This window comes from Drosophila virilis, chromosome 5, assembly GCF_030788295.1.
Source record: "Drosophila virilis strain 15010-1051.87 chromosome 5, Dvir_AGI_RSII-ME, whole genome shotgun sequence".
NCBI lineage: Eukaryota > Metazoa > Arthropoda > Insecta > Diptera > Drosophilidae > Drosophila > Drosophila virilis.
This window is the reverse complement of record NC_091547.1, coordinates 5,728,111-6,849,725: the sequence shown is the minus strand read 5'-3', so window position 1 is coordinate 6,849,725 and position 1,121,615 is coordinate 5,728,111. Positions and strand designations below refer to the sequence as shown.

At 42.0% G+C, this 1,121,615-nt stretch overlaps 126 protein-coding genes, 9 long non-coding RNA genes and 1 other non-coding gene across 221 annotated transcripts; 66 read left to right on the top strand and 70 right to left on the bottom strand.

The window, feature by feature from the left end:
• Positions 1-3,080: 3,080 nt before the first annotated feature.
• LOC6626147 (uncharacterized) lies at positions 3,081-11,806 on the bottom strand. Its single transcript, XM_002050866.3, has 8 exons — positions 11,579-11,806; positions 6,282-6,642; positions 6,025-6,185; positions 5,741-5,942; positions 5,350-5,601; positions 4,346-5,277; positions 4,082-4,279; positions 3,081-3,807 (listed from the first exon to the last, which is right to left on the bottom strand). Exons 2-8 carry the CDS (start codon positions 6,632-6,634, stop codon positions 3,695-3,697), a joined length of 2,211 nt encoding a protein of 736 aa, XP_002050902.1. The 5' UTR covers positions 6,635-6,642; positions 11,579-11,806; the 3' UTR covers positions 3,081-3,694.
• A 1,221-nt stretch (positions 11,807-13,027) lies between these two features.
• Rtf1 (RNA polymerase-associated protein Rtf1) lies at positions 13,028-16,682 on the top strand. 2 transcript variants are annotated; one of them, XR_001450316.3, is made up of 6 exons: positions 13,028-13,046; positions 13,311-13,430; positions 13,540-14,509; positions 14,565-15,743; positions 15,805-16,063; positions 16,124-16,682. XR_001450316.3 is itself a non-coding variant. In XM_032435855.2 (5 exons), exons 2-5 carry the CDS (start codon positions 13,350-13,352, stop codon positions 15,909-15,911), a joined length of 2,337 nt encoding a protein of 778 aa, XP_032291746.1. In that variant the 5' UTR covers positions 13,028-13,046; positions 13,311-13,349; the 3' UTR covers positions 15,912-16,102. The 2 variants fall into 2 exon arrangements, 1 of the variants encoding a protein (XP_032291746.1); XM_032435855.2 differs by lacking the exon at positions 16,124-16,682 and having other exon boundaries at positions 15,805-16,102.
• A 1,702-nt stretch (positions 16,683-18,384) lies between these two features.
• wrapper lies at positions 18,385-21,402 on the top strand. The gene is made up of 6 exons (XM_002050868.4): positions 18,385-18,725; positions 19,349-19,828; positions 19,893-20,336; positions 20,398-20,463; positions 20,945-21,079; positions 21,140-21,402. The coding sequence occupies exons 1-6, from the start codon at positions 18,557-18,559 to the stop codon at positions 21,334-21,336; spliced, it is 1,491 nt and encodes a 496-aa protein (XP_002050904.1). The 5' UTR covers positions 18,385-18,556; the 3' UTR covers positions 21,337-21,402.
• Positions 20,280-22,926, bottom strand: LOC6626263 (uncharacterized). 3 transcript variants are annotated; one of them, XM_070209990.1, is made up of 5 exons: positions 22,468-22,926; positions 22,296-22,409; positions 22,178-22,240; positions 21,452-22,112; positions 20,280-20,365 (listed from the first exon to the last, which is right to left on the bottom strand). In XM_070209990.1, the coding sequence occupies exons 1-4, from the start codon at positions 22,873-22,875 to the stop codon at positions 21,489-21,491; spliced, it is 1,209 nt and encodes a 402-aa protein (XP_070066091.1). In that variant the 5' UTR covers positions 22,876-22,926; the 3' UTR covers positions 20,280-20,365; positions 21,452-21,488. The 3 variants fall into 3 exon arrangements, with proteins under 3 accessions (XP_070066091.1, XP_070066092.1, XP_032291747.1); XM_070209991.1 differs by lacking the exon at positions 20,280-20,365 and adding an exon at positions 21,338-21,397; XM_032435856.2 differs by lacking the exon at positions 20,280-20,365 and having other exon boundaries at positions 21,338-22,112.
• Positions 22,927-23,865: 939 nt separating this feature from the next.
• Positions 23,866-37,160, top strand: LOC6626264 (basigin). Of its 2 annotated transcripts, XM_002050870.4 has the most exons (7): positions 23,866-23,901; positions 27,084-27,256; positions 34,762-34,980; positions 35,042-35,364; positions 35,472-36,029; positions 36,317-36,503; positions 36,563-37,160. In XM_002050870.4, the coding sequence occupies exons 2-7, from the start codon at positions 27,199-27,201 to the stop codon at positions 36,712-36,714; spliced, it is 1,497 nt and encodes a 498-aa protein (XP_002050906.1). In that variant the 5' UTR covers positions 23,866-23,901; positions 27,084-27,198; the 3' UTR covers positions 36,715-37,160. The 2 variants fall into 2 exon arrangements, with proteins under 2 accessions (XP_002050906.1, XP_070065742.1); XM_070209641.1 differs by lacking the exon at positions 23,866-23,901 and having other exon boundaries at positions 27,020-27,256.
• Positions 37,161-38,798: 1,638 nt separating this feature from the next.
• On the bottom strand, positions 38,799-48,225 carry babos. Its single transcript, XM_002050871.4, has 3 exons — positions 47,555-48,225; positions 39,349-39,570; positions 38,799-39,291 (listed from the first exon to the last, which is right to left on the bottom strand). Exons 1-3 carry the CDS (start codon positions 47,622-47,624, stop codon positions 38,975-38,977), a joined length of 609 nt encoding a protein of 202 aa, XP_002050907.1. The 5' UTR covers positions 47,625-48,225; the 3' UTR covers positions 38,799-38,974.
• A 3,940-nt stretch (positions 48,226-52,165) lies between these two features.
• LOC6626266 (uncharacterized) lies at positions 52,166-56,958 on the top strand. Its single transcript, XM_002050872.4, has 3 exons — positions 52,166-52,478; positions 55,680-55,874; positions 55,948-56,958. The coding sequence occupies exons 1-3, from the start codon at positions 52,418-52,420 to the stop codon at positions 56,256-56,258; spliced, it is 567 nt and encodes a 188-aa protein (XP_002050908.2). The 5' UTR covers positions 52,166-52,417; the 3' UTR covers positions 56,259-56,958.
• qkr58E-3 (quaking related 58E-3) lies at positions 56,673-61,532 on the bottom strand. 4 transcript variants are annotated; one of them, XR_011417040.1, is made up of 7 exons: positions 61,312-61,532; positions 61,128-61,249; positions 60,709-61,073; positions 60,555-60,641; positions 60,313-60,398; positions 57,850-59,128; positions 56,673-57,771 (listed from the first exon to the last, which is right to left on the bottom strand). XR_011417040.1 is itself a non-coding variant. In XM_070210489.1 (6 exons), the coding sequence occupies exons 1-6, from the start codon at positions 61,466-61,468 to the stop codon at positions 59,121-59,123; spliced, it is 825 nt and encodes a 274-aa protein (XP_070066590.1). In that variant the 5' UTR covers positions 61,469-61,532; the 3' UTR covers positions 56,673-59,120. The 4 variants fall into 4 exon arrangements, 2 of the variants coding, with proteins under 2 accessions (XP_070066590.1, XP_032292624.1); XR_011417041.1 differs by having other exon boundaries at positions 56,673-58,557; positions 59,004-59,128; XM_070210489.1 differs by having other exon boundaries at positions 56,673-59,128.
• An 89-nt stretch (positions 61,533-61,621) lies between these two features.
• PolE4 (DNA polymerase epsilon subunit 4) lies at positions 61,622-62,347 on the top strand. The gene is made up of 2 exons (XM_002050875.4): positions 61,622-61,900; positions 61,976-62,347. The coding sequence occupies exons 1-2, from the start codon at positions 61,699-61,701 to the stop codon at positions 62,260-62,262; spliced, it is 489 nt and encodes a 162-aa protein (XP_002050911.3). The 5' UTR covers positions 61,622-61,698; the 3' UTR covers positions 62,263-62,347.
• Positions 62,348-63,210: 863 nt separating this feature from the next.
• On the bottom strand, positions 63,211-66,052 carry qkr58E-1 (quaking related 58E-1). 2 transcript variants are annotated; one of them, XM_002050876.4, is made up of 5 exons: positions 65,380-66,051; positions 64,813-65,317; positions 64,384-64,485; positions 64,143-64,327; positions 63,211-63,435 (listed from the first exon to the last, which is right to left on the bottom strand). In XM_002050876.4, exons 1-5 carry the CDS (start codon positions 65,642-65,644, stop codon positions 63,290-63,292), a joined length of 1,203 nt encoding a protein of 400 aa, XP_002050912.1. In that variant the 5' UTR covers positions 65,645-66,051; the 3' UTR covers positions 63,211-63,289. The 2 variants fall into 2 exon arrangements, with proteins under 2 accessions (XP_002050912.1, XP_015029041.1); XM_015173555.3 differs by lacking the exon at positions 64,384-64,485 and having other exon boundaries at positions 65,380-66,052.
• Positions 66,053-66,214: 162 nt separating this feature from the next.
• Positions 66,215-69,067, top strand: qkr58E-2 (quaking related 58E-2). Its single transcript, XM_002050877.4, has 4 exons — positions 66,215-66,662; positions 66,796-67,375; positions 67,443-67,543; positions 67,604-69,067. The coding sequence occupies exons 1-4, from the start codon at positions 66,434-66,436 to the stop codon at positions 67,840-67,842; spliced, it is 1,149 nt and encodes a 382-aa protein (XP_002050913.1). The 5' UTR covers positions 66,215-66,433; the 3' UTR covers positions 67,843-69,067.
• A 665-nt stretch (positions 69,068-69,732) lies between these two features.
• On the bottom strand, positions 69,733-71,093 carry mRpS29 (mitochondrial ribosomal protein S29). The gene has a single exon (XM_002050878.4). The coding sequence runs from the start codon at positions 71,018-71,020 to the stop codon at positions 69,806-69,808; it is 1,215 nt and encodes a 404-aa protein (XP_002050914.2). The 5' UTR covers positions 71,021-71,093; the 3' UTR covers positions 69,733-69,805.
• Positions 71,094-71,611: 518 nt separating this feature from the next.
• On the top strand, positions 71,612-72,116 carry LOC26530413 (uncharacterized). Its single transcript, XM_032436278.2, has 2 exons — positions 71,612-71,845; positions 71,904-72,116. Exons 1-2 carry the CDS (start codon positions 71,663-71,665, stop codon positions 72,102-72,104), a joined length of 384 nt encoding a protein of 127 aa, XP_032292169.1. The 5' UTR covers positions 71,612-71,662; the 3' UTR covers positions 72,105-72,116.
• A 43-nt stretch (positions 72,117-72,159) lies between these two features.
• LOC6626417 (probable palmitoyltransferase ZDHHC24) lies at positions 72,160-73,222 on the bottom strand. 2 transcript variants are annotated; one of them, XM_015173553.3, is made up of 3 exons: positions 73,148-73,211; positions 72,898-73,026; positions 72,160-72,844 (listed from the first exon to the last, which is right to left on the bottom strand). In XM_015173553.3, the coding sequence occupies exons 2-3, from the start codon at positions 72,968-72,970 to the stop codon at positions 72,234-72,236; spliced, it is 684 nt and encodes a 227-aa protein (XP_015029039.1). In that variant the 5' UTR covers positions 72,971-73,026; positions 73,148-73,211; the 3' UTR covers positions 72,160-72,233. The 2 variants fall into 2 exon arrangements, with proteins under 2 accessions (XP_015029039.1, XP_015029038.1); XM_015173552.3 differs by having other exon boundaries at positions 72,898-73,222.
• Positions 73,223-74,015: 793 nt separating this feature from the next.
• LOC6626763 (probable palmitoyltransferase ZDHHC24) lies at positions 74,016-76,096 on the bottom strand. Its single transcript, XM_002050881.4, has 3 exons — positions 75,838-76,096; positions 74,220-75,770; positions 74,016-74,158 (listed from the first exon to the last, which is right to left on the bottom strand). The coding sequence occupies exons 1-2, from the start codon at positions 76,067-76,069 to the stop codon at positions 75,139-75,141; spliced, it is 864 nt and encodes a 287-aa protein (XP_002050917.1). The 5' UTR covers positions 76,070-76,096; the 3' UTR covers positions 74,016-74,158; positions 74,220-75,138.
• Positions 76,097-77,187: 1,091 nt separating this feature from the next.
• On the top strand, positions 77,188-79,840 carry ppk12 (pickpocket 12). Its single transcript, XM_002050882.3, has 7 exons — positions 77,188-77,327; positions 77,384-77,584; positions 77,644-77,934; positions 77,985-78,100; positions 78,161-78,249; positions 78,501-79,086; positions 79,145-79,840. Exons 1-7 carry the CDS (start codon positions 77,188-77,190, stop codon positions 79,435-79,437), a joined length of 1,716 nt encoding a protein of 571 aa, XP_002050918.1. The 3' UTR covers positions 79,438-79,840.
• Positions 79,841-103,698: 23,858 nt separating this feature from the next.
• EndoG (Endonuclease G) lies at positions 103,699-104,829 on the bottom strand. Of its 2 annotated transcripts, XM_070209932.1 has the most exons (2): positions 104,543-104,685; positions 103,699-104,478 (listed from the first exon to the last, which is right to left on the bottom strand). In XM_070209932.1, the coding sequence occupies exon 2, from the start codon at positions 104,264-104,266 to the stop codon at positions 103,799-103,801; it is 468 nt and encodes a 155-aa protein (XP_070066033.1). In that variant the 5' UTR covers positions 104,267-104,478; positions 104,543-104,685; the 3' UTR covers positions 103,699-103,798. The 2 variants fall into 2 exon arrangements, with proteins under 2 accessions (XP_070066033.1, XP_002050919.1); XM_002050883.4 differs by having other exon boundaries at positions 103,699-104,829.
• A 125-nt stretch (positions 104,830-104,954) lies between these two features.
• Positions 104,955-116,736, bottom strand: LOC6626766 (uncharacterized). Of its 2 annotated transcripts, XM_032436198.2 has the most exons (12): positions 116,610-116,736; positions 115,109-115,771; positions 113,767-113,902; positions 112,646-113,649; positions 112,498-112,572; positions 107,518-108,816; positions 107,111-107,452; positions 106,734-107,051; positions 106,523-106,670; positions 106,262-106,467; positions 105,781-105,964; positions 104,955-105,722 (listed from the first exon to the last, which is right to left on the bottom strand). In XM_032436198.2, the coding sequence occupies exons 2-12, from the start codon at positions 115,245-115,247 to the stop codon at positions 105,407-105,409; spliced, it is 4,167 nt and encodes a 1,388-aa protein (XP_032292089.1). In that variant the 5' UTR covers positions 115,248-115,771; positions 116,610-116,736; the 3' UTR covers positions 104,955-105,406. The 2 variants fall into 2 exon arrangements, with proteins under 2 accessions (XP_032292089.1, XP_032292090.1); XM_032436199.2 differs by lacking the exons at positions 112,498-112,572; positions 112,646-113,649; positions 113,767-113,902; positions 115,109-115,771; positions 116,610-116,736 and adding an exon at positions 109,304-109,809 and having other exon boundaries at positions 104,960-105,722.
• Positions 116,737-122,140: 5,404 nt separating this feature from the next.
• LOC6626768 (uncharacterized) lies at positions 122,141-124,533 on the top strand. The gene is made up of 3 exons (XM_002050886.4): positions 122,141-122,292; positions 123,350-123,411; positions 124,154-124,533. The coding sequence occupies exons 1-3, from the start codon at positions 122,272-122,274 to the stop codon at positions 124,398-124,400; spliced, it is 330 nt and encodes a 109-aa protein (XP_002050922.1). The 5' UTR covers positions 122,141-122,271; the 3' UTR covers positions 124,401-124,533.
• Positions 124,294-125,675, bottom strand: LOC138911400 (uncharacterized). Its single transcript, XR_011416994.1, has 2 exons — positions 125,255-125,675; positions 124,294-124,853 (listed from the first exon to the last, which is right to left on the bottom strand). It is a non-coding gene; the product is annotated as an uncharacterized lncRNA (long non-coding RNA).
• Positions 125,676-126,182: 507 nt separating this feature from the next.
• Positions 126,183-127,065, bottom strand: LOC6626806 (cuticle protein 1). Its single transcript, XM_002050887.4, has 2 exons — positions 126,916-127,065; positions 126,183-126,856 (listed from the first exon to the last, which is right to left on the bottom strand). Exons 1-2 carry the CDS (start codon positions 126,928-126,930, stop codon positions 126,380-126,382), a joined length of 492 nt encoding a protein of 163 aa, XP_002050923.1. The 5' UTR covers positions 126,931-127,065; the 3' UTR covers positions 126,183-126,379.
• Positions 127,066-129,180: 2,115 nt separating this feature from the next.
• Positions 129,181-131,603, bottom strand: Lnpk (zinc-ribbon metal-binding protein lunapark). Its single transcript, XM_002050888.4, has 6 exons — positions 131,447-131,603; positions 131,077-131,306; positions 130,845-130,977; positions 130,033-130,480; positions 129,781-129,978; positions 129,181-129,710 (listed from the first exon to the last, which is right to left on the bottom strand). Exons 1-6 carry the CDS (start codon positions 131,471-131,473, stop codon positions 129,502-129,504), a joined length of 1,245 nt encoding a protein of 414 aa, XP_002050924.1. The 5' UTR covers positions 131,474-131,603; the 3' UTR covers positions 129,181-129,501.
• A 142-nt stretch (positions 131,604-131,745) lies between these two features.
• Positions 131,746-133,726, top strand: LOC6626808 (armadillo repeat-containing protein 6 homolog). The gene is made up of 2 exons (XM_002050889.4): positions 131,746-132,214; positions 132,278-133,726. The coding sequence occupies exons 1-2, from the start codon at positions 132,098-132,100 to the stop codon at positions 133,550-133,552; spliced, it is 1,392 nt and encodes a 463-aa protein (XP_002050925.1). The 5' UTR covers positions 131,746-132,097; the 3' UTR covers positions 133,553-133,726.
• Positions 133,671-135,563, bottom strand: nopo (no poles). Its single transcript, XM_002050890.4, has 7 exons — positions 135,346-135,563; positions 135,074-135,289; positions 134,664-135,017; positions 134,532-134,589; positions 134,346-134,465; positions 134,094-134,285; positions 133,671-134,024 (listed from the first exon to the last, which is right to left on the bottom strand). The coding sequence occupies exons 1-7, from the start codon at positions 135,459-135,461 to the stop codon at positions 133,776-133,778; spliced, it is 1,305 nt and encodes a 434-aa protein (XP_002050926.1). The 5' UTR covers positions 135,462-135,563; the 3' UTR covers positions 133,671-133,775.
• A 1,089-nt stretch (positions 135,564-136,652) lies between these two features.
• On the bottom strand, positions 136,653-208,745 carry 5-HT1A (5-hydroxytryptamine (serotonin) receptor 1A). The gene is made up of 11 exons (XM_002050891.4): positions 208,438-208,745; positions 176,174-176,903; positions 175,109-175,783; positions 171,202-171,335; positions 170,292-170,401; positions 154,734-154,923; positions 154,544-154,681; positions 147,088-147,297; positions 140,543-141,463; positions 138,982-139,103; positions 136,653-137,441 (listed from the first exon to the last, which is right to left on the bottom strand). The coding sequence occupies exons 2-10, from the start codon at positions 176,196-176,198 to the stop codon at positions 139,005-139,007; spliced, it is 2,502 nt and encodes an 833-aa protein (XP_002050927.1). The 5' UTR covers positions 176,199-176,903; positions 208,438-208,745; the 3' UTR covers positions 136,653-137,441; positions 138,982-139,004.
• On the top strand, positions 139,965-140,541 carry LOC6626811 (RING-box protein 1). The gene is made up of 2 exons (XM_002050892.4): positions 139,965-140,061; positions 140,126-140,541. The coding sequence occupies exon 2, from the start codon at positions 140,130-140,132 to the stop codon at positions 140,481-140,483; it is 354 nt and encodes a 117-aa protein (XP_002050928.1). The 5' UTR covers positions 139,965-140,061; positions 140,126-140,129; the 3' UTR covers positions 140,484-140,541.
• Positions 201,093-206,487, top strand: LOC138911377 (uncharacterized). Of its 3 annotated transcripts, XM_070210072.1 has the most exons (3): positions 201,093-202,006; positions 202,073-202,626; positions 202,704-206,487. In XM_070210072.1, exons 1-3 carry the CDS (start codon positions 201,374-201,376, stop codon positions 202,807-202,809), a joined length of 1,293 nt encoding a protein of 430 aa, XP_070066173.1. In that variant the 5' UTR covers positions 201,093-201,373; the 3' UTR covers positions 202,810-206,487. The 3 variants fall into 3 exon arrangements, with proteins under 3 accessions (XP_070066173.1, XP_070066171.1, XP_070066174.1); XM_070210070.1 differs by having other exon boundaries at positions 201,093-202,626; XM_070210073.1 differs by having other exon boundaries at positions 201,093-202,648.
• Positions 208,746-217,471: 8,726 nt separating the features above from the next.
• On the bottom strand, positions 217,472-219,375 carry LOC6626670 (uncharacterized). Of its 2 annotated transcripts, none has more exons than XM_015173551.3 (3): positions 219,258-219,375; positions 218,960-219,067; positions 217,472-218,898 (listed from the first exon to the last, which is right to left on the bottom strand). In XM_015173551.3, exons 2-3 carry the CDS (start codon positions 218,997-218,999, stop codon positions 217,754-217,756), a joined length of 1,185 nt encoding a protein of 394 aa, XP_015029037.1. In that variant the 5' UTR covers positions 219,000-219,067; positions 219,258-219,375; the 3' UTR covers positions 217,472-217,753. The 2 variants fall into 2 exon arrangements, with proteins under 2 accessions (XP_015029037.1, XP_002050929.1); XM_002050893.4 differs by lacking the exon at positions 219,258-219,375 and adding an exon at positions 219,135-219,247.
• Positions 219,376-234,339: 14,964 nt separating this feature from the next.
• On the bottom strand, positions 234,340-235,904 carry LOC6626671 (uncharacterized). 2 transcript variants are annotated; one of them, XR_011417002.1, is made up of 5 exons: positions 235,780-235,904; positions 235,471-235,725; positions 234,864-235,377; positions 234,581-234,799; positions 234,340-234,510 (listed from the first exon to the last, which is right to left on the bottom strand). XR_011417002.1 is itself a non-coding variant. In XM_002050894.4 (3 exons), exons 1-3 carry the CDS (start codon positions 234,949-234,951, stop codon positions 234,368-234,370), a joined length of 450 nt encoding a protein of 149 aa, XP_002050930.2. In that variant the 5' UTR covers positions 234,952-235,020; the 3' UTR covers positions 234,340-234,367. The 2 variants fall into 2 exon arrangements, 1 of the variants encoding a protein (XP_002050930.2); XM_002050894.4 differs by lacking the exons at positions 235,471-235,725; positions 235,780-235,904 and having other exon boundaries at positions 234,864-235,020.
• Positions 235,905-245,227: 9,323 nt separating this feature from the next.
• On the top strand, positions 245,228-245,887 carry LOC26531266 (uncharacterized). The gene is made up of 3 exons (XM_015174818.3): positions 245,228-245,333; positions 245,393-245,629; positions 245,693-245,887. The coding sequence occupies exons 1-3, from the start codon at positions 245,246-245,248 to the stop codon at positions 245,842-245,844; spliced, it is 477 nt and encodes a 158-aa protein (XP_015030304.2). The 5' UTR covers positions 245,228-245,245; the 3' UTR covers positions 245,845-245,887.
• A 5,286-nt stretch (positions 245,888-251,173) lies between these two features.
• LOC138911422 (uncharacterized) lies at positions 251,174-291,396 on the bottom strand. The gene is made up of 5 exons (XR_011417052.1): positions 288,471-291,396; positions 287,889-288,264; positions 287,768-287,832; positions 254,877-255,180; positions 251,174-251,354 (listed from the first exon to the last, which is right to left on the bottom strand). It is a non-coding gene; the product is annotated as an uncharacterized lncRNA (long non-coding RNA).
• LOC6626673 (uncharacterized) lies at positions 258,274-259,598 on the top strand. Its single transcript, XM_002050896.4, has 3 exons — positions 258,274-258,505; positions 258,598-258,780; positions 258,842-259,598. The coding sequence occupies exons 1-3, from the start codon at positions 258,418-258,420 to the stop codon at positions 259,372-259,374; spliced, it is 804 nt and encodes a 267-aa protein (XP_002050932.3). The 5' UTR covers positions 258,274-258,417; the 3' UTR covers positions 259,375-259,598.
• On the top strand, positions 259,825-263,292 carry LOC6626674 (uncharacterized). 6 transcript variants are annotated; one of them, XR_011417050.1, is made up of 6 exons: positions 259,825-260,000; positions 260,099-260,290; positions 260,351-261,470; positions 261,856-262,142; positions 262,230-262,433; positions 262,506-263,292. XR_011417050.1 is itself a non-coding variant. In XM_002050898.4 (5 exons), exons 3-5 carry the CDS (start codon positions 262,037-262,039, stop codon positions 262,937-262,939), a joined length of 744 nt encoding a protein of 247 aa, XP_002050934.1. In that variant the 5' UTR covers positions 259,831-260,000; positions 260,099-260,290; positions 260,351-262,036; the 3' UTR covers positions 262,940-263,292. The 6 variants fall into 6 exon arrangements, 2 of the variants coding, with proteins under 2 accessions (XP_002050934.1, XP_032291917.1); XR_011417048.1 differs by having other exon boundaries at positions 260,351-262,142; XR_011417051.1 differs by having other exon boundaries at positions 260,351-262,142; positions 262,487-263,292.
• Positions 263,541-264,713, top strand: LOC6626676 (uncharacterized). Its single transcript, XM_002050899.4, has 3 exons — positions 263,541-263,793; positions 263,872-264,087; positions 264,156-264,713. The coding sequence occupies exons 1-3, from the start codon at positions 263,685-263,687 to the stop codon at positions 264,413-264,415; spliced, it is 585 nt and encodes a 194-aa protein (XP_002050935.2). The 5' UTR covers positions 263,541-263,684; the 3' UTR covers positions 264,416-264,713.
• On the top strand, positions 270,102-283,959 carry 5-HT1B (5-hydroxytryptamine (serotonin) receptor 1B). 3 transcript variants are annotated; one of them, XM_032436025.2, is made up of 9 exons: positions 270,102-270,634; positions 276,151-276,906; positions 278,423-278,556; positions 278,964-279,073; positions 279,419-279,608; positions 279,669-279,806; positions 280,320-280,655; positions 280,866-281,273; positions 281,897-283,959. In XM_032436025.2, the coding sequence occupies exons 2-9, from the start codon at positions 276,471-276,473 to the stop codon at positions 281,993-281,995; spliced, it is 1,851 nt and encodes a 616-aa protein (XP_032291916.1). In that variant the 5' UTR covers positions 270,102-270,634; positions 276,151-276,470; the 3' UTR covers positions 281,996-283,959. The 3 variants fall into 3 exon arrangements, with proteins under 3 accessions (XP_032291916.1, XP_032291915.1, XP_032291914.1); XM_032436024.2 differs by having other exon boundaries at positions 280,863-281,273; XM_032436023.2 differs by having other exon boundaries at positions 280,821-281,273; positions 281,897-283,958.
• Positions 291,397-302,163: 10,767 nt separating the features above from the next.
• Positions 302,164-328,870, bottom strand: tn (tripartite motif containing protein thin). 10 transcript variants are annotated; one of them, XM_015173548.3, is made up of 14 exons: positions 328,495-328,870; positions 325,928-326,033; positions 320,130-320,270; positions 318,971-319,106; positions 315,796-315,938; positions 314,017-315,735; positions 313,849-313,908; positions 311,099-311,766; positions 307,078-307,356; positions 305,319-306,059; positions 303,676-303,835; positions 302,986-303,126; positions 302,814-302,890; positions 302,164-302,738 (listed from the first exon to the last, which is right to left on the bottom strand). In XM_015173548.3, exons 3-14 carry the CDS (start codon positions 320,262-320,264, stop codon positions 302,525-302,527), a joined length of 4,473 nt encoding a protein of 1,490 aa, XP_015029034.1. In that variant the 5' UTR covers positions 320,265-320,270; positions 325,928-326,033; positions 328,495-328,870; the 3' UTR covers positions 302,164-302,524. The 10 variants fall into 10 exon arrangements, with proteins under 10 accessions (XP_015029034.1, XP_032291740.1, XP_015029036.1 ...); XM_032435849.2 differs by lacking the exon at positions 313,849-313,908 and adding an exon at positions 323,820-323,947 and having other exon boundaries at positions 311,099-311,814; positions 314,389-315,735; positions 328,495-328,868; XM_015173550.3 differs by lacking the exon at positions 313,849-313,908 and adding an exon at positions 312,996-313,010 and having other exon boundaries at positions 314,389-315,735; positions 328,495-328,868.
• Positions 328,871-334,345: 5,475 nt separating this feature from the next.
• Positions 334,346-335,213, top strand: LOC116650889 (uncharacterized). 2 transcript variants are annotated; one of them, XR_004303887.2, is made up of 3 exons: positions 334,346-334,686; positions 334,743-334,936; positions 334,985-335,213. It is a non-coding gene; the product is annotated as an uncharacterized lncRNA (long non-coding RNA). The 2 variants fall into 2 exon arrangements; XR_004303886.2 differs by having other exon boundaries at positions 334,760-334,936; positions 334,985-335,205.
• A 4,067-nt stretch (positions 335,214-339,280) lies between these two features.
• LOC6626948 (uncharacterized) lies at positions 339,281-341,146 on the bottom strand. The gene is made up of 3 exons (XM_070210102.1): positions 340,970-341,146; positions 340,543-340,697; positions 339,281-340,470 (listed from the first exon to the last, which is right to left on the bottom strand). The coding sequence occupies exons 2-3, from the start codon at positions 340,653-340,655 to the stop codon at positions 339,465-339,467; spliced, it is 1,119 nt and encodes a 372-aa protein (XP_070066203.1). The 5' UTR covers positions 340,656-340,697; positions 340,970-341,146; the 3' UTR covers positions 339,281-339,464.
• A 1,379-nt stretch (positions 341,147-342,525) lies between these two features.
• Positions 342,526-346,481, bottom strand: Topors (Topoisomerase I-interacting protein). 2 transcript variants are annotated; one of them, XM_002050903.4, is made up of 4 exons: positions 345,703-346,481; positions 345,199-345,638; positions 343,695-345,130; positions 342,526-343,632 (listed from the first exon to the last, which is right to left on the bottom strand). In XM_002050903.4, exons 1-4 carry the CDS (start codon positions 346,075-346,077, stop codon positions 342,740-342,742), a joined length of 3,144 nt encoding a protein of 1,047 aa, XP_002050939.1. In that variant the 5' UTR covers positions 346,078-346,481; the 3' UTR covers positions 342,526-342,739. The 2 variants fall into 2 exon arrangements, with proteins under 2 accessions (XP_002050939.1, XP_015029030.1); XM_015173544.3 differs by having other exon boundaries at positions 342,526-343,635; positions 345,703-346,480.
• A 344-nt stretch (positions 346,482-346,825) lies between these two features.
• On the top strand, positions 346,826-348,778 carry LOC6626950 (uncharacterized). Of its 2 annotated transcripts, XR_011416945.1 has the most exons (4): positions 346,826-347,160; positions 347,284-347,866; positions 347,934-348,476; positions 348,544-348,778. XR_011416945.1 is itself a non-coding variant. In XM_002050904.4 (3 exons), exons 1-3 carry the CDS (start codon positions 346,960-346,962, stop codon positions 348,179-348,181), a joined length of 1,032 nt encoding a protein of 343 aa, XP_002050940.1. In that variant the 5' UTR covers positions 346,826-346,959; the 3' UTR covers positions 348,182-348,778. The 2 variants fall into 2 exon arrangements, 1 of the variants encoding a protein (XP_002050940.1); XM_002050904.4 differs by having other exon boundaries at positions 347,934-348,778.
• On the bottom strand, positions 346,919-374,504 carry LOC6626951 (uncharacterized). Of its 2 annotated transcripts, none has more exons than XM_032436598.2 (3): positions 373,888-374,504; positions 372,354-373,691; positions 346,919-349,844 (listed from the first exon to the last, which is right to left on the bottom strand). In XM_032436598.2, the coding sequence occupies exons 1-3, from the start codon at positions 374,502-374,504 to the stop codon at positions 349,454-349,456; spliced, it is 2,346 nt and encodes a 781-aa protein (XP_032292489.1). In that variant the 3' UTR covers positions 346,919-349,453. The 2 variants fall into 2 exon arrangements, with proteins under 2 accessions (XP_032292489.1, XP_070066200.1); XM_070210099.1 differs by lacking the exon at positions 346,919-349,844 and adding an exon at positions 364,876-366,341.
• Positions 350,760-364,565, top strand: LOC26531066 (uncharacterized). 3 transcript variants are annotated; one of them, XR_004304054.2, is made up of 4 exons: positions 350,761-350,868; positions 360,966-361,063; positions 361,192-361,379; positions 361,439-364,565. It is a non-coding gene; the product is annotated as an uncharacterized lncRNA (long non-coding RNA). The 3 variants fall into 3 exon arrangements; XR_001450319.3 differs by having other exon boundaries at positions 350,760-350,868; positions 360,966-361,349; XR_001450320.3 differs by having other exon boundaries at positions 360,966-361,379.
• LOC138911383 (uncharacterized) lies at positions 366,631-372,003 on the top strand. 2 transcript variants are annotated; one of them, XM_070210100.1, is made up of 2 exons: positions 366,631-368,155; positions 368,233-372,003. In XM_070210100.1, exons 1-2 carry the CDS (start codon positions 366,903-366,905, stop codon positions 368,336-368,338), a joined length of 1,359 nt encoding a protein of 452 aa, XP_070066201.1. In that variant the 5' UTR covers positions 366,631-366,902; the 3' UTR covers positions 368,339-372,003. The 2 variants fall into 2 exon arrangements, with proteins under 2 accessions (XP_070066201.1, XP_070066202.1); XM_070210101.1 differs by having other exon boundaries at positions 366,631-368,177.
• A 63-nt stretch (positions 374,505-374,567) lies between the features above and the next one.
• On the bottom strand, positions 374,568-469,777 carry LOC6627027 (uncharacterized). 2 transcript variants are annotated; one of them, XM_015173543.3, is made up of 5 exons: positions 469,534-469,773; positions 467,812-467,985; positions 435,016-435,062; positions 422,636-422,683; positions 374,568-375,120 (listed from the first exon to the last, which is right to left on the bottom strand). In XM_015173543.3, the coding sequence occupies exon 5, from the start codon at positions 375,000-375,002 to the stop codon at positions 374,568-374,570; it is 435 nt and encodes a 144-aa protein (XP_015029029.1). In that variant the 5' UTR covers positions 375,003-375,120; positions 422,636-422,683; positions 435,016-435,062; positions 467,812-467,985; positions 469,534-469,773. The 2 variants fall into 2 exon arrangements, 1 of the variants encoding a protein (XP_015029029.1); XR_011416946.1 differs by lacking the exon at positions 374,568-375,120 and adding an exon at positions 392,233-393,087 and having other exon boundaries at positions 469,534-469,777.
• Positions 424,789-427,663, top strand: Vha100-3 (Vacuolar H[+] ATPase 100kD subunit 3). The gene has a single exon (XM_002050908.4). It carries the CDS (start codon positions 424,902-424,904, stop codon positions 427,512-427,514), a length of 2,613 nt encoding a protein of 870 aa, XP_002050944.1. The 5' UTR covers positions 424,789-424,901; the 3' UTR covers positions 427,515-427,663.
• Positions 455,448-457,206, top strand: LOC116651027 (uncharacterized). The gene is made up of 2 exons (XR_004304055.2): positions 455,448-455,836; positions 455,901-457,206. It is a non-coding gene; the product is annotated as an uncharacterized lncRNA (long non-coding RNA).
• Positions 469,778-484,088: 14,311 nt separating the features above from the next.
• LOC138911404 (uncharacterized) lies at positions 484,089-484,883 on the top strand. Its single transcript, XR_011417006.1, has 2 exons — positions 484,089-484,602; positions 484,677-484,883. It is a non-coding gene; the product is annotated as an uncharacterized lncRNA (long non-coding RNA).
• LOC6627031 (diptericin-B) lies at positions 484,852-485,408 on the bottom strand. The gene is made up of 2 exons (XM_002050910.4): positions 485,244-485,408; positions 484,852-485,180 (listed from the first exon to the last, which is right to left on the bottom strand). Exons 1-2 carry the CDS (start codon positions 485,349-485,351, stop codon positions 484,923-484,925), a joined length of 366 nt encoding a protein of 121 aa, XP_002050946.2. The 5' UTR covers positions 485,352-485,408; the 3' UTR covers positions 484,852-484,922.
• A 1,623-nt stretch (positions 485,409-487,031) lies between these two features.
• LOC138911435 (diptericin A-like) lies at positions 487,032-487,367 on the bottom strand. Its single transcript, XM_070210592.1, has one exon. The coding sequence runs from the start codon at positions 487,365-487,367 to the stop codon at positions 487,032-487,034; it is 336 nt and encodes a 111-aa protein (XP_070066693.1).
• Positions 487,368-488,628: 1,261 nt separating this feature from the next.
• Positions 488,629-489,097, bottom strand: LOC6627033 (diptericin-A). The gene has a single exon (XM_002050912.4). It carries the CDS (start codon positions 489,093-489,095, stop codon positions 488,721-488,723), a length of 375 nt encoding a protein of 124 aa, XP_002050948.2. The 5' UTR covers positions 489,096-489,097; the 3' UTR covers positions 488,629-488,720.
• A 492-nt stretch (positions 489,098-489,589) lies between these two features.
• LOC138911396 (uncharacterized) lies at positions 489,590-490,071 on the top strand. Its single transcript, XR_011416984.1, has 2 exons — positions 489,590-489,809; positions 489,870-490,071. It is a non-coding gene; the product is annotated as an uncharacterized lncRNA (long non-coding RNA).
• A 1,961-nt stretch (positions 490,072-492,032) lies between these two features.
• LOC6627034 (small ubiquitin-related modifier 3) lies at positions 492,033-492,521 on the bottom strand. Its single transcript, XM_002050913.4, has one exon. It carries the CDS (start codon positions 492,414-492,416, stop codon positions 492,108-492,110), a length of 309 nt encoding a protein of 102 aa, XP_002050949.1. The 5' UTR covers positions 492,417-492,521; the 3' UTR covers positions 492,033-492,107.
• A 1,093-nt stretch (positions 492,522-493,614) lies between these two features.
• Positions 493,615-495,341, top strand: Jheh3 (Juvenile hormone epoxide hydrolase 3). The gene is made up of 3 exons (XM_002050914.4): positions 493,615-494,143; positions 494,216-494,420; positions 494,484-495,341. The coding sequence occupies exons 1-3, from the start codon at positions 493,743-493,745 to the stop codon at positions 495,276-495,278; spliced, it is 1,401 nt and encodes a 466-aa protein (XP_002050950.1). The 5' UTR covers positions 493,615-493,742; the 3' UTR covers positions 495,279-495,341.
• A 1,170-nt stretch (positions 495,342-496,511) lies between these two features.
• On the top strand, positions 496,512-498,426 carry Jheh2 (Juvenile hormone epoxide hydrolase 2). The gene is made up of 4 exons (XM_002050915.4): positions 496,512-496,833; positions 496,973-497,172; positions 497,273-497,471; positions 497,536-498,426. Exons 1-4 carry the CDS (start codon positions 496,627-496,629, stop codon positions 498,316-498,318), a joined length of 1,389 nt encoding a protein of 462 aa, XP_002050951.1. The 5' UTR covers positions 496,512-496,626; the 3' UTR covers positions 498,319-498,426.
• Positions 498,427-499,115: 689 nt separating this feature from the next.
• On the top strand, positions 499,116-500,844 carry Jheh1 (Juvenile hormone epoxide hydrolase 1). Its single transcript, XM_002050916.4, has 4 exons — positions 499,116-499,378; positions 499,482-499,681; positions 499,742-499,952; positions 500,015-500,844. The coding sequence occupies exons 1-4, from the start codon at positions 499,169-499,171 to the stop codon at positions 500,816-500,818; spliced, it is 1,425 nt and encodes a 474-aa protein (XP_002050952.1). The 5' UTR covers positions 499,116-499,168; the 3' UTR covers positions 500,819-500,844.
• A 129-nt stretch (positions 500,845-500,973) lies between these two features.
• Positions 500,974-502,172, top strand: LOC6627168 (microtubule-associated protein RP/EB family member 1). 3 transcript variants are annotated; one of them, XM_015174687.3, is made up of 3 exons: positions 500,974-501,247; positions 501,303-501,449; positions 501,518-502,172. In XM_015174687.3, the coding sequence occupies exons 2-3, from the start codon at positions 501,320-501,322 to the stop codon at positions 502,096-502,098; spliced, it is 711 nt and encodes a 236-aa protein (XP_015030173.1). In that variant the 5' UTR covers positions 500,974-501,247; positions 501,303-501,319; the 3' UTR covers positions 502,099-502,172. The 3 variants fall into 3 exon arrangements, with proteins under 3 accessions (XP_015030173.1, XP_015030174.1, XP_002050953.1); XM_015174688.3 differs by having other exon boundaries at positions 500,975-501,240; positions 501,295-501,449; XM_002050917.4 differs by having other exon boundaries at positions 500,977-501,240.
• LOC6627169 (coiled-coil domain-containing protein 130 homolog) lies at positions 502,161-503,386 on the bottom strand. Its single transcript, XM_032436468.2, has one exon. The coding sequence runs from the start codon at positions 503,280-503,282 to the stop codon at positions 502,182-502,184; it is 1,101 nt and encodes a 366-aa protein (XP_032292359.1). The 5' UTR covers positions 503,283-503,386; the 3' UTR covers positions 502,161-502,181.
• Positions 503,387-503,454: 68 nt separating this feature from the next.
• On the top strand, positions 503,455-507,165 carry MetRS (methionyl-tRNA synthetase 1). The gene is made up of 6 exons (XM_002050919.4): positions 503,455-503,672; positions 503,758-503,879; positions 503,937-504,772; positions 504,838-504,942; positions 505,003-506,154; positions 506,215-507,165. Exons 1-6 carry the CDS (start codon positions 503,570-503,572, stop codon positions 506,945-506,947), a joined length of 3,051 nt encoding a protein of 1,016 aa, XP_002050955.1. The 5' UTR covers positions 503,455-503,569; the 3' UTR covers positions 506,948-507,165.
• Positions 507,166-507,364: 199 nt separating this feature from the next.
• On the top strand, positions 507,365-509,277 carry cpa (F-actin-capping protein subunit alpha). Its single transcript, XM_002050920.4, has 3 exons — positions 507,365-507,860; positions 508,327-508,496; positions 508,561-509,277. The coding sequence occupies exons 1-3, from the start codon at positions 507,620-507,622 to the stop codon at positions 509,008-509,010; spliced, it is 861 nt and encodes a 286-aa protein (XP_002050956.1). The 5' UTR covers positions 507,365-507,619; the 3' UTR covers positions 509,011-509,277.
• A 394-nt stretch (positions 509,278-509,671) lies between these two features.
• LOC6625963 (uncharacterized) lies at positions 509,672-510,563 on the bottom strand. The gene is made up of 2 exons (XM_002050921.4): positions 510,392-510,563; positions 509,672-510,320 (listed from the first exon to the last, which is right to left on the bottom strand). Exons 1-2 carry the CDS (start codon positions 510,561-510,563, stop codon positions 509,899-509,901), a joined length of 594 nt encoding a protein of 197 aa, XP_002050957.1. The 3' UTR covers positions 509,672-509,898.
• A 181-nt stretch (positions 510,564-510,744) lies between these two features.
• On the top strand, positions 510,745-548,623 carry mRpL54 (mitochondrial ribosomal protein L54). 2 transcript variants are annotated; one of them, XR_001450322.3, is made up of 7 exons: positions 510,745-510,887; positions 510,948-511,081; positions 511,137-511,303; positions 521,770-521,841; positions 524,072-524,130; positions 534,529-534,799; positions 546,611-548,623. XR_001450322.3 is itself a non-coding variant. In XM_002050922.4 (3 exons), exons 1-3 carry the CDS (start codon positions 510,785-510,787, stop codon positions 511,296-511,298), a joined length of 399 nt encoding a protein of 132 aa, XP_002050958.1. In that variant the 5' UTR covers positions 510,745-510,784; the 3' UTR covers positions 511,299-511,497. The 2 variants fall into 2 exon arrangements, 1 of the variants encoding a protein (XP_002050958.1); XM_002050922.4 differs by lacking the exons at positions 521,770-521,841; positions 524,072-524,130; positions 534,529-534,799; positions 546,611-548,623 and having other exon boundaries at positions 511,137-511,497.
• On the top strand, positions 511,531-513,116 carry Cht8 (Chitinase 8). The gene is made up of 2 exons (XM_002050923.4): positions 511,531-511,705; positions 511,761-513,116. The coding sequence occupies exons 1-2, from the start codon at positions 511,639-511,641 to the stop codon at positions 513,095-513,097; spliced, it is 1,404 nt and encodes a 467-aa protein (XP_002050959.2). The 5' UTR covers positions 511,531-511,638; the 3' UTR covers positions 513,098-513,116.
• Positions 513,103-514,816, bottom strand: LOC6625966 (chitinase-3-like protein 1). Its single transcript, XM_002050924.3, has 4 exons — positions 514,650-514,816; positions 514,414-514,593; positions 514,117-514,357; positions 513,103-514,064 (listed from the first exon to the last, which is right to left on the bottom strand). The coding sequence occupies exons 1-4, from the start codon at positions 514,717-514,719 to the stop codon at positions 513,167-513,169; spliced, it is 1,389 nt and encodes a 462-aa protein (XP_002050960.2). The 5' UTR covers positions 514,720-514,816; the 3' UTR covers positions 513,103-513,166.
• Positions 514,895-516,709, top strand: LOC6625967 (chitinase-like protein 4). Its single transcript, XM_002050925.4, has 4 exons — positions 514,895-515,143; positions 515,202-515,381; positions 515,440-515,689; positions 515,742-516,709. The coding sequence occupies exons 1-4, from the start codon at positions 515,074-515,076 to the stop codon at positions 516,646-516,648; spliced, it is 1,407 nt and encodes a 468-aa protein (XP_002050961.2). The 5' UTR covers positions 514,895-515,073; the 3' UTR covers positions 516,649-516,709.
• Positions 517,192-520,958, top strand: LOC6625968 (sodium/potassium-transporting ATPase subunit alpha). The gene is made up of 7 exons (XM_002050926.4): positions 517,192-517,459; positions 517,517-518,206; positions 518,395-519,993; positions 520,050-520,141; positions 520,202-520,376; positions 520,440-520,669; positions 520,728-520,958. The coding sequence occupies exons 1-7, from the start codon at positions 517,379-517,381 to the stop codon at positions 520,858-520,860; spliced, it is 3,000 nt and encodes a 999-aa protein (XP_002050962.2). The 5' UTR covers positions 517,192-517,378; the 3' UTR covers positions 520,861-520,958.
• LOC6626901 (uncharacterized) lies at positions 522,690-541,551 on the bottom strand. Of its 2 annotated transcripts, XM_015173540.3 has the most exons (8): positions 540,661-541,551; positions 534,694-534,769; positions 527,177-527,262; positions 526,854-527,117; positions 524,420-524,849; positions 523,425-523,673; positions 523,216-523,372; positions 522,690-523,127 (listed from the first exon to the last, which is right to left on the bottom strand). In XM_015173540.3, exons 2-8 carry the CDS (start codon positions 534,746-534,748, stop codon positions 523,028-523,030), a joined length of 1,341 nt encoding a protein of 446 aa, XP_015029026.1. In that variant the 5' UTR covers positions 534,749-534,769; positions 540,661-541,551; the 3' UTR covers positions 522,690-523,027. The 2 variants fall into 2 exon arrangements, with proteins under 2 accessions (XP_015029026.1, XP_002050963.1); XM_002050927.4 differs by lacking the exons at positions 534,694-534,769; positions 540,661-541,551 and adding an exon at positions 527,344-527,448.
• On the bottom strand, positions 548,403-550,783 carry CCT5 (chaperonin containing TCP1 subunit 5). The gene is made up of 3 exons (XM_002050928.4): positions 550,564-550,783; positions 549,144-550,125; positions 548,403-549,085 (listed from the first exon to the last, which is right to left on the bottom strand). Exons 1-3 carry the CDS (start codon positions 550,669-550,671, stop codon positions 548,550-548,552), a joined length of 1,626 nt encoding a protein of 541 aa, XP_002050964.1. The 5' UTR covers positions 550,672-550,783; the 3' UTR covers positions 548,403-548,549.
• Positions 550,784-551,745: 962 nt separating this feature from the next.
• On the bottom strand, positions 551,746-553,110 carry LOC26530533 (uncharacterized). Of its 2 annotated transcripts, XR_011417000.1 has the most exons (3): positions 552,599-553,110; positions 552,161-552,435; positions 551,746-551,857 (listed from the first exon to the last, which is right to left on the bottom strand). It is a non-coding gene; the product is annotated as an uncharacterized lncRNA (long non-coding RNA). The 2 variants fall into 2 exon arrangements; XR_001450323.3 differs by lacking the exon at positions 552,599-553,110 and having other exon boundaries at positions 552,161-552,524.
• A 1,364-nt stretch (positions 553,111-554,474) lies between these two features.
• Oda (Ornithine decarboxylase antizyme) lies at positions 554,475-558,299 on the top strand. Its single transcript, XM_015174689.3, is given in 4 exon segments — positions 554,475-554,843; positions 557,114-557,279; positions 557,281-557,332; positions 557,402-558,299. Coding segments are annotated over 4 exon segments (822 nt in total). The 5' UTR covers positions 554,475-554,769; the 3' UTR covers positions 557,932-558,299.
• On the bottom strand, positions 555,857-556,664 carry SmD3 (small ribonucleoprotein particle protein SmD3). Its single transcript, XM_002050930.4, has 2 exons — positions 556,218-556,664; positions 555,857-556,141 (listed from the first exon to the last, which is right to left on the bottom strand). The coding sequence occupies exons 1-2, from the start codon at positions 556,534-556,536 to the stop codon at positions 556,005-556,007; spliced, it is 456 nt and encodes a 151-aa protein (XP_002050966.1). The 5' UTR covers positions 556,537-556,664; the 3' UTR covers positions 555,857-556,004.
• A 456-nt stretch (positions 558,300-558,755) lies between the features above and the next one.
• On the top strand, positions 558,756-560,100 carry LOC6626907 (uncharacterized). Its single transcript, XM_002050931.4, has 2 exons — positions 558,756-559,525; positions 559,674-560,100. The coding sequence occupies exons 1-2, from the start codon at positions 559,514-559,516 to the stop codon at positions 560,010-560,012; spliced, it is 351 nt and encodes a 116-aa protein (XP_002050967.1). The 5' UTR covers positions 558,756-559,513; the 3' UTR covers positions 560,013-560,100.
• Positions 560,101-560,612: 512 nt separating this feature from the next.
• LOC6626914 (uncharacterized) lies at positions 560,613-561,242 on the bottom strand. Its single transcript, XM_002050932.4, has 3 exons — positions 561,104-561,242; positions 560,970-561,041; positions 560,613-560,908 (listed from the first exon to the last, which is right to left on the bottom strand). Exons 1-3 carry the CDS (start codon positions 561,110-561,112, stop codon positions 560,726-560,728), a joined length of 264 nt encoding a protein of 87 aa, XP_002050968.2. The 5' UTR covers positions 561,113-561,242; the 3' UTR covers positions 560,613-560,725.
• Positions 561,243-561,736: 494 nt separating this feature from the next.
• Positions 561,737-570,614, top strand: Prp8 (pre-mRNA processing factor 8). Its single transcript, XM_002050933.4, has 14 exons — positions 561,737-561,865; positions 562,110-562,745; positions 562,805-563,020; positions 563,076-563,288; positions 563,352-563,477; positions 563,786-564,205; positions 564,286-564,503; positions 564,564-565,615; positions 565,679-565,871; positions 566,101-566,674; positions 566,741-566,891; positions 566,960-567,136; positions 567,200-567,491; positions 567,546-570,614. Exons 2-14 carry the CDS (start codon positions 562,129-562,131, stop codon positions 570,488-570,490), a joined length of 7,194 nt encoding a protein of 2,397 aa, XP_002050969.1. The 5' UTR covers positions 561,737-561,865; positions 562,110-562,128; the 3' UTR covers positions 570,491-570,614.
• Positions 563,521-563,700, top strand: LOC116651069 (small Cajal body-specific RNA PsiU2-55). The gene has a single exon (XR_004304107.1). It is a non-coding gene; the product is annotated as a small Cajal body-specific RNA PsiU2-55 (non-coding RNA).
• A 94-nt stretch (positions 570,615-570,708) lies between the features above and the next one.
• On the bottom strand, positions 570,709-571,823 carry LOC6626916 (dynein axonemal light chain 4). Its single transcript, XM_002050934.4, has 3 exons — positions 571,491-571,823; positions 571,338-571,421; positions 570,709-571,058 (listed from the first exon to the last, which is right to left on the bottom strand). The coding sequence occupies exons 1-3, from the start codon at positions 571,554-571,556 to the stop codon at positions 570,894-570,896; spliced, it is 315 nt and encodes a 104-aa protein (XP_002050970.1). The 5' UTR covers positions 571,557-571,823; the 3' UTR covers positions 570,709-570,893.
• A 580-nt stretch (positions 571,824-572,403) lies between these two features.
• On the bottom strand, positions 572,404-579,816 carry Hen1 (Hen1 methyltransferase). Its single transcript, XM_002050935.4, has 4 exons — positions 579,480-579,816; positions 579,341-579,404; positions 573,258-573,427; positions 572,404-573,191 (listed from the first exon to the last, which is right to left on the bottom strand). The coding sequence occupies exons 1-4, from the start codon at positions 579,644-579,646 to the stop codon at positions 572,450-572,452; spliced, it is 1,143 nt and encodes a 380-aa protein (XP_002050971.1). The 5' UTR covers positions 579,647-579,816; the 3' UTR covers positions 572,404-572,449.
• bsd (back seat driver) lies at positions 573,595-579,230 on the top strand. The gene is made up of 5 exons (XM_032436466.2): positions 573,595-573,753; positions 574,668-575,351; positions 575,428-575,583; positions 575,648-577,785; positions 577,859-579,230. The coding sequence occupies exons 2-5, from the start codon at positions 574,910-574,912 to the stop codon at positions 578,492-578,494; spliced, it is 3,372 nt and encodes a 1,123-aa protein (XP_032292357.1). The 5' UTR covers positions 573,595-573,753; positions 574,668-574,909; the 3' UTR covers positions 578,495-579,230.
• Positions 579,648-653,218, top strand: LOC6624884 (protein qui-1). Of its 10 annotated transcripts, none has more exons than XR_004303922.2 (20): positions 602,536-602,690; positions 603,925-604,120; positions 620,247-620,923; positions 620,987-621,282; positions 622,795-622,955; positions 623,014-623,158; positions 623,271-623,436; positions 627,122-628,031; positions 628,126-628,589; positions 630,815-631,262; positions 631,342-631,468; positions 631,580-631,691; positions 633,636-633,818; positions 642,321-642,416; positions 642,500-643,583; positions 643,659-643,901; positions 643,974-644,290; positions 644,517-644,595; positions 650,709-651,482; positions 651,875-653,218. XR_004303922.2 is itself a non-coding variant. In XM_032436057.2 (19 exons), the coding sequence occupies exons 3-19, from the start codon at positions 620,729-620,731 to the stop codon at positions 651,913-651,915; spliced, it is 5,067 nt and encodes a 1,688-aa protein (XP_032291948.1). In that variant the 5' UTR covers positions 602,536-602,690; positions 603,925-604,120; positions 620,247-620,728; the 3' UTR covers positions 651,916-653,217. The 10 variants fall into 10 exon arrangements, 8 of the variants coding, with proteins under 8 accessions (XP_070066346.1, XP_070066347.1, XP_070066345.1 ...); XR_004303923.2 differs by having other exon boundaries at positions 651,161-651,482; positions 651,875-653,217; XM_032436057.2 differs by lacking the exon at positions 650,709-651,482 and having other exon boundaries at positions 651,875-653,217.
• LOC116650880 (putative uncharacterized protein DDB_G0294196) lies at positions 582,667-585,361 on the top strand. Its single transcript, XM_070210591.1, has 2 exons — positions 582,667-582,680; positions 585,016-585,361. Exons 1-2 carry the CDS (start codon positions 582,667-582,669, stop codon positions 585,359-585,361), a joined length of 360 nt encoding a protein of 119 aa, XP_070066692.1.
• On the bottom strand, positions 591,949-593,445 carry GstE11 (Glutathione S transferase E11). Its single transcript, XM_002050937.4, has 3 exons — positions 593,343-593,445; positions 593,132-593,230; positions 591,949-592,582 (listed from the first exon to the last, which is right to left on the bottom strand). Exons 1-3 carry the CDS (start codon positions 593,354-593,356, stop codon positions 592,009-592,011), a joined length of 687 nt encoding a protein of 228 aa, XP_002050973.1. The 5' UTR covers positions 593,357-593,445; the 3' UTR covers positions 591,949-592,008.
• LOC138911402 (uncharacterized) lies at positions 636,197-641,601 on the bottom strand. Of its 2 annotated transcripts, none has more exons than XM_070210252.1 (2): positions 640,053-641,601; positions 636,197-639,997 (listed from the first exon to the last, which is right to left on the bottom strand). In XM_070210252.1, the coding sequence occupies exons 1-2, from the start codon at positions 641,325-641,327 to the stop codon at positions 639,986-639,988; spliced, it is 1,287 nt and encodes a 428-aa protein (XP_070066353.1). In that variant the 5' UTR covers positions 641,328-641,601; the 3' UTR covers positions 636,197-639,985. The 2 variants fall into 2 exon arrangements, with proteins under 2 accessions (XP_070066353.1, XP_070066352.1); XM_070210251.1 differs by having other exon boundaries at positions 640,075-641,601.
• Positions 649,906-660,415, bottom strand: rswl (tRNA methyltransferase roswell). Its single transcript, XM_002050940.4, has 2 exons — positions 658,977-660,415; positions 649,906-650,242 (listed from the first exon to the last, which is right to left on the bottom strand). The coding sequence occupies exons 1-2, from the start codon at positions 660,323-660,325 to the stop codon at positions 650,224-650,226; spliced, it is 1,368 nt and encodes a 455-aa protein (XP_002050976.2). The 5' UTR covers positions 660,326-660,415; the 3' UTR covers positions 649,906-650,223.
• Positions 657,006-658,975, top strand: Dnaaf3 (Dynein axonemal assembly factor 3). Its single transcript, XM_002050939.4, has one exon. The coding sequence runs from the start codon at positions 657,095-657,097 to the stop codon at positions 658,892-658,894; it is 1,800 nt and encodes a 599-aa protein (XP_002050975.1). The 5' UTR covers positions 657,006-657,094; the 3' UTR covers positions 658,895-658,975.
• A 74-nt stretch (positions 660,416-660,489) lies between the features above and the next one.
• On the top strand, positions 660,490-664,289 carry Prp19 (pre-mRNA processing factor 19). Its single transcript, XM_002050941.4, has 3 exons — positions 660,490-660,647; positions 660,709-662,062; positions 663,993-664,289. The coding sequence occupies exons 1-3, from the start codon at positions 660,629-660,631 to the stop codon at positions 664,135-664,137; spliced, it is 1,518 nt and encodes a 505-aa protein (XP_002050977.1). The 5' UTR covers positions 660,490-660,628; the 3' UTR covers positions 664,138-664,289.
• On the bottom strand, positions 660,532-663,994 carry LOC6624888 (interaptin). The gene is made up of 7 exons (XM_002050942.4): positions 663,850-663,994; positions 663,712-663,788; positions 663,543-663,652; positions 662,857-663,484; positions 662,668-662,801; positions 662,363-662,603; positions 660,532-662,299 (listed from the first exon to the last, which is right to left on the bottom strand). Exons 1-7 carry the CDS (start codon positions 663,887-663,889, stop codon positions 662,102-662,104), a joined length of 1,428 nt encoding a protein of 475 aa, XP_002050978.1. The 5' UTR covers positions 663,890-663,994; the 3' UTR covers positions 660,532-662,101.
• Lamtor2 (Late endosomal/lysosomal adaptor, MAPK and MTOR activator 2) lies at positions 664,251-665,688 on the bottom strand. The gene is made up of 3 exons (XM_002050943.4): positions 665,531-665,688; positions 665,289-665,475; positions 664,251-664,502 (listed from the first exon to the last, which is right to left on the bottom strand). The coding sequence occupies exons 1-3, from the start codon at positions 665,596-665,598 to the stop codon at positions 664,380-664,382; spliced, it is 378 nt and encodes a 125-aa protein (XP_002050979.1). The 5' UTR covers positions 665,599-665,688; the 3' UTR covers positions 664,251-664,379.
• A 1,396-nt stretch (positions 665,689-667,084) lies between these two features.
• slim (scruin like at the midline) lies at positions 667,085-671,110 on the bottom strand. Its single transcript, XM_002050944.4, has 3 exons — positions 669,804-671,110; positions 667,650-668,201; positions 667,085-667,579 (listed from the first exon to the last, which is right to left on the bottom strand). The coding sequence occupies exons 1-3, from the start codon at positions 670,608-670,610 to the stop codon at positions 667,148-667,150; spliced, it is 1,791 nt and encodes a 596-aa protein (XP_002050980.1). The 5' UTR covers positions 670,611-671,110; the 3' UTR covers positions 667,085-667,147.
• A 602-nt stretch (positions 671,111-671,712) lies between these two features.
• Ttd14 (TRPL translocation defect 14) lies at positions 671,713-682,098 on the top strand. Of its 8 annotated transcripts, none has more exons than XM_015174695.3 (12): positions 671,713-672,049; positions 672,153-672,615; positions 673,617-673,684; positions 674,110-674,147; positions 674,732-674,769; positions 675,835-675,966; positions 679,665-679,793; positions 679,857-679,993; positions 680,087-680,107; positions 680,521-680,734; positions 680,790-681,120; positions 681,186-682,098. In XM_015174695.3, the coding sequence occupies exons 2-12, from the start codon at positions 672,312-672,314 to the stop codon at positions 681,451-681,453; spliced, it is 1,680 nt and encodes a 559-aa protein (XP_015030181.1). In that variant the 5' UTR covers positions 671,713-672,049; positions 672,153-672,311; the 3' UTR covers positions 681,454-682,098. The 8 variants fall into 8 exon arrangements, with proteins under 8 accessions (XP_015030181.1, XP_015030182.1, XP_070066350.1 ...); XM_015174696.3 differs by having other exon boundaries at positions 671,713-672,615; positions 681,186-681,370; positions 681,696-682,098; XM_070210249.1 differs by having other exon boundaries at positions 671,713-672,615.
• A 68-nt stretch (positions 682,099-682,166) lies between these two features.
• PIG-O (phosphatidylinositol glycan anchor biosynthesis class O) lies at positions 682,167-686,056 on the bottom strand. Its single transcript, XM_002050946.4, has 6 exons — positions 685,910-686,056; positions 685,194-685,843; positions 684,948-685,134; positions 683,260-684,871; positions 682,726-683,192; positions 682,167-682,658 (listed from the first exon to the last, which is right to left on the bottom strand). Exons 1-6 carry the CDS (start codon positions 686,054-686,056, stop codon positions 682,464-682,466), a joined length of 3,258 nt encoding a protein of 1,085 aa, XP_002050982.1. The 3' UTR covers positions 682,167-682,463.
• Positions 686,057-686,356: 300 nt separating this feature from the next.
• On the bottom strand, positions 686,357-691,132 carry LOC6625078 (tumor protein D52). Of its 9 annotated transcripts, none has more exons than XM_032436061.2 (6): positions 689,326-690,053; positions 688,590-688,714; positions 688,361-688,521; positions 688,160-688,219; positions 687,755-687,959; positions 686,357-686,630 (listed from the first exon to the last, which is right to left on the bottom strand). In XM_032436061.2, exons 1-6 carry the CDS (start codon positions 689,759-689,761, stop codon positions 686,598-686,600), a joined length of 1,020 nt encoding a protein of 339 aa, XP_032291952.1. In that variant the 5' UTR covers positions 689,762-690,053; the 3' UTR covers positions 686,357-686,597. The 9 variants fall into 9 exon arrangements, with proteins under 9 accessions (XP_032291952.1, XP_032291954.1, XP_015029018.1 ...); XM_032436063.2 differs by having other exon boundaries at positions 687,797-687,959; positions 689,326-690,050; XM_015173532.3 differs by lacking the exons at positions 686,357-686,630; positions 689,326-690,053 and adding exons at positions 686,654-687,423; positions 690,973-691,132.
• A 511-nt stretch (positions 691,133-691,643) lies between these two features.
• Positions 691,644-701,446, bottom strand: Dp1 (satellite-binding protein 1 Dp1). Its single transcript, XM_002050948.4, has 7 exons — positions 701,348-701,446; positions 699,910-699,988; positions 697,265-697,346; positions 696,950-697,194; positions 695,029-696,882; positions 693,605-694,966; positions 691,644-693,542 (listed from the first exon to the last, which is right to left on the bottom strand). Exons 3-7 carry the CDS (start codon positions 697,293-697,295, stop codon positions 693,138-693,140), a joined length of 3,897 nt encoding a protein of 1,298 aa, XP_002050984.1. The 5' UTR covers positions 697,296-697,346; positions 699,910-699,988; positions 701,348-701,446; the 3' UTR covers positions 691,644-693,137.
• Positions 701,447-701,568: 122 nt separating this feature from the next.
• Positions 701,569-703,085, top strand: imd (immune deficiency). Its single transcript, XM_002050949.4, has 2 exons — positions 701,569-702,413; positions 702,488-703,085. The coding sequence occupies exons 1-2, from the start codon at positions 701,724-701,726 to the stop codon at positions 702,647-702,649; spliced, it is 852 nt and encodes a 283-aa protein (XP_002050985.1). The 5' UTR covers positions 701,569-701,723; the 3' UTR covers positions 702,650-703,085.
• On the bottom strand, positions 703,059-703,894 carry LOC6625450 (glutathione S-transferase 1). The gene has a single exon (XM_002050950.4). The coding sequence runs from the start codon at positions 703,820-703,822 to the stop codon at positions 703,157-703,159; it is 666 nt and encodes a 221-aa protein (XP_002050986.3). The 5' UTR covers positions 703,823-703,894; the 3' UTR covers positions 703,059-703,156.
• Positions 703,895-705,717: 1,823 nt separating this feature from the next.
• Positions 705,718-706,492, bottom strand: LOC116651030 (glutathione S-transferase 1). Its single transcript, XM_032436613.2, has one exon. It carries the CDS (start codon positions 706,451-706,453, stop codon positions 705,788-705,790), a length of 666 nt encoding a protein of 221 aa, XP_032292504.1. The 5' UTR covers positions 706,454-706,492; the 3' UTR covers positions 705,718-705,787.
• A 265-nt stretch (positions 706,493-706,757) lies between these two features.
• On the bottom strand, positions 706,758-707,582 carry LOC6625452 (glutathione S-transferase 1). The gene has a single exon (XM_002050952.4). It carries the CDS (start codon positions 707,553-707,555, stop codon positions 706,896-706,898), a length of 660 nt encoding a protein of 219 aa, XP_002050988.1. The 5' UTR covers positions 707,556-707,582; the 3' UTR covers positions 706,758-706,895.
• Positions 707,583-707,707: 125 nt separating this feature from the next.
• LOC6625453 (glutathione S-transferase 1) lies at positions 707,708-708,879 on the bottom strand. The gene has a single exon (XM_002050953.4). The coding sequence runs from the start codon at positions 708,837-708,839 to the stop codon at positions 708,171-708,173; it is 669 nt and encodes a 222-aa protein (XP_002050989.1). The 5' UTR covers positions 708,840-708,879; the 3' UTR covers positions 707,708-708,170.
• A 950-nt stretch (positions 708,880-709,829) lies between these two features.
• Positions 709,830-710,721, top strand: LOC6625454 (glutathione S-transferase 1). The gene has a single exon (XM_002050954.4). The coding sequence runs from the start codon at positions 709,913-709,915 to the stop codon at positions 710,627-710,629; it is 717 nt and encodes a 238-aa protein (XP_002050990.1). The 5' UTR covers positions 709,830-709,912; the 3' UTR covers positions 710,630-710,721.
• Positions 710,722-712,705: 1,984 nt separating this feature from the next.
• Positions 712,706-714,468, bottom strand: LOC6625455 (chitinase-like protein Idgf5). Its single transcript, XM_002050955.4, has 3 exons — positions 714,300-714,468; positions 713,603-714,163; positions 712,706-713,544 (listed from the first exon to the last, which is right to left on the bottom strand). Exons 1-3 carry the CDS (start codon positions 714,418-714,420, stop codon positions 712,898-712,900), a joined length of 1,329 nt encoding a protein of 442 aa, XP_002050991.1. The 5' UTR covers positions 714,421-714,468; the 3' UTR covers positions 712,706-712,897.
• A 5,504-nt stretch (positions 714,469-719,972) lies between these two features.
• LOC6625442 (bomanin Short 6) lies at positions 719,973-720,367 on the top strand. Its single transcript, XM_002050956.4, has 2 exons — positions 719,973-720,127; positions 720,201-720,367. Exons 1-2 carry the CDS (start codon positions 720,076-720,078, stop codon positions 720,269-720,271), a joined length of 123 nt encoding a protein of 40 aa, XP_002050992.1. The 5' UTR covers positions 719,973-720,075; the 3' UTR covers positions 720,272-720,367.
• LOC26530498 (bomanin Short 3-like) lies at positions 720,356-720,751 on the bottom strand. The gene is made up of 2 exons (XM_032436154.2): positions 720,610-720,751; positions 720,356-720,548 (listed from the first exon to the last, which is right to left on the bottom strand). Exons 1-2 carry the CDS (start codon positions 720,659-720,661, stop codon positions 720,478-720,480), a joined length of 123 nt encoding a protein of 40 aa, XP_032292045.1. The 5' UTR covers positions 720,662-720,751; the 3' UTR covers positions 720,356-720,477.
• Positions 720,752-721,959: 1,208 nt separating this feature from the next.
• Positions 721,960-722,299, top strand: LOC26531116 (bomanin Short 5-like). Its single transcript, XM_032436155.2, has 2 exons — positions 721,960-722,110; positions 722,178-722,299. Exons 1-2 carry the CDS (start codon positions 722,059-722,061, stop codon positions 722,243-722,245), a joined length of 120 nt encoding a protein of 39 aa, XP_032292046.1. The 5' UTR covers positions 721,960-722,058; the 3' UTR covers positions 722,246-722,299.
• Positions 722,300-722,351: 52 nt separating this feature from the next.
• Positions 722,352-722,779, bottom strand: LOC6625443 (Bomanin Tailed 2). Its single transcript, XM_002050957.4, has 2 exons — positions 722,629-722,779; positions 722,352-722,568 (listed from the first exon to the last, which is right to left on the bottom strand). Exons 1-2 carry the CDS (start codon positions 722,684-722,686, stop codon positions 722,378-722,380), a joined length of 249 nt encoding a protein of 82 aa, XP_002050993.1. The 5' UTR covers positions 722,687-722,779; the 3' UTR covers positions 722,352-722,377.
• Positions 722,780-726,779: 4,000 nt separating this feature from the next.
• Positions 726,780-727,315, bottom strand: LOC138911336 (uncharacterized). The gene is made up of 2 exons (XM_070209778.1): positions 727,139-727,315; positions 726,780-727,078 (listed from the first exon to the last, which is right to left on the bottom strand). The coding sequence occupies exons 1-2, from the start codon at positions 727,188-727,190 to the stop codon at positions 726,780-726,782; spliced, it is 351 nt and encodes a 116-aa protein (XP_070065879.1). The 5' UTR covers positions 727,191-727,315.
• Positions 727,316-729,076: 1,761 nt separating this feature from the next.
• LOC6625444 (bomanin Short 2) lies at positions 729,077-729,547 on the bottom strand. Its single transcript, XM_002050958.4, has 2 exons — positions 729,388-729,547; positions 729,077-729,299 (listed from the first exon to the last, which is right to left on the bottom strand). Exons 1-2 carry the CDS (start codon positions 729,443-729,445, stop codon positions 729,220-729,222), a joined length of 138 nt encoding a protein of 45 aa, XP_002050994.1. The 5' UTR covers positions 729,446-729,547; the 3' UTR covers positions 729,077-729,219.
• Positions 729,548-730,273: 726 nt separating this feature from the next.
• On the top strand, positions 730,274-731,170 carry LOC6625446 (uncharacterized). Its single transcript, XM_015174701.2, has 3 exons — positions 730,274-730,358; positions 730,480-730,643; positions 730,700-731,170. The coding sequence occupies exons 1-3, from the start codon at positions 730,276-730,278 to the stop codon at positions 731,080-731,082; spliced, it is 630 nt and encodes a 209-aa protein (XP_015030187.2). The 5' UTR covers positions 730,274-730,275; the 3' UTR covers positions 731,083-731,170.
• A 104-nt stretch (positions 731,171-731,274) lies between these two features.
• LOC138910858 (bomanin Bicipital 1-like) lies at positions 731,275-731,841 on the top strand. The gene is made up of 2 exons (XM_070209975.1): positions 731,275-731,406; positions 731,503-731,841. Exons 1-2 carry the CDS (start codon positions 731,331-731,333, stop codon positions 731,766-731,768), a joined length of 342 nt encoding a protein of 113 aa, XP_070066076.1. The 5' UTR covers positions 731,275-731,330; the 3' UTR covers positions 731,769-731,841.
• Positions 731,842-732,636: 795 nt separating this feature from the next.
• BomT1 (Bomanin Tailed 1) lies at positions 732,637-733,053 on the top strand. Its single transcript, XM_002050961.4, has 2 exons — positions 732,637-732,743; positions 732,823-733,053. Exons 1-2 carry the CDS (start codon positions 732,677-732,679, stop codon positions 732,978-732,980), a joined length of 225 nt encoding a protein of 74 aa, XP_002050997.1. The 5' UTR covers positions 732,637-732,676; the 3' UTR covers positions 732,981-733,053.
• Positions 733,054-745,557: 12,504 nt separating this feature from the next.
• Positions 745,558-844,490, top strand: sbb (scribbler). Of its 4 annotated transcripts, XM_032436645.2 has the most exons (12): positions 745,558-745,720; positions 746,954-747,641; positions 832,896-833,187; positions 834,250-834,505; positions 835,054-837,745; positions 838,135-838,252; positions 838,324-839,473; positions 839,544-840,579; positions 840,645-840,906; positions 840,965-841,239; positions 841,310-842,604; positions 842,675-844,490. In XM_032436645.2, exons 3-12 carry the CDS (start codon positions 833,137-833,139, stop codon positions 842,746-842,748), a joined length of 7,209 nt encoding a protein of 2,402 aa, XP_032292536.1. In that variant the 5' UTR covers positions 745,558-745,720; positions 746,954-747,641; positions 832,896-833,136; the 3' UTR covers positions 842,749-844,490. The 4 variants fall into 4 exon arrangements, with proteins under 4 accessions (XP_032292536.1, XP_070066342.1, XP_032292537.1 ...); XM_070210241.1 differs by lacking the exon at positions 832,896-833,187; XM_032436646.2 differs by lacking the exons at positions 745,558-745,720; positions 746,954-747,641; positions 832,896-833,187 and adding an exon at positions 833,856-834,050.
• On the bottom strand, positions 820,996-821,923 carry LOC6625448 (uncharacterized). The gene is made up of 2 exons (XM_002050962.4): positions 821,673-821,923; positions 820,996-821,618 (listed from the first exon to the last, which is right to left on the bottom strand). Exons 1-2 carry the CDS (start codon positions 821,739-821,741, stop codon positions 821,082-821,084), a joined length of 606 nt encoding a protein of 201 aa, XP_002050998.1. The 5' UTR covers positions 821,742-821,923; the 3' UTR covers positions 820,996-821,081.
• LOC6625346 (uncharacterized) lies at positions 822,352-822,926 on the bottom strand. Its single transcript, XM_002050963.4, has 2 exons — positions 822,857-822,926; positions 822,352-822,795 (listed from the first exon to the last, which is right to left on the bottom strand). The coding sequence occupies exons 1-2, from the start codon at positions 822,914-822,916 to the stop codon at positions 822,418-822,420; spliced, it is 438 nt and encodes a 145-aa protein (XP_002050999.3). The 5' UTR covers positions 822,917-822,926; the 3' UTR covers positions 822,352-822,417.
• LOC6625347 (uncharacterized) lies at positions 823,444-824,192 on the bottom strand. Its single transcript, XM_002050964.4, has 3 exons — positions 824,116-824,192; positions 823,911-824,060; positions 823,444-823,845 (listed from the first exon to the last, which is right to left on the bottom strand). Exons 1-3 carry the CDS (start codon positions 824,182-824,184, stop codon positions 823,501-823,503), a joined length of 564 nt encoding a protein of 187 aa, XP_002051000.3. The 5' UTR covers positions 824,185-824,192; the 3' UTR covers positions 823,444-823,500.
• LOC6625348 (uncharacterized) lies at positions 826,035-826,922 on the bottom strand. The gene is made up of 3 exons (XM_002050965.4): positions 826,823-826,922; positions 826,604-826,756; positions 826,035-826,532 (listed from the first exon to the last, which is right to left on the bottom strand). The coding sequence occupies exons 1-3, from the start codon at positions 826,898-826,900 to the stop codon at positions 826,191-826,193; spliced, it is 573 nt and encodes a 190-aa protein (XP_002051001.1). The 5' UTR covers positions 826,901-826,922; the 3' UTR covers positions 826,035-826,190.
• LOC6625349 (uncharacterized) lies at positions 827,378-828,312 on the bottom strand. The gene is made up of 3 exons (XM_002050966.4): positions 828,182-828,312; positions 827,962-828,114; positions 827,378-827,878 (listed from the first exon to the last, which is right to left on the bottom strand). Exons 1-3 carry the CDS (start codon positions 828,257-828,259, stop codon positions 827,537-827,539), a joined length of 573 nt encoding a protein of 190 aa, XP_002051002.1. The 5' UTR covers positions 828,260-828,312; the 3' UTR covers positions 827,378-827,536.
• Positions 844,491-845,117: 627 nt separating the features above from the next.
• Positions 845,118-845,783, bottom strand: pen-2 (presenilin enhancer). Its single transcript, XM_002050968.4, has 3 exons — positions 845,587-845,783; positions 845,427-845,531; positions 845,118-845,368 (listed from the first exon to the last, which is right to left on the bottom strand). Exons 1-3 carry the CDS (start codon positions 845,645-845,647, stop codon positions 845,229-845,231), a joined length of 306 nt encoding a protein of 101 aa, XP_002051004.1. The 5' UTR covers positions 845,648-845,783; the 3' UTR covers positions 845,118-845,228.
• A 238-nt stretch (positions 845,784-846,021) lies between these two features.
• On the top strand, positions 846,022-847,277 carry LOC26531344 (uncharacterized). Of its 4 annotated transcripts, none has more exons than XM_015174829.3 (5): positions 846,022-846,225; positions 846,284-846,384; positions 846,438-846,539; positions 846,597-846,941; positions 847,028-847,277. In XM_015174829.3, the coding sequence occupies exons 1-4, from the start codon at positions 846,181-846,183 to the stop codon at positions 846,649-846,651; spliced, it is 303 nt and encodes a 100-aa protein (XP_015030315.1). In that variant the 5' UTR covers positions 846,022-846,180; the 3' UTR covers positions 846,652-846,941; positions 847,028-847,277. The 4 variants fall into 4 exon arrangements, with proteins under 4 accessions (XP_015030315.1, XP_070066355.1, XP_015030316.1 ...); XM_070210254.1 differs by having other exon boundaries at positions 846,025-846,225; positions 846,303-846,384; positions 846,438-846,544; XM_015174830.3 differs by having other exon boundaries at positions 846,026-846,225; positions 846,303-846,384.
• A 2,183-nt stretch (positions 847,278-849,460) lies between these two features.
• On the bottom strand, positions 849,461-850,476 carry LOC26531277 (uncharacterized). 5 transcript variants are annotated; one of them, XR_001450328.3, is made up of 4 exons: positions 850,264-850,476; positions 850,129-850,211; positions 849,777-850,053; positions 849,461-849,713 (listed from the first exon to the last, which is right to left on the bottom strand). It is a non-coding gene; the product is annotated as an uncharacterized lncRNA (long non-coding RNA). The 5 variants fall into 5 exon arrangements; XR_004303948.2 differs by having other exon boundaries at positions 849,777-850,037; XR_001450329.3 differs by having other exon boundaries at positions 850,111-850,211; positions 850,264-850,475.
• Positions 850,477-850,679: 203 nt separating this feature from the next.
• Ote (Otefin) lies at positions 850,680-852,372 on the top strand. The gene has a single exon (XM_002050969.4). It carries the CDS (start codon positions 850,786-850,788, stop codon positions 852,067-852,069), a length of 1,284 nt encoding a protein of 427 aa, XP_002051005.1. The 5' UTR covers positions 850,680-850,785; the 3' UTR covers positions 852,070-852,372.
• A 47,557-nt stretch (positions 852,373-899,929) lies between these two features.
• fj (four-jointed box kinase) lies at positions 899,930-904,610 on the bottom strand. Its single transcript, XM_002050971.4, has one exon. The coding sequence runs from the start codon at positions 902,901-902,903 to the stop codon at positions 900,933-900,935; it is 1,971 nt and encodes a 656-aa protein (XP_002051007.1). The 5' UTR covers positions 902,904-904,610; the 3' UTR covers positions 899,930-900,932.
• Positions 904,611-904,811: 201 nt separating this feature from the next.
• Positions 904,812-905,547, bottom strand: LOC116650986 (uncharacterized). Of its 2 annotated transcripts, none has more exons than XM_032436406.1 (3): positions 905,468-905,547; positions 905,110-905,415; positions 904,812-905,047 (listed from the first exon to the last, which is right to left on the bottom strand). In XM_032436406.1, the coding sequence occupies exons 1-3, from the start codon at positions 905,534-905,536 to the stop codon at positions 904,853-904,855; spliced, it is 570 nt and encodes a 189-aa protein (XP_032292297.1). In that variant the 5' UTR covers positions 905,537-905,547; the 3' UTR covers positions 904,812-904,852. The 2 variants fall into 2 exon arrangements, with proteins under 2 accessions (XP_032292297.1, XP_032292298.1); XM_032436407.1 differs by having other exon boundaries at positions 905,110-905,398.
• A 1,061-nt stretch (positions 905,548-906,608) lies between these two features.
• LOC116651032 (uncharacterized) lies at positions 906,609-907,267 on the bottom strand. The gene is made up of 2 exons (XM_032436621.2): positions 906,947-907,267; positions 906,609-906,868 (listed from the first exon to the last, which is right to left on the bottom strand). The coding sequence occupies exons 1-2, from the start codon at positions 907,208-907,210 to the stop codon at positions 906,668-906,670; spliced, it is 465 nt and encodes a 154-aa protein (XP_032292512.1). The 5' UTR covers positions 907,211-907,267; the 3' UTR covers positions 906,609-906,667.
• Positions 907,268-907,608: 341 nt separating this feature from the next.
• LOC116651015 (uncharacterized) lies at positions 907,609-908,401 on the bottom strand. The gene is made up of 3 exons (XM_070210393.1): positions 908,278-908,401; positions 907,922-908,218; positions 907,609-907,845 (listed from the first exon to the last, which is right to left on the bottom strand). Exons 1-3 carry the CDS (start codon positions 908,344-908,346, stop codon positions 907,657-907,659), a joined length of 555 nt encoding a protein of 184 aa, XP_070066494.1. The 5' UTR covers positions 908,347-908,401; the 3' UTR covers positions 907,609-907,656.
• A 46,620-nt stretch (positions 908,402-955,021) lies between these two features.
• Positions 955,022-960,484, top strand: LOC6625505 (atrial natriuretic peptide receptor 1). 3 transcript variants are annotated; one of them, XM_032436375.2, is made up of 12 exons: positions 955,022-955,251; positions 955,424-955,531; positions 957,140-957,237; positions 957,348-957,638; positions 957,709-957,945; positions 957,998-958,126; positions 958,680-958,809; positions 958,879-959,001; positions 959,069-959,158; positions 959,234-959,357; positions 959,611-959,921; positions 959,981-960,484. In XM_032436375.2, exons 2-12 carry the CDS (start codon positions 955,424-955,426, stop codon positions 960,134-960,136), a joined length of 1,797 nt encoding a protein of 598 aa, XP_032292266.1. In that variant the 5' UTR covers positions 955,022-955,251; the 3' UTR covers positions 960,137-960,484. The 3 variants fall into 3 exon arrangements, with proteins under 3 accessions (XP_032292266.1, XP_070066181.1, XP_032292267.1); XM_070210080.1 differs by lacking the exons at positions 955,022-955,251; positions 955,424-955,531 and adding an exon at positions 956,844-956,943 and having other exon boundaries at positions 957,018-957,237; XM_032436376.2 differs by lacking the exons at positions 955,022-955,251; positions 955,424-955,531; positions 957,140-957,237; ... (1 more) ...; positions 957,709-957,945; positions 957,998-958,126 and adding an exon at positions 958,395-958,511.
• A 132-nt stretch (positions 960,485-960,616) lies between these two features.
• Positions 960,617-961,860, top strand: LOC6625506 (serine protease SP24D). The gene is made up of 3 exons (XM_002050976.4): positions 960,617-960,946; positions 961,025-961,301; positions 961,355-961,860. The coding sequence occupies exons 1-3, from the start codon at positions 960,642-960,644 to the stop codon at positions 961,697-961,699; spliced, it is 927 nt and encodes a 308-aa protein (XP_002051012.2). The 5' UTR covers positions 960,617-960,641; the 3' UTR covers positions 961,700-961,860.
• Positions 961,861-961,920: 60 nt separating this feature from the next.
• On the top strand, positions 961,921-964,319 carry LOC6625531 (mitochondrial intermediate peptidase). The gene is made up of 3 exons (XM_002050977.4): positions 961,921-962,159; positions 962,219-962,748; positions 962,806-964,319. Exons 1-3 carry the CDS (start codon positions 962,019-962,021, stop codon positions 964,238-964,240), a joined length of 2,106 nt encoding a protein of 701 aa, XP_002051013.1. The 5' UTR covers positions 961,921-962,018; the 3' UTR covers positions 964,241-964,319.
• Positions 964,259-964,691, bottom strand: LOC6625532 (uncharacterized). Its single transcript, XM_002050978.4, has 2 exons — positions 964,531-964,691; positions 964,259-964,440 (listed from the first exon to the last, which is right to left on the bottom strand). Exons 1-2 carry the CDS (start codon positions 964,590-964,592, stop codon positions 964,344-964,346), a joined length of 159 nt encoding a protein of 52 aa, XP_002051014.1. The 5' UTR covers positions 964,593-964,691; the 3' UTR covers positions 964,259-964,343.
• A 138-nt stretch (positions 964,692-964,829) lies between these two features.
• Positions 964,830-966,414, top strand: l(2)09851 (WD repeat-containing protein 1 l(2)09851). Its single transcript, XM_002050979.4, has one exon. It carries the CDS (start codon positions 964,944-964,946, stop codon positions 966,336-966,338), a length of 1,395 nt encoding a protein of 464 aa, XP_002051015.3. The 5' UTR covers positions 964,830-964,943; the 3' UTR covers positions 966,339-966,414.
• Pms2 (mismatch repair endonuclease PMS2) lies at positions 966,403-975,179 on the bottom strand. 3 transcript variants are annotated; one of them, XM_002050980.4, is made up of 8 exons: positions 974,992-975,179; positions 974,770-974,929; positions 974,560-974,703; positions 973,933-974,501; positions 973,253-973,871; positions 972,500-973,198; positions 972,191-972,444; positions 966,403-966,553 (listed from the first exon to the last, which is right to left on the bottom strand). In XM_002050980.4, the coding sequence occupies exons 1-8, from the start codon at positions 975,097-975,099 to the stop codon at positions 966,446-966,448; spliced, it is 2,661 nt and encodes an 886-aa protein (XP_002051016.1). In that variant the 5' UTR covers positions 975,100-975,179; the 3' UTR covers positions 966,403-966,445. The 3 variants fall into 3 exon arrangements, with proteins under 3 accessions (XP_002051016.1, XP_032292263.1, XP_032292264.1); XM_032436372.2 differs by lacking the exon at positions 966,403-966,553 and adding an exon at positions 971,971-972,141; XM_032436373.2 differs by lacking the exon at positions 966,403-966,553 and adding an exon at positions 971,971-972,129.
• LOC6625535 (solute carrier family 2, facilitated glucose transporter member 1) lies at positions 966,674-969,336 on the top strand. 2 transcript variants are annotated; one of them, XM_002050981.4, is made up of 6 exons: positions 966,674-966,829; positions 966,887-966,997; positions 967,709-968,467; positions 968,521-968,733; positions 968,796-968,898; positions 968,952-969,336. In XM_002050981.4, the coding sequence occupies exons 1-6, from the start codon at positions 966,713-966,715 to the stop codon at positions 969,209-969,211; spliced, it is 1,563 nt and encodes a 520-aa protein (XP_002051017.2). In that variant the 5' UTR covers positions 966,674-966,712; the 3' UTR covers positions 969,212-969,336. The 2 variants fall into 2 exon arrangements, with proteins under 2 accessions (XP_002051017.2, XP_070066182.1); XM_070210081.1 differs by having other exon boundaries at positions 966,695-966,997.
• LOC6625536 (solute carrier family 2, facilitated glucose transporter member 1) lies at positions 969,853-971,977 on the top strand. Its single transcript, XM_002050982.4, has 5 exons — positions 969,853-970,361; positions 970,417-971,166; positions 971,225-971,437; positions 971,496-971,598; positions 971,655-971,977. Exons 1-5 carry the CDS (start codon positions 970,206-970,208, stop codon positions 971,906-971,908), a joined length of 1,476 nt encoding a protein of 491 aa, XP_002051018.1. The 5' UTR covers positions 969,853-970,205; the 3' UTR covers positions 971,909-971,977.
• A 274-nt stretch (positions 975,180-975,453) lies between the features above and the next one.
• Positions 975,454-979,412, bottom strand: dup (double parked). The gene is made up of 3 exons (XM_002050983.4): positions 978,841-979,412; positions 977,986-978,635; positions 975,454-977,075 (listed from the first exon to the last, which is right to left on the bottom strand). Exons 1-3 carry the CDS (start codon positions 978,919-978,921, stop codon positions 975,641-975,643), a joined length of 2,166 nt encoding a protein of 721 aa, XP_002051019.1. The 5' UTR covers positions 978,922-979,412; the 3' UTR covers positions 975,454-975,640.
• A 720-nt stretch (positions 979,413-980,132) lies between these two features.
• Positions 980,133-985,530, top strand: LOC116650978 (SRSF protein kinase 3-like). Its single transcript, XM_032436377.2, is given in 4 exon segments — positions 980,133-980,392; positions 980,562-981,222; positions 982,652-983,593; positions 983,667-985,530. Coding segments are annotated over 3 exon segments (3,102 nt in total). The 5' UTR covers positions 980,133-980,392; positions 980,562-980,672; the 3' UTR covers positions 985,277-985,530.
• Positions 985,531-1,002,499: 16,969 nt separating this feature from the next.
• Positions 1,002,500-1,005,277, top strand: LOC6625528 (uncharacterized). Its single transcript, XM_002050986.4, has 4 exons — positions 1,002,500-1,002,685; positions 1,002,744-1,003,285; positions 1,003,339-1,003,933; positions 1,003,992-1,005,277. The coding sequence occupies exons 1-4, from the start codon at positions 1,002,529-1,002,531 to the stop codon at positions 1,004,972-1,004,974; spliced, it is 2,277 nt and encodes a 758-aa protein (XP_002051022.2). The 5' UTR covers positions 1,002,500-1,002,528; the 3' UTR covers positions 1,004,975-1,005,277.
• Positions 1,005,278-1,014,611: 9,334 nt separating this feature from the next.
• Positions 1,014,612-1,015,543, top strand: LOC6625529 (uncharacterized). The gene is made up of 3 exons (XM_002050987.4): positions 1,014,612-1,014,752; positions 1,014,807-1,014,959; positions 1,015,013-1,015,543. The coding sequence occupies exons 1-3, from the start codon at positions 1,014,675-1,014,677 to the stop codon at positions 1,015,352-1,015,354; spliced, it is 573 nt and encodes a 190-aa protein (XP_002051023.1). The 5' UTR covers positions 1,014,612-1,014,674; the 3' UTR covers positions 1,015,355-1,015,543.
• A 5,865-nt stretch (positions 1,015,544-1,021,408) lies between these two features.
• Positions 1,021,409-1,021,713, top strand: Mtk (Metchnikowin). The gene has a single exon (XM_032435654.2). It carries the CDS (start codon positions 1,021,441-1,021,443, stop codon positions 1,021,606-1,021,608), a length of 168 nt encoding a protein of 55 aa, XP_032291545.1. The 5' UTR covers positions 1,021,409-1,021,440; the 3' UTR covers positions 1,021,609-1,021,713.
• An 8,956-nt stretch (positions 1,021,714-1,030,669) lies between these two features.
• Stacl (SH3 and cysteine-rich domain-containing protein) lies at positions 1,030,670-1,098,346 on the top strand. Its single transcript, XM_032435651.2, is given in 19 exon segments — positions 1,030,670-1,032,318; positions 1,035,026-1,035,217; positions 1,038,361-1,038,469; positions 1,038,552-1,038,657; positions 1,039,682-1,039,798; positions 1,040,109-1,040,354; positions 1,040,690-1,040,881; positions 1,040,951-1,041,076; positions 1,041,158-1,041,304; positions 1,073,766-1,073,917; positions 1,074,811-1,074,867; positions 1,078,978-1,079,102; positions 1,079,180-1,079,335; positions 1,082,185-1,082,628; positions 1,089,524-1,089,733; positions 1,090,670-1,090,803; positions 1,090,982-1,091,077; positions 1,091,929-1,092,123; positions 1,092,229-1,098,346. Coding segments are annotated over 19 exon segments (6,738 nt in total). The 5' UTR covers positions 1,030,670-1,030,949; the 3' UTR covers positions 1,094,794-1,098,346.
• Positions 1,044,369-1,045,541, bottom strand: LOC26531333 (uncharacterized). The gene is made up of 3 exons (XM_015174825.3): positions 1,045,125-1,045,541; positions 1,044,940-1,045,063; positions 1,044,369-1,044,558 (listed from the first exon to the last, which is right to left on the bottom strand). Exons 1-3 carry the CDS (start codon positions 1,045,461-1,045,463, stop codon positions 1,044,449-1,044,451), a joined length of 573 nt encoding a protein of 190 aa, XP_015030311.1. The 5' UTR covers positions 1,045,464-1,045,541; the 3' UTR covers positions 1,044,369-1,044,448.
• Positions 1,098,347-1,121,615: the final 23,269 nt, after the last annotated feature.

Sequence of the window (1,121,615 nt, the reverse complement as noted above, 5' to 3'; positions counted from 1 at the left end):
AGTAAAGTAATTTTTTAATAGCACGAATGCTTTTCGTGTGGATAATGAGGTGCAGAAATCTAATTGCTCTGCAGGTACAGTCCACAGTCACTCGACAGGGACACATTCGTGCAGCCCTTTTATTGAAAAATGTATTCACTTTGGCACGACAGTTGCCACAGTTGCGATGTCCAATCTCATGAGATCGTTTACCAGCAGGGCCCACCATGCATGTGTATATGGAATTTGGAGAACACATCAATGCCATCTTTGCCTACACTGAGAAAATAGAAGGGCAGGCATTGCCCTTTTCGCAGTGTAATTATGGTGACCCAGGCTGTGAACCGGGTGAAGAGCGAAACGGTTTGAAACGGGAATCCAAGATTTTTATTCAAAATCTACCGAAATTTAAACAGCCAAACCTGAAGCTGAACCGAAAATGTGGTTTGGTTCAATACGAAAACTAAACTAATTTCGAATTAAACAAATGCTTATGTCTGTACAATAAATCAAATTTATAGTAAATAGTTCAATTAAAACCAAGTCTCGAACCAAAAACTGATATTCATACAATCGGTTCACGAAGCGAACCTTTGGTTCGAGCCATTAGTGTGAAGCGTGAACCGACGAGAGTTGTTGTTGGAGATTTTGAAAACTCTGAAATTGGTATTTATATAAGTTTCTTTGCGTCCGATCAAGTGCGCGCACAATTGCAATTAAGAACTATTTACTTTTCTAAAATAACGAAGCACGCAGCAGCAGCAAACTGTAAATGAAAATTGAAGAGGTTCCTGGAACGCGAACGCGAGCCGCAAGCCGCGAATGCAAACGCCCACTTGAAGCTACCCGAAAATAATATGTGCACAGTCTCTCCGGCAGCATTATTATTGGCGACACCATGATGCAGGCAACGAACGATTCACTTTAAGATGTGGGTTGGACGTTCCACTCATTGCGACGCTTCTTGCCATTATCATCCAGCGGCCGGCCAGCTGCGCACCTGCTTCAAGCACCAACAGAAATTTATATATATATACATATATATATCTGTGTGTACATATATAAATAAGTGGAGTTGGCTGGAGCCGATGGTGTGCATCATGCAAATTAATGCACCCTCAGTGCAACAGGAAACAGGCTTCGTGCAGATTTGTATCTTTATCTGCTGGAAGACCAAACACACATACAAGAAGGTAACTGCTGTCTGGTCGGATCGGATCGGGCCTGGTTTGGACTGGGCTGGCCTCGGCTGGGCTGGCCTTTACCTCGCGCCACACGCCCGCTCCCTCGCACAGTTAGGTGCATTCATCTCAATTAATTCACTTACAAAGCAAAAACAACAACAACATCAACAACAACGAAAACAACGTTAGGAACAGCAATAAATACGCCTATGTACACATTGCGGAGGAGCCGCTCATGAATTCCGCACCGACTCTAAGCACTTTGCTGCAATTAATGACAAAAGGTCGTCGTCGTCGTTGTCAGTGCGCGTTAGGAAAGCTTTTTTAATTAGCAGCAACATGCAAGCGTTGAGATGACAATGTGCCTCAGATTTGTACTTCAGTTTTATGCCTTATATCTCTCACATTAGCACGCATCGTTACAAACCTATCGATGTTAACCCGCTGAGATAAAATGCCAAAAACCAGGGAGAGCATGCAGCAGTGTTGCAGCCGGGTGTCAACAACTGCCCAATCCTTGGAGCAGCTCGTCAGTAGTCTTCATTCCCACTCTAGCTCTAAAACTGTGAAAGTTATAGGTTTATAAAGAGCTGTCGATCTTACCAATTCTACATACCTCTAGTGCAACATACATGTTGTTAGATCATTCATTCATTCCCAGATACAGTTTTATAAAGAGTTATCGATGTAACCGATCTCCCATGCCCATGATCTTTGGAGCAGCTCATCAGTAGTCTTCACTCCCAATTTGGTCACTTGCTCTAAAACTGTGGAAGATATACATTCATGACGATCATATTTTAAAAAGATCTTTTAAGCAGCTCCTCAGTAGTCCGTATTCTCAATTCGAAGACAAGAGCAGAAGCTTTAAAACTGCGGAAGGCATAGATTTGTGAAGAGTTATCGATCTAAGCGATCTTCAAAGACTCCAGTGTGGAGTGATCTCTGGAACAGCTCAATTCAAATACTCTACGCCCAAATATGTGCTAGATATAAATTTCTGTTATTTCTATTGTAATACATCACATTATCCGTAAACAAGAGCATAAATTACAAGCCTTAAGTCTGTGCATGAAACCTATATACTCCTTTTAGTTTCTGTAAGCGAGTATATTAATTAACTACTGTGCTGCGGCAATAATCTGTTGCACATTCTAAGAACGTCTGTAAACAGACGGGTTAGCGCCTTCTGGCTGATGGGCTTAGTGACTGTCAAACTGTGACTTTAAGCTTGTGAGCTTAAAACTGTAAAAGATTTTTGGCCTAGGCTTGAGTTCTATTTTTGGCCTGATCTCAGAAGAAGATCATCATTCTTCCTGTCGAGAAAATACTTGGCGAATTACGCGAGAAAACTAAAAATAGCTTTTCTTATTTTTTATAGGGCTCGTAATGGAATCCTCCTGCGCGCCAACCTCTGTAAGCGTCTTTCTGGTATTCCGGCTTAAAGTTGATCTGAGTTGGCCAATTCAAGCCGAGTCCAGATGTGAGCTATGAATACCTCAAGGTCGGTTGAGGTCTCTTTCGCAATCCTTGAGCTTTGCAGCTTCTTTTTTTTGCTCTCCTTGTCGCCTGCTTGCCTGAGATGGCCTAAGCTGATTCGCCTTTGTTAATGGCCACATTCCACCTCGCAGACCGTTTTGCTTGCGAGGCAGTCTACGGAATTGTGAGCCGTGCCAAAATTGCGCGGTCATCGGAGTAGGTCAAGATTTGGACAGCTACTAATCGGATGTTGATTCTAATCGTGTATGCACATAAGCACATTTTATGCTTTTTACTATAATTATACTTACTTAAATTCAGACAAACATTACATTAGTTAGATCTTGACTATTTTGAGCTGATGGCAAAATATTTTGGTATTAGCTTTGACCTTTTGACTGTCTGCCAAGGAAATTAATTAACATGTACGTCAAGACATATGGCAAATTTATAATATGATATGTTCAGCTGACAGCCACATACTATCTGCCAGTTAAACATATTGTTTTTAAGGCAATTTTTATTTAAATTAAATCAAGTACACATATCGGCAATATATTTTATGTATTGTGTATAAAATAAACATATTATATATATATATATATATGAAAATATAAATAAATAAATGTAAATAAATAATATGATGTCTGGTTGAAAATTCTTCATTGATCTAAGCTAAGCGATAAATTAAAGAGAGTTGATCAAAAACTGTTTTACTTCGATTTCAAATGCCAGCAACTAAAAAAGCCCATTTCCGAAGTCACAAAGGGAGTTCAATACGAAGCTCGAACTACCTTTATAAGTGTGGAAATCAATGTTAATATTACAATTACAAAAAATTAATTCATATATGTTAATTATTTTTGACATAAAAGTATCCATTAACCAACAAACAATCCGCGACATTTCTATTTATTATCTTACACCCAAATCGAGCACTGACTAGACAAGACAAATTTCCAAGGCAGCCCAAGTAGATATATGTATCCCGTTATCTGCGGTTCGCACCTCCCGAAATTAACTTGTTCGATTTGAGGGCGAAACTGAAAGAACTAATACGAGTGCTGGTACGACTGGAGTTTCTGCCGGCGCTGATAGCAAAAGGTCCAAATGCCAATGATAGCCAGTTGAGTAAGTAGGAAAAATGTGGCGGCCGTGATGAGTCCTAGAAGCAGAAGATGGAATATTTATAAGGATTAGATATTTCTCTGCTATTAAAAATATTATAACTAGAAGTATGGCTAGTAGTTCCAGCGTAAAGCGCAAAAAACGCCTCTTGCATTGCTTTTTTCGTTGCTTGACGCTTGTAATTCTCAACAAGTTAAAGCTGCGAAAGCGGCCAGATAACCTGCTTATGATTTGGTTTCTAGACTAAATCATGGATAAATATTAATAATTTCCTCTATAGATATTGCACTCTTGTAGCGAGTAATACCTACCGAATGCATTCACACAGAAGCCGCGGCCCGGATTGGCAGTTGTAAATTCCGTTTCATTGTTTTCCGAGTAACCACCGATATTGGATTTACGACTCTGCTGCTCCTCAAAGCCGAATTTGTCAGTTATTTGTATGGACTGCACGAGCAGCATGTCTGTGTGCGCATTAAGCTCACGTTTCCGGCGCATATCGAAGGTAGCTAAAAGAGATATTAGACCTGTTTAAAAGCAATCCAAGCACATGGCACTTGTAATTCCAATCTCACCTGTTGTATTCAATGATCGTCGTTTGCGTCCGTAGGAGAGCAGGGATCGATACTCGCCGCTGGTGTCCTCCTGATCGCATTGCACGGGCTCACAACTGGGCATGCAGGGCGTGACCAGGGCACGGAATTGGACAACTTCGCTGGAGGGGAACTTGAAGGCGTCGAAGTTGGAGAGCAGCACCTTGCCGGAGCCATCGCTCTTGTAGATGGGGCCCATTATGAAGTGATCTGTGGGGCAGCCATTTGAGTCGATCAGCGTGATCTCCGAATTGTCCACACCATCGAGAGCGACTAGTTCGCGTACGAAAATCTCATATGGACTCTGCTCATCCATAATTTGGAATTTCAGGGCCAACGGATCGCCCACCTCGGCAGAGCGCATCATGTCGGAACCGTCGCGTGAGGTGATGCGCATGATTACATTCGGCGAGTCCACAATCACCTCCTCCGAGAGCGCGGGCGTTAGATCGCCACGCACATCCAAGTTGACCCCGTTGCTCACAGACTTGTTGCTCAGATCGTATTGGCAGGCCAGCGCCAGGCCCAGATCGGAGGAGGTGACAATCATGTCATGATGCTGTATTATAATATCATTCACGTAGCGTCCACTCTGGCTCTGGCGCACATTGCACTCCAGGTCATGGTAATTCATGCGCAGCTCAAAGTCCAAGGCGCTGCGCACATCGACCGCGCACGACCTGGGCGAACCCTTGGCATAGACCTTGCCGCTGAACAGCTTGGAGGTGCGTATGCGGGCCAACATGTCGCCGCCGCCACACTCGATGGTCACATTATAGCAGGAGGCGAGCTCATAGGTGGATGCCTCCGGCACCTCCAGGTAGGGATCCTGCACATCTGTCAGTGTTGCCCGGCTGTGATGCGACAGACGGCAGACCATGTCGCCCGTATCGTTGTAGTCATACGAGTGGCATCTATGGACACGGCATTGGCAAAAGCGAAAAATGAGAATTGTTTTTATTTATATGTATATCGGTTGCGCTCACCTGTATGGCGAATTGAGACACAGTTCGCGGCACTCATCCACACTGCTCACCTCCTGATAGACGGAGTCAACCGTCTTTAGGATGCGTCCGGGCAATCGCTTGAATTCGCACAGCTTGTTTGGCTCCTCGATGCAATGGTTTTCCAGATAGTCCGTGCCCTCCGTGACCTGGAAGGCATTCGTGCCAGCCAATGTGGAACGATCCATTTCACTCAGCTCGCAGGCGCCTGATGATTTCTTAAAGTTCGCAGATCTGTAAAGTATCATAATCACGAATTTATCAGTCGGAACTGTTGTACTTGAAAAATTAAGGTGAAATTAAGGCGAGACACCGCTTCAAGCCGTGAATCCTTTGCTTAATGAGTAAGTATATTAATGACAGCACATATTACCTGCAGGTAAATTCCGTTTCGCTCAGGCAGAGCTCGAAGCACTCGCGTCGGGAACCGACTGGGACGCTGCGTTTTACTTCCGACTTCAACCTATAATTTTGTACACGGTCGACGAACCAGGCCCGTGAGCAGGGCTTCGCAGAAAGGCAAGACTTCTGCGCATAGATGGTGAAAACAGGAAATTGCGATTTGGTCAAGGCGCCTGAAATCCACACGAATATATGTATCAAGATTTGCCTTTGAAACTGTTTAAAATATGCAAATATCTGTTATTTATGATTTACCTGGCAGCTGATCGGCATGCGCTGAAAATAGCACGCAGAGCCCGGTCTCATAGTTGACAGACTGACAGGTTTTGTTCTTCAGGCAAGTTGCGAGACAATCTGTTAGCATCAAAGTGCCTGGCAGGGAATCCAAAAGCCTGCCAGGAGCGGAAAATACGTAGCTAAAAATAAGAAGGAAATGAAGACATTTGTCAGATTTTTAATTAAAATTGAAATTGAATATCTTTTGTTAATTAACTTGATGTCTTATGCCTTACCCAGTCACAATTTCGAAACCGACTTTATCCGTTTCACAGAGCGCATTGTTCAGGTAGAGCTCCTGCTCGCTAAGATGCACTGCATCCTTGGACTCCGCATCTATATCAGCTGACAGATCAAAGCCCGCGTTTCGATTCTCAGTCTCGGTGGCTGGCACTATGTCAACTGTCACGCCCACCTCTGTCGTTGTCTCTGGCAGGGCAGTTATTGTGCTCTGCTCGGCAAGTTCAGCCAGTTCATCGGGGCTGGTGGTGGCCACAGTCGCCGACTCTTGAGCCCGAGTCAGGCACAGCAGCAGCACTCCAAACGCAAGAGGTTGCAAAAAGGTTTTGCTAAACAGTCCATTGGCCATTCTGATGGCTAAAAGCACACATAAATATCAGGCAACAACTATATTGTGAACTATATTTGTGTGTATATATTGTATAGATATATAAAATTAATGTTTATAGCATATACGAAGAACCTTACATCTGCTCGAAAGCTATAAACTGTAAATAGAAAAAGTTTTGAATAAATTCTATGGCCACGCCCACTGAGAGACTAGCTGAAACGCGCAAATTGTTTTCTCTATTTGGCAGTCGGATTACGAATGACCTCTTTCAAAGAGCCAACCTCTCATATATCGGCCACATTCACCCAAAAGGGGCGTGGAAGACAGCATTAACGAACGAGCCAGATATGAAGACCAAACTTCCGGAACAAAAGCTCACAGTTCCTCGGTCACAGTTTGAATGCGATTTCTGTTGATTGTCTATCGAAGGATTGATTGTATAGAAAGCATCAGAGAAGATGATCTTAAATGTAAGTTAAACGAATAACAGCAAGTTCTTGCACTCCGTCTGAAATTAGATTGAATTTCTGTTGGGCAAACGTTTTCGATACACATCAATTTATTTGCGAATGGCCGAGAGCCATATAATTAATATGATATGCACTCAAGAGTCGCAATTCTGGGCGGGTTCGTTGTGCCCCAAGAAGTCTGTAGCATATATACCATATTTCATAACAGGCGGGCACGTAAGTGACCTCATGGACTATTGAGTACGAGGAAAGTCAATTACCTCTTTGGGGAGTGAGTGACCTGGGCTTTTGTTCTGGTTCGCTGGCTGAAACTGTGGCTGCACAGTTGCCAAGTTAATGGCCAGCATTTATGCCAGATAGTTGCCAGCTCCAAACATAATAAAAAGGTTGTGAACTTTCGTAGATTTCGTAGATTTTCTCAACAGTTTCCATCGACACAAAGCTAAGTCAAACAACGGAGCGAAGGGCTCGGCCAGCTCCACGCGCAGATACTCTCCAACCTTCATAAATACGCGACTGACATATTTGACTCTATAGATAAATAAATATTTACATAAAAGCTGTGGGCTCTTCAAAGCGCACGATGCCAAATCTAACCTGTGTGCGTTCGGTGGACAATCGATATTTATCGGTTCTGTGTCGGAATTGTCGTTTTGTTCCACACAAATTAAAGACCGAAAGGCCGAAACGTGTTTTGCTCTGAATTTAATTTATATATACTTATTTAGAAAACAAGCGTGCACAAGTCTTTCGAATTTCACTTTCCCCAAAAAGTCGCCCCAAAGCGTAAAGTTTAAAGACGATTTTTGATTTTCGTTAGACCAAAAGCATGCCCCGACTCAAATTAGATCTCGAGAAACTCGTGCGGCTGACAAGCTTAAGTAATAAATGCCTCGCTACCTATAAAAATAAGCTACTATCCACACACACACACACACACACGCACATGCATATATATGCATTGGGTGAGTTTTCTTTTGGCTGCTTTTAACCGTCTCATTTCCAATTAGCAGAGTTTTCCAAGCGCAACGGCTGGCCAGCGACTACTACTAGCAACAGTTCTTAAAAAACCAACCCATCTCGCATAGTATTCACTAAAAAATTGAACTCACAGGTCGAAAAACTTGTTATTCTAACAGTGAATTTTACTGCGTACGCACACACCTGTGTGTGTGTTTGTGTGTGTGTTTTTACAGTGGCGTGCATAGCGCAAGCCAAACATGAAAATTGCATGCTGCAAATGCCGCTGCGGCTAACAAAAGCTCTCCCAGCAGCCTCTTGGCCAGAAAGCCATGCACCCTAATCTTCATTGGCAACAATGTCGACGCAACGGTATTTGATACACACCGACACCGACACTCACCTGCCCCACACACACACACACACACACACACACACACACACCTACCCAGCTACACAGCTAGACAAAACAATTTCACCAAAATAAAAAAACTAAGTAAGAAAAGAAGAACCGGCTCTTTGCCCAAAAGCCCAGCGCGCGGCTTCGGTTATATTTAATTCATAGATAGTTGCAGCTGTCGTAAGCTCCATTTAATAACCATATCATTATTCTATTTACAAACTGTGCTATCGTATTATCCATCACAGAGTCGATCCATATGCAAATAACCTTTTATGGCGCACATAAAACCCAACTGGAGAGCACACGAATTGGTATGCTGAGATTCACTTGTTCAATTTCACCAACACTTCAACCGACGTGGTCATCTGTTTGGCCTTTTTTTTATTTATTTTTTATTTTTATTTGCTTCTTTTCTTTCAAATGCTCAGAAAACCCACACGATAATGAGGTCAATTTGTATACCCTGCGCCTATTGAAAAGGGCATAGTCAAGTTGTCTGCAGGCATGTTACATGCAGGCAGCTCTGCTCTTATTATTATTGATAGTTATTATTTTTGTTATATTTGTAATTATTATTTATTGTCTTATTATTGTTATATTATTATTTATGATGCTTTCAATATATATGAACCGTTTCGTTTTTCCATATTATGAAATTCGTATCCAGATCCTATTAACTTCTGTGTATATATATGAAGAGGCTCTGAGAGATCCTCAGCTCAGTTGACGAAGAAGTTATTCTAAGCTAAGCCGAGTGCCAACACAGATCTATTATGGTATCTCTTAATATCTTCTGCTACTCCTGATTTATCTAATTTCTCTAATTAACAAATCAGATCTATATGCATCTATAAGCCCGCAGTTATATTTTGAAGAGCTGCAGGGTATTGTCAGTTGAAGTGACCCATTGACAGTCGAGTGACTATGAGATACCCTGCACCCCGCTTCGTATTGTCATAACATACATTCATAGTTTCTCACATACACACACACATACACACCCGCACATGCACAAACACATTAACAAAATTCGCATGCTGCAAGTTCCGCACTTTGGGCAGAGGCTGTTGCTCCGCTTTCGCACAGCTCTAAAATGGGTTGTTTAATTAAGGTGTGAGCGGGAATAGGTGCGAAAAATGAAATAAACTTAATGTGTATTCTTATAATTTCCAAGATATGCTCCAAATCGGGGCGTGTATATGGATCCTGACTATGCTGGCCGAGAACAGGAGGGGAGAGGGCCGCAAACTCGACTCTAGAATTTAAGGAACTACATTTTGATGGGCTCTATTTACCCTATACAAATAGACTTTGAATAGTTGTCTATGCGTGATGTCATTTTAAAGTCCACACTCGGGCCAAAATCAATACAGCCGAAAGAAGAAAAAAAAACCCGTTAAAAGAACTTTCTCTCTATTCTGCATGCTGCGAGTTCGGGCCAATTTGATTCATTCATTTGAGCGGCTCGATTATTTGTGTCATGCAGTAGTCGGAATTTTCAATAGGCGTTTATCACTGGCAAATCTTGGATGCTTAACGGTGCTGGCCATACCTGCCCATAGTATGTATCTCCATCTACGAGTCGGTGGTCTTAACACCCAAGCTCAGCTCAAGTAGATTTCTATGCATGTGTGCGTAGTATGCCTGTTGACACACTTATTAGTTTTTCTGTGTTTCTCTAGGTGTTAGCGGCCAATTATACAGCTAATTTATGATCAAAATTGAGGAAAGAAATTGGCCAGCCCAACACGCAGTTACCAAAACAAAAACCCGTTAAGTTTACCGAGCTCTGTTTATCTTTCGAATTTCCGCTTTTTTACGTATGCAGAAATAGTCGAGAATATTTGGTCAAGGGAAACATGAATAAAACCAAAAGTAATTGTAAACAAATTCGAATTTGAATATATCCCTAAGGGAGTTACATTTAGTATCTGAATACTTAATCTTGTAACATAAATAAGGAGCTGAGCTAGAATGGAAATAAAGTAAACCTTTTAATATTGAAGATATTCCTTCCAGCAATATTGGAATGAACGCAAAATGAATTTGTTTATATTAAAAGTCCATTGGAATTATAATAAACTAATCTTCTGCCTAACTACTTGCAAGTAGTAAATATATAGAACTTATCCCTCCAAGTTTGTTTCACTTCAAAAGGAGGCTAAGTTGGAGTGAAAATAAAAGAAACCCTTTAAAATTGCAGATATTCCATCCGAAACTACTGGAATTACGAGAAATAACTTAAGAATTAAGCTTTTTGTTTAAAGGATTGGAAGGTCTCTTTCCAAGAAATTGATTTCACTTTAAAACGAGGCTAATCTGGAATGGAATGGACCTTTTGGTCATTCCATATTCCTTCCAATATTGGAATAATGATAAATAACTCACTCTTTAACATGAGAACGTTAATTAACAATAATATAATTAATTTAAATTTACCGTTATATCTATAAAGAGCTGAATTCGTGGTCATCCAACCGAATAGCTGTGTTTTAATCAAGACAAACCCACGATTGGAAACCTACTGTTATCCCATTGTGGAATATAACTGTAAAATGCAACCGTTCATTAAAGCTTTGGACGGAAGTTGTTGATTTTTATTTAAAAATCGTATGCTGCTGCCTTGAATGTGTTTTATGTTATGTTATTTCTTTCTCAGCTCTTAGCTCTTAACTGCCGCACTTTTTCCCACTGCAGTCTTACAGTTTAGTTTAGTGTCTTACAGAATCTTTCTTTGCCACATTTATGCACTGCCTCCTATCCATCCTCCCATACCCAGAGATGTCCGACGCCGTTGTCGCTGCGGTTCGAACAAACCGGTTAACATCTTTTTTGTGATTTTTCTTAGTCATTCCTCCAGTAAGTGTAATGGTTTTTTTTTTTATTCTTAAGGTATGGGTAATGGTTTTTTGTTATTTTTTTTTTTGTTGCCAAAGCTGTTAATTTACATATGAAATATGAATATATATACACACATGTAAGAATTGTGCATAGCACGAAAATGTTGGATGACAACAATAGAAAAGAGGCTTAACACTTGGCCAGCTGGATTAACTTGTTAAACAATAATCCTAATTATCGTTTCCTTTGTAAACATGCCTTAACTATTTGGTTAGTTGCGTCACTTACCTTACGTATTGCACTTGGTTTCTCTTTTGGTACTTTTTTACTTTATAACGTCATAAATCTCATAATCTGCTTAATGGACTGTGTGTAATGTGTCCCAACCTTGCTAGCACTTGCAACAAGACAAGATCACAAATATTGATTTTATTTTATATTTCACTTCAACTCAGACGAGAAACAGAAGGCCGAACTCATCCAAACGATGGCTAACGCAGAACTAAAGTTTTTCCTGCAGTTGCTTGTTATAAAAGTTAGAAAAAAGAAGTTCTGCAGACGCAGCTTACTTTGGTGCTCTTGGGGAACGGACCACTCCAGTCATATGGGCAGCAATAGAAGAGCAACGCAATATAAGAGAACGCCGAAGAGCACTTCTTTGGGGCAGAAAGTGTATGATCTGCAGCTAAAAGAAATTTAACATATGTTTACCAACATCTTGTTCGAACCGAATCTCTCCACCATCCAACTCAAACTTGTTTGCGTTCTTACTATCCAGCAAGTGACTCTTAAGAGCGGACTTGTCGGAAGCGGTCAATGTACGATGTTGAATGTACACCTGTTTAATTTGAGTTCTCTCTCTTAATTTGACGTCGCCAGTAATTTATATCACCACCTTCCCCTCGAACTAACACATATTGTTAGGTGTCTCTTTACAGTCAGCGGTAATGTGTAACAATGTGCGCTCGGAGGCTGCGTACTTGGCTCATTTACTAGGGACCTGCCACAAATGGCCACTAATGTAACTCAATTATCGTTGTATAATTTATAACAATAATGTTAACAGTTATTTTGCGTAAGCTGCTTGCAATATAAACACCTGTATACCCTGCACCAAGTGTGTTTACATAGGCAAGATAGCTTAGGTTACATGGTAAGTAGTTAGTCGAACTGTACTCCTTATAATAAGTATAAGCTATTGTCAAGGAGATTTAAGGCTCCAGGAAGTTGTCTCTTTTAGTCGCCTTTTACGACAAGCAGTGACATACTGTGGTGGTTATTCTCGTGCCCGCCAACCACGAGGGAAACGCCTTAGCTGATCTTTTACCAAGCCTTAAACTGCAGATGTACAACGGATACAATAAGATACAGATGCATTTGAATTTCCTTGTGAAATAATTAGATATACACATTTGAAAATGCGCCAATGTTTCATAGCTACCAACTTGCCACAGCCAAACATATCGATTAACGATACTAAAAATCAAACAATGTGATTATCGGGCGGCAAGTGTTGTAAAACGATGTCGTATCGGTGGTTTTACATGGGATGTTTCTTTAATATTTCCATAAACATACATTTTTCACTTCTCAGAATTTCAATTTACCCAATAATTTTTAAACTATCAACTATAAATCAAATTCGCTGCATATATTTTTGGAAACATATTATTGCAATTAATAATCGATAGGCACCCGCGCAATGTTGGGGCTCTGTTAAGGCATTTCTATCTAATGTTAGAGACAACGATTCGGAGTAAGTTGCCAGCTGTTAAATTTAGATTAAACGTTTTTTATGTTTTTGCATTAAACAAAACGCAAATTATATTATATAATTACTATAAATCTATTTAGAACAATATTTTATACGAAAATGCGTATTTATATTTAACTTTACATTATCAACCGCAGTTTATATGCGACGAAATGAATGCTTGCTGTTAATAACAGTTGAGCAAAATGTTAAGGCCTTGTCGCTGTATATATGTATGTTAGTTATTTATTTTCACACTGTTTGCAGGTTAACTCGTTGTTTGGCACAAATTTTACTTAAATTACAATGGGAAAACGTCGTACGCAGTCTCTAATCGACTCAAATTCGAGCGATAGTGATAGCGACGCGGACACCAACTTGGAATCGGTGAGTTATGCATAAGAAATGTGGAAGGACGCCTTTGTGAAATTTCCGCGATGTAACAAATCAATGCGCAGCATTTTATTGTAAAAATCTATATTTATTTGGCACGCAGGATTTGTTGTCGCTGGCCAGAAAGAGAAAGAAGCCAAGCAATGCCACCAAAGCCCCGAACTCAAAGTCCGATTCAGATTCGGACTGGGCAAACAATAAATCAAGTGCGCCAGCCTCAAAAAAGAAGCGTCCAAAGAAGACAAACAGAGATTCGAGCTCTTCCGAGGAGAATTGGGATGACGACAGTCAGGATGAGGTCGCAGCGCCCGTGGAGAAGCGCGCTGAGCCCGAACACAAGAAGCCAGACATTCAAAGTGAACAGGAGGAGGGCGAGGTGTCCGACAGCGATTCAGACAATGAGAAATCCAAGTCTAAATCATCATCGACGTCTGGCTCTCCCTCTGGATCGGATTCATCTAGCTCGTCATCGTCTAGTTCCGATTCAGAGTTTGATGATGGCTACGATGACGATTTGATGGGCGACGAAGAGGACCGCAAACGGTTGAATGGACTGTCCGAAAAGGAGCGCGAAACAGAGATCTTCAAGCGGATTGAACAGCGCGACATTATGCGCACCCGATGGGAGATTGAGCGGAAGCTCAAACTCGCCCGTCGTGGCGAAAAGAACGAGAAGTCAAAGACAAAGGGAGAGCGTGCCAAAAAGAAGTCCAAAAAGGACAAACGCAGCAAAAAATCAAAGGACTTGGCACCACCCGTGCCGGCAGCAACCACAGCTGACATAGATACCAGCAAGAGCGGTGCGCCAGAGGCGCGCGCTTCGGCCAAGAGCCCCTCGCCCATACCATCGATACGCGAGGGTCCATCGACGTCTGGCACTGGCTCCAGTACAACCAGCAGCAGCGCCGAGAAAAACGCTGAAGAGCAGAGTTCGGGCAACGTGGCCGATTACTTTGATCACAAGGAGCGCTCCAAGGAGCGAAAGAAGAACGTCGAGGCAAATAAAACCGATGACAAGCGCAGTAACGCCATGGCCATGCTCAAAGCCAAGCGTGAAGGCAAAGCCAAGCGAGGTAAGTACAAAATCATCCACAAAATCCATATATAATACAACTATTTTCATTGCAGAGGAGGAGGAAGCCAAGCGACAAGCAGAACGCGACAGAGATGATGACAAAGAGGAACTGGAGAGCGTCTCTGGCTGTAAATCGGCGGTAAAGCTGAAAGCCTCGGAGATCTACTCAGACGATTCGGGCAGCAGCGATTGGGATGACGAAGAGAAGCCGGCAGGCAAACGTTCACGTTCGAACAGCAGCAAGGCGTCTAGCGAATCCGAGGACGACGAGAAGGCCACAAAGAGCCCCGTGTTTATAACCACCCGCGAGGATCTAAACAAGCTGCGGCTATCCCGCTTCAAAATGGAGCGCTTCGTCAATCTGCCCATATTTGAGAGCACCGTAGTCAACTGCTTTGTGCGCATCAGCATTGGCAACAATGGCCAGAAGCCCGTGTATCGGGTGGCCGAGATCGTGGGCGTTGTGGAGACCGGCAAAATATACACACTTGGCACGACACGCACCAATCGGGGATTGCGTCTCAAGCACGGCACACAGGAGCGCGTTTTTCGGCTGGAGTTTATATCTAATCAGGAGTTCACTGAAACCGAGTTTAACAAATGGGTTGAGATCTGTCAGCAGCAGCACGTGCCCATGCCAACAATTGATTTGATTGAGATCAAGGCGAACGATATTAAGAAGGCCCTGAATTACGAGTTTAAGGACGAGGACGTAGACAAGATTGTTGAGGAGAAGAATCGCTTCCGCAATCGCCCCACCAACTATGCCATGAAAAAGACCTGCCTCATGAAGGAGCGTGATGCGGCTATGCTTCGTGGCGACTACGATATTGCCAACGATCTGGGCCAGCAAATCGATCAGCTAGAGAGTCGTGCCTCCGAGCTAGACAAGCGACGTTCCCACAGTCTCAATTTGATTTCCTACATAAATGACCGCAATCGTAAGCGCAACGTGCAGGACGCTGAGAAGGCCATCATGGAGGAGGCGCGAGCCAACAAAGGCATGAAGATATCAGATCCATTTACGCGCCGCATTACACAGCCTCGCATGGGCTTCAAGGGCACCAAAAAGGATGAGGATGAGTCGCTGGCAGTCCCGTTGCCACCGCCACCGCCAGGCAAAAAGAAGCCCAATGAAACAAGCACTTCCAACGCGAAGCCAGCCGATGGCAAGGACTACAGCTTGTACTCACTGCACGACTTTGACATAGACCTAGACGTACCGCTGCCAGGTAAGAGTCCAACAGATACCTTTGTTCCAATAGTTTGATATTAACACGCCTCCAATTGCAGTGAACAGCGCCAATGCGCTGCCAAAGCCAGCGAATAAACCAACCGAGACGGTGTCCAAGCGTTCACTGAACCTGGAAGATTACAAAAAGAAGCGCGGCCTCATCTAGCTGCAGCGTTCAATTAACAATGTTCTTTACTTAGGTTAGTGTGGTGTTACGAGTAATTAAACGTAATCGATTATTATGACGACAAAGGAGGAAAGTTTGTAAACGCTCCAACCTGGCTCCATCACCTATAGGCATAGTTTACAAATTGTATTGTATGTTTACGAATATATCGCTATGTACTGATATAGAGACCATATTTATTTTTCATTCAGGGGTGTCATAAGAAATCCCCATTCGGACGAAATAACCAAGACTTTCGCACAGAAGACAAATGCGTTTGCATTCCAATGTCCCGTCCCAAGGGAGTTTTCTCTGATACTTCTGTCTCTGTTCCTCGGATCTATGTTAATTTATAATAATTGCCACTGGTTTATATATATATATATATATATACATATAATTGATGAACAACAATTAGCAAAAATTATACAAACTAAACTCATTTACCAGCTATTTTATATTATTATAATTACGTATAGTCATAGGATCGCGTGTCCTTTGTATTTTTTATAAGCGATAAGTTTTTAACTGTATTAGTTGCTATATAATCCAATAGTCAATGTTTTTATAAATTTACAATTGTATTTGTTATTTCCCACAATATACATACATATAAGTGTACCTACAACCAAGCATGCACACGTTCATCAACAACTAATATTAAATACATCGGTTGTAAGCATTCAGCGCTGTATTAACTTTAAATGAAATCAGTTATTGTAGTCAGGTTTACAAATAAATACGTACCATACTCAATGATCGCCAACAACACACGATGTGTCCAAAAATGTATTTGTAATTGCCCAACTGTACCCCGATGATGAGTGCATTACCGACTCCAAGTGGGACCTCCATATGGTTATACATATATATATATATATGTGTGCTGTTCGCCTCGAAGCGGGCTTAGTCTTTCGGGCGTCTCTTTAATTGGTTTGCAGTTTGTTTGCGCAGCTGTTGGAGCCCCCTTCGTGTCCACATTTAATTTAATTAATTCGATGAAATTGTCTTTTAATTGAAAGCGATCGCCTTTCACATGTTTTGCGGGAGTTCGAATTGAGCTACGTCAAGTTGTCAAAGGTCACCATCGAATCGAGTGGAGAATAATACATATACTCTATATATATTACATCAACGGATTTAACAGACTTTACAAATTTGAATATCGATAATAGATGGAAATTATATAAGCGATTCTTTAATTTTAAAAGTCGAGAAATATCTACTATTCGACTCGAACCATTATATAAAATTCAAAATTCGTATCTATGGATACATAGTTATATCGACCCAACATGTCGAACTAAACATCTCCGCAGTATATAACATAAGCTTTTCTGGGAAGTCTTGAAAAGCTGTAAACTTTCTGCGTGGGCATAAAATAATAATTATGATCAGTTTAAATTAAGTTTGTACTAAAAGTGTATAAGTAATACTTTGAGATTTATAATTATTTCTAAATGAAAATAATAAAAATATACAAAATAACAAACTGTTCAAGTTTTATTTCTGGAGTCGTTTGCAAAGGAATTCCTTAGGAGAATGAATTATCTCAAGCTAAATTCTCTAAATTTCTTTATTACAATCGAAAATAAATAATTATCTTAAAATTTCAATATATTTTGGATGTGTTAGATAGTAATTCATAATTAAGCCTTTCCTTTTTTGGGGAATGTATGGCATCAAAGAAAGAGTACGAGAAATAATTCCCAACATAAGGAAAGCTGTTTGTATCAGGCAAAGTAGATTATGCAACATTTATATAGATATGATACGTATTTGAATACATGTTTTTAAATGCACTTCCGGTAATAGTTTTTTTTTTTTTCTCCTATTAAAATCTTTGCATTCGATTCATAATGATATATAGGGGAGGGTCCAGTCCCAGGGTTTTAACTGTGACAGTCGGCAACCAGCTCGCTCGCTTTTGGGGCCATTCTGCGAGACAAAAAATATGAATGTGTGAATGTGTAAATGTGTCTGATCCGATCACAATGATGTGGCGGACACATATATAGTGTGTGGCACAATGACATTTTATCTCAAAGTATGCAACAGCAGCACGTTCTCTCAAGCGGAGAATGTAATAGATCAGAGGCAGCATCAGAATGGGATTCAGAATTCAGAACTACCGATGCATGGCCCATGCAAATGGACATGCTTGGAGTGGGTGTATGGAACGCTCCGCTGCATCTATAGATACATCAAATAACTATATGTTTATATATATATATATGCTGCCACTTAAAATGTATCTCAAACTGGCACATATGTACTCGAGCACAATACGCGCCTCCGTTGCCGAACATTAAAGGCAGCTAATCAACCGGCATCCCAGCAAGAAAGAGCAAGTGACTTTTTGAGCTGTCTTCGGCGTCGCCTCTGTCACTGTCACTGGCTCTGCTGCTGCTGTTGCTGTTGCTGCTGCTGCCGTCGCCGCCCTCTGGGGCGACTCTGAAGCCGCCGCATCGAACAGATTCACATCGGCCGCTCAAGCGTTCAGTTGAGCTCGGGATTGCAAACGCGCCGGAACATAGTTTAAGTAGCGACACGCGACCAAGGGGAAGAGCTACGCATAGATTCGATTATCCGTCGCGAATTTAAATCACAGCCACTTGTTAAATTTAAGTCCAAGTGCCTGCACTATGTGCCCAATGAATTTGTGCCTAATATCGCTGTTGCTCATATTGCCCCTCATGAGAGGCGAGCTCAATTTCAACAATGATCTTGAGAATCATCAAAAGTTTAAAAGCGTTCCAACTACCATAAAAACCTACGAAAATGACACCGTGCTATTGCCCTGCCAATTGGATAGTAAGCGCCACTAAATAAACAAATCAATCAATTATACAGTTTATAAATTAATGTTTTAATTGAATTTAAAGAAACGCAATAAAATTGTTTGAATCAAGAGAAAATAGTATGCAGCTTAGGCTACCAATTTAATGGGCCTTGAAAGTGCGCTCCTTTGTTCGGCCCGTTCTATGCGCAATTGGACACAACAATAACATTTAATTTGGACTCTAAATTGAGTTTCTTTGGCGTTTTGAATGAATGCACAAAAGACAGCTAAGGAAATTTGTTCATCACAATGGATTTTCATCTTATTTTTTTTTATTATTATTATTTTCTTTAATAGATACGAAAACGGATTTGATTAATTAAATGTCGACTAGTTGGTCTTGAGGCAGCTGCGCCTTAAGACTTGCCTCTTACTAGCGTTATAGAAGGGTGCATAAATAATTTAAATAATGGGAATTGCCTCAGTTAAGGAAAAGATAGAAAATATCTGTATATATAGACCTATTTCGATAACAAAAGCATTCTTCCCATCCTTAACTTTATATGGAAAATTATATATAATCGAGAAAAATGAAGAATGTGCTTACCAACCGTTGAGCATGCTGAATAGGATTTAATGTTATGTTTGTTCGCAGCTCCGTTTCACTATGTGCGCTGGCACAGGGATGATGTGCCTTTGGTGGACTCGCGTCATCCGGAGATTCCGCCACCGGAACGTGTGGTTTTGTGGGCCAACGGCAGCCTGCAGGTGTCAAATTTAAAATCGGAAGACACCGGCGACTATTACTGTGAGATTATGTCAAACAGCAATCACGCCGTCCAGGTGCATGCAATTGAGGTGCAATACGAGCCCAGCGTTGTCACGGAGCCAAGCGGAGTCCTGGAGCTGCCCATTGGCGCCACCTTTGAGGTGGTCTGCATGGCCATGGGCGTGCCCCAGCCGGCGATCAGCTGGCGTCTGAACGGCAACACGCTGGACCAATACAGCAATGCGGGCAATCGACAGAGCCACATCTTTGAGATTAAGTCGCGTAGCATGGCGGGCCTGATCGAGTGCCTGGCCGCTAACGGGGTTGGTCAGCCGGCGGTGGCGGGAGTTCAACTGCGTGTGCTCTGTAGGTTTGCGGGTGCAACCAATTTGTGACTCCGACAGTAATTGCAATCGATATATACTTTCAGTTGCTCCGGAGCCAACGCTGCCGCATCCTGTGGTGTACACCAAAGTCGGAGATCGGGCACAACTGGAGTGCATTGTGGAGGCGGCGCCAGCTGCGACGCTACAATGGTTCCATTACGGTGTGCCCGTTCAAATGGGCGCACACATCAACAGCCAGGAGACGGAATTGGCCGGCAGCCATGCCCTGGATAGCTATGTCAGCCTGGTCAAGCATGTGCTGACCATCAAGAAGGTGCGCGACGCCGACATGGGACAGTACGAGTGTCGGGCGAGCAACTCGATTGGCTTTAGGAGCGCCACCGTTGAGCTGACTGGACGTCCAATGCCCTGCGTGTTCAAGATCAATCCCGGCACCCAGAGCTCCACGTCGCATGTGCTGGTCTGGCAGACGGAGAGCATGCTGCCCATAATGGAGTTTAAGCTGAGATTCCGACAGATTCCGTCAGGTAGTCGAATGCCCTAATATTTGTTAAGCCTATTGAAAAACGTATTCTTTTATTTCTAAAGCAAATATCACAAGGCCAGTGAAAACCAACTGGACAGAACTGACAATTCCAGCACAAGTGACCATTGGTAAGTTAAACATTAGACAAGTAAAGTCGGGAGTGACCGACTAGAGCATACCCTGAACACAACATCAAACGAACATTTTTCCTTAATCCCATGCTTTGTATTGTAAATGCATTTTTGATCAAACTCGGTGTGTAAGGTCCGATTCTTATCAAATATTCAGGTTTTAAATATGGCATACAAAAGTGTTTCCAAATTTTGGGAGGAAAAAGAAGGCTTTCAGAAAGAGGAATCCATTTGTTATACGAGAACCTACATACCAAGCTTCGTTTGAGTTTTGATTATAAAAACAGCCAAATAAATAATAAATATTCGCATATTTATGATTCTGTAACATTATCTTTAAATAGACTCCGCTTATTTGCAAGGCTTGCAACTCTTACCCTCAGGCTTTTAATAAACAAAACAATTGGACTAGTTAATGATTCAGTCATTCACACCTCGATTGCACAATCGTTATTCCTTTATGCTACCCCAAACGCAGGTCCTATTTACATAACATCATACACACTGCATGGCCTGCAGCCTGCCAGTCTCTTTGAGGTCTCGGTTCTGGCAAGGAACAGCTTTGGCTGGAGCGATAACAGTAAGACCGTGCGATTCGCAACTGGCGGCGAGGGTAAGTCCATGAGAGTCTTCCTAATCTGGATTTTAAAAAGTTTGCAATTGTCATTTTTAGTTGAGCTGCCCAACTATTCAACGGAATCGGAGCTGCAATATGATGCCACGGAAGAGATCTTTGAGAATGAGATTACGCAGAGATCACATATTTTCACCGCCAGCATGACACATAACCGCGCAACAAACTGTGTTTATAATACCCTGGTATATCTAACGATATTTATGCAAATTTGCCTCGCTATGCGATATACATAACTAAAGTTAATATAAATATATTTGTACTGAATGCAAGGTTCCAATAAAATAAAGAAATTTCCTAAATTAATTTTCTATTTTCATATCGGCAAAAAATTAATCACAATATACTCACAGCATTTATCCTATCCCATATTTATTGTAAGTACTTTTCACTCCTGCCTGACCGTTTGATAAAGCAAGGGTTGTAGATTGATCTCTTCTGGTTCACGCTCCGGGGTAATGCACCACAAGGCATCAAAGACGATCAATTGCAAAAGGCCTGACCCAGCCGCACAGTCCTCGAACGTAATTGGCGGCAGCTCTCTTTTAACGTGCGAGCCATATATTTTTAGCATTTTGTTGTTCAGCCCAATCAAGGAGATGGGCTTGTCTCGGTGCTCCTCGAACTGCCACATAGCGTGCAAGATCTGCGGCAGTCGGTTTGCATAGTCCGTTAGCAGCACAACTGCATTCATGTTCCTTGTACTGTTGCCATTGCAGATCCTGCTCAGCTGCTCTGCGCAGGTATTCTCAATATATAGCTCGTTTTCCACACGCATTGAGCAGCGTACACAGGCCAAACAAAACATGTTCTGCAATGTTTTTTGCAGATCGGAAATATCATAAACACAGGGGAGCATCACATGGCCACTGGCCTCCACCAGCATTGTTACAGCTGGCAAGTCGAGCCTGTGCGGGTCACAGGCAATGGCAACATAGTTCTCCAGTCCCTTATCCTTTATTGCCGTCAATATGTAGCTCAAGGCTTTGGCTATATTTTCAGTCGACATAAGCTAAAAGAGAATATTTTTAACATTGGATTATGCTGACAGGTATCATAAAGCCTGTCCTAACTTACGGTTGTCTGGAGCACCCCATTGTCCTCCAAATGCACGCTGGCAATATTTTCAGTTGTGATAAGCTGTTTTATGTATGAGTTAGATGCAGTTGTTTGGTTAGTACAATAGCCAACTTACTGGCCATTCGAATTCCTCCGTGTTTTCATCCCAGCTGCGTAGTTTTGCCAAACTTCTGGCATAGCAAAGACCTTGTCCCTGGCCATTGGTGCGCGATGCGAAAATGACAAAGATCTGCGATGGAAACGTAAAGTCTTTGAAGCCAAATCTATGTAAATTGTATATGATTTACCTTATGTATGTACGGCTCTTGTCGCACCAGGAATTCATCCATATTAAGCATGTATGTGTGGGTGCGCTCAATACGGCTAAGCACATCCGGATGAAAGTACTCCAATCCCTCGCCATCCTCTGTCCGGCGAACACGCTCTAGTCTCCAGCGCACTTTGCCAGATAACAAATCAAACTCGGCCTGATTGTACATTTGAATTTCAGCAAAGTCGTCCAGTTGTACGCGGGCGCCAAACTTTGAGATGGAAGCCCTTCTTGGTGGGCGTGGATTGGGCGCCTGTGCCTCTGCCTGCCGCGCTGCCAGCAGGCGCCCGAAGCGCTCCTGTTTCGAGCCATCGGTACTCAGAACCCGGGCATACAGTTCTCGCTCCAAGTCTAGGGAGTTGAACTCCGATAAGGGCACGTCCATTATTCGAGTTGTAAACAAAGATTCGCGCAGTATGTTCAGTATTAAAAATTGCCAGTGTTGCAAATTTATGCCAAATGCGAAATCTTATATCGATATATCGATAATTCGAAGTTTCTGATAAACGTGTTTAAAATTTAAAACGTATTTACCAGTCCGCTTCAAAAAACACCAGTTTAACGGTTTTTAAATTAGGTAAATTTTGGACTGGATTCTTATATACATTTTACAACGATTTCAAAATTGAAAATACTGCATATATTTATTTGCAGTCAAAATATTGCTGATAAATAGTTCTTATTATCAATGTTATTGTCATTATCTTAAGCTGAAGCTAAATTTAAAGTGATTTGATCATCATCACAGGGCATATTTACAATGCATCACATCAGATGACAAATAAATCAAGATATAAGATTTCCGTTATGACTAACAAAATTTGATAAGACAAAATACAAATTCTGAAAAGTTGATAAAGTAATCTAACCTATTAGTAATGCCGACTATCATTTCTTATAGCATAACATATTTTTATAAATAGTTGTATTTTGCAATTGTTCCAAATTGCTCAAAATCGTGCAGAAATAAGCTCAGAACCTTTACACTTTGAACGTGTATTTTACTTCGCATAACTTCCCTGCTGCATTAGTAGAGGGTATTTATTCGGTATAGGGCTTCAATCAGAGCAAAACCACCAACAATTGACAATGACATTGTGAGCATCTGCTGGACCCACACACCGTCTGATTATCTCTCTTTTTCTGTCTCTCTCTCTCTCTCTCGCGGTCAGATATATTTGGCGCCATAAGAGGAACGCGGAAAAGATACAAATTTGTTTACCTGCGGCAGCAGCAAGCAGCCCCAAGCAGCCGCAGCCGCAGCCGCTGCAGCAGCAACAACAACTGTTACGCGTTGTGAGAGCGTTGGCTCTGTTCCATTCCATCGTTGCAGCTTGCTTTTGGCTCCCAACTGGCATCCAAGCACGCGCTACACTTACTTTCAGTTCTCGCTTGAAAAGCATCGCGACGGGTACGAAAAAGCGCGTAGCGCACCAAAAAAAACAAAAAAAAAAAAAAAATAATACAAATATACTCCTATCAATACTAGCATTAAGTACTTGAAAACTTCAATTTGTTTTGTGCGCGCAGACACACACACACACACACACACACACACACGCATGCACACAGTTGTATCTATTGCGGAGCGAGCCAAAGCTTTTCCACGGCAGTATCTGAAGCAAATGAATTTATTAAGGGGCATAAGTTCCTCACGAAGTTAAGCGAAAGCGTTGCAAGTGCAAGTGTTACAACTTCGAAGAGCATCTGCGGACGGTAACCTGCTCGCTCGTAAATCAAAATTGCTCGTACAATATGTCGTCGCTGCCAGTTGGTTTGCCTTTTGTAACGCTTCAGCCGAATATTTGTTGTTGTTTGTATCGCCGTCCATCTCTTTAGCCGTCCCGTCCGTCGCACAACGTTGTTCGCATCTCGCGACCAGTCGCAGGCGAACGCAAAACCAGTTTCTCTTCCTCTAGATGCTGCTGGCCCGTGTAAATGGCACAGGCACAGGCACTTCACTTTATCCATTCTTTACCTGGCCCTGGCCACGGCTGCAGCTGCCCCAGCCCCAGAGCCAGCCTCTGGTACACGCACACCTATGACTCCCGTGATTCATAATAACAAATATCTTGCCACAAGGCTCAAGCAGCAAATGTGGCATTGCCACAGCGAATTCAATTTTTGGCGGCCCCCAATGCATTTTGGCACTCGCCGCACTCGCAATTAGAAACAGAAATACAAATAAGAAAAAAAAAAAAAAAACAGCAGCTCGTACTTGTGCAATATGCAAATGCAAATGCATTGGCCGCGCATTCTATAAATATGTGCAAAATGTATGCAAAATACTCGCTGCAGTTGTCGTCTGTCTCCGCTGCCGGCCATCCCAGCAGAATGTGCTGCAAACGAAAGCGAAATGAATGCACAGAAAGTTGGCCGACAAAAGGAAATGGAAGTAGAAGGGGGCCAAGGGGGGCGGCGGCTGCTGCTGGTGTGTAGGGCAGCAGGAGCAGCAGCCACAGATGAATGTGGCTGCTAGAGCGAGAGAGGGTGTGTGTCAGAGAGCTGAAAACAAACGTACGAAAAACAAAAAAAAACATCGATTGTTGTTATTTACAGTAAAAAGTTTTCGATTCCATTTTCAGGCGGGCACTTTAGTTTTTGTTTCTCATTCCAAAAATCGCTGTAATAGCAAACTGAGCGCAGCTGCAGCTGCCTCAAACACACACACACACACACGTACGCACGCATACAAGTGCAGCCCTTGGCTGCATCTGCGCGCTTGTGTGTTTGTGAGTGTGTGTGTGTGTAAACTTGGAGCGCAATGTAAATAAACAAACGGCAACAAGACCAAAAACAAGACAAGAAAAAGCCAAGACAAGCGCACAGATTGTTAAAGCCCCAAGACGAAGCAGTAAGAGAAGTGCAACGAGAGCCGTTCGGAAATTAATTGTTGAGAATTGCAACAATTTGGCTAATACCAAAATATTTCTAAGAGCTGTAATTTAGCCAAATGATCCTTGAACAGTTTATCATTAAGTTGTATTAGAAAATTTCCTGCGAATTAAGTTATAAAAACTTTGATTGTAATATTCCCAAGCTGAAGTTCATAAAACAGTTAAAACTAAAGAAAAGTTAAGAGAAATACTTTAAGTGACACCTTGAGCAGCCCTCGTCAGAATCGAAGTCCAATGGACTTAACAACACTCAACATTGATAAATATATTCGAAATAGTCATTTCTGATAACCGAGAGGTGTTTTTTTTTACGTCAAAGCTGTCACATGAGGTTTTATAACTGCAATAGGCCCTAAAATATAGCTAGGGGAGTTTGGACCAAAAACTCTCGCCTCCATTTGTGAAGGGTGTTAGGTGATTATATATTCAAACTCATCCATCATTTAAAAAAGCTTTTGCGAAAAACAAATATGTGAATAGATGAATAGGCATGGGTTAGTATTCGTTGTGCTGCTTTTAGCGCATTGCGAAGCATTGCAAATTTATTTTGTGAGTAGCTCGCATGTTACATATATATACATATCCATGTATGCATGTATGTGCATGTATGTGCATAGTATATGCCAAATGTAAACATGCTGCTGCATACATATGTTCCTACATGTGTTTAGATGTTTGCATTTCGATACTCTGCCTCAAAGTATGCAGGCATTCGCAAGTAGATAGGCTTAGCCCAAATTGTTGTTTATTTAGGCCTTGTTTCAATTGACACAGATATATCTAGAGCGTGGAGAACTTTACATATTTCATGTACGCCCATTAATTTTGAAGATATATATTTTTTGCACAAATCTATGGCTAGAATGTCGATGGAAAGGGTGTCGAGGCTTCGCTATGTTCACAATTATTTTTGTTTTGTTTTTTTTTTTTTTTGGTATTTTTCGTTTTTGAGTTTTCGCATTTGCACATTAATTTATTTATATGCATACATATTTGCATGCTTGCCGACTTGGCACACCCTGGCCACCCCCCTAACCGCCACGCGCCTGTAGCCTTCCCCCAGCCTCAACGACCCGACACGACCCACTTTTGCAGCCGGCCAAGCGCTCTGGCATTGAGCGAGCCCAGAGATAAATGGAGAGTGAGAAACGAAGCGAGAGAGAGAGAGAGATATAGAGGGTAAGGGGGCGAGCGGTCAACGGGGCGTATTAGTGACCAGAGCGGAGCAACAACAAATTCCATTTTTCGCACTGGGCTCAAAACATCATCCGAGAGGCAGCTTGCATAACCCAGGCGAATACTTAGAGCCATGTTTATCATTTAGCTGCCAATCAGCGAAAATTTGTCCACTTTTTTTCAGTGGAAGCTGCGATTTCTAGCGCACAGCTGCGAATAACAACACGAGTTTCGGTTTTGGGGTCGCTTAGTTCGCAGCTTGATTTTGAATTCAATCAATCAAATAATGCGCGCGCTTTTCTTTGATATTTAATTTTATTTTATTTTTTGGTCTTGGCCAATTTTTTGTTGAGCTTCCGGTGGACGCGACGCGATACGCATACAAAAGAAAAATTCGAACAATTTAAAAAAAGCAACAGAAATTTTGTGTCTTTGCGGCGCCCAATTGGGTCCGCAATTGGTTGTAGCAATTTGGAGGCAAATTAATTAAATCGAGTTCCAACAAACATATTAATTGCAGTTAACGATCTACCTCCGATAGAGCAGCAAATTCACAAAAAAAAAAAACAAACATAAATTTTAAGTGTGTGCGCTGCTGCCAAATACAAACAAATAAAACCAGCTGAGAGATAACAATGAGAGCTACGACGTGGATGTTACTCATTTGTCTGCTAATTGGACAATTTTATGGCGGTAAGTCCTCATCAGACCTGGCTGTTGCTCTTTAGAGCTATATGTAGATATGAATCGGACTTGTTTAATTGGCACTCAAGCTTATATTGAGCCCTAGAGAATTGAAATCTCGACAAAACCTATACTCATGGGACACGCCCCAAAAATTAGCAATTCAATGAAAATAAATCTATATAAATTTTGATTATTAAAAAATAGCAATAATGACTCATGTTAAACTTTTTGTCCTGGCTGAAATGAATAAATTAAGCAGGGTTTCTTGGTAATTCCACACGCCACAGTGGAAAATAGGTGGAAACGATTGCATGAAATCTGTTAGTAACGATCCGATTAGCCCCAAACTAACTTTCAAGGATCTCTATAAACTATATTGAAGTAAATTAGGAAAATTTAAAAATTTAAAGAAGAAATCTTGACCCGGGCTAAGCTGGGTAATAATCTCTAGACGCATTAGCTTAGAAGTAATTTTATAGTGTAGCTAATCCAATCACTTTTTATTGTTATTATTTATCACCGCTTGATAAGCAAATGATAAGCAAATTATTATAAAATATGCACTAAAAATACATTTACACTCAACCTTAGGAGAAATAGGGCTCTCTGAAGATTAGGTAAAGTCTGTTTAGCTCACTTAAACGCCTGTTATTAGTAGCTTATTAAATTAAAGGAATTTCAAATATTTCCTTCATACTACAGTTGCTGACAAAAGTATTTGTAACTTAATGGAGGGCGTTGTCAATGGGTTTGACGTATGTGTCAAAATTATGAATTACCAAAGTTGTGTGTGCCATATTAATAGGCATGAGCCATGCGCCAGCCCACATATCATACCGATATAGTATGATGATGTGCAGACATGCATGTGTATGTGTGTATGTATGTGTGTGTAGTTGTGTGAATACCCACGTGTGTTACGCTTACCTGCGCCATAGCTAAAGCTAAAGCCGACGCCGTAAAGCAGAATGTCAGTCGCGGAGCGCAGCATATCTTATCGTATGGTAGAATGCTTATCTATTGTTGAAAGTTGAATTTCATAAATGTTGATAACGGTAAACATTCCAGTGCTCATGGCTGGCCGCTGGCTCGAACTCAACTCTATATATGCCAACGATTCTGTGGGCCATGTGGCTTTGCCTACCCCTCCAGTCCCCAGTAGAATAGTCCAATGAGAAGAGCAAATATTTGTTGTGCAAAGAATGGCAGGTTGATGTTGGATATTTGCCCATGCCAGACACGCAGCCAGTGCCTGCCAACAAAATAGACGCCCCCAACTCTATGGATCTCTGTTTTCATCCAGTTCTGGTTTCCGCGGTTACACGCTGCGACTGGGACTGCGACCGCGACCGCGACTGGGCACAGGGGTCACAATGTGCAAGTGGGGTACACAATGCTGCCTGCCATCGTGGGCCACCATGAATACAAATTTTTAATTAAATGTGCGCTTTTCCAATTTTAGGCATGCGATAAGGCAGCATGGCGTATGTCGAAATCTGACAAACCCCTTCCCCGAGCACATACCATACAAACGCTCTCCTCTACATGGTTTTCAGCTAAAACTTTGCACACATATTTTGCTGGAAGTCCGCACAGAGAGCAGTACATAAAAACATACATCAAAATAGATTTTTAGCCAGAGCAACAAGTTCAAAGCATATTTATGGCTTCTATGTAAATATTTTGAAATTTTGGCTGTTGCATCAAAATTTACTTAAAAGAATTTGACGGATGTTGATATAGTAAGCAGCTGTACGAATTATGTTTGTTAATTCATGATTACAAAATTTATCAGATAAACGAACGGAGACTAATGACTACTGTGGAAAGGGAATTGTTTCTTGAGGTTTAAGCGTGACACGGGCAAGGCAAGGCCTGGCAACATTATTTTTGATCAAGATTCATGTGAAAATACATCATTCACACACATACATTCATACATACATACATACACACACACATACACACACACACACATACACACACACACACATACACACACACACACATACACACACACACACACATACACACACACACACACACACACACACACATACATACATACATACATACATACATACATACATACATGCATACATACATACATACATACAAACATACATACATACATACATACATACATACATACACACACACGCATACATACATACATACATACATACATACATACATACATACATACATACATACATACATACATACATACATACATACATACATACATATATACATATATACATACATACATACATACATACATACATACATACATACATACATACATACATACATACATACATACATACATACATACATACATATCTACATACATGCATATCTACATACATGCATATCTACATATCTAAATAACTACATATCTACATACATACATATCTACATACATACATAACTACATACCTACATACCTACAAGTATACGCCTCCTGCTCCGCCCCCTTGGTGCTCCTCCGGTTCCTCAGCTTCCAGTGTTGAAGCAGCCTGCGCCTAATTCATAGGTGAAGCCTGCAAGCCTTACTTACATTTTTGAGAATCGAGGAGGAGGGCATCTTTAATAATTTGTGTTATCTTATTTAAATTTGCCGCTCAAGAAGACAACTTAGTCTGCATTTGGTATTTTTCAACACAATTGACAATCTTATACGCACATACATATATACACACACGCACACACATTCAAACACACATACATACATACATAAACACATACACACATTAATACATTGCATTATTACATGGGCATTAAGAAACCCAATGATTTCTTAAAAAAACAGCTGCCAAAATATATTTTGATGCAATACCCGATTCTCTTCATACTTAAAATCTACCCTTAAATAATTTAGCTTTGGAAATTAGCGTTATAAAGCTTCCAATTTAGTGAAAATTCGGGTTAGCTTGATAATTCCTAGTTTGATATCAATGAAGGTTCTATGGAACTGAATGCCATTATGTACCAGGCGGGTCACAAAATCCGTAGCATAGGTTGATATTAATGGTGGTTCATGGAATACAATACAATTTAAAATTATAATTAGCCGATCGATTATGCTGGACCTACATATGTACGCAGATATTTTGCATGGCCAAGAATTTCCGCATTTAAATTTCTTTTGAAATTTAAAACTTCTCAAATTACGCATTCACTTGCCGATCGCCAAGCATTCGATCAATCGAATTGGGCGATTCGTCAGATCCGCGGCACGCCCTTTGTGATCCGTGTGCAAATCACATTTGACTGTCTGCCACGAGTCCATATGCTCAATCATATATGTACATATATATGTACATACCTATAGGTATTTGTACATAATGTGTATGTATGTTTAGAAAAGACCAATCGATGCCGAACCAATTGATTTCAATTTAATTTCCCTTTTCGTATGTACATTTTTATTTTTGGTTTAATTTGGGAGACGTTATGCAAATTCGTGGAATCGCATTATGTACTTGGACACAGGCATGGAAAGAAATTTATGCCGTCAGGCTGACCATTTGGCCAGCCATTAACATTGCTGGATACCCTTCCCCCGCGATTAGAGTAGAGCGCGTGTCGTGACACGAAAATGCGTGTCCATTTTGAGCTCTACATAAGTGAAGCAAAAAATTGAAATCTTTTAAATAAAAACTTAGCTTATAAATTAATGTATATAAGTGTTTTGGGAAAATATAAGTAAAGAATATCGAGGTTCCCGATCCATGGATGTTGTATTATCCTAACTGAAGGACTGGCAGGAAAGTTGGGTTAAAAGTTTGATATATGTTATAGAAAATTCAATCAAACGATAAGAAATTCTGGTTTTGACAACTTATGAAGTGTAAAATTATAATGATAAATATATGTAAAATATATTTTTGACTGCGGTTCCGTAACCCGACACGCGGCCATCTGTAAAACCGCCTGTGGCCATTTTTATGACCCCACCAAAGCTACTTGTTCAATATTCATTCCCTGGAAATAGAATGTACAATTTTGGCATTGCGGATTTGACAGTCGCACTAAAACCAAAATCGTACATGGATTTGGCGAACTGCGATCAGTTCATATTTATTTATAAGCATATTTCATTGAGACAGACATGGCATTTTATTTGTTTACGATCTGACCCCATAACTCGACAGTATCTGTATATACGTCTGTATACATGTATATATACATGTTTATATGCGTATGATCAGCAGATGTAGGACACCACACAACATATCGACTGCAATGTGTGGTGCAGCGGTACAGAGGTGGGCACAACATCCATGATGATAATGAAATAAATACAAAAACACGATCGCACATATTATACGTGCTCATAGCAATCATCTTGAACTAAATCTTGAATTGAATGGAACAATCAATGGCCGGGCTGGTTATCTGTCTGACGCGACTCGATTCCATACTGACCTTACTGATATGTCACTTCCCAACAGTCACTATTTATATAACTACAAGGTGTACAGTGGGAAAACGATCTAAAACATTCAACTAAGTTAGATAGATTTAATACTTTTAAATAAGGCTGCAAACTGGCTTTGAGGCGAGACCAGAATTCCTTCTTCTTTTTTGTTACCATGAACCAAACCCCAAACCGAACCGAACCGACACATTTGAGGAACTTTAGTTGTCAAGTATAAAAAAAAGTGATATCCCAATAACTGGATTTATATAACTATATCAGTTAGCTGCCAATTTTGGGTTCAGTTTAAATTTTGCCCGCAGCTTCTATATGAAAATATTTAGGACTTGCAATATTTTCAGTAGAACGGGCAATTAATCAAACGAAATCAAATGTTTTATTGCAACTTTAAAAATATATGACCGAACTTCGAACCAGGCAGCTGGTTCAAGCCAGCGACAAAAGCCCTGACCTTAAATTGATGACGAATATGTTGCGAACCATTAATTTCTCTGGCTTATCATATGTTATTCTCAAATGTCCCACGTTGTCAATTTAATACAATCTACTTTGTAAGTGGATTTTTAAAAGACACAAACAGGTTGTTCCTCAGATGAAATCTTAAGCAAAACATGTTATTCTGAGATGGAATCAGCACAGCATCGAAATGACAGCGTGTTCTGGGCCCAACAAATTAAGCAAATGTGGATCAAATAAGCGCCAAGCTGCCAAATGTGCATTATAACTAAAGCATACATCGTTTTAATCAACTGAGAAGAGAGTATGGAAACGTATTACTCAAGAGGAAAAATAAGCTTGCACGCAACAGAGAAGACAATTATATTTACAAGGTCATAAAAGTAGCTTAGGGATGAGATAAGATAAAAAACTACTTACCATATAAGTTTTGAGACAAATATGTTGCTTAGAAATGAGTCCGGTTGTCATCTGATAAATGTGCTTGCTTGAGGGCATAACAAATTGCAGCGCATCCCTTGGCACAGTTACGCTGGCCGCAAGTTCAGTCGAGGAATTCAGAATTCAAGAGCAATTGAGACCCAAATGCCAATTGCTGACGCCAGTTCCAAGCTCAAAATGTTGCCGGTCTAGTCCCAATGCGTGCGCTGGCAAACAACATCAAAGGCCACAGCCATTACGACATTAAGCTCATCGAGCAAGGAGCGGTAGGCGGAAGGGAGAGCGGATGGGGGGAAGGGTGCTGTCGTTGGCGCCGCGACGTCCTGACGCCATTGTCCTACTTTGAGAATTGCAGCAGGAGCTGGAGCTGAGGGGTTGCTGGAGCATCCATATGGCAGACTGTTGAGTGCCTGGCGTTCTATTGTGTTGTGTTTACTGGCTCCCAGACATCGATCCAAGGACAATGCGGGCCAATGGAGTGAGAGCCCTGAAACTGAAAGAGAGCAGCAGCATCAGCAGCAGCAGCAGCTGACGCATGTGAAAAGCCTTGCCCCGCCCCACTGTGGCCGGAACGCCTCTCGAGCTGACCCACTTGCGCGAATGCCAATAGTCGGCTACTGGGATTGGAGTGGCAGCAACTGGGCTGGAACCCACTTGGCCTTGACTGAGGCAAATGTAATTTTACCAAACAACACAACTGCGTCTGCCCAAGATTCCAATATTTGGTATTTAATTCTGGCGGTGAAGGTCTCGGTCGGTCTCAATCTCAATCTCTGCATGGCCTTTGGCAAATGTTGTTTTCGGCTCCACAAGCTGATTGCCATAAAAGGGGTTGACTGCGTGTGAGTTTATCTGCGCTGCTATGCGGGGGATTGGATAAGATAACTGGCTCTAGCTCCGTGCAAGACTCTGCTCGATTGCCAACTCTTTAAAGCAATCGCTTTTATCGAGCCATGATAACGAGTGGCAGCCAATTGAAGTGGCTTGCGTAATGCCTCACCTTGCAGCGCATCGTTCCACGACCAAATCCAGCATAAGACTGTTGATTTTGATGACGCGATGGCTTTCGCAAATGAGTCATTCGCGTGGGCATCGACTCGTGAGATTGGAATTGCCGTTAGATGTCACTGATGAAATTAGAAAAAGAAAAAAAAAACGCTCGTTTAGTCCCCATACAAGGCATGCAAATGGCATACATGTATCTATAGGCCATTGGTAATGGCGATTTGTGAATCGCGGCCATAAATTCGTCATTCGATTAACATATTATGACTTCTTTGATTACGTGCATGTAATTCAAAGACACCAATTTCATTGGTCAAGTCTGGGCCAGCACCTTTATCGCTCACAATTAAAATTCCAGCGGCCTAATCTGAAAAAATTTCGTTACTTTTTAGTGGCAATTTGTCTGCGTATAATTAAAAATAATAGAAATTTTGCCGCTTTTTATGTATATAGGATTTTTAATTTATTTACTTAATTGATTTACACTCAGCCCTGCAAACCGGTTTTACCCGAACCTTTTGGGCTTCAATTTCAATATTCAATTTAATTTGAACCAAACCTCACAACGGATTGAATAAAAACGGTTTGATTGCAGCCCTGCGAAAAAGGTTTTAAATCCGAGTAACGAAATTGAAAAACTAGGTTTAGAAAATGTTTGTTGGAGCTTAAAAGAAATTTAAAGGAGTGTATGGCACATAGACAATTCATTACTAAAACCACAAGACTTGCAGAGAAAAGAGTGTAAATAGTAATATTAAATAGTCCAAAAATAGTTAACTTACGATCTGGAATCCATTCGGACATGGGTGAAGTTCCCTTAGAGCCTTGTTTCTGGCATAGCATATGCTTCTGGTAGCTGAAAGTTTTTTGGAATGCAGACAAATGAGTTCACCCTTTCGCATCCGGTGTAAAAACTCAATTTCCTAAAAAGTGTAGATCAGATGACGAACTCGTTGCGAGCACTCCCTATTGAATGCGTTGCTGGGGTGTGTGATTTTTATCAATTCCAATTAAGAGTTCCGTCAGCCATGTAAACAAGTACTGCAAACATGCTGTACACTCGACAGTTGACTTGAACGGACTATAGATACATGGAGTATGACTCACGTCCGTAGATGAGTTGCCTTTCACTGACTCTATCACAATGCCTTTCCTCTTATAGAGCGGGCGTCACCAATTGGCGAGGAGAATGGTGAGGACTACCAGGACGATGATTACGATTACGGTGGAGAGGATGACTCTGGGAATTCGGACGGGCCACTAGCGCCCATTTTGGAAGATGTGCAGAGCTCGCCACCCTACTTCGAGCAGTCGGATGTTGTTATAGATGCCAAGCCAGGTGACGATGTGATCATCAACTGTGATGCCCGCAACTTTGAGAGTATGTACTTCAATATACCCTATATTTGCTTATTAACTTGACGAAAACAACCCGTTGACAGTTAAAAATGTGGCCATGTGGTACAAGAACCGCACCGTGCTGGCAACTGGCCAGAATGCGATCAACAACCGTGTGGAAGTCATGAGGAACAACTCGCTACGCATTAGCAACGTCACAGCGGAGGATGCGGATGACTATTACTGTGTGGTGTTGCCGCAGGACGTGAGGCAGCATACAAAACTGAGCGTGGGCGCCCGGCTGTCGATCCTCTGCGACGATCGCGATGTAACGGATCGCTCGCAGACGTTCAAGCAGGGCGACCGTCACAAGCTCGTGTGCCGCACGTACCTGCCCACCAAGACAGATATTAAATGGTCCCTGAATGTATGTGTTCCTGGTTGCCCATTGACCCAAAGCCCACTTGGATTTACCTAAATGTGCCCAATGCTAATGTTTTGCCTCTCTCCCACTTCATCTCTCCATTCGCTCAGGGTCAGCGACTGCAGCCAGCGCCCAGCGATGCAGCCAATGGAGTCATAGTTCTGGATAATGTGGATGAGGAGAACGCTGGCGTCTATCAGTGTCTTGGCGACGACGGCAGCGCTGATCCGCCTCATGGCATGGTCACCGTCGATGTTCAGTACAGCCCCAAGGTCTCCACCCATCGACACCATGTGAACACACAGGAAGGAGGCTCGGCGGAGCTCTACTGCGATTATCGCGCTAATCCCATTGCCATCAGCTTCTTCATAAAGGACGGCAAGACACTGTCGTTGTCCGACAAGTATTCGATTAGGAACACACTGCACAAGGAGCACAATCGCACCACGCTCGTCATCAAACATGTGGAGGCCAGCGATCTGGGCGAGTATCTGTGCCACGTCGAAAACGCCATTGGCTCCAATGAGGTGCGTATCCAGCTGAGCTATCGTCCCGAGACGCCACAGTACGAGGACAGCTCCATCGACGGCAAACAGGTGACCATGCACTGGCTGGTCCGCAGTCTGCAGCCCCTCTCCGAGGCCATGCTAGACTACAGGTTGACGGGGGTAAGTTTCATAATTCCAAGATAAACAAAATTTGTTTTAAGATTAACATAGTACGTACCTTAAGAAACTTGTTCTGTATTTCCTTTTCGCTTCAATTCCGCAAAGTTTCATCAGGCATGCTTCTCGACTTGTATGATACTATGTGGAATTGATTTCATATGCCAATTAACAATTTATATATAATTCCCCCTCAACCGCTGCACTTCGACAATGGAACCTTTTCTCTAAGAGCTCTCTTATTCCAACTAAACATTGATTTCACGCTTACTAATTCCACAAATTTGCAGTCGTACACGTGGAGCACCGTGTCGGTGATACAGACACAACGGCATGACAAGGACAGCGGCATCTGGAAGATCACACATCAGATGGAGCTGTCGCCTGGTCTGTGGCATGCGCGTGTCAAGACGAAGAATACCCAGGGCTGGTCCAACTTCTCTCCAGATCATGACTTCCACATTAAGGACGTAGAGGGTAACTAAATTGAATATAAATATACACTTGGACTGTTGAACAATCCAATTCGGTTTCAGACTCCGATGAAATTGACGATGGGGCTGTGCCACCGGGTGACTTGGTGCGTGCCGGCTTTGGAGTTGGCTCAGGCAACAATTCGGCGTGTACCATGGGCATGCTGCCAGGCCTGATGATAGCCGCCTTCAGCATAGCCATGCTGCGACTCTAAGGATGATGATTGTGGGATTCAGAGGAGCAGTAACAGGGCCGTGGGAACTGTACATACGTATTTCGAGTTACATGTTTTTTGCTTGTGCTGTGCCTTGAACCCGGCAACTGGGCAGTAGCAGCCCATTTAAAAGAATGCCATTTCAAGAAAAACAAAACCTTACCCAAGTATTCTAATTATACATGCAAATGCTAATGCGCCTGAAAGTTCCCCGATTGATCGCGGGCTCAATGTTAATGTTAATGTATAATCAATCACGCATAGGCGAATTTCACTAAAAAACGACAAAATCATTTGTGCCAAGAAACAGCATACGGAACGGAGAATATGTACGAATTATGTGTAGCTTAGTTTAGTTAAAGATAAACTTAAAAAAAAAAAAAATGAGTTAACTGCGACGATCGGTTGAAAACCGCCCAAAACCTAGCATATAATATTTATTTGTTTGTATTTACGGATAGTTAACATTGACGATTTCTAGAATCCGAATGGAGCACATCCTAATTACCTGAACAGAAACAGAAACAGAAACAGAATCATATATATACACATACCGGATGCAGATACCGAATCTAAGAATGTAAATAAGAAAGAAAAAAATGGGTAAATAAGGATCTAGTGACATGTAGGCGGGGGGTGTATGAATGTTTTTCATGTTTTGTTTAACCAAGCATTAAGATATACAAGATTTAACAAATATATATTCGAATTATGCAAACATTTGAAATATTATGATAACTAGACCAAAGCTTAAATATACATGTGTACCTACCCACACACACACACACCCGCACGCACATACGCGCGCACATGTACTATTTTATACGAAATGAAAATAAACGTGGGTAACTATGAACGATAAGGAATCCGGAAGATACTTACTTAAAATTAAGAGATTGAACAAACGACGTGTTATTAAGTACTTATGTAATAATATCGTATATATACACATATACTATAATCAGGTGAGGAGAGAATAGTCGCTTATTTGTTTGGCTTCGATTGAAATTTGTTAGCTACAATACCTGAAATTGCCATTGGCCATATACATAGATATATATATATATGCGTATATACTATATGTGCAACCGCTGACCATACAGATCAATGATATATGTACTTATGCATGATCGCATGCTTCAAATCAAAACTCACACACATACACACACACACACACAAATATGAGAATATATTTTGTATACTTATATTTTATTTAAGAATCATAATATTAGTATTGAAACATTGAAAATAAACGTGCCAATTGCAAGCAATCAATGCAAAGATTGTTTCAACTTTCAAATAAAATAAAGTTCCATATGAATTTTGCAAATGCAAAACTTAATTTCGTGAGCCGACCTGTTAACAAACATACATATTTAAAAGCCAGTGTCTTAAACAAATATTGTAACTTTTTTCTCTTTTACTTTAGTTAATGCGACATTAAGAATATATATATACATACCGATATAAATAAAGCGAAATTTCATCATTGTATTCATTGCGATCAGTCGGGTGAAAGACAAACCAAGGGTCAAGTTAAAGGTCTGCAACAGAATCCAAAGTTAACTGAAGTAACTGAAACCCAAGCCAAACTGTTTTTTAAAAAAATGGTTTTGATGAATACTCAGCTTCAAAACATAAATATCTTGGATTTATCTGGCCATATTTCGTAGATGCCAATTTTGGGCTCAGATCAAATTTAGCCCGCAATTTCTTTATGAAAATATTTGGGGATTTCAACATTTTCAGTAGAAGGGGCAGTTAAGAATTTAAAATGTTATGTCTTATAAGCAAAGGCCTAAGCCAAATCCTGAAGTCAGCTGGACTTGTTAAGGCTATGAATTGGTAAGAACCCTTAGCCGACCCTCTCGCAATTTGAAGCTAAGGTTTGTATTGTATTTGATATTGTTTTAAGGTAATATTTTTAAATTTCCAATTTCAGTTAAGGATACCTGAATTAGCCAACGATTTAACAATTGTCTAACATAGACTATGAATTAAAAATTACACTAAATTAAATGTATCATTTATTAGTTTGTCAAAACAACAAGTTAATCAATTAAATTAATAGAAATTAAATGTACTTCTGTATACTTTGGTTTTTAATAAATAAAATCGTTTGTCTTTACAAAATAGAAAATTTCACGATTAACAAGACTTAATATTCTTATTTAGCGTTTGGAGACAGAAGGGAGACAGAGATGCAATTTCAGTGTATCCAGGCTACGTTTTATAAATCGCTGCTTAATATTAAACTTAACTAATGCTTGTGCTGATGCAGAACCAGCAGAACCAGCGTCAGTAGCCACATCAACGATGCAAATCGATGCAAACTATCCTGAGCAGACTTGGAGCTCTCCGGCGTGATGACGTCAAGCGAATGATCTCCCAAAATGACTTTTGTGTGCACGAACACACTCTGGGGCAGAATTTGGCAGTAGTAGTCACCGGCACTCTGGGCACTCGCCTTCAGTATTGTCAGATCATAACTCTTCGGATCTAGACTGAAGTTTGGAAGTAATAAACTTTGTCCGTTCGCGATAAGCTTGGAGTTCTGGTACCAGAGTATTACATCATCTGAAACGAACATCAGAGTTAGGTCAGTTCTAAATCAATTTTGTTTTCTGTACACACCTTTTGTTATCTTTTCATCGCACTTTAGTAAAACATCTTCGCCCAGAATTCCTGTCTTGGTCACAGTTCTGTTGGCTTTCGGCACGGCAAACTTTGCAATATTTGTCGGCTTTGGCTGGCTGGCTGGCTGACTGGCAACGCTCTGATCATCGGGACCGTAGTCGTACTCATCAGCCATCATTCCATCATCATCATCTTCCGTGATTGACGGATAAGAGTGAACTGCAAAGAGCATTATTGTATTATATTAAATAAAAGCACCAAAGAAAGAAACAAATGCAATTGTTTTCATATCCAATTTGATATTATTATAAAGAAAATTAAATATTTTCTTGAAATATCTTACTGCAATAAAAAGTTTTTGTCAAATTTTATGAATATGATCACGCTGCAATCAATAAAGAATTTATGGCATTTGTTTAATAATTTCAGTTAATGGATTGCCAGTTGATTACGTTGTCGTGAAAAATCTTTACAAAAAGATCTGTTTTTATAGGCTCCTGATAATCGGGAGACTGAAACCACAAAGCAAAATTAAACAAAATAGGTGGGTGGATCTCAACCTTGAATTTCAAATCATTTTACGATCTGATCATCTTAAGTTTTACGAGAGCATTCAAACTGCAGGGTATTTTCATAAAAAAAAATGTGATCATTGGTAAAAACAATAGGGTAATAAAAACAGCTATGAAAATACCGACACGTAGTGTGGTGGCAGCAATAGCAGGCGTTGGGGCATTATGACCCACATTTCCTGCTGGCTAATCACTTGTACGTTTGAATTAAATTGAAATTCAAACCGGCGTATTTTGTTTTGGCAATGCATTAGGGCTGCTCATCAAAGTGTTCTGTTGATGTTTATTTAAACAGTTCGCAGCTCATATCCATTTCCACCACTGCTACATCCGATACAGATAGATTTACAGATCCAGATACAGATTCAGATGCAGATACAGCTACAGATGCAAATGTAGATGCAGATACAAATACATATACCGACACAGCAAGCACAAATACATACACAGATATAGATACTTATACAGATACAGATACAGATACAGATACAGATACAGATACAGATACAGATACAGATACAGATACAGATACAGATACAGATACAGATACAGATACAGATACAGATACAGATACAGATACAGATACAGATACAGATACAGATACAGATACAGATACAGATACAGATACAGATACAGATACAGATACGGATACAGATACAGATACAGATACAGATACAGATACAGATACAGATACAGATACAGATACAGATACAGATTCAGATACAGATACAGATACAGATACAGATACAGATACAGATACAGATACATATACAGATACAGATACAGATACAGATACAGATACAGATACAGATACAGATACAGATACAGATACAGATACAGATACAGATACAGATACAGATACAGATACAGATACAGATACAGATACAGATACAGATACAGATACAGATACAGATACAGATACAGATACAGATACAGATACAGATACAGATACAGATACAGATACAGATACAGATACAGATACAGATACAGATACAGATACAGATACAGATACAGATACAGATACAGATACAGATACAGATACAGATACAGATACAGATACAGATACACATATACATAGATAGATAGATAGGAGCAGCAGCTGCAATTTCAGATTAAGACAATTCGCATTTTCCCCCGTTTCAAATATTCACCGTTTCCTTTTCATCGCTCGTACACACACACATCTAGAATTATATGAGTGTGTGTATATACGAATATTTTGTCAAAGCCGAATGGAAAAACATTTCACGGAAATGGGGTCACATGAAACTCGGGTGCACGGGGCATACGAAAAACAGAAATTAAAATAAGCGAATGGAAAGAGAAAACAGACCGCCAACCCCACCCCGTGTCGGTCGGCCGATCGCCGCACCCACATGTGCATGTGCGCTCGGGCCAGGGGTCGGGGAATGCGGCCAACATTGTTGGCATGGCTTATACGCGCAGTAGCTGCCACTACGACGCTGCTGGCGTCTGCGTCGCAGTCGGCGTCGCTGTCGCTGTTGGCGTCACTTTGTTTTAGTGGTGTCGACAGTGGACACAAAATCGAAAAACATTTCACAACAACGTCCATTTTTATTCTGGCAACTGCATTGCACGGGCTGACACACGCACACACGCACTCACACACACACACGCAAACACACACAGATATATCACACCCTCGCTACCAGGGGCAGACAAAGTGTCGGGAGTGATGAGGCGGGGGGCGATTGTAAAAAAAGTTTAAATTTACATTTGTATTTCGCTTCTGCCATTTCTGGCGTCTCGCTTAAGTGTGTGTGCGTGTGTGTGTGTGTTAGAGCTGTCGACTGTGTTATTGTTATTGTTGTTGTTGTTATTATTGTCTTTATTGTATTATTCTTTGCCACACACACACACACACACACGCACACACCCGCACCCGCACCCGCACACACTTTATTATAGCCACTTTTGTCGCTTTCCTTGTCGCCGCGGCTGCTCAGCGTTGCGTGTTGAAATTGTTACTTCGCATATAGATCGGACACTCGCACAATAACAAACAGCTAGGAACAGCTTTAAGCAGAAAGCGCGACTATAAGAATACCCTGTAAGATTTGCATAAGATTTTTGCGAATGCAGGACCACAATTGTTTTTGCAAGTTTAATAAGAGTTACGGGGTGAAGTATTTAATTCAAATGTTTATCTCATATACCCATTGAAAGTGGGAAAATTGGTATATTGGTTATTTTAAAGAAGTTTGTTCTGTTAGCAGCAGAGATCTTAAAATGAACATAAACGAAAATAAAGGTGGTTACTTTTAAATAACAGCCCCACTTTACCCGCATTACAGGGTATTTACATTCAGTGGGCTTAGATTTCAGCAGCTAATGCATTGCGGATACGGATACGCAGACATGTGCCAGAATGTGGGTGACTGAACTTGGATTGCTTTAGCGTAGACGGAACCACAGCAGCTCCCGCCCCTCTTACGATGAATTGAGTTTCTCGAGATGCATTCCTTTCGGACGTATTTTGTGCGGATACGTTTCCTCAACTAACAAATAAAAAAATGCACATACACTTACCCATTGACCCCGTCGACTTCTCTTTGTCGTAAACTTAAGCCATAAAATTAAACAAATAACAATAACAAGAAATGGTCGCTTCTGCTTCCCAGAAAGAAGCCAATGAACCGGGAACACAGAGCCAAAGGGACTTAAAATATTGCACAAAGCAGCGACGAAAAATGTTTGTTTACACTTTGTTCAAGTGATAAAAAGTGTGAATTAATTTCGTAAAATATTCGGGTTTCATTTCGAATTATAATATATTGTTTATACATTTTTAAAATAGTTCTTGAAATGGTTTTCGAGTAGATTCTGTCGAGTATTATTTGAACTCTTTGAAGTTCTACTTTTATTCAGCTGCCTTATATTTATTATTTTAATCTTTTATTTATTAATTTAACCAGATTCCTTCTACAACACCTTATCGCACGTACATATGCAGCAAAGTTTAAAATCAGAGTAGCATATTTTTTATCATTAGGCCAAAAAACTCTTGTAATGCTTCATATTTAGGCCTCGGCTCATGTATTCTCATGAGAATCAGCATCTTCTTATTTTTTTTGTCATGTTTTCAATGTTTAAGATAACAATTGTATCTGATTGTGTTTTTGTTGTTGTTTCCAGCTTGTTTTCCTGTTTTAATTGGTACTCAGAATTGGGCTAAAAACAATTTATCATAAGCACAATGATTCCGAAAATTTCGGCTAATAACCCCTAGAGCTGACCCGAATGCGCCTGAAGATGACGATGCGAATGACGCTGCCGCTGACCACTGGTTAGCCAGGGCTAAGGCTCAGTGCCCGTTTCTGGATTTGTGCCCAGTCACTGGAATCATCCAAGTGCAGCATTTTTACTACCTGATAAGCCCGCGAGTGCCTCATTTGTGGCAGCGGCCTAAAAGCGCATTTGCAGCTCTGATCTTTGATCTCCTGCCTGTCTGTCCGTCTGTCTGACTGACTGACTCTCGTGTCTGGCTGTTTGACTGACTGCCTGCCTGCCTGCCTGCCTGCCTGCCCCTACGTGACTGACCCTGACGGTCTCTTTGCCGGTCTCAGTCCAGGTTAGCCCGTCTGGCCAACTGACGAGTGCGTTATACGAGCCGAAAATTATGCTGTTTGTGTGGCGTGGTGGCAGATAGAGACATGAAGCGAAGCGGATAATGATAATGGCATTCTGGTTCTGTGAAAGAACGATCAGGTTACGGCCCGAGGGAGAGACCGACACAGCCATAAACCAGGTCTACCTACGCACTGCCCCAGGCAGATGTGCAACGAACGCAGACGCAGACTCCAGATACTGATGGACGGACGGGCGGACGGACGGACAGACATCCATTGACAAATAACCCACACAGATGCACACACTAAATATTCGCATACAATTGGAGTTGAAAGGCCGCGTGTCCTGCGCCTGGTTGAGGGGATTGCATTTAGCGAAATTAGAAAAATCGACAGATGTCGTACTAACGAATTTTCTGGCTATTATTGAAAGCTGTTCAAATTGAAAAAGTATTAAAAAGAATTTATTGAATTGGGCGTGTTGTCCCATAATCGATTATCAATTGAAGCGGGCTGCAAATGCGATCAAGTGCCCAAACCCCAAAGAAATGCAAATGAAAGTACGATTCGAAACACAAATTACTAATTTACGGCCCGGTACATGCATATGCACTTACACTTGTACAAAAGCGACAAGCCAAACATAGAGAGAGAGAGAGAGAGAGAGAGAGACAGAGTGAGAGAGGGGGAAAAGTGCCCAGAACATTGATTTCACTTATGAAGTTGGCCTCAACAGAGTTATGATCAGCGCCAGCCAGCGCCTTAAAATTTCTGGCACACACACGAAGACACCGACAAGGGGAGGCCCAACCGGAGGCAATGGCAGAGCCGAAGCCAAGGGGCATGGACAAAGTTTCCCGTTGCCCAAAGTGCACGTGTCGGCACTTATGAGTCGGGCAAGTGCTGGGATGCGGGCACATAGCCAAAAACCACAACAGCAGCAGCAGCAGCTACTCGTATCTATATATATATATTTATAGGTATATATATATATATATGCATGTATCCCCAACAAATCCAATAGGTCAACAATAGCATAGACATCGCAATGGTCGAAACATAGTCCAAGTCCAAGTGCTTCTACGTTTAGCGCATATTAAAATGCTCCTCATTTCCAAGCCGGGAACCAGCGACTGGCGTTTTGGGTACCCTTAGGTTTGGGTTGGGGTTGGGGGGGGCAGGGCTTGGCCCAGGGCTCGTGTTCCATTCAAGTGGCTGTGGCATGTAATTAATATGCGGCACTCCTTTTCCAGCACCGCCAACTATTTAGCGCAAAAGGCAACAGCTATTCTTTTACTTTGCTTTTTTTTTCAGTTCTATTCTCTCTGCTGTTATTTATGGCTAGGCCTCGGCCATTCCCTTTCATGTGCTGTCGTACATAATCGAAAGAACAACCAATAGAGCCCGATATCGTATTGCGACTCCGCTCAAAACTACAATTTTCAAAAGAAAAAAACAGTCGAAATCGCAAAACCTCTTTTCGAATCGGAGTACTTAATTGGCTTTTAAAATAAAAACTTCCAATTTCGTTATTTGTAAGTAAAATAAACAACAGCATGTTGAATCTATGAAATTTTCATAACTCAACAAAATATTCACAAATGTTTGTTGATTCAATTAATCGAAACATACGGCTAAATGAAATAGTTCGAAATTCTATTAGAATACAATAGAGCTTAACTCTTTATGAGGCCATATTCAGCATAAATTTGTCTTTCTGCGGCTTCTGCTGCAGCTGAATCATCATCATCATCGTCAACATGAAGAGCTCTTCATTATTATGCCGATCAAAACGATTAATTTTTATGTTTTAATGTGGCACAATTTATGTACATTCGAGTACATATGAGCACGTATGAGTATGTATGAGTATATACGAGTACTTTGTATATGCACTCGAGTACTCATTCATTGCCTGCACATGGGAGTCGCCATGCCAACACACATGCTCAAATAATAATACCCGCCTCTGACTGCTGTTGCCCCAGTTGAGTGCACACACACTCACACACACAGTCGAGCCAAACCCTGCCTGTATCTCAAGCCGGCACCCGCACCGCAGTAGCTGAAGCAGGAGCTGAGGAGGGGGCAGCGGCAGCCGCCAATTCGCCAGCTCTGTTAAGTAAATTGATTCTTTAATTGTCGAGAATTGGTTACGAGTTGGTTTAACTCGCTTTGCTGCTCTGCGGCATGCCCCTTACCCATACCATTGTGCCCCCATCTGATGCATGCACCCGCCGAACGAGTACGAAACCAAGACAGAGAGAGAAAGAGAGAGAGAGAGAACTGAACTGAGAATGAGAAAATGCGAATGAATCGGGCGGCTAAACATAAAGCGCAGCGCGACAGCAGCAAACTTGTCGTATCTGCATTTTGTATCTCCGGTTATATATACTCACGAATTCCAGCAACAGCAACAGCTACAGCCACATCTATGTTTCTGGCATGAGTCAGAGATTCCAAAATAAATATACATATGTATGCAAATACCAGAGAATTATGCAAAAGACACAGACCGAGCCCCTCCGCATCGTGACTGGAAGACAGCGCGAAGATGTTGTGCGCTCCGGTTTCTTAGATTCGCGCTCGTGAAATTTAATGCCCGCCCGAAAAGGAGGCTCCGAAGATGCACAAGAAAAGGTAGACAAACAAGCGCACAGATAAGGTCTGTGCTGTTGAGGATCCATTTAGCTTATTTACCCATGCAAGGCTAGATTTGAGTATTATATTGATGAAAAGAAATTGATGGCCATTTGGTAGTTTGGCTGCCTTGAGAAAGTAAAACACATTTTTTTAACAATCCAATCAAACCGATTGCAATCGCATTGTTTATGGCCAAAGGGTAACGCAAGCAGAGAGAGAGAGAGAAGAAGAATGCCTAAGGTTAGTAGGGGTTAAGGGAGGTTAGGGAGGTTACGAGCTGCAAAACACACATTCTCACGCTCCTTCGACACGCTTGCCTAACCGAAATCGAACCAAGGAGCTGCGGTGTGTCAAGATTCGCACTCGCTTCCTACCCTGCCAGTTACCTGGTGGTATACCTGGTTACTGTTGCACAGCGCCTTGTTGCCTACTTCCTGAGGCATTTTGTTGGTGTTGTTTTTGTTGTGTTGTCGCCTATTAGGCACCTATGGAATAATTAACAGCGTAACCGATACGCGAATGAATCGCACTCCCCGTCGAGCTGGCGGCATTCATACCGTACCATCCATTCAAAATTGGCATATTCACTTCCTATTGAATGAGTGCCTGCTTGAACGAGGGAGTGCTCGTTTTGTGCAAGCTGCACTCGGTCTATTGATCGTGATAAATAACTGCATTAATGTGACAGCTTTCGCCAATAAATTATGAGATTTAACTGTTTGAAAAGCGCGCTGCATTCACAACACATGCTTGGAAAATATTCACAAACAGGTAGCAATTACACTTATCTATTCGTTTAATGTTTGCGCTGATTGAGCAATAGCTGTACGATTGATTAGCCAACCTTTAAGTGCGGAACTTGTTTACTGATTTTCAAATGCCAACAGCTTCCACATTATTCCAATGAAATGTCATTCTAACACGCTTCAATATATATTATGAGTATTTTGGGTAACCCCGAATGTGAATCAGTTTGACTTCCAAGATATTCGGTGTTAAACGTATTCGCTTGAATTTTGTCACGTAGAAAAATTGTCACACCTCCAAAATAAATGCAGACATTCTTTATAAGATCTGTGACTATGAATCAGGATATACATGATACTATTTAATCCTCTGGAATGAGTGTGAGTCAGTTCGAGCTGTCTAAATATTTTGTATACTCAAACTCAACTTGTCCAACACATTCCAGAGACACACAATCATTTTTATTTAGATGCTCGAATACTTATTTCGATGCATGTGAATCTGATGCATGCGATTAAGTCAGTTCAAAGGGTCCCAATAAGCACACAGATTAGATTGTGCCGAAGTGCTCGACTTACATTAAACCGTACAATTGCAACAGATTTCCGTTGCACATAGATCATACGATCATACCGCCGGAATACAACTTACCCAGGCAACATCCCGTGATGAGCAGCACTCCTGATATAAGAACTTTTTTTAGGGCTGTGCTCGACACCATTTTTCGTTTGATTTCTGGAGCGCTCTTAACTGTTCGACACTCGAAAGTAATATGATAATGTATTTGGGAATAATATACTATTCCAAAGACGTCGTCCAAATGTTAAACTGTGTCACACGTCGTCTTCGTTAGCGTCTTTGGCTGCTTGTTCGATCGCGTGTTTATTATTCTTGTGATTTTCCAAAAAAATAAAATCAACCAAAATTATTGCCGAGTAATTAATTTGAAGTCGATTTCGAAGAGTTCAGCGTCCCAGTTTTCAGCCTACATATTCAGCACTTTTCTTTTGGTGGGCTTTGTAATTATTTTGTTTTGTATTTTGATTTCCAACTCTTGCACTCGGCACTCCGCACGCTCTACACTTTGTCACAGATAAACAATGTATAGGAAATCCAGGGAAAAGTTTCACTAATTACTGGACGATAACGTTTCCGAATCCAAGCACCGTGATCTCCGCATAAAGCTTGACTGTTGGACTATCTTCGTAGGCGCGAATTTATGAAATAACTTTTCCAAACACTCGGCTAATTTCGGTTTCGGGTTCGGGTATTCGTTTCGGCTTTAACGCACACTCGCACTCGAACTGGTCGGCACAAGAGTGCAGTAACAAATGACGTCGACCTCGGAGCTGGGCCGGCGGTGATTCGGTGGTGGCATGCGGACGTGCGGGCGAGCGGGCGAGCGGGCGAGAGCGCACAGTCTGTGGCATTGCCAAAGAGTTACCTAAAGAGAGCGACGCACCTATATCAAAGAGAAACATGCGTTGACTTGTATTTTGAGAGCAATTCAGGCGCTATTTGCCTAGAATTTGAGCAAGTTCTTTCAATTATTTAATAAATATGGAATGCACATATATGAATTATTAGAAATTTGGCTTTAGGCCAACCATAATCATGCGGATTTCGCTGAATAATAAGCTGCATATATAGGTATATAATAACTATGAGATCAAATCATTTTTAAGCAATAAAACGGCGTTGCTGAGTTCTTATTTGATATGGATACCTAAAATGAAATTTACTGAAGTAACTTATTTAACAAGTTGCTAAGCACAAGAAACATCCGCGTATTTCGAAGTTTCTAGAATATTTCTCAGCAGGGCGTATGATTAATATTTCATACAATCTATAAATTATTGATACGCGAACTGGGAGATAATTAATGTTTAAATTGCTATTAAATGTAATTAGCATTTGTTTATTTTCAAATGATTAATTTGCAACAACAAGCATAATTGTCATGTCTAAGCAGATTAGCATCTGGCTTGTGACGTGCGTAAATGCAATTCTCTACCGGGTTCAAACCACTTTAATTGCTCTCTTAATATGTCTTTAAAAAAGTCAAAGTTTTGAACAATTTCAGTGGTAACTGATAACCATCCGAATGGATTCAAGCTCACCTTCAAAGATCTCTCTGGAAATACATTTCAAAAGTGCGGAAATTATTGCTAACAACTTTTCATTCATTTGATGATATTCTATGCAGCAGAGTGATAATGGAAAGCTTTAGCTAGAAGGAAATTATTCGCATTTTGCACATGCCGCATATAAGTGAGAAACAAATTTTAAAAAATAACCTTTGTCCAGGCCAAGCTGGGTAATATATATGTGTCCAATTTTACATACGAACTGTATTTTGCGCAAAATGGCAATAAAAACATATGTGAAAGCGTCAGCATCCTGGCTTGCAGCAAATGTGGGTTAAATTAAAGGCAATCGGTTAGCAATTAATTTGGCATGCAACTCGCGAAAGCATAAAAAATGTAATTATATCATGTTTATCTTATTTAGGCATTCCTGTGCTGAATTCCATTAATTTATTTGGCACTGCACATTTCGTTGCGAACTGCCTTCTGCTGCTGCTCGCCGTTTTAATATGCTCTGACTGCTCTACATGCTCCTCTTACATGGAAGTTCCCAGAAGCGCTGCAGAGTCATCTGCAGAACCGGGAAACATCTCAAGTTGGCATTTTCCATTTTACAGTGTGCATTTGCTTAATGAAATCGCAACGTTCCCAGCGTTTTGTATGGGAAGCCCGTCGATTGCCCTGGCAGGCACTGTGATTTACTTGCTCTGGAGAGACCACAGCAGCGGTGGCTCTGTACGTTGGGGGATCGCATCCCACAGATGCAGTTTGCGGCAAGATATGACGACGACTGTCAGACAGTGTCATGTTTGTGCTCTGCTTGTGGACACATGTAATGTGCAATGCAACATTTGCTGATATGTTTCGAGTTGCAAGCGAGACAAACAAACAATTAAAATTAATCTACGACCATAAAACAAAGTGCGTATTGTGTGAGTGAGAGAGTATCTCGCGGATGCATTATGCATTATGAGCGCATGTATTTGTGTGTATTTCACATTCATCTTGTTGTTTGTGTTTTGTCTTCTGTTGGGGACTGGGCCTGGTTGCCCGACTGCCCGGCTGCCTGGTTGCTTGCTTGCCTGGGTGCCAAGTTTTTTGTAAACATCCGCAAATTCAGATTTGGGGCCAGTCAGCAGTCTGAGATTTTGTAGCTCCCCCAGCAACACCCCGAATGCTGCACATGTTCGCGCCTGCAGCTAAGCAATGCTCAGGATATTAATCAAATATTTATATTTACACGTAGACAACGCACACATTGTTGGGCGGCGGCATTCACCGAATTTCTGAGAATTTTCTTTACAACTTTGGAAACAAATTAATCAAATAAACAACCGCGACAATTCATATGCATATATCTATGTGACTGTTGTGTGTGTGTGTGTGTCGGTCGGTTAAAAGCTGCGCGCTGCCAGCATAAAGCATTCTAGAGATCTTAGTAGCTGTATCTCTCGCTCATCTCAGTCGCCGCGCAGACTCCATTAGTGAGCAGCAGCTAAGAGACCCCGTGCGCATTTAAGAGAGCATTAGAACCTAGAGCTAAGCATTGGTATGCCGGCTGTGCTCAACATAGTTGGCAACGCGGCGCATACGTGCATGTCAAACCAGACTAGTATCTCGTCAGTGTGTGTGTGTGTCTGTGGACGTGTGTGTGTGTGCGGACGTGGGTGTGTGCCGGGGGTTGTTTTGCTGGTGTTTGTGCAAAAGAGCAGCCCGTAATGGATGAAACAGGACCCACAGTCCCCAGCAAAGGAAACAGAAATAATTGTTTGGAATTGGAAGTGTCAGCAAATGTGCTAAAGAATTTCAATCTTCCACAAAGCAAAAAGAAGTAAACACTCATAATACATATGTAAACATACACTCAAAAAATGCTTTGCAATCTTTTTATGGTAGTTACAAGAAATGTAGACATGGATATGCATATCGTGTATTTTTATTATATCACTATATTTATCCAGCAATGCGTTTTAGTATTAAGAAAATCTTTGTATAGATCTCTTACTGACTGACTGATTAGTGATCAACGCACAGACCAAACCGTAAGAGCTAGGAAGCTGAAGTTTTCACTGTAGTTAGCTTATGTGAATAAGGTGGAAGTTAAGAGCGGGGTTTGGCTAAAATATGAAAACAATTTAGACGTGTTTCACACTAGAATTTAAGCTTCCTCGATAGAAACGCAATTCAAAGATTTTTTGGGTGAAGTCTTAAGTTTGCATATATGTTAAATGTGTGTATGCATGCTTGCATATATACAAAACAAACATGCATACATGCGCACATGTATGCATACATGTCCGGATACCTACATACATGCATACGAGTACTTAGAGCAGAGCCTACTTGAATTCTCGAATTCTTGAATTCGTTTTTATTTTAATTTGCAGCACATCGACAAATAATCTGCGTTTGGTATTAGAAGAGAAACATGCATGCATACATATGCACATAAATGCATACATGCATGCATGCATACACTAACACACACACGCCCACACACTGTCCTTAATTTCAAGAGACTTGCAACTTTAAATATATATACTCTTAAATGTTAAAATGATATAGCAATAATATGATAATTCGGAAAATCTATCACTTCCATTATTTTGGCGGTAGAGTGATAAAAATTGGTAATGAAAAATATTATTGATTCGATCATAATTAAAGATTACCTACTTCTTGGATGATTTGTTTGTATCCCTTTTCTGTACAGTGTAGAGCATAACATGTGTGTCGCACTGACCTAGGCAGTGTTTATGAGTGCATACATATATGCATTTATATATACACCCTCCATAAGTCAACAGTTTTACGACATTTAGGCCACGGACTGGTTGTTATTTTGTGAAGTTTGCTGGAGCCGTAACTTCATTTAGTGGTCGCTTTTGCGCATGGGCATGCGATGAATACCAAATGGGGAAATGGCAAATGGAAGTCGACGAAGCATTCAGTGTAGCTCCACAGAGAAAGAGAGAGAGAGAGAGAGGGGCGGAGAAATAGAGAGAAGAACATGTCCAATATCCTCGTTGTGAAGCTTGCGCCAATTCGCAATTGGGCCGCAAGTCTGGGAGCGCATTGTGAGTCATCGTCATCAGCGTTCGCATAGTTTTCGTTTATTTCCTTTTTTATATGTGTATATTTTTTATGCTGCATCGCGAGTTCTGCTGGCATTCGCCAGCAGTCGTCCTACACGGTTCGTGGTGTGCTCTCCGCGCGACGGCAAACCGACCAAACAACCAAAACAACCCACGCAAAGTTCTCAGTGTCTCAGTGTCGCTCCAAGTGAACGGGTTTCGCGCTTCTCGTTTTTGCACATAAATAAACATAAAAACAAAACCAAAAAAAAAAAATATAGAGTACATATCGCACAGAAAAGTGAAAAGGATTCCTAGTTAAAGCAGCTGCAATTATCTTAATTACAATCGAAATGTCCAGAATGACGCATCTTTTGCTGCTGGCAGCTATCATCGGATCTCTGCAAATGCCAGGTACAAATCCATTGCTCTGATTCATCTTGGTTGCATTTGCGAACGATTCAAGAAATTCAACTTGAATCTGTTTAATGTTTATGGATTCCTGGCCATCAGTTAGGCATTTATTTTTCGAATTATTCAAGCATATTGCAGTTCCATTTACTCACGCACAAACAATTATTTATAGCTGTGGCATTCATGTGAATATATTCATTTATTTACATATATTTGCAGCTTAAGTTAATCTCTGGCATCTGTTTTATGCACACATATTCCAAAACTATTCACATTGAAAACATCTTTTGAGCAAATCCCATTTATATTGCTTGGTCAATCGACTTGCCAAACAAATATTGGGCTGAAACATTTTAAGTTTATCAATCATACGTCATGTTGACAGATCTGCCAATTGGCACATGTGTTGTGCACAAATCTCGGCCATATTTTCCATTTATTTTTCATTTTTAAATAGCCTTAGCTCGTTTTATTTCCATGCGAAAACTATGGCACAAGTAGCTATACCCAACACATATTGCACACACACAAATATCTCAGAGTAGCTTTTGTGTTGCCCGCGGCAGCGATTCCATATGGCGCCTACTCTTGAGGAATATATAATATCTGGCTGTATACACAATCCTTCGGTTTGCATAATCCCAAGATTACAGCACAGCGATAAAAAGAGAGCCCTTCAACAAAGTGCCTGCGTTTTATGCCACAAGCCAACTGGATGCAAGGCACAAAATCGATGGATTAACCCAACCCCCTCTTCCACCAAGAACATTGCACTTTCCCAACGAACCGCTAACCATGCATCTGCATCAAAAACAAAAATATTCTCTGGCCACCAAAACAAAGCCATTAGCTGATTCGTTGCAACTTGGAAAATGCTGAAAATTCCTCAACTTCATATAACTGGAATTATTATATACACCCAAAAATATGCTAAGGAAAAAATTTAAACTTTACTGGATCAAAATTACTCATGAAAATCTTGAAGCTAGATATAACCGATAGAAATTAAGGCTTCAAAGTATTCTACATAGTTTTTGGTCATATTATTCAGATAAATGTTATAAATGATCCGTCCACAAATCTTCAATTTTTAATCAAATCAAGAACTTTGCTCGTCTAAAGATGGCAAAAATCAGAACCAAAACTTGATTCAAGTAAAAAATTCTTCTTTAAGGTCTAACTTTTTTGTTTGTTTGTAGGCCACATTAAGATAAATATTGAACAAATAAATATTAAAAGTTTAAATGAATCTTAAACTAACAACAAAATAACTTCAATTTAGGAACAACCATACTCAAATGAATCGTCTTTTTACTAGGATATTTAAACTAATAAGAAATTCCTCTTTAAGTTCATCAGAAATTAAGTAAGAATTAAACTTGATACGCGCTCAAAGCCTTAACCATTTTATTTATTAATGATGAATGAAATACGCAAATTGGCTCGCCGTTTTTCTCTCAGTGTAGCAGAGTGAAAATCTTTGAATGAGTCTCTCGGCTTGCAAATATCGAATTGTCACAATATTAATGAATAAACATAAACAAATGTTTTTGTATTCACAAATAGTTACATATTCGCAATTATTTATGGGAATAGAGACATACAAAGCTTATCTATCATCATGGTCACGTATATACGTAGACACGTACTTAGAAATAGAGAATTTCCTTACAGACCGAGACGAGCTCGTGCCCATCGTTGATGGGAAACGCGTCTTGGCAACCATAACAATGACAGTTGAATGAAATTCGGGAGCCACTTGTGGCTGACGGCGTTGAGCAGGGTATTTATGTGGTTGGGCACCAATGGACAAATTGGTGCCACCGCAGACTCAACCATGGAATGGGGCAATGAGCACATTGTTAAAAATATCAGCATGATTAAAGTGACTTTGAATAATTAAGCTACTGGGAGCCGGGGCTGTTGAATGAACACGACAAAATGACTGTACATCGTTCGAATGGCTCACCCCAGGGTTATCCAGCAAGAATGAATAGCTTTTCGTGTTTACGTTTATTAATATATTAAATGAGTATCTCGTAGAGTGGAAACAGTCGCCTTATGTTACCTTTGGCTATCTGTTCCGGATGCGCACATCTTGCTTCTACTATACTATTATTTAATCCCAGAGCCCAAATAGTTAAGGCCCGGAAACCCATTAATTACAACCACCAATCTTTAAGTCGGATTGTTTCTTATCTAGCTTAAGATAAGCCCGAGCCAAACAATATTTTAAAAAATCTGATAGACTAAAGAGATTTTGGTCTATGCGGGATAAATTCAATTCAATAAAATTACTTTTACTTAAAGCACATTTAATTGTTCTACCGAAAATGATAAGAAAACAATTGTTGAGCTTGTAGCCCTCTTGAATTCTTTATCATATTTGTATTTGATGTGGGCTAGTGTTCAATAAATATATCATATGAATGAATTTAGCCACAGACATGGTTAGCTGCTGTAACTGTGACCTATTTGAGTTTGACTAGCACAAGTCCTAGATACATAAACGCTCGATATTCGATGTGTGTTAATAAACAGGACAAATAACTTACCGCACGCTGAGTGTGTGTGTGTTGTTGTGTGTGTGTGTGTGGGTAGGTTGCCAATTTCAGGACCCTAAGCGTTGGACTAAGAGTGCAAATGACGCAAGCAATTCGAATACGTATCTCCACCATCATATTGTGAATACTTGTGTGGGAAGCCTTGACATAAATCAATATACAAGTATATGGTGTCCGTGTCCGTGTCCAAATCCCGAAAACGCTTCACTGACAATTCCCGTGTGCTGAAGCTGTTATGCCATAAACTTATAATGACCTCGAGGAGCTGACATGGCATGTGAAGACTCGTGGAATATGAGCATGTGCCGTGCTAGTCATCCAAATGGGCGTTGACACCCTGCCACCTGGGCTGCGCCCTTTTCCTAATGGTTTTATGCTGTCGTCGTCAGATGGGCGCGGGTGGGTCAGGGTTTCGGCTAGAGAATCTAAGCTTCGGCCCAGCCGATTTTCGGATAAGCTCGATTATCGCACGACACGAAAATCTGTAGAGTATGGTCAGTCAGCATAGAGTGGGTATTTAGTGCATAATTGGGCCTTAATTACGTTATCCAGGTGTGCTCGCTACTGTTGTTGACCTTGCCTCGCCCAGCTCAGTCATTCTCCATTCTATCCTATAATGTATGTGTGTACTCCACAGCACACGCCGCCGGCGAGACAAGCCCCGATTATGAGAATGTCTACGATGATGATGACGCCTCGCGTTCGCCCGGCAATTTGGCCAAATCCACAGCAGCTCCAATAGTGCCATACTTCGATCAGAAAACGGCAGTCGTCTATGTTCAGCCCAATGCGACTAGTGTGAAGCTCGATTGCCCGGTTAAGAACTATGATGGTAAATTGAAGACACTTGGGGTGTGTCCCAGCTGGGCATTAATTGCCATATATCGTGCTTCATATGCTTTCAGCCATACACCATGCGATACTCTGGTACCGGGACAAGCAGCTCGTCGTGAATGGCAACCAGTCGATCATCAATATCTACAGTCTGGACAACCAGTTCGTCCTGAATGTGCCGCTGGCCAACGCGACTGGCCACAACTTCGAATGTTACGTGATGCCGGCTAATGTGAGCCGCCAGATAACCATCAAACTTGGCCTGCCGCCAACCAGCCCGCCTCCGAGCTCAGCCCCTAATCTCAGCTGGCCAACAGCTGTGAACTGCATAATCCTGAGCGCTCTTTCGCTCGTCTATCGATCTGCAACAGCCCGTTTCTGAATATCCGTAATCTAAAACCACATTTAACCCATGCACCACCGGCACTTGAACATTTTATGGCAGAAGGACTTACAGAACTGCGCACACTCAAAGACGAGCTTGAATCCGAGTAGTTAAATGAGCTGATTTTCGAATTAAGGATTCCTTGGTTCCATTTCCATGCAATTGGAGCATTGCTTATACAATTATGTTAGGTGTTGCTTTATTATTATAGAATATAGATATAAGAAATAATATATTTAATTGCATTGCATGTATATACAGATACATACATACCTAAATGTTTAGTGGTAAAATGTTAAAGCTACTTTTCCGACTAGCTATTGAATGGACGAATCCATGTTTGTAAGGTACAAGCATCTCAGCGCTGGACCTGCTTAACTAATGTGTGTGAGAAGAAATGCTTATGAAATATTATGGGATGAATAACTCAAGCCGCGAGCACATAAAACAATATTAAAACTATATGCCCACGGAAATAATACAATTAAACATGTTGTTATTCCCTTGTACTTATTGCCGCTATATATTCTGAACCTAGCCAAAAAAGTTAGGTCGAGCAAGTTTCTAAATTCCAAAAATATTTAATGTGCACAACTTCTTAAATATGTTATGCCCACCAAACTCAAGATAAATAGCAAAAAAAAAATAAAAGGGGTAACATCTTGTTTTGCATGTATTCTTAAGTATCTAGATTAAATATACGATTCCAGCAGAAAAATATATATCAAAGCTAGTGTTCATATGGAAAATATAATTTTATATATGCAAATTATATTTCTTATATTTTGTTGAACAAAGTAATTAAACAAATACATGAAATGTACGAGAACAAGTGTCTTAAGTTAATACAAAATCGAAAATAAATATTTTGAAACTCTCAGAGAAAGTAAAATAAATTGAAGCTACCAAACACACACAAAGGCTAATTGTTTACTTTATTTTAATGATATAATCATTAAGACAATGGCTGTAAATGCAGCCTGCACAGAACTGAAGGAATTGTGCGGCGCAATCAATGCAGATATCGTTTAAAACTTCAATTTCAGCCTTTTATGCTGTAAAACTCACCCTTATGGAGACCTACCGAATGCCATAGTGAGCGCTTGCTTGGCTGCGCTCGACAGCTCGAACTGAATAGTGGAGCGGATAGGGGCGGCTGAAGAAGTAAACACCCGCCACGGCACAGCACGGCACGGCGTAGAGGGTCGCGCGATAGGGACAAACAATGCACGCGGACTCTGTCTCGCGCAGGCAGCTCGCCGGGCGTCAGCCGACCAGCTGCAGCTTGTGGGTAGGAATTCCGCAATGTGCGCAGGACATGCAGGCCATATGGCAGGGCAGGCTGAACAACACAATGGGCCACTCAGTGGCACACCAACGCCAGGGTGGTGGAACCGACATGCGACACAAGCCAAGCGCGGCTCAGAAACATGTTTAGCTTCCTGCGAGCGGCAGTCGACAACTGCAACGCGGCCAGGACACATCTAGTCATCGAATCAAATCTGTGCTGCTGCATACCAAAAAGTAAGTGAAAATCTATAATCTATAGCTAAAAATTAAGGATTACACTAATTTGAGCTGTACTCACTTCAGATGATTCCAAACACAGAAACCATTGCCACGGCGCAGGAGAGCTGTGCGACTGTCGCAAGCGAGCGAAACTTGTGCGAGGAAAGCCGCTGCAATCGGCTCCAGACAGCGGTAGATGTCTATCATCGAATATTGGAGCACATGCAGAGGCAATCAGCCTGCCAAGAAGCCTACAACTATGCACAAAATCCGTACGACGAGGTGTTGAAACAAATTTGGATTGCAGCCTTTACAGGAGGCAATTTATACTATCGCGCGTAGCCCCACACGTTAAGAATTAATTTCGAGTATGAAGAATATAAGTTTTTAAATTGTTAAATATGTATATAACTAATAATAATGAACATTAATCATTAAATATTTATAAATACTTGGTCAGTTAACTTCTGACAAAGCTATCAGCTTTGGGTGGGACACTTCGTATCAATCAAAAGAAGAATGAACGGATATGAACGATTATAAAATACCCTTGCAAATATGCGGAATATTGTGAAACATTAAGAAAAATATAAGTACCAAATCACATTTACGACCGGCATTTTCGTAGGACCTTCTATCGATGATATATCTGCACGATATTCATAAGATTTGGCGCCTATATAAGAAGCATGGCACAACCAGGCTCAGATCATTGATTTTCGAATGATTATTCCTATGTCCGTTACGACAGTCTCTTGAATGTTTATATGCTAGCCGATGTCTCCTCCTACAAGAATATAAAATATACACATTAAGTATATTAAATGAAGCTGACAATTTTTAGAGACCTAATTATATACATATTGGACTGATCAATTTTCTAAAACCTATAAAATGACATCATATACCGATATAAATAATTATTCATTCATTACGAATTCATAGAACGACTTGTTAGTCCGTGGCTTATCGTTTTGTTATCAAAAGCTGAGAATATTTAACAATTTGTATAGACTTTAATGCTTTTCTTGCCCTCAAAACAAAGAAGTTGATTATATTAAAAAAATTGCTACATTTATTACGTTAACCTGGAAACTTCAAGTTGATTAATATGTTAAGAAAAAAATATGCATAAATTAGTTTATTTTATTTTTTTCAATATTGAATTTATTAAAATCATTGTATTGTAATCAAAAATTATTCAAATATATATTTATATATTTGTGTACATACCTCAGACATGGAATTGTTGCTTGCAACATGACAATGATATTTATGTATAAAATAAAGGTATTAAAGGTATCTGAGGTCAGATCATCCATAGAGACTCGCTCGGCTCAAGAAATGATCTCAGCCAGCTGTAAAAGTAATTCGTTTGTTCAAATTTTACATTGAATATCGAATAATTGTTATTGTGCTGAGCATATTATTTATTTATTGTAATTTAAAAAATTGATAAATTTATTTGATAGTCTTTATTATTATCTTATTGAAATATGCGCATATTTTGTTATAAACTTGAACTTTTCATTGATATTTAAATATATGCATTGATCCAAATTTAATTGTTTATAAACAAAGTGGTACTGTACTTTTTGATGCCGATTTAATAAGCACTCTGGCTGTTATAAAAGTTTTATTTTATTTATAAATTCTATTGCTAGTGACAAACTCATTGGCAAGCCGTTGTTTATGTATCTATTATAATCAAATATTTATCAGCTGCTTTTAGTTTATTAAAATTGATTTCGTTTATTTCTTTCACTTCATACTTAGTTAAATAGTTTTCGAATGTAAGAATAATTTAATTGGCCTTCGGAATGCTCACATCCATCAACGTGCCGAATTATGTGAATACTTACAGGGAGTGTGATAGGGCGTGAACATTATAATAGAAATTAAAAACTTTTTATCTTTTGATATATATTCATTAATGTATTATATATTTCATATTTATTTAGCATTGGGAATTGGTAGCTTTCAAAAGTGTGTTTCCATCCAAGGCCAAAATAAATTGAAATGTTTTCTTGATTTTCAAATTAATATTATTCTTAGAGTTTTTGCTTTTTCGCATTATTTTTTTTGTAACTATTACATCGCTTTTTCGCTTGTCCTTTTATATGTGTATGTATTTTCAACTTATATTTTCTTAGAGAATTTGCGTATTATTTATACTTTTTCAGAATGGTGTACGTATTCGGTTTATAAGACTTGATGGGTGGTTCGCGCATACGTTTCATGTCAGTTTGGTATGGCTGAGGCCGTTTATATGCAGCTGCGTTTGTTGGTATTATTGATGGGCGTGCTATAAAATTATTCATTTTTAATATGTTATATGTACGTAAAAATTCAGTAGGTATATAAAGTTATAAATAGAAAATTTGTTATTTTAAAAATTAGTCATCGTTCAAATGCTTGTTTTTTTTTTTTTAATAGTTTATGCAATCGATATTATTTATTTGGTTGAATCCCAATACCCAATCCCCACCCTAAATAAGTTGTTTTAAGGGTTTTCTAGCTACAAATCGTTGGCTCAACTTACGTTTGGTGTATTCATAGCCCGATGGTGCGCTACGCTTGGGCATGCGATGATCATACTCGTAGGCCACCTCTTCAGCCTCCTCAGCTCTAAAAATGGATGGCATTATATTAAACGAAGTGAATATTTAAGCAACTAGTTTAAAGCTCAAATTTGTTATATGCTGCCTCGTTCGTTTCGTATCCGTTGCTTATTTGATGCGTACAGAAAATTTAATTTAAAATTATACTTTACAAGTAACTTACTCGGGCGGATTTTCCGCTGTTCTCTTGATAAGATTCAAGTATTTCGGTGCGCCGCTGCTGCCACCGAACTTCTTGTCAAAAACGGATCTGCAATTAAGAATTGATTGGATTTTCAAATGTGTACAAATAAGATTTGTGCGATTCCGGTGCGTACCTGTATGCCTCCAGATTGGGCCCGTGAATGTTTTTGGCAGACTCTGGATCCATTTCCATAAGCTCGCGCAACTGTTCATGTGAGACTTCGTCGTTTTTGTCTGGAATTAGATACTTACGGATCTCGGCCAGGGCGTAAGCGATGCGTGCATAGCACTCAGCTGGCGTGGCCACAGTGCTGACTTCTAGGAAGAGGTCCTTTTGTAGATGAGCATAGCGCGGATCTCCAGAATTTCGCAGCTGCTCCTCCTTGCTGCGGTCACGTATGGAGCTGCGCCCTTTAATGGCAATCTTGCATTGTGTTTCATCTTGCAGGCGACGCAGTGAATTGCCTTTGGGACCCAGAATCTTTCCAGTGAAATTGAACTGCAAGTACCAGCGATTTATGTAAGCCGCACTTTAATATTCTGTTGGTATTACCTTTGGGTATTGTTTGACTGGCACGAACACCTTTTGTGTTATTTTCATTGGCTTCTGTTTGTAAACGTCGGCGTAAAACTCGCGGCCAGGTATGCGACCTGTGCAGTACACACGGTCCACGGCTGCAATCAAAAACATATGTAGGCAATTTATGCAAGCTATATGTTGGTTTCTTTTTTTATACCTTCGTCAATTAGCAAGGCACATAATGGGAACTCGGCGGACAGGCGCTGGCGTTCCTCATCTAAATCGGCCAAGAATTTCTGTGCTACTTCATTTAAGCGCGGCTGATGCTCATGTGGGGCTGGTTTTTCACTAAATTCACTATTCGAATTATCCATATTAAGATTTTTCAATTAAATTCACGTGAAAATTGTGTATAATAGTTTGCAACGCTATTCTTCTTCTTCCTCGATTAAACTTGTCAAGTTGTCGGCGATTGCAAGTTGAAACGACTCTGTTATCGATGCTTGTGGCGGTAGGCCGATACTTTTTTTTGGCGGCGGCAGACTCTGTTGGGCAAAGCAAAACACATTATTTACCAGAAAGCAGCGGAAAATCAAACGTTGCCATGGCAAGTGAGGATTTGTTTCAAAATGATTACTCCGAGGAACCCGATCTGGGGCAGGACTTTGATAAAGGCGATGAAATGAATATAGACGCGGCTGAACATGGCGCTGAAGAGGTTGAGCAGGCGATTGAGCAAACTAACATACCGAGCTCCGCGAATGTTGATCCTCCGGCTTCCACGACCACTGAACAGGCAAAAACAAGTTAGAGGCTTACGCTTAAATTCAATTCACCGAATGATATTTGAAACTTGTTTGAAATTGTTAATATTATTCTAGGCAATGCCAACAAGACGTCAGAGCACGAACATGACGCAAAACTCACACAGCTGCCGATGGCTCGCATTCGAAATATAATGAAACTGGATCCAGATCTCCAAATCGCCTCAAATGAGGCTGTTTTTGCCGTAACAAAAGCCGTGGAATTGTTCATTGAATCGTTAGCGCGCGAGGCCTTCACCTATACGGCTCAGGCCAAGAAGAAGACCGTACAGAAGCGAGACGTGGATCTGGCCATATCCGCTGTGGACAGTCTTATGTTCTTGGATGGTGCATTGAATTTTTAACAACAGGAAATAATAAACTGCATCTATTGTGATATTACAATTATTTATGATTATGCTTTATTATATCTGTATATCTGCTGCTGTATGTCCTCTCGTTGTTATGCAGCTCCTCCAGAGTATGAAGAAAACGCTTATGATATGGTTCTATTATAATTTGTATTTATTTGGGATAGTGTTCGTCGAACAGAGAGAAGTTTTAAGAGATTTTAAGTATTATATTTGATTCATTCTGTTTTGAATGCGCACATGTTCGTTAATAATTATATAAATAATAATCAAGTATATTAGACAATTATGTTTCTCATTCACATATATATAACGTGGAAAGCTTTGAATGGTAACGAAGCCGGAAAATTAATTATGATGTGCTTTTTCTTTTAGGTTTGTTTTTTTTTTTTTTATTTATTGAAGCCGTTGCATACTTACTTTGTCGTTGGGCGTTTCTGTTTTATTTTATTTTTGCATTAACTTTTCTTTTTTTTTTTTTTTTTTTATTTGTATTGTTTATCTTCATAAACTTATTTGAAAAATAATTCCAAAACTTACGCTAACATTTTGTTAAGAATAATTAGGGATTGGTTTTTACGATTGCAAATAGGTGTGTGTATAATGTTTTTGTTTTTTGTTCTCTTTTCTTATATTATATCTGATTTTGTGAATTGTTTTCTTCTTTTTTTACGATTTTTACAAAATATTTTCAAGTTTGATGTAGCTGTTTTTTTTTTTTTTTTCTAGGTTTGTTGCATTATTATTAATATTTGTGGGTTTGTTTTTTTGTTTGGATTAACACAAATTAAATATTTTGAACAACAATTACTATAAAATAGGTTTTGCATTTAAATTTTGTTTGGTTTTCATTTATAAGTAAGTGTATGTATTATTGGTTGGATTATTGGACTTTAATATATTTTGATATTTTGTTGATGTTGTTGTTGGTTGTTGTTGTTGTTGTTTTTTTTTTTTTTTTTGCTTGTCGATGGATACAAACTACTTAACTTTGTTGATTGGGTTTGGATTTGGATATAAATTAGCGCATTTTTGGATATGGAGCCGAGCGATAACGCACGCTTTCACGAGACCGTGATCCAGTTTCATAGTGTGCCGATGAATGTGATCCCGAGCCCGATGTCGTTGGTCTATATGACGATGAAGAACGACCGTTGCTTGGTTTTGCTATTTTGGAAAGAATTTTATTTGTTGTTTAGATTTCAATTGTTTTTTTTGTCTCTGTTTCTTTGTTTTTTTTTCTTTTTCTGCATTATTTAATGTTTTTTTTTTTTTTTGTTTTGTTTTAATTGGCCTTAAGATACATAAAAAAAAGTAAAAAAATAATAAGAAATAGTTTAACCGTTTTTGAATGCACTAGCCCCAGTTTTTTTTTTTTTTTTTTGTTTATTAATATTTGATCACAGATTGTTTTGAAGTAGGTAAATATATATTGGCATTTATTTGATGTATGCGAATTGAATAGATAATATTTGCTTTAAATGTGTGTTTCGAATGCTTTTCAACGAATCTTGTTAGTAGTTTGTCTTGAGCTTGTGAGTTTCGGTCGTTTGATCGCCTGTCTGTCAGGCGTAGTGCATTTAAAATCTTGTTAAATTCATATATATATATATATATGGGTGAGACTTCCGTTTTATCATGATTTTGATTCGCGTTTTTATATTGATATATATATATTTTTTGTATTATTTTTTGTATTTTGTTGTTTCTCTTGTTCTCTTTTCTATGTTCGACTCTGGTGCTTTACAACGCAGTTGAATTGTTTCGATTTTTTTTTTTTTTAGTCAACAGTTGCGCGCGGTTTATTTATTATGCGTTTGCAAACAGTCCAGCTGCGGGAAAGACATTAATTATCTAGTTACGAATAGCCTTACCTGTGTAGGCCGCCGCATACGATGATGAAGACGAGTGCGGATGATATTCCCGACGATAGTCACGCTCATATGAGCTGCTGTCGTACTGGGCGTGATGACTTGAATGCTTCGACGTCTGCGGCGGGGGCGGGGTCGCATATCGATCGTATTCGCCATGATGATCGTATAGCTCGTGATCCCGGGACCTATGTGAAAAACCAATTAAGTCAATGTAATAATTGGTTGTTATCTTTAAACCTACCTATGAGCTTTAACAATCCCATAATTGGGATCGTCCATTACATAGCGCGCCTTTTCGAGAATGGAATACACCTTTGGCTTAGATGTGGCTGGCGGTGGTGTGCTTTAATAAAATACAATTATTTAGTGCACATTTCAAGAAAATAAGTATAGAAGACCAAAAACTAATATCTCTGGCGTGATCTAAAGAAGCGTAAGCTAAACTTTTCAGCTGACAAATGGAATATTTTCAAGTATCTTACTCGAATGCTTCATAAATAGAGAAATATGCAAACTAACGAATCGGATTTGTTTCAAACTAGTTTTCTATGCACGTATCAGACTTTAGCTAGATATGCTAAGCGCTTGCCTAACTATTTAATGCAACATCTTGAATTCAGCTAGAAGTGTATTTTTGCCACACTGTGCTGCGGCAGGTGTTTATATTTACCGAGTGCTATAGGCGCCATGTTCACCATACGACTTGGAGTAGTGATGAGATTTCTTATACATGCGCTCCTTGCCGTCCATTTCGCGTAATTGCTCTAGACGAATGTCATCGTTGGCGTCAGGTATCATGAATTTACGTATTTCACATAGGGCATATCCCAGTCGATGGTATGCCTCAGCTGGTGGCGCTACTGTTGATATCTCTACGTGCAGATCTCTGCTGAGGTGTGCATATTTTGGATTGCCAGAGCTGCGCAGCTCCTCCTCCTTGCCGTGATCCCGCATCGAATTGCGGCCCATAACGACCATTTTGCACATGGTCTCCTCCTGCAGCTGGCGCAGCGTGTTGCCCTTGGGCCCCAGTATTTTGCCAACGAAATTGAATTTCGGATACTCTTTGATTGGAAACAGCACCTTTTGGGCCACCCTAATTGGCTTCTCGCTGTAAACATTCGCGTATATCTCTGGCTTAGGAATGCGACCACTGACCAAGATTTTCTCCACTTCTGCAAGTAAGCAAATCCGGTTATGCATTGTGCCCAGAATGACTTACGTGTACTGTACGCACCATCGTCCAGCAGACGCTTTGTTATAACATTTTTCTTTTCGAGTGTTTTTTTCTCCATTAAGCACTCTTGCAGGTACGCGTTTGTCTTCTCGTTCAGCTGTGGCGTGTCATGCAATGGGGCGTGGCTAGTTGTGTGCCCATGGCTGCCATCTACTTCGGGAGCGTCTGCTGCGCCGCCGGCGCCGGCTGCCTCATCATCACGTCGCTTGCGCTTGTAGTCGGCCGCGGTGTCCTCATTGTAGTCTCTGTCGTAGTCGCGCGGCATTTTAATTGGTTTGAAGCACTTTAATTATCTATAACTTGGTCGCCAATTATCGCTTGGTAAAACTAATTAAGCCAAAGCGAAATTCAAAGTTCAATTGTAAAATTGATGTGCCTGAAAAAATTTTCTTTTATGTATGGGGTAATCAGTGTTGCCGTTTTGGTTGTTGTCCTACATTATTTGGTATTTTCTGTTTCTAATGCAAATTGAAAACAGTATTATTTTCTAGGCATTTGTTTCAGATTCACTACTTTAGTTTTTTAATTGTCTCGACAAAAGCTTAATTTTGTCTTATTTTGTAACGTGTTATTACTTTTGCAACTTTAAGCGTGTATTAAACACGTTTACATATTTTAACCTTTTTAACAGGAAGATATCGAAATTTTTTGCAAAAAAAGACCTTTTCGCTTTTTTGTTCACATGCGATGGTACTATTGAAAGTAAAAAGGGTCGTGAGCAGTCGATATTCGGCCATGGCTAATCGATACTATCGATCTGAAAAATTTAAGTCTAGTGGTGGTCAAAGTGGCACTTGGGCTTGGCAGGGCTGGACAGCTTACGATGGAAAGCGCGTTTTTTCTATATTCGCCAAATATGTACACACTTTGATGGAAAAAGAGAGAAAAAATTAGGGCCACAAAGAGGTTGCAAACATATTTGATAAATTCGAATTAAATCGACTGCTCGGCGACGGGGCCATTAAGATAAAACTCGCCACGCACTGTGCCGATTCCTTTTGGTAATATTCGCCACATCAATTGACTACGGGCGACGTTAGGGAAAGCAGGACAAATGGCGGAAAACGGAATGCGTGTCGGCCCAGGGTCATCGGCGGCGGCTGCCAATGCGAATGCTGGCGCCAGCAACGGGGAGCACGAGAATGAACACAATGCTGCGGACAACGAGAAGGTGCAGCCGGCGCGTCTAAACGAATCGGCCCAGAAATATATGCAGGAACTGATGAGCGAGCGATCGCGCATGGAGAGCCAATTTCCATTGGCATTAAAACTAATTGACGAAGGTATGAAATAACTTAAATCTGTTTACCCTATGTACACACTGACTGGTAAATACTGATGCATACATACATACCTTTGGCCTTGTGTGTGTGTGTTGTGTGTGTGTATATATATGTAATTGTTCCGATCTTACAGCTTTGGAGAGGGTGCAGCTAAACGGGCGCATCCCGACGAGAGACCAGTACGCCGATGTGTACCAGCAGCGGACGATTAAATTGTCGCAGAAGGTGCACGTGCCGATTAAGGATAAGAAGTTCAACTATGTTGGCAAGCTGCTTGGCCCCAAGGGCAACTCGCTGCGCCGGCTGCAGGAAGAGACGCAGTGTAAAATTGTTATTCTGGGGCGATTCTCAATGAAGGATCGCACACGCGAGGAGGAGCTACGCAATTCTGCGGACGCCAAATATGCCCACCTGAATCTGCCGCTCCACGTCGAAGTGTCCACCATAGCGCCACCAGCCGAGGCATACGCTCGTGTTGCCTATGCACTGGCCGAGATCAGGCGGTATCTTATACCCGATAAGCACGATGATATTCGTCAGGAGCAGTACCGGGAGCTCATGGAGGATCCGGAAGCTGCCAAAAAGTTGACCCTGCGCCAATTGCAACAGCAGCAGCAGCAACAACAGCAACAGCAGCAGCAACAACAACAACAACAATCAACTGCTGCCGGTGGCAGCGGCAACGGCAACAATCGCTCTGGTGGCAACTACAGGTGAATTGCAATTAAAACCTCATCCCATTTACGCCAAGCCACCAATCCACATGCTCGTCAATTGCAGACAAAAGTATCAGCAGCAATCGCACTATCATCACAACGACGAGACTGTCTACTACCGTTCACACAACAATGCCTATCACCAGCCAAAGCCCTATGTGCCAGGTGAGTGCCATCTAATTAGATGTGCAGCTCGTTGAGTGTCGTTTCCAAAATCTCTTTCAGCTGCCCAGCGGGGCAATACAATGCATACAACCTTGCCGCCGCAGGGAATTGTGCGTGACTCACCTTGCATGGTGGTCAGCTCGGCCAGTTTTAATGGGCGCAACGCTGGCCTGGGCAATGCTGGCGGCGGGATAATGGCAAATACCATTGTTGCTGCCGCTGGTGGTGGAATTGGTGGTGCTGTGCCGCCAATAAGGCATTACCGTCCCGCTGCCCCATATCAATTTGTCAAGAAATAATATAGAAGCAATGCGCCGCTGCCTGCCGCTCGCTGTTTGTTCACCATTTTGTCATCATCTCATCCAAATGCATGCCCCGCCTAGCAATGTGCATGTGCATGTGCATGCGCCGCCATTTGATTGGGCTCTGGTCGGCTGAGGCCTCAGCCGGATCACGCCACACACTGCTCCAAAGGTAGATGTAATAATTATAGAGACACACACAACACACATACATTAAATTTTCACACATTGACTCTAACAAGATTTTGAGAGTTGAAAACAAGAGGAAAACCTAACCAAAACGAAATGAAATGAGTAATGTACGTTTAAGAAATTAGCTTAAGTAGACGAATGCTCCAAATGAACACACACACACACACAACGACACCTACATATATATATATATACACACACACACACACACACACACACACACTGACGAACGTTGATTGGGCTTTCGATTGATGACGGGAAACTCGTTAGATGCCATTTTTTAAGCTTTCCGTATTTTCCTTTTTTCTTTTCTTTTTTTTAACTGTGTGTTCTGCTCTGCGAGCGTTTTGTGAAGAACTTTTCGTTGTGGATCGTAGCTGTTATCCAAACGGACCCCAAGATGTCTTGATTTTTATTTTTGTTTTGTTTCCTCTTTGTTTTTTTTTTTTTAATAATCCTTATTGACGCATTTGCTCGTTTATCATTTCATAATGCATACGTACAACTTATTTAATTATTTCTTCAATGCAAACATTTTTTAACAAGTTCGTTAACGACGAGGAGGCTTTTTATTTGTTACGTTGCGCAGACAAGTCAAACTTTAATTGGAACCCGCGTCGGACATAACAGAAACATATTTTACTTTGCGTGTAGCATAATATTATATGACTTATCGCGTACACACATACATTAATACATATACCAACTACATATAATCAAGCATACAATAAATATAAAAAAAAATATAAACCAAAAACACAAAAGCAAAAAAAAAAAAAAAAAAGAAAAATCAATAATTAATAACTGCAAACACGAATCTATATGACTACGATAATACGACAACATTAAAAAGCTTAGCATTATCACATCATACAAAGAATACAAGAAAACAACAAGAAAAAGTATAAAAATACATTTCATGAAAATGAAGAGAACGCAAACCCACACATAATTGTTATTGTTGTTAAACGCAACTAAAATTGTAATAGAATTATGCAAATATACATACAAATATGGTGACAATGTTAAATTGCAGCTTTAGTTATTATTTTTGAACGAGACGAAGACGTAGACCGAGACGTACTCTCGATTTTAGACCGCACGCCAAAAAATGTACACCTAAGATACGGCATCTACACACTTCAATATGTTAGTTATTGGAGTTTATGTTTTTGTTTAATGCATTTCTTATAAAACAAAAAACACACACACATACACACACATAATTGTACTGTTATGCATGTGTTGGTGTGTACGGGGAGCTTATGAAGCGACAAAACATTATTTCTTTTCATTTAAATTCACACACACACACACACACACACATTATACTTATTTTACAGTGCATTATTATATATTGCTGATTATCGTTAAATAAATTCACAATTTGAATTGAATATGTTGAATAAACTTGAATCCAAAACAATTCTTTTTTGGTTTGCTTATAAAACATTTTTTGTCAACAAAGGACGACATTTGATCTATGTATACATAATCTAACTGGGAACATGATTATATTTATATGAGCTGAACGATCTTAAATCTCTATCCAACCAAACTGCGCCAAACTTATATTATTTACTGGACTACTTTGGCAAATCAAAAACCAGAGTCATATTTTACAAGGACTTATCAAAACCCAGTTTAATTTTTTGATATTTAAAAATATTGCAATTAGTTTCATAGCAGAAATGGTTGTTCAGTTTGTAGGAAATCATGTATTTTATTTAATCAACTTTTACAAACTAACACCAAGTGCTGTTGAGCACTAGAGGCCTCTGACGAGCCGCATTAGGGTGTAGGGATTCATATTGCTCAAAAATTTGAGCTGCTCTTCGAAGCCCGGCTGCGTCTTTGAGATCCAGTGGCGATCCAAATAGTAATTGATATAGCTAATGAATTCCTTGTCCGTGTAGTTGCCAACATGGACAGGCACAAACGGATCCAGATGCTCGAAGCCCTCTTTGCCAAGCAGATAGCGTGGCATATAGGAAGACATGTAGCCCTCGGTCATGGCTATTTTGTCAACGGACAGAACACAAACGCCATTGGTCCAGTCGTAGCTGGTGATGTCTAGAAAAGGTTGCGTTAGAGTTATGCGATCCGGTGACACACGCTGCTTGTTGTCGGAAAAGATGCGCGTAATGGGATGAAAGAAGGCATTGTATCCATCAATGGCCACCATGATCTTACACTGTCCGGCAGTGGCAAGCTGTTTCAGTTCCGAGATCAGCGCAGCTGTCGTTTCCGAGGCATACTTGATTCGCGCAATGCCATGCTCCACAAGTTCTATCAGTGTAGCGCCAGCTGGCGTGCTCTCACGCTTGCTCCACACGTACTCCTTGCTGGTCTTTAGCTGTAAGCGTTGCAGCAGTTTGGAGTTTTGCGCTTTAAAGTGTATCAGCCAGGCGGCAGCATCGAATGGCAGATCTATGAAGCCCTCTTGGCTGGCTGAATTTGCTGCCTCCTTGGGACGTTTCATCCAGTTGGGTGCCCAAGGCACATGCACCAGCAGAAAGTCGTTGAGTGCGCCATAATGCAAAACATGTGCCATGGTCAGGGTCTTGCCCACGCCGTTGTCGCCATACAGCACATAGCGTACCGCCGGTTTCGTCAGATCCGCATTCTTGATATAATGCAACAGCTCCAGGGCAGGAGAACGCACCATTAGGCAGGCTTCTGTAAATGTTTTTATCTGTTTCTCGTACTGTTTCGGTAAACCGCCTCCGCTAAAGATTTGCTTCTTCTCTTCGATCGGTATGGTATAGAATTTAGCCACATGCAGCTCCGATTGCTCACCGGGATTGGTTACGCCAGTCCGAAACTCATTGATGACGGGGGGAGGTGCGGTCGCCGTTTCAGCCGGTGCCACATTTGTTGACATTTCTGCACCGCGGCTCGCCGCACGCGATGCTAACACATTACGCGGCAGGTGCGTTGAGACGCGCGACAAGTTAACAAATTGTTTACGAAGCATTTTCATTAACAATTCACCATGCAAATCGAATTTTAGCTCGCGAGCGTGTGTATTGAATAAGACCTGCAAATCAGCTGGCAATTATCGAAACCGATAACATCTGCGCGCGATAGTCGATAGCAATCGATTAGATATTCACGTATCGCTGTTAGCGTAACCGCCGATAAGCACATTTTGAATTTTATTCTTATTGAATGTTAATTGGGTTAATTTATCTTTAAGTATCTATTAGTTAACGTCTGAAATATGCAGGCATATTTTAATATTCAACTTTTAAATCATAAAATAAAATATATCGGTGCAATACATTCATATTTGATAAAGCTGTCATAAAATATATAAGTAAAGGTTTAAGATATTCTATACAAGCCGATTTTTGTATGATATATAAAATTTAAGAGGAGTCTTCTATCGTCAATAAAGCAAACGTGTACAACAATTTTTAAATAACAGTCTTTTCCTTTATTAATTTGAGTAAGTTACTATTTAGAATTAGTTTTTCTTATCAGCTATTATGCACCAGAAATATAAAATCAATTACATTAAAAGCACAGAAACTTAGATAATATTTAATTTGTTGATAAGATCTTTTCTAGAAGAGAGTGCTACCATTTGCAGGCATTCGGCAATGTTGTCTAGAATCAGATCATGTCTCCATTAGTACTGCTGTCAGTTTATGGCATCTACGTATTCGGCTTCATATCCAACATTTTCGGATACTCGTGCCAATTTGGATATATGCATCCAGCTGCAGTGCCCATTTATGAAGCCGAGATTAGTTGGGACTGTGCCGTCCGCTACATGAAGTATGCAGACAATGCGTTGAGCGGGGTAAATAGCTTAAAGTATTCTAGTTTCTAAATAAAGAGATGGACTGCTCATTTTAAAGGACAGTATCAAGTTTACAATAAATCTGATATTGGTTTTTGATGAAAGTCAACCGGAATCGACTATAAAAGCAGCGATAGTTCAAGGCGGTATTGGTTTCAATTACACAACATTGCGTTTGAGCTGCGCTCAGTTTGCGGATGCCGAATCCAGAAGTGCCAAAGTAACTGTCCTCATATATGGCCTTCCTATCGAACAATAGGACTCGCCACAGTTGAAGAACCACTAATTGGCCAAAGTACAATAAAGAGTGGATGGATTTCTTTTTTATTTTTTTATGTTCGTGTTCTTTGGAGTGTCTTAGAATATCAAGTAAACAGATGAGATCAAGTTATTTAATCTTCCCAGAGTCGTCATTTTTTAAAATGTAACTGTCATTAGGCAATTCGCTGCGCAGCAAAGGAGATATCCAGACGAAATACATCCGTTGGCCAAATACACTTTTCAGATTTTCATAGATACCACAATTGTAATTGTGCTGCTTTCCCCTGTTGGCCTTCACCTCGCCACGTAGCACGAGGGGCACAAAATAGCCCAATGCTATGCCAGCGCCAATAAACGATAGCATTTTGAGGAGAAACGTAATTTTGAGTGCAATTTCAAAATAATTGAAACACCATACAAATGGACCCCAAAGCTGTTTACGCAACGCACTTAAAATCTTCAATTCCTCGATATAACTCGCAAATACATAATACAATTCATAGGCCATCGCATAGACCGTTGCGATGAATAGGTAGAAAGTAAAGCACATAAAATGCCGCATATTCTGCTGCCCAATACAACAACCCATAAAAATACAGTGGTGATCGCGTCGTAGAATGCAAACACCACAGATCTTACAGTGCCACGATCTGGGAGGCGCTAAGCGATCGCAGGTGGTGCAATGTCGCCAGCCCAGACGCACTGCCTCGCTATCTGGCGGCGCCTTGACATGCTCATCTGAAAATGTACAGAGGTATTGCATGGACATTTCCGAATTTGGCTCTACTCACGGTCGACGCTGGTGTCGATCAACATGCAGGCTATCATATTGCCCTTGATGTTAAACAGGAGAAAGATGGCCATTATGAGTGTGAAAGTGTATAGATGACCGTCGGGTTCATGTATTTCCGGCAGCAAGACTAGGATATCAAATAGAAAGACAACCGGTATCAATACGCCGACAGTTAAGAAACATAAAATGTCGATTCGCCGACTGGGAAGTGGATTGCGTCGAAACTTCATTTGGAAAACTTAACTCACAGAATTAATTCTTTAGAACCAAAAATTTTTTCTCTATTTTTTTTATTTTTTTTTTGTTGACAAGTTTAACGTGTTGTTTATGAATTGAAACTGAATTTGTAGTTCACCTTAATTGTAGCTGTAGAGAAAAGTGTGCTTAGGAAAAGTACTCAAAGATTTTGTGTGGAAAGATATTATTTGATTAATCGAGGATGGTAAATGGAAGTCAAAGATTGTATTGTGAAGTATATGTGCTTCGACAAGCCAGTAAATGGTAAAAACGTAAAGATTCGAGAAAAACATGTAAATTTTTATTTTTGCACGGGCAAAGGTCGGGATTCGCCCGGGCAATGGCAGATAAAATTAGCTAGTATATACTTTTGTTTATATTAATGATATTTTTGGAGGGATAATTTCGTCCAGTCTTCTCCAGTTCGACTTAGTTCTTTGCGTTAAATTCATGATTGGTTGTGTAACCGTCATCAGGCAGTTGGCTTTCGATACATGGACATATCCAGGCGACATGCATCCGTTCGCCGAATACAGTTTTCAGATTATAGGAGACGCCGCAATTATATTTGGTTTGTTTCCCCTTCTCGGCACACGTCTCGCCGCGCAATAGCATGGGTATTTGGCACACCAATCCAAGGAATCCGCATATTAATGAGAAAGCGTTCAGCACAATTATGATGAATTGAACATGAATCCAAACACCGCAACCAGTTATTAAGATGATGGGTGTCAGCTCCATTGACGCCTTCCAGCAGTGCATAAAATCGTTGCTCGACCACATATAGCATGCTTTAAAGACCAGGCCGACTGCCGACAGAACGAAAAGATACCAGAGGAAGAAGATGAAATATCGATGATTCTGATGGCCAATGCAACAGCCCGTGAATCCACAGTGATGATCGCGTTTTCGTATGCAAACATCACAAAATTTACAGTGCCACGACCTGGGAGGTGTTGCACAATCGCACACTTGACAATATTTCCACTCGGCCGCCTCATCAAGCGGTACTTTAACTTCCCCTTAAAATGAAAGTATGTAGCTAAGGGTTCATAGTTAATCGCAGCTCGAACTGATACTCACGGTCAACGGCTGTGTCAACCACGGTGCATGCCATTAGATTTGCGATCATATTGACAAATGAGAATATAAATAAAACTACCGCAGATATGTGTAAAATGTTGTCCCGCTCAATTATTGCCGGCAGTACCACGATGAAATCATATATAAAGACTAGGGGCCAAAGTACGAGTATTATTAGGAGACACAGAAAGTCGCCAAACAGTCGTGGCATGGGATTTCGTTGAAACTTCATATGAACAATTTCTATTTTTTTTTTTTTTGGCGGAATTCTTACAGGTATACAAAAATGTTCACTAATAATTTATAAATTTATATATGTTTGTTTATGATGTAAATTACAGGCATACTACGATGTTTTCTGTATCTAAGAACATTTGTCGCGTCTTTCTAAGAATCGGCAAATGGCTCTTGAGTAGCCTTCAGTTAGTTGAGATTCCGTCCAGGGTAGTGAAAGGGTTTCCTTATGCTCTCTACTATTGTTTAAACAAACCTACTTACTTAAAAGCTATCAATGACAAAGTGCCTTTATTTTAAAATTTGATATGACAACTTATATTTTCAAATTTGTAAGATTCTTATCGTTTTTAATTATAGATAGATCATATAGGTCTACAAATAAGTCCTTTTACATTTTATATTGCTCCTATTATACTCTGTTCACAAGGCGAAATAGAAGTATATTAGTTTAGTCCGAGAGTCAGCTGAAGGGACTCATTATTTGGAATATACAAAGCTAGAGTCTGCAAATATTTAGGACTTCTGCTAAAGATGTGCATATTTGCTCACATCACAGTTTTAAAGTGACTGTGGTTGTGGTTACAGTCTTAGAATCAGCAGCAGAATCAGAAGAAAGAGTATTGCGCAGTCATTTGCAACGCTCTGACTCGTTTTCTATTCATTAATAAACTTTAAGTGGCATTTACTTCAACTTCTTGGTTTCCATTGACTTTTCAGCCGAGTTGATCGTCCAGGTGTAGCCATCATCGGGTAACTGGCTTTTTACCAAAGGTGATAGCCAGGCGACATGCATACGTTGGCCAAAAACACTTCTCAGATTACAATGGAGTCCATTGTTATATGTGTGCTGCTTGCCGCTCTCTGCACAGACCTCACCGCGCAGCACAATGGGCACATGATATGCCAATATCACACTTGCATACAAAAGCGCCAAGATGTTCAGGCTATAGAACAACAGCTGCATGTTCGTCCAGAAGCTGCCAATCACGAGCATGAACATGGGACACACTAGTTTCACGGCCGTCAGCCAGTTGCAGTAAATTGATCCATTGAGCAGCCACATATAGACCGAATTATAGGCCAGGGCGTAGATCGAGCCCACCAGCAGGTACATTGTGAAGCACATGAAATACCGGTGATTCTGATGGCCAATGCAACAGCCCGTAAAGAGACAGTGATGATCGCGTTTCAATATGCAAACACCACACACCTTACAGTGCCACGATCTGGGAGGTGCTAATCGATCGCAAGTGGTGCAATGTCGCCAGCCCAGACGTACTGCCTCGCTATCTGGCGGCGCCTTGACATGCTCATCTGAAAACGAAGGCAATTGCAAACGAGTAAGGTGGAAATCTCGGCATTTAGCTGAAGCTTCACTCACGGTCAACGCTGGTGTCAATCACCATGCAGGCTAACATGTTGCCCTTGATGTTGAACAACAGAAACATGGCCATTAGGAAAGTGAAGGTGTGCAAAAAGCCGCCAGGTTCGTGTATAGCGGGCAGCACAACGATTATTTCAAATATGAATACAATGGGCAGAAATACACCAATAACTAGATAGCACAGAACATCGACCAGCCGCCGAGGGAGCGGATTTCGTCGTACCCTCATTGCGATCAAACCGAAATCGAACTGATTAACTGGGCCAAACAACTTTCGGCCGGCCTCTCATAACCGGTTCGTGATCACGTGCGGAAGCTTTTAGTTGTGCAGCAAAGCTTTGTTATCAATGAATAAATATGCTTGCCATAGAGTAAAATATATATAATTAACCATAATTTTACATAGAGATATTTGTATAAATGATATGTATAAAGATGGAAATAGATTTGAGTTCACGCACATGAAACTAATTAGTTCAATTGATCGACTTTGATCTACCAATAATCAATCTGTGTCGTACAATGCCGGGTAAACTAAGCTTATATTTTGTGCTTTTTTGATATGCATAAGCTTTTATTTATATTGATAACATTTGCTTTATCTTATCAAGCTACATATGGATAAGGCATACGTTAGCCAAGCTTATCGTTTGATATGACTGTCAGAATCTCCATAGCTTTATATATTGAATTATTGAAAAAATTATAATTCTTAATTGTAAAATAAATTCTTTTTGGAAAACTATAAAACAAGTCTTTAACAATTTACAAATAATAGATATGTAGGTCTTCGGAATCTACTCTATTCTCTCCCCAATTGATAAGTAAGTCGGGGCGAACATTCTTTAAGCAATTGATAATGTATCTACTTATAATAAAATCTTGTTCTATATATGTATGACAGGTAGAGATAAAGCTTTGTCAAATAAAGTGAACAAAGCTCTCAGTAATTCATATATGCTTGAGTGTATGTCCTGCACATCTGATTTTGCCAACAATTGGCCAGACAATTTGGCTATATATATGACAGATAGAGTACATTTAAAGGTCAAATGTCAAATGGACAAAGTTTAAGTGAGCCAAGCTCTCAGTAATTAGCACACGCTTCATTCGAAGAGTGTATGTCCTGCATATCTGATTAGTGCCTTTAGAGAGCGCAGCGAAAACCACAAAACTAATTAGGTGAATTGCTTGCAATCAATAAGCTTTAATTATTATGCAACCAGCTCCATTTACTTGGAAGCAAGTAATTACCAAGCTTAATCGCCCTGTGGGATTTTCAATGTCTTTGAGCATACTTGAGTATAAGTAGCTCAGAATTGTGGCCAAACAGACGCAATAGACGCAATGGCGGCCAAACAGAAGAGTCAAAGGAGTTTGGCATTCTTCTTAAATAGTTTCAAGAAAAGCCTGAATGTGTTTCTAAGGGAAACTGGACTGCACGGACTCAAATTTGTAGGCGACTCAACGCTCAGCATTTGGGAAAGGTAAAAGTTGACACTAAACAATACTCCAGCTGAGATCTAGTCTAGGCGAGTTGCAGATCCTTCTTCTTGATTGCCTTCTTGGCCGCATTCGTGATGACCTGCCAGCTGATATCGAACATTTATGCCAAGTGGAATAGCACGCCAGTTATCATTGGCATCAGTCCGCATGCCACATCGATTCTGAAGGTGCCCTTCCCGGCCATAACTATATGCAACATGAATCAGGTTCAGCGCAGCAAAGTGCTGCAGTACAAGAAGTGAGCGCTTCCAGTATTTATATATGTGATAACCATCCGTTGATTTCTATCCAAACTAGGGGTTCGAGTGAGTTTGATGTACTGAAACTGCTCTGCAGTCCCGAATCGGCCGAAACTGAGGAATCTGTTGATGCTGACCCAATGATGTGGTCCACTACTTTTGCCAACAACAGCTTAAAAATATCCGACTTTGTCACCAATCATTCCCAGCCCTGCGGACAAATGCTGCGGTATTGCAGGTTCAGCGCCGTGGAGTATGATTGCGACCAATTATTTCGCCAAATTATCACTGATGAGGGCTTATGTTGTGTATTCAATTTTCTGCCTTCAGAGTTTTTATATAAGCCCTAGTAAGTGGCCTGACTAAATCAAGATGAATCAATATAATCATTTATCTCAGTTCGAACAGTGGCAGAAACTTAACATCAAGACTTGGACACGTGCCTGTCGCTTGGGACCCAGAAACCGGATATCCGGACGACTTGCCAAGATTATATTATCCAACAACGGCCGTTGGTAAATTCCATGTGTTCCAACACAATTAGGACTATATTATGACTGACAAATTGTATATAGGTACCGGCATAACAATGGGCTTTACGGCAGTTCTGGATGCACAACTGAGCGAATATTATTGCTCCTCTACGAACGGAATTGGTTTCAAGGTCTGTATATGATTTATATATAATAGATCAGGTAAGAAACAGGTTCAATAAGGGAAGGGAACTCATAATTTAGAATAGAATACATGAGTTAACGCATGCATATCGTACACAAATGAATAATATAATAATATGTTTATAATTCTCAAAGAGTTTTAGCAGTACGTTCGTCAAGTTTAACAAAAAAAGAAACCTAAATATACCTAGATTCGAGCAAACTATTATTAAGTTTACAGTTTAAATGTAATTTTCAGATCCTATTTCACAATCCCATAACAATGCCAAATGTTAAGGAGGAGGGCCTTGTTTTGGGCGTTGGCTACGAGACGAACTTTCGCCTTGAGGTTAGCAGCTCAGAAGCGATGCCGACCATTCGCTCCATATCACGCGACGATCGTCAGTGTGTTTTTAAGAACGAGAAGGAGCTGCTCTACCACAAGATCTACACACACAAATATTGTGAAAACGAATGCATTGCCAAGTTTCTGTACAAGTCCTGCGACTGCATACCCTACACCTATCCGCATATTTACAGAAATGCGAGCGTCTGCAGTGTGAGGGATGCGATCTGCATCCGTCGCGCCCAGCGTCCGGAGAATCGGGCGGAGTCGTCGAAATGCCGAAAGGAATGCCTGCCCAGCTGCTTTGATATATCGTATGCGGCCGATGCGCTATACTTTCCCCTGGCCAAACGCGACTTTCGGATTGCGAACAAACAGGTGGCCAATATGAACAAATCCTATGTGCTGGAGAATATTGCCGTCATGAATTTGTACTATCGCGAATCTGCCTATTACGGCAGTATGAAGAACGTCTATATCGGCTTTACGGAGTTCTTGTGTAAGCACTTGACTCGGCTACAATCGATGCACAATAACATTTCGCTTTTTCTATGCAGCTAATATTGGCGGTGTCATGGGATTGTTTATGGGTTTCAGCGTGATCTCGATTGCCGAAGTGCTCTATTTTTTAGTATTGAAACCAATTTCTGAGTTCATATCATGGAAGCGCAGTACAAAACTGGACGGCATTAAACATAATCCATTGGAGGTTACGGAACATAACAAAAATATATGGCATACCAAAGAACTGTATCCTAAGGGAATCGCAGCAAAGAGCAGTCACCTAAGCAGGAAAAATACAAAGAATCTTCGCATCAAGGACAGGCTAGATAAAAGGGCTTTTCTGTAAGATCATGTTCGCAGAATTAGTAAATGTTTCAAAATATTCACCGCCACCAGCGGAACATGCGTGAAAAACTTTAATATGGAAAAGTTCTGTTCATCAAACTAATTTCCCTTTTTAGACAAATGCTCGGACATATATTGATTTCGAGAGGTTGAGGGTGATTTAGGGAAGCCCACATGTTGGTCAGGAGTTGCTATGTCATCGACATATTTAATATTTAATAGCGACTATGATATTTTAATATTTATTTGGGTTACAACGAAGTAGGACGCTTAAATTGGAATATCATGCAAGGGGACGCAAAAAGCAAGTAAATATTAAATAAGACAATTACCTATAATAGCAGAGACTTAGTTAAGTATGCAAACTTTAATTACCTTAAGTGTGATGGAATAATTATACGTATAACTTAACTTAAGCTTTCACTGTATCTCTATCTTAAATGCGTATGTGAATATTTTGCGAGTGCTGCGTATATAAAGTCTTTCACATGCGAGTGCTCGTACTTTAGGCATGCACAATAATGTAGGCAATATTCGGACTTTGGCTTAATTTGTGCTTCATGTTATTGCCGAAAACTAAGCAAAACTAGTACAAATGAGGCGAGTGTGTGTGTGGTTGTTGTTAGCAGATGTTGACGAGAGTACTGATTGTAATTAAGAGTTCAGTTATTAAAAAGGGGCAACAAAAAGGCCAGAAGGCCTTGGTTACCGAGTGCCTGCACAGAACATAGCTGCTCGTATTATATTTTATGCCAATATAAGCGCATTTTGCGGAATTGCTTTTCTGTAACCAAGAATATTTTCGTTATACAGTGTCTACCAACTGTATGTAACTGCGCAGCTCTTTAAGTTATCCTTGGAGTTGTAAGGCAACTGTGGCTCACCATTGTGGCACCAGTTTTGGGGCTGTGTCGCAGCAGAGACACTTTTATATCTTTTGCAAAGGCTCTTGCTTCTCTTAGACATGGCAGACGTTCTTCAACGTTAATTGCTGACCTACACACAAAGTGACTAATTTAGTTCGTATATAATATACTTGATTTGAGGGCTGTTCTAACAGTACTGGGATTGGGAATGCGTGAAATAATATGACCAAGACTATGGTTGTTTTTGAATCTAACCAACTCGAACCCAATACTGCAATTCACATTTTACTTTCGATCTAAACAGTTGTCAAAAGCAAAACATGCACAAATTATTTGCACGTTTTTAAATAGAAATTGAAAAGCTTTTGAAACTAACCTCGTAGCAGCTTGATTTGTGTCTCTGTGAATTGTAGAAGCTGGGCAAGTGCTAAGCGTGGCCCAGCCCACTTTCATAATTCCGGCGAGCAGATGCCTGCGGTGCAGCTAGAGCAGTGCGTGCTGATAAGTGGGCGTGTAAGCGGATGGTAAGGTGCAGGGGGCGTGGTCGTTGGTTGGGCACAAAAAAAAAAAAAAAAAAAAGGAATGAAATGCATTCTTGCATTTCAAGACAATTTGCGAAATTGCAGCGCTTGATGCTTTCACGTGCATTGCATCTGCTTTCCTTTTTCTTTTTGCTGCTCGGTGTTTTTATGGCAAGTCAACAATGTGGCCAAGTTGGGCATGAGGACAAGACAAGACCAGCACACAAAAAAATAGACTAGATTTGAAACAGAAACTGATGTGCCATGACTGGCAAGGGGTTTGGGTTGTGTTATATATAGCTTAAGTAAAAGCAACCCAGCTTTCAGCGATAAGACAACTGGTGCAAATGATTACGACGTGTTCATGGAATTCTGTACATCTACAGCACAGCTCCATAAATGTCAGGAACAAAGCAAGATTCAATTCTTTACGGCGTTCTTACCAAGCCAATGACAGTAACTGCTGCTCGTCCCAGCAGTCCCAGCCGTGCTTTGGCTCTCAATGAAAAATGATACCATTACATTTGTAGAAAACTGAAACGAACTGCAGGCGATTTACAGCAGCATATTAGATGCAACACGAGTTGGTTAGCTAACGCGTGTATTTAATATGCCATTCTGTATGAATATAATTTACAAGTTTGATGGGGTGGAGCGGAGCAGGGGCGAATGCACGTGAGTTCGAGTAATTAACAACCAATTTTCCAAGTAAAGTTGTCAAGTTGGCAATGAAGTTTTGCCCCTGCAAGCACAGTTATCACAGCAGGAATAAGGACTGGGTCGGATTTGATTAAGATGTAAATAATTTATGCTGGTTTGTTATGCTGCACATCCTACGTCCTGCGGTATGTGTACCAAATGGGGGCATCTTGACAGCCCTTCGCATTGTCAACTTTATGACATTCCACCTGAACTAGGGCTCCTTTATGGCTTCGTTATGCACAAAAGCCCCAAAGTTGTGTGTTGTTGTGCAGCTGGGAGAATGTCTTACGTTAATGCACAACAACAGAATTTGGCACGTGTCTACCCAGAATGGTATAAGGCTGAATAATGACGGTTGAACTTGGGTTCGTGTGGAGGTTTGCTCAAATTCTACTTGGGTGCTGCTGCTGTTGCTGCTGCTGTTGCTGCTGCTGCTGCATATGCCCATAAGTTGCATACGGAAAAGCAATTAAAACTTCTAGTCAGCTTCGGAAATGTACGTTCATATTTTATGATGTGTTTTCCTCAATAATGATAGTGCGAACGACCAGAATGTGCACACACAGATACACACCCACACACACAAACAGAGACACATACAAAACATTGCGGCAGTCAACTCAATAATTTAAAATGCAGCAAAAATTGGGATAGGCCTACAAATACATGTACGTGGTTAAGAGCGAGTGCATAGTATTTTTATGGGCATGACTAAACAATGTTTAACATTTTGTTTTTGCGAAGAAATATTTGAAGTTTTAGTGCACTTAGTAAAACATTCGTATTAAAGAACAAGTATCTTATATTAAAGCTTGTGTGAAATTAAATTGAATTTAACAAACATAACTCATTGTTGCTTATTTTAATCATTGCAAAAGCATTTCATATGCAAAAGTTTTGAATAATTGTGTTGGAAGAACTTAGCAATAAGTATGAAGCACACACAGAATCTATATGCGAATTAATGAAAACAAGGAAATTATATCTTATGATATACTAGAACTACTATTTAAAATGGTAAGTCTTTAGCTCAAGGAGTCTTGAAGATGTACTTTTGATACAGACTAAAAATTTCTATGTCTGGCGTTCGTTCAAACTGAGATAGTTTCCAAGGCGCCATTACCAAAGAAACTTGAAGCTTCTTTCTCTATTCAGCTATTTTATGATTTTTAAGTGAATAAACTTGTTCTTTACAAAAGATGTTGATCACAGCATTGAATTTAATGGCAACCACTTAGGACGCAATATTCGCCTGCCAAATGCTCGTATCTAACATTTGGCTAATGGAACCTTCGAGCGAGCGTTTTGCTGTTTGCCCTCCATCACGCCCATAAAATGGCTGACAGTAATAACAGCCACCCTCCCCCGACACGAAAAGAAAACGTCATCCCACCTGTAATATTTGCCAGGTGAGCCAAAGCCAAAAAGGGTTCCAAGAATGCGTCGCACAGACGCCCCGTGGCAAATATGGAAATTTGTCGCCGCAACCGCACCGCTCGTCACGTTCGTCCCGTCCCGCCTAATGCAGCAAAATGCATTTGAAATTGGATAATTTTACATATGCGAACAGCGCCAGGGGCAACGCATCACATTTGGCCAGGTCTGAAAATGTATTTTGGTTACAACTGGACTGATAATATGCAGGGCAGCAATGTTTGCAGTTAGTTTCGCCGCTTGGCTGGGTTTTAGGGTGCGTCGGGATTGCGGAGAGTGTGCTGAACAACTGGTAAGCCTGTCAGGCTGAATAATCACGACCATCAATCAGACGGCCACTGGGTGGCCAGCACACCTCATTAGGCTAATCCCACAATTGCGCACGGACGCACCGCGCGAACACCCTGAAACGGGGCCAAAACAACAGCAGTCGGAATCAGGAATCAAGGAAAGGGCTAAAGCCCAAATGCAATATCCTATGCGCTTCATAATATTTCATTATTACGAGTTGACTCTTGGTTTGCACTCTTCTAGATTTAAATATTTCAAATCGGCTGCAGTGTGAAATGTTGGGACGGTGACTGTCTCTCGGACAAGATTGATCGCCATGTCTCTTAATTATCAAGCGAATTATCTCAATTGCATTGGTCGCATTTGCTCAAACAAAACAAATATTGGAAGGCACAACCAACTGTTCCCAGTGTTTTGTATTGCGCAGACTCGGCAAATGGTGCAGAAGAGAGCACAGCATCCACAAGCGTCGGCACTTCAGAACATAGGGGATGGTTATTGCGAGCTATACGAAACGACAGGAGCTCAGTGCTTTGATGCCATCGGAGCCGAGCACATGTTACTGCCGCTCGCCAACAGGTTGTAAATGAAAAATGCGAACTTTTTGGCAATTCCAGCAGTTAAGCAAAGCACTTAGCAAATTATTTAAAATTCCGCAGAACTAATTTAGTCCTGGGTCAATACCTAGACAATGTTTAAAATTCTCATTTAAATTAATTCTTATTCTCATTTAAATCATTGTTCAAAGAATCCTTGACAATTCTTAAGTTGCCTTCTCTCTCTAGATTGATGAATTGCATTTCAACAATATGTTCTCAACTTAAAGGCAACTTTACGTAAAAGACAGTCCTATAATACTTTATTATATTATGATTTTTAAACAAATAAACTAGCCGCGTAGCGGTAGGTCCAATGAACTGCCATCTCTCTTAAGCTAACATATATGATCTGCATCTAAAATATAATACAAGCACACACACATACATACATACCCTGCCTCTAATTCTTTCAAATTTATATGCTTGATCGGTCTTACAGATTTTTAAGTAAGCAGACATGCACACACACATACACATACACACGATCTGCAGCGGGCCACGTCGCAACATCAACTGAAATCCAGCTACAGTGGGCACCTCTGTTTATATGGCTGGCTCCTCTCTCAAGTTTATATGCATGATCGCATCTCATCACACACGCACACATATGCACACCATCTGCACCCGACCGCGTCGCAGCATCAACTAAGACTCTGCTCCAATATGCAGCCCCTTTTATACTGACGTCTCTTCTTCTTCCCATCTGACATGTATGATCTGCCTCACATATTTTTCTACTATAACACACACACACACACACACACACACGCACACACACGCACGCACACACACACACACACACACACACACACACACACACACACACACACACACACACACACACACACACACACACACACACACACACACACACACACACACACACACACACACACACACACACACACACACACACACACACACACACACACACACACACACACCCCACACACACACACACACACACACACACGCACGCACGCACGTACACACACACACACACACACTCATACACACACACACAACAACTGCACACGACCACGTCGCAGCTTCAACTAAGACTCTGCTCCAATAGGCAGCCCCTTTTATACTGCTGTCTCTTCTTCTTCCGAGATCAAATATTTGATCTGTTCTGCATGATTCTATGCAAGCCCGTACGCATAATTACGCTTGTACTAACTGCAATTGGCATCCTTATTTATACTTCTTGCTGTCGTTGTTTCAACTTTAAGTGCACGATCTGCATTTTATACTTTTATGCTAACACCCACGCATATACCCAATATCACATCGTCTTTTTGGGCTTGCAAATGCCGCCAAATTTAATGGCCAGCTCTATTTATACGACAGGCTCTTTGTTATTTAAGGCCAAATATCACTTGTCCATAGTTTAGTGGGCTATCAAATAAAAAAACATGTGATAAATCCAAAGCAAAAATAGCCAACTAAAAGCTTTGCAATTCTAGCTTAAAGTTGGCAATGTGAGAGTTAATTAAATGGAACGCAAAATTAACTGAAATTAAATCACTCGTATTTTCGGTTTTTGTAGCTCGATTTCTAAAAATGCCAAAAAACAAACATCTGTCTGCCATCTGACTATTCCATCGCAGTCACAATCACAGATTTGTGCTAATCTCTTTGCTTTATCCTGCGTAATAATAACTACTACTTTATCTTGGCTCTGTCTCAGTTGCTCCGGCTTCCTATTCCATTTTGTATACCCTTTAGGCAGATTGAGTAAGGGGTCATATAAGAGGCAAAGACTTGTATCTTTAATAATGCGGTTAGATCAGATAATGGTTAAGGCCTAAGAACAGCGTATCGTATAGCCTTTTTATTCCTATATACCCCATTAAGTCAAATTGTTTAAAATGAGTATGATAGAGCTTAACTCACGTGTGGATCAGGCAGTAGAGGTGTATATATATACCGAATGAATTTCCCAAAACAAGGTATCCGAATCGTGTTTGTATTTAAAACAGGATGTCTGCTAGTCGCGCATTCTCAGCTGAAGCAAAAGTACTTGATTTTTTTGTAGCTTTGTGTGACAGCTCATGTCTTGTTTATCTAAATCATCCGACTGTGTAAATGCCAGGCCTCGTTTCCTCTCCACTACTCCTTCATCATTCCTGTCCTGCTGCCAGTGCCGAGCCCCTCGAGTAGTGAGTGCTTGTCGGCACATGGCAATGAGTGAATGGGCTGCCTACCGAGCCTAAGCTGGAATCTAGGTGCCTGGTGACTGGTACTGGGTCTGGGCTCGGTATCAGAACGATGCCTGCCATGGCAGCCGTGAAACTATGCAAAAATCTGTCAAACGACAGTTTGGCAACAATGGCATGTTGAAGTGCTTCTCCTGGTTGGGTAATTACGAGCATAGCATCGCTGCACAATATCTGGCGGATGAGCATTGGCTTGTTTGTGCGACATTTGACCTATCTTTATATGCATGAGCATGTGCAATCGAAAATGGATCCAACAGTTGCAGCGCCTCGCTTGCCTTAATTTCACGCTAGAAATGATTCTGCAAAAACAAGTATGCATGGCTATATGGGAGCTGCCATAGATTAAATGTTGTGTCAGTTGTTTGGTAGCATCTAAGAAGTTCTTAAAGATTAATTGAACTATTGCTCATTTCTAAGACATTGACAATAAAAGGATTGATTGAAAGGAAATGGTTTTACCAGACAGGATATTAGTTTTCGTAAGACAAAACAGAATATTCCTATTTAGTTAAATGGAAAGGTTTTGTCGCTTTCGATATAGCGAGGGTCAACCTAAGTAGTAATGCATCAAGTCTAATCAGAACCCACAATTTTCTTATTGGCATCTTCAAGCCGCTTTAGAACTATAGCAAATTCTTTTTCAATTCAAAAGCTCTATTTGTTATAGAAATATATGTTTCATCCATTAGCTGCACAACTTTGTGCATTTTGCCCCTGGGCTGATCTACTTATGACTGTCGGATATTATTTCAACTTGAGACATTGCATACATATTGATGCCATTTTTTTTTTCAACTGCCTGCAGCTACTGATGGAAGAGATATAAAAATAAAAAAAAAAAAGTATATAAGAAACTTTCTAAGCGACGTCACGTGCTTCATGTTAAGGCAATAGGGAAACTTTTTCGCGCAATTTTCGTATATTCCGAGGAAGCAGCCCGCGGCCGTGTATCGACAGCTGGTCATGTAAACATGTGTAGTGAGCAGCTATGAATGCGATTATTATTATTGATGTGTTGGTATAGCTGTAAAATGACTTATGAACCCATAGAAACGAGCATTAAGTTTATACACTTAAAAGCGATTAGGGCTTTAATCTTGTGGAAGGCGAAACTTAAATGTGTTCAACAAAGTTTCAATCAGAAGACAAGCAGCATAATAATGTACCCATACTTTAAGACTTGAGAATTAAAGAGCATTTATAGTGAGTTTCCATTTACGTTGCGTTTGCCTCTTAATATTTCCCCGGTGTGTTTTTGTGCCGCACGAAAAAGCCAAATCAAATAATGGCCAAAAGTGCGTATTTTGTGCTGCAGCCTGATTTCTGCTACGGGCTTATAGAGCTCAGTTGGGGCTGCGGCTCTTATGGCTCGGTTCTGACTGAGTCTCATAAAATAGGGCTTTAGAGAACATATAAGTTTGATTTGTTAGACGATTATGCTTTGCTTTAACATATTTCTTAACACTTCCACCGAAAATTCATCTGAAAGTCGTTCTATTTTATGGTGCGCAAAGTCATTGCCGTGTTAAAACGATTGGCATTTTTTGGCACAGTGAGCTGTGTTTCTCTTGAATTCTTAAATTTTTCAATTAATCTTAAACTTTTTGTATAACAATAACAAATATCCCATGGCTCTTTGCCTGTTTAATAGACAGAATGAAAGAGAATTGGAATAAAAAGTATACAAACTTCAAATATTAATTGGACTATTAGAGAAACTGGACTATAACAGAAGCTGCATAATTGGGCTATATATAACAAGACAAGACAAAACTAGCTTCGGCTTTAAATATTTTACAATTCCTATAATGGACGGCATCCACTTACAGCAAGTCTTACTTAGGGGATTTCCTTTTGTTTACCTTCAATTTTTGGACTACTTTGCGCTACTGTGCCATGGGATCAATAAAAGGAGCACCCGTGTGAAATACTCTGGGCAATAAAGGCATCAAATTGTGTGGGCGTGTGTGTGCATATGAAAGAGAAGCCGGCAAGTGGAAAAAGGAACAAACATACAAATAATATATACAGAAAAATGAAAATATTTAGGTCTAACGTTAGTATGCAAATATGTGAAGGGCAACAAATGTGCGCTGCACGTCCAGTAGAAGAGCTGAGCAATTTGTGCAACTGCGACATTTCCATATAAATTCTCAATTATATTATTATGCATAATTGAAATTGATTTCGTTTCCAATTTTGGAGGGCAAATGCACTCTCTAGTATATCAAGCTGTCGGTCAATCTATTCGGTTAGCAGTTGGAAAATTCAACAAATCCACTAAATAAACATGATTTCAGCCTGAGCTGGGCAGAGAATATCTTCGCAAGGCTCGAATTGACACGAAGGGCAAGTGATAGATGACAGCTCCGTTGAGCTGTGGAACAGCTGGCAGCTGTGCATAGAACTTGTTAGCCTGATTGATATTTGGCCGCAACATATTTACCGTCTTTTATATACATATATGTATAATGAGAAAGCCGTGCCGAAGATTTCTTTACACTTCAAGAAAAAGCAGCCTTAAATCAGCACGAAATTTCTGCGAATTTCCATTTGTCAATTGCGGGCGGGTCAGTCGGGTCGACTGCTACGATTTCAACTTTTCAATATGGACTCGGGCCGGCCACTTTACGACCGCCGACAAATCCCCTGACTGTGCGCCATTGCCCTCATTCTGTCGGCAAATAATGGCAATCAAATGCCAGGGCTTCAGTATTTAAATGCTACTGCAAATTTAATAACAAATATAAATCATTTCCAGAGCTGACAGCGAAAGCACGCCCTCCCAAACACAGCCCAGCTTTCGGTCCGGGCTGCGACTACTGCGGCTCCTCCTACAGTTTTTTTTTTTTTTTTTCACCTCAAGTGTGCGGATCCGGATGCGGGACACTTGGCGTTGCGTCCAAAGCGGACGCACTAATGGCAGTCGCAGACACCAATAAGAGGCCATTTCTCATCGCAGAGCTTGGCGAATGTGTGTGTGTGTGTGTGTGTATTTTGGACACCCCTTGGGGCGGACCGAATTTCGCTCGCTGTCGTGTTAATTTTTTATCACTTTGAAATTAAAGAACAACACTTGGGAGTGAAGTGTCCTCCTCCTTGTTGTCCTTGTCCTCCTAGTGTTAGTCAGCTAGGCTCCTTTTGCCACTGTTTTGTTTTTTTTTTTTTTTGGTTACAAAGTACACAAGACGAGATGGACTAGCTGCAAGACATTTATTCTGGGAGCCGGTTCTGGATCCAATATAAATAATTAACTTAATGCCATGTTGCCCATAAATTAGGAATGCCCGTCTTTTTGCATTTGGCTAACGGCCTTTCATTGCTTCGGGTCCCTGTTTGTTAGGGCTACTCTTTGATTAACAGTCGACGGCAGGATACGGTTTCTGGCACGCTCCTCAATGGCTGCTTCTCAATGTTTCGGGGCCTGTTTGCCAATGCCAATGCAATGCCAAATGCAATTTCAAGCAAATCAATTGAAAACACAATTCGCAATTGGCTTTCACTCAACGGCGATTCACAACCTTCGCACGACCTCCTCATCCGTTCTTAGCGCCATGCTCCTGTTTATCCAGGCGTTCAATAGAGTTGGGATTTGTTTTGCATTGACCGCAAATTTCAATACACTTTTGCGGTCAGCGTCCAATTGACTGCCCTACTGTTACGGGCGCCCACTGCACCGTGGGGTGGGTTCGTCTCAAATAGCAAAGAATTATATGAACATTTCATAAAATGTAATATTTAAGAATTATTAAATATTCTATACAAGATATCAATCATTTATCATCAGTCTATATCTATCTGAAAGAAAAGCTTTAAAGCTTCTTTAAAATAAGCAAACAATTTTTTGTTAAAATCTACGTATACTTAATATATTGGAAAGCGTTTAAAGTACGCAAAAGGTTGTCGGCAACCCGCGCACAAATTTAAAAGAAAACAAAGTTTTCTTCCGTTTTGTTTTTCGCCAATAATCCGCTTACTTTTGCGTAGTTTGCCATTTTTCATGTACTTCAAATAACGAAAATTGAAAGTAAATAAAGCTGGGTCAAATATATAAGCTTTGCACAACTTTTGACGATTATTTTGCGCCCAAATTCTATGGAAATATGCCAGTTACAGTTAGCGAATATTTACTGTAGAACACATTTTCTATTACACTGCACTTATTGTTTTTTTTTTTTTCTTAATATTTTGCATGAATAATAATAACAAAAGTATTATTATAATCGCTCGATTTTAGGCCCAGATATTTTGACATTCTAGCAAATGTTTTAAGCACAACTTGTTTTTTTTTTTTTTCGAATCTTTTAGAAATATTTGAATTTTAATTTTAGTATCTTTTGTTGTGGCCCACTGTGCGACATGCACAATCGCATATGCGGTCGAGTCGCCATTAAAGATTTGTGTTGCGGTTTCGAGCGATGCCGCAGCGTTTCGTGTTCGAGTTGTTGGCGCTGCAAGTGCCGCAGGTGCTGCAGGTGGTTAAGGTGGTGCTGTCGGTGCATTGGTCGTGTTTGTTCAGCTGCATGTCAATTAACTGCAGGGCCGACCTAATTGTGTTGACGCCATTCGTTTAATCAAAATTTAACGCCTGCACTTTGCGGCCTAATTGAAATCAACAAATTTTAACAGATTGCATACACAATTTGTTAATCATCTGGGGCTCCGGAGGGTGGCTGCCACAGATTGCGGCACGTTGGTTCGCCAACTTAAAGGTGTCATATGACGGAGGGTTGGATTTTGCGGACGTTTAAGACAAAATTGCTGCTGATGTTGGCCCTGACCCACATTATCTAAAGTTGTTGAGTAACAAGTTGAGAAATTACATTTTAATGAGATGCGCTGTAAATTTCGGATGGGTGCGCAACCATTTTCGGTGAATTGCAAATGGAAGATTAAAGCATCGCAACTTGGCCCCGTTGAGCCATTCATTAGCCCAGAGCAACAGCGGCTGCTAAATATTAAAAAAGGAATTCGTTGTGCTTTTTGCACACATGTGCAGACAATCTACTTATCTACTATAAGTATTGCTTGAAACATAAAGGGACTCGGATGCAAATTAATGAATATTTATGTGGACACATAAGTTCATTATATTTGTCTGCACGCAGCACCGACCTCTTGACATCTTACTGACCTCGTGAACCTCTGACGGCACGAGCTGCCATCACCCAGTTGTCGAGTACATAAACTTTCGTTGTCGTTGACGATGCTCCGCCTCCGCCAGATCCTTCAGCGCCTCCTCCTTCTCCTTATCCTACTGCAAGCCCTGCTAGTTGAAGCGCACAGCCAACGCAGTGCGGCAGGCGACTTTGCATATGATTACACGAAATTTGCATCACATTATTTCGTGTCTGGTCCGACGGACCTGGACCAGGTGCTGGCCTGGTCCTGGTTCTGGTCCTGGTTATTATGCCGGCACCGCAGCTCTCAGCAAACACTAGCTGAAAGTCAAAAACACGTGGCTGTGCATACAAATGAAGAATGCAATATTTATTACGCGCGAGACCAACCGGCTTAAATAGTGCCAACTGCTTGGCATCCGGATGAATTGTTGATTTCAATGGACGTTTGCCTCAAAGCTGGGGCATCGATAGCGAAGCCAGCAAATCGCCACAAATTGTTGGACTTCGCGTGGCTTTTGGCAGCACTCTTAACTGTTTTATTACCCCGATTCCGATTCCATGGAAACGCATACATTCATGAGCTGGCGAAATGTCTTCGAAATGCCAACTTTAAATAACGAGCATGTACTCGCCACAGGAATGTACTTGCAATAGTTGATAGCTCAAGCTTTTGCACTTCTATCAACGTCCTAGGACGTCTTTTACTATGCCACAACTTCAAGTTTGATTAGCTCGAAAGAATGTAGCACAACACGAGATGACTTTGCATCATGATTGAACAAACATGCATGTTGCATATACATCTGTATATTTTGGGTGCATTTCGAAGACGTTTAATAGTTTATTGTTGTTCACTTATGAATGGCCTTTTTTTTTCAAGATAACTTGGCCAAACGGAGTTCCCCAAATATATGCAAAATCTTACCATATCATATAGCTACCTTAGGAAAGATTGGTCGAAATGTAGCTTCTTATATAGGAAAACATATTCTGTTTTCCATGACATTTGAACATATTTACAAAAGGGAAATGTCTATAAGAGTATCAGATATTCGACCCTCCGAAGATATCCTTACTTTCTCAGTTTTGCATATCAATTTAAAGTTTGCAATTTGGTTAATAAATTAGTGTTATTAATTTATATCGATGAACAATTTGTTGGAGCACACAAACCTGCTTCAGAATGCCGTTAAAGTTTAATGAATTGTTTTAAATATTGTACATACTGCAGCTGTGGCTCAAGTTGCCCAAAAACGAAGCGTATGCAGGTACTTGCAAGCAGCTGGGATCGATGGCACGGGAAACCCTGAGTTGGGGCCCATCCATCCATCTTGGGAGCAACAAAGTGGGCGTCAATGCCAGGTGGCACATTTTAATTTATGCAGCTCAATGGAGGGGGTCGAAGGGGGAACGGTTGATGGTGGGTTGTGTATGTAGCGCTCCTAGAGCACTTCAGCTGCACTTGCAGTTGACGCGCCAGTGAAGGATGCTAGTGGTACTTTGTGCGCCCACTTGGGACAGGATTTATTGCCGTTTTCGGCTTCAGACCGAAAATTGAAAAGCAAACAAGCCGCTAACAAGGTGAAGCTTAGCCAGCTTGCGTCATTTTTTCTGTTGTTGCCATTCGGCGCGAGGCACTTCAATCTAAATTTGAAGTTTTTCGACTCGACTCGACTCGACTCGACTCGATTCGGTGCGATGTGATTCGATTCGATTCGATTTTGTGTACGTGCTCGATAATCCTGCAGTGCTCTCGCACTCTCGAATGCCTGCCGAGCACTTGGCTTTCGATTCGCAGTCGCTGAGCTGAAGGCGAGCCAAAGGACATGGCTAGTCCTTGCGCTTATCGCAACATTTTTGATTTCTCACGTATACTTATGGCTTTGTATTTGCACTTGTGCGCATTTATATTTGTATTTGTGTTTGTACCAAACGCCATTAAATATCCAAGTGGCATGCAACATTTTTCTTACAGCTTCGTGTGTGGCATGGACAGCATGCTGTCCAGTTGACTCACGGCTTCTCCTCTGCACATCTCGCTCGCTCCTCTTCGCAGAGTCTTTATTTATTTTTCTCTGAGGACTTGAACTACAGACAGACAGACAGACGAAGATATATTTTGATTGAATTGCGCTTGCCGAGGCTCTTGGAATTTTCTTATTAATTTCTAGTTGATATTGACACCGAGCACATGACTTAATTACATTCAAACGTAAACAAGACTCTGAACTAAATATTATTTGTATGCTACGTAAGAGGAGACATACATAAGTCTAATATGCGATAGTTTTCTGTAATATATATAGGATAATAAATAAAAGAATTTGCTCACATGTAGCATAGTAAGTATGTTTGGGTTAAAGAAATTTAAACTACATTATGAAACAAATTTATCATTTATACCAATTCACTTACTTGGGGAACTTTGAAATTTATTTAATTAAGGCTTAATAGTAAAAGGATTTGGAAGATGAAAAGTGTTTTTTTAAGCAATTGCAAAGTAATCCTTAAGTCGACTGTCATATAACTGCTTGAGGCAGGCAGCTCCCAGCTCCCAGCTGCTGGCTACTCGCTTTGACCCCGTTCGAGGAAAACTGGAAAGTGAAGTGAAAAAGAGCAAAAGAAAGGCAAAAAATACCTCAGACGTAAGTAGAAAATCAGTTGCAGAGACAGCGAAAGGAAACAATTGTAGTATATAATCTTCAATAGAAAATTTTCAAGGCTCTGCGAAAGTTTTCATTCTATCAATACAAGTAGAGGAGCCTGACTTACTTGACTTGAACGCAAGTGCAGTAAAGTTTTTCTTATTTATGGCTGTGTTTTTTGAAAACGCGAAAAACAAGTTACGCAAATCGCAAAATCAGCACATTTAAGATTAAAGACCAAAACACTCGAACCGAAAATCGTTTTATTCAAGCGTAAAGCTCGTGAATGCATTAGCCAAATATAAAATACATGAATCAATGTGAGTCAACAATCAATGGACGAGCGTACCCTTTTGTTCTGCCCAAATTAGGCGCAATAAAACAATTTTAAAATTTATGGCACGGCCACGGATTATACAATATATGTAGCTATCAAAAACCCCGACAACAGCCTTGCCCACACATGAATGCATTTCAGCTTATCCCACAAAGGTGTTAGGGCCAAGGAATATATATACTCTATGTATATATACATATATTTATATAGATGTGGAGAAGCGAATACAGAGCAGCATTTGGCAAAACAAAGGAACAAATAAATTGGCAGAAACCAAGTTTGTTCCTATTAAAACACAACACAACGCAAAAGTTACACAAAAGCAAACTTTTCTTTTTAAGCAAGTTTTTTAAGTAATGCTCAAATTGGGTATACCAGATCTTTGAGTATATTCGTAACTTATTCGAAGTTGAACATTGAAAATAGAGTAAAAGAAGAGAACTCTTGAAATTGATTGTTAAATGGAATAATTAAGATTTCAGAATAAATCAAATAATTTTCGTTATTTAAAGGCTTATCATTAAAGGTTTTAAAATTGTAAATACAAAATATTAATTTTTTACAATTTTGTCAATTATTTTAGGCAATTCCTGAGCTTAAATTTGAGTAATAATCTAGCTACTACTTTTGACAAAATTGCGACGATCCAGGCTAACTCCAAGTCGAGCTTAGCCCGGACTGTTTATTAGTTTGGTGTTGGCGGTTCTATACCCTGTGGCTGTATCGAGTCTGTTATTTTAGAAAAACTTGCACCCAAATCTTGGCCGGCCCTGCTTCGATGCCAAACCAGAGCCAGCCCAGAGCCAGCGCTCATGTGTTTGTCCGGGCTGGTTAGCTATTGGGCTGGCTTTGTGGGCGGGCAGCCATGCGGAAATTCGTTTCAACATGCAATACATGAGCTTAAATTATTTGCGCATAAAAAGGTTCAAAGTCGAAGTCAGCGTCAAATTCATTATAATGGCATCAGCGTTTGGCCCTTTTTTAGTTAAAATAATTGAGATTTAATGGATAGCTGGACGAGTTATTTAAGTTTTTGTTTTTCGCTGCATTTCGGAGCTCGTGCGGGCTTATTGGGCATTTTGTGCGCAGTTTACGAGTGCGTTGAAAAAATGCAGAATAAATTTAACTAGTCGAACCAGATTATGCTGTACAAGTGCCCGCAGGCACACGCTCTAACTCGCTTTGTATCTCCGCAAAAGGCAGCCCAAGGAAATGGAAATGGCGAAAAGCGCTGGCGGAAAATTGAAATTGCACACGATGCGAAACAAAAGCGATGCGGCCAGCCAAAATTTAGGAATCATTTGCTGTCCTCTGGACAAAAGCGGGCAAATAAAAACGAACAACACGAAAACACGAACATGCAGGCGCACTGTCCAATAGCTGCCTGCCTTGGCCATTTTGTGGCGAAGATGCAATCTGGAAACTGGAGCTGGACAATAACCAGCAGCAGCTGCAAGCGCGACAAAGTCCAATAAAATGCCACTCGGTTAATTATCTTTGCTGGCCTTAAATGCATGCGAGATTCACATGTACAGCTCCTCGTACTATTCCACCTCTTAACTGGGGGAAACAAGACCAAGTCCCAAACACAGCAAAAGCAACGAATTTAAGTCTGGGTCTAAACGTAAATAAGTATTGCGCAATTTAGAATTTATTTCGCAAATGCTAACCAAAGCAGCTGCCCATATTTGCGCTCATATATTTTACAAGCTCGTGTTTTTGAGCTTTAGATTCAATTATGTTCTCAAAGTGCCAAGTTATAAATATTTGCATGCATGGTGAATAAATATTTCGCATGCATGTAATTACCGACAGAGCTCCAGCATAATCCTTAGCGTCGCGTTTTTTGCAAAACAGACGCGAATCTGCGACTGGCAAAAAAAAAAAAAAAAAAACAGACGGCAATAAAAGCGTTTAATTAAAATTTACCAACACAGACATGAATAATTAAAATTTAATTTTCGGCAATATACAACGCGCTCACACAGATAGGAAAGCCAACTTTTACGTGTTCCTCATCTTTTGTCTCACACCCACACACCCACAAGCACACACAGACACTCACAGCCACACACACACTCACACACACATGTGCACATAACAGGGCGGCGCCAAGTTGTCACCTAAAATTTTGGATGACAGCACGCCCACAAAAGGCCCTGGGCAAATGTTAAGGTAACAACAGCTCTCGGTGCCCATAAAAGAAATAAAGCATTCTGTTTTCATACAAACCCCCCCGCACTCACCCATCTGTTCTCACGCATATCCCATGTGAATTTGTTGTAATAATTGTTGTTTAGCTTCATTAAAAAAGTCACAAATTCGTTTACTGGAATTTCATATGAAATTCCTTTTGTAGAAGCCAAGGTTTTTTGCTTCTTTTTCCGCTTTTTTTACGGCATATCCCACACACAATACAAGCCAAATAACTCGCATGGTGCGAGTAAGAGTTAATGTTGTTTGGCTGAAGAAATGTACATGAATTTATGGACATAAAAAAAAAAATTAATTCCAAGGAAAATGTCACTTGCCGGACTTGAAAATAAATTGTATTTTCGCATGATACACAAGTATCTTTAAGAAATTATTCGATTTATTCGATATAAGCAAAAGTTATATTAACTTGGCTACAGAAATTAAGTTTGTATAAACATTTAAAATACTTTCGCTTTATACTTATGAAATTCGACCAGTCACATTAAAAGTTGTCAAAAGTTGACTCCAGGTTTCGCAAAAAAAGATTGCCACCCTTTTTCGCTATAACTCTACAAGAATTACAAGAGTTAAGCGTCGAAAATCATTTAATATTCAATAAATTGATTAGCTCATTAAAACATTATTCCAATTATACTGCGCTAGTCGAGAGTGCACGACTAACAGTTACCCTGTAGCCATTTGAAATAAAACAATTGGGGGTTTCTAGTCGGGCGTGCTCAGCTGGGTTTTATCCTGAACCTTTTGCTATCCACATCAAATGCTTACTATTCAAGAGGCTACTTGTCAATACTGGCAATAGGAGGACTACGTTCTAAAATTCAAGTCTCTAGCAAATGGCTTTACCTAGAGCAAACAATGTGTATTTGTCTTTGATGACATGCCAACAATCAAAGCAACAGTCAACAATGCCTTCGTATTCTATTGGTAAGTATCAATAAATCAGGCAATCTTTAATTCATCCAGCAAGAAAAGAATAAAAGGAATATATATATATATATGTATATAAATATCGAGTGTTGGGCCTTACTGAATTACTCATTAGGCCACAAACGGAATCGTGCCATGACTTTCAAGAAGCCTCACTTATGCGCATGCATGCATTCCATTCACATAATCTTGCGCTGACGAGCTACCAAAAATAGGCAAATAGGAAAAAATAATCGATAGCAATTATTTATAAAGGTCGGCATCAAGGTGCAGACCGATTTTTATAATCAAAACGTTTTGCACACGGAATAAGAGTTTCTTAAAAAACCATGAGCCGTACCTTGAAGCTCTTCATTTAGACAAACAACTGTCGAGCCTTAGGTTCAACTAAGCCACATTTCAGCAACTAATATTAAGAAATTTAAATAAATATTTAGAAAGAAAGGATATCGACAACGATTTTATACACTTGTAGATATTTGCCTTTGGCAGATATGTAAAAATAGTGAAGCTCGTTAATGCTGCGTTTGATAAAAATTTCTAAAGCACAGAATATTTTTCCACACAAGAACCTACTTTTCGTTCGATCATATGACAGTTACATAATATAATAATCTGATGATAAGATTATGTGGGGAGTTGGCTCAGAAACGAAGCTTACGGCGTGACATTGGTTGGCACCTTCGTATAAGTCTCAGCTATTTCGAATGCTATCGGCTTGGATATATTTAGTCCCAGGGTATTTAGTAATAAACTCAACTTAGTTATCAAATTGCTTAGAGCTGAATACCCTAGTTCACTAGTTAATGTACATTTACTTTAGAAAAGTAAGTCATTGTAGGGTAACTCCTTGTCAATCGCTTTGGCACTTGTTTCGAGTTAACATTTAGAGCTGCTGAAACCCATCAAAGTGACCCATCAGAGTTCCGGTCAAAATGCTGGCATTAAAGATTGCAATTTAGCACATCCATCTGGTAAATCCACATTGAAAAATTCGTGACCAGCAAAGTGCGCAAACATAAATTCACGCCACGTACCATTTACGTACCCATTCCCGGTGCACATAAATGTATCTGGGACATGGATGTCATTTGGCGGAGGTGACATAAAAAGTGCGAACAACATTTTTTTGTTGTTTGTAAATCAAACAATGGAAATGCTGGAAGGAGAAAAACAAAAAAAAAAAAAAAAAAACTGTTCAAATCAAACAATGAAATTTGCGATGCTCTTTGTCATTGAATCCACGGTTCTGCGCGGTGGAAGTCGTGTAACGAGGTCAAATGGAAATCGCCGCATTGGCATTAACTTTTGACCCCAGCTGGAATCCCCTGCCCGGCGGCTCCTGTTAGCTCGTCTGCTCGTCTGCTCGTCCTGGTGCCACCGCACGATTAAGCAGTCAGGCAGCATTGAAATATCACGCAACTAAGCGAACAAAGCAGCTTTCCCTTTCCGGGCGTATCGCTGGCTACCCAGTTGGCACCTCGCTTACCATTTGGCATCTGTGCTTGGGTGTGTGGGTGTGTCAGCTCGAAACGGCACGTCGTCTATGAAAAATCAACTTCTCTTTGCCGTGCTCTTTGCTGATTTTTCGTTAAATGCGCGACCAAGTATTGAATACTTGACGTTTGCCTTTGTATGCGTGTTTCCCTTCCATTCACAGTGAAATGTTCTTTTCTCCGCCCGGGAAACTGTTGTGGGGCGACTCACGTTTCCCTTCTTTTTTTGTTGTTGTTGTTGTTCATTCTTTAACAAAATGAGTTCAATTGCATTACAAAGTCACTTCAATGGAGCGATCAGCAGTAATACTTAACACTACGACCTGGACGCCCAGCACGAGTCCGAGTCTCCGTCCATTCAGCAATAATAGTTAAGTGAGTGTCAGGCACAGTTCGTTTGGAAAAGTAAAGTTCCCCATTGAAAAGTTTTCAATGTCAAGCGAGAGTCTCTTTGTGGTTAATTGTTGTTTGGAAATTGAACATTAGCTCGAATGAATGGCAATTCCCTAATGGAATTGCGGCAAGTGAAGGGCAAATATATATATATATATATATATATATATATTCAATAAATATAGAAGAGCTTGTTCTGATTGAGTGAACAACTGATTGGCTAATGGTGACCAATCCAAGAGCTAGGCAGATGAAATTTAACAGAAATGTCCTTTCGGCTTGAAAGTGGGCAAGAAATCGACCCGGACGATATTTGCAATTCTAGCTCGAATTGCCGCAAGTTATATAGGAGCACAAACAAGGCGTATTCATTTGACTCGACTGACACCGGCTACTAAGACTTCGACAATCAGTTAAATAATATCCCATCTATAATAATATATACGAGTATTTTCTTTTACTTTTATTTGTATGCGAACAAATGTAGAGCACAGCAAATTAGCATGCTACGAGTACGTTTGCTAACACATCTGCAGAATTATCGGAAAACAACATTGATTGAGGTGTGCAACAATTAGGATAGTTGCACACCTGCATTCATGGACATTTATACGTACGTATGTAAATATTTGTGAGTGCACTTCTTTTGATTACCCTGCAGGAATTTAAATAAACGCAAGCATGCATTGATTACGTTCAGCTCAGCTGTGGAGCAAATGCAAAATTTGCATATAACTGGCCACTCGAGGGACCACACCCATATTGGGGCGGGCCCGTCCCACTCAGGGAAATCATGTCCATGGGAATACCTGACCACAAGTGTGAAAACGCTTGAATTATTGAAGAGCTGTGCGCTCAGAAAAGCATCCCGTCATTATGGCACAACCAGCTCGCCTCCAAATCCTCCCCCCTCCCCCCCTCAGCCATACCTATCACATATCACAGCAATGATGCAGAATCGGGCTGTCTCTCTCTCTCTCAGTCAAATAACCGCAATTACATATGCACATTCATGCGAATGTGAATGCCACTTGGCTGCTGCATGTGAATGCTTTTCGCTTTCCTGGCTGCAGCTGTGGATGCGGCCTGTTTTTATATGTTCTTACCCTTTCCGAGGGCATTATATTCTTGAGATGAAACGTGTAACGCTGGGGGGCACAATTCCGATCTATAAACCTATTTTGATTGGTCATGCCCGTTTGGCAATTTTACGATATTCCCACTTCGGGAACTTTTGGTTTATCCGTCCATTTCGGCCGGGTCGGACCCCCACATTGGATAGAGATTTTGACAAAGACTACATCTACCACAAATGAGCAGCTTTTTTTAATTAATAACAAGCTTCTCTAGCTGCTCAAGCCATTTCAAATCCAACTTTGGCATTTATATAGGAGCACAAACCTTCCGTTTAAAAGCATTTGTAACCCGCCTGTCTAGAAGGGCATTTACGCTTCGGCTAGGCGTATTTGAACAACTTTTTTATATTTGTAACATAACTGATTCGCGTGTGTGAGTGGCACTTGAGTTTGCCACAATTTTAATTGACATCCCCATTTGGCTGCAATTGAAGGCAGACGCCCAACGTGCAGCAATTGCGGCCTGCGGCGACATCGGAGTTATTTGAATCTTGTACATGGACGGCACGGACAGCACAGTGCATCCAATGCAGATTTGATAAATGGCTCAGGGCTCAGTCAACCGACCGGCAGCAACAGCTTAATGAGACGTCGAATCGATTTCCATATATTGGCCATAGCTAAATGTATTCAAAGGCAATTGATGAGCTGGAAATACTGAGATTCCTTAGTCCATTCATTCTGCTGACTTAACATGTTTGCAAGCTAAAAACCAAGTCAAAATGTCAGCATAGATTATGGATTCTAAAAATTTAGAAATTCTAGATGTATGCCAGCATGGCGTATGCGCGATATTTAAGCATGAATTAAAGGAAATATTCACTTGACAAAAACAATAAATAATAAGGATACAAGGATACATTCAACATATGTGCGTTATTTACTTTAAAGCATTTTTTTTACGAGTTGTTCATGCTATTGAAACTCTTGAATATAAAGACAAAAGAATTTTAAAACCAGTTAAGGTCGAGTGCAACAGATTGTGAAATACTCTAACTATTTACGAATTAAACGAATTATATAGAGACTCTTCCTTTAAGTTTTGTGACTCTAGAACTGTAACAGCAAGTCTGTGACTCGTAAACCGGGCCTAGACTATCATCTAAAAGGACTAGAACTAATCATTAAAGTAAATTTCCAGTCCCAGACCTGATAGAGCACCCAGACTGCTGCAATTTGTGGATCAAGATTAGATATACTCGTATATATAGATTGGAGATATGCCTGATGCAGACTTTTGCGGCACTTCATTAAACTATTTCTACGCATTTTGATGGGCATAATCAGCTAAACTAAAACTAAGTATAAACTCTTTCGTTTATGTGTTCCCCGTGAATTTAAATGAATCTAAAATATCTCAATTCATTTCATTTAAGTTCGTTTAAAGTGATTTCTTGTTAACCAGTTTGAGCGAGGCTCTCAATTAAAAGGGCAATCGGCACAAATAGGCTCAGGTGGGACTTGCCGCAGATTTTTCGCCCTGTTTGTATTTATACATTGGTTTATTTTTCTTTCAATTCATGCTGAATGAAATGAAAAAAATATGAGTGTAAAGCCGAATGTTTTCTCTGCCAACCAAAAAGTGCATGTAAACGCCATCAAAGCAAATAAATACTGAAAAAACAAGGTCGAAATTCTTTCAACCAAACACCGAAGTGCATATGCCTTTCCATTGATTAAAGGTCGCCGAGGAACTGCTGGAGGGGTTCGCATTTTGATTGACGCCAGACTTGAGTTGCAGTTGGCCTAGTTGCGTTTTGCTATTGGCCAGTTTGCTGCAGTTGGCTGAAATCCGCAACCTCAGCTAGGGCAATGCACAACAACAAGCATAAGGCCAAATAATCACAATAAATGTTGAAAAGCCCCGCTGCAGCGACAGGAAAATTGAATGAAAATGCTTTGCAGTCGTCCAGAATCCTGTTCCTTGCTCTCAGGCTGGGGGTTTAAGTATTTAAAACAGCGTTTTGCATCAGCAAGAAGCAATTCCGGGCCATTAGCTAATGAGACTTTTGACGGCAGGTTGTCTTTTTGTGTGTGCACAATTGCTGAGAGCCTTTGATCTCAGGCACAAACAAAGGAAACCGCCTTTGCGGAATTTAATATAATTAACATATCTCCTATATATATAAAACTGTTTGTCCTGACTGAATGACTGATTGGCTTACAACAGCCCAAGCTCTTAGATCTAGAAAGCTAAAATGTTCCCTGATGTTACCTTGTGCACGTTAAGATGGGGTTTCGGGAAATACCACCCCAATGGAAAAGCTGCATCCGATCATTTTCAAACGTGCCACGGGCAAAGCCGGGCTATACAATGATATTATCCTATATGGACATAAGCCGAAATTTCACACCCTTCTAGCTCGGTCAAATCTCCCCCGATTTTCATGAGATTTTCCTTTTTTGCTCATGGGCCTCTAGATAAATTTGGCATCTAAATCTGGAAGCATTGTTCTAGGTCAAAATTCATGTGAAAATGATATCCTCAAATATCCTATATAATAATACGACAATAACAACATAATTGGCGGATCGCCAGAATGTGTTTCTGATTCGGTACCCATTTACCCGCCAAGGCGCTTAAGTGCAAGTGCAGCGATCCCTATAATCTCGACGACAACAGCACTAAACCAATCACTCGCTCTAGGCTGAGCCTACCCAGCGAGGGGCCGCCAAATGCCACCGAGTTTAGTAATTTCGTCGATTGCAACAAGGAGACGTGCTAGCAGCGGCAGCACGCGACAGTAGTTTCCCATTAATCAGATTTACCAATAGGTTCTAAGTCCCGCTCTTGCCCCCGCCCCTTCTTCCAACTTACTTCTAACAATGAAGAAAAAAAAGTGGCATTCTCACCGGTTTGTCTGCTGCACACGTTGCAAATGTGTCGCTGTGATTATCAATTTGGATGGGACACAATTTTCCATCGTCCATAATATTCCTATTCATTTTCTTTTAACACAAGCCGTAATCACATTTTTTTTTCACATAAGTTGAATTCAAACGTACATTACATTCGCGTTGGCGTATTTTTAAATAAAGCTCGTTAACTGCAGAGCAAATTAAATCCGATCTATATTCTAAACGAGTATCATTTTTATAATTCACTTTATAATTTTATTTTTTATGTTTACCAATTCTTCGTCTTCTGCCTCTTTTTCGCGGCTTAACTAATGATGGCGATAAGTTATCGATAGGTTATTCCAGCCACGCTTCGCTATCGAACTTGTCATTTTTCATATTTTTAGTATTTTATCTAAGTTCACAATAGCATCCAAGCAGCTGTTAATCAATTGTGTATTCGTCGCGCGGCATAATTCAATTTTTTTAAATATAAGAGCTGCCATACATCAGCATTTATATTTGTACTTTATTCTGTATTGTTTACTTTTATTAATGAACACAATCCAAAACAACTAAAATACAATTTACTTAACATTCAAGAAAACTAGGGATTTAAACCTTTTTTCCATTAATGCTCGCCAGCTGTTTCCGGTTGAGCTGATCGAAGAATAGCAAGCCTGCTGCTCGCTCCACTGTCTCGGGCGGCACTTGGAACACCTGCAGCGGGGTATCGTTGCTAATCACCTGGTTGGGCATCACATATGCCTCCATGTGCAGCCTCTGGTCCGCCGCCTCACCCACAATCACCTTGTAAAAGTGCGTGGGCACGGCGACCGTATTGGCACCGATCACCTCGTATTTGATATATGTCTTGCCGTCGTTCTCCTTGTGCGGCAGGTATAGCGGGCCCGTGCAAACGTAGACATTCCTGTAGATGTTGGTCAGTTTGCGCACATGAATCTCAAGATTGTTCCAGGCATCACGATTGAAGCCCTGGCCCACTTGTGGCGCCATGTTGGACAGCAGAAACGTGTCGTCGCAATGCTTCTGATGCAGTCGATGGTTGGCCGCTGCCGCCATGTGGCCACGATCGTAGCCGGAGCGCCGGTAGTCGGTGTTTTGCGCGCGAAAATATGGATGAATGCTCTCATCCGGCCTAAAGTCACATTTGGCGCGGTCCACTTGGTCGTTCTTGGCCACAGATTCCGCAGTCAGATGCTCGAACACCCAGTGGGGTACACGATTGCGTCTGTCATAGGAGAGCACATAGTCCGAGTGGGAGCGGACATTATCTAGGCCGGGAAAACCATACTTCATGATCTGTGCTATGCGTGAGGGCTGGGCGGTCAGGTTTACCTCGTTTGCGGGCATCAGCGTGGCGGCGGAAACAGTTCCAAACACTGGAAGTCCAGGTAGACGTGGTAGTTTTCGGTGTTCATATTCATTGTTGCCGCTCTGATGGCGTTCTGTATATGAACCCAGATAGAAGGCGCCAAGGGCTGTGGCGCCGATTGCAAGGATGCTTTTTACTTTTAAGCGGCTCATTTTTTTCACTAAATATTGTCTTATTTATAATATTTACAAAAGATAAGCATGCCGTGTGGCTATTGCACAATTTCCCATTGTCAGCTGTTTGAAAGCCAGTGTGAACGTAGATGACAGCTTAAATAATACCAAAAAAATAACATGTGAAAATACCAAGTTTCTGGTATATTTTTATGGTAATTTAGCGCCTTATTAGTTTAACCGCGAAAAAGCAGCTAAGCAAGTTTTACAGTAATTTAAAGTGAACAATAAGAAAAATTAAAGTAGTTTTAATAGAATATCGATCGAATTTCAACCGCTCCGCAGTTAACTAGTTTTATTTATTAATACACATATATTTCTACATACATGTACATAAAGTACGTTTAAATTCAACTTAAATACATAAGTACAAGATTTATCGCCAGCACGAAACTGTGATTAACGTTATATGTAAAAAGAAAAATTAATAAGTTAATTGGTTTTTTACGACGGAAAATTGTATCCAATCTCATTGAAAATCACAACGACACATTTGCAACGTGTGCAGCAGACAAACCGGTGAGAATGCTTCTTTTTTTCGTCATTGTTAGAACTAAGTTGGAAGCAGGGGCGGGGGCAAGAACGGGACTTAGAACCTATTGGAAAATCTGATTAATGGGAAACTACTTAATAAGCTGTCGCGTGCTGCCGCCGCTAGCACGTCTCCTTGTTGCAATCGACGAAATTACTAAACTCGGTGGCATTTGGCGGCCCCTCGCTATACAGATAGGTGACGGGCCAGAGCCGGGCGGCCGCAAAATCGCTGAGACTCTGCAGGCCGCCGGGCCGCGGCGGATGCTGTGTGTATTCACTGCTCGCCGCTGTCGCCTGCTGATGATGCTTCGGTTTTTGTTTGCCGCCGCTGGGCAGGCCTAGGTTCGAGTGGGTGCTTGGCTTGGTGCTGTTGCTGCCGGGATAGTAACGATCGCTGCACTTGCGCCACTGATCCGCCTCGTCGCCCACAAAGCACCTGGTCGGATTCAGAAATGTTAGTTTGGGCACTCGCTCAAAAATGCATGCACACTTACCAGGGATAGTCGAAGCCGCGACTGTAGCCACAGGGATGATCCGTTTTGCAGCAATAGTCCCAGGAGCCAATTTCGGAGCCATCCGTTTCGCAGGAATAGAAGCCAGTTATGAGATTCTTCTCGCAGGGACTACTGCGTCGACAGGGCTTGCCGGAGACCGTATAGTGGCGCCAGGCAACGTCGCCTTCCGAATAAAAAGTTAGTTAAGGATGGGAAACCCTTTCGTGCATGCGCAACACTTAGTTAGTATTAGGGTGGGGGAATACTTGGATTCGTCTTGGTTATGGGGGTACATGGGCACTACTGTACAGGTAGACGTTATTTGTATATACATTCTGCGCCGTATTACAAACTAATTCTATTATATATATATATATATATAACTAATGCTACTATTTGGGTTATACACATATTTGGATTGGTCAACCGCTGGTTATTTACACAATGATGGACGTGCAACAGGTTAAGATAGTCAGTTTACCCGGTTCCCGGAATATGTCCATGCGTCTATCGTTATTAACACGCGATCCGCCAATTGTGTTGACCTTGTCGCGGCATGTCCAATCGAATGGATTCCAGGCGAATAGCCAGTAATCGCGCTCCTTGGTGTGCGTATAGTGCACATCCAGTTTGAGCTCGGTCTGATCCAGATCGGACATTTCGCAATTGAAGGAACTAGCCTGGGCGCTGCAGTTTAAATGCTTAGTGGTTTGAGAGGTTGGTTCAAAAGCGACGAACTTACCCGTAGCTAAAGGCGTAGCATTTGAAGGGCGTCGTTTCCCGGAAGCGTATGCATTCCTTTTTGCAGGCCATTTCCGAGGGCACGGAGATGACCTTCTTGATAGCCGGGGGTAACAGGCGCGCCGGCGAGCCATAGCCCAGATAGCACACTGAAAAGAAAAAGAAAATCTTGTTAGATCTGATGGGAAAGCTTCTCGAGCTGGTCTACGCACGTTTCTTGTGCTTCTCATCCATAATGGGCTGTATTTCACAGCCATGACCATAGCTGGCGCGCTCGAAGATATCAAAGGCAGCATCCAGAATCAGATGCCGTTCCTTGTCCATATCCCGGACCGGCCAATCGCTCAGCTGACAGTTGTCAATGACGCCCGCATGCCTCTGCTGGCCATAGCGAAAGGCGAAGGCGCGACACGTGAACTTGGTCGAGCGGATGCACTCCATTTCGCACTCGCCAACAGAGCGCACAGTTAGCGAATCCCGCACAATGGATTTGAAAAAGCGCGTCGCATCGATGGCGCGGAAGAAGCATTCTGTAAACGACAACAAAGGGTTGGAGCAATAGTTTCAACAGCTGCCCGCCCATACTCACGTGCATTGCGCGGATCGGAGAGCGCAGTGCTGGGTCCATCGCTGCGCCGTGGCGGCGGCGACGGCGACCTGCACACGTCCATATCATCCGCCATGGAATAGATATCATAATCCCGATCCGGCTCTATGTCCACATAATAGTCCAGCATATTGACGGGCCTGTCGCAGAGCATGCAATTATCGCGGCCCGCCTGGTTGTACCTATAGCTGAACGTGTGGCATATGAAGCTCGGTCGCTGATCGGAGCACAAACGCTCGCATTCCGTCAGTGTGGGCACATTGAAGGCATGCTTCACGGCGGTCTTGTGCAGCCGAAAGCCTTCGCTGGTCTTAGCGGAACATTCTAAACGGAGGGACAGAAATTTAGTATTGTGCAACTGTAGCTTCTGCTCCGTCTCAATTACTTACCATCTGGTCCGGGTCGTCTGGTCCACTGTTGTCTGTAGTCGTTGCGCAAGCGTGGATAGTCCTGGTCATAGCTGGAGCCGGGATAACGCAGCACCGCATTCGACTCACGTGGTGGCTCTCGGTGGTGCGTTGAGCCCAGCTCAAAATAGTTAAAATCGTGCTGATCCTTGCGACGCTGCGATTCATAGAAGCTGTGCTTGCTATTTCCGCCGCCATAGTTGCCCAATTGCTCCTCCGCGCCAATCAAGTAGGGCACAAATTTGCTGGGTTTCTTATAGGACACACTAGCGGGTCCCGGGCCAGAGCCGGGACCATCGCGATCCAGGTAGTTGTGGGCAAGACCTGTGGCTGGTGGACCGGCGGGCGCCGGCCGACTAGGCTCATGTGGGCGATATGGCGAATAGTCGTGGCCAGGACGATACGAAGGCCTGTACTTGTCGATGCGATCCGTTTCAGGACGCGGCGGCCTGTACGCCGAGCTGTCATAGCCCGAGCTGCTGGGCAGCGTTTCCCAGCGATCGGGCCTATAACGCGACGGCGGCTCGGGACGCGCATAATCATGCCGATCAATGTAATCGGGTCGCGAATGATCGCCAAAGCTGCTCGGCGGCGTGTGGCCGAAGTAGCCGGAGCCGGTGCCGCTGCCATGCGAGGAGAACTCATATGAGGAAGACGCCGAGCTGGATGAATGCGAGCTGTGATAGTCCGTGGAGAAGGGTCGATGCTCGTAGGAACTGCTCGATGGTCCCGACGGACCGCGATAATGATCCACAGCCGTGCTGCTGTGTGGCGGCGGTGGACGATAATGATCACGATCACGATCACGATCCCGATCACGTTCACGATCCCGATCACGTTCCCGATCGCCGCCATAGCCGCCGCCGCCGCCGCTGCTGCTGGGTCCGGGTGGATAGCTGCCGCCGCCGCTGCTGCTGGGCTTGAAGTAAATAGGATTGCTGCTGATGGGCCCCTTGGAGCAGTCCTGGCAGGCGCTGCGTCGACAGCTGCTGGGCGCATTGCGATCCCGCTCATAATAATCATAGTCCGGATGCCGCAGCATGTTCGAATCGCGTCGATTGGCGCTAGAATACAGATCCATTTGGGACAGCGGCAACTCAATCAGCTCACAATCGCCCTGGCCATGTCCGGACGGATCCAGGCGATAGTTAAAGCCCTCGCACATGAAGCGCTTCTCGTGGCCGCATTCGCGCATACAATCCTCTACACGCTCGCAGGATATGGAGCGACGCACCCAATGCGGCGCTATACGCTTGCCGGCCAGCACACGCCGGAAGCAGGCTGCAACAAGGAGAAGATGTGAAGATGCAGCAAAACAAGTGAAGCAATCGACGCCGGCGTCGCCTCCGCCCAAAGCAAACAAAAAAAAAAAAAAAATACAAAAACGACCTGCTCATAAGCTGTAAAAGCTGAAGTCAGTGAAGCGCGGCGCCAGCAGAACCCCCAAGATCGGCTGCTTCATGTTGCTACATGTTTTTCTTATAGTTTTTCTTTTTCATTACTTGTTGTTTTTTTTTTTTGCTGCTGCTGCCATCACATCCGCTGCTGCTGCTAAATTATGTTCGAGTCATGTTTTTGCGACATGCCCCGCAACCCGCTTCCCCCCTGGCTGGCACAAGGCCTTTTGCTCAGATAATCTCTGGAAAATTGGGCTTGAGTGGCAGTTCTTTTGCTATGAAAAATTATGCAAATTACTTTAAATACGCACCAAACGCGTCTTCTGGGCCAGTGCATTGACCGAGTTGATGCCCGTTCACGCCACCCTTACCTTTGGCATCCTCCACAATGATAATTGTGCTGCTTATGTCGCTGCCGCCGCCACCGCTGCTGTGTCGCGTAGGACTCACAAATTTGGCGCTGCCGCCGCAGTTGCCCCAAAGCAGCAACAGCAGCCAAAGCAGCCACAGCAGCGGCTCGTCGACTGTTTGGAAACGCATTGGAACGCGCTCAGCGAAGCACTAAATACACAGATATCAAATTTTTATATAATCCAGCTGGGCTTTTAATTCTATTATTATTTTCATTTATTTGATGTGCTCACTGATTACGTAAGCGCGGGTTTTATTTTTATATTATTTAAATTCTTTTTATCGCATTTGAATGTCAATTGCGTGAAAACGCAGGCGCAGCAGCCATTTAATAGCCCGCACACACACACACACACACAGACGCGCAGTCACACACACAAGCACAAACACACCCAACAGGATATACGTAAACGCGTCTATTTCCGGCGGCGAGTTGCGACGCGCTGCGTTGGCGTTTCTAATGGCGACTGAGCGGCTGCTGTGGTCAAGCTTGCGGTTTTATACACGGTATTAGAAAAACGCCCGCGCGCGTTTTTCACAGCACACAAATTTTGAGCTTTTCTGTGCTGGGAGCTTTTTATTTGTCTTCTTTTTTTTTTTTTTTGGTCTGCGATTTGTTCTCTGCCTCTCGCTTGTGTTGCTGATTATTATGATGATGCCAACGGGGCGTCGTCGTCTTTGCGAGCCTTGAGACACGCTTTTAATGAGTACTTTTCGGGGCTGCAGATTGCTTATCTTTGATTCAGATGAAAATACGAGGGCAATTGGCTAGTACCTTCTGGCCAACAGCAGCGTGTGGAGCAGTCAAGCATTAACCGACGTCACTCAAGGATGCCGCATGTGAATGCTGCTTGGAAAATTCAACGAAAATTTCGCGGAAATTTCGCTTTGAAAATGTCATAAACTATTTGACTATATTCGATCAAAAAAGTTCTCTAGGAAATTTAATGCAAATTAGCATCAATATATATATTGTTTTTAGCTCTGTAAATTTGAGCTACATTTGTTAAGGGAGCAGTATTAAATGCGAAGCAATATATTATTTCTTCAGTACAGGTACCTTGCAGTAGGGCATATTAGCCAGGGCTATCTAAAAAAGTTAAGTTGATATCTTGTAACTATATATTTGTAATAACAATAATGAAGTATAGTTTCTTACTAGAGTTTGCTGTCCAAATCTCTTTCAGCTCTAAGTTAACTTTCGTGTTCATATTCAGCAATCTCTTATTTAATACATTATCATTTATCTATCGTATCATACCCATTAGCTAAAACAAAGCCAAACTGCAAATCAAGTTATAGAGATACTTTTAGATAATATCTAGTAATATATGTCAACGATTATACCAATGTTTTGAAATCTAACAAAATCGTAAGTCAAGTTCGTTGCCTAAGTCTTTTGTTTTCCTTGGCAGCGCCTGCTGCCTGCTGCGTTCGCAAATAACCAGCCTCCGAACTTGCTAAAACTAGTACTTATTGATAAAGCCTCTATTAAATACAGTTCTGTATCGCAGTCAATATTTTTCAATTTTTAAATACAGCCTGTCGCGTTCGTTGCCTAAGTCTTTTACAACGCTGCACCGACATAAGACTAAATAGCCCATAACGTACTTATAACATGCATAATTCATATATATTATCAAGTTCGTTGCCCAAGTCTCGGCAATTACATCGATCATAACAGCTGCAAGTGCCAGTGCCGCCCCTTACAGATGCTGGCCCGCACAAAAAGCCAAAGCAAGCTGAGCGCATTTCCGTTTCTTAATCAATGTCACTGCTGTCATTTCAATGGTTGGCTTTTTGTGCACGAGGCTTTCGGCTCGTCTAACTGATTTGCATACAATGCAGCCTTTCGGGGCGCTTGTTCAAGTGCAGTTGCTCTTGCACAATTGCAGCCTAGTACAAAACATAACCAAAAAGAAGCTAAAATTGGCGTGCTACACTTCCGCTTCTAAGGCCCCCACACCCAAAAAAAAAAAAAAAAACAATCTACTTAATCGTATTACTTGTTTGCTTATCTGCGGCTATTGCAAAGAGATCTGTCCCACGCCTAATAAATTCAACTAACAAACGCGCACGCAGAGCCCAGCGATTTAATTACGTTGTCGGATCGCAACTAGCATTTGAACTTGGCTTATGTCACCCTCTGGATATTTAGCTGAAAGTTCATGTACATGTGGTGTCCGTCACAGTCGAGAAAACCAAAAGGAAGTCGAGTCTAAAATCAAAATATAAATGACTCTTTGATGAGTCGCCAGCACAATTTTAGAATTGTCATAAATCTTGTGCACTTGACAACCCATTCAAAATAAATAAACGCGTCTGACATCATATGTGTACAAGAAGTTTGCGGGTACTCTATGCCCAAGCAGTAGCCATTTTCCGTCTAGCAACTGAGGGTGAACTCAAGTAAAGGTTTATTTGGTGGTTCGAACTGTTGCTGTTGCTTTCCGCTGGAAGCTTAACAGGGCGCTTTGCATATATTGGGAACTAAAGGAATAAATTGTGGTTTACGTTTTCTCAGGGTTTCAATATGGCATAAATAGAATCATAAACTGAGCTTAAATGTAGCTTTGTAGCTTATGTCAGCCGCTTAGGCATGCATCAAATATTGCATTGTGTTTTTATAATACCTTGTAACTTCTATATGTAGACCCAACCTCATCGATAACCCACTTTTTTTGACATTTGTTGCCATTTTTCAAAAACTCTGGCCGACATTTTCGCATACCACATGCGAGTTTTGGTCATTTGTTTTGTGAGCTTTTCGGATTATTTAGTATGGAAATGCTTTTTGGGCACACATGCAGCGTCTGTCCACAGTCCTCTGTCCACCCACTCGACGAGAGATTGCGCTTTATGCTAGTCTAATGGGTTTTTAGTTTTGTTACGCAAATAAAAGCCAGCCCGAAATGTGGGTCAACTGTCGCCGCCGCCTCCTCCTCCCTGCGCCCGTACGTAATGAGTTTTAATTGTGCGCAATGTTAATTCTAGGTAGTTTTTTTTTTTTTTAGTTTTTGTTACAATCGAAACCAAAAATAATAAAAGCAACCGCTTCCAAAACCTCCTCCTCCCACTGTCTGTTAGCTGGGCGCGAATCCAAATTAGTTGGGACCATGTTAAGATGTTTTATTGTACAGATTTATCCACTTACCATTCATTTCATCCATGGGATAACGATCCCGATCTCTGTCACCAGGCATGGGCATAGGCATGGGCATGGGTGGCTCTGGAAAGTAAAAACACGAGATTAAATTGAAACTTACATTTTTATAGTTAAGATATATTAGTTGGGCTCTTACTTTTGTTGCCGTGCACATAATCCTCGGGATTAAAGTAGGTGGCTATGGTCTTGTCATCATCATAGTAACCATCTGGTCGCATCGCGCTGCCGTTGCGACGCATATACTCATCCCTAGGCGGTAGAGGGGATGGTGGTCTGTCGTAGGGAGGCGGGCGCGCCGAAGAGCCCGGTCCAGGTCCATAGCCGCTATCGTGAGCTGTATGCGGCGGTGGATCGGGTCGATTGGTATAGTCTGGGCGTGGCTCACCAGGTCCATCATAAGTAGACGTGGGCCGTGGTCCGTAGCCAGGTGAGGTGGAGCTGTCAAAGGGGCGCGCCGGCGAAGGTTGTGGATAATCGGGTCGTTCGCTGCCGTAATCCGGCCTGGGCGCATAGCTGGGACGCTCGCCCGACGCGGGACGTAAAGTTGTGGGCGCATAGCGCTCCGGTGTGCCATAGCTATAGCCATTGCCATAGCCCAGTCCAAAGATGGGACGTGGCGGGCCATGCGGCGTGGGACGTATGCTCTCCTCATCCAGTGGGCCATAGGAGGGCCGGTAACGCTCGTCCACCTCAGGCACATTGGCCGCATAGCCGCCGGGTATATATACCTCCTCATTGGGCGCCGGATAGTTGTGCTCATAGAGCGTCGGATATTTGTACAGGGGATAAATCTCGTGGGAGAAGTACAAGCGATCCCCGACTCCGGGCGGCGTGGGCACCGGCTGTGGCGCCTCGGGTTGGTTGGTGTGCGGCGTGGGATTCACAACCAACACCGGAGTATTGCCCACATCCAGCGGTCGATTGGGCAGATTCACGGGCGTTACGCCCGTGCTGATGGGACTCGGTGCGCCAATTGAATTGTCGCTCAAATCAAAGCAATTTGTTTTGCGCGCATACAGATCAAAGTCGGGATCGAAGATGACGCCACCCGGGCGCCCGCTGCTGCCGCCACCGCCGCCTCCTCCTCCGCCATACTGCTCCGATGACAACTGACATGTGCCGTTTCCGCGTCGATGCACACTGCAACAGAAAAAGCAAAATAAGAAGTGGAAACGTTTTATTTTGCAACATTGAGTAATCGCAATTGCAAATGTCCAACGCCTCCTCCTCCTCCTTCGCCTGCTCGCCAGCACTCACCCGAACGAGATGGCCTGACACTTCTCGCCCGCCTGCAGGCACTTCTCCTTGCACATCTTCAGCGAGTTGGTGTCTTCGGTGCGGAAGGTCTTCTCAAATGGCAGCATTGCCTCCAAAGCGATCCGCTCGAAGCAGTCTGCGCGGTGAAAAAGAAAAAACAAGCAAATGCTTAAAAATACAATATCTTGGCAAATTGGCCAATTGCAATTGGCCAAAAGAAAAGTGCAAGAAAAAGTACAACGCTTGAGTAATGCAGCCGCTCTCCCCCCTCCCTGCGCACCCCTTGCAACTCCATCACTGGCAGCTTCCGACTCCGAATTCCATTTGCAATGATCTCATCGTGTGGTCAACACTTGCACTTTCAAGGCCATTCGCAGCATTTTTGCTCCACTGTACGGTAGGTTAGTTTTATGGCCCTCCCCCCACACACGCACACACACACACAATTGTGTCCACGTTTCAGCTTTGTTCTTTATTCAAATTTGTACATTTTATTGGGCTTGCGTGCCGTGCGGACGCAGTTGACTGCCATTAGCCCCATGTGTGGCCCATAGAACTCTCGACTCCAGCCCCAACACTTGCCACAAACCAGGCCCCATGAATAATTCAAAAAGGTCAAATGGGACAAGCACAAAATTAATCAGTTGCCCTCTGCAGGTTGTGTCTATGCTGCATGATGGACTTTATGATCTATTCTACGTAATATGCACTAAAATTATTTGGCGAAAAGTATTTGAGGGAATATCTTTACCTAGATTACGTAGGCAATTAGCCTAGAAATTCTGTTTATGAAGTAAAGTTAGGACATTTATTTTGGGTTTTGAGAGAACGGAAGATGGATCAGGATCCACAATCGAACAATTATGATACAAGTGAACCGTGGTCCCATTTATACATTTGACTGAAACTCTTGGAGTTCCTAGCATAGGTATCCTTCCATAAGCAGAAGAAGCTTGCAGAGAATCTTAATAATAGATATGGAAAGTAAAGAACATTGATAAATATAATTTCGTACTCTTAACTGGATTATTTCTTCAGTAGAACAATCACTTTTCAGCCATGTGTCTGCAAGGGTGTTCAATCTTCGGCTTGCCAAAGATCGAGCTGTTAATATTATTAATAAATTGCACTAGCAACAATAGATATTGCGGTTGTATCTCTATAATGTCCCACTTTTAAAAGCCCAAAATACGTCAAGCTTAATGCTAACTAGAATCTGGTGTTTGTGCTCTCCACATAACAGTTGATTATAATAAGATCATAAAACCCAATCAGAATCGCGCTTATGAGTTAATTGTTTTGCTTTGTGGTTTCTCTCATCATCTCGACATCGAACGCTTACCATTTCGCGCTGAGACCAGCTGATTATCCACAGTGAGCGCTGCTGCCAGATTCGCGAGCAGCAGCTGCAGCGGCAGCAGCAGCAGCAGGCAGAGCAGCGAGCAGCGCTGCCTGAGCGGGGCTTTGAGCAACTGCCGCATTTGCCCGGTTTCTTAGCTTAGCTTGGGCTCTCGTGTATTTTCACTTGTGAGTGGCAACAATAATTTCCCTTTTTTACACAACTTTTTCGCCTTATTTTATGTTATTATTTTTTTTTTTTGTCACTTGTTCACTTGTTCACTTCCTTTGGCATTATTGTGGGGAGTTCGAGTGGACTGTTTGGATCGACGGGAGCTTGGGAACTGAAAGACAGCGGCAAGCGCGAACGGCGTAGAAACCTTCTGTTTCTGCTTTGGCTTCTGTTTCTTTTTAAGCTCTTTCTTTCTTATCGTTTGTTGTTGTTGTTGTTGTTGTCTCCTTTCTTTCTGTTACGTTCGCGTGCCAGTGGGCATCATTTCTTTGAGCATAACTGCTTCAGTTTGTGGCTTTCGCGTTACGTTTCGCTACTTTTCACATTCTTTTCACCGTTAATTATATTGCCAAAATATGCAGATCGTTAAAGATGAGATGTGGGAGAGCGCATATTTATGGGTTCGAATCCAAAAGCGACGGCAGCAACGAAATTCTGAAATGTTTCAGTTCGGCAAAAATAAGTTCAACAATTCTCGGAGCAAGCGTGTCATTAACCTGGCCAAAAAAAAAATCACTCTGTTGGCTTCCTTGATGACGCCATAAGTTCTATTGCCTGTTCTGGAGCCTATGACCTTTTGGCCCAAGTTTTTGGCCACTTGGTAATTAACATTTTGTTTGTTTCTTGATTTTTTTTTTTTTTTTTGAATGACAAAGTGCTCAGCAATGCGTAAATACAATTGGCATCATTGCCGTCGCACTTGGCCAAATGTGAAGCCAAAAAAAAAAAAAAAAAAAAAAATATCAAAAATTATTAAACAAAACAAAAATTTAAAACAAAACAGCTTTAAGCCGCGCAAAACCTTTTAATTGTTGCCCAAAGCGAGCGATAGAGAGGAAACGAAGCAACAAAAATACCGGCAATTAATTTATTATGACAGCTTGAGAAAAATATATAAACCCAAATTATGAATGATTAATTGAAAAGCTGCTCAGAATATATTTAAAAAAATCAATGTGTATAATGTTTATAAAAAGAAATCTTTTTATTTTTTTTTTGCGCCAAATTTCACTCAGGTGTTAAGTATACGGCTTCTGGGCCAACATCTCAACGCCTTTCCGGCCGAATTATGCTGAGAATTGTAACGGTAAATTTGATTGTCAAGCTTCCGTTGCGCTTTGACATTTTGGCAAACGGTTAATGACAAGAAAGCTCGCACATCACACACACACACACGCACAACTGCAGCGCAATTTCAATTAACTTGATTTGATTTCAAGTATTTTTTTTTTTGTAATTCTTTTCTTTCTTTTTTTGCGTTTATTTTAATTACATTTTTTTTCAATTTGTTATTTGTTTTCTTCTATTTTTGTTTGCCGCTTTCGTTTCTCGTTTTATATTTGTTTTTTTTTTTTTTTTTGTTACGCTGCGACTCGAACTCAAACGCCGATCCGCACTCGCTAAACAATTGAAACTGAATAAAAATTCTGATTTAGTTGTATTCGAAACTCATCGGATGAGCAGAAAGCAGCGCTGCCCGCAGCGGCAGCAGCAGCGACAGCGACGCCGGCAGCAGCAACATCAAATAAAAGCATCGCACTCTTTTGTTGTTGTTGTTTTTGTTGTTGTTGTTGTTGTTGCTGGCTGGCATTTACGGCGTTTAGATTTGAACTCAGTTAGGCGCAGGCAGCTTAAGGCAACAGCAGCTGAAGTTTGGCTCTGGAGTTCATCATTATGATCATCATTAGCAATTGCTGGCAGCTGAGCTTGGAGGCAACGTCGTCGTCGTCTTCATCGTCGCCTTCTTTCGCCAGCCACCATTTCCTCTAATAGCTGCGCATGACTCACAGAAAATTGTTTCAATATGAAATTGTAGCAAGCAATTTGTGTGCTTGTGGCAAGCCGCATTTTGTATGCCCTATAAAATTGAGCTGAACTTTCAATTTAAATGAAGTGTGCCCTAAGTAAATGTTAGTTTGTCTAAATAGGACGAAGCTTTCTGTAAGTCTATAAAGTTAAACTGAGCTTTTCAATAAAGTATAGTTTGACTAAAATAAATGCTTCATAAACTGAGCTTTTGAATTAAGTTTTTGAATACGTAAATATAAACTTTTTACAAGCAATGCTTTCTAAGCTAACAAAAATCTAAAAACTTTAAAGCTTAAGGCTGTTTTTGATAAATCAAGGAATTTGCGTGTTGCAAGCTGGATTTTGTGTAAAGACTGAGCTTTAAAATGAAATATGGCATAATTTAAGTATAGGTTGTCTGAAACCATACCTTGGAGATTTTTAGAGCTAGACTCTTAAAATTTGGTATGTAGTTTTCTCATTTGTTATATGAGGATTACAAAAAATCCGAATGCTTATAACTGCATATTATTCTTGGGCTTAGGGTGTTTCCTAGTCAGAAAACGAAAACAAATTGTGATTAAGCTTAAATGCCTCAACTGGAAAGTGTATGCAGAGGCGTGTTTATTTGTGTGCGCGCAATTAGAGGCAAGTGCTAGACGTCTGTTGCTGTAGAATTAGAATTAGTAGAGCAGTTGAATTAGAACCAACTACAGAATTGGAAAGAGCCAGAACTTCAAAGCACCAAAGAATGGCATAATAATTTCCTTAAACTAAGTTTACGCTTTGTTAGAGCGCACAATTCAAATTGAGTGAGGGCTCTGCTCGCCGGCCAATGCACCTAAAAAAAATGTTTTTCTGTGAAAAAATTGAAGAGTTTTAGGTTTTTCTGTAAACAGCTGAAGCGTTAATCGGTGCAAGTTTTCACTGCAATAACCAAAAGTGTTGTGCGCGCTGTGTGTGTGTGTGTGTGCGTCGTTTTTGGGGGGGTCTTATAATTGGCGAAACCTTTAACTGCCGACCTTGTCATGCTCGCTGACGTCGTCTAATTCAGGCCGGGGCTGTTCTTCATCAGCGCCTCGGCAGCGACTTTTCAGTCGACTCAGCTGCGCTGCCGGCAACGTTAAACGAGCGTGTCCAGCGGCAGGAGCAGCTGCCCCAGCTGCTGCCAAGATTCGCCGAATCTCAACTGAGCTCATTCTTAACAGCAATTTGCCTGGCCAAATAGGAATTCCTTAGAATACGCCCAGCTAGGTGCAGCCGCAACTCAAGGTTGCAGTTCGTGCCTCGAATTGCTGTCAGATTAGGCAAATTTGGCAGCAGCAACAAATGAAATATATGTATCAAATTTGCCATGGGAAAGATTGCACAATACGCATTTGATTTTTGTATTTTAATCTATTTGATTTGTATTTTTTGGGGGGCGCACTGCTCCACATTTGGCTGCGATATTTGCGTGTCAGTGCGGCCAAACTGTCGCCGCCTATCAAAAATCGCCTCAAAAAATCGCCTGAAAAAATCGCCTCAAAAATTCAATAGGTGCTCGGCGAATGGCGCACGCGCCGCGACTGCCAATTGCGCCAAGGCAACAACAAATATATCGATTCCACTTGGCATCACGTTTTGCAGCGTGAACAATTTCCATATGCAGCGCGTGTCTAATACAGATATTGGACGGCAGATATCTTGCGCTTGCATCGGGCCCAAGGAGCATGTAACACCCGTCGCAGCTAAAAAAAAAATATATAATAATAAAAATTTAAAACGTATTTTGAAATGGAAAACGCAGCGCTCCCATGCGCATCATCGATTGGGTAAACGCATAAATTGATCAGAGGTGATTGACAGTTGTGGGCGAGCAGGAAACGCCGCCCGATGACAACTTGTTGTGTGTGTGGGGGGTGAAATGGTTAAATTACGCAAAGGTTTTTGCTTCTTCTTCAGCGGTCAGTTCAGCAGATTTATAATTCTTGGGAATCAAGGGTTTGTTGGGGATATATTAATATGTTGCTAGCTATCCCGATTTTGTCTGTGGATAACGTATGCAAAGCATGGCCTTCAATCATTTTTGCCGGAACCTTTTTATCAAGATCTTTGTCTGTTGCATTCCGCAGAGCACCCTTTAGAGCAGACAACAGGGCATATGAGTGCAGACATGAGAAAAGAATGCCATATGGTTAATTGGGACGGATTCTCTGTGTCATCAGGGCAAAAAATATGTCAAATCTTAACCTTAAGAAGGTAGAAGTTTTGTTTTTCCTTTTTTCTTGTTGGCTATGCTAACCTGACCCAACCTAACCTAACATTTTTCAACCTAACCTAACATTATCCGACCTAACCCAACTTTTCCTAAATTGTTAAATCGCTTAGACTCTATACTTACATATTCACACACTTATGTATGTAGAACAAGTATCATTATAGATTTAGCTGATAGAAAAATATGATTGAATTGATTGCTTTACAATTGTTACTTAATTACCGAAACGGATTCTTAATGCCCAAAGAATTGGTTACAGTTTATGGGCTATTTGTTGCTGTTTGGCAAATCGGCACAAACTGGTTATTCACGTAACTGGCATTAGCTCAGTCGGCTTTTTGCTTATCATAAACGATTTGTGTATCATATTCAATTTGTGTTCAATCATGTCAACTTTATGTATGGGCCAGTCATATCCATAATGTTATCTCTAAGCAGCACTTGATCAAGTTTTATTTTTTGTTAAGGGGGGTGTTGTCATTAAGCCGCTGCTATAGAAATCGAATGTTCATGTTAAATTGACAGTCGGTGTTGGCAAACAGCTGTTTGTTGCAATGCGGCGCGCACATGCCCCACATTTCACAGAAATGTTGAAAGAAAAATTTAAACTCACCTAACAGGAAGTATTTGCATTCGCAATTTGGGATTCGCGCACTGAAAATGAAAGTTATAATCCGCATAGCCGTAGCAGTGGCAGCCACAGCCCACGGGGCACACACATATTATTATTGTTTTATGTAGCCTGCAGCTCCCGGTGTGGTACGCATTGGCTTCACTGGAATATTTATCAACACACAAATAACCATTATGCAATTACCCAAGACAAACGGGGCAATTTGCGGCAGCCCGGCCTGGCAACCATCCACATGCAACAAGCTGATTGCTGCAATGCAGCTGGGCCCTGTTTGAGGGGGTCGCCCTGCAGTCTATGGCCAAAACACACTGGCCTACATATACATGGCCACACAGACAGCAGCCCAATCAACGTTTAACAGCGTTCGGTTTATAGCAGTCCAATCAAAGATTAACAGCATATTTAACAGGAAGTCGTAACAGCAGCAGTAACAGAATGCTTGAGGGGGCTGCTTTGTGGTCTAAGACAAAAACCAACTAACCTACATATACAGTAGTACAACCACACACGCAGATTGTGCATCTTAATAACAGCAGCCCAATCAATGCTTTACAGTTCAGTTAACAGCAGCCGTAACAGAATGCAACAGCTGCTGTTATGTCAATTTGCCAACCCATAAATTGATCATCAAATGCCCATTAAATCGACTGCGTGTGATGCATTTGATGATTAGTTTTAAAAGGGTTCGAAACTGGTTAAGTAATTGCCCAAAAATGGTAATAAAAAGAAAAATAAAAAAATGCGTTTTATTGCAAATTTTTGGTGTTGCTTATGTTAAGCACACGAGCCGTACGTGCTCGTGATGCCCCTCTCTGCTTGACAGCGACAATTGTGACCCATTTACAGCGTTTAATTGACACGGACAGCAACAGCAACAGTTGCTGCAGCAGCAACAACAACAGCAACAGCTGCTGTTATGACCACATAACAGTCAAGGTCGTCTGCAAAGATGTCTTGGGCTTGATATGCTAGGGATAAGCTTGACAATTTTTTTTGGCTGCTTTTGTTGTTGTTGTCGCTGCTGCTGCCCTGACGTTCACTTTTATGGCCAGCCGAAGAAGGCAGTTATGCGATACATTCAATCGCAATATGCTTTATGTGCCAGTTGATCATTCATATGGAATAATTTCAGAAGAGGTTGCAAACAATGCGATTATGACATTAATATAATGTCATTAATATAACAACAAGCAAAGAATGCTGCCATCGGGTACAACCGACTGCCGAATCCTCCTGCACGCTTAAATATCGTGACAATTTTGATGAAGATATATTCATTTAACTTAATATTTATTTATGGTTCGATTCGTTGAACTCTTTCGTAGTCCTTATTTCAAATGTGATCAGTCTAACTATTAGGCTGCGATAAATATATCCCTTTGTTAAGGATAAAGGAGTATATTGTTTTCAAAACTGCAAGTTATTCTTAATCAGGATGAAGATATGACTAGATCTATTCTACGTCTGTTAAATTTCCTGAACGATTTCGAAGGCAATAAAAATATACTCGTTCTCGTTATTTTTTTCGTATTTTCCCTATCTCCCTTTACCATCTCCATAAAATCGATATTTAGCCACTTATTCCAAACATGAGCATCTTTTAAACGGGCACGCCCCACTCGAGCATTCCAGATACTTTATGAACGAGCTTAATAATTTGTATTGTGTGACACAAAGTGAACAGAGACAGACAACAAATTTTGCATTAAAACTTGCCGAGTCAAAGTTCGATTGTCTATGTCAGGTGGAGACAGCAACAGCAACAACAACTTCCACTTTTTTAATGTGACTTCATTTTGCAGTAGCAACTGATGCGTGGTTTGCTGCAGACAACAGGCAGCTGCCCCAAGTGTTGTTGTTGTTGTTATTGTAACTACTATATACTGTCTTAGCAATGGGTTAAGCAACAACAACAACAACAACAGGCAGACCTCTTGGTTAACCAACTCGTCAAACACTTAACAGTGCGCTGTTGTTGTAGCTACTGTTATTGTTGCTGCTGTTATTGTTGCTGCTGCTGTTGTTGTTGCTGCTGCGCGCATGCGTCACGTATGCTTTGATCGTCGCTGCTGTCGCTGCTGCTGCTGCTGCTGCTGCTGCTGCGGTCTGCTGTTGGCGCCTGCAATTGGGTATAAAACGGATGCGCCATTGGCCATTGGTTATCAGTCATTGGCAGACATTGGCAGTGCAGCGGGCATTATCAGCAGCAAAAGTCGAGTTTAAACGCGTTCGCAAATTAAAGAAAACCAAAATATGACCGCTTTAAGAGTAATCGTAAGTGTGCCCAGCTAAATCAAATAATATCAACAAGGACTCACGTGCAGTGTGCAAAAATAAGAAAAAACATAATGTTACATAATCGTGAGAAACAACAAAAAAATGGTACACGCTTACCAAATCTTATATAACACGACTTACATAAACATAAACCAAAGCCTTGCCTGACAACTGTCGGCATTAAGTGCTCAGGCTTAACAGGCCAAATTGATCTTAACTTAAACAAATATCGCACTTTATACGATTTCTTCGTTCGACATCCAAGTTTAACAGGCGCCAACATTTTTGTATTCAAACACATTTTCCATAGTTAGTTTGTAATTTTCATATTAATAGAAAGTATTTTGGTTAAATTGATTTGAACGGCTGTAAAGTTGCTCAAATGTTTTGTAATTTGGGCCCGTCGCCGTTGCCCTTGGAGTTGGCCATTGAGCTATTTACTCTAGTTCAGTTATTGATTTGGCCTTAATTGCAATTGCCAAAATTGTTTGCCATTTCAAATAAAGGTTATATGCAATATAAAACAAACTTGGCCAACTTTGGCGTAGTTACGTTTTATGTTAATACACCTTTGAATGTTAGATACCCTGTTAATACCCTGTACTCCGGTTTGAGGCAGTCTCATACGTGCGCTTCTGCCACAAAGAATTCTTCAAAGAATTATACCCAACTATTTCTTAGCCTTTTCAGCTAATTTTCTTAGGCTATTCAAGCTAGATTTCTCTATCTATAAGAGTAATAAATATTACTTAGAGATATTTTAGATATTTAAAAGCGTTCTATAGATTAGGCTGTATTTTATTTAGATTGAATAACTAATCCATTTCGGAATATAAACAAATGCGATAAATCAAAACAATAGAACTAGATGAATATTGACTAGAATCTTGTAAGCTGTGCGAAAAGTTTTTATATTAAATCAAATTAAATCACATTAATTTAGATGCAAGTACAAATAGAAAAACTAGCAAATTGATTTCCTATTAAAAATCAGTTTCTAGGTGTTAAAAGATTGTTTGATTTTTTTTTTTTTGTTTTTCAATTCTTTTCACAGGTCTTTGTTGCACTTTTCGCTGTGGCTTACTGCGCGCCCAGTCCCGGCTTCTTTGGCAAACAGTAAGTGAACCATAAACCATATACCATAAACCGTAAATAGTATATTTAATCCGACATATAAAACGTTTCCCGTGTTGTGCAACTAACATTGATTTTTTATGATTGGTTTTTGTATGGCTTTTTAAACGCCGACATTTAAGCGTCATGAATTATGGATTCAATTACGCTCGAAATGAAGCAATCAATATATATAGAGCTAGTAAAAAACTTGGGGCCCTAGAGTGGCCGTTGAATGGGTTCAGCTTGTTCGTGAATGAGCTGAACTGTTGCTGTACATCGTGCGATGTACAGACTCGATTGGCAGCCAGTGAACCCCGGTGACAACGCTTAGGAATTTCACAGGCGACGCTTGGCATTTAATTCATTATAATGCACACATAATTGCGTCGCTTAATTAACAATTCCGAGCATTGGTCTTGTCCGGCTCTCGGCGCTGGGGGGATCTCCTGTGCCAAGTGGCAATGCGGCGGGGTTCAAGCAACTGCCAAGACGACTGTTAAACAAGTCGAGCTGACTGAGTGCCAGTTATTTAGCTGATTAGCTAATAACATTGAATGCCAATTATTGTGTGTGGCTACCCCTTACCATCCTCTTACCCCCCTTTCCAACTGGGTGCAGCCAATCTCCTCCAGCCATATCATTAGCCCAGACATATATCACTTTCATTTGCTTTCCAATTGTTGCCTGTGTCTTGAACTTCTTGTTAAACGCCGCCCTCACCCTCTTCCCCCCCTTTTCCCAGTGAACACCACACAATTCATGTGCCCTATAAGGTGCACACGGTGCATCATCATCATGTCCAGAAGATCGCCGTGCCGGTGGTAAAACATGTGCCCGTCTACAAGGAGGTGCATGTGCCCGTCTACAAGGAGGTGCCCGTCCATCATGTCCATCACGAGGAGATAGTGCCGGTGCATGTGCACGAGGATCATCACGATTATCATCATGACTTCCACAAGGGCTGGAACTCGCTCTCCCATGGCTGGTAAAGCATCCAACACACACACACGCACACACACACCCACCCAACACAACATGTTTGCTTTGTAAATATCTGTACAATGTCTTAAGTTTAAACAAATATAAATGTCTGTAAATAAAAGTGAGATTTTTTGAGATTTATTATAATTTTTGACTGGGCAGCGTTTATTTTTTTTTTTTATGATATAAGTGTACCTGGTTTTAATTTGCAGTTGCACTTGACCTTGGCCACCGCTGGCCGCTTGATGTGGCCGCCGTTTTGCAAGAACGACTTTCACAAAAGCGGCTCGGGGTCAACCAGCAACAGCAGCGGGCAGCGGGCAGCCAGCAGCAGCCAGTTGATCACCTGTGAGGTCCGCTCCTTGTCCAAAGCGCGGAACTGGAACTTGGCTGCGTTGTAAGCTGATAGCTTCACTCTGGGCGTGGCACATTCTCGACGCATGACAAGGTTTTGGGTCAACCTATAATTAAATAAAATTACTTTTTTATATATATACTTATATATATATATTTTTTTTGACAATCGGCCATAATATTCTTTCCAAAAATAAATACTTTTTAAATGCTAGCGGAATTCAAGATTTTCTCAGACTGTCCAAAGAATTTCGTTATATTTTTGTAAATGTAATTCGAATCGTAGATTTTTATGATTGGTTCGAGTTTCAGGTTAAATGTTAATCGAATAAGTAACACGATTCGTAAATTCTATCGGAATTTAGATGTATTTAAACAGCTTTCAAAATGTTGTTGCATTTTTGTAACTGATTTCAATTGAATCGGTTCGTTGTCTCGGGGTTCAGCTTGATTAAATATATATAAAGATACTTGAAAGTGTTCAAATATATATATTTATAATTTCTACCGGAATTCGGGATTATATAAACAGCCTCCAGTCTGTCTGCTTCGGAGTTTAATACTGGCTTATTGCATTAAAAGGTAACCCACTGGGCGTGCCACATGACAACTTTGGGTTCAACTTTTCAAACGAGTATTTACTTGATTTAATGATTCAAACTAGAAACTTAGACTCTTTGCCACACGTGTCAACTAAGCCATAAATCAAGTTCGAATTCAGCTTATTATCTACTGAATAGGCAAAGAATCGAAACCGGAGACAATAAACAAATGCAGCGAATTATAGAAAAACTCAAGGAGCTCTGCAGGAGTTCTTGCAGAAGTTGTTTTCAGAATAATATACAAAAATACTAAACTAAATAAATGTAAATTGTGATGGTAATTAGAACAAATGAAAATCTCTACTCAAAACTTTGAAGTTAAAATTGAATTTGTAACTTTACATAGAATTAACAAGCAAATCTTTCATCCAATCTTCCATGAAAAACATACATTATTAACAAAGATCTTTCACCAATTTAGTTTTTAGAATATTAACAAAAATTCCTTACTAAATACTTTTAATTATGATGAAATCTAAAACACATTCAAATGTTTTTAATAATATACTTACAAATTCTTTGAAGTATGATAGAAGTTAGAATCCAATTAAAGTATATATCTGCAAATCCAGCCAAACTTAATTTTAAGTAAAAAATTAAAAAATTGTCAAATGAAGTCTTCAAGAAGTGATGAAATTTGGCGCCTTTGTAATGTAATTCGTGTACATTATATTAACGAAATTCTTCCATCAAAATTTTGCTATGCTAATAAATGCTTTCAAGTATGACAGAAGTTAGAACCAAAAAGTTCAAATAAAAAACCAATTCAATTAAAAGTCCTACCAACTTCCTAAGAGTTAAAACCCTTTATATATATACAATACATATATGGCATTAAAAATCCAAGTTTGGTTTATATGACCAACATGCTTTTTTATTGACGCCAACAACAGAATTTCAATAGTCGAGAACTAGGTAGCGTTAGGAGGAAGCTAGAAAAAAGGAAAAATGCGTGTGATGAGCGTGTGGACAGATCGCGTAGAGTGTGGACAGTGTGGGCAGGCGCTGTGTGTGTGTGTGTGTGTGGCTGCTTAGTTGCAGAAGGGGAAGTTGGGGCACTGATGCGGCGAGACACCAGCGGGATATAGACGCTCCGTCCAGCCGGGCAATGGTGGTGCGGCGACGGGTGCAGCCGCATGTCCGGCATTCACATCGCAATAGGGATAGTTGGGGCAGGTCTGTGGATTGATGCCAGCTGGATATTTATCACCGCCGGCGGCGGGAGCTGGTGCCGCGTTCCAGCTGGGCTGTGGCTGCCACTGCGGCTGTGGTTGCTGCCACTGCGGCTGCGGCTGCTGCCAGTGCTGTTGCGGCTGTGGCTGCCATTGGGGCTGCGGTTGCTGCCACTGCGGCTGCGGCTGCTGCCACTGCGATTGTGGATTGTGCAGGCGCGCGTTATCACAGATGGGAAAACCGGGGCAGTCCTGTGGATTCACGCCGGCGGGATATTGGGCAGCTGGCGGATGCTGTGGCTTGGCCAGAGCCAGCGCCAGGCAGGAGGCGAGCAGCTGCAGGAGCACAAAGTTTCAGAAGCTTAGCCAAACTTGATGGCGCGGCAGCTACTCACCAGCTTGAAGAACATTATTGATTATTATAATCCTTGCGGGTGCGTGTGTGTGTGTGTGTGTGCCAATTGGACTATAAAGTCGTGTTTGAACTTAAACTTCCAATTGGGTTCCTGGTCAGCGCTGCACTGTGGGACAAACACGGCCGTCAGCTTGGCTTATATAGCCGAACAACAGTCTCTCTCGCATTGACCGGCTAGAACCGAGTCTCAGACTCCGACACCGTTTGGCTCGGTTTCACTTTCATTGGCTGGCTGGCAGATTTGGTGCGGCAATGGCAACTGCATTTGTTGCTGCTGTTGTTGTTGTTGTTGACTGATCTCGCGCATATTTTGCTTGATTGGCCCAACAGATTATTATTAGAGTCTTTGTTGTGCGCGCGAGCGAACAAATAAATCGAACGGCCACAACAGACACATACCCATACATACCCTACTTACATACCCACATATACGATATCTACATATATGTGTGTGTGTGTGTGTGTGTGTGTGTGTGTGTGTGCATTTATATCAAGTTACAGGCCGTCATTAGCAATAGCAATGAACTAAGCCCCGCTCGCATTCTAGCCAAAAATAAAGAGATATATATATATTTGTTTGTCTTTTGGCTTTCGGCCCACTTGGCGCGTTGGCGTTTTCCATTTTGGCCAAGTGCCTTTTTTTTATTTTTTTTTGTTATTTTTACAGCCTCTCAACCCTTGCCACATATTGGCGCTGTCATGGAATCTGTTCGTGAATCACTTTATTTGTGCCGCAGGTTTCCTTGTCGTGCCGCCAGCAACACCTTTGCCATCGACAGCGCCAACGCGCCTTGCTCTTGGCTCCACACACTCGCACACACACACACACTCGCCCGGAAGGGGCCAAGTCGCATGGAAACTGGTTTCGGTGCAGCGAACTTGCACTAGTTTCCAGGCACCGCATGGACCAGAGCCCGATCTAAGCTCTGATTCTGGGCGAGGGATGGGCGATAAGCAATTAAAATTTGGCTTTCCATTTTTCAAATAGTTTACTTAGCTTAAATACCATATGATAAGAACATTAAAAGGCTTTTAAACTTAAGTCCAAAATAAGATGATTCAGAAAGGTGAGGTTCCTAATTTAATTATATTATATACATATATATAAAGATATTGGACATAGTTAAGCACACTCTTCTCTAGTATCTAAATCCAAACTGGACTAGTTATGCTATATATGCCAAGTTAACTATTGCCAGCCCTAGTTCTAGCAGGTTTCTGTCCAGCTTATGCAAATGTTGTTGCATATTGTCGCCAGAAAAAAACACGCTGCCTGTCGAAGCTGTGCCGCACACGCATGCGCTTGACCAATGCCAGCGAGAACAAGGCGCACGCACCGACTTCCTGGCCAGAGGCCTACGTCACAGATCAGATTCGGGTAATTCAATTACTAGGCGCTGTCACACAAATTATAAGCTAATCAGGCGGCGGGGCAGCAAGCCAGGCCAGACACTCACACACACACACACACACACATTTGCAACATATTGTTGAACGTGGACGAGTGACGGTCAGTGTAGCCAATTCAGCTATTTTCCAGCTGAATTTCTGTATTTTATAGCCTGTTTATGGCTAATATGGGCTCAGCAAGCTAGTTCAGCTATTTTTAGCCTTTTTTTTTCAAATATTGATTTTAGCTAGATTTTTGAAACGGCAGTTGGCAACACTGGCAACGGCAGCCAATTGTTGGCAACGTTGTAACAGATTTAGTTTAATTCTTATAATTTGTGTTTGCAACTGCCGCCGCCGGCAGCCATTGGCCAGGAATGTGCGCGGGCGCGGCTGCTCCACTTGTAGGTGGCTGGCTGAAGCTGAGTGCGGTGTTGGTGGTGCCGCTGGAGCTGAAGCCGAAGCTGGCGGCTAATGCGAATGCGTTACGTGGCGCGGGCGCGCTGTAAGCCGATCTCGTTAGCCTTGATCAATGGCCCGGAAAAATAAAAGCCAGCGAAATTGAAATTGTTGACCGCTCGCATAATGCACGGAGTGTGTGTGTGTGTGTGTGTGTGTGTGTGTGTTGGTTCTCGCGCTTGTTGTTGTGCCTGATATCTCAACTGTCGTGTTTGCCTTTTTTGTCACATTGGCGCGCATTTGAAATTATTACGGCCATTAGCTGTCGCCTTCTTTTTTTTTTTTTCGTCTAGTTTTTAATTATCAATTTCCTTCTGCGCTGACGGATAGCACTTAACGGGGCGTACGCTTTAGGTGTGCCATGGAAAAGAAAGCATATTTGCATACAATTTGCATATTCAAGTTATTTTTTTGTTTTTGTATTCAGTTTACAATTTGTATTTCAAAACATACTCAACAATTATTCAGAAATTCTTGTTTTCTTGTTGTAGATTTAAGCTAGTGAGTTGGGTTTAGTGACTAAATTGAACAAAAATATTCAAGAGAAATAATTGCTTACCAACAAAGTGTTAATTAATATTAATTGTTAACTCTAAGCAAAATAATGTATATATATATATATGCATAAATATGTTGCTTTTATTTAATGCTAACACGCTTTGCGTTGCCTAAAAACCTGTTCATGGCGCACTCGGCGAACCGTTTTCATATTCAAAAACTATTCTTTTGCCTCAGTCTCGCTGGCATCAGCATCGGCAGCCGCTGTTGCAATTTCAGTCTCCAACACATTCGTTGCAGTCGTTGGGTTAACAGCATCAGTATCCATATCAACATCCATATCGGCTTCCACATCAGGTTCACCCTCCGCATCGGTATCAGTCGTTGGCAAGTCTTCGTGCAGCGCGCGGCGCACTAAATGCTGGTTATCTGCAAGTTAAATATTATATTCATTATTAGACAGGCGGTTAACAAGAGCATAAACTGTATGGTTAGTCACCAAATTCTTCATCCTCATCGTCGGATGAATCGCTTTCGGTGCTGTCATTGCCCTGCAATGCCGATTTCGGCGTCTGCGGATGCCCTGAGTTTAGGGATAGGCGTGGCGCCACGGGTCGCTCCTTGCGTGCCGGATTAAGTACACCACAGAAGGCGCAATGAAATGTTGTATACTCATATTCCTCCAGGGGTAGCATGCCTAAAATCAAACGTTATATTTAATTGCAATCAAGCGCAAAGAGCCGCATCTCACCATTATGCCGATGGCACTCCTTGCATATCATGCCAAAGCGATTCTGCGGACTGTCGCCCACAATAAAGTCCACAATGCGATCCAAAGCGCTGCGTGAGCTCTCATCGACCACGGGGAAGGGCGTGCGCCTGCGCAGCTCCTGCTCAGCACGCAACTGCGGCGTTGATAACAGTTGCATTTGCGACGACATGACGCTGCTATTTATATTGTTATTCAAATTACGATAGACGCTCGTATAGGGTGGCGCCAACATGCGCTGTTGCTGCTGCTGCTGCTGCTGATGATGTGCGACTGCAGCTACCGGCTGCGGCGTGCGCTGCAGCGAAGATGCGTTCGAGCGATTCAGATTGATGCTGCTCGGGTTGCTACGCGCTGTGGTGGACAACTGATTGCTGCTGATGCGATTATGTTGCTTATCGCCAAAGCGCTCAAGAAGATTCACTGCCACCTGCCAAAATGATAATGATTTTAATTAATGATTATCAGGGCTGTAAACATATTCTAATTTAAACCAGGTTTTGACTTAAATCTAGAACCAAGTCGTTTCTAAAAATGAATGGGTTTTCATCTTAAAACTAAACTTAGTCCCAATGCATAAATAACTTGGGTATAATTATTGGATTTATCTAATCATATGTGGCACATGTCCAATTTAAGCATAGATCAGATTAGGTTGACAAAATCTAGCTTCATTCAAGGATGTGTAAATCCGGATATACGAACCGAACCCGAAAACTAGCAGAAGGTTCGAACCTAAGTACAGCTCTTTTCTCGGGTTTGCAGCCCCATTAATTATTTCCTGGACAACGTACCTTATAGGTCTCTTTGTCCATGACCTGCTCCAATATCTTGTTTTTCTTCTGCTTCAGCTGGGCCAGCTTATCGCCATTTTTGTTGAGCTTGCGCTGAAAATACCACGTAAACATTTGACGCAAGACAACAATGCTGAAAAACAATAACAAAAATCAATTGTTAAACTAGCAGCTTTCGGTGTAATGAGATCATCGAACGACTGGCTGGCTTTGTTTTTGTTGGATTACTCACAGCACTGGGAACAAGAGCAGCGGCACCAAGTACATGATGCGCTCCTGCATTGTTGGCGGGAAATAGAAGAAATACCAAAGCGCAAAGCCAACGATATATGCGCCAATTGTGAAGCCAACAAAGTTGGTAACAAAGCGCCTTTTGCGCTCCTGCGTATTGATCACATATTTCTCTAGATCTTGTATCTGCACTTGCAGTCCCTCCAAAACAGCAGTTGTAGATTTTTCCTTCTATAATTAGAAATGCGTACGTATGTAAATGTTTTTTTTTTTATGCATATGTAGTGCATATATGTGCACATCGGCGCCCTCGGCGTCACTCGGTGGCTGGTTATTGGCAATTGCAATTGGAAACGTGATATTGCACTTACCCGAAATTTCGATAGAACAAAACCCATTTTATTTATTTTAAGTATATGTTGTACTAAATTAAATGACGCCTACTTAAATTTAAAAAATGTAAATATTAACTAATTTCGTGCCGTGACCCTGCTTCTTGTTGGGCTTGTTGATGCTGACTCGATATATCGATAGGGCTGAAAGGGTCATGCGATATTTTTGGCATTGCATATCGATAGTTGTGAAACTAAATATTTTATTTTAATTTTTAACTTTATTGTTTATTTTGAAGATATTTGATCGATTAGTAGGCAATTATGTACAATTTGAAACTATTTTGGAACACTATTTTGTAAATTTGTCGCCTAAAAACACTTGTCGATTATTTTTGCAGCCCTGCGGGCATCACAACAGCTGGGTTACAGTTGCGCATTTTACAAAAGTTAAACAGTTTATTGCACACAAAATAAGAGATTATTTTCTGTGATAACTACCCATTTGAATCTAAGACGCACATAGGCTGATTTTACCGTCTGCACTTAAGACTGAAAACAAAGAAAACTTGCATTTTTGTTGGCGTGCTCTTGTCTGTGTGGGAGTTGTGGCGGAACAAAGTAAAACACGAAAGACGCAGATTAAACCAGCAGCTGCAGCATTTGGAGTGGAAATATAATTATTTAATCATGGCTAAAATTATTTCTCAAGAGACTTTCGACGATGTTGTCCAGGAGAATGTGGTGGATTTCTCCATGAGCCCCTCAGAGGCCAAGGAGGAGACTATAAAACAATTTGAAGCACAGGTGCGTATTTGTATGCGTCATCCAATTAGATTGTCTGAGTCGAGTGTATCTTGTTAACCTCAGGGCATCAACCTTGCCAACATTATCAAAGATTTGGCCATCAATGCGGAAACGGGCAAGCCTGTTATTAACGAAACGGTTGACAAATTAACAACGCACATTAACCAAGGGGGCAAGGATGAACAGCAGCTTTTGGAACTGCTTGCCGTTCTGGATCTGGAGTGCCAAAAGTCGCTGGCACATCGTGTGCTCGCAGGCAAGAATGGTGCACACAATGTGCTTACAAAACTGCTCGACCAGGCGCTGTCCGCCGACACGCTGCCAACGACGTTGATGTGCAAATGCCTACAGGCTGTGAACAGTCTGACCCACAAGCAGCCCGATATATTCGATGGCGAGGCTTTGGCCGTTGTGCTCAAGCTACTGGCACTTAAGGAGCAACAGGATATCGTTTGTCTGACGCTACAGTGGCTACAGAAAACTTGCATTATGCACGAAATGAATCGTCAGAAAATTTTGAGCACCAACGCACTGAAGGTATTGAAGCCGCTGCTAACCAGGGACAATCCACGCGTGCTGCGTGAACTGACAGCAGTTCTGAGATTTCTAGTGTTGGACGATGACATACGCGTGGAGTTTGGCTGTGCGCATGAGCATGCGCGCCAGATAGCCAGCGAAATGCTGCTGGATCTCGTAGAGCTGTTGCCCGCCTACGAGGATGCCAATGTGCTGGCGGATTTGCTGCTCACCATCGGCACGCTGGCCGTGCGCCAGGAGCTGTGCCTGGTCATTGACGAAGCCGGCGGCCTAAAGCACATCTTCCATATTATGAGCGAGAATCTGAAAGCGGACCGCTTAAACTGTGAGGCCTTAAAACTTTTACGCGCACTCGCCGGCCATGATGCGGTCAAGGCGCACATAGTGCAGCAGGGCGTAGCACCCATTATTAAGGAGCTGCTGGATACGCATCAATCCAATGAGAACGTTGTGACTGCCGCGTTTGCCTGCATAACAACGCTCACGCTGCGCGTCAAGGAGAACAGCGCCGCCTTCTTTGACACGGGCATTGCCGAGGTGATGGTCGAGGCGCTGCGCATGCATCCCAAGCACAAAATACTTCAACGCAACGGCGCCTGGGCCATACGTAATATGGTTTCACGTTCGCGCAATCAATGCGAAACATGGCTATCCTATGGCGTTGAGGATTTGCTCAATGCGGCCATGGTGGAGCATCCGTCAGTGGCGCAGGACATTAAGGCGGCGCTGCGCGATCTTGGCTGCAATGTGCAGTTGCGTGAGGAGTGGACCGGCACGGCGGAAAAGAAAATTGCCGCATAGATAGCGACATGGACCACATATTTCTACTTTTATATTCACTGCTAACTTATTTCCATACACACACACACACAAACTCGAAACTAATGCAACAGCACAATATTCGGAAGCTCACACAAGGTTCTCATCTATAAATTCATCTATATATTATGCTAACAAACTATAATTCGAAACTGAGGCAGTCTTGGCTTATACACTTTTGGCTTATAACAACAATTCGCACTGGCTACTTGGTTAGCTTAATGTTGCGCAGCGTGCCCGCCTTGAGCCGCAAATTAACTGTCCTAGACATCGATGGCTGACTGTTCGTTGGTCTAGCTGCTGCTGCTGCCTGCTCCTCCTCCTCCACTGCACGCTGCGCAAATGGATCTATCTTCTCCGAACCGCCCATGCCATTGAATGCAAAATTGGCGCTCATTGGGGCAGCCGAATTGGAGCCGCCTAGCAGCAGACGTGGCTTCTTGAAAATTGAGTACTGCACAGAAATAGAAGATGCCAATCAGTGAGTAGAACACAACCATATATATATATACATTTGTATTACCTTTTCGCTAAGATCACTGTGGGTTTTGCGTATAACGCCAGTCGCCATGCTTATGCCAGCGCCGGTTTTGATGGGCGATATTTTGGTTATGCCCATCTCTGGCGGTTTCAGCAGATGTGCCAAGCCCACGCTGCTGGACTTGATGTTCAGGTAGGGTGATGTAGATTCCTCTATGCGCTTTATGTTCTGTTTCTGTAATATGCAAACGTAGTTGCAGTTGGCATATATTGTATTTTCTATGAATTTACATACGGTTGTCGGCGAGATGGTGCTGCGTCGCTCCTCGCGCTTCAGTGCCACAATGTTGGTGTTTAGGCCCAACGAATTGCTGGATGCATCCAAGTCAATTGGCTGACTTTGCAGGGATTTAAGCTGTGTGAAATGTTGTCGCAACATTTAGGTCGTTTCTTGTACATTTTTGCACGCTAGCTAACTTACCTTCTCTTGCGTGCGGTAGAGATCGCTCTCCAGATGTGATATTTTCTCCTCCAGGTTGCTGCAAGGGCAAAGATAAACAATTGTTGTTGCTTTTTACGATTCTACGTAGAGCTTTGAGTTTCTTTCTCTCACCGCTTCGAGTCCAGCTCTCTGCGCAAATCATTCTGCACCAGTTTAAGCACATTGCGCAGCTCTGTCTTTTTGACCTCGCACTGGCGTAGCTCACGCTTTAGCGTGGACACCCAATTGGCCAGCACTTGCGGATTGGCTTCGTTCTTCAGCAGACGATCAGCATCCGCGGCGCCGGCCGACATAATGGCTGAAACGCCTTCCATTGTGTGTATTTGTTGTTTCAGACTTTTGTTTTCCTTACGCAGCTCATCAACAACGCGTGCATCATTTTTCAGTATACTTATTTGCTCCACATAGCCGCAGATTACGAAATCTTTCTTTTGTAGCTTCTGCTCAAGGCCGGCAATTGTTTTGCTGCAATAGAGAAGTTCATAAGACATTTCATTGGGTAGGATGACATATGAACCTACAGGCACTTTTTCTGTGTGTCCTTTAGATCTTTCATTTGCTGTTCGATTTTGTTGTGTTCCTGTTCCTTCATTTTCATGGCTAGATTTGCATTGTCCAGCTGCTCCTGCAGCGAGCCCACGTCGATGCGACTCACGTCCAAATTGGCCAGATTGAAGTAGACACGCCATATGTTGCGTGTGGTGCACTTGTTGCGGCACTGTGGACACGTTTTGGAGCTGTAATTTGCCTTTAAAATATATATTTGTTGTTTTTAAAGACGACGCCAGCTTACCGCTCCAGCCATTGCATGAGGCAGTTGTGATGAAACATGTGTCCGCAGATTGTAACGTAAACATCATCGGAATGGCTAAACAGTTCGGCGCATATAACACAATTCAAATTCAACATGCTTAAGAAACAATATACTACATGGGGTTAAAAAAATATATTTTAATAACCAAAAACCTAATACACAGCTTGTTAAAGATTTTCGCGCGGCTTTATCAAAAATCAGCTGTTGCGTGCAGCCAACATCAAGTCAGCTCAAATTTGCGCATAGCCAACTTCAAGTGAGCTCATATTTGCGCGCAGCCAACTTTATGGGGGTCGAGCAAGCTCAAGACAATTCAATGTCTGCTTTTAGGCATAAGGCCACACTTTTGGTTTGTGTCTTGGCTGGCGTGTTCGTTACACAAATTCAAAAACAATTTAAAATTTGTTGCATGAAAGTTCAATTTTTATTTTAATTTGCAGCCAATGTAATTTACAGTAATTTTAGTATAGTATTTGTTGCTTATTTTTGTTGCAGTTTAATGTTAGACATATTTGTTATGTATACCAGGCAATAATTCCTACTAAATGCGCGCCAATTTGTTTATTAACCAAATTATATAAACAAAATAAGGAAAATAATAGATTTCACTCTATGCAATTCTGTAATAAGTGTAGGTGTTACGAATTATTGCTTGATATAGAACAATTATGGCCACCTTTATACTGCATAACTATTGATAGTTTTTCTTGGGTTTATTTTGTTTTTGATATCTAGTTTAGTTAGACATAGATCGGTAAATTCTTAAAATGCTATTTAAAGATTTCCTTTTGATTTTATTTATGTTTTTGTTTTTTAAATAGTTCGTTTATTAGTTAGGGTAATAAAACATTTGATTTCAATTGTGATATTGTTTTTTTTTGTTCACTTAACTCGAGCTTTTTAACTAGCATATGTTTTAAGTATTTTGAGTTGTTACTTGAAGTTTGTTATTTATTTTAATTTTCTTTCTTTTTCTAATTACGTTTTACCCATTTTTCCCGAAAGTAGTTTGCTTTTCAATAATACACGTGGCTTTTGTTGCTGACTTTTTACACACATTTACCACAATTTGTTGCACCCTTAAGCAATTAATTGTTAATTATTCATTTAATTTATTTAATATGTCATATTCAAAGAAATCCATGACATTTGCTACCAACTTGCTTGGCATTAAAAATACAACAGTTTTTCTCTTGTTTGTTTTCTGTTTTTTTTTTTTTTTTTACATATAATTTAACTAGAATTTGCTTTAACAATAGGTTTAAATTGCATTTAAACATTTACATTTACAATTAAATTATTTATATGCATTATACAATAGGCAATTATGCTAATAGCCATAAAATAGTTAACAAATGTTTTAGTTTTTACTTAAATTCTAATTGATTTTATACACACTTAACATAACTCTCTAGTGGGCTTTCCTATATCGTATATATATATGTAGATATATATATATATGTATAGAGATATAGATTCAGTATGCTCGGGTTCAGTTATAACGATTCCAAAATGCCCTATGCCAAGCTTTATTAACCATATTTTTAGCATATTTAAATTGTACACGAATCGTAAGTTATTTGCATAGTTTTTTTTTTTTGGAAGTTTTTTGCTTATTTGCTAAATAATTCTAGATAATCATAACTAATTAATAACAATATCGTATTTTGATTACACAGTTTGTTCAACTTTCCTTTTTTCTTGAACACAAGCCAAAAAAAAATCAGTTTCCAACAGTTTATTGGCCTAATTACAATCATAATTCTTTTGTTCCTTAAAGGTCTTAATTATTTGCATAATTTAACTATGAATTTTAAACACATTTAGCTCAACTTATTTACACTTCTATTGTATGTATATTTATTTATATATATTGTATTTATATTTATTTATTTAAAAATAATCTGGTTCGCTGGCTTTCAGCTACTATATCATTCTTGGTATACAATCTTCTTGTGAGTGCTGGTGTTCTACTTCTTCTTATTCGTTTCTTTTTTCATATGCTTCTGCTTGTATGCGCTTTCTTCTTTTGTTGAACGAAGAGGCAAATTTTCTCGCCTTCTTAGCAGAAACGCCTGAAAAATAGTTGTTGGTTGCACAAATCTCATTAGTTACAAATGAATACTCTTCTTTTTATAGGCTATTCAAATTTTGTGATGAATTATGTAATAAATATATTCGGTATATGTATTCTTTAGATAAGTTTTAAATATTCTCCATAAGAAGACAAGGCTAGGCTCTCAGTTGCTTCGCGTTTCTTTCCATTGCAGACAGTACAAAGTTTAGCATAGGCCATGATCGAACAACTATATCATATAGATGTTACAGGAAAAATACTTTACTTTGTATTTCAAATAATCTTAAACAAATTTGGCATATATACGAGTTCTATCGTGACCCTCGCCCATGACTAAAATCTTATTATGGGAAGAAAAATCGGTTGTATATATATATATATTGATATGGAAAGGTTTCTAAAATCTTTTGGGATTATCTGCAAAACCATAACCGAAATTTCTAAAAAGTGTATTCAATCTTCGGCATGCCCAAGCTTAATCGCTCTATCCTCTTATTGGGGCATTCAAAACTTCCGCAAATGTTAAACAGAAATTTCTGCAAATTAATGTTACTTAATTAAACTTTTTGGCAAACGCGCGAATGGAACAGCCTTAACTGCTGCTGCCACGGGCAGCTGGCTCGAAGCTGGGCAACTGCTGAGATGCAAATGGTTAACTCTAGCACAAGGTTCGCCCTGACCGGGCGGTTGGCTGAAACGCTTTGAAGATAAGCCTATGACGATGTGCGGCATAATTCGAATGGCCCTTTCGGCGGCCCCATTAGACGTTATCCGTTGGCCGCATTGCAATGGCCAACTGATTTTAAACGGTTTTCGCATGCAGATGACAGCACTGATAAAGGAGGGGGGGCGTGGGCTATGTGGGCTGATAAAACTTTCACATTGGCCCACAGAATTTTGAGCGGAATGCGACGAAACTTTGCCCGTGCTTCATGGCTAACAAATTGTTTCAAGCGTTGCAAGCCATAGAAAACTGGCAACAAAGCGTTGCCAATTCGAAGCTGCGTGTGTGTGTGTGTGTGTGTGCGAGTGTCTGTATGTGTAAGTGTGTGTGTCTGTGTGTGTGTGCCAGCGGCTGTTTCCCATGGCCAGCGTGTCGTGTGTTTTGTGAAATTGGGCGCCCAAAGCGAAGACGACGACGTTGACAACGAAATTCAAAACACTTTGAACACTGCAGCAGCAGCAGCAGCAGCAACAGCAACTACTGCAACCAGCAGCAGCAACAACAACAATAGCTGCAGCAGCAGCAGCTACTGCAGCAACTGCTCAAACAAATGCTAAGCAATATCAATTTCGGTATGGAGCATTGCAAATTGAAACTTGTGAGCGCGAAATTGAAAAAAATATATTAAAGAAAAATAACTGCAAGAGATAGAGAGAAATTGCAATTGCAATTGCAAATTGCATTTGCAATGGCCAAAGCGGCATCAATTTCTCTTAGCTTGTTCAATAATAATTTGCAGTTAAATACAAATGTTTTTTCCCCTTTACATAATACATTTTCACACACACACACACACGCACACGCACACACTTACCTTCGCCTCTTCGCATGCACTATCTAGAGTTTCCCGCTGCGATAATGCACCGGTCGGTGGCCGCCAAAGAGTATGCGCTTGAAGGCCTGTCGGAACTCGGGGCTGAATATCGTATAGATGACCTGTAATTAAAAAGAAGTTTATCGTAACTTTTCCATTCGAAACATAAGCATAGTCGAGAGCTTATTTAAAAATGAATAAATTGCTTTTGTATTTAGTTTATGACAAATGAATTCGAATGGAATTCATTTTTGCCAAAAACCATCAGATTTGATGCGAAAAAAGCTAGATTCGCAGCACTGCTATCGGGTACGATATTTCCATTTAAAATTTGTTTACAAATATTTGTAATTTAAATAGTTATTTTTAGAGATAAATTTAATAATTATATGCTTCGAATTAGCAAAGCAGGAGCTGGCATAAAAATAACTAGTTTTTCAAATTTTATGCTTCAAAATTGTCAGAACAAAATTCAAACTCCTTACATAATAAAGCTAAAAGGCTTATACTCTTTAAACTGTAAGTAAGGGCACTTTAGGAAAAGCTTAGAAGTTACCTGTATTTCTTAGCTAAATTGGCAGCACTGTTAAGCACGGTGGTCTGTTAAAAATAACAGACATTCTCTAACAGACTTTCTTACTTAAAAAAAGCCAAAACTGTACGAAAATGACCAAATGCTAATCTATTGAAAACTGTTAAGCCTTAAGGCCTGACAAAATATTAAATTGCCGATCTTTTTACTTTTAAAAAAGCCAGTATGGCTTGAAATGAGCTTGAAAAAGCTCCCATTAATAACATTGTTAAGTTTTGCGGCAGGCACCTGAAAAATGAAAATTGCACGAAGTTTGCGTATAAAAAATAAATTTGCTAAGTATTATCACTAACCAAACAACATGTTGTTTGGTTTGTGGTATTATTAGCAGGGCTATCGATATGCAAGCTGGCTTCGATAATGCCGATAAACGATACAAGTTTTACAACAATCTGGCAACTCTGTCACAGCTCGATAGCTTTCTTTCAAATAGACAAGCTCAAGGTAGGAGCTGACAACGCGCACAGAAAATAATACAGAAACTGCGAGTAAGTTGGAATAGATGAAATGAAAGTAAATTTAATAAATGAACACAAATAAATCATAATTTAGCACTATGAGCGCCGCAGATAACAATGAGAAGCCAACAACCAGCACGGCAGCCGCCGCCGCTTCAGCCACGGGCGGCGGCATGGATCGTAAGCGCTTTAATGTCAAGAAATGGAACGGGGTCGCACTCTGGTCCTGGGACATTGTCGTTGACAACTGCGCCATTTGTCGCAATCACATTATGGATCCGTGTATCCAGTGCCAGGCGAATCAGTCTAGCAACAGCGGCATCGAGTGCACCGTCGCCTGGGGCTCATGCAATCATGCCTTTCACTTCCACTGCATATCGCATTGGCTGAAGACACGTCCCGTCTGTCCGCTGGACAATCTCGAGTGGAACTTTGAGAAATATGGTCGCTAGTGTGCTTTGTAATGTTCCCCCAAATGAGTGAAATGATAATATAGGTGTATATATCTTACCGGATTTAGCGTGGAATTGAAGTAGCCCAGCCAGAGGAAGAGGGAGGCGACGCTGTCGCTGATCTGGCAGGCGGCGCAGAGCGGCATCGTCAGCGCCATCACAAAAAATGGCAGCCAGCAGACGACAAAGGCGCCGGTGATGATGGCCAATGTTTTGGCCGCTTTCCTTTCGCGTTTCGCCTCCAGCGTCTCCTTGCGCTTGTTCACCTTCTGCATGGGATTTGCTATGCTGGACAACTGCTGCGGCAGCGGCGCAGGGTGTGGCTGATGTCCCGCCTGATGCTGCTGCTGCTGCTGTTGTTGTTTGGTGCGCGGTTCGGGTGTTACCGCGCCGGAGGCATTCGCCGAATTGCTGCACAACGGATGCGCCTGGTTACAGCTAGTCAATGTGCTTGTCTTTGCTGTCATCGGTCCGGCGGCGGCGGCGGCGGCGACCCCTTGTGTTGCAATGGCTGGCGATGTTGGTGTTTGCGGCGATATTGCTGATATCGATGTAATTGTTGTGGCATTCGATGTGCTGGCGCCGCCGCCACCAATTTGAACAGTTTTTTGTAGCTGCTGCATTTGTTCCAACTGCTGTTGCAGCTGCGGATCCTCGAGCACTTCAACAGCGGCGCCACCATTCCCATTGGCCTTGCCCAGCGGCGTTGTTGCTGCTGCTGATGTTGCGGTTGCGGTTGCCACTGCCTCATTCCCATCCTCCTTTCGCGGATGCTCGTTTAGCTGCTGCTCGTTAGGCTCCTGCTCTGCCTCGCTGTCCGCTTCCGTTACATTTGCTGGCTGAGCTCCAGATGCTGCTGCTGCTGCTGCTGGTGCTTTTTGTTGCTTGGCGCTGTTGCTGCTGCTGCTGGCGTGCTGCTGATTGGCCAGCGCCACCAGGTGCGAGACGGTGGCTATTTGGTTGCCCGATGTGCTGGGCACCTGAAATTAAGAGCATGTCTCAGTCGGTTAGCATCTGCCAACTGATTTTGAACCAATTTGAGGTGGGAATTCCCATTTATTTGTTGACTACGAATCAAACAAATCAGCCTTAACAATGTGTAAAGCAGAGACATATTCTAGGGTATTATAAATGTGTAATGCATGGGAATCCTTTCTAACCACATATTGTATATATATATATATATATACTTATCGGCATAAACAGCCGAGTTGATATAATAATGTCCCTCCAACCGTGTGTCCCTCTCTCTGCGTCTTGCAATTTTGCATAGGTTTGTCATTCTGTTGCAAACTGTACTTATCAATATCGAACCTTATCAATATCATACTTCCATATTATAAAGCTCTAATCGATGAATCGTTAGTAAAATAAGTTTTCCTATGGAAAACTATTCTTTTTACCAGCTTCATTATTCTCGCATTATATTAAATCTTCTGGCTTTGTCAAATATTTCAATTAAAACCTGACTACAAGAATGCGCAAAAGGCATTAAATTGGTTCGCAGCATGAATCGAACCAGTTATTTCTTTTTTGTGGCTTGATGTCCTGGTGAGCAGTCAATTTCAATTGCCAAATTAGCATTTCAAATCTGTGCTCGGCACACACACACACACACACATAAATCACAAACTCCAATTGCATTCATAAATTTATTTAGTGCTATATACCCTTCCCCCTTCGCCTCCACCAGCTCACACAGCGTGCCCTCGCCACGCCCACTGGCTCGTCAATTTTCATGGGCTTTTTATGCCACACAGTTGTGTGGTTATAAATTCTCCAAATAAATAAAATCGCTGGGCAAATATTTATTTACGTTAAGCTCGTTGCGCCGCAACCTCCCGCCACGGCTCAGTTTTGGCCACGCCCATGCTATTAACCCACTATCCAGCAGGCGGCGAGGCAGTCAGTCGTCGGCTGGCGGCACTTGGTCAAAAAGGGCTACAACAATTTGTCGAGACTTGAGCAGAGGCTGCTAACGGCATGTCCTAGGCACTAAAATTCATATAATCACCTGTAATTTGAGCCAGCAGTGTCCATGTCCATGGCCACATTATGTGCAGAAGCGTAAAGTGCTAAAATCAACTTTTATGTGTTATAAATTTTGTCTACCCCGTCCCGCACTGTGCGCAGGACGTACGAGTAACTGCACAGGTGGCGCGCGCGTTTCTTTTGCTAGAGATGGGACAAGCAACGATGCGTGTTGCGTTATCGGTTGCGTGCCGATAACTGATCGATTATTATTGAAAGTCGAAAAATGTTAAATTATCTTGAAGAAGTGCTTATACTGTTAAATATTTGATCTCAAATTTAATTATGTCGAAGAAATGTACGCAGATCCTTGATAAACTAAGCTCATATAAGAAAGCTTAATGCAAAATTCACGAGCTCTCAATTATCAATTTCGCAAGTAGAAACCTTTCACAATTTTCATGTTATTTCTGTGTTATAGGTATGCTGGGCGAAGATGGGTAATAAATATTTGCAAGATAGCTTAATGGTGAATATCTTAAATATTCTTCAAAGCCAGAATCTGCTTAAAGATTCTTGAAGGTTCTCACTTCCGTCAATGTGCTTAACTAAATCCTTTCCTAGTCGTATTTCAATGTCCGACTAAACCAAACATGGATTTCGGCGAATTCACTGGCTTAAAAGGCTTAAAATATATGTGCCTCTTTTCTGTGTAATAAGAGGAAGTTTGTGAATCCCGGATACTCGCACAGATATCTGTCGTCTCTAATTTCGGCTTGGTGTCTTTTTGGGAGCCAGCAGACAATTAATGGGCCGCACGGAAACGGCGCCAAATGAATTTTATGACTTTGATTCCATAATATATTGGCTGGTTGTTATAAGCGTGTAATTGATGCGGTGCCTTTTCCAAGCACAAAGCAACAACAACAGCAGCAGCAGAAAAAAACATTCAAATTTGTGGCGCAACATGAAAAATGCATTTTCAATTTGCCAACAATGAAGACTGAGCAAAAGAGACAAAGAGAGAAAGAGAAGGAAACCACACTGGCCAAGTCAGTAAAGAGATATACGTATAAAATTCAATGGCCATTGGCCAAATTGTACATTTTCACACAAAGGAAGCGAGAAGCAGCATATGTAACCTAAGCTATGGCCATTGTCATTGCCAATTGTCCGTTGTGTGCGTTGTCGGAGCACAAACAAATGTTGCAGCAGGGCTCGATTTCGATTTGGTTTCATTTCGATTCGATTCGATACGATTTCTTCTTTGACTGCGAACAGAAGCATTTTTAATGTTGCCGCACGTAAAGCAAATCAAAGCAACTGCAAAACGGACGGCAAATCCAAATGCGAAACGTATTTTCACATTTACAGTCCGCAACAATGCGAATAATGAGGGCGCGTTCCATTGGCTTCAACCACGTTGCGGGGGCATGGGGCAAATATGACAACAGTTGGGGAACTTGAAGATTACGCATACGCCGCATGGTTCGGCTGCAAGTTTTTTGCCCGGCAACATTTAATTTGAAATGGTCTGCTACGTGAACGGGTGGGTGGGACTTTGCAAACACGCCAAAAACCAAAGACCAGAAACCAAAAGCCCTAAACCAAAAACAAACTCAACTACAAGTTGAAGAAGTGAGCCAAAGTGTAGCAAATACACCACACACACACACACACGCACACGCGCACACGCCCAGCTAATATTTTATTTATGTGCATTGACCACCCCTACTTCTCCACTTTGACTTATTTGCCGCAACCCCCCTCCTACTCGGCTTGCATTTAAGTGAAGTGTATATTTGTTTCAATTTATTTTGCAGGCACCACTTGCGCCTGCATTGACTTATTGTTTTTGTTTCCAATTTGTTTCAGTGAGTGTATTTTTAATAGCTGCGTGCAGCGCTCATTAGCTTTGTCAGGCGCTTTGCGGGCTTAAACAAGGGCTTAAGCCTTTGCTGCTGTTAAGAAGCTTAATGACAGAGATATATAAATAAATAGATATCTAAAACTAAAAGCAAAAATGATACATAAATATACATCATGTTTGAGCTCTAAAAGTATTTTACAATACAAAATTGCAAATAGATATTTACAATTTACAATTTTATAGTTAAATGACACTAGTTGAGAATTGAACAAGAGTAGAAGAACTAGAAGCCAGTGTTGTGTAAGCACAATGAGTTAGCAGCTTTTAAAACTTTATGAAAGCACAATGAGCTTCAGTGTTTGCACAATAAGCTTATAAAATACTTAAGAACAATTATTAGAAGCTTTCTGATGGACAAAGGAACTTTGATTAAGGTTAAAAGCTTAAGGCTTCTCATATTAATGAGTTTAACTAAATACTTAACACTTTTTTGAAATCTTTCAACACTCACATATATTGCCTTTTCAGCTGGTGTCATTTTGAAGAACTACGAATTGCAATTATTTCTTCAATTTTAAATGCAGTCTGGTTTTTGATTTGTGTTCAATTAAATGCATTCCCAGTTGCATTCAAATGCAATTTGTTTTTGTTAAATTGCCGTTTTATCGTCTAGGGCTTTTTGAGTATTCCTATATTTATATACATAATATATATATATATATATATATACATATAAGCTGCGGTGCAGCACAGTTTTGTGCTAACAAGCTCCTTTAGTTTTGATACTCTGTGCTTTAAAGGGTGTTATAAGGGTATATTGTTGCTGTATAGAATTGTATGCCTGTCAAGGCAGCATGAAGCATCTTACGTCCGCATAAAGCAGATATATTCATCGATAAATATCGATCATATAGGGTACTAGTAAAATTGGAATTGGACGTATATATGTCGTATACCATACGACAAATAAGTTTCTAAATTTATATCGATATCTTCTCTTTCTCTAGTATCGATTAATATCGATATTTTAAAATAGTTTGATGGACCAAAGCTGTTTCCTATAGACACTATCTTTCGTATCTCGCTTATCTATCGTATCTCTCGCAACGCGTATTTCTCGTACATCTTGGATCGTATCTTCCGTGTGTATCTTGTATCTTTTGTGTGGTATGGGCAATGTGAAAGAAGAAGGACAGCCTTGTTTGGATTTTGTGTGTGTGTGCGTGTGTATCTTTGTACAACAGAATGTAAGAATGTTTTTATAGCCAGCTTAAAATTTTTATAAGGGTATTTCCTTGTCGGGCATGCTCGACTAAAGCAGTGCTGCTTTTTCTATATATTTTTATATTTTTATTTTTGTTGTTGCTGTTTTGTTTGTTTGTTTGTTTTAGCTCATGCGTTTGGCTCTTGCCTATATATTAAGCAAAACTACTATGATAAATTTATATATTTGCTTGTGGCTAAGCTTGTGTGTGGTGTGTGTGTTTATTTATTTGGCTGTCCACTTATTTGGCGCACACACTGAGGAACCTGGCCCAAGTAAATATTTAATCTGCGTGCGTGTGTGTGTGCGTGTTTGCTGGCCAGCAAAGGCAAATACGAGACGCAGTTGGTTTCTCTCAGTTATTAGGGGCAAACGAATGGAAACGAAAGCTGTTAGCCATAAGCCATCAACATATTTTCTTCAATTACTCAAGCGTATTGAGTGCCTTGTTAGGCCACGTTTTCAGCTCCTGTTGCTGCTTGCTGTTGTTGTTGCTGTTGCTGCTGCAGAGCTTTGTTTTCATTTGACTGAAACTGAGATGCTTTGCATGGTGCTGGCTGGTGCTGGCAACTCGGACTCAGACTTCGTCGTATCCTTGTCACAGAGCTTACATTTGACTTAGCTATTACTTAACCTGCACAAATCGTTGCGACCTTTGGCCGCTCGACTTTTGGCCACCTTGTGGCGTTGCCAAACCAAACGTTCAAGCAATTTATTTTGGCCTGACTCTTTTATGGTTTCGTATTGCTTCGATTTTCGTGCCTTTTCCTTAATGCGTTATTATTGAATGTGTGTGTGTGCCTGCGCTGCTTATTTTTTAGCCATAAAAAAATAAGCTAAAATTGAAGTACATAAAAACTGCCTGCTAAATACAAATTTGGGCTGCCAATAAACAAACAACAAAAAAAAAAAAAAAAAAAATAACAAGCTTTTGCGCCCTGCATTTTATCGCCCACATTTGTGTCGTGTGTGGGTAATTTGCAGGCTTTGGACTTAGATGCCGGCTTATATATGCTTATGGTGTATTAATAAATACAATCTATATGCATTTTGGGCTGCAATAAAAACCCAAATGCGCTTGTCTCCCTTTCATTTTTCTGTTTTTTCCTTTTTTTTTTTTTTAATAATATTTGTGCTGTTGAAACACGCGACGTATACGTGATATCCTTTATGATATTAAAAGAAATCGATTTATGCGAGCATAAATCAAATGTCTGTCGTCGAACTTGATGTTTAGCTAACGACATGTGCAAGTTTCTATTTGGGATTTAACGGGGATTACGCGCACAGGACATGGACTGGACAAGGACTTTATTTCATTGGCTCGCTGCGTGCACTCAGGAAGCAAACTCAGATCGTTGGGCACATGTCAGGCGTTATGAAATTTGCTTTCAATGCGCACAGCGCCCCCAAATCCCAAACCCAAAAACCAATTCGAAAATCCAAATTCCCTGCTCCCGTTGTTGTTGTTGTTGTTGCTGCTGCTGCTGGGCACTTACCTCGATGCCGGCGCGACTCTTGCTGTCCACATTCGAGCTACTGAACTCGGTATCCTCCACCGTGTTCACCGTATTCGTGGAGTTGCCCTCAACCAGGCCCAGAGCTGTAGAGCTGGCCGCTGCACCGCTCTTATTCTTGGCCGTTGAGAATCTGCCAAGACGTTGCCGCAGACGATTAAGCTTAGTATCTGTTGTGGTGCTGGTCGCTGGCTGCAAAATGAAATGGAGAGCAGGATAAAGGGCTGCTTTTAGCTTGAGCTGCATCGATTTTGAGTAACGAAATTAAATTCATAGTTTCTTTTTTTTTTAACACAGCATTAAAATGTATAACAAGAGCTGCAAATTTGTGTTTTTGTTGTTGTTGCGCCTCACGCTTCAATAAACCGCAATTTGTACGCATTTCAGAGTCTGAGCTGAGCCCAAGCTGATCCCGTGCGTTGCCTTTACCATATGCATATGTAAGTAGATACGTTCGTAAATAAATTGTGTATATTTGTTACAGTCACGCCATACAGTTGCACGGCTCCACAGTGCCATAGTGCCGGAGTGGCACTTTCATATACCCAAAATATTCCGCCACCCAAAAGCAGCTACAGTGCCTGCTCAAAATAAATTTCACGCTTGACTGCTTCAAGCGCTTGACCTCTTTGATTTTTTTTTTTTTTTTTTAGTTATTTTCTTATGGCTGCATCCTTTTCTCTTTCTTTTCTGCCTCTTTGCCCATACCCGCAATATTGTGTTGTTGTAGTAGTTGTTGTCGTCGCCTTCAATCCCCACCAAATTAAAGTAATTGAGTAGTCAAACCTTTTGCCTCATCGTCAACGCTCTCGTCATTGCCATGTTGACCCTTTGGCAAGTCGATATTGCTTTAAATAAATAAAATTATGCTGATTTTGCGTTCGTGTGCGGAAATTTGTCCAGCAAAAGCAACAAAAAAAAAAAAAATGAAAGAAAGCCCCGCCAAGATGAAGCAACAGCAGATGAGAAAAAAAGGGCTTGAATTGTTTGTGTGCCTGGTCATGCCCTCTGCCTCATGCCCCATCAGTCCCACTTCAGCACTCCCAAATGGCGTGAATATTTGCGCAAATAGTATTAAATGGATTTGCAGCTACGCATGTGACCTTCATTTTGTGGGCAGGACAAGAAGTGTAATTGCTTCGTCGCATGCCAAGCCCAAAGTGCTACGTTTCAAGTGCCCACCTAAAAGGGACGGCATGCCGTGTAGAGGAAGAGCGACAAGGGTCAGCTTATTAAATATTTAAAGGCAGATGCTTAATTAGACAGCGTTTCAGGTGCAACCTAATCCGCCGGGAGCTGACGGCTCTTTATTGACGTTGGCTTTTGTTAGTTATTAGATAATCAACATTTTTAGTTACTTGTCAAAAATCTTTTTGTGCTCGCCGCTGGAACTGTGCGAGAGTCGTGTTCTTTTCGTGCTCGTGCTTAGAAATCAGACATCATAAGGCCTTGCGCGTGTTGGGATTGAAAATTACTCCACAAAAGTTTGATCTCACTATCTGATACGACCTGACACGACTGGACACGTCATGGCACAATTTGACACGACTAAAAACGCATGAACTCAAACCGATAACGACTTTAAAACGATTATGACACGACATACATGGATTTTATACTACTTTACACGATTCGACACGACTTGCCACTACTTAAAATAACGTTAAATGGGTTCGTATGATTTAGAGCAAGGACTAAGCCCGACATAAACCGATTCGAAATGAGTTAACACCAGTTTTAAACGAATTGGTACTACGACTTAACATAAAGGTAGACGACTTTAGACGATCGAAAACGAATCGCAGCGAAATGACACGATTTTCACACTATTTAGAATGACTTCCCATGATTTAATACGACGACTAATCCCGACCTTAACTGACGAGACATGACTTAACATCATTTTGAAAAGATTTGACACGTCTTGACACGAGGCTAGACGACTTAACACGAGTAGATACGACCGGACACGACTTAACACGACCAATAAAGAGCACAACAGAATTAACTACAGACCAAAGGTGAAAATGAAGATATTGCTATTAAATATGTTATGCATACATACGATAAGTTGGAAAAATTACAAGAATAACCATAATTTCCTGTTGCAAAAGTTTGATAGCCGTCAATCTCTAGTCGAATAGCTGCTATTTGGCACATAATAGTAAGCTCTTGATATTTTAGTTCTCAATCCATATTTGATTGTTGTTTCCCCAACATTGCCAAGGCAAACTTCATCAGTTTTGGCCCAGGGCTCAACGATTGGGGGGCCAACTTAAATGCGCAAATCCGTTAACTTTTCGCATTTTCACGTAACAATTTGCCGCAGCAAGTGGCAGCAGAAAAAAAATATATAACTGTAATAATCGCATTTGTACGCAATACGCTAATTGAATTTGCGTTCCGTTTCGCATGCTTGAGATTTCGTATACGCAGCGTTGGCGTTGGGCTTGATGCCATGCGGGCAATCAATGCGAAATTGAATCGCTGATAACTTCAAAAACACTTACGTATACACATACGCACACACACACACAAACACACGCATTGTTTGCCAGTTGGTGTGCCATGAAATTGCTGCGCTAAACAATTGGCGAAAAGTTGTTCGTGTTGCTCGCGCGCTTAGTCATAAATTCCATGGATTCCCCTTTGGCATTTGCTTGGATCGAAAACTAAACAACACGGCACATTAACGTTATTTAAATACTAAAGTAAACGCACACACACACAAGCGCACTGACATGCGTATAGATAAGCTGGTTTGTATTCCCTGAGTAGTAAAGTGTAGCATACTTTTCAGCAGGCTCGATGATAAGCAAAGCCCAGCTCAATGTGTATTTTATGTAGATGTGCCTGTCAGCTGTCGTTATGTATATACACACTCTTTAGTATGTGTGTGTGTGTGCGTGTGTGTGCACATTTATTTAAGCGTTTGCATAAACGATACTTGGCCGAAGCCATTTGGCCACTTTGGCTAATTTATGTAAATTGTTTTCTTATTTAATTGTTTTTCTTGCGAGACATGTGTTGAGTTTCATATCATATATGTGTGTGTGTGTGTGTGTCTTTGTCTTTGTCTATATGTGTGTACGTGTGTGTATCCAATAATTTCCTTACATGCGATTTATGCTGCCCTAAATGTCGCTCAAGAGCCTGACAAAAAATTGTTGGCTATGAACTACACTGTGCAACAAACTTTTGCTTTGCTCTTTTCACTTTTTTTTTTTTGATTGAAACAAGTTTGGAATTTTATCAGTAGAAATATTTTTTATATTTAAGAGCGCATATGCTTGTTATCCTTTTGATTTCAGTGCCTATGTAGCACAGTGTACATGTGGCAGCTTTCGATAGATATATAAAAAAAAGGAAGAGCAGGAGAGCGCTTCACCACTTGCAGACGTGTGTGGCATATGGACGACTTGGCCGAAAAATCTGCCCGGCCTCGCTGCGCAGCCTGCTAATGTTCGTCCTGCCTGTTTGTCATATGGTCCTGGTCATAATGTCAATATCTAGAGCAATCAATTTGAGCTGCTGTCGCTGCTGTCACTTGTTGTTCTTGTTGTTGTTTGCAAATGTAATTGTGATTATGTTCGAGTGGTCAAGGCGGGCACAAACAACACACATACACACACACACAATACACAAACAACGGTCGTCAGTGCTCTTGAGTGCAAAACATCTGGGCGTTGTTGTCAGCATCACTTGGTCAAGAGGACACTCCAAAGACCGATTGCTTTTTGTGTTTAATGTTACATTATTATTAATGTTTGCTGTTGTTGCTTTAGCAAGGCATGTGGCATTAGTCGCATAGCCAAATTACACATAATACCTGTGCGCTCAATTTGCTTAATTGCCTTTTACTATCATGTATTATGTTAATTACAAAATCAATGCGTACAAATTTACAGTGGGCAAGTATTGAACGTTTGCATATCAGAAATAAATTCATTTCAATGCGTGGTGTAAGGTTTTAGAAACATATAAGGAACTACTTTATCAAAAGTTTATTTTGCTACTTTTCCTTAGAAACAACATCTTGGCTCAATTTCTTTAACATACCCAAGAACGCTAATTAACAGCTGTTAGCTTAACAGCTTATGTTAAGTCAACAGCTGTTTGTATTTAATAATTTAAATATTTGTTTACATTTATTAAATAAAAAGTAGTTAAAAATACATTTATTTTGCCACAGAAAGTCTCTATTTAGCCCATGGTGCAAAGTGCCCGGAATTGTATCAGTTATGTGTGCATTTGACTACCTCTCTGATCTATGCCAGCTGCATTTCAATTAAAATTACGCACATTAATGTTAAGTTATGTGCTAAGCCTCGTGTCGATATGCCACATTTTTGGAATTTTATTAGTTTATGCAGTTTAAATCATTTGCAGGCTAACAAATTTGTTAGCCATCCGCCAGTTGTTGCCTGTTAGCACTTGGAGCTTAGAATTGGCCATAAACATGTTAAATGCAAATGCAATTAACTAAAATTTATGGGCTGCCAGCGAAACAAAAATAACAACATTTTTGTACACGTTCTTGTATCCAAATATCCAAAACTTTGCTACAACAAATCTTTATTAAATACAAGCAGAAAAAAAAAGAAACGAAATATTGGAACAAAGCGCGCAACGGGCGAGTTGCGGAATGCGCTGTTGTTGTTCCTGTTGTTGTCCGTTAGTATAAACCCTCGTCAAGTTGCAGGAAAGCAATTTTCAATTTGAAAGCATTTAGTTGAATAAAAAAGGAATAACAAGAGAATAACTTGATCGCAACAGCAAGCCGATGTATAAATGCTCTTTCTAAAAACAAAAACGTTCAGAAATATTCGAAAATGTTGAACGACAGTTTCATTTAGTCAGGCAAGCCTGGACTCACTTTCATCTTTAAAAGAGCATTTAAGCTTAGAATTTTGTAGAATATAGAATGTACATAACTGAAAGCTCACTAAGAGCTTAAACTGTTAAAATGTGGCAAAACACGCGCAAATGTAGTCTTAATCTCAAAACTAAGAGTTTAAGCTTACTCAAGACTTAAAGCTCGGCATTCTCTTTCTTTCTTTTATATTTTTTTATTAACCTTTGTGTATTGTAATTACAATTAGTTGCAGTTGGCAATTTAAAAGCTATAAGGCTTAGCTAAGTATAAGTTGATAAACACGATTTTAAAGTTCATGGAAGCATAGGGCACGTTTATTTGAATCTATAAAACAAAGCTCGATTTTAAAATGCTTATTGAAGCTTGGCTTGGGATAAATTGATTGGAATCTATAAAAATAAACCTCGATTTGAAAGCGCATTAGGCATAACACTAAACTTTTTATTCTCAGGCTTATATTGATTTATTGATTATGTTATCGTTGATTATTTACCCCATTTATTGTTAACAGAATGGTTCCATAATTCAGCAAACTCGAGGTTAGGGCATCAAAATGCCTGCGCTGAGTGGGGTAAATATATTTTAAAATCAACAAGCAGGCCAGGCCAGTGAGTGGCACTAAATGGATGCGTGTAGCTGGCTATGGATGTGTGTGTGTGTGTGTTTGCCTGCGTTGCTGTGCTGGCATTAGTATTGGCATGCGCCTGCTGACATGTAACTAACACACACACACACACATATATATACACAGGCACACAGAAGAAGCAACATGGGCCGGACATGGCTGGGACATGTGTACGCTGGCAAATAGTGGACAACTTGTCTTGTTTGCGCATTGAATTTGTGATTCCAATGACTTTTTGTCAGCTTCGCACTGGCCTGTGCGATTCCCCTGTTTGAGTATGTGTGTGTGTGTGTGTGTGCTGTGTGCAAAGGGTGTGGGTGTGTGTATGGGGGTAAGTGTAAGTGTATGTGTGTAGGTAAGTGGTTGCAAACATTTCCACGTCAAATGGTCATTTTCAATTTAGTCAAAGCATTAAGCTTAAGCTAAGTAGTTGGCTCTAAGTATGTATGTAAAAGCTATAGAAAAAAAAGGAGGAAAAACTAACCTAAAACAAAATAAAAACATGCTTTAAAGAAGCTAACGTAGTCAAGAAGAGGTTTAGTTGCTCTCCTTGTGCTCAGTTGAGGGCATACTAAATCATATATTCAAATAGCTTGCCTGATTTTTAGATCACTAAACTGTGCAGAAGAGAGCATAGCAGAGCTGTTCAATTAACATAAACAACTGCAAGTAATATAACAGAGCAAGAGTATGTGTAATTTAACAGAAATGGGCTTCCGCTAGCAGAGAAAACGAATTTCTATGTTAGAGCTAATATTAACACTTCATTAACAGAGCTTTCTTAACATAGTTAACGCTGTTAACTTGACTTGATTGATCATTAGCCCTGCTAATATCTTAACAGTACCCACAAACATTAATAACATGTATATGTCTATGTTAACTTGCATTCCTTTACACATGACTGTTAGTTATCCGTATGACTAATCCCATTTAATCCCCAGAAAGGGTATTTTTATAAAGGTCATATGCACGCAAAGAGCACAGAAAAACGAAATTGCAATTCAGCAAGACCCACAAAAATTTATCAGTCTAAATGCGTACACACCACATACACACACTTGTAAGGTGCCAGAAAAACTGCTTTGGGTTCTTGGTCTAATACTGTTCGTTAAACTTTCCACCTCAAAGCGAGCTGCCTTTTAAAGCCAGCGCAGGCGGCGAACAATATCTAAAATGCATTTTTAAACACACTTGAATGAAGTTCAAGCTGCCTAATTACATTTTAGCCCCAAGGGCTGAAGTGCGCTTGGTTTGCCAAGTCGTGAGCTTCATGCATATGTTAAGGGCATCTTCTGCACGTCTTGCGTCTTCGAGCGGCGCTTTTACAGCCCTGTCTCCTCGCCCCCGCACTCTCTTCGCTGTCAGCTAGCTGTGGCCGACCTTTGGGTTGGGCTCTAAGTTCGGGTCGATTTTGTGGCTGCCTTCGCGGTTAACTTCATTAGAGTGCATAATCGTAGGCTTTGGTTGCATGGCAAATTGTGCTGCGGCTTACTTTGTATCTGTGGCTGCACACAGGGTGACTCACTAAGTTTTTAGCACAGCATGAGCTGCATGCCTAGGCAGTGTACCGCCCAGTATGCACAAATATTAATATTTCTTATCCAAATTTAAAAGTCAAAGAGCTTTTATAAAAAAATTAGCCATTTCCACTTAGAGCACAGAAAAATGTTGACCAAAAAAAGGGCTTGCGAGCTTGAAGCGCTTTTTATTTTTTATGTCTATCACCAGTTGATGGCAACTATAATTTTAGGAATATCCATTAAAAAAGATAACTGAGGTTAAAATATAATATTTTGATGGCTTTGTGTTTATTATGAAAGAAATAAAAGTGTCAAATTGATTATGAAGCCAAATGCAGATCAAAAATCGTATACGGCTTCGAATCATTTCCAGTCTCAGCCAAGCTATGAAAGTGTAAAGGCTAGCATATTTACCTGATTATTGTTGGCAGTCACATCGACAGGTCGCGGTCGTCGACGATGTATGCGTTTCCGAGCGGTCTGATAGATTTTCCAGTAGAGCGCCAAGATGACCAGCAGTGGCACATAGAAAGTGCAACAGGTGGCAAATACCTAAAAAATTCTGTTTATAAAATAATCAAAGCAATAAAAGCTTAAAACGCACCTGGTAGGCCACATCCTGTGAGACCATGCACTTCTGTTGTTCGATACGCTGCAGATAGTCCGGATCCTTCCAGCCAAACTGTGGCGCCAATGAGACAATCACCGAGGCCGTCCACACGCAGAAGATCATCATGAAGACCCGATTGCTGGTGCGTGAATGGATGTAATCAATGTTGGTCACCGCCCAATAGCTATATAAATAGAGCAACAACAAAACACATATATATTTTTTTATTAACAATTGCGCAACACTTGAGACATGGCGGCGTGTTATTTTTTTCTATTCTTATTTACTTTATTTGAAACGCGCACAAAATGCAAATGAAATGCTGCATAAATCTAGGCAGGCGCACACACACACACACATACACTCAAAGACAGACTCACATATGGCACAGCGTGAAAGTAAAGAAACGTGTTCGATATTTGAATTCCGTTCAACAGTTTTTTACAGCATTTTGTTACCATTTTTTTTGTGTGTCGCTGTGTGTGTGTGTATTTGTTTTCTTTTTTTTTTTCGTTTTTGGGTTTTGTGTGCCAAAACATGTTTTATGTATGTATGCAAACCGGTGTGAGTGTGTGTGTGTGTGCGTGTGCGGCGGCCAAGCGAGGCATTTTTCAAATTTCCATTTCTAAAGACGAGCCTAAAAGCAACACAACTTTGCAATGTTGTTTGCCGGCGCATAGAAAAACAAAATGGAATTCCTTTGCCAGATTTGATTGCTTGAGTTAAGAGAAGAATTAATTTCATTTAAAATGGAGTGCAGCTCAGACGTAAAGTATTGCTAGACTAGATTTGAATTGGGCCTAATTGGTATTAAATCGAAAAGCTTTTCTTGAGACCTCAACTCTTATCTTTTGAAATAATAAGTGGGTGATAGGCAAAAATTTGATTATAATAGTCTTTGGGATATAGTTTAAGTAATATTTGCTGCGTAACCATCAATAATTCTTCTCCTTTCCAAGATCTAAATCATATCTTGAACAGTTTAAGAGCTGTATAAGTAATGTGTTTTACTCTTATTACACTTCAACCAAGAAAGTATAAATAACTATTAAAATTGTGGAATATTTGCATACAAGTAATATAAAGAGAGCTTCACAAATTAAAAAAAAAAAGGAGTTATTTAAAATATTTCTAATTTCTTAAAGCTAGAAATGTGTGTTTATATTCTAAACCATAGTTGAGTTTAAGCTCTGTTTCTTTTACTTTTAAATAGTTTATATTTTAAGCAAAGTTTTTACTGAGTTAGGGTATAAAATCGTTGCAATTGCCAGAGAAAAACTAACTGCCTTAGTTTGCCCACTTGCTGTGAGTAGAGCGACATGCCTAAACGAGTTTTTAAACGTTACGTGTATGGTAACTAGCACACACACACACACACAGACACATGCACACCAACACGTGCTAGTTTACATATACACGTAGATTGACATACAGTGTTGTGAAGCAGGCTTTGACTGTATTGGTACTTGCCGCTTGTTGCTGCTGGCAAAGCTTTAAGAATGCCAACTATTCAACTGTGTGGCATAGATAATCGCGCCCGGAGGCGGTAACTAGAACATGTAACTCTCATGTTGTTGTGCTGATGCTGCAGCAGCAGCCATTAAGCAGCTTTTAGCCAGTGCTGGGTAGTGTTTTTAGCCGACCCTGCTGTCAGTTCAAAGGTTGTTAACCACAACAACCTGCGGCTGTGCGTGTGTGCCGTGTGGCTGCCAAATTAATGCCGGCAAGCCACACATTTCAAAATTTGACGGCAAGCGGTACACAGTTTCTTCGACTACCAAAGCTGACCGCAGCGCTTTAAGTGGTAGCAGCAACAACAAGAGTCTGTTGTTGTTTATGTTTTAATTAAACACAATTTGCATATACAAATATTATGCCTTGCTGGGCCGCAGCGCAAACAAATGTGTTTGTAAGTTTAAATCAACAATTAATTGAGTTGACAAAGCACTCGAGACACTCGCGCTGCTGATAGCTGCTGTATCTATAGCTATATATTTATCTACGGCTGTGTAAATCAGCATTAACTGCTCTGCTCTGCCATGTGGAAACTTGGCTAATGGCCTCGGGTGCCATAGAACATAATTTAATTTGCATTCAATGGGGCACTTATACGCTAACGACAGCTGCACAAATATAAATATAATTATCGATATGTTGTGCATTTGTTTAAATGTGATTAAATGATACTCATTAAAAACCTATCCATAAGCCAGCCACTTCATCAGTTAACCAAATTCAAAATGTCAAGAGGTAAATAAATTGTGATGCTACAAAAAACCCAATTGTTGACCAGGAAAGTACATAAATGTTTTAAAGAGACTGAGGTCGGCATCATATACTTTTTACAGTTGGCTTATGGAATACCTCGAATTTTTTCGATTTTAAGAAGAAGCTGCGAATGCCTTTCTAGTTGCGTATTTGTGAAGCGAAAGACAGAGAGAAGGGGAAGAGTGAGAGAAGTATAAATTTCCTGCCAAAAACCTATTAAAATTTCGTACCTTAAGTTTTTATAGCCTCTTATTTTATTTATATGGGACGCCAGACAAGGTTTATATATTGTGAGGTCAAAGACAAGCTCTTCATTAATTTTGAACCAACTGGTACCAGATTTCCCAACTGGTTTGCCTTAGCGTCAAAGTGTTCCAAGCTACTACTACTATCAAATGACTAACACGTGTTCGCAGCTGCGGTCAGTTTGTCAGTTTGTTTATGAGAAATGATTGGGTAAATGGAAGGCAATGTTAAGCATACGCCATGCATGCCGCATCGATAATAAACAATAATGAATGATGTTGTTAGTTGATGACTTTTGTCATCTGGACAGCTGCCATCACCTGCTGTGTCTGGGTCAGCTTTGGAGTAGCTACGATAATGATGCGTTGAGCAGGGTGTGGGAAGAGGGAGGGGCGGGGCTTGGCAAAAGACAATCCACCCCGCATCCATATCCCGCTGTCTGCTCTGATTTTCATTAGCATAATATAATCGACTTCAAGTTGCCAATTTTTGATTGACTGCTTTAAATTAATGGAATTTTGTGATTTTCCTGTCAATTTTTTCCATTTTTGTGAGTTGCCAATGTTATTAGAATTTTCTTTTTTTGCCAAATTTCTTTTTATTTTCGGGTGTAGAGTTTAATGTGGCCCGCATTTGGAATGAGAAGAGGCATGCAAATTAATAGCGAAACCTAATAAAGTGCCTGTCATGCGATGTGCCTTTTCGCGATGTGATATCACTCATACGACGCGTCGTCGCATTTGAAAAAGTATCATAATTTGTTATGCCATGTTTTGCTATACACACACACACACATACACTTAGCGAGTATTTCGTTCATAGGCCAGCAATTCGATTCAATTCAATTGAAGTCAATCAATTTATCAAGTACGCACACTCAAACTGAAGTCGTGTGATGAATTATAACAATTTATTGTGCGTCAAACAATTTAAATGCGATTTTTCCATTATGCTTCCACTGTGTGCGTGCGTGTGTGATAAATGTGCGGCATTCGAGTGTAACACTTTTTAATGCATTTAAAAATTGCGCGCCTAGCACACAAAAAAGCCATTACTCTTGATCTCGCTTGATTACGAACGCATGTACCCCAATTCCCGCTAACACAAGCGCCACAATTTCGCCTAATTTACAGCAAAGCCAGGGGCTAAAGCTGCTTAGAGCTTGATATATGTATGTGTGTACAGATTTTATGTACATAAATCTAAAGTTCTTATATTTCTATCATGATTTGTCACTTGATGATATTTATTTTGTTTTGGCAACTGTGCTTCATAAATTTGAATGACTTGGCGAAATTGTGTTGAAATTGCATTGGCATTAAAATGGGGAAAAACATAAATCAAATTAATTTAGTTGAACTTTTAAGCTGTTCATAATTAATTGAAATTTTATATTGTCGAGTGACGGTCAATATTTGTACAATACATTTTTTTATTTTTAATCCCGCTGACAGCGGTTAACTGCATATTTGATGCCTGTCAACTGGTAAACATTTTTTTAACTCTTTTTTATGCGCTACAGAAGGCTACATCGATTTTGACATGTAATTTGTTATGCATTGAGTGCATGCAGAATTTAAAGGCATATTTTTGACTGAAAAAGGCAATTTTCTTGTAAAGTTCGCTCGATAAAAGTTTATCAAGCTGAAAGTGAGATGTATGCAAGTAAAGGGTATTTAATAGACAATGCTAGAGGCCTAACTTTTCTATATGGCTTATCTCTGGCTTTTTGTATTTCAAGCTAATCGATTGCATTACGCGCTTATTGAAAATCTCTCAGCCGGCTGGGCGTATTGTTTTAATTTTCAGTTTTGAGGTAGTATGAGAACAAATATGTTATGCTTGTTACCTGCAGCTATCGGCAGCCAGTTTTTAGTTAACAATAACATTTCGTTTCATAAAAAAAAAAGAAAATTTGTTAAAAAAAGCGCAGTTGAACAAAAGATTAAAATGGAAAACAAAACGTGGCATACAAAAATGCATGCCACACTAGTAAAATAACAATGAGCGGAGGCTGCAACAACAGCAACAACGACAACCACAACAACAACAACAACAACAACAACAACGGCAATGACAACAACAAGCAGCTAGTGCACATGTAACTGTCGGCACGGGGCGTGGCACGGCTGAGTCTGTTTGTGTTTTGCTTGTTTTTGTTGTTGCGCCCTGCGGCAGCTGTGGCATGATTAAATTTTTGCAAATTACAGGCACTCCTCTTCTCCCGCTCCCTCCCTGTCTCTTTCTCTCTCTCTCTCTCTCTCTGGAGACTCTCATCCCAACAATAACCACTAAATGTTGCATTGTAACAATAGAAATAGTTGGAGATGCTCTGAGCCACAAAAAAATTAGTAAAACAATTGGCCTCTGCCCAAATCGTCGCCAGGGTAAAGAAATAAAAATCCAAAAATTGACAAACTTTGTTTTGTAGCGTATTTTGTATTTGTGTACTGCAAAAGTTTTAACGTTTCGAGTGTATTTATAACCATAGGAAATTACCCGGCGCTGCCTTAATCAAATGAATTAAGCTCAACATGCAAGTTTTACAGAAATTTTTGCAGGGTTTGAACCAGTTAACTCAAACATTTCAATACGCTTTAAATATGAGCACAAGCATATTCTACCGCACTTTTGCTCAAGAGCCCATTAATAATTATTAAATTTATTTGCATTTAGCGTAGACAACTTGCATATTCCATGCACATATACATTTTAATTATAATAATGTCAAATGGTTCAACACGTCGTATGATTGATACTTAATTTCATTTTATGCGCGGCTCGTTTACCATTTATTGCCATTATGATTATTATTATTATGTTTATTACGTTTATTATGCCCGCATATTTATGCTCATTATAATTAATACAAACAGGCGTTGACTGAAATCAATTAGCATAATAAATGCATTTTTAAATATTATAGTCTTACACATAATTCTAGGCGAGAGTGTCGCCCCAGTGTCGCATCATCAGAGCGAACGATTAAAAACAGCCGGCCTATTAGTTGCCAACCACCAAGGGACAGCAACATTTTAATGTTGCCACATTTTATTTGTTATGTGCTTGTCCAGCTTGCAGCCAGCAGCCAGCAGGCAGCAGCAGCGCCAGAGCCAGAGGCAGTGCGTCAGTTATGCTGACATGCACGGCTCTGGCCTTACAGCGAAATTCAATTTAAAACGTGCTTACGTGGCTGTGCATCGCTTTTCTAGCTAGCTAACACGGTCTACCACAAGCTACGCTCTACCCCCCTCTCCCTCACTACCACCGTCGTGCGCCCTTTAGCTGTCCAATGGAATGGCCATTACGGCCTGCCAGGCTGCCTGCCTGCGGACCAGCATAGAGACAGCTCTTAGCACTCAGCTCTGCTGTCGGTGCCAGTGTTGGGCAACAATTTCATTTGCCATGCCTAGACTCGCGCATCTCTTTGTTTTCAATTGCTAATGCTACTTTTTTGTACTCTCTTGTTTCTTCAAAAATGATAAACTGGCCCACAGTTTTAATCAAGTTTTTTGGCCACTTTTACATGTTCTATATTTCAGTTTATGTATATACATGCAGCATCGACCTAAAAATTTATATGAGCAGAAATTGCGTACATGTTCTTTGTGTGCCTGAAATTTTATTTGCATGGGGTATATTAGCTAGAAAACTGTGTATGTCCCCGAGTTTCGCTGTGGTAAGGGTTTAACGCGAGTTAAATGTTTTCTATGAAAGAACATTTCTTCAAATGGACGATTTCTAGATTTCACTAAAAGGTTTCTCAGTAGTTAAATTAAACATATGCTGCTCCAAAATAATATTTAAGGGTACTTTCTTAAAATTGAAATCTTTTTTAATGGTTTATTTTTCAAGATTTTAAAAAAGGGTAACCCTTGGTTGATCAGTCGGCAGCTTTAGGGCTAATATTTGTTGTTTTGTCTCTCATCTGGCAAAGTTTTCTACTGGGCGCACAGCTGGCACAGGATGCGACTTCTGTTGATTACAGGCCCTTCGCATATGTGTCCTGTGCCGCTTGGTGCGTGCGGTTCTGTCTGCCGCGTTCTGTATGCCCTGTGCGTCCTGTGCGTGCCACTGGAAGGGGCAGCAATGGTAATTTATGGCACAAAAACAAGAAACTTATGTAAATTGCAAGGCGGAGTCGCAAAAGAATAAAGCAGCAAAAGCAGCAGCCGCAGGACAAGACAACAAAAGCCAACTAGTTGCAGGACCACGCCCAGTTACAGTTACACAATTCCAGCAGCAGGCTCAATCTCAAGCCCAGACACATTTGCCGTGGCAGCCTCATTGAATGCAGCCAAGTGCGTTGATTGCTGTCTGGCAGCCCTGCTGTTTTGAGTCCTGCGCCGCATATCCTGCGTCTTGTGGCCGCCGCCTTTTATAAGTCTTTCCTTGCATTTGCATTTAACTTAAAAAGCAAGTAGAATGGAGTTTTTTTGGGAACAACGAATATGAAATACCCTTGAAGAAAATTTTGGCTTGGAAATTCTTTTATGCAAAAATCTAATTTTGCGACTAAATAGTAATAAGTATACCGAATATATACCCATAAACCCGATGTTTTGTCAAGATATATTAAAAACCAAAAAGATTTTGTATAAAAGAATTTAATTATCGGCCGATCATTCCAATGCCCGCTCTATGATATAATGATCCGTCTCGGCAGATATATCAACCTCGGCTGTTGAATAATTTGATGTCGCCTTCTATGCGTTACACATTTCGTGAACTTTAAATAATACCCTCTACAAATACCCTGTAAAAGGAAGGGAATTTGCAACATTACGTCCAAGGCCCACTCAATTATAATTATTTAATAAGCTTAAATGGTATACGGGTCTTATCGTATTCCAGCTAATGGACGTGTCCTTGAGGGACAACTGTCCAGCTTTGCTTGACAATCGGTTAAATCTCAAATATTAAAAATGCAGTCAGCTAATTAACTGTCGCCACTTGGTGAAGCTCTTGCTGCAAGTGGCAAGTGGCTGCTTCATTAGCTCTTGTCCTGCCTTTAGAAAATCTTGTACGTTGTTTTCAGCGTGAAAATTGTGAAAATGCGCAAATGTGTTGCCCAACAATGAGCTTTTCTGGGGCAACACTTTGGCTTGTTGGCTTCAATTTGACTGCGTTCTGGTCGTTGCCTGTTTTGCTTATATTCTGTGTGTGTTTGTGTGTGTGTGTGTGTCTTGCCTTGGGCACATTCGCTCTAGCTATCCCTCTCGCTCGCTCTAGTTGCGGTTTGTGGCCAAGTTTCGTTTCCGGTCGCAAAAGTTTTTGGTCCAAACCGAAAACCGACCATTAATCACACGGCGTGGGCAAACTCTGCTAAACGCAAAACTAAATACAAATAAACCTCGAAATGCACATAGACTTAGCATATATATCCATATATATATATATTTTTGTATATTTGAATACATATGCATATGCATGCCAGCTCTTAGCTTAATATGACCGCAAACTTTTCAATTGCAAGTGGATAAATAATATTCATTTGTGCTTCTAGTTTTGTGGCCTTTCTTATATACTCAATATCCTGACTACCTAAAGGGTATATTGAGTTCAGCCAAGCCGCTCGCTTTAATGAGTATATATAATTAATTATTTGGAAGATATCTTTTGAGCTTGCAAAATCTTAAGAAAAGATTACAAATCAATAGAAATAAATCTTTCCCCCACTGAAAGTATTTGCCTTTTAAAGGCAGCTCTAAATATTAGCTCAAATATGTTTTCCTTTAAATCTCTACACCTTTCGCTGATTACAGGGCATCGGTCGGTCGCCCAGCTTTGACTTTGCACTTATTAATAATTTTTTCCTTTGCCTTTTTTAATGTAGTTTATGGCTAGCCTTTCAATTTGAGTTAAACATTTTTCATTTGGGTGCCATTTGTCTTTGGAGCACGTTCCCTTCCCCCTTAAAGCCTTCAACACCACCGCCCCCCTACAACAGGTTCATGTAACAAACTCCATTGCCATCTCCGACTGAGTCTGTCTCTTATTTGATTTATTTGAATTTCAATTTACTTTCTCGCACTGATTAATCATTTAGCAGGCAGCAGGCAGCCCGTGCGCCATTATTTTGATTTATGCGACTTTTACAAATACGAAATTTAAATTACGCACACACACACACACACATACACCCTGACAGGAACATAGATTTTTGGGTTAGCCGCCTGTGACAGTTATAGAATTGTAATTCATCTTAAATGTGGTTGGCAGTGCTTTTGCCATTTCGAAATGAAATGTTTGAAATTGCCGTTTGCCGCTGCGGTTAAAGAAATTTTGGTCTTATAATTGCTTTTTTATCCGCTGCTTGACATTTTAGTTAAAAAACAGTTCGGTTAACCCCAAAAATGTGGGCAACACTTTGCAAGTGTACTTTGTACTTAGTCGGGCTGCCCCTCTCTCTCTTTCACAACAGTCGCTGTCTCTTTCTCTCTCTGTGTGTGTGTGTTTTAGCCTGGCTTGCAGCTTAATTGAGTTGTGAATGCCAGAACACACAGCCACAGATACGCACACACGCACTAACACACTTTGGCCTGTCAATAAATCCAAGACTTGGCTCAGCCGGCACATAATTAAGTTTATATCTTAAATGGCACAACAAACACATTCGCTGTGTGTGTGTGTGTATGTGTGTGTTTGTGTGTGTTGTAGTGGCTTGCAAATATTGATTGAGGCATTTTGTAATGTTGTCTGGCAAATACATAAATCATTAGAATTATGTCAAGCCCTGCTAATCGAGATTGAATATGACTCCCAAGTAAGCGCACGCACACGCCAGCATAATCTCTCTCCCGCCCCACACACACACACACACGCACTGCACACAGACGCACACTTTTAAAGCGTTTATATACATTTTCAACATTTAACATTTGTTTTATGAACTTGACTCGAGTGTATTGAAGGCGGCTCTTAAATGTAACAAACACCTCATTGCAGATGTCGTAACAACTATAAAGCCAAATGTGTGCGTGTGCGTGGCCTTGTGTGTTCGTGTGTGTGTGTGTGTGTAAACAGGCATTATCAGATAGCATAAATGTCTTAGTAACATATCCGGTTTTATTGCCAGGCTTCACTGTGTTTGCTTTGGCAGGCGCCTGCTTTTGGGCCAGCTTTGTCTCATTAACCATCTAAAAGGCGCACTATATAGATGTTCGTATGTGTGTGTGGCTGTCGCACACACATGAATCTGGGCATTTCAGTTTGTGAAATCAAATGTGCAAAGCAAATGAAGCGGAATTCGAATACTGACTGCCTGCTTGCCACACAGCTCCCTCGCCCCTCAGGGCGACCTACCTTCCGCCCGCGCTCTGATTGTGGCTGGAAAACTAATTATACTGTTAAATGCGTTTGTTTAACTAGCAATTTAATTAAGGTTATGCTTTTGTTTAGACCAAAATATATATATATATAACATATATATACAAAATATATGGTTGCTCCACTGTGCCAGCTGTTTGTGTGCCCCGAAAACATGCGCAATTAAAAGTACTCCATGCACAAAACTTTGCAGCAAGCCATATGCAGTTAAATTGCACATGAACATTGTGGTAATGGGTTAGGGGAGGAGCGTGTTTATGTAGTCTAAGCGCCGTTCGCTAAAATGACCAGCGACAGCGTGAAAATTATGTAAAATACGAGTGCAATGTTCATTTGCACTGACAATGCCAAAAAATTACGCACAGTGCCTGACGGCAGTCGGTGCACCAGGCAGACCAAGCATATATAAATAATAAATTCTATTTTTGGCTTTGTCTGTGCTTATTTTTAGATTCTGCCTTGACAAGTTTCGCTTATATTTTCGACGCATAAATTATGGGAATATATATATAAAAAGAATACATAAATACATTTTAATGAAGTTTCTGTTAGAAATCTGCTTAGGAAACAAAAATTTAAGCGCTTTAACAGAATTATTTATTTACGCATGCGTGACTGTGGACTGAGGACTTATATAGCTATAAATATGTTTATATTTTAAAAAGGAAATGTATTCTTGAACTTATGAAATTACCTATAAAATATTGTGAATGTGGGGCAACTATTAAACTATTAAAAAATTCCAATTAATTAACTTATGTGTTTAGCTGCTTAGAAATAACAATATATATTTGTATGCAATGTACACAGACTTTTCGCACTGACTGTAGCTGCACTAAGTAGAAAAACTCTTGTGTGACAACAGCAATTACAATTGCACATGGTACAACAGGGCACATATGGGGACAGTTTGTGGTCGCAGTGGTTGTTACTCTTGTTGTTCCTGTGCTCGATAATGTTGTTGTTGTTGTGTTTGTAGTTGTTTTTGTTGTTGTTGTTGTTAAGCTAGCATTTACGCCAAACAACGCAAACGACAACGACATCGTCAACGGCGACGAATATTAACATGTAATTACATTTTAAGTGCTAAATGGTAAAATATTTATGGAAAAAAAATAAAATAAAACTATGTAAACTTAATTGAAATTTAATTGAATATGACAGCAAAAAACAACAACAGTAGCTACAACTGCGGCCAACTGTTGGCCCTTTCAGCTAACACTGTGCTACATGGCAAGGGCTTAAAGTCACGTGTTGTATGCAATCAAAAGTAATACAAAACAAAACTTTGCATTTAAATGATTGTTTGACCGGGCAGCAGTTTGCCCCATGTGGCATTTGTCATTTGCTTCCACTAATAATGACGTCAGCAACATGCTGCAGAGCATAAAATTTATGCACAACTCCAATGCCCACGAAGCGAACGCATTTGCGGACGCTCTCTATATAGTATATATATATATATATATATATATATGTATATAGCATTGTCTGTGCATATATTTTGGCATTGACAGCGCCATCGACAGCAGCGGCAACGGCAACTACAACAACAGCAGCCGCAATGGCAGCAGCCAGCGAAAGGCATAAAGATTAATGACCATGCGCCATTTTTATACCCTTGTAGTGGGTACTATAAGTTTATCACGAACTGTGGAACGCACTGAAGGCAACGTCGCTGAGGCCATAAGGTATATATAATCTTGAGCAGCATAAGCAGCCGATGTGATAGAATCAAGGCCTTCTGTCCGTTTGTTTAAGACTAAACTCTGTCCATCTGAAGGATGGCAGAGGATTCATATAGGTAAAAAATTAAATTCGTGCACGATATTTTGGGCAAACTTAGCATTTACGAGCCTTACCTCGCTTTTTGCATAGAAACAAAATCTTATCAGCATCATATTAATAATTCACAGACGTTTTTAAGGTAGAATCGCTTGAAAGCTGACTTTCGGTATGGAAAACCTCTTATGCTTTTCAAGATGTTCTATGCCAAAGTCAGCAATTACGAGCTCCGCTATTTGCGGGCACTATCAAAGTGAATTGTGTGTTTATTAAAGGGCATTTATTTATTTAATATTCGTTGTCAGGTTCTTCCTAGCTGCTGTCGTTGCTGTCCACCAGCCTGGTTGTGAACGGTATCGTGTCATAGGCCTTTATTGTGCACGGGGTATTTTTGGGGTTTTTACTTTGCTCTGGACACGGGTTTTTGTTGCTGCTGCTGCTGTTCGTTTTTGCTGTTGCCGCTTCTTGTCTCACAATTTCGTAAATATTGTTGGCACTTTGTCTTAATTGCTTAAAAATTACTGACATGGAAAATGAACTTGGCAACGTTGAGTGAGGCGGCTGTGGCAGGCAAGAGTAGGCGGGTGGCAGTCGGCAGTTTCTTGCAACATGGGCTGTCGTCGCCCGTTGGCTGCTTACTTGTCAACGAGTCGGCTGCTCGTAACGACAAATACTTGCAAATATTATTATTGTAGTCGAATTTCCAGCAACTATTTATCATGCGGGCGCAACAGCCAGCAAAGAGACTGGCTGTGAGAGGTGCCTCGGGGGCAAGAATCGTTTGACAAACTTAATTTATTAATGTACAGGCAGCAGGCAGAGTGGGCTTCCTCTCGCTGTGGATCTGGCAGCGACAATGACAACCAGCAAATGGGGCGGCCTCTTGCTTAAAAGCACATTAATTTTCATTCCGTTTGCTGATAAGTAAAAGCTGGCTTTGAATTCTATTTTAAATATCAAGTGACAACTAGCAAATACTCGTAAAGTGTATGCCTGCCCGACTGCGGATGAGCGACCTACCCAGTCCAGACTCGGGTACAGGAATTTCGCCGTAATTGTTTCATCATGGCGCAAGCTGCTCTTGAGAACTTGACTGCCTATCCCCCACAATGAGTTGCCATTCGGGCAGAAACGGAGCTGTCATGCAGCTCATTTGCATACTTTTGAGTGGCGGCCATCATAATATACGAAATAAGGCGCCATCTCCCTTTCTGGCGTCCAGCTGACAGCCCAAATACCCAAAATATTGAAGCGCCTGGGCCATTTCAACCGAATGCTATGCTGATTGATATGCATGCGAAATCTAAGCATCACTTGGCTTTATTTATTGACAGGCAATTTGGGCCAGCCAGCATTTCAATTTGCCCAATTGACAGCCAAATCAGCGAGCGAAATGATAAGAGCACACAGTAGGCAAATATACCTGTAAGAATTGGACAAGCCAGCAGGTAGTCCAAAGTTTAAACAGACCTATTGAATTCATATATAAACTAGCAATGACTGACTGAACATATATATATATTTGCTTTGAGGCTTGAAAAAATCTATAGACGTACATAGAATTCTCTGTGCTTCCCGAGTCGGGTTGAATAGGCAGCACTGGGCTCAGGAGCGTCTATTCAAAGTTGTTCGCCTCAATAATAATGCATTCATTTTAATTTAAATATTCCGCTTCATGAGCTATAAGTTGAACCCGAAATTGCACAACGTTTAAATTGAAGAGCTTCCCAAGCGACATACGCAAGCGCCCGCAGCTGAAGTACACAATTTCACAGGCAAATGCATCGATTAGTGTAAAACTAATAACATTTTCTAGGGCTTCGTTTTAATGGGCTGCAACTAAAGCATTGAAACGCGCAAATGCGTATACGCCGCGTGTCCCATAAACATAATTGAAATGTGCGCACGGGCTTGTGTGTGTGTGTGTGTGTGTGTGTGTGTACAACTAACTAAAAAATAAATAGAATTTTGTTGTGTGTATTTTACATAATTTATTGTTGGACTGTGCTGCGGCTGGGCTTTGTTTTTCTGGCCGGCTGCACTAATTGAAACCACCAAATAATTGGCACCGCATTGACCCGCAGCTTAGCCAATTAATGTGGGCGTTCAGTCTGCTATTGGCCATGCAAGCTGACCGAAAATGCCATTGTTCAATAAAATGAAATTAGCCAGTCAAGTGCAGAGCGCGACGCTTTGCCAATTCGAAATTACATTGCGCATACGATACGTTGTACGGGCCTGGGGACTCAGGCCTTGGCTGGCTTTGGTGTGGCCTTTACCATTGTGGCTGCCTCTGCTGCTTATTTGGGGTGCGCTAAGTGTTCATTAAATACACAAAATGCTGCTGCTGCTGCTGCTGGTGTTGCTTGGGCCCATTGCATTCATTTGTACATTTTGCACATTACGTATACGCGACGTGAAGCCATTGCAAATTGCGCCAATATAGCCGACAATATTGTGCCACTTGCAACGTGCAGCTAAGTGTGCAGCATCCAAGCTTTCCGATTTTTTTTATTCATTTTTTTTTTTTTTGTTGCTTGCTCTGGCATTGTCGTCAAGTGCAGCGGCTGGAATTAGCTGACATTGAGGCATCGCCTTGGGTACTTTTCCTAATGAATATGCGCAGCCCCCCAAACAAACCGAAAACACATTGCGAATGGTATTAGATTTGCTTTTCACGGAGGGCGGGGGTGGGCCTGCAAATGAAATTCATTTCATTTACCGTTTGTTTGGGCGCCGTACTCAATTCGATTGATTGATTGAAATGTTTGCTGCAAATTGATTGATGATATGCAGCCAGGCATGCTACATGCCCCATACGCTTCAATAAGTGAGAATTTATTTTAAATTGATATAGCCATAATGTGGCAGGAGACAAGCCGAGTAAACACAGCCCCCGGATTTGTCAACCCTAAATGGCTAAGCATATTAACGGCACACACAACACACAACATACACACCCGCACACGCACCCGTTATGAACTGAGCGACAGACAGCTGGTCGCGGCCGTGGCCGTTGGATGGGGTATGAGTTTCTTCTTTTATTGGGCATATCGATTGTTAGCAAATGCTGGCTAAGCATTGAGAATGTTTTTGCATTGAAATCACATTTTAAATTGTGTCAGAGCTTGCTTTATAAAATTGTGGAGCCATAGAGTTCTCAATAATACCTTCATTTATGTTTTAAATGTTTACAAATCTAAAAGGACTCATGAATCTGTTGTGTCATTTTAGCTGTTGTATATTTATTTGTGCATGGAAATGTACAGAAAGTTTATCCGAAGCATATCAGCTTAGTTTGAGAATGTAAAAAGTTTATGTCGCTTACTATTTAAATATTAATAATATGGATAGTTAATTTGTTTTTTTTTTTTTGATGTTTGAGGCAATTTATAAGTAAATCAGAAAAAAGTAAAACATTTTAGATGAGTCCGGATTATCATAAATTTAAGGATATTTCTTTCTTTACCCTTTTCTATACTCATAAATTCTAAAAATATTTATCTAGGGCATCTCAATGTCTCGTGCACATTGCTCAAGTGCTTTCACGTATTCTTTTTGCTATGTGTCTTAATGTGCGCTTCGTTTTGTTGCCAAGTGGATTTGTAAAGAGATTTGACATGCTAAAAACTTGATTGATTGATTCGCTTAGCTCACACTTACAAACACGAACACACACACACACACACACACACACATACACACACAGGCACATAATCGCCCTCATATTGACAGAAAACCGCCTTAATATCCACAATCCCGCTCAGAGGGTATGCCGGCTTGTTTTACACGTCGCTTACAAGTGGATTTTGGTGCTCATTTATCAAATGTGATGATTTCTTCAGCTATTTTTTTCTTTTACTTTATATTTAATTCCCCCTCCCACTCCCACTCGCGGTCGCAGCAAGAAATGTAATTACTTACCGATCGACAGCAATGGCAACCAGATGCAGAATGGATGCAGTGCAGCAGAGCACATCGCACGATGTCCAAATGTCGCATAGCTCCGGTCCAAGTATCCAGCCTTGGCTGATCTGTGTGTGCGTTGGCACAGATAAGATGAAAAGTACATAAAGTTACGGACAGGGTCTCAGAGTGCCAGTTAAATAGACAATAAAAGTTGATGGCTTATTAAAATTGATGTCACGCTGGGGAAGAGTTCACAAAGAGTCGAGGCCATAATGGCATCTAATAACTGGGCAAAAACAAGGATTGCACTGCCCTTAAATTGCTATGCCCCCGCTGGCCAGGACAACAGTTGACCAAATACAATCGTTTGTTAGGGCTCAAGCTTTGGCTATGCCTACGCCTAGTGCTGCTGAGTAGCAAGGCTTAAGTCTTTGTTCTGTTAAGGGACTGATTGCTGAATACCCAGTTTGTTGTGCTGCAAAATAATCCATGCTGAATACAGTCCATAATTTTCTTAGCCGATTGTTACATTGAAACAGTCAGTATATCGAATAGCCAATAAATTGCTACATATTTAAACATGGCAAAGGTTAAAATCGATTGTTGGCGGTTTCACAAAATTGTCTACTATTCACACTTTAAAATCTTATATCAATGCTGGCTTTTTAGCTGCTATCAATAGCATTCAAATTAATCGATAATTACTGTCATAAATATCCGGAGTTCTTTCGATAGCTTTTAATTTAATTTCTGTAAGTGTTACCGATAGTTCTGCATCACAATTAACTCAGTCAAGACACTGCAGTCATTAAATTCTACCCAACTAACTACAGCTAAATACTCTTGGCTAACTTAATTATCTATCAACATGAGAGACCAATTTGGGTCTCGGGTCGAGGTTCTTGCAACTTTAACCCGCACTTACCTCATAGACTGCGCCGAGTGGCATCACCAGGCAGGCCACAAACAGATCAGCAACGGCCAGGGAGGCCACCAGATAGTTGGCCACATTTTGTAGATTTCGCTCCAGTATAATGGCAGCTATCACAAAGACGTTGCCTGCAATTGTTCAAGAACTTGTACTAATTCTTTACAGAGGAAATGCGAAATGCCAATGACAGCTGCACGAACTGTTGCCACTGTTTCTGCTGCTGCTCAGCGGCCTAATTGCGAAAATTGACTTGAGCGCAAAGTTTTCAATTCAATTAAGTACGTTGGCAAGTCAAATTTAAGCGCAGCTGCAAAGCGAAACCAAAGTCGAAAGCGCAAACGAATGGGAAATACGAATACATAAACGTAAACGTAAACGTGAATGAAAATTCAAATAAAAACAAGAGGGAAGGATTGTCAATGCCAAACGGAAGTTTATATACCCTTCAATGCCTTGAATACGAAAGTTTTATTACCGACACTAAGGAGAAATAAAATATAGTTTACCGATTTTATACCGTTCAGCTCATAATTGCTGAGTTTGATCAAGGTATATGAGAGAAGAAAGATATATATTACAATTTATTCAATAGAGCCATATGTTATATATGAACTGTCTGCATAACAACATAAAGACGGAGCTTGATCAAAAATACTCTTTACTCTACGGGCTTAAAAACTATGCGTTACACATTTCGTGACAAAATCCAAATGCCCTCTGTTGAAATAAAAATCGAGACCCAAGCGAACGGATAAAGTTTACGAATTACGAAAGTTGTGTGCCGCAGAGCCGTGTGGCCAAATGAAATGGGAATCTTATTAAACTTGGCTGCTGCATTTGAACATTCAGAGCGTCCCAGTGGGCGCTGTAACCGAATATCACTGCAATTGCCTGGCGCAGGTTTTCGTCCTGCTCTAACACTTGCCACATTGTGTTGCACTTGAGCCGCCTCAGAGAAAGTTCACAAAAGCCAAAATAAACGACATGAGCTAATCGCGCTGTCGTAAACTTTTGCCAAAGCCATGCCGACGTCTCACACCCTGCCATGCCACGCCTCGCACTTGCTTAGTGAGTGGGCGGGAAATTGACAGCAGTCTGTGCAGCATTCGTTGGCGCCACCTTTGATGTCGGCTAGTGCCTTCTATATTATTTTTATATCCCTCGGCTGTAGCAACTACTTGTGGCACACTTGAAGGTGCACCAAAGAAATGTGGGAGGCTGCAAAAGTTGAGCTCAAGACATGTAATTTGTGGCACAGCATGGTGACGTATATGGCGCACACATACACACACACACACACAAATAAAGAGGCACCTGTCAGGGGCGGCAACAAAGGAATACACATGTAATTAGACACTTCAGTGTCAAAGTGAAGGCACAGTGACGGGTTGTCTGCGCTGTACCTCAGCTGTTTGCATTGCACCTCCGCTTAGCTGGGCTCAATCTCGTTGTTGTTGTTGTTGTTGCTGTACATCGCGACTGGTGCTAAAAGCTGAGCAAACCCCAAGCAATGCCATAAAAACAAAACTTCAAACTGAGCTTAACTAAGTATATATATATATATATACACACGTTTAATACTTGTCTGAAGAAAAGCGTTGCATCAGCATTAAAACTTTTACTTCAAATTTAAATTTGTGTTAAATGCCAGGAAATAGTTTCTCTGAAACGGCAGACAGTAAATGCCATAGAGACAATTAGTTATATCTATTTGTTTGGCCACTTAAACTCAATTAAAGAATTAAATCATTTAATGCTGAATAAACATAAATTAAACAAATATATTAACAGTATATGCCATAAATGAATCAATTGAAAAATTGCATATTTATTGAAAAATGCATAAATTGATAACAATATGTAAATATTTACATTTTAATTGCATATTGGACACAAGTTTAAATTGCTTTTAAGCAAGTCAATGAAAAGCATGTGTTTGCAAGTTTCGCAGTAAGCAAAAATATTAATTGTTTAAAATAAAGTAAATTTAGTTTTCTTAGTATAACATTAAGTTGAGTAAGAACTGATAACCTTTACTATAAGAAATCCTATTATAATTTAGTTTCAGGCACATCTTGGAAAATTTGAAGATAATATTCTTGATAAAGTTGATCACAATCAGTATCAGATGTCTTGTCACTTATGAAGCACAAAGTAAGTAGATTCTCTTATGTTGATCTATTCACATTTTCTTTATATATAGATAAGAAGCTTAACTCTTTGAGCTATTTTATGGGTCGAAGTAGCATTAAGTTGGGGTCTTGACCAATTCGACCATGTCGGATAAAACTTTTTATCTTTTTTTATCTGAAATATGTCTTTACAGAAGCAATTTCGTTATCATCCCACTTACAACAAATTAATTAAAATGTCATGAGGAATTAGGATAGTAACAGATCATCATTATCTGATGAAAGCTATATTCAAGTCCAACTTTGATTGCATTCAAATCTTGCTCTGATCATTTCTCTAACTGCCCTCTAAGCAAGCGCAGACGAGCCATGCTTTCAATTGGGTCGGTTATTGTTGTTATTGAAGCTGTTGCCCAAAATTGGGCACCCAATATTGCCTAGTTTCTTGTTTCATGCTGGGGTAGTAAGCATTAAAGCTCATTAGCATTTCCTTTTATATGCTAAATACTAAATGTTGGCACTCAAAACAGCATTCAAAGCAAATGCAACCAGTGCCAAGCTCAAAAGTGAAGAAAACTCAAATGAAAATGAAAACTGAAATGAAAATGGCAACGTTTAGCGTGAAAATCAGAGCGCAAAGCAAAACTACAAAAAATAAACACAAATTAGAAGCAAATCAAAATGAATACCAAATGAGCTCCAAAAAAAAAAAAAAAAAAAAACAGAGAAAAAGAAAACGAAAACAAACGCATGTGAATTCGCGCAGAGGAAATGTCCCTTTGTTCCATTCGAAAAAGTGAAGCATACTTTTTTGGGCGCCTGCTGTTTGGCGTGCTTCTTGGTTTTATGTTTTGGCTCTTAACTTTTGCGCCGTGTTTAAATTAAATGAAATGAAATCTACTTAAATTAATGAAATCAATTTCAGCTGTTTGCTGTTCTTGCTTTTTTTTTTGTTTTGTTTTTCTGTGTGCCACACACCTAAATGTTTTGCGTTTTACAATCGGACTGTTAAAGTATTCATGGTAATTTTGTTGAGAGCACAAAAAACGTGCTGCTGCTGTTGTTGTTGCTGTGGCTGTGGCTGTGACTGTGATTGATTGATTGATTGTCTGTCAGTTTTAATGCGGCGTGTCGCTTTGGCCTAGATGAGTGCTGCCGCTGCCGAGCGGATTTTGTCTTCTGTTTGCCTTTGGATTTATGGCTAAATGCGTGTAATGAATGTTGCCCAACAACAATGGCAACATCGACATTGAGCCGCCTTATTAAAAACGAGCAGTCGAAGTGCTGCTGCTGCTGCTGCTGATATAATAACAACAATAATAAATAATATAAAACGGCTCGGCAGCATCATAAATATCAGTTACGCGTATTTTATTATCTGCAACCGAACCGAAATGCTGAACGGACGCAAAAATCTTGAAGGCGAATGCGCAACCACTCGATGCCTGTTTTAAGGCAACAGCCCGCATCGCCACCCGCAGCAACTGGCTGCTGCTGTCATTTGGCTTTGCCTTATTGAATTGTTTGCCATATTCCCCAATGAAATGGCGCGTCGGATTTACTGGCACGCGCGTGCCTGAGACTGGCGTCCATGGAATTTATTGTCGGGCCAAAAGCAGCGCGCAAATAATTATGTCTATGTTTAGGCTTTGGCTTTGGCTTTGGCTTCAGCTTTGGCTTTGGATTTCGCTTACACTCAGAGCGGTCGTCGTTTGTACGGCCTCTAATGAGCTTTTCATGTTTTTCACATTCTGCTCCCGCTGACTTACCAATTATGGTGACGAGTATCATCAGGCCCAGTAGCACCGTGGTGACCGCCATGCGCAGCAGCTGTGTGAAGTCATCCTCGGCCACTTTGCTGGCGGTGACATTGATCGCTGCGCTGGCATTTAGCAGTTGCTGCCCGCTGCCATTCACTAGCTCACCGAAAATACTCAGACCCGTCTCGTTGCCCTCCAGCAGCAGTGACTCGTTCAGCAGCATGGCGCCCAGGCCCACAGCCACGTTTGTATAGTTATTGTCCGAAACGCCGCTGGCGCCGTTGGCACCATTGCTGCCATCCACATCGATCAGCTGGATGGCTTTGCTGCCCGCCGCTCCGGTGGCCAGTGCCCGATGCGCCGCCTTTGCGGTTATGCGCGCTGCTGCCGCGGCCACCGAGGCGCTCGCCGCAGCCGCTGCCAGCGCGGCTGTGGCCAGCGATGAGCTGGGCGTGCTGCTGCTCTCCAAGGATCCGGCGGCAGCGCCTGTGCCCATAAAGTCGCTATCGCCGCCATCGTTGTAGTAATGATTGTTGTTGTTATTGTCGCCGCCGCCGCCGCCGCCGCCGCCGCCAAAATCCTCGTCCTGCTCATCCGCGTCAGCGTCATCGTCGGGCCGCGGCTCGGCTATGAGAAAGGCTTTATCATTCATGCTATTCGCTATGTATATGTAGTCCAGCGCATCTGCCAAAAAAAAATTGTTGGAAAAACAACAATTAAATAGTCAGACTTCGAAAAGTTTACAATAGTCTAATATTCTCTGTCTAATTCGGAATCTATTTGAATTGAAATGTGCTTTTTCCCTATGTTTGGTGTAGAACGTCTGAATATAAATTTTGAACTTTGATGTAACGTTTTATTTCCAACAAATGCGTATCATAATTAACATTTTGAAAACTTGTGAAAAGTTGTAAATTAAAAGCCTTCGCTGAAAACTACAACATTTGAAAAATGTAATATAAATCCGAATAGAGTTTTTAATGAAGCGTAATTCGCTTTAAATAAAAACTTTGCATTCACTTTTGAGCAGTTTCTTGACTGATTAAATTTGGTTAAACTTTTTGTGATACCTACCATTAAAGTTGGTCGCGCGCGCCATTGTTGTTCTTGCTATTGCTGTTGTTGTTGTTGTTGTTGTTGTTGTAGAATTTTTATTTATTTTTGGCTTGGCAAGAGGTTAGGGTAGTTCGCTTAATTGCAGCCACAGCGGAAATGAGGCGAGTGAGCGTAGACGGAAACGGAAGCGCGACTATGCGACTATGCAATGGCAATGGCAATGGCCGGGCAGAGGCGAGAGTTGGAGCTACTCAGACGGCGTCGCTGGCGCTTGTACATGGTGACACATACACGCACACACACGCACTCACACATACGCTCTGGCCGGATGTATTCTCTTAACGAGCTTTTGAGTGTTTACACGGAGCGTCGTTTACAGTTTCGGCTTTCAGCTTTCACTTTCTTTTGCTAACTGGTGCTGGGCTTTGCTTGCTGATGCTGTTGTTGCTGTATTGTTTTTGGCTGGCAGTGCTGCTTTGTGTGTTGATTGCTGTTGCTGCCAACTTGCCAGCTGCCTGTTTCTGTGTTCTTTTTTGTACTCCTTTTAAGCTCTTCCGTTAGCTCTCGTGTGTTATGGCTCGTTTATGTGCTATTCTCATATCCTCAAAGTGAATTTCACATCCGCAAGCGACATAGCTTCTGTCCGTTTTATCTGTTATTGTTGCTTTTGTTTCTGCATATTGTTGTTCATTTTGTGGTGAGCGTCGGGGGCCAATTGCCCCGCATTAAACCACATTTATTTGCGCAGCTGCAATGAAAATTCAATTAGATTCATAAATTTGGTTAGCAACTGAAATTCAAATATTTTTCAATATTTGCAATTTTGATGTGCGAGCGAAATAATTTCCTGCCCGCCCGGCACAGTAGTCCTCAAATTTATTGCATATATCAATTTCCTGCACACGTTGTGCGTAAAGTGTAAATGAATTTGAATTTTTTGTGCTGCCGGACTGCCTTCCCTCCGCTCAGTCTCCCTTCGAGCATTCGCTTGTTAAATAATTTAACGCAATTTCTGCAATTACACACGAATCACTTTGCACGATAAATAAAAATGTAGACTGGCACGCAAGTTGTTTTCATTTCTTTGTTGAGGCAGCCAGCGTTCAGGCTCTCACATGTGTGCCACACATCTTCAGCGTGCGTGTGCTCGTGTGTGTGTGTGTGTGACCGGAAGTTTGCGTGCGTGCGACAGGCGCCATTGCCAGGGGCTGCTGTGCAGAAACGAAATAAATTTAAAACGCATAAAAAAAAAATAACGAAAAAAAAAACGAGGAAACATAAAATAGAAGCCAAAAGCTGTGCAGCGGCAAGCGTAGTAAAATGTCATCGCATGCCTTGCTGTAACTGTAACTATCGTATATAATACTTATATAGCAGATATATATATATGTATGTAAGTATATACATTGCGGCGCCATAAACGCGTTGCGAGAATGTTGCATGCGTAATGCGAGTGCCGTCTATCGCATGGTTTATAGTTCACATAAGCAGGCACAGGCTGTGACAAGAAAGGCGCTTTATTTGCACTCCCCCCCTCTCACTCTCTCTTCCTTGGTCTCTCTCTCTTTCTCGCTCTGATGAGCTTCATGCACAGCGTGCTGAGGTAAAAGTCTATAAAACGAGTAGTATGTATAGCCCATAAAGATTTATGTGATCCGCATTGATGCACGCTTAACTAAGGCAATTAGCACATATGATATGTTTTTGAATAGATTTAAAGTAACTTTTGTAATAGTTATATTAAAACGGATTTATGTACAGCTAAACTATAAGAAAAAAGCTTAGAGTGTGCTGAGAGGGAACAGAGAGATATTCTATTAACCACAAAGCTAATTTTTTAAAATAACTGCACGCATTACTTGACTTAATGAAAATCGCATAGCAAGGCAGCACATGCAAATGTGCATATATTGTGATATATGTGTGTTATATTGGGGAAAACTGATGGACGACTTAATATAGATAGAGTGACAAACATATGGACAGGCGGATAGACAAGCGAACAGACAAGCTGATAGACAGTTAGTCAGATGTCCTTTAATCTGTCCATTAATCTGCCCACCTGTCTAACCGCTTGTCTCTCCGTGTGTCTACATGTCTGCTCTCCAATTCTTCCTATCTCTATATATGCTTAGTACTTAATTGAATCGGAAATATCTACTGTCTGATTCATTTGCTCAATTTTAACGGGCTTTCACATACCTATGAATTGCAAAATTGAATTAAATACAAAATATTCATTTTAAAATAAAAAATTTGCTTTACACTGCAATTTAAAACAATTTCTAAGGCAAACACAAAAATTGTAATGTATTTCTTTGAAGAATATTTGCCTGTTTCGTATTGTGCGTCTTGCCGGGAAAGCATTTGCAACTGCTCTATGCTTTTCAATTGGATTTCAGTTGAACTCGTGCGTCGCCGAAATGTACGCAATGCTAATTAAACAGCTTAAAATGCAAAGTAGAGGAAAATAGCACAAAAACGAACAAACAACGACAGGAACAGAGAGCCAAAAACAGATGCAGATGCAATTGCGGAGACGCAGTTGCAGACTCAGTTTGCATGGAGCTCATTAAAAGTTGGCATTAGCTGTTGGCTGACATGCACAGAACACGTGAGCTTAGTAACCTTTGCCTTGCCCCTCCACCTGTTCACTTTCTCTATATGCTCATGTGCAAGCATGCCCGAGTTGATTGGCAGTCGTAATCGCTTTGAGTAGCTTGCATAATAGGGCAAGCGGTGTGTGAAAATGTAGCATACTTTTCAGGGCTTGCGATTTCGATACGTGCAAAGACTTTTCTGCGCACTGATTTCACACACATGCACACAAACATGTATATATATAGACTCACATTTTGACCAGCTGCACTTGCTGCAAATGTGTTGCAATAATTTTGCATGTTTAAATATTAATAGCAAATTGCAAGCTGAGCGCTTCAACCTTCAAATGACAGCGGCAACAGCAGCAACAACAACAACTGCAACTTTACACAAGCAACACTCTATATTGTTATGTGTGTGGGTGTGTGTTTGTGTGTGTGCACGCGGCCCTGTAACTAACATTTTCAAGTTCAAAGTCGATTTAATGCGGAAGTTTATGTCAGCCATGAGCTTTCAAGGCAACACAGTGGCTACGTGTGCTGCGGCTGCAAGGGGGCATGCAACTGTGTATGTGTCCTGTGGAGTGAGGCTGTGGCATTGGTTTGCTGTGGGTTGGCTTAAGGGCTGGCTGGGCAGTTGCTACGTGCGGCGCGCGCGTTTGAAGTGCATTTGAGTGTGAAGACGACACATGTCGTTTAAATGCACACCTGTCTACGTGTCAGTTCATGTGTGCTTGTATGTATTTGTATAACCATTTGTATGTATTTGCCTGTATGTGTGTGCGAGCATGTGGCTATGCAGCAGTTTGTCAGCAGCCGCTGCCAAGTGCACTTGTTGCGGTTGGCTAGTAAGTAGTTCAGCGGCGCGAGCCACAGCCGCAGGCACAGTTACTGCATATATTATGCATGCGCACAGCTCTGGTTGTGTGTGTGTGTGTGTGTCAGTGTGTTGTGTGTGTACACGCGTGTGTGTCACTGTGTGTGTATCACTGTGTGTGTTTCTTTTTATAGCTTATCGCATATTTATGCCGCTTGGCCTTTAAGCTACGCATGCATTAGCTTTGGCTACGTTCTGGCTGACACTACAAACATTGCCTAGCTCTCTGGTCTATGTGAACAATAATTAAAAAAAAAAAAATTATTTTCTTTATTCTATTATTATTGCATTGGGTAAATGTATAGACTTTGTCTGCATTTCTAATATGCAGCAAGAAGAGCCACGTTTTTCATACCTGATTTTCTTTTAATTTATTATAAAGCCTCCTAAAAATTGTATTCCAAATTGAATTTATATGTTGAATTCAAAACGAGCATGGGATTCGTCTTGAGTTGCTTGACATGCAATTTTTCCAACCTCTCAGTCGTCTGCTTTAAAGATAATGGCCTGGCTGAAAGCCTCTGGCTTATTGTTTGCCTAGGCAATAACATTTATGCCTATTCATTAATATTTCTGTGTAGTATTAGTATTTAGTATTTGCTGTGCCTACCTATAAGCAGAGGCACATAGAGTTCCTTAACGGCCGTCACCTTTTTGCCCCATTCAATTCGAATAGTTTTATATTTCTGCTTTAGCAGCCCTCGCATATGATATATATATTTATATATTTATATGCTATGTTCTGTTTGGCTCATAAAAGTGCATTTTCAAACGTTCGCAAAACGTTGCTTTTTGTTCGTAATTTCAATGCCATGCGATGCATTCAAACCTCGGACGGGGCCAAAGAGAAACCTCAAACCAGAGACCCCAAACCGAACCGAAACTAAACTAAACTGAAATAAAATAAAATAAATTGCATGCATTTTTCATTCGACGCTCGATTTCATTCACAGGCGCTTAGGCAGCCACAAATACACACAAAAGCACAGACACACACACACACGCACACGCATACGCAAAGGCAAACATGACCAGACATTTATCAGTTGTTCACATGCATTCAAAGATACTAATGTACATATTAGTTCAGCCCTGTAAGTGGCTGTGCAGCGATCGTCCCTAGCCTCTTCCCACCCGCTGCTCTTTTTACTCATTCAAACTGTGTGATGCGTGCGTTAGTGTGTGTGCGTTAGTGTGTGTGTGTGTGGGTGCTTGTGCGTGATGGCTGGGTTCCTTTTTGCGCCATTTCCGCTTCATTTCATGCGCCATTTTTCTCTATCTTGGCACTCGAGTGTTTGCGCCTTGTTGCCATGTCCTGGCAAAGGCCTTTCATTGGCCTGACTATTCCTAGTTCTTGTTGTACTTGTTTTAACTTGTTCTTGTTGCTGCTGTTGTTGGTTGCGGTTGCAGCTGTTATGTGTACAGCATCAGTTTGCCAGCAGGCCAGCCCTTCACACTCCTGCTGTAGTTGCTGTTGGCATTGTTTTTCCTTTTTTTGGCCCGCCTGCAATTGCTTTTGCCAATCAGTCTACTGCAAATAATTTATAACTTTTGCGCCTGTGCCGGCAACTAGCCAACTTTTATGCTATTGCCTCTGCACTTGGTTCAATAAATATAACGCATACGCAACGCAGCACAGGGCGACGGTGGAGTGTGGGGGGAGAAGGCAGGAAAAGTGCTTCGTATTGCATTTGTAATTAGTTAAGTTTAGTTTCGCCTTTTTCCCTACTATCATGTTGCCATTTATTTCAAGGGCGCGTTGTTTATATTCAATTGGCAGCTGTTCAATTATTCAATAATAATGCAATCGACAATTTTGACCACAACAACAAATTACACAGATTGTAAACAACTGTTCGGACATACACCCACACACATATAAACACTCAGAACTTGCAGCCAAGCGTGTGTGTGTTTGTCTATCTCTCGATGCGATTGTCGATATAAAACAATACAAACACATACCAAAATGTAAAAAAAAATATCTGTATTATTTTTATTTGCGCCATTTATAGTATATATATATTTTAAAATGCCAGCTTATTCTGCAATTTAAACGCAGCTCAGCAATAAATAAAAAATCAATGCAACAAAATATGCAAAAACATGCATGCGACATGTGCAAATATGAAATAGTCCAAATGCTATAAGTCGCAAATAAAATAACAACATTTAAGCCCCACTGAGAATTAGTTGTAATGGTAAATTTAAAAAAAAAAAAGAAAGATAACGAGTTTTCGTGGTTTATATAAATTGGAAAAAAAATTGTAAAAACGGCGAGGATAATAAATGTTCGTGGCATTTATAAATTGGGAATCGTAATATTTCCATGCTAATATATATATGTAAAGAAAAGTGGGAGCTTAAAAAAGACCGTTCAATATTTCAAAATTACACTCCATTTTAAGAGGTATTTAAATAAATGTTTCTGCTTAATAACTTTGTATCTGGTCGAGCTTAAGCTCTTTGATTTACCATCTATAGAACTGTTTTTTAAGCTTGTCGATAATAGCTTGTAAATATCGAAACTTTTTTGAGCGATTTTTTGTTTTAAGATATTTAAATACTTTGATAAGATAAAATATTTGTATTTTGTTGCATTGATAACAAACTCTTTAAACCGATTTTTCAATTTTGGAATTTTTGGAAAAAGTATAAGGTATAAAGCTTACAGCTGCGGACTGATAAAAAACTTGTCTAGCTAGATTATATTTCAAATAAATCAATAGGTTTTCTATTTAATATAGCTTGTTAGTAAAGCAAACAAAATCGAAAGATTATAAATTTAACAGCGCGTCCAAGCAAAACGAATCTCAATAAATAATAAAAATGTCCCCATGGAGATATTTGTCACGGAGAAATTCGACTGTATTATGCATCAAACAAGTGCGCATTAAATTTTAAAGCGACATGTTTGCAAATTTTTTAATGCGCTGCAAATTCAATTAAACTTTACAATTCTTTACAAAATACATGAGTGTGAGTAAAGAAAATTGTTGCCTTTTAATTACATTTCAGAAATTCGCATGCTTGCACAAACAGAGGCTGTTCATAAGGGTCTCTCTCGCTTTCTCTCTCTATCTTTCTTTATATATATATAAATATATATGCATGCTATATATATATATATATATATGTGCTTTCTTGAATGTCATGCCACATGATAATAAATTTCCGCATGCAATATCCTGCATTTAAATAACACTTCCTGTGTGCCGTCTAGGCCAAGGCATCCGTCGTCCATACGTCAGCGAGACACTGAAATGAATTTATTTTCCAGCAGCTAGCCTCTCACCGCCACCCCGCGCTTCCACACCCTCTCTCTGGCTGTCTATCTTGGCGCTGCAGTCTCACGCTCTGCTGCTGGACGTGGATCTGGGCTCTTTCCAACTCTATTGGGGTCAGTTCCTTTCGCGTCGAACGCACTCTGCTTCATTACTTTTGGCAGATCTCTCTCTCTCTCTCTTTCTCTCTGTCTCTGTCTCCCTCTCCTCGCCCCACTTCCAAAACGGCCCCCTTATCGCCTGCTCTGCAACCATTTGGCACTTCATCACAGAATGCGCCCAAAAGGCAGCTCGGTTTTCAGTATGTTTTGCTTTTACAGACCGCACGCATAAGCAAAGATGTTGTGGACAGAGAGGGGTTTGGTTTTACAGGGCAAGCGACGGGGAGGGCGGGGGTGCCGTTGTTGGTTTGTGTTTGGCCATCTTTACCACACAATAAAAATTTATGAGCCGTATGCGTGTGCGCAGCCCTTTTTGCCTCAAAGTCGCACAACACTTGCGAGGCGCGCATAAATTTTATATGCCACAACTTGACATGCTTTTCGCACAGTAACCACCCCACCCTCATATCTGCACCCCTCTCTCCAGGCATCTGCTTGTTGTCATTTGGTGACGTGTCTCAGTGTCTCCCTCCCTGCCATGCTGTGGATAGCTGCAGGTAATGCAGCCCCGTAAATTCTTAGTACTTGCTGTTGTTGCTTCTCTTATGCATTATGCATGAGCAGCGGCGTGTGGCGGGGCAGCGGCAAGATAAGGGGGATGGGTGGATGTGGGAAAGGGTGCTATGTGTAAAGCTGAGCTGGCAGCTGCTGGGCCACTTTTGCAGTGCTCAATCAATTAGTCACAGGCCAAATGCGAGTGCAATTAAAAGCGCTTTAAAAGCTCAAACTCCGACTAAATGCATAAACAGTGTCTGCTGTCGGAATGTGAATGCGGCCATCAAAAAAGATGATTTCATGCTCTTGCGCACAATTTGGTTACAATGCAAAGATGTCTTCAACGCCCGCCCGCCCGTCTGTCTGTCTGAGCCATCTGTGTGCGCTGTGATTTCTTTCTCATGCAAATAAACGTGAGCTACAAAACACGTGGAGTCTGACGGATGAAGGGTGAGTGGAGAGTAGGAGTGGACGGGGGCTTAGTCAAAAGCTGCCGCCAGGCAGTCGATCGATGTGAATGAATATGTGAGGTTGCCAGGCAACCTGCATTTGACGTTTAGCCTGCTAAATGCGACGAGACGAGAAAATTGTTGTTGCCCAAAATGTTGCGTAATGACGTGACTAAAATTAAATCTGCCAATTCCTTAGAATCCATTCCTTAAGTGGGTGTGAGTTGTATGGGCGTGTGTGTGTATGTTTTTTTTTATGTAATTCATGTTGTTAGGCACGAAATCGAAGCAAATGCGCGTCGGAATTCTTATTTGGAAACATTTAGAAGGATTCAGCGGCTTTCACACATTTCATTTTTGGAAATTTGTATACCCTGAACCCATTGAAAGCCCTTTGGGCAAATGTTTGTTACCGGCAGAAGTTAGCATACCCGACTTCATATATATACTTGATCAGCATCAATAGCCGAGTCGATCTACCCATATTCGTCAGACCCTGTCAGTCTGTGCTTCAATCATTGAATGGCTTATGAAGTGTGGCAAGCGAGGCTCACATATCATAAGTAGCTCAAGGCGGAAAGTCGGTTCGACGCGAACAGCTAATTAACGATCCTTTCCTTGTGGCTTGCACCCTTTTCCTTACCATAATAATTAGTTTAATTAAAATAATAAAGCTCTGCTAACTAGATTTTGGTTGCAGTATACGTAAAAAAAACATAAGGAAAAAAATTTTCTATAAAGTCTCTTGTGCTTATGTTATGCACGAGCATAATCTGTGTATAATATAATATTAATGAATATTCTCTCTGAGGGCTATTTAAAAATTCCGTTAGTTGCCTGAAATTCTTTCAATATGTATTCGGCAGCTCAAGTGATGGGTTATTCAGAACGAAAACAAGTTGTTCATGCAATCCGGTCTGACCGACTTGGCCGCAAACTTGAATGGACATTTTGTCAGTCAGCGTTTGGTATGGCTGTCGCTTTGATTAAAAATTTACAAATATTTAACTTTGTGCACGAATTGACAACGACAACAACAATAACAATGTTCATCTAGCAGCTACTTTGCATAATTGCAAAAATAATCGGGCCGAAAAGCGTCGCCGGGGCTTAAATGAAGTTGTTAATATTAATGAGGAAATTTTTCAGCATGGTCGAGGCAGCAACCGTCGCAATGTTTGGTTTTAATATTGTTATTAATCAGCTTTTAATGTATTTAATTAAGTTTTGCTCTGCGCCAAATATGTTGAAAATTTAATCAACAAGCGGTCCGACCCACCAACTCGCCCACCACTCGATTGGCCAACAAATAATCATTATGGCGCATAGCAAACCAACAGATTAAGAAGCAACATCCCAACACCCCAACCCCCCCACTATATCCCCCAAAGGGCTTGTTACTGGCACGCCGAGTGAATATTATTACCATGGCATCAAACTTTTATGAAGATTTAAAGCAAAAACAACAACAACAACAACACGCACAACAGCAGCAAAAAGTTTTCCATAAAGTTGTCCAAAGAAAAAAAGGAACTTGCTGCTATTTTTGTTTTTTTCTTTTTGAATTTCAATTTTCTATTGAAGACTGTTGAGCGGTTGTTGTGTGCCCGTGGTGAGGTGGGGCGGGGCTGGACGGGGTTCATGCTTGACACTAACATATTAGATTGCTGTACACAGCAGCTGCAGCCAGCCAGCTGTCCAGCTGTTCGATCATGTCCAGCGCTTGTCAACCCAAATGCTTCGCTCATTTGTCTGTGCCTCGGCAAATTTGCACTTTATTTAAGCAAACTGCCAAAGCGTCACAATGACCCCACACTCCATTCCGCTCTCTGTCTATCTCTCTTTCTCCTTGGCTGCCACGTCTTAAGCGACGCATTCAATTTTTCATCTTTATACGCGTTGTCTGACGCTTTGCAAAATGGCCGCCGGCCAGCAGCTTAAATGGCTGCCTGCACAGCCTCCACATCCGGTTGGCGTTTATCTTTTGATTTGTGTTTGGCTTCGCCGCCTGCTGTCGGCCTTTACTTTTTTTTTTTCAAGTGTTTACAAGTGATTTGCTGTGTTGCCTTGTTATGCTTTTGAGCAATAGACTTTTTTTTCATCAGCTTCTTTCTTTTTGGCAAAAAAAAAAAGCAACAAAAAAGTTTCAGCGACAGGAAAACCCAAATGACTCGAGTGAATTGCGCTTCCGGCTTCTACTTTTTCCAGCTTGTTAGCTTTGAACATACCAATTGATATCTGCAACGGTCCGAGGTGCCGAATTGCCTAACAGCTACGAATTTGGCTACTCATTTGCATACGCTGCCAATTGAAATTGGTAGCAAAAACGGAAACGCTTCAAATATTTGCAGCAGCTTCAATAATTCCAATTCAATCTGCTCTTAGCGCCAGTTACACCTAGTTTTATGTGTGTTTTCGGTCTGGGCAATGCGCCAAAGCTGCGCGGGCCAAATTTCGAGCAATTCTTGTCTGTAAATCGATCGATCGAGCAGACAACGCTGACGGGTGACAAAAATTAAAGTCAGCCCACAAGCACAGACCCGGTTGATTTTCAGCTAACTGGTCTGCAATCTGTGGCCCGTGTCGCCGTGTCTGCTTTTTCCAATTTTATTTTCGCTTTATTTACTTAATGTGGCGCACTCAAGTTGACGACAGCGGCTGCTAACGCTGGCGCCTGACTCGCTCGTAAAATCCACAAAACTTGCAGCCAGCGAAATTAGTTGCTGCAGTTTCGCCCCCGCCCCGTCACCACTCACCCGCTATGTCTCGCGCTTTTCAGCCAAATTTCTGGCCTGTCGCGCCAGTCAGCCATGTTGGCTGACAACTTTAGCCCAGGCTCGTTCTGCGGTCGCTTGCTATTAAATAAAATTGACTCGCGCCCTGGCCTGACAATTGTCACTGCTCTGCTGTTATTGGCCGTATGTCTGTGGGTATATTAAATTAAATTGCAGCAAGATGTTTATGAAATCAGATAGAAGTTGTATACAACCTATATTTTTTATGTGTAGTTTCTAGTTTAACTGCGTTTCTTTGTTTGGAGAGAGGTTCTAGTTTGAGAGTTCACTAACATGATTAGAACGTAACACTTTAAAACTATGTAACAATAACATACTGTTAGGCAGCTGCTCACCTAATTTACTGCTCACAGTTTTTCCCTAACAACATTCTGCTTATCAGCTGTTGACTTTTGTTAACAGTGTATTATGTTAATGTGGGTCATAAGAAACAAATAATGCAAATTTTAATATATCAAAAAGGTAAGTCAAACTGCTGTTAAACAGCCTGTTGAGCAGCAATTAACATTTGAAATACTGTTAGTTGGGTCAATGTAGACTTAGCAGAGATTGTGCTAGTTATAAGAAACACGAATGAATATATATTTGCCTTGGACTTAAGCTTCCCTACACTATGTAGCTTAATTCAAAGCCTTGTTTTATAAAGCTTACATAAAATTTGTAATTAATTATAAACATTTTAAATGCTTATGCTAATTTTAAATTGCGCTAGTCAATATTTGATGTCTCTAAGCTGAAGATGTTCTGCCTATCTTAACAGCATTTGTTCTCATTCTGTTGCTGGTAGAGCATTGTTTGGTCGTTGGTATTTAGTTTTGCACTTTAATTCATTGCCTTGTCGTGCTTTGGTTACTGTCAATTTTAGCTGTACTTAATGTTTACGAACAACTACACTACATTTGACGTTTTATGGCCATTGCCAGAGACTGAGACATATATAACCTTGAAATCTTAAGAGTGGCCATTTGTGGAGTGGAATGAAACTCTTTGGCATATAAAATGCAGTCAGCATATGCAAATCAATCGAGTGATGTGCGCCACACCTGCAGCCACTATCTGTGCCTGTGCCTGTGCTCGTGCTCAAGTTCAAGGAAATCCCATATACACACATGCTCGCACAGTCAGCTCAGAGAGCCTGTTTGCAATGCGATTGTGAATGGCAAAACATTCACTGACATACTAAGTGCCTGGCAGGCACGTGGGTTGCTCCATCAGCTCGGGCAACAGTATGCGATAAAATGTAATTTATTTTGTTATAAACAACCCTCGCCTAGATATAATATGCAACGCATACACAAACAGCCAGTGAAGCCATAACAAATGAAAAGCAAACTTGTGGCTTGACATTGATGAATGCACGATGAGATTTATGCTACGTTCCATGGTGTGATACACACACACATTTATATAAGTGTGTATAGTGTGTATTGGGTATAAAGCTCGACTGTGTCTATGAGCTGCCACTCATTTGCTCACAAACACACTTACGCGCGCGCCCACAGCACTCGCTGTCTGGCTGAAATAAATGTTAAGTATACGCATAATAGGCGCCGCACAACAATGTTGTGTCTGCCTCTTATGTGTCTATGTATGTGTATAGGTGTGTTTTGCTCATTTACGCACTTTAAGTCGCTGGCTTAGCACACGTCTATGCTACGCTGTCTTGTTTACCTGCCCGCCAGTGCCACAGGCGCAGGGGCAAAAGCGAAACAAAACAAAAGGAGAGCAGACACAACACTCATACGCCGCATTGGCCCCCAGCAGGGACATCATTTTTATACGCCGTTCACTCGATGCTTGACGCAATGGGCCAACATTGGCTAGTTAGCATGATTGCTGGCAATAACTGGCATTATTGAACACACAACGATGTGCTCTAATTAAATTTATCTGCCAGTTAGTGGATGAAAGTTAAGCTGCTGGCTAAGCGGGCAACAAATAGGTGTTAGATACCTTTGTTGAGTAACTCGCACTTAAAGTGAAGATGGATGAAGGCTAAATAAACTATCGGAAATTGAAGCTACTAATAAGTACAACTTATCTTGTACAAAACATTATACCTATATTTTAAAATCGATAAATCGATTGACAAGAAAAATAATAATATGATCTATTGAATTATTAATTTGATTCGTAACATGGCTAAAAAGTAATGAGAACTACTTTAAAGTATGGCACAGCTGCTCAAAACAGATTTTATCGATAAGAAACTTCGATTCTCTTGAGAGTTTTGCAACAGTGCTTCATACAAAAAAAATGTATACGACTCAGTGCTATATTTGAAACTTATTAAGCAGCTAATTCTGGCATTATTGCAGTTCGTCGACTTTGTAGCACAGTGTAAACTTCTGCCGCCGCGCGCACAGAAACACACACAAGCACGGAGGGGAGTCGCGCTCACTTTTTAATTGTTTGTTTATTTGCCACGACGGGCCAGTGGCGACAGTTGACGATTGTCTTCTTGGCTTATTGCGTGCTTCGCTTCTTCTTTTTTTTTTGCCATTTGGCCAACATTTGCATAGCTGGCAATTAGTGCGGCCAGTGGACAACGCTTGGCTGTGCATTGTTTATTGTTTTTGCTGTCCAACTGTTGCACTCGAGCACTTGACTCGACAGTTTTAATCATATTATTTTGTCTCCCCTCAGCACTTGCGCACAGAGTGCAAATTTACAGTGGAATGTCAAGTGTCGGCCCCTTGTCCTGACCCTGATCTTGGACACACACTCGCATTGCCACTGGCCAGGCGCCAGAAATTTTGGGGCGGCGTCAAGTAAGTCAGTCTGTTGTTTGTTGTGGAATTTCATTGTTGTTGCATCGAGCTATGTGGCATTCAACGAGCTGCTGCAATTAACGCCGCTGCCGTAATTATATGCATTACCTGTATGCCTGCGCAGGCAGCAGGAAGTGCAATGAAAAAATTAATTAAAATGCAATTAAAGGAACAGCGTGCCCCACACGCTGGCCAAACGAGCGCAAGCACTTGCAACTTGTTTCTTTTAATGGTTGATTTTATGAAATGGCGGCGCCTTAAGTGCTAGTCCGTATAAAAAACGAGCTAAATTACGCGCCAAGTGCTACTTGACGTTGCGTATACGCAGCGTGTGCATAAAGCCAGCACATGACCTGTACTTTGCTACTCCCTCCCTCACTGTGTGTGTGTGTGTGTGTGTGTGTGGGTGTGGACTTTTTAAAGTAAATTGCAACATTTTTTTGCATTAAGTACGCCCCTGCTTTCTCTCCCTCTCTCTCACACACAGTCGCTTGCTCCTGCTGGTCAGAGTGCACTATGTTTAATTGATTATGCTTGGCCAGAGCACACAGCAAATGATAAGTGCTGCGGGCTGGCGAGGGGCGCTGCTTTGCAGTTCTGTAATTGCAGCTGCTAAATCCTATTTGCGCATATGTTATAAGGCACAGTCCACAAATATGGCTTATGAGCTGCACACACACACACACACACACACACAGAGAGACGGGCCAAAAAGGGTTGATAAGTCATGACTTCTCTCTGACACACACAGATAAATATCCAGTTACATTTAGGCAAAAGGCTCTCGAATTTGTGACCATCAGCATGTGTGTGTATGTGTGTGTGTGTATGCTGCTGTTTGTATTATGCTTATTTGTGTGTGTGCGTGTGCTGCCTTTGGCATTGTGTGTTGCCTTTTGTGCTATTATTAAAATGCGTCTGCTTTATTTTCTTGTGTCTTCCTTTATTTTTATGCTTATGCAAACATGTCTTATGTCTTCATATGCTTATAAGTATGTTTATAAGTATGTATATATATACGTGTGTGTGTAGTCTTTTTTTTTAGCTCTCACTCTAGGGAAATTTTCGGCGTGCTGTGTTTGATTATGTGCTGCGTTTTTGCTGTTGTTGTTGTTCTTATGGATTATGCGACCATTGGGAGCGACTGCTTTTTTATGTTTTTCAAACATTTTTAACATTTTTGTGCTGTGCATTTCTTTCGGCTTATGCAACAAAGCCCCGTTAACTTTAAAGTGTAGCCTCAAGAAAAAAGAAATCCAAAAAGAAAGCACACAAGTAAAATATAATTAAAAACATTTTTGGCATTGTCGAAATGCTGCAAATATTTAAACACTTGGCAGCTCAACCAAAAGATGCGGGGCGACATTTTAGCATTTCGACAGTTTGGAATTTGTTTTGCGCCCCCTTAAAACATGCAGGTGTGCGGGTCGGTGTGTGTTTGTGTGTGCGAGAGTGTATGTATGTTTTTGATGTCTCAGTCCCCATGGGCCATAAAACGCAATAATAAGGCACATGAAGCATATTTTACACATGTCTTTGTCGCATTTATCACAATCAGCCAACGGGTCTGCCATCTGCTGCGGCATGCCACGCCCAACGCAACGCAACACACACAAACACATACACACACACACACACAAACCTTCTATGCCACACGCCCTCTTCTTTTTTGCCTACCTACGAAATACTTAAGCAAACACGTCGCATTCGGGCAACTTTTATTGCATTTTTTTTCGGTGCGTGAACATTTTTTGCCAATTGTTTGCAAAAGTGCTTGCCACGGCAGCCGTCGCCCCTTGTTCTGCTCATGTTGCCCTCCTAATGTGGCAAAGTTTTTAATAACTTGGCCTTTTTCATGCACAGCTGAATAATAAACATGTTGACAGTCATAATGTGCTTAGGGGCGTGGCTGTAGCGCCTCCTTCACTTGCGCCACAGAATAAGGCATGAGGCAACATATGTTAAACCGTGGGCGGCCTTAAGGCGTGTTGGTACAGGGGTGGCAGGTGTTACAGGTGGATTGGGTCATGTCAATAATCAAGCTGCCACCCGGTGCATAACTAAAGGTAATTATTGACATTATTGGCTTTATGCTCGAAGTGTTAAGTGGCATGTGCTGGGAATTGTAACTGTTAGCGATTATCGAAAGTTCATTCATAAGGCTTTGTGTATTGTTGGAAGAGCAACTGGTTTTATTTTTAGCAGGTCAATTAAGTTGTTAAGAGAATCGTTGTTGTGTGGATTTAATTCCTTTTTAAATTAACTGCGGCTCTTGCTGGGCATTTTTCATATTCAGTAGACTGAATACGAAACTCTCAATAGAACTGACTTTTTATACAGCTTTTCATGTTTTCAATTAGTTTAAAACATTTTCAAATATCTAAATATATTTCTTCTGTATTATCTAATGCAGACATCGTACTATTCAAAAGCGTGCTGTTAATTGTATAAATTAAGTTTTTTTTGGCTCAAACGAAATATATTTGTTTAATTACATTTGGGAAAAAACATTTTTTTTATTCCGCTATCAACCTTTGAAATTTGACTCTGAGTATTTTTATTTAGCTCTTTCGCTTGCATTGATTAGATTTCGCAAATTTTGTTTTATTTTATTAAAATGAATTAAGTCAAGAATATTTATTTTAAAACTAATTAGCTATTTAATTTGTGCCTTTAAAACATTATCAAATTATTTTATGCTAATAAAGAGAACTCAACTGCAAATTGTGTTAATTAATGCAAACCTAGTTATGCTAAACTCAAATGTTTTTAGTTGAAATACTACATTGTACTTTATTTGCTGCATTAAAATTAGACTAACTAATGTTTAGAGTAGCATTTGTTTAATTTGAATTTCAATTTATTAGAGCTCTGTTCGGCGGACTTTTGTTTTTTATCTTTATACCACATATTTTGGCTAAAAATAAACGTTGCCAGAGCGCGGTTATCATTAGAAGTTTAAACAATAAACCACAAACACAATTTACAATACAATTTACTGCCAGGCAGAGAGAGAGAGAGAGAGTGCCCCTGGTAGAAGGGTCAGCAGGAAGAGTGTGAGCGTGTGTGTATTGAATGGTCAGCGCAGCATTGCTCATACGCAACGTGTAACAACTTTGCAATTTCAAAGTGCCGGCAGGCCACTAAAACGAAATTGCAGCGCTCATTGCTAGACTGCAAATGGGAAATCTGTGCGCTCTGTGTGTGTGTGTGTGAGTGCGTGTGAATGAAATTGTATACGAATGTGAGCGTGTGTTTTTGTGTGCGTGCGGCTGTAGCCCCCTTTGTGCTCGTTGCCAGCTTCAATAGCGACCCTGGCCTCAGATTGATTAGTTGCGCTTCAGTTGAATGTGCCCTGTGTGCACCATGTCCAAGTGCGCGTATCTGTGCGAGTATCTGTGCGTGTGTCTGTGTGTGAGAGCGAAAAAAAAGTGAACGTATAAACGTATAGCGAAAAGCACTTTGAACGCGTAAAGCAATTAACACGCAATTACCATTTCCACTTTTGCCATGTCACTGTGTGTTGACATTTCACACGATTCATTCGCCAAGCTCAGTTGTATGTGTGTCTATGTCTGTGTCTGGGTGTGTGTGTGTGTGTGTGTAATTGCCAATGTGGCTGCGTGTGAACACGCTGCGGCTAAAAGAAACGCGTCCCGGCTGGACAGTGTGAATGTAACGATATATCAAACAGAACAGATAATAAATGACAGCACGACCAGAATAGTGAGACACGGAGAGAGAGATGGAGAGAGAGAAAGACAGATGGGAAGGAAGCGGAAGCATTTTCTATCTCTCTCTTTATCTCTCTCTTACTATAAAGCCAAACACTGTTGCTCAGTTTGGCGGACTGTGCCGTTCTTCGTGGGCTCGGGCGCGGGCGCGGGCGTGGGCTTTTTTTTTAGGGTGGGTCATCAAATGTCGCCTTGATTGTTTTTCTTGTCGCATGTTGTTTGTTGACATTAGATGAGCGTTTGGCGTGGCCCAAGTGAAATCACTCAAATTGTCACTTGCTTAATAATTAACATTAATGCGTGCCAGCAGCAACAACAACAACAGCAGCAGGAGCAGCAGCAGCAGCAACAACACAAATATAAAACAAAAGGCGAGTCGCCTTTTACACTTGGCAGCTGCTGTGCGTGTGTGTGTGTGTGTGTGTGTGCTACTGCTGTGTGTGTTTAGCATCATTATCAACATGTTTGCTCTTTAATTAATTTGTTTACTTGCCAGTACCAAATCGACGCATAATTAACTCAAATGTCTTACCCAGCGCAATTAAAACCAAACGAACTTTGCCAACTTTTGTCCCGCTGCCAGAGCTGTCAGCCCGACATTGAAATCAAAAGTTTACCTGGCCACACTGCCTCCCCCCCACTCACTTGTTTAGTGCAATAAATTCTGAATTTGTTTCGGCTTGGAGGGTTTTTTTTTTTGTGGTAGCTTCCGTTTGGGTGCGTTTATCAGCCGTTCTGCTGGCAGCGCACAAAAACCATAAACTTTCATCCATAAAATATGCGCAACTTGTGCGACAACTCGCACAAAATATAAAATTGTTGTAGAAGGTAAAAATTTTTTAGAGGATGCTGTTGCTATATAAATTACCGTTAGTTTATTTGTTCTAGCTCTCACGAGTTGTAATGGGAATCTCCATGTATTTGAATAATATACTTGTTCTGTGCAATACACATAATTTTGTAAAGTTTGGTATTGCACAAATATCAAATTTTACGATGATAACTTCAAGAATTCTTGAGTTCAATTGGTTTGCTAAGTCACTTATATGCATGATTTTTCTATGAATCATGGCCAAGTTTCTTCAGCTATATACAATGTGCTTTCAAATCAAATTTCATGCATAATGCATTAGGAATAACTGAGTTCAGATAGTTGTATAGAACATGCTGAATATTGCTCTGCTCCAAAATGGCATTAACTAGTTGTGTCGCTTTGTTAATTTCATTGCTCTTGAGAGTGTAAGTGCCTGTTGGGGCCCATTAAAATTTTACATACTTATGTCACACAAATGTATACATATATATATGTCATATAATGCCCGTACATGTGTCACCTGATGTCTGAGGGTAAACTGCAATTTACGAGCGCTGCTTTGGTAAAAGAAACACGTTTTCATTAAAAAGTCTGCGCTTGATGGCACATCAGCACACAGTTTTGTGGGCGTGGCACATGGCGGCCAGACTCAAGGTCATCAAGCGCGCTTGAGACTTTTGCCAAATTAACCAAAAGGAAGCAGCAAAAAAAATACGAACAAAAAAAGGCAGCAAAAAACACAAGAACTTAAACACTTTTTGCATTTTTGATATGCCGGCAACGTGTGCACTTTGCTTGTCATATTTTCTCCTGGTTGGAACTTGTGATATATCTGACAGTAAGGGTTAAGTCCGAGGTGTACTTTTAGATTTATTTATTTATGTGTCATGTGAAAGGTGCTGCAAAGTCTTGTGCTGGATTATTTGGATGCTTCCAAGAGATGCATATGATTTTTAATTTCAGCTGTTGAATGCTGAATACTTTATTGCTCAGCTTAAGATATTAAGTTTCAATCTAAAGTTGTTATGTTGCATGTCACTTCCCATAGTTTGTGCAGCATTTCCAGCTGTTGCTTAGTTTCCACTTAGTTTGGCCAAACTTAAAGTCTTAAATTTAAACTCTTGCGGCTTTGCCCTTAAAGAGTTGGGTATCAATTGCTTCTATTTTTTTTTTTTTTAGATATACGCCTACTTGATGTACACATCTCGTTAGGTTGGCAACTTTTGCAGCACGCTGCTTGGCTTTAACGCAAAAATTGATGATGAAAAATGCTGGGCACACAAGCACACGCCATGTGACCTGCATGTTGTGCAGCACACGGTGCGCTGTCAGTCCAAAGCCAATCTCCTACGCCCAACCCGCTGCCAAGCTTGCGCGTGCCATCATCAAACGCAAGCGACAAGCAACGACAAGTTGCGCTAGTTGATATTATTGCTATGCTCATGTACACATGTGGGTGTGCCCGTGTGTGTGTGTGTGTGTGTGTGAGAGTGTGTGAGAGTGTGTGACGCAATTGATACAAGTAATTACCCCCGGCTACAATTAGGGGATTTGTAATGCAGGTACAGCTTTTTGGCCATAGTAATTGTGCAATTAAGCAAATCAATTACATATAATTACATCTATATGCAGCACACACACCCAACCGCACATTCCGACACAAACACAAACACACACACACATACAGCTAAAAAGCCGCTCACGTGCGCCCGAAAGCAGGCAACAGATTTTTAAATTATGCATGAGACAAAACAAAATGCGAACAACGCAAGAAAAAAACATACGAAAATCGAAATGGAAATTGCGGCTACGTATTGCTGCCCAAGCTCTAAATCGCAGCAGATCCATTTTGTATACCCGTTAGCCGAGCTTCAATTGGCATGTTTTTACTTGGTTTTTTACGATGGATGGCGGTGGTGACGGTGGAGGGGGGTTGGGGAGGTAGAGAAGACATTCATACTTTGTGGGTATTTGCATTTAGTCAAGGATTTTGATGTTGATCGGTTATTATTATTATAGATTTTATATTAATATTGTTATCATTATCGTTATTCTTATTATTATTATTATTTTCATTATAATGATGATTATGATAATCATTGATTTAGATTGCTTTTATAATAAAAAGTATTTTTATTATTAAAACATATTTAACATATTTAAAAGTATTCCCCGAAAAAAAAAGGTATTACTACTTTAGAGGAATGTAATTTATTCATGTATGACAATTATCATAACAAATTGACATCTTTGCTAAGCAAATGTATTTTAGCTTATCAGATATGCTTAAGAAACATTTTTTTTTTTAATTGAATACTTTTTTTAATGCCACTTTTAGATCAACGCTAACTTAGCTAGCAAGTGAAATACCTATTTATATATTGTATTGGCAAGAGAGATTGTTTTTTAATACATTGAACTGCTGGAATATTTGTATTCCCCACTTTATAAATAGTTTAACCTGCTGTTTGAAATTTTTATAAATTGAACGCAAAACAAACGAATTTATTTCGCTATTTGCTGCTGCTCCTGTTGCTGTCACTGTAGTCCTGTGGCATTATAACTTTGCCACCAAGTTGGGCATAAATAACTAAAATAGTGTATTTAAGTTCTATGTGCCAGCAATATGGACATTCTGCAGCAAACTTTGACTTTTATCGCAACACAAATGCATAAATAATTGTGAAAACTGCAACTTTGCCGTGTTTGGGAAAACTTTTGGCTGAGAGGAAATTGATTTGTGAACAATATTTTAAATACCGAAAACTCAACTGTAAGGGAATGTGTAACTTCGGTCTAGACGAGACTTGACTTGTTTGCAAGTGTGTGTCTCTCTTCCCCTCGCTCTCTCCCCTTCCTATATCTCGCTGTCTCTCTGTTGAGTGTGCGGTTTTACTGTAATATTACACAAAATTAGAAAATTGAATATGTCAGCCGATGCGGTGGGTCTTATCCGTCGGTGACTTGAGGCAAGTCAAGGTAAAGCCGACTGCGACATTAAGAATGGGCGTTGCGAATTGGAAAATTTAATTTGCAATGGCCGAGGACTTTTCAAGCCAAAAAAAAACAGAGAAAAATGCGAGGAAAATCAACAGACAAATCTGCACAAAATAAGGCCACATTGTCGTCTCGGTTTGCGTACTGCTTGAGCAGCTTTTCCTTTTTTGTTTTCGATTTTATTTTTCATTTATTTTTCGTATTTTCTCGTTGTTTTTCATTTGCTTTCCCGACTTGGCTTAAATTCTCATCTCTTCTCTGTGTTGTCGCCAGCTGCTTTTGTTCTGGCGTTTGCTGGCATCATTCGCCTCAAATTTTCGTTCTCATTTGGCCAATTTTTTCATGGCTGTTACTGTTGCTAGTGTTCTTGTTGTTGTTGTTGTTGTTGTTGCTGTGCTAAACCAAATTTCAATTATTTTGTTTGTTGCCATTTTCATTACGTTTCGCTTTCATAGTCGCCTGTCAGCGTGTAACAAAGCGCAAAGCGAAAACTTGAAAAGCAAAAAAAAAAAAGGCAAAAAACGAAAAAAAATAATGTGGAAAATGGAAAATTGCTTATAATACACACACAAAACAGAAAAAGCCACACACAGTCACACAATGTGGCACGGCCATTGTCCGCAGCTGGAAGTGTAACATGGGAACCCTTACGCTGCAGCACCCCCACGGCCCCCCTTCTATTCTGTAACCTCCACGTCAGCTATTGCTGTCCACATTCTGTGGCTTTGTTTCGCGCTGCTTTGTGGCAGCGACTCTTTAAACGACATTAAACTGTTCTAGTGGCCATAATGAACTACCAGAAACAGGGGCAACAACGACAGCAGCAACGGCAACGGCAACGGCAGCGGCAGCTATGCCATCGATGCGTGTAGCCGGCGCTTTGATGTGTGCCTCCTGGCTGCCGCCGATCCTGCTGCCGCCTGCTGCTGTCAAATGCAGCGGCCTGGGCTGCCTTTTGTGTACATTTCACGAATGGTTTTTTTCTTCTTTTTCTGTTTCTTCAGTGTTGCCAGCTCGTTTTCGTTTTCATTTAATTTTTGCCCCTCGCCACGACTACGACTACAACTCGCATGACAACATTGACGACGTCGTCACATACGTGTAGGTCGTCACCCCTACCACCCCGTCCACCGTCCCTTTACCCACTTTGTTCTCCTATGCTTTAGATCTTGTCGCATAATGCTTAAAATTCCGAGCACTCTTTGTGCCACAGCAACTGGAAATGTTTTGCGCCGAATTGTTTTTGAAATTGAAACTTGATTATGTTCTAACTGCCAACACACACACACACACACACACAGAAGCACACACAGAAGCACACACAGACGCACAGTGTTGTGCTCTTAACTCAGGAGTGTGGCATGTTGTAGCTGTGTATATGCGCAGCCTCATCTCAAATGCCTCTATTGACAGTGTCCACTGGTCAGGGGCGTGTCCGTTTCATTTTATCGCTCGACTGCATTGTAAATATTTTTCTTAGCCGCGCTTTGCGGGCCAGCTGCCGGCACAAGCACCAGCCAAAAATATAAATAAGGCAAAAGCTTTGATAAACTAAGCTACAACCAACACACAGACGCAGGCTGCTGTATGTGTGTGTGTGTGTTTGTGTGTGTATGTGTGTGTGCACTGGTGATGAGATTATAGACAAAACGTGCTTATATCGAAATCCCTGTGTCATAGGTTAAAGGACATTTCAAACGACTCTTGTGAAAATTACGTAAACAAATAAATATAAGGCGCAAGCTTTAAAGTAACAGCTTTTATGAGCTCTGAGCTCATTTGATCAACTTGCATTTTAGATAAATTGAAGCGCATAGAAAATGATTTTGAATTAAAAGTAATCTTCAGGCCAAATTGAATTTTATTTTCTAATGCTTAGCAAGTTATTTCAACGAAATTTCTAGGGGTCTAAGCTTATTAATATAGGTCGCATGAAAACTTGTTTTTAAAATTATGTTTGTATTTTTAAAAATATATAAGAATTATGCTCAACAACTTTCTTAAGCTATATTAGAAGATTTTGCTGCAGCTCTGGAGCTTTGTTATGAGTATGATTTATCTAGCTTATTTAGCTAACTAGCCCTGGTTTACCAGTATTGTCATTTACATTTATATGTAACGATAACAGTATATAAACGACAAATAACATTTGTTAGCGACAGCTTGGGACACTAACAGCAAAGCAACAGAACCTTAACATTTTGCTGTAATATCCAACTAGAGCACACATATTTTGGATTTACAAATAAAAGAATAGTTTATATAAAAATTAAATAATTAAAATATAAAATTAAAAACGAAATGCGTGGAATAGGTAAAGATAAAAGCAGCACAAGTTTTACATTTTAATAATTTTTAATAGACTAAAAAAGGGCAATAAAAAGTATTTCTCTCATTCAAATTTTAGGCCAAATCCTGTTTGAAGCTATCGAATTCATTTGTTTTTTTTCTTGAGCTTAACCTGCGATTATTGTTTTAAACAATGTTGTTTTTACAAAATCGTGACTACCGTCTGCTGCTCACGCACTCATCGCAAGCATGGCCCAGTTCGTTGCCTGAAAAGAGATAGAGCCTAATATGCTATCCCGCTCGCACCGCTTAGCTATATCCTGCGCTGACAGGCGCTTTTCAAATGCAAATAATATCACAGTTGGTTTTTATTGCGCTGCTTGCTGCCTATTTTCCTGCTTGTTTCAGCTGCTTTTCTTTTTTCTTTTTTTTTTTGCTTTTTCTGTATGTTTTTTTTCTTTTTTTTTGCGTTCTCGCATTTTTTATATTTTGCTGCACTCGAATGAAGTCGACGGCGGCGTCAACGTTTATGCACGAAATGTGTTTTTAATGAAGCCTTTTAACCAGTCGGCTTGGCCTGCCTAATAAAGACTGCCACGCGGCGGCCATTCACAGTCCCTCGGCATGGGATGTGGGTGCAGAGGAGGCGCCATATCAGCTGCCCGTCACTCGTCGTCACCCGTCGCATTTATTTTATGGTTTTTTGCTGTTTGCCCTGCCTTCGGTTTTCATTTTAATTTTATTCTTAACATTTTTCCCTTTTTCAATAAATCGCAAATGGGCATTTGTCCTTGATACAGAGGTTGGACTGTTTGATGCGACTTGGACGGGGTGCGTGGGCCAAGTTTATGCAAAGTAGCTTTTAATATGTTTACGACTAAACATTTTCGGCTACTGGCTGTGCAGGTTAATGGTCTGCTCCCTCTTGCTTTTATTATATAATACAATATTTAATAATTTCTTTAAAAGGCAAATATACAAGTTAACTGCGGCGGCCGCCGAGTTTTCGTTTTCGTTTTCCTTTTCGGAAATTTCATTGTAATTTATTTGCTGGCTGCTGCCACATTAAAGTAGCTCGCATTTAAATGAAATGTTAATGGAGTCGAGTCGAGACTAGGCTTGGCAGCTAGTTGATATTATTTTTTTTTTGCGCAATATTTTTTGCGATAGCTTTAAATTTGGAATTCAAACTCGGCGGCTGTGAAACTTTTTGCTTCACACAAATTAATTAATATTTAAGCTGCTTAAAAGTTTGAGCCACGCGAATGCTTTAATTTGATATTACTCGCCATGCATTTTCAAAGACACAAATTTCACAGCGCGTCTCGGCAAAAAGCCCCAAATTTCACATAGCACATATTTGCCCAACAGACTGTGCCTCATCAGCGTCTCCACATTCATCAAGTTGATTAAAGCATAAAATAAGCGCGTAATTGAAATACACGGAGCACAATTTAATAACTTTTACTTAAGCAAAAAGAAATGTTCCTTAAAAATGCTACACAACTTAAATTCTTGCATTTTATACCCACGCTGCGTATGCGTGATATTGCGTATACGCTCTGTTGTCGGCGTGTGCGCGTTAATTGTGTGAATTTTAGAATAATGCCACAACACGTCGGTGAACTGCAATGGCTTAACGAGCGGCTGCACATAAAACGCAGCTGACATGGTGTAATAGGATAAGAGCATCATTGGTAACCCTAGCCAGGGTATTATAGTGTCACTATCTATGTTAATTATAACAGTACGATAAGTAAATATCGATAAAGAAAAGCGGCTGCAGAGAAGAAGTGGAAGGCAGTCTCTCTACAGTACTAGCAGTAAGAAGACGTGTTGTTAAAAATAAAAAGGCAACCCGAACATAAGTTAAATCAACGAAGAAAATCATACTATTACAATATCAGAAGTGGGATTGACTCAGAAAAAAAAAAAAAAAAAAACACAACAAAATGGAAAATATAAATATAAATGACGTGTCAATAGCGACATTGAAAAGTTGGTTGGCATTACTAAATTTGCCAACAGAGGGTACCAAAACTGAGCTGATGGCGAGATTAAATAAGGTACCAGTGGATATCCGAGACGATGCTGCAAAGGAACTTGAAGTTCAACGTAACAAGGAACAGACAATTGAGGCTCAAAATGAGTTGCAAAACATAATGCAACAACAGCGTGACGAAATAGCAAATGGCGCCGAGATGCTGAAATTGATGCGTCTCGAAATTGAAGCGTCTCGAAAATTCCTAGAAGAATTTCAAGTAACGGTGAACCGCAACTCGCACATCGGCGGGAGCGACGGGGGAGAGCAAGAAAGTGAAGTCGGCGATTTATTGCAGCTAGAGGATGGTCACACTGAAGAAAGACCACGGTCGACGGATGGCAACGCTGGTGCAGCTGATTACACTGGAACGGATGGCAACGCTGGTGCAGCTGATCACGCTGGTGCAGCGGGCAACGCTGGGGCAGCTGGAAGGATCGACGAAAGTGGCAACGCTGTCGGAGGCAACTTAAATAATTGCATCCAAACTGGAGCGATGATGTTAGCCAAGGAAATTTTATTAGAATTTACTGGAGAAAGTGAGGTGCGTAAATGGGTAATGCAATTCTTCAATGTGGCCAAGATCTACAGACTAAATGATATGCAACAGCACTTGCTTTGTATAAGCAAATTGAAAGGCGGTGCTTTGAAGTGGTTGCATGCAGACCCTATGCGCATCATTGCTCCGATTGACGAGATGCTAAATCAATTGGTTTTGGCCTTCGGGGGAGGATTTTCGAAGTCGGAACTACGACAGAAGTTCGAGGATCGGGTTTGGAAACCAGATGAGGTGTTCGCCACATATTTTAGCGAAAAAAGCATATTGGCACAGGACATCAACATTGATGTAGAGGAGTTAATGGAGGGTATTATTCGAGGCATACCTTGCGAAAACTTGCGCACTCAAGCTAGTATGCATTGCTTTACCAATCCGGCTCAAATTTTACGTGCGTTTGCAGCTATAAAGTTGCCAATTAAACGGGTACGAAACCATGTAGTGAAACAAACTGCACAGGAAGCACAGGCGGACAAACAACAACGTTGCTACAATTGCAATGTTAAGGGCCATTGGGCCAAAGATTGTTTAAAGCCCAAACGGGAGGCAGGATCTTGCTATGCGTGCGGCTCAAAGGATCATTTAATAGCAGGATGTCCAAATAAAAAGTATGATATGGAAAACAAATATGTAAGATACTTAAGAATTCATTTTAGTAACTCATTTAACAAATCAATAATTGCAGAATGCCTTATAGACTCTGGCAGCCCTATTTCATTTTTAAAGGAAAAGTTTGTGCCATTAAAAGTAAAGCGTATGCCAGATGCAAATTCGTATGTAGGTTTAAATGAAAGTAAATTGAAAAATTTTGGAAAAATTTTATGTTTTATGAAGAAAAAGTTAATAAATGTTTATTTTAATGTTATAATTGTGGCAAATGAGTCTATGAGGTATGACGCTGTGCTTGGTAGAGATTTTATGGATTCTTTTGGTTTAAATATTGATTTAAGAACATTAAAAATTGTGAACGGGCATAAAGTTGATCACCAGAATAATGGTAAAAATGATATCATAGCTACAAGCTACAAAGAAAAACAAAAAAAAGTGGACGATGAAGATATCAAACACGAGCAAAATGAAACTATATTGTTAAATGATAAAATCGTTAATAAGGAAATAGTCAGTAATGAAACTGGTAGTGATGAATTAGTTAGTGAGAAAATTGTTAGTCCGGAAACGCTTGGTGATAAAGTTGGTAGTGATGAGATAGTTAGAAATAAAATAATTAGTGGTGAAATAGTTAGAAATGAAGTGATTGGGATCGAAACTGTTAGTGATGAGATAGTTAGTTATGGAGAGCTTAAGCTCGAACCTGATAGTGAAGAAGTTGTTAGTGATGAAATTATCTATAATCAAACCGGGATTGAAAAAGTGATTATAGAAGATATAGGAAACAGTGCAGTTAAAATTAATAATCATGTTAATGAAGCGCCAGTGAATAGCGAAATCATGGGAGTGTTAGAAGAGAATTTTGAGAAGGATATCTTAACAATAAGTTGGGAAGATTCTAACAAAAGAGAAAATATATATATTTTAAGTGAAGATATTGATTACAGCACAAAGTGTGAATTTGAAAATTTATTTGAAAATACTTATGTAAAAGCGAAAAGGCCAAATCAGCCAAAATTAAGACATGAGTTAAGCATAAGATTAGAAAACGACAAAGTATTTAATTGTACACCTAGGCGGTTATCTTATATGGAAAAAGAAAAGTTGCAAGAATTATTAGACGACTATTTAAAAGATGGAATCATTAGGCCAAGTTGTTCAGAGTATGCATCACCTATAGTACTAGTGAAGAAAAAAACTGGAGACATGAGGTTATGTATTGATTTTAGAAGACTGAACAAAATTATATGTAGAGACAACTACCCGCTACCATTGATCGACGATTTATTAGACAGACTATGCGGAAAAACAGTATTTTCAAAGTTGGATCTAAAAAACGGGTATTTTCATGTTTTTGTTAATGAGCAATCTATTAAATACACTTCATTTGTTACCCCTTTAGGACAATATGAATTTCTTAGGATGCCCATGGGTTTAAAAACTGCGCCACATGTATTTCAAAGATTTGTTAATAACATATTTTGTGATATGATAAAAGATAATAAGGTAATTGTTTACATGGATGATATTATGATAGCAAGTACAAACATAAAGGAACACATGGAGACCTTAAAGGAAGTGTTTATAAGACTGGTGCAAAACAAATTAGAGTTGAAATTAGATAAGTGTGAATTTTTTAAAAGCAGCGTTAAATATTTAGGATTTGTGGTGGATAGTAAAGGCGTTAGGGCTGATGAAAAAGGGTTAGAAGCGGTTAAATCCTTTCCAATACCAAACAAAATTCAGGGAGTACAAAGTTTCCTAGGGTTATGCTCCTACTTCAGGAGGTTCATTTTAAACTTTTCTATATTAGCTAAACCCTTATATGATTTATTGAAAAAAGATAAGAAATTCAAGTTTGGAGAAGAGGAGTTTAAGTGTTTTAATATGTTAAAAGATAAATTGTTAGAGGCGCCAGTACTATCAATATATAATTACAAAGAAGAAATAGAACTACATTGTGATGCCAGCGCAGTGGGATTTGGGGCTGTTTTATTTCAAAAAAAAGAAGATAGGAAATTACACCCGATTTTTTATTTTTCTAAAAGAACAACCGAAGTAGAGTCTAAATATCATAGTTTTGAGTTAGAAACGCTAGCCATCATTTACGCATTACGCAGATTTCGTATATATCTGCAGGGAAAACGATTTAAAATAATGACAGATTGCAACTCTTTAACTTTAACGCTTAACAAAATAGATTTAAATCCGAGAATTGCTAGATGGGCGTTAGAACTACAAAATTACGATTTTGAGTTAGTGCATAGATCGGGCAAGCAAATGCAACATGTGGATGCGTTAAGCAGATGTTATGAGGACATTTTAGTTATTGAATCCAATAGTTTTGAGGACAATTTAGTTATTTGCCAAAGCAAAGATGACAAACTGGTAGATATTAGAAAGATGTTAGAAAAAGAAGAGCACAAGCTATTCGAAATGAGAAATGGGGTCATTTACAGAAAAACAAATGATGGCAGATTAGTTTTTTATGTACCAAAGGATATGGAAGAACATGTACTTTACAAATATCATGATGAGTTGGGACATGCTGGGAGAGATAAGATGATCGATGCCATTGGAAAGAGTTACTGGTTCCCATATATTAAGGAAAAAGCAATAAAGCATATAGGGAATTGTTTAAAATGCATTGCCTTCGCCCCCAAGACGGGTAAGAGTGAAGGACTATTACATAGCATACCGAAAGGAAACAAACCGTGGGAGATGATCCATATAGACCATTATGGACCAATTAATGCAGGAAGGGCTAATAAATATATATTGGCGGTGGTTGACGGATTTTCAAAATTTGTTAGACTATATACAGCAAAGACAACAAGTACGAAAGAAGCGATTAAGGCATTAAAAGATTATTTCAGAGCGTATAGTAGACCTAAGTTCATTGTATCGGACAGAGGGAGTTGTTTTACTGCAAAAGAGTTTGATGAATTTTTAAAAAATGAGGGAGTAACGCATATTAAAATAGCAACGGGTTGTCCGCAAGCAAATGGTCAGGTGGAAAGGTTGAATAGAGACTTGGGTCCGATGATGGCAAAAATGGCGGAGCCAGAAAATGGTTTACATTGGGATGTTATTATAGAAAATGTTGAATATGCAATAAACAACACACAACACAAAAGCATAAAGAAATTTCCAAGCGAAATGTTATTCGGATTACAACAGAAAGGAAAAGTTGTTGATGAATTAAAAGAAAAATTAGAAGAGTTTACACAGGTGAACACGTGTGATAAAAGAAATTTAGAAAATATAAGAAAGAGTGGAGAAATATATCAAAAAGAAGCTCAAATCAGAAATGAAGAGCGGATTAATAAAAAGAAGAAAGTATCAGTAGAATATAAAATAGGTGACTATGTCATGGTAAAAAATTTTGATAGCACACCAGGAGTTTCAAAAAAGTTAATACCAAGATATAAAGGGCCTTATAGTATAGAAAAGATTTTAAAAAATGATAGATACTTGTTAAAGGATGTAGAAGGCTTTCAATTATCTCGCAACCCGTACGTTGGTATCTGGAATAGCCAAAACTTTAAGCATTGGATGCGAAAATAGGCAATAAGCATTAGTTATAAAGATAGATACACATATAAAAGACAGAGATCGGGAGCTCTCTTTGTCAGGATGGCCGAGTTGTAATAGGATAAGAGCATCATTGGTAACCCTAGCCAGGGTATTATAGTGTCACTATCTATGTTAATTATAACAGTACGATAAGTAAATATCGATAAAGAAAAGCGGCTGCAGAGAAGAAGTGGAAGGCAGTCTCTCTACAGTACTAGCAGTAAGAAGACGTGTTGTTAAAAATAAAAAGGCAACCCGAACATAAGTTAAATCAACGAAGAAAATCATACTATTACAATGGGGGCCAGGGCTAGGTCATAAACCACAAGCCCTAGGCGTGCGCCCAAAGGTAGGCAATAAAAATGTTTAAACCCAAAATTATATTCAAGCAACATCCAGGGGCGAGAGCTGGAGAGTTAGGGCGAGCATGCATTATGCTCAGCTCGGGCAGATGACATGGCGTGGAAAGTTTTTTAGAACATTGTTTGCAGCAGCATAATATGCGAGAAAGTTGCACGTTTTGGGCGGGGGCACAACTCTTGACAGGAGACGCCACTTGATGATGAATGAGTAGCACCTCCGGCACCGCCGGCAGCACCGTAACTCCGTGCATCTATGTCTGACTTTGGGATACGCGTTTCTGAGTTTCGGTTCTGGCTTGTGCACGTGTGTGTGTGTGCGTGTGTGTCTCTGGTCGATCTGGGCTGCTGGCATAAGTTTTATGGCGCTCACTACTTTCAGCTCGAGCGGCAGCGTGCGTTAATCTTATTTGCTGCCAGCGTTTGCCCAGCGCAATTTCGTTGGCTTGTGCGTAAATAAAAGTAACAAATGTCGCCAGCTGCGAGCGATATATACATACGTATATATACATAGTGTATATATCGGACTTGGAGGGGCAGTTGGCGATTTAGCGCCGAGAAGGCGCATATTTTGTCTACTAAAAGCATGCCAGGGATTTTCGTATTACAATAAAAACGTGGCACTTTGTCTATGGATAAGTCAGCCTTCACATCATGTGTGTGTATGCCAAATGCCTGTGCTTGTGTGCGTGTGTGTGTGTGTCGCTCTGTCAAAGTTGTAGCCATGTAGACAAGAGGCCAAGTTTTGTGTGCGTGGATTGAATGCAAAACTCGAAAGTTAAATATTGCACGCTTGACTGCCAAATGGAAGGCAAGACAACGTATCTGAAAGGCTGTAGCATATTAAATTTAATTAAAGTGACAACCCAAGCAAATGCGATTACAGCACCAGCTCCAACTCTAGAGCTAACTCTGCCTCTGACTTTCACTGGCAATGGGACTGTAACTTTGACTTTTAGGCAAATGACAAAACTGATTTGCCAGCAGCCAGCAGCCAGCAGCTGGCAGTAGCTGACAGCGCGGCGCATAAATCTGAACAATCTCGCGTTGTACACGATTTCTGGCATGTCAGGTGTCTGACGGGCTGACTGACTGGAGCACGGTCTGCTGGCTCTGCCGGCTTTGCTGGGCCTGAGCAACATATCTTTGCATACTTGATGGCGCATAATGGCGCAAAAAATTGTTTACATGCATAAAAAATGTTTTGCATTTACATAATTTTCGACTTCTCAAGTCGCATTCGGCTCTTGTGCGCTTTTGTGCTACCTTTGCACTTTTCAGCGCCTCGCCAGCCGCTCCCCCATCCCGCCCTTTATATGCCCTAAATACGTTTTAGAGCTTGTTTTGTTTCAGCAAAAAAAAAAAAAAAGAATTTGTATGAAATACGTTTGCGTACTTTTATTTAGCTACATTTTCGCTATACATTTTACTTTGATAACTTTTTCTTGTAATTTTTTTTTCTGGCATTTTGGCAATTAGAAATTCATAGCTGCCAGTTCCATGAACTGTTTTTCAATTACCAATTTTCTGGGAAATCTTAACGAGCTGGCCGATTTTCGGATATTTCTCTGTGCAGCCAAATGCCATTTCAGTTAAGTGTGCATAAATTCTAAAAATTCTACTATTTGGACAATCCTCTTAATACTTTTTTTATTCAACTTTATTTTTAATTGTTTCTATTTCTCTAATTTTATTCGCCAATATAGATTTCCTGTACTATGCATTTAATTACATTTTATTTTTGTCATTATTTATTTTCGTCCGAATTTTTATTTATTTTCTGAACCAATGCTTTATGCTTCCAAATATTTCTTGTTCTTTAATTTGGAAAATATTTGTAAGGAATTTATTTCTTAATTTATATTTACTACTCACTTTTTGCCGACTGTTTTGCTGTCTCTTTATTAACTGCCGCGCTGTACATGCCACAAATATATAGAAGTATCTATACGATTTTTGATTTTTATGATTTGCATTAATAATTTGTAGCCGGGACAATTGACAATGCGACTCATTCAACACTTGCGGCACTGATAAAACCGTTTAAAGTTTGCCCCTAAAACACACACACACACACACGGTCTAACACGCACACACATGCAGAATATATGAAGTGAAATTCTTGTTTGGGGGCCACACGTAAAATGTCTCGGTGAAGGCGAAAGAACGTCCAGTTGCGCGCGTTGCCATCGACAAACTGATGATAAACGAAAACTGTTTATCAGCAGCAAGCGTCGCCAGCGCACCCAAAAACGCGCTGCCTCAGCAGGCGTCGCAGTCGCAGTAGCAGCTACAGCACTGACCACGCTACAGCAGCGCCGCCGACGTCCTCGTCGTTGGCTCGTGTTGCGCCCGAACACACATTTCGTTGGCCAAGTTAGCGCCTTGTGCGAATCAACGTTGCCTGCGCTGCCAGCGTCGCAGCTGCTATGCCTTCGCTTAATGCTCGACGCGCTCTCTCTCTCTCTCTCTCTCTATCTCGCTCATTTTGGAGAGTTGCGCTCTTAGTTCGAATACGAAGAGCGCGCCTCTCGTGAACGCTGTTATCAGTCGCTTATCAGTTGCTTGCCTTGTTGGGATAGGACCTGCACATGCCCAGCGGGTTAGCTTAAAAAAACGTTTGACAAATAGTTTAAACTTAATTGATTTACTTGGCCAAAGGACATCAGGAAAGCTATAAATATGGCAACGTTAATAGTTCTTGTTGGAAACCCGAAAAGTCCTCGTACTGCTTCCCGTTTATAAATTCATATAGGCATGAGTTTTCGAGTTCCTCCGGTTTAGTTTTGTTTACGTTTTGGGTACCAAAATAGTGTCCTTTTCCGAAAGCACGAGCATTGCAGACTCGCCCAATCGATTGACATTGAACTGGGATCATCTTAAAGCCCGAAATCCTTCTTATCTCGGCAACTATCTAGACGATTTGGCCATTTGGCCGTTTTTTTGCGCAGCTTTCGTCACTGGAAGCACCAGCAAAAACCAGTTGATTTTTCTGCTGGATTGGTGATGATAGCCAAATATTGTTGCAGCTTATGCAGAACAGCTGCAACTGCATCTGCTGTCCGCTTGCCACAAACGCTCAACAACTTTGGCGATAAGCTATCGCCAAAACTGCTGACAAGAAATGAAAGACAACATTTCAAATAGTTTTTGCCAGCAACGCGCCTGCGGCGGCAAATGCTAACAGAGAAGTCCTGACCAGACCAGTTGGGCAAACATAGCAACAAATCTGCCGGCTAGAATCTATTGGGCATCCACTGAAGGCAACAACAATCAAAGCTATGGAAATGCGGGTACTACAACAGTAAGCTTCAACAAATAAGAGGGCAAGAAACAGCTTGACTAAAAGGTACCCTGCGTAAAGATTTGTGGATTGACTCTTGCATAACTGTGTTAGAAATGTTGCCCCATACAATGCAGATTTATCATAAGTCGATATAGACAACAATTAATTAGGCCCAAGTTCTGAGGGTTGTTATGCGAATGTGTTACTTTATTATCTTTAAAAAGAAATAATGAAATACACATCAGAACTTCTCATAGGGTATACATAGTCACACTGGAATTCCAAGCGAACAGAAAGCACAACCGCAATATATGCAAATGTCCGTTTCCGGCTATGTATTCTTGGCATTTTTCAAACAAAATGGAACAATGGCAGCCAGGACAACATCAACAAAAAATAAAGAATAAAGAAAAAAAAAAGAAAACAATACGAAAGAGAAAATGGCAATGCCAACGCCAACTAAAGTCAAATGCGTTAACAATAAACTTAAGAAAAATGCATAATACAATAACATTTACCGACCACACCCACAAAAAAGGCAACAACAGACAACAAAACAAATAAGAAGCACATCATAAAATAGTTTAAATTTTGACAAATTTGTGGCTTTCTCTATTCGTTATGTTAGAAATTTACATACAAATATGTTTGCTTAGCCTGAAATAAATCAAATAATCTGAGAGTTTTAATCAGTACAAAAATGGGATTAGCATTTCATTTAATTTTTATAAATTAGAACTAAAATTTGTTTATTATAGATAATATATTTAAAAAACTAAATTTGGCAGCATCTTTTGTCCATGCGTATTCCACTGTACGTCTATTTTTGGTACTCACTGTCTAATTGAGAGCTGTCCTCTTGGCTGGCTTCCACTCTGGCCATTGAGCTAATGAGCAATAACGAATTCATAATTATGCACTTGTAATTCTCAACTATTTCGCTCCTCTTTCTCTCTCTCTCTGTTTTCTCTCCCAATCTTTCTCTGTTGGTCATTTTCTTTGAACAAGCTGCTCGTAATTGGCGCAATTACAAAATGCAATCGTCTTATGAGTTGCCAAAGTAAACAAAATTTACAAATTGAATTTCCAAGTCAAGAAATAATAATTATATTGCATTAAAACTGAGACAGCTGTCAATTAAGATCGATTAATTTGTGAATATGAACAGAGATGTGCAATCGCAAAGTGTCTTATATTAAATTATGCCGCCCCATAATGGACTTCAACATGATTGCATTTGGCCACAGAGTGAAGTGCAGCGCTCACTTGGTTTGCGGCTTTCCGGCAAGTACAGAATATAATCACCTGTTCCAGGCCCCTCAAATTTAATTTGCTGTAATTTGCCGCAGCGACAGTCAGGTCCGCGTCGAGTTGCAGCGCCCTTAAGTATGAAAGACAAATTAAAATGCACTTAGCTCTCGCTAAAAGTTAGAAGCCAAGTTCTGGCAAGCGCCAGCAGCTGGCCTCAAACTGATGTGCGGTTGGCTAAACGGCTGCCGGCTAGCAAAGGTTAAACTCTTTTTTTTTATATTTTCTCTATAGCATAAGGTCTGCCCAGTATATAGTACGTATACTATAACAGACCTCGTTAGTGCCTGGTTGAGTAGATGGAAGAACGAACATGTTGGCAAGTTTAAAATGCACTCAATTTTTGCAGCAATAGATAAGGGTTCACTTGAATAAACTCTCAATAGGTAAAGTTATTTAATGGTTGTATAAATAATGATAAAAGATAGATTTTTAGGTCGAATACATTTAAAATGTAGTGGAAACTTTAGAAAAACATTTGTATCTTTCTTGTAAATGTACTGCTTGTATCTTTTTATGATGTTATGCTAAGGTAGCAAGCAAGTTGTAGGAGCCGTAAATAGAATTTTGATATCTAGAGTAAAACATAAAAGTCTTATAGCTAAATAATCCACTAGACACCATCCTGGAACTGATGACATTGCTATCAGCAGCTTTATAGCTCCAGATACCCCGCCAGCTTAGTGTAGTGGAGATAGTCTCTGTCCTGTCTGTTTTAGATTTATACCTTGCTATGATGGTCACAGCTTGAGCGTCGAGCACTGCAGGCTTGCCTCGGTATAGATCCCAATCTCAAGTCCCCCTTGACGCAGAAAACTACACCCTTGTTTCTTGACATTTGTCTTTAATCAGAAACCAAACCAAACAAGATTCTCAACACTACAATGTAAACAATAAATCATAGTGTTGGGTAGCATTAAGAAAAATATTATAAATAAGTTAATTGCAACACTTTATTTAACACGTTTAGCACATTGCAACACTTTATAAAAAAGTACTTTCAAATCAGCTTTAATAGCATTTCATTCGCTATTCAACGCTATTTTAAAGTCATCCGTAAAAACAGCTTTAAAAGCACACGAATGTGCATATCAAAGCTCTTAAGTCTAAGAATTTACTTAAAGCTAAAGCTCGGCTAAGTCTGTGCTATTTAAGGATCTTAAGTCTAAGAGTTCATCCTCTGCAGCTAGCTCCAGCTTTAATAGCCCCCAACTATTACAACACCAAGTGTTGAATCGTCCTGTTTGCTTTAAAATTGCATGCGACTGTAAAATCATTTTTTACTGTGCAAATGCAAGCATGAAGCACAAGCCGGATATTTTGTTTCATTGCATAAGTTGTGGGTGCTCTGGCTGCTAATCGGGCTTATTGTCTCTGTGTCTTATCTGTTGCCTTGCCAACAAGTTACAAGTTGTAATGGAGCTGGCTAAGTAATAGACTGGTCAAGTGACAATCTGGTCACCTGGCATTTAATCGAGAGAAGGAGCATTAAGATGGAGACAGAGAAAGTGCTGCATAAAAGCTCATTAAATTTGATAATGCCAATGACTGACAAAAAAGTCAAAAGGGGTTGCACCCAAGTGCGAAACACTCATTGTTCAAATATTAACAATAATCAGATCTAATGAACAATACCCATAAACAAGCAGCCATCAGAGGGTCCAAGTGAATCTGTTTATCCCAACTACAAAAACAAGTTGGCTTTATGCGCATTTAAATGTGGGGCAAACGAAGATTGGCCCTGTTAAAGCGAGAAAGTAATAGTGGGGGAGAGAAAGAGAGAGTGCGGGAGCAATCAATGACTACCGTAAGCATTGAAAGTCTTAAGTTTCAAGCTGTTGATCCGGACATGCAAATTAGTAGCTGGCCATTCAGTAGCTCTGATAATCAAAAAAAAGCTCTAAGATGTTTGCACAGCAAAATATATACAAACGTTGCTATAGAATACAGTTAGAGAGGCCTATACAGAAAGATGAAGTGAAAGTTAATGGAGTAAGTTAGATGACATCTAAACTATTAGCTTCTCAAGTCTATATATAACATTTTTATGCCGTTTTTGGAAATGTGAAGTTCGCATAGAAAGGGTTGCTAACGCTGGTTAGGAAAGGGAATGAAAAAATGTCTTTAAATAAATAGACGTAGGCAAATAAAAATGATTACTTGAATGTGAAAATTGCATAGAAGCACGATTAATGAAGAACATTTAACTTACTGATCGTTCTTAAGGCACAAGATCTCATGTGATAAGCAGACACAGTTGTAATACTTAGCAGTGCAAAAGAGAGAGAAAGAGAGATAAAGAGAAAGATATATAGATAGATATATAGATAGATAGATAGATAGATAGATAGATAGATAGATAGATATATAGATAGATAGATAGATAGATAGATAGATAGATAGATAGATAGATAGAAAGATCGATAGATAGAGAGAGATTGATCTACATTGAATTGAGTTATTAAATTCTCAGATGCATAAAGTTTTCTACAACTGCTTCATTCCCAAAATCAGATTAACAACAATTAGTGTTCTCATGCAACGTATCTTGTGGATGCGCGTTTCTGTTAAATGCGCTGCCCTAAGCTGCTTAACTGTAATTTATATTGCTGAGCAGTGTCTAATATTTACTTGTCTGCGGAGTGCAAGGGTCAGCTTTAAAATGTGCCCTGAAATTTGTCAATGTAGCTTTCATGATAGTATTTGCCATTTGCATTGCTCGTGCGTATGTTAATTGCATTAGCTGCATCAGCCAGAGAATGAGCACTGGAATGGGTTGGGTATAGGGGTACGGATAGGGTGGAAAGGGGAAAGTTGACGGCAGTAGCCACAACAGCTTTCAATTTATCTTTTACAATGTGATTTATATGCTAACAGGCGGTCAAATTTGTTGTTGCAGTTGCTTTCAAGTTGCAAGCGAAGGCATTTTTGTAGTTCTCTCTTACACACACACTCTCTCTCTCTCTCTCTCTCTCTCTTTCTGACTTTCTTTGTTTTTTGGTTGTAGTTGCTTGTGTTGCATGGCCCGTTGGTATTTGTATTTGTGCTATGCGTGCATGCAAATGACTTGGCAACTGACAGCCGCAGCACCAGCAAACTGCTGACCAATTGTGTGCGTGTGTATGCGTGTGTGCTTGTTGCCATTGTGTATCTTGCCCAACCAAAAATTTGCACATAAAGTATCTCTGACAGCAAAGTTTTCACTTGTAAAAGTTGCACGCAACACGATGCATTCATATAGCTGAACCCTCCCCTGTTGCAACCACTCACCAACCTCTTTTTCTGTTGCATTCCACAGTCACAAGCGGACTTTGCAGCAACGCGTGGCAAATAAATTTGACTTGGACAACAAGAGGAACAATAGCAATCTCGAGCAACGGGCATGACTCAATTAACAGCTCCAGCACTCGAACGGGTGCAACATAAATTTGTAGCATGCCCCAACGCCTCTGTTGTTGACAATCGAAATGGATCTCTGCCGCATTTAAAGCCACTTTGATGTGCAACCAAATCGCTGCTGATGTTTGTTGCTGGTGCTGCTGCCGCAGCTGCTGGTGTTGATTTGCTATTGATTTCCGAGTGTCAGCGTTGCAATGCTTTTGATTTTTTGGCTGTCAGCTGCCAAGCAAAATAAACAATATTCGCTTTTTGTTGGTGTTGCTTATTTTTGCAGCTGTCATCTGAGTGTGTGCGTGTGTGCGTGGCCTGCTTTTGAATCTGATGCGCCAGAATTTGCATAATTCTGCTGTCAGATGACGCATACGCCGTGTATGACAGCCGCTAAAGCAATGAAAAAACAGCCAGTGTAAGCACTTTGCAGCGCACTGCCGATTTAACCTATGACAGTGTATATAGCTTCTCGTTGAACCGAGCGGGCTATGTAGGAGATTTATTGTGCTTTTTTTTCTCAGCAACTTCCTCTACTGCAGCTAGCACTTGTTATTGATTTAGTGTTATGTGTATATATACCATTTTTTTTTAAGACTAAGAAATATTTTCTTCAATTTTTGCAGGCTGGCGCCTTCTGTTGCAACTGCAACTTCAGAATCTGCAATTTCCGCTGCCAAAGCAGTGACTTTTTCATGTGACAGTAAGCAGCAGAACGGTAAGTTTTCTGAGCACATGTCTAGATTAAATCGTTATTTATGCTACACAACTATTTTGCAACAATTTTTATCTATATTATCAACATTTTCTCGGTTTAATTTGCTCTTGTTCTTAAAGCTTACAAATCTTTTGCTCTTTATTAAACCATTTTGTTGATGCTTGGCAGTTAAATTCGAAAACTTTCCTCTCGATGCTTTTGCAAATTAGCTTGAATGGACTTAGAGGACAAACGTGGCGCTGACTTTCTGAATGTTTTCAATAGTTTAGAGAGCTGGCGGGCTGGCGGGCTATGCTGACTCAACAGTTCAATTGAATTTGATGCTGTTGCCGCCGCCGTTGCCGCCGTCATGGCTTTTGACTATGAAATCTAGATAATAACTTTTTGGCAACAACTTGTGGCAAACATAATTACAAGCTGCCAAATGGCAACCATAACAGTAACAGGAACAGCAGCAACTTAAACAAATGTCAATAGAAGCCCTGGCAACGCTTTTCACTGATGGCCTGCTTATGGGGCCATTCACCCCTGCCATGGGGCAGACCCATCCCTACACTCGCCCGCTTCCTCATTATGAGCCATAAATTTGAAAGCAGCCAACAAAAAGATTAACAAAACAGCCAAAGTCGATTCGTTTGTCTGCGTTTCAGTTTATGGTTGTGTATCAAATTATTTTGTTGTCATCCCCACTCAAAAGCGAATTTAATCACATTATATAAAAATTGTTTGTGGTAATTTGAAGAGTTCGCATTTTCGAATTTCTTGAATGAACCAGCTCCCTATGCATTATCTCTGCTAATGCTTATGGCTGTCATTGAAATCATAATCCATGTATTTTCACTAGCTAATGCATTTGTTATATCCGCCAACCCGACCGACCCTTTCGCCTGCTGAAAAACCAGCTCTTTAAGCAGCGTTGAAAGTTGCCCCCGCGAGTGGCGAGCCCAGCGGGAACTTTGGTAGTTCCCGTTTGCTGCCAAAGCCAATGTGTCACGTTGGCTGTCAACTGCATTTAGTGTTTACAATTGTAAATAAATATACGAGCATATAGATATATAGTTTTATATGTATGTTATATATGCCTTGGCCAACACGCGTGTATGGCCAACTGTTGGTATAGGTTTTTAGATTAGAAGGCGGCTGCGGGGGCGTGTGTCATGACTCGAAATGGGTTGCCACGCAAACTTGCACATACATTCACATTTACACTCCAGTTAACACCCCAGGGACAATGCCAGAGCAGCTACGCAATTTACGAATGCTGCGTTGCACTTTTCTGCTCTTGCGGCACACACGCACACATTTCCCTATTATATAAGCTTATATATAATGGTATACCCTTGTGTATTTGTATGCACTTATGTACATTGAATGTACACTTAAGGCAACATTCAAACATCAACTCAAGCACACACTCACACACACTCGCTCACTCACTCACACAGGCACACACGTACACGCTTGCTGACGTGCATTTGTAAAGCAAATTTGTATTTATGCTGTAGCTAAAGCACCCATGACATTCGCTTGGCATTCGGTTTGGCTGGGGTTTGTCTTTCAATGCTCTTCTGACTTTCAGCACATTATGTGCTCCATTTAATGTCCATGTATTGTACACACACACACACACACAGCTAACAAATACAAATGCGTGCCGAATGGCAAGTGGCAATTTACATTAGTTTTATTGTATATGAAATTAGCAGCTTTTAGCATTTAGCAGCCAACACCAGGCAAAACTTTATCCTCAGGCACACACTACAGCCCATGAGCTCCTGTTTGTGTGTGCGTACCTAATTTATTTGCTTGTTTGACAGCATACCTTATTTGGCATACGCAGCATATTAGTTTTCGCCAAATCGACTTTTATTGGAAATTCTGAAGGTAATTCCGATTAAATGTCTTGAATTCCACAGAAACACTTTGAATTCAATATCGATTAAAACTCAAACGAACGCTTTGATTAGCAATATATTTTTCTAGGTAAGAATTTAATAGTTAATAATTCGTTTATAATTCATTTAATTTACCTCTGTTGCTGCTGGCATTATAAAGGGGCGAAGAGCGCCAATTACGAGTACGAATGACTCACGACCATATGCGAGTACCGATGGGCAAAACGAGAACAACTGAGCAACGGGAGCATAACGAGTAACGATTGCCACAGACAGTAACTAATATAGGCAATTAACGAATTAAATCCAGACTCGTTTTTACAGGAATTGATATTGTTTTTTATTTTGTACAATTTAAGCCTGCTTCACAACTTGGCAACAATTTTTTTTTATCATTCTGTGTAGAACTTCGAACCCAAAAACAAACTCTAAACAATTTGAGAAACACTGGTTAAGAAACTCTAAAAATGAAACTGAAATTAAGCCTACCTAAAAATTTTGTTGCGCCTTCGAACAAGCCAAAAATATAAAATTCGCAGCTAACTATTTTCAAGTGCCCTCAATCTCGAAATCCCTACTGTTGTGTGGTGGTTTTCCCTAAACGATATGACACTCATTGACCAGGACAACGTCGTCGTCAACCATTTCGCCATTATTGCTGGCATGGTGTTCATGGTGTATGGGGCAGCTAACGACTAGTTCATCTTCCTTGCGATTTGCTGCCAACTCAATAGCTTCCTTGGGCTTGTCCGATTTCAATTCAAGGTTGTCCCTGTCTTTATCCTTCTCTTTATTATTATCGCTCAGGTCGAGTTCATGATCGGAAACAAGATGCTCGAAGACCTCGTGATTGTTGCGCAACGCATTGTCCACGGCGCTATCGAGGAACTGATAAAGAGGCGCCTCCAAGCGATTGCGTTGCGTCTGTGGCATCGTCTCCAGATCGAGATTCATGTTCGGCTGCAACATCTGCTGCAGCAGGAACAGAAAGGGCGGCAATGCCAGGGATTTGTGCTTGTGATGATGCTTCGGCTTGGTCATGGTGCGAATACGCCCGTTCAAATTGTTCTCGGCATTCAAAAGCAACACCCCGCCGCCCATGTCGGCGGCAGGTCCATAGTTCATGTCATGCTGCACACTCTCAATGACCATATTGGGCGACATCAGCTGAAATTCCTTGAGCTCTTGTTTGCCATCCGGCGATACCATCTTGTTGTAGTATACAAAGGGTGGCGCTGCGGCTGTTGCTGCTGCTGCGGCGTTGGCGACGGCATTGGCACCACCAACGCCACCTGCTGTGGCATGGTGGCGACCATGATGCAACGTCTTGGGCAACAGCGATTCGTCTATGAGCGACATGCGACGCTTGCCGCGATGCATGCGGGCGGCCAACTCGTTGGACTGAGCTTCATCCAGCTGCCCCATGTTCTTAACAGGCTCAGTAGACCCTGCTGCAGCAGCAGTCGCTGCTGTGGCGACGTCAGCTGCTGCCGCTGCTTCTGCTACTGTGGTTCCGGTGGAATTTGTGGTTGCCACAACTGCAGCTTCGGCTGGGCCCGCAATCTTCACTTGTGGCTTATCGGCACCGGCAAGCTCTGCAGTGCCCAAAGCCTTGGTCAGAGTAGGCAACACCGAGTTCGCCTGGTTGGCTTTCAAGTTGTTGCTGTTTGTGGCATTGGCCAGGCTATCAGAGCGCTTGATGCGCAGAGTGTGCGTGGGTTGTGGCAGCAACAGGCAGCCATCTATGAGGCATGTTTACGCCCAATAGAGTTGGTATTTCAATTTTAAATTGAGCATACTTACAGCAGATCAAGATTAAAATGTGAGCCAATAGCTTCATCATAGTTGCAGCTTGTCGTGGGGTATTTTCGCAGTAGTCAAAGGCTTCGCATGAATTCAGGAAAAAAAGAGCTGAAAATATATGAGAGAAAACTTTTTATATTAGTAAATTTACAAAAATAACTCAGCCTGTGCTTACAATAGAACGAAATAACGAGCAGAAATTTCGATTATACGCAAAACTTTTCAACACATTTTTTCCATTCATCTCCCATTACAATTTTAATATAAAAATGTATTTTTTATAGTTTATGAAACTTACTTTTGTGATGTGCACGTTACGAGGCTTGAACGTAGATTGATTTGTTTTAGTTTTTGCTTATTCAGCTTCACTTTGACAGACAGCTTTAGTTACGTCAAAGCCTGCTCTGGCAACTATACGAATATGAATATATATGTATATATTCGTATATACATACAGAGTATATCAAATGATTTTTTTATGTAAATCCAGTTCAAGTTTTTTGGGGGCACGTTAAAGTTTCCACTTGTAATTCAGCATATGGCTGGACATAGAGAAAAGTCAATAGCCAAACACGCACACACACACACACACATGTGGTGACCTTTTCAAGTGCTGCGAATGGCAGCCAATACAAAAAAAAAATTGGCAGCAACAAAGCCAAAAAAAAAGTTTGTTATTTGATTTTATTTTTTGGTGTGCCCAAAAAATAAAACAAGAAAATGCTGTGAAAACTTTAGCTTATAAATTCCCAATCAATTTTTGTGCAAAAAATCAACAACAAAAAAAGACAAGTGCCGCACTCATATATTCATAAGAGCACTCTCACTCTCTGTCTATGTGTGCGTGTATGTGTGTGAGTGTGTGAGAATGTGTGTGTGTGTGCGTGTGTGTTGCTATTACTTGATTAATAAATATTAGCAGCAAAAATTGGAAAATTCTCAGCGATGCGAAAAAGTGCAAACATACAAAACGAAATGCGATACATTTGCCAAATGGCTGAAGCATTTACAACAAACACACACACACATACACACACACTCGCATACATAAACACTCACAGACACACACACTGACATGTGTGCATAACTTATATGGCTGCCACATCCGTTGGCAACTAATTTTTTTGTTTTTGCGCCACCTTTAGTGTCTGGCATTAATAATGTAAAGTGCGTGCCTCAAATGTAAATTTCAACGCTTGCGTTTTCATAAACTTGCGACATGCTCACATTTTTTGACGCTCTGGCGAGGCACAGCTGAATCGTCAGCCAGGTGAGCTGAGCGCAAGTGACAACTGGTTGGAGGCGGAAGCACTTTGCTTATCAGCTTAAATGTAAATGCCAAACGATTGGCAGGGGAACTCAAACTTTGCCACTGCCATTGGAATTGGAATTGAAGCCTCGCCTACCGCCACTTGCTTCTTCAGCTGTTTCTGCTGCTGCTGCTGCTGCTGCTGCTGCTGTTGCCGATGCACTGGATTTGCACATTATATGGCCGCTGGCTCTTTACCCTCTGTTCGCTCACTACACGCTGCTTATCTGCGATTGCCAGTTGTTGTTTGAGTGTATTTAATATAAGTCGATTCGGTTGCTGGATTTGTGTACGGCAAGCGGTTTAAATATTTAATATGCTGCCCTTCGCTTTGCATGTGTGTCGTCGCTGTGAAACGAGTCAAAAGGGATCTCCAAAGAAATAAAATTTAATGCGAGGGCTGTTTGGCACATTAAATAACGAAACCACACAAGGAAAATCTGAAAATTACTAGACAAAACGAAAGGCATATAGACCGACAGAAGAAGATACTAACCAGACAAGTAACAAACGAGCAACGAGTAGTTAGGAGTAACGAGTACAAGCGATACGACAAACCAACGACGAATCTAACAACAGTGAGTAACCATTAAATGGGTGGCTAATATTCAGGGATTTATAAGTGAATCATAGACACACAAATGAAAGTGTCTAGCGACAGGCGTATAGAACGATAGCGGCAGATGCTAACGAGACGAGTTTTAGACGAGGAACGAGAAGCTGAGAGTCTAGTACAAGTACGAGAACGAATTGCGGGTGAAAGATAAAATCAACCAACGATAACTGAGCTTAACTGAAACACGTAAACAATAAGTGTTGAGTGCAAACGATATGCTGAACTAATAAGTAACGAATGGACTAATCAATAAACGAATATCGAACAAAATTTAAATTTTATAAATTTAAACGAGAACCTAATGATGAGCGACTCCACGCACAACTATAAGCCTATAAACTAAGCAATATATTTCCCATTATAGTATAGTTTCTGGCCTATATATATTTTGTTTTGCACATCTATTGAAAAGTGCTTACAGAACAACGCAGGCAAGAGTAACTTATTGGCCTAATACACTTCAAAGGGCGTCAGCACCTAAGCTACTGGTTTGAACCCTGTTGTCGCTATTTATTAAAGCAACCTATGTTTCCGAGTGCTAAGTATGCTGGTCCAGAGTACCATACTGAGCGGATTTATTAGTAGACATGGCAAGTAGACAGAGTTGGGCAATAATTGGACGAGCTGTCTGTCAGAGAGCGCATGATTTGTGGCAGTCAGACAGGATTTGTGGGCGAATGCAGGGTTTCGAAGGGCCTTTGATCTTACAACCGACAGGTGGAGTCACCAACAGCAAACATTTAATAAGCCTTTTAGTTAGTTTCTGTTGTAGACACACACACACACACACACGCACAATCACAGAGATACATTCGCACACAAAGAGTACAGACAGCGATTGCTTCGCGCCTTTTGTGGAGTCTCATTAGTTGGTTCGTTAATATTCCAATTGTTGACACACAAACTTTTTGGCTTGGCGACTTAACTGTATAAAGCAATTTAATTAATAGCGTCCTTTCGCCCTTTGCAGCCTGCAGCCAGGCGTCTGGCTTGCTCCTTCGTGTCCTTTACGTGTGCAGCGTGCCGTAAACTTAATTAAATGTGCAAGTGACGCGCTGAGCACAAAATGAACCAGCAATAAGCACGGTTTGAAGTTCGAGTATTCTCCGACATGTGCCAAGAACAACAAAACAACTGACAAGAGATCGGACAGTGGCGGGAAACTGGAGGCAAGGGACAGCCCGGTTGAAATTTGATGAGACAACGTGGCGCATGTTTATACTGTTTTTAATAGTACAAAAAACAAAAACAAAAAAAAAACGAATGCTGTAAAAAGCCAATGGGATTGCAAGTGCTTAGACAAAAGCAGATGGCACTCTGACAGAACCTGCCATAAAACCCGCGATTTGCGGTTCAGCGATTGCTATGGCTGCCTTTTTTTTATGGATAGTTGTGAATTTTACAACCAGAACTGAAGGTTGCATATTTCAGCTTATGCAAATATTATGAACTCTGCTCCGGGTCGCTCATCAAAATGAAAGATGAGTAACAGACGGATAGCTAAGCATAACATTTCCTAATAGATGCCAAATGCAGTGAGTGAGTACAATGAGTATTTGGCTTGAGTACTATGAGTGCTTTAGTCGTGTCTTATGCGTATTGTGAGTATTGTATGTATATAAAATTTATAAATATGCCTGCTAGAGTCTTATGACTTTGCTCCTAGAGTACTAAGATTATTACACACTAATTTAATGAGTATTCGTTTCGGTTCATGAGCAGTAGCAGGTAGTTTTGGATTAATCGTTGAAGGAAGGCTTTTTATGATCATCGGACTTGGGTATTTAAGCATATCTTATGAATATAACGAGTATGTCATTGACCTTATGTTAAATACTTTATTCTCAATTAAGTCTTATGAGTGTTTCTCACGGGACTGATGACTCAAGTCAGTATTGGGTAAGCAAAACTCAAGTTGCCAAAGGGTAGTGTTTCTCGGGTGTCATTTCTTAACCACTTCACCAAACTTTACGCATTTAGTTTACGCCAAAGCCTGAGCGTATCTCTGAACTGATGCTGACCACATTATGTGTCAGTGTTTCATTTGATTGGAGACCACGCCCACAACACTTTCGGTGCTTAAATCAATTTCAGTTGTCCGCCTTTGTCTGCCATTGATTTATGGCCACGTACGGCAAAACTTTACCGAATTATATTTCAATTTCGGCGGAAACAGGCGACGGCAACGGCAATAGAAATGATGGGCGTGGCCATGCTGCTGCTGCCGAAAAGACGTTAAAAACTTTTTGACAATTGACTTAAAAAGTTTTTCAAGCCTGCCAGAAATTGAGTGCTTTTGTATACAAATAGGTCGAAATCAGAATGAAATTGGGGCACATATAGCGGGGAATAGGGGAACGGCGGAGGCAGAGAGTGTAAGTAGCTGTCCCTCATTTATGAGGCCCGTTGCCAAGGGCCGTCAAAATTGTGAAATGTTCAGCCTGTAGCACGCGGCGGAAGTAAACACATAAAACGGAAATGAAAATTCAATTATTTCGTCGCGATTTGTACAACGATTTTTTTCTTTCATTGTTGTGCTCCGTATTTGTTTTGTTTTACTTTTTTTCTGTCGGCATTTCACGAAAAAGTTAAGTAAATTAAGTTAACCAGCAACGTACTACGCTTTGGCAACACGTGCGAGCCACGAATTTTGGGCTAGTTGCCCCGTTTGGTGGCATTGAATATGCATGCAACATATCGTTGAAACCGAATTGCATTTCAACTGCCATTTTTTGTTTATTTTGATGTTGGTTTGCTTTTGGTTTTATTTATGTGTTTTTTTTTTTTTTTTTTGAAATTTGACATTTGGGGCAGTGGCAGTTGCAGTTTTAGCAACAGTTGCTGTAACAGTTGCCAAACGAATTTAAATGCCATTTTTCACAGTCGCTTCACGAACAATTACCTCGGCCTCGGCTGAGTGTGCATTTGGAAAACTTTTACGGCCCATTCGCAAACGCAATTCAGTTTGCAGCTCAGAAGTTTAAGCTGATTAGCTGCCTTAAAGGCAGCTGTTAAAGGCAGCTGTTTTCCGACTAGATTCTCACTAGCTCCTTGGCTAGTATAAATGCCCAGATCGTTGGCAACTGACGGATCAGCAGTGACAAGTCCAATCTGAGAGTCAGTTACTGGGCAAGCAGCTCAGCGCAAATTAGTGTAAATAAATCGATGGCTGCCAGAAAGTGGCGCTGAAATGTGGTAAACGCAATGGCAACTGACACAGCATCCAATGCACCACACATAGAGAAAAAAGGAGAGAGAGAGATAGAAAGTGTGAGAGAGGGAGAGACAAAAGGAGATAGTGAGATAGATCCATAGCAACAGAGCCACATCGTGACCCATTGCATCTTATCCATATCCACATGCCAGACGTTGTCTTTTGTGCCATTCTGACGTCTGTCATTTACAACTGCCAGACGCCGGTGAAAAGTAACAGAAAGCATTGCAACGTGCAAGCGTTTGGGTGAAGAGAGGGTCGTTGGGATTGGTACAATGGGTTACAAATGCCAAGGTGCATGCGATGACCTTTCGCTTTGCAGCGTTTGTCACATTGCTCTGACACGCACGTTGCGCATACGCCATGTGCCCCTCTTGTCAAACACAAGTTTCAGAATTTTCGCGCACTTGTGATAAATAAACGTCCAGTTAAATGTACTAAGAAGAATAAAAGAGCTGTCTTTTAGCTTTTAGCGTATCAACGTACAAATATTTTATAGACTTTTTAAAAGCTACACCTCAAAAACTTGAACATGAATTGATTACGTTTAATACATAATTCAATAATGACTATCAAAGCCTGCTCATTCTTAAAGTGCTTTGTTTGCTTTTGGCCAGTCAACACACTTAAGTAATATTCACTTATGGACAACATTTTAGTTAAATTTATTGGATTTTAATTTGATTTTATAAAGTGGTCAAATTGCTGGCTAACCAAACTGCAATCCGATGCATAACCGAGCTAGGGCATATAACTAAAATATGGCTCACTGTCGCCCGTTCAGTCTGGCAGACTGACTGACAGTCTGACAGCTAGACAACTGGCGGCGACGTGCAGGACAAGCCACAGCAAGGCCTCCAGCTTCGACTTTTGTGCAGCTGCTTGTGGCAAGTTTTGCTGCTGCCTTCTTGGCACGAGCGGCAAGCTATTGTTTGGCCATTTGTATGCCGCTGGACGAGTACAAGAATAAAGAAGAGTTATATGTCGCGCTGCGACAGCTTGAATACTCTTGCAAAAATAGAACTGATACGTAGTATCTTTATTATCTAAATTATTTGGACTGTTATTATACAATTTAATGTTGAGTGTTTGAAAATGTAACAAGTTTTTTAGATTTATCTGTATTAGAAAAAAGTTATTTAAAGATGGCTACATCTACTCTGTAGGTCATTTTGATCAGCATACAGTACATACATACTTGGAGATGTCTCCTTGAATGCACAAGGGCATAAAAACGTGCCACCATCTCGCTGGGGCATGTGTGCGTTGACAGCAACCGAAATTGCCACAATTTGCGGCTGTCTACAATTTGGCCACGCATCAATCTGTGCGCATGTTAACCAAAAAACCATTGCAAACAAGCCAGACAATGTCGTAGATGGCGTTAGTTACGAGGCAGATAGCGGGAGAGAGAAAGGGAGAGAGAGAGAGAGAGGGGGGGAGAGAGAGGTTGGCTCTACCAGGCGAACGTCACGTGCTGCAGGGCATTTCCGTTTCCGGTTACGCTTTTGTGTTACGCTTCGAGCCTAAGATGTTGTAAAGCAAGTGGCCAATTTTATTTAATGCGCATTTTACTTTTTGCATTTTGCCGTTACACGCGACGTATACGCAATAATTTTGTTCCAAACCTATGAGGGGGTAGGGCTCTGGGGGGAGGGGCCTAACAATTTAATATTTGATCAGACTGTGGGAATTGTAAGTTGGTTGGGCATTTGGCTGCCTTTGCCTGACTCGAAACTTAATTAACATTTGATTGATAAAGGTCATGCATACACAAATACATTCAGACACACACACGCACACACATACGTGACTGTCTAACTGTGTGTGTGTGAGTTGTAGTCAGCATGTAAATGAAAATTTTCAATGCCAGCGGCGTCTCTTCTACCCCTGGTTATTTAAGCGTGTGTGCGTGCTGCTGTCCATGTACGTGAGTGTGTGTGTGTGGGTGCGTGTTCCAAATTTTAATTAGCATTATAAATTATTGCCAACGGTGGTGTAATTAAATGTGTGTGCGACGGAGGGAGGTTAGTTGATTCGCACACACATGGGCAATTACATTTTTGGGCTGACAGACGGCTAAAGAGTGGGCGTGGCCACTACCTGTCTCTATGGCCCCTCTCGCACCGCCGCCAAAATGACTTGCTCTATGCAAATATTTCGTTTAAATTTGCATAAAAATCACAAATTTAGTGGAATTGCCATTGATTTGATTACGCCAATTGAATTGGGCACTGCTTGAAAGTCAGCAGCAGGCAGACTTTGCTCAGCTGTTGCTAAGCTGCTTAGTGGCAGCTACACACCCCACAGCCCGCTCTCCTCGCCCGCTTCCTTGACAACCTGCCCCTTTTCACATCACACACTTCAACTTTTGTCACATGTGCGCTGAAAATTGCATTTTTCTTATCACTTTAGCTGGCCATGCAAATGGCAAAGCAAAATGCACAAGGTATCAGCTAGATAGAAAGAGGGAGAGAGAGATAGACTTAAAGAAAGAGAAGGAGAGGCAAAGATAGAGCAGGCGCATAAAAGGCAAAATGTGATTCGAATTTAGTGCATTGAGCACTCGGCTTGGAACAACTTTTGCAAGTTGGCCAAATCAACTTGGCCAAGTTGCAACAACATTTACAAAAGATATCGCTGGGGAATACAGCATGGAAATTGAAGCCCAATTTCAATCATCATTTGACGCACTTTATCATATGTATTAAAAATTTATTGATATACGCCAAAAGAACCATAAAATGCTTCAACACGAGTGAAAAGCTAAACCCAGAAAAAAACACACACAAAAACAAAAAATAAATAAATAAAACCCGAAAAAAGCCAAACTGCAAAACCTAAAACCAAAATGAAATAGGGACACGATATAGGGGCAGACATGAGAGGCAGCCAGGGAGAAAATTCAATAAATTGCTTGGCTCGACATAAAATAATGCTGCATTATAGACTTGCCATGCCACAGGCTGGAAAAAACCGCCAAATGTTGCCCTGGGGAGCGCGTTACGATGCCGAGACAAGGACGGCTACAATCAACCAAAAACAAAAGCACCAACAAAATAACGGACAGACGACAGATACTACGTGCGACATACGCCAAGTGCCCCCCGCGCAGCGCTTACTCCGCGACCGCTCAACCTTTGCCGGCGATTTTCCTTCTGTTTTCCCTCAATTTTTTTTTTTTGTGTTTTTTTTTTTCGGTACTTCAAATTGTCGCTGGGCAGACGAAACAATGACAATCGAAATGGCAATGAAACTGCCAATGCCTGTGGTTGCGACTTGCGAGCCGCGGCAGGGGCTCCGGCTGGGGCTGGGGTTGGTCTGATAGGAGGCCCGCGCATCGATTTCTATTTATGTTTTATGGGACGTAAAATGATTGGGCCACAACGGAAGGCGACAATCGACACGAGCCAAAAGACAACGATGTTGCGCAGCGGCATCAAAATGAGTACCAAAGTGCTGAAAAAATGTCAATTGCTCATTGATCGACTAGAACATACCACGTGTGAGCAGGGTAGTCAATTTTGTGAGTCGCTGGGACTGTGTTTGCGTGCCATTTGAATCAGTTTATAAATGGGGTATAGCCAAAAGTTTGTAGTCAAATTCATTTAACTTAATGTCATCGGCTTGAACAAGTATAATATATATATGTATGCTCTATTAAATCATAAGTAAATAAAAGTTATATGCCCCATTTTGGCGCAGTTACAGCGTATTTGGCACGCATCTAAGGACGTCAGATAAAGGCGTGCAATGGGCGGAACCAACGCGGCCGATATCTGCGAAATGTTTGCGTCGTTCACGTTGAGGCACGCGAAGCGGCTGTGTAAATTACAGCTTCCGCCGGTTCCGTCTCCCTCTCTCCCTCGCACACTCTCTCTCTTTCTCTCTCTCTCTATCTTTTGGTATTTTTATTTATGCGCCTGTGTTTGTGCTGCCTTTTGTTACTGTTCGCATATCTTGAAAAGTTGGTGTGTGTTGTTGTCACGCCGGCTATCATCTTAAGTTGATGTGGTGTTAAGTATTGTTGTTGCTGTTGTTGTTGTTGTTGTTGCACTTGAAATGATGAACTGACAGCTGCTGTGAGTGAGTGTGTGCTTGTGTGTGTGTGTGTGTGTTTGCGAGTAATGGCCAGCTTCAAGTGCTAAACGAGCGCTTTAAGTTGTTCTTTGTTGTTGTTCGCCAGGGCAACAGCCGTAAAGCTTTAAGTTTTTTCCCATTTCTATTACAGAATTGAGACATAAATTTTAATGCGATTTGTGGTTCAGGCATATTTTTGCAAGATTTCTAAAGTTTTCTCTAGGTAAACGTAAATTAAATCTGCCCTGCCCCCACAAGGCTTTTGCAGTTATGTTTAATGGCCTTATCCAGCATATTTCGACAAAGATGCCGTACAATGGCTGTGCGCTGTCTGTCAAATGGCCGCGACCTGGCTGAGCTGAGTTTATTAAATTTGTTTGGACGACTTGCCCATTATTTAGATTCTACAAATTTTCTAGGGAATTTCACATTTTAATGGGCGGCACATTTATCGATCAAACTGCGACGCATTCTGAATGACATTAATGGCTAAATAATTGATCGAAAAGCAATCGGGAATAAAGAGGAATTAGCCGATTGTCAAAAATGTGTGTGCGAGTTCTTTCAATTTGCTTGGCCAAAATGACGACTAAGCGGCTTATGTCCCTGTGTGCAGACATGTGTGTGTGTGTGTGTGTGTTCTCTCCGCTGCCCTCTTTCTGTCTGTGTGTTTATCTGTATATGTGTATGTGTGTGCGTAGCTAAGTGAATAAAAATCTTTTTGCACAATTCATTAAACGCAAATTATGCCCCAGAGATGGACGCAGGGAAAGCGCGTTGAGCTTTGCCATTGCCATTGGCTTTGCCCTTTTGTGTGTTATTTGTTTGCCACGCACACGCGAGGCATACAAATTCAACACACACACACACACACACAAACATACACTCACACATACACGTGTGCCAGCGCGTAAAAGGATTCACGCACACAGACACACACGTGCGTCCGCCAGACGCTCGCTGGCACTTTGGTGTCTGGTCAAAAAGACAATGAACCCTGGAAAAAAAAGTGGCTTACAACAACAACAAAAACAACAGCAGCAAGAGAAAAATGTATTTGCAAAAGTGAAAAAAGGTAATAAAGCGCACTTGCCAAGCATCAGTTGGACCGCAGCTGCTGAGTATACGGTTGAAAATTGAAAAAGATGAAGTAGATGTACCCTAACCTAAGAAATTTCGCATAATGTATGTAAGAGGTAGACATAGTATAAATATGTATTACGGAACGCCCTGATACTACTCCGTATATACTCTATATACTACGTCTAATTTCGGGTAACTTCTTACGATATGCTCTCAGAGTCAGAAATTGCAACTAGAAATTATATAGCATACTTTTCAGAGCAACGTATAAAAAGTTGTGTTTCTTAAGTACTTTTGAATAGTTTGTAGATGGGGTTCGTACAGTAGTTGGAATATGAAATCTGTTCAATTAAATAATGATGCTTTGATTTTATATACAAGCATTTTACAACCTCTGCTACTTACTCTACTCTTAACTAAGTTTCAGAAGAAAATATGGTATACGGGAACAAAGATGTTCAAATATATATACACATACATCACAGAAATATTATGCAGTAAATATCAAAAGTAAATTTAAAAATATTTGTTATCTAAAGAACATTTGCCCGCATTTAAAAGTAGTTTTTGGCATAGATAGAGTACTTTTAAAGTAGGCTTAAGTCGTTTAGCCTGCATGGCCAAAGCTTGTTTTTGTTCATATTGCTATTACTGCTCTTGTTGTTGTTGTTTATGTAGTTGTTATTGATGTTGTTGTTTTTGTTGTTGTTGTTACTGTGCTTGGGTCTAACAAAGTTTCTGGACTTGAAACGCACACAGGAAATGGCCAGGCTATAGATAAATAAAAGTTGACAGCAATTTATTGTCACACTTAACGCAAGTTGGACTCTGTGCAGAGAGTCGAAGCGGGGCGAGGCGGGACGGGGCAAATGCCGGCTATTGTTATGTAAATGTGATGCGTAAGTTGCTAACGCGAGCCAAACAACTTTTTGGGCACAATGCGTATACGCAACGTTGCAATTGCCGCTCAATTTGCATTGACGTCACGTGGCAAGCGAAACGGCCGAATGCAAGCGTGTTGATTTGGTGACCAGGTGTAAAGTGGCAGGTGGCATGTAGCTGGTGGCATTGCTGTCATTGTTAGCCCGGCCGATAAAGAGTCCCGACAAGGACACGACGCGGCCTGCAGGAAGGGGCGTCATTTTCCATGCTTTGTTTCGCAGTGCATTGCGTTTGCATTATTGAACCACTTGGCGTCTCGCAGCGCATTGTTTTTCAATCGTTTTACTGTGGAGTCCATGCAATATTTATAAGCTGATTGCTACCAGCCATAATCAACAACAACAACAACAACGGCAACACGCACAATTACAATCTTGCAATGGCGTCAGCAATCAGAGCTGTAAGCGAGACAGCTATACAAATCATGCATAGAGAGAGAAAGAGAGCGAGAGAGCGTGACAGGGAGCAGGGAGAGAACAACGCGTTTCCCCTTGGCTCACAATGTGTGACAATCAATGACAGTTCTGTCGCTTGGCATCCTGTCACACTGCCCCGCCCCGACCCTCTGCTGCTGGATCTCCCATTTTCCCCTCAGGGCCATCGCTGCGCTGCGGCATCATTTGTTGCTTTTGACGGTTGCGTGCATTTAGAAAATTGGTATGGGAAAACTATTTTTCAACAGGTATATTCAAAAGAAGCCTCACTTTCCCTACAAACTCTCTTACTTACCCTCACCTACCGCTGACCACTCGCTTTTCAGCTGGACAAACTACTCGAAACTTTTTGCTTTTGTTTGCCAATTGTTGAGTATTTTGTGTATTTATTTTCATTTTTTAGGCAACAGCAGCAGCAATCAATGGAAGAGTTTTAAAGCTGGAATTGAAATTGAAATTCCAAGGCGCAAAAGGGCAAAGTTTTTTCTTTTTGTTCGGTCGCTTTATCGGTTTTGTATTGAAGTAAGCCAAATAGGGAGGTTGAACAATAAATTTTGCAGCGCATACTTCAAATGTCAAATGCGGCAGCGATAAAAATTTCCTTATTGTGCCAAAAACACACAAACACACACACACACACACACACACACGCACAATCACACTCAGCTTGTGGCAGAAGCAGCAGCAGCAGCAACAAATACAACTATTGCCTTTTGGACTCTCGACGCTTTTCATTGCATTCCCTTTTATTTTGTGCTGTTGGCTTTGACAGTTTTTGCAATTTATATTTATTTCGCCAGCTGCATACCCACACATACAAACACACATGCACACACACACACACACACTGACCACTGGTCTCGTGCATAAATTAAGATAATCGCGCGCGCCTGCTGCTTAGCATGTTCGCCCGTGTGGGCCAAGTTACTGGGTCTGTGGCATGTTGCCCTATTAACTGTCGGCTGCCAGGCGCATAATTTATGGCCGTATCAAGTCGTCTGACAGGCAACCAGAGTCAGCTCCATGTTGTTACTCCTTATGGCTTTAATTTGATGGCATTCAATTGTCGCGTTGTCGTTAATTGAAAACTTGCGCTTGTCAACAACAGCATGGATTGTGCCACGGAACGCCATCGTTAATGTTGTTGGCAATCAGCCCAAATAGCCAGCGAGATGGCCACAGCTCATCAGTGGCAGCCAGCTGGCCATATTTTGAGTGGCTTGTCAATGGGTTGAAGTTAACAGCTAATGAATTGCTTAAAACGTGGCCTCCGCCGCCGCCGCCGACTGAGCTAATCGCCAAGCCACAGTCAGAGTGTTCAAGTTTTAGCTGCCTGTTAAGTTTAAGCCCATTTAAGGCAGTCAGCAAAAAGCAGTATGCGGTTGACCAAAATCCTGATGGTTATTAAGCCAACTGCTGACCACTAAGACGGCTCACAAACCATGTAAATTATTTGCATAAGTACTCGAGGCTGACCGGGTCACGAATTGCTTTACGTTCAGTTCATTGTGGGTCTGCGGCACGTGCTGCTCATATTTAAGCGCGCACACACACACACACACACATACAAGCACATTGCGATCATTGCCTGGCCATTAGCTAGCTGTGTAGGGCAGTCTGTCGGCCATTGGGGTCTCCTTATTATTTTAATGGCCATTTTACTGTGTCGATTTCGAGTTGTGTCATCTCTTGCCCAACTGCTGCCTTGTCGCTGTCCATAGACAGGCCATGATTTTAATACCAGTTTAATACAATTTTTATGCCACGCTTTAGCCAAATAAATACGTGCCCAAATGCCGTCCAAATGTCGTTATTTCGTCTCAATGATTTGACATATTCCCGATGCAGCAGCTCCAAATGTCGCCGTCTCATTGCCAAATATTAACCCAAAAGAATCGATCAAATATGCTTTGTATTCGACAACGATAAGCTAAGTTCTAAGTAAGCAAACGGAGGAAAATACACTCAGGGCGAGTAAGAGAGGGAGAGCCATCGATATGAAATTAATATGTGATTACAAATACTGATAGTTAAGAAGGCAAAGAGAAAGATAACAGGAGTGAGAGAAATAAAGAGAGAGAGAGAGAGAATAAGAGGACGAGGAAGAGATATAGATATGGGGAGAGAGAGAAAGTGAGGGAGTAAGAGAGAAGGGAAATAACATATTAAGGTAGACTTTGAAATTGGTTTTTAGAACTTCTCCCTTGAATAATGCTCCCAATAAAGTAGAAAGATAAACGTATTATAACTATAATATAGAGTATATATAAAGCTTATTAATAGTATTCAACTAAATTTTGAAATGTTTTTTTTATGATAACTTTACGTTCCAACATGAAATTCTGTGTTTCTGAAATTGATTGCGAAAAGCTTTTATGATAACAAATGACGCAAAAAATTTCTCAGTATCTGGATTCGTAGGGAAAGAGATAAGATAACAACCTTATAGAAATGTTGATAATCCAGAATTTTGTTTATTGTCTCCAAAAATATTAACAACGCTTTAAAGTTTTAGACCTTCCTTAACCTTAAACATAGCCAAACAAGTTTTTGATTTAATTGAACAGAACTAATAATTTAATATGTTTCGGTAATTGACTTAAGGTTTAATAAAAAAAATTAAGACAATCAAATTTAAAAGGAAAGTATTAGCTTAAAGTATTGTAGTAAAAAGCTTTGGTGAGCCCAAGAACTTGGCATTGCCCGTCAATAGGTGGCGCCAGTAAACTTGCAGCTCTGCAGCTGGGGCTTCTGTTTTTATGCGCGCTCATTTCACAGGGGTCATTTTGATATTTTCAACTTTTTAGCACTTCCGGGAATAATTGTCTTGATTATTATATTTTTCTTTAGCTGTTTTTCTTACAACTTGTCGCCTTTTTTGTTGTGTATTAGAAAAGTTATTCAGTTGCCAAATGAGCGCATTTAAGAAAAGAAATGCTGCTGCGCACAAATTAAATTTGAACTCGAGTAATTTATGCAAGTGCGCTTGTCACATTTGTACGAAATTTAATTTAATAACATAAATTCAGCATTGGCTGCCGCTTGGTCTCTGGCATTGGCTTTGCCAAAAATGCAAATTGGAATAGCAGCAAATTGGGCAAACTTTGCGGCAACTTTTGAGCGCCAAGTGGCGGGCGGCACATGGAAACAGACAGTTTTTAATTAAAATTAACACATAAGCGAAATGCGTTACGTTGCGTTTCTGACGAAGCTGCCACCAGTGCGGCACAATTGTCGCCTGCCCCTGTCCCGCTGCCAGCGTTGGCCAAAAGTTGCCTAATTATTGTACATACATCTGTTTGGCCATGTATTGGTGCACTCCAATCAATTGCTTTGAATGTAGTTTGCAACTCTGCGTTCGAGCTTTCGACATTTTGTGGCAGTCGAGTTCATTTTGTGGAGTTTCCTGTTCCTTTGCCTAGCATTTGGCACTTATAAGGCACAAATTTCAAAATTAGTTTGCGCCGTCAAACTTTTGCGCTGCTTTTGTTTATTGCTGCACATGTGTGTGTGTGTGTGTGTGTGTGTGTGTGTGTGTGTGTGTGTGTGTGTGTGTGTGTGTGTGTGTGTGTGTGTGTGTGTGTGTGTGTGTTTTGTAACTTGGTTTCTTTGCCACGCTCTTTTAAGGCAGCTTTATTTTAATAACTAATGACAATTTGAATACATTCAATAATATACGTGAGCTAAATAAAAGCTGCTGCGTAGTTACCTAAACATTTATTTCTCAGACTTAAATAAAATTATTTGCCGTTTTTTTTGTCTCAAATACCGGCGTCTGAATGGTCTGAAGGATTTCCGTGTCCGTTTCTGCGGCTCCTATAGTCATTTCCACATAACGATTGTACATGATGTTCAGCAAAGCAGCTACAAAAACTGAAATAAAAGATGCAAACATAAGCCAAAAATCACGAAGAGCAGAGCACAGTCGCTGTTTAATGCTCACCTGCAAGGGACCAAGCTAATGCCGCCCCGAGAATAGAATTACGATCCGTGAGCTCCCTCAAGCCAGCATAGAGCGTAGCGACTAGGCTGACCGAGGTGACAACCAGCCAGCAGAGCAGAAACTTATTTTTATGCTGTTTATGTGCACGCAATACTCCAAAGATCTGCACCAAAGTCGCCGAGAACTGCAGTAGACGTATTTGTTCCAGTTTCAAATTCCCTAGCCAGTGAAAATAAAAATTCTGCATGAAAAGGTGTCGACTCACAGCCCATTTCGACCTTACAGCCATGGGGCAGAACATTTGTAGCCATTGTCAGTCCGAAAACCGAAAGCCCGATGGCTATTTCCAAGTATCGCTTGATATACAACATTTCGACGCATCGATTGAAAGCTAACTGAACTAAACGATGAGCGTTAACCAATGTATACAGCTGATTATGAATTGTATCAGTATATATTTATCTTTATTGAACTGTTCTATAAATGTCTCTCTCTTCCCCTTTCTCTGACTCCCTCTCTCTCCTTCTATATCTCTCTCTTTGAAACGATCTTTTCACAACATTTTATTGCAGTTTTTGATTAATATGAAATATTCCGTCTCAATTAATATTATAAGTGAATGCATTAATTCTGTATTGAGACAGTTAAATTTCCAGTACTTTCATATGTGGGTGGTGGCTCCTTGGTTTCTACGACTGCATTGCGCTCACTTGCCGCAACAGCTGTTGATTCTGAGTTGGCTGTCCGCAGCCTCGCATACTCTTCGTACACGTAGTAAATCAGGTAGCCCAGAAACGCTGGAATTAATGTACATTAGTCATTAAAGCGATAATTTTATACAAAAGACTTTGAACGTAACAGACTAGGATTGCTGCTGATTAATTTCTAACCTGTGGCGGCCAATAAAAGTAGCAAAACTAGTAACGCCAAAAGAAACTCCCCAAAGTCGTAAAATGAATAAAGGAAATCGTCAGTTATAAAATTCATACAGTAATAGCACATTACACCAAAGAAGATGGCTGTAATGATCAGCCAGAAGACCAGAAATTTGTCCTTATGCAGCGGTTCCTTTTTAAGAACTCCAAAGAGCAGCGAAATAGTTGCCAGTACCTGCAGCGCGCGAAAAATGGCCAGAAACTCTTGGCCTATACAAATCAAATATTAGCCAAATTCCAAATTGGAGTTACAAGTTCACTTACAATAATAATCCATGGCAAATGTGCCCAGGGACATTCCCATGACAATCGGGCCAATTGCAATTAGTATATGCTGCTTGCAAAACATCATTTCTTCTCAACAATTGAAGTCAAACTGAAAATCTGAACTGAAATTAGCACAACAGTTAATATAAAAAACAGGAAAATAGCGCTTATCTTGGGCACGCCGAAAATTAAATACACTAGCAGTCCGATTTGATATGTCTTTAAAGATCTGTTGGGGAAGTACAGAGGCTCGAACTTATTTTTCGATCGCGTGTTGATATAAAATCTCGACTTTGCCCAAGGACTTGAAAGCTGTACATATCTGGGTTTTCGTATCCTCTAGATAGAAGCATGAAAAACTAACCAATGACAAGTTGGGTTAAAATATCTCGGAAGAAAGAGTTTCTCATATAAGAAACCAATTTTCGAAAAATCTTTCCCATATCAGCTGTATGATATAGTGACCCGATCTAGCCAACACTTACATGCATATTGCCTACAACAGAAAGGCAAGCCTTAAAGCTATCAGAACATATACACCCTATGAGGTCGAAGATGCGTTGCATATCTCGCGACCGTTTTATAAAACCCTATGAAAGGGTATATTTTTATTATTATCAGCATGATTGTAAGAGTTGGCAGTATTTTTCTCTCCCAACATCGAATGCTCTCTTTTGCCCTCTTACTTTCAATTGCTTTTGCTATTTCGTGGCTTACAAAATTTATCAGCTGTATTTTATTTTCGATTAAGATATAGGGCACATTAAAGCTCTCGATTCTGCGATAAAAGCTAAAGGCGTCAAACACACTCTGCTGGGCTGTTGCAGAGCCGCTTTGTTTTAATTCCTCATACGCCATGTATACCCAATACATCAGATAGCCCACGAGAGCTGTAATAAATGAGGCCTTATCTTTATATTTTATATGCAGTATTAGTTATCTGTTAATTATCAGCTTCAACCGCTAACCAATTGATTATTTACCTGTTGCGGCGTGAAACAGCAACAAAACCAACAGCCAAACCAAAAACTCAATGGAAGATGCGTTGAGTGAGCTTCTCGTATCTCAAGCAAACGGATCTCAGCGAGTCAAATAATATCGATGTTGAGAACAGCCAATAGAGGAATATCTTATCCTTATACTGTGCGTCCTGCTTGAAGATGCCAAAGAGGAGCGCAACAGTTGCAATCGGCTGCAGCACCCACGAAATAGCCAAATTTATTGGCACTGTATTAATTGAAAGGCACAATTCGATTGATATCTATATACCATATCTCTATCAACTGGTAATCACCCAAATATATCAGCAATATGGGTAGCAGGTCAGCTAAAATTAGTCTTTCTCGCTTGGTCAACAACATTTTTACTCGTCGAATCGGGCCTAACTGAAAAAAGGACGATTTTTTTTATACGAATTTTATCTAGACTCATGTTTACGGTCTTTCGCTTTGTTTTGCAGTCACTCACACAGTTCGTGTATTCACAAATAAATTACTTCCAAGAATTTTTTTATGCTTCTTTGTTAGCAGAGAAAAATAAATTGATAAACAATTTTCTGATAATCAATAAACGGATCAATTCCATTATATATTACGTTGCAACGGCACGTTTAAGTTCTGGCTTTCAATATAAAATACAATATAAATTATAGAAAGAAATGAAGTGCAATTACTTTGCCATAGGTTTACTTTTATTAATTACTTTACTTCATTGCTTTATTATTTGTATGGAAAACTTGTTTGAATATTAACATATCTTAACCAAACGGCATTTATTAATCTTACTATGCTCCTCGTATATATGGAAAATTTGATCAAAATCCAACCACAATATCCCGTAGTTGCCATAGAAAAGATTGTTTGAAAATTGGTTTCTTATATGGCCAAGTATTTTGTTTTCAAATATATTTTCATCACATTACGAGCTTCACTATTCTCACATAAATGCAAAAATATAATGTCTACAAGGCTATTAAATTTTCAGCGTGCCGAGGATAAACTTAATTGCTCGTTAATAGTGCAAAATGGCTTTACGCAAGCAGTAGCAGACGCTTTTGAGTCGATGTCCGTTTGTCTGTCCATCGGTCTCTTTGTATATATTTAATTTATATTTTCTTTAGTTTTAGAAGCTTATTAAAAGCTACACACTGCAGCTGTCCATTGCCATGTTAAGTTTATTAATATTTTATCAAATAGTTTGTTGCTTCTCTTTGACTTTTGCAGGATAGACTTACTCTATGCTCATTTTGCCTGGGGTATATTAACTTTTTAGCAACCCATTTGACCGCAAAGTCAAAAGTTGCATTCATAAGAAATCCAATTGGTCACACTTTGGCTTTTTTGTGGGTGCCAAAGCTATGAAAAGTTCATAATGCAAAATGAATGCATAACTAAATCAGAGACACACATACATACATATATATACACACACGCACACACACAGTGGCAGAGAGGAGCACATTGTGCATTCATGTTCATTTGATAGCTAAACTTTTGCTATTTGTGCATAGAAAACTTTGGGCTTTTTTGGTTGTTTTTAGTGGCAATTATTTTTACATTTAGCGAGTTAAGTTCTTAAATTGGCTGCCAGCTAACATGCATAAACAGGTGCAGGATGGGGCAGGAGGCGCGTATCCTGCGTAGCGACAGTTCTCAAGTTCTCAAGCAGGCAAAAGGCGAAAGTTGTGCGCAACTTTTCAACGAATCGAGTTTTTAATTAAAATTTGTTTTGCCCTTACACACATACATACAAACACACACACACAGACAGACACAGCTGAGTGCACTGGTGTATGTGTGTGTGTGTGTGTGTGTGTGTGTGTGTCTAGCATAAGTCATGATACGCATTTTGGCAGCGGCTGTGACGTCACCGGCCTGTCCTAATTTATGAATATTTGTAATTAACATGCCTGCGAAAATCATAATAAATTTCATCTAATTGCATTTTTATGGTGCCAAAGTTTTTGTTTAGCGGATGTGCCTCCTCCTACTGAAGGGAAGGGAGACGCGCTGCCAGACTGTTTGTAGGGGGCGCAGCTCATTAAATCATTGCGGCGGGCGTGTCTAATGGTATGCATTACATACCAAGCCCGCAAATGTTCCGATACCCTAGAAAATATCAAAGGCAGCACACACAGAAGGCGGCACATTTATTTATGCATATTCTAAAGGGTATTACATAGTCAGTGATTATTTTGATTTATTATTATGCTGCTTGCCCTTCAGGTGTACCTCGATTGTATATTAATTTGCTAGTTTATTAGGCGTGAATGTTAAAAATGAAGCAAAAGTTTTGCCATTAGCGAAAATCTTTTCACAATTTCCGGTTGGTCATGAATCAAAAGTGCGCGAGAAACTTGGCCAAAAGGAAAGTGAAGCAAGTCGCGTAAGAGCTGCGGCACAGAGCCAGGGCTATCTGTCTGACAAATGAGCTGGTGCAGCAGAAACGGCAAAAAAGAAATGGAAAATTGTGAAAAGTGTGAAAGTTAAGCAAGTGTACGTATGTGTGTGGCAAAGAGTACTCGGCTAATATATATATATATATATATATATAATATATCAACTGCCATTCAAATATGTGAGCGAAAGGCCCATGAAAATGCTGTTCATTTATTTCATTTAAATGCGCATTTAAATCTATTTAAAAGTCCACATGAGCCGGGCACAAAGCCGTAGAGACAGCAAAAGTACGGGAACAGTCCTAGAAAATAAAGGGCAAATAAAAGGCAAGGCACAAGCTGAGTTTTGTTCAGTTTGCTTGGGTTCAGCGCAGTTCAGTTCAGTTTAGTTCGGTTCGGTTTGGTTCGGTTCAAAGGGTGGCAGGAGTTCAGCTCTCAGCATGATTTAACGATAATGAAGGTATTTACGAGTTTAGCCTTAGAGTCTGGCAAAAGCAAAACTCATCATAATGCCGGCAGCAGCAAAAGGTTACACATAGTACACCACACACCTATACAGACACACGAACGCACGCACACTCGCACACACGCACACACGCACTGCGCACCTGAAGCTGGCATAGAGTTGTTTTTTGTCCGTACGCATGTCCTGGCACTTGTAAGAAGATGTTTTGCAAAACTTTTTTGTTGTCGCCGTTGATAAGGACAATGACAATGACAACTACTCGAAACGACAGCACCCCAAACCCTTCCTCCCTCAAGCCACACCTTCCTCCTCCAAATCCCTTTAGGTAAAAGTTGTACACCTTTCCATAATCTACTTGGGCCGTAACACGTAATCCGGAAAAGAGAATGTCAACGCACACTGTGCGCTAATAAAATTTAATTTGCTATAAAATATCTCTACACACACACGCACACACACACATACACACATACACACACATACACTTGGATCTTCTGTATGCCATAAAGCGGCGTAAACATAATTACACCGACTGAAATGAAAATGGAAATTTTATTTTCCAATTTATGACGCCTGCGAAAAGTGAAACAATTTTCGTTGCGCCGCCATTTTTGTTTTTTTTTTTAGTGCCCTTTAATATTTAGCAGCCGCATTGAATTCAAATTAGCCAAAAGCCAAGAAAATATCAATAAATCTAAGCCATAAAAAGGAATTTATGCAAAATGCAAGCAAACAACTAGGGCAAAGACTACGAAATACCCTTTAATAATGTCTTTAAGCACTTTTTAGGAATCATTTCTAAACTTCTTAACTAATTTCGTTACTGATTGTAAGAAATATTGACTCGCAGTTATTTTGAAGTTTGACACAAAATTAAACTTCATGTTTAACATGAAGTTAAGGTTCATCTTGCCTGTTAAACATTAGCTTTAATATTAAATCTTGACTTGAAGTTAAAGTTTACTATAGCTCTTAGCCTTGAGATTTGACATGAAATTAAAGTTGACTTTAGTTAGGTCTTGAAGTGTGACATAAACTACAACTTCACTTAAACCTTTATTTGGACATGAGTTTAAAATGCACCTTAGCTCATTAAAATGAATCTTAAATTTTGGCTTGAAGAAGAGTTGCTTTTTACCTTATGTCTTTCAGCTCTACAGCTGAAACCTTGAATTTTAACATGAAGTTAAAGTTCTTTTCGGCTCTTTAGCGCTAATCTCAAATCTCAATCTAGAGTATAGCTGCGGTGGCTTCTGGTGGTTGCAGTGGTTGCCACTAGTTAACGAGAACAAAGGCGATTCGAACTTAACCTGCTTGTCAGCTTAACAAAATCGCATTACATGGCGGTCGAACGCTGGCTGCGCTCAGTGGGTTCGTGCACCGTGTTGCACGTGCCACACGCATTACAAGCGCTGACAATAGACGATGGCGAATTTGTCAACAATTTGCGTTGGCAAACTTCTCAAATTATGCTCGACCACCTCGCTGGCTGTGCGGCACTTGTGGGCGCAGTTAATTGCAAATGCGTCCCTCGCGCTTCCCCGTTTGAATTGTTCAACGATGTGCGGCTGCCGCAACGTGTCCTTGGTCAAGACAATAGCCTGGAATGGGTTGTTTGTCTTGCTTTTGTTGTTGTTGCTGTTGTTGTTGGGCTGTTGGCAGGCAGCCAAAACAGCTTTTGGTGCCACAAATACATTTTCAGCTGATTGCAGTTGCTTTGTGCGATGCATTAAACGTAATAATTGCTAAAGACAATGCTCTGCCGGCCATGCAACGATCTGTGGCAACGACACGCTGCACACTCGCATACGCGTCGTATACGCAATGTCTCCCCATGTGGCTGCGACTGCGGCTGCGTCTGTGGCTGCGGCTTTGGCTTTGGCTTTATAACGCTTGCCTTTGGCACATTTTCAATTATAATTATTAACAGCTTGCTTTTAGCATTTGCTATTGGAGTGAAGCTGTGCTTGAGCTGGGGGGTTATCTTTCGCTGGGCGTGGCTCTTGGCTCACCTGCGCAATTTCCTGGCTGTGCATTGTCCTTGCGCGTTTGCCTGTCGCTGCCTCGTCTTAGTTGTTGCTGTAGTTTTCAGTTGTAGTTGTTTTAAGTGGTTTTTTCTGCCCGAGTCCGGGCACTTGTAGTTTCTTTTCTCTATTTTTTTTTTTAGTTTTTTTTTTTTTTTTGTTTTAGTTTTAGTTGGTTTTTTTTTTGCCTGCTTTCCGCTCTGCCATTTTGCCCAAAGGCAACTTTTAACATTTAATGATGCTGCTTTGTATTTTAATACGCTTTGCTTGCTTGGCAGCTACCCTGCCCTGCCCTGTCAGCTCCCAATCCAGCACGTGCCATAAGCAGCGCTTTGTAAAAACTTTTAAGTAGACATGCAACGTGGCCAACATTGGCAGCAGCAGCAGGCAACAAATCCGCCCACCCACCCACATCCTCAACCATCCGACCAGCCAACCTCGGATTTTGTTGTTGCCTTTTGCGCTTTAAGTTGTCTACTCAGTTCCAATTTTTTGCGCTGCCTGCTCAGCCTGCCAAGGTGTTTGCAGCAATTTGTGTCACCCGGCTCGGATTCGGTTGCTCCTCGCCTCACCCGCTGCTTGTCCTGCCAGACGTGTCCTTGACAAAGCGGCCGCCGCCGCTATTGCTGCCACAGCGTGCGGTGCACAGATTGTGCCAATTTAACCTGTTGCTAGCGCCAGTTTTGGCCCGCTTGCGTTTATCTGACTTGGCTTCAGTTCAATTCAGTTTGCGCACTTTCAGCCGAGTCAAAAAGTTAAGTTTTTATGCATATCTAGAGGCTATCAAAACCTAAACGTCGCCGAGACCACAAAGTATAAGGTACATAGTTCTTCTGCTACGGCAACACTTCAATACAATTATCGCTCGAAGGTTTAATGTTGCATCAAAAAAAGATTTCAACTTTAAATGGTCGAAAGTAAAGAAAATTTATATATACTATACATATATATACAACCAAGTTAAATGCCTTGAAGAGCATTGAAACCTCTGCGCTCCGCAGTTAAGCCCACGCTCTTGTGTTTTTTTTTTTCGGCTTTGTTTTATTCATATTGCCCAGGGCTAAGTCGAAGTTTGAATCAAAGTCGAAAATGAATTGCATTCGCGTCATGTGCGCGGCACAGTTTTTAATGCAATTCCAATTTAAGTTCGTTACAGTTTCTATGCCACTCGCAACTGAAGCAAATCGCATTCGCAATGCCAAACTTTTCGCCACTTGCCAAAATCACAAAGTAATTGCAGTTCGTTGAATTTGTGAACAATTTACAAATAAAGTTGCCCAAAGTTGGATTGCAGCGAACGGCAGGCAGGTGAATTGCCGCCGGCTGGAAACACACCCACAGAATGGCAAACTTATCAGCGCCTTTTGCACATTGTTCACAATTTGAAGAGACACATGCCCCAAAACTGATTGGCACTTGGGTCAATCTGGGCGAGACAAGCGCTCTCTGTTAGTTCATCTTTTACTACTGCTTTTATGCTGCACAAGGCAAATGCAAATGACGCACATGCTTCCAGTCATTACAAATTAATTTCACACGTGACTAAGTCGACGTGGCAGCAGCACCAGAAGCAGCAGCAGCAGCAGCGGGTAGCTCTAGTGGAACTGACTGCCAGGACTGGCATCAGCATCACATCAGGCCGGGCACAAGGCAACGGGCAGCCGGCTGACATAATGTCACTCATATGACATTCAATTAGGAAAAGTTGTTGCATCTTGATGAGCAAATGTGCCATATAATGTGCAGCTGCAGTGCGACGACTTGGAGACTAGCCCGCCGACAACAGTCCCGTACCAATGCATGCTGATCCTGTGGAGAGCGTCATCAATGATGTCGATGCGGCAGCTCAAACTGGGCACAAGAGTGCAACAGCCTGAGTGTTTGTGTGTTGGTGTGTGTCTGTGTAAAAGGTCAGAGTTTAATATCAAATAATAATATTAAGCAAGCAAAAAGGTATGAGAGAGAGGAGGAGGAGAGAGACAAAGAGAGGGAGATAAATAGAGATGGAGATAGAAGAAGAAAAGAGGGCGATGAGGGAACCATCTCCCATTGCTCACTTTTAAAGCAAACAATTCCAATTAGGCAGAAATTAAATATAAATAAAAATACATCTGCTCGCTAACTTCGCACACTGATCTGTTGTATAAACAAGTGGCACACGTTGAAGACGGGTGCAATCGACTGCATAATACTCGTCTAGAGTGTAAAAGAATGTATTCTCTTATGTTTCCATGTGCTTGAATATTCATACATCAATGCACATTTGTTTGTGTTCTAACTGAAATTTGTATTCACGTATGCATGTATGTATAGTTTGAACTGAGGCTCGGTAGAAAAACAGGATTTTTTATGAGTATAACAACACATATAAGCATGAATACTTTGATGATAATTAACACATACGCACATAGGTGCTTACACGCCATTGGCTGAGACAAGAACTTTTCGCTAGCATACACTGTGCAAAAATAAAAGTCAAATCAATTTACATGGGCTACTTTATGAAACTAGTTCGTAAACTGTGTGAATTAATTATCTTGTTTCTACATTTGCCGAAAATCGATATCGAAATCATGTCTTTTTAACAAATATTTCAGGTTTTAGGAGGCAGTGTCATCAAGCTATATTATATACAGATAAATCATCTTCTATTTTATAGCTATTGCCATCCTTCGTTTTACCTAACTAAATTAATTTGAACAACTCACCAATTAAAGCCACAATTTTAGTGCTGTTGAGTTTTGCAGAATATATGAATATTCTTTGGCACACAAAATGCTACTGCGGAAAAGAATATCAAGATCCATTAGGAAACACAGAATTTACTTAAGAATACGTGTGTTTATATTAGCGCAAGAATTTCTGTATACATGTGCACTCATACACGAATTACAAATTGCGATTATATCGCATACCCTATTTTAGGTATGTGCTGCTATTTTAGTTTATTTTTAATGCAATGAGAACTAATTCTTGGTGTGGGTGTGAGCTATCAGGCGGTGGCCCATAGAACTGTGAGAGTTCGACTCACCGACACAGGGAACTAATATATATCTTTTCTTTAGGTTTTGCTGTTGGTTAAAGAATGTTCAGGGTATCCCATAGTCGGGTACTTCTGACTAGAGCACTTTTTATTGTTGAAGAGACTTGAAATTTGATTTAGAAATTCGGATTTTTTTCTTATCGATGCCAAATAGACTTTTAGACAAGCACAGGCGATTCTTATAACAGTTTTCCCTATTCATATATTGTTATATATATATATTGTTATATATACACAGTTAAGTGGTACGCTTATGAGCTGATGTGTGTGTGTTTTTATTTGTGTATGATTATACTCCTCTGACTTTTGACATTATTCGCGGCATGGCTTGTTTACTCTTCACTGATAATTTGTAGATCGTTCTATCTAGGTTAGTTACTCAAAACGAATATAGAATATGCTCTGAATGTACAGGGTATCTAAGTAGCGCTCACCTCTAAGCAAATAATCTTTAATTATGCCCTAGCGGTTGGCTTGTTTACGACAGCAACAGAATAATCAGAATTCAGTTGTGCCAAATTCGTTGAAGTGAAATGTGTTCCAACAGAAGAAATGCACAAATTGGCATTGGACTTTCAGTCATGGGCATGTCCCTGCTTTCGATTCCCTTTTTTATTTCCGGTAGGTGCTCTGAATTGTAGCTCGTAGATCCCTTTGGTAATATGCAGTGCATTTTATAGATCAAAGGGGTCTGCTGAAAATTGTGCTATCTGTTCAGCTGACTGCAACTGTGGCCCTGATCTATGGCGTACTGCGGGCACATGCGCAGCATAAGGCAAAGTTCTTGCTCTTCTGGCTGGGAATTTCGAGTGCATTTTTTACTGCATTGCTCTATGCGAACCTGTTTAAATTTTTGGATCATGGGTGGAACTATTTCTTCTATTACATTGACAACTATCTATGTCTGTTGCCTGCCGGTCAGTTACTACATTGTCACATTAATTAAAGCTTTTGCAAATTGAACTTTTTGTGAATTTCAGCTGGCGTTGCGTACATGATGCATATCATATATAAGGACTACGTAGAGCTGACATTGGGTGCGGTAACAGAGCTCAAACAGCCGCCGCCATATGATGGCAGCGCTGACAAAATTGACATCTCAGTAAAAACCGAATCAACAAGATGTTACTAGCTTCCAGCGTATCAACTCGAAATAAAGTGCGATTATGCGAGAATTCAGTTAATAACAGCGCCAAACATGGGCGTAGAGTATGGGTAATGATGCATAGTTGCAGCTGCCACAGATCGGACATTTTTGACTGATCCACTAATTAATGCAGCACTCTGCATAAATTGCAATGCGAGGCTCTCTGGAGAAGTCTAAGGCTGAAGAAGGCTCACAGGCTGTATTTGTGTGTGCGTGTGTATGTGTGTGTTGTATCCTTGTTGCAACTTAATTGTTGCATGCAGCTGGTGTCCAGCTACTTAGTCCACAGTCGGACACTGGCACTTGACAAATATCCTTGTGAGCTGCATTTCGGTTTTTTGCTTTTGGCTTTTGCCAATTTTTGTTGGGTTAGCTGCCTCTTGAATATGGCATATTCGTTGATTAAATCAGCAACAGTATTGTTTTTATTAAAAAAAAGTTTTCGTTCAATTTTCTGTTATGTCTTTTGCTTATTTTCATTTTCATTTGCCAAGCGAAAATGTGAAAATGGCAAAAATGTGCCAAACATGAAATATATGAGCAATAAATGACGCTCGGTGTGGGGCCACGCGTCCATCAAAGTCCTTGAGCTTTCAACCAGACCCCATCCATTGGACACCACTTGCAATAAAGCTGACCAGCATTACAGCAGCATCCCCCATCCCCCTATATCGACAGCCCCCTCAGACTCTAGACCACGCGTAGCTGAGCTGCCCGAGGCGTGGCGTTGACGTTGGAAAATTAAAATTACACAGCACAAGTTGCAGTGCGGAAAATATGCGAGCAGCAGCGGCGAGCATGGAAAAGGAAGCCGAAGGAAGTTCTAGGAAAAACAAACTTGAAAAACCGGAAACGGCGTCCATTGGCGCTGGCGGCCACAATTATTATTTTTATGCCCAACTTGAAGCCAATGCGAGGCATTGAGTCAACAAGTTCCAGCAAAACTTTCTGAGCACTGGACAAGAGAAACTCTATCTCTCTCTCTCTCTCTCTATCTGTCTCTTTCGCTATTTCTTCTAGAATGTTGATAATTTCAATTTGAAAATATTTTAGCGAATATTTCAAATTGCATTCGCTCAATTGTCAATATTGAATTTCGCAACATTATTTGCTGAAAAAGGTCATCGTGTTATCTAAATGTATGAAACACATTTCGAATGAAATCAAGCTGTTTCTCGCTAAACTTTGACGGTGATAATGATAAGAAAATATACATTTTAACAAAAACAAAATAGAATTTTGTGCTTGTCTGATAAACTATTGAGTCTGCATGGCATTCTTATTAGCGACATGTCGCCAGTTCGTCCGCCAGTCGCATATGCCCGCACAGTTACAGAGAGAGCTATACAGCTAGCAATAAAAATGAGCGCCCAGAGTGCTGAGCTATGAAATTAATATGCCAAAGAAATTTTGATTTATTTTTTTTTGCCCGCGGCCAAACGTTCCACAGTTCGGATCCCAGGCCAGTGTGCAGCATCAGAGGCATAGCCGGTCAAATATATATTTGATAGATTCTTTAACACGAACACAGGACACGCATGACTTAAAAAACAGCTGAAAGCACGACTATTTATTCAATTTTTTTTCATTTTTATTATTACATATATTGACAAATTTAAAAATATGGCAAATTTAACTAGAGATATTTGTCTAAAAATTAAAAATAAACCTTGAAAGGCAGCCAAGCACGCCTCGCCTTCAGGCACAAAAATGTTTATAAATGCGGAAGTGCATTATGCACACACTTTTGACTCATTTAAATGAGTGTACAGGGTATACAATTACCAGAAATGCCTGTCGAGTGAACTTGAAGCTGCAAAGTACCGCATACTGCGTCCAATTAGCCCACAATGGACGCCGCAGAGGCTGTGGCAGGCTTGCCATGCGTGGCGCTGAGTGAGTGCCAGCAGCAACGGCACCGTCATTGCCAACAGGTGCCACACACTCAGCAGTTGGCAGTCAACAGTCAACAGTCAGCCAGTCGGACAGTCGGACAGTTGGGCAGTCGGCAGTAACTCGTGCCCGCACTTAAAATTTAAAGCGTTTCGAGTGTAATTGCGCGGTTGCCGTTAACGAGCCGCTTGTTAAAGGCCGGCGCCAGCAACAGGCCAAGAATATAAAAAAAGCGCTGCTGCTCAAAACAGGTAAATGTGCTGCGGACCAACCAGCTGCACACCCTGTTAAAGGCGAGCAACAAACGGTGTTTAAGTCCTTTAGTTTAGCAGCTGCAGCAAGAGCTTTTTAAAGTCAGCCTAAGAGCTCACCATATTATCAGGCTTCAGTTGTGGCTTGCGGCACGTGCAGCTGCAGCTGTTGGCAGCCAGCAAAGGTAACTCGCGTCCATTAATTAACATTTCAACGGGCGAAGCATTGTGCAAAAATAATTAAAAACAAAAGCAACAAAATGGCGCTGACCAAAATGACCTTAAAGAGTGCCCGGAATGCGCCGGCCACCGCAGCCGCTGAGGCGCCTGCAGCTATGCAACACGAGTGCTGCGCGCCAGCGACTGTCAGACGGATGTGTGGCAGGCATAAAATTTGCTGCATGCAAACAAAAAATATGCCAATTCGATGAATAAAATTTAAGGCACTATTTTAAAGCATTTATGCGCAATGTGGGGCTGCTGTTTACTTGACAGCAAACAGCAACAACAGCTGCCGCTGAAGCCCATGCATGCCAAATTGGCCACACTAATTGACACCTGTGACGCCCACAAAATACGAACAGGGCGTGGCCAGGTGAGGCTGTGTAGGCTGTCCTCGCCTGGCCACATGGGTCAGCGACGCAACCCTAAACAAACAAGGCCAAAATAATGCAAATACTGCGGTTTATGCCGACTGGCTTTCGGGTTTGTCGGGTACCTCAATCAAACGGAAAGAAAAATATAAAAAAAGAAATAAACGCCTTCAAAGCGGTGTTAGAAATTAAAAATAAACAAATTTTTTATGCGCAGCAACAACAAAGAATTGGTCAAAAAGGACGAGCGGCAGCTGCTCCTTTTGCTAAAAAGGGTTTCCTTTGGCGAAGGCCTCAAGAATTTGGTTAGGTTTGATATGAAACTCTATCATATATGAAACAAAACTACTCTTTCTGTCTCTTTCTCATATTTTCTCTCGCTCTCTTTCTCTTCTGTTAGCTAACAATTGGTTTGTTTTCTATGTCATATGTGCATACAACGAGACTGTTCTCTCTGCATATCTTTCTCTGAACCTCTCTGTCGCTCTCTCTCGCTCTCTCTCGCTATCTTTCTCTCTCACGCTTCGTTGCTTTGAAACTTGCCATTTTCGTAATTAATATTTACCTCTCATTGTTTCATTTATGGTCTCTGCGAACTTTTGTGATTTCCATTTCCATTTCTATTTTTTGTTTTTCTTTTCTAATTTTTTTTTTTTTGTTATATTTTTGTTTTCCTTTTCGCAGACTTACAAATTACGCACTAATTAAGCGGCTTCTGCTGCGGCCTCGACCATTTTTCAATGTCGGTTCGTTCACTTGGCAGCGCAAGGACCTGAAGGACGCAGACACCGAGACCCGCTCAGACTGGGCATTTGGGTCAGCTCAGCCTTGGCTTATGCTGATCAGCGCAGAACTTGCAGCGCGGCACATTAGGCGACAAAAGTTAATGTGCATAATTAATTTGCTTTTGCACTTTGCCGAGGCTTCATTTTGTTTGTGGGGCGCCTTTTTTTCTTTGGGCTCGCTTTTGTTGCTGCTCGTTCGGTTCGAGCATAAATCAAGCCGAAGTGAGCTGTCAGCGGTATTCAAATAGGTACTCTGCCTCAAAATGATGATGCAGAGCAAGGGAGGGGCTGCTCTGGCAATTAAGCTACCAAAGTTGCCAAGTGGTGCACGTGAGTTACAAAAGCCGCAGCTGTTGGCAGCCAGCTTCAAATTCATCATACGCACCGTGCAACATTTTTAATTGGCTGTGAAATTAAATTTCAACCCACGCACACCTGCCAAACATCCAAGCGTGGAGTTAGACGCAGCAAGCGCTGGTAACGAGCAGGGGGCTTTGGCATTTTTAAGGCAGCAAATTCAATTGGCGGAGCATCGTGCACAATAAACAACTTCAAGTGCCAAATTTACTAACAGATAATTGAATAGCTTCTAGCAGCGACATAGACAAAAAACAAAACCCAGATAAAGACACCCCTCAAGCGGGCATAAAGAGGCTTTCGACTGGGTGGAGAAGCAAGAGCAGCTCTGCTCTGCTGGATGTCTGTGTTGTCTTCACATGCTCGGCGCTCGTATAACATGCAAATGCCAAATTCAATAAACTCAATGCCAGGCCAACAAATAGACCAAATTATTGCGAAACCTACAGACAAACAAACAAACGTGCAACATGCCCGTGCCACAACACAGCCAACTCGACTGAACCACTTAAGGCACAAAAATGCCAATGCCATTTCCATTGCCAATGCCATTTCCATTGCCAATGCCATTGCCATTGCCACTGGCTGCGGCAATACCAAGTAAATTGAACGACAAAAGTGCGTGCAATTGGCAGGCATATTGCGAGCCTAAGACTCATTTTGCCCGCCCTATGCCACTCGGCGATAGATTTTGCGGCCATCAGTTGAGCGTGCAGCGGGGACGGGTCGTATGCGTGATGTGAGCACATTCGCCCGCCAAACGGCCCAAATGGCACAGCCAGCCAAACACAACAATCCGACAGATACACACGTACATGTAACTGTATCTTTAAAAAAAGAAACGTTGCCCAACAACTTGTGGCATAAGCCGATGATGTCTTGCTTAGCCAAATGTGTTGAAATTTTGTTTCTCGACAACATTTAATGAAATTATAACATAAGCATATCATTCACAATTTCACGGTCATTTCTATTGCAGGTTCTGTTTTAGGATGTGCTGTAAGGAAACGCGATTAGCCCTGCGGGAAAACCGACTGACTTGTGATTGGAACTTAATTAACTGCCTTTAACAGCTACCAGGACTGGTTGCAGCTCTATATCAGTCCACTGGAAGAAACTGATCTTTATGTGGAGCAAAACGTAGCATCACACTGATTGGATATTACTTAAGCGCCAAGCCCAAAATTCGAAATTGGCATTCGCTTTAAGGACAAAAGTAAGCTATAAAACAGTTGATTATTTGCTTAACAGCTGAACAACAATTCCTTTATCCCAAATCCCTTCGCTTTTTGGCATGCCTCGCAGTAACAGGTGCTATCAACATGCCAACCGATATTATTGTTAGCTGCAAAATGCGAAATGCTTAAGGAATGAATACACCTTATTTGGTTATTTATAAAAGTTATATTTGATTAAATTAAAAATAGATTTCACTTTTGCATTTTCTTGCAGATTTTCTATGGTAACAACGACTTATCGATCTTGAAGCACAACATTTCTGGAAGATTGGCTTTTCTACCAAACCCAAACTGTCCGCCACATTCACAGTTTCACTAGCTGAACTCAGCCGTCAGCAACAGCTTGGCAGATGTTGACAACAAACCACAATAGCATACCTAAACGATACGGATGGGAACAGTTAAATTGATTGTAGAATATCTTAAGCAAAATGTTGGCAAATAAAGTAAGTAGTAAAGCTACAATAATATAAATTATAATAATATTACATCGGGTAGAAAAAGTACGATTTTAACAAATAGAAATATATTTAAATAAATAAATATGACTTTTTTCTGAGATCATAAAACATTGATGGCATTCTATTCTATGGACCACCGCGACTAAACCCTCCCAATATGACCTGAATCAGCTGTTCGCATAATAGCTATTCACAATAACCCAAAATAAGAATAAATGCAGGACGACATAATCTCGCCATGATCAACGGCGGAGCTATCGTGACATAGCCGCCGCTCTAAAAACGTCATACGTCCCCCGTTTGGGTATGCAATGAAATTTTTCATACCCAAAAATCCGCATTCTATGAGATGACCCAAAATGACCAAAAAATACAGTTTTCTGACGATATGACGATTCTAGTTAAAACTGGACTTCACCACGAGTCGAACGCGACCAATCTTTCCAAGATCCGACTTTATTTCGCCAAGATACGGTCATTTAAAAAAATCGAAAATAGGCCGCTATTATTTTAAAATGTTTCCTTTTTTTTGCCATAATTTGGCTAATAATTGTCCGGTTTTGGAAAGATAGGCCTTTTTGTACTCGTGCTGATCTCTGCTATCGACTGGCATATCTCGTTTATTTTTCGAAAAATGTCTTTTCCGAAATCGAAAACGTTGATGACATTCGATTCTATGGCCCTCCGCGAGTAGCCCTTCCCTTTTTGGCTGCAATCGGGCTTTATTTGGCCGAGAAATAGCCATTGAAAGTTTTCCAAAAAAAATCGTGAGGTTATGGAGTTATGTCGTTTTGAAGCGACATAGCTTCGCCGCTCTAAAAAAATCCTGGAGGTATGACGGTTCAAAGCGACATAACTTCGCCGTCGATCTTGGCGGATTCTACGGACCTCCCCGAGTAGCCCCTCCCTTTTTGGCCCCTATCGGGCTTTATTTGGCCGAGATATGACCATTTAAAGTTTTCCAAAAAAAATCGTGTGGTTATCGCCGTTGATCATGACGAGATTATGTCGTTTTGAAGCGACATAGCCTCGCCGCTCTAAAAAAATTCTGGAGATATGGCGTTTCAAAGCGACATAACTTCGCCGTTTATCATGGCGAGATTATGTCGTTTTGAAGCGACATAGCTCCGCCGCTCTAAAAAAAATCCTGGAGATATGACGTTTCAAAGCGACATAACTTCGCCGTCGATCTTGGCGGATTCTACGGACCTTCCGAGTAGCCCCTCCTTTTTTGGCCCCTATCGGGCTTTATTTGGCCGAGATATGACCATTTAAAGTTTTCCAAAAAAAATCGTGTGGTTATCGCTGTTGATCATGGCGAGATTATGTCGTTTTGAAGCGACATAGCTCCGCCGCTCTAAAAAAATCTTGGAGATATGACGTTTCAAAGCGACATAACTTCGCCGTTGATCATGGCGGATTCTACGGACCTCCCCGAGAGCCCCTCCCTTTTTGGCCCCTATCGGGCTTTATTTGGCCGAGATATGACCATTTAAAGTTTTCCAAAAAAAATCGTGTGGTTATGGAGTTATGTCGTTTTGAATCGACATAGCTCCGCTGCTCTAAAAAAATCCTGGAGATATGACGTTTCAAAGCGACATAACTTCGCCGTCGATCTTGGCGGATTCTACGGACCTCCCCGAGTAGCCCTCTCTTTTTGGCCCCTATCGGGCTTTATTTGGCCGAGATATGACCATTTAAAGTTTTCCAAAAAAAATCGTGTGGTTATCGCTGTTGATCATGGCGAGATTATGTCGTTTTGAAGCAACATAGCTCCGCCGCTCTAAAAAAATCTTGGAGATATGACGTTTCAAAGCGACATAACTTCGCCGTTGATCATGGCGGATTCTACGGACCTCCCCGAGAGCCCCTCCCTAGTTGGCCCCTATCGGGCTTTATTTGGCCGAGATATGACCATTTAAAGTTTTCCAAAAAAAATCGTGTGGTTATCGCCGTTGATCATGGCGAGATTATGTCGTTTTAAAACGACATAGCTCCGCCGCTCTAAAAAAATCTTGGAGATATGACGTTTCAAAGCGACATAACTTCGCCGTTGATCATGGCGGATTCTACGGACCTCCCCGAGAGCCCCTCCCTTTTTGGCCCCTATCGGGCTTAATTTGGCCGAGATATGACCATTTAAAGTTTTCCAAAAAAAATCGTGTGGTTATCGCCGTTGATCATGGCGAGATTATGTCGTTTTGAAGCGACATAGCTCCGCCGCTCTAAAAAAATCCTGGAGATATGACGTTTCAAAGCGACATAACTTCGCCGTTGATCTTGGCGAGATTATGTCGTTTTGAAGCGACATAGCTCCGCCGCTCTAAAAAAATCCTGGAGATATGACGTTTCAAAGCGACATAACTTCGCCGTTGATCTTGGCGAGATTATGTCGTTTTGAAGCGACATAGCTCCGCCGCTCTAAAAACTCTTGGAGATATGACGTTTCAAAGCGACATAACTTCGCCGTCGATCTTGGCGGATTCTACGGACCTTCCGAGTAGCCCCTCCCTCTTTGGCCGCTATCGGGCTTTATTTGGCCGAGAAATAGCCATTGAAAGTTTTCCAAAAAAATCGAGTGGTTGTGGACATATTAGTAAAAGAAAGCATTGCATACTTTCGAGCTGTCCGCATAATATGCTTGAGCCTATTAGAATAAGTTTTACTGCATACTCTTGGGGCGCGCATAAATTAGCCCTTTACAATAGGCACGTGGCAGCAACTTTGATGAAATATTAAAATGGAAATAACTCGGCTAAATTCAGTCCAATTGCGGAATGATATACCTCTTTGTACTCGTATGGATGTCGACCATCGATTACCATCCAAAAATTCCACGAGATGACCCAAAATCAGAAAAAATGCAGAGCGACATAATCTCGCCATGATTAACGGCGGCTATGTCATTTTGAAGCGACATAGCTCCGCCGATTTAAAAACGTCGTACGGATATGACGTTTCAAAACGACATAACTCCCCCGCCCAGAGGCTGCTAACAGTGGTATGTTAACTAACAGCTACATAACATTGAACTGTTAAATAACAGTTCTTTAACAGTAAACTGTTCAAAACTCTCAACTTTGATTTGAAAATGTGCCGTCTGTTGGCGCAGTTAAGTGGAATTTAATTGTCAACAAAGAGTATCAGAGAGCATTTTTGGAACGGATTTGGAACTTTAGGGTCATCAGGACTATATCTATGGTATATTAAAACCAGGGATATATATCGGTCATCTGAGAACCATAGTTGAAGGAGGGTATGGGGATGGATTCATACATTCATATTTCTGGAGCATTTCCGAGCGAATCTTGCACGGTTTTATGCTTATAGGTTTACTAGGACTATATCTGTGGTATGGGTATAACCAAGGATATTCAGGTCAACTAGGAACCATCTGTTATTTAGGTTAGCCAGGACTTTATCTACGGTATAATATTACCATGGATATTTAGGTCAACTAGCAACCATTGTGGCGGCGCGTGTCCACAGTTGAGAGCGGCTTCCAGAAAAGCGTGCGATGTAATGGCTATATCGCCCTTTTAGCTTCACCAGGAATATATATTTATGATATGGTACGATGAATGATATGTGGATTATCTAAGAACCCACGGCTCCAATTTTTTGTTTGCCCGTGGGTGAAGCAGCCGAAGGTTCGTTGTTTATTCCTTATTCATTTTTTTCTTTTTTAAATCCCGTCTGAGTTTTGCCATTTTGAATTCGTGTCCTCTTGAGAGTTCCTCAACCTGTAAACATAAAAATAATATATCACAATAAAACTTTAACAATACCAAAATTAAAAAAGGAAAATATATAATTAAACAAAGTTATATATTTAGATATGTATATATCTTGGGTAAATGACGCACGATCTTAATAAGATTTGAAGATGTATTGTTTTATTCCTGTAATCATGTTAAGCTTAAATATGTGAGGCAACATTTCCTCGAGTGTTGTGTTTACATTTCATTTGTTTTATTTAAGCCCGATTTTCTTTTACGTCAGTCATTCTTCTGGGGTTTGTTCGGCCTATTAATACATTAACCAGCTGGGAATTACCGCTTACGAGTCAGCTGACCAAAAACTTTTGGCCCTTCAGGCCTTCAGGCAGAATTGCGTCACATTTATCAGGCATCACATGAATAGCCGGGAAAATGGCCAAGCTAGGAGCAATTTAAGCACTGTCAAGGGATTGAAATGTTGTACGCTGCGACTGGACGACGCTGAAGCATGCCTCAAAATGTTGTGTTTGGTAAATGTGCAAGATTTTGATTTTGTCGCCTAAACGAGTTGACTTTAGCGGAGGTGGTGGTAATGAGGGAGTGCGAATGGTTCATTTAGTTGCACATGGCGAATGTGCAACCAGTTGGCTTTAAACTCTTTGCTTGTGTTGGCTGCGGTTGTTGTAGCTGTCATTCAACCAGTTGTTGTTGCTGTTGATGTTGTTGCTGCAGCTCATAAATAATTCAAATAATTTACACGCTTGCTTAAACGTTCGCTGTGTGTGTGTGTGTGTGTGTGTGTGTGTGTGTGCTTGCTCGTGTACGTTGGTTGGGCATACCGCATTATGTGGTTCATTGGTTTGTGCCACACGCCGCGTAGCATGCAACCAGCCAAAGCATAGCTACCAACTAGGTCCGTTGATGCTGCCGCTGCTTTTACAGTTAACTAAAGTGAACTCAGCTAAACTTTTACAACTCCCCCACACACACACACACACACACACACACACGCTTTTCCGACTGTTGTCGGTTGCTGTGGTTTTGCATTTTCATATCACGCTTAAATATTTTACAACGATTTTGAGCTGTCGCCTCGTTGTTGCTGTTTTTATGCATCAAACTGGCAAAGCTGCTACATTTTATAATATCATAACTCCATGGAGAGAACCCTTGTCCAGTTTTATGCCAAACTCTATACATATGTGAGCAGGCTGTAAACTATTCAACTCAGTAAGCTTGCCCTAGTACAATTTGAACACTCAGCTGTTAGGCAAACGCTTCAAATGGACTTTGTAAATTATTTAATAATAATCTGTTTAAATATAGTATTACTTAAGCTATAACTATAGATTGTTGAATGTCGTTGCTTAGCTTTAAAGTCCCACTAATGAGTCTTTAATTATTGCTTTACTTTTCGTGCAATCAGGTATAATGAATATATAAGCAACGTGGGGAAACCAGACGTCAGAATTACATATTTACAAATATTATTGGGATAGAATTTCAACGCATGAAACTCGTATTAGTAAATAAAATAAATAATTTGTCTAATAAAAGTGCGAACTAAGATAAAATACCACATTGTACAGAGAAATATTTTGAAATAATTAAATTATTGGCAGCTTAAAACCTTGCATGTTCCTTATCTAAATAATATTCCTTTGAGTAAAATTAATTAGCCATTTAAATTACCTTAGAGATAATATCCAAGTATGAAACTATGATACTTTATATGATAAAAGTTCGTGACAAGGCAAGATATCATTTATATTAATAATAAAATATAGAGAAATATTTTTGAATTATTAAATTAACAGCAGCTTAAGCCTCAACTTAAATAAACTATTGCCAATACAGAAAATAATATTAAAATAAAAATAATATTCTTGTATGTAAAATAAAATATCTTCGGTTTAAATATTAAAGATTATTTCTGTCATGTTGTATTCATGCTGACATTAAACATCATTTTATGAAATTATGCGGCATTCAATTGCCGAGTTTTAACAACTTTAAAGCTTTTACTGCAATCCCTGCAGTCTCACATCAATAGTTAACACTTTTTCGTATTGCATTTCAAGACAAGACAATCAAGACAAAGTCGTCTCGGAAAACTAGTTGCCTGATATCCTTGTGCATTCACATTTCCATTATCAGCATTGTATGCTCAACGGGTTTCTTGGCCTTCAGTTTAAGTTGAACTATTTCAAAAATAAGTGCAAATTTTATCATATATATTTTGTATGACAGCACAATTATTGATTTTTTTCTTCTGGCAACGTAGACCTGGCCTTCTTTTTCTGCATAGGCAGTTAATGTATATGGCAATAGTACGAGTGGTACACTTCAGCAAATACTCTAGCTGATTTAAATACTGACAGTCAAGTGTCTGAATGGAATACTTTTGTAAATCGGTTTTACAATTAAGAGCTCGATTTTTACTTTTAGAAATCGTTTCTGTGCCTCCGAGCAATACACAACTCCAAGTCAAATAAAATAAGCAATGACAATTTCTGCTGACACAAAACAAGTTGAAACAAACTAATTTCGCGACCACAAAATACCCTACGGCCAGTTCCGTAGAGAGAGAGCTTCAGATATAGAGCAGCTACAGGGTATACAAATACTCAATGGGTGAGCTCATTTTTCTCGCATGTTTCTTACGTCATGCCTCTCTGCAAGCGCAAACGCTCTAAATGTCTCTTGATTCTCATTATAAATTACGAGACATTCTTTTTTTTCACTTTTTTGCACATGTCAGACACGTTTTAATACCCTAGCATGGGGCATACAGCAAAGTACACGCATTTAGAATTTACATTTAATCTTAAACTTTTGCAAATATGATTTATTTCTTGATTCTTTCCATTCTGCGTAAAATGCAAGCAATACTCTTTATAAAGAAAAATATTGCAACAGCAAAGAACTACTCAAGTTGTTTGGCAAGTGCATTTGGACTTCGGCAGAAACCATATATCAAATTTTTTTGCTGACAAATTAATTATGTTCCACATTGCAAATCTGTCGCTCTAGATTATATAAAAAAAAAAAGAAGAAAAGGCAAATAAACTTAAGAATTTACGTTTTCGAAATATTTTAGATTTTTGTTTGCAATTTGAATGGGTTCCACAAAACTTTCCGCTCTCTTTGCTGGCGTTCTCTCTGGCATTCTTTCTATTTGGCCACCAGTTTCCTTTGAACTCTCGTTCTAGGCGAGTGGTCTCGGCTTTGCTCAGCAGCTGTCGAAACGGACACACCCATATGAAAAAGGTAATGGAATTGGGGCTTGGCATTGGCCTCATACATATAGTTTTAACACTTGTCGCTATGGGAAGTGCATGGAAAAACGGTAAGTTGTGTGCATTTGATTGTATTTCATTAAATCTATATGCATCTATAACGTACCTATGAGTGTATACTGAAAGTACTTTTCTATAACAGGCACGCTTTCGATTGTAGCGTATTCGCTCTATTTATTTCTCAATGTGTTTCTCTGTGCGCGCCTGACGAAGGGTGATCTTTATGTCATCTTATTGTGGTTCACTTTTACGAGTATTTTGTTGTTCTACAGGATATTTTGCATTGACAAATACCAATATTGGCCATTCTATATACTTACCAACTGTAAGTTAAGTGTACAATTGAACATTTCTCGAAATCTAAACCGCATTCTGACTGCTCGCAGATTTTATGGGCGCATCTCTCATTATGATGGCAGTAGTTTACTTTGTACTTGGAAGTAAGAAATTTAATGAAAACGCCAAGCCAGTTCTGCAAACGGTTATCTCCGACCCGACAACAAATCGAACAGAAACGAGCACCAAGCCGGCTACATCACTTACACCTACGGTCAGCAGACCACCTGGCTGGAGAGAAAATCTATACTATGCTGAACCGATGGAAAACCGAGCAAGGCACGAATACCCGCGCTTGGGTTGGCTACCTGATCTCTACCCAGACTCGAATGGGTCATTTGATAGGTTTATGCCCAGCGCACCTGAGCTAAGCACCGCTGATTCAGGTGATAATCAGTGCAATCCTTTCGATTTCAACTGTGGCGATAACAATGATACGGAAACCAGCTGCGATAAGCATAAATGCTGCGATAAGGATTATAGTTGCGATAATGCTGCCGATTTAGGTGGCGGCTGTGACGATGGCGGCGGCGCAGATTGTGGATGCGGGGACAACGATGGTGGAGGGGGCAACGATGATTAAAGTAAAATGTGGAACTCGACTTATACTCTAATGTTACCTCAAATTACGAAGTGTTGACTTAATATAAATAATCAAGCATTTCAATTTGTATTTTAAGTTTAGAACAATTAAGCACTGTGCCTTAAATAGTCACCGATAGACTATTTAATATCCTTCGAAATTAAAAAAACCAAAGAATATACCTCAAATTAAATTTTTAGTTTTATACTTATTGCATTATTGCTATAGCAATAAATAAACGATATCATTTTTGTTTGGTTATATATAAGAAATATATATATGATGTATTTTATATACCTTGCTTTATTGATTGGATGAGGGCATTAGCTAATCGGCGTGCTATTAATGGCATTCCTATGGTATTTGTTGCATGCAAAGGAAATAGGTTCCACAGCATTTGCCGCTCTCTTTGCCGGCTTGTTCTCTGGATTTCTTTCTATTTGACAGTCAGTCTACTGAAGCCTTCGCTCTGAGCGAGTGGTCTTGATTTCGGTCGGTAGTTGCCACAAACCCCCTTATGACAAGCGTTAAGGAATTGGGGCTTGGCTTTGCCCTCTTAAGTATATTTTTAATACTTGCCGCTTTGGGAAGTGCGTGCATGAGCCTGCATGCACATGAATCAGACGGTGAGTTGGGCGCATTTGATTGTATTTGATTGTAAACGTCAATGTATTTGCATAAATGACGTAGATAAGTGTGTGCTAATAATACTTTAATATAACAGACGTCACGCCTTGGATGTGGATTGGAACGTATTCGACGTATATATTTCTCAATGTGTTTCTCTTTGCGCGCCTGATAAAGAACGATCTTAATGTCATCATATTGTGGTTCCCTTTAACGATAGTTTTGTTTCTGTTCAGGCTATTTTGCATTGACAAATACCAATATGGGCCATTCTATATACTTACCAACTGTAAGTAAGTGTACAATTGAACATTTATCGAAATCTAAAATGTAATCTGACTGTTTGCAGCTTTTATGGGCGCTTCCCTTGTTATAATGCCAGTAGTTTACTTTATACTAAGAAGAAAGAAATCTAATGAAATGGCCAGGCCAGTTCCGCAAACGGTTAGCAGCAACTCGACAACAATTCGAACAGGAGCAAGGACCAAGCCGGCTAGATCATTTATACCTACGGTAAGCAGACCAAGCCGCTGGAGAGAAAATCAATATTACGCTGAACCGATGGAAAACCGAGCAAGGCACGAATACCCCCGCTTGGGTTGGCTACCTGATCTCTACCTAGACTCGAATGTGCCCTTTACGCTGGGCACAGCACCTGAACCAAACACTTCTGCTTCAGGTGATAATCAGTGCAATAGTTTCGATTTTAATTGCCGCGATGACAATGTTAAGGAAAACTGCTGCGATAAGGATAATTGCTGCGATAAGGATAATTGCTGCGATAACGGTGCCGATGGAGGTGGCGGCTGTGACGATGGCGGCGGCGCAGATTATAGTGGAGGCGGGGACTACGGAGGTGGTGGCGGAGATTATGATGGTGGTGGCGGGGACTGCGATTGCGGAGGCGGCAACGATGATTAGAGTAGAATGTGGAACTCGAATAACACTCGAATATTAACTAAATCTCGGAAGTGTTTACTTCAAACAAATAGTCAAGTATTTATATTTATATTTTTAGTTTTTAACAATGAAACATTGTGCCTTAAATAGTTACCGATAGACTGGTTAATATCCATGAATACTCAACAAGCCAAATAATATGCCTAAGATGCATTTTTGTAGCTTTATAATATTTACAATATTTTTGCTTTAGCAAACCACAAACGTCGTAATTTTTGTTAAGTTTGTTTAACAAATATATTCAATGTATTCGTTATAGATATTTTCATTGATTTAGCCGCATTGTGAGGGCATTTGCTTGTCGGCGCGCTGCCAATCGCATTCTTGCAGTATTTGTTGCCTTCAATGTGAATATGGGTTCCACAGCACGTGCTGGCCGCCCTCTCTCTCCCTCTCTCTCTCGCTCTTTCTCTGTGTTTTCTCTCAGGTGCTCTCTCGCACGGCTGACCAAGCAACACGGTCGCCAGTCTACGCTAAACGCTCGTTCTGGGCGAGCGGTCTTGAACTTGGTCGGTGGCGATTATTAGAGTACAAAGTGGAATATATAGCTCGTTAAATATTTAAGTGATTACTTTAAGACTACAAATGACAAACATCGCTAATTGCATTGTTCTTTAAGCAATCAGGGTTTGACTGTAGGCAAGAAACACAAGAGGCTGAGCGATACGCCTTAAAAGAATATTGCATATGCCATATCTTTAATTTTATCTTGAAATATAGTCACATATATTATGTTGTCATATAACTTAGTATAAACATATATGTGTTTGTTAAGTTAAGTCTTTAATGTGTCTAGTTTAATTTGTTTGTTTTGTAAACTTTTTGTTGTTTTATAAATATAAATAGCTGATAATTTAGAACGTTTAATTTGTGCAATTTAAATGGGTTCCACAGGCCCGATGCCGCTCTCTTCTCTGTCTCTGGCTCTGGCTCTGACGCGCTCTTCTCTCGCGCTCTCTCGCCTTAACCTATCTAACCTAACCATTTGATCGCCAGTCTACTTTGAACCCTCGTTACGGGCGAGTGATCTCGAGATTGATCTAGAATTGTTTATCGCCAAACTGGAAGCTCTCATATGGCAGCCACGAATTTGGGATTTGGCATCGTCTTGTTAAATGTCATATGGACACTTTACGATATTGGCAGTGCCAGCTTCAGTCTGTACACAGATGAATTAGACCGTGAGTTGTTTGTATTTAATTGTTAACTGGCATCAAAATGCATATATACGTATACACTCATATATTGAAAGTATCTTTTAATGCCAGACACGACGGCTTGGCTGTGGATTGGAGCGTATTCGCTCAATTTATTTCTCAATGTGTTTCTCTTTGTGCGGCTGCCAAAGAGCGACCTTTTGGCCATCCAATCGTGGTTCTCTTTTACGATTGTTTTGCTGCTGTTGAGGGTGCTTTGCATTGACTTTATGGAACTGTCTAACTACGAACTGTATCCCTATATAGTTATCAATGGTAAGTCACTGGTCACTGAGCAATTAGTTAACATTTATTGAAACTTAACAAAGAGTTATCCTTCCCCTGCAGTTTATATATTCGTATCACTTATTGTAATGGCAATAGTTTATGTCAAAGTAAGGGGTAACAAATCCTATAAGCCGCCCAAACAAGTCCTGCAAACCGTCAACTACATACTGACAACAAATCAAACAGTTAAGAGGACCAAGCCCGCCAGGATAAATGCACCGGTGATAAGCAGACCATTTGTCGGACGAGCCAATCGGAATAGCATTGCACGACTGGAAGGCGGAACGTGGCATGAAACTCCGCATCCTGATCATAGCCTCAACTCGAGTGCGTCATTTAACAATTTTATGCTCAGCGCACTTCAGACAAGCTCCTCTGCAGGTGATAGCAGCTGTTTTGAGAATGTCGTCGGTGGCGGCAACGGCGGAGGTGTGAACCGTAGTTCTGGGGAGGGAGATGAGGATAGTGGAGGCGGGCACTACGATTGTGATTAGATAATAATGTGGAATGGAATGTGAAAATCAACAAAAACAATACTCGAATAGTGCTTCAAACTCGGAAGTGTTTCGCTTCAAAAACAAACATGGAAGCAACTATGATTGCATTTATACACAAAAGTCACCGACAGACTATTCAATATTCTAAGAAACTCAACCAGCCTCGAAGAAATTTTATAAAATTTTATATTGATTGAAGTATTCAAAAAACAAAACAAACAAAAAGGACTTCCCTAAATTTTAATATTTATATTTTAAAAATATGACAATTTTATAATATTTATAAATACATTTTATTTAATTTACTTTAAGTATATTAAGTGACCAATAAATATACATTTTATACAGTATATTAATTTGTTTCACTGGCTTAGTTGCTTTGTGAGGGCATTAGCACGTCGGCTTGCTGGCAAAGGCAGTCTAACATTGTTTGTTGTTTGCATTGGGATTGGGTTCCACAGCACGTGCTCGCCGCATTCGGCGGCTCTCTTCGTTCGGCCGCTCACGCTCCCTCTCTCTCTCTCTCTCTCTGTCACACTCTCACGTGCGCTCTCTCTCACACGGCTGACCAAACAATACGGTCGCCAGTCTACGCTGAACCCTCGTTCTGGGCGAGCGGTCTCGGGTTCGGATTCGCGTTTGTTTATGTCGTAAGAGCGTTCCACTCACATTCACAATCACAATCACACCCGCATTCACAAATACATTCACAAAGAGACGCACTCATTTGCCGCCTGCCAAGATGAGCAAATTTTTGGACTTGGGCCTTGGCATTTCAATAATCAATTGGTACTACTCGCTATCATATTTTCTAATGTGGTGCGTGGCACTACGGCTTACAACAGACGATGGTAAGATATCGGGTATCGAATAATCCAAGTGAAATAATACTATAAATGACAGCTGTTTTGGGTTGCATGTTTTCATAGACAATGAGCCATTTGTTTGGCTAACCGTTTACATGGGCAACGTGTTTCTCAATGTGTTTCTCTTCGTTGGCCTGCGAAAGAGAGATCGCTTGGCGGTCAAAATATGGTTCTCTTTGACGCTGCTCTGGTTCCTGCCCAAACTGTATGACCACAAAAGGGGTTGTCGTCTGGACGCGCGCGGTTCAACGTACCGAATCGTCAACATAGTCATGGAAAGTACGTAGGCACGCAACAACTTTGAAATACTCTCCTTTTTCATATGCAAACCATATATTCTCACACAGGCTATGTAATCATATCTTTTGCCGTCATGATGCTGGTTTATGCCCATCTGCCCAAGAAACTGCCCAAAACTGAGCAGCGCTCAAGACATAAGACATATGCAGATACCCCCGATATACAAATGGTGGATATGAGCTCAAAGGTGGCAGCAATTGCGCCCCTGGCTACGGAGGAAGTGTTTACGGACGAGGAGGCAGAGTGCCTGCCTGGCAGCAGCAAGCAACAGGTGTTTGAGTTCCATCGAGCTGCCGGCGATGACTAGCATATTGTACAAATTACTTAGCTATATATATGTGTACATATATATTTTTGTTTATGTATATATCTATATATATTTCTTAACATTCCCGCACAATTTCATATGCAACTTTAATTGTTGTCACAAATTTCACACTCGTTCCAGAAATGCGTAGCCTTTTATACAACAGACTTAAAACTTTACACTAACATATTACTATTGTGTAGTTAAATTGTTAAGTTTCTTTTATTATATATTTTTAGAAAGAATGAGAGAGGGACAATAATAAAAACAACTGCGACTCGCAGTCGCAACTTATCATTGCAAATTTGGTTTGGTAAAATTAATGCGCTTATCCCACACACGCACACACACACACGCACATACACACTCAGGGGAAAGTTGGGCAAACACAAACAAACAGCTAAATGAAGAGGAACTTTACTAACTTTTGGTAACAGCTTTGCGAGGGAGGAGGGGGAAGCGCCGACTTTCCCCGTCTGCACTCTTGACGCATTGTTGTTGTTTATTGGCCGGTGACTGGGCGCAAGGCGAAGGGATTACGATCAAAGCGTTCGATTGAGTGTGTCAATAAATTCCTGCCAGTCGCCCGAGTGCAGCACATTTGTCCGGACATCAGCGATAAATAGTTGCCACCCGTTGCCACTTCCCCACCCCGCAAGCCCCGCATGCCGCACAGCATCTCTTGAGCTTTTGGCCAAAAAGTTTCGTGTGAATTTAGTGCGGCTCATTAAGCTGACCGGCCACGTTGCACGTCCTGTTTGGCCCGGACCAACCGTCAGTCATGTGTGTGCTCAGCGAGTGTGTGTGGGTGTATGTGGGTGTGTGTGGCAATGGCTTTTTGGCTTCAACTTCATTATGTGGCCATGATGAGCAGGAAATTGTTTGCGCCATTGTCATTCGCAATGTCATTGTCAATGAGAGCGCAAACATTTCGCCATTTGTCAATCTTTCTTCATTTTTTTTTTGCCGCGCTTTTTTGCTGCTCTTCTTATTTTTTTTGCTATTTATATTATTGTTAGGCTTTAAATGGGCGCGCTCATTAAGAAAATTAATGCTAGGGTTTCCATTAAAAGTGTCAAAGTGCGCACATTAAAATATCAGCTTAAGCTGGAAAGTGCTTCTTGGCCAACTTTTGTTGCGTTTGTTTGGGCCTTGTTCAGACGCTCAACTTTGTTGCCTGCCTCGATTTTTATGAACAAACAAACATTAAAGACGCATAAAATGTTGACGCAGCGCAGCGCAGCTTTGTTTGCCGCTGATCATAAAAGGACTGAGACACACACACACACACACACACACACACACACACGCGCGCGCACAACACACACACACACGCATTTATAGTGTATGTTGTCTTGTGGCAACTCATAAAACTAAACCGCAATTCATCAGTAAATTCCTTGTTTGGCCCCATCGACGACTGCTCGATAACAAATGTTGTTGTCGCTGTTGTTTTTGTTCTACATATGCGTTTGTCGTTCAATTGTTGTAGTTGTTGTTGTTGCTGCTGCTGGCCTTTTTTTTTTTTTAGATTCCTAATTTCCTTTATTTGGTTTATTTTGCGCTGGAATCGATCAGTGCCTTCTGATCTCTACCAAGCGGAGTTAAGGGTATAGTGTATAGTTATTATTTAATAACTTAAATGATAATTACAGACTTAAAAATATATAACAATAATGGGAAAGGGATGTTTAAGTGATGTGCCTCGTTGGTAGGTCGTCGGGGTGTAGCCTTCGGAGGCGCCTCTCACTGATGGGCTCAGCCAGGGCCCTTGCGGCCGCGTTCGGATGCTGCACCAATTTGTCGGAGTATCGGCTGCTGAAGAAGTTGAGCTGATCTCCGACCTTTGTTAGGCGGAGATCGCGTTCGATGGCGTCTGTTGTTACGTACCATGGCAGGCCAGCAACCTTGCGTGCTGCCTTGGCTTGGACCACTCTTATGCGACGGAGCTGGTGTGCTGATGCCGTGCCCCAAACTTGGATCGCATATGTCCAGATAGGCGTTACCATCGTTTTGATAAGCAGTGTCTTCGTGGATATGTGCAGCTTGCTTTGAGGCTTTAGTAGCCAATCGAGCTTTTGAAGTCTTCTCAGGCATTTTGCTCTCGTTGCTGCGATGTGAGGCCCCCATATGAGCCTTCGATCCAGGTGGACACCCAAGTAGCAGAAAGAGTTGGTCTGCTCAATGGTTCCTCCATCGAACCGTAGCCCCTGGCAGCTGTGTGGGCGCAGCGTAAAAGTGACGCAGGCGGACTTGGCACAGTTTATAGCGATGTTCCACATAGCTGTCCAGGTTTCGATCTGCAGCAGCCAGTCCTGCACTGCACTTGTAGCAGCTTGCAGATTTTTGTGGGAGGCTAGGAAGGCAGTGTCGTCCGCATATGTTGCCACCAGCAGTCTCGCAGGGCTGAGGTCTTCGTTGCTTTGTCCTTGTGTGGGCAGGTCCGCCGTATACAGCGTGTACAGCATCGGACCGAGGACGCTGCCTTGTGGGACACCTGCTCTGATGCCCTTAATTGCCGACCTTTGGTCTTTAACGGCCACATTAAAGGTGCGTCCTGCCAGAAAGGAGCTAAGGATGCTGAAGTATGGCGCTGGGAGTATCAGTTTGATCTTGAACAGAAGACCATCGTGCCAGACCTTGTCAAACGCTTGTTTGACATCGAGGAAAACGCCGACGCAGTATTGCTTCTGCTCAAAAGCTTCTAGTACGTGTTTTACTGCCCGGTGGACCTGCTCGGGGCAGCCGTGAGACTTTCTGAAGCCAAACTGATGATCCGGGACCAGGCGCGTGACCTCGTCGAGTTCTAAGAGACGGCTTAGCTGCTGGCCTGAAAATAATTTAGTGCGCTGCCTGAAAATATGCTACAGTTTTATGCGGCCATAAAATGCCAGAAATTGTTTTTATTATATGTAATTATTATGTTATGCATGTGTGTGTGCGTCTGTTTGTGTGTTTATTGCCATTGGCTTAAATAAAGTTGAAAATGAACTGCTGATGCGTCCGTCAAACTTCTTAACATGGATACATATAGTGTGCCCCACGCACACGTTTAAATTTGAACTGTCAGTTTTGCAGCTTATCTGTCGCACATTTCTAAGAGCCAAATTATGAAGCTTTCTGCTTAACTTTTAGCCATTCGAAACAATGGCACAAAGTCAACAAACTTTAGCAGCAATTGGCCTTGCAACAGCAGCAACACCAGCGTGCCACTAAAATGCAGCACGTTTGCTGCTGCTGCTGTGCGTGGGTTGGGGGGTTGACCAGGCAGGTTCCCAGAGTTCGACTTTATGTCACGCACTGCAATGGCAAAGCTTTCTTGTTCTTAATGCGCCCCAGCACGCACAACCACACACACACAACCACACACACACAACCACACACACACAACCACACACACACAACCACACACACACAAGCTGAGATACTTTTAAACTGCAGCGCATTACGTGCTGCGAGGGTTTTTGTCAGCTGCTGCAGCAATTGCAATTGTTGCTGCAAGTGCTGCTGCTGCTGCTGCTGCTGCGATTGCATTACAGCTTTAACTTTCTGGCTCATTAGGATGATGTGCAGTTAGTAGAGTTATTAAATGCGTAGTTAGAGGGAAAAATAACAGGGAACAGCCATTGGCAGCTCGCATTCATAATGACTCGTTGCGAACTGCAGTTGCCACACGCAAAGAAAGCGCAAAGAAATATTTAATTAAAAATGGTTTTTAATGCGCCACAATTGCTGCATCCTTCAAAAGTTTTGCATTAGTTTAGCTAATTTGGCTCATCATCAGTTAATAAGATTACGCATTGAAAAAAATATATATATATATATATCTTTATAACTAGTTTTATATTTCTGCCATCTGATGCTTACAAGCTTTCCCACATCTTGAAGAATGTACTTAAAGCGTGAAAAGTGAAAAGCGCACGAGGCAATTGCAATACTAGAGTCGAGTGAAACGTCTGCTGATAATAGAACTGGGAGATTCTTTGAGTAGATCAGTTATTGTCGACTGATAATTATATATAAAAAATAGCCAACAATATTGAAAATCGCGATTGATGCTTAAGTCGAGGGCAGCTTCTGCTGATAATAGAACTGGGAGATTCTTGGAGTAGATCAGTTATTGACGATTAATATTTGTGTGCAGTTGGTTAGCATGCCTCATAACGTTTAATTGCTAAGCCTGAAAAATAAGTTTAAAACAAAAGCACTTAAAATAAAACTTGATATATCAAACGCAACAGAATGTGCTTTTACAGCTTTAGACTCCGGCGACAAAGTAGCACTCGCCTAGCTAAATACTCTATCTGCTGTATTTACAGCGAATGAAGTTCATTTATTGCCCGAATTTTCATTAGCCATTCAAGGAAATAAACTTAAATCAGTGCCACGCGTCGTATGCGTAATGTGAGCAGTTGTTGAGGGACGGGAGTTTGGGAATTTGGTTGCTTAGTTTATAGTATAGCCGGAACAATCGGAACAATCAAAGTTTTATTGTTGTGCAAATATTGAATAAGGAAATGCTCAAGTGGCAGCGCCTCTCAAGAGGGGCGTGACCTCACATAAGCCACAAAGGCAAGTCCCGACTTAAAAGACAATCACAAAAGGCCGCACAAAGAATGAAAGCCAGGCAAATGGCGGGAGAGGGGTGAAGAGGATGGTGTGGAGTGGGTGAGGGGTCGGTCTGTCGACTGACCAGCAAATGAATGGACGGCGTAATAATTGCAGACGCCGGGACACATCCAAAATGTCACGTACTGGCTATAAACCGCTGCTAATTTACGATGCCCCTGGACGAGGCCAATAACAAAGCTCGCAGCTCGACGGAAATCAAATGGGGGCTAGCCCCGTCGTCTAAGCAGGCACTTGGCCACTTGGAAAGTTGATGCCCGATAATGTTGCATGAGCATTTGGAGTTCGAGCTGGTATTGAAGCTGAAGCTGGGTGCTTGGGCCTTGTGGCACGTTACGTCGGCTGCATAGAAATGGCCTTCAAAACGAAACGCAAATATCAAAAATGCCAATAACGCCGCATAGTAGACTTGGCTTAATGCGCATTAAATGAAGGCCGCACGGGAAATGGCCAAAAGAAAAAACAATGAAAGAATCCAAAGGCACGGCAACGGACACGCACCAAGCTGGCGTTGGGCGTGGCAGTCGTGTCCAGCCCTGGTCCAAGTCGCATTGCATTAGTCATATTAAAAACGGCTCTCATGCAAAGCTGCCTTTTAGCCCGAATAATGTGGCATTGTTGAAAGTTGCAACAAGCGCAGCTGCTGCTGAAAGGCGCGCCGGCAGCCTTAAAAGTGGTTTTGCTCTTGGCTTTGCAGCTTCATTGAGGCGGCAACTGTGCATAGTTGTTGTTGCCACAAGCCGCAAGTTTAGACGAATATGCAACTTGCGCTTTGCGACTTGAGTGATTTAATTGCCGCACGGCGCGTTCCCAATTTGAAAGCGCAACAAATTACGTGCAACAGTTCTCAGCAGCGTTCAAAGAGTATTCGAATTCGAAAAGCCAGATGCTCTTAAATTGTCGTGTAGACTTGTCCGCACACGCTGTATAAGAGTGCGGCATGTGGCATGTGGCAGGCGCAGGCGCTGCTGCAAGTCGACACAGGAAATCAGCTGCTGCCGCCGCTTTTGCCATTTGCCAAAAAACGGCCACATTGAGGCAGTTTGTCAATAGTTATGCTTGGGTATAGGTTAAAGACGCATGTGCCGCAATAGCAACAGGACACGTTTAAAGAGTCGCCCCACAAAAACAAAAAACACACAAGACTGATTTCTTATTTTAAAAACTACAATGCAAATGCAGCTAATCAAAAAAAGTGTTTAAACTAAATCAAAAAAAAATTAAAAAAAATAAATAAAATCAAAACAAATTCAATAATGAATGCTAAACAAAATAAAAATTAAACTCAAAGTTGGAAAATGTGAAAAGTGAAAAGCCCGCATAATTAGGACGAAAAATAGAAAATAAATATAAAAAAAAAAGACAAACACGCACACAGCTGCAGAGATTGTGGCTGAGTTTTGAGGTTGTTGTCGGGCATTGTTGTTGTCGTTGTTCTTGTTGTTGTAGTTGTTGTTGTCATTGTTGTCGTCGCTTCGTCGCCTGTGCCACACGGCATAAATATTTATGTTGACGTACTTACCTGCGGCGCTGCAACGTCGCTAATGAAGCGCACAAAATGAATGTGAAAGGACATAATTATGCTTATGTGTGAGTATAATAAATATAAATATATATAATATATATGCATGTTAACGTAACGCCAAGGTCAGCGACAAACAGCACTCCAGATCTCTCTGAAAGCCATAAATCCTTGGGGAGACAGCATTCAGTTAAGAATATTGAGAGCTGAACGCTGCACCTCCCAAATCGCGTGGAGACAAAAAGCAAATACTTGTATACCCTTCCAGAGGGAATGAATTATAATAAGATATAATATATAAGCTGTATCAACTGCCGAGTCAGCATAGCTACGTCTGTCTGTCCATCTGCTTTTCTCTATGCAAGCAGCCTTTTCCTAGAATAATCCTTCTGTTTCAGGTGGTACATATGTCGAAATTGCTTATAATGTTTTTTGTATCGTATGGCTGTTATAGGAATGCGTGTTCGCTAATTAAAACACTTTGTTTAATGTTAAGATATCTAAACCAGAGTTTGGTATGTTCTTTAACATCGAGCTACTATATCGTGTAGCTCCGTTTTGCAACATGTCTAGCCCAAGCAATTACGAGCTTCACTATTCACCCAATATAACTGCAACATCATATCAAATTGAACTAATATACTATTATATTATTATATAGCTCCTTTAGCAATATTTGGTCGGAAATAAAGCACTTGTATGAAAGCACTTCAATATAAATTTGATATTTATTTATTGATTTCTATTTATTTTTCGGCACACGACATTTCGATTTCTGTTCTTGCCAGCTAGGCAGTGCATTATTGTTTTGTCTATACAATTGCAGTTATTGCTGTTGTTGAGCTAATGGAAAATTGCCAGGCCTCAGGTCTTTGGCTGGTTACAAGTTTTATGGCTGCGTCCGCCTCAGTTGATTAGTTCAATTACCAACTATCGCTCTTTCTCGCTCTCGCTCTGCACCGGAATACTATAAAGTGGAGTTGCAGGCGTTGTCCAATTAGTTGACAGGCCTGGCAAACTTTATGGCCGTGTGGCAAAGTTGGAAATGCGCTTGAGTGCAGTTTGTTGTCAGACTTATGCCATTGTCAGCAGCAGCAAAGTTTTGCCACAATATCAGACGATTTCAATTTCAGATCAATTTGTGGGCTATGTCTGTCGCAGGAATGAGACAGACTGAGCGAAAGAGAGGGAGGGGAAAAGCAAGGAAATGACCATTCAGAAGCCATTTGCCCACATAAAAGATGCATTTAAACAATTTGCAACATATTTGCCATTTGTCCAGTGAATTTGTGCATTTGAGCGCTGAGTGGCCATTGTCGAGCATTTAACAACCTAAATATAATATACATATTTAATTAAAACATTTTGCTTAATAAAAAGCCACTTCTAATTGGCACATTGTCCAGGACAACATTCGCTCAGCGCTGAGAGCGCTGCAAGGATTCAAAGTTGGCTGGCGCAATGGACACTGCAAATAGAATTAAATTTGTGTGCAACGCACACACATACATATTTTCAAATTTCCACACAACTAACAGAACGATAGAGAAAACCGAGGGCAGGGCGAGGGTGGGAGGGTTGTAGAGTTGGACTGTGCACGGCACAAAGGCTAGCAAAAGATTATGCTGACACAACGACAACTAGGTGCGCGGGCGGGAAACAGGGGGACGGGGAAGAGCGAATGGGTGTGGCTGCTGCGGGTTCTGGCAGCATAAAAGGCGCTGCCAGTTTCAGGCATTCAACACAAAACTTTTTGTATATTTATTAGACTATGAATTAATTCAAGTGTGAGCGAGTGTGCGTGTGTGTCTGTCTGTCTGTCTGACTGTCTGTGTGTGTGTGTGTTGCCCGCGTGAAAGGATTCCGAATGCCTGACTGAGGCTGTTAAGCAAATGCGCGATTTTCGGACTATACCCCTCAGCGAGCTGACTGCAAACGTCAGCAAAAATATTTTCTATACATTGTATTTTTTATTTTTTTTTTACGTTTTTTAATATTTTTTGTCTATTTTTGTTGTTCGTTCTTTACATGATGCGGCTGTCAAGCGCCTCCGCACGCTGCGCCTGAGTCCTGCTCTTATATCTATGTACAAAAAAATGCTGTACACAGCGCAGCCTTGCCATAAAGCAACAACAACAACAACTACAACAACGACAACTAAGGCAAAAAACATTAGCAAACCACTCGCAGTTCATAATTAAAAGCGATTCGCACAAGGCAAAAGCAAAAGTAGCAGCCAAATAAGAGATGAGAATGGAAAACGGCTATAAAAAAATAATTTAGAATAAAATAAAAGTTAGCTCTGCGCATCTGACAAACATTTAGTTGTATTTATTAATAGCCAGACGGGGACGGGCATGCGGCCGGACCAAGGCGTTGCATATGTGAATTGAGGGCGTGGCTTTCGGTAGGTGGGGACCGGAGGCGATTACCTTGACTATGAAAATATTTCTCACACATGAGCTGCTTGGGCGCATCGCCCTGCTATTGCTGCTATTTCTACTGCTGCTGCTGCTGCTAGCTGGCCTCCATTTCCCTTGTCGTTTAGCGGCATTAACATTTTAGCCCGTCTATGCATGCCCAAAGGACACATACATATACATCACGCAAAGCTCCCAAACCATTTGATAGCCGGGACGAGAGCTGCCCCATAAATTGCAGCATTTTGTCTGGGTATTTTAGTAAAATTAAGGATTAAAAGCCTCAAGTGCACAAATTCTCAATTTCTAAAATCGCATCTTGGCTTCAATGCATGAGTAGACTTTGCTTAAAGCTATGATAACATGCTTTATTTACTTTTATAATAATTAGGCTAGGCTAAGATAAACAACATCCAAACTAGCCTGGAATTTCATCCAAACACTTTATTGTGGATCACTTCGACATTTGATCCTTCGAAAATTAAACTATTTTAAATTCAAAACAACTATTACGAAAATAATTTTTTGATTCAACATTTCATGAAATGATTGGCTTAATTGTTCTAGGCATTTATGAACAAAGATTGCATGACACACTACCATGTTTCCGTTGACGAATGGCGCGTTGTGCTCCGAACGACGTTTTGAAATAAAATAAAGCGCGGATAGTGCGAAATGGCTACTAAAAAATGAAGGCTGCGATAAGGTAGCTTAGTATCAGCTTGGGTCAGCCCTGAAGATAAGACAGATGGAAAGCAAAACAGTCTGTGGCGCAGATGAATATGTTGCTGGTACACTGAACTACAAACTCTGAGCTCACATTTACACTTTTATAGTCAGCCGATAAATAATTATTACGTTAGCTTCTATTATGTTCTTGAAAAATAAAATAAAATCTTTGAAACACATTTTTACCACAAAAGCTGGTATTCTGCGAAATGTGTGAAACACGTCTCAAATGATCTATCATATTTATCCTTGGAAATAAATTTGAGCACGAAATGTCCCCAACAAGTCTTCGACCGCCATTTCTAGCAAGGAAAGACGAGTTTCCCAAATTGTCTACACATGCGATTGGATTTTCGTGAAACGGCTTGGGCTTTGTGTTGATCCCCAATCAGTCAGTCAGGACAAACAGTTTTATGTATGGAGATTTTTAATAAATTGTTGCTCAGCACATTTTTTACAATAATTATGAGAATCTTCTTTTTAAAATTCGACATTAAATTAAAAGCAGCAGATTAATAAGCAGCCCTCGCAGTGAGCCAGCAGCAGTTTGCTTAGTCTGTGTGTATCTTTTGCTGCCTGCAACCGCACACATTTGTAAATGTGTGTGTTACACACACAAACACACAGGTGCACACAGACACTGATGAGAGCAGGTGTTTGTTTAGTGTTTGTTAGATTGCTGCTTGGGCGGCTGCTCGCAGTGCACCTTGACACAGACAAAGGTCACCTAATGTGTTGCATTCTCATGCACACAAAAGGGCAAGTGGTGCTGCCACACACACAGACACACACCAACACATACACACACAGAGAGAGAAGCACTCTGTGTTTATTAAATGATTATACTTATGCAAAGTTCTGTACACTTGGTTCATTGTTGTAGGCATACATAGACAACGGTTACATGGCGCTCCAAACGAGACGGGCATCTCTTCCCAGCCCTCTTGGGCGCAATTCTCATGCCAATGGCAGGCATCAGCAATTCCAGCAGGCAAAGCAGCAGCAGAAGCAGAACTTGAACTGCTCCGATAAACATTTGAAGTGAAGGGTATAAATAAAAAGAGGTTGCAATAAGGGAGCTATTAGCTGGGGTTAGTCCAGGAACTACTGTTGAAAATTACATCAAGATCGGTAAAGAAACACAAAAGTTAATTAAGAAAATGTGTTTTGGTTGCCCGTGGAGCGTTATGTGTTGAAAATTTCCACCAGTTCCCATCTTGACCTGCTCTTCTATTTAAAACTATGTTTTAACAGCATCAAGAACCAAGTATTGAAATCAACGTTTCCGCCCATATTACTCTTGCAGTGACAATCTTGACATTACTCTGTGTATATTAAATGATAACACTTATGCAAAGGTCTGCACACCTGGCTTTATTGTTCTGCTCATATATAGATAAAGATAACATGACACACTGCCATGTTTCAGCTGCGGAATAGTGGGGTTCTCAGCTCCGAGCGAGACTCCGGCTCATAGTACACACGACGTCCATTGCGATCCACCGACGGACGCAATCGACCGCCACTAGCAGGCATCAGCAATTGCAGCAGACAAAGCAGCAGCAGCAGCAGAGCTTGTTGTGTTCCGATCAACATTTTAAAATGAATTAAAGCACGGATTGTGCGAGGCTGCAATAAGGGAGCTATCAGCTGGGGTCAGTCCAGGAGATAGACAGATGGAAAGCGGCACAATCTGTGGCGCAGTTAAATATGTTGCTGATACACTGCCTTATAAACTCTGAGCTGCAATAGCTAATAATTTACACGTATATAGTCAGTAGAGAGAGAGAGAGAGAGAGCGAGAGCGGCAGCTTGGAAGTTATTGGCGAGTCTTATTAGCTGTCATTTTTCACATTAATTATTGTTCTGCTGTACTGCACTACAAACTTACAACTTATTACATTCGCTTTCAGAGAAATTGATTATGTATTAATAATTGCAACTTAACTGCTGCTTTGCTCAGACAATTTTGCTGTTGCACTTTGCTACAACCTTAGAATACAACCGATTTTCTTTGTTATATTCTATCTCAATCAATTAAAACAATTGCATTGAAGAGCGCTGCAGTTTGAGAGCTCAGCTGAAGTTTTCAAATTAGCTGCCTTTTCGCTTTGAACAAGTAGCTGGTACACTGCACTACAAACTTTTAGAACACTCGCTGTGATTCAATTAAAAAATCGTCTTTAAGCTATAGTGAGAGCGTAATTCTTCTTTATGGCTAAATCATATTAGGCGCACTTCAAATTAATTTAGCCATTTTATTTTTAGCTACTTTTGGCCACGTTATGCTGGTGACAGAGGCTGTTGGCCAAATCAAATAAATTTTTTATTTTCTATCTGTTGCCAGTTGTTGGTTGTTGTTTTTGATTTTCTTTCCCTCGTGGTTTTTGCTTTTGCAATTCAACTGACTGTCTGTCTCACTCCCGACATTTCAGTTTACGTGTTAAGTGCTTGGCAAGCACGATTAAGGCGCTTTATCACCCGCAACAACGGCAGCAACACGAACGACAGCAGCGGCCACTGAAACAAAATCAACAGCAACAGCTGCGACGCCAGCAACATCAGCAGCAGCAGCAACAAAGGCGCTTACGGCGAGCCTTGTCGCAGCAACAACAGAAGCAGCAGCAGCAGCAGAAGCAGCAACAGCAACTGTTTTAAGCACTCGCACATACATTGACACGCCCACCGGCAAAAGTGGGCGTTAAGTAACAAGCAGCAACAACAAAAATAACAACAACAGCAACCCGTGTACAATATGCTGAGCACAATGACAACGCCAGCCACAATGCTCGAGTTTGGGGCAATTGGTGATGTTCCAAGCATTTTGGAAATAGAACTGCCAGCAATATTGTTCAATGAGAGCCTCTTCATTGAACTGAATGGCAGCCTGACCCAGCTGGATGGCAGCAACATTAACCAAAACAACTGGAACATTATCAACAGCAGCAATATCAGCAGCACCAGCAGCAGCAACATCACCAGCAACAGCAGCAACATCAGCATCAGCAGTAGCAGCAGCAACAACAGCAGCAGCAGTGTCAGCAACAGCAGCAATGCTGGCGTTAACATAACCCAACTGGAGGAGGCGCAACGTGCCGCCAATGAGCGTGCCGCAGCCGAGTTCTGGCTGCTGGTCAAAATGATTGCTATGACCGTTGTGCTGGGCCTAATGATACTCGTCACCATTATAGGCAAGTAACTGAAAACTCTATCAAAATACCATTTAAGTCTTAAAGCAGCTGCTGCTGTCATTTGGGTGGGCGGGCATGCTGCCAGATTTTGCTGGCCGTTAAATTATTCTCGCAATTTATGCCGCCGGGGAATTTGGTGCAAAAGTTTCCATATCGCCTCCGATGTGAACTGTAAATGAAGTGAAATTTATGATGCAGAAGATTTTTATTGCGCTGCTTGAAAATTTTATTGATTTTCGGCTTACGAAGATGATTTGCTGCCTGCTGCCAGCTGCCAGCAGCTGAAGCTGAACCTGAAGTTGGGACTGGGGCTGGAGACCTGGTTTGGGGCAACTAGGCAGCGAGCGTGGCAACTTTTGTTTGGAGCGCGTTAAAAAGCTTTGCGTTAAACGTCGCACTTAGGCCAGGCCAGAGTTGCGCGTGAAGCGAAAGAACCGCCTGGGAGTCCTTGCCAGCAAGGACAAACAATGTTACAAAATGTTTGCCGTTCTTTATATACTGATATATATATATATATTTTATGTACACATTTGTTGTTTTTGTTTTTAAATTTTTTTTTTCTGTTGGCATTGACACGTGAAAAGCTATTAAAAGCGCGCCAAGGCGTCAAATGGAAACTGCGCAAACACACACAAGTGCAAAAGCCAACACATACGCACACGTGTGGCACACGCGGCGTATGCGCAACATCTTGACTGAGGCAAGGGTAACAGCATATGCAAATGCATTTCTGGCACGAGCCAAGCGACGACAAAACGTTTTGATAAACTGCCGACAAGCAGACAGCAGACAACTAGAAAGCCCAGACAGACAATCGGCTGGCAGCTGGGAGAGCTGGGGCAACACACTTTTAGACGCCGCCGTGGCAATTACAATTTGCCAAGCTGCATCATTTGCATCACACAGAGATTGACAGCACACTGCCAGCAGTTCTTCGCCCCCTTTCTACATCTGCACCAGGTTGGGGCATTCATGAGCTATCACATGCACGATTGCCTGCAATTAGAGGCGAGGCGACTCTGGACAGCTCTTTGGCAGCAGAGAGTCTTGAGTCTGATTGATTTCAGCATAGTCAAACAGTTCGTCCAATGCCAGTGACTACTTTAGATGACATTTTGAGAATGTTGTTCAAACAACTGCAGCTGCAATCAAAGTTACAAATTAATTGAAATTCTTAAGTCAATTATTTAATCCTTAGAGAAAGTCTCAACATTTGATTCATTTAAATGAATCTGATTCGATAGGAACTGCAACTGCATTTAGTTGAGCCCTGCACAAAATTAACTGCTTGGCAAATATAACAGGCAGGTTGTCTGGATTAAGAAGAAATTAATTAAATGAAACCTGAAACGAATAAATGTTCCCACATGATGAGCGATTTGTAGCTGATTTTCCCAGATGCAACCATATGAAAGTAATTTTATGATTATGTCATATTATATAATGCCATGCTATATATTTTTTCACATTAATATATGTTTGTTCCATATTTTTCTCTCACTTTCTTGGGTATCAGGCAATGTATTTGTGATTGCTGCCATTATACTGGAACGCAACTTGCAAAATGTAGCTAATTATTTGGTCGCATCTCTGGCAGTTGCTGATTTATTTGTTGCCTGTCTCGTCATGCCGCTTGGCGCCGTCTACGAGGTAAGTCGTTGTTGTTATTGTTATTGTTATTGTTGTTGTTATTGTAGATTGTAGTTGAAGTCGTTGTTGTTGCTCTTGTGCAACTGCTTTGTTGTCGCCAGCAGTTGTTGCAACTGCTACGGCACAAACTTCATTACCCTAATGGAAACTTCGGATGAAAAGCGTGCAAATGAAATTACGAGCAAAGAGTTGACTTTGCCCTGCAGAGAGTGTGTGAGTGGTAAAGACTCTGTCCGTGTATGTGTGTGTGTGCGTGCTTATGCGTAATGAGCCATTGCGCGTTGTTAATTGTCAAATTGCGTCATCTTGGCAAGCAGTGAGGCAATGACATAATTTAATTGCATTTACTCCCGCCGGCAAACACTGAAATTCTATGTCCTTGCACTCGTCTAACCCAAACAACACAGATAAGCAATGGCTGGATTTTGGGACCGGAACTCTGCGACATTTGGACATCGTGCGATGTGCTCTGCTGCACGGCATCCATACTGCACCTGGTGGCCATAGCAGCGGACAGGTGAGTTGTGTACCGAGCATGGTCAGCATTTCGTTACTCGCTATTTAATCAAGCGTTTGCTTGTTACACAAATTACTTTTTACTCATATATTGTTACTCGCTACATTATCACAATTGTTTACTCGTTACTCGCAACTTATTACTCGTTGCTCAATACTCGCTTCTCGATACTCTCGTCGCGTTATTCATTTCTGCTCGCTCGCTACATATTACTTTAGTTTATTAGACACTAGCAACTTTATCACACTCGCTACTCATCACCCGCTTAATCACAGTTTTTGCACGTTACTCGCTTTCGTTAACGGCTAATTTATGGTTCACCTTTCCCATCTTGCGGTTGCGCAGATACTGGACCGTTACGAACATTGATTACAACAATTTGCGTACGCCCCGGCGTGTCTTCATTATGATATTCTGCGTGTGGTTTGCCGCTTTGATAGTGTCGCTGGCACCGCAGTTTGGCTGGAAGGATCCGGATTACATGAAGCGCATCGAGGAGCAGAATTGCATGGTCTCGCAGGATGTGGCCTATCAGGTAGCAGTCCGCATTAGTCATGTCGCGATGTTTTCGCCATTTAATCCTTGTCTACTGCAGATATTTGCCACATGTTGTACGTTTTATGTGCCGCTGCTGGTCATTTTGTTTTTGTACTGGAAAATCTATTTGATTGCAAGGAAGCGCATTCAGCGTCGCACACAAAAGTCCTTCAATGTGACGCTAACTGAAACCGAGGTGAGCTATTCAAAAGGGGAAATGGGACAGGAAATGGGTTCTGGTCACAATTAATGTGATAAATTTCTGCTAGTTCCGGCTTGACAAATGTTTAATAATATTACGCATACGCAGCGAGCGCCGTCTAATGAAATTTGAGCTTGTCGGCTTGTAGCCATAATGAGCGTGTCATTAACTGAAATGATAATGGCGAATCCTTTGCTAGCCATTAGGGCAGGCCCAAGTGAGCACTTGAAGCAGCCAAAAAGTTCGCAGTCTAGGATTTATGCCATGTTCCGTTGGTCTGTGTGTGTGTGTGGGCGTGGCATTTCGCTGAAAGAACGCTAGTTGTATCGTGCAAATGTTGAGCTAAAAGCAAAATGTGCCCTGGGGGAGCAACTAGAAATGCTTAGACAGCTTCTAAATCAAACACGTAAATAGCTCAATGGGAAAATGGAATGGGCAAATGGTATAGAAGTGAGGGGTCGCATCAATTTTCGGCTGTTAACAGGAAAATATAATTAAATTTTCCAGTGCGATTCTACGGCTCGTGACGTGCACAAGGAGCGCGGCAAACGGCGCGTGGCAAAGCGTGAACAGGAACGCGCATTACAAGACACAGAAAATGGCATCGGGCAGCTGCAGCGACGCCCACGTAAACGCATGAAGATTTGCTTTGGACGCAACTCGAACACGGCCAACATTAGAGCTGGCTCTGAGGGCGCAGTGGCCCGCTCGATGGCCGCAATCGCCGTGGACTTTGCCAGTTTGGCGATAACGCGCGAGGAGACGGAGTTCAGCACCAGCAACTACGACAACAAGAGCCATGCGGGCACCGAGCTTACGACCATATCCAGCGATGCGGATGACGTAAGTAGCTGCAGTGCTGCAACTGGGCATCTGGGCGACTGGACGACTGGTCAGCAGCTCAACTATTCACAATATGACGCTAATTGTTTTTATTTGTTTTGTGTGCGCACCTTTTCTTTGCATCTCTTTGTCTTCCACTTCATTGCCCGCTCTCTTTCTTTCCAGTATCGCACGAGCAATGCTAACGAAATCATAACGCTCTCCCAGCAGGTGTCCAGCACCACACAGCAGCATCTAATAGCTTCCCATTTGAATGCCATTACACCGCTGGCGCAGTCCATCGCCATGGGTGGTATTGCAGCCAGCAAGCAGACGGCAGCAACAGCAGCAGCAGCAGGAGGCGGCAATAGTCCCATTGAAGCTGGTGTTGGCAAGGGTGTACTGGCCAGCATTGCCAATCCACACCAGAAGCTGGCCAAGCGACGCCAGCTGTTGGAGGCGAAACGGGAACGGAAGGCAGCGCAAACATTGGCCATCATCACCGGCGCCTTTGTCATCTGTTGGCTACCCTTCTTTGTTATGGCGCTCACAATGAGCCTGTGCAAGGACTGCGAAATTCATCCAGCAGTTGCATCCCTCATTCTCTGGCTGGGCTACTTCAACTCCACGCTCAATCCGGTACGTAAATGGGTTGCAATCGAAAAGACCAACAGATTTGTCCAACTGTCCATGGCAATACGTCATTGATAACGGGGAACACTTCTTTGTCTGAGTGTAACAAATGAGTCTAGTTTGAATAATTCTTATTGGATGATTGATCTGCTATGCATGCAAACGCAACCATGAAGCCAGCTAAAACTTTACATTATTTCTGGCAATTGTTCAGCTCTTTTAAATCACTAATCTAGACGAAACAAAAAAAGGGAGCTCATTTGACGAATTGCGTATTTTCTTTAAGCTAAACTAATTGAAAGATTGATTGGCTGCCTGTGTCAATCGAATATCGCGTAAAAACTATTTCATATTTGCGGCCATTATTCAGCTGCATAAGCTTTGAATTCAAGGGCTGTTAATGGTGCATTCAACATTAGATTTATCAGATGCAATGATTGATCACAGAAAACCTGCTATTTACATAGATCAAAAACTTAAAATATATATTGTAGTTAGACCTGATCGTAATCATACAGAAACTGCTTACTAATGAATTCCCATTAGATGATTGACTTTGCTTAGGCTCTGCACTAACTTTCTATTTACAATCTCTTCTCTTTCTGGAATCTTATCATTACCAACAATAGGTCATCTATACCATCTTCAATCCAGAGTTCCGACGCGCCTTTAAGCGCATTCTATTCGGCCGAAAGAATGCGGCACGGGCGCGCAGTGCGAAAATTTGATTTCAACTGAAAACCAACGAGGACCAGTATCTGTAAGCTCCTAACAAAAGGTGAAAGCGAAAGTTACTAAACTATGGCACATGCATTAAGGCCCCAAACAAATATAGACTCAACAGATTTCAACTCAGACACCAAACGATAAAGTGGTATGTAAATACAAACGATAAGATAAATGTATATGGAAATGGTAATATGGAATATGGAATTGACATTGGGATTGCATTAGATTATAGATTAGTTAGGCATATTTGTAGTTGTAGTTGTAGCGCGTTTAACGATGTTTTAGCAGCGACAATCCTAAGTACATGTACTCTATAAGTAATTCCTAACCTACCTTAACGAGTAACACACACGTGCCCCAAAATAGCAACCGCAAAACCAAGAAACCAACAAGCAAATAAATAAAATACAAACAATTTTTATATGTTATATAGAAGTGTTAGCCGTAAGAACTCTCACACACAAATACACACACAGAATTGATTGTATTCGTATACGTATTGTAGTTAATATATATAAGTATGTATGTGTATGTGTAATTTATAATGTTTTTAAAGTCTTCCCTGTGTCTTAAAGAATTGTGTAAAACTTAAAATATATAGATATATAAGCTTAGCAAGTTTGGAAGATTGGCAATATTTGTTTAGTATGCGTGTGTGTAGAGCAGAGTCTACAACAACCTGCCCATATCTTCCGTTAATGAAAAGGCTGGGTCCAAAACTTTGTACGCTTTCAACTTCTGTGTTAGTTCCATGTGTTGCGCGCCTATAGCATAAGCCCTGAATAACTTTTGTTCGCGCTCAATTAATAAGCTTACAAAATGAAAACAAAAAGAAAACCTATATAATCGGCTTGCCGTAGATTAAATACTTTTGCAGACAGGTTTCAAAAAACAAATCAACATTCCAATAATTTTTTCTGGAGCAGTTATACGACATAGTAATCCGCTGTTGCTCAAGTTTTTGGCGCATAATGAAAACTCATAATTGCATTGTTTGAGCTATTTTCTTATAGCAACTATATGTTATAGTGCTCTGATCCACTCAACTACAAAGGATCTAGGATGAGTTTGATGTGTACAATTGAAATCTAAATTTAGTACTTTCTTACTTCAATATGTTATGCAATGTCACAACTAAATATATGACCTTCTGCAAGGGTATAATCAAGGTAATATTTTAATTAGGCACGTCGCAACATAATTTGTAACGAATTTACACAAACATACACACACAATTTTAATATCTGAGTGTGCAAATACCTGAGCAAAAAAAATTAAAAAAACATAAAGACGCAAAATTCAAAATATATTGTCTGCTGTAATTGCATAATCAAACAATGTGAGAATCTTTGTTATACGACTAACTAGCAAATGCGTTCATGCACCCATTTATGCACATGATGATGATGCATGTGTGAGTAGCACTCACAGTTGGTGAATAACAAAAAGTCAAACTTTTGTTAAATATTCCCCGAACTACGTAAGCGAACTGGCAACTATAGTGGCATATAACCAAAAATACAAAAACCAAAAAAACCGCAAAGTGCTGAAACGGACAACATTTACACACAAGCACACACACACACACCTATCTATATATATGTGTATATATATATATATATATATATATACTATGTATTTGAATTTTTGTTCATATTGCAAATGAACTTGCAGCTTGGCAACTAACTGTGCAACAACAATTGATATTAGCAGTTGGCTGCAGCTGTGGCAGTTGCAGCAACTAATACGAATACGCTTCGATGTGCATATTAAATGATTGTATACTTTATAAATCATATGCTATATATATATACTCGTACTACTCATATGTTTAGCTAGTAAGTACTAGTTGGTAAGCCTTGCATATGTATGTGTTTATGTGTGTATATTTGTAATTGTCTGCGTGTCATTGCAATTTCTCGATGTGTACTTGATGTCAAAGTTATTAAAATTGTGTTTTATCAAGCTCGAGTGTGTTTTATTTAAATTTTGGACACACACATACACACACACACACATACGCGCACACACACCACAACAGCCGCCATGTTGTTTGGGCAGTTTGATTGTTTGCACTCAACACAAAATTGACAAACTTTTCATACCCCGTCAACCGCACGCACGTTAGCAAATGCCAGCGCATTCAAAGGCCAAAGTTCAAGTGCACATGTCAACTGTGTATGGTTCTCCGTTTCGGATTCGGAGTCCGATTCGTATACGCTGCAAAAGGGGCAACTGTGTGGCAACAGCGCTGCGTGTGTGTCATGGAGATGGATTACGCATTGGCATTATCAACACCGGAACAGGCAAAAGCCGACAAATGGCCCAGAAATTGCTGTTGCTTCCAATGACAAACAACCATCAGCAGGCGGCAGGCACCACGCGCCCTAAAACAACAACAGCTAAAAAAATCGATACATCATGCAATACTCGCATTACACAGGCTGCTCACACTCGTATTCATACTCTATTGAAGTTATTTTGTGATTGTTTTGCTATTCCTAACATTGTCAATGCTGCTGCTGGCAACATTGCTGCAAATGTCGCTACCAAAAGCTGAACTTATCAGGTGCCAGCAGTTGCCACCGACTAACAAAAAACCCACTATTCCTTTTGCAGTTAACAATTGCAGCGTACTCCTTTACAATCCAATAATCGTCTACAAAAGGCTGCCAGGCAAATTTTTAAATATTTTTCAAATTAATCTTTGAAAGTGCTCATCTCGTATTCATGCCCAACATCAGGCTTTCAAAGCGTAGAATATATAGATTTTTCACACTTTAAGCTGTCGAGCGGGAAAGTTTCAACAAGCTTTAGATTCTCGCATTGTACACGTGCCATGGTAAACATGGAACAAGTATTGAATAAAAAGAAAGAGTATTAAATAAAAAGAAACAGATAGAGCGCATTTAAGTGTCACAATCAAGCTAGCCGCTCGACAATCTTGCGTCATGCATAAATATTTGCCAACACTGTTAATTTCCTGCCATCTCAAGGATATGCTTATAATCAATAACTCTGTTCACTTACATACGAGAAACTAGTATATTATATAGCAGCAACATGAGCAGCATCTAAATACGCTATCGAAAGTAATTGTTGCCTCTGCCAAATTGAGTGAAGGTCAACATAAAATCCTTATAAATGGGATAATAATTAAAAAAATATATACCCTGAATACGTAAATAAATAAAACTAGTATCTTAATTAAACAAACATCTTTAGCTGAGCCCAGCAATATGTTCACATCAGGCCAAGCTTAATACCTTCAATCAGACAAATATTAAATTAAAAAAGTGGCCAATAAAATTTATGCATCATAAATTTATTAATTCTTCATAATATATGCTTGCATATATTTATTCTTTTCCTTTTCTTCAACCATATGGCCCCGTTTTGCCCTCAACTATAATAAAAACCATTAAATTCGCAACATTTTTAAATAACTCTCTCAGGCTTTTGGCATATGCATAATTCATATGGCTAACAAAAAAAAAAAAAGCTGTTTGAAAAATCAATCAATAACTGTGCGTAGCACCTGACAATAGTAACTCATGTAGATTTCGGTGAATCCAATAAGCCTCGTCAAAAGCCACAGCCGCAGGGCATAAAAGCCACAAAACCCAATGCTTCAAATATGCAACAGCATATGTGTGTGTAAATTTGTGTGTGTGTGTGTGTGTGTGTGCGTGTTTGTTGCATGTGTAAATATGCGTATGGATTTATTAGCCTACACATTATTAATAAACTTCGCTCTCTCTCTCTCTCTCCCTCTCTCCCCTCTCTTTCTCGGATAATGTCAACAGAATGCGTTTTATTAAAAAATATCTTAGCCTCCCCCGAAAAATAAGCCATAAATCGAATAAATATCGTTTGCGCTTCGAGTGGCCACTCACACAGGCCGCATGGGAAGTGGTTAATATGCCACATGAGTGGCGGCACGCTGTTTGCTTGGGCAACATTTTGAAGCCTGCTTGAATCGTCTAAAAAACTTTGCAAGCAATTCGAAGGGTATTAAAAGTAGTTAAATGGCTGATTATAAACGCTGTGAAGAGAACTGGCAAAAACTTGGCTGCCAAAAACTTGGATGGCTACGTATCTATAAGATACTTTCAGCAGGCATACTTAAAGCTACTTTACTGGCTTGGAACATGTGTGTGTGCAAATAACACTCACTGGCTGCCAGGACTGTAAGTACATAAGTACATAGTGGCATGCCGCTGTGTGAACGTGTGTAGGTGTGTGTGTGTGTGTGTGTGTGTGTGTGTGTGTGTGTGTGTGTGTGTTAAGCAAAGTTGTAATTGAATTGCAGCGAACGTGCGCAAATTGCTTGAAATGATTAAGAGCTTACGGCGCTGTATTAGTTCCAAGGACTAAAACGACTTAGAGCAGGCAATTAAAAGCAACGTTCCACGCGCCAATCGACCAGGCCAAAAGGCAGTTAGTTCTAGAGACACAAAGCCAAATCTTTGATTACATTGATAGCCGCAGCTAAGATAAAGAAAATGAGACAGCAGCTGCGGGCGCCGCACAAAAGTATGCTATAGTTTTCGAGTGGGTGTGGGTGTTTGGCTGTGTATGTATTTTTTTTTTTTTTTTTTTTGTGTGTTAACTGCAGTTGCAGCAGCGCTCGCTGAATGTGCCCCCAAGCAGTCATAATGGCAACACTAACAACAACAACAACAACAACGACAACCGCTGAAACGCGTTTATTAAAGCGCTGCAGGTAAAAAAAACAGCTCGTAAAACGCGCAAAACATAAAAGTAAATTTACGACCACACTGTGTGCTTGGGTGTGGGTGTGTGTGTATGTGTGTGTGTGTTTGAGTGTGGCAACAAACTCATTTTGAAGTTGTTGACACCGCATAGGTAGCCAAGCACTTGTCACTTTTGTACCCAGCACCACAGAAGCTGCACACAAAGCACCACCCGACAAGTTGGACCTGCCCGAAGTCTTTGCAAATTGCGGTCAAGTGCACTTTTCAATGCCTTTGAAACTTGCGCCACATTGCGCTGCTGTAGGGCAACGCTGAATGGCAACCAAATAGGCAGTTGTCTGGCAGCACGCAGGACTTCAGCCCGCCACTTAAGTGCAAGCAAAAGATAGCAATCAAACATAGCAGCCGCACTAATTGCAGCGACAAAATATGCGTTAATTAAGAAACATATTTATATAGTCAGGCTATTAAAATCAGAATACCCTGGAAAGTGTCAGATGCCAAGGTATGCGAATTGGCTGTTACTGAACCATGCTCAATTCTAGGTTTTGCAAATAAACTGGTACTGGGAAAGAGCCCAATCCCAAGGTATGCGAATGGACTGATAGTGAAAAGCGTGCAATTTCGGGGTATTCGAATATACTGGGCAAGCGCTCAATTCTAGGAAATTCTTGTAACCTGACCAACAGGCTTGCAACAAAATATTTAACAATTTATAGCTCGGGCATTTTTGGTAAAAGTTCTCAACAATTTTTGTGTAGTATTGTATGCTGCCCGAATGTGTAAGCTGTTAGTGTTGTTAAAGTAGAACTTATCAAATTCTATGCGATTTAAATAGTATCTTACATATACAACTCTTAATTTATAGCATTTTGAAATTTGTTTAAAGTACTAAAATAATGCTGTTATGTATTCATTTGCATAATTTGTGCCGCTCTTAACACCTAAAAGTCATTTGTCACAGTTTTAGTAAATGCAAATGAATATGACTCTGATATATGCAAGAAATTGCAATTGTTTTTACATAGTAGAGTAGATTGTACATGAACTTACCTGTTTTAGTTTTAATCAAGTAGCAAGCCCCATTAAATTATTCATTCAAGAGATTTTAGCTGTAGCTATAATAATAATAATATGAACTAAATAGAGAATGTCCCGTATAACATGTCGTTACCTGCTTAGAGTCTAATCAAATACCAGAATGCGTCAAATCTTATCATCCACCTTTCAGTTTGCACGTGCGTGTTTTTTAAGTTCGTGTGTCCATGTGCAGCGCTGCTTCTGCTTCTCGTGGCACGCTGACAACTTGAGTAAAATGGCAAAAAGGACACGTACGTAATGAACACCAACACGTACGCAGCAGCGACAACGTTTGGGGCTTAAAGTTTCAGCTGCCCAACTTGCACATGCTCCAATCCCTTCGGCTAAGCAGCACCAACAAAAGCACGGAGAAAAAACTAAAACTTGCTGCAAACTTTGCAGCATCAATTGTTTCTTCCTATCTTTTTTGTGTTGCTTGCTACAGTGGTCGCTCGGAAATAGTCCTTTTCCTGGAATTGAAATCCGTTAATAATTTTCTGTACACAATATTTAGTTTGGCCTGCTACTAACATAGATAAATTATAGCAATTTTCGTGCTGTGCTGTGCGTTTATCACAAATCCGTCAATCAGTCAGTCTGTACAGCTTTACAGCACGCAATCCTAAATGTTTACTTTAAAATAATGAATCTAATACAAACAGAACTTTTAACAAACCTCTTTGAAACGGGAATGTTGCATTTATCGAGCGACAACTGTAGCTGTTGCCAGTCAGGCAGCTCCTGCTGCTGCTCGAAGGGCGTTGGGGCACGTTGGTGTTGTCGAAGTGGGTTGTGCAGCCGGCGTGACGCACAGCGGAAGTTGCTGTCGACTGTTGCATTTTTGGATCTGGGCAGCAAGTTTTTGCGACTTGCTGTTGTTGTTGTTGCTGATGTTTTTGTTGCTGCTACAAGTGCAGTTTGCTTAATTTTTATGCAACATGCATATGTATGTGTGTGCGTGTGTGTGTGTGTGTGTGCGCTTGTTGGTTTTACATATTTACTTGGCAAACACTTGCGTAAACGCGGCATTTGCTATCGCTCGCTGGCAGCTAGGCAACTACCGTGCCTCCCGTCCGCCCCCCTTCCCCCCTCTCACCTTACGCACAAGTTTGGCGCACTTGGCCCAAAAGTTTTTCGCCTAGCTGCGGCCTTGGCTAAGTTCAGCTACTGACATTGTGACTTCCGTGCCCAGCACGAAACGCAGCAGCGGCCCCTCTAGCCACGCCTCTACCCCCGCCTCCCGCGAATTGTACCGTCGCACTCAGAGACCCTGGGCTCCTTCAAGTCGCGATAAATGAACATGAAATTGAAATTTAATGTAGCGCAGCCGCATTCTGCACTATGATTTGCACATGGAGTGCTGCAAGAAGGTGGCGGGGGTGCGGGCGCGGGCGGAATGGCTGCGGGCGGTGAGGCAAGCAATACAAATTGTGCCACAATGCACTTTGGTGCCGCGGGCTCGCGGCAACTTACAAAAGCCGCAGATTGCAAGGATCCAACGAGCAGCAATTTGCGCGTCCAACCTGGCCAGAGGCTTACACATTTTCCATTGGCCAACTCTCCTTGCATGGTTTCTGAATTCCCAATGTAATTGTTGCACAAATTAATTAAATTCAAGTTGCTATTAAATGTTTTCGTTGTTTTTTCACTCGCGTTTCGTTTTAATTCACCACTTGTATTATCACTAGTGTGACCAGTTAACGCGATCATTTAAATACCTCCATCAAATACTTAAAATACCAAAGAAGCTTCTGCTCGCTTTACAGAGCTGTTAACTTTAAAGAGCAAGTGCAGTCTAGCAAAATGCATTAGCTGTTAGTCAATTTTTTTACATCTGGCTGTTAACCACATTTAGCGTCTAGAGTTGATCTATTTGTACTGTTAACAGTAAAAGCTACCATTAGACGACTGCTTTAGCGCTGTAATCAGATTGTGCCCAGTTAGCAGCTGTTAAGTATGGAATTGATTAAATTAAAGCTCGCAAACCTAGCAAATTGACGTACATACTTAATTAAAATTATATATATTAATAAAATGTCACACAAAATATGAAATCGCAGCCAAGCTCCAAACAGTTGTTTACTTGACATTTTCGTCAAATGTTTGTCATCTTTTTTTTGATGTTTTCCTCTTCCTAATTGCGTTCAGTTTCATTTTTCGAGCGTGTTTTATCTGTCGCTGACTTTTCAGATTTGCAGATACCATGTTGCATGTTCTGGCAACATTTGCGGCAACTCCACGCCCTTTTCGCGCGCCATGCCCACCAAAAAGTGTTCTTTGCCTTTCACTTTGGCGTTCTGCTTCGTTTGCCTTCGCCCTGTGTTTGCGTGTTTGTTACACTTTCTTCTTTTGTACGCTTCGCCCTGAAAAATCTACACGCGCTGCCTATGCGTGTGTGTGTGTGTGTGCGTATGAGTGTGTGTGGTGTTTACCTTTGAAAGTGAAAACACAGCCTCCCTCTGCTCGCGCCTGGCTACGTCATGAAGCGCGCTCTTATACGCGCACGGCGCACTCTTATACGGCACATGACGTATACGCAACGTGTGTTGTAGAGTTGCCAATTACTATTGCATTCGCCGGCTCTCATACGCACACACATACTTATGCACGCACACGTATACACAAACATGCACGCGCCGTTTTTATTCATGAGACTTTACTTTTTTTTAATTCTTTTTAATTTTTTCGCTATTCTGTAACAAGTTGCCTTTATTAAAAACTCCTTTCCATTTGTCCTGGCCGCGTTCATTTATTCTTTTTCTGCCCGTTGCCCTCAGCTGTGCAGTGAAAGCAAATGAAATAAAATTTGAGTTAACCAACAAAAAAGACAATTTAGACTGCTCTGGGCGCTAATGCCCGACTCGGAGATACCCAGTAACGGAGCAAGCATCGTCCGCTGTGCTGCTTATGCTGTTATGTTGTTGACCCCTCACTCTGGGATTAATTTGCGTGTTCCTAGTCCAAACTTTCTGAATTCTTGAGGGCTTAAATATGCCAGACAAAAGTTTGTACATACCAAAGCTCAGGCTGGGAATACCACGAAGTGAAATATTCTTGATTTTTGATGTTTCAAAAGTGGAAACGTTCATGGGTCTCGACATACAGACAGATGGAGATGCCATCTTCCGACTGTTACATACATGTGCACAATGCAATTATACCCTTTGTTGACCAAATTCAAGCGGGTAAAAATGCGGCACAGCTCGCCTTAAAATGCGGCACACACAATCGTAGCCTTCCTAATGAACCACGAATGTCCTCCGCGCCCCCAACCTGAACACGCCCCCCTCTGTGCCCCAGTTCTGTGCTCGCTTCCGTTCCGCCTGCCACTAGTCGGGAGCGCGTTAATTAGCGGCTATCATATTTCTGGGCGACTGCAGCATGAACGAAAAAACCTGTTGAGGCCAGCGGCTGCCACCTAGTGTGGCAATGGGCGTTGGACTTGGGGCGTGGGGCGTAGGGTGTGGGGCGTGGCCAAGGCTGCACTCGTTTATTGGAATTTATTGCGCGTTGTATGCCGTTTTGGCCGCGGGCCGGGCTGCTGGCAACTGGCAACTGGCGGCGACATGCAATCGAAATGAGCGCACGCCAACTGCGCTGGCATTTCCGGACCCATTCCGGATCCATTCCGGACGTGGCAGGTCACTCGCTGGGCCCGTGGCCCGTTGCGTGCCATTTGGCCAAAAGCTGTCATTTTATTGTTAGCCAAATACAAATCAGAGTGTGCTAATTACAGTCAACAGCAGCTCATTTGTGGGCGTGCCGCGTGGCATGCAAAAGGCACAAAGTTGACACCACGATCTACCCCCCCCCCCCCCGCCCCTTCTCTCTCATCCACCAAACTTCAAATGGGGCGTGTCGCTTTGTTGACGCCTAATTCCTTTTGATTGCAGTGCAAAGTGTGAAATTAAAATTCAGCACATGCTAAATGCTTTGACACTTGTCCGGGTTAGTTAACATCCAGATAAACCGCCGACCCGACCCGTCCCGCGCCGCTCCTCTGCCTTTGACTCGAACTATGTATCTCTATCTTTGACGTCGCATCTGTGTGGCAGGCTGTTTGTCCGGCATTTTGGCCAGCGTTTTGTTAATTTTTGGCACGTTTCGAGTTGGCGTCGCTTTGTGCCTCCACATTGCATTTATCTCTTCATTTTTGGCAACACGTTTTAGCATGTGCCAAACGACAACCAGACAAACAGTGCGACAGACGTGAGATACGAACTGACTAACGGTCACATGGCTTGCCAAAGCAAAGGCTTTGGCTACACTCAAATAAATTAAATAAAACTACAAGAAGTTATAAGAAACAGCATAAGTGCCGCAGTTGGTACTTGTACTTGTGAGAATCGCAAAGAAAGGCGATTAACGTTTTAACGGAAAACGGGCGTCTTGAAAAGCATTTTTAAAGCTGTCCCCTGGACGAATAGCCAGGGAATGAGAAAAGGATAGAAGAAAACTAAGCAAGAGCCAAAGAACCAGACACTGAAAATCAAACAGAGTTTCGTATGCCTCTGGGAAATCAGTTTTTTAACTTAATATTAACATATACTCAAAACAAGAACCCATAAGCCCTACTAAACATCATGAAAATCACAAAGAGAGGCCTTAATTGCGCTTTAAAATTATAGAGAGAGACGGGGAGACTTCAAAACTTTTTAAATTCAACTTAAATACTCGCTCACCGCTGACAACATGAAAATCGCATAGAGAGGCATCAATTATATATGTAGTTCGTAGAAATTTATATTTATTTTACGTGCATGCCTTTCTGGGCGTAAAAAGACCATTAAGAGGCATTTGATATAATGAATCGCTAAAAATTTTCCATTAAATTAAATGCAAAGTGTTTGCTTTAATTTTAATGCGGGTTCAGTAAACCGCAATTGCTGCACACTGGCGAACGCTTGTCATCAATTAAACAGCAGCAGCAGGCAACACACAATTTTTACAAGCCCACTTACAATGCTCTCAGCACAGCAATTACACATGCACAGCAAGAGGGGGAGTGGGGTGGGACGAGAGACTCGCCTACAGGTACAAAACGTGTTCGCATGTTGCAAAGCTGTCGAAAAGGACCAAAATGTCAACTGAAACTGTGGCAAACTGTGGCACTGGGTGGAACTGCTTCCTATCCTGTATCCCGTCCTGGCCCAATATATCAAATGTCAGTTGAGCTTTGGCAGCATTTGAAATGTCCACGTGCCCCGTTTGTGTCCAGACGCTGCTCACGGATGCATGCGGCCCGCCAGGACACATAAATTTTATCTGCAAGCGGCCCGAGTCAGGGCCGTGTGATTGTGATGAATGCTAGCCGAGCAAAATGGACACAAACTGAATGTGAATGTGAAAGGGAAGGCGAGCGAGCAAGAGAGAGCAAGAGAGAGGTAGATAGACACGCATGAGTGTGTTAGGCAAACAAATAGACGCAAAATCCCAAATTAATTTGCAGCGTCTGACCAATCGGCCAGGTCAGTTGAAGAGAGTGCGCCCAGACTGTGGCCAAGCAGCGGTAAGCGCGAGTGTTGGTAAATGTGTTGTTGCCAAGTGTTGGATTTCTTGCACAATCAGCAGGCCCAACTAATGGCATGGCATATATCAGCAGCCGGCGTCTGGGTTCGGGCCAGGCCAAAATACCTTCATTATTAAAGAGAGCGTGTTGGGAGGAATAGAAGGCGGGGGCTGAAATTGTAACGAAATCATTTGATGTTTTTTATGCCAAAGCATTTAATATCAATTTTCAGCTTAAACATGCAACAGACGCCGCCGTAACATGAACCGGAAAGGCCTCTGCGCTTTGGACGTTGCCTGGTTGTGGCTTGCCACGCCGCTTGCCATGTTTCGTGCCACATGTTTGCATGGCATATTTATACCCTGTACTAACTAGAAATGTGTACAATTGGAGGGTGGGCTTATTTTATGCAACATGTATGTAACGTGGCAGTGGGCAGCAACTGCTTAACCTTACTTTATTTATTTGCCTGATCAAAGCGATTCGATAAGAACTAGAGAGAGTCATTTTTTCAATATATTAAATCATTTTCATCAATATCAATAAATATCTATTTTTAAACAAGGCTTTCTGTACTCGAGACTTATCTGAGCGAAAGACACCAAATTTTGTACGAAGATACCCGTATAGAATGCACGGATCGAATAGTTTGCTGTTTGGATAACTTTTCCGTTTACCATCAAAACCTTAAGATATATATCGCATTTGCAAACATTTGGATGAGATATTCTGGGTTGCAGATCAAACGAAAGGAAAAAAGTAAAAGCAGACATATTTTAGGGTATTTAATAGTCGTGCAATCCCGCCTGAAGCACTGCTACTTGTTAGAATTAGAGTCTTGCTTGCGGATTACATAAGCAGTCAGGGGGGGGAGGACGACGAAGTGCGGCAACTAAGCCTCAAGAGCTGGCGTGTCCGCGCTAATCGCTGGCTTTATGGTCGCACGTATACATATTTATATGTATATATACTTATATATATATATATATAGTTGCATTTAACAGTTACAGTTAATGTGGCCAACTGTGGTGGCGACTCCTGACGCGCTGTGCTAAATATTCGCATTTCGTGTGGCTAATCGTAGCTGTTGCTGCCGCTGGAAACAATGTCTGCTCCAATTGTTGCCGGCGCCGATTTGCATTTTTGGCTTTTTGTATAAATTTAAACATGCCGCCACGCCCCTGTATATTGGGGGCCATGCATGCATGCCGCACGCCGCATGCCGCATGCCGCATGCCACATGCACCGATAATAGCTCACTTTGCATACAAATTGCAGATGGCCAAAACTGAAATGCAAAAACTGTGCCACGCCCCCGTGTCAAAGTTGGCAATAAATTTGTTATAGACGCCAGCCTCGGCGACAACTATGAGCGTTCTTTCAATAAACTCGCACGTGTGCCTGGGCTCAGCCAGAGAAGTGCCTCCCTTTCCCTTCACTTTCAATGGGTAGCACCTTTACGTAAATTCATTTTACAAGGCAATAAATAACAGACTGGCCTGGCCCACGCCCAGACCATGATTAACATGCGGCCGTAGCTTGAAAGGATTGTCTACGGTTAAAGCGCTTTTAACTTAAGCAAGGGCCGTGTGGTAGGGGGCGAAGGCGGCTCCAGGGCGGTGTCTGCATATAAAGCCGCATTTATGCGAGCCTTCACATTGATTTTATTAAGCAGGGCGCCGCCGGCGTACTACGCACTCAAGAAGCGCGCGCTGCCACAAATGGGAATTTCAATTTAACGCCCCGCACCAGGTCCAGCCCCAAGGGGAGGCAGAGGATAGCCTATGATAAATTGTGTGCGAAAGAGCCAGAGCCGGGGCGTCGATACAAAGAGTTATGAACACGACTTGACCTCAATGGGCATTTAAATATAAATCAAATGCTCGAAATAAAGCACAGGACATTGTTGGCATGTTGTGTAAACGACGGCGACTCCTGGCCCAAGGTCAATGCGAGTTGAGATTTCTGAAGGGCCAATTTTGTTCCTGTTGCGCCACACACAACCGCCAGCCAACAGTTCATATCGAACTGTCTGTCTGATTTTATTAACATAAGCGCTTGGGTAAGAGAAAGCTGCTCGGATTTGATGAATTGATGGGAGCAGCGGCAGCAGCAGCAGCAGCAGCAGCAGCAGCAAGCAAAACAAATACGTATCCAAAATCTCCGCATACGAAACCAAATATTCGAATAAATAGCAAATGCGATTTCTTTGTTTTTGTGCAGGACGCAGGAGGCAGCCGTTCGCCTGATAAATGGGTTTCACGTGGCGCATGATAAATGTTAATTCGCCATCAAAGCCAACCGGCTGCCGACTCAGTTAAACATCTTCGACAGCCCTAACGCCGAATTCATGATATCAGCCGTACAGTAGCCATGCCCACATATGTTGCCGCCCTATCGATATATGTTAGCTTATCGCAGCCATTCCTTGCACAGCCGTCACAAGCAATCAATGAAGTTGCTTAATGCAGGCCCAGCGTAATTGCAACTCAGTCAACAATGCTGCAGCCAGCTGGCAATGAGCAATCGAAATTGCATGTAACGAGTAACAACAGCTGTAACTGCATTTAGCCTTTTACTATTGTAGAACAGCTCGTCATAAGAGAAGATTGATGTGCCAGCAGCAAGAAGACATAGTAACGAGTAGCCCACACACTATAAGGTGTTCAGTCATTTGTATAAAAAGACGAGTAACGTGTACAAGTACAACATGACATTTGCATGTGCATAAGTGAGAAGATGAAAGCAACGAGAACCGAGTAACACGTGCAAATCTAAATAAATATTTGCTATTTGTTGAAGAATTCCATTTATCGATTCTCGTTTACATAACAGGAAGGAAGCTATAAGACACAGCGAGAAGATACAAGTAACGAGAGACAACATCTAAACAAACATTCACTCGCTGTTTAAGAATTACATTTAGGTACAAGTAACGAGCTCCGAGTAATAAAACGTTACCAGCCGTCGCCGTCTTCAACAAAAAAGCAAGCGCTCGAGAGTCTGTAGTCTGTGGTCCTATAGCTCACATTTAAACTAAAAACAAGTAGCTACACTTAGCTGATAAATGAATTAAGCAGCGTGTGCGCAACAACTACAGCTGCAGCTAGAGAGAATAATGATTAGCAAAAAACAAACCGTTTTAATGAGCAGTAACTAAATTTCTGGTACCCTTAATAAGAACAACCCCACAGCTTTTTATGCTCATATCGCATTATGCATAAATCAGCAGACTTAATTGATTTCTCGATCACGTAGCGTGTGCATCGCTGGTTCGATAAGTGCACACTCGTACAAACAATATGTCAAAATCCATTTAATGCTCGCAACTGTAAGCAGCTTTTAGTTAGAAGTTTAATTTTCTCTTACTTTGATTTACGCAAACTAAAAGGCACTTCATATTGTGCCTGCCCTCCAACCACTCTCGAGAGGGACAGAATCTGCAGTAAGTTACATGGGCGGAATGCACGCTTATACAAACACACACACACACACACTTACACACATACAGACGTACAGAAGGCAACTGTTGGCTTCTTATCCATCGCACTCGTATTTACACAGGTTTCATTGAGTTACCGTTAAGTTAAGAGCTACTCGTTACTCGCTACTCGCTACTTTGTGCGTTGTTCGCAGGCGAGCTGAGAAAACATTTCGAGCACGAGCTGTGTGTGTATTGCCAGTTGTGTCAGCTGCTCGAGATTTGGTTTTCTTTTTTGGATGCAACTTTTGGGTGCTTGGCCCGAATGATAAAGCGTTGATTGTTAGCACAAGGACTGGCGCACCCTACACCAGCTCAGCCCGTCCTCGATCCCTCTCTTTCGAAGCAGCTTAAAATTCAATTGCAGCTAAACTCGATGCCGAAAATCAACTTGCATGTGTCTCACTGCCCCAAAGTGCTGGAGCGTGCACATAGCCCACTTGATGCCATTGAAAAGGTCACTCAGTCAGTCGGTCGACCAGTCAATCTGTCGGTCAGTCAGGCGAGCTGCTGCTACTAGTTGACAGCCCCCTGAAGGATGGCTGGCAAATTGCACAGCTGTGGCCACGACTTGAGCTGACCATTTTATTTATTAAAATATTTATTTAAATGCATGCAGATGCTGTCGCAAATGTTTTCATGACGCTGCCAGCAATGAAAACAAAAGCTGGCAAATGGAAATAATAAAAACTAAAAAGTTCTTTTTATTGTTGTTGTTGTTGTTGTTGTTGATGATGATGTTGTTGTTGCGCGGTCTGCATATAAAAATGTCAGACACGTTGCAGAAACTAAAACAAAACACAAACACAACAGCAGACAAATGGCCAGGCTAAGTCCAAATGAACACAAAAAACGGCAGCTGAAGTGACACTCCCACACACACACACAACAACACACAACCACACACACGCACACACTCACACACACACACACACACACACAGACACACCCACTCATACATGTACGACCATAAAAAGTCACTCAAGTGGTATTAAACGTACCGCCAAGTGCACCGGTCGAGCGCCCCAGCAAGACGCAACAGAACGGAAACGCACACCGAATGGCGCTCTAGAGATGGCCAACACACACACACTGCCACACACACCCACACACACCCACCTACACACACAGAAAAGGTTAAGACTGCCTACACTTGTGGCTGGCTGACCGGGCATTCATATGTGTATTGGGTCGCATTCCAACATTCTAACTTACTGACTCACTGGGCAGCGGCAACAATAATAGAAAATAACCCAAGAATCGAAAAGGAATAAGAAAATCAAAAGCAAGAGTTGTTCTAAAAATAAGCTCCAATCTAAATACCCTAACAGTCATATTGAAATAGCATAGCATTAGCTTATTCCGAATGAAAATGCGCCCAGTACGGAAAGAGCTTTTAAGTAAATTTAGTAAATTAAATTAAATTAAATAAAAGTTCAATTTCGAAATTTTTGAATAATTATATTACTATCTTGAACACAATTTAAGAGACTTTATAGAAGATTTCAAATATTCTTCCAATAGAAAAAAAAAACCAAAAAATTAAAAATAATTGTTAAGTGACAAAATGTTGCATGTTGCGCGACAAAAGTTGGCTAACCGTTTGGAATGACTACAAAAGTGGAAGAAAATCCTGGCCGTTTCGCACGGTTCGGAATTGACTTTTTCTTTTTGCGCTGGCGCGTAATTTTTGATTGAAACTGAGTGGCTTTACCTTTTCTTTTTGCTAGAATGTGTGTATGTGTGTGTGTGTGTGTGCGTGTGTGTGTGCGTGTGTGCGTGCTGCTGCTGACCCAAGCTTGTTTATTTGGAGTGTTCGTCTGTCAAAGGCATTAAGAATTTTTTACACTTAACTGCCAGAAAAAAAGAAAAAGAAAGCCCAAAAAGGTGCCCAGCTGTTGCTTCTGACCGTGCTCCACAATCGGACCAGGCGCGCGGTCGGACATAATTTTATTGTGCAGCAAATGGAAAATGCAAAAAATAAAGAAATATATATATATATATATGTATATATATATATATTAACTGGCCGCCAAAAGTAATAAGCGAAAAGGGTTTATATATATTATGGGGCAACGCAGCTGGGGCAAGGACAGCGCTTAAAGGAATTAAAACCGTAGCGAAAGCGAAACCAAAAGCTGTGCAACAGTTGAAGTCAACCAATTGGAAGGAGGGAGAAGCTGTGCGCGCTTAGACAAAAATGAATTTAACAGATTTTTTTAAGCCAGTTCTCCTTTAATTGTGGCACTCGCAGTGTGGCAAGCGGCACAAAGTTCAGCTTCTGTTGAACAACAAACTAATCAGAAATGACGGCGCGCACTTTAACAATTTCGCTTGGGGAAATTCAGTTTGTGGCAGCAGCAGCAGGGGGCATGCAGCATAAACTTTTACCAGCTCATAAAACGCTCAGAAACAAGCGCACAAAAATCGAACGCACATCAAAATTGCACTTGTGTGAGTGGGGTCAAGGGGTCTGGCCACTGCTTTGGGGCATGGACTGTGCATGGATTGATTTCGTGCGGTGTGTGTGTGTGTGTGTGTGTGTGAGTGAGTGAGTGTGCGTGTGTTTGTGACCTTTGCAAGTGCAAGGGCCAAGCGTTTTGTGCAAACAAATGAAAATCGAAACGCAAAAGCGATGAAAATCCAAAGTTACGGCACTTTGACGGCGGCTGTAAAAAGATTAAACTTGCCAGTGCTTAGAAGGCAGCCGACAACAGCCCGGAGGGGCAACGGGGACAGCCCCCCGCCCCCTATCAGGTTACATCCCGCCACGCACTGACAGTTTAAGTTTTTGTAGCATACATTTGAGCGCGCAATGTTTTATAATTTTTTATCACTTTACCAAATTGCGCGGCCATAAAACAGAAGCAACTGTAGCCGTGTTGCTGTTGTTGTTGTTGTTGCGGAACGTGTTCCAATTAAACGTAACGCACCACGCCCGCCACCCACTGTATACGCCCCTGTGACATGCAGTAGTTAATTTAAATGAAATTCGCAACATCGCACGTGATGCATGCAAATATGGCAAATAAAAATTACAAGTCATAAAAAAATCGAATCGTGTGGAGTTGGCGTTGACGTTTTTGCTGCCGGAGTCGCTGCTGGAGTTCAAGCCAGAAAAAAATGGCATATGGAAATGTTGCAGACGGACCTAAGCGACTACATAATACCCTTTCTAAGGAAAAGGAATTTGCCACGTTCCCAACGGGTTTAGGTAAAATATGAATTGAACTTAAGAGGAACCTAACATTTGCATTTGAGTGGGCGAGGACACAGGTGGATGTGGTTAGCATATATTCACAGGTAAAATATTTTTTGAGAACAGCTCATCATATGCATTTAAAGGGGCGCGGCAAGAGTTGGGTGTAGCCAGCATATATTTGAGTCGATCTTAAGATAAGGACTTTGATTAGATTTAGCCCTTAGCTCATCAAAACCAATATACTCCCTTCATTTTGAGGGCAAGTATTGAAAAAATCTGCTGTTATTTGGCAGCTGCCACGCCCATAGCACGCATGTGCAGCCAATAAAAAAAGAAAGGCAGCAAACGCAGCGGCACTTTGGCAAATTGTTCGCTTTAATTTTGCAACAACATTTTTGCACTTTATAGTTGACGTTATAATGTGCCAGCTTGAATTTAAGTGTTGCATTTTATGTGAACCGATGAACCATACCGCCAACTACCCTGCAGCCCACCCACATACCCAACCGCATCCTCAACCCCAACCTCAACCCCAGCTCAGCAGCCCTTGCTGTGCTAATTGAAAGGCGTCGCCGCTGCGTGACATGCAAAATGTTCGCATTTGATTCAATTAGCTAAGCAAATGCATACCGCCAGCCGCAATAAGGGGGAATATGGCGGGGGGAGACGCTGGGCGTGGCAGTAATTTGTCCTGTAATTTGTAGGCTTTCACTTTCACCAATCAAAGGTTAATTGCGACTGCTGCAAATCAACGAATTTTATTATGTAATCAGGCGTTGTGGGGATATACTCGTGAGAGCAAGTCATAAACTTCTACGGCAAACGCAACACTCAAGCAGCACACAGATACACAATCAAACAACACAAACTCACATTCACACACACACACACCACTTCACACTCACTCACATGCATTTTAATCACATAAAACTCACTTACAGTCGCAACATTTTGTGTTCATTGTACTCGCCAGTGTGTGTGTGAGAGTGTATGTGTGTCTTTGTGAGGGGGGCGGGGGAGCCTGTCGTTATGTCTACGATGAGAGAGAGTATTCTATCTGGGCACTAAAGGAGCTTAAAACTATTTAAAACTTCAACATTTTTGAATAATAATAGTTAGCTAATTGCTGAAAACGTAAGAGATTCAAATTGTAATATATCAATAATAATAGTAATAATAATAATAATGATAATAATAATAATAATAATAATAATAATAATAATAATTATAATAATAATAATTATTATTATAATAATAATAATAATAATAATAAAATGAATAAAAAATAAAACTTACTTACCGTGCAGTAGTTAACCTTTAAACCATTAAATATTGCCTGAAATATGAAGATTAGTAAGTGTTAAGCAATATAATATAATATTTTTGTCCGGAATTTTATAAATATATATATATATATATATATATATATATATATATATATATATATATATATATATATATATATATATACATATACTATCATAACGTCATAATATATATGCATACTATTTTATATATTTTATACAAAAAAAATATACATATATTTTTAAAATATTTTTTTGAAATTTCGTTCAATATTCTGTTTATCATTTTGTTTATCATAAGGCAACTTTTTTTTAAGTTTAATTATTTTCATTTCGTTAGTAAAATGAGGAAAAGCCCAAATTCATTTGGCTAAATTGACTGTAAAAAGGTTCTAGGATTGCATGAAAGTGTATACAGGCTTCGTTTTGCTTTATAAATTGGAACATTGAGTCGTTTTTGTTAGTTTTTCTAGTGCTGAGTGGTGCTACATGGCGTATGCGCAACATTTGCTGGCAAACAAATTTATGCGATTACACATAAATCTGCAGCTGCTTTCAGTGCTTGTTGCTTGTTGCCTGTTTGCTGTTGGCTCTTGTTGTGTGCACACACACACACACACACATACCCACGCACACACACACGCAGACACACTCGTGCTGTAAACCATATAGTTTATGTAGCTGGAACCAAAAAAAACTTTCATTTTGCAAACCGAAAACATCTTAATTTAATAAAGTGCCAACAGGCAGCCAAAATGTAGCTCAGTTCGCAAATTTGTTGGCCGGCAACGCAAATAAATCTCAATTAGGCCAGAAAACTGAGCAGTTGTGGAGAGTGTTGCATTCAGTTGTCTAAATGATTGGGCCAAGTGCTTTTTCACTCCAACTCTGACGAGTTTTCGCTTTCGTTTTTTTTTTTATTATTCAATATATATTACTTCTTTTTTGTTGTTTTTTTTTTTTTCCTTTTTTGCGTCAAGCTAATAAATTTTTCGATTTTTTTGCTTTCTTTCATATTTCTGTTTGAGTTGATTTCTTAAATGATTTGCAATTTCTAGGCCTAGAAATGTGGACATTCAAATATGGGCACTCAATTTTGTACAGCAAGTCTCAAGGCAAACAAAATTCAAAATATTCAAATAAAAAAGAACGCATTAATTAATAAATTGAATCATCATAAAAAGTAATGCACTGGTTTGCGCTTTGGCGGCCTGAGCGCGAGCTTGGGCGTGGCTTAGAATACCTGAACACGATGATTTTCGCGATCGCATACCAAAATATTGCCATTGGACATAATGGCCACGCCCTCGAGTCCTTTGAACTCCGAGTCACCGGAGCCCCAAGAGCCGAAGGTCTTTAGAAAACTGCCATCCGGATTAAAGATCTGTATGCGATTATTGCCCGAATCGGCAACAAATATATAGCCCTGATCATCCACTGCCACGCCCCTGTGAAATGAATGCAAACATTTTCGTGCTGTGAGTATATAAAGTCAATTACGTAGAGTCAATATAATTACTCACCGTGGAAACTTGAATTGACCATCATCGGAGCCCTCGCCGCCCACAGTGGACAGCACCTTGCCATTAACATCGAATATCTGACGGCGGTAAATGTAAAGGGTGTTGCATATTTTAATTAAAAAGGCTCAGCTGGCCAGACAGCCGTGAACCAGAAGCTGATGCTGATGCTTACCTGAATTCTGTGGTTATTCGAATCGGAAACAATAACACGATTCGTATTCGATACGGCTATATAATGCGGATGCTCAAGTTGGCCCTCGCCGCGGCCGCAGGAACCGAATTTACCAACGAAGGAACCATCGGATTGGAAAACCTGACCAGAGGCGAAAACCGAAAACGAAAAGAAAAAAAAAAACACAAAAAAAAACGAGAAACGACACCAAACGATTCGTAAGTTTTTTTGTGTTTTTTTTTTTTAATTGAAGGACATGAAAAAAAAAAACAAAAAAAAAATATTTGGAAATAAAATAAAAATAAAATCAAGGCAAAGGCAGAAGCTGACACAGACTGGCAGCTCAATCTGTCCAGGCCAGGCCAGGCCAGGCCGAGAGTCCCAGAGTCGTCGAGTCCATCAGTGTATACGAATATATTGCAGTTAAGCGCATGAAAATTGCTCTGCCTTGCAGTGGGCGTGGCTGCAGCTGCAGCTACAGCTGCCTTCTGCCTGCCGTAGCTCAAGTGTGACAAATTGGGCAAGACTCTGAGCTCTCGGCTCCGACTTTGGCTCTGGCACTGCGGATCTGGCTGGGGCTTGGCCATGTGACCCTGGCCGCTGCTTCCGCTTCTCTCTGGCAGCCGCCGCCTTTGCTCCTGCTGATGATTATAAATATTTGCATGCAAATGGCAGAAGCACAGACGTTACCTGCACTCTGTGGTTCTCCTTATCGCAAACGTAAATGAAGCCGAGTGCATCGGTTGTTACGCCCCAAGGATAATTGAATTTGCCATCTGCGATGCCCTGCGAGCCGAAGGCGCGCAGGAACCGTCCTTGTGGATCGAGCACTTGTATGCGATGATTGTATCTGCAACATAGTAGACAGTTGAAAGGCAGCTCGTGTTAAACCAAAATGACAACATGATGGCGACAAAAATGCTCCCCAAACTATATACATATACTTGTTTTAAACTTAAAGTTAGCTCTTAAATATTTATTTAAAAACTAATTTATTATCAACATTGAGCCATAAATGCAGCTGCTCTATTCGCATAGAACTAGTTTGCCTTTTATTCAAATGCAGAGCAAGAAGCTGAATACTTTAACATAATTAAAGTCGTATTTTTTTGCCCTCTCAATATAATTTCCATGGGGTATATAAAAATGATTTTTATAAATGCAAGCTGATTTAAATTGCTTAGTATTTGGATAAACTATTCTCACTATCTCTTCAGTCATTTATGGCAAACAAGACTTGAAACTTCAGAGACTCTAAGAGATAGCCACAGGAAATTAGATGTATTGTATCAAGTTTTTTCCAGATTGAAGATCAACTTACATAATTTTTATCTACAGTTGTCTCAATTTATTTATTGATTAGTAGAAAGATATAGCATAGTGCTCACCATCTATCCATTCATTTGTTGCAATTTACTCAAGGAACTCAGAGACTAGAAAAGCTGGCCACAAGAAATGAGGAATATGGATTCTTATGTCCATAAATCAAGTGACTGAATAGACATTGCATATAAATAAATGTATAAATTATATATCCCATACTAAAAAATAACTAAACGAAATGCTTCCAGCAGGATAACTGCTAGTCGTATACTTCCGCTAAGCATTAGACTATTTATTCAAAATAAAATTGGTTGCTTTAACTGAGTGCCTATGTTTGCTGTCCCGGGCCATCAAAATGTGAAGCGCTTCGCACTGTCATTAATTACAAAATGGGCGTAGAGAACTCATTACCGCGCCGGAACTTTAACAGTGTACGTAGAAGGGCGGAGACATGGAGGAGAACATGGTGTGGTTTGTGAGACGCGTTTGGCAACAGCTACTGGGCTGATGGGCCGCTGGGCGTTGGGCTTAGGCTAAGCTGCTTAACGTGCAAAATCAAAGTTGAGACACACAATGAGCCTGGCCGAGCACAACGATGCTGCTTAACGAGATTTCTCAGACAATGACAGCCCGGATGGCAGCACCAGGAACATTCGGCACATGCACATATGTACACCAACAAAAAGAAAAAGGTTAGTGTACATGCGGCTTAAACCGGGGACTGCCGTGGAGCAGAGGTGGCCGCAACGCACATGTTTCTCATTAACGCGACTATTATGCGCTTAGCCGTGCCAATTACCCGACTCCAGAGCAGCTACTGAAGCACCAGCAGCAGCAGCAGCAGAAGGAGCAGCAGCAGGCAGCCTAAAGCTAAGCCTGAGAATTAATCATGGACTTTTGTTTCGACTTAATTAAAATGCAGCTGCCGAGCTGAGCAGCTCAAGAGCTGGACAATAAGGTTAAAGGTAACAGCCAAAAAAATCAAAAGGAAATTAATATAAAGAACTCACCTATCGGCTATGATGTACTGGCCAATGCGATTGACTGCGACGCCCGCGAGACAATCGAATTCACCCTCGCCGTTGCCGTATTCGCCAAACTCCTTGACAAAGATGCCATTCGAGTCGAAGACCTGGACGCGATGATTGCTGGAATCGGCGACGACGATGCTATTGTCCGGGCCGACGGCTAGGCCGCGCGGCCATGTAAAGGATCCGGGCTCGCTCCCCCGGCCCCCCAACTGGAACAGCTGCTGGCGCTTGCGCAGGTACACCTGTTTAGGGATAGTACCTGCCACTCCGGTTATACCGGCTGCTGCTGCTGCTACCGTAGGGGACGTAGGGGAGCCTAGCCCGTTTTTTGACCCGTCATCGTCGGACGAGGCCAGCTCATTGGCCTGACGCAGTGGCAAGCCCAGGCTCAGTCGCCTGGACACATCGCTGGCGGTGCTTCGGCTGCCAGCAGTGCTGTGCGCATGCGACCCCGCCCCCGTTGAGCTGGAGGCGTGGTTGTCGCGTGCGCTGCCAACGCTGCTGCCACTAGGCGTATCCTTGGAGCTCTTATTGCCATATTTGTTCTTCAAATAGCGCGCCCACGAGCTGAGCGCCTCGCCATCCTTGTTATCCGCCGAGCTGGCCAACGCGCTGCGCGACGAGCCGGCGCTCCGATCCGTTATTGGCGAATTGTCGCGCGACTTTAGCGCATGCGAGGAGCGACTGCGCGCCAGATCACTGCTGCCATAGCCGCTATACCTGAAAGATTCGATCAAAGCATTAGACATAAGGCTGCCCCAAACGAGCGCTGAACTAGGCGCTTTCAGCGAAATGCACAGGGCCTGGCTAGTTGGCACAGTTGGAGCTCTCAAACTGTCAACTGACTGTCAAACTGTGAACGCAATAGCCAAACGCCTGCAGCATATATGCGCAACTCCTCGAACAGCCCTCGTTTTGGTAGTTGGAATGGTTTTTTCTCTTTGGAACTAGTTCGAATGAATGACTGCTGATTTGTGCTTGGTTTTTTTTTTATGTATGAGGCGCGCTACGGAACTGAAATGGAACACTGCATGATGAGTGTGCATGAGACTGCATGAGATTTGTACAGAGTGGGTAACTGCATTTGAGAAAGACAGTAAAAAAGAACTATACAAAATGGCTTAAATCCTGTTAATTTCGGTTAATTGAACGCGCAGAAAATATTGTGTGTGTATTTTTTGTGTGTTTTCGGTGTCACTCAAAAAGCGACAAAAATTTATAAAACAAAAGAAATAGTAAATAATAATTGTAAACGAACGAAATCAAAAAATATAATTTTAAATAACTTCAATTAGTGTGTGTGTGTGTCTGTGTGTGTGTGTGTGTGTGTGAGTGTAGAGTGCAACATAAACGAGAACGAAACGTGAAAAGAACGTGGGACCAGCACGCAGAGAAACTCATGTGAGAAAAACGAAATGAAAATAAAACTCATAAAAAGAAAAATTACACAAAAATCATTTTTGATCATAAAAATAAAATAAAACAGGGCGGACAGGGGCCACGGGGGGCATAGCACACGCACAATGAAAGCGCCCAAAAAAGTCTGTATATATAATTATCATAAATAGAAAATATATATATATAAAGTATATTAATGCCATATGTACACAACCGATAGCGTCCTATGTACAACTGAGTTTTATATAGGTGTCGGGACTGGTTCGTTCTTTTTTTTTTTTGAGGTATTTTCTTTTTTTGTTTTTTCTTTTTTTTTTTTGTGGTTGGTTAGACTGCGCACCTTGAGGCCAAGTAAGCGGATGGCGAAACTGTTGTCGGCGACACGGGCTCATCCAGATCGTCGTCCTCGTTGCCAAGCTGATGCGAGGAGCGGCTGCGCGCCAGTCGGGAGCGCCGCTCCTTCATGGCCAGATAGCGGGAACGGCCGGTGCCGTAGCGGCTGTCCGAATCGTCGCCGGTGCCGTTGGCGTCCTCATCGAAGGAGGCGGTGGGCGTGGATAGCGAGGGTTGCGTTACAATTGCGCTGCTCTTGCTCTTGTTTAGAAAGCGGCTTGTGTAGCTAGAAAAATGTTCAGTTTGGTTGCGATTTTTCTTTTCTTATGCTTATTTTTATTTCTATTTTTATTTGTATTTTTATTTGTATTTTATTTTTATATTTTTTGTGTTATGCGATTTGTTGTTGCTCTTGTTGTATTTGCATTTTGCTAGATGTTCTTGTTGTGCCTACACAGAGTGTTGTTCTGTGTGTGTATGTGTGTGCCTCGCACCTGGCTAAAAACTTTAAAAGCCCCTTCGCGACCGCCTAATGAACTAACTTTTAACTAGCTTAAATCTCTCTGTATGTGTGTGTGTAACGAGCTCCTGGCAGGAGTTGGAGTTCAGTTCGGTTCGTCAATGGGTATACCCAAGCCCGGGTTGCCTTGGCTTCATTTATTTGGCAATCAAATTCAATTAAATTACAAAAAACAAAAACAAAACTCGCAAAAGTTTCTAATTAAATTCACGCATTTCACATTATCGCAAAGTTCAACAAAAGTGCGAGCGAGTTAAGTACAAGAAATTATGGCGCCCATTTGCGCAGCTGCTTGGAGGGTATCAGGGTATCAGGATGCGGATAGGTTTAAGGCTGGGCAAAGCAACACAGATTCGAACACAGCAGCAACTACATAGAAAGCAACAACAAAGCGCACACTTGTCGGTATTTAAATAAGTAATATAAAAATACTGAAAGGAAACACACAAAAAACTGCAGTCTGCGGTCCTTTGCGCTATGCAACAGCAGCTGCGGCTCTCGCTGTCGCCCTCTCACTCACACAAACACAGCTCGCACAAAAGTAGGCAATGCTTTTTGTTATTCCTCTTTTAATACAGGCATCGATTACATTCAATATGCCATTGCGGTGCATGCAAACAATGTGGAGCGCGGGGGCATGAATGAAATGAATGCAACACAGCCGCTGCATGCGGCATGTTTGAGTACGTTAATTGCTTTGCACTTGTTTACAAGTTGAAAAAATATATAAAAAAAAATGTACTGCTGCAACAGCAATCAAAGGCATCAGAAAGCAGCCAACAAAAAAGCATGCTAGTTGCTCATAAATACATATTTTATTGTGCGTCAGCTGAATACATTTAAAAACAATGACTAAAAAAAAATTGCCTGTGCTATCAGTCTCTTTTTCAGCATTTGTACAATTTGCTGTGTCAATCAAAAAAAGTTGCAGTTGGGTGCACTTGCTGGCCTCAAGTTTTAATTACATTACGCAAGTTGTGTGTGCGTCCTCAAAGCTGACCAAAGGATTCGATATTCAATATTATTGTCAATAAAATAAATTAAAGAACGTTCGCACACACAATGACAACGAACCCTTTTTTGCGGGTGTGTGTGTGTGTGTGTTTGTGTGGCCCCGAAAGGTCATTGAAAATTGCTGTGAATTGAATTGAAGCTGCTTTTCAGCCACTGAGTGGCTCTTTCACAACCACCAACCACTAGCAGCAGCAGCCAAGCGGCATCTGCGTCAACTTATTTCAAGTTCTAGTTGGCTCTGTCCCTATTTAACCCCTTGACGTCAACTCCTGTCGGAGCGCGTGCACGTTTGACATTTGCAAAACATTTTCTGGCATGGAAATAGAAATCTGAGTGCTGTTCATTGAATGCTGACTAAGATTTATGGGACTGCACGTCTAGTTATGAATAGAGGTGACAAAAAGACGCTGGTTCGAATCTCGGAAGCTACTTGAAATTCGGAATGTTGTCATATATTAAGGGACTGAAAATAAGAAATGTTTCTCGGGTTTTAGCTTGAAAATGTGCCAGCCTTAAGAAAATTCAAAGCCAACTTGGGTTAAGCCCTTTAACCTCTGATGCTATTAGAGCTTGTCATTGTTTGACTTTTGATGGCAAGACAAAGGCAAGAAAAAACTTAGTAAGAAGCCAACTTGTGCAAATTTGTCTGAGGCGTGTTTTTTAGTTTGTTAACTGCAAAATGCTTTTAATGAATGGCCAACTGAGCAATGATTTAATGGCTGACTGTGTGCGTAGTGGAATAAACAGAAAACAAAACAGAAAAAGACAATTTATGATTGCGAATGCAGTTGCACATTTAATTCTCTTGTACAACAACATATTGAGGGGAGGGGCGGCGGAGTAGGTATTACAACTGCATCTAGGGTATTTATTTAATTTCACGCAAAACATCCGCAAGTCGCTTTCGGTAGCGCGCCCGGTAGGGTCTACTTATGTACGGTATGCTAAAGGGCAGTGCGCTGCAAAGACGAACACAGATACAGATACAAATACAGATACAGTGAGTGACATACATATACAGAGGGGATAGATGGGAGGAGGGCTAGTTTTTTATATTTTTAACTACGCGCATGTTTTACCTAGAGCTGGCTGTGGCTGAGGCTGTGGCAGTGGCTGCTGACGACATTTTATGTAAAGGTTATGAACTTGACTATTAAACGCCACACGAGGCGTATGAGCAACAAAATGGCCACTGCGATGCTAATGCCAATGTGACGCAGTTGTACAAAGCTGCAGCAGAGAGAAATCACATCTACAATATAGGCACGCACAATACACAAACAACAATAACAATAACAACAACAATTGCACTGCATTGGCATATTGAATATCTGCATGAATAGAAATCAATTAAATTTATGGTGCATATCAATTTAATGACAATTATTTTTGGCATTATACTATTGAATAGCGGTGTGCGAGTGTGTGCGTAGAGCTACTAATTAAAAATGTAAATTAATCGCACGCACTTTGTTATTATGTGTAAGCTGTAATTTGATTAATGCAATTGGATGAACAAAAATCCAAAAAAAAAATAAAAATTGTTGTATAAAGTGAAAAGAAAAGTGATATTCGGTTGGCCGAATATTAACTACCCTTGCAGACATGTGGAATATTTAAATAGAATATTTGTATTCGGCTGGCCGAATATTAAATGCATTGTTGCATTGTAAAACTAATCTTAAATTGATTGACTGAAAGAGTTTGAGTAGAAGAAGCAAACAGAAGAATGCAAATATAGTATATAGCATATCTAGCGAGTGTTACCCGGTTTTGTGTTCTTCCTAACTTCTTAATATTTTTCCATTTTACCTAAAACCCTCTAATCAACTCGGATGAGGATGAGGGTAATTTGCCGGAATATGTTTCTTACGAATTTAGAAGTCGAAGGGTTAACAAGAAATACAACTTAATTATATTTCCATGAATTTTTCACACTTTCAGTCGGGGTTTTCGGAATAACCGAGTCAGTCAATCAGACAGTCAGTCAGTCAATCAGTATTGCAGTTAATTAGTCAGTCCGTAACTAAGTCAATCTTTCAGTCAATCAGGCAATCATTAACAACTGACAGTTTCTGTTAATAGAAAATAATATAATATAATTGCCGGTTGTTATCTATAGTGCTGAGAGACCAACATAATATATATCTGATATATATCTGATCAAAAATATATATCTCTATATATGGTAAACTACGATAGCGCGAAATGCCTCACGAATTTTGCATTGCCTCTGCAAGGGCACATAAAAAGCAACTGACAGTTCATTTATTTTATCCAGCTCACATATATCATAATTAATTATTTGTTTTAGTGTGCGTGCGTGTGCGTGTGCATGTGTGTGTGTATACGTATGTGTTGTGCATGTTTTATAATTAAAACCCAAAATCAATAGGAAACGTTAATCGTTAACTGCATTCCATGACCCATGCAAAGATTAGTAGTAAGAAGCTTCTATTGAATAAGTTTAGCTTGGAAATACGAATGGAAATACCTGCTGCTACTGCCGCTGCCGCTGCCGTAGCGATCCTCGGTCTCGGCCAGGTGATGGGCCGCTGGCACAGGTCGTGTGCGCGGCGAGCTGCTGCTGCCGTAGCCGCTGCTGCTGGAGTTGGGCGTGGCATAGCTGCTGCGCGTCGTGGCGGCGGTGTCGTCGCGCGAGGCGCGTCTCGCCTCCAGGCGATCGCGATAGCTGCTGCCCGCCGATGGGGCCGCCGTTGTGGAGCTGGCCGCACTGCTGGGCGTCGATTTGGCAGCGCTGCTGCTGCTGGTCGCGGTGCTTGTCTTGGGCTTGCTCTCTGCCTCCGACTCGGATTCGGACTCGGAGCTGGTCTCCTCCTCGCTGCTTGACTCCGACTCGGCCTTCTTCTTGTCCGCGGAGCCATTAGCATTGCTCGGATTGCTGTGCTGCGGCAGAAAGCGGCTTACAAAGGGCTTCTTCTCCGGCGTGGCCGTTACCGTGCTCTCACGCGTGCTGGAGTACCGCGCTGTGCTGGCCGCCTTGGGTTGGGCATTGCTGCTGCTGCTGGGCGCTGCACTGGCTGCAGCTGCTGCGGCTGCCGCAGAGCTGGCGGAGCTTTCGGTGGAGGCGCTGCTGTCGCTGCTGCCGGAACGCTGCGTCTTCTTCACAGCGGCCACCTGGGCGGACACGGCTGGTTTGGACTGTTGGGTAGGAGTGGGAGTTGCATCAGAGTCTGTGGCGCTGTCAGCCTGTTAGTTGTAGTGGTTGTTGTTGTTGTTGTTTGGGTTGCAAGCGAGCAAACGAAACGAAACGAAATGCAAGTAGAAAGAAAGATATCGATATGCATATGGATGGATGGACATGTGCAAGTGACAACGATGCGTGGGCGGTAGCAGGAACTGGAGCAAAGAACTGGAGCCGGGGTTTGGGACTGGGACTGGCAGTGGGATTGGCACTGGGCTAGGCAAATGTCAAAATCAGGCACACAGCGAGTTTGACGCCCACCACAAGCGCTTGTCATAGTTAACTTTAGGTATCTTTTTTCGAGGGCAGCTCGAAATATTTGCGAAATATCAAAACAACTAACTAGCGGACACATTTGAAAATTTTCGAAAAAGTTTATGAACTAAGTGAGATTTTCGTCTAAAAAGATATATTGTCTTTTAAGATGTACGATTCTTCATTTTAATGAACAAGAAAATTCGATTAGGTAACCGTTACGAATATCCGAGCAATACCGGGTAATTTCTGTCCCCTTGAGCTTTGAATGGATGGCTTAGTTACTAATTGGAAACGGTAGATTGCGCTGCCTGAGTAAAAATGTTCTTTTATATTTTCTAAACTTTATTGCTTTTTGTGTTTATTGATATTTCCGCAATGTATCGAACGACCTTTTCAATTTCCATGTGCGCAAAAATGCCAAAAATACTTGTTAACAAAACAAGACAAATATGCAGCGAGTGGTGCGCATATGTCACATATACACACACACACACACAGATAGTCACACACACACGGAAAATGGAAAATGGAAAATGAATACGTTGTTAAACTGACGGAAGCAGCTACGTTGACAGTCATGATGAAATGCTCCCATTGAACTTGCCACGAGCTGTGCTTCGGTCGGGGCTAACAATGTAATGTGCAGGCTGTAGGCGAAAGAGTGGAATACACGCACACACGCACACGCACACTCACGCACACGCACAACAGCAAATATATACAACGGACATCAGAAATTTGTGACAATGAAAATTGAACAAAATAAAAAATGTATAAAAAATAAAAGAAAACTGATAGCAGGAGAAATGTCATTTGTTTGGGATTTTTTTTTTCTGCGGTTTTTGGCGGTTTTTTTTTAGCTGTTTTTGTTGCCGCCCAAAAACGTATAGAGATATTTAGTTAGGTTTAAGCAAATTAACATCACTACCACATCGTTTGTCCACTTGCAAAAAACAGAAAGATAGAGAGAGAGAGAGAGATGTAGAGAGAGAGAGAAACGTAAATGCAAAATAAACTTAACAGAAATTACTCGATAAATCGTTTGTACTTTTTTCTCGTTTCACATAAAAAACTGTGTTTTATTTGTAACTCTTTTTTTTGCAGTCTCTAACTAAGCATTAAACGACAAGGTAATAGATGTTAAATTACTATGAAATCAAAAGTTTTTTTTTTTTGTACAATTCATAATTTCTGATGTCCCTGCCTTGGGTCGAAACTTTCAGCCATGATTTGTGGCTTTTGCTTTAGGAGAAAATTCAAGAATTTTCGGCAAGCATTTTTATTAGTCGATTAGGTGCTGATTGTTGAAAAGGTTGGACCCAAAACAGCATTAAAATGAAAGGCGCTCCACAAGACAGAACCATGAATGAAGTAAACGTAAATAAATGAAACTTAGCTTAACACATAAAACAAAAACAATTCGTTTTGGCATTTTGTTAGCGTTCAAGACATAAAAAAAGGCCAAAGGTCAAAGGTAAACAGGTGAACAGGTAACAGGTAAATAGTTAACGGTTAACAGTAAGTAATTTTTGTTTTTGTTGTTGTTGTTTTTTTTTTTGTTCATATACAAAATGTAACAGACTTACGGAGCGGGGGAAGTGTGAACACTGAACACAAATAAAGAAGAATTTGGACAAACAAACACTTGACGAACATGGCGTATACATAATATTTAATACAGAATACTGTGCAGCAGCATAGTCTCCCCCCCCCCCCCTGCGGGAGATAGTGACAAAGTGGCAGCTAGCGGTGTGAGAGAGCGGCTGTATCTAGTTCTCTGCCTGATCCTCATCTGTTTCATACTCCTCCTCTTCCTCTTCCTCATCTTCCTCATCATTCTCCTCAGCTGGCTCAGTAGCTACTGCTGCTGCTGCCTCTGCCTCGGATTCGCTTTCCTCCTCGGTTAACTCTTCTTCAGTCACCTCCTCTTCGTCTGGTTCTGCCATCGCTGGCTCTGTCTCTTGCTCCAAATGCCTATCACTAATTAACTCAGCAATGCACTCATGCTCTGGCGCCTTGTCCGCCAGCTCAGTCTCTGGCGGTACCACATTTATCTCTGGCGCTGGCGCGCTTTCCCCCTCGCGCTCCCCCTCACTCTGCTCACTCTCACTGGCTGTCACCTCCTCGTATTCATACTCGGAGCTGGAATCGTTATCCACTTGATCCTCAGCGGGTGCCTGCGCCAACTGCGCCTGCTGCTGCTGCTGCTGCTGCTCTTCTTCCTCCGCCTCGCTCTCACTTCCCGTCTCACTCTCCGTCTCGCTGCTGCCACTGTTGTCACTGGCCACGCCTTCTTCTTCATTTGTTTCATTCACACTTACCTCGGCTCGCGCTGTCGACGCTGTCGTTGTACGCACTGGAGATGCCGCCGCTGTCGCCGACTGATTATTGCTGCTGCTGTCGCTCTCCTCGCTGGCGCCCTGGCCGCCACGCCTGAGTGCTGCCACACGCTCGGTATTGGGGCGCTGCTCGCTGCTCGAGTCACCGCTGGCTGCTGTGGAGGTGGCTGCACCTGTTGCACCTGCTGCTGTATTCTTGCGCTTCTGGCGTGCCAGCTCATCCTCGTCGGTGGCTGCGGCAGCTGTTGGCTGGTTCTTCTGCTGTTGGCGCTGCATGGCGGCCTTTTGCGCTTGGATGGCTGCCTGAACGGCCGCCTGTGCAGCGACCGCTGCATCCGATTTCTTCTCCTTCTTCTCCTTGCCTATGTCCGCCAAGCGCTGCACAACGCGCTGGCAGTCGCTGAGGCGTATGATGCCGCTCAGCTGGCCACGCGACACATCCTCGCTGTCCAGGACGCGATCCTTGCGCTTGTCGAGCTCCTGCTGGCGCTGTTGCTGCTGCTGCTCACTGTCCGAGTCCTCGTTCTGGTGGGAGCGCACGAAGCGCGAACGGAAGCGCGAGGATTTGGCGGCTCGACCCGCCGGCTCGTTCTCGTAATCGTTGTCGTAATCGTACTCGGAGCGTCCATAGCGATTGTCGCCGTACCTGTCGCTGTTGTTGCTGTTGTTGTTGGCGCTGCGCTGAGGCCGTTCGCCGAACTTGCGGCCGCCGAGCACGGGCTCATCGTTGTAGCCGCTGCGCTCCTCCTGCTGGCGGAACTGCGTGGCCAGACGATGATCGCTCTTGGAGCGCATCAGGCCGGGCTGCAGTGCGCTGGGCGGCGCCAGATGCGAGCTGCTCACCGAGCCGCTTGGCGTCGAGTGCGGCGCTATGTTCAAGTCTCCAAATGTGGCCAGATTCATGACCAGCTGATTGGGATCTATGGAGACGAGGAAGCGCACACGGCGACTGTAATCGTTGTTCTCGTACTCAAAGTGGCGCAGAAACTCGACGGTCTTCAGGAAGATTTCCTTGGTGTCCATCAGTTCGCAGTCGTCCCATTCGACGGTCTCGTTCATGTACTTGTCGACAATGTCGCAGTTGCTGCTAATGTTCGTGATCTCCAAGTCCAGATTCTCCTTAAGCGTTGTCAGGTTGCGCAGCTCCACGGCCAAATAGCGATCGATTTCGCCCTTCAAGCCATCCGATCTGTCCTTAATGGCCTTCGTTATGCGCCGATAGATCTCGTCAATCTCCTCCGTCACACTAATCGCGTTCGTCTGCAAGCTCGTCGTGTTCTTCTCGATGATGGCCAGCGAGTCCTGCAGTCTATGCAAGCTGCGACGAATCTGCGAAGGCGAATAATTAGCTCAAGAAAATTCTCAGATTGCCAACCCAATGTGGCTCACCTGTGAGTTGAAGCGGGTTATCTCGCGTCGCAGTATGTCCATGTGTGCGCTCTTGCAGTCCTCGCAGATCTTTTTCTCGCAGTGGGCACAGTGGGATAGATAGGCTTTCTCGGAGCAAACGCCGCAGCGCTCCATGATTTGACCTAAGTTAAATCGAACAATGGAAATAAGACATCAGCGAGGCGTTGCTTAAACGAACTATTTGAAATTTGCAGTACCAAAGCGTTTCATTTAGTTTCCAGTGTAATAGCAGAGGAACAGTCGGAATGGAACAATGGCAATATTTTACTCTAATCGAATTGCTTTCAAATTTTCACAACTGAAGCTGGTCGTAAGGTTTGCAGTGTGAAATTAACTAAATTGGCAACAAGGCTTTTCAGTAGGCAACAATGTTTCACTATTTTAAGTCAACTTAACTTAAGTCAACTTTAGCTGAAACAGTTGAGATGGGACAGTAGAGCGGCGTTACAGCATTTGAGATCCTACAAGAGCTCGCCACAAAAATGTTTCATTTCATTACAAGCATAACTTAAAAGTGCCCAATGATCGGAATGACACGAAGATGATCAAATTCCAATTCCAAAACGTTTCATGTGGGCTACAAAACTGTCAGCTGTGTCAAAGCAGTTGTTTAACAATTGAAATTCCACTTGTTTCCCAGCACGTTCAAACAAATTGCATTCCGTTTTCCAACTTGTTTAGCACTGTCGAATTTTCCAACCCCCGCCCCTTTTAAAATATATACAGAGTAATGTTATGCATGCAACGACTTGTCCCTATTCCAGTTGTAAAACTCGACAATCAAATGCCAAGTGGCAGTAGCAACAGCAGCAGCAGCAGTGGCAGCAGCAGTAGGAGCAGCGCCGTTGACAGGCCGCCAACCCATCAATTTGCACTGTTGGCTGGCAACTAGGCAGCGACTGCGTTTTGTATCAGAGACTGCGATTGCACTTAAAAGCGCATAACATGCCAACTACTTTGGGTTTGACTACTGTTGACGCTGCCGCTGCTACTGTTGCTGCCACTGCTGCAGCTGGTCGGGACTAATGCGATTTCAAGAGTGTCGCCAAATGCTGGAAATCAACTGCACCTAAACGATCTGCTCTATGTGCTCTAGATGTTTATGTGTTGTCGCTGCCAAGGCACATCCTGGCCGGAGCATGCCAATGTCTTGGCTATACAAAATGCAAATAACGAGCTGACGTCCCCCCACCACTTTCTTAAGTCTCCATACAACCAACTTCTGTAGTCAGTCGGCAAGCGAGCAACAATGCAAACATTTCACAGTGTCCCAGTCACAGTCACAAGTCGCAGTCGCAATCGGCAACGTAGTCACAGTGGCAGTGCGAGGAAAGTAAACTTTTCTGCATCAATTGCTGGCAGGATGCCCTCCACAACATTCAGCCCACCCACCGTCCCACGAGTCCCCCGATGTCAGTGTGAACCTAACTGTGCCGCAACCCTACCCGAATCACAGCCATAACCATTGGCGTTGCCATTGCCTGATGAACTCGCCTCGGCTACCAATCTCTGCGGCCTCGCTCACTCCGTTGGGCATGACAATAAACTTACCAAACTCACACACACACACACACACATACTCAAAGGTTGGTGGGGTGTCTCTCTGGGGTAAGAAGAAAGCATAAAAAAAAAGAGTATGCTGCTTGCTCTGCGCCAATAGTTGGCTGTATTTTCTTGTGTAATCATATGGAAAAGTGAATTTGCAAATACTACATGCGATTGCGAGTCCTTGTATCATCGCATCCAGTTATCCATAACAGCGCGGCTTGAAAGGGATTTCGCCCGAAAATGTTGCTGAAGCAACTTTTGCCCTTTGTCTTTGAGACAAGCACACATTTGCATAGCAATTGTCAAAAATGGTTGAAAATTGTCAAAAATACTCGATGCTTTGTCTGCTTATTAACTGCCTGATGCTGATTGCAGCTATATGAATACACTCAAAGCACTCAAAGCACTCAAAAGCACTCATAATAAACAGAACACTCATCGCACATTCCTTCGACACTTATTTGCATTTGCTGATGAGTGTCGGTTGTCGGTTGTCTCTTGTCTCTTGTCGGTTGTCGGTTGTCGGTTCTGTTTGTCCTTTGCAATTTGCTGCGACTATCAAGTTTCAAGTTATTTGCATAGTCATGGTTACAACCTGATACCGCAGTATGGTCCACAATGCAAATTATTTAAAAACAAGAAAGGAAGTCTATATACACGGCACGCCGACGATTTAATGTCCTTGTGAACATAAAGCTAACAGCCTACGATTCCGAGCTTAAAAAAGAGACAAGGAACTTTTCTCGTTTCTACATTTAGGACTTTATCATATCGAAGTTCGACTCTGATAAGATTTATTGCAAGTAAGCTTAGTAAAGGCCGACTACGACATATAAGAAGTAGATATAAACATATCGACTTGGCTGTCTATATGCATCAAGAATATATATAACGCGTGCGCAGACAGCTTCTTCTATGCAAATTTCATGAGCCAGTTATACTACCCCATACGAGGGTATTACGAGCAAAAATTCAACACACACAAAAAATGAACCGAAATCAATTTGCTTTTGCTTAGTTTTAATTGCGGGCGGTGGGCGGGGGGCTGCACGGATATCTGGAGTAGGTTGGGGCTGATTTGTAAAATACACAAAGCGCCTGATTTTTAATTGGAAACCAAATATTATGGCCATGGCATTTGCTTTTTATGCGCCATGTGTTTTAACACCCTTTTTGTATGATATACACAAGGAATTTAATTAAAGTTTAGACATAGCAAAAATTTATTAACAACATTTTTCGACAATTCGAGCAGCCGAATTATCAAAGCGCTTTTTGCACAAGATATTGCAAAAATATTTTTGCCATTTTTGTTGTAAATATTTTATATACTTTTTTTCGTTTTCTTTTTTTTTTTTTTTTGTTTTTGATGAAAATCAACGCAGCGTAAGCAATTTCGATGGCAAATTGCAAATTGCAATTTTCATTTGCGAATGCACAACAATTTTAATTTGTGATAGATGGACACACAGACACAAAGATGGGCCAGACGGACGTCCGAGATACGCTTTGCAGTCAAAAATGCGTATAACTAAATGCCAATGAAACGCTTTTCCGCTTTGTATTGATTTATTTGGAAGGGGGCGTGGCCAAGGGGCGGACTTACCTGAGGTGGGATCGGGCAGTTCGCCGGTAATTTCGATGTGCAGCTCCAGAAAACGCTGCAGCGTGACATTGGTGGGAAATGCCTGGACGCCATTGTAGGGTATACGATGTTCGGCACGACATTCGGGGCATTTGACCTGCAAGTGCAATCAGACGTAAATAAAGGCAATTACTTCCCCCCATCAAACGATGCAGCGAATGTGCGCTTTACACGGCACAACGCTGCAGTTCGGCAGTTAATATAGCAATATTGAGATATAGACACGGATTTATAGCGATATTTCAATGTGATATATCAATTTTGTAACACGCTTTAAAAACCCGCACACAGTCTATGTTACTTTGCAGTGTGGGCATCTTGAGCGTTTGCCAGCTTGATTTCTGTCTCACTTTCTCTTTGGCCCTGCCCCAAAGTGTTGGCAAATCTTTGGGGCCTGGCTGGTTAAAAGACAGTTATTGGTAAAGTTGTAGGTTTTTGCCTTTTGTCTATTTTTTTTTTTTTTTTGGCAATACGCCTATTTGGCCAGCCAGTTTATGGCATACAATGGACATGCTTACCAATTATTTGCGTGGCGCTGGCGCAAAGCCAAAATAAATTTTATAAATATACGCACACACACACACGCAAGACAGGCGTCTATAAGTAGCGCAGTAGACACATATTCATTATATACACAAACATATAGATAAGTATGCCTGCTTTATATGTAAATTTTATAATTTTTCAGCAGCAGCCAACGCAAAAAAAACACACACACACACACACACAACAAAAATCGACGCAAATGCGCCGCAAGCAAGCAAAGAAAATTTACTAAAGAAAAAAAAAGTAACAAGGAAAAATTACGTAGAAGAAAAACAAAAAGAAAACTCAACTCATTTCCACAATGTTGAGTTTGCCTTTTGGACACAGAAAATGTTGTTTTCATTTGCCGCGATGCGATTTTTGTGTTCGTCGGCGGCTTTCGCCGAGCGATTTATTAAGCAGCTTTTGGCATGTGACGTAGTCGCTGAATAAATACGCCGCATTTAACAAAATTGCCTTAGACACACACACACACACACACACACACACATTCACACACGCACACACTTGGCTTATGCATTCGACTGTGATTATGATTTATGGGCTTTTGTGTACATGTGACAAATAATCTTACCTGACGCCGCACATAGTCGACCAGGCCCTCCATGCAGGGCTCCATGCAGAAGGAGTGCTGGCATGGCAGCAGCTTCGGTATGCGATACCTGTCCAGGCACACGCAACACGTCAACAACTGTTCGAATTGCTCCATGGCTCACTGCAAGTAGACCAGAGAGAGAGAGAGAGAGAGAGAGGGAGAGAGGGGGTGGGTGATTAAACGCAATCAGACATTATTAGACTTGATTTGATTAGATGGCAACAGAGACAAAGTCCTGCCAATTTGATATTCATATCATTATAAATTCGCGTATACCTCCTGCCCGTTAAGCTCATCATAAGATGCCCCCAAATCGGATTGCTACATTACGAGTCCTCACATTTGAATAAGCAGCAGAGCAGCATACGCAAGCAAAAGCGAAATAAAATAAAAAAAAAAATAAATAAATAAAGAAGCAAAGTCTCAGGCATCAACGTAAATTGACCATTTCTGCGCCATTGTCGTAAATCGCGGGGCGTCCGTCGGGCAGCCAGCCGCGGCAGCCCTGGCTTCATTTGGCCTTGCCAAATATTCTAAGCCACAAATCTGCTTATGGCTGGCTTCATTAAAAGCGGTTTATTTCAAAGAACTCAATACGGCTCACACAAAACAACAACAGCCCACATGCCCAGCAGCAGCAGTCGCAGTTTCCAGGGTATGGGCACACTTGATACACATGCTGCAGCTTGATTGGCAATAACTCAGCTTAATTGTGAGCACACTTGAGTGCTAAGCACCCAAGTACACTCTCGACTTGCCACAAAAATTGCTTACCTGCCAGTCGAGGCCAATCGACACTGGCCACAAATATTGGCCAGCATATGTTTATTTTATTTAATAGCTCAAGTAACTGGCCCAAAGACATTTAATAGCTAATCGAAGGAGCTTTAGTCGCAAATAAATATGGATAAAATGCAAATATAAATAAATGAGATGTACATTATTTTAATTACAACTCTTAGTCTTCACTCACAAGCATCTGCTGTAGTTGATATTTACATTTATGAAATATCAGAGACATGGAAATTAAAGTCTCTGATTCAAATGCATCATACCCTACGCCCTGTTCGCTTATAGAGTATGCAACACAAGTAAGTGATATGTGATATTTACTTTCCTCATATCCTTTTCAATTTTTTCCCAAACACAATATTTTACTTCAACTTAAATGCAATGCCCAGTTGAGCTCTGCTTGAAATTGTGCAAGGATTTCGCATGGGTCTGAAGTAATTTCTGGCAACTGCTGCCGGCCCGTTGAAATTCTCATTTCAACCGAAAATAAGCTACAAAATGCGCAACTTTTAATAATAAAAATGACACAGATTTTCCCATGAAGCCCAAAAATATTTCGCTCTATGCCACATACACTATATAAATAAATGCAATTTCTCGTGCAGTCGCCTATATATTACGTATACGCCACGTCAGCGCACGCGGGCAACAGGCAAACGGGCAAATGGGCTGCTGCCACGCCCCGTGCAAACGCCTCTTCCTGTACACCAATAAATAAACATCGAGGTGCACCACAAATTGTCGTCGTGCGCCTGTTGGCAATTATTGTGTGGAAATAATTTAAAGCGTTGCTTAAATGCGGCCAAAAGTTCACATTGTATGCAATACGCCCCCGACACGCCCACACTTGCTCAATAACAAAAATAAAGAGAAAACTGATGCGAGTGGCGTGCAATTAAGTGGAAAATACGCTTAAAATCAAATTGAATAGAAATTTTGTCGCCCGCTCAAATTGTGCGTGCTATAAAGTGTGATAAGGGTGCGGGATGCGGCGTGCGGAATGCGGGGTGGTGGTCTACGGTTTGCATGTGGGCGTGGCTGCGACATATATGTCGACGAAACTAATTCTGCAATTGCATCGCTGAATTGGCGCCGAAAGGATTCAAATGAAAGGCATGCGCTCGCATAATAGAAACTGCCTTAAAAACCAACCCCCCCCCCCCCCCCTCCCACCCGTGTTAAAAGAACCACTCACAGCACACCCTACACCCCTGACCATGCCCATGTCGCTCAACGTGCTTAGTTAAATTTGGCTAAAGAGCCACGCATATGCCGGGCCAACACTTCAGAGCACATTCAATGCACAATTTGAATGGCCATTGAAAGCGCCAACTCTTTGTGGGCAGCACTCAACGGGGGCGTGGCATGGGAGAGTAATTTAAGCGTGTGTTTATGTCGCTGACTGCACTGGACAGTGCTTAAATTTTACAATTCCATAAATAAATACATTAAGAACATATATGCAGAAAACCCGACTCAATAAAAACTTGAATATTCGACGGGTTTTTAAGGCTGACTATAGAATCTGTGCGGAACATGAAGACAAAAATATAAATATATTCAAATTAAAAAGACACATAAAGTATTATAGCTGGAAAGACGGCAATACTGACGGGCACAATCGAAAATTCAGAGGAAGATAAAAATAATAGAAGATATATGCTGATATTGCAGAGTTTTCGATAGAAAAACTTTTTTATCGAACGCTTCTTCCTATGGAGCTTACGATAGAGTATTCCGATGTTGGCAAGACCTTGTCGTATAGATATAGAGCATGATAAAACTCGACAAGACATAATTCCGATATAATCCAGCCGACATTTACGTGGCAGAATTCAAAGCTTCATGACGAAATACGGACTGTGCCATATGGTGTCTAAAATTTTGGTTGTTGATCAAGAATATTTAAGCCCTTTTGTATCTAGAATCGGTTATTCACTAAGAATATATATGCTTTGTGGGATTGAAGTTGCCTTCTTCACTGCATTACACATTTCATATTTGACAAAATTATGATACCCCCTACAAAGGCATAGAAAGCGTAATGAAAACCGCCTGCATGCTCCTAGTCTACAGAAACTATAGAAATATACGCCAGATCAATTCAAATTTGTAGAGATAGAGAGATAAAAAGAATGATTGCCAACAGCTGTAAATATACCCTGTTTTATTACGAAAACTGCGCTTATTTTGATTCCATCATACATTTGTAAAGGTTTCGAGTAGTCTTGGAATATTAAACTAAAAAATACAAATTATTTGCGTGCTCTTCTTATCCAAGAGTAATATTTATTATTTATTTTGTCAGCGTTCTTGGCGTAATGTTATTTTTTGTATTTTTTTGTTTATTCGCACGCCAAGATTGATGAGAACAGTTGCTCAATGTTTTGTTTTTCTTTAACAACAGATACACATAGACTATATGCACAGATATAGAAAAGGCATTAGCCTTGGTGCATATAATTAGCCAATTATGTGACAAGCGGCTCGCTGACGGCTAGCATGGCTAGCGGAAACGGAAATGCGTACATTTTGAGTTCATTGCAAATGAGTTCAAAGACTTGCCACAGCCAGAGCTGTTGACCCTGGACGCTTGCCAGCTTCAGCTTCAGCTCTGGCTGCTTGAATGCGTTTCCAATTTGGCCATTCATCAATGCTTAAATGGGTCAAAAACTTTACGCCAGCTGTCCAAAGTGACAAAAATCGACGGCCAGTTGATAGATCGGCCGCGATTGCCTGTCAGAAAAGCAAAACGCAACAACAACATGGAACTGAATTGCAGCTCGAAATTTGGGTCACATAGTTGGCAGGGCCAGTGAAATGCAAAACCGCAGATAGAGAGAAAAAAAAAAAACAACAAATCAAAGAAAAACTCACCAATAGATAAAGTAAAATGTGGCTGCTGCTGCTGCTGTTGCTGCTGTGTGAAAGCGGCACTCAGAGGCAATCATAAAATGCAATTGGTTTGAAACTCGACTAGACAAAGAAACTTCGCACGCACTTTACTGTAAATATAAACGATTTTCCGCACGTTGATTAATTTAATTGAATTTTTCAATTTCCAATATCGAAATACTAAAGATATTTTGGAAATATCTTAAAGATATTCTGTGGTGCACATTAACTTGTTGAACATATGTTGCGTTTATATTTGTAAATTTATTGCAATTTAATTTCGATTATACTATAATTTATTTTTGATTTAATTTAAATTAAAGCGCTGCTAGTTTTTGCAACGCGTCTCGTAGAATTCGATTGGAAATGTAAGAACCGACTGAAGGCAAGTGAAAATTGCCAAGCACATGAAGCAACGGCATAAAAGCGAAAAACAAGAGCACTGTATAATATTTTAAATATATACAAACCAGCGCTGTATATGTGTGTGTGTGAGTGTGTGTCTGCGTTTCTGTATCTATATATATGCATATAGAGCGCAGCGATGTCGAGATACAAACAAACAAACGCGCGATCGAAATACGAACGCAAAAAGATATTCTTGGCAACGTCGCGCTATATGTGTACGTATGTGTGTGTGTGTGTGTGTGTGTGTGTGTGTTGGTTTTGTATCTATGCATTGTATCTATGGCTATGCGCAGCAGCTCATTAATGAGTTACATTTGTTGCACGTGTGTGAATTGAAATGAAGTTTTCACATTGTTTGTTTTGACTTCAGGCCACAAGAAAGCGCTGCTAATTGCAGCCCACAGCAAAGTAATTTGCCTAACACACACGCCGTGTGAGAGAGTGTGTGTTTGTGTGTGTCTCTCTCTCTCTCTCACTCGCTCGCTCTCAAAGCATCCGTTGACGTCACCAAATGACTGACTATTAATAAAGCTGCCGGCATTTTCCGTTCGCATCTAAAGTATCTAAATCTCTGTGCGCGTGTGTGTGTGTGTGTGTTTGTGTGTGTTTCTTTTTGGGACGCTGTAAAGCCTAAAAATAAACTCCATTGAAAACTGGAACGCACATTGGGCTATTTGAATTACGCCCTAGTTGTAACAACTTATAGATACTTTGGCTAAAATTTCACATGCATTACGGCCATGTCGGAAATGTCCCAATTGCATTGCCATGACGCTGCGAATTTTCAGCGAATTTCTCCCGAATTTTCCTTATTCACGCGGCTCGGGCAAACAAAGACGCATAGCACATGACACGCCATGGGGTCCATTAGCTGCTGCTTGCCATGTGGCGCTTGTCGAGCCCGAGGCGAACTAAGCCAAAAGACGGAGACAGCGGCAGCACAGCTCAAGGTCGTATCCATGTGTGTGAGTGGAGACCCTTGGAACGGGGCGACAGGCGCTAAAAATACGCATTGCGTTTGCCCAGAATTTAACATGCGACTGCAAAGTGCCTAAAGATAGAACTGCGAATACTCCGGCTATAAATGAAAGCCAGACACAAGTTGAAACTTCGCAGACTGCAGGCGCAATGCGACCGAACCTCAAGCAATGCCAAACTAAAGTGAAAGCAAAAACTTCACAGAAGTACAAAAATTCTAAAGCAAACCCAAGAAGTTGCTATTTAATGGCAACAAACTAATTGTTCAAGCCTGGCTTTCGTATATGCCAAAGGAAGCCTCAATGGGTTTTAGAAGGTCTTTATATATATTTTAACTTTTTAATGCTGAAGGCAAAGCTTGCAAGTTAAATGCATTGCTTACAATTTATTTAAATAGAAGAAGCAAAAATTGGCATTAAATGCAAATAAGCCAGATATGTATGATAGATATATTATCAATAGTATATATTAAATATTTTTTTAAATATTTGCTTTACCATCCCATAAATAAAATATTCCAAACTGTAAAAATGAATATATGGTTTCAGAAAGAAAGTAAGCCCCAAAGAAAGCGCCCGTCTAAGGGCTTATTTGTGATGTATATATATTCTCAATTAAATACGTGCCAAAACGCGACCGGAAATGTATTTTAAGAGACTTTTGCCCGAATTTGAAAGCTTTAAATGAAATACTTATGTACTTACAGCTTCTTTTTTGGGGTTACTTTCGCTCGGCTTTGACTTCCTGTTCCTGTTGTGTATCCGAGGCGCCCCTAAGAGGGCCCTGCTGCGCTGCTGTTAACTGTGATGGCTGCAAGAAAGAGACAGAGAGAGAGAGAGAGAGAGAGAGAGTGAGAGAGGAAGAGATGAGAGTTGAGCATTGAAAGCAATGTTGCATGCCAAATTGCATGATTAATCACTTGAGTTTTGGCCGCAAATCAACTAGTTACGTATGCTGGCAATCGGCAACAAGGCACCACCCCAGCCACCCAATTCCGCCCGCACTCTAGCCACAATCAAGGTGTGCGCGGTAAATGATAGCCGATGCCAAGCTGATCAATTTCTCAATTGCAATGAATATTACATTTCAGGCGCCGCATGGAATATGCCACACAATATGACATATGAGCCGAGGGCTATTGTTTACCTGCTCATTATCGTTATGGGCTGCGGCCACACGATGGCCTTTAATTGCATTTCCACAAAAGAACCGCAGCAAAACATTTCATTGCAGCATATTGACAATGCTTTAAGCAAGTTTGGTGGCATATGCTGCAAGCCTGGCGATAAACGATATGGGTATTTCTCCTATTTTGATTGCACAATGTCGAGCTTAATTAACGAGCTGCAATATGACTGTCGCAGTCGCAGTTGCAGCAGCAGCAACAACAGCGCAATTGCAACTGCGACATTTTAATATCCTTCAAGCATTGTTTTTTAATAATGCGCCGATGGGTTGCAGCCAGCTGGAAGCAGAACACATTCCATTTTAATGAAGTGCGTGAGTTTCGTGTACTTGTTCTCAAGATATTATTGAAAGAACAACAATAACTGGGGCTTAATTGTTGCCTCCTAAGAGATTACTCGGCAGGTCGATGGTATATAATGAATATGCATGCAGTCAGAGCTCAGTTGAACAGCTATCGATTAAAGTTTTACATTCTCCCTGCTGCTTCCAGTCCATATTTAAGTATTATTATTTTCTCAAGACGTTTCAAATAGCTTTATATATCTTATGCAACTTGAGCTGAATTTATGTTTATTATATTAGGATATAATTTGTTTTATTAAGCGCTGAAGTTCATCTTTACCTTTTGATCTCTGAGCTGAATTTAAGTTCCAACTTATTCAACGAAATATATCCCAAATTTATTACAATCTCTCAAAATTCTCAAGTCTTTTTGAAAACCTTTCTATGTCTAATGATACCTGAGCTGAAGTTAAGTTTCACATTTATATTTTATTCCAGGTTCCAAAGGCATTTCACTAATGTAAGCCCACAAATAAGTTCGTTCATATCTCACATCTAATCTCACCTCCAATTAATTTTAATCTTTTCTATCTCTAAATTCAACTCAATAAGGCAGCAGCTTGCCCTCTATTATAATTTCTACATTTTATTTAATTTTGCTCTCAATTAAATTTCTAATTATTTTGCATTTTAAATTGCAATGCACTTATTCAAGGAGGTAGCTCGCCAGCCCTCTCTCTCGCTCTCCCTCTTCTCTCTCTTTCTCTTTCGCTTTTATCTAATCAAACATCAAATTCATTTAGGTTTCCTATTTATCGTCTAATTCAATTCCTAATCATTTTGCAAATTCAGTTCGCTTTTGTTTTCCAATTACGCTGTGCGCGACCTTGAACTTCAAAACCCAATACGCATACGCCGCGTGGCACAACGGGCCATTGTGGGCTTATAGCAAATGTCGGTTCGTGGTATATGGAAATCTGTTGCATACTTTTGGGCGGGCGCGAGCCAAATGCAAAAAGTGCTTTTCCCAAAATTGTGTCTACGCGCAGCCCAAATGGCATTTAATCGCTTTAATTTATTTTACAGTTCGCGCAAACAGTGAAAATGAAATTGCAGATAAAAATCAATTGTGCTAAAGGCAAACAAAATACGCAATATAAACAATCAGGTGTGAATAAAAAAAACAAAAGGTACACAAAGATATTTATATAGAAAATAAAGTGCCATAAAAACTGGGCGCCAAAGTAAAACTAATAAACGAGCCCCAAAAAGCGCCGTCGAGCGAAAGGCAAACATAAAATAGAATTTTAAAAAAAAAGCTTCGAAAAAGCAAAGCAAAAAATGGAAGAAAAAAAACACACACACAAAAAAAAATTGAGTAAAAATGTCGCTGATTGAATAAAACTAAAAATAAAACGCGGCGTATGCGCAATCTAACTAAAGACCAACTCAAATTAGAAATAAAATGATAAAAATGCTACTTTTTGTATATACTTTAATGTGATTATGTTAAAATGTGTTAATAAAAGCAGCAGCAACAACAACAGCAACAACAACAAGAGCAGCAGCATTGAAAATGAAAATAATTTTGACAGCTCTTGACGATGTGGGCGCGCGAGCGGGCAGCTGCAGGGTGCGGGGTGCGGGGTGCGGCTGCTGTCAACGGCCAGGTGACATTTTCATTTTCAGCTTATTTGTCGGACTTATTTTCAATATATGCATATATATGTATATACATATATATATATTTATTCTTTACATAATCAGCGCAGCTTTGCAGCTTATTCAATAATGCACTCACTTGTGGGCCGCGGCTCTGCAATTCGATAATTTGAATTTTGATAGCTTTTGCACACTGATTCGCATGCCTCGGCGGCACGTTGTGTACGTCCAGTAATTGGCCGATCCAACTATCTTGCAAAACTAACTTTTAAACGTTTCAGCTCGAGGTTATAATTTAACACAAGAAATACGTGTTGCACACCGCACGTCCTGCCTTATGTTGCACGCACTACGCGCTGCGCGGGCAGGTGCAAGATCTACAGGCACTATATATACTATACTCTACTATGCTATACTAAATATATATATATATAGACTATATATATGTATATTTGTGCTATATATCGAGACTGGGCGAAACTGCGACACGTCCACTCGCGAGCGTGCTGCAAATGAAAATGAATGTTGGCTCTCACCGTTCGGCCAGCGGCAACATCTTTGATGATCAGCCGTTCTGAGGTGAATTTTATAAAAATAACGTGCAAAACAACAGCAACAACAACAACAGTAACAACAGCAACAACAACAACAACAACAACAGCAGCAGCAACAGCAACACCAAGCACAACAAATTTATAGAAAGAATTTCGCTGTCCACTTTCACACACACACACACACACACACACTTACACACAGCAGCTTTGCCTCGCCTGTTGCAGCTCTGTGTGGAAATCGCTTAAATCTTCTATATAATTATTTTACAATGGACATTCTTAAACAATTTTCATTGTCGTGAGTGCAACCAAGGCAAACATGGCTGATTTTAATTATTGCTATATACCAGCTATAATTATTATTATTTTATTTATTTTCCCCTCTTTGTATGCCCAAAATCCTTGAATATTGCTAAGAAAGGGTCGATTGGTTTCTTGCAAATTTATGCAAATGGCAACAGAATGCATTTTCCAACCCGTAAGGTATATAAGTTCTTGATCAGGACAATGTAAACTATGTAATCTGTAAACTCAGCATATCCCAAAAGAAGAAGCGGCTTATCATTTGTTTCAATATCTCCCTTCATTTTATGACATGGTGTCTGGAGCATCATATAAAAGGATAAATATATCTTTTTACTAGTATGAATCAGTAATCGGTATGTGGTAGTCGGGCACTCCCAACTCGAGCACTCCTACTTGATTCACATTATTTATTTCGCAGTTGCTTTTTGGCTGCCCACACTTATTCGCAGTGTCCAGCCACCCACGCATTTTGACCAAAATTGAATCATGAATCATTTTCCCTATTTTCTTGTGTATATTTATAAATGGGTAGCTCTTCCATATTTATTGATATAACAGCATCGACAAGTTTATAAATGTAGCTCGAATTTATATGCACAAATAAACGGAATTGTCTGCGCAAGGAATTCACATTTCCAGCAATCACAAATTCATTAAACATGAAAAAACCCTCCAGCAATTAGATGATGCAAAGAGAATTAAGCGGGTGAAGTAAGTATGTGATTGCAGCTAAAATACCCTATAAATTGTGTCAATTAATGCGGGGAAAATCACATAAGAAATTGTGTCCTGCAAATGGACATCAGTGTTAGCAACTGAGGAGAGTGCAGAGGTCAAGCAAAACGTATGACTGTAGTTCCTATACCCTGTAAATTATGGCAGAAAATGCCAACTTTGTATACGGTATATGAAATATATAATACTCTGCAAATTAGCTGAAAACTGCAGACATAAATAAAAAGCTGAATAAACAAAGATTAGAGAAAGTTGGTGTTTGCTGCTCTAATACCCTGTAATAGCAAAAATGGTAAATGCAAAGAATATGCAAAACAGCACCAATGAGGGGACGTAAAAAAAAATACAACATATAAGCTGAAAGAAAGTTTCTGATAGTTGCTGATATACCCTGTAAATTCGAAAAAAGTCATGGAAACTGGCTGAATCATACCAAAGACTGCTTCAGACCTAAACTTAACGACAACAAATAGCTAAGTTGTACTCATTTGTTGGCAGAACTTTACAAAACTGAAATTTCTAGTCACATTCTATTTACTAATTTTGGTGAAGTCTTATTCAAACCAACTATGCAGCTATCTCTTTTTGCCAAAAGTTTTTGTGCCAACAAGTTCTTTGGCTGCTTCCTTTAGCATAATTTAAGCACACATACAGACAGATTTAAGTACTGCTGGAGGCAACCTATGCTGCATAGAGTGGAAACTACTTGTGCCGTTGTCATGCTATATACTATACGGACACATCATAACGTATCCATAATCCCAGAGAAGACTTTAGACCCCCGAGCGTTATTCATTCAGCAATGCAAGTGTAAAACGGAACATGCAATGCCAATGCAAACAGCTGTGTGTGTGCGTGTGTGTGTGTGTGTGTGTGTGTGTTTGTGGATGAGTGTGTGTGAGTGTGCGTACTTGTGTGTGGCAATGGCCTCTGTGCGGTTGGACTTCATTTGCGTTGCTATTAGACTGCTTGTCTTTTGTTTAACGCTGCCAGCAACAGCTCCGCCTGCGTTTCCTGCCCCCTAGCAAACCCCTTTCCCGCTGCTACCCCTTTGCCAGTGTCTGACCAGCTGACAGGCTATTGTCAATCTGTGTTGATGAATTTATGTTGTGATTTTTCCGCAAATGCACTGCGCCTCCAAGTTGCTGCAATTGTTGTTGTAGATGTCCGTGATTGTGCTGTTGTTGTTGCTATTGCTTGTGATGTTGTTGTTGTTGCATGGTGTTGTTGTTGCTGTTGCTGCAGTTGTTGTTGCTGATGACGTTGCTGTTGATGCTGTTGTTGTTGCTGTTGCTGCTGTCTTCGCTGATGTTGCTGTTGTTGTTGGTGTTCCTGATGACGCTGCTTTTGCTATTGTTGCTGATGTTGTTGCTACTGCACTTGACATTGCTGCTGTTGTTGTTGTTGTTGCTGTTGTTGTTACTGCCCTTGTTGATGCTGCTCTTGCTGTTGCTGCACTCGTTCTTAGTGTTGCTGTTGTTGCTTCTGTATATGCTGTTGTTGTTGTTGCTTTTGTTGCTGTTTCTGATGCTCCTGCTGTCAATACTTTTGTTGTTGTCGCTGCTGTTGTTGTTTCTGCTACTTCGCTTGTAGCTGTCTTTGTTACTGTTTCAGTTTGTTGTTGCTGTTGCTGCTGATGTTGTTGTTGCTCCTGCTCTTGTTGCTGCTGTTGCTGCTGCAATTTATGACAGCATTGCCATATTATACTCATCAGCAAGATGTCAACGCGCCGCAAATGATGTCCGCCTTGCGCCAAGGCGCACTCGTCTCACATCATGGACTAGGTTATCTTTGTACAAATGCCACCCCCCCCCCCCCACCTCCTACCAGTCCTCCATTTACTACCCTCTTTCCACCTTTCATTTTTATATGCCATTTATTTGGCTGTCAAATGCGCATTTAAGAGCAATTCGCATTCGCATTGGCTGCTTTGTCTTTGGCCTCAAGTGTGACGCGTGCTGCATTGTCGCCACACACTCACACACACACATGAGTGCTTGCAACATGTGCGACTTTCTCACATTGTTAAGCTGGTATTTTATAGGCGTGGCTAATTGCGGCATCAATTTGGGCTGCATATTTGTAGTGGAATCGTTAGGCTGAAGCATGATTAATTACAACTGATGGATAGCCAATTGGCAGACGCGGATGGCATAACGAGCGCCACAAACAGGCATTATTAATGGACATCTATACACACACACACTCACACACACACACACAAATGCAAAGAGTTTAGCTAATTGCTGAAGAAGCTACAGCTACGGGTGATCCTTGCAGGGACAATAGCACAGTTAACTGTTAGACTCAAGTGCCAATAATAATGAATTAGCAAACAATTTCAAGCATTCGGCGCTTGGCAACAGCAATTAGCGAGGGCTGACACACAAATTTTATAATGAGAAATTCAAGAGAGAGTATTTTAACAGCTGTTGGCAATTATCTTTATCTATTTTAGAATTTATCTGCCGTAAAGATTCTATAGCTCTCCTGTGGAGAGACGCATAACATATCTGGCAAACGAAAAGTTAGCTATTTATTGGGCAACCCGCGCGCTTAGCTTGTGGCTAAGCCTCTGCCAAATACAAACTATTTCAGTCAGACAAATGGCGTTAGGCACATAATAACCAATTTCTCTAAATACGGCCATAATTATGAACGCCTAAACCCAAACACACGCCTGTTTGTGTGTGTGTGTGTGCGTGTGTGGGTGTGTATGTTGCTGCCTGCTTCATTTGCGCGTGCTTGTTCTCGCGCTGGCTGCTGGTCTCTGAGCTGTGTGTCGGGCTGGGGCAAGGATTTGTCGTAATTAGGCATGCATAAGCATATGCTGTCGTCTGCCGTCAAGGCAGCTGGCTGAACCGGAGCCGGAGCCACAGCCGGAGCCGTAGCTGAAGCCGTATCTTGTGCTGGCCTGGGCAAACACAGACGCAAACACAAACACAAATACACAAGCGCACAGCAGAGCGGCATGAAAGCCGCTACAAAGGACCCCGCCCTGTACATAATTAATTGTGCTTGTTGCTTAGACGCCTTGTTGTTATTGTTGTTGTTGCTGCTGCTCGATAGGCTCGCGTCAAGTAGACAACCAAAAACCGAACTCAACTCGAACTAAATGCTTTAGCTGGGGCGTCTGCTCCTTGACTGCCATAATTGATTGCTTTGCACGTCACAAGCCACATGAGGAGCAGCAGCAGCATCCTTCTGGTCAAGGACAGAGAGATTGGGAGAGCTCACAGGATATTTTTAAGCGCATATTTCTTTAATTAGTTGTACGCTGGCAGCGGCTCAGGCAATTAATTGGCTGCTGCCGCAAAACTAAAAGGAGCAGAGGACTCTCAAGCATATGGACCGCAAATAATATTGCACAAATGTTGCCAGCCACAACAAGCACACACACACACACACACACACACACACACACATATACATGCATTGGCATTTGGAAAATGTATTTTCTTAAATTAACATTAGCAGCCTTTGCAGTTGCCATTAAGACAAAAGCCCATTGGCTTGGCCGCAAGTGTGCGACTTGGCGACTGCCTTTTTTGTTTAATGGCCAACAACATGCGTAAATATGGCTCGCAGTTGTGTGTGCGTGCGCGTGTGTGTGTGTGTGCATGTGTGTTAGTGTGTTTGCTTTTGCGGCATTTCATTTGTGGCCACAGCTCGAGGCAAGGACATTTTCGACGGCTTCCTCTGTCAACAGTTGCTGCTGCAGCTTTGCCACTGCTGCTTCTTTAAATTATGAGCAACTTTTGTGGCCATTTTCTAGGCCTAAGCAAACTATAAAACATGACGGCCAGCCATTGGAGGGCAGCAAATTAGCCGAGGCCCGAAAATTGCGTATACGCACCATTAGACCCCGTCAGCGTCTGGCACCTGCTCATAACCCGTTCGCCCTGGCCGCAGCTCTTTGGTTATAAAACAAACGTCAAATGTGCTGTAATGGTGGACATTAACATTTAACCTTCAGGCACAAATTACCAACATTTTTGTCGCCCCCAAGTGACAAACACGCACACACACACACAGAGAGAGAGAGAGGGAGAGAGACACACGCATAGCCAGAAAACTTTGTTTGCCTCGCAGCGTAGAGTTCATCTTCGCATTGGGCTATAAAATGCCAGCGTGAAGCAGCAGCAGCAGCTGCTGCTGCTGCGTAACATGTACATATATGCGGCAAGATTTGGATGAGGTAGAAGTTATTGCCCCTGCTCCGGCTCCGGCTCCAGCTCCCGCTGCGCCGCATGCTCTCCAATGACGATGATGATGTTGATGACGCTGCCGTTAAGAGTTTGGCGGCAACTCATGACGTTTTCTTTTTTGCTGGCGGCTGACGACGCCTTCTGATAAATATGTAGCATGATTTTTAATAGCAATCGCCGAAAAAATGTTCATGTGTGTAGATTTATGACACACACATTTATAATGCCCCCGGAAAGTCGGCAGCTGAAAGCCAAAATCCGCACCAAATGAAAAGAAAGCAAGCGAACGACGCGGGAGGGTAGAAGCAGGCTTGGGCTGAGCCGCTCGAATGGAAATTGATTTTGAATATGGATGGCTTACACAGTTTATGATTGAATTTCAAAGATTTTAATGACAGTTCAATATAATGAATCAGTTTTCAATTTCATATCGGAATCCAATTTACTAAAATCATTTCTTTATTATTATTGTGGAAATTAAAGAATGTGTATATATTTTTCTTTAAGCTGCCGAATTGTTCTTGAATTGTAAGTATTTTCATATTTCAAAGCAATTTAAAACTTGTTTTGAATACTAGTTGCAGCCATTTCCCTTTTACAGATATGTGGGATTGCTGCTGGTCGAAATTGTTGAGTTTGTTGAAAATATCTTTGAAAACAGAATATTTTGCCATATGGTTAAAATTGAGAGTCTAGTTCGCATAGAAACAGACAGACGGACGGACGGACGGACAGGCGAATATATATACTTTTTTGGATCGGATGTGTCCCCTACTAAGTAGTATTAAATATTAAATCTATCTAATAATAATTTGTTTCTATACAGGGTCTCTGAAAACAGGTGTTCTAAATAGCTAAACAGGATAACTAGAAGGTTGCCATTTTTTCTGAAATATCCGCTGCTTCCTTCCGTCTTTCTGTCTTCTTCCTTCCTACCCACTTCTTAGGGAATATTTAATCTCTTTTAATTAATTAATTTCTTTAAACTGCAAACTTTAACTTCATTATTTTTATGTCTTTGAAAAGAGTTTATTGTAAATAAAAGAGGTAACTAATAGTTGAACTTTCTACTTATAGATCCTGCTACTTGTGCGTTTGTTATAGACTTCGTTATTGTTTATTTTTTTATTAATTTAATTTATTATTATATCCATTTTTTTTATATGATAATCGATTCCAAGTCTTAAGCCCATTTTGACATATTTTAGTTAAATAGGAATTTGAATTTAAAATTGAATATCGTCTTGATTTACACGTTTTAATTAAAAATTTAATAATTCATTCAAGAAGCAAATTAAATTCAGTTTAAGTGCCATTTTTATTGAAAATGCGCTTGTGTTTAATTTTATGGCCAAAATTGAATTGGAGATTCGTGCAATAAACATTTTTTCGCAATGCTTTTCACCTTTCACTTTTATAGTGCGTGGCGTTGCACTATAAATTTTCAGTGCTTAAGTTTTATTTATTTTCCTGCTTGTCGAATTCGATTTGCGATAACATTGAACACGAAGATTGACCGGCTTAGAAACGCCCCCCCGCCCTCCTCTATCTATCTTCCTCCCCCTTACAGTTTCCCAGCCCGGAACACAACATCATTTCACTTGGCACTTGTAAGGACCGCAACTTTTTAAGTGCTAGCTGCAACGCGCGCTGTCCTTGTTGTTGTTGTTGCAACTGCAACGCCCTGCTTTGCGGGGTAGGGGAAGGCGCTGAGTGGAGGGACTCACGCATTTTTATGGCGATGGCAAATACTTTTGCGAATTCAGCTGAATTTGCAGCAGTTCCGTTTCCCCTCGCCCGATATCTGAATGTTTTTTAGCATTTGGCATTTGAAAGTTTTCCTTCAGCTGACTTTGGATTGGGTCTCTGGTAATTCGGATTTGTATTTTGGCGCCGTTGTGTGCAGTGCGTAAATTGAGTCATTTCTGCTGCTCCAGTTAAGTTTTGATTGAGCATTTAAAGGCTGACGCGATTGGGTTTCGCACGCTGTGGCGCAATTGAGGACGTGGCTGCCACAATGCGTATCCATGGCAATTTCCTTGATGTTGCCAGGGCGTTGGCCAAACGTCTTCACTTGCCGCCAGTAAGCGGCTTATGCTTGTGACGATAAACTGAACGGGAGCGAGCGGGAGAGAGATGCGCTGAAGAAGCTCAACAATTTCAACATCCTGCTTCCGTTGCAATGTAATGGAAACCGCGCTGTGTGAGAACGTGCCACGCTGTGCGGCAGCATTACAGTTGGCAAATGGCAACACGACGCAATCGAACGACGAACTGCAGGCAAAAGTGTCGCAAACGGAAATCTAAGCAGAAATGAAAGTGACACACGGCCAGGGAGTGCTCGGAGTGGTAGGAGTTGCTTCGAATAGCAGCCAGCTAGCAGCTATCACAGCAGGATATCGACTGGTGCCTTGGCTGGCAACGCGCTCTTAGAATTCAGGTGGAAAAATGCCAGGGCATAAATCAAATCAGGCAACGACAGCGACAACGTTGCCATAGGCATCAGCCAGCATCAGCCTTCATTAGTGTTAAACGGCTAACAGAATGTGGTTACACATTCGGGCCAAAACAGGCAGCGGCTTCAACGATTCGCATGCTACATAATTGCAGAGCCGCGCGCCGTGCCGCATATCATTGTGGTGGCTTTTGATTAATTGCCCGCTGCGGCAAATGTGGCAATTATTTTAATTTTTATATATTTTTTCTCAGCCCGCTCGTGCACAATTTAAGATAAGCCAAAAATTGCGGCCGCATTTAACATTTATGCGCCATAATTCTGGCACGCCCCCCGCCTCCAGCGGCTGTCCAGTGCATATCGCGCGTGTCCCTCAGATATGGCTCCTGGCACGCATATATATCAACTTCCATATATTATGGAGTGCTTGGCATTTTCATAAAATCCTCATAAAAGGCGCTGATTATTGCATTAGTTTCGGCGCCGGCTGATTAATGCGAGCTGCCGTTAAGAGGCCGACAAGTGAAACGGTGCGTATGCTTAATATCTGGCTCGTTTAATTCTGCCGCCATCGTAATTCGCAACTCAAACTTAAATCACAAATCTCTGGCCAAGTTTTCAGAGTTGGCAATCAAATTGCCAAACCGACAAACACCCTGGCACCCGCGCAGCCACGCCCATGACTAACGCTCGCCTGCAGCTGTAGCTGCAAATGCAACGGAAAACTTCTTAAACAGTAAGAAAATATATTAATCTAGTGCCAGACTACAATATACCTCGTAAAGATTACAAGCTATATGGCAAACATTTTACGAATCACTTTTAGACCCGCAAAAAATTTGCATAAAATAAAGAAAACAATAGATTATAATATATCCCAAGAAAACTTAACGGATCCTTAAACAATTTGATCAATCATCAAATTAAAAATCTTCAGAGTTTTGAGCTTTAGTTGGAATTTTTCCAGTTCTGGTTTCTAAATATGATTTTATCAGCATTTTGTCTAGAATATGAATGGAAAAGTTAGATATATGAGATTTTAGACTTGAAAATGTGCGATTTTCATCGGGTTCAAGCATTTTCCGAATGTATCAAACTCTATATGGACAACATTTTCGTTGCTTATCGAGAATTTGCATGTTTTATAGAAACGGAAAGCTATCTCGCTGCCTTAACCACGCGCCGTCTTCTCACTTTTGCTTAACTTTGCTGAAAGCCCTCTATCTAGCAAGTTTTTTACCCTCTTTTTTCTTGTTGTTGTTGTTGTTGTTGCTAGTGGGGGGTACAGGGTATTGAAAAAGTTTGAAGCGTTTCGCTTTTATTTCTTGGCTAGCAAAGTTGTGCGCGGGCGTGTCTGTCAATTGGACAACTGGGCGAGTCGGCAAGTCAAATAGAAAGTTTCTCGTCAACATTACGCAAATTAGTTTGCCAGCCGAGCATCAAATGCAGGCGTAGACCTAATGACATTTATACCACAGCCAAGTTTTGGTTGGCCACCATGAGACGACTTTGGAGTTTGCGATAAGCTCAGCGATGAGTGAGCTCTTTGATAGCTACGTGGGAATCAGGACTGATCAAGGCAATGCAGCTGGAAAGCCGCATCACGCGTCTAAGTTGAATTTGAGCCGGCGACTTGCCGCTTGCTAGTACGACGCTTGATGCGACGTACTTGCAGAAACTTTTAACTTTGTTTCTCGACCATTTGTGGCCTTGATCTGCCAAGGAGCTCACTTACGAACCAAAATGAATCTTCAGAAGGAAGCAGCTCCGATCCCATACAGTATATGTATATATTCTGTCCGTCTGTCCGTCCGCCTGTCCGTACGCAAGGTTATCAGAAACAATAAGAGCTAGAGACTTGTAGCTTCCAGCTAGAACTTCTTACTTATTATGTATGTATAGATCACATATATAGATTTATGACAAGCCAAGGTTTGAAGCAACTCCTGGCTAAACCAGCTTCAAAGCCAAGCCCAAAGGCTGATAGACTTATTACTTAATCGAACCTAACTAGTTAAGAGTTGGGGTATTTTATATTTTTACTTACCCAGGTCCTGTTTGTGCTCGCATTTCCAGCTCCGTTTTAAGATTCTGTTCGAATTGATATGCATTAATGCCTGGGTACACCTGAAAAATCATGAAATCAAATATGCATTGAATTACATTGTGTACCCGGGGACAATTATATTATCCCTTTTTTTTTTTTTTTTGCTGTTGTAGAAACTTAACTCAATTTGCTGCCCATAAATTTGCTACCACAAGCTCCGAAGCCCCATCCGCTTCCCTCCTCCTTCGGCCCTTCACACTCTTAAAAACCAAAGCGGCCGCATTTTCCAGTCGACATTTTGTTGCTGTTTGTTGTGCAATTTTACTTGGGCTCTCGTTTATGCGCAAAAGTGCGTGTAATTCAATTTTTCATGCGCCAGGACTCAAGGGCTGCTTACACTTGTGTGTGGAAGAGAGAGAGAGGGGGGGTGGCATTGAAGACAAAGGACTCGCACAGAGCAAATATGCGTCAAAGGCATATTTTGGCCAGCAATTTCGATGGCATGTCCTTATTGATGAGCGATCCCTTTTTCAGTTATCCGTTAACCGTTAACGGTTATCAATATTTGATGGCGGGCCAAGCTTTTAAAACTTTTTCCACTTTTCGTTATTCAACATGAAATTCGTTAAGCGCCTTTTATTTATTATAGATGTGCACAATAATACACAAGAGACGCAGCCAAAAGTAACGCGCCACATGCTCAAATTGCATTTGCAGCTGTCTGTGTGCGTGTGTGTTTGTGTTTGTCTGTGTGTGCGAGTGTGTTCGAGAGAGAGAGTCGGGCAGTCCCATCTAATTTAGGGCTTAACGCTCGAGATCGCGATTGGTGGTACGTCGCCGTTTGGGCGCCACACTGCTGCTCCGCGGCCTTGGCGCCGACCTTAGGGCAGCTCGGAGACCCGGATTGACGCCCGTATTCTGTGCCACGCGCGTTGCATTGGCAACGGCAGCAGCTGCCGCAGCCGCCGCAGCAGCATTTCCGGCATCTGTGCTCCTGTTGCCGACTGTGGCCAAATTTCGCGCGTATCTGGCACTGGCACTGGACACCATCTGCTGGGAGCGCTGTGGCAAGAAGTAATCGGAGCCCAGACGGTCCAGCATGCTGCGCTCGATGGCCACCTCGAGACCAATGTCCTGGGCTAGCATGCCGTTGGACATCAGGTTGGATGTGGTGGCTGCTGCTGCTGCTGCTGCTGCCGTCGTCGACGACGACGAGGAGGAGGAGGCAGATGCCTGTACAGACAGTTCGCTCGAAGACTGGCTCTGTGCCTGACTTGTTGGACGCTGCGGCTGGGGTGCAAGTGTTGTGGCGGCGGACGAGCTGTTGCGCTCGGCAAGCAGGCGTCGCAGTTCGAGCAGCAAGGGTGCATTCAGATCGGTCAGATCCGCCAGCTCATCAACCTCATCGGGGTCCTCGTCCTCCACATCCAAATCTGCCGTGAAGCTCACGCACTCATCCTCGTCCACGTACATCGAGAAGTCCACAAAGTTCAGGATAATGGGCAGCATACCCAACCCCTCGCTACCGTCCAAGGGGCGTGCGCTATATTGGACATTGCACTCATAGCTGATCAAATCGTCGTAGGGCGAGCGGGCGAAGTTGATCAGCTCGTGCACAAAGTGATTCGTCTTGGGTCCCAGATAACCGGCCAGCGTGGCATTAAACTCCAAGCTCTTCATATTGATCTCCAAGATCAGCTCCAGCAGGACATCGAATACGGTCAGCAGCTCCGTCTGGGTGTTGCACAGCAGCACGGACAGCTCCCGATTGGCAAAGCTCAGCAGCCGATGCACCTCATCCGAATTGCGTCTGCGGAATTGTTAACAGATATATCTACCTAAATGGAGATATATATAAATATATGTATATGGCGGACTTCACCTGTACATCAGAGGCGTGCAGTCGCGAAAGCTGCGCGATTCGCGTTCCGGCAGCGAGTACAAGTTGTTGGAATAAACGTAGACGCGCCAATAGACCATATAGCGTGATCCCATTATGGAAATCGTCGGGAATTCTCACGGAAATTCGAAAGTCGCATGTGAAACAAATGAAAACAAGCAAAATATATCACAACAAATGACAACTAATGCATTCTCAAGATTCAATGCCAGTGTTTCATTCCGTTTCGTTCCAAGCGAACGCAACATAAACACTTGTCTCTTTGTATGTGTGTGGGGTGTGTGTGTGTGTGTGTAAAAAACGTAAAGTTCGCTCGGTTTTGCGAAAATTACAAATTTCTTTCACAGCATTGAATGCAACTGCAATGTCTTAATACTAGATTTTGTTTACCCGCTCACCAGAGACTCACCAAGTGTCAAACAGCTTTGTTTTTCTAGGCCGGCGCATCCAGGTTTACGCCTTTGGGAGACATGTCAATCGCTTTGTCGGGCCCCTTGGTACGTCACAATCAAAAGTGGAGGCGCTTGCACGACGTCAGTTCGATAACGATAACATTTGCATATATCGAAATATCGCAGCTTTTGTTACAATTTCAATTAGAATGGAACACTCAAATCAAATAATCTCTTACTGTACCTTAAACCGTTTTAAATAAGTAAATTAAATAGTTAGGGCCTATTTCATATTTTTATAGGAGCCGATCAGCTCGATCTTAACCTGATCGTTAGCATTCTTTCCCAAGAACTCTCATCTGATCTAGTTAGATGACATTTAGAACATTTAAATAAATAGTTTATAGTCGTAGAAATAATTGGCCTGACAAAGATTTTGATCAAGAACAGATTGCAGATATATATAGTACAGTTGTCAGCGCAGAAATTTAACAAGTACGTCTATAAAGGCAGCTCGATGATAACTGACAGAACTCGCGAGTTTTGGGCATTCAGATATTTGATTATATAGTAATACAATGCGTCGAGTTAAATGTTTACATGACAAAGGAAGTTTGTGTAAATGCCAAACGAATTTGCTGATATACTAAATAAATATCTTATATGCTTGCGTATCATGATTCTCATCAGATTCACATTAATATTATTTTTTATTAACTAAGTGCACATATTTTACACAAAATAAAATTCATGATATCCATTGGCAATAAATAGCTGAGAAATCGGTACAGAATAATGACATGCTTTATGCACATATATATGAATATATATATATATATATATATATATATATATATATATATATATATATATATATATATATATATATATATATATATATATATATATATATACACACATATATATATATATATATATATATATATATATATATATAAATATGTATATATATATAGACTGCTGGATCAAAAGAGCCTTTATCTCGCTTAATATTTATACATTTATTGCATTTAATTAACCAGCTACGTTTAGGCAAAAAAAATTAAATAAAACCTTTGGATATGCTTCAGCATTTAGCATATACACACATGAAGTTTGCTTTAACGTGGCTTTTTATGCAGTTATATAGTTTATAAACTAGGGCTTAAATCGAATACGATATACATATATATATACATATATATATGTATATAGTTATATACATGTATATATATATGTATATTTAAATGTATATGATTATCATATAATAACTTAACTAAGTACAAACATTTACAAATGAATTTCAATTTGGAGTTGATATTGCGCATGCGAGCAGATCAGCTTTTGTTATGGTTTCTACTTAGGGTGGGAAGAGAGGGGGGAGGTGGGGAGCCTAGCAGGAGGGGTTTAATTTGATAAATGAATTTATATTATACAATCAATGTGTATACTAGTTATTATAGACTTCTATTATATGTGTATATACAACTTAAGAGCTGAAGCTTAACCGCAGGTCCGAAAATACCATCCACATTGGACCTGACGGTTGCGCTTAGCATAGCAATTTGAGTGGTTAACATTAAAGACTAAATTTAATAATTTTTAGTTATAGTATAGTAGTCAACAAGTTTATGGGGGGCCACTCAATATGGAAGGGATGAGGTGAGCGTTTGGCCAATGGGGTTTAAAACGACGTGACACGAATAGTAAAAACAGCTAATAAAATACTATTAAAAAAAGAAAGAAAAAAAATAAACAGTTTGTGCTTAAGCAAGCGGCAAGGCGTCTTAGTAGGCATCCATTGCATCCTGATCCTGATCCGAGTCGCTGGCCTCAGTGTCAGGTGCTGGTGAGTCTTCGGCATCATCGGTCGCTTCATTGTCATCATTTTCCTCCTCCTCCTCATCCTCGTCTTCGTCTTCGATTTCGTTTTCGTTTTCGTCCTCCTCTTCCTCGTCGTCGCCGTGCTCGACTGCCTCATCTGGCTCTTCCTCCTCCTGCTCATGCTCATCATGCACATTGTCCTCATTGGCATCGACAGATTCGCCTTGGATGCTGCCACTTGCATCTCTGACCACATCAATTACATAGTCATCATTGCTGGCATCGGAGTAGATGCCCAGCTGTGCATCCTCATCATCATCGGCCTGGTGCGCGCTGCCGCTGGGCAACACATTGTGCAGGTGGTAGCTTATCGCATCCTCCACGTCCTGCGACTGCTCATTGAATAAACCGCTCCCAGCACCGCCCACACTCACGGTGGAAAGCTCAATCAGTGAGTTGGCTATATCATGCATGACGGACAGCGGCTGTGTCAGCGGCATATTGCCATCCGTATTGGTGAGCGTTAGGCTGAGGGCTGAGCAGCTGGACATGGTGTTGCCGTGGCTGGCCAAGGTGCTAGTCACGCTGTTGCTGTGGCTGCGACTGGACAGATTACTGTTGCTGTTGTGACTGTAGCTGTGACGGCGCTTTCTATCGCTGCTCTTCGGCGGCCCTGAAAGCTGTTGTGACTCGTCTGACTCCGCTTTCAGTTCACGCTTGGGCGGCTTTGTCTCCGCCTTGAGCGTGGCACGCAATTGGCTCAACAATAAGTTTTCCGTGCTGTCCTCGTCGCTGCTGTTGTTGTTGCTGCTGCTGCTCATCTTAATGTGGTTGCGTTTCTTTTTGATTTTATTGCCTGCTAAAGAAATAGTTTTGGTTTAGCTTTAAGCGTATGTACATATTTGATTGCTCACTCACCCGCAGGCGTCTCGCTGTTGTTCCCACTGCTCTCATCACAGCTGCTGCTGCTGCTCTTGCAGCTGCTCTCCAGGCGCAAATCCTGCGGCTCCACGACCACCTGCTTCTTGCGGCGTTTGCTCTTCAACCTGAGTGTCGGCTTGTTTTTGGCAGCACGCTTGCGAGCTTTGGTTTTGCGTACCGCGCGCCTTTTGCGTAGCGTTATCTTGACGTGGGAGTCATCACTGCTGCTGCTGCTGCTGCTACTGCTACTGCTGCTGCTATTGGTCCAGTTGGTGCCGCTACTGCTGCTGCTGCTGCTGCTTCTGACAGGCTGCGGTGGCAGGCTGCGATGTTGAGCGCGTGTCATGTGGCGTTTGGACAGACCGATGCGTGGATCCTGACGACGTGCCTCCTCCAGCACTGTCTTCCAGTGCTTGCCCGAGGTGGAGCATACCCCTGTGCTGGTGCTGGGGCCCATAAAGAGTTCACTGGATAAACCGCCAGCGGCAACAGCAGCAGCCACAGCGGCAGCATCAGCGGCAGCTTGCTCCCCGCTGTCGCCGGCTGTCGATTTGGGCGGCGTGCTGGGCTTCTGCTCGTCCACAAAGACCACATCAGAGTCACTATTCGAGTCCAGGCTGACCAGCTCCGGTGTACGCAAATGCGGCGGTTTGCGCTCCAGCACAAATACGCATTCGTCATCATCGCTGCTGTTGCTGCAGTCGCTGCTCTGGAGCTCAATGTGAGCGCTTATGGGCAGACTAGCGCCCGCTTGGCGGCGACCAGTCTGGCTGCTGCCATCATTGATGGCAGCCACTTCGGCATTGGCAGCAGCATCACCGTCATCAATTTCGATTACCTCGTTGGCGGGGCGACGCATGCTCAGGTTGATGGCAACCGTTTGGGAGCCCACATTTGAGGTGGTGGTGCGGCGTATAGAGATGCCCGGCAGTTCGCTCCCATCGGTGGCCATGGTGACGCTGAAGGAATGTGTTGCACTGGGATTGGTCACAATCACGCTAGTCGATGGCCGCGGCAAGCGGCTCCAATCACTGGACGATTCCGCAGCACTGCCATTTGGCTCGCTGCCATTGCCGCTGCCGCTGGCATCTGCCGGAACCGACACGCTACCCTCGTTGGTGGACACCAAGTCAAGCAGATCCACCTCGACTTCTTCGGCAACACGCGCCGAGTATTGCACGACACGATCATAGCCAATCATATCGTACGGCGAGCGGGCAAAGTTGAACAGCTCGTGTATGAAGTGATTGGTGCGCTCGCCCAGAAACGGGGAAAGGCGGCGCCGGAATGTGCGGGTCGGTATATTGATCATGGGCAGAATGTCATGCATCAGCTGCATCACCTCGCTCACATTCTGCGGCGAGTTCCGCAGCAGGCACACTATATCCCGATTGATCCATGGCATTAGGCGATGCATTTGTGCGGGATTATCTCTGCAAAAAAGATGGGTAAGTCATGGAGTAAAGTGGCATCTATGGCTGATAGACGGATTCGTACTCACCTGTAGAAGCGTGCGCTCCACTCGCGGAAATGTCCGGTGAGGCTATCGCTGACCGGCAACGCGTACAGCTTGCGGTCGTAGACATAGCGACGCCAGAGCTGGCTCAGAGAGCCGGAACCGCCGGCATCCTGATCGTGGCGATAGAAATTCAATAGCTCCATGCGATACGGCTCGAAGCGATTGAAGGGCGCATATATGCGCGAAGGCTGCGCCAAACCATCCTGCGACTCATCGGTGGCAGCTGCGTCGATGTCGTTGGTCATGACGCCCTGATGCTGGGGCAAGTAGCGTTGACGTCGTATGTTGACAATATGAAAGCTGAGCGCCGAATGCTCCGGCGTGCTGGACTGCACCGGATACCGATCGTAGTCGTCCAGGGTGCGCACATTGTGTATGATGGTTTTGAAGGGCTGCTTGCACAGCGGACACTCCGGCTTAATCTGCAGAACCAAGTATTGATTAACTATGCTAGATGTAGCAGAAACTTTCGGTATTGTTACGAACCTTGCTCCACTCGCACAAACACTTGAAGCAGAACTGATGCATGCACGAATCGGTGAAGCATTTACGCCTGCACCGGGACAGACAAATGGCACAGTTCGGTGGCGGCGAGGAGCGTGCAGCGGGCGTGTTGTGTCCGGTAACTGGGGAGCCATTATCCTGCTGTCGTTGCTGCAGCTGCTGCTGCTGCTGGTCGATGCTGACCTCGTCCTCGCCGCTCTCGCTGCCGCTCTCTGTGAGATCTGCAAACTGTATGGCAGCAGCTGGCAGTGTGCCGGCAGCAACGGCGCCGCCAGCTTCGACTGGTTCAACGATAACAGAGGCGGCGACATCCTCTATATAGGGATGCGCCTCCTCCATCAGCAGCGAATCGGCCATTCTTGCGTGTGACAATTTGGTGCTTGTTTATTAATTATATATGCGAGTTCTCCTGGAACTGGAAATGGACTGAGGCCTCAGATTCGCGACTCGCTTCGGGTTTTGGTGTCTCTACTCGCGTCGCCCCGTCTCACTCACACGCTCTCTCGTTCAGTTATCATCTGGTTTTGTTCGCAGTTGACTTACCAAAGACTGAACATGCATCTTTTTTTGCATGGTTTTTATTATATCAAATCGCGTATTGTCGATGTGCTGCACTAGCGTAGTTGATGGCCAGTTTTATGGGCTGCAAAATGCCGCTTGCAGTATGTTTATATTTTACAATTCTATTAATTTTTTTACAATTGAAGATGTCAGAAAATAATTTCCTGTATTCACTTAATAATGATTTCGTATGATTATGGGTAGCACTGGCAAGCGGCTGGGCAGCATTCTCGACTATCGATAATTGCCGTAGCTTCAGCGGACCAAAAAACCAGTAATATAACATTTGCATATATATTGCATAAGTGAACGAAATTATGATTCAGTTGTGAAAGAAAATACACATATTAATGTTATTCAATTGATTTTGCCCAACAAGCAACTAGCGCTGCAGGCATATACACATAAGCAGTATGTTTTTATTAATGGTGACCAGCGTATTGTGCTCAACGTAAGCGCACCGCAAGAGCAACATTGCGCGACTAATACAGCCAGGGTTATCGATAGTCTGCAAAAGGCAGACTGTCCACCGCTTGCGAAAATGTACTAAAAAATACATAGCGCGTTAAAATTGTTTGCATTTGGTGGCGTCGATTTTAATATTTCGTATTTGCAGTGCACTTTTCGGTGGATAAAACTATATTTATTGACAATTTGTGCAATCGCTAGTTGCCAAAAATGGACCGACGCAAAAAGCGCACATCTTCGGAGCAGTACCAAATGTACATCGAGCTCATGGAGAGCGACCCAATTTTTGCCAGTGGACGCGTGCCGCGCGATTATGATCTAAATTATTTGACCAGAAAATGGAAAGAGTTATCCGACAGGCTCAACAAATGCGGCTCCGGACCCACGCTAACAGCGGAGGAATGGCGCAAGGTGAGTTTTTCCAGCATTCACACGGCAGCCCTGTGGGTCTCTGTGTGTGCTCAATGAAGGGTATGTGGCGGGGAGGGAGGTTATGCGATTATTGGCGGCAAATGACGCGCACATTTGTTGCAGCGCCTAAACGACTGGAAGAACACGACGCGCTGCAAGTACAGACGTAGCCTGATGTCCAGCGAGAAGGACATATCCATGTCGTCACTGGAGACGCGAGCACTCAATTTGTTTGGCAAGGTGCCGGGCTCTGGGGAGACGCTAATGAACTTGAAATCGGAAAAGGATGATCAGGAGGACGACATGGAGGAATTGGGTCAACGCACGTCCGCATCGTTCCAAAAGGATCTGCAAGCGGCCGTCGAAGAGGCCATCAATGATGAGGACGAGGACGAAATGGTTGAGGAGCATGTGGATCAGGAGGATCTCACCGATGAGAACATGCACGAGGCAACCGGCGGCATCGATGGCCCCAATGTGGGTGGCACAACGGCCGTAAACACAAGTGGCGGCGGCTATCGCACCATTGTGGTGGACAACTCGACCTATGTAGAAGAGGAACAGGACCACCCCGAGCCGCCAGTAGAGCCCGTTAAGTTTGTATGCACGACCAATATACACTCGGCCGGCTCCAGCGGCGGCACCAAGCTGATCAACGGCGAGCTGCCAGTCAAGCGATTACGACGAGATCAGGTCATCTACGAAGGTGAGTGTACTTGAGTTCGCCAGAAGTTGTTGCTCTTGCTAATTTTTGCTTCAATCTGCATTTACAGTCAAGAATGCGCCGCGCTCCTATACGACCATACAGGCGGGCGGCTCACTGCCGACGCTGCACAACACAAAGATGCACCACGAACCACAAGGCACGACGCTAAGCGCCGCATTGAGCGGCCTGGATGCGCAGGAGATAGCGCATCAATTGAAGCGATTGGCGGACATTAACTACGAGACGCTGCAGTTCGAGATCGCGCGCTTTAAATTCAACAATCCTGGCTTCCACTACGAGCCGCCGCCATTATAGTCATCGCCCCAGGCAGAAACGCAAAGGAGCAGCCGCCCACAACAACAGCAACAACAACAGCAACGAGAGCGGGAGCGGGAGCAGCAGCAGCGGCAGCGGGAGCAACAGCTGCCGCAGGAGCGGGCAGTCGAGCCGAAGAAGAAGTAATAGTTATAGTTTTTATTGACACACAAACACACAGATGCTCTGCCAGTTCGAATTTGTACAATATTTACGTGAGCTGCAGACGTGAGACAGACGACAATTGAGCACTTCTGGATGGGGCATGATCGATGCCAGCCTATCATAACCTAAAGTAGCCAGTTTTTTAGTTTAAAATTTACGTAGTTCATATATTAATGCAAATCATTTTCTATATACAGTTTCAATTACGAGTACCATACACACATACACACACACACACACACACACGCATATATATTTGTATTGTAATGCTTAAAGGTACATACACATGTGAACATAGCCGAATCCTTGCTTGGCATTCGCTTTGTTCGCATTGCTACCTTTACTCTCAAGTGGAATCCATGTCAAATTGGACACATAATTTTAAACAAGTTGTATGTAAATGTAAAGAATAAAGTTTACCAATGATAAATACGCACCCACGTCTCGTCTCTGGCGCCAATTGTCTGTCCGACTTGGTCGTCGTCGCTTGCTCCACCTTTCGCTTGTTTTATTAGTTTTGTTTTCCATTTGCAGCGCGCATTCCTGTTTATTTATGAACGCCACGGATTTTTTCACTATGCCCAACACTGGCGAATCCATTAATCATCGACGGCGGCGACGTTGGCAAAGCATTTGGTGTTGGGTCACCTCGTCTGACCGCCAACTGGTGGGCGCACTTTATAACTGTTGAGCCCTTGGGGGGCGGGGGGGTGGGATGGGTCGACCAGCCCCACATGCGATGCGATGCGATGCGAAAATCATTTTAACTGTTATGCGGCCGGCCGATGCAACAAGTGCCGATGACGCGGCCGATAGCTGAGCACGGCGCGCGGCACAAAACGAGCCTGGCACGCCGCCGCTTAAGAAAATGACTTGGATGGCGACTGCGCCAATAGATCATTTGGACGCCGTGCGCTGCGAATCATAAATTACAATTGCCGCCAGTCGCAGTCGCAGTCCCAGTGCCAATGCCAGTCTCAGTCTCGGTCTAAGCCCGTCTCAGAGCCTTGCAGTCAACGTCAACGCATGCCAAACCGTTAGTTGACCATTTGGCTGCATGGGGCTTGGGCTTTGGACTGCAGTTCCGACTGCGGCAGTGCCTCGACGTTAACTGCTAACTGCACAACACGTCGTATGCTTAATCTGTTTTTGGTTTTGTGGCCCACTGCGCGTTGTGGGTGCCGCTTGCGCTTTGATGAAAGGCCTCCAAGCAAAGCTGATTAACGGGCGCACATACACACACACACACACACACACGCTGATAGATGATTGGAGATGGCATAGTCTGGTGCAGCCAGATGTCTTCTTTGCACATGGCCCCGGCTGGGGCATGGCAGGTCCATTAAATAGTTCGTGTTGCACTCGTTCCGCCGTTCCATCGACTGCGATTGGGTCTCTGGGACCGGCCTGTTGCACATGGATCAGGGCACACACATGACAGCGTGCAAAATCTGACCCTGAGGCGGGTGTTATAACAACCACAAGAACTTTAAGAACTCTGGCAAAAAATAACGAAGAATATTTTCTACAATATGTGAAGCACTCAAAATAAGCTATCGATGCGCTACTTGAAGTTGTTCAGGGCATATGGGTGCGAGTATTGTTGAGAAGCCGATTCAAGAAAAGTTAACAGCAAAAATTAAGTTCATTTAACTTTAATGCTTATCTACTACAAAGCAATTATTGTCTACTATGTGTGCAGAGGGTAGGGTAACCGACAGTCGATTAAAAAGCACTGCACATTAATTGAATTGCGACCAAACGAAACAGTGACAAAATGCAAGCAAAAGTAACTGTACTGTTAAGAAGCAACATCAAGACGGGGAAGAAGTCAAAACAAAACAAGCACAAAGTTAAAGATTCCGTTATCGGCACAGTGGGCGTAAATGCAATTGACTTTAATATGGCGTAATGGCTGTTTTAATTATACAATATAAAAGTAAAATTGTGTTTATATTAGAACTTAACTGCATAAAATTTATTCAAAAAACATTCGAATGTTATCTGGTCAAGAAAGTGTTTTTATTGTATGTGCATGTTGATTACGAGGTCTGCCAAAACGGCGGATTTCCTATTATTTAATCAATTCGATATTCCAGAAGGGTTTCAAAATATATATAAATGATACATGATGATGAGACACAAAATATATTTAAACCAAACATGGTTTGGTGGAATCCATAAATTTGGCTATTTGGATAACAACACTACAGTAGCCAATACTTTTGACCGTGACTGTAGATTTTTCAACCGAATATCTCTGTCTGCAGAATGTACACATGTATGTATATATGTAACTGTACTCTTTTCATTGAGCGACAAATATAACGCGAAGGAAGAACTCAAAACAAAAAGAAAACGCCAAAAGATGCCGTTGTTCTTATTGCGTCTTTACCTGCGTAACTGTTGCATTTAGTTGAATTGTGCGAACTGAACTGAACAGAACAGAACGTATTGTGCATGTCTATTAATATTGAACTTCGCTAATATTGGATTAATTACATTTGGAACCAGCACAAAAGGTTAGTTTTTTATTAATTTAGAAAAATGAATATAACTTGACCTTAGTAAAGGCATAAGAAGGCCAATGAAAGGCTCTGCGACAATTAGGGTGCTCAACTTAGGGACAGTGCGGTCTCGCACACAGTGTGTAGGGTATGCATGTGTATATGTGAATAGATATGTATGTATGTATCAATATCTCTGTGAGATGGCACTATACATACATACATACATACATATATTGTAGTTGTCAGCAAGAGGCATCGCTGGCGGCCCAATTGAAATCTCCACATGCAAGCATACATACACAAACATATTTATATACATGTGTGTGCATGTGTGCATGTATGTATATAAGATGTGCATATGCTTAAATGAATGTTTTATTAAACGCGTTGAGACTTTGGCGATTCATCTTCATTCGCTTCCATTGCCATTGGCTATTGGCTAGTCAGAGCCAGATCCAGAGACAGAGACAGAGACAGAAACAGGGCCACATATGCTGGGCAATACGTTGGCTCGAATCACAGCGCTTGGCTTTCAGTTACAGACCAAGTTAAGAGCATGTTTGGTTCCCTTGGCCTGGGCCAATGTTCTTTTCCGTTCTGGGCGCAAGAGTGCAAAGCGTTTTTATGCTAGCGATTATTACGCTTGATCCTAAAGCACCAAAGGGTCAATTGATGTTTGTGATGTTGCTGAATGTTGTTGCCGGCAACAACAACAACAACAACAACAAAAACAGCAACCACAAATAGGCAACAACATTTGCTGGCGTTGTTGCCCGCAATTTGCTTTGGAATTTTAAGCAGCGCGACGGTCGCATCGCCATTTACCATTTTACATTTTTACAATTTTACCAGCGTCGACGTCGACGTCGCAGTCGCAGTCGCAGTCGCTGCCGTCATCGTCATCATCATCCTCATAGACGAATATCATTTTGCAGATTTTGCTTTCGCCATGTATTCTACCTATTCGCAGTTGCCTTGTTTTTTGACCGAAAATTGCATTTCTTTTTGTCGCTTGCAGCGTTGAAGCGTCAGCAGCACTCAACGCTTCGCCTGATATTTTGTTTTGTTTTGTTTTCTGTTTTTCGTTTTCGTTTTTATATTTCTTTTACCCTTGCTGAAGATATTATAGGTTTTGTCACGCAGTTTGTAACGCTTTGGGAGTCCATGTAGTCGATGTGTTAAATCTAACTGTACAATAAGTTGTACTGTAAATTTCATATAGGCTTTATTAAAGCTGTTCCCACAATAATAGTAAAATTTAAAATAAAGCAAACGACCAGTAAAAATGAAATGTAGTAGATCATGATAACAGCTGTCGCATCGGCCCGATCAGACCGCTATATCATATAGACATGATGCGTCTATATACAATTTCATTGGTTTTGACAATATCTTGATCAATCTCTGTAATTATTATTTTTTTGTATGCATCTTGAATGTAAGCAAAATCTTTACCAAATCGGTTATCATCCATAATATGTGAATAATCGTCTATAAATGTTAATTCAATTCTATGAACAACTTTACATTAATAATACACACATGTGTGGAAAGTTTACTTCAAAGCTACTTCGCGTGAGGGTATTAAGTTGCCGGCGTGCCGGAAATAGAATTTCTTTCATACTATTTTTATGTCTAGTACTCAGACATTTGATATATCACTGCTGATATTCTTTCAACTACATTGCTTATCAACGATTTGGGCTCTTTAGTTTTTTTGTTGCTTTGGGGCGCTGTTGGACAGAAAATTGCTGTCAAAAATGTGCAAGTTGTTCTCATGCTCGTTTAATATAGAAATTATTTAAAGTTTTTTTTTTTTTTTTTTGGTTTTTTCGGGCCAATTGATGCTGGGAAAATGGCAAAGTCGTGAACGCTTTGTGCCCGGACTGCGTCAAGCATTTCATCTCGACGACTCTTACGACCATTTAATGACCTACATTCGGCGGAATGCAAATTAAAAAAAAAAAAAGAAAAAAGCTAAAGCTTACTTTCCTGTCCGCAAATATCATCTTTCAACTCGTAAACTGATGCCTCTCCCTCTCTCTGCTCGATTGCATAATTCTATAATTCTTTAATGCGGGTCTAGATTATTTGTTCTCTTTTATATTTGATGATATGATATGAGAGCAGCTTTTGTTGTCGACTACTATATAATTATATTAGCATGATCTATGTCATTAAGGTTCTATATAAATGTGTGTGTGTGTGTGTGTGTGTGTGTAGTACATGGATATCGCAATTAGTGCAACAGCAACAGGAACAGCAGCGTCTGCGGCAGCGGCAGTAAAAACAACTATCGACTGATGCGGCTAACAATATGGCCGGCGGGCGTTTATGGCCATGAGAGCGGAGGCAAACGACAGGCCATTATTGACGCCACTGGACATTGGACACGGTATGCTGGATGCGGGATGCTGGACATGGGACGCACGGAACACTAGCTGCCATCATCAGACCGGCCATTGTTGTTGTTGTTGTTGTTGTTGTTGTTGTTGACGTTGCATGCAGATTGTGCGGTACGCTAAACATGCAAAAATCGCCTAAGAGACAGCGAAAAGTACAAAATATTGAGCGCTGAAATGGTTCTAGCTATTTTGCCCATGACAGGGCGCCTGATGCAGCCCCTGCTTGGAGCTCTCCCTTGCCATCGACTGCAGGCCGCTGGCAGGCAGTCATAAACACGCACTAATTGCAGCCATGATTTGTTACACACTGCATTAATGGCGTTCGCAGGACCGCAGCAGCAGCGGCATCAGCAGCAGCAACCATTCAAACAGCAACTAAAATCAAAGCCTAATTGCCTATAAATGGCAGTTTTGCAGCAAAAACAACAACAACAACAACAATAACAGAGGCAAGGACAACAGCAACAACAAAGTGCACAAAATGTGGCGACATCAAACGTAAAGCTTTCAGCAAAGCGCCAACATCAAGCGCAGCAACAGCAACAGCAACAGCTAGCAACATGTTGGCGACACAGCAACAACAGCAACATTAACAGCAGCAGCAACAACAACAACATGTGCGTCTGCAACTTGCGACTTGCCAAGCGTTATGCCTTTTGATTTATAAACAAAACTTAGCAACAATGCTTTTGCTGCTGCTCCTGTTGCTGTTGCTGTTGCTGCTGCTGCTGCTGCTGGCTATGCAATTAGGCGCGAGATGAATGTCTGGCAGTTACAGGTGGGGTGGTCTTGTGTGTCGCCAGCATGTCCGACATATAATCGATCGATCGCCCGATATACAAATCATTTGCTTGATCTCTCACTTGCAGCAGCAGCAGCTCAGCAACAGCAGCAGCAACAGCAGCATAGATGTTGCTCGCGTGGTCAGCGCCAATTACTTAGAGCATATCAATTATTTTGACTGCAAAATAAAAACGCAGCAAATGAGCGAACTGGCCAAATGATACGCAGCAAGCTGATGCACAGCCCAAGGAGTTGCTGCTGCTGCTGTAATTGAACTGCGCGTATTGCAAATTATTATTTTGTGCATTTGCAATCGCATTGCAACTGCCTACTGGAAATGTGCAAGCCATGCCCCCTCGGTGCGTGCAGGGCCATACCGATCAACTTTAGACGCCCTCCGCTTCATCTGACCAGCTTGGGCTGCGTGTCTGTTCATATGTTTTCATTACTTTTGCCCATTATGCGTGTACGTGACGCACAATTTGAAATTGGCAGCTTATAAGCCGGATACCAGGCGACGACCAATGCGCACAATTGCAACATTGCCAGCACCGTGCGTCGTTCGTCGTCGTTGCAGTTGCAGTTGGTCCGCCCTTCCGCCCGCCCACTACCACTGCCACCGCCGCCTCCAACTGCAGCTCGTTCTTATGCTTTTGGGCCGTGTGGCTTGCGGCCATGTGCAGGCCAATCGAGCAGACCAGACCATACCAGACCAAGCCAGGCCGGGACGGGCCCGACCCGAACCCGACCGACCCGGCCGAGTGGCCCATCCAGGCGTCGCGTCCGACGTCTGTTTGTGGCTTTTGTTTGTTGTTCAAGTTTACAATTTTAATGCACTGCCACTTGACTGTTGACAGTGCAACACGCCGAGTCTCTCCCTCTCTCTCACTCTCTGCGTGTGTGTGTGTGTGTGTGTGTGTGTGTTTGCGCTGGGCTATTGATTTTATGCGCATTGCCCTGCAGTTGTCGTCGTCGCAGCTGCTTTTAACTCATTTCGCACATGCACTAAATGAATTTTCAACAGTTAAATCATTCGAAGAAACACTGTAAAATAAAACTGGTAGTAAAGAAACCGCTGAATCATGCAGCCTTTTAAGGTGAAGAATCCATTAAGGAACTGCATATCATATTTCATACAAGTATTTATATATTGAGAGCCAAGGTTTAATTATGAAATAACTGGAATTATTGTAATAAGCATGTCCTGCTTGGCAATGCAAACAGAATTGTTAATTAAGAATTAACAGCTCATTTGCACAGAATACTCGACTTAGAGATGCCCTGCATGACGATCTAAGTCGAAAAGAACTCTCCATATGAAAGCAAAGCAATCAAAATATGTAATTTAAAATATATTTGTTTGCACTCAACCTTAAATAACGTATAAGAGTGCTCTAGTTAAGCATGGTGGATTAAGATGCCATTTATCTTAGCGTATGTTTATGAAAATCGCATAGAAGGGCGACAATTCAAAAAGAGCTGTGAAGGAGCTAATGCGGGAAAAAGTGAGAGTGAATGAGGAAGAAAAAGAGAGAGACTGTTAGAGATCAGACAGAGGTAGGGAGAAATTAAGAGAGGGGAAAACTGGTAGAGAAATGAGAAAGGGAAGAATGAGACGGGGAGAAGGGGAGACGAGGTTAATAATCAAAACATATTAAGTTAAATAAAACGAAGATTTTCTTGGGCTTCTTACATATATAAGAAAACTATATGGTCTATCGACTGTTTTTGGGCTTGGGTTTTTATAGTTTGTACCTTGAACAATAACGTGAGAAGAAAAGAAGCAGAACTATCAACTATCAACTTAAGCAGAGCAAAGAAATGTGAGGAGCATCTGAAGAGTTTATGGACTCGCTGCGCCGCTGGGCCTCACAAAAATGCAGCTGCAACATAAATGTACAGTTAAATAAGGCTTAAGCGCACCGACTAACGGTTAATTTATGCCTCAAACGTAAAACTCATTACAGTTTGAAATGTAATCCTTAGTTGAAAAGCACATAGCCCCGCTCTCAAAACCGCCACGATACGTTTTAATGGGAGGAAAATGGCAATTGTCGGCGGCCCAAATCTCATTGTCAGGGCCTGGATTGTCGCTGCTGAATATGATTGAAGTACTCGTTGTTGGAGTCGTAACGAGCTGGCATCTATCATGGCCATATCAAACTGGCATCAAACAATTTCAAATGGATCGAATGAAAAATCAACTGGCGTTGAAAATGGCCAGGCCAATTGCGAAACAGGCAACAGCAGCAGCCGCCTCTCAGCCGCCTTGTTGACTGTTTTGTATGCATGCAGCGAACGTGATCGGTTGCCTAACAGCAATTTTAGCTGCTAGATATCGCTCCAGAACAAAGTGGCCAACGCGCAGCGACAATCTTGCTGCAGCGAGCAACGCACAGAAGCAGCAGCAGCGGCAGCAGCAGGGGCAGCAGCAACTGCTGCTTGCAACAGCAAACAAAACAGCAGCAACTGTTGCTGCTGTTGCTGCTGCTGCTGCTGCTGCTGCAGCTGGCTGGGGCGAATCATCGGCGCATTTCACTTTGGCCAAAGTCAATGATTGAAATTCTAAGTTGCAACTAGTTGTTGTTGTTGTCGTTGCATTTGCTGTTGACCTTTTCGCATGAGAATCGCATGCTGATGATGGATACACTGCCGCTGCGACTGTTGCTGCTGCTGCTGCTGTGGACTGAATCTGTATATAGACTTGGGCACACTGTCAGCTAGACAGTTGCTCAACTGCTGCCACAGCTGTCAGTGCGCACAGCTCGTCATGGGCAATTTAAGTGGAAGTGGAAGAAAGGTTTGGGCAGCAGCAACAACACATATACACACACACACACACACACACACACACATGCACATGCACATGCACATTCGACATGTACATCGATGGCAGAATGCCAAAGTCAAAGCCAAAGCAAATACGCGACGGATAATTGCGCATAGAACCCAAAAAAAAAAAAGAAAGAAGAAAAATTTGAAGTTAGAATGTTGTAAGCGACTGCGTAATACACGTTCACAGTCCAACAACAGCTGACAGCCAAAACTTCTTAAGCGAAATCGATTGTTCGACTTATTGACAGATTTTTTCTATCGATCTTTCGAAGTTCTCCTCAGTTCTCCTCTCCTCTTGCTCCAAAGCGGCCGCAGTTATAGGTTTGCCTGGCATATTTTCCAAGTTTTTAGACCATCATTTCAACAACTCCTCTTTCTTATCAAATCGAGAACATTTAATTTCAGGTTTAGAAAATTGATCAGTTGAGAAAAGTACAAAACATTTTAATTCTAACGAAATTTTCTGCTAAAAAATTGAGAAATTTTTGAGTTTTTGATTGTTGGAAAATCAATACACCCGTTTCAGCTTGTGAGCGGGCATCATAAAACAAGCATAGAACAAGCCTTGGCAACAAACAAGCAGCAGCAACAACAAACTGAAACTGAAACAACTTCGTTCGCGACGTCGTCTTCGCAGCGCGGAATTTCACAGCAGCATGGAAATTTGTTCGATGCCTTGTCGCCGCGTTGTTGTTGTTGCAGCTCTCCTGCTCCGCTGTGTCTCCTTTGCCAGCAGTTTGTTTTGTTTGATTTGGATTTGATTTGATTTCAGCAGCAGCAGCAACATTGGCATCAACTGCAGCTTCGGCTTATTCAAATGCCGCGCACAGTTTCTTGACCCCGCCGCGTGTGACGCAGTCGCAGTCGCAGTCGCCGTGGCAGTCGGAGTTGCAGTCGTAACTGCACATGCGCGCCGGAGCCGCCCCCGCTCGCCCCCTGCCCGCTCACGGTCCGCATGAGCCGCATCCTCCATGTTGCCAATTGCTGCTTGGCAAAAGGTTGGCTGAGCAAACGTCGCCGGCTCGACGTTTGCGGGAAATGCGATTGACGGTAATTGGTTGACGTTTGTCTTATTTAAATTTGTTTTTCTTTGCGATTTTCCTTGGCCTTCCGCTCGCCCGCCCTCCGCCTCACCCGCTGACTGCGCATGAGCTAACCTACAGCAGAATGCAGTTGAGGGACTTTTCTGTAAAGGTTTGGATGCCAGGCCAAAGAAATCAGTTGCTAATGACGATTTGGGCATGCGTGCCGTAAAGCTATGCCTGCATTGCCTTATAGAGTATACAAACTTCGTTGTGCATTGCGGCAGATCCTCCCAGCCGCAGTCGCAGTTGCCGTTGCAGTCGGCGTGCAACTTTAATTGAAATGAAATGAGTTTCGTCGATTTGTGTTCTAGGAATTTGTTTTTGATTGTTTTCTTGTAAATTTGAATGATTATCGAGGCAGTTGCAACTTGCAACAGTTGCGCAACAACAACAACAACTGGCAGCAAGAGTCGTCGACCCGCGCGTAATTGCAGAACTCTGACTGAGAACCTAGTCGAACCCTAGCCACTGCATCGACCAGTGTTCAATTGGGGGGAAGTCTCTACTTTGTCTGGGGCTCTGGGTAATTGAACTGTGTGCACTTTTAATTGTGTGTGCATGTGACGCGGAAGCGTCTAAGAACTGGGCCAGGATTTGCAGCCAGAGAACGAGAGAGAGAGAGAGAGAGGCGGAGACGGAGAGCAGGTAGGAAGCCACTGGCAGAGGGCAATTTGTTACCGCTACATCGCAAATATCGCGTATATATCGCAGATCAAGTTGCGAGCCACGCTAAGCGAAAAGCACTTCCTCAATGTTTAAATAAACATATTGAGCGACCGGTGAGGGGACGGGCGGCAGTCAAGCTCAAGATTGAAACCGAAACTGATGCGTAGTTTAGGGCGATTTACACAGTTTAAACAGACGGCGATACAAATCGCCGGCACATGAGCCGCGGCCAACTTGGAGGCTGTGTTTCAGCCATGGCAGGCAGCTGTTCCAACCGCCGCCGCCAGCTCCGCAGTTCTGGCTCTGTCTTCCTGTGTGCCATAACTGTAGCAAATGGCCAGGCAACATGCAGCCAGGCCGTTGGGCAGAATGAGAACGACAGCAACTGAGGCCTGAGATTTTTTTTGTCTTGTACCTTGAAAGCCCATTTTAAATGGGTAAGGGTATCAGGGTTGTGTGCAAGTGTATGTAACAGACCGAAGAAGGCATATCCGACTCGAGCAGTTCTATATTCTCGATCAGCATCAAAAGTCGAGTCGTTCTCGACATGACTGTCTATCGTCTCATGATAGCAGAGACTATAAGAGCTAGATATTTGAAATTTAGCTGCTTCGAGGAAATCGATAAAAATCGATTATTCAGATCAGTTTTTTGATCGTATCTTGGAGCTTGTAAGAGCTAGATACATAAAATGCAGTATCTAGCTTCTCGTATAACATACACAGATCCATTTCTGAACAACTCTTAATTAAATCGGATAATAAGCTCCGAAGTTATTATAGAATGATTTAATTAGAGTAACTGACCAAAGGAAGAAGAAATGTTTGTAACAGGGGTTCTCCTAGTCGGTCATTTTGCTGTAGATCACTTCCTTTTTGGCGTAGGCGTCTGCAGTTGGCTTTGGTACCGCGGCAGCCGGCTAGGAAAATGTTATAAATTGCATATTTGATGAACAGAGAAACGTTTATGGTTCTTGAGAGTAAAATGCGAGGCCAGCTGTGCGTCGCTTTGCCGCATGCCGCATGCCGCATGCCGCTTGTCGACTCCGTATCCGACTCAGAGTCAGAGTTGGAGTCTGCCTTTTAGCGCTTGCATGTCGGCTGATTAATTGCGCCAGCGTCATAAACGTGATGATATCGCAATGTAAGCGCATTTTTCATGTTATTCAATTCGTTGCCGCCAGCCTGAGCTTCAGCTCCAGCTACAGCTCCAGCTCCGGCTCCGGCTCCAACCGCAGCCAATCTATTTGCATAGCATTTTTGCCATACGCTCGCGCCGCAATACAAAAGACTTAGGCAACAAACTCGATCGGCTCGCACCGTTTTGGGGCCGGCGCGCAAATTAAATCTTTCGATATTGCCAACTAATTACCAACATTAACGCAATTGAGCCTCCTCTATCTATCGCTATATAGATATCTTTTTTCATTTTTTTTTTCTGTTCGCCAGTCTGTTCCGCATTCGCTCTATGTAAATGTAATGCAATCGGGATTTAATTCTTTGCCCAAATGGGCGCAATCAAATTCGTGTTTTGGCCAGGTGTCGATGCTTTGGCAGGTGTTTCGCCTCATTGTCTCGCCTCTAAGCTTAGCAGGAAGCATTTGGCATGTGTCCATAAATTATTAAGTGTTGCTCTATTGAAATTTTCGCTGCGTTATTCGAACTGGGAAACCAAAAACAACGTCAGCAATTGCGCAGTTTTCACCTGACCATGCTCCCCATTTGGTAATAGCCAGTTAACTATTGTGTGCTTGAAACGTTTAACTGAATAGTTTCTGTTGTTGTTGTTGTTGTTGATGTTAACCTCAGTGTAAGCCAATGTTTATTTATAAGGGGCAACAGGTCATAAAACTAACGCTGTCGTCTTTGAACTCAATAGAGAAGGCAAAGGGAATCGAAAGCAATTTCTTATATTTTATAATTGTTTATATTTAAAGCCTCTTGGAGAATGAGTTTCTTTAAATTCAACTAGGAACATATGTAAGAAGAAATAGAGGGAATAGCGGCTATCTTTGAGGTATTTAAATTTATTTTTCAATTAGTATAAGGACATTCTGATATTAAGTGAGAGAGTTTAGTTGGAAAATGTTCTATGAGAATGTTCTGTTCTCTTTTAGGCGATTGCCGTTTGTTAATATAGTTTTTGAATATCTCAACTGAAAAAGATTAGATTTTTTTTTAAATAAACGAAATCGAATCATAATTATCGTTTGCCGATAAAAAAAAATTGTTCCATGATCGATCGGTTCGAGTTGTAGCGATTTAAAATTTGGTTTAATTATGTCATATATAGTTTTATTTCTTGGCTGTATTGTAATATATTATTATCATTTCAGATAAAAGTCCTTACGGAACTGACATCTAATCTATAGCTTCACGGAGTTTCTTTGAAGCTTTTAGCACGCAACGAGCGCATACACGATCAATGCTGATGGTTCGTAGATGACCCACATATCTTCGATCATGCCATATCAGAGATATAGTCCTGGCGAACCTAAATACCCGAATTTTTGTAAAATAAGCAAAAATTTGGCCGAGAAATATGTATGATTTTACTTTCAGCCGGCCTTAACAGCCTTCACTGGTTCCTAGTTGGCGTAAATATCCTTGATTATACCATATCATAGATATTGTCCTGGTGAACCTAAATCAGTATATATTCGCCCAATATGCATGGAAATGGTCCAGAAATATACTGACGTGAAGTGACCACATCTCAGGTAATTTAATCCCGAATTGCAGGAGATCAGGTGCGTTGAACTCGTTGAAATCCATAGTAAAGAAATACATTAAAATTTTTTTATTTCAGGAAAAGGAACTTTTGACACAGGATTCACAGATTCACACAGGATTGTTTAGACCAAGACCAAAGAACATCATTATCGCCCTTGCAGTTTCTAAGATATGAAGAAGGATATGAAATGTGCAAGGATATGGCCGATTTATAGCCATTTTTATAAAAAGGACATTCGTTTTGCCATAACCATGCCAAGAATATCGGAAGGATACAACTTTTTGAGTGTGTGAAATGAATTGTATGGACCAGGTCTATCATCTGACAAAAGGGCATCGAATTCGTCCTTGTAGTTTCTAAGATATGGAGGATTTTGTGTATTTTGCCAGTTTTCCTTGCCCGAAAATTTTTACAAGTACAGGATTCTTAGATGACCCCATAATTTTTTGATGCAGATCGATGCAATTGGTCCTTACGATCATAAAGCACCATGTCCTGCAAAAATGTGCAAGGATATGGCCGAGTTATGGCCATTTTTCTAAAAAGGACATTCGTTTTTTGGCCATAGCCCTGCCAAATCCTGAAGGATATCGGAAGGATATACCTTTTTGAGCTCGTAGGAAGCAGGACTATCGATTCGCATTCAAGGATTTCCAGGATTCAATCAAAAATTTACCTAAAAAATTTTCCTAGGGGGTTGCTCACAAAATCGGCAAAAATCAATAAAATCAGGGCTAACTTGGCCATTTTAAGGACTATCATGATGTCCTTTGCACAGTAGATAGTCCTCGTCCCCCCAATTACGAATTAGCAATAAAAAGGACGAAAATCCTGCAAACGGCGGAGCAAAAATGCCAAATTTACAAACACAAAATAGCCTATAACTCAGCTATATCCTTGCGTATCCTGACGAGTCCTGTGTCAAATGAATTGTATGGACCGGGTTTATCATCTGGCCAAAGGGCATCGAAATCGTCCTAGTAGTTTCTAAGATATGAAGGATTTTGTGTATTTGGCCTGTTTTCCTTGCAAATTGAGGCCGAAAATTTTTACAAGTACAGGATTCTTAGATGACCCCATAATTTTTTGATGCAGATCGATGCAATTGGTCCTTACGATCATAAAGCACCATGTCCTGCAAAAATGTGCAAGGATATGGCCGAGTTATGGCCATTTTTCTAAAAAGGACATTCGTTTTTTGGCCATAGCCCTGCCAAATCCTGAAGGATATCGGAAGGATATACCTTTTTGAGCTCGTAGGAAGCAGGACTATCGATTCGCATTCAAGGATTTCCAGGATTCAATCAAAAATTTACCTAAAAAATTTTCCTAGGGGGTTGCTCACAAAATCGGCAAAAATCAATAAAATCAGGGCTAACTTGGCCATTTTAAGGACTATCATGATGTCCTTTGCACAGTAGATAGTCCTCGTCCCCCCAATTACGAATTAGCAATAAAAAGGACGAAAATCCTTCAAACGGCGGAGCAAAAATGCCAAATTTACAAACACAAAATAGCCTATAACTCAGCTATATCCTTGCGTATCCTGACGAGTCCTGTGTCAAATGAATTGTATGGACCAGGTCTATCATCTGGCAAAAGGGCATCGAAATCGTCCTTGTAGTTTCTAAGATATGAAGGATTTTGTGTATTTGGCCTGTTTTCCTTGCAAATTGAGGCCGAAAATTTTTACAAGTACAGGATTCTTAGATGACCCCATAATTTTTTGATGCAGATCGATGCAATTGGTCCTTACGATCATAAAGCACCATGTCCTGCAAAAATGTGCAAGGATATGGCCGAGTTATGGCCATTTTTCTAAAAAGGACATTTGTTTTTTGGCCATAGCCCTGCCAAATCCTGAAGGATATCGGAAGGATATACCTTTTTGAGCTCGTAGGAAGCAGGACTATCGATTCGCATTCAAGGATTTCCAGGATTCAATCAAAAATTTACCTAAAAAATTTTCCTAGGGGGTTGCTCACAAAATCGGCAAAAATCAATAAAATCAGGGCTAACTTGGCCATTTTAAGGACTATCATGATGTCCTTTGCACAGTAGATAGTCCTCGTCCCCCCAATTACGAATTAGCAATAAAAAGGACGAAAATCCTTCAAACGGCGGAGCAAAAATGCCAAATTTACAAACACAAAATAGCCTATAACTCAGCTATATCCTTGCGTATCCTGACGAGTCCTGTGTCAAATGAATTGTATGGACCAGGTCTATCATCTGGCCAAAGGGCATCGAAATCGTCCTTGTAGTTTCTAAGATATGAAGGATTTTTTGTATTTGGCCTGTTTTCCTTGCAAATTGAGGCCGAAAATTTTTACAAGTACAGGATTCTTAGATGACCCCATAATTTTTTGATGCAGATCGATGCAATTGGTCCTTACGATCATAAAGCACCATGTCCTGCCAAAATGTGCAAGGATATGGCCGAGTTTTGGTCATTTTTCTAAAAAGAATATTGGTTTTTTTGTCATAATTCTGCACTGGGGAGCAGGACTATCGATTAGCATTCAAGGATTCGACCGGAATGGGAAAACAGACCGAAAACACAAATATGTTAATTCTAATATAATGCCTTACCGTATTTTTAATGTTTCTATAAAGTATAATTATTTAATACCTGCGCAATTCCCACATTGTTGCTTCATTTATGGCTTGAGCAACTTTCAAGACGCAATTTGGTTAATTAGAATTAGTTATTACATTTTCTCATAGTTGTTGCAGCTGCAGTTGTTGACGTTAAACAAACGATAGAAATTATTCTCATTTCTATAGCTGTTCCAATTGTTTTCATTTAATATAACGCCCACAAGCGTTTGAAGGAATTACGGGTTATTTTGCATATACAATTTTAATATTTCTGAGACATTTATTAGACACAAATAGAATGTAGTTATAGTATAATATACTCTATATGCTCGTATGCTATATAAGCGATATAATTGTAATAACTAAAATGTACACGCTAAACGACTAAGACAATGCATTGCGAGAGCTTGAGCGAAAGTGAGAGGGAACTAGTTAGTTTATCTCGGTCTCCTGCTCTCTCTTTCGCTCCGCTTAGCTCTGTGCAACTAAAGACTAACGAGAGAATAGGTAATTGTAATTGTAATTAAATTGCATTAATTATAAACAATTACGAATACAGTTTCACGAAATACAATGCACAACATACGAAACAACATTTAAATTATGAGGAGAAATTAATAAATTCATTTCAACTATTTGAATATAACATTAAATATGCATAGTTTATGTTGTTGTTATTGTTGTTGTGGCTGTTGTAGGTGCAGCTGTTGCATAACTTCTTCTAGTTAAATAATGTACGAGATATATATATATATATATATGTAATATTGCTTATCTATATAATATACTTATATGCATATTGTATATGTATATGTATTTGTTCATATATGTGTGTATTTTGATATTGCTGCGGGCGTCTTCGTCTGCTCCCTTCGCCGCTGTCTTTGCTGCTGCTTCTTCTTCTGCCTCTCTTGTTGCAGCCTTTGCAAGACGAGCTTTAAGCTATATTTATGTTTTTTTTTTTTGTTTAAGCTTAGTTACAACATTCGTTAATTTTGTAAAATTTAAATGTGACTCAAACTGGAAGCGACAGCAAAATGATAAATGGCTTTTGTTTTAATTGTTTATGTTTTGTTTTTTCCTTCTTTGCCACATCGCATCGTTTAAAAATATTAACTAAAAGTGTCGCATAATATTAAATAAAACATAAAATTAAAATCACAATTTTATAGACTTGATGTGTGTAGGTGTGTGTTGTGTTGTGTGCGTGTGTGTATGTACGTGTGTGTGTGTGTGTGTGCTGTCAGCGCTTCATGTGATTGGTTTTGTTTGGTTCTTCCGTCATTTTTTCTTCACTGTATCTCCGTCTCTCTTATTATTCGTTCTCTTTCGTCCATCCAGGCAAAATATTCTTCAAAAATATTTCAGTGGAATTTTTGTATAAAGCATAGTTCTGGGCGCAGGGGAAGGCACAATTCAATTGTTAATTAAAATTGCTGCTGCAAGCTAAAATGGTGAAAGCTGCAAGAGAAACAGAGAAGAGAGAGAAACCGAGAGAAAGACTGCGAGTCAGTAAGTGCGAGAGACGGAGAGCGACTGAGATTGGAGACAGCTTGAGAGAGGAAATTAGTTTAGGTTAGCTGCACGAATTTAATAAGCAAAACAATCATAGGGCTGCACGATTTGCATTGCCACGCCCCCCGTTCGCCCAACCACCAACCCCTCGAAGCACAGCCTCTGCTCACCTGCAGGAACACACACAGCGCTAAATATTGCTGATGCTTGTTGTTGTTGTTGTTTTTGTTGTAGTTGTTGTTGTAGATGTTGTTGTTGTTGTTGTCTGTGGGTTTGTCGTTGATGGCAGCGAAACGATTTGGCAACGAATCTCCTCCACTTCATTCCAGTCCACTCTGGTCCACTCCACTCCACTCCACTCCACTACACTCCCCTCCATTCCAGCTCGACTCCGCATAGCTCGGCAACCCTTTTGACATCCTAGAGATAGAGCGTCGCCTGCTGACGCTGATCAAAATGATGCACATAGAGCTTCTTCTTGGACTTCTCCTTGGATGGCCGCAAATCCCACACCAGATTGGAGAGGCTGCGCGGCCGCGACAAGCGTCGCGTCTTCTTCTCCGGCAGCTTCTGTGAATCGCCCGATGTGCGTCCCCCGCTGCGCGACGAGTCCAGCGTTCCCTCGCGCGGATTATGGTTGTTGTGATTGTTGTTGTTGTTGCTGCTCGAGCTGCGGCTGTGCGCCAGATAGCCGTGCGAGTTGAGTATGCTGCCGCACTTGAGCACCACATCGGGCGGCGTCTGTGAGCCACCCCCGCCCCCGCCCCCACCGGCTGCTGCTGTCTTGGCTGAGATCGTCGGCGGCGTCATGGCCCCTGTATTGCTGTCCGGCGTCAGCTGCAGGCTGCTGAGGCTCTTGTATCTGTGGCGGCAATATTGTTCCAAGACAATTAAATGATTTCCCAATTAGACATTTGGCTTTACTCTAACTGGACAATTTCAGTACACTTAAAACCAAAACCAAACCAAAAAAAAACAAGACACAAAAACCAAGAAACCAAGAAACAAATAAAAACAAGTAAGAGGTTATAGCCGGGAGCTCCCGAGTAGGGGATACCCTACTAACCCGCCTCTTCCAACATCAAATGCATATATATATTCTATTTTAGAAGCAACATATCATGTTTCGTGAGTCTAGCTCTTATTATTGTAATAGGATAAGAGCATCATTGGTAACCCTAGCCAGGGTATTATAGTGTCACTATCTATGTTAATTATAACAGTACGATAAGTAAATATCGATAAAGAAAAGCGGCTGCAGAGAAGAAGTGGAAGGCAGTCTCTCTACAGTACTAGCAGTAAGAAGACGTGTTGTTAAAAATAAAAAGGCAACCCGAACATAAGTTAAATCAACGAAGAAAATCATACTATTACAATATCAGAAGTGGGATTGACTCAGAAAAAAAAAAAAAAACACAACAAAATGGAAAATATAAATATAAATGACGTGTCAATAGCGACATTGAAAAGTTGGTTGGCATTACTAAATTTGCCAACAGAGGGTACCAAAACTGAGCTGATGGCGAGATTAAATAAGGTACCAGTGGACATCCGAGACGATGCTGCAAAGGAACTTGAAGTTCAACGTAACAAGGAACAGACAATTGAGGCTCAAAATGAGTTGCAAAACATAATGCAACAACAGCATGACGAAATAGCAAATGGCGCCGAGATGCTGAAATTGATGCGTCTCGAAATTGAAGCGTCTCGAAAATTCCTAGAAGAATTTCAAGTAACGGTGAACCGCAACTCGCACATCGGCGGGAGCGACGGGGGAGAGCAAGAAAGTGAAGTCGGCGATTTATTGCAGCTAGAGGATGGTCACACTGAAGAAAGACCACGGTCGACGGATGGCAACGCTGGTGCAGCTGATTACACTGGAACGGATGGCAACGCTGGTGCAGCTGATCACGCTGGTGCAGCGGGCAACGCTGGGGCAGCTGGAAGGATCGACGAAAGTGGCAACGCTGTCGGAGGCAACTTAAATAATTGCATCCAAACTGGAGCGATGATGTTAGCCAAGGAAATTTTATTAGAATTTACTGGAGAAAGTGAGGGGCGTAAATGGGTAATGCAATTCTTCAATGTGGCCAAGATCTACAGACTAAATGATATGCAACAGCACTTGCTTTGTATAAGCAAATTGAAAGGCGGTGCTTTGAAGTGGTTGCATGCAGACCCTATGCGCATCATTGCTCCGATTGACGAGATGCTAAATCAATTGGTTTTGGCCTTCGGGGGAGGATTTTCGAAGTCGGAACTACGACAGAAGTTCGAGGATCGGGTTTGGAAACCAGATGAGGTGTTCGCCACATATTTTAGCGAAAAAAGCATATTGGCACAGGACATCAACATTGATGTAGAGGAGTTAATGGAGGGTATTATTCGAGGCATACCTTGCGAAAACTTGCGCACTCAAGCTAGTATGCATTGCTTTACCAATCCGGCTCAAATTTTACGTGCGTTTGCAGCTATAAAGTTGCCAATTAAACGGGTACGAAACCATGTAGTGAAACAAACTGCACAGGAAGCACAGGCGGACAAACAACAACGTTGCTACAATTGCAATGTTAAGGGCCATTGGGCCAAAGATTGTTTAAAGCCCAAACGGGAGGCAGGATCTTGCTATGCGTGCGGCTCAAAGGATCATTTAATAGCAGGATGTCCAAATAAAAAGTATGATATGGAAAACAAATATGTAAGATACTTAAGAATTCATTTTAGTAACTCATTTAACAAATCAATAATTGCAGAATGCCTTATAGACTCTGGCAGCCCTATTTCATTTTTAAAGGAAAAGTTTGTGCCATTAAAAGTAAAGCGTATGCCAGATGCAAATTCGTATGTAGGTTTAAATGAAAGTAAATTGAAAAATTTTGGAAAAATTTTATGTTTTATGAAGAAAAAGTTAATAAATGTTTATTTTAATGTTATAATTGTGGCAAATGAGTCTATGAGGTATGACGCTGTGCTTGGTAGAGATTTTATGGATTCTTTTGGTTTAAATATTGATTTAAGAACATTAAAAATTGTGAACGGGCATAAAGTTGATCACCAGAATAATGGTAAAAATGATATCATAGCTACAAGCTACAAAGAAAAACAAAAAAAAGTGGACGATGAAGATATCAAACACGAGCAAAATGAAACTATATTGTTAAATGATAAAATCGTTAATAAGGAAATAGTCAGTAATGAAACTGTTAGTGATGAATTAGTTAGTGAGAAAATTGTTAGTCCGGAAACGCTTGGTGATAAAGTTGGTAGTGATGAGATAGTTAGAAATAAAATAATTAGTGGTGAAATAGTTAGAAATGAAGTGATTGGGATCGAAACTGTTAGTGATGAGATAGTTAGTTATGGAGAGCTTAAGCTCGAACCTGATAGTGAAGAAGTTGTTAGTGATGAAATTATCTATAATCAAACCGGGATTGAAAAAGTGATTATAGAAGATATAGGAAACAGTGCAGTTAAAATTAATAATCATGTTAATGAAGCGCCAGTGAATAGCGAAATCATGGGAGTGTTAGAAGAGAATTTTGAGAAGGATATCTTAACAATAAGTTGGGAAGATTCTAACAAAAGAGAAAATATATATATTTTAAGTGAAGATATTGATTACAGCACAAAGTGTGAATTTGAAAATTTATTTGAAAATACTTATGTAAAAGCGAAAAGGCCAAATCAGCCAAAATTAAGACATGAGTTAAGCATAAGATTAGAAAACGACAAAGTATTTAATTGTACACCTAGGCGGTTATCTTATATGGAAAAAGAAAAGTTGCAAGAATTATTAGACGACTATTTAAAAGATGGAATCATTAGGCCAAGTTGTTCAGAGTATGCATCACCTATAGTACTAGTGAAGAAAAAAACTGGAGACATGAGGTTATGTATTGATTTTAGAAGACTGAACAAAATTATATGTAGAGACAACTACCCGCTACCATTGATCGACGATTTATTAGACAGACTATGCGGAAAAACAGTATTTTCAAAGTTGGATCTAAAAAACGGGTATTTTCATGTTTTTGTTAATGAGCAATCTATTAAATACACTTCATTTGTTACCCCTTTAGGACAATATGAATTTCTTAGGATGCCCATGGGTTTAAAAACTGCGCCACATGTATTTCAAAGATTTGTTAATAACATATTTTGTGATATGATAAAAGATAATAAGGTAATTGTTTACATGGATGATATTATGATAGCAAGTACAAACATAAAGGAACACATGGAGACCTTAAAGGAAGTGTTTATAAGACTGGTGCAAAACAAATTAGAGTTGAAATTAGATAAGTGTGAATTTTTTAAAAGCAGCGTTAAATATTTAGGATTTGTGGTGGATAGTAAAGGCGTTAGGGCTGATGAAAAAGGGTTAGAAGCGGTTAAATCCTTTCCAATACCAAACAAAATTCAGGGAGTACAAAGTTTCCTAGGGTTATGCTCCTACTTCAGGAGGTTCATTTTAAACTTTTCTATATTAGCTAAACCCTTATATGATTTATTGAAAAAAGATAAGAAATTCAAGTTTGGAGAAGAGGAGTTTAAGTGTTTTAATATGTTAAAAGATAAATTGTTAGAGGCGCCAGTACTATCAATATATAATTACAAAGAAGAAATAGAACTACATTGTGATGCCAGCGCAGTGGGATTTGGGGCTGTTTTATTTCAAAAAAAAGAAGATAGGAAATTACACCCGATTTTTTATTTTTCTAAAAGAACAACCGAAGTAGAGTCTAAATATCATAGTTTTGAGTTAGAAACGCTAGCCATCATTTACGCATTACGCAGATTTCGTATATATCTACAGGGAAAACGATTTAAAATAATGACGGATTGCAACTCTTTAACTTTAACGCTTAACAAAATAGATTTAAATCCGAGAATTGCTAGATGGGCGTTAGAACTACAAAATTACGATTTTGAGTTAGTGCATAGATCGGGCAAGCAAATGCAACATGTGGATGCGTTAAGCAGATGTTATGAGGACATTTTAGTTATTGAATCCAATAGTTTTGAGGACAATTTAGTTATTTGCCAAAGCAAAGATGACAAACTGGTAGATATTAGAAAGATGTTAGAAAAAGAAGAGCACAAGCTATTCGAAATGAGAAATGGGGTCATTTACAGAAAAACAAATGATGGCAGATTAGTTTTTTATGTACCAAAGGATATGGAAGAACATGTACTTTACAAATATCATGATGAGTTGGGACATGCTGGGAGAGATAAGATGATCGATGCCATTGGAAAGAGTTACTGGTTCCCATATATTAAGGAAAAAGCAATAAAGCATATAGGGAATTGTTTAAAATGCATTGCCTTCGCCCCCAAGACGGGTAAGAGTGAAGGACTATTACATAGCATACCGAAAGGAAACAAACCGTGGGAGATGATCCATATAGACCATTATGGACCAATTAATGCAGGAAGGGCTAATAAATATATATTGGCGGTGGTTGACGGATTTTCAAAATTTGTTAGACTATATACAGCAAAGACAACAAGTACGAAAGAAGCGATTAAGGCATTAAAAGATTATTTCAGAGCGTATAGTAGACCTAAGTTCATTGTATCGGACAGAGGGAGTTGTTTTACTGCAAAAGAGTTTGATGAATTTTTAAAAAATGAGGGAGTAACGCATATTAAAATAGCAACGGGTTGTCCGCAAGCAAATGGTCAGGTGGAAAGGTTGAATAGGGACTTGGGTCCGATGATGGCAAAAATGGCGGAGCCAGAAAATGGTTTACATTGGGATGTTATTATAGAAAATGTTGAATATGCAATAAACAACACACAACACAAAAGCATAAAGAAATTTCCAAGCGAAATGTTATTCGGATTACAACAGAAAGGAAAAGTTGTTGATGAATTAAAAGAAAAATTAGAAGAGTTTACACAGGTGAACACGTGTGATAAAAGAAATTTAGAAAATATAAGAAAGAGTGGAGAAATATATCAAAAAGAAGCTCAAATCAGAAATGAAGAGCGGATTAATAAAAAGAAGAAAGTATCAGTAGAATATAAAATAGGTGACTATGTCATGGTAAAAAATTTTGATAGCACACCAGGAGTTTCAAAAAAGTTAATACCAAGATATAAAGGGCCTTATAGTATAGAAAAGATTTTAAAAAATGATAGATACTTGTTAAAGGATGTAGAAGGCTTTCAATTATCTCGCAACCCGTACGTTGGTATCTGGAATAGCCAAAACTTTAAGCATTGGATGCGAAAATAGGCAATAAGCATTAGTTATAAAGATAGATACACATATAAAAGACAGAGATCGGGAGCTCTCTTTGTCAGGATGGCCGAGTTGTAATAGGATAAGAGCATCATTGGTAACCCTAGCCAGGGTATTATAGTGTCACTATCTATGTTAATTATAACAGTACGATAAGTAAATATCGATAAAGAAAAGCGGCTGCAGAGAAGAAGTGGAAGGCAGTCTCTCTACAGTACTAGCAGTAAGAAGACGTGTTGTTAAAAATAAAAAGGCAACCCGAACATAAGTTAAATCAACGAAGAAAATCATACTATTACATTATTTACCAAAATTGCCCAAAAAACGAGATATCGATATCGATTGCTTGGAAACGGAGTAAGTTATCGATTATCGGAAATAAACTCAATCTTTGCAGGCACTAGGAGCACCTACATCTAAAATTTCAAGTCTCTAGCTCTTATAGGTTCTGAGATCCTCGCGTTCATACATACGGAGAGACGGACAGACCCTTTATACCCATTTTTAATGGGTTCAGGGTATAATAAATAAAATGTGTTGAAGTTAAATTAAATTTCCTTTTACGAAGATTTTCTTAAATGTAGTAAAATTTGTTTGTAAGTGTAGCAATCGCTTGCCGCTTACCTGATATGAAACAGCGGCGACTGCGGCTCCAGCGTTTCTTTAACGGGCAAATGATTGTTGGGCGTCAGCACCTTGCCGTGGTGTGGGTGTGCGTGTGGGTGTGTGTGTGCGTGGTGTGCATGGGCATGCGAGTGGGCGTGGTGAGCGTTTACCGCTGCTGCAGCGGCGCTGGCCACAATGGCGGCCGTATTGTTGTTGTTGTTGCTGCTGCTACCCGGCGTTGGCGGCAGCTGCTGCTGCGAATGGCTCTGACTGTGACTGTGACTATGGCTGTGACTGTGACTGTGACTGTGACTGGTGCCGGTGCCGGTGGAGTTGCCATTGCTGCTGCTGCCGGCGCTGTGCGCATTCGCATTCTTGATATAAAGCTTTGGTAGTGTGGGACGCTGCCGCTTCTCGGCCGGCTTCTTGCCGGGTATCGTCTCAATGGGCGGCGGCACCGGCTTGATATCCTCCTGTATATGGCTGTGATGATAGTGATTGACCAGCAGCGCCGACGGATGATGGTGATGCTGATGCTGATGTAGCAGCAGCTGCTGCTGTTGCTGATGATGCGGGTACGGATGATGGTGTACTCCACCGCCGCCGCCGCCGCCGTTGCTGCTGCTATGCTTGTTCGACTCCAGGCTGCTGTAGTTGTTATTGTTGTTGTTGTTGTTGCTGCTGGGCTGCTGTGACTGTAGCTGGCCAGCGGCAGCAGGAGCTGCCGGCGCGCGTATCAGGCTGCAGTAGTTGCCATTGCCGCTGCTGTCCGTGTGATGCGACTTGAGTGTGGGCGACTCGCAGATGGGCTCGAAGCGCGACAGGCCCTTTGAGAGCGGCGTCAGGCCGCGCACATAGTCATAGATGTGATCGATCTCGTTGTACTCCTCGGCGATGTCGGCGCTGTTGAGCGCCTGCTGCTGCTGCTTGGACCAGGAGTCGCAGCTGGCGCTCTTGCGCAGCACATAGCCGCTCTCGACCCAACCGCTGGCCAGGCCCGCTGCGGAGGGCAGCATCACCACCGGCAGCCTGTTGCCGCTATTGCGGCTGCTGAACTTGGAGTCCTTCTTCTCCTTTTCGCTCAGCTTGAGATCGACAATCTGCAGGCGATCCCGTGCGTCCGCCAGCAGTCGCTGCGCCTTGTCCAGAAAGCGCGTATACTCTATGAAATGCTCCAGCTGCTCCATATTCTTGACGCGCTGCAGCTTAATCTTTGCATTCAACGGCACCGGCACCAGATCCGTGTCCTTCTGCAGCGGCAGCGCGAAAATCCGATCAATCTCCACGCAGCCCAGCAGCCGCAGCTCCGGCACAAAAGGCTGCTTCAGGCCCTTTGGCGCGCTGCCATGGACGAGTCTGCGCGCAGGTAAAAGGAAATAAAATATGTACATGTGATTAAGGTTTAAGGAATTGTTGCTGCTAGCAGAATAAGGGGAGCCTATCTTGCATAAGTGCACCATTAGGATGGATTCATGAAGAATTCCCTTACGGGATCGGACACCCTATAAAATTCTATAGGCCTAAGTTACGACTTGTCTGGTCTGGCACTCACCTCACAATGACGGGCATTCGCTTGAGCAGCAGATTCTTGACGGTGTGCACTCCGCTGATGCTGTCCTCGCGCGCAATCGGCGAGAACTTGGCTTTGGTATCGAGTGGCAGATTGATGATCTCGTCCTTGATATTCCGGCACTGCAGATATTTGCCGTTGTCGTTCATGGTGGTCAACAGCTCGCCGGCGTGTATGGTGCGATTCATCTGTTGGCAGCGAAACGTTTCGCGCACCAGGACGCGGGCATTGCGCCGCCTGGCCAGCTCCAGAACGGAATCGATGCAGCGCGTCGAGCGTCCATCCTCGCTGAGCAGCTCAAAATAGCCGCCGTATGTCTCCGGTATGAGCACCTTGGCGCCCACATTAGTGGGCTTGCGGCCCTCCTTGATCTTGATGGGCTGCGCCAGTATCTGATATTTTTTGCCAGCGCTCAAAAAGAGAGCCGTGCTCTGGAGCGAGGGCGCCGATAGGGTGGGCACGCCCAGCGCCTGATGCTGGCCCTTAAGTATTTTGGCCACCGCCGGCAGCGGCTGCTTGGAGAAATCGCGCAAATAAACGGGCGTCGCATCCCCAAAACGGGATGCGGCCAATATGATCTGGCCATCGGTGGCGGCCATGTCGCGGTTAAAGAACGAGAGCAGCTTGCTGCGCGCCAGTTGAACATTAAATGAGAGTAAATTTCATTGGACTGGCTGACACGACTCGTTGGAGTTCTCCTCCTCCTGATCCTGCTCCTGATCCTGTTCCTGTTTCTGCTGGCCACCGCCCACAGCGCCTTCCTCGGCCTCGCTGCTGCACGGATCGCTATCCCAGCTGGCGTCGTTGGCGTTCAGCTGATCCTCTAGCTCGAGGGCGCGTCGCTTGATCAGCTCCTGTTGGCGCAGTCGCAGCAATTGGGCACCGCGACTGCAGCAGGCGTGCGCTATTTGCTCCTCAATGGGCGTGCTTGCCGCCGCCGCTGCCTCGATGGCCGCTGTCTGACTGTGGCGCTGACGCTGACGCTGGCGCAGCTGCTGCTGATTGTGGCTCGTCTGGCTCTGGCTCTGACTCTGGCTGTGGCTCTGGCTGGTCAGCAGTCGCGTGGATGTCTGCAGTGCGTAGTTGAGATACTGCATTCGGTTTGTTGCTCGTCTCCCGCTGGCCACAGTGTGCGAAATCTTCTTATTGTTGTTGTGCTTGTTGTTGTTGTTGTTGCAGCTTAGTCAAGTCCTGTGTCCTTCTAAGCGGCAAATCCTGCAAGTTTGTTATGTTCAATTAGCGAAAAGGTTTTATGTTTACGATTTTTTTCTATACATTGCTCTAATCAAAGCGAGCTCTTGACTCGCTTGCGAAAACTTAAAAGTGCGAGGGTTACTCAAGGACTTAGTTGCAATAAAAAAAAAGTCTTTTGAGGTATCTGCCATCAAACATCGAACATAGTCATAAAAATGGGCTATGTGTCTCGCGAGAGGTTGCTGGTTCAACTCCGGCAAAAATTGAAAATGTCTAAAGTTTTCAAATCGCGAACGCCACAAACAATTTCTGTAGAACTTGCATTGGCAACATTGATTTCCCTCAGTGTATATACAAAAAAAAACACAGTCAAGTTCTCACACAACCTACGTCCAGGCAGGCACACACACACACACACACACACACACATACATACAGGTGTTATTTATGAGCTCATAAAGTTGAAAAGAAATTGCAATGCGAAAAAGGCAGCCACAAGATGCATGTAAATATCCAAGTTGACTGCGACAATGCCAAACATGCCATTAAGACCATTAGGCAGTGTAGGGAGCAGCGAGTAGGGAGTAGGAGGTAGGGAGTCGGAGTTTGCCATAAGCCGAGTCGGGCCAACAAATGGCCAGACATTAAAAGTACTTAAAGGATATTTGCATATTTATGAGCCCACATAAATGTGGCTGATTACCAAGGCGAGACATGCGCGCCTGCACTCCATTGAATTGGTCAACAATGTGGCGACTAGTCTGTTTGTCTGGCTGCAAACGCTGACTAAATTAGTTGGCAAATTAGATAGTAAAAAACAAAATAAAGAGTGAAAAAGGCTAAATGCTAAGTAAGCCCACAATTGAGGCGTGCCTGGGCAACAGAGCGTGGAATATGCATTGGCAAAGTAACTCAACTGCGCGAGGCTCATAAACAATTTACGGGCCATGGCTAAAAGGTATTTGCCTCAACAAGAGCAAGAACAAGAAATGTGTGGAAAAAGTGCAGTCACAAAATGTTATAAAACATTTTGTGCTGTACATTAAGCGGGCATTAATTGAAATTTTTATGTGCTGCCAGTGTTGGAAAAGCCATTGTGAGTGCTGGCAAAAAAAGAAAAAACAGCTCAATTTCAGCGTTTTTTTTCTGTGTTACTTTGAGTTTAGTTTTATTTTCTTGTTTTTTTTTTTTTTTTTTTTATATTTGCACTGCTTTCCAATTAATTTGGCCGACTGTGTGTCTTAGACGACGATAACACAGCCAGCAATTAATTTTCACCATGGAAAGTACCTTTTCCGCGGCGCGGCAGGAAAACTAACACAGCGATTCTCACGGTTTTTCGTAACTTATGTGGCGAAACGTGACATTTTCTCGGCTACTGGACAAAAATTGATGCCACAGTCTGGAGGATTGGCCAAGAGTGACTCCAATTGGCACTGGATGCGGCTTCCTGGCGCGTACGTGTCTGGAGTTTAAGTCGCCTGTTCGCTGATGCTATTATTTTTATTTTTTTTGCTTTACTCTCTTCTTTTTTGTTGGATTTTATAGCATGACACAGTTTCACAGTTGCGCCTCGCATTTTACTCGATTTCATTGAGAATGGCTTAATTAATTTAGTGGCGCCCCTGGACTGGATTGGCTGTGGCAAGTAAGTGGCACAGGCTTAGGCTCAGGGCACTCAGACAGCTGCTGCTGCTGCTGCCTCTGCTCCTGCTCCTGTTGCTGATGCCAGGGCAACACTTAACAACTTCCTGTGCAGCAACAATAATATGAGCAGAAGAAAAAAAAAGGAGAAACTCATTTAACTTGCGACTGACACGTTGCAACATCGAAGCAGAAGCCACACAAAAAGTTTTATTTTATTTAGTTTTTTTTTTTTTTTGCTGCTGTTGTTTTTAATAAGCAGGCATGCAAAAGGAAAATACACAACTTGCAATAAACATGAAATCCTTTTCAAGCTCCTGGCCACAGGTTTTCGTTGCTCAATGACGATGACGTTGAGCTCTGCTGAATTCAACCTCTTGAGCCTGTTGCTGCTCTTGCGGCTGTTTCCTGCCCAGAAGGGCGAAAACAAAAGCCGCAGGCAAAACACTTGAGCAAACGAAGCAGCCAGGTTCCAATGGGGTTGAGTTGAACCGGCTATAGGAAAAGTGACAACACATCGTCCTACTCTCCTTACCCCCGTCCTCCATCTGCATGCCGTTCTTCTTCTGGCTATGAAATATGAAATATGTAACCCAAGACGCAGACGGCAACAGCAAATAGTAGGGGAAGAAGCCGCACGCATAATGAGATACAAAGCAACAACAACAACAGTACACCAGGTACACACATAAAAAACGAAACGGAAAGCAATAAAAAACCAAAAAAAAAGCAAAGTTTCAAATGTTGCAACGACTCTTCAATACACTTACTGTTGCGTAGGTCGATGTTATAGAAAATTGTGATTGGTAGAAGTAGAAGTAGATGATACAATCTGTTTAATTAAGCTGAAGGACATAAGAGGACTTTAACCAAATGTTTATCGGTAATAGGTCGGTTGCATTTTGTAGATGACTTTATCGATAACTTTATCGATCACATAGTGAAGAGCAGCTGCGATGCTATCATATTATCGATGGTAGTTTTGAATAGTTGCTTGAAGGCATTTAAATTTGTAAAATGTTGTTTAAAAAGAACTCACATTTCAATATAGATATTTTGCAATTTTCTTTTTTCTAACCAAACAGTGCTTAAAATAAATTTAAGGCTTAATGACTATCGAAAGAAGTAGAAATAATCGATATTAACATTACTTGTACCCCTCTACAGCACTAAATTCAAGTCTTATCACTGCGTTAGCTATAGATTTACAACACTCAAATATGCTCTTTGGATGCCTTTGCAGCACTAAATTCAAGTGTTGGCAACTATAAAAACCCCAACCGTTCCTTTCTTATCAGCATAAAAGACAACATTAACTCACTTGCAGCATGTGTGAAGTTTTGTTATTAATGAACAAGTTATTACGACCTGGGAAAGTGTATATAAGTAGAAGTAAGCGCGATAAAAGCAGCGTTCAAAAGGATTAGGGCAGCACAAACGTGACAGTGTATACAAATGTGTGTGTGTGTGCATGAGTGTGTATCAGTGTGTGTGTGTGTGTGTGTGCATGTGTGTAAGCAAACAGAATCTGTGCATAGGTGTGCACCAGGGTGTGGATACATGTGGGTGGCTTTTGTTTTGCTAACAAAAGCAACAGACGCGCAAAGCCAGCCGAAATAAGAAAATAAAAAAAAATATGAAGAAGGAAAAAGGAAAAGTATAAGGAGCACGTCCCGGTCGCAGGTCAGGCAGCCGCAGCTCATAAAAGGAAGCAAACACATGTGAGCGTGTGTTTGCATAGTTGGAGCAATGCGTGTGTGTGCGTGGGTGTGTGTGTGTGTGTGTGTGTCTGGGCACATTAATCACACTAAAGAGTTTTACAAAATGCAACTCAACTCGACTGCTAGAGCCAGAACCACAGTCAAGTCAAGTAGTTGTTGTTGTTGCTTTAGTTGTTGTTGTTGTCACCACTTTAAGCTGCAGCTTAAAAATTGCGCGCCCCATCCTTGCGGCAAGCTGCTTACGCGGCTAAGCAGCTCGCGCTGTTGCCGCTTCAACGCCAACGCAGCACTTGACGCTCGCAACGCTGACGCTGACGTCGACGTCGATGTCGACTGCAACTGCAACTGCGACAGCGATGTCGAGGCTGATGCATATAATGGAATATAATGCGCGTATTCGCTGGAACTGAAACTGCTTTACGCTTTTCTCTATTTAATTTCATATTCGTTTTGTCAAGCAGCCGCGAAGAATATACCTTCGACTGCAGCTACATCTTGGCCAGCTTCAGGTTGAGCTTCTCGAGCTTCGGCTAGTCCTGGGCTCGGTTGCCTTATTATGTCGTTCTTAACGCTTTTGATTACTTTTTATCCGCTTTGCACGCGGATCTGCTCTTGCTCTTGCTCTTGTTCTTGCTCTTGTTCTTGTTGTTGTTGTTGTTGTTGTTGTCGTCTTTTATATCAATCCCTTGGTGTGACTAATGACACGCCGGCCAAACGGACAACTTTGCCCCGCCCGCTGCCCCACCTGCCGCTCTCGTTTGCTTAGTCGCCCTGATGTAAATAATGAAATAATATGGTTTTTCTCTTGTCTACCATGAAAAATTAACGCGCTGCCCATTCTTGACTTTTTTCCCCATTTATGTTTTTTTCTGCACGCTCTTGGTTTTCATATCGCTGGACAGTTGGTTTTTGCTTTCATTTGTCAAGTTGAGAGTTCTGAGTTTTTGCCCCCTTTCGGTGTGTGTGTGTGAAAGGCGTTGAGTCTGTTTGGGGTTTCATTCTGGGCTTTTGGAGAGGTGGGAGGCGTGCGACCAGAAGGTTGTTTATGGGCATTATGTGTACATAAGGTTATTGCACTGAAACCAAAAGTTGTGGTCAGCTTTGATAGGCTGAGTGGGTTAGAGAGTTCTTGGGTTTTGTTTTGAGTAATGAGTAGGTATAAAACTTGGCCAGGTTTTTAATACCCCAAACACAATGAGCATGGTATAAAGCGGATATATTGCTTGTGTGCAAATCTGCGTAGGCGGCCGAAGAGAGCAACTACAATTCCATAATGAATATAAATACATATATTTTTGAACAGCATGACAAGTAGACATGCTGCTAAAGTCATCCAGGATATAAAGCTAAAGATTATATTTAATTATTCTCCCAAGCCACACGCATGCGAGTTTATCTTCACTTTCTCCCTTCTCATAACACTACCATTTATCGAATGTGAGACAGTGTTATTCTATGCGAAACTCGAGAAATATGTGAGTTGTTTACACCAAACTAGGTATGCATCTTCTCGTAAGCTATACAAATCTTGGCAATATTTCACATTTTGGATGCCTGCCCGCGTTTCTAAGTTAAACTGTATGCCCGACTGCTGCACTCCCCACTCTTTAATTCCCCGTTCAAGGCATGAAAACTGTATTCACATTAAACTGTTAACCTATTGTTGCTCAACTGGAACCAGACACAATAATAAAAAAATCATATCAATACCGTAGCATCAATATAATCCAGCTGACAAATGTTGTTCAAGGGCCTTGGGCCTTGACGGTGGCCATCGTGCCATAAATATATACGAAATGAGTGTGTGTGTCTCTGTTTATACACATACATCTGGTTTGTAAATAGATGATGAGCCATATCATATATATATATAGGCTCAATCTAAATGCGCAGTCAGAATGTAACGTATTTTTTCAGTTTTATTCATATGCTAAATTTAACAGTCGGAACGCGCCCCATTCCAATTCCAATTCCAATTCCGATTCATAAATGGCGGGGGCAGAAAATCAAAAGCAATTAAAATGCAAAGCCGCAGAACGACAAAAAGGGTAAAATTGTTGTTGTTGTCGCTGTTGTTGCTGTTGTCGCTGATGTTGTTGCTGTGACGTTGATGAGGTTGCCCGCGCCAATGATTTGTGTTTTTTCCATAATATTCTTTTTTATTGAAATGTTGACGTGCTTACTAATCAACAAAGCGCGGCCCGGTCAGAGTGGGAAACACATTGCTGACTCTTTATTAATCATGCGTTGCATGCACAGAGGGAGACCCGGTTAAGTGCTCGGCTCTACCAAGAACCAGCAGAACCACAGGAAATCGAAACCGAAAAATGCAGCGACATTTGGTAACATTTGGAGTGAGGCGTCGCATATGTGGCATCTTCTGGCAGTGGCACATAGAAAGAACCGTTGACTGTGCCTTTTGAAGTCACTCAGCGAGGCGAGAGAGGGGGGTGGGCTATAGTTCATTGAGTAGGGCCAGGCCCAGGTTTAATTTATGCTCGACGACGAGTCGCTTATTGTTGCCGCAATGTGTGTTCTACCTTAGGCTGACACTTTGTAACCGTAAGAGTTCTGTTTACAGACGAAACGAAAGTTTTCACTTTGATTGAGCTGATGGTGTGTGTGTGTGTGTGTGTGTGTTATATGAAAAAGGGAAATCCCTTTTTGGGCAACCACGTTGCCATTTATAAACAAATGTTGCAGCTTAGAGACAAATAGACACAGGGGCTGGGCCCTGGCACTGGCACTGGCACAGGCTGGGGCTGGCCCTGGGCTTGGCACTCGCCGAGGATGGGCTTTGTGCTGCTTTGCTTTTGACCCAGAAAAAATGAAAATACAATAAGAAAATGTTGCGCCCGCCTTTTTGTAAGTGAAATTTTCAGCTATCGGCTGCATGGCTTTGTTGTCAAAAAACAAAACAAAAAAAAAAATGAGAAAAAAAAACACCCAATACAATACGAATGGCGAGTGTTGGAAAGCATCCGCAGATGAGAAGCCGGTGCGCGTTGGTGTCAACGCCGCGACAGTCCATTAACTTGTCAGCTAGGCGAGTGGGCATGGGCCATGGGCATATAATCATCGAGCTGATAATGAACCCGCCAAACAAATTTCGTAGTTGTAATTCCTTTTCTTATGGATGGCCGAGACAGTGAAAGGCGCATATTGAAAAATGTTTAGAACTCTCTTTTGGTCAAACAACTTTCGAGCTAACATTTTGTCTAGCTAGCTTAAATGTTTTATTGCCGTGCGTAAACAATTTAGATACCGCAGCAATTAGCTCTAATTTAAATAATTTCTATTAGTCAAGATAATTAAAATTAACATCAGATCAGACAGACAGATTATATTTAATAAAAACTTATCTGACAAAATCTAGAATATGGTAAAAATTACTTATTATTTATTATTTATTTATATAAGCGACATTTTTTTCTTTTATTACTTTTTAAAAAGTTTATATTTCATAACTATTTAGTAAGCTGCCTCGCGATTTGATGTTTGAATTATTAATAAAAAATTGAAAACTAATTTGTTGAAATATATTTTTGTTCATCGATTTATTTCGGTTGCACCTCGGTTTATATTATATATATATATATATATATATATATATATATATATATATATATATATATATATATTTCTAATATTTATGTAGCTTAATGAATTTATTTGCTTTCTGATTTAAGTTTTATTAATAATTTCCCATGAATTTATTTTCATTAAATACAAATTATTATTTGTTATTATTTAAATGTATTATTTTTTGAGAGAATTGAAGTGGCCTAAATTTATGAACCATTCCTGACACTTTATATGGCAATCGCTATTAGCTGCTGTCTGAAAATTTCACACAAGCTACACACACAGCAATAATAATAATTTTCACATTTAACCCAATTTCTAGAGCATGACGCTAATTACTTTTAAATTATATATAAATATATATATATATATATTTTTATATATATTTATTATGTCTTTTGGATATTTACATATTTATGGCTGAATTGCTCACCTCTAATGCAGACAATCACTTTGCTGGTTGCTCCAAAAAAGGAAAATGCCGTTAAATATGTACAATAAAGATTTACACCTTTTGCCAATCAATTAGCACACACAAACGCACATTAATGCACACACTGAGAGAAAGACAAAAGTAAACTCTCATTACTCATTTGGCGGCAATTGCTCGACTTGAATTTTGTTTTCTATTTGCCTTGTTTAACTGCTTGTCGTTTTTGTTGTTGTTGTTTTTGTTTGTTGGTTACGCGATTTTTATGAGCATTTCGTAATAGACGTAATGCTCTTGTATTCAGAGCTAAATTTCTTTTGTTCAACACAACTAACTGTTCATTTCACAATGCCAAATCAGGCACAAAGAATTTTTACTTTCACGCGTCGAACTGACAAAATGTGACTTAAGATTGTTGTTGGTTTTCTTGTTGTTTCTTTTTTCTTTTTAAAGTCAATCGATTTGCATAAAAAACGTAACGCGCAGAATTTGCGGCAGCATCAGCAAGTATCTCAATCTTTTAAACACTTCTTATGTATTCTCGAAGTCGAAGTTCGCTTTAAACTTGCGAGCGTCTCGCGTGGGTTGAAGCCGCGCACGCGCACAGATCTCGCTGGGAGCGACGTCGATAGTGGAATGAACCGGTCGCTGGCTGTGGAGCTAATGAAATGCGGCGAGCTACGGTTCTGAGAGCTGTCCGAGTTCCGAGTTGAGTGCCCAGAACAATGCAGTCGCAGTCGGCGTCGCAGTTGGCGTCGCAGCTGGCAGCTGACAGAGCTGGTTAACAGCGAGTTAACAGCGCACTGTTAAACCGGTCTGAAGATCTGCGGGTTCGGCCTTTTCTTTGCACACACACAACTTTCGGGGCATTTGTTTTGGGCTCTAATTTCTAAGCAAACGCTGTACGAGCGATTCTCTGAGATAAGCGTCGGACAGTTGTTTAATAGTTTTCTTTCGAATTTTGAGACTTTTTTTTATGTTTTCAGTTTTTTCCTTTTTTTTTTTTTTGTTTTTTTTTTTTGTATTTTTGTCAGATTTGTTTGCTGAGAAAAACGAGACTCCCAGATCCCAGAGTTCCCTGGTCTGGCTGTTGATTTGTTTTGTTAGCGTCTCTTTGGATTTCATTAGCATTTTCATTGGCACAGTAAGAGCCTCCTGTGTGTGCGTGTGTGTCAACCTTCTGGAAACGTAATATTTTGTTGCTGGCCCATCATCATCATTGTGCGTGTGAATTTTTATGGTTCATTAAAATTAAAAGCAAGCGCTGCTTTTGGCTCTTTATTTATAGCAACCGATTGGCATTTAGAATGTGAGTTTTTTTTTTTGGTTGGGTTGACTGAACCAAACGGCATCCAGACTGTGGGACTCTTTGGCTAAATAGCTGTGCCATTTGCTTGACAAAGAAGGCTGGAGTATTTAGAGCTGATGTAATATGTGGCGTCTCGCCATTGTCCGGCACATATGCATATCATCCATGCAGTGTTGCGGCTGGCCAAAAAATATATGTGTATAGATAAAAAAAAAGGGTTCAAGAGCAGCCCGAATAAGAACTGGCCAGCTGTCTGTGCCAATGATTTACGACAAGTTACTTTAGAATATTCAATCAGAAAACCTTTCAAAGTTGCCGCAAGGCCAAAGTTCTACTCGTAAAAGCTGGACCACAAAATAAAAAGAAGGCAAAGGCCGCATGCATAGCACATGAAATATGAGCGCAAATTATGAACAGACGTCACGTCAAAGGATTAACAAGCCCCAGCCCTGCTCTACCCACCCAGCCCTAGCCGCAGCCACAGCCTCAAGCTCAGCTCTGAGCCGCAGTCCGAAAAAAAAAACACAAACCAAATGAATCAAACGTTGAGCCGAGTCGACTTTGATTTCAAGGAAGTCGTCGTCAGCGTCGTCATCGTCCGATCTGCTGATTTGATTTTTATGGCTTTGCGCCAAGCGGCTAAACTGAACCTTTTTTTTTTTGTTTCGAGCGAAAACGCAGCAAAAAGCGATTAAAATCTAACAAATTCTTTCACAGGGCAAGGGCACGGCGTGTGCTCGGGGAGGGGGGGTGGGGAGGTAAGCGCGTTAAATGGTCAACACCCAACACGCCTGGAAGCCTCAACTTAACTCAACTCAGAGCTCAATTTTAAAATGCAGATTATGTGCGCTGATTAAATATTGTTTTTTAATTTCTATCTGCGTCGCAGTTCAAAATTAAAAATTCACAGCCAAATGCAGCCGAGGGAAATGCAACAAGTTTCTGTTTTATATGCCGTGCACGTAGCGCTTAATAATAATAATAAAAAAAAAAAAACATTTATTAAATTGAAAAAGAACAAACCAAAGCGCATGTTTGGGTCGGGCTGTTGCGGTCAAGGCGTAGCCAAAGCAGCGACGCCTATCGAAAGGTTTCTGACTGCGACGTTCGGCTTTTGACTTTGACCGGCACAAGACAGACAAGAGACAAGAGACAAGAACGCATCAGCAGAATGTCAAATGACTGGTCACGGGTTCGAAAAGGGTATACTGACATGGAGTATATGGCAATCAGAACCTAGCACCATATATGCTTCTTGTTGTAGTTACAATATTAATATACTGATTGTGAAAAGGATAGCATTTAAATATTTCATTTTCTATCTATAGCAATATTATATAATATATATAGAATATTCAGTTCCTGATTGTAACCACATTTATCCTATTTTGTATTTTATTTTCTCTCTTTTTTATTTTCTTTTTGTCTCTTCTCCTCTCCCCTAGCATCCCGTCCTCTAACTTATTTTATTTGCTTTTGTATTATTCTTGTGATATTTTCCACTTAGTTTTATTTCTTCGCTTTTAGTTAATCTGTTTCTTCGTATTAAGTTATTAACTTCTTTGATGTTTTATTTTTCTTTTCGATTTTTTCGTGATCAAAACTATATTTATTGTTAGTTTACTTTTGTCTTCTTTGTTCTATTTTTCTGGGAGTTATCTTTTGCTTAGTTTTAATACTTAGCCCAGGGTATTCCGTTAGTGCATCATGTTTATTTTGTTCGTCGCCTGCCTTATCACATGCAAGTTTGTTGCCTAAGTCTTTTGTTTCGGCGGCGTCGCTTTATCAAATTTGTGGAAATCGGTATTTTAACGGTGTGCCGCATGTGTGTGTGTGTGTGTGTGTGTGTGGGTGAGTGTGTGTGTGTGTGTATGAATGTGCATTTATCAGGAACTGTTTGTCGGCTCAAAGATTTGCATAAGACACACACACACACACACGCACACACACATATATATATATCAGCGTCTTTGTGCGTGTGCCAATTCTTGGCTGCAGCCCACACCAACATCTCATCCATAACTCAACGCTGTATGCAAATGAGCTGCAATTGGAGCTGAAGCTGGAGCTGGGCTGTAGCTGGAGCTGTTGCTGTTGCTCCAAAATTAGCTGCAACTTATGTTTGGGGCCTGCGTAAGCTTGCACTTTTTGACTGCCTTTCTTTGGAAAGCGCGCTTTGATTGATTGTCTTGGCCATGCTATGGAGGCAGCATGAAGTACAGCTATACGAGTGTGTGTGTGTGTGTGTGTGTGTGTGTGTGTGTGTGTACTATATGCGGGCTCTGCTTCCCTGGTGCGGGTCTAACCTTTTGCACTGCACTCGCTTATATATATGTGTGTTGTATGTGTGTATGTCGTGTTGTGCTTTGTGTTGTGTTTTGTCTTGACTTTGACGCTTCGTTTCCTGCACAGCATTTTACGCTTAATTTGGCTTTGATTGATGTTTTAGGCTGGTTCGCGTTGACTCATACTCTGACGAAAATTAGTTAATTTTACAGCCCGGTTTGGTTCACTGAACTCCGCACTGAAAGCAGCTGCAAACGTTCGCAGCGGGGGCTGGGAGGTGGAGGTTGCCAATGAAAATTGTTTGCGCAACTATTTGTGCAGCCCTCGTTTAACTAATAATTTTCATATCATTACACACAACCAGAGCCTGACAACTTTTTCTTGCAACTTGGCATTCTGATGGGTTTGTCTTAACAACTTTGACCCACTTTGTAGTGCGCGGGTTCTTGGGGCGTCGTCGCTGCTGCTGCTGCTGCTGCTTTTGCTGCTGCTGTTGCCTCATTGTGATTTGGACACTTTCCAGCATACACAGGTTGGAAAGCAATTAATTACATTGCCAACTTGTGTACGTGGCCACAATGAGATTGTTAACAGCTGAAAGCGCGCGTCAATCAATCAGTCACTCACTAAACTATTCAAACAGTCAATGGCCTCAGTCAGACTCTGGCTGGTTAGTTCACAGTTCTACGCTCTATGGGGGAAAAAAAAAAAAACGTTCAGTTCTCTGTGGCTCGTTCGGTCGAAATTCTAGCTGTCATGTTGGCGCTCCAAGTGCCATTATTTATTATTTGGCGCGACAAACGCGGGGCCCACCAATTAGGACACGAAACGCAAGCAAAAGCGAACATTTTTCATTCGCTCTCGCGGCAAACGGAAAGTTGCCAATTTGGCTTTCATTTTCATAGTGCGGCCCTTTGGTGGAAAGTTCTCATGTTAGATACCCTTAATAGGTGCCTCCGTCCGTCTGGTTGTCTATTGTCGACGTCGTCGTCGTTGGAGTTAACAATGCCAGCAAGCAGGCACCATAACAAGGACAGCTCCATGGTGAAGCAGCAAAGGCATTCAAATGCGAGCAAAGTCAGTGCCATTGGCAATGGCAATGGCAATGGGCTGAGGCACTGGCACTGGCACTGGCAGCATCCGCATCCTAAAACAATAAGCAAGGGCAGCGCCGAAATCGAGAGAATCCAAGCAAATAAACAACACCAAACACAACGAAACGAAAAAAAGCGAACGACTAGCAGCATCACGTTTCACGAATTCGCGGCAGAACACGTCCCTGTTCCTGGGCACATTAAATGCAAACAGCCAAACCGACGACGACGACAACAACAACAGCGGGCAGATCCTAACCCCAACCGAAAACCCAAAACCCAAAAGCAAAACCATTGCAAACCAAAATTGAAATAAACAACTGTGCGGACAATAAGTAAAAGTTGCTACAGTTGCAACGACTCCCAGTTGCAACACCCGCGACTCCGCACTAATCTTAGCAGCGTATGCGCAGAGATGCGGCATCATTCTCATTGTTTGCCTCCATCCCCATCCCTGTCCCTGTTATTGTCCCTGCTTCGATTCCTGTAACAACATCAACACCAACACCAACACCAACAGCAACAACGGCAGCATCTAGCTGCTTGCCTGCTGCACCACCCGCTGCACGCGGTTGCGACGCTTTGGCGCGCACGTTCGCAGCAGTCAGAGAAATATGGAGAGAAAATTGCCATGGACTCGACTCGCACATAGTACATCGATTTTTAGTGCTATCGGCTTGAGCTCTAAATGCAGGGTATCATAAGTTTAGCCAGCTGTTTGTCAATGCAAGGCAAAGGGCTTATCATGGAAGAGCAACTCGCGTAAGGCTACGGATAAGTTAAGTTCCAAGTGGATTTCAATTTTCTAGTAAATATTGTTGCTAAGTTAACTACTGCTGATATTTAGAATAATTTGAGTCTTAATTTTTGTGAGCTTAAAGCTTACACGAAACTAAATTTAAAATTTGGCTACTACAATAATTTATGCGGAGCTTTAACTATATAACTTCTCACGAGCTTTAAGCGTTGAGTGCACTTTATTCTAATAAAATCAAGCTTTCAAGGCAGTGAAATTGTGCGGCTCGTGTTGAAAAATGAAACAAACGAATAGGCAGTGTTGTTAAAAACTTTAAAGTGAAGACAAAGCGTATGGTTTGAAGCGTGAAACTTTAAATGAAATTAAAGCATTTTAATACTATCAATCGATAGTATGCTTTCATTTTCCTGGAATGGGATCTACCAAAAATAAAGCAAATTTAAAATCATTTAAAGCCACAGTTAAGCTGGTTATATAAGCTGCAAGTCGAATAACTCGGCTCACATTACGCTTTTTGTTTAATCAGCGATAAAAGTCTATTTTTAATAGGGTATGCCATAAGCCTTGACTCATCCTTTATCAGAGCTTTTTAATCTTGTTCCTTGTGTTGACTGCGCACATAAAGTGAAAATGTGCTCTGCTTTCCTTATACCGCAATTTACTTTTGGTTTTTTTTTTTTTGGCTGACATTTTGGCATTTTTGCAGTCATTCACTTCCTTTTGGCTTGCGCTAATTTATCACTTGCCTTGCCATGTTGGCCACGTGATGCATGTGGGTTGCGCTGGGTTTATTGCTACTGTTGCCGCTGCTGCTGCTGCTGCAGCTGTTGCAGTTGCATTGAACTTATCGAAACCGCACAATCAGCACACTGGCAAAGGCACAAAAGGCACAATATCTGTAAAAGCGACTGAAAGCAATGATGATTCTCAGGTTGCTGCTGCTGTCGCTGCTGCTGCTGCCGCTGCGGATGCGGCTGACTGCAGAGTTACAATTTCAAAACAAATAAATTCATGCTGCAGGCTAAAAAGGGCAGCCCAATGGATGAGCTGCAGACACTGAGAACGGCAAACTGAAACTGAGACTGAGCCGGAGCCGGAGCCAGAGCCAGAGCCGGAGCCCAAAGCAAACAAATCAAGGAGCAGCAGCCAAACGACGTTGAGGAAACATGAAGTTGCATTTGGGCTTGCAACAAAAAAATGCATTGGGGCTTGACTTCAATTGTTCTGCGCGCTGCTCCCAATGCTGCTGCTGCTCCTGTTGCCATTTAACACAACAACAACAAAAAATAAATAAAAAAAAAACAGCAGCAATTATAGCTAGCTAGCAACACACACACACACACACACACACACAGTCGTCGCTGCCTGCGGTGCTAGTTTTTGTGCTCATTTCAGCAACGGCGGCTACAATAATAATCCTCAAACGCCCACCGTTTTTTTTTTTTGTTGTTCTTGTTGCTGTTGGTTTTGTGTCCAGCCTAGAAGGAGGCTGGACCTCATTTGCATGCAACTTGCTGGCCGTGGCAATGTCGTGTCCCATGTGCGGCTTCATTTGCTGTTGCAGCTGCTGCTGCTGCTGTTGCTGTTGTTGCTGCTGCTGCTGCTGCTTCTCAGCACTCAGCTCTTGATTTCAGTTGGCCGTGTTCGATTCTGATTCGGACCAACCATATCCATATGCATGCCTTGATTTCGTTTTCGATTTCAATTTCGTCTCTAGGACTTTGTTGTTGTTGCAGCGGCTGTTGTTGTTAGTTGTTGCTGTTGCTGCTGTTGCATTGTCGCTGCTTTCATAAAAGTTGAGAGCAGCTTTTGCATGTTGCCCTTAAGCTTCTGCGTTTTGTTGCTATTGTTGCTGTTGTTGCTGCTGTTGTCATTGTTGTGTGTGTCTTTTGTTCTTGGCAGCGCCATTGTCAACAATTTTGGCGTTTTGTTTTCGTTCTATGTGTACGCGCCATGCCCACATTTTAGCTAACGCCCTGCCATTTTACCTGCTGTTGTTTAGCTAGCAAAACTTTTGTTCTTCGCATAAGTTTTGCCGACCCCACCCCCCCACCACGCCTTTACATACTGTTCGTTTGTTTATCTGCCTGTCAACTTGTTTAACTTGTCAGAATGTTTGTTGTTGCTGCTGTTGCTGTAACAGCTGTTGCTGCCGGAACAATTGCATTTAAAGTGCAAGTTAAATGCATACGAATCGAGCACAAATTTGCACAAATTTCTGGCTCATAAATTTCACCTTGAATGTGGTTCAGCGGCAACAACGGGGCAAGGTCATGGCTTATGGCAAAAAAAAAAAAAAAAAACAAAAAATACCTAAACCAAATAAGGCAACGGCCATTTGGGCCAACAATGATGCAACAAATTCGATTGGCCTGCCCGACTGCTTCGACTAACGTAATTTAATAAAACGTTTAAGCGATTAGATACGTTTGTATGCACTAAAATGTAACCATTAGATACGCTATCTACACACACACACACACACACACACACACTGGCATACACCACGTAGACACAAGAAAACAAGTGCAGCCAGCGCGACTGCAGCTCCCATTTGGCAGCAGCTGCTGCACTTGCTGGGCCAAAACGCTAACGAGCCTTTGGCCACGCTCGCCAGACCCTGCGCCCCTGCTCACTGCCCCTGGCCCTGGTCCACCCTCCTTTCTATGCCATGCTGCCTGCATGGAGCATGGCTGGCATCCGTGTCGAGACGACGACGACGACGCTCCCTTTTACTTGATGCTGGTTTTACTTTTGCTGTTGGCTGCTGGCTGATGTTGTGCCCGGTCCATGGATTCTCCTGCTTCGGCATGGTAAATCTGCGCTGCCAATCGCTAAAATTATTGCGCTCAATCTTTGTTATTAGATTAACTTCTATTTTGTTTTCCTATTTGACTTTGCCATAAAAACGAATCGCGCTGAACCTTTTCCATACACTTGCCACCAAATGGAGCAGCTCGATTAGCTCAAACGATATGTTGCTAGTTTGGTTGAAATGCACTTTGAATTCAGTTTGAAGCTAGTTTGAACCAGCAACATGTTGGCCTCCTAGTTGAGTTGAGAATTCAATTCTTGTCAATCAAAAAAGGAATTAAAAATGTAGCCAAATATTGTTATTTCAGCTAATTTTTCTATTTAACTGGAATCATTTAAACATTAAGCTGAGTTCACACCATCAAGCTGCATTCTGATTGCAATTAAACTTGTTATTGACAATCTACATAAATAAAATCAATTAGAGCACTGTTCAAGGCTTCGGCCAGGCGAAGAGCCTAAGCTTTTTTAAGGCAAGGGCATTTGCACTTCGGCTTGCTTAGCTGTTGCCAATTTACTTGTTATCTGTTGCTGCCGCTTCTGCTGTTATAGTTGCTGTTGTTGTTGTTGCTGTTGACTGGTGCCCATTTGAAAACTGAAAGTGCGCCTGGTCAACTTGGGCTTAGTCAATGGCATTAGGCAATGCTGCATTAGCTATGCTCGCCTGGCATTCGGTTTTGGCTTCATTTGTTTTTACGGCTTGCATTTTGTAGACGTTGCCATTTCTGCTGACTGCTGACTGCGGCTGCAACTACAGCTGCTGCTGCGGCTGCTGCTGCATCTTCTACAAAAGCGACTGACTGTGAGTTTTGCCTGTTTTTGGGGCTGCTAAATTGGTTTTGTGTTGCCTGCCATGTTACTGGCGCATCAATTGAACAGCCAAAAGCAATTGGCAACAAAAGGCAGCAGCAACCTGCAACCTGCAACATGGCATGCTGTAACTTGGCCATTGTCGGCGCAACGTGTCTATTCTACATAGCTAACTTTTAGAAAGGCAACAACTTTCCTTGGACCATGATGCGGTCATAGACCGACGGCCACATTCAACTTTCGCTCAGCCAAAAGTTGATAATAATGTTGTTGCTGCTGATGCCGCCGCTGTTGCTGCAGGTGTGTGTTATGCAATTAGAGAACAGTTTGCAAATGTGATTCTAATTAAGAAAAACGGCATCATCTCAATCGTTATGTATACAGATGTTTGATGATTGAAGCTTTTGAAAAATTCTAACAAGTGTTGAAAAATCACGGAAAGTTCTGGCATCCAATCGGATTTAAACTTAATTTCAAAATTCGGAATCCTGGGCGAGAGATAAGGTAGCTTCCGGAACTTTATGAAAATTGATTTAAGACGAGTTTCACTTTACGCATAAAATGGGGGCCAAATTGATTGGACGCCGTTTTAAATTATGTAAATGTGGAAAATCGACATTTTCGTTTAACATCTTCAAGTTAGTATGGAGTAGATATAAGTTTCCCACAGGCGAGAAATGAATAAAAAATAATACTGAAAAGAAGCACAAATACTGTGCACGAGCAAGGACGGGGAGTATCTGTTAGACAGTCTATATTCGTCATTAAAATCGTTTAATGAGTAGCTGGAAGCTGCCCACACATACACACACACACACGCACACACCCGGGTCTTAATGCTCATTAAAGCTGAAGCACTGTCTGACTGTATTTATGCATGCAATATTAATGAGGGAGTTTCACAGGCTAGCCCCTTGATGGCAACATCTACCGCCCGCCCAACCATGCCCATGTTATGGGCCCTGTGACAAGTGCGGCTTAATTGAAAGAAATTAAAAAGGAAAAACACAAAGCTGCAACAGTTGAACGACAGCAGCAGCAACAACTGCTACAGACATATATATAAGTATATACACATATAAAATGATGATGATAATGTGCCACGGAAATGGGTTAAGCTGCTTAAATGTTCTCCCGCCCCTACCAGCGTATAACCTACCTATGTCTGCAACGCTTCAAGTCAGCTCTCTGCACGGCTCTTTACAAAATCATTTTTGTACGTGAGTTGGGCCAAAGTTTTTGCCAAGCCAAACAGAAGTTGTCGTTGTTTCTGTTGTTGTTATGGTTGCTCTTTAAATGCATTAAAATGCGCACGCATCAAAATAAAGTTGGCCGCAATTAAAGCAGAGAAAGTGAATACTCTGGCCCCAAAGATGTCTCTTAGCATACGCCACACACACACTCACACACACACAAATTCAACAGATTAACTGCCACAGCTAGTGTCTTATAAGTGCCCGCCATTTGAAGCTTTTACTCACGTGCCGCAATCCTATTTTTTTTTTTTTAACTTCTGGGGCTTATGAGGTCGCTCTTACCTGCAAGAGATAAAAAAGCAGATGGAAAATTTGAGATAAGCATAGTCCACATTTATGCGCAATTTGCTTAAGCAATAAAAATACAAACAAAAAAAAAAGCATACGAAACAATTAAGTTAATAATAATTTTAATGTTTGTTTTTATATTTTTATTAAGTGACAATTGAATAACTTGTTTTGCCAACTTAAGAAAAAATAAAGAAAAGAAATCTTTTATCTATGCTAACTGGGCTATGGCATGTGCTTTGCTCGTTTGACAAGTGTTGTTACACTGTGCGACATGAATGAGGTTTTTAGTTTAGTAAATTAGGATGTCGCAAGGCAGTGCTAAGGCCAAGTCCAGATGGCGCTAGAACATGTAAATATTTCTAAAAGGGTATAATATTCAGTATACTTTTATAATGATTGATGCACTAATATATCCTGAGGCACGATCGATCTACGATTATATTTCTTAGGTCTTCCTCTAATATTAATATTTTTCACCCTGCATATCGATGTCACCGATATCGATATCTTAGCATCCTGATATATATATATAATATGGCTGTAATCGAAGTCTACAGCGAGAGTTTCAAAATTCTATACGCACGAACAATAGTTTTGATGGATCGATTATGATTTCATATAGAAATTTGTTGAAAAATTTAATTAACTATGCAAATGTTATCAAGTCAAGCGCTTTTCGCTGCAATATTTCTACCTGTCGTTCATTTAATTATTGATTTGATTGATGATTTTACGCAAATATTAAGAAAACTAAAGTGAATTATTTCACAAACTCAATCAAATCGCAGCATCTACTCCATTTAGTGTCAACAGTGGCCAACAGGTGGCGCATATCAATTATCAATTTGCAATTTCCATTCAACAGAGCAAGCGACAAAAATTAAAAAAAAAAAATACACACAAAAAGAACGACTGAAACAAGTTTTGTGGCATTTTTAATTTGTATGAAAATAGACTTGGCCTGCCGGCTGCTGTCCCAGGCATCTGCTAGGCCTAGACAGCAGGCCATGCTGCCTGCGGCTTAATGAAAACTTGGCGCCTGCGACAGCTCCCTCACCCCGCCCCACAACACACCGCACATTGCGCTGTCGTCAAGTGTTTTAAATTGAAAATTTAATTAAAGAACTTTGCGCCTGGGCTGTCTGTCCTCTTGGTACAGCTCAGCTATCTGCTGGCATAAATTAGCCAAACAACAAAAGCCTATTGAACTCAAGGCGGCAACATTTGCGCCCGCTTCATGGTCAAAATCAACGCAAAATAAACGCTGTCAATAATAGCCAGAGAGAAAAAAAAACCGGACTGTGGCAAAGGCAAAAGGCTTAATTTGTAGCCAAGTTTAGTTAGATTCACACGCTTTTTGATGCCAATTCCAAACAATTGCCCTACGTCAAACACGTCTGCCAGCCAGCTAGCCAAGTCACGCTTATGGCCAGCCCCCAAAAAGGCAGTTTGTCAAAAATGGCAAAAGGCGACAAAAGCGGCCAAGAAAACAACACACACACACGCACACACACAGACAGGGCTGTTAATGGGCTGCTAATAATGAAACTAACTTGGCAATAAAGTTGGCCTAAGCCAAGGAAGTTGGGTGTGAGATGTGGCCAGTGTTGGAGGTGTCTATCAAGGACTGATTGAATAAGAAGAAACGCCAATTTTCGACAAGACACAGTTTAAATACCCTAAAAGCAAAGAAAACTTTGTTTTCTGCTAACATGAAACACAAAATAGTTCTTCATCCGATGTTAATAAAAAAACATATTCTACAAGAACTTCATTTTCCAATGGTTATTCCTATGATAGCTATATAATATAGTTGTACGATTCCTTGCGTTACACTTTTCATGTTAAAATTATAAGACCCTGACTCAAAAGTACAAAAGTGCAGCTCTAAGCGCAGGTTCTTAAACATAATTAGAAGCATAGTTAAGGCCCGAAAAACACAGTTAAACTCTTTTTCAGCTTATTACCAACAGTTGGCTGGCCAAAATGTTCAATAAACTATCAACAGTTGTCGGCCGTTGTTGTTGTCGTTTGGGCCTTAAGTCTGCGGCCTGGCCTCAACTATTATGTCTTTGGGTAGCTTGGCCACGCCAGGGCAGGCCTGGCCTGGCCTGGGCAGAGCAGTGCAGAGCCAAGCCAGGCCGTTTATTTGTTGACTTGTTGCCATTAAGTTAAATGACATAAGCATAAAGATTTACGCCGCCGAAAAACGACCAGAAATCAAACGCTGTCAGCCAAAGTGTCAAATTTGTAATGAGCCACAAACACACAACACGAGACGTGGCACATGAAACCGAGACAGACACAGAACTTGGCCTGTTGCTGCTGGCACGCCCATTGCCTGAAATCGCTTTTGATTAAAGAAGTTGTCAACCGGCAACAAAAGCCGTTTGATAATTGCGCGTGGGCGCCCCCTCCGCAGTTTATTTATTTATTTTTCTTCTCTTTATTATTGTTATTATGTTTTGTATTATTAAATTCAGCTACATCTCGATCGCATTTATTGCTCGCCTCGGCGATTTGCATAGACGCAGAACTGAAGCCAGGCAGGGCCAGCCTTGAGCTGTGCTTCAGACTCGTGTATTATTGTAAACTCTTTAAAGTCTCTTATTAAAGCCAGACAACAAAGCCAACAACTGGCAACGACCTTGCCAACCCATAGAAAAGTCTCAGTTTTGATTGCTTGCACACACACACACACACACACACACACAGTCGAGCGGGAATTGCTTAAACAAATTGCAGCGCTATAATTAATAATTTCTCTTTGAATTCGGTGCTTCGGAGGTTGTGGGCGTGGCTTGAGCCCACGTGCACATGTGGCTGAATGCTTGTTATGAACCGGGAAACAATTATCTTGTTGTCGTCAAAAGCCATCGGCATCGCCATCAAGTTATCATCAGCATCATTCACATCATCATGAATGCACTTCCACTTAATGAGGCACAAGGCACACACACTCACACACACACTACACACACACACACACACACACACACACATCGAACTACAACAGCAAAAACTTTCATTTGTTTCGCTCACTCAACATAATGAAAAACTGCTACAAGCAAAAATAAAGAAAATAGCAGCAAGATCAAAAGTTGAAAAACATAACGAATATTTAATACCCTATAAAATTGCTGTTTCTGTAATGCTCCTCGTATCTCAGCACATCAATTTAATTTTTATGTGAGTAAAACATCTGCATGAACTAGGATGCTATCTATATAAGGAACCTAATCTTTTTTTAGGGAAATCAGATTTAATTTGTTTTTTTTTTTTCTGCAAGAGCATTCTATATAAGTTAGGCATTTGTTTCAGAGATATTATCCATCTAAGATCCTCTCTCTGCTTTAAAAATTGGATGTATTCCCTATATTATCCCTTTTTTGTTCTTTATGATTAACAAATATGTTATCTATCTGAGATCCTCTCTTAATCTGAGTCTACTTTAAATAAGCTACATTTTATTAGATTCTCTCTGAAAACGTTGATATATTTATATGTTACGTAACTTTCCCAATCTTATTGAATTACACAGACAACTAGGCTTCGTTCTTGTTGCGCCCCGTTAGGGTATTATAAATGCTTAATATGTATATAGGTTGCGCCTGATTTTGCGCTTTTTATACGCGCGTGGGCCAACGTGCGGCAACTTTTGATGCCTAGGCACCGCGCGCTATATCCCCCCCTCTGCTGCAATGGCCGCCCTTTGCGCCAGCAGCCCTGCGTAGGTGTCTGGCCTGAGTTGCATTTGTGATTAGCTCGCTTTGATAAGCAGCTAAGCTTGGCACGGAAACGGGCACGGCCCAGGCTCTAACTCTGGCTGCATCGCATAGATCGTCTATCATATGCAAGTGGGCTGGCTTTAATGCTCGGCTCAGATTTCCGCTTTGCGTTAGCCGATTGGCAGCTGCAACAGCAGCAAGAGCAGCAGCAGCTTTTGGGCCAATGATGAAGACAAATGTTAAGTGCGCGACATTTTCACTGTCAATTAGCGCCTAGGCTGAGGCTAAATTGCAGCTGTTGTTGTAGTTGTTGCTGCTGTTGTTGTTGCTGATGTTGCTGACAGTTAAATAACGCAAACGTGCCGAGTTGCAATTGCTTGTTGCTTCTGCCTCTGCTGTGGCTGTTGTTGTGCCGCCAAGCACGTAACTCAATAACGCGCACATTCTAACAGCAGCAGCAGCAGCAGCAACAACAAAACGGCAGCAGCAGCAGCAGCAGCAACAAGAACAACAACAATTAAGCTAACAATGTACCACACACAAGTAAAAGTTGTTGTTAGTGTCGACTCGACTCGACATAATGAAAATCTGCTCGCTTGCCCTGCATGCCACTGTCCCCTAGCCATCCCCTTCTGCCGTGCTGTTACAAAGTGGAAATGCCCTGAGCGCGTCCCGCACTCCCTTTTGGGAAATTGTCTAATGAAAAGCTGCTGTCGACACAAACGAAGCGTAGCCGGGGCCTGAAGTGTAAAAAACAGAAACAACAAAAAATACATTGCAGTTTAGACGGCATGCGGGAATTGTGCTCGACTGCTGAGGGCAGGCCTGGGACGAGGTGGTGCACAAAAAGCGCCATCGATTAAGCCTTAAATACTTTGATGCTGCTCGAGCTGCAGCTGCAGCTGCAGCAGCTGCTGCGGCGGCGCCAGCGATGTGTTGTGATGAAAGCCTTTCATCTTTGTAAATAAGACAACAAATTAAGTAGACACGCAGATATATACCCTAACAATGGCTGCAACTAAATTCAAATAAAATAAAAAGCTGGGGGCATAAAATAGGTACACCTTTTCAATTGTTTTGTTGCGCAACTTTTTGCAGGGGCTTAGCTTAGGCAAAATATATTTAAAGTGTGTAAATTATATAACTTTTTTTAGTCGTGGCAGGGTATTCAAGCTGCGCTGCATTGGAGAAAGCCTTTGACGCCTTACACAAAGCTGATGGCTTCATTATGACAGCTTAAATTATTGGTGTTGCTACCGTTGTTGTAGCTACCAATAATGATGATGATCGTAATGATGATGATGATGAGGCAACGTTTGGGTAACTGAAACCAGGCAGAAGGCCGCCACAAGTCCAAAAGCAAAAATATTAAACGAGAAAGAGCGGAAGAACGAAGCTGAGATGCCCTTATAGAAATGTGGCTTCAAAGTGCTTTTAAACGATAGTCTAATTTTCCCGAAATAGTGTATATAGGATTCATATGATAAAGGATTTACCCACAAATAGTGTATATAGGAGCCATATGATATAGAAGTTCGATTTAATGCGCTTTTGTAGATCTGTTATGAAATAAGTATAGACAATTTAAAACAGGAAAGATCTCGCATTTCGATTCATTCCTTTTTCTTACCCAAGTAAATTTTGTATGTGACTCGATTTGAAGACCTTGCCAATAGCTTGCTTAGACTCGTCAATTGGTATCAAGTATAGTGTATATAGTATACTATATGCCTACTTCTATGCGTTACACATTTCTTGATATAATTATAATATCCTCGCGCAAGCACATAAGAAAACAGTTGGCTTCAGACGCTTAATGGCTGTTCGGCTGGCAGCTGCCAAGTGTTAATTATATGGTCGGCAGTCCAATTGCGGCTGCGCCCAAAATGCAGCGCTCTTTATTTGCATGCCCTGCCCCAATAGCAGCCACTTCCCCTCCAGCCTCGTCTTGTCAATCGCATGCAAATTGCTTGGCTTGGCGCAATCACGACAAATTCTTGGCGTGAAATTATTTGGCAAACTGCAAATGAAATTATTTTCATATTTAAGCGAGCGCGACTAACTTATGGCCATGTCTTTTTTTTTTTTTTTTTGGCCTGGTCAGCAACAACACATGCTTAGCGTACTGCCAAATCATGCCCCGTTTGTCTATTGTGAATGAGTTATGGGGCATGTTTCAGCAAATTGCATTTCGAGCTGTGGTTGCAAATTCTAAAGAAGAAAAAAAAAAAAAGCTAACCGAGTCAGGTTTTAGATATATATGTATATATAGTATTTTCTATTTGGTGGGAGGAGTGCAGCGAGTCAGGAACTAAAACTGGCTGCGATTGCGAAGGTGAAGTTCGTTGCACCCGCTGGCAAGATTACAACTGCCATTTGCCATTTGCCAGTTGCTAGTTGCCAGTTGCCATTTGCCAGTCGTCGTAGACGTCCTCTTCTTCAGGTTGAGCCCTTACACAGCAGACGGGCAAATAAATTGATTGATTTATGCCATGAGCCCTGCAGACAGTCAGCGCGATCTTCAGCTGGTCATGGTTTATTTTTTGTTGTATTTTTTAAGGTTTTTTTTTTGTTGCTGCTTTTAATTATGGGCGTGCAGCTCTTAAAGCCAAAGACCCACTGCTCCGGCCATTAGCAATTTTAATTTATTTATGTATGCGCCGCAGTTCGACTTTTTGAGTTCTAGTCCAAAGCCAGCGCCTCATGTGTGTGTGTGTGTGTGTATCTCTAGTCTTGTCTTGACTTGTGTTCTGAGTGCTCTGACTTGAATGTTTGCATAAATTAATTTCAAATGCACAAACATGGAGCAGAGAGATAGAGAGAGAGAGAACAGACACCAGCACAGATTGCATGCATAGAACAAGAGGCCGTACACGCCAACAGACTTTGAGTTAACTTCGACTTAGTTTATTTTATTTGAATTTAATTTGTATTGCATTTTATGTGACATTTTGGCTAATTAAGTGAGCCAAATTGCAGTTAACATGCACTTGACCAACACATCAATTCCAACAATGCCATTTTGAGCAATTTGTAATCGCCCATAAGTCAAAGTCAAATGGCAAATTGCACATTTGCAAATTGCGCATACGACGCGTTGCCAAATTAAATTGCCAAAAGCATAAATGTGGCATGAATCACAATTCGCTTGCTGTGGGCATTCACATTTTGGCATTAAGTGTGTAACACAGTGAAGACAGAAAGTATCTATATAATATATATATATATATATTTCAAGTATGGCACACATTTTTGTTTCTGGAAGGTGTCCTTACTAGATTGACCAAGCATAAGTTATGCATTTTGATGAATATTCTCTGCATATCGGAAAATATTGTTGGAATCGAACTGCCGCAGGAGTGTGTGCTTTCTATTTAGTTATTTTCTAGCTTAAACCTGGCTTTATTCAGAGGTCTTCAGTCAGCTAAAACAAGTGCATGAAGTCCATTGACTTCCAATAAAGCCTAAGAATGGTAGTAACAGCTCATTTGGCTGTTTTTAATCCGTTTAGTTGGCAACACCAACATACGCATTATATCATTATTCCCAATCTTAAAGAACAGATAACAGTATTTAGAGTATTCACAAGACAACAACAGGAAGCTTTGCTTTCTGGCTTTGTGTGGCTTTTGTTGCGGCTTCTTCACTTTTTAACACCTTTTGTGTTAGTATTATTGTTCATGTTGTTTTTTATATTGATAATTAAAATATAAATTAAGCAAGACGTTTATGTAAACAACACAAAGCGAGGCCAACCAACAACAGCAACAACAAGAAATTTTTCGCCAACCTTGAGCTGAAGCTAAGTAGTTTTTATGCATCTACTAAATATGTGTGATGAGCGCTTCTAAGCGGAATTATGATGTGGCCGGGTTCTGGCCACAAGTTGAATGGGTTTCAGGAGGCACTTCATATGGCTTTATTGGTCAATTTGCATTTTGATTGCATTAAACAAAGCCATTTTTGTTATTTGTTTTTAATTGTTAACGGCGCTGCAGTCACGATTCAATTAAATTGTAATTTATGTTGCAGTTGGCCCAAAAGTGCAGCTCAGACAAACTACGCTCTATGTTATTCGTGAATGTAATTGTAGTATTCAATTAAAAACGCATTCATTACACACAACCACACACACACACACACACACAGGCAGACACACAAAACACTCAATTGCTCAATTTTTGTAGGAATTGAATGCGTGTCATTTGTATTGACTGAGTATTTCCTGTGGCCAAACAACTTTCCAATGGAGTTTTCTTTTGTTTTCGGATCGGGCCAATTGCGACACCTTGGCATAATCAATTATTATGCCATGCCCCAGTGGGCTACTCAAGTGCTCAATCTTTATTGCATTTGTTGTGACGCTGACACATACCAATGCCACGCCCCAAAATAGATGCAATCAAGAGCGGTCTACACCGACTTGGGTATACCCTGAACCGAACGCTTAGCTGTGCCTTCCTATGCCCAAGGCTTTCCCTTTAAGTCTTCAGCTCTTATATTTCTCCAGATCTACACGTTGATGAATTCGTTACGACTCAGCGTTACTTCCTTCTGCCCGTGACAGACATCTAGACAAAACCATGTTACCCTCTTCAACCATGTTGAATGGGCTTAGGGTATAAAGGCCCCAATCGCAATTGCCAGTTGCATTGACAATGCTTTTAACTGATTGCCATACGGCTGATTGTCCGAACTTGTCAGCTGTCTGCATAGAATGTGTTTCTGATTACGATCTCTTGACAGCGCATTTTGTGAATACATTATTATTAGCTAGAATTATGTAGTTAGACAAAGTCTTTAGCACCGATGAGTCTACGACTGATGATGACCTCACTGACCTTGCCTACCCTCACTTGCCTTGGCATTGGCCCAGCCATCCCCAGTTGCCTTCTTACAAAGTACTTACAGCATTATTTGTAAAACTAATATAAAAAAAGCCGACTCTTGTTTGGGAGTTTGTTTTAATGGCTATTTGAAAATTATATAGCGCCAGGTTTGTAATAGTTACAACAACAGCTGCAACAACAACTTCACTGAGTGTGTCTGGTAATTAAGTGCCAAGTACTCGATTAGATGATTGTCTGCTGTTTGCCTGGAAGTACTCAGCGATCTTGGCAATCTTCGCATTCTAGCTTCTATCTATGTTCAGCATTTGAAACCTCGCTTGTTGAGGCACTCTCAAACATGTTTTCCCTAAGCAAAGGTATTTTTTTATTTACCTTTTTTTTCGTAGGCGCACACATTAGACATTAATCTAAGCTTAGAATGAGCGCGTTTTATTTATAGCAATGCGCCAATCATCTGTGGAAGCCAGTCAGCAATTATAAACATATATATATATATTTATATATATATATAGGTTCAGCTGTCTGTATCTAAGCTTTGCCTGCATGATTAACTGTTGTACAAAAAGCAAATAACCAATATTTTAAATAATATTTATACCCTTGCAGCCTTGGCATTATAGCTCAATCATTAAGTTTGTTTTACTACATTAAATATATAATCGATTTTTATTTTCGATGATCAAGTATATTATTATCTTATAAAGCCTACATAAAGTTCGTTGTTTTATATGCCCTTTCTTTATGTGTAGTTTTAGACTTCAACATTACTGCGTGTCTTTTAAAAAGGTTATAAATATTTTTTTAAGGAATATATTTCCAATTTTTGTTTGCCTTTCATTCATTTATCAATTTGTTTCCATAGTTCTATTTATTTATTTGGTTTATTGTTTATAGAACGTTCAATACTTTTTATACTAATTTGTTCCTACAATTTATTTATGTATGTTATTTAGTATTCAGTTATTATATGTATTTACTTCTTTTGTTCTATTCTAAAGAGCATCTGATATTCGTGCAAGTCATATAATAAAAAACCTTAATCCAAACATAGTGTATTTGAAACTTCGTTATGTTTGTTTTTTTTTTCGCTTCTCGATTACGTCTTTCGCGTTTCAATTCTCAGCGTTTGACCGATTTGTGGCTGCTTAAAAGTCAATTAATATGACCGACTATGGGCTTTTCTTTCCGGCTCTCCGGGCAAGGTCATTGCGCAATTATTGAAAATTATTCATCTTGAGCAAAATACTCATTTGTGTGTGTTTGTGTCTGTGTGTGTTGGTGTGTATGTGTGTGCGCAATAGCAAATTGATTTTGACTTTGGCCAAAAATGAAATGCACGTGTCAATTGGTCTTAGCCTAATGCCTGCTGTTTAACTGGGTCAGCGCTAGTTGGCATTTGGGCACGCCCACAATTACCAAGCATCATCAATTTCATATTTACCATTGTCGCATATGGCGCAGCGTTAAGAAGACAGGGGAGAGGGGGGGTTGGTCGATTCGACGTGTCGTTGCCGTTAGCCATAATTGACCATAATAACAAAAGTTAAGCGCAATGGCATTCGCTGTTGTTGTTGCCCCCTATCTATGAGGTTGCACAGTTTTCTCAGCACTGAAGATTGTGAGCTGTTGCTGTTGTTGTTATTGTTATTGCTGCTGTTGTTGGTGTGACATTAACCCACAGCGGCCTCACATCGCATACCTCGCACGAAAAGTGCCGCAAATAAAACGTACGAAAAATTTAATTCAATTTAATAAGCGAATATGTTGCGTGCCATGGCTGCAGTTGGGATAAGAGTTGGGTGCTACACACGGACACACTCTTAAATACTATCTCTCCCTCTTTCTCTTTCACACTATATATATATATATATATATATATATATCTTTCTCTCTTGCTCTCAATGCTCTGTGTAATGTGGCGCACTCGTGCATGCTTCAGAGCTTGGGCTCCACAGATGCCTTGACGCTGAGGACGATGCCGCTCCGCTTGCTTCCTCTGTGTGTAGTCATGCGTGCGCGTAAGTGTGTGGCAGTACTTGGACCAGCAACAACAACAACAACAACAACAACACCACCAACAACAACACAAACTTCAGCTCCAAGACTGGCTCTGGGGGCTCGAACTGTCGTCGGGCGTCGCTCGTCGCCCGTCCAAATGTGAAAATAATCGTAAAAGGCAATTAGCGCAAAATAGCTTTGACACTCATTCAAGTTAGCTGGCCATGTAGGTTACACTCTACCCCCATTCAAAGGCCCGCTCCCGCTGCGCCTATGTCCCCACAGAGGGTTAGGCAATTTTGCGTACACATTTGGCTTTGGCGTGTTTTGTTTTTTGTATGTTTGTTATTTACATTAGCCAAATTAATAAGATGTAGGTCAGTGGGAACGCTTGTAATTGCAAGAATGCTTGGCTGACTGTTGTAATGGAACTGAAGGTATCTGGAACTTGTATCTACACAGAACAAACCTAGCATTACTTAATGTGACATGTTTTTACTGTAGATTTAATCTAAAGAAAATTCTATTTCAAATCATAATTTGGTTAACTTTCTTTAGGCATTTGTTAGGAGCTTAAGAGAGAGTTGTAGACCTCAGCTGATAATGCTCTAAATTATCTTTATATATTATACTCTGATTTATTATAAATAGATATTAACTCTCTCGTAATTCTAACTGTATTTCTATATGTTAACTTTTGAACCTTCTGTACAAAATTCAAAGTTTTAGCCCGTCCTGTGTACGACCTTTAAGCTATTGTTTAAGCGCGACCCTTTTGTCGTGCCTGAAATCAGGCAAATCTCTTGCGAGCTTCACCCATCTCCTCTCCCTCACCCACAGTGAACTTTACTGCGGCAGTATCTGTTGCATTTTTAATAAAACTGCCACAGAATCAGTCGCAGTCGAGGTTCTGCTCGTATTACTTGAATTTTAATAAACGCCTGCCATTTGATTTTATGTACGTGTGTGTGTATATATATATATACTATATACATACATCTTTTGTGTGTCAGCAGCAGCGGGCTGAAAGTCATGCGGCCAACTTGAACCTGAGTCATGCACGGCAGCCTGACTGCCGGCTGCCGTGAGCCCAGTTAGGGGCGCCACCAGCCAAGAGTTGGGGCCACCTTCAACGGTGTCATGCCGCAGAATGGGGTCTGTTCCGCCAGTGTCTGTGCCGTATATGACCAACATATTCTGTCGCAGTGGCTGCCGCTGCGTCAGCTCTGCACACCTGGGCACACTCGATGGCAATGGAGCTGTGCGATATGGCGCTGAATTGTTCGATAGCTGGCGTTGTCGATTACTCAACCCCCGTGGCTATAGAATATGTGTGGAGGTACTCAAAAATGTATTGCAGCCGTACGCTGCGCCAATTTGTAGGCTATTGACAATAGCCAACCTCCCCTTCCCCACCAACCCATATAAACCCCCCTGACAACCCCGTCAGCAGCCGCCCAGATACTCCCAACTGCAGCCCACTCAACCCCACTCTGCCGAAAAAAAAAACACATCATATACAGCGCAACGAAACAAAGGCGAATTAAAGTTGATAGCGTCCGGCCCGCGTTTTCTTTTTGTGTATTAACATATATACCCGCAGCTGGTGTGTGTGTGTGGCATAGGGTATATGCGACTATTGTGAATTTATGTAACCGGCAGCTTGCGAGGGCCATGAATAGACTTTATTGGGTTGCATAAGGTTGATTGGTAATTAAAGAAAATATTTCATAAAAAGTTTGAATGGGTTATAAAACAAGAATTCCATAATAAATATGGAAAATAGATAAGACATATTCCGGTCTTAAAATGTTATTGGGAGAGATGGGAATACTTGGGTCAAACAATTGGGTATTTTTTATTGTAACCACCAAGAGCAGAATTGGAAAGTAATGAAAATTGAGGGGGAAAAAAAAGAATATTTTATATAATTAAGATCCCTTTCTGCATAGTTTAACTGTCACGTATGAGAACTTATGAAATTATTAACTCTTTATTACTATTTTATACATATTATATTTTTATTAAATATATTTTTACCTATGAAATGATATACACTGCCCCAATCATATATAAGTCAAATTAAGCTCCCCTCTTTATACCTTTTGAGTATATATGAGAGTATTTTTTAGTCGTTGCATCATATATATATAGACTCGTTTTTTTTTTTTTTTTTGAAACTTGTGCTATTGATTTTGATTTTTATTGAAATGTTTTGCTGTTGTTGTTCATGCTGCAGTTGTGTCTGGCTGTTTATATTGACATATTTATGGCTGCGGCCGTTGACTAGCCCCCCACCTAAGCCCCTTCCGCCCTATAGCCGAAAAAGTCGCATTTTGTATGCATTACATAAATCACAAGGCGCGCCGACGCCGCCGCCGCCGCCGCAACAACAGCAATTGACACACCTTTTTTTTTTGGCACATTTGAATATTTGAGTCAGGGACCTGAGCGTTGCGAACAATTAAATTTGAAGGACTTGTGTCCTGGCTGTGCATGAATTCCAATTGCCTGACAGCAGGCGGTAGCCGCAGGCCAGCATACAGCGCGCCGCATGTGGCATCTGCTGGCGGCACTTGACCATGGTTGAGAGCAGCTGTCGTCCTGCCACAAATTATCATCTTTATGGCGCCCAAGGCGCATCTTAGAAACTAGGCGCTGACATGCAATCAAAGCAAAAGCAAAACCAAAAGCAAACGCAAAAGGCAAAAGTCCGCAAGCCTCTGCTGCAACTAATTTATGTGGCTGCTAAAAGTTATTAGCCATGGGGCAGCAGGAGCAGGCTGCGCCTCGATTAATTACAAATTTCTTGTTTATAGCACTTGGCGGCAGCGTGGCCAGCAAATTGATATAAATCAATGGCAATGTCAGGCGGCATGTAAAAAAAAAAAAAAAAAAAAAAAATAAAGTAAAAACAAATAGAAATAGGAATAAAAATAATAGCTGGAAAAGTCGGCAAGTCGTAGATGGTCGAGTTGACAATTTTGCGCGTTGCAGGCAAAATATGTTTTGTGCGGCAGCAAATTTATGTGGCCCGCTATAAATTTGCAGCACATGCACAGGACACACACACATACACACACAGAGAGAGAGACACACACACCCACCTGGGCAGTCGGCTAGTTTATGGCCTAAAGCGGCAGCAAATAATGAAAATGTTTTCCATTTCGATTGGCAATTTCCGCAATTTCTTGTTGCTGCCGACTGACTGGCCGAGCAGCCCTGCCGGCGGCAGCCACAAATTATTGAAATCGACTGCTCAAATATGTCGCACAACAGCCCAGCCGTTGCAAGTTTTGTGTTGCACAGCGGGGCACAGTGGGGCGCGGTGGCTTTTTTGCTGTTTGGCTAAGCAAACGGCAAACAGCAAACAGCAAATTGTGCCAAATTGTTTGATTGTGGTCAGTGCGTTGGCCTAATGTAGCACACGTGTCTGAGCTCATTATGTTGCACACGTTGCAAGTTGACTTTTAGCTGCAAGTGAATTAAGGCATAAACATCAAACTGTAAATTTCATACAGCACAACAAACGCGGTGTGGCATCAATAAATGCTTAAGAGTCTCAAAACCTAAAAGTAAAACCGCAGCAGCAAGAAACGAAAAAAAAAAATAAAACGGCGTCTTTGTAGAAAATGGCCAAGAGGCTTGTGAAATTTCTTGACTCTCTGTTTGCCGTTTGCTGCTTGTTGTTGTTTGTCTGTTGTAAAATTGAACAATGCCACTCAAAAAGTTAAAGTTCTGTGGGTCAGTAGAATTTTCTCAGGCCAGCATCGGCTTGTACAACGGCCGAATGAACCGAACCAAAACTTGGCCAGCAACTTGGGGCAGCAACTACGCATGCGCAGCCAAACGAATGCCAACGCCGGCCTGGTAGCATCTCTGGCCATTTACCAGGCACCATGTACCATGTACCATGTGCATGTGGAGTACTAATGAAACCATAAAAATCAACCGCAGACGCAGACGCAAACGCAGACATAGCATCAGGCAGATGAGAACTGAAATCCGCTTGGGTTACATGCCAAGCTGAGGCATTTTTCGTATACCCTTACCGAGAGTATTATAGCTTTGACCCAGATTGTGTAACCCATTCATACTCGATCAGAGTACAGAGACGGGTGACTATAGTCATGTCAAACTGTCTGGATATTTATGGCATATAGCTGAGGTAAGAATAATCGGTTGATAGTTAAGGCATGTTATGAAACCAATTAAGCTGATAGATCTATATTAAGAATAGATTAATTTTTTTACAAACAACATTTTTTCAACAGCTTTTCAAGATAGCCAGATATGAACACGTCTAGAAGGATATTCCATAGTCGATCTGCCGCAGTTAGTTGAACCGCTTGTTTTCTTTTATTTGTGTTATTTGTTGTGTTATTAACGTGTTGCTCTTCTTTTTTTTCGGTCAGAATGCTGCTGCTTTGGGGTAATTTTCATGTTTTCTGAACAGGCCAGGGCAGGGCAGGGCCTTAATGTTGACCGCAAGACACTGACAGACACGACTGGCGGACGCACAAGTTGCATGCAAATAATTACCAAAAGGAAATCCAGCAACAAGTTTTCGAGTGCGTTGTATATGTCAGTCCAGTGACGGTCAGTCAGTTAGTCAGACGACCAGGTCGCAGCATAGTTGTCTACAACAATGGAAATGAAGCATGCGTTGTGTTCGTTTGACTTTAACATTTCCTGCGTATGCCACAGACACACGCACACACAGTGAAATCTGTTTAAGTAAGCCAACTGCGACTGCGCCTCCAACTTTGGCTACAGCCTCAGTTTTAGTTTCAGTTTCAGTTTCAATTCCCAACTTCATCTCCGGCTCCGTTGTTGTTGACATGTGTAATTATGCTTAATTACGCCATGAGAACCGAAACTTGACAGCGAAAAATGTGTGCGACCCACACACACACAATATATATATGTTTATATATCCCAGTGCCTCTTATAACATATATGCCTTAAGCCATACATAAAATGAGGCTAATATGCGTATTTATGGCTTTATAACTGAAATTTCACACAGCAGCAACAACATCAGCGACAACAACAGCAACAACTACTACAAAAACGTGTCATAATTTTCACTTTTTTTCGGGCTACTTTTGTCACAGTTCTCGCTTAACTTTTGCTTTCGGTTGTTGGCATAATTTTTGCTGTTGCTTGTTTTTTTTTTTTTTGTTTTTTGTTGTGCCACAACAAAATTGATTACTTTTTGTTTGCGGTCTGCTGCAGCAGAGATTTGCATGCCTCGCATACGTGTGCGTGTATCTGCCACACATTCGTGTATCTGCAGCTCAATCTGTGTGTGCCTGTGACGCGTGGGCGTGTCTGCCAGTCGTACCTTGCTTTACACACACATATATATATTTATTTTTTTTGGCTTGCTGCTCTTTTTTGTCGCCTGTGCAATTAACATTTTAAAGGAAATCGTTGGCAGCACATCACCAGAGACTTGGCTCCAGAATCAGTCCTGCTGCTCATCCTGTCGTCCTGAGCCACGCCCTGCCCCCTTCTAGCTTGCCCCTGCAGCGCGTTTGCCACATCAATGGATAATTTACAAGTCACGTGTGTGTATGAAATTGAAACAAAATGCGCATAAATTTTTGTTCGAGCCACAGACACAGCAACACATGAGTGTGTGTGTGGCGTGTGTATGTGTGACTGTGTGTATTTCTGACTAAGGGGCTTGTCTTGGCAGCAGCATTTAATATTAATGAGTTATAGCACATAGCCTATATGTTTGACGATGCGTCTGTTGTTGCTGTTGCCGTTGCCGTTGCTGTCGTGTCTTGTGGCCTGTCTAGGCAGTGCTCACTTCTCGGTCCTTGCCAAGTTGCCGTGTTGAGAGTTGCATTTAGTTGGGGGCTCTTAAAATGCGCGACGATGACTGCACTACATGTTCAAGTGGGCAACAACAACAACAGCACCAGCAGCAACTGTTGCTGTTGTTGCTGTTGCTGTTAGCCTCGCTTAGCTGACTGACTGACGCAGTGGGCGCGACAGGCGGGCGGCAGACAGACGAACGAACACGGACTGCCATTAAAGGATGTGCCTTGACTTGTGTTGTTGTTCTTGTTGCTGTTGTTGCTGTTTGTCTTGGCAATGCCCATGTGCGGCAAAGATGCTGCAGGGCCTCCTTCGCTACGTTCCGCAGTTCGTTTCGATTTCTATTTTGCTGCTTACTAATGCAGATACCTATACATACATATACATAAATATATATATATATAAATATAATCAACTATTCTGCAGCCACACCACAGCAACACACGCTGCGGCACCCTTACACCAGCCACACGCATTTTAACTAAGTCATTTCCGTGACATACTTTGGCCGTATAACTTTTACTTATCCAGCATTGATACCCATTTGCCACACCATGTTGCCCGACGGCGACGGATGACATTAACCCCGGCCCAGACCCAAGTCCAGATCGAACCAAGTCCAGGCCACAGCCATTAATAAAGCAATTGCCAATCGAGCGCAGAGCGAAATCGCAGCAGACAAATCTATAAACCAATTAGAACAGATCGCAGCTAGCCGCAGGGCAGCTAATGCCTGACATTAAAATGAAATACTTGCGTTCATAAATAATATATGTATGTGTTGCACAAGCCAACAAAAAAAAAAAAAAAAAAAAAGCCAAGCACACACTGCGAGGGCTGCTTAAGAAAGTTTGAAAAAATGTGTGGAGCAAAGTTCGATTTAATAACGAGCAATTTTTGAAGAAAGTTTTCTTTTCTATTAAAAAGTAATCTATATTAGTAGAATTAGTAAATTTGGTGCAATAAAAACTTTTGTAAGATTGTCTTAAAGTTCCATTTGTTTTTGTCTTTGCCTTAGCAGATGAATACCATTTTTAAAATGTTGAATAAATGTTTAAGAATAACAAAATCTTTCTTTGCAAATTTAAATAAATTTCTAAAATAATGTCAAACGCAGCATAAATATAAATATATGCATAATTTCTATTTGATTTGCAAAGTAGCCAAAGCGACTCTCGCTAGACACACATAAATATGTGCATATATATATATATGTGTGTATAGATAAAGATATAGATATATGTATAAAGGAAACCGCAAAATGAAACTGGAAATCTATGTAGTATTTCCCCCACTGACACGACGACAACTTGAGACTTGCAGACATGTCAGGCTATGCCAAAGTCGAAATGGAAACCGATGTAGTTGTTGTTGTTGCTGTTGTTGTTTTTGCTGCTGCAGGTTTGTCAGGCTGAACAGCTCCAAGTGCAACTGCGGCAACTGCAACTCCAACTTCGACTCTGACTCCAACTCCAACTGCCGGGCAGTTTGTCAGAGGCTGTCGTCGATAAGCAGCCGCAGCGATGTAATTGACACAATTTGAATTTATATCTGAAGCCGAATGCGACTGTTGCGACGGCGACAAATGCCGGCCAGGTGACTAAGCTCTCGAGCCCAAAATCCTGCCCGGCTTGTCCTTGGCTGTCGCGGCGCATTAATCATCCATCCATTCAACCATCCTCGCCGCCTCCCCCGCATCACCTCAACCAAATCGCGCTCACGTATGCAATGGGTGTGGCAGCGACTTTGGCTGTGGCATTGTTTTTGGTGCCAAATGCCGCATACATTTGCATGCCACACGCCACAAACTGTGTGCTGGCTGGCTGGCTGGCTGCCACGGCTGATTAGGCTACGTAATTTGTATATTAATTAGCAGCGTGGGAGAACAAACCTTTCGGCATGTACAACTAAATAAAACATAAATCGAAATTGCCAAGCAGACGAAGAGTCAGCCAGGCAGTCAGTCAGTCAGCCTGCCAGCCAGCCAGCCAGCCAGGTAGGCAGTCAGTTACCTTTCACTTGGCCAAGCTATACATTTCATGGATGAGATGCCAAACAATGCGGATGTAAATGAGCGCAGGGAGGAGTCGGCGAGGGGTGAGGTCGGTGAGGCGGCATGCGGCAATGTCGATGGCAAAGGGCACTGTGTCAGCGGTTTTTGTGGCTGCCACAGAGCGTCGCGTCTGTTGTGGCACCCACGAGCGGCCAAAGTTGCAAAAATCGAATCCAGCCTTAAGCATCGATATCATAGCTTGAAGCTGGAGCTGCGGCTAAGCAAGCGTGAAACATTAGTGCGGCCAGTTAATTTGTAACAATTGAATTGTAACGGCCAAAAAATATAAAAAAACGGCAGATGTTGTTGGCCAAAGCGCTGGCCTATGGCCAGAGTCATGTGTTGGTAGGTAAAAGGCACAAACACAGTCGCAGACGCAGAATAGAAAGGTGTTAAATTGGCAAAGCGAGCGCGCGTGGAGTGGGCGTGCAACTCAGCTAAAGGGGCGTGCCGCTCACAAAAAACATAAGAAAACAAAAATATTAAAAATAAAAACGCCACAAAAAGGTCATTAACTTTTATAGCCATAGTCGTGTTCTGCGCGCCCCGCGATCTTAAATCAAGGGCTGGGCTAGCCCTAGGGGCAGCAGCAGCAGCAGCTGTCTTTGATTGTTGTGCCTGATAGATTGCAGCAACTGTCCATCAAACTGTTTGGGGCAGTGAAAGTGTCAAATTACTGACAGCCAACTGTCACATGGCACCCAAAAAAAAAAAAAGATAAAAAGCAGTAACAATTGCCCCCGCCACAATGGGTAAAGTGTGGGCCTCAAGTGGTCGCGCGTTGGCGGCATTCACTTTCCCGCAGTTCGAGTGCGTAAATTCTATTTGAATTCTGAATAAATGTTATGATAGCTGAAAAAGTTTGAAGTGCACGCTTAGAGAGCTACTTCTAGCTAACAAAATATCTATGAGATATTGACAAAATAAATGTATGCAAACAAATTGATGGAAATTCCACTGGCAAGTGGGCGACAGAAGAAGTGGAGAGCAAAAGAAAGAGAAGTAATGGTTTTTTAAAGATTTGCATAACACAAATTAAACTATATGATGCGATATTGAGTGTTTCATAGCTATTGATATTTAATTAATTACCTAGCTTTAAAATCATATTTATTTTATTTTACACTATAAATATATGAAAATATATATTTATGGCACAATTCGTTATGTTCACGCCATAAAGTTATAAATATTTAATTTATTTAAATAAATGAATTTTAGCTTATTTCATTCAAACTAAAATAAAATTTTCAGATAAGGTATATGGGCATGATACAAGTAGCAGAGCGTACAAAAATAAAAGTTTATTCAAATTTGAATGAGTTTTTATATTTGTATCGAGCGAACGCATATCACGATAATACGATTCGTTTATATATATCACGTTTTTATGTATATTTTCAATTCCTTTATAATTGATATAAATTACTTTATAGCGTTTTTGAACATTATTTAAAGCCAATAGATTGCCAATTAGTTTCGCGTTGGCCATTAGGCAAATTGCCAAAAAATAACCCTAAACAAAACCGAGCCATAGGTGGCGCTTTATGGCCACGCCTCGCGCTGCATTAGCTCTTATTTATTTTTTGTGTTTTAATCTTTTTTCAATTTGGCTTATTTATGCGCACTTTGAAGCTTGTTATTTTTTAATCTCGCGCCCTTTTTTATGTTGCCCCACATTGCACATTGCCCCCCCGCAATGGCCAGAAGAGGCTGGAGGCGTGCCCTGTATGAATATTGCTGTTGTTTCTGGCGTTGTTATGTATTTTTAATGAATATCTGTTTTGCCACGCATTGCATGCATCTAACAGATACATTTTAATCAACGCTCGTTCGAAGTGTTGCGACCCAGTTTACAATTAAAATTTCATATGTTGTTTCCGCTTTTATTTTGCTGCTGTTGCTGCCAACTTTTATTTCCCTTGGGGCAGTTAATTAAAAAAAAATGTATTTAAAAGGCCGCACGCTAACTATTATTTAGCCAGGCCTCAAAATTGGGCTAAGAATTAGTCAAGTTAATTTAAATTGATTAATGACAAACACTAGATTATTTATTTGGGTCAGTGCCTGCCTGGCAACATTTGAACTTTGCTTTTGCTTCGGCTGTCAAATCTATTTTGGCCTCAAAAAATAAGCACAACCAAGTGACAAGTTTGCCAACGGCTGCCACAGCTGCCGCAGCCGCCACCACCGCCTGCTGCCAGCTTTTTAGCATATAAATCAAGGCATTGTAAATGCTGTTTGCTGCTGCCCTCCCTCAGGCAAAGCGAGGCTTATAATAAAGACATGCCAATCGAGCAACGCCCGCGCCTCATGTCAGCCAACGTGGATGCGATGCGATGTCTGGAAACCAATCAGCTCTCAAACTAAATCAGAAAAATGACGAACAAAAAAATCATAAAAGAAAAATGCCAGCAAAAATCTGAATTGCACACATGAGCAGGCAGCTCATGGCCCAGAGAGAGAGGCGTAGGATTTGGGCATATACACAAAAATATATATATTATATTGGATGAACTGCAACGACAGCCGACAGGCGACAGGCGAGGTTGAGGTTGAGGCTGTGCCAGCCTGCCTGCCTGCCAGCCTGATGCAGTGGGGCATCAACGTTGAGCCGAGACCTGGCTGTCGTTTATAAATAAAATTTGCATAAATTTAATAAACCCTGCTCGTTGTCAGTGCCCACAAAAGGCAGTTCTTCAGCCGGAGGCGGGCGGGGCACAATGGAGGGCTTCTCTATAAGCCAAGTGCGCACTTGTTAGCTGCCCCGTTGCAGCAGTTGCAGTTGCAGTTGCAATGGCCAGTCGCAGGCAGATTTGTGATTTACCGATTTACCGGTAAAGCGGTTTGTCACAAAACGCCGTTGTCTCACCCAAAGACCCATAAATAAACCGACTGCCACTGTCACAAATAATGATGACAATGCCGGCAATGCAGTTACCCAAATCGAATCCTATCGAATCGCGCATCGCATCCTAACCTATTCCTGGCCATTCAGCACGTTCTCATCATTTTGCGCACGCATAAATCGCAATGGCCAACAGCTTGTTAGCAACAATCGCTGACAATGGGCCCAGGCCGCATGGCCAAAAAGAAAACTTCATTGTTGCAACTGCAACTGCAACTGCAACTGCTGCTACAGCTGCCGCAAGTGCCGATATCAGGCATATGCAACATAGTTTTTTCTATTTATTTATGTATATATATTTTTTTTGAGTGCGAATGCGAGTGCGAGTGCAATGCTCTCTAAATCATGCTAATGTATAAATATTTGCGCTATGCTATCAACTTCCTGGTTAAGGCAAAGTGCGGCCACAAATTAATGTCAAAGTCAAATGAAAATGGCATTTGGCAAGCGGCCGTCCCGCCCCTCCCCCCCGGCCTTAGCCGCAGTCACCCAGCTTTGGAGTCACCAACAGTCAGTAAGTTGGAGCCAAAGTCGCGCCATAAATTTTGCGCTGCGAAAAAAAATGACAGAAATGCGTTTATTGACCAAATGCGCAGCAGCTCATCGATTACGAGGCCGAGACGAAGTTGGAGACGGCCAGGGGTTGAGCAGAGGGACATGGTAGGGGCGGGGGGGAGTACTAGGTGCTGCAACTGTGGCTGCCTTGACCATAGGCACAACATTTGCGCATGCGTCGCTGTTGCCGTTGCCTTTGGAATTGCCTTTTGGGAAAAGCCGTTGTGGCACACACCACTGCGCACACACACAAACACACACACGCAAGCGAGTACACACACACACATGTCGTATACGTAATAATGTTGCTTATGCCTGGCCATTTGTTGTGTCTGTTGTGGCAGTTGCATTGCGGCGCATAAATAAATGAAATGAAATATCAAATATATCGCTGGCAATTTATTTATAAACATTTCCCTTGCCATGCAAAATGTCGCCTCAAACTGCAGCAAGCAATTCGCTTTAGTATCAGCGCTGAGCTAGCTGACTGTTTTATGGCCAGATTCAGTTTTCGTTTAAATTAATGGAACAACGGATTTAACTAGAAATTTAGTCGGAATTTGAAGGTGTACATAGTAATCAAATAAAAGGCGAGTTAAATTAGGATCTATAAATGAGCTTCCTAATAATCTTCATTAAATATATGTTCATTTGATATTATTAAAATAACTTAACTTATTTTAAATATTGTGTTAATATATTGTAATTATTTCTTATAATTGTGTTTAATTCGAATGCATTGACATGAAACAGAACTCTATTTATTGAATGCCTTAGTTAAGTGCATATACCAAATTTTTGGCTATTTTCCGGCTAATTTGTCAACACTGTTAGCAGCTTATAGAAAAAGTATGTACGACAACAGCAAACCTGCCTGTCTGCTAGGCTGACTGTCTTCCCCCTATCCTTTAGCCAGGACCCCCCCCCCCTCCCACCCCTTCGGCTGCTTTCCACACCCCACCCCGCTGACTGTCTGACTAGCTGCCTGTCTAACTGGCTGCTCTTTAGCGAGTATTTTTTGGCTGCTCGAGCGCTAAATGTGTGTTACTTCCGAGCGTTGGCAAAAGTCGTGAGGCTGTTGCTGCTCCCCCACGCCAACACGCCCCACCCCTCTCTTGCCGCAGCACCTTGTCAACGCTGTGTGATGTGGCTAGCAACATGTGACAGGTAACAAGGCAGGCAGCCAGCCCGCTGCCGACTCTAATGCATGATTTATAGTAAAATATTTATTTTACTGTTAAGTATATGCCCCGCGGCCAGACACGAGTCGCAGTCGCATCTCTGAAACCGCCGAAACAACAGAAGGGGAGGGTATGGTAAGCAGCCACATGGGGCTGGGTGGGTGCCACATACGGACTGGGAACTGCGACTCAGACTGGGACAGGTTGCTGTTGCTAGTCCAACGGCTGCTGCTACTGCTGCTGCTGATGTGGCTGTGGCTGCTGTGGCTGCCGCTGCTGACTGTCATTGTTGCTTATTGTTGTTGAAGCCTTATCAGTGTGTATGCAAAAGGCTAACTGTTTTCTGTTTCTTTTTATATTATTTTTAGCCAAGCTTGTTAGCTGGCTTAGGTTGGCTTTTTGGCTAATGTCACTCATACGACACGTTGCGCGCAGCAGATAAAATTTTTATGTCAAATGCGGTTCGTATAAATCAAATGCTATCAGCTGATGACCCCGTTCAACGTAAATATATATAGATATATATGTTATATTCCCTAGCTGCAGCAGCGGCATCAGCCGTTTTATGGCTTTTCAATAAGCGTGTCAAGCATAAATCAACCGGCACAAACAGCTACACAACTTATCTCAATCTACTGTGGGTAGCTGAAATCTTTCACTCGCGCGCACAGAAAATTAAGCCAAGCGCTCTTCACAAAATTATGACAAGCTGCCAGCTATCGAGTGGCAAGCTTGTGGCAACAAAAAAAAACACAAGTAAGAGTAAGAAGCAGTGAGTGAACGACTGACAAACACCCTGCTAGGTTACTTCTATGCCTGCCTTATGCTTTTTGCCTTCTCCCATGACGATGTATGTGGAGACTAGTTCTTCGGCATTTATAGTCCGGTCTTTATGAAAAGTGAGCTTAAATATGGCACTCTAAAATAGTTCTAATCAATAATTTATATAGGAAAGAAGCTTCTTTTTCCGAAAAAAAAAATAGTATACCCTCTTTACCCATTTTCAATTGGTTACGAAGCATGAACAAAAAAATGAAGCAGAAAAGCAGGCAACAATTCTGATAAGCATCGCGCCATCGATTTTGCATGAGTGAGCGGCGAGAAGAGACCCTGGGACTCAGCACGTTTAAAAGCTTTTGCTTTTGCTTTTTGGCTTAAACAAAAGTGTCATAAATCTTGCAAGTCGACACAAAAGAACTTGACACAGTGAAATAAATACGCAGTACACCACGATAGGCGAACCCAAGCACACACACACACACACACACCCACACAAAAGGCAGCTCGAGCAAAAGGATACTAATGCACGTAATACGTTCCACTTGAATTGATAACAAAGGAGCCCCGGCATGTGGGCCAGGGCAAACCCTGCCCACAAGGGGCCACAACATGAACTGCAGCATCATTGTCAGCCCACGCTGTGGCTGTGGCCATGGCAACGGCAACTAAAACTGAGCCTGAGGCACAGCCAGAGCCTGGGCTTGAGCATGCATAGAGCAAGTGCGTCATGGCTTTGGCTTTGGCTTTGCAGTCTATTAGCCAGCGCCAAAGACGTTAAGCCAAGAGTCTTTTGTCAACTGCAGGGCAGCGTGAAGTTCCCTTTTGTGATAAATTTGTTTGGCTGCCGGCAACGACTTTCGATTTCCTGCAACAGCAGCAGCATCAGCAGCAGCAGCAGCAGCAACCACAAAAACAAGCGCTCAAGTTACCACTTTAACACAAATGCCAAAATTGTGGCGGCCTAAAATTAGTTTTGGCCAAGAGCGCACACACAAAAAAAAAAAACAAGGCGCGTCTGGCCAAATGAAAATGAAAAGAAGATTAATGACAAACGACAAATTGCGCTCAATGTCGCATTAATTGAGGCAATGAGCGCATGAATTTACGCAACAACAACAATAAACATAAAAAAAAAAAACAATGACAAGCCAAATGAATTCTATTAAACTCCGCGCTTAATATAACCCCACAGCCACACGAAATAAGCTGCGAAGGTCGATTACAAGATTTCTGATGTGATCGCTCAAAAGAATTGCAAACGACGATGAATTTGATAATATTAATGACCAAGAGAAGCATCAAAATTTTGCAAGAATTATTTTAAGAATATACATTTTTTGCGCTGAGCAATAATGTTGCATAATTCTATTGAATGCTGATGTTGAGATTTCATAATTAGAAATCAAAAACAAATAAAAAATCTGACTAAAAAAAATCCCCAAATTTAAAAAACGGATGATGCAAGCGCAAACCACAGCAATTGAATATGTAAACAAATTTCAAGACAAAACATATGGAAAAAATAAATTGAAGACAATATGCGTATGCAGACAAATGTGTTTTATATTCACATATAACTCGATATATAATTAGGAGCGTTTATCATGGAAGTTTTTTGTATACCCTGAACCCATTGAAAATGGATAAAAGTGTAGAAGGAAGCAAGTCCGACCCCATAATATATACATATATATGGGTGATCAGCATCAATAGCCGAATCGATCTAGCTATGTCCGTCTGTCTACCTTTCTGTCCGTCTGTGAATATATATTGATGCTAGATTTGAACCGGCGACCTCACGCTAGCTATCTCTTGTATGTAAAAATTCTATACATTATATATATATATATAGGTTATAACTGAAAACAGACAGATCTGCAAAAGTATAAGGAGAGGCAAAGAAGGGGAATTCCCGCAAAATAGTGCGGAAAACTTTTGTGTTGTGCGCTTTAAGCAAAATAATTAACCCATTGAATTCAATAATGAATTTAAGACCAGCAGCAACTAGAATTGTATGGGTTAAGGTCGCCTTTGTGGAGCGTCGACCGATTTCGATCTGCATAGATAATGGCGCGCCCCCAAATGCTGTTGTGGCTGTGGCGCGTGTTACGGTCAACGGCAACCGCTTGTCTGCTTTGGCATTTGGTTAATGGCAACACACACAATACACACACATACACACACACACACACAGCACTATTCGCACACTCGTTGCTGTCTATTAGCGCATTTATGAGCAAATTACGGGAGCGCCATGGCGAACGCGGCTTTTACTGCCACCCGCCGCCAGGTTGGCCGCAAAATATGAGCAAACCACCAGCTAATTGCACCACAACAACGTCGAGCTGCTACAGATTGGCAGCCCACGTTGCCAGCGGCATGGCGGCATACACTGCGGTTGGCTTTTTTTTTTTTTTGTAATATGCAACAAATCAACGCGCAAATTGTAACATAAAATATTTACATGGCCCCTTCCCCCGCTTAACCAAAATGCCCCCTTGCAACTAGACTGGCACCCGCCCAACCCTCGGGTGCATTTGGTTTATTGCATTTAATTTGCGCATTGTTTGTGCAGCTTTAGATAATTGCGAGCATCAATTGCAGGCGGCTGGCTGGCTGTGGGCGTGGCAGATAGGCAGGCAGGCAAATCGCCCACACACGGTGGCAATCAAATTGCCAGCAAACGCTGACATAGTGGGCGGTTAGGCAGTGGTGGGCGTGTCGGGTCAGTGCACACCACCACCAAAAAAGAAAAAAAAAAAAACGAAAAAATCAACGCCAAATGAAAAGCCACATTCGCTTGCTTTCATTAAGTTTTCAACGCTCGCCGGCAATGCGATGTGCTGTGTATAATCAACGTCCAGCTGTACGTCCGTCCATCTGTCTGTCCGTCCGTCCATCTGTCCAACTGGCTGTCCAACTGTTTGTTTGTTTGCATTTCACGCTTCAGCCTATGGCCCCGTGTGATTAATCTCCCACACGGCGAGTGCGACTCCAACGGAGCACAAATCAGACAGACACAGATAGACACACACACGCACACACACATACACTGGGAGAATATTTGGCGTGTGTAGAACAAATGATTTCCCACTGTTATTGATGATGTGTTGATTAGGTTCTGAAACACAACACAGCCAACAAATTGCGGCCATGTGAATTTCAAGTCGATTGAGTCCAGAGTTGAGGGCGCTGCGTTTCATTATGAATTTCACTTTGAACTCGTGCCGCGAACACACACACACACACACACACACACACACACACACACGGGACTTCCTGCTGGCTTTTAGTATGCTGCTGCACATGTCCAGCTACAAAAAATTGGGTCATGTTTGCTCAAAATACGTATTTTGTTGCAAATTGCAAGAATCATGCAAAACAGCGTGTGTCTAATGAATTGCCCAGTCAACTTTATGTGTGTGTGTGCGAGAGTGTGTGTGAGTGTGTGTGTATCTTTTGTTTCAAATTACACAGCAAACTAATGACTAGACAGCGCGCGCTGCACGTTCACATGTTGCAAATGCCGCAGTTACGCAAAATGCAACGTCCATTTATTAGAAGTTTTCTGCAGCTGCCGCCGCCTGTCAAACTCAATAGTTGTGAAGGGGTTTACCCCCCCAGCGATTCCCCTTTAATTGCTTGGCGGAGAACAAGTCATGAGTCTTTCGAGAGTTGGCAACAATATTTAAAATATTTATATTGTTAACTTGCATGAGAAATTGCTTTGAATATATCGATAGAAACACAAATCGTGCAAAACGGATTTTGGGGTAATTTGAATTGAAGGTAAATTATTTCTATTCCTAATCAAATGCTCTTTAGAGCAAATAATTATATGACAATAGTTGGTGTCAGAGCAAAACACACAGAAAATATATCTGACGCTTGCAATTCCCAGCTTGGACAGGGCTACAAGGCAAGGTCTGCGCAATTCAAGCGTATATCTATCGAACATATTATTTCCTTCTTTCAATTTTAAATTTAGAGTCAAATTAATTTGCGAAATGTTTCCCATAAATGTGTTTAGCATTTCCTATAATTTAACAAAATTAATCACATAATTTGCTTGAAATATAATCATGGCATGGCTCGTTGAATGATTGTCAACGCAGCACAAATTCATATAATAAATTATCATTGGGGCATCCAACGTTTATTAAATCAAAATTTCATGCCAGAATTCCTGCATAAATTATGATGTACGGACAATGGAATTGCACTGGCCACGCCCACACTTACTGGCCAGTCAGTCAGTCAGTCAGGCTAATGGTCTGACCAATTGTCGCAAATTAGTAAGACCAACCCACACACACACACGCAACGCACACATATGCTGAGAGCAACTGAGGCAGACGAGGCGTAGAGGCAGAGGTAAATGGCCAGGTACTTGGCAGCAACACCTAAGGCCAATCACATGCACAACAAACTAACGGTAAACATCAGTAGGGGGGGCTAGCACACGGGCAAATAGAGCTAGGGGGCGGAGATCAGGAGGGAAGGGAGGTGTGGCACAAAAAATACAGCTATAAAGTTTACTGCTACAATTGGCAAATTGAAAATTGTGCGCTGGCGGCGATGGCGGCGGCCCCAGCCAGACCACAGCCATGGCCCAAGCCTTGGCATAGCCCAGAGCCAAGTGCGCGCATGATGCGTTCAGACCTGCCAGATAAGCTGCTGCGGGGCAGCTGATGATGATGATGAGGACGACGGAGATGTTGCCGTTGCCGTTGCAGACGAAGATGCATTTGCGCAGACACAGCAGTCGCAACATAGACGTTTCAATTTCAAAAACCATTTGGCCCAGCTAGACATTTTAATGAAGCGCTGCCAGCTCAAGCTCGAGACGCATAACGGACCGGACCAGACCAGACCAGACCAGGCCAGGCCAAGCCGGGCTAGACGTTCACGCACAACAAGAACAACAGCAACAACAGCTGCAGCAGCAACTCGTCACAGTCATAGCTTGATAAGGTCGCAGTCAGTCAGTCAGCGGCGGCGGCGGCGGCATGCAAAACGAAAGACTTAAGCAACGAACTTGCTGGCTGCAGCAACAACAAACACAAGGTAAAGGTGTGCATTTCAATGCCAGTCTTAAGCACAGTTAGTTCTTAAGTGCGATATGCAGGCATATGTTGAGCTGATCATAGAAATAATATGCACATTTTAATTTAAGCACACGCACAATGCATGCGTCGGCTAAGTGTTTAACATTTGTTGTTCTATAAAGTTTCGGCCCGTTTTTCGGTTGTCACTTTCAACTTTCGCTTGGCTTTTGCTCTCGTTTCCACGCCCACAAATTCGTGAGTTCTGCTTCGCGTGCTACACAACTACTTGACCCTATTCAGGCTATGCCTCATATATTGTTATTAAATGAAATCCCCCCCACCACGCTTCATTCTCTCTCGCTCGCTGACTGCCTTGATTGGCCATTATAAAGCCGTGCTGCTGTTTAGGCGTTAATTTTGGGTTCTACGCGCCTTTTCGCCAAATTACATGTTTTCTGAGTGCACTTTCTCTGCTCCGAAGAAAAGTGAGTTGCGTCTTTTCGCTGCTGCTGTTGCTATTGTTGTTGTTAGTGTTGTTAATGTTGTTGTTGCCTTTGTGGGCGTACACCTAATTGCTATTTAATGCCAAAATCGATTGCGGCTTACCTTTTGCTTGGCGTCTGCTTGTTTGGCTATTGAACTCCAATCACATCACTGCAAATAAAGAGAGAGAAACGAAAATTAGTTTATGAAAACACTTGAAATAAGCAGCAGAAATAACGCTTGAAACTAGCGCCTTTAGCCAATAATTGACATTGTTTCCATATTTTGTGATGATTTTTTTGTATATAAAAATCGGTTTTTGCTTATGAAGTAAGTGAGACAACGGCTATGGATACCCTAAGCCCAGCTGCGAGCTTTTGTAAATATTCTAGCTTTCTCCAAGCACAAGCTCCAAGCTCCACCTTAAAGAAAGACTTTTCCTATTCTAACAAAAACAATGAAAGTTAACCAAAAATGGAATCTGTGTATATTATACGAGAGGCTGCAACCCAACCAAGTTGGTTGTATCTAGATCTTAAAATTTTCAAGTTTTTCACATTCATGAATCCCGTCTGGCCCTGCAAGCCCGCCTCTTGCTACATTTGGTAACTGCATGTGCCTAGCCTTGTTTGCAGCTGCAGTTCTTAGCTGTTTGTTAGTTTGTTGTTGTTGGCCCAGAGTCAATTTATTGGCTGGCATGCAAATCGGCTGAACGCCTGACATTTTTCAGTGCAATTGCTGAGCGTGGCCAAAAGTGAAAACAGTGCGCAGTGGGCCCAGGCCCACTTTTGCTTTCCTTCTCCAACTTTCAATTGGTGACTTAATTTCATTGGCAACAAAAGTGCTGCAATAAAAGCTAATGAAATCGAAGCGGGCCAACACAACGGCCTCATTGTTGTTAACGCCAGAGTGTCCAAGCAAAATGACTTGCGGCCCAGCGACAACAACAACAACAACAACAACAACAACAGCAGCAGCGACAACAACAATAACTTTAGAGATCGCCAACAAGCTTGCTCAAGAAATTATCAAGTGCAGCGCGCTTTGGCACTTTTACTTTCATTGTTTGTAGCCGTTTTTCAGCCATTGTTGTTGGCATTGGGGCTGATTGTGCTGTTGTTGGCAACGTTAACGAACATTTTATGGGCGCCGTAACAAAATTTTCACCAAAGAGCACACACATTTTGGGCCATTTTCCTTTTAGCAGCAGCTAATGAGTAAAACGCTTTTGGCACTACACCAACAACATCAACAACAACAACAATGGATCAGAAATTACAAAACAAATTGTCTGAAACACTTAAACTTCGATTTGTATGGGAAAATGTAGCTGCATCTTTGTGGCATGTGATGAGAAAATAACACCAATATAAACACCAACACCAATACCAACTGCAACAACAACAACAACTATGAATGCTGCCACTTCGTGTCTTATATAAGCAGATTAAGCATACGCCGCGTCGTTAGCTACAGCAAGATAAAACAAATCAAATGCACTTTGGTTAGAGCTACTAAATTAAATGCAAGCACAATAGCAACAAAAGATTTAGAAGCGTGATAGTTCTGGACCAGCAGATACCCCGTATTATTTTAGACTTCTTCCACTTATTTGACACCACAGTTCTCTAACAGACTCTTGCAAGATCAATACTTAAGTTTCATCAGAAATCTGTAAGTCTTAGTTGTGTTATTGAAAATCGCACAGAAGGGCGATCATAGTGAGGGACTTACATTCATTGATTTTCTTGATTTTCAAAGAGATATCTTAATGTTATGTGTGAATTCTACTTTTAGATGTAATATATTAATTACACTTTAAGCTCATTTAAATTCCGCCTTCGAGTGACTTCATATGCTTTAAACACAACCTGAAAGAGAACCCTGTAAAATTAAAGTTGAGTTTCCCATTGAGAACAAAGCATAAATTGCAGGCCAGTGTTGCTCAGTGTAGCGTTGCAAAGGCTGCAGTGTGGGCGTGACTCGAACTGTGACTGCTACGAGCACTGTGGGCCACAAGATGGCTGCGGTGGGGGAGTACAGCAGCTGTGCAGCAGGCAAACGCTAAATTATCGCTGTTAATCTTATGCACAGGCCGCAAGTTTTGGACTTGTGGTCTGTGTTTGTGTTTGTGCAGCGTGGCAGCTACTCGTATTAAGTGCAGTCACAGCAAATACGCTAACACAAACAACAAAAACAACTACAACAACATGAATAATTTAGCTGACTTGCAAACGTATCAATTAGCAGGCGACACAATCCAGTAGGCCTGGCCAAGTCCAAGTCATAGCAAACATTAAACTCTAACCCAAACTCAAAATACTAGATTCTTGATACACAACAAACGTTTTGTTTACTCTTTTTGGTCTCCTACTCCACCATTGGCAATATGGCATTCTTTTGCAGCGAAGAGATGGAACTGTACCTGCTGCTGCTGCATGTGGACAACGCCTTCAATTGCCTAATGGAGCTGGGCCATCATGGTGGACTGCAGTTCAACAATGTCTACGAAGAGGATCACATCCTGAACGGCTTCTATACCAAGAAGGTGCAGCTGTGTCACGAGCTGTTGCGCATTGTTGAATATCTGCAGGACCAGTTGAGCAGTCTGGATATGAGAGAGACATACTATGCCGACGTTGATACGGAGCATCGGCCACACGAATCCTATATACCGGCATACGAGCTGTCATTGCGTCGTCAGCATACGGAAGTGGTTTCCGTTATGGAGCACTTTAATACGCTGGAAAAGCGTCAAAACTATCTGCAAGAGAAACGTTTTGCCCTGCAGAAGGCAAGCAAGTTTCTCTCGTCCGATGGGAACAGTGGATCTCAGCTGCTCTACTCGGAGAGCACAATTGTCGGCTTGCTAAAGGATCAGTCTGAAGCGGATCCGCACGGTTTACAGCTCAATTATATTTTGGGTACCATCAATGTGGAAAAGTTTCCAGCGTTTGAGCTGATGCTCTATCGCATATTTGGCCGCAATCTGTTGATACGACACGCCGAAATTCCCATGAAGATAATGGAACAAGTGGGACATCAGCGTCAAATGGTACATAAACATGTTATCCTGCTGATGACCACATCGACAAGCATACGACCCAAATTGATGAAGTGCTGTCATGCGTTTCATGTGACTATCTTTGAGTGCCCCGAGAAGCCCAGCCAGCGCGCGCAGATGATCGCTCAGCTGGATCAAGATATACGCGATCTGGATGTAGTGCTCAATGAGACCCTTGCGGTGCGCCAACGCATATTGAGCACTGCGGCCACCGATCTGTATATAATACGCATCAATTTACGTAAATCCATAAGGGTCTACGATTTGCTCAATCGCCTATATCCAGTTGGCGGTCCGGAGAATCAAAGGTATCTGCAGGCCGAATGCTTTGTACCCAAATCACAAGTGAATGGGGTACGCGATGCTTTAAACCGTGGCATGTTTGTTAAACATGGCGAAGAGCTGATTTCCTCGCCACCGATTCTGTTAAGGCGCACTCGCAAGCAGCGACACATGCCGCCCACATACTTTAGACTGAACAAGTTTACACATGGCTTTCAAAACCTAATTGATTCCTATGGCATCGCGGACTATAGGGAACTCAATCCGGCACCATATACGATTATTACGTTTCCATTTCTGTTTGCCATTATGTTTGGTGATCTGGGCCATGGCATTATATTGACATTCTTTGCCTGCGCCCTGATCTACCAGGAGAAAAGCATCGAAGAATTTAAACGGACGAATCTAAACGACAATGAGATACTTAATATTTTATATGCCGGCCGATATATTGTTTTGCTGATGGGCCTATTTTCAATATATATCGGTCTTATCTATAATGATGTCGTCTCTCGGCCGATGAATCTCTTTGGCTCCAGCTGGTCGTGTGTCTATAATGAGACGACAATTATGACCCTGACGACCAATCTGGCATTCAATCCAAACGATCCCAAATTCTATACGGGCCATCCATATCCGTTTGGTGTTGATCCAGTTTGGAGTATCAGTGGCGAGGATTCGATAACCACATTCAATTCGCTCAAAATGAAACTGGCCATCATCTTGGGCATTACACAGATGATGTTTGGCCTCACCTTGTCGGCTGTCAATTGCATCCACTTGCATCGCAAGGCCGATTTATTCTTGGTGGTTTTTCCAATTTTCGTATTTATGATCTGTTTGTTTTGTTATCTGGTATTTCTCATATTTTTCAAGTGGCTGATGTACGGCGGCTTGAAGCAGGCGCCCTACAACTCGGCCTGCGCGCCATCCGTGCTAATCACCTTCATCGACATGATGCTAATGAAGACTACGGCACTGGAGGTGAAGAGCTGCAATGTGGGCATGTTTCCATATGAACGTCTATTGGAATATATCCTGGTGTTTGTGGCCTTTGCCTCTGTGCCCGTACTGCTAGCTGGCAAGCCCATCTATTTGACCCGGCGCCAAAAACAGCTCACCAAGGAGATCGCTAACCAGGAGCCCGATATGCATAAGAACAGCCATAATACCATACAGGAGATGCGCTCCTCGCTGCGCTATTCCGTTGAGTTTCAGAACGAGGATAACCGCGGTTCGGGACCCAAGCTGCATACCGTCGACGATGCCCTTGAATTTGATATGACCGAAATCTGGATACACTCCGGCATACACACAATTGAAAGCGTCCTGGGCTCAGTCTCGCACACCGCATCCTATTTGCGTCTCTGGGCTCTCTCGCTGGCCCACAGCCAGCTGTCGGATGTGCTCTGGAATATGATTCTCGAGAAGGGTCTCAAAAATAAGTTACCCATTTATGTGGCAGTGCCAATACTGGTCGTAGCCTTCTTTATTTGGGCCATACTAACGGTTGCCATATTGGTCATGATGGAGGGTCTGTCGGCTTTTCTGCATACGCTGCGCCTGCATTGGGTGGAGTTTCAGTCAAAGTTTTTTAATGGAGCCGGTGAACCGTTTCGCAGCTTCTATTTTCCACCCTCCACTATACGTGGTTAAAAATGGGTTTCATTCGGTTTGGTAATAGTTGGATGTGGTATATTTATTTTAAATAAATATATGTACATTGTAGGAACATACAGTTAAATAAACTAAAGAGCGAGCAATAAGCAGCTTAAGCTGCTCGCTGTATTCCCTTTACAAAAAATCGAAGTGGACTTTCATTAATTGTGAAAAACTGGAAAAATTGCCTTATTCCGATAATGGAATGTGTTCATCCATTAGCAAACTATTAAGCGCACTTGCAGGAAGCTCTCAATAAATCAAGAAATTAATTATAAGCATTTCTTTAAGCTTTCATCAATTTCCTATCAATACTTCGAGTTCTTTGCCTGCCATTAGGCAACTGAAGCCCACAGGCAGAAAATGCTTGGAAAGCTGATAGCTGGAAAAACCAATTAAAGGCAGCCTAAAAACCAGCTGAAATACTGCTAAAAATAGCTGCTTTTAGCACAACCCGGCTGGCTGTCCTGGCTAATGCTCATAATTACCAGCAACCGGGCAGCAACAGTTGCTGCCGTTGCTGCCCACGCAAATGACCAGCATCTGCATTTGTGGACATTCCATTGCAATTAGCATTGGCAGTTGCAGCCGGGCTAAGGCCATAAACCAAAGTAAACTTTAAACAATTTCCATTTATTTGGTTTATGCCACTCGACGCGGCAGTGGCAGCAGCAGCAGCAACAGCAGCAGCGGCAGCGGCCATTGCCAGCTGCCACAAGCAGCACGTTGCACGTAGCTGGGTGCCAATGCGGGCGCAAAAGTCGTCGACCCTTTTGAAGCAGCCTGCGCAGCAGTTTCTGTTGTTGTTGTTGTTGTTAATGTGGCTGCTGCTGCTGCTGCTGTTCTTGTCGTAGTTGTTTAGCTTGTTTTCTATACTCTATGCCACAGCTGAGTATTTGCTGGCTGGCGTGACTGCTCAAGTTGTTGATGTTGTTGCTGTTGTTGCTCTTGTTGCCGCGCTCTGTTTGCGCCGCACCGCCATTAACACCCACGCCAAAACGACAACGTTGCCGTTGTTGTTGTTGTTGTTGTTGCCCATTGCCGGGGCGAGTCTTGGCATAAATTATGAACAGCAACCGATGACGCATGCAGGCCTAAGTAGACTTGTTGCATGCATAAATAACTTTCGTTAGCCGCAGCACATGGCCCGGCACCGCAGCAGCCTATTAGATCAACGCTAAACAAAAGACACAACATCAGCAGAGCAGAGCAGAGCAGATCGGAACAGTGCAGAGCAGCGAGGAGCGGTGCGGATCGGAGCTCGAGCTCTGGCAGAAATGCATTTTCATGATCAGAGCAGGTTTCAAGCTACGCAATGGTTGGCTCGGCCAAAACAGGCTTTGGCTTTGGCTTTGGCTTTTGGCCATAGCACGCGCCATTGTTTAGTTCAGCTGTACGCAAGAAGTTCGTTGCCTAAGTCTTTTGTTTATATTTGGTAAGTTGTGTTCTAATGCGAAACGCTCTATGCCCATAGACGACGGGCTGTGTGTGTGTGTGTGTGTGCATATGTATGTTTGTGTGTGTGTGTGCCCACAATGGGCAGCTGCTTAGCGCGTTTATGGCCAGCAATTGTCAAGTCCCTCGGGTGTGCAGCCGCACTGCAAGCAAAAGCAAGGTCAACGTCGTTGATGCTGCTGCTGCTGCTGCTGCTGCTCTTGTTGTTGTTCTTGTCGTTGCTGTAGTTTAAGTTGGCAACATTGTCGTCGCATGGGGAAAATCAATTTCAAACTAAAACGTCGCATTGCTGCCGCTTCCTTCTGCACGTCACGTCACGTTCCGCGCTGGGTCATCAATTTTTTGAGTGCATTGCGCCGGACCTTAAAGGGCGCTCAGCTACTGCTGCTGCTGGATCTGCCGCTGTTGTCATTGTTGCCACGTTTTGTTTTATTTTATTTTTTTTTTTTAGTTGCAGTTTTTGCTATTGTCTGTCTGGGCTGGCAGGCAGGCGGCTGGCACTGCTTTTGGGCTTTACATGCCGGGCATAACAAAAAAGGTGTTAAATTCAACTCATAGCAGCGGACAGCGGGCAGCGGCGGGCAACAGAACACAACAGTCGCAGCAACATCCACTCGAAAAGGCCAAGCCAATGTCAATGCACGCTGAAGAATTTCTGCCACAGCAGAAGGACATTTCAGCTACGTGGAGCTACGATTGCGCCAGTGGGTCTCTCTCTCCATGCCTGAAGCACCTCAAGTGCTTACCTCACTTCAGTTGCTGACGCAAAAAACAACAGCAACATTTTGTTGGCAGCTGCTGCGTCGTCTCGGACGAAACATTCAAATAAAGTCAAGAGTGCGACGGCGGTAACAACAACAATAGAAGTGGCTACCTGATGAAAACATCAACAAAGCAAATGAGCAGCGGAACCGCCACAAAATAACTGTAAACAGCGCGTTATTAAATAAATTAATTAACTTGCCACACAGTTGGCAATTTTTGGCAAAAAAACAAAATAAAATGACTGAGAAAAACAAAAAAAAGTTGGCAAGTGGAAAAATGCCATAGAAATTGCCACAAATTGTGCATTGTTTCTGTTTTTTTTTTTTTTTTTCTTGTTTTGATACCCTTGTGGTATGGGTATAATAACATTGTCAAGAGATGTGTAACGCAAGTATATATTGAGACCTCTCTCAACAGATAATTTGATATAGCCATGCCCATCTGTCTATATCTGTTCAAGAATTCTTACAGCTTTCGTCTTTTGTTGTACATATCTAAGAATGGATGGGAGTACAATATCATATAGCTGACATAGTAATGATCGGCCGCATAAAAAGTTCTTGTATGCATAAGCCCTTTGTCTCAAGAAATCTTGACCTAACTAGGCATATAAAAGTTTCTATCAATTAAAACTTGGGTTTATGTTTTAAAAAACGTATCTGTTTTATCTGATATCTCGACAGCGACAAGGGCGAAAGGGCATTTAATCTTCGACGTGCTGCTTATAGCCTTTCCTCCTTATTATAATTATTGTTGTTTCAGCCTTTTGTTAGCTCATTTTAATTAAATTTAACAGCCTCGCCGCTTTGCACTTATTTGTTTAGCAGATTCTTAACGCAGCGGATGCCGACAATTGGCCGCATTCAAGTGTAGCTGGCCAAATATTCTGGACATTTGGCTGAGACTTTCACTCCACAAAACGCTTTAATTAAAATTGCAAAAAGAAAAATTAATTTTAACTATGTCGGAATTTGTTTGGCAATTTAACCGGTTTTTGTTTTGTTTTTGCAACAGCAGCAGCCACAGCCCGAAAAAGTGAAATTTTTTCGAACCGAGAACCCATTTTTGGCATTTAGCAGTTTGTTAGCAGCAAAAGCAGCTGAATTTAATAAACAAATTACCAAATACAGCGCTGCTTAAAAGAGAAATGTTAAGAAAACGGTTTTATGCAAATGCAAATTAAAGAGTATATCAGCAGAAATAAATCAACCTGGGAAAAAAGCTGCTTAAATATGTGATCGACTCCAGATGCCGCGGCAAATAAATGAGCACACTTAGGAAACATTAACATTCCATGAGCTAATCAGAGTTTAATCTGGTGAAAACTAAGCCAAAGTGGGTTGACGCTTGGAAATATATATAGATATAGATAGAACGAACCTTTCCTCATAAGGATAAATTATAATAATTTTATATAATACTTCTAGGCTAAGGAGTTGCAATATTATATAAAAATTGAAAAATCCGATTCTAAATGGATTTCATGGTAATACAATGCATGTGTAAAAGATTCATGATCATCAGCATTCGTTCGATATAAGCATTCGTTTACAATTCACATGAACTATGCTCAGCGTCGGCAAGTTCGTTACTTCAGTCTTTTGTTTTGCCACCGCATGCATAATGAGAATGCGAATCGGAGCAGATACGCGAACCGTATAATGCGACGGTATATATGTCAATTACAGCACGATTTTTGGCAAATTTGCTTGTCTCTGACACATTTCCAGACTGGCAGCGAATTGTAGGTCAGCTCCGATACCGATTTATGTCGTCGGCGACAATAAATTTGTCAGCTTTTTGAGCACCGTTAAGTAAACGCAATGCATGATTTGTATTTTATAATGAGGGCGAGCAGCGACGACGCCGACGACAACGATGATGATGATGAAGACATTGACAAAGGCATAAAGTGCGCGCGCATTCGACTTCATTTGAAATCTGACGGGATTTACAATTTATGACTGGAAGTTTGGCAAATTGTGTAAATATACTTTCAGTTTGTATATGAGGGCATACAAAGTGCGTTAGCCGTGAAATTGCCAGTTACCAATGCTCGCATTTAAGTCATGTTCAAAGCAAATTTGATCAACTGCAAGTTAAACAATTAGGCAAGAAAATTAAACTTTGAATTGCGTGCGTTTCCAGCTTTCCGTAGCTGCATATAATAGATAACTTTTAACTGTGTTGCCAATTTAGCTATTTTCTAGCTGCATTTTGTTCGTTGCTTTATACGGCACCCTTATGAATCTGCGAATCTGTTTATCGTAAATAATTCAAATTGTGAAAAAGTGACAAAAGGATATTGAAAGAAAAAGCAGTGCAAAAGGAGGCTTCGGCTTCTCTATTTAATTTTGCTATTTATATGTATTTATAGCTATTTATACCGATTTATAGCCATTTAAAGTTATTTAAAGCTCTTCAAAGCTATTTATAGCTATTTTCAGATATTAAGCTATGTATAAAATAAGCTTTCGCTACTTTTTTGAATACACAGTTGGCAACACAGTTCTGTAGTTGTATTTACATATCTCCAGCAGCCGCACAGTGCCCACAAGCTGCGAGTGTGTGTGTGTGTGTATCTGCGTGTGAGTATCCGTGTGTGTGTGTGTGTGTGTGTGTAAGCGCTCTAGTTGCCAGCAGGAATCAAAACATCACGAAATCTCGTTAAAAACCACAGCGCAAAGCAAATACAAAATACAAATATGTGCCGTTAGCTTTGTTTTAACTGCTGCCGCTGCTGCTGCTGTTGCTTTTTACGAATGAGAAGAAAACTCAGTAAAAAAAAATATATATTTATATATATATATATAATAGACAAACAGAAGCAGCAACAGCAAACGGCATTGACCAGCCAAGTGGACAAGTGGGCAAGTGGCCAAGCAGCCGCTGCTTTTGGCCCGGTCAATTGTCAGTTATTTGAGGCTTGTAGCCAGTCTTCATAATTTGCTACAATTAATTTGCGCGCGCGCGCTCGTGTGTGTGTGTGTGGGTTAACGCGATTCAATCACTTGACAAACTGCAGTGCAGGTGGATAGACCAAAAACAGCAGCAGCGCACTTTGACCTTCGCCTGACGGCTAAATGAAATGCAGCTCAAGAGTGGCAAAAACTTCACAGCTATCTCGGCTGGCAGACACTCGCAGCACGAAGTTCGCTGGCTGTCTGCCATTTGAATGACGTGCAACAGCAGCAACAATGGCGTGCAATCACAGCAGCAGCAACAACAACAACAGCAACAATTGGTGTCAAATGCTACCGTAACACGCCACGGCGCATAGCTGCTGCTGCCAGAATTTATTGGCGCTGCTTGAGAAATTGGCCCCAACATAAATGATTATTATGGCAACTAATTTCACTCGCTGCTAACAGAGAAACCTAACCCTGCCACTGTCAGCTCGTCTCATCGTGTCTCTCTCGGTGGAGCTGCTACCAAAATGCTGCGCAATTTGCAACCGTTTGCTGCCGAAAAAAATATAAAAAAAAAACAAACAAAAATGATAATACAAAAAAAAAAACAGTAGAAGCAAAAGTAACATCCAACAAACCCGCGCCGCCCACGCAGCCCATAAATAAGTCAGCATCAGCAACAGAGTCGCTTAGCGCAGCAGCAGCAATAAATCTGAGCGCGTGGGCCACGGCCAAGCGGCGTCGTGCGACAAATGTCAGCGGCAAATGAGGCCACGCCCCAAAAGTGCGTCATCAAGTAGGAAGCGCTAGAATCAGAGACAGATACACACACAATTCCATCTCGTGGCCCCCAAGTGCGTATTAAGCCGCATTTTAGTTTTAACAAGACAGAAAGTCAATCTTCGAGTCCGAATAGTAAATACCCTTGTATTCATCTCGTGGCCACCAAGTGCGTATTAAGCTCAATTTCTATATTTACTAGAAAAACAAAGTAAATCTTCAGCAAGACGCAGAATAAATACCCTTGAATACTAATTTTTCCACAGATTCTTACTATAGGGCTATATGATTTTAAGACGTAGCTCATATGCAAGGAACATGTCGGACCTCGCATTTTCTGAGCGCGGGCAAGATATCTTGGAGAAGAATAGAGTTTATCCAAGGCTTACAGGAATTTACTCATAAGTAAGAATGTCAAGACTTTGCAGCTATATAATATGGAGCTCCAGTAAAGGGACTGCCGCAAAAGAGAGACAGACCTATGGAAAGTTGAATAACAGTATCTTTAAAAGTCAGAGCATGGACGATCTGCGGTGTCTTTTTCAATTCGTTAAACATTTGTGGATACATTTATAATACCCTCTAAAAGTGTATAAGCCTTTCAGCTTTATGACTCAACTGGAAGTGGCCACAAACTATTAAAGAAAGCCATTAAAGAAAAGTGAGCGCGTCTATTTTTTATAAACTGTTTATGGTCATAGAACTAGGTCTCATTACCATATGTGACAGCTGAACACACACACACACACACACACACATGTGTGTGTTTGTTGTGCCGTTAAGCCAACGCATTTAGCACTTGGCCTCCACTTGGCCACAACTTGCCAATGAATTGACACATTTGGCACAGTCGCAGCGAAATTTTTGGGATTATTTTTAGCCAGAGCAATACATCTAAGCCGCACTGACAGCAATTCCAGATGTGGCAGCGACGTTGAGAGTTTCGCAGGGGATGGCGTCTTAAAACTGCGGTCTGCACAACTAAAAGCTGTACTTAATACAATATATTATGCATACTTATATAAAATCAACGAAAACTTCCGATAGCTTAAGGCATAAATTTTCAGATGAACTGACAAACAGATGCTGCTGCTCTGCAGCTGAAATTGTTGTGTTTACTTTAAAAGGCAGTACATTATTCAAGTGTTTACATGTAGAGACAGCTAATGTGAAATTTTATCGTTTACAGCAGTAGCAACTGCTGTTAAAGCTCACTAAATTTAAAGCTATTATAATTTTGTGGAAATGTGTGCGACAGGCAGAAGTAGACTCAGATGTGCACAATCTAGATACACTTGATCAAAACTATTAGCTTAGCTTAGCAGGAGCCAAAGCTTAGCAGGAGCCAAAGCTCGTGTTATGGGATGGAATATTACGACCTGTTTCTATATAGAATATTTGAGAGTACCATTTTGAAATGAAATCTTATTATCATAACCTAACTTTAGCAAGGCAAAAGTTAACACAAACATATTTTATACTTAGTTGCCTTTGTCAGCATATGGCTAATGCTTAAATTTCTAAACTGCATTTTTAATATATCATTTGCACAGCTTACAAATTGCTTAAGTATTTGTTGTTTAACTTACCCATAAAAATTGTAAATCCTCGCGCTGTGGCACTTGTCAACTGGTAGCTGAAACGACAAAATTAAACAAAATTTATTATAAAATAAAATTATACTAAAACCGAACACACAAATCATGTAGTTTTTTGTAGAGTTAAAAGATGGAATATTGTTAGCCAGACTTCTAAATATTATGCACAATTTGTCACGTCAGTTGTTGACTTAAATTATCGCTCGAAACTGATCTATGAGCTGTTTGAGCACACGCACACACTTTCTATGACAAATTGGCGACCAGCGACGCTCAAATTAGACTCAAAATCATGTATGTACACACACTTCAAGCGGCAGGCAACAACAACAACAACAACAACAACAGCAACGACAACACGTACTACGATTCGCTTGTTAACTCATCCAAAAAGTAAACCACATTCTTTAGAGCATTTGAAGAGCAGCAGCGGCAGCAGCAGCACCAGCAGCAGCAGACAACAGAAAAAGGCTACACAAAACAACATGCGAGGCATAAAAAACACAACAGCAACAACAACAACAACAACAACGGGAACAACAACAAAATGTTGGAATAAAAAACACGTTCAGCGCGTGTAGCAGCAAACATGGGAGGCCAGCCAAGCGGTTGAGGGGGGCGTGGCATGGCATAGCATAGCATAGCTTTGGCTGCCACTGCCAACTGCCGCCAACTGCTGCAAGCAAATGCAAAACAACATTGAAAGACGAGAAATCTGGCTACTGTAATTTGTCTGCCCCGCCATAGACACAGACACGCGCGCGCTCGAGCGGCCGATTTCAATTCGGTTGTGTCCAAGTGCGAGTCCAAGTTGAACGCCAGTTGCAATCTGCTGCTGCATGCAGCACAAGGTGGCAGGGTGGTGTGGGGTTTAAGGAGGTGGTATATAGCTAGTCTGCGGCAATACGGCTGCTCCACTTTTGTGGCGTGTGTCTCTCGTTGTGCGCCTCTCTGTCTCCAACTATTTGGCTCCAAAACAACATACAACAACCGGCAGCGACGTCGCTTGGGCCGCCTTTGTCGCTGAGGTCAATTTTTATGTTGCAGCCATTTTTCAAGCAAACACACAAAAAGCTTCGTTTCGTTAGTTTCGTTGGGCTTTTTATTTATTTTTTTCTATTTTTTTTTTTTTCGGGGCAGTAACATTTTTTATATTGTCTGGCGCACTTAAAGTTACGTATGTGTGTGTGTGTCCGTGTGGGTTTTGTTGCAGAGTGCAGAGCCAACTTTGCAGCTTGCCACTTGGCCGGCAAACACTTCAACTTCAACTTCAACTACAACTACAACTACTATAACTACAAAACTGCCTCAATTGCTTGACACTTCAGTTGTAATTAGTTTTGTGGCCATGCATGAAAATATCATTTATTTTTTAATAGCTACACATGAAGACGATGACCACGTGCTCAAATGTAGTTTACCAACTGGATTTATGAATTTTGAGCAGAACAAGAGAATATAGTACATAATCAGAAGCTACTTCAGCCAACATTCAATCAAAAACAAACGCTCGTTAAAGTCTGTTTCAATTTCTAAAAATATCACATCTCATTTATATTATATAAAAGAAAGCACAATAAAGCTTTAATTGACTTGTTTAAGCTTAAATCTAAAACTTAAAGAAGCAGCATTCAATTCTGAAATGTATTCAAATGAACATCGATAACAATCTTAAAAAGCACATTAAATTTTTTATTGACCTTAAATGTCTAGCAATAAAATCTATAAATTCAGCTGCATTCAATTCTGTAAAAGCACATGAAAGCTTTAATATACTTATATAAAAGAGCCTATTTCCTATTAAATTGAAATTTGATTTAAATTTCTTTATTGTATTTCTAGCAGTTTCTCCTCCATTCAAACGCAGTACTTTAAAAGCATATTAACTGTACTGACTACATAAATTTAAACTCGCTTGAAGCTTAAAGCTTCGTTTTAGCTACATTCCCTTGACATATTATACTATTACTTAAATTTCATGCAGTGTGTCCACTTTACTTGCACTTGGGAATAAATTAGTAGCATTTAATAAAGTTGAATTTTCTGTATTTGTTGCCAGTAAACTATCAAACTAATGACATTGTTTACATGCAACCTTGAACTATTGCTCGATGAAAGCTTTCGGCAAGCAGACAATTTTGCATGTACACAACATAATAAACAGGCCTTGGCATAAACACACACACACACACACACACAGACACACATACGCACACACAGAGAGAGAGAGAGAGAGACACTCAGTTGTAACAATAAATTGCTTGTGTGTGAATCCTGTTCTCCCCTGGCACTTTCAAGTGTCTGCCAATCAAGGCAAATCAAGTTGAAATTATTGACAATAACAATAATGGCAAATAATAATCAGCTGCTGCTGTTATTTTTTGCATGTGGCATGCAACGCTGTCTGCCAAGGGCCACACAACTTTGGCAAGAAGAAAAGTGAAAATTCTTGTGTTGCTGTTTTCCAAGTGAAACTGCAAGGCAGGTGAAATAAATTTGTATCTGATACTTTTACTTGCCATTAAGCAGGGCTTTCATATATGCCACATGAAGTAGCTGCAACTGCAGTTGCCGTTGCCGTTGCCGTTGTTGCTGCTGTTCGCACATTTTCCCATTTTGCCCGGCATGAGTTTTCATAAATTTTGTTGCTACTTCTGTTGTGTTGCATTACATTTGATTACAAACTGTGCAGCCGACATGTGCCACTTTTTTTGTTGTTGTTTTTGTTGCCGTTGAAAGTAAAATGAAACAGCCACAAAAACAACTGTAACTGAGCATGCCATGCCGCATGTGGCATGAGTAGCATAAATACATGCATACGTATAAAACCTAAAACCTATGAGAAATGCATGTAAGTGTACTTAACAACAAGTAGAACACATGGCAGCAGCAACAACAACAGCAACAACAACAACAACAACAACAGCAACAACAACAACAACAACAACATCTGTAGCTTGCATGTTGTAAACTTTCAAAGGCATCGAATATGCGGCGAATGCTTTTTACCAGCAAAAATATGAAAAGTTTAAATATACAGGTAATTACCCTGGGCACAGCTTGTTGCCAGTTAGTTGCTGCTGCTGCAGTTGCAGTAGCTACTGCTGCTACTGCTATTGCTGCTGCTGCCTGCATTTACATAAAGTCCATTTAGATCACAAAAAAAAATAGACTGACAGTCAAAGCGAAAAGGTAACCCAAACGAAAAACAAATCAAACAAATTCTGTAGTTGGTCTAATTAAATTCCTCAGACATAATATTGTGGTGCTTTTAAATGTAGCCAGATGGACAGAGCGGCGAGGCAGGGACAGGAAGAAAGAGCCAGACAGGAACAGGGCGAGAGAAGAAAAGAGAGGTCAGATTGCAGGTCCAAGTCTTTGGCAAACACTCTTCAAATGTTGTTACCGGCTTCACTTTATGATTTTGCGTGAAAAGTTTCAATGCACGCAAAATCGTGAAAAGAAAGTGCGCATAAGTTTAAAGCATATACGACTAGCTAAGTACACTACAGCTAAAACAAAATTATGGATCTGACTGTGTAAAGATAACCTGAAAGCTGCCAGCATTGATTAATAAATAAACGGGCATTTAGTTATTAAACCTATCTCTAAGTTAGCCTGCAGTGCTTGCAGCATATACGGCCAGTTACATACTCTACATTTTATATGAATACCAAGGCACTTCCATATATTTAACCGCATTATTAACTTGCATTAATCATGTTAAATTTTCCCCTCTAGCACGTAATCAACATGCCACATAATCAACATGCCCCACATTTTTGCCACAATCTGCAGTGTATGCAAATATATTAAAAAACAAAATGAGAAACAGAAATCATCTTTTTGCTAGAGCAAAGTTCATCAAAACGACATAACTGCAGTTGGCAGCGAGCAACAAATGAAGAAACTCCGCCCGCCCCGCCACAGCTCCAGCCCCGGCCCAATCTCAGCCCCCAGCTAAGCCCAGCCAAGCCACTGAGCCACTGAACCACTTAAGCCACCCTTTTGGCCACCCACTTATAGAGCGCCGACATTGCGGTAAATGGAACGCTGTAGCTGTTACAGATTCGAGATTGAGAACGGGCCACTTGTGCGCAGTTTTGTGGCAAACAATGCATATGACAAACTTTTGTCAATTTATTAAAAACTTTTGCGCGCGCACAAAGTTAACCTGATTCCCAGCAGAGCAGGCGAGAGGTGAGCAGAGCGAAAGACAGAGAGTTGAAGGAGAGATGGGTAGGAAGAGTGCGATGCATGGCAATTGCAATTGCAATTGCAATGGCTGAAACTGGTCAGTCAAGAGGCAGCAGAGTAGCTAGAATAGCAGCAGAAGCAGCAACAATATCCCCGTTGTGCATTGGGCTCATCAGCAAGAGCAACAACAATCAACAACCGAGGGGCAGCAACAACATCAAACAACTTTCGTTGTTGTCGTTTATAAAACGAGCGCATAAATTTATGATAACAACACACAAAGGCAAACGGGTCGCAATTGGCCAAGTGATTGCACATCCAGATGCCGCGGCAATAGAAGCTGCAACTGGAGCTGTTGCATCCGCGTTGCAACCAGCTGCCCAACTGGTCGATGGCCAGTGCCAAAGCTGTTGCAGTTATGAATTATGTCAAATGGCATAATTGCCAACTCTCAGCAACAGCGACCGTTGCTCAGGTCTCAGGTCTCGGACATCGCAAGCCACAATATTGTTGTTGTTGTTGTTGTTGTTGTTGCTGGTTGTTGGGGGTTTTTTATTTTTTTGGGGTATTGTGCTGGCGCGTAAAGCAGGAAGCAATAAATTCTATGCATTGCACTCGATACAATTTGTAACTGATAGATAGCCAGATGCATGTAGATTCCAGATAGATAGATAGATAGATGTTGGCCTGGCGACGAAAAGTGCACAGGAAATGCGCACAGCTGTTTTGTGGACGCAACCCGCCGCGCCACCGCCCATGCAGCGCCACCTTTACAGCTCCTCACCTGCCGCTAATGAACGCTTGGCGGGCCGCGTGCAGTTTAATTAAATTTAGTTTTAGTTGCTTTTTTGTTGCTGTTTGTTGCTGTCTGCTTAACGGTACACGACTAAATTGTTGGCAATTTGTTCTGCACGTCCTGGCCATAAATTTGCATTTATCTGTTACAGTTAGAAGCACGCATACACACGCACACACACACGCACACACAAACACACTCAGTTGCTGGCAGCCTCAGCTACTACCAATTGCTGGCAGCTGGCTGGCCGTACGTCTTGGCCATGTTTATTTGCGTTACTTTCGCCGGCACTGAAGCGACGCCAACGCAACAAATTTGTACTCTAATTATCAGGCAAAGTCGACGGCAATCGCATTGCTACACTTTGGCTAACATTTCACACTCACTTTTGCCTGACGAGGGTCTGTTGCTGTTGTCATAATGCTTCAGCTGCTGCTTTGCTAACAACCAACCAACCAACCCCCCCTACCCACGCACACTATCGCCAGCACCCCCTACGTCTCTAGCTTGCTGGTCATGCAACTGAATCTGTAGCTGAATCTGAGAACACACGCCAGAGTGAAAAGTGAAAAGTCATTAAAAAGGCAAAGAAAAGCGAAAACTGGCAAACAGCAGGCGAAATCTGAGCACAACACATTTCACGACAGCCCGCCCCCCACCTGCCGCCAAGCCCAACACAATGCGGCAGAGATTGACATTGATATGACAAGCTGGGGGCTACCGAAGTCAGCCTCTTTGAAGTGTTGAAATGAAAAACAAGCTATTTATATTGAAAAAGTTACATTTTTATGCGCATCGATTAAGTTCTTTGCTTCCCAGCAGCAAATCTCTACGGAACGAAGAAAATATGGCAAAAATAAATAAGATAAACTTGAGGGGAAAAAAACAAAGGGCTGCGAATTTCAAAAACTTTTTACTGCAATAGAGACATAAACAAGAAAGAATACGCTTGTCGGGAGTGCTCGACTAGGCGATGCCCTGTTTTGCCCTCATGCCTCACAGCCATACCAAGAACTGAATTGTTGAAAGAAACTAAACTAAAATAAGATATAAGAAAAAATCCCTAACCGGATCTATATTCAATTTCAAGTCTCTAGCTCTTATAGGTTCTAAGAAAAACACAGCTGATGAAGAATATAAGCCCTTTATAGAATCAGAGATCCTTTATGCTTTCTTTTGGAGATTCTGTCAGTTACATACATTTGCACAAAACCATTATGCCCCATTTACGCATTTTGAATTGGTTTAGGGTATAAAAGTGCATACAACTCAATTATCCATCGTTTTCACTTATAGTTCCCAAACAGTTCAAGCGCAAACATAATGAAGTTATTTGCACAGCAAGTTGTTGTCGCGCATTGTTAGGAAATGTTTCATCTTTTACCTATCCCAACTCAATTTTGTATCCCTAATTGGACACGTTTTGTAAACAGCGAAAGCACAATGCCAACTTTAATTGAGCTCGAACCCGGGCTTAGCAGTATACATAACTATTTCAACGCCCTGCACGCCATATGTCCATTGAAGGGTAGCCACGTCAAAGACGAACCGCAGCATATGGCAGCGCATATGGCAGAGCTGCCATATTGTTTTCAAACTTGGGGAGCCAAAAACCCACACGTGCACCACAAAACATCTGTTTACGCGAGAGAGTGTGTGTATTGTATGTGTGTGTCTGTGTGTGTGCACACTCCGAATTGAGGTTATTAGTAACAAGGCCGAAGCTGCATTACATTTTGCTGAGGGCTTGACTTGTGGGTTAGCCGGGTGCTCAAGGGGCTGGATGGCCAACAAAAGTTTGCGGAAAGCGAAAACTTTTTGCACACATTTTCAATGATAATTTATGTCTAATATTTGAATACAATTGCAGCAACAGCAGCAGCCGCAACAGCAGCTGCTCAATTTTGTAGCCGAGTGTTTTCAATTTTTCCAGGCAAAAGCAAAAACAATGCCAATGTGTGTAAATGATGTCGAATGCATGAATAAAACTCGGAAACTCATAACTCTTGCAGCTCATTGTTGTCATATTGCATGCAAGTGTGTATCTGTGCATCTATGTTTTATTGGCATCTTTTCTATCTGTGTATGTATGTACTCATCATTTTGGGCCATGTGCATTTTTGGCAAAATGCTCACATAAAATATTTACGAGCCAATGCCTCAAAACTTTTATACAACAATTATTTAATGTGCCTAGCCAAATGTTTATTATTTTGAATGCTTCCTATTACGCACACCTGTAGCCAACGTAATTGCCATAAATGTAACAGCAGCCATTTGGAATGTTCAGACAGAAATTAGCCAAAAGTCGATAAAACGTTCTGGAAATATCCAAAGGTAATAAAGACATAACTGCAAGTGCAAAACTGTACATTTATGAGCATCATATAAAAGCACTTAACGAAAATGTTCCAAATGCTCAGATAGATGCTCTGCGTTCAATTAGGTAAAGACTAAAAGTGGTTGGATATCACTTAACGGGCGCTGAGTGTGGAAATGAACATGAATATCAGTTGTAGTTGATATTATATTTAGATTGGGATATATTTATCGCAGATATAGATTTTGCAAGGGTTCGCAAGGATGCCTAGTTTTCTCATATAAGAAGTTCTTCTCTTTTTCTCCACTTCCATCAGTTTCGGTGCTTATAGTCCGATGTTTATCAAATTTTTAGTTCATAAAAGTGTTTAAATTCCACTAAAATAATGCGAGGGGATACCATATTATTTTAAAAATTATCAAACAAAAAATGATCTCTTTCCGTTGTGCTGCCCAGATTCTTGCAACTGCCGCCAAGGGCGGCAAACTTTATGAGCTCACATAATGACATCACAAAGCAGAACTTTGATTTATACGCATTGATTCGGCCCAAGAAACGCCAACAAAAATGGACTCGTCACTCTATGACATTCAAATGGCTATAATTAAGCTAAATTAGCGGCCTTTAAAATATATAAAAAAAAAAAAATAACCATGCTCGCAGCGAATTCCAAAATTTATACGTTATACAAACATTAAATTGGCATTTCGCAAACGCATTTGAATGTAAACAATACAAAGTCGAATATAATTTGCATGATTCCAAAGCGTTTCGTAAGAATCAGAAAAAAATGTTAACAAAAACTGAGAATCAAACAAAAAAAAAAAATACCAAATAAATTATGTGAGCATTTCAAAAGAACTTTATTGCAACAACAACAAGAGCCACGCCCCTTTGAGCATGCCCCAAAAAGCAAGGCCAATAGCCTGAAAATGTATATATACATTTAGTTTTTGTTTCTTTAGTAATTGATGCGACTTGCTGCGCATTTGCTTGTTGCATTTAATTGGCCCAAAAGGGTTTCGCTGAGTTATGCGTCGGTGAAGAGGGCAGGGGGCAGGGTTCAGGGGGCAGGGAGGAAGCATCGTATTAAATGCCGCTATCAAGTGATGAATAATAAGCCAAAAGCCTGGCCAAAAGCTGACCAAAACATTTAATTACAAAAACGTCGCGGCGTGCAATAAATTTTGATTGCCTTTGCGCCGCGCCCCAGGCCAAAGAGTATACTGGGTTGGGGGTTGGCAAGAACAAAGTACAATTTGCCACATTGTTGAATCGGCTTTGTTTATCAAAAGTGCGCTCAAAAGTTGCACGCTCATCCTTATCCTTTTGGCAGTCGGTTCTTAGCCTTGCATAAATATGTTTTTTATTTATAAGTTGGCCAGAACCGTAACCCAAACCGGCAACCAGCTCGCACCCGAGCCCCTGACCCAACGCAGAGAAAAACTTTTTCAAAGCCAAAATTTGTAGCCCTGGTCGCCACCGTCAAGCTGCAGCCGCTGCTCTGGGCCAAAAGAGAGCAATTTAACCCCCCCCCCCAAAAAAAAAGCAAAAGCAAAAGAAAATGAAATAAAATAAAATAAGAAGCAAGGTGGCAGAAGCAGAAGCAGCAGCAGCAGTGAAACAACTTTTTGTTGTTGCCGCTTCGCTGCGCTCCTGCCAGGCAGGCTACTGCGGCAAAGTGTTTGCCAGAATTGGCATAGCCTGACTTTGCTTCAGGACTTGCCTTATTTACTGCTTCTTTTTTTTTTCATTTTGCTACTGCATTTATTTCAAATGGAATATACTTGTAAGCTCTCGCTGAGCGTATTAAAACTTTGCCACTACCTTTGCAAATAAACCAAAAAAATAATAATAAAAAAAAAAACAAATGGCTTGTGCTATGCTGATCAGCCGAAGCGTTTGCTGCTACTGCAATAGAATCCCAAAATCCCGTTTGCAGCATATGGCTACTTGCTTGCGTTAAGCCGTACACTAAATTTAACTAGCAGTTAAATTTCATTTGAATTTCTTTGCGAACTGTTCAAAATCTGTGCTAAGTGGCAACGCCGTTTGGTTAAGTTGGCAGCGCCAGACGGTGTAAAATTTGGCACTTAGTATTCAATTGTTTTGTTAAAAAACTATTGTTTAATATTGCCAGACGTGGCACTTATTCTGAGGTGGCAACCCAAGACTAGCATGACATGTCAAAGTGCTTGTCAGCTTTAACAACCAAAGAACTTTTTTGTATTCACTTTCTTTTAAATGAACAATTTTAGCCGCACTCTTTGCCTTTAATTTAATTGATTTTATTCACTATAGTTTGATGATGTTTAAGAGAAGAACGTATGATTGATATATTAATTGAATTCATTTTTAAGTACACTTTCTTCAATAACACTTCCTCTGAGCCACATTATTTTCGTTAGCCTGCCGCACCACGCGCGCTCCGCAATTGAGCTTTACCTTTTGCCACACACCTGGCTTATTAAAATATATATTTGTATATATTTTTTTTATTAAAAGTGCAGACATTGCATTTAAAGCGAAAATGCAACCGCAGAAACGTGGACCGCAACTTAATTTCATTTTAATTAAAAACTGCAAATGCGAAATGCCATTTTGCTCCATGGAGTATTCGAGTTGTGCATAAATATGTCAATGTATGCCCCCGGGATAAGCGCAAAATATACGAGTGTATATCTATCTATCTAACTATTCATCAGGTGCTGAGCCAGCGGCAAACGCTGCGTATGCGTAACGTCGCCTAATGACCTCAGCAGCTGGGGCAAATTGTCGAATTTAGTGCGGACCACGCCCTACGCACGGCTGCCACTGCCACAGCCTGAGGCACGTGCCGCCCCAAAGGCCTGTGTGTGTGTGTATGTGTGTGTGTGTGTGTGTGTGTGTGTGTGTGTGGCTTGTACACTGGGAACTATTCACGGATATTCAGGGGTGCTGTTCACACATACGTGAACACAGTTTTGGTTACTTTAATCAAGTGCGCGCGCGCCTAGCACGAAAAGTGCTTCAACAACATTCAGTCCAATAAATTTGAGACAAGTCGGGGCTTTTATCAGGCGGCTACGTCACCATGTTGTGTGCATGTTTATGGCCAGAACGTAAAAAGGCCAACACAAAAGGCAACAACGAGAAGAAAAAAAAAATGTTGTTAAAAATACTTTGCATGCCAAGCTAACCCAGCGTCGAGTGAGCTGCTTTTCGCCTGCTTTTGCCGTTGTGCCTGATGTCAGCCAAAGTTTCATATGTCATAATTTTATCAGGCAACAAAAAAGGCAAGTGATGTCTATCTGTGAGCGAGTGTGTGTGAGTGTGTGAGAGTATGCTTGTTGTTGTTGCTGTTGTTGTTGCTGTGTGTGCGCTTGGCCCTAAAGTGGAAACGCGGCGCTGCCATTCATGACACGCAGGCATTAAGAGCTGCGACAGGAATGAATTCAAGACCCGCTTTGGCCCCTGCTCTTCGAGCAGGTGCATCAGGCGAAACGTAGTCGCAGTTGTTCTTCCTACACTCTTCTATAAGGTATTTTCACTTTCTTACACAATGTGCAATGCATGAAGCAAGACATCGTCGACAGCATAAACATGAATACATATATGTAGTCTGTAAACTGTATCAGGAGTTGGTATGGGATCTTCTAGATCCTCTATCATATAGCTGCACAGATTCAGTTCTTGTATGAACTACTGTATAAACTGTCTAGCATCTGCGCAGTCAATGCCTCCTAAGGGGACTGAACAGCAGCAATCAGTGTAGTGTATTTAATGTTCGGCGTGTCGAAGGTAAGGTTTCTTTATAGTTGTTGTTGTTGTTGTTGGGCATGCTAACAGGTACATTTGCAGCGTTGACTTTGATTACAAGTTCAGGCCAAAGCGACTGCAAAATTTAGTGTTATGTTTCGCTGTTTGGGGCAGGCGAGGCGAGGTGAGGCATGGCTAGGCGAGGCGTTGCAGCGAGTCACTTAAAGGCCAAGGCATTTTATTAACTATTTTTGCTGGCAGCAATTGCCGCAGTCGCAGCAGCAGCGGCTGGGCGCCATTTTCTCACTCTCTTAAGCGCTTGCAACATATTTCTTCAATTTGCAGCAGCAGCAACAGCGACAACAACAGCAGCAGCAGCAACTATGAAAAATATGATGTTATTTTTAACACACTGAAAGCGTGTGGAAAAGCTATTTTTAGCTGGCAAAAAGCTGCCAACGATCGAGAAAAGCAAAGCAAAAAAAAAAAAAAAAACAGAGAAAAACTTGTGGCTAAAGGCAGCAGCTAGCAGAGGCAGCCGGCAGCACTTGCCACCACATGCCACTCTTGCCGCTTGCCACTTGCCACTCTTGCCGCTTGCCGCGACTAAGGCAAACGACTTTGGTTTTGTGTCGCCTGTGAACTGCATGTTTTATTATAAATATAGCCAATAAATTGCGCCGTTTAAGTGTCGCCTCTGCCGCTAAGCAAATGCCACAAAAGGGCGCACACAGATTTAATAATCATAAAAAAAAAATTGTATAAATATTTTTTTGTTCGCCAGGAAAACGATTTTGCTGCCTGGGCATATGAATATTTTTTAAGCGTGTGTGTTTGTGAGTGTGTGTGTGAGTGAGTGTGTGTGTGTTAGCCAAAGCAAACAGTTGAAATTGGAAACAGTCGGAAACACAGCTGAGAGCGGGAGACAGTTAAAGCTGTGCAAACAGCACCGCAAACACGTTGCACAAATATTCAGATGCGGGGGCCCGGCACGAGCTGCAGAAACTGGACAATTGGACATGCTGCATGCTGCATGGGGGCATGGCAATAACTGCGCATGCCACATGCCACATGGCGCAACAAAATACCAAAAACGCAGTCAAAGAAATGAGAAAATACAAAATCAAAAAAAAAAAACAAGTGACAAATGCAGCTAACAACAACAACAACAACAGCAGCAGCAACAAACCGCAAAAGCATTTGGCAAAAGTTTTCGCCATGAAATTTAAAACACTTTGCTGATCGCAGGGGCGTGGCGAAATGCGGCCGGGGTGGGGGCAGGGCGGTGCGACTAGGTGATGCAGCATTGGCATGTTGAATGCAACGATAAAACGCTAAACGCATATTAAAACAGCAACAAACAAACATAGAGAGAGGGGGAGTGGGGGGTACGGGCTGTTGATTTGTTAGCCATGTGGCGTGGCAAAAGCAAACAGCCCCCTACCCCCCCCCCCCTCCCTTCCTCCCCAGGCCACCACACACCGATGGCGCGCACGTAATGCGCTCTCAAAAAAAAAAAAAAACAAACCAAAAAAAAAATATTCAAAAACGAAACTAAATTCAAAGATTGCAACTGAAACAAACATTAAAAGCACAAAAAACAAACACAAAAGTTTTGTGAAAGGGATTTACGAGTGTGTGCATATTAAATCAATGCAAAAATCTATGCACTACGCTGACAGAGTGAGGTGGAGGAGGGAAGGTTGCGAGGGAAGCGCATCAAATATGCAGCAATTTGAGAGAAAAAGTTTTTGTTGCCAGCAGCCAAATCATTTATTTAATCCATTTTTGGAATTTGCATAGCGGCAAAAAGCAAGTAATATTATTCAGGCATAATAAACTATAAGAAATACACTAGGACTAAAAAATAAAGTCAAGCCGAGAGAAGCAAATACTAATCTAAGCAGCATAATTATTAATACTAACACCTGCGAGAAATATCTAAGTATAATGCTTTTGTCTTTGATATATTAGAGCCTAGCTAATAAAATAAACAAGTAAGAGGTTCGAGTCGACTAGGAGATACCCTGGACCTCGATAGGATATCGATATCGATTTTTATCGATTACTTGGAAACGCGGTAAGTTATCGATTATCGGAAAGAAACTCGATCTGCGCAGGCACTAGAAGATGCTACAGCTAAAATTGTAGTCTCTAGCTCTTATAGGTTTTGAGATCCTTGCATTCATACATACATAAGGACGGACGGACCTACAGACGGAGCGACAGACAGACGCACATGGCTAGATCGACTCGGATGTCGTTGATGCTTCCTTCTGCCTGTTATATACATTTGCACAAATACCCATTTTTAACGGGTTCAAAGTATAAAAAGAAGAAATTGCAAAGTTTTAATACCCTTCCAAACAAACGTTTTATTTTCTGACACATTTCATGGCAAAGATACAATCAATTATTATCGTAGCACCTAAAATTTCCGCTAACGCCTTTTCATATATATGTTTGTCAAACTCTTGCAGACACATTTAGATTAAGTTAAAGTTGAGTTTCAGTCAACATTACAGAAGCAATTTCATAAATTGTTGGCACCCCAAGCGCGCTTTGCTTGTTGCCCCTATTGTTAAATCCAATTATAATTGTGTTATTGTTGCACTATTAACAAGGCCGCACCGAAAATAAATTGTAATAAGCAATTTGAGCCAAGTTGAATACAAAAAAAAAAATTATATTTCACACTTAATTGCTAACACAAAATATATAGAAAAATTGCCCAACAACAGCGGAGCGCAGTGATAAATTAATGAATCTGAACTGCAACCGTTAAGCTTAGGTTTTTTTTCTGTTTTTTTCTGTTTTTTTTTTTTTGTAGGAGATTGAGACCGCAAACCGTACCGAACCGCGTTAAATTGCCCAACTGCCCAAACGGGTTTCCGGCACATGTTCATAGTATATATATTTTTTTTATTTTTTACTTGATAGAGATACATTTTCAGCTGTTGAAACGAAACGAAACACACGCATAACATGTTTCGCGTTATTTAAAAACTCAAATATTTAAGGCATGTGGCGTTTAGCTTGCAGTTTTATTTGATTTTTTGTTTATCACTATTCATTTTCCAGATTTTGTTGTTGTTTATATCAGTCAGGTGGTTGTGGTAGGTCGGGCGAGTGTTGAAAACTGAACCGAATTGAATTTGGTATGCAAATTTTTATGATTTTATTGATATATGCAAAAAATGTATATGTTAAGTACGGTTAAACGAGTTATGACACCTACTTAAAACGTTTTTATTTATGTGGAGTGTTAAAATATGATAAAAAAAAAAAAAAACTAAAAACCAGAACAAGTTTAGCATTTTACAACACTGTTTTGCGGCACACACATAAGAACTTAAAGTTAAACTAATTTAAGTGTAGTAAAGCTCACATAAGTTTGATGTTCTCTTTTAAAGCTTTAACTTTTTAGATTTTTCTGTTTAACAACACTGTTTTCAGCACTTAATGGAAGACTTTTCAGCTGTGAATCACTTGAGAGCACCAAAAACAATTCATATTGTAGAGTGCTTGAAAAAAGCTTATTCAAAGCTTAAGTCTTGACTTACAAATCAAAATATATTGAATAGATTTTTTACAAATTTCACCAGACTATTTTTGAAGCACAGGTTTTTACCAGAAGCCTTTAGCTCACTAATCATCTCAAATTGTAAAATTGTACACAATTTATGTGTAGTTATAAACAAAAATATTGATTTTAAGCCCAGGAAAAGGCAAGGCTTTGACATATTTAAATGTAATTAAGCTCACTTTAGGCTTAAAGCTCATTGAATTGTTACAATTATCTGGCTTAAAAAGATGTTTTAGAAGGCTTTAGCTTTAATCAACTTAAGTTTCGTGCTACTTCCAGCTCGTGTCATTGTACTTGAACATCTTGTTAGCACTTACGTATATATATTTACAGTTAATCTTAGCTTCGTACTGTTCAATACTGTTGCTATATTTGGTTCGTTGACTCTTCTTAATGCTTTACTTAAGTTACATTTTTAAGACTTCATTTCTACATTGCTTAGGTCTTTCCAGCTACTAAGGCTTCTTTGTGGCTATCGCGGGAATTTGCCTTTTTACAAACTCCCACCCAACTTCTTAATGGATTAATGCAGTCTCTTCAAATACCATTTGCCAATTAAGAAACGTTTTAACAAATCAAAGATCAGGATATGGGCAAACTGAGCAGCAATTCCCCCTCATTTTAGATCCAAACTCAAGTCCAACAAATTTCATAATGCCATTTGAATTGCAGACGCATAAATGTCACAAATGCTACAAATTGCAATACCAAATGAGCATCAATAAAAGCACTTTATGTCGCAAGTCACTTATACACACACACACACACACACACATACACACACACACACAGCTGCAGTTAAGTAGCTGCCCAGCGGCGGGTCCACTAAACAAACATGGCAACATGTCTATTCCTGCAAAAAGCCAAACATTGTCGTTGCCGTTGTCCCTAACCAGGGTCCAGAGCAGAGCAGAGCAGAGCAGAGAATATAACAACAGAGGGCGGGTGTGTTGAGCTTGTGGCATGCAACGCACAGCCTGAAAGGCAAATGGGAAAACAAACCGAACAGGCCTGCGAAACCTAACGAATCGAAATTCAATCAACGATCAATGAATCGAGTCGTTAGGCGACGCGGCAGCGCGGTGCGGCAACAGGCAAGCCAATAGGGCCGAGCGCGATTGAATGCGACGGTGGCGACTCACGGCGGCATTTAACATTTCCGTTGCCATTGTCGCAGCTCCGTCGGTGGTTCCCAGTGCCATTCCCAGAGCTACCTGTGCAACGTGGCAACAGCTGCGCTGCCTGGCTGGCCGTCTGCTTGTCTGTTTGTCTGCCTGCCTGGCTGACTGGCATCCTGCGTTGTTGGCTGCGGAAGCTGCGCTTAGTGCCACAACGGATGTCAGTGTGGATGCCACCGTCAAGCACAGCCCACGCCCCCTTCGAGCCGAGTCACTTAATTCAGTTTTCAGTTATTTGAGTTTGGTTCTCATGCGTTTTTGTTTGGCGCTCTTTTTCGCGTCCCTTCTGCATAAATGTCGCTTAAATAATTTTATTGCTTTTGGTCATCATCATCATCATCATCGTCATGGCCATCATCATCAACAGCACGAGCTAATCGGTTTTGCAAATGTGAATTTGCATTTAAAAATAGCAACAATGCAGCTGCACAGATACAGATACAGATACAGATACAGATACACACAGACATATTAAGTTATAGATACAGATACAAAACTGCATTTGACTTTTAATTTGTTTTTGCTAGCATATCTGATTAGACCAGCTAGAGCTGCACATTAAGTGAACTGATTATGAGCAGCCCGGGCACACAGGAACCCGCAACCAGGGAGCCATCTACATAAGTAATTAATTGCATTTCTCAGCAACAGCAACAACTGCAGCAACAGCAGCAGCCATATCCCCGTATCATCATGTGCATCGTTTGTCGATTGCCAACTTCCTGCATTGAGCAGCCGCCACACAAATTGCAAATGAGAGCTAAACTCGAGTACCAGGAGCTGATAGCCGAGAGCTGGTTAGCTGGAAAGCTTAGCAGCTGGTCAAATGGTTAGCCAGTAGCTGCAAGCCAGTGTTGTCGATTCAGCTACTCTTAAAGCTACATTTGGCTATTTTCGATACAAAATTACAATTTTGCAACTGATGAGAAGACTAGCTAAAGAAAGGCGTGGGATTTTTCAACCAAATGTTTCTCACAAACATCAGGAGTTTTTATTAAAATGCATTTTTCGTGCTCATATCGGACCTTTAAAATTTAAGCTCGCACTAATGTCCAATAAGAATCCAAGATATTGCCAACTTTGGCGCAGAAATCTAATTCAGCTGTTTTTAGCAGACAGTTGGCAACACTGCCGCCCGCTGGTCGACTGCGAGCGCCTGGCAAATTATGAGAACCAAGCAGCTGCCCTCGCCAAAGTGCGCCTGGGGAGCGCTTTGACAAACAATGTAGCTGACAAATGACGAATGCAATTTGTTTGGCAAAATGCTCAACGAAATAAAAAAAGAAGGAATTGTGAGTAGATTTGAGCTACAACTCGCGCAAAATGTTGGCAAATTAAGTCGCTGGGGAGCTGCCACAAACAGTCGAAAGAAGCGTAACAAATGCGTTTATGCCGAACTTAGTGCTGAACGAAATTTCATCAGTGGCAATGTTTTATTAGGGTCTGAATATTGCCCAGCTCAAAGGAAAGGTAACACACACGAAATATTTGCATACCCATACGTATGTATGTATGAATGTGTGCATACACCATACCGGAGTGCGGCTCCAACAATAAATTTTTTATTAAAACTTACATGCCAGTCAGGAATTGCTGTGCGAGGTCTGCCCGAGCTGTTATTGGCCGCATGTCAGCAATTGTTTCAAATATTTTGCATTTCACTTTAAATGCCAAGCAGCTGCACACAAAACTTGAAATCACAAACATTTTCCTTAAAATTCTTATTTGTCATGCACTTAGTGATGAGCGACTTACTAAAAAACCATGTGCTAGAGAATGCTGTCCATTAACGTAGAGGTATCGATATCATTTATCATATGCAAGCCAGACTTGGCCCTAATATAATCGATAGTTTTAGTGAATGCAGCCTCTCGATTGGCTGCGCTTATTAGGTCAAATCAATCAAATGAAAGTCGGTAACACTTTTTTTTTATTTACATCGTTTGATAATTTGTGTGCATGTGTGGAACTTAATTGAAATTAAATTATGTATATTGGAAATACGTGCATACATTTATGCTGTTTAATTCGTGTTTGATTCGGATCAACATAATCAGGCAGCCAATTCAGTTTGGATTTAATATATCTTGGAATCGTGGCTTTACCGTGCTAGTCCCAATTGATCGCGTTTAATCATGTTACATATTTACATATACATACATATACATACATATATATATATATATGGAAGTATGTGTTATGCTCTACGATATAAATACACACATACATACGCATGTTGAGCAGTAGGAAAATTACTTTTTTCGTTCAAAAACAGTTTGTTGTATTGTTGTGCTTTGCTCTCATGTTGATCGTGTTAAGACGTGTCGAGTCGTGCTTAGTCGTGTAAAATTCTCTGCCAGGGCCCCTTTAGAAGTGTCAAGGCGTGGTTCAGTCGTGTTGGTCGTGCTTAGTCGACTAAGGTCACGTAAAGTCGTGTCAGTTATTCGTGTTAGGCTATGTCAAGTATCGTTTATTCGTGTTTTCGTCGTGCTTAATCGTTTAAAGGTCTCGTTGAGTGCGTAAAATTGCGTAGAATCGCGTTAATTCATGCTCAAACCCTTTAAGACTGTGTTTATCGTCTTGTTAAGCACAGCCCGGCCACACAGTAGCATCTTTCATTTCATGGAAGTGCGTGCTCGTGACACGAAACACGAAACGCTGCCAACGCCAACTATGTAAGCTCTGCCCCAGGCATCTGACACTGTGCTACAAAAGTTATCGTTCGCACACTCGCTGAGCAATTTTGCAGCCCTTTGCCTGTCCATTCAATTGAACACACATTACACATACGACACGTGGGTCTAAGGTGAAAAATCCTTTTGCCCAATGTGTGCGCTGTCAGCAAAGTAAAATTTTTGGGCAGCTGCTGCCTGTTACTGCAGGAAGCTTCGTTCGGAATGAAGGCCAGAGGCTGCCTAAGCTGATTTGGCAGTATGGACAGCTGCTGCAGCTTTTGTTGCTGCCGCTGCTGCTTCTCTTGTTTCTACATCTTTTGTGCTGGGTTTGCAATGAAATGCGGAAAAGCCCCCAAAAGCGAATTTCCACTAGAGCTGCCATTAACAGCTTGCACTTGAACTTGAGGCGCCATAAAAATGTTGCCGCATACATATTTTATGTTGACAGTTGACTGACTGTGCGTGTGTGTGCGTGTGTGTGTGCGCGCGTGTGTGTAAGCACAACCACACTCATGACCTTAAACTTCAACTTGTTTTGTGGCCAAACGCCGCGCCAGGCCACGCCACGCCACGCCACGCCGTGCCGCCTCGCAAAACGCAGCTGCTGCTGATGAAGACACGAAAAAAAAAAACGTATATATATACAAGCGAAGCAGCCAAAAGCAAACAGCCGCCGCCAGACCCAGAGGCAGGTGGCTTAAGTCGATATTGCGGCCGTGCACTGAGCGAAATTGAGTTGCAATTGCTGCCAATAAACAACCTAAATTGAATTAATAAAAAACTATTAAACTTATTAAATGAATGAAAGTTCTTGTTAATATTTTCTGTATATTTTTTACAATATTTGTGCACATATATTTCTGGCAGTGTAGCTAGCTGCAGCAATAAAAAATAAGCTTCAACAATAATAAAGAAATAGTTCGCAAAAAAATTGTAACTGCGAATGCTTTTGGCTATTTTGTTTACATGTTTTTTTTTCCAGCTTTTTTGCACGTTTATGTGCGTTTTTTTTCGGACAGTGTAGCGCTGTCCAGACACGTTGATCGGACGCGCAAACGACATGAGCAATTAAAAATTTGTTAAATTAATTTTGCAAATTTTTGTTGTTGTTGCCTCCGCAAAGCCAAAGAACCAGAACCAGAACTGAGCAGCATAACGAGGCTCGGAGCCGGGCCCGGACCCGAACCCAGACCCAGACCCAGACCCAGGCACAACGAACCGTCCCGCATTTTGTGTAATTCATTAAGAACGCTTGCCAGCTTTGGTTCAGCAAACGTCGCTGCCCCCGGCACCCTGCCCCGCTGCCACATGCCGCAAGCTGCCTGCCACTTGCTGCCGCAAGCGACCCTTTTTCAGCTCTGGCGTTTTATTGCTACACTTGACATTTTGTCAGCAGTTGCGTATTTTAATTTAATTCATTTTTATTAAATGCGGGCTCCGAGATGAGTGCACCGCCTCCGCATCCCGCTGCCGACTACGCCACGCCGCGTGCTGCTGTTGCCAAAGCCAATGTCATCTAACGTTGACATTTATTTCGTGCATTGCGCATACGCCGCGTATGGCAGCTTGAGCAGTCGTCTGCTATGGCGGTTAGCCAAGTTTGTCAGAACTTTGGTCCAGCCCAGACCAGACAGACAGACAGACAGCGAGACTCCGTCCGTCTGTCCGTTCTCGCTGTCAGCTCAGAGCCAGAGACGAAGCATCAGAGCGTCGTTCATGTGTGTTTATCTTCATTTGGTCTTTAGGCAAGAGCTACGGCCAGTTGGGCGGGTCGAGCAGTTGGCTGTAAAGTTTAGACGTCATTGCAAATGGGTTTTAGCCATGGCAATGGATTTGGCGCAGATTGGATTTTCGACTTTTGCGCTTAGAGAGACATGCTCAACTTACGTTCAACGTTCGCATTGGCAATTCAATTAAAATACAATCCAGAAAAGAAACTGCTAACTTGAACGGTGTCGAAGCGAGGCAAATGTATTCAGTTTCGTTCGAGTCCTCAGTCGGAGTAGTGTGTGTAATTAAATTAAAAGTTTTTACTGCCAAATAGAAACAGCTGGCAAAATGTTAATGACTTTGCCCGCTCAGGAAATGAGAGGGGGGGGGGGCAAAAAGCAAATTAGCTAACCACCCACCTACGATTTATACAACGACAACCAAATTCGCTTCAGGAGCTGCCAGCAATTTGAGGAACCTTTTCAAGAAATGGGCACGACCCGGCCACGAAATACTACAGGCCACTGGCAAACCAATTGACCGCTGGTAAAGGGCCACGACAAACGGGCGCCCCCAAAAAAAAATAAAAATCATATTTATCTAGCTAAACAAGTAAGTACGGCTTGCCAAGGCAAGCCGCATATCAAATACTCTTTGTAGGACCTAAATTTTACAGATATGTGTGGAGTTTAAAGAAGATTGCGGCTGCAGGTTTTGATCAAGTTATCTGGAGGCACAGAAGAGGTATCCATAAAATATATATGACATGCTAGACAAATACCCTTTCATAAGGCTTCGATTTTGAAGATAAGTGAGGCGCGTATGAAAGATCGTGTCTGCAGAGTTCAATCAAGATGAGTTTTCCAAAAAAAAAAAAAAACTGCTCTCAATCGATTTCACATATTTAGCTTAAGGATATACTTAGCAGTTCGCTGCCGAAAATATTTCTTAAAAACAACTAAAAATTCTATACGAGAGAGTAGTCCGGCGCTCTGAAGATCTTTTGTAAGAACCATGCACGAGTTCGTCAATGCCAAGCACTCAAAATTCGTCAACTTTATGTGTACTATGGCAGCTATATGTTATACCGATCCGATGCGGACATATACAATCTTGAAGAGAAAGATGAATCGATGCATAGATGCAGTCAGACGTGACTTTTTAGTGATTCATGCTGTCGAAGACATCTTCTTCCAAGTGTCACATATTTAATGGGAACACGATCATACCCTTAGCAAGGGTATTACAAATCTGCAGCTGCATTCGTTGACAGTTGTGCAAATCAGTTGCGGCCAATTTCTAGCCGGCGGCCATAAAGGCAAAGCCAAGACGTGATCGCATTCCAAGAAGCGGCCCAAAACTGAAACAATATGCCGCGGCGGCGTTTTTTCTCTTATTTATTTATTTTTTTTTTTTTTTTTTTGGTGGCCGCATCGATCACGATTGCTGACTGACGACTGACATCGGCCGTTTGCCGGAGGGGGGGCGGCCAGGCACACACACACACACACACACCCGCACACACACCCGCACGTTTGCAACTCCAAATACATAATGGCAAATCGAATAACAAAGCAAATCTTTTGACTCCGGCCGCAGATGTCATAGGTTGGCCCACAAAGAGAAACCCAAAGCCCCAAAAGCGTGGCTAAGGTCGCTGGCCAAGTGTTGTTGCTGTGGACTGCAGCGAATGCCGCTTGCATAAGCCAACTTGAACTTCGGGCCAAAAAAGCTAACAGAAAACTATGCTGAAGCGAGACAATTGCACAATTAAAACTGGGCAACAAACAAACAGTTGAAAATTAATGCGGCTTATGCTTATGCCACACAATTGACAATAATTTTCAGCAGCAACAATGCAAATCCAGCCAAAAGTTGAGTCACTTTTAAACCGATTATCAGCCACAAAATACAAATAAAAATAAAAATGCTTTCAAACTGCAAAGCGAACAATTAAACAATTGCAGCCAGCAGCGCAACAATTTATGAGCCTTTTTTTTTTTTTGTATATTTTCCCAGCCCAAACAGATAAGCAAAGTTTTCCAGCTGCGCACATATGGAAACCCCCATTCCTAGGCGAATTAGGCACAGCAACAACAACAACATTTCCTATCATACAATTAGGCTCACAAGCCCAAATATAAGAAAGTAGGGCTCTAGTTGAGCATGTCCGACTAGGCGATGCACTGAACCCAACGGCAAGACCAAGAATCCCAGAAAGGGACAGGATATAAAACAATGGCAATATTCTGCATGTTTGCTGAATATGTTAAAGCCTGCCTACAAAATTTGGTGTCCCTAGCTCATATTATTTTCGAGATTTGCTTGAAAAATTAGGAACGCAAATCGATTTTTATCGATTTAGACAAGTTATCGATAATTTGAAATAAACTCGCATTGCGCAGGTAATACCAAATTTTACACCACTCCAACTCACATATTTCTTGAGATCGACGCTTCCTTTAGCCTGTCACATACGCTTGCTTTAACCAGCATACCCACTTTCAATAGTTGCAGGGTATAAAAATCCGCATAACATGTCAAATGTCATTTGTTCAACAATCACGATCTGACGACGATGTTAGATAAGTTGGACGGCAAAAAAAAAAAAAAAATTGGAGAAAGATTATGCCAGATAAAGACAGAGAGTGACAGAGAGACGGAAGGGTGCGGGTATGTGGAACTTGGAATAATCAGAGATCGGTTAGCTGGCAGCCAGCTGGCGTCGCCTGTCGTATTTAAGTCCAATTCAATCAGCCAAGGTACGAAAAATCAATTAAAGATACAATTTATAAAGGCAGCGCTTACATATAAATACATATACATGTCTGTATATACGAGTTAAGCTGCAGCAAAAGGTTGGCTGGGAGAGGCAGACAAGGGCTACTGTAAAACAGGGCCGGTTCAGAGTAGGCTTGGCGCCCAACTGAAACTGTTGCAACGAGCTGTGGGCAAATCAGTTTGATTGGGCATAAAAAAAAATAAGTTGAGCCCAAAAAACTTGCTTTCATTTGTTCAGAAAAATGTTGCTTTTGGTTGAATTGAGTTTAGGAATAGTTCAGAATTTGACTAAGGAAGATATCATGAACGAATCTCGAGCCTATTTGACCTTAAGAACAGGAGATTTATGATACGCATCCGACTTTTGGCCTTATGCCTAATAAGTGAATTCTAGCTAAGAGTAGACATTTTAAGGAATGAATCTTGGTGAATCTTTGATAAAACTTTGGTAAATCTTGACTGCTTCACTACGAATCTTAATCTGGAAATCGAAAAGTGGCCACAGTTTTAACTCCTCTAGAAAGCTTTTAAAGCTGTCCTTTGACAAACAACTGTGCGCAACTCGGCGCTGCAACATTTCTTAGGAGAATCTGTCATTAACAGCATTTCAATCATGTGCCTTGATTAGCTTACCTTATGGCATTTGACACCTCAACTATCAAATACCCTCTACCCACCACCCCTGTACAAACCCTATAAGAGCTGTGCGCTGTCTCTGCTGAGATGCTGGCATTGCGTTCTCAACAATGCAACCAAATCGATATGCAAAGCAAGCTCTGAGCTGCAATTGCCTTCAAATACCTGCACTCTCTACACACACACACACACACATCTTACACCCCACACCCTCCATCCTGCGCAGCTTCGATTAGTCTACGATGCCATTGTCACCCCATCAACAATTGCTGACAAATCATTTGCCATTTGGCTGCGCTCGATTTTGGCATTTTTCCGCTGCGGTTGCCATTGGCATGTGCCAAAAATGTTGAGCGCAATGTGTCTGCCAGTCTATCTATAAGTCTGACTATCTGTCTAGCTGTCTTTCTGTCTGGCTGTCTATTGGCTTTATGGGCTGCGTCGATTTCGTAACCGCAACAAAGAATTTACCTGTCACAATGTGTATCGAGGTATTTGTCACTTTGCCCGAATTGCTGCTGTTGCTGTTGCTGCCAATGCCAATGCAATTGCCCATTTTTCACACCACATCTCCAGCTCCTCCAGTCTGGGCCTCCACCGCAGCACCCTCCCCTCCGGGCATTTGTGTGCGTGCGTGCGTGTGTGTGTGTGTGTGTGTGTGACTGCTGCTGTAGGCGCGTGGCCCAAATTGCAGGCCGTGTCCGGTGTAAAAAAAAATGTTTAAGAAAACAAAAAATAAAAACAAACCGGTCTAAAAAAATGTTTTTAGAACCAAGAAATTTAGAGCAAAACGAACCCTCAATACACTCAAGCTAGAGAATTGGAAGGGTATTTAATATAAGATATGAGTCCTTAACAAATATTTTCTCATAATAAATAAATGTAAATGCTAATAATAAAACTGAAACATTTGGAAGTAGAAACGATATGTTATCGAGCTTTGACATTAGCTATCGAAATATCGATAGTCGACGTACGACACAAATTTGATAGACTTTAATATAACCTACATAACTAAATTGAAACATCCCCAAGAAAGATTCTAAGCTAACCCACAGCTATCGATAGCACCAAGAGCTGAGATCGTTTTAATAATAAATACCTATAGAAAAGGAAACAACTAGAAGCTAAACGATATGTTATCGATCTTTGGCACGATAGCCAACTACCAGAATTATAAAAGATGGCTATCGAATAAAGATGATATGCAATAGCTTTATCAAAATAATGTTTGACAGTAGAGAAAACATTTTGCAATTGAAACGAAATATTGTCGAGTTTTCACGCCTTACACCAGAAACGTCCTAGCATTGCGATAGTTATCGATAGCAGAAATAGCCGTTTGTCAATAGCTTTGCAACACTAGTTGCAGGGAATATGCCCAATTTTGCGGCAAAGTCAATGAAAAAGCGTTAGGAAACGTTGCATGCAGCAAAAACTGCGAGTAATTAAATGAGTTAAAGCATTTTTTGAGTGCAGCGCCAGCAGCTAATTAAATTATTTACTTGAGTTTTGCAAAATGCATTGCTGCAGCAGGTGGACAGCCGCACTTTGTAGTTGCTGTTGTTGTTGCTGTTGCTGTTGTTGTTGTTTCAACATGTTTGTTGTTGCCTTTTTTGCAGCCCGTGCGCACTCGGCAAATGAAAATATGTTTATCTTTGAACGTGGGCAGCCGAGTGACCGGTCAACCGGTCAACATGTTGGCATTTTAATTTTTTGCATGTTGCCCAGTGTAAATAATATGCACATTGTCTTCATATTGTTTTTTTCTCGTTTGCAGAAATTGCGCATACGCCGCGTGGGCGCAAACGGCCAAGCAATCAAATTGCGATGAGCAGCAAATAAAACAATTGCAAATGGCAGCAACAGCATCCACAACAACAACAAGAACAACTAAAACAACAAACAACAACAACTTGTCAGAGCAGCAGCAAAGCCTTTAAGCAATTACAATATTTGCATAGCAACGAAATAGCAACAATTGCAATTTCCATTGCATTTTCCGGGCCACGTTTTTAACAAATTGCAAGAAAAAAAAAATATTACGAAATAATTTCAATAGATTTTTCTCCATTTTGCTGCCGTTGCCAATCTCTGGCTAAGAAATTAAATTGAACTATTTTCATTTTATTTGTTCTTTTTTTTTTTTTATTTTGGGAAAATTCGATATGCCAGCCATAAAAACAGATGAACTCCGCCGAGACGGCATACAAATTGGGCAAAGGCTTTCAGCAAAAATAAAGAAATAAAAAATGCAACAAATGTTATGTAAAAATGTTGTTTTTGTTCAAACAGAAATGAATAGAAAACAATTTGAAGACAGGTTCATTGTGAGTTTTGGCTGGCAAAACGTGCTGAAGTAATTTTAATACACTAGCTTCGGGTATTTTGAATTTTCCTAAGAACCAAGGTGAGCACAAAGTTTGGGGCTCAAAAAATAGCTTATAGGAAAAAAGCAATAAATTGCGCTAAAATTAGAGCAAAAGTTATCCAAGTTATGAAATCAGCCTAGGCTCTTAGGGCCAGACTAACGAAATGTATTTATTGTTGTTAGAAGAAGGCTTACAGAGTATACCCTAGTCGAACCTTGCCAAGCTTCCGTTTTTTAGTACATTTCTAGGCAGATTGCAAAATGGAGCAGATCAAGTGTATTCGCGCGTCGGCTATGCCTTGTAGGCGCTCGTTTGCCCGTTTATTTCTTAATTCGTTTGCTTTTCAACATTATTGTCATCAATTGTTTTCGCTTTGCTTTGGCCCTTTCGATATCTTTGTTTTCCCCTACAATATATATTGATGATTATGTAATTATGAAAATGATGTCTGATTTGTGAAGCAGCAGCAGCAGCAGCTTTCCGGGCGAGCGTTGACTGCTTTCAATTTGTTAGAATTTCTGTTGGCCCAATAATGGAGCCCACCTGCCCCCCCTTCCCCTGGTTGCCCAGCTGCCCAGCACTTAAGGTAGGTTGTCAGGCATACACGTAATTGAGCTGCTGAAATCTTGATAAAGCAGCTCCATAATTGAATATAATTTGTACAGAAGTTGGCAACGTTCTAAGCTGACCTGAATTCGTGATTTGGTTTTGCCATTTACCAATTTCCCAAAAGCCTTGAATATATAGCAGATATATATATGTAGATATATATGTGTCTATATAGTCTGTGGCTCTCACAGTGAATGTGAGGCCCTGAGAAATTCATTAACATGGGGCCAGGCAAATATGATGAGCCTGTGAGTCTGCCTGTGAGTTGCAACAAAGACACATTGCTCGGCTTGCCGCATGCAACATGTTATTTGAGCGTAAATCATTTTGCCCAGCTGCCCAGGTTCTGGCAGTTGCCAGTTGCTGCCGCGGCTGCGACTGTGGCTGCAGCTCGAATTGGAATTTCGATTTTTCACAAGTTCACATGTTGCATGCCCCCAACCCAAGAGGCACAGCAAGTGCGTTGCGCCCCCAACACACATTGCCAGAGTCGTGTCTGCCGCAGCTTGTGACTTGTAATGTTCAACTTAAAGCCGTATAGCTAAAGTCCAAGTCGCGCTCAGCAGAGCGCAACGTTGCCGCCGACGACGACGATGACGACGACGGCGACGACGTCGACGTCTTTGTGGCATTTCCATTTTCATTTTCACACGCGGTCATTAGAGTTGAACCCCACTTAAGAAGAGAGTGAGACTTGGACTCGGACTTGGACTTGGAGTTGGCCAACTCCTTTAACCATTTTTCACACACACCGAAAGAGAGGCAGCGCAAGAGAGAGAGAGAGAGAGGGAGAGAAAGATGGAGAGAGGAAGCGGGGCACACAAGCGCAGCAATCGCAGCAGAAATAAATTAAATTTAACTTGCATTTTTGCCAGGCCATGGGCCATGGGCAAGTCCAACATTGTTGTTGCCGCTGCCCTGTTGCTATTTTTTCCACAAGTTGGCACTTGAAATTGCAAGGGCCGGCGCGTCGCACTCTAAGTACTTGCTGCGCTGCATGTATCTAGCAGATACTTACTTAATACTTTTGTATCTGTATCTGTATCTGTATCTGTTGCAGCGCTGCGAGCGCGTTCTGCCATATGCAAATTAAAATTAAAAGCCTTTTTGTACTGCTTAAGTTTTACTTTGGCTGCAGTCAGCCACTCGAAGCCGAAGCCGAAGCAGCAGCAGCAGGGCCAACTCTTTTAACTTGGACTTGGACTTGACTCTGACTGTGGCTCTGACTGTGGTTGTGGCTCGTCTTGGCTATGACTTTACAATTTGTTTGGCTTTTTGCGGCCGCCGATAGGCTCTGAAGTGTGAAACATGCCTTCAACTTTGCACACAAACACACACACACAGCATACACACACTCACACACACACACACGTAGCCGCAACTCGGCACAAAAATGACTTCGTCTTCGTTTCTTGACTGTCATTCCGTCTGTCTGTCCGTTTGTCCGTCTGTCTGGCTGTCTTTCTGAACTTCTTTAAGCGGAAGTTCAAGGCGTTCACTCAATTGTATCGTGTAATGAAATGTTTTATAAGTCAGCCCGTGTACCTGGTTCTAACAAAGACGCAGCTCGAGTTGAGTTCGCATTAATAATTGCTCGTTTATTTTAACTGTTGCTTTTGGGTCATTGGCTTCATATTGGCTCCGGGCCCGCCGGCTACTTGTCATTTCAGAGAACACCCCACCACAAAGCTGCCCCACACCTGCTCATTAGCCAAGCGTCGTGGTTTATGCTAATATTTACACGCATCTCTTTGGCCTGGCTGCAACAGCTTCTAGCTTTGTTCACATCATTTGTCATCTGTTCTCGGACTCAAATCGGTTTACAGCATCGACTTAATTAATGGCAATAATCAAAGCAAAGCAAGTCAAAGCAGCAGCAGCAGCTCAACCACTTGATATGGTCCAAGCTGCTGGCAGCGTCAAGGTTGTAGACCTTTTTGACCAAAACAAAAAAAAAAACAAATGTATCCCAAAAGCCAACAGCGAACAGAAAATTGACGTAACTTATTCGCATTTATATCACTCTCGTCTGTAAGTCGCGGAATGGAGGGGCAGGGGAGCACAGCTATAGATACCATCATCAGGCAGACAACAACAGACTCGAAAAGTGGCGCGTCAAAATTAATACGTTTTTAAATGCCAAGCGACGCAGCTTCCTGTTGAGAGACCCCCAGCTCCAAGCCAACGAATCCCCAAGCCCCCAAGAGCCAAGTGCCCGACGTTAACAAAATCTTACGCACATGCGCGTAATTGTTGAGGCCGCGCCACAGCCAGATACCAGATACCATAAACCATAAGCCATAAGTTCTGGTTACGCTTTTTTTTTTTTTGGGGCGGCTCAATCAAACTTTGCAAGTGCGAGAGCTGCTCAAGCAATTGCTCATAAGCTAATATGTACTAAAAGCTCAATAGAAAATTAAAGCTTAAATATTGTTTCAAATAATCAAAAATTTAATTCAATTAAGATAAATTTCTTTAAGCTTTTAAACAGTCGAAAGGCGAATATAGCCTGCTCTGCGGTTGCCACGATTTAAGCTTTAAGATAGCTTTAATGTATTCCCTTATCCAAGCAAAAGCTTTCATGTGCTTACAAAGCTCCTTGTTAATCGCAACAGCTTTAAGCTTCGAACAAGCTTTCATATGCTTGCAAAACTCTTTTATGACTTTTGTATAATTTAATGCTTCAAGAGAGCTTTAATAAATTCACTTATTCAAACAAGAGCCATTGTGAATGTTGGCAGAGCCACCTTAGTTCACATTTTAAACATTTTACAACTAGCCCCGAAGAAAGCTCTTTGTTTTATTTGCTCGCCACGTACTTAGCCTAAGTTCTTGGCTAAAATTCTCGTCTCGCACCTCGCCGCATAAATTAATGATGGGCCTGGGCCAAGAGTGAAGCCGAAATGTAAATTGAATTTTAAAAGGCAATTTAACGTGCACGTTCTGCGGCCATAATTAAAAATTAACTTCAATTTAACACTCGGCACACAAAACTTCAATTTGTGATATACGCAATTTTCCAGCGGCGACTGTTGCCGCATTTTTTTTAATTAACCCAACAATCACACACATGATTTATGAACATTTTTGTAAGTTTGCAATTGAAATATTAAACGAAGCCCCAAAACGGAATCCAAATGAAAAACACAAACAAGCGTTGAATGCAAATGTTTGTTGATTTATGTCCATTGAAAATGCATTTAAAATTTATGCAAAATTAATTAACAGGCACAAATAAAAAGAAAAATTAAAAGATACTTCAGTTCAGAAGCCATAATGCAATGTAATGCCACGCCCACCAGCGCCTTTATTGGCGCACTATTAATTCAATTGAGGGCCATTCAATTGGAAAATTCGCTACATGACGGCCAATTGTTAAATAAGCTTTTCATGCAATTAAGCTCAAATTTCTGTGGGGACTCAACAGGGAACATTTTAATGGGCCACGAAGAGGGTGTTGAGCCACAATGGACGGCAAGTGGTTTATAAAAAGAAAGTGTTTATAAATGTGTTAAAATCATATTCAAAAGATGCCTAGATTTTCAGATAACAAGAAGCGAACTCTGCAATATGCGGAAATCATTCGTTCTTACTTGAACTCTTGTGAAGCGCATAGAAAGGCGATGTTTAGAACGAGAAGATAGTGTAAGACGGTGTAAGCACAAGTGAGAGGCTAGACACTTGCAGTGAGAGAGGGCGTAAGAGAAGACAATCTAGTGGGGATAGAGGGAATGAGAAAGAGAGAGAGAGAGAGAGCAAAGGAAAGAGTGAGAGAGTCCTCGATAGAGAAAGAGAGAGAGGGAGGGAGGAAGAGAGAGAGGGTGGGAGCGAGAAAGCCAAACAAAAACCTAACATTAAGAGTGAGAGCAGGAGACAGATAGAGGAGACAAGAAAGAGAAAGGAGTCAGAGGGAAGGCCAATCAGAAAATCTACCTTTGAAAATTCCAACTATTGCATAAAATGTTTACACATTTATTTCAATTTCGACACACACACACACACATGTATATGTAAGCTAATATACATATTTATATTATTTATGTGCGCACATTTCCCATTCGCAATAACACGAATACCGTGTGAAATGCTGCAAAATTTGCTTAATTTGCCAAATCTCGGCAATAAACAATAAAATAACTGAAATATTTGAACGCTTGGCCGGGCCAATAAAACAACTATCAATACATATTCATAATCAATTTATGAAACCGAATGTAATTTTGGACAAATTTTCAATTAACATAAATTGCAAATGAAAATATGCATAATTTTGTGAAAATATTTTCCGCAGGCAATCGGCAGTAAATTTGTGTGCATTTTGTGATTAATTCGCTGTCCATTTAATTGCCAAACACACACGCACACACACACACACACACGCACAACAATGCAAAGATTGAGTCGTTTTGGATTTCCAAAAGTCAAAAAAAGAAAAGAGAATGTGAGACGCGCACATTTTATGCAAATTTCTTTGAATGCTTGTTAACATTTATTGCCGCCGGCTGTCTGGGCGAGTGCGTGGGCGTGGCAGCGGTTGGGCGGCGGTGGGTGGGTTTGGCTTGGCGCACACGTGCAAATATTCAAAACCAAAATCTGAAATGCAGCCCAGCAAAAGATTTTTAATTAAAATGTTGTTGCCTTCGAAATGGCAGCATTTAAGCAGCTTTCGGGCTATTGTTATGCAGATTTTACGACGTCTGTGTGTGTGTGTTGAGGAGCGAGGGGCAGGGGGAGGGGCACCATAAACATAAACGTAAACAATAACTACTGATATGCAGATAAAATGTTTGCGTTGGGCCAAAAGCAGAGTCAAAAGTTGTTTTAATTGATTTCCCCTATTCGCACAACATTTTCATGTTGCATTTTAATAAATTCAAGCACGTACCGTTAGTTAGTTTCGGTGTGGAAAATTTGATGAAAATCGGTGTGTCGTGTGCGGCAGCAAGCAGCTTTTGTCCGTGTCTGACAGCTGGGCGCACGGGGCGTATGCGTATTGTTGCTGCATAATTAAAATGTTTGGCTTTTGATTGGGCTTAGTCGAAGCTAAACAATTTAATTCAACTAATTTGTGCGCGTGTGTGTGTGTGTGTGTTAATTGTTAAATTTTTGACATGCCCAAAGTGCCAAACAATTGTCGTAATGAGCGCAATTTGCCATTCGAATAATTAATGCATTAGCAGTTGAGCTATTAAGAGATATGCTTACATTGACAAAGACTTTAACTTATTCAAAGCGAATCTCAATTTGCTGCATATAAAAGAAACTATATGAATCGAAGTACTATAATTATCAATATAGAAATTATAGTTCGAAGCAAACGATATTTCTTATAGATTTGGAATCTCTAAAATCGCAATATATAGTCAAATATTAACATTAGGATTGGTTGAATTCTTCTCGACATTACTTTCGTAAATCCTGAATGTATATGGAAATCAGAAATTGCCCTTTTTTATATGCTAGCGCATAGCAGGAGCTGAGAATCGCGGAGAAGGGTATTAAATCGGCGGCATGCTGATGATATGTCGTCTAGTCCGTTCAGTCTCTTGATTTTTTCACCAAATGCTTTGCATTATTAAGCAATAAATTATTTAAAATGCGAATAAATGGACTTTCAATCCAATTGCGAATTCGATGAGCTAGAAAATCTCAAACACAATCGATCGAAAATCAACAATTCAATTGTCTAGAATTTGAATGGAATTTAAATAAATTTTAAATACAGTTCTATAAATATCTCTTGCATTCTTAAACAAAAGCATTTTCAATATTTTACCGATTAAAACATTTAAAATAGAAATATGTTAAGTTCAAAATAATTCTATATAATAATAACATTTTATTGATATTTTATCAATTGTGTTGAGAATAAAATACTTTCGCTCTGTCTCCCTCTTCATCGGGTTAGTTCTCCGATTGCTCTGACTTCCTCTAATAGAGTCCCTCCCATCGACTCCTTCTAAAGAAATTAGTTCAATGGAACATCTCCTACAGCTGCAACTCCCTCCAAGTCTTTTGGCTCTTGCTGCCAAATAACACTTGGCCCAAATGCAATTACAATCGAGCTGAACAAATGCTGCAAATTGTGTTTGCTGACTTAAGATGTCACACGCCCCCTCCCCCAACCCACTTTTCGGCAACTCACGTTGTCACCACTTGCCCCAAAATGTTGCACATTAACAAACTCACCTGTGATTAATCAAAAGCCGATTGCTTCGCCCAGACACCTGTCCAATGTCTCGTTCTCTTGATACTTGATTTTGATTTGGAATTTGATTTCGATTTTCGCTGTATTTTTTTTTTTATATTTTTTGTTGTAAAAGTGGCAGCTGCTGCTACCTTAAGCGCTGCTTGCGGCTGTGCCTTTTGGCCATAAATAACAATCAATAATGCAAAGAAGGGCGTTAGAAACGCGGCCACAAATCAAATGACACCAAATAATAATTTCAAATCAAAAATATATATATTTAGCTAAAAAAAAACACAATACAAAACACACGCACACACGCACACACACACAGTCACACAGGCACAGCAAAAATGTGAAATTATAAAAAACGAAACTTTTCTTGTAAAATTTTGAGCTAAAGTTAATATTGTTGTTGTTGTTGCTGTTGTTGCTGTTGTTGCAGTGTGAAAATTTGGCTGCAAAAAATAGCCAAACAAATGCCAAAAAAGCAATATACATTTGCATAAAAAGCCAACAAAGGCTATTCAGCGGAATCTGGCATATATAGCGTGCATATATATGGTGCAAGTATAGCATATATAAAGCCTAGGACTTTATGCGCTGCAGATTTATGCGGAGAATATGCAAAAATCGAGCCAAAAAAAAAAATATATATAACTGGCTATAAAAAGCTGCCGGCCAGCAACTGCATTTGGCTTGCTTCCTTTTTTTTTGGCTACTAAAACTGTCTCAAGTTAATCGCTTTTATTTATTTTCGCCACAGCCAAGCGCAAAAAAAGCTAAAAGAAAAAACACAACTGCAACCGGTTTACTACACACAAACACACACACAGACACACACACACACGTACGTGCGCCTGTAGAAATTTTGCGCGCCTTTTGGCTATTTTCTTTGCTTTTGGTTTTGTTATTTGCAGAATTTATGAAAAACTCATCAAAAACAAAACAAAAATAAAAGCGTTTTATTTATTGTTTTTGTTGCTTGCGCCCTAAACACACACGTGTGTGTGTGTGTGTGTGTGTGTGTGTGTGTGCTGCAGTTGCAAGGCAGGCAGCAACAGATAGACACAGCACCAGGTTTCATGTCTAGCCAGGTAGCTGCTGCTGCTGCTTGGCCAGGTTAACACGCCAAACTGGCGACGTCATAAAGTCAGCTGCGCGTCTTCCTAGCATCTTTAGCCAGTGCTGCCACGGCCAGTGCTGCCACTGCCGCTGCCACTGCCGCCGCCGCCGCCGCTGCTTTTGTTGTGACTTGTGGAACGCTTTGTTGTTGTTGTTGCTGCTGCTGCTGCTGCTGCTATTCGGTTGACAGTGCAGCAGAGGCTGATGCGAGGCAGCTTTCAAGGCTGTTTAGAAGGCAGCCAGCGCACACACACACATATACACACATACACACACACACACACACACACACACTGAAATACTTGCACACTTGCAGTTTTGTTTTTGTCAAGCACGAGCTGCCCTTTTGTTTAAGTTTAATGCAATAAACAACAGCATGTACATATATACATAAATATATATATATATATGTATGTATGTATGTATGTAAAAGTGCAACTATATGCACATAGGCTGCTTCAAAAATATTCTTTTTTCTTTTAATTGCTAAAACTGGTTTCTGCAGCGGGGGGGATTCGGGGGGACTTTGGGCTGCGCTTTTGCTGCTTAATTAGCTAGTTTTTTTTTTGTTGTTTTTTTTTTTTTGCAACTAAATTTACCGTTTGCTATTTATGTTTGTGTGTTTGTCTTGAATTTGTTGTTTGTTTTGTTGTATTTGTATTTGTTTGTTTTGTTTTGTTTTGTTTTTTTTTTTGTTTTTTGTTTTCTGTTTTGTTTTGTTTGTGTTGAACGCGACGCGAACTCGTCGAATGTGTCTGAGAGCTAAACTCGAGTTGCACCCAACGCAGCGTCGTGCTCGGTCGTTGTTGTCGTTTTGGCTGGCAAAGCTCAACTGAAACCAAGCTCGCCAAGAGTTCGAGCTGCTGCCGCTGCCGCTGTTGCCGCTGTTGCCGTTGCTGCCAACGCCAACGCCAAAAGCCAAAGCAGTTAACTGGTTTATTTTTTTTTCATCTTTTTTGCTCGTCGGCCCGAAGCCAAAGTCGACCGAGTCGTTTTCAACTCGTTTCGTCTCTCTCTCATTCTCACACTCCTCCTCTCTCTCGCACTCTCCTTCTCTTTGGTGCTTCCGCTTGCCGAAAATATACAGCAGCAGTGGCAGCTGTTCAAATAGTAGTAGCTGCGCGCATAATAGTAGTAGAAAATGCAGCAAAGCAACAGTAATTAGCTGGCCGCTCTCTTTGCACAGCGCTCTCGCGCTCTCTTAAACGGAAGTAGAAAATTGCAACTGTCGGCAGCAACAACAACAACAGCCGGTTTGTGTTTGTTGTTTACTTTTTGCACTCGCGCGCGCTCCTCTGTTATACGTCTGTTATACGGCCAAACAGCTGTTAAACAGTCGCTCGCTGGCCGCTTAACAAGGCGGTTGGGCGGGCGGCTCAGCTCAGCTCAGGTTTGGGCTCTTTGTGGTCCCCTATTTTGTGGGTGGTTGCCATGGCGCGTTTGATAAATAGGCAAATAAATAAATAAACAGTTTCAAGTGTTGCCGCAAATTGAGTCAAATTTTTACTTTTACTTCAGCAATAAATTCAATTGCAATGCAATCAACCGCAATGAGATCATTTTTCATTGAATGTTGCGTTAATTATAACACTTAAAGCGAATTTCGCCAAGTGTTATAACCTAATTGAATTGGCAGCACTGGCAATTAGGTAATATTGGTAATTATCAAAATAGGCTAATGCCGTACTAAATTATTGAATAATGAGTTTTAATTTTTGGATAATTCGCTAACCGTGAAAAGAAATATTTAAAGCTTGAACTGCTTTTGACAAAGAAGAACATCAAAATTTTAAAGAAATAACCCTTTTTTTAGGTTAGGTTAGGTTATTGACAATTTATGGAAAGGCGTATCACTAATAAGTAGTATGATGAAAAATAGATAAATGTAAATGTACTTACTTTGTGAGTCTTGTAGTTTTTTTTCTCGACCTGATGGCATTCGGTTTCAAGATGGAGATCTACAAAAAAAAGGAGAAATATAGCTAGTTTAAAAGGTATTAGAAATCTGACTTGGAAGACCTTAGAAAGTATGCTTCTGCAAAGTAAGACTTAACGACCAGATACTCAAATTCCCAAAAATATATACATATCTTTTCTCCTTCTTTTCATTAGGCAGTTTTTAGTTTCTGCAGATTCTACCCATTATTTTATTATATAGATTCTATTTAACTGTAAAACTGTGCTGCACATTTCAATTAAACACCATTTAAATGTCTTAATCATTAGCAGCTATTAAAGCATAGCGTTTGTTTTATAACATAATTGTTATGCTACTCTATTACCCTTGCCCCACTTCAGATGCCACACGCCCCACGCCCCACGTCCCACACCCCCCTTGCCTGCACGGCCTGCTGCGCACAATTGTGAATTTCATAACTTTATTAATACATTTGTCCATTGTCTGCTTTATCGAGCCGCATTCAGGCGCGACAAAAGACAAAAACCGAAAGACCCAACCCATAATAAAACCCGGGCGGGGGCTACCGGTGTTCAGGCTACTTGCGGTTGTTGCTCTTGTTGTTGTTGCTGTTGTTGTTGTTGTTGTTGTTGGCCTAGCTGCCCCCCAGGAGTCAAAACCAAAGAAATTCCAATTAATGAAAATGCGAATAACAAAACAAAGGAGCGGCTCGGGTAGTTATTTGGGGGGGTAGAAGGGAAAAGGTTCAGGCCAAGTTTTTTATGTGGACTTATGCAAACAGCAGGTGTTGTACTTTACTCTTATAAAGGGTATCATTAATTAGGCATAGTGGAGGACAACTGTGATATTATAGTATACATATATATATGTTATATAGATATATTGACGGAAATATATATATGATATAGTCGGCCTAATATATCATATAGCTCTATCTTCCAAAGATCGGTAGGCAAAATTAGTTTAGTTCTCAAGCTAAGTTAACAAAGATAAACCTTTTGGCTCAAAGCAACTCCCATTCACAAGTTTATAAGGGTATTTGCTCTTCGGCGTGTTGCCTTTCTTTTTTATCTGATTTTACCTTTGCTTTGGCTTTGTTTACATCTTTTTTTTTTGGCCACTTTTATGCAGGTTTTATTGACTCATTTAGTGTGCCTGATGACTTTTCACTGCATTCGCCAATTCGGGTTATTAGCAGGTGTTCAACTTCAACACCCCACCAACCGCCCGACCCCCTCCCGCTGCGCATCATAGCTGTCATTAAAGAGTTGGCCAAAGTGTGAAAAATTTAATTAACAGACCGAATGTAAAACACTTTTTGTGCGCCCACGCGGAAGCGCAACGTGTTGCAGATGAAGAAGAAATGCCAGCAGCAGAGCTATTACAAACAATTTTCAAATCGGCCACGCCCACTTGTGCGTCGCCCACGCAGCAGCTAGTTGCCACCTTGTGGCAGCAACCCAAGCCACCCGCAACGACGCGTCCAGTTGTTGCATGTGGTTGTTGTCGGTTGTTGTTGCTGACGGTTGTTGTCGGTTGTTGTCGGTTGTTGTTGTTGTCGGTGCGTCGGAAGTTGTCGCCGGCAGTCAACAAACCATAACGCACAGCCAACGGTACTTTGACGAGCTGCAGAACATTTAAAGCCGCTTTTAACTGCCAGCCAAGTTGTTGTTGTTGTTGCTGCTGCCGTTTGCATATTAAATTTGTAGAAAAAATTCATTAAAATTGTGTTGTTGTTGAGCGCTCAACAAATTAGCCAAAGCCAAAGCCAAAGCAAACAGCACAAGAAATGGCCAACAAATATTCATAAGCCTGGCCTATATATTTTTGTGGCTTTTTATTGTGGCCTGAAAATGGGCACGAAAACAAAACAAAACAAAACAAAAACAGAAGAAAACAAAAAAAAACTGCATAATTTTTCAATTAAAGAAGATTACGTATAGAACTTTTCTTTTTTTTTTTGGCTCTATATTTACAGAACCATTTTTATGTGCTAGCTTTAATGTTGACTTTAATTGAATGCAGATATGAAACCCGGCCTTGCCCGTGATACGCATAAAATAAATTTGTTCAAAGATTTTGAAAAGTGTAAAACCGAACGTAAACCCAATCGCTGAAACACGCATCTATTAAGTTCTTATTTAGAGCTTAATAATTAAGCTTAAATCAAATCGTACAATGGATCTAGAGGCCAAACCATGAACAAGAAGCCAATGCTTATGAAAATCGGAGAAGATTTGATTTGGGATTGGGAAATTTCGACCCATGTCTAAGAACGATTTTGCCAGATTTAGATGCAAAATGGACCCAGAATCTATATACTTTAAATACTCGAATATGTCTTCTTGTGTGCGTTACATATTTCCTGACAAAATTATAATATACTCTACAAGGGTAAACAATTTGTAAGAGAATTGCAATCGTAACTTAATTGCCAAAAACTTTGAGCTTGGGAATCCAACTCAAGCTCAAACTAGGCGAACGAATTTATTATTGAGAGCTACAATTAACCCATTTATCGTTTATAATCCATTATAAAACCGAAGAGAACAAAAGCCTAACCAATTCAGTTCATATCTTTTCTTTCTTACCTATTTTTGCATGCTTTCCAAAAATATAACTATTTTTAGTTGAAGCTCTTATGTGTTCTATATGAGCCGCACTTCAGTTAGTTAGCCGCTATTATGTGCTTTGGCTGATTAGCCAATCGATTGATTTAATCGATCATAACGATTGCTAGTTTATCGATAATCGGGCCGATCGGGATAAGCATGTTTGGAACACAGCCGTTTTTCAATTTCCGCGAACGATAAGCTGTCAATTTTATGGCCAAAAATGGCGCTTGGCTTTATGAGTTTCAACACCCAAAAACAGCGCGAGGACCCACACCCGAGGAGCAATGGACGCTGAGGGGGGAGTGGAGGGAGAGCAGAACGCACTAAAAGAACAAAATTTATGTTGATGATTTTCTGTGTGTGGCCGTCGCCAGACGCAGCAGACCCAAAATCGTGGCCAACATCAGGCTGGAGCCGCGGGCGCACGCAGACACAGTCAAATTGAAGTTGCAGCCAGCAGACAATGCGGCCAGCAGCAGCAACAACAACAGCAGCAACAACAGCAACAACAACAGCGGCAGCAACAGCAGCAACATCGGCTGCGGTCATCGCACTGCCCACCCAAAAAGGCGGCACTAAATTGCTCGAATGCCGTTAGAACAATAATTGCGCACACACCAAACACACACACACACACACACACACACACGCATTGATTGCTGATAGAAACTGTTGCCAATTTATTGAGTTGTAAAATTGCAATTGGCCAGCGAGGCAAGAGGGCAGACAGCCTGCGGCACACACACACACACACACACACACAATGGCGCAACATATTAAAAATAAATAAATTAAAAAAATACTTGTACTTGCCCCACCCCCCACATCTAACGCTCATTAGTTGCCGCACCCTGCTCCCCACGCCGCGCAGACTAATTGCCCACATAAATAAGCAGAGTTCACACGAACATTTTTAGCTCAACAGCAACTGTTGCTGCTGCAGATGTTGCTGTTGCTGTTGTTGTTGCTGCCACCTTTGCTGCTGCTGCTGCTGCTGCCTTTGCGGCTGCTGTAACCTCTGCTGTTGCTCCTGATGCTGTTGCTCCTGATGCTGTAACCTCTGCTGATGTTGCCGCTGTTGCTGATGTTGCTGTTGTAGTTGCTTCTATGTTGCTGATGTAGCCTCTGCTGCTGCTGTTGCTGGTGCTGCTGTTGCTGCTGCTGCTGCTGACGCTGTTGCTGTTTCTGCTGCTGCTATTGCTGCTATTGCTGCTGCTGCTGTTGCTGTTGCTGCTACTTTTGCCGCTTTTACTCCTGCTAATGTTGATTCTTCCTCTGCTGCTCCCACTGTTGCTGCTGTATTCTCTGCTGCTGCTGCAGCTGCTGCTACTGCCTCTAAGGTTGCTGCCTCTCTCTCCTCTTGCTGCCGCTGCTCCCTTTGCCAGCTGCCTCGACGGCCGCTTTGGACAGTGACGAATGCCGCTTCCTTATTGCAAGGTCAATTTTGTCCTCAACTTTCTGCTCCTGCCGCAATTGATTGATACACTGCCAGCTGCCGTTAGCCGGACTGCCGGCCGAAAAGCACTTCACACCAAATTGGCTCCTAATCTGCAAATGGCCTGCCCAAAAATGGCCAAAGCCAACACAGTTCGGCCGCTTGCCTTAACAATTTTTGTCAATAATCGTAAATTAATGAAATGCAACAACGATGCCACACGCCAAGCAAACAAACAAACGCCGACGACAACAACAACAGCAACAGCAACAACAGCAACAGCTGCAATTGTGAAAAATAGTTGCAGACAATGCGCACACTGAATACACTTACGCCGAGGCATATATATATATATATATATAGTATTTTATGACTGTCGAACTGATTGGCCTAAAAGCTTAGGGCTAAGAAGTTCATATCTTCGCAGCAGCTTCTTGTGAGTCCAACGTGAAATTGAAAGCATCATCTGAGCCTCGAACCAACAAGCGAGAGGTTGCTGGTTCAAACTTAGCAAGCTATTGCAAACTTTGCTATATTTGTTTAGTTCATATTTATATTTTGAGCAAGCCCAGTGATTAGGCTGAGCTACCCTCAGTGAGTGTATTATGACAACCGCAGCAGCAGCAGCAACAGCAACAACAACAACAACAGCAACAACAACAGCAACATGCGATTTTAGAGCCATATTTATGGGTCCTTAACATTGGCATTGTTATTGTTATCGCTGCTTGTTGTTTGTTGTCGCCGTTGTTCCTCGTTGTTCCTCGTTGTTGTTGTTGGTTGTCGCGGTTGTTGTTGTTGTTGTTGTTGTTGCTGCTTCATTTGTTCTTTGTCGGTTGTCGCAAATGTGTCTGTCGTACATTTTGGGGCACCATTTTAGGTAATTTGTTAAATTTGCATACAGCTAGACAAAACCACGAAGAGCAACATCAAGAACTTGGCAAAGGCACTTAAATAATTAAATTATTTTGTCGCCGAATGGAATTTTAACGACTCAATAATGCACAACAAATGCCAAATGACACATAAATAAATAAATGGCCAAGAGGCGAAATGATTTGAATGCTGGCAAAACGGTAGTCGCCAGCTCTCCGGCTATCCGGCTGTCCAACTGGGAGCTCATCATTTGGCTGCGATTAACTTAAGTACACAAGACATAAATATTTAAGCGCTGGCCAGGCTCTGGCTGCTTCTGTGGCCGCAGGTGCCAGTTGGCAGGCGGCAGGCGGCAGTTGGCAGGGGAGTTGCTGTTGCAAGGGCTGCGTGTAACGGCATCGCACAGTGGCAGCTAAACGTCAGCGGCGCGTCAGTCAACAATTGCTGTCGTGGCAAAAACGACGACAATATGTTGGGATAATGGCCAACTAACTGCGAAGCAGATGCCAATGCAGGCAGAGCCTGTTGCAAGGCAACATTAAGCATAAAATTGCGCGATCTGGCAACGGTTAAAAAAGCAAAGAAGAAAAAAATTCTCAACTAAAGGCGTTTCATGCTGGGCAGCTTTTCATTTGTTTTTTTTTTTTTTTTATTTATACCCAGCACCCAGTGTAAATGGGCCGACAATTGGGGTATCTTGGTTCTGTTGCAGACAGCACGATATTTTTCCCCAGAGCATATTTATTCCTGAACAGCGACAATAGCCGAGTGGAAACGTCTGTCTATCTGAGAGACTACAGGAGCTAGAGATTTGAGCTACGATATATAAATCCTGCTATTCCTATTCCTATTCCTCCCATCGAAACTCTTAAGAGCCGAAGGCACCCAAGTTGGTAAGTAACTTTTCGTGTAGTATATACAACAACTTCATACATAGAACCTTCGGCTCTGTGACATACACATATTGGGACGTTCTGCTGATGCCCTGAAAGTTTCATAAGGATCGGACAATTAACACCCAAGTTATTAAAGAACACATACGATATAGTATGTGTCTAGACTTGGCTGAAGAAGCACAGCAGCTACTTATACGAAAGTTCGAATATTAAACGAGCAGGGTATCTGTCAATCGAGCACGCCCTGCTAAAGCATTCTTAGTGATTTTGTTGTTGTTCTTGTTGTTGTATGCAAATCTGTGCGGTTGCCAGCCGCTCTTGACCACCAGCAGGCAACCGCAAGAGGCCCATTGGCTGGCCGATTGTGGCACCTTGTTGATCAATAATTGCCACACGACAGCTAAATGGGCTTTAATGCCATGTTAGCCATGACTGCGACGCCGCGTCCAAGGAAATGCAAATCAAATTCTAATGATGTTGTAATGCAGACACCCGGCCAAGACACTGAGAGCCACATCGATGGCCTCGGACACAATGCTGTCCGGGCACGCAGATAGCTGCAGCAAAAAAAAAAAAAAAAAAAAAAAAAAAAAAAAAAAAAATTATATTATTAGAATTGAACATGCAATCTGACAAGTGTTTTGGCCAAAAACATTTCCTGGTCTCGGAGCTCTGAGATGGCCACTGACCAGGCTAATTGCCGCAGCATAAACATTGTTGTATATAACTCGCTCTCTCTCTCTCTCTCTCTCTCTCTCTCTCTCTCTCTGTCTGACTCTCTGCCGCAAATGACCATCAGCGCGACTTATGATTGCATTTCCTGTGTCTCCACACGAACACAGCCCAAAAGCCGCCACTTGCATTGTCGCCATGGGCCCACAATTAGGCGGAAATGCAATTGTCGTCTGCGTTAAGTCCAAAGCGCTCCCAGCCACAAACTCATTGTTATTCCACACTCTCCTCGAGAATGGGCCTTTCCTTTGGCTTTGGCTCTGGGTTGGGCGCTTTGGCGCTGTCATCGACCACATTGACGACTCGTCTAATAAGGTATTAATAACAATTGCCAAACACATTTCACGACGCATTCTTGCCCGGTTATTGCTCACAACTCTTGTTGTTGTTGTTTTTTGTTGTTAATCGTGCCTTTGCATTTGAAGAGATTTACACATACAACAAACATTTGTCAAGCATTACCTAGAATTGTGGCTAGCGAATGGTAAAATTCTCAATAAAACGTTTACAAAAATCAGCAACGACGAACATTAAATACCCTAGCAAGCATTTAACATATATATGTGCATACATATAACAATTTATAACACATAACCGTTCTTTTAACAAACGCAGATAAGTGTATATGTATGCGTATATGCATACACTTGCATGTGTGCTTGCGCATATATATATGCATGCATGCATATGCATATGCATATGTATGTACGCGTATGTCCTATGCATTATGAGTGTTACATAAACAAATTAAGTTTGCAGTCTAATAGGTTTTATCTGCGCTCATACTCATTCTACAGCTTACTCTCCAGCTCTCTCTCTCTCTCTCTCTCTGGCTCGCTCGCCCATTCTTATTTGTTTCCTCTTTGTGCGTTCAGTTCTTAGTCTACCCACACACATACTACTGCATAGATGGCAAAAAAGTATTCGTGTGTGTGTATGTGTATTTTTTTGGCAAAAACAAGAAGGAAATATATATAAAGGCAATTCATACCTGGCCAGGGATTAACCCCAAGTAGCTTATAAGCACACACAGCACGAATTTAACAGTGTAAGTAGTTAATTTAACCTTGTTAAGTAAACGGTTTTATACACACGCGCAGATTAAACGAACGATCAACTGGACAGGCGCGCACAGACTAAATTGCCGCATTAATTTCCCGCCTACGCCAAGCCGGCATTTCTACTAATACAACAACAATTAAGAGCACACACAATTATAAGTGCTCCTGCGCTCAGCAAGGCTAGCGGGATCAAAAGCGTTGCGACCAATGGCGTGCACGCATTGGACATGTGAATTAACTCTCTCGGCCTGAGCATTAACAATGCTTGCTCTTTGCTTCAGTTGCTGGCTGCAGTTGAGCCGAAACGCATAACGGGATCAAAAGCATTCATGTCAAAGTTGTGTGGAGCGTGGCTGAAAACGAATTATAAGGATAAAAGCTTTCTGAGTGCGCGATAATATGTGTTACATATATATTTAAACATTTAAGCTTATCAATTCGTTCAGTTAGTAGATTTAGGCCGGGCTTAACCATAGCTTGGGTTTTGAGTAAAATACTTACATGAGTTAAGAAAATCGAAGTTTTTTTTAAATGACAGTTAATTGACGATGATTTAGAAGAGAGAAAAAGAGTCTTTATTGTCTCTCTTTATCATCCTCATTAGGCAATTCTTAACATTTTCACGTTAAATATACCCTTTTATGGGGTATAAATATTATATCATGAACTATGTAACAGCCCAGTCTGTTTATATGCCAACTAGTCTCTCAGTTTTAAAGACATTGTAGCCGCCCAGATCGGGCCACTAAATTATATAGTTACCGATCGTTCAAAATAAAGTTTTGTATGAAAAACTTTTTTGTTTTTCAAGATATCTTGACCAGCCTTTGCATATGTTTGTTTCTCAATGGACGTGACTTCAGCGGACTATCTATATCATGGAATACATCGAGAAATGAGCTTTTGTATGAACAACTTTTTTGTTTTTCAAGATATTTTCAGCAAACACCGCAATACTCAGCCTTATGCAATATATAAACTGAGAGTATTTAAGCTACGGCGATTCGTGTTTTCTTTCATTTTCTTGGGCTGCACAGTCGGCAGATGATGACAAATCGCAGCTGACTGATGCAACCGATGCTAAAAATAAAACAAATGAATGCCAATTGCAGCACCTGCCGCCAGCAAAGGTCAACGGGCGCGTGCAGTTCAACTTGCTGCTGACGAAGTCGAAAGTTGACGTGACCCGTTGGCCAGCTGGAGATGGGCTGTTGTCTGTGGCTAGGCCAGATGATTAATCAACGCATGCATATGACAAATCCGCATCAGGCATGGGCTCCAAGCACTGCGGGCCAATGTCAAATGCTGACCAGGGCCAACAGCAGCTGGAACATGGGCAACAATTGCCTATGCCGAGTCGAGTGGCCACTTTGACACACTCAAAGCCGTGCTACGTGCGCCTTGTACAGATGCCTGGCCAGAGATAGCCACACACTGCCATACAATTTCAATACAATATTTGAAATAATTGGCTACAAATCGTCATTGTTGCTGTTGCTGTAGCTCTGTGCCTGATCCAACTGCAGCAAACGACATGCCAAAGTCCTAGGCCACAAATTGCTGTTGCAAAACTGCCGCACACATTTTGCTGCCGCTGCCGTTTGTGTTGGCTGTGCCTGTGCCTGTGCCTGGCCTGACCTACGACACCATCATGTGCGCCCGAGTCCCAGTTCCATGGCCATGCCCCATGCCCCTCTTTCACTCTGCCCGCCTGTCAAGTTTTGTGGCGAGTGAAACTTGAAATTACTATTGATACTGATAGCAACTGCAACTGCTGCAGCAGCAGCAGCAACTGCAACTGCTGCTGTTGCCTTTTGCGGCTTTTAATCTGTGCGCCGTAATGCGTTACGGTAAATATTTTTGCTGTTAAGATCAAAGCTGGCCATCAAAAGGTTTTCATGTTTGTGCCATGTCTGTCCATTATTTGGCTAATTGAGCGCTGCGTTTGGGTCAGCGCAGTGCCTGCTGCTGCTGGTGCTGCTGCTGCCAATTAGCAGAGCCCCTCAAATCGCAACAATAGAGCAATCGATATGCGGCCAATTGCCACCAGGTGCGGAGAACTCAATCATCGCCAGTGGCCAAAATGCAATTGCTGAGCTTAATGCGCAAAACGTGAGCCCAATTTGCATGGCGACAACAACAACTAACAACAACAACAACTAACAACAATTGCTGCTGCAACAATAAAGTCAACCTTCATTTGGCAGTCCAATTCTGAATGCATTTCACACATTTTTCAGCATGACTCAGTTTGGTTTAAGATTTATTCTTTCCATTCATTAGCCATTTGAGTCATTTCAGCTCATCGTTGGCTAAGAACTAGAGATGGGCGCGTGAGTGACAGCAAAATATCGTATAAGTTCAAAGCTGAAGATCTAACCAACAATTACCAAAGACAATATAAATACTTGCATTAGAATTATTCGATGAAATTAAAAGCCATGCAATATAACTTATCTTATATTGAACTTTAATCAAGATATTAAGTTTTTTGATAATATATATTTAAGTTGAATTCATTGTGAACATTTTATAAAAATATATATTTAATAAAATATATTTAGGCAAAGGTTATCAATTTGCTTTCACATATACCTAAACTAAAAATGATATATCTGAACAATATATTTAAATTCATATTGATTTAAAGGAATCAATATATCAGCTGCAACTCGAAGCGACTTCGCATCAAAAGCAAACATATAATAAATTATATTTGGTGAGAATAAAGCATACATAAGATTAACCAAGCTCTCTTTCTCTTTACTGTGATATAGCTTTATACATATATATATATATATATATATACTCGCGTGTCACGCGCCCATCTCTAGCTGAAGCACTCGACAGCTGTGTGAATATCGCATAATGATTTCTCTTTGTCTGACGCTCTGCAAACTCAATATGATAATTATTGTTGCTATTATGATTATTCTAATTGTGTTTCTGATTATTATTATTTTTATTATTATTATTATTTTGTTGCTTACAGTTGCGTGTCACGCGCCCATTTCTAGCGCCCGCAACCGCCAGCTTGTTGCAGCCACTCGGATAGGTCACGTGTTTGTGTTTTTCGTGTGGCACACAGCAAAATATCAGCAATTGAACTCTAGACATTTTGCCCAAATCCAGTAAACAGTCGAAAATGCCGCGCTCTTTTTGTGTACAATTTTTGCTAGCAAGACGGCAACGGAAGGCTAAGAGAGAGGGGGGCTTCGTAGCTGCTTTCATGTTTTGGCCTGGCTGTGTTGTTGTTCCAAGGCGCATCTTGCACTAAATGTCAAATGCAAATGTAAAAGCCAAGCGGGCAGCCCACCACAAAAAAAAAACTGTAGCTGCCACCTGCTAAACTTTCAGCTAAATTTTAAGTCAACTTGTTTATGCCCTCAGCTAATTGAAAAAGTTTAAAATGTTTAAAAAATCTAAGAAGCTGGAAGAAGCGATTATTGACACATAGAGAAGGTTAAGAGAATATATATAAGAAATTGGTGACTCATTTTTCGATGCATATCGATTTTTATATATATGTAGATATTTATTATGTAGGTCTTACGGCCTCTTACACACATTTTTAGAGGTACATCCTTGGGCACTCGTATATACACAATTTTGCATGTCATATTGAATCCCTGAAAATTGCATAATGATCGGACAATAAGAACCGAAGTTACTCAAGAACATATTTCAGTTCTGCCAAGGACTGCTTGCAAAATAAATTGTATATTGTGTTCAAAGAACAGCTGCATTCATGCTGCGGCAACTGTCAGTCGTTCACTCCCCACCAGAGTATTCAGCGCAAAAATGCAGTTTGTTTTTTTTTTTTTTTTTGATTTGTGTTTGTGGTCAAATACCTGTGCCCAGTGTCGTTGTCTGACACTCATAATTAATACGCTTAAGTTGGCTTACTTAGTTTCAATTTGCACGTAGCGCTGACAAATTTCTCTCCACCCTTGTGGGGCTTCATTAAAAAGCCATTATGGGGCCTGCCCGTTCCGAGCATTAAGAAACTTCTGCCGAACTTCTCTTTCTTGATGATGATACCTAGAGCAGAAATTTGGCCCAGCCAAAAATTACGTGTGCGCCGCACAAGTTGCCGCATCTGCCGTCGCATCAATTGTTGTTGTTGTTGTTGTTGTCAACTTTAAAGCAGTTGTTGTTGTCTTGTGTGCCAGGTTTTCTTTACGGCCAACTGCGTGGGAAATGCCGTCGATCGGTCACGATCAGCAATCAGCAATCAGCGCTGGAACGATCAGAGCCAAGACACAAACCAGCTGAAAGTACATGCAAAATGCAAAGTTGATTTTATCGTTGGTTGTTTGTGTTGTTTGCGTTGTTTGTGTTGTTTGCGTTGTTTGTTGCTTTCCATTCGTCTGGCCTTTAAAGTGATTTGCCACTTGACAAATGAGCTGCCTGCCACATGTGCAATTTAAGAGACAACAACAATTTGTGTTGCCAATTTTCGCTCAACTTCGCAAAAACAATAGTCTATGCCTGGCTTGACAATTTGTGCATTGATTTGGAAAATGGCTCCAACAAATGGCCAAGAAATGGAGCGCACATACATATATATATATATATACATATATGAAAATGACATGGAAAAGCGAACTCTCGAACTGCTCAAAAGAGAAAATTTTGGTGGCGCACAAAACAAAGGAAAATTGCCCAGAAATTGGTGCTATCAACAAAAGCAACTGTGCAGAACATCTAAAGCCAACATCGAGTGCAGCAATAGAACCAATCCCCGAACAAAAACAAAAAAAACTGCCAAGAAAAACAAAAAAAAAAAAAAAACAAATAGCATATTGTTACCCTATGGAACTGACCTTCAGTGCCGTTTGCTGCTCACATTTTAAATTTGTTTGTGCAGTTGATTTTTCTTTGGTTTTATATTGGTGCATATACCCTGTAAGTGTAAGCTGAGTGAAGGGAGGGTGGCTTAAAGTGTATGTTCGTCAAAGATTGCAGGAGCTTAATAACATATTAAACAAAAGGTGAGTTCGTTTGATGTGTCTACAGGGTATCTGTGAGTCGAATACTAGTTACAGGTGCATTCTTATGCATTCTATATGTGTGTGTATGAATTTAAGCCACTGCGAATGCTTAGCGTGTTTCACAGGGTCCTCCATACAGGGTATCTTCCAGTTGAGCAGCATTTTAATTAAGTTAAAAAGGGTGTCTTTACGCTTTCGAGCTGTGTATAAAACTTTTAACTTAAGCAAATGCTTATCTCGGCTTATTGAAAACTTCGTACAGGGTATAGAGTAAAAACATGTGGTGCAGTTTAGACCTATATACAGGGTAGCTGCCACTATGTGTATGTAAGCTAATGCAAATGTATCTATCATATTAGACAATCCCGTTTACAGGGTATCTTCTAGTCGAGCACTCTCAGCCAATGCACTCTGGCTTGTTTGTACAGGCACGAATATGCTTATCAGCACATATAAATATGCTGAAAGGCACATCAGAGCTTGTTTGTCTGCCTACAGGGTATCTTCTAGTCGAGCACTCTCAGCCAATGCACTCTTGCTTGTTTGTACAGGCACGAATATGCTTATCAGCACATATAAAAATGCTGAAAGGCACATCAGAACTTAGCTGTCTGCCAACAGGGCATCTGCTAGTCTATCACTTTATGCTTGCGCATTCCAACTAGTTTCATATTTTCATTCTTATTGGATTTCAACACAAAACGTGCCAAGTTCTTTTTGTTACTGCTGGCACGTTTCGCAAATTTAAAAGAGTTCAACGTGAGGCAAAGGCGATGAGAGGCGAGACTTTTGGTTCAGATGCGACTCCTCTCGTCCACACACACACACACACACACACGTGATTGCCCATCCGCAGCTCTGCGCTTATCAGCCGCACAGCTGGCAGATAACAGCGCGAGGTGCACACACAGGAGGCGGAGTCGGAGGCGCGCCTGGCCAGCTGATAGCGTCGACTGCCGCCCAATGTGCGGACTACTCCGAATGGCATTCGATTTAGTTGAGTTCGCAGAATCGAGTGCAAAACATTTCCAGTGCGCAAATTCAATTCGAAATGTTTGGCCTAATGAAATTCCTGCTGTTTGGACTATGGCTAATTGGTTTGAGCCAAGGGCGCTCGAACACTGCCATGGATTGGCATGAGGTGGGCCTTTAAACGTTATACGATGTATAGATATATGGCTATATAATTATTTGATATGATTTGCATGCTTGCAGACACCGGAGCCGGATCCGACAATATTTGAGAACAAATCGCTTTTCGAGCTGGAGCTGCATTTGAATGATGTTGACTCCAATTGAATATCGTCTAGATTTTAAGAGAAGCTCTATTTTTTGTATAAAGCTAAAGAAAATGTCCGATTTTTTATACGCTGATAAGCTTGTGTACAGCTCGTGTAAATAATATTTAAATTTTTTTATTTATTGTTAAGCATTTATGATTTAAAATGAACATTTCCCCGTCTAGAAACGGAACGTATACTGTGCGCCCGCGCCCCAATTGGGCCGACTGTTGCCGTAGGGTCCGCCTAGGTGCTGGGAATACTGTCCCGTCGCGTCCAGCGAGTGGCGACCGTTGGGACTCTGCCAGACGGGCGCGCGTCCATTGACGCTCAAGTCGAAGCCCTGACGTGGACTGCCGCCGCCCTGCACATTCAGTTGGCGAGGCACGCGAAGCTGCTCCACCTGTTCACTGGGCGCCCAATCGTAGTTCTCGGCCAGCTGCTTGTTGGGATCGGGCACCATAAGTCTTAAGCTCAACAAACTTCTGGGCTTTGCACTTACCAATTGTGTGGCCGGCTCGTCGTCAACTGTCAGGAGCGGATTAGGATAGGCCCAGGCGCAGGCGCAGACGCCGAGGACGAGCAGCAGCAAACTGAGTTTAAGTTGCATCTTGTGGTTTTGAGCTGTGGTGGCTGCTATTGTTGATGTTGATACTAAAATGACGAATGAGTGGCTCCATGTGCCTTATATATGCTTGGGGCCCATAGACAAGCTCTACCGTCGCAGGGAATCCCTTGTGGCACATTGTCTGGCATGGGAGACTGTGCTTCACAAGTGAATACCCGGCGAAGGCAGCTGATAAGATGCGTGATCTCTTGGCAAATAATATGGTAGGTTGATAAAGACCAGCATGTAAATCCCCGCCTGATGAGCCAAGCAATGCTAAGGTCTTCAATTAGGCACTACACAAATATAGAACAGCTGCAGTTATACCTGAAATAAAAGAAATGTCAATGTTGTTCAGTTAATCAACCAGATCAATTGATCTTAACTATCTTAAGATATTCCTATATACTAGAAGATACTCTGTTCCCATCTCCGAGCTGCGGTCATCAACATTGGAAACTTTTTCTAGACATATGTATATAAACCCCTGTCTCTCTCTCACTCTCTCTCTCTCACTCTCACTCTCACTCTCACTATCTCTATCTCTATCTCTATCTCTATCTCTATCTCTATCTCTATCTCTATCTCTATCTCTATCTCTATCTCTATCTCTATCTCTATCTCTATCTCTATCTCTATCTCTCTCTATCTCTATCTCCATATACATTTTTCTCATTCTCTCGCTTTTTCACCCTCTCTCTCGCTCTCTCTCTCTCTATCTATATCTATCTCTAAAAATATCGCAACTCTTAAGCCATACAAAGCAATAATATCCAATACAGGGGCTTAACAAATTTAATCATAGACAGCACATAATTATATGCCAGATATGTGGCGCGTGTAAGCCAAACCCTTCCTCAACTTACCAAGGTCAGTTTAAATTGGCAACGAAAAATGTATGCAAATTTTTTCTGCCTAAAAATCATTTTGTAATTCCCGTTTCGGGAGTTCTAGAGCTTCGAAAATGATTCATTTTAATTTGAAGTAATTTGATATAGGAACGCCCACCCTTCAGCCAATGGCCTTTTCGCTTTCGCTGGTGCGTTCTACACATAATTAATACAACAATTTGTTAAGCAACATTTATTTATAGACTTTGGCTTAGACTGTGGCATGATAGATTTTCATTGTAGCCTCTTTTGACAGTTAACGCAATAAATCCAATTAAGAAAAAACATTTTATCCGTCTAAACATTGCGGCAGGTTTCATTAAGCAAATAGTCGTTGACGTCGTGTGCGCTTAATTTGTTATTACCAACAAGAATTAGCCAGAAAACAGGAGAAAAAAAAAAAACAAATAGAAAACAAAAAAACAATATAAACACATGTACAATTAGCCAAGCTGCAAGCTCATCTCGATGGATTGTCAGCAGTAAATTTGACTGTATGTTCCGGGGTAGACGAACGTCGCCGTGCTCAAGGATAGCCCAGGCCCAGCCTAAGCTTGGCATCTTTAAGTTTTTCATAGATTAGACAAGAGAAGCGAGCTGGATGAACAATATATAATATAGCTTATAATGCAGGTACTCAAATTGTATATACCTCAATACAATTGTGTATACACTAAAAAGGGCGTAATTGATATATTTTGATAAATTTTATTCAAATAAATATTTTATTAAAGTTCAGTTAATTTTTTTTCTTATATTGCCAAGCATAAACAAATACTTGATGAAACTCTACTTAAAATCTAAATCTGTAGTTGCCACCCGCGCCCCATGAAGGCTCGCTGTTGCCCCAGGGTCCACCCAGATGCTGTCCATATTTGCCAATCACATCGAACTCGTGACGTTTGTTCTCGCTGGTCCAAACGGGCACCTGAGCCTGGGCCCATACATCCTTGCCGCTCTTGTCCTTGTTGTAGCCGCCATCCAAAAGAAAACGCTGCTCGTTTGGCGGATTGAACTGCTGGCGCTCAGTCCACACATCTCCCTTCGGCTTCTCCTCGGGATTGGGTTGGGGCATGGCCAGGGCGGAGCCGACAATGCAGCAGAGCAAAGCGATGAGTGTAACCTGCATGTTGTATGTGAATCTGGAGCTGATTGACTGATAATGCGTCCAGCTTGAACATTGCTTTTATAGGCAGACAAGACGAGCACCACCCGATGGGTGAGATGACCCACTGCCAGCTCGCTGTTCTATGTTATCTGCTTAGTACTTCCCCTGGGTGGTTCCTTTTTTATGACTGGGGGGATTTTCATCTTAAGGTCGCTTGGCCGCACAAAGTAAATGATATACATTTAATATTCATCCTTCATTATTACTTCAAACAAAGTATTATAGTATACATACATATAAACACATTATTATAGCAATACTGATGAGTATATTAAAATATATAATGTAAGTACGTATCTCTCAGATTGTCTTTCATACGGTTTGTAATTCTTTTTAATAGACTGTCGACGGAAAGAAAGATCTTCAAATACCTTTAATATTCTTCATCTGGCAGACTGATTGACTGACTGAATGAGTTTCTGACTGATTTGTTGACAGGTTTAGAGACTGAATGACTGACAGACTTATTGACACAGTGGCTGACTAACTGTCTGTCTAACTTACTGACTGACAGACTAACTGACTGAAGGACTGATTGACAGACTGAATTCGTTACTGATTGACTGACTGACTGATTGACTGATTATCTGACTGATTGGTTGACAGGTTGAGAGACTGAATGACTGACAGACTTATTAACACAGTGGCTGACTAACTGTCTGTCTAACTTACTGACTGACAGTCTAACTGACTGATTGACTGACTGATTGACTGACTGATTGACTGATTGACTGACTGACTGATTGACTGACTGACTGACCGACTGACTTACTAACTGATTGAAAAACACACTGAGTGATTGATTGACTGATTGATTAACTAACAATCCGACTGGTCAGTCTGGCCGACTGACTGAATCACTAAGACAGGGAAATTTTGGAAAATTCCATCCGCAAGAGTGGAAAAATCGCCGAAGCTGTTGTGTGAATCTTTTTGTCCAGGGCTCAGGCTAACTTTCAAAGATCATTGGGCAAATTCTTTTCAGACGCCCTTTCCTTGATGGAATTATTGGATAAAGTTTCAGGTTCAAACTCATATCGAAGGCTCCTTATGAATAGTAATATGAGATGTGTTGCATACTTTTTAAAAAATCAGCCCTTTTAGGGAAAAAATAAATAATTGCATAATACGAATCCCCAAACTTGTGTTTTGTATAATGCCATACTCTGACTTAGAAAGTATCTAAAAGTATCGAAAATCTTAATTGATATGGTATAAATAGTTGTATTTGAATTAATATTTTATTAAACCTCAGTAAATTTGTGTTCTTATGTTGCTGAATTTATACAAATACTTTATAAACAGAAACTCTACTTAAAATCGAAATCTGTAGTTGCCACCCGCGCCCCATGAAGGCTCGCTGTTGCCCCAGGGTCCACCCAGATGCTGTCCATATTTGCCAATCACATCGAACTCGTGACGTTTGTTCTCGCTGGTCCAAACGGGCACCTGAGCCTGGGCCCATACATCCTTGCCGCTCTTGTCCTTGTTGTAGCCGCCATCCAAAAGAAAACGCTGCTCGTTTGGCGGATTGAACTGCTGGCGCTCAGTCCACACATCTCCCTTCGGCTTCTCCTCGGGATTGGGTTGGGGCATGGCCAGGGCGGAGCCGACAATGCAGCAGAGCAAAGCGATGAGCGTAACCTGCATGTTGTATGTGAATCTGGAGCTGATTGACTGATAATGCATCTAGCCGGAACAGCGAGCTTTTATAGCTAGACCACGCAGCAGTCGAAGATGCACAGAACCAAAAAAATCACCGTGGAGCCGCAGCTCTGTCTTTATCTGCCGGGTGCTTCCCCAGGGTGATTCCTTTTGTTGAAATTGGCGTATTTCTGAGCTGGCACTTGTTTGTCTTCAATTAAACATTTATTATGTTTTTTGTTTTGCTTGCTTTGCGCATTGCCTTGCCCAATGGAGTACGTATATAATCGTATTTTTCTTTTATTGTTCTTTCATATGAACATTTATTGAAATATTTTATTGAACATGCGGAAAAACATTTGTCTGGCATAGTTGGCCTATAGTTATGACACATTTCTGCTCTGACCACAGATTCGACATGGCAAGTGTTATTGTTTATTTTTTTAATTTAGCATTCATTGATTTATGAGCATTTTGTGGCTTCTGTGAAAACATTTTCAGCATTTCGTGTTCATTTCAATTTTTACGAGTCTCGTCTGTGCGGCTTATCAGCTGCTGATAATGCCCATGTAGCATGAATAAATTATTAAATAAATATTGTGCACTGTGTTTTTTTCCCCGTTTAAATATTATAAACAAACAGCGAAACAGTCGCACAACGTGCATCAGTCGAGAGAGTCAACTTTGACAGAGTGCAAAATGCGGCTGCGAATCATTTACATAAATATTATGGCCATATTATTGGCTCTGCTGTGCGGGGTAATAAATTGATATATGTAACTACTTTAGCAGCTCTGACTAACTGTTTGCCACCTGCAGCTGGGCGTGGCACAAGTCGATGATGCAGAACTGGGCGTGAATGGGGCAAATGCGCCCACCAAGAGCTGGTTTCCTGTCTGGGATGATGCACGCGGCGAGTGGACGGATCGGGATAATTAGTTGACAGATGTTGTCCAGCTTGATTTGTTATAAATATTATATATTTGAACATATATATCACAGCTGTGCATTTTAGCTGAAATTCAATTTTCTCTATGCGCTTCGCTACAGATTGTTGCGGTCGGGCATAATAGATTGCGTCATATTCGTTCCAGCCAGACTTTATTCAATTGTGGCGATTTTATGGGCTGCCACGCCCTGAGTGGGCAATGGCAAGGTATTATTGAATAGCTCTTTAGAAGATCCAAATTGGTTCAGTCTAGTCCGAAAATCCTTTTGGGATTTAGATAGATTTTCGGGGCTTAGTCGTACTTCCCTCGTGGGCATGGCTTATAAAATGTTTAAACTTTCAACGCCCATTAAAATATTTAAATATACCATTTAACAATTGAATTTATGATCTAACTTTTCTTTATTCATTGGATATTAATAGTGGCTTTTCCTAGAAATAATCTTCTTGCAAAGCTATTGCCTACTTTTAGGCTAAATTCGTGTACGCCTTAGAGTATGCAACAAAAATTGAATAAAACGCGACAGTCATTTATCAGGCATAGAACTTATAGTTTATGACTTAAAATAGAATTTACGAGCTCTCTAGACTAACTGCTTGGTGTAAATATCTATATATTTCTATATATCTATATATAACCCACCAATTTGTATTCGAGCTTAGCACACTGTAAAATTGTCGCTCCATGCATGTCAAAAATCAATTGCCGACAGTTCAATGCACCTCGACGTGGAGTGCGTGTTGAGCCCATGATAATTGCGGCCATTACGAGAGGCGGTAAAGGAAACAATGTGTACTCAAAAAACACCCAACTTTCTAAAGGTAGATACAATCGAATAAAAAGGAAAAACAATATCAACCAAATGGCTGCAATTAGAGTAGGCACGACTGTGCGATGCCCTGCAAAAGATTAATAATTAGACTATATATGGAGAGATCTAGAATTTGTCAAATGCTAAATAGTATAAGCTACTATACTAATAGAGGTATAGGCTAGAGTTGCTAGACTGTGTGATACCCTGCATGCGCTAAAGACACTTGTAATAAACATTTTAGGAATTTTACAACACTTTTCTGTGTGTTTTAAAATTTATGATTTACTCAGAATATTAAAATTTTGTAAACTAATATATATCTTATATTTAGTATCTATTGGAATTACCTAAGTACACAATATTAAAAAGTACATAAGTTGGTTTTATCTAAAATATAACAGATAAAATATTACATATAGCTAAGGTTCTCATAGGAACTTCAATCACAATCAATACACCTCTTATCACAATTATTACAGGGTATACAAAAAGTGGCACACACAGGCTACAACAGCACTCAATAAAATAAAAGGCTCACACCCCGTGGAAATCGCACTTCCAGCCACAATATGGCTCAGCCTTTGCCCCAAATGAAGCGCTCATCAATGCGGCAATTAAGGATTCCCCCAAGATTGGGGCATGGAAATCGACGTAATATCGTTGTTTTTTCTTATTTGTGGGCCTGGTGCCAGCTTTTGACACGCTGCGCCAAGTGCGCTTGCCAAACGCCATTCGATTTGGGGTGCGGCACGCCAAAGGGAGGCGGCAACACGGTGGGTGTGACAGGCGCAAAAGTTTGTGGCTGCAGTGCATCATTGCGGCAAGTTTTGGCCAGAATCGAATTTAGCTCTACTAGCTGCGGCCTAATTGCGTTAATTTCACTTGCATTCCAATTCCCATTGTTAAATTGTTTCTTGTGTAGCTGCCACGCCCAGCTTGACAGGGGGGGGGGGGCGGCAAGGCGGGGGATAGCGCTTGCATGTTTCGCGGCACTTTTGTGGCCTGGAGCGCGCACTCCTGGCACCGCTTGTGCATGTCGACGACATAATTGTTAGCCACACAAATTATACCAGGCAGCCGGCGCCTTTGAGCACCGGCTCCTCTCCCAACCAATCCAATCTCCACCCCTAAACCTAGTACACGCAGTGACAAGTGCAACAACCCCTTCATGGAAACGTATCCCCGCACACCGTTGCGCCTTGACCCAACTGCAGTTCATTGACCTTGCGTCAAGTGGGTAGACTTTATAAATTTTTGTTGAGTGTGAAACGAAAACCAACTCAAAAATGCTAACTAGCTGGATGGTGCATCGGCGGGCCGGATCGCCGTATCGCCAGCCTCGGATTGACGCTTCATCAGCACATCCATCATATCCTCATCCTCGAGCTCCAGCGAATTGGCGGTATCATTGTCGTTGATCCTCTCGCCATCGAACGATAGGCTAGCCAAATCCTTGGACAAGCCCATCTGCGAGCAGTACGCATCCTTCAGCTTGCCCAGCGGCATCAGGCGCCGTATGCGGAAGAGGATAACGCCCCGATCCGCCGATTGCATCTTCAAGGTTATATGGGGCGAAACACGCAGCTCGCCAGCCTCCTCCATTCTAATACAGCGTTTGGCTATGTCTTTGGTATATTAATATATATATATATATATAGGTATATGTGTATCTTCAAATTTGGAATTGATCTGTTCTGTTTACTGGAACTAGACAAATATATATATTGTTTGTAGGCTCAAACATTTTGTTAACAACTTTTGAAACAACCACGTGGCCTACTCTTTTTGTTGTTGCTGTTGGAGAAATGTTTGAGGCCACATCAGCAGCAGCCGGACCCAGCAAGTGGGAACTTGGTAATAAATAAGAATAAATAAGTTCCATTGAGGGTCTCCGATAAGATAGCGTCCACTTAAGCTCGAGCCAGTGTTCCCGGCACCAGACCGCATATCTTCGAAATGTTCTCAACCAACAGACAAGCCCAGTGACAATCGTATATTGTACCGCACAGTGGTTGAAACCGCTGAGAAACCAGCCAAAAGCTATCTATCTAACTATGGAAAACTTTTTATGAATGAAATTTGCAAACTTCTATTCAAGTTAATCAGGTTTATAAAAAAAAAACGAATTGGAAACTCTCAAATGATATTTGAGATAAGCGACTGGATCAACAAAATCAGCAATAGATTAGAGTAAATTTTATACATTTACTAAAAAAAAAATGATATATTTAGTCGAGTTTTAAAGGGTATATTTTATAATTTCTGGCCATAAACGACAATCTCCAGTTTAATATTTAATAATTCAGTTTTCTTTTTGTATCTATGCAGAAACTTTAATATATAATATAAAATGATATTATGTTCATTTGATGTTTATATTTTATTAATATAAAAAGCGTTTGATTTATATTAATAAAAAAATTGCTTTTAATTTCTAAATAATTTTATATTTATACATATTACTTAATAATAATCAAAGACAAATCTTAAAGCTAATATATATATAGCTAGAGCCTGAGATTTGTATATGTAAACGTAAGCTAACTTATTAGCGATGCATACGATTCTATTATATGTCAGTTTCAAAGTATATATGACGCTTCTGTATGAAAAAAAAAAAAAAGAATACAAAAAAATATTCATTAACAGCGCACAATTCAAAATATGTGCACGTCCCACTGTGCGCAAAAGGCGCACTATCATATGTATCATTTATTTATACATATTTTTATATGTTTTATATAGTATAGATTAACAATAGCTCTCGGCCGTTGCAGTCGTCGGTAATCAGTTGGTTTACGGCGAGCACGGAGCGCGGTTGTGCATACTCGATGAATTTTTGGGAACTTGTGGAGGCAGCTCATTAAAATTTTAGTCATTAGGCAGATAAACAATCGGAATTGTTGCTTAGACGTATTTTGGCCAATAATGAAGTGCCTGGTTATATTTGGACTGATTGTGGCCATATTTGCTGGCATTGTGGGCTACGGTTATCTGTTGTTCACAGACCTGACACGTCCGCTGCCCCGGCCAGAGTACAAAGACGATACATATTGGGGACCCGGCGATGGCAAGAATTATGTGCCCGATACGAAAATCTATGATTTCAAATTGGATGTGCCCAAGGCGGAAATTGAGGATTTGCGACAGCAACTGAATCGCACACTGCGGCTGACCGAGCCGCTCGATGGCATCGCCTTTGAGTATGGCTTCAACACGTACGCATTGGAGCAGTTTGTGGAATACTGGCGTGACAAGTATCTAACCAATTGGGATGAGCGCCAGGCGTATTTGAACTCGCTGAAGCAGTACACCACCGAGATACAGGGGTGAGTGTGTGGCATCTGTGGACCACTCTCCACATGGCCTAAGCCAATTTCATAAATTTCCACAATCTGCAGCTTAAAGATTCACTACATACACGAGCGCGTTGACGAGGAGGTGGCGGAAAAGAAGCATGTCTATCCGCTGTTGCTGCTCCACGGCTGGCCGGGTTCGGTGCGTGAATTTTACGATTTTATACCAATGCTGAACAAGGATCAAAACATTTCCGACTATGCCTTTGAAGTGGTTGCACCCTCGCTCGTTGGCTTCGGCTGGTCGGATGTGAGTATATATATATTTAATGTCTATTGATTTATGGCAATGTCATGTGTTTTATTTCACTAGGCTGCCACACGCGTGGGCTTCAATGCCGCTGAAATGGCCACCGTGATGCGTAATCTGATGTTGAGACTGGGCCACAAGAAGTTCTTCATTCAGGGCGGCGATTGGGGCAGCATTATTGGCAGCAATCTGGCCACATTGTATCCGGATAATGTGCTGGGCTATCATTCAAATATGTGCATACTGAGCACTCCGCTGTCCTTCCTCAAGAGCGTCTATATTAATTACTATCCCGAGAAGGTGCTGAAGTCGCGCATGTTTTATGATCACCATGTGGGCATATGGGAGAAGTATCATATGCTGCTGGTGGAGAGCGGTTATTATCATTTGCAGGCCACCAAGCCGGACACCATTGGCGCCGCACTCACCTCCAGTCCCGTTGCGCTGGCCGCCTACATACTCGAAAAGTTCCAGACCTGCAGTGGGCCCAGCCTACAGCAGGACTTTGGCGCCATTGTCACCGTCTTTGGCCTGGAGGCGGTGCTCGACAATCTGATGATCTATTATCTGAACAATGCGGCGACCACAGCCGCACGTTTCTATGCCGAGAACGTGTCCAAGCCGTATCGTGACCTGCAGCTGGATCGCGTGCAGACCTCCGTGCCCATGGGCTGTGCTCGGTTTAGGTTTGATTTGCCCGCAGCTTCGGAATGGCAGCTGCAGGACAAGTACACCAATATAAAGCACAGCATGTATTTCCAGCACGGCGGCCATTTTGCTGCCCTGGAAATGCCATCCATGTTGTACAATGATTTTACGGCATTTGCGAAAAAAGTTGGACTGCACGGTGAAAGTTAAGAGGAATGTTGTAGCTCTCATAGAGCACAGAATGTATTGATAATAAAGTAAAGACAAGACAAACTTACCTATTTCATTTTGAGTCTAGTTAGTCATTTGATTATGCCAGACCTTTATGCGGGAACACAATCTAATCTTTTCAATTTAAAAAGCGCGCCCCTTTCTTAAAATCCAACTTTTTTTGCTTTCCAACACTGAATGCTGCACTTTGTGTTTTCGTGTTTGTTGCTTGTCATCGTTTTAGCCGCACTTATTTTGTTTTTTGCAACTGATATGAACAAAGTATTCGTTTCGAATTCAATTACCACAAAATTATGTTTATCAATTGTCTTGCTGCTTTGTCATGCTCGCAATGCATAACTGTTATGTGCTATGGAGGAGAGCTTTAATTTGTTATGCCGATTTATGTAAATGAAGTCTTAAAATATATGCCAAATTCATTGAAATTCCTTGTATCTTGCGTATCTAAAAGCTCATTAAATTGTTACTCAAGAAAGCAGCCATTAAAGAGGAGTCGTCACTGAATATATTTCACTTTTATTTATTTATGCAAATCAACTTTATTTACATTGTCGTGCAAGCTTTGACTCACGAGAGGCACGATTAGCGGTTGATCGCACTGCTCTCCTACCTACCTAAGTATTCATGTGCGTTTATTAAAGTGTGTGTGTGTGCATATGTGCATGTGTATGTGTATGAGCACATACCACGCTTAGGAAGAGCAAAAACGGCAACTACATTGCGTGTCATGAATTTAGAACCTATAAAAGCACTTTATATAAAAATATGCACTCAAATGTTAACTTGCCTAATTCACAAGCATAGTTCGTTCTGCCAAAAAGACTGGGATGTAAAATAATGTATAGTTGGTAATTAATAATAACACAATTAATAAGAGGAGATGAATACATTTATTATATTCCAATTGTGTGAAACTCTTGCGTAATCAGAAATTTCTATAAAATGTGCGTGTTTAATAATAAATTAAGTAAACTTAGTTTATAATAAATATATTTATTACTCAATGCCGCTAAACAAAAACCTTTATCATGCACGATCTCTGAGTGACTCTATTACTATGAGCGGCAACGTATATTGTATTGCAATTCAGCGTGTGCTGTTTTTTTTTCCGCCGTCTCTCAATCATGATATTCGTTTCTGTTTATTTCTTAACGCAATTTTTCTCACAGCAAGGGACCGGTCTCCGTTGATATTCGCCGTTGAACAGTTGCCTTTGTAAAGCGAAAGCGCGCGGTCGCGTTGGTCTTGGAGCGTTTATAGCATATAAAAATCGAATTAGTCGTTAGACCACAGCTGGATTCCATATACCAAAAGACAAGAAAGAAAAATGCCATCCGCATCGGCGACATTTGTGCGCATACTGATCGGCGGCCTTGCTATCCTGGTCGCTGTGGGCTACAAGAACTATCGCGATTTGGGCGCGCCCGGCAAGCGGCCGGATTTGGATAATAATGAATATTGGGGACCTAAGCTGAAGGGTTCATATCAAGAAAATAAGCTCGTTTCGCCTTATGACATAAGTGTTGCGCCCGACGTAGGTCATAGATCAAAATTTGCGTTTTTTTTTTTTTTTCTTTTCTTTTTTCTTTTTGCTGTATACCAAAAACACGTTTGCCCAGCTGCCTTGCATATTAATTGTTTTTTTTTTTTTTTTTTTTTCTTTTACCCTCAAGGTTATTGGCGATTTGAAGGCACAGCTGGAGCGTCCGCTGAAGCTGCAGGAGCCGCTGGAAGGCGTCGGCTTTGAGTACGGTTTCAATGCCAAGGAATTGAACAAGGTTGTGAAATATTGGCGGGACAGCTATTTGCCCAAATGGAATGAACGCGAGCAGATCCTTAAGAAGTTCAAGCACTTCCAGACCGAAATCCAGGGGTAAGCAATGCGATGTGGATGTGGATCATACATACATATTGGCATATATTATGATAATTTCTTATTGATATTCACGTGAACGCATTTGCAATTGTTACAGTTTACGAATTCACTTTATACACGCCAAGCCCAGCAATGCGGCAGGTAAAAAGGTGCTGCCGCTGCTCTTGATGCACGGCTGGCCCGGCACCGTGCGCGAATTTTACGATTTTATCCCATTGCTGACCACGGGCAGCGATAAGAGCGATTATGTCTTTGAGGTTATAGCGCCCAGTTTGCCAGGCTATGGTTGGTCTCAGGTGAGATTTAACTGAGTTATGCTTCATGTTGCAGTCTCCTGAACACTTTGTCTCTTCCATATAGGGCGCTTCGAGGCCTGGTCTGGGCGTCGCTCAGGTGTCGGTGATTATGCGCAATCTGATGCTGCGTCTGGGCTTCAATAAGTTCCTCATTCAGGGCGGCGATTGGGGCAGCCTTATTGGCGCCAATCTGGCTTCTCTGTTCCCAGAGAACACCCTGGGCTATCACTCCAATTTGTGTGCTAACAACAGTCCTATGGGCAATCTTCGCCAGCTGCTTGCCTCCTTCTTCCCCTCCTTCTACATTGACAGCCAGTACGCACACTTTTACAAAGGCCTGGGTGATACGTTTTTCATGATCCTGGAGGAGTTCGGCTATGCGCATATACAGGCCACCAAACCGGACACCATTGGCACGGCGCTGGCCAACAATCCCGTTGGCCTGGCGGCGTACATACTCGAGAAGTTCTCCACATGGACGAATCCAGAGTACAAGAAATTGGAGGACGGTGGTCTGACCAAGCATTTCACCTACGATCAGCTGCTGGATAACATTATGATCTACTATGTGACCAACTCGATAACCACATCTGTGCGTTTGTATTCCGAGTCAATGAATAGCGCACAGTTGAGCCTCGACGTGGACAGTGTGCCCGTCAAGGCGCCAGCCGGCTGTGCTCGCTTTGCCCATGAGGTCGCACACACTCCGGACTCGGTGCTGGCCAACAAATTTCCGAATCTGGTACACAGCACACATCATTCCGACGGTGGACATTTCCCCGCGTTCCAGGTGCCACAGCAGCTCTATGATGACTTTGTGGCATATATAAAGAAGGCGTTTCCCTAAACTTGAATGAGTCCATTTCCATTTTCGGTTGTACTTTAAGAAGCGGCACAAGGAATATATAAAACTTTTGTTTATTTTTTATATAAAAAGACATTTTGAAATTGATAAGATTGTTTATTTATCAATAGGCATAAACGGAATGCTAAAGAGGTCTCAATTTGATAAGTATGGGCTCGGAAACACATAACATATACAATTGTCTACAGAATAACAATTAGTTCTCTGTTCAAAGTATAGTATATATACATATATGTAAAAGTTTCGTAATAGTTAAGTTATGGGCATGTGCGACACTCAAATACCCTTTGTTTACATAAGACACGCTAATATTGAGCGCATAGAATTTTATATTTCATTTGAATGTTTGAGCTAGTAGCTGATTCTCATTTGTGAAACTCATTAATTGTCGCAAACGAGTTGCTGTACTTGAAATACCCTTCAGACTAGAGACCGAGCGGGCTTGACCTAGCTAGCCGCGCAGCTGCATCTAAAATTACCCCCAATTTGCAAAGTTTAGAATTACCCAACACACGCCAAAAACGAGCTTTCACAAAAGCTTTAAAGCCGGCCAGATTGTGCGGCATATGCGACATGGGTAAGCTCCTGCTCTACAGCTCTACGCTAAAATTTAACCTCAAGTTTATTTTTAAACCGAATGACTTTTCAAATGTAGCGCAGTTGAACCAACAAAATCACATATCATCGTGTGTATGCGAAGTTTGACGATCCCCAAACAGAAAAACAAAAACAACGCCAATCTCAGCCAAATGACTGTCCGTTTAGCCGCGTCGGGGCGAGTCAGTGTGACGAGTACCATTGACTGGAGAGGAAGTGCGACGAGCTGCCTAATATGTCAACCATAACGCGTCTGCTGGTGCTGCTGCTGGCCATTGGCGGCGGCATGCTCTATAAGCGTCTGAATCAGCTGTGGGGCGATCTGCCGGCGCCCACGCTGGATCCACAGCAATGGTGGGGCGATGAGGAGCAGCCCAAAGATTATGACGCCTATCTGGCCAACAGTTCTGAGGTGGTGGGCAATCGTCTCATGTACCCAGAGACGGTAAGTGATAATAAGTAACTAGAGAAATTAACCGGCGTTGCCCGGGTCAAAAATCAGGCAGGCTAAACTTGAGCCGGCGTCTCCCTCTCTCTCTCTCTCTCAGACCATTGAGGCTTTGGCTAAGCAATTGAATCGCACGCTACGCCTTACACCGCCCCTTGAGGGCGTGGCCTTTGAATATGGTTTCAATAGCGACTATCTGAAGGAACTGATCGCCTATTGGCGCGACGATTATTTGCCGCGTTGGCGCGAACGTGAGGTCTTCCTGTGGCAATTCAATCACTTTACCACCGAAATTCAAGGGTGAGTGCCGGAATGATAAGCGCTTATCACGCTCTATCCACATGATAAGCTGTATTTTAGTCTACGCATGCATTTTCTGAACCTGATGGTCTACGATGAGAACAAGGTGGGCAAGAACCATTATCCGGTGCTGCTGCTGCACGGCTGGCCGGGCTCGGTGCGTGAGTTCTACGACCTGATACACATGCTGCATCAAAGTCATTTGGATCCCAATAACAAGTACATATTCAACGTGATTGTGCCCAGCTTGCCGGGCTATGGCTGGTCTCAGGTAGATATCAATATATATATAATCGTTTGCTCCTTATATGCTTCATATGCTTCAATTCTCAGGGCACTTCAAAGCCAGGCCTGGGCCCGGCTCAGATGGCTGTTATGCTGCGCAACCTGATGCTGCGTCTGGGCTATGACAAGTTCTTTATACAGGGCGGCGATTGGGGCTCCGTGCTGGGCTCGCACATAGCGACGCTCTATCCGGAAAATGTGCTCGGCTATCACTCGAATATGTGCAACAATTTGAGTCCCAGATCGCAGGTGAAGGGTTTGCTGGCGGGCATCTGGCCAGGCCTGTTTGTGCCCAGTGGCTTTGAGGATTTCTTCTTTCCCAAATCTCGCGAGCTCAGCTATTTAATGGAGGAGAGCGGCTATTTCCATCTGCAGGCCACAAAGCCCGACACTGTTGGCGCCGCGCTCACCGACAATCCTGTCGGACTGGCCGCCTACATACTCGAAAAGTTCTCCACGTGGACCAATGCCAGCTACCGTTCGCTGCCCGACGGCGGACTCAAGCAGCGCTACAAGCTGGACGCTCTGTTTGATAATGTGATGATCTACTATTTGACCAACTCCATAACGACATCACAGCGCCTCTACGCAGAGGCCTATACCAAGGAGCAGCGGCAACTGCAGCTGGAACGTGTGCCGACGTTTGTGCCCACGGGCTGTGCCCGTTTCAAGGGTGATATTATGCAGTTTCTGGATCTGCAGCTGCGGGACAAGTATAAGAATTTAATACACAGCACCTACTACCAAAGGGGTGGACATTTTGCGGCCCTGGAGCTGCCCAAGGTCTTGTACAAAGATTTCATCGAATTTGTTAAGAAAGTTGAGCGCAAATTTAATATAAAATCTTTGTAAGCTACAAATAAAATTTGAATAACCGATATGTGCATACAGTAAATTGTATATCGATGCCAAACGATGCTGGTATCGATACCTAAGCTAAAGCCGCTGTCACTTGATCCTGCCGCTTTGCGGCAGCGTTGCCACCCTGTCAAAAGCTCAATTAGAAAAGGAATTGCAGATTAAACAATACCAATTTGTAGGCGAGAGCAGTCGCAAAGCAAGCAAGGAAAAATAAGTCACAAGACTATTAATTTAATACAAATTTTGATTAATTCAGATTTAGGCACTGCCAGTTAGCCCATTTGCAAATAAACGACACTTATATAGAAATATAAACCAAAAATATATATATTTTTATAAAGCCATTTCGTGGACACGTACATCAAACCATAAATTCCCGAAAGCCATAAAGCCGCAGCTGCAAAAGTGTTACAGTAAATAGTTAATATTACATTTATATATATATATACATTTATAAACATATATAGTTACACAGATCGAAAGACGTGCAAGATGAGCGACCTGAAGCCAACTGTCTCGCTGACCAGCGCCAATGGGGAGAACATGTCGCGCCACCAGATGCTCGACTGGGTCAACAATATGGTCAATGGACATTTTAAGAAAATCGAAGAGATGGCTTCGGGTGAGCATAGCTGGCGGTGAGACTAACAGAAACAGATCGTTTAAAAGCAGCTTCAATCTCTGCTTCAGGTGTTGCCTATTGCCAAATGATGGAGATGATCTTTCCGAACTGCATCAATTTGAAGCGGGTCAAAATGTCGGCCAAGCTGGAGCATGAATTTTTTCACAACATGAAGCTCTTTCAGGGCGCCCTCACGCGCGTCAAACTGGACAAAACTGTGCCGCTGGATCGCTTGATAAAGGGTCGTTTCCAGGACAACTTTGAGTTCCTGCAATGGTTCAAAAAGTTCTTTGACTCGCAGGCGCCTGGCCTGGAGAATATCAAATCGGCAGCCAATGCGGTCCAGCCCAAGCCGATCAAGCCGCGCGCCATGATGAAAGAGGAGCCATCAAATGATTTTCTCGAATCCCAAATTGACGATTTGAATACAAAAATTGCCAACACAATTGAGACACGCGATCAGGCCTACGAAAAGCTGCGCAAGATCGAGATACTCCTCACGGAGACGATCAACAAAAATGAGCATGTCGATTTCTGCAATCGGGTCTGCGAGGTGCTCTACAAGACCGATCAGAATGAAAATGTCGGCACTGCCGGCGAGGATAGCCTGGACAGTGCCATTGATGACCTGAACGATGGGCTGTATTAATGTGTTTTTTTTTTTTTTAGGAACAACTGTTGTATTATACGGATTAAATCGATTCCATTTATTGTGTGCATAGAGCATTATTCTCAATCATTGGGATCGGGGCTGCTCTCCTCAGAACTGGAGCTGGCATAGTCGCCCAACAAACTGAGTGCCCCAGCAGCCGGCAATGTTGCTGCTTCTCCTCCGCCACCTGCTGCTGCTTCCACTGCCCATTCTCCTGTGGCTGCTATTGCTTCTGATGTTTTCTCCTCTGCTGCTGCTGCTGATGCTTCTCCTGGTATTCCTGCAGCTACTCCTCCTGCTGTTGCTGTTTCTGCCGACGCCGGTTTACGCTTAATGCCCAAATCCTGCAGCTGCAGCTGCGTGCTGAGCGCCTTTTGCCGCTTCAGACCGCCAAATGTGGTTATGGTGGCGCCTGGTAAAGCTGGTCGCATGAGCAGATCGAGGCGCTGCTCCGACTCGCGTTCCATGGCGCTTCTGGTTTGCAGTTTCATCAATGCCGCCATTTCTCTATCCTGCGGCGTCTCTGGCAACAGCGCGATGTCCAGACTGCTTTTTGCCAGCAGCTGACGATCCACCTCCTGTTGGCCCTTTAGCTCCTTCTTCTGCTCGCGGAATACTGCACGCATTCGATAGTTGGCCACATAATTGTCATCCCAGACGGTTTGATTGCGCTCCACCAGCTTTTGGAGCACAGGCTTGGCATCGGCAGCCGCTTTGACATCCTTGGCCTGATGCTCCAGCTTGTACATGGCATCATCGAAGAGTCGTTTCTGCACCTCCTTGGTCTCGGGCACCACCTGCTCGTTCTGGAGCGGATCCCAGCGATTCTCCTGCCGTCGCGCGCCCGATAGTATTACATAGTCCAGATTGCCAGGATCTGTTTGGATCTCAAAGTGATTGTCGCATAAATGGCATTTCATGCGAAACTTGTAAATAGGCGTTGTGTAGTACATGCCCACTTTGGTCTTTTCCGCATTGTAGCGCACGCCCATGCCAATGTGATTCTTGCAGCCATCGCACCAGATGTTATAGGGCATCTCGAAGCGGATGATGATGATGCCCAGATGGATTTTGCGAGCGCGCTCACGCAGCGCATGAGTGCCCTGGAATTTGTTGAGTCCGCCCTTCTTCGGATCATAGTCGGGCGGATAGTATTTGTTTTGACCCTTGCGTTCGCCCATTTTAATAAGAATGCACAAATTCTTTCGAAGCACACACAAATTGTTTACGTACTGCTTACGCTGACTGGCGCCATCTGTCGTCAACAGCTGTTTCGTTTGTTTGGTTCCGATAACAATTAGTTAGGCGTGCGCTTCTCCAATCGATAGCTATCGCCTACTTGCTCATTCCTAATATATGCATATAGTTGACAATACGCGTGCGAAGGCGATCTGAGGCTTTTATTAACCCGTTTTTGCCACGTAAATTGATTTAAATTAGTTTCGAACGCTGCAATTGCCATTGCAAAATGATTATCTACACAAATGAGGGCAATCCGCTGGGCCTGCAGCTGCTGATGCTCGCCAAATTCGCCAAGCGTGCGGTTCAAGTGCAATTGGTTAACCTAAATGGTAAGTCGAAAAAAATCCCCGCAAGCCGGCAACGTGCAACGTCTGAATAACAGTTAACTGACACAACAATGCTTGCCACTTGCAGATGCCAAGTACAAGGATTTGCTGGTGCTGCCTACGCTCGAACTGGACACTGGCTTGCGTTTGTTCTCCACGGCAGCCATAGCCAAATATTTACTGGGCGACGAGGGTCAACAGCGGGACGAGGTATGTGTTTCCCCCTAGAAGGTTAATTCAATTAATTTTTATATATATTAATTATAGTGGCTAGAGTGGTCCACAACACTGTTGGCGCCAGCGCTGGCTCATCATATGGCCGTCGGTCATCGCGCGGATCCGAACGCCTTGCCTGTGCTGAATGGTCTCGTCAAGAAGCTGGACGATTGCCTCAGGAACGCGCCCTTTTTGGCGGGCGATAAGCTAAGCGCCGCGGATATAGCCATCTGGTGTTTATTGGCGCCAGATGGCACCCTCAAAGGTGCTCAACACGTGGACAATCTGCGCAGCTGGTACGATAAAATAAAAGCTCTGCCTGAGGTCCAGCAAGTGCTAGGGGAGCAGCCCTTAAAGGAGCTTAGCTTCAATGCGTTGCAGCAGGCAAATCGTTATGGTGGACTTCATCATGTGCCACTCAGGCGTTCCAGCTCGGTGGATGCTGGCAAACTGCTGGCCGAGACAGCTCCCACCGTGGCAGACACCGTTACGGATGAGGAGATCAATGCGGCACGCGCTGCCTTCACATACACGAAACCAAAAGAGTTGGCCGAAGCACGCACTGTGCTGCCAAAGGCTGGAGAACGTAATGTGCTCATCACCTCAGCCCTGCCGTATGTCAATAATGTACCACATCTGGGCAACATTATTGGCTGTGTGCTATCCGCTGACATCTTTGCGCGCTACTCCCGTTCGGCTGGATACAATACGCTGCTCATCTGTGGCACGGATGAGTATGGCACGGCCACGGAGAATAAGGCTCTGGCCGAGAATATGACGCCGCGTGAGATTTGCGACAAGTATTTCGAGCTGCACAATTCCATTTACCGCTGGTTCGGCATTGGTTTTGATTACTTTGGACGCACCACCACCCAGGAGCAAACCGAGTTAGTTGAATTGACTTTGATTGAAATGGATATATTGTATTCATGCTAGCATCTTTCGTTTTCAGCATTGTACAAGAGGCTTTCCACGATGTCTACAAAGCGGGCTACATACTTACCGAGAGTGTGGAGCAGCTGCTGTGCCAAAAATGCGATCGTTTCCTAGCCGATCGGTGAATATGATATATGATATATGTCTAAAATTGAAATGTGTCTAATTTTCCTTTTCACAGCTTTGTAGAGGGCACCTGTCCGCATCCTGGCTGTGGCTATGAGGACGCACGCGGTGATCAGTGCGACAAGTGCGGCAAGCTGGTGAATGCCACCGAATTGGTGCGTCCACGTTGCAAGGTGTGCAACAGCGCGCCCGTGCTACGCTCCTCGGATCAACTGTTTCTGGATCTGCCCAAAGCGGAGCCGCAGTTGCGCGAGTGGGTTGATCGTGTTGAACAGGGCTGGACGCATAATGCTCGGGTTATAACACGAGCCTGGCTACGCGAGGGCCTGAAGCCGCGCTGCATTACGCGCGATCTCAAATGGGGCATACCCGTGCCGCACAAGAACTTTGAGAAGAAGGTCTTCTATGTGTGGTTCGATGCACCGTTTGGCTATGTGTCCATGACCAAACGCTACACCAAGGAGTATCTGCAGTGGTGGCAGCCTGCCGCTGGCACTAATGTGGAACTGTTCCAGTTTATGGCCAAGGACAATGTGCCCTTCCATTCGGTCGTGTGGCCCAGTGTGCTTCTGGCCATCAACAAGGGCAACACGCTGGTCAGCCACATCATGGCCACGGAATATCTCAACTATGAGGATGGCAAATTTAGCAAGAGTCGCGGCATAGGCGTTTTTGGCAATGATGCCCAGGAGACGGGCATACCCGCTGACGTTTGGCGTTTCTATTTGGCATCGGCACGTCCCGAGGGTCAGGATTCCAGCTTCAGCTGGAACGATTTGGCCGCACGCAACAACTCCGAATTGCTCAACAATTTGGGCAACTTTGTCAATCGCGCATTGGTCTTCTGCGAGAAGAATTTCAATAGCACTGTGCCGCAAATTGTACTCAACCAGGACGAACTGGTGCTCCTGGCGCTCATCAATCGCGAGCTGCGTGGCTACATCAACTCCCTGGAGAAGGCCAAGCTGCGCGACGGCATACGTCATCTACTGGCCATTTCACGCCATGGCAATGGCTACATGCAAACCCAACAGCCTTGGGTGCTGCTCAAGGGCAACGATGAGCAGAAGTCGCGCGCTGCCACCATCATTGGCCTGTGCGCCAATATAGCCTGCCTGCTAGCCAATCTGCTCTTCCCCTACATGCCCAGCACGGCGCGCAACCTGTTCGCTCAGCTGAATGCCAAGCAAACGCCACTCGATGCCAGGTAAGTAGCTCCAATGGGCATAAGTCTGGCAAATTCATTAAATTTCGAATTGAATTTTAGCAAACCCTTGGCCACCATCCTATTGCCGGCGGGCCACAAGATTGGCAAGCCCTCACCACTGTTCACCAAATTGGAGCAGGCGTTCATCGATGAGCTCAAGGGCAAATATGGCGGCACACAGGAAACCAGGGCGGAGGAGCCGCAACAAGCAGCTGAGCTGGAGGCAGCAGTGCAGGCGCAGTCGGACAAGGTGCGTCAACTGAAGGCGAGCACAAAAGACAAGACCGTTTGGCAGCCGGAGGTTAACAAGCTGCTCGAACTGAAGAAACAGCTGGAAGCGGCGCAGAAGACGACGCCCGCAGCAGCGGCACCAGCTGCAGCCACACAATCTGTGCAAGATCTAGAGAACGCAGTGCAGGCGCAAGGCGAGAAGGTGCGTCAGCTCAAGTCCAGCACAAAAGACAAGGCAGTCTGGCAGCCCGAAGTGAATGTGCTGCTCGCTTTAAAGAAGCAACTGGACGCGGCCAAGGCAGCGCCAGCAGCAGCCGCGCCAGCAGCAGCCGTGCCAACAGCTGCCGCGCCAGCCAACGTCGGCGCGGATGCGGGCAAAATAAAAGCACTGGAAGACAAAATCGCACAGCAGGGCGAGAAGGTGCGCAGCCTAAAGGCCAGCGGGGATGCGACCATTTGGAAGCCCGAGCTCGATGTACTCCTAAATCTGAAGAAGGAGCTGGCGGCGCTGACTGGCGCACCAGCGGCTGGCACGCAGAGCAAGAATAAGAAGAAAAAGTAAAGCTTAGTCATATATATACAATATTCAAAGGTTGCAAACTTCTCGTGGACAAGTCTATTCATTTATTTTATTAAGTTATTTCGCGTTGCTTTTGCATTTAAAGAATCGTCCTCTATTTATTTACAAGTATTGCAGAAACTTCTTTTAGTAATTTATTCAGTTTGTGAAAATAGTGAATATATATTGACTTTGATATTACGAAAGGTTTTTAATGTCTGAACAAGTTCTAACATTTTTAAACAATTACATTGATCTAAAAAGCGATTTAAAAATATTATTTAAAACTTTTTTGTGGGCGGTCAAATATCGAAAGAAAGTGTCAAGTGTCATTCCGCCATAACAGAACGGAGCTATCGATATATCGATATATCTGACAACATACAGCTCTAGAAAAATACCAAAAAAAGTACTGAGCGAAAAACTCTGTCATCGTCATCGTTCATTGTCTTCACATTAATTGCTTGAAAAAGAAAAAAGGCCGGATTAACTTTAATATAAGTAGAAAATAAATAAGTTTTAAACGAAATCAGTGGAAACCAATGCCAGTTACAATTGTCGTGCATACCCATATACACACACATACGGAATAACACAAGTTGCGATAGCATACAAATAACAACAACATCATCAAAACCAAACACTGCCCCAAATTCGTGAATCACCAACGAAATTATGGAACAAACACAGATTACAGATGCGGAAAAGGTGCGCATTGTCTCCGACTTTATATTGCATGCACCGCCCGGTGAATTCAATGAGGTCTTCAACGACGTCCGCGAGCTGCTTAAGAACGATGCCTTGCTGAAGGATGGCGCCAGCCACGCCTTCTCCCAATACAACAAGGACCAGTTGACGCCAGTGCGGGTCGAGGGCAGTGAACACAACGCGATCATCTCCGAATACAACGATTTGGGTGCGTATTTCAACATTATCCAAACACCTTGGTGTTTTTTTTTTTTTTGGTGCGGGGAGGAGGGCGAGTGGGCGTCAGCTGGTGAGAGTTAGTTCCCGTATGTTTCGTGAGGCTTACCATATATGGGCATAAGCTTCAAAATGCAGCCAAAACACACAGACCTACATGCACACACACACACACATGCAAACATACACGCATACACACATGCAAACACTGACGACACTTGGCTACACTGAAAACAATCGATGTTCAATTTAAAAATTGCAAAATGAAATCCTTGATAAAAAAATGTTGTTTTATCGTAAATCTTAGTTCGGTATTTATTTTTATCAACATTTAGTTATTGATAAGAATTCATTGAACACACGAATTCATTAATATATCTGTTATTCTTTATCGAAAGTGGCTATAAATATAAATAAATATAGAATTAGTTAAAGTAAATATTTATTAATATGTGCAGGGAACGGTCGCTTCTATGATCCTCGCACTAAGCAGTCCTTCAAGTACGACCACCTACGGAAAGAGGCGTCCGACTACCAGGATTTGGAGGCCGATGCCAGCGCGGAGTCGTGGCGCGCTGCCCTGGACCTGGCCACCCTTGCATATACCGCCAATCACTACAGGCACGGCGTAAGTGAACACCTCGGGGTATTCTAGATTTCTGATTTATTTTGATAACTTAATTGTCACACAGGTAAGCTCCGTGTTTGGCAAGTCGCAAGGCAACCAGGTAACGCTGACTGTTTGCATTGAGGACCATCAGTTTCAGCCGAAGAACTACTGGAACGGCAGATGGCGTTCGCAGTGGCATGTCAGTTTCCAGGCTGGCAGCGGCACGGCGGAATTGAAGGGCGTGTTGAAGGTGCAGGTGCACTACTACGAGGATGGCAATGTTCAGCTGGTGTCGTCAAAGGATTGCCGTGAGAGTCTTGTTGTGTCCAACGAACAGCAATTGGCCAATGAGGTTATACGTCTGATCGAAGAGGCGGAGAACGAATATCAGCTAGCCATTTCGGAGAACTACCAAACCATGTCGGACACCACGTTCAAGGCGATGCGCCGACAGCTGCCCATTACCAGAACTAAGATCGACTGGAGCAAAATCGTTTCGTACAGCATTGGCAAAGAGCTAAAAACGCAATAAGACAAGGAGCAGCAAGCGGAAGCCGTAGGCACGCCAGCCAACCCGTTGCCCATGGCAGTGCTGGCGCAGTCACAGATAAAAAGACCCAACAGTCTTCCACTTGCAATGGCAAAGCGTGAAAAGTGAGCCGGAAAAGTCGCAGCAAGAACCATACACTATCTATTTACGATCGTTAAATGTTGGCGCTTATTTAATAATTGTCTTTAATTTGCCTATCCTTTACACATACATACATCTATATAAATATATATATATATACAACATGAATACATCTATCTGTTATAATACGATGAAAGTGGATATATGTATCTATAAACACACACACACACACACACACACACACATTACATCAACTCTGTACATATGTATGTGCTACATAATGAATTAAACTTGGATGATTGTTGCCGAGACCGAAACCGAAACAGGAACCGCATTATAGTCACAATCGCCACCAAGAGTCGCCTTTATCGTTTAATTAAAGCATTAAGCGCGTGTTTTTAATAATATTAATAATAGTATGCATGCACTTTCAATAATGTATTATAGATTTAGTAGAGCATTGGTCCATACATATATAACCCGTGACTCTCACTGAAGCTGGCAACAGATTAGATCCTAAGTGACGGCAACTTGCAACATTAACAGTATAAAGTAACGATAATAACAATTTATAACAATTTTATTAAAATGAACAATAATTTAATGAATTCAACAACAGCTTATACAAATAAGCGCTTCTTAAACAAAAACAAAAACCAAAAACCTTTTCTTTTTTTTTACAAAAAAGACTTGGGTTTTTTCTTTTTTTAATATTTGTATACTAAAATTGTATTATTACAAGTTTAAGAATGCTTGAATAGACAAATTTAAATAAATGCCAAGCGTTGTTTATCGCATGCGGCCTCCATCTGCGGTCTGGACATACGGTGTGGGTTCCTCCGTTTGATGGAGGGGCTGTGGCTGAGGATACGTTTGCCGTTCGTAATGGGGCTCGCCGGCAGGTAATTCGGTTGGATTCTGTGAACCTTGATCCTCTGGCATCTCCTGGTTTTCACTCTCGAGCTTGGCATACTCATCCTGTTTCTTGAGCAAGAATCTCTTGTTGGGATGCAGTTTAGCCTCCAGTTCCAATCGATCTATGAGCCAGCCCTTTTCCCGATTGTTTGTTGCCCAAAAGAAAACAGTGCCTTTATCCTTTGGGCCACGTACTGAAATTTCGAATTGGGCCTTGTCCGCGTCACACGTGTTATTCACATTGGACAAGTCAAAACCCGAATCTTTGATAGGTTCACCCAGCAATCCAACAGCCCCTGAAAAATCTCTCATTGTTATTGTTTACAAGCGATGGGCGGGTGGGCGGTCCAGCTTAATGTGTGCTTACCCTTGTGCTGTCGCAGTGTCTGTAGGGCCAATTTGTAGTAATCTGTCGATCGTACGCGGTCTTCCAGTTTCCAACGCATAAACATCACAGCCGAAATGGAAACAATGGCGCCATATACACAAATGTTTCCCAGTGTCCGATTCGATGGCAGCCGCAGCTTCATTGATGGCATTTTGGCAATGGCATCTGCTCAACTTGTATAATTTTGTTATCGTACTTTGCCGGTATGCGGACGATTTCGATAGGTTGCTACAAGTGTGCCCGTATATTCATAAGCAGTCTGTTATACAACAACCATGTGGACAGTGTTGGATTTGTTATTAAAATGAGGCTGCATGTATTCGGAATTACAATTGAGTTTTGAATCTTAGCCAAAAGTAAAGCCTACCAAAAATGAACAATCTGAGTTTGGCGTTCAATTTGCTAAGGCAGCGTCTAGCATTTACAGCAACACCTGTGCGCCATTATGCGGTCAAGCCAGCTGCCGCGGGAGCAGGTGAGTGTCCGCAATAATGTGCCGGTGCTCATGATGATAATGCAACAATTAACAATAAAGCGGGCAAAAAGAAGAAGCTCGGCAAGCTGGGGCCCATTATGGAGAAGAAAGTTTTACCCGTCGAAACGGACGCCAACAAATTGGTGAGCTACGTCTGCGGCAGCAACTACATGAAAACCGGCGAGGATATCAAGGTAAGCGCATATGTAATATCGTTTGTTGCCGATGCTAACCAGTGCACATTTGCAGCTCAAGCCGGACGCCGAGTACCCTGACTGGCTGTGGACCCTTAACACCGAGCGCATTGTGCCGCTGGAAGAGCTGGACCCCAACAGCAAACAGTATTGGCGCCGCCTGCGCAAAATGGCGCTGCGACGGAACAATCAATTGTCCAAGCTGAAAAAGTTTTAAGTGAGGTATTTATTTTGAAGCTAGATGCTGGCCACACTTTTAGCTTGGCCTTCAGTTTCTTGTTTAAATAAATCGTGAATCGTAATCGCCGTTCTCGGGCCAACCGAGAATTCATTCTATTTGCCTTGCTGTTGGTGCAAGAATAAACACTTTTAATATTTTTATTGCTACGTTGTTGTAGCATATGCACACATATGTATGTATACAAACCTTTACTTTGACAACACCTTGCACTTATCGATTAACTTGTTGATTGACACCATCTCAGAGTGTATAAAATGCGAATGTACGGCGAATTTGTGAAGTATTATTTCAAAACAATTTCGCAGATTCAGGTTAAATGTGGTCTTACAACGCATTGCTTTTTTTGTTGCTGTTGGCTGTTGCAGGAGCAACGGCGCCGGGCAGTAAGTCCTTTTCCTGCTAATGCCCAATAATACTCATAGATATCTCCGCAATCAGAGCGCGTCGTGTGCTATCAGGGCACATGGTCTGTCTACCGGCCGAAGGAGGGAAAGTTTGGCGTGGAGGACATAGATCCGTTTCTTTGTACACACTTGGTGTACGCCTTTCTGGGCATTAAGGAGAGCGGCGAGCTGCGCATTATTGATCCCTATCTGGATCTTGAGGACAACAGCGGCCTTGGCAACATCAAGAAGTTTAATGCGCTCAAATTGAAGAATCCTACACTGCAAACGCTTGTTGCTGTTGGTGGATGGAACGAGGGCTCCAAACGCTTCTCGATTGTGGCTAACGATCCAGAGAGACGTTCCCGTTTTATCGAACAGATCGTTCAGTTTATGCAGCGACATGGCTTCGATGGCCTGGATTTGGACTGGGAATATCCAGGTCAGCGACATAAGCTAGCTAATAACGATCGCGACAATTATGTTAGCCTGCTCAAGGAGCTGAAGGCGGGCTTCGATCCCTTTGGCTACACTCTCAGTGCTGCCGTGGGCTCAGCTCAGTTTTCCGCGGAGATTTCCTATGATATACCAGCTATAGTTGAGTACTTGGACTTCATCAACGTTATGGCCTACGACCTGCATGGTTCCTGGGATGCAACTGTGGGCATCAATGCGCCACTGTTCGGGGGAGCGAACGCTACAAAACAACGTGACAAGCAGCTAAATGTGGATGCTGTAGTCAAATATTGGATAGGCGCAGGCGCACCGCCGGAGAAGTTGCTACTTGGAGTGCCCTTTTATGGTCGCACATTCACTTTAGCTGCGTCCGATCAGCATATGCCTGGCGTAGCGCATATAGGTCGCGGCATTGCTGGACCATTCTCGCGGGAACCGGGCGTTATGGGCTATAATGAGTTATGCCGAATCTTTCAGCAGGAACAATGGACGCTGGAATGGGAGGCAGTGCAGCAGGTGCCATACGCCTTCAAAGACCGTCAATGGGTGGGCTATGAGAACGAACGCAGTTTAATGCTCAAGGCAGAGTATGCTTTAGAGCATAAACTTGGCGGCATTATGATTTGGTCACTTGAGTCGGACGATTTCCGAGGGAGCTGCGGCGGTAACAAATATCCACTTTTGACCCAAATCAATCGTGTGCTCTTTGGCATGGACAGTCCAACTGGACTGAAAGCTGAACCGCAGCCAGCGGCACAAGGCGAAATTGAGGATTATCGCTGCCAGGATAATGTCGGCTACGTAAGGGACCCGCACAACTGTTCCACATTCTATTTTTGTAACGCTGGGAAAACTTTCAAGTTTAATTGCCCCACGGGTCTTAAATTCGACTACAACTCGAGCAGCTGCAACTATTCAGATTTAGTAAAATGCTAAACAAATTTTATGTACACAACCGAATGGATTTATTTGTACAATGTGTGTAAATCATCTTACAGACACTTATTAGACTACCCTCAGATTTAAGGGCAAGTTTTCTGAGCTGTAGCCATTTTCGCCTGGGCTCCAATCGACAAAATCCTGATTGCATTTCACCTCTTCGGAGGGCTTGCACTGACCAAGTTTCTCGTCGAAAAACTCCACTTCCGAGCACTCGTAGTCAGTGCGCCTGCCATTGCGGCATTCATAATATGCCTGACAATTCCATTTGTTGCGGAATAATCCGTCCTTTGGGCAGAAGCCGTCAGTTATAGGCGCTCTGGTAGTTAATATATTAGGGCTCCCCATGAACGATACGACAACCTTGAGCAGGCCGTATGTTTCCCCGCATGTACCATGGAAGTCGTCCGCATCGATGGACCACACCATCGCGCCACCCAGCTCTTGTTTCATAGCTAGGTGCATCTTTGCGCTTATACTGCGCCCATTCTCGAAGGTGATCCATTGGTCATCCATATAGGCATATGGCACCTGCGCCTGCTTGTCATATTTGATTTCCCACCTGGCCGTTTGTATGCAAAATTCACCAAACGTCATGAAGCCCGCCCGGCTAGAATGAACGTGCTGCCTACCAGGACCCTTGCTGGGCGCACCCACAGCCGTTTTGCTTGCGTCCTCCAGGGTAAAGGTTCGCCCGAATAGTGGAATGCCAAGGATTAGCTTCTCTGATATTTTGCTCTGCTCGACCCAGTACCGGACACCTCGCTCCACACTTCTGCTGCCGTTTCCGTAGAGCGGCGAGTTGTATTCAACCTTGGGGCCATAAGGATCTTCATTGTCATGGATATTTAGGATAATAAAATCCGCGTGCCTCGCTATTCGAGGAATGTCATAAGACCGGAGAGTAGCATCATCCATCCTGGCAGAAACGGAAACCAACAGAACAAAGTTACGGTCCTGTAGACTGTTTCGAGAGATCAGGTGATATTGGATTATTGTATGTGATAGGCGCTTACACAATCTTTAGTTCTTTTAACAGCTTCACAAAATTGTCGCGATCCTCGGGTGAAGGATACTCCCAATCTAAGAGAACGCCACTGCATTTCCATTGCGAAAGAAATTTAAGAAGTGATTTATAAAACTGATCGCGTTTGGCCATGCTTGCTGCCATTTTGGAGAACATTTTCGCGTCATCCTTCATGCCGCCAACAGAAATTAATAGTTTATAATTATGACGCCTTATGTTAAAGATTTCATCTAGGATCCCAGTAATAAGTAATTACATAGCTGGACATCTTTAAAAGGTAACTTACTCCGATTGTCGACGAACTTTCGATTGATAATCTTCAAGGCGCCTGATCCCTTCGGATCTAAGCTTGCAACTGACCCGAATACCAAATGCGTACAAAGGCGTTCATCTATGCTCCAGGAATAAAAATAACTAGTATCCTTGCGCTCGTAGGCCTCAGTATTCCAGTGGCAAAATATCGAATCTACAATTGGGAATTTCAGCTATATCCCTTGCCATATTCACTCGGAATGTACTCACACTTCGTGTCCGACGCGAAGGTAGAGAGCAGCGAGTCAACTATTAGAAAAACTACAAATGACACTTTCATTATGCCGATCAAAAAGCTGAATTGAAAATACTTGAAATTTAATATTCGTTTCTATTATGAGTATTGTGTTCGAACTTTTAAAACTAATTTAGAGTTAAAATTTGAGTATTATTTTATTTTGTTGTCGGTTATTTTCTAAATGAACCTGAATTTAAGTAATCTTTGCCATACATGTTACACGCTTTGTCACAACTACATCGCATATCCTAAACAAAAACTTAAACTTAAACACTAAAAATTCGTTTCGCATATTTTCAAAAAGAAACACAGATTTCCTGAAAGGACTGACACATTATTTATTATTAAAACGAATTTTAAATTGAAAGTTTTCCTAATGCAATTTCGATTGGCATAATGAAAGTCTTACTTCTACTTTGCCTTATTCTTGGCTCGCTGCTCTATGCCCTGGCGTCAGACAGAAAGTGTGAGTACATTCCGGGTGAATATGGCAAGAAATATAGCTGAAATCCCAAAAACTATAGATTCGATATTTTGCCACTGGAATACTGCCGCCTACGACCGCAAGAAATCTAGCCATTTTAATTTATGGAGCATAGACAGGAGGCTTTGCACGCATTTTGTATATGGCTCGGTAACCACCTTGGACCCGAAGGGATCTGGGGCCATGAAAATTGTTAACCCACGATTGGTCGAAAAAAGGGGTAAAGCACTTTTTTAAAGCTGATTAACTGCATAATAACTAAGACCAAAATGCAACAGCGATCTTCGACAGTATCGAAAATATGAGACGTGATAACTTCCAGGCTATCATCTCAATTGGCGGAACGAAGGATGATGCGCAAAGGTTCTCCGAGATGGCAGCGAGCATGCCCAAACGCGATCAGTTTTATAAATCACTCATTAAATTCCTCTTCAAATGGAATTGTAGTGGCGTCCTTTTAGATTGGGAGTATCCTACACCCGAGGATCGCGACAACTATGTGAATCTATTAAGCGAGCTAAAGATTATGTAAGCGCCTATCTCGTACAATAATCCAACATCACTTAATCTTGCCAAACAGTCTACAGGACCATCAATTTCTACTGTTGGTTTCCGTTTCTGCCAGGATGGATGATGCTACTCTCCGGTCTTATGACATTCCTCGTATAGCGAATTACGCCGATTTTATTATTCTAAATACCCATGACAATGAAGATCCTTATGGTCCCAAGGTTGAATACAACTCGCCGCTCTACGGAAACGGCAGCAGAAGTGTGGAGCGAGGTGTCCGGCACTGGGTCGAGCAGAGCAAAATATCAGAGAAGCTAATCCTTGGCATTCCACTATTCGGGCGGACCTTTACCCTGGAGGACGCAAGCAAAACGGCTGTGGGTGCGCCCAGCAAGGGTCCTGGTAGGCAACACGATTTTTCAAGACAGGAGGGATACATGACCTATGCTGAATTTTGCGCGCAAGCGGTCAAGTGGGAAAAGAAATATGACAAGCAGGCGCAGGTGCCATATGCTTATATGGATGACCAATGGATCACCTACGAAAATGGGCACAGTATCAGCGCTAAGATGCACCTAGCTAAGGAACAAAGGCTGGGTGGTGCGATGATGTGGTCCCTCGATGCGGACGATTTCCATGGCCTATGCGGGGAACACTACGGACTACTCAAGGTTGTCGTAGCGGCCATAGGGAGCCCGGATATTCTCACTACGAAAGCGCCCACAACTGAGGGTGTCGGCCTGTGCCCAGAGCAAGGATTATTCCGCCACAAATGGAATTGTCAGGCATATTATGAGTGCCGCGATGGCAGGCGCACTGACTACGAGTGCTTGGATGGGGAGTTCTTCAACGAGGAACTCGGTCAGTGCAAGCCCTCCGCCGAGGTAAAATGCATTCAGAATTTTGTCACCTGGCGTCCCGGACAACGCGGCTACAGCTTTCTCAATTTGCCCTTGAATCTGAAGGTGCTCGAATAACTCGCTGTAACTGGGCTAACATGAAATACAAATAAATGCAATTAATTGTTTCGGCTGTGTACTTCAAATTTGTTGATATTTACTTGCAGAATCTGATATTTTGATGTAGGGAATGTCCAATTGTTCAATTGGACAAGCACATTTTTCGAATAGACCGCAAATGCCAGTTAGATAAGTTCATAAATACGGAGCACACTTATTTTTGTATGTTTACATACAAATGTTCATTTTATGTGCATTTTACTTTGCAGCAATCATATTTTAATGGCCTATTAAATGTGGCAGTAAAACATGAAGCGATAATCAATATCATGGAAAACTCAACGTGTACTGCGGCGCTTTTTCCGATGAGTTGACAGCATATTGAAGGACCCGGACATCCGGAAGTTTATGTGCGAGAGCATTCGGAACGAATGTAACGATTATTACTGAGTTTAAAAAAACAAAGTCTATTGATTTTACGTCAGTTCGTTTGCATGAGAAACAGCTGTGCATATCTGTAAAAGGAACTCACAAATATTCCAAAGGATAACCCAGCGGGAACATTGTAGATTATATCTAATACCGACCATCTGGTATCCAAATATTTTTCATTTTAATGAGAAAAAAGTAAAATCTACAAAAGAAAAGGAACCCTGTATTAAGAATTCAAAACGTTTGTTAACTCGATATGAGACATTACATTGAAAACTCTAGAGGTCCGAGAACATAATTTAAATTGTTACTGAACATGCCTGACGATTGGAAATCGACGTTGCATTTGGGCGATTTTGATAGAGTTTGCTCGAGACTGCAGTCCTCTAAAACCCAAGTGAGCTCCGGAATGCTGATTTTGAGGAGTCCACTAATTGCATGCTGACCTTTTCAGGGATTGACGAGTTCGTTGGCAAAAAAGCGACTACTTTTGAATGGAAAGAATAAGTTCACGTTGCCGGAACGGCCAGAATCGAAGTTGAGGAAATTTTTGAGAAACTGCTTTTATGGTTTTGGAATTTTATTGTTCATAAGCTTGATATTCTGTTTCATTTTGTATCATCTGAAACTGCAGTCACCGCATGAGGAACACGATCCAGAATATTGCATAATCGGCGTACTTTTATCAATAATTTTCCTCATATCGGGTCTGTTTCGTTATCTACACGACAATGACGATTATGGCGTGGTCTTGGCTTTCAGGGATCTGATGCCCATGTATTGTACAGTACTCCGAGATGGACGCAAGCAGATAATTCGTTCGGAAGATGTTGTTTTGGGTGACATTCTACTGATCAACTATGGGGAACGCATTGCGGCAGATGTTCGATTCTTTATCGCGCGCGATTTGGAAGTGAATAATGTGGCCCTCACCGGCTATTCGGTGCCCGTGATAATTTGTCCAGACCATATCAATAGGGACAAATGGGTGGCTCGCAATGTGGGCTTTGCCTGCAGTCATGTAACAAAGGGCTATGGCGAGGGTTTGGTCATAGCCTGTGGCAATGATTCGGAAGTCGGGATTATGGCGCGGCTGAGCATGGAACCTCGTCCCCGCAGCAGACCCCGTAGGCATATTAAAGAGGTCAGATCACATTTCGTCAAATTAACTAGTTCTGAGATGGGCTTCAAGTTAATTTCGACCCGATCCATTCTACATTTTCTAATTCTTCCGCAACTTTCCGCTTTACAAACCTTGAAGGAACCTTGAGCTAGTTAATTCCTTTCCATAAAAGTAATATAGAATTCAAATGAATTTCTGACTTTATGCAGGTCACGTATTATACACATATCGTGAGCATATTGATGTTTTTCATTCTGCTTTGTACGATTTCGGTGGAGGGCCTGACCTTCCAGATGTTGATAGAGTTCAATGTGAGCCTGACGATTTCCTTGGCGCCCTTGTATCTGCCCACCCTGATGTACTTCGGCCTGTGGCAGACGAAACGTACTCTGCTCGAGAGTGGTTGTTATGTTCGAAACATGGAGGCTGCCTCTACGCTGGGCTTAACGACAGTTATATGCAGCAGTTTATTTGGATCCTTGACAGTGCGTAGCTGGACAGTCTCGGAGCTGTTTGTCGATGGTGAACTCAGCAATGCCGAACACCTCCATGTAGCGGATCTGAATGAGCGTGTTCTGGAGCTGGTACGCGTTTCAGTGCTGTGTAATCGGGCCGATTTGACTCCCGGCCAGAGGGGCGTGCCGCGTATGATGAAGACTTTGGACGGAACCGACTATGAAAAGGCTTTGCTAAAGTTTGGCATGCGCTTCTTTTCCAGCATTTTGCAGTTGCGTCGCCAATATAAGATATTGGCTAGCAAACCGTACGACACGGTGTCCCATATGCAGGTGAGCGTACACCGAACCGTGGACGCTAATGGAGAAAAAAACTATTATCTTTTCGTGAGAGGCTTCTGGAATGTGGTTCTTGGTTATAGCAGCACTTGCTATGTCAAGAATAAGCTGGTGGAACTGGACGATATTCATCGAGATACCATTGTTGATACTGTCATTAGGCTGAAGAAGATAGGCCGGCACACATCTGCATTTGGCTCTAAGGTGTTGAGCCCTGATGATCAAATGCTGTCGCTGATCTCGAACGGTTTTGCTAATAAGGAGAAGAGGTCGTTTGACAAATTCATGAAACTATACTGCAACTCTCTGTGCTTTCTGGGCCTAATATCCATATTCAATCCGCCCATTTTGAATGTGAGAAATGCGGTGGATCGTTGCCGCTCGGCTGGCATCAAACTGGTGCTACTGACCCGTGCCGAACTAAGTTTCGCTCGAGCGATTGCCAAAACTGTTGGTGTCATTGGCCAGGATAGCGAAACCATTGAAGATGTGGCGGCACGCCTCAACATACACGAGTCGGAGGTGAAGCGCAGCATGATAACTGCGGCTGCAATCAACATGCAGAACTGGCAAAAGAAGCTGCATCATCAGCGCTGGGACACACAGCAATTGCTAATGGCCCACGTGGATCTGGTCTTTGCCGACATTGCTGTCGAGCAGCGCTACATGATTGTCGATGTGTGCCAACAGCTGGGCGCTGTGGTCACCGTGATCGGCAGCTCTGTGCATGATACAGCCGCCATTCGACGTGCGAACATAGGCGTTGCCGAGTGCGCCTCCTCGCATGCGAGCCAATCCTCAGCCGATATTATTCTGTTGGAGCACAATTTCGTAACGCTGGTTAATGCCATTGCGGAGAGCCGCCTGCTGTTCGAGAATATGAAAAAGGCTTTGGCCTATGCCCTGTCCTCGAATATGGCTGTGATTATGGTGCACTTGTCATTTATTGTGTTCTTGATTCCATTTCGACTGTTTCTGATCATTTTGCTGCTCATTGATATTTTTGTGAACGCGGTAAGCTGTTGAGCTTTACATTATCTAATATTTAAACTGCCTTCAAACTTTGCCAGTTGCCTGCGCTGTCGCTGTTCTATGAGCGTCCCGAGGTAGATCTCATGAATCTGAAGCCGAAAGTCTTTGACGACCATCTGATCAACAGACGGTAATTCGTTGGCTTCGATCTTTTGTCATGTTTTTATTTTAACACGGCTCATACACTTAGCCTGATTTTTGTGGCCTACGTACAAGTGGGCATCATTGAAGCCAGCGCCGTGGTAATCACCTATTTTGTATACATGGCATATAATGGATTTCTGCCCAGGCATTTGATTGGTCTCAGCGTGGACTGGTACGATGACTCCGTCAATGATTTGGTCGACTCCTATGGGCAAGAATGGGCAAGCTCTTATGTGGCACTGTCAAGGCGTACATCTTAAGCCCACTCTTCACTTTAATTGCAGACTAGAGCGGCTCGCAAGCAGCTCGAATATGAGATTGCCTCGGTTGTTTTCATCACCTTGGTGATAATGCAGTGCATCAATTTAATATTGACCAAAACCGGACATGCAAATCTCTTAAAACATGGCTTTGCCAATGTTCGTTTGAATATTGCCGTCGTTTATATGGTCTGTCTTGGCTTTCTGTTCACAGTTCTAAATAGTCCAGAATATTTGCGAATTTCGCATGTGCAGTGGGTTTTGATGATCTTTTTACTCCGAAATATCATTTATTTAACTCACTTTTCGCAGCTATACACCGGTATTCTGGCATATTTTTCCACTGATTGTGTTGAATATATTTCTAGAGACCGCTCGTCGTTATGTATTCAGACATTTTCCCGGCAGTTGGCTCGAGCAGGAGATGTTTTACGGATATTTATAGATTATTGTTCTCCATACATTTACAAGATCGAACAACGACCGATTTATCTGTCAGCTAAAATAAATCAATGTATGAAAGCGAAAACTATTTTAGTATTATAACTAAACTATGTGGGTAGGGTGGTCCGGTTACAGGGTATCTTCTTGTTGCATTCTTTTATATATTTCAACGATGACCTGGTGATTTTAATACCAGTTTAGCCCTAGGCTTAGATATATATATAGTAACAAAAAAAACAATGAAAATGTTTTGGGATTTATTGTATTTTTAAAATATTGCATTTATTTTTGAATAGCTCGAAGCTGTGGTGGTTGTGTGGCTGCAATTACTCACATCAATATTTGTGTGTACGAGTACCGTTTAAGTTAATTAATTATTTAATTAAATTTGCATATTAATATTTGAGTTTCACTACATGCAGTTATTTATGTAGGTACGAGTAATCGTTTTTTTTTTTTGGCTTTTTGTTTTTTTATTATTTTTTTTTTAGGACTTTACACGGTTGGTTTCTTTCAACATCAATATGAATATTTGGTTTTATTAAATTCTGTTTTGCTTGTAAATTGTAAATATGCCTTTTGATTAAACTGTTGAACATTAATGCATATACTCTATTTATGTATTCGTATTCGTATTCGTATTCGTAATCGTATTCGTATTCGTATTCATATTTGGTTATATTTAGTTATGAATGCGTTTGGGTGCACATTTAGATTTTATAATTTGTTCATTCAACAAACTTACTCGGCATATTTTTAGCTCATCTATTTAGCGAGCGCATATTTGAAATCAATATAAGTATTTAGTTTTTAACGAGATTGGACTAAAATTTCTTGCATTTTGTGCAAAATATATAATGTTACTCCGATCCATGCTAATCTTAATTATTATTATTCGTCTTACTTTCAGACACAATACAAAATCAGCTAGAACTGATCTTTAAACCTGGCCGAGGATGGGCCCAAGCTCTTCGAAATTTATGTAAGCATCAATTTAAATAATTTAAAGAAATTCTAATTTATGAACATTCTCTGCAAAAGATTCGTGTAGAATTCGTTGCATTCGATGTTATTTAAAACGTTTGTCTGTGTTTTAACTGAAACCGAGGAATTTTTGTTTTTTTTTTTTCTTTTTTTGTTAACGACATTTGCTTTGGGTTCAATATGAAACAAGCTGAAGGCGGTGGGATCCACATCTGATCACTTAAATCCAGGCTTTCGAATTTCGTCTATATATGTACTACGGGCTGTGCTCCAAGTATATGCAAAAACATAAATATTGGATAATATGCTTAGCTAAAGCAATTCTATGGCCAATTTCTCGTTTAATCAACATAAATAAAATGTGTGTGTATTAGTTGTGGTCGTTAAGCTTTTCTGTTCGTCTTGTACTGAGCTCCGTCGATGCATTTTATTATGTTGCATTTTTAAAATACTCCAAAAATTATTATCAATTTATGTGGCGTGTGTTTAGGTTAGTTTTTCTTGTTTGTTTTTTCTCTCTCTTTGTTTACTTCCAACACATTCTCATTTAAATATATAGATTTAAGTACATATAAGTATGCATAGTGTATATATATTTGCTGTATGTATATATATATATATATATATATTTATGTATGTATATATATATATGGTACTTGCAATTGTGTGTGTGTGAGTGTGTATATTTATTTAAAGTAATTTATTTAAAGTAATTGCGTTTACATTTTAATTCTATTAAAGTTTTTCGTTAATTTGACACTAATTTAGTTGTTTTTTTTTTTTTTTTTTATTCGTTTAGGTTTCTCTTCTTTGTTTTTTTGGGTTGTTTGGAAATAAAACATCGCATTAAAAATACTTGCGTTATTTATTTTGTAATTCGCTTAAAACAAATCGTGTGTTTAGATAGGCTCTCTGGTATTGGTAGGGCATGCAATCGTCGGCGAACCCCGATCACACAGCTTCTCCTTCAAAGACGCTTACGAGTTGGTTATACAAAGCGGAATATTCGCTATGGTCGGGCGTGTGCTCCTCAATAGATTCGAATCCTATGTTAAGAAATCGTATTTCATAAAATTGTATTTGGTAAGCCTAACTTATTTGTGTCTTTAGAAGAAGGAGGCGGGGCAAATTGTAGTCGGTCAGGTGCGACCATCTGCGGTGCGCAGCGTATAAAAGTCATAGGGTTAGACGCCTTGGGCGAGACTCTCCTTGGGCAGCGCTATGATGGACTGATCCATGCCCTGGTGCGGAATGATGAAGGGTGAGGCCAGCATCTGTAGGGGCCTGAAAATGCAGACGGGGGAGAAAGAGAGAGAGAGGGGGGGAATTCAAATTGTGTTCCAAACAGACTCCAAGGCACAGCGCTAATTACTCGGCAAAACTTGTGGCGGTGACCACGGGCTGGCGCACTGTATGAAGCGCTTGGGAGTTTTTGGCCCGCGCCAGCAGGCTCATCACGGTGCGCTTTGTCGGATTCATGCCGGATCGTGGAACGCCCAGCAGCGGTCGCTTGCGCCCCAGGCCGCTACCTGCAATGATAAACGAAGCTGAGCACCGCCTGGCCAATTCGCAGCAACTAACCTATGTTGATGGCCTTCACGTTGCGAAGCGCAGGATGCAGCAGTGCTCCAGGCGGTTCCAGTAGCGTCAATGTCGAAGTATTTGCCTCTCCATCGCCAGTCAGCTGCAGTGCCGCGGAGCCGCCCTGCGTTGTGGGCAAGCCAGACATGGCACCGGCCACTCCCATGCCTGGCGACGGCTTCAAAAGTCCACCTATGCCGGCAGCCGTCAGCTGATGCTGCAACGCCACAGCCATTGCTGTGGTGTGCACTGAAATGAAGTGGCAATTGTGATTTCAGAGAGTATATGCCATCCCACCGCAGGGGGCAAATACTCCATATTTCGTTCTATAGCTCATAATACGTATGCCTTAGTAGTAGGGGATTTATTTTGATAAAAACTTGGGTCGGGAAATGACGGATAATATCTGCTAATTATGTTTTCTAATAACAAATGCCGCCTTATGTTTCATACTTTTTCAAAATTCCTTTTACCGCAAGGCAAATTAAATGTTTTTAAGTATCGCCTTTCTATGCAATTCTCACGAATTCAAGTAAGGCCAGCTGGGCTTGTCCATTTGAATTTGCAAGCTGTGCGAGTAATTTGAAAACTTTTTTTCTGATCTTACTCTCACTATAATATACTCTTTCTCCTCTATCCCACTCTAGCACTTCGATATGGATTAAAATCTGGATTTATATAATATATGGCTATATTGCGTGTGAATGTAAGTGCATTTTTATTTATATATATTTTGTATTTGCATATTGTGTGCAACACCATTTGTTGTGCATATCCCTCGAAAGTCTTTCGAAACGTTGCATACAACTGCGTTGGTTGAATGGCTGGATAATTTTATATAGATCAAGAAATTTGATTACTGCACTAAAATTGCATTTGCTTAATGCGGATTACAATGGCTGGCTCCGTTGCGAGAAACTATCCATTCTCAATCTTATTTGCCATTCCCATTTTTCGTTCGCGGTAATTACATTTGCCCTGCTGGAGATACTCACGTGCTGCTGCTGTCGCAGTATTCGCCTGTCCAGTGAGATGCTCCCCACAGGCGGCAGCCGCAGCTGCAGCGCTGGCGCCTCCATGCGTTTGGAGTAGCTGATGGAAGTGCGCTGGCTGGTGCTGGTGCTGGTGATGCTGATGCTGATGATGTGGGTGGGTGTCACCGCCGCTGCCGCCGCCACCGCCACCGCCGCCACTGCTGCTGCAGGACTGGCCGCAGTCGAGCTTGTCCGGCGAGAGGCAGTCCATGCCGCTGGTATCGTTGTCAGACTTGTCGTCGTTGGACGTGTCCATGTCTGCCAAGCCACCGCCCAGGCCGCGGTTGGTATTGGTCGGGCTCTGTGAGTCGTCGAGGTGGCTCAGCGTGGGCGTCGATGTCAGTGCCTGCATTTCCCACATCTGCTCCTGTCGGATATCGTCATGGTAGTCCTGTGGAAGAGTACACAGTGCAATACATGATTAACAATGGGTTGCCATGTCCCCTCGCCATGCTGACACCTCGCTGCTGGCATTGGGGGCGGTCATAAAAGCTGCATTTTGTCTCGTCTAGCAATTAAATTTAATTCAGGCGTTCTCAGTGCGCGTAATAAATGCGAATTTTATTGGATGTCAATTAAAAGTTTGCGAGTGTCGCACTCGCATCCCATTCTCTCTGCTCCTTGGGTGACCCAGCACATGCGATGGGTGGGTGCGCGTTGAAGCAGAGTAATAAATACGGCTGTGTGTGTGCTACATATATATATAAATATATATACTTTTACCCGAGTCGAGTGTGTGTGTGTGTGAGGGAGTGTGTGTTCGTGTTTAATGCAATTATGGAGGTGCAGCATCGAGGAAACCTAGGCAAACGGATACACACCACAATTTGGCAGCTATCTTCGAGTTGGAGGTAAACAAAAAGCAGGAGCAGAAGCTGTGGCTGTGTTAATACTTTTTGATTTAGCAACATTAACCGAGTTATGGTTAGTTCAGTGTGAATCCCTAATATGTCTAAGATCCAACTACTAATTTCATTAGATTCCACTCGACTGGCTGTTGTTGGAGCTGCTTGCTTGCAGGACAATCAACCCCATAAATCGGTGTGGTAGCTGCCATAAACAATACAACAGCCGAGGTATGGCACACACACACACACACACACAAAGATTGTTTCGTATCATAAGCCTTATATATGTTATTTATCTAAATTAAAACAGCTTATGCTTCTCACATACGAGCATAAAATTGAAATAATTTCTATGCAAATTTTGTGTGTGTCATCAGATCTGAAATCTACCAAACCGCGGCCAAACAAAATTTATGCTCCTGACAGTTGCGTCTCAGAGGTTCGCTCGTGTGTTACTCACAACCTGCAGCTGGCAACACATGTCTCTGGATATTTTGTTGGGTTGTTTAAATCTTAATTTTCAAAATTCAATTTAGCTCCAAAAGTCAAGAGCTAGCTGTTAATGAAGTTAAGCAGCGCGCTATATTCAAAATTTATTTATTACTAGCTTCAAGCGTTTAAAATTTTGCCCATAATGTTTTAGTTTCTATAACATATTTAATTACACGGACTTACCTTTTAAATTAAAGACTTTTTTTATCTAAAATAAAATCCACACGGTTCTAAATTAAACTGAATACAAAATGATGTAAAAGTCGCTTTAAAGCATCCCTGGATATAGAATTTGAGTTAAGCATATTTTAGATACTATTTGGGTCAGCTATTCAGGGCAAGTGGGAGGCTATAATTTAAGGTGCATACGTAGTTTTTCATTTAGAGCAAAGCAAAATAAATAAATAAATAAATATCATTGCGAGGCATGTGAAGATATGAACATGTGAACATGTGCACTCCAGCTGGCCGATGGAAGCGGAAGGATTGTAAACGAGCATCGAGGATACTAAATGGTTACCGTTTGTATCTCAAGTGGACGAGGGATACTGCGGAGCAGAACGGACACAGAACAGAGAACACACGCGATGCCAGAATGCAATGACTGCGGCAATGGAGATGAAGATGGAGATGCCATGGCATGGTGATAGCGTGCCAGGAACCACACAATGGACAGAGGCGACATTGGCAGCTCGACAGCGTCGAGTGCGAAGTTTATGGAGCGCCAAAAGGGGGTGGCAAATGTAATTACAGCACAATGCAATTTAGTCAGCGAGGCGTGTTGGTGTGCCACGAAGGCAGCTGACGGAGGACGTTGCAATGCAGCCAGCATCACACGGAAGCTGGAGTCGATAACGAGTGCAACCTTGGAGCAGCAGCTGCAACAGCTGCAGCAGCCCAGTCGCTGCCCAGGTCCTGGACTTGAGAACAAATTTAAGATTTTGTGTGCGCTCAATAAAAGAAGCGGCGGCAACTTTAAGCACTTACGCCTGCAAGTTGTGCAGAAACAGCTGAAATACCAACAGAGGCCCCCCGCCCAGGTTGGGACCACTCACCGGAACCAGAAACCGACGCACTTCCGCCAGGGCATAGGCGATACGAGCGTGAGCCTCGGCGGGCGCCGCAAATGTTGAAATCTCAACGTGCAGGTCCTCAAAGAGATGGGCGTAACGACTGTCGCCGCTGGCACGCAGCTCCTCCTCCTTCCGGCGGTCGCGCATCGAGCCACGTCCCAGCACGGCCATTTTGCACATTGTGTCCTCCTGGAGTCGTTTCATCGAGTTGCCCTTCGGTCCCAGCAGCTTGCCAACAAAATTGAACTGGCAAATGGCAAATAAGTTATTACCATAAGCCTGATTATGTCTGGTATTTGACTCACCTTCGGGTGATCCCGCACCGGCACGGCCACTTTGACAGACACCTTGACGGGCTTGTCTCGCGTAATGTCCAGCATTTTGAGTTTCTCTGTAAAAGTAATTGGCTCTGTAAGTTCACTTTTTAACAGGCTCAAATTCTGTTTATATAAATCTGGTTTATTCCCCTCACACTATCTGTCCGTCTGCTAAATTGCCTTGTTCTCAGGGTATTGTATTAATTTTGATTGATTGATGTGATATGCATACGCAGCTAAGTTTAACTTAACATTATTCATTCCTTTTAAAAATAAAGACTATTTAAATAGTATAAAAATATTCAACTAATAGCGATTGCTTCAATTAACAGCGATTGATTGAATGATTGATTGATAAACTTCGTTAAATGCATTCGCTGTTAATGGACATAGTTAATATTTATAATAAATCAAAGTATATGCCATTTATTAAATTCAATAAACTAAAGATTTGTTTAGGATTAAATCTATTAAAGATTGAATTAGTTGTGATTGACTGACTGATTGATCAACTTTGTGATATGCTGTTGTATTACTTCTACATCGTAAAAAGGAATAATTACATGCTTAAATGAAGACTTAATTATAAAGGTGTGAATATATTATATTTAAATATCGAATCCATTGCGATTGATTGATTGATTGATCAACTCTGTGTTATGTATACGCAGATAACTTTCGCTTGACGTCTCAGTCGAATCATATAAAATATGTTCATGGCTAGATTCCAATCCAAATCCAATTGCTTTATTAAGAAATGTTTAAGGTGTAAGTTCTTTGACGAAGCTGACTTTCACAGTGTATTCGACTGCTTATCAGTTAGTTATCAGACATGCTTAATCAAATCTGTCAAAGTCAGTTGCTTGACGAGCGGCTTCCCTCTTTGGAAGTAACGCAAGCATATATGTATGACCCTTAAACTTAGTTTGCCTGTCTGCCTGAGGTAGATAATTCTTTTTGGACTCTCCGTTTATATTTTTTATTATTTTCGTGTTTAAATGTTTGTAACTAATTAAGCAAAATGCTTTTGCACACAACAAACCCACGCGTAGGCCGAATGAGGGCGTCAAACTGGGCGGGCAGCATGGACGACGGGTAAACTGGAAGGGACAAATCTGTTGACATGCCCAAACATGAAAACATTTTTGTTTGCTCTTCAGCTCAAGTCTCGGCAAGGCACCAGGCACAAGGCACAGGTAAGCCAAGACAAGGACTTGTACACACGCACACACACACACACACCTTTACACCGACACTCATTAGCAGGCGAAATGGCTTTCTTAACACCTTTGCTGCTGCTGGTGGTCCCTCTGCCTGGCAAGGCAGCTGTCCCCGCTTCCGAGTGTAGATCCCCCCCTGCCGTGACTGACTGGCTCCGACTGATTCTGAATACGTCGCCTTGTCAGTGCCTGTAACATACGTAAGTAGTTTGCAGTTGTCAGCAGAGTGAGTGCACTTTGCCGGCACACACCCAGACAAGCATACACACATACATACACACACAGAGATAGATATTTTGGTACTGAGAAATGCATAAACAGTCAAATGCTAAGTGCAAGAGCAGCATGTGTTCATGTGTGTGTATGGGTGTGTATGTGCATGTGTATGGGTGTGTGTGTGTGTGTGTGTGTCCCTTTGTTGTTGTCAGTGTGACTGTGAGTCGTCTATTTGTGCTAATTGTTGCCATTGCCACATGAAAAGCACGCCTCATCATCATCTCCATAGTCCGTGGAATTTTACAGAGTATATCTTGTTTATATAATAGAAACCTCCAGTCGCCTCTCTTGGGCTATATTAAATTTCCGCACACACACACACACACACACACGTTTATGCTGATATATGTACAATATTTTGCATAAATTAACCGCGAGAGCGTTTCGTCCAACGGTGCGTATGTGTCATGTAAATTAGACATCAAAATATTTGCATACACATGCGTAAATTTGCGATGAGCCTCAGAATATGCTTTGCCCGGCCTGTTGATTAATTAAACCCCTCGCTTAATGTGCTAAAAGGACTTTTGTGTTTGCAATTAAGTAAGTTAATTAAAAAATATCAAGTTAACATACCCAATTCTTAACATAAGTAAGTACTTTGTACTTATTCAGCTTTAAACCGCTTTTTAAACGATAATTCTTTAAATAAAGTGGATCTAGATATATCCGTCCGTCTGTCCGTCTGTCCGTAAGTGTAACTTCTGTTATAGTATTATACAGATCAGATCGGATACAAATCAAATATCTTTCATTTTATGGCTCTCCCCGCCCTTAGCTCGAACTGCATTGGGTGTGGGTGGAAGTAGGTTCGCTGCATCCCCTTTAGATTTATAAAATTTTAATTTTTGCAATTACTTGCTGAATAAGTAATACAAAATTCCGGGGATTAATAATAATTTATATTACTCGGATACATTTTTATATTTATTTTATTTTTATAATTTTATATTATATATTTTTTAAAATATTGTACCTACTTTCATAGCGAAGCTTTGGGGGTAAATTTGATCTCTAGTCAAAATTGGCATCAATATCAAACAAGATTCGATAAAGCTATTTATCTATCTATCTATCTATCTGGGGCACAGTTTATGTTTGCTTTGGAGTTGAATCTCCGTCAAAAGTTTTTATTTTGTGCCTACACCTTTGTTTTATTCCATGGCAAAAGTATACATATTGAAACTTAGCATATTTGTTTCAATCGTATAAATATAATGTGAATTGGTTTATTATAAATTAAAAAATAGCTGAAATATTATTTGAAATTTGTAGCGCATTCATTTAGTTGTCAATAAAATATATATTGAACAGTTGTCAGTGCCAATAAGTCCAGAAATGTGTTATATATTTATGCCAATGAATGCTCTCTGGAGGTGGGCCTGACTGATGAGGTTCAGTGTGGAAATTCGTTTTCAGCAAGAGCTCCCTTTGGGCAACCATTGAGCTAATTACGTAATTAATTTCCGCTTTATGCATTGCATATGCATTAAAAACAGTTTAATTGGCATTTTGCCATGCAGAAATTTATTGATTTTTATGCCGACCAAACCGAACAACAATTATAATAATCATTATTCGTTTACAGGGACTGACAATAATTTGATCGGTCCGCATCGGTCGGGTTGAAAAGTTTTTGTGTTCCTGCCCCACCGCTGATGGTCAGGTGGCACAGGTGAATGCAAAATTTTTGGCGCCCTAATCTCGTATAATTTATGACCAAAAGGGCCATTAAGCTAATTAGGTATGCATTACACGAGCCTCCATTAGCGAGCCAACTATTTTCGCGCGCTCTATTTTTATCAGATTGCATTTAGTGCTTTTTTAAAACGAGCCGCAGCCAAAAGTGTGCTAAAGTGTTTTTGGCATTTGTCTATGCCATTGATGCCAACAAATGGAGGCTGGGCCCTAACAAAAGTTCCGCCTCGAATTACGTGGCCCGGATAAAGCTTGACAGTATTGCACTCGTTGTGAAATCAAACTTAATTTTTAGTGCCGTTCAGCTACAAGCTAAATATGCATCGAAATATACGCTCGGCAACATTGAGGAGCACTTCCTGCGCCGAGTGGCCCCGGGACAGATGCTAAACATTTGCTCAGTCATTGCAATTGTTTCCGTTGCCAAGTTGTTGTGCAGCATTCGCATTTTCCTGCCATATTTTTACATTTCTTTTGTGCGCTTGGCTTTGCGTTTGGCTTTTCCAGGTCATTTGTTTGCCCGGAAAAACAGTTCCGTGTGCTGCCTGTTGCCCGCGCCAAGTACAAGCCATGCCCAAGAGCCAGACACTTGTCTTAACATCAGCCTTTGCCCTGCATCAACCCATGACCCCCAATATACCAAGGGGCCATCATACCGTCTTGAAGACATGCTGTAACCCTCTTCAAAGCGTTGATGCCGTCGTCAGCTTGATTTATTTGCCTTTAATAAAAGGCACACCTGCCTTTAAATAAATCACATGGCTAAATCAAGAGCCCACCAACACTTTCCTTAATACAAGTCCACATATCCTACACTTAATGCAGTCGTGGATTAGCTTCCAGTTAGAGGGTCTTATGGAGGTTTAATCAATAGGTCTTATGTGAATAGATTTTGACCTGTTTCTGCCCTAAACTCTTCTGGAATCAATTGAAGATTTGCTTAACTGGCCATAATTCATAAGGCTTTCATTTTAAGTCAAATTTTTTTCTCTTACATTGAACATTTTTATTTAAATCCTGTTCCTTTGAAGGTAAAATCCAATTATATTCATTTTGTAATATGCTGAACCTGAACGAAATTAACGAAAACATGTTGCAATTTGCCCAAGGCTTGAATTACCCATCATTAAGAGAAAAAACTGCGATATAATTGAGGCGTTTTTTTTCTTGAAAGCATATTTATACGCTAGTCGCAAAGTCAAAATTGGGTATATGAGTTTGTTGTTGATGGTAGGACGGATGCTGTCGAACTGTTTGTATTCATTATAGATATCTCTATTGGAAATGGAAACATAAAATATATATATTAGTTTTTATATTTGCGTCAGACTTTTTTCGGCTTACAGTCCTAGAGTTACCAGCCAAAAATTATAGATAAAATGCCTTGCTTAAAGTAAATTAAATTATATAGAAAGCTTCTTCTCGATGATTAAACTCAATTATTTCCACGCAATCTTAACAGGAGATCAAGCATTGTCTGTCTACGGGCCCAGCCCAGTTAACAGGGTATATAAATTGACAAGGGTATTATAGTGAAAACTCTACTAACGAATGCTCGTATTCTATGGACAGCCCTCTTTGGCGGACACATGCTCTCAAGCTATGCATCAGACCCCACCCATACCCTCTCTATTGGGCAGACACTCTACGCGTCAGTCGCTGTCCACCCAAGCGAGTCTTCACTGTAGCACCCAGCCAGGATTGAGTTACATGTAATTTGAAAAATACATCAATTCAAATTGATAACAATTTTTTTTTTTTTACTTTTTCTAGCAACTTGTGTATTGTGTGGCAACGTATTGATTACAAGCGTGCATATAATTGGGGCAGAAATGCTCTATCCTAGTTTTTACAGCGTGTCAAAGGCTTTGTGGGCATTAATTTGGTGTTTCCCGTCTTGTGCTTATCGCCAAACATGGTCGTATAAAAAATAAAACCCTGCGCTAAAACACAAAATACGACCCAAATGGAAACCAGACGCCTTGGGTCAAAGTCATAGCCTCAGTGCCATGGCAATGGCCAATGGCTCATTTAATCGTTTTGCGAAAGTCTTTTCGTTGCTCATGAGAGGCGTTCGCATGGGGTGGGGAGGGGTTTTATCCCTGGTTTTGGTTTAACATTTCCAGGCGAAAATACCCAAGGGACGGATTACCAAAATGTGGCTCGTTAGTCAAAAAGAAAAATAGAAAAAATGTGCTGCCCAAGAGCTTACACGCCGCACAGGCGATGAGCACATCAAACATTCAAAGAACATTTGCCCCCTCGTTACGTATGTATCCTTTTTTCTATATACCCTGAACACATTGAAAAAGACCACAAATGATATAACAGTTAGGTGAAAGTGTATGTAACAGTTAGCCTCGGATTACACGTAATCTTGATCAGGCTGAAAATTTTGGAAACTACTAAAGCTAAAGAAAGACTTGACAATATGTATTCTTCCTTGTCATTCGCACAACTAACTTAACACAGTTTTAAATTATTCTACCATTTTCATATTGACTCAAAGATTCTAAAAGTGACATATTTGTACGATACGATTTTATACGATATATGAGTATATAAAGATAACAAATTTGTCACTATATAGATATCTCCCGTCTTTTAATAGTTAGAACCTTGCACTTTCAAATAGACACCATATTTGGTTTCATATTTAAGCCTTGCAAATTTCATAACGATCGGACTGTAGGAACCGAAGTTATCTTGGAACCCATTAACTATACTTAGTATGAACTTAGGAAAAATAAAAGACAGCTGTCTTTCGTTCCTGTATTTGTGTCTATGTCCATTTTTTTCTTCATGTCTGTAACGGCAGCTTGCCGCTGAGCTGTCAGGGTATCTGCAAGTCGTACACTTCCGGCTAAAGCAATATTTCATGTTTTTTTTTTCGTCAGATATGTCTTCTGCAAATGCGTCTCAACTGGATTGTGGAGACGGCATTGTTATTTTAAACAGCAGACTGGGGCAAATTGAATTCAAGGAAAGAAACGAGCATCTCTTTGTTTGGGTGTCATGCGAATTTATGTACTTAGATACTTTTGTAGCTGTGTGTTAGGCGACGCGTCAAGGATCAGGATATCAAAGCGAGGCGCTCGAACGCTTTAAAGCGATGCCCCTAATGAGCCCAACCGAGGTATAGGGGCATAGACGACAAATAGTTTTGTTTTTTCGCTGCTTATCACCGCATGACGTAATCCTCTTGTATGCTTATGATTAAATTTTTGTTTGTGCGAGTCCGTGTGTATGTGTGTGTGTGTTCGGTACTCGATATCGGCAACAGCCAGTGCGACGACAGTTTTTATGACATCAGGATGCCAGTCGCTTTATGTCCTTCCTTAACTTTGCCACAAACAAGTCGCTAGTCGAAAAGGTAGCTGAAAGCAGCAAAAAATAACGCTCCGAGAATTCGCATCTCGCCAGCTTCGCTTGACGTTTGCTTAGCTCAGCAGCAACTGGCGAGAAGGGTGCGCCAAGTTGGCAGGGGGGGCTCTGAATACCTCCAAGCTGGTGGCAGACATTGAGTCCACACACACACACACACACACCAGCACACACACTCCAACACGCACCCAAAACACACAAATGATGGTGGCACAAGTTTACTTTACTCTGTTTGAATTCCTTTTGTACCCCGCGCGGCAGCTTGAATTTGATTGTTCTGTTTAAGCTGGGCAGACACAAAAACTACACACATTTTCAGCAATTGCTTAGCAAAAATTACATAAAACATAAAATTACATTTTGCGTATAACCAAATTAAAACAATTTTATGAAACGTACCAAATGTGGGCTTGAAATACGCGCATTCTTCAATAACCTTTGCAGAGCAGACGAAGGTTGTCTGTTATTAAGCAGGCGTTAAAGTGGGTATAAAATATAAGTATAGACAAAAGGTAATTGAGCACATTTTGCTAAAGCTAAAAAATGGGCTCTTGTATATCATACACATATAAAGAATTTATTCTACTTAAGATGCCCCTTCCAGAAATTGTCTGGATTCTGACCGAATCTGGGTCAGACAATAATTGCAGCAGCTTCATTATTTCAATTTTATGTATAAATAATTTATTTAATTTTTATAAATTTTATATTTATATTTTATATTTTTTTGGGTTACAAAACCCTTTTCCCTTATATTTGTAGGTCGTCTAACTTCTGCTTTTGCCAAGTGTATTCAGTTACAAATTTAGTTGAGAGCACAGCACAACAATATTTATTTGATTTCAACATACAAAAACCTTTGCCAAAACTATTCAACGTTCAGCTTAAATGCTGTCGAGCTCGAATCGAAAAGTCTTTATTGCATACCTGAACTTTTGAGGGCACGTTCCTCCTGTGTACTTAAGCTGGATTTGGGTTCCATTTTATGTTTAAATATCGCCAACTGCAAGCAAAGAAGTATGGAATAATCAATGTAAGTACATAAAATAATACTTAGTTAACTTTGGAATTTTTAAGTTTTTACAAACTAACTAAAAGCTTACGGAAAAGTTTGCAAAATCATTTTATAATGCTGCTACCAAGAGCAACATTTTAAAATACGCTTATGGGTTTTAAGGCAAAAACCAAATATGAACTTTTAACAACATTTTAGGACAGCTCGTTTCGCATGTTTAGAAATTTGTGCAGCATTTTGGGGGTTTTATTTAAATCAAATAAGTTTCAATGAGCCATTTAAGAAAACAATTCACGTCAAGTGCTTTGTGCAACGCTTCTGCAAACAATGTTAACCGTTCTCGTATTACACGAGACTGTGCCTCGCCGCAAACTGGCACTTGCCAGAATTTGGCTAACACATTTTTTGGCATGAGTCCGTTCGAGAGTGGTCAAGTATCAGTTTTCATAGTCGGCGGCAAATAGTCAAAGCAAATTCACGCCAACAGCCATGCCATTTATATGGGAGTATGCAACATGTATTTTTGGACATATCGAATCATGTTGAACCCGCATTCATATTTAGACAAATCGACAATTTGTGTATTGAATTGGGCTTTGGTCGATTGGTCTGTCAGCTTGCAGTGCGACCCAGCTTGACTGGGTAAGTGCCAGCACGGCCCATTAACTTCTGTAGTAGGATAATATAAATATAAATATATAGCTAATATTATTTTCAATGCCATAAACCTGTGCGTCATGCCGCCTAATTGCCTTTTATGATGACGCGAAACATTTGCTTAGCCCCGAACCACCTGCGAAATCAACGAAAGGATAACCGTGGGAGAAGTTCTTCAAATTAATGATGGCGTGGGCCTGACAATCTCCGACAATGTTGTTTGTCATTGTTGGGGTTTTGTTGCCTTTGTTCCCCCATCTTGCAACAGCCGTCCTACTCTCTTCCCTTGTCCTTCGCTTCCCGTGTCTCTCGCTGCCTCTTTGGTCGCAGTGTTCTGAGTTTGACGGATTTGTGCGCATTTTCAGATTAATGCTGCGATTATTGTTTACCGTCGGAATTGTGCACAGTGGGGCGTATGCGTAATATATTTGTTGCGTATACGACCTGTTGACTTTTGGTTGCTTCTGTCGATAATTTAGATGAAAATTTAAAACTTATCAGCACAACTTGAATGGCACAAGGAATTTCCTTTAAAACCAATTGAGATTTCATTAAACTGTAAATACTCTTTTTTCCGAGCATTGTTTATCATGCAATTGACCCACTGTGCGGCTGCAAAGACGACATTCGCTGGAGCGCCGTCTTTTATATGCAAAATTTAACCCAGAATAGAGTCCCGTTCGGTCGGTGGGTTAGTGGGTTGTTTTGATGGGTCTGGGTCCACGGGTTCGTTGGGTAGACCGAGACGCCCTCTTCATTTGCCACAGAGTCCCGTGCACTCTCGGCACTCGGCTCTTTGTATAGCTTCGCACGCACGATTTAAGGATAACGAGGATGGAATGCAGGAAGCGAGGCAAATATTTACACAGTTGGATGATTTAGATAAAGAAGACATGAACATGAACCATAATACGAACGAAGAAGCCGAACTGTCGAGCGAGTCGCTGGGGCCGGAAGGGGAAAATAAGCCCGAGACATTATAAAAGTGGGTTGGCATTATAAAGGATAAACAAATTTGAATACAATGAAAAGGATTTAAATATGCCGGGATTGCCGAACGTCCCTTCTCAGCTGCTCAGCTGCTTTTGTGGCCGGAGCCAGCAACAGGAAGCCAACAACAATAATAACAATATTAACAAGAACTTTACGAAATTGTTTACAAAATTAATGCAACTATCGTGTTGCTGACTTGAGTGCTTCCTAATGAACTGTCCGACTATCTAAACCTGCCAATTTCAGCAATTGAAATGCGCAATTTAAGTCCAGGACTCGCCCATACATATCTAACTATTTGGAACGACCTGCACGTTTCAGCTTTTGCTTTAAAGTCGGATCAGGAATACTTGCATGCAAAACAGCGGGCATGGATAATTTATTCAAGCAGGAATATAAAAAAAACACACACACACAGAGAGAGGAAATGCAAATGCAGATGAGAGTGTGTTTGTTTGTGCGGATGCATGGAGTATGTAGAAGCAGCCAGCATGTTGTAACTCACACACACACACACACACACACATAGACACCTGCGTCCGGGAGCGGTAGTCCTTGTCCTGGTTCTAGTTTTAGTCAAAGGTGAAAATGGGCTCACTTGAATTTCGTGTACCGTGTGAAATCCAGCGAAAGCTGAGGGCTCAAGCAGATGCCGCACGTGCCAATGGCCAAAATGCATAACATATGCGAAATATGTCTGTTTCACACAGCATTTAAATTATTTGTGTTTGTGTCAACATTTGGAATTCCATAAATTTTAGCCAGTCGATGCATACACAATCGCATCAGAGCAACAACTGCACACACTTCATCCGCCCGGTCGCCACCCAATCCAATCCCATCCATCTCCTGCTCCCACTCGAGCTGCTTGTTTATTTGCTCATTCGTTTGTGCATATGCACTACAAAAATTGAAATGTATGCGAGTATTCAAATACTCTTATCGTCTCCCCCCCTTTCCCTCTCTGGAATTGGCCAGATATCAACGATCCTCTCGCGCGCTTATTGTCTCATGGCTGCAGCTGAAATTCCTGACCGGAAATTGTTGCACAAATGCTGGCCAATTAATTTGAAAAATAATGGAAAAAAAAACATTATTCTGAGAACGCGCAGAGCGAAAATAAACACCGAGTGAAGAATGCAAAATAAATTGGCAGCACGTGAAGCACTTTGTTTTTTATATTTCATACACTGCGCAGAAAACTCGAACAAGCTCTTTAATAGGTATCAAAGCAAATAAGGGGATTTTTAATGGAATTAGAATTAGAAATATGCTGCAATATGATTGTGAACTATAAACTAGGTTTCCAAAGAAACGAGCTTTTGTAGACAACCGAAGAGCTACAAGAAAGTTTAATCATATGAGTTATATTTTTTGGAAAAAGGTCGATGCGAAATTGGGCCTTTGCCTTTTTATGTTAATCAAAGTTCATTATGTATTCATACTACATGTCAACCGTTTTATTGATATGATTAATTTATTGTTGTAGAAGTAATGCCCTTATTTTCAATACATATACTCCCCGACATATAAACATATACTCCTTAACTTCACCTGATTGTTTAGGGTATAAGAAGCCAGGTTCACAAATCGAACCTTAAAGTTATGGAGCTTGTGTCCGCAAGTTCTCCCGTTTGGCCGCCTCAAATGAGGCACAAAAATAGTTGTGTGACCTCATAAAGCCAGACATTTGTACAAACATACAACTGAATGTTACGTGGCCAGGTGTTATTGTTGTAGTACAATAATGTGCATACATAAGTAGCCTCACAAAGTAAAACTTTTCGCTTTACTGTCCGCAGTGTGGTTGGTTGTGTGTTGCCCACAAAATAAAAGCAATGCCAAAAGGTCCTTTGTGCTGTATACATTATGAACGTAAATAAATACGAGTGTATTGAGGATTACGAAAATATAGTGAAAATCATTTTTGCGGTTTTTCTTTTAAGTCGATGGCCTGTGGCTCCGAGCACGGCGCGTGCCACAGAGCGAAGCGCAGAGAGAGGCGGAAAAACTCCCATTTGGCTTGTACTTATTAACTGCTTGGCAAATGAGGACGCATCAATAAGCATTCCGCTCATAATTTATCTAAATTAGTTTTATTCTGTCATGCCTGAGCAGGGCGAGATCAACAAATAAATGACACTTCACTGCACTCGGCCATCCGTCTGCCTTCTCCAAGCTGTCGGCGATAAAAGTGAGATAAATCAAAAGCAATTACAAACATATATTCTCGTTAACTGCGTAGCCCCTGGGGGAAGGTTTTCCAGGAAATCCGTATGTACATACATCTGCTGCTATCAGGCGTACATATATGTACATACATATATATGCATGTATGCACATACATAAACGAGCGGGCCCATTGTATTTGTCTGGCGGCTATCTGTATTTCTGGCAAAGTAAATAATTAAACTGATTTCCCAGCAGTAATTAAGTTTCTACAGGTGCCCAGCAGTATTTCATTAAATCTTTAATGCAAACTGATTACTGCGTCCAGACAAACTCTTGCCGCAGGCAAAATAATGTCCATGTTTTTCATATTTAATGCAAATAAATTCAAGTGTTGACCAAGCAAAATCGACGCTAATTAGAAACTTAACTGTCAGTGCTTTTATAAAGATAAACAACAAATAAATTACAGCACTTGAAACAAGTGCCAAAGAACATTTGAATAAATATTCTCAGCCCTTCAATGTGGCATATAAATGGTTCTATGCTCGAGGCTATAGTTGGGCGGAGGAGCGGTATTTAAGAACTGAAATGTCTGGATTTAAGAAAATTAATATATCCCATGTTGAGCTCGTGAGATCTCTCAAATAAGTTGTAAAACCCTAGACTACAAATCGATATTTATCGGGCCATATAAAATGGCATGCTCTACATACATAGGATAGCTTTTTAAGAACTGAAATTTCTGGATTTAAGAGAAATAACATATCCCATGTTGAGCTCGTAAGATCTCTTCAAATAAGCTGTAAAAGCCTAGACTACAAATCGATATTTATCGGGCCATATAAAATGGCATGCTCTACATACATAGGATAGCTTTTTAAGAACTGAAATGTCTGGATTTAAGAGAAATAACATATCCCATGTTGAGCTCGTAAGATCTCTTTAACTAGCTGTAAGAGCCCAGACTACAAATCGATATTTATCGGGCCATATAAAATGGCATGCTCTACATACATAGGATAGCTTTTTAAGAACTGAAATTTCTGGATTTAAGAGAAATAACATATCCCATGTTGAGCTCGTAAGATCTCTTCAAATAAGCTGTAAAAGCCTAGACTACAAATCGATATTTATCGGGCCATATAAAATGGCATGCTCTACATACATAGGATAGCTTTTTAAGAACTGAAATGTCTGGATTTAAGAGAAATAGCATATCCCATGTTGAGCTCGTAAGATCCCTTCAAATAAGCTGTAAAAGCCTAGACTACAAATCGATATTTATCGGGCCATATAAAATAGCATACTTTACCGATAAAATAATGTATATAGACTGGACAATTGTTACTGATAAAGCAATAAATGCATTCCATATTGGATTAAAGAGCTTTAGTTTGGCTCCTACAGATTCTTCCTATGACAGCAACAAGCTGTTAAAGTCCAGGCTATACATCGATATTTATCGATATATGTATATATGTTTAGACTAGGCAATTGTTACCGATAATCCAATAAAGCAACAAATGCATTCTATATTGGATTATATAGCTTCCTTTTGCTATTATTACTATGTCTTCTGCAGATTTGTTCCAAGAGATATATAAGCTGTAAAAGCTTAGACTTTAAATCTATATTTATCGATTTTAGAACAATGAAGAATTTAATTTGAAATTAACTTGAGCTGCGTTAGATTCAAAATAACATATATGTCAATAAAGCGATTTTATTCGATTAAACAGCTTCCTTTTGCTGCTGTTAATTTTGCAGTTTTGCAGATTTTCGCTATCACAGCTAAACAACTTAGTGGACCGACTTCCATATGATGCTAGTCAAAGCTGGCAAAAAAAAAAGTTTATAGCCCCATTTTTCACAGCACCTTTCATAACAGAATTAAAAACATGCCTCTGCAATAATAAATTAATCATAAACTAAAGACAGTTTCTCTTCAGGCAAATTTGTTGTTTTCGAATGCACAAAGAGGCAAAGTGCAGATTAAGACATATTCATGGCATTTAATTAAGTTCAATTATTGCAAAGTATAAACGTATGTTGCTTACCAAAGTGCAATCAAATTTGATTATTATTCTATTTGTAGAAAGTTTTGTGGTCGTAGATAATCCGCTTGAGTTATTCGATTTAATTGTAAAACATTTAACTGAATATTTTCACGAGTCACTTTAATTTTCACTTTGCGTTGACAAGTGCCTGGAAGTGCTTATTTAATGCCTTATTCATTCGCTGCAAACATTTGCACATCCACCAAATTCATCAGGGCTGATTAAAGATGCATGCTCCGTGCGGGTGCGGGAGACGGTTAAATTGTCCGGGCTGTTGTGGGTGGATCGGGTGCCCGAGGTGTGCGAAAACTTTGTTCGCTTTTAATTTAAGTCTGACTGAGTAAAACAACAAAGAAAGCAACAACACTGCTTATTGTATATCCCGCGGGCCTCAGATAATGTCATCCGATTGGGGAGCACCGCACGAGTGCAAAAAACCCGCGACAACAAATACGTAAAGCGACGACAGAGACGGAGACGATGGCGACGATGGCGACGGCGATTTGCCAACTGTTTGGCTAAGTACTCCGCAGACGGCGCCACACGGCACCCACAATAGAAACGCCAGAGACAACTTTCACTGCCTAGCAGCAGTTAGGCGTGGGCATGTGTATGGAGCAGGACATTGGCTCAGCTCCTGGGCACGGCAATGTGTGTGCTCCCAGCACTTGACACAATATAAACAATTTGTCTCTGCAACGCGTCAAAATGGGCAGCTTGCCGCCAAACACCTGAACAACGACACGAACTGAACTGCAGCTGGAATTGGGCCTGACTAGGACTAGCTACAGTAGCGTCCCAGCGTTTCCAGTAGCAGAGCACATCTCACTGACCGAGTTAATCCGTGTTGATGAACCGTTCCGTCAAGAGTCCAGCGCGCAACTGATACGACAGCAGCCAGCTCGGCGCCGAACTGGACCCGTCGTCTGCTGCTGCTCCTGCTCCTGTGGATGCTGAGTTCTAATTGAGCGCGTCTGCGCACCAAATCCCATACGAATCTCTTCTTTACTCTCCCCTTTTAATACTGGGAACAGATTCTGTTTCCGTAATGCATTAAACTCGAGTTACATGATAATGCTTGACTTGGCGAACTTGGTCATTACGATTAGAATGCTTTGTATGCTTTGTATGCTTTGCTATAAATTGGCTTAGTTATATAATTAAACTTTGTTATAGCATCTTCTCTGAGATATCTGCTTTAACTAGGCTAAGTTATATGATCTACTCTAATTAATTGATTACAATTAGGCTTGGTTATATCATCTCTGGGATATCAGTTGTAATTAGACTAAGATCTTCTGCTCTGAGATATCGATTATAATTATGCCTGGTTATATTATCTTCTCTAAGATATTGGTTGTAATAAGGCTTGTATACCAACTAAATTGTTGGTGTTGCTTTTAACGAATCGAACCGGCTTCCTACCTTAAATTTCGATTCGTCAACCTGTCCAGATTTTGGCTTGGAGTTATATTTTGTGATACATAGCTATATATTTATATGCATATATTGGCTTTGGTTAGATAAAGCAGATTCCTGGAGATGAGTCTCCCGCAAAGGATTTTTATTTTGAACCAAACCCTTTTTTAAGCTTTGTTAAAATTAGCTTAGTACAGGCTGCTTCATAGTAAAAAGTGGATTCCCAGCTCGAACTAGTTTAATACTTAGATAGAAATTGTAATTTAGGTATTGTCAACTCTTCTATATCATATTAATTCCACGGAAGACAGGTATTTCAGTCGTTTAATGCGCAAGGTATCTTGTTTTGCGAGCTGCTTGTAAGAAATCTTCATCATTTGATTCTGCCTTCTGTCATTTGTTATAGGACGTATCCATTCCTATCGCATATTCCTATTTCGTATACCTTAAATATGGCACTGCGTATTGAATTTCCAAGTATGGATTGCTGCAATTGAAAAAGTCGTTTGTGTTTATTTTTTTTTTGCACAAGCAGTTTAAGTTTGGCTTCAGCGAGCTATTTGGACAGGGCCACAGGCAAACCAAATTTGCATAACAGTTTTCAAAGGTACGAGTATATTGGACCAAAACAGCAAAGGAAACAAAAAAAAAAAAAAAACTAGTAGAAAAACGAATGAAAAACAATCAGCCGTGAAGCTGTGGCCACAACGGCTGTCCGAAAATTTGCGCTGGCTCACGCTCGTTATCCGGCTGCCATGTGTATACTCTGGGTCCACATATTCGGACAGCGTACAGCACAATACGCTGGGGGCCCTATTTGGATACCGTTCAATGCACCAGGGACTCTACTATGTATGACAAACAAACATAAACATTGTGTGTGTGTGTGTGTGTGTGTGCTGAAATGGAGACCGTAAAGTATGCGTATACTCTGGCTCCTTAGCTGTTGCCGGAGCCACAGCCGGAGCTCCTGGATGGCGATAGATGGGCAAGTGTGAGTGAAGGGCTGTTAGCCTGTTTTGCGTGGCGCACTCTAATTAAAATTTTGGCCCAGGGGCTGCACTGCCCCCAAAATACTTTACGAGCTTAAAAAAAGAAAAACTGAGCTAAACAAGTGCCAACAGCTTAATTTGGTCAAGTTATGGAACGTAATAAACACGCGCCCAAGGCGTATTATTACCACAGAAAATGTTGCAACCAACCGGCGAAAAAGTTATAACTTACATACATATTGCAGTACATATTGGCCATATATATATGCATTTGGAGAGTTCGAATCCAAAAGGAAATATGCCTCACTTCTTCGCAAGATTACAGATGCATATGAAGAACACACAGCAAATCTGTTATATATAGGAATACCACACCCAGATTTACTATAGATCATACATATATATGACCCAAGTGTTTTAAAAAAATATACATATAAACCTAAACAAAGTTGGCTTGACACCAGGCTTTAAGCAAGAGCTTTTTTCTAGCTGTCTTTGGAAGTCGAAATTGTTTTGTCAACTTAAGACAAAACTATTTTCCATTAAAGCATCTCTTAATGAGAAGCTTTTGTAGACAAACTCACTGACATGTCCTGCCAAGTGTCCTGCAGGCTAACTCCAGTGTAATAAGGGTCTGATAAAAAGCGTTTGTAGACAAACTCACAGACATGTCATGCTAAGTGTCCTGCAGCGAGATCATCTACGTACAAATATATTCAAATCAAGGACATTTATATTATATCAAACATTTTCATTATATAAAACAAACATTTATATATATAAATCAAATAGGCTTATAGATTATTACGATTTATAGGCATACAGGAATATCAAGAATAAAGGCAACATAGGATGATGAATTATTATGCGCTAAGCATTTGTTATTTAAGCTCTGAAATGTTGAATTTATCAGTTTATTTTGCGATCCCTTGTCGAGCTCTTGACACATTGTTACTTCAAGCAAATCATTGGCCTAGTTCGTATGCCAACAATTTAATAATAAACTATTTGATATTATTCGGGTTCGGTCAATTATTTGAAGTGCTCCTGTTATGCATATTAATATGGTTCATGTTGTACTCGATGTCAACTCTTGTGCGGCTCCGGGCTCTGGAGCAGAGTGTGTCATTAATTGTGCTTTACAAACTGTTTAATTACCTTTAACTGTCACGGTGTCACATCATGCTCGTCATGTCAAACACGCTTGTCCGGGCGTTGAATGGAACATGAAACATGACCTGAGCATCAGCATTGTCGGTGACAGGCGCAAAGTTTTAATTGATTTCCTGCACTGAAGAATGATATGAAGAAAAGTCATAATTCATCACAACCATAGATGAAAAATATATACATACATACATAGTTGAAATTTGCTGCTGCCAGAAAGTCATGGCAAGGTGCAGCCAGAGGATTCCGTGTTGCAAGTTTGGCTTTGGCTGAATAGAAGCTCCAGCTCGTAAAGTTTCGTTTAGTGCAGTGCATTTCTTGCGGCACAGCACTCAAAAATAAAGGCAACAAAGTGTTTTGTGTTTTGTGTTTTGTGTGCTTGCCACTGTGGCAAGCTAGCGACAACACACATAAAGTTGTCAAGCACTCGAGCGTTGCGAAAGCCTGACGGCCTTATTCTCTTGCCACATGCCGCACGGCCCGGTCTATAGCCCTATGCTGGAGAGATAGAAGCCAAATGTGCCATTTATAATTTAAGCGGGATTAAAGTTTCTCCCACAATGGGAAACTTGTGCTGCCAGTGCCTGAACCATGCCGCGCGCGTCAAAAACTTTTTATGGCCATCGGGCGGCGGCGTCAGCCCAAGCGTTGCCTGCAAATTTGACAGCAAGCCGCGCCCCAAACATACCAAAGCGGATTAGGCGGGCAGCCGGCCCAAGGCGCACTCCAAGTGTGCCCCACACACTTCTCGTCTTGCTTTTGCACAGAGATTTCTGCGCCGGCGACTTCTTCCGCAGCGGCTGCAAAGCAATTGCAGTTTGGCCTCCATTTTGTTTAGGGTCCACATAGGGCGGTCGGTCGTTTGGCCAGGAAAAGCACGCGGAAAAGCACGTGAAAAAAAAAAAAACAAGAAACAAACACAAACACAGAGCAACAAGCATTGCAATTTCGCAAATTGTCTTGAAATGCCAGAACGCTTTTCCGAGCCAACGGCCCAACGCAGCGCTCGGAAATGCCACCGGCATTCGCTGGATTAATTATGAAAAATACCCACGCCCACTGTGAAGGGGAGGGGCGGCAGGCAGGAAAGGCGAATGCATTATTGTGCATTTTTGCCTTTGCTCACCTGCTTCCCACCGCTCTCTGCGTGTGTGTGTGTGGGGGGAGGGGGTCAGCAACTTAATTGTCTGTTAAGTGTCACAGTGCGGATGGTTATGCAAGTGGGTGGTGCACAGTTACAATAGCCTCGCTTAGCCACCCAATTCGTGTGTCCGGATGTGTGTCGTCGGCCATGTTTTGACACTTGAAAGCAGTCGCCGCACTTCCTTCCAGCAGCTGCCACAATGCCTGCCAACCCCACTCGCAGTTGCACCTCAAGGCCGATTGTCTAATTTGACGTAAGCTATGCACAGCAGGCTCTAAACTATAACTGACTTTTAAGTGGGCTAATTCGAGTCCTTAAACGAAACGATAGAACATTTGATAAGTTACGATTAAGGTCCATCACTGTGCTCGCTGCTCGAGCGATTATAAATGGAATGTTATGTTTCATTTAAGTACTTAAGCCTTAGACGAATCGTAAAGTTTCGATTGACTGACTAGCTGATTGGTGACCTAACCCATAAGAGCCAGGGCCCATCCGCGGGGCGAAAACTTTCGAGCTCAGGCGGTTGGGACGTAAACTTTATTATCTTTCGAGAGTTTTCAAAATATGTACATTTATTAATATGTGGGTATTTGTTATTGTACGAAACGCAAATTAAGTTGACTTTCCGCTGCGCTGTAAATTAAATGAAAGCTACTTATTTTTAGACTGTGCCGTTCTACGCGATTCTCATGAATTCAAGTAGGCTCTGCAGAACGCATTGCTTTGAAAGTAAGCGAAGTGTTAAATTAACAAGTTGTGTTGGTAAATTAATAAACTTTTTTCTTGTATGTACGAGTGTGTATATAAGTATGTGTGTATGTTAACATATGTATAAATGCTTGTATGTTTTTTATATGTATAAAATGTGCGTAACTCGGTCAAATCTCATTCGATTTGCATGAGCTTTGGGTCTACGTTCATGGTTTGGACCCTAGATCAATTTGTATATGCATATAAACATCTATATGTGCTCCTGTACTCTTATGCCAAATGCAGACTAACTTCATAGTCTAGTGCTGCGTAAATGAAAAATTGTATGCAATTCTCATTATGCTTTGGCCATAAGTGTTATATTAACAACTTATGTTGGCAATCTAATAAGCTTTATCTCTACTCGGACTCGGGCAATAACTCCCTTTGCAAGCTTTCCCCTGTCCCTTCGGCTCATTCTATTTGCTTTCCTTCTTCTGCTTTTACTCTAACCAGCTATCTTTTGTGCTTTCAGTCCGGCTTCCTATTACTGGTAAATGATAATTAAATAATCGTCCGTGTGTACGTGAACTTCTGGGGTAAGTACATAATTTCACATATATGTGTTTAATTCAGTATAATTCAGTCGAAGCAGCTGTATGTGGTCTTATCCATATTTGTTACAATTCTGAGAGATTAGTTTGCTTCCTTACACACTCTGCAAAAGTGCAAAGGCAATGTCATATAGCCGACTACTGTGCAAATGTGCTAAGAGCAGAAAATCGGATTGCTGATTTCTTGACTGGAGATAAAAAAAAAACCTAGTTAGATTTTTACTGGCTTTGATTTTCAATTACCTCTACTTGATTCATATGCATTGAGAGACTGCCAATGGCAAGACTGTCAGTTGAACTGACACACTCCCAGATGCTCGCACACAAATGCACATATATGAACTCGAACATGTATGCGTTTATGGCTGTAGTCCATTGAGAGATGGGCTGCGTGGTCGACATGAGTCGAGCCTAGCTTGGCCTTGGGTAAATATTGCCAGCCTGCGTTGGACATGAATGATGTGCGCTTTGCTGAGAGCATTGTAAAACACTTAACCGGGGCGAAGCCAACGCGTCGTAGTCCTGGGGATTCCTCAGTGTTCTTTCCACCCAAACCACACAGCCGCATTCGGCCAGTGCCAAAAGATTGTGCGCAATTCATTGTGGGCTTGATGGAGTGGCTAGCGAACTGGTCGGTGGCCAGCTGTGTGCACAGCGCATTTAACACACTCCATTGAGTCTCGGTCAACACTTCACACTCTTCTGGAAATTACCGATGCCTTGATTAACTCACCAGCTTTTGGAGCAACAGCAGCAGCAGGAGCCATTTGTGTGGGCCAGGTTAAATTGAAATGCATTCCTCGACATCGACATCGACATCGACAACGCCATCGGCATCGCCATCGACTGCGTAAGTGACTGTTCAATGGAGCAAGATGAAATGTTCTTTTTTATCCAGTATTAATTAAATTCCACAAAGGTGATTTTCCTTTGTGTGTATCTGAGATATGTGGTAAGGCTCTCAGCGTTACTGCAATCACAAAAAGACAACCCGTTGTTCAAACTCTCATTAGCTAATGGTCCAGCATTGCTTCGAGCTAGTACGAGTTGCGGCTTTAAATGCTTTAAACAGAACTGGGGCAACAAAGGCTGGATTCTAGAGAAATTGTAGAAAATTTAGATGCCATATTGCGAGCACGAATTACAGACCAAATTCCAAAAAGTTACAGAGTTATGGAAATTTAAAGTTTTAGGGAAAATATTTTTAAATTTAAAGAAAACGAGAAAGTAAGAATATCTACGGCACGCCGAAGATTCAAAGCGAGTTTGGTTAAAATATCTTGAAAACACACAAAAGTTTTCCATGCAAAAACTTCAATTTCGACCGATAGTTCCTATGGCAGCTATATGATATAGTGGTCCGATGTAAATAAGACTTTGCATAATTGTAGGGCATATAGTATAACTAATAAATGCCGATTTTGGTCAAGATATCTTGAAAACCAAAAAAGTTTCTCAATAATAAACCTACTTTTCGACCGATCGCTCCTATGGCAGCTATATGATATAGGGACTGAGAGACGGACATATGCAAGAGCATGTCCTCTTGCTAGATTGGCTGACACACAGCTACAACATTGCCTACGTCTACCGACGGACGCCTACCCAATTAAAACAAGTTTTGTTGAATCTTTAGTTAATTGTATTTTAGTTGTTCTTGATTTTTGTTTCTTTTCCAAAGAAGTGTGTTGATTAATAAAAGTAAACAATTAATACAGAGTTATACAAATATATATATATTTATATTATGTTTATGAAGCAGCGAGAGCAAAGCAAAGCTAAGTGGTGTGTGTGTGTGTGTGTGTGTGTGTGTGTATATATGCGTGTGAGTTCTGATGTGTGTGTTTGGGATGACATCCTCTACATGCCGCTGTTGTTGGAGCGCACATCATCGATCTTGAGTATCATCTTGACCAGCTGTGTCGACAATAGAATCTGTTGCTTTTTCGAGTGCAGAGACTCGACAACATTGTGATTCTTCATGTCCGAATCGCCAGTCAACATGCAATCAACGCCCAGACTGGGCATCTTCTCAGCCACCTGACTGGCCTTAAGCTCCGACAGTGTTTCAACTGGATGCAGACCGCTGTTCTCTGCCAGAGCCAGTGGTATGCTCTCCAGGGCGACAGAAAAGGCGCGGAATGCATATTGCTCCAGTGTAGATAGCTGATCGGCCTCCTTGGCCACAGCCAGGGAGCAGCTAATTTCGGCAGCACCGCCACCATAAACAATACGCGAATCCTTTACCAGCGATCGCACCACACAGATGGCATCGTGTATGGAACGCTTGGCCTCGGCTATGATCATGGCATTGCCACCGCGCAAGAAAATTGTGACAGCCTTGGAGTTCTTGCACTCCTCGATCACCAGCATTTTGTCCTTGGACGTGCCAAAAGCTGAAAAAGGATTGCATGAAATTAAGAACGTTTAACTAGGAAATTAGCCATAACCTACCCATCTCACGGACCAGGCCAGCGGAGCCCAGTTTCTCGGGTGTCAGCTCCTCGAAACGTGGCACAATGCGACCACCAGTTGCAATGGCAATCAGCTCAATCTCTGGACCACCCACCCAGCGCACAGCGGGCAACTCCTGCTGCAGCAGCAAATGGTTGGCCTCATCGTCGAAGCCCCATTGGCAAATGGCCAAAGTGGCGCCAGCATCCTTTACCTGCTTGACCATAAGCTTAAACTTCTCCTGTTCGTATTCGCGCAGCGCCCTGTAATCCTCCGCAGAGGTAACATCGAGCTTATGCTTGGTCTTGGGCTTCGGCGGCTCAAAGGGGCAGGTGAGTATAGCTAGCTTGACATTTTTCAGCTCCTTGGGCATTTGCGAATGGCTCAAGGTCTTGTCCACAATGACGCCCTTGACCAGCATGGAGTCCTCCATGCGTCCGCCCACCTTGGTCTCAATTTTGATGAGCTCAAAGTTGACATCCTTCTTTTCAATGTCCGCCACATTAAGCACCGCATCGACAGCCATTTCAGCCATCTGGCGATGACACTTATTCACAATCTTGCTGCCCAGCGTTGTCATGGCGATCTGAATGAGCGGCTCCTTGTTTTTGGGATCGACGGGAAACGGTTCAGCAATAGCGTCTAGCTGCTTGATGGCGCACTGTGCGGCCAGCTCGAAGCCATCAGCAATACGTATGGGATGAATGCCGCGATCGATCAAACCCTCCGCCTGCTCGAGCAAAGCGCCAGCCAGAACAACCACACCGGTGGTACCATCGCCAATTTCATCGTCCTGCGACTGCGACAGCTGCACCATCAGTTTGGCGATCTCATGCTCCACCTCCATTAGCTTCATAATGGTGGCACCATCATTGGTCACCGTCACATCGCCATCGGGACTGACCATTATCTTGTCCAGACCTTTCGGTCCCAGCGATGTCTTCAGCGTTGAGGCAATCTGGCGCGCCGCCATAATGTGCGTCTGCAAACAAAAGGAAACATGTTATAAATTTATAAATTACATGGTAGGTAATATTCAAGCGCGTGACTCAGCCGGCGCACAGGGAACATCTGTGCGGCGTTTTAACCTCAAAATGAACGTGACGTCACAAATTGTTCGACAAATGTTTGCATTTCTATATTAAATTGTAGAAAAGTGCATGCTGCCGCCATAAGGTAAATTTACATCATATAATATGATTGTTTGCCCATAATTGCATTCAGGTTTTATTTTACCTATGAAAAATGCCGGCAGTAAAGAACATCTGGAACGTTCGGCATACGATGCGTCATTGTTTGCGCTGTCTAGAAGCTTTATTCGAGCTATAATATCTTTGAGTGTCCTAAAACCCCATATTGACAACTAGAGTTAGTCAATATCCTTCTAAAAACCCTAGAAAAAATTTAAATTTTTATTTACCTTGATGGCATCTGTGCCTGTGATGCGCTTTTGCTGCTCCTGGTCGCGCAAAATAATGAAAGGCCGGCCATATTCGTCAAACGCGAACGTTCCTGGAAAGGCGCTCATGATTTTTTAGTTAAAAGGAACACGGATTTAGGCGTATTTCACAGATTAAATTTTCTTTCCCCTAAATCAAAACGCACAAAGTTGACGGGCAATGCTGCACTAAGTATATAATCGCTATCGACTACACAAGAGGGAGATATCGATACAAAAAAAAAAACAAAACGTTCTCACTGAACAGATGGATGCTTACTTTGTTATTCTATTGGCCCTGACGAAAACCAAATAAGACTAAGCAATTAAAAAATATTCTTATAAATCCTATTTTCAATCATTGAAGTTAACATTAAATAAGAAACTACTTTGATTTTGAACAATTGTCGCTCAAGCAATACAAACTCGCGTTAGTCTTATCGATATCCGATGATAGTGAAAACGCTTGCCAATTCATCGAGTGTTACTTTAATACGTAACTATCGCCCCTGAAAACAATCGTATAAATCGAAGGTTTCATGTATTGGTTTGGGTTCCGTTCATTGCATATAGAATTCAGCAGTCAAACTAATCAGATCGCAAGTGCAGACTTCGCAAACGCTTCTCGTTAAGCCAGAGCTAATTTTTCACCAATAAACCAAATTTTTGTTTCTTTGTGCGTTAAGTTGCAACCATTAAGTGTAAAAATGCCATCAAACATGAATAATAAACTGTAAGTAATGGTTCCAAGGTGCCATACAAAGAAATAGTGCAAAAATCGATTTTGTAGTGAATGATAAAAAAGGAAATGGAATATAGTGTACGGTTCCAATCCAATTGGTGGCATATATATTATGTAGTTTGTTGGTTGCCAATAAATACATAGCAAGTTCATTATAGTGCAATAGTTTTTAGTGTAATTAGCTAACAAAATTCGTATCGGTGGTGGTGTAACTGTAATATGAAGCATGTACGAGGTATATGCAAACATACATACATACGTACACACATATGCGCATACATTCTTAAAATCATATATACTCGTATGCAGATGCATGTGTGTGTGTGCGAGAGTCCACATAACCAAAAAAGAAATGAGATAAGTGCAAAAACGGTCCGTTGGTAAAGTAAATAATTGATTTCAAAAAATATATTCCATGGATGTTCGTTTTTTTGAAATGTAATTGTTTTACTTTATTTTGCGTATTTTATTTTGTTTTTCTCTTCGTAGCAGCCATCTTGTGCGCCTGTTTGTGGCTCTCACCCCAAGACACAACTGAAATGGAGACGAATAATATATAAGAGAAAATGAACGCTGATAAATGTTTATTGGCTGTTCATGCGCGCATCAATTAAAGCTTGATTGCTAAAATTGTGAGCAAAGCAGCTGAAGGCAACTTTAATTGTTTTATTGGCATGCTTTAAATAATCTGGTAACCTCGTTGTGTGCACACACAACTACAAATTAACCGTTTTCATACGCTTCTAATTTTATATTTTTAACATGTATGTATGTACATAGAAAATTTTGTTTCTGTGTGTGTGTGAGTGAGTGTGTATTTTCGTATGACTTGCTTACTTTTACTGTAATTCGCTTTTAATTTGCTCGATTCTCTTGACTTTTGACAAGTGCCGTTTATGCAGTGTGCTGCTTGCACTTGTCTTGCAATGCAACTGTATTGTATGCGGCGACTGGAACTTTCTAGACGGCTGCGAGAAAACAAACGGAGTTTTGCTAGAAATTACAGTTATTACGCGGTAAACATTATGACTTTTATTGGTCGCCCTTATCTGAGTGTCCGTATCCGACGAGCAGCCTCGTCAGCATTGTTTGCACTCTGGTATGTTATCTCGCTGCCAAAATAAACAACAAAAATAATAATAATAAAAAAAAAGTTCGACCCTTATGACTTTGTAAAGAGACGTTTCTCAGTTGCAGTAGAGCTAGGAAATATCTAATAAGACCAAGCAGAATGAAACTGCGACCGGTTTTTTTTCGCTGCGTATTTATATTTACCCATTGTTGTTGTTGTTGTTGTTTGTCATCCGGCTGGAAGCTTCTTCCATTGAGTGCAACTCTGCCTCTTCGTGGCGCGGTTTTTGGCCCAGCAGTAGCCACTGTTCGCCTACCTTACGTCACAAACAAAACACACATACACATTCCCACACACAACCAAGCAAACGGGCAATTCATGTATTGACAAACAATGGAAAATTCCACTCGCCATGCAACTCAGCTGTGTGGCAAGTAAGCGTCGTTAATGGTTGTGTGAGTGTATGTGTATACATATGTATATGTATATTCGCGCGTTTGTATGCGTTGCAAGAGTTGCCAGAACAATACAATATTGGGTCAATCGACTAATGAAACGAAGAGCTTTCAATAGAAAATATGCTAGAACCTGTTTAATAAGAAGCTCATAAAATTGAAGGAGGCTGCATTTCTGCCACTTTACACGTTTTCGCGTTATCTTATCAACGTGATAAACATCATAAAGCTGTCAACCATCTTATCGCTGCCTGCTTTTGTCATTGCTACAGCAATAATAAAAAAAAAAAAAAAAACAACGAATGACTGTGTTTATTTGTTGACTGTTTTTGTTTTAAATCTCTCAAATTGTGTCTTTGCATATGTGTTTTATTGCTTCTTATTGCGGTACATGTTTGCTTTGAGCCAGCATTCTATCTAACGTTTAAGCATATTTACAGACAGCTTTATGCAGCAGTTTTCAGCCATTTGACATGTTTACCCAAGCGACCCATTTGCAGTTACGTATATAGTATGTACATACATAGCTGTCGTACCTAGATTGTGGGCTAAAGTGAAATGTGCAAGAGAAATAATTAACTGTATAGTCGCCCTGTTGTTTTATATCACGTCTGTCTGATGCTGTCACATGCTTAAATAGTTATGTGATTATGCCTATTAATATTGAATTTGAGCGAATTTCAATGCGTTGTGTAAAACGTGAGCCGATTCGCATATTTGCCCCCAAGAATTCACGCGTATAATAGCGGTATTTCCATAGAAATCAGCCGATGGCCTTTGAAACATGTATTTGCATATGCGTGTGTGCTGGAGACCACTTGTGTTGTACAAATACACATGCATTCACATGCACACATACATGCGAACGACACCGTAGACAGCACGTCAGACAGTCATCGATTGGCTGTGCGTTTTATCGTTATCGCTTTTTTTTCGTTTTCTTTTCTTTTGCTATTTATAGCCATTTCATATTTGCTGTTTTGCTATTTTTTTTTTAAGTGGCGCACGTGCCGATCGCATTTATTATTCATGAGTTTAGTAAAGCACGACAAAAACACATTACAAATATATGTTTTATATAAATAGCGTATTTTTCGTGGCACATAATTCAATTTGTCTGGTAAACAAAGCACTCAGAGAAAAAAAAACAGCTACAACAATTTCATAGTACTGTTTTTCAATATCTCTGTGCGGGCATATATGTTTGCATAGACATAAAATGGCATCAGCAATGCAAATGTAATTAGTTTTTCTTTCTTTTTTCTTCTTCTTGCTACCTTTTGCCACTTGTTTGCCTTTGCTCTTTCGCCAACCGCAAAATACTATTGGAACATTCGTAGGGGCAACGTTTAACCTTCGAAACAAGATTTCGAAAAACAAGCCCAAAGGCGGTTTTTCTTTAAAAGCTAAACTGTACCCGTTTATTTGTTTCTATTCTGGCGCCGCCGGATAGTGCCTATAACCCCAACTAAGTAGTAGTAGCATACACACACATATACAGCATGCATTTACGTATGTGTGAATGTGTGTGTGTGTTTGTGTGTAGGGGGAGCAACTAAATTTTTTTTGAAATAAATGATGCCACCGCCATTGAGATGCCGTCAGTTGGCTGGCAAACGCTAAACGCTGCGCTTCGGCAAACGGTTAAACAAAGTCAAATACAAGCACAAATCTTTCGTGTTGTAAACAAAACAAACACACAAAGAGAGCGGGAGAGAGGCAAATACCTTTCGCAAGCCTTTTCGATGTAAACTTCTAGAACTTTGTCTAAGTGTAAACAGAGCTGTGATAACGGAATTGGCACACAAAAGAGACATACAGCTAGGCATAACATAAACGTAACTGTGATAAATACATATATACAAGCACACACACACACACACGCATATATATATATACTTGTAATATAAGTGAGTGAGATGGCATTGGCTAACATGCAATCGCAGCTGCAGCAGCAACAGCCAGAGTCTCCCATATCAGAGGATCAGTTCGGGTAGGTGGTTAACATATTGCATATTTCCTGCTTAATTGAAAGTCATTTAACTGCACTTGCGCGCATGCACGTGCCGTCGATTGAATTTCTGAGGTATGGGGTGGGGTGGGGGTTGAATTGCACTCATTAAATTAACATGGCTCGCGCTGCCATACTGCGCACCCCCCTCTTCTCCTGCCAGGGGTTTCTATACTACTCGGAGCGAACGCCTACGAAACGCTCTCAATTCGAAACGCTTTGCCAAGTGCGCAGTTTGTTGTTTAATTGGCATCAATATACAGAAATATTCACATATTTTTGTCTGTGCCGGCCCAACAAACGCTTTAGTATATTATATGTATATGTATATTCTGTACCCTACGAAAATGAGAGTATATTGATTTTCTGATTGCGACGCACGCCCAGCTGACCGTCTGTCCGTACATAATTTTGAAGCTAGAAGCTTTGTAGTTAATGTATTAGTCGGTCCGCTAGCAAACTCTCGCCTGACTTATCCGACTGGTAAACTGTGAACAGGGTATCGTGCAGTCGGTTTTTTCCGGCTACAACATTCTTACTACTTGCTCAATGTTTGTGTGCCGTCCCCGCTGAACTAAATGTTCAATAACCATCAAATCGTACCCAAAAGCGAATAAGTGAATAAAGAGAGCTGTCCGTCGACAGTCCAGTAACAAATGTAATACTGTCATGGAATTGCTCTCTTTGTATGATATTCGACGTTGCCCAAACTAACCGAATCTAACACCATATAACCTGTTTTCTGTCTGGAAAATGTCCATTGTCCTTTGGCTTTTTCAAGCTAACCAAACTTGCGAATAGCGAAATGAAGAGAGCTATCCGTCGACAGTCAAGCTATACAGATTGTAATACTGTCATGGAATTGCTCTCTTTGTATAATATTCGAAAAGCGACGACTTTATACATATACATATATCTTATCTTTATATTTGTTTGTCCACATAATTGGCGTTGGTTTCCTTCTTCTACTCTAGGCAACAAAATAAAGACGAGTGTTCACATTTTGAAATTCAATTTTCATATACTCCGTCTGGTTTTCTTGACAAATAATAAGATTTTCAACATGTTAGTTTTGCGACCCGCCCGCTAAGATTAAATTCCCTTAAATTATATAGTAGAATGTGCTCCTCCCGTTGTTGCCTCTTACAAGCCGCCGCGTCCACGTCCGCCTGTAGGGCCGCCTTGCCAGGCGCCGCGTCCGCCGCCACCGGGTGCACCTGGTGGTCCACCACCGCCTCGACCGCCGCCAGCAGGACCAGTTCCTCTGCCTCGACCACGAGCTGTAGTCGAAAAACGTGACGCGTTAGTACATGAGATAACATACGTATATATATACACTTAGAATGCCTGACTCACCCTGTGCTCGAAGTATTGCCGCTTTTCCGCGACCGGCTGTCCCACCAAGCCCTTTGCCGGTCTGCTTTTTAAACATCGGCGCATTCTTTAACATGTCGGGCAGTATGAGAAAACGTATCTTCGAGCCGCGTATATAAACATTCTCCAGATTGGCCGTGCGTCCATCCCGATAGGTAACCGTAATTTGTGTCATTTGGCAATTCATATTGTCCTCCGCCTCGATGAGCTTGCCGCGGTAGACTTCGCCGGTGATTGTCTCGCAAGTGATTATGTGGCCCTCAGCCTCGTGCAGAACTTTAATAGGTACACCAATCGACATCTTAAAAGTGTATTTTTATATATATTTTCAAAAAATTAAGGATTTTTCGCGTATTTTTCAGACGCCGTAATTTTCGCTGTTTTTTCTTTGCGCAAACGTTCACGATTGAGTATGTGTGTGCGTGCGACAGCTGCCTGTGCCGCCATGCTGTGGTGAAAAACTCTGTATACGAGCAGGGTTGTATTTCACCGGCATGGTTGTGCGATAATTGTTATCGTTATCGGGCAGCTGTTGTATCGGCATATCGCTTGCGCTTGCCGATTTTATTGCAGATAACCGGCTTCTTATCTTTATAAACATACTGAAAACAAGTCTGCGTCATAAAAAAAAATGTGTTTAATTTGATTCGGCATTACTGATAATAGTCACGCTTCGAGGGTGCATATGTCAGTTTTCCATAAGCTATTGCGTCGTAAAGCTGTGTTGTGCCTTGCCACCAATTGCCTTTAAAAATGATTTGGTAAATTTAATAAAAATCCATGTACTACTACAAAATCGACAACAGTATATCATGGAATATTGAATTGGCATCTATAATATGGTTGGTTGTGTATTTTAATTTTCGTTTCATTCACAGCGACCCAATCTTTAGTAGTAACTTCGTTAGAAGAGATTTTAATGATAGCGGAGTTGCAGGATGTGCCGATGGCAAGCTCCGTACCATCTCGACTTCGTCTTGCGCCACGAACATGTCGACTGAGTCCTACCGCATCTCTCTCGGCGTAGGGCCTCTGTGGTGGTCCTGATGTCCCTGTCCACCACAGAACAGATCACGATAGGGCATCGCTCTTAACGGGTAAATAAACTGGCTACACATCTATTCAAATTGTATATTCATATTTGTGATTCAATTCATTTACGATAGGCTACAGCCGAAAGTCTTCGGTTGACTCGGCTGGCGGCAGCTTGTTCGAGGCCAGCTCTCGGGCATCGTCACCTTCGTCGTCTTCGTCGTCAGAATGCTCTGACACGGAGTCGCATGACATTCATTCGTTATGCTCGGAGGATGACTGCCAGGAGGTGTTGCGCCAGATCTTGCAGCATGACCAGCCAGTGCATATTTCCATCAAATTGCACGTCACTGAAGACCAGTCTACCAATTGGATGTCGATTTTGAACCCGAACAACAACATATTATACGTCGCTTTCCCCACTGATTTTGCCCCAGCCGGCTCCAAGGAGACCTTCACATCCCTCTTGGAGTTTGCCGAGGATAAGTTAGAGGTAGACGGCATTGTCATGGTAATGCGCAAGGATCAGCCGGATTGTCATCGTTTAATTGAGGCATTCCTATTCATGGGATTTGAACCGCTATCGAGAAAATCACCGAAAGCACCGCCAGCCGCAATCAACGATAATGAAAACTACTATTTCCTTTACACCATCGAGGAGTAGGAAATTGATAACGTTGGCAACAGTTTAGGGTCAAACGATTTGTAGAATCAAATAACCAATAACCGATTACTTATATTCAAATTTATCTACCACTATTATCAATATCTGTAGTGTTTGCCGTTATAAGAAATAACAATCAGAATAGTATTTTCTCATTATTATCGACATATTGACCCCAAAAAGTGTTCAATGAAAATTCAAACTTCAAATTCGAAACAAATCGGTTTAAACTTTGTCAACGCCAACATTTTTTTCCTTTTGTAGTTTTTCTATTAAGACCCAATTGAAATAACAACATTGCGTTAGCCACGTTAAGAGCAAGCTATCAACTTGTCGTAAATTATAACACACAATATAATCCAATTAAACAAAGAAGAAAAAACAGTAAAAAAAAAAATGTAAAAAAAAAACACTAAAACTACGAAAAAGTAAAAAAAAAAAAATATTGTATTAATTTTAAGTTTATTTTTGTGTGAAATATTGCATTATATATTTATGTTTTTATTTTCTATTGTTTTCTGCATATTAACTTCGATTTTGTTTTCTAAAACCAATTTTGTTCTACTCTAAATTATATATTTCTCCTTATAACCAACACTTTGCGTAAATCCCACTTATATATATATTCTATGTAAGCAAATATTTTATATATATATACATATATTCAACCTTTTGTATACTTATGTACGTTGAATATGAAGCAAAGAAGCATTCGATAGCAAAACACATACATACATATTTATATAATTAACTAACTACGTTTAGCAAGCGAACACACGTAAACATATACAAATATATATTCAAATCAATAAATAAACTTTCAATTCAATAGATTAAAAGTTAACACAAACACACACAAAACAGCAGCAAGAAATCGTGAATTAGTATTTTATTTACACTTATTTTGTATAATTCTAATTTTCAAGTATATGCAATAAAATCAAATTCATGATCCAATTATATTTTACACTGAAAACTAAAAATATATATATATATATATATAGAGCCATATCGTATACCAAAGCGTTCTATGAAAGATAAGTGTGCCGATTATATATATATATATATATGTGTGTGTGTGTGTATGTGTGTATGTATGTGTAGATAAGCAGACAGCTGGATTATATTATATAGGAATGAAGTGCCTCAGCAGTTGGAACTTCCGTTGAATTTAGAACTGGAGAAATGTTTACCCATCAATATGATCTGAGTATATGTATGTATATAGACTTTGACCGAAAGTCACGTAATTTCTAGTTAGGATTGAGCTATGTCTGCCAAGAGCCACATCTGGTTACATCAAATGAGAAAATACATAAACCATAAGCATACTCTGTATTTCGGTCTTTATGGCCGATAAAACGCCGCGCGCACAAACTGACGCATATGAAAGTACATATATATATATAAGTGTGTGTGTGTGTATATATATGATGTAGGGGCTGGAGCGCTGCTCGCTGGTCATATAAAAGATAACGTTATAAACACCAGCGGAAGAGTTTCCGACAGCAGTCGACATTCGAACGTCTGCGTTTATACAACGAGAATTCGTAAGGCAAAGCTGAAAAACCGTGGAAATATCATGCTGAAATCGGTGAGTGGGCTCGTGAAAGGGGGCCGACATTGTTATCTTATCCGCTTAGATAGCAGCTGTGTCGCACAATCCTGCCCATTCGGGTATTCCAAATGTTGCATAGCTATTTTGTTTTGATACATTTCTTTTTTTTCCCCCCGTTTTATAGTTGTTTATAATTGCCACAATCCTGATTGCCGCTGTGCTGGCATCGCAGCAGCTGGAGCAGGACCAGCGGCAGCATCACAAGCGTCAGCATGTGGCCACACATGGCGGCCAGCTGGCGGAACACAATCAGCAACACAGCATACAGGATGCGGCCAAGGAGCATGTGAAGCATGGTCGCATCAATGTGCCACTGGCGCCGCATCATTCCAAGACGCAGCGCAATGGCAGACGCCACAAGTCGTCCAGGAGCGGCAAATCCTCAAAGGGCCATCAGCAAAAGGCCCATCATCACAAGAAGCAAGCGCACAAGGCGCATGGACACGCTCGCCGGCACCACTAGAGGCCGCTTTACAGCCTCCAAAAACAAAAACCTAACTTAATTTTTTGCATAGACTAAAACGCAAACATTTCGATGCCACAAAATTGTACTTAATTGTTTTATTATTTTGTAAAACTCTTCTTTTTTTTTTTTTTTTATATGTAGCTCAAACTTTGAGCTTGTGCGGGTCGCGGGTCGCGGGTTCAGCGCCGTCTACGGGTAATTCGCTTGGCCGAAATTTCCCTTTTGCAATTTATGTTACGTTGCCGGCAGCTAGCCACAAAATTTATTGCTGCAACTTCTTCGGAAGCGCTTTTTAAAGTCGTGCAATCCGGTTCTCCAGCTTAAACAGAGCAAAAAAAAATTCCAAAAAAAATGTAATTTTTTGTGTGTGGCGCGTTGTTAATTGTCGTGGGGTCAAAGGCATTTGTGACGTCATTTTGTGTAGGTAAAAATCAAAACCGACTGAACTTGTTTTGGATGACACAGTAGTCGAGTGAAAGGAGCAGCAACTGGACGGAATGGGTCTCGAGAAAAGAAAAAGAAAATACATTGTGTTTAAGTAAACTCTTTTCCTTAATGTAAACATAGAGCTAGAATACTAAGAGAAAAACGGCTAAATTTTTAGCTAAAATATTGTTGTTAGTTTTACAAGACTTAAAGTGCGATATATATATATGTATATATAGATGTATGTGTATGAACTACTATCTAGGCTCTATTGCGTCTCATGCTCAGCCCCAGACCGGATAAATGGGGCGACGATAGTAGCTGCCGTAACCTCTGTAGCCACCGTAGCCGTAACCGCCAAATCCGCCGTAGCCATAGCTGCTTCTGCCGTAATATGGACTGTAATAGGATGGCACATAGTAGCCAACGCCTATGCTGTCCGCCGTAGAGAGGTCGTCGTCCAAGCTCTTTTAAGCCAAATACAATTCGAATTATTTATAGAAAATATTTGAATTATTGTTTAAATACCTGTGCAGGAGCTGCTTTTACAGTTGCCAGCATGCAAATTAGAGCTGTCAGGCAAATAAAGCCTATCAAGAGCTGGAATTAGTGCATAGTTAAATAATTGACTGATTTTTGTTGTTGTTGTTGATTTTTTGTACCTTTGCCATCGTTAATATTGTTTGTGAAATCTCGCAATAGATTTTTTTTTCTTAGCAAATTAACGCCTTTCGCTGAGTTTGGCTCTGCCTAGAAGCTCGGTTATTGCTAAACTGTGATTCTGTGCCATCTAGCCAAGTTCTTATATAGTGCGCAAAATATGCCAGAGATTGATTTTGCACATGATCATTGATTGGCCAAACATAGGAGAAGATCTGGAGAAGTCGTTAACCGTGTGGAAATTGGGTATAATATTTGTATTCATGTGTCAGGGTCAAATTTTGCACACAGCGTGTGCACTGTTTCAGAGCTAATTAGAGAATTAAAGTAAATCAATTATATATAGTTCAATATCGAAACATGTTTTCCGTTTGACATCAAAAATTCCTGACATTCGTCAGTAAGTAAATACGCTGACGCATTTTGTGAAAAAAAAGTTCATAATGAGTAGGGTAAATAGTGCACAAAATACGTTTTGAAGCTGTTGACCAGCTTATTGATTTCATTATTACAATTAGAACATGCTTGGGGATTTCTTGAAATATTATTATATGATTTGAAAACAATTCCAAGTACGTTTACTTAACGTTTAAATATCGATTACTTTTTTACTTGAGCTAAATCGATCTATCGCCTATCGATGTTGGCTTGCAAATTATATCGGGTCATCTCTGAAAAATGTCTGCCGCATCGTAAACGTTTTGCAAGAGAAACCGGAAAATTGTTTAAAATCCACGAAAAAGTGCTTGAAATTGTTTGAATAGGTAATTATTTAGCACCCGTATTCTCCATGTATGTTTTAAATAGTTAATTTTGTGTGTGGCACTTGATGTTTGCGCTAAAAGGGCTGTGGTGAAAATTGCAAAACGCGGCGACGGCAGCGAACGTCTGCCGCTGCCGCTGCTTCTGCCTTTGCATCTTCTTCTTTCTGTTCGGCGTAAACGAAACGTGTGTGTGGTTTGTTTTTATTGTATGTCTTTATATATATATCCATTTATTGATTGATAGTGTCGCATGCAATTGAGCGATGTCTATACCGCCGTATATGATTCCGCCAAATGCCTGGGCCGCCCAGTTGATGGCCCAGCAGCAGGCGTACGCGGCGGCCCATGCACAGCAGGCCCAGCTGCATGCGCAGCAGCAGATGGCCAACCAGATACAGCAAATACCACCACCGGGTGCCCCATTGCCGCCGTCGGGACACGCCAATGGCATACCGGTGCCGGCAGTGGGCGTGCCCCAGCCACAGCTGGGACAAATACCCACACCAAAACCAGATATTCTCACCGAGGAGAAACTGCAGGAGAAGGCGCTTAAGTGGCAGCACTTGCAGTCGAAACGTTTTGCCGAGAAACGCAAATTCGGTTTTATTGACACACAGAAAGAGGACATGCCGCCAGAGCATATACGCAAGATTATACGTGATCATGGTGACATGACCTCACGCAAATATCGCCACGACAAGCGTGTCTATCTGGGCGCACTCAAATACATGCCACATGCAGTGCTTAAGCTGCTCGAGAACATGCCCATGCCGTGGGAGCAGATAAGGGATGTGCAGGTGCTCTACCACATAACGGGCGCCATTACCTTTGTCAATGAGATACCCTGGGTCATCGAGCCGGTTTACATTGCGCAGTGGGGGTAAGTTCCAATTAAGGTACTCTTTATATCTAAGCTAAATATCAGGGTACATTTGGCAGCACCATGTGGATTATGATGCGTCGTGAGAAACGCGACCGTCGCCACTTTAAGCGTATGCGTTTTCCGCCATTCGACGATGAGGAGCCGCCGCTGGACTATGCGGACAACGTTTTGGATGTGGAGCCGCTGGAGGCCATACAAATTGAGCTGGACAACGATGAAGATAATGCTGTCTACAAATGGTTCTATGATCATCGACCACTAGTCGATACGCCGTAAGCATATCCATATATATAAACCAATATCCTTTATAATCCTGCTCTCTGTTAGGTTTGTGAATGGCTCTACTTATCGCAAGTGGAATCTTTCCCTGCCCCAGCTGGCAACGCTTTACCGTCTGGCCAATCAGCTGCTCACCGACTTGGTCGACAATAATTTCTTTTATCTATTCGATCCAAAGAGCTTCTTCACAGCCAAAGCACTGAACATGGCCATACCCGGTGGCCCAAAGTTTGAGCCGCTTATTAAGGATCATAATGTTGGGTAAGTGAATGAAGTGAATATAAGTTAAGAACTAGTTTTAATTGCATTTCTTTTCTCACGCAGTGACGAGGACTGGAATGAGTTCAATGATATAAACAAGGTTATAATAAGGCAGCCCATACGCACCGAGTATCGTATTGCGTTTCCATACCTGTACAACAATATGCCGCATTTTGTGCATCTGAGCTGGTAAACGAACTTATCTTTACGATTGTATATGTAGTTAGATATATTTACATGGCCGTAGAGTTCCCAGTTGTACGCATATACTGGTAACGCTTCATGCCATGTTAGATCAAACAATAAGGCCCGATTTACTACCAATTTAGCGATTGATTCCTGGGTTTTGCAATGTGAATGTTCGTTCCGATTGTGGAACTTAAATCTGGACTGCTGATAGTTGCATACACACATAGTTTTTAAGATTAGTTAGTCGATAAAGCCAAGACTTTTTTTTTAAGAAATACGGCTAATTTATTTATATGGTTTCTCTCTAGGTACCATACGCCCAACGTGGTCTACATCAAGACCGAAGATCCTGACTTGCCTGCCTTTTACTTTGATCCACTTATCAATCCCATTTCACATCGCAATGCTAATTCTAAAATACAAGAACCTATGCCTGAAGACGACGAGGACTTTACGCTGCCCGATGATGTGCAGCCTTTTCTCCAGGATACGCCACTCTATACAGATAATACAGCCAATGGCATTGCGTTGTTATGGGCACCGCGTCCGTTTAATATGCGTTCGGGTCGCTCCCGTCGTGCCATCGATGTGCCGCTGGTCAAGTGCTGGTACAAGGAGCATTGCCCACCTGGTCACCCGGTCAAGGTGCGCGTCAGCTATCAGAAGCTGTTGAAATATTATGTGCTCAATGCTCTGAAACATCGCAAACCGAAGCCACAAAAGAAGCGGTGGGTTAGCCAAATGATTAAAAAGCTATGTTGAATTATATCTGATTATTTGTTTTTTACATGTTTGTTTTTTTTTTCAGCTATTTGTTCCGTTCATTCAAGGCGACCAAGTTTTTCCAGACCACCACACTGGACTGGGTGGAGGCCGGTTTGCAAGTGTGTCGTCAGGGCTATAATATGCTTAATCTGCTTATTCATCGTAAGAATCTGAACTACCTGCATTTGGACTATAATTTCAACTTGAAGCCGGTCAAGACGCTGACTACCAAGGAGCGTAAAAAGTCACGTTTCGGCAATGGTAACTGACCACATCCAATGTGTCCACACCCAATCACTCAACTCTTGGTCTCTTTTACAGCTTTCCATTTGTGCCGCGAGATTCTACGTCTAACCAAACTGATCATCGACTCGCATGTACAGTATCGTCTCAATAATGTGGACGCCTTTCAGCTAGCTGATGGTCTACAGTATATCTTTGCGCATGTGGGCCAACTGACGGGCATGTATCGCTACAAGTACAAGCTGATGCGACAGATACGCATGTGCAAGGACTTGAAGCATCTAATCTACTATCGCTTCAATACGGGACCCGTCGGCAAGGGTCCGGGCTGTGGCTTCTGGGCACCTGGCTGGCGTGTTTGGTTGTTCTTTATGCGTGGCATAACTCCACTGCTGGAACGTTGGCTGGGCAACTTGTTGTCACGTCAATTCGAGGGTCGTCATTCCAAGGGCGTGGCCAAAACGGTGACCAAACAACGTGTCGAATCCCATTTCGATTTGGAGCTGCGTGCCTCGGTTATGCACGATATTGTGGACATGATGCCCGAGGGCATTAAGCAAAACAAGGCGCGTACCATACTCCAGCATTTGTCAGAGGCCTGGCGCTGCTGGAAGGCCAATATACCGTGGAAGGTGCCCGGTCTGCCCATACCCATAGAGAATATGATTCTGCGCTATGTCAAAATGAAGGCCGACTGGTGGACAAACACGGCGCACTACAATCGAGAGCGTATACGACGTGGTGCCACCGTGGACAAGACTGTGTGCAAAAAGAATTTGGGTCGTTTGACGCGTCTGTATTTGAAGGCGGAGCAGGAGCGACAGCATAACTACCTCAAGGATGGCCCCTATATATCGCCCGAGGAGGCGGTGGCCATATACACCACAACAGTGCATTGGCTGGAGTCGCGTCGCTTTGCACCGATACCCTTTCCGCCGCTCTCCTACAAGCATGACACCAAGCTGCTGATTTTGGCCTTGGAACGTCTGAAGGAGGCATACAGCGTCAAGTCGCGTTTGAACCAAAGCCAGCGTGAGGAACTGGGTCTGATCGAACAGGCCTACGACAATCCGCACGAGGCGCTGTCCCGTATCAAGCGTCATCTGCTGACGCAGCGCGCCTTTAAGGAGGTGAGACTATTCTAAATTGTTTGAATGTGGCTAGGTTTTTCATTGCTCCTCTTCTTCTATCAGGTGGGCATTGAGTTCATGGACTTGTATAGCCACCTAATACCCGTCTACGAAGTGGAGCCACTGGAAAAGATCACAGATGCCTATTTGGATCAGTATCTGTGGTATGAGGCAGACAAGCGACGTCTGTTTCCGCCATGGATCAAGCCCAGCGACACGGAACCACCGCCGCTGTTGGCCTACAAGTGGTGTCAAGGTAACGGAGCGTGATTTATGCACAGATCATGTCCAGAGTGTGTAATATATCTGCGCATTTTGGGCGTGTGATTTGTGGCAAAGTGATGAGCTTGGATTCCATCCCCTTGTTGCAAACCTCACGCCAAAGGTGGCGCATTTAACCAGCAATATAAAGATTCATGTGTAAACCAATTGCCACGAGAACTACCAAGGAGAATCCTAGTTTGATAGATCCACTTCCTTCACAGGCATCAACAATCTGCAAGATGTGTGGGACGTGGGTGAGGGCGAATGCAATGTGCTGCTCGAGTCGCGCTTTGAGAAGCTCTACGAGAAAATTGATCTGACTCTGCTCAATCGTCTGCTGCGTCTCATTGTGGATCACAACATTGCCGATTACATGACGGCCAAGAACAACGTGGTCATCAACTACAAGGACATGAATCATACGAACAGCTATGGCATCATACGTGGCCTGCAGTTCTCCTCGTTTATAACACAATACTATGGACTTGTTTTGGATCTGTTAGTGCTGGGCCTGCACCGCTCCAGCGAAATGGCTGGACCACCGCAAATGCCCAACGATTTTCTGACATTCCAGGATGCTGTCACGGAAACAGCGCATCCCATACGGCTTTACTGTCGCTATGTGGATCGCATACATTTGTTCTTTAGATTTTCGGCTGAGGAGGCGCGTGATCTCATCCAGCGTTATCTGACCGAGCATCCGGATCCAAATAATGAGAATATTGTGGGCTATAATAACAAAAAGTGCTGGCCACGCGATGCACGCATGCGTCTGATGAAGCACGACGTTAATCTGTAGGTTTTTCTATCACCCTAATCCTAACCAGCTTTCGTTTGACTTGTCTTTGTTTTACCTTGCAGTGGTCGCGCTGTCTTTTGGGACATCAAGAATCGTTTGCCCCGCTCCGTGACCACCATTGGCTGGGAGAGCACATTTGTTTCCGTTTATTCCAAGGATAACCCCAATTTGCTGTTTAATATGAGTGGCTTCGAGTGCCGCATTCTGCCCAAGGTTCCTTTAAATCCAAACTATTCGCCGAGTTCAGTTAATAATTTGCTTTATTTGTTAAACTTTTGCAGTGTCGCACACAAAACGAAGAGTTCACGCACCGCGATGGCGTCTGGAATTTGCAGAATGAAATAACAAAGGAGCGCACAGCTCAGTGTTTCCTGCGCGTGGATGACGAGTCTCTGGGACGTTTCCACAATCGTGTGCGACAGATTTTAATGGCCTCCGGCTCCACCACATTCACAAAAGTGAGTGCAATTAAACGTGCCTGATGGAAATTGTTTATGCTATTTAATCGTTGCCCTAAATAGATTGTCAACAAATGGAACACCGCTCTAATCGGTCTGATGACCTATTTCCGTGAGGCTGTGGTCAATACACAGGAGCTGCTCGATTTGCTGGTCAAGTGCGAAAACAAAATACAGACACGTATCAAGATTGGCTTGAACTCCAAAATGCCTTCGCGTTTCCCGCCCGTAGTGTTCTACACGCCCAAAGAGCTGGGCGGCTTGGGCATGTTGAGCATGGGTCATGTCCTGATACCACAATCAGATCTGCGCTGGTCTAAGCAAACCGATGTGGGCATCACGCATTTCCGCTCCGGTAAGTGGAAAACGGCATAATATTTGTTCCTTCTTTAACGAAATACTTTATCAGGCATGTCGCATGACGAGGATCAGCTTATACCAAATCTGTATCGCTATATACAGCCGTGGGAGAGTGAATTTATAGACTCGCAGCGTGTTTGGGCCGAGTATGCACTGAAGCGCCAAGAGGCGAATGCGCAGAATCGTCGTCTGACGCTGGAAGATCTGGAGGACAGTTGGGATCGTGGTATACCGCGTATCAATACGCTCTTCCAGAAGGATCGGCATACCTTGGCCTATGACAAGGGCTGGCGCATACGCACAGAGTTCAAGCAGTATCAGGTGCTCAAGCAGAATCCATTCTGGTGGACACATCAGCGACACGATGGCAAACTTTGGAATCTGAACAACTATCGCACGGACATGATACAAGCATTGGGCGGCGTGGAGGGCATTCTGGAGCATACCTTATTCAAGGGCACGTACTTCCCAACCTGGGAGGGTCTGTTCTGGGAGAAGGCATCCGGTTTTGAGGAGTCCATGAAGTACAAGAAGCTGACAAATGCTCAGCGCTCCGGTCTAAATCAGATACCCAATCGTCGCTTTACGCTCTGGTGGTCACCGACAATCAATCGCGCCAATGTATATGTGGGTTTCCAGGTGCAACTCGATCTGACGGGTATTTTCATGCACGGCAAAATTCCCACACTAAAAATCTCCTTGATTCAAATCTTTCGTGCTCACTTGTGGCAAAAGATACACGAGTCCATTGTCATGGATTTGTGTCAGGTGTTTGATCAGGAGCTAGACGCCCTAGAGATTGAGACGGTGCAAAAGGAGACCATACATCCGCGCAAGTCATACAAAATGAACTCCTCCTGTGCGGATATTCTGCTCTTCCCCGCCTACAAGTGGAATGTGTCGCGTCCATCGCTGCTAGCCGATACAAAGGACACCATGGACAATACAACAACGCAAAAGTATTGGCTGGATATACAGTTGCGTTGGGGCGACTACGATTCGCACGATGTGGAGCGTTATGCCAGGGCCAAGTTCTTGGACTACACCACAGATAATATGTCCATATATCCATCGCCGACAGGCGTGCTTATTGCCATCGATTTGGCCTACAATTTGCATTCGGCCTATGGCAATTGGTTCCCTGGCTGCAAGACGCTAATACAACAGGCCATGGCCAAGATCATGAAGGCCAATCCGGCGCTTTATGTGCTGCGCGAGCGTATACGCAAGGCGTTGCAGCTGTACTCCTCAGAGCCAACGGAACCGTACCTCAGCTCCCAGAACTATGGTGAACTTTTCTCGAATCAAATCATTTGGTTTGTGGACGACACAAATGTGTATCGCGTGACCATTCACAAGACGTTTGAGGGTAATTTGACAACAAAACCGATTAACGGAGCCATCTTCATATTTAATCCACGCACCGGGCAGCTATTTCTCAAGATTATACACACCTCAGTGTGGGCGGGTCAGAAGCGTTTGGGTCAATTGGCCAAATGGAAGACAGCCGAGGAAGTTGCAGCGCTCATTCGTTCGCTGCCCGTCGAGGAGCAGCCCAAGCAGATTATTGTCACGCGCAAGGGCATGTTGGATCCGCTTGAGGTGCATTTGCTCGACTTTCCCAATATCGTTATCAAGGGCTCGGAGCTGCAGCTGCCCTTCCAGGCCTGTCTCAAGGTGGAGAAGTTTGGTGATTTGATCCTAAAGGCCACCGAACCTCAAATGGTGCTGTTCAATCTGTATGACGACTGGCTAAAGACCATATCATCCTATACGGCATTCAGTCGTCTTATACTGATCCTGCGCGCCCTGCACGTCAACACGGAGCGCACCAAGATCATACTCAAGCCGGACAAGACGACCATAACGGAGGCGCATCACATTTGGCCAACGTTAACGGACGAGGAATGGATCAAGGTGGAGGTGCAGCTGAAGGATCTCATTTTAGCCGATTATGGCAAAAAGAACAATGTGAATGTTGCCTCGCTGACACAGTCCGAGATCCGCGACATTATACTGGGCATGGAGATAAGCGCGCCGTCCGCGCAGCGTCAACAAATTGCCGAAATTGAGAAGCAGACCAAGGAACAGAATCAACTGACGGCGACAACAACGCGAACAACAAACAAACATGGCGACGAGATTATCACCTCGACGACGTCCAACTATGAGACGCAGACGTTCAGCTCGAAGACCGAATGGCGTGTGCGTGCCATATCCGCAACGAATCTGCATTTGCGCACGAATCACATCTATGTTAGCTCCGATGACATCAAAGAGACGGGCTACACCTACATTCTGCCCAAGAATATACTGAAAAAGTTCGTGACCATATCCGATCTGCGTGCACAGATCGCTGGCTATTTGTATGGCGTGAGTCCGCCAGACAATCCGCAGGTGAAGGAGATACGTTGCATTGTGATGCCGCCGCAGTGGGGCACACATCAGACGATCAATTTGCCAAATGCTCTGCCCACGCATCAATATCTCAAGGATATGGAGCCACTCGGCTGGATACACACACAGCCGAATGAGTTGCCGCAGCTGTCGCCGCAGGATATAACCACGCATGCCAAGATCATGCAGGAGAACTCCAATTGGGATGGCGAAAAGACAATTGTCATCACCTGTTCCTTTACGCCCGGCTCCTGCTCGTTGACTGCCTACAAATTGACGCCCTCCGGCTTTGAGTGGGGCTCCAAGAATACGGACAAAGGCAACAATCCCAAGGGCTATCTGCCCTCCCATTATGAACGCGTCCAAATGCTGTTGTCCAACAAGTTCCTTGGTTTCTTCATGGTGCCGGCGCAAAGCAGTTGGAATTATAATTTTATGGGCGTGCGACACGATCCGAACATGAAATACGAACTGCAATTGGCCAATCCAAAGGAATTCTATCACGAACTGCATCGCACATCGCATTTTCTGCTCTTCTCGAACCTCGAGGATGGCGGCGATGGCGCCGGCGCCGATCGTGAGGATGTTTATGCCTAAAAAAAAAACCTGTAAAATTTCTGCATCAAGGCGAGATGTTAAGTGCGTACAAAACAATTTTTTATAAATCTGTATGTGAGTGTGTCCTACTAAAAGAAAAGCCTTCAATTAATTTCCACATTAACCAAGTTTCCTTTTTCCTTTTTTTTTTGTTTTTGTTTTTGTGTGGACTAAACAGCAGTTGCCATGGCAAAGAACACACAACTTTTCCACATTTCGATTTCAGTTTTTCTTTTTATTTCTCTTTTTACATGGCGCAACTTAATACATAACATTAACTACATGCTATATAGATATATATATATATATGTTGTATAGGTAATACAAAAATTTTTATATATTCTTTTAGTTTCGTTTTCGGTTTCTAGGTACGTCTGTTAGCTGTTTGTTCGTTGGCGCCGCTTCAGGAGCATTTCCACAGCACAACGGCCAAGTTGCCGGCAAAGAATAGATAGAGTATATTCTCAGTCTCATAGGATACCTCAAAGCCAAAACCCTCGCCGACAACAACATGCCAATAGATGCCGAATTTCTTGTCCATTGTCTCCTTAATCGTTTTGGCAGCTAGCTGTGGCAAATATTTAAAGTTAATTATGGCAGATTTTTGGGTTTGATTCTTGAAGACAACAAAAAGATCTGTTGATTTGTTAAGACGGAAAAGTAGGTCACCAAATTAGAAGATCATAGAGATGATATATATATATTCTCCAATTGTTTGCTTATGTTCAAATAGATCAAAGTTAGGATCGGATCACTATTGTAATATATCGCTCTTATCACACGAGAGCGCTGAGCCAAACTGTTTTCCACTTAGTTAGCTAGTTTTCCATTTAGTTACCCAACTTACCTCATAATTTGAAGAGTATTTCTCGCACACACTGACGCTCAAGTCGATGACCTCCTGGCGCATCTCCTCCTTCATGTCCGTGTGCTGTTTTGAGTAATTACGATTATAGAGTAATACGGCGTTTACTTAATGCTAAAGATTGCTGGCACCAACCTTGACCAGCGGATAGGTGTGCACGATTTTCTTGTCGCCCTCCTTGCCGCCCTCATCATCGGCCATGTCGGGCAGCTGGGTGCAGCAAGTCTTACCAAGTTACCAGGCTATGTTCAGTGCACGGAACTGAACGTGCGACGTTTCCGTTGCCTAAATACGGCGAAGCTATATAAAGGACACGCGATAAACCCCGCACACACACACAAACACACACATAGACACGCGAGCTAGTAACTGGTAATGTTATAAAAATTGAGTTAAATTCCGATTTACATGTGACATAGAATTCAAGTTAGATATTAGTCCAGGTAGGATTGATGGCTGGCATGAGAATGAATCTGAATTGTTGTTGTTTTTGTTATTGTCACAGGCACCACGTGCGGAAGGGGGGTGAGGGAACTAGGTAGTCGAAGCGGGCTGCGGGACAGCTGCTATGGCAAATTTGTGTTGCCTGCCAGGAGCGCGATTCACTTGCAACTGACGACTCTGACGCCGACTCCATTAACTTTGCTCGGGCCAGGCAACCGCAAAAGCAGAGTCACGGCAGGGTATTAATGGGCTCTGTGCCTCGGTGTGTGTGTGTGTGTGTTTGTGTGTTGTGTGTTGTGTTTGTTGTGCTGCGTTTGCGCCAAGTCCGCTGCTCGACTGATTGCCACCCTCATTTTGCAAACAATTGCAATTTCCGTGCGGGTGCCAGCTAGACGGATGCCGGCGTCTCGTCATCTTGGCGGCCACCCCCCCAAAAAAAAAGAAGATATTCAAGCCAAGCATCAAACGCTTTAACATCTCGTCCGGGTGGTTGCTGGGTCAGCATCGGGTTGGGGTGGCAGGGGCTGGCGTTAGGGCAAATTGAAAAGTTGACAAACAAATCCTCCCCCAGCAGAGAGTGTATGAACATTTGATTTATGTGCCGCTGCAGCATTTATTACTATATTATTATTATTATTATTCTCATATAGTTAGGTATCCCAGTTTTCCTCGTCTGCGCTGGAGACTGGCGCCATTTGCTCGTGCTCCTCGTACAGATCCTGCTCGTGCTCCTCCACCTCCTCCTCGATGAGCACGAAACCATTTTCGATTGGCTTTTGATGCTGCTCCAATAATTGATCCAATATTTGTCGCGTAGCGCCCAAATACTGAAGCCTGTTAAGCAGCTCGACAATGGACATTTTGTACGTGCGTTTGTCATAATCATAATAATCCTCGTCTTTTGTGCAGCGATAAAGTTGGATTTCGATCTCCGACCAGATTTTCTCCTCTTGTGTGCGAATGTCCTTGTTGAAGGGAAAATCAACGAGATGCAGGCGTTGATAGCCTGCTCCTCGACTGTCTGGGATGGGCTGGACTTTAAGTGGCTCCGGCAGTGGCATGCCCAGCAAATCCTTTCGCACAAACAGGGCTATTTGGGATACATAACCCACGGATTCGTCGCCTGGCGGCGGCTCACCGACGCCCAACAAGGAGAACATGTAATTGGGATACTTTTCGGTGATGCCCAGGCACCAGGCTTTGAACTCCTCGCGTGTCCATTCAAACTTGTGATCCAAGTGGCGAAAGCCATTGGGCAGCAGCGGATTGAAGCGTGTGAATATTATATTAAAGTCCGAATTGGGTGTGCTGAATATTACAATTTTGGGTTGCATAAAGCCAAAGATATTAGCAGGAATCTTGGCCAGCACATCGTCATAAACGTGCTCTATGCTGCAAAAGAAATATATTATTAATAATAATAGTAGTAGTGAATATTATGCCAGTCAGATAACTTACAGTTCCAATGCGACGACGGCATCTGTGTCCCTTAATTCATCAGCCGAGTCCGCCACGCTGCCATGCAGCACCTCAACACGCAATGGACCGAGGCGTTGTCTGAGAAAGTCGCAAACAAGTGGGTTTGTACGACCTAAATTCCCTTTTAAGAGATTATGGTCAATGTCCACCTGTGATTGATAACGATAAAAATTTAAATGAAAATTCAAATATTAACAGCCGGTTTTAATGCCAGCTCGTTTCACAACACAAGTGCAATTTGAACAGTCTGGCAGCACTGTACACAACCAGAAACGAAACAAAATGGCGCAACAACATGGCAACGAAACATTGGCTTGTCACATTGAATGCGCGTGTGTGTGTGAGTGTTCCGAGCACGGGCAGCAGTGCACGAAGAATATGTAATTTGTTGTGAAAATCAATTGAGTATCGAAATAAATAGATTCAATTGCAAAATATAGTGAAAATGTGTAACTAAACAGACAAACGCAACTGTGTAAGCAACAACTGTATGCCAGCAAAGCGTGCTGAGTGAAATTTTTTCTTGTACTGCATTCGAGGGAAAAGACAACGTGAAAACAAGAAGAAGAAAACTTGTAATACGTGAAAGAAATACATACAGAAAAGTGACAAATGAAATTAACCAAACGAATAGCCAAACGGCATAGAAATTGTGCAGCTAAATCAAATAGTTGTGCCTGCAGCGCCAATATATTTAAATAAAATGCTTCAAGGCAACTGTTGTGGCCTGTGCCGGCGCTGCAGCTAAATCAATATTCTTCCATGCAGCAGGAAGCCACGGTCCCCGTCCTCTATGGCTGTTCGTTCGTGTCAGACAAGATTTCTTGTGTGTGTTTTTCACCGAGTGCCGAGTGTAAAATTCGCATTTATATATATGTGTGTATAAGCACATGCGTATATATTATATTTTGCAGTTTTAGCAATAGTGATTAATTGTCGGGGAATTATCAGAGATTTGTTAAATTATTTGTTTTGTTGTGTGTGCATAATTGTGACCAATACCAAGGCGAGCGCTGTTGGTGTGCGTGCGTATGCATGCACGCATATACATATGTATGTATGCATGTGCCCCGTGCCCATAATTTTGCCATTCCGCCTTAGCCGACAGCGTTCCATTCACATTGTGCCGGCGCAACGACGAAATTCAAAACAATAGAGCGTGAAACCTGAATTAGTGGTGGCAAAACAAAAAAATGTAAAAGAAACAACAAAAAAAAAATGCTAAATTAATCAGCAGCAGTTACAATAGGATTTTACTGCGTATGTGTGTGTGTGTGCGCGTGTGTTTTGTTTGATTTTTTTTTTTGGCATTTGTTTAGGCGTAAGCAGTTTAAATAAATCATAGCTGAAAATAAACTCATCAGCGCCATTCTTCTTCTTGCCACACAGCCACCACGAATGTCAACAGTAAAGAAAGCGTGGTATAAACAGACAAAAGGGAATACAGACAAAAACAAACAGAAACAACTCGCAAGAATTTGAAATTCAACGTTCCTTTATGCGCTCTGCGTTAACTTGAGACTGACAACTGTCAACTGACCAACCCGACCCGATCCGATCTGATCCGATCCACTGGGCATTGGAAATTTGAAAGTTGGAGCGTTTTTCCAATCGAGTGCCGCCTGCTAAACATGGGCAAACGCATCGCTTCGGAGCGCCAGCAACAAACGGAAACGAATAAAACACAAGCACGGAAACGCAAGCGTCCAGCTGTTAAAGCCTCCCGGGTGGAGAAGTGCCAGCGCCTGAGCGCTGACAATAACAATTTTGATTGGCACGAAAACGATGACGAGGACTCCTCATCATCCGGCTCGGCGAACGTAGCTCTATTGCAAACACCACAGCCGCAGCCGCAGCCAGCGCCGACAGGAGCACCACGTGGCCAGTGTCCGGTCAACTCGCGTGCATCATTGCTATCCCTGGCCACATTTGCCAGCGGCGGCTTCAGCGATCACAACAATTCCAATGCAACCGAATCACCGCGCCCGGTTTACACACTACGCCCGTCCGTAGTCAATGGCACCATCCTAAGGGATGTGCTCTCCAAGGCCTGGCGACTGGGACGACCCATAGGTATGTCTACCAACTAGCTATACATGTATATATACATTAATATATATGTTGTAATCTTGATAACAATTCCCTGCAGGCAAGGGCAACTTTGGCGAGATATTTCTTGCCTCGGATGACACTGTTTGCCCGGTTAGCTCGGAGAGCGCCAAATATGTGGTCAAAATCGAGCCACACTCGAATGGGCCGCTCTTCGTGGAGATACATTGTCTCATCAATACCAATCAGACGCAGCGTAAGTAGCACAAAACACACAGATATTCACTTAAATCCTGGCTAATCCCAACGATTTCTTGCAGAGATTACGAATGGCAGCGAGGCGTGCAGCCTGGCGCAGTTGCCGCCAACAATTAGCCAGGGTCCGCCCACAGGCATTCCGAGCTACATAGCCTCGGGCACACACTACTTCGGGGATGGGCGCTATCGGTTTCTGGTGCTGCCGCGCTTTGATCGGGATCTGCATTCGTTGATCAAGAATGCGCGTGTGGCGCAAAAATCTCTGCTGGTGCTGGCCATAAACATTATCAATGTGCTGGAGCATCTGCATGACAAGGGCTATTGCCACAACGATATCAAGGCGCAGAACCTGATGATATCCAAGTGCAAGTACCTCAAGCGGCAGCCGGTGCAGCAGGGCGGCGGCAAGAGTAAGAGCTACGACGAGCACTACGAGGAGAAGCAGCAGACGACGGATAGCGGCAACAGTTCCGAGCAGGAGACCAACGACGATGACTACTTCGCGAAGAACGACAAATTTGCGCTAAAGCACATTGCGCCCATCAAAGAGGACCTCGATGCCGAGGACGAGGATGAGGACGAGGACGAGGACTTTGACGATGGTGCCACAACAAATAGCAACAATAGCAACAGCCTGGACCTGTACCAGACGCCAGTGAGCAACAAAAATAAGCGACGCGCACGCAATGCTCCCGTCGAGTTTAGCGGCTCGAATCCGATGCGTTCGTGTCGCCGCAACGATAGACGCAACTCCAGCTCCATGTACGAGGAGATGGTCAAGTCACATTATCTGCGACCGGCCAAGCGGGTTAGCTACTCGGAGCTCTTCAACGAGGATGGCTATCCGGTGAAAGCGGATGCCAACAGCGAACAGTCGCCGGAAAGTTCGGACAATGAGTCCGATGAGTTTGTGCCGCCGTGTGCCAGGCGTTCGGGCGGTGCCAGTGCAGCCAAACAGCGCATCTCACGCTCCTCCACTCGCGCCGTCACCCGCCGCCAGGAGTCAAAGCAACAGCAGCAGCAGCAGCATCTAAAATCTAATGTCTCCGAACCCGTACCCAAAGCCATGTCACGAAGTAAGCGTGCCGCGACACAGTATCAGCTGGTGCAGGTGGAGGAGGAGCACATATTCTTGATTGACTTTGGTCTGGCCTCCAAGTATCAGGATCGCGGCGTGCACAGGCCCTTTATCATGGATCAGCGACGAGCGCACGATGGCACACTGGAGTTCACCTCGCGCGATGCACACTTGGGCGCGCATTCGCGTCGCAGCGATTTGGAGTGCTTGGGCTACAATTTGCTGTACTGGTCGGAGGGTTATCTGCCGTGGAAAGATGTGGCCCAGCAGCAGCAGCAAGAGAAGGTGCATCGCGCCAAGGAGCTGTTCATGACCGATGTGTGCGAAATGCTGCGACAGTTCTATGGCAAACAGGTTCCTAAATATTTGGGTGAATTTCTGCAGCAGATCGGACAGCTCGCATATCAGGAGCGGCCCAATTATGAGCGCTATCGCAGCATCTTCAAGCGCGAGTATCGCCGCCTCGGCTACGACTGCAGCCAGATGCAGTTGAGCAGCGATGAGATCTTGCGCACACGTGTCTCCTGCATCAAGGATGAGCTCGATGGCGGCGCCAAGTGCGACATATTCGAGCTGAATAATAAAATTGCATGCAATGTGATGCGCTCCGCGACGCTCAGCACACCATTCCAGGAGCATTCGCTAACGAATCGTGTCTCGCCCAAGAATCTGCGTTCCAAGTCCAACAAAAAGAATGCCAAGAAGAAGAAATTCTCGTGGGCGGAAGTGCTGTCACAGGATCCCGATCAAATAGCACGCGAACGTGCCGTCAAAGAGTTTGAGCGTGAGGAGGTCATCTGCCCGTTGCAGTCGCGTCTGCCCAGGCGGTACGAGGGCAGGCCGACCTATGCGATATTGGCTGTGGAGCAGAGCAGACGGGACAAGGGGCTGAGCGTGCAGGAGCACAACAACGAAGAGGCAAGTGAAACGGACAAATACGAGGCGGCGGAAGATAACGATGAGGATTATGAGGAAGAGGAGGAGGAGGATGAAGAGGAGGACCAGGAGGAGGAGGAAGAAGAGGAGGAGGAGGAGGAGGAGGAGGAGGACGAAGAAGAGGAGGAGGAAGACGAAGTTGACATGGAAAAAGCGGAGCCAGAGGCAACAAGTGAAGACGAAGAGGTGAGTGCTAAGCTTTATATATATATATAACATCCAGATAACTCATTCATGAATGTCTTTAAATCATGCTTAGATGGATTATCAGCAGAGCGACGAAAGTGAAGGCACGACACAGTCGGAGACAGTGCGTCGGGGCCGTGGGCGTCCGCGCAACAACAGTAAACTGATTCAGGTGCAGCAAGCTCAACAACAGCAACAGCAGCTGGGTAAGGGCAAAGGCGCGACGCGCAAGCGAACCGGCAAATTGAGAAACACAAATGGAGATAGTCAGCAGCAGCAGCAGCAGCAGCAGGAGGAGCAGGAGCAGCAGGATCACAGGATGATTGTTACACCGTTAACAACAGTTGGGGGTAATAAACGTGGCTGTGCCGCTCGCAAGGAGAACGCGACAATGGCGTCCGCCACCGGCGAATTGGAGCAACATCATCATCATCATCATCATCACCACAACAACAACAACAACAACAACAATAACAATAACAACAAGCTAAAGTCCAGTCGATCAGTGGATCAGGATCCAACCAAACAGCGGCGCACCCGTCGCTGTCTATATAAGACTGAAGCACACATGCACGGCGAGCGGCAGCAGGATGTGGAGAACAACTATGCCACAAATATGCAGAATGTGTACAGCGTGTGGCAATACGATGATGAGAACAGCTACGGCAAGGGGCGCAATGTCAACTCGTCCAGGCATTGCCGCAAGTGATACGATAGTTAGTTATCCCAATATCCTGCCCTCCCCACCCCTCCCCTACCTTACACAACAAAACAAAACAAATAATTAATAGCTGCTGCTAAATGGCAACAAATTAGTGAAGCCTGGCAAAACTACATGAATTAACAGTAAATACAAATAACAGTTCTGCTGCGTTTTCAAGTATTTTTTAGAAGTAAACTATAGCCTAAGTGAAAGAGAGACACCAAGAGAGAGAGAGAGAGAGAGAGAGCGCGAGGTGAATTTAGAAAGGTTACGCCTTCATTGGATCAATGTCTGTTCATAAAGTTGTTGCAGCACACTTAAAAAAAGTGAAAAAGCACAGAATTTTGTGTCATTTCTATCGTTCTTTCATTTTATACAACATTTTTAAGGACATATTCAGCAGAAATTGTTACAGTACGTACATGCAGACATATATATACATATATATAGGAGAGATGAATGTGTAGGCACTGAGACAGGTGCACCGTTAGGTTATAAATTGGCCTTGATAGCAAATTATTGTTTAATTTTAATTTTATTTGAAAGTTTTTAAGTTACGCTCGCTTTAAGTCGCACCCGAATCGATTATATTACATAAATGATAATATCCCCTCAAAAGAAAAAAAAAAAAAAGGAAAAAAAAGTATTTAACTAGATGAAGGTTATTATTGCATAAAACATAATTATTAAGTTTAAGCTAGGCTATAAACTGCGTATATAAATAAAATAACTAGAAACTGTATGTCATTAACGATTACCTATATAAGCTAACTGTTTAATTTCCCCATATTGACCACGTAACAAGTAATAACTCATTTATAGGGAAATGGCGCTCTTAATCGCATTACAAACCTGCAGAATATGTTCGATAGTTTCGATGCGTCGCATTAACTGGAAGAGTCGCATCTCAGCACAGCTGAAGAAAAGAACAGATAAAAAAAACCGTGCTAAATGTAATTAGAAAAACTAAAGTGAACAATATAATACGCACCCGAATTCAGTGACCTTTTTGATTTCGTGTACCCAGCGCGCATCCTCTAATATTTGGATTGTAGCACAATATCGCTGCTCGTACACCGGCGGATCGAAGTTAATTCCCGTTTCAGTGAGTTTCGTTCGTGTATTAAATCCACCACAGGGCAGTGTGTAGTGAAACATTATAAATTGTGAAGATCACATGCAATATGGTCTTGGGCATTCACTCGAATTGTTTACATCTGTTTCTGTCAGCTTCAGTGCGACCGCGAGCGGTATATGGTAAAAATTCCAAGAAAGCCGCACACGAGCGGGCACAACTTGAGGTGAGTAGACGATTGCGTGCAGCCAACTTAGCGCGTCTGTTTATAGCGCTAAGCTAACCTTACGTTTTTTTTTATTTTCTCGTTACGTTGCGCATTTTGCGCGCTTTCGACTCATTTTGCGTTTGCGTTATCGAACATATCGCACCATTTCGATAAAAAGAGCGCCAATATTTTTTTAAAAATTTTTTTAAGCTCATCATAAAGTGCAAAATGTCTAGCAGAAATGTTCTGCTCGTTAAGACTTTGACTTGAAAAGTTCAAATGTGCAGTGTTGTGCATAAAATCTATGTTTTGTTTTGTGGCCACTTTCTGTTGCCCTTCGGCAAACAAGCAGCCGCAGCTGGTCAAGCAGGAACCTTTTGGTCTGCCGCCCCAAAGCAAAAATAAAGTAAACCAAACCAAAGCCCAAACATTGCTTGACCCTCATTACGTTTGATATTTTCGTAACACATTTAGGACCGACCGTGCTGGACGGCAGCAAGTTAGTTTTTAACTTTGTTGTTGCTGCCTCTTGCTGGGGCAGACAAACTCATTTGGCTTGCGCCCTGTAAAAGTAACAAACAACAAACGGACTGCAAGAAATAAAGTAAAGTAAACATTAAAGCGGCCTGTGGGTAAAACCAAAAAGAAAATAATCATAAGAGCCGAAACGAAACGAGTTTGTAAAAAGATTCGCTTTTCGTTTTTTTTTTTTATAGCATTAATATAATTTGCTACAAACGGTTTTCCCCGTTTCATTTGTTTTGGGCCCGTTGTTGTTGTTGTTGTAGTTTTTGCTTTTATGGAAAAAGCATTTAGGGGCGCTAACTTGGCCTCATTGAATTTGGGCCCAAAAAGTTGAATGAAATGTTTTCGTTGTTTTCTATATACACGCAACTTTTGTATAATGAGCAAGATATCAAATAGAAACTTACACTCGCTCTCTCTCTCTCTCGTACCCACTCACTCTATCTCTGTTGCTCTTTCTCTGTGTGTAATCCTTAGAAACTTGCCAATGTGCCGTTATGTGCACGCACACGCGGCCAGGTAAACAAATTTGTTGAGACGACAATTTCAAAATGCGACACCAAAACAAGAAGCAGCAGCTGAATCGGAAGGGGGAGCAGGATTAGGAGCAGACCAGGCCAGGCCAGGTAAGCAGAATATGAAAAATACATTGGACTTAGGATAAAAGAAAATTATGCAAAAATAAACACAGCGGCAAAGTGTGGACAAAAAGGCGCATGCAGCAGCACGAAAGTAAAAGAAAGAAGTGCGATAAAAACAACGTTTGCTCTCGCACTCTCTCTCCCTCTCTCTCCCTCTCTCTCTCTCTCTCTATCTGCTTAAAGTCTGTTCTGTTTTCAAGGTGATTATCCTTAAGACCCGCAAGCACAGCAAAAGTAGTGGTGTGTATGGGTTGTTGGTGAGGGGCCGGTGGAGAGGGGGCGGGGAGAGAGGCATAAAGTGGAACAACTTCGTATGACTGAAGACAAAGTTTTTCAAAGATGGAAGACATGCCAGGCGACTGTCTGGCTGTCGTGTGTTGAGCTACAGTTGTCGCTGCTTCTTCTCCTTCTTCTTCTTCTTCTTGCTCGTGGCAGGTATGAAATCCAAGCGTTAATATTTTTTAGCTGCGCAGCAAATTTGTAAATTTGTTGCCTGCCGCTTCTTTTTTTTTTTTTTTTTTGTCGCGCGACAATGAAACGCGGATAAAGCATTTTACGTGCAGGCGCCGCCGCTGGCAGCTGTTGGTGGATTGCCGTTGGTTTGGTGGGTTGGCGGTGTGGTGTGGTGGGCTGCTGCTCTGGTGTGGTGGACTGCGCTGCCTTCGTCGCTGATTTCGCATAAATTATGCAGGCGACGGGGCAGCGCACAACACGCGCATCGCTTACAAGCCGACGGATAAATGCGTTGTGCGATGTGCGACGTGCTTTATGCAGGCGCCATAACCAAAACGTAGACTTCATTGTGCTGCCCAACAAATTACAAATGTGCCGTGTTGTTTTTTTTTTTTTTTTTTTTTGCCCAGCAGAAACAAGAACCAGCCATTATCATCATCATCATCAGCAGCAGCAGCAGCAGGAGCAGCACGCTGTCGCAGCGCGCTCATCCAGCTAGAGGGCACACGCACTTGGGACACATTTGTGTGCTCTAATTTGTACATCAGCTGTGTGCTTGGGAGCTGTTCGGTCAGCGGGTAGCGGGGTAGCGGGGTGGCGGGTGGCGGGTGGCGGTTGACGGTTTACTGTTTTAAAGGGCGTCCGAAAAGCCACACAAAAGACATTTGAATTTGAAACATGGCACGAAATTAGTTTGGTAAACTGGGCAACTTAATGAATTCGTTTGTGTGTGTGTGTGTGTGTGCGTGTGTGTTGGGGTTTTGCTTTTAAGCTTTAAATCAAATGAATATAAACACAAAATAATATTATAAAAAAAAAAGGTGGCTTTCAAATGAAAACCAAACTCGAGCCAAGTGCATTTGACTGGAAGACCGCAAAACCAATTCATCAGCTCTCACAAAAGCCGTTAGCCGCAAAAAACACTATAAAAAAAAATAACTAAGATTGCTCTGGTGGGGAGTGCTCGACCAGCAAATACCCTGAACTCAAGCTTATGCTAAACAAGAGGAGACACACACACAAACACACGCACGCACACACACACACACGCACACATTAGCACGCAAGCCGCTTGCTGCGCAGTTAACGCTGCGGTCGTGCTTCTTCTTCTTTCAGTCCCACACTGTGAGAAATGCATTCTTGATTAACTTCGGTGTTTAACTTGCAAGCTTTATAAAATTTTCAGTGCATAAATATGACATCCAATTGTGCATACCAAAGTCCAAGGCTATACCTGAAAAATGTGTGTTTGTGAAAGCAAGTGTTATTTAGGCTAATGACTCTCCAACTGTAAGTCCAAGGCAGTGGCTTCCAAACCCTGAGCTTAACCTGGACCTAGTGAGCTTAGACCCAATACAGCTGCATTGGGAGTTGCGCCTGCTGGTGAGCGTCTAAATTCCAGTTGTTGTCTTGTACACCAGCAATATACCCCATTAGAGTTTGTGAATAGGGTACAACAACATTTGAGTAAATGAAATAACATTCATGTTGGCCCCGCTCATACGCACCACATGCCACATACAATTGGTTAGGCGAAGAGTTTGTGTTGGCTTGTAGCTGCGTTGGTTGGTGCGGGGTAAGTCGGAGGGGGTAAAGGCCATAAAGCAATGGCAAACGTTGCCACAAGAGTGCAGCAGCAGCAGCAACTGAACTCGGCAACAAGTTGGCCAACGTTGGCTGCTGTTGTGCCCCACCGCGCACATTGCTGTGGCAACATGCTGTTGCCCCTGCCACACTCGAGACGATGCGGCGTGTAGCACATGTTTTGATAGCTTCGCAATGGCAGCAACTCGACTGAATTGTGGCAACATGTAGAGTACATAAACATTCACGTTGTTTGCCTACACTTCGGGTGCGGCGCGACCGCACATGCAAATCAAATGAAAGCTGCGCTCCTCTGCCACAGGCGGCCAAGAGGGTTGGGGCCGGCAAGCAACCAAGGGCAACAGACTGACACCAATAATGCCACATACAGCGCATCCCACATGCCACATTGATGCTGCCATAAATATGCAATTTTATGTGACTACCTTGAAATGGCAAAAGTTGCGCCCAACAAAAGGTCAACGGAGCCAGCTTCAATCTGTGCTCGCAATTTTATTTCGCATTTAATTTCTTCTCATTTGCCATTATTTGCGCGTAATTTAACGGTCCACATGCATTAAAATCACTTGAAAAGGGTATCAAAATGTGCGAATATATGAATTCGACACAATTCGCCAAAATCTGCTGACTTAATGAAACTGAATTTTTATGTCGGACTGCTACTTGTTTTCTTGGGTTCTCTTGGCGCGTTTTGGGCATTTAATCTGCAGCTGCGCTAAGTTTATCAATTGTTTCTTGTATTTTGACAATTTTCTGAGCGTTGGGTCTTATTGCCTGGGCTCTGCTTGTGACAAGTTTAATCGGCAGCTTACAGTCCATATTCGAGCATAAAATAATCATTTATATCAACTTATTGTGCCGTGTCATCTATGACAATGAGCTGTACGATTTGCTCGAATAACTTTTGTTTGCTGTTTCCGCTCAACAACAACAGCAACAACAGCAACAACAGCAACAACAACAACAACAATTGGCACATTTGTTGTTTCAGCTGTTTATTGATAATTTGTTGCGGTTGTGTTATTTTGTAGAACATTTTTGGGCAGTCCCAAAAACACCTCTCTATTGCTTGGATAGCGGGTAGCTGTTGGTTGGGTTTGCTATTCGTGTCCGGGCAGGCGGCATTTCGTGTTTGTTTAGCCATAGTTATGTAAATGACACGCCCCCTGCCCTGCCCCTGGCTGAAAACCCCGGCGCCAGCTGCCGAAATGCTTTGAATGCTTTTAATAACTTTACAGACACGCACACACACGCACACGCAAACATAACAATAGACTGAACCTGCCCCATGCTGGGGCAAGAGCTTACATGTCCTTCTCCACACAATCACACACCCACACACACACACACCCACACACACACACACCCACCCAGCTGAATTAAAATGAAGAAACGCCTGCTCTAGGCACCTTGTCCTGCCTTGGCCTATTCAGCTTGGCCGCAAAGCTCTCAACTGGCTAAAAGCTGAGCTGTACTAAAAGCTGGTGAGGATTACGTCCAGGCAGAGCCATATGAAGCTGTTGTTAATGCTCCTGTTGTTGCTGCTGCCTTTGTTGCTGCTGATTTGCATTAAAAACTTTTCAAAATGAAATCAAAAGATAATTAAATCATTTTGACGTCAACATTTCTCAGCTGACGTTTACTTACGACACGCACAAAGATTAGCCGTGTGGGCGTGGCAACACACCTGCTAGACATTGTCGTTGTCGTCGTCGTCGTTTTTGTTGTTGCTGCTCTGCAGCTCATAATATTTCTAAAGAAACCAGCTTTGAATAAAATTTCGGCTCACATCGAGACGCACTTAATTAAAACAGTTGCTGCTGCTGCCGTTGTCGGGTGTCCCTTTTCGGTCTGATGTGGCACATGTCTGTGCAAAACCAATTACAAAAGTTGCCCCGAAAAATCGTAGACAAGCGTGGGCGACGGCTGGCACCGATGCAAAACACGTATACGTCATGTGGGACACAGCGACAGTGCATAAGTCGCCCAATTAGAGGTGTAATTTCTGTCTGTGCTTAAGTCAGCAGCAACAACAGCAACAACAATTGTTACTACAACAGCAACAGCAACAACAGAAGCAACAGCCAGAGAAACCACAGCAGCAGATGCAGCAACAACAACAGTCGCCGGAATATCAGCAACAACAGCAGCAACAACAACTGCAACAACAGCAACATCAGCAACATCAGCAACATCAGCAACAACAGCAACATAAGAAACAGCAGCAACAGCAACAACAGAAGCAACAGCTAGAGAAACCACAGCAGCAGATGCAGCAACAACAACAGTCGCAGAAGTATCAGCAACAACAATTGCAACAACAACAGCAGCAACAGCAACATCAGCAACATCAGCAACATAAGTAACAGCAGCAACAGCAGCAACAACAAGAACTGTTGCTATTACAGCAGCAGCAACAACAGAAGAAACTGCCAGAGAAACCACAGCAGCAGATGCAGCAACAACAACAGTCGCCGAAATATCAGCAACAACAGCAGCTACAGCAAGAGCCACAGCAGCAACAACAACTGCAACAACAAGAGCAGCAAACAGCAACAACAATTGCAACTAGAGCAGCAACTGCAAAAGCAACAGCAACAACAGCAACAAATACATCAGCAAAAGCAACAACAACAACCGCAATAACTGTAACAGTCGAAACCACGGCAGCAACAGCAACATCAGCAGCAGCAACGACAAACATAACAACAACAGCAACAATCACAGCAGCAACAACAAGTGCAGCTACAACTGCAACAGCAGAAGCAGCAGCAACAATAGAAGCAACAACAACAGCAGCAGCAACAATAACAAGTGCAACAATAACTGCAACACCAGATATAACAGAAGCAGCAGCAACAGAAAAAACGGCGGCAATAACAACAGCAACAGCTGCAACAACAACAACAACAACAGCAGCAGCAACATAAGCAACAGAAGCAACAACAACAACAACAACAGCAGCAGCAACCACATCAGCATCAACAACAACAACAACAGCAGCAGCAGCAGCAACATTATCAGCTGCAACAACCGAAACAATCACAGCAGAAACAACTGCAACAACAACAACAACGACAGCAACAGCAGCAACATCTGCAGCTGTCCGTCGTGTCAGACAAACAAAATCAAGGCAGACACCGGAATAGAAGAAACACGAATGGGTGCATGGACAGACAGATAGATAAAAGAGGCAGACGGGCAGATGAGCCCAGGAGTGCAGCCATGTAGCTAGGCAGAATGTTGGACAACAAGAAGTACACACACACACGCACTCACACACACACCCACGCATGCTACGTGCCTGGCTATGTTTGTGCCAGATTTATAGCCTAGTTTGGGGCGCTTAGAGGTTGGCTGGAAACTGCATTGCTGCAACGAGGCAACTGGCGACTGGAATGCAGCGTTAACCAGGCCGAAATGAAGCAATCAACGTGTTTGCCTAGTTGTTTTAGGCTGTTGCGGCAGCAACCACATAAACTGCTAATCAATGCGTAGCCAGCCGTTGGCGCCACGGCTCCAAAGTTAATTGCTTAAACTGACAGCTTGGCTGCCAGACGAGGCGCATTGAGGCGAATGCGTGAAAGCGACGCCTCAAGGGGGCGTGGGGCAGTGGACGGGGGGAATGGGATGTGTTACGTGGCATATTGTGTGTTAGGCCTAGACGAGGCCACGTCGTGCCCAGCCGAGCTGAGTCGAATGCCTTTGGGGCCTGTAATCAGCGAACAGACGTTGGGCACACGGCTGAATGAGCTCAGGAGTTGAGTCAAGGCAGGGCCCAAGCATCCGGGTTAAGACTGAAATAATTCATTTGTTGCTCGCCTTAATTGGAAAACTTTGTTGTGTCTGTGTGTGTGTGTGTGTGTGTGTGTGTGTGTCAAAATATGGCCATTTATTGCAGATTTTATTGAACATTTTGCGCAATTTCCGCAATTATTTGCGTCAAACAAACAAAACATTCCCAGCCATCTATGAAAATAATGTGAATTGCCAAATAATATTCACATGCCAATGGGCATGCAGTTATCTGAATATGAATATGATTGTGAATATGAATATTCATATTCATTTGAATGCCACAGAGAGCTCATAGAAATTTTTGCATAATTATTTGAATAACTTAGTTGTCGGTAGGAAAATCCCTAATTTATATTCAAATGAGCTCACATTTGGCTTTTGTGTATTTTACGAGTCTTAATACTAATTGAAATAACTGCAGCTTTTGTGCTTTAGATGGCTTTTCAAAACAATTAAAAATTATGGGATCTGATCGAAAGTCAAATACTGCGCCAGGTTGGCTAAGGTGGGATTGTTTTGGGCAGAAAGACAGACAGAGAGACTTTTCTATATGGCATTCATATTATTTTATTAAAAATGTCTTCTTCAATGCTTTACACATTTTTTGACAACATTCTTTCAGACTATTAAATTAGGTTTCTTCTCTAGACATCTTGGCCCAGCTTCTTAACCAAGCTTAACGAGCTCCTTCGAATTGGGTGCACATCTTCCATTCAAATCGAACTGCCACGGAACTGAAAGGGTATTTAATTGTTAGCACCTCCTTTTTCAGCCTGATTTGTTATTGCAAATGCCCTGCAAATAGTGCATTGCCCAGTTGTTTGTTTTCTGCTTCTAATTTGGTTATCTCTGGCCATGCAGCGGCCTTCTGTTAGTGGATTAAATCAGATTTATATAAATGTTTGAAAATAAATTAAAATATATATAAGTGAGTGCAGCATGTGAATATTGATTAAAGCAGGCAGGATTTCGGCTAGAGCTTGGATGTAGGGGCTCGGGCTGGGGCTTGGATTGAAGCTTCCGTGGCAATTCAATCACATAATGGCGCACTTAAAATTATTCGCCTTTTTTTTTTCTTCTGAAATTTGCAGTTCAGGTTTTGTGCCAGCCATGGCAATTATGCAAATGCTGTTGCTGCTGTTGTTGTTGCAGCAGTTGCTGTTGCTGCCTCTGACAGCATGAACTTAATCAGCATGCATCGAATGTGATGCAAAGTGCGGGCAAACGAACGCTGCTTCCGAGTGTATGTGTGTGTGTGTGTGTGTGTGTTTGCAGGTCAGCAGGAGCTGCTGGCTGACAGGCTGCCTATGCAAGCGACCTCATTTGAATTGCATTTGCCTGTGCACAATGCGAAAAGTGTGCGCTTATCAGACAGCGGCCAGATGAATGTTGACATTGTACGTCCTTCTCTCCGTCCGTGCGATTTGCTCGTTGTCCGGCTGTCTGTTCGAATCGCATAATCGCCGAGTATTTTCCAGCACGTCCGCCCGCCTGTCCGACTGTCTGTCCGTCTGTTTGCTTGCAACTAAGTGCATTGTGCTCTGATTAGCAAAATGCGCCTGTTGCAGGCTGCATTAAGTGGCATCATTTGGCATCGGCTGGCATTAAGATGCAACCGATTGAACTGAATGGGGATAAATCCTGCATTATTCAATGACCTGGGCCTGGGCATTGCAAATGAGTTGGCCGAGAGCCAAGCACACTGCATCTAGGTGTCAATAGCATGTGCAATGCCCAAAATTCAATATACAAGAACCAGGCAGCCGAGCCCATGCCCCAAAAAAGCCAAAAGAGCTATGCTTTAGAGCGCATGAGCTGGGACACATGAGCGCCATGGGCGAGCTTGTGCTGCGCCAGAGTTGGGCGCGTGTCGTGCCTTTAATTTCTATAGGGACACGATCGAGCACGAAATGTTGCTTGAAAGTTAAGCTAAACTAAAGTAAAGAATGTTAAGAGAAAGACTGTTATCGAAAGCAAGATAAAATCGTTCAAACATGTTATCGAAAAATCGAGGTAGTTATCGAAAGCAAGCGACACGCGCTCATCTCTAGTCGACTCACTCAATTTGTCTGCCAGCAATTTAAGAGCAGAATCATGTACTAGTTGCCCGCCTCGCCCCGCCCCCACAAGCTGCCCCACTGGCCAACTTCCACCAAACTTGGCCCAAAATAATTGCTCGACATTCGAATCAGATTTTAACGAAGCGCATCGAATCCAAATCCAATTGGAAATGTGATACAGAACACAAAATTCGTTATGTGATTGAAATTTCCATTTGCCCATTGTCTGGCATTTTATTATTATTATTATTATGGATTTATCGCATTTGCATGAGTTTTGCGGAGGAAATTGTGTTCATTAAATGCAGAAAATGTTATGCATCGATTTTTAGCTGAATGCAGGTTGATGCAATTTTCGACTAAACACACATTAAAATTGAAATATTGTGTGGCCAAAGTTAATTTCAATGTTAAACAAACCGCAACCCACAGGCAAACGAGTAAAAGCCCAGCAGCAACAACAACAACAACTAGTTGGCAACAGCAGATGTCCAACGACATTTCAACTTTAAACGAACCGGAAATGCGAGCCCACAACGGCATCATTAATCATGACTAGCAACAGCAACCAGCTCATAAAGGACTCTAACTTCCGCTCCAGCCGCTTGCCCCTTGCCCACAAGCATTGGCCGTGTCCATGTCCAATTCGCTTTCGGTTTCAGTTACAATGTTGACTTTACTTAACGGGCGGCCAACGTTGTTTTTCTTTCAGTTTTTCACTTCACCCCCCCTTTTTTTTCATACTCTAAGTTATTAAAGATTAGCTGGGGCCTTTAAATACGCTTAGAGAAAAATGTTTTGCTGCTCAGAGTTTAAAGTGTCAAAAGTTGACTTTTTCTTCTTAAATATTTCTCTACACGCATTTTTCTATGATTGTGAGCACCCTATTCATGCGTTTTATTCCCACTTTTTTTATTAAGTATACGCTCTATGCCTGTTTTTACTATTATTTCTGATATTAAGTATACGCTCCATTCTCCAAATGCACGCAGTCTTTTCGGTTGCTCTAGATAAGCAAATTGGGCTTAAAGTCTATTTAGGGTCCACGAATACGATATAATGTTGCCGCAATTAGTTCTTGCTCTTTCTATCGCTAGGCAGATAGTTTGGCGATACCTGGGCAGAGCGATAGCTTGGCCAGCTGAACGATGCAGAAACTTAATTACAATTTGGCCAGCTTATTTGCAATATCCACACTTCTGTTAATAATCTCTTTAGCAAATGAAGCCATAGGGTAACTCGGATTCGTTTAGCCTGAACCCTCTGGCATTAACTTTTCGTGTTTATGTTTTTTCTCTTTGTGCAGCGTATTAAATTTTAATGCCGCACGAAAGGACTAGGTCGTCTAGCTACCGACCAGTTCAGTCCAGTTCGGTTAATAGCATTTTCTGTGAGTTTTTACTGCCGAAAAACCTAAACAGAAAGTTGACCCAAACTTTAGTGCGGCCCAACAAAAATGACGCTATGCGCCAAAAGCCAAAAAGTGTTTGCGCTGTGTTTATGTGACCTTTTTTTTTTGGTCGCGTGGCAAGTTAATTGGATGTTGCATGTGCAGCATAAAATGACAACAGTTGCGTGCACAAAATAGCTGCTGCACTCAGGCACACTAAAATGCGCACTAAACTAATATGGTTAGGGTGTGCGTGTGTGTGGGTGTGCGTGTGTGTGCATGTGTGTGTGTCGCTCAAGTTGTTGCTTTCGGTTCGCATATGCTGCACAGCAAGTGCGTTGGCAAGGGCGACATATTTGTTTTAGCTCTTACTGCAGTTGTTGTCGTTGTCGCTTGCTGCTGCCTGAGCTGTCGAGTGCTGCTTCACGTGACCAACAATTAAATAGCAAAGTGTAAAAATTTGTGGCTTCAGTTGGAAAAGGGACTCGGCTGCAATTCAATTGAAATGTCAACTGCTCAGCTCTTTGAGTGCGACTGTGGCAAGTTGCATAATGAACTGAAGTAGCTATTAAATAGCTCTTTCACATAGTCTTGCATTTTATTATATTTGTTGTTTCTTAGTCTAAGGCTTATTCACCTGAGGCTGCAGCTTTAAGGCATTCTGCATAAATTGTGTTGTCTGCTTGGCCGCTGCTTGGTTTTTGATTAATGGGCGGTTAGTCAGCTTAATTAGCTGGTATGTATTTAATTAGTATCTCAAAATGCATTTTATTTATTATATAAGCTGCCTTTTGTAATTGGAATCCCAACTGTTCGCTCAAAAGCGAACTGCATAAAATATTATTGCATACTTTCGGGTGGCGTCTTTAGAAATCGCTGCCTTGCATCCAAATGCATGGGATTTGATCAATTGGTTAAGCTTGGGGCAAGTTCAACTCGGTTTGTTTGTTCCATAGATCTTCTGATACATTTATTACATATATTAGCTTTGATAAGGTAAAGCAGTATTAAAAGCTTAAAAGCAACTCTCAATTCATTTTAGTCAAATGCAAAGGGTTTGCTTATCGGATTTGCTAGCACATATAAAATCTTTTAATTAATAGCATATTATTTTATTATACACCAGAGTCTTAAACAAATCAATCAGAACTCAAAGCAGCTCGCAATAAATTGTAGTGCATACTTTCAGGCGGCTTCGCTGTGCCCGGCACAATCCTGCTCAAAGTCTTTCCACTTGCTTTAAGATTTATTTGCTCTGGCACAGACTTGGCCAATAATTATCAGTTTATGGCCTCATCAAAGTCAGTTCAGTTGTTGTTATTATTATTGCTTAACGCTTTGTAGTCGCTCGCTGGTGGAAATCAATCACAGTGAGGCAACACGCCTGCTCGTGACAACAAAGCTCAAGTGGCCGCAGGGTATTGTTAACAAGCTTAACAGCTATAAATGCGATCACTTACAGCTCGTAATCAATGACTAACAAGCAGCAATAGCAACAGCAGCAGCAGCAACAACAAAATCCGTCTAAAAAGTTTAGCTTATAGTCTTTTGGCCAACAGTCTATGCGGCAAGCTGTTAGCCCGAAGCTCATAAAAATAAAAGTTTTGCCATTAGTTGTCCAACAGCTGCGCATAACTGTTCTCCGCCTCCAATCATATTTCCTTCCAGCCCGCCACACCCTTCAAATGAAACTCAAGCAGCGCCATTGTATATAGATATAAGGTGCCTATTGTATTATAGTCCATATTGATTGATGTCCGGCCATTCAGTTCTGTCGCTGGGACAGCAGACCCTTGACCAGGTTTACCAGCAGCTCCAGACCCTCCTGATTGTTAGTTTTATAATAGGGCAGCGCCTGCATTCGGCTTAGCCATTGTGTTAGCTTTGGATACTTTTCGGCGTCGATGGGCGCAAATGCTGCCGCCGTGGACACCGTTGCCACGCTGCACAAATCCGCAATGGTCAGCTTGTCGCCGGCCAAATAGGTGCCCTGAGACAGACACTGCTCCAGGCCATCATAGGCCTTTTGCATGTAGCTAATGCGATCCTCGGGTATCTGTGTGACACCAAAATAGATCACAGGCTCCACAATGAAGCGCACCCGGGGAAACAGATGGCCGCAGTCGTAGTATAGGCGTGCATCTATCAGACGACGCTGTGCTGCATCCTTCGGATACAGTGCCACGTCCGGCCCGGCATATTTATCCGCCAGATAGCTGCAGATAACGTGCGAGTCGCTCACCACGGTGCCATTGTCATCCAGCACGGGAATCGTGTGCTGTGGGTTGAGCAGCAGAAACTCTGGTGTCATATGCTCACCTGCCTTCACATTGACCGTGCTGCAACAGAAGAGCGGGCGGGGGGAGTTGAATGAAGTGCATATGCAACTGGTTTGTTGGCTTTAACGCCAGTAAAGAGTATTTTAGCTGCCCCAACTGAGATGTGTATTTCAATAGGTATGTTGTCTGACATATTAGAAAATTTTGCCAATTTTCATAAGCAATTAACATACACTTAACACATCAGCACTTACATAAGCTTGACTTAACAGTGACTTAACATTCAGCTCAAGAGTCTTTTTATACATATATGTTATATTGTGCATTTAATTCAAGAATATAATAGTAAAGGTTTTGGCAATGAACGTGTGCAATATATAAACAAATGCTCACGAATTTAACAGACGAACTTTCATTAACCTGCACTATGTTAAGTATTTAACATTTCGTTAACAGTTACTGTTAATTCGACTGCACTTCACTAGCTTAGTCGCATTCCACTCGAAAAAATCAAGTCGATAAGCGCGTGGGGCATGTGAAAGTCGATAAGCTTTTTGCTTTTTGCATTTTGTTTTGTTTTTTTTTTTTTTTTTTTGTTATTAAACTCACCGCAGATCCAGTTCGAGTCCCAAAGCAGCGGCTGTGAGCAGCACCGCGCGGCAGGGCGGGCTGCGTGGCGCATAATAGAGAACTGGTTTCTTCGTGGTTCTGTGGGAGAGAGTTATAGTCACAGATAAACAAGATAAATAATAGTTAATGTTGATTGTCGCTTTGCATGCGCGAGAAACAAATAAACAGTAATAAACGAAATTGAACTTACGCAGCGCTGCTCATTTTTTATTAATTGTCAGCCGAACAAGAAAAACACAAACTGTTCAATGTGAAGTGCGAAAAGCAACTAAAACGAGAAAGCTGCGATCACATTGACAGATAAAGTGAGAGCGAGAGAGAGAGAGTGGGAGCTAGAGAGCAAAAGCTTAAAGCTCAGCGCAATTTGAATTTAATTTCGTGGCCAGCACAAAAGTATGCTTTAAATAATTGATGAATGGGCGTTGACAGAGTCGCAGAAAAAATAAAAAATGAAGGAAAATTTCGAGTCAATTTTAGGGGGGCTGCGGACAAAACTTTTCGGTTAGAGCGCACAAATTAAAAACTTTTCAAAAGAATAACAAATGCAAACGCGCAAGTTAAGTGTAAACGACTGCGCAATACACTGTTCACTGTTTTATAAGTTTAAAGTTTAAAGAGGCAGCAAATAGTCTGCAGCGCTTGCAGGCTCTTCAAATAAAACTGGAGTTTCCGGATTGCTAAATTTAAATACTCTTCTTCACGAATGGGTAATATATTGAGAATTTCATGCCCTTTTAGTCGGACTTTACTGCCTAACCTATATACCCGCTTTCACTTTAGAGTGCACAGCTCTCTTGAAGTTTGGGTCCAAATAATTGTTGTGCTATGCGGGCGCAGATTTTTGCATTTAAATGGGTTATACACTTGATGAATTAATTTACTTATGTGTTAATTAAATAACTGGCAATTCAATTAAGGAGCTCCTGCTGTTGCCGCGGCATATTCAATTGTTAAATGATTTGCACGTTTTTTACGACAACAACAACAACAATAACAGTTAAGCGGATTTGCCCCAAAGCAGCCCTTGGGCCAGGTGCAAAAATTAAATTCTTTTAAGCCGATTTCCGTATTAGTTAATAGCTCAGCCGAAAAATGCGCACGCGACGCGATTTGCGTTCAAGTGAACTTTAATTGGATTTTTAGCCAAATGATCGATATATGTATATATATATATATTTATCAGATGCGATACGGCTCCAATTGGAATTTGTGCCTGAAGTGCTGCTTGGAGTGTGCTCAAATATTTGGTCACGCGCCGCAGCGAAATGGAAATGCCAAAGCCCCAAAAGTCGAGACAGGTCGACAAGTGGCGCCTTGGCATGCAGGTGAGCTCCTTGCCAAGGCAGCCCAGTGACAGGCAGTGTATGGGAGATGGCGAGTGGGAGTGGATGGTGAGGGGGGTGAAGAGGCTGTCAAGTAGAGATGTGCGGGGCTCTCAAGTTTTGAGGCTTGGCATTTATTATGCTTTATAAAGCACGAAAACCAATAAATATATTAGATAAATATATTATACTTTTTTATTTTGTGAAAGACATTTTGTATATTTCCTTAATAGGCGTTTCATTCAATTATTGTTATCGATAGTTCGTAATAGGAATGAGATTGACAACGATAAATAGTTATGATAAATTGGTATTTATTGTTATTCATCGTGCATTTGTTTTTCGTGCTTTTAAGCTGACACGAAAATGAATTTCGAGGCACGAGACCGTCATGCTAGGCCCGCGTCCATCTCTATTGACAAGGACCCAGGGCTGTCAAAATGTTGTGAAAGCAATTTACAGTTATTAAAGCTTTTAGTGCGATCAAAAGTGAGACGCCTTTGCTTGTCCTGGGCATTAAATTTAATATCGTAATTGAGTAATTTCTTCAGGCAGGTGGCTGTTCTTAAAGTGGGTTTCTCTAGGGGAGCGGGGGCTATGGCTGTGTTGGGCCTATTGAAAATCATTGACTAATTGATTGCCATTTGACGAGCGACATTTATCTTCATAACTTAGTTTTGTGCGCGTTTAATTGAAATCACAGACAGACGAAAAGCGTGTGAGATTAATTGCCGCAGAAGGCGGCCATTAAGGATTCGGACATGGACATGGACATGAAGATGGAGATGGAGATGGAGATGGACATGGATACGCACTTGAGTGCTGCCGCTGGCATTGTCCTGTGGCGCGCTTCAAGTGGAAAATCTAGTTTTATTAATGGTTTCGCCAGGACAACAATAAAGCGAAAGGCGTGCGTGGGTTCGCCTCAATTGCGCTGCATTTCCGTCTGACCCAAAACATAAATATTACTTAATTCCCAGCCAGCTCGATCTCTGCCAACTCTCTCTCTTCCCCTCTTTCTGGCTATATGGCGATTAATAACAATTAAATGTCAGTTGGTTTTGTTGGCTAATTGCTGGCATTGAACGCTGCGGCTGGCTTTAAAGCTGCCAGCCAGCCAGCCAGCCAGCCCAATGCCAAGGACTCGTTGGGCCACATATAATGAAAATGTGCCAGGAGACAAGTGTATGCATGAGAGGACATCAGATAAGGCATAATAAAGATGTCGCCGTATAAAGCGCACCCACCCGACTCCCAGGCAGGCGGCTTTTGTTTTTATTGGAAATGAACTGGCGACATGGGGGCCCAGGCAACTGCCTGGGGTGGTACCCAGCATCTATATATACATGTATATAAATCGTTGGCTAAATTAAAAGTGACATGCCATTACTTGGATATAGATATGAAACAAGAGGCAGTGCTCGAGTCGGCACTACACGACCAGCAGATGCCCTGTAACCGAGCTCTTGCTTATTCTAGATCTGTGTCTACTACAGAAGAACCTGCATATCAAGTTGGCTCTCTCTGGCTTTTAAAAACTGCAAGATATGCACCAAAAATCTGATTTTTAATTCGATGATTATCGATATCTTGGAAACGGGCTTAGATATTGTTGTCATGACATTAGACATTGCAAATTTAAAGTCTCTAGCTCTCATCGAGATAGGTCAAAGGAGATAGACAGGCAGGCGGAGGGTAGGGCGAACAGATGGGCTGTTACATGCATTTAAGCAAGCCCATATGACCCATTGAAAAGTGGGTCTAGGGTAGAAAAAGCAACCATTTAGCCAAGTGGCCGAGTCAAATGAAGGGCAGGCCCAAAAGCTGACGGCCAATCAATGGCAACTCCGGCATGCAAATAAAATGGACCCCAACAACAACAACAGCAGAGAACAGCCAGAACTTAAAGCATTCTTTAAACGCTCACTCAACTAAATACACTCAGAGAAATCGAGCAGGATGAGTTGCCGCAAATTCAGTTGAATGAGTTCTCTATTCATAATTTTCAAGAATGATTTCATTTCATTTCATTTCATTTATTCGAATGCCTGAATTCAAACTTGTAGCCAAAACTTGAATACCATTTTTGCTTTAAAAATGAGCAAACATAGAGAAAGAGAGAGAGAGAGAGAGAGAGAGAGAGTGGGAGAGAGTTAAAGTCAAGAAAAATGAAGAGGAAAATGCAATTCGAGCGTTTGTTCATTTGTAATTTGAGTTCTTTGTGGGGATTTGCCTGTGCTTAAACAAATTTATTAGCATGAAAATGGATTTTATATACAAACATAAAAGAGGATGTTGACTTCATTGAAATTAGGGGATTATTGGAGGTCATTAGTGAAGCACTCTGATTATAGAGATTTTAGCATGAGTTCTTGTAAAAATGTTGCTTTTAGAGCGGCGGAGATATGTCGTTTCAAAACGACATAATCCCACATAACCATTATCATGGCGGAGGTATGTCGTTTTGAAACGACATATCTCCGCGGAAATTGTTGTGCATCTACCTGCTAGTCATTTCTGTTCGCCTAGTATTTTTGCAAAATTTCTTGTAAAAATGTTGTTTTTAGAGCGGCGGAGATATATCGTTTCAAAACGACATAATCCCACATAACCATTATCATGGCGGAGTTATGTCGTTTTGAAACGACATATCTCCGACATAATCCCACATAACCATTATCATGGCGGAGGTATGTCGTTTTGAAACGACATATCTCCGCCGAAATTTTCTGTGCATCTATCTGCTAGTCATTTCTGTTCGCCTGGTATTTTTTCAAAATTTCTTGTAAAAATGTTGTTTTTAGAGCGGCGGAGATATGTCGTTTCAAAACGACATAATCCCACATAACCATTATCATGGCGGAGGTATGTCGTTTTGAAACGACATATCTCCGCGGAAATTTTCTGTGCATCTACTTGCTAGTCATTTCTGTTCGCCTGGTATTTTTGCAAAATTTCTTGTAAAAATGTTGTTTTTAGAGCCGCCGAAATTTTCTGTGCATCTACCTGCTAGTCATTTCTGTTCGCCTGGTATTTTTGCAAAATTTCTTGTAAAAATGTTGTTTTTAGAGCGGCGGAGATATATCGATTCAAAACGACATAATCACACATAACCATTATCATGGCGGAGTTATGTCGTTTTGAAACGACATATCTCCGACATAATCCCACATAACCATTTTCTTGGCGGAGTTATGTCGTTTTGAAACGACATATCTCCGCCGAAATTTTCTGTGCATCTAGCTGCTAGCTGCTAGTCATTTCTGTTCGCCTGGTATTTTTGCAAAATTTCTTGTAAAAATGTTGTTTCTAGAGCGGTGGACAGTTCCATATATAAAAAGCTGTGCATGTTATTGAATAATATTTGAAACTTACAGGGAGACAAAACATTAAAATGAATCTTGGAATGCCTTTTAATTAGAATAAGTTTAAAGAAACCAGAATTTCGATTCATTTAACAGATTGAATCTATTTGACAACTTTTATTGAATGTAGAAAAACGCATTGGCCTGAGCCTCGGCACATCTGAGCACGAAGTTTGGGGTCAAAGTCTTTGAGAATATAAAATATTTTAAGGTTCAAAGAAACAATTATCTCTGAAGTGAAGCTTCAAATTCATTCGCAAAGATCTTTGAGAAAATGTATTTGATATTCGCCAAATCCACAGCTCTCGGATAATTGAAAACTTATGTTTCGGCTTTAAGATTTTCCGCACATGGAAACTTGTCACGCTTGTCAATCTTCTCTTGAGCAACATTTCCTATGGCAGCTATATGAGAAAGTGGTTCGATCGATATATTTTATGTAAGCACAGCCACATCTATGTCAAGTTCTATGAAGATAGCTTTAAGAGGAGCAGAAAATTTATGAGCATGGCACAAAATCATATAGGTTTTTCATTCGTTAAAGGTTAAAGGTTATTTGCTTCGAAGAAAATGATTGTAATTCGATAGTCTTTCTATTTTTGCGCTTGTCAATGGGAAATTCGCATTCCCGTTCGATTTCTAGTTTTGATTTTTCAGTGCATTCCTGTGCCAAAGGTCGCCCTGTCGCTGTCCATCAATGTCCAGCAGCGCCTTCAAGCTGACCTCCTGACCTCCATCGGGCAGCACGACAACAGGGTAACCAAAAAGAAAGTGGGCCGCATTTTTGGCAGAGTCAAGTATGCCGCCAGCTGGCCTCGGCCTTTAATTTACTTGGCTTGGTTTTTCCGATATCGTTCCGTTATCGCTGCGTGCGGAAAATCGTGTGAGCAGTTTTCCGCTTTGATGTCATTTTATTGAACTTTATTGGAGCATAAAAAAAGAAATGCGAAATGTTGCTGCTGTTGCTGCTGCTGCTGCTCATAAGACTCTGTCAGATGGCGCGGCTCAGATTGCAGGTGATGCGCATGCATGAACCAGGTAGGCGCAGGGGGGGGGGGGGGGGGGGGTGGAGGTTGGCTTGGCATATGCTGTTAACATACGTTTTTATAGCCGTAAAAAGCGCTCGCATGAATATGGATTTTTCTTTTTTTTTTTTTTGTGTGTGTGTTTCGCGTTTGTTTTCTTATAAAGCTGGAGCCCTGTTGGATGCGTTGGACATTTTATTGGTATTGTTTTTGAAGGCCGCTGTCGGCACTCGACCTGGCTGCTGTTGATGGATTAGCGAGCGTTAGCCAAACAGCCAACGTTGCCCCCAAGTGCTCGCCCACTCCGCACTCCATGCGGAGCACGTTCGTCCCCGTTCAATGCATCATCAAATGGTCGCAAAAGCTTGACAGGCACACACGGCACAACTCGGCACAGCTGACAGGGCCGGGTCCCTGAAGGCATTAGATTACATTGTTTTGTATACGTTAACAGAGTTTGGCCATTAGGCAGTCCAAAATACCAATTGGGAAATCCTTTCGCCAGCTCAACAAGTTCTAATTTGCTGCAGAGCTCGAGAAAAACAAAAAACTCTTTTTCAATCTGTTGATGGGATTATCAGGTTTTCGCATAAAGCTGAGTGAAAGAAATGCTGTTGCATACATTAAGCTTCACTTTGCTAGCTAAGCTTATCGAAGTGTATTTTATTTTGGAAATATAATAATAATGAAAGAGCTTCCGTCAGGATGTGGCAGAGTTGGTGTTAGGCTCTTAAGAGATCTTCGGTTTATGGGATATTGAAAGTATTTATCAATTTTAAGCTAGAATCTCAGATAACAATACATATTGCTTATTTTGAATATAAAAAACGTATTTAATATTATTTATTTCTCATTCGAATTGAACTGCCGATCAAAATTTGCGAATTGCAAGTTAATTAAAGTTCGGTTAAAGTTCATATTATACAAAGGAACGAACGGATGTTTAATTAAATATAGCTTCAGAGAAGCACATGTCAAATAAACCTGTCCAATTTCAGCCACAATTTCATGTACTGCAGTCGGATTTGTTGAGTGTTCTAACCAAGCTACATCGGATTTGAGAGCAGATACAGATACACAGACACACACAGATAGACAGAGTGCAGATACAGATACAGATACTTAACCTCAAGTTTAATGGCAGCTGCCGTCGTTTTTCAAGTGCTGTGTTGCAGGCAGCCTGCACTCATGCAACAAAATGTTGTGGCTTCTGTGCTGTCTAACTGTAATTTTCGGAACAGTGGCAGTCAACGAGTCGACTGCTGCTGCTGCTGCTGCAGAAATTTTCTGGCCAAGCGGATTAAGTTTCGGCTGCTCACATTTGGCAACTGAGTGCTTGGCCGGGCTGTGGCAGTGGCATGTTGAGGCGCCTTTTGTGGCAAATAAGTTGATTAAATGTGAAATTGTGATGCGTAACATAAATCGCAGCTGAGCAGCAACAATGCGTACAAATTGAATTTCTATAAGGACGACTGAAAAAAACACCTGAAAAGCTGCTGATTTTGTTAGAGGTATATTCAGGCACATACAAACGTATTTAGATTGTTTTCCTGTTGGGTTTTATGAAGCCATTTATGCGTTGAAATTGTATAGATTTATGAGCATCTAAATTCCTTTTTTTTTATGTATATATTTTTCTTGGGTTTTGTGGCCCATTAAACATTGACCCTTTTTTTTTTTTGGTCATAAAACGAGAAAAGTTGTTGAACGTAAATTACGCATACGCAGCGTATGCAGCGCTTGCAAAATTCACAAATGCTAATTGGCAGCAGGGCTGCCAACTGGGCTGGATTTTGCACACACACACGCGAGCACTTAGTAAATCAATTAATTTATGCAGCAGACACTCTCAGACACACACACACACACACACACACACATGGGCGTGCAAAGAGCAGTCCGCTGGGCACACGCAACAGGAGATTCAATTACAGGCGATGCCGAGCATAGGAACAAAGAAACGAAACGCTGCATGGCGCTCAGCAGCTTATTAACTATTGAAATTGATTGGGCGCTGGGGCAACCTATTGATGGCAGCCGCTGTAGCTGGGAGGTGGGAGTGAAAGTGAGAGGGAGAGCGGAATACGGGAGAGCGCTATACGATATGCTAATGCCCAAGCAACAACCCATTCTTAAAGCTCTTGTTGTTTTTGCTACCTAATCGTGCTTAATTTGCTGCAGACGAACAAAGACACCTGCGTGCCTGCCTGCAGGGGAGAAGGGGCAGATGGGAGGGGGTATGGAATGGAGCTTTTTTGTTTTTTTTTTTTTTTAGGAGTCGCTTGCCAAAAGTTCGTTGGCATTTAGCGGCTCACGGACGCGGCGTAACGGAGTACGGCGTAACTTTCGCCGTTAAACTGAAGGTTTTTATGCTAATGTTAATGAATACCTTGTGCACGGTTCGAACGGTACATAAATAATGTGAAACAATTCTAATTACGTTTTAAAGCCGCACTTTAATGGCGTATTCTGTGCAGATGTCACGTGTGCCAGTTACAGTTCATAAATCTTGTTACCTAATTTGCGACAACGGCACAAAAGAGCATTAAATCCTTGTTTGCGAGACTTACATATGTGAGCGTGTCTCTCAGTGTGTGTGTGTGTGTGTGTGCGTGTGTGATGGGGCTAAACAAATGTTTGCTGTCTAAAAGGGTTGTTTTATCTCCTGCAAATGTCACAAAGCGAAATGTGTGCCCCAAAAAAAAAAAAAAAAGCACTCTTCAACCGATTTGTATATGCCTCATTCTTACGCTCAATGCAGGCCATAAATGTTTAATAAGTTTGTGTTGCAGCTGTCGCTGTTCCTTTTTCATAAATAATTTAATTAATAATGTCTAATTAAATGCACGTCGAATTACTAAAGCGACTGCATGTTGGCCATTTTAAATGCGCGCCAAATGTGAACGCAACGAAATGGAAACTGAAACGAATCGAGAGCTGAGCACAATTGTTAAAAGCTCGCTCCCTCTGGCGCTTATCCTGGCCGCAGTGCGCTCATTGGCGCTTTTGCTTCGGCGCCGCGCGACGATGCTGGCTGCCCGGGACTGACACACATCGCCAGGTAAACGGCTGCAGCAGCCGCAAACAGTACCAAAAACAACAACAATATGTAAAGCCGCCTGATCCCTGGCTCACATTGTTTATCTTATCAGCGCGCAGATGGCCAAATGTTAATGGTTACATGGCCAACCCAACCACCCACCTATACAACCACCCAACTTAACAGCACAATTGCGCGCTTGAAAATTGTTCAGTTTTTTGTTTGTTTGTTTTTTTTTTTATTCTGTTTTTGACAGTTCATAAAACAAACAAATAGTCGGGGACTACAAAAACAAACTGTTTTTGTTTACACACTCTAAAAAGTTTGTTTTAGCGGCTCGCGCAACAGTTTTAATAGTCCCAGCAACATTTGCTGGCCTCGCAACATAGTCCAAGCTGAGCTACAAGTGTCCCTAGCGCAACATAGAGCACTCACTGACACTTCATACCCTGCCCCGCGCTCTAAATGCGCACGTGGACACACACACACACACACACACACGAAGAACCGCTTCGCTCACTCCCACGCTGCTCACACTCTCTGCGTTCGCGGTCTGTTCCATTGCCAAAGCGTTGCGCTCGCCGAAGCTTTTGTGCCCATTCGGAGTGCTGGCATTTCGTTTTGCCATTTCAGTTCCTCGTTGTAGTTCAAAGCGTACGGTTCGTCTAAGCGGCTGCAAGAACTGCTTGAAAACATTTGAAAAGGGAACAAGTTCAACTTAGCTGAATGCGAAACGTGCGCGAAGTGAGCAGCAGCAGGCAGTCCCATTGGCCGACTGAGTGAAGTGTAAATAACTGTAGTTACCCCGCATCCTACACGACCCCCTTGCTAACTCCCAACACACACACACAGACACACAGACACACACGCGTGCGTTTATGTGCGTTTCATCTTGCATCTGTTTATGTTTGGTCTTGTGTTGTGTTCTCGGTTCGATAGCGTTGTCAATCCCGCCCACTGCACCGCACTGCCCCCCTTACCCCTACCCAGCCATGAGTTAACCATTAGCCACTGTAATAATATGCTTAAATTATGTGCGCGTTCTGCTGCCTTCTTACTCATTATTAATATTATATTCCGTTTCACTCTTAATGCCTTTTGAGAATTGCAGTTATTTATTTTTTAACGGCATCCGTTGAATTCGTTTGCATTTATCATTGTCTCCGCCCTTTTGCCATTGCCATTCGCATTCGCATCCGCAACGGTAATCTTGCCATGTTGATGGAGATTGATATTAAAATGTCAACAATGCTTGCCAATATCCAATTTTATATATATATATGTATGCATGCAGATGTGTGTGTCTGTATGCGTGTGTCAAGTGTTATCGGCACAAAAACCAATTAGCTGTTAGCATTGCAAGCACTCAACAGCCGAACAGCCGACCGCACGCCCCCGCCGCCCACGAATCAGTGGCAATTGGTCAAACAAAAGTTTGGCGCGTGGAGCCCTTTAAAAAAACAAAAGCGCTGCACACTGTGCACAGTGCACTGTTTTAATTGAAAAACTTCGCCAATTGAACTTTAATCAACAACAAAAGAGACCAAAACGGGGGAGGGGGAAGAGTAAGCAAATAAGTAAATTGTGCAGGCAACAGTCCAAGGACAAACTTCTGCAGGTTTCGCTCTAATTTTCAATTAAAAATACACCTCTCCCCCGCCCCGCAACCCATACCCATACACACACATCAAAACCCAGGCAAATAAAGCCAAAATGGCTGCCAGATGCATTGACCACAACAACAACAACAACAACAACAAGTTCTGAAGTTTTGATCCTTTAGCTTGTCCAGCTTGAGGCTGGCTCGTTCCATTGTTCTGGCAGCTTCCTGTACGCTGCTGCTGCTTTCCCTCGTCTGCTTTGGACAGTGAAAAGCTGCCTTCGAATTTTCAGGCTGCGAGCAATTAAAATATGCATAAAATGTAAATGAGAGAAGACCACTTGGCAAACCCTCAGCCCGCCCCTCCTTCTATAAAAGCGCCCGTCTTAAGTTTTCCCTTTTAACACAAATCTTGTTTAGCGCAAACGAAACAATTTTGTGCCAACTCGTGTAATTAAAGTGCAGCAGCAACAACAGCAACAATAGAAACAATAACAAAAAAAAAAAAATAACAATAACAAAAGGACAAGTGAATGAATAAAATTTAATTATGAGATAATCGTGAAAACAAAACAAACAAATTAAATAACATAAACGCAAAGGAAACACATTAACAGTAAGTCCAAACGAAAAAATGCAAAGTGTGTGCGCGAGGGAAAGGGGGGAGGGGGGGACGGTGGATTTGCAGGACATGCTGCCAACTAATTTGTCCTTGTTGACCAGCAGCATCCCATTTATCAGATCAATAAAAAAAAAAAACAAAAAAACGCATTCAGGCTGAAAGCGTATTTATTTTTAATCTAGCGACGCTTTTCCATAATTAGTTTTAGTTTGCCGCGCATGGAAATGTGGCCAATAATTGCCACGCCCACATGCTGTGAATGCTTTTAGCGGCCACGCGTACATATTAACCTAATTGAATACCCATCAGCGTGGGGGCTAGTTGGGGGGTTGTGGGTGTGGGCCAAAACGAAGCCTGGCAATTACGCTCTCTTTATTTCTCAGCCATAAACAATGCCGCATCCTTTTCAATTTCCGTTGGACTAACAACAACAACAGTAAAAAAAAATAAAATGCGGCATTAAAAATGTTTATGACACACGCAGCTGGCCCAGAAAACGTAAAGGTGGCCGGCCATGTGCCATACGATTAACTGGGCAAGTACCGAAATTCCATTCATTTGCCATTTTTCCGGCAGCTCAGCCTTAGCCACAGATTAGACCCGACAAAAAGGAACAACACAGAAGAAAAACAGTTTGGGCCAAGTTGCTTTTATTTTTTTGCTTTACAGTTAATTACAAGTTGCTGCGGCAACTTTAACTTCAGCAACGTGCCACAAACAAAGGCACAAACAGCAAAGTATATATACCTATACATAGTTATGCCCATATACATATCGCGTATATACACCAGACATATGTATATATATGCGTCTTAATACTGGCGCATTTTGGCATTTATGTGGCATGAAATAAGTTTGCAGCGCCATTAATAAACGTGCCACAATGATACTCTACATATGAACAATGCCACAGCGGGTGTCCTGGCGTGTGCGTGTCTTTGTGCCTGTGTCTGTGTCTGTGTGTGTGTGTGTGCCTGAGTGCGTGGGCGTGGCACATGCGGCGACGCTTCTAATTAGAGCTCTGGCAAGCAGTTGATGAGGGTAAATTGGCAAATAATTAATCGCCGGTTAATTAAGGACTTACATGAGCCAACGTCGTAGCCAGCTCAACCTGCTCCTGCTCCTTTTCCTCCACCTCCGCCCCGTCCCGCTGCTGCTTTGTGGCTGCCGACAATTTTGGTTATTTGCTAATTAAAAAGTATTTAAAAGGAATAGTGCAGCAAGAATTTTTTCAAATTTAGTTAAAGGCATGGCATGAGAAGGCACATAAATGCAATATTAAAGTTTGCATGAATATTGTCCGTATAGTCAATTTTGACGTCCAGTTTTTAGTTAAAAAATTGTTGTATTAGAAAATGTTTTACTTGTCCAGAAACACATGTTATTTTATATGTATTGAAAACAGGAAAATTCCTGAAATATTTCAATCTAATCAAAGAAATATAAACCAAACAAGTTACTTTAAATAAAATTCAGATAAAAATTAAAACTACTAAGATGATTAATTATTTTATACAATTTTGTATTACATGGCATTAAAGCTGGAAACTTCCAGAAAAAGTTTCATTCTAATCGAAAACTTTAATAATACGAGTATTTCCAAATACAAAACAAATAAATTTTATATTGTATGACAACAAAGCTGAAAACTTTCTGAATAATTTCCATTGAAATGCAAAATTATATGATATTAATCTATGATAAAATCTTCAAAATACTTAAGTTATTAAAAATGATTTATATATTATTATTATATTAAAAAAGCGTCTCTTAAAAAGAAATTAAAGTATATCTAAAAAAACAGCTTTTGGGCCTCATTAACAATGCGAATAAATAAACAATTTTTTATTTTTGTACAAAGTATTGTTAACAAATTCATAAATGTCAATGAAATGATATGTTACACGAGCTGCCATGCCATGGCATCTATCTATAGGGTATATCTGCGAATTAGTGAAATATTTGCAATTTATTTCGTTGGCCGACTCGGCGTATGCGTAATTTTTATATGCGCGACTGCTGCTGCTGCTGTTGCTGCTGTTGTTGCTGTCTCTGAACTTTGTAAACATTGAATACTTGTTTATATTTGCATGCGCAATTTTCAATGCTTCAGATACACTCGCACACACACACACACACACACACACACGCACTCGCACACCCTCATCTTTAAAGCATCTTTTTTCTTCTTATTATTGTTTTTCGTTCTGCTTTATTGTTGCTTTTGTTGTCCGTCTGCACAGTTTAAGGTCGCATAGTCATTCATTTTTTGAGCAATTCCTGTCGCTCGTTGTTTAACACACACTCGAATTTGATATTCATTGAAACTATAAATCTTTTATGAGCAGTCGCTGCAGCTTAGCTGAGTCACATGCCATCCGCCAGCCGCCAGCCGCTCGGCAAATGTTGTTTTCCACAAAATTTAGCCAATCAGCTGCTGCCGCTATTCGCCTAAATACTTAAAACTGAATATGTTGGCCTTGTGTGTGTGTTTGTGGAGGGAGGGGGTATTTTTTTTTGCTTATTTCTTACTTGAAGTCAATTTGAATGTTTGTTCGAGTAGTTCGCAGAGCGGTAATAATTTTATTGCATCCGCATATTGCTCAATGTTTTGCAATGCTCAGAGTGTAAACAGTTCGAGGGAAATGAATGTTCAGAAAAGACTCGCATTTGAAGTGGAAAACGCTTTGCTCAAAAAGTTTAGATAATGCTTTCCACAAACAAAAACTATAAATAAATATTGATTTATAGCGTGAAAACAAACTAAAATAATGAGTTCCCTTTAAATTTCTCTATTTACCATATTTATATAGATATTATTCATAGATATATTTTTCAAGCACAATTTCTAATAATAAGTTAAGTTTTGCTCGAAATCAGATGATAAACGAATTATTGACATTTGTATGAATTTATTTATTTCATATTCATTTCATTGTGCATCGAAAATGTTATCTAGTTAATATACATTTTTTTTTATAGATTATCTGTAATATGTGCTCGTTGAGTAGTTCTGTCCAAAACAAATAAACACATGCTCTCTAATAAGGGCCTAATGAACATGACAAACATATCAATCACGAGTCGAACTTCAGCTTAGCGTTAAGATAGTTTTTTATGAATGCTATAAATACTATATAAACTATATTGTAGAGTTTACTAGGCGCATAGCTTTAAGCTCTGTGTAAAAAGAGGTTTGTCAAATGAAAACTTGTTCAAGTTTAACTCCTATGACAGCTGCAAGATAAAGTAGGTCCAATGGGACAGACGGACGGACGGAGGGACGGAGGGACAGACGGTCATGACTAGATCGTGTCGGCTATTGATGCTGATCAAGTAGATGTTTCCTGCTGTCTTTTGCACATGTACACTTTTCTCTTTTTACCTATTTTGAATGGGTTCGGGGCATAATAATTGTATTTCTAGTAGCGGCAAGAGGTTGCAGCTCCTTAGACTCGTTTATATTTATAATTTTTTTTTTTGTTTTTGTTGTGCTTATTATTAATGAATATTTATAATATATAACAAGCTCCTGCTATATAGAAAAGTCTACATATTTTAGTAATTAAATTTGCTTTTAATTATCAAATTTTCTTTGTTCTTTACAAAGGTCTCTCGAATAGCTTGAACACATTCATTTTTGTGCTCTCTTAAAGCATTTCAATTCGCAGCACTCTCTCTCACTTTCGCTCTTTCTCTGTCTCGCTGTCTCACATTCTCACACAGTTTCTCTGAGTAATCAAATTGTTTTCGGGTGCACCAATTAAGTAAAGTGGGGCCTCTATGGGTCTGCTTTTTCTTTTTTTTTTTTTTGTATACGAAATGTTTGTGGCTCTGTCTGCGGCTCACATGGCGTATGAGTAATGTGCTCTAAAGCATTTATCTGCGCGCACACACACACAAGCGCACAGCACAGACACGTACTTTAAATGCAAAGTGAGCGCATAAAGTTAAAAAATAAAGGTAGACAAACACACGCACACGCACAGGCTGGCGAGTGTCCTTCAACGTGTGCCAGTCTGTGTGTGTGTGTGTGTGTGTGTGTGTCAGTATGTGTTGCGGGTTAGCTGGGATAAGCAGAGTGCTGCAAAGTGCTATAAATCAACACTCGAACCACTTAATAAAAGGCAACGCCATTAGACAACAGCAACAGCAGCAGCGTTGACGTTGCACGTAACCCGCTGCCACAACTCATAACAATGTCATACACACACACACTCGCACACTTCAGCCACGGCAAGAGTGCAAAATTTTTCGCGTTTTTTCATAATGAATTATGGCAGACAAAACAAAAGCTGGAAAAACACAAAAACAGAATCCCAAAACAGTAAAACAAAAATCTATGAAGCGGTAGCTCAGCAATGTGGTGGAGTAGGGGGCGTGCTTGAGGCTGCAGTGCCAAAAGTTGATGGAATAAAAATTATTAACAAATGCCGACAGATTGTGTAAACAAGCGCCACCGAAATGGCCGCCGAAAATTGCTGAACGCCAAATTGTGGGCGCTTTGAGTGCCACGGGCGGCGAGTGTGGTTTTTGAGGGTGGGGGGGAGGTCGTGGCGCTAAAAATGTTTTCGTCACGCGCTTTAATTGCCACGCCTGTGTGAACAGCGAACGCAACGGAGGCGTTCGCAAACGCAGCAGCAGCATCAGCAGCCATCTGCGGGGCGTGGCAGTTGCTAACAGCCCACGCCCCCAGCCTCCGCCTTAGCCAAAAAGCGAGCGCAGAGATTTTTGCATCTGTTTAATGTAAAGCAATTGCAAATTAGCCAAAATTGTAGCCAGCGTTCGCTTAATAGCCACATTTTCCGTTCTGTGTGTGTGCGTGTGTGTGTGTGTGTGCGTGTGTGTGTGTTGTGGCTGCTCTTATCGGCAGCCGCGTAATAAAAGCTCTTTAGTGCGGCCTTTTGTATGAATTTAAATATTTGCACAACGTTTCATTATTTTCATTTGCCAAGACGATGACGTTGTAAGAGCCCGCTGCCAGCCCTGGCCTAAGAAGCCACGTAATGTATAGCATTGAGAATACACAACAGCACACACACACGCACACACACACGCACACACACATTTAAATGCCTCTTGTTTTATGCACATGTCTTGAAATTAGTTAACTTCGTTTGTGCGGCACAATTTTAATTAAATATCAACTGCGCCAAGCGAAGACAGCTGCAAACAGCGACGACAGCAGCAGCAGCAAGAACAACAACAACAACAACAACAACAACAACAACAACAATAATAATAATAACAACAATAACAATAACTACAACAACTATACAAACACACACACACACACACACACCCAGCACAAAGCACACGCAAAGTTTTAACTAGGTCACAAAGTAATTTCTATGCGCTTGCTGCAACTTTTTCCACACTTTATTAGCTGTTAAAGCATTAAATCAAAACAGTTTGCCAGAAGTTTTCGTATTTAAGAAATTATAAACTAAGCGCTAAATATGATTATTATAACTGTGTTCCATAGCACAAAAGAGCTTTTGTTCTTATGCCGAAAGTTCGCCCTAAACCCATATTTTATTTCTATACCTACTTTGTCTTTGTTGAGGCTATAAAATTTGATACTTCTTCTATTCTTAAATTCCAACAAATCAACCAATCGTATGCTGCATGAATCATATCATTTGGTTATATAGCTCGCTAATTTAATGCTCGATTTAATACGCAATTTATCAAGCTGCCGCGCAATAGCTTGTTGTTGAAAAAAGACCAGCTGATCAAAGTTTGCTTCAATTCAATCGTTTCAGATTAGAAGTTGTTATTTTAATTCCCATTTAGCATTTTAACGTTTTAAGTTTAAGCATTTGAAGCTTATCAGCTTCTAAAAACTATGTTAAATGCAGCTTGCAATAAATATAAATAAATGCAGTCATATGAACAGTTCACTGTCAAATTAGATTTGCTTAACAGCAAGAAACATTCAAAGTTAAACAAACATTACTAAAAGTTCTATTTAGTGCAATCTGCATTAAATTTGTAATGTTAACAGCAGCTTAACACTTATCAGCTTACATAAAGTGCAATCATGTTAACAGCTTGCTGTTGCTAATGTTAATTTAACATTTCCTTTAAAATTTTATTAAATTCAGCTTATATTAAATGATGTTCTTTCTGTTTAACCAAACAGCTGCTGTTAGCTTTAAAAGTTTCGCACAATCTTTATAGATTTTATATACTTCAGTCATAATTTCAATAGATAAATCAGACCACAAAAAAGAACAGCACGAGGATAAACACAAACTCAAACACAGTTTATGTTTCGCACTCTACCGAATTGCGTGCTGTGCGATTTTTATTGCTTTACGGAAAAGCGGCAATCACTCCCCCCCCCCCCCCCGCTCCACCGACCGCCCACTTTTTTCCACTTGGCCATTTACTACATCTTCAACATTTTCCGCTGCTTCATAAATAAACTGTTGCATGCTTTTGGGCGTCGCGTTTGTAGAGCGCTGCCCAGAACACGTTGTTAGTTATTGGCTGTTGTTGTTGTTGTTGTTGTCGCAGTTGTTGTTGTTGTTGGCGTGGCGCAATCTGCGGCACTAGTTTATAGCCATTTAATGAATGTTGGCACTTGGCGTGCGGCAATGCGCCACACGCAGCGCCAAAGCCTTGAAAAATGCCTTTCGTGTGCTGCAAAATTTGTTGCGGCAGCCAAGCTGCAAGGCATACAGCACTGGCTGCTCAAAACGAGGCGTGGCCAGCATATTGCCAGTGACCGGGGAGCAGCTTTGTGGCATCGAGCTGATGACATATGCAACGGCAATCGTAATGGGAATTTGGCAGTTGAAGCTGCACCAAAAGCAGAAGCTGCAACCGAAGTCGTGCTGTCAGCTGGCCGAGCTTAACATGCAAAGCACAAAGCATATCAGGCACAAGCACACAGATTGTATTTGTGGGTGTGTGTTAGTTGACATGCAACACAATTTGGTCTTTGATGCACACACACACACACACACACACAGATATGGAAGATTTTCGTTAGACAGGACATCAGTTTGCCTTTATGCCATTTTCATGTTGTCCATTTTTGGCCATTTTATCAACTTGTAAATCTTCAAGTGGGCCACTTGGTTGTCTTCGCTTTTGTTTGGAAAGTTGTACTCTTTTTTTTTGTTCATGGCATTTTGCTGATATTCGCAAACTGTTTAAATTGAAATTTCATTTGGCTGGGCGCACGCAAAGTTTGCGGCCAACTTAATTTGCCTGATGAAAAGTGCAAATTTCTTGACTGTCAAGCCACAACACGTGCAAGACTCCACGCGCTCTCTCCCACTCTCCCTACCTCTCTCTCCATGTCTGTTTCTCTGCCTTTGCCACATGAGGCAACTTGAACTTTGTCTGCACTTGCTGCGCCCGCAGAAATTGTTGTTGCCACAAAATTATTTTATGACTTGGCAAACAATTTGGCCAACTGACTTTTGACGTCGTAATTGCAGCCCCTTGCAGCTTTTATAACTGCACATAAAATATAATACTCTGATTCGTTGGTACTCAAAATGATATCAAAATTCGTTACTTAAATTAAATACAACCGAAACAGCCTGAGCTGAACTGTCCAAGTTGGGACTATTTCGAAGGCTCTTCTTTTAGCTACCCTTAGCCTCTTTGTGGTCCCGCAGTTTACATGAAGATATATATTTTATTAACTTATGGCTTAAAGCCGGCACTTGTGTGTGTTTTGCCATTTGGCCGCTTTACTATTGCCAGCTTCTCATACACTTTTTGTGAATAAACTATGCTTCATATATCAAATGCCACTTTTCCACACATTTTCTGTGGGAATTGTAAATCATTTCAGTTTGAATATTTTATTATTTATTTATCAATTTAAGTGAGCAAAGCCAATATAGTTAAGCTATGGAAGCTTCTGGCAACGCTTAAAATAATTCCGTCCAAAAGTTTTGAATAAAGCCAACTGTAGATGCGATTTTGGCATTTAGTTCCAATCACACAAGAGAAATGGCAGCTTCAAGAGTCAAGTATCAATAAATAAACATTTCCTGAGTCGAGCCAATTGTATTCTTTACGGATCGATTAGACTCCAATGTAAAGTGTATTCAGTTTTTGCATTGGCTTTAACCAACTTCAATATAAAGTTTCAATTGCCAGCTTTGCTAAAACTTATCCCAGTTTAAATTACACTTAAATCATATGATATCCTCTTGGAAATGGGCTAATTCATGTTCGTTTAAATCATGAATATAATTAACTTGTTTATGAGCTGATTTCTGTTTGCTGCTGTGTTGCGGGTAATCAGTTAGGAAAACCCGCAAATATAACTTAATAAAGTTGATTTACGGCAGCGGCCCGCAAATTCGCAGAACGGAGAAAAGCGAGGCGGAACAGGGCAAACAGAGAGAGAGAGAGAGAGAGAGAGAGAGAGAGAGAGAGAGAGAGAGAGAGAGAGAGAGGGAATCGAGAAACTTTGAACGCTTCGGGGTAATCAATAATTTTTAATCCCAAGCGACAGCATACAGCGGGTCCCACACACGTATTTGCTGGTTTGTTATCGTTGTAACTGGTTGTTGTTGTTGTAACTGGTTGTTGTTGTTGTTGTATTGGGTTAGCCAAAAAGAAAACTTTGGCCCATAATTGAAGTACACGCTGAATAAAACGCGTCATGTTGCGTGCTGTTTGCATTTTCCCCATAGCTGGGAACATGAAAATGAAAATGGAAATGAAAATGATTTGTAGTATGTGATTTGTGTGGTTTATGGGGCTGCCAGCAGGGGGTGTAGATTAGGTGTGTGTGTGTGTGTGTGTGTGTGTGTGTGTGTGTGTGTGTGTGTGTGTGGGGGGTGTGTGTGCACGTAGCTCGGATCATTAATTTGAAAGCCGCTTATCATATTTGCAATTACTCGTTGCGTACAGGTTGACATGACCTCCCAGGCGCATTGAGCTGTGATTGCCAGGACTTTGATTGATTTGCTAAAGAGCCCGCACACACAATCAAGCATTTAAATATACAAGCTGAAAATTACATGCATTTGTGCAAAATGATATAGAAGAATTTACCTGGCGACTGACACGATTCGAATGTTGACTTCCAAAAAAGTTTGCTGCAGCAATCGCTCGAATCTCCAACATCCGATTGGGCTGTCAGGACAAACTCTTTTAGGTAAATGCACATAATTTTCAAGCATCAAATAAAGCCATGTTTGCTTTCAGGCTTTCGACTCAACAGTAAATGAAATGCCCAAAAGCTGACAAGCCTTTTCCGAGTAAGCCGCATTCAGAACCAATCAATAATAATACGCAAATAGAATCAAAATTGTTGACACTGTCGTGAAGGGGGTTTTTATTGTAGATCTACAATCAGCAGGCTCTCAAGTTAAATATTTTAAAATTTGCAAGATTTGTGAATGCGAGAATATTCATTGACATGAAATTTGGCGAACATTTTATGTGACAATACCATGAAATCGAATTTGCCCAGCGACCGGAAAGGCGCACGCCCGTTTAACACATATGTGAGTGTGTGTGTGTGTGAATTATCTATGTGTGTGTGTGTGTGTGTGTGAAAGGCTTTGCTGGCAAACAAAGCGATAGAGGGGGGCCAGCCGGCAGCACTTTTTGATTTATGCGGCATTTTTATTGTAGGCCTCGCTGCTGCTGCTTTTGCTGCTGCTGCTGCTGCCGCTGCTGCCCCGCTTTCCATTGGCGCTGCTTGAATTTAGACCAAGTCACGAGTCCTGGCCTGAATGTAGTCGAGCATGAAATTGCGTGAGCTGCTTGTGCAAGTTTGTTTACTTTTGCATCAGCAGCAGCAGCAGCAGCTTGAAAAGCCGCTTGGCGTCCCAAAAACAAAACGTTGTCAACGACGAGCACAAAAATGAAAGACACACTTGAAAATGTTTTACATTTTTATACCCTGTACATAAAAAATGCGCCCAAAACGAGAATGAAATGCTTTTAATAAAGTTGTGCAAATGTTGGTAGGAGTCCAAATAAGACAGCTGCTACCCTGTAAAGCAAATGTTATAGCTAAGGGCCATTCGCTATCCAACTGCGCTTGAACATGTTGAGATATTGAGAGTCAAAGCGGGGCTCTTGTCTTCTATTAATGTCGAATATTTCATAACGATTGAATATTGTCAGGCTCCACTTGAAAACCTGATAATGCTAGTGTTGCAGGGCTATCGTTTTTAAGGTGCCTATCGTTATCGATGCTATTGATATAGCATAAATAGCAATAAAAAATCGAGAGTTACTAAAACATATCGATCAATAATTGCTTTCGATATGCAGCACTTGTAAATAAATTGACCAACCTCCACTTGCGAGCCCAGTGCAGGGTATTTACGTGTCGCTCGACTCACTTGACTGCACGGCCGCTGGCTTTCTTTTTATTTGCATTTTTTGTTGTGCTTATTGCTGTTATTATTGTTGTTGTTCTTGTTGTTTTTGGTTGTGCATAAGTAAATGTGGGCCGTGGGCTACAAGCAACGGCCTTCAGCAGCTTTTGCCTCAGGTAGGATACGTAAAATTGTCAAAGGCATGTCGAGGATTTCGGTGCCTCAAATTAAAAGTCAGCTCACAATCAAACGGATGCCAGTTTAGCTAAAGCGAATATAAAAAGACGGTCTGTAATTGTGTGCGTGTGTGCGCGTGTATTCATTTGACAACCCGTCAAGGGTCAAGTTGTGCCCTTTTTAGATATAGCATATCTAACAAGTATCAGTAGCTGTTGGCTGCCTGGCCTTACAATATAAAAAGGTCAGCACCTAGCCAAAGGCTGTCCAAATTAACTTCATAGCTGCCAAGGAGCCAGTACTCAGCTGCTGAGGTGAGCTGCACGGGCTTACCTTGCGTATACGCAATTGTGCATAGCATTTCAGTCAATCAACAGGCCACAAATCACACATACGCCATGTTAGCCGTGAGGCTTTTGGGCCAGTTTGAAAACGTTTGCCATAAATCAGAGCTGCAAAATGCTTGCACTTGCCGCATGCAAACGTTTCTGGCAGTTGGCTGATTACAGCCCCAGCAATGGAAATGGGCAACAGTTAAAACATCAAATCGCTCAATTTTCACGCATCATCTGAGGCTCGAGCCAGAATAGAATAAAAAAATCGTATATATAAATATATGTTGGTGTGCCGACAAGAAAATCAATTTGGGTCGACAACAGCCGGAAAACTTTCAGCAGGAACGGCCACAGCTCATTTTGTATTTATCAACTGGTGGGGCGGGGAAGGCACGGACTCAGTCCATTTGGCATTCCCTGGTCGCAGCCACGTCTGGCCAGATGGGCGGCATAAAGTTTTATTTCAATGAGTGCGAAAACTGGAACTGTAGTCCTGCCATATCCTGTCCAGGGGCCGGCAATAAGAGCAGCGACTCGACTCGACTCGCCTCAGCTCAGCTCTGCTCCAGTTTCAGTTTCAGTTTCGTTGTCGTCTCAGCTGGGGCAGAAATTTTTGTGGCGCTTGTTGCTATTTTTGTTTAGCGCCGAGACACAAAAAGAAATAAATAAAATATAAATAAGCTAGAAAGGACAAAATGCGCTCTGCTTAACTGCCAGATACCCTGTAAATAGCCACACAAACAAATTGAAAAACTACTTCATTTAAAAGTTAAACTTGATGCGATGCAGACATGGTTAAGAGCTAGAAAGCTTGAAAGAACTACAGAGAGCGAAAAAGTAAATGAGAGGCAGGTAGAGATAGGAAGAGAGAGAGAGAAAAAGAGACGGAGTCTCCCTCCGAGTCCCGGAGTCTCCCTCCGAACCATAAACAGAGCGACAAATTTACCTGGGATATATTTATTGCAAAGATCTACTCCTCAGATATGTATATATATATTTTTATATATACTCTCTATAAAATCGAGTTAGAAATGTACAAGTTTATTTTGCACCCTTTGAACATTATTATAGGGTATATAAAAACAACAAAAACACATTCATGGCATACTTTTTGGGCGTCTGTTCGACAATTTTGAGGCAACAAAGCCGACTCGCAAGTTTATTCTGGCCTGGCATATAAATGCAGGCCATAAAGCCTTAGAAACTTGTTTATTATAAGGGTGTGAGTGGGCGAGAGGGTGGCACGAGATGGAGGTTGCGAGTGTGTTAGTTGAGAGAATACGTAAGCGTTGCAGGCAGCGAGTGTAAATGAATAGCAACTGCTCTAATTTTGGATGTCGGATTTTGGCTTAAATATTTATAAGAAAAACGAGCAGCTAAGCGTGGGGTGGGTGAGTCTGTGTGTGTGTATTGGTGTGTATCTAACACACACTCGCAATCAGACATATGCTGCGACGCATTTAATATTTATGCCACGCAATCGGCATGAGTGCCCGCCGCATACGTTGCACGTTCCGCCTGTTGTTGTTGGTGTTTTTGCCTGCGTCTAAAATGCTGCCACATTGTTTATTTGCTGAATTTGCGTTTTTTTCGACCATTACTTTGCTACACCTCTGCCCCCTCGGCCCCATTTGTTGTTTGCCATTTGGGGCTCGGCTCCTTTGTGTGTGTGCACACCACCTGCTCCCCGCCTGTGCAACATTATGGGGCATGTTCCTTTTGCTTCCGTTGTTGCTGCTGCTGCTGCTGCCAGCCTGTTGCGGCCTTTGACTTATTACCATTAATTTATTTATGCGCGGCGCGTCACAACCAATATTTTATTTTCGGTTTCGCCCGCCCTCATTCGCCCCTCTGTTCTTCTCCTCTTCTCCCAGTCACATAAAGAAAGAGCAAAATCACTTGGCGTAACCAGAAACCCGACTCTGTGGCCTACTCGCTTCCGACCCGACTATGCAACTCGCCCGGGGGCCAAAAGTTATGACTGTGTAACTTTTCCCAATCAGAGCAACGTTTAAAGATACACACACACACACACACACACACAGATATGGCAGCACTTAATGTACAATTTTAAAGTCTTTTAAGCGAACAATTGCCTTCAATTTTAACTGCTCTATTTAGCTTTATGAGCGCCTTATCAGCTCATTTTATTTTAATAGTTTTGGCATAGAGCTTTTCCTAAAGGAGCTTACAATAAGATATAAGTAAAAAACCTTTAGAAACAATGCATTTCTAAAGCAGAAGACGAGGAAAAAGTAGAAGTAGAAGAGAATAACAGAAATATTCCGGAATTTGTATAGAGTTCTTTTAAGAAGCAGACTAATAAAAAGATACCAAATTCTAAAGATAATGCTCTAATGAATATCATATCGATATTTATGCTATAACGGATGTGATTTACAAAAAAACCGAAGAGCAATAAAGAGTAGAGTTGAAATAAGGATATTAGATATTAAAAATCATAAACATATTTAAACTGAATTTTAAACTGAACCAAAAATTCCTATTCAGAATCAAATTAGATATGTTTAAAATATATATCTATCTAGAATATAGCATAATAGTTAACTTAACTTAAGTTAACATCAGCTTTTCCTACACTCACTCAGATATTCAGAAAGAACTGACAGTTTTTACGGCTCTAAATTACGACGCTAATAGCAGCTCACATATTATTCAAGACTCTAAATTGTAGCCTCAATTAAAGTGCCGTAATGTGGCTTGGCCCCTCACACAAAATTGAAATTGTGCCACATATTGGGGGCAAGGCTGTGCAAACTGTGCCAAATGGTTATGTGCTGGCCAATTGGGTCGACGCAAAGTCCACAAGTTGCAACTGCGGCAGGCTGCAGTGTTGCAAGGCTGCGCACAGCACAATTGGTAAATATTTAAAAATGAAATTGAACGACCATTTGCCAATGCGTAACTATATTTACTCAATGTACGGCCCCGCCAGTTGGCCAGAATAAACACAGCAACAGAAACAAACACAACTGAGGCAGAAGGCGTGACCGCTGCCCTAATGGAAGTCATTTGACACCGGCTACTGTCCAAACTGGCCGCTGATAACAGGGGACAATGCCACAACAACAAAAACAACAACAATAGCTAGTGCTGTAATATCTAGCAAGCTTGTGTGTGTTTTGGGCCATATGTTTGAGCCATGGTGCCATTAATTTGCAGCACCCACTGTTGCTCCTTGAACGTCCTGTTGCTGGGCTTCCGTCTGGCTTAGTTGCTGACGGAACTCTCTCTCTCTCTCGTTGTGTCTGTGCCAAAATGTAGGAAATTGCCTAATAATGGGGTTAATCGGCATAACGATCGCTTCTATTATGGCCAGATAATTGTCTGTTGGGCAATAGCTCAGCTAGCTGAAAGCACAATTTGGCACTGAATGTGGAAACTCTTAAATCGTATTGTGCCATATTATTATTGTTATCATCGAACAGGCAACTGCTTTGATTCACAGGCACAGTGCTCATTAGGCGCAATTTGTTTGACCATTAAATATATATTGGCTTTAAGGGGGCGTTGTTGAGGGGCTTTTAGTGCGGGCGGGAAGTGTGCTGGCATTGCAAGGCCGATTTGGTAATTGCAGTTGCCGTACGCAGGGCAAATACACGCTACGGATTCGCACCTTTGATTAAGATACACACACACACACACACTCACAATGTGACACACTGCGACACACACAAAGGGCCAAGCCAAGTAGCAGATTGTAGGCCAGTTCCTGCTGCTACTGCTGCTCCTCTTCCTGGTCCTCTTCCTCTGGCCAATACTCAAACGAGCAATTTAGCCAACTCATTGAAGCGGAATTAATTGCAATCGATTTTGTTAGCCGAAGAACGCGCAGAGTCTTCATTAGTCCACTGTGTGTGTTTGTGTGTGTGTGACAGGACCTAAGCCTTAACTGTTGCTAAACCTTGCCCCCTTTTGTGCCTCTCACCCTATAAGGGCGCACATTAAAGCCAACGCGTTGAGTTACGAACATATAAAACTACACGATTACACGTTTATTTGGCGCCTTTGAAAATCACAACATTTATTTACAATTTATTATCGTTTATTTAGCAGACCGTAAAACCAACAACAGCAGTTCTTGAACAGAGCTTTCAATTGAGGAAAAATTGGTTTTCCATTAAAACGTTTTTTTCTTTGTAAATCAAGCCCCACAAATGCCCTACAGTATTTTCAATTTATTAATTACTTGTGGTAAATAAAATACTAATTACTATATGGTTACAATAAAGAGTTATTAAATTGATTGAATAAAGGTTTATTATATTAATTGAAATTATTTTTTAAGGTTTTTTGAGAGTGTCAGAAGTAATTATTGCAATATTAATTAATAAATTATCACAAAAGAAGTAAGCAGGCGAATTTCTCATTAACATAGTAACATAATGCTGTTGCTGTTAAAGTCCCTGTACTCAGAGAGACTCATAACAGAGCTAGAGAATGTTTTGAAAATGATAATTATTGGAAAATTAATTCATATAATATCATCAGAGAAGTAAACAAGATTAACTCTCATTAAGATAGCAATTGCTGTTAATATAGCAGAATATATTCTACTGAGAAGTTAATACAAATATATATAATAAAATGAGAACTCTGTTAACCTAGCAATTGATTGTTATATTTGCAGTTTTATTCTTAAGAAAAATTAATATAATTTACTAAAATAAGTGCTTAAATTACATGAGAACATGCTGTTAAGGTCTATGTTCTTAGAGGAACCGCTTTACAGAGCGAGAGGAACTTTCTGTTAAACAGATAACATGCGTAAGAAGTTAACATAACGAAGGCTGCTGTCTTAACAGTTAATATACTCAAATGCACTTTTAGGCCGAATCAAATTCCAGAGTTGATTTAATTCAATTATTTTTGATTTGATCGACTTCCTGCACAAATTATTGAATACACTAATCTGCTGGAAAACTGTGCCACATATTATTGTCAAATCATTTGCGCAATTCAGTACAACTTTCAACTGTTTCGTATCAACTTTTTTAGATTCAATTTTTCAATCCAAAAATGCAGTCAACTGTTAACACATTCCCCAGCTCATGTCAGTGCTGATCATAAAACAGCAATTCCCACTAAAAACTTTTCCAACATCTCGTTTGTCGCAAGCACACACATGTTTGTGTGGTGTTTGTATGTGTGTGTGTGTGTGTGTGATGTGTGTATCTGTGTGTGCTACCAGTAAAAAGTTTTTTACATAAATTTCCCGCTTGCCGCTTTAGACGTACCATAAATACATTTACTCTTTTCAATTTGTATTTGCAGCAACGACAGGCGGCAACATATAAAATAAAATCCGTAAAGGGTAAACTTTGGCACCAGATCGAGGATGCACAACTGGCGGCAACTGGCGACGGCGTCGAGCTGGTGGCAAGCACTGCAAACACCCTGTTACTGTTCCACATCCTGCCACGCGTGCCACTTATAGATACAGCTACAGAAATATATATATGTATGTATAGATACAAATGTGCAGCTATTAGATACGGCGTGCATGCACGAAAGATACTCGCGAATTGATGTGGAACATGTGCCAATGCTTTGCGCTGTTGGAAGCTGCCGCGAGGGCGACGTTGTCGTTTGATTTTGGCCAAGTTAAATAAACAGGGCACACACACACAAAGACGCGCATACACGCACACACACTCTTACAGACTCGCACGCAAATAAACAATAAATAAGGCCAACCGAGTTGTCAACAAACGCATCGCTTCTGGCCAACTGTTTGGCAATAACATTTGCCCAAAATGGCCGCGCCCGTCGATGAGAGCGTGCTCAATGCGCTGCGGGGCGTGACCAGCGCCCAGACGCGTCTGCCCAAGCCGCTGCTCATCAAGATCTATGTGGCCAGCCTCAAGCAGGAGTTTAACCAGGAGCGGCGCATGCTGCTCGAGCTGGTCGGGCCCGAGCTGCAGACGCTCTACGATGATCGCCAGATCGAGGTAAGATGCTTGGCCAGCATGAAGGGGTCGTAGGTCACATCATACTCCCTCTCCTCTTGACAGCTGGAGATTGTGGACATGCACTTTGGCACGGGTGCCCTGGATGTGACGCTGCTCGAACGGGATCCCTACATGCAGCAGGATCTGCTGCACGAGATTGACACGTGCCACGCCCACTCGAAAAGTGTGTTCTTTTTGGCGCTAATTGGCGACGGCATTGGCCGCCCACCGCTGCCCACGCACATCGACGAGGACATCTATGCGGCACTCTCTCTGCCGGCACAGGATATGGAGCTGCTTGGACGCTGGTATGCCAAGGCGGGCGCAGAAACGCAGTTTGTACTCAAACAGGACTATCGGTAAGTCGGCCAGCCGAACAATTATCCTTGTGCATATGCGCGTCCCCGTTGTTTGCCAACTCAATTGCAGCTGCACAGCGCAAATATTGGCACAACTCATAAGCCAACAATGCCAGCCGGGGGCGCTGGCTGTTTGGACGTGTTGCATTGTGAAAAGGCCAATGCCAACGCTTGACGGCCGTCAATTGTGCTTAAGGCTGATGTCTGCATAAAAGAACTGGCAAATAAAAATATGAGAACAAACTTACAAAATATCTCAAATAAACTAAATGCCAAGCCAAATGAAATAAATTACATAAATAGAAATAAACTAATGGAAATTGTGGCAAATAAATTCAGATTATTCGCAAACACAAAATGTGAAAGCTGTCAAAATGCATAAAAGGCTATAGAAAAACTGTTACAGATTATTTCTAAAATATCTGAGGATTTAGCAAGAGTCGCATTTTTATGCTATTTGCCATTGTTTTACATATTGTCTGTCCGTCTGTTTGGGATTAAAATATAGCCTTTGAAGTGTTTCCATTCTATACAAATACATAAAAAAAAAAATCAATTCACAAAAGATATACATTCAAAAAGTTGGAATTCAAAAGCTTCGCAAGCAGTTAAATATCAATAACATAAAGTGGGAGCTCTGTTAGTTAACATGGTGTGCGATAACAGAACGCTGTTTAACTACTAACATATATATTTACTGCTCTTTTGTTCAATACTTTAAAGAGTTTGTTCTACGTGCTGCGATTGTTTTTGCCCTCATCTTGCTTAAGCTTTCACTTACCCCGAGGATATGCAACTTAATGTTTCGCCTTTGTAATGGAGGCAGTCACTTTGATGGCAGCACATTTTTAGATATCCTTTATCCTGCTTAAGGCTTTTAGTTTGCCGTATTTCTCACGCTGATGGCTATGATTGTGCTTAATGAAATTCTTGAGTTCTTGAGCATTTATTGCTTCTCACAACAGCGCGTGACACGCAATTCGATATATAGAAAGTGTAAAAGTCGTTATTATGCCATGAGCACTTTCTCAACTACAAGGAATTTTCAAAAAAGAAAAAAAAACACTCTACTTTTAACACGCTTGCTCGTTATTAACTCAAAGTTCACGATTGTTGTTGATTAAGTTAAAAGCACTTAACAAAGGTTTTTAAATAAAATTGAGCATTAAGCGATTGCCTCTTTGTATATGAAAATCAAAAAATAAAAGCGAAAACTTGAAATTTGAAATTAAATTAAGCCCAAAAAGGGTTAACATCATAAAAAATGATAAATTTCCGAATACATTAAGTAGCGCAAGTTAAAGAAAAACTTTTAAATGAATAATGAGATTATGTGCCCATAAAAAGGTGTCAAGAAAAAAAGAAGAACAAAAACAGTTAACTGCATAAAATCGACTATTTAATACCCTTAAATATTTATTTTGAAGCCATTTTCTCACCTTTCTGTTCGACTTTTCATATTTCTCTTGACCAATATCCTCCAAACTGACTCTGTTGTGTGTCAAATTGCAGCTCGCTGGCCGCGGAAGAGTGGCTGAGGGAATCGCGTCTGTTGCAACAGCTGCTGGAGAAATCGCTGCAACATCTGGTGACCGCGACAAATGGGGATTTGCTGCGCCGCGTGCAGCTGCTGCGACGCACACAAATCGAGCAGGAAGTGCAGCGGGCCATGGGTAAGTGGACGAATCGCAGCTGTCAGCGCATGATGCTGTTAACCAGATATTTGAACAGCACACTCCAGCGAGAAGATACTGGCCGTGTTCCGGGAGCGTGCTGCACAGTGCAGCGGTCGCGATGTGGAGGCCGGCGAACGTTTGCGCAAAATCAAAGATGAGCTGACCATGAACCTATCAACGGATAATCACACGACGCTAGTGTAAGTAGCCGGACACGTGGGACTCATTAATATAATTGGCGACACATAATTGTTATTGCTGTTATTATTATAATTGTTGTTATTGTTGCTATTGTTGTTGTTATTGTTGCAGTGTGCCTGGCAGCGCCAGCAGCGAGGCCATCGATCCGGACAACGAGGACCACGAGGCGTATTTAAGTAAATTCAAGAACAAAGTCACCGACAAGCTGCGTCTGCTAATCGAGGCGCACATTACAAATGATCCCGATGTTATCAAGGGGAGGAAAAAGACTGTGCAGGTAAGTGAAGAGCTGCACAAATGGGCGAGGTGTGTAGCGTAAGTGGTGGAGGCAGGATTGTTGAGGTTGGGAACGTGCCGCAATTAACATTGCAGACAAGCTACAAAGTGGTTTTTGTCTGCGCCGTTGCGAACATTAAATTAAATTTATTTTTACTCCGACAGCCGCATTTGTTTTTCATTCCTTGACGCATATTTAATCCGCAATTGCCGGGGCTGTGAGGGGCATTCAGACGCACCTGCATTCTGATTGTATAACGCTTTAAGCAAAACATTCCAGAAATAAGAAACAGTCATAAATTAATTCCGTGCATTACAAGCCCCAACAAGCCAAAGATGGCCCCCAAACATTTTTGGCTCGGCCATTTTATACGCCTAAATGCGGAATCCAAAATTTGACAGCGTTCTTAAACTTTTGCTTGGGCAGGCAGTTTTACAATTTTTGTGGGGGAATTATGTAACATTTTGGGTAGGTTGGCAGTTTCTTACTTATTGTTTATGCGCCCTAAAACGCTTTGGGCAGGTTAATTAAATATGTGCGAGAGTTTATGTGCGGCAAGTAAATTATGCATTAAGTTTGTATTGCTTTATATGAGCCAAAGTCAGGGGAACGTTGCGCAGCACAGTAGATATTGCATTAGTGAAACCATAATTTAAGACAATTTTCGTTTTTATAAACGAATTCGATTTAAAGCAATCATCTCTTCAAATGATTTTCATTAGCTTGAGCTCACGTACAGAGCACACGGACGCGACTGCTTGGAACAGGAAATTATAGTGCAGCGTGCTTAACAGTCAAACGTACACCAATACATGTACAACACACTCACACCAGTGCACATAATTTTGGAGAAACTGCTTTCAAGCAGTACGGGGCATCTCATAGAACACAGCAACTGCTTGCCTGATATTACCTTTGCCATTAATATGACTCGAAAGAAAAGAGTGATGCAGAAATCAGTATAAAGCTTCCAATTCAAAAGAGAGCTTGACTAATGTCCTTAAATGTTGTGCTCTCAAAGCATCGAATTTAATATCTTCTCAGTAAATCATACAGTAACATATTAAATAACACACTGAAGCCAAGTAAACTATGCCAAAAATCAATCCATTTCTTATTCAATGTTGCCTTGGCTGATATATTGTTGACTTTCTATAAGTGTGGCTTAAGTAGAATTTTCTCAGCATTCGCTTTATCAATTTCGCTGTTCAATATTTGCTGAAACACCTGTGAAATTGAATTGCTAAAATGGCTAAGAGCAAAAAAAAAAAAACGGAAAGAAACGAAAATGAAGAGAATCCAAAAGCAAAACCAATAACAAGGCATCTTCTTCATTTTCTGGCGTAAACAAGGCGGGTTCTGGTTGGTTTTCCAATGCCGCCAGCAATAAGCATTTTGGCCAAGACGCTGCTGCTGTTGCCTGCCAACAATCTATTTGGTTGGCGGTGGGGGAGAGGCAGCCGCAGGGGGCGGCACGACTGGTAGCTGGGTATTTCTTTCGGCAACGGACTCGCGTTTGCCATACGTTGGCTTTTGTTGAAAGCATTTAACATTTCAAGTTGGGCGCAAACCGAAGGACGCCGCGTAAAGCGCGCCTTGGCTCTGGCCCATTAGCGGACGCCGGCTGCCTGCATGCGTCCTCCTCCCGCACTTGGCTATGCTGCTCTACATGACATATTAACACACTTACACTTGTATACAATGCAGGCCAGCGACGCCCCGCTCCTCATGTCCCGCTTTTGGCCCTTGCGCTTGATAGCACCCACACGAACTGCGCTTGTTTGCACTTAACGACGCCTCCTTCTTGCAACATAAACTGCAACGGCACGCCCGCCCGCACTCCTTTGTCCCACTGAAATTTAAAAGCCTTGCCAGCGCCTTTAAAGTCAAAACGTTGCCCGCCCCTCCTGGCACACCCACAATTTTAGAAGCCCATTACCCGAAGGCAGCTAAGCACTTTGACAAAATGTTGTGGCATTTGACAACCTAGAAATATGTTAAGTGTGCACACCCACAAAGAAGAGGAAGAGCGAGAGGCGCTCACCTTTAGCTGTTAGCACAATATGGCGTATGCGCAACTTTTCCATGCATTATAAAATTGAAAGCAAATGTCGAGCTAATTAAGCGACTCCTTGAACAACAGCTGCAGCTGCAAAACCACAGTCACTTCCACACCTGACCGCCGCTCGTCTCTCTCGGCAAATGTTGATTTAGTGGCTAAGTCAAAGTCAGTGCAGCTGGCAGTGAGCAGCGGTCCAAGCAGATTTGCAAGAGCAAAAGCAGCTTATTGAGACCAAAAACACACACTTCAAACTATGCGAGCATATGGGTACACTGAGCGAAAGAAGGGTATTACGAGCAGAGTTTTAAGTGGCACAAGGATTAACCTTAATTGGTGTGTGATGTGTGCACTGAGAGAAATAGGCAGAAAATAAACAGAACTAGCAACACTAAGAGAAATGCAAAGCTAGATATGAATACTATATTTGTTAAGCTAATAGATATTTGATTCCAGTAGCTTTAAGCCTGAGTTCAATATTGATTAAGGTGTCCTTTATTATATTTATTTGACACTGAGAGAAATGCGCTGTTCACTCTGTTTTCTCACTATAGCAAACATACAAAATTAGCTAAACTTTTTGCAACTTTGCAGAAAAAACTGCGAATAATATGAAGCCCGAGTAAAAATAGGTGCTAAATCACATTGCTAGGATACGAGTTACGAATAATCCAAATAAACTTTAGCTCAACTTTATTTAAACTACATGGGCCATACACTGAGAGAAATGCTACATGCTGCAAGGAAAACAACTTTAATATTTACGAGTATTAAACTAAACTTAAGACCAAGTTTTGTAGGACTTGGCCTCTGTTTTCATAAGCTGACGAGCGCCTTTTAATGGTGCTTACCTTCAAATGAATTTAAAGTAAAATTGCCAACCTGAAGTCCACACTTGCGATACAAGGAACTGCTTTTAAGGTCCAACTCAAGTATTTGTTGCACAGTGTATGCATGAGCTCAGTCTGGATAGCTTAGACAGAGTTAAAGATGAAGATGAAGGGCGCTTGAGTGTATTGAAGGGATGTATGTGTGTGTGTGTGTGTGTGTGTGCGCGTGTGAGTGTAAGTGGCGGGTGGCGACTTGTTAGTGGCAAGCATGCCACTGCCACTCAACAGCAACAAAAACAACAGCAACAGCAACAGCAACAACAACAACTAGAACCACAAGGATGAGGATGTCAGTGACTAGGGGGACCGACTCAGCTCAGCACAGCAGGTGGCATTCTGTCAGCAGCACAGGTAAACAAAGTTGCGAACAAACACACTCAGCGTCACACAAACGGAATTGAGGCTTGTGGGCGGGGCCAGACAGTGTCTGACAGTCAGCAGCGGATGATACTCTGGCATAATATATGCCCCGGTCAGGAAACGAGAGGCGACAAGCTGGCAGCCAAAGCTAGCGAGGACTCGAACTTGGACACAAACTGGGCATTGGGCGGGGGGGGTCAGGTCGGTGCGGGGCACTTTTGCTGTCTGGCAGCTCAAATTGGTGCGATTTGGCTGCTGATTGTTGACTATTTGAATCCCATTTGGCAATGGCTGTCAAGGGCAATTGCTCCCTATTTTCTTGTTATTTCTTCGTTTTTTGATTTATTTTTATATATATGTTTTTCACACCGTACAGGAAATCTTTCACGAGCATGCCACACATTTGCGGATGCTGCGCGAGCACACGGAGCGTGTGGTGCTGCTGGAGACGCAAGTGCCGCAACAGCTGCAACTGAATCTGATGGCGAATTTCAAGAACGGCAGCCGGCACGCTCCGTACTTTATATGCGGCACACATGGCAGCGGCAAGAGTGCGCTGATTAGCACACTCTATGGCCAGGTGGGCGGCTGGTTTGGCACGACGCGTGTGCATCGTGTCATACGCTTTGCGAAGGCCACGCCTCGCTCTGCATACAATCTGGAGCTGCTGCGCGTAATCTGCCAGCAAATCTCAATTATATTCAACATACCCGAGGGCTATTTGCCCAAAGATGCGTCCTTCGATCCGCTGTACATTAACAACTGGTTTCAGAATCTGTTACGTCGCATCGAGGACATGAACAACGACGTGTTGTTTCTGTTCATCGATGATCTGCATCTGCTGAATCCGCTGGATTGCGACATTGTCGCCGCACTCTCCTGGCTGCCGACATCGCTGCCCTGGAACGTGCAGATCATATGCAGCTCGACAACGCCCGTCGAACAGCTCAAGTTTACGCCCATGCAGCGGGATAGATTCAAGTCGGCGGAGTATCAGTTCGATCTGGGCCTGGAGGCGAATGCGACCCGGCTGCAGCGACCGGAACAGTGCGCTGCGGATGTCAGCTTTGTGGCCTATGTGGAGCAGCAGTTCGACGAGCTGGAGCAGCTCTATGGCCGGCAGGCGGTGGCCAGTCTGGCGGCCTACATCACGTGCTCCGAGTACGGGCTGACCGAGACCGAGCTGCTCGAGCTGCTGATGCCCACCGATGATCCCGAGTCGTTAATAGAGACGCAAAACGGACACTTTAGCTTCGCCAGCTTCAAGAAGATACACAAGCAAATGGGTAGGAATGAATCATTAATTAACTATATGCTCCGGTTTATATAATTTGCACGCTCTCTCTCGCATTCTCTCTTGGTTGCTCTCTCTGCGCACAGATAAGCGCCTGCTGCTGCACGACAAGATTATGTCCGGCAAGGTGCTCATTCAATGGCGCCACAATTACTGCGCCACGCTGGCCAAGCGACGGTATATGGATGTGGAGCGAACACGTTGCCTGCACATGGAGCTGGCCAATTTGTTTTTCCCCCAGGACGAGGATGAGAGCACGCTGGAGAATGATACAACTCGAAGCGACAGCAAGTCGGTTGTCAGTCTCAAGGAGCGTGAGCCGCACAAGGATAAGGACAGGGAACGCGAAAAGGATAACGTATCGGCTGGCCGTAAATCATCCTCAACGCATCACAACGACGACACATCCACCTTTTACAATCCCATTGCCGCCGATGTTTCCTACAGCATGCGGCACGTCGAGGAGAGCTGGCATCATCTGATGCGCTCCGATGACACGACTCGATTCAAGCAGATCGCAGTCTGTAATTTTGATTTCCTGCTCGCGGCGGTAAGTTGCCAGTATGCCAACCCCTCACTGGTCCCACCCACACCCATCCAATAATTTTAACGAGCATTTGCAATTAGTCAGCGTTGCGGAAATTAGTTTAGGAACGAGCTAAAACCACTTTGCAATCAGCTCGATTTGCGCCTTTGTGTGGCCCACAAACAGCTGACAAAATCTGCACTCAACTTGTCTAATAAACTTAAACAAGTCATGAAAATCGAGCAAGTCTCCCTCCAAAAGCCAAAAGTTCAAGCATCTTTTATTTATGCTTCATACATTTTTGATAAGTTGCCAAAGAGTTTAAAATTTCTGATGTGAATTCTGTGTCATGTCACGATAATTACAGATAGAAATTTCCGAATGTTATAAACATGCGAATATGTTATAATTATAACTTTTTACTTCTGTTAAGCGTCTTTTTCTAACTTTCATACTAATCTTTGCCATTTTCAAGTTTCAAATTGTCCCAATTGCATGTTTCAAATTCATTGTGAATCTATTTGCTAGCCAGACGGTTTTCAGCCCGCATTTGTCATCTAGATTGATTCCTAATGTTATTTAAAGCTAACCCTTTAAACATTTACATTTCAAGCATTTGCTTAAAAGACACTTGTAATTAAAATCAGTTTGTTAAAGAAACTTTAAATGAAGGAAATGCTTAAATTCAAAAGAGCTCAGATGCAATCAGCCGCTTGTGCGTCAACTTAAGTCCGAGTGCTGAATGTTGCATTAAGGCTTAAACAAAAGCGCGTCGGGTCCGTCTTGGCCGGCTGCCAACTCATTTGGTGTTTAATTGTTTTAAATGTCGTCATTCATTATGAAAGTTGTTCATGCGGAAATTTCGCCGAATTGCATTCGCGAGAAGGCCGAAACTGGCAAAAAGTTGGCGATGAATTTTTAAGCAGCTTTCGTGCTGGCAAATCGAATTAAGTTAGTTTTCATACCAAATTGAACACTGGTCGACAGATAAAATATTCATTTAGCCATCAATTTTGAAATACAAACAATTGCATTTCATGCAAAAATATGCAAAAAGTGCAGTTAAACTTGGCCAAAAAGCGAGTAACAAAAAATTCGTATAAAAGAAATATGTTAACATTGAAAAAGCGCTTTTTATTATGTTGTGGCAGCTGCAACTGATATGCAAAACCGACACGTGCCACAAATTTTGCTACTGCATCAGCAAATGTGGCAGCTAATTGCATAGCCATTCGACCTGCCTTTTAATTAGGCGAATGCCTAAAAGTGCAACAGCTGCAAATTGATTCAATTAACAAGCGCCAAGGTCAGCGCTCAATATTTCTATATGTTGCAACTTGGCAGCATCAAAGTTTTAGAAAATGTGAGAACTTTTCATATGTCCAACTGGCTTTAATTCTGCCAAGTCAATTTGACGTCAAAGTGTAGCAAGAACCCATCCATCTGTTTTTATGTGCAATTAAATAAACTAATCAAATTACAAAACATAGCATAATAATAGAGAGCATTTACCTCTTGATTTACACAAAAACATTTGTTATAATAAGCTTCTCAAAATCATTTTTATAAGTATATACAATTTTTGTTCGCCTCATAGGATTATTACATTTTTGGTCACATATATGAAGCACGCGTTAAGCTTGGTTGGAATAATTCAAAATTTCCAGTAGAGTATATGAAGCGTATACGCAATATTCATAAATTCGGAATTGCACAAGACGTATCCGTAATATTTGTATTACATCTACAATATACCGTACTGCAGAGCTATATACGCGGTGTATGCGTAATTTTCTTATTGATTCTTCAATATGCCTAATTGCACTAGCGACCACACGACGAATGCGTAATATTCTTATTAATCTTCAAAATAGTGACGTAAACGTAATATTATAAGTGTTTCTGCAATTGCTGATGTACTTGTAATGTTCGTCCAATGTTTCTCCCAATTCCGACGTATACGTAATATGCTAAATGCGCCTCCACATGCATGACGTATACGTAATATTCTTATTGCCCCCGCTAATGCCGATTTGTACAGCATAAATTTCGACGTATACGTAATATTGTAAATGCGTTTCCAAATGCGTGCGTATACGTAATATTCTTAATGCTCCTCTCCGACGTATACCTACTATTGGAAATACGCCCCTATACACTGACGTATACGTAATATTCTTAGTGCTCCCGTCCTATTCTCCTAATTAGCGCTGATAATCACAAATATTTTACACTTGGCTACCTTGCAGGTGCAAACGGTATCCATTAGCTACCTGCGCTGCCTAATCGAACACGTGCGCTGCTATGTGCTGGACCGGGACATTGAGCTCATCTACTACACCATACGAAAGTCGAGCGATGTGCTCACCCGGGATCCCATGCAGCTGGGCTCACAGCTGGTCTCGTGGCTGCGACCGATTGGCGAGCACGACGACGACGACAACTCGCTGCTGAGCATGACGGTCCGATCGGCGACCGCCTGGTGCGATGGCTATGCGGTGCCGCTGCTCGTTCCGCTGACCGGCTGGCTGCCGGCGCCGTTGCCCTCCCAGATACGCAACATGACCGTGTCCGGCACCGGAGTAATACGCGCCGTTTGCCTAGCGCCGTCGCGGCAACATCTGATACTGGCCACCAATTCAGGCGATGTGCAGTTGTGGCACATCATGAGCAACTCGCTGGAGCACACGTATAAGGGTAAGGGCGTCCGTGCTTAATGCGCTGCCATTAGACGAGCTAATCATGCCACACACACAAACTTATACACACTTTGCAGGACACACTGCGGCAGTCACGTGCCTGCTGGTGGCGCCGCAACAGTCGCAGCTGCTGCTGACCGGCTCCGAGGATACAACTGTTTTGGTCTGGCACGTGTCGCTGCGCGAGCGACGAGCGCACATTAAGTAAGTTGTACCCACCCCCTGCCCCTTTGACAATGGAAATCTCGACTGGCACTTTTAATGCGTAACATTTTTCATTTTCTTTTTTTTCTTTTCACTTTCTGGCTAACCCAGAGCCCACACAGCGTCAGTGACAGGCGTGGCAGCTGGTGTCAATAACACGCTGATCATCAGCAGCAGCGAGGATGCAACCATCGCCATCACAGACCTGGCCAGCGGCAAATTGGTGAGCAGAGCATGTGCTATAGAAACTGCTAGCAGGCAATGATTTTTAATTGAATTCATATTTAATTGCGCGCACGCAATTTACTATTTACTATTTTTAATTTGTTCACATTTTTGCCCCTCCATTTAGTCATTTGCATTTCGCTTTCAGCCACACACAAATTATGAAATGCATAATGCAGAATGTAAAATTTGTAATGTGAAATGCATTTGGCTGTTGCCTAATTGCGAGACCGCGCCACGAGCCCGACCCACAACAAACAAACCGCATTAATTTGCATAATTCCTTAGCCAACGCTGTTGCTGCCACTGCGAGGTCATAATCTCTGCCCATGTGTGTCTGTGAGTGTTTGTGTGTGCGTGTGTGTGTGTGTGTGTGTGTGTGTGTAGATACTGCGCACCCTATATCATAGTCACAAAGGGTTATGTTTGCATATATTAAAGGATTTATGTTCCAGCAAAAAATTAGTTCAGGCATATCAAATATTTAGTTTGAGTCAAACCTGTTCGAGTTTTAAAATGTTAACATAATTCACATTTTGCATAGCTGTGACATGATCTTTGCTTACAGACCCTTATTAACATTTGTTCACTATGTTAAACTGTCAACATCTGTTCTTCTCGTATAATTTCTTGATCGATTTTATTGCCTTACAGATTGTCACACATTTCTTTCATAATGCTCACCAGCTGTTAAACTTGTGAATCACTAACAGCAGAGCTAACTTCTTTTGTTTGCCCTTGTTATTGCGTTCTGTTAAGCAGCTGTTATCGTTTTTTAGGTCTTGCATTTATTTTAAAGACTTCGCTGTCAATACACTCAATTAAAATCAAAATCTTTAGACTAGCAGCGTGCTTTTTTGCTTTAGCATATTCTGTTAAACATTTTAACTAACTAGGCATTGCGTTAACTGTTTTCGCTATGTTAAGCAACTGTTATCTAACTTTAGACTGAGTAACTGCTAGTCAACCAGCCTGTTTTGCCAGCTTAACCTGAATTTGTGTTTGTGGCATGCCTGACAAATGAAGCGGCACACATTCAAGCCAAAACCAGCTGCCTCCGTTCGTGTAATCATAAATCATATTAGCTTGAAATTTCGCAACCACACACACACACACACACGCACACACCCTTAGAGAGAGAGGCACGCACATTAAACTGTGATTAACTAGAATGCAATGTTTGCATATAAAGTGTGGCTGTCCTTGGGCTTGTTAGGCCAATGTTTGCGGGTGTCAGCGCCGCCTGTTCACACACATATAAATTAAATTTATGGCCCAAAAAAGTCGGCTAGCATATTTTACAAAAGCCAATTTCGCTGACTGCACAGAATTTGGGAGCTTAAAAAGCTGGCCCCGAAATGCAGCTTTTACTTTTGAGCATGGCGTGACTTGGCAGACAGCAGACATACACACACACACACACATACGCACACACACGTGCAGCACACAAAAATTACAGGCGCTTATTAAATTAATTACAATATTACGTATACGCCATGTCATAGTCATGCTGGCTGGCATTGCTTTCATGTTGCTGCTCGTCGCTGCTTTTGGCATTTCAAAAGTTTTTTCGTGTAATTTATCAAAGTTTTGGCATTTTTGTGTGACTTTCGGCTGGTGCCACGCGCCCACAACACGCAGAAAAAGTGGTAGGCGGCGCGGTGCGTGGCGGCAAGCGGTTTCCAGCGCATTGTCAACATCGCCTGCCAAACGGTAATTAACTTAATGCATACAAAATGTGCCACACACACACACGCACACTGCGACAGCGATCGAGTCACATGTGTCACGCTAGCTCCCAATTTCCCAGCCCCAGCTCCTGCTCCTGGCCCTCCTACACTCAGCTTACACCATTTAGTTAAATCAACCTTTATCGAACCATAAAACTCGATTGCATTCAATGAGCTCATCTGTTGCCATTTTTCTCCACACTCCATTGCAGATACACCGCATTAGCTTTCATCGTGGCCCGGTTAGCGGCATTCTGGTCGCTGGCGCCTGTGATGTCCTCATCTCGGCAAGCCATGACAAGAACATATGTGTCTGGGATCTGGAGAACTACGCGCTCTTGAACACCATGCAAATGACGAGTCCAGTGCTGCGCATTGATATCTCATGGAATTCGGTAAGTGACACCCATTTAGGGCAAAGTTGGGCTAAAGAGAGGTCTCTATAATGTGCCTGACAAATGTCTTTCACTTGCGATGTCTGTGCCATGCAGCGTTCTCATAAATCTATTTGACATGCGTGACATATGTGCAACTAGTTTCTAGGTAAGGCTTGGCCGCACGACATGTACTCCAGTTGGAAAGAATGGCAAAGAAATTGTTGAAAACGTACTAAAAGAATATTTAACGAATAAGCAACGAAACTATGTCAAATGCAATGAACAGGCCTTATCGATTACGAGTTCCCATTTACATTTGAATATATGTAAATATTTTAAATATGTATAGTTTCTGACAAGTGCCTACGATTCGAACTAGCAACCGCTTTTTACATACCTACCTCGAATTGTTTGCCACAAAACATGTTCATTGGAATCAGAGAGTCGAAATTTAGGTTTCCTCTTTTCTACATTCATTTTGTTTCACTCTACAAAGAAGGTTTCTATTCTACTAGCTGATATTTGGGCCATGTCCTTGGGAACTCTTTAAGTCTTAAAGGGCTTTGGCATAACTATGCCAGCTTCTCGTGTGCACAATCAAAATAAAACAAAGGAAAATGTCAAGAATCTTCGTTGACGAGCATGAAACCCAATAACAAGTCTTAGTTCACTTTCCTACCAAATATTTAGCTCTACAACAATCTTCCTTATGTGAGTACTAGCTGCTAGTATCTCGGCGACAGCTTTGCCCATTTGCCTGGCAATTCTTTAAGTCTTTAAGGATTTCTGCAAAAGTATGCCAATAACAACAACAATGAAATGGCAAAAATCTCTGTTGACGAGAATGTAAAACAAAAATAAATCTTAGTTCAGTTTCAAGATAAAATCTCAATTGTCAACGGTTTCAGTGTGTGTGTGTGTGTGTTTGTGCACAGTTTAAAGCTGCATTTGATGGATACAATAACAATATAAAGAAAAAAGATACAGTATACAAAAATACTTGAAGCTAAAGCTCAAACAGGACGCAGCCTAAGGATGTGGGCTAGGGTTGAGGGTGTGGGAAGGTGTAGGGTGGGAGCTGCAGTTGGAACTGTGCCTGGCGGGCTGATTCTAATAAGTGATTTTGGCTTAGAGAGCAGCCGCATTACGAACCAAATCCTTTGTTGTCAATCAGCTTGACAAAAAGCAGCAGCTGCCAGGCGCTTGCTCTTGAGTCTGGAGTCCTGCTGTGCGCGAGAGTGTGTGCGTGCGTGTGTGTGTGTGTGTGTGTGTCTCCATCAATATGTATTGCATACTTAGCAGCAATTTGGCACGCAAAACAATATCAACACGGGAACGGACGCAGACGTTTTGTCAATGGCAGTTAGATGCTAGAGGGCCAGAGGCTGGAGGGTCTAGGAGCTGGAAGGTCTAGGAGCTGCGTGACAATTGATGCGTGCACCAAGTGCTAGCTGTTTGCCCCTTCCCTCTACGTTTGCCATGCTATCTATTGCTATAAATCGAAAGTAGACAGGCGAGTGTCGATTTTGTGTCGCATTTATATCGCGCGCTGAGTATAAGGTACGCATTGCCGCAGGACTCGAATGCCTGTGCCGCATCCGATTACAGGATACGGGCTAAGGAGACGGGGCAAAACATTGCAAATGGCATGCCTCAGGCTCGCTTCCTCCCTCTCTCTCTCCGCTCGCTGGCAATTAGATAACTCATTTTACGCATTTAAAGCCAAAAGTATAACCAAATTGTGGGCTTATCGCATTAAACAAACGTGCCAAAGAATGAAGCAAATTGGCTTTTGAGCACGTTGCCCAATTGCTGTCGATAACAAGGCTGTAAGCAGCTCGTGCTGCCACAATTTCGCTGTGCGCTGTGTGCGGCAAATATTTTTCAGCCTCAAATTGAAATGTAATTCTCGCACATACACACACTCGCATGGCACACTCATATATGCTCTATTGCCGTCAAGCCACTTGAGAGACAAGTCCTTTATGCCTGGCTCGCATTCTTAGGCTCCAGCTCTTGGACAGCCGTGTGGCAAATGGCAAACGGAAATCAACTTTCTTACACTTTGGCTTACATCCTGATGGCTCTGCGGCACGCTAAATTCCCCCATGCCAGACGCCGCCCACACTCCTCCCTTCCGCCTGGAGTCGGGCACATTCTTTCTTTCGTATCGTCTGGCCGGGCATTTCCCCTGAAAATTGAAATGTTGCAATGAGCCAAATGGCCCCAACGCTGGCCTTGGTCCTTGCCATTTGCTTCGACGGCGGCAGCGTGACGAGCTATTCTTGTTGTTGTTGGCATTTTTCAATTTCCCGGCTCGCTTGAAAAACTGCAGCCCAGCCGTTTTTTGCACGGGCACACGGCGAGAAATTTATTAATATTTAAGTCAAATAAAATACTGTAATAGTATGATTTTCTTCGTTGATTTAACTTATGTTCGGGTTGCCTTTTTATTTTTAACAACACGTCTTCTTACTGCTAGTACTGTAGAGAGACTGCCTTCCACTTCTTCTCTGCAGCCGCTTTTCTTTATCGATATTTACTTATCGTACTGTTATAATTAACATAGATAGTGACACTATAATACCCTGGCTAGGGTTACCAATGATGCTCTTATCCTATTACAACTCGGCCATCCTGACAAAGAGAGCTCCCGATCTCTGTCTTTTATATGTGTATCTATCTTTATAACTAATGCTTATTGCCTATTTTCGCATCCAATGCTTAAAGTTTTGGCTATTCCAGATACCAACGTACGGGTTGCGAGATAATTGAAAGCCTTCTACATCCTTTAACAAGTATCTATCATTTTTTAAAATCTTTTCTATACTATAAGGCCCTTTATATCTTGGTATTAACTTTTTTGAAACTCCTGGTGTGCTATCAAAATTTTTTACCATGACATAGTCACCTATTTTATATTCTACTGATACTTTCTTCTTTTTATTAATCCGCTCTTCATTTCTGATTTGAGCTTCTTTTTGATATATTTCTCCACTCTTTCTTATATTTTCTAAATTTCTTTTATCACACGTGTTCACCTGTGTAAACTCTTCTAATTTTTCTTTTAATTCATCAACAACTTTTCCTTTCTGTTGTAATCCGAATAACATTTCGCTTGGAAATTTCTTTATGCTTTTGTGTTGTGTGTTGTTTATTGCATATTCAACATTTTCTATAATAACATCCCAATGTAAACCATTTTCTGGCTCCGCCATTTTTGCCATCATCGGACCCAAGTCTCTATTCAACCTTTCCACCTGACCATTTGCTTGCGGACAACCCGTTGCTATTTTAATATGCGTTACTCCCTCATTTTTTAAAAATTCATCAAACTCTTTTGCAGTAAAACAACTCCCTCTGTCCGATACAATGAACTTAGGTCTACTATACGCTCTGAAATAATCTTTTAATGCCTTAATCGCTTCTTTCGTACTTGTTGTCTTTGCTGTATATAGTCTAACAAATTTTGAAAATCCGTCAACCACCGCCAATATATATTTATTAGCCCTTCCTGCATTAATTGGTCCATAATGGTCTATATGGATCATCTCCCACGGTTTGTTTCCTTTCGGTATGCTATGTAATAGTCCTTCACTCTTACCCGTCTTGGGGGCGAAGGCAATGCATTTTAAACAATTCCCTATATGCTTTATTGCTTTTTCCTTAATATATGGGAACCAGTAACTCTTTCCAATGGCATCGATCATCTTATCTCTCCCAGCATGTCCCAACTCATCATGATATTTGTAAAGTACATGTTCTTCCATATCCTTTGGTACATAAAAAACTAATCTGCCATCATTTGTTTTTCTGTAAATGACCCCATTTCTCATTTCGAATAGCTTGTGCTCTTCTTTTTCTAACATCTTTCTAATATCTACCAGTTTGTCATCTTTGCTTTGGCAAATAACTAAATTGTCCTCAAAACTATTGGATTCAATAACTAAAATGTCCTCATAACATCTGCTTAACGCATCCACATGTTGCATTTGCTTGCCCGATCTATGCACTAACTCAAAATCGTAATTTTGTAGTTCTAACGCCCATCTAGCAATTCTCGGATTTAAATCTATTTTGTTAAGCGTTAAAGTTAAAGAGTTGCAATCTGTCATTATTTTAAATCGTTTTCCCTGCAGATATATACGAAATCTGCGTAATGCGTAAATGATGGCTAGCGTTTCTAACTCAAAACTATGATATTTAGACTCTACTTCGGTTGTTCTTTTAGAAAAATAAAAAATCGGGTGTAATTTCCTATCTTCTTTTTTTTTGAAATAAAACAGCCCCAAATCCCACTGCGCTGGCATCACAATGTAGTTCTATTTCTTCTTTGTAATTATATATTGATAGTACTGGCGCCTCTAACAATTTATCTTTTAACATATTAAAACACTTAAACTCCTCTTCTCCAAACTTGAATTTCTTATCTTTTTTCAATAAATCATATAAGGGTTTAGCTAATATAGAAAAGTTTAAAATGAACCTCCTGAAGTAGGAGCATAACCCTAGGAAACTTTGTACTCCCTGAATTTTGTTTGGTATTGGAAAGGATTTAACCGCTTCTAACCCTTTTTCATCAGCCCTAACGCCTTTACTATCCACCACAAATCCTAAATATTTAACGCTGCTTTTAAAAAATTCACACTTATCTAATTTCAACTCTAATTTGTTTTGCACCAGTCTTATAAACACTTCCTTTAAGGTCTCCATGTGTTCCTTTATGTTTGTACTTGCTATCATAATATCATCCATGTAAACAATTACCTTATTATCTTTTATCATATCACAAAATATGTTATTAACAAATCTTTGAAATACATGTGGCGCAGTTTTTAAACCCATGGGCATCCTAAGAAATTCATATTGTCCTAAAGGGGTAACAAATGAAGTGTATTTAATAGATTGCTCATTAACAAAAACATGAAAATACCCGTTTTTTAGATCCAACTTTGAAAATACTGTTTTTCCGCATAGTCTGTCTAATAAATCGTCGATCAATGGTAGCGGGTAGTTGTCTCTACATATAATTTTGTTCAGTCTTCTAAAATCAATACATAACCTCATGTCTCCAGTTTTTTTCTTCACTAGTACTATAGGTGATGCATACTCTGAACAACTTGGCCTAATGATTCCATCTTTTAAATAGTCGTCTAATAATTCTTGCAACTTTTCTTTTTCCATATAAGATAACCGCCTAGGTGTACAATTAAATACTTTGTCGTTTTCTAATCTTATGCTTAACTCATGTCTTAATTTTGGCTGATTTGGCCTTTTCGCTTTTACATAAGTATTTTCAAATAAATTTTCAAATTCACACTTTGTGCTGTAATCAATATCTTCACTTAAAATATATATATTTTCTCTTTTGTTAGAATCTTCCCAACTTATTGTTAAGATATCCTTCTCAAAATTCTCTTCTAACACTCCCATGATTTCGCTATTCACTGGCGCTTCATTAACATGATTATTAATTTTAACTGCACTGTTTCCTATATCTTCTATAATCACTTTTTCAATCCCGGTTTGATTATAGATAATTTCATCACTAACAACTTCTTCACTATCAGGTTCGAGCTTAAGCTCTCCATAACTAACTATCTCATCACTAACAGTTTCGATCCCAATCACTTCATTTCTAACTATTTCACCACTAATTATTTTATTTCTAACTATCTCATCACTACCAACTTTATCACCAAGCGTTTCCGGACTAACAATTTTCTCACTAACTAATTCATCACTACCAGTTTCATTACTGACTATTTCCTTATTAACGATTTTATCATTTAACAATATAGTTTCATTTTGCTCGTGTTTGATATCTTCATCGTCCACTTTTTTTTGTTTTTCTTTGTAGCTTGTAGCTATGATATCATTTTTACCATTATTCTGGTGATCAACTTTATGCCCGTTCACAATTTTTAATGTTCTTAAATCAATATTTAAACCAAAAGAATCCATAAAATCTCTACCAAGCACAGCGTCATACCTCATAGACTCATTTGCCACAATTATAACATTAAAATAAACATTTATTAACTTTTTCTTCATAAAACATAAAATTTTTCCAAAATTTTTCAATTTACTTTCATTTAAACCTACATACGAATTTGCATCTGGCATACGCTTTACTTTTAATGGCACAAACTTTTCCTTTAAAAATGAAATAGGGCTGCCAGAGTCTATAAGGCATTCTGCAATTATTGATTTGTTAAATGAGTTACTAAAATGAATTCTTAAGTATCTTACATATTTGTTTTCCATATCATACTTTTTATTTGGACATCCTGCTATTAAATGATCCTTTGAGCCGCACGCATAGCAAGATCCTGCCTCCCGTTTGGGCTTTAAACAATCTTTGGCCCAATGGCCCTTAACATTGCAATTGTAGCAACGTTGTTGTTTGTCCGCCTGTGCTTCCTGTGCAGTTTGTTTCACTACATGGTTTCGTACCCGTTTAATTGGCAACTTTATAGCTGCAAACGCACGTAAAATTTGAGCCGGATTGGTAAAGCAATGCATACTAGCTTGAGTGCGCAAGTTTTCGCAAGGTATGCCTCGAATAATACCCTCCATTAACTCCTCTACATCAATGTTGATGTCCTGTGCCAATATGCTTTTTTCGCTAAAATATGTGGCGAACACCTCATCTGGTTTCCAAACCCGATCCTCGAACTTCTGTCGTAGTTCCGACTTCGAAAATCCTCCCCCGAAGGCCAAAACCAATTGATTTAGCATCTCGTCAATCGGAGCAATGATGCGCATAGGGTCTGCATGCAACCACTTCAAAGCACCGCCTTTCAATTTGCTTATACAAAGCAAGTGCTGTTGCATATCATTTAGTCTGTAGATCTTGGCCACATTGAAGAATTGCATTACCCATTTACGCACCTCACTTTCTCCAGTAAATTCTAATAAAATTTCCTTGGCTAACATCATCGCTCCAGTTTGGATGCAATTATTTAAGTTGCCTCCGACAGCGTTGCCACTTTCGTCGATCCTTCCAGCTGCCCCAGCGTTGCCCGCTGCACCAGCGTGATCAGCTGCACCAGCGTTGCCATCCGTTCCAGTGTAATCAGCTGCACCAGCGTTGCCATCCGTCGACCGTGGTCTTTCTTCAGTGTGACCATCCTCTAGCTGCAATAAATCGCCGACTTCACTTTCTTGCTCTCCCCCGTCGCTCCCGCCGATGTGCGAGTTGCGGTTCACCGTTACTTGAAATTCTTCTAGGAATTTTCGAGACGCTTCAATTTCGAGACGCATCAATTTCAGCATCTCGGCGCCATTTGCTATTTCGTCACGCTGTTGTTGCATTATGTTTTGCAACTCATTTTGAGCCTCAATTGTCTGTTCCTTGTTACGTTGAACTTCAAGTTCCTTTGCAGCATCGTCTCGGATATCCACTGGTACCTTATTTAATCTCGCCATCAGCTCAGTTTTGGTACCCTCTGTTGGCAAATTTAGTAATGCCAACCAACTTTTCAATGTCGCTATTGACACGTCATTTATATTTATATTTTCCATTTTGTTGTGTTTTTTTTTTTTTTTTCTGAGTCAATCCCACTTCTGATATTGTAATAGTATGATTTTCTTCGTTGATTTAACTTATGTTCGGGTTGCCTTTTTATTTTTAACAACACGTCTTCTTACTGCTAGTACTGTAGAGAGACTGCCTTCCACTTCTTCTCTGCAGCCGCTTTTCTTTATCGATATTTACTTATCGTACTGTTATAATTAACATAGATAGTGACACTATAATACCCTGGCTAGGGTTACCAATGATGCTCTTATCCTATTACAATACGAGCCAGCATATAAGCACATAAACAAAAACAACAAAGGCGAATACTCGATCTGGCGATGCGCCAATAAGAAAACTAAACTCTTAAAATGAAATTGCGTTTTTATACTCTGTTTTCGCGTTTTTTTTTTTATATATACTCGAAGGGAAGTACAAAAAGAAAGGTAGAGAGAGAGAGGAAGAAAAATGAGAGAATAGGGGGTGCTTGAGACTTTCTCTACGAGGACAGAAAAGAACAATCGACTTAGACAAAACATGAAGCGAGAGTGAAAAAGGAAAGAGAGATTTAGAGAAACTAGGGAAGAAATTTACATGTGTCATTCAAGTAATCCTCCAGAGAAGTCTGTGATGCTAGTGAGGACTGATCCTTTGAAAAGGTGGCATAACAGCTGTTTCACAGCCATATCAAGCAGTTTTTCCAGAGTATCTAGCAGTTGGTCAAAAGCGGCTGCATTGCTTTAACTTTCTCAGCAGCAATTTTGCTCAGTGCACGAACTGTAAAAATTGCAACTGTGCAACTGTGGAATGCAATTTATTAATATTTGATTGGGTAGTCGGGTTTGGCAAGCAGGGAGAATGCGGGCCTGAGAGGGGAAGAGGATTGTCGGAGTTGGCCTTTTGTCGCCGTCAAATGGTGGGGAATGCATTAAAATGGCGCTGAAAATGTCAATTAATTACATTCAATGCACATTGTATGTGCGTATATCTGCCGTTAGGTATTCCTGCTGGCCCTCTGCGAGGACAATGCGCTCTACGTGCGCACCTTGGCCACCGGCAAGGAGCTGCACACGCTCAAGGGACACAAGTCGCGGGTGAGTCGCGGCGTGCAACGAGCCGGAGTCAAACGGCAAATGGCATTTACCTTCCTATCCTTTTTTGTTGTAATCCCGCACAGATACGCACCATATGCATTGGCAAGGACAGCCAGCGGTGCGTGGTCGGCTGCGAGGATACGCGGGCGCTCATCTATGACATGCACTCCGGCAAATTGGTGCGCTCAATGCCGCCGAATCCGGGTCCAGTTACGGCCGTTTATGCCATGGACAATGATGACTTTCTGATTACCGTTGGCGGCAACAAAATCACCTTTTATTCGTTCAGGAACGAGGAGCTCTATGTGAATCCGTACTCGCGGCATCCGCGCCGCAAGCGCAGCCTGAAGCGGCACGCCCAGGCGCAGCGTTCGCCCTCGACCACGTTACCGCCGATCACATGCTTCGACTTGTCGCGCGACTCGCAGCAGCTGGCGATTGCCTCCGGCCGGAGTGTGCACATGATGCGCATCAATACGCCGGAATATCAGAGCACACTGGAGGGTCACACCTGTGTCGTCAATTGTCTGAAATTTGCGCCAAACGGCGAGTTCTTGGCCACGGGCGGCGAGGATCGTCTGGTGCAGATCTGGACTCTGGCGCTGGGCGAAATCAATCACACATTCAAGGGACATGCGGCGCCAGTTATGCAGCTGGTGGTGCTCATGGACTCGCTGCGCGTCATCTCCACGGATCGTGAGTCGATGATGCTCGTGTGGATGGCCGACTCGGGCAATCTGCTCCAGACCATACAGGGTCCGTACAAGAAACTAGCGGCCACCAACAACATGCGCTTCGCCGTCTCCACGAATGGCGACAATACCCTAAAGATCTGGTCCCTAACGCAGGAGGATGAAAAGTATTCCGTCTCGCACTCGGACGAGATAACCTGCTTCGAGATTAGCGCGGACAGCATGCACATTATAACTGGCTCCAGGGATATGTCGCTGAAGGTGTGGCAATCGATGGGCGGCAAGCTGAGCCAGGTGCTCGTCGGTCACAGCGATGCGGTCACCTGTGTGGCCGTCTCTGTGACCAATAAAACGCAGGTCATCTCCGGCTCAAAGGATATGAATCTGATTATATGGGATTTGCTCACCGGGGAGGAGGTGCACACATTGGCCGGCCATTTGGGCGCTGTTATTGGCGTCAAGGTCTCCGCCGATGGTGAGTCAGCTGGATAGCCTGGAGGTCCAACAATTTCTTAATACATTGCTGCCTCTCCTCTCCTGTCTCTTCCAGGCTCCACGGCTGTCTCGGGCAGCGATGACAAGACGTTAATTGTGTGGGAAACGAAGCGTGGCCTGGCGCTCACATCGCTGCAGATGCACGTGCCCTTCACGCACTTCGACATCAGCCTAGAAGTGTCCCGTGTGCTTGTCCAGCTGGTGGATAGCTACAATTTGCCCGTCATCTGTTTGCATAATACGCCGGCACAGTATGTCAAGCTGCCGACCTATTCCGGTCCCAGCAAGGATGTGGAAGGTAAGTCTGAATCATTGCCCCCTAAACAGCCACATCCATAACCTACTCTTCGTTCTTGCTGCTCCGACACAGATTTGCGTCCACAGGGCCCCAAGCGACAGATGAAGCGGCTGCTCAAAAAAGAGGTCTCCCTGGACACATACACCTGGCAAAAGAAATATGGCCATCTGACCTCCTCCGTGATGATGGCCCAGGTGGATGAGCGCCTGAAGCGACGCTTCAGCGTCTCGGCCAGCATGGAGGAGATCTCGAAGATAGCTGAAACCAAAACGGGCGCCTCCCAAGCCAACTTGGGACCGGAGCAGGCGGCGCTCGCCCAGTCCCAGCATTTCGATCAACTGGAGGCGCTGTGGAACAAACGTTCGCCGCCTCGACGACGTCACAATGCGGTAAGTTGCCAGCCACGCCCACTGTCCTGTTGTCTGCTGTCCATCTGTCTGCTGTGTCCTGTGTGTAGTCCTAGTGATGCGCGCGTGTCACGAATGCCACGAGTTTGCTTTTGTAGACGCGTTCTCATCAGCTGTGTTATCTACTTGTTTTTTTTTTTCAATTTTCATTTCGTTTTACTTTTATGTTGACTTCTTGGCTTCGTCTCTGTTCGCTTACACGCAAAAGGGTCTGTCGCGGCAGACGTCGCTGGTGGAGGACCGGCTAGAGTCCTCCGACGATGATGAGTATCAGGATGAGCGCGCAGGTATGTTGTCAGCCTCCTACGACCACATCCATATGCTCGCACGCTTGCCCGGCATCCGAACCCTGCACGATGCATGGAAGACCAGTAGCTTGCGTGTCTCTCGCACCAAAACCAAATTTTATGTCAGCACGCCACCGCACCACAGCAACAACAGCAACAACAGCAACAACAACAACAACAACAACAACACTAATCCCGACAGACATGACAGCCAGAACAACAACAACGCCAGCAATTCCAGCTGCCCTCCGTTGAACCAGCAAGCGCCCGACTTGGTGCGCGATCTGCTGCAAACGGAGCGTCCAGTTAGGGTGCGTCAGTTCTTCCACTGGCCCAGCTTTAAGCCGCATTTGTGGCGCAGTCGCAGTCGCCGACGCAGCCAGAGCCGCCAGCGCCAATGTCAGTCCCTGCTGCCGCATATCCGTGTCAATGTGCCGGATCGTCTGCCACATGCCACGCCCATAATAGTCGTGGAGAACTACGATTGTCGGCAGGTGCGACGACCGCGCAACGATCTAGTGCTGCATCCTCAATCCACACAGGCCACTCTCGGCACCATGGCTGTGGAGCGTGCCAGTCCCCACCTGGTTGCTAGCCCAGCGCCAGCTGAGCCCGCTAAGAAACTGGGCCGCACGACCAGCTCCTGTGGCTTCTGGGGCCGCCGTTGGCCGCTTTTTCGTGGCAGATCTGAGCAAAAAGTCCGCACCACGCCCGCCGAGCCGCCCACCGCCGATTGCAATGACTGTGTGACGCAATGAACGACCTTACACCCCACTACGACCTGCCACCAGTACGACCTGCCCCTGTACACCCAGCACATACACATGTAGAGCAAACGCACGGACCGCTACACTACTTTTTAACCAATTTCTACATTGCACTACAAAACTTCTGTTTATTCTAAGTAGTTTCTAGCATCTTTTATTTTGTATAAAACTCCTTTTGCCATGCGTACGCTGCAGGCTGCTTTTTAAGCGGAGCTAGTCGCAGATGTATGTTGGAGTGAACTGTGCATTATTTATTCTTAGTTTTATAAAGGAGTTATATTTATTACACACACTGTGAAGCAATTTGTCCTAGTCAGTCGTCCGTGTAGCTTCTGCGCCAATTATAAATTCGAGATTTTCATTTATTTTATTATGTTTTTAAGAACCTTGGCAATAATAGCATAAATATTTATAGATTCATAATAATATAATTGTAAACAGCAATAAATATTATCCTCATTTGTTTTTTTTATTTCAACCTTTTTTTTTCAATCGTGTGGTTATGGAGTTATGTCGTTTTAAAGCGATATAGCTCCGCCGATCTAAAAAAAATCTTGGAGATATGACGTTTCAAAGCGACATAACTTTGCCGTTAATCTTGGCGGTTTCTATGGACCTCCCCGAGTAGCCCTTCCCTTTTTGACCGAAATCGCGCTTTATTTGCCCGAGATATGACCATTTAGAGTTTTCCAAAAACGTGCGTGTGGTTGTGCACATATTAGTAAAAGAAAGCATTGCATACTTTCGAGCTGTCCGCATAATATGCTTGAGCCTATTAGAATAACAGTTTTACTGCATACTCTTGGGCCGCGCATAAAATTAGCCCTTTACAATAAGCACGTGGCAGCGACATAGCTCCGCCGCTCTAAATAAATCTTGGAGATATGACGTTTCAAAGTGACATAACTTCGCCGTCGATCATGGCGAGATTATGTCGTTTTGAAGCGACATAGCTCCGCCGCTCTAAAAAAATCTTGGAGATATGACGTTTCAAAGCGACATAACTTCGCCGTCGATCTTGGCGAGATAATGTCGTTTTGAAACGACATACCTCCGCCGCTCTAAAAGATCTTGGAGATATGACGTTTCAAAGCGACATAACTTCGCCGTCGATCTTCGCGAGATTATGTCGTTTTGAAACGACATACCTCCGCCGCTCTAAAAGATCTTGGAGATATGACGTTTCAAAGCGACATAACTTCGCCGTCGATCATGGCGAGATTATGTCGTTTTGAAGCGACATAGCTCCGCCGCTCTAAAAAAATCTTGGAGATATGACGTTTCAAAGCGACATAACTTCGCCGTCGATCTTGGCGAGATTATGTCGTTTTGAAGCGACATAGCTCCGCCGCTCTAAAAAAATCTTGGAGATATGACGTTTCAAAGCGACATAACTTCGCCGTCGATCTTGGCGAGATTATGTCGTTTTGAAGCGACATAGCTCCGCCATTCTAAAAAAATTTTGGAGATATGACGTTTCAAAGCGACATAACTTAGCCGTCGATCTTGGCGAGATTATGTCGTTTTGAAGCGACATACCTCCGCCGCTCTAAATAAATCTTGGAGATATGACGTTTCAAAGTGACATAACTTCGCCGTCGATCTTGGCGAGATTATGTCGTTTTAAAGCGACATACCTCCGCCGCTCTAACAAAATCTTGGAGGTATGACGTTTCAAAGCGACATAACTTCGCCGTCGATCTTGGCGAGATTATGTCGTTTTGAAGCGACATAGCTCCGCCGTTCTAAAAAAATTTTGGAGATATGACGTTTCAAAGCGACATAACTTAGCCGTTGATCTTCGCGGTTTCTATGGACCTCCCCGAGTAGCCCTTAACTTTTTGACCGAAATCGGGCATTATTTGGCCGAGATATGACCATTTAGAGTTTTCCAAAAACGTGCGTGTGGTTGTGCACATAGTAAAAGAAAGCATTGCATACTTTCGAGCTGTGCGCATAATATGCTTGAGCCTATTAGAATAACAGTTTTACTGCATACTCTTGGGGCGCGCATAAAATTAGCCCTTTACAATAAGCACGTGGCAGCGACATAGCTCCGCCGCTCTAAAAAAATCTTGGAGATATGACGTTTCAAAGCGACATAACTTCGCCGTCGATCTTGGCGAGATTATGTCGTTTTGAAGCGACATAGCTCCGCCGCTCTAAAAAAATCTTGGAGATATGACGTTTCAAGGCGACATAACTTCGCCGTCGATCTTGGCGGATTCTACGGACCTCCTCGAGTAGCCCTTCCCTTTTTGACCGAAATCGGGCTTTATTTGGCCGAGATATGACCATTTAGAGTTTTCCAAAAACGTGCGTGTGGTTGTGCACATATTAGAAAAAGAAAGCATTGCATACTTTCGAGCTGTCCGCATAATATGCTTGAGCCTATTAAAATAACAGTTTTACTGCATACTCTTGGGGCGCGCATAAAATTAGCCCTTTACAATAAGCACGTGGCAGCGACATAGCTCCGCCGCTCTAAAAAAATCTTGGAGATATGACGTTTCAAAGCGACATAACTTCGCCGTCGATCTTGGCGAGATTATGTCGTTTTGAAGCGACATACCTCCGCCGCTCTAAAAAAATCTTGGAGATATGACGTTTCAAAGCGACATAACTTCGCCGTCGATCATGGCGAGATTATGTCGTTTTGAAGCGACATACCTCCGCCGCTCTAAAAGATCTTGAAGATATTACGTTTCAAAGCGACATAACTTCGCCGTCGATCACGGCGAGATTATGTCGTTTTGAAGCGACATAGCTCCGCCGCTCTAAAAAAATCTTGGAGATATGACGTTTCAAAGCGACATAACTTCGCCGTCGATCATGGCGAGATTATGTCGTTTTGAAGCGACATACCTCCGCCGCTCTAAAAAAATCTTGGAGATATTACGTTTCAAAGCGACATAACTTCGCCGTCGATCACGGCGAGATTATGTCGTTTTGAAGCGACATACCTCCGCCGCTCTAAAAGATCTTGGAGATATGACGTTTCAAAGCGACATAACTTTGCCGTCGATCTTGGCGAGATTATGTCGTTTTGAAACGACATACCTCCGCCGCTTTAAAAGATCTTGGAGATATTACGTTTCAAAGCGACATAACTTCGCCGTCGATCTTGGCGAGATTATGTCGTTTTGAAGCGACATACCTCCGCCGCTCTAAAAAATCTTGGAGATACGACGTTTCAAAGCGACATAACTTCGCCGTCGATCACGGCGAGATTATGTCGTTTTGAAGCGACATAGCTCCGCCGCTCTAAAAAAATCTTGGAGATATGACGTTTCAAAGCGACATAACTTCGCCGTCGATCATGGCGAGATTATGTCGTTTTGAAGCGACATACCTCCGCCGCTCTAAAAGATCTTGGAGATATTACGTTTCAAAGCGACATAACTTCGCCGTCGATCACGGCGAGATTATGTCGTTTTGAAGCGACATAGCTCCGCCGCTCTAAAAAAATCTTGGAGATTTGACGTTTCAAAACGACATAGCTCCGCCGCTCTAAGAAAATCATGGAGATATGACGTTTCGAAACGACATAACTCCCCCGTCCGGAGGCTGTTTACAGTGGTATGTTAACTAACAGCTACTTAACATTGAACTGTTAAATAAAAGTTCTTTAACAGTCAACTGTTCAAAAACATGCAAATAATCATTTTTGCAAAAATAAAATTCTGTGCATCTACCTGCTGGGAATTTCTGTTTGCCTGGTATTTCAACTGATTTTTGATTTTACAATGTGAGACAACGGCCGGACCCAGTGCAATGGCATTTTGCGACCTTTCATTTTTTAAACCTTATATTAAGTGTGGGTAAAACTTTTTAGCGAATTTTGCCGGGATTGGGAACTAAAGGTTCACTAGGACTATATCAATGATATGGTAAAACCAAGGATATATCGGTCATCTAAGAACCATAGAGGGAGAAGGGCATAGAGGGGACGGCTGTGGGAAACATCATACATTCATATTTTTGTAGGTTCACCAGGACTCTATCAATGGTATGTTAAAACCAAGGATATTATGGGTCATCTATGAATCGGTTTTGATTTTTTTTTCGGCCAGGGCCGTAAAAACATTAATTGACAATTTTCGAGACCCTAAAACCTTTCCAAGAAAGGTTGATAGCTTAACATCCAGAAGTCTCTTTTTTTTTTTTTTTTGTTAACAATTGAAAAATATGTTCTAACTATGCAGTTACATTCTGTTTTGGATATTACACAATTATACTTACACATACTTAAATGCATCTTATTTTTGTCACAGTTTTAAACTAATTCTGATACATTTTTATTTGTAAGCTGCTTAAAATATATCCTGCAGGGTAGTTATGAGTAGCTAGTACTATTTTTTTGAATAAAGTATGCTAATTGTATGCGTAGCATTTTCTATATACATACTATATACATTCGATGTGTATTCTACAATGGACAAATAAAACCAATCTAATATAGAAGGTAAGTGCTTTTTAAACTGCAGTTTTTACTCATCAGCGAAGTGTTCTTGTCTGGGACTCAAATTGAATATACGTGGTGTTCAGAGCGCTTAAAATGCTATTATTTATTTGATATGGGCGCCATAAACTGCCATCAATAGAATTTCAGCACGATTAACTCGATAAAATGTTACAAAACGTAAATGGTGTGTGGCACATGCCACATGCCACATGCCACATGCCACACGTCTTGCAATGTTTTTAATCAATTTAATCGCGTCAATTTAATTGAATTAAAATCAATCAATAAACTGCACTGTAATTGCAATATCCTGCGTATGCAATGAATCAATCCGGAGGTAAGCGCTCGTTTTCTCCAGTTCCACATTTCTGTTTCAACACTTCAGGCATGTTTTGCTTAAGCTCCGCCCTCACACCTGGAAAAAGCAGGCAAAAGAGAAGCAAAGGAATTTAAAAACTTTTGTATCATATGTAAATGTAACTAGATGCCATGCTTATATATCGAACTACTTAAGTAAAAAGTCATCATGTTGATTGAAATCGAAAGTTTTATGCCCGTTCTCTTACACATTCACTCACACACCTCTCTTCAACTCTTGATGTGTATATATTAAATATATATATTAATAAATTTTGACAATTTGTTCAAGTTTTGTTAAATTTTGTTGCGTTCGCAACGCAAAATGTTGGTTATACTCTCTTTTCCTCTCTCTCTCTCTCTGTTTGTGCGTGTGCGTGTGTGTGTGTGCGTGCATTTTGGCAATAGCAACAACAACTGCCAAAATGAAATGAAACTCAATTTTTTCATTTTTAACCAACGTCAACGGCCAACCGCCAACTGCCAACCACGAACCACCAACCACCACCACCAACCACCATCAGCCTCCACCAGTTTGAAAACCAGTTCCCGCAGCTCACTGCAGCATGCCCCACAACAACAACAACAACAGTAAAAACTACAACAACAAGAACAACACAACTACGCCAGCGAAAGATAAATAATCAAATAACTAAATTTTATAAACTATAATTTAGCACTTGGCTAAAACTACGATTAAATACAAAAGTTTTGCATAGAAACCACCCAAAAAGTTAAACCGAAAGCAACTAAAACAAAATAACTCGTTTTTCTACTTCAATACATTTTGTTTATAATCTTATTTGGCATGCAAGCTTCTCTCTGCAATTCTCAGCACTTTCCACTTTCCCACTCACACCCAAGTGGAAATGGAATTTCAATTAGAGCACCGAACCCGATCAATTCTGTGCCCGACATGTTCCACAGTTCAATTTTACTATACGACGAGCCTAATTGATAAATTTGTACTTTCTAGACGATTTCGACGAGTTCTTTTAGGTTCACACAAAAACTAATCTAGTAGAGGGTTAGAAAATCGGTTTAGTCACGTTTCAAATCCGCATTACCTTTCAAAGATACAAACGTACCTCACTGCAAGTGCTGAAATATTTATGAGAGCTCTACGTAATTATATTAAATATATACATATATATATAAAAATGAACTAAATAATCAAATAACTACACATCTAATAAGAAACAAAAAAAAAACAAGCAAGAAAATGCAATTATATCTTAGATTGTACTTAGTTGTTGGCCACGCCCACCCGCTGTAAACGGAGCTGCGAATGAGCTGAAGTAAGTATCGAAGCAGCACAAGACGCATACCTAGCTGCATATCTGCATATATATATATATATATAGAATTATACCACTATTAGTCCATAGATCTCTAGAGCGTAGCTTATACACCCAGCTAATCGAATTTACTTTGCCTGAAAATGGAACTGTGCGCGGTTCCATTCACATTGATTATTTTTCGTTCACCTGCAACTGATTATTTAGTTTCTCTTAGTTAGTTAATGCTAAACTGTAGTCGAACAATAAACCATAATTAATACAAATTCTGTTTTAAGCCTAGCAAAAACAGTCAAAACATGTCTCTCTCGCTCTGCATATTTAATTGAAATTAAAAAAAACAAACATCAACTATATAACATTTTCTTGCATCTCACGCACGCCTGCCACAGATCATTTCGCTACAGGAGGAGGAGGATACCACAAAGGATAAGCTGTAAGGCGCACTGGCTAATTTATAAAAGTTAATTACACTAGCTAATAAGTAAATGTTTTAAATGGTAAGCAATAATTGAGCAACTAGCTGCAACCTAGACTCTCCCTTCCAAGTGATCTGTTAAATGTTTCCTAAAGTTTAATTATTTGTTTACATTTTGGTTTGGTATTTTTTTTTTTTAATTAAGCTTAGGTTTGTTTAGAGCGAGCGAGTAAAACTCAACAATATTTTGATTTGCTTGGTTTTTTCCCCAAAATTACAAAATTGTAGTCTGTAGTTTCTAAAAAGCAAAAACCACCGTCTCAGACTTTATATAGAACCTAGCATACATGATAAGTGAGCCATTTTGAAATTTTAATGTTGTAGAGTGTTTTATGTACTCATAAATAATAACAACTTGAGCTATTCATGTTGTTATGCATATATATATACATACTTCTATATAGATTGTAGAGATATGATCGAGAAGAAACCAAATGCAAACCACAAAACTTGAAGGGGTTAAAAGCGTAACTATGCTTAATAAACAAAAAGATACAAAATGCAGAAATAAAACTGTAATTGTCACACTATTAATATGCCACAAAACTATAAATTTATGGAAAACATTTACTCAAACCAAAAAACAAAAGAAAAAGTATACATTTGCAGCACATTTGATTTCAGATCTGTTCAGCATTGTATATACTTATTAATGCATGTGCGCAATATGGAGAAAAACAAAATATGAATTGTTTAACACATATCCATAGCGAAGCGTTTGAATATTTGTGTATAACTGTGCATTAGTTTAAGCCTAAACTCTGTACTAAGCGCACAATTTATTTTCTATCAGTTCTGCACGCACCCTAGTTAACTTCAATAACTCTCTGACAATCAGAAGTTCTTGCCTAGAACAAAAAAATATAAAAGAAAATATAAGAAGAAAGGAAAACAAAACACAAGCCATGAGAAATGTTTTAACACAAAGCGATATTTCTACACATATTTCTACGCATGCGACATGTGAACTTGTTTAATCCTTAACCTAAGAACTAAGAACTCACCCGATACGATAACATATGTAGTTTTTAGTGTAACCCACATTGAGCTATTGTAGGGCCCCAAAGCAACCGAACAATTCGTAGTATTTAAAGGCGTATATATAGTATATAGATATGTATACATATGTGGCTGGCAGTTGAGAGTCCTTTGAGAACCCAGTCGGAGCATGTGCTAAGTAGAACACACTGTCTATGTCTATTACAAAATTAAACTAAACTTTACTGGAAAACAGCAAAAACAAATCAAATTGTCTTTTACTAAAAAGCAAGGAGGGGTAAACGGGAACCGAACTGGTTCAAATCTGGAAATTATATAATTCCCGAACATAAACTTAACCGAATGCCGAAACCAACCTGAAAGTTACAAACTAAACTGGACGGAGATTCCTTTGTAACGTGAACTGAACCATTGACTATTTTTTTGATGGTTTGCAGCCCTGCTAAAAAGCACTAGAACAATATTAATGATGCGACTGTCGTCGGAAACTTTGTTAATGATAGAAGCTAATTGCTTAACGTTTAATTTATGCATCTGATTATAGTGCACATACATTCACACACACACACACACACACACACATTTGTATGTATATACAAACATGTGCCAAAACTTGAATCGGAACGATTAATTTGCAGCACTTTGATCGACAGCATTTAATGATGTATTCCATGTTGCTTTATTGGCCATTATGACACCATTCTGGCCCGGTTGATGTCGAACAGCTAACAAACTGGGCCACAGCAGAGAGCCGCAGACTCAGCCATTTTGTTTGCACTGCCTAATGAGAAAAGTTTGCGCAAAACATTGACAATAACTGCCGCCGAGATGGGGTAGGGGGTGGTGGGGAGATGTGCTGATATGCGGGCGGGGGTAACCGAGCCCGAGTGTTAGCTGAGAGCAACCTGAGCCCCAAATGTGAATGTGCGCGTGATGTGAGCAGACAACTGAGCAGAGGAAACACGAAACCAATTTCGGGCGCTGCCGTTGCTGCTGCATAAGCACAAACACAGAGACACACACAATAAAGATGAAAAACAAATCCTTATCACACACACACACACACACACACACACATTCACACACTCACCCTGAACATGCTCGTCCGTATCGAGTCGTATTCAAACTTTTGTTTGGCCGCAACAAAGTCGCATGTGACACGCACATTGCAATTGTTATGTTGACCTCTGAACCAAATACATAGTCATAAGGATTAACGATCTATGTGCATGAATGAATACAGGAATAAAGCTAACGAGAGTGTAATTGACTTTCAGATATCCTGCATAAGGAAACAGAGCAGCTGGCTGCGAAAGATTACAATTTGCAATGACTTTGTATGGATGGTGGATATATTTGAAAGGCTGCAACATTTTCACACGTATTTCTAATTTCACTTGTGAAACAGAAAAGGAAATATTGCTTAGATTTGAGCTGTGAATATAGACAGTAATATTTGAAATTCTGTAACATTTCCACCCGTTCTGCTAATTTCACTTGTGAAACAATTTCACTTGGATTTGAGTAATGAATTAAAAACAATAATCCTTAGTTCTGTTTAGCTAAACATATATCTGAATAGCAGAATATATATCTGAAATTCAGCAAGATTTCCACTCGTGTAGCTAATTTCACCTGCGAATCAATTCCACAGCAATAATGATATAGCTTAGCTTTTACTGCTGAATAAAATCAAGACATGCTCAACTCTGTTGGATTTTAAAATGCTTTCCATTGATGAACTTCTGCACTTTCATTCATATTTCAAAATACGCCTGTGAAAAAAATTCGCAGCATAACAAATGCCGGACTTTGCTGTTCTGTTGAACATTGGCAGCCTTTACACGTTGGTCTGCAATTAATTCTAAAGTGGAATTAAGTACACGGATGTATACTAAGTAGAGCCCAAAGTTGGCTTTGTCTAAGCTCTGGCATGCCCTTTAACAATTTGGCTGGCCTTGCTTATAAATCGTGGCAACCGCAAGCGCTTAACTAACCCATTTTTTTTTTAATTTTTTTTTTTTCAACGGCCATTGTCCGGGTTTCTTTTTTAGCCATTTCGAGTCTGCCGCAGGGCGCGCAGTCTTCTAATTACTTTTGCTTTAGCCAGCAACCGCATGCCGAGTCCTGTTGTGCTGGTGCCTGGGAAACTCATTGAAAACTGATGCTGTGATGAATTGTGTGCCGCTTGAATGGCATTCGGTGCGCCTTTGTGCTCGTATTTATTGAACCGCAGTCAAATCAAGTGCATGGCTGTGCCAGCAGCTGCCATTACACTGACTAATTGAGCAGCAACAACAGCAACAACAACAACTATCAAACAAAAGCCAGCAATCTGGCCGGAACAACAACAACCAACTGCAAACTGTTTGAGCCAGAAATATGCTGCCAGATTTACCAAATTCTCATCAACTCAGCATTTGGCAGATATATTTGTGCTTAGATTGCGCATTAGACGCACGAGCAACTCTCAAACAGCATACTTGCAGCTGCATGGGGCAGAGGGTAAGGCGGGGCGAACGGCACAAATGCTGCAGACAGCTCGAGACTCACAGCCAGTGTTGCTAGCTGCCGCTTCAAAAAAGTAGCTGAATCCAGTGTTGAATATAGCTAAAGCGCTGAAAAATTAAAGCGCGAAAAGGCGGAAAAGGCACGATTATGCCCGAGATATAGATATACAAATAATATCTAAATACTGCAGTTAAACTCAGTGCCAAATCTATTTCAGACTGACCACCTCTGCAAATGGCTAAATTTAGCTGAAAAATAGCTCAGTTTGCAACACTAATCGCAGCTCACAGCTCACATCACGCATACGCAGCGTGTGCTGCGAGACACACACGCAATTAAGGCGACCTGCTGCCAAAAAGTTTGCAGTCTGTGGACTTTGGGTCCAACAATAAGTATGTATTAAGAAGCTTTGCAGCTTTGTCAAGCAAAAGTTGAGCCAAAAAGAGAAACTACTAGCAGATATTACACAAGCCAACTGCGAATGAAGATTAAGTAAGCCACTTGGCCAGTCCCCCTCGCATTCTCATTCCCATTCCCAATGGCATGCATAATTTTCGTTTGTCTGTGTACATTTTGCGGAAAATGCATTAAAAGCTTTTTGGTCCCAAAGCGTGAATACGCTTAGGGAAAGCAAAACAAACAAAAAAACTGCATAAAGCTGACATCAGTTTTATGGCCAAATCAATTTGGCGAAGAACTAAGACAATACGGTTGCCTGAAGAGAATTACGTTCAATATTATTTATCATTTTAATAAGTAGTTATTCTCGCGCACATTTCTGTTATGTGTTTTTATTTAAGCTGCTTGCCAAGTGCAATGCCCGCCGGAATTGGCGTCACAGTGGCAATCAGCTAAAAGCAGCCAACCGAGCGCTGAATAATGCATTACGATTATGCCCAGCTTCTCAGCATATCCTGGATGGCCCAAGCCACCCGCTGCGGCGATTGGCTGTCTCCCACATTTGACTTGGACCGATGCACTGCAGGCAGGCAGATATCAAAAACCAATTTCCGCTCTGGACTGAAACGCGCTCCTCTAATCCACACAACGAATGCAATGCAAACAAGACAGAATCACGGTCAATATCGACACGTCGAACACCAAATACCCTTGCTTGATTAAGAAGTGCCTCGATATATGGCTGCTTGGCATTATTATGCATAATTATGATGTCAAGATATCTTTAAAAACTTAAATGTATGTGTGTGATTCTTCTCATAGAGCTATATGATATGGTCTGCCGATGTAGATGCCAAGTTTGGCAACGAAATTTAAAAAAATCAATCAAAAAAAATGTATGAACGTTAAATGGACAGATGGACATGTCTAGATGGACTCGACTGTTCAGAAATATATAGACTCTTTGGGAATGAATATGCCTGCTTTTGTGCGTAACAAATGCGTTGACTCAGGAATAGTACCTCTCTCCCCTAGGGGTGTGTCAAATAAAGGACATGCTAAACAGGCCAAGACGTTGCCAGGCAACAGCTCGATGGCCAATGGAGCTAGTCGTCCGGGCAACTGATGTCAATCAAATAAATAGCAGCAGCAAATGAGGCAGCAGCAGTGGCAGCTATCAAAGCTAGAGTTTTCCTAGTAGTTTTTCGTTTAAAGTGAGCAGAAAATGTTTTGGGGTCTCAGCTCGGCGCTGGATTTGTACCAGGAGTACATCAAGGCCTTTAAGCTGCCAGATGAGCCAGGCGCAGCTGAGGCTGAGGGCCAGCCCGCTGAGCTCAATATGCTCATCTGTGGTGGCGCCGATCCGCGGCATGTGATCCGGACGCTGGCCAAGCGTTATACGCACGCCGTTAAGCCCAAGCTGAATATCTATCTACTGGACGCCTGTGTGGAGATCATTGCCAGGAACATGCTGCTGCTGGGCCTTGCACTGGAGCCGCCCGATTCGTTTAGTCTGGTGTGCAAGGCACATCTCTTCATGGACATCTATGGCAATTCGCTGATGCGTCCCAGCTCGCATCATTATGTGGCCGCCAAGGCGCGCACTCTGCTTAACATGATCTGCGATGAGGAGCAGCTGCAGCGCCTGGCTCCCATGCTCAATATTGAAGCGCTCAAGTACAAGGAGCGCGACGGCCTAGAAATGGCCTTCAGCTACTGGCAGCCTCAGGAGCAGGTGTACGATATACAACGCTACTGGGAGCAGCGAGTGCGCGCTCTGCTCGGCACTCGATACGATCACAGGCAGGGCGCCTTTGACTGGGATCTGAGCATGACGCTGAAGGATCGCGAGGCGCAGCAGATTTGCTCCCAGGAGTATCGCTACTGGCGTGAATGCGGCGTCGCCTTTGTGTTTCCCGAATACGAGCACTGCAAACCGAACAAGACCTTTGCCGCCGGACTCGTCCGCAATGGACGCACCTATCTGCATCGCGGCTACGTGGGCGACATACAAACTGGTCCCTTTTGTGGCTTTGGACTGCGCAGCTCCGAGGAGCGTCTGCATAACTCGGTGCACGGCGAGAACGACTTTCGTGCCACAGACGTGACCGAGCGCAATCTGCTCGAGCTGTTCCACGAGCTGCAAACGCAAACTGTCTACGAACACGACAAGACCATCTCCCGGCGCTATGGCGCCACGCAGCTGCTGATGACCCCGCTGCTAACCTACAACGAATGCGACACGAACGAGACGCAGCTGAGCTATGACAAGCCCTGGATTACAGTGCCCGATGTGCAAGTGCACTTCATCTCGCCCATGGAAATGATGGAGCTGCAAAAGGGTGCTCCACGCTGGCACGAATTTTTCGACGTGGCCTTTGTGGCCTATAACTACTACAGCTTCCTGAGCAAAGAATTTTTTGGTGCACTGCGTGCACAATCGCTGTTTGTGCTGGAGACGAAGCTACTGACCGTGGAACGGCGGGAGCAGATACAAAAGTACGAGGCCACTGCCAAGAAATTGCTCAAGGAGGCGGGCTTGCGACCCTGCATCAACTATCAGGCAATCAATGCCAAGAATATGCAGCTGAAATACAAGAAGACGCCACACGGAGCCGGAGATGGTCTGGATGAATTTCCAGAGGAGCCGTTGGAAATGAAGCCAAATGAGTTGGCTGAGATGGAAGATAATATGTACAAAAAAACAGAAATACAAATAGAAGAGATACAAGAGGAGCAGCAAATGGAATCAAGCTCAAATAAACGGCCTGCAGAACTGAAAGAGACTCAAGACGAACAGCAATTGGAGGTTTTTGAAGAAACTCCAATGGATACAAATACTGAGCAGGCAGACCACGAGAAGGAAGAACAGGGCCAGCATTATCACGAGACTGAGCAAAGGGAGGAGCATGAACTGAATAATGAAATTACAAGTGAAAAATATGAAGATCCTTTAAACGATCTCGAGCACGAACAGGAAGTGCTCTCCGATGAGAGTGAATACCATGATGCTCAATCAGGATAACCTCTCGATGGTCAATTTTTGGCATGTGCCGGCTTTAACAATATCCTTAGTTTATTAAATATTAAATAATTCATATATTTACTTGTTTCGACTCGTTTTCTTCTTGCCTGTTGCCCAGCTGTCTAAATTAAAGTCCAGCCCATCTTTGTGCTGGCGCACTTTTTGGGGCGTGGCAAACGCCGTGGACTCGGGCCGATTGTTTTCGTACTTGAGTAGATGATCGATGCGCACGTTGAGCTTGTTGGCGCGCCTATTGAGCGCTTGACGACCCTGCGCTTGCTCCGTACCCAGGTCGATGATCTTGCGACGTGGCACATGCTGCAACGCCGCATTCCAGTCACCGGTTTTCTTTATGTCCAGCATGATGGTAATCATTTGGTTAAGGGTTAGGGACTTGCCGGAGCCTGAGCCCCATTGCAGGTAGTGGTCTAAGGGAAGGCGTGCCATGCGCAGACCCAAGCGCTTGGCCTTGGCCAGTGATAGAGGCTCATTATTCACGGTGTCCACCATGGCGCCCACTATATAAATATCATCCGGATTGTACGTGACCAGATCCTCACGACAGTGTGGCGTCAGGTAGACCAATTGCTGCTTGGGAAACAGCTTCGTGAAACACTCGCTGTGCACATTCATGGGAAATTCGGGATTGTGCATTGTTGGTATGAAACGCTCAAGACTCTGCATGCAGCGCCCCTTAAAATTGGCATTGCAATAGTGCAGATCGAAGGGCTCGTCATGCGCACGATTCTCGGCAAAGCACAGCATCAGCTGCTTGGCGGCATATGACGCTTCCCGATTGGTCATGTGCGCATCATAGGAACAGTCGAGCACAATTTTGGGCGCGAATTGCATGGCCCGTGTCAAGCGATTGTTCTGCCAATGGTTGATGGTCGAGTCGTAGATACGCAGGAACATGGATGTATGTGCCAGTCCATAGATAATGTGTGTGTTCTCCTCACGCTCCTTGCGCATCTCGGCTATGCGGCGTTCTGTGCCCTCGGCGCGCAGCGCTTTTTTCCGTTGCTCCGACTCTTTTTTCATTTCGATTTGCCAGAGAAATGCATAGTATTTGATTCGTGCCGATTTCGATGGAAGTGTCAGCACGTGCGCCCAGTGGTGCTCCTTGAAGAAGTCCAAGGCTGGCACGCGACGTCCCTCCTGATGTGCTATGTCTGCTTCCAGCTGCAATACCTTCAGCCTCTTATCGCGTTCTTCTTTAGATTCATTTACTTCATTATCTGGCAGTGGTGTGGACGTGGTTTGTGCAAAGGGATTCACATGTTTCCTAATCGCCGGCTCCGCATCCCCTAGGGCGGCACTTTCATTTGTCTGATTTTTAAATGGAGTACATAGGCAGCGCGTCGCTCCAGCTCGCGAGACTCTATTTAACAGGAATTTGCCTGCTCGCCAATGCACTAGGTTTTTCAGCATGTTTCTATTAATAATTTACAAAATATACAGAGCTGAAGGAAAAACTGAAGCACGCGTAACTTTAATAATAGCAACAGCTGATGGACCGCATTATTGCCAGTCACCGCGAGTTCAACTTTGCCAGTCATCACGAGCTGGTTGATTTGTTATCGATATGTGTTATCGTTTGCGTTGCGTGGTGAATTTCAGATTGGGAAGAAGCTTCATTTGCCGACAATTTTTGCGCTTGTTTCTGTTGGAAAACGTGTGTAAAAGTTATAAAACGTATTTTAATCGGCCGAAAACGTTTAAATACTTGTCGCGATGGCTTTGGTTTGTGCACGTAAGTTGCTCCCAGTTAGAGTGCACATTCTTTTTTTTTCAATAATTTTACACTCTTTTAGTTACAAACGAGGTACCCGAGTCGCCTGTGGTCTCGCCGTACTCGGGCGCCGTTTTCGAAAGACGCGTCATTGAGAAGTATATTCTGGAAAACGGCTGCGATCCGATCTGTGGCAAGGAGCTGAAGCAAGAGGAACTCATTGAAATCAAAACGCCAGCAGTAGTGAAGCCAAAGCCACCCAGCGCCACCAGCATACCGGCGACACTGAAAACCATGCAGGACGAGTGGGATGCGCTGATGATACACTCGTTTACTCAGCGCCAGCAGCTGCAGACCACCCGTCAGGAGCTGTCACATGCGCTCTATCAACATGATGCCGCCTGCCGTGTCATTGCGCGTCTGAAGAAAGAGCTGACGGCGGCGCGCGAGGCGCTGGCCACGCTGAAGCCTCAAGCGGGCATAGTGAATGCGCCGTCGATGATTTCAGAGCCGGCACTGGCCTCAGAAGCCGGTGCTGGTGGTGCGCACCAAATGGAGCAGGCCGGCATGAGTACCGAGGTTATACAGAAGCTGCAGGACAAAGCCACTGTGCTGACACAGGAGCGTAAAAAGCGTGGACGCACGGTGCCCGAGGAACTGGTCACACCAGATCAAGTGAAGAACTTCCTCACGGTGGCTTCGCGTCCAGGCCTGCACTCGGCATCTGTGCCTGGCATTCTGGCTCTGGACATAAACAGCGCCGATCACAGCAAGATTTTGACTGGAGGCAATGATAAAAATGCTACTGTATTCAACAAGGACACGGAACAAGTTGTGGCAATACTGAAGGGCCATACCAAGAAAATCACGAAGGTCATATACCATCCCAACGAGGACACTGTCATCACCGGCTCACCAGACATGAACATACGCATTTGGCATGTGCCCACATCGCAGACACAGCTATTGTTGCGCTGTCACGAGGGGCCCGTCACAGGACTCTCGCTGCATCCTACGGGCGACTACTTGTTGTCCACATCTTCGGACAAGCACTGGGCCTTCTCGGACATACGTACTGGACGCCTGCTGACGAAGGTTATTGACACGGCTGAGGTGGGCCTGACAACTGCTCAATTCCATCCGGATGGTCTGATTTTTGGCACTGGCACCGTTGATTCTCAAGTAAAGATTTGGGATCTGAAGGAGCAGAGCAATGTGGCCAATTTCCCGGGTCATACCGGCCCCATCTCGGCTATATCGTTCTCCGAAAACGGTTACTATCTGGCCACTGCAGCGGACGATGCGTGCGTAAAGCTGTGGGATTTGCGCAAACTAAAGAATTTCAAGACCATACAACTAGACGATGGCTACGAGGTCAAGGATCTGTGCTTCGATCAAAGCGGCACATATCTGGCCATTGCCGGCACTGATGTCAGGTGAGTCTTACTTTATTAATATATATACCTGTTATACGTTTATACCTTATGTTTGTTGCGATCTGCCTGCTGCAGGCGATGGTGCTTCTTAAAGTGCTCCATCCAGTTGTGCAGCCTACTCTGCTTGACCAGTGCACGGCGCGACATCTCCGTTTGCTTAGCCATGCGCCGTCGCACGCGCTGTTCAAGTCTGCGCAGATCAGCCGGCGGTATGGCATCCAGTTTACGCAGCAGTTCCTATATTAAAACTCAACGTACTTAACACTGTATGGCTTCTATATGGAAGGAGCTGTCACCTACCAATGCAAATGTCTGTATTTTCTCCACTTTAGCCAGCGTTTTATCTTGTTCGTCTTTGTAGATAGCGCTCGTTATGTGGGCCGCTGGCGTGCGCATGTTCTCCAGTGTACGCCAATGCTTGCATGACTTTTGTGGCGGCGTCTTAAGTGCTTCCTTCTTTGGCAGCTGCGCCGGTTCCACTTTGTTCTGCAGCTGTTTCAGAATCACGGGCACAATGCTATTCAATTTGAAGCTCAGCTTGCTACAGAAAGAACAAATTAATATGCTATAAATATCTTTTGCATTTACTCAAAGCTCAGACTTACTCCTTGCAGTATGACTGCTCAAAATCATCGAAGAGTTCGTGGGCACGTTGCTGCAGTGCAGCCACGCGGCGTTGCAGAAATTCTGGATCCTTGAGAAAGACCACGGCACTCGCATTTCGCTTTTGTGTTTTCTCCTGCAATCAAGTGAAAATAAAGCTGTGCTGTTAATAGGAAGCCCCAAAAACTCACCGCCTTGTCGTGGAGTATGCACACAATGTGATTGAGAAGCGCCAGCTGAGTGAAACGTTTGTTGTAGTTGGACACCTTCAGGCGATTTCGCTCGTAGCCTTTGATCCAAATATCAGCATTTAAATGATTGCGCTTCTCCAAATACGGCCGAATCACATGCTCCATATACTCCTTAACCTGCTGCACCTGCTCCAGGCCAGCCGGATGACGTTCGCTAATTTCCATGTTGATTATGTGTTCGGGCATGGTCAGCTTGTTTTCCAACTGCTCCGACTGCTGTTCCAACGTGTCATCAAAGTAGCTTATCAGCTTGAGCAAGTACTGGAAGCGCCCGTAGATCTCCTGCACCTCCATAAGCACACGTTGATGCTGCAGCTTCACCTGGTTGAGCTCCTCGGCCACTTTATTCTCTTTCAGCTTCTTTAAATTTTCTTGTGCCTCTAGCATTTTCTTAAATTCGTTGGCTTTCATTTGCTTCAAGGCATCATCAGCCAACTTGTGAAATTCCTCCGCCTCCTGGTACAGCCTATTGTGGTGCTCCACCTCACGTTTTCTATCCAAGAACATTTCCTGTGTGGAGTAGCACATGAACTTATTGCGCGTAATCTCACGTAGCAGTAATATATCACTGTAAAGAGAAAATATTTAGCTACGCGAAAGGTTAGACAGAAATGTGGATAACACACGTTTTCATGCGAAACTTCTTGGCCAGACGCTGCAGACCTGCATCCTTGATATAATCTGGATCTATGGTGGTTACCACACAAGGTGCACGCGGATTTGCCACTTCGCCGCGCTGCAATAGAAAAAGAATCAGCCGAGTTATATGAAGCATGCTTCAATAGTTTTTTATACCGCATTAAAGTCATCAATACAGAGGTTGATGGGTTTTGGTGCGTCCGGTTCCAAATAGTCCTGCGGTCGTATGTAATCTGTGGGAAAGGACTATAAGATGCTTGTCTACAGACGTTTAAATGCTTTTTTTTAGCTTACCTTCATATTTTCGGTATATTTTTCTTTTAAATCTTTTCATTATTAAAACAAAGACACTAAGAAAATTGGTTTGAGCGCTTGTTTACCTTGTTGCTAGGCACAGCAAAAACTTATTGATTACATTTTACTTTTACATTTTACAGGGTTTACTTGTGTAAGCAGTGGCAGGATCTGAAGGTATTCAACGACCACACGGCACTGGCCACCGGCGTGCGGTTTGGCAAGCACGCGCAATATATTGCCTCCACCAGCATGGATCGCACCTTAAAGCTATATGCCATCGAATAAAAGCGGCTTGTTTAATTTAAGCAAACGGCGATCCATAGTTAGCAATAAGTTCAACATTTTATAAATACATGTATACATATTTAACCGCTCTTGTGCGTAAACCAATTTCCGCGTAAATAAACCAGACTTTTCTTTATTTCCGATCCAAAAGCTATCAACGTACTTTATATGTTTATCAACTACAAAACAGGAATTACACTTAAGACTAATCGAAATCGAGCCTACGAATACTCTTTCGCTCGTTAGGATGCAGAGATTTGCTTGAGCGGCCTCTCCAAATACGCTGCCAACGACATGGTCTTCTGCTTTAGCATGCCCAAGCCGACATGCTCCTTGGCATAGAGACACAACAGCACACTGGCCACCTGCAGCAGTTAATCAATACATACAAAAACAAAAGAGGTTCTAGTCGGGAGCTCCCGACTAGGGGATACCCTGAACCCTCTTATTCCAACACCAAATTCAGCTCGAGCTACGCAACTAACCGCATTAATTGTCGACGTCTTTACTCAACAGCCACGAAAACCCGCGACAGACCACACCACTTGCCACCGCCTCTACTCAACAGACACACTAATAATTGAGTCTTAGTGAGAAAAAAACGAATTTAAATAGTAGCATAGCAGACAATACAATCGCAATTGCGATAGTGTTGATATATCAATTCTAAAGAATTCAAAGCAGACGCGCATGAATGTAAGTGTGTATATGTATACAGAAAATCTTGCAATTTGCGCTGGTGCCTCAAACACGTGTTTCTTAACCGATCTTCATTCTAGAGTAAACATATCACTTCTGGTGACTCTAGCTCTTATTATTTATCCAATTTGCTCAAAAAACATGATTTCGATATCGATTTTTATCGATTGGTTGGAAACAGATTAAGTTATCGATTATCGGAAACAAACTCGCATGGACTAGGAGGACCTGCAGCTAAATTTTCAAGTCTCTAGCTCTTATAGGATTTATCATCCTTGCGTTCATACATACGGACATGACTAGATCGACTTGGCTGTTGATGCTGATCAAGAATGTATATACTTTATGGGGTCGGAGATGGATCCTTCTGCCCAAATACATAATACTCTTTTTAGCCATTTTCAATGGGTTCAGGGGATAAAAACACCAGCTAAAGGGGAACAACCACCCACCTGTGTGATGGCCACATGCCCGCACTCGCAGTCAATCAGCACAAAGGTCAGACGATCTTCGCGGAACGCATTGCGTCCATGTTTCTCGTAGGCAGCCCAAATATTGCTTGCAATAGCTGCCGTTATGCGTGCATCCTTATCTCCATAGCCGGAGTAGGCCAGCAGAGCGCCCTCCTGGCTAAGCAGACTGCAAGTGGCAAAAAGTTATTTGTCTGCTGTACTTTAGACTGGATTACACTTACAGGGTATTCTCGACTCCGCCCGTGTTCGCCTGGCTTAAAACTTGGGTAAGTGCTTTGGGTTTTAGCATTTTATGTACTTAAATCTTTTATTAAACCAACAAACAATGTACGCCCCAACAGATTTGACATTCACCGTGAAAGACACAACATATGGGCAGTTAACAGTGCTGTTATTGAGCTAACAGAATGGCGCGTCATTTAACATAGCGCAAACTTCAAAAACCCTTCTTTCAAACCTAATCTAATCCATAAACATATTTTTATTAGTATTTAGCGAATAATAAATTACATATACGAGAAAACAGATCAAAATGTGTATACCTTTTTAAAGGAATTAATTTACTGCTGTTACGCTGATAATAGTACTCAAATGCATTTAAGGCTCTGCATTAGGACGTAATAGATCCAGGTAAACCAGGTCATGGCCCTTTTACGCAGTTTAACGTGCGCACTCATCACGAACAGCAGGAACAGTTTTGGTTATCCACCACCACCACCACCACCACCAAGAAAAGTCGAAAAATGCCAATGCTTACCTGTTTTCCCATTTGCGTAGTTTCTGGGGTGCATTTGCGCAATGCGCATGACGCAGCTCTAAAACCCCGGACTCGATGCAGTGCCGGATTTATGAATTGACGTCGTCGCAGCGAATTGGGTCAGCAGCGTTGTAATAGGCGCCAGGGAGGGGGAAGTGCGTAACAGTGTTGCGATTTAAAACGCAATTGCCAATATACAAGAAATTATTGTTACATTAAAAACGTTTATTAACTTAGAATGAACCAAATTTGTAGCCTGGGCTATTATATATATATATTATAATATCGAGCAAACTTTGTGTTAATGTTGGGCTGAAGATGCCGCAATAAAGACGCAAAACTTAGTTTAATAATTAAATATTACTATATCTATATATTATGTACACTTTGACAAAAAAAATACATTGGAAGTATGTATGTACGTTTATCTCTATATATTGGCCAATTGGCGAGAACCCCAGCGAAACGAAATGTTCTCGCTAACTGCCTGCCTCTGGCACATACTTCCTCTATATGACATTGTTTGGTGTAGCCTTCGGGGGTTAGTCGGGGCTGTGCTTGAAATTCTGCAAATGCAGCAGGGGGCGGGGGGTGGGGGGTGCGTGGATGTGAGTAATACAGCAATACTTGGAAGGATATACTGGTATTATAGTATTCGTATGGCTATAGCTAGGGGTCTTACTTGAGTGTAGGTTTGTGGACTCGTGGGTTGTGCGCTGACTGTTCTTTTGTTATTGTTTAGAGTTTCCATACTAATTGCCTCCTGTCATTCTGTCTTGTTCCGCTATCTAAACTAAATTACGTCTTATTTACATGCTAAACATGTTCGCCTTTCAATTCGAGTCTACGAAATATTAAAATACACACATGTATAAATATAAATGTCCTTCGTAATCGATCACAGCGCGCGCTCAAAAAAACTAAATAATGTCCTGTTTTTGTTCCTTTTGGTTTGTTTTTCAATTTAAACGAAAACGAACATAGCTCCAACAACACAGGGGCAATCACTCACGCCACATTCTCAATTCACAACTTTATTTTTGGGCAGGGATTGGGATGTAAAGCTGCTGAACCTAGCCAATTATTGCATTTGGGATCGGGCGCGTTTCGCAATCGAGTACAATGATGTCACTATAGCTGCGCTCGGGTCCCCATTCACGACGTCCGGTCTCTGCGGGGGCAGACGATCTGTAAAGCTCTTGGGTATACCGGCACTGAGCAGAGTCTGGCGATCGTACAGATCGAGATTATCATTGTAATAGGTGATAGCATCCCAGCATATTTCGCTTAGCTTTGGTATGGTCATCCACATCTTGTAGAGATCATTGCGGCGCTTCAATGTCTCCTTATCGTTGTACTCAATGCCGCCAAAGATATACATGCAGCCATTGTCCGAATGTGCCGCCGAGTGGAAGTACAAGGGACGTGGCAGGCTGGCCGTCTGTATGATGGACCACTGCTTGGTGCGCAAGTTCAGCTTCCAGATGTCTGAGAAGTACGTCGAGAAATCACCCTAAGGGAAGAGATACACCAAAATTAGCGTTGCTTGAAAGGAGGTGCACTTAATTGCTTCTGCGACTCACTTGTAGTCCCCCGGTAATAAAAGCTTCGATGTCGCCGTTGGAGGACTGATGCTGCACACAGGAGAAGCATTTGCGCGGTCTCGGATAGCCCTTGTCGTTCTGGCTCCAGGCCCCACTCTTGCGATCCGGCAGCGTATCAAAATAATCCCAGCTATTTGCGTCCAAATTGTAGGCCGGTATGCGCTGCAGATCGTACACTGAGTTTGAGGTGCCGCCGCCGAGCACAAAGATGTGTTTGCCATCGTAGACGACCTCGTGCCGATAGCGCCCCTCCGGATCGTCACGCATCTCCGGCCGACATATGTATACGTTCTCCCAGACCTTGGTGCGCAAATCCAAGCGATACACATCGCATGAATAATCGAATCCCGTCGTGCCGCCAATAGTGTACAAATAATGCTTGTGTATGACAATGCCCGGTCCGTACTGAGCTGTCGGCAAATCCCCACTAACCTTTAAACGCTCCACGCCGGCATTGCCTTCGCTTGTGCGGTACACGTAGCAATCATTCGAGCACGACTCTCCAAAGGGATAGCCAGTGCCGCCATGCGACTGCAAGCAGAAGAGAAATTATTTTATTTATCCCATACTCATGAGCGGATGGGCGTCTGCTGCTGCATTCAATTAGGAGATGCGCATTCAACAAAGAAGCCAACGATGCCCCCTCCTTATCAGCAGCTCAGCGAAGAGTCTGCGATAAGCGGCAACATGTGTATGCATTGTGTACTATATGAATGTATCTTTATGCTCTCGCGTGCCCGGCTGTGTGTGTGTGTGTGTGTGTATGTGTATCAGGGCATGCTTAGATATCGGTGGAAAGCGGGTCTGCTCATGTTTTCTGATTAACTTTCTAATTAAAAGTAATTGTACTGTGCAGCCAGCATAAGTTGAAAAGTCTTCAGCAAGGGCTACCACTTGATTTCTGGATAGGCTACAAGAAAAAGGCTCATTTTTCAAATATCTAATTTGAAGCCCATTTTTATCAGGGAATAAAGGGATTAGTGCTTCTAAGACTGTGACTCTTGGAGCAATGATACTCAAACTGTGACTTCAAAGTTTCGTGAACTTGGAAATGTATTCATCTATGTAGATTTTTTGCGCTCTATATTTTCCATTTTCCTTTTGGGCAGCAAGTGAAATACAATGTAGCACATGCTGAGACCTTCTCTTTTTTATTGGCTGCTTCTAATTCACCAGAGTTTCTGCGCAGCAAATATTCAATTTGGGCCACTTAAATTGCGGCAGCCCAGGTGAATGGTGTGGGGATGCCAGCCAATTTATACGGTAAATCTAGTAAAAGCCACCGAAGACAATCAGACGCCATAGCCACAAAAACATAAACAAAAAAAAAGGAAAACAAAGGCAAAACGTCAAAGAAAAAGCGCGCGCTAGCCTACAACTTCATAGAGTGGGGACAATGTTTTGGGCTTTTCAAGAAAAGGGGGGGAAGTTGTGGTGCTGTTATGTGGAAAACCTGGCAAACAAGTTGTTGCATGCGGCAGCAGCATAAACAACAACTGCGTAGTTTCCAAGAGGGATGAGCTGACGTCGCTGGGCATGCGCACAAGAGAGATAGCAGCATAAGCTGCGGACAGCGCGCAGCTGTTTGGCTTTTATGATTTGTTTTTCGTTGAGTTTGGGGGCCTCGAATGTTTAGAATGCATAAACAAAGCATGAGCGGAAAAGCAAAAGCGAGCAGCGCAGCCAGCGACTAGCAACGTGTACTGTTGTGTGTGTCGGGCGTGGCATTGAGCCCAGGCTGACGCTGACGGCGACGCTGACGTCGACGTTGACGTTGATCAGCGCCCAGCGATGCGACGAATGCAAATTATGTCGCACGATAACGATGACGATTACGATTATGTTTTGCCGTTTGCTGTGTGCTATGGCAAACTGGTTTAGAATGGGCGACAAGGCAGGAGAGGCGATGTGCGGGGGCGTACAACAGTTGTGTTGTTATTTTTACAAATGCACGCACACATACACACACACACACATCAATTTCTACCCTCTGTACACGGGCTGTCATTTGCAGCTTTGCACATGCACATATATATACATACATATGTAAAATGGTGTACAGAGCATATGCTAGTCGGGCAGCCGCAACTGAAGCATTCTTCTTCTTGACAAATATTCATATTCAATACTCACAATCAGCACATCATTGTGAATGGCAAGCGCGTTGGAGGCCAGCTCTGTGGGCATATTGCTGGCATTGTCTGCGTTTAGCTCCAGCGACCAATGATTTGTGGCGAAATTGTAGCTCCAGAGCTCCTGGAAGAGCAGACATCTGCCGCGTCTGGCGGCAGTCAACGCACTGCGCGGATTATAGCCACCAAGCGAATAGAGATGCGATTTGGATGCAATAATGCGATGACCACTGCGTCCAAGTGGAAAGCCACCAATGCAATGCTTGTCCTTGAACTGACATTTGATCAGACGTGCTGGCTGGAAGCTGTACATGGGTCGGGCTGTTTGTGGTATGAGTGGCTCTATGGGTCCCAGGCCCACATTCGATATGGTTGTGGACATTTCGCTCTCATCGTTAGATGTTGTCCAATCGTTATCCGAATACATTTCCTCCAGTTCGGGATCGGATTCATCTTCATCACTTAAATCGTTGTCATCGTCATCGACGTCACCGTCGTCTTCATCGATATCGATTTCATCATCAGCATCTTCGTTCTCCACATCGCTGGCATCCATTGGCTCGTCCGCAATAATTGCATTGGCAATTGCCTCCGGAGCCTCTGGAGCTGCTGCCGCCTCATCTTGCACTTCTTGTTCCATTACGTTGTTATTGTTGTTGTTATTATTATGTTGGAGCTGCTCTTGGTGATTGATCGCTCTGCGATACCAATTATCGAGTAGCTTGGCGACAAATACAACGAATGTCCAAGTGTGACGCAGTTTGTGTAAAATGATGCACTTGAGTTTGTAAAGATTGAATATGTGCATAACAATTCGTAGTACAACCTTCAATTCAATAACGAACAATTTTTTGATAATATTTATTCTGTGACACCCGTTTTAGCCGCAGCTCAATGTAAATAACAAAATTTTGACTGAAAAATTTTGTTCCTTATTGGGGGAGCCTAAAAACAGAAATCGACCACGACGACCTGCACAGCTGGCTGGGGGCTCTCTCTTTTACTCTGCTGTTGCTATTGTTGTTGCTGTCATGTTGACGTTTTGCTCTCACTCGCGCTCACACATGTTACGTTATGTATATGTATGTATGTTTGTATGTACTATGGGATTGTGAATGTTGGAAAATTTACGCACTAAGCACAGAAACAACCTTTAGCTAAATATTTGTAATAGTCTTATACAAATCTGCTTTGTAATGTTTGTAGTTTAGCGTATTGTTTTCTTTTTGTTTTTAATATTATTATTGCACATTTGATTCCACTTAAGCACCGCACACACACATCATTCCAGCTGCAGTTCAAATAACACAATAAAATGCGAAATATTAAAAAAAAGAGATTGCGTTCTAAATTTGCCCACAAAAATACTAATATTTGACAGAAATACCAAGAGCTGCCAACTTGTCGCTGAATCCCAAATGGCCTGTTGACACAATGTTATGTACTGCATGATCTGGTAGCACACTGTTAGGAAGAGCACTTAATAAATAAAATATTTGATTAAGCTAAGTTCGTTCTACCTCTATTACTAGTTTCCCAAAGAGTAACTAAATAGTGAATTATAAAATGAGATATATTTTAATTATTATATATTTTAATTTATTTTGTATAAGGCCAATTAAATCTCTTGCCAAATATAAATATCGATAATAAATGCACTCGTAAAATCACTTTTATGTATCCTGTCGGACTTAAGACTTATCATAGCCCGCCGTTTTTAAAACGATTTGAAAAATAGTTAAGGAAGCTAATTGGACTTATCGTTTTATATGTGTGCAAAACAAAAAGAACGATAACGATTGCAAACATTTTCTTACAGTTGCAGATTACAGAGTCAAAATTCTGTTATTTAACAGAACACCTGAAATTGAAGTAGGGTTGTTTGATACAACTCGTGTTGGTTCACTCACTTAGTTACGTAGTGTCATGTATAAAGTGTGCACTGTGCAAGTGGGTCTCGTCAGTTTTGCTTTTAATTCAAAACGTGCAAGATGATGTTCTATTATAAAACTCATAAACTTTGATATTTATAAACTCGGATGTGGTATATAACAATCCCACTGCTGTTGACCACGACACCGTTTGGTGTTTAATCCAAGTCAAATCTCGTAGCATTAACCGTTGAAATATTGGCGATAAATGTTCTTTAATGTGTTCCTGCGCGCGTTTCAGAACCATTATGTGTGTCCATCAAACTAACTAGCGCACAATATTTCAAGGAGTTATCACTGTCATCGAGAAACAGCGGTAATAGAACTATACCCAAAAGAAGCTGGCAATAAAAACATCGCAACTGCTTCGCATATATTTTGAAAATGTGTACGTTTTATCATTTGCGACGATTTTGCAGTCAACGAGAGGCCTCAAGTCGAGCAGTTATAACCTAAAAGCCGCACGTGCACTACGTCGTCATATTGGAGAGAGCGTAGAGTGAAAAGTACAGTGTGCAAGGCGCAAGGATTCATATATTCGAGACTTCGGGAACAGCTGTTGCTGTTGCGCTTTAACCATGGCAACAACAGCCGACCAACTAATGGCACCTGCCCTGGTACCGACCAGCAACGGGCAACAGTCGGTGCTGATTGTCGGGACGAAACTGCAGGCGAGCACGAACTCAAATTCAGATTCAAATCAAAATTTACCCAAAAAAAAGAAAACTGCTGCAGTACAGCAGCAACAGCAACAGCATCAGCATCAAGTGGATAGCAAAAGGTCTGCCTTGGCAAAACCAGATGCCATGAATGCCAGCCTGAAGCTAAAGAGCTCCGAGCCCATCAAGGAAGTTCGGGTCTATAAAATTGTACTCACTGGCGGTAAGTTCTACGTCGTTAAATCCCAAAAAAGCCTTCCTATTTTTTTTGTCTCTTTTCTTCTGTATCTATTTGTTTACGATGTGTGTATGCTCTCAAAGCATGTCAAGGTCGCCAGGACCCTGAAAAAAGGCGCCCGTTTCCTCCTCATTTCGCGTTGGAATAGTTTCGTTTCGCCTGCGCAGCATAATTTCAATTAGCGGTTTTACTTTTTGATATGTTAATCAAATGCTTTTTTGTCAAATCGTCCGGTTAATAAACTAGTTCTAACTTCTGTTCGCCTTACCGGTATTTACGTCACAAAAGCGCGCCAAAAGTAAGACAAACGAAAATCTTGCCTCCAGCAATAGTTATTAAAAGTAGCGCGTGGCCAGCAATCAATTAATTATAGTTCTGATTATACATACTAACATACATATGGATGTTACTTATTTTTATAGACATATAAATTTGGCCTCGCCCATGTTATCATACTCTATTTCCTTTTTTCTAATCACACGACGAACGACCTGATTAGAACAACTAGCTCATTGATACTGATAAAAATGGCGCCGAAGCTAAATTCTGCTATTTACCAAAAATACAAATGTGATCAATTAATCTATGCTATAGAAGATACATTATCCGCAAGATAAACCGCAAAGCAACATTTTCATAAGCTTAACCCTGTTCATGTTAATGTTAATGTTAATGTTAACAATACTGGAACTTCGCTCTTAGCGTTGCTAAACACTACTTCAGTATTTCCAATATTGAAAGATAATTTTAGCAGATATATTGTTTGCACTTGAAGCATGTCAAGTTGTTCAACTGGCAAGCAATCGATAGCGACACATAAACTCGGTTAATTCAAATCAATTTAGAGCATTTCATTTCCTCATCGCTGCACAAACGTCAGTTGCAGCAAATGTCTGAGCGCCTGGGCACAGTCGGGGGCATGTCCCTAATAACAGCTCCTAATAACCGAAACGAATGAAAATAATTTGAATTTTTGCATTTTACAGGTCCCTGCGGCGGCAAGACAACTGGCCAGAGTCGCCTGTGCACCTTCTTTGAGAATCTGGGCTGGAAGGTGAGTGTCAGATGATAGCATTAAGTAATTGATTTATTTGGGTGCCATTTTGGGGCAACTTTGAGCTGGGCTTGGTTGTTAGGCTCTAAGGCTTCGACATTCAACAGCTGACACACATATATACATATATATATATATGTTCTTAGCTGTTTGTTGTTATCCTGGGCGGCCTGTGACAGTTGTAAGTACTGTCAGATGGTATATATAGTTTGTATCTGTATATAGATCCATGTGTTTTGTTGTCATGCTGTTTTTGCTGCTACGTGGCACGCACTTCCACTCAATCAATAATGCTGTAGCCATCGCAAAAAAACAAACAAAAATCAAAAATAAAAATGAAAATGAAAAAAAAAAACCACAACAAAATTATCCCAAAAACAAATCGCAACTCGAAACAAAGCAATGAGCATGTTAAATATTTTCAGGTATTCCGCGTGCCTGAAACGGCCACTGTACTACTCAGGTAAATGCCTTAAAACACATCAATCAACACAAACGAAACAAAAATACAAAAAAAAAAAAATTAAAAAGAAATAAAGAAAAGATAAAGTCAAATAAAAGAACACAGCCAGCCAAAGTGGGGGGGAACACACCCAGGCAGGCATTCAGCACGCACTATTTCGTACCTGGACATATATTTATGCCCGTGGCTGTGGCCTGTCTGAGCTATGCCCTTATCTTTGGCTCGCTACGTTTGCTGCAAACAATGTTTTGTGCCTATTTGTTTGTGCGGCATTCAAGAAAACGATTTCAGTTTGATTGCGTTCTTTAACAATTTGCCTTGCATAATATACTATATAATATATATATCTGTGCATATCTGTACAGTTCACATTTTTCTCTCACATAATACGTCAAAGACTTACAAAAAAAAAAAAAAATAAAACTTTTTTAAACTTATCTTTTAATAAATCCAAGCAAATAATTTAAATGTAGCTTGTGCGTAGTGCCTCTTAAAAGGCATTTAAAGAGCGTTTGTTTTAATTTACATTTCTATACCTCTTCTATCTCTCCCTCTCAAAAAAATAAAATAAAAAAAAATTGTAGCGGCGGCGTCAAGTTCTCCGATCTGACCGAGGATGAGGGTAAGTTCTGAACTGCTTAAATAGATGTAGAAGAAACGAGGCAGAGAGATTGCGAGAAGAAAAGAAAATTTACTTTTGCAAGCATTTTCCCACAAAAAACATCCCCAACATGAGGAGACAATCCTTCATTCAATTTAGTTTTTTAGTAGTTGTAGGTTTTTTAGTTTTTTGTTAGTCAAGTTGTTTTTTTTTTTTTGGTCGGGTCTACTGATAGGGATTTTTGTTATTTCATAATGAGACCCCATCATTGCCAATGTCTAGTATTTTCTAGGGGTATTTCAATCTTCAATCTGCGCACTGTCAAGTTCGTCGTGGCATTTTCTCGTACGAAAATAAAACAAAATATTTACTTGCGAGAGCATTTACATACTCTATGCCGTGTATACATAAGCTCTATATATATACATATATATAGATATCTGTGATTATGTGTACACCCTGCGCCCGCCCACAAAGAGGCAAACTGTTGTCTGCGTATTTTGAATAGCTACAATGACTATCTCGGCTGCCAGATAGTATATAGTCTATGGATGCTCGCATACTGTACGTGCCTTGGCTCTATGTATATAAACGCTTTAGTGGGCGTGTCTCGCCTCCCTTTATTTGAATGTCAGGTCTTCAATGAAGGTTCATTTATGTAATTCGCTTGCGCGTTTTTCAACCCAGTCAATAAACCTTTAAAATGCCATTATCCTTAGTAGGGACGCTGACTCAAGAATTGCGTGACTCGACTCAATTTCCATTTGACAATTTCCAAAACTAATTTGTCAATTGTGTACTTAGACCCGTAATGCGCCTCTTTTTATAGCAACGGGGGCCACAGAAACAAAGAATACGTAAAAAAGTACATTTCCATCCGTCTTATATGGTACTTATAAATAAAAATATAAGCCAACAAAATTCTGCAGTTGGTCGGTCACGAGTCTAAATTGATATGGCATACGTAAAGTGGTCTTCACTTGTATCTTGATTGTATTCAGTTTTTGATATTATTATTGTTATTATTGTTATTGCGACGTTGATAAAACCAACCAAAAACCAAAACTGAAACCCGCCCACACACAGACCCGCCCACGCCAAGCACCTTCGTTTACAAAGATCTGCCATTTGCCGCACCGGAGCACAGTATCATCGATCTGACCGCATCCTGTCCACGTTGCCTGGCCCAGGCTGCATCCAAGCCGAATGGCAGCGAAGGTGAGTGTTTGTGCCCACGTGCAGACAGCGAACCAAATTGATTGCCAACTTCCATATACTCTCTCTCTCTATATATATATATATCTGTGCGTGTGCGTGTGTGTGTGTGTGTGTGTGTGTGTGTGTGTGTGTGTGTGTGTGTGTGTGTGTGTGTGTGTGTGTGTGTGTGTGTGTGTGTGTGTGTGTGTGTGTGTGTGTGTGTGTGTGCTAGGCAACGGCACAATCTTAAACAGATCGTTGTCTTTATATCCTTCATATCACCTGTTGCGTATCACCTGCGTGATCTCTTCTTGTTTGCATTTGTCAACCGTCGCCTGTCGTCTGCCTCAAGCCGATGAGTTGACATTTTTTGCCTCCTCTTTTTATTTGTTTATTTTCTAGTTTATCTCCTAACAAATTGCGCTTATGTAAACATTCTCATCAGCTCTATGTGTACATATCGTATGCTTGTGTATATGTCTGAAAGAGTTTTTTGTTTCTTTAGCTTTTGCGTTTTTTTTTTTTTTATTTTTTAATGTTTATTGTTGTTTTTATATCCAGCTTCGTGCTTTGTCCACTAACAAAACTCTAGTCTGATCTCTAATATCATTTATATCGCCATCTATATAAATATATATGCAATATATCTGTTGCTTTTCTCGCATTAGACACATTTTACAGAGTCTGTGAAAATGTCTAACGTATGTGCGAATTAAAATAGGCCATTTATATTTAGCCGCACATCTAGTCGACGGATTTGTATGCACATATAGTATAGTATTTGTATGTATATCGACTAAGTCACATTGGCCAGTTTTAGCTGCTGACTAGCACGTGCCTATGATTAAGGAAGCTCTATATACTATATGGTTTTTATAGCCAAAACAACAAGAACTGGAATTCTATATCTAATATATATATGACTTAAATTTCAAGTTGTTTTATCCATAAACCGTAAATATTTAGCTTAATAGCTACGCGCTTTTACTAACAGCTGTACATGCTGTTAATTGGCTAACAGTTAACAGTCAGCTGTTATATAAATTATTAACAGCGTCAGAGCTGTAAAATGTCTATATAGATCCAAGTACACTGCGCACTTTTATCAAACAAATAATTATTGCATTTGAAAGCACAATTGATTAACTCTAATTGCGAATAGTTAAATGCCAAAATAGAATTATAGAGCCAATAGCCAGCGGCTATTGATTTCGTCTAATATATGATATATACTGGCCACCTGACCGATTTCCCAGTGGCGCAGCAATTTTCATTTGCCAAAAGCGAACTTACTTTTACGTACATATATTTTTTACGTACATGTCTGTCTGCCCTAATGGAATTTTGTATACCTCGCGCTGGCAGCGTCACGTGCCAAAAACCAAAAAACCATCTCGCATCTATTTGTATCTGTGTCCCACTCATGCAGCGTTTCATCTCTGTCAATTTGTCAGTCTGTCAATCTATCCATATCCGCCATATAATGGCCAGAAAGTGCGCATTACTCTTCGCAGTTTGGCGTTAATCAAACCATTTAATCACATTGATTAAAATCCGACTGCGTTATAGAAGAAAACCAGCTACAGATTCAGATACTTCTAGTTATTGCCGGGCAGAAAGTGTCTCATTGTTGTTTCCTATTGTTTTGTTGTGCCATTTTTATTGATTTCATTCAAGTTGATAGCCTAATGAATTTGTTCATCATGTTGTTTTGTTCTTGTTCTGTTTTCAATTTTCTTTGCGTTAACCATGAAATTTGCATTCGCTCTTCAAGTTTATGCAAATGTAACCAACTAATTATATATGTAATTATTTATGTAGCGCCAAGAACTTGTTTTCACCCAGAAACTTAGAATAGACTTTTACCATATTTGTGCGGCGCAATATTACAAATTAAATAGATATTCCCAGAAACATGCCCATATGTATATGGATGTGTGTGTATCTAAGTATATGAGTATTACCATCTGTATTTGGCCTTTGCATCAGTTGCTTATATCACCGCCTGCTAATTGAATTAGCCAAAACAAACCATATACAAACGAAAGGCAGACAACGAAAACTCACTTGCACACAATTGACGTACGAATCGCCCAACAGACCACCCACATTCGAATTCCACTATTCCGGCTATTCATTCCGTTTTCCCCATTCCAGTTTTTATGCGCTGTCTAATCGATCAATTCCATTCGTTTCGTTGCGTGATGCGCTCTAAGTTCAAGTTCAATGCAACAACAAGTTCTCTCATTGTCAATGCACACGAGACCGCAACAAGTGTCAGCATAGGTGGGTGACGGGTGAGGGTGAGGGTGAGGGGTTGGTTGGCGCACGGGGCAGGGGTGTGTGCAAAAAAACAGACACGCGTACCGCCCCCTGGCCATAGGCTGAGGGTTGCTGTCTCGTTTATAAGCACTTTGGTGATTTTTCTTTATCACTAAAGGAAAATGTATGAGACAACAAATAAAAATAAATTATCGGTTTACCGATGATATAATAGCCTGTCGTAAAATCAATATAGTATTCTGATCTTATCTATAGAAATGTTGTGCGATAAAAAGGGTTATTTTTCTATTATAGTTATATTGTTGATTTAGTGCCTCATCCTGATCAACAACATTTATAAATAATCTTTTCTTCCGCATGTGTTACACAGCTTGTGGGAGAATTGTTGTACCCACCCACGCAAAGGGTATGAAATGCCGCAAGATGTAGATGTGTGTGCGTGTATGTGTGTGTATCTGCGTTCATTTAACGTAATTTACTGTACTCTATTGTTATTATTTTTTTTTTTTTTTGTTCAAGGTCAAGTTTGTGATTGTGCCCGACTGTAATATTTGCAATTTTTTCGGATGACGAATTCACTTTGTTTCCGCCACATTTAATGCATTTCGAGATTTCAACTGCAAATTGAACTATATATTCTTATTAAGGGAGAAAAAAAAACAAAACTCGCAAATACGCGAAATACCCACAGAAAAACTCTAAGGCGTAGCTCTATAGAGAAATTCCCTGATTATTTGAACAGCTGTTGGATGGAATTGATTATAACGATAATAGGCTATTGCAAATACTTAGTAGTATTTATGAATATTGTACAACATATGAATAATCGCACGATGATCGCATAACCCGAACACACACACACACACACACAAACACACAGCGCGGTCCAGTTGTTTAGAAACAGCTGCAAGGCTTTGTGTGCGGTTTGGCATTGGGCGAATGTGAGTCAGTATTTGTTTTTTCAGGGCGAGGGGATTGAACTTTGGGTGTGTTGGTGTGTGTGTGTGTTTTTTTTTTGTTTGACACACATACGTTGATTATGCACACTCAATTAGTCTGTTCATAATATATTTGAATATATAGTATATACATATATAATCGTTATCATCTACACAGTTGAGCATTTTGTTATTTATTGCTCGTCGAATTCATTCAATTGCCGCTCAATTGGTTGCAGGCCATCGTCACAACTCATATTACTTGATTCGTTAGCCTCCCTACTTCCTAGTCCCTAGTCCCCACTCCTTACTCCATACATACATATATATGTAGATGAAGTCTACCCGTGGCATACAAATCCTGTGTCATATTTCCTCCAAAGAATTTGCTTGCAATTGTATTTTCTTAATTTGATATATATGCAAATAACAATTATATTTCTCTAATTGTATTTTGAATAAAGCCCACTTGAATAATCTCCCAATGGTGTTTTGTAGCTTATAAGTTTCAGGAAAATCTGATACGCACAATGGTGCAAATCGAGAACACATATTTCGAGCTGGGCAACTCGAACACCCGCAACGTCCTCATCATCTGCGATCGCGGCGTCATGGATGCCAGCGCATGTAAGTGCATAACTCTTGCCCTCTCAGACATAAACAAAAAAACTGAGCTTTGCTTTCTTCCAGATATATCGAAGGACAAGTGGGAGAAAATGATGGCGGCCAACAAATGGAATCCCGTGGAGATGCGCGACAATCGCTACAATCAAATTCTACACTTGGTATCGGCCGCAAATGGTGCCGAGGATTTCTACTCGACAGAGGTGAGTCTTGCATTTGCGCTCTATTGATTCCAATTACCCTCTTTTAACTTTGGGCAACCTTTCGTGTATATAAAAAAAAAAATAAAAACAAAGAAAAGAAAGCGCATTTATCAGGTACTCGATCAAATGCAATATGCTTAAAGCTGCTCGAAAGCTTTTTAGTTGTGGGCTAACTTTAAAGGACTTAAGCTTTAAGTGGAAATATCTAATAACTCATAGAGCTTTCAGGTGCTTTTTAAGCTTCCTTTTATCTGGCTTTAATAGGCTTTAGCTTTAAGTGTTCATGTAGCTATTGTTTAAAAACTGAGGAGAAATTAAAACTAATAAAGCTTTTCTTAAGCTTTAACTTAATTCACTTGATGCAATTAATAGCTCTTAAAGCTTTCAGGTGCTTTTTTAAAGCTTAGTTTCTTTGGGGCACTTCTTTAGCCTTTGATATTATCGCTCGTTGTTGTATTTAACTGAGGTATTAATTGAGATTTGCCTAATATTTCACACGCACGCCTAATCTCTTGTTCTTATTGCAGGACCACGCCTGCCGCTCTGAGGGCGTTGAGCTCGCCCGTGAGCTGGACTACAAATCGGCCGCTGCCTGGGTGGGACATCCCTATTTTGATGTTATTGATAACTCCACCGATTTTGAGACCAAAATGAATCGCATGATTGAATCCGTGTGCCAAAAACTGGGCATCGATATTGGCGATCGTTTGCAGGCCACCTCAAGGAAACTCAAATATTTGGGTAAGTTCTCGACTGCTTAATTTGCTTGATCAACGACTTATATTCCGATTTTTAGTTGCCTCGCTGCCGCCTGAAAGCGAATTTCCACCCTTCCAAGATTTTGATGTGGAACATCATTATCTGCAGTCCACCTTCCCCAAGGTACAGGCGCGTCTTCGCAAGCGCGGTCAGAAGAATCACTGGAGCTACATATACACCCAGCGGCGTCCCAATATACATGGCCAGAACCGCATCGAGGTGAAGACACAGCTAACACATCGCGACTATATCAACCTACTAGCTCAATGTGATGATGCGCACTATACCATCTATAAGACGCGTCGTTGCTTTCTGATTAACAATCAATATTTCCAACTGGACATCTATAAGGAGCCGGGTCATCCACGGTAGGTTTTCAGTAGATAGCCAATCGCTGCCTGCAGTTGAATCATGCGCATTTCTCTATTTGCAGCTGCAAGGGATTGGTGCTTTTGGAGACCTACTCCTCGCTAACGGGCGATGCGCTGAAAAACTGCATGCCCAAGTTTTTGAACATTGTTAAGGAGGTTACCGGTGATCCGGACTATTCAATGTTCAATCTGTCACTTAAGGAGGACTGGAGTACCAGCGAGAAGTACTGCCGTCCGACAAGCCATGGTAAGCAGAAGCAGACACTACCGCCGCCGCCGCCTCCTCCGCCAGAGAGGCATTATCATCCGTATGATGAGAACAGCGACTAAGGCAGCTTCTCCCGTCAACCGCATGCATCAACATCATCATACCCTGGTGCTGGCGCCATCAAAGCCAAAGATTGTGTAGTCCAATAGTTGCTTTCTAAATTGCTGTACATATGCTACCTACATTTTCCAAACGCTTTTAACGCATGTCGAATTTGCGAATTTTCCTCCTATCCCCAAATCCTTCTTCATTAACTTGGCTTTTGATTTTGGCCTGATCTTTGTACTTTTCTTTTAATTTGTAGCTAAGGGAGCCACACGCGGAGTAACCCATACCCCATCGGTGCTCAATGGGCATTAGATGTTAATGTAGAATCTCTCTCTTACACACACACACACACACACACACACCCGCACACAGCCTCAACATTTGACCTGGCTAACTTAATACAATTAACTCTCGTTTGGCACATGTACAGCATATAAAAACTAAATGTGTAATTGAAATTAGTTGTGTCCAACAAAGTTGAATACTGCTAACTCGTTGGCCACAATTCTATTCAATAATCATTATTATAATTGTATTTTTTGGTTTGCACCCACATTTGTGTACTTTAACTGAGATGTTACTATTGTGTAGCTGATGTCTAGTTTAATTTTACAGCAAATTAAATAATTAATTACATATATATATGACGCCCGATTGTACTTAATTTTTTTTTGCTGATTTTCGGTCATATATGTTAAAAAGCTCGATAATATTCGAGAAATTCATATTCTTTTTAGTTGTATATTCTGTGTCTAAATTTAAATGTATCTTTAGCTAATGTAATAAAAAATCAACTAAACAAAAAACAAGAAGTTTTTTTGTAGTAAGGCGAAAATAAACCAGCTAAGTGAAGTCCGCTCAAAAATATGTTTTTTTCTATACCTCTTTTCTAGTCTATAATTTAGTAAATGCTAAATAAATATTGGGCATAATATAAAAATTTGAAATACACACTTTTGAGTTGCAGGGCCGCGGGACTAGAGCAAATATGCAGCTAATTAATATCGGTTGTTGGTTCCACAAACTATTTATCCTTGTTGATGCGCTTGATAAGTCCATCGACAGCACGGTTGATGCGCAACAGCAGCAGATAGCCCACAATAAGCGAGGGCAGGCCCACAAATGTGGCCAGCGCCTCGTAAATGAAACGCGGCGCAAAGATTTTCCAAACCATCAGATGTCGGCAGTGTATGGTGCAGGCGAGCATCGCGCAAAAGATCTGCAATTGCATGAAGTTATCAAACATCTAAATGCAAAAAATGCGACTTGCAATTCTTGGCACCCACCTTGAGGCCCTGCAGCATAAAGAATTGTGTGGCCAACTTGAAACCGGCGCCCAGAAATACATCCTCATACTCATACAACGCTAGCTCGCCGCGTGACATATCAAAGCCCACCGCATCGGTGGCGATATCGGACAGTGCCGCAGCAGCTGCATCCGCTTTACTGCGACCGTTGCTGCTGGTACTGCTGCTGCTCTTGATGAGATTCGGAAACAGGGCGAACAGCGAAAAGGTCTCCGTGCTGAGCAGCGCATACATGCAGTAGAAAAAGATGGGCCCACAAAAGGTATTCAAAATGACAAGCGTCCCAGAAATGAGATGCGACTGTCCCAAAGCGCTGGAGCGGCCCACAAAGGCGGCGCGCCAGTCGATCTGCGAGAGCGTCGTCTGATGCGATGTGGCGAAGAAACAAAAATGCGCCAGCAAAAACCAGCCAACCACAGCGCTAAATGTGGGCTGCACGCAGCTCTCTGCAAGGCAACAAATCGAACATTAATTGAAAACGACTAATTATAATTAATCAAGGCAAGAACTCACCAAAACTGCTGGCCGTGCGGTAGCGCAGAATGCCATGCACGCTCAATATAATGGCGCCGACGACCACGCAGACAATGAGACCAATGCTCGCTCGGGGCTCGAGCAGCACAATCATGAGCATGGCCAGAAAGACGCCAAACGAAATGATGATCGATGAGTAGACAGTGGCCAGGCCATAGACGACGGGTATCTCATAGCGACGCTCCGCATCGTCATCTCCTTCATACATGCGCTTCATTTTGCGAAAGATTTCCGGCACAATGCTGTCACGCCCATTGACGCTGATGGTATTTGGATTCCTGGGCGGCAGCACAAACGTCATCAGTGGCGCCCACGAGACAACAACAATTTGCAACAGCAACAGACCATAAATGACCAGAGCCATGGCATCAATATGAGTGCGCTGTATATTCTTGATGGCGCTATTCGCGAGCAGTATGTGACCGCCGGCGCAAATCGAGGCCACAGTCGGACCGTAGCGTGCTAATAGCACGTTGGGCGAATTGCCGGTTAAATTGCCACAGGACCGCAAATACAAACGGGTCAGTGTGGTGTACAAAACAATTATGACAACGGCCAGCACATAGGTCTTGCCCATGGCTGGCCTTTTCACGGAGAAACCGGGCGTGCTGGCACTCGCAAAATCAGCGCAATTGCCTTGCTCCTCGCGGCAGCGAAACAGGGTGGATGCGAAGCGTATACAGCAAATGGCCAACAGGCTGGCCAAAATCAAACGCAACGCGGTAGAGCGTAAAAACTGCGACCACTTAAACTTGTTCCTGAAGTCCAGACGCGCGCTCAGCTGCAGCAGCTCATAGACAAGCAGCAGAATGACTGCAACCAGCAGATAGGATAAAATCTTGGCCTCCTGGATGACAAAGCTATTGGAGAAAAACACAGCCATGGTGGCAAAGAGCAGCAGTCGTGTGGGCATGTGGCCAAAACGTTTGACATTCGCCCAATTGTTAGCAATGCTGTTCCAGTGGCGCAGCGTATAGAAGGCCAGCAGCACGGTGCTCAGCAAACTGGTGAAGAATATAACGCCATGTTCCTCCGTCTTGAACGAGAAGTTCTTGTAGTAGCGATAGCCAAAGACGCCGGCAGCAATGTTCATTAGAAATGTGTAAGACACCTCTTTGGGCTTGAAAATCTTGGCATAATCGCTGGCATTTGAGTTGTTGATGAGCAGAAAGGCGAAGAAGATGGGCAGAAAGGTGAACAGCAGACCGTGCGACATTTGTGCGGGCTCAAACTTGACCCAGATCTCGCGACAGACGTTGAGTATATCACGTAAATTAATGTTTAGATCGCGCACAAACGACTTGAAGGCCGCCTCATTGTAAATTGTTTGCACACGGTGCGTCAACAGTATGAATTCCGTTTCCAGTGTGTCCATTTGCTCCACATTAAAGGTGCGCTTGTTCTCCAAGGCATAGTTGAAGAAATACCGATAGATTTGATGGGCATTTTGCCAGGCGTGCAGCAGCAATGTTTGGAATTTACTCAGATGCGGCACAGCCACAGCGGGCACAATATTGAAATTGATTAAACCCAAATTTGAGTAGGGTATGGGCACGCCGAGTATGGCCGACAGTGTGGGAACCAGATCAATCTGCAATACAGTAGTTTTTTAATCGCCATGACGTGTGTGTGCTAGAGATAAAAAGACGTTGTCTTATCTATTTTACCTGCTGCAGCAATTCGCTATCGGAGCCCGAATCGTTGCTGGTAAAGAATTTGTGCTGCTTGGAGTAGGCAAACAATAGGGCATTCGTTTCGTCATCAGTGTCGCCACCATGATCCCCACTAGCCGTCATGCCATGATCGCCCATTATCAGCAGCGTGGTCTCATTGTCCATGGCAGCAACTACTGAGCTAAAAGATTAAATCAATATTGTTAAATACATATGAATCCTGTGCTAATTTATAGTTACCTTATGATATCATTCATTTCGCTCAATTTGCGCGCCATTTCCTCGTGTATGGGTCCGTGCTTGTGACCGCAGTGATCCACGCCCAGAAAATGCGCTATGAGCACCTGCCAATCCGTGCTGGCCAGCTCCTTGGGCAAATGCTGCATTATTTGATTGTCAACGCTGTCCAAATCGAATATATCGAAGCTGGGATATGAGTAGGCGCGCTTAAAGCGTCGCGGATATAAATCCGTCCATGTGCTATCCCCCAGAAATACCAAGGGCAATTCGCTTTTCACAATTTGATCTATGACATTGTCCTCGTTGATCTCCGGCGAGGCAAAGTTGGAGCCAATGTCGATAAATGTGGGCAAACTGCCGGTGGTTAGGCCCTTCAGGCGCTGCAACGTGGTCGTCGGCGGATCCGCTTTAAAGCGCATCAGACGCGCCTGCTCCGGAGTCTGTTGCAGCAGCTGATGCAACACACTTAGTTTATTTTCATAAGGCAACGGTTCGGTGGTGTTCTCTTTAAATACTCCAAATTCATATTTCAATGCATCGATGACGAGCATAATGACTTTAGACTTTTGTGGAAGACATAGATTGGATGACGATGAGGCGTTCACATCCTTGAAAATCTCCTGCACCACCTCCGGTGTCAGCAGATACTCCTAGTTAGCAGAAAGAAGAAGAAAACTGAATTCCCAATTTTCCCCAAAACTGAACACGTCACTTACATCATTTGGACTTGTGGACAGACGCCGGCAGGTGCTTGTCTCCGTTTTGGAGACGCGCGCGAGCAGAAATCCTCGAGAGAACAACAGGACACCGCTGCATATCAAATAGGCCAGCCAAACGAGCACAAACAAGTATGTGTAGTTCATGTCTGCGCCCGCACTTACACTAATTAAATACTATTAAAACTTAATTGCACTTTCACTCTGGAGTCACCAATTGTCTTGTCAAGTGTTCTGCATCACGATGCTTACTTAATTTCATTTAGAGTTTGTCATTTTTTCATTTACGGCTTTTCTGTCGGTCACTTATAAAAATTGTACTGCCGAGCGTTGCCAGCTGTTCTGCTTAGCAGCTGTTTCTAGTTTATTGCAGCCCTGGTCAGCGCACAGAGCTGCCAGACTGTCGCAAGAAAACATGGCGGGATTTTTAAAACGTTAACTCTAACATTTAAGTTGGGGCACATAGTTTTCGTATTTATTCAAAGATCCCATACACATATAGCAAATCTTAAATCAAGTGTAGTTGCAACGAATCAATAATGTGTGTGTGTGTGCTTTCAATTTTTTACAATATTCTTGGTGCTGCTTTTCGTCTTAATATAACGAATGTATTTATTTATTTAGCTTGCAAGCTCAATTTGTTTCTTTCATTGTTTAAATAGTTTTAAATTAATTTGGAATATATTTGTCAGTTACGCCATTTAGCTACACGACCCAAAGCCTACAGAAAAATAAATGAAAATATAAAAAATATATATTATACATATATTTTTTTTTATAGTGAAGCTAAGCGGCAGAGAAGTTAGGAATGAAATTCGCACAATGATTATCTGTTTATCTTTCTCACATGTGTGTGTGTGTGTGTGTGTGTGTGTGTGTGTGTGTGTGTGTGTGTGTGTGTGTGTGTGTGTGTGTGTGTGTGTGTGTGTTAACAAAGTTAGCGAAAATATGTTATCAATTGCTAAATGGTTTACATATTCTTGATTTTCTTTTTGTATGGTTTTCTCTTTAAACATTAAACATACACTTAGATTTTTGCATAAAGAACTCTGGTAAATTAACATGTTTTTGTTTTCTTTGATTTTTAAACCAAAACAATTATTGAAATAGCGCAACACGTACACACATACACACACACATGTAAATATATGTACGTATGCTACCAACAAAATTTGTTAAAGTTAAGATACACATACATTAAATAGTATAATAGTTATAATAATAATAACACACATATATTTTATAAATAAATTCCATACTTGGTGTTAGTGTTTATGTTCATATTTAAACGCAATTGTTAATTGTGTGTTATTTATGTATGTGTGTGTGTGTGTGTGTGTGTGTGTAAAGGTGTAATTATGTTGTTTTTTGTTTTTGTTTTGATTTTGATTATTTTACGCGTGCATTTATTTTGTTAGAGAGTCTGTGGGTGAATTCAGTCCCGATGGTGAATTATTCTCATCTAGATCGTCTGGGAAACTGGAAACCGAACCCGAACGGGATGTCACCTTCGTCTACAATAGAATAGAATAGAGAACCGAACAGTTTTGTAGCAGGACAATACAAATACTTTGAACTCATTTTTTTTTTTTTTTTTAGCAAACTACATGCGATTATTGAATAAAGTATATTAAGTATTAAGTAGAAGTGACTAGACGAGTGTAAGCCCCGTTTAAAGTGTGCCTAAATGGTGGCAGATGCAGTGTGAAGAGTGTGAAGGGGAGATAGTGTTGTATTTGTTTTTCTGTTGTACTTGATAATTGTCGAGATGTGAGTTCAATGAGCATAGGCATAAGAGAGTATAGAAGAGATATATATATATATATATAATAAAATAGTAGTTACCGCATGAGATTGGCACAAAAAATTGTTCTGTTCATAGCTTACTTTAACGTTCTCATAGGCAGAGCCAACCGAAGCTTCAATAGAACGCATCGATTCAGAGTTTTTCATTTGTGAAAATTTCGACGTAATGCCGCTCGTAATGCTGCCAAAAACTGAAGCCGTTTTCTCTCCAGTTGTCTTCAGCACCGACTCAGTGCGTTGGAAACTGAAAAAAACAGCAGATCGAAAATAAATTAGCACAATTTTACGACAGATATATGTCACGAGCGAGACGCATAGAATATAGACAACAATGCATTTGGTTATTGACACACAGAAGCAAAAGTTTGTGTTAAGAGAAACATGGAACAGCTGCTGATTGGGTTAGTTTGCCAGCGGAACACAATCCTGGACACGATTACTTACAGTGGTGCCTCGTGCACGGCTTTAGATATGCTGCCCACGCTTTGTTCCATCGATTGGTAACTAAATAAATATGAACAAATTTTTTAAATTTAAAAAAACGCATAACAAAAACAAATAAAGCCAGATTGATTCGATTGATTGAACAGTTAATGGTCTGACGACCAGCTGGACCGGAGTACAGCTCCTGCAGTGGCAACTTACACGTGGCTCTCTTTTAGATTCTTGACGCCCTGATTGACATCGTCGGTTAGCTCCTTCCAGACGGTAATGCCCAGCTTGCGCTTCAAATCGGAAGCATGGCGCGTCTTGGAGGCCAGCACCGTGCGCAACGTATTGATCTCTTCCTCAACGCGTGCCAGCTCCTGCGAATAAAAAACGAGAGTATTTTTTTTTATTAGGGAATTACAATTAAAATGTGTTGGGCACTTGCCTGGCTCCATTCGGCGCGTCGCTGTTCCTTCTCCTCAACGGTGAGTGCTGCGAACTCGGCGGCAATCTCTGCAGATGCCACAGATGCTGCTGGAGAAGCGGGCTCCGACAGGTGGGCGCTGTTATCTGTGCACAAACCATAATGTTAGACAGTTCTATATACATATATAGGGATGGATTTAATTGTTTTACTAATTGGAAAAACTAAAGAACTGGCGCGACTTTTAAATTATTTTTTTTCGTGTTTTGTTGCTTTTGTTTGATTTTATGTACCTCCTTGGAAGACAACTTCCTCAAAGACTTTTTCATGCGCTGAGCATATCGAATTTCGTTTGGTTTGTTTCGTATAAAATGTATATAAAGACTTAAGAATTTTGTTCACATTTCAAATTGTATCCAGCACAAATAATACTCACAAACTGTTCGTTCGGCGCATAGCGTAAGCAATAAAAATAAGGGGGGAAATAGAGAGAATTAAGAAAAGCTGATTAGTCACGAAGCAATTATATTAAGTCGTGTTCCCAATTTTGAGTTCGCCAAAAAACAAAAAAAAAAACTAAGTACATATATAAACGTTTTTTTGCAACCCGTAGATTGCCCGTTCAAGCGAGCTTTCACTGTACTACAAATATTACTTGCTCGGATATTTCGAAATACAATTGCCCCGTTATGTTATGTTACCCAATTCCAATTGGAGTTGCCCCTGCCCGCCTCCCCTACTCTACGCAAATGTTTACCTTTAGCACCACCAGCCTGACCAATGGTCAGAAATCTTTTATAATTATCACTATTTGATATTTTGGCCAGATAGGGTTTCGAGAAATCTATAAACGTGACCTTAACATCTCGCATTGTTCTCTTGGTAAAGAATTTCAATCGAAAACGTTTTGCCATCGATTGCGACGGCGTCTGATTGGACAGCTTGGCCGCAATGAACTCCGTTTCGACCGCCTGCAGCTCTAGGGTATTAGCATAATCCGAATCAACATCATAGAAGATGTCATCGAGTGTCAGATTACGCAGATAATGCTCCGTCTCATCGTAGAAGTCAGCTTCGCTCTCTGGAGCTATTTCCAGCTCGTCGAGCGATGGCGTTGTGGTGATGTCATCGATGCGCGGCAGATAAGAATCCTCGATGAACTCCAAGCTAACAGGCTCAGATTCGCTGCTCATGCTGCCCAATCTCTCGCTCTCTCTCTCTCTCTCTCTCTCGCTGTGGTTTATCTCATGTTCCGCAGCAGCAGCAGCAGCAGCAACAACAGCGAGCACTTTCTAATTGGAACGTGGCGGCGCATGTGGAACCTTCTCACATTTCAAAGCGAGCGCTTCGACCAGATATGTTTTCTGTTTTTTCTGGCTTTTATAGATGTTTCGCTTCTTTTGTTTTTGCCCATTATTTCTACAGATTCATGTTGAAAAGCGTTTTCTTTTTCCCAGTCAAGAAAGAAACGCGCTTGTCTCTTATGCTACCGCGCACTGCCACAGCCAAACTTAAACTGAGCTCAACTTCCAATTGGTAAGCTGCGCAGCGCTCTGCTCGCTGAAGTAACTGTAACTCAACAAGTTGGCAACGCCAGAGCGCCCAGACAGAGAGCACAACTTTACAGAATGTGCAGCCCAGCAGAGCATTGTCTTCTTCGACTCTCTCTCTCATCCCCTTTTCTTTAAGCTTGTTTTCTTGTGCCAAGTTAGCAGAGTTAAAGAATTGCATGATCAACAAGTGGAAGGAGGATGGGCTCAAGCTGTGCGTGTGTGTGTGTTGCCTGCTGTCAATTGAAAGAACATGATTTGCGCTCAATTGACGTCGAACACATAAACAAGCCACAAAATGTAATTAAAATTTGATTTGCCACAGTAAATTTGTGTATATTTCATTAAATATAAACTGAGCGCAAATGGGAGGCGTTGCTACGCATATTTTCTGTAGTTGTTATTGTTGCAACACTGAATGTACACAAAGAACAACGCAGTACATTCACAAAATGCTTGCCACGTCGTCAGATTTTGCGATCTGAATTAAATATTCAAATGTTTATGGCACGCAAAACGTATTTGTGGCAAATGTGGAATAAACTCCCACGAGTTCAATGCATTGCAGCGGCAGAGGGACAGGGCGCAAGCTGACTTTCATGACATGACTCATCTTAATTTGGAAGAGGCTACAATTCGACAGACAGACTAACCGTACTCCCACCTTATTTGAAATACCTATTCGTGGACAAAACTACCTTCTAATTAGCGCACCGCGTCTCTTGACAAAAGTGCTTCCAATAAGCGGACCAGGGATCACAGCGAACACGCGACCACTTTTACCCAATTGCATGCGGCAAATACGCGGAGTCCGCTTGTGAAAACTGCATTATATACGATTAGCGCACACTTACGATCCTCCATGGCTGGGCTAGTGTTGTGATCTCCTTAATGTTTCGGCTTTGAGTTCAATTTAATTGCACCACTGATTAAACTATTTATTTTTTGTTTTTAACAAGAATTTTTGCGAAAGAAGAAGCACGGAAAAAGTAGCTGTGCTTTCTGATAAATAGTGATGGCAGCCAGCTTATCGATAGGCACAACTGGGCGGCGTTGCCAACTTTTGAATAGTGCAGTCGGAGCAGCGCGCATTCAAAATACGTGAAGAAAAGTTTTTAATTTCAAAATAATTTGTTGTTTGTATTTCAAAAGAAATAAAATACATTATTTTCGTATCTGAATAGCCTGTTTTTGGAAAATAATGCAATAAGTGAAAAAAAGGTTTGCTTTTCAGCTTTCGTCGTCGCTTCGTTAACGTTTACATTTGATTTACGTCCGTTAATATAGGAAAATATATACATTTATATACTTTGTTTTGTATTTACTACGTTTCTTAAAGTTACTAATGCAGTTGGTTGTAAATATGTATATTTTAAAAAATTTACAATATCAGGTCTGTTCTTTTTTTCTTGGTGTTTTCTTTTTGCTTATTCGTTTTTTCACATGTCGAAAGAAATTTCCGCATAAAAGCAAAAGGCAACAGAAAAACTAAAATAAAATTGAACTCAAGAAATCAAACTATATATAAATTGTTTACGTTTTTTATTGGTTTTATTTTGTTTTTATTTTTTTTTTTTATATATTTTTTGTATTTGTTTTATATTGAATGGTAAGTAAAAAATTGTAATATTTTTTTATTTTGTTTGAATTTTTCATACTTTGTGTTTCAACTTCAAATCATAAACAGGGTCTGAGCGCCGTGTGTATATATGTATATATATATATATATATATATATATGTGTGTGTGTGTGTGTGTTGAAAGTTGTTAAGTGGCAAATATAAGTCGAAAACAATTTAATATAAATCAAGAAGATTGCACAAAATTAAAATGTTTGTATTCATTTTGAAATGTGAATGGGGTTTGTGTGGGATATAAAGCTGGTTGTTGTTGGTTGTTGGAGCAGAAGCAGGCGTGCGTTAAATAATCTATATATATATATATATATATATATATATGTAAATATATGTGTAGATATATATATATATGAATATATATTATAATTTCAAAGTACATGCTTTTGTGTAATTCAATTCAGTTAATCGCTGTTCCAATTCAATTTCTCATCATTTCAATTTGAGTGTTCGTTCTCACTTCTTTATACAATTACAAACGTTTCTTTTTTTTTTTTTTTTACCATGCACTTTCCCAAAAGAGGCGAAATATAGTAAACTTATAACTCGGTTCGGATTGGCGGCGTGTCACTTCAAGAAAGAAACACACGGCACTAAAAAAAAAAATTAATAAACAAACAATAGATTTGTAATAAAAAATAGAGCAGCAATCGCAATAGTAAATATTTAACATTTTATGCTTACAATTATAAATCGTTCTTGACCGTAATTTGTTATTGTTTTTTTTTTTTTTCCATAAAATATCATGTTTTCAATCAATTAAATATGTTGTTGCAACCACTTTTAACAAAACATTTGTTGAACTTTCTGCTTAATGTTAAGTAGCTTGAACTAATTAGAATATTATGCATTGAAATATGGTTATAAAAAGAAATTGGCATTTAAGTCATATTTTGAGGAAGGGGACAGGAGGGTAAGGCAACAAATGGGCAGGAACAAGGACAAATGGGAGCAAAATCTGGCGCTAATATAATGTTTCTTTTTGTTTTCTTTTTCTTTCTATGTATAAATGCAATTTCAAGTGTCTGAGCATGTTGTGTGTGTTGGTGTGTTCATGTGTGTGGGGTCAGAGTTTCTCTGTATCAAATTATACAAAAATAGTTTTTATCATTTTTCGTTTGTTTTTGAATTGCATTGTAGAAAAGCTCCTGGGAGTGAGTGAACAAGAGAGACAGAGAGTGATTGAGAGGGGAAAGAGATTGAGAGTGAGAGAGAGAGAGACAACCTGTACCATTTTTGACACTAGTTTTCGACTAAGGACCTCGTTCGAGCACGCCTGCTGTTGCTGCTCAACGCCCGACAGTACGCCCGCCCGTTCCGTTCCGTTCTGTTCCGTTACCCAAAATCCCCGTCGCACTCTGCGGCTGCCGCTGATTGGACTACTGCTTAGTTCTTCGGTCCCCACACGGAGGTAATGGGCGTGGCCGCAACTGAAGCACCGCCAGCAGCGAAGACTGGGAAATCCTCCTGCGATTGGGTATTGGGTGCAGTTAGATTCTTGGCCTGCTGTTTCTTCTCCCACGGTGCATCCTTGATGATGAAACCGTTCTCGTTGCTGCCACCACCAGCACCAGCAGAGCCAGAACTGGCGCCGGCGCCGCCAGTGAGGAAGGCACCGACAGTCTGCGGTTGCGGTGATGGCGGCAAATTCTCCAAATAATCGCGCTCATAATCCTCGGCCATGCTCAAGAGCATTTCCTTGGCATTCTCCACATCCTCCTCCTTGCCAATGATGGTCACAGCATTCGGATTGGCTTGAGGATCATCGGCAGATGGGAACTTGATGTCCACCTAAGTTTGGAACACAAAAAAATGTATTGATTAAATATAATCATTAGATTTTCAGGGCTCACCTTGTAATCGTCAATGATCTTGCGAATGGTGCGTCCACGATGGCCAATAATGTGCGAATGGATGCGCGTATCGATTTCGATGACATCGCGATGCAGCGTCTGCAATTCACCGACAATTTCCAGGATGGCATCGCGTGCTGCCTCGGCCTTGGCCTGGTAGCCGGTAATGGAAATGATGCGCTGATTGGGATCATCGCGCTTGGGCAGCGAAATGTTGACGTCGTGATCGGCGCGCAGCTTATTAATGACAGCGCCCTGGCGACCAATGAGCTTGGAGTGATACTCTGGATCGACTTCTACTTGGAGCACAAATGAGCGCAGCTCGCGATCAGCACGATCTGCCTCGTAATCCTCAATCATCTTCTCGAGTGCCTCTCGTGCCTCGGCCACGCGTGCTGGCGTGCCGGAAACCTTAATGATGTCCGACTTGAGGTCGCTGGGCGGCAGCTCGACATGCACATCGTGCGTGGACATGAACTGACGCACATTGGCGCCACGCGGTCCAATGATGGTGCGATGCAGATCGAAAGGAACATTCAGCTCTTCCTCGATTGGTATTAGATCGATCAGCGCCTGCTTGGCTGCATTGCACTTCTCGATGCGTCCGGTGATGCGAATAACATCGCATTGACGCACCGGCGCCGCGCTGGGCTCACCCTCGCCGCCCTCGCTGCCATCACCGTTCACGCCGTTGGTCAGACCCTCGACGGGTTCGGTGGCATCACGATCGGGGAACTTGATCTGCACATCGAACTCGGAGGTGACCTGCTGCACCTTGAAACCGCGTGCGCCCATTATGGTGCGATGCTGGCGTTGGGGTATGACCACCTCAATGGTTGTCTGCGCCTCCAGATCGGCGACAGTCTCCTCGATGCGCTGCTTGGCCGCCTCGATGCACTCCTTGGCGCCCTTGATTGTCACCTTGTCGGAGTTGGTGCCGGGGCGCGGGAAAGATATCATCACGCCGCCGCACTCCTCAGAGATGCGATGCAAAATGGTGCCGCGCTTGGCCACAAAGTGCTTGTGGTGCTTGGGATCAACGGTAACCTCGCCCTCGGTAACCTCATCGCACTCCTTGATGATCGCCTCCAGCTGCTCTTTGGCCTTGTTCACGCTCTCCTCCTTGCCAATAATAATGATGGCCTCCTTGTCGCTATCCTCGTTAGAGGGAAAGATGATGCGTGCACCCGTCGCATCCCGAATCTTGCGTATGGAGGCACCATTCTTGCCAATGAGGAATTTATGATGCTGCTGTTTGGCGCGCACCTCAACGCTGAACGAGGCCTGCTGCCTCTCGTTCGCCAGCTCCAGCAGCTGGGCCTTCGCCTTCTCCACATCATCTTTGGGACCACGAATGGTCACCTGTGAGAGTCAAGAATTTAAGATTAGAATGGCTGTGGAATACCGCCGATTGCTGCACCTACCTTATCGCTCTTGGAATCGCTGTTGGGGAACTTGATTGTGACGCCGCCGCACTCCTCCATAATGGAGGATATCAGTTTGCCGCCGGTGCCAATGATGGAGTTGTAGTATTTGGGCGAAATTTGCACCTCTTCGGTGACAATATCAGAGAGTTCGTTCTGAATCTTTTGGATGCGCTCCTTGGCCTCCAGTACGTTCTCTTTTTTGCCCGTAATAACAATCACCTCGTTGGTATCACCCTCGGCGGGCAGATCGATTTTCGTTTGGGTCTCGTCGCGGATCTTCTTGATGTTGGCGCCGCCCTTGCCGATGACAAACTTGTGGAATTGCTTGAAAATTGGCACTTCGATGATGTGCGATGACTCCTGGATTTCCTTGACGAGCTTCAGTAGATCCTTATGGCATTTGTCCACATCCTCCTTGGGTCCGCGCAATTTCACAATATCGGTGTTCTCCTGTGGTGTGGGTATCGTTATTGTTACCTGGCGATAACGATCCTTCACCTCACGAATCTTCTCGCCCTTGGCGCCGATAATGGAGCGATGCAGGCGACGATCGATGATCACATCCTTTGACTTTTCGTTTTCCAGTTTGTCGATTTTTTCTTGTAATTCAAGCTGCGCTTGGCGCACACCCTCCTTGGGTCCTTCGATGCGTATATTGTTCTGGCCCTCGCGCTCTTCAATATTGATGTTCACCTTCAGTTCATCCTTGAGGCGATTCACATTGGCGCCCGCCTTGCCAATAATATGCTTGTAGTACGATGGATTCACGGTCATCACCTCGTACGTGAAATTCTCCTCATAGTTGCGTATGATGTCATTCAGATAGGAGACAGCCCTGTCCACATTCTCGGGATCGCCCTCCAGCTTGATCTTGTTCTCCAAGCAGTTAACATTCACATTGGGGCAATCCTCCTCGAGCTGCTTCATGTTGGCACCCTTGCGTCCGATCACATACTTGTGTATCCAATGCGGCGCATTGATCTCCACAGATTTCACCGAGTTGGCCTTCTGGTAGACAACGGTGAGTGCATTACCCAGCGCCACTTGGGGTCCACGCAGTGTTATCGTCTCCAAGATGGAGTCATTGGGCGGCATCTCAACGGACACGCCAGTCAGCTGCAGGATCTCAGCAATTGTGGAGCCTTTGGGTCCGATGACATAGCGATGCTGGGGCTTGGCCACCTCAACGCTAACCGTTGAGCATTTCTTCTCCATCTCCTTGTAGATGGCCTCCACCTTTGCCTTGGCGGCGGCAACAGCTTCCTTTTCGCCCGAAATGATGATCTCCTCCTTTTGCACCTGCTGCGGTGGCACATTGATCTTGGCACCCGTCTCCTCCTGCAGCTTGTTCAGATTTTCATTGTAGGGGCCCACAATGAACGGATGATAGATCTTCGGCACCGTCGTCCGATCCGATGACTTTTTATATTGCTCCGCGGACAATTGGCGTATCTCCTGCTCGGCACGTTCAATGCCCTCCTTGGTGCCGGCAATGGTTATCACATCGCTCTCATCACCCTGATGGGGTATATTGATGCGCGTCGAGGTGAGACGCTCAAGCTCACGCAGCCGCTCGCCGCGTTTGCCCAGAATGACGCGATAATGTTCACGGGGTACGTTCACCTGGCGGCTGGCCTGCGTCGAGAAGCTCATCAGGATCTTGCGACGCGCATCGAGCAGTTCACTCTGCTTGCCCTTAATGAGGAACGTGAGCGATTGATTCTTGCCGCTGACAATCTCAATCTGGGCGCCCGTCTCCTTCGTTATCTGCTGGCAGATGCGCTTCGACTCGCCCTCGCCGAATTTCTCAGATTCCGTCGACTTGCGCTCCTCCATGGGCACATGCAGAACCTACAAATGGCAAGATGCGGCAATCAGTGGCATTCAACATGACAGATGTTGCACATGTTGCACTCACCTGAGTTTTCTGCGAGCTGGTTACACGCGCAATTGCCGGCGCAGCGGGGCCAAGGGGCGCGGCTGCGGATGAGTTCGTCGGCAGAGCCGGGAACAGATCGTCATAGCTAAATGCGGGCGTGGCATTGCCAGTGCTGGTGCTGCTGGTGGGCGTGGCCACCGGAGTGGGCGACGATGGCTGCTCGTTGGACGACACCAGCTCCTGGCCATTGTTGAGTGCGTTTGGTTGTTGCTCAATGTTAGTTGCTACAGAAAACAAAATAAATAATAATATAATTAGTGCTGTTCCAAAAGGATTCGATTGAGTCTGGTTTACCGTTAGATTCCTCCATGACTGCTGCTTGCATTACTTAAAAAAAGAGAAGAGTCCTTTTTCGTTCCAAGTCGTTACAGTAACACTGCAAATAAAAAAAAAACCAAGAAAATACAGGGTATAAGAAGATGTCATATATAGAACTAAGAATTTATAAAATACTCGCCCAGCATATAAGGTATTATAAATTATATATATAGGGCAATAAGTCTTATAGTATATCCATACTTTGTGATCCCTTTAGCACTTGTTTGTTTTCCTATCTCTACAGGAATTTGTGTACGTATTCATGGACATATTTACATTTATATAATCGATCTGCAATCATACTGCTGACCCAATAAGCTCTCATATTTATCTAAAATACATTTGTTTACGAGGTATTGTATTAGTTGAAATACCTAAAGTTTCAAATGACAAACAAATGGTATAATTTTTATGTTATTTTTTTGTTTGTACAACTGTCGCTTAGCATTTAACTGAACTTTGTGAAAGCTGAGCTATATATGTGGACATATGCACACATATATACACATATACATATATTCTTTTTATTTTCTTTTGCTGCTCGCTCGCCTGGTAGCGAACGAAAATAAATCCTAGATAAACCAGAAACACAGGCATTAGGCACATGAGAATCTACTTTGGTCTTGATAAGACTGCGACCCGCATGTCGTTGACGCTCGAATGATAACAGCGTGCTTTACTAGGTATAGAGGCGGAAGGAGGGCGGGGCCTCGACTTGCTCAGCTGATAAACCAATTCTATTTGAACGCTAGACATTAGTTCTTAACTATACAAAATGCGAAATGGCCACGTAATGGCTATGCCAAATAATAATGGGTATATACAAGCTAACCTATAAATTTATGTATTTATGTATGTATGGGTGTACGTATGTGTGTATATGTTGACTCCATGTGGAGGTCGGCTTTTGAGCATCGGCTGATAAGTGGACAGTTTTGGTGCTCTATCAGCGGACACGCTGGCAAAAGTTTTCAAAGCAAATATGTAGCTGATAGCTATCGATCTGGCTGATAACGAGCCAAGATATAAATACAAACGCATAAATACAGAGGTATGTACAGTGTAAGTGCACTAATACTAGTGCATGTTATATAAACACTGCCAGAAAATGTCCGGTTTGGACCAGTGAAAGGTTAAGAAACGGCCACAAAGCTTGTCTAACAGAGAGAGAGAAAGAGAGAGATCGAGAGTAGCAGCATTCTTTGTTACGAACGATTTCATCTGAATACCGTTAAAGACATGCACTTGTTCCAAGCTGGTTGTCCATGCGTGCGTGTGTGTGTGTGAGTGTGTGTGTGTGGTTTTCTAAATCAGCGCCCAACAAGTTTTTTAGCCTACATTTTTCTTCTGCTTTAGCAGCAGCCAGAAGAACAACAAAAGACGTTGCCACTATCACCGCCATTGGCTTCACGTACACACAAAATGAACGAAAAGAAAAGAAAATCCATCTGTGCCAAGCCGATGTCGAGATACCCTATATAGGCTTTACCAACACAACAATTTGTAGAGTTCATATTGCAAAACTATTAAGCCAAACTATGAATTTTATTTTCTTATTGCTGCCTAAAAAAAACTAAACCAAACAGCGCCAAAGCTAAATTTCTCCTGATACATGCTCATGCATTACAAACTGCATGACAATGTCATTGATGCTCCACACGCATAAGCGTATAAAAATGTGTCAAAAGAAGAAACACGCTAAATGTAAGCGAGCAAGCGAGAGAGGGAGAGGGAGTCTAGCTTGATGAAGCGCTGGGCGGTTATAAGGAGGGGGGAGCTATAAAACCGGATGATAGCCGGCAACTACATAAAACGATCGGCAAGTGTGTGCGTGTGTGTGTGTGTGTGTGTGTACGTATGTATGTATGTGTTTGTGTTCAACGCTGCATGCGCACTTCTTGATTTTTCGTGTCGTCGTCGTTTTAGTATTGGTGGCTTGGCACCTTTCGAGGCAGCACGAAAATAAAAAAAAGACACAGGTAACAAAAAATAACACAAACACACACATGTGCACATGCAAATGTTTATATACATATGCATGCGCTGCAGCGACGTTGATGTCGTCAAGACAGCCAAAGTTCAGCTTGGGCATTTTCCATGCACATTTACATAAAGAAACTCTTATTTTTTTCTTTCTTCTTTCTTTTGGTAAGTTGCTTAGACCAATATTAATTTAAATGCTGTTATTTAAACAAATTGTGTCTGCTTTTTTGGCTTAAAGGTACTCCATGCTGTCAGATGTGCAAAAGCAGCTATATGTACATATGTACAAAAGAGTAAGCTAAAAAAAAAAAAACCTTGACGTAGCCAGTTTTGCATGAAAGTCGACTGCATACCTGAAAAAGAAGACATTTACTTCTTTTAGCTGGCAACAGCGTTGCTTTTACCACGCTGAATATGGCTTTTTTTTTTAAAGACTCAGCGGTATTTATAGCATTTTTTTTATATTGCTCATTTCGAAAACTAGCTTTTATACTGGCTGCAGTTAGGCAGCACTGGCTGTGTTTAAAAATGCTAAATTATGCAAATGTATACAAAATATTGTGTGGAGTTATGTACGGTAACGTTATTTTTTGTATTATTTTTTTGGTTTTTTAGTGGTTGCAGGTTGTTCAACTTACTGTACTGTAAAATCCAAAAAATCCGGCCTATATTTGTCCTTTAACAAAATCCAGTTTGATCAACTTGGCGTGTCTCCAGCTGGAATACACAATACACAAGAGTTTTAATTATTTAATGTGGTATATGTTAAGTGCATCGCAACATGTAAAACAGCAAAAGGCAATAAAGATGCCACCCTTTAATATGAAACAAATAACAAAAGGAAAAACATGTTTTTGTGCTGCCGCCCCAAATGCGCTACACTGAATGCAATTTGGTGGAGCATATGGCAACGTTGGCAAGCCGCTGCCGTGTTTAATAACAGAAATGTGCATAAATTCCAGAGAGTCCGGAATGACAGGAAGAGCGGGAGAGAGCGACCGCTGCCCTATTGCAGAAGCTTGCGGCGACCTTTATGCATAAACATGCGGGCCACTTATTGGACAATTATTGTTTTTACTGCAGTTGAGCGCACAAAACTGGAGCATAAAATATATATATATATGTGTGTGTGTGTGTGTGTGTGCGTAGGCGGAAGCGAACGAGTAAGCGAGAAAGAGCGCTGAGTGGGTATTAGTACTAAATGTTCTGTACGAGTGAGTGCTGTCGCTTTATTTGGGTGAAAGGCCTGTTAAGGTTTCAACTTGTTTGATCGTGTGGGGGCCACTTTAAAATTTGGGCATTTTGGTTAGATGTACTGTATGTATGTGAAAGACGAAATACTAAAAGTTCAAAAATCGTATGGCTCACGCTCACACACACACACACACGCACACACACAGACACTCATACAAAGGCACGCGCGCACTAACACAAATACAAAATCCGCCGCCACCGCCAACTATGTATGTATGTCTGCTGTTGCTGCTCCCGCTGCTGTCAATCGGACATAGACACACATATACATAAGTATGTACGTGTGTGCATAGTTTTATTGGTGTATGCGTGGACGACGTTGTAGTCTCCGCCGCCGCAACCGCCACAGCGGACAACGAAATATGGCTCTGACTTTTGTGTCTTTCACTGTGTGCGTGTGAGTGAGTGCCCGTGCCCTGCATATGTGTGACGACGACGACGACGACGACGACAGCGACAGACAGCCCGTGCGGTGATAATACTATTGAAAAACACGTTGTTTTCATTCGAATGATTTAAAGCGATTTTTATATATGTAACATATTCGGCATTTTCAGTCGAACATGGGCATTAGACTAAATTATTTGTAAAATGCAAGCAAGAAGTTTCCACGTTGCGGCAGCCGCGGCCTCAATTTTCTCTCTAGTCGCCGCCGCCTTGCGGCCCACACAATAGTAAATTTAAGCACATTTTTTTTTAACTTGTGCAATTGAAATTGCTAATTTAAGCGCGCACAGTTTGTTTTGGTATTTAAACGCATTTGTTTAAAATGGTTTTTATTAATTTAAGTTTAAACTTTCTACTTAGAACTGCAATACGCACACGAAACGGATATCAACTCCAAGTAAAGTGAATGAATGAGCAACTGAGCGAACGTGGCAAAATGCAGCGTGTTGCCACATGGCGGTTTCGCAGTGGCAGCGCTGCGGGTAAAAGAAATTCGGTGTTGCCAGTCGGTTGGCATATTGTGGGTGTTTCGCTGGCGCAGCTATCGATAACAAAAGTGGCAACGCCTGTCCGACTTGTTGCCATCCATAGCGCCATTCACAACAAAGACAAAAAAAAAACGAAAAAAAAAGAGCGAGTGACTTTTTTTGTGGTCTTACTCTATTAGCACGGAAAACACCCGTTCTCTTGGCATTTCCGAAAGCACAAACTATTTATAGCACAATCAAATTTCTCACGCGGCAAACACAATATGCCAAAACTAAAGAGTTTGCTGCCCAATATCTTTGGCGGCAACAAAGAGGCGCACACAACAAATATGAATTCGGAAGGACGACTAGAAACAGATGCATTGCCGATCAGCGAGACGGATAACAATAGCGGCGCCCTATCGCTGCCCTCCAATACGCCAACAGCATCAGCAGATCTAACCGAATCGGTGTTGCGCGAACTCTCCGATCCCAATTACAATTCCATGGATGTGGTGCAATCCGCGCAGATACCGGGCAACGCGCTGGTCAATGGCAGCAGCAGCGGCAGCAGCAGCGGCAACAACAACAACACAATGAACACCATGAATGTGCACAGTGCACAGCAACAGGTGGTGATGAACTTCTCGAATGCCAGCAATTTGCATTTTGGCTCAGTTTATAATTTTAATCAAAACCTGAGCGCCTGCAGCTCACGCAAAGGCAGCACCAGCACCACAGAGGAGGTGGCGAGCGCCATTCCACCAGCCGATGGTAAACGTCATGTGCCGCGCAAAACGGTCAGCATTGTGGCCATGATGCAGTCCCAGCAGGAGCCCGACGAGCGACTGCTCGACACGGTCGCCACGCATCTGGGCGAGGGCTGGAAGCATATTATGCGCGAACTTGGCCATTCCGAAGGTCAGATCGAGCAGGCGATTATCGATCATCAAATGCACGGCAACATCAAGGAGGTCAGTCAGTCAATCAACATATTTCACAACTGTTTTTCCAGCTGATAAGCTGCGCCTTACGCTTTTGCTTGCAGGTCATCTACCAATTGCTGCTGATGTGGGTGCGCGGAGCGGATGACGGGGTCGCCACCGTGGGACGACTCACCACGCTGCTGTGGGAAAGCCAGCATCGCGAGTGTGTGCAGCGCATGAAACTGGTTTGGAAGGCGCTCGAGAAGCGCAAGACGTCCAGTTAGCTGATCACGAAAAAAAAAAAGAAACGACAAAACAAACAGGAAGAAGCAAGATGAAAAACAAAATAACAGGGCATTTCGGAGCGGTCTTAGTTAGGCCTCTAATTTAGTTGTTAAAACTTATAAGTTTTAGTACATATTTGTCACGCCCTTTTCTGTGCACTTAAGCATTATTTTTCTGTGCAATATTATTTGTTAAAAATTTGACAACCAATTTTGACAAACGGCATATTGTTAAATACCGTTAATATATATATATATATATGTATATGTATATGTAAACTTCGAATAAGTGCCTAACTAGTTTGTCCTCAAGCAACTTTATTTGTTTCCAAATGTGATATTTCGAGTGCAAGTTCGTTGTGCAATATGCATTTTTCACCCAAGTAATCTACAGACAATAAACAAGCCGTACATCTGTGCGCCTTTTATTATGTAATCAAGTTGATATATATATATGTATATATATATATATAATATGTATGTATGTAAATTCGTGGCAAATCTCACTCAAACGATCTTTGTGATCTTTGCGCTAAACATATCAATTAACATTTGCGCGCCATTGCCATTGACGGACTGATAGTCCGGCAGCTGTTCCATGCGCGACACCCAGCCGCTGAGCCGTGGATAACGCCTCTGTTCGATGGGCGCCAGGCCCAGCAGGCTGGCCACCGACGAGATGCAGCTGTAGTCGGCCAGGGTGAGCGTGCTGCCGCACAAATAGTTTTGTTTGTCCAGGAATGCATCCAGAAAATCGTACACCTCGTAGATGGCCTCGATTTTGCTGCGCGGCACCTCCGTCTCGTTGCGATAGAACACGGGCAGGGCTATGTTGCGTATACAGCCTTGGAATATGACGCCCGACTCGAAGTGCAGGCGCTGATCAACGACGGCACGCTTATAGAAATCCCTGGGATACAGTGCATCATCTTTGCCGTATTTGCGCACCAGATACGCCATTATGGCATGCGAATCCCAGATGCATTTGCCATCATCCTCCAGCATGGGCACCGTGTGCTGTGGATTCTTCAGCGTATACTCCCTGTTCCTGTGCTCACCGGCCAGCAGATTGATCAGCCTGTACTCGTACTGCAGACCCAGCGCGTGCAGGGTCATCTTGCAGGCACGCACCGGTGGACTCGGCTCCAGGCCATACAATACCAGTTTACCCATTTTTATGCCAAGTCGAGAGACGTCTGTGAGCTCGTACGGCTGTAGCTGGACTGAAGCTCTCTTTCTCTCTATCTCAACCCGTAATCGTGTGCGAATCGCTGCTTGCATTAATTACTATATCATTTAATTCCGTTTCGTTTCGTTGTTTATAAATGTATGTATATAGTTTTTCAGCTGTCGCGACTGTCAATCCCGTAATCCGAGGGGCTTGCCGGACTAGCATGCATCCATTTTAATATATTGTACGTACAGTAGGGGCGGCACTTGACTTGTCAATTATTTATAATTGAACAGTCTCTTTTTTAGATACCATTTCCAATTAATTATGTAAACAAACAAGATAATCAAATAAAATCTCAAATGCTCAAATGGTAAAAGTTCTACTTTCGATCGATTGTTCCTGCGTTTGGGTCTAAGAAACGTTTCTAAAACTCAAACTCAGACAAATTCCATTCTATAAACAATTGTTTTCTAATGTTTATCATTATTTGCGCTTATATAACAAACGATTAAAGTTATTTGCGGAATTCTTGGAAAACCTGTCTATATTTTTTTTCAATGCAATGACACTGTTTTTTTTTTTTTTTGTTTTTAGCTTATCAGCGCGATAAGAGAATCAAGTCGATAAACTGATAACTGTTGTTGATAACCCACAAAATGTGTAAGGTAAGTGCGGCGCAGGTATTTTAAGCCAATCGGAAAAAGGTCAGTGCTCCTCTAACTAACAGTTTATATTTCAATTATTATATTGAAGGTCATAAGGACACAAGCTAAGATCAAAAGTTTTAACATTTAAAGAGCTTCAGATTAGATAACTATATACAGATAAATATATATGTATATACTAGCATATCATAATCAATCTTCTAAATTACAAAATGACTCAAGGAATCTAATAAATGTTAAATGTTAAGCTTAAAGTTAAGAGCGCAAAGATAAGACTTCTTCTAGGCTAACTGCTGCCTTAAGCTAAGAGAGCGATTTAAAGTATTTTTAAGAGTAAGCTATTGTCAATGATGCTTTTTATATTCCTTACCTGCGATTTTGTCAAATAAAGAGAGTTCCCGCTCACGTATGCCTTACTGTTGTTTTTATTTAACACGTGCTCAGCATTTGCTGCTGTTCCCACTCTTCTCTTTTTTTATGTGTGGCCACTGTGAACTTTGTTGTGACTGTTCCCACTCGTCTCTGCCGTTATGTGGCCACTGTGAACGTTGCACAAAAAGTCCCGCTCCTTTGGCATTTTCTGCATACACCGGCAGCTGTGCTCTGCGCTACATCCAAGATTAGAGCTTGGGATATTTAACGGCATCAATCGACGAGATAAGACCAAAGTCGTCAATGGTCAAGCCTGCACGAAATCGTGTGCTGCGGATTCTTCTGCAATTCCGTGCGTTTACGTACTGGGATCGAGGTCACACAGCTTCAGCTTGATCATGTTGCCGACTCGTCAGCTGAACCATCACTGAAGTGTGAGAAGAGCTTTTACAGCAGCTGCCAAAATATTTGGCATATGCTCTTAATATGCTAATTTCATAGTTACCTTTCGCGCTCTCTCTCTCTCTCTCTCTCTTTGAAGAGCAAACTCAATTGGGCAGCAGTTTATGAGTTACAGTAAAACGTCAATCGCTTTAACTTTTTTAAGAGATAAGCTTCCAATTTGGGAAATTTGTACAAATAGATAAATAAATATTTATAGCTCAATGACTGAGCGCTATGAACTAAGAAATGCACACAATAACGCACAAAGAGCATAATTCCCTGCAAAACCCGTAATTTGGCAAATCATGCATGTTTTCTCTTCATTAGACGCAACTATCTCGCTCTTTCGCCCGTCTACGTACACCAAAGAGCTTTTACGGAATAATTTCAACAATATCGATTATCTATGATAAGATAACCATTAATAATCATAAAACATTTATTGAAAAGTTATTGGAAAACTAATAATGTCGACTCACTCACTCAGTCAACTATTGTGAACTTTTTGCTTTTAATAACAGCCGCAAACTCGCCTGCACCCTTCGCATTTTCCGCATAGTAGGGCAGCTGCTCCAAGCGCTTGATCCATGCGCTCAGCTTGGGGTACTTTGTGGCCTCGATGGGGATGTAGGCCACCAGCGAGCTGATCGACGAGATGAGACTGAAGTCGGCAATGGTCAGCTGATCGCCGGCAATGTACTTGTTATCCTTGAGGAAGCACTCGACGAAATCGTACGCCTCGGTAATTGCCTCGATGCGCTCCTTGGGCACCTCGGTCTTGCCCAGGAAGAGAACGTATTTGGTAATGCTGCGCAGCGCATTGGCGAACACGACGCCGCCCTCGAAGTGCAGGCGCTGATCCACGACAGCGCGTTTGAGCAGATCCTTGGGATACAGCGAGTCGTCCTTGCCGTATTTGCCCACCAGATACGCGATTATGGCATGCGAGTCCCAGATGAGCGCCTCTCCGTCCTCCAGCAGGGGCACCGTGTGCTGCGGATTCTTCTTCAGATACGCCTCGGAGTACTGCTCCTTGTTCAGGATATTGACCACGGTGTACTCGTAGGGCAGCTGCAGTGCAGCCAGCGTCAGCTTGACAGCACGCACTGGTGGGCTGGCATCCACGCCGTATAGTACTAGCTTACCCATGTTCAACCTGATCGACGCGTCGACGTTAACTGACCGGGCACGGGGCGCGACGACGCTTTTTATATGTGCACTCGTGCTCGAAGAGAGGCGAACAGGGTTGCAAGAGAGTAAAGTTAAAGCAAAGTTAACGGGCACATATTTGAATTTCCCTACGCTCTTTGAGGGTCGATATCAGTTCGATTGGGCGAGCTGCAGAGTATGCAAGGAATTGTGCTCTCTTCGATTTGTGACGTCACGAGCGCTTTGCATAAAAATCAGTAAATGTTGTTGATGGGTTTTCTTTGAATTAATTAAATAATTAAAATTTAAAAATACAAAAAGCAAAAAAAGTGTCTTTTAATGCTGAATTGATAAAAACAAAATAAATAAAAAAACTCAAAACGAACAAATGCTGTTGAACCGGCAACTTCTCGATTGCTAGTTCGACGCGATAACCGCTCGCTTAGTCAATTACTGTATAATTTTTACTTCTAATAAAAGCTGCATATTGCTCTGCCCCTTTGGCATTTTCCCCATAGTAGGGCAGCTGCTCCAAGCGCTTGATCCATGCGCTCAGCTTGGGATATTTAACGGCTTCGATGTCCACATAGACCAGCGCGGAGCTGATCGAGGAGATGAGACTGAAGTCGGCAATGGTCAGCTGATCGCCGGCAATGTAGCTGTGATCCTGGAGAAAGGCTTCCATGAAATCGTACACCTCGACAATGGCTTCAATGCGCTCCTTGGGCACCGGCTTCGAGTGGAAAACCAATGTTGCGATGCTGCGCAGAGCACTGGCAAACACGACGCCGCCCTCGAAGTGCAGGCGCTGATCGACGACAGCGCGCTTGAGCAGATCCTGGGGATACAGCGAATCGTCCTTGCCGTATTTGCCCACCAGATACGCCATTATCGCATGCGAGTCCCATATGCAGGCCCCTTCATCCTCCAGCATGGGCACCGTGTGCTGCGGATTCTTCTTCAGATATTCCTCGGAGAACTGGTCCATTTTCAAGGTATTGACCACGGTATAATCGTACGGCAGCTGCAATGCGGCCAGCGTTAGCTTGACGGCGCGCACGGGGGGGCTGCCGTCCAAGCCGTAGAGCGTTGGCTTTCCCATGTTGACAGAACGACAACTGCTTGGCGAGGGGGCGCATCAATGCCTTTTATAGAGAGATAAAGTGCTCGTGTGCTACTGAGAGCGCAGCGGCTGCAGCTTTAGAGCGAGCTCTATTTGCTGCTCTCTTTTCAAGTCGAGCACAGTTGGCAGAGTAAAACTAGTTACTGTTAGTTTATTAACAATTCAAGCGTACAAGTCGCAGTGTGTATGTGTGTGTGAGTGTGCTATTACATATTGCTTTGCTAAAGCTACGTGCTCTTTGTTCCGAAATGTGTCCAATGGGTAATTAATAGAAAGTATTTGTGGCTCTGGTACTTTCTCTCACAGCACATGCAAGTGTCAACTAAGTTAAGTGTATGTGTATTGAATAGATAGTTAACTGATTGCGCTCTTCTGCTTGTCGCACTCCAAAAAATACTTCGCTCTCTCTGTGATCGCTCGCTCTTTTTTCAACTACCAAAAGCGCTGTCACGCCATGACGCAGCGGTTTCTGTTCCAAACAAATATTTCATCATAAACTGAAGAGAACTCAAGTGTCGGGCGCTCTTTAAATATTATTTTGTGTAATTAGCTGTTTGTCAACACACATACATTTAATGAGAGCCAAGGCCCAAACTAAGCGACAATTGTAAAGTTCTTCGACTTAAGCATAGCCTCCAGCTGTGCGGCGCCCACGCCGTTGGCCTCCTCGTAGTAGGGCAGCTCCTTGAGCCGCTCCAGCCAGGCCAAGATCTTGGGATACTTGACCGGATCCAGCTCCAAGTAGACAGCCAGGCAACTTATCGACGAGACAAAGCTAAAGTCGGCTATGGTCAGCTCGTTGCCGGCCACGAAATCGTTATCGCCCAGAAATAGCTCGACCAGGTCATAGATCTCAGCCACCGCATCGATGCGGGACTGTTCAATGGCCGTTTCGCCCAGAAAGAGCACACTCCTCGTAATGGGACGCAGTGCGCCGGTGAACATCAGACCCGAATCGAAGTGCAAACGCTGATCGACAATCGCACGCTGGCGGCTATCCGTCGGATACAGTGCATCATTTGCCGCATATTTGCCCACCAGGTAGGCCATGATGGCATGCGAATCCCAGATGCAAACCTCGTCATCCTCCAGCAACGGCACCGTGTGCTGCGGATTCTTTTGCCGGAACTCGGGCAACAAATGCTCACCGGCTGGTATATTAACGGGGACCAGATCGTAGGGCAGCTCCAGCGCCTTCAGCGTCAGCAGACAGGCTCGTGTCGGTGGACTTGCCTCCAGGCCGTAGATCAAAAGTTTGCCCATGCTTCGGTGTTGATTACAAATTGCGACTAAATGCAAGGCGCTGGCCGGCAGCTCCTTATATATGCCCCAGCCTGGCCGGGGACACGTGGCCTCTGGCTTGAGGGACACGTACGTGTATAAGAAAATAAAAATCGAGTAGGAGGCGAAGAACTCAACTTGATGAAGGGCAGCAAATAATTGATACACATTTAAAATGCGCCTATATTCCAGGTGCTACGCCCTACCTTGGGGGTGTTAACGCTACCCTGTATTCCTTCTGCTAGAAAGTCGAAAATTATTTCGCAAGTTTCATATTTCCAGCTAAGCAACTCCGTCTGTCTATAGGGTTTATCTAGGGTATACAAGTCGCGTTCTAAAATGTTTTTCTTTCTCCTAGAAAGTCAGAATTATTTTTAACTAAAATTCTTGTATTTCATATTTCCAGCTAAGCAACTCCGTCAGTCTAAAGGGTATATCTAGGGTATCCAAGTTGCGTTCTAAAGTGTTATTCATTCTCCTAAAAAATCAGAATTATTTTTAACCAAAATTCTTGTATTTCATATTTCTAGCTAAGCAACTCCCTCAGTCTATAGGGTTTATCTAGGGTATCCAAGTTGCGTTCTAAACTTTTCACCCTCGTTTGATTTCAATAATTTATGCACTGCGAGGCATGAAAACTGTCAGACCGACTTAATAATCTATTAGCACAGTTAGTTAGTTAGTTAGTTGCTTTAAGGGGCCGTCCAATTTTAAGCCAAGCGACTAATTTTAGCCTTGCCTTGCCCGGAGCTCTTTGCAAATATTGGCTGTGCCCATAGATAAGAGCTCAAAGCTCAGACACTTAACGCGTAGCATTAATAAACAATCAGGCAAAAACTTAAACTTGCAGCATTATGACGTCTCCAGCAGTTAGTTGGTGGTGCTTGTAGTTAGTATCTAATCTTATCTAATCGCTTGTCCAAAATCAGTTTCATGCACTCGTCGACTCGCCTTTTGTCAGTAGAAACTTGTCTGGCCTGGCCTAAAGCAGCCGCAGAATCCGCAAAAAAGTATTGCTTGAAGTGACATTAACAATTTCATAGATCCTTCCAGGCATGGTGCTCATCCTGTTTGGCACGGAGCTGAGTCCTCCGGTGCGCGCTGTGCTCTTGACGCTGCGCGCTCTGGAGCTGGAGCACGAGTTCCGGCAGCTGGATTTGCTGGCTGGCGAGCATCTGGAGGCGGATTTTGTGCGCAAGAATCCGCAGCATACGGTGCCACTGCTGGAGGATGGCGAGGCATACATTTGGGACTCGCATGCCATAATTGGCTATCTGGTGCAGAAATATGCCAAGAATGATGCACTGTATCCGCGCGAGCCGCTGCCACGCGCCATTTGCGATCAGCGTCTGCATTTCGAGTCGGGCGTTCTGTTTCCCAGCTTCAAGGAGCTGCAGCGCCTGCTCTTCCAGGAGCACGCCACGGAGCTGCCCAAGCAGCGCATTGCCCAGCTGCACGAGTCGTATGCGCTGCTCGAGCAGTTTCTGGCCCGGCACGACTATCTGGCCGGCGAGCAGCTGACCATTGCCGACTTCAGCATTGTCGCCACGCTGAGCACTCTGGATCTGTGCTATGCGCCGCTGGATCCCCACAAGTATCCCAAGTTGAGCGCCTGGCTGGCACGAATCTCGGCTCTGCCCTACTATGAGCAGGCCAATCTGCAAGGAGCGCGTCGCCTTGCCGACCTGGTGCGCGCCAAGCTGCCCAAACAGTTTGACAAGCTCTGGCAAAAGGCTTTCGAGGACATCAAGAGCGGCGCGGGCAAGCAGTAAAGTAATCACAGCCTATAATGAACCCATTTTATTTGTATTTAAACAAATGTAAAATGTCTTGAATAAAGTCTATGCTTGTATCGACTTTTAAATATCTATGCCAGCAAATAAAACTTAAATTAATAAAAAATTGATTGTTTCAAATGAAGCACTCAGAGAAAATGGGCGTTAAACCATGCCCTTTTGTGTCTACAATTTGTGCTTTTAGCTTAGGCATTTGCTTAAATTAAGCATGAATTTTCTTAAATTTAGTATAAATCGAGGTAAAATTCATTGAATGCAAGATTTTGCCTGCGTAAACTAAGCTCAAGCCCTTTTGTGTCGACAATTTGTGCATTTCTTTTAGGCATTTGCTTAAATTAAGCATGAATTTTCTTAAATGAAGTATGAAGCAAGCTAAAAATTCATTAAATTACGCTCAACATTTACTTTACATTTGCTTAAATTAAGTACGAATTTTCTTAATTGAAGTATGTATCAAGCTGAAAGTTCATTGAATGCAAGATTTTGCCTGCTTAAATTAAGTTTTTGTACAATTTCTATAAATATTTTGTAGTTGAAGGAAAAATACATAAATTAAGACTTTTATGCTTTGTTTAAGAAATTTCAAGATAAGCAGCTTTTTTTGGGCACCTTTGTACTTGACTTAAATAAAAACTTGAAAAACGAGACTTTTTCTTCAATATATTTGAAATTTGATCAAAAACAAAATTTGTCCAATCGAACTGCGGCAACTCCTTGCTGCTTGTTATTGTGCTGGGTATAATTATGTTTTGAAAAAAAAAAAAACAGCTTTACAACTTTTTGCGCTCATTAAAATTGAGAGAAAAAAACACACACACACAAATGAAAAGCGCAAAGTTGTGCCGCGTCGCGTCGCGTTGTGTCGCGTCGCGCATGCCAAAGTTGTTAAATCATAATTAATTTATGACGCCGCCAGCTTTAGCCGGAGTACCTGCCTGGCCAGGTGCGTTTACAGGTAGAGGCACGTCGTGTAAAACACTCGCTGCGAGTGGCAGGAGGTGCCTGCCCAAATGCCCGACTGAGCCGGCAGCCCGCTCGACCCACTCAGCCAGCCACGCCCACAGCTGTCGCCCTTCTTTATTTTTTTGCGCCTCATTGCAGAGACGAGAGCAGGGGGCCGGGGATTCGGGTGTGCAGGCAAACTAATTGGTTTAATTTCAACTTTTACTTTGGACGTCTCGCCCGCGGCCACGCCCACTGCGAGTCCAGGCTTATGCATCGCCAGATTCGTTAGCTTTAATGCGACTTTTTTGCAATTTACCTTTACAGGTATTTTTTTTTGTTGTTGTTTGTTGCCCGTTTACTTACTGTCCCCCCCCCCCCCCCGCCCCCACGGCACTTTGTTGGAATTTTCCTTGCTCGACTTTTTTCGCTCGGCTGGGTGTATCAATTTATTGTAGCGTACTTTTAGGCGTCCTTTGAAATTTTGCACTCTGTTAACAGGGTCTGGGTTTGGGTTTTCTTTGCTTTTATTTTCACTCGATTTTCCGTTGTGTCCATGAAAAGCGGCTTAAATGTGGTAGCTGCACTGGAAACTGCAAGCACTATGCAAACATCAGAGAAGCGTTATATAGCAAAAGGCTCTTAGCCCGGTTGGCATAACATTTATATATGCAGTAGCTGGCATAGAAGGCGATTTAGAAAAATACTATGCAAATTCAGGGAAGGGAATGTCGCCAACTGCGTGCTTTAGGCAGCTGCTTCTTTCCTCAGCGTAAAAAATGCAGTTTTATATAGCTTCGGTCTTTAGGGTCCGACAATTATGAAATAATATAACTAAATGTACTACTCTAGTATACTACTCAGGCACATTTAGTAAAAGATAGTATATACACACAGCTTGAGCCCTGAAATTTGCATAAAGATCGGACTATAAGGACCGAAGCTATACATCTACCCTATGCTAAAGAATTAGTACTACTATTCTATCTGCTTAAAAAATTTGCTGTATTTAGCTTTTACAATCTTCGAGTTATGCTTAAAAAAAAACATGTTTAAAAATCGATATTTATCGATATTATGAAACTGAAACCAAATATCGAAACAACATAATTGACTTGTCTTGCGTAGGCAATAGGAGTATATAAATTTACTTTCGAGCTTTTGTAGTTACATAGAAACGATCCCTTGTCATCCTCATCAGGAATATATGAACCTAACGGCATGAGAGAAGCTGCCTGCTGTTCATAACAATATCAATATTTATTCATTTCTTTTCGTCTAATCCTTTACTTTTTCCAGCACTCACAATTTATATTTGATGCTACGCAAAATTGGATACTTTTCGCCCGCGCACTGACCACGAAAATCATCTAGTGACAGATCATGGAAGGCAACACCGCCCAAGCCCTGGGCCTGCACAAAGCCGGCCTTAATGGCCGCCGTTGTGGGATCCTCGTAGCCTACCCAGAGGCCGTTCTCGCCGTTCTCGCCTGCCGCACGATAGGCATAGATGCCATAACGTTTCGTTGGATCGCCCACCTTGCGCAGATGCTGGTTGTCCGTGTCCTTGCCCTGGCCCAGATGATGCTGCAACAGATCGCAGATCTCGGGCCAGCTAAGCAAACCGGGCTGGCCCGTCTGCTTGCCAGCCGGGGCGGCGCCCTCCGTGGCCGTTATGGGTGGGAAGCCGGTGATGCCGGAGTTGGGGCTCATTTGCCAGGCGCGTCCATAGCTGGTGATGCCGATGTTCAGCTGCTGTGCGTTGGCCGTGTGATTGAGCCAATACTGCAGCTGATGCTGCACATTGTGTGTGGCATCCCGATCGTACATGGCGTACAGAGGGGCGGGCAGATCCGCCTGCTTGGGATCACGTTGCGGCGTCTGGAAGTCATAGGTGCCCAAATTGACAAAGTCCACAAAGGCGAGCACGGCGGGTATGTCTATGAAAACTGCAGAGCAAATATTGATATTGAGACTGAGTTTGGTGGTGGGGCAAGCGATGCTCACGTTCTGGATCCACATGTGGCAGCATGCTGAGGGTCAGTTGTTTGCCATTGCGTTGCAGCTCCACGCGCAGCTCCCGCACGAATGTGGCGAACTGTTCCTTGTGCTCCTCGGCCTTGGGATCGATGGAGGAGCTGCTGAACCAGCCCTTGAATGAGCTCCAGGCGCGCTTCAGTGCGCCCTGCTGCTGCTTGGGCTTGAGCTGGGGAAACTGCCAGGCCAGATCCAGGCCATCGAAGCCATATTTGTTCAGCTCGGCGCTGGCACTGGCCTTAAAGCTGTTCCTGTTCTCCGGCAGCTCCAGCAGACTCAGATATTTGCTGCTGTCCGGCAGGCCCTCGGCATTCAGATCCCGCTCACCGCCCACGGAGAGCAGAATGCGCAAATGCGGATGCTTTTGACGGAGCGCCGTAATGTGCGCATAGTGCTGGCGATTGTAGCTGAGCTCCGGATTTAAGCTCTTGATCTTAAAGCTTTCTGGATCGATGCCCGCATAACCATAAATCAGGTAGTTGCAGAAGTTTAAGGCGGGCTCCAGTTCATTCAGCGAAAGTTGCGCGGGGCCTGCTCCAGCACGAAAACAAAAACAGAAACAAATGTCAGAATAGCAGAAACTCAACGTATGTGCATATGCTAAGAGATAACCCCACGCTGACCCCCACCGACTGACACACACAGATTAGACGCAGCTTTTGCTCACCCTCGCGCACAAAACTCGACGCATCGTAGTAGCAAACGAGCTTGGCCACGTCTGCCAGGCTGACAGGACAGCGGCACAGGCAGAGCAGCGCTCCCAGGAATATCCAACCGTGGGGCAACATGTGTGCGTTTGTTTGCTTTGAGTTGGTTTTGAAGACTGACGCAGAGACCGAAGCTGAAGCTGGACGAGCTGATAGCGACGCACAGCAGGCATACAAAAGCTAAGACAAAGCATGAAACTAATTCACAAACAACTGAGCGATAAGGTGGGTGAATTGCACATTAATGATATCCGACTAGCACATACTCAGCATATGCTTATTTTAAGTACCTTTTTTAACGAGTGTGTAAACTTTTCGTGAGCATCTTTGAAAATTAGTCAGAAGCATGTCAGTCAGTCCCACAGTCTATCAGTCAGTCAATCAGCCAGTTGTCAGTCAATCAGATATCACTCAGTCAGTCATTTAGTCAGTGGATAATCAATCAGCATCAGTAATTCAGACAATACATCAGTAATTTAGTCAATCAGTTGGTTAGTCAGTCATAGGTCAATCAGACAGTTGATATACAATCAATCAGCCAGTCAGTCAATTAACTAATGAGTCAGTCAGTAGTAAGAAAGTTGCTCTGTCATCATTCAGTCAATCAGTTAGTCAGTCTGTCAGTCAATCAGATAGAAGTCACTCAGTCAGTTGGGCAATCAATTAGACAATCAATCAGTCATCAGTCAGTTTGACAGTCAGTCAGTCAGCTTGTCAGTCACATTGTCCATCAGTTATTCAGGTACTTATTCAATACATCACTAATTTAGCAATTTAGTCATTAGTTAATCAATCAGTAGTTCAGTCTTTCAGATAATCAGTCTATCATTCAGTAGGTCAGCTAGTCACTCATCAGCCATTCAGTCAGCCATTCCGTCAATCACTCAGTCAATCAATAAGTCCTTTAATCAATCTTTTATCAGTCATTCAATCAGTCAGTCAGGCATTCAGTCTCATTTACCCAAGATAAAGGGTATTTGTAATAATTATTTTATTATTATTTGACTTGTACAAAATTTGTTCTTTTACTTGTTGGAGTATCTCATCTATAATAAATATTCCAGCTAGTGACAAACGTGAAGGATTACAGCCAAAAGGATGCTTGTCCAAAGTTTTGACAAGCTGTAAGTCTCGAAATTCAATTAACTCACGAAAACTTTTCACTCAGCCGCAATTTCTTTTCCCAGACGCTGCTCGGCAACATGACCGATTAACAGCATTTCAATTACAATGTGTGATTAAGACATCAAGGCTTTACTTGTCCCAGCTGCTCCAATGGCTTCCATATATATGTATGTATCTATGGCTAATGTCAGCCAAACCACCAAAACGCAAATCCCCAAAACTCGAAGCGGCAGACAGGCGCCGGGAGGCCTGAAATGGATTTCAGTGGGTTATGGCTTGGGTTTTGTGGTTCAGCTTGAAGTAGGCACCGATTGCAGAGCCCGCACACACACGGTCATATATATATGTATATGTATACGTAGAGCTGTCATTAGTTGCTGTCACTTTGCTGGCGGCACACTCTGGCCTCTCAGTCTCTGGCCTCTCCGTCTCTGGCCTCTCCGTCTCTGGCCTCTCCGTCTCTGGCCTCTCCGTCTCTGGCTCATGTCACTTTGCTGCTGTCACACCTACACGCCCCCATTACCAACGCCCACCCCGCCCCGCTTGTGGTAGCTCGCACAATTCCCGGCTGACAATAATGTTTTTGTGCCCAGCTTAAATACATTAAAGCCTTCGCTGTCTGACATACAACATGGCAAATGATGAGCAAACCCCCGACCACCGCAACAGTCACCCTCACACACACACACACACACACATACACACACACACACAGAGAGGGAGCTAGAACTGCTTGGCAGGCACTTCAAGCGGGATGAGGGTCCTTCAGAGGCTTTTACATTTGCCCGAAACGCTTTGCCCAGTTGATTAGCAATTTTGCTCACGTGGTGCTATTTGTTGGCTTCAAGGGTGGGCTGTGCGGGGAATGTATGGTAGGGAGGGGGCTGGGGGTGCAGAAAGTGTTGACTGCTATGTTTGCGCATTGCTTTGGCCGCTCTTTGCAAAATTTATTTGTGCGGCAAAAATTTACATCTTTTATATAAACTTATTCAGTAGAAACTTAGCACGACTTTTCGCAAATTTTCTTCAGCCATTTTGGCATTTGTCCGGCTGCCCGCCGCTTGTAGCTAGCTCTCGAGTGTTTTTAAAGCAAATCCTTTGCGTAATTACTTTGCACAGTCACACAAATCCCACGCCCAGCCACGACCGCCTGCCCTTAATAGATTTGTCCCCGGGGCTCAGGCTGAAGCCAAGCGCAAAGGCATTTAAATTCCGACAGCAGTCGTATTTGTGTTTTACAATGTTTTTATTTAACTGCTGACTGTTTAAATATTATATGTTTGGTCTTTTTGGATTTTACGGCCAAGTTTGTACACACACTCGCTTAGACAACACGCATACGCCGTGTGTATTTATTGTGTTGCGCCTAACAGATGCAACAAAAAATGTCCGCTTCCGTTTGGCAAAAAATCACATAAATTGTATGAAATGCCAGCACACAAAACTCTCTCACGGCAAAAGCTGGCAAAAACTAACCGCAAAAAAGGCAGCACACACAAACAACAACAACATCACAATTTACAACAAAAACAACAACAAGGCGTGGCAAATCAACAGAATATTTCAAATATGGCCATGCACAGGCGCCTAAGCAAAATGCACACATGTTCATGGACACGCCCCTGGTTACCGACACTCAACTATACACATATTATGTGCACACACCCCCACACACACACACACACACACACACACACACACACAGCCACACTCCACAGGTTGACAATAAAACGTTGGTCGTAATAATAAACTAATAGTGCCCCAGCTGCCAAGAAATGCTTGACTATCTTTGTCCTACTCAAACTACACTGCTGCGCACATAATATATATATATATAAATATGCATTTATGTACATAAATATACATACATGCATATAAACATAAAAATGCTATGTGTAGGCAGAGCTGTGCTCATGAAGAGTATATTTATGTAAGCGGGATATGTTTTACAGAGAGAAACAGGGGGTGAGAGAGATAGAGAGAGAGCAGGCAGGGAGAGGGAAAGATAGAATATGGCATAGTTGTGATGGCTGGAAATTCTCAGTTAATATATCAGAATTCATATTCTATGTTAATACGAGCTTAACAGATTATGTTAATAACAGAAAATCAAGTACATAACAAAATGCATATTTTATGGTAATGAGAGCTTAACAGCTTATATTAATAACAGAACAACAAATGTTAAGTTCAAGTGCCAAACACTTTACCATAGCTCTACTTACTATTTTTATAGAGCAATAGCAACATGTTAACTTAACAGTTTTATGTTATTTTTATTCTTTTGATAATCATTTTAAACTTAGCTCAGATTCCATATATGTCTTGCGATCTATGCAATGTGAGTCAAATATCGTAAGATAGAGTATTTAAACTTCGTTTACATGCTTGAACATGTGTGTATCTCTTTGTGTAACCGCATTTACCACTGACATGTTTGCACACACAGAGAGCAACTTTTTTAGTGTGCACAGTTCTGGCATATTTTCACACCAGCTTAAGCAAACAGGCCCAGGCATCGCACTAGCTTGCTCAGCTACAAATCTTACTACAACCCAGGCCCTTTCTCCACTCCTCGCCTTCTCCTCCCCCTCAAACTAAGTGCTGGCTAATGGGCTTTCCAGTTCCGAAGTCTTTAATACAGCTGACCTCGCCGTCGATTGGGTGATTAACTTTTTGGGCAATATGGGAAAAACATCTGCCCGCAAGCAGGCAGTCAGGTGGCGGAGCAGAGGGGGGGGGGGAGGGGTTTATTTGGCGTAATTAAATTGTTAACGCACACGTGTCGACTGTGCGCTGAGTTGGCTTTGCCGTATTTATGCATGTGCATGGGTTCATTTAAGCGTAATGCTTTTTACGTTGACAAATGTGGCAGCAGCAGCGGCAGCAGCAGCAGCAACATCCACGCTAATCCACCCATAATCCCAAACCCCAACTCCAACAACAGCCCATTCCCAGTCTCAGTCCCAGTCCCAGTCCTGATGCCAGTTCACTTTGCATGGCTTACGCCCTTGGCTGGTGTTTTTAATGCTTCATTGGCTTAATTGCCAACCAACAGCAGGCGCACATATAGATACGCACTCGCACACACACACACACACACGCAGACCGAGCATGTACGCAACTTTTACCCAGCGAAAATGAATTCAACCACAAACACGTTCATTTACCTTTTATAGATACAGATACACAACGCCCAACTCGATTCGGTTGAATGTTCGCCTTGCTAAGCATTTCCAACTTTAAAATTGTGTGCTTTAATACATTTTGTGGGCAAAAGTTTGCTTTTAATACCCCGTAAGATGAAAATACTGTGATTTTATAATGGGCATAGTTCCTCTTCTATCAAACTTATGCAACTCGAGAACTATAGGCTCTACAGACGTCAAATTTCGTATACAGACTGGCGTTGGCTTATTGAATCTTTTAAAAAATATAAACGCTTTCTATCATATACAATAACTGAGTTACAGTGCGAACTAGCTTGGGCGGACAGCGATCGTTGTGTAATATTCGCCCGGTCAAGAGGTTTAAAAGGGGTTCTCCCGCCTAATTGAGAGAGGAACGGGTACATTATAAGTGTGAGGAGTTTGAATAAATAAGGACAGCTTATACTCTACTCAGATTTAAAAAATCACACACCTTTTTCTTCAAAGGCCTTGTGCAGGATAGTTTTTAGCCTCCAATCCAGTTAGCTTGGCTTAGTTGTATCTATTCAATGTATTTATTCAATAAAAACATTTGAATTTCATTTGAATTTACGCTGCATTTGCATTTGACTAACTTATGCACTTATGTACTTGTGCATATATTTGTTTGTGCATCTGTCAGATGCATTTAGTCTAACTAACTGAGATTACGGACTGTGCCCCACTCAGCCAGCCGATCTCTATAGCTATCTGTGCACGGGATCAAGTGAGTTCAGCGCATTATATAAGTTCAGACTGAGTGAAATGTCTTGTGCATGAATGAATTGAATTTGCAATATATAATTGCCGAACGCGTGAATACCCTAACCAATAGAATATCTGTGGAACATATTTGGGAGCATTATTTGGTTAGTTTAAGCGAGACACAAGACAAGAAGGCTGCTGGTTCAAATCCCAACTGATTTTGGTATCTTAGACAGATTTACTTTGAATCTTATCTTAGATATTTATTATACTAAGAAAAACAAATAAAATACTTTGCTAGTCAAATTTGCACTTATCTACGCTTCTCACTCATGCCTCAATAAGGAAAAATGGTTTTATAGCAGTAAAGTCTGCGTTTTATTATATACGTTCATAAACATTTGCAGGAAATATAATTTTCTTTATATATAGAGACATAAGTTATGTCGAAACCAACGATCAAGGCAATTTGTTAACTGATTAGCTCAAAGTAGAACAAAGCCTTAGGCCAGCTGTAAGTCTCGTTTTTGCATAGGCGAAGCAAGTGCGCATTTGCCAACCATGTTTATCAATAAAAAATAAAAATAATAATAATAACAATATTATTACAGACAATACTATACGGTTATAGTGGTTGATTAGTCTATAAAAGCGGCCTGTAGACCTTCGCTCACGTTCAGTTTCAACAGGCAAGTCGCATTTGGAGCTTATTGCAAACATGAAGTGGTTATCGCTGGCTTTCGTTATGGCTCTGCTGGCACTGGCAAGCGGTATGTACTAGACAGGGACTGTTATTTCAGAGCATCCACTAATTAATGTATTCAAACATAAATCGATTTGCAGCCAATCCGCTGCAGCCGGGCCATGTGATCATCAATGGGGATTGCAAAGTGTGCAACGTGCGCGGCGATTAATGGATTATTGAGAGAACTTACATAAATACATAACCAGCTATTGTTTAATATATCTGTTTTTATTTTTAATAAAAAATAAATTAATGTTTTTATAAATATTTATATATATATATATATATTTGCAAATTACTTAGGCATTAACATAGTATTCAGTTGTTTGTTTGTGGCGAGATTTAAATCCTAGTTGAATTGCGTTTCAACAGCCCTCAGCCTCCGTGAACATTGCAGTTGACACAGTGTCCGTTGATGATCACATCGCCAGGCAACAAGGGCGAAGCTGTTTTGGGCAAATTGTTCTATAGTAGAGCAAACAGGGAACGGGCAAAACTTTTACTCACCACTGGCCAAGGCCAGGAGACCCAGCACGAACGCAATTGACAAACACCGCATTTTCAATTGAGTCTAAACGCAATCTCAGCCTCAAAGAAACTGAAGCCAATTCAATGAAATCTTCTGTTTATATAGCTCATTTGACAAGTGGGCTATTCCTGGAAGCGTATAATATAGGCGACAATAGGTCGATTAAAAGATTGTCTGGGAAAACCCGCGCAATTGAGTATTTCCAAATGATAAGCGACTCGTGCGACATTGATACAGTGCATAAAATTGGGTTTAATGTGTATTAATACAATTCAGCGAAGTCTATGCTAATTTTGAGAGCTAATTGACGCGTTTTGCACGGTTAGTTAAGGTGTAAATACAGTAAACAGGTAAGACTGCTCGATTAGCAGATACCCTGAACCCAGTTGACGTTACAAATATTTCAGCAACGGCATTGCCCGCTCTTCCCCTCGTCTCATACTAGCATAACTGGCTTCCCTACCGACCGATCTTTATGAAACTTTCGGGCATCAAGTATAACATCCAAAACTTCGTGTATACTAAAGCCCAAGGCTTCCCCTTAACAAATTCGTATGCTAGCTCTCATAAGCTTCTACTTGTAAGCATGAAAACAAATATAAAAAAAACTATATTTATCGATAAATGAAAAACGGGCTGAGTTATCAAAGATATGTGCATACATAAGGATATATTTGCTCCCAATATCTCTGAGTTTAAATCGTTTTGAAGACAGCAAGAATAAAATGTATATTTTCTAGAAGAGCCTCCTTCTGCCTATACCCCACTTATAAGCATAAACAGTATACCCCTTTTCTATAACCATTCTCAATGAGTACAGACTCTTTAACATATTTTAGAAAACATTTAAATCTACGTCATTTATAAAGAACATGTGTATTGTTGGAATTAAAAAAGCTTAAGTAGGTAATTCCAAGTGGAAAACAGTGGACGAGAGAGGAAGAGAGAGCGGGTGAGAAAGAGAGATGGGAAGTAAAGTGTGCTTATAAGGCTACGATATATATTACCAATCAAGTCGTTAGCCTTTACCTTTGAGAACTTTGAAACTCTTTTAACAATTTGTTTGATATAAAACTAAAATATTAAATACTTCAAACAAATTTCCATACACAGTACAGAAAAAAGTTGAAGAAAAGAGTTCAGCAATTGTTAAATTTTGGATAAAAACGAAACTTATTCAATCGGAGTTTTTGTCTCGACACTTTTCCAAACTCTGACTTAGTTTGCTTTAATATATGCTATCCGCTTTGGGTTTTAACAATATACTAAACACCCTAGTCATTCGTTTATGCTAGTTACAACCACTCGTATGGCTCTCTCAGATCAAGTTCAATAATGTTCACAGTTTGTAGAGAGCGACTGGTTGGGTAGACTATAAAAGCGCAGTGCAGAACGTGGTTTACAATCAGTTCGAATTGAATAACATCATGAAGTGGCTATCTCTAGTTTTCGCCTTAGCCGTATTGGCTCTAGCCAGTGGTAAGTAGGACGAGCTGTGGTGTGCCTGAGAGCTGTCAGTCTAAACGAATATGCATTCCATGTACAGCAAACCCTTTGCAACCGGATGTGGTCATCAATGGGGATTGCAAGAAGTGCAACGTGCACGGCGGCTAAAAACACTCAAATATTATAATAAATAAATCGAAATAAACAAATGAATGCACTGTATATATCATGTCTAATTATTACTTATTGGAATAAATGATTAGCAACTCCAATATTTGCACTCAAAGCGATTTTATTTAATTATATGTTGTATTTATGCAGAAAAACACTTATGAGATAATACAATAGTCCAAAGCCCACAGCACCCGAAGCCAAGGCCTGAGTAGCTGCACCCGCAACTTTTCTGTCTCCTGGAATAATCACCGAATCGTCATCTTCCGGTCGATTACAGTCGATGCACTTGCCATTGATAACTACTTTGCCCGGTGTGGCTGTCAAAGGAATAGAGATTAGAGCAACTGTCTCACATTTCCAGAAATCTATTCAATTACCGCAAACCATAGCCAAAAGGCAGCCCAACAGCAGCAAATGCAATACAATCGAGTTCATATTCACAGCACACTGATCCAAACAATCTGAATACCAGACGTCAATAGCATGCACTTTTATATAGAACAGGTTTCGGATTCAGATTGAGCGCAACAATCACATCGTCGAGAGACTCTAGTGTTTCGGAATTTCCCAGCTTATTGAACAAAAGCTAATCTCTGCTCATCAGTTCAGTAAACAAAAGTGATGTCAGAAATAGCTCGCATGCTATTTGGCAAAGAAAATAATATACAAATTTTTATAAAAAGAATTTTCAATTTTAAAATAAAAATTTTTAAAATATTTAGAACTTAGAAAATATATATAGATAATGTATCTAAAATAATATAATAAAAATAATAATTATTATTAATAAATAATCGAATATAATTAATATATTTATATAGTCAAAAAAATAAAATAAATAATAAAAAATATTTATTTATAGACGGCAAATTAATTTAAAATATTCAGATGGTTTAATCAAAACAAATATGTTAAAGAATCGATCAGAATAAAAAACAAAATGAACTTCAAAAAAATTGTTTTTAATTTATATAGAGTATAGCTAAGTCATTTGTAAAATATATAACTCTGTCTACTAAAGCATCTAGTATAAGAATTTTATAGATTATTGAAAGTTTATAAAAACAATTTGAGATTGCGTTCTTTATTTACAATACATTGCTTGAAACTCAAATATTTTCAAAATCAAGAAAAAGTGGATATATTTTTGAAAATTTCCCACAAATTTCAAAGTCTTAATAGTTCTTGATATAGTTTTTAAAAAGTTGGTATATAGTTTCTTAAATTATATATTAAAACTTTAGTTTGTATAAAGTTTTAATATAGATTCTATATAAATTTTCTATGGTGTTTATACAGCTTTTATATAGCTTTAATATATTGTTCATATATTTCTAACGTGATCTTAATCATCTTGATCGTCAGGCAACATTTATGGCTCGAGAATAAAAAATCAGCAGTGTTTTTTCATTTAGCTATAAGAATTTATTAAACATTTTGTTTTGATTTTTTGTGATTTTGTTGTGGTTCTTGTTGTTGTACTTATAATAAATGCATATTAAATGGAAAACATTTTAAACTAGAGTATTTGGCTATTGCATTTTTGTGGCTGTGGCTGCTCCAGGGATTGGTATCTGGTTCTAGGAACGCACATTGCACACCTTGCAGTCGCCGTTTTTTTTTTTTTTTTTTTATTTTTTATATTTTGTTTATTAAGAAATCTGGTATCCTGTTACTCTATGTTAGCAACTTTTATCAGAGTGACATAATTACTTAGCTTAGCGATGATTGTGGTTTTACAATTAGTTATACAATTAGGTTAACAGATTACAGAAACATATTTTGGTGTAATTAACGAAGCTTGTCACCTATACATAACGATCGATTAGGTCGGTTGGGTAGGTCCTCTTCAGTCGCCTTCTTCTTCGCCTCCTTAGCAGGCTCCTCGCCAGGATGTTTGGATGGTTGTGGAGCTTTGTTGAGTAGCTCGCTGCTTGCCTGTTGACTATGTCGCCCACCATTGGAACCTTGAGGTCCTTGGCGATGTCGCGTGTGCGAATATACCATTCGGCTCCAGTTATTTTGCGCAGGGTTTTGGCCTGAATGATGCGAATTTTGTTCAGGTGTGTTTTTGCAGCTATACCGTAAACTTGAAGCCCGTAACGCCACACTGGGGCAAGGATTACCTTGTAGATTAGGACCTTGTTTCGGAGCGAGAGTTTGTTTTTGGAGTTGAGGAGCCAGCTCATTCGCCTTATCTTAGATTTGATGTTGCTCGTTACTGCAGAGACGTGCTTACTAAATGTAAGTCGTCTGTCGAGAGTGACACCTAGGTACTTGTGTTGACGATATTGCTCTAGAAGCTCACCATGAAGAAAAAGTCCGGGGCATGAGTCCTTGCGTAGAGTGTGGGTAACCGTGGCGCACTTTCCAGGGTTCACTGCGATGTTCCATCTACAAGCCCAGTTTTCAAATCGCTTGAGGTATTCCTGCAAGAGGTCAGTTGCCACGTACACACATTTGTTTTTTGCAAGGATTGCCGTGTCGTCAGCAAACGTGGCCACCAGAAGGTCCTGCCGATCATTCCGTCTGCTTGCATTTGCTGTGGGCATGTCATGTGTAAACAGGCTATATAGCGTGGGACCCAAGACGCTGCCTTGTGGAACGCCCGCTTTTATGCGTTTGGTTTGAGAGGCTACTCCATCCTGCACCACTTGAAAGGTTCTCTCAGTTAGGAAGCTCGCAATGGTGCTAAATAGCTGCGGATTCAATTTGTCCTTTATCTTAGAGAGGAGTCCTGCGTGCCACACCCGGTCGAAGGCTTCTTGGATGTCAAGGTATGCTGCCACCACATACTCTTTCCTGTGAAAGCCGTCCAAAATATAATTTGTGACCCGATGTAGTTGCTCAGGGGTACCGTGTTTGAGTCGAAACCCAAACTGGAACTTCGGGATCAAGCGTTTTATTTCCGGGGTATCCAGGACCCTTCTGAGGATGCACCTTTCCAGAATCTTACCAAAGGCAGGCAGGAGGCTGATGGGGCGATAGGATCCCAGTTGATTAGGGGGCTTTCCGCTCTTGTGCAACATGATTATATGTGCCTTCTTCCAAGCCACTGGAAAGTAACCTAGCCGAAGAGCTGCATTAAAAATGGCGACGAGAAAAAGCACCGCCTTGTATGGCAGTAGCTTGATTGTCTGGTTGTCCAACCGATCTTCCCCAGGGGCTTTGCTGCTTTTTAATCTCTTCATCTCCTGCTCTACTTCTTGGAAGGTGATTGGCGATACAGGGAGTGACATTTGGAGTGGCGCCTCCAGGATTTGCGCGACTCGCTGTATCCTTGCATGCGATGCGGTCTCAAACGGCTTGAAGCGCTCCTCCAAGTTGCAGGCAAAGGCTTCGGCTCTGTCCATTGGTGATCTGGCCCAGGTGTCATCGGGAAGTCGAACGGGGAACTTTGGCGCAGCTTGCCGCTTGTATCGACTGCTAAGTTTCCACAGCGCGAATTTGGAGCTCTCGTCTGCCGTTGCTTCCTCCAGCATGGTGTCTGTGGCATTTCTTTTCGAGATAATCAGCTCCTTCCTGACCCTGTTAGCAATACGACGATAGATCCTGTCAATCGTGGGGTCCTGGGTACGGACATACTCCCTCCTCAGTCGCTTTTTTAGGGCGAGAAGACCTTCCAATATGGGGGAAAACGTCCTTGGCCGCTGGCTTGTAGGGGCTGAGTAGATATGTGCGGGCGCAGCGTTGGCGGCTGCGGCATGTACTTGGTCCAACAGGGTTTGTACTGCAGCGTCGACGTCCTCAACTGACAGAATCTGCGTGTTTAGGTTGATCAAGCTATTTAGTTCGGCCTTAAATCGTTGGATGTTCGACCCAGGGAGGACAAGCCTGCGCTTTTTTGGGATCCTTTGTGCAGCCGTGTTGATCGTTGTGAGGAGTGGCAGATGGTCGGAAGATAGATCATACTCTTCGCGAACCGATAGTACGCTGTTGGGGATGCCCTTGAATATAAAAAAGTCGATACAGGAAGGCGTACTTTGCCGGTTGTACGGAAAGTGGGTAGGTCTACCGGTGGCCAGTACCTGGGCTGAGCAGGGAGTGAGCGCCTCATGGAGCGCAGTGCCTCTGCTGTCAGCTCTGTAGTTTCCCCACAGTCTGTGCTTAGCGTTGAAGTCGCCTCCAACGATGAATTTGGGGCCAAGCTGGCCAAACAGGGAATCAAATTCCGCTCGGTTCCAGGGGATGTTTGGTGGTAGGTATGCTGCCGCAACGAGGATTTCGCCCAAGGGAGTCTCCACCATGATAGCAGCCAGCTGTGTGTCGCTGGAGGTCACTGTGTGTAGATGGTAGTGTGCTAAATCCTGCTTTGCCAGCACTACAGCACCACCTCTGGCTCGTCCTGTAGGGTGATCCGCACGGTAGCAGACGTACCCCTCCATTGTTAGGTACAAGTTTGTGTGCAGATGTGTTTCTGAGATGAGCATGATGTCTACATCATGCTTTTTCAGAAAAAGCTTGAGCTCGTTAGCATTTTGGAGGATGCCACGAGCGTTCCACGATCCGAGACGTAACTGGGTAGCCATTATTTGCGGCTTTTTGGGAATCTAAGCTGCGGGGAACCTTGCGCATCCTTTAGCTCTTTAATGCTAACCAGAATGGTTGCAACTGCGGCATTCAGTGCTGCAATGGACTGCTGGAGGTTTTGAAGGATGCCTCCAAGGGAAGCGTCTTGCTCCTGAGGCCCTTGCAGTGGTTGTTGGAGCTGCATTGGATTGACGGTGGGCTGAAGAGTGCGCGCTGGGGGTTGGCGGACTTGTACATGATGGCCTGGCCGTAGCGCATCGCCGTTGATGATGACATTGCCAGGACTGAGTGGATTAGCTAAATGTGCAAAAGAATCAATTAGCCTGCAGTTGGTGCTCTAGAGAAGCGCAGACTTACCGCTAGCCAGCGCCAGGAGACCGAGCAGAAATGCGAGCGACAGGAATTTCATGTTGATTGATTTTGGTTTTGTTGTTTTGTTTGATTGCTTGAAAGACTCAAGAAGACTGATGCCTTACAACTTGGCCAGCTATGCTTTTATAGCTAAACTGCAACCAGACTCTGAGCTAAATGCGTCTGACCGTTATCAACCGACTGGGGGATACGAACTTGGAATTGGAATTGCCCGGTGCCAGAGGCGAGCGTCAAGTCAAGTTTGAAAAATTTCCCAATTGCGTTGCGGCAATGCGAATCTAGTTGGATTTTTATTATATGGAATATGCACTGTAGAGAATTACAAGCTGTCTGTGAGAGTGGGAGAGAGAGAGAGAGAGAGAGAGAGAGAGAGAGAGAGGGCAGTATCTATAAACTGGGTTTAATAGTGCTATCATAAAAGTTGCCAAAGGCATGTAAGTTATTGGATAGAGGGCATACTCGTAACATGAGCATATATATATATATATATATATATATATATATATATATGTGTATATATTCCTGAACAATTATTGGCTAGCTCGAGGTTCTCCTGGAGAAATATGAAACTAAATTAAAAAACTCGCACCTCAAACCAATAAAATAATTATTCTAGTTATATATTTCTGCATTACTGCACATGGTCTTTTGCAGGGTATTTCACAGTCTATCAAACTTTTTTTTCACATTCTAACTTGTTTTATTTGTCATATTTGTTTGCATTTACGATCGAATTTCCATTTCAATTGCGACGTCTGAAGCCTGGCGCCCCCCGTGCTATATGTTAATTAACTTAATTCTTAATACATTTCCGACTAATTGTTAAAACGTGTTTTAATGTTGTTGTTGTTTAATGTTATTCTTGTTGTTATCGTTGTTGACTTCACGCTGCATTTGATAAAAGAATTACGCACGTAACTTGGAATTCCGAACTAGTTGAAGCAAACATAATTCCCAAGAACTATGCAAAGCAAATGCAGTTTTATAAATATTAATTATTACAGATAAATAATTTTAAAGGCCAGTTTAAGTTAAAGATATGACGTTCTTCGGTTGCATATAAATTAAATAATTATTGCAATAGTATGATAGGAAGGAAAATATATGCACATATAGAGCTTTATACGAATCAGTCTTCGTTCGACGTATACTTAATATTTCAAATATAACTGTACTGCATAAATGGAAATGATATATTTATACAAAACAAGCTAGTTGTCATTTTTATAGTCTCATAGATGACACACAGATGGCCAACAAGGCTGATAGCATTGTTTATACGCTTTATAAGGCCGCCGCAACCTTCCGTTTGCTGTACACAATTGCATAACTAAATGATACCCTTTACTCTTCACTACAGGGTATAGTAAGCAGTTGAAATGCATATCTTGCACATTTGGTATTACAATATATCAACTATCAAGTATTTCTCATATTATATAAATTTCCAGTATATTTGCACAATATTCTTGAAGTGTAAAGGTAGGGTATTCTCTAGCTGAGCACAACACATTTCGTTCATATTTCCTTACTATACTGTAAATATAGAAACAGGGTATTCTCTAGCCGCACACTATTTATTTTCCAGTGTATTAATTTCCAAAATATTATTGAAATATTAAGATAGGGTATTCTATAGTCGAGCAACAACGCCTCATGCCGTCTAAGTTGTTTTAATGCGATCTATTTATTCAACATGTGCAAAACATATTTTCATATATATATATTTTCTTTTTACACTTTGATTACATTCCATCAATATAGAGGGGGGGTCAATAGTTCAAGCTCTTTGCAAATCAGCTCAGGGTCAAATAGTCAAGATCAAATATTGACAATTTTTATATTGACAGAACTTCAGCCAAGCTGAGATATTTGACACCTAAATTACCTAGACAGTAAATATAATATAAATTTTCTTTTAAATTTCGTTTTTTTTTGTAAGTTGATTTATTTTATCATTATTTAAATGCTAAGTTTAATTTGAAACGCAGTGTGTACATAAATATGGTGCCAACGGATTGAGGTAAGGCTAGGAAGCTGAACGGGATTCGTTCGGTTCGATTCGTCTATTTGCCGCCGTGGACATTGCAGTATTTGCAGTCGCCGTTGATGACCACATTGCCAGGATCGGGTGACAGGGGAACGGCTAAGGAGAGAGAGCGAGAGAGAGCAGAGCGAGATTTGGGGTTAATATATGTATTAATTTTAATCCGTTTTGGGCGTCGAACACTTACCACTAGCCAGAGCCAAGAGGCCGAGCACGAAAACGGTGACAACGGAGAAGAATTTCATATTGTTGCTGATTGTTGATTGTTCCACAAACGATTGAGTTGAACTGATGCAGTTGTTCGTCCAGGCTCGAACTTATATGGGAGCTCCAACAGTTACCTACAACGGGGAAATTCACAAATTGTCAGCGCAAATCAAATTGGGATTATCAACAAATCGAATGCATTCACTTAGACGCACTCTGTGTGTGTGTCTGTCAATGGCGAGCACTTGATAAGCCGCACAAGGGAAATTCCCCGCTTTGGGTTGGAGCTTATGTTCTGTTTATACCCCGTTGGGACACAGATATGTTTAAAAATATATTAAAATCAAAATAGACATGTTGTTAAAAATAAAAATCTAAAATTGAGTAACTGGGTTATTAAGTTGAAATTTGTGAATCAATCTTCTGTGCACTTTTTGTGAGCTCGAAAATAGCTGAAGTCTTCTGAGTTGTATTCATAGAGTATGTGAGTATGTGAAGCTCTGCCGATTTTAACTCTTTAAGTTTGTCCCACCATTTTCCCATTCTCTGTGTCTCTTTTCCTCCATCCTTACCCAATTCTACCGCTCTTCAAATTTATGAAAATCGCATAGAAAGGCTATAGAGAGTTTATTTATTATGCAGACTTACGCTCTCACTCTCTCCCTCTCTCTCTCTCTCTCTCTCTCTCTCTTTCTCACTTTCTTTAATTCTTGCTCTCCAAGTAAGTGCTTGTGCAAATCGTCTCTTACAGGGTATTTTCCAGTCGAGAACTAACAATTTACTAATTTCTCAATAAACTTAGTGGGAAATCGTATAAGTGGCTTTCTGAGAAGCATATACTTATTAGCATATATGTATGTATTCGCCAATGGATACTACGCATTCGCAGTGCAATCTTCCGTACAAAGTTGAAACGTGTTCTAAGTTCAGCTTAGCTTATACGCCGTCAAGGTATTGATAATGTGGGCAATTCCATACAATAAATCTGTATACTATATACATCAAATACACTGAATATAATATATACAGCATTGGTGTATTCAGCTTGAGGGTAATCTATCGATTGTTCCAGCCCAATCTCAGTTTCAATCGCGCACGATTCTTGGCAGACGCCTCTCGTCGCCAGTATAAAAGATTCATTCCAGCGAGCACAGCGTCAGGTTGAAGCTAACGAAATGAGGTGTTTAATGCTGCTAACGTTTTTGATCTTGGCCATGCTGGCCCTCAGCGCTAGAGGTAAGTCCGATCTTTCAGCTCTAAGCCACGACTCACAACGAATCAAACTCTTTCAGCTGGCAAGGTGACCATCAAGGGCGAATGCGTGGATTGCAATAGACCCGATGCGGCTACGACAACAACACGTCGGCCGAGCACCGCACATGGCGGACATGGACGCACGACCACACCGAGGCCCAAGCCGAAGAGCCACAAGACATCGTCGGAAAGTGACGAAGATTTGAGCCTGGGCGACTGGAGTCTGAGCCAGGGCGCACACGGGGCACAGCACATCTCGGGTGGATCACGCCACAAGCGGCAGCGTCAGGTGATAATAACGGATCCGGCCTTCGGTAACGGCGGCTGGTCAGGTGGTCGTGTGACCACACTCGATTCCCGTGGACGTCCCGGCGTTCTGGTGCGCAACGATGACTGCGTTGGCTGCAACATAAACGGCTAAGGGGTACTCCCCCCTCACGGAGCGGGCGGAAGCGGGCGTTTTTAACCTGTGCCAATAAACGAACTACAGTGTTCCCCTGTTCCCCGTATGGCCACATTGTGATTTTTATTGTTGTTAACCTTGCTTTGTAAACCGGTTAGAGCTCATGGAATTTCCACTGGCATCGCGCTTTTTCCGCTGAATTCCCATTGTTATCAAAAGCCGAGCAGCGTATATAAAGCTCTGCTCGGGCCAAGCGGCAGCAACAGATGCCAATTGAATTCACATTTGCAATGAAGTTATTTTTGATCTGTGCTCTGTTTGCCGCAGTCTTGGCATTGGCGGGTAAGCATTCCCGCATCTATGTGCCCACAGCTCCTTAACACGATCCCGATCTTTCGCTCTCTCTCTCTCTCTCGCACTCTGTCTCCGCCTGCCCAGCCGGCAATGTGGTCATCAATGGCGCCTGCCGGGACTGCTCGCCGCCAGATGCTGAGACGCTGGTTGTGGGCGACAAGGTGTACAAGGGTCGGCCGGGACATGGCACCGTCTATATCAATGGACAGGACGACGATTCGAACGCTGTGCGCCCCCAGGCTGGCGGCGGTGGCGCACCCTTTGTGGTGCCCGAGGGCTACAGCGGTCGTGTGCCCGGCGGCTCCTTTGTGCACAATGCCGATTGCGCCGGCTGCGACATTACGGGCTGAACCAGTTGCTCCAAATCTGTGTATTTGCTAGGACTGAAATAAATGTGTTGTGCAGCGTCGAACGTAAAGTCAATTACCAAGTGTTGTGAGGGGTACGGCTGGGTGTGGCAGGGGTTGGGAGGCTTAAAAACAACTACTCGACCAGCAGGAACAGGTCTAATAAAAATAGCTACAGCAGCAGTTGAAGTAGTTATGAGGCTGTCGTAGACGAGGCTGAGAGCAGCTAGGTTTGTCTGATACCCTGTAAAAAAATGTTCTTCGCCTTAAAACTTTGCATTTGCATACCACTATATCATATAGCTGCCATAGAAACGATCAGTCCAAATGTAGATGCTCGTTTATCAAGATATCTTATCCAAACACGGCAATTATAAGTTGTACTATGCCCTCCACTTGTATGGACAACTTATCAAGATCGGACTACTATATGATTGATTGATCGATCGAAAGCTAGGTTCTTATATACGAACGGTCGGTCGAATTGATTTGTTGTGGGGCACTCATTTATCTTGATCGTATTCGCCAATTGAAACTTACTTTCTCACTTTGATAAGCCAAGAACTGTTTAGAGGGTAGCTCCCAGTCACACAATATGCACAATAATTTATTAAAAGCAAATAATATGGATTTTGCCCATAATTGATGTAACTTAAGATGTAACACAAAACCTGAGTTGACTTTAAATGGTGGGGCTTTGTTGTTGGGGCAAGCCCCAAATCCAGTTTCAGTCGCATTTCCCAGCGTCATTCCCAGCTGGCCTTTGCCATTGTTTGCGATACGAGAATCATTTTAAACATATTCTTGGGGGTTTAATTTTTACTATAATGATACGCCAGCTGCTGCCTGGCTATAAAAGCTGTCGACATCTTTGCGAACTTGTGCAGTCTTCAAGTATTCAAGTAATCAGCATGAAGTGGTTCTCGTTGTGCATTTTGCTTTTGGCATTTCTGGTTCTGATTGCAGCGGCGCCCGCCGGTAAGACCACTTGATAAAGACGCCTCTTTAGTTAGCATATTATTAATATGTGTGTATATATATGTTTGCTTTCGTGCAGGTCAGATACGCGTACGCACCTCCTCGACCAGACACGTGCGTGTGCGCAACGGCAACATCAAGTGGAACGGCGATTGCCACAATTGCGATATACGCACCACCAAAGACACGGCACAGGTGACCAGCACCAGAAATCGGCAATGGACTAAGAAATTCTAAAAGAAAAACCATGTTTAAGTAGTTATAAATATGTAGCTATAATATTTATATTAAAAAGTTAATTAAAAAGTAAGCTTGTCATATAAAGAATATTCAAATAAGTCTAGGAATACCTGTAGCAAGCCGAACATTTAATACCCTTGCATACTCTAGCCTTTTGCAGTTATGCGAGACAAGTGCAGCTCGTAAATGTTGAGTTTGTTGAAAATATCTTTGAAAATAGAATACTTTGCCATATGAGAGCCTACTTTTCGACCAACCTTTTCTGAGAGACTAGATCGCATAGAAACAGATAAACGGACAGACAGACAGTACGACGGATGGGAAGAAGGATGGACGGACGGACGGACAGTAAGACGGATGGGCAGAAGAAAGGACGGATAGATGGACAGACAGACGGACAGTAGGACGAATGGGCAGAGGGATGGACGGATAGATGGACGGACAGACGGACAAATATACGGGCGGACGGGCAGAAGGAAGGACGGATAGATGGACGGACAGACGGACAGAAATACGGACGAACAGACGGACATGCGAACGGGCGGCCAGAAACACGGATAGACAACAGACGGACATGACTATATCAAATCGGCCGTTGATCTGGAATATATATTACACTATCCGATCAGAGTTGTCAGCTTGTCTATGCGTTACACAATTCAGGAGAAAACTGGAATACCCTCAGCAAGGGCATAGAATATTTGAAGCTAGTCGTCAATCAGTTCCAGCTGCTTGCCACGCGATGGGGCAGCCTTGAGCTGCTTGGCTTAAAAATAAAAAAAATGGCTTCGACTTCGAGTTGGCTGTGGCTGCGGCTCGTTTACGGTGGCGCAACCCTTTGCTGCCGGCCATTACACGTGTTTCTTGGCTACAAATTTTTATGCCGCCTTTGTCGCTGTCCTTTGCCATAAAACCAGTCATTTCCTTGAGCAGCCTGTTTATTTATTTATTATTTTGCTTCAGTTTTCTTCTTATTTTTGTTCGTGTGTGTGTGTCCGGATTCGACATTCACGTTCTTCGTTTTTATTGCCCAAGCACGGAAGGGCCAACCGCTGTGCGCCTGTAAATGACTCCCCGGGCACCTTTATATTGACTCGTAAAATTGCGACATTTAGAGTCGCAACCCCCTCACACACTCTGCCACACCCTCAGACCAAGCAACCACCCGCACTTCCGGTCGTTTGTCTTTTGTGTTGCCTGCTTTTCGGCGCCGCGACGACTTGCTTAGCGCTATTATTATTATTATTATTTTTTGTCCTCTTCTTATTATAAATTTGATTTTTATTTGCCTCACAGTTGTTGGCCGACAACGATTTTTATAGTCGAGTGTTTTGCCCAAAGCTCCTGGATTACTTTTCTTGCGGAGGGTTGCTTAATTATGAGGTGCACCGAGTTGAAGGCAGAGCTGCCCACAAGCAACAGGGTATGCACTAGCCGGCTAAGACTTCGCGGGATTTTCTTCACTTTTTCGTAGCAAATACGCTTTTTATTTAACAGGGTATTAAATCGTCGAATACCCCAATTAAATTGTTTTCTGCTGCCGCTTTGGTTGCCGTCAGCGACGGAAATTGACTTTGAAAATGCTTCAACGTTGCTTTTGCTTCAGGATGCGAAGGCCTTTCGCCCCACTCCGCGCAAGAAGGGACTCGAATGGAGGCATTAAGATTGTGGGAAGGGGCCACGCCCACAGAGGGCAAGCACTTAACCGTTAGCTGTTGCTATCAGCTTTAACTTTCGGTCCGATTTACACTTGACATTGTACCTATAGCCCATAGCTTTGCTTTTGTTTGGCATCCAGCTGAAACTTTATTCATTTCAAAATGTACAAGTCAAGGGGCCAGGGATGGGATTGGTGTTGGGCTGTAGGCGTGGCCGAAATGATTTATTGGATTTTTGAAGAGCAATCGAGCGCACAGCTTCAATGTTAAGCGTAAACGCGTTCATAATTAATTTCAGTCTATTTTTTTTTGTTTTTTTCAGACATTGCGCATACGCAACGTTGCACGGACGCAAAGTGCGAGCCTTGCCGAATGTAAGTATATATATTGGTATCTATGTATATATATGATATATCTACTATTTTTAACATCTCCTTTATTGCTGTCATTTGAATCTTATTATTTCGGCTCTGCGCTCTCTTTATTTCCATTCGTTTGTCTGGCTGCCAGCGAAAGTGACCCGCAATTTATTTAACGTTTTTATTATTTTATTTCTGCCCCCCTTTAAATGAATTTCAACCCCTTTCAGCGGAGTGGTTGTTGTTGTTGTTGTTGCGCATTTAAGTGGCATTTTCTGTTGCGCAACGCACAGGATGCGAGAATGCCAGCCGAGCGTATGATATAAATTAATGAATAATTGAGAGCATTTTATGCGCTGCTGTCAGGAAATGTTTATATTGAAGTTAAAGGAAATGTTCAAGCTGTTGAAACTCAGCAGCACTTTAATATTTACAAATGATATTAATTTTCATTTGATGAAAACAATTCGTAAATTTTACTAGTCAATGCTTTAAGTTAAATATATAAAATGGCATGAGTTGCGTTATAAATACAAAAAAATGTAAAATAAAAATAAAAAGTTGTTATTCAAATTGTGAGCACACAATTATTTTTGCCTTTGGCATTTGCATTGTGCACTTGTAATTATTTTGTTGCATACTTTTTGGAGCAATTTGTCGCGCTGTTTTATTTCGCTTATTTATTGTCTGATTTATCAAAATGTTAATTTTCACATTTTATTTTGATATTATTTATGAATCAATATATATATTTATTAAAGGCATATTTACAGCACATTTGCCGTCTATACAGTCAGATAATTTTTTATTAATCATGCATGAATGCATTTTCTGAATAGAGTTCAACATATGAGCTCACAATAAACGAACGCATTTAGAATGCACGCTAATATTAATTGAATTATAATAATTAATGTTATTTATATTTACGCTAGAAGAGAACAATGAATTTTGTATATTAAAAAAGTAGACATTTTGAATACTTAAATTAAAATATATACATAAATTGGACAATTTGTATAATTAAAAAATGGAATCATCGACCTTTTAGGGGAGTATTTATATTGTGTGCTGTCCTTTCATGAGCTTTCACGAGCTTTCTCCAAGTAAAAGATATTTCCAGAGCTTAGTTTTCAGCAACAACTATAAAGTAGTATACATTGAGCTTTAAGCCAAATGTGGTGTTGTCTTGAAGCTTTAATGTGCTTTCAAAGCGTCTTAAGATAAGATAATTGGCCAAAACTTCTTCTACATTTACTGTGAAAGAGCTTTAAGATAAATGTGCTCTAAGCAATTTATTAACCTAAATGCTTTCATGAGCTTTAATCGTGTCTCAACTGAAGAGACGTTGCCAGAAGCTACTATTTACCGATAACTCTAGAATGCTATGCATTGAGCTTTAAGTCAAATTGAGCGTAAGCAATTAACTAAGTTAAAAGTATTAATGTGCTTTCGAAACTGCTTTACGTGGAGCAAGTTGGCAAAGTCTACTTTGAGTAACTCTTTTAAAATGCTATTCAATGAGCTTTAAGCTTAACTGAGCGCCATCAATTAGCTTATCTGTAAGCTTTGATGTGCTTTCAAAGCTTCTTAAAGTGGCAAATAAAGTCCGATGCTGCTTATAATTAATTACTTTAAAATAATTCACTGAGCATTTAGCTAAATTGAGTGTAGACAATGAATATAGCTAAACAGGCTGCCGTGAGCTGTCAAAGCTCTTTGCAGCAGATATTTCACTTCTTTGCATTTCTTTATTGTCCTCATATTCAATTAAGTTCAGTGGGAGCGAAGTTCTTTGCCTGCAAAGCAGCTGCAAGAGGAGACAGAGAAAAAAGACTCAGTTCGTGTAGCAATCGGAAATCTAGCTTCAATAGCACTTCCACAATCTCCTCTTCTGTGTTCCCCGCTTTCCGGCCCCCTTCACTGTAATCATTGAATGTGCTCAGCATGAAACTTACCTTGGGACTGATTTCATTTTCGTAATTACCACAGCGTCTGTGCCTGCCCCTGCCACACAGCTGCTGCTGCTGCTGCTGCTGTTGTTGTTCTTGGTCAGCTGCAGGTGTCGGAGCTGCGGCTTAACGAGTTGATTAAATGCAGTAATTGATGAAATTGCGAACGAGAGAGCTTTAAAGGTGTAAATGGCTGGCTTTTGAATGCCGCCTGGCATTTGGGGATAAACATGTCATTGTCGTTAGAGATAACTGCACAGAATTTGGGTGTGTCGAATGGGGCAAGCTGCCGGTCCTCTCGACTGGACTGGACACTGGCGCATCAATCAAATAAGCACGAAATGCACACGTTTCATTTATAAATATTTGCGGCGAGGGTCGCACGACTTCACAAAAGGCATCAAGGCAAGGCAAGGCAAGGCAGGCAAGGCAGGGCAGGGGCAGGGGACTGCTGGCAAGGGTTCGGATTGCAGCCAAAAGGCAGAAATAAAAAATGATTTAAAAATTGAAAGGATTATGGGGCGAGCAGCAACGAAGCGCGTTAATGTTGATGCCGCCGCGGGGCGCACAGCGGCCAAATAACAAAAAGGGTCGCTTGCCAGCGAACGGCACACAGGGGGAGAGAGGAGCAAGGGGGGGAGATAGGGCAGATCCGCCTGAATATACATATAGATATATATACTCGTTGGTGTCGCTGTCAGTCAAACAAAACTGTGCAAAAATCAACGAGGCAATGCGAAACAAAAACCCATGCTGAAGGTTGCTGCCGGAAAGGGGAATAGGGGCACAGGGGAACAGGGGAACAGGGGAAGGCGGAGGGGGCGTGTGTGTGGGTTGAGGAAGCGAGCACACGGAGGCCAACGTTGTTGATGGTCAACAATATAATTTGAACAGGAATGAAAAATAAACGCGGCAAAACTGGGCGGGCCCCATGGAATCTGCAGGTCCTGCGCGCGCGTGTGTGTGTGTGTGCGTGTGTGTGTGTGTGTGTTTTTTAAAGTACACATTTCACTAGCTCTATATTATGCCCCGCAGGGACAACGGCAGAACAAAGAAAAAGGAATCGTGCAACTTTTGTATAAATCAAATCAAATATGTGAACAAAATGTTTTCTCAGTTGTCGCCGAATGTTTGGAGACGAATGTGCGAACAAATCAGCTTTCATGAGAGCTTTGCAGATATTACGAAATATTTTTTGATACAGTGGCTGCGAACTGAATATAAGAAAATTACTCTTATGATTTATAACATAATATCGTAAATAATAACAAATATATTATATATATAATAAAAGAAATGTCATACTGAAGAATGTGTTACATAAATTACTTTAAAAAACTATCTTTTATTTAATGCACATAGAATTTGAATTAAAACTTATAAAATGTAACATTAGAAACTCTTCTTCTGGGTCTACTAATTAATATATTGCAAAATATCTTCTATTTAAGTCATTTTTTTTTTGCAAATTAAATAAACTTTTTCATTTTCAATTATTTCGTGCTTATTTTCTTGAACAATTTCTGTTTGGATTCCAATGCTTCCCCCCCACTGCATTGTCACATGCAATATATTTCGATGTCTCTCAATCTGCAGCTGCATGTGTCGATCCGAGTTTGTTTCAGGTTCATTTGGACACGGAATGTCGCGGCACGCACTGTTCGCTGTAATAGCCAGTGTATATCGTCCATTTTGCGGTTGATAACTGACAAGACAAGATATTTCTAACAAATTAATAAACTATATGAGCTCAGCTCAAGTGGAAAAACCCAGCGGCAACAGCCACTGTGCACCACCAGCACCACACTGACAATTATGAAATACACGATGTATCCTCTCCCGCCCCCTTTGCCACTCTCTCTCTCAGTCTCTGCTGCGGCTAACTGTCTGCCGTTGTCCAGTTTGCACAGTTTGAATGAGAACATATACAAGTATGTATATATATATATAAGTGTGTGTGTGTGTGTGTGTGTGTGTGTAAAACTTTGTGCTGGGGATTTGTTTCTGCTCATGCTGTTGCTCCTGCTGCCGTTTGGCTGTGAAACAGCTGCTATTGCTGCCTGACCAAGCTAGCAAAACTCAATTTATTGTTGGCCGCCGCAGGGCAACTGTCCGCCCCCGTACCACTCCCCCCCCCCCTGCCCACTCCTCGCCCACCGCCTGCCGCCTGCTCAGCAAATTTCTATAGCTTTTGGTTTTGCTTTTCGCCTTGTGGTTGTTATTTTTTTCAAGTTGGGGGTTCGTGTATTTTTGTCTTGCTGCTGACTGCTGAAAATTGAAAATCATAATCGCATCAACTTTACCAGCAGCAGCAGCAGCAGCAGCAGCAGCAGCAGCAGTAGCAGTAGCAAACTTTCTGAGCCGTGTGGCCAAAGTTTTGTGTCTCGGCCGAGCGCCTTCAAGTAGGCAACGAAATGGCGTGGAGATTCGAAGCATGCCAGGCTAGATAATTTGCAGTGGATTTGTTATGCCACCGAAGCAAGTAAAGTATATATATAGCTAGTTGTCTCTCTCTCTCGCTCTCTCTGTTTGTGTGCGTGCGAAAAGTTTTAGTTAACCTTTGCTTTCAGTTATTTAGTTTCTTATCGCACATTTTGCATAACAATGCGCCCATTAAAACTTTTTCTGTGCTGCAACTATGCTCATTTCTTTAAAGAGCTTTAAAAGCACTTGAAAGCTTTTGTGCGATTAATTGTTTTATGAGCTGCTTTATAGCATAGCAAACGGGAGCTTTTAAAGCACCTGAAAGCTTGCAGTTAAAATGTTTTGCAACATAACATTTTTAAAAGAGCTGTCAAAGCACATGGAAGCTTACAATTTGTTTACAATCTGAAATTTCAACTTTCTTATTTATTTCTTCAATTTTTTAGTCTACTCAGAGCATTCGATTAAAAGATTTCAAAGCACATGAAAGCTTTTCGTTCAACTTAATTGCTGAAAGCTTAACAATCTTCACTATAACTCAAATGTTTTGCTCTAGTCAGCCAGCTACAGCTGGAGGCTTTGCAGCCTAGCTACATGTTTGCCACATAAAAGTTGCATGTGCAACTCGAGGCAACTCGGGCACATAAAACAATGGCATGCAACATAAACAGAAACTGGCAAAAAGTTTTTAGCTCAAGTGACGTTAACTAGTTGGCTGCTTGTCTGTGCTTTTTGCGGCCTTTCAAGTTGCCAAGTTATTTGCCAGCAATCAGAATCAGTGCAGGCCAACAACTTGCCGCAAGCTGCCAGTTTCCAGTATCGTATATTAAGTGGCTCGTCTGCAGTTGCCTCATCTGCTGCTGCGTAGGTTGCACTCACTTAGCCCAGCTCGGGCTAGAATTAGCGCTGCTCTGCGCGCCCGCCTGTCTGGGGCAACATGATGTGGCAAGTTCTGTTCCATAGTCTGCCAACGCTCAACAGTTTTGTGCGGTTTGTGCTGCGTAATTGTTGATTTTATGCGTACAGCGCTGCCATTAAGTCTTCGCAACATGCGGCTACCGTTGTCAGCGTGAAATGCGTCAAATTACCGCACGGCTGAGTGGAGACCAGCACCAAGACACAGCCAGCAATTAAGTCGAACCTGTACCAGCAACAGGAATCAGTACCCAGCGCCCAGTGCCAACAGCTGAAGCCTCCTTGTTCAGCTGTCACTAATTAATGTCAATGTCAAGTGGTGCTGCAATTGAAATAGCTTAGAGCTCCGATCTCAATTCCAACATCTAGTTCAAATACGGCAACAAATTAAGTTACTTTGCAATGGACTTTAACCGCATGGCAAAGAAACACATTTAAAGTATACGCATTTTGACTAATTACTCTCATTGTCAAGTGTTCTTGTGATTAAAAGCAGCTAGAATTTGTTGGCTGCACAAGCTAAATGGGAGCGGACAGTTGTATGGATTTGCAATGAACTTTAACTTCATGGTAAATATTTACATGTATATATAAGGTATCTATGTATGATCTATGTATTTAATTTGTCCATAAAATGTTAACAAATATTTATTTAATATTTCACTTCATTTCACTTCGTTTCTAAAAACTCCTTTCGAGAGTTCAATAATCTGGCAACACTGGAACAACTGTTAATCATGCTGTCTCGCTCTAATGGTTGATATTTCAATTAATTGAATTTCAATCTTAATTAAAGTAATTCAATACACAATACACAAAAATACATATGATGAAATTAATTTATTGTATAATTACAAACTTGGCAATAACACAAGTGAACTCATTATGTAATGAACGAACCTTTGTCTGATGAAAAAAGAAACAAAAGCAAGATGAAGAAGAAGCAGAGAAAAAGGCGGCGAACATCATAATAAAATTAACATTAAAGTGGCAAGGCAAAAGGGATCATAAAAATGAAATCAACGTATTAACTACATGCCAGACAGCAGCATAACGCACAGCCACACAACCATAAACACACACAGGCACACACACACACAGGCACACACATTTATAGTCATAACAAGCTCACGCCATATCCTCATCCAGCAGCTGGGCAGATAAAACGCAACGAAATAAAATCAATTCAAATAAAAGCATAAATACGACCACAGGAAATGAAAATGACGATGACTCCGTTGCCTTGCCTTTGTGCACCCCAACCCCCCCCCCCCCTCCCCCAGCACCAACGGCACATTCCTGACGCACCCTTGCGCGCACACGCAGCGCCCAAAAGCGGCCCCCTTAGGGTTGGGCCTGCAGATGACTGTAACTGTTGTGCTCGAGTGTGGCGGTTGCGGGGCGCGAGCGGTGCGGGCGAACATGTAAGCGCACATTTTACGGCACAAGCATTTTCGCTTAATAAAATGTTAAGTGGGGGAGAAAAAGGGCGGCAGACAAAAAGCGACAGCGCCACTGCCAAGTTGACTGTGCGTGTGTGTGTGTGTGTGTGTGTGCCAAAGGACTTGCAAAGGAGGAGCGAAGCGACAGATAGACAGAACAACCAACTGGCCGACAAACTGACTGTCAGCCAAGCAGCGGCGCAGCCAGAGTCGTAAAATTATATTTACAACACAAACAAAGCTGTCGACAAGGCAGCAGCAGCAGCAGCAGCAGCAGCAGCGACTGCGACGACAAGAGCGAGGATGAATACAATGATAAGCATGAAGCGGATGAGACACACACACACACACATACACACGCGTACATGTGCGCCCGCTCTCTGCCTGTCCCACTCTCTCTCTCTCTCTCTCTCTCTCTTGAAGCGCCTGCAAAAAGGGCGCCGTGTGCTTTGTTGAGCGCCAGGCAAGAGATGAGACCGAGGCGCCCAGCAATTTCCCGCACTCAAAAAATAACAATGGCGCGTTGAAAATATCCGCTTCCGCTACCAAAGGCAAAAAAAAAAAAAAAAAAACCTGCGAGTGCGAGCGAGAGCGCCAAGCAACGCAGCTGCGACTTTAACTGTTGTGCGCCAAAGCGAGAGCGCCGCAAAACGTCAGAACGTGCGACAGGCAGGCAACAACACTCCGCAAGTAACAACAACAACAAAATGTAATATAAAAAAAAATGTAATTCAATTTAAGCACAATGAAATCATATTTTGCAACAAAATGTACAAAATTCAGTTTTGGCCCTTGGAAGCTGACAACTTGAAAATGCTTTTCATTTGTTCGCTCGGGCATGTGTCTGTGTGTCTCTCTCTCTCTCTCTCTCTGTGTGTGTGTGTGCGTGTGTGCATAGCTATGTCAGCTGGCAATTCCATTTCTATTAGCATTAGGTGGACAGCCCAATAGTGTGGCAGGTGGCTGTTTGTGTGTGTGTGTAGGGCGGCTGCTGCGCGTGTTGCGACTAGAATATGTTGGCATAAATATTTATACGCTTGCAGCGGGCGACACAAACACAGGCACAGTCGACAAGCCAAAGCACAAATATGCAAAGCTCTACGCTCTCCGTGTGCGTGTGACTTTACTTTATGTGCACAGTATTAGCTCGCTGGAAAGGAAACACGCTTACAGTGGAAATGAGGAATATGCATATAAAAAACAGCATTTGGTAATATGTTTAATTAACTTCAATTTTTGATCAATTTTTTAACTCTTTCGACTAGCAAAGCTTTTGGCCACCAGCAAACACTTTCTTTCTGTCCGTTGACTGGTGGGTTCACTGTACCTGTGTGTGTGTGTGTGTGTGTGTGTGTTAGCTTGTAAATCACATTACGCCCGCTGGCACAGCTTTGCCACCAAGTAGGCAGCCAAGGATTCACACACGCTCAACGTCCTGCGGCTGACTAACTGTCCGTCCGTCCGTCCGTCCGTCTGTCTGTTTGTCCGTCTGACTGTTTGTTGTATTTGCAAATGGCAACTTGGACTTGTCAGGACTCGTTGCTGTTGTTGCTTATGCGCCTTTTGCCAGTTTTTGTCTGTCTTGTTTATTATTCATGCTGTGTGCTCCTTTACACCATTACAAGGACCTCTTGTGGTGGAGGCTGCGCTCTGTTTAAATGGCGCATAAAATATTAATAGCTTCATTAGCATTTGCACAAATTTCACATAATTACATAATCAGACGAGTGGGCAGGCTTAGCAGGGGGGGGGGGGGGTAAGCGCAGTTGTGGGCCAGCAAATCGAAAACGATGTGCAACATTTTGTGGCAACAAAGCCGCTTTACAGCATGAATTATATACAGTTTTCAAACTGAACGCCCACACACAGGCACAAACCAGCCGGAGTCCTTTTTGGCCAAATTGAGGTCCCTTTGCCGAGGGCACTGAGCCATAAAGCGAGCGCGTGTGACGATGGGCGGGTTGCGGGGTGCGGCGCTGGGCGGCCGCCAGTTGACAGCGGCAGCAGGGCATTTTGCCTATGAGCACGCCGGATTTGAAATATTGCCAAGCTGCTGGTTGATGTGTGAGACTGTTCGAGAGAGGACGAAAGGGGGGGGGGGGGGGGGGGCGGGTAAGAAGAAAGAGATGGCAAGCAATAAAATGAAAAATATTTCAACTTTAGCGAAAAGCGCACAAGGATATCAATTCCCAAAAGCACACAAAAATACACAACTCACACATGTGTGTGAGTTGCGTGTGTGTGTGTGTGTGCGTAGTCAAATCCAACTAGAATCAGAATCACAGCAATAAAATTGAAAGAGCGTGCACGAATGCCAATAGAAAACAAGCAGCAAAAGCACTTCACATGGCAGCAGGCGTGCGGGGGGCGAGCGGGCGCACTGGCAAAGGGAGAGAGTCGCGCAGTATATTAGGTTGAAGCACAAACAAGTTTTTCGGCACACAAATGGGACATAAGAGGCAAACAGAAATAAATAATAAAAAAAAGGACGAAAGCAGCAACAGACAACGTTTATTTGCCTTTTTGCATCAATGGCAGCAAAGGCAACATTCAAATGAGGAGCAACAACAACAACAACAACAACAGCAAGAGCAAGAGCAATTGCCAGACGATGATGTCTGATTCGTGTCCAATTGGGAAAAGCTTTAGAATGTGTCATCCGATATGTAATAAGCTTGGGCACGTGTCCTGCCAAAAAGGAAAACAATATTACGGCAGTCAAAGTTATACAAAGGTCAAACGGAACATTATGGCTTTATTTTGCGCCTAATAAATCTCATTATGTCATTATGTGCTCGAGCGCAGCAACAACTACAACAGCCATAACAAGAAGCAACGGAGGTAACAACGCAAGCAAAGCAGAAGCAAGGAAAAGAAAAGAAAAAAAAAAAGTTGCCTACGCTGCGCAGTCGACTGCGCTGCCGGTGTCGTCGTTGAAACGGCAACAGCCAAACGACATGCCAATCAGTAATCAATCCGCACGCACATTGACAACGAGAACGTCGCCAGCGCTGCCGCGCGCTCCTCTCATCGCCCGCAAAACAATTTGCAAAGGCAACACGAAGTGATTGTAATGATTTAGACTGCTAAATACCCTGCATGTACAAAATGCAAACGAATTAATCCCAGCTTAACTGAATGTTTTTTTTTTTGAATCAATTAAAAATTATTTTCGCTGCCGTAGTCACCTGCCCACCTGTTTACTTATTTTTAGCAGATGTACATTAAATTCATATAAATTATATTAATCTAATTGGATTCATGTTATTCTGGCTTCGCCATGTAGCAACTTAATGTTGGCAATAAGAAACTCGAAAAAAGGAGCAGCAGCAATGCTGGCAAGTGAGACCACACGACGTCACAGTAAACAAAATGAAAAGAGATAAACATAGAGCGGCACTGCGCAACATGGCGTCAGCAGCAGCCAGCAACACTGACGTTGAGCGCGAGCGAGAACGAGAGCGCTCAGAGAGCGAGCGCACAGCAAAAACGCCGCCATTAAAGAAATTCCTCTCAGAGAGCGCGTCGTGTATGTGCATGGGAATGCTTTAGTGTGCGGCATGCGTGTGCAAATGCCGCAGAGCTGTCGAGTTACAGACAGTTTTATGGAAATAATAGTTAAACTTACTTAAAAATATAGTTAAAAACAACATGTTCATATTTGCCGTACTTTGAAAATCAGTTTAATTCGATACATTTTAAAATGAGCCAAATGTTTTGTTGATATATTGGCTTGTTTACATGAGTAGTTTGTCTGGCAACCCTAGATTGCGCGCCGCTGTGTTGCCAGCGAGAGCCGCTCAATTTATGCGCTTTTTGTACGCGTTGCTCCTTCGTGGCGGACAGTACGGATGAAACACTGTCGACGCAAACTAGGCGAAAAATTCTATGAGAAATAACAAAAAATAATAAGAAAAAAAACAATCCAACATTCTTAGCATAAATTGAGTGCTAAACCAAAAGATTTCCATGAGCAATTAGGCAAAGGTATTAAATCATATTTTATGCAAATAATAAAGTGCTCATATGTGTATGTGTGTGTGTGCGTGTGCAATAAATTATTCCAGCAACACAAAAGAAGTGTTGAAAAAAAATTGTCGTTCGTCTTTGCCTCCTCTTGTCCGTGTGCGTCGCGGTGCGTTTCTCGTCTTGTGCGTTTCTCGGCGTATGTGTGTGTGTTTGTATGAGTGCTGTAAGCAATTAACCAGCAGCAGTGTAGAAATGCCAAAAACGCATTAAAAATTATTACTCGTTGGCTGTCTGTCATTCACAAGAAACAGCAGCAACAACAACAATAATACACAAGTGCTATTTGCCGCCGCTACTCATAAAACAAATTACCCACTTGGGCTTGACTGTTATGCGTGCGTGCGTGTGTGTATATATATATATATATTTATATGTGTGTGTGTATGTGTGAAAAGAGCAGCGTAATCATCATCATCAGCAGTCGCTGACATACAAGCAATGCTACACAAACGCACAACATATATATATACTACCATACAGCAATACTGAAGCGAACAAAAAAGTAGTAAGCGCTCGCCGCAATAGTAGTAAAACGGCCAAAAAGGCAGTGGCAATATGTTGCCACCAACAACAACAACAACTACTACAACCACAGCAGCCGTATAATACCGGAATAAAATTTCTATACAGCGCGCTCGTCGTCTTCTCTCGCATGAGCAGTGCATCTGTATGTGTGCGTCGCTCTCGCTCGCTCTCTCTCTCTCTCTGTGTAGCTCTCGCTTCTACGACTGCACTGAGCGACAGTTTATATTATTTTTTTTTCGGTTATAGCAACAATGTTGGGCAGCAGAAGCGTCGCAGCGACGTTGTTGGCGTTAAGGCAAATGTTTGTGTGTTTATAAATGCGACGCATACATGTATGCGCACGTATGGCTGTGTGTGTATGTATGTGCGTGGTTTTTTTTTATGTTTCGCACAAACATTGCGGTAAAAGAACGCCGACAAACGTTCGTCGCTGGTCGCTTAGTCGCTCTCACTAACTGTGACGTCTGCGCGCGTGCGTCGAGTCGGTCGGTCGGTTTGTCTGTCGTTCGGTCGGTCATTTTGTTGTAAAACTAACTCCCCCGTGCATTTTTTACTTCGAGCTCTGCATGTGTATGTGTGTGTATGCGCTCCAAACAACATACACACACAAACACGCCGCGTCGCGCGCTCTCGCTCTCACACAAAGTGCCGTTTTTGTATTTGTAGAAAAAAGAAAAAAAAAAAAAAGAAAACAACTAACCTCATAAAAAAGTTCATGCAGTGAAAAAAAAAAACAAGAAAAATTGCCAGCAGCATATTTGTCAAATAAAAAAAAAAAAAAGTAATAACAGCAAAAAATAAAAGAGTGTGCGCAATCTCTACTCTTCTCGCTCTTGCGCTTACATAAATGGCAAATAATTCTTGAGATTGGCTACAACAACAACAACAACAACAACAACAGCTACGACGTGAAAAGGAAAGCTCTGCCTACAACGAAAATTTTTGGATTTACATTTCCTGTGTGCAGCAGCAGCTACGTCGCCGTCGCCGTCGCCGTCATCGTCGTCGTCGGCGTTTCTTTTGTGGATTATTACAACCTAAAAATCGCTGCTCACTTTGCGGGCCGCACGCTCTCGCTCACTCACTCACGCTCGGTCTCTGTCGCACGCGAGTGCAAGGGTCGCTGCGCGAGCAAGCCAGCAGGCAACGAAAATCCTCGTTCGCACCTTGCTCCCCACCACACGCTCACCCAACCACTCACCACTCACCACTCTCACTCTCCCCCAACGTTGCCGCCAACAAAAACTAAACAAAAAACAACAGCAACAACAACAACGACTGCATGCTGTCGTCTATGAAGCAGGAACGAGCATATCAACAGCAGAAATTGCGATTATTTTGGATTTATAAAAAGGCAAGTAAGCAAACCTAACCAAACACTTCTCATATATATGTACACATATATATATATATATTTATGTATGAATGTGCATGCATGTGTGAGTGTGTGAGTGTGTGAGTGTGTGTGTGTGTGTGTGTACATGTGTATATTTGTTTAATGTGGCATGCTATAAATCCCAAAAGACGGCCTCCCGCCGCCTCACGTTTCTGCTGTGCACAAGCGAGCTAGTTGGCTGCGTGCGGCAGAGCGAGAGCGGGCGAAAGAGTAAATTGATTTCCAGTTTGATTAATTGCCGCTTGCTGCTGCTGCTGCTGCTGTTGCTGCGAGGCGCATATTTTTTTTTTTGTTTCGGTTTTTTTGTTGCCTCAAGTTAATGCCAATTAAGGTGTTTCAATTTAAGCCGATTTGTAATTAAATGGGTTTTTGTTTGATTGACCCCCTCGCACCCCGCCAGCGATTAGAAATTGACAGGCGGCTGCGCAGCAATTTGGCCATAAATATGTATAAACATGCTAAAAGCATGTCAAAAATATTGCCATTTTCAGATTTATGACTGACGATTTAAATTGTTGCTTTCCGTTATTGAACGTGGGAAGTTTGCTCTTTAAGTACTGAGGGAATTATATTCTTCTTCTTATACATATGTGTATGTGTGTGTGTGTGCATTCAGACGCGGCGGTGACAAGCAAATGACGGCTCATTGAGTTTTTATTATTACGAATTTAAAGTGCACGCGCACGCACACACACACACACACGCACAATGAGAGAAATTCCCATAAAAGGGGCGTCGTCGACAAACAAAAGGGACGAACACAGCAAATACATGCATAAATACAAATGAAAAAGGAATCACGCTGCCTAATGAAGCCTGCGGCGCGCAGAACAGTCATGTCGGCCATGTTGGGGAGTACGAAGCGACCGACCGAACGCCGAAGCGACCAAACGACGAAGCGACCGAAAGGCGAACGATAAATAAACAGTGTGCAGTGTTGTACAGAGTGCGGGAGCGAGAGAGAGAGAGTGAGAGTGAGAGAGGGGGGAAGGCCCAAGCGCACGTAGCTGCGGCTCCCCCTTTTGGGCGCCGCGTTAGTCTCTCTCGCTCTGGTACTCCTCTCTCTCTCTCGTTCACACTTCCACTCTTCGCATATATCTCTCGTGTTCTAGCTCACTTGCACTTGCAGAAGTGAATTGGCTTCTGCTGCGTTGCGTGTTTTTGTTTGTGTTGTTTTTGTTGCTTTGCTTTGATAAGTTTTTGCTTGGGCGTGTTTTGCATTTAGTTGAAATTATGAAATTTTAAGTAAGCCCGTGTGTGTGCGGGTGTGTGTGTGTGTGTGTGTGTAGCAGGTGGCATTTGTGCTTATGATAAAGACATTTATTCTCTTAATGACATATGCGAAATTGGAAGGCGACGCACGGGAAATTTATATGTGTTTTAATTTGAGGCATAATAAAGTTAAATTAAGTTTATCAATTTTCCAAGATTTAATTTATTGCAATTAAGTAGCACTCTTTTAGGAGTAAAATCAGAAAATTGTTGAGATTTTTAGCAATGTATCTGTATCTGTATCTTTTTCAATTATTTGCTAAAAAACCACAAAATATTACATGTTGCATAATGTGCACCTTCTACAATTAACACCAAATTCACAAACTTAACAATTCCTTTAATAGGCCGGAAATTGCCTTTTACATCTTTATTGAAATGTATCTGACAGATGCGCCGCTTTTTTGTTTTCTTTACGCGCCGGCCCACAATTAAGCCAACGAACTGCGTTAAACGCTTTGTAAACATACATAATGAAAGAGAACAACAACGACAGCCACTCATCGGATACAGATGCCGATACAGATACAGATACAGATACAGCGACAGATACAACCGAAAGATACAACAGCCGCAACAGCAGCAGCCGCAGCAGCCGCAGCAGCAGCACAATTAAGCGTCTATTAGACGCGCTCTCTCGGTCATAACATTAAAAATGCTTTACACAAATGGGCAACTGAGCCCCGCCGGCCCAAGCCGAGTCAAGCCGGGCCCGGCCAGGCAGCTGAGCAGCCGCAAAAGCCAAAAACAAAAGCAACACAAGTGTCAGGCAGAGTTGAGCGGAGGGGAGGGGAGGGGGCTTCTGATATAGTACTGCAGGGGAAAGGGTGTGGGGAGGTTAGCTGGCAGTGGCGCGCACAATCGTGACGCCAACTTAGTTACGGTCATTAGCACCAGCAGCGCCGCCAGCGACAGGCTGGCAAAGCTGCCTGCCTGCTGCCTATGCCCCATATGCATGTATTACACACACATAGATACACACACACACACACACACAGACAGACACATATATACAAGCACACATAATAATTTGTCACACTGTCGGAGTCGCTGGCAGTGCTGGTAAAAGTTGCTCGCAGCAACAACAACAGGCAAGACTTGTACAAGATACACACACACACACACACACACACACACACACTCGCACACACACACACGCTAACTGACTTTTAGTTGGCGCGTTGGGAGCTTTAGCCTTTTTTTTTCTGCAAAGTGTAATTGGCTTTGTTGTTGCTGTTGTTGTTGGTTGTTTGGCATTTGCCACCGTTCTGCGCCTCGAGACGATAACAATTTCAACGCTACAAATGTGTCAATTGCCTGACAAAACATTCCATGCACACACACACACACACACACACACACACACACACGCGCACACATATAATTATATTTAGTTAAAGACTCGGTTGCTGCCAAATCATTGCTTTGATGAGTTTCTTTTTCTGTTGTTGTTTCTGCCTCTAATTAACATTAGAATACACAAGATACGTTAGCTTAATGCTGTTAAGCTCAAGTTAACATTAACATTAGCAATATAACATGACATTGATTTGATGAGTTTCTGTTGCTGTGCTTGTTCTTCTGTTCTTAATTAACAGCATAACGAACCATATGTTAATCCAATGCTGTTAAACTCAAGCTAACATTTACCATATAACATGTGTCCATTAGTATGCTTTGAGATTACTTTCATGAGTCTCTGTTGCTGTTTTGGTTTCTGCTCTTAATTAACAGCAAAACGAACTATATGTTAGTCCAATGCTGTTAAGCTTAAGTTAACATCATTTTAATACATTCGTATTTCATTAAATAGATTCCGCTGCTGCAATTGATTAACAGTCAAACAGCTTGAATGTTAAATGAACTCTGTTAAACTAACATTTGCAAGCTCTTAGGCTTAAGTTAACATCATTTTAATACATTCGTATTTCATTAAACAGTTTCCGCTGCTGCACTTGATTAACAGTCAAACAGCTTGAATGTTAATTGAACTCTGTAAAACTAACATTTGCAAGCTGTTAGGCTTAAGTTAACATCTTTTAATACATTCGCATTTCATTAAACAGTTTCCGCTGCTGCACTTGATTAACAGTCAAACAGCTTGAATGTTAAATGAACTCTGTTAAACTAACAGTTGCAAGCTGTTAAGCTCTTGCGCTTAACATGAGAGCTGTTAGAATTGCCTAGTTCTGTTAGCATAGCATAGAAATAGCGTGCAACAATTGTATTTAAGCCAGAATTGAATTTTCCCTCAACCTGTATGGCTCTTTAAATCGTTGCAAATGTCATTCGTATTGCTCCCGGTAATGCTCCATAATAAACCAGTCACAGACACAGTTGTTGCAGTCACTTAGTTGGGCCATTTGTCAGAGCCCCGCCTCGGCGACACGATTAAAGCAAATTGATTTGTTCAATTCTCATAAATGTCTGACAGTGACAAACGCCTTTTGTTCGTTTCGCTCGTTTCAATACGCCCATGCAAATTGACTGCGAACTTTTCAGTTTGCAGCACAAATTTCAATTGTGCAAAACCATAAAAGAGATAATAAGAGCTGAAAGACGAAGAAAAATAGATGACTACCATTATAAACGAGCGTACAATTGAATACGAAATATAATATTGAGCTACTGTTAAATATTTATGATATCCAAAACTATGTTAAACGTTTGAGTAACTATTTGAAGAACTTGTGGGATATAGCAGGGGAAAGAGATGGGGAACTAAGATGAAGGGATTAAAAATGAAGCAACAAAACTTAATGTTATTCTTCTATGTTAAAATGTTTGCTGGGAAAAAGAAACCAGAATTGTCTAGAAAGTGGAACAGATGTTTGTTCATGTGTTGGATAAAGTTATTAGTTGAAATGTTTGTCAGGAAATAGAAGAAGTTATGGAAACTTGATAAGCCTAGAAAATAGAATAATCGTTTAAACTTTAAACTTTACCCTAAGATAGAAAATTCTCGTGCAGATGCGAAGATCGAGGAATTTTCTAGAATGCAAAATAGTCTTTTTTCTTATATATTTTATTTCCTGATCTTTTGCAAACAATATTCAAAAGTAGAGCTTCTGGCAATCGAAAATTCCGTTTGCAATTGAAACAAACCTCGGAACCAAAGCAAAATTCCAATTCGCGGCCAACTGTTCTAATTATACAAAGCATCCATTCTAATTGCGTCTAATCAATAACAATTTCAAATTGTTCGACTTGATGACAAGTCATTGCAAATTTTTCCATTTAAAACAATCAAAAAAAAAATAATAATAATAAAACACAAATCAAGCAACAGATAATAAATTGAGCATTAACAATTTTATATTTGCAAAGATTTGTACAACATTTCATAATAAACGAATGTTAAAGGCCGACTGAACGTTTAAACAGGCGAGGGGTAAAGGAAGGGGCAGCCGCAAGGGGCAAGGGGTAGAGGAGGGATGTTGGGGTGCGTGGAACATGATATGGCGGGTTTTTTTTTTAGTAAAAACAAACAAGCCGCAATCAACAAGAGCGTCATTAAAAAAGCAAATTTCTGAACACGCTAAACACATGTAGACAACAACAACAACAACAACAGCAACAACAACAACAAAACTGAAGAAAAACAACAAAAAACAGAGGCACGAAAGCGTTCAACGTTCACTAGATAATGTGGGCCAAGCAACAACAACAATGGCAACAACAACAATGGCAACAACAACAAAAGCAACAACAACAAAAGCAACAACAACAAAAGCTGCAAAAACTCAATTCGCAGCGACAAGAAGCGACGAGGCGCAGCGTAGCTAAATTGATTGTGATGAGCTTTTCGAATACCCTGTAACTATTGAGAATATGTACACAAAAAGGCGGGCATATTGTTTTTGTGCAAATGATGTGATTAGACACTCATACACACACATATATATATACACATATATAGATATGTATATTCATTAAATATCAACTATTGAATACCCTTTTGATATAGATTATACAGACACATTTTTAATTTTTGGTATGTGCTTAGTTCTGCATGTCTTTTAAAAAGTGAGGGTATTTGATAGGCGTTGCTCTCGTTTTTCTCGATTTGTATGTCTAAAAGTCAACGCGAAAATTGACTTTGAGTTTGTGGCGCGTATCTTTGAGATACACAAGCCACACAACCAATGTCAAAGCACACTCACAAATGTAAATTGCTTGATTTGATAATTAATTAATGCTACGCGGCTACAAAAAGAGAGAGACAAACAGATACAGATACAGCTACAGATACAGATACAGATACTAAGCTTCACATTTGCATACGTAAAGTGTGTGTGGGCGCATTAAAAAAGACAAAAGCAAAACGAAAGCGGCTCAAAAAAGCCGCAATTCGCAATTTTGGCAACAAGTTGAATTTGTTGTTTATTTTTAAAGCGCAGATAACTCAATTTAACTGCCAAAACAGCGTGAGTGGAGGAGGGGGGGGGCGGCTTTTGATAGCCAATAATTCATTAGAATAAAATGTGCATAAATAAAAACAAATTAATTATAACGTGTAAATATTGCAACACAAAATGGAGGGGGGAGAAAAAAAACCGAATCACACACAAAATATAAAACCGATAAATGTAATTAATATTTATTTTCGCATATATCTCTGACAGCAACAAATTCAAAATGAAATGCAAACAATTCGCTGATAAGCAATCAATACAGACAACAGGAAAAAAAAAAAATAACGAAAGCGAGACAGTTAGGATATCTCTGGCACAACGAATACTTAATACACTTATGGACACTTGAGTAGAGAGAAAACAGAGAAATTTTCCATATAAAAACCTTCTATTCTATGGAAACTGTCTGCTATAGTGCTCCGATTCGGATAGTTTCAACTTAAGTACTGCCTGCAACAGACAGACGGAACTATGTAGGGTATCAAGACGATATATACATAAAGTGAGAGACTAGTTCGCATAGAAACAGATGGACGAACAGAGGGACAGAGGGACAGCGGGACTTGGCTATATCAACTCTTCTATAGATGCTGATCCAGTATATATATATATATACCTTATAGACTCGTCTGCTTTTAAGGTCATAGCAAAATCATGATACCCCCCCTTGACAGTGTATCGAAAGCCGACAAAAATACCATCAATATAATGAAAAAGCGTAATTATTCAAATAGCGTACGCTCTGTGGTTATGCGAAATGCAAATATTTCATAATTGCAAATAAATAGATTGCCATAAATTCTTTACGCTATGCACATAATTAAATTATGCAATTTGTCAAGCGCATCACAGAGCGGGCCGTGCATTATTATTATTATTTCAATTTCCACCCATTTTACGCAAGTGTGAGAGGTGGATTTGCAATTCGTGCGGCTAACCAAAAGTTATTTGTGTAATGTTTATAACAAAACCGGAACATGATCTAATAACAGTTTGTTAAATATCTCAATAGACTCGCATTCTCTGGAATCAATTTGAATATGAATGCGCAAATGTTGTGCGAACGCGATTTAAAGATCTTTCAGCTCTTTGTGAAATTCTTCAATATATTTTACATATATATATTTCATTGCTAATTGACGAACGCTTTCAAATGGCGATCATTCACACAGATCTTTATACGCATCTAATCGCGTTTCTGGATAAATGCCAAAATGTGCGTTGTTCACATACACATACATACATTTTGGGTGTGTGTGTGTGTGTGTGTGTGTGTGTGTGTGTGTGTGTTGTATCTTCATACATCTGTATTTAAATTGTGATCGCTACACGCGCCGTCATTTGAGGCCAGAAATAGCAGCACGCAAACGCCATGCGCTAAATTTAATTTAGCAGCGTAATCAAAAAAAAAAAAAAAATAATAATAATAAATAAAAAAAAAGAAAGAAAAAATAAAAGCAAAGAAATAGGCAAAATGTGAGCGCAAAGTTTAGGTTTTTCACATCGACGAACAGTTGCTCTGGCGGGCTTTAATTGTGTTAAGCCTATGTTAATAAGCGGCTGTTAAGCAAATTAGATAACATTTGCTTAACAGCATGCCCTTATTATGTTAAAACTATGTCAAAGAGTGGCTGTTAAGGAAATAACTTTAGATTTCCTTCACAGCAAGCTGCCGCATTAAGAATATATATAGTTCTGTTAAGTCTATGTTAAATAGTAACTGTTAAGCAAATTGAATAACATTTGCCTGATTTGAAGCTGTCGCATGATTATGCTAAGATTATGTTAAACATTCACTGTTAAGTGAATTTAGCCAGCTGCAACTTAACATTACATGCAAATGTTAGCTCACTGTAAGATCTATGTTAATTGAACTAAGCTAGTTTAGATAGATGTTTATTTATGAAATGATGCAAATATTAAGTATACGTAGAACGAATTTTCGGATTGATTATTGTTAATTGATTAAATCTTTCAGATAATTAGAATTCTGCTAGCATTTTAAACAAGATTTTTCAACGAATATTATTTATTATTGACTATAGTTTATTAAGCTAATTAATCTTGCGAAAAAGTCTGCTCGAATTAAGAATTCTGATTTAAGAGCAATCGCTCAGTTAAATATTGCCATATATATATTTGTGTGTATATTAGCGTTAACAAATTGCCAAGCACTGTTATAATTGCTTTATTAACAAAAGTCTATATCGTGAGTGGTTTTTGGGTTTTACAAAGTTTATTCTATCGAAAATCTGACTTGAACACAAATACAAATATATTTTCGTGGGCCAAAATTGATTTTACAGTGATGTGTATTTATTTTATGTTTCTTTTTTTTTTTTGTTAACGTGCGCAAACACCAAATGAACAAGTCTCATAAACATGTATCCATTAGATACATATGTATCTGTATCTGTAGCTGTGTATGTATGTATGTAAACGACGTTGGCTTTTTCGTGTATCTCATAAAATTGACGCTGTTTGTTTATTTAGCCAGCGGCTTTTGCGGCTCTTTCGCTCTTTTGTTATTGCATATTTATTTTGTTGTATGCTTTATTGTCGTTTGCCCAGTTGCTGTTGCGGTTGTTGTTATTGTTGTTGTTGTTGTAGCATCATCAACTGACAAACGGCGCTGTCTGTTTTATTTATATATATATATATATTTGTATATTTTTTTTTTTTTTTTTTTTGTTTTGTGTTTTGTGCGACTGGGCGTGGCGCGCTGCGGAGGTCGCGGGTGCTCAAGACGCGGCATAGTTCATCAAGCGAAGCGTGCTTTTCAAATCAAGCAGCAAAAGCATCTGCTCACTCGCTTCCCTGCCTCCCTTCTTCCACTCGTTCTCTTAGCTTTGTCTAACTGTTTGCCCGCTCTCTTTGCGGCTTTGAGTGACGGCGACTTTTTGCTTTGTCTCCTTTGACTGCGACTTTGGCTAAATACACCGAGCTAAGCACCTTTTCCCCCCCTTGTCCCCCGCGCCTTCGCCTCTTGCTTTTCGTATTTTTATTTCTTGCTGCTGCAACAACAAAAAGTATACGAGAGCGCCCGCTGTGCTCTGCTGCTACTGAGCAAAGCTTTTACGGCCCGGCGTTGACTGCGACGTTGACTGCGACGCTGCGGCTGCGGCTGCGGCTGCTGCTGTTTTCGCATATTTATTTTGATATCTTTTATGGTACTTTATTTGGTGGCTTAGCTAGCCCGCTACGGCCGCTGCTTGAGACGCCGCAGCGGCGCCGGGCAAGCAGAGAAGAAGAGAGCGCAAAGTGACTCGACTTTGGCATGCCCTATAAGAGAGTGTTATGATCAGCTTAAAAGCTGTGTACATTTTATACGCAATTCTCGCTCTTTGCGAAAGTTTGTCAAATAATTAAGAGGAAATTTTTAATACATATATTTGTTAAGTAATTTATCTTAAGCTGGTATTAGACACTAAATATATTGTATAAGTTAATCTACCCTTTAGCCGAGATTTGTTTGAAGTGAACCTCATTAATGCCGCCCCCCCTCGCGCGCTTGGCCACATGAAATCGCCTTAAGCTTTATGGTCATAAAAAGATTATGCCATATTATTTTATGTTTTTGCCTGTATTTATGTGTTTTCTTATGAATTTTTTGATGTAGCCACTTTTTATACTGTGTTTTTTTTTTGTTTAATGAATTCGCTGCTGCTGCGATTTATGATATTTTTTTTCTATTTTAATTTTAATATTTTGTGAAGAAGACACAGTGGGGTTGCGGGAAGGGGGTTGTCTTGCAAATTATTTAATTTGAATGCATTTGGCATTGTGCAATTTACTTAAATTGCCAATTGTTTGCAATTATATGCATGATTATCATTATAATGATTAGCTTATCATGATTATCATTATTATTACTGTGGGCATTTGCGTGATAATTGTGTACGTGTATGCAAATGGCCTTAGGGTATTTTTCTCTTTATTTGTATTCATTTATTTATTTATTTTTTTTTTTATTTTTGCAAATTGCTTAATATGGACATTCAACTCGATGCTGCGGTTTCTCACAGAGCGGCTGCGACTGGCTGCATTAACATAATTACCGTAATTTATGAGACCCAATTCAAAAACGAACAGCAACAATTCCAAGTGAGGGGGGGGGGGGGGGCTACACATACATTAGTTGCATTTACAGTTCAGTTGAGTGTTGATAACAGCGGGCGGGGGGCGGGGAAGCCTGACAACTGACGCACGACTCAAGTGTCTTGTGTGGCCCAAGAAGTCTTAAGCGAGGGCTGAACATAAAGCTCAGAAGGGATTAAGAGCATGTGTTGATGTCCGTGCATTGCTTGAGTGCAGTAATTTGATATTTTGGCTTATGGCTCAAGAGCAGTGTGTAATTATGCCGTAAGCTGGTAAGCTCTCTTAAGCTTAAGGGAAATCAGCTGTTGATGAGTGAACTCAATTAAATGAAGAGCTGCACTTTGTGTGTGTGTGTGTGTGTGTGTGTGAGTGGGAGAGAAAGTACTTGAGTACCTGGCTTGCTACTGTTTAAGTCGACAGTTATTTGATCGAAACTCCTCGAGCGACTCTCTTGCATAGACTCGGAAACTGGCTTGAAATTCCAAAGCCAAAGTCTGTTGTCCGCTTGGCAACTCAATTGACAACGCATTTTGCGATTATTTATGGCAGCAGCCTCGATTTCATCTCTATCCATCTCTGTCACACACACACACACACACATGCAGAAGGCGAGTGCGAGTTTAATTTAAACAACTTGTGAGATTAATGAGCCGCTTATAAATCATGACAAAGTTGTTAAAAGAAAATTCGAATGAAGCTTTAACGAAATGCAGGCGCGCCTGCTCGCACGCACATACACATACACATACACATACATACAAACACAACAACCGTTGCATATTTTAAGCACAACAAATATTAACACGCCTCGCTGCTGTTTGTTATGGAGCTGGGTTAGGGGTAGTAAGGGGGTCTGTGTGTGTTGCTGGTAAAAGTCAATTTCACACTTGATTGCCGGCCGTAAATCAATAAAGCTCTAAAGCGTTGGCGTTGCTTTCTCAGTCTCTGTCGACGTCAACGCCGCTGTCTAATTAAGCGCATCTAAGACGCAGCAGCAGCAGCAGCGGTGGCTACTGAAAAAGCACTCAGAAGCACACAAACACACACACACACACACACACGCACACACGCGCGCGCACATACATTTACAACGGCATGTGCAATAAATCGCGTGCCGTTTTAACACTTTGACGTGCACAATTGAAAATTGCGAAACGGCTTTTTTTTATTATTTTTTTTTTTTGGTTTTTGTTGTTGCTTGTTGCGCTTTGTGCAGCCGTCCGCCAGTCTCAATTGGCGCGCCAAGCAAATTAGCTAAGCTTTAAAGAGAGTGAGAACCAAAAGGCAACACTTGGGGCTACAAAGCGACGCCCGCGCCGCTTGGCTGGGCAAACAAGAAGAAGAAGAAAAAGCAGCAGCAGCAGCAAAGAGAAGGCAAAGCACACACACACACACACACACACACACACACAATGCCAAAAAGGCTGTGAAAACAGACACCTCGTGCTCCTTTGTTGTTGTTTTTGTTGCTCTTTTTTTTCTTTCCTTCGTTTTGTTATTGCCTGCAGTTTTTGTTTTGCCAATTGCAGCGCTGCTGCTTTGTTTTTTTTTTTTATTGTTTTTTCTTCTTACTTTAAAGTCAAGTATTTATTGTATTTACACAGCGCATTGCGGCTAGGGAATAAAAAAAATAAACAACAACAAATATATATATTACCAGCCACACAAATAAGTTGTGCAAATATTTTCTGATTATATTTTGCGCTTACTCTTGTTTTATGAGTACAGACAAAATTTACCCAGAGCAAACAATTAAAGTCGACAAATGTGCAAGATTTTAAAAGAGTGTTGATTGACAGATTAGCAATGGGGAAATATACTCTGCTTTTAGATCGTGAGCGCACATAAGGGGAAATTAGTTAAAGCTTAACAAAGTTCAAAGAGCGCACATTGCGCTGGCAGCTTACGCAATTGTGAATGCAATTCAAACATGCAAATTAACATAAGCTCTTAGTTGCGCTCTCATGCATTAGGCAAGCGGTGAAGAGAGTGCGTGACCATTGAGTATGACAGTTATAAAGAGCTGTTGCGAAATCCGCTTAACGTGAATAGCTGCAAACGCTTTGATCTTCATTTGCTTTGCGAACGTTTTTTTTTTTTTTTTTTTTTTTCATGAGCCTTAATAACTATGCAAATACGTGAACAAATTGATTGCATTTGTAATTAGACATGCGGGGACGTGTGCTTATTTTTTAATACCCTCACATTTGAGCTTCATTAGGTAGGCACTCAAAATCGCAGCCAACTGAAAAGCGCAAATGCGCTAAAATCTAGTAAATAACTGTAAAACAGTCGGCTGCAATTATTTGCTAAAACAAATTTGTCGCGCACAAGTCCAAAAAAAAAAAAAAAATTACAAATAACAGGAAAAATATCAATAAAAGCGTCGCGCTAATAAACTTAGTCAAGCGGAAAAAACGGGAATTGGCGAAAAAGGGTTGACAGGGAGGGGGGTTAGTTGGCAGCACACGCAAATGCTTAACTGGTTGAGTTGCCTGTAAACGGAGATTTAAATTAATAAAAATAATGACAACTGAGCTGATTGCAAGTCACGGTGTTAATTTTGCACACACGCACAACCGTGCACACACTCCCTCTCTCTTGCACACACGCCCTCTCTCTTGCACTCTTGCACTCTTCAGTTGTTGTTGTTGCTGCTGCTGCTGCAACTTGTTTCACAGCGTGCACTCTCATGAATTATGAACCAGTTGACTCTTGGTGTTAGCTCGCTCCGCTCTTGTCGCTTGTCTCTTGTCTCTTGCACTTAACCGAATTAGTTTCAATTGCAATTTTTCAAATGCCTTGCAACGAGTCTCCGAACTGCGCCGCGTCGCTCTGAGTGAAATATGTGCATGTGCCTGCCTGCCTTGTTGTTGTTGCGCTGGTTTTTGCTGCTGCTGCTGCTGCTGCAACATCATTATGCAGTCAGTTTATGGACGCGGCCACTTAGCGGACGGCAGCGTGCAACATTTAAAATTAGCGATCGTCGCGTGAACTCAGATTCTTTGGCGCTGTGAACAGCATTGCTAAACGGTTCACAGCTGGAACCAGATCCGAGCTTCTCTTAGCATATTTTGGCTTCAGCTTCTCTTAACTAGGGAAATAATTAAATACAAAAATATCCCTTGCACAGGGCATAATAAGTTTGATTGGGGATCAAATTCTGCAAATAAATCGTGAGCTCACGTTTTTCTCTGCAGGGTTTCTCTCTCTCTCTCTCTCTCTCTCTCTCTCTCTCTCTCTCTCTCTCTCTCTGCATCGTATCTCCTTGTTGTATCTCTTGTCGTCATATATGTTGATTTCATTTTGATTTTGTTGTCCGCAACGAATCTCAAGTTGTGGCAATTTGTTGAAATTTACTTAGCCGCACAGTTAGACACCCGCCACCACCCCGCCACCAGGTAAATGCGCTATCGTGCAATTAATCACAATCGCACACACACCTATACATGCGACATACATTTTATGCACATTTACACGTCGTTTACCCGAAAAAAATATATATATAACATGAAAATAAATTGTAACACCCCCCCAGCCTGCCCAGCAGTCCCTCGTTCGTGGTGTTTATAATGCATTTTTAATGGTGCTGAAAATGTTTCCGCTTCGATTTGCTTTACAGCTTTGCTGGCGGCTTAATTAAAACAAACAGCTTATCTACGAAGGGGGGTGGAGGTAGGTGGAGGTGGAGCTGCGCGCACTGCTTGCTGTCAGGCAGGCGTTTGAAGTGTGGCATAAATTATATTACGGGCATATCTCTCTCTTTTATATGTACGTACATATATGTATGTACATATGTATATATGTATGGGTAATGAGCTTCGTCAAGTTTCACACTCGCATTACGCTGCTGTATGCTCTGCCGCTGCCGCTGCCTCTGCCGCTGTCTGTTTAATGCCTTTTTATGGCATTTTAAAACTTTGCTCGCTTGCATTTTGCTTTTGTTGTGCTTTATTTTGCGCTAAGCCGCAGCTTACCAGAGACCGAATAACCAGCCACCGGAGTTAAGCAACTCCGCTGCGCTCTTACAGCACAGTGACGGTTGGGATGGGGGACTGCAGAGAGACAGAGAGAGAGAGAGAGAGAGAGTGCAGCACAGCAGAGCAGATACAAGTCGACAGGTCGACAGTTGTTTCGTTGAGCGCCGCAGCCAAGGGCGCCCTAATCGCTGCTGCTGCTGCTGCTGCTGCTGTAGCTATAACAACTACAACTGCAGTGTGCCCGCGCGCTGCCTCTGCCTCTGCCCGCTCTCTTAAAGCTCGGTGCGCTCCTTTTGCTTGGCTGCTGTTCGTTCAAAAGTTTGCCGTTGTCCGACATATCCCCTGCCACCCCGCTGGCATGCCATACACTTTTTGTTTAATATTAATTTTTCTCTCTTGCTTTTATTTTAGTTGTTTTTTTTTTTTCTTCTTCTGCTTCTTTCTGTTGCTGCTGCTATTCATGCCACGTTCTCTCGCTACAACTAAAGAAAAAAAAAAAAAGAAGGAGAGAAAAAATAATTCCTTGCTTCGTTCTTGTTCTTTGTCCGCTTCTTGTTGCTTGCGCGCTGCTGTGTTGAGTTTGAGTTTCTTTTTCAATTCAAATCCCCTGCTCTTGTTGCGCCCGACCCCTGCGTTCAGCTCAGTGAAAAATCATGTCGTTTTGAAAATTGTTTGTGCCCGCTCATGCGAAATACATACAAATATTTTTTTTTTTTTTTTTTTTTTGTTCTTGTTGCTTCTCTTTTCGTTTACATTAATTCCTGGCTCAATTTCGAGCGCATTTTGTTTGTTTCCTTTTTGGCATGTTGGGAAATGGCCGCATTTTTCAGCCGTTAACTTTTCACAGCTTTTACGCTGCATAACTCTTCTCTTACACACACACGCACACGCACACACACAGACACACTCACTCACCCAAACGCATATTTTATTATGCGTCTTTATAATTTTTAAATGCGCTTAATAAAGCGCTCAATCTGCTTGAATGTGAACAGCAAGACGAGTGAGAAGGGGGGGGGGGGGGGGGGGGGAGAGAAGTGAGCGCCGGATGGCGACGCAGTTACTCTGCACGAAAAAAAAAAACCAAACGGCAGAAGAAGAGAGAGGACAAACAAAAAAAAAAAAAGGTGAAGTGGTATTAAATTTCATATGCGTCGTTACTCTTTGCTCTGCTCCTCCTCCGCCTGTGCGCTCCCCTGTGTGCCAATGTGTGTGCCCATCATTATTATCTTTGTACGTTTGTCGGTGTGTGCGGCGGGTTGGTGGGGTTGGGTCAAAAGAACACTTAAGCCTGAAATTGGCAGCTATTCGCTTGGCTCTTTGCCTGCTTTTGCTGTTGCTCTTTGTTGCTGGTTGCTGCTGGCTTGGGCATTGGGCATTGGGTCTTGGGTCTTGGGTCTGCTGCCGCAACTTCGTATGCTACTTCAGCTAGCCCTTGCCGCCTTCCCTTCGCCGTCTTCGCCTGGCTGCCAACTTCATCCACTTTTTTTCTCTTGTGCTGCGACGGCATCTACTTATGTCGACTTGTTATTGTTCGACATAATGGCAAAATATTGTATTGCCAACATTTTTGTGCTGCTTGGCTTGGCCCGCTCTTCGTTTGTATGCCCTGTACGCAATTGGATATGTGTAAAACTGGGCATATTGATACACATACGCAACTTGCCGAAGCATTCAAAATTCAACTGTCAACTTTTTTCCGATATCGATTGTAGACAATATAAAAAGTTTGTACAGGGTATTTGCTAGTCAGGCGCAACGATTCTACTTGCTTGCGCTTCTTTCTTGCTGCTCTGTTTCGCCTTTGCCGCAAAGTTGCGAAGCTCACTTGACAAATGAGCTTTGGAGCTGCTTGAAGCTGCTCTACGCACACACACACACACACACACACATATATAGTAAAGCCACCCCCTCTCTCTTTCGCTCGCCCTGCCAATCCGGCCAAACACAATGGCAATAAAGTGCGTTAACTTTTTGGCAGACAATAGATTTTATTTCTGGCACAATCCGAAATGGGCTTCAACCAAGTGGAATGGCTGTACGCACACACATGTGTGTGTGTGTGTGTGGAATGTAATTGCTGTTGTTGTTGTTGTTGTTGTTCGTGGCCTCTGGCGTGGGTGTCGCGGCTTACAACTGTTCACTTCTGAGCGTAAATTGTGAGATTTAAGATTTATGTAGATAATCTGGAGTACTTTTTTTTTCTACCAAAAGTGTGGCAACGCTTTGCAGCTACTGAAAAAAAAAACAAAACGTTTGTCAGCAGACAATTTTCTCTTAAAATGTGCAATTAAATTGCGCGCTGCTTTGATTTTGCATTACATGGCACGACTTCCTGTTGTTGCCAGCTCTTTTGGTACATTTTGCTGCTACAGCAAAAACACAAAAGTTTCTGACAAAACGCACGCACATACTATGCGTGTGTGTGTGTGTGTGCGTCGGGTGTGCTTGAGCAGACACTTAAACCATTCGCATAGTTCACCGCAATCAGTTTTATGTGCGACACGGACGCGCCCAGTTCTCCTAGTGTGTGTGTGTTTGCCTGTTGTAGCCCCCTGTTGTTAGCCCACCTCATGCCTCTTCTCCGCCCTCTCATCCTGTTAGTGTTCTGCTCTGCTCTGGCTCTGTTCTGGCTGTGCATGCTTAATGCCGTTGTTGTCTTGCCTGGCACGTTGCCCTACTCCACACCAGCTTTTGTCTGTCCAGCGCGCACACACACACACACACACACACACACACATGTGTGTGTTAGTATGTGTGTATATGTATGTATGCTTAAGCTGTTGCCGGCGCTTTGTCCAAACCACACAACTGACTGCTGCCTGCCATTCTGTCTCGAATCTCTCCCCCCCACCCTCTTCCTCATTCTTTCTCTCTTCACACTGTTTGCCCTCTCTCTCCTTGGCTGCATTTTGCCACTTGCATTGCTGATCATTTTACACACTCACCAAAGCATACGTAGTTGCCGTTGTTGTTGTTGTTGTTGCTGTTGTTGCTGTTGTTGTTGTAGACTCTTAATATGCTTTTAGATATGCATCAGCAAAAGCTGTCTATCTCTTTCGCTCCGCTTGTAACCCAAGATGTTTGTCGTCGTCGTCGCCGTCACCCCTTTTGCGTTTGCCTGCTCGCTCCTCCATTAAACTGCGTCTCCTGCTGCCGTTCGGTCTCGTCGTCTTCTTCGTCTCTGGCTGTGTCTTTTGCCAGCTTGTGTATTTGTGCATTGAACTGGAAACGCGCAGAGCCCAGGCAGGAGGCACAGTCAGTGGCTGGGGCAGCGATACAGGCAGAGGCAGAGTCAGTGGCAGTGGCAGTGGCAGTGGCAGTTGCTGAGGCACACAGCCACAGTCATCCCGACAGCACACAATTTGCATGCCAAACAGCATATAAAATATCGGTGCACACCCAACTGCACACTGATTCTGGCCGCAGACCAAAGAACATACAAAAAACAGTGGTTGAAAAACTTTATCAGATAAGCAAACTGCAATTAAAAAGTCTTTGAAAGTAAACCTGAACCTATAACTTTAAATTTGGCCAAAAGAGCAATAGGTGGGTGTTGAAAAGGAGGGAAATTGGAGAAAGTAATCAATAAAATTAAAAGCAAATGGTCAACATGGCGATAGAATTGAAGATAAACGTGAAGAGAAATCTTGCGAAGAACTCTCAAGTAAAGCTGAAGGACAGTGTTGAAAATCTCCACAAAATTGGGATATATTACATTATATTATAATAACAGCCGATGCAGCTGTTAAGCTTAACAGAAATGCAGCTGTTAAGTTGAACATAAATGCTACTGTTAAGCTTAGCATAAGTGCAGCTGTTAAGCTTAACATAAGTGCAGCTGTTGGGCTTAACATAAGTGCAGCTGTTAAGCTTAACATAAATGTTGCTGTTAAATATGAGATATTAAATGCAGCTGTTAAGCTTAACAGATTTATATATTTTAATTTCTTCACCTAACAAAAGAGCTCTCCTAATGCATTCACAATAGCTATGGGCCCACTGTGCCACGTCCCAAGCCCATTGCTCATGCCTCATGCAATCGTTAACTGTAGACATGTGTGTATGTGTCTGGATTTTCATTTGCTACAAGGATATATATTTGCATTGCTTTGCCCTGGCAACCGGACCCCCCAACCCGCCCACATGCCCCGCCCAGCTCAGCCCAGCTCGGCCCGTTCGTTCGCTAACTACGCATACCTTTGGCAACTGTTTGGCATTTCATTTATTCTTGTTGGACTCTTATTCAATATAGGAAAAAATATGCATATGCCGCGCTCTCAAGTATCTGTTGTCCGGATTCAGGCATTTTAATGCCACTTGAAGCTGAATTGAGCGTGTACAATGGCTGTTGCTTCCTTCTCTTCAGCGGCTGGAACAAACGACTTTTGACTCTGGCGGCAGCTGTTCGTTCGATTTTTCGCTTTTCACACATTGTCCAAAAATTAAACCGCAAATCAATTAGTTTTCATGCCACTTAACTTAGTTTTCCATTATTTGTTTTCTTTGCTTTCCTATTATTGTACGCTTCGTTGCGCCGGACAATGAATCACAGCTATGCGGCCAGGCGGGCGTTCTGCGTCCTGCGCGTCCTTTTTCGCCTGCAAAACGCACTCAATCAAATGAAAATTAGCATTAAATATGGCTGGAGCGTAAAGGCTGCAACTGCGCCCGTTCCCGTATCTCCCTTGGGCTTCTGCTGCTCCCAGGGGACTCGCAATCCGCCTTGATTCAAACCCCTCGCTCGCTCGCTGCGGCATTTCCGTGTTTAGTTTCGAACTCTAGCCCGTCGCTCGGCTCTGCTGCTGTGTCTGTCCCTTCCATTTGGGTTTCCTGTTTGTTCAGCAACTTTAACGCAAATAATTTTGTATTACTTTGCACGCTGCTGTACCCCGCCACGCTCGCGCCGGAGCCACCCCTTGTGCCGGGCCCAGAGCAACCCCTGTAACAAAAGGTGTCGGCTACGTAATTATACGTGCCACATCCTACTCGTACTCCCCTCGTGAAAAACTCATTCTTCGTTCTCTGTGCCGCCTTTGCCTTTTGTGCGTGTATTTGCGCGTGTTTATTTATTAAGCATATTTGTTACTCTATCCGCACCCGCTGTCTGCCCCTTCCCCTTGCCCGCCCTTTGCTTACACAGCTGCGCACATTCGCCTTGGATTATTCTGTTACAAATTCCTGCGGTATCCTTTTGCTCTACCTTGTCGCAGATATTTATAACAATTAACTGTAATTAATCCCACAGACATTAATCAACATTTTCACCTCAGAAAAGTTGATTACCGAAGTGGCTTTGCGCTTGTTACTTGCCATCAACAGACAGAGCAAGGAGCACGTCAAAGACGCACTCAAGTAATTAAGTCCAGCATATTAATGCCTGAATTCTTTCGGTGTCTTCTAGCTAATAGCTAATGACAGCCAGGCTTAGAAAACCAATAACCAATTGCCTTTGAAATACACTCACTAATTGCAAGAAGTTGAGCTGAAACTTTGGATTAATCTTACACATTAATATAAGCACAATTATAATAGCTCGAGTAGTTAAAGAAGGGCGTTAATTTAACGAGATTTTAGCTTAAAGTGAGCCTTAAGCTTGAAATAAGCTTGAAGATACAAATAAAAAAGCTTTAATGTTAGCTTTAATTGGGTTGTTAGCTTAAACAATGAAGGCTGCGAGCTTTAAGAGCGCTTCGAGTAATACATTTGCATTATGCGAGCGTTCGGCTTAAACGATGACTTTAGCCTTAAACGTTCTACGTATTACAAGAATAATATTCAAAATTAAGCACAAGAGCTTTCATGTGCTCTTAAAACTGCGAGCTTTAAGAAAGCTTCAAGTAATAAATGGGCTTTAAGCGAGCTTGCAGCTTAATGAAATACCTTATTTTAAATGTTATTCAGTACTGATAAAGAAATAAAGCCCAAAAGCGTTTATGTGTCTTAATAACTGCCAGTTTTATGCGAGCTTTAAGTAAAATGTTAGCTTTAAGCAAGCTTTCAGCTTACACAAGAACTTCAGCTTTAAGTGTGCCACTTATTACCAAGTAATATCATATATAAAGTCTTTTGTGTGCTCTTAAAAATAATTTCCAACAAGCATAAGGATTACAAAAAGAAAAAAACAATTTAAGAGAAATCTATCAATATGCTAACAAGTAATAAGCTTATTGCCAAAGACAAACATCTAAATATATGCATGTATGTACATACATATAATCCCAACAAGGCTTTATAGCAAACCACTGCAAAAGTGACTTGAAAAAGGGCCGCTAAAAGCGGCAGCTTCTCGAACACACACACAGAGTAAGCGAGAGAGAGCGAGAGAGAGAGAGCCTGGTGCAATTACAAAAGCACCGCAAAAAGAGGCAGACAGCAAGAGCTAGGGGTGTGGCGCGGCGGACGGGATCACAACAAGCCCAAACGATGGCCATGTCCATGTCGAGTACTGGGCCTGTGGTTACTCTGTAGGCTGGCAGCGCAATCAGTGTGCGCCTGCCTCGTCGTGGAGTGGGCAGAAATATGAACCACAAAAAAAAAAAAAAAAAAAGGAAACAAAAAAAAGTTGAAATAAATTAACAGAACTCGCAGCGAGACTTGACTGCGTTCCCTCTTTTCTTTTCTGTTCATATTTTTCCTTTTTTTTTCTTTTTCTGTTTTATGTTATTTTTTTTTCCGCTGTCTGAATTTGAATTTTGCGGCTGGAACGTGGCTGGCCGCACTGACAAAATGTTTGCAGGACATGTCGTCGAGCAGTCAGTCAGTTGGTCAGTTAGTCAGTCAGTGCATTAGTTAGCCGGTAGATGGCGTTGGCAGTTGCCGCTGTTGCCAAACAAAAACATAGGAAAAACTTAGCCAAACAATGGCATAAAAACATGAAAAGCATACATTACACGCTCGAAATCCCCGGGGGTTACACACACACATAGATAGAGGCACACACACACACACACACACATGTAGAAACAATAACGAAGCGCACACAAAAACGTATAGTCTCTGGCAAGAGGGAACCTCATCACCGCGGCCCTTCGTATAAGGGCACACACAACCAACTCAACCAAGCGGCAGAGGCTTTGGCTCTGTCCCCTTCTGTCTGTCTATCTGTCTGTCTGTCTGTCTGTCTGTCGGTCCGGCAACCATCCGGGGCCCATGACGTTGATAATATTGTTGTTCACATGTCGAGTTTTATTGTGTGGGGAACGTGAAACGATGCAAACGGCAGCAACAGCAGACGCAGCAGCAGCGGGGAGCAGCGTCTTTTTGCTGGTCTGTGCGTTGTACGTGTGGCATGTGCAGCATTTTGTGCCCTATAAGTGTTGCACACACTGCTAAAGGGTATGCCACAAAGCGCTGACAACTTACATCACAGAATTTTAGTTTGAAAGCGTGCCCAGATTGAATGTATATCTACAAATTTTTGCCACTTTCTCACAATATCAAAAAACAAAACGGATCATCATTATTTTTCCATTAGAAAAACCTGTATTTTCAAGAGTTTAATTGAACAGCAACATAATCATTAATCAAACTTAAACGAACAATAATAGTTATACGTATGTGTAGCTCTCAGATATTTACTACACATGTTTCATCTTGAGAGTTTGTAAACCTAACAACTTTTCTAACGAAAGCAATCTTATATTGCTTTCACTCTAAAAATAAGCTAGAAGAGTTGAAAAATTATTAATAAGAAATCACTTTTGAAGTAGTTAGCAAAACAATAGCGAATGCGACTAAAGAAAGCAATTAAAAACTTAAAAGCGCCCAAGCCAGTTAAATCTGTAACATTTATATTAAAGCAGCCAGTGAAACGTTTACGAAAGAATCATAAGCAGCCAGTGTAACGTTTATGAAAGAATCAAAAGGTCAACAGCGTCTCTCAAAATGTTATTTGACATTAAAGGAGCCAGTAAAACGTTTACGAAACAATCAATAGCAGCCAGTGAAACCTTTACGAATGGATTAAAAGCTTCTGAGCTCGGAATAAACAGCTAAGCCAAACTCGATGTACATGTAAGCATTTACATTGCTTGGCAAAAAGCTATTTTATAATAAAGCAGCCAGTTAAATGTTAACGAATAGCTTAAGAGAGAGAGAGAGAAAGAGAGAGGGGGCGAGGGGAAATCGATGTTTATAAATGCTGCGCTTGTGGTTCCAAAGTTGCAGAGCTTTCGGCAAGACTCACTCATGATGGGGCCAGGGTATTAATTAGTGTTAGCAATCGGTTTATTTGAACTACACCATGTCCTATACACACCAGCACACACACAATCGCTTGCCGCCTCGTTTTGCGGCTGATTGCCTTAGCCTGGTTGTGTCGGATCAATTGGCAGCTACCTGCCGAGTGCCAAGGAGGAGTAGGACGACGACGTCGGCAATGTCTGTAATTTACAGCGCATTGACGGCATGGGACGAGCGATGGAGTTAGGCACGGGCACGGGCATTAATTGAAAGTGGTTGGGAGTTGTCGGAACTACTTAATGCCCTGGTCACTGACCACACCAGCTGAGCGGGGTGGGGGGCGGTGGATGCGGAAGGGCACTCTGCTCAAACGCCTCGGGACGTATTTATATGGCAGTTGGCCCAAGGTAAACAAAGGCAACATTGCCACGCGTTTGCATGTGAAGTGCTTGGCATTAGTTGGTTTACAATCCGCTTGTTATTGTGGAAATGCTACAAATCCGTTGCTGTTGTTGCGATATGGCAACCACAATGCCCGTAAACCCCGTAAACCCCGTAAACCCTTCATACAGACAGCAGGCCGGCAGCTCAATCAGAAGCGTGTGGCCCGTTCCCAAAGGGCCAAAGTCAAACATTGGCCCGAGGCCCAAAACAATTCGCATTCGCATTCGCATTTACATTCATTACCAATGCAGGCTCGCAGCAGCAACCCTTAGTCCGAAAGAAGGAGGGAGAGAGAGAGAGCGAGAGAGAGAGAGAGAGAGCGAGCGAGCGAGCGAGCGAGAGCTGAGAGCAAAGCAACCCCTGAAGATATTTGCTGTATTTTATTCCATGACATTTCGAGGCTCAACGTTAATCGTTATTTTGGCACTTTTTGTGCCCTAACCAGCCCGGCTTCTGCCTCGCCCGAAACGCAATATGGAAGATATATAGTTGTGTATATTCTTAAGGGCAAGCCGGCTATGCAGCACATTTTCAAATTATCCTTCAATGAAATTATGAAAGCAAAAAAAAAAAAAAAAAAAAACAAAAAAAAAGGGGTCGCAAAGCGTAGCCAAAACCGAGCGGAGCGTTTTACGCACCCTGCTGCCATCTCTTTTGGCCGACAAACCGCTTGAGTCAAATAATTTTGATGAGGGTCATAATTATAATGAAACAGGTCGACCAAGTTTGGGCTCTGGACGGGACGGGCAGTGTAGGGTTCCCTTGTTGAGCTGAGCTCGTTTGTGCTACGCTTCACAATTTGTGTGTATGCTCTTCTGCAGTCGTGGTTGTTCGCCTTCTCCTTGTTGTTGTTGCCTCAACACTTTTCAGCTGGGCCATGATTCATGCCGGGCCTGGCCTGGCCTGGTCTGGTCTGCCCGCAGTCTTTGGTCCCTGCTCGGGCGCGACCCTTTCGTAAGCGCGCTGCCCCCGGTTTTACCCTGCTTTACTGTTACTGTTTGCCACGCTGGCCCTCGACTGGCGTTAAATTTTGAAAAGAGACCAAAAAAAAAGGGAAAAAAAAAAACATTAAAAAGGGGACGCAGTGCTCGCCCTTTTGCACGCTGTTTCGCTTGTGTGTAGGGTGACGCACATTCGGTCATAATTAAAATAAATTTAAACGATTGCCTCGCTGTGATTATGTTGTAGCCAAAAAAAAAAAAAAAACAACTCTGCACTTGTAAAATTGAAAAGTAATGCCACTTTGTCAATACATATACATATACATGCGTGTGTGTGTGTGTGTGTGTGTGTGTGTGTGTGTGTGCATTGGGTTTGCCCTGCAGGCCAATTATCGCCCTGCCAATCACCCTCACCCTGCTGGGCCCCTGTCTCTCGAGTGGCAAAGTGCGAAGCCCAGTCAGGCATGCCGTGCAATCAAGTTGTTTATGACAGGCAACGTTTGAGCAACTGAGACTTCAGGCTACCCAATCTGCAGTCTGCGGCTCTTGCGGTCGCCCCATCTAGAGGGTCCGCTTCAGCACCGACCGGCTACGTCTTTACTTTTTCTTTTCTTCTTTTTTTTTTACGTCTTGGCTTGCCGCAATCACGACCGCCGCGAGCTGTGCCGTTTCGAAAAACTGGTAACTCGAAGCTCTCACAGCCATTAACACGCAGGCCTGCAAGACAACGGCCGACCCACACACACGAACACACAGGGAACGCAAAGTGGTAGAACCTTCTTGGCCAGCACTCTGTCGTACAGCGATATTTTCTCCCCCCTGATATTCTGCAGTTCGAGTCGCGGCGCGTCGACTACTTTAATAACAAAGTAAATATTGTTCATTAGTAAATATTTACACGCTCGTCGCATGTTTGCTCATATTAAATACGACGTCGTCGTCGTCGTCTTTGGGGTCTTGAGTTTTGTTTTGTTGTTTGGTTTACTTTACTTTATTTTACTTTTTTCTTTTTTTTTTTTTTTTTGTTGTTCTTCCATATTTCGTGCCAGCCCACACATCCAGCGTGTCTAGGGCTGCCTAGCTATTTATTTATTTATGTTTATTTATTTATGCGCATTCGGCGAGCGCGCGCTATCTGAAAATGTGCGTGTCGAGCTATTAAACATTTATCGATAATTTTTTACAGCTGTCCAAAATGCGGCGCAAGGGCGAGCTCCTCTCCCAAAGCTTCACGTGCTCCGTGCTCTGTGCTCGGAGCTGTCATTGTAAGCTGTGACTCGAGTGTTGAATGCCGCTTGTCTGTTTCATAATTCATGAGCATATCAAATGAAGCATTTAAAACACGCAGCTGCCCCCCTACGCTTCCCTCTCCCAATGCAACACACACACTCACACACACACACACACACGCATAGTTAATAGTGCTGCCACGCCTTGATTTTGTTATTGTAAACCTCTCTAAATTGATATGCATGAGTTGCATTTTATTTCAAACTGTTAAATCTAGTTGTTAATACATGGCTTTTTATTATGAAATTGATAGTATTACGGATAATAACATGCTTAAAAATGCTGTTAATATTGTGGGTTTGTCTATTGGGAGTTAATTTTAATTATACTAATTGAATGGGCCTATTAAATTGAGGGCTTTTAACTAATTTGTAAAGGTACTAAAGCAGAAAACATTACGTAGTCTATTTGATTTCTGTTTTGATACATATAATATATATTATAAAATTAATATCTTAACATACTTATATCTTAACATACTCAACTGCAACTACAAATCAACCCCAAAGATTACTTAACTACACCTTTCGATAATCAAGTTTAAATCATAAAGCGTGTCCTTAAAATAATTTGAGTGTATTATACATAACTAGAGTATGCTTTAATTATTCTATGTTTCGTCTTCTATATTCATTCTTAAACGTTTGCCAGAACAATTTCTCATGCTAGATGCTACATCTCTCTATTTTCTACCCATGCTTTACGCTCTTTCTCATTCTCCATTCTCTTATGTGCAGCATTCGTAAACGTTTACGTTTATTTTCTTGCATCATATGGCTTATTTATGGCGTAATATGTGCTCTTGCTCTCCCAAGAGTCTTTTAATTGTCAATTCTTTTATGTGCGTCATTCTTAAACGTTTTATGGCAAGCGCACGACTAGATATCTAACGGAAATAATATCTCTTATTGACTCACGCATGCCTAGCAAATGTAATCATTATTATAATGTTATTTCACTTGACAAAAACAAACCATAAACAATTTGATAAATACTACGAGCAAAATATATTCATATTCTGTTTAAGCACACGCTATTTAATAGACCATGCTTCACACGTATTTGATATCGGGCTCGTTGGGCTTGACTAACATTATAATTTCACGCAGTTTTGCATTCAATAAAAATTCATTTCGCTCAACGATTCTCAGATTTTCCTCATCGGTGGGTGGGTTTGGATTTATTTCCCGTTCCCCCCCTTATTTTCGCTATGTCTGCTTTAATCAGATATCAGAGTGCCAGTTAACCGGCTTATGTGCGACCTCCCCGTCATCCCATCCAATCATCAATACTCAAACTTCCCCCCGGCGAAAGAAGAAAAACCCGCATTGGCATTGGCAATTTGGCAAATGCTCTGCTGTTGCGGACATTGTGCGTCATGTCCAGCCACGCAGCAGTAGCTGCGAGCAACAGCAGTTACCTACCCCGACCGCGCTGCTGCAGCCCACCAACAAAACTCCCTTTCGTCCATTCACTCACTCAATTGGCAGCGGCTGAGGGCGACCTTTTATGGCCTGTGACTGGCAAAATGTGAGAAGCGCCGAGAGGGGCTGAGTATGTGGATGTGGATGCGGATTGTGGACCCCTGCGGTCGTTTGCATTGCAAAGCGAGTGCTGCGTTGTAGCGCGGTGTGCGGGGTGCAACGATTGGGACAGCTGCCAGGCAAAACCAGAGGGCAGCAGCAGCAGGAGGACGGCAGCCGTTAGCTAGCTAGCGTTGTGGTGGGAGAAGCAGGGAGGGCGGGGTGCTTGCTACTAACATGATTTGCACGCTTCGCTGCTTCGGTTGCATTTAACAGGGGCACAGCCACGAGTGCTGAAAGGTAGAAGGGGGACAATGGCTGTGGAGTGGGGAAGTGGTGGCGAGGGGAGGGGTCACAGTCACCGTCGTCGTCGCGTATTGTGGTTACGTTTGGCCGACGTCGTTTGCGGTTTGGGTTACGTTTTGGTCTGAGTGACCGCGGCCCGCGAGACGACCGGAACGAGCGACCGTCGAGACTGTTGCGACCGACCGCATTTGCCATTTGGCTATAATTTGGTTTCGTTTCGTTTTCGACGGGGCGCCGTCCACGTTGCATGTTGCAGCGCCATAAACAGTGCGCACACAAACTGCAAAAGTGCAACATGGAAATAAATTATGACACTAATGCACAACAGCAGCAGCAGCAGCAACAACAACAACTGCAGCACGGGGCAAGCGCTGCCGTTATTCGAGTCTCGACTTTATTGTTGTTTATGCAATGTATAAATTATTTAGCGGCGCCTAATAGCAATTAGTTGACAACTGACACGCTTCACTTTGGCCACACTAAAAAACCAGCCCCCGAAACAATCAAAACACAAGATTAAAGTTAACAATGCCAACAACAACAGCAGCAGCAACACATCCGGTAATTAGGTGTTTTATTGACCAGCAGTTAAGTGCAACGCTTTCATGAAAGATTGTGCCCATTATTATTATGTACGAGCCACGATAAAATCTTAAAAACAAAAGTATTTCTCAAGATAAACTAAACAAGAATACTTAGTCACAGTTTGGCAGACATTGAATAAGTTAGCTCAGAGGCTTAGAGTCTCCACTGGACTCGCAGTTTTAGAGTCAGCAACGCAATGAACTAGAGCCTCACATAAGTATAAGAAAACACCTCTTAAATTCGAGCCAAGAATATATCTATTCCCAAATTGTACTAGAGTATGCCACAATAACAGATTTAAAGTCCGGGACAGTTTTAGAGCATATAGAGCATTGCACAGTCGGCTAACTTGTTGCATATACTCTACAGTTAGTTAAGCAAATATCTTGAGCAGGTGTGAACAGAGAACACGAATCGATTGTGGGGAGGGGGAGTTAAGAATTTGTTTTGTAAACGATTCTCAACTCGTCCAATACCGAATGGGTCAAGTGTCTAACTAATGAGTGTGCATAACGCTCGGTCTACTAATTGAAACACTCAACAAGAGTGTTCATTGAATCGATTTATTCAATTGCTTCATCAATTTGTTAATGACAACATTTGCCAGAGCTTGAGCCATTGACGACTTGCCACAGTTGTGAGTTTCCCCAGTTGTCAACTCTGTTACGCTTGGCGAACCGAGCAGAAGGGAATGCCTTCTCCCCCTCTCTCTCTCTCTCTCTCTTCAGCTCTAGCTATAGCTGTACCTCTATCTGTGTGGCAGTTAACCCAAATCTATCAATTACTTTCGACCGGGCTGAGGGCGGGGGCAATCAGCGAAGCGTACGACATGGCGCCAATTTTGTTGCCATTGATAGCGGTCCCGGAGTCGAGAAACGCTTTTGACATGCGTATTATTAAGCATTTAATGCGCTCAACTGTGAAATAACAACAACAGCAGCAACAACAACACGAGTCAGTGTATGACTAAAATCTCATAAAGGCAGCCACAAAAAAGGCCGCTAATAAACAATAAGCTCAACAATTGAACGGAGTCGGGAAGACGCCAAGGCGCGGACCAGCGTAAAGTAATCGACCATATAAAATTCACAAACAAAGCGTATCAACAAAATGACAAATAAATATCGTACACTGAAAGAAACCCGAATACAATGGTAGAGCGACAAATTGAACTCAAGCTAAATAAATCAAAATTTAAAGCCAGAAGAAGGAAATAAATGAAAAAAATAGAAAATATATCAAAAAGAAATTAACAATAAATAAATAATAAATTGATAAAGGACAAATAATGTTAAATGTATAACAAAATTAGAAAATAAAAATAAATTATTCAATCACAAAACAAAAATTTAGATTATTTAAAATAGTTTAAAAAGTTAATTATTTATTTAGTTATATATAAATTTTCATTTGCAAACACATTTAATTGCTGCAAAAAAGTCTCTGACTATTTGTTAGAAATTTGTTAACGATAATGCAAGTATAACAAATATAGTTTATATGCATATGCGTATCGAATGTAACACAAAGCTAGGCTGAATAATATTTGTCATTTATAATAAATGTGCGGCTAATATCAATAATAAATGACTGAGCACTCACAATGGGCAACGAACAAAATAGAGACACAGATACAGAGACAGACACATATACAGATACAGGCGAACGCCCCAAAAAGCAGCTATGAGTAGCTTAGCCAATTTAATGGCCATAATTTTGTTGTCATTGTTGTTGTTGTTGTTGCTGTTGCTGGTTGTGCCGTGTTGTCTGCGACACAAAATCAAATTTAGTGACATGAAAGCACGTCAAAATGAAACGAATGACATGCGAACAAGTTAACAAGCGCACAGCTATAGCTACAGAGACAGATACAGATACAGATACAGATAAAAAGATACATTGCAAGTGGCATGTGTGTGTTTGTGTGTGTGTGCGTGTGGGGGTCGCAGCAAAGCAAAAACATATCGCATTGTAGCCGTATCGAAGACCACCCGCAAAGGCAAAGTGCGCTCTACGGAGTGACAGAAAGAGGGGAGGGGGCAGAGTCAGAAGCAACAGAGGAGGCCAAAAAACACACACTCAAAGCCAGAGCCAGACGTGCGATACATTAAAAAAAAATTTAAAAAAAAACAAACCGCAAAAAGATACTTTTCAGTTGTGGCCTTTGTTGTTGTTGGTGTTTGTAATTTTGTTTTTTGTTTTTTCTTGTATTTTTTGTTGTCGAGTTTGTTTGGGAATCGAGTTCAGTGCGCTTGAGCGCGCATTTTGTAACCAAATAGGTTGTGCGGAATTTGATGACTTATGTCAGAAATGCGAAAAGTTCTATATGAATCTCTATAGAAAATTGGCTTGCTTATACAAAAGCGTGTATTTTGCGGGGCATTTTTAAATGTAAATATAATTAAATGGTAAAATGAAACCATGGGAAACTTGTTTTGCATTGCAGTGCGAACAAATAACGCCAACAATGCTGCGAAAGTGCATAATATATTTTGTAAAAACACAATCTAAAAATAATATAATCAAAGCTGTCAATTTTCACAGAAAATATTTGTTAATATATTTATAAAATAATTATTACATTCATCTGTAAAGCTTTGCTCATTTCAGTATGGCTAACAGTGCAGTGTATATACACAGCTGTTAAAGATAACAGAGAACTGTTAGCAAGCAAGTGTGATTTATAATTCTATATATATATAAATATAATAAGTATTAACGCAAAGTCGTAATTATAAATGTTTCACGGAAGTTTTGGCTGCATACAAAATTTTCCTAAAAATATTAACACAATGCTGTTAATTATGATACTGTTAATAACAGAACATAATTATAACAATTTTAACGTTATTAACAGCACACTCCTTCCTGCAGCTGTAAACTGTTTAACATAAGCTTTGACTAGATTTCTAATTTAGTTCAAAATATTAATCCCTTGCTGTTAAGTATAACATGACTATAATCAGAGCGCAATTCTTACAGTTACTGCTGTTAACTGTTTAACAGAAGCCTTAGCTATTTTTTTTTTAATTTACAGCTTTTGCATAACATGCCATAAAAATGTTATTAAAAGCCTCGCATTCACAGCTGTAAAATGTTATGCCAAAGCTATTTAACTTGAAATTTTATCATGCCGTTGCAGCTGTTTACTATAAAATGCAACTATTGTTAACGACCTGCCATTTATTTACAGCTGTTACGTGTCTTGAGTGTGAATGCGCGCCACAGCTGTTATTTCCAGCCAAAAGTCGCTAATTTCTTGCGCATATTCACAAGGCTAACCAATGAAAATGTTAATTAAATGTCATAAAAACCTAAATATACATCGAGATAAGAATAAGAATCTCAGCTACTGGTTTTTATGGCATATCCATATAGAGTATGTCTATATGCATACATATCTCCAAATTGAATGTATTTGCAAAGCTCACAAAAAATTGCTTGACTAATTTATGATAATGCATTAAGTCAATTCCGCTTTTCGCTAAAAACGAAATTCGGTTTGTGATAATAAAAAAAAAAACTCGTATACGTAATATGCATTTCGTATTGATCAGGAACATGAACAAATATGTTTGCATAATTAATTTAAAATGAAAAAAAAAAAAGAAAAAACAGCGAAACGAGTGCATAAATCAGCTTACGGTATTCTAGATAGAGACGCTGGCAAATCCAACTAGACACCCCTCGATTGCCTTCGGCAATGCCACAAGTGGAACTGGCTAACATATCGTATCTGCTTGTTATATTCATTTTATATACACTTGCTGAGGCTATTATCGTTTTGTTAGCAAGTGTGTGACGCATAGAAGCAGACCCCATAAAGCATATATATTCGCGAGCAGTTGTCGAGTTGATATAGTCAAGTCGGCTTATCCGTCTATCTCTCGTTTTACTTTGCAGAGGTCCGTTTGCAGGCAGTTCATATATCGGTACCAGATCGGACGACCATATTATATAGCTGTCATAGGAACTATCGAACCAAATGTAAGTTCTTGTTTGAAGAACTTTTTCGTTTATCAAGATATCTTGACTATGCTTCTCGTGTATAAACTTGTTGCTCAGCAATTGTGAGTCAAACACAAAACTTTATGAAAGTGTGCTTAAATACATTATTTATTTTCTTATCTTATAAATCTGCAAGGGCATTAAAACTTCGGTGTGTCGAACGTTTCTATTCTTTTTTGTTTTGTGTTAAGTTGGGTGAAGAAAAAATATATATACAGACAATATTGTTTTTGGGCACAAACATTGCTTTTGTGATCTCGTGACAATTTATTAACACCGCGTGCGGTAGTCGAAAACAACAACAACCTGAAGAACAACAACAACATGAACAACAACATTCAAGTTGAAACGTTTCAAACAAGCGACTGCTAAAAATTTGCATATGCAAATTGAATTTTCTACACGGCAACAGCTGCTGCTGCTGCTGTTGCTGCTGTTGTTGTTGCACATAAATTGCTGTTGGCTTCTTGAGGCAGGCAGCTTAAGTGGCGCCCGCATCAATTAATTATTTAAATTGCAGCAAATCAAGCGGCTTTTAATCAATATTGTATGAGCTGTTGTTGTCGTGTTTGTTGTTGTTGTTGTTGTTGTTGTTGTTCTTGCTGCTGCTTATTGCTATTTAGACTATTTAATGACAGCTCTTTTGGCGCACCTCCGCATATTTTGTTGTATATGGTATCTATATTTATGCATACATTTGAACAGACTGTCTCGAGGCCGTGTGACAATGTCTCTATATTAAGCATACGCCCCAGTGGCCGCACAGGTTGTCAAATGCCACCCCCCCCGCGCAATGCTTTCTGCTGGGCACTGGCCAAGAGACGTGCAATTGCCAAATAAAAATATGTATATATGCAAAGGGGAGTGCGAAAAGTCGACAAAATTGTTTGGCAACTGGTGGAACAACTTTTTTCCTTTTTGTTGCTTTTGTTTTTTTTTCTTTTTTTTTTTTTTTGGCTTTGCAACATTTCAAGTGCCTGCCCGGCTGGCTGGCTGGCTTGGCCTGGCCTGGTCTCGGGGGCTATAATTAAATTGTTCAAGTGCTGGCAACACTTTTGGCACTTGGCGTTGCTCAATTTAGCAGCTGCCGCAGTCGCTGTCGCAGTCGCAGCAACAACAATTGAACAACGCCCACAATTATTGTCAGCCGCAATTTGCATTTTGTGCCGCATAATTTGCAACAGCATTTCAACGTGATTGTTGTTGCTGTTGCTGCTGCTGCTGCTATTAGCCCATAGATGGTATTGGCCATCTGCCAAAAGCAGGCCTAAACACAAACAGCAACAGCAACAACAACGGACAAATGTGTTAAATATTTGGCTGACTGGGCGTGTCGCAGCGCAATTAGACAAATTGCTTTATTTGTAGCAGCACTCACTCGCAACACTCACTCGCAGCACTCACACTCATACTCACACTCGCTGCATTCATATTCAAAACATGATTGTCTACTACGTCGAGCTCGTCGTTTGGGGCCACGTTTATTAACCTTTTGAACTCATTTCAAGCGACTCATCAATTCAATTTTTATAAACACAAAGACCCCAACTGAGCTGCCGCTGCCTGTCCCGCGGCTACAGGGAAACCAAGCCAAACGAACACAGAACCACAGCAAAAAAACAAAATAGAAGAAAAAAAATAAAAATAAAAACGTAAAATGGCAAAAACGATAAAAATCTCTGTATAGCTATTTTCTCTTGCCTGTGCCCCGATACTCTTTGCTCGAAGGGCCGCCAGGCGAGCTATGTACGTTTACTTTGAGTGGCCACTGTAGAGCAGCCAGAACTAGACGTACAGTTCATAAATAATCAACTTTGGTCTTAAGCACATGAAAGTCAGCTTGGCATTTTCGAATTCAGCTTATTTGAGCTCTTGAGCTTTATTAATATAATTTATTTTGATCTATCAAAAGATAGGCTAATTTTTGATTCGCTCAATGCGTACCATGTTTTTCATGCTTAAATCGTAAACAACTTGCGCAATTTACAGGGCAACTGTTAGTCGCTATAGCCGCTTAAGTATTTGCACACGCTGTGCGCGTCTCTGGGCTCAGGGCTCAGTCACTGACTTGTGGGACCTTTCGCTGCCAGCTTGGTTGCGGATGCGGCAGGGAAGTGTAGGGGGTGCAGGGAATGGCAGCCGGGGACAACTCGAAACATTTTTCATTTCAGCTGCCGCTGGCCGAGTGGGCGGGAAGAGAAGAAACAAAAAAAAAGTGGCAACTTTTCTCATTGTATTTTTTCTTTTTTTTAGTTTTAAGTTTTTTATATTTCTTTGACTTTTTTTTTTTGGCGCTTGCCCAACTGCCGTTGCTTTTGACTGCTGCTGCTGCTGTTGTTTTTATTATTTTATTTCCGGTCATTAAAAGTCAATCTCGAGAGCTTCATAATGACATTGTCGCCGCCGCCATGGCCGGGGTCTAATTGTAGCTACTTGAGTTGCCCTCGAGCCGAACGGACTCGATTAATCAGCGCGGGAATTAAGTTATTTGTGCCCGACCAGTTGCCAGGCACCTTTCCATTGCCACTTTCAGCTAGACATTCAGCAGTTGCGTATATGGGCGTGGCACAATTTTGTTTTTCTGCTTGTTGCCAACAGCGCTCAGATGAGTTAACAGTTGCTGCTGCTGCATGATGAATGGCCCGTAAACAGTTAAATGACTGCGCTCACTTGTATGCATTTAGAAAGTTACTGCTGCTGTTGGCCAACTTCGCAGGCTTGACCCATAGAAAAACCGTCAACGTTGGCCCTCAAGTGCCGCTGTTCAACTGCCACACACACACACACACACACACACACACACACACTTGTCCACTCTATGGCGAATGTGTGTCAGCCAAATCAAATGTCAACTTGAAAATGCAATTTTCTTTGTGTTCCTTCCCTTTTATTTTTTTTAGCTCTCTTTTTTGCTCAGTTAGCTAGTTGATGCATACAAGTTGATAAGGGGCACAAGTTGTGTTACATCATGTATTATGAATATTGCATGAATGCGACTAAAATTTAGTAAAGCCTTGCTTACTTTTCTTGAATCCAAAAGTTGCTGTGCTAACTTCTTCAGCTCTTTTGAACACTTGAACTAGCCGGAACTAGTTCTTTGGGCAGCCAACTTTGTGTTTGCATTGGTTTTTAACTTAATCAAATACTTTTCAAATATAATCATTTGACTGCCACAATAATGTATGTCTCATATGTATATGACAAATCTTAAATCATAGCCGATTAACTGCTAGTTAATGTTAACTTATAGTTAAGCAAATCAATCCGCAAAGCAGCTCATGTGTATTTTATATCAGCTGCAGGCTAAAGGCAGATTAAGTTGTTGCTGTTGTTGTTGTTGTTGTTGTTGTTGCTGCTGGTGTTGTTGTTGTTGCTGCTGTTGTTGTTGTTGTTGCTGCTGGTGTTATTGTTGTTGTGCGTTTAAATGGATAAACTTGTTGTAAGAGACATTTGTTTGCCGGCCATTGTTGTTGTTGTTGTAGCTGCCGGCTGACAGATGTGCAATTGTGTTGCCAGTCAGTTTATTTGTGCAGCAACCCTCCCCTAACCCCCCCTGTTCCCTCACAGCACACCACCCCGTGACAAGCTGCCCCTCCTCTAGACCGCGGCCAACTCATTCGTTTTGTGCGCGCTTCCATTCAATTGTCATTGCGAATGTCAATAAATTATTTATGCGTCACATTAATTGCCTCTGTGTGGCAGCGGCTGCTTTATAGTGTATTTGTGTGTGTGTGTGTGTGTGTGTGTGTGTGATGAATTATTTACGTTTATTTAAGCCGAAATGTGCAGTAAATTGAATTTCAAGCGTCTATTTTATTATTTATTTTAATTATATTCTTGATTGCAACTAATTTTCTCTATATCTTTCTGTCTCATTGCAGGTGAGTGCACAGATTCGCAATTGACTGAGTTACTAGCTACCCAACGCTAGATGGCGTAAGCTGACTTTTTGTTTCTGCAAATTTATCTAATTAAAAAAGTTTTGCAATTAAAAAACTAAAAATTGTTACGTTAGTGCTGCAGCTGCAGTTGTTTCAGCAAATATGCTAATAAACAAACAACTGTCTTGACTGGCACATGACTAGCAGATACCCTGTAATGGTCCTAAATAGCCACTATACTTGATTAGATGCCCTGTGATTAAACTAAGATCTGTGTGTGCTCTATAAACTCATATTTTTTCTTAATATTGTATACAACTAATAGCATATAGGTCTCATATAGCCCTTGACAGCTAATCTTTGCCCATTTACAGGGTATAAAACCACTGTAAAACTGTAGAAAACATTTTCGTATATAACTTTTTTTTGTTTTTTTTTCTGAGGGTACCAACAAACAAACAAATTTATATGCGCCACACATATTTCGTTATTCGCATTTTGTGCTTTGCTTTCATGAAACATTTCCGAAAGCGCCGACAAACGATATGCACACAGCTCAAATCCCCGTTGTGCAGCCCTTAAACAACAAAATTATGCGTTAGAAGGTTCAAATTTTCCAGGAAAAATATGCAAAACACACACACACACAACCGCAGGTGCTCTGTTGAAATAAACCGAATAAAAAGAAAAACAACAACACACAAATGAGTTCCTGTTTGCCTGTGGGCGACTTTATTCATATTTCGTCTGAAAATTCCCAAAAAGTTGTATTTCATTTTTGTGAATTTCGATTTCCTAAGAATTTCAATGTGTGTGTTGATAACAAAATAAATTTCATTTTAAATGCATGCAAAAATTTTAAAAATTGTTGTTTTTTTTTGGCAAACAAAATTCCCGCATGTAAATGAATTTTGATAAATATTTCAGCAAATACTTAGATTTGCATAAATATTTAAACAGCGCTTCAAAGTTTGTTTAATTCATTTTTGAAACCCATTATTTCGACGCACTAAAAGTTGAATGCCGCAGCTTTAACTTGCTCAGCAATGAAACACGATAATAATAAAAATAATAATAAATGGAAGTGCTCGCAATTATGACTCAATTGGTCAAAACATATACGAGGCATTATACGAAATGGCTTGGCAAATATTTGTTTACCTGTTCGCCTCAAGTACACTGAAAGATAAACATACAAAAAAAATCCCGCACATACATAAATCAAAAGCAAGCAATTTGAAATCAACAATCAAGTTGTCTGAAGTGCACTCGATACCCTATGCATATGAGGGTTACCATAGCTATATGATCAACTTGACCAAGTGGGCTGCAGGGCTTGTGTTAATACCCATTGAAAGGAGTTAAGCGGGTATGATAGTTTTGCGTAAAACTTCGATCAGCATCCTATAAAACCTATAAAAATCAGTAGTAATAGCTTCAAAATCTGTCTCAAATATGCTTTATAAGAATGTTTATTTAGTCTATCATTAGTTAAACTCTTCCTCTAACTTTTCTATGCACATTTTGTGCTTGTTCTTTCACTTGGCTTTGCACACAACTTTGTTTTGACACCATTTACATTTTTTATGCATCCATACATTATTTCTTTTTTGGAGCTAGTGTCTTGCTCGTCGTCGTAATAAAAACTCGCATAAAAACGAATATCAACTGAATACGAATTTCATTTCTTGCCTTTTGCCGCCCCCTCCCCTCCACTCACAGCAAGCAGCCAGCGGGCTTCTTTCTTTTTATTTATATTTATTTTTTATTTGTACATAAATTTTTTCTACTCGTTGTTTTTTGTGTTTTGTGTTTTGCATGCGCGCTGGCCATAAAATTTATGACATTTCGCACATTTGGCATACAAAAATGAAATACACGCCAAAATAAGCAAATGGAAGGCAAAACCAACAAGCACACACACTCGCACACACACACACACGCACATCAAGCTGTCAGAATTACGTGTGAAAAATGCGGGCAACGAGCCGAAAAAAAAAATAAGAAACCCGCAATAAAGAAAATAAATAAACCCAAAAGCGCGTAATTTCAATGAACAATTTTGTGCACGTCAAAGCCAAAAGTGAGCCGCGAGCAATTTTAAATACTACTCGTACCAGTCCCCAGCCGCCCCCCCCTCTGCGCTCACTTAAAAGTTTAATAAACAAACAACTTAATTTGTTTCAATTCGATATACAAATAACAACAATTTTCAATGAAAACCACAAAATTCTTGATTGCGCTACTTGAAAACTGTTCGATTTTAGGCACAGTACAAAAAAAAAACAGACCACTGCACGGTTTCAACCCCCCCTCCCCCTTAACTTTAACTACATGTGAATATGGGGTATACACATAAATATCTGGGATATAATTAACGGCACCCAAAGGCGTCGCACATGTGTCAAATCGTATTACGTCGACAGCTCAAAATGAAAATGCTTAAAGAGTTCTATAAATACAGCAAATGGGCATTGCATGAAGCTGGGCTAGTACGACTTAATAGATACCCTGTTGTGTAAGGCGAATGCAAGCAAATGAAATAAATGTAAGTGCTTTTCCGCTTATTTTCCGCTTGTTGTCGTGGTTTAGGGCTCAATCGACGTGAGAGCTTTTCTATGAATTTAATTTTACTTTTGCGTAATTTCCATATAAGCTATAGATACGCTGTAAAGCAAATAAACCAAATGTAGGCGCAATTTCACCTATTTACCGCCTGTTGACGAAGCTTAATCCCAAATCGAAGTGCTTTCATTCGATTTGAATTCACTATTTGACTTTACTTAACTTTTCCATACGTTCCACACAATTTTCTTCGCATTCCAAGTTATTCACTTGGACTTATTGGCGTTGTAGCATTTTGGAACTGTTTGTTTTAAGCATCCAAATTTTTAATTAGTTTACACAGCTCATGCCAGATGATTTCTAGGAATGCTCTTAAAAAAAAGCCCATTAAAAAGTCATCCAGCGTATGGGGTACGCCTGACATAAGTCTATATACATATATGTATGTTACATATATGTGCGCTGTTAAATGACAGCGCTGACATGTGCAACACGTCGTATGCTTAATGTAATTATTTTGAAATACCAATGAATTTTGATTTTTGAACGAAACATTGAATTTCGAACACACATGTTCATATGCTCACGGATATATGCCCGTATATCTATATATACAAATAGATGTATGTATGCCATTTATTATTTTATATATATTATATACTCTACTATTATGAGTTATTGCGCTCGAGGCCGTCAATAAAAACAAAATGCGCCGCAACTCAATATGTTTTTTTTTTTTGTCTTGTTTTTTTGTTTTGATATATTTCATTTATTTATTTCTTGCGGCTCATTTTTTTTTCTTTTCAATATTTTTATTTGTTGTATTTGCGCTTAACAATATTTGTTCCTCGATGACTTTTTGTATTTTTGGGCTTGTCTAATAAAATTTAATTTTATTGCTGCTACAAATTGACGGAGCTCTGACCACTTTGCTTATAAGGCAGCAGCTTCTGCCCTCTCCCTCTCCATCTCCATCTCCCTGCCCTTTTTGCTCCTATCAGCGGCTGCTCCGTCCGTTGGCTTTTTAATTTATTTAAATTTAAATTTGTTTGTTTGGCGAGCTGCGCTGTTCATTTTATTTATAGAGACCCACTGTGTGTGTGTGTGTGTGGATATTTAAATGTTGTCAGTGCATATTTTTGGGGTCTTTTGTTTTGTGGGCTTGTGTTTAATTAGCTGCCAAAACACACAGCTCGAAATGTACGCGTCTTTAGGCGAGATAAATTAAAATCACATGAAAATTTGTTTTGTGTCTCGTTTTACCCGCCCCGCCCCCAGTTCACCCCTTGTCAAATTCCGCGCATTTTCCACTGTGCCACATTTGCATACCGCATTTGACATGTTGCCACGCCCCCACGCGTTCTTTGTAGCCTCTTGTATATCTTTGAATTATGCGACGAGACTGCCTTGCTTTCTTTTGCGTGGGCGTGGCACAATCGCGGGTTTATTTTTTTGTGGCTCTGTCGAAAATTATTTGCCTTGCTTTATTTTCAGAAGCGAAGCAAACAAACCCAAAGCCAGCTGGCTGAACAAGTAGAGGAAGAAGGAGAAAACTTGCTAACAGCTAGCGGGCTGTCTGGGTGGTTGGGCGTAGTGGTGGTGCTGGGTGGTTGGGTGGTGATGCGGCTGACTGGCAGTCATCAACTGTGGCAGCAACATGCTGCGCAGAGGCAAAACTTTGACTGTCACCTCACCGAGCCAAACATTTATCACTGCCAAAAATTTGTTTGGCTTTTATGCTTGTTGATTGAAGCGGTGCGAGAGGGCGGCACAAATACACACACACAAACACACACACACACAGTGAAAGTCAAAGACAATAGATAATGATATGTATGCATGGGCTAAGCTGACCTTTTGTTGACATTTGAGACTCAACCAAGTTGCTTAAGATATCAACTTTTCCCTTATAAGTTTCTCTAGAAAAAATAGCAGAAAAAAAGTTTCGTTTCGGTTAACAGCTTACATTTAACGTATGTATGTACTCTTTATGTTAAACAGCTGTTAGTATATAAAATAGGTATGCTGGAAAGCTGTAAATAACATTTGTATGTTAACCAGCAGAAAAGCATATAACAGCTTTCTGCTAAGTTTTTTTTATTTACGTTCTTATGTTATGATTAACAGTAAATTTAGTATGTTAATCAACTGTAAGAGCTGTGAAGGGGATTTATGCCCTATAAAATCCAAGTATGTTAACCAGCCTTAAGTTATATTCTCTTATTAGCATTCAAATATTATGCCTTACTGCTATTGCTGTACTATTATTTATAACTCAATTTAAAACAACTACAATGTATTAAACGTTTGAGTGAGCCTTTGTCCGGCAATATCTATTGGTCGGTTCGGCAGCGCATTTAGCTAATCAATAAATTAATTGGCAAACATGAGCGGAACAACTTTCTCCAGTGTCCGATAAAGCATTCATCGATTGGCTGGATTATGGTCTTTTACATTTCTATACCGGCAACATGCCGACAGCTTGGCTAATTACTTGAGGAACTATCACGATGAGCACAATTCTCATATGCTTTTTCCCCGCGGTTAAGAAAACATTTTTTAATTACAACAATGCACAGCAAAATATCGATGTTCTGATATTCTCTACTTCGCTCCCTATGTGAAGCAGCTCGATTCTAAGTTAACCAACGTGATTCAAGATTCTACATTTTCTTGCATACGCACTCAAGCTGGACTAGACGCAGCTAAGTAATAGCGATTTCATCAATTTGAATTTTCCCACAATCTATTAATTATTTTTTTCATAACTTGAGACTGATTAAAAAGCTTTTAGCGTTGCTATTTACCAAGTCTGGCAGCACTTTATAAACACAATTTTCCAACTTTTCAAAATGAAATTTCCACTTTCAAGTAGGATTATAGAAAGTTGCTACAAAATAGTGTTGAAAGATGCTCTAATACGTGTTGGAAAACTATCAGCGCGCGGCAAAGCATTGCTATTTGTTATTTAATGCACTGTGCTTAAAACTTTTTAACTATATAATGTACTACAACAAGGATTAAAGCAAGTTATTTTATAATAGTGTTGCAAAATTCCCTAAACTGCGTGGGGTAAACAAGTGTGCATTTGTGTTGCACGACTACAAAACTTATTTGTAGCATGTTACAAATTGCAGTATACATGATTATTGTAGAGTTTTTTTTTTCGCTGCATGCTGATGTGCAACAATATTTTTGAGTTTGTCTCTCAGTAGTGTTGTAAAACAAGTTAAAGCTCAAAGAACAAGTGTTTGTACTTGTCTTTTTCTTTTCATTTATTATACCCAATACTTGTCAGCGCCTCGTACAGGGCATAAAAAGTACTGTACACTTAGCTGCAAAGTTTTACGCTGTTTCTCATTTCCCATCACATCTCGAGTTGCTCGACCCGCCCACTTCACCCCTCTCACACACATTTTTCACACAGAAAACTTTTCCCTTGAGCTCACTTAACTACTTCCTTCTGCCTGGCAGCACAAAACTGAAGCACACTTCAATTCAATTTCAAACCCCGTGCACCGCACTCTGCTCCTGCTACTGCTGTTGTTGCTGCTGCTGCTCTGGCGTCAAATACTCTAGCCCCATAAGCCTTTCGTTACGGAGTGCCCAAAATCACTGAGAATTGCTCCAAAAAAAAAAAAAAAAACAACTGAAGAAAATTGCTAGCTAAAGTTGCCAAGTTTTTCCTCTCACTCGCTTCCTCTCTTTTTCGGTGTTTTACACTGTTGCCGCTTGTTTTTTTATTTTATTTTGGTTGTTGGTTGTGTGGGTCGTTGGTGGCAGCAGCAGCAGCCGCCACTAAGTTGCCACTTCAGCGACGCAGTCGCTTTGAGTTTGAGTTGAAGTTGAAGTTGAAGTTGCTGCTGGCTTGGCCCCAAAGTTATCCAAACGTTGGCACTCAGCCCAGGCGGCAGCAACATTGTCTGCATTTGTCGCAGTGTAGCTGAGGCAACAACAACAAGAGCTGCAATAACTGGCAAACAGTCTCTGGCTACGCCCACGCGCCACATGACATGCGACAGCAGCAACAACAACAGCAACATCTTTTTGGCTGCTGCTTAATTTGATTTTCACAACTTGGCGGCGGCAACAACAGCTGTTGTTGTTGTTGTTGTTGCTTCTGCTGCTGCTGCTGCTGATTTGCATATATTTAAACGTGGCTGAGTTCCAGCCAAAAAGTTTGCCTGTGGGCGTCAACTGATTGGAAGACGCAGGGCTCAAGTAAAAGGCAAAGGCAAATGTTGCTGCCAGAGACAGCAACAACAACAACAACAACAACAACGGCAACAAACCTTCATTAAGGCCTGCAAACCGGCGTCAAAATCTAGAGGTCTGAAGCTCTAGCTGTATTTGCAACAACCTCTATAACTGGCACTTGCCACACTTCAGCCCGCTGCCACACTTGGCCGGCAACAGTCACAGTCAAAAGTATTTGCTTATGCATAGCTACATGCAGCATTGCTGTTGCTGTTTTCGTGTGCTCTCAGGCGTGTTTTAGCAGATACGCAGACACACACCACCACACACACACACACACTCCACACACCCCCACACACAAGCACACACACATACACAGCCACTCATACTTGAGCACCTAGAGGCATTAGGCAAAAGACTTTGCATAAAACTTTGGCTCTTATACGCCCACCCACCTGAAATAATCTCCAAAATCCCTTTGACACATGTCTGCTTTTATTCCTAGCCCGTTCGCTAAATCTGCTTTTCTCTCTCTCTCTCTCTCACACACACAGTTAGAGAATCTGCCTTAGCTCATTTAATTATTCAGCATAGTTTTGTGCTTTTAATTAAACAAAATGCAGTGCAGCAATGCGTAAAAGTTTTCAACAGGATGAGAGACAACATTTCTCAAAAAGCCACAAAACACATAGATGAGAAAATTTAATGATTGTATATTTCAACCCAGAGCTGAAATTGTGGCTTGTTACTTTGCACGAGAGAAAATATGTTTAATTTCGTTCTTGCTTGGTAACATGAATAATAAATTATAAGAAATATACAAAATATGTTTCATTTATTATGTGCGTATTTAATATATTTACATATTCAATTATTCTGTAAATTATGTTTAGATTTAACTGTTGCCGTTAATGTTACTGTTACTTGAAGGCTTTTGATCTATGTCTAACTAGGATATTTACTATTTTCACATGAATTTCGAGCAGGAAACGTGCATGCGCTATGGGTTAACCAGTCATCAGTCAGCAGAAACAGTTTTATAATTAGAGATACTTACTGTTATCATTATAATGTTAGCATTATACTGTTACTGTCAACAATAACATTTGCTGTTACTGTTCAATACTGTTTAGCCTTAAAGCTAACCACAAGCAAATGTTGAACACATTGCTAAATTATTAAAGCTCGATGTTGAATTTGTCGAATTCGTTGTTGTTGTTATTGTTGTTGACTGCTGTCTTATTTTTGAGCCTGCCTGATATGACATGCCGCATTATAGAGGAGCTCTAATTGTGTGTGCGTGCGTGTGCATAAGCGTGTGTGTGTGTGTGTGTGTATGTATATAAGTACTAAAATACTTTCAGTTAATTTGAGCTTAACATGCAATGTCATTTAGCTGAGCATGTGGCTAATGCTGTTGCTGCTGATACATAAATTATAGAGAAACCTCAAAGGGAATTGAAAATATTTCACGCACAGGTTAATTTCATTTAGTTCAGCACAATGCCGGGAAATGGGCTGGGGATTGCATGTCCAGAGGGCGTAAGCTGAACTTTAATTAGCTGCGTGGGTGTCCACTCGAATGGTCAGCCAAATCCTTTTGTGTTAAATGTCAAACAGGAAAATTAGAGAAATCAACTGAAAAATTGAAATTGGGAAATTCGTTTAAGCAGAGACTAGACAGAAGAAAAAATATCATACTATTACTAATGCAAATATTTATTTTTTTATTTATTTTTTTCTGCAAAACTCTTTAATTTTTTTTAAAGTAAAAATTGTATTTTATTTTATTTGAAGAATTGAAGAATTACTATATTCATTTTTTATATAGATTTTTTTTGTCAACAACTTTGACTTGCAAACTTGCGAATCTTCAGAATTTGTTATTGTTGTTTGTTTTTTTTTTTTTTGATTTTTTTAATTTGATATTGTCGGTTGTGGACGCCGTCGTTATAAGTTCTGTTCGTTATGATTAAAGTGCGTGGCACGTGTGGTTCGCTTGGTGCGAGCACACACAATTGGCGGCCTTACGACTTTGTCTTCTTGCACATGCCAGGCACGATTGCAATCGACTACCTCCCCCCCCCCCCCCTCGCACCCTGCTCCCACCCGCCTCAATAGACGCCCCTGTGCCGCATGGCTTTGGCCTTTTGCTGAGGGGTGGGTGCGATTGTCGTCGTCGTCGTCGTCGTCGTCGTCAGTGGCACTCGTCACGTTTCATTTGTGTCGCCACGCGTGCGTTTATTTAACCACTTTAACCTGAACATGCACACAATGTGAAATTGTTGGTGTTGTTGTTGCTGTTGTTGTTGTTGTTTTTGCTGTTGCTGTTTTGCTTTTGGGGTTGTCACTGCCGGCAAAGGGCGTCACAGCGTCTGGCACTCCTCGCCCGTGCCCAATGCCCATTATATTACACTTAAACTTCATTATGCCTGGCCACCGTCACCCTCTGCTACATCAACTTCCTTCGTTGTTGTTGTGCGTGTGTGTGTGTGTGTGTGTGTGTCACTCTGTTGATTCATAAAAATGTAATTTCTTTGGCAGTCTGTCGACCACAGTACACGTTTTGCCCTCGCCCTCGTCCTCCACCTTCCTTTTACTTGTGCCTGTATCACGTACATTTGATTTGGCAAACTCTCGCCTGCCCGCCCGCCAGTCCGCACTGTTTCCCTTGCCCCACCTTCCGCCCCTTTGTATGACTTTATTAAAATTGACATTTAATTTATGCGCTGTGCATAATTTAAGCGCATATTTCCTTCACGAGAAACCTTTTAAAGTTCGTTCGTGGAAAACACTTTTTTTTTCTTTGTTTTTGTTGCTAAAAGCCAAAAAGTATAAGGAGAGAAAATGAGAAATACATGCGCCAGCAGGACGACGACAACGTCGTTGCAGAAATCCTGACAAAGTCGACACACGCACACACCCAGACACACACACACACACACATATGCTGTAGGAAAACAAAAGCGTTTGGAACATGCCAGCAAAGGTTTTCCTGTGGCAAAAACAATAAACACAGCCAAAGCAACGCCCAGCAACAAAAACAACAACAACAACCATCAAGAGGGGCAGGGGCAAAAGAGAGCCGGGCGGGTTTGCGCTTTGTTGTTGCTGTCGCTGCGACACTGCGACAAAATCAACGTCAAAGGCAAGAGGGTGGGCGTGCGTGTGTTGGTGTGTATGTATATATATGTGTGTGTGTGTGTGTGTGAGTGTGTGTAGCCGCCACAGGAAGCGCCACACAAGCTGGCAGGATATATTTTATATAAGGAACAGACAACGGCAGGAACGAACACCAGCAGTAGCTTTAGCTGGCAGGAGTACGGCAATTGGAAGAAGGGCTGGTGAGGGGTGAAGGGAAGGGAGGGGGAGGGGAGTTTGCGCCGCGCTGCCATTGTAAATTCCAGCTGCCATTCACGTTCCTCGTTCCTTCTCAACCGGATGTGCCATGTAGGAGCTGAACGCGCATAAAAATATGGCCCCGGGGTCGAGCCAGTGCCACGCTGTGGTGCTTCACAGCTCTGGTTAGGCAGTCCGTCGCACAGTCCGACGGTCGGACAGACGGGCATTCGGCAATACGCCAGCAGGATATGCCCTGTGCTATGGTTGGACTGGCCTGTCCTGTCCTGTGCTGGTGCACAGCTAAAACTGCACAGTGCAATGAAGATGCAATAAACTAATGTGAAAATTGGCCAAGGGAAAATGAGAGGAAGGGGAGAAATGAGGAAGCTTTAAGGTATTTAGGTTTGTAAATAATTAATTAGGTTTATAATGGTTTTCTTAAGAGCTTTAAAGCAATTGTACAACAAGTCAATTAGGTATTGAGTTAGTTTAAAAATTAAAAAAATGAAATGTTATCTAAAAAATTAAGAGAAAATAAAGAGAAATATATTTCTAATTGTTTTGAAAATATTTGCATGCATTTTATATAATATTTAGCTTATGTTTGTTTTATATTGAGTTCTTCTACTTTTTTGGATGATATATAATTTTTATGTATGTATATATTATTTTTCCTTTTATTTTGGCATGCTGGTCCCACTGTGCCGTGGTCATGCTCTTCGTGTGTGTGTCTTTCCTTCCAGCTGCCTTCCGGCTTCCTGTGCTAAGCGCTTGCCACCTACACAGCAGCAAACACATACACACACACACACACACACAGGCAGCCGGCAATATACACTGCGTATACGTAATGCCTGATAAAATGCGCGAATAAAACCAGCTTCAGTTTGTACGTTTATTTGTTTGTTTGCCTGTTTGTTTATTTGCAGCTGTGTGTGTGTGTAACTGTGCATGTGTATGTGTTGGTGTGTGTCTGGCTTTGGCTGTGAAGTCAAGCGGCAAATCAGCTTTAATATGTGGCTGTTAGCTGCTGCTTCTGGCTCCTTGTTCAGCTTTTGCCCCCACAGCTGCTCCTGCTGGCACTTCAGCTGCTACTCTTTATGTTGATCACTCTTTAATTATGTGCATATTGCAAATTAACAATCACATTTTTAATTCAATTTCGCTGGACTTGGATGAAAGGAAGCGCGGTGCTGGGATGTTGTGTACTTAAATTTAAATGGTTTGCTGCCCCTCTCTGCGCTTCTCAGTGTCGCGTGTCTACGGGCTTTGTGTCCTTTTTGCCAACTCAATTACTTTTTGCTTGGCTCTGTTTGTTGTCTGCTGTTATTGTTTAGCTATTATATACACAATCCACCCCCTCCACACACACACACACACACCCTCCTCCTTTCGCTGTGGCTTTTTGTCTCTCTCTCTTTTGTTGTAATTTTAATTAGTGCGCCTTTTATGTTTTTGCTGCTAATGACGACGACCCATTTCAATTTATATATATATATTTTTTTTGCCTTTTTATTTCCACTCGCTACGCTCCTAAAATAGCTAATAATAATGATGACGATCATGATGATGATGATGATGGTGATAATGATGACTATGTTAATGATGAGGGCGTACAGGTTGCCGCCCCCTTTTGTCTCAGTCCAGTTAATTACAGCCGCGCAGCTAACTGAAACGAATACAACATTTTCTCACTGTATTTTCCAATGGCGTTGTTTTTCTCTCTCGTCACTTTTCCAAGTTTCTTCAACTGTAACTGCCGCGCCAATTGGCAGCTTGTTGTTGCTATTATTATTTAATTTTTTCGTATATTTTTTTTTATTTTTTCGTTTTTTGTGTAAGCTCGTTTAGCAGTCGTCCAGTTGAATCGCTGCCGTGCCACGCCCCTGCAAACATCATCAGCAGCGTCGAGCGGCAAGCGGCTCCCTCACGCGATTTTAATGACACGGCACTTAAAATTTAATCGAGTAAACTGCATTGCTCTGGCCAGTCGTCGTATACCCCTTGCAATATCCCCTTTCTCATATTGTTTTCTTTTTGTTTTTTGCCCAAGCTTTGTTGTATCTGCTGTGCTCGCTGTGTTTGCATTGATTATTGTTTTCGTGCATATTTCATTTATGCTGCGGGTTGCTGCCGTGGCGCTGTTACGTTAATTGCACACAATACAAATATGTTGACCATCATTCAATATGCATATATGCAGTACTTTGGATACCCTGCACCGGACATCTGTTTAATATCAGCTGCAGACTATGTTTATTTCTGTTCTCAGTTGACAACTCAGAAAGTATTAAATAGCATGCCAGCAGCCAAATTACAGACCAACAGCCAAAATAAATGGATCCGACTCTGAAGCACTCGAGAAGCTATTAGTTTCAATAGTTATGCCAGGCTCTGTTAACTACCCGAAAAACTGTGATTAACATTGTCATGTTAAGCATATTAACACAATTTATGTAATTCTGTTTATTACAAAATGTTTACTTAGTATTATGAAAAAATTTATTGTAGTAAAGATATGCTTGAGTAAATTTTGCCATGTTATTGTCAGTTTTCTGTTATTGTCAGTTTTCTATTACAGATTTGCTCTAACATATCCGAAATAACATAAAGTGTTATGTTAATTAACCTGACTTGCATTCGATATCTTCTGTGGCTTGTTAGACTAGACTTTCACTCACTTGCAGGGTATATGCACGGTCGTACAGCATATGCCACGCCCTACACTGTATATTTTTTCCTTAGTTGTTGTTGTTGCTGCCAGTTATTTTGTTCGGCTCAGGACATGCGGCCAGACAGAGGCGGCAACTTTGGCACGCAACGGAAAGCCGCAGGAGGCGGTCAGCGAAATGGATAAACACACACGCACGCACACACACACACACACAGACACATGAGTGTATAAATTATAGATTTGTATGCTTTGTATTTGTTGTGTGTATGAATGCCCTGTGTATGTGCGTGCAAGGGGATCAGGCACTGCCGCGTAGCCCACAATTTGAGGTGAGGCAAAATGACCAACAGCCGCTGGCCAGGTTTATGTGTTATTGTTGTTGTTGTTGTTGCTGTTGCTGCAAAATGATTTTCAAACTTGAATGCAATGGGCGCCCATTGTTTGGCAACAACAAGCGCTGCAACTCCATTGAATATAAAATAAAAACTATTCATTATGCAGTTGGGTTTTTTTTTTATTATTATTATTTCTTTTAAATTGTTTTTGTTGCTGCCTGCCATTGCATTTCATGCACCGCGAAGCATAAAACGGCTAGCAAAATGTTGTGAACAAAAACAACATCGAGAAAAATTAATAAAAATAAATGAAAGCAAAATGAAATGCACGATATACATAAATTTCAATTGGACCCCCTCCTGGTCTCTTTAATTGTTTATTGAAATGCTTGACATTAATTAACAGCAAATAAATCACATTTTGCGGTTAGCCACGCCCAGTCAAAGCCTCATGAATTGAGCATATAATATGCAAAAAATGAATAAATGATGATAATTAAAAAATAATAAATAGAAAAAATCACAACATGAAAATGTTGTCATAAATTATGCGCAAGTTCTGCAACAAAAAAAATAAATAAAAAAATAGAAATAATGACAGGCACTTTGGTTTTACAAAATGCCAGAAAATTATTGGCACTTCATCATGCTACAGTTTATTCATCATAATTATAATCATTATCATCATAATGAGCTACTTTCGGCCAGCCGCAAAATGTGTCGAAAATATTTTGGCAAGCGCAATTTGTACGTTAAGATTTTGCGCCAGGGCATAAATACATAAATCTGGCAATCCGTAAATGCCCCCCAAAGATTTGGCAATGAACCAACTGGCAGAAGGTAACACGCCCACATTACTCAAAATGCGATTACACTCATACAGATATATATACATATATATACGATATGGCCGTGCATAGCCGAGAAGCATCTTAGTTAGCCTAGACAGCAGGGCATTTGTCGACGAATGGACAAGTGGCAAATATTTGAAATTAGCTTAAATAAAGTGTCTAATCATTGAAGGGGCAACACTTATTGAGAGCTAAACACTTGTTCGTTTTGTTATCAAAATAATCGACTAGGAAAAGAAAAGAAGAATTGATGAGCTTGCAAGTGCAGTTTATGAATGGGCAATATTTGCTAAGAGCTAATCGATTTAATAACGAACTAATCGATTATGTAAGGAACATTTTAATGTGCTTGCGAGTGGACAACACTTATTACAAGCTGCTCGATTTCTTATCGGAATAATCGATTATGAATGGGCAGCACTTATTGCATGCTGATCGATTTGTTATCGAAATAATCGATTAAGTAATTTTGATGCTTAAAACAAACATCGGTTTCAAATAATCGATTGTACTCGTTATTATCAATTGTGCTTTCTAATTAATATTTTTTTGTTAATTAGTTTATGTCATGTTAAAGTATTACTAAGTCTGATCGATATTTATCGATCCCTTTACGTGTAAACTGTAGTCTTGTATTGCGCATTGTTACAAATGAGCGATATTTATCGCACTTACCTATATATACATATTTTCTCAATATTTTTCAACTATTTCCCGCAAAGTGTTTTATGATGTGTTTACACAAGATCCACACGATTTAACTGTACGCAAATGCAGCGTATTTATGTGTCCAATTAAAATTGCTTCAGTTTTCAGATTTTCATTCTGCGTATCCACATATTCATATATTAATTTGATTTTTTTTTTGTGGCTTTTTGTTTGTGGCTTTTTTTGCGCCTCGTCGATTTTTCTTTATGCAAATGGAAACTGCGAAACTCTTTTGATCTTTTCTTTTTAGCCCCATTTTCTTTCGCTCGCTCTGCTGATTGAAAACTTTTTTATTCACAACACACTCTCGGCCGAGGCATTTGTTTATACGAAATGTGTTTGCTTATTTTTCTGTTTTTTTATTATTTCTGTTGCGAATGAAAATTGCGTTATACTAATTTAAACAAATAGAATGGAAAATGTATAACGGAAGCACTCGTAAATTTTGCCTGTCACGATTTGTATGCCATGTACGCAAATTAAATTTATCGTTAAAAAAAAAGAGAGATAAGAAGAGATGCATAAATTCCACTTTTTTGTTCAACTATTAATATATGACTCGATTGGTAGAAAAGGGGAACTGTGGAAAAAAAAAAACAAAATCAAAAATCAGATAAAATGTTGCATGGAAATTGTTTTTGTTGTTGTTATTTGTTAATGGCTTTTATTAATTTAAAACTGATTTATGGTGTTCCGTTTTGGTATCTTATCTCTTATATAACATAAATAAAACTGTAAAATTTTTCATTTTCATATTATTTGTAGGGAAGTGTTTTCCTTGGCTTGCGTAAAATCGTCATAAAAAATTACTTGATGTTTATAAACGGCTAACATTTTTTTTAATCTAATTAAATATCTCTTTGCTTACAAATTGCTGAGAATTTAGCAAATGTTTTAATCTAGAATAGCTCAGACATTTATCTCTCTGCCATATCTTTTGTCTATATAATTTTCTAAGATAAATGTTGCAAGTCCCTCTAACGAATTTTGCATTAACATTCAAGTAAGATTTACTCAAGCACAAAATCATATTTAAACATTTTTGTGTATTATTTACCTGAGCCGATTACTCAAATAAACAACAATATATATTTGCTTTGTGTCCGATGCTATAATATAATTTAGGGGCTAGAAAATCTGTATAAAGATAATTTGGGTCTATATTGCAAACAAATGTGTTAAGTATACACAGACAAAACGATTTCTATAGCGTGCATATTTCTGGACATTACGGGTCGTTTTTATTTTGGATACCACGCCCATACTACGCCCCTTCCCTCCGCACTTACAATTAAATTAACTCGCGCTCAGTCAAACTGTCTGCTGTAGTTGATATTCATATGCAAAGCTAATTTGTTTAATCGAGCTAATCAAATGTTGTCGAGTTTGTGTTTGTATCTGACCGTTACGTGCGGCGGGAGCGGGGGCGGGGGCGTTGCCAAAGGTGTGAGCTGTCTGTCAGTTGCTGTCATTGTTGTCGTTGTTGTTGTCATTGTTGTTGTGCCCGCTAATAACAACATTGGCTTATTGAGTTTCCAATTGAGCTCTTTGCTGTGGGAGCCCTAGCAGCTGCCAACAGCTTGTGAATTGTGCCTGCCCTAACACGCAGTTAGAGCTGCAGGTACGGGCACAGGTATACACACGCACACGCACACACACACACACACACACACACACGGATGGGCACACACTGACACAGTGTAGTCACAGCCATAGACTGGGCACTCGGGACAGTTGCCGCTTTTCTTTTTTTTTTTTTGCCCTCGTCGCGTAGTCGTAAAATGCAAATTGCATGCAATCAACGCGTTTTTCGTTTAATTATTATGAGAATTTTTTCGCTGGCACGGAACGTGCCAAGTGCCCAGGCCACGTACAACAACAACAACAACAGACAGGCCAGGTTGTAGCATATGTTGTTGTTGCTGTTGTAGGCTGGCCCCTCGACTTGATCGCCCTGTCCGTGTGTGTCCGTGTGTGTATCTGTGTGTGTGTGCTGTTGGCCTTTGTGTCTGCGTTTGCTGTCCGTTGTCCGTTGTCTGTGCGCAGTGCTTGCCCCTTGCCGCTGCATTGCCGCAACGTAACGCCCCGAGGCTGCCATTTTCAATTAAATTACCCGGCATTTTGGCGTAAATTGCCAGGCACACACACTAATAATACACTCGGAGTGTGTGTGTGTGTGCCTGTGTGTGTGTGTGCGTGTGGACGCACACTTTCAGTGGGCAGTGTGAAATAAATTCCATACCTAATTAATTTGCATTATTTATGATGTACAAATGCAAACAAGCGCAGCAACAACGAGTTGAATTCCGTTCTGTAATAAGAGCTGAATAAGGGTGAGAATGTCCGGGCGTTCAGTTAAATGACAGGCTTATATTAAGCAGTAACTGGGCCTAGTTGAATTTGTCGGCTTTGGGTGGCCCGGCTGCAAAATATGCATTTGCATACAAAGCCCAACAATAATGCAGAACACACACTCGAAATGTTTTGCTTTTGGCCACGTGTTTTGCATATATTTATAAAAGCAATTTGTTTTGAATTTATTTTGCAATTAATTGAAATTTAGTAGCCATTCATTCATTCGCTCATTCATTCGCTCATTCACTCACTCATTCGCTCATTCATTCAGTTGACAGACAGACCGCACATTTATATTTGCTGACGTCTATTTTTGTCGTGCCAAAAGACATTGAACTCAATGTGGGCGGCGGCTTATTATAAATAATAAAATTAAAAAAAAATATGTATAAGTAAATTGTTGCTGAGCAAAACGATTTGCTTTAAATGGGAGCAATAAACAGCTAAGCATTAATTTTTTTAGCCCAGCTTTTTTTTTTTTAATTTTTTTTTTTAATTGCGCAAAACAAAGCTGCAAAGCTTCAGCCCCGCCCTAAAACGAGAATCTGATGCGGTTTCTTTTTTTGTTGTGTTGCAAATTTTCTTATCAATATCTGCCATATACTCAGGGGCATAGTCGGAAAATAGTCAAGGGAATATCAATAAAAAATTGTGTTGATAAGAAATTCCAATTGAAACATCCATCAACGGATATAAGTATTTTTGTATTTTTGATTAAATAAGCTAGAATTCATGAATGAATGTTGATTCTGCATTTTTTTTTTTTTTTGACGTATAAACAAACGGTTTGTAGCCTCGGCAGAGTTTCGTTTTGCCAAACAGAAAACAAAGTCTTCAATTCTTATTTAACTAAGTTATAAACAATCCATTTTTGAAGAAAGCTTTAATGTCATTTCTGTAGCTTAACTTGTTCTTATGAAGTGACAAATAAATTGTCGAGGAATGCCACTAATGGAGCTTAAACAGTAATAGGAATACCACTAATATAATATAATCTATTGCAGGGAATATCCCTTATATAAAAGAAATTCATAACTGTTATTACAAGTCCAGCTCGACTGAACATCAATCAGTTTAGGGAATACCACTAATATTTAGGATATTATCCATTGAAAGGTCCACGCTGCCATCTGCCGTCTTAACAGGCAAATCAATCAACTCTACGAATATCACTAATATTCAATTTGAATAAAATTGTTTTATTTCGCTGAACAATAATCAATGAGAGGCAGGGAATATCACTAACATACACATTTGAGTAAATTAAAAGCTGCCAGCTCGACAACAAATTGAATTACACGAAGTGTCCCCGGGCGAATGTTTTGTTTCTATGGCCAGCAAAATGATGGAAAATTGAAATTAGCAATTTACTTGGCACATTAAATGCGAGGCCATAATTGAATTATGGGCTGAGAGCGGGAAAAGGAGCACACAAGCACACACACACACACACACGCACACACAGTGTATGGGGGAACAAAGGACCTAATGAAATTGCGTGCTCCATTTGGCCTGGGACCAGGTGAATGTGGTCAAGTGGCCTGGAGGTGTCTGCACTCGGTAAATGTTCAGCTGCAGCTCGCATACCCTTTGCTGGCGATTGCATAATCCAATTTAACAGAGACTGCAGCAGCAGCAGCAGCAGCAAGGAGAAAGAGGCAGGAGGAGGGTGGGTAGCTAAGTGCTGGAGCTAGCGAGGGAATCTGCACTCATACACAATTTACAAACCACAACAGACAGTCGGACAATCGAGCCAACAATGCTTGTGTGTGTGTGTGGGTGTGGGTGAGTGTGTGTGTGGGTGGGCTGTTGCTGTTGGTGGGCGTGGCTGCAGCTAAAGGATTTACGAGCCATTCACAGCAGCCGCCCAGCAGCAGCAGCAGCAGGCAACCAACAATGAAAATTGCAAAATGCAAATGTTTCTGTTGCTGCTGCTGCTGCTGCTGCTGCTGTTGTTGTTGTTGTTGTTGCATTTTGTGCGTTGGCAGTTGGCAGGAAACTGCTTATGTATGCATATCCATCGGGTCAAGTCAAATAAACGTAATAATAAAATTGTAGCATTGCCGCAAGGACCATGGCAAGTTGATGGGCAAACGCTGCCAAAGGACTGCCAGAGCCCGCATAAGAGCCATGCATATAGATATATATATAAATTTTGTATTTGTGTGAATGAATGTGTGTGTGTGTGTGTGTTGGTGTATGTGTGTGTGTGTTGGTGTGCCTGTGTGTGCGCTGGATTTTCCTACTTTGTTTGCATTTGTGCTGCAACAGCAAATGCTTTGCAGTTTTTCGGCAATTTCCTTTGAAATATTGTATGCGTAATTGGTAAAACCAATTCAAACCGAAACGCACACACACGCACACACACGCACACACACACACATACAGCGCACATCTAAATTCAAGCGAAATGCAAAATACAAAACCACATTCACGCTGATAAATTTAATTTACGTATTCAATATATTGTTTATCTAACAATTATTATAAAATATGCAAAATTGCTTAGATAACATGCTTAAACATGTTGTTATTAAATTTTATCTATATAAATGAAATGAATTATGAATTGTGTTTCTTAAAAAACATTGAAAAATAAATATTTTAAATTCTATACAAGAACTCAACTCTTGCGCTTTAAAAGCATATATAAATTGATATACAAATATTATAAAATATGCAAATTGTTGGGAATTCTGAAATTTTAGCTAACTATTTAGCTTTTAATTTATTATATAAATATTGTTTTGATTATAAATGAAATTGAATATTTCAAAATACAATAAAAATTCCAACTCTCTTTTTGTCAACATTTTTGTAATATATAAATAAATATTTTAAACATGTTTATTTGCAACTTAAGTGCAAGATCTTACTTTTAAGCACCTTTAAATATATTCTGGATATCTCTTAGAGATTATTGATAGTATATATATTTTAGAGAACATATATCTTTTGCCTAAACTTTATCATCCTTATGCCATATCGGGCTTATATAGCTGTCATTTATTATCTGCTTTATCACGTCTCTCAGCCCACTATAAACCCAGTAATTTCCATGACAATGCGACAATAACAATTTATCAGCTTGGCACGACTTGGACAGCAACCTCTGCCCCGCCCTCCCCGCTGTAACAGACCAACCGCTCACCTGCTGCTCACAGCCCACTTAGCAGGAGCGTATCTCGCTATTGTCATTATCAATATATAGAATGTAGGCAGCAGCACAATTCTGTGTAATTATTGTTTTTGGCATCTGATCCGCTGGTCGCCCGCCCCGCGCGCCATCGTCATGCAACACTGAATGTGGCAGAGTAGCAGACAACGGGGAATGGGGGGAAATTGCTGCGGGGGTAGGGACATACAGTCAAGCAGTTCGCGTGACTCGCGCACATTTGTTTTGTTTGCGGAAAGTAATTGCAAAAGTTGTTTCAATTTACCAAGAGGAGAGAGTTTCAAGGGGTCGCCTGTGGGGCAAATCGGTTTCTATACGTGTGGATTTGCATGAAAGTGGCAGCAAGAAGAAGCAGCAGCAGCAGCAGCAGTGGCAGCCACAGCCGCAGCAGCACATAATTGGCAGCAGCTTAATGCTTAAACTTTTTGGCCACAGCCCACAGCAAGTGGCTAAGCGCAATGCGACCACCCAACACCCACATAAGCCAGAGTTGCCAGCTAGCTGGTGGGAGGGATGGGGTGGCTGCATGGGAAGGCGTGGGAAGCGGAAAGGGCGAACAGCATCAAAAACGCATTTCGCCTTTAGGCCAAAAGTTTTTGCCAAGTTGCTAACAAAAACATGAAAGGCAACAAAATGGGCGGAGCTGCAGCTAGGGTTGCCGAGTGCGAAAGAGCTCCCAGCATATACCCAAAAAAAAAAATATATATATATAAAAGAAAACGAATGAAAAAACACTCGCCGGCTTTTTTGTGCTAGTTTCTTTGGCTGCTTTTGTTGAAATTACAAATATTTTTTGCAGCTTTTTCTTGAATTGCTTTGCGTGTGTATGTGTGTGTGTGTGTGTGTGTGTGCTGCATTTTTATGCAGCACATCCGGCGCAAAAAGCGCATGAAATGCGAAAAAAAATGGCACAACTGTTTATATTTTTTTTTCGTATTTTTTTTGTTGCTGTTATTATCATTTTTTCTGGGCGCGGAGCGCAGCAAATGCAGCAGAGCGGCAGACGCGGCAGAAGCATGCGCTGCAAGTCAGGCAGTCTGCCAACGCGTTTTTGCAGCTCGTCAGTCTGTCGGACAGTCAGTTAGTCAGTCGAGGCGACAGCCCAGCAGTTGGCCAGTTAGATAGCCAGCTGTGCATGTTTTCTGGCTTGTTGCTTAGGGTGCTTCAAGCTAGCAAAGCCGGAAAATTGCGCTCAATTGCAGCAGAAGAAATGAATTCAAAATACTGATTTGCTGGGGGCATCAAAACTTTAGATTAAAATTTGAAAATGTGCACTACAATAGTTAAATATATGTTATTTGCAGTTTTTCATTATAATATGTTATCCCTAACAGCAATTTAGAGCTGCCTAAATGTTAATATCTGTATGTTAACATCAGCTGAGCTTAACAGATTTATGTTAATATGCCTGATAACAAATTAAAGCTGATATTATTCAATTTTACTGTTGTAAGCACTTGAACGCACACACAATCCATCGTCATTTCCCAACACTGCCAACAATTAATTTTCTTTGTGCACTTCTCGAGACACCCTAATGTGCACCCAAAGGGGTCTTACGTTTTTTTTTTTTTTTTGTTTGCACTTTGTTTTACATTTTATGTTTGCAAAGCACAGAAATCAAAAACAAACTAAAAACTGGCAAACAGCAGCACAAGCTGCACAATATGCTAAATGTTTTATGTCAGTTTTGTGCGTTGAGTGGGCGTGGCTATGCCCGTCACCGCCATCCCCCTGGCATGCCTCTGCCCTGCTGTTACGCGCCTTTTAAAAATGTTGATGCACTTAAATTATGCGGTTGCCAAGTGATTTTAATGCCACATTTATTTGCTTTTATTTAAATGCCGAACCGCCAGTTGCGTCATTCGTACACTTGGCGGCATTCCACTGTCAATGAAATGCAAATAACTCATTTGAGAAAAAATAAATAAATAAAATGCATTGATATGTATATCAAAGTACATATATCAAATATGCAATATGCCAATTGCAATTCATTAACAATTGTTTTCTTTCTCTCATTGCAGGTACGTATTTAATTGCATCAAGCCCCCTCCCCACCCCCACCCCTCGCCCGTCGCCACACGCTTGTTGTAAGTAAATACGATTAATTTTGCCAGCATGCGAGCAACACAAATTAATAATGCATCGTGGCACAAATTAAATGACACAAAATTTGTGTGCAATCAAAATCTGCAGCACGTTCCATTGCACTAATTTTAGCCAACATGAATTTTATCTATTTAATATGCAATTGCTGGCTGCCTGATTTTGTGGCTTGCTGCCTAATGAGGCCCCAGAGCTCAGCCACAAATAGACACAGAGAAAGACAGAGAGACGCAGAGAGAGAGAGAGAGAGAGAGAGAGAGAGGGAGAGAAGATAAAACAAAGCAGAGCGGAAGGCCAATTAAATTAGAATCTAACCAAATTGAATGAAAATGTTATGTTATGAGCTAACATATTGTCTAGAACTAACAGTGGGCATTGCCATGGGACAAAGCAGGCAAATTAGAGCATGACAAAATTAAATGACAAGCAACAAAATCAAAATTGATTACTAAGCTATATTCATAGTTTTAAACCTTTCAAAACATGTCATGTTTAAGAGCTAACATCATGAATAACATGAGTATGCTGTGTTCAAAGCGTTTACAGTAAACATGGCGCTGTTAGAGCAAAGAGTGTGCTATGTTAAACGACTTTTCAATCATGTTATGACATATGCAGCAGATGTATTTCATGTTAACTACCTAATAACATAAGTATGCTGTGTTAAATAAGTTTTGAGTGCTACGCATGCTAAACGTTATGATAACATGTCTTATAACATGAGCGTGATATGTTAAAAAGAGCTAAAGGTCTTCCAAACGAATTGTGTCTTATGTTTAACAACTTTTGTGACATGGTTAGCTAAATTTAAACAGAATATGCTCTATATGCATTTGCTATGTTAACAAACATTTTAAAGCTCTTAAAGCTTTGTGTATGTTCTGTTAAGCAGCCATAACCTTAAAGCGAGCTGTTATTCACATTTTGTGTAGCTGCTTTTCTTGCCGTTTTTTTTAATTTAGTCCCTTTGCTAGAAAACTGTGGAGTTGACTGCATTTCACAAGCCGCAACCAATTACTTTCCCATTCTCAATGCCATTTAAATTAACAAAGTAACAGAAAGCAATAAACAAAAATAGAAGAAAAGCGAACTTTCACCCAAACAGCAATAACAACGACAACAACAACAGCGAAAGCAAATGGCAGCAAAGCATTTGGCAAATTGAAATCAAATCGATAACGAATCAAATTGAAATCTCACCACAGGCAACGGCAACGACGGCGACGACGGCAACGACGACCGCAAACAAATGCCAATAAAAAAAAACGTGGCCAGAGATCTTTGGGTCTATGCCATTTTCAAGAGTTGCGCCAGCAACTGGCGCTGCTCCAGAAATCTATACCCCTCCCCCCGCCCTGTCCAGCACAATGTGCCCCCCGCAACCTGCACTCGCCACAGTTCAAAGCAATCCGAAAGTGCGCCAATGTATCTAAGCGATACATAATAACCAAGTCGAGCCACACGGGCAACTACTGTGCCAAGATAAAATATGATTGAATGCATTTGCCTGGCGCTGCGCTTGCTGCTTGCTGTTGCTTTCCCTGTCAGGCCCTCCTTGCCCCTCCGCTCGCCCGCTCTCAAACACTAACTCCACCTTCTGCTGCTGCTGTTGTCTGATTAACATAAATCGTGCTGCTGCTGCTGCCGACTATATCTTATTTCGATTTTTGCACGGCATTTGTTTTTCAAGCGCTGCTGTTGCTGTTGCTGTTGTTGTTTTTCCTCGAGTTTATGCAAAAAGCAACAGCGCAAAAAAATTGAATTGAAATGAACAAAACAGCGCGCAAAACTGAAAGGCAGCAGCAGCAAAAAAAAAAAAAAAAAAAAAAATTACTAAAATAAAATGCAAACGAAGCAGCAGGCAACAGCAGCAGCAGTTGCTGGAGCTAACAGCAATCAAGGGGCTGCGGGCAGGGTGGCAGCCAGTTGAGGCAGCAGCAGTCAGCCAGGAGCAACACATCAGCACCGCCTGCTGATTTTTATGTGCAATCGCCTTAACTCCAACTCTGATGTTGCTGCCGTGGCTGCTGCTGTTGCTGATGAGCATGAGAATGATGTTGCTATCTGTGCCTGTCTGTAGCTGGCTGGCTCTGTTGCCTTCCTGCTTCCTGCACCGCGTGCTCGGCTGGCCATCATCTTCATTGTTGGCTCGCTTAAAATTCCAAACAGCAAATTGCAACTGCCAACAATTTCGAGGCTATCAGTGGCACAGCATCAGCATCAGACGTCGGCGGCGGCGACCAGCTCGACGCTGCTGGTGGCTGCTGTTGCTGCCGTTGCTGTTGCTGTTGCTGTTGCTGCTGGTGGCTGCCTGGCTGCCCGAGTGCCTGCCTTGCTGCCTGGCTGGCTTCTTCTTGCTGCTGTCAGTAATTTTATGCAAGATGCTATCGCCCAAGCACACCTCAACACGCCTCAGCATAAAACCCAAGTCAAGAGAGAGTTTGGGGGGCCAAGTGGGAGAAATGCTTGTAAGCCATTTCACTTGGTATGACAAACAGTCGCAGCGGCAACAGCAGCAACAGCATCAACAGCAGCAGCAGTCGCCGTCGTCTCTCGTCTTTTCAATGGAATGAAATGGAATTCAATGCCCAAGTGCACACAGGCTGAGCGGAATTACAGATGTCTTTGGCGCTTCTGGGCCCAATGGAGATGTGTGTGTGTGTGTGTATGTGTGTGTGTGTGTGAGCCATGCTTTGGCTACGTGACTTTAGAGATATTCATGCATCAAGTTTTTAATAGAGCTGTTTTAATATATATTAAAACATATGAATCAACCCAACACTAATAAATAAACTGCATTGGCTGTAACAGCATTTAGCTTTAAGTCTTCTTTATGCAAGCTTTAAGTCTTTTTCTCATGAAGATTTGAGCTTTGAGTAAGGCTAATTGCTTAGGCTGGCATATGCTGGTCGTTTGAGCTCCAATTCAGCCCAATTGTAGCTTTGAGCTTTAAGCTGATAAAGTTGGCTTTCAATTCGCATTTGCTTCACGTTGGAGCAGTAGGTTATCTGAGAGCTTTAAATAAGCTTTCAGCTGGCATTTGCTTTAAAAGCTCCAAATAATATAATAATTCTAGGAACTGCAATGAAAAGCTTTGTCGAAATGCTTTCCAGCTATGTAAGTCCATAAGCATAACAAAATTAATATGCATTTCTATGTTATCCACTTATAAAAATCAAGCATTACTAAAAATCCTCTTAAAAATTCAATTTCTAAAGAGCTTTTGGCTTTAAGCTGCTCGAATTGTTGCCGCTTCAGAGAATTCGATTTGCTTGCAATATAAACATAAAAGCTTTTCAAGCTAAATATGAGGCACATTCTTAAAGGAAACCTTTGAGCAGGCAACAAAATATTTGTGTTTAGATAGGCATTTGTTATTATTAAAAAGGTAAATCATATTAAATTGCCGGAAATATTGCAAATATTTCTCATTTCAATGGCTCGCTTTAGTTCCCATCAAACAGGCCGCGCGACGCCCAACTCCTAAACCTACCCAACTGAGCAGAGACCCCTCGATAGCTATGCTTGACTGTTGCTGCCTCTTTTGTCTGCCTGACAGCAACAGCAGCAGCAGCAGCAATACGTGTTTGTTGTTGTTGCTGATGCTGCTGCATTTATTGCCATTGTATATCACTCGGATGCCTCTCAAGTGCCAATTGTGCGCCGAATCTTCGCTTATTTTTCCTACCCTCCCTTTGTCGTTTAGTCAAACTAAATGCTTATTTAATTTAAGCTGGGAATTTCAATGTGTTTTGGCTGTGTTGCTGTGCGTGTGTGTGTGCATTTCATGCAAATTAAGTTGATAATAAATAGTTGTTGCTGATGTGCTCTTTTGTATTGCTGTTGCTGTTGCTGCTATTCAAGTGTTAATTATTGTCGGCAGCTTCAAAGAGGCGTTGACCAACGTTTTTGTTGATGTCGCTTATGTATTTATTAAATATTTGCGTGATGCGACGCTGACAAGGCACTGTGTCAAGTTTAATCAGAATAAAGTAGCAACAACCACAATAAGAACGGCAGCAACAACATTGAATGCCACAATAATAGCCAACAACTTAACAACTGCAACAACAGCAACTGAGGCGCAAAAATGCTTGAAGCTAGTATAATTCACGATTTCCTGCTATAATTGAAAATATATTTCAACGAGCCAACCAGCCAGCAAGAACAAGTTGCTGCCGTGCAGCGACAGCACCGGCAGCAGCAACAACAACTACAGCCGCACCAACAGCAACAGCAGCAGCAGCAGGCAGTGCATTAATTATTCATGAGTTGTCGCGCTTTGGCCAGCAGCAGTGACAGGCAGCAGCCACCGCAGCAGCAATGGCAACAGCCACAGCAGCAGCAACAACAACAACAACAACAACAACGGCAGCAACTTGCCAACTGGCAACATAATTATTCATACGAGCTTATCGCCAGTAAGGTAGGCAACACCATTTTAACCACAAGCGGATTATAATTATCAGCAGTTGCCATCAGGCGACCAAAGCAAGCAGCAACACACACACACACACACACACACACACACACACACAGCTGACAGCAGCAACATGTTGCTGGCAGCAGCAGCAGCTACAATTGCAATGCTTCAGTGCTTAGTTGGCAATGATGATAATTATAATGATGATGATGACGTTGATTATAATGGCCAAGGCGCAACAGCAAATATAATTACACACGTCTACAATAGCAACAACAACAACCACTACAACAACAACAACAATCGAGCGAGACAGACAGCTGTTTTAATTGATGTTGATTGCTATCAGCAACATTTCGCTGCTGTTGCTGTTGCTGCGGTTGCTGTTGTTGCTGTTATTGCCTCGCATGTTGAGCTCCTCAATTGGAATTCTTTTATACGTTTGCTTTCGATTGGTTTTTCTTGACTTTTGTTTTTGGTTTTTCTTTTGTGGCTTTTAACCTCAAACACAAATGTTGCATGTCAAAGTCGCGTTAAACGATTTGCAAATTATGCATTACAAAAATGTTGCTGCTTAAATAATAACTAAATCGAAAACGAAAACGAAACAATACACACACACAAAAGCGTTGTCAAGTTGTTTGTTTGCTGTGACCCGCAATCCCCCTCTTGCCCAGGGCCAACTTGACACGCCCAGCGCATTAGCTGCTGAATTTTGCATGCCTCACTGCGCTCTCCTTGAAAAATAAAGAAATGCAAGAAATGTGTGCGGCGGCATTGGCAACAACTTATTGTTGTTGAACATGCATTTCAATGCTTGTAAAAAGCTTAAATTTGTAGTGAAAAGCGCGAGGTGCGATAAGCACATAAGTGTTTGCCAGTGTTGTAAAGCTTATGGGTGAAATGCTTTAACCGATAACATTTTTGCCTGCTGTCAGAATTCAACTGTGCAGCGTCCAATCATTAATGCCCATCTTCGTTTGTTGCCTCAGCAAATACTTTTTAAACTGCTGCACAACACTGTTTGCTGTTTCCGTTATGGCCGCTCTTTGTTTCCGTTTTATATAAAATTTCCATAATGGCTGCAAATGTAGTCCCGTTACGTTGTGCGCCCAAAGCCAATTGTAAATTAAGAGAGCAAAAGTTTGCGTCAAATTTGTGCGTCACAAAACATTTTTTTTTTTTTTTGCAATTGTTGGCAACACGCCCATTGACCAAATATGCCTAACGTTCGTAATCCACAATAAATCTGTGTAAAGGCATTTTTCATAGCTACTTTGTGCAAAATGTGTTTTATATTCCTGTGTTTGTGTGTGTGTTTTTTTTTTGTGTTTATGGCCAAAGCCGCTGCAGCAGTTAATTGAAATGGAAACAAGTTGTTGTTGCTGCTACTTTTATTGGCCATATACGAAGCACATGTTCATATTGCCTTTACTTTATGGCCAATTGCATTGGCTTGGGGCGCACGTTTAAGCCAGGCGCAAATAATTTGTAACTTCATAAATTTATATTTTCAACACGTGCGTAAAGCTGAGTTTCTTCTGTTTCTATTTTATTTTTATTTTTTATTGTATTGTTAATTTGCAAATATTGCTAGTGAAGCTGTCAGCGCGGCGGGCAATTAATTTATTAATACGCTAGCACACAAGCCAGCCAAAAAATTGAAATGACAACAAGTAAATGCAATAATTTACATTTTATTAAAATGACAAACGTCGACGTTGACAGGCGGCAGATAAATCATTGTGTTTGTTGCCGCAGCTTCTGTGCCACAATTTGCACAGTTCAAGCATTTTAATTTTTAATTAACATTTGAATTGTGGGGCCCTCGAGGCTAAATATTGCCAGGCAACAACAACAAGTCGCAAAGTGAAAACGCGCCGCACTCTTCCGTTCGCTGTGTTGCCCACACTTGAAAACGCCAAACTCTCCACACTCCACACTCCGCTCTTTAAAACACTGCACTTGCCTACAGAGAGCGAGCGACAGCAGCAGCAGGAGCAGCCATGTTTGTTTATGGCGCTCACGGCGCGTGCGAGCGAGACAGCAATATGCTGCTGCTGCTGCTGCTGCTGTTCGCTGGCTGCGGCAGTCTGTGACTGCGACTGCGCTGCGCATGCAGAAAATGAAGAAGAAAATACAACAAAAAACAAAAAGCAACAACAACGTGCCGTGGAGTAGCTCGTACGACGCTGTTGTTGTTTTTGTTGTGGCGGCTGCTGTTGCCTTTTGCTTTTGGCTTGCCTCGCCTCTTAAATGTTTAAACGATTAAGTCGAATTTTAATTTAGCCGCAAAACATAACACGATTTTATTCAGCGGCACAGACAAACACACACACACACACACACACACACACACACACACACACACACACACACACACACACACACACACACACACACACACACACTCACGTACACACTTAGTCACAGTTGCACACAGCAGTTTGTTGCCGCCGGGCGCGGACTAAACTAACAGAAATGTAAAGCAGGCAATAAAGTGGCAACACGCTGACTTTTGCCATAACTAACCGAAACAGTTGGGGGCGTTGGGTGCCGTCGTCTCTTACGTCGCCTCTCTCTCTCTCTCTCTCTCTGTGTGCGCCTTAAAGTGGATGAATGAATAAACGAGCTGCGAGCCGTGAGCTGGGCTAACTGGGCTTGGGACTTGGTCTCTTGGCCCAGCCCGGCCTAGCCTGGCCTGGCCTGGCCTGGCCTGGCGTTGCTCAGGCTCATTAATGTTTAAAGTGTTTTATGATATGCATAATTGCTTGTACAGATAATAAAGTTTTGCTGCTCGAGTGAGCCTCCTCCGGCTCGCCCACCCCACCCACAGAGTGCTCACCCTTAGCGTGCCATTCACTTAATTAAAATGCAAATGAAAATTCTTCAAATAGTTCGGATTCCAGCCAGGCGGGGGGGGGCGCACGAGTGCGAGAGAGAGCGCCAGTGCACGAACAGTGGACAGTGGGCAGTGGGCAGAGAGGCGGGCATGATGATGACATGTTTCCTTTCTGCTCCCCCACGCACAAGCACACACTCAGCCACACACACACACACATACACACGCATACACATGCAGGCGGCGCATGCGGAAATTTTGACTCACTGTTATTGTTCTTCCTCTTCCCCTCTACTTCTTGCCCATTGTCTTTTGTTGCCGTTTGGAAGCGGCTACCGAGTTTACGACGCGTGAACGGCAACTCATCCGCACAAAAGAGGCGACAAAATCCACTGAGAGGGGGAAGAGCAGCAGCATTAAGCCCAAACTGGAGGGGAGCAAGCATACACACACACACACACACACAAACACACACGTACACACGCAGTCTCATGCACGTTGATCTTGGTCCTCTCTTTACCTCACGCTCTCTTCTGGGCCCTGCCTTTCATTATTGTCTTGTATTGTGTGTGTACTGAGGCACATTTCCAGTGAATTTTTCGATGATATCTTTGAATGTTAACATTCACAAAAGCGTAAAGATTGCTGCCGCTACCCCTGGCCCTGCCAGGCTTCATTTTCCCCCTCGTTATATCGGGCCTTTTTTATGGGCACTTTTAGTGTCGGACTCTCGGGTCTGTCTTGCTGTTGTGGTTGTTGTTGTTGTTTTTGTTGTTGTTGTTGTACGGGTCTTTGGACCCTTTTTTCGGCATCAATGTGTCGTCGTGTCTGCCTGCCCCTGCTCATGTGTGCGTGTGTGTGTGTGTGTGTTAAGTGAAATTCTTTTGTGTCGACAAGCGAAAATAAAATTCACACAGTGCGAAACGTGTCCGATATAAAGAAACAAGAAGAAGAGCAGCAGCAGAGCAGACAAAATATACCTCATCGCAACACAATGGATCCGACTGGAATTGAGCTGGAACCTCCGCGTGCGATGTGATAATGCCGCGCTCTTCGCTCTCGCATCCAGCGTCTCGCTCTCTACCTGAGCCAATCTGTGCGAGCGGTCATTGAAAAAAAGGTGCAAAGGCGGCAGCAGCGACAGTCAAAGCAACAACAGCAACAGCAACGAGCATTAAGTGAGTGAGTGAGAACAGCAACAACAACAGCAACAACAGCAACAACAACAACAACAACAACTGTCTACAGAATACACCCAATGACAAGCTGCTCGGCAATTTGACATAATTTATACGTCAAATTACTGCAAATTGATGCTAAATGGCTTCAAATTGAATTGACGGGCGAATGCGAGAGGCAGCGGGAGTTGAACAAAAAAAAAAAAAAAAAATAAATAAAAAATAAAAACGAAACAAAACAAAAGCAAAAATTGTATGGCAACACAACAACAAAAATCGCCAATGTAGCGCCCGCTGGCAAGGCGAGGCGACAACAACAACAACAACAACAGCAACAGCAACAACATCAACAGCGCCAACAACAATATCAGCAGCACGTCGGCGTTTTGTGCACTCAAACGAAAACATTTTCAGTTTTCAGTGGGGCGTCATTGTCGTTGTTGTTGTTGTTGTTGTTGGCACTCCACATCGCAGACATTGGGGCAGGCGGTGGCCAAGTGCTGTGCGGAGGGGTTAGCACTCAGTGTTGCACACCTTTCGCCTGACTTGACGAGTCTTGACTCAACTGAACTCAACTGAGCTGGTTAACTGCCTGACTCTACCTGGTTGCAACAACAACGAAAACGACAACGACAACAACAAAGGCAACAACCGAGCTTATCTTGACAGCCACCAGAGCGCTGCACCTCAGCACTTTGTAATGATGATTGCGCCCAGCGGCAACGGCAACAAGAGCAACAGCTACAGCAACAACAGCAACAACAACAACAACAACAGCAACTTTAACAATGGCAGCAGCAACAATTGCAGCACATGAAGTTCAATTGCCAAACTATGCGAAACAAAGCGAACTTCACTAATTTGTCTTAGCCCAAAGATTAAAATACGTGTAATTCATTTTGTTTGCCAGCAATTGCCATACAAAACGGAATTTGAACAGAAATGTTACCAAGATCCGTCTTTTATGCTCTGTCTAGGGTCTGATAACGAAACTTGATCAAAACTCTATTGATTTTCATGCGAGTTTACATTATTTTTTCTCTAATTTAAACCAATCAAAACTCTATGCGCTTTTATGCTTTATGATATATTTTTGCGTCTACATAAACTTTGCATGCAAAATTTAAGCATTTCCGTTTAACTAACATAACTCGATCAAAGCTCTTTCCGGGCTTAACCAAACTTCAGACTCTTATTACTCAAGTACAACTTTCTCTAAGATATATCTTTTCGTTCAGAATTTGTGCCTCAGATCGATTTGATGCTTATTTATTTTCTGTTTAAGTAAACATATTTTCTCCAGCCTTTGCACTTTAAATCTGTTGCCTAATGTAAATTGATTATACTTGAATATTTATTAAATAGTCAATGCATTTTTCATTGTACACATTTTATTAGCGCATTAAATTGTTAAATCTGGCAGCGACATTATCAGACAAAACTAAATCTTTATATTTTCTCTACTCTCTTTGCAGGTACGTATATTTTTATGGCACTTTGACAACGACAACGGGTTAAGGCGGAAAAAGAAAAGACAACTCAATTGTCTGCTTCCCAGTGGCCACTCGACGCCGCCTTTCACACCTTTTCTACACCCACAACCACTCCCACACACACACACACACACACACACACACACACAGCTGCAGTTGGCAAAGAGGTAAAAGGAAAATCAATTTTCAGCCAGAAAGCGCACGCGAGTACGAAAAAATAAAAGAAAGAAGGAAAGCAATGAAATGTGCCAGGCCATAAAATGCAACTGTCAACGAAAAACTTTGTTGTTGCTTGCCAATTTGTTGTTGTTGCTGTTTTTCTTGTTGCTGTTGGTGCAACATGAAAATGGCTTGCAGCTTGCCGCGCTGGCAAAATATTGAATTCAATTTAAAGCGCAAGCGGCGTTCATAAATCTCCACCATGTGCAGAGAGTAGAAAGGCAGAAACAGCCAAAGGCACAGACCCCAACAAAGTGAAAGAGTCGCAAATGCGCCCAAAAGCTGAAGGGGGGACCCCAAAGATTATGGCCCACGGCTCAGCCAGGCTTGGCTCATTGCCGCGATTACAGTCGTGACGGGAGGGGGGCAGGGGGGCCTGTTGTTGCCTGCTGCCACAAATTGTTGCCCTTCCCCAGATGCTGCATGGCAAAATTAAATACCAAAAATAAAAAACAAAAAAACCAACCAAACAAAACAAAAAAAAACTGTCGACACTTGAAATTGTGCAAAACGAGGCGCACAAAATGAATGAAAATTAATTTCAATTAAAAAAAGCTTAAGTGGAATGGTATATTAATGGATTTATGCGCAGCTTTCCTGCAGAGCATTAAGCTCTGCTCACGCTTAAAACTGCTTGCGAATTATAAGCGTTTGCTGGGCAAGCAGTTCCATGCTTCTTTCTTGCATTAGCATGATATCGTTCGACTTTTATTATATCATTATGATAGGCTACAAATAGCGTCGAATGCCCCTGCCCCAAACCTTTTAGCCAAATTAATTGCCAATGGCATTTGGCCAGACAGCTGCAAAGTCTGCTTTATGAACGCCCATCATAAATTAACGTGGAAAATTTTGCGTGACGTTGGCAAAAAAAAACAAAAACCGAAAAAAAAAAAGAAACCTTGTCGCACTTTGATTACTTGCTGTGTTGCCCCAAAAGTGGGGTAGCGCGGAGCGGCTATGCAAATCTTGACTAGTAGCTGCCACCGCGGCAACTAAATGAACATTGCGATTGCCCCTGTGGCTGCCCCTGCGCCAGTGCCTGTGCCTTCAGCTCGGGAATTGTTTAACTTCATCAGGCGAGGCAAAGATGGCAACAAGAGCTGAATGTATTATATATCTAGCCTATGTGTGCCTGTGTTCGTGTATGTGTGTGTGTGTGTGTGTGTGTGTGTTGGTCTGTGGCAAGTCTGTTGCCTGGCATCGTATCTGCCCGGCAGTTACTTTAGCTCTACAGTGCCTCATTCTTCTCTGGCTTTTGTGCCCTTTACTGCAACATAAAACCAAAAGTATGCTGCAGCTAAAAGGCCCCGAGGACAACAGACCAAAGCACTTGAACAGCGCGCTGAGGTTGCAAAAGATTCAGTAGAGCGAGGTGAGACACGGGCGCGGAAACGGGCCAGAAAGAAGCAAAAATACTCTAGAGACAGTTTTAACTAAGAGTTAGCCAGTGCCAAAGTCTTGATCATATAAAAATGTTTAAGTCTTGAATTTAAGACTAAGATGTTGTTAGGCAATTAACATTTTTATTAAAGTAACTTCAAATGTTGTCAATTCCACAGCGAAGGCAACAAATTATGTAAAAAAAATGCTGTTAAATTGACGCTGACAGTTGCTTAACATGGTATACAAACTCTTTTAAAAGCTTTTTTAAGTAAATACTCTGCACATTTAAAACTATATATTTACATAACAGCTTCTGAACATAGCGCTATGATGTTAAAGTGGTACAGTTTTTATCGCTGTTAACTAGATGTTGTTAAAGTAACTGACGCATATCTTTGTTAACAGCTGCTTAACATAGTCTGCTCTGTTAAGGCCCCGTTGTTGGCCTTTGCGTAGCGCTGTTTATAAAAGCACGCCCCATATCCCTAACAGTTGATACTCAAAACACAAACTAAATTCCATATACCCCGTTTCATGCACATTTTAAATGCAGAGCATGCGAATGTCGTGTCCCAAGACAAACTGAAAAGATTTGCAATATTTGCTGTTGTGGTCGGGGCTGCCGCATTTATTGCTGTTGCGGCAGCCTGAAACAAACACAACTCAAATTGAAATGTAGAAAGTTATGAATCTGAAGATAAACTTAATTTGGGCACAGTCCGGCACACACAATTTGGCTGTAAATAATTAAAGACCACAAAGACCCAGAGGTATGCTCAAAACCAGCTATCGAATATGAATGGAATAATCAATCGATAAATCGAATTAAGAAGCTGCTGCTGCACACATTACAACAACTTCAAGCCAAACATTGCTTTTTTTGGGGCGTAACCAAAAGTCGTAGAAATTTGTGTTAATTGCTGTCAAGTGACAATTGAACGATCTCTCATGCATGTGAGTGCATGCCATGCAGGTAAATGACTTGATTGCAATGATTATGCCCGATGCTGCTGCTGCTGCTGCTGTTGCTTGAACTGCAACTGCAACTGCGACCGGAGTCCGCACTTGATTAATTGACGCCCCGACAGCAAACAGCAGCGGCAGGCGGTAAGCGGCAGGCGGCAGGCGGCAGGCGGCATAACGACTGACGCTTGATTGACTCGAACGTGGCCCGGAGCCGGGGTCTGGGCCATTCGAACCTTTTGCAGCTAAAAGTTAACAAGTTTTTGCCGTTCCACTTGACTGCAAAATGCAGCGAATGAAGACGCAAACGGCAACGCAATCCAATAGAGAGACCAGAGACCAGAGACCATGGACTGGAGACCAGAGAGCATGACTCTTGGGCACAGCTTCGCTTCTCTTGGCCGGGGCCATGCCAAATGCGGTGCACAGTGTTTTATTTTTGGTGTGTGTGTTTGTGTGTTTGTGTGTTGATGGCTAGCCAGGCCTTTATCTAGTTGAGTCCATCTAGGCGAAGCTGTTCGTCTGTCCACAGCAGTCCGACATGGACAACAACGACAACGACGACGTCGTCGTCGTCCAAGCGTTTGCCTTCCTATCAGCCATGTCTATCTGAGCTGTGGCACTCGCTCTGGCTGCCTCTCACTCTCTCCCTCTCTCTCTCTCTCTCCCTCTCTCTTTCTCTCTCTATTGCTCTATGCTCGTATATTTGTCCATTGAAGCATGCAATTGATTGCTGCAACAACAACAACAACAACAACAACTAGTCAGCCAGTCAGCCCGGCTTCCATCTCTGGGTTTTGAGTCTGTGCCCGCTGCGCTTTAATTGCCTTTTCATTGCGGGCCGTCGGCCGTTTGGACATTGGTTTTGGCCAAATACCCCGGACCCCGGCCCCTGCCCGCCTACGGTCTCGATCTCGGTCTCAGTCCCAGCCCAGGCATCGGCAACAGACTGATGGCCCGCCAGCCAGGCGGACTGTGTAATTTGTGGTTGTTGTTCTCAGTTAATGCATTACATGAATTTTAACAAGCTTTGCAGTCTGCACTGTTCCCCCCTTCGCCCCCCGCCTCATCCTGCCGACGCACTCTGTTGTTTATTTGAGCCGCATCGTTATTGTCTGATATGCAAAGCTCTTTGCTCGCCAAATTGATTTTATTTGCAAATACGCAGCAGTGTTGCAAACTGTGCTGTTTGTGTGCAGTGTTGTTAAAGTCGTTGCAGTCAACAATTACATGTCTTTGTTTTCTGTAACAACGAGTTTTGGAAATCTAAAAAAGGGCTTTAATATTGAATGAAATCCCTACAGTTGTACACTATAATGTTATACAATTTTCGACCAGAGAACGGTTTGGAAGCTAAATGATATAGTTATAGGATTTTTATATGATATTGATTAAGAGCTAATATAAAAATCTATTTACTCAATGCGAACATTCTTAATGCGCTCCACTATACGTGGCAAATAATCTAGAGGACCTCCTAGTACATCTTACATCTTACATCTTATATCTGCTGTGTGCTACAATTAGACAATTATACATAGTTAACATTGCAAAACAATACATATAATACATAATAATACATATAGTTTAACAGTTTTGTATACGAATTAAATTGTTAGCTAACCAATTATTCTATATGCCACATAACAATTATTGGCACTTGTTCAACACTGTCACATTTACAAGTCCACTCCCAACACTAACTGGCCGAATCAGAAATTCTGTCATACTGTTACTCGCTGTCGTATAACTAGTTTTTCATTTATATTTGACACATGCCAACACGTTTGCATTCAGCGCACACACTTCGTTGCCTATAAACCCACCCCGCGCTCCTCTGCCTGCCCCTTTGCTGCTGTTGCGGTGTTAGCCAAACTAATTGGCTGCGTTTTTGGTTAATTAGCGCAGTTTCGACTGCCACTAGGCAACGTTTCCGTTGACGTTGCCGTTGCCATAGCCATTGCCGTAACCGTTGCCATTGCTATCGTCGTTTTGGAGCACTGAAATCTCGCACACGCGCTTTTATTGCCACTCAAATTGGCAGGCGAAAACTTTAGCAGCGGCAACAATTTTGTCTGCATTAAAGCGTTGTAATTATTTTATGCCAGATAACAATTTGATATTGTCAGGCGCTGTAAAATGTGTCCATGTTCGCTGCTAACTTGGCCAATGCAGTGCTGCCAGAGGCGGCAATAGCAACTGTCACTGCCGCTGCACATGCGTGTCTGTGCAAATTGCCGAAATGCAAACAGGCCACATTAGACTGAACCTCGATAGCCAAAAAATGTGTGCCTGAAGTGCGAAGGCAAGCAAGAAAGTCAACATGGAGCCCAGTGTTGATAAGCGACGTATAACTGCTGCCATTTTCTGTTAATGTGTCCATTGTCTAAATAGTTAATATGCGGGCATGGTCATGCTATAGACGCTACTTCTGCTTTGAGCTTTATTTCGGATAACTATTAACAAGGAAGAAAAGTTGTTTGCAAGTGTTACAAAGTAAAATAGGAGAATATGACGAGCAGTGCTGCTAAACGCAGCTTACTGATTGGTTAATTTTTTGTCAATGTGACGAAGATAGTTTGAGGCAATAGAAATGTGAAATAGTTTTACTGATGTCGGTTTAAGCAAAGCTGATGAGCTACATAAAACATAAGCATAAAAAACAGATTTGAGAAAGGTAGATCAAAATAGTATAATGAATTACTTTAAAGTTCAAATTCAGCATGCAGGACATGTATAAGTCATCTTAAAGCAAACTCACAACTCATTAAAACCGAACTAATTCGAATTCCAAACGTTTTTGGCCCACTCTAATGCCGCGCCAAACAGTAAAACGGCATTCTCCATGCGCTCATATGAATAACAGCGCCTGCAGCAAACACTGTGGCGACTGCCAATGTGCCTGTCAGCAACTGACAGCCGCAGCGGGCTGTAGCAGCAACAACAGCAACAACAGCAACAACAGCAACAACAACAACACGCAACAAACTCAACTTAGTAGCAGCAACTGCAGCGACTGCAACAACTCCAGCTGGAACAGCAGCAGCAACTGGGTCCTCGTCATCGTTTTAACAATTTGCAATAAATTAGCCAGCGACTGCGTCGAGTTTTCACTTGAAATGCGATTCGAATTGCATTTGCACGGCGACATTTTGTCAGAGTTTTCTTGTTTATTTTCCTGCTGTATCTATACATATATTTTTTAGCTTTACCGTTACCCAGTTTTCGCCACATATAGTCGCAATTCAAGCGTCTGTCTGACAGTTAACACTTTTAACCACAACTATTTCGAGCATGTCTTGACAATTTCACACTCGATCTAACCGTTGAAGTTGCTTGCAACTGGCGGCAACAGCTGCTGCAAACTAATTTCTCTACCTGGCTGCCACATTTTTTGCCGTGGCCCTTTCACACAGGTAGTCTGACGTTGGCAATTCTTCATGAAACTCACCTGGCGGAATGTGCCACAATTGCGCACAGCAGGCGATTCGTCACGCCCGCAAATAAATCCTTTGAGCGGATCCAAAAGGACACTAAATGAGCGCAAACTAGAAGCTCTATTCCTGTTGCTTTTACATCTAAATATTGGCCTATTTTATTTACCAAACTTGTCCATCTCAATTAACTTTCCACTTGACTTCTTCACTTGTTTTCTCTTAACCAAAGAAATTGTCGGTCGTTGTCAACTTGGCTATCAACTCAAGGCTCCAGTCCACCTCGCCGGTCACCCTGAATATGATCTTGTAATAGCCCTGGGGCGCTATTTCGGGCAAACCGTCGCCGGTCAGCACACACTTCTCCAGTTTGTAGATGTTTCTGGGCCAGGGATCAACGTTGTCGGGCTGCGGTAGATTCGAGCAGTGGCCGAGATTTTTAAACAATATGTCTTTGTAGTAGGAAGCGGTATACTTTTTATACATCTGCTTTGGTATAGACCACGGCAGTAGAATATATTCATCGGGGTTGCCCGAAGAGCTGCGATAGGCCACAGCCTCTACCTGTGAGAATATCAGACTAATTTGGTTAAGAACACAATTTGATATTGTGGTCTCATCGGTATCATAGTTCCAGTCCAATGTGGCCGTTAGGGCATATTTTCCGGGTCCCACGCGTTCCGTTATTGCCACAATATTCATTTTCTTTGGATCCGACGTTTGGACCTTAAAAGACAGCGGCTCGTACTCCCAGTACCGCTATGATACACATTATCCTATTTGTACTTTGTTTAAAGCAAGCTTTCCACTTACTTTGCCGGCGCAGCCATTCAGCAACAGCACAAATGCGATAATTCCCGAGGCAGAGGAACGCTTTAACATTTTTAATGTTAGCTTTGAGCTACTGAACAGATTAATTGAGCTTTATATAACATTGTATTGGGCCAGAAGTCCATGTAGATCTTGACATTAGTTTAATAGGACTTGTTAACAAGCGTTCGATGTCCGCATGACAGTCATTAGATTGGGCTAATTGTACACATATTTCATGTCAACGAGTCTGTTCAATCATGGATTTATTTCAATTTGTCCACTATCTGATCAAAATTTGTACGAATGTGTCCTATGTAATTGCAATCTCAATTTCATGTAGATTATTTCTATAATCTACAATTCGTTTGGTTGTCCCCTAAATTAATTAATGTCCACAAGTTAAGTTCCCGAGAGAAAACTTAACTAAATCTTGCTTCGAATAGAACTTAATAAATTTCTTTTAAATTATTCACAATGGAATGTAGATTGCAGATCAAAGTTTTAAACTCAATTCACGACATTTTCTGAGTACAAATTGTTTTGGGCACACATCCGAAAACATATTCAATGTCTGACTATTATTTATTTATTATTATACATATATGTCATGTATACATAAATTCTATTTATTAACTACATTGACGAAGAAAACGAAGAAGTTTTGTTTGTTGTTATAAAATATAAATTTGTATAATTTAAAAATAATTCACAAAGTAAAAGCCTATACATAGTTAACCATATATATTTATATGAGGAACGAGAACAGAGCTCCAGTCAAACGTGCCGGCAACTGTAGAATTAACCTTACTGTTGACCTCGAGCGCGTTCTCGGGCACATGAAGGTGCGGGACCAGAAATAGTTCCAGCTGGAACGTCTTCTTAGGCCAGGTATTTGCATTGACCAGCTGCGGTAGTTGGGACCAGGATATGAGAAGCGCCTGTAACAGCCCATTGCAATCGTCCGAGATATGTTCCTTAGATAATAGCCCTGGCACTGAGCTGGATACGTTGTATAATATTCGCCGCAGCCCAGGCTCTCTAATTGCGCCACAACATTCAGTTTTGCCGGATTCGTAGTTCGGAATGCCACCAACGTGGACTCATAACCGTAATCCCAGTTGCACTGCAAATATAATAATTATCAAATAATTATTTGTACGCCATAAATCAGACTCTCCGCTTACATAGCTGGCACAGCCATTCAGCAACAGCACAAATGTGACTATACTCGCAGAAGAGAACATCAACGAATGGCTAAACATTTTCAGCATTGAACTAAATACCAGACTATTCGTGCCTTATATAGGATAGGTCAGGGCATCAGTTAAGCTCTGTATACTAGATAGCGTATTGTTCCTCAACGATCTTTGCAATTTGTGCATGACAGCCATCAGATTGGGCTAATTGTCAGCCATATAATTGCGAATTCATTTTAATAACCGGTAGTTCATTAAAATGTGAATGGGCGGGTAAATTGTACTTGTGAATTCCCAATGTCATAAATATTTATCTATCTATATATATATAGACGCCTGATCATGTCAACAGCGGGTAGAGTGTATTTCACTGTATATTCGGTAACTCTCAGTTTTACCGACTCTAAATACATATCGAGCTTTTCAGAGCTTTTTATACCATGTGTTTTTTTTTTTTAAATAGGAGCTTTACCTTCAAAAAGTCAACTACACCTACCAATTTTTTTTTTGTTAGAAATGCCGACATTATTTTTATTTAAAATACAAAAGAATATACATTGAATATAGCTCATTCATTCAGATATCTATATTATGTACTTTATTATGAATAATATGTAAACATATTACATAAATTAATAGCCCATCATATTACTCTTCGAAATGACCTTAGCTATAAGCTCAAAGCCCCACTCGACTTCGCCGGTAACGCTGAATATAATCTTGTAGTAGCCCTCGGGCGCAATTTCGGGCAATCCATCGCCCGTGATCACACATTTCTCCAGCTTGACTGTCATTTTGGGAAAGGGTGTCTCAGTGCCGGGCTTTGGCAGATTCGAGCAGGCGCCAAAATTTCCATAGACCACATCCTTGTAATAGTCCTTGATATAATCCTGAAATGGTTGCTTTGGTATAGACCAGGGCATCAGTTGATAGTCACTGCTGCTGCCCGATTGGCTCCGATAGGCTATGGCCTCTACCTGTAAGAAGGTATATACACTAATTAATCCGATCTATAAGCAATCGATTCCATAATACCACCCACCATTGTGGTCCCGTCGATTTGGTAGTTAATTCCAAATGTGGCTGTTATGAATTTGTCGCGTCGTTCGCGTGCAACTTCGGTCTCAATGGTCAATTTTGATGCATCCGATGTACGGCCACTTATGGACAATGGCTCGTAATCCCACTGGCGCTGCATGAAATGAACAGGATATTATTATCCTTGTTATCCTTAAACCTTAACTAACCTTAGCGCTGCAGCTGGCACAGAGCCAAACTATCGCAATAATCTCTGTAAAAGTCCGACGCGAATACATTGTCGATGTGCTCAATGTTAACTTCTGCCACTCACACATCATTCTGGCCTTATATAGCACAGGTCATTGCATCAGATTGGGTCAAATGCACATAGCTTGTTGTTGTAGATCGATCCAAAAGTATTTGGCAATTATTAGAGTATCCACATGTGCCCCCAATAACATGAAAATGACATGCAAATCGGATTAGTTCATTGCATGTCAACTACTCAATCGCTTAATTATGATAATTATAATTCGTATTATAATGATTATTATTATTATTACGATGATTCAGTAATTAATTAACAATACGCTTAGAAATTAATTTTATATATTCATTTATATAAAGTTATTATTAGTTTGGTATTAGAAAATAATATAGATTACGAACTATAAACATAATTTATTGCCGCAGTCTAAGGAATTCGAACCTGCGTCCTTCCTTAAAACAAAAACAGGATAGAAATTATTTAATAGCCTTGTAGTGAGGCTCTTAAATGTTCAGTTTGTTGAAAATTTCTTTGAAAACTAAAGGTCAATCAAAAAGATTTCTCGCGATATTTCCATACTTGCGGGTGGAATTTTCCGTCTTCATCAAATAATGTAACTACATTGAAAGCATCCTAGCTTAAACGTTTCAAGCTGTCAAGCAATATTGTTAATGCCAAGGTCGATTAAGATATTTTTAAAAACAAGAATGCTTCTCCCACAAGAAACCACTTTTCGACCGTAGTGACAATTTATAATACACTCTACAAACATTTACAAATTTACTGAGACGGACTAACTTTTCGTATATTTAATGTATCTTTGAGAATTTGTACCTGCACCTCCTTAAAAAAAAAAAAAAATAAATTGAGTATATGATTCGTATACGCTGACCTATTGGATATTTTGATCATTGTTATCAATGTTGACTCATAAAGACAACTTCGTTAATCTCTCTAGAATTTGAACCGGCAACCTCATTCAATAAAAAAAAACATATTCAGTGTGCAGACTTATTCAATACTTTATGTGGTGTATTTAAACACATTTAAATATCTTCAAGTTCTCATATTGTTGGCTTCCTTTCACATATAATCCTGGACCTATCCAAGTAAATCCGACGACGCTGCCACTCACTGAGAAGCAAAATCTTAGGCAAATCTTCTCCGGTGACCACAAAATAGACCAAGGATATGCGTTGTCGGGTTGTGTTAGATGCAAGCAATGTTTTATATTCTTATAAATAATGTCACTGTAGAAGGTTTTGGTAAACAATTGAAAAGTCTGCTTCGGTAAAATCCAGGGTAGTTCCACATAGTCATCCTCGCTGCCAGACTAGAACTCACCATAGTGCTCTCGTCCATATCATCATAATAATATATTTAAGTTAGTTAGTTATGTCATATTCGCCGCGTCCAATACGTTCAACACTTGCCTCTTAAATGATAAATGCATTAGCTAATTGGTCAGTTTACTAGATATGCTCACCTTGCCAGCACAGCCATTGCAGAGCAATAGAAGTGTCCATGCCACAGAGAACGACAGCGGCAAGCCCCCATGCATTTCGGATGAGTTGTGGCTATGACCCTACCAACAGACAGATTATTTATATATAGTAAGTATGTTGTTTATGTCGTGAGTCCGATTCGTACTGTTGGTTGTAGCCATTAGGGTTGACAAGCGCAAACCTTGTTAACATGTCCCTAGCATCCAATATGATCATATCTTTATCCATTTATCTCATTTTTACAAATTAACAGCACGGGTTTCATCCGTGGCTGTGGATCGTCTGGTGATTAGTTTCAGTCAATAAATAATTATTATATATTAACAGAAAACTCTAGTTGCCTTTTTCTTACCATCAAAAAAGTTGAAAGAACTTTCAAATTGCAGAGCTGTTGTATATTAAATATAACTTGTGTTTTCTTGGAACCACTCGGCTAGATACGGATAGATACTGTTGAAACTAACCTAATTCTTTCGATAACTGTGCATATTATTTTTTTTATGCCATGGCCCTTGGGTTGTCTCTGGGCTTAACCAATTATGTCATGTTCCGAGGTCAGCTTTACAATAGCTGTTAAGCCAGTCTCGACTGGTCCGCTGATGTCGAAGTTGATCTTGTAGTAGCCCTCGGGCAGAACTTCGGGCAATCCATCGCCAGTTACAGTGCACCTATCGAAAATGAAGGTGCCTTTGGGCCAGGGGTATGCATTCTCCGGCTTGGGTATATTCGAGCAGTGCTCCAGATTCTTGTAGATAATGTCCTTGTAATACGATTCGACAATGCTTTTAAATGTCTGCTTCGGTATGCCTAAGGGCAAAAGCTTGTAATCGTCCTCGTTGCCCGAAAAGCTGCGATAAATCGTACCCTCCACCTGGTGGATAAATAGCCATCGAATTTACAATACATTATATATAGAGAGCTCTTTCACATTGGAGCACCCACCATAAACGTTTCGTCCATATCGCAATTCACTACAAGTTTGCCCGAACAAGCGGTATCCCTGCGTCCGATGCGTTCAACCTTTGCCTCAACCTGCACTTTCGATGCATCCGTCGATCTGACATCTATGGAGAGTGGTTCGTATACCCAATTTCGCTGCAAATGGGATCAGTTGGCATTTGGCGGCATATCCTTCACTGTGTCAAACTCTGCATCGCTTACCTTGCCAGCACTGCCATCAACGAGCAATAGAAGCAATATCCAAGCCACGGAGAGCGAAAGCAGCAGACCCGTATACATTTTCGATGGGGTTTGATTATGGTTGAATCTGCAGTCAGATTATTTATACTTATATGCTGATTTTGTCATGTGTCCCATTCGTTTTGTGGGTTGTAAGCTTGACAGCAATTAAAATTATAAACAGATGCCCGGCCCGACAATCTGATCTAATCATATCAACGTGTCCATTTCCACTATTATTTTTGTTAATATCCAATGATAAGAATAATTCTTAATAATAAAATCATTTAATTTTCTATTTATTTATGTCATTCCTAATAGTTTTACAAGCTGTAAAATATTGCTGGATGTCATTTTTACAACACGTGCAAATCTGTGATAGCAATTGGAACCTCACTTGCAATCATATGAAATAGGTGAAAAGGGGAATCTCTAATACCTACTATATGCACCTTTCACATACAACTCTAGTTTTCTAAAAAAAAGCAACCAGCTATTATTATTGAAAAGAATCAGCCACAAAAAATGTGAAAGCACTTTCGTATTGCAGAGCTATTTTAAATTTAATATAACTTGTGTTTTCCTGGAACCACTCGGATAGATATGAATAGATAATGTTAAAACTAACTACATTTTTTTGGTTATTATTCAATATTGGTTTTTTATATGTCATCATCTTTCGGTTGTCTTTGGGTCTTAACCAATCATATCCGGTTTCGTGACCAGCTTTACAATGGTTGTAAAACCCGCCTCGACCTCCCCGCTGATGGTAAAGATGACCTTGTAGTAGCCCTCCGGCACAATTTCGGGCATGCCATCGCCAGTTGCAGTGCACCTATCGAAACTGTAGTTGCCTTTTGGCCAGGGATACACATTCTCCGGTTTGGGTATATTCGAGCAGTGCTCCAGATTCTTGTAGACAATTTCCTTGTAATGGGAATTGGCAAACTTTTCAAATGTCTGCTTCGGTATGCTCCAGGGTAAGAGCTTGTAATCTTCCTCGCTTCCCGTAGAGCTGCGATAGGCCGTAGCCTCCACCTGGTAAATGAATATGATGAATTTATTATATATATAACATATAATATACATATAAAGAAGCCTTTCGATTGCGTAACACCCACCATGGTCGTTTCGTCCATATCGAAATTGAGTAACACTTTGCCCGTAAAAGCATATCCATCACGTCCCATGCTTTCAACAGTTGCCTCAATATTTATTTTTGATGCATCGGTCGTTCTGACATCTATAGAGATTGGTTCATAATCCCAATTACGCTGCAAACGGGTTCAGTTTGAATTTTAGGTGAATGTCGCATCCTGGCCTGAACAATTCACAGCTTACCTTGCCAGCACAGCCAGCGACAAGCAAAAGTAGAATCCATGCCACAGAGAAGGACAATAAAAACGAACTGGTGGTCATTTCCGATCTGCGCTGGCTATGTGAGTCCCTTTTCGAGTAGCTAAATTTTTCGATTTATATAGATCGGGTTATATCATCAGTAGTGTATATTTCATTGTAGATTCTTAGCTTCAAGCCAATTAACCGTGTTAACACGAGCTGCTTTGTGTAGCTTTAACAAGTTTTTATTAGCAATGACTTTTCATCTACGGTACTTGATAAATTCCCAATCTCTATCGAATAACATGCAACAACGTGCTCTCTTTACATAGGCAACTCTATGACTCGCAACTGGAGTCCGTATTCACTGAGTACAATGTATTCATAATAAATTCACATTCATATGTTGCTGACAACGACAAATTACAAAGCTCGGGTAAAAATATAGTCATAAATTTATGAATTATCAGCACCGCGAGGGAGCCAAGCGTGGAGTACATGGAGAACAACCAACAGACAAGGGCTGGCAAATGCCACAATATACAGCTATGTGATACCCTGTTAAATCGTAAATTATTTAAATGTTGCTAGTTATTGCTTTTTGTTAAGAATTTATTTCAACTAGAAACCATAAATTGCTTTCCAATCAAGTAAATATCTGCCGGCTCTGTTACATAAAGTCTTAATTTTTAAAGTTAAACAGCATTCGCTTAACAGTCTGTTATATAGATCGGTTATGTAATGTTAAAAACAATATTTAAACAAGCAATATATGTTATGTTAAGATAACATCACATCATTACAGCTATGAAATTCGCTATAAACTTGAAAACTGTAAATTAACAGAAGGTAATGCCCTGTTTATAACATTCGCATGTTATTCCCAGAGAAATATGCATATGGCTTAACTGTGAAATGTATTTACTAAGCTTTGCAGCTGTTATTGAAATGCAATTTAATGTCATGCGTCAGTTAAGCGCTGTGAATAACATATACGAATTGTACGCTATATTATCTATTTTCTATATATCTAACTATTATCTGCTTGCATACAGATTTTAAAATTAATAGCTTCTAGGGCTTTTTAGAAGCTAATATAAACAGAATTAGTGCATTGTTCAGCACATTATTTCTGCCAACTATCCGAATCGAACTATCTGCTTGGCCCAAATTTACCCTCTTACCGCCCAAACAATGACGAGGTATAATAGCGCTCGACTGAGCAGGCGGGGGTAACAAAGCGGCAGCCACTTGAGGGTGCCGCAGAACCACTTCAGTTTCAACCATTCAGTGATCGATATTGAAAAAAATATAAAAAAAACAAAAGAAAAAGTAAAATAAAAATAAAACCAATTGAATGATGTGCCGCAGTGTTGCACCGCACCCCTTAACCAGGCATTTCCCCCATTCCCCTCACTTTAAGTGGCTCGATCGGCAGTCGAGTGCGTCCATCCGTTCTTATACTTATGAATATATTGTAGGCTGGCTGCAGGCAGGCAGCACTTGGGCCTAACATATTGCAGAGGCGATTGCACTTAATTTAATTGAACCTAGCGACGAACCGAACCACAGGCGTTTCTGAGCCACCAACGCAACCAGACACCACCCCCACCACTATGTGCGTTTTTGTGTGTGTGTGTGTGTGTGTATTGTGAATATAAAATCAAATTATCGCGCATCGAAGCGAATCAAAACAAAATAACAGCCCGCGAAATTATAAACGAAACTCAATTTGTGGCGCGACTTGAACTTAAGCCAGGCGAATGGGGGGAAGCAAGCGGGCAGATGGGTAGTCCAGTTGGATGCCTCCTTTGGATGCTTTTGCGGTTGGGTTCGCTAATAAAAGCGCAACACTGGCAACTCCCCAGAGGCGTTCGTTTAGCGGCAACCGCGGATCGATCTTATGCCAACCGCAAAGATGATGACGCTGCCTGACGATGTGCTCGTAAATCTTGAACTTAGTTGCGATGTGCCACACTGCCCCCCCTCCTCCCGCCCGTCTCAGCAGCTATTTCTTGCTGTTTAGTACGTGCGGACAGGCTTTGGGGCGCGCACAGAGCTCCCCATAACAAGACGCGGCTGCTGTCGCCCATAAAGCAGAAAAACACGCTTCCCCCGCCCCGTTCCAATGGCCATAAAAATGGAGAAGAAAAATATTTTTTTTTATATATGTATATATTTTGTAAGTTTTTTTTTTCGAGGTTTTTTTCAAGTCGAGCCGCAAACCCAATTTAAAACACGACTTTAACGATGACCGGCGCTGTCTTTTGTGTCTGTGTCTGTGTCTGTGTCAGTGTTGCGGCAACTGGAAACTGCTCCGGCAGCTTTATCGTCTTCTTCTTCGTCTTACAACCTCTTTCTCGCTCTGCCTGCCCCGCCCTGCCCTGGCCTGCGTCACAGTCTCCAACCGAATTCGTGGCTGGGGTATGTTCAACGGCGGCTATTAGTAATTTATTGATTTGTCTAAATTATGTAGTGTTTCAGTCGGCTTGTTTGTTTGTTTGTTATGGCTGCAACAGCACTTACCGCGCTTTGGCACGTCGCATGCCGCATGCCATATGCCGCATGCCGCATGCCACACAGCGACCACCCACGCTGCACGTGGCGTTAATCATAGGCGCGGCAATCTGCTCCCATGGGTGCTGTTGAAGGACTTGTGAAGAGGCCTTCAAGTCAAATCAAATCCATTCACAATAACTGACCATGGAGAACGCAAATGTGTGGTGAAATAAAAAGATAACAGAAAAGTATACACAGAAGGAAGGATGCATAATCCAACACTAGAGGGAGATAAAACTTCAAAAATACACAACACTGACATTGGGGGAGGTAAACAGTCTAAAGTCAAGCAAACACACAAAGAAATAGGCGAAAGGGGATGTGGAATTAAAAAAAAATTGTGTAGAGAAATATCAATGGAAATCAAATACATGCATATATGAATAAATATGTAATGCTAATTTACAAGAAGATAGAACGCATCAAAAGAACGCAAAAAAGGTGACAAAACGTAACATCAAAAGAAATACAAAATAATATTCTATGAAGAAGAAAAAATATGGGAAAAATATGTACTACAATATGTACATATGGTTCCCACGAGGCTTACGCCTGTTAAATCCAAACTATTACGACAGACTCACACACACACACACACACACACACACACACACACACACATGAATTGCGTGGGCTCTCTTTATTAATGGCAATAAAAGCAACAACTCAATTAATTAAATATCCATATTAAAAGGCAGAATTACACGCACACACACACACACACACACACACACAAAAGCAACAACAACAACTTCATATAAACGGCAAACAAAATAGCAGCCCACATTAAAAAATAAAACTTCATTCACACACACACACACGTCTACATATGTATATGTTTCTGTTTGCTTTACTTAATTATTGTATAAAAAAATGCTAACCACATGCAAATTTAATTGCTTGCCTCGTTTTTTGACTCAGCTTACAGAAAAAAAACACACACACACAAAACGACAAAATAATCCGCAGACTTTCCAACTCGTTCATACATTAATGCGATGCGTGTGTGTGTATGTGTATGTGTATGTGTGCTCGTATTCCATTCAATGGAAGACAGCGTGGGAGTTATGACGATCATAAAGTGTTGGAAGTTGCGACCCAATTTGTGAAACTGTCATAGATAGTAAAGCACAAAGAGCTTTCATGCACACACATGCACAGGCTTACGCGCACACATACACACATACACACACACACATACACCCAGTGATAATCCACGTGCGGTGGCTGCTTTTAGTGTCTGACAAAGCGGCTTATGTGGACGCGCAAAGAGGGAACTAAAAACCGATTAGCCGCTGACAACTTGTAAAAGTGTACACAGACACACACACACACACATCTATATACCTATATACATATATGCATATACTATGGCTGTGAATATTTAAGTACGTCTCAATAAGCAGCCACTAAGAGAGTGAGCAGTTTTAAGTGACAAGTCGACAGCACACAACGACTTAATTACGGGCGCCGCCTGTCACCGATGACGTCACACCCACAAGAGCACACTATGCCAAGCATATTGAAATAGTTACAGTAATAATTTTCGATCAATGTGTGGCTTTATGCTTAATGCTCTTCTTAACTGTTTTATGCTAGAGCATAATGTGCGTCTTTCAAAAACGTGAGCCTATTTCGTTGTGTGACAAATAGTTTTTGGTTGAGCGATACGAGTTCTGGTTGGGCCCTATCTTATCAGGAATCGGCTACCGTGTGCTCGGGCAACGGCAACATGTTAACCCAAATCATATTTCAAGCACTTGAGTGGGTTATCAGTAAATTGCGAAAAGTGTTTTAATTGCCAAGTCGTTAAGGTGTCTGCCAAGTGCAGCCCCTATAGCAAATCACAGCTACAAATTCAGACAGAGGGGCAGAGAGAGAGAGAGAGTGTGTGAGAGAGAGAGAGAGAGTGCGCGATAAGAGGGCGGGCAGCGCTAATCGCGAAACTCGGAAAGGCCGCCACACTTGAAAGGCAACAAAATTGTTATTTATGTATTTTTTCTTGTCTTCTCTTCTCTTCTCCTCTCCTTTTTTTTTTGTTTGTTATTTTGCATGTTTTATTTATAGCTTTAAAACTTGATGGCATATTGATTGTGTTTTGCTGCTACTCACTCTCTCTTTCTCTCTCTCTCTCTCTCTCGCTCTTCTGTCTTTGCAGTTTTGAAAATGAACAGTTTGGCCCGAGGGCCGAGGCCCTGCGTCTCCACCCTGTGTCGTTGCCTGGAAAACGCGACAGTGCGACAGCAGTGTCAAGCTCGCAACAACAACAAGAACAACGATAACAGCAACAAGCAGAAGATCAGCAACACTGGCTGCAGCACATTGAAAAGTACGTTCCTAGGCACTATTGGTAGTACTTTGGGCCCGCACAGTGCGGCCGCCCGATCGTTTGCGTCTGCATGGAGTCAATGAGACGTAACGAGGCAAACACTAGCCACCACCCGAATAAGGTAAGTGGCATGTAGCACCCCAGACAACTTCCCCACCACCCGTCCAAGTAACCCTTACACTAAATGCGATAAGAGCCGTAATTATTTTATTGTCATCTGCTCCGCTTGGCCTAGCCCTCGAGTGGGGCGGTTCTCAAGTGGCCACTAGACTTTACAGTACGCAGATAAAGCAAAAAGTATGCCGATAAGGTAGAGCAAAAAGAAAAGAACACAACTACTATTTATAATTTTGTGTGTGTGTGTGCGTGTGTGTGTGAGTTGAGCAAGCTGCTTTGCTTTGTGGTCGCAGCGGTAGCTTAAATTTTGTGATGTTTGATTTATTGGTTTGAACAAAATATAATCACAATTACTTAAAGCTGTCTTTCTTTATTATTGAACGAGCATGGAATGAGACAGGGGTAAATTATACGGCAACAACAAGAACAACAACAAAAACAGAAGCAGCAGCATAGGAACTACACATTGTGTATGCCGTTTACCAACACTCGCATTAAAGTGGCGTTTTTGTTTATGCGCTAGCCGCTCTCGCCCGCTCGCTCTCATTTACTCTCCCGCTCTGTACGTGCCTGTGTTAGTGTGTGCGTTCTTCTTGCGTGTGTTTGTGTCTGTGTGCTTGCGTGCGTGCTGTTTTCGGTGGTTGCTCTTTGAGCTCTTTTTTTTTTTTTTTGTGTTCAGTCTCATCTGCGTCGCCGCGCTGCCAAACGAAAAAGGACGCTGAAGAACGCTCGCGCAAAACATTTTCGGCGTTTTTCTTTATTATTATTATTTTTATTTTGTTCAATTTAAATGTACAATAAATCGTTTGCAATTGGAATTTTTCAAATATATCCGCTTGATATGGAATGGAAAAATCGCTTAAAAAGGTAACGACGAAACAGGCAACGGCATAGGCAAACAGCAAGAAGTATTCCCCCTCCTCCACACACACAATTTGTTTTTTTCTTTTTTTTTTTTTCGGTGTATTTCGTGTAATTTTCTGAGATTTAAAACTCTGCTTTGTCGCGCTCACACACAGCTGCATTACATATATGTATATGTTTTTGGTGTTCTTTGCTCTTGCAGGTGGCCCTGAATAGCAGCAACGTAGCAACGGAAAGCAATATTAAGAATAAATTGTTAGCTAATTTAAGTGCGGCAAACGCAACAACAGTAGCAGCAGCAGCAGCAGCAGCAGGAACAGCGGCTACAGTAACAACAACAGGAGCAGCAGCAACGACAACGGTAGCCACAAACCAAGCATTGAATTTCAATAACAAAGTGAAGGCAACAACAGCAACGAATAATTTGCAAGGCAACAGTGCGATTAAGAAGCATACGAGTAAGTAGAGCACACAATTACATAAGTATTTGTGTATGTACATGCATATGTACATATATACATACATATATGCATGTGCCATGTGCATGCGTGTGTGTGTGTGTGTGTACATACCTAGTGCAAAATGCAACTGGAAATCAATTGTGTGCAGGCAGGCACAAAAAATAGAACAAAATTGACGATCGGTGCAAGAGCTTTTGATTGAAATTGAGGATTTCGGCAGCCCTCCTGTCAGAGAGGAGCCGATTTTTTTTTGGTTTTCTTTTTTTTGTTGTGCATGCTTAATGCAAGCGTTTTTATTTAGATTTTTAATATATTGAAGCGTGAGCAGCCAGCCTCAGCACGCGCTGCGCTCTCTGCAGCTTGAAACGCGTTCCTTCCAGGCTTAAAGAGAGAAAACTGCAGAGAGCATGCTCTTAAGCACATTAGCTAACTGAGCACACAAGCACTTGGCAATTGTCCACAAGCTGATTTACTTCTTTTTTATTTTCTTCCAATCAATTTCCGTTTCTAATCTCTCGCATTCCATTTTGGCTTTTCCCATGCAGAATTGATTGGCGCTAGCAAAACAAACGCCGCAAATACAACGACAACAAACAACTCAACGGCGTCGGCGAGCAGCAGCAGCTCATCTAATTCAAGTGAATCGAAGGATACTAACTTTGAGTACGAGGACGAGTGGAATATTGGCGGCATACCAGAGCTGCTGGACGATCTAGACGCTGACATTGAAAAGTCGGCGGCGCATTCGGGTGGTGGCAACCAAACGACAGCAACACCAACTCCAACACCAACAACAGCAGCAGCAACAACAACGACGACGACGACAACGCTAAATGCTAAACAAGCAAACAGCACAGCAGCAGCAACATCATCATCATCATCATCATCGACAGCAGCAGCAGCAGGAGCAGGAGTTGCTCACAAATCGCACAAGACCACATTGCATAGCAATTTGTCGGCCACATCGCCAACCACAATTAAGTTCACACGCCAGCCCATTGCCAGCGGCAGCGCCAACGCAACGCCAGCAGCGGCAACAGCAACTGGCAGCAGCAGCAACAACAGCAGCGCAGCTGTGTTGTCCAACAGTAAAGGTTCGTCCTCATCGTCCGCGGGCAAGCATCATCATCACCATCACCACCATCATCATCATCATCATAGCACAACTGGTAAGGGCTACAAATCTGCATTAGTCGCACAATTGAATAGCCCTGGTCTCAATCACAACAACAACAACAACAACAGTCAACAGCAGAATAAAAACAGCAGCAGCAGCGGCGGTAGCAGCAGCACCAGCAGCAGCAGCAACAGCGCAGCCAACGCAGGCACAACCGGCAGCACATTGTCATCCTCGACATTTGCCGGCTTCTCCAAAGGCGGCAACTTGGTCTCCTCCTGCGTCAGCCAGTCTTCCTCCACAACAGGCAGCAGCAGCAGCAGCAGCGGCGGCAGTGGTCAACAACAAGCCAAACTCTCCGCTGGCGGCATGTCCTCACAAACAGGCAGCGGCAGCGGCAGCAACACTAGCAACAACAACAGCAGCAACAACAACAGTAGCAGCAGCGGCAGCAGCAGCAGCAATAATAACAGCAGCAGCATAAACAGCAACACAATTGGTGGAGCCACAGTTGGTGGGCAAAGTTCGCAAAGCGGCAGCGGTAAATCGAGCGCAAAAATGTCCATTGATCATCAGGCAACGCTCGATAAAGGACTCAAAATGAAGATCAAACGCACCAAGCCCGGCACAAAGAGCTCCGAGGCCAAACATGAAATAGTCAAGGCCACAGATCAACAGCAGCAACAGCAGAACGGTGCATTGGGCAACAGCAGCTCCAACAACAGCAACAGCCAGCAGGAGGACGGCGGCAGCAGTAGCACCAGCAGCAGCAGCGGCGGCGGCGGCGGCGGCATGAGCAACAGCAGCGGCAGCGGCAATGCGAATGCGTCTTCCTTAAGCAACAACTCGAGCGGCAGCAACAACTCGGGCAGCGGCAACTCTTCCGGCTCTAGCGGCAGCAGCAGCAGCAGCAGCAAAAAGCATCTCAACAATTCCAGCAGCGGCGGCAACAACAACAGCAGCAGCAACAGCGGCGGCAGCGGCGCCAATCCAAATAATACACACGGCAGCAACAGCGGCAGCAGCAGCAACAATAATGCACAGTCAACGCCGCAGGGCAACAAGCGTGGCAGCTCTGGGCACAGGCGTGAGAAGACCAAGGACAAGAACGCACATTCCAATCGCCTCAGCGTGGACAAATCAGCTGCATCGGCAGCTGGCGAAAAGGACACGCCCGAGAAGAACGCCAGCAACAACAATAACAACAGCAACAACAACAACAACAGCAGCAACAACAGTAGCAACAGCAGCAGCAATTGTCAGTGCAACGGCGATGTTGCTGCCGCCGGCTCGGCGCCACCCTGCTCGCATCACGCCTGCATACGACGCATGAGCAACAGCAGCGGCAGCAACAGCTCGAGCGCAACGGCTGTGCCGCCGGGCGTATTCACGCCCTCGGCTGGCTCCCCGGCAGCTGTTGTCTCGGCGGCTGCCTCGCTGCTGGCTGCAACGACGGCGGCAACCAGTGCCTCGCAAGCAGCAGCAGGTAATGCTGGCGGCGGCAGCAGTATAAATGCAGGTGCCGCCAATGCGCCTGGGCCGCCGGGCAAGGATGCCAGCATTAAAATCTCCTCACACATTGCCGCACAGCTGGCCGCAGCGGCTGCCTCGAGCGGCAGCAACAGCAGCAACCCCAACAGCAACAGCAACAACAGCAGCAGCTACGCGGGCAGCCAGAGTGGAGCAGCTGCAGCGGGCGGCGCAACGGCAGCTGGTGCGGCGGGCAGCAATGCAGATAGCAAGGCGGCCAGCCTGGCACAGGCCAAACTGATGGCTCCGGGCATGATCTCAGCCACCATGCACCACACAATTTCGGTGCCTGCGGGCAGCGCTGGCACCGGTGGCGCCGGCGATGAGGAGAGCAAATCCCCGCCAGCTAAACGTGCCAAGCATAGCGATAACAGCAAAGATATGGTCGATATATGCATTGGCACATCCGTTGGCACCATCACCGAGCCGGATTGCCTCGGACCCTGCGAGCCGGGCACCTCGGTCACCCTCGAGGGCATCGTTTGGCACGAGACCGAGGGCGGTGTACTCGTTGTGAATGTTACGTGGCGCGGCAAGACCTATGTGGGCACTCTGCTCGATTGCACCCGACACGATTGGGCTCCTCCAAGGTGAGTAGCTGCCCAGCCCCCTGCCCTTATCCACATGCTCGAGCTTCGTTTGCCTTCTGCATATTGTTAACGAAAATAAAGATGCCTTTCTAAAACTTATTTCTCGAAATTTTTGTTTCCGTTTCCGTCAGTTTTCAATTACATTTCATAGGTTATTTTGGGTCGTAATAGTTTCTAATTAAAGTGAAAAGAATTTAATTTTAAAATCCAAATATTTTTTCTCATTTTCTACCTATCTTACGATAATCAAATTTGTAATTTTTCGGCTTTTTTTTTTATTGTCAATTCCGATTTCTTCTTGAGCAAGCCTTACATTTATTTAATCACCCTAAGTCTTTCCTAAGCAAGCTTTACTGTAACACATTTCGCATTTGTTTTCCTCGTTGTAGATTCTGTGATTCACCAACTGAAGAATTAGATTCTCGAACTCCAAAGGGACGCGGCAAGCGCGGACGCAGCGCTGGCTTAACGCCCGATCTGAGCAACTTTACCGAAACCAGAAGCTCGGTGAGTCGACTTATAAATGCGTAACTAAAAACTCAGTAAAATAAATGCTCCCTTCTCTCTGTCCGGAGCAGATCTACTTCTCGCATGCCCAGGTGCACTCGAAGCTGCGCAATGGCGCCACCAAGGGACGCGGCGCGACGCGTAGCGCTTCCGGGAATGCAACAAACAGCAGCAGCAGCTCGTCGGGCAATGGCGGCAGCGGCGGAGGTGGTGGTGGTGGCAATGGTGGTGCCACGCCCAGCACTTCACCCACAGCATTTTTGCCGCCGCGGCCGGAAAAGCGCAAGTCGAAAGATGAGGCGCCCTCGCCACTGAACGGCGATGCCGCCGATGGCGCTGGGGGCATGGTGAGCATGGTGAATGCCAGCGGCATACCCATCTCGGCCAGCGGCGGTGGCCTGGCCACCCAGCCGCAGAGCCTGCTCAACCCAGTGACCGGACTTAATGTGCAAATCAACACAAAGAAATGTAAGACTGCCTCGCCCTGCGCGATCTCACCGGTGCTGCTCGAGTGCCCCGAGCAGGACTGCAGCAAGAAGTACAAGCACGCCAACGGGCTGCGGTATCATCAGTCGCACGCGCACGGCGCCAGCAGCAGCGGCGGCGGCGGCGTTAGCTCCATGGACGAGGATTCCATGCAGGCGCCCGAGGAGCCAGCAACTCCGCCATCCCCGTTGCCAGCAACAGCAGCAGCAACTGTTGCAGCTAGTGCAGCGGCAACAGCAGCAGCAGCCACAGCAACCGCAGCAGCAGCACCACCAGCAACTACAGCCGTGTCGCCCGCAGCCAGCTGCGCAGTCTTGGCCAATGGCACCACATCAGGCCCAGCCGCCAAGGCAACGCCTGCTATTGGGTCAGATTCCGGCAGTGCAGCAGCCAACAGCAGTGCAATGAATTCGGCTGCCGGCACACCAGTGGCGGCCACAGATGTGGCGGCCGCTGTTGCTGCAGCACCCTTAGCCGTGCTGCCTCTGGTGGTTGCGGCGGCAGCAGCGCAACAAGCAGCGCCCGTAACGGCCAGTCAGGCGCAGCCACAGGCGCTACTGGCGCCAGGCAACATGCCCGGCAATCAGCCAATTGCTGGCGGCAGCATCACTGCCGGCATCTCTACCCAGGCGCTGTCACAGCACCAGCAACAGCTGCTGGGCGGACTTGTCGGCGCCGGATTGCCGGCCATGCTGTCCGAGCAGCAGCAACAGGCACTGCTACAGCAGGGTGCATGTAAGTAGAAATAAGCATTCTCTTGGCGTCTGCTTCCTCTGACCAGCATCTCTTCCTTTTGATTTTTCAGTAAAAGCGGGTGTATTACGCTTTGGCCCACCCGATGCGGCGGCCCTGCAGCAGCAGCAGCAACAACAGCAGCAGCCACCTGGTGTAAACACACAACAGTCGCCGCCTGGACAAAGTCCACTGCGTCCGCCCAGCCTGGCACAGGATGCACAACAGCCACCCGCCGGTTATGTGGGACAACAGCAACCGCCGCCAGGCTTAAAGAGCACGCCCGGCTTTGGTCCCGCCTCAGTGGGCGCCGGTAGCAAACAGAAGAAGAACCGCAAGTCACCCGGTCCGGGCGATTTCGATGGCGGTGTTTCGCGCGAGGATGTGCAGAGTCCAGCGTACAGTGATATATCGGATGACTCCACGCCCGTTGCGGAACAGGAGCTGCTGGACAAGTCGCAGCCGGGCAAGCACATTGAGCTGCTGGCCAAGAAGCCCAGCGAGGTGGGCGTGCCGGCAGCGCCCACGCCCAATATACCACCCTCCCTAGCCGGTTATGGCATGTACCAGTTCTATCCAGCGGCACAGCAACAACAACAGCAGCAGCAACAACAACAACAGCAACAACAACAGCAGCAGCAGCAGCAACAACAACAACAACAGCCGCCGCCGCTGCCACAGCAACCGCAGCCGCAGTACATGGTGCAACCCGGGCCGGATGCACTGCAGCCAGGCAAACCATCGCTGCAGCAGCCGGGCGCACCGCCAGCTACCTCACAGACGCCACAGTCGCATCTGTTGGCGCCGCCCACACAGCAGGCCGTTGCCCATCTGGCCGATTACAGCAACAAGAACAAGGAACCACCACTGGATCTGATGACAAAGCCGCCGTCGCAGGCGAGCGTCCAGCAGCAGTTGCAGCAACAGCAGCAGCCCGAGAACAATGGCAAGGATACGGGTCCGCCCACATCGCAGCCGACTCAGGTGCAGCCGCCGCCGGTCAATCTCAGCGCTGTGACTGGACCGCCGCCGGGCGCTCTGCCGCCAGGCATGGCCGGTCTGGGCGGACTAACGCCCGCCAAGACCCTGGGTCACTTTTATCCCTACAAGTGAGCTGAACCTTAGAGTTCTGCTGAAGAATTTATAATTAATTAAATTCATTTTTGTTTTTCAGCTTCATGCCGCCGGGCTATCCATACAGCGTGGATCCCAATTTCGGACCCGTTTCAATTGTGGCCTCCGAGGAGGCGGCCAAGCTGGGCGGGCATCCCGGCCTGCAGGCCAGCGCACAGGCACAGGCGCAGGCACAACAGCAACAACAACAACAGCAGCAGCAGCAGCAGCAACAGCTCTCCGGTATCAGCATTAAAGAGGAACGCATCAAGGAGAGTCCCAGCCCGCACGATAATCCCAAGCATATGCCGCCACAGCAGCAGGTAAGTGCAGCAAAGCGACGTCTAACAATTGCAACTACTAAAGAGCTTCCTTTTACAGCTGCTGACCAACAAGCTGATCAAACAGGAGCCGCTGATCAAACAGGAGATCAAGCAGGAACCCAACAGCAATATGGGTCAGCAGCCGCCGCCGCCGCAGCATCAGCAACAGCAGCAACAACAGCAGCAGCAGCCGCCGCCGCAGCCGCCGCCGCAGCCGCAACAGCCGCACGCGTTGCATCCAAAGGATCTGCAGGCACTGAGCGCTTATCATCCGAGCATCTATCAACGCCATTCCATGAGCCTGGCGGCAGCGCGCGAGGATGAGCTGCGACGGTAAGCCACAAATGAATATTCATTTGTTTGAATATGTATTAATCCTTATATACCGTTCCTTATTCGGCAGCTACTACATGTTCTCGGATCAACAGCGGCGTCAGAATGCTGCAGCCGTGGCTGCGGCACAGAGTGCATCCGGCATGCAGCCACATCCCGGCATGCCGCCCCAGCATAAGGATGAGTCCAGCCTCAGCGCGCAACAGCAGCAGCAGCAACAACAGCAGCAGCAGCTTTCGCTTGCACAGCATCAGCAGCAGGCGCTGCAGCAGCATCATCAGCATATGCAACAACAACAGCAGCAGCATCAACAGCAACAACAACAGCAGCATCAACAGCAACAGCAGCAACAACAGCAGCAGCAGCAACAACAACAGCAGCAGCAACAACAACAACAACAACAACAACAGCAGCAGCAGCAACAGAAGCTTAAGCAATCGCAGGCAGCCAGCGCCGCGGCCAATAACAAAGCCACCAACCTGACCAAGGAGTCGCCCAAGCAAAAGGGCGCCAGCAGCTCCGCCGACGACGATCAGCAGCAACAGCAGCTGAAGGTCAAACAGGAGGGCCAGAAACCCACGATGGAAACGCAGGGTCCGCCGCCACCTCCCACTTCACAATATTTTCTGCATCCCTCGTACATTTCGCCTACACCGTTTGGCTTCGATCCGAATCATCCAATGTACCGCAATGTGTTAATGTCGGCTGCTGGGCCGTATAATGCGCCGCCGTATCATTTGCCCATAACGCGCTATCATGCGCCTGAGGATCTGTCTCGCAATACGGGCACCAAGGCGCTAGACGCACTGCATCACGCGGCCAGCCAATATTATACCACGCACAAAATCCACGAGCTAAGCGAACGCGCACTCAAATCTCCAACTAGCGCAAGCGGTCCGGTCAAGGTGAGCGTCAGCAGTCCCAGCTTGGGACCACCGCAGCCCGGTGGCGGGCCTGGCAACAGTGGGCCCGGCTCTGGACCGAATGTGCTCGGCGGCAATGGGCCCAATCAGCAGGGATCAACGCCGGGCGGCGCAGGCGGTGTGCCGCTAAATCTGCAACCACCGCCGGGCAGCCTGGGCGGCCCGCCGCCTAATAAACCCGAAATGGCTGGCCAAAAATCACATGGTGCGGCGCCAGGCGGTGCGCTTGATGCGCATAAACAGCCGCTGCCCGGTGCACCGCCCATTGGCGCTGGCCCGGCCGGCAATGGAGCTGTAGGTGTGGCCGGCGGTGCTGGCAATGGCGCTGCTGGTGGTGCCGGTGCCGCCGATTCGCGCAGCCCGCCGCCGCAGCGGCATGTGCACACACACCATCACACACACGTAGGCCTCGGCTATCCCATGTACCCAGCGCCCTATGGAGGTGAGTAGTGAAGGTGGAAATCGGATGGGGTGTTTAAAGCCAGTTGCTCATGATTAATGCTTGCTTTTAGCGGCCGTCTTGGCCAGCCAACAAGCGGCTGCAGTAGCTGTGATAAATCCATTTCCGCCGGGACCGTCAAAATGAGAACCACTGAATGGCAGCAACGAGAAGAAGGCCTACAATGTGAAAAACAACTAGCGGGGAATGGGAACGGGAACGGGAACGGCCACGGGATCGTGAGTTGGATCAGAATTGGAATTGGCATCGAAAGGGAGGAGATGCGTAACTGGAAGAGGCAGTGGTTGATAAATACCCAATTGCATTTGCTATTAGCCCTGGGCGAGCACACATTAAGCATATATAGCATATATATAATATTTTTACAATGTTACAACAAAAAACAACAACAACAACAAAACCAACTACAACAACAACAAAAACAAAAACAACAAACAAAAACATAAATGGAAAAATCGACTATTTATATGCATAAGTATTTTTTGTATGTTTCGTTTAACGTGTTAACTATAAAAATTTAGTTTAAGCCCTAAGTTATCACTACTATTACCAGATAAAAAACAGAAAAGAAAAAAACAAAACAATATATATATATATATGGATATATTCTAGAGTACATACAATATGATAAATATAGCATAACTACAAATTAGCGATGTTTTTCCTAAGTGTATTTTGCATATTTATATATATATATATATATATATATACGCACACATATATATATATATATACACATATTATAAAAACATAATATAATTATAGTTATATTTATATTATACGAGAGAGGCGTAAATCGAACATGAACAAAAGAAAAACAAATTAACAAAACAAAACAAAAAGAAGCAAAAAGAAGCAGAAGCAAATGCGAAACCTGTAGTGTGTTGATTTCTTGTAAAAACAAAACAAAACAAAACAAAACAAAAACAAACAAATTATATAATTAATATTAATGCATATTGTTTAACGATTATTATCGATTACCAATTACCGTTTACACTTTAGCAATTACAAATGTAGCACTTACAATTTAGCATTTAGCAGTGTGTATTAATTAATATCCTTATCTGTGTTGCGAATGGAGCCAGCGCGACATTTGCATCTAAAAGACAAAGGGCGCGCCCATTCTTATATCTTATGTATGTATGTATGTATGTATGTGTGTACTATTCGTATCCGTAGTTTCTCTTGAGAGGGCGGAAAAAACATAAAACAACAAACACAAAGAACACGAACAACTTGAAGAAAAACAATTAACATTTTTTTTACTTTTGTGTGAATTTTTGGCCCCAGCAGCCGTCACCTATTTATGTTTCCAAGTATCAGATCAGAATATATATATATATATATATAGTATATATTTATATGCATATATATGTATATGTATAAATGTATGTGTATGATATGATGGAACTAATAATATATATGATATATGTAATTTACATTTATTAACTATATTATGAATGTAAAATGTGAAGAAGAGGGTGAATCTGTGTGTGTCGTAGTTCACTAGCCGCTTCATCATAGACTACACGCGTGATTTAATGGCACTTAATGTTTTATAGCCTAAGCCCCGACAAAAAAAATTAAAAAAATTAAACAAAAAAACAACAAGAAGAAGAGTACACAATTCTTTAGAATTTATCAATAAAACAAAGTATTGCATGTAAATATACCTTATAAATCGAGTCTTTTATATATTGTAAATTAGTTTCGATTACGTGATTGATTGATTGATAGATTGATTGATTGATTGATAGATAGGTGACATGTGTGCGGCATGTTTTAAACACTTAAGCAACAAATGCATGTTTGGGCGGGGTCTCACAGACAGTATACAGTATATATATATTTAAACAATACGATAACTGTGTGTGTTTGTGTGTTGTGTATGTTAGATTTACCCCACATTGCATTTTCACTTCCAATTTCGCAATCATCGCAACAAATTAACTCACTGTTTGTAGTGGAATCGTGGTGTAGCGACACAAAATATATTAGAATAAACATAAATTAACAGCTTAGTTGATTATAAAATGGTACAAGCGCAGGACTTTTTAACAAATATTTATGTATTTTTAAATATCAACAAAACAAGAGCAAACTTTATGACATTCTAAACAATGAAATTGTATGTTATCAAGACAGCCGGAAACCGGATGCCGAGGACGAAGCGAAAGCGGAAGCGAGACACAGCAACAAATGAATAAATGGCATTCAAAACAAATTATTACAAATTATGAAAATAAATACATAATTAGTGTATAAGAAATTTCAAAAAAATATAGTACACATATATAGATATATATATACATATATATATATAATACAACAAACAAAATAAGCTTTAGATGTGAATAAAAAATGTATTTGAAAAGTGACATCGTTTGAATTGACTTGGAATATGCGTACTTCAACAAAACTTCAATCCAGATCCAAGAGGAGGGATTCATCAGCAGATTGGCCCACAAGGATTCTAAGGTAAGCGCCAATAATTTAAATGTTATACAAATGATAATTTTATTAGTATGTGTATTAAATTAATATCAATCGTTAAATTATATCCTTTTAATATTAATATATAGTACATATATATTTATATACAATTATGCACTGCCCAGTGGTATTATAAAGCTAATATAGTCTGCAGTCGCGCCCCAAGCAGCCCGATTCGTTTGGAATATGACAATCCAGGTGATCAAGGCGATTGTCCAAAAGAGTGTGCCTATTGCTGAGTAAATCACATCTGCATATAAAAGGAAATTCATTTGTTATTCCTACAAGAATGTCAATCAATAACTTACAGCGTTTTATTTGACTCTGCTCGGGATATGTCGGTTTGCGAAAAGCTTCCGCAAAGAACCAACAAACATTTATGGCCCAAACAAATGGCAGAAAAGCGAATCCAGCTAGAAGTTGACTAAGTTAGTGAGAGAGACTAAAGACAATTGTCTTTTCACTTACTCAAAAAGTAGGTGCGACAGAGCTGCAGCTTGCGTGGATTTGGTGCCTTCGATAAGTCCATTGTGGATAGGTAATGTTTTTTTTTGTGGAATGTGTGTACTGCAAGCGTAGAAGGCGTCAGCTATGTTATCTGCGAGATTTGAAGCGTTTTATTTACGTTTATTATGCGTTTACATGTCAATTTTAATAGTATTGTAAGCTAACAAAAATGTAGAGCTAGCCAACACTGATTGGTAATAGTGCTGCCAGATCTGCATTTAAAGTAATTAATTTGTTTTCAAATTTAAAAGAAAACACTTTCATGAAGCTCCTGCCAAATATATGAATAAAAAATAATTATAATAATTAAAGACAGTTATACTATTCGTAACTTCGTCAAGCAATTTATTGTGTGCGATTTTCTGCAAATACATCGATAGTTTTTGCCTATCGCGCATCTCTAAGCAACATCGCAGTGCAGAAAAAAGTGAAGCGTAATTGCATGTCATTTCAACGATTGCAAAAAGGCGTGTAGAAAATTAAAATAATGGCCGATGCTAATAATTTAAACAACTTGTCGAATGCCGAACTGCGTTTTCAAATGTTGGCACAGGAATGGCCGAATATATACACCACCCAGGCACCGGCCGCACATCATTGGTAAGCTCTACAAAAGCTATAAGACATGTCGGTAAACCTTGCGGCCACCTGAGATTAGCAAAAATTATTTCTCGCAGAAAATGGCGGCATTATGCGCAATGGATCTGTCGAAGGCACCAAATTCGCGCAACCTGCAGCCCTGTCACACTTGATTTATGGGTAAGTAGAAAAACAATTTTTTACCCAATTTTTCTAATTAACTCTACCTTCAGCTGGTTTCGCCTTCCTGCATTATGCTTGGCCTATAAAGCAGTATATATTACAATAATTGAAGTTTACACATACTACCGGAGTGATAGCCAGAGACAAGCGCTGTAAGGTAAACCTTAAACTTGTAAAGAAAATAAATTCTTAATTGATTTATTCAATAGGCGCACACATTGGATTTCAACTCCTCTTTGTTCCAGTCAGTCGTGCTTCACATAGTAGCCCTGCTCACTGGTGCTCATATTGATGGTCCCGATCGCAATGAATTTGCACCTGCTTTAGCCGCTTAGCTACTCAAAACAGCTGAAGAAGGATTCAAGCATCCTACTCCACCGCCTCTCATCTGCATAGGGCGCTCCGTGCATGGATTACCTCGAAGTCGAGCGTAGAATAGTATGTGCCGATATGTCGCTGCGGACTATATGGATCGGTGGACCCAGCACCATCATTGGCGACATTGCCGCTCACGTTCATAGCTTTGGATGCACATGGAACATCGGAACAAGGACGTAAGTCAGCTTGGCAACAATTTGCACGTACAATTTAATAGCTATTGCCAACCGTTACTATATTATATTTTATGGTATACTTTTAGGCAGCCCAATTTAAGCACTGGAACAATATGCAACATAAAATCATTGCATACTTTTGTGGTGTGCGGAAAAGCATAGCCGTATATTTTCGATGAATACTTTAGGGCATATTTATTAATTGTCAAATTGAAATTAATTTCATTATCCATAAGCAGGATCTATGTGAGCTTCCATTATTATGTATTAAACTGTTCTTTGTAACGAGAAACCAATAAATAAAAATCGAACGGCTTTTGGCCATTATTTGTGCAACCGCAGGTTTTTGGGACACAAAATCATTGCATACTTCTGTGCGGGATATTTCAATTGCAGGGCACACGCAAACCAAAACCTTCATAGCTCAAAAACCACCAGGACGATTTGGATGTCCTTTGCACGGTTGATAGCCTTTGTCCATACAAATCGTTTGGCATAGGACTTGTCGGGATACGCAAGAACCCGACCGAGTTATACGCTATTTTTCTTAATAAATAAGTATCCTTTTTCTCAGCTGTTTGAAGGACTTTCGTCCTTTTTGTTGTATGACTTCAATTCGGAGGACAGAGACTTCCTTTTGGCCAAAAATCAGCCTGATAGTCCTCATGGTTGTCGATATATACTCATTTTTCTTAAAAGGACATTCTATTTTTTGTCATAACTCGGCCAAATCCTTAAGGACATCGGAAGGATATACCTCTCTAAACTCGTAAGGAGCAGATCTATCGATTGGCATCCTAGGATTTCCAGGATTCGACCAAAAAATTTTTCTCAATATCAGTAAGGGGGTTAGTCAGAAAATCGAAAAATTCAGGACTAACTTTGCCATTTGAAGGACTATCGGGATGTCCTTTGGCCAGTAGATAGTCCTTGTCCTACCATTTACGAATATACAACTCGAAGGACGATAGTCCTTCAAACAGCTGAGAAAAAAGGACTTTTTTGTAAACATAAAATAGGCTATAACTCGGTTATATCCTTACATATCCTGTCGAGTCCTGTGTCAAAAAAATTGTATTGACCAGGGCTACCAACTGGCCAAAGCGCATTTAGATCGTCCTTGTAGTTTCGGAGATATTAAGGATTTTGTGAAATTTAGCCATTTCCTTGCCGCCCGCGAGTGAAAATTGACCAAGTCCCGGATTCTTAGATGACCCCCCAATTTTTTGATGCAGATCGATGCGCTTGGTCCTCACGACCCTAACGCACCATGTCCCATGAATATCCGCAAGGATATGGCCGAGATATAAGCATTTTAAGATCAGTTTATATAGGCTCGGCAAAAAAAACATTGCATACCTAAAAGGGGCGCCTAACATTTTTGCAGCCCGATTGAAATTTGGCATTCGAAGATTTTGTCCACCGTCTGGTCATTTCTGTTCGCCTGGTATTTCAGCAGAATTTAAGAAATGTCGCATGTCAATCGGCTATGCATGCCCCTTTTGGGTATGCAATGCTTTTTATATTAAACTGATTTTAAAATGCTTATATCTCGGCCATATCCTTGCGGATATTCATGGGACATGGTGCGTTAGGGTCGTGAGGACCAAGCGCATCGATCTGCATCAAAAAATGGGGGGGTCATCTAAGAATCCGGGACTTGGTCAATTTTCACTCGCGGGCGGCAAGGAAATGGCTAAATTTCACAAAATCCTTAATATCTCCGAAACTACAAGGACGATCTAAATGCGCTTTGGCCAGTTGGTAGCCCTGGTCAATACAATTTTTTTGACACAGGACTCGACAGGATATGTAAGGATATAACCGAGTTATAGCCTATTTTATGTTTACAAAAAAGTCCTTTTTTCTCAGCTGTTTGAAGGACTATCGTCCTTCGAGTTGTATATTCGTAAATGGTAGGACAAGGACTATCTACTGGCCAAAGGACATCCCGATAGTCCTTCAAATGGCAAAGTTAGTCCTGAATTTTTCGATTTTCTGACTAACCCCCTTACTGATATTGAGAAAAATTTTTTGGTCGAATCCTGGAAATCCTTGGATGCCAATCGATAGATCTGCTCCTTACGAGTTTAGAGAGGTATATCCTTCCGATGTCCTTAAGGATTTGGCCGAGTTATGACAAAAAATAGAATGTCCTTTTAAGAAAAATGAGTATATATCGACAACCATGAGGACTATCAGGCTGATTTTTGGCCAAAAGGAAGTCTCTGTCCTCCGAATTGAAGTCATACAACAAAAAGGACGAAAGTCCTTCAAACAGCTGAGAAAAAGGATACTTATTTATTAAGAAAAATAGCGTATAACTCGGTCGGGTTCTTGCGTATCCTGACAAGTCCTATGCCAAACGATTTGTATGGATAAAGGCTATCAACCGTGCAAAGGACATCCAAATCGTCCTTGTGGTTTTTGAGCTATGAAGGTTTTGGTTTGGGTGTGCCCTCCAATTGAAATATCCCGCACAAAAGTATGCAATGATTTTGTGTCCCAAAAACCTGCGGTTACACAAATAACGGCCAAAAGCCGTTCGATTTTTATTTATTATTGGTTTCTCGTTACAAAGAACAGTTTTATACATAATAATGGAAGCTCACATAGATCCTGCTTATGGATAATGAGATTAATTTCAACTTGACAATTAATAAATATGCCCTAAAGTATTCAACAAAAATATACGGCTATGCTTTTCCGCACACCACAAAAGTATGCAATGATTTTATGCTGCATATTGTTCCAGTGCTTAAATTGGGCTGCCTAAAAGTATACCATAAAATATATTATATAAATGGTTGGCAATAGCTATTAAATTGTACGTACAAATTGTTGCCAAGCTGATTTACGTCCTTGTTAAAATGTTCCATGTGCGTCCAAAGCTATGAACGTGAGCGGCAATGTCGCAAATGATGGTGCTGGGTCCACCGATCCATATAGTCCGCAGCGACATATCGGCACATATTATCCTACGTTCGACTTCGAGGTAATCCATGCACGGAGCGCCCTATGCAATTGATAAGCGGTGGAGTAGGATGCTTGAATACACCTTGAACTGGTTGTTTATTAGCTAAGCACCTGCAGTAGCTGCAAAAATGTGTGCCTATTAAATGAAGCAATTAATAAGATATTTTCATTAACAGTTTAAGCTATAGCTTACACCGTTTTTCTCACGTACAACTTAGGTAGGTTGCGCCAAACAAAATTATTATAATATATACAGATTTATGGCCCAAGAAAAATGGATAAAGGCGAAATAAGCTGAAGGTAGAGTTAATTAGAGAAATTCGGAAAAAAAGTGTTTTGTGCTTACCCATAAACCACGTGTGAGAGGGCTGCAGCGTGCGTGTATTTGGTGCCTTCGACAGTTCCATTGCGCATAATGCCTACCTTTTCTGCGGCAATGTTATATCGTGCGTTTTTAAGTGCGAGAAATAATTTGTTTTAATATAATTTGTTTTTTGCGATTTAATATGTCGATTTTAATAGAAGTACTGTGAAGTATACAACATTGAGAGTTACTCAACACTGACAACAGAGTGTGCTGCCAGATCTGTGTAGTCAATGTAATGAAATTTGTTTCAAATTTTAAAAGAATTAATAAATGCTGCGCAAAACTATAAATTACTATAAAATATAAATAAACTTATTTGAAGGAATAATTCTACTTTTTGTAGCAAAACCAAGCAAACAGTGGATCCATTTTTTACGAATTCGTCGAATTCATCGATAGTTCTTATCGCACATCGCTAAGCAACATCGCACCGCGCAAAAAGTGACGCGCAACAACTTTCAATTTCAACGATTGGTAAAAAGCGTGTGGAAAACTGAAACAATGGCCGACGCTGATAATTTAGACAACTTGTCCAACGCCGAGCTGCGTGCACAGATGCTGGCACAGGGATTACCGAATATACCAGTCACAGACAGCAGTCGCAAAGTTTTAGTAAAACGTTTGCGTGCCTCACTTGGCGGCAACGCCACTTTGCCGGCAGCCACTGCCAGCCCTAAGAAGACCAGCACACGCCGCGATACTTTGCAGCCAGCTGCTGCTGTCGCACAGGTAGATAAACTAGATGGCATCCAGGCCGCAACCAAGACTCGCCGCACCATTGCCTATACGCCCAACGACACCAAAGAGGCCGAACGTCGCCGCCAGCCGGTGAACAAGCCGGAAACTGTGCCGGAGGCGGTTGCAGCAGCCAAACCAGTTGAAGCTGTAGCAACCAAGGCCGCGCCCATACAGTCACGTCGCATCTCCAACTCGGAGCGCCGTGAACAGATACCCGAGCGGGTGATTCGAAAGCCCGAAACCATTGCAGAGGAGCCAACAGTGCCGAAGAAGCGTAACAATGAGAACACATTGATGGTCAATTCATTGATAATACTGGAGTCGGATGAGGAGGAGGACGAGCAGCTGGCCCAGGCTGCTCGCAATGCTGAGGATCAGTACACACACAACAAACAGGCCGCCCAGCAGCTCAAGCTGAGTGCCACCACAATAAATACTCATGATTATGTACCCAAGTCGCTGTATCCTAACCTGCAGCCCACGCAGGAGCAGCAACGTCCCAGACAGATCTATGAGCAGGCACCCAGTACCAGCCAGCCGCGCACTACCCTGGGCAGCAGCAGCATCAGCAGCAGCCTTGATTACCGTGTTTCAACTGGACGTTACAGCAGCTACGTGAGTCCGCCCGCTCAAAGCTATATAACTGGAGCCTCAAGAGCTGCTGCTGCTGTTGCTACCGCTGCTCCGCTCGGTGCCTCCGGCTTTCAACGCTCGGCACCGCGCACCTTCAGCAATGAATTCAGCGATGATACCGCTGAGGAGGAAGAGGATGCCACGCAGGGCGTTCGTTTCGAGAGCGACTTTGCCCGCAATTTGGCCCGCCTGCGTGCCGAACGTATTGGGGACCGCAGCACCTCCTACAGACGCACCGTGGCTGGCGGCAGCATTACTGGCGGTCGTCGCTCTCTACGCCCGGAGCAAAATTCTTCATCTGCTGCCTTAATGCGCTGGTGGCAGAGCCTGGATCACAAATACAAGGTCACATCGAAGCTGTTCATATTGATTGTTGTGCTGCTGCTGTGTGGCGTCTATCGCTTCTTTTACTAGAGATTGAGATTTCATCTGTGCCATAGCAAACGAAAAAAAAAAATTACTTGAATTTGTCAGCACTTTAAAAAACTTTAGTTCAGTCTCATTGATTTACCATATTTTCTCTGTTAAATAGCCACAAATTGTTTCGATTAATGTATGTGTACTCTATATATATATGTAAATGTGTATGTGCCGATCAGATTTGGCTGCAACATGTTTCAACTACAATCAGTTCATGTAATGCTGTCGGGCACTGTGTGTATGTTTTACATGTACCAATAAAAATAAAACCTAAACACGCTGTAACTTAAATATAAAGATTTGTCAATGTCGTAACTAGCCAAAGGTATGCAATGCATTTGTGTGTGTCCAACCGAGGACCAACCACATGGGGCAGCAGCCGCCGCAGCCGCTAATGATAGAAAAGTATTTGGAATGCGTGTACAACACTTGTCGGCATCGCTGTGACCAAATGCAGGCGCACACTCGCACACACACACACACACACAGCTGCTTGAGCAGATGCCATTGCAGTTGCCGCTGCCGGCACACATTGAAACACGCAAAGAAATCTTTGTTTTCTTTTTTGCGATAAGAATTAATAAGAATTTCGCATAGGCAGCCTAGTTCAGAGGGGGGTGTTTGGTGGCATCTTTGGGGCGGGTAATTTTATTAACTGGAAATCGCACTTGCGCGTAAATTTTCTTAAGGAAATTTTTGCCTTATTTAGCGGCAACCGGATCTCCATGCACATGCAATAAGTTATGAAAATTGCAAACAACTAACGCGGCCAGACGGAGACGTAGACCAACCGCCTGTCGCCGATGATGAATTCCACAAATACACGAGCGACATCCAGTTGGCTGGCTGGCTGGCTGGTTGTCTGGCAGAGCGGCAGATTCCTTGAAAACAAAGCCAATGCCTAAGCAATATATGTATATATACATATATATATATATATATATATCGTGCGGCTAATAAATGCGACGCTAGTTGCTCTTAATGAAATTAACTTCCAGGAATTACCTACATGGCTGCCCCTGCTCCCTGCCCCGCCTGCCGACTGCCGCCTGCTAACCAGAGCTAACCAGCTAAACAATGGCAGCAGCTGCAGCTGCAGTCGGGAACGTCGTCGACGTTTTATGCATTTGCCAGCCATTGGCCATGGAAATTAAATGGAAGCCTGCAAAAAAGGTTTCACGCGATGACTTCACACCATTTGCTCCACGCCAATAATAGAGACGTAGTCGGACGTAGCTGCTGCTCCAACTGCTGCTGCACCCACCAGTAATGCCGCTCAAGTGTGACATTCATGGAAAACAGAGTGGAATATGATTTTATGGCCTGTCGTTGGTCAGAAATGTCAACGGCTGGACCAACGCCTTTTGTCTGCGTCACGTACCATGCAAAACCGAAGCTGGCAAGCGTTGAGAGCGGAGTTGAACTTGAAGATGCTTGGTGGCAGTTTCTCCGGCTCCAGATCTCAGCTCTCGCCGATGACTTCCTCGTTGGGCCAATTAAAGTTGTTGTCGCCGCAGCAGAAATCATTTGTAATGCAACGTTTGGAATAATTCACGCGCAAATTGCTCCACTCGCAAAAATATTGCAACATTCCACAGCAAATTTTACGATTATGCGTTTCGACAGCCAACAACAACAAGAACAACATAGACAACGATGGCGACAAATGCCAGCGCCTGCAACTGCCAACTGGCAACTGGCAACATTCGTAGGCGCACATCAAATCAAATCAAATTGTTTGCAACGCCGGCCATTGCACCCAGTTTGAGGCCAGACGAGAGCAAGCTATGTTGCATGCCCCATGTGGCAATGCGCAGCACTGCGCCTTGAGCCATGTTGTATGTTTAAGTTGGTGCTGCAACCAGCATTCGCCGTGTGGTGTGCTCCAAATCGATAAATCAGCCAGCTAATTGTTCAGCTCGCCAGCGCCGCCAACTCTTGACGAAATGTGAGAATTGAGCCTGCGCAAACGATTTGAACTCTGTCTTTTAAATGCACACCAATCCGCCCCACCACCGCTCCCGAAATGCTGCTTCACACACACTCACACACATCTAAAACTATTTATGTTAGCTAGTTTCAATAATTTACGAACTTACAGCTAAAGTAGAAATTATTTATTTTTAATGTTAAAATTAAGTAGTTGCCAGGAGAAGCATAAAATAATTATAGATTTTTCAAAAACATGTCAAAGCACACGAAAATTATGCACAGAAGCTGATTATACTCAGTGGTCAAAAGGGAAGTGGGGTATATTGTGAATGTCTATTCAAAGCCTAAATAAATGTTGATCTATTTATAACTCGCACAATTTAAAAAGAAAGCTTGTACACATTTTTTAGCTGTTAATAAAGTGTCTATAGGGTATCTTGTCGTCGGGACATCATCACCTAGCAAGTAAATATCAGAAAGTTATCACGCATTTGAATAAAAACTTTTAAGTCTTTCGTAAATTATGGCTTCAAAACACAAATAAATTCGGGATTCACATCAATTCAGATTGGCGTAGAGGTAAAATCAAAATATGCCTTAAATTTGCAAAAACTCACGCAAGTTTCTATGAATACATGCATAACATAGGTATTATATTCAGTTTGTTTGTAAATGCTCAAGGCGTTAGTTCTTTTATTTTGAGAGCGGGTTTTAAATACGGAAACAAAAGCAGCTGCTTGAAGTATTTTTGGCAAATGTTCATAAATTCTATGCTTTAACTAAACCCTATAGAACTGCATTCTATTTAAATAAGACCTGTATAAATATATTAAAATTAGTTACAAGTAATCAACATAATTAATTGTATTGGATGCCATTTCTGTATGCAAAAGGTCAAAGCTTAAGTGGACAAGGCAATAAGACAGAAGACAGAAGAGTTTGAGTTTAAACAATTTAATTCTATAAATAATGACGGGCTGCCTAAAAACAGACACAACTCGACAGTTTTGGCTGCCCACTGCTGCAGGTATTGGCACACACACACACACACACACACACACTTTGGAGTCAAATATTTGAAAATGAGCATGCGAACTGCGCTGACTACTCGTTGTCAACTTGTGGTCCACAGCGACCAATCAGTGTCAACTGGAAGTGTCTCTTTTAGGGGCCTAAGTGATGAGCTAATCAAGTGGCCGCTGGCTGACCCGGCTCGCGGTCCGAGTTCCGTGGTCCGAGCTCCGAGAGCCCCAAATCACATCTTGTGTCTATTTTAATAACATTATTTATGTGCTTGTATTTCGATTTTTTTCTTTTTGTACCTACTCATTTTATAGGAATCAGTGAGACAAGCGCGAGAGACGATTTTGTATACTTATTGTAATTTGAAATTTTTGGTGTTTTAGGTGTCAATCGCATTAGACGGAAATCAGTTTTTGTTTTATTGTACAAATTTATCGCATCGCGGTCTTATTGGGTTTTTTGTTTTGTTTTTGATTTCTATGTATTTCTCTGTATATTTGTTGATTTTTTTTTTGTTTTTCTCCTGCTTGTTGTCTTAGCTCTCAATAATGTGCTTGTTTATGTGTTTCTGTTGCCGTAAATGAGCTTTTGGCTGTCGCCGTGCGTTGATTTTATGTTAAATTAAACATTTTCAGCGACGCTTTTAAATTGCCTACGAGATAATTTGTGAGCCGTGTGTGGTCTGCTCGGCCTCTCTGCCTGTGTGTGTGTGTGTGTGTGTACGTGTGTAAGGGCATCAAATAAATTATAAACTAATTTAAATTAAATCGAATGGCCTGCTTTACTATCGCGCTACAGCAGCGCGTTTGTTGCCTAAGTCTTTTGTTTGGCTTGCACTTTGCCTGCCACACAAAGTCTCGCGACATTTTTCACGCATTATATGGAATTTCAAAATTAATTTTTATGTCTCGCCCAATCGCAATTAGGCAGCAACAGCACACTGCAAACGTGCAACAAATTGCTGATGGGGTCTGCTGCATATGCGGCCGGTCCACATGCAAATGAAATCAAGTCATGCCTATAATCGGATTTGTAGCTCCTCGTATATTAACTTGTCACAATTTCTATGTGTTGAACATAAACACAATTTGCGCTTAATCCGGGCCAGAGAGCGAGTCTGCCGCGGCTGCCACAGCCTGCTGCATGCCGCATGCAGCATCAGCTCAGCCACTGTCACTTGTCGCTATCAATTATGACATTTTGTTGCTGTTTTGTCACTTGTGCCACTGGCTGTGGCACATCGGCAAGGCCGCTGACAGCGTCTGTTTGGGGCACAGCTTTTGATGTGGCTACGCGGTACGCGGTACGCGCTGGGCGCTAAGCGTTGGCCGATTGAATTACTTCAACCGCAATTGCTGCCCATATCAGACCCCGGCAAATCAATCAAAGCCAAGTGCGCTGACAATTGTCGGTTTTACAATTGAAATGAGGCACAGTGCCAGACATCTGTTTGCCGCGCGGCGCAACACATGGCGCATGAGTAATTTGGCCCAGTTTTGCGGTTATCGCAATTATTGCGAATGACGCCCGGCATCAGGAAACGTGTGGCATATGCGCTTATGTGCCGCTTATAAATAACCGCCAGATTAATAACAATAAAGCTGAGTGCGCTTAAACAAATTGCAGCTACTTTTAGAATTATTTATGACAAAATTGCCCAGACCAATATCGATTGCCGACTGTCTCGTTGGCCGGCTGGCGTGGCCCCACTGTGCAGCTGTGCGCCACGCTTGAATCTAGATTGTAAAACCAATGCACATGCACCCACGAGTGGCTTATAGTTTGGCTTATGGCTTATGGCTTATGGATTCGGACACAGATTTGGACAGTTGCGTTTTTTTTTCTCCAGCTCATTTAACGTCCGGCGGCGGGGCTGCTGCGCTTGCCACGGGGGTGTGGCTGTGCCTGGCCGCAAATTAGGCGCGAAAATATGCAGCAAAGTGAGACAAACAAGCGAGCCGCTAAAATGCTCGAAAAAAATGGGAAAATACTAAACGAAAAAAAAAATAAACAACTTGCCGCTGGTCAGCTAATGGTGTTAAAATTTTGTGCCAGCGATTGCATCTATGGCTATACAAATTGCAGCGACTGCACAAAATCGACAACAGCAACAGCACTTGAGCAACATGGCAGTAGCAGCAACAGCAACAACAGCAACAACAGCAGCAACATGAGCAACAGCAACAGCAACAACAGAGGCAACTTCGCAGTTGTTGGCTCGTTTTGTCAACACGGCGAATGCTTAGCCGCGTTTTCCCAGGGGACACTTAACGCGGCTGCTTAACGTCTAAATCTGTCGTCAAGACGCGCTCAAAAGGCTAAAATGTTTGCGTTAACCAGCGACGCAGATGGAGCTGCTGGAGCTGCTCGAGGTGACGCGCGCTGACGGCGAACGAGGATTTGCTGCGGCGGCAGGGAATGCAAGGGGGCATGGCAGGGGGGTATTGCATCGCCCAGACCAAACGCGCCAAGTGGGCAAGAGAGAAGGCTCCACCAGCAGCAACAATTTGTATGCAACTTTATTTTTCGTTGTCGTCGTTCAAGTTGACCAGTTGAGATTTCCTTTTACCCCAGCAGTTGGTTGCTGTTGTTTGGTTTGCTGGCTTGCTGTTGCCTGTTGCCTTGTCTTTGCCTGAAGTGCGTTGAACGAGTTAAAGTCAAAGCTGCAGCAAAATTTATGAACCGTCCCAGTTCGGCCATGGCCATGGACAAATAAGAAGCCCGACAACGGCCAACGAACGCGTGTAAACATTCTCCAAGTACACAAGGCATCGGGCAGCAGGGATCGGGCAACTTGCAACATGCGGCAACGCGAGGGGCAATGCCACGTCTCTAAATGCTGCCACGGAATTTATATGCAACATAATCAGCATAAATGCCGCCATGCGCCATCAAAATGTTGCGACGCAACGCGACGCGTTCTGCTCTGCGGTCAGCGGCAACATTTGCCATCGCTTGGGTGGGTGCCATTGGCAACAGGCAACAGACAACTGGACGAGTGTCTTGTTGGTGTCCTCTCTTTTGGTCGCCTTGGCTAATTTAAGCAATTTGCAAATTGAGAAATTGCAAATAATTTACAATTTAGCCAAGTTATTCGAAATACTCGCAAGTGTTAAGTGCTACACATAAAATGTTGCCCTAATGATGAAAAGTGAATTTCGCCATAAAATTTGGACAGCTAGCTAGTTAACATTTCCTTTATAATATTTGCAATAATAAATAAATATTGAAAAATATATAGATGTGTATTTGAGCGCCTAATATAATGAAGCCCTTTTGTTAGTCCTTATGGGAATTGCCTTTCTACTTGATTCTCAGAATTTTATTAATGTCTAAATGCTTTTTATATTACCTGTTATAGCCCTTTGCCCATTGGAATCTGTCTCTTTCCTTCTCTTTCTTTTTGCTCTGTTTCACTTTTTTATTTGATCTCCTTTGCTATCTTCCTTTCCTCTTAGTTTTCCTGTCCTCGACGTTCTTCCAAGTTCCTTACTCTCTTTCTCATGTTAACTTTCTCTTTATCTCACTGTTTTACTTGCAAACAACATATTTGGAAAGAAGGAGTGAGAGAGAACGACCATCTGTCAATCTGTAAATAATGCCTTTCTATGTGATTCTCATAAATTCAAATAGATCATAGAAACATATTTTTGTATGATTCATATGCAGTTTATTTTCTGTTGTTTTAGAAATATAATAAGACTGACTAGCTCTCCCTTTCTCTCTGCTACATCTCGGATCTCCAACCGGGCCAAATGCTTTCCTTGCTGGGAAACAATAAAACTCTCGAAAACAACAAATAAACTAACAATATGGTAAGAAAATACTGTTAGCAACAAGGTTTGTGAGCGGTGCAAGCAAATTGAAACTCGATAGGGAAAAAGTTGCGCTAACACCACAACAAAAGGCTACAAGAAAGCTCAGTGGTTTGATTTTGCGCTCCACTGCCGCCCACTTTCTTTTCATTTTGTTTGAAGCGGAAATTTAAATAGTCAAATGCAAAATGCGACGACAACTATGCCCCGCAATGCAGCTATGCAGCTACAAAACGCAACTTAAATCACTGAGTTTGCGGTTTGCCCCACGGGCAGTAAGGGTGAAAGGCAGCAGCCAGCAGCCAGCAGCAGGCAGCCAAATGAGACAGCAACGAGTTAATTAAGTTTGCAGTGAAAACTGTCTTAAATTACACACACTGACAGCAGCAGCAGGCAGCAAGCAGCTAAAATCGGAGCCCAACTCAGGGAGTCCAAGAGTGCGGCGTCCGTGCGTTTTCGTAAGGGACTGACATTCTGAGCCGCAATTGTGCCAACTTCTGTGACAGTTGCCCAAAACAAATTGCTGCCATTTAATGCGCCCCAAAAAGCAACAAAAAATAAAGGAAAAAACATTAAAAAACACATAAAGAACGAAACGTAAACAATGTGTGGCAGCTGAGCTGGCGAGACCAGGGGCCCTGAGTCCGCGTCTCCTGGCTATGACAAATTCCTCGAAGTTGTTACCATATAAATTTCTGCATTTTTCGCTTTGCTTTTATTTGAGTAGCCACACACACACATATGCACACATTCACACACACACTGCGACTGTAACTGAGTCATGGCCCAAAACTTATTGATCATCATCATCATCATCATCATCACGAGCATCATTATCACGGTCAGCTGCAACTTTCGGCTGTCTGCGCGGACTGGTAATTAGGCACATTACATGTGCTTGGGCGCTTCAGAAATGTTTGCGATTTTGGCTTACCAGCTCGCTGAGGCGGCTTTTATGTAAATGAGTTTCGTTTTTACTTCGATTTTGTTTTTGGTTTCTTGCAACTGTGTTCTTTATTAAGACAAATGACAGTCACGCCCAGCTCTAAGCGCAAAGTAAACACTTGCCAAATGACCATAATTATGAGTCCCGAGTATGTCGAGACGAGCGGCAGCCGAGTTGAAATTTATGAATATGTGGTACTCGGGTGTACGAATATTTCGGTTGGAACTTCAACACGCGGTTTGAGCTTAGAATAAATTATTAATAATCCACGATAATAACAGACAATTAATTTTTAACGCTGATTTGTGCGAGTTTCATGCCTCGCAAAATACGTAAAAAATAAAAACAGAAAACAACGAAAAAAAAAAAAAAATAAACCTGAATATCAATTTAGCGCATTTAAAGAGCTTGCCAAGCGCTGCTCGGGCAGCGGCTGTGGTGACAGCACCTTGGACTCTTTGGGGTCTTGGTCAACGGCACTGGCTCTTAATGCATGCAATGGTATTGCAGCGCCAACACGTCGTATGTCATTTAGCTCGAGTCCAGTTTCTGAATGAGCGACAACAACAACAACAGCAGCAGCAGAAGCAGCAGCAACTGAAAGGAGGGAAAATATGCAAAGAGCATTCTACATTTTACATTTCACATTTGGGATTTTGGAGTTGGAGTTGGAGTTGGAGTTGGAGTGCCAAGTGCAGTCTTATCGTACTTATTTATGCATATGCTGGCGAGCTGGCTTCACACATGGCCAAAAATAATAATAATAAAATCTCTGCGCCGAAAAGAAAAGATGCAATGCATAAAACAAAAGACTTCGGACACGAACTTGTTTGCGCAGCATGTGTAGGGCATGGGTGCAGTCGGCTCAGCGGCAAAAGTAGCACACGCAAAATGCAAAATACACACACACACACACTAAAGCACACACACACACGTGGAGCAACGCTGGCGATGCATCACCCAGTGCCGAGGCAGGCACGCTTATCAGTAACCTACACTTAAAGTTAATGCATGCCCGGCAGGACCAACCAAGAGTTGCGCAGGCGCAAACAGCGATCGTCGCCGTCGTCATCAGCGTCGTGCGGGCTCCTCTGCCTGTTGTTGTTGTTGTTGTTGTTGTTATTGTTGTTGTTATCAATGCGGCTGAAGCCTTTTAGCAACGCCGACGCAGCAGCAGCAGTTGCCGCGTCTTCAGGTCTTTGCCGTCAAAAGGCAGGCAAAATAAAATCGAAAATGAATGCGACTGCAGATAAGCAGCGAACGCATTTTGAAATGACACACAGACAGTTGACAATCGCGCAAAAAGAAAAAGAGAGCGAGAGCGAGCGGAAAGAAGATAGGCAAAGAGAGAGACAGAGAGATAGGGAGAGAGATACATAGGCTGTAATCAAAATTACTTAAAATTTAATATTGAGCTTTCTTTTTTCCGGCTTAAAGTACGACATATTATAAAATTTTTAACTTGTTAACTTCAAGGTAAATACGCCTGGTAAATGTTCCGTTAGCTTTATCAAAATCGTCAAAATCGGATAAGATTTTACCGAGTTATGGGGATGGGAAATTTCGGATTTAGATGACAAAACCTTTGTATGAATTTCTTGATTAACAATATTTTTACACGACGCAGGACAGCGTTCGAGTGAGCTGTGGAGATCTGATACTGATATACATGTTTTATCCGCCTGATTGACCTTCTTAAGTTTTGTGGAAGTAATATTTGCAAATACTAGCGATATTTATAAAATTCGTATATTCAAAATTTGTATTATCAATCGATTGATGATGGTATTAAAAGAAGCGTAGAGTAGAAAATAGATGAAATTGCAGTATTTATGAGCATTGCTCGGGTCAGCAATAAGGCTGCCGGGCAAAACAGATCTGTTGCAGACAACAACAATTACATTCCAGCTTCATGAGGACGACTTGGTCCAAACTTGAATGCAAATCGATGGGGCAATAAAACTATTAAGCCATTAGTAAGCCAAACACGAGTACAATGCCAAAAACAAACACGTGCAGAGTTGCCAGCAACAGCAACAGCGACAGCAGCAGCAGCAGCAACATTTAAGGCAGGGCAACAGCTACAACAGCAACAAGCAATTAATGCAAATGTGCAGCCGGCAGCCAAATCGAGGCAAAAGGCAAGCAGGCAGGCAGAAGCAAAGCCACATCGACATCGACATCGAGATCGCGTAGCCAGACAGCGAGACATAGCAATGCCAGGCAGTTCAACAGTCTGCTAATGTTGCACTGCCAGCTGCCTGTTGCCCTGGCAACTGGCAACTAGCAAAATTGTCTGCAATACAGCAGCAGCAGCAGCAGGACTGACAATACATGTGCGAGGTGCAAACTAATTGAAATCATTACACTAGTAAAAATGTTAATTCAATTAAAATGCGCGCAACACAGCAACAGCAGCAGCAGGAGCAGCAACAACAACAGCAGCAGCAGCAATTGCAACTGACCCACAAGTGCCTGTTGCTGTTGCAGCATCCTCAGCAACAACAACAACAACAACAACAATATAGACTAAAAGAGATATCATCGCAACATACTGTGACCGCCTCTTTCACAGCACAGCCGCAACAGCAACATCGGCAACATGTTGTTAGGTCAGGCAACATGAGCAACTCTAGACCACTGCCAGGGCAACAGCAGCAGCAGCAACAACCAATGCAGTCTGTGTGCATGCAAATGCTGCTGTGGCATGCCTTACTTGACTATGTGAGTGTCTGTGTGTGTTGTGGGTTTTATTTTGGGGACTGCTGCTGCTGCTGCTGCTGCCGCCAAGGGCGCCAATGTGTTTGAATATGCATTGCATTTCCGGTTCGACAAGTAGCACCATAATAAATGTTCCAACAATCAACTTGCCCAAGTTGAAGTTGGTAAATGCTGCTGCTTGCTGCCAATAAAAGGCAATAAGTTAATTTCACACACAAACACACACACTCACACACAACAGCAACTCTCAACTAGAAACTGCAACTTGCAACTTGCCACTTGGCAGTTGAACAGCGGCTTTCTAAGGCCAACAGTTTTATGGTCGTGTGTGTGTGTGCGTGTTGCCATAAATGAAATGCAAGTCCATAAGCAGGCAACACACTATCGGCCTGGCCAACAACTGTCGTTTGAAGGTGTGAAAATGTTTGCCCATATTAGGGCACACGTTAACACATTCAATATTATTATTATTATTATTAATGTGGATTTGCATTTTAATGGCCCAAAATAAACAGGGCATAAAATAAAATACGAAACCCCAAATCTTGTCAATTTGTTCGTTCAGCAGCCATTGAGCAACGGAAGCTGTGCGGATAAGATACAGAGAGGCTGAGAAACAGACAGATGGAGCAGGAGGGGGATGAGAGTTGCAAGTGGTAGCCACAGGAAGCTGCCGCCACATATACATATTCCATCAAGAATCACATCGTAAATGCAGCCATTAACGATAAAACAAATTCTACGAGCTGATCAGGCAGCAGCATATAACATACATGCATATAGAAGATGGGCATATCCCCGGGCCCGGGCCATAAAATGACATATAAAAAAACACTTAAAATATTTTCAATGAGCGATTTTAATGGCAGAGCCAAACCTTTTTTGGTGGTCCTCCCATTGGCTGGGAATGTCTCCCCCCCTCTCGTCACTCGTTTCAGCGCGCTAATGCAAATGACGCAAACTGCGCACAAAATACTGGTGTCGATATAACAATAAAACGCCCCATGCAACGCCCTGAATGTTTGGGGCTGCTGCTGCTGCCGCTGCCGCTGATGTAGCTGCAACATTTGGCTGGTAGCTGCGGCTGCTGCTGCGGCTGCGTCTGTGCGGCAAGTCGGATTAAATGAATGCCAGAGCCGCGCGAATGAGCAAAACAAAACAAAACTGCCAAAAAGACAAAAACGCCAGCCAGCCAGCAAAAGAGGAAACTGATCTGACAGATCTGATTGTAAGCATGCAACAAAAATGTGCAACAACAACAACAACAACAACAACGACAGCAGCAGCAGCCGCATCAAAACCCCAAACCAATGCGCCCCATCAAAGGCCGTGCCCAGGCACCGCTGCCACAGCAGCTGCCTCCAGCTCTGTTCCATGCCCCTGCTAACCTCTCAGCCTGCCCAGATTCTTGTGCTCATCCTCTCATCTTTAGGCGCGTCGTGGGCTTGCGCCGCTTAAGCTTGTGCAATTTAGTGATCAATCATAGCGGGAGCAGCGAGCGGCCCGCACAACGCAGAACGCAGAATTCAATTTTAGTGCGAATGGCAGTTTGTTGTTGTTGTTGTTCCTGCTGATGTTGTTGTTGTTGCTGTACAGCAGCGCATCAGGCGTTTGTGAGGCGGCTGCTGCTGGCATTGGCTTCCACATGCGACGAGAAGGTGGAAGCCATAAATCTTGGCAACATGAGAAATGACTTTAGCAGTCGAAATGATGAGCTGCCGCAAAACGCTAAGCAGCTAAAATGCAACAACTATATGCGACTATATAAATATAGTATATAAATAAATACGCATTGTATATCCATAAGCAAATAAACACTGTCTTGACATAAGGATAGATATTGAAAGTTGCGTCTCGTTTGTATAGATATATCGTTAATAAAAATATTACGGTATTAGTCATGTATCTATATCATGTACCTTTCTATATCATATACCAATATCGATGTGAACTGATAAATTTCTTTGTATGGTCTGCTTAAAAGCATTTATTAATCGATTAATCGATCGATACACAAATATAGTAGTATCGATTATTTGTAGAACTATCATGCATGCATCGATAATGAATACTTTTATTTATCATAAAACTACCAAAAATACTAAAAGAGACTAAAAATGCTTGTAATGAGACTTTCACTGTCTTACTGTTTCTTAACTTGTATAAAACATTTCTGAGCCGATTAATCGATCAACCTGAAGCAGATTGATAAAGCTTTTTCGATAAAAGTGGCTAGTGACATTCTCTTTGTATTATAAATTATGAAGGATTTCAGTTTATTGAGTCACCGCTGGATCACAACTCGAACAGATCTTTATACGTAGTCGTATACGTAACACGTAAACGGTTACGTTATGGCCATACGCAACTGGTCAATCGGCGCACAGGTCATTGTAGCTGTACACCCCCCGCTGCGAATTAATCGTTTTTAGTGCCGGGCCAGGCCGCTCACTTGCCGCCCCGGTCTCCCATGGCTGATTAATATTTTTATTTTTTTTTATTTATTTTCATTTTTTTTTCTTTCGCCAAGCTGTTGCCAGTTGCGAGTCTTTGCTGCGGTCTTTGGTGCGCCTTGTCTTGTTAGCATATCTCGCCTCGCATGCACTTTTTGCATATTTCGTTTGTTTGTTATCGCTGGTTCTTGTTGTTGTTGCTAGCTGTTGTTGTTGTTGCTGGTTTGTGTTGTTGTTGTTTCTGGCTGCTGCCTGCCTGCTGTGTGAGTGTATTATTGGCGCAAAAGTCCAAGTTCAAAGCCATATTTGACTTGGGAAAAATCAATAAAACGATCGCTTGCTGCGGCACATGCGTGTGAGCTGCACTCTATATACATGTTTGTATCAGTGTGTGTGTGTGTGTGTGTGTGCCTTTCGCATAATGAAATTATTGCACAGTGATTGAAATCTATTTATGCTAATTTACGTGTGCATTCGCACAGCAACAGGGCAACAACAGGCCGCCATCTGCCACACGTTGTTGCAACGCTAACAGAATTGTTCCTGCAACATTTCCGCATTTTGCTGCAGCTGCACGCGGCGCTGGTCAACCGGCATTTTCGCGTATTGGACGACGCCCACCCCAAAAGCGTATCAAAAACGCAAAAAGCCAAAAAAAAAAAACAACTTGGGACTTGATCTTGATTAGAAGTGTTTGGGTCGTTGCGGGGCACAAGCTGTTGACAATTTTCAATTAAAATTACTTGAGCTGAGCTGAGTATGTGTCTATGTGTGTGTGTGTGTGTGTGTGTGTTAATCCGCCCACGCAATGTTGTGGCAACGCCTTAGCCCCACAACATGACTGACAATTCCAATTCGGCTTTAACTTCTTTTGCCCACTTCGCGCGCTGGCACGCTCCCCTCCCCCTCCCAACACGACTCCAACCCTTGGATTGTGAATAGATTCAATATTTTTTAAGCTCCCAAATCGAGTTGGTTGATACCCTAAAAATTGTCATGTCGGACTTATGTAAAGTTCGTATGCTCTTGACATTTATTTGCCCGGCTTTCAACATTTGACGTTTAATTATAAATGGGCCGTAGAGGCTGTCCCTCTCTATCTGAGTGTGTGTGTGTGTGTGTCTCCATTGTGCCTTAATTTTTGATCTCTGACTCTGTGAAGTGCGTCATAAAATCCGCGCACTTCTAACTGCCGCTTGGGCCGCCTGTGCCACAAGGCGCCCATATCGAACAGCGATTTCATATTTTGTTGTTGGGATTACCTTATCCAATTAGTGCCGGCACCAGACGACGACGACGACGACGTCGACGGCAGCAGCCAGCCAAATCCCCACAACAATCGACGACACATAAAATGCTAAAATAACTATACAAGAGTTTGCTGAATGGCCCAGAGGGGCGGATTAGGGGGTATTACGAGAGTAGACGTGCCTGTGGGGGGCGGGGGGAGACTAGCAAAGCAACACCCAGGCAACGGGAATACTTACGGCTAGAGGAAATCAGAATCTTCAAGCCGTGTGCGTATTGGAGCCTGCAGCCAAGTGCAGTTAAGTTCTGATACCCGCTCAATAAGTAAACAGAGTATATTCGTTTTGTGTAATGTCCGCCTTGCTAAGCATCTATTGAAGATAGACACTTGAAATGGGCTAGGCCCATGTGGCAAATCGGACATATTACTAAATTTAAAGGGAAGACTACTTATGAGAACCTCCACTCTTTTCTCTTCTCCTTTCCTTTCTCCTTTCACTCCTTTGAACTCAGTATTTATTTCTAGCCTGGATTAGCTATACAGTTTAGAAAATATGCATGGTTTTGTTCAGGTTTCGGTTCAGATATTCTTTCTACAACTAATTTTGTGTAAGGATCGGTTTGCAGTCTTGCAAAACCTGTCTGATACTCTGTTTTCAAGCTATTTTTGGTCTGTGAATGAGCATTAGGCAGTCGGTTGCACCCGACTGCAAATTTCTTAGTTGCTTTTTGTTTGTTTTGTCGCATTGCGTCTAGAAACAGGTTCCCAAACATTTTCGCCTTGTGTGCTCGTCGTATTTGTGATATATTTTATTGTCTTTTGATGTGTTTTAAAATCCCACAGCAAGGAATCGATAAAATTTATCGATGCTGTCTGCCTAGTCGCCTAGAGACAACACACACACACACACTGGGAAACTGGTTGCCCGAGCAGAGCCTAGCGGGGACTAGAGTCCACAGACGCTGAGATAGTGGCCAGTGAGGCGGCTGTGGCGGGCATGGCGACAATTTTAAGTGCGAAATTAAAAGTAAAACAAGCGATTAACATAAATTTTAAGCAAAGCGCAGTTAATGTTCGCCTCGCTGCACGCTTCTGTCTGCTGTCTGCTGTCGGCCGTCGGCTGTCTGTTGGCTCGGCCGGAGCCAAACTCCTGCCATGTTTTGGTATAATTTGCATGGACCATTGCCAAGGATGAGGATGAGATGAGGCACGCAGCTGGAACTGAAACTGGCGGAAATTGTTGCCTTGTTGCCAGATTAAGACATTGTCGCACCGCTTTCTGCGTGGACTTTTAATGAAAACTAATGCAATTTATTGATTATTGTTATTTAATAATGCCCGTAGCCGTTATCTCCCAGGCCGGTTTCTACTTGGCCAACTGACAACACAATTAACGCATCTAAATTAACTGCCAAGTCGGACTGACTTGTTCTTGTTCTTGACTTGAGCCCAATTTCGGCTGCAGTGCATCCAACTGGCACTTGTTCGGCTCACCGGAAGCCACCATCACTGACCCAAATACAGTTGAGTGTCAGTTGTAATCTTATTTTTATTTTCATTTATTTTGTTCTTGTTTTTGTTTTTCTGTTCTGCCCAGCGGTGCGAACACACTATGTGGTCGCTGGCAGTGATCGCAAATTGCATTATTTATGTTGGATTTGATCAGCTTTCATGTCCAGCTACATGCGGCAAGCTCTGACGCATCTTCTTGTCCAGCCAGGCCCAAAACTTAACAATTTGGCATCATGACAAGCGCGCTTTTGGACCGATGATGCACGCTTGTCAGCCGCCTGACAGACCCAGACCCAGTCCCAGTCCCAGTCCCTGTCCGGAGAGAAATGAGAAAGGACTGCGGCTGGATTCTCAAGCGACTGTAGCTGTTCCTGGTTAGCGTTTAACTGGCACTGGACACTGCGACACCAGCTGGTTAGCTGGTTAGCGTTCAGTATATTTTTATTTTCTGCGCCCGGCCTGTTTGTTTTAGCGCCTGTTGTGACAGCCGGCTGCCACGTTTTTGGCACTTGAAACGGGGCCCAATGCCGTTTGCACAGTTTGCTGGGGGGGATGGGCTGCCAACCCAACTCAACACTGAGATAAAGCGAACACTCATTACGCACTGGTCATGATCACAAGTTGTTAATAACACATAATACGAGTGCTTAAATCGTTCGCCCTCTCTAGCAGCAACCGAAATACTCTTCGCATTTGATTAGCCATAAAATCAAGCCAAAGTATATACTGAAATCAGTTTTAACATTGGATCGTACTTTACTTTTTAGTTAATATTTCAACACCTGTTCAAAATTTGACACAAAAGACTCTGATCAGGGCAGTGTATATTTAAGTACTTGCAACTTTTAACAGTTGTTGCTACAAACTAGCATCTTGTTAAAAGCTCGTGCGCGTCAACAGTTGTTGATTCTCTTGTTTAAGTAGCTGCAACCAATCTAGGGTGTGTCTCGTGTTCTGCCACGTGACACGTAAGTGCATGACTATAAAGAATGCAATCTAACTAGACTTTAAACTAAAATAAAGTAGCCAAAACATAACCCCATTTCACGTTTGGTGTCATACTTAGAAGGCAATTATATTGAGTATAACTTCCTAAATACACTTTTTAGATTTTTAACTGTCATACTTAGCAAAAACTTTTTAAATGGTTGCACCTTTAGATTGAACCCACAGCTCAAAAAATAATGTCAAGGAATTACGTTATGAGTAAAAAGAAAGAACATAAACAAAATTGTGCTCAATTATTTCGTGCTTCGTGTTTCAGTTGATTTTAAGTAAAGAGACATGCGTCCATCTCTAGTTGCAAGTGCATTGCACTGCCAAAGGATGCTATACAATGGGGCCACAACAAACAACAAACAACAACAACAGCAAACAGCTACAACAACAAGAACAACAACTGTGAACTGCAAACAACAAACTGTCGACAGTTCCATTACACAGACCAAACTTGGCTTGCCAGTGCGTAGCGGTAGGAACAGTAAATGTTGTAGTTAAGGCCCAGTTAGCTGTGATGTTGTCGTTGACAGAAGCGACGAGACTTGAGGTGATGCGTTCTTGATGGGCCCGGCCAGTTTCTCACAGGCCCGAGGAGCCAAAGAGCCAAAGCAGCCGGGCTGATATTCATTGGAGAATTGGCCGTCTAATTATGTGTGCAACGATTACGTTGCCAACTGACCAGCTAGTTTATGGCGGTGGGTGCAGCAAAGATTATTTTTTTTTTTGTATGGTTTTGTTTTTTGGTTGCAATTGAATCCATGAATTCATAAATGCCGCAACACAGCCTTGCAGCCATTTGTGCAATCTCGTTGCAATTTATTGCCGCCTTTGTGCGGCATAGACTGGGGCTCTCTTATTTTTGTTGTTTTCATTTTGCTAATGAAGTCATTTGCGGCGAAGGCCGCAGGTTCAACGTGATTTGCCTTTGATTAACATTATGGATTGTAAATTGTCTGTCAAAGCAAGTCGTTCTGAGTCCAATTGCAGCAGCAACAGCAGCAGCAGCAGCAGCAACGGCGGCGGCGGCGGCGGCGACCATTGGCAATTGTTCACGCCAAGGCGCATATCAGCCAAGTTAAATCAGCCAACTGGCCAATTGAGCATTGTCTCTGACACCCTCGCTTCCTCTCTCTCTCTTTCTTTCTCTTTCTCTCCGGCTCTACTCCTCTCTCGCCCTGATCACATCAGAGATTTGGCTAGAGAAAGTTAGACTTTAGACTTCAGGCGTAGCTCAAGTGGGTCGACAAGCTCCAGAGAGCGAGAGGGGGATAGCGAGAGAATGCCAGAGTGAGAGAGGAAGAGAGAGGGAGAGCGGTTTGTGGTATCGCTGTTTGGTATCTGTAGGATTATGTAAAACTTGCTCTGCTATGATGTATCTTACGGTTGTCTGTTAGCTTTGCTCAGCCGTACATTGTTTTGCGTTTGCTGCCTGCCCACGCAACTGATTTGATTTTTGTGACACAATTGAATTATTTATTGGATTAATGCCCAAATGGAAAAGGCGACAGGGCAGCACCAACAGCAGCCGCAGCTCAGCTCAGCCCGAAGCGGAAATGTTTCCATATTTCCATGTAGCTGCAGACAGCTCCAGCCTCCAGTGATGCCTGCTAGACTGTCTCTCCCAAACAAAACAAAGGCCTAAGAATGTTATTCATGGCAGCCCCAACTAGACAATGGCATATACATATATATATATATATACAATCATAAAAGCATACAGTTGAAAGTTATGGTCATGTGTGACCGTTAATGCCGCCCCACCTCCCTGCTGCCTGTCAGTTCCTAAGCACTTGGCAATTTGTTAAGATAAGACAAAGCAGAAGGCAAACAAAGCCAAAAGTGTCAAAAGTTACGCGCCCGAACAAGATTGTCAATTAAGCAAGCCGAGCCGAAGACGTGGCGGAAATCATATTCCACAAGAAACTAATTTTGGTTGGAAAACTCTCACATAGCGCTAAGATCTGCCAAATCGATTATGGTACGTGAGGCTGGCCGCCAGATGTCGCTGCTGTATCATGCACCATGATTAGCACAAAATGAGAAATGTGCTCGATAATGCGAGGTTCCATTGCAAAATTGCTTTATAATTTAATGTTTATTTTTATTACGATTCGATTTGATTTGTTTTGTGCGTCTCAAAGTTTTTAAATAACTCTACCATGGACACTCCTCAGTTGGTCTATTGTTTGCCCATTTGCAGAGACACCAGCAAGAAGCAATGCAGTAGTAGCTATGGCTGTACAGCAAATACCCTGTAATGAACTTATGAGTGACATGCAAGTCTAACAAATGAGTTTTCTGATCAATATTTATCGAAATTGCATATTAGCTAATATTTGAAGCTGTTAAAGTGATAATATTTTTTTTATATTGAGATAAAATGGAAGGGTTAATCTGCATTTGGAATACATTTTCAGCTCTTTAGAGTATACACGCATTTGCATACTGTCTTTTGTTGTCCAGGTGGAGAAACAAAGGCTGGCAGTTGTCAACTGCTGTCTGCAACATGCATTCGCACAACATAATTATACCCCTATTTAACCGTATGCAATGTGCCCAGGGTATAAATACAGAAACGCGACTTGTGACTCGGCAGCTGTCTTTATCATGCCTGCAGATCTTGATTTGGCCACAATTGATTAAAAATGTAAATTGTTTATTTATTTTAAACGATTTTTTTCCACGTCGATTCGAAGCGAGAGCGAGAAAGAGAGAGCGAGCTGTTCGCCGTCAGCTGTCCGTCCGTCACACCTGTCCGTATGTTCACATTGCCATTGTTATGCTAACAGAAATATGAATGACTCCACGAAATGATTGTTTATGACGCTCTGAGGCACCCTAACAATGTTTCTGGCCCATACATATTTTGTATTTGTTGTTGCTTGTATTGATTGTAGCCTTTCGGTATGGATTAAGTCATAAAAAGGCCGTAAAACTTGTCGAAAAATGCGCGCACTTGGATCTTTGGCTAGTTCCAGCCAACATAGACATACTTATAGGCACAGATGCCATATGCCATATGCTATAAGAATATGGATATGGATATGGCCATTAAAATATGGGCCCAGTCTGCCAGTTTGCTGTCGGTTCACATAAAAGGCGGTTCTTGTGCTGTGCCACATTAAAAACTACAACAAAATAAAAACGGGCACGCTACCTCCGTAAATGCCATTAAGTCTCGTCCAAATCTCACAGTTATGTTACCATTTTACGACTCTGCAGCTTGCGGCCAAAAACAACAAGAACTTCGATATAAATTTGATTACTTATCTCAGCCAGCCCTGCCCATTGCCAGCTACTGTTGACAATACCCATACCCTATGCCATCTATCCAATATCCAATAGCCAAGTTCAATAGTCTTTCATTTTTTTAGGCGTAATGAGCAAAAGACCTTAAGACTTCAATTCAATTCAAATTTAACGCTTTTCAAGTAACACAAAATATCAAGTACGGATCACTTCCCGGCACAAGTGCAGCGCCTTTAGAAAAATAACAAGCATGCATGATTTCGTCGAGTGTGCTTGTTGAGAAGATACCCTGTAGAGGGCAGCAAAATGCTATCAATCTTAAAGAGAAAAGAGAGTTAGATAGAGAGAGAGGGAGAGAGAGAGAGATAGGGAGAGAGAGAATAATTTTTGTAGTCTCTTAGCTCTAACTTTTATTGATTTTGTGAAGTACCGAGGTAGTTAATTTAAATTTAAAATGTGAATTATCTGGTATTCTCTCGCACGTCTACATTTTAAATTTGAAAACTCTAGCTTCTAAAGTTATCGAGTTCATTCACCACAGACAAGACAGGTGAGGTTGGATTAATTCAACCCTTTCTTAGTCTGTTGCATTATCAGCATTCTATATACCCTCCTACATAGCGTACAGGGCATAAATAGACCAACAGATGACAGCCAAACAGCTACACTGACATTTTGGGCTGCCCAAAAACGAGGTGTGTGGCAGCCGAACCGAAGTCAAGTGGCAACCAAAAAGTAAATAATAAGTCGAAGAAATTGTAATTTCAACTGAAACATGATGAGGCGCATTTGATATATAAAAATCTTTGAAAATAAAGAAACATTAAGTAAACATGAAATTCATTTAATTAAAGTCATTCTGCTTGAAATGAAATGAAGTGAAATGCATTTGAATGCTTGCCACTTGCCAGTTGCAACTTGCCGCACGTAGTGTGTACCGCGTGCGTCCAATTGTAAAGCGTCAGAAGCGTTTAAAATTCGCATAAGACACAAGCTGATGCGTTGCGACAAATGCATTCCCTGCTTGAGATTGTGGTTGTGGCTATGTGCCAGCGATTTTGGCCAACACCTTGCACCACCAGCAGCAGCGGCAGCCGCACCACATGACGTGCCGCTAAGGATGTGGCAAGTTTTTTTTTTTAAGTTTTTCATATCTCGACTCCTGTCGCTATGTTTGCCAACTAAACGCAGCTCAGAGCTGAGAACTTTGCTGCGCACTTCTGGGTATTTTTGGCCTTTTTTTTGTGGCCTCTTTTTTATTTTTTGCGGTATTTGGTTACCAAAGCGATCATCAAATTTCATTGAGAATGCAGCCATTGAACGGCGTCCGGCGCCCGATAGAGCAAGAGACTCAGCGAGAAAGAGAGAAATTAACATATAGTATATTTAATCGAGAGACAACATCATCAACATTAAAAACGAACAACGCGTTAATCAACTTTGGATATGGTCAATTCAATTGGCCGTGCTATGTTTCCACTTTGAACAAAAATGCGCATAATTTAATACAGTTTATTTATCGGGCATATTAATGGCCGCAGATTAAGACATCATGAGAACTCTCACATTATTGTTATTATTATTAATACTTTTTTATTTATATTAAATTTTTTCACTCTTTTGAAAATGAAACAAAATATGAAACTTCTCCAAAGCCACCACAACAAATGACTGTATCTTGATACTCGAGAGAGAGAGAGAGATAGCGAGAACGAGAGAGTGGGAAACGTATTCAATCGCATAGGGGAACTCCCGCTGTGAATTTATGCGAAAAGAGCCGAACGCGCTGTCGCCTCGGCAGGGGTTGGGCCTCGGCCTGGGCTTTGGGCTTTGGGCACTTGGTCTGTGGCACTTGGTAGCGATCGTCACTCGCCTCGGGCTACTCAGCTACAGATCCATCTACGTCTGCGTCTGGTGTCTCCGTCTCCGCCTCTGCATTCATATTTAAAATGTGCCCCAAGTGTCATGTGTCATTATGGCACCACCACCACCAGCAGCAGCAGCAGCAGCCTTACCACCACCACTAAGAACAGTTATGCCTGTCTGTGGCTTCTTTAAAATGGTCGCTTTTTGGTAGCTGGCGCCATTTTGTGAACAAGTGCCAATTACTTTCTCTGACCAAAAAAAAAATATATATAAATATACAAAAATTGTGGCAATGGCAATTTGGTGGCCTCGGTGGCCGGAGCTTCAGAGTGGCAGCAAAAAAAGAGTTAATGATGTTGCCACATGCTTTTCATTGGCGGCCTCAATGATGATGGCCGACTGGCTGCCGGCTGCCGTCTGCCGGCTGCCGGTTGCGGTTCTGCGTTCCCATTGCCAATTTCCCCGCAGCCCTCGACAATGCGGCTACTGCAGCGGCTGTTCCCATAAACGACTTCAATTACATGCGAATAAGCTGGCTGTGTGTGTGCGAGTGTGCGAGTGTGTGCAAGTGTGTGTGACTGCTGTGAGTGTTTGTGTATGTGATTATGAGTGTCTTGGTCTGCCACTGAGGCGGAGCACCGGCAAAATGGCGGCAGCTGCAACGTTTTGCCGTCGGTAAAACGACATTGGCATTTAGCAAAAAGGCAAGGCAAAAATCACTCACAGCAGCAGCAACTGTTGCAGCTGATGTGGCTGCAACTGCTGCAGCGCCAACAGCAGCAGCAGCAGCACTTTCTACTTGGCTTGACGGATGACGGGCTACCAGAATGCTGTCCGGCTGTCCCTCTTTCTCGACGACTAACGAGCGATTCCAATGCGTCGACAATGTCGCTGCTCTTATCTGGCAGCAGCAGCAGCGGCTACTCCTCTGGTTGACTATGTCCCTGTGTGTGTGTGCCACGATCGGTGGCCTCGTCCAGCCTACTTTGTGTTTTTCGGTGCTTGGCATTTGGCTTGTTCTGCTCGCAGCAATTGCCTGCACCGATACCGATACCAATACCAATACCAATACCAATACCAAAAACAACATCAATACCTATACCCATACCCATACCAAAGCGCGGATTGAACGCTGATCGCAATCGCGAATGCTGCCAAAACGCTTCTATGCAAAGTGCCGCGCTTCGATCATGGTGCTCCTGCTCCTGCTCCTCCTCCAACGACACAGGTCTTGCTCCTTGTCGTTGTCTTTTGCTTGTTCTTGCTGCAGTTTAACAAACTGCGTTTGCGTTTCGACAAGCGAAGAACCTGTTGCCACTGCCTCTCGGCTGTTGCTGTTGTTGTTGTTGCCGCGACTGCCAGTTGAGTGAGTTGGTTTGGGTTGGTCCAAGTCCGAACGCTTGCGCGCCTATCAAGATGACCAAGGGGTGAACAAATTCATTCAGTCATTCATCGAAACAAATTGGTTGACTGATGATGACGATGACGACGACGTCGATGAGGAGGAGCGAGACATGGCAACTGCCATGGCAACTGCAACTGCAGCCTGTCAATCTGGTTGCCGCAACTTTGCATCATTCAATTTGTTGCTCTCTTTGCCATTTGCCAGATTTGTAATCCTGCGTGTGGGCAGCACTGATCATCCGGGGCTGGGCCACCCCTCGTTCCAGCTTGCTTGCGCCCATCAGTTGCGTGTCAACGTTGGGACAATTTTATTTATTTGTCATTAGACGGCGGACGTGAACGCATTCCGAATGCAAATGCTTGGCCCGGCCTGGCCCGGCCCGACAACTGGGTGTCATCTGATACGCGGGCAAAGTATAACAATTACGGGGCATAAATAAATGTTTAGAAACAGAAACGAAATCCAACAAACCACAATCTACGATTGCCACACACGCGCGTCGGCGACATTACAAACGAAATGAAATCAATTTGTATGCGGACATTTTGGTTTAAATGCAGGCTAAGCGAAGGTAGCGCGACTAGACAGATACCCAGTAAAACGTATTAGCAACTGAATACTTTGAAAAATACAAAAGATTTCGATATGACGTGCTCTTTTCTAATCCACGGCACTTGAATTATTGCTTTACCATTATTAAATATATTTTTATTTTAACGAATATCTGTATCTTCAGGTCACTGAAAAGTTTAACAAAAGTTTTTCAAGGCTGTAACCGCCAGGGCTGCTTTACTCAAAGTCAGACTGGGAGGCCTGGGCGAATTATAAGAGAAAAGCTGTTAAATTCACTTTGCAAGGCAAAATCTAAATCTAAAAATTAGTGAATACACCCCTTTTGAAACATGTCATGTGGAGTATATTGAATATGCATAGCTGGCGGACAGGCTGTGGCGGTAATCGAGTTGGCGACGCTGACGCGAATGGAGTTGGAGATGGAGTCGGGTGGTGACGGTTCAGTTTGAGCCGCAGAGCAATTTACGCGCAAAACGCATGCGCGTCCCGTGCGCTGGCAGCGTCAATATCAGAGAGTACCAGTCGAGGTGGGGTTGGGGTTGTTACTCAGCGTATTATATGGCCAGCGTCTGTCTGGTGGTCACCACCACCAGCTAGGTGTGCATAGACGCGGTGGGTGTGCGCCAGTTTTCAGTTATTCTGTTGTTGCACGCCATGCGGATCAGCAATCATTTCAGCTGCAGCAGCAGCGGCAGCGGCAGCAGCAATTGCATAAATTTCCCATTTTTATGACTGATAGTGTAAGAAATGGGCGTGGCACATGTGAGATGCCAACTATTTTAGCTGCTTAACCCGAGCAGCAGCCTCCATGCAGCGCAATTGAATTTCCACCATGCCAGGCATAAATTGCCAGCAACAGACGGAGCCAAGTGTGGCCTGGCAACTGCGGTTGCCGCTGCTGCTGCAATCGCAGTCGCCGTCGCTGCTGCAGTCGCTGCCTATCGCCACGCATTGATCAATTGGGCGTTGCCAGGCGCTGCGACTGAGTAATGGCCAGCAAGCGCCCGCGGACATCATTTCCATAATGTCCTTCACAGGGCAACAGCGACCGCGACCGCGACCATGGCCAAGACAAAGACGAAGACGATGCAGGTCTCAGGTGCAGCGCCCTGAATGAAGTGGTGAACTATGCAGCGGGGCGATTCACCTCTGGTCGGTGCTTGTAACCAGATTTGTATCGATCGCATTTTATGCCACAATTTTCGTTTGATATTTATGTCGATAATAAAATTAAGATGATGAGCGAAATTGCACTCAGAGCGGTGCATGAAAGGGGCGGCTCACTTCCGAAAGGGACGCCAAATTGGGCTGTCCCAAAAAATATAAAAAAAAAACTCGTACTGGGCCAATCAGACAGAGCGCAGCTGTCGACCAGATCAATCTTCAATCATTATTTGCAGCCAGGCAGCTGTGAAAGCAGGCAAAGTAAAAGAAGAAGCAGCAGCCGAAAGCTGAGCTAACTGTTATCGCAGCCATTTTGAAAATCTACATATGTAAATTGGTCAAGATCTCTTAATGGGTTTTATGACAGCCATTGGATTGTGCGCTTTTAGGTCTTTATGGTGCCGCGCGGGCAGTTTCAATTTGAAACCAGTCTAGAAAAAAGAAAAACAACAAATGCTTCATCAAAATGTGATCACATGTGACTCTCTAAGTGTCTTCCACACACGACTTTAAGAGGCAGCCACAACAGCAGCCGAAGCAGCAGCAGCAGCAGCAACAACAATCCCAACCATCGATTTTGATGGCAGATTAGCAAAACGCTTGCAGCCAAATAAGCAGGCACTGGATGAATATCTATACTGGCTAATAACAATAATCAGCCTTGGCGAGTGCAGCACAAGTACACGATGTAGCACAGGGCCTGGGCGAACTAAAGTAAAAATAAAATGAAAATATAAGAGGGCAGCCTGAAAAAGTTCTAAATAATAAAAAACGACACATCCGGATGGGCTGGTGCAAAGACAAAGAGTTGGCGGGCAGCGGGCAGTCATGCGAAGCAGCCAACAGCTGTCAAAGCCAAAGATGAAGATGATGAACAACAGCGACAGAGACAGAGACAGAGACAGGGACAGAAGGGAGCTTACAACAAGCAACACGACAACGACAACAGCAACAAAAACGATGTTGGGTTGACGTTGCGCCTGTTTAGCTAGCGCAGGCAAGCGGCAAGGAATTTAAATCGCCTCGGGTGCAAATTACCACGAAAACAATTTGAGTCTTGCCGCTGTGTTGCAAGTGCAGCAGCAGCAGCAGCAAAAATGGCAGCTGATTGCCAGGATAAAGTATGTTGAAAGCATGCGTCACAAAGGATGCAATTTGGAGTGTGTGAGTGAGAAAGCGACAGAGAATATGCTGCCACATTCTGATTGCCACAGCGGCTTCTGTTAGCTGTTGTCTAGCTACTCAGCAGCCTTGCCACAGACACATCAGGCACATCTGCCTGCCGCACTGTCATTGATGAAGCATAAAATTATGGGAGGCAACATGATGGCGCACATAAAAATGGCCGCACATTGGATTAAAGCTGCTGATGCGAACGTTGGTTGGCTGCCAGCAGCTGGACGGGCGGCGGTCGGGCGGCAGGTTGGTCTGTTCTAAGTATGGCGGCGTCTCCAGCTGCAAGTGCTAGCTGCTAGCAGCAAACACTGCGAGTGCATAATTAAGCCTTGGCCAGCATGTTTTGCATGGCCGCGATTTAGCACACTTGCAACGGCGATTGGCTGCAGTGATTGGTGGCAGCAGCAGCAGAAGCGGCGGCAGCGGGAGCTACACCACCGCCGGCCACTGGCCACTAAGTCCGGCTCATAGATCATTGCACTTGCTCTGCTGCATTCCAGTTGCAAGTAAAATTCGCCTGTCTAGTTTCGTGTAATCTTTACTGTGCAATTTCTTATTGCGAAACGAAAGACTTAGGCAACGAACTTGGCGCAGTTAGTGTCACAGCGCATCAAATGTCAGCTACACACATTGTTCAATGAATTTTCGAAATTTACTCTGGCCCCCAGGACAGAAAAAGTACAACAATTTCGATAACTGTTGCAACACCTTGACACAAACACGCAACACACGCTCAACAGCCCTGGCGCTGTGTGTGGCTCAGAGCAACGGCCGGCACAGTAACAGCTACAATAAAAGAATACAGAACTTGACAACTTGGCAAGCAGAGTGAGTGAAAATTAGTCAAAATCTCCAAAGACAGCAGCCAAATGGCACAGAACATTCTACAGAATACCCTTTCTTGGCTACTTTCAGATTAGCCCAAGATTTGCAGTCCATTTAAATCGTACTGCGAAAATAAATGCCTGAATAAAATGTATAGAGCATTTGGTGTGCGGCTTATGCCTACACTTTCTCCCACTCGCCCTTTGTTATGGTTTATAAGCAATGTTACTATTAAATGAATTTAAATAACTTTCCATGCATTTGTCTTTACAACTTACCCGTGCAATTAGAGCATTTGGGCTTCGGTGTGCGCCGCAAGTACTCGACCTGCGCCTTTCTGTTTGCAAATTGCTGTCGCATTGCGTGCACATTTTAGCCACAATCCTCTCTGTCGGCTTCGTATCCTGCGGACGTTCATAAACATGACAGTTTGAGCAATTTCCATCAATCACTTTTTTTCTCATTTCTTTTCTTATTTTTTGGGCGCTTTTTCCTTTATTATTTTGTGTGTCTGTGTGTGTTTTGTTTTTGCAGAGATTTCGTGACTTTTCGGGGCACGAAACGAACTGCCATGTGGATGCTGGTGGCTGCTGGAGCCGGCGCTGCAATCAAAAAGTTTAGTTTCAGTTCAGTTCGAGCGATGTAAAAATTGCAAGTTAAATATTTAAACTATATTATATAAATGTTGAGCATGGCTGGGGATGGGAATGAAGTAATAAGAGCAAGCACAACAAAAGCGGTTCCGCATGCTAATGAATGCGCAAATAAAACAACGTAATTTAAACGCTGCTCAAATGCAATCAAGGCGTAGCCGAAACTCTCACCTAAAAGCCACAGTTCTGTTCCAATTTTTATACAACTTTGGCACCAATCAATTAGCACCATAAGCAAAAAGCCGAGGCCGCCTCTACAAAACACGCACAGTTTGTATAGAGCAAGGGAGATAGACAGAGGGACAGAGAGTGAGTGAGAGAGAGAGTGAGCGAGTGTTCGCACCTCGACATGAAAAGATTTGTTAGGGATCTGTTGCTGATCACAGAGCTGCAGGCTGCTGCATCGTTCGTTAAGTTTTCACACGCTGCCGCTAAGTGCAGCACACCAAATTGTGTGTGTGTGTGTGAGTGTGTGTGTGTGTGTGCGTACAACTATATTTTCGTAGAAAAGCGAACCGAAACATCAAATTGCAATTAGTAGAAGCCCAAAAATATTACAAGTGGCCGCTAAGCAGCGGCACCCAAAGTCAACGTCAACCTCCCCAACTCCAGCTCCAGCTCCAGACCCAAGTGTGAAGCCCAAAGCCCAAAGCTGAGCGCCGTATGGCCAAAACTGGTTCTGGCTGTGGCATTAAGATTTGGGCATGGGCATTGGGTATTCGGTACTCGGTATTCGGTGTTGGGGTCTTTGGCTTCATGGCGGCTTTCGTCTAATCAACTTTGCAATCGATGTTCATAAATTTATTTCGTTTGGACACAAATTACAAGAGTGTAGGGTGTTTAACATGGCGTTCAAGTTGTAAGATCAATTGCTGACCACAGCAAACGGCCCCAACACACAGCAACAGCAGCAGCAACAGTTGCAGTAGCCAAATAAATTTGTTGCATTTTTGTGACGTGGTTTACATACATATAAACAAAAGACGGAACTCCGACAATGTCAAGTAATAAATTGAAATAATAAGTATATGCATAAGTATTTATTTGTAATTGAGCATATGCATTGCCATAAGCAACGGCATGTTTTATGCTCAATTGTAAAATACAAGTTTATGTATTTTGATTTAAGAAGGCAGCTGTGTTAAATGCCCTGGGCACAAGAGCATAGATCATGGCCGAAACATATTTAAAAGTCAAATACAACTGTGTTTGCAGTTGATAAAAATTACATTTTCATAAGCTGCCGCGCGCTTTTGCCAGCATTTGTATGCTTTTTTTACAGCGGTGTTTTGCATTTGTTTGTTATGTCTAATAGTCACAGTGTTATGTAAAGCGTAAACAGTTAAGGTACAGTTTTTGTTAAACAGCAACATTCGTATGTTATGTTACACAGCTGTTATCACTTTTAATAGACTGGTGCTTATTCACAGAGCTGTTAACACAGTTAACATAGTACTGCTTATTCCACAGAGCTATTTAATATATGTTATGTTACACAGATTTTCTCCATTTGCTGATCTTTTTTTTGCCCGTTCTGTGTCTATAACGTCTTGAGACATTGTCCACAGTTGAAAGCGTCTCACTTCCGATTCCGTTTTCATTTTACTAAACATAAACTCGTCGATTATTAAAGTATGCACTTGCAACAGCTAACACCAAAGCCCGTGTCACTTGCCAACATTTTCATGTTGTTTTTTTCAACTCAACCTCAAATATGTTTTCCCAATAAATAATGTGGCGCCTTGCGTTGCAATATCAAGCCATACCAATTTAGGAAATTAGCTAAATCTAGCATATGCGAGATAGCGAGAAAACTTGGCCAACTGGCAATGTGAATGCGAGTACCTGTTGCCAGTTGCGCCTACTTGACTCTGGCAACTGCGTCTGCACTTGCCACTTGCCACTTGCCCCAGAAACGGTTTGTCAGTGGGGACTGCGGCGGCGGCGGCAAGTTGTACAATAATTATCAGCGTCTAATTAAATCGTTGCTTTATGCGATATCTAAGCCACTTGTCGCTCGAGCTGCCGCCAAGATTGGCCCAGCTGACACAGTTTTTGCTGCGCATTTTTGCGTTGAATAATAATTCGCAGTTCTCTTTTTATTTTTCTTGTGCCTTTTTCTTGTTTTTTTTTTTTTTTATTATTTGTGGCTTATGAGATTTTCACACTTGGCAAATTTGTCGCAGCGGCTTAATTAGATAGATGCAAAGGCCGATTTGATAAATGGCTGTTGAGTTATGAAATTGGCTGGATTTATGGGCAGGCGGCAACCATGTTGCACTGTGCCACAAATCAGTGGCTTTCATCGCCGCCTGCCACTGCCACAAGGATCTAACTGGCTGCCTGGTTGGCTGTCTCGCTGTCTCTCGGCTGGCCAGCACATAATTTACGCTTAAGCATGGCTTTTGACCAAAATCAATAAATCCACACGGCATTCGCACAACAAAAGAAAATGTGCTCCATGCGCTGCTAGTCTCAAAAAATAAAAAAGCCAGCTAACCAAGTTTCTAGACTCTCAGCTACGCACTCACTAGCAGTTCAGGGGGGAATGGGGGGCGTGCACGCGGGGCGGACTGCTGACTGCTGCAGCCTGGGCCATATCATCAACGCCGTGGCTGCCGCTGCTGCTGCTGCGGCTAACCTAATATCGTTTGAAATTTATGATTTTGAACTTTTTAGCCAGGTCTATGCTTCTTTTTTTTTTTTTTTTTTTTTTTTTACTGGGCTGTAAGTATTTCGTGTTTAAAATATTTGCGCGCCGCTCAAAATTCTTGAGCTTTGATGAACTGGTACTGCAGCAGGCAACAGGCAGCTGCGGCGGGTGGGCGTTGCGGCACTTCAAGTTGTCGTTGTTGTTGTTGTGGCCACTTGTATGTCTAGCAAAATATTGGCTTAACCTAATTTGTGAGTATCTGTGTGTGTGTGTGTGTGTGTGTCTTGGCCAGGCATTGACGTTTTTGTGTTGCCCACTAATCACAAGCGCTGCTCAGATTTATAGTTTGTAGGAGTCGTCGCAAGGCAGTGCGTGTGAGCAGCAGACAAAATGCAAAAACAGAACCAGAAAGTACATCAAATCTTCAGTACGTCGAAGATTAAATACACTTGATGGAATGTGCCTTAAAAATGCAATTACACAGAAGGTTTTTTTCTATGCACTTCGATTTTGGCAGATCATATGGGATAATAGTTAGCATCGTAATTGTTGAGTGTGGTCAAGATGAAGTAAACAAACAGATAAATTAGTCATGCAAGAGTCTCTAAAAAGAATTTGCTTATTTAAGGATCATAGCATAACTGGGCATATGAAAGCCCAAGTTTAGGTGGAGTATGTTAGAAAACAAAAAAAGAATTTAATTTTGGACCAATCTTTGTTATGCTAAAGGATATGGCAAGTTGCTGCTGATATACAAAAAGCAGCTATTTGATATAGTAGTTCGATCCAACTGATTAATGAGAGAAAGCTTCATGACGAATGCTTTAGAACGGAGAGATAAGCATAGAGAGACGGAGACGGATCTGCATGTTAAACTCGACGCTTGGTACTGATCGAGTATAAATATGTCCTTTTTGGGCTCGAAGATGGTTGCTTCAATGCGTTACACATTTCGTGACAAAATTATGGTACCCTGCACAAGCTTGAAAATAGGGGAAAAGAAACATAAAACCGGCTGTTCGGGTGTTCGGCTGTTTGGCTGCCCGTCTACAGTTGCAGTCTGTGCGTCTGAAGTCTATCGCCCAGAGCGTTGCGCGCTCATCTTAGAATTGCAGTCGCTTATCTAATCGTCTGACATTTTAGGTTTAATTTGGCCAGCCAGGCCTTGACTGGGGCCCGAGCCGACGCCCCTAGGCAGTCGCGAGCGCAGTTGCAACTGCGCATTGCCAACTAAGTCAAGGCCTTTTGGCGATTCTCGCATATGCGTAGCTTTCCGTTCGTTCGTTCGGCCTGTCAGCCCGGGCAGTCGGCAGCCAAATGACAGGTTAACCCACTTTCCAAAAAAAAAAAAAAAAAAAAATAGCTGCCTCACGCAAATAGAAACCCATTTGAATTAGTTGCATTTCGTGGGCATTTGCTGGCCAAACTATGCCAAAATATTTCCACACTTAAACTCTCTATTCGTCGGTTTAAATAGCAACTGATTTTTTTGTTTTATATTTTTTTTTCTGTTTCCATTTGAAATGAATATGCACGACCCACTTGCTGTGTCCAAGTCGGAAATTGTCAGCGCTTTGGGGCTCGAATCCCAGCTAAATGCAATGCGCACTCACAAAGTGATATATAGAAAACGATCTTTTAAAGACTTTAAGCCTAACAGATAAGTTCGCCATGTGAAAGTTAAGAGAAAGATATATGCAGAGACAGAGATTTGCAGTTGAGCTTCTATATCTAGCAGATCTGCACTGTTGCACAAATCCTTATTGATTGGCCGCACAGTTGCCGGTTGCACTTTGGCGTTTGATTGATTGTTGCAAGTCCATTGCAAAAGTCTGCCAAAAGCGTCAAAATGCAAATGTTTTGACGGCCTTCGCTTGTTAACTGCGTTTGCTGCGGTGTTGTTATACAAAAACCAGCTAGTAAGAGTGCGTTGGTCGAGATTGATTGACTGCTTATTACCCTGGGAGTAGGTCTTAGAATAAATCCAGCATTTTACGTAAACTATGCTAAAAACGGATAGTTATCGATTATGTCATTATAGATTTTGTTGAGAAATTTAGACATATCAAGCGATCTATAGAAGCTGCTTCAGCATTATTCACTAGCTTTTACATACCTTTTCTCAGCCCTATCATACCCCATTTTATGTTGTTGATTTTTTTGTTGCAGGGTATTTAAAAAAAATAAAAATAAAAAAAAACTGCATTCAACAACTTTTGCAATTGGTTTTGCTTGGCTACGGAGCAAATTGCTTGGCAAATATTTGCCGCAGAAATTTGCTTTAGAGCAATTAGACGCCGCCTGGCATCAAAAATCATTAAAAGGCAGCTAGATACGGGCCAAATTAAATGCAGTTATTAATAATCTCGCATTATGGCATGGCATATCCGACGAGCGAGATTCCCACAGTAGCTGCCAACGTCATGACAAGCCAAATGCGCCGGAGGCACAGTCTCGCAGCCAAAGCTCCTCCGCAACGTGAGTTGTAATTATGCATAAAGTAATCACTTAAAGAAGCCGCTTCAGAGCAGCCGAGTTGTAGATTAAGATAAGCCAACTCTTGTTTTTTGTTATTTTCCTTCAGCTTTTATTTAAATTACATTTGGCAGCGACGTGCGACATCGGGTTGAAAATAGATGAAAAAAGTGCAACAAATTCGCGAAATGTTTGTTTAAATGCACATAAATCAATGCCATATGTGTTGGCTAAAAAGCTAGCTAAAGCCATAAAAAGTCATAGACAGAAAGGCAACAACAGCAATGGGAAATACAACAAATAGTAAATAAAAAAAATCAATTACAAAAAATGTTTCAACAGCCCGCAAAACAAAATAAAAAGTAAACTAAAAATGTTTATTGCCATGGCGGTGGAATTTTTAAATCAAATCAAATCGAATCGAATTCGCCTTTTTTTATTTTTATTATTGTTTTTGTTGTTGTTAGCTTTGCGGTTTATTTGTTTTTTGCTAACCTGTCAGTTTGGGCCCAGCCAACTATCAAGCAAACAGAGCAATAGCAAATGGCAACAACTGCAACAACAGCAGCAACAACAAACTGCCGGCGTTTGAAGTAGCAACGGCTTTCATTGTCAATATGATCTGAAATCAGGCAGCAGGCAGCAGGCAGCAGGCGGTGGCTGGCGGACTGCACGCAGTGTGGTCGGCAATGAGCAACAGCTACAAATGTTGTTAACAATTTCATGCTGGCAAGCAGCCAACAGCTACAACAACAATAACAACAACATTGACAGTTGTGCATGAAATAGAAACATTGGCAAAAGCGCTGCAACAAAATGCAGCTGGCGCTGGGCGGCCGCCCGGGCCAGTGAGGAAATGTACAATTGGCTGGAAAAGAGCCTAGACAGACAAGCGGCACAGACAGCCTGACAAGCGGACGGCCAGACGAGCGGACAGTCTGACGTCGCGTCAGATAGCCACACAGAGACAGTTGTCGAGCAGTCGAGCAGTCGAGCACTGGAGCACTCATGGCGTGGAACGTGTGTCGTGTGCTGTGTGCTGTGCTGTGCTGTGCTGGGCCCCAAATGCAATTGAAAAATTGTGAGCCGAACAATAAATTCCTTCTGTGTGGGATTGCGAAATGTTTGAGTTTGATTGAATTATGAAGTGCGTACGCTTTACCAGAGGAGGGGGCGGCTGGCGGGGGTGTGCAGGAAAATGAAAAAGAAAACGAAAGACAACAGAAAAATGCCGTGTGTCTTGCGCTGTCTGTCACAGTGACACAGACAACAACCACAACAACACAGGCAACAACAACAGCCGCAGCGGCAACAAAACAAAAGACTTAGGCAACGAACGCGACGCGTGAGTCACTTTCCATGCAGTCTCAGGCAAGCTAGACACATGCAGTTTTCTTCCTCTTTTACACAATTTTTGCAACAAATGCAAATCATGCCGAGACGTACAAGCATTACGCATTTGTTAAAAGCCCCGCGACAACAGCAACAACAACAGCTACAACAGCAACAACAACAATGTTGACTGCTGGCCAGCACTGACAATCAAAGATTTTGGCTGCCTGTCGCAGCTCATAATTTCAGCTTAAATGCATTAACCGTTAAGCGCGACTAGAGAGCGAGAGGCGGGTTATGACATTGTCAGTTAAACAGTTCCCAGTTTCCAGCATCCAGTCGCACTCTTAACCATAGATGGGGAGCTACCGTCGATGACGTGCCCAGATACTGCTGCAGCTGTCGCAGCCACATTTGCATATTGCCAACCTCAGACGTGGCAGACATCTTTATATATATATAGGTGCTACTATATAGTAGCAGCCAGCGCGTGTCAAATAAGTTACGAGTGTGCCTGTTAATGGAAAGCAGCCCTCTGCTTCAATTTTCTCTTTCAATTTTCGATTTGCGACTTGCAACACAAGCGACAAGCGGCGTCAATTACTGCGCCCTGCCACAAATGTCAACTGCCGATTGGCTTTTTTTTACGTTTTGTTTTTTGTTTTTGTCTATTGGTAGCCGGATTTTCATTTCGCCTGCTCCGCTTACAAGTATATTTCCATTTTGCATTTTGCATTTTCCATTTCCATTACCATGGTATAACCTATATCGCAATCTCTTGCGTGGGCATCAGAGCCGCCTTCAGACGACAGCCGAACAAAAATCATTTGCAGGCACAGCCGCAGCAGCCCCAGAAACCGCAGCAGCCCCATCCCTATCCCCATCCTGGCATCAGCTGGCGATGCATGTGATAAATCACAGTCGGGCCATTATATATAGTTTTTCATTGCTTAATAAGCCCAGGTCGTTGAAATTGACGCCCGCTGCCAAGCTAGCTCCAAATGCAGTATTGGCCATTATTATTTGGCAGCTACCGCTGGCCTGGCCGGGGCACTAACAACAACAACAACAATAACAGCAGCAACAACTGGATTGTCTGGTCCTAATGCCAAGCGGGTCAACATTATGTTTTATTTTATCTATTTCATTTGGCATAGAGCGCCAAGCAAAAAAGCGAAACTCGTGACTTTTCATAGCTCTGCTGAGTAACTGGCAGCATTTAAAAGGTTTTTCCTTCAGTCAACTTGTGCTAGCTGCTGCGACTGCTGCTGGTTGGCATAAAATTTCATTAAAATGATATTTCAGTTTTAGGGCAAGGTTCAATGTCGTTGCAAATTAAACAAGTCGACTTGAAACTCTTTTAGCGTTGGGATTTGCATTAAATAAAATTAATAATTTAATTAAATCGAGTTTGTGCAGTTGACTTTGCATTACCAACCAAATTAAATTAGTAAATTTTATAGAAAAATATTAGATCAATTATTTCAATCTGCGAAATAAATTAAATAAGAACGATCCACAAAATAAAATTAATAATCTTTTTAAATCGAGTTCCTATATTTTTAAATACAAATAAACGAAATAAAATTAATAATATTTTAAAATGGTTTTTTTTTTTTTTTTATATTTATATATAGCCAAGAAATTGTATTTAAGATTAAAAACATTCAATTTCTATTTACAAATTCCATCATAATGAATCAAATTTTTCAATTATATTAAAATTGTGGCATCCGCTCACAGAAAAATGTTACATTAAAATGTTGGATGCTTTAACATCAGGCTAAACAGTTGTACGTCATGTAAAGCATTAATAATATTGTCGCTTTGTTTTTTTTTTATAGCCAAACTCTATAAATATCCCACAAAGCAAATATAATTTAAAGCTATTGTTCGAATAAAACTTTTTAAATAAAATTTAAAGATATGCAAATTGATTGCAGGTGCGCAGCTTTAGTGTGCTTAAGATAAGCATAACTTTAACAGCGCTATGTTAATGTTTAATGTTATTCTCACCTTCGCATTCATTTCGATACGCAATCAATTGATAAGTGCCAAAACTTGTATGCACATAAAAACCGCGCCCAATAGGCACAATATTCCCCAAATATCGGCAACCTGTATCGCACCATATATAGATATAAATACCGTGTGCTGACCGCTCACATAGCTGCTAGATTCTTATGAGCATCGATAACATTTTACACACGTTTCAAATGCTAATCGAGCAGCCAAAACATGTTGCTACTGCGTTTACACGCGTCCAAAACGAAACGGAGTCAAAGTTGGTGCCGCACCAGGCGCTGGGGCAATGGGGCAGCGGCTCGGGTGGGGGAGGGACTGGGTTCGTGTGCTGGGGCATGTTCACGCAAGTGTAAGACAAGTCGACGTGACCATAAGAATCGCCACAAGACCCAGACAAAAAATTGTTCGTAAATTTTCGCTGTATATATATAGATATTTTTTTTTGCGTTCAGTGCGCAAATTGTAATCAAACACCAACAACAAGCACAACAACTGCGGCTACTGTTTGGCTAGACCTTGTCGATGCTGCAATTTGTTGCTGTTGCTGCTGTTGCTGTTGTTCTTGTGTGCTCTGGCGAGAGGCGTGCGTTGCTGTTAGTGCAGCCACGCCCCAAACTAGGCAATAAGTCAGCCAGACTGTTGCCGTAGCTGTTAGCCAGTTGACCCGCATGTTAATTATAAACACATTAGGCCGCTAAAGGAATTAGAATTAGCTTATCGCACACACACGCACACTAGCTAAGCACGAGTGTTACCATACAAACAAAATGCTAACAAGGCTAACACAAATAAATATTTTAAATAGAACGCAGCGTTATCTATGCAGCTCTGACGCCTTTGCCAGCAACAAAAACAACTACAACAACAGCAACAACAACTTTGACAGGGTTAGATGCTGATGCAACCTGCTGATGCAATTAATCACAGTACCCCAAAAAGCAATTCCTAATACTGAAATCAAAGCGAGGCATCCAAAAAGCCAAAGCTGATTAGCATAATTTTTTGAAGAACAAACTGTCGGCTCGACTTCTTAATACCCTAACATAAAAGACATTGAAAACTTAGCGGAAATATGTATTACCTTTTCAAAGGAACAATTAATGAGCCTTATTATTATGATCAATAAGCCATAATTCAATAAGGCAGAATTGTTTTAAAAACTATGTTTAAATACGTACAAGAAATGCATATCCCAGATGATTGGGCTTCGGACCCACAAGTAAGCAGTCGCTGGTTCAACTCATGCAGAAACTGTTTACTTTTATGTATATTTATAAAAAAATTAATTGTTTTTTTGCTAAACAACTGGATCGGAATACTATAATTCATTGGGAGAGATGCTTGGATGTCTAAAATAATAAAGCTTAAAAATTTATTAATTTTTAAAATGTTAACAGTTTGTAATGATGAGAATACTACATCCCATAGTTCCATTGAAATCATTCTGTAGAATTTCGCCTGATATTGCTTCAACTTGGAATACTTAATCCCACAGTTCGACTAGAGCATTCAGGATTCGACGTCTCGCAGGTTTACTTGTGTCTGTAGTTGTTATTTGTTATTTTCTGTGTCGTAACTGGGACAACGCCTGTCCAGTTTTGGGCATGGGCCCGGATGCTGGCTAACAGCAAGCTGTTGAAGATTTTGATTTGGATGCGCAAGATTAGCCACGCGCTGCACTCTGTTGCCTGGCTGATCTGTTGCTCTGCTGATCTGCTCTGTTGCTCCCCTTTTACAATTCTAATGAACTGGCAGACGGAGTCAATGCATCAAGTGCCAAGCACCAAATGCACCAAATGCGATGAACTGTCATTAAAAGATTTATTGCAGTTCGGGCGCAGAGCACTGAAAACTAAGATTGGAATACATTTTCTTGGCTTTTTTTGTTTTGTTGCCTTCGGTTTATTTTTGGGGGCGCTTGCTGTTTGGCTATAAAAATAAAATGCAGCTGTTGTAGCTTTGAACTTTCGACACCTTTTACGGGGCCACAGAGTGTCAGTGAGCAAATGTCTTGTCTGCACAACACACACACACACATACTGAGTGCTTGTTGTGCGTGAGTGTGTGTGTGCGTTCTTTAATTGCCTGCGCCACCAAAACAACTCCGAGCCACAGTTAGCAATTTTATGACTTCACAGCACATTTGAAAATGCTTTTGGCTTAACCATTTTTCTGAGGCGTCATAAATAGACTTTTCTGCAGTTTGCTGCACTCGATGCTGATATTTATCAGCTAGCAATTTTGGATATTTATTTTTTATCGCAAAATTAATTAAGTAATTAAACGTGTTCATGTGCAGAGCCGTTCCCGCGGCTAAGATTAGCCAGCTAATTGGGCATTGCTGGTCTAAATGAAAGACTTAAGGCACGAACTTGTGCTGACAGCAACTGCTTGGCAAAATAATGCTGCGGAGGCCCTCCCATTTTGACAAAAAGATGGCTACCAAAGGCTGCTCTGGCACAGAGCCAAAAGCCATTAACCAAAAACAAACCAAACAACCTGAGAAGCAACAGCAACAACAAAAGCAACAACAATGACTTGCGCCAGACACGTTTCAGCACGTTTGTCAAATAGACCAATCAGAGTCGCGTAATTTTGGGCTTATTAACATTAAACAAGCTGCGCGGTAGCGAATAATTTGCTGTTTATTTGTTGGTAATTGGACGCGCCAAACGCCTGGCGCCTCTTCAGGCCTAATGATGGCTGTTAGTGGACCCGAAATTGAGCCACGTTTCGCTGAGCGCAGAGCGTCATGAATAACATTTTAATTGAGTTACCAAGTGGGCAGCGCGCGATTGAGCGAGCGGGAAGTGGAGGCGTATGGGGACGGTACATGGGCATTGGGCAAACATTCGGCTGCGGTTGGCTGTAATTTGACAGCTCAGTGATATTAATGCGATTTGACAGCGACAATGACAGTTGTGTGTGCACTCAAATCAAACAAGACAAATAAACAGGCAGAGGAGACGCGGCGACAGATCGACAGACGGACACACATTGCGTATGCTTGATCGAGTTGCCGCAACGCCGCTCTGCTCTGCCTTTGTCAGTCATCCATCAAAGCGAAACCAACAGCAAAACACCGAAAAAGAAAAAAAACAACACGCTGTGCAGACGTTCGAGTTGTTGTTGTTGTTGTTTTTGCTGCAAAGTTTGATCAACGAGCGCGACACTGGCATAATGAGCGTTATGGATGTGAATGTGGATGCAGCCAGATATCTGCCAGGTGACTGTGTGTGTGTGTGTGTGTGTGTGTGTATAATTGTCAATGAAACTGGTTTTGGGTAACATCATTCCGTCACTCACGCGCCCAGTCAACTGGCCAAATACGCACAGGCGACAACGAAGACGATGAAAACGGCAACAACAACAACAACAGCAACGTTTGAGCACGGAGGCATCGGCGACGCACCAAAGCCGATGCGCTTCAAAGATAATAACCAATATATGCCAAACAGGCAAAGAGAATCACAAGCAGGAACAACAGCAACAACAACAACAACAACAAGCAGAACAACCTGTGTAACGACCACGCCAACACCAAACATCAAACAAGCAACAACCAAAACACACAGCAATCGGGGAATGTAACAAACGAGTGAAAACTAATGGAAAATAATGGAAAAATATTTACAATAGACGTTCGTTTGTAGAAGAGAAACAACCGTAAGCAGAACCCAGGCCCAGGCCTAAAGCCCAAGCGAGAAAATTAAAGAGCGAAAGAAAAGAAAAAGACAAAAAAAAAAAAAAGCAACTTATAAAGATTTGAGTGACAGTAAAATGAAATGACGATTGGCAGGCGGCAAGAGACCCAAGCCGCAGACACAGCCGAGTCGCAGTCGCCAAGATAGCCGCAGCAGCAACAGGCAGCATGCGGCAACAGGCATTAGAAAGCTAATGAAAGTTAACACAATGACAACAGTTCAGGCATCAGCACATGGAGGCGTCTATAGAATACCACTTATATTGAAAAGAATCTAGGCAAAGCTGCCAACAGATACACACACACACAAACACACACACAAAGCGTACAACAATTGCAGTCACACAAAAAAAAAAAACACTTTAGCTACAGTTGCTATTGCGAGCATTAGATCTGGCAGTTGATAATTATAAACATCGTTTGAAGGTTGTTAATATTAAACGGCTACAGACATTTGCATGCAATATTACAACAACAACAACGTCGACTTTAACAACGTCAGACAACAACAACAACAACAACAATTAGAATATATTGTCTGCAACTGCAGCTTCGCCCACGCAAATGCAAGAATGAGCACAGCGACAAGAGTGAAAACAGGTAAGAAACAAGCCGAATATTAAATACACTTAATATAATGTCAAATATAGTCAGCTGAGCAAGTAGAGTTTTAAGCTAGACAAGCTACCTTATGGAGATTATGATGCTTTAATTATTTTATTAGAATGAATTCTATAGCGATTATTCCTATACATGTGATATATAACTCGATTTTAACAGATATTATTTCCTATATCAGCTTGGCGGATATTGGAGAGGACATATCACATTGTGGAAATAATCACATACAAACTCTGCTCGCGGAAAGAACATAAGCACTTATTCTGCAGGACTGTCTAGCTTTAAGCAGGCTAAGCCTGGCTAAGCTGTTGTAGTCGGAACCTTGATATTAGACTAATAAGAGCTGTAATTTTTTTATTTAGATTTGTGAATGATTCTTATAAAGAAACCAGGAGAATTCGGAACAAGAAAGGGTTAAGTTGTTGCCAACGTGAGTCCTAATCCCCATCCAATTCCAACTATGGGATGATGATCAAGTGCTTCGAGCTCCGCCTCAGAGTAGCCAGAGTAAACATATCGTCAGGATAAAGAAGTTTTTAGCTTTCTCTGAGAAAGAAAAAGAAAATCATTACAAAGTTGCAAGAGAAAAAACTGCACCAAAATCCATAAGAAACATTTTCTTTAGTCTACTTCAAAGTGTAACATAATGCGCATCAAGCGTAAAATAACCACGGCAAGGGTATGTCTGAGCATGAGAATGGGCCACAGCAGTAAACGGCGCCAAAACGGCATTGAACAGAGTTCGCTACAGTTGGGAAACAGCAGGCTGGCACGATATATATAAAAGTATATATACATTTATATATAGAAATATCTGTGAGAACGCGACTTTAAAGTGTTTTAAATATGTTGTTGAATAACAAGCGCTAACATGCATTAGAAAAGCAAACTTGCCAATTGGCGGTGCAATTAAGTGGCATTTGTCGCACACTGGCGCCGCACAACACACACACACACAGTCACACACAAAGTGCGGCCAATTTGTGGGTATAAATTCTAGAGTAAAAATCTATCATGGGCAATCATAAATTTTCATTATGCAGATTATGGCACTTGAGTTGAGCGGCTTGTAATACGCTTGAACTGCGAGTGCTTGAAGGTCAACAACTTGGCTGTGATTGGGGTGCGACCCCAAAAGAGCTAATTAAACTGCTGTTAATACTGATCCATGATCAATGATTAGAACCAATATAGCTGGCATTTACATTAGCCAGCCGCGGGTGGTCTTTGGAAGACTCACAGTTCACTAACTTCTGAGCACATGAGCTCGAAACTGTTGTAATTACAGCGAACTGGAGAATGAGAACCGAGAAAAAAATAAAATGAAATGCTGCTTTGTAATTTGAAATAGATATGCACAATGAGTTATCGAACTACATATAAGTTCATGATAGAAATCAAGAAATCTAGATACCAGAAACATACAGAAAACACGCAATAATAATATATACAAATTTATAACTACAAGGCTACAATTAATTTTCTTGCTTTTTAGAACATGGATAACATGGTATAATTATCATAAAAACGTACAAAATGATTTTATATACTTATATAAATATCTCCAATAATATGATTTAGTACATAAACTACTAAGGCTTTACATACTCAAGACTCCTGTCCATTGTTTTGCTTTTTAGAACTTGAAAAAAATCATAAATACAATAAGATTGGGATTTTCTTCAGCCTTTGGTCGATTTTCTGGCTATTCAAATTGTGTTATATTTCTCCTAAGGTCATTTGTATATCAACTCCGTAGTTTATGAAAAAATTTCTCAATTTCTCCCCGTTGACATCTCCTTAAACATTTATGAACAAAAATATTCATCAAATATTTTCCTACATGCTCTTCATCTGCTTTGATTTCTTCGTGGGTTATGCCACGCCCCTCCTCAACCAATTCGAACTGAACACTGAAGTCAATCCGTTTTTTTCTTTGGTGTTCATTTGATGGCTGCAGCTTTTAATTATTGGAAAATGGGCTCGACATGAACGGGCAGCAGCCCAGCCCGCATGAGAACTTCGAGAGGAAGAGAAAGAGCTCCGAATGATTCGTTGGTTTAGGTTCGCTTTCAGGTGTTTGTTAATTTGTTGTTGTGGCTTGTTTATATATATATCGTTTTTTTTTTTTTGTTTGTTTGTAAGTGTATTTATATGTATGAAAAGTATAAGAGTGACTGAAACTCGTCTTGCCCCTTTGCAGGGCAAATGTTTACCTTGGTGTGCCGAGGTGTTAAAGCTCGTCTCAGTGTCGGGTCTGCCACAGCATCTGCGGCAGCATACACATGTGTATGTGCGTGTGTCTGACTCAGTGTAAGCGCTTTGACTAGCTGAGCTTGTAGGCTTATAATTTATTATTTGTATCTTTGACGGCCTGGACTGCCAGTGATTTCTATGAACGCAGACGTTTCTGCTTTGTAGATTGTTTTCAGATTTGGGCCGACGCATGTCTGATTTGGTAAGCCGGCAGCTGATTATGTGCCACATTAGTTGATGCAGGCCCAACAGTTTCAGTCGATGCTGGCCGGGCTTTGCATGTATTTATAATTCAATCATGAGCAATTAACCAGACCGATGCAAAGGCAAGCAGCAAGGCGCCATGGGCGACGCTCAGATGCACTGCCAGCAAGGTCAACAAAGCAAACGTTGTGTGGAGCAATACATATTGAGAGAGATTGATATATATATATATATATATATATATATAGAGAGAGAGAGAGAGAGAGAGAGAAAAAACTGAGAGTCAAGATTGAACGCGCACAGAAACAAAAGACTTAAACAACGAACATTAATTTCATTAGTTTTGCATAGGGTTTGTGCCCCTCTATGTTGCCCTCACGCACTCGCAATGCCGTCAGAGAGGCTGTTTTTGACAAATTCGTTTAAGAAATTTCAAAATTGAAAAGATTCATTCATCAGCGAGCGCGCATCATCATCATCAGCAAGAGCAGCAGCAGCGGAAGGCACGGCAAAGGCGTTCTTTAATGGATTCCAGCAGCAAAGTCAGCCCTCTGCCAGCTGGTAAACCCAAAGTCAGCCAGCCAGTGAGTGAGTCAGTCAGGCAGCAGGCCCGACCGTCAGACAGTTTGCTGGGCAGACACAGTAACAACAGGCCAAGCTCAAAGGTCCATGTGCGATCTGACCCATTGTCGTTATAAATTAGCGCAATCAATCAACTCACTTCACCTGATTCGGCCAAAAAGATTTCGAACAATGTGAATAGACAGACAGAAAAGGCAGAACAGGTTCGGCTTAGTGTTAGAGACGGACAGATAAAGCGGAGCGAGACCGAATCGGGAAGAATATTGGGGAAAGCCGCATGTTAAACATCTTAAACGCAGTTCGAACAAGTTGGCATGAGTTCTGTTCGTTTATGTGACACTGCAGGATACCCTGTACGCTGTAGCTGTCAATGGGAATGCAGAATGGATTTTTATGGACACTTCCTGTATACAGATCTTGCAGTCTCTAAGATATTTGAGAACAGACGGAGAACTTGGTTGGATCCACACTGGTAATCAAGAAAATATGCATATACTTAGTTATTATATTCCAATAAGCCCCGTTTGAGCCTTGTCATGTTTACAGGGTACACATATATATTTATCTACGCATATTATAAACTATACGCAAACCCGACAAAGTTCTGCACTTCGTCAATGTCAATATGGACAGGAACCGAACCATTGACCAGTTTGTTAAATTAATCAGTAAATCGTTAAATAAATTGACTTAAAATACCGCCGGCAGCTAAGTAACTCAGCAGCGCCAACGTTGCGAGTCTGCCTCTACGATTTCGACTAGAGTTTATAAAAATTTGCCTGTTCCCAGCATGCTTATCAAATCATGCGAGCTAGTTCGTTGCCTAAGTCTTCTGTTTTCAGTATCTGTAGCATATCTGTATATTATCTCTTTCTTCTTTTCCGAGCATATGTTAACAAGAAACGCAGTCACCAGCGACGAACTTGGACTCTGCTAGACTCCCGAGAAAAGCAGTTAAGCATCTCCAAAGATGTTCTTCTATTTTTTGTTTCAGATTTTGTTTTTGTTTTTTTTTCAGGTGTAAAAAGAATGAAGGTTTTTCATAAATTCAAATCCAAATGCTGATCGTAAATTTCTTTTGAGCCTGCTGCACATCGCTGCCCTTTCCACATAATTTTGTTAGCGCCCAAAGGGACGCGCACTTAAAAAGAAAAAAACCAAAATGGGGGAGAGAACAACTGGGAAAGGGCATCCGATCTCTATGTGTGTATAATAGCCCTGTGTGTTATGGTCTCTTTCTTCTTTATGTGTCTCTCGCACTTACCCTTTCTTTTGTAAATATTAGTTGGTGTCTGTGTGCATTGTTATTGTTGCTGCCAAAGTTTAGTGCCATCGACGAGGCCATTGTCAGGATTACGATATGATATGATATGATATACACATTGAAACACTTTCTTCTGGCCTGGGAAATGTTATATTTTGATGTGTATTTCGGAGTGCGGCCCATAGGTAAATTGCTGCACAGTGGGCATGCTGCTCGTTACTTTTTTTTTTGTTATGCACCATGTGGCACAATCAACTATATATATAAATTCATATATTCCTGTAATTCTAAGTCTGAGTTGGAGTCTGGATCTGGATCTGGAAATATGCTTGTGCCTGCCTGCTTTGTGTATTTTTGTTTTCTGCATTGATTTTCTTAGCTGCAGGTGCGGAAGCAATTTGTTTAGAATTTTGCTGTAAGCGCAACAAGCAAAGCAGCCACAACAAAAGCAACAAAAACAGCAAAAGAGACAACAAGAACAGCAACAACAAGTGCTACAAGAGTCGGGTCCCGGCCAACATGGACATTAAATAAAAGCGAAAAGAGTAAACATACAACACGAGAAAATATTGCATGCACAGCTCGCCAAAAGGCAAATGCTGCCCGCGCGCTTGAGTGTGTGTGTATGTGTGTGTGTGTGTGTGTGTCTGGGTGTATGCAAATTATTGTGCACACAAAGACGACGGTACAACAACAACGCAACTAGCCAAACACTTGAGTTGCTTTGTCAGCTAAAGGAATCGTTTTAAGCGCTTTGCAACTTCATTGGCCCAACTTTAAAGATTTGCCAAATCAATGCAAACTAACCGAAAGTAGCTCAAGGAATTGTAGCAACGAGGGCGGTTCTATAGCTATGGCAAAAACATATAATATTTCTAGTAATATATGTTAATTCAATTTGCTAGCAGATAATTATATCAGAATATAATATAATATAAAGCAAAGGTTTAACTACAGACGTTAATTGAAGACAGTTTTGCGCCAGATTTAAAAGAAAAAAGTATAATAATTCATCTCAGTAAGTAATATTTGATAATGAAATTTGCTAGAAGATAATTATATCAGAATGTAGAGTATAGTTAAAGAAAGAGAAAAAGGGTAATACTCAGGCATTAATTGAAGATCATTTTGGGGTAGATTTAATCCAAATTTAAATAGATCGAATTCTGAAAAAATTAAACAATTAAATAAATTAGTTAAAAATCAAAATAACAAATAATAGTAATATGATAAATCATAAATTTCTGAGAAAAAGTGTATAAGTTAAGCGGGCTTTAACGGAATATATTTAAGAACCAGGATTAAATGAAAGATGATACAATTTTTAAAAATAAATAAATATAACAATAATTTTGTATTATGTGTAAGGTAAATTGATGCCAAGATGCCAAGAAAACTTAAAATTGATTCAATAAGATAGTTCTACGTAGAAAGTTCGGAAAACGAGTCTTTAACACAAATATTTTGAATTAATTTAAATGCAAACCTTTCATACAATTATAAATCTTTTGCTTTGCAATTCACTCGAAAAATGCATTGAACAGCCCCTGCGTGTATGACATCTAGAGACAACATTATGTTTTATTGTTGGTTAAACCTTATGGCATATGTCCATAAACTTTTATTAATAACCCCATAAAAAGTGGCCATAAACTGTGTACTCTTGTTCTGTCTGTGTTGTTGTTTGTTACGGTAATTTTAAGCACATATGTAAAGTGTTTTGCAGTTTTACTCCGCAGAGTGTGTGCGAGTGTGTGTGTGTTTCTGTGTGTGTGTGTGTGTGTCTGTGTTTAGACAATGGCACAGCTGGTGGGCTGCCGCCCCTTCGGTAACCCCTCGACTTGACCACAAAACAATTTCTCTCAGCATTATAATTTTTCTTATTTTTTATGTTTGTACACTAAAGTAAGAGTAGAGGGAACTCTATTATATTGTTTTATGGTTTCCCGCCAGAGATGAAGGAAATCTCTTTGATTTCAGCTAAGGCAACTGAAAACCTGGAGACAACAACAAATTCTGGTTGCCCAAATGTAAAATGATATGCTTAAAGAGTTTGTAGCAAGTTCTGAACGTGTTAAAGTCACAAGTTCCCTAACACGTCTTAAGGTTATTTGATATATTTATTAAACTAGCATAACGATTTTTATTAAGCTCAGCCAGACACACACACGCATACGCACACACGCACACACACTCGCTCACACACATACACAGCAGGAGCATTGTGACCGAAACGGGTTATCTAAACATTTGGTGCTCTTCATGTTTATAAAGCCTTTCGAATTTCTTATGCGATTTGTAGCTTAGCCAAGTTGAAAGTAACCAAAGTGCGGCAACAATTTTTTGTTAGAGCAACTCAACTTTGTTGCGCTCACACACACACACACACACACACACACACATATATATATATAAGTCAGTCTCGTTCCAGTTGCCGACGCCTGCCTGCCTGCCCTGTCTCTTGGCTTATTTCATTTCATTTTATTTACGTGAACTACTCTGGTGTCCAATAAAATATACGCAACGAAATCAGATGCAAAACTCCAGGCAACGAGACGAGTTGCTGGAAAAGCCAGCCCAAAGGCTGAGATACGCATATGCCAAGGCTGCGCATGATGCAGACAGAAAGAGAGAGAGAGAGAGAGAGCGAGCGAACGAGGGAGATAGTGAGAACAGTCAGTGAGAGAGTGAGAGGGCAAAAGATTCTCATTCTCAGCATCTTGTCGCTGAGACACGCGGACGCACTTAATGAGCAGCGATCTTAAATCTTAAAGCAGACGCACAGACAGCCGCCCGAGTTGGAGCGGGACCTGAGGCGCGGGACTTGGGTCTGGGCCTGGCCACAGAGCTGATATCTGTGCAGAGGCAGGGCTCATACATGTGTGAGTGTGTGTACGATGAAAGTATCTTGAACTGCGCTTTGCCTCATTCCGGGCTGAGCCTCATCTTTCTTCTGGCTTCGTCGCTGCACTTGAATTTCAAACTCACACAGAGACAGCGACTGAGAGAGTAAGAGAGAGAGAGGGATGGAGAGAGAGGAAGGTAGAGACAGGGGGACACTTCAAATGCTTATGAAGATATTATGAAAAGCAAGCCGAGGCCGATTTGGCTGGAGTTGGAGTTTGAGGCCGAGGCCGTTGCAGAGGCAGAGGCAGAGCCAGAGTCTGCGGCCTGCGTGACAACAGAGCCACTTGAGAGGCAGAGAGGCTGGCGACGACTCCAACAGCAACAGCAACAGCATTTTGTGGCAAGTTACTGCGCTGCTGGCAAGTTGACAAATGCAGCGCAGAGACGAGACAGCCATGGGAGTAGTTACCGAGTGCGGCCCGTGCAGCACTAGGAGCAGTCGGTGCTGGAGTTGGAGTCGGAGTTGGAGTTGGAGTCGCAGCTGCTGCTCATCTCTTGGCATCTTCACCTGCAAAAAAGATCAATGACAATTTATTGTCATGACTATGTAAGTTCTCACTGGCGCAGGCGTGCTCATATGCAACGTGCGGCGTGCAACAACAACCACAACAAATATGTATCTGCAGCCTGGTGTATCTGTATCTGCATCTCAACATTTGTATCTGTGCAAAGCAAGTGCTTTAAGTAGTCGCTGTTTCTGATTTGATTCGCTCTGTATATTGGCTTTTTTTTTTGTGGTTTTTCTTTTTATTTGTTTCGCTTAAGGAAAATGGCCCATAAATTATACAAAAAATGATATCTACTTACAGATTAGAAATTAGTTTTCACTAAATGCTTAAACAAAATATCACAACAAATGTATCTCAAACTAAATACGAAATGGAATTAAAAATAAAACAATTATTAACGCTAGAACTTAATTGCGAAAGTTAATGCTTAATACTCGCTTTAGATATTGATCTGATGTCCTGCTAATACTCGTACTTGGCCCACCGATTTATATGGAAATTGTTAAGCTGTTCTCTTCTTCTATTGACTATTTGAGCCGGGCCAGTTGTGAACATTTGGCATTTGATTAAGTTAAATCACTTAGATTAATAAGCATGTGTGTTTAACAAGGCGAACATTTAGTTTAACGATATTTACAACTTATCAGTCGAGAAATATACATATATATATGTATATGTATATATATATATATTTATATATATGTTAATGCATATATATTTATATATATATGTTATATGTAGTTGGATTCGTTATCGTTCGTTTCATTAGCTGGTCTTGTTGCTGTCCCTGCACTTGTGTACCTGGGCCAGCACGCGATCGATGCGTTCCGCCAGAATCTTGATTGATTTATCCGGCAGAGAGGGCAGCACATCACGCACATTCGGGCTGGTTGTGCGCTCGAAAAGATCGCGCAGTTGGCGACCCGCGCCCTCCACACGCAAACGCTGCAGCGCCTCAATGGTGGGTCGTCGAAAGATGCACAGATTGTCCAATAGCAGACTGTGATAGGCCTCATACTTCTTGAGCAGCCGATAGCCATGGAGTAGGCCCGATTCGTTGTCCAGAAACACGAGCAGCTGCGTATCGCTCTGCCGTGCCAGATTGTGAGCCGGCGCAGCCATAATGTCGGCATTCCATTGAAAGTTGTACAAGTTATTAACGACACGATCGAGGTTCGCGATCAGGTAATCGAAGACGATTAAATCGGACCATTGTGCCAATTCAATTAGTCGCTGCAGCAGCGTCGACGACGACGACGACGACGACGACGATGACGACGCTGTCGAGGATGCGGCTGCGACTGCGGCACCTGAGGACAACTCTGTGGCGTTCTCCTTAAGCGTGCGTGATTGATGAGCGCCCGTTTGGCCGCTGGCAGCCTCCAGCCGCTTGAGTAATCCGCGCGACTGAATCGTACCATCATCTACCGTCTCCCGCTGCATTTGCTGTGTTATATTCCAGACATCGTACTTGTTGAGATGCCGCTCCAGTGGCTGAAACGGTTGTGGTATGCCGGCTGGCTCCAGATCGGCCAGCCAACGCGTTAACACCACCGGCCTGTGCTCCTTCCACTGGGCCTGGGTAATGTCGCCCAATGCCGTTGACCAGCTTGGCGTCGTGGTGTCAATGACTGTCGCCGCACTGGGCGCCAGATTGCTAATGTTCAGCAATTGGCCCAGATAGTAGCTAAATATCTCGCCCTGTATCTGATCTGTGTTCTGGCGATAGCGTGCACAGGCCCGCGTCCCATCGGCGAACACGACCAGGCGATTCTGCATGCGGCCGCAGCCATGCTCCAGACGCACCACCTGACCCTGGCCGGCCACATAGCGCTCCCAGTTGTGCTGATCCGCGGCAGCAAAGCCCTGCGGCAGCGCACGCTCAACCAGCTCGCCCCAGTAGATGTCCGACTCAATGATGCCCGCCGTGCCCTGTGGCTGCTGCTGCTGCTGCTGGGACTTGGCTTGGGATTTGCTGCGCTCCGGCTGCGGCTGGGTCTTGGTCAGGCGACGCTCGGGTCCTTTGCGATAGCGTCCGTTGGCGGTGCGCTGCACATGGAACTCCTTGATGCTGCCATCGTTGGTATCCAGTTTCTTGACTATCATCGAGTCGGGCGCATTCTTGTCCTGCTCCAGATGAAAGGCATTCCGAAAGACCTGCTCCGCGCTCAGCTCCACATTGGCCAGCTGCTCGGCCTCCTCGCGTATAAAGGACACGCTGTACGGCAGCGGCGGTCGCTCGTAGTTGCTGCCGGATGGCTCCTCGCTGAGCTTAAGTGTGGCAGCCGCTGATTCAACGCTGCTCCCGCTGCCGCTGCCGCTGCTCTCGCTTCCGCTGCTGTCGTTGGCAAAGTAGTCGGGCAGTCCGAGCATGGGCACGATGACGCCCAGCGCCATGCCAAAGACAAAGGCGGCCAGTATGCTGAGCAGGCAGGCGCGACGCTGGAACGCCCGGCGACGGCGCAGCGTCAACAGCGTCATGTGTGTGGCTTCAATGGGGCTGCTGCTGGTATGGCTGCTGATGCTGCTGTTGCAGTGGCTCTTCGGCGTCGTTGCAGCGAGCGGCGTGGGCGTTATAACGCTGCAGGTGAGCTGAAGCGGCGCAGAGCCGTTCAGACGATCGTTTAGAGTATGGCCAAGTGTTGGCTGTTGCAGTTGTTGTGGTTGTTGTTGTGGTTGTTGTATTTGTTGTTGTAGCTGCTGTTGTCCGGCTTCCAGGCGCTTGATGTCGTACATTTTGCTGCTGCAGTCACCGAACTGCTGCTCTCCCTCTACCTCGCTCGCTCTCTCGCTCTGTCTGTCTCTCTCTCTGTCTCTCTCTGTGGCCCGCTCAAACTGAGTGCAAGTTCAAGCTGCGCCTAAAGAAGCCGGCTGCGGCATGCAGGGCGTTGCGCACGCTTTAACCAGATGAAACTCAGATGCAGCTCGTCGGCGTCGTCGTCGTCCGACGAAAGTCGTGAAATTAATTTCTGGCTTTGTTTAATAAATATTGCGCCTGATCCCAGGGCTTTATCGGGTCTGTGGGTCTAGTCCTTTTGCTCCAGCTAGTTCTATCGGCGAGCCGTCTCTATCTCTCTCCCTCTGTCTTTCGCTTCCTGTCTCGCTCGCTCGCTCTGGCGCTGCTCTGACCGGTTGGTTTAGTACGTTTTGGCGATTTTTCTACGATTTCCACAATTGAAATTGAAACAGCAAAAAAAACGTGCCCAACGCCGCTTTATTTATTTTTTGCTGCTTCAATTCTGTTGCTTTATTTTCTATTTTTTTTTTTTTTTTGGTCGGTTTATCGATCTATTTTCTGCACGATCACTTGTTGTAATTTTTTATTATACATTTTGCAGTGCCGTCGCAGTTGTTATTGTTGTTGTTATTGCTGTTGTTGTTGTCTGTATCTGTGGGCCGCTGCACATGTATGCACATAGCGAATATGCCTTTCGGGTAATATTTTAGCAATTTCCTCGCTCTCTGGTCCGCGGTTTTTGGAGTTTATCGCGGCCTCCACGCGATGCGCTTGTTGTTGTTGTTGCTTTTGTTTTTAGTTTAAGTTTTTACCTTGAGTAAAGGGCCTAAAAGCTGTTTCTGGTCAACTAGTTTAACAGTTTTTTCTTGTTGTTGTTGTTGTTTTTTGTTTTTTGTGTTTTGTTTGGATGTGTTTTCTTATTTTTTTTTTTCAATTTTTCCAATTGGCGATTTTGGCGCGCCGATAAAAGCAATTTCGTGGCTTTGAGCTATTTACCACACACATAAGCAAAGACGCGCACACACACACACACAAGCGCGCGCGTAACACACACACACACACACTTGCGACTTGTCTACAGTCGTTTGGCATTCCCAGCCTGATGCACTGCGCTTGATAATTGCCACAGCAGCGCGACAAGTCCAAGTCCAAGTCCCAGTCACTGGGCACCAAGTCCTGCCAAGGCTCTGCGACTAGGCACGGTCAAGGGTTCCTTGTTGTTGTTGTTGTTGTTGTTGTTGTTGCGCTTGCTTTTGCTTTTAGGTTTATCAATTTAATTTCTTGTCTCGCACCTTTGCTTGATTTTATTTTGTATTTCTTATTTTTATTTTATTTTTCAGGGCTTTTTGTTCGCTTGACCGTCCGCAACATTCACGTTGTGCGCCGCACACCGAACGATCTGAGGAATTTTTATGCTTTTTTATTTTTATTTCTCCTTTATTTTTATATTTGCCGTTCTCGCGTTTGCGTTTGCGCTGTTGTCTTTCATAAGTGCATATAATCTATATACAGATATCTTCCATAACTATATCAATATATAACTTGTCTCGTTCTCGATCATTGATTTGGCCAAAAAACTTGCCAACTTTTATGCACTTTTCTTTGCAGTTTGACAACTGTCTTCAATTTAGTATCTGACAGTGGGAAAACGTGCGCGCAGGCGTACCGCTTCGTTCGAGTTTCGATGGCAGACTGTCGGCTGGAGAGCTGTCGCCAGGCTTAGTTAAAGACCGAACCGGACCGCACCACAACTCAGCTCAGCTCAGCTCAGACCCGGCCCGGGGCCGGCTCAATTGCAGCTACGCTCAAACTCTCTGGCACTCTGTGGCGCTCTCTTAGTCAGAGGCATGCCGGATTATTTTTATTCTGTTTCATTTTGAGTGAAACTCGTGCGCTCTTTGACAGAACTCAGATACATTTTATTTATTCACTTAACCAACATGCACAATCATGTCGCCGAGCTGTTGGCTCCTGCTCCAGTGCAATCATTATTGATATAACAAAATGAGCCTTTAGCCCGCACCTCAAAGAGCATCGCAGCGTTTTCCATAAACTTGCCAATAAACGAGAAATTGTACTCGGCCAAATAGTAGGGTAAGTAATTCGCATCGAACTTCATGTGTCGCATACTGTAGGTGGTATTCTATACGGGTCTTATAGTATGTAAAGCACCTGCTTAAGGATGTGCCCCAAAGGCTGACTCACCCGCTTGAAGGGGCACTTTTTGGGAAAATTACTATCCGCCTGCTGTATTCCCTTGTTAAAAAAGCTCAATAGCGAGCGACGACTGCTGGCACCCAGGAGTTTGCAGAATTCCAGACGTATGCCAGGAATACGCATTCGTTTCTTTCCGCCCAATATTTGCAGCTCCGCGATGCCCACCATATTGACGACCTCATTATCGTTAGTAGCTCCTTCAATTGAAATCGTGCTGTTGTCCTCCATAGTGCACTCGATCCAGGCTATTTTACTGCTCCTCAGGGGACATTGCACACTTGTAAATATGATTTTCTTAACAAAATGTGTAAGAATTTAATAGAGAGGCACGCGCAACACAAAATACCTTCTGGGCGAGGATGAGGACAAGCGACCAGTGAAAAATGATCCAAAAATAGTTCCCTGCCAGTTGCATTTGTCAACTGGTTGACAATTCTAAGAAGAAACAAGCCGTAACAGATGCTGCTCATCAATTTATAGACAGCAGACACAAAATTGCGAAGTATTGAGCAATTAAATCAATAATATCACAGTTCATCAAGATAGGTCCACTTGTTTTTTAATAGCATCCGGTTCAATTTAGCTAGTGAACTCATGCATAAAATTTATTTGCGGTCAAAAGCACAAATTAATTTAAAGCCTCGCTGTTAGCTTCGCTTCCAGTGCAATCTTTGTCGCTATGACAAAGGGAGCCACCGACACGTAAATCGAAAAGATTCGCATTGTTGCCATAGAATTTGCCAATGAATGTGAAATTGTACTCGGGCAGATAGACGGGCAAGGAGTTAGCATCGAACTTCATGTGCCGCAATATATAGGTGACGTTCTGCAAACGGTAAAGTGGGTAACATCTGCCTTTGGGAGACGCCCCTGTTCGTGGCCACGACTCACCCTCTTGAAGGGACATCTGCGGGGCATGTTGTTGTCCGTCTGCTGTATGCCTTGAAATATAAAGCTCAGCATGGAGGGTCGTATGACGGCATCCAACATCTTGCATATGTCCAGGCGTACACCATTTATTCTGGTCACCTTGCGCTGACCCTCAACCGAGAGACTCAGCTCCATTATGCCCACTAAATTACCGACATCTTTGTTGCCCACCGTTGATTGGAAAGTAAATGCGCTATTCTCCTCCAGAAAGCATCCAACATTGACGACCTTATTGCTTTTTATAGCGCACTGCACTTTGGTAATCACAATGCGCTTAAATATGGTGAGAAGTGCAATGTAAATTGAATCCATTTTATATGGTCTAGTTTGCAATACCTTCTGAGCATGGCTTAGGATAAGCATGCAAGCTACTAATGTACCAAAAATATATCGTATTTCTTGCATTTCGCGTAGCACTCAACAGGTTTGCGCATAACACAAAACTGATTAAATATAAGTGCGATATATAACTATAGTCTATGATCTGAAATGTGTATTGGGGCGCTTAAAAATAATTTCACGCACATTCAGTAATTGGCATATATTTAAAAGCTCAAGCAATCCATGCACGGTATTTATTCCATATTAGAATGTTTCTAAATAAATCCAATCTTGATTATATCTCCGTAGTTTTAGCTACCCCTTTGGCACCCGTGCAATCGTTTGTGGCATAACATATGGAACCCTCGAGTCGCACCTCAAACGTGTTTACATGATTCGCATGAAATTTGCCAATGTATGTGAAGTTATATTCCGGCAAATAGACGGGCAAATAATTGCCATCGAACCTCATGTGCCGCAATACATAGGTCGTGTTCTGCAATCGTTTGGTCGAGCGAAAGCCATCTGTTAAACTACACGCCTCCTTTTTTTTTCGGTTTTGTTTTAGACTCACCCGCTTTAAGGGACACTCTTTGGGCAAATTATTGTCGGTTCGTTGTATACCCATTTGCAGCATGGCCATCAGGGAGGGTCGATTGCTGGCATTCAGTTTGCAAATATCGAGGCGAACTCCTTTGAAACGCATGACACTTTTTTTGCCATATATAAATATATTCAAATCCGATATGCCCACCAGATTCTGCACCTCAATGTCATTGGTCGTTGCTTGAATTGTGAAAGCGCTGCTCTGCTCAATAAAGCACTCGACCTTGTCCATTCGGTTGCTCTTGAGTGGACATTGTAGCTTTGTAAAGATGATTTTCTTAACGAAACACAGTCCGTATTATGTGACTTGTGGTTGCTATACTGCCAGAGACTTACCTTCTGGGCAAAGCTAAGACTTAGCAGCCAGACAAAAAATATAAAATTCAGACAACGTTTTTGTTGCATTTGACGAGCAACTGAGCCGCGAGTACTTGCGGTAAAAATGAACAATTCACTTAACTTTGATTGTCAATATTCAAATGACAAAATTCGTTACGTACTAAAATATATAATTTCACAGTAGATCAAGATAAATGAGATAAATATTGTCAATTGATTTTTAAACACATTGCTGTGCATAACAATCAAGAACCCATTAAATGTTCACGTTTCCCATATATAGTTTTTGTTTATAGTTTATAGCCGAAAAATGTATTATTATATTACAATTGTACTATATTAAACATTAGCTTTGGCAGTGCCCGTGCAATCGTTATAGGTAAAACAAAACGATCCAAGCATTCGCAACTCTCCGCTTTTCACACTGTCCCCAAATAAATTACCAACGTAAGTGAAGTTGTATTCCGGTAGATAAGAGGGCAAATAGTTCGCATCGAACTTAATCTGCGCGAACAAATAGCTGCTGTTCTGTAATTGATTTAATGGAGCATAAGCTGTCTAAGCTGTCACAATCTAGGGGGCACCCCCTGTAGTCTAGGCTCACCCTTCTAAGTGGACACTTTTGGGCGTTCTTTATGCCCTGGTATAGCATGGTCTGTAGATTGGGCCGGCTGCCTGGTGTGGGAGCTTTGCAATATTCTGTGCGCAGTCCATGAAGACGCATCACATTCTTAACGCCAAATATATAAAGATTCAGATCCGATACAATCCACAAATTCGCAATGTCCTTGTTGTTTGTCGTTAGATGGATCGTAATCGAGTTGTTGCTCTCTTGAACACAGTCCACCTTGATGAATTGGCTACTCATTAGGACGCATTGCACTTTTGTAAAGAGTATTTGCTTTACAAAATATTAAAATAAATTAAGTTCTGTTTACTTTTTGATGGACAGACACGTACCTTCTGCGCAAAGCTCATGTTTGTAATGCAAGCGAATATCATACAAAAATGGAACCATTTTTGAGGCATTTTATGCGTTAAAAAATACTAGACTCAAAGCACTACAAAACGAATGTGAATGACATGACATGACTTTCTGAACTGATTTGAGGTAGAATGGACAAATATATAGACAGATACATTTAAAACCGATCGGATATATTTGAGCTGCATTCAAATGAACCAATCACAGGACAATTAAATGCTGAAATTGGCCATGAATAAATATTTATTAAAGTTTTTATGGATTTTATTCACGGATAAGCCTGGTAAATGCAGTAATAGGCTGTCTATTATTCAACTAGGCCGACGGTAAAACGTCAATAAATAAAAAAAACAAATTTTAATATATGCTTGCTTCATTTTGCTGTAATTTTGAATCTTTGCATATTTCAATATTTTGTTCAAATTTTTAAAAATTTCTTTTAAAGCCGTTTTCATTATAAAATAAATTTTATAACAAGTGCTATGTAAAATCCTAAGAGCAGCTCTTAAGAGCAAACAGAAACTCACTCTCAGTTTTTCACTCAATTGCTTGGGAGAGAATTTCAAAGAGCGAGAGAGAGCGACAGAGAGAAAAAGAGCGAGAGCACTCAGCTGAGCCATGCAGACTGTGGACATTTTAATGCCCATTTGTAGCTCTTGAAACGTTCGTGTTGTTGATTTTTATGCTCAGCGCGGCACATTTGCTGCGCCACATTAAGAAACTAGTATTTGCTGGTATTGGTGGTTGTGGCTACTTTTGCTCTTGCCGGAGCGAGAGCGAGCTGCAATGGCAGCTCACACACACTCGACATGCACACATATGCACACAGGGTATAAAAAGTTGGAAAAAATATGATCAAGGAATGTAGACATAACTTGACAGCATGTTTAGAGAATTTTTACTCGAGGACAGAGCGCGAATGTGCGTTGGAAACGGAATGAGTCGCTCGAGTAGCCGCCGCTGCTCAGACACGGAGCAGGCAGAGCAGGCTGGCTGGCTGGATGGCTGGCTGGCTAACAGGCAAGCAACGAAGACGACAACCACGGAGAAGATAGCAACAACAAATACAACAACAAAACATTAAAGTTGGCGCATTCTTTGGACCAGGCTACTGCTGTGGCCGTGTGAGTACGAGAGCTTTGGTGTGTGTGTGTGTGTGCGACTCAGAGTGGGGACTTTTAAGAGTGAGACTCACGATTTGTCTAATTGAATTTGCACAAACAATTAAAAGTTGTTCAGTATCCAATGACAAGCATAAACATAATTTATGAGCAGCGCTCTATTTTTCATTTACTGTTAAAACTGTTGCCCTGCCCGGCTGCTGGTCGGCATTAATGATGCAAATAATAAATTTAATAGAAAAATAGAAAAAAGAATTTAAATTGAATGCACATTAAATACCAAATCAAATGAAATCAAATGGCCATGCATAGATAACTAGCTGAGATCAAAGAGAATATAATAAAAAGAATTCGGCGTGCCATTTGCAATAAATAAGCATAAAATTAACTAAAAATTCAGCTCAAAAGTGTCAGCTGTCCGTTGAAGCACCTTAAGAGACACTGTTGTTTTTCATTATCAGACGATCTAAATTTGAGGCTGAAATTAAATCTAAATCAGGCGACATCAGGGCATCAAGTTTGTTGTTGGCATCGATTTGATTTTATTTGGCTGGCTTCTGATGATTTTTTTTTTTGTCTCAGATCTCTTTTTTTTTGCCATATGCCCCGCAGTAATGTGACTGTTGAAATCGTCAGTTTAAGTCAAATTAATTAACATTAATTTTTGTAGCTCGTTGCGAGGCATAAATTCAGCCGGGTGGCTTTTGGGCTAACTGCTAGGCTTTGATGATAAATTGTAACCCGGCTGGCGACTTTGGAGTTGGCACTGTGTCTTCAAATAGTCTTATCGCTGCCAGCCTTTTATAGGCAGCTAATGTTGTAGTTGTAGCTGTTGTTGTTGTTGTTGTTGTTGTTACTGTTGCCAATATGGTGGGAAAGCGCGCTGCTGGCCGGCGCTCAAACTTGTTATACTTTTAGCCAGCAGCCAGCAAGGTTCAGGCCCAAAGTTAATCGAATTAAACAAATACATGTGTTCGACTGGCGGTTTAACAGTTGCTCCGGGTTTGACAAATGATCTTCGACTCTTGGCGTTTTTTTTAATTTGGGTTTTTTTTTTTTCATAGTTATAAAGATAACTAGCCTAACTGTGTCTGTCGCTGGGCTAAGGCGCTTGTCAAGTTCGTTGCCTAAGTCTTTTGTTTTGTGGGAACAGTTTTGCGTTGCGTTTCGTTTGGTTTTAATTATTGCCAAAGTCTTTGCCCGCGTATAAATTTCAGTGCAGTGAGCAAACAAAGAAATAAAAACCCGGCACACACACGCACACATATACTGGGAGGGAAATAAAAAAAGCATTTTTTCGAAGTTTGTTAAGCGCAAATTCTTGAAATGTTTGCAGTGCGCAACAATTTGGAACATTTTGTTGAACACAAGAGGAGCAAACAGAGGAAAATGAAAAAAAAAAAGTATATATAAAAATAAAAGAAAAGAAATACAAGTAAATGTATCGGCGAACGCGTCGCCTCGTGGTCAACGAAAGTGAACGGCGAAGGACACACAAAGTGACGGCGACTGGTGCTCAACTGCGAAACTGGAACTGGAACTGGAGCTGTTGCTGTCGCTGGACGTGAGTGTGGCTGAAGTGAAACTGCCATTGTTTGCATTGCTAGATTCCAGACCACTCATGCTAGACGCTGGCGTCGCTGATGATGACGACTTGGACGTAACTGCAACAGTGCCTGAAGAGGCAGGAACTCAAAACTCCTTGCAGCATACAGTTCGTCGTCGTCGTCGTCGTCGTCACGGGCCGTCAGCGCTTGCATCCACAAATCTACAAGTCCACAGCACATCCTAGCTGGCTCTACACTTCAAACATGAACGCACGGCGCATGGGCACGGGCACGGGCACAGGCATGGGGCACTTGCTGTTGCTTCTGCCTGGCTCTTGAAGACTCCACCAAAGACATCGGCTCCAGACTTTGGCTGTCTCTCTGGCTGCCAGACCTGACCTGAGTTAAACAAATTCATTAAAAACTCGTCACTTTGCGCGCATCACGCTGACTTGGCATAACTGCCGTTGCCTCTGCTGCTGGCTGCCAGCCGTCCTCCTCCAGCATCGTCGTTGGCGTCGTCGAGCATTGCCACTTGCCACAATGCTCGACGTACTCGCATTTGCAGTCGCACTCGCACTCCTGCGGCCCTGCAGCCAATGAAGTGCCTGGGTTCACAGTCTTAAGCCGTTGCCAGGATACCATTTTAACAATTTTTATCTTCTTCATATTTGTTTTGTTTTTTTTTTTTTTGCTTTTTGTGGCGAGCAGCCTCTGCATTTATAACAATATTTTTATAGCATGTCCCTTCACATTGTTTGCACTGCGCTGCAGTTTACTTCCTACAATGCCAACGCAAAGAGAGCGAGCCTTGAATTCACTATTTGTATTCTATTTTGAAAGGCCCTTCAATCAACTTGATCTTGGCAGCTGCCTGGAACCCAGTCAACCACCAAGTAAGCCACCACCGGCATCGCCACCAGCATCGGCCAGATCCCCTGGCATTTCTCCTGAGAAAGCTCGCAACTGAATATCAAAAGCCGATAAGCAGCCCGCTCTCATGATGCCTCATTGATGCAGTGCATTCGCTTCTAACGGCTGCAGTCTGCGACACTATGTGTGTGTGCCTATGTGTGTATGCATGTGTGTGTGTGTGCGATAAGTTTCCAGGAAGCGCACACTGCGTTTTGCCGTCGGTCTCTAACCAAAAACTGATGCCGCCAGTTGATGTCGCAGACGTCGCATTGCTACTGCCAAGCGCAACTCTTGTAATATGCACTAACTAACACGCATATTCAGGAAGTATTTTATGTCCAATTATTGTTAACTCTCAACTAGAAGCAGCTACACACTGACCATATTATCCAATTTATGGCTATAAAGTTATTGAGTTGATCTTCATAATTTCACTAACAATAATGAAAGTCTTTTGAACATATTTTGTATTCGAATATTTTGTTTGCCAGTTCAAAGAGGCGTTAGAAGCTTGAGATCTAAACACTAGTAAGCTTAAATTTGGTGCAGGGTATCTTTCAGTCTATCACAATAACATAAATTAAGCCTAAAGTTGCAATATCCCACATTAATATCAGCTACAGGCCAATCATATATTTCAATAGCGGCTTACAGCACACCTTTTGCTATAATATAGTTCGAAAGGAGCAGGAGAATCGGATTTCTAATTAAACGAAGGATTCGAGCCCCCTCCCAAGCAAACAAACAGTAAAACTTGCAGCCCTGTCTCAGTTAGTCAGCCCTTGGGTTTGACGCTTTCGCTTTCATTGCGTTATGAATATGCTTTTACCCGAAGCAAGGCATACAGACATATATATATATTTATATATATATATATATATTTATACTTTTGTACCTATATATCAGCCCTTTATAATACTTATGCTGCAGATGCTTTATAAAAGGGATCGTTGCGTTTGCTTGCACACCTTTTATGGGCGTTGGTAAGGCAACCTGCATATGATGCGTTAAAACTTTGAAACAGCCCTGACAAAGGGCCACTAGCAATAACAACAACAACAACAACAACAACAACAATAGCAACAATATAGGATACAGAACAGGGCAACAAAAAGAGTCAGATCGCTGCCGCCATACAAACGCGCCTGTAATTTTAAGACGCAGCCCCAAGTATGACGATGATGACAAACAAGGATACCAAACTCAGAATACCACTGAATTCTTTTGGATAATTAAAAGCACTTAAGTCGGAATTTTTTGGAGCGCGTTTCTGTTGTCTTTCATTTTTTTGTTTGTTGTTATTTCAACTTCTGTTATATCATATGATTGTTGTTGTTATGCGAGGAGTAGGGTATGTGTGGGGGGCTCTGCCTTGAAGATAACTAATTAGTGAATAGCTAAGGACGATGTAAGTTGTAGTCGCATGAATGGAAAAGGGGTCTGAAATCAAGAAATCGATCAGCAACTGGATTGGATCATCATATCATGCATATGTAACAGCTACAGGAAACATAGAGGCATCAGAAATGTGGAGATCATAAATGCTGTCAGCTGTGTAGCAGACAGTTGCTTAACTTAACACAATTATGTTGATAACAGCAAAAAGCTGGTAACATAAATATGTTATGAGCATGCTCTTATTTACAGAGCCATAATTATATTTTTAACAGCATAAATATGAAAACATAAAACGACTTTAAATAAGCTTAAGCTTATAACAAAAATGTTGTTGATAGTAAACATTTTAGTGAAATTTTATTTACACAGTCTTATTTATGCTACTAACTGAGTCGATAACATAGATGTGTTATGTACAGTAAAAAAAATCTTAATCACAGAGCAAAAATGGAATGAAGTTAAAACAAAGCGTGCCAAAGCATTTAAAAATTTTGATTTTCAAATAAATTGCCAAGTGTGTTGAAATAAATAATAGTTACAGTATAAAAGCCCATAATAAAGTCACAAAAAACTTAATTTTACCTATAGATAAGCAGTTGATTGGGTTTTTTGTCGTTATTACTGATTCATAAAGCGAATTGTTTTTACCAATTTAGCACTCAGAATGCATGTTTTCTCGCTTATTGTGAAATGCTTTTAGCTGATATTCAATATTTTGCAAGGCGAGGCGAACTTGAACTTCACAGCGGCAACAGGAACAGCAACAACAACAACAACAAGAACAATATGTTACCTGGTCCTGGCCTACCTTTGATTTGTGGCTATTTCGCGCGGAGACACTTCATTTATCACGTTCGTTTGGCGTCGGCGTCGGCAACGGCGACACAAGCACTGACCTTGAAAACGTTTTAGCCGAACCCAAAACCCCGTCTCAGTCGCAGTTCCAGTCCCAGTCCCGATCGCAGTCACAGTCACAGTCAACAGTGTCCCAAGTCGCAACTCGAAGCACCCATTCAGAGCTGCCGCAGCCGTCTCAGTTGCCTGCATATAAACATTTTGTAAAAGGAGCCATACATATTTTTTCGGTTCGGTTTTATTTTAGCGTTGCGTTTTCATTGCCAGTTTTGTGTTTTACTTTTATTTGTATGGCTTTATTAATGATGCGATGCGCGATAATGACGCATGCATACCAGATACGCGGAGACCAAGTTGGGTGTATACATGTATATGCATATAAAAACCAGACCCAATGCCCAAATGCTTATGGCTAAGGCTAAGGCAGCGGCTATGGCTAAGTGCTTCCGCTCCATATCCAAATCCCAAATCCAAGTCCCAAGTTCTATTGCAGCCCATTGCCAGAATATGCCAAGAATGGTGTTAAGCACGATTAATTCATGCCCAAGCACACAGCCTGGACTAAGCCCGCCTTCACGCCCTCCCCCTCTCTGACCACCCCTCTCAAGGCAGGCGATGTCGTTGGCAGCGCAGCGCTAAATAAATAAATGAATTAATGGCCAATGCGAGTGCGGTGCAAAAAAATCAATTAAATAAAATGCGAAACGTAAAACATGCATAAAAAAAATAAAAAAAAAAAACAAAAAATAAAAACAGTTCAGCGCAGAGGCTGGCACAGTCTCAGGCACATGTTGCCACCGTTGGCAGAAGCAACTAAAGTTGCAGTTGCAGTTGGAACTGTAGCTGGAGCAGCTATGCAGATGCCGGCCCGGGCCCGGGCCCGGGCTGTGTGTCCCGTCTTGGCTGCCAGTCGCATCGATATTAAATTGTTACGCTTTGGACAATTTGAACACGCGCAGGCGCAAAAACAAGACTCAACAGCGAAAGCCAAACGCAATCGCAGATCGTTTGCTCGATCAATGCAGCAGATTGGACCCACTTGCAACGGCCACAACTGCCAGGCCAGTTGGACAGGCACTGCCACTGCCACAGTCGCAGTCGCAGTCGCAGTTGCAGTGGCTCTATAAGGTCGAGGCATGTGTTGAGCCGCCGTCGTGGTAATTAACTCGTTTGCTATTGTAAATGCCTCATTGCAACACTTTTGATGCCGATTGCTGCTGCTGCTGCTGCCGCTGCGGCAACACTCGATGCTGCTGTTGGCGGTTGATCTGGCCAGTGGGTGGTCTTGGGCTGGCGGCCTGTTTGATGCCCATTGCTGTCATTGCGGCCATAAATGTGAGCCGTGTGCAAACATTTCGCCAGCTTTGGCAATTATGAATGGAGATGCTTAAAACTGGTTTTTGCATTTTATTCCAGGAATCAATGTCACCCACACACACACACATACACACACACGCACACAAACACACACACTGACTGCCCAGCCCAAAAAAGCTGAACGCTTGGCTTTGTGGGTGCCAAAACATGAGCCTTGCGCCAATCTGATGGCCGCTTCGTTTGAATAACCGCGCGCATACGAGAAATTAAGAACCCGTCTAACAATGACAAATCTTCTCGCCAAAACGCCAAACGAGCCACAACAGATTCCCAGACCATGATGGGGCCTAGCCAGCGGGCCAGCCAGTCAGCCAGCCAGCCAGTTCGGACAGTCAGCTCTCACGACATCGCAGTTGTCGTTGTCGTTCGAGTTGTTGTCCTACCTAGCCCTCCCCCGGCACCCTTGGTCCAGCTCAGACATTTCGTTCTGAGCGTGGCTGTCGCGCTGTTCGTGGTACCTACACCTAATGGATTTTATTTGTGCTGTTTTGCTGATTTAATTTCGTTTTAGTTTTTTGCTCCTCTTTTTTTTGTGGTTTGGCATTTCGTTTCGTTGCGCTTTTTGGCCAGCCCGAAAGAGAGAAAAAAAAACAGAAACAAACAAAATAAAACATCAGCAGTGCATCTGTGTGAGCAGAGCTCAAGGCTAGAGCCCCGCAAACCACCTGCACCACCCGGCATCACCTTCGCTAATGCGAATGCGATACACAGTTTTATTGTGCTTAATTCGTGTTTGTCGTTCCTGCTGACTCCGCTCCAGCTATGACTCAATTAGGGCCTGACCCAGCGGGCAGCCACAAGTTGCCTTTGGGTGCAGTTGCGACAAGGACCAGGCCGTGTGCTCGAATCATGTGACTAAGCAGGAACACCTTGGAGTGTATAAGGCAAGTTTTGCACTGTATTTATTGATAAGCTTCGATTGATTATATCAATTTTGCATGTTGTGAGCGCTTAGCTGGAGATTAATATCAAAATAACAGCGTTCATGAACAACAGCTTATATTTTTGAAATACAAAACGGAATTCAAACGAAATTCCTATGAAAGAGATGACTAAAGTGTTTGTTGGCGGCAAAGCTCTTTAATATTTATTTAAATATATATTTGGCATTATTTAAGGGAGATCAGAAATTACTTTCAGGAATATATTTTCAGGACTTTTTCTTCATTTTTGTAAAGATATATTCTTCTTATTCTTAGTTTAAAAAGATATTTTATTTGATTTGATTAATTTTTTTTAATGTGATTTCACGACCCCCCCCCCCCCCCCCCCCGCGAACTTCTGCCTTCATCGCTCAACTCTCCGTGGACTTTTAAAAACCACATTAAAGTAATTTTTTATGATTTCACTTTCATTTTGTCGAACTGTGCGGGCGTTTCCTTTGGACCCAAAAGCCAAGCGCTAAGCCAAAGCAAACAAAACGAAAGACTTAAGCAACGAACTTTGTCGCAGTAAACGACAACGCAAAAGAAACGCATGCAAATACGACCGCTTGTTGTTGTTGTTGTTGTTGCTGCTGTCGCATTTGGAGTGTTGGAGGCGCTTCCCTTTTGCCGCGCTGCCAGGATAAACAAAGACCTTAAGCAGACAGCAGGATGTGTCAGACATAATTTTCATAATTTTACGCCACAAATCTGCAAAAATTTGTTGGCATTACTTACGCCAGCCCGCACCGGCCGGTACCCCAGTTGCCCCCCCTCATTCGTTCACCATTCCATTTGCGGTTTGAAATTTAATACCGCACCAGCAACAGCAGCAGTCGCTACAACAACAAGAAGGGGCATCTACCCAGGCAACGGCAGCGGCAAATGCAATTTAGCAAACTTCTCGTCGTCGTTGTTGGTTTGAGCTTCAGTACTTGGGGCACGGCTGAGGTGTGAATATTTAACCGGATATGAGTGAAACGCATCTCTCAGGCGCGAAAGGACGACGCCTTCGCCTTGGCCAGCGTTGCGACACAATTCAAGCTAAATGCGAAGACGCAGACGAAGAAGACGAGCTGCAGACCGAGAACCAACAATGAGACTGACAATCGAGTGTGTGTGCGTGTGTGTGTGAGGCAAGGTGCGTCAGGCGGCGGGTACGCATTTAATAAAATGATAGACTGACAGTGCAGGAGACAGGTCGGCGCTGCCAACAGCAACACAGCAACGCAGCAACAGGGCAACAGAACAACAACAAAGCTACAGAGAAGCACGGCAACAAGCGACACCCCCAATGCACGGCAACGCCAAGCTGTGATCCAATAAATATTGCGCTCCTGCTGGGCTATAGCCAGTGTCAGATACTTCAAGGCGTAACCTGCGCTCCAATGAGCCTCATACCAATCTGAGATGCCAGTTTGGTTTCGTTTTGATATATTTAATTCGCTGACTCCTCTAACCGCATCCCTTGCCGCACTTCGATTTCGGTTGGCTGTCATTTTTGCAACAAAAACATTTTGTTTTTTATGTTTTTCATTTTGCAGCTTTCAAAACGCATTCGCATGTAAACAATCGAATTACATATGCTCCTTTGGACTTAACACCAAACAGATTAGATGAACACAGCCTCCAACATTTGCTCCAAGCGCTGCCTGCAGTTGATTCCCAGGCAAATGCAAAAAGCAAACATCGACTGCGTCTCGATTGGCAGTTTGGGGTTTTTGGGTTTTTGAGAGAAGTTTATATTTTTTTGGATTTTTGGATTTTTGCTATGCGACATGCCCTGCAGCTTCGTGCAAATATCGTACTTTATAGCGATGGCGATCTGCACAAACGAAACGGCACGACGACCTTTTCACACCTCTTCCTCTTTATGATGGGCCCACAACAAACAAAAGGCGCTCGGTATCAATTTCACTTGCATCCGCTTTTGACAAATTCCCCTGAAATCCAACATTTGCGTCTCGTCTCGCGCGTTTGACAAATTTTCGTCTCTCTCGCTGGGAAACTGAAACCAAACTCGTGCAGTCGTGCCGCCAACAAATGGCGCCACATTTCTAAAAAGCTATTTATAAACCAAACTCATATAATAATAATAAAAAAAAACAAAATAACCCCACTCTTTCCAATTCTATAAAAGATTATTATAGTTTTTAATTGCAAATGAAAGCGAAATGTCGCCATTCGACGCCTACGAGCGTCTGCTTGAGAAATGGTCAAGACAAATGCCAAGCGATAAGTTGTCATAACTTTGAACCAATGTCCGCTCAGTGCATGTAAATTTGCCAACCAGTTGCAATTGCAGTTGCAGTTGCAGTTGTTGTTATTACTGGCATAATTTTTATGGCAAACGCCTGTCAAATGCAATTGAATGAATGCGGTCTGCCAACAAGCACTCGACTGAGCCCATACACGGCAGCAGTCGTAGCAGCAACTGCAGCAGCAGCAGCAGCAACTGCAGCAATAACTGCTGTATTTAGCTTAACAAGAAAATTTACAAGCAAATTTGAAGCTAATGCGACTTGGTATGTCACCAACTGTTCAACTGACGCAACCTCAAAAACAATATATCCAATTATTGAATATGATTTTTAATTGCAATTGATTTGAGCATTCATTGAACATAAGCTAAATATTATTAGTTCACTAATTAATTTAATTAATTACTAAGCATTTCAAGTTACACTAAAAACTTTTTATGGAATATTTATAAAGGACAATAATCTTCGTTTATCGAATTTAGGGATACACAGCTAAATGTGCTGAATTACTTTCATAATTACTTGGGAAATGTTGGAAGGAAGAAAGAAGTTAAAGATTTAATATTAAGAAATGCAGAAAAAAACAGGAGAGCTAAGTAGTCGCTTTCATATGGAAACGAGACTGAGTAGTCACTTTTACTATTAATATTAATTTTACAATCAAATATTTTGTTATAGATAATAAAACATATGTAATTACTTTAATAATTACTTGTGGTAATTATAAGAAAAAATTAAAAAGTCCAATATTAGGGCTAAGTGTAGGAATTGTGTACTTAAATAATAATTGCAATTATTATTTATTATTACTTTAATTTATATTATTATTATTATTATTATTTTTATTTACTTAATAGTTTTATATATTATTATGATTGTCTACCTGTAATGCACATTCCAGTAATTACATTTTCACCAAATATAAAGGACATTTAGCTAAGCTTCAGCTATTAATAAAGGGTATCTCCGCTTTGGTGCTATACAGTCGTATTCTGCCGGGGAGCTTGTTGTCTGCTTCGAACGCTTGTTGCTCGTAAATTCAATTGGTTGCTTTAAGCATTCAAGTGATTTACGCCAAATGTTTATGGCAAATGTTGAGCTTGGCCGCTTAGATGCTTAGCTGGCGAGCGCTGGCGAGCGCTGTTGGGCTGCTGTGGGCTTATTTGTCTTATGGAATGCTGGGCTAATCAGTGCATAATTAATATAAATTTATATGTAAGCTAAAGTGCACTTATCTGCGGCTCAAGTGGCTTTTATTTCAAATTTGCATTGCAATGCTAAATTTATGGGGCAATTGTCGCTAGGCGCCTATTAACACAATCCAACACATTCTCGGCTCATTAATTTGTATCGAAGCGAAAGCAAAGACAACAACAACAAAAAGAATACGATAGAACGCGAGCAAACGAGGCGTAGAAAGCGGGAATAGATGGAAATTGTAACAAGTTCAGGCCAAGTCAACAAGCACTTGGCACATTTTGTGGCCATTTCACAGAAGTTGGGCACAGCCACAGCCCCAGCCTGAATGACACACACACACACACGCACACACCACCGAGGGAGAGGCAGTGAAAGACACAAACTGGTCACAAAGACAACTAAAAAATTGTTTCGTTTCGTTTCGTTTCGTTTGGTTTGGTTTGGTTTGGTTTGGTTTGGCCCATTCTTGAGTTTGTTTCGAGTTTATTTTGTTTTTTCTTAACGAGGCGCTGCCAAGTCACTGTCAAAATATTGAAATAAAGGAATTTTCAATTTTAATTTCTTTAGCGCGCATCGTTTGTTCGAAAAAAAAAAAATATACGAGGGGGCAACTGCGATTGAGGGCGGCGGGGCAGCGGGTCAGCTGGGCAGCCAAAACGTTAACGTTCCAAGGAAGTGACTCTGTTCTTATGTTAATGATTGTTATTCTAAGCGTTAAATGAGCGTGGGTAAATAAAACCCATGAAAATAAGCAACAAAAACGAAACTAGAAATTCAAATTTGACACATGCAACAAAATTACCAATGCAAGGTTTTCCAAAAGTTAAACAAAAAAAAAAAATGAAAGAAGTTTTAGAACGCACGCTATATAATAAGAAAATAAACTATCAGTTCCATAGAAAGGAACTTGTCAGATATGCAATTGAATTCATTGGGAGGAAGGGTAGAAAGTAAATAGAAATGGAAATGGAAAGAGCAATAAGGCGAAGCTAAGGATCAGACGAAGGTCAGCTCAAAAATTGACCATAGTCCATGAGCCATCATGGGACATCAAAAAAGTAGCCAACAAATTCAATTTTATAACTTTAAATCTTTCCCAAACTTTTCTTCTTTCCCTTAGATTTTGATAAAAGAAACGAACATATAGATATATTTGGCAAATATATGAAGGGTCTGGTATACATTGCGATTCTTAAGCATCTCCCACACAAAAAAACGCACAGGTAAATTGCATTTAACACCATTCGTTTTTCAGCAAACGTTTCTTCCTCTTTTTCATACAATATAACCTTGAAGGCAGCGTTTATTCACTTTCGTTCTAGCAGCGGAATATTATTCAATCTTGAGCGTCTTCTAAGCAAAATCCGCCCACTTTAAGAGGCAATCGTTTGCCGCCTGGACCCATAATTTGTGCAGTTAACGCAATCAAATATTATGATAATGTATTTCTTTAGCGTTGCGAAAATGTTTTTGTTATAGTTTAAATCCGAGCGGCGGGTGTTGTTCTTGTTGCTTTTTTGTTAGGCTTAGCTTAGCCAGCGCAATTTTGTGCTTTCTCATTTATGCAAATTTCACTCAATATGCAAAACATAATCATTTTGTTATAAGAACCAAGAAGAACGCAACACCAAGCTGAAGTGGAAGTTGAAATCGGAGTTGGAGTTGGAGTTGAGGTTGGACTCGGAGTCGGAGTTGGAGTCACGGGCGCAGTTTCAAACACGCCCCAGCCTGCAGTTGCCTGGGCAATAAAGCAGCCAACTTAATAACTCAAACTATCACGAGAGATGCGCACTAACACACACAAGGAGAGCGAGAGAGAGATTGAGAGAGAAGGGGAGACAGAGACAAAGGCAGAGGCGGTGGCAGCCACAGGAGGCAGGAAGCATGCACAGGGCGGAGGACGATCAATCGTTTAAAAATTTAAATAATATATATGTTTGCCAGTCGGCGGGCAAAGCGAAAACTGTAACAGCCGATGTCGGAGTTGAAGTAGGTGGAGCAGCAGCAGCAGCAACGGCAGCAGACGCCGCAACTTGCAGAGGGAGTCAAGAAACGAGAGTCGTGGCAAGTTCAGTGAGTTGAACGCATATCGGCGCATGCCTCGCGGCGATTTATGCTTAAAACGGTGTAGATTTTTATGCTGTTGCCGGTGCTCAGTCAAAGGAGCTGCAGACAAAGCTGCACAGAGAATGCCCGGTAGAGGGGGCGAGAGAGGGGCAGAGAGAGCTGCGCACAACGGACCACAGAGAGACAGACAGACGGACAGCTAGGCTGCTTATTAAGCGATCTAGCGATTTTAGAGCAGGTTAAGGAACTTTTTTGGAGCATGCCACATGTGGTACGTGTCGCCGTGTCGCAGCCTTGACAGCAGCCCCTGACTGCCAGTTAAACAAGTTTCACATTGCAGCGACAACACCTTCCCAGTTCCCAGTTCCAGTTCGGATTGCAGTTCCTAGCCTGTCCTGTACTGTCCACCGGCCTGCACTTTGCATGTGCCAAGTTTATTGGCAGCCCAAAAACAAATTAACACAACAAAATAAAAATCAAAAAAATTAAAATAAACTTGCGCTGCTCTGACACTTGGCATGGGCAATGGGGGCGTTTAATTGATTCAAATCGAATTCTTTGGAAGCTGCGACACGTTTATCTCTGGCTAAGCAAGCGGCAATATTGCTGTCAAAAGTTCTAGACTAAGCGATACGCTGTTCCGTTTTTCTTCTTACTAAACGCGGAAGCATCGAACTGGCAAGCGGAAGGTCGCAGGTTCAAATCATTGAATTGTTAATGATCTACCAAGCAAAAATGTTGAGTTGGAATTTGTTAATGTTTGGAGGTCGAAATTTCAAAAAATACCATCTAACTGCTCACGAAAAGAAAGCTTTGGGTCCGCATTGATCACCAACGAGTCAGGACAAGCCGTTTTATATGAACTGATAAGCTTAAATCTATAAGCAGAGAATCTATAAGCAGTTAAGTAAGTAAGAGTAAGTAAGGCAACAATTTGTAGCTTCTGGAGTTCACTCGCTGCAATATCACCGTAAAGACTTACCTTCGCACTGACAGCAGAACACTCCAGAAAACTTATACACTTCTGACAGCTAGGTATACAGAGTATAATTATAAGCTGTTTATGCCCCGCCCTGACCTGGCAGTAAGCCCAGACGCTAATGCAGAATCATTGAAGCAAATTAATGAAGCAGCCGCCGCACAAAAATTGTAAATGGAAATTTGAAATCGGGCCACAATCAGTCATAAGTCCCACAGGAATTGACACACACGCACACACACATTTCGGATGAAATCCAAGACGCAATGAATCACCGCAAAGCGCTTCACAATGATTTCAATTCGAAATTCTCGATATTGTCGCAGCTAAGCTACGCGCTGCCCGTAACCCCCGCTGCTGACAAAGGTGTGACAGCTGCGCGCGCTTGTCTGCGACTGGAACCTGGGGGGCTTGGCCGCTTGCTGATCCCCGCGCCGCGCGGCACAGCCTGGCCTGGGCTCCCTGAGCCCCCGCTTGTAATGTAGCTCAATTAATTGTAACGTAATTTCCAGTAGCTGGCTTATGTCTTAGCTTTCCGACATGGCCAGCACTTAGATGCAACTGTCAGCGAGCTGTCAATGCACAGCCTCTTGATTTGCTTTGTTTCCAGTGATTAAATTGACACAATAGTTCAGTCTATTTATATTTTTGTGGCTGTGCTATACAGAAGGCCAAGCCACAACGGAAGTTTGCCACAGTAAATTCTCTGAAGCACAGACAAAAAAGCCGCAAATATGGCCGCAGTTTGTCACCATTTCTCGCATTTTACTTAATGAAATTCAAAATTTTGTGCCCATTTACTTTGATTGCGTTTTGCGTGAAAGACGGAAATGACAATAGCTGCCTGGTTGAAGAGGTTCACAAAGGTGTGCTCCGCACAACAACAACAACAAAAATCTGCCACCGTTGCTGCGGTTGCTGCCTGCCAAAGCGGTTCCCTTGTTTTATCTGTGCAAATCTGGAAATGAGAGGCGACGCGTCGCCATCGCCGCCGACGCCTCTGCCTGTCATTTTGCTTGGCAACTGGAGCTGAAAAGTTGAGGCTGAAGCCACAAGCAATTGCTTGTCAGAGTGTAAACATTGCTTTAATATGGATCTCTTCATGCGTTGTGGACGCCACTCGATAGGTTTGATAGCCACTGGACGCCGTAATCGATAATGTCGATAGTTTTCAATCAACTCTTAAATATAGCTTAATAATAGCTTCTTAAAATCCTTTTTAAGAACACCTTCATAGAATATTCAAACATTTTAAGGGACACACAATCTATAGTACTGAAAACAATCGATAATAACAAAACACAGCTTTGCTATCGATGCCGTAACAATAATTTTCCAACGCTCACAGCCTACTCGTACTACAAAATTATTTGTAAAAGTATTTAAAAACGAAAAAAATAAAAGCGAACACAATATTCAAATTAGGCATTCAGAGATAAGCACAAATGCCAACTTGTAAGCTTTTAGGCAAGTTTTATTTAAGCAAAGGCAAACGGCTTCATTAGACCAAACAAATATATTCACAATTTCGCGCCTATTCATCATTGGCAACGAGGGTGTCGCTTCAAGGTCTGTCAAACATTTGCAAATGTCATAATTGCATACATTTTGATTACATTTTTGTCGCATATTGAATAATTGTGCAAAAAAAAAAGTGAATGTCATTTGTGAATCAAATGCCGCTGAATTTTTTTTTTTATTTTCGGCGACACTAAACACACACACACACACACTCAATATATATTTACATTCACATTCAAGTTGATCTGACGAAATCGACACAAATGACTCGTTGGCTGCCACCTGTTGCTGCGATTATGTCGAGACTTCTCGTATATCTCTAGTATCCGTTTGAGAATGTAACGTGTAGCAACATGTTAAAATTTGCACCACGCTGCGTATGATTAATGTGGCAGTTGCAAACTGCAGCGCCCCTTTTAAGCTGTCAATCACACTGCACTCTGAAATCTGTGCCAAATTCTGCATCGCTGTGATATATTATAGAATTTATTACATACTAGATATGTCAAAACAAACAAATTTTGTAGCACAATGATTGAGTACTTTGAAGAGATTCTACTCCCAGATGCTGAGAAATGGGCGTGAATATTGGGTAAGTGGAAGGCAGCAGGCAAGGGAAGCGAGGAAGTCATAAAGCTAATAAATATTGTAGAAATATCTAGACTTTCGATTTAGTCAAATGAAGATAAAAAAAAAGTTTTAAAAATATATAAAGATAGATAGGTATTTAAATTACAGAAAAGCGTATGTCTACTTGGCATAAACAACTTCTGGCACAGCATCTAGCATCACAACTCAACTACTTCAATTTACTTTTACTTTCATTTACACTGTCTTGCCAAGTTTGCACCGACACAATTTCAATTTCTAATCAATTCTACATTCACTGAACTGGCGCCTTTCCTAAGCTGCCTAACTAAATTATAGAGTCCAGAGCAGAGAGTGTGAGGAGAGACGAGAGTGAGCATTATCTATAATTACAAATTGCTAAATCTGTGGCCTAAGCATTCAAGTAGATTATATAAGCCGGCTAGTTAGTCGCTGTTAACGGAAGTACCAGAGGGTGGCCAGGTTGTGCCTAACATTGTTTTTGTCAGCTATTTAACATGATGGTACATGGCGGAGCGAGCAAGCGCTTGTATAATCAGCGGATGCCAAAGCAGCCGCCCCGACTATGGATCTACTGAATTTCCGGGAAGAAATATGTACTCGCATTGGCTGGCATGCAAAACAAGCAAACTGACAGACAGCCAACGATGCTGGCTGGCTGGCTATGAAGCAGGCGGCTGGCAGTCAGCGACATGCAAAGTCGACAACAAGAACAAATTGCTGCCGCTTGGGCAAAGACAACAACGAGGACGACGACGACGACGAAGACGACGACAGCAACGACAACTACAACTACAACAACTTGACCATGGCCAAGACGGCAGCTCAGTCATAACTCAGACTATTGGCTTGTTAAGCGATTTTCCAATATCCCAATGCCCACTCTCTCTCGCTCTCTCTCCTTTCGGTTCTCTCTAGAGTTCAGGTTCAGCCTTTTGTAATTACGTGTAGCTATATCTCGACTAGGGCGCGCGTGCGTGCCCAGCCGTATGGATATTTATTTTTTGCGTACGAGTTTTTCGGCCTTTGGCGCTTTTCAACTATAAATATCCATACGTCCGTCTTGGCCATGGTTATCGGAACAGCAGCAGCAGCAGCAGCAGCAGCTGTTGGCTCTGGCGCATATTAAGCTATTTTCCTTGCAGGCCCCATACATGTATGTGTGATGGGGCGCCTTATCAAACGCATGCAAAGACACGTGTATGCGAGTGCAGCATCACCAGCGCCATGTCCATGTCGATGTCCATGTCCGTGTCCGTGTCCATGGCCGTGTGTCCTGCCGTTGGCAGCTCTCGCAAATGATTTATAGAAAGCTCTCATTATTTATAGCTGCCTCAGCTCAGCGCTGTCAAATAAGTTGAGGCAATTAATTAAGCGACCGCTGCATCAGCTTCAATTCTAGTGCCGAAAGCAAATATTGATGCGCCGGTTATGGTATGCGGATAATAGCTGATGCTGCTGCTGCTGCCGAGGCAGCTGCCGATGCGAAGCAGCAGCTACTAAATGGGATACAATTACCAACATATTTATATTTAATGCAGCTAATCTCTGTTTAGTCTGTAATAATAAAGTTAGGACAAGGCAGACAGAGATGAGACTGGGCTAGGACCGCGTAGGATGAGGCAGGCCAAAGAGATGCTTTTGGTCTCTTAATACAAACGCTTGGGCTAAAGTTGTAACAGCCGGAATACGTCTGGCTACAGGCAAGAGAACGTTAGAGTGTCATAGCTGGGTAGGATTAGAGCTATGTCTCCCTGGGCAGGCCCGTCTGCGATCAGAACTCGTTCCCGTTCCTAAGCCTCTTGTTACTTAATTAATAAATATATCTGTATCCATTCCTGCTAGAAGAGGAAGGAGCTTCAGAACATCTTCCTCTTGAGGGTTTTTATATGATTATACCTTATATATATTCAAGCCAACGCCTTTTATATATATTTTTATTTTGGTTAAATCTTAGACATAATTAAAGTAGAGATAGCCACAAATTTAGGTAGAACCTATGCATATTTTCCTCACTTCTTACAGCTACTTAGCAGAAAGTGCAGCGCAGCCCAGCATCTAATGTAACACCTATGGTCACATTTATATGGCCAGCGCTGCCATAGAAAGTCAAGCTGACACTGTGGGAACACCCCTTAGTTGAGCTGGCGTGCAGCTAATTGGAGCAATGTGTTTGGCCTTTAAAAGGTGAGCTCATTAGCGTTAAACAAGCATTTTATTTAAGGGCCAGCAGCAGCTCATTTGAAACGCCTCATTTAAGTGAAATGGAAATGCCAATTTTCGGTCCAGCCATAAAAACACGTGCCAAAAAAAAAGATTACGAATCGACAGGCGAAATCATAAGTTGAGCAAAACACGAATCCAAATTCAACCCATTCGCAATAAGCAAAAGCAGCTGCAGAAACAGAAACCTTTCTTATAAGTCGTCTGTGTCATTATCTTCGACGCGTGTTGGCGTTTTTTGTTTTTTTTTTTTTGTTCTTTTGCGACTGCGCTTCGAATCCCGACTCGAAGTTGGAGTTGGCAATAAAATTGCGCTGGCTGCCAAATTAGAGGTTACCAATGGCAATACCAAAGTTGAGGGCGTGCTGAGCCAGCAAGACGGGCCCTAGAGTTTATAAGCAACTGCGAGGGCGGGTGTTAATTATAGGGCGTGGCCCGGTGGCCTGCACAAACTCAGCGGCAATTGGCAGTTTAATTAGCAGGTGAGCAGCACATTGATAAGTAAAGCATAAGGCATTAATTGACAGATAAGATGCCTCGCTAAAGGGTATACAGAGCTGATAATGCTTTGTGTGCATGCATACCTTATAATACTGCTGTTATTATGCTTTTGTCGAGGGTGTTTTCATTTTGCCATGTAATATGTAGACGAACACATCTTTGATCCCATCTAGTATATATATATAATTGCTCAGCATCAATAAACGAGTCTATATTGCGAGGTCGTCTTGTCTGTTTTTATGGAAACAAATCTTTTGATGGCAGAACATTAGTCTATCATATAGCTGCTATAGGAACAATCGGTCTATAATCTTGCTCTTGTAGGAAAAACTTTTTGTATGCGAAACCATATTTAAACGAATCACTGAGCTATGCTGGCTATGCTATGCTGGCTATGCACTGATTTGAGATTCTCGCCAGAAATCATTTTATTCATTTGCCACGATAATTCGCTTGCTTTCAGCTTAAATTAAGAGCTATCAGACTTTGTCAATTGAGCTCGTGAAATTCAAACCCGAAAACATTGCGTGTAGCGCCTAGACGCCTATCACATAGCACTTAGACCTATGTATAAATTTTGTTGTTGTTGTATTTTGCGCTCTCTCTAATTGAAATAAATCAGTTTCGTGCCTGAACTAACATTAACTGGGCCCATTTAGGCGACGCTAATGATACCAAAATAGAGAAGAGAGGAGAGCGGAGAAGAGCCATTAATAATTGAACGTGTCGGAGCGATTTGGTGAATTCACGATATTGCCGAAACGATGATTGGGCTATAATAATTGTTGAAATCGGCTGTAGCTACAAATCGAATTTGTTATAATTGAGTTCTCGATCATAATCAATGGAAGTGGAGCACTGACAAGGCAAGAACCAGAACACGACTGTTATTATATAATTGAGACAACTGAAGAGAGACTGAGAGACTGGGAGAGAGAGAGAGTTGATCTCGTTGCCGTTGTGATTTGTGGCACGTACTTTGGAAGCTGGCACCTGCTTTCAGCTGGCGTGGCCCGCTAACAAATTAATAAAGGATTATTATATTACGCAGGCCGTTAAGTAATGCGATTATGACATAACGAGCGTACACACACACAAACACACACACACACACACACACACCGACAATTGTTGTGTTAGGCAGCGTCGACTGAGTGAGAGAGTGCGGCAGACCTGACCTGGCAGCGATTCTTCGTCTCTGTGTGAATACGGATGCCAATGAGACGATGCCAGGCAACAGCCGAAGCAGCCTCAGCCTCTTGCCTCAATAATTTATCCATTAAGATTGCACGCGCCTGATTGTGTGCTACGTGGCCCGTTTTGGGCTTTAGACGGTAGCCTAGCCAAACGGCGACGGCGACGGCGACTCCGACTCCGACTACGACTGTGGCACTAACGGATGGGCTATGGCTATATATAGGGGGCATGGCTGCGGGCGCTGCCCACAGTTGATTTAATGCGCCAAATTATAAAAATTGTTGTTGATTTAATTTTATGAGTGTAAAACGGCCGCCAACTTGCCAACTCTCTTTTATTCTGAACCCAACTGTCTGACGATCAGTCAGAACGCAGCTACTCGTCTTTTTTCTTCTGCCCTCCCCTACCCAGTTAACATCGCCGGGCCGGGCTCTCCGCCAGCTTGTAACCATGTTTCGCAGTTTATCGCAATCTCAACCGCAACCGAAAACCACGGCTGCCAACGCCGGCGAACGTGACATGTGAATTAGGCAGCCAAACGACATGGACATGGACACGAACCAAGACTGAACCGTACCGCATGGTGGCCCATAGGAGCACAGGTGCTGTGCGCTGGCAGCCCAAGCAATAAGCAACAAGATGCCCAAGTCTCCCAGCTCTATCTCCAATGTGGTTTTTCTTTACCTCAATTTTTTTTTTTTTTGGTTTATCGTGTTTTATTAATAAATTAATTGACGCAAATGTGGTGCTGGCATTAGACATGATCTTTAAACTGGTGTACGAAGTGGCTTCGACTGACTAGCTCTCATGAAGGTAGCCTTCGGCTTGGTTAAGATCTATTTAATATGTTGTTCGGCTAGGCTTTTATTTAAGTGTAGCAATTTATTTGATTTTGGACAAAGGAAAAGGGTATTTCTGTGGAATTTGACTACTGTTTGAAGCTACGAATTCTTCGAATTAGAGTTAAACTTAATTCGTTTGGCTTTATTTAGCATATATTTCATGTTCTCATTAATATTATTATTGATCAGTTGTTTAAATAAGACGGAAGAGTAAACGACTATTGTTAATCATTTCTATTAACTTTTTGCTATGCATTAAACAACATCCATATTTTAAACCGAGCTTCAAACCCGCTACCAAGATTCATATTACACACATCGATTGTGGTAATAGTTTAAAAGTATCGTTCCTCGCTGGGAGAGTTTTTTTACTGAGCCAGTCAACGAAATCGGGACATAAATCCCAAACCAATAGCTAATTGGAGCCCCGAAAAGGAATCTCTCAAGTGCATTATGAAGCACAAGTTAAGCTATAAAGAACACCCAACAGAGAGATTTTCACTTTATTTTATTTAATTGATATCATTTGCTTTTATATCAAAAGATTTGACTCTGAGTGCCTTAACGCCGCTCAATCAGCTTTAGTTTTGTACGCAGAGGCTGCTCGGGCCAGACAATTAAATAAAGTTTTCGCCTTTAAACAACGAGCAATGTCCATTGGTTTGAACAATGCCACCACCCGCTGCTGCAGTTGCTCCAGCAGCCAGCATGAAAGGCCGAAAGAAGTCAATAATCGAAATACTAAACCCGCTTTTAATGCAACAACAGGCAACGGACAACGGGCAACCCGCAGGCCGCGACGTGCACAATTTGGCGCCCTACTTCGGAGCACCTACGCAACGAGAATGCGTTCCCATGTTAAGTGTTAATAAATCGCCGTGCGCGAGCAGACCCAACATCCGATCACGGGCATTTTGTTTCAAACTGTTTTTATATTATTTTGTACAACTTTGTTTTTTTTTTTTTCGGGCCAAGCCGATTTTTTGTTGCTCGGCCTTTTATTACTTAACAAATTAGCTCAAATTAATCAGAAACGAAAGTAACGCCACATGCAGCAGCACTTAGGGTCAAGACAAATGTTGGCTGCGACGCAATGTGAGGGCCAAATTGGAACTGAATTGAAACCCAAATGCACCTGGGCGGCCATGAACACTGAAAATGTATTCAAAGCGTTTACGAGGTTGACATTAAGCGGCACTCGAATGATCCAATGCTAGAGAGACGTAGATGCGTAAGTGCAGCATTTTCTCAAGCAATTTGCAAGCTTTCAATCAACTAACTGAGAGACGCGATCTTGAGCTGGCTCTAATCGATCAAAAGAAAGGAAAGAGCAGAAGAAAATAAAACCCGTATGGCAGGCGCATGTTGTGGCAGCCGCGTTCGATTCCATCATTCATGCGATCAACATTATCTGCCGTCAGGCATCAAGCGATGCACCACTCCGCTCGCCAAAGCTAACCCAAGAGATCTTTGTCCAGTGTAGTACCCCTCTTGCTCCCTCTTGCCCCCTCCCCTCTGGCCAACCAGTGTCGCCCTGTCTCGTTCTCAAAAGCGTAATTAACGTTCGCATATTTTGCTGTCGGATTATCGCCCGTACCGCGTTCATCAGCGACAAAAGCTTCCTGTTTAAATTGAACGAATAATTGCGCGACTAACTGTAAAAACATGCTGCAGCCGAGGCTGGCTTCTCTCCAGAGACAGAGAGAGAGAGTGAAGGAGAGGGAGAGGGAGGATCTCTGCCGCCACCCAATTAACTAATAATAAATGCCAGCAATTAATAAACGCTTGACAAACGCTGCTTTACGAGGGTGGTCCTCGGAAAATGCGTGGAGATTTTCCCAGTCAAAAGGGCCATAAAAAGGAAATATACAGAGATACGCATACTTTGCCCAGTCAGTGTCAATTCTCGAGTGGCTTGGCCTGTTGTTTGTAAAATGATACGAGCACTTTTCTTTAACAAACTCTCTCTCTCTCTTTCTCTCTCTCGCTTTTTATCTGCCTCTCACTCTGTTTGCAGCGCTCCCATTGATGGGCACTCGGTTATTTCTCAAACGCTAATCCTTCGGGTCGCCGCTTATCGCCCGCGCCCCGAGACGCTAATTTGATGAGTCATCTGTGCCGACTTGGTCGTCGTCCAGTTGCGATAGTCATCTGCGTATCGCTGAAGGGCTATAAGCGAACCCCGAACCCCCCCGCCCGCTCCTGAACCAGGTGAGCTCTCGCTTCTTTTACCTGTTTCGTCTATTGTCGTAAATTTAAGGCTTGTCATTGAATGGGAGTGCTGTGAGCATCATCTAGGGACGACGATATGTTTGTATTGAGTTTTCGTAGAAAATGTCACTAAAAAAAAAAAAGGAATGTCAACACACAAACACACACGCACACACGCTAGAAAAGTAGAAAACTATGTGCACAGTTAGATGATAATCGGATCGCTGCCTTGAGCATATATTGGGTATCTCATTTCCAAATAAAAAGGCCGCAAATGAAAATGGTAACAATAGAAACTCTGTCTAGTTCTCTATGAATTGTTGCTGTTGTTGTTTACCTTATTTTCGTTGCCGGCTGTTCAATAATTACGTTGATATCCGAGAGCCGCAGGCATTTAAAACTGATCGACTCCCAAAAGCGAACTGAGCCGCATTTACGCGCTTCATTAATTTGCTTTCAATGTATATAAGGATAAAGTCTGAGAAGGTCCAAGGAATGCAGCTGCTGACATAAATCGAATCGATCCTTGCTCTTACTATATATATGTATACACTATACTATATATAAATATGACATTATTTTTCTAATTTTGAATAAAGCACAAATCGTGTATAAATTCGAATTTCGCTTGAAAAACGCTTCAGATTTGACAAATTTATGCAGATTGAGAGGCTTAGGTAACGCCTTTAGTCTGGCCAAGCTAAGTCTTTATAAATAGCAAAAGATTATTTTATTATAGCATTTTTTAACAACTTTTGTTAAGTGCTAGTCATAAAACTGAATATATTTTTGTATATTTCCAAGAACATAGAAAGCTCAACGTTTAATCCTGCCTTTTTAAAAACTTAAAGAACACGTCTAATTTTTCTAAATTTGAACAAACGTTTCGTTTGTTGGCAAAAAGACGCTCAGAAAATCATGAATGGGAATCAAATGTGTCGGCTTTTGGGTTTTTGATTTGCCCAAAATACAAATATATATACATATATATGAAATAAAAGGCAAATTAATTGCGTTCGCGTTTGGCAGAGTTTTGGGTGCGCCGCAACGGCAAGTGGCCGGCTCGAGCTGACCTGGCCTGGCTGGAGCTGACTCATAGTCCATGTCCGAGTCGGAATCAATGGCCATTCGGTTGAGCTATCGCCCCCCCACATCCCGTTGCTATCATATAAAAACAAATACAAAAAAAGGGACGCCGCCGATCGCAGGTTTGGCAAAGGAAGTGGCCCAAGAAGATTTGGTCGCCTACTCCGGAGCTGTCAGCTTATCAATTCGCTTTTAGCGCAACCTCTCACTAACAGAAACTGTGTCCTGTGTGTGTGTGTGTGTGTGTGTGCGTGTGTGAGTGCGAGTGTACGTTTGTGTGTGTGTGTGTCTGGCTCATTATCGGAGCGCGCTCAATGGAATGCATTGGCAACATCTTCTCAGACGCATGCCGCATTTCTTCTCTCTCATTCTGTCGAGTTGCGTGTTTTGACTCAAAGCGGCGTCTCTGGCGCTCTGGCATTTGGCATCTCATGTTATCCTTTGTGCTCTTGTGTGCTCAATTTCGGCTACTTTTGGGACACAACAGCGACCTTATTGGTGTGCGTTCGTCTGTGTGTTTTCGTGTGTGTCGTATGTTCGTGTCGCATACTCGCCGTGTCCGTCTGCCGTCTGCCGCCGCCTGCGATAAGGTTTTAAGTTATGACCTTTTAAAATGTCCAAATGCGACGATAACGCGTGATTACTACAAATGTATTCCGAGAGTGCAGGCGACCAGAGACCAGGACGCACATGCACATGCCAGTCAGTCGGTCATTCAGCTGCAGCAGAGCTGAAGGAAGTCCCGCGTACAACATACAACATACAACATACGACATGCATTCGGCATGCATGAGAAGGCTTGGACTTGCGCTTGTCGAGCAACAGTAACAAATTGTTTGTGATTTGCCCAAAACCTAAGAAATGAAATCTTAAATCACACGATCCGCCCCTTTCGCGTTTTGGGCCAAGCTTCTGTCTAAGATCGGCAACGATTGCCCAAGCACTGCAGGACATTTCGCTGCAAAAACGGGTCAGTCGCCAGCTGAGATCGTCCCCATCATAGCCTTACCACGTGAGCCTACAATAAATATCGATCAAAACGTCAACTTTTATCTATTCCACAAATCGATTGCACAGTGTCCACGACTATAAAGATGCTCGGCTCAATTGGAGATTATGATTCAAATGAGAAACAAAGATTTACATTTAGAAAAACTTCTAGGTTGAAAACCTGTTTAGAAGAGGATCAAAAACTTGCACTTTGTTTAAAGAGTTCAGATTTTAAAGATGAAATATAATTTCCTAACTTTCATATTTAAATGAAAAATTAAATACAAAATATAAGACTTGCATTAATATTAGACAAACTCAAAGCCAACTAAAACGGAAGGTTTTCGCCCAATTTTGCGTTTCTTTTATATAAATTTGCTTAAAATTAAATAACTGGTTAGATCTGTTGTCCAAAATCCTCAGAATACGAAGCAACAGAAAATCGAATTATACTTTTTATAAAGTATCTATAAACTCTATTCAATTAATAAGATTTTTATAATAGGCATATTGTAATCCATTTTGTTATAAATCGTATCTTGTAGACCAGCTCATTTAAGCAGCTAATTACTTATTTTTCAACTAGTTCTCAAAGTGCTTTGTGCCACTGTGCAGCTGAACGGGGCACTTTGTAAATTGTTGCGCCTTGCATAATTTTTGCATAATTCTTGTTTTATTCTGCTCGCCTCTGCCGCTGCCTGGCTTCAGGAATTTTCCTTTTCTTTTTTGTATACTTTTATTTTTGACTTGGTTTTTGTTATTTTTTTTTTTTTTTTTTTTTTTGCCTTTTGCATATGTCGATTGTGGCCTGATATCCGTGGCGGACGTCGATGCAACGAAATGCTGGAAGGGATTCTGCGCTCTTTTGCTGCTTATTATAAGTGATCAGCGCTGCCCCCGTGAAGGGGAGAGGACTTAGAGCGGACCTTGCGAGTATATTGCTAATAATAACAATAATAATATGCGTTCGCTTATCAAAATTGACGTCAGATCTTATTGATATGCATCTGGAAGCGCAGTTTTGGGGCGCGCACAAAAGAAAATCGTGTCAAAGGACTGTGCAGCAACGCAGCCAGGCTCCACTCCAGAATTGAGCTTAATTGAAGCGTTATTATGCGAGTGTCACACATATGCAAAGTATTCTTCGTTCTTTTTCCTTTCTTAAATATTTGTACGCCAATTCAAGCTCTACGCGGGCTGCACGGTGGGTCTGAGACCGAGGCCGATTTTGATGCTGAGCTGGAGGAGTCCACGTCCTGGTCTGGCCCGGCGCGGCCCGGGCTGGCCTGCTTTGGCATCAAGCTGTGCATACAAAACGTGCACCTTCGCTCAGTTTGACAGATGCCTCAGAATTTAAACACCGCGGGCCATCGAGAGCTGCTGCTGCGGCTGCGGCTGCTGCTGCCACGGCAGCCGTAGCCCGTCTTTTATTAATCAGCAGCACCGGCCGCTGTTGATGTTGGGCTGAGAGGGGTGTGAGGGAACGCGCTTGAAAATATTATTTATATCGAATTTAATAATAATTCTTGAGCCGCTGCTGACGTCGCCCGGTCCTCGGTTGGCTGCTGCGTAGGCTGCGTTTTGATCGGCGCAAAAATTTGCATTGATCGACGTTGAAGATATGGTGGCAGGCAACTGCCAAATGCCGCTGCCTGATGCCTGATGCTCGATTCCTGATGCCTGATGCCTGATGGCTTCAGCCGGTTGCCGATGTGCCGTCGTCGTGATGCTGCTGCCGATCGCTTACCGCATTTATGATGAATGATTGCGGGCGTCGGCCAGGATGGTGGGCCATTCAACTTTGACTACTTTCGCCCGGGTGAAAAGTTGCGATGCAGCCGCCAACGCCGCAGTCGCCCTTATTAGCATGCCAGCAACGTTTCAGCAACGTGGGGCAGCACACACAAACACGCACACGCACACACACACACACACACACACACACAGGCATGCCTCCACACATTCCCACAACAAGAAATTGGGTTACCCCTTTAGCCCTGCCCGGCTCTGTACTGCCTTGGATAACCCGTACCACTCTCCCTGCTCTTCATCTTAATGTGCCGTTTTGTTAAATTGCAGCGTTAAGAATTGCGCACATAAAGCATTTTGTTGTCAAACTGATTTTTGATCATACATAATTTTTATCTTGATCCAAATAAGGCTTACCCGCTCCCCAGCAACAACTCCAGCTCCAGCTACAAACTCGGCCTAGGGCCACAGAAACCAGCTTGCATTGCGGATCGTTAATATATTTATGCATGCGTGGTCAGCTGGGATATATATTGAGCACATATATGTGCCAGTGTATGCGAGTATATGTGAGCATATTCATGGCATTTTTTTTTCTTAATGCCAGCTACAAATGAGATCCAGCCATAAAAAATATATAGTAATGCATATAAACAAGCATATCAGAAAATATTTGTAAATCGATTTCTTTTCGGGTGTTTCGAATCAAACACCTTATTTGTCGCCCCAAAAAAATAATCGTGGCTAATAATTTGCACGCCCAAAATGGCTAAGTGGCCAAGTCTTAAGTGCTCCATAAAAATGCCGAACGCATAAATCTTTCAAAATTACAGCTCAACGAACATAATAATCGGAAATGCGTGCCTGATATAACTTTGCGTTATGGACTGCCAAGCAGGCGCCGAAATGGATGCGAGACTCATGAGTGGGTGCAGATATAATAATATTATTATGAATAGCCACAAATATTAGTGAAGCAGTAAAACGTTGTGTAAATATGGGTATATGATTAAATTAGTTCGGCTTAAAAGGTTGGGCTCATCTAGGGCTTGACTAAAGATTGCAAAGAATTTCTCTCTATTGTGCCGCTTTTATATAATCTTCGGTTAGAGTATGTTAGATTCAATTCTGCATAACTGTTCCAAGAACTTAAACAAACTGTTGCTTAATTATTTCAAAAGCGTCTTTTTTTTTTGGGCAAGTAGGTAGAAGGGTTTCTTAAATAAATTAATATATTCACTAATTACACGCGAATTATTAAAATTCATAGAGGCCAATCCTTTTAAGAACTAGGCAGCATATTCAAAGCTCTTTTATTTATAATATTGTTAAGTTTACATTTAACACATTCCTTTTATATGAACGCCACACACTCATCCACTAGTTCTCCATTTTGTACTAAAAACACGATTACAGGAAGAATTCTAATAGAAATTGGCTTTAAGGAAATCAAGTTTAATTGAAAGCCCAGCTTATTATGAAGTCAAAAATAACAAATATTAAATGCAAGCAAATATAAAGCAAGTCATAATACTTAGATTATTATAAATAAATAATATATATTTCATACATTATGAATATTTTTCACCCCCTTATTGTAATTATGCCCTAATGTAAGTGTCATATTAACTTAGCCCATTCTTTTGCTTGGTAAAGATCAGAATGCACTGATCAATTCATGTTTAAATATAAAATAATAATTAATATTTTCCACTTAAGACAACTGCGAAAATGTTGTTGTTTTAAGCAATTAATACACAAATCAAATCAGCCGCAGATTCAATTTCTCCCAATATGTTGCATACTATTTGAATATGAGTTGTTGATGTTTGTTAGTGGCAAAACAGATTGTGAATTTGTGTTTATTTATTTTGGCTGTACGTTGTTCCCTTGACCCAGTTAAGAGTCGAGTCCGGCCAACAAGCCGCAACGGTAACATTGTTGATTATAAGCAATGCCACAGCCAACTCCCCCGTTGTTGTTGTTGTTGCTGTTGTTACACACACATAAATTGAACCTCAATATCCACAAAACGACAGTAAACGGTCATTTTTATCGAAATAATTGCTTTTTTCTTTTTTTTTTTTTGCGCTTGCCAGCGAAAGTTTTGATTGCGTTTCGCCTGGCGTTAGCGTAGCCGTAGCCGTGGCCGTGGCCGGGTAAATCGCAATCGTATATGTAAAAGCGACAACCACATGCCAGTAATCCAGTACACACACCGACATGGAGAGCATTTCATTACACGTCTGCCGGAGGCCTTCAGCCAATCGTTGGGCAAACGAGCGTTCTGACAATTGTAACCACATTGCAGCAGCAGCGTTCACGGATGCCACTGTGGCAGGGCTTTTGCAGCGTTGCGGCTCTGTGTGCCGTGTGCTGATTGTGCATACGCACGAAATCAATAAATAAAAGCAACAAGAAATTTACGCAGGCAACGCAATGATAGCCCACGCCGCCCTGCCTCAACGGCCAACTGCTGGCCCTACAGCTGCCCCAGCTGCTGGTGCCTCGACTGCCGTCGCTGCTGATGCGCGCTCATAATTCATTTCATTATTGTTTTGACATTTTATTTATTGAATGCGAACAGGCGTGCGTTGTCGATGCGTCCGCCTGCTCCTCCTACTCCTACTCCGCCAGCTTGTGTGGAACTCCCAAGAATCTGGACCTTGGCTCAATATATGGTATATACATTTTTGGGGCTGGGCAAATGTTTTGCGCAAATTATTAACGGGCTTGTTTCGTTTTGCTCAAATAAGTGAAATCAAAACCTCTGCAATACGAAATTATAGCTGTGCCTGCGTGTGGTCTACAAACAAAAGACTTAGGCAACGAACTCGCATCAAAAACAGATGAACAACAACAAACTGAGATAAACTGATTTGAAATTGTGACGTTTGTTGGCAACAAGCAAACAAATGAAATACTTATGATAATGTACTCCTCGGCTAATTTACATAAACGTGAAAAAATAATCAAACTAATGGGTACAGCTTGTGAAAACACATTTGAAGTGTTTACAAACGGCGTGTTGGAGTACAAGATTTAAGACGAAATACTTTTAATAATTATTACATGAATTATTTTGTAAGTACTCTGTGTTCGACGATTATCAAGAGTTTTTTTTAAGTTTCAGATGAACTAGATCAAAGCTGAAGCTGCATAAAACCTATGCGAAATGTTGGAGTTTTAGTTGAAGAGAGCTGAACCAAGCCTGAACTTTGGAACGTGTTCTTTAAATATATTTAGAAACAAAATAAACGACACACAAATGTATTTTATACAAAATCTCACTTTTTCATCAATTTTTCCCTAGATCTACATGATATCGCGGCCAAATGTGGAAAATATTTTGCCCATATGTAAGGATTGATATGTTGATATATAAGGTGCTGCGAGACTGACGCTTCTGACATATGTTCTGCCTACAACTAAAAAACGAATATATGCAAACGATATTAACGATAGCTTTAAGACTAAGAAGCGGAACTATAATACTTTGCATACAAATAGACGGAAGCCCAAGTGGAGCCTGCTTATATCGACTCAACTGTTCATACTGAGTAAGTAGTCATATACTTTATGGGATCTGCTTTACACCTTTCGTGACTAGATGATAATGCCCTCTACAATAGTATAATAAGCCAGGTTTCAGTCCCAGCCAGCTGGTTTGCAAGAAATGCTATCAATTCTGAATCAATTGATAACCAAAATAGCTTCAGCTTTATTCACGTAGCTGCCCCTTAAGGATATTTGCTAGTGAGAATGCATTAAATGCATTCCAATTGGCATTATTAATGCAGTGAATGCGCCCAGAAGTGCTTATGGCAGATGTAGCAATGCAGACACACACACACACGCGAACACCACGCCCACACCTTGGCAGACGCCCACGCGCAAGCTGTAAGCAATGGATGCGATTGCCAAATGCCAAATGGCCAACAATTAATACACACCTCAGACAGTTACGTGCCAGATGATAAATGCGTTCGATGCGAACAACCAATGGCAAATAATTTGGAGCAAAAGTTATGGAAATTACCGACCAGAGCCCATGCAAGCTGAGCTGCTGCATTTGCAGCTGTGTAAGTTAATGGAATCAAAACGCTTATAAAAAAAAAAATGGAAATAAAAAAGAAGAAGCAGACGAAGACGAGAACTTGCCACAGCAACAGCAAAAAGAACGACCAAAGTGACGCATGCGACAAGAAAATATGACAATATGCTTGAAAATTAATCTTGCATAGTCAGAGGCGGGAGGCGACGACTGCCAGTCGAGTCTAGGCAGGATGCGAGCTGCCATTGTCGCCCCGGATGACTGGGTGAATGTGAACTTGATTATGTTTTATGAGACTGCTGCAACTGCAACTGCAACCAACAAATCCGCCAACACTGTTGCAGACCGTCTGCTGAACGCCATTAGATGTCGCCCATAAATTGTGGTATCATTTTTTATATACACACTTATGTGCTCGGCCCGGCCCGCCCGGCCTTACACTGGCCACACCACAAACCTAGCAGCTAGCTGCAAATGACCCAAGAAAGGGCCACAGCACACAATGGCCACAGCCAAAGATGTAGCATAGATTTTGCCTGGTGGGCGCTAATCTGTCTGCCCATTTCCAACGCTGATTATGTGTGTGTGCGTGTAGCTGAGGGTTGGCATTGTTGGGCTCATTACAACAGCCAATCAGATGATATATAAGGATAATGTGCATATACCCTTAATTGAAAACCCATTTGGTGTGCTGTGAAATGCACTGTAAATGCACCACTGTGCAGCACATGTACGCCCACGCCGAAAGCCAGGCAAAGTTTGTCCATGGTTCGTATCATTGTTGACGACATTTATGTCTTAATATTTTTGCTGGCCATGCCGCACAAATGCGGTGGCACTCAGCGCCGGTACCGTTACCGGGGCCAGAGCCATTAGCCTGTCCCAGGCAGCGAGATGGCTACTCTCTTCGGGCCAGACATGGCCGCCAAATACATTCGTATTTAAACCATTAATTTCCATTTATGGATTAAGCATGTGAGAGGAGGCGCGCAGAGTGGGAGAGCGAGTGCAGCTCAAGCCGGAGATGGAGATGGAAACGAAGACGGAGACGTAGACTGAGCCGCAGTCTTGAGCCTGGGCCCGCACGCACAAAAGCCTTTAATAAATGCAACACCATTACGTGCAGCACATGCTTAGAGGAAGAGCAGCAGCAGCAGCAGCGGCAGCAGGAGCAACCAGTTGGCCAGGAGAACAACTCAATTGCCTGGTTTACTGCTTACTGCTCAGTGCTTACTGCTTACTGCCTCTGCAGTTTTTCCGAGCCGCTTATCGTTGCGGCTCTGTCGTGGTTCGCGCCGTTGCATTTCCCGCTCGCGCGCCCCAAATCTTTAAATGCTGCGCATGTGATTTTTCTTGGCTTTTGCGGCTTCAGCTCCAGCTCCAGCTGGCAAATGGAGTCGCTGGGATTAGTGCGCGTGAGTAATGATTCCACTGGCAGCGACTGCGACTGCAACTCGTAACTGGCAACTGGCAACTGGTGACTGCTCTGGCAGCTTTTTTGCCGAATGGAGCTGTAGATTGGAATTCGCTTGAGAGAAATAAAAAGCGACGTTTTTGTACTCTCATAGATCTAATTATGGTTGGGTAAAGTTATAGATGCGTATATTTAAACCTGTTTATCTTAAGCTACAAATATAAATTAAATATCATAATATATAGACTGCGAGAAAGGCAAGATTTTAAAATTTTTGTCAGTCTTAAGCTAAACAAAAAGCAGGTTAACAGCAATACTATTAGACTTTAAAAGATCGTAAGGCTTGGAGCACCCGGGAAAAATGGGCTTAAAGAAAAAGTACTGGATCATAAAGATCTTAGATACCAAGGCCCAAAGCACGTTTGGTGTCGGTTTTTGCACCTGGTTTTCCAGGTCTGTGAACCGGGTTTTGATTCAAAACATGCTTGATCATTAATTTAAAAACTATAACAAAAATAATTAAATATTTTTTACATTTACAAGTTATTTTGACAAGCTGCGCTTTGGGTTAATGTTAGCTTTTTTTCTAATGAAAGCGAAAATAAAATAAAAAAAAATAAAATAAAATTCAGAGCTCGAAACTTTTAATTTTCAAATCGATTTGCAGCATTGCTTCATACACCTCCCCACGACCTCGCTTCTACAAATTTACTTTGAAAAACATGTGAAAAATTTAATTATAAGCTATTATTTGAAGCAACAATTAACAGAGCAAGCTTCACCCAGCTTTAACTTTAGCTGCAATTGAAATAATGGCCCTCGAAATGTGGAGCTCGTGTGTTGCCAACTGAGTGCATTTGCGCGCATGCCCAGTGCTCAAGTAGCGTAGAGACAAACAGTGACTACAACTAAATACGAGTACTCATAAATTTAACACGGCCCAGAACGATTATGCTCGCATATGTACCTAATGGAAAGTGGATTTGTGGATTGTGGATGGCTGTGCAAACACTCGCCATGCAATAGTCAAACACGAGGCCATAAAATGCCTCGAATTCCTGGGTGTTCCCCTGCACAATGTGTGACGCCCCGAAAGCGAGAGGATGCCGCTCCGCTGATGATGCTCCGCTCCAGTGTGTGAGCAGCGGTAAGAAACGCTGATGAGCAGCCGCTGTCCTCCAGGGGCTGCCTGGCTGGCTAGCTAGCTAGCTGGAGGACGCTGTTGTTGATATTAATGTAGCCCTGTCCGAATGGCAAATGAAAGTCATCAATCAGCGTGCGCACAGCGCGAGCAGACCCATCAACTGGCCAAGGTGTGTATTGGGTGAGGGGATAAGAGGGGTGATAATACACACATTGCGCATGCGCGGAACGTTATGGGTTTATGTTTAGTTTTTTCTTTTATTTATTTTTTTGCTTATGATTATGGCCCAGACTGTGCCGGGACAAACACTGTCAAGCTGGGGCGGATCAAGGGCGCGCCTTTTGTGTCCACTTGCGTGAAAAATGTGAGAGTGCGAAAAGCGCCAACTAAAGCGCCATTTATAGTGTCCAGTGGGCCGTGCGCTGAGTGCGCGTTATTATTTAGCTAATTCCACCATTTTGTCAAGCAGGCACTTGTTGTCTCTTTTTACTGCAGCGTGTACGCTCTCACTCTCTCACTCTCACACCCTGTCCCTCTCTATCACACACACACACACTATCTAAAGCTGATGTCTTAATTGTTATGCTAAGAGAGCGGCTAGAGCTTGTCGTTCTGGGGCGTTCAAAATTAAATTTATGTTTCTATGCAATTTATTATATCAAAATTGTGGCCACAAACCAGACAAAAAGGGGGCCTGGCCGTGCTGATAGTCGCGCCACGCCCCAATTGTCGGCTTTTTGATGATGCGGCCCAAGCAACTACCACAACAACCAACAGCAACAAGTCTCGCACAGTTGATTTTGCTTTTATTAAGTTTTATTTTATGATCTAGGCAGCCTGGCAGCCTACATATATGAGCGTGGGGAGGGTATATCTGTGATCGGTTTTCCCCCCACTCAAGTTCGATGGGGGCCAATCGATAAGCAAGTCGCAGACTTCCTGCTCAGCTGTGGGCACTTTATTAAGGCTGAGATTTACTTTTGCTGGGCCTTAGGTCAGCCAAAGGTCGGCTCAATAAATGTCCCAAATTTGTTGAGTTTTCTATTTATATAAACCATTTTTTTTCTTTTTCGTTAACTGATTTTGTCAATTTGTTGGCAACATTTAGCGGAATTTGTATTCATTAAAAGGGCAGCTTGAAAAGTTTCTAAATAAATCTTTGTGTTCAGATATGTCAAATAATCTTGCATTAAAACAGAAGAACGTAACTGTTGTTAAAAAAAAAAACTTGAAAAATATTTTTGTTAGCAATATGAATATTTATTTGTTGCCTTTTCTTATTGTTGTTTATATATCTATTTTATATTGCTTTTCTTCAGCTCGAAACATGCATTAAGTCAGCATTTTTTATGTGCTTTTTACGCCATTTTTATTAGCTGTAACCCAATCTGAACTAAACAATAGAGAATTAGCAGTTTTTAGGCTCCATTTACAAGCCATTTTAAAGCAATATATATTCATATAATAACAGAAATTTTATGTTTTATTTGAAAATGTCGTCAAAACGATATCTATAAAAACAAGCGGGTTGACAAAGCGAACATTCTCTGTCATAAAAACCGAACCATAAAAGAGTATACAGAAATGTTTGCAACATCAGCTAGATTTACTCTATAAACGTTTTTTTTTTTTTTGTTTTGCTAGTTTTTTATCGCATTTTGTGCATCTTATTACTCTCATTTTTCGTGCCGAACATGACAAATAAATAATACAGAAAAAATGTATAAATAAAAAAAAAAACGAAAAGAAAAACAATGCAAAAGGCAACAAGCTCGTAATTCGTAAAGCATTTTGTCATTGTTGCGAGTCAGCAGGAGATCTTTCACTTTTAACCTTTCGAAACCGAAAAAATAAAATACAAAATAAATGCAAAATCCAAGCGATTTGCTTTTATTATTTTATTGACAATTAAAAAATATAGGCAATTCGCTGGAGGGATGCCAAATGGAAGCTGCGCCAGGCCGTGGGCTGTTGCAGTTGCAAGACTTTGGCTGTGTGTGTCTGTATGTGTGTGTGTGTGTGTGTGTGTGTCTGATTTATAGATGCAACGCGTGGCTGTAGCATGTGAAAAATGAATGCGAGATTTATAACATCAGCCTAATTGAATGTTTGATCCTGTGCATAAATAACCAAATTAATGAAAATGATTTTTAATAAATTTCTCAATTGCATGTTTAGCTCGAACGCACACTGCGCAGAGCGCGAGACAAGGGGTAAAATGCAAGATGATGAAGAAGAAGAAGAAGAAGAAGAATAAGATGCGAGCCAAGCCAACGGAATCCCTGGCTCTAGACACGCGGCCATAACGATGTCCTGCTGAGCATGAGTAATGCTTCTCTATTAGCCGCTGCATCACTCCAGCTAATGGAGCCCATGGAGCTGCAGCCCCGCAACTAGCAGCAGCTGCAGTTGTGCATCGAGTCGGAAGCGATGTTGTCATTAGGCTGGTCACCTTTGCATGAGTTTGAGGCTGAGGTTGCGGCTGCCGCTGCCGCTGCCGTTGCTGGCAGCTGCCTCCATATGTCATTCACCCGCTTAATTATGAAGAAATGTATCCGTTTTTGCGATAATTAATGGCGCCATTGCCGGCAGATCAATTTTCATTTTATTCTCAAGTCTCCATTTTGCTTAGTTCAATTCACAGATAATTGGGCGGCCGCATGCCCTTGCCCATGATCGGAGGCCGCCCTTTGATTTAACCAGAGAAAAGAGACAAAGCAACCAAAAAGCAAAGCGCGCGCATTCGCAATGCGAATATTTTTTGACATGCCCGTTGACAACTTCAATTAACCGAGTGCTCGAGTGCGTGTAATTAGCGCATTTTTCTTGCTATACCCTTTACCGAAAATGAAACAAAATACACGATCATTGCAATTTTGGCATACCCCAAAAATGAGAAACTGAGACAAGAGACTCGTTTTTTTATTTCCTTTGCATCATTTTTTTTTTCGGCAAACAGCAACTGATATCGGCCACAATCAACAGAAAGGAAATGGAAGCCATTTGTCATCATCGTCAGCTCCAACAACAACAACAACAACAACTGATGTCGCATTGCATTTGTTTGATGGCACTTCCTATGGCCACGCGGGCCGCGGAGCCGAGTTAAGTGTCAATATACGTCAATGGTTAGGCAGGTTCTATGCCTGGAATTTCTAATAATAACGAAGCGTGCTTCAACCTGGGCAACGCTTGGAATTTGTAAATTTTTACCCTAGGCTTATGCTTAGAGTGGGCATATTGAGCTGCAGATTCATAGTTCGGGGTGTCTTCTTCGATTCCAAGCAGATACCTACCTATCTACCTAATGTAAAGTCATCGTTTTTGTCTAAAATGACTTTAAAACTTAATAACTTTATTCCCAAGAGTTGTGGTAAAGTTTTAAACCTCACAGAACACACCTGAACATAAGCTAGTGCACAATTGCGAACTGAATTTGAGTCGGATGTTCATTAAACCTTAATTCAAACATATGTTTGATCAAAAACTAAAAGAAATTAAGGCTGTATTTGATCCAGACATCTGAGCTACGCAAGCTCAAGACTTCACGTTTGACACAGCTTTAAAATAATCAGAAACTAGCTTAAGACACTTTTCAATATTTCTGAAAGCAAATCAGTTTTGTATCTTAAATTATCTGCTTAGCTACCAAATTGCAGGCTCACGACCCAAACACGAACTGAGTTTTGTTTTTTAAAAAGCTTTTACGCTAAACAACATTAAAAAAACATTAAAGCGCGCTTAAACTTTTACAAATCTAAAAAAAAATATGTCAAATTGAAAATGTTTTTAAGCATATCAAACACGGCATGCATATTACCAATTACAGGCTATCTATAATGTCCAGCACATTCCGTTAAAGCAACGCGCATATTTGTCATTTTGTTTGGGTTTCTGACGAGCACAAAAGTGTTGAATTTTGACTTTTTGAATAGGCGCATAAATCAGAGGCAACAAAACAAAAGAAAAAGAAAAAAGTGTAGAGAATAGAAAACTATTTGAAAACCGCATCGGCACCTGCCAGTACGGTTTATGTCTTCGTTTGGTGGCAATTGAAATGCAGCAGACGTCGCCCAGACATGACGACAATTTGTCTACGATTAATCTATGCCCCGGGACAGTAATGATATGGCTGGCTGGATTTATAGTTCCGGCTAAGCGAGTGCCTGGGTGCAAGGGTGAGCCGAGCGAAAACAATGCCCAAAGATCTGCAAAAAGTAAAAGTGTGCAAATCTCTGGCAGAGCGAGAACAAAACAATGGCTGGCTAAATGCGGCAGGCAGAGGCGGGTAGTCGATCGCCTTCGCCTTCGCCATCGTTTTGGGCTGCCGGCAATCAAAATCACGTCACGATTGCAATATGCCTGAAATTGGAAGCTGCAAGAGCAGCGCAGCGAGTGCGGCTGACTTGCAACACGCTGCGCGCTTTTCACACCAATAAACGGTTCATAATCATAACGAAAGTTGGCAGGCATTACGACATTCAAGCCAAGTTAATTGAATAAAGTTTTGTAAACTTTTGTAATTGCCCGATTGCAGATTTTACGAAAACGAAACGCATTTGTATTCGCCACAGAGCGACAGAGATATACGCCAGATATTAGCCAAGAGATTTCCTTTGTATGTGGCTCTGACAGTGACTCTGGCTCTCCGTCTTGGGGTTTCATGTCTGCCAGGAGCCATAATTGAGATGCCTTTGAAGCGATAATAAATTATGAAGCGAATAAAATGAAACGAAAACGAAAACGAAAACCGAAACCAAAAACGCGCACAAGCAACTCAAATACAAGCGAAACGTGGCTCAGGCGGGAGGTGACTGACTCTTTTTTTATTGTTTTTTTTTTTTTTTTTATCAGACTATGGCACATGCAGCAGCCGCAGACGATTAGGCCAGGGATTAGGCAAAGTTTACCTAGTCATAAATTATAAGTTTTGGCCAACATAAACCTAACGGGAATGCACACAAGCTACGGTTAGAGCTAACAACGCCAGCAACAAACCACACAAGCAAAAAAAGGGAAACTCAAATCTTTTGTTGGGTGCACTGAACCCTTGCAGGATGTTGGCTTTAGCAGGAATCGAAAGGAATGTTAATATAAAATCCACACATTTTCTACAGAGATCTAACAATGTTGAGATGAGCTTCATACAAATACACTTCCCTTCCTTAAAGCCCTTTGAGTTTGTAATCGCTCTTTGTAACATGTCTGTTAATGTCCTCAAAAGCTTTCAGTTTCTAATTATTCTTGATTACTCTAGTAAAGCTCTAAAAAGCTTTCTGTAACCAATTCCACTTCGCACCACATTCGTAAACGTTGCAGTAAAACAATTCAAGCGCATTTGGCTTTAACAATATTATATTGTTCATAGTATTAAAATATATAATTGAAATATCGAAACAGACTCACCTGCAGATAGGCAAATAGCGTTCCTTCTCTGTCTAAGCAATTCTGAGATCTTTTGGTTTTCAACTGCTTTTGAAATCGCACTATTAAACACACTGAAAATATACAATAAATTGTGCAATTGTCTGAGTTTTAATTGAGATAAATACAAATAAGATATTTTTTAAATTAGTTTCTATAGACCCAGTGCTCCGCTAACAGTTTTGGGTATTCTCTTCAAAATGTCAAATACAAATTTTCATATTTCTCACACAGTTTCGCAATGGGACAACGTATTTTGTATGAATACAAAATGCCGAAAATAGTAATTGAGAACTGTCATGCAATCAGATATGATGCAAATAATTCGAATTGCCAACTCAAATGTTACCTTTTTCTGCAGCAGCAGCAGCCGTTGCATTTCAGCTGTGCATTTGTTGTAGGCCAGCGCACAAATTAGCAGCGCATTGCGTGTCCACAAGCTGTGGAGCCACTCACACAGAGAGGGACACCGTGTCTTTGCTCGTGATCTTCTGCCCTTATGACAGTGCTATGCCTAATGCCCGACCAGGGTCAGACAACAGCAGTTGCCTATGGATTTGAGCACATGTTTTCAGTGCTGTGGCAACTTACAATTTCCTGGTTCGTCTCGCGCTATGTCAAACTATCGATTTTAGCCAGCGGCGCTGCACGGACGCATGCCTCATAAAAACTAGCAAAAAAAAAAAAATCAAAAAAACACACAAAAAGCAGACACAAAAAATAAGAGAAAAAACAGAACATCGATTTGTAGCAGCGCCTGCGCAAAGCGTGAAATTTATGCGACCCACACGCAGCGCCACTCACACGACCACGACCCAGCAGCCAGCCAGAGACGGAGAGAGAGACAGAGCCAAGTGAAGATGCTTCTTCACATTCACCCAGCCAAGTTGTAGTCGAAGTCGAAGTCGGAGTTGGAGTTGAAGTCGTAGCCAGCAAATTTCATTTCTCGCAATAAATCCATGACTGATTTATGTACTGCACAATCGTTACAAATCACAAACGTTTACTGAATGAGCGTACGTCTCTTTGCTTCTGACTGGCCATCGGGGAGGTGGGGGGAAGCATAAAAAGTGACAGTGGCTGCTGTCTGTATGTCCGCACTTTACAGTCGGCACTCACGTGCTGGCTTTCAGCTTCAATCAGCGCGTCTTCACTCGCCGCAGCGCGGCAGCAGCTGAATTGCATTTGAATTAATTAAAATGCTGATGCTACTCATAGGATGACGATGCTCCAACTGCACACGAATCATATATGCATAGATATACAACACATATATATATATATATAAATTGCTTTTTTTTGCGCACCAAAAATTTGTCAAATAAAGTTTTGCACAATGGAAATACAAGAAGAAACGCCTTAGCGCGGCAAGCCGCAGCTTAAATACCCTTGCAGACATTTGGTCTGCAAATGCTTTTAGATGATTCTTTTAATTCGAACCGATTGTTCATATTGAAGCTATATAATATAGTAATGGGATTTGTTATGGTTATGCTAAATATGATAGTAGTATAGTGAATTGGCAATTTTGATGAAGATATATTAAAAAGCTTAAACGTTGAACAATTCCTTCCATAGACCTATAGCATATAGTGATATATATATATATATATATATAGGTGGCTCGATCCGACCAACAACAAACACACAAACTGCCTGCCAAAAAAGAAAGAGCTTTAAAGCTAAGAGAAAAGTTAGCATAGAATTCAATAGACGGGCCTGGCTCTATCTCGGCTGGCTATGACTCGGCTGTTGATATTGATCACGAATATATATATATATATACTGTAAGCCGAGCAGGTTCGAAACTTGTTCATGTCGTTATTGTTTGATGCTATGAACCTCGAACCGAACCAATTCACAAACAATAACCGCATCTTGAACCAAAATAAGCCATTTGAAAATATTGGTTAACTTAATTTACTAATATCTGTTGACTACTTTTCCATTCCTCACAAACGTTTACATACATTTTCATACATAAGTACAATTTCTTTTGGGTCTCGATATCTCAAAGACACAGATGTCGTCTTCTATTTTGCGTTACACATTTTATGACATAATTATAATACCCTTGAAAAACGTAGCTCCAATGTCTCCATTATGTACGCGCACACACGCACGCACATGCGCGCACACACACGCTAGATGTAAATCTTTTGCACACATGTACACACATGTTGATCCTTTTGTTGTGTCAAACAATTGAATGGATTGACAAAAGCAGCAGCCGCTGCCGCTGCCCAACCAGCTGACATGGACGAATATCGATCAACCCATAAGACAACTGCTGCAGCAATCCCAACAAGAATCGCAAACCGAGCATAAGATTTACATACTCTCGACACTCTCGAGTGGCCGCAACGAGGCGACTTTGTCCACGCCGGGCCACTTAAGTTGACGTCGTCAGCGATGCCCGACGCTCTGCGCCCAGGGCGCATGCCTGGAACGACAACAATAACAACAGCAACAGCAACAGCAAAAACAACAACAACAACGTCGACTGCGAAGCCTGTTGCCCGGGTGTTGCCAACTTGGGACAAAAAGGATGACTAAATGCATGCAAGTTATTTAAATGAGACATTTTAAGAGTCAGTTCATGGCAAGGCTGCAGAATGTGGACAGCTCTTGGTTCCGGCTCTTGCGTAGCCTTTGAAAGCTGTAGAGTAGTTGGGCATATTTACTTAAGTGCTTAAGTTGGCACGTAAATATATACAATAATAATCTACTAGCTTTCAAACAATCTAAAATTTTCCTTGTTTTGCAGTAAAAAAAAAGGATAAAAGAGATAATAGATATTATTTTATCTGACTATAGTTAAGAAGTAGCGAGTTATTGCTAATCAATCGATACATATCGATTTAAATTAATCGATAAACCAATTGATAATAAATCTAAATTAATTATTGACGATAAATAACTACATAAATCGATACATATTGAGGCTTATCAATATATGAGGTAAACCTAGCTAAAGGCAATTAATTATGGGTTATATCGAATTATAGAAAATATATTCTTTAATCGATACAAATCGATATTTATCGAAAAGTGACGAGCAAATAACGATAAACTTGATCGCATATTATTGATGCAACAATGTCTCATCTAAAGTTTTGTTTTTTGAACCTTGCTTTTCTTTATATTGAAACTAGGTTTTGTTTCCAGCATTCGTCTCAACCCGACTTCACCCCACCATAAGTTTATCAAAGTATGTAAGAGCTATTGAAACACTTAAAGCGTTTATTTAGCTTGGATTAACACTGTGCCTTACTTGAAGCTATAAGAGGATATATATATATATATACATTTCCTATATATTCTGCTATATTCTCGAAAGATAAGAGATAACATTCTATTTAATGATATACAATTGCTCTACATAGAGTATCGCCACATCGGCTTGCCATAGATCAACTGAATGTTTACGTTTATGTTTATCTTTCAGCTGTTGGACCGTAGCAATGCAGACTATTTATGTACATACATTTTGGGCTGGATCGCCCGGCCCGGTGGTGGCTGTCAATTTTGGGTGGCGGCTTTGGTCAGTTGGCGTCTCTGCTAATTGTGTCGCAGCTGCCAGATTTATGTGGCGACCGATCGCATTCGTTAATGTATGCAGATGCGTTAGGGCATCAAATTATAATTCAATTTCTCGAATAGAAACGATCGATCGACCACCGGGAGCGGTGAAAATACATGGTCTATCGCCTAGCCTGGTGCTATCTCGTCTCTGGCTGGCTCGTTGTCAGTCGCAAGATTGGCTCATAAATTGTCCAAATTAATTCATTGTGGCACCAATGGCGACACCTACTCGTTGGCCGTGGATGGGAATGTCTCTCAACCACTTGATTCGTAAGTCATAAATTTATAGTCTTTATTGAAACATCAATTTGGACACCATAGCAGCGCGACAGCAGCAACACCTATGGACGCCCAGTTCAAAGTTACCCGATCCAATTGTATTTAGGCTCAGGGAGAAGCGAGCCGCGTGCTGCGAGAGACGGTAGGCGAGGGGCGGAAGGCGTACGGCAGTCAAGGTGGTCTCCAATGATGCGACCAACAGCAGCGTTGCTTGTTGTTTACTTTTTTTCTACTGTTTAGAACTGGTTTCTGGTTACCCACACTCGATGTATATTATCTGAGCATATTTTTGTTAACTTTTTTTTTTGGCTTGTTTCGTATATCATTACGTTTTGGCGGATTCAGATTCAGCCAATCGCCGGCGATTGTAAATGTTTAAACACTTTTACAGCTGGTTATGCAAATGGCCGTTGTTTCTTTTTTTTTTTTTTTGGGAAAGTCCGCCTAGCTCGAGGCGGTCTTTGGAGGCGACAATGGAGTCTAATTTATCGCGCGATGATCTCATGCGCGTTCACAAAGAGGCGTGACACAGACAGCCTATCTGAATTTGTATAATAACTTAATTTAATGGCCAGTTATTAATCATACGCCGTGTTGTGGCAATTAAATTGAAATGATTTTCTTTAAAGAAAATTGTTAGCAGCATCCTCGCCATAGCAATTAGCTTTGTGCTGCTTGTGCGAGCATAGCAAGCAGCTTTGTCGCAGCATTAGCAGCAGTGCAAGAAGCAGTTGCAGGCAGTGCGGCAAGCAGTGTACGCTGTTAAAATATTTCAACCGTTACGTTCAAGCATCGTTAAGGGTTTTAGTTAAAGAAACTAACTTAAATAATACAAATTGGCAAATAACATATTTAATAAATAATATTTATCTTAAAAAGTCATTGAAAATGTTATTAAAACATTCTTTTTTGGCTCACAAGCCTTCTGTACACAGCTGTGACAGTTAACAGCTGACTGTTAGCCTAACATTGTGGGTGGTCCTTGGGGTGCTTTTTAGAGCTCCCCCCCAGGGATATGCCTAGAACCATACTATAAACGGACGAAACTCAACAGGTTTAAGTTCAGTTGCTGGCGGTCGCTTCTATTGGAAATAACTCACGCGCATTCCTTACGAAAGGTCGCGAACAGAACGCGATAATAACGGTATTTCAGTGCTTTTTGCCCCCAGAATAGATAATTGAATTTTGGTTATGGGCAATAAAAAAATAATAATAATAATATTTATTGCTCATGTGTGGGCGCAATTGATATGGAAAAATTATATTTCATGCCGCGACTGCGGTTTAAATTGATAAATTTACGACTCGAATACATGAATATAAAAAGTGTTTTCACCATTTTTAAGTGCATCTAAAGTTATGCCCATTCAGTTTTTTAATCATATCTTTTTTTTTAATGTTTATTTGATATATTAATGTGTTTATTTACGCCCACTTTGATGACAATTTGTCAGCGCAATTAAAACTTTAATCAATAAATGCGCTTGATGTGTGTGAAAAGTAAACATCCAGAGCAACAGGCAGTAATAAGGATATGTGTGGTGTGTGGGGTGTGTGGGGCGCGGATGTGTGCTGAAGAACCTTGTGGAAATTGTTTGCCCAACGCTACACTGGGGAAAAAACAGTTGTGATATACTTTGCGCTAATAATCCTTTATTTACTCGCCGCTCATTGCTTTTGTTTTTTTTTTTTTTTTTTTTGCGCGCCAAGGCAGCAGCTATCAAATGTGACTTCAATTAAACTGAAAGTGCGACAGGACACAAAACAATCCTTGACCATGCCCACACGGTCAGGCCCAGACTCTGCCTGCTCATCCATCAAATTCGTTGTGCCTGACATGACGCTGACTGGCTGAGCGGGGCGTGGTTGAGCACACGCCCACCCATATGTGTTTATTTATCATTCATTTCTATCATTTTTTTTTTTTTGCAATTATTTTACGCGCCCCCAACTCATTAGTGCTGCGGCTGAAACTCTACAAGTGTGTCTGATAGAAACGGATATTGAATCGAACCGCGCCAAGCAACAATTATGTATTGCTTTTTATGCAGCCATAAACGTTTGTGTTTATGAGCCGTTCTCGATGTGCTCGCATGGGCAATGAACAATATGCTAAATGGTAAAGAAGCAGCTTGCAAATTGAATAGAGGACAACAACAACAACAACAACAGCCAAAACAAGAAGCACAACAACGACAACAACCACAACACGCCATGCATAGAACAACAGAGAAAACGGCTGTGGATGCAACAGCCTCGGCATTGGCCTCAGCCTCAGCCTCAGCCGCAACATCCACGTGCATTAAGATTAACATTAGCAACTGCAAATCGAATCATCCCGCAGCTCGCAGCGGCAGCGGCGGCGGCGGCGGTGGAGGAGGTGGAGGAGGTGGCGGCGGAGGTGGTGCTGGCGGCGGCGGTTTGCTGCTGTTGCCCACACAGACACATCACAATCTGCAGCTCGATAAAATTTCCGTGCGCTCGATTAGTTCCGAGGATATATCCAATGGCGGCAGCGGCAGATGCTGCAGTGCCGCAGCACGGAATCCGGCCATAAAAACGGGACGACGCCTGCAGCTGATGCAGGTGAGTTGTGGGGACCCAAGGAGCGGGCAGCCTGCGAGGCTAGCCAGCATTAATTAGCAAAGCGTATGCATCTTAATTAGCCCACAAGCTGAGCGAACAGCGGGAGCGGGGTACCAGAGGCGTTGGGGCGGTCACGTGCGTTGACTAAATGAAGTGTCGCGATTAGCGACGGTGCGCGATAAAGACCAATCACACTTCAAAGCACACACACACGCACACACAGATACACACAGATACACACACACACGCACGCACAGACACACAAATGAGAATAGATAGTCCTGACTGGGAGCAACTCTTCGGATCTCAAATGTAACTGCGTACAGTAAGAGCTCTTTAAAGCGTACACAGCGCTCACTCTCTTGTTTTTTTGCTTTGAGCTGAAAGGGCTTCATAAAAACGGCAATAAATATTAAATATTTATATTTTGCCTTACTTAATTATTTATTTGCTTTTATAGAAGCGAAAATCCAATAAAATTAACCTGCTTCGGTTCACGCTTCGAATCAATGGCTCAACTTCGATTTATGAACTTAGTTGGCCACAGAAAATGGCAAAAAAAATAATATTCGTATGCATTTTGTTTAACTTATAATTAATAATTGTCAATTTTGATTACTTGTAGTACGAATACAACATAAATTAAGCCTGATTCGGGTTCGCGGTTCAAACCATGAACCTCAGTTGCGATTCATGAACTTCGTTTTCCACATCTACGAATTTAGATTTCCGTTCACAACGAATCACAAATTCAATAGAACTATGAAAACTATAAATACAATTAATTAAATTCATTTTTTTGTTTCTAAATCAAAAGTTTCAGTTGAGTTTCAGTTTAAGGTGTTTTGTGCTTTATCCAACTAATCCGATTGGGTTCAGGAACATAAAAAGGTTGAATGTCGGACTCAAAACGTTTCCATTCCACAAAACTTAATATATATTCGTATTCTGCAAAATGTACAGCACAATTTTTAGACAACTTAAGATGTAGGCAGTTGTACATTGTTGGAGCTTTCACTGTATATATACATACTTATATATGTATATATAAATATATTTGCAGATGATAATTCTACCATTTATACCAATATTAGCATTGATTGTGCAAACATCGCTAACACTGCAGGAGATATTGGAGTACCGGGCCGATGTTGCAGACATTGAGACGCAGGTAAGTGCCAAGGCGAGCAAACAGAATGCGAGAGAGCAGAGAATGGTGCGTAATTAAAATTTATTGCTGAAATTCAATCATACGCCCAAGTAGAGAGGCACAATAAACGCACGAAGGTTCATGTCCTACTCAATGCTCACTTGACCAGCAAACAGATGTACGAGAGCTTACAAGTGTCCTGTGGCCATGGCGATGGTCAATCTAGGCGGGCGCCTGTTGCCTGTTGGCTGTTGCCTGTTGGCTGTGGGTGGCTGGGGTGCTGTCTCCAATCGGCAATATTTGTTTGCTCAGGTAAGTGCCTCATGCCACGAGCAGCCGCTCGACCAGGCACTCAAGAAACTTGAGTAAGGAGCTCGCCCCAAGCCGACCCGCAGCCCAATGCCACATCCTGTTCCTGTACACTTTTTATGCAAATGCGTGTGCAAAATATGAGAGAGAAATAATAAATATATTGCTTGATGCTAAAGTGAATTGATAGACAAGATATGCAGTGGCACAGTTACAAGCCCAGTGTCTGTGTGTGTGTGTGCCGTGGGCGTGGCCGCAAAACAGCGGAAATGCGAAGAGCTGAAAGCGAACTGAAAAGTCCTTGAATTGGGTCACGTACTTGGTAATGCAAAAAATGCAGGAAATATAATCGCAAGCTACCACGAAAACTGCATACTCTAGCCTTGACTTCGCTAATCGAGATGCGTAAATAAAGTGCACAAACAGCTCAAGTCATATCGGCGATTATATAGAAAACACTTTGCAGTCAAACAAGTTTCGGAGAAATTTTGAGAGTTTAGCCTGTAAGTTCGCCTAATTGCCTTTAGTCAATTCTGCGAAAGCTTCAACTGTGCAACGCCAGAGTACACTCAAGTGTATTCAGACAACTGCCGCAATCAATACAAATTAAATGTTAATCCACATAGATGGAATTATTAACGAATAATGAAGTCCTTAAGGCATACAATTGAGCGTGGCAGAGGAGGCAATCTGATTTCCCCAGACACAGTCATAACGCGCATACAGCAAAAGAAAATAGTTGTCTTCAGAATAACAGAAAGGAAAACTTCGTATTGAGCTAAAATAAATAAGCAGATGGGTAAATACGGCTTTGGGTCCATGGGCCACGCATATTTCAGCGCTGAAGCCAGTTCACCCAGCTGGGTGGAAATTCCGAAATGGGTGGAAGCCCAAATATGCATAAAACCATTTTCGGAACAAGGGATTTTAAGACTTATGTACATACATCCAAATCGATCAATTTATCGATTTTTTAATTTTTATTGGATAAATCAATAACAACTTTAGAAATAATTCAGCTAGAGCAATAAATTTCGAAAGGGTATTCGATTTTAAAAGCAAAACTTTAGAATATGACGGATATTGGATATGCACCTCTAAGTAATTAATAAGTATATGCAAAAGTGAGAGAATATGATGAATTATTCAATGAGTTACCAAGTCAACGACTAACTAATCAAAACCACGCCCAGCACAGGATAAAACTGCGCAAGTAAACACACACACACACACACACACACAGAAACAGTCACGCACACACTAACGCACACACACACGCCTAAGATAATCTCATTTTGTGTGTTCACACGCCCACGCCAGGTGACAATTGCAACGGACTTGGGTAAAGTTGTCACACGACTGCAGCTGGAACGTTCCGAGGTGGCCTTCTATATCTTCACCAACGGCAGCAAGCAGCGGTGAGTTGGATTTGAGATTAAGATTGACTTTTCCTTTGTCAGCGCACTGACAATAATCCACAACGCATTTTATATATGTATGTTTATACATATAAACTATGTGTCCTCAGTGCGAATCTGACGCAACGCTTTGCCAACACGGATCACGCGCTGAACAACATGACCACTTGGAGCGAGATTAGTGTGCCAACGGCGCCGGATGAGGACGAGGACGACAGGGAGGTCATGTTGAATCGCAACGAGTTTCAGAGTCGCCTCAATGAGTTCAGGGAACGTGTGCGCCTGGAGCCGGAGGATAGCTCCATTACCGAAGTGATGAACTGGTATACGTCCATCAATCGCGGCCTGCTCCACCATCTGAACGAGCAGATCAAAGAGACGGACAGCAGCGGTGTCTGGCGGTGTGTTTTTCCCACCATTCTTGTTCACGTGACTTGGCCGCATTTTGTCTGAAATTCTGCTCTCTTGCAGTTATCTGGTGGGCTTCAAGAATCTGCTAAAGAGCATCGAGTGCCAGAATATAGCCACCTCCTTCGGCATACGCTACTACGGACGCGGGCCGCTCACCGCCGAGAATTTTGTGTCCTATGTGCGTTATGAGTTTATGGCCCGCGAGTTGATCAATTCCACGCTCAACTACGCGCCCATGCTGAAGCCCATGTACACGGACATAACCAACACGAAGAAATTTCATCGCGTCAAGCTTATGTGAGTGGAAGGGATTAAGTTTATAAGTTTCCTTGACACGTCCCGTTTACAGGAGCAATATGGTGCTTAAGAATAAGCCAAATATATCTGACGAGCGCAGCGCAATTGAATATAACGAATTTATGCACAACTACACGGACGATCTGCGCATACTGCAAAAGGCTTTGCGACGTCTAATTAAGTAAGTGATCAGCCGCACATATCAAAAGTATATTATACAAAAACTTACCTTCACACTCACTTATTTAACTTATATACACTTTTTTATATAAAACTTGTAAATTTGCACCAACTCGATCAAAACGCGGCAAAACACTGCTGATTGGCATAATTATCGATGCTAACTGCACAATAGTATCGATATCGCTGGCATTGTGTATATCGATATAGTCATGTTCATTAGCTTCAAGCACTAACCACTAACCAAACAACATATGTTGTCAAGTCATTGTCCTGTAAATAACAGCTCTGCAGCTGTTAGTTGTGGGTTTGCAAGCAATAGCCATTAGCAGCGTACTGAGCCGAGCTTGTGAACAGCTTATGTCTGCATGTAGGCATCGATATCGGTATGCTGATGCGCCATTTTCCTTAAGCGCCATTTTTATTAATTACATAACTTACTCATTAACATTAAAATGCTTTAAGACAAAACGAAACGGGTTGTGCCTGCACAAGCCATGAACTGCATACAAAGCACAGGTTGTTCTTTTACATATTGTGTATTGCATTTGCAGAGAATATGTGGACAAAACTCTAATGGAGGCGGATCACAAGGAGGCCATCGGCATAGCCATACTAGTTGTTGTGCTGCTGGTATCGCCAATTATTATTATACTAGTCAGGAATGCGGCAGCAACCATACAGGTAGAAAGCCTTTTTAATTCAATGCTAAACAAATTATATAAATAACAAGCCCCTGACCGTACTTGTTAGCTGTATGCCATGAATCTATCCATAAAAGCCAAGGAACTGAAGCGCGAGAAACGAAAAAGTGATTCGCTGCTCTTTCAAATGCTGCCGCCCAGTGTGGCCATGCAGCTGAAGCAAACGCAACAGGTAAGTGTGTGTGTGTGTGTGTGTGTGTGTGCTCGCATTTAAATTTTAAGGGTATCTTTTCGGACAGGTGCCCGCTGAGCTGTATGAGGCTGTAACCATTTACTTCAGCGATATTGTGGGCTTCACCGAAATTGCGGCCGAGTGCACACCGCTGGAGGTAAGATTGGCAGCTAGATTTAATCTACAATTAAGCTAAATCGAACTCTAACTGTAAATGTATATATTGTAACAGGTCGTGACCTTTTTGAATTCAATCTATCGTGTATTTGACGAACGCATCGAATGCTATGATGTCTACAAAGTGGAAACCATTGGCGACTCCTATATGGTTGCCTCGGGCCTGCCCGTGAAAAACGGTAATTTATGTAAATTTCCCTGTCAATCCAACAGGCTTTTTTTGCCCAGCTCACTGCACGTGTCCCCTACGTCTACCCAAAAACTCTCCCATCCCCCTCCCCCGCTACCAATTCCCCTACCAGCACGCGCTAATTTGGGTTTTGTGTGCCCATGCGCCTTAATTTATGCTGCGATATGTTTGTACAGCCAAAAATTAAACATATGTTTGTCTGCTCCTTCGCCCCTGCTCTGCCCTGCCCTGCCCTGTCGCAGGCAACCAGCACATCAGCGAGATTGCAACAATGGCACTTGATTTGCTGGACGCCTCGTCTGTGTTCAGAATTCCACGCGCCGGCGATGAGTTTGTGCAAATACGCTGCGGCGTTCACACCGGACCCGTGGTAGCTGGCATTGTGGGCACCAAGATGCCACGATATTGTCTATTCGGTGACACTGTGAACACCGCATCGCGCATGGAGAGCACCGGCGAGGCGCAGAAGATACATATCACCGAGGAGATGCACGAGGCATTAGAGCAGGTTGGCGGTTTCAAGACCGAGCATCGCGGTCTCATCGATGTCAAGGTATTTGCCGGCTGGACAAGCTCTTCTTCAATAGCTAACTATTGTGTTCTATTTGGCAGGGCAAGGGACTGATGAGCACCTATTGGCTGACCTGCAAGGATGGGCCGGTGCGTGCGCGTGAGGAGATATCCTGGTGTGCCGACATGCAGCCCGTTTTTCTGGATCATCTAAAGCTGCATCCGCCCTCAAACTACAAGCTGCCCAAACGTAAATGAGCTACACACAAGCGACAATTTCCAAATCAGCAAAATTACTACTGTTATCCACACCCCTATGCATATTTATATATATATACTTCTGTGTGTGTGTGTGTGTGTGTGTGTCCTACATATTCTGCAACGCCCAGTGGGCGTAATTAGCCCATCCATGTAATCTGCGACGTGGCTAAAAATACGCTGCATAATTAAGTACAAGCTATAATAGTTACAATTGTTCGTCTGTTAGTTTTAACAAAAGCCCTATCATGTGCTCCAAAAATCTCAATTAGCTCTCATATATAATCCCTTACTATATTATCTTATATATACATATTTATCGATCTCTATATATGAAAAAAAAAAAAACTAGCTGATTTGATAGCTTGTATTATTTATGTTAATTCCAATTGATATCGAATAAGCATATATGTTAAAGAGATATTTTTGAAAGACACGGCAATATTATAGCATGCGTGCTATATATGCTATTTGAATATGTAGTTTGAGCCAGTTGCTCGAATAAATGTTATACTCACTTAAACCTAGTCGAAGCAAGCCAAGCATGAATTCTTGCCAGCTCTTGTATGTCTGGCTGCTGTTGCCGTTGGGTCTGGTCTCTGCCGGACGGGGCACCTTCACCCGAAATAGCGATGATGAGTTTCAATTGCTTATTGCCGGCGGCATCATACCGGACAACAGTAAATATACCAGGAGTATTGTGTCCATACGCACATTGAAGTATATTCAATATTATGGCGATAATCATTTCTGTACCGGCGTCATCATCAGCAGCCGGGCCATCTTAACGGCGGCACACTGTGTCACAGAGTAAGTCGAAAGTGGTTCCAAGATGGATCATCGTTAGCCGATTTTGGATTTCGGATTTGATTTGCATTTTTCTTGCAGCCGTCATAAGGCGATTATGAATCCGCACGGCATACTGGTTGTGTTTGGCACGTTGAATCGTCTGGACGCCTATGATGATGATTATAAGCGGCATGTGAATCGGGTTGAGCTGCATCCGAAATATCGTCGTTATATTAATTACGATGTGGCTATATTGTATTTAAGGGAACGCATGCCCGAAAATATGAGGTATGCAAAGCCGATAGCAAAACGAAGGCGTCTGAGAATAGTTGAGGGCATGAGCTGCATCACCATGGGCTGGGGTCAGGTCTATCCGGTAGTAGCTATCAATACATAGTTCGATTGCCCGTAATCACATATTTACCATAGCATGGCCCATATGCCAATCAATTGATGTATTTGGATGTCACCGTTCGTAATCATGAATTTTGCAAAGATATGGATAACTTTAAAGCCGAGGGCAATATCTGTGTGGAGCCGTTTGCAGAAGGACAACTTTGTCCCGGCGATATGGGCTCTCCGATATTGTGTCAAGGCTATTTGGCGGGCATTGCTGGTGGTGCACAGAAATGCGAGGGCGTTAAATCGATCAAGTTTGTCAATTACACTCATGTAGAGAAATGGATCGATAAAACTGTTCGGGCGCTCTCTGGCAGCAGCAATTGCATATTGTCTCCAATACTTTATGCATTATATATTATGATAGTTGCTTAAGCCTTAAATTGAAAAGTCGTTGGCAGTGTCAGTGTTGGAAAACATAGCACTATTGTATAGTGTGTACACAAAAATAATGTATACCAGTTAAATATTTGTCCATTTGGTATTACTAAATTTATGGTGTTTAAATAAATAAATGCACCGAGCTGGCAACACTGTCACGTATTTTACAGCTAGTTTTGGCTTGTCAAGTATACTTATGCTCTCGCTCTCTCTCTCTCTCTCTCTCCGTCTTTGCGGAAACAGCTGATCAGCTGTGAATATGTAATAAGTCGGCTAACAAACAATTTAAATAATCCTTGAACTGCTAACAACAATGCTTAAAATTAGCCGAAATACAGCAAATGCTGCACTGCAGCGTTGGCGGCATCGAAAAATGCTGTCCACGTGGTCACCGCTGGCCACCGCATTCAATGCGCCGCCGACGAAGCGCATCAACTTTACGCGCGACGATGTGGTAAGTGCTCATCCAAATTGGAGAAAGTAACCCAATTATGACTGCTCGCCACTTGCCAGGGCTTATTTCGCATGACGGAGCTGCGCAACGCCGAGGGCTTCTATTTGCTGCGGGAAAATGTGGAACGTTCCACGCAGGATCTAATTGCGGAAGCCATCTCCAGTGAGCGACAGCGGAAAATGGTGGACATTTTTGATGAGCTCTCGGACTCGCTGTGCAAGGTCGCCGATCTGGCCGAGTTTATACGCATTGCCCACCCAAAGAACAAATATATGCAGGCAGCGGAACAGGCCTGCATTAGCATCTGCGGCGTCGTGGAGAGCCTGAATACACACAAGCCGCTGTACCAGGCGCTCAGCAAGGTGGTGCACGAAGGTGACTTTCTGCCCACCACCGAGGTGGATCGCCATGTGGCCAAATTGTTTCTGTTCGATTTTGAGCAATGCGGCATACATTTGCCGGAAGAGGAACGCCTGCGCGTGGTCCGTCTCAATGACTACATCCTGCAGCTGGGCCAGAAGTTCATGAATGGCGCCGTCCAGCCCACGGTAATGTCGCGCAGCAATGTACCGGAGGATATACGAGACTAGTGAGTGCATAGAGCTGCCATTCTGCTTATGTTTATGACACGCTTTTGGTTTAACAGCTTTCCCACTGCGGGCGAGAACATCATCATCACGGGCCTCTGCACCAATGCGGCAAATGTGCAGATGCGCGAAGCCGCCTACCGTTTATATCTGCAGCCCTCCGATAGCCAGGAGGAGCTGCTCAAGGATCTGCTGCTCTGTCGCTATGAGCTCGCCCGCAGCTGCGGCTTCGAGACTTATGCCCATCGAGCTCTCAATGGCAGCACCATCGAGCGTCCGGAACTTGTCAGCGAATTCATCGATGAGCTGTCGGAGCAGCTGCGTCCGCGCGCCGATGCAGACTTTGCGCTAATGACACAAATGAAACGCAAGGAGAGCGGCCTGGCCAATTCGCTGGTCGAGATCTGGGACACGCCGTACTTTACCGCACAGCTCAAGCGACAATCTCTCGAGGAGCAGGCCAACGAGTTTCTGCCCTATTTCTCGCTGGGTGGCTGCATGGAGGGCCTGGACAATTTGCTGCACTCACTGTATGGCGTGCGTTTGCAAAACACCGAAATGGAGCCCGGCGAGAGCTGGCACAGCGACATCTACAAGCTGGCCGTGATGCACGAGACCGAGGGACTGCTGGGCTATATCTATTGCGATTTCTTTGAGCGCAGCGGCAAGCCAAACCAGGATTGCCATTTCACCATTCAGGGCGGCAAGCGGCTGCCGGACGGCACCTACCAGCTGCCCATTGTTGTGGTCATGCTGGGCTTGGCGCAGCCGCGCTGGACGGGTCCGACGCTGCTGTCGCCGGCGCGTCTGGACAATCTATTCCATGAGATGGGACATGCCATGCACTCAATGCTGGCGCGCACCGAATATCAGCATGTGACCGGCACACGTTGCGCCACAGACTTTGCCGAGGTGCCCAGCGTGCTCATGGAATACTTTGCCAGTGATCCGCGCGTGCTGCGCACATTTGCGCGCCACTTTCAGACACACAAACCCATCTCGGAGGATATGCTGCAGCGTTTGTGCGCCTCCAAGCATTTGTTTGCGGCCAGCGAGACGCAGCTGCAGGTCTTCTACTCGGCTCTGGATCAGGTCTATCATGGTGAGAGCGCACAGCAGGGCGCCAATACGACGGAAACGCTGCGCGACGTCCAGAATCGCTACTACGGACTGCCCTATGTGGAGAATACGGCCTGGCAGCTGCGCTTCTCCCACTTCGTGGGCTATGGCGCCAAGTATTACGCTTATCTCATATCGAAGACCATTGCGTCATGGATTTGGCAGACGTACTTTGAGGCGAATCCCTTCAATCGGCAGGCGGGCGAGAAGTATCGTGCGGAGATCCTGGCACATGGTGGAGCTGTGCCCAGCCGCAAGCTGGTGGCCAATTTCTTGCAGCGCGAGATGACGCCCAGAATACTAGCCGATAGCCTTATACATGAGATTGACATGGACGAGTCCAAGATAAAACAGTTAATTGTTAGCAGAAATTAACAGAAACCTTGTCCAGAATACGCTTGTAAATAATTTTTGTTTTTAATTATAAATAGTTAACTGCCCTATTGTTTTTATACATAGCGAATTTGGTTTCTTTACACTAGGCCGGCAAAACAGTAGGCATCAATTCCACGCCCACGAATTCCTTAGCAATTCGCACGCCCAGAAAAAACATACCGAAGCTCTTGACCAACATCCTACGGATTGGAGAATGGGAAAAGTGTGGTTATGTAAACAAATGCGGCAATGAAATACGTTCGATGTTCAATGAACGGCTTGCCACTTACCACTGGAACTCATTGTGGTAGATGTTGCGAAGAATGTTAAATGGATTCCCAGCTTTCGCCATTTGGATTAGGAAATTTTAGTTTTACTTATTTAACGTATGACTTCTGTTATGCTTTTATGCTCTCGCAATATTGAACAAATACTACTAAAAACTGAACGCACACTAGGCTATAATAAAGTTTTCTGGTATTTTTATGGTATTCCGCAGTCAATTGGACTCCAGTTCCAGTTGTGTTGCCCAATCGAGTGCACCAGTTCGTTCATTATTGAACATACGAGCACACTGCTTCTAAGTAGAATTGCGCCTTTTGAAAATTTGCAGTACTGGTCACACTGTTGCCTGGCCCAATTGCACACGTGCAGCGCCAAAACAATAAATTTAGGTATTTCGATTGGACGTGATTTAATAGCCATGGACAATGCCAACGATGAAATTGAAATGGAGGTTGTCGAGCCTGAGGACGCCGAGAGCGACATGGAACCCGATAGCGATAACGACGAGGATGCGGATGGCGAACCAGGCACCACAAAAACGCCCAAACAGGTCTACTTGCCGGGCAAAACGCTGGCCGAGGACGAGGAGCTGGTTTGCGATGAGAGCGCCTATGTGATGCTGCATCAGGCGTCAACGGGCGCGCCCTGCCTGAGTTTCGACATTGTTCCCGATGAGCTCGGCACGGGCAGGGAGAGTTTTCCCATGACGGCCTACATAGTAGCCGGCACACAGGCTGCGCGCACCCACGTCAACAATCTGATTGTGATGAAGATGAGCAACCTGCACAAGACACAGGACGGCGACGATGATGAGCTCGACGATGAGGAGCTGGAGGATGATCAGGATGATGTGGCCGACAAGAGTGAGCTGAAGAAGCCGCAAATGACGTGCGCCCTAATAAAGCATCAGGGCTGTGTGAATCGTGTGCGTGCCCGCCGCATGGGTAATAATGTGTTTGCGGCCTCCTGGAGCGAACTGGGCAGGGTGAACATCTGGAATCTGTCACAGCAGCTGCAGGCTGTCGAGGATGCCCAGCTGCTCAAGCAATACGAGCAACAGAGCGCCAGCAATGAGACGCGACCTGTCTTCACGTTTAGCGGCCATCAACAGGAGGGATTTGCCATCGACTGGAGCCCCAGTGCTGAGGGTGTGCTGGCCACGGGCGATTGTCGACGCGACATACACATATGGAGTCCCCTGGAGGATGGCACCTGGAAGGTTGATCAGCGTCCATTGGTGGGCCATACGGCCTCTGTCGAGGATCTGCAATGGAGTCCTAATGAGCGCAGCGTGCTGGCCTCCTGCTCCGTGGACAAAACCATACGCATTTGGGATTGCCGTGCAGCACCCCAGAAAGCCTGCATGCTCACCTGCGAGAATGCGCACGAGAGCGACATCAATGTCATCTCTTGGAATCACACCGAGCCCTTCATTGCCAGCGGCGGTGACGATGGCTTCCTGCACATTTGGGACCTGCGTCAGTTCAAGACGCAAAAGCCCATCGCGACATTTAAGCATCATACGGATCATATAACGACCGTCGAATGGAATCCCAGTGAGGCAACGGTGCTGGCCTCCGGCGGCGATGATGATCAGATTGCCCTGTGGGATCTGGCTGTCGAGCAGGATGCCGATCAGGCGCCAGCGCCGGCCCAAAACGACGAAGAGCTGAACAAGCTGCCGCCGCAGTTGCTCTTCATCCATCAGGGTCAAAAGGAGATCAAGGAGCTGCACTGGCATGCCCAGCTGCCCGGCGTGCTGCTCTCTACGGCGCACAGCGGCTTCAACATCTTTCGCACGATCAGCGTGTGAGCATGATAAAACTTCGGATCTATCAGATAACCATTAGCTACTAAACAATAAAATCTAATAAACATATTGTTGACAATTGTTTGGCACGTTTTATTGCGGCTGACGTTTTAGTGCGGGGCGTCATTGGCATCGTCGTTGTTGTTGTCCTCCTCCTCATCCATCAGCATCGTGACATTGATTAGATGACGCATGGTCGGGCGGCCGTGCGGGCAATTCTGCAGTGAAAATAATTAAATACTCTTAAAAAATTGTAGTTAAACCTTTCGCTATCTGAAGCATCGTAAACGTGCCCTTATCTGCACAGTGCGCGGTTTGCCCCGAATGAAATACAACCCGCCAGTGGCCAGTGGAGCAGTGCCCCGACGCGTTACGAGATGCACGCACACGTCAACCGCAACATGGAACAGCCAAAAGACGGCGGCGCATTTGGCGCCAGCCCATTGAGACTTCTGGAGGCACCGCTAATGGCAGGCGACAGCGCTAAGTGCTTGGTAAGATCGAAACGTGGCTTTGGCTCGTACAACACATGCCCAACTCTCGTTCTGCAGGATGAACAGCCCAAATGGAGCTGGACCTTGAAGTTGGCAATGTTTGGCGCCACGTTGGGCGCCGCCGTGCCCGTGGGCTATTGTACGGGCGTGGTCAACAGTCCGGCTGTGGTGAGTAGCTGTTCCATTGGGCAAACTGTTATAATATTGTTACAATTCGGATTATCTCATCTGTCTTTTTATTCAGTAAAATTACTTATTTAACTTCTTTAGTAATCCTCCAAGTTATATTCATTATCCTTTTATTCTAACTGGGCAACTGTTATAATCACTGTTATACATTTGCTTTCATTAAGTTAAAACATTTCATTTAACTTCGTTTGTAATCATCCAATTTATAATCCATTGTTTCTTATCCTTTTATTCTCACTGGGCATAATCATTGTTATAATCCTTTCTATGTGATCTGTTATACAACTCCTTATACAAAATATTATAATCCGTGTTATATCCTTCCTCCCCTTATTCCATCCAGTTATAAATGATTATCTATGTTAATCCTTTAACCAATCTGAGTTATAACACTCTCTGTTATATTAATCATAATATAACAGTATAAATAACAGAGTATGGGATATGAATGGAAAGTTTATCGATTGTTCAAAATTCCTGTTTAACTTCCTGCTATCCTTTCTTTAATAAAGTCTGTTATACATCCCAAATTATTAGTTGTTATACATCCAATTAAGCTACCTGGTATACTTTCTGTTATACAACTTGTTATAATTTCTTTTGAACTCTCTGTTATCCTTGTGCATTGTGTTATACATCCATTGGCATGAGATACGCCTTAAATCTTTCTCTCTTTCCATTCCTCTGCAGCACATGCGCGCCTGGTGCCAGGAGACACTCCTCTCGCGCTATGACCTGCAGCTGAGCGAAGGCGCCTTGGAGCTGCTTTGGGCAGCAGTTGTGTCCATCTTTCTGGTGGGCGGCGCTGTGGGTTCACTGACGGGCGCCGCCATCGCTAACAGATTTGGACGCCGTCCCGCCTTTTATATATGCGGCGTGCTGCTGGCCCTGGGCGCCATTTGTTTCTACATCTGTCGCCCGCTTGGCTCCGTGGAGCTGCTGCTGCTGGGCCGCCTGCTGGTCGGCCTGGCCGCCGGCCTGCTTACCGCCTGCATGCCCATGTATCACAGCGAGCTGGCCGCACTGCAGCAGCGCAGCAAGCTGGCCCCCCTCTGCCCCTTGGGTCTGACAGTGGGCGTGGTCGTTTCGCAAATATTTAGCCTGCAATCGATGCTGGGCGGGCAGGAGCATTGGCACCTGGCGCTCGCCTTCTACGGCATCTTCGTGGTGCTCTGCTATGCGCCCTTCAAGTGGTATCCGGAGAGTCCCAAATGGCTGTACATCGTCAAGGGACGCAAGCAACAGGCGGCACAACAGCTGCAGCTACTGCGCGGCTATGCGGCAGATAGCCCGGCACTGCAAGCGGAACTGAACGACATGGAGCAGGAGGCGAGGGTGAAGAGCACGCCGTGCAGTTACCTGCAAGTGCTGACCAATCCGCAGCTGCGTCTGCCGCTGATCATTGTCTGCGCCTACCTGGGCGGCCAGCAGCTGTCGGGCATAAATGCGGTGCGTCTGGATGCACTTGCTCCGTGTCGTTGAGGTAATTTTCGTTCTTGCAGATCTTCTACTACTCGGTGTCCATATTCCGGAAGGCGGGTCTTAGTCCGCAGGCGGCCGAGCTGGCCAATCTGGGCGCGGGCTCCACAAATCTGGCCTCTGCGCTGCTGGGTCCCATGCTGATGGAGCGCTTCAATCGCCGACCCTTGATGCTCGTCTCCAGCTTCTTCTGTTGTGTTTTTCTGTTCCTCTTCGCCATGTTGCTGCACTTTATTGTGAGTTGTGGGCTGGCCTCCGGCTGGGATTATGTTATTCTTTAACTTCTTTCGTTTTCTAGGAGAGCTTCAGCTGGTTTGCCATGGGCTGCATTGTCTGCATCTTCATGTACATTATTGTCTTCCAGTTCGGCCTGGGTCCATTGCCCTTCTTTATAGGCGCAGGTGCTATTGTTGCCATTGAACTTATTTCCCGACTCTAAGCTTTCCCTCGACAGAGCTCTTCGAGGTGGCGCCCCGCTCCGCGGCCATGTCGCTGGGCAGCGTCGTCTACTGGCTGTGCAATCTGATCATTGGCATGGCCTTTCCCAGTCTACAGAACGCCTGGGGTGCCCTGGTCTTTCTGCCCTGCTCCATTACCTGCCTGCTGGTGTTTGTGCTGACCCAACGCTATCTGCCGGAGACGCGCGGCCGGGATCCATCCGAGGTGGCACCTCTGGTTGCCGACGGCTTTAAATCAAAGCGTCTCAGACAGTGATAAGAATTTAAAAAAAAAAAAAAAAAAACAATTATCTACGGCTTGCCGAAGTTTAAATACTCTTGCAGGTTTATGGCAAATGTGCCCTATTAATATAATATATGCTATATGATAGAGTCTTCTAATCATGAGCTTTTACTAATATGTTAGCCTGGGAAATCTTGGAATACCAAACAAATTTTTCAAAAACTCATCATTTAACTGGTTTCTCTTGTTATCTCTGGGCTGCCAGAAAGATAGATAATTTTTTTTTAATTCCCAGCCTTGACAATAAAATATTGTTTTTAGACAATTCTTCAGATGCAATATATGATTTCGTATTCTATATAATATAGTCTTATGATATTAACAAGACTTAGAGCTCACGTGTGAAGTCCATAAAAAATTCCTTAAAAAAAAATAGTTGTTCTAAGGAGAAGGATTTTTTACGAAAAGAATATGTATCAGCTATTAGATATAATAGATCATTTATAGGAAAGCAAAAAAAGTAAATGTGAAGTTTGATAAAGATATCTTGAAGAAGATTTTGTGATATTATAATTAAATTGGTTTGTTCCGATTGTTCCATTATATAGGAATTCGATATTATGAAGAGCAAAGCAAATCTAAGCACGTTCATGTCTATGTCTGGATATTAAGACTCAGGATATCTTGGCAAACCTCAACTACGTTTTGTCCGATAGTTCCTCTATACCTTGTTTCAGGCAGTTAGCTTTAAGAATAAGGGAGTCGCACTGAGACGGACGGACACGTCTATAACTACTCAGCACGAGCTGCTGATCATGAATATATATGCTCTCTCTATGCGGGGACGATTTCTCTAATGCGCAGCACATTTCGTGTCAAAGTCTTAATGCCCTCTGCAAGGGCATTGAAAGCCACGCCAAAGTTAATGCCATTTAGCTGCAGCTTCTCTCATAAATTCTCGAGGGATTAGCGGCTACAGAAACTGATTAAAAAGCCAGCCACATTTGCACTGGCAGGACAGTTGCGCATGGAGAGCGTCAGACAGCTGATGGAGCCTGAACAGCATGAAACGAAGCAGAGGCCGAAGTGGACACGTTTGCTCGTGTGGAGCACGCTGGGCAGCACCATTGGCGCCGCTGTGCCCGGCGGCTACTGCATGGGCATCATTAACAATCCCGCCGTGGTAAGACAGTTCGTAGCCAAGTCTAGTCCCACATTCTAATCCTAAACTTTTGCAGCACATGCGCGCCTGGTGCGAGGCCACCTTGCTGCAGAACTATGGCATGCAGCTGACGCCCGCTGGGCTGGACACGCTATGGGCCTCGATTGTGTCCATCTATTTGATTGGCGGCGTGCTGGGCTCCGCCTGCGCCGGCTGGGCTGCCAATCGTTTCGGCCGTCGCGGCTGTTTTCTGCTCAGCGGCTCGCTGTTACTCCTGGCGGCTCTGGGTTTCTTCAGCTGCCGCCTGCTGCAGTCTGTGGAGCTGCTGCTGCTATGTCGCCTGGTGGTCGGCCTGGGCGCTGGTCTGATTACCACCGGCCTGCCCATGTACCACAGCGAAATTGCAGCGCTGACGCAGCGCGGCACACTGGGCGCCAGCTGCGCCGTTGGCTTCTCCGTGGGCATTGTGCTGGCCCAAATCTGTAGCATGGAAGCGCTGCTCGGCGGCGAGCAGCACTGGCATTTGGCGCTCGGCTTTTATGTGGTCTTCATGGCCATTTGCTATGCTCCCTATCGCTGCTATGCGGAGAGTCCCAAATGGTTGTATATAGTGAAGCAGCAACGTCAGCAGGCACTCCATATGCTCGTCCGTTTGCGCGGCGGCAATATTGGCCTGCAGTCAGAGATTCAGGCCATGGAACAGGAGGCAGCCGGCAAGTGCAGCAGTCGCAGCCTCAGTGAGGTCTTGAAGGATTCCAAAATGTTGCTGCCGCTGGTGCTGCTCTGCGCCTACCAGGGTGGCCAGCAGCTGACGGGCTGCTCCTCGGTTCGTTTGGCAGACTCGCTGCCATTGCGATAAAGCTAACCAGTTTCTACTCCGACAGATTTTCTACTATTCCGTGTCCATTTTTCGCAGCAGCGGCCTATCCCCACGCACCGCCGAGCTGCTGAGTCTGTGCGCCGGCAATGTCAATTTGGCCACATCGCTGCTGAATCCTTGGCTCATGGCCAGGTTTAACAGGCGCACCCTTATGCTCCTGTCCAGCTTCTTTTGTGCTCTGCTTATGTTCGCCTTTGGCCTGCTGGTCGAATACAGCGTAAGTGGCGCGCACACGAAGCCAATCCAAACTGTCTAACTGAATTCCCTCTTGGCAGGCGATGTTACCCTGGTTGATCTATGGCACCATTGCCAGCATTTTCCTATATCTTATTGCCTTTCAGCTGGCGCTGGGTGCCATGCCCTCCTTCATAGGCACAGGTCTGTTTGGAACTCTAGAAATTATAGTATTTGTATTTAAAGCACATTCTTTTCAGAGCTCTTCGAGGTGCCTTCTCGCTCGGTGGCCAACTCCTTGGGCAATCAAACGGGCTGGAGCTGCAATTTTCTGGTTGGCTTCCTATTTCCCACCATGCACTCATTGATGGGTTCTTGGGTGTTCTTGCTATTCTCCCTGTTTAGCTCGCTGCTTTTTCTGCTCACCAAATTCTATTTGCCTGAGACGCGCGGTCGTGAAGTCTCCGAGGTAGCTGAGCTCGTTTCACATGGTTTCAGGAGCAAAGTGCTTTGATACATTTGCTTATTTTAAGCGTTATTTTATTCGTAATCATTAAATGGTGACTCAGGTCATATTAGATAACCTCCAAGTCCCGTTCTACGGACGCTTGAGTTCGCCAGAATGTGGCGTCTCGTCGTCCTCGAGGCAGAGTCTGCAGAGTGCATCTGCCACATTCTTGAGCTTGTGTAGTTGCCTGCAGAGTCTGCTTTCGCGCAGAGTTTTTCTTATCATAGCTACCTAGCAATCTTTTAGATATACGCTTTAATATGTGCAAAGTTCTTGTCTTCCACTTACCCAGGGCTGTTCGATTTCACCCATTTGAGTGATGAGCCTGCGCATGGTGGTTGTCCTGTGGAGCGCCTTGCCAATCATCACAGACTTGCGGCAAGCGCGTGAGGCGAACATGGCGCGTATGCGTGAGGGCCGGCAAATGGTGCCCTCGGGCGCATCCTGCAGCATGAAAATAAGCTCGTCTATGTCCTCCTTGCCAAACTCCCAGTTCTTGCTAAACGGTTTGCCCAGCAGACGCACCTTCTTCGTAGCGGGCGCTATAAACAAGACAAGATTTAGCTCAAGATAACATTGAAATTGAAGTCAACCCACCATCCGCATTGATCTCAAACTTAAAGCCATTCTTTTCAAAGACCGGCAAATGATCCTGCAGTATCATCTCATTGACAGCCGTCAGCTCAAGTGTTTGGGGCACCGTCAGGCGCTGGTGCTCCAGCTGCGTGTTGCGCTGCAGCGTCTCGAAATTGTACTTCTCATCGGCTGCATGCTGATCCACTATGAACAGATCATCATCCAGCTTGACAATGATGAAGCCCAAATTGAATTGTCCAATGATTTGCATGCGCTCAAAGTCCGCTTTCGTTATTTCCTTTTGCAGCTCCGCTTCGGCATTTTGATTCTGACTCGGATTGATTTCGCTCTTGAAACGCAAACGCTGCAGCTTGGCGCAACGTCTACGCTCCTCCCTTTGTTGCTCCTGTGCCCGCAAACTGGACGCGATCTGGTCGAGCGTGGTGCACAGCTCGCCGCTGGCTATATTGGCCGGTGCAGTTTCTGTATCGCTGTTGCCATCCAACTCGATGCGCGTGGGCATTTCAATGTCATCATCGCTGTACTCGATGGTTGTCTGTGAGGAGGTGGATGCAGCATCCGGCTGGGCAGCCGGCGTGTGTTCTTCAACTGGTGCCGCCAATGTCCTTAGCTCTACAATGCTCCGACGCGATTTCAGGGGCGTCAGCGTTTTGCAATCAATGCGCGGCATCTTCGTCGGCTCCAGCAGCTCATCGTAGGCTGCAAGTGGGAGAAGCATTAAAATATGAACATGCCCATGGCTGCTGCACTTACCCAAGGACTCCTGTTTGAGCTGCTTTAAGCTCAAAAAGCTGCTGTTGGGGCTCGTTTGCTTGCCAGCCACTTCCTCGTCCCCGTCCGAATCCGAATCATTTTTATAGCTTCTTGCCTGGGTGGACTCTTGTGTTAGGAAATTCTGTATCTTTTGTATTTTCATGGCGCGCGCGGCAATCTCTTCCGTTTCACCACAACGTCGTTTTGTGGGCGCAGGCGGCGCCACGCCTTTTGTGTCGCCCGTGCGTCGCCATTGAGTCAACACATCCATGAAGCGTTGCGAGGAGCTAAGCGGCACATCCGGCTCGATAGCATCTTCATTTGCAGCATCGGCAGCGCTTTGCTCATCTGTGATGTCTTCTGTTTTCACTTTGGGCTCCAACATGCTGACTATGGACACGTTTTGCATTTGAAATGTGGACGGCAGGCTGCCAAAGGTGTCCAGCAGCGACTTCTTCAATGCCAGCAGCAGAATTCTCTCGTTGTTGAGCAGCAGCTGACGCTTGTCAGGCGTCAAATTGACATCCACCTCGGCCCGTGACGTCACAATGTTTAGGTATATAAAAGGCTGTTGCTGCACATTATAGCGATGGTAGACATCATTCATAACCTTGGCTATCTGGAAAAGTAAGCCATCTATTAAATAGTCCACACATTTTCATGTTTTCTTTGACACGCACATTTTTTGGCTCACAGGGCCGCGCATTGACAAAGAAGAACTGACGATCTCTGGTCGATCGGCCAGCACCATGACGACAGCTGGATATGTAGCCTTCCAGCTGGAAGCCAGCTTGATTCAGTCGCTCCACATCCTCGGCGCCAAACGCTATGCATGTGGTTTCAGCCGTGTCGCTGGCGGATTGCAGCTCTGCCCGCAAACGCTCCTCGCTGATTTCGCCCGCCTCAAAGGGCGACTTGAGCGGCACCAGGTCCGCCACTTGGCGCACCCCAAATATAGCCGAAATGTTGGCCAGCACATCCTGAGCGCCATGCGTCTGCAGCAGCACAGATTTGACGCCCTTGGGCGTCTGATTGCTGCAGATAATGCGCACACCTCGCGTGACCAGGCAATAGGCTTGCAGTATTTGGCACATCTTGTTGAATTCCTTTTTGATGTTGCGCGTAAAGTCGCGCCGACGCACGGGCAGCGTGGCGAACAGATTGCTCAGGGTGACGGTGGTGCCGACGCCGCGGGCACAGGGCGAACGTTTCTTGATTTTGCCCTCGTGATCCAGTTCGATTTTCAGGGCTGCAAAAGAAGACGGGGCTTAGTAGTCTTAGGTTTATTTTCCTAACCAATGACTCACCAACATCCGCAGACTTGTGGCGCGTCTGTATGGCCATGTCCGAGAGGGCACAGAGCGAGCTGAGCGCTTCGCCGCGAAAGCCAAACGTTTCCACGCCCAGCAGATCAACGAATTCGCGTATTTTGGAGGTGTGATACTTGGCCGCTGCCCAAGGCAACAAAAAAGCATAATTAGTACCAAACCATTTGCCGAGCTCTTAGCGTAACCTACTCATGCCCGCCAGATTGGCCTCCTCCACGCCGCTTCCGTTGTCGCAGACTTCGACGCCCTGCAGTCCTTGATCTTTGAGCTTAACCTCGATCAGTGTGGCGCCCGCATCTATGGAATTCTCCACCAGCTCCTTGATGGCCACAGCCAAGCTGAGCACCACCTACAACGCAAATACAAAAACTCTTTATACTTGCCTTTGGCTTTGTTTTGATAAAAGCTCACCTGGCCCGAGCATATTTTGTGTACTGTATCCTTTGCTATGGCCTTAATTTGACCCGATTCTGCACTTGTCGGCTTTGGAATTTCCGCATCTGTCTCATTATCATGCATTGTAAAAATAATTCGCGGAAATAATCCATAAAATCGCACAGCAAATGCAAAGCGCGCGCATCTACCAACAGTGTTACCACACAAAAAAATAAACAAGAACAATGTTGCCCTAAGACTCATGCAAAAAATGTACTAGATTACGCCTAAAATTTAAACGGCAACGGTTCGCGGTATATTTCAGTCTGTGGAATGCAAATGTATATTCAATATAACAAATAACTTTCCAGAAAAACATTTATTTAATCAACGTGATACATGACAATGAGTCTTAATATATAAGTTGTCTAATAAAATAATTGATGAAGCGTACAAAGCGTTTGAGTTACACAAAATAATTGAGTAAATGACAATGAGTTGATGAAAAGTGTTTGGTTTGTTTATAATGGGTCAAATATATAGATAATAATTATGTCAATGGTATGAATAACAATATAATTTCCTAGTTTAATTGAGCGTAAGTGTTTACTTAAATATACATATAGCTGGATATAGTCCACAGGGTCTGGGATTTGCAGATATATTGCCTAATCTGAATCTTCAGTTATTTGCTCTTCTCATTCGCAATTTCCTCCAGTTTCTCAATGATCTTATTCATGTCCAGATCCTTGGCGATCTTTAGATACATAGTCTTACGCACTTCATGAAATGATGCCCAGGACGGCAGCTCCTTGACCAGCAGCTTCAGATGCGATTCAATCTCCTGCGGCGTCAGATTTGCCCGGAAACTGTTTTGTATTTTCTTAATGATAATCTCGAGGGTAAGCACGCTCTTGCGCTCCGTAACGAATACGTTGCGCAGATGACGCGCCAAGTCCGGTAGACGCGAATAATTGGTAGCCTCCTGATCCTGGGACGGACGACGTGTCATGGCATCCAATGCTTTGGCTGCCTGCTTGGCGCGTATTTTGTCAATTAACGATTGGGGCAAACCCTTCAGCAGATTGGACGTGGCATCAGTATTTGTCGTGGCCGTACACTCTTTAACAGTGGGCGTGGCAGTGGAAGTCTCTGTGGTGGCTTTGGTGGTGTCTATTGCAATTTGTTTTGTTGGTGTCGTCTCGCTGGGTGCCATTTGCTGAGTGAGAGCTGCAGCTGCTGCATTTGCTTGACTCCTATCCGCCTCAAGCTTGGCCTCATAGCGATCCATTACGCGTTCCATGGGCGTGGCGCAATTGAAGAGATTGCGTGCCGTCGATAGTATATCCTTGGCTGACGAATATTTCTCCACGTTCGGCGGCTGCGGCAGCACACCCAGCTCCACCTCGCTGCAGCTTTCCAAATCGAATTGCGGATGCCAACGTGTGAGCGCCCGTGTAATGATAATCGGTGGATCCAGTGAGCGTAAAAACTTGTCATGCTCCTCCATGACACGCTGAAGCAACAGTTTCTGGAATTTCTGCATGCGCGCGGTCATGACGTGTGGATTCATGGACGTCGACAGTGCCGACGCGAGCACATCGTCTTCATTGACTTTATTGAGGCGCTGCTGTTCGGGCAACTGCTCCACATTGGGACTGATGACCAGCTGAAAGTAATCAGCCTTGGAGATTGAGCCAAAATTGCGTGTTTTCATCTGCGAGTAGATGAAAGCATCCGGATAGACGTGCTTGATCTGGGCCAGATGCATTTCCGTGAAATTCTTGCGCAGCATACGCTGCACGGCCGGCTTCAGCTTCTTGAATGTGATGCATTCCTTGCGATTGTGGAACATGGCCACCACCGAGTCCACAGCCTTGAAAACCTCCAGCAAATGACGATACTTGTACGGCAAGGGCAGCTGACCGGCTTTGCTCGTCTCGGCGAGGCTGGCAAAGCGCTTATATGCTGGCGGCTCCAGCAGCTTGCCTGGCGAACCATTCTTGGCCGGACTAAAGAGCAGACGCTTCGAGACGTCCGTGTGCCGCGGTGACATCAACTCATGCTTGTCCGGTGTGGGTGGCTGCAGCTTCGTGGGCGTCTTGAATGTCTTCAAGGGGCTGTAAGGGATCAGAGAAGGGGCAAGATTAGTTCGATTTCTTTGTGTATTGCAAATATAGTTTAAAGAGGGCCCACTAAGCTTCGAGTTGTGATAAGTTATACGTTAACTAGTTAGATGAATGCAGGAAAAAAGTAAACTGTACTATTAAATATTAAGCTAACTTTTGATGGCAGCAATTACAAGTTTCATAGGGATCACAGTCTGATCAGAAAAACGTATTTGGGAATACAAAAAATGCCGATGCAGTTAGACCTATGCCCCGTAAGGATATTAACAACCCTCTAAAAGAAAAAAAAAATGAAAAGCCGTTACAATATTTCAGCTCTACCTGAGTCCGAGAGTCAAATATACATTCCCATGCAGGCGAAGCCGGGCAACGTTAGTTTAAAGATAAACAACCCCCGAAATTATGGGAAGGTCAGGCAAGAAAGTAACGTCTGTTGGCGAAGGGTAAACATAGCACAAGCAGCATGTCTGTGTGTGTGTGTTTGTGTGTATGGATTGCTGTAAGCGAATGCAGCATAAATTCAAGTACACATGCATATGGACTGGTGTTTCATAGATCACAACGTCACGCTGCGACAACAACAACAACAACAACAAGCTTGGCCAAAGAAATGCAACTTCAGCATTTGGACGCTTGAATAGCTCGAGCTGATTGCACTTATCGCTGCGACTGGCAACAGACATGCCCAGCCCCAGCCCAGTGCGACCTCGATAGCAATATATATAAGACAAAGAACAAAAAATAAATGAAAAAAAAAAAATGGAAATTTTGTTAATGATGTTACCCGGTTTTTTGCTGCATATGTTTTGTTTACGTTCGTTTCTAGGCCATAGCCACTGGCGAAAATAAAATTATTGTGGCAGGCGCAATAGGTTATGCATATGAGTAGCGCATCTCTCACCTGGTCAGCACTTCCAGTTCAATGGTATCGAACTCCTTGAGCTGCACCGTCTTGGCGGTCTTGGCTGGTGATGGTCCCGCCTCGCGCAGCCTGCGATTGCGCTCCTCCTGCGCCTTGCGTTGCAGCTCCAGTTGTGCCTTGCGCGCCAGCACGGCCTTCAGCTCCTGCATTTTGGCGCTGCGCGACACTTTGGTCTTGATCTCGTCGAAGGTCAGACCACGCTTGGCCAGATCTATGTGCTTTATGGGCGAGGCATCCTTGATGATCTGTTTGGTGGGCGTGCGCATGCCACGCTGCGCATTCTCCTCATTTTGCTTGGCGGCAAACGTCACATTCAACTTGGGCGTCTGCTCATTGATGATCTGTGCCACATCGCTCGCCTTGCTGGGTGGTTGCTTGCGCGGCGAAAGGTTGCCCTTGCGTATGAACTGTACAAGTTTTGGCTGCTTGATGTTTGCCTCAACCTTGGCTGACTTCTTTCTGCTTTCCTGAGACGGTGTGGTTGGCTGTACGCCAATAAGTTTGATGGTGCGGCCCGATCGTGTGCGTATGCCACTTTTGAGTGCATCCATGTCCACATCCTGATTCGTGGAAGCGCTCGGAAGCGCTATATTTTGTGGGGCAGCGACTTCGACTGGTTCTGCGAGACGCTGCAATGAGTTAGTAAAGGCAACTGGATTTGAGTCTCAGCATTTTGCAAATAGAAAATGGCCGCAGGACGCTGCATGCCACACTTTACACACACACACACACACAGACACACAGCATACAAAAGTATCTAGAGGAATGTTTGTTGCACTCTTTTTTCCTCTTGGGCCACGTTTTTATGGTTAACCACATGGTACACCCACTTACCCTGGTCTTAATTGTGGTCGCATCATCCACGGCGGCACGTTTGCGATTGCTAAAAAATGCAGCTACCGATGGCTGGGCCATGATTGCAATTTGAATTAAATGCTATGCTTATGGGCTTGTTGTATTTGCTTGACAATTTCACTCTTGGCACGTCTGGTTGTTGGCTCTGTGGTATCTCACTATTTCGTTTTTCTTATTATATTTTCATACACGTCTTGCCACTGCCACTGCTCAAATTACAACTGGGCCACGGCGATGCAGTTTCCCTCCAAATGTTCGGCGACGCGCCAAATTATTTTCGCGCCATTTCAGTCGTTCGAGTGTTGCAAAGCGCTGTTGCACAGCTGTTGGTTAAACGTGCGTTATACAGCACTGCACAAGAGGGTAGCATTTTGCGTAGTAGATTTTTAGCGAAATTCGGAAACGGGTTTAATAGCATAGCTGGCACTTATTTTGTCGTCATTTTTTAATTTCTATAACTGCTTTCGTTCAAATCGAGCAACGAACCTACGTTTCGCTCACTTTGCAATAGTCAGCTGTTCCGTGCCAACAAACGACAACTTGTACATTTAGCGATATCTCGATAGTGTGCAATAACAAAGTGCAGGCATAGCATCGATCTATATCACTGCTGTAAATATCGATATTTAATTTCTGGTTAGTGTGCCACACCAATTACTGTCAAATCCCTTATGAATTTCCTTATATATTTGTTCCTTTGTTAAAATTTTGTGTTTTGCAATTTTTATAAAGGTTAACTAATTTAATGTATCGCAAACTGTTCTACACAACAGCTGATTTGACGTCTATCTGTAACGTTTACCAACTCTGAACGCCAGTGTTGTATTTTGGGTAGTAGATTTTTCCACTCGCGGATTTATAGGTGCGCAGCAACGTTTTGGCTAAAAGTCCATGCGTTTCAGCACAAAATGTCATTGGATTAGCATGCATAAACGCTTAAAGTCATGTAAGTTGACATTACAAATTAAAAATACGCTAACTTGTTAATAGGCAGCTCACCTAAATTCTAAATCAAATGTGTGCTACAGTTACTGTGCAAGCGAGCAGGCATTAGGGTCGTTTGCGTGTGTGCGTGTGTGAGTGAGCACACGCTAAGAATTAACAAGGCGACAAGTGTTGCCAACTTAGCTCGTTTCTCAGTCATACTTCAGATTTGCACAATTATTTTTTTTGTTTGTACAATTTTTAAGTAACATTTTCAGGCATTTTATTTATTCTTAACGTTATGTAGATCAATAAGTAATTTTTAAAAAATTGACTCAAAATTACACGAGTTACTCGTGCACAGTGCGCAGTGCATGCAGAACATTTCAAGTTGGCAGGGCCACTTTGGCATAATTTCGATCGCCAAGGCATTTGTTTGACTTTGGTTTTCTTTTTGCGAATAAAAGACGATACGGTGCGATAAATTGCCGAGCAAATTGTACGCACGTTTTTCTTCTCTTTCCGTATTGCTTAAATCATAACATCAAAATCAAACAAAGTGGCAGTAGCAGCTGCAGTGACAAATTGGAACAAGTGGGAGCCCGAGGCAAGTAGACGATTGGCTGGCTGAGCTTGACGAAGCCCCAGCATAGACAAGGCGTGCGCACGCCAACAACAACAACAACAACAACAATAATACGTACAATACAAATGTAATCTTTTTGCATTGCCTTATTGAGATTTGAGCACATTTTTTGTTGTTATTTCTTCAACAGCTGTTAAACTTGGTGAAAATTAGCGGAGGCGAGCGAACGACACAGCGATATATAAAAAGCGAATAACAAAAAGCGATTAGCAATAGCAACAACAACAACAACAACAATAACATGAATTCAAAAGCTGACGTCAACCGCCGCGTTTTGGCTATTCAAGCGAAGAAGAAGCGGCATAGGAACAACAAGAAACGCGGCAAGCAAAATGCAGCAAATGGAGCTCCCGTCCAAGAAAACCAACAACAACAGCAACAACCACAACAATCGCAACAACAACAACAACAACATCAACACAGAAGCGGCGACAACTGCGCTATGCCCGCGACATCAGCAGCACCAGCACCAGAAAATGCTAATAATAGCCACACAGAGGGCGCCAGCAAGTTTGAACTGCACGTAGGCAGCGCTGGGGGCGCTGTTAACTCGAAATCTGTGGCATCCTTTAGCAATGCCACAGCGTCCACATCGAGTGGCTCGGGCAATACGCCCGACACCCAGTCGCAATCGAAGTCAAAGAACAGCATGCATAATCAGCAGCCACCGCGTAGTTCGTCCAATGAATCGGAGGAATCGGAAATGAACAGCGAGAATGAGGAGCAGGAACTTAAAGAGGATTACTGCAAGGGCGGCTATCATCCGGTCAACATTGGCGATTTGTTTCAGGGTAAGTTTCCATCCGTATGGATGGCGATGTCACCTGTTTGCACCTCACGCCCAGTCACAAAATTCCTGTAAAACCGAACAACAAAGAAACAATACAGTTATATAGCACGCCATTTTTATATGCCCTACCTGAAAGCATTTACATGCTCTTCGATTTGTGCAACACTTTTTGTGTTCTGTGAAATGAAAAATGCATTCCTATTGGCGATTTCACCAATTCGTTTCACAAATTCCACCTGTTCTCGCTGCAAAATTTGTGGCTTAAGTGTAAAGTAAAGATTAAATTCAAATATTGCATTCTATTATTTGTACAAATTAGCTAAATTGATTATCAACTAAAAGTTCACGCGCCTCACAACGTTTCTCCTGGCATTTTATCATGCCTTTTATTTTTTATTTTTATTTTACAGTTCACAGTTGATTGCATTAATTGATATATTGATTTTGTTAGGGTATTTAAGTTTCGTTGCGTGTGACAGACGACAAGCTGACAACTTTGTTGTTTATTTAGTTGAATTTGAATAATTCCTGTTTAGGCCACGGCACAAGACCCATTTCGTGCTGCATAGAACATGACCCAAAACGCAGTCTTTTTCCTGTTGTTTTCGGGGCAACCGTCCTCCAACCTGATTGTGCTGTAGTGTAGCTGTTAATGTTGTTGCTGTTGTTATTGCCTCACACAACAACAGGTTGTTAATCTGGAACGCCCCTTTTTATATATACAGCCACATCTGTTTGTGTGCCTGCGTGTGTCTGTTCGCGCTCAAGGGTTGTTTATGGGGTGGGGCAGTTCGAATTTGGCTGGCTTTGCGGTCGCTACTGGCGACATGGCTGCCACTTTTTGATACTGTGGCTGCCACCAGCAGATGCCCCATCCGCTGACCCACCCGCTGCCCCACCCAGCCGCAGTTTAAGCCTTTACATATTGAGATGGCATGGGCGGGCGTGCGTTTGTTTCTGGCAAATGCTTTTGTTATAGCAAATGATGTGCATAAAGCACATTTTAGGGGATTTATAATCAAAGAAAATACCGCTAACCTTTTGCCTGCGATAAGGCACACGCCCATCCAATGATAAGAGCCCACAGACATTGCGAATATTCTACTCGCTTATTAACTAATCAGACTTTATATACGCATATGTATCTATATATACATTATATACTCTGAGCACAATGTCAATTTGTGCTATGCGAATGGCCCAGCTGACAATGCCCAATGCGCGCTCTGAGGGCGCATTTAATTGAAGAGCAGCTCATCGTGTCCATTTAGTTGTCCGGTTGAGTGTGCGGCGACGAGTTATTGCAATGGACTTATTGCCATCAAAGGCAAACATTTGTGATTTCATTTTTTTGATTGGTGCACTTTAAAAACCTTTTAACGCACGCTAGGGGAATGTCTGACAGACTCTAATCGAATCTTTATTTACAGGTCGCTATCATGTCATTCGCAAATTGGGCTGGGGACATTTTTCCACTGTTTGGCTCTGCTGGGATCTGCAGGAGAAACGTTATGTGGCCATTAAGATTGTCAAATCGGCGCAGCATTTCGCCGAAACGGCCAAGGATGAAATTAAGATACTCAGAACGGTGCGCGAAACGGATCCATTGAATCCACGTCGCCAGAAGACGGTTCAAATGTTTGATGATTTTAAAATCACCGGCGTTAATGGCACGCACATCTGCATGGTCTTCGAGGTGCTGGGCGACAATCTATTGAAGCTCATACGCAAGTCCAATTATCGTGGCATTCCGCTAGAGAATGTCAAGAGTATAACACGCCAGATCCTAGAGGGTCTAGACTATTTGCATGACTGCTGTAAGATCATACACACAGACATTAAGCCGGAGAATGTCCTGTTGTGTGTCGATGAACCGCATGTGCGTTCGCTTGCCGTTGAGGCGACGCAATTATATTGCATGAACTCCAAGATGTATCCATCGTTGGTCAGTCGTGCGCCCAAGGAGTATCGCGAGCCGCCCATCACCGGCAAGATGAGCAAGAACAAGAAGAAGAAGCTAAAGAAGAAGGCCAAGAAGCGCATGGAACTGTTCAAGAAGCAGCGCGACTACTTGGAGCAAGCTGGCGGCGAGGAGCAACATCAGCAGCAGCAGCAGCAGCAACCCGATAAGCATGCTCAAAATGGCGATGCAGGCAGCTCTGATATCGAGCATGATGTGGACGGCGACGACGTAGAGCCCATGCAGCTGACCAAACCGGATCCAGATGAGGATGACGGCGATGATGAGGAGGCTGTAGAACAGCCTGTGCTGTCCAAGCTGGCTAACGAAGCAAGCGCCGGCGATGCTGGCCAGAATTCACTAGAGGAAGGTGCTGAGAAGGCCAAAAAGAAGAAGAAAAAGAAGAACAAGAGTAAGTGGCCAAACGCTCCGTATTAAGCCTTCATACTTAGTTTATATTCATTTGCCTATTTTCCATTATTCAGATAAAACCAGTCAGCAGCAATCTCAGCCGCAGGAGAACTCCACCAGCAGCGGCGACAGCAGCAGCGCCAGCGCCTTGAAAAGCTCCAATACGAATGGCAGCAACAGCAGCCACTCGACCAGCACGCTTAAGGGACAATCAAATGGTGCCGCCGGCGGCAATAAGAAATCATCGTCACGGCCCAAACAGGAACAGCAGCAGCCGCAGCCGCAGCAGCAGCAGTTGAATAACAACAATTCAAATTCGAAACAAAACTCGAATAGCAATTCGAAAATCTCAAGTATCTCCATTGAGCGCTCCTCGTCGGCCAACGGTGGCCCGTATTCGGAGCCGCTATTGCCGCCACCTCCACCGCCGCCGCCGTTGTCCAAGCATCGACTCAATAAGCGTGATCCTGCGCTAGAGGCCTGCAATGTGCAGGTGAAAATTGCCGATTTGGGCAATGCTTGCTGGGTGGATAGACATTTCACCGAAGATATACAGACGCGACAATATCGCTCGCTGGAGGTTATACTGGGCGCTGGTTATGATACCTCGGCGGACATCTGGAGCACCGCCTGCATGGTATTTGAGCTGGCCACCGGTGATTATCTGTTTGAGCCGCATTCCGGCGATACATATACACGCGATGAGGATCATATAGCACATATAATCGAGCTGCTTGGTCCCATACCACGACAAATTGTGTTCCGGGGCACGTATGCACAGCAGACGTTCAATCGAAACGGCGAGCTGCGCAACATAACCGGGCTAAAGCCCTGGGGCCTCATGGATGTGCTGGTGGAGAAGTATGAATGGTCCAAGCGTGATGCGGAGGCGTTTGCGGCTTTCTTAAAACCGATGCTGGAATTCGATCCGGCCAAGCGTGCCACAGCTGCAGAGTGTTTGCAGCATCCGTGGCTTAGATAAGATACGATGCAGCCTGGTTGTTGGCTGCGAGCCAGCCAGCCAGCAGGAGCAGCAGTAGCAGTAGCAATAGGAGCAGCAGCAGTAGCATCATCCGAGCATATGCAGTCAACGGCATCTGTGGCCACATTGGCCTCTATTTCATCCATTGCATCCACTTCGGCATCGGCCATGGCCGCATTGCGCGCACGTCCTTATCTGGTTGCCCCATACGTGGCCACCGCCTCCGCACCGCCCACACCACAGCCGCATGCTGTCAATACCTTGTCCAGTGCACGCACAGCGCCCGCAACGCCAACGCGACAGCGCTTTGGAGATAGTGAGCCATCGTCATCGCATTGCCATTATCCGCACCATATTGATGTTGATAGTGTGCAGGATTTTGGATTGGCCATGGCCATGGAGGAGTTGCCGCCGCAATACAGCAAGCCCAAATCCCAGCGCTTCTTTTGGCGCAAGGCGCTCAGACGCGTCTTCCAGCGCCGCAAGTGACGTCAACTGCGCCGTCGACGGCAAGATTTGCCCCGTTGGCGTCCACGTCGCTGCCGGCGGCGCACGCTGGCCGAGCGTGTGCGCCGCATATGCGCCTGCTGTGCCTATGGCCAGGTGTTGTTGCGCAACGCCCGCCTCGCTCTGCTCAGCTGCATTCGTTGGCGCACACGTGGCAACATACGCAACAACAACTTTTACTTTAGCAATCACTAAACAATAATAACAAAAGCAACTGCAAATGCTCTGCTCTGCACAGGCACACCACACACACACACACACACTGACACCTTCCTCCCACACAAACACACACACACACACAAATGTTAAACTAAAAAATGTTAATGCGAAATCTGATTTAGTTGTTAAAGCATATGCACCTAATTTATTTCCTTGTGTTTTACACCGATTAGACAATTTTTCCTTTGATACAATTATGAAATTATAAGCATTACATTTTCCTAACTTTATTCTTTGCATAATTATTATTTTCATTTTATTTTATTGTTTGCTTTTTATTTATTTCTGACTCTGTAAATAGGGCAAAAGCTTGGCACAGCTCATTTTTATTTTTTGATTTTTATTATTTTTCTCTTTTGTTTTAAACGATCTCCAAGATTTTATTTTTATTTTTTTTGTTTAACCAACAAAGAAAACGAAAGAATGAAACAGGTTTTTAATAACAGCCAATCCATCAATCAATATATATATATATATAATATATTAAAATATATATCTATCTATATAGATTGCTAAAATCCGAACAGCCAGTTCATATATAGAAATTTGTTACTGTACATTTAATGCCAGCGAGGCGAGGCAGAGAAGTTGACACGCATATTTAGCATATATATATCGTATATAGTTAAATATAACTGAAGGGTACCGTTGCGACCCAAGGGTTTTTAGCATACACACACACACACACACACACACACAAACTGACACATATACACACATACATATGTACATGGTTATGCATATAAGTATTCTTGAGCTGAACATTACAATAATGAGCGTAGTTAATTAGTTTATCCCGCAATTTAGTAACATACAAACTAAATAACAATAACAACAATTAACACGAGGTTTACAATTCATTGAGCTAAAGCAAATGCACTACCAAGCAAAGCAAAGAAAAATGCAAATAACTAACATTAAATGAAAACCTTAAAAAATGTAAGCAGCGAAACAAACAGAAATTAAATTGTAGCAGCTAAAAAGAGTTAAGCGAATATTGTCTATTAAATCAAATGTTCAATAGAAAGCAACAAGTTAAAAAGCAGGCAAAATTAATGCTATTAAACAAACAATTCGATTAGAAATATTTGTAATTCGAAATGTAGCGAACAACAATAACAAACACACGAATTTCTAGGCACACTCACAGACACAAAAATATACCCTAGAAAGGCCACTTAAGTTAAGGCTAGTTAGGCGGCGCAGTTAACAGACACCTTTTTTTTTGTTTTTTTTTTTTGCAAAAAAAAACAGCAATTGAAACGCTTAACATAAATTGATAATTGGCATGGAATATACATATATGTATGAAAGTGTACTATGTATATATAAATATATATATTTATATATATACATGCTTACATACTCGTAGTTGTGTGTATGTGTGCATTATACTCTGACTATTTACTATGATAAGTGGCCTTATATTAATTCGATTCTCTGCACAATCCACACACACTCACACACAAACGCACGCACTGCACAACAACAATAGCAATTTAAACCTTAACACACACACACACACACACACATGATATATGAGTATGTACCATTTAATCTATACTTAATTGGAAATGTATGTGTAGCCAGGCAACACGCGTTAGCTTAAAAACAGAAAAGAATATATCAAGCATAGACATTTGCAATTAATACTTTATAAAGAACACACACACACACACACACAATCCTAAGGCAAAAAGTGAAAGTTAATGAGAGGAACCTTTTAGTACCCTATGAACTAAATAAAAACGTGAAAAATGTAATACCTTATCTTAAACCATATAATGAGTAAACACACATGTACTCTAGTCTTCGGCTGGCCGGAGTTTAAAAAACGATACAAAAAGAAAACAAATCAAGATACTCTTTGAAGCAACTATCAATGGACTATGTAGTAATCAGCTTGGGAGCTATTAAATGCATAAAACATACTTAACTTATAGCTTTACGAGAAACCAGAAACCTAGAAAAGTTAACTTGTGCTTAGACGTTTCAAGTATTGTTCCCAAATGATTCCAAAAATAAATAAAAAATAACAAAAAAAGAAAACAATCTTTGAAGTCGAACCTCTTATTGAGCAAATAGCACGCAATTCCATAATATCAAATTTCCTTTCAAAGAGTATGAAAAGTATGAATTATACGATACATAATTTATTGATGTAGTTATAAACAAGTAAACAACAACAAAAACAACAACAACAACAGAACAAGAAACAGAAAAATTACACAAATTGGAAAACGATAAATGTATCTTTTATTGCTGCACTCAGCGGCTTCATGTAAAGAAATGTCTTATTCAACGGACAGGACATCAATTCTCCAGCAGCACTTCCACTTCAAAGGCAGGAACAGAATGCAGCGTAAGGAACGGTGAAGGCAAAAACACATTGGCATTCATTTATAACCCATTCTCGTGGCGCATTGCATGCAATTACATATTTGCCCGGAAGCTGCGGATGAGACGAGACCTGGGCTGAGCTCAGCTCGTGCTGAGAATTTATGGCCACATAAAAATCACAAGCAGCCAAGTTGAAGACATTGCAGTTGCCTTCAAATTGAAAATGGGTGCAGGACGCAGCACACAGCACACAGGACACAGGACACTTGCCGTACGCTGGACACCAACACGCACGCACACACACACACATACACACACACACATTTCTCTGGGCGCACCTTTGACGTGCACCGGATGTATGTAGGAAGAGACCTTTGGGATACATCACGTTTGTTTGGCTATGGCTAAACTTGAAATTGAATTTGATGTCTCGTAGCCAAATGTAAATGTTTGCTTCGTTAAATACGAGGGCAGTTTGTGCAGTAAATATTGGGTAAATACATATCAAATGCATTTATTATTTGAGTATTATAATTTATATTATTATTTATAGACTTTAATTGCATCACACGCACACAGATACTCACACACACAGACGCTCATGCTCATTCGCCTGGATGTATTCCTTTATATGGTATGTATTTAAGAGATTCATTGAGTACTTTCATATTCATAATCATATTCAGGTTCATATCGATATATGGCTGCACTTCTCTCAATCATCTTTGAAAATGAGTTGTAGACCGATTTAGAACAAAAATAATGTTTCTAGATTTATGAGCTAGAGAAAAAGGTCAAACTTCGATATTTGGACATATCTCTATGTAGGTTATTTGAGGATACCATTTTCACATGAATTTCGACCATAAATAATGTTGCCAGATTTAGATGTCAAATTGAGTTAGAGCCAAATAGCAAGAGCTAAACCTCAGGCAAATCGGATGAGATTTCACTTAGTTATGGGGTGGGAAATTTCTAACCTATTTCTATATAGGATATTTGAGGATGTATTTATAATCATATTCATATGCAACTTCATATTCATGTCTTTATTCATATTCAAATTTTCAGAAACCCTCGTATTATGTTGATTAAAATGGAACATGTTAAACAGATAATACAGAATGTAAGTAATTTTATTTCTTATCTCTACTTATTCATTTACAATGTTCCTTGCCTTAATATACTTTTATATCCCTATGATAACTCAAAAATCTATAAAAAAAAGGGAAAAGATACTCCACATAAACAATTAGAGAGCTCTTTAAAAGGGTATTTTATGGTCTGTTGCTTGTTTATGTTTTATACCCTTGCAGAGGGTATTCGAATTTTGTCACTAGATGTGTCCGTCTGTTTCTATAAAACGCCGTTGATTCTTGATGTTCTTCCGTTAACTTTTTGAACCACCCTCGCTGGCTGCATAAAATGACATGAATATATTTGTAGCTTACGCGAGAGAATGTTCAGAGCTTAATTCGTGGTGGTTTTTGTGTGCCACAAGTTGGGCTCTGCAAACCTGCTAGCCACCAACAGGATAAAATTTATCGTGTCCGAACGGAACGGGCATCTAACAAAAGTTAAATAAACGTGTCGGCTGCCTTGTCACTTGAGCTGGAGGCGCAATGTCAATAGAACCAGCTGAGGACTGGGTGCCCCCGCCAATCTGGTTGGCTAAGACAAACGGAAAGAAAGCGATGCGTGGCTCACACCTGGCCAAATGTCAGGCACTCGCAATGTAAGCAAAGCGAAGATGTTTTCGTAGGTAGTTTGAATAAGTTTTCGTAGTATTATTTAACAAGTGTAAGCTTCTGAGTTGTCGAATCTAAGACACACAATTCCTGGCAAATGGCAATCAAGGTCAAGAGGTTGCATTTTGTCTTATTTTGCACACAATATTTGCTTGCTTTACATTAAATAGTGTTCCGTCAAGCGTTTACATTATCTTTTATTTCAATCGACATTAAATTGTAATATGCTTATTCCACTCGAGCTATCCGTACCTGAGTTGAAAGTTCAGGTGCGTTGCAACGGTTCGGCAAATTCGGTAGTTAAATCAATTTGCAGGCGTTTTCATAAAATTTATGAACTTGTTAATACTTTGAAAGCTTTTTCAGTTGAATTCAAGTCATGTTTGGGCTTGGGCTATGTTTGGGTAGTGGGTCATTCAGTTTGATTTGACTAAAAGTTTAGCAACAAACACACAAAACAGCTTGAAATGTACGTTAACAAGACCCGGATTTGCTTATAAATGTCTAACAAATGACAAAAAAAGGAAAACTTGAATTGCAAAAGCAGCAACAACAACAATAACAATGACAACAAAAGGACCAACTTTTGCATGCTCGACTGTCAGTTAAGAGCTCAAAAATAAAAACAAACCTTGCTTTGATGTGCACAACGGGGAAATACTCTTTAATCAGATCTGGAATAGTGTTGGAAAGTGGCCAGAAATCAAGAAAATACCATAAAGAAAATTGATATGGCTTTTTATCGCTTTCGCAGTTAATTGTAAAAACTATGAAGTGTAAACGAAAAGTAATAGACACTTTCTACACTTCATCTTAAGACGGGCTAGAAAATATCAAGAAAAGATTTCAGTGTAAACAGACCTTTTGATAAATATATATTAATATGTAAGGTATACGAGAATCTGCATACCAAATTTGACGGGTCCAGCTTCTAGCATCTGAGTTCTCAGAGGTCGCGCGGGAAGCGGTCAGAAGGTCGTGCATTTGGGTAGATAAACTTGCCTGTTGACCCAATTTTAAACATAGCTGTCACCAAAGCGTGCTCCACTTCAGCATAACCGCTTGAGCCACTTTTTGGGTGCGCAGGGTATAAACGCATGGCAAAAAAAAAAAAAGTTTCTAGCACTCGAGAATAAACCCAAGAAATTGTGTCCTGCGTTTGAGTGTGTGTGTGTGGGTGTGTGTGTGTGTGTCCAGCATCTACGGGCTGATCGATATTTGCCACATTTGTGTATTGTGTGTGTAGCACACGAAACAAACACACAATAAAACTTTTAAAAGGTCCTTTTAAATGCGACCAAGCGCAAACGATTATTCAATTTAACAGTCTGAGCTCTGGCAGGACCCCATAGGCTAGGATCATGACTGCCTGCCGACCGGTCCCCGTCCTGCCCACCAATCAACCGGGCCGGCAAGCCCTTCAACGTTGCGCACTTTAAACCTCCTACTCGTCTACTTCGTCGTCTTCTGCCTCTTTGTCGTCAGCGGCATTGTCCTTGTCGCCGCTCAAAATGCCAGCGAGTGGCACTGATGACATTAAGTAGCTGTCGGGTTGGTCAGGATTAGATAGCAAAAGTGCCTGATGTTAGTTTAAAGTAGATAAACAAAAGCGGCTTCAGCCTCCGTCTTTGCTCGCTCTGCTTGTGTGTGTGTGTATATGTTTATTTGAAGCATTTGTCAACCGCACATCCGTTTTTTGAGTTGAAGCTTTTTAATCATTCAACTCGAATCGGTTCGCGTGCCGCCCACTTTCGCATTCACCTTACGAGTCTCAATGCACAAGTTTATAAAACTTGATAAGTTTTTTTGGACTCATTAAAAGCACATTGAAATTTCAAATTAATTAAGGAATTCTTTTGATTGCAGTAAATATTAAAATAAAGACCGAACGAATTTATTACACTTTTCAGTCTTGTGCTTCTTAGCAAAGCGCGGCGTTTGACCTTTTATCCTTTACTTTTTTAGTCGCGCGGAGTTTTACAACTTTGCATTTCAATAGAAGCGAGTCTGGAAAAGCAAAAAGTTTTGGTCTAATTGGTCTTGTCTAGGCATGAGCTTCATATTGAATTACTTTTTCAAGTAAAAACATTGAAGTTTCATTTCATTAAAGATAAACGGTTAAAAAGAGAAAACTTTGCGTCCTGCAGGAGTTTCTATACGTACTTTTTGCACTTCAAGGTCTGCAGAATACACAAGAATTAACAAATGTACAAATTTACAAAAAAGAATATAAACCATTGCATAAATATTAATTTTAATTTTCCAATATATTGTATACTACAGCTTTTGTTGTTTTAGTATGCTTCAATATAAAATTTTTTTGAAATTTTCTAAGTTTAATTGCCATTTTTAGAAGCACTTAAAGAACTAAAAGAATCTCTAGTTGCGAGTGCCCGACTGGGGAATACCCTGGCCTATCTGTTACAAAATTAAAGATAGTTAATCTGTATAAACGATTGTAGAAATTACATATTAAATTTGGCGAATCTAGCTTTTAAAACCTAAGAGATACGCTCAAAATCGGAATTTCAATAGCGACTTTTATCGATTGCTTTTTAAATAATGCAAGTTATCGATAATCGGAAGCAAACTCGTACTGCGCGGCCATTAGGAGGGACAATGTTAAAGTCTCTAGCTCTTAAATTTTTCTGAGATCGACGTGCTTATACATGGAGATAGACAGACAGTCAGACGGAGCGACAAATGGACATGGACATGACTATATATTTTATGCAGTCGGAAATGCGTCCTTCTGCCTGTTAACTACATATGCAAAATAAGAAATTCAGGGCTTATAAAGGCACTTTCTTATTTTTCTTGATAACAGCACAGGGTATTAATTAGTCAAGTTTTGTGCTTAGCATTAGATTCTATCATTCGAATTGGTTAAAATGCTTTTAGGCGCTGCTTTAATTATGGTGTCTGCGGGCGTTTGTGTGCGTGTGTCTGTGTGTAGCTGGCACATGAAATTAGCTTAAATAATTGTACAGTTTTTTTTTTTTGTTATAATTGAAAAGCTCTGCTGGCGCCCATGAATTATTTGTGTGCACCCGCACACAAAGCAGCCTAGTAGCATTTATATTGTGTGAAATACATTGCGTATACGCAACATTATTTTAGGATGGCTTCGCTGGCTCTTATTAAAATCTGTGGCGAACTGCAATGGCATGAATGTCTCTCACCTGCCGCAGCTGCCACAGCTACCTACCTGGCAACCACTTGTGTGCTAACTGGGTTTCGGGCGCGCTTTCGGACTCAGCTGGGCTCACTCCGAAAACTCTAGCAAAGAGTGAATCGAAAACAATTGAAGAGAAATGCGGCGCTCTCTTTAGCGTTGCGAATGTGTTTTCATTGTGAAATTAGGCCCAAAGTTGTTGCCACCTTGGTTTGTTTTAATGCCGCGCAAGTAGCTTGATGGCTCTGTGTATGGCAAGGGGGCCAAAGATCGGGGGCAGCAGGACCGACAGTAAAAGCAAGGCAAAGCAAACAACTTTCAAGTTGCTAAAAACTTTGTGGCGCTACTTTAAGTTGAAGTGTAGGCAAACTTTTGTGTTTTGTTGTCTAACACCAGCTATGTAAATATTAAATAAGAAAAACCAACTTAATTAAAATGTATGTGCCATGTTTTATATATTTTTTTTGTCCCTTTTTTACCCAAAGACAAACGCACCGGGCTAGCTTGCCGGGCTTGCTGGCATTTTCCCAAGCGTGTTCTAATAAACTGGAAACTTAAATAAACCTCATCGAATTGAACGTAAAATGAAACTGAGCTCAGGCCAAACACAATGAAATGCCATAAAAATTCCATTTTGGCAAAAGACAAAAGCTGATAAAAAGGTATGCCAGCTATGCGAGAAAATATGAAAGACTTTTCTATATTTGCAATACTCATGCAGCAGGCAAGCCAGACCGAGAGGGAGATGGAGAGAGAGAGAGTAGGAAGGATAACTGTGGCACATACAAACGGTTAGACATATTTATTACTTTTCTGACAATCCCTTAGGAAATGTGTGGCATCATAAATTCTTCCAAGGCGTACGTAATAATTGCAGCTCCATTGCCATATAACAAATTCGAACAGTCGCACGATAATAAAATTTGCTCTCAATTGAATTGCCAGCTTAAAGCAAAAAAAAAAAAAAATAAAAAGAAAGTAAATATATATGGCATATAAATGTGCTGTATTTGACCAGCTACCACTTGATTAGATTTGCGATTTCTATCTTTCTCTCTCTCTGTCTCTGTCTCTGTCTATCGATATTGACCAACAGCCACTCAAAACTGACACAAACATTGCACTTGACTGCTTTCTGTGTGCACAAATTGAAGCGTTCAGCTGGCTTCAATTTACAGCTGAAAACCCAAAAAAACCTCCCGCTCCAAAAGCGAAAACCCATAACCGAACCAAAAACTCAATATTTACACTTAAAGAGCGAACCACAAAAGAGGCCACGCGACGGCGACTCCAAAAGCTAAGCTAGGACATGGTCCTAAACAAATAAAATGGCCACAAAACTGAGCACAAAGAATGCTAATACCCTGTACTAAAAAGGGAGTGCGGCATATAAACTCTTACATAGGGTGCTGAAGTAAAAAAAACCCCAAATGAAGTCTTAAACTATTTAACAAAGTAACATATGAATATTAATTATTATTCTTCAAAGAATATTAAACAGATTAAACAGAGAAAAATAAATAAATAATAATAAAATGATAAATAAATGTTAATAAACGATAAATTAAATATTAAAATGTCTAAAATAATTTCTACAAATAATATAATCATAATAAATCTCATAACAATTAAATAATCTAATATAATAATAATTTCTTTAACTTAAGTTTTTTAAATTTAACTCAAGCAAAGCAATATCTTTGCACTGCCGCCTAATTTTCCTGGAAAAACTTACTTTCTGTGAGCAATGTTTCAGGTCTAGAGTATTTCCTGTGAAATTTATGATCCAGTAATATTAAATACTAGTTCCAAGTAAGGCATATAAGAAGTTGATTTGATTAGCTTAAAGATTATATATTCAGTTAAATTCATTGGAAATACACAAAAAACATTACTGCAGCATGTATTTCATAAATGATAAAACAAGGTATCACGTAGTTGAGCAAAGCAAAGCAAATGTTTTTTTTTTAGTAACTTTTTAAAGTAATCGCCCTCAGTCACACAATCCGCACCCGGAAATGGGAAATTGTCTTTTAATTGCATGAAGTTACTAGATATGTGTGTAGGAGCCCCCTCCCTCCCACACATACACACACACACAGGCACTGTGTACTCTCGTACAATATTTACAGTTAAAATGACATTCGCATTCACAACCTACACACACACACACACACAAACAGAGCGAGCACTTGGCACTTTCATGTCCTTGATTGCTGCTCCTGATGCTCCTGCACTTGGGCTACGTGCGTCTGCCCACATTGCCTAATCCCCGAGTGACCTTCAAATTGTAGTTTATATGCAGATGCTTATATATACATATATATATCTATGCACATATACAGCTATACACAACGGATCAATGCGGTCGCCGTCTATGCGTCTGCCCTGTGTGAGTGGGTTTTTGTGTATTTGACAGCCAGCTGCCAGTTGAACTGTCTATTCGTTGTCCCTCGGACCCCACATCTCGCTGCCCCACCGCACTGTACGTTCGTCTGTCTGTCTGTTTGACTGTTTGCATTTGACATTTTCAATTTGCATGACATTGCTCTCCGGACGTGAAGCGTCGCACCCGTACACTTGACATCATTATGCTCCCAGAGTGGCGCCCAGCTTAGATGGTCACGTCTCCATCTATGCCATATGCCTATGGTCTTAGTATCCTTTTTGCCTTGTGGTATCCCTTTTTGTCTGCACATTTAAACTGCACTTCACGTTCCATTATAAATCGCTGTCGAACTGACTAATTACCTACCCCCCTCCCTCTCGCTCCTGTTACCTAATTAAGCTAATCAAACAAAATGTCTTTCGAAATACCCGACAACAGCAGTTGAGCACTTACAACACGCAAACTAAATTTGAGTTTTGTGGTTGAATTGGTTTCTATAAACTTTCTCAGGCCTCAGCTAATTGAGTCGCTCGGAGATGGGCGTGTTAGGGATTTGATAAACACAACGTGACACGAACCGGAAACGCAAAAGAGCATCAGGCACCCAAATGCTTAAATTCTTCCTTAACCATAATCCATATTTTTGGCTTAAAGCTTTTTCTAAAATCTGCATACTTAGATGCTGATCTATAGTAAGATACTATGTCTACAAACTGAAGCTAATATCTATAGCATGTTTAAAATATCTATCTATAATTGAACTTATATCTGTATCTTAAGGCATATCTGCTATTTTTATCTATATCTATTATGAATATCTATATCTTAAATCTGTTTCTTTATCCGAAACCTACAACTTTATCTAAAATCAACAACTATATATATCTATAATCTTAATGTTTATCTGAAAAATTATATCTAAATCTAAAATCAATGTGTATGTCAGTAATTATTTCCGTATCTAAAATCTATATCAACATCTAAAATCAATATCTATATCTACAATCAAAATCCTTATCTAAAATATTTATATATAAATATATCTGTTTTGTATTCGCAACCAGCCAAAACGTGCCCAACTTTAGATTCTGTTCGCTGGCAGCTTTTCCGCCTAATCTCCTGGTCATGGCTGCTTTTTGTTCATGTTGTTGTCTTTTGCCGGTTTCTAATTCAATTCGCTGTACGGCTTTGAGTTTTTTGGCTTAAACTTTTGAGCCGATTTGCTGATTGATAGTTTAAGCTTTTAATGGAAGAAGCGTGTTTTATTTTTTGTTCGCGGCATCAATATCTTAATAAAATATATCTTTTATTTATATAATGCTCGGCCCCAAAAGTTTTTATGGCCCCGGCGCAAAGTATGCCGCATTAATTTTTTGTTGCGCCGCGCTCTCAACAAATGGCGCCGCTTCAGCCGGAAATTGCCGGCTACACCTGACAATTATAGCCATAAATGTAACCATATACATAGACATATTATATACATATATAAATCTATATATATCGGGGTATGTATATGTATAAGTGGGAACAGTGCGGCTTTGAGCAATTCTTTCAATTATTTATTGCTGCAGTGTGGCTTTTAGAGAACTAAAATGGGCTTGAAAATTGATGCGGCCAAGGCCATAAATTATTTAATTTTTTTTTTCCCGTTTGTTTGTTTGTGTTCAGCGAACGTAAAAAACAGACAACGCTCTAATTGAAAAAAAAGAGCTTGTTTTTTCTAAGTATATTTAAAAATGTTTGTTTTTTTCCACAAGTTTGGCCTGAAGTGAAGAAATTTGATGCGCTTCAGTGAATAGAAAAAAAGAGGGATAGTGTTAAAGGGAAAGCGAAAAGGGATAATATTTACACAGCAATTACGAGCTACACTATTTTCCTTGACATCCGGACAACCTTTAATACATACTTAGCTCCAGGGCCTGACAAAGTTTTCGTGTGCAAGCAGTTTAAAGTATTTAAATATAGAGCTTTATAACTGGCAGCTTGTTTATCAGAGCTGCCAGCAGAAAAGAGTTCGGCGTTATGGTTGACGATTCGAACCAGCTTTCTGCAAGATATGAGTTAAGGTCGGGCTGACACTAGCTTGGCTTAAAGTAAAGTTTTTTGGCAACAAAGAAATGGCAACCAGTTAGGGCATCCATGTACTTAAATAATAAAAGAGCTGAAAATACAGACAATATTTCAAGTAGTGCCTGGCTACAGCTTAAGTTTAGCTCTTTCTTTCTTGTTTTTCTTCACCTGTTGCCAGGATGCGTGTAATGTCAACTTGAGTTAAATCCTAAATTCGAATATCTGCTTCGATTTCAAGTGATTTATGCAACATTAAATTACTTAGCATTTGTTACCATATCTTAGCTCGTTGACGACAAGCCCTCTCAGGAATCTGTGTAGGTGTATCGTCGAATATATATGTATGTGCATGCATGTATCTGTCGAATATTTGACAAATGTGTGTTGGCTGTGCTTAGAGCCTTGGCAGCTGCTGTTTTTATTGTGCCTACCCTTTGTGTGTTTATGTGTGTGGTCATACATTTTTATTGGATTTTATTTGTCGCTGCAGCCAGTGCGCCATAAGTCATTGCACCATTACAAATTCCTTTTGCCATGCCCCATCGATTGCCATTGTGTGAGCTCAGCCGTAGCTCAGTTAGGCTCAAGGCAAGCGACCTGAGAGCTCTTCGTTTGTTTGTGTGTCGCGTGCGTTTTATGTGTACTTTTCATCATATTTTCATTGCAGGCCAAGTGGATTTATGGAAAATTTTCAAATGCCTTTGCACGATTATCGCCAAGTTGGGGCGTGGCGCTTTATGTGCATGCCTACATCCTGTTCCGAAGCGCCTGATTCCGTGCTGGCAATTGCAATTGCAATTGCACTTTTGCCGTCGCCAGCACCGCAAGATGGCAAAAGCCTTTCATATTGATTGCGTTCCTGGGCTGCACTTGTTGCGAATATCTTAAAGCTGCAATTAAGTTAACAGTTTTCTTATTTATCATGCAAATAGCTAACAATTTCCGTTCGCTGTCCTGTCAGCCAACTAATTGAGATGGCAAAAAAAGCATGCGGAAATGCCGGTGCCGCTTCTTCTAGACAACAACACTTGCATGTTAGGAATGGAATGACAAGAAAACAAAAAAAAAAAAAAACAAAACAAAACAAAACAACAAAATAATATAAAAACCCCAAAAAGAAAACTTTTGCCAGCCGCAACGTAGCAGAGAAGCCATCAAAAATGTAAATATGTAATACAGCAAGACTTGCGCAAGAAGCTAGAGCGTCAGCTCCAAGCCCCAAGTCCAAGTTAGCTTGGCAGACAGCTCGACGTTGTCGTCGTTGTCGTTGTCGTGCCCTGCCTAGGAAGTAGCTACTATGCTCTGCGGGGGGCATTGACGTTGAAGTAGAGCGTCAATGAATTAAATATAACCTAGCCCAGCCCACCAGGCCAAACCAGCGCAAAACCTAAACTGAATACGAACCCTAACCCCATTCTAAAATGTACACGCTGTGAGCTTTCCACTTGATTGCTGGCTGGCAACTCGCTGGCTTTCCCTTTTTCCCCATCAGTTGCCACCTCTTTGCCCCCCCCTCAACTTCCCTCATACTCAGCGTTTGTCCTTGCCGAATGGAAGTTCGATTTACATTTCAACTGCAGCCGGCAAAAGGCGTTACATGGCCTGACGTAAGCGCCTGAATAGATATTGCCATACCCTTAGCTATATCTGTATAGGTACATATGCAGACTACCTGCACAACAAACACACAAAGACTTACAGCGTGTGTGCTTAAGTCGGTTAATATGTAACATGTAATTCACTAAACATAACTTTCAGTAAATGGCTGCACTCTAGAGTTCTTCTTCTGCTTAGTTTCACCTCGGGTAATATCTGTTCATAATGAAATCTCAAGAATAGTTAAAAAATAGACAAATATAGAAAGTAGTCAGACTTCTCGGCAATATAATAAACAAAATCAAGAGCATAGAGAGTAGATTGCCTATTTCACGCTATTTCAAGCACCTGCCCATTCCAGCACACTTTTCTATCGACCCCTTATTGTCGTAGCTTTAACTAGTTGCGAATTACTAGGGACAAGCAACGGAAAAATAAATGAAAGAAAGCAGATTAAACTCACAATAATTGTATACAATTTATCAATAAAAAATTCTCCTCAAACTGAACATTAAACACAACCAAATGTTGGCGCTTTGAAAGCGTTTTTCACTTTGAGAACACACCTGAAAATTTTGCATACTTAGCAGCTAGCTGGTAATGCTATGAAACACGTAACATTTTGCACAACAAAACCATTTCACTGCCTGTTTATTTGTTAATTGAAGCAACAGCAAATATATGCTTTGCCAAATGTCATATGCATAATGTTTGTGTAATCCGCCCCGACAACGATCCTCAGTTGCTGTCAAACTGTCCCAGCTGCTTGGCTGCCCGTCTATCTGTCCGTCTTTCTATCTGTATTTGTGCTATTCAATTCCATTGAAATGAGTGCGCTGCATATTAAAAGAGTCGCATAAATAAATAAGCATATTCAATTTTGATGAAACGTGAATGGTATCGAAATGTTTAACAAAACGTCGAACGTGACCTTGCCTCCAGTTATCCAGATGTCAAACATAAAATCTAAATAGAAGGGTATCCATGCAAAACGGACACGATGCGGCACGTTTAACCCTATAAAGTACATTTACACTTATTAACATAAACTAGCTGAATTTGCAAGATATGCGGGCTATAAAATAGGAACTTTACTGAAGTAATGTAAAATAAATTTCAGAAATTAAGGTTTGCGGGCTGCAAATATACTTCCTATGAAAAGGTACAGCAATGTATAAATTGGAGTAAAGTATCACGAAACTATAATGGGAAATTTATGAGCAGGGGCTTCAAATAATATGAGGTCCCAACATTTATTTCAGATTATTGGATAAGTCGAACAAATATGCTAAAGCATAAATAGAGTTAGCCAGGCAAGAACTGCAACTGTTACAGGTAAAGAAAACAAATACATATCCAACTGGAGCCTGCTACAGGGTATCTCTATATCATGCCCTACAGACTTGTGCACTCTTCCGTTTTTTTTCCTGTGGTAGCCTTGCCACAGCATGCCACAGTTTGTGGCAGAACGTGGCGTAAAGCGCTCAGTTAAAAGCTGCAATGCAGCTTAAACAAATTTAGACATTGGCTTAGCATAAGGCTTTATGATTTAGATACGCCAGTTGTATATTAAATAATTCACTTAATTGGCCCCCGAAGGACCAAAAAACAGCTAAATGCCAAAGTTAAAGTAAACACAGAAACCGCAACCGACACAAGATATATATGTATATAAACATACCGGAGTAACTGTCAAAATGACGAAATACACACTGGCAGGACCTTCAGGAATCAGAAATGGGTGGGCGTGTGGGCAGGGGCGGCTAGTTCAAGTGGAGGTGTGGCCAGCTCAACTGTTTGCTGGTCTGCATGTGCTATATATGTATATCAATATATCCCTGTAAACATATCAACTACATATATGTATATACTATATATATAGCTGCATATGGCTGATTGCCACCATGGCGTATGTGGCTTTGTGAATTGATCGCTGGCGACCGCAATTGTTGCCAATATAATTACGCACAAGTAATATCTGCATGCGAATTGGCAGCTCATGAATAGCTCATACCGAATGCAGCACATATATCTGACATATATGTATATACATTTGTCCATCTGCGAGTGTGTATGCCCATTTTAATGGAAGCCAATTAAATTGGACAGTCGCAGCTGCTGGCTTTTCCATTAATTAAATTTCAAATCGTATGCAGCTCTCAAGTTTATGCTTTGATTTTGCCCCTTTGTTAGCTTCTGGCAGCACATTAAAGGATTTTCCTTTTGTTGTTTTTCCAAAAAAAAAAAAAAAAGCAAGAAGAAGAAAAGTTGACTTCGAGCTTGGTCAGGTCTGCTGTTGTTGACCCACAGAGCTTGCGTGTGTCCTCCCTCCCTGCCTTGGACCCCATTTCTTTCTTTAACTGGGCGCCATTTTCAGTTTTTCTTTTTAACGGGCGTTCGCGTGTTTACTGCTTTTGTTTTGATACCCGCTCACCAAGCAAAAGGAGTATATTGGCTTGTGTGTCTAGCTCTTAAAGCTAGAGACTTGAGATTGGCTCTGAAAAAAGGTTAAAATTACATGGTTGAACGGGAAATTCTTACGGAAAACTTGACAGAGTGTATTTTGCAGTCGCTTACGCCCGACTGCAACATACTTGTTTCTTTTTTTTTTTTTTTGGCATGCTTTTGAAACTTTATACTTGGCATTCGTATACGGTTCCAGGACTCAACTCGTGTAAGGACTGTTTGCGCTCACTTTAACCTTGAACCTGCCACATGCCACATGCCACACACACACACACACACACACAGATACACACACTTGCCGAGTGCGTACTTAGATATTTCTATTTTCAGTTCATTAAACGGGATTTTCAGCACATTATTATTTACGCCAGCATCTAATGCCGAGCACTTTCCAAGGATTTACTTGCTGTTTTCGGCGCTTGCCATCCACATTAGACAGCTGCAGCTGTAACATTGCAAAGCACTAGGCAAACAACTAACAAACAAATATGATCCGTTTGCCGAAGAATCCATATCCTTTCATTAAATTGGACTAGGCAGTATATGACTTGGGTTGATTAGAGCTCAAATTTGGCATTGGGTTTTGGTGTGCATTTTGTTTTGCCAAAATATTCTAAATTCTGAAAGTCATTTTTCATGAAACAAATTTTCCATGAAGAAATTTAATTATATCTATAAAATAAATTTATGGAGAACATATTTGTTATTTAAGTAAACCTACGAATCATTTTAAAGGAGCGTAGCTCATTATTATAAATTAAAACCAAAGAATTTTAAGTGTGGAGATATAGAGTGATATTTAAGTATATCTACGAATTGTTTTACTGGGTCTCATTCTTCATAATTCAATAAATAAACATGATTGAATATTAGGATATTCGTCTTAGATGATAGTTGCATGCATAAACATTCACATTTTGGACTTAAATGAGAATTATTAAATGTCAAGTTAGCGAAAGATTTTCGAAAGCTGCAAATTCCTGATCTCTCTCTCTCTCTGTGCTTTAAAGGGCCCCGCATAATGGGAATACCCTCAAGCTGCAGAGTATAATGAATAGCTACCTTAAGCATCGTTTATACACACTTGTTTGGCGGGGGGGAAGCACGTGCGACAGCTGCAGCAACAACTGGCAGGACGGGCAACAATCCAAGGATTTAGCGTCAGCAATGTGAGAGATTCATCACAATTTAACTTTCGAGAGAAGTGGCAAATGGGAACCGAGTCAAAGTCACGTTGTGCCATGTGTGGCAATTAGTTTGGCTTTTGCCTCGCCTGCTTGAAACTAATTGTGGTACAAGTCGAAGTTTATTGTTCGCCAGTTTACTACAAAAAGCAACGTAATCAAACTTGCCGCCTACTGAGCCTGTACGGCGTTTGCCAACACTGTCCCGTAATAGCTTCCAGCCAATTCGAAAATATTCAGTTTGTCGTCAAGGTTCAAGCATGAAAGGCATAAATCTAAAAAATTCCGCCAGCAGCAAAAGCTTCAAAGAACGTGCTAAAAAATACAAACAAACAAATTTAAATAATTCCGAATTTCAGCATATCGTTTATGTGTCCTGGAAAAGGGGTAAACACGATCTGGGCTCCCTAATTAAAGGTAAACAAAGTAGAATATTAAATAAATAGCACGTATTTCGAGCGGCCAACATATGTAGGTCGTTATTTTGTGGAAGCCCCGTTTGGCAATAAACAAGACTGGCTGGGCTGGGATATAAGAAAAAAGCGCGCTTGTCTCATAAAACCCAAAAATATCGACCAATATGATAACACCTTTGAAAATCCAAAGACCATTAAACCCAGCAAGAAACACAAAGTTAAAAGTCTCAATTTGGCTAAGCTCGAGTTCGAAGATGCCAAAAGTCTAGGAAAACCCGAGCCCAAGGGGAAATTGAGCAATTGTCAAACTGATCTGGCGATACAGGATGACCAGCATAATTTTCGAAAACCAATGCCCAAGACAGTCGCAAGCAGAACAAACATAGCTAGCACCGCCCAGATGCAGGCGATGAAAATTGTAAACATTCCATGCGATAGCTTCCCCAAGTCGTGTGTGAACGAAAGGCCAAAAAGTGAATGGGGATTCCCCCCAGCACTTCGGAGTGATGTGTGCAAGATTCAAAAGCCCGAGAGTTGGGACGTGACTGAGGGTGGGTTCAAAATACTGCCACCTCCGCGAGCTGCTGCGTCCAAGGCCAAGGTAAACGCAAGCCCCAGTCGCAGGTCAAACAAACAATAACATTTATCCTTAAGTCTAAGATGCAAAAAAGTGAAAGCTGGGATGTCACAGGGGGTGGTGTCAATATTTTGCCGGTGCGCCAGAGCATGGTCAAGGCCAAGGTTAACGAAACCCCAACTGCAATATCTGCGGAAGGTGAAGCTGGGTTGGCCAGAGCTCCGAGCAGCGACAGTTGGGATGTTACGCAAGGTGGACTCAAGATTCTGCCGATGCCCCGCGGCTTTGCGTCCAAACCAAATCTGAACGAGACCCCAAATTGGGACATCTCGGAAAGTGAAAGCGAATGCTCGCCAACCCATTCTAGTGGAAAAATGTTGCCAGTTCCGTTCAGCGACATGCGCGATCCGAAGGAAACGCCGCGTTACGAGGTGAGCATGGAGGAGACCGAAAATGCAGGCGTCACTCCCAGAGGGAATGTGCAAGATGCTACTGGGCGCAATTGTCCAATTCCTCCAGGCGAAACTCCACGTTGGCCCATCATCCAAAGCATCCGTGAGACGTTGCCCAATGAATCGTATCGTTCGCCCACGGTGAGCGATCTGCCCAGCTGGTATATGACCAAGCACGGCAAGAAGAGTGCCACAGTACGAATCGGGGACTTGCTGCACGGTGAGTTTTATAGAGGAATTGACTGTAGAATTGGACATATATATCACCACCTATGCAGAACGTTATTATATTTTGAGCATCATAACGATCAGCCATCTGGCATCCGTTTGGCTCTGCTGGGACTTGAGGAGCAAGTGCAATGTGGTCATGAAAATGGCGGACACAACAGGAATGAGTGTCCAGTTGATTTACGGCGAGATAAATACGATTAAATCCTTGCATGCATTCCAACCAAAGGATCCGCGTCTCGACAACATTGTACGCGCTTTGGACGGCTTTCAGCTGACCAGATCGCGTACCGCACAGCCCTGCCTGATACTCGAGGCGATGGACACAAATCTGGCCAAATATGCTGAAAGCCATGATGGAGCTATGATACCTCTGGAGCTGCTCAAGTGCATTACACGCCGCGTTCTGTCTGGTCTGGAGTATTTACACAGTGTGGGAGTTGTGCACGCAGACATTAAGCCGGAGAACGTCCTGGTAACCGCCTGCATGCTAAGCAATTGCGAGAACTGTCCAGACAAGCGGAAAGTGTGCTCCAAGCTGCACATAAAGATTGCCGACTTTGCGAATTCCTCGGGCATGAACGGTTGCATTGCGGGCGAGATCCAGACGCGTGCCTATCGCTGCCTGGAATCGATATTGGGCTCGGATTGTGGAACGCCTTCCGATATCTGGAGCGTGGCCTGTATGGTCTTTGAGCTGGCCGTTGGCAAGTTTTTGTTTGCGCCAAATTATGACAAAACCATTTCGCCCGAAGAGCATCATTTAGCTCGCATCATCGAGCTGCTGGGCCCCATACCACATCAGATTGTGTTCCGGGGCCGTGATGCATTGCGCTATTTCAATCCGTACGGCAAGCTGCTCAACAGCATCGGCATAAAGCCCAAGAGCCTGGTGGAACTGCTGATGGATGAACACAATTGGTGCAAACTGAATGCCATGGTCTTTGCCTCATTCCTGACGCCCATGCTCGAGTACGAGCCGAAGAAACGCGTCACCGCCACCAGGTGTCTGCAGCATCCCTGGCTGATATAAATGAAAGGGCATTCCCGAGAACCCAAATGGAATTACAGCATTGACAATGCCCTGCGGTGCTTTTGTTAGCTTCCTCGCTGCTGCGTGTCATTATTTAATGAACATATAATAAAGGCTACACTGGAACGAGTAATGTTGCCTTATCTCTGGCTAATCGAAAACTCAGCGCCGCCGGCGCTAAAACTAAACGCAAACATGGCACACGCAAAGGGCGACAGCACGTGTTTTAGTGTCTGTGCCAGAAGTGAAGAGATGAGCGCGTGAGAAACATATTTTATATAGATTTATGGACAGCAAAAAGTTGGCTTAAACAGTTTCCATTTTACTTTAAGATCTCTTTTTCTCTTTCACGTTTCACGTTTCAAATTTTAAAAAATAATTTAATATGGGGGAAAAATGCTGGATTTTTTTTCTATATTGATTTTTTAAAGTTAGCAGATGCTCCGTTTCGGAGTTACCGCAAATTCTGATTCAAGTTTTCTCTACATCGATTTTTCTAATGATTTTTTAATTTCATGGCACAATGGGAATCAATTTGATTCTTTTTGGCATTATTTAAATTGTCTACATTCATTTTTTAGAACAAATGCATACTCATTTCGAATAGTTTCCACAACTTCTGATTCTAAGCTTCCCCCCAAGCTTGATTATTTAGGTATTATTTAGAATTGCAAGGATCGCTTTTGCCTTTTAAATCATTTAATTTTTAATACTTGCTAGGCTTTTTTCCACAGTTGTGGCAAATTCTGGTTTAAAAAAAAATATATTTATTACATAAGCATGGACAGCTGCTCTTTATCGATCTATTGGGATAAATACATATATCTAAGGTATAATATGCCCTTTGACATATGAAATTCCTATTTAAAATTTCCATAGAAAGCAGCGTTGTTTATTGAGCTTTCCGTGCAGTTCTCGGCCATCTTTCCATTAAATTAATTAATAAAATTGCATTATATTGATTATGTTCAGATATTTATACAGAATTTCGTTAAAGTGAATTAAATATTGCTGCTCACGTACCCAACTCAAACAACCAACTAAAAGGCAACACATTTGTCAAATAACAAACAACACACACACACACACACACACACACACATACCTTCAGATGCGTGTGTGTGTGTCGAATTGTTAGTGTTGACAGCTAAATTGAGGCAAGGGCATAAAGTTTGCCGCATGACATTAGCATGCAAATTGCTAAATTGAAATTGTCATTCACATTAGTCGCCTTTTGACTTTCTGGCTGTGGCTGCTGTGGCTGCGATTGTCTATTTGTAACCAAACAAAAATCAATATATGAATCGGGCTTAACACGTCATTTGTCTTGGATTTACCTATATTAGGCCCCCTAATTGGAGCCTGAGTACAGGTAACTAGGCACCACAAATCGATAGAGTATACAAAATGTTAGCCAAAAATAAATCCCTTATTACCAATTGCCTTAATTCCATTAATAACGAATGCCGCAAAATTGTTTGATTGATGGATTGATCGATTGGCTGGCATATTTGACAAACTGACAACTGAACATTTGGCCTAAACTAATGGCGTTTTAATTTGACGCTCTTGACGGTTTTTAATAACCCATCGGAAAGCGCTTAATAATGTGCACGTGGCATATTTCCAGCCGCTTCTTCAGGTGTTGGCCCGGCAACCCTAATTGGTTGTTTAATTAAACATTTGCCAAATCGCGTGTAATACTTGGCCAAGCACTCGGCAGGTCCACGCAGCGGCAGCGCCGGCTCTTTGAAGTGGCCAACACTGCAGTTTTGGCCAATTATCGCTTTTGCAATTCATTTAGTTAGCATCGCGCACCGTTCGGCCCTTAATGGCCAACCCCCGTCCCCCTCCCCCACACCACTCTCCCAATAGTACGTGCCTTAGTTGTTAGTTAACCCGCACACAACCTTCACCCCTTCTGCCGCGCATTACTTTGACTTACATGCCAGCAATTAAAAGACAATTTATGTGGCCAAAAGTTGTGCCAGCAAAGTTGGCTACACACCCACACACACACACACACACACACACACGCACACACTCACACACACCCACACACACCCACACACACACAGCCAGGCTGCAACTTTTGCCATCGGGGCGAATGTTAATTTTGTTATTCTTTTAAAGCAGCATCAACTCAAAGTCAACCATAAAAACACAAGAACATGTGGCAAGGGTGTGTGGTGGTTATTTAAATACCCTGTATTCATTGAAAATAGATAAAAAGGGTATGTGGGTCTTGTGCAAGTTTATGTAATTGGCGATGAGAGATTTAAATGAACATGAATCCGTCCAACTGTCCCTCTATCCCTTTGTCTGTCCCTCTATCCGTCTGTCTGACCGTCCGTCAGTCTGTCAGTTCTTCCGCCTGTCCGTTTATCTGTCTCTCTGTCATATGTCTGTCTCCCTGTCATATGTCTGTCTAACTGTCTGACTATCTGTCTGTCTATCCGTCCGTCCGTCTGTTCTTCAAAGTACTTCAAATTTGAAGCATATATACTTTCTTCTTTTTGGTTGATATCTCGTCCTATTTCCAATCTATCGATAACAATCGATTTAAGGACCTGCTGTTTAAAGCATAACTCGACAACTATAGGAGCTAGATGCACCAAATGTACGTAGGACCTCGTATACTATACATCTTTATTATTGACTACATTGGGCTATATTTTATAATTTGAAGTATAAGGAAATTCACTGATGAGTACAGGGGATGTTGCAGTCGAGCACACTCGAATACAGCCTTGTCTGACTTGTCCACCTTGGCAACGGCAAACGAGACGCAGCAATTGCAAGCAAGCTGCAAGGCCAGTCGGGTGTAACCGGCTGACTAATTTTTGTTCACAGTTAAATAAAAGCTGAAAGTAGGCCAGGAATGGATGCTTTGAGATATGCATTTTGTCGATGTTCCACGCCGCATGCACATATTTGTAAGTCTTCATCGTTAAGCTATTCCAACACTCCCAGTTCACTTTCAAAACAAAGTACTTTGCACCTGCCGGATCAACTGCTTTTCGCACTGTGAACGAGTATAAGAAAGTCTGTGAGCCTCTGCAGCAATTGTAACTTTTATGCCTTTGCTGAAAGTTACGACCACATTGAAATCTCAACTCTTCAATTATTGACTATCAGAGCTTAGTCCTTATAGATGCTCATAGGTTGCGATGAGACCTGCATCAGCAATGAGCCAGGACCTGATGGATAGGCCAGGCCTCACTGTCAATTTCGAATTGTTTTGCAATTTCCAACAGTGCGAATTTTCTCTTTTTTTCTTCTATTTTTTTTTTGTTTTTGTTTATGAGCAACAAGTACGCAATGCGTAAAATTGTTTTTTGCGAGAGTCTACTGCATCGCAGGAGGGGTTGTCAAAGGCATACCAAATATTCAGCTCGCAGCTGGTGGGCTTTGGCAATGCCTGAAGCTGGCTTCCATGCAACTATTCCCTGTGCTTTCTTTGCGTGCTTTAAGTTGTTTCAAGGATTTCCAATTGGTGGAGAAGGTTCTCAAAGCTTGTGCACTTTTCTAAAATAATAAATCCATTCTATGCAAACTAGTTATTCAGCTAAGCTATTTGCTTGGCTTCATCTTACTGTTGCAGGTGAATACATATATCAGGATCCGACCATATCAAATAGTTGCAAGTTTGTCGAAAACAAAGTTCTTTTATGAAATCTCATTTGTTTTTTTAAGATATCTTGAAGCAAGCTTTGCATTTACAAGTGTTGTCAGGCTTCTACTATAGCTCTATGGCTCAAGAATACATTTTTGTATTTTTCTAATCAATTATTTTGGTGTTTTACAACACTTTTTAATAAAAACAATCTGCTGATTCGGTACAGAAACTCTTATAACTAAGCTACTGCTGGATGCTTAATATTTAATTTCAATTTTTAAGCAAACATTAAAGCCGACTTTTTCAAACAATTGTTTCACGAATGTTTGTATATCATGGCTAACAACACGCGCCTTGCTGTGACAACACCTCGAGTGTCCTTAGGGAGAAGCACATAAAAAAAAAAGGGGGCGCATAATAAAGTCGCAGAGTACTTTTTTGGCCTAATTTTTGGTAGCTGTTCGCAGAAACTTAATTTACCTGATGAATGTTTTTACCGCCATAGAGCAGAGCTTCGAGTGAAATGAATTCATTTGCTTGGGCAGCATTAATATTTATAAGAGCAACTGGGTTCGTTGCTAAACAATGTTCTGAACATTTTGTTGTTGTAATAATTTAATCGTTAGGTATTTAACAACTTTTGCAATGCTAAGCCAGAGAGGTTAAGCGTTGGCCAGACGCAACAACCGGGGCCGGAGCTGCAAAACTTTAACGCTTGAGCTGAGTTTGCAAATTGTTTGGTCAGCTTCTACTAGGTGACAAACTTTGGCCGGGGGTAAGAGGCGGGCAGGTGAAAGAGGTTAAGCGTTGGTTGAAGCCAAAAAAAACCGCAATCGCTTTACATTTTCAATTTGCAACTAATCTAAATTACATGATACGCGCACAATTTGAACGCTAATGAGCGGGGACGCGCTGACAGCAGCAGGAAGCTGGAGAGGAGGGGGGGGGGGGGACAATCTACGGTTACAACGTTGCGTATGCGCAACATATTGCGTGTGAATTTTAATTAAAAAGTTTTTCACACTTACCCAAGCAAGATAATCGTGCCGCAAACCGCGCGTACCACCCCCCTCCCGCTCCCTGACAATGGGACGTAACGGATGTTGTTGCTGTCGCTCCTTCGAACTGCATCGATTTTCCTGCTTAGCAATTTTCCAAGCATGTTGCATTGTTGTTATCAACTTGCTTTTCATTTAGATTTAATTATATGTAACTGCAGTGCAGGGCATGGCATGGCCAGGCATTACATTAGATGTCATCCCCGGGGCGGCCAATTGATTGTGGGTTTTGTTGTGCCCCGGCCAGTTGCTAGGTAATTAAATGCTTACACATTAACCTATGCTGTCACACACACACACACACACACAAGCACACACACCTGCTGCTCATTTGGCCGCAAATTGACTTATTAGCTGAAGGCTGCTTTGATTACTGAAGCGCTCCGCAACTGCGCGTGTGTGTGTGTGTGTAGGACCTGCTCAATATGTTTAAATTACTCTAACAATTTATTTTGAACAGGCTCACAATTTATATGTGTGTGTGTTCGTGTGTGTTTAGGCATGTTTTGTCTAGGGCCAATGGCCCAAATGCAAACCACTTGCTTGATTCTGTTTGGCTGGCGCTCTTTTGCGACTGTGTCTCTGTAATTCGCTTGGCAGTCTGTGTTGTGCTCGCCTCTCTGCGCAGACGCTTTGCGATTACTCCGAAAATAGACGGCGACAGTCGACGGCGTTGCGTATACGCAGCGTTGTCTCAGTCGCTAGCTGGACGTGATGTTGGCCGCAAGGGCGCCACGGCATAAACCAAAGACCAAAGAGGACAAGCTAAATGCCTGAAGGCAGCTCATTGCCGCTGAAACAACAAGTACCTAACTGTTTGTATGTGTGGGTGTGTGTGTGTGTGTGTGTCTGCGTGTACGTATGCGTGTGTGTTCGTGCGCGCGTCTGTGTCAGTGTGAGTGCAATGTGCAGCATAGCTAAAAAGTATGCTTTAGAATTTTATTATCGCGCGCGTTACGTTTGACGTTTCGTTACGTTTCGGCCGACTCGCAACTTTGTGAAGTTTTGACGCGGCTTCCGTGACCCCACCATATACATATACATACATGCATATACATACAAACATATATATAAATATATATAAATGCAATTACATACATTCGTACTACCTGAATAATTAATGCAATGCAAGCTATTTGAACTCCGTTTTGGTGTCGTGTAAGCACGCGCGCTCGGTTTCAAAACTGGCCATAATGATGAACAAGCTCAACGCTTTTGGTAACCAACGCAATGTATTATTTTTTGGCCTTATCAAGTGACAGGCGCAACGAATTTGAAAAACTCAGCACCCCAACTCAACTTTAACTCTCTAGCTCAAGCTCAACTGCAGACCAAATTGAAACGATTCAAGAAATAACAGGAAACCTTCAAGGGAATACATAACTACTACTACTACTACTACTACTACTACAACAACAACAACAACTATATTATACTATATTTTTCGATGCAGCTTAGTACCTAACTAAAAGTACACATATAGAGAGACAAACATATGTTTATAAATCTAGCGCTAACTGGCAACAAATTTCGAATCATAAATTAACGTAATAAAAATTGCGGCTCTTGACTTTTCGCCGAATTTTCAAAATCGAGCAGAAGAAAATTAAATACAAAAAAAAAAAAACGAAAAAAAAAAATTGAAATGTGTCTGCAGACCAAAAAGCACAAAGCAAACAACAAATAACTAATAATAATTTTTCAAAATTTATACGAAAACATCCATACATATTTACGAGTAGCTATGTGAAACTGCGGCTAAACCAAATGGGCAGACAGCTTGGCCAAATATATTTCGATTAAAATATAAATGAAATTAAGCTGGACACGGCACTGACACAAAAACCAAATAGCGTGCCAAGTGTTTGAGTGGAAATTTGTATTGTCTGCCAATAGTAGATGGCACAACAACAACAACAACAACAACTACAAGAAGAAGAGCAACAACAACAACAAAGAGCAACAGCAGCAGCAGCAGCAGCTGCAACCAACAGGTTGCCAGCAACTCAGCAAACTAGAAACTGGAAACATTTGCCCGCAGGTAAGTTACGGCCAAGTAATTGCAATTGGGCTAACTCGAAAGTGCAATATAATTTATTCATACGTGCTCTATATAAAGTTTCAATTTGCTTTTAAGAGTTTTTCCATATGCAAATTTGTTTTATGATAGTTTTTACTTTTGCCACAGTTTTAGCACTAAAAATAAATATGCCCGGACTGGTTTTAACTAGTTCGCATTTTTCAATATGTTTAATATTAATTAAATATTTATGCGACAAAAATGGCTTAGCACTCCATTAAAACAGAAAACAACAAGAAATGGGCAAAAAAAATGATAAAAAGATATTTATTAGAAAATAGTATGCTTGGTGCTAGATTTAGGAGTTCGATTTAATTAAATAATAAATATTAATGAATTTGGACCATGTTGATTTTTTTTAAATATAACTTAGTTTTAACATAGAGGGATATTAACAATCAAGGGGAAGCAAAAGACTGTGGGGTATTAAGAATATACGCCTCTTAGGTAGATTCCAGGAGGAGGCGCCTTTTTCTGAACCCTGTCGAAAAAAGGTTTTTTTTTTTCATTTATTATGATTCTAAGGTTATATTTTAGGTGTTTCATTTTGGATTATTTTCATTTATTTATCTTAATATTAGAAGAAGACTATAGACTATAGATAAGAAAAATCATTTTGAATTTTCTTTTTGACAGGAACTTATTTGTGACAACTTATGTTATTTTTTTTTTTTTTTTGCGCGAAACAAAATATGTTAACAAAATTGGTTCTTACACTTAGTTACAATCCGTTTAGCCAGAGTCGATTTTGATACCAGAGTAAATTAATTCTCAAACTCTGTCGAAGCTCTGCAAATCTCTGCCATCCATCTTAGAATAGAATAGAAACTTATCAAGTGTTCCACAACTGTTAAACTTTTAGCCTGAAAGGTTTACCTGATCACCTGAGAATGTGATACGTTAATCTTGTAGTTGTTCGCATATGTGCGAATACAATTTTTTAGTATGCTGAAAAATGTAAAAACTGACCATGTCACAAAGTGCCATAAACAATTTTACAACATTTTGCCTGTCATAAGATTAAATGTGCATAAAATGCGGGCGTGGACATGGGCATGGACATGGGCATGGGCGTCGGCATGGGCGTGGGCGTCAGGTGGCGGAGGGGGTGGAGGATGGGGCGCTGAAGAACCCTGGAGAAGGCGAAACAAAAGCAATAACTATAAAACAAACAGAACACAATGCGCTTCAATGGTGAGGAGCCGGAGCATACCAGGAACAAAAAAAAAAAAAAAAAACAGCAGACCCACACAGACTTAATGGCAACAACCACAACAACAACAACAACAACAACAGAAAAACAACTCGCAAAAGCAACAACAATTGGGTGCGGTGGCAGCAACACAACATGCACACACGCAATTCGAGTATTTTGCTTTTTATGTACTTTTTTTTTTTTTTTGATGCCCTCTCAGAGAGTTTCATAAATTTGAAATACATTTTGCTATGTGTTTGTAAGGGAAGCTTTTTTAGACTTATGTATACTTGATAGTCGAGTCCGTCAAACTTATTTCAAACTTCTTAAACTTTTTTTCTAGGGTTGATAACTATATATCATATCAGAGGGCCGATCGACCAAGAAACAAGTTCTTATTTGATAAACCTTCCCTTTTTTTTATATATATTCCAATAAACTTGGATCCCTATCTATTACTACTGCTTCTACTACTTCTACCATCATATGTCGCTATCGTAAGAATCGTTGAAGAAATGACTTTGTTATCATTTTACAAAATACCTTCATTAATTGCGAGCTGCACTTTGCTGCTCGTAAGCGTATTTATGCTTCGATATTGATTTTATTTATATATTTTGTTGCGCTGAGTGCCGCTGGCATGTTTCCTGGAGTGGGTCTGCCGTGCTTTAAATTGTAAAGCTTAAGGTATGCGGCGCAGTCGACAGTCACAAATGACAGCATCCAATTACAAAAGTGAATATTTGAGACGTTGCTTTTATTTTACTTTTTATCTCTATATATAAAACTGGTTGCCCTGACTGACCGACTGACTGACTGACTGACTGATTGGTGATCAACGCACAGCCCAAACTTGAAGTGAAATTTACACTGCAGTTAATTTATGTGATGAAGAAATGGTTTCGGGAAATTCCACCCGCAAGTATTTTCCATAATCGTGAAAAATTATCGGCCTTAAGCTGACATTCAAAGAAATTTGCTCAAATTCATTTTTCGGAACACTTCGCAATTTTTTGAAAATGCTTTTCACCTTCGTGGAAATAGGGGCAAAAATTTGTTGGGTGACATTTTGCGCTCAAATTCATTTGCAAAGATCTATATGAAATGCGATTCAAAGATTTTTTGGGCTAAGTTTTAAGTTTTGTCCGATTTGCTTGAAACTTATTTTCCAAGCTCTATATAGGAACTTAAGGAATATCTTCTTCGGCGATTAATAAATTGACGGAAAAGAATTGCATGAAAGTTATTTGTTTACCGTCCGATCAGTTTTAAAGTCATTTTCAAAGCATTTTGAGAACATTTATTTTATATGTGCGTAAATACAAACTAATACAATCACTTAGGTGTGCGCTCTAAAAATTATAACAACATATGGACAATTATTGATTTAGGGGAAAATCGAACGAGTTGTAGATTATAGAAAAATATAGTACGCGAGAATCTAAAGAATTGGCATTGGGATTGCATTGGCCAGATGAAGTTGACACATGCACACTACAACATAGTCATTCGTACAAATTTTGATCAGATAGAGGGCAAATGTGAAATAAATATTTCCATGAACGTCCAGACTCGTTGACATGAATTTTTTGTACAATTAGCCCAATCTAATGAATGTGATGCGCACATTGAAAGCTTGTTAACAAGTCCGATTATAGCAATGTAGAGATCTACATGGAATATTCGACCAATAAAATGTTATATAAAACACAAGTAGTCTGCTCAGTAGCTCAAAGCTAACATTGAAAATGTTTACGCGTTCGTTTTTGTGCTCTGCTTCGGGAATTGTCACATTTGTGCTGTTGCTCAATGGCTGTGCCGGCAAAGTAAGTTGAAAACTGGCCATATAGAGAATACAAACTGGATAATTTCCATCATAGCGCTCTTGGGATTACGAGCCGCTGTCTGTTGATGTCCAAACCTCGGATCCAAAGAAAATGAATCTTGTGGCAAAAATTGATCGTGTGGGCCGCGGAGAATATGCCTTAACGGTCACATTGGACTGGAACTACGATACGGATGAGACCACTATTGTGGGTTATAATATCAAAATGAGTGCTTGAAAATAAGTCTGATATTCTCACAGGTGGAGGCTGTGGCCTATCGCAGCTCTTCGGGCAACCCCGATGAATATGTTCTACTGCCGTGGTCTATACCAAAGCAGACATATAAAAAGTATACCGATTCCTACTACAAGGACATAGTTTTTAAAAATCTCGGCCAGTGCTCGAATCTACCACAGCCCGACAACGTTGATCCCTGGCCCAGAAACATCTACAAACTGGAGAAGTGTGTGATCAGTGGCGAAGGTATGCCCGAAATAGCACCCGAGGGCTATTACAAGGTCATATTCAGGGTGACCGGCGAGGTGGACTGGAGCTTTGAGTTCATAGCCAAGTTAAGCACGAAACAAAATGTCTTTGGTTGAGAGAAAAAAGTGAACAAGTTAGCAGCGTATGCTATTAACCAAATCTTAACAACAATTACAAGTTTTCCAAATAAAAGTGGCCAATATTTAGATGTAAAAGCAACTGGCATAGAGCTCCGATTTTGCACTTATTAAGCATCCCTTTGGATCACTTTTCTATTGCCTCAAACTTTCTGCCATGATCCCATTGATTCAAAATTAACCAATCCGTAAGCTAGGTTTATCTGCACTGCTCGCCCTAATAAGTTATTTTACTTGTTACATTTGTTAGCAACTGTTTTTCCTTATATATATATATATTTTGGTTGCCATGTTGACCTTAACATTTATTTGGGCACTTGGCTTTAAGTGTCTTTCAGCTGGCTGACCTGAATTCGATGCCTTTAAAGCTACCCCCAAAATGAATGCATTTTGGCAAGCTCCAAAAAAATGTATATACATATAATTTAGACATTGCTTTCATGCTGCTGATAATGAGTCGTGAGCGGCTGGTTCTACCTTCAGAGTGTAGAGAGACTTAGGAAGGGGGGGGGGGGGGTGGCTAGGTAGTTGGCGTTAGTTGGCGCCACTCACGCGATGTGCGGCACTTGAGCACGTTTTGCATAAATTGCTGGGCCGTCGTCATGCCTGATGGCATGCTAATAACGACAGCCGCGCCCACCTTTTGGACAAGTTGGCCGCGATGCGTACCTCCGGTACGGAGCGGGCAGCCAGGCCAAACAATAGCCAGAATGCCGCACGCAAATTGCCTTGTTAAGCATTTAAGCACAGCTGCCATTTTTCACATCATGCCACAAAACATCAATCTGTCGCTAATCTCTTGCGGTTCCATAGATGCCCATCAATGTTCGCCCGACCGTCCCAGCAATACGCATTATTTGCAAAGCCAACAAGTGTTTGCATCAAACTTGATTAGACGTACGTTGCGTATACGCAATGCGACCCGAAGGCCAGCATCTGGGCACGCGCAACAAAAGATGCTCGCTCCGTAGCTGGGCAACATGTCCATGCAACTAGCCGCACGTACACTTTGGCAATCACTGGCGGCTCAATAAAGGAAAACTAATTTTTTAGTGCCAAAGCGTTTTGAGCCCAGGCACAAATAGGCAGCAGCCCAAAATGCCAAAACCTTGGCCCCAAAAGCAAATGTGGCGCGCTCTGGGGGCAGCTTTCTTTCCATTGTTATGGCCCCTGTGTTGTTGTTGTTGTTGTTGTCCTGTTGATTAAGTGACAGGTGAGCAGTGGCAGCGGCAGCAACCGTCGGCATTGCTGTCAGTTCCCATTTTGCTCGCCTCCAGACTCATTTGGACCCAAAACAATAACATTTTCACAGTCGCTGTGACAACAAAGCCCAGCCAAATGAGATACTCCCCGTGGATAAACATATATGTATATATACACATATATATATTATATATATATTTATATGTGTATAAAACAAAATAACAATTTCACAGTTCACATAGCTCGACTTGAGCATGTCCTTTTTGAAACAAACCTTAAAGCTGTTAGAGTTTTATGTTAGCCAAAGTGAAAAAAATACATAAAAAAAAACAACAAAAAACGGTGCATGGCTTTCATAAATTTTCACATGATTTTATTTTTTGTTGTTGTGCGTGGAATTTGCTTTTTTAAGGTATTTTGTTATGTTGTATTGCATTTTATGCAATATTTAATATGTATTTAATTTCTGTTTTTCTTTATGTTTTTATTTATATTGTGTTAATTATTTTTTTATGAATTGTTTCATATTTTTTAATTATGCGGCTATTTTGTTGCTTTTGCATTGTTTTCAGCTGAATTCTGGGTTAATTAAATTGAATATTGAATTCATGTTTAAATAAAGTTTGTGAAATGGCGCAATACAACAAAAGCAATTGTTATAAACAAAACACAATTAAAATTAACAAATTTATTGGCTTGGGAACATGATTGAACATTTTATAAATTTTAAATAGTTTTTATTTATATCTAAAGATCAGTTCGAAATAAAAATTTAACAGAAAGCGTCTCTTTAAGTAAATGAAAGCCACAGATATTCAGAAAACACACATATGTGGTCCATAGCTACACCAAACTGAGACTTTTTTGTGTCCCCAGAGTATGAAACACAAAAAAAAAAACCACTAACCTGCCTGACTAGGGGATACCCTCATCCACACCAGTACCAAACGGACGAGAGAAAAACAAACTGATAGACGGAGGGATGGACGGACAGACAGCCAGACTTGGCTAGATCGACTCGAATATTAACAAATTATATGCCTTCTTCTGCCTGTTACATACATTTGCCCAAAACCATTATACCCCTTTTTAGACATTTTGAATGGGTTAAGGGCATAAAAAGAAAACTGAAGCAACAAAAATAACGCACAATGTGTGCTGCATTATTTAGGGTTTGGCTTTGCATTGTGGGGGCAGCGTTTGTTGCGGTTACCGGAGGCGACACAAAAAGTTCATAAAATAAATTGCAAAGTTAATAAACAAGTAGCCGAGGCTTTTGTGGCTGCTTCGGGGGCCCCTTACATTTGGCAGTTGGCAATGGCAATTAGCTTTAAACACGCCATTAACTGCTTAAATGGCAACATGTGTGCAGGTCTCCGGCTTCCATGTGCTGCTGCTGCCTGCTGCCTGCTGCCTGCCTCTAAGTGTGTTCATTATCACCTGTCTGTCCAGGGGCGACGGAGACAACCATCTGATATTAGATATACATATACTTACATACAGCTGAGTGCGTTCTGCCCAGCGACCCCACAGCTGACATCGCACAACGCATTCTTAAGTGCTTCATCTTGTCTGAATAACATTAGAGGCAGGCAACAATCTGCCACATCCCCGCCCTTTGCCATGACGAACAAAATGAGCTGGCACATTTATGGCAGCCATAAATGTGGGGGAAAGGGAACGCAGGCATTAAAGGCAACACCCCACCCCTACACCCACATAAGTCCGCCTTCACCGCAGCACGACTAGACTCCTTGCATACATACCTAATGAACTTGGTTGGTGTTGCCTTTCAGGCAGCAAAATGGATGGGGCCCAAAGGTGCCCAACTGCCGCTGCTTTCATCTAGTACTTCTCTAGTTCGCAGCGCTTATTTATGAACGCATCTCTCGCAAAGAGATGCATATTTATGCCTGCCAACAGTTTAGGCCTTTGTATTTATTCACTTATGCTGGCATTTTTATTGCTCCAGCCAGTTCTATATACACTATATAAGTATTCCATTCGTAGCACTGCGACTTGCGCTCAAACTTCAAACTTGCAAATTAGTTTTATGTCACCTGGGAGTTTGGGTGCCTTGTGGCATGAGTCACTCATAATTTGATTTTTACTCAAATATCGTTAAAGTTTCAATGCTTAAATAACACAATGCCTGCCACATATCAATCTAATTGAGCTCAAGTGGTTCAAGGCTCATCTGTCAAAAATAATTTCGCATGCATGAGTTGATGAATTGATGTGTTTATCTAATGGATAAGAGTTTTATTCGAATTAATTGGAACGAAATAAATTGGTTAGCATTTGAGATTTAGTCGCCTCTAATCTTGTTGTTGAGCTTAAGGTGGAAATTTTATTAATAAAAAGTATGGATATTCCCCTTTGATAAATAAATGCATATATCTTTTACTTAGCTTTGTGTAAAAGTGTATTAAAAGTAATCAAGCGCTTTTTTTTATTTAGGAAATTAATTTCTAATTACAATAATACATATATACAATATGTTATTGTAAATGTTCTACCAAATTAATTTGGAAATGCGCAACGTCGGGGCATAAACAATGTGCCAGAATTGAAATCGTTTGCGCAACAGACGCGAATGGATTCATTATCAATACTAATGACTTGTGTAGTATATTTATATAGCGTATACAAATCGTGCTTTATAGATCGATGCAATGTTTATTAAATGCGAACCGCATCAAAATTCCAATAATTTTTTCCCATCAAATGGAATGCCTGTCGTTTTTCTGCTCCTTATCGTTAAATTCAACTTTTCACTGCTGTGATTTTCGGCTATGAAATTTAACTGTGTAGGCTTGGAAGGGGGGTGGTTGTAGAGGGTAGGGTATTCCAACTGGCGTTGGCTACGGGTCGTTAGCCCCTGGCGCAACAAAAAAATTCACTCGGCGACGCGCGATTTGCAGCAAATAATTCAAAATGTCAGCCGCAGCAGCAAAGTGAAGAAAATGCCAGGGAAAGAAGAAAATGTCAAGGAATTTAAAGTTTTACCCCCTCGCTCGCATTTACCCCCTTTCGACTTGGCCGACTTGTTTTTCGTTTGTAGTTATGTAATGCCCAGACCTGACGCAGGGATATTGACGAACCGATCTGATGTCTGTTTATAATTTGCAGCAATTGTTTATCTCCGCAGCCGTGTCTAAACATTAGACGAATGTATATTTTTTTATGCTTTAGCCATGCAAATCGATTAATCTACAAATGGCCAGCACATTCTTTTTGATTTATGACTATAGGAAGCAGCACACACACACACACACACACACACACACACACAGAGAAGGGGCAATAATACACACAAAAGGCAACATCCATCGATTGTTAAGTAAACAATTGAGCGTTTGTTTAGATGCATAAAAGTTCTTGTTATTGTTGTTCAAATTTTCGCTTTCATTTTGTTAACAATTTTATTGTTTTTTCCCGCTGCGGTTGATCTTGTGGCTGTGGCCCATTCGATTTATGTTGTGCGCGTCTATATAGACAATATGCTTTGTATATAAATTGATTTGCACATAAATTTCATTGCGTTCGGTTTGACTTTTTATTGATTTTCTTTGCGTACACAGCAAACATTTGCTTAACCTAATGAGCCATGCGGTCAGAAAATCAAAAAAATAAAAAACTCTAAAGAAATGTTTGGCAAGCCGAAAATTAAATACACTATTATGCGGCGTAGAAATGCTTTTATGCGAAGACGTTATTTGCGCCTAATTGTTTTAATGGGCGCCATATAATATGGTAGACTGATTTAATGTGCGAAAGATTCGCAGCACAGCGAAGCTTTTAATTGCTGCGTTTGGTCAAGAATTCGTATGAAATAAAAAAGGTTCTAAAAGAATCATTTTCTTGGCAGGTTTTTAATGTAGAGCTTTATGATAAATGATATGGTATTCGACTGTTGATAAGATTTTGTTATTATATTAGGCGCATGCTTAAACCCGTTAAACACAAGTTTGAACAATTTATCTTTAGCAAAAAAGAATATCATTCAGATTTTGTTCATATAAAAAGAATTTGGTGAACAAAACGTTGGTGAATATATCTAAGCTTTCGATCCCAAGGCAGCTATTTATAAGCTATAGTAGCTCGATCCTTAGAACAAAACTTATTTTTTACAAAAAATACATGTGTCATATACCTTCCATATAATACATATATCTTCTCTTACGCATCACACTTGCTATGATATAATTGAAATACGCTCTACAAGCAGGGTATGCATAAAACGGAAGTAACCGCACAAATGGTAAAGTGCATGGGAATATTTACTGAAAATGTCAGTTGGCGCATTCAAAAGGGCGCCAAAGATGAGGCTGCCTGCTGTAACATGGCCTTTGCCAGAGGAAAACTAACAAAGTGCTCTAATAGAGCCAAAGGGGGCTCTGGCAGTGGCAGCTGCAACAGCAGAAGTTCGCCTTAGCTAGACACGATGGCAACTGCTTGTTGCAGTGGGCGTGGCGTTGTGTTGACGCATGTTGCTGTTGCCTTTGAATGGCGTCGTTGTTGCTAGTAATTTGCAATGCAAAAACAACGTAAAGTGGCTGCTGACTAGGCAGTCAACGTCGGTTGATTCGGGGCGAAACCTGGGCATTTGGCTGCGACCTTGGCGCAAACTAAATATTCAACCAGCACATTTCATATTTCGTTTTCTCAGTTTTTGTGCTCGGCTGTGCATCCCCGCATTGAATAGTTATCAGCGCAGCTGAGCTGACCCCGTCTGGCATTTAAAGCTTATCTGGCGAACAACAAAACAAAATCCCCCTGGTTGCCTGCGCTTTGCGTATAAAAACCCTGCCGCTTGGGCGCTGTGGCATCAATCAACTAACAACTGACTTTTAGACAAGATGCAACTCAATCTGCGTGGTCTGCTGCTGCTGCCCCTGCTGCTGGTGCTGAGCCTGAGCCTGAACCTGTCGCTAACCGAGGCGCGACATCATGAGGGCCGCATACCGTTTGACACCCGACCATCGCCATTCAATCCCAATCAGCCCAGGCCCGGGCCGTACATATAGCTCTGACGTGCTGATGTCGTTAACACATTAGTTTAATTTGATGTCATTAAAGTCAGCTGAACATCAAAGGCCTGTGCGTAATAAAATTATTGATATTGTGTGGCACATTTTGTGTACTTTCGCTATGTCTACGAAATCTTTTACCTGACAGGTTGCAGCGCAACCAATTACCAAAGTTTGCATTTTACTGTTGCTACAAAATTTGCAAAGTCATAATTGAAATTTGCTTGCTCACAACTTGACAGTCATCGTTGGCAGTGCAAAAATGTCAATGGGCGGGTAACAAGGGCCTGACGAGAAAGCCCCTCATTAATATATGTGCTGACGAGGGGAAGTCCACTCAAACCAAAGCTTGATAACGTCTGGGGCTTAAAATAAACGAAAAAGTTGTACCGCTCTATTACTAATATACTTACATATGTTAAGTAGCTGTTAGTATACGTTAATGTTAAAAATGTTAACATTGTGCTTTGAGCTATGTATTAGAAATGCGTGTGCCAAAAGAAAATCAACGAATACAGTTACAGGGCACTGTTATTAACATACTTATGTTAAGTAACTGTTAGTAAAGGTGTAGCATAAAAGTTAATTTTTTTTATGCTATATTTCCTAACATTTGTATTATAGAAAATTTACTCAACAGCAGTTGTAGAAAATATTTCTTTGTAACATTTGTATGTTATGTTTAGCAGATGCTACTTAATTTTTAATTTGTATGCTTATAAAACAGCTGCTACTTAATTTGACATTTGTTTATTATCTAAAGCAGCTGTTAGATAATGTCACATAATTACATTACGTACTGTAGCATTTATGTGTTATGGTAATATTCTGTTAGTTGTTTTTAGTAAATTAAACACATTAGCGCTCTTATCAAGGCATATATGTTAAGAATATGTTAATTACAAATTTCATAAATGTGAATTTTGAGCATCGATATAGTAGAGCGTGTTCTGCAGTTTCCTTGCATTTTTGTTTTTCTACAATGTTATTTGGAAATTTTCATCCCATCAGCTATCATGTACGTAGCACGATTTGATTTTAGCATGAAACGTGATTTCCAGGGGCCAATCTTGGTCGTAGTGAATGCTCCTCCACCAATTGGGCCAATTTGTTAGCTTTGGCAGCGTTGTATCATGCTGGGAATTTGCGTGGTCTCCATATCCCTGCTGACAGGCCTCATAAATAATAATTAGAAATTGGGCTAGCGAAGCCTTCACACGGAGATGCATTCACCTGTGTGCGTGTGTAAGTGTGTGTTGTTGTTGTTGCTGTGCGTGTGTCTGTGTGTGTGCTTGTGCGTTGACACTTACGCATCTGGCGTTGGTTGAGCGCGTGATGCCATTTATAAATTTAATGCAATTTAATTTGTGTTGTTTCTGACGCGCCAGCGGGGCGTATGAGTAATCAGCTTGCAGTGATGCCTCCCACAGCTCGGACTGCTGTGGCAGCAACTGTTGCCAGTTTTATTTGCGTATATTAAAATTGAGTACGCGCAAACATTTCAATGAGTTTCACACACAATTTTTCTTTTTGCTTTGCCTTCTATTTTCAGACGCGGCAGATCCAAGAAAAGCGCAAAGAAAAACACTTGCGAAAATTAGCAGCAGCAGCAACAGCCGCTGCTGCGGCTGCGGCGTCGACGTCGGCCGTGTCACCTATAAATAGTGTGCACTGTGCGCGTGACAGCTGTGACAAACGGTGACGTCATTGCCTGGATGGCCGCTCGACGCTCTGCGGCGACGTCATCAAATCAAACAGCTTAGCAGCAAATTGTACATCACGTATACGCCGCGTATATTGGCCAGGCCAATAAACACATCGTACACACATTATCAGCATCTCTCTCCCTCCCCCTCTATCTGAGTGTGTGCTGGGCAAAAAATGTGGCAAAGCTAAATCGAACTGATAAGATCAGCTATATAGCATATATATACCATTAAATACATATATATATATAATAACAATATGCGCAGAGTAAACACACGAAGAGCCATGAGAATCGCACGAAAGCACAGCAAAAAGAAAGAAAAGCGGAACAAAAACAAATATTGTCAAAATAGCAACTGAAATGCTTACAAGCTGCTGAGCCTCAGTCTAAATTCATCGTCGATCGGCGTCGTTGAATGCCTCGCGTTGCTGCGAGCGTCTTTTCTTGGCTGTGTGTGCCGTGAGTGTGCGTGCGCGCGCGCGAGTGTGTGCGCGTGTGTGTGTGTGTGTGTGTATTGTGGTGTGCCGTCTCTGTGGTGTGAACTATATATATTGATATATACATATATTTATATATATTTAATGCGATATCTGGCGCTAGACGCGCGTAAAAAGTGGAAAGCGGCAACTGGACGCCTCTTGAGTTTGTTAAATCGACTTAAACGAGCTACGAGAAACGCGAAGCATCAACAACCAAGTAACAACAAATAAATAAACTAACAAAAACACAAAAGAAAAAAAAAACCAGAGCAAACGAAAGCAAATTGATTTTTGGTGCAAACAATACGCAAGAAATACGTGTCATAAATCATAAGCAATAATTTGTGCTAAATCCGTTTCAAACTTAAAATGTCAGCCATAAATTCAAGCAAAGGATTTCACTTAATACAATTGCAGCTGCTCTAAAAGGTGAGTACCACCTAGACGTGTATGTAAGACAAGCGCTAATATTTATTATCCTTTAAGACAGATGAGCTGTAGCCTACGGTAAACCGAGCTCAACTAGAGTGTTAACATATTTTTGGCATATTTTTTGCTTAGACAATTTTTATATGTAAGCTTTAAAAAAGAGGTTTACATTTATATCTTGTCAACATTTTGTAAGCCAATCAAGAAATGGAAATCTATTCAGAATATTTTAAATATTATGACAAAAGTTTTTAATTCAGGAAGGAAATGATATCCTTGTAGACATTTGTATGAAGGCTTGACAGATATGTGAGACACGTGAAGCTCGTGCTATGTAAGATTTAGCCTACTTTTCCGACCGATCGTTCCTATTTCAGCTATATGATATAATGCTCCGATATAGGGAGCATAGTAAAACTTATAAATGCCGAGCTCGTTCAAGAGATATTGCTAAGCAAAAAAGTACTTTTTGAACAATTGTTGCCATGTCATATAGTGCTCCGATATTGATAGGTTTCTTGCATATATAGTAAAAGTTGTAATTACCGCATTAAGCTTAGTTTTTCTTACGATAACTTTATTTTCGACCGATCGTTCCTGACAGATAGACGGACATGGCTATATCAACTCAGCTTCTGATGAAGAGTTTAATCAAGTTAGCTTAAGAACAAACAAATTGGTTATAGTTAATTATTTTTATCGACTATAACTACGTCTGCTCTGAGATGTAGCACGTCAATTCTTACAAAAGAAAGCCTATTACGAGTCTGCAGTAAGAAGCTTTATCCGTGTTTGCAATTCGCATCAACAAAGCTTCAAATACGCTAACGAATTATTTGCCTGGACAAAAGAATTGACATGCTACTGAGTTCATTTTGATCAATAAAATATTAATAGAATTTTCGGGTACGCAAAATGTCTTTTGACAACATAATAATAACCTTTTTTTTTCTGGCCATTTGGCATTTATGGCAGCTTATCAAATGGGCCAATCAATCAGTTTGTTTACCTTATGAATGGCCTGTCTAATTAGTTAAATGCGCTTTGGCATTGTCTGACTGAAGAAAAGTGGGCCCATTTCCGTGTAAAAATACTCACGACTTATTCACTTATTTATGTACAATATATGATAGCAAAACGTGCGACGGTAATAGGCTTTCTGTATGTGTGGTGAGCAGGGAGGTGCAAAAGTCTACGTAGATTCAAAACGGGCTCACGCGGCGCATACGCAATTTGTGTGTGTGTGTGTGTTTGCGTGGGGCGGATGTGCGCTTGTGTGTGTGTTTGGCTGCATGAATGTTTTCATAAATTGAGTTTGCTTTTTTCGACAGCACGTTTTGTGAGGGTTGACACCGACAGAGCCCCATCCACCACCCCCTTTCTGATATACATACTACCTGTCATTATTCATTGCGATTGCGACTTTTGTGTTCATGCCGTGCCTCGCCTGAGCTTCCCGAAGCGAACGCATTTCAATAAGGGAATTATAAGGTATTAGGCATATAAATTGCAAACAGAAAAGAAAAATAAGAAGAGCAACATCTATTTGGTTTATGGGATTTGCGCGCTAAGAGTTGTGTGCTTGAAGGCAGGCTTATGCAATTGATTAGCCTGAGATACTTTTGTATCTGTGAAGTAGCTGCTAGCTACTAGTGTAATGCAAGGCATTTCAGGAATTTTGTTTTATAGCAGTGCAAGAACTAAAACTTGGTTAATTTATGTGCACAAGTTCATTGAAATAAAAATAAATATATATAACACACACATGGCAGAAACATTTTGCAACAGCTTCAGCTCAAGCTATATGGGCGCACTGCCATGTAATTATGTATGTATATGTATCTCTTGCAAGTGTATTTCGCCGTCTGTGTATGTGTGTGTGTGTGTGTATCTGGGTCTTCACAGTGTGCCCCTCGTACCTTGACAATGCACTTGAGTCAAGTTTGCTTCCTCGCTGCCCAGGTCGACGAGTCGCTTGGCTGCCAATGCAAAGGCTGCCAAAATTGCATTGAGCAACAGCTCGGGCAGGGTGCAGGGAGCAGGGATTGTGGGTTGGGGTACGGGCTGGGGGTGGTGTTGGGCATTGAGCATGATACGGGCAGCATGTAGCAAGCAGCTGAAGCAACAGCAACAGCAACGGCAATGGCAACAGCGGCGACAACAGCAGCGGCAGCAGCTGTAGAACCCAACGGCGCTGCTTGTTTATTTATTTATAACATTTTGTTTGCTGCTCGTTGCCGTCGCGTTTCCTGATTATGATATGCCCCGCAAATGCCGTCGGGTATATTGGCTTTGTCATTTAATATACAACATACAACCCAAGTGTATTACACATGTCCAACTGTCTGTCAGTTTACTTATGAATGCTGTCTATTCGAAGAATGCCTTATTTTTGTCTAAGGTTGGCATCAATCAGTCAATGAATCATTCAGAATGAATGGAATGAGGTAAAGCTATTCGAATACAATTCTGAATTGATTGAATACTGCCTAGAACGTTGTGAATGTTGCGAATGATATTCATTTGCTATTCTGCATGAAAAGAATAACGCAAAGGAATTTGAATACAAATCTAAATTGATTGAATACATTCTTGAATGTTGCGAATGATAATCATTTGGCACGCATGGTATGGAGCAAAGGTATTTCAATAAAGATCTAAATTAATTCAATGCATTGAGTCGAGTTTGACGAATAATATTCGTTTGCCATTCTACATGAATGGAATGAGGCTGAGATTTTTGAGAAAAGCTCATTCAGTTTGATATAAATTGAATCATACGCATTGCTCGACAGTTGCGTTTGGGTTGGATTTTTCATAGGTGAATAAATCTTTCGAACTAAGTTTTATGCATATTCAAAGAAATATATAAAAAAAAAACTGAAACACTTTAGCTACCATTTGATTTGTATTTTATTATTTATAGAATCAATAAGTATCAGTTAGCCGGCATGAGGCTCAGGCTTAAAGTTATTATTAAATGAAATAAAATTCATTTCAAGTTTTCCTATAAACTTTTTATTGTATTCGAGTGAAGAAAAATAGGCCAAGGCAGACAAATTGGAAGCTGTATCAAATTTCTCCAGGACACATTCCGACGAAACTCAAAATAAAAAGCATATGAAAAACTTTTAAGAAATTCTGCTTTCATTTTATAAATTAAAGCACAACTCAAACCGGAATAAAAATTAGTTTATTTTGCTTCGAAATATGACTTAGCTAAGCACTGGGCTAGGTTAGGTTAAGGTTTAGGTCAAGTTAGGTTGAGGCTAGCTTATGTTTGGGTTAGGTTTAGGTTAAGTTAGGTTAAGTTAAGCAAGGTTTGGGTTTTAGTTAATTGGGTTAAGTTAGGTTAGGTTAGATTTAGTAGGGTTAATTTTGATTGGGTTAGCTTAAGATTTAGGTTTGGGTTAATAAGGTTAGTTTAGATTAGCTTCGGTTTAACTTAAGGTTAGGTTAGGTTGAGTTTGATTTATTTGATATTGGTTGAAGCTCTTTGATTTTCATAGTAGGATATTCTAAAGTTAGTATGTGTTATTTTAGATCAAGATATGGTAGGGCATTTAGGTTTCGTGACGGTTCTAAAGTTGCCATTTGCCACTAGTTGTGTATTCATTTTCATGCTGAGCTTCCCATGAATGATAAGCGCAAGTACTTCAAAGTAGCTAAAGGCTGCCAGTGTGCGCCTGCCCCGGCCACACCACCCCCTCTGCAGCTGGTTGCTGCCCCAGTGGCTGCCCCCGCGCTGTGCCGCTGTCAGTCCCATTGCCAGACAGCGTCAGATTGGATGCATTGTTTTTGTAGTTAATTAATTTTATATACTTACCGTTGCACTTTTATGGCAAAACAAATGACAGCAAGTAGCCCATGGCGTTTATTATTGTTATTGTAGCTGTTGTTGCTGTTGTTGCTTGTGCATTTCATAAAATTGCTTTCACTTTGTGCTTTGCTTTATGACATTGCCATCGCGCATATCTGGCATATTGGCATATCGTGCGCGCTACTTCACAGATTTTCCAGGACGAAGCCAACCCATTTGACACCCAAGGCTGCCAGCTGCTGTCTGACTTGGCTTTCGTGTGATGAAAGTGAAGCTCAACATTTTTTTTTTTGGCTGAATTGCTTTCCCTCCCTAGAATGATTGATCAATGTTGACAGATTTAACGAGCTGCTAAAGTGCTGCAAAACAATTCAATTATCAGGGCGGGCGGGTGTGTGTGTGTGTGTAAAAGTGTATTGGGGTGTGCGCGTTGCTGGGCAAATGGAAAGAAAATATTTGCATATACACATGCTAACGTTTTTATACGCTGCTGCAGTGCATCATCAGTCTTACATCATCATCATCATCATCATTATCAACATCATAATCAGCAGCTATCGCATTGCCATTTCCCAAATATAAGTATATATCCAAAGACCATTTTTGGCACGTTCAGCTGCAGCCAATGCTGGCCTATTTATTTATGTGTGTGCTGACCTGCCACACACCTCGCACACACACACGCACACACACACACGCACAGATCCGCAGCCAGGCATTGCAACTTACATCTTATAAATAATTCAGTTTGCATTTAAATTTGCGTGATTTCTTTTTAACGCGAACTGCCCTCAAATATATGTAGTATATGCTTTTTTTTTCATGGTTTATACGCGCATTCATTTGATTTATTTATTTATTGATGCAATTTCGGGCTTGGGGTTTTTTTCAGTAGAGATTCGGATTCGTGCAAGGTCTGCCAGCTTATGACAATACGAATTTAATCTTTCTCACAGCCGCTGCGTAATGCGATTTCAATGCCGTGTAGATTTCAGCTGGCCATTGGCCAAATAATCACAATATTACTTAAGTTGTTCTGAATTTCTGTTTGTTTATGTACTCAATAGGTTAGCCAGGTCTTTGTCAGAAATCGTATGAGTTAAGCTGCCAAGGCAGTTGTATAAATTGTTTGTAGTGTAATTTATGGATTTTAATATCAATTTAAATTTTTGCGTCACTTTCAGGGTAGCCTTTCAATCAGATTTGCGCCTTAACTGCTTGCAAATTGTAAGCACAGTTTTTAGAAACAAAACTTTGCTTTAAGTCTTCTGTTTGTTTTGGCAGTAAAAATGGGTTTGTCTAGAAATTTATTATCCATTGGTGTCTCTGCTTCGCTTTCAGTCTAGTGTTTCTATCAAGTTTGCGCCAGAACTGCTTGCGAATTATAAGCGCAGTCTTTAGAAACAAAAGTTTGCGTTAAGTCTTCAGTTTGTTTTGGCAATTACAATAGGTTCATCTGGTAATTATTACGTAAACAGTTTTCTAATGTGGAAAGCTTCCTATATACTATATCATTTTGACAGCTTTGCTTTTCGCACTGCAGCCCGCTTCCGCTTGCCTAATTAGCACGTTTTACAATCAATTTGTTTGCATTTAGTTCGGCATTTCCTTTTAATTTGGCTCATCAATTTCCTAAAAGCTGCTCAGCATAATTACAATCCTTTCATGCGCGTAATTCGAGTTTCAGCTTCGCCAGAGAGCTAAGTACATAATTCTTGTTAATTTTGTGTGAAGCTCAGAGCCATTAAATGCTCTATTATGAGCTTCTGGAACCGCAACAACTCTTAACTAGCTGGGCAAAGCACGCGTGTTTCTGTATCCCGACCACGGGCAGTGGGCCTTTTCGCCATGGTGGACATGTGGAAAAGTTGCCCAACTTTGTTGTGCCAACTGCCGCAAAGTTTGCCCAGCTGCGCTGTCCCGGCAGACTGTCCCGAATTCCAGCCAGAAAGAGAGAGAGATGGGGAGAGTAATCGGAGCTCTCGCTCGCAATTCAATTCAAATACTAAACAAATTTAATGAGCACAATATTGAAGCAATGCGAAATTTGAAATAATTTAATAATGTTTGTGGCCAAAGTTGGTTTCTATTCACTTGACTTGCTGCTGGCATATAATGTTTAATTAAAACGAGATAAATCCATGCTCTAATTAATGCTAAAGTCCTATAATGAGTGTAAGCTAACAAATGTTTGAAATATGCTTAATCAGTAAACAAATAACCGATGGCAAATTGTGCTTAATAAGAATATCAGAGCCTTTAGTATTTGTTGTATATGTGGAACTCTATTTAAGTATTTCGTATTTAAGTTTTTTTTAAATAAATTGAATTTTCTCTGCTAGGATTTTTTTTTTTTTAATTTGCCATGCCTAAGAAAGCCTTTCTGTTGTGTTAATCGTGCTTTGGCATATAATTAATCTTGTTTTTCTCTCCTTTTCTCCTTATTTCTTTTGCAGTTATGGCCAGCATGCAACGCTCTAAATGACAACACGATCCCAAAAAGTTCGAACTCGCTTTGTGATAAACCCAAGTTGAATAAAGTACGCGCCAAGTAGTTAATATATTTATGCCATATACTTATACATATATATTTAATTATTAACTATACGTAACTCTTTTTAGTTTATTGAAATTCAGTTAGTGAGACTTTGAGACAGAACAAAAACAACATTATAAAAGACAAGTTGACACTGCAAGTACTGTAACTGTAACTGTAACTGTAACTGCAACTGTAATAGAACTTCCCAATCCTCAAGAAAAAGACACGCCCCCTTAATCGATAGTTAACACATTTAGTTAGAGCTTATTAACTTGACAACCTTGATTAGTTAGGGATTTGCCCGAGCGCTCTGAATAATAATTCATAGAGAGCTGCCACCATGTCACATGGGTACATTGAGGAATGTACGTAATATATCCCGCCGATGAGCTCATCCTAATGACATATGGTCTCCTTGCACCACGTGTGAAACCGCGACCCACACTCGACTGCCTGCGCGAGCCGCTCATACCCCTTGAGTATCCAGCGAGAGCCGCAACCAGCTCCAACGTCAAAGGCAACGCCAACGTCAACTTGATAAGCGCCGCCGCCGCTGCCGCCACCAGCTATCCCAACGACTCGTACAGCACAGCACAGTGGTCGCCATCGTCGAGCTTAGCCACAGGTGTCACCAGAGCACAGCCCATCCCGTCACGCATTCCCACAACGTTAGCGGCGCCCACGCCGTCCAATTCACCACAGGGGCAGCCGCAGTCGCCACTCGTCGAGGCCGGCGGCATTAATTTTTTCAACTTTGAGCCACCTTTGACGGCTGTCCAGGTACCGCAGTCGCAGAGCCTGCCACCCACGCCCACACGACGCACATCGCGCGCCTCCTTGACGCACTCCAACCACAACTCCGGCGGCAGCAAGCGGTCCAGTGTACGCAGCAATCGCTCGCAGGCGCCGCTCTCGCCCAGGCTGCTGCCACATCAGCGTCCATTGAGCACGTCCATGTATAATAATGATGCCAACATGCAAGGCGGCGGCAACTCAGCATCTGGACGCGCACCATTCCAGCGCAGCGGCAGCGCGTTCGATGAGGAGGGACGCCTGATCGATTATGGAGCAGCCGCGTCTGGTGCTCTCGTCACGGCACGTTCGCGCAGTCCCAGCGTATTTTTGGAGCCACCTTCGCCAGATCCCACACATGCACACTTCGGGCCCGGCTGGGGGCGACCCATGTCGCCCATGGATCTGCCGCCGGAATGTTCAGCCAGCAGCAGTGTGCCCAGCAAATCGCCCACCGCCAGCAAATCCCGTTTGCGGCCTAAGCTGCACATACCGCTGGGCCGACTTGGTCGTTCCACCTCGTCGGATACGCGTGAGCGTGAGAGTAATCGGCTGCGTGAGGATGTGCATGTGCATGTCGAGAATCCGGTATTCAGCAGCGAGAACCTGCGCCAGAACAACTTCGATGCATTTTTTGAGGCACGCGAACCGGTCATCAAGCTGCAACCGCGCACGCCCCACTCGGCGACAGCGGACGGACGCGGCCACTCGCCGCCGCTGGAGAACTATGCGGGCGTCTATGGCACACCGCGGACGCGAACTCCAGCTGGGGGCACAGGCGGCGGCGGTCTATTTGCGCGCTTGTCGCGCGAGGAACGGGAGCGTGCGCTCAGTGCGCGCTCCCGCAGCGCGGAGCATTGGGATGAGGCGGGCGGTGCTGCTCCGGCGCCAGGTGGTGCTGCTCCGGCTAGCGCTGGTGGCGGTGCGGCGCACTCCAAAGGTGACAGGTGCCCCCAAAAAAACTACTCTTTCACAAGCTAATCAAATTGTTTACAGTTCTTTTTGCCGCTGCCGCTGCTGCTGCTGCGCATGCTGCCAAAAACAAAAAAAACTCGTAGAAATTGTTGCGTATTGATTGATTGATTGATTGAATGAATGATTGATTGACAACTGCATAACCAGCCAAAGCGCTGCAACTTTCGCTTTGCAGTTGTTAAACATGATTTTTTATGGCGCTTGCCATAACCTTGCAGGGATTAAGTTCGTTAAAGTCGCAACTTTGTCAGAGATAAAGAGCAGGAATAAAGCAAATGTTAAGTATTCGGTAAAGGGTTCAGTAAATTTTATGGGCTGGAGATATAAGCTGTTTTCTAAGGCCAAGTTAAGTGACCAACATTGTTTATTCGTCTAATCATAATAAGGTTTCTTTGAAAAACCAACTCTTTTCGAATATTTAGTTCTGCAGTCCTCGACAGAGGACTTAGTTCATTGGAAAGTGACTTATTGATTCATTGACTTATTTATGAATCAGTCTGTCCAAGAACTCAATTTAAAATTGAATTTATTAAATAATAGTCTCAACTAGTTAAAGCTTATTGTTGAAGAAAAGTGAAGTTGCTGGTTCAGTCTTCATTCAATTTAAAATTGTGTTTCTCAACAAATTAAAGATTATTTTTGTAGAATCTGGTATAGAATTTATTTAAGAATTGTCTCAGCAATTTTAAAGATTATTTTAGGAGAGTCTCTTTTATTTAGTTGACAATAGCTAAGTTAGTCTAAAGCATTTTAAATCTTCATTATCTATTCAAAAAAGAGCTGTCAAATGTGCGACTGAGCATTAAGCCATGCTCAAATAATTCCTGCAAGGATATGCAAGCGTTTTGCATGCCAAAGTTACGTTTTTTTTCATCTCACACCTTTGCATAGTTACCTTTATAAAGAGTTAAAACATAACTAAAAAAAAAACAGAGAACAAGTCGAGTGCTTTAGTCGCTTGACTTTAAATGTAATGCAGGCTGACTGCCTGCCGTCTTATCCTAATTCTTATCACACATGCAATGATGTCCGTCCGCGCGTTCTCTGCATGCTAAGTGGATTATGTGCATGCTTGCATATGCTCCCATACAAACACACAAACTAACACCACACACACACACACACACTCGTACACACACACACACATGCTTGCTGGCAGGATTTAACCTTGCATAGCGTGCCCGTCGGCAAGGCAAAACAGGGTTTTAGAGCGCGCGTTTTTCCACTTCGAAATGGGCACACGCACATAATTCCTTGGCAAATGCTGTGCAGTGCTTTCAAAGGGCAAACAATCAGGCAGGAGGCATGCTGCATATCCTCGCTGAACGCCTTCGCAATGCAGCGAGCGCACAAAGCTAAGCAGGGCGTGAAGTGTAATCAACAACGGTTGGCGCGCATCCTGGCGCTAGGAGGCGGCACGTGAGCCACGCCTTAAGATGCCGCAAAACCAACGAAAGAATTCATTTCAAAGCTTAGAGCGCGGCAAATTTGATGACCCGCTGGAGCAGCAGCAGAAACTAAATCAACAGCGTGCGGTCGCTAGACGTGATCGTTGTGTGGGGCCACGGGATGCTGTCTGGCCACGCCCTCTTCATGCCGCCCCCAAATTGCAGTCGAAATGTCTCATAATGTCCACAGCGGGGCACAGTGTGGTTTCAGTGTATAATTCGATGCTGCTAAATAATTTCTATAGCACACTTTTGCGGGCAACGAAGAAAGCACACATACGCCACGTGCGCCCGCACAATCGGACAGCTTTGCCATTTACGTGTGAGTGTGTGGTCATGTGTGAGTGTGTGAGTGAGAGTGTGTGTGTTTATGTGTCTGTGGTCAGACAATTGGGCAGCTAAGCAGCTAGAGCTCTCCAAGCAGTCAAACAAATGCGCCCAAAAGCCTTTTAGCTAGAAATAAAAAGAAAAGAAAAAATAGAAGCGTTTACGCTTCATTTATCGATTGAATTTGAAATCAGCCGCAATTGGATAGCCTCGACAATGTCTTGGAAGCCAGGCTCTGTTCTGTTCGGTTCTGTTTTGTTGACTTTTGTAATGGGCGCCCAAGCACTTGAAATTTCCGTTTACCTAACTGAAAATACACGCGGAATGCCAGCCAAACCAGGGCCAAGCAAAGCGAAGCCCACCTCCGACTCATTATTTATGCATAAATATGAGCGGCAGCGATTTGTTTGATTGCGCGCGACCTTCCCGCGACACCTTCAGCCCTCTCGTGGACAGTTTGTCTGGCACGTCAGTCGAATACATGGCCGTATTTAACACAGAGGCAAACGAAAAGAATTTGTGAGATGCCCGGAATTATTAGAGGTGGTCGCAGGACTGGGCGGGGCACCGAAACCGAACGCTTACCCCAGACGGGCAACTGTTTCATTTGAGTTATTTACTTATTTTTTCGACAGCTGTTTCGTATGCCGATTCGATTTCGGTTGAGATTCGATTAAATTGATATGAAATTAATTTTGTTTGCATACATTTTCGGTTTGGTTTGTTTGCATTTTGCGTTTTGCGTTTATTTTAATTGTTGATTTACATTTTGTTTAATTTCAATATAATTCATTTACATTTTTCGTTTGCTTGTTTTGAATTAATTATAAAGTTGATTTTATTTTGTTTTGTTTTTGCAATAAATGTTTAATAAATGTGTTTTATATTCATGCGCAGATTCTTTGGCAAAATCTTCAAGTGGTCCAAAAAATCGTAAGTTCTTCGGGTGGAGGGGGCCACGCGGTGGTTCCCTTAGCCCCCAGGGCAGCATGGCGTCCTATCAGGGTGTGCTCAAGGATTACAGTCACAGCAGCTTGAACGAGGCTTTCAAATCCCAAAACAATGTCAACTTTAAGTTAATTAAAACAGGTGAGTGTTCCATGAGCTACATAAATCTATTGACATCAGCATAACTTGCTGGATAAAGCGAACAGTTGAGTTTATCGGGAAATTTGTGTTGTCGATTTCCGTGCTCGAGTAAACAATTTATATAATGTGGGGGAGTGAGTGGGCGTGTGATTGGGAGTGTGTGTTTCTGTGTGGGCGGGTATTGTGTTTTATTTGATAAGTTTCTCGATTGTTTTGGCTGCTTTTTTTGTCTCTTTTATATGGTATCGCTTTATGGCTTATTGATTTGAATCGCAGCGCTTCTTTGTTTTGCCGCATGCTCAGATACCTTGAGATTGTTGGCCATAAATCTATTCAATTGATGTGGACACGTTTCCAAGTCCGCACTCTACATAAATAACGCAACTTAACATCTGGCTGCCATATGGCGATATGTCAGCTTTACAGCTTGAGTCCCCCAACTATTTGGACCTTCTTCTTTGAAAGTTTCTATATTTTTATTTCAACTTTAGCACACATGCTGCATGCTGACCCTTCGGGTATGTTGTCAATTTTTAATACCCTGTGATTAAGCAAATGGGTGCCATAATTCACAGAAAGCAACAGAAAGAAGAAAAAGCATGAATATAATACGTATTTTCTGTTGACACTTCAATATAATACAGTTCCTTGCATTCACAGCTCCCTTTTTTCTTGGAAATAAAATGCAGTGCAAAAGAGAAATATTAATGAAATATTTTTGTTGTCTGTCGCACTCCCATGAATAACCATAAATACGCGATGTATTTTAATACGCCTTCTTCGCTGACGCAGAACAAAATAATAAAAGAAAGAAACGACGAAAACAATTGCAAACAGCGGGCAGAAACCGCAAATAAATTGTAAAAATATATGACTTTTTATTTTTTTAATAATTTACTTGAGACTTAAGCAACTTTTTGCCATAACAGAAACTAAAGTTGATTACAAACAAAGTTTTGTATAAGCAGATCAAAACACAAATCCATAAATAATAAGTGCAGCACATGAAAAACAAAACTCAAAACTTTAATTGAAATGAAAATTCACAGAGTGTAAATGCAGTAAAGTACAGATATATTGAAATTTTGCAGTAAAGTACAGATATATTGAAATTTTGTGGACAATTTGTAATGAACTTATGCTTAAGATCGAGACAAGTGACTGCAAGTGATGGCTATTCAGCGGGTTTTTAGCTAAATGACAATATATCCAATAAGAATTTTTAACTGATTTAGCTTTTTTTAATGTTCTAAAAGCTTCTTCAGCTGTTATTAACATGGCATTAAGCCACTTTTTTAAAATGACAGCTGGCAACACTTTCTATTACTTACGGTCTATTGCACGACTGTCGATATTATCGAGCGTAATGAAAACCTATCGATATATTTGTATGAGTTTGTCCAGAGATTAGTAGAAATGGATGTTAGGTTAAATACAGGGTAACTCGCAGTCAGGCGCTATAGATTTGTTTACACTTGCTTGCGTTATTTGTCGCATCTGCCAGGACGCACAACATTTCAAAGCACGAGCATAACTTTGACTTGTGTCACTAAAAGTTACACACAACCTGCCAAAAGCAACAAACACAAACTGAGCAGAAATTGCATTTGGGCCACCCGTTTGTAATTTCAACTCTCCCAGCGAGTTGGGGGAAAACTTTTTAATAACATTTCTTTGTACAGGGCAAAGGCCAATACATGATTTGCCTTTGGCCAGGGAATCAGTGTGGCAGCTGCAACTGCAGTTGCAGGTATCGATAGCCCAGAAGTTGATTGCTGCTGTTTCCGGGAAATACTCGGTTTCGTTGCTAGAAATTTCCTTTGCAGTCAAATAGGCTTACAAATTTCTCAGGTTTTGATCAAATGCAGCTGCTGTAATGCGGCTACTTGTTGCCGCATGTCAATAAAAAAAATGTTTATGGCACATAAAGTGGGCAGGTGGTACGGCGGGTCGGCTAAAAGTTAAAAGCCAGCCCCAGCTACATATATAAACATATATTTAAATAGTCGTAAATGTGATGGATTACAGCGATGACAGACAGTTTTCTCATATGACGCAGCTATTCATGCTTTTACGAGCAGCCTTTTTCCCATTAAGTATACGCAGCGTACGGCATGCGAAGGGCAGCGCGCACATTGTGTTGATGAAATACCTGGACTACTAAAAATCAGTTAAATCCTTGGCTTATTGCAGCTTAAACATTCAGCTGGCACTCTAAATATGTGCACATTTTAGCCTGAAGCTGGGCAAAAGCCTGTAGCAGAGCTTCTAATGCATTTTGCTGCTAATCGAAACATTTTCTTGCTGCACTTTTGCTAAATGCTAAAATTTCTTTAATTCTTTCTCTCTATACAAGGATTTGAGTTTAACTCGGCTCAGCTTAAATCTTATCCGATGATGCTGCATCATGGTCTCAAAATGTTTTAAATAAATATGGAATAGATTTTACTAATTCCATTATAAAATTGTCTAAAAAAAACGGATTAAAGATTGAGTTCTAACTTTTGTTTATTTGTGCTGGAACATTTTATAGAATTTTGTAACGAAATTAAAGGCAAAAACGAACAGCACAACCCACATTATGTATGCGCATAGTGACTTCGGGCTAGTCCTGGCCGGTGTGTAATGGGTTTGTGGGTTGGTTTACGCAAAAACGAAAAAAGAAGACTCCCAAACAAAATACAGAATTTTACTCTGGCTTTGATTCAATGCAAATTGAGTGCTGCTTCGAATTTTCAAACGTTTTTAAGGTTAGCTCGCTTGTCAGCTCGTTTACTAGTTGGTATTCCTGTGCCTCTCACTGCAAGCGAATACTATCGATGTAAATTGAATTGAATTATTTATTTTACGATATTTGCATGGTTAGTTTTTGTGCAGGCAATACATTGATAAATACATAAATTATAAAATATGGCATCGACTATCCAATTGGCGATCTGGCAGCCTTCATATTTAAATATCGATACAAGCTGCATTTAAATACCAAAAGGTATCGACTTATCGATAGTAAATGCAAGAACAAGTTGGAGCGTGCACTGATCGTGCATTGGCAGCGGAACAAACTTTTCATATTGTTGGTAAACATTTGTACATGTGCCTGTATCACAATTATTTATATATATATATATTCAATTTAATTGCAGTATCCGATTTCAACGAATCACTCTCCCAATTGTATGAGGAACATGCAACTGCCCTTCAAACTTTAGTGTCCAATTATCGAAAAAAGAATGCCGAGCTGCGCAAGGAAAGGTACGCGCCGCAACTGGATACCCATTTTCAATGGAGCACTTAACGATTTACAATTTTTGTTGTTCGCTGTTTATGTTCACAGACCCGCCTGCCATCTGGCCATTTTTCAGGCATGGGAAACATTCCTGCAGGAAGCGGAAACCGACTCGCAGGCCTGCAACGATGTGGCCAGTGTGCTCTCCCGTCAGGTGAGACAATTTTCAGCGCATCTGTGTGTGTGTGTGTGTGTGTGAGTGTGTGTGTGTGTGTCGCGTTGACAGTTAAATGGATAAGTTGTGTTGACCTCGTTAAACATTACACTCGTACAGAGCTAACCGCAGCAGCAAAAATAGATTGTTGCTGTTCTGTGCGTTAATTGAATAATGGCCATCCTTAAATCAATCGCCGGCTAACCAGAGAATTAAACACACGCACACACACACAGACAGACACTGACTAATTATGCTTAATGTGCGCTGAGTGCATGTGTGTGTGTGTGTGATGTGCCCTGGGAATTCGCGTGTGTAATTGAAGCGGCGCATAATGTAATTCTTTTTAATATAAACGCCTATCAACATTTTAATCAAAGGGTATGTTGAGTAACACAGTTAGCATTTGCGCTTAATATATAGACTAGAAGACTTAATAAGTAGACTAAGCAGCAATATCCGAAGGGCTCGAGCTAATCATGCTCGTCCGTCTTCCTTTCCGTGCAGCTATATAGTTAAGTAATTTCATAGAGCTGATATATCTTGAAAGAGTTAGGCTCTTTAGCCGAGTTATGCTTAAATGCAGCCACAACAGCTTGCAGCATAATTATTAACTGTGTTTATAACAATAACCGACTGACGCTTGAATTATGTCCAATTTTTGTCTTGTTTTTTTATTCACACCTCAAGGGATATCTGGCAGTCGCGCTTTCGTGGCCCGCGCTTTTTTATGTGTTTTTCTCATGTTTCTTGTTACATTTTTTATGTGCTTTATTTTGTTTGTTTTCATTTGCATTTTGCATGATGATTTGCATTTTTGGGCGCCCAAGTAATAAACAAAAAAAACGGAAAAACTCCATGAGTTGGAACATATGGAGAGACTTCATGTTAAAGAAGGGGCCAAGCGCTTGTGGGTGGAAAGTTAATTAACGTAAATGGAAATATGCTATTCTAGCGCAAGCTGTGTAATATATTTATATATATTTATTTCATGCTGGTTTCTTTTCATTTTGTATGTTCGCAGGTGTCACGGCCAATGTTGGATAAATCCTTTCATCGCAAAGTTCAAAGTCGCAAAATCTTTACACACAGGGAGTCTTTTGAGACGATAATCGCAAAGACTGAAGAGAAGCTGTCAAAGGTGCGTTACAAACATGCAACAGCAACAACTTGCAACATAATTAAGTGGCATGTCAAGCGCTTGTTATTAATGAGCTGCACTTAATGTTGCCTGGCAGTTGGCTTATTAAGCGGCTCAGCGTGTGGCTACAGTCGTGCATGAAAGAACAGCAAAGGACTTTAAGCCGCACGTACACGACACAGTCATATATATATATATATATATATGTATATGTATTACGCATACGCAATGCTGTCGCATGCTCCTTGATAATTGCACATTTCTTTATTGTTTTCCGTTGGTTTTCATTTTATTTTGCTGTGTATTGCAGTGTCGCCTGGACTACAAGCAGTGCCACATGGCACATCGCCAGAATCCCAGCCAGCACTCGCTCACCGAATATATTGATGCGCACAATGCGTACGTGCAGCAGTTGCATGCCACCAATGGCATGCTGGAGGCCTATCACGGCGACACATTGCCACAATTGATGCAGGAACTGGAGGAGATACACAACGACCTATGCAACATTGTTTCCGATTCGCTGCTGCAGGGCGCCGATGTAATTGCCAGCAAGGTGAGTCGCATTATCTCGATTTATGGCTACGTGCAGCAATTTGTTGCCACTGCAGTGCAGAGTGCAATGGCTGGGTAGTGTGCAGCAGGTGGTTGTTGCAAAAACCTCACACATTTGCCATGACTGGAATCTGAGTTACAATTAGCACTCGTCCTCAAATACAATTTCATCATCACCATTATAATAATTGCTCATAATTGCGAGGTGCGCAAATTGCGCAGGTAATTTATATAATGTTCGGTGCGTGCGCGCGCGGACATCAAACACTTGCGCCAGCAAATGCTCATGACTATTAAATGCTGTTTGTTTTTATTTCCATATATATACACATTTAGGCCGCGGAGCAGGCGAAGCGCTACGGCTGCCTGGCCAGCCAGTGTAGCGCCGTGTCGCCGCAACAGGATCTGGTGAATTTTGTGCGTTTGCTGGCGCAGCCATCGCAGGCACAGAAGGTGCCCAAACGCGTCTTCGCCCCACCACAGGCACAGCAGCCGGGCGAGCCGTCCGAGGAGACGGGTGACTATAATGTAAGCACACACACACACACACACAAATTATACATTATCGTTACACACTGACACACGACTCTTACACAGGAGATGACACCCATTTTGCGCAACGAGCTCGTCTTTGACCGGCACTCGACGCTGTCGCAGCGCTCCGCACTGGAGTCGCTTAAGCGTGAGGCAATTGAATTGGAATTGCAAATACGTCAGCTGCAGGTGTGTGCTACAAGTCTACGCCATATACATGTGTTTCTTCAGTTTATTTATATGTGTATATATTTTTATGTGTGTGTGCAGGACTCCATTGATGCACTGAATCGCACACAAACACGCGGCATTGAGGGTCAACTGTACAACAAGGTTAACGAGCTACAAGAGGATTTGTCCATGAAGAAATTTGATTTGCGCGCCAAGCAAATACACCTCGCTGCCATACGTGCACAGGTGAGTTTTATGTGTGGTGAATAAACTAACATTAGCCGATGCACGAACCCAAGCTTAAAGCTTGGCAAATGTGTTGAACTTGCAGTGCAGCTTTTTGTGGCAGCTTTTTGGTCTTAACACCTGTTGATGCGGAAGAGCTTTTACAGCTTTCAAATATTTACTTCATTTGTCTAATCCTTATTGGTTTTTTCTAAAAGAATTTGTTTCTGGAGTGCGCCTTAGCTTCTCTCAACAGCTAACAGTGCTGAATATAAGTGCGTGCATACTTTAAAGTACATATGCACTCGGTATGTAGGTCAAACAGCTGTGTTAGTTTTGACATTCAGTTTAGTTGGAACCCCGGTACATTGCGCATGTGCCCAAAATATGTTCAAATTCCCTAAATGCTGCACGGAGCATAACTCCGGAAGTGTTCGTCCTTCGTTTAGTTCTGCGGTAGAGGAGCTAGCGTTAGGTCAGTGTGTGTGACGACGGCCTGTGACGAGCACCACAAAACTGAAATACGAACTAAACGACAATAAACGATGTCAACCGCACGTGTTTAACTTGTTTTGGTCTACAACTAAAAGATATAACCAGTGTGTATGTGTGTGTGTGAGCATTTTTTTTTTGGGTGACACTGTTCATGTCAACTCTAAGCTAAGACAGGCGTGCGAATTGTTTGTTTGTTTGTTTGTTGTTGCTGAAAGAAGCGCAAGGCGTACAACTAGAAGTCCATTCAAAAACAGCTGTTCGATTCGGCAAAACCCACGAGAGAGCGCGAGCGTGGGAGTAGTAAGAGAGTGAGAACGCGCCTTCGTAGAACATGTGCATGCGCAGCGTTGCCAGATCGTTGTCGTCGCGCTGCCTCTGCTGCTGCTGTTGCTGCTGCTGCTGCTGCTGCTGCTGCTGCCTCGTATGCTGTTTATAAAAGCAACGTGCAAGCCTCGCAGCAAGTCAGTCACGTGCCTGCATCTGAACATTGCTGATAACGCGCGTCGCGCCACACGCTTGTTGTTGCTGCCACTAGCTGCTGAGTGATCCGCATCCGCATCCGTACGACAAATCGAAAGCGTCGCGTCTGAGAATTGGCCTTTGATTGGCTGGCCAAAAAAAATACAACTCGGGCACACGTCTGCGAATTACCCATGAGAAATGCGCTGGCATTTGTTTTAGTCTAAGGCGTTGTCCCAACAACAACAACAACAACCAAAATAATAACAACAACAAACCTTGTTATCCTCAGACCACAGTCAATATACATTTTAGAGCGCAGGACAGGCAGGCTTTTGTGTTCAGTTCCCTTAAGGCGTTTACTCAAAATCTAACTCAAAACTTAAAGAAAACAAAAACTCTATATAAATCTTGACTTGACCGTAAGTAAAGCATAACAAATGTCGTTGATCAACAAAAAAAAAAAAAGCGATAACAAATTAAATACATACGCGTAGGCAGCATATTGTAAAATAAGAATTTCTTAGCTTTCTTTAAGAAACTAACATAAACAAATAACACGCATACGCACCGTGCGCCAAAACGTATTTGCTGCGTTTATGCAAATTAAAATGCAATATGAAATGAATTTAAGAATTTAATTAATTTTTACAATCATAATAATTTACTGTGTAGCACACTCTGTCAGTTTTCTTCGATACGTTTTGCTTGCTTTTCAGTAATTTCGTAATTAGTGCATACTAAAAATAGTTAACACAAGTCGGTTGGCAAACCAGACGAGAATAAGCAAACACCCACACACACACACACACCTACAAACCTACACACATACACACAAGCTTGTACAAAATTCTTAGCAGCAAATAGCAATAGCAATAGCAATAGCTATATAGAAATACATTTATCTCGAACACACTTTCACCCAGCTCACCTACTAAATACATATCCTAGAGCCACCTACTCAACTATAAATAGAAATTGAAACCAAACAATGCTACTACTTGCTCTCGCTACTGTACTGTAAATACCAAACTAATCCACTTTGCTATAATCTATAGAAAGTAGTTCACTTAATTATATGTAAAAAACAAAAAAAAAAAAAAAAAAAAAAAAAAAACAAGCAACAACTACTAATAAAAGGCTCGCATTGCATTTATCATATTACGTGTCTAACGAATGTGCAATTCCGTTCATAAACGGCAAATCATTTGACGGACTCGCATACGAACATTGCAAATTTGATAATAATAATAATAATAATAATTGTTGTTGTTTACACGTCGTGCTAACGAACAAATTCCCATCGAATCTTGTCCACACATCCACAACCAGCAGTAGCTACTAATCTAAACTAAAAACAAACAGTGCACCATGCGCGTTATCGTACTCAAAAAGAATCGCACTAATAAACGCGGCACGCCCACGGCAACAGCCACGCGAGAGCCTCCAAAAAAATCGTACGCAAAAGTAAGAAATTCGTATATCTAGATGCAATTATCAATTGGTTTACATATGCTTCATTTCTAGGCAAAATATGCTCCTTCCACAGGGCTACACGCAAAAAAAAATAAACAATTTTTTCCCAAATTTTTAAATATATTTGAAGAGGCTTCCAAAATCTTATTTACATAATTCCATTGACAGCCTAATATAATTTTATTGTGGAAAGAGTATTCAAACTTCGTCACAGCGAAGATAAACTTTAAACATATTTTCATTCAGTTTTATTTATTTTCATTTTCTGTCCAAATTTGCCAGTGCAATCAATTTTTGAGTAATAAAACGATTAGCAAAAATGCAATTGTTCACATTTTAGTAACGATTTCCAATTTTCGCGAGTTTTCATTATTGTAAACGAATACAATTAAATGCGAAATAATATTTATAATACAATAATCACAACAGCATGTTTAACTAGTACAATTTATTAAAACAATGACATTGCATTTGTACATATTAGAGCAAAAAACATAAAATAACAATAATAACAATTTAAATAGCTCAAAAATTGGTTGTAGTGGTCGGAATTATGGCATGATAATACAAATAAACATTTATATATATATAAGCTTTAGACTAATTAGTTTTTATATATCTTGAACGCTAGCGTAGTAAGCAATGCTTGAGAAACTGCATCAATGAATCTTTTTTATTCCATTTAATTGTCTTATTAAAATGCAAACAATACAATTATTATGTTAACTGTGCTCTCTATACCTCGCTAGCCGTAAAGAGCACTTCGAAATCGTCGTCTGTGTGTTCGACTCGTCGCATCTGCATATAGTATGCCAGGGCAATCACAATGAAATATGCCTCAAGACCTGAAATATATTACATTTAGTGGCGAAATGATACATGGCTCGTACGCTATCCCATTTTTATGTGGAATTGTTATTCAGCATTGAGTTTGCCTGTTAGTTTGCGCATAGTGTTGTAAAATGTTGCCATTTGCTGCTAAGCAGTGCTGTAAAACAATTTAAAATAGTCGCAATAGTAAGGTCTTTTAGAAGACCTTTGCATTTTGCAAATGATAGAAAACTCATCTAGATATTCCATGTTTCGAGTTATGCATTTTCCAACACTGTAACCAAACAGTTAACTCCTGTCGATGCTGATAACACTTAAGAAGCTTTTGTGAAACTCAAGCGCCATACTAAGCTGTAAATAGGTTCTGAAAGGGTATTGGGTGTATTATGACTAACCTGCTGAAAATACATCGAATAGCAAAAGTTCGGGTATGCAGTCCAAGACCAGTGTGTAAAACATGCTAATCAGTGTGCACAAGGCTGTAACATAAATCCAAAGCAAGACGCACATCTTGCGCTCCTGCAGACAGTGTTAACATTAGGGCCTATTTAGAACGAGTATTTGGCTAGTTAATACTCACAAAGATGACGCCCGCCAAAAGTAGTTGGGCGCTGAAAAACCCAACGAGGGCCAGAAAGAAGTTGAACTGTGCACTGTGCTGGGTAACTTTCGTATCAACCCACTCGGGCGCTAAAAGACGATCCTTGTGGACATATAGTTCCTTGTAGCCATGATATATCTGCCATAGACCGGAGAGAGCTTCGAACAGGGCAATTAGCTTGCAGCCCAATTTCAGATCGAAGAAGAAACAGCAGCTCTTCAGATTCTCCATATGCTGGGCGACGCCATTGAGGCGTTGTCGCCAAGCTGTATCCCCGATGCCTTGATTGACGCCTTGCAGCAAATTTGGAAAAGACATTGAAAATCGTTAAATTCTTGAAGTGAAACAAATTGTTAATCAAAAATAATTTCGGTTGGCAAATGTGAGCGTGTTGAACCCAGTGAAAAGCCTACTTAGTTGTGCCTAAGCTTTTGATTGTTTTCGGCTGCTTTTGATTACGATTTTCTTTTATTGAGTTTTTGCCATTTTGTGCAATTTCCTAGACGAAATTAAGTGCAGAAGAAAATCCAATTTGATTTATTTGTTTGGCGCAGCGAAAGCGAAAACGCCGGAAAATGGGAACAAAATCTAAAACAATTCAATTTTCCAAGCATCCAAGCTTTTAGCTATAACTCTCTGGCCCTCACTCACTCTCTCTCTCTCTCTATCTCACTCTCACTCTTTCGCTTTCTCTGTCTGACATCCATCTAAGTCGCAGTCGCAGTCCTTGGCTCAAATTGCGCTGCCGCTTACTCTGCTGCCATTGGCACAATCAGTTGGCCATAAGCGAAATTCCTTTACTGATTTCCTTTTAAAAGCATTTTTCGAATTGTCTTGACTTGGCCACTTGAACTTTGTGTCCATTGCCATATGCCCCGCGCCTCGCCTCTCCACTCCACTGCCGCTTACCGACTCGGCCTGCCAATTGCCGCCTCTCGCAACAGCATTTCGGCCAGCATGCCATTGTGGTTGTGTTGCTGCCTGTGTGTATGCGTGTGTGTGTGTGTGTGTGTGTGTATTGGCATTTTCCTATTTTTGTTGTTGTCTTTGTTTGAGCCATGATTACTTAGTTCTGGCCCAAGCTGGCTTTCAATGGCATTTATTTTGGCCACGTCATCTTAGGACAATGAGTGGCCCATTTGATTTAAATGAAGTTGAAAAGCATTTCATATTTTTATTAAATTAATTATATCAACACTTTACTTAATTAACTTTAATGCAGCTGGGCTTAACTCTTAAAGTGATGACTTAAAAGCTAAATAAATATAAATTAAATGCTTAACTTTGTTTGTTTTTCACAAACAATCATACAATTGCCGATTGCAGCTGCAAATATTTTCAGATTTTATTTATTTTGTTGCTGTTTTATATATAAAAATACATTTTTCTGACTGTTTGCTTTAACCTTGCGGCTATTTTAAACCCTGTTTTTATATAAATAGTTGATTAAGGGTGTATTCAACTTGCTATAAATATAGTATATAATATAGCTTAGCTTAGCAGGAGAAGAAATCTTTTCATTAGAATTTGGCATAGGCTAGTTGACCAGAATCGAAAGGTCTTTTAACATACTTGGACTGTTTGCCCCACGTCCAGGCTTATATATTATAATTTGTCAATAATAATCCGCTTATTGTTTATCGTTATGAATGTTTAACATAATAAATAGCATTTGCATAACGCGGCCAAGTCAAGCGCAAGCATTTTGTCATTTCCCTCGGCTCGGGCACATTCTTTTCACGTTTGACATGGCGCCCAAATGTAGGCTACACAAAATAGATAACTTGACATTTGAATAGATGCCTGCCACATGCAAATGAAATGAAATTTTCCCGTCTTTCGGAACTGGTTGACAACTATTTGAGGTTCTCGTGGCGCGTGGCTTAAATAGATTGGGCCAGCAGCCGTATTGTGTGTGGGGCTAAGGTCAACTAAAAGGGTTAATTTTAAATTTATTGCGACGCCCTTGTTACATATGCCCCCAAATCCATGCGCAGGGACTAGCCCAGGGCAAGCAGTTAACACAAGGCGTAGGCGTAGTCCAAAATGTTGCCAACAACAACACCAATTTACACGTACCCCCGACACACACACACACACACACACGCACACTTGCACACACAGCTTAATTTATGTAACGTGAGTTGAGTCCTTTGGGAGCGACCTGCATGACGGCTATGACATGGCGATATTTCTTTGCTGCTGCTGCTGCTGTTGCTGTTGCTGCCAGGACACGTTATCTGGGCAAACTGTTGCAGGCGTAGCGCAGTGGGCGTGGCTGTACTTTATTTTATTGCTTTAATAAATATAAAATGCGTTGCGCTCGCTCGCTCTTTCTTTCATATTTTGTTTTTCTTTTTTTTTTTCTCTGCGCAGAGTTAAGGGCATAGTTTGTTGCCACAATTAGCTGTGGGCCTGACAGCACTCAATCTTTGGCTCGCATTTAATTGGTCGCTGCCAAACATAGCTCGCCACATAGGCAAAGATAATTATTGTTATGGCTGCCGCTGCTGCCTGCCACACATAAATTTTAATTAATCATAAAAATGCGCATCAAAATGCCACAGGTTCAGAGCCAGGATTCAGCGCGTATTGTGTATGCCCTTTGTTCTGGTTGTTGTTGTTGCTGTTGTCCTTGTTGTTGTTGTTGTTGTTGTTGTTTTATGCCTAGCACCCGCTGCTCTGAGAAATTCATATTCGTGTTTAATAATAAATCACAAGATGCTGCCGCTTGGAGGTCACAGCAGCAGAGTCTGCTCCCATTCATTTTGCTTAGCCGCTGGGACAGTTGAATGCGCTGCAACGTTTGATTTTCATTAGCACGGACGCACGCACACCAACACATACTAGGACACACACACACACACGCACACCAACACACACACGTCAGCTTGTAAGTCGTCTGGCTGCAAAATGGCGCCATAAAAGGATTGTTGCCGGCTAAGAAAATTTAATTAAAGTCATCATGCCATTGTCCAACCCCGTAGTATGCCCTTTGCCCCCCCACCCGCCACTGTCCCCTATCCGTGCCCCCATGTCAATTAATCAGGCAGCACGCAGACAGCATTTTTATCAGAAGGATGTTTGCATCAACTAATTTGCTGAATTTTGCGGCGTGTAAATAATTATTATATGCCTGCATTTTCCGCTGTCCTTCCTGTTGTTTCATTTGTTCCATTTTATTGCTGCCGCTCGCCGACTCTCGAATATCTAATAAAATTACAAATAATGCTTAAATTCGAACATTTTGCAATACACATGCTGTGGGTACTTTGAGCTTATTGTAAGTTCTGTTACGCTTTGGCGGACATTTGAGATGTAGCTTTTAGAAAAGTATTTACAAATAAAGCATCCTCATGTAATAGCGTTTGGCAAGTTCAGTGTATACCCTAGTCGGTCACTCCCGATTAGGGCACTTTTACTTGCTCTTATTCATTGATTTTCTGTGTTATTCATTTATATACATTGTTTAAGTTGCATTACTAATTAACTACTTTAATGGAACGGAATACAATTCAGTTTTAAGTTCAGTTCAGAGTTCTTTCCCTATTAGGCTTATAATAAAAGAGTTTTGTGCTAGCTTTGTCTTCTGTCCGTTGCTAATAATTCTCAAGTGGTTGTAGCTTCGGACTGGCAAAGTATCCTAATAATAGAAACGGGAGATACTTTATATAACGATACTCATTAAGCTTGTCCTTGCCCCAAATTGTGTACCCGGTATATTTAGATTTTCCTCTTGCAATTATTCTGTGGCTCAAACGATTTCCCTTAGTATAAAAATTCAATTCAAGAAAATGTGTATGATTTTCTCTTTGTATTAAAATCGAAAACCAGCTCAGATAAACATGCAGCAATCGCCTAAAGTTTGAATACCTAAAGACATATAAGAGGCATTTAAGATTTTAAAGAGTATTTTGGTAGAGTATTTAAAAGCTTGTCTTTATATTTGTGCTCAAACTCTTCCGCTCGTCATGGCTGCTGTTCGAAGTTGATAAATATTTAAGCGCAAATCTGAACAGCATGCTGTGCGCAGCTCTTAGTGGAAAAGCAGCTGCTTTTTGTGGTTATTTAGTTGTTGTTGCTGTTGCAGCACTTGGCAGACAGATTTGAGCAGCTCGGATCGGCTTTGAGGGCAGCGCAGTTCGGGCGGGGTTTTTGCAAGATTTCTCTAAGAGTTTGTTGACGCACGACAAGTGCCGCATTTTTGGTTTGTCTTATTTATTTCTCGACCGATTGTTTGCCAGTGTCTGTGTGCAGCTAAAGTTTTCTGGCTGTTTTCATTCATTAAAATTTCATTTGAAAATCAACCGAAATGCTGTCATAATCCTTGCTGGCCATTTGTTTTGCCAGCATTTTGGACGCAGGCATTTTCTCTTGCCACTTGAACAAATATTTCTGTCAGCAAAACACTCCCCAGATGGACATAGTTTTTTGTTGTTGTCGTTCTTGTTGTTGCTCTGAGTAAAGTGCAAGGATCTCGTTTAAAGTTCAAGATATAGGTTTGTGTTTTTAGCTGGCAGCTTGTGGATTTTTGACTTTGTGTGTTGCCAATGGCCATATTTCATACATTTAATTGCTGCGCGCCTTATCCGGCGTGCGTTTTATTTGACGTTCATAGTTTATGCTTCACCTTGCTGCCATCCCTTTTTAGGGGGCGTGGCGCTGTCAAGATAAACACAGCCAGAGCTTGTGCGAGATGGAACACGGGGATAACAAAAAAAATAGTAAGGCTCCCAACATTGTTTGACTTTGCCAATGCCGTGGAGGAGCAGAAGCAGCAAGTTTTTTTTTTTTTTTTTTTTTTTTTTTTTAGCTTGTTTGCTTCGCTGTGCTCTGTTCTGTTCTGGTTTACACTTGGCTGGTTATCCCTTCAGAGCACTTTGGCAGTTAAACCGTAAAGATGATAAATGCGAATGTCTTTCAATTTGAGTTCTGCTCTGCCTGCACCTAGCCCCTGGAATTTATGGTTATGCCAGTGACCCGAATTAGGCCAAAACAACATTTTGCATATTTTCTTTTTCTCAGAACAGTTTCGCTTAGCCTCCAATTTTTTTTGGTTTTTGTTGGTAAGTTTCTCTGATTGACAGCCAGCTGGCCGCCTGCTCGGCGCCCCCTTTGTTTGGGCTTAAATATGGCAAAGTCACATTAATCAACACTTAAACGTTTAATTGCCGCACATTAATCTTGAGGCAAACTGCCGCCCGCCCCCAAAAAAGCTAAAGTGGCTACAGTTGTGCCTTCTGTCGAGTGTCTATCTCGCTATCTCTTTCTGTATCACACGCTTTCTCTGTCTGTTTGGCATTTTTCTCGTGTGCCCCCATTGACACCACGCCCCTTTGTATGATTTTGTCATTTAGCAATTAACTTTGTGCCTTTTCTCGCCCACGTTGACGCCCACGCCCACGCTCCCTTAGCTCATGAACAGGCCTCCGTTTTGGGTGTGCCAAAATTTGCGGCACGCCGCTTGTAAATATTGATGAGGCTGATGCTGCGGCTTCCGCTGTGGCAGGAACATGCCGCCTCAGCCAGGCAAGGCAGCGACAGCCGTTGATGGACTCTTGCCAAAATTATGTTGCAGCTTATGCTGCTGGCACGCAGCTGTCGCCGTTTTTGATTGAAATATGAGCTCGAATTTCGCCTGCAAACGGCAAACGCGACCGCAGAGTGCGCTCCAAGTCAACCTCTCCAACCCGCCCAAACCACCCAACTTCCACGGCTTGCAGCGAAAGTCAAAGCTGCGCAATTGAGTTAATTAATTTTCACGTTGACATTTCATTCGTTGTATATTTAATGAGCGGGTGTCGCTTTCTGGCTTCGCTCTTGCCAATTTCCATACTTATTTACATATATACATATATATATATATACATATTTACATGTTTTTACAGCACTTTTACGCCCTCGCGAATGGGTTGTGGCCACCCCGTGCCCACACACACATATTTGTGGCTCGACATGGGCTTTCCCTTGCTGCCTTACATCTGCCTCTGCCTCTGCTCCTCTCCCTTGCGGCCCTTCTTTGTTCACTTTTGTATTGCTGATTCGTTTTTCAAAATATTGTGGCAAAGTTAAGCTTGCAGCAGCCAGGGCGAAGAAAATATATTATTTCATTTTCCCATTGCATATCCAATAAGCAGGCCAACCCAGACGTAACTTCAGATGTCAAGCTTATGGCACACGAAAATAAAATAAAAGAATAGCTGAAACAAAAATTGGCAAATATTCTCATACAAAAGCAGGCTCGACTAACACTTACCCTGTGCCATCATTTTTATTTACTTATTTAAAAAGTCGCAAAGGACAAAGAAGTTCCCACGCTTCCCCATGCAATTGACTTCAACAAAAATATATTTATGGCTATAACATTCTAGATAATAATCAGGGCAATATGGAAAATATGCGGGAGCTTAAATAAGCTTGTCAAAAATCTAAACGATGCCTCTTACTCGGCTGGTCATCAGACACGTACATTAAATCAGAGCAGAGCTTTGAATTCCAATGTGTATACAAAATTGAATAGAAATTTTTGAAGATGTCGCCGAGAAAAATGTGTGCCAACATGAAATTTTCTCTATATATTACAGCTTAAAATTCCATTCACATTTGTATTTTTTTTCGATATTTAAATATTTGCTGTTTATAATTTCCATGCAAGTATTTTTCCCGTGAGTTATTTGACAACAAATTGTTGCAGCTTAAAAAATTTTAAACGTTTGTTTTTTTTTTCGCTAGAGCTAGTTGTTCAACACTTGTAATTAGAGTTGGGCTAACTTTAAAGTTGTGAACGTTAGTTTAAGTTGGGCTTGTTTTTAGGTTGTTTAGCACTGGTAGGACTTGGAGCTGCTCAACACTGTTAGCTAGCGTGCAGCTGTTTTAATAGTTGTGCAATACTTCGTTGGTTTCCCTTTAAAGTTGTTCAGCATTTTGAACTAAAGTTGGACTCTCTTTGGAGTTGTCTAACACTTGGACACGCATGAATATTGAAACACGCGCTCAACTCTAAAAGCAAAGTTTGACAAAAATTATGTTTTAATATGCCCCCTAGACAATTGAAGTGCAGCACATAAAGAGACATAAAAGTGAAAAAAAACAAATAAAAATATAAAATAACATTTACAGTATGCATAATCTATGCAACGCCCGGCCCCTTGGCACTTGCCATTTTTGCCGTTCAGCCCAGTTTCTGCCTATTTCTCTGCGACTCTCGCACAGTTGCTCAGAGCTTCTCACAGTTTCGCTTTTATTGCGTGTTGTGTTCCAGTGTTTGGCTGCCTTCAAAGGCAAAACTTTGACTATTTGCCTCGGCACTTGTCTTTTATTTTGCCATACACTTAACTGCATGGCTGTTGCCTTTGCCGTTGTCCCAGTGCCTTGTGTTGCTGCTCTTGCAAACAGTTTTTATTTTCCGCTTTTCAATTTTTATTTATGTAAATAAGTTTTGCACTGCCTGCCGCTGTTGTTGTTGCTGTTGCTCTTGTTGTTGGGGGTGTTGCCTCTGCTGCCTTGTTATCGCATAAGGATGTTGTTACAACTTTTACATTTGTTGTTGTTGCTGGTGGCATCTACATGTTGTCTGGCCGCACAGGACACACAAGCGTTGCCAAACAACGTTGTTTAAATATGTAGCCAAAGAAAACGCAGCCAGTTTCGCCCCAGCAGGACACAAAGTAATAAAGCTCGAGTGACTTTTGTGTTGCTGTCGCTCTTGTTGTTGTTGTTGTTTTTGTTGTTGTTCTTGTTGCTGCTGTTGTCGAAACTTTAATTATCACTGTATTTGCACTGTGTGTGTGAGTGTGGTTTTTCATGCACTCGCCCACACAGCCGGCGGTTGAGTGGGCCAGACCCAAGCTGTTTGAATTTTACAAACAACTTTTAGTCTGCATAGTTTTTTATTGCACACCCACCACACACACATACCCACTAGCTGCTGGCTAGCATTTTTTGTGGTTTTCAACTATGTTCTTTGCTCTTTTATTCTTCTTTTATTTTTTGTTTTTTTGGCATACTGTGAAAAAATTGCGAATACGCCGCAGTAGCCGCATTTGTGTGGTCAATAACTATTGCACAGTTCGGTGGCGCTCGTTTGTAGAAATCACGCATACGCCAAATCTGACATGCATATGCATACGCAATTAACACAAAACCATTTGGAAATTCAACGACCATCGTCATCTGCCAACATTTTCATATTCACTCGCACATTAGGCAGCCAAATCAGATACAAACACACATGCCGTACAACCAAAATTGCTCAGGCCCCAAAGTCATGAATTTTTATTGCTGCTGTCGTGTTTGCTTTTGCGTGCATTACTCAAAAAAGTGGGCGTGGCTAGCTGTGACTGTGTGCCTGACACGCAACTGCAACATGCCCGGCTCGAGTTGAGCCAAAGTGCAACAAAATTTGTCGTCGACATGCGAAATCAATGAAAGAATTACCTCAGAGCCGCTGGCCAGTTGTGGCTTTTTGTTGTGTGTTGCACATGTTTCGCTGATTGCGCCATGTTGTAGAGGGAACGGGAGAGGGGCACAGGTGGAACATGTCGGGGGTAAGTGCTAAATGATGCCACGTGCGGCGCATTGACAAGCAATTTTGCATTTGTCCGTTATGCGGGGTTGCAGGAGCTGCCAATGCGACACCATCAATTTGCAATATATCAATACGAGATGGGTGTGCCCTCTCTCTGTGTGTGTGTGTGTGTGTGTGTGTATTTGGGTGCTGTGTGTCATTTAATCTTTGCAGCTGGCTGCCAGTTGCTGTGACAACTTGATTGCGAATCCAACAACAACTCACGCTTGACAGCTGGCAGTTAATAGTTGGCAGGTGGAGTTGCCTGTGGCAGGGAGAGAGGCGGCAAGTTCCTCGGATACTAGAGAGATTGTGGCAGTTCCTTTTACGTATCACTTGGCACGTAGAAATGTTGCAGCTGCACGGCACGTTTCGGTTTCAATTAAAGCATCGTTACTAGCCCGCAAATTCGGCAAAGTTGGCAGCCATAAGCTCAGCTCCAGCTGAACGGAGCGCAGCGGTACTTCGAATGCACAAGAAGCACATGTTGCAAATACAATACATTTATGTGTGTGTGTGTGTGTGTTAGAGAATATCTAGCCGCGTTAAAGTGTGCCTGTGTGTGTGTGTGTGTGTGCACAAGTGCAAGTGTTACAAGGCCAAAAGTTTTGCAGCATTGGCACAAAACGCGCAGCACGTGGCCTTTTCTTTTATATATTTGTAGGTTTTACTCGCTTACATATCTCTCTGAGTGTGTGAGTGCGTGTGTGTTTGTATTTGTGCGTGGGCGTGTCGCATTTAAGCCTCAAATGCGCCTTGGGGTAACCATCTTATGGGCAAGTACGTGGCTGGCTTTAATGGAAAACGAACGGAAAATCGCTTTTAATGGAAAAAATATCTTGCCTTTTTAGACTTTTTTGTTTTTTGCTTTGTTTGAATACCCTAGAGCCTAGTTAAACGCAGATATTTAACATTGCTTGGAAGGCGTGCATTATTATATTTAAAGCGAGTACATAAGGTTGTACGCATCCTTTTTTTTTATTTTTAATTTTTAATTAACATTATGTTAGGTGTAGTCTTTCGATAATGTTAAGCCTTGGGCTTAACAGTATGACTTTTCACGCTTAATGCTATGTTAGATGGCAATAAGCAGTGTTGAAAAGTATACCAAAACTATGTACATTAACATGACATTATTTTGTCCATTGCTTTGTCGAGGAATTTTGTGTGCTTCGCATACTCATTTTACTGGGTATCTCACTGTCCCACTTTCAGCTAATTCTTTCGGTCTATTTCAGCTTGTTTTCTGCTGGCGACAGCTGCATTAATTTGCCTGTCATGACTTCAGCTTGGCTTATGCCACACGCTGAAGCCTTTTGCCTTTGAGCTGCTGCTGCTGTTCTGTTTCTGTTATGCCTAATTGCATTTCTTTAAGCAGGATTGCAGCCCTGTTAATGGTTGAAACATTTGCAATCACTGTTGATTCCCCCATGCTGAAAATACCGAGTTGCATTGTTAGCTACCTTTAGAGAGGGACATGCGGGCGGTCGGTTGGTCATGATTGAAATGGTTATGGCCAATAGCTTCCAGCTGGTTTTTCGAGTGGGTGGTGTTAACACAAATATTTTCAAAGAAAACATTTTGCGCTTTCATCCTGCCATTCGACCGCCCTCATTCCCTCTCTCTCTCACTCTGTCTCTCTCTTGTGGGTAAAAATGTTCAACGGCTCGTGCGTTAAATTCATTCGCATGGAATTTTAATTGGATGATTTTGTAGTGCAGGCCACGTGCCAATTTTATGAATTCAAAGCGAAAAGTATGTGTCTGCATGTGTGGCACAAGCTATGCTTGGCCTTAAGTGCAATTTGGAAGCCCTGGACAAATATTCCAGTGTTGCCTCAAGATGCCGTAGAGCCATAGATAAGCTACTAAGTGTAAGCGTGGGCGATAAGTCCACAGGCACAACCAAGCACAACAGCAACAATAACAACTGGCACATTGACAGCCATTATGGCCAGAGCTTCAGCTCCAGTTGCTGCTGCTTCGTGCCGCCTTTGCCCCTCTCTCTCTCTCTCTACCGCAGTGCGTACATGTGCGGCGCAGCTCATATATAATGATGTGGTCTCCAGTCGCTTGGCCATTGTGCGCTCTCGAGCGTGAAATGTATGACAAAAAGGAGCAAAAGCTCTGGCTGCTGCAGTTAGACGGGCCGCGGGCGGGCAGGTTGCGAGCTAAAAATATACATGACAGCGAAAACCCGAGAAAATCAACACTAAAAGCAAAGCAGCAGCTGCCAACGCAGTACCATTTGTACAATACCCCCTCGCGATATGCCCCCAGGAAAATGTTGCCATTGCTGACGAGGGCTTAAAGTGTTAGGCAGCGAGGAGAGCAATTGCTGAAGAAAGGGTGGTGAGAGGGGGGACAGCAATCCAATAACAAATTATATGCACAAGACAATTGGGTCCTTTATTGCCCAACGACTTTTATGCGAAAAGTGCAAAATGATTTACGATTATGTTGATAAAATGGCTTAAATAGTATTTTCATTTCTTAACGCTCGAGTGCACTTTGGAGAGCAAACCGAACCGAGCAGCGACATGCCTGGGCACAGATTCACACACACACACACACGCGCGCACACACACACACACTGGCGCATTTTCAATTGTCTGCTGGCGCATGATTTGTTTGCGCTTAAGCGTTGGCGACGTTGGCAAAAAGACGACGACAGCATTGTCATTTCTTGTGCGTTTTGTGTAGCATGCTTTTGTGCGCGCCCACACACGCACACGCACAGCGCTCTCAATATGCATATGTATGCGTGCATTTATTCATGATGCTGTCTTAGCCGTCTGCTGTCTGCTGGCTTTTCCCCTTACTTTCTTTTTTTTTTTTTATATTTGTTGTTGGCTGGCTCTTTAAGTAATCGAGGGAATTTCTAAGTTTTCAACTTTGTTCCGCCCTCCTAAATATTATATTCACCCTGTCAACTGTGACATAATTTATTAAACAGAATGCGAGCAAGTTTTGAAACATTTGCTACACTCGCACTTTGCACCTTGACTTGAGCCTTTGGCTTGTCAGTTGTTCAATTATGAAAGCAGCGGCAACAAATGGCTGACAGCCGCACAATATGCCACACAGCTGCAGTGCAACCGTATCCGTATCTGTAGCTGTATCTGCAAATGCATCTGCGGCAAGTGCACTTATTGATTTCCTGTTTGCATATATGCGACGGCATCGGATCCTGTGACAGCATTCAGCGTACATAAAATATTAAAGCAGTTCGCTTGGCCATAATTGAATGAAACCACAATAACATGCCACAAAAGAGTTCATTTCCTTGGGCTCGGAGCTTAATGTGCAGCCGCCCTGTGCTGTCAAAAGCAGGCGCTGACAGCATCTTTGATGCCTGCTCCGAGCTAGTGTATACATAATGAGCCCTAAGGCTCAGTGTGACTTTATTACTGTGAACGTGGCTATACGCTGCGTATGCGTAATGCGGTCAGTCATGCCAAATGAAGGCCATAAAGCAGCAAATGCAATTACTTTTCCTCCACACACACTCTCTCACAGACACACACACACACACACAATTGATTTTCTATCGCTGCTCACGCCAAGCAAAACAAATTGGCCGTAAAATAATTGCAAATACGCCAACTGAATAGTTTAATGTAGCAATATGCGTATCTATAAATAAATCTATATAAACATAGTGTGTATAGATTCTATATATATATATATATATGTACAGAAAACATAAATCACAGGCGGCCCAAGGCAATCAATTTGCCAGCTCTGAGCAAAGCATTCCGTTGCAAATTTAACTGAACCCGGCAAATAGCATGGAAAATGCAAATAAATGTGAAAATTCTTTAACTTATTTCTACATGCATTGTTTGCCAAATTTAGGTATACAATGCTCAACTTTCTAATCATTTTTAAATAGATTTTTCAATTCTTTTACGAGCTGAAAATGTGCGTTCATGTAAAGTCAAGTACATTATTTTCTATCTTTTTATATCATTTGCTTTTACTGTTCAAATATTTTCCTTCAGCTCTTAAACAGTGTCTAAAATGAAGCTTAAATATAAATATTTTCAGCTTTGTTAAACTTCCAGCTGCTATTTGAGTTTTTAAGTTTTCATAAGCTCTCTGGCTTTCAAGCAACTTGTCTGGAGTTTTGTTACTTTTCTTGTATCTCTCCACTTTTGCTTCTTACGCAGCTAGCTTCGTTTTTGGTGGGGTCGTGTGGGTGCAGAACGTACCTAATTATCCACGACCTTGTTTGGCATATGTTTGTGGCAAGTAAGTTGACAAATATCACGCCCCTAAGCATGTCATAAACTGTGTTTAAGCCAAGAACTTGGCCCTTTTCTTAGCCGGTTCAGTGGGTGAGCAAATGATGTTTGCTTAACAGCATTTGCATTAATGATGAGTTCCGGTTGCCTAGTCATAACCCAGGCCAACTCACCTGGGCAGCGAGTCTTTCAATGGGTCATGCCTCAAGTCCGGTAAATTCTGCCCCAAAACAGCGCAAGGCGTAATTTGTTTGTGCAGCTTGTAGCTCACGCTGAATTATTCATAGGCCAAGGGGTCAAGTCGTTGCGGGGAGTGAGTGGATTGGCTGGCCTAGTACAGTGAGGGCGGCATTTAATTGGATTTCGATTTTCTACTCATGACACGCATCGAAACAACAACAGACGAGCGAGCAACAGCAACAAAATGTTGCTGGCGATTAACTTAATTAATGTCACACTAATGACGGCTTAATGCGATTATGCTGACAACTGCAACAGCAGCGGGGCCAGCAGCAGCTGCTATACTCAATGAAATTCAGACAGAAATAAGCTGACAGAAGTCAGCAAATAAATTGAAAATGTAATCGAAAACTGCAAATCAAATATATACCCTCGTTAAATGCCCGGCCGGCTAATGACTGAGCGCTGAGCCGCATTCTGAATATCGTTCGGCAGCTTTTGTGGCTTTCGGGTTGAGCGTTTATAAGCCGCTAATTAGTTTGTATTGCGAGTCGTTATGAATTGCATCGATTTTCAGCTCATGTGGCAAACGTTGGGCAATCAAATCGTTAAGCACAACTCTATCAGCAGCGCCAGCAAGTTGATCAATCTAAGCCAACCACGACGCCCTCCGCACTCTGCTCGCAACAACAACAACAACAACAATTAGGGGCAAAACTGGCTGCCAGCTGGCGGCAGAGTGTCACGTGTCCTTCGTGATGTGGCCAATCGAGAATGCAAATCGCAGTCGCTCGCTTCTGCCTGCCTCTGGCTTGTCATCGGCAGTTGCACTAACAGCCTATAATCGCAACTTAACATGCTTGCCACAGTGGCAGCAACAGCAGCTGCCGAAGCAACAGTGCAAACATCCTTCAAGCCGGATATCGCACAGTCTCGGAAATACAACAAAAAATAACAGTAGCAAAATAACAACCTAGATGAAGAGTCTGCTTAGGGCTTGCGTAGCTTAAATACCCTGTATGCTGATAAAAGTATTCGATCGTTTTAAAGAATCAATTATCTGTAACCAGTCGAAAAATTATAGAATATAGTTTATGATTAGCAAGCAGATCGGAACCTACCTAGCTAAATTATTCTTCAATTTGATGGCTTAAATTATAGTTGAGTAGTCACAAAGGTTCAGTACAAGTGTAGCCTTCTTCGGGCTACATAACAGCCGACCTAAACATAATACCCTCTTTAAAGGGTATGATAAGAGCTCATCTGCACATCAGTAACTAGATGCCAGTCGTGCCTTGTCCTCCCCAGCTTGTGCGCTGCACCTCAGCATGCTGCCGAGCATGCCATGTTAAATGACTCACACAGCTACACACACCTATGCACATACACACACACACACACATGCACGGTCTCTGGGGCACATGAAGAGCCGCAGCGCGTGTGCGGCGTGTCGAGTGCGTTGCACTGAATTTTGTAGCTTTTGTTTTGCGGCTCAAGCCACTCAGCTTGTTTTATATGCGCTTATCTCTAGCTGCTGTACACACACACACACACACACACACACACACACACACACACACACACGCGTACACGTACACATTTGTGCACACATGTGTATGTGCGTCTGGGGACACAGCACATTTGCCATTTTGTTGGCTTTCTTGCAAGAGGTCCTTGTGCCTGAGCAACGTTTACAAACATGCAGTTGAGTGGGCGGCCAAGTGTCATTGTTGCTAGAACACATTTTTGAGCCTGCGCCTTTGCCTTTTGAATACCAATACCTGAGCAACCGTTGCCACAACACCGCCCGTTGCCTCCACTCGCAAGCTAAGCTTGAGCAGAAATTGTAGCATACTTTTTCGGGCGCTGCTCAAAATATGCAAACCGCAATTTGCATGAGACGCAAATGTAATTTGCATGGCATGCCAGTACACATATGTCTGCCTTCCGCTCTCAATCTCCGTATCTCGGCTTCTCTACCAGCATAAATGCTGACCACGTTGTTGCGAGTCCACTTTGTTGAGTTCTCGCGGCACTTGCCACATGAATGCTAACGGGCACAATTTCAACAGCAGCTAGCAAGCCACCTTTCACATTTCAATTCCAATTCTAATATCGCTGGCAACAACAATTGCAATAGGATGGCCGCTCCTTCAGTATTAGCAAAAGAAAAGAACTGAAGTCAACATAAGTGTCGGCTCGGCAAGTGCAAAAGGCGAATGCGAAAAAATATTTGCGCTGCCAGAAATTGACAACTGTTTGCTTAGTTGAGAGTGTTTGCTTGCTGCCAGGATGGGTAGGGGGGTGGCTTGGGCACGGTTTGGAGGACTCCCTGGCTGACTGGCTGGCTGGCTGCTGAAAGCGGAAATTTGACACTCTCATTCTCACTTTCACTTGCCAAGTAACTGGCTGTGAGAGCGCGTTTGGCTGTGCGGGTGTCAAGCTGGTTTGCTGCGGGCTGCGAACTGCGGGCTGCTAGCTCCCAGCTGCCTGCACTGAGTTGAGCGTCCCTGCGGGCGTAGCGCGTAATATCAGTTTACTTTTTAATGGCACTGCTGGCAGTCAATTATGTAGTCTTCTAAGCCAGCCATGGCTGCTAAAATATGCAATTAAAGCAGACAGACAAACTTTTTGGGATGCCATTGCAAACTATTTGATTACCAATTGATGTTTCCATCAGCCAAACAACTAGCAAAATGTCTTTTAAATATATGTGTCTAACTTGTCACTGCTCAAGGGCAACACGTTGACAACAAGGGGAAAATACTTTGAACAGAACATAAAATTTAGTCGTATCAGAAAGCGAAGCTAGAGGCTATTCTAATATAGTCACGATATATTTGGTATATTGACCCACGTTGGGAGACACACAGTTATTAAATATGAGATTCTAGTGAGCTTCACTTGCTCAATCGCTGGAAGTAGCACTGAAAATATAACACAAAGCTAGTCAACGCATAAGTTGTAACTTGCCCTACATTGGACACCTAACATAATTTATTTATTTATGGACACACCTAAATTCCTGAATCAACGCTGAATGCATTTGAAATATAACATGACGTTGGGCGACATATAATTTATTTATTCATAGAGCTAAGAGAAACTTGAATCCTTGAATCACTTGGCAGATAACTTTGAAAATAACAAAGAATTTACTGAAATTTAAAAGCTAAGCGAACGACACATCTTAGGCACCAACTATGATTTATTTATAAAGAGAACTAAGACAGAATTTAATTCTTGATTCGCTGGCGAAATTATTCGACATATAACATATATAATCATATCTAAAGCTGAACTGAAGAGTTCTCTAATTCGGTTACCATATACGTTTTACGTTGACCCATGTTGGGCGCCAAATATTCTTTTTTCTTCGAAATCTTAGTTTATCATGTTGAAATTGAAAATAACTGAACTTTTCAAGCGCACCGGCATACATGAAACGAAAACATTCTAGTTTACCAATAACTTTAGATACTTTCACGTAGGAGGCCCTATTAACTATAAACTTTCTGTGTTTGTGCGACTGCCCTGTGAGTTTTTCAACTTTAATCAATATTTTAAGCTCAAACTTTGGCCTGCCTTGCATCATAAATTTGGGAAACGTATTTGAAAACTATTTGTCAACTTTTTGCCACCGCTCAAAGGCAGTCTACAGTATCTTCTGCTAGCCAGTCAAGGTAGCCTATCCTTATTTTTTGGGCTAATTTATTCGGTGTATATATATATATATATATATATATATGTATATATAACCACGAAAGATACATATATGTATATATATTACTGCTATTCAACTACGAGCAGCGCACGGACAGCATTTGCCAAAATATGAGCTTTATACTATTTGACAAGAACTTATTTGTGCGCATACACACACAGTCAGCATGTTTTATATGCATTCATATATGGGCAGACGAACTGGTTATAAGCTTTCAGTTGAGGATGCGGCTTGACGGTAACAAGCTGCAGACACCGGCGAAAGCCTGGCCCATTACTAAGGATCCAAATGCCAGGCACAATATGTGCCACCCACTGGAACCCTGCAATTTGTGCTTCAGTCTTGCCGAGCAGCTCATGCACTTGCAACGGGCAAACGGCGCCCGCAACATGCTTAATTTTATATCAAATTTATAACTGACTTATTGGCACTTGGCACTAAGATTACGCCTGCCAGGCAGCCAACAGCCAACCGACTCTCGAGCTGCATTCTCTTCACATATATGTAGTTCGCCCACACAACCTATTACGTATTATTACGTATACGCAGCGTGGTTCCCTAGCTCTGTGTGTGTGTATGTGTGTTGCCCTGTCAAAGTTTTGCTTGCCGCGAGCACTTTATGACTTAGGTATGTGCTTCTTGTGTGGTGCGCCCTGATTGCTATATTGAGTGACTGAATTTTTAACACGCCCATCAAACTGAAAGGCTCGAGGTATGCAACAACAACAACAACAACAACCACAACAACAACGACGACAACAACAGCTAAAAATAACAATCGTAGAGTGCTCAAATTTATGCAATTTGATATATTGAAAGCTAAGCATTTGTGCTGACCACGAAAGATAACCATTTAGCAGCTGGCGGCTTTATATACACATAACATAACAATCTTTACGTTTTCTATACCCTACATATGGGATATGGAGAATCTATGTGCACTTTATAGATGTGCTGTGGTGTCGGAAATAGTTGTGCTTGCGGTTCTCAATTGCATTATTATTTAATTGATTAAACGTATCAAATGTTTAAATATATAAATATTAAAAGTTTTCGCATATAAATAATTCTAAAAATGGTGCCCTAAAATATCCTATAAGACATAGCTCGAAATTTACCATTTCAAAACTCAACCGATTTTCATAAGGTGTGGCTTTTTATTCTTGGATCTATAAACTCTAGATCAATTTGGCATCTACATCTGGTAAATGTAGCCTCAAAAATCCTATATAGGAAAATATCTTATAAATTGATTTTGATCAATTTCTTTTGTCCGATTTGCTTCAAACTTATTAAATTAATTTTGCGTCCGATCGTTCCCAAACTCATTTTCAAAGATTTTTGAGACAATTTAATTTATACGTACCACTCGCAAGGCCGGGTCGACACTCGTTCTGCTCATTAACAAAATATAAATAAAAAATAAATAAAATATATATCGATCACGTACGTCATAAACCCATCAGTTTTCAATCGAACTTTTTTTTAACTTGCTTTTATTTCCATTACCAATTTTGATTGATTGTTTTTTTTTTGTTTGCGCGATTGCCTTCGATTTGGGTTATACATTTTTTAAATAACTTCAATCGAATATTTATTTTTTAACTCTTTATTCTCTCTCTCTCTCTCTCTTTTTCTCATATACATTTACAATTGTTGAAACTATTTGTTTTCGATTTGGATTCTACAGCCTTAAATATATATATATATATTTCTTTTATTTATGCAAGGGTATTTCCTCGTCGACATTTGGCGTTTTCTTCGTTTTTTTCTTTTATTTTGGTGTCAAAAGCAATTTCTTAGCCTCGACCTCGGCGTTTTAATAAATTCCGCATAGCTTTGCATTTTCAGCAGTCTTGACCACTTTTTTTTCTGCTTCTACTCCTGCTGCGTGGGTGTGTGTGTGTGTGTGTGGGGGGGCTTTTCGCCTGCTTGTTTTTCTTTTGGCGGGTTACAGTATTCAGCCTTAACACTTTATGAAATTTTGCAAGCATTTTTGTTGTAGTTGTTGTTGAAGTGGTTTTGTTGCTAGAATTTTAATGAAAATTTAAATAATTGAATGCGATGTGCTGGCTAGAAAGAAGCAGGTGGCTGGCTGCCTGCGGCTGCCACCTGGCAGGCATCGCAGCATCCTGGCAAGTCCTGGCCCTAATGCTATGCCTGATATGCGTACAATTGCATATTAATGAGCGCCTAAGAGCTTTGGGCAGTCAGCAGTTTTCGGGCGTCGAAATTACTTGCCACACAGCATTTAAGCGATTTTTATTTATATTCTTTTTTCTATATGCATGCATATTTGTTGTTGTCGTTGTTAAAGCGTGTTTTATTTTTAGTTTCATCTTCGTTTTCTTTGTTGTTGTTGGCAGCAGACGCCGACTGCATCCTGACAATGACAAATGAATACTTTTATGGCCGCGACCCGCAGCGGCATTAAAAGTTTCGTGTTAGCCAAAGTGACACCTCGAGCAGGACTCTCTGTGTGTGTAGGTGTCGACGAGGCACCGCACAGATGTGTGTGTGTGTGTGTGTGTCTTACTTTGACTTGTAGTTGTGACCGGCAGTAGTCGTGCAGCGCTGCTAACGTGGCTTAGACCCCGACAGGAAGTGGTCTTTGCTACTGTGTAGTCATGTCCCGACTCTCTGTGAATCTCTGTGCCCTTGCGCTCTTGCTGGCACGCTCTGTCGCCTCCTCTTTCTCTCTGTGTACCTCTCTATCTCTCACACTCTCTGTGTCTCTTACCATGTATTTATTCAGACTTTGCCACAGTCTGGCTGCCAGCAGTTCACCCCATTTGATTTTTGTTTTTTTTTTTTTTGGTTGCACGTTTCTGCTCCGTGTGCTGTTTACCAAACGAATTAAATTGTTCGCCTCAAGTCTATTTTGTGCTTTGACGCACAAACAACTATGAATGTGCACAGTTGTTGTCGTTGTTGTTGTTATTGCCTTTAGGCCAAATTTGTTAATCTGCGGCACTCAATCAAAGCGCGCGCGCCTTTGCCCTGACAGCAACTGATTTTTTGGCTGCTGCTAATTATGCACGTACTCGTGTGTGTGTTGTGTGTGTGTTCACCTCTATTAAAGTTCGTATTCGCTTCGATTCGATTCGTGCTCATGCCTGTGCCTATATGATTAACGACTGCACACGTCTCTCGCGTTTGACATCAATTATCGCGCCTCGTCTAACCTTCGATAGGTCTTTGGCGGTATTTAGGCATAGCCCAAGCCCCCTCAACCCCCACTGCCGCCCATATATAACTTCTAGCTGCTTGTTTTTTTGTGTATGCGTTCAGCTCGCTCCCCGCCCCCGGCCACATCGATTTTGGTTGTGAAGTTATGAGCCAGGCACGAAAAAACCCAGTTCATTGATTTTTTATTAGGCCAGGTAGCAAGCGCACGAAATGCGCCCAAAACGACATTTTCAATGAATGTATTTTTTTCGTGTGGCCAACACACACACAAAAATACACACACATAAAAACCAATTGACAGTTTTCAATTTAAGTTGCGGAAATATTTTGATTTCCGCTTTGTGTGCGAGTGCTTTAAGAAGTGCTCGGTGCAAGGAAGGGTAGGGGAAGGGAGGGGGTCGCCGCTCAAGCGCCAAGCCATAGCACTTGTGCTCAAACATATTTTCCGCTCCATTTCCCTGGCCAACCGCCGCATATGCGAGCATATATTTTATTTGCGCAAGGCAAAGAAGAATAAAAAAAGAAAAACCGCAGCAAGCATTTTGTCAGTGCAATAAAAGTTTGCGTGTGAAATGCCGCTGGGCTGCAGCGAAAGGGTAGGCAGGGGGTGGGCCGGCAGGACGTGGCAGTCGCTTGTGTCAGAGTTGGCCTGTTGTCGACTTAATCAGCTGGGAGTTTGCGGTCTGCCGTGTGGCACATATGCACTTTAAATTATGCACAGAACGACACCCGACCGCCCGCCCGCACGCTCGCCCGCTCGCTCGCTCGGTCGCGCACTCAAGTAATTAAGTAGATAGCAGCAGCTTCCGAGTGTGCGTGTGCGTGTGTGCGTGGGCTTAAATGAGTATTTATGGCTGTGTGTGGCGACCATTTTAATTAGAAACTTATGCGTTTATGTGGCTAAGTCTCAGCCGAACTGTGCTTGTAGTTTTTGCATACTTGAAATTTGCGTTGCCTACTTATGGGCGTGTGCAGCAGGCACTTGATTGATAAGTCATTTTGGCCAGAAATTCGATTAGGCCACAAAATGCAAAAAGACAGCCGAACAAAAAAAGGAAGAAGTCAATTTTAGCTGTGATAAATTACTTTTAAGCTGTCACACGCGTAAAATACAAGTCTCGACCATTTATCACATAGCCAGTCGCCGTTGACCAACGACCGGTCCGAGGCGCCCAGACCAAACGCTCTGTCTATGTATTTATAGGCCCATCAATTACGGCGAACGTTTTTAACAGTGTATAAAAATAGCAAAGCAAACATTGCTGAATTAGATTCGTATGAATTGAGTTGCGTTGGCAATTCAAAAGCAAAGTTCCCATGACAGCAGGCAGCCATAGAAGATGCCACAAACTGTGGCAACATTCATAGACGCACACATGCACACCCACACACACACACACACACACACATGTCAAGCACGTAACTGGGTGCCCTTCTACTTCGTTGAGAGTCAACTGAGTATGTCATTTTATTGAATCAAAAACCACTCAGCTATTGAAAATCAATTTGCAGCTGCAGCTGCTGAGCCAGCTCTGGCAACTGGACCACAGAGCTGTTAAGGAACACCTGCCAGGCAGCTGGACGGACAGACAAACAGATATACAGATAGTCTGTGCAAGAAATAGGACAATCACACACACACACACACACACGCACACACCCATGCACATACACAAAAACACACACTGACACACCCACGCACACTTTCAGGCAGCCACGCACACAATTTTCCACATTTACACTTGCAATAATAATAAAGCGACATAAAAACCGAAAAACGAGCAAAACGCTGCAAGATAAATGGGGCATGCTCGACTAAGAGCTTGCCTGTAATGTATTTTTAAATGAAAACAAGGTAGTCGATAAAGTTATCGATAGTTTCGATCGATATCTTCTTCAGCTTTCATAAATTCTGGGTTTTTCAGAGATATCTTTCACATAGTCGTACAGACCTCTTCAATGCATTTAAATGTGTATAGGGTATGAAGAGCAGCGACTGAATGTAAAATTTGTTGGCAACACAGAATGCAATGCCATTTGAGGTATGCTGATCAGCAGTTCTCGCACACGTTACCTTTTAAACCAATTCCAAATCGAGTTAAGGGCACAAGGACACGCCACACACATAAGCACACACACACACATGCACAGACGCCAGGGCCAGTTCAGAGGGCGGGGCGTGGCTACCTGTCAGCCATTCACCTGTATGCAAAATGAAGCGGCAATGCCACTGAAAATTGATGGCAGTCACGTAGAATGTCAGGCAGCCAGAAGAAAATCCATAAAACACAAGTAGAAACTTGACGGGGCAGCATATGAGTTTACAACCACGGCCCGAACACCCCACAGCAAAAAGTCACCCCCCTCCCCATCTCTGCTTCTACATATTTGTGTGCGATAAAAATAAAAGGCAAGCATGTAAGCAACTGAACAAAAAAGTATAAAAAATATGCAAATTGCAAAAACGAAAAAAAGTAAAATGCGAAAGCAAACACAAAATAAAAAAAAGAAATATGAAATTGAAAGCACGCCACGTTGTCAGGTGACCGGAGCGCTCCGATCCCAGAAGGATGCAGCTGCAACCAGTTAACTTCTCATTACAGACAAGAGTTTTTGTGTGCTACTTCCTCTAGTTTTTTTTTTTATCTGGGTTTTTTTTTTATGCTGGCCAGAGCATTTCACGCAGCTTAACCAACTTGTCCCAGTGGGGGTAACTGATGCTGAAGCTGCTGCCTAATGAAAGCCATAACTGTGCATTAGCTCGGCTGCCAGTTAGTTCTTCAGCCCACATATATATATAATATATATATAAGTATATGAACAATAAAAGGCGGCTTCATATGGACATGAAATTGCGGCACGCAGCCATAAAATGTATACGCCCACGTTTACGCCCAAAAAGCTGCGCCAAATAATAAATAAAAGCCCCAACAAGCCATGCAAATGGCGCCGCTACGCATCCGTATCCGTATCCGGTTGTCGGGGACCCGTTGCCGCTGCCGCTGCCGTTGCCGTTGCCTTCGGCGTTCGCATTGGCGCACTGCCTGACTGCCTGGTTGCCTGGCGCTTGGCGCCTTCGTAAGGCGTTAAGCGTGAGCCGATTACGCGCACTTATCAGCGCTGGCTGCCAGGCAACTGGAGCTGCTGCTAGTCCTACTTATTTTTTCCAGGCACTGATTCGAATGGGGTTCTTCTCTCTTCGTTTGGCTGTTGCCTTCCTGCTGCAGCTTTAATTGCTGGCCATAAATTTGTACATGTTTCTTTTTTCCGCTTCTTTTTGGTCCCAGTTAGTTGTGTGCCGCGACATAAGTATTTACTCGAATTAAGCAAAATTGGGCCACGAATGCAGCACTTTTTTACAGCTTGTATTAAGTGCCAATGACACTGGCTGCAAATTGCACTTAACTATTTCATTAAGCTCTAGCTGGGATAGCAAAGCTGTGTTATGGTCTTATTGCTATTTGTGCAGTCTATTTAAAGCACAGTTATTTGTACACCTAATTGCGTCTCGAGCAGTGCTTCTTATTTTGAATTTACAAGAAGTTTACCAGCATCTATTTCAAATAGCTTTAAAAGCTTAGTCAAATATAGTTGACATCAAGCATCTTCGATATACTAAAAATATATGCTTAACTTAGTTATTTTCGAGTTTACCCTACACTAAAGCTTACAAATATCTGCTTGAAGTGGTTTTAATAGTTTCTCCCAGCTTTTATCAAGCTTTATTATTATGCTTAGATAACACATAGTTGACTTACTTACTTAAAGTTTTCCAACACTGAAGCTTATAAGCATCTCTTTAAGATAGCTTTAATAGATCGTGTCAACTTTAATTGAGCTTTATTGCTTAAGCCGAATCTGTTAACTTAATCTATTAAACTCATGTAGTCCGCATAAATATGCCAACATTTACAAATTGTACAACACTTCAATATCTGCAAAAGCTTCGGCTAGCTTTATACAAATACTAGGCACAATTTCGTTGACTTTACACTGAAAGCGCCAACCAACTACAAGCAGTTAAGGACTATGATGTAGCTCTCGCTTTAGGCAAGATTTTAATTCAGATAGATTTTAAACCAGTGTCATTTGGTGGCTTAACATGGACAGCATGTGGCTATGTGGTCTGTGGTTAAAAAACTCTAGTTTAATTCAATGCAAAACTCAGCGATGCACGATTACAAAGCAGCCGGAACAAAAATCTAAAAATAAGAAGAGCGCTGGTCGCAAAAAAAAAAAAAAATAATTGCTGCTTTTAGGCGTTAATGAAAATTACAAATTGCGCATACGCCGCATAGCACGCGCGCAATGGCTGGCGCTTTCTACTCCTGTGTGTGTGTGTGTGTGGGTGTGTGTGTGTGGGTGTGTGTGTTCGCGTTTATTGTGGTTAGAGCCCCGGATCGATGCTGCATTGTCATTGCATGTGGTTGCATAATCGCTGTTCTACATTTCGCGCGTGAGTGCAGCAGGCAACAGCAACAACAACAACAACAACAACAATGATCTCAACAACAAGCAAACCCATTAGAAGTTGCTACATTTTCCCAACACACATACACATATGACGGGGGTTGGTGGAGGGCGGGCTGTTGACTGTATTTGTCTGGGCTGCCTTCTAGCTGCAGTTTTTGTGTTGAGTCATTTTTGCGCTCAAAAGCACTCACTAAAACAAATAAACACTTTGCGCATTGTTTCGTTTTGACAAATGCGTGTAATTTACGGAAATGTTTGTTTGGCCAGCTAGCAAAGCCTCCGCCCACGTCTACGGCCCTGCTCCCGCTCCTGACACCAAACCATGCAGAGGCATGCCCCTTGTCTGTGTCTCGTTTCATGTTTGCTAAATTGTCTTAAGCGTGTTTGCACGGCACTCACTGGAGCTGGCTCCTGTCTCTGCTGCAGCTCCTGCCCATAAAGCTGCCTGGCTGCCTGCAATTAGTTGGTGCTCTAAAAGCCATGAAGTAAGCGCTGCACATATCGTGCCACATTTGCCCACTAATGACTGAGCGCATGCAACTTGCAGCTGCCTGTGGCAATGCATCTACCCATTTCTGTTATTTTTTTTTTTTTTATTTTGCGCAAATTACAAAGGCGCAACAAAATGTGCAACGGCGGAGAAAAAAAAATGTATATAGGTTAAAATTGTTGGCAGCTGCTCATCAAAGTGGCAATAAAATATGCGCGCACATCCACGCGCTCGAATAGCTCATTACAAGCGCACAATCTAACTCGCTTCGCCTCTCCGCCTTCCCCCTCTCTAACTCTCTGAATCCAGTCGCATTGGAACCCCTAATAAGCAGATTTTGTTGCAATTGCCTTTCAGGCTGAGCCCGAGCCGAATGAGAGTGTTCGGGCGGGCCTTTGTTTTGTTCATCTTGAATTTCCTGGCCAGCATCATCTCGAAAGGGTCCGCTCCTTTGTTGCGGTTCTTAATGAGCAGATTTTTAGTTTGGCCAACTTGAGCTCTGCTGTCGCTGCTGTGGCTGCTGGCCAATGTCTGGCGGCAGTGCGAGCCACTTTCTGGGCCGCCTTTTGTTGCCAATCTGCTTGTTGTCTTTTTATGTTTTTTATTTGTTATGGTCTCAGTCGTGCCCGGGCTCGGCAATTTATGATACCTTTGTGGTTTCAATATCGCAATGGCAAGCGTAGAGCAACATAATTAAAAATTGTGACAGCCATAAATTTTTTTTGTCTGTTCGCCTTCCCGAAGGACACTGATAGCCGGCTCATAATGAAAAATCAGCTAAAAAGAGGAGCGAAATAAAAGTGTGCACAGCGTTTTCAAGTGCTTTTCGGTCAGCAGAGGCTACTTTTGGGCCAAGCTGCAAAGGAAATCAATTAGGGGGCATTATATGCAACTGAAGTTGAACTCAAAAGCACTTGGAAGCCCGATGACTGAAGGCAGCCAAGTGCGGGGGCCAAGAGCGTGGGTAAGCGAGGGTAAGCAACATTTCTCTCCTCTCATTGTCTTGCCAGAGCTGTGGCGACTGCCTCTGCTGCTGCTGCTCGCCACTGATTGCCGAGACGTTGAAGTTGACGCCCACATCAGGAGCTGGCGCTTGCTTTTAGCAGCTGTAGTTGGCCCTGACAGCAAAGCGGGCGATAAAGCAGCTCACGTTGTTGCTGGGTAGCTGCGGGTAACAGTTGCCGGGCAAAGCTATGGCGACAGCAGGCCAGACCCACTAGTGTTGTAAAGTGTCAAAACGTGTACTTGTCGCTGGCAGGATACGCGACGGCGACGGCGACGGCGGCTCCTTTAATTTGAATTTTATGCACTGCATGCATAAATTTATGGCACAGGACACGCCCGCTAACGACAATGACAAAGGCAACATGACAGGCACATGTCCATTACGAAGGAGCCCGCTTGGGCGCCAGCACACACACACACTCGCACACACACCCACACACGCACACACACTTGTACTGCTCGTGATGCTGGTGCTCAACGTCAGGCGCCGGCAGCTTCTTATCTTGGCCTGCTCCCAGCCTTCTGTCACCATATTCATGTGTGTTCCTTTAAGTTGAGCTTTAGCTTTGCTTTTTAGTTTATCATTTTCGTATAAAAAATGTATCTTAATTAAATGCTGGCGCTGTGTTTCGTGCATATTAAATTGCGCATAATATTTGTGCAGGCGTCGCTTTGTCAGCGGCAATGCAATTAATTTATAATTGCAGCGAATCAATTAAACGTTTATAAAATGCATTCTATAATGGCAGTTGTTGTTGCTATTAAAAATAATATTTTATGATGGCGTGCATTCGATATCGATATCCATATAGGCCTGCCACATCAGCCAAACCCTGCAGCCGCATGACAAACTCAATATCCTGCTGTCAGGCACAAGGACGCTCTCATGCCAATCCACTGTCAGGTCTGTCAGTTGGCCTACGCCACCCAGCCCCCCCCAAAAAAAAAAAAGAAAGTAACATGTCGAAAATAGTGCTCGCAACGTGCATCAAAAGTCAACAACGACAATAACAGCGACAAGAGCGTCAGGCGACAGGCAACAAAAGTGCACGCGCCTCGCTGCATTATAAATGCTGCAATTGCGAGAGTGCTGAATTTTGGGTGTTGTTGTTGTTGCTGTTTTTATTCGGGCTGCTTCTGTGATTGTTGTGGCAAGGCTACACGTAATCATCAGGCATGTCTATCCGCCTGTCTCCGAGTTGAAAACACAAGTCAATATCGTTCACTGCCAGCACAGCGCAATGATCTATGCAGATGTTCAAGGTCCCGGCCGAAATAGACAGCCGAAAGTTTGTGCATTTCGCTTTGAAAAGCTTTATGATTTATATATACTCTGATTGAAGCCAGTTAAGCAGACGCTTATGCTTTATGCAGTCAGTTAAGCGGAAGCATTAAGTCTCAATTTATTTTAATTAGTGTAAACTCGCTTGGTTGTAGTGTTGTGAAGCAGCCAAATTAGCCAAATTGCAATGTTAAATAACGTGGGCCAACGTCTTTTTCAGTGTTTTTTAGTTCTTTATATTCAACTGGGCCTCTCAATCTTCCTTTCCCTCGCCATAACTTTCATTATTACTCTCGGATTCAGGTTTTTCGGTTATCTTTTTAATTAGCCTCCATCTCCTCTCCGCTCCTCTCACTCTCTATCTCTGCTTATCTCCCTCTCGTTCTCTCTCTCTCTCTCTCTGTCCCTCCTTCTCTCTACACCTCTCTCACTCTCTGCCTCTCTCTCTCTTTCTGTCTCTCTCTATCTCCCTCTCATTCTCTCTCTCTCTGTATCTCTGACTCTCTGTCTTTCTCTTACTTACGAACTCTTTCTCTGACTCCCTTTCACCCAATCTAAATCCCTTCGCAACATCGCCTTTCTATGCGATTTTCATAAGTGTAACTAAGCCCTTATAAATTTATTGTTATTTAATAATGAGTTATTTGACAAGGTTTCGTTTTTTTTTTTTTCTATAATGAAATTAGCTTCCGTCCTAACACACAGACCCACGTGTAATGTGGGTCAGCTCTAAATAATTATAAATTTACATATAGATAAATTGCATTTAATCAACATTCCGTATGCCATTAAAAGAACCGCATAATGTGAAATTTATGCATTTATTGCTGGATTACTTAAGCAGTGCACACTGTGATTACCAGCATTAGTCAGAGAGCATGGCTACAGCAACAACAACAAAGGCTAAAGCTAAACTGAACTGTGACCAAATGTCACACGTGGTTTTAATTATTGTCACATAAGTGTCTAAATGTGTGTGTGTGTGTGTGTGTGTGTATGTGTGTGAGTGCGTGCGTGGCATGATTACATTTTGTGGTATGTGTTGTGGTGCAAAGTGTTGATTATTAATTAAAATAGCTTTATTTGCCATGGCACGCACAGCACAAATGGCTGTGAAGTTGTTAGAGCGCCTATCAAAATAACCGAATATCAGATATGCAGTTAAATATTTAACATTTGCGCCTAAATACAACTTGTATGCATGTAATTATGCTATAACGAGCTTGTAGCTAACTCCGTGTGTATGTGTGTGTGTGTGTGTGTGTTGTGCTAATGGCTGTAATTAAACTGCAACGTGAGACGCTTAAATGCAAATTGCTTGCAAGCGAGCTGCTTTGACTTAGGTCAAATTGTATTTACCACAGCACTAAGCACTATCTCTCTCTTTCTCTTTCTATCTCCATTTCTCTCTATCTCACTCTCTGTGTGTGTCTGTGTCTCTCTCTCTCTCTCTTGGCAATTGCAGAAGGAGTTATTCGTTAGCAAAGTTGAGCCAACTTCGCCGCGCAACGAACGCAAATTCTCGGCCGCCACAGCGCCATCGATGAAAACAAAGTGGCTGAAAGCATTTAAGAGCCTAAAGCCGGCGGGTTCTGGTTCAGCAACACAAGCAGATAGGTAAGTACCACCCACACGCCCTATCCGCCAAAAAAGCATACCCCCATTCACTCCCATAACAAGAGCACCCTCCTTCCTATAGAATCTATATATATATATATATATATGTTTGTTTATTATATTTAAGCCCAAATGCCAAATCTCTTGCTCACTCGAAATATTTAGTTCCAGTTCGAGTCCTGAAAAGTAAAAAAAGCAAAAACAGCTGCGCGCAAAATACGCAGCAAATTGTCGGAAAATGTTCCAACTGCATAGATACAAAATGAAGCGCGGCAAAGCGCCCAAATATACAACCGCACGCCCCCTACCACCCCCCCCGCACTTTAATATGACTAAAAGCCGCGAAAAATATTCCAAAAAAAAAAAGTGTGGCAAAATGAAATAAAAGGAGAAAAAATAAGTGGAAAAAGTGAAAAACCTCTTTCAAATATTTGCGCCATTTATGCAACAGTTCAAAATTGTGCAATTTCTGCATCTGCCGTATATTCTGCAATTTATGTTAAGTAATTTAATCACGTCACGAAAAGAGGAAGCTGCAGAGGTTAACATTTTCTGTACGCGCCTTTCAGTTGCATTTTGTGGTTTTTAACTGTAGCCACACAGCTCCCCACCCTCCCCATGCTCCCTTCAACCAGACCATAAAGTAAAAAATAAAATATAAATCCTAAGCTAACTTTAAGCATCCTTTAGCTATTAAATTTCCTTTAAGTTAGCCTAGTTAAACTTCTTGCTGCATTTACTAATATTCTCTACACTTTTCTCTATACAACATCCTTAAACAAAAAAAACATACACAAAATATTCATATACTGCCGAAAATATAAATTTCAAACGAAAATCGTACAAACTATTATCTATATATATATATATATCGTATGATATGTTACAATCAGCCAACCACCCCGACAAAATCAAATGTACCACGCCGTATCAACCGTTCTGACCTTGAGGTAACCAAATTAATCAAGCAACTAAAAACAATTTTTGTGTTTCTAATCAAAAGGGAAAAAAACAAAAAACGAAAACAACTTTTATTAAATATAAATTTAAATATTTTGCTTTATTAGAGCTTGATAGAACCAAACAAAAAAAACAAATTGCCATAAATGTTGCACGCCAATGTAGTATTAGCAGCTACCAAAACACAATTAAAACCAATTCGATTGTAAAAACCCCAAGAAATATTACAAATTCCAATAATATTTTATATCAAATTTAGCAAACAGATAAAAAAAAATCTGCACAAAAGCGGTGAAAACAAGTTTTTAGTTGCATTTTAAATAAATATTTTGTTATTTTCTTTTTGTGAATATTATTTTTTTTTCGAGCGTCAGCCATAAATTGCACCTGCGCCTGTGTCCGACGTTCGGACCATCAATCACAGCCTTCGTGAAATCAATTAAAATTGCTAAAAGCACAAAAAACAATAAACACTATTTTTTAGTAAAAACAAGTTGGCAATAATTAATTTAGCAAGCCGAAAACTAAATTCTCTAACAGACAATATATTTCGTATAGCTCTGAGATCTTCGCTCGAATTAAGAGCTCCGATCGGCTGCCTCGAGGCAGCATTTATGTCCATATATCAAATATTTCCGCCCAACGCGTGCCCTTTCATAAAAAAAAAAAGTAAGACTGCAACAAAGTTTGTCAGCTCCGCAGCTCTGAATCAGTTATCCAACAAAAAGTAGGCTCCAACTTTGGCTATATCTGTGTCCATATGGTTACATAGAACTTGGCCGCCTTCGTAACCAGTAAATTCAACTGTGGCGCCAGTTGAAGCATTGGAAAATATGCGAAAAATTGCTGGCTATAAATTTCGAAGAGCCGCCATAGACACTCGCACACACATAGAAATGCTTGTAGATAAATTGCATTGGTATTGACCATGCACTGGGCAACAGCAGCCGTATCCGCATCCGCATTCGCATTCGCATCCACTTCCGCAGCCCGTATTCGCATTCGAATTGGCTGCCGTTTATGGCATTCCCATTGGCCCATTGCCTGCTTTTTCTTCTTCATATATATACTTTTTTTTTTTATTTGTTTGGTAGCATTCGCCAACAATGCTTAATACCATGCCGACAGCTTGCGCTGCAAACGATGATAAATCGAAAATCTTCTCGGCTTAGAGAGTGTGAGAGGAGAGACATAGATACTGATAGATAGAGTTAGCGATAACTCGTCAGCTTTAGCGGAATTATGGCCAACTGCTGCGGCGACAACACATTTTTTAATATTCGTTGCAGCCTCATTCATCAACTCATCTGCTTAGCTGTTCATTTTCTATATGTATATATATATATATATGCCTCTATATTACTTCTCGTTCATAAGTGCATTGGCGCTAAGATTTAATATAAACATTTACAAACGTGACAAGAAAATCACAGCTAAACTTTTGTTATATTGCAAAACTTTTCGCATTCCGCCTCGAAATTACTAATGCCCCCCGTTAAGGCACGCCCACACGCCCAGCAAGCCAGCCAGCCAGGCAGCAGCAATTGCGGGAATATTTTTTTGTTGATTGTACAGTATTTTGTTGTTTTTTGGTTTCATAAAACTTTTAGTTGGTGCATTAATGAAAAATGTATAATTAATTTTGTGGCCCTATCATTTTTTTCCATGTTGATAAATAGTAAAACATGCATTTTGCTAGTACTCCTCCCAACTACAATAAGTAACTCTAGTGACAAGCAGAACAACCCCATGTACATTAAATCACCATTATACTTACACTCACACTCTAATATATATATATATATACACCCATACACACACCCACACTTATTGCTTAGTGTACCCTATGTATATTAAAATATAATAGCCATATCAAATATGAACCCAACTAAATGTATTTAGTTTTTTTATCAACAACTTGTACTATATATATAATGCAATTAATATATGTGAAATCCGTATATGTGTGATCTCTGTGATCTTGGTATAAGTAAGCCCCAATTAAACAGTTACTTCCATTTAATTGAGGTTAGGTTATCAGTGTTGGTAAATAGTTCAATAATTTATATATTATGCTTACTAGACTTTCATGCTAGCATTTAAAGTGGAGCTTAGAGTAGTTGAGAAGTTTTCGTAAAGTATTTATATATTTAAATTACAAGTTGAGTTAGGTGTATTAGTGTTGAGAAGCGGGTATTTCTTTAGATAAAATAACGTTTTATAGTGTTATAAAGTAGTCGAGTTGATGAGTTGAGAAGCGGGGATTTGTTTGCAAGAAAGAACTTATTATTGAATTATGGTATTCCAAAGTGGTTAAGAGTAATAAAATGGGTAAAAGCACGATTAGTTTTAGCTATTGTTTAGCACTGGCCCGTAATTGCCATTAAGATATTTTTCTAATTACAAATATTTTTTGTTAGCGATATCTTTTAATTAATTAGATTTCAACTTGATCTATTATATAGTAATGCCTGCTCTGCATTGTGGCTGGGTGTCAACATAGTTTATATTCAATAGTTTTGTAGCTTTCAGCATTTATCAACACTAGTGTATGTTTATGTATGAATATGAGTAAACACTGAACTTTAATTTCTCAACAAACTGCGAAAGATAATCAACATTTATAGCTAAGCTAACGATATACAAATAATTCTTGACACTAGCTTTAGCTTAATAAGTTTATTTTCAAAAATCATTAAACAAAAAAAAAAAAACAATTTATAATTTGTAGCAAATGTTGCGCTTTTACTTGAGGCACGTACAAAGTAAAATGTGTAAATATATAAAATGGTAATTACTTAACTTGAAAGGGATAAAATACAATACAAAAATTTGTATATTTTACACGTTTGTTAACAACTTTATAAGCCAACGTGCTGAACTGAGCTGAATTGTTTGTTTGTGTGCACAATATAAGCCACTTACAAACAATCAGCGTCGAGAGTTGGCCCACTTCCATAGCCACTCGTCCTGGCCCGGTCCTCAGCCAGGCCCTGTGCCTGTTGGGCTCGGGCCAGAGCCTGAGCCTGGGTTTCTCCGACATGACCCTCTCGACCGCCCACTGTGAACACTGTGTCTGGCGTATTGTCTATATGTCCCAGCCTCTGTCTGTCTGTCTCTCTGTCTGTCTGTGTGTCAGTCTGTCCAATCGTTTGGCTGTATGCTTTTCTGGTAAATAAAACAGGGGCCAGCGAGGAAAAAGCCAGCAAACAGCAGGAACATAAAAACAACAAATTGGTTATATTCGAGGGCAAATGCTATGCATATAAATATGACATCAAATTATTGAGATACACGAAATGCTTTTTATACCAAAAATAGCCAAGTATATTATTCATTTTATTGTGTTACGTTTGATGATGAGTAGCTAAATTAACAGCCTAGGCAAAAGCCGAAGACTTAATACCCCTATTTATCAACCAAATACAAACGATTTTCTCTACAAAACCTTAACTTTTACCAGCCTGACTGAAACTGAGAGCAGCTGCCGATTAGGACCTAGCTGAAATAAATAAAAAAATAAAGAGACTTCTTTGTATTATTTTGATATGAGAGTAACGAAAAACTTATTAATATTGACAACAGTTGTTTATTTTCTGGCATGGTGCCACTTTTTGTGTCTTTAAACAAGGCTTTGTGATTAATGTTCAACTGGCATTGTGTATTTGCCATTGTTTGCCGTTGTCATTGTGCATATTTATATGTTATAATAATATAACAAAAGCCTGGCGCCCAGCCACAGTCAGCGGTCGCACGATTTATCTACAAAATGCAAATTTACACTTCAATATTCTGCTGCACGCATATGTTTATATAGTTATATATATATATATAATGTATACATGTCTGTATATGTTAGCATAAATATTTGTATATTGTGGTTGACACAATAATTACATTTACTCGTTTAGTCCGAGCAAAAGCGCAACATTTAACACGAGTTTTGTGGATTGGATTAAATTAAATTGAGTTGTATTTTAAACGCATATCATCGCATACGAGTATGAATATGTGTGTGCCTGTATGTGTGTGAGCGAGTGTGTGTGTGTGTGTGCGTGTGGGAGCCCGTACTGATACCATCTGAATTGCACTCTTCACAGGCGTAATGGTGCCTCGAATGCCCCATCGGAATCGCTGCGCCCCAACCTGGATGGCAGCCATCATCTGCAGGAGTACACGTACAAAAAGATAACGGCTTGTGATGTCTGCTCGCAAATTTTGAGAGGTGCGTATGCCCGTAAACAGTTGTGCCTGGTGCTGACGGAATCTGACACCTTTCCTTCCCCCATCTTACTGACACAGGCCACACACGTCAGGGCCTGCGTTGTCGCATTTGCAAGCTGAATGCCCATGGAGATTGTGCTCCGAATTTGCCACGCTGCCAGCCCAAACAGAAACTGTTGCGTCGCCAGAAGAGCACCTCGGAGCTGGAGAATCGTGTTGATATCGAGGAAGAAAGTGAGTATTTTCCAAGCACAATAACAATGCTCTCTCGCAAGCTCTCATCACGCGCCAATTAAACGCCCCAACGCTGACGCCCCCCCTTTTTAACAATAACCACAAAATAACACTCTCTGCCAAAAATATGCTTACACACACAAGGCCAGAGCCTTGTTGCTCCAGCTCCAGCTGTATCTGTACATTAACGATCTGTCCCCTAGGTGTGATGGGTTTTTATTACCTTCTAAATATGCATAAGAAAACAGCCAGCCAGCCAGAAAACCCTTGAGTGTTAATGCTAAAAATTGACCTTACATTGTTTTTGTTTTCGTTTCTGTTAACTTAACATTTGTGTTGTTTGTATTTGTGTTGGGTTTGTACTTTCGATTGGTCCAAATGCAAATATTGCATTTGCATGGCCCAGAATCAGGATGTTGTCGCCCCATATGTCCTGCTCGAGCTGGCACTGTAAATTGTGCACTTTGTGTATCCGCCTCCACACAAATGTGCCCATTACCTGTGTTATTTTCAGTCCATTGCATGCCAACTTCTAGACTCGAATCAGAAATCCGATAAGTATCAGCGAATAAAGGGGGGAACAAACAACCAAAAAAGAAAACTTGTCAAATTGTGCTGGAGCACATCCTCGTGCTGTCTGCGTATTGATTTGACTGTTTCGTTGGCGTCCGGGCATCAATTGATATCGCAATGGATTTATGTCAGCCGTGAGACAAACTGATTGCATCGCTTTTGATTTCTGCAGCAATTCGTAAAAAAAAAAAAAACAAATTTCGACAAGAAATATATTTTATATTAATGCCCAAATTTTTGTGTTTTTACATTTTGTTTTACATTTTTCTCGTTTTCACTTTGGTTGTCAAGCGTTTTATTTTATGGACTTCGTGGGCGTTGCTGATGATTTGTGGCTGCAGTGTGGGACTTTCAGCTCCATGTTGTTCAATCAATTGTAGTTTCTGTAAATACTTTTATTTAAATATTGGCAGTACATATTTTCTGGGTGTGGGGGCAGCTGCAGATATTTTGTACGTTAACACATTCACTGCTCGAGGCCAGTGCACAGCTCGAGATAAACGACGATTTATTTGTGTAAAATTAAATAATATTTGTTTTTTTTTTTCAACATTTAAAAACAATTTATTTTTAACTACCTCTAAAATCTCTAATTCTCTAAGCGTACACGCAGTAAGCTCTTTGATTTAGAAATTGTTAACATTTATTATTGTTTAAAAGTCTCTCGAACTGTGTTTTTGGCCTTTAAAAACAATACAAAAACAAACTTTAGCTAGACAGCAAAAACCACTCAATAAATACTCAACTATAAAATCCTCTTCCTCCACAAAAAAAAAAAAAAAAAAAATACGAAAATAAAAATAACTATAAAAAAAACCCGAAAAAGCATCGCCACAGGAGTCCGTTAGCCCCCAATGTGGGCAAACCGCAGCCGATGAACAAAATCAAAGCGCAAATCTGTTGAATGTGCCCAATACGAAATTTCGTCAAAAGACGCCCTTCATCAATCGCATTGCGCAACTAGGTACCGAATGTATTACTCTATATAGTATATATCATACTTATATTGTATGCGCAAAGATACTCAATTGCCATGCGCTTGAATTGTATCTTTTGTGTTTAATTTTTATATTTTCAATATTCATTTATTTCGAGATAATTTGTGTTATCGATTTTATGTTTTCCGAATTCGGTTAATGCAATGATTGATTGTTGCGCTTTGATTCACCTAATTAGCCAGACAAGAATGAAAACAAACAATTATCATTTATCTATATATATATATACATATATATATATATACTAAATATATTAAAACAAGATCAGCAAAAACAACACTCAGTTCAACAGAATACACAAAACAAAAGAGTTTTTTCAAAATCCATTCACAACACATTATGCAGGCTATGAAAATTCACCAAAAGAGTAAATTGATCGAGCTATCGAACTATCGATATATATACTTTTTTTTCGACTAAATCGTACAACAACAATAAGATTGCGTAGTGGAGCATGTTCTAGAGCTGTCATTAAGTAAATCTTATTGCCACAAGAAAAACAACAATTATAAAATAACATAAGATCAATCAGAAATCTGCGCAACCTATCACTAGCTATCGTTTAACATATCGCACACACACACACACACATATATATTTATATATATATCGATTATTTTTGGGTACTCTAAGAATTGGGCAAGCAATCGATACACATTTAGCGTTTGATACCATTTCTAAATGTCGCCTAACTAGAGGTTAAACCTAAATATGTCGTTAGTTTTTTACTCAGACACAAAAACACACATTCGAACATTGTTGAAACCCGTAACAAAAGCGCTCGAGCAGGCGGATTATGCAAAACGTGTGGATTAAGCTAAAGTAAACTCTAGCATACACAGACATACACAAACATACACACACACACAGACAGACAATTACACACATATGTTATATAAGAATATTCATTCATCAACCCTTAAGAGAACCCTCCCCCGCCCCCCTCGAAACCCATTACGAATCATCGTTCCAACCAACCACTTGCCAAAATCTAACTAATGCACTTCAATGCACATCACCAAAATCGAAAAACGTATCGAAATTGAACCAAACCACAACTGGCCAACACCACGCCCACCACTCTTCACCACGCCCACCATCACCACCAACAAATAAAATTGAACAAAAAAAAAAAAAAAACCAAATACGGCAACTAATCAACTTAAATGCCACGGCACGAACCAATCAAAAATTAATAAACAAAAGAAATTACCGAAATCGATCAAATTTATCGTGTGCTGAAACAAGCCGGCGAACTCAAATCCGGGCATATTCCAGCCGCCGTCGCCGCCGCCGCCGACAAAGCCATCCACGTGCCGGGCAAACAAACGTTGGATGGCAGCAGCAGCAGCGTTGGAGCTGCCCTCGGAGCCGGAGCCGGAGCTCCGGGCGCAGCGAGCACAGTCTTGCCGCTGCAGCCGCTGGCCAGCAGCGCTGTGGAACGGCTGCCCGTCGCCGAGATACCCATTGTCAATGTGCCGGAACCGTTGCTGCCGGAGCCGCAGCATCAGCAGACCCATCAGCCGATCCATCAGCAGACGCATCAGCAGCACCAGCGCAGCCTGGCATCGGTTGCCCAGGCGGCAGCGGTGCGCGCCGGCCGTGGTGTTCGTCCGCCGCCCGTGGCTATGCCCATACTGGGCGTCCAATTGCAGCAACAGGAGCTGCAGCAGCAGCGCGGCGGTCTGCCGGTGCCCACACAAGATATCTCTAGTAGCTCAGGTCCGCAAAAAAAAAACCAAAAAAAAAATTAAAACCGAAAAAAAGATTGCGACATAGTAGTTTTGTTGTCTCTCTCTCTCTCTCTCGCTCTCTCTCTCTCTGTCTCTCTCTATGTAACTTAAAGTCTGCTCATAATTTCATAAACTCTATTTCTTGCATTTATCTCGGTTTTGTTTTTTGTGCCGTTACTTTTGACATTTTTATGGTTTGTAGCTTTGGTTTTTATCTCGGTTACCCTTTGTTCTCTCTCTCTCTCTCTCTATCTCTTTCTCTCTCTCTGTCTGTCTCTCCCCCTGCCCTCTCTTTCTCTTACAAAGAATCAATCAATCAATTCAGCTCACATTTCTTCATTTCGTTTCGTTAAACTCCAAATTCAAGACTTCCAAGTAAATCAATCTTTAAAGCAAAGTTGAAAGTATTGTAACACACACACCCACATATATTCTATACACACACACACACACACACACACATGCATATGTAAGTGCTGTGTTAGCTTAGCCATAAAAGCAGCTACTAATATTTGATATTTGCCATCTCACTCACACATACACACACACACACATAGATACACATACCTACTTAGAGTGAGTGCAAGTCCTTAAATACTTTTTAATCACCTACAACTCTGCTATATGCTATTACTGCACTTGTATAAACGCCAAGTAGCGCATCCGTTGAAGCCTCACACACACACACACACACACACACATTCAATTCCCATTCTGATTGCCCAACTGCATACGTTAGATACATTGCGCATACGCCCCGTTGCTTCGCCTTGCCGATTGCTGCTCCTACGCTTGCGATTTAGAATTTGGCCAACACACACACATATACATACACACACACACACACACACTTGAGCAATGTAGCTATGCATTTTGTGTACAACTTTTAGATACACACACTCACACATTTTATTTGGCACTTTGCGCCAGCCCCAAATTAAATACAAACTTTCTGCTTTTCTCTAGCTAATTGCCAAATCGTAGTTTTTAGCTTAGTTCCTTTAACTAGCGTTTAGCAACAGCATTTAATTAGCCACATATATAACTAGTGCTTAACTAAACCAATGTATTTAGTTTCTATGTATTTTGTATATGCTAATCATGACATATATACTATCATGCAACACACACACACACACACACACTCATTCACACACACACACACATATTTACTCAAATTAATAAACCACTTGAATAAAAGCTTTATTTTTTAACTCTAAATGCAAGTGCTTAAGTTTTAAATAGGTCATTTATTTAATAACTATTTGACTTTGAGACTTCTCTGCATATGTATGGGAGTGAATGTGTGTGTGTGTGTGTGTGTGTGTGAGTGTGTGTGTCTATTTCCCCAGTGTGTATGCGTGCTGTGCGAGCTGTGGCTCGTGCTCCTACCAAAATTTCACTCGTTGTATCTATTATCATGACCCAAATATCAATTGAATAGAGCTGCCTACGACACGCCGAATATTTATATACACTACTTAAAAAACTCGTTAACTTATTTATATACTTATTTAAAATGCAATATCAAATATCATAAATCAATAATAGTGATTGACAACTTATAATTAAACTATTTAATATGCTTATAATTAATTTTTTTTTTTTAAGTTAATTATTATTTAAAAAAAACGCTTGCCACATTTGGTAGGGTATTTTGATTACCTATATGTATTGTGTATATGCCCGGTTACAATATCAAAGGCAGCCATGCAAGAATGATTTTCAATTGAAAATCGACGCAGCGAGCTGGCAGCACAATTTTCACACACACACACACACCCACACACACGCTCACGCCCCGCCCCTTTCGCTGAGGGCGATCAGTTTAAATGGCGTTGCCTATTTGCAATCTGTCGCACTCGAGTGCATTGGCTAGGCCAAAAGCAGCTGGCCTCATAATTAGCGCCAGCTTCATCACTTGCAGCTGCAACTGCAACTGCAACAGCAGCTGCATTTCCCCTGTGGTTGCTGCAGCTACATATTTCCAATTAGCAAAGTGTGTGTGTGTGTGTGTGTGGATTGTTGCTGCGTCCTTTGTGCCTTTGTCATTATTTCTCTAGCCAATTTGTTGCTCGCACAATATTAAATGGTTTATTGCAGCGGCATGGCAATTGGCTAATTTGACCAATTTGACTGAGATTGCAATAATGGGATTATATATAATGATATAATGCCTTAATTTGTACACACCCATACACAGACACACTCACACACACAGACACAGACAGACTCGCAGGCACACACTGAAACAGGACACTTAATTTATTGATTGTGCAACAATTCGAAATTAACACACACCAAAATGTTTTCTCGTGTCATCTCTTTGCCACAATTTGTTGCGCTTGCCTAAAAACCGAAAAAAAAAAAAAAATATATATATATAAAAAAAATGTATATGAAATGAAATAAATACAACTGCGACTGCGACTGCAACTGCAATTGGCACAAAGATCAACGCTATGCCGCGCCCTATGCGCCCGTCAGCAATATGTCCAGCTCGGCGTACATCAGCAGCGGCTTTGGCATTAACTACTACACGGCCAGCGCATTGCAGCAGCAACAGCTGCAACTACAGCAGCAATCAACAGCAGCAGCAGCAGCAGCAGCAGCAACAGCAGCGGCAACAACATCGACAGCAGCAACATCTTCTTTATACCAGCAACAGGCCTCGCCAGCACATCAGCAACAGCTGCCGCAGCAGCAGCCGCTCGCCTGCAGCTATCTGCAAAATGATCCGGGAGTGCGGCGTCGTCTGTTTGCCGGATTTCGACCGTTGTCCGGCTTTGGACGGCTGCGACAGCAGCGCTCGTCGCAGCAGCAGCAGCATCGCTCCATATCATTGCCAGAAAGTAATTACGTCACATACAACCACCAACAACAAGAACAACAGCTACAACAGCTACAACAACACTACCAGCACCACCACCATCACTTCTACCACCACCACCACCACAACTATCCACACGAATACCTTGAGACACCTACAAATCTAGCTGCTACCTGTATTCGCACGCAACGTGCGGCACATTCGGTCATCGATTTGTGCGGCAACTATTCGTTTGACAGTGCTGCAATCAGTTTTACAGCAGCAATAGCAACAACAACAACAACAATATCAACAACAGCAACTGCAACAACAATTATCAGTTCATCAACAACATCAACTACAACAACAACATCAACTACAACAACAACAACAACTCGAACAAGCAACTGTTCTTTTTGGAATAGTACTGCATTTTATTCCAATTGAATGTTTAATACGTGTTTTTTACGTGTCGCATTTAATGTTGTCTCACTGTCTCCCACTCTCCCACTCTCTCTCTGCCTCTGTGTCTTCCCGCCCCTCTCTCTCTCTCTCTCTCTCTGTGTGTGTTGTATTTTATAGAGAGTGCGTGTGTGTGCGCGTGTGTGTGTGTGTGTGTTGAATGTTACACCTTAGTTAATTGCACCAAACGAAATGCATTTCATTTACTTTAATTTCCAGTTAGAGACGCCTCGCAATCCAAACTTCGCTTTAACAATGGCCCAGCACGCCAATTAGTCTTAACCCAGTTTACACTTCAGGCAAACGGCTCATTTCCGGCAGCAGCAACAACAACAACAACAACAACTGCAGCAGCAACAACTGCAATTACAAGCCTAGCCAAGGCACATTGGCATAATTTGTATACATGGCCGAGTTGCCTTTTGCAACAGGACTCGACTCTTGTTAGGGTGGGGAGAGGCAGGGGCTTGCAAACAGTAGACAAGAGCCGGGGCAGGGGAAAAGTTGTAGCGTGCAGCTAAAGAAACAACTCGCAGCGTCTGTGCCGTGTAAATTGCGCGCCATTGTCAGCTTTTGTGTGCCACACAAGAAAAACATCAAATAAAAGTAACGAGAAAGTACGCATATTTGCGGCACACCGAAGATTAAATACCCTTCTCGACAGTTGCCCTTAGAGTTAGCAGATATGTGAGACTATTTTGTCACACAAAAACGGATAAAAGACGGATCTTTGCAAAGATACAAGAGGATAGCTTTAGAACTGGGAGAGGAGTTCGCATAGCGATAGACTGCCGGACGGAGGGACAGACGGGCCAACAGGTGGACAAGCGGGAGGACGGACAGTCCGACTTGGCTTTATCAACTCGGCTGTTGATGCTTATCAAGAATATATATTTTTATCCGGTCGGCGTTGTCTCCTACTATACGTTACACATTTCATAAGATTATTATTATAATGCCCGCTCCAATACTATTAAAATACCAGTAAGAATTCTACAGTTGAAAGTGCTCGACCAGCAGCTGCCCTGTAAAAGTAAGCTTTAAAAGATCTGCCCATTTTATAGATTATAGACTAGACAATTGCTATACCTGAGATTCATGAGGCCCTAAATTCTCGTGTTTCAAAAACTGATTTTGACATGCAATTTTCAAACTTTTTGGCTGGGAACTTGGGACTATCGCCACCAAGAAAACCCAAATATTGGCTAAAAATTGCTTGAAAAAAGCTACAAAACTGACAACTCTTTAAATCTGCGACATTGTCGTAAATAAGCTCGAATAATGAAGTAAAAAATTGGTTTTTATTTCTGACAGAATGCACACAATTAAAAAAGCAAGAATCTGAAGCAGCTGATCAAACTTTCAAACAGGCTCCCACTGTCTACGTCTAGCTAATTATAGCCCAGCTCATGCGTTTTTCATGACTGCAGAGTACATGAAATGCGCACACACAAATGTTGCACAGTTGCACAGTTGCAAGTTGCACAAAATGGAAGTTCTGGCCAAGTTGGAGCCGAGTTCATTTATGCTTAATATCTGCCGCATTTTTAATGGCATTCTCAATCTATTCGCAGCCATGTCCGCGCGAGATAGCTGGCCGAGTAGTAGAGTGGAAGGGCAGGCTTGGGAAACGGGGTTTTCTTTTTGTCTTTTTATCTTTGGGCTGCTTAGCCGGTCTCTCTCCTCGACTTCAAGTTTCCTGCAACATAATTATGCTAAAATTTGTTGTGGCGCACAATTTCCTACCCCTCTCTCTCTCTCTCTATCTCTGTCTTTTTTCGCCTTTAGATTGGAACTTGCGACTGGGATTTTCATTTTTCTTCGGGTTCAGTTTTTTTTCTTCTTTACATTTGCTCGCACCATTTGCATGTTTTCTTTTTGGCCTGGTCCGAGAGCTTGCTGCGAGCCAGGCCGGCCAGGCACAGTCAGATAGCTGCAGCCAGAGCTTGAGCTTTCAGCCGGATTATTTTTTTCTGCTCTATTACATGCTGGCCCCAGGACAGTGTCTGTTCTGGCTGAGTTCCGCCGTTTTATGCATGAACGCTGGCGTCTTAATGTTTAATACTTTTGCCATGTCTTCGTTTAACTTAATTAGTTTTAATACGCTCCAGCATGCCAAAGTCGAACCCACTAAGCAGCTCACTGCGATTAAACAACTGACTAACAATTGTCGCTTCGCATTCAAAAATAAATCCATATAATGATTATATATCTAAATCAATGCATATATCTCTATGTATATGTTCTGGAATACATATGCCTGCAGCTGCAATGAATACGAAAACCGACATTGTGCGGCCCTTTGGCGAGCCGCTGATGCTAACCAGAACCATCCTCAAGAGTCCCGAGCCCAGTCACGATGAGTCCAAGACCAAACGACGCGTGCGTTTGAATTAAAATCGAAATTGAAATTGAATTCAAACTGCGACAAGCCGACATAAAAATCTAGATTGGATTTTACTTTTAATTTATTTTAATTTTAATTTGATGCCATAAGTTTTACCCAAATCTTTGATCTTGTTATCTTCTATTATTATTTAGCACTGAAAGCCTTATAAAGTTTAGCATTATAATTAGTTTTTTTTTAATGAAATATTTAAAACATGCAGCACAGTAATTATTATAAAATACTCAACTAAAACTAAAATAATCAATATTATTGTATAAATTAGTTAATATTCAAATCAAACAAGTGGCATGTGAGTGTGTGTGTGTGTTTTTGCTTTTTTCTTTCGGTAATTAGCTACATATTTAAATGTATTTTAAAGTATTTTAGTAATTTATTGATGCACCTCACACAATATGCTTGTACGTACTATATGATTGTTGTAAATACCATCAAAACAAAAAGAAAACAAAATAAAACCGAAATTCAGAGTAAATTCAGAATTTTTTTTGAGTCAAGAGAATCGTTCAGCAAACAGAAAACTTTTACGAATGCTCTCCAACTATTTGTCTTTTTGACTCGTCCAATATCTATTTGTATTCACTTTAATAATAATAATAATAATGCCAAAGAACTACACTGAACTACACGCAATGAACTTTTTAATATAAACGGCAGCTGGCACGGGGCGCCTAGAAAAAAAACACACAAAATACACCAGATACACTTTGCTGTCTCTATAAACGTGTTGAATGTTGCTCTGTTGCAAATATACTCTTTCTTTAATCTGTGTCCTATTGTTTTAATTTTCAATTTCAGTTCTAGCTTAAAATGAATACAAACTAAATTTGTTTGAAAATATTTATATATATATATATATATATATATATATATTTATTCATATATATATATATATGTATACTATTTGTTTAGTTATTATGGTTTTTTGGTTATTTTTCCTAGAGCTGTAGCTGCATATAGACGCATATAGTATACGAAATTCTGAACAAAACGAAATTAAATTGCAAACTTTTTTTATACATTTTATCGCTTTTTTCGTATGAAAACCGAAAACCAAACCAAAAATCATGTTGTGTCTGTCGCGTTATTGTCTAAAAATGATCATGATCCAATGATCGATCCAAATAACCAAAAACACCATCACACCCGCGACAACAACATCAACAACAACAACATCAACAATAACAACAACAACAACAACAACAGCACCGCACTCACCGCGCCGGCAAAAATTGAACTTACGCATGAAATCGTTGAGCTTGGACTCACCCGAATCCTCGGAACTGCACGGTCAGTTTAGGCGCCGCCAGCATCTGCCGGCAACGGCCGCCTCGACATCAAGCGGCTACTATCATGGCGGCTCGGGAGGGCATCTGGAGCACAGTACTCCCCCATCGAACAACAGCCGGCTGCACTGTAAGTAGCTAACCACAATTCCCGCTCCCGTCACCAACGTCTCCATACCGAACGGAGTTGCACCAAACCTAACCAACCAACCACCAAAATATAAAAATATATCTATTAATAATTAACTTCAGCTAATTTAAATCAATCAATCGATATCCACTTAACTGGATCTCCCGTTCTTTGGGCTTCAACTAGAACTCTTAACTGCTCTTAACTCTGATTCTAATTCTTGACTCGAAAGCCTTTCGAAAACTAAACAAAACAAACTTCTTGTACAACGAGCGATAAACACTACAAATGGAACATATGAATTTGCAGAATTAATATAGTACAATTAACAATAATTGCTTTATTTGTAAACACGCCTCAAACTTTGATGTAGTTCTCTCCTTTTTTTTAGCTTGTTATAATACTTTTTTTTTGTTTGTTTTTCTTGTAGCACTAGCTGAAAGTTGTAGAAATTGACGAAAAGTAAACCGTGTTCCATTCAGCTCCACTTCACTCGACAGTCATATACAACATCATCTTTGTAAAAACAAAAAGTAGCTCTTGAATATTTTCAACTTAAGGCTTCATTTGAATTTATCGCCCAGCTGCAAAGTTAACGGCTCGATTTGATTGTTGAAGCACACACGAACAGCCTATATAATTTCCTCATTTATCGCTTTGTATCTATATCTATATCTGTATCTGTATCAGTATCTTTATCTTTAACTGTATTTGTATCTTTAACTTGCCACTTGTATCTGTTTCTTGTTATTCTTTCTATCATGCGTGCATTTAATTAACCTGACAACCACATTGAGAGTCAGTCTCTGTGTGCGTGTGTGTGTGTTGTTGCATGTCTTTGCTGCCATCGCTGTTGGCCATTAACGCTGCCTTTCTTCTGCTCTTCTTCTCCCTCTCATCTTCTGCTCTTTTCTCGCATAACCATATCCATTACAGCGCCATCGAGCCCCTCGCATCCGGGTCGCAAGCTTCTGTATGCCACGCGCGGCATGCGCGGCGGCAGCGTCGATTTGCCCGATGAAATGGAGAAATCGCAATCCTCGGCCAGCACATCGCCTTGCCTATCACCTGTAAGACATGCCCAGGTATTCCCCCCATTTCCGTTTACCTCCCACTTTCGTTTTTTTTTTTTGTTTTTCTCTCTCTCTCTCTCACTATTTATTTTTCTCGCTCCCTCTCTCTCTCTCTTGACAATCTCTGCCTGCCATGTTGTTTATTAGCACGCTCTAATGTTTTTCCAATTTCAAGAAATCACATCGTCTGCTGCCCACCAATTTGTATGTCATACTCTACAACTTTAAGGCGCGGCATGCCGACGAACTGGACCTCAAGGCCGGCTACAAGGTGAGCTATATTTCAGTACAACTTACAGTTAGTCGAGGGTACATTATTGGATGGGTACTCAAATACTTAAATTAAATATGTGAATATACACAATTATTCAAAATTTTAATCATGTGAGACGCTTGAGTTAAATTGTGTTATAGAAAGTCAAGTGCAGCTGCAGATTTGTGAGTCATATAATTTTGTATACCCTGTAGTCTCGGCTTGCGGAGTATTAATATTCTCTGCACATATTTTTGCATGCAGTGAATAAATAAGTAAAGCGCTTTGTTTAATCCGCTAAACTATGAGTTTATCGCACACATAAAGCAGGACAATGGCAGCGCAGGAAATTGCTTGGACAAAACACATCCACACACACACACACACACAATTATACACATATACAAATAAATATGTTTGTCTATGGACATATGTGTTTGTATGCATGAATGTATAGCAATATATTCGATATGAGCAAAAACAAAAACAAAAAAACAAACGCACAACTGGTTCATTTATAATGTACACAGCGCATTTTTATTATGTACACAAAGCCAAGCAAATGGAAAATAAGAACTAACAGAAAAAAAAGAAAGAAGTAGTATATAGAAAAAATTGCAATAATAGTAGTTAAGGGGCAAGGTGGGGCTTGTGTACACATTCTGATTGGCATTGGGATTGCGCATACGCCCCCATGGCCACTGGCATATTGTGCGAGATATTTACATATGCATTAGCCAAGCTGCAGCTATTGTTCTTATTTTGTTTTCTACTTGTTTTTTATATTGCCATTGTCCTGACAAGGACAAGTAGCTGGTTAATGGCTGTTGCTTAACACACACACACACACACAACTGTTCAATCGACAGGTGACAGTCATCGATACCTCCGATCCGGACTGGTGGAAGGGCAAAGTGCTGGGACGCGTTGGTTTCTTTCCATCCAAGTATTGTGTGCGACTCAATGCCAACGAGAAGCCGCTCCAGGTGACGCACAATCTCCAAGTCTCCGATGGGGAGCGCGGCGAGAACATGACGCTCCTCCGCGACCAGATTGTCATACAGGTAGGCAACTAAATAGTAGAAATATATGGAAGCCATAAAGAGCAGGAGAGGCTACCCTTTCTCTAACCCTCCATTTGTATATGTAAATATATTCCTCGAATGCAGACTGGCGATGAGGTAAACGGCATGGTTATGGTGCGTTCGGCGGACAATCGTCAGGGCTATTGTCCCATCAAGTATCTGCAGGAGGTGTGACAGCCAGAAGAGGAAGAGCCGCCAGCAAAATCATCAATGCAAACGTCGCGTGCCGCCGGAGCCGGATCCGGAGCGGGCGACAAGACCAAGCGTAGAATTAGAATTGTAGTTACCGATAATAACAATTTAGCCAATAGCAGCTCAATGCCCGTTACCCACACACACACACACAGTCACACACACACACATTCGCAGTCGCAAGCGCAGACATCGCCCAGCCGGGAGACGAAGCGCCTGAACATCGAGTACAGCGATGCCGATGCTGGCTTCACCTGGGACAAAGACAGGGATGTACTCATACTCTCCGGGCGCAATAAGAACGACAAGAACTGGGAGAACTGGGAGCGCATCAGGGAGCAAAAACTGGAGAAGATGAAGAACATCTGTTTCGAGAGCTATCGCCAGTCGAAGCGGGACAAACTGCTGCTGGCCAAGCCAAAGCCCAAGCAGTTGGACCCCACCTGGTATACGGACAACATCTACTCAAATCGTTCCGACGATTTGGACGAGGATTATGTGCCCGATTGCCTGAAGTATGGCAGCTATAGCAATCGCATTCTGCGAGACATACGCGAACAGGACGAGAAATACGCGGACGAAGGGCTGCCCATGCGTGAGCGTCGCGGCGAGGGCGAAGGCTCGCCCGGCTACGGACTGCAGCGATCCAAGAGCTGCAAGGAGTTCCAATATCCCAAATCGCAGAGCTGCTGCTTCGAGGGAAACGTCTATGAGTCGGGCGGCCCAGGCTCCGGGACCGGAGCAGGAACCGGGCCCACCACCTCCATACTGAAGAATCGCGCCGGCGTGCCCAAATCGTATTCGTTCAGCGCGTCCACCAAGACAATGCCGTTTGACATCATTGACTACGAGCTGCCGCCCGCCTCGAATACGCGACGCGAGAAGCGCGAGGCATACAGACGCACCATGAATATGCTCTATAGCAACAGCTTGGATGAGCGCGCCCTGGCGCATAGTTGCTGTGCTCGGGAGCAGTGCACCAGTGCCAAGTGCCTGCTGGATGATATTTATGCCGGCTCGAGGAGCCGGCTGGGCGATGTCTATGGCGCCGCAGCCGGCGCTGGCAGCAACAGGAATCTGAATCTGAATCGCAGTCTGCGCTCGCCCGCGGACTGGCTGTTTGAGGAGCGCGCAGAGGCGGATCATCGGCTGGGGCGTGGCCAGCAGCGTTTGCCCGCAACCACCGTGATCTGTTGCTGTGCCTCGGAGGACTATTGCTGCCATCGCCAGCCACAGCACCGTGCGACAAGGCGCACACCGCACTGTCCCGGCCATCATCCGGCCGCTGAGGAGGAGGAGCACATGCACTGTCGCTACGACACCGATCTGGAGCAGTTTATACGCGCCGAGCGCGAGCGTCTGCTGCTGCAGGACAAATTCCTCGACGAGGACGAACGCTATTTGGCCCAGTGCCAGATGGCCGCCAGTCCCAGTCGCCGCTATGCCCACTATCCGCGGCCCACGCGCAGCAAATCCCTGCTGGAGGTGCAGCCGCCCAGTCTGTTCGACGAGGACAGCTGCTCCGATACGACAGAGATCGATCTGGAGGATTTCAACATTGATCTGGAGAAGTATTGGGAGCAGCTAGACAAGCCGCCCAGCCCCATCAACATGGACATGCGGCGCAACATGCACAGCAATCTGAAGGTCAAGAATGTCAACGTGCGCTGCTATAACAATGGACAGCCCATCGATATGCATGACCGGGAGCACGAGCGGCTGATGATCAAGAAATCGCTGCTGGAGGGAATGCCGTCGCCGCCGCAGTTGGACTCGAGCGGCTCCTCCAATAATGGGGCGGCCTTTAATTTTTTTGAGAATCCCGCCGGTCCAGCGCTCCACCATCATCAGGCACGTCATTTGGGCGGCGCAGCGCCACCGGCACCGGCTCCAGCTCCGGCCTATGGCTATGGGCATAAGGTGTATCCGACAGCGGATACGCTGCCCTCGTATCAGTACAACAACTTTTATCCGGAGCACACGACGCTGGGCGGCAGCGTGCTCACCCAGCAGCCAACGGCGGGCATACATCACGCCTCCGCCGGCGGCCATTCCGCCTTGAGTCTGATCAACAACATCTTCTCCATATACAAGCCGAACAAATATTCACCCGAGAACTGTCAGCTGAACTACGAGAGCAAGCCGGAGCCGTGCAAGAAGATGAATGTGCCGAGCACAAGGCGACCCCTGGGCGCCGCCGCCAGCAATATGCCACATGGACACGAGTATCTGCACTCGTCCATGAAGCGACCGCTGCTGATCAGCGCCGATCAGCCGCACTTCAAGATCATACCCGAGAAGACCGGGCTCAAGATCTCGCCGCTGCTGGCGTACGATGAGTATGGCGGCGGTGGCGACAAGTCGCACCACAGGCTGACCAGCACGGCGCGACCTTTGATGCTTCCGCACTGATGGTGCTGGACCTTTCCGTGGTATGGTAATGGTAATTATTGTTAGTTATGCTCACAGCGACTGCCGAGACTCAACAACAAGAACAAAAACCAAAAGACTCACTCGCTCGATAAGCAACAAGAACAAAGAATCTAAGACCCAAACGCACAAATTGGCCCCCCTCCCCCGCCAGACTTGACTTGCCCCAATGCCAGTCCTGGAGCGCTTGCGGTTGACGGCTTTGAGGAAGGGAGCATTGAAGCATCATCTCAACGTTTGTCTGACACAATTTTCACAGCCAACAACAAGCGATAAAAACAACAACAACAACGACAACAACAAACACCATTCACCAACAACAACAACTGCGCCATACCATTGGAAAAATAAAAGAACGACAGCACCACAAGGGACACGTCTTCTACATGCAACAGAAATCGTAAGCTTTAAGAATAACGAGAAGATTTAACGTGTAAAAAGAAAGAAGTTAGAACTAACGAGTAACCTGCTCCGAGTAAGAAATAATGAAGTAACGAGTGGAAAGTAGCGCGTTAGAGCAAACGAAGAGCCAGTAACAAGTTGAAACTTAAGAGTATCAAGTACCGAGTTAGAACTAATGATTAATCATAACGAGTTAAAAATAACAAGCAATCAGTATCGAGTTAGAATTAACAAGTAACAAGTGACGAGTTAGATTGACGAGTAAAATTTGAGGAATTATAACTAGTAAGTAACAAGTGGAAAGGAACAAGTATCAAGTGTAACGCGTTACAACTTACCGGGATCGAGTTGAACCAAAATGTAACGAGCTAGAACTAACGAGAAATAAGTAGCAAGTATCGAGTAACGAGTTAGAAATGACAAGTATTCAGTAACGAAATGCAACTAACGAGTAATTAGTAACGAGTTAGAACTAACGAGTAATCAGTAATGAGCTAAAACTAATCAGTTGAAAGTAAAGAGTAACAAGTAACGAGTAGTTATTATAAGTCTTGAAACCGGATTAAGAATTAGCTGCCAGCAGCTCAGCTTTGACTTTGACATACGCAGATACACACATTCAAATACACACACAATACACACTTACACATATAAAGAAATGTGCTTTTTAATCGCTTGAGAAATCGCCGCATGTAGTTAATATAGATACATACAGGCATACATGGTATATGTATGCAACACTAATTTTTCGAGCAACTTTTAAGCAATCAGCAGCGTATTCTATATATACATATATATACATATATACACTTATGTATATATGGTACTTATACTTATATATGATAGAAGATTAAGTCATTCATATCCGTGTTTCACATTGTATTTAGTGTTGAAAGCGAACGCATATTGTATACCCTGTAATACCCTTGTAGCAGCTAAGCAGAATTTATTACTACAACTATTTGAGAATATCTTGATAAACATTTGATGATGATTTGAGACAAAACGTTTTTATTGCCACGAAATTTTTTCTATTTTTTATACCAACAACTTTGAAAGCAAACTAAGCATAACCGATGTTAAGAACAAAAAAATATAACTAAAGATAAAAAAAAACTAAAACCTACTTACAAGCGACAAGAAAAAAAAAACAAAATTTGAGAAGAGAAATTCGATAGTGGAACATTTATAAGGCTTGACTCTATAAGTTGCGGCTTCTAGGCATTGACAGAACTTAGTCTTATACAAAATACAACACATGCATACGGCAGGTGTTTGTATGTGTCCGCTTTTACAACAACAACAACAACACAAGAATAAGAACAAACCAACCACTAGAGATCGTATGTATATAAGATGAACACTACTTAGTATATGAATATTATTATGATTGTACTTTTATGATGTATGCGTATCCACTGGCCTTATTTATTGTCGAAGAAACAAAGAAACAAACCGAATACTACATTAACAAATGTGCTGAATTCTCACAGACACACACACACACACACAGCAGACAAATACACATAGCCACACACACACACACACACAGAGACACACGGACAGGCAGAAAACTCACACATTTGCACTTAATATATGAATTTATTTGCGTACAACTTTTGAGCGCACTTGAGAATTAATTACATTTATTCAAAATATTTGTAAGGCTTTGCGTTAATTTTGTTAATTGTTTTGGCGTCCAATTTTACATGCGAATAAATAAGTATTAACTAAATCGTAGGCGCTAGAGAAAGTAACGAGTAGCGAGTAAGCAGTAACGAGTAACGAGAGCATCGTATTTGTAGTGCATAATTTTAAGCGATTGCAAACAAAAAAAAAGGAAATGCAAACACCTTTAGCACGTTCAATTGTGCAATAACTTTTGAATTTGAATTTATTTTTAATGACTTTTGAAAAAGGATAAATCGAACGAGAAACAAATACTAGAAACATTTTATTAGACATCGTTTTCTAAACACATATTGCTGTTGAACTACTCTAAGCACTAACTGTACGACCGAGTATTATTCTAAGTGTACCCCTATGGCCTATTAGTCAATAAGTCTGCGGTTTTTCTATGCCAACAGCAACAACAGAACAAGAAGAAGAAGAAGAAGAACAACAGATACATAAATATTTGCTGCACCAAACAAACACTAAACACATCGAGCACCCATTTAATTATACAATCTTTAGCAAATGTTTAGTGAGCATTATATTTGAAATATATAGTATATATGTGTATGTATAGTTCTATGATCATTTTAGGAGTTAAGACAAATGTAAAATGAATGCAGTCGATGAACATGAAAACGCCCAAATCTTATGAGTATGTAATTTAAATGAAATAGTTGAAGATGAGCAAGTAAAATAGAAGTCAACCTAAAATATGCAAACGAAATGTTTGCTTTTCGCTAAACGAGTTACGTGAAATGCTGAAATTGGCAATTAAGTAAAGTATAGAAATAACGATAAATAAATCGAAAACAATTTAACTATAATAATAGCAAATTATATTCTAGCAGCCCGGCTTACTGAATGTAGTCAAATGAAGACCCAACAAGAAACCTGATGAACTCAGTTGTTTTTGGGCTGTCAACTTAATGCTTCATTTTGTTAAGTGTATAATATTGTTAAAGTTACGATTACGATTACGATCGAGAATGAATGTTAATGCAGTCTAAAGTATTTGGTGTAGTTTCCCAAATAGCTATTCTGAATGGACACACCCAAAATGGCAAACATAGAACTATTTGTAGCAAATATACAACTTAACAAATAAAACCAAACAAAACAAAAAAAAAATACGATACATATACATGTGTATACCATAAGGAAACCCGGCAAAGATATCAGAGTGCAACTAACATATATCAACAGGAACTAAAAACAAAGCTAAGCAAAAACCATTTAACAATTAAACGCATCTAGAGCGACAAAAGCGTAAAAAACTAAAATCAAGCAAATCCAACAACATAAAACAAAATAAAACAAAACTCATTTAGCACTAAATGCAAATTATATGTGAAAATTAACCCTGCTCACCCCCTGATCCTCCTTCATTCAGCTGCCTTTCTTCGAGCCTTATTCCAGCTGTTTGTAGCTATCCCCACACAACTCACACACATCCTTTAATTTACCTGAATAAAAACAAAGATGTTACAATTCGATGTATAAATTCCAACTGACTTTTATTGTGGAGTACTTAACATATATTTGTATCTGTATTGTTGCCTAGTTGAAAAACTGATATTCCTATTTATTTGAAAACATATTACTTTGTTCACAATATACCCACAAATTTGAAGTTTATTGTAAGCAGTGACTTTGTTGTGAGATCACAAAAATTCGATGCCAGTCTATTATAAGGACATCCACGACTTAACCCTCCCTTTCTGACCGCATTTGTCAGAGATATGACCATTTAAAGTTTTCAAAAAAAAAATCGTGTGGTTATGGAGTTATGTCGTTTTGAAGCGACATAGCTCCGCCGCTCTAAAAAATCTTGGAGATATGACGTTTCAAAGCGACATAACTTCGCCGTCGATCTTGGCGGATTCTACGGACCTCCCCGAGTAGCCCCTCCCTTTGTGGCCCCTATCGGGCTTTATTTGGCCGAGATATGACCATTTAAAGTTTTCCAAAAAAAATCGTGTGGTTATGGAGTTATGTCGTTTTGAAGCGACATAGCTCCGCCGCTCTAAAAAAAATCTTGGAGATATGACGTTTCAAAGCGACATAACTTCGCCGTCGATCTTGGCGGATTCTACGGACCTCCCCGAGTAGCCCCTCCCTTTGTGGCCCCTATCGGGCTTTATTTGGCCGAGATATGACCATTTAAAGTTTTCCAAAAAAAAATCGTGTGGTTATGGAGTTATGTCGTTTTGAAGCGACATAGCTCCGCCGCTCTAAAAAAATCTTGGAGATATGACGTTTCAAAGCGACATAACTTCGCCGTCGATCATGGCGGATTCTACGGACCTCCCCGAGTAGCCCCTCCCTTTTTGGCCCCTATCGGGCTTTATTTGGCCGAGATATGACCATTTAAAGTTTTCCAAAAAAAATCGTGTGTCGTTTTGAAGCGACATAGCTCCGCCTATCGAAAAAAATCATGGAGATATGACGTTTCAAAGCGACATAACTTCGCCGTTATTCAGGGCGAGATTATGTCGTTTTGAAGCGACATAGCTCCGCCGATCTAAAAAAATCATGGAGATATGACGTTTCAAAGCGACATAACTTCGCCGTTGATCAAGGCGAGATTATGTCGTTTTGAAGCGACATAGCTCCGTCGATCTAAAAAAATCATGGAGATATGACGTTTCAAAGCGACATAACTTCGCCGTCGATCATGGCGAGATTATGTCGTTTTGAAGCGACATAGCTCCGCCGCTCTAAAAAATCTTGGAGATATGACGTTTTAAAGCGACATAACTCCTCCGTTGATATTGGTGGATTGTACGCACCTACGCGAGTATCTCCTCCCAAGCTCGACTAAATATAGTCCGATTTCGGAATGATATACCTCTTTCTACTCGTACGGATGCCGACCATCGATTGTCATCTAAAAATCCGCATTCTAAGAGATTACCCAAAATGATCGAAAATACAGTGTACGACGATGTATGATGATTCTAGTTAAAACTGGACTTGACCAAGAGTCGAGAGTCTTTCCAAGATCAGACTTTATTTAGCTAAGATACGACCATTTAAAAAAATCGAAAATATGCCATTATAATTTTGAAGTTTTTTCGTTTTTTTGCCATGATTTGGCAGATTTTCGAAAGATAGACCTTTTTGAACTCGTGCTGATCTCTGCTATCGACTGGCATCTCATGTTTTTTTCGAAAAATGACATTTTTCTGAAATCGAAAAACGTTGATGTCATTCGATTCTATGGCCATCCGTGAGTAGCCCCTCCCAATCTGCCCTCTATCGGGCTTTATTTGGCCGAGATATGACCATTTAAAGTTTTCCAACAAAATTCGTGTGGTTATGGAGTTATGTCGTTTTGAAGCGACATAGCTCCGCCGATCTAAAACAATCATGGAGATATGACGTTTCAAAGCGACATAACTTCGCCGTCGATCATGGCGAGATTATGTCGTTTTGAAGCGACATAGCTCCGCCGATCTAAAAAAATCATGGGGATATGACGTTTCAAAGCGACATAACTTCGCCGTCGATCTTGGCGGATTCTACGGACCTCTCCGAGTAGCCCCTCCCTTTTTGGCCCCTATCGGGCTTTATTTGGCCGAGATATGACCATTTAAAGTTTTCCAAAAACGTGCGTGTGGTTGTGGACATATTAGTAAAAGAAAGCATTGCATACTTTCGAGCTGTCCGCATAATATGCTTGAGCCTATTAGAATAACAGTTTTACTGCATACTCTTGGGGCGCGCATAAAATTAGCCCTTTACAATAAGCACGTGGCAGCAACTTTGAATCCGCCAAGATCGACGGCGAAGTTATGTCGTTTTGAAGCGACATAGCTCCGCCGCTCTAAAAAATCTTGGAGATATGAAGTTTCAAAACGACATAACTTCACCGTCGATCATGGCGAGATTATGTCGTTTTAAAGCGACATAGCTCCGCCGATCTAAAAAAATCATGGAGATATGACGTTTCAAAGCGACATAACTTCGCCGTCGATCATGGCGAGATTATGTCGTTTTGAAGCGACATAGCTCCGCCGATCTAAAAAAATCTTGGAGATATGACGTTTTAAAGCGACTTAACTTCGCCGTCGATCATGGCGAGATTATGTCGTTTTGAAGCGACATAGCTCCGCCGCTCTAAAAAATCTTGGAGATATGACGTTTCAAAGCGACATAACTTCGCCGTCGATCTTGGCGGATTCTACGGACCTCCCCGAGTAGCCCCTCCCTTTTTGGCCCCTATCGGGCTTTATTTGGCCGAGATATGACCATTTAAAGTTTTCCAAAAAAAATCGTGTGTCGTTTTGAAGCGACATAGCTCCGCCTATCGAAAAAAATCATGGAGATATGACGTTTCAAAGCGACATAACTTCGCCGTTGATCATGGCGAGATTATGTCGTTTTGAAGCGACATAGCTCCGCCGCTCTTAAAAATTCATGGAGATATGACGTTTCAAAGCGACATAACTTCGCCGTTGATCATGGCGAGATTATGTCGTTTTGAAGCGACATAGCTCCGCCTATCTAAAAAAATCATGGAGATATGACGTTTCAAAGCGACATAACTTCGCCGTCGATCTTGGCGGATTCTACGGACCTCCCCGAGTAGCCCCTCCCTTTTTGGCCCCTATCGGGCTTTATTTGGCCGAGATATGACCATTTAAAGTTTTCCAAAAAAAATCGTGTGTCGTTTTGAAGATACATAGCTCCGCCTATCGAAAAAAATCATGGAGATATGACGTTTCAAAGCGACATAACTTCGCCGTTGATCATGGCGAGATTATGTCGTTTTGAAGCGACATAGCTCCGCCGATCTTAAAAAATCATGGAGATATGACGTTTCAAAGCGACATAACTTCGCCGTCGATCATGGCGAGATTATGTCGTTTTGAAGCGACATAGCTCCGCCGATCTAAAAAAATCTTGGAGATATGACGTTTTAAAGCGACATAACTTCGCCGTTGATCATGGCGAGATTATGTCGTTTTGAAGCGACATAGCTCCACAGATCTAAAAAAATCATGGAGATATAACGTTTCAAAGCGACATAACTTCACCGTCGATCTTGGCGGATTCTACGGACCTCCCCGAGTAGCCCCTCCCTTTTTGGCCCCTATCGGGCTTTATTTGGCCGAGATATGACCATTTAAAGTTTTCCAAAAACGTGCGTGTGGTTGTGGACATATTAGTAAAAGAAAGCATTGCATACTTTCGAGCTGTCCGCATAATATGCTTGAGCCTATTAGAATAACAGTTTTACTGCATACTCTTGGGGCGCGCATAAAATTAGCCCTTTACAATAAGCACGTGGCAGCAACTTTGAATCCGCCAAAATCGACGGCGAAGTTATGTCGTTTTGAAGCGACATAGCTCCGCCGCTCTAAAAAATCTTGGAGATATGAAGTTTCAAGACGACATAACTTCGCCGTCGATCATGGCGAGATTATGTCGTTTTAAAGCGACATAGCTCCGCCGATCTAAAAAAATCATGGAGATATGACGTTTCAAAGCGACATAACTTCGCCGTCGATCATGGCGAGATTATGTCGTTTTGAAGCGACATAGCTCCGCCGATCTAAAAAAATCTTGGAGATATGACGTTTTAAAGCGACTTAACTTCGCCGTCGATCATGGCGAGATTATGTCGTTTTGAAGCGACATAGCTCCGCCGCTCTAAAAAATCTTGGAGATATGACGTTTCAAAGCGACATAACTTCGCCGTCGATCTTGGCGGATTCTACGGACCTCCCCGAGTAGCCCCTCCCTTTTTGGCCCCTATCGGGCTTTATTTGGCCGAGATATGACCATTTAAAGTTTTCCAAAAACGTGCGTGTGGTTGTGGACATATTAGTAAAAGAAAGCATTGCATACTTTCGAGCTGTCCGCATAATATGCTTGAGCCTATTAGAATAACAGTTTTACTGCATACTCTTGGGGCGCGCATAAAATTAGCCCTTTACAATAAGCACGTGGCAGCAACTTTGAATCCGCCAAGATCGACGGCGAAGTTATGTCGTTTTAAAGCGACATAGCTCCGCCGATCTAAAAAAATCATGGAGATATGACGTTTTAAAGCGACTTAACTTCGCCGTCGATCATGGCGAGATTATGTCGTTTTGAAGCGACATAGCTCCGCCGCTCTAAAAAATCTTGGAGATATGAAGTTTCAAGACGACATAACTTCGCCGTCGATCATGGCGAGATTATGTCGTTTTGAAGCGACATAGCTCCGCCGATCTAAAAAAATCTTGGAGATATGACGTTTTAAAGCGACTTAACTTCGCCGTCGATCATGGCGAGATTATGTCGTTTTGAAGCGACATAGCTCCGCCGATCTAAAAAATCATGGAGATATGACGTTTCAAAGCGACATAACTTCGCCGTCGATCATGGCGAGATTATGTCGTTTTGAAGCGACATAGCTCCGCCGCTCTAAAAAATCTTGGAGATATGACGTTTCAAAGCGACATAACTTCGCCGTTGATCAAGGCGAGATTAAGGCGTTTTGAAGCGACATAGCTCCGCCGATCTAAAAAAATCATGGAGATATGACGTTTCAAAGCGACATAACTTCGCCGTTGATCTTGGCGAGATTATGTCGTTTTGAAGCGACACAGCTCCGCCGATCTAAAAATATCATGGAGATATAACGTTTCAAAGCGACATAACTTCACCGTCGATCTTGGCGGATTCTACGGACCTCCCCGAGTAGCCCCTCCCTTTTTGGCCCCTATCGGGCTTTATTTGGCCGAGATATGACCATTTAAAGTTTTCCAAAAACGTGCGTGTGGTTGTGGACATATTAGTAAAAGAAAGCATTGCATACTTTCGAGCTGTCCGCATAATATGCTTGAGCCTATTAGAATAACAGTTTTACTGCATACTCTTGGGGCGCGCATAAAATTAGCCCTTTACAATAAGCACGTGGCAGCAACTTTGAATCCGCCAAGATCGACGGCGAAGTTATGTCGTTTTAAAGCGACATAGCTCCGCCGATCTAAAAAAATCATGGAGATATGACGTTTTAAAGCGACTTAACTTCGCCGTCGATCATGGCGAGATTATGTCGTTTTAAAGCGACTTAACTTCGCCGTCGATCATGGCGAGATTATGTCGTTTTGAAGCGACATAGCTCCGCCGATCTAAAAAAATCATGGAGATATGACGTTTCAAAGCGACATAATTTCGCCGTCGATCATGGCGAGATTATGTCGTTTTGAAGCGACATAGCTCCGCCGCTCTAAAAAATCTTGGAGATATGACGTTTCAAAGCGACATAACTTCGCCGTTGATCAAGGCGAGATTATGTCGTTTTGAAGCGACATAGCTCCGCCGATCTAAAACAATCATGGAGATATGACGTTTCAATACGACATAACTTCGCCGTTATTCAGGGCGAGATTATGTCGTTTTGAAGCGACATAGCTCCGCCGCTCTAAAAAATCTTGGAGATATGACGTTTCAAAGCGACATAACTTCGCCGTTGATCATGGCGAGATTATGTCGTTTTGAAGCGACATAGCTCCGCCGCTCTAAAAAATCTTGGAGATATGACGTTTCAAAGCGACACAACTTCGCCGTTGATCATGGCGAGATTATGTCGTTTTGAAGCGACATAGCTCCGCCGCTCTAAAAAATCTTGGAGATATGACGTTTCAAAGCGACACAACTTCGCCGTTGATCATGGCGAGATTATGTCGTTTTGAAGCGACATAGCTCCGCCGCTCTAAAAAATCTTGGAGATATGACGTTTCAAAGCGACACAACTTCGCCGTTGATCAAGGCGAGATTATGTCGTTTTGAAGCGACATAGCTCCGCCGATCTAAAAAAATCATGGAGATATGACGTTTCAAAGCGACATAACTTCGCCGTCGATCATGGCGAGATTATGTCGTTTTGAAGCGACATAGCTCCGCCGCTCTAAAAAATCTTGGAGATATGACGTTTCAAAGCGACATAACTTCGCCGTCGATCATGGCGAGATTATGTCGTTTTGAAGCGACATAGCTCCGCCGCTCTAAAAAATCTTGGAGATATGACGTTTCAAAGCGACACAACTTCGCCGTTGATCAAGGCGAGATTATGTCGTTTTGAAGCGACATAGCTCCGCCTATCGAAAAAAATCATGGAGATATGACGTTTCAAAGCGACATAACTTCGCCGTCGATCATGGCGAGATTATGTCGTTTTGAAGCGACATAGCTCCGCCGATCTTAAAAATTCATGGAGATATGACGTTTCAATACGACATAACTTCGCCGTTATTCAGGGCGAGATTATGTCGTTTTGAAGCGACATAGCTCCGCCGCTCTAAAAAATCTTGGAGATATGACGTTTCAAAGCGACATAACTTCGCCGTTGATCATGGCGAGATTATGTCGTTTTGAAGCGACATAGCTCCGCCGATCTTAAAAATTCATGGAGATATGACGTTTCAAAGCGACATAACTTCGCCGTCGATCATGGCGAGATTATGTCGTTTTGAAGCGACATAGCTCCGCCGATCTAAAACAATCATGGAGATATGACGTTTCAATACGACATAACTTCGCCGTTATTCAGGGCGAGATTATGTCGTTTTGAAGCGACATAGCTCCGCCGCTCTAAAAAAAATCTTGGAGATATGACGTTTCAAAGCGACATAACTTCGCCGTCGATCATGGCGGATTCTACGGACCTCCCCGAGTAGCCCCTCCCTTTTTTGGCCCCTATCGGGCTTTATTTGGCCGAGATATGACCATTTAAAGTTTTCCAAAAAAAATCGTGTGGCTATGGAGCTATGTCGTTTTGAAGCGACATAGCTCCGCCGCTCTAAAAAATCTTGGAGATATGACGTTTCAAAGCGACATAACTTCGCCGTTGATCATGGCGAGATTATGTCGTTTTGAAGCGACATAGCTCCGCCGATCTTAAAAATTCATGGAGATATGACGTTTCAAAGCGACATAACTTCGCCGTCGATCATGGCGAGATTATGTCGTTTTGAAGCGACATAGCTCCGCCGATCTAAAAAAATCATGGAGATATGACGTTTCAAAGCGACATAACTTCGCCGTCGATCATGGCGAGATTATGTCGTTTTGAAGCGACATAGCTCCGCCGCTCTAAAAAATCTTGGAGATATGACGTTTTAAAGCGACATAACTCCTCCGTTGATATTGGTGGATTCTACGCACCTACGCGAGTATCTCCTCCCAAGCTCGACTAAATACAGTCCGATTTCGGAATGATATACCTCTTTCTACTCGTACGGATGCCGATCATCGATTGCCACTCAAATCCGAATTCTACGAGATGACCCAAAATCAAAACCTATTTCAAAACCTATGGTTCCTAGATGACCCATATATCCTTGGCTTTACCATACCAAAGATAACGTCCTGGTGAACCTAAATAGCCTAAATGGTTAACAAATATGCATGCCTTTTCTTTCAGCCACCCCCACCAGCAACAGCACCACCACCCTCGATGGTACCTAGTGGACCCACATATCCTTGGTCATACCATACCATTGATATAGTCCTAGTAAACCTAAAGGACCAAATTCCTGCAAATGCGCACGGAAACGGTCCAGATATATGTATGCTTTTTGCTTTCAGTACCCCTTATTGCGCCTTGAGGGTATGCAATGCAATTTTTAATTCATTAACATTTTAGTTCGTCTACCTGCTGGGCATTTCTGTTTGCCTGGTTCGTCAGCCGAATTTTCGGTGAAATCTAAGCACCCATCTGCTCCTCCGCACGCCCCGTTTGGGTATGCAATGAAATTTTGCATACACAAAAAAACAGCAACTTAACAGTAAAATGTTAAATAACAGCTGCTTAACAGTGAGCTGATAAAAAAATTACAAGTCATCCTTTGCGAAAAATTTCTGGGCATCTACCTGCTGCTCATTTATGTTCGCCTGGTATTTCAGCTGAATTTTGATTTAAAAATGTGAGCCAACGGCCGGGCCCAGGGCAATGGCATTTTGCGACCGTTAATTTTTAAACCCCAATTTAATTGTGGATAAATCTTTTGAGCGAATTTTGCCGGGATTTGGAACTGTAGCTTCACCAGGACTATATCAATGGTATGGAAAGACCAAGGATATGTGGGTCATCTAGGAATCACAGAGGGACTAGGAGACAGCTGAAAGAAATGCATACATTTGTGGATCATTTACGAGCAAATTTTGCTCGTATTTGAACCTGTTGGTTCACCAGGACTATATCAATGGTATGGTAAAACCAAGGGTATGTAGGTCATCTGGGAACCATCGATGATCCTGATCCTAACGAGTCATTTGAGACAGGATTCAATATGATTCTAAGGGAAATGTACAAGTTGCGCGAAGCTTTAAGTTAGGTTATTTGTAAATAACTAAATTAAAACTAATTTTTGGAATAACCAAGCTATGGCCGATATCTTAACCTTAGGACATTGACAGGTCTTAATTTTTGATTATTTTATTTAAAATTTATATCACATTAAATTTTACATTAACCAAGATACAAAAATTATGCGACTTGTCGTTGTTATTGTTATAATTTGTCATTTCTTACAATCGCTTTTTACATAGGATAAGTATTATTATATAGTATAAGTATTTATTTTCACATTGCAGGCAACTGAACAATTCGTTTGGATTGGATATAATGTAGGATTGTGCGGTCGCCAATGCTTGGCATGACGACGAACACGGGAGGTTTTCGGATTTCTGATTTTTTGTGGGACAGATCGGCTTGACCAGTTTTACATAGTTATATCATTAAACATTAAACATAGAGTTAGGCTTAGGAGCTAGAACTAAAAAATTGTTTTGCTAAACTAATTGCATCAGAGTCAGTCAAAGAAGTTGGAACCTAAACCTAAACTACTTTGCCAGATGCGCCATGTTGTGGCGACCTAATTGTCAGGCTTAGAGCTAGTTTGTTGGCTCGTCTCCTGTTTGCTGTTGGGCTTGTTGTTGTTCTGCTGCTGCTGCTGCTGCAGTTGTTGCTTCTGCTGCTGCTGCCGCATTTGTTGTTGTTGCTGCTGCTGCTATTGCTGCTGCAGCCGCAGCAGCTGCTGCTGCTGCTGCTGTTGTGCTGGCCACGGCGCCATCGAGCGCATTGAGCGTATTGCTGCTGGCGGCCTTTTGATTGGGAAAGAGCACCGAGTAGGCCGGCGGCGGATCCAGCTCCTCGTAGTTGGGCGGCGATGTGGCTGTGGTGGGATCCAAGCCAGCGCCATTGGCGGCGGCCAGCGCTGCCTCGCGCTCATTGTTGACGGCGTGCTGCGATGCGGATGCTGCAAGTGTACGTATGGATTGAATGTGAGAGCTCAAGCGACAACAGGAAACTGTTGGCAGATGACAGGCGGATGGGGGGCAGGGAGGATGCGTCAGTTAATGGCGAGAGTTGCGAAAGTTAGACATAGACATAGATGCGGATACAGATACATAGTTGAATGGCATGCGCAAAGTAAGAATACAGAAACAAAAAAAAAAAAAAACAAAACAAATACAACAAAAACAAAAAAAGCAAACGAAAACACGAGCATGAACGAAAACAAAAAACTCACATAAATATAAATGTCTATGTGTTGCTTTTGGACTACAAAAGTGTGCAATTGAACGTACCCCAGAGGCCGCAGATGAGCAGAGCGCCGCCGCAGAGCAGCATACCGAGCATTAGATAGCCCCACGGTCCGTACTTGGACAGATCCGAGTGGAGGCCGGAGCGCGTCGAGTTGCGACGCGTAAAGCCGCTGCCAGCTCCGCTGCCGCTGCTATTGTTGTTCTCCACGGTGGCATTATCCTGCGCCTTCGCATCCAGCTCTGGCGTGGACGAGTCCGCGCCAATGGCATTGGGCGAACCATTCGCCTCGCCCGGTTTCTTCATGTCTTTGGTGTGCACTTTGCGTAGCTGCGTTGTCGAATTGTTGCCAGCTGCTGCGGCTGCTGCGTCGCCGGCGCTGTCGTTACGCGGCAGATCCTCAGGCGATGTGGGCGCATCGTAGGCGAACAGATTGCGAAACACCTCCAAGGCGAACTGCTCGAACAGATCGGATTCGAGTGCGGAGGGCAGCGCGCCGGCGCCAGGACGTCGCTGCTTATAGCAGAGCTCGTAGTCCTCGTCGCTGTCGTACTCGTTGCTGTAGGGACAATGGCGTATGCCATCGCAGGCCAGCTCCTTGGATATGCACAGGATGGGCTCATCGCTGACGAGAGATGCTCGATTAATTAAATTGACTTTACAAACGAAGTTGTGACTCACCCAATCTTGAGGCACTGATGCTTGCTCTGGTCCTTACACTGCTCGCCCTTGCCCAGCACCGTGATCATCAGCTTCGATCGCAGCGCATGCTGGCCATGCTCCCAGACAATGCGCACACGGCCGTGAAACAAACGCACCGGATCCTCCATTTCGGATGCGGTGTCCTCCAGCTGGCAGGGATCCACGCGCCACTGCGCCGTATGCGGATCCAACGAGCTGAACTGCAACAACAAAAGCAAAGAAAAATGAATTGAAAAAACTGAACCCAATATTTGGCCACAAAAAAGCACTCAAATCTTTTAACGCCCACAAACAAAGGCCAAAAGAAGTAGAAGAAAAAAAAAAACGACGTGATATAAATTATTTAGTTAAACAAAGCTGAAAACGTGCACAATAAACGAGCTGCGATCAGAAATCGGCGATCAACTGTGAATACATTTTGGATATTTGGCATGGGAAACAACAATAATGGCAAATTAAATATTTACGCTCAGAAACATTTATTTATATACGGCGCACAAAAAATAAAATAAAAAAATAAATGGCAATTTTAGGTAGCACATGCGAATCGTGAGTACTATAATAGCTATGGACCCGGGCACTCTCCAGCTATTCATAATTATATATGCATATATAATATGCAAAGTTAAAAGCAACATTTTGTTTGAAGACCCATTCAAAAGTCGTAGATACTATATAATTAATTGACACAAAGCGCTTTTATATCGTGTTCAAATATATTTCAGAGTTTTGCTGTTAAGCAATGCAAATATTCTTTGAAATTAAAAATTGCTGCAGCTTTAATAAATATTTATTTAATTTTATTAAATCTGTTGCCAAGCAGAAAGAAGAGTGTGTCCACACGCTTGAAAGATAGAAAGTGAATACTTTTTGACATCTGGCAACGCCCAAGCTAGCAAAGTAAAGTAAATGTTAGCAAAGCTATGTTAAACTATCCTATAAAAATTATTTATTTCTTAGAAAAGTTAGAAAAATGTTAGAAAATAAGAATTTGTTTGTTTCAAGCAGCTGCTAAATCTTTCAAAATGTCAATTAAAGTGCCTACATATAATATTTATTTGAATTTTCTCACTAAACAGTTACAAAAGTGTAACCATATTGCTAAAAATATAAAGCCGTCTTTTTAGTCAGCAAAGCTATCAAGCTAGCTGTCTCTACTCTACAAAAATGAAGCAACTTTATGGACATCTGCAAACGCGAAAGCTATCAAGAATGTTAGGCAAAGTTAGCAGGGCAAAGCAAAGAATTCCTGCGCTCATTAAAAGCAATTCTTTTGGGAAAACTTAGAAGAGTGTGGCCACATATAAATGTGGAAAGCGCAAGCTACCAGCAGCAAATTATTTACTTAAGAAAACTGATAGGAAAAAATTATTAAAGCTTTCAAGCTGGCAGCCAATCCCATAAATATTGATTATTGATTTGAGCTTTTGCGCTGAGTGTGACCACACTTTAGAAAAGAAAAGCCTTTCACACATCTGGCAACGCGTAAGCTGGCAAGAGATGCTTTTAGGAAGTTAGCAAAGTTAGTAATCAAGCTAGCAGCATACCCTATATATTTGTACACTACCTCTTACACTAAAGTAGCACATGTTCCATTTCAAGGCTTCATATGCTTTTAGAGTTAGTTTGGCAATTTCAGCACCTTTTGCTTTTCAACGATTTAGATTTAGACTTTGATTCATGTGAATGAATGGTGTGTGTGTGTGTACCTTATCTTGCTCAGACTGCGCATGCGTGACAAGCTCAAGCAAAAAAAAAAAACACAAACAAGAAAAAGTAAATGTGTGAGATTTTGTGTTTGATTTTAGCATTGAGTTCGCCTCAAAATGACACAAGCAAAGACCAAGTTATGAACTATTGAGCTTTAATTCTAATTTATGCCGAGCCTATGACTGGATTCGGAAGGTTTACGAGTTGCGCGAAACTTGATTTAATTGTTGTGCGAGTGTGTGTGTGGCATGTGGCATGTGGCATGCCAGGGTCAAGCATCGATTACTTGTGGTTAATTTTGTTTCGGTTTTTCGTCTAATTGTCTATGAATAAATGGGCGAGTGTACAGCGGAGACGGGACGTTATGTTTGACTTATTTTGCGGTTTTCACAGGGCATTTTGACATTTGAAATTGTCTCCAATTACAGTTAATTTTGCTGGCAATTTAACGTATTCTATTTAAACTTTTAGCAAAGACTGCAACACGAGCTGACATTGAACCAATTATGGATCAACTCTTTGCCCGCATGTGTGTTTGCTACCGGCGCGTGTGTGCGGCATGGGGGGGGGGGGGGGGGGGGGCGTGGTGAACGAGAGATGTATTCGAATCGCGTGCGATTTGCATAAGCGCGCCCGATTCGAGCCATTTTGGCATTTGCCGCGAGTTCTGAGCACTTTTTTCGTTTGTATTTGAAACACGTTTGTCTCATTTGGCCAGGAAAAACGAAACGAGACGCAACGCAACGCAACATTCGCAGCACAAATAGACAACACTTTCAGTTGCCGCTGTGACGTTGCGTTGCCATAAATACGACGGCGACAAACTGACAGACAGACAGACAGACAGACAGACAGACGGGTGGACGGGCAGACGAAGCGACTGACAGACAGATTGACAGCTATGAAACGTGGACAGTCTTCGAGCCATAAAATCGAGCTGGGCAAACGCATGTGAGGATATCAAAGTTGCGGGTGCGGCTGCTTGTATCTGTATCTGTATCTGTATCTGTATCTGCATATGTATCTGTAGCTGTAGCTGTCGCTGCGCAGGTACAACTACATGTATCTACATGTATCTGTTGAAAGTGCATAAATGATTTCTTTGTTCGCCTGAGCGAACTGCATATGCAAATATTGTTATTGTTTGTTGTTTTCTTAAATGCGAATATGTCACAATTTGCAGCTTTTGTTCTTAATGAGAATATAGAGTTCGCACGCGAAGAGCAGATCACAGATCGCAGATCGCAGATCGCACATCGCATATCACAATAATACGTATTAATGGCACTTATAATGATGGGCTGCACTTATGGAATAGCTGCCGATCGAGTGCTTAGCCAAGTTGTAAACAGTTAACTGGTTTGATTAAAGTTATTGAACTTGGCCCTTTAAATGCGAGTCATTACGCTGTGATATGCCAGGCTAATGTAGCTGGAATACTAATGAGGGGCTCAAACAAATAAACTATCTTTGATTGTTATAACAAAAGCAAGCAACAATTTGTTAGCAACAATTATTTTAAATGTTTGCAATTCTAAAAAAAAAAAAAAAAACAAAAACACAATGTAAAATATATAAGTATTAAATTCCAAGCAAATTAATTAAATTAAATACAAATAAAGAAATGCATTTAAAAAAAATTAATTATTAATTCAAAATGCAAATAAATAGAATTCCAACCAAATTATTCTATTGAAATAACAATTTGAATAAGAATTAAATTAAGAGGCAAATAAATCAAATTAAAATTAGATTAGAGAAATATAAATAAATAATAGGAAGCTAATAAATTAGTTCCATACAAATAAATCTAATTAAATAAAAAAGTCAAATAATAATGTAAATTTAAATTTATAAGACTTACAAATACTCGACTAATATAAAATTAAATAAAATATTAATCAAATGTTGCGAGAACTTTCATATTCATTAAAAATGTAAAAAAGAAGCGCCACGAAAATATATGAATAATAAGAAAATTCGGATTCTCGGATCTCTTGCAACATTAATTTATAATTCTGTAAAAACTATTTAAATTGTATTTTAAACTATTTAGCTAAACAACTGCATTCACTTTCAAAGCTATATGATAATAATCTCAGCTGTTGGCATCTATATATGTATATTATCTTCCGACATGCGCAGCTCGATCTTTTGCACACACTTGACACTGTCAACAAACTAATCAATTCGCTTGAAAAAGGGGTCACGCATTCAATCGAATACCCTACAATCTATTCACTTACGATATTCAAGGGACAGGTGCGTCCCACGATGACAGCGGATGAGCTCGCCGCAGCAGCTGCTGTTGCATTCGGCATCGACTGCGGCCCCTGCCTGGCCTGGCTCTGCGGCTGAGCTGTGGCGGGCATAATATTGGAACTGGAGCTGGAGCTGGAGCTGGAGGGCGTGTTGTCAGTGCTGTGCTGGGTGTGCCGCAGCTTGGGCAGAATGAGACGCACAATGAATCCGTAGCTGGGCGGTGCGCTCAAAATGCGTGAACAGGAGGCGTGCTGGGCGCCATAGCTGCCCGGCTTCAGTTCGATGATGAGACTAGATTCTTTGCCATCGCTCTCAATGAAATGCTCGTGCTGAGCGCTGCAGAGCGGCTTAAATGTGGGATGCGACAGCAGATCACCTGTAGAGTATAAACAAAAATATCTTGTAGACATATGTTAAATATAAATGTATGAAACTTTTGGTTTAAGTATTTGGAGCACTTGTCTGAGCTAGGGGTGTCACAAATTGACAAAAACTCGCTAATTTGCAGTTCACACAAAACTTGACTCCAAAAACAGTTGTTGTATCCAAGCCTCTTTCTCTGTCCAAACAGCGGAGACAACGTGTACAAAATGTGACAAATAATCAAACTATAAATAGCTGCCGCAACTTTCTGATATAGTATAGAATCTATAAATGAAATTCAATTAATTTGATATAGTTGATATAATTGAATAACATGCAGCTACACCTAGAAAGGCAAAGGCAAAGGCAAAGGCAGCAGCTCGTCAATTATTTTGCACTCGCACTCGAACTTTGCGCGCGTCAGAGGTTAAAGATACAAGCTGCAGATACTCACAATTACAGATACAGATACAGAAACACGCACGCACACAGTTGTAGTTAAATTAATAAAGCACACACACACACACACACACACACACACAGCAGCTGCTAATGTGCTTGTTGTTGGTTTTTAATGAAAATGAAATATGTATTTACAATGTGCCGCCAGTTGCTGTCGATTCATTTTGCCATAGGAAAACTACTTTTGCATTATATTCTGGGTCACTGACTCACACACACACGCACACACACACACGCATACAGGCACACTTTGTGGGCGCTTATTAGTTGTTGCAACACTTTATTAAGGCAGCCCCAAGCTCCCGCTCGCTGCCTTGGCCATTTCTTGTGCAATTTGGGCTATTAAAATTGTATACGCAAAAACAATTTGCATTTGCTTTTTGCAGCCACTGTTACACACACACACACACACACACACACACACACACACAGTCATCTGTGCCTTCTGCCAGCTAATTCACATGGCGAACTTGACATTAATAGCCAAGTGGCTGGACACGTGCTGCACTTTAATAAATTATTCGTATGCTCAGGGCGCAGCTCCTCAAAAAGCGCACTCAAAGCTGCATTTATGCATTTATACGTAATTGTTTGGCACATAAGTTGATTAATAATAACTATAATTTGTTGTACATTCAACAAATGCGCATTTTCAGTTTCAGAGGGAGTTTTGGCAGCTCAATGTTGACCTGAGGCCATTTCAATTACTTAAGAGCCAAATTGTTAATCACATTTTGAACGTATGAATAATATTCAAGATGATTGCGATTTGTAGTTACTATTAAACATGGCCTGGGGATTTCAGTTGTTGTACAGAAAGCTTTAAGTGTAGTTAAAGAGCTTTAAAAAAGCGTGTGAGCTTTAAGCTCTGGCGATAATAATATTTCCGACAAATCACCTGCGAGCTTTTAGTTCAGTATATAATAACAATTATGGAAAGACTTCACGTTAAAATGAGCTTTAAGCTCTGTTGAGTAGAGTAGTTCTGGCTCTGAAGATGACCTTAAAACTTTGTGAGCTTTAAACTTTTTCGATCAAAACAATTTCTAGCAATATAATATCGAATAGAGCGCAAATTATAATAGTTATTTTTTAGTGAACTAAGCTTTAAGAACACATCAAAGCTTTCAGCAAAAGTAAATGTATTGACTTAAAGCACATGAAAGCTTTAATTTATATATAATTATATAATTATATTAACTTTAACGTATTGAGTACATTTAAAGGAAAACTTTAATTGCATTGACTAACAGCGTTTAAATTTTCTTAAAGCTCAAAGCTCGCTGGCTAGTTTATTTGCTAGCTTATAATTAACAGTTCTAATCTATCAAAATGTTGACTTCAAAATGCATTTACTACAACATTTTGGCTGTAACTAGTTGGTCCGACAGCCAACTGACGGCACGGACTGATAAATTAAGCCACAACTTATCATTTTGGCCCATTAGCACCGCCAAACAATGAGGTTTAGGGGTTTTTTTTCCTCTGTGTTACCATTTTTTTTTTTTATTGGGTGTGCTGTTTGTAGACCGACTGAGCGCCAGCCATAAAAGTCGAGGCTTGTGCCACTGAACTCCAGCTTCAGTTACAGCTTTAGCTAATTGGGTTAAAAGCAAGCACACACACACACACAGAGGCACACACATATGAATTTAAACGTATAACAAGTTAAATGAGTGTTGTGCTTGGCTGCAGTAGCAGATGGGAGACGCATTTAGGTTGATGCGGGCTGTTGGTTTGTTTGCGAGAATGGTAGACACGGGGGTTGGGGTGGGGGGTTACAGCGGGTTACAGTCGAGGTTAGAAGTGGACAGCGCAGCTCAGCGAACCAAGCAAAGAAAGGGCCGTAGTTTCACTTGATTTTTTTTTAAAAGGTTTTTATTTGCGCTCAAAATTGTTGCCGTTAATAATTTGTTGATCAATTTCTAGAGCAGAACAGGCCGAGTTTCGTCTAATGCCCAATTTAACTCTGTGATATTTTTAAAATGGAAAGCTGAAAACTTTTTTTTTGGGCATCGAATTTCACATTGAAAAACAACAAGTATCTATGCAAATGCTGGAAATACAAATACACAGGAAAACATCAGTTCAAAATGCGTTTATATTTGCGTTTAAAATGTTTCTGTTTGTTTTTTTTTAGAGGGTGGAAGGGGGGAGGGGGGGGCGTCGAGAAGGTCAAGAGCGGCACAAAACTTGATTACAGAATCGCGTTTAAAGCGGCAAAAACATTTTGAAGCTGCGTGAGTGTGTGTGCGAGTGTGCGAGTGTGGCCATAAATGAGAAGCTTTGCGCGTGTGTCGGACATTTGAATAGGACTGAACTTAACTGAAGGGCAGTCAATGTTGATCTACAGGTGCCTACTCTAATGAGTGCACACAACTTATACACACACACACACACGCTCGCACACACACACACATTTGTGGCCTCGGCGCTTGCAGCGGGGCGAACAGCTGTTGTTATGTTTGGGCTTTGTTTGGGTTTTGTTGGGGCCCAGGCCAGTTCGCTCATGTGTTAAGCGCAGCACTTGGCTTGCAGATTGTCAAGCATCGGTTTCGAGTGCCATGCCCGGTTCTGGCTGGGCATTACAAATTCTGTGGCATGTGGCATGTGGCATGTGGCATGTTGGGCTCACTTCATCATAATTACGCACAGTTGCATACAGTTGCATACAAAAAAAAACTACGCACAAGCGGCCACAAGCGGTGCTGAGTGCTGCCAAAGCACTCGAAATAAAAAAGTTGTTGTTAAAAAATATTACACAACACTCACAGAGAGGAGGAAAAGGAGAAAGAAGGAAGAGCGGATGAGTGGATGAGGGGCAGACATGGGGCAGAGACTAGTGAACACTTGACGCACAAAAAGCGTTGAGTGTAGTTTTGTTTGCTTTTATTTGCCAGCTGAAAATTGGGTCAACTATCAAAGTCAGAGCTGCAAGGGTTAAGTGCCAGCGCCCCCCAACCCCCCTCCGAACAGAACCTCTGGCAACTGACCCACACGCACAGACATACATACATATAGAATAGAATGAGTGGACAGCTCTACAAGTCCTGTTGGCCAATTTTGCCTGTGTGTTGTTGTCGTTGTCGTTTGTCTGTTTGTTTGCGCAGCAGCAACAAACTAAATAAAATAAATTGTACTATAAACAAGACAACAACTTGAAGAGCCGCCGCAGCACAAAGCAACAGCAACAGCAACAGCAACAACAACAGCTAAGAACTTGACATGCATTCAGCTTTAACCGTTTCTTGCTGCTGCTGTTGCTGCTGCTGTTGCTGTTGCTGGCTCGGCGTTGCGTGCAACAGCAACAACTTTATTGCAGGCAACCTAACGGCAACTGTTGCTGCCACAGTTTGCCAACAGCAGCGTGACCGAGCATTGCCCGTTGCTGCAGCCGGTTCAACGTGACTCCACATTCACACACACACACACACCTCGACTGGGAGTCGCCTGCTGCCTTCTAACGGTCGCATACATAAATCAAGGCGGCCATTTTAGCAATTAGCAAAAAATTACCAACATCGTAAGAACTTGTAGTAAAGTGCTGTGCGTGTCTGTGTATGTGTGTATGTGTGTGTGTGTTAGCTGGAAGCTGCTGGCCAAAATAGTTTGCACCAATTTAGATAGTGCGGCTGGTGGGCGTTGGGCGTTGGGCTGGCAATAGCAGCCATAAAAAACAAGCCCGAAAAGAAAAAAAAACAAAACTAAACAAGAACAACATCTTCAAGTGTCGCCATTTTGTGTGTGAGAGCGCGTTAGAGTGTGAGAGGAGAGCGCGAGCAGTCAGCTCAGATAACGGTCAATTTGCATTTTAATTGAGCGCATGTTGATGCTCAGCTCGTTACACACACGCACACGCACGCACACAGCCTAAGCTGTGCCATCTCGCTCTAGCTATCCCTTTTTTGTTTTCGCATTCTGTTTTTTTTTTTTCAACTTTTATTTGCATTTTGTGAGCCAAAAGCAAAAAATGTTGAACAGCTTGAACGGGCCAAGCGGGTGGGCGTGTTGCACCTAATTGAACTCTTATGACATCAACAGATCAGAAGCTTGGCGTGTATAAGGGAAAGAGAGAGAGAGAGGGCGATTGACTTCTTGTTGCTATACGCCAAAAGAAAACAAAAACAATTCTAGCAGTTTGGCAACATACGTATGCGTGTGTGTGTGTGTGTGTGTGTTGTTTTGTTATTTTTTTTTTTTTTTAAGCAAATTGATTCAGCAACCGGTTAAACTGAATACATACATAGATATGCATGTATGTACACATATGCACATATCATATGCATATGTTTATTAAGCAGATCTGGCAGCTTCTTGTCCGGCAAGGGTTGTTTTTCTTAGCACCAAATTTGCATAGTGTAAAGCGTAAGCGTAAAGCGTAAAGCGCATAATCTTTCACATTCCTCTTCATTTGTTTCATTCATTTCATTTGAATGTGCTGCTGCTGCTGCCCCAGCTGCAATTGGCATGTTTCCGAAATGGAACGTCAAATTAATGTTTAAAGTTCAACGGAACAGGGTTAAAAGCATCGCTTGTTAACAGCAACAGCAACAGTTGCAGTTGCCTGCCAAAGGGTGGCTAAGGGGCGCGGGTGGGGAAGTCAGCGGGCTAACGGTAACTGGCAACTGCTGAACTTTACGGCATCGCTGCTTTTGTTCTTCGCCGTAACGGTATTTCAATGACAATGAGGTCGCGCTGCCATCTGCCCGAGCTTTTGTTCCGTCTCGTCTCCTCCTCTTCTGCTTTTTTTTTATAGTTTTCATTCGGCTGTAATTGAAATATAATTTTATTCATTTTCTTTTATTATTTACTTTCACGTGTCTTTCGTTGAGTATTTTATTTCAAGCGTGCTGCTTCCGCGTATATTGATATGTTTTTTATTTATTGTTATTATGTCTAGGCCGGCCGCAAGTATGATTCACGGCTTAAAAGTCGGCGTAAAGAATAAAACAATTAGCAATTAACAAAGTTGTGCTTTGTTCATAGCTCTGTAAAGTTTTTACAATAACTGACACAACAACAAGAACATTAATAATCCGCTTGACCAAAAATAAAAAAAAAAAATTTAACGAAAAGATGAAAAATATAAATAAATAAGCAATAAAAACCATGTGAAAAGATCGAGAGACGGTCAGAAACGGAGACCGGTTTACGGTTCACGTTCACAAATTGTCGCAGCAACAAAACAAACAGAAAAACAAAAAAAAAAAAACACACACACACACACACACACAGATAAATGACAGTGGTTCACATCATTCGAAGTGAATTTGTATAAGCACGCAGAAACTTAAGAATATGCTCAAAAGGCGCCTTGAAATAGAATAGTGCAAAAAAAAATATAAGAAAAGAAGAAGTAGAAAACAAACAAATGGCTGGCAAATTCGAGAAGAGGTTGTTAGTTCGCAAAATACGAATGATAAGCCAATTTTGAAGCTCTTGTTTTTTTGCATTCAAAATGAAAGTCTTGTCATAACGGGGAAGCACAGCACAAAGGAAATGCCTTCTTTTCGAATTTGAATATTAAATGATGTTAGCTCAAAGTTTCATTTAAAAAGAAAGAAAACCAAACTAACCAAAGGAAACGGCTGCACTCTGCACATAGGCAGCACTGGCGGCCAGCAGTGTGAGTAGTGCCCAGGCGCTATAAATTCGCAATATGGCATTACTGCCAGCCGCAGTCGTAGCGCCGGCGCCGACGCAGCGTCGGCTTTGACGCTGGCGTGCGCAGCTGACGCAAATGTTCGCCGTAGACGCAGACGCAGACGCAGTCGCAGTTGTCGTTGTCGCTGCAGCCGCCATTTTTGTCTGGATGTCTTAAATTTCAGTAACTCTTTTTTGTTTTATTTTTTTTTTTTGTATGTTTTATTTGTATTTGTTTTAAAACGGCTTTTCAGTGCCGTTGATTGCGATTTAGCTTTAGCTCGGCAGCAGCTTCACTTTTCTTTGTATATTCGTTTCTTTGGAGCATTACAAAACACAATTTGACTTTTCACTTAGCATAGGCCAATTGCATAATTCGTTCGACTTTACACACACATATTCTACACGCGAATACAACTTGACACAAATATATATATTATATAGCCAAAAATGAGCGCACAATACGGTTAACGGTTAAAGTTAATGCACTCGCGCGCCCTTTTCAGTTAGGTGGAACGGAGACGGTGACTGGGCCAAGCACTGCGCCACCCTCGACTCTCGACTGCGCTGTGTGTGGAGCCCGATGACGAGTTGGACTTGCTGCGACGACTGATCGAACCAAACTGAGCTCAGCTTTGAGCGATGCCAGACGACGATGCTTCACGTTTCATTCGACGTTCGGCATGGTTGCCGCTTTAGCCATTCTACTGCTAAAAACTAGCTAGTTTTGCGGGAGAGCATTTAGGTATTGGCTAGAATTACCAAGTAGAGCTTAGAGCTAGCTTTTTTTTGTTTTAGCTTGTGTCAGTCATTAATTTGCATAGTAAAATTTGGTTTGTTTGCCGAATAAAAATTTAACATGAATTAAAAGAAAAAAACTCGAGTTTCCTTTTGCTAAGGAATAGTTTCTTTTATATATATATCAAGTTACCTCGTTGAGACACATAAATAGCTTAAAGCTTAAAGCTAGCTGCGCTGTCTGGCCTGATCAGCTCGCAGTCAAGCCAAGCGCTAAGCTTAGCTGTAAAGGCTTAAGCACGCTCTTAAGTCAGATACTGGCGCTCTTAAATTTATTGAAGCCGCTCGTAAACAACTCACGCGTTACAACAGCAAATAGTAAGAGCAGCAGACTCCTACGACGGACGACTGTAACGTTACAAATCAGCTAACAAAGCAGACACGCTGAAAGAGGCAAAACAAAAAGTGGAGAAATCGAAATCTTTTGCACACAAATAAAGTCCGAGCTGAAGCTCTTCTGCTTCTTCATCTACTTTACCCACACCCACAGTTGCTGCTGCTGCTGCTGCTGCTGCCGCTGCTACTGCTGCTGCTGCTGCTGCTGCTTTAGCAATCAGTGCAACAGTTCTGACTCACGGAGCTTACGGCGTCAAACGGATTTTTGCATTTTTATTTCTTTTTTTTTTGTTTTTTGGGTTGCTGGTTTGGGGCTTTGGTCTTGGGCTCTGTAACCCAATTTTAAAACGAGTCGCAGAAAAAGCTCAGCAGGAGAGAGGGAGAGAGAGAGAGAGAAAAAGAACGCATGCATGGGGGAAGCAGAATACGAAAATTACAGCGAAAGGCGTTGTAAGAAATCGAAAACAATTCAAACAGCATATGTGTGTGTGTGTGTGCGTGTATATATATATGCATGTACAGACGTACATATGTGTGTGTGCACACACGATATGCGCCGTGAGGGATGAGCAGAAATGCGAATACAATTGAGTCAGTTTTATTATTTGTTGTTTTTGTTGTTGTTGTTGTTGTTGTTGTTGTTTTTTCCAGCGAAGCCTTAAGAAAACCTTATCAGGTATTAAATTACGAAGATTTAATTTCGAGTAATTATTCAATTGATTGATCGGCGCCTACTCAATTAATTTCCATTGAATACTGTTGTTTATATTTAAAATCAACGTCGCAACGTCGAAATACTCGCTGCCCTAACCTAGAAGGGGAAATGCCCGTTGGATGTGTAATTCGTAAGCCCAAAAATAGACCTTTGGTCTGTTAATAAACTAATGTTAATGTGATAATTTCTGTTACGATTTTGTTACTAATTGAGTTTTTTAAAAATAGCTGCAGACAT

Bases quoted from the DNA above. Each gene is read 5' to 3' on its own strand.
- imd (XM_002050949.4), top strand. From the start codon at position 701,724: ATGCCAAAACTAAAGAGTTTGCTGCCCAATATCTTTGGCGGCAACAAA. The intron at 702,414-702,487 runs GTCAGTCAGTCA...TTTTGCTTGCAG, and splicing joins TGCACGGCAACATCAAGGAG to GTCATCTACCAATTGCTGCT.
- LOC6625443 (XM_002050957.4), bottom strand. From the start codon at position 722,686: ATGAACTCGATTGTATTGCATTTGCTGCTGTTGGGCTGCCTTTTGGCT. The intron at 722,569-722,628 runs GTAATTGAATAG...TTCCTTTGACAG, and splicing joins CCTTTTGGCTATGGTTTGCG to CCACACCGGGCAAAGTAGTT.
- Lamtor2 (XM_002050943.4), bottom strand. From the start codon at position 665,598: ATGCTAAAACCCAAAGCACTTACCCAAGTTTTAAGCCAGGCGAACACG. The intron at 665,476-665,530 runs GTAAGTGTAATC...TGCCACTTGCAG, and splicing joins GGCGGAGTCGAGAATACCCT to TCTGCTTAGCCAGGAGGGCG. The intron at 664,503-665,288 runs GTGGGTGGTTGT...TAACTGCTGCAG, and splicing joins GGCATGTGGCCATCACACAG to GTGGCCAGTGTGCTGTTGTG.
- LOC6626914 (XM_002050932.4), bottom strand. The intron at 560,909-560,969 runs GTATTTAAACAA...TTGGCTTAAAAG, and splicing joins TAAAAGCAGCTCCTGCACAG to AGCTTGGACGACGACCTCTC.
- Ote (XM_002050969.4), top strand. From the start codon at position 850,786: ATGGCCGACGCTGATAATTTAGACAACTTGTCCAACGCCGAGCTGCGT.
- LOC116651015 (XM_070210393.1), bottom strand. From the start codon at position 908,346: ATGCCTCAAAAATGGTTCCATTTTTGTATGATATTCGCTTGCATTACA. The intron at 908,219-908,277 runs GTACGTGTCTGT...TATTTTGTAAAG, and splicing joins ACATGAGCTTTGCGCAGAAG to CAAATACTCTTTACAAAAGT. The intron at 907,846-907,921 runs GTGAGCCTAGAC...AATCAATTACAG, and splicing joins AAAAGTGTCCACTTAGAAGG to AACAGCAGCTATTTGTTCGC.
- LOC6626901 (XM_015173540.3), bottom strand. From the start codon at position 534,748: ATGGAACCCAAATCCAGCTTAAGTACACAGGAGGAACGTGCCCTCAAA. The intron at 524,850-526,853 runs GTGAGTGGTCCC...ACTCTTCCACAG, and splicing joins TGCGTCGGTTTCTGGTTCCG to GACTACCATGACGATATCCG. The intron at 523,128-523,215 runs GTAATTAGCGCT...CTGCATTTTCAG, and splicing joins ACCGCCACAAGTTTTGCCGA to GCCCCTACAGATGCTGGCCT.
- PolE4 (XM_002050875.4), top strand. From the start codon at position 61,699: ATGGCAAGTGAGGATTTGTTTCAAAATGATTACTCCGAGGAACCCGAT. The intron at 61,901-61,975 runs GTTAGAGGCTTA...ATATTATTCTAG, and splicing joins CACTGAACAGGCAAAAACAA to GCAATGCCAACAAGACGTCA.
- wrapper (XM_002050868.4), top strand. From the start codon at position 18,557: ATGTGCCCAATGAATTTGTGCCTAATATCGCTGTTGCTCATATTGCCC. The intron at 18,726-19,348 runs GTAAGCGCCACT...GTTTGTTCGCAG, and splicing joins ATTGCCCTGCCAATTGGATA to CTCCGTTTCACTATGTGCGC. The intron at 19,829-19,892 runs GTAGGTTTGCGG...ATATACTTTCAG, and splicing joins AGTTCAACTGCGTGTGCTCT to TTGCTCCGGAGCCAACGCTG.
- LOC6625446 (XM_015174701.2), top strand. From the start codon at position 730,276: ATGGATACTACGCATTCGCAGTGCAATCTTCCGTACAAAGTTGAAACG. The intron at 730,359-730,479 runs GTATTGATAATG...CGATTGTTCCAG, and splicing joins TTAGCTTATACGCCGTCAAG to CCCAATCTCAGTTTCAATCG. The intron at 730,644-730,699 runs GTAAGTCCGATC...AAACTCTTTCAG, and splicing joins GCTGGCCCTCAGCGCTAGAG to CTGGCAAGGTGACCATCAAG.
- LOC6627169 (XM_032436468.2), bottom strand. From the start codon at position 503,282: ATGGGCGAACGCAAGGGTCAAAACAAATACTATCCGCCCGACTATGAT.
- LOC6626674 (XM_002050898.4), top strand. From the start codon at position 262,037: ATGGCAGCCACGAATTTGGGATTTGGCATCGTCTTGTTAAATGTCATA. The intron at 262,143-262,229 runs GTGAGTTGTTTG...TTTTAATGCCAG, and splicing joins GTACACAGATGAATTAGACC to ACACGACGGCTTGGCTGTGG. The intron at 262,434-262,505 runs GTAAGTCACTGG...CTTCCCCTGCAG, and splicing joins TCCCTATATAGTTATCAATG to TTTATATATTCGTATCACTT.
- LOC6625348 (XM_002050965.4), bottom strand. From the start codon at position 826,900: ATGTATACGGGTCTGCTGCTTTCGCTCTCCGTGGCTTGGATATTGCTT. The intron at 826,757-826,822 runs GTAAGCGATGCA...TCCCATTTGCAG, and splicing joins TTGATGGCAGTGCTGGCAAG to CGAAATTGGGTATACGAACC. The intron at 826,533-826,603 runs GTGGGTGCTCCA...TTTATCCACCAG, and splicing joins ATATGGACGAAACGTTTATG to GTGGAGGGTACGATTTATCG.
- LOC6626808 (XM_002050889.4), top strand. From the start codon at position 132,098: ATGGCTAAAATTATTTCTCAAGAGACTTTCGACGATGTTGTCCAGGAG. The intron at 132,215-132,277 runs GTGCGTATTTGT...TGTTAACCTCAG, and splicing joins TAAAACAATTTGAAGCACAG to GGCATCAACCTTGCCAACAT.
- LOC6626948 (XM_070210102.1), bottom strand. From the start codon at position 340,655: ATGGGATCACGCTATATGGTCTATTGGCGCGTCTACGTTTATTCCAAC. The intron at 340,471-340,542 runs GTGAAGTCCGCC...ACAATTCCGCAG, and splicing joins TGCACGCCTCTGATGTACAG to ACGCAATTCGGATGAGGTGC.
- BomT1 (XM_002050961.4), top strand. From the start codon at position 732,677: ATGAAGTGGTTCTCGTTGTGCATTTTGCTTTTGGCATTTCTGGTTCTG. The intron at 732,744-732,822 runs GTAAGACCACTT...GCTTTCGTGCAG, and splicing joins GATTGCAGCGGCGCCCGCCG to GTCAGATACGCGTACGCACC.
- LOC6625967 (XM_002050925.4), top strand. From the start codon at position 515,074: ATGAAAGTCTTACTTCTACTTTGCCTTATTCTTGGCTCGCTGCTCTAT. The intron at 515,144-515,201 runs GTGAGTACATTC...CAAAAACTATAG, and splicing joins CCTGGCGTCAGACAGAAAGT to ATTCGATATTTTGCCACTGG. The intron at 515,382-515,439 runs GTAAAGCACTTT...AAAATGCAACAG, and splicing joins ACGATTGGTCGAAAAAAGGG to CGATCTTCGACAGTATCGAA.
- LOC6625529 (XM_002050987.4), top strand. From the start codon at position 1,014,675: ATGTTTACGCGTTCGTTTTTGTGCTCTGCTTCGGGAATTGTCACATTT. The intron at 1,014,753-1,014,806 runs GTAAGTTGAAAA...TTTCCATCATAG, and splicing joins TCAATGGCTGTGCCGGCAAA to CGCTCTTGGGATTACGAGCC. The intron at 1,014,960-1,015,012 runs GTGGGTTATAAT...ATATTCTCACAG, and splicing joins ATACGGATGAGACCACTATT to GTGGAGGCTGTGGCCTATCG.
- LOC138910858 (XM_070209975.1), top strand. From the start codon at position 731,331: ATGCCAATTGAATTCACATTTGCAATGAAGTTATTTTTGATCTGTGCT. The intron at 731,407-731,502 runs GTAAGCATTCCC...CCGCCTGCCCAG, and splicing joins CGCAGTCTTGGCATTGGCGG to CCGGCAATGTGGTCATCAAT.
- LOC6625455 (XM_002050955.4), bottom strand. From the start codon at position 714,420: ATGTTGCCCCACGGTTGGATATTCCTGGGAGCGCTGCTCTGCCTGTGC. The intron at 714,164-714,299 runs GTGAGCAAAAGC...GTGCTGGAGCAG, and splicing joins GTCGAGTTTTGTGCGCGAGG to GCCCCGCGCAACTTTCGCTG. The intron at 713,545-713,602 runs GTGAGCATCGCT...TTTGCTCTGCAG, and splicing joins GCCACATGTGGATCCAGAAC to TTTTCATAGACATACCCGCC.
- LOC6625506 (XM_002050976.4), top strand. From the start codon at position 960,642: ATGTTATACTCACTTAAACCTAGTCGAAGCAAGCCAAGCATGAATTCT. The intron at 960,947-961,024 runs GTAAGTCGAAAG...TTTTTCTTGCAG, and splicing joins GCGGCACACTGTGTCACAGA to CCGTCATAAGGCGATTATGA. The intron at 961,302-961,354 runs GTAGTAGCTATC...TATTTACCATAG, and splicing joins GCTGGGGTCAGGTCTATCCG to CATGGCCCATATGCCAATCA.
- LOC6625528 (XM_002050986.4), top strand. From the start codon at position 1,002,529: ATGAAAGGCATAAATCTAAAAAATTCCGCCAGCAGCAAAAGCTTCAAA. The intron at 1,002,686-1,002,743 runs GTAAACAAAGTA...CAACATATGTAG, and splicing joins TCTGGGCTCCCTAATTAAAG to GTCGTTATTTTGTGGAAGCC. The intron at 1,003,286-1,003,338 runs GTAAACGCAAGC...TTTATCCTTAAG, and splicing joins CTGCTGCGTCCAAGGCCAAG to TCTAAGATGCAAAAAAGTGA.
- Prp19 (XM_002050941.4), top strand. The intron at 662,063-663,992 runs GTGAGTCTTACT...TACATTTTACAG, and splicing joins ATTGCCGGCACTGATGTCAG to GGTTTACTTGTGTAAGCAGT.
- dup (XM_002050983.4), bottom strand. From the start codon at position 978,921: ATGGCCCAGCCATCGGTAGCTGCATTTTTTAGCAATCGCAAACGTGCC. The intron at 978,636-978,840 runs GTAAGTGGGTGT...AACTCATTGCAG, and splicing joins CGACCACAATTAAGACCAGG to CGTCTCGCAGAACCAGTCGA. The intron at 977,076-977,985 runs GTGAGAGATGCG...GATCCCTTACAG, and splicing joins GAACTGGAAGTGCTGACCAG to CCCCTTGAAGACATTCAAGA.
- LOC6627168 (XM_015174687.3), top strand. From the start codon at position 501,320: ATGAGCGACCTGAAGCCAACTGTCTCGCTGACCAGCGCCAATGGGGAG. The intron at 501,450-501,517 runs GTGAGCATAGCT...TCTCTGCTTCAG, and splicing joins AATCGAAGAGATGGCTTCGG to GTGTTGCCTATTGCCAAATG.
- LOC6625963 (XM_002050921.4), bottom strand. From the start codon at position 510,563: ATGCCATCAATGAAGCTGCGGCTGCCATCGAATCGGACACTGGGAAAC. The intron at 510,321-510,391 runs GTAAGCACACAT...GAGATTTTTCAG, and splicing joins GACACTGCGACAGCACAAGG to GGGCTGTTGGATTGCTGGGT.
- LOC6627034 (XM_002050913.4), bottom strand. From the start codon at position 492,416: ATGGAGGAGGCTGGCGAGCTGCGTGTTTCGCCCCATATAACCTTGAAG.
- mRpL54 (XM_002050922.4), top strand. From the start codon at position 510,785: ATGAACAATCTGAGTTTGGCGTTCAATTTGCTAAGGCAGCGTCTAGCA. The intron at 510,888-510,947 runs GTGAGTGTCCGC...TTAACAATAAAG, and splicing joins GCCAGCTGCCGCGGGAGCAG to CGGGCAAAAAGAAGAAGCTC. The intron at 511,082-511,136 runs GTAAGCGCATAT...GCACATTTGCAG, and splicing joins AAACCGGCGAGGATATCAAG to CTCAAGCCGGACGCCGAGTA.
- LOC138911383 (XM_070210100.1), top strand. From the start codon at position 366,903: ATGGAAAATATAAATATAAATGACGTGTCAATAGCGACATTGAAAAGT. The intron at 368,156-368,232 runs GTATGATATGGA...CAATAATTGCAG, and splicing joins GCAGGATGTCCAAATAAAAA to AATGCCTTATAGACTCTGGC.
- Jheh3 (XM_002050914.4), top strand. From the start codon at position 493,743: ATGAAGTGCCTGGTTATATTTGGACTGATTGTGGCCATATTTGCTGGC. The intron at 494,144-494,215 runs GTGAGTGTGTGG...CACAATCTGCAG, and splicing joins TACACCACCGAGATACAGGG to CTTAAAGATTCACTACATAC. The intron at 494,421-494,483 runs GTGAGTATATAT...TTATTTCACTAG, and splicing joins TTGGCTTCGGCTGGTCGGAT to GCTGCCACACGCGTGGGCTT.
- LOC6625444 (XM_002050958.4), bottom strand. From the start codon at position 729,445: ATGAAATTCTTCTCCGTTGTCACCGTTTTCGTGCTCGGCCTCTTGGCT. The intron at 729,300-729,387 runs GTAAGTGTTCGA...CTCTCTCCTTAG, and splicing joins CCTCTTGGCTCTGGCTAGTG to CCGTTCCCCTGTCACCCGAT.
- LOC6626417 (XM_015173552.3), bottom strand. From the start codon at position 73,129: ATGAAGTTTCGACGCAATCCACTTCCCAGTCGGCGAATCGACATTTTA. The intron at 72,845-72,897 runs GTGAGTAGAGCC...GTACATTTTCAG, and splicing joins GATCGACACCAGCGTCGACC to ATGAGCATGTCAAGGCGCCG.
- SmD3 (XM_002050930.4), bottom strand. From the start codon at position 556,536: ATGTCGATTGGTGTACCTATTAAAGTTCTGCACGAGGCTGAGGGCCAC. The intron at 556,142-556,217 runs GTGAGTCAGGCA...TTTCGACTACAG, and splicing joins GGCAATACTTCGAGCACAGG to CTCGTGGTCGAGGCAGAGGA.
- rswl (XM_002050940.4), bottom strand. From the start codon at position 660,325: ATGCTGAAAAACCTAGTGCATTGGCGAGCAGGCAAATTCCTGTTAAAT.
- Vha100-3 (XM_002050908.4), top strand. From the start codon at position 424,902: ATGGCATTCTTTTGCAGCGAAGAGATGGAACTGTACCTGCTGCTGCTG.
- LOC6626768 (XM_002050886.4), top strand. From the start codon at position 122,272: ATGACCGCTTTAAGAGTAATC. The intron at 122,293-123,349 runs GTAAGTGTGCCC...TTCTTTTCACAG, and splicing joins TGACCGCTTTAAGAGTAATC to GTCTTTGTTGCACTTTTCGC. The intron at 123,412-124,153 runs GTAAGTGAACCA...CCCTTTTCCCAG, and splicing joins CCCGGCTTCTTTGGCAAACA to TGAACACCACACAATTCATG.
- LOC6626673 (XM_002050896.4), top strand. From the start codon at position 258,418: ATGAAAAAGGTAATGGAATTGGGGCTTGGCATTGGCCTCATACATATA. The intron at 258,506-258,597 runs GTAAGTTGTGTG...TTTCTATAACAG, and splicing joins GGGAAGTGCATGGAAAAACG to GCACGCTTTCGATTGTAGCG. The intron at 258,781-258,841 runs GTAAGTTAAGTG...GACTGCTCGCAG, and splicing joins ATTCTATATACTTACCAACT to ATTTTATGGGCGCATCTCTC.
- cpa (XM_002050920.4), top strand. From the start codon at position 507,620: ATGGAACAAACACAGATTACAGATGCGGAAAAGGTGCGCATTGTCTCC. The intron at 507,861-508,326 runs GTGCGTATTTCA...TAATATGTGCAG, and splicing joins CTCCGAATACAACGATTTGG to GGAACGGTCGCTTCTATGAT. The intron at 508,497-508,560 runs GTAAGTGAACAC...ATTGTCACACAG, and splicing joins CCAATCACTACAGGCACGGC to GTAAGCTCCGTGTTTGGCAA.
- Ttd14 (XM_015174695.3), top strand. From the start codon at position 672,312: ATGGCAACAACAGCCGACCAACTAATGGCACCTGCCCTGGTACCGACC. The intron at 679,794-679,856 runs GTAAGTGCATAA...GCTTTCTTCCAG, and splicing joins CGTCATGGATGCCAGCGCAT to ATATATCGAAGGACAAGTGG. The intron at 680,108-680,520 runs GTACTCGATCAA...TTCTTATTGCAG, and splicing joins AAAGAAAGCGCATTTATCAG to GACCACGCCTGCCGCTCTGA.
- LOC6626763 (XM_002050881.4), bottom strand. From the start codon at position 76,069: ATGAGGGTACGACGAAATCCGCTCCCTCGGCGGCTGGTCGATGTTCTG. The intron at 75,771-75,837 runs GTGAGTGAAGCT...CTTCGTTTTCAG, and splicing joins GATTGACACCAGCGTTGACC to ATGAGCATGTCAAGGCGCCG.
- Prp8 (XM_002050933.4), top strand. From the start codon at position 562,129: ATGTCTATACCGCCGTATATGATTCCGCCAAATGCCTGGGCCGCCCAG. The intron at 563,289-563,351 runs GTAAGTGAATGA...TTTCTCACGCAG, and splicing joins ATTAAGGATCATAATGTTGG to TGACGAGGACTGGAATGAGT. The intron at 566,675-566,740 runs GTAGGTTTTTCT...TTTACCTTGCAG, and splicing joins ATGAAGCACGACGTTAATCT to TGGTCGCGCTGTCTTTTGGG.
- 5-HT1A (XM_002050891.4), bottom strand. From the start codon at position 176,198: ATGGCGCGCGCGACCAACTTTAATG. The intron at 175,784-176,173 runs GTAGGTATCACA...TTTTTTTGGCAG, and splicing joins GCGCGCGACCAACTTTAATG to ATGCGCTGGACTACATATAC. The intron at 154,924-170,291 runs GTAAGTAATTAC...CTATTTATATAG, and splicing joins GTTGCCATTGCTGTCGATCG to CTATTGGGCGGTGACCAACA.
- LOC6626950 (XM_002050904.4), top strand. From the start codon at position 346,960: ATGGACCGACGCAAAAAGCGCACATCTTCGGAGCAGTACCAAATGTAC. The intron at 347,161-347,283 runs GTGAGTTTTTCC...CATTTGTTGCAG, and splicing joins CAGCGGAGGAATGGCGCAAG to CGCCTAAACGACTGGAAGAA. The intron at 347,867-347,933 runs GTGAGTGTACTT...CTGCATTTACAG, and splicing joins AGATCAGGTCATCTACGAAG to TCAAGAATGCGCCGCGCTCC.
- LOC6626147 (XM_002050866.3), bottom strand. From the start codon at position 6,634: ATGGCCAATGGACTGTTTAGCAAAACCTTTTTGCAACCTCTTGCGTTT. The intron at 6,186-6,281 runs GTAAGGCATAAG...TCTTATTTTTAG, and splicing joins GGTTTCGAAATTGTGACTGG to CTACGTATTTTCCGCTCCTG. The intron at 4,280-4,345 runs GTGAGATTGGAA...TATCTCTTTTAG, and splicing joins ACGATCATTGAATACAACAG to CTACCTTCGATATGCGCCGG.
- LOC6626671 (XM_002050894.4), bottom strand. From the start codon at position 234,951: ATGTTGTATATCAAGCGATACTTGGAAATAGCCATCGGGCTTTCGGTT. The intron at 234,800-234,863 runs GTAAGGTCGAAA...TTCACTGGCTAG, and splicing joins AAATGTTCTGCCCCATGGCT to GGAATTTGAAACTGGAACAA. The intron at 234,511-234,580 runs GTGAGCATTAAA...CTTTTATTTCAG, and splicing joins ATTAGCTTGGTCCCTTGCAG to TTTTTGTAGCTGCTTTGCTG.
- Hen1 (XM_002050935.4), bottom strand. From the start codon at position 579,646: ATGTTTCACTACACACTGCCCTGTGGTGGATTTAATACACGAACGAAA. The intron at 579,405-579,479 runs GTGCGTATTATA...TCTTTTCTTCAG, and splicing joins AAAAAGGTCACTGAATTCGG to CTGTGCTGAGATGCGACTCT. The intron at 573,428-579,340 runs GTTTGTAATGCG...TATCAATCACAG, and splicing joins CTATCGAACATATTCTGCAG to GTGGACATTGACCATAATCT.
- LOC116651030 (XM_032436613.2), bottom strand. From the start codon at position 706,453: ATGGGTAAGCTAGTACTATACGGCGTGGATGCCAGCCCACCAGTGCGT.
- LOC6625442 (XM_002050956.4), top strand. From the start codon at position 720,076: ATGAAGTGGTTATCGCTGGCTTTCGTTATGGCTCTGCTGGCACTGGCA. The intron at 720,128-720,200 runs GTATGTACTAGA...ATCGATTTGCAG, and splicing joins TCTGCTGGCACTGGCAAGCG to CCAATCCGCTGCAGCCGGGC.
- LOC116651032 (XM_032436621.2), bottom strand. From the start codon at position 907,210: ATGGACAAGGTCGAGTGCTTTATTGAGCAGAGCAGCGCTTTCACAATT. The intron at 906,869-906,946 runs GTGAGTCTAAAA...AAACGATTGCAG, and splicing joins AAGAGTGTCCCTTAAAGCGG to AACACGACCTATGTATTGCG.
- LOC6626766 (XM_032436198.2), bottom strand. From the start codon at position 115,247: ATGCGGCAGTTGCTCAAAGCCCCGCTCAGGCAGCGCTGCTCGCTGCTC. The intron at 107,453-107,517 runs GTAAGTAATTGA...CCCTCCGTTTAG, and splicing joins CAGACGACCCGGACCAGATG to AATGTTCCGCTAAGACCAGC. The intron at 105,723-105,780 runs GTAAGTGTGCAT...GAATCCGACCAG, and splicing joins CGCGGCTTCGACTATCCCTG to GTGCTTTGTGGGCGACGAGG.
- LOC6625450 (XM_002050950.4), bottom strand. From the start codon at position 703,822: ATGGGTAAACTGGTATTGTATGGCCTGGAGCCGAGTCCACCGGTGCGT.
- LOC6625078 (XM_015173533.3), bottom strand. From the start codon at position 689,761: ATGAGCAGCGAATCTGAGCCTGTTAGCTTGGAGTTCATCGAGGATTCT. The intron at 687,960-688,159 runs GTAAGTAATCGT...TGTTTTTTTCAG, and splicing joins GCCGTGCACGAGGCACCACT to TTTCCAACGCACTGAGTCGG. The intron at 687,424-687,754 runs GTAACTACTATT...ATTCTATTGTAG, and splicing joins TTTTGTGCCAATCTCATGCG to ACGAAGGTGACATCCCGTTC.
- qkr58E-2 (XM_002050877.4), top strand. From the start codon at position 66,434: ATGGCGGAAAACGGAATGCGTGTCGGCCCAGGGTCATCGGCGGCGGCT. The intron at 66,663-66,795 runs GTATGAAATAAC...CCGATCTTACAG, and splicing joins ATTAAAACTAATTGACGAAG to CTTTGGAGAGGGTGCAGCTA. The intron at 67,544-67,603 runs GTGAGTGCCATC...AATCTCTTTCAG, and splicing joins GCCAAAGCCCTATGTGCCAG to CTGCCCAGCGGGGCAATACA.
- Jheh2 (XM_002050915.4), top strand. From the start codon at position 496,627: ATGCCATCCGCATCGGCGACATTTGTGCGCATACTGATCGGCGGCCTT. The intron at 496,834-496,972 runs GTAGGTCATAGA...TTTACCCTCAAG, and splicing joins ACATAAGTGTTGCGCCCGAC to GTTATTGGCGATTTGAAGGC. The intron at 497,173-497,272 runs GTAAGCAATGCG...CAATTGTTACAG, and splicing joins TTCCAGACCGAAATCCAGGG to TTTACGAATTCACTTTATAC.
- LOC138911336 (XM_070209778.1), bottom strand. From the start codon at position 727,190: ATGAAATTCCTGTCGCTCGCATTTCTGCTCGGTCTCCTGGCGCTGGCT. The intron at 727,079-727,138 runs GTAAGTCTGCGC...TTGCACATTTAG, and splicing joins TCTCCTGGCGCTGGCTAGCG to CTAATCCACTCAGTCCTGGC.
- sbb (XM_070210241.1), top strand. From the start codon at position 747,570: ATGCTGTCGTCTATGAAGCAGGAACGAGCATATCAACAGCAGAAATTG. The intron at 747,642-834,249 runs GCAAGTAAGCAA...TTGCTCTTGCAG, and splicing joins TATTTTGGATTTATAAAAAG to GTGGCCCTGAATAGCAGCAA. The intron at 834,506-835,053 runs GTAAGTAGAGCA...TTTCCCATGCAG, and splicing joins TGCGATTAAGAAGCATACGA to AATTGATTGGCGCTAGCAAA.
- LOC6625966 (XM_002050924.3), bottom strand. From the start codon at position 514,719: ATGAAAGTGTCATTTGTAGTTTTTCTAATAGTTGACTCGCTGCTCTCT. The intron at 514,594-514,649 runs GTGAGTACATTC...TCCCAATTGTAG, and splicing joins CTTCGCGTCGGACACGAAGT to ATTCGATATTTTGCCACTGG. The intron at 514,358-514,413 runs GTAAGTTACCTT...CTGGGATCCTAG, and splicing joins AAAGTTCGTCGACAATCGGA to ATGAAATCTTTAACATAAGG.
- tn (XM_015173548.3), bottom strand. From the start codon at position 320,264: ATGGAGCAATTCGAACAGTTGTTGACGTGTTGCGTGTGCCTGGACAGG. The intron at 302,891-302,985 runs GTAAGCATCAGC...TACCGCCGTCAG, and splicing joins CGAATAACCACAGAATTCAG to ATATTCGATGTTAATGGCAA. The intron at 302,739-302,813 runs GTGAGTAATTAT...TTCATTTCACAG, and splicing joins GGTCAATTCAAGTTTCCACG to GGGCGTGGCAGTGGATGATC.
- GstE11 (XM_002050937.4), bottom strand. The intron at 592,583-593,131 runs GTGAGTTTAATA...CTTCTGTTGCAG, and splicing joins GGACTCGAACTGGATCTGCG to CACGGTCAATGTGAAGGCAG.
- LOC6625346 (XM_002050963.4), bottom strand. From the start codon at position 822,916: ATGTTCTCTTCTGCGAGTATAGTCACATTTGTGCTGTTGCTGAATGGC. The intron at 822,796-822,856 runs GTAAGCGGAGAG...TTATATTTGCAG, and splicing joins TGAATGGCTGTGCCAGCTAT to TGCAACTGGGATTACGGTTA.
- LOC138911377 (XM_070210070.1), top strand. From the start codon at position 201,374: ATGGAAAATATAAATATAAATGACGTGTCAATAGCGACATTGAAAAGT. The intron at 202,627-202,703 runs GTATGATATGGA...CAATAATTGCAG, and splicing joins GCAGGATGTCCAAATAAAAA to AATGCCTTATAGACTCTGGC.
- LOC6625536 (XM_002050982.4), top strand. From the start codon at position 970,206: ATGGAGAGCGTCAGACAGCTGATGGAGCCTGAACAGCATGAAACGAAG. The intron at 970,362-970,416 runs GTAAGACAGTTC...AAACTTTTGCAG, and splicing joins TCATTAACAATCCCGCCGTG to CACATGCGCGCCTGGTGCGA. The intron at 971,599-971,654 runs GTCTGTTTGGAA...CATTCTTTTCAG, and splicing joins GCCCTCCTTCATAGGCACAG to AGCTCTTCGAGGTGCCTTCT.
- LOC6625452 (XM_002050952.4), bottom strand. From the start codon at position 707,555: ATGGGAAAGCCAACGCTCTACGGCTTGGACGGCAGCCCCCCCGTGCGC.
- LOC138911435 (XM_070210592.1), bottom strand. From the start codon at position 487,367: ATGCAGGTTACACTCATCGCTTTGCTCTGCTGCATTGTCGGCTCCGCC.
- LOC6626263 (XM_070209990.1), bottom strand. From the start codon at position 22,875: ATGGACGTGCCCTTATCGGAGTTCAACTCCCTAGACTTGGAGCGAGAA. The intron at 22,410-22,467 runs GTAAATCATATA...TTTCCATCGCAG, and splicing joins AAGAGCCGTACATACATAAG to ATCTTTGTCATTTTCGCATC. The intron at 22,113-22,177 runs GTAAGTTAGGAC...ATTCTCTTTTAG, and splicing joins ATGGGGTGCTCCAGACAACC to CTTATGTCGACTGAAAATAT.
- LOC6625968 (XM_002050926.4), top strand. From the start codon at position 517,379: ATGCCTGACGATTGGAAATCGACGTTGCATTTGGGCGATTTTGATAGA. The intron at 520,377-520,439 runs GCAAGCTCTTAT...CTTTAATTGCAG, and splicing joins ACTCCTATGGGCAAGAATGG to ACTAGAGCGGCTCGCAAGCA. The intron at 520,670-520,727 runs GTGGGTTTTGAT...CACTTTTCGCAG, and splicing joins TTGCGAATTTCGCATGTGCA to CTATACACCGGTATTCTGGC.
- LOC6627027 (XM_015173543.3), bottom strand. From the start codon at position 375,002: ATGCAGTATCTCAACTACGCACTGCAGACATCCACGCGACTGCTGACC.
- LOC6625505 (XM_032436375.2), top strand. From the start codon at position 955,424: ATGATAATTCTACCATTTATACCAATATTAGCATTGATTGTGCAAACA. The intron at 957,946-957,997 runs GTGAGTGGAAGG...TCCCGTTTACAG, and splicing joins TTTCATCGCGTCAAGCTTAT to GAGCAATATGGTGCTTAAGA. The intron at 958,810-958,878 runs GTAGAAAGCCTT...CGTACTTGTTAG, and splicing joins ATGCGGCAGCAACCATACAG to CTGTATGCCATGAATCTATC.
- CCT5 (XM_002050928.4), bottom strand. From the start codon at position 550,671: ATGAGCGCCTTTCCAGGAACGTTCGCGTTTGACGAATATGGCCGGCCT. The intron at 550,126-550,563 runs GTAAATAAAAAT...TTTTGTTTGCAG, and splicing joins CAGGCACAGATGCCATCAAG to ACGCACATTATGGCGGCGCG. The intron at 549,086-549,143 runs GTAGGTTATGGC...ATCCTTTTTCAG, and splicing joins TGGCCTGGTCCGTGAGATGG to CTTTTGGCACGTCCAAGGAC.
- qkr58E-3 (XM_032436733.2), bottom strand. From the start codon at position 61,468: ATGGATAATTCGAATAGTGAATTTAGTGAAAAACCAGCCCCACATGAG. The intron at 61,250-61,311 runs GTATAAAAAAAG...TTTTGATTGCAG, and splicing joins TGCCTTGCTAATTGACGAAG to CCGTGGACCGTGTGTACTGC. The intron at 61,074-61,127 runs GTAATACCAACA...TGGTACTTGCAG, and splicing joins CAGTCAAACAATACCCAAAG to TTCAATTTCACTGGAAAGAT.
- LOC116650986 (XM_032436406.1), bottom strand. From the start codon at position 905,536: ATGCAACTGGCAGGGAACTATTTTTGGATCATTTTTCACTGGTCGCTT. The intron at 905,416-905,467 runs GTATTTTGTGTT...CATTTTGTTAAG, and splicing joins TCCTCATCCTCGCCCAGAAG to AAAATCATATTTACAAGTGT. The intron at 905,048-905,109 runs GTGAGTCAGCCT...AGACCCGTATAG, and splicing joins AAAAGTGCCCCTTCAAGCGG to AATACCACCTACAGTATGCG.
- LOC6626264 (XM_002050870.4), top strand. From the start codon at position 27,199: ATGAGAGCTACGACGTGGATGTTACTCATTTGTCTGCTAATTGGACAA. The intron at 36,030-36,316 runs GTAAGTTTCATA...ACAAATTTGCAG, and splicing joins TAGACTACAGGTTGACGGGG to TCGTACACGTGGAGCACCGT. The intron at 36,504-36,562 runs GTAACTAAATTG...ATTCGGTTTCAG, and splicing joins CCACATTAAGGACGTAGAGG to ACTCCGATGAAATTGACGAT.
- fj (XM_002050971.4), bottom strand. From the start codon at position 902,903: ATGTACGACATCAAGCGCCTGGAAGCCGGACAACAGCAGCTACAACAA.
- Dp1 (XM_002050948.4), bottom strand. From the start codon at position 697,295: ATGCAAGCAGCAGTCATGGAGGAATCTAACG. The intron at 694,967-695,028 runs GTAGGTGCAGCA...TGACTCTCACAG, and splicing joins GCGATTCCAAGAGCGATAAG to GTGACCATTCGTGGTCCCAA. The intron at 693,543-693,604 runs GTGAGCCCTGAA...TTCCAAACTTAG, and splicing joins AGATCATTGACGATTACAAG to GTGGACATCAAGTTCCCATC.
- LOC6627031 (XM_002050910.4), bottom strand. From the start codon at position 485,351: ATGCAACTTAAACTCAGTTTGCTGCTGCTCGTCCTCGGCGTCTGCGCC. The intron at 485,181-485,243 runs GTAAGTGCAAAG...CCCAACAAGCAG, and splicing joins ACGAGCCGGCCACACAATTG to CTGGCCGAGAACTACGATTG.
- Mtk (XM_032435654.2), top strand. From the start codon at position 1,021,441: ATGCAACTCAATCTGCGTGGTCTGCTGCTGCTGCCCCTGCTGCTGGTG.
- LOC6624884 (XM_070210245.1), top strand. From the start codon at position 620,729: ATGGCCGCGCCCGTCGATGAGAGCGTGCTCAATGCGCTGCGGGGCGTG. The intron at 623,437-627,121 runs GTAAGTGAAGAG...CACACCGTACAG, and splicing joins GGAGGAAAAAGACTGTGCAG to GAAATCTTTCACGAGCATGC. The intron at 643,902-643,973 runs GTAAGTCTGAAT...GCTCCGACACAG, and splicing joins TCCCAGCAAGGATGTGGAAG to ATTTGCGTCCACAGGGCCCC.
- nopo (XM_002050890.4), bottom strand. From the start codon at position 135,461: ATGTTGAATTTGAATTGTGTTATATGCGCCGAACTGTTTAGCCATTCC. The intron at 135,018-135,073 runs GTAGGTTCATAT...TCTCTATTGCAG, and splicing joins GACACACAGAAAAAGTGCCT to CAAAACAATTGCCGGCCTTG. The intron at 134,590-134,663 runs GTGAGAGAAAGA...TTGCCCTTGCAG, and splicing joins AGAGAGCTGGACTCGAAGCG to CAACCTGGAGGAGAAAATAT.
- LOC6626266 (XM_002050872.4), top strand. From the start codon at position 52,418: ATGTCCAGAATGACGCATCTTTTGCTGCTGGCAGCTATCATCGGATCT. The intron at 52,479-55,679 runs GTACAAATCCAT...TGTACTCCACAG, and splicing joins CGGATCTCTGCAAATGCCAG to CACACGCCGCCGGCGAGACA. The intron at 55,875-55,947 runs GTAAATTGAAGA...ATATGCTTTCAG, and splicing joins CCCGGTTAAGAACTATGATG to CCATACACCATGCGATACTC.
- LOC6625535 (XM_070210081.1), top strand. From the start codon at position 966,713: ATGCACGCACACGTCAACCGCAACATGGAACAGCCAAAAGACGGCGGC. The intron at 966,998-967,708 runs GTGAGTAGCTGT...ATTCCTCTGCAG, and splicing joins TGGTCAACAGTCCGGCTGTG to CACATGCGCGCCTGGTGCCA. The intron at 968,734-968,795 runs GTGAGTTGTGGG...TTCGTTTTCTAG, and splicing joins CCATGTTGCTGCACTTTATT to GAGAGCTTCAGCTGGTTTGC.
- LOC26531116 (XM_032436155.2), top strand. From the start codon at position 722,059: ATGAAGTGGCTATCTCTAGTTTTCGCCTTAGCCGTATTGGCTCTAGCC. The intron at 722,111-722,177 runs GTAAGTAGGACG...TTCCATGTACAG, and splicing joins CGTATTGGCTCTAGCCAGTG to CAAACCCTTTGCAACCGGAT.
- Cht8 (XM_002050923.4), top strand. From the start codon at position 511,639: ATGTGGTCTTACAACGCATTGCTTTTTTTGTTGCTGTTGGCTGTTGCA. The intron at 511,706-511,760 runs GTAAGTCCTTTT...CTCCGCAATCAG, and splicing joins AGGAGCAACGGCGCCGGGCA to AGCGCGTCGTGTGCTATCAG.
- bsd (XM_032436466.2), top strand. From the start codon at position 574,910: ATGGGCAAACGCATCGCTTCGGAGCGCCAGCAACAAACGGAAACGAAT. The intron at 575,584-575,647 runs GTAAGTAGCACA...GATTTCTTGCAG, and splicing joins CAATACCAATCAGACGCAGC to AGATTACGAATGGCAGCGAG. The intron at 577,786-577,858 runs GTGAGTGCTAAG...AATCATGCTTAG, and splicing joins CAACAAGTGAAGACGAAGAG to ATGGATTATCAGCAGAGCGA.
- slim (XM_002050944.4), bottom strand. From the start codon at position 670,610: ATGCACATATTCAATCTTTACAAACTCAAGTGCATCATTTTACACAAA. The intron at 668,202-669,803 runs GTGAGTATTGAA...TTCTGCTTGCAG, and splicing joins TTCACAATGATGTGCTGATT to TCGCATGGCGGCACTGGCTA. The intron at 667,580-667,649 runs GTGAGTCGCAGA...CTCTTCCCTTAG, and splicing joins TTATTACCGGGGGACTACAA to GGTGATTTCTCGACGTACTT.
- Pms2 (XM_002050980.4), bottom strand. From the start codon at position 975,099: ATGCATGATAATGAGACAGATGCGGAAATTCCAAAGCCGACAAGTGCA. The intron at 973,199-973,252 runs GTAAGTGCAGCA...TCCCACTTGCAG, and splicing joins GCTCAAACAGGAGTCCTTGG to CCTACGATGAGCTGCTGGAG. The intron at 972,445-972,499 runs GTGGGTTGACTT...TCTTGTTTATAG, and splicing joins GTTTGAGATCAATGCGGATG to CGCCCGCTACGAAGAAGGTG.
- 5-HT1B (XM_032436023.2), top strand. From the start codon at position 276,471: ATGCTGAGCACAATGACAACGCCAGCCACAATGCTCGAGTTTGGGGCA. The intron at 279,074-279,418 runs GTGAGTTGTGTA...GCGGTTGCGCAG, and splicing joins GTGGCCATAGCAGCGGACAG to ATACTGGACCGTTACGAACA. The intron at 280,656-280,820 runs GTAAGTAGCTGC...CTTTCTTTCCAG, and splicing joins TATCCAGCGATGCGGATGAC to TATCGCACGAGCAATGCTAA.
- qkr58E-1 (XM_002050876.4), bottom strand. From the start codon at position 65,644: ATGCCGCGCGACTACGACAGAGACTACAATGAGGACACCGCGGCCGAC. The intron at 64,486-64,812 runs GTAAATATAAAC...ATTTTATTAAAG, and splicing joins CATGGCGCCTATAGCACTCG to CACACCACCGCCAGCCACAT. The intron at 63,436-64,142 runs GTAAGGCTATTC...TTTCCAAAATAG, and splicing joins GTATGCGGCGGCCTACACAG to CAAAACCAAGCAACGGTCGT.
- ppk12 (XM_002050882.3), top strand. From the start codon at position 77,188: ATGGCGGCCAAACAGAAGAGTCAAAGGAGTTTGGCATTCTTCTTAAAT. The intron at 77,328-77,383 runs GTAAAAGTTGAC...GGCGAGTTGCAG, and splicing joins ACGCTCAGCATTTGGGAAAG to ATCCTTCTTCTTGATTGCCT. The intron at 78,250-78,500 runs GTCTGTATATGA...TGTAATTTTCAG, and splicing joins CGAACGGAATTGGTTTCAAG to ATCCTATTTCACAATCCCAT.
- pen-2 (XM_002050968.4), bottom strand. From the start codon at position 845,647: ATGGACTTATCGAAGGCACCAAATCCACGCAAGCTGCAGCTCTGTCGC. The intron at 845,532-845,586 runs GTAAGTGAAAAG...GTCAACTTCTAG, and splicing joins CTGTCGCACCTACTTTTTGA to CTGGATTCGCTTTTCTGCCA. The intron at 845,369-845,426 runs GTAAGTTATTGA...TTTTATATGCAG, and splicing joins GCAGAGTCAAATAAAACGCT to ATGTGATTTACTCAGCAATA.
- LOC26530498 (XM_032436154.2), bottom strand. From the start codon at position 720,661: ATGCGGTGTTTGTCAATTGCGTTCGTGCTGGGTCTCCTGGCCTTGGCC. The intron at 720,549-720,609 runs GTGAGTAAAAGT...TGCCCAAAACAG, and splicing joins TCTCCTGGCCTTGGCCAGTG to CTTCGCCCTTGTTGCCTGGC.
- babos (XM_002050871.4), bottom strand. From the start codon at position 47,624: ATGGTGTCGAGCACAGCCCTAAAAAAAGTTCTTATATCAGGAGTGCTG. The intron at 39,571-47,554 runs GTAAGTTGTATT...TGCTCTTTGCAG, and splicing joins CATCACGGGATGTTGCCTGG to TTCACTCTTATCCGTCAATC. The intron at 39,292-39,348 runs GTGTGTACAGAA...TGTTCGTTTCAG, and splicing joins CGATGAAAAGATAACAAAAG to ATGATGTAATACTCTGGTAC.
- Topors (XM_015173544.3), bottom strand. From the start codon at position 346,077: ATGGCCGATTCGCTGCTGATGGAGGAGGCGCATCCCTATATAGAGGAT. The intron at 345,639-345,702 runs GTTCGTAACAAT...TTGGTTCTGCAG, and splicing joins GTTTGTGCGAGTGGAGCAAG to ATTAAGCCGGAGTGTCCGCT. The intron at 343,636-343,694 runs GTGAGTGAGCAA...CTATTTCTTTAG, and splicing joins CAACAGCGAGACGCCTGCGG to CAGGCAATAAAATCAAAAAG.
- LOC138911402 (XM_070210251.1), bottom strand. From the start codon at position 641,327: ATGGAAAATATAAATATAAATGACGTGTCAATAGCGACATTGAAAAGT. The intron at 639,998-640,074 runs GTATGATATGGA...CAATAATTGCAG, and splicing joins GCAGGATGTCCAAATAAAAA to AATGCCTTATAGACTCTGGC.
- LOC6626951 (XM_070210099.1), bottom strand. From the start codon at position 374,504: ATGGCCGCCACCGATGGCCAGATCATATTGGCCGCATCCCGTTTTGGG. The intron at 373,692-373,887 runs GTGAGTGCCAGA...ACCTGCGCGCAG, and splicing joins CGAATGCCCGTCATTGTGAG to ACTCGTCCATGGCAGCGCGC. The intron at 366,342-372,353 runs GTAAGCGGCAAG...TTGCCGCCACAG, and splicing joins TCGCCGCTGTTTCATATCAG to ATACAAGAGCCTCAGCAGCC.
- LOC26531344 (XM_015174830.3), top strand. From the start codon at position 846,147: ATGCCGAACTGCGTTTTCAAATGTTGGCACAGGAATGGCCGAATATAT. The intron at 846,385-846,437 runs GTAAGTAGAAAA...CTCTACCTTCAG, and splicing joins CTGTCACACTTGATTTATGG to CTGGTTTCGCCTTCCTGCAT. The intron at 846,540-846,596 runs GTAAGGTAAACC...TTTATTCAATAG, and splicing joins GATAGCCAGAGACAAGCGCT to GCGCACACATTGGATTTCAA.
- MetRS (XM_002050919.4), top strand. From the start codon at position 503,570: ATGATTATCTACACAAATGAGGGCAATCCGCTGGGCCTGCAGCTGCTG. The intron at 503,673-503,757 runs GTAAGTCGAAAA...TGCCACTTGCAG, and splicing joins GCAATTGGTTAACCTAAATG to ATGCCAAGTACAAGGATTTG. The intron at 503,880-503,936 runs GTATGTGTTTCC...TATTAATTATAG, and splicing joins AGGGTCAACAGCGGGACGAG to TGGCTAGAGTGGTCCACAAC.
- PIG-O (XM_002050946.4), bottom strand. From the start codon at position 686,056: ATGAACTACACATACTTGTTTGTGCTCGTTTGGCTGGCCTATTTGATA. The intron at 683,193-683,259 runs GTGAGTTCTTGC...GTTGCCTTGCAG, and splicing joins CCGCACGGCCAGCAGTTTTG to AGAGCTGCGTGCAGCCCACA. The intron at 682,659-682,725 runs GTGGGTGCCAAG...ATGCAATTGCAG, and splicing joins TTATGCTGCAGGGCCTCAAG to ATCTTTTGCGCGATGCTCGC.
- mRpS29 (XM_002050878.4), bottom strand. From the start codon at position 71,020: ATGAAAATGCTTCGTAAACAATTTGTTAACTTGTCGCGCGTCTCAACG.
- LOC26531266 (XM_015174818.3), top strand. From the start codon at position 245,246: ATGTGTTCCAACAGAAGAAATGCACAAATTGGCATTGGACTTTCAGTC. The intron at 245,334-245,392 runs GTAGGTGCTCTG...TGCATTTTATAG, and splicing joins GATTCCCTTTTTTATTTCCG to ATCAAAGGGGTCTGCTGAAA. The intron at 245,630-245,692 runs GTCAGTTACTAC...TGTGAATTTCAG, and splicing joins TCTATGTCTGTTGCCTGCCG to CTGGCGTTGCGTACATGATG.
- LOC6626811 (XM_002050892.4), top strand. From the start codon at position 140,130: ATGAGCGCCGCAGATAACAATGAGAAGCCAACAACCAGCACGGCAGCC.
- Rtf1 (XM_032435855.2), top strand. From the start codon at position 13,350: ATGGGAAAACGTCGTACGCAGTCTCTAATCGACTCAAATTCGAGCGAT. The intron at 13,431-13,539 runs GTGAGTTATGCA...TTTGGCACGCAG, and splicing joins CGGACACCAACTTGGAATCG to GATTTGTTGTCGCTGGCCAG. The intron at 15,744-15,804 runs GTAAGAGTCCAA...CTCCAATTGCAG, and splicing joins CCTAGACGTACCGCTGCCAG to TGAACAGCGCCAATGCGCTG.
- LOC6624888 (XM_002050942.4), bottom strand. From the start codon at position 663,889: ATGAAAAGATTTAAAAGAAAAATATACCGAAAATATGAAG. The intron at 663,653-663,711 runs GTATAAAAAACT...TTTCTATTGCAG, and splicing joins GTATTGATGACTTTAATGCG to CGCGGCGAAGTGGCAAATCC. The intron at 663,485-663,542 runs GTGTGTTATCCA...TTCTCTTTACAG, and splicing joins AAGAAGTTTCGCATGAAAAC to TGATATATTACTGCTACGTG.
- LOC6625453 (XM_002050953.4), bottom strand. From the start codon at position 708,839: ATGGGCAAACTTTTGATCTACGGCCTGGAGGCAAGTCCACCGACACGA.
- Jheh1 (XM_002050916.4), top strand. From the start codon at position 499,169: ATGTCAACCATAACGCGTCTGCTGGTGCTGCTGCTGGCCATTGGCGGC. The intron at 499,379-499,481 runs GTAAGTGATAAT...TCTCTCTCTCAG, and splicing joins GTCTCATGTACCCAGAGACG to ACCATTGAGGCTTTGGCTAA. The intron at 499,953-500,014 runs GTAGATATCAAT...TTCAATTCTCAG, and splicing joins CGGGCTATGGCTGGTCTCAG to GGCACTTCAAAGCCAGGCCT.
- LOC6627033 (XM_002050912.4), bottom strand. From the start codon at position 489,095: ATGCATTATCAGTCAATCAGCTCCAGATTCACATACAACATGCAGGTT.
- EndoG (XM_002050883.4), bottom strand. From the start codon at position 104,731: ATGAGCCGCTTAAAAGTAAAAAGCATCCTTGCAATCGGCGCCACAGCC.
- LOC26530413 (XM_032436278.2), top strand. From the start codon at position 71,663: ATGTCTCCATTAGTACTGCTGTCAGTTTATGGCATCTACGTATTCGGC. The intron at 71,846-71,903 runs GTAAATAGCTTA...CTCATTTTAAAG, and splicing joins CAGACAATGCGTTGAGCGGG to GACAGTATCAAGTTTACAAT.
- LOC6625347 (XM_002050964.4), bottom strand. From the start codon at position 824,184: ATGTATTCGCGTCGGACTTTTACAGAGATTATTGCGATAGTTTGGCTC. The intron at 824,061-824,115 runs GTTAGTTAAGGT...CATTTCATGCAG, and splicing joins GTGCCAGCTGCAGCGCTAAG to CGCCAGTGGGATTACGAGCC. The intron at 823,846-823,910 runs GTGGGTGGTATT...ACCTTCTTACAG, and splicing joins AAATCGACGGGACCACAATG to GTAGAGGCCATAGCCTATCG.
- LOC6626676 (XM_002050899.4), top strand. From the start codon at position 263,685: ATGAGCAAATTTTTGGACTTGGGCCTTGGCATTTCAATAATCAATTGG. The intron at 263,794-263,871 runs GTAAGATATCGG...ATGTTTTCATAG, and splicing joins ACGGCTTACAACAGACGATG to ACAATGAGCCATTTGTTTGG. The intron at 264,088-264,155 runs GTACGTAGGCAC...ATTCTCACACAG, and splicing joins CGTCAACATAGTCATGGAAA to GCTATGTAATCATATCTTTT.
- LOC6625448 (XM_002050962.4), bottom strand. From the start codon at position 821,741: ATGTTAAAGCGTTCCTCTGCCTCGGGAATTATCGCATTTGTGCTGTTG. The intron at 821,619-821,672 runs GTAAGTGGAAAG...TGTGTATCATAG, and splicing joins TGAATGGCTGCGCCGGCAAA to CGGTACTGGGAGTACGAGCC.
- LOC6625349 (XM_002050966.4), bottom strand. From the start codon at position 828,259: ATGACCACCAGTTCGTTTTTATTGTCCTTCTCTGTGGCATGGATTCTA. The intron at 828,115-828,181 runs GTAAGCTGTGAA...ACCCGTTTGCAG, and splicing joins TCGCTGGCTGTGCTGGCAAG to CGTAATTGGGATTATGAACC. The intron at 827,879-827,961 runs GTGGGTGTTACG...TTCATTTACCAG, and splicing joins ATATGGACGAAACGACCATG to GTGGAGGCTACGGCCTATCG.
- LOC26531333 (XM_015174825.3), bottom strand. From the start codon at position 1,045,463: ATGTCTTTTCCAAATTTGCTGCAAGGCGTCAATCAAGGCATCGGGGAT. The intron at 1,045,064-1,045,124 runs GTGAGTATTAAC...CACTGTCTGCAG, and splicing joins TTTTGGCGGGCGTCATCTTT to GAGCGCAAGATGTGCGTCTT. The intron at 1,044,559-1,044,939 runs GTTAGTCATAAT...AATATATTTCAG, and splicing joins ATTCGATGTATTTTCAGCAG to GTCTTGAGGCATATTTCATT.
- LOC6626670 (XM_015173551.3), bottom strand. From the start codon at position 218,999: ATGATGAAGCTATTGGCTCACATTTTAATCTTGATCTGCT. The intron at 218,899-218,959 runs GTAAGTATGCTC...CATGCCTCATAG, and splicing joins CATTTTAATCTTGATCTGCT to ATGGCTGCCTGTTGCTGCCA.
- Dnaaf3 (XM_002050939.4), top strand. From the start codon at position 657,095: ATGTTTTGGGGTCTCAGCTCGGCGCTGGATTTGTACCAGGAGTACATC.
- LOC6625532 (XM_002050978.4), bottom strand. From the start codon at position 964,592: ATGGCGAAAGCTGGGAATCCATTTAACATTCTTCGCAACATCTACCAC. The intron at 964,441-964,530 runs GTAAGTGGCAAG...TCCAATCCGTAG, and splicing joins TACCACAATGAGTTCCAGTG to GATGTTGGTCAAGAGCTTCG.
- Lnpk (XM_002050888.4), bottom strand. From the start codon at position 131,473: ATGGGTTTTGTTCTATCGAAATTTCGG. The intron at 130,481-130,844 runs GTACGTTGTCCA...TCATTTTGGCAG, and splicing joins TGGACAAAGAGACCTATAAG to GTGGCAGTGAATCTTCTTGA. The intron at 129,979-130,032 runs GTGAGATGCGGC...GTTTGATTTTAG, and splicing joins GGAGTGCCATCGGCATAATG to GCATGCTACCCCTGGAGGAA.
- LOC6626916 (XM_002050934.4), bottom strand. From the start codon at position 571,556: ATGGCCGATGATGAGGGCGGCAAGGAGGGCGACAAGAAAATCGTGCAC. The intron at 571,422-571,490 runs GTTGGTGCCAGC...TACTCAAAACAG, and splicing joins ACACCTATCCGCTGGTCAAG to CACACGGACATGAAGGAGGA. The intron at 571,059-571,337 runs GTAAGTTGGGTA...TATTTGCCACAG, and splicing joins AATACTCTTCAAATTATGAG to CTAGCTGCCAAAACGATTAA.
- LOC6625531 (XM_002050977.4), top strand. From the start codon at position 962,019: ATGCTTAAAATTAGCCGAAATACAGCAAATGCTGCACTGCAGCGTTGG. The intron at 962,160-962,218 runs GTAAGTGCTCAT...GCCACTTGCCAG, and splicing joins ACTTTACGCGCGACGATGTG to GGCTTATTTCGCATGACGGA. The intron at 962,749-962,805 runs GTGAGTGCATAG...TTGGTTTAACAG, and splicing joins CCGGAGGATATACGAGACTA to CTTTCCCACTGCGGGCGAGA.
- LOC6625454 (XM_002050954.4), top strand. From the start codon at position 709,913: ATGGTGCTCATCCTGTTTGGCACGGAGCTGAGTCCTCCGGTGCGCGCT.